The sequence below is a fragment of the Camelus bactrianus genome, chromosome 8, assembly GCF_048773025.1.
Source record: "Camelus bactrianus isolate YW-2024 breed Bactrian camel chromosome 8, ASM4877302v1, whole genome shotgun sequence".
NCBI lineage: Eukaryota > Metazoa > Chordata > Mammalia > Artiodactyla > Camelidae > Camelus > Camelus bactrianus.
In genome coordinates, this window is record NC_133546.1 from 67025356 (window position 1) to 68178788 (window position 1153433).

General features: G+C 37.1%; 4 protein-coding genes, 1 long non-coding RNA gene, 2 other non-coding genes and 2 pseudogenes across 10 annotated transcripts; 6 read left to right on the top strand and 3 right to left on the bottom strand.

Annotated features, from left to right (window-relative positions):
• Positions 1 to 776: 776 nt before the first annotated feature.
• On the top strand, positions 777 to 126653 carry PHIP (PHIP subunit of CUL4-Ring ligase complex). Of its 3 annotated transcripts, none has more exons than XM_074368708.1 (40): positions 777 to 969; positions 1085 to 1143; positions 1272 to 1301; positions 1497 to 1556; positions 16495 to 16645; positions 16739 to 16837; positions 35244 to 35404; positions 47768 to 47989; positions 48272 to 48372; positions 52764 to 52834; positions 54159 to 54259; positions 54356 to 54396; positions 55309 to 55407; positions 56225 to 56378; positions 56811 to 56945; positions 68231 to 68359; positions 69437 to 69662; positions 73129 to 73266; positions 73987 to 74170; positions 77482 to 77599; positions 82759 to 82899; positions 85056 to 85132; positions 87683 to 87914; positions 90530 to 90649; positions 92245 to 92352; positions 92925 to 93049; positions 93178 to 93260; positions 96803 to 96914; positions 97095 to 97156; positions 99324 to 99479; positions 100555 to 100675; positions 103761 to 103886; positions 106786 to 106855; positions 107174 to 107227; positions 107485 to 107634; positions 114841 to 114993; positions 115618 to 115781; positions 116232 to 116491; positions 117027 to 117224; positions 121169 to 126653. In XM_074368708.1, the coding sequence occupies exons 1-40, from the start codon at positions 930 to 932 to the stop codon at positions 121804 to 121806; spliced, it is 5469 nt and encodes a 1822-aa protein (XP_074224809.1). In that variant the 5' UTR covers positions 777 to 929; the 3' UTR covers positions 121807 to 126653. The 3 variants fall into 3 exon arrangements, with proteins under 3 accessions (XP_074224809.1, XP_074224810.1, XP_074224811.1); XM_074368709.1 differs by having other exon boundaries at positions 121172 to 126653; XM_074368710.1 differs by having other exon boundaries at positions 77485 to 77599.
• On the top strand, positions 77613 to 82751 carry LOC123613625 (elongation factor 1-alpha 1 pseudogene; annotated as a pseudogene).
• Positions 126654 to 147171: 20518 nt separating the features above from the next.
• On the bottom strand, positions 147172 to 166965 carry IRAK1BP1 (interleukin 1 receptor associated kinase 1 binding protein 1). Its single transcript, XM_010972834.3, has 4 exons — positions 166583 to 166965; positions 156013 to 156078; positions 147771 to 147901; positions 147172 to 147663 (listed from the first exon to the last, which is right to left on the bottom strand). Exons 1-4 carry the CDS (start codon positions 166895 to 166897, stop codon positions 147393 to 147395), a joined length of 783 nt encoding a protein of 260 aa, XP_010971136.1. The 5' UTR covers positions 166898 to 166965; the 3' UTR covers positions 147172 to 147392.
• Positions 166966 to 166977: 12 nt separating this feature from the next.
• On the top strand, positions 166978 to 687212 carry LOC123613622 (uncharacterized). Of its 2 annotated transcripts, XR_012508752.1 has the most exons (5): positions 166978 to 167869; positions 184050 to 184255; positions 404177 to 404247; positions 680332 to 680510; positions 681103 to 687212. It is a non-coding gene; the product is annotated as an uncharacterized LOC123613622 (long non-coding RNA). The 2 variants fall into 2 exon arrangements; XR_006720994.2 differs by having other exon boundaries at positions 166980 to 167869; positions 680332 to 687212.
• On the bottom strand, positions 333125 to 333231 carry LOC123613638 (U6 spliceosomal RNA). Its single transcript, XR_006721014.1, has one exon. It is a non-coding gene; the product is annotated as a U6 spliceosomal RNA (small nuclear RNA).
• LOC105083124 (small ribosomal subunit protein eS8-like) lies at positions 604414 to 640788 on the top strand (annotated as a pseudogene).
• MEI4 (meiotic double-stranded break formation protein 4) lies at positions 660552 to 785810 on the bottom strand. Its single transcript, XM_010972876.3, has 4 exons — positions 785587 to 785810; positions 756285 to 756820; positions 707575 to 707706; positions 660552 to 661749 (listed from the first exon to the last, which is right to left on the bottom strand). The coding sequence occupies exons 1-4, from the start codon at positions 785702 to 785704 to the stop codon at positions 661480 to 661482; spliced, it is 1056 nt and encodes a 351-aa protein (XP_010971178.2). The 5' UTR covers positions 785705 to 785810; the 3' UTR covers positions 660552 to 661479.
• Positions 785811 to 830605: 44795 nt separating this feature from the next.
• On the top strand, positions 830606 to 830712 carry LOC123613635 (U6 spliceosomal RNA). The gene has a single exon (XR_006721011.2). It is a non-coding gene; the product is annotated as a U6 spliceosomal RNA (small nuclear RNA).
• A 101579-nt stretch (positions 830713 to 932291) lies between these two features.
• On the top strand, positions 932292 to 936283 carry HTR1B (5-hydroxytryptamine receptor 1B). Its single transcript, XM_010972833.3, has one exon. The coding sequence runs from the start codon at positions 932292 to 932294 to the stop codon at positions 933462 to 933464; it is 1173 nt and encodes a 390-aa protein (XP_010971135.1). The 3' UTR covers positions 933465 to 936283.
• Positions 936284 to 1153433: the final 217150 nt, after the last annotated feature.

Consider the following 1153433-nt stretch of genomic DNA (forward strand, 5'->3'; position numbering starts at 1 on the left):
AATAACGGGCTTGCAAACGCAAGTGCTTAACAAAAAGCGCCCGAACCTCTATTGCAATATACAGCACTCCAATAAATTACACAACACTTTGCATAGGCTGCAGAAATAACGCAGGACAAGACTTACACAGATGCCAATCCGCAGCATTTATACACATGCACATGGCAAGAGACAGAAACCAAACACTATCATTCAACTCGGGCAGGGTGGCGCGATTCCGAGTTTGCCCAGCGTGAGAGTGCTCTCTGCGTGTGTATCTGTGCGCGCGCGTGAGAGTGAGACCCATCCTCGGGGCATTTCCCCTCTTTGGGCAGTTTTGCTTCATTTGTTTCCTATTTCTGCTACACAGAAACTAACTTCCATCTCAGCCCCAGCCAGCGCCGCTGAATAGAGCCTGTGCTGCGGCTCCGTGTGCGTCAGATCCCTCCGCCGAGCCGTCCCCGGCCCCCTCCCTCTCGTGATCGGCCTCCACAGAGAAAGCGCCTTCTAGCCAACCGGCGGCTCCGGCTCCGACATCTTCGACTGGAATTAAATAAATAAATCGCATCTTCGGCCGGGGAGGGGCGGGCGGGGGTCTCGCCGCGCCGGGGGCGGGGGCGCCGGGGGCGCGGGGTCGGAGGCACTCCTTTTTCCGCGCCGGGGGGCGGGGGCGCGGGCCGAGGCCGGAGCCGAGCCCGGGGCCGCGAAGGCGGCGGACTCCTTTCTGCGGCGGAGGGATCCGCGGCGGAGGCGGCGGCGGCTGTAGCCGCTGCCTGAGAGTTGTTGTTTCCTCCTCCTCCTCCTCCGCCTCCGCCGCCGTTGCTTGAATGGTGGAGCCGAGGCTCGGCTCGTGAACACACAGTGACAGCTATAGGGCAGGCGGCGGCACCATCCCCGCTTCCCCTTGGCGGCGGCGTGTCCCGCCGGCGGCCCTGAAGTGACCCATAAACATGTCTTGTGAGAGGAAAGGCCTCTCGGAGCTGCGATCGGGTAAGTCGGGGGGCTGCCGGGGCCGCTGGCACCGGGCGATTCCGCCCGCGGTCCCCCGCCCCCCGCCGCCCGGCCGCTCAGTCTGTGTGTCTCCCCGTTCCTCTCTCCCGCGCAGAGCTCTACTTCCTTATCGCCCGGTTCCTGGAAGATGGACCCTGTCAGCAGGCGGCTCAGGTACGGCGGCGCGCGGCGCGGGCCGGGCCGGCGCTCGCCGCTCGCGGGCGTGGGGGAGGGTGGCGGCGGCGGCAGCGGGGCCGCGGCCCGGGGCGCGGGGCTCAGCTCTCCCCGCTTTGTTGTTGCAGGTGCTGATCCGGGAGGTGGCCGAGAAGGAGGTAAGGGCGGCGGCGGCCCGTCGCGTCCCGCCGCCGCGCGGCCGCCCCAAGGCCGCTGCGCCGCCGCTGCCGCCGCCGCCGCCGGGGCGCGGGGCGCGGGGCTCGGGGTCCCCGGCGGGGCGCGGGGCGGGCGGGGGAGGGGCGCGGGCGGGCCGGGGCCGGGGGCCGGGCTCACGGGGCGTCCTCTCCCCGCAGCTGCTGCCCCGGCGCACCGACTGGACCGGGAAGGAGCATCCCAGGACCTACCAGAATCTGGTGAGACATTCGCGGCGCGGAGCAAAGAAACTTTTCCCCGAGTCGAATAAAAATTGAATTTCCCGCAATTTTTTACAGAGACAAAAACTTGGCCCCAGAACCTGAAAGCTCCAAAGGCCACGGGGAGGGTCGGGAGGCCGGCGCAGGGGCCGCGGGGGGCAGTGGCCGGGGGGACCCGCACCCCGGGGCCGCAGGGGCTGTCGACAATTTATTTGTGATATTTTGTTAATGTGCTAGAAATAAAGATACGTCATGAGTGCTGTGCAGTGCAAGGCCTGAGGAGGAGGGGCCGGCGCGCGCGTCCGTGCGGGCGCGGGGGCGCGCGCGAGGCGGCGGCGGCGGCGGCGGCGGGAGCGGCGCAAGGAGGAGGGCGCGCTCGCTCGCTCGCTCTCCTGCTCGCTCTGCACGCGCGGTCGGCTCGGCTTTCTCCTGCCCCACACAATAGCTGGTGACTAACTGCTCCGAAGTGCTATTAGCATTTCACAAGCCGGCCATTCAGCCGCAGCGGAACCGTGGCAAGACGTTATTATTACTATTATTATTTTTCTTCTTGCGTTTCCTTTGCTTTCCTTACATTGGGAACTGGGTTTTTTGTTGTTGGAGGGGTTCAGATTGTATGTGTCGAGGATGGTCGGCCAGCGGCACATCTTGCATTTACCCGAGCTGACTCGCAGAAGTGTAAAGCCGGGAACACCCTAAAGCCAGAAGTTTAACAAGCTCTTTGTCGTTTTGCTAATTTTCGTGTTAGGCCCCCTCGTTAAGTTAAAAGCTGCTGGGGGGGGGGGGCACCGAAGAGTTTTGAATTTCACACATACATACTTGCTGTGGAATGGAAATTGGCAAGTAAAAGCTTTTCGGCTTGTATTGGGAGGTAGTTTGTTAGTAGCTTGAAAGATAACCTCTTTTTCTTAATTTTGTGGGTTTTCCAAGTGAATATTTTAATTATTTATGAAAATCGACTTCTAGAAGTGAACCCATCACTTAAGTGTTATGGATAGAAGAGTAAGGTATTTGTGTTCGGGAGTTTTGTTTTCCGAATTTTCTCCTCCCGAACTGATGTAGGTCGTTAGTATGCCTCTGTGTGTGTGTGTGGGTGTGTGTGTGTGTGTGTGTGGGTGGGTGTTGGGGGGCCAGTTACAGCAGTCACCGGGGCAAATCACACCTTTTAAATCTATGCCGTGCATTGATTTTTCTGAAACATATTTGCAACTGATGTTTTGAGATAGTTATAATGTTACTTCATCAGGCTTCTGAAAGGATTAGGAAGTTTCAGCTAGTTTAGAATTGAATGTCTTCTTGAGTTGAAGGCATGACGTGATTTTTGATGTCTTTTGTTTCATTTGCATATAGAACATCTCGTAACTTTGTCTGAATGTGTTACGATTTAACATAGGATGTTGGGAAGTGCTCAGAGCTGTTGAAATAAGCCTAGGGTATTTAGATTTACTCAATTTAATGGAGACTTCACACTGCGTTCATTGCCATACTGTTTTCAAGTAGGTAGTGATTTAGGCTAGTTTCATTCAATACTTGGCTAAAATGAATGGAGTTTGAAGCAAACGCCAATATTCGATAACTGCAGTACTTAATTTTTATGTTTGTAAATATTTGACAATCTTAAGTGGATTTCCATGTTTTTCTTGTTGTAAAATTACCAAAGATTAAAATATTCCATTTTTAAGAATTGGGCAGACAAAACTCATCTTGCATCTCTTTTCAAAACTCATCTTTGAATATCATAAAAATCCACAACCCCAAACCACTAAAGATTGCTGTGTTGGGTTTTTGTTTTTTTTTTTTTAATATGGATACTATTGGTAAAATACTTTTTAAAATGAAGTGATCAATGGTATCTGTCCAAATTATGGGAATGTCTAATCCTTGTAGGAGTATCATTTTATTTTCCAGTAAAAAGTTACCAATGTTTATCAACTTGTTTTGAGTGAATTTCTCATCTCTCAGATATTAATAAAATGAATTTATATTCTTGGTCTCTTTATCAGACTTAGGATGCAGAAGCAGTGTCTTTATCAGTGGGTTCAGAATCCGCATATTTTGTGTGGTGGTTTTTCTTGCTTAGAGTGTTTTCAAACCTTTTTACTAGAACAGTCATGTTGGTACAGTCATGGGACAGTTAAGTATTCTCATTAGACTTGAGTTCTCTGTCCCATTGTCTCATTTCATTCGTTCAGCATATTCTCTTTATAAACTGAATCCGAGGCACCATTTGAGGTACTTTCATATCCATCAAACTAAATATCTAGGTGTGTGGGATTTGGTTTAACTTTGACTTTTTGATTGAGATTTAGTTACCTCTTAAAACATTTTAGAACACTAGGTATCTGAACACATTTTTGCTTAATAGTAGGATCTTGATATTTTATGGTGAGCTAGGTGAGCACAAAGTCTCTTGTACATTATTCTCTATTGTCTAATTTTTTTCTTAAGAATGAACAAAGTTTTATTTCCTAGCAAATTGAATTTATGTAACATTGGTTTGAAGATATTTTGATGAGTGAAGCCAAAATAACTATTGTTTATCTCCACCTGTTAATTTGTTCCTACCGCTAACTGGTAGTGTTTTAAATAGGAGAATTTATGTGTCAGATTAAAATTTCTAGAAAACTTCAAATTAACAGATATTTAGGATATTTGTACTTGTGAAATTAAAAATAGGTGTAGATCAGCATTTGCAGTCAGACTGCAGATAAAATCACAGTGATTGAGTTTTGACCAAGTGGAAAGTGGAGTTTTAAAAGCAGTTGAAAAGTTAACATTAAAAAAAAAAAAAATTCAGTGCATTCAGTGTCAGTGTCACTGGTAAAGTTATTATAAAAAAGGATTATTATTATTATTATTATCTACCTTATGATTTAAAATATTTTTAATAGTGAATGGAATTTGATAGTTAAAGGGTTTTTTTTTTTTTTGGCTCTATGGTATATGTTTAATCAGATTTTCTATTTTTAAAAAGTATGAGGTTGCTTTTAAAACAAAAGGGCATTTTTTTAAGCTTTCATCAGAATTTTTATTTTTTAAATTGGGTCAAGCATAGGTGGCAAACTTTACATAACAAGAAAACAACTAAGTTTTGAACAAAGAGAAAGCTTTGTCATTTACTGATTTCTTAGTTTGAATAGTGAAATTAGTTGGTTTATTAAGTTTTGTTCTCTAGGTGTCACTTTAAGTAGTGGCGTTGCATATTTATGAGATCTTGAGGTGGAATTTTTAAGCATTTTTACCGGATTTGGGACTCTGATTACATTTCTTGCTTTTATAAGACATTATTTTCCAAAACTGTGTTCTTGTTTTGCTAATTTTTTATATTTATATATTTTGATAGTGGTTTTTGCTTTTTCAAAAGTAATTCTACTTTATTAGAAATCTTTCTATTCGTGGGAAAGGATTGGGAATCAGAAGCTTGTGGATTGTGATTTTAGCCCTGCAGAGTGACCTCTCGCAAGTCTGAAATTTCTCTAGGCCCCTATTATCTCATTGTAGAATAAGTGAATTGAAATTTTTCTGATCTGAAAATCTGATATTTAACTAGAAGTAGTAATGCATTGTCTTTAAGAGCTCACCTTTTTCATTGTGGAATTTGATTATTCAAAATACTGAAAAGTAGATCTAGAGAAAGCATGCAAATAGAAAAATAGTACAAATGCTTTTTATAGTGCCATTCTTTGGTTGTGAAAAGATGAAGATTTTTGAGACACTAACCAGTTTGTGGAGTACCTCTTTAATTAGTATGTTTTTCACCATGATTTAAGTACTAGTTTTCATGAATTATTGGTGGTCTTAAATTCAGAGATGAATAGGAACCATGCGTAAGATTTACTTAAGTGTGTATCTTAAGTATGCATTTATTTAGAATATGATGGTTAATGTGAAAGTTAAGGTATAAAATCTAAGAGACCAGTTTTAGGGGAAAAAATAGGTACATTTAAATGTTTTTGAATCAGAGATTCTTCTGTTTTACAGATAGTATAGTACTCTGAAAACTGAACCAGTATGATTTTAGAGAGGGGTGGTCTGGGTAGTACACTTACCATTTCCTTTTTTAATAATATCAGTGAAATAGTAAGCTATGCTCAGTAGTCTCAGTAGCAGGGTTTTAATGTCTCATAATCATTATACTGAAGAAAATGTTAGATGTGAAGGGAATAGAAAGTGTTGAAGGGCTAAAGTGGGCAAACCATTCTTTCTTACACGTGTAATTACTGTGTTGATACTTATACCAGTATTTTATACAGTTTGAGGCATTTGCAAAAATTTTTAAATAAATACCTGTTAAATTCAGTGCTCTTGAATAATTGTGAAGTGGCATGAATAATAAAGGGAGAGTTGGATTATCCCCTCCCCAACTGTGCAGCGCTGTTTTATGGTTGTTATGAGGCAGAATAGTACTGATGGAGTCTGTTACCAGTCTGTACTATGGGTTAATAATAGTTCCTACTTTGTAAGATTTTATCATCACTGACTGGTACAAATCAAGTAAGGGTTTCTGTTTGCTGTTATCATCAGAACTTTAGTAGTAGTAGTAAAGGTTATTCCACTTACAGCTTTATAATGTATAACATTTAAGAAAAACATTATTATTTCAGAAACAAGTATGCATAATTTTCTGAATATAGTGGCTACAGTCTAAAATTAACTGTTTAAAATTTTAGAAGATACTATTAGTATAGTTACTTTGTAGATTTCAAGGATGAAATAAGTAAGCCTAAGATATAAAGTTCAGTAAATATCAAAAAATAAGTCATTTTTAAAGCATTGTGGGTAGACTTCTAGAAAATTTTTGTTGGTCTGTATAGTGATTCTAACTGATTCTATTTGTGAAACAGTTAACATTAAATATTTGGATGGTTGAAATATTCGAAATTGATTAGAGGATATATGAAGCTCTTTTGGTAATGATCAGATAGCATTTAGGAATACATGAAGGGAGCTTGGCTGTTGGATCTGGTTCCTTCTGTACAGAGATTTTGTAATTTAAAATCACAATAGTTTGTATTCTTTTTGGAAATTGTCAGAGAAGAGATACTTTGTTTTATAAATCTTGCTTAAAGATACGTAGTTTTAAGCAGAGTTTAATAAAGACCTTTTTATTTGAATTTATCCTTAAGTGAGCATTAAGTTAAATAAATCCTAAGAATGTCAATTATTTAGTCCATACAGAATTTCTTTGTCAGATAGACCAGAAGTTTTTGTTTCTCTCATCTAGAAACTTTTCTCACCTACTGCAACCATTTTTCTTTTTCCTAAATTTTGTAGTTATCATGTCACTACAGAATTGTAGCAAATAAAATTGTATCCAAAACAACTTACTTTGTACAATACCAGACAGGTTAATTTCTTTCTTATTAGTAGTTTCCACATATAAATTTTAGAATTCATAGTTTTCTATGAAGGTATTTCTATGCAGATATTCTTATATCTGTAATGCTAGGCAGAGTGGCCATTAGTTAACAGAGTACTAAGCATATAAATTTAGAATAATTTCCTATCTTAATATGCTTTTAATTGATTTCAGGAAAGTCAAGCATTAAATTAGTGTATTAGAGAAAAAAATTTTGACAGTAAATTTGTTTAGAATATTTAAGTTGTTTTTTTAATTCTATCTAAAAATGGTAAGGCAATTATATAATAGGAACCAAATTGAAAATTCTAGGAATTCTAAATGTGTAAAGTTTCTGTTTTGTTTATGAGAAGCTATGTTGGTGACATGAGTAATTTGTGAAAATAAATTATTTTGGGATTAAGAAATATGTTATTGGAGCATATGGAATATAGAGGAGTGTAAGTATTTTATAACAGGTTGGGAAAATGATAATTTTTTTTCATTATGACATTTTAGAATTCAAGGTACTGAAAAATCAAAAATTGTGATATTGAACAGTGAAATATGAGAACTTTTGGTCAAAACAAGAGAAAACTGATGTGAAGCAGATTCACCTTTAGTTACTTGTCTTACACACACATGTATACACATACATGCACACACACACACAAGCAGCTTTATTTGAGCTCAGGGATCACAGATAAGAAAAAGGATGATTGGATAAGAAGTTTTTGATACTAAGAAAATTTGGGTAGCAACGTGATCTGATGCACCTTCTAAAGTTAAAACTAAGTTGTAAGAGGAATGAGATTTGTGTATAAGACTTAGGTTATTCATGGCAGCATGGATGGTGGCAGCCTGCTGCGAAGGAAGCACATAAAGAATCCATGTATTCTGGACTCCAGATGGCCCATGGTCACGGTACATGACCCATTTAGTCTCTATCTGGATAGAGAACAGGCATGTAGCCTGTCTCAGCAGAGGTTATAGTATAAATGGAAGATATATTTACCTTTACTTGTGTCATTTGATTCTGATTTAGTTTTGGGGTGTGAAAGTACTAAATTCTAGTCAACTTGGAGAAACAGACGTTTTCTGAAACAGTTTTATACTGTCATTATATGTGTCATGTTAGTTATTTTGAGTTCAGGGTTTGAAACTGAAACATTACTAAAAATGAAACTGGTTGTTCTCTTAAGATTATTTACATTGGCATTTTAAGAATAAATAGTTAAAGAAATTTCAGTCTTTAAATTAATGGACAATAACTTTTTCTACAGAATCATAGATTTGAATTTTAAATTATACTTCACCGAGTAAGTAATATTTTAAAGAGTATTTCTTATTGCACAAATTTTGCTTAGCAAATATGACTTGATTTTAAAACAAAACTTAAGAATGTTATTTTTTAAAGTTAAAGTTTGTCATTTTGTTGTATTTTAAATTAATTTTTATATAGCATCCTTTTTGGTTTGTGGAAACCTCAATTTTGGATAATTTTGTTCTGTATTTTTTTTTAACAAAATACAGTTAGATTGTAGTGAATAAAATTTGGAAAAGCAGTATTGCATTTTATTTAAATGACAAATGTATATTGATAGTTGTATTGATTATACTACCTTAATTATTACCTAAATGAATTCGTAGGTGGTTGACTAAGTTGTGAATATGACAGTCTTTCAGGCATGTTAGTAAATAGACCAACAAGATTAATTTTGACACTTAGTAAGATTCTATATTAGTTTTACTATACTCTTAATTACAAAGAAATCATAAGCATATAAGAGTTCTTCTAAGATTAGTTACTCAGCTTAGAGCATTTGTCTTGAAAAATGGTTACATGGGTTCTATTAAGTTTATAATCATAAAACGTATGTGATAATGGTGGGAGGGAACTAAAGTTTTGAGAAGGAAACTATAATATAATAAAAATAACACTGAACTTGGAATCAGGAGACCTGGGTTTGATTACTGTTTCTCCTACTTTCTAAATATGTAACCCTAACCTTTGAGCCTCAGTTTTCTTTATCTGTGAAATGAGGAAAATTTGCTTGTGAGGATAAATAGATTTTGAGGATACTTGGCACAAAATAAATATTCCATATATTATGTGGAAAAGCTTATTACAGTGAGGGAAAAAATACTCAGAAAAGGTAAACTTGCTTTAAAGAATGTAGGTGTAATTTAACCTACACTTTGTAATAATGGTAACAGATTCATAATTATGAGTTTAGAAGTTTTGAGAATTTTAGGGGTTGGGTTTTGGCTTTATTTAATTTTTTTGGTGGGGAGGTAATTAAGTTTATTTATTTATTTTAAAGGAGGTACTGGGGACTGAACCCAGAACATGCTGAGCACACACTCTACCACTGAGCTGTACCCTCCCCCTGGGGCTGGGTTTTAGTAATATGCCTTATAGAGTGATTAAATACTGAATAGAATTTTAAAAACATTTTTGGTCCTGTTTATGCCAAAATAGGCCTAAAAATAAGAACTATATTGTATTAAGCTGACCTTTTAGAACTAAGAACTATAGTAGTAAACAGAAGCAACTAGCCTTTCAGATCTAAAAAAATTGTAAGTAAACAGGTGTGAGAAGATCTGAAAAACTGTTTTAGAACCAATCAGGTGTTCAAAACATAGGGATAATGTGAAGAGCCTAGTCAAATCAGGTCTTATTGGGTGCCAAACATTAGGTGGATCTTATTTTCATAAGGACGTCCTAATTACGTGCTAGAGGAAGTACTGTCATTTCTAGGTTTCACAGGTAGTTCAGGTAGTTGGAATGAATGTGTTTGATTAACTTCACTTTGAAAAAGTTCCTTAAAAAGATACCCAGTTTTTTTTCCTGTTTAGTTCTAGAAGGATTTTTCCCAACATGAAAGGTCAACATGTAATACATAATGAGGAGTGTTACTCAACTAACAGTGAACTCTTTTGTCAGGTACTGTGACCAGCTCCCGAGGTGGTGGCTACTGCAGTCCCAAGTCTTGCAAATGAGGACAGTCAAGACTTAGAGTAAATGTTTCCCCACACTCGGTTAGCAAGTTTAAACCTAGGCTCTTTACTTCAGAGCTCTTAACCCAAACTACTGACCTGTTCTTGAAAAATTGGGTAGAGAAGTTCTTAATCACAGTGTGGCTGGTGGCTTCCAGGTTCTTTATGTTCTCTTCCTACTAATAACGCTTACCCTTTAACCGGTAGTGGCAAAATTCTCTTGGCTTAAAACAGGATGGCCATTTGTATGCAGTAACATATCAAGCAGAAGCAGGCTGGTGTAGCCAAAGATGCAGGAAAATAAACCCAAAGAGCTCAGTTTCTTTCCTGGTTCCTTTTTTGCTGTAATACACAGTTGCAGAAAATGATCCTTTTGTTCAAATTGTAATTGATAATTCTAGAAATATTTTACATTTGTAATCTGAAAAAGAATGGTAACAGGCTTATGATTTGGGCCAGGAGGGCCAAGGCAAGAGCAGGATTGCCTTTGTTTCACGGAATTCTGTTACCCCTGCTGCTGGAAACTACGGATCATTCTTTAGATCAGGGGTGGGTAGATTATGGCTGCTGTGGGTAAATTGTGCAGGAGACCTGTTTTTGCAAGGCCCCTGACCTAAAGTTACTACATTTTTAAAGAGTTGTTAAATACACATGTATACATATATACATATACACACATACACACACATGTGACAGAAATAGTATCCCCCAAAGGCTAAAATATTTACTGTCTGACTCTTTACAGAAAATGATTGCTGACCTCTGCTTTAGATAGTATAACATGATTTTTATAAAAAAAGGATATATTTGTTTAATGCTGGTTTTAACTGTTAATTATGGACGGTTAATCAAAGATTGTTGTTACCATATCAAGTGATTTTCAATTGGGATTGGAGGTGGGGTGGAGATATGAGAAGTCTGAAAAAGCTCTGACTAGCCCCCTGATTTAGGAGTAAATTTCAGTGGGACGGCATTAGGGTTTATATCCATATAGCAGGCTTTTGTATTTTAGTGGGAAAGTAGATGAAATATTTATTCAAAAGAGACATAGATTTTAAAAAGTGGAGCACTACTGATAAATGTGCATTAAAATTTTTTTAAAATAATAATTATACATTTTATGGTAACTAGTTGTTTAATCTGTTTATAATACCTTGCTTCTAACTTTAAGAGTTTAAAATTTTAATCTTAGAAATACTGAGAAAAGAAGGGTTGGTCACTTTGATTTCCTTTAATCATTTTGGGAGAGAGTATTTAGGGTTGTCATTATTGTATAATTATAGTTTTATCTTATATTCTTAGATTTTTAAGTATTCCACTTTATAGGAATTTATGCTTTTGTGCAAGTTTGCTTAGTAGTGAAAGTGCATTTTTAAAACATTTCTTTCTGGCTCAGTTTAATGTGTGTGTTGAAAACGATTCAAAATGGTAGTCTATAGCTTTCTCACACGTTGATATATACATACATTTGAGGCAATAGGTACTTTGCAGAGGGTGCAGTATGACTGTGGCTCTGGAGTTAGACTGCCTTGGTTTGACTCATCTCTACCATTCACTAACTGTGTGTGACCTTGTGAAGGTTGTTTTATCTTTTTGTACTATCATTTCTTTATTAATGGGAATAATAGTAGAACATATCTCTTAGGGTTATTAAAATCATTAACTCAGCTTTTACATGTAAAACAATTACCAAGGCCTAGCATTTAGTGTGCAGCCAATGTGTGTTAGCTGTGTTAGTATTATTAGTATTTACCACACTTAACCTTACAACTTGGTCATACTTTTTATGTGCTCAATATCTTTGAGAGCTTGAAAGCAACTCTGGTCATGAAAGATAATGGGTACGTTAGAATTGAGGATGCCGAGTTTTGCTTTGTTTTGTTTTCCCAAATAATAGTGTGCTGACAATTACTGAGAATTTGAATATAGACACTTTAGATATGGGGTTTTATTACAATAACATTTCAAGTTTTTCTTTTAATTACTTACTGGTAAACTAAAATAGAAGTTCATTCAAACTAAAAAGCCTAAGTTAATGTTAGAGATAAAAGGTTCATATTTGAAAAGTAAAAATCAAATATGTATAGCCATAAATGAGCTATTTTAATTAAAAATTAAAAAATATTTTAAATATTGACCATATGATGTGAATTAATATCCATGAAGAAGAATATTGAGAAAAGGTGGCAAAAATAATTTTTATTTATTTTTTAAAATATGTTTTGGGTATATGTGATGTATTTGGCAACAAAAAGTTCCCTGTTCTCATATAGTTTATGGTGAAGCTGAGAAGAAAAGCATTAAATTGTTCTGTCGTTAAATGTATGATCATGAACTGGTACATGAGTTAAGGAAAAGTCAGGGAGAATGTACAATCAAGATCTGAGACTGAATAGGGTGAAGGAAAACAAAGGAAGTTACATTGAAGGGAAGATCTGAAACAAATAAAAGAGTTGTCTGGGCAAGGGGATGTGGAGAAATGCAGAGTGTACTGCATGGGAAAAGCCTGACAGGCAAAAGTGCAGGTAAAGAATTTGAAAGAAAGCCTACATGTTTGAATGTGGAAAGTAGAGGCTGGAGGTTGTAAGCCTGGGAATGTGCCCAGAGAAATAGTAATGAAATTCAGTGCTCGTAGACCGTGTGAAGAATTTGGAGCTCCAAAGAGCATACCTATGAATTGTTTCATGTAGATGTGACTTGACCAGATCTGTTCTGGGGTTTTTTTGTGTTTTTTTGGAAAGAGCATTCTGACCCAATTCAGGGAATAGATTTGAATGAGGTAGAAGGCATAAGTGGATGTAGGAAAGATGAGAGTTTATTGCAAAGATGATTTGAACTTGGATTGTTATTAGAGAGATAGAGATAGGTACATAGGTTTAAGGATAGGAAGGAAAAAAATTGATTGGACTTGGTGCCTGCTTGGATATTTGGAATGAGGTGGGAGCGGGGAATGAGAAGTGTGAAAAATATGGTTTTTTGGCTATTGTAAATAGTGCTGCTATGAACATTGGGATGCATGTATCAACTATACTTCAATTAAAAAAATAATTCTAAGAGCCTCTTACTAAAAGTTTATGTTTCCCATTTGGTGTGTACTCTACCTCATTGCAATGACTATTAAAGTCCAAATTGTTCAACTCCAGAAAAACATAAAAGGGACTCTTTGATTTGAGGTTGGATAGGTGGTGGTGCCAGTCACCAAGGTAGGGTCCTTTTTTTTGTTGGAGGAGGGGGTTTGGCTTGAGTATCACGAGTTCAGTTTTGGATATGTTGAGTTGAGGAGGCCTTGGGACTCCAAGGAAAGGTGTCTTTTAAGAAAGTGTGATATACAAGCCTAGGCTGTAGATACAAATTTGGAAATTTTTGGCATAAAGATGGTCCAAGGAGAGAGTATAGAGTGAGAAGGAAAGAGAGTCTAGAACTGGGCTCTGGGATCTCAGACCATAAGGAACCTCACTATTTAATGGCTAGATAAAGGAGAAATCAGTTTTTTTCTACATATTTTTATATATTCATTTATCTAATAATTAAGCACTTAACTGTAAGTACTGCGTTACGTACTAGCTAGACAGGTAAACAAGATCTAATCCCTTGTGTTCTTAGGTAGGACATGGACAAAGTAAATTGGCAATTTTAGTATCATGCAGGGTCTTATGAATGCCCTAAGCAGGGCAAGATAGTGGTAGGGCCTGTAAGTGTTTGCAGAGGAAGAGGATCCTAGCTATCATTAGATTTCTCCTGAGGTCTAGGTATAAAAAAACGTTAAGAACAATTAATGTGGTATGATAAGTACTACAGAGTGCTGGGAAGTGAGGTAAAGGAGTGTTTGGAAGGGAGTTTAATGTGCTGTGGAAACACAAAGAGAAACGCAAAGAACGGGCAGAGGTCGTGTAACAGGTAATGGAAGGCAGTGAGGCATAGACTAAGACCTGAAGGAGAACGAGGTGTGGAGATGTGTGTGCCAGTAACGATTTCCAGCAGAGGCTCAGCTTGTATAAGGTTTTAAAGCCAGGAAGCATGAAGAGTTTAAGAACCAAAAGTATCTCTAATAACTTTAAAATGAAAGTTGATTTTGGAAAGTTGAAATATACTAAATCATTAAGGAAAAATTTAGTTGGAAAAAGTGGATTCATAATATTTTATTAAAAAGATACAGTTCTGCAATAAGAATTTTCAGGTTTACTACCTGAAATGTATTTTGCAAGAAGACCCTAAAGCAAGATCATCTTAAAACTGAAGTTAATAAATAATGAACTTTCTTGATAAAGTAAACACTTTTAACAAGAAGACCCTAAACAAGATCATCTCAAAACTGAAGTTAATAAATAATGAACTTTCTTGATAAAGTAAACACTTTTGAATAAATTTTGATCAGTTAAAGAAGTCACGTTAGAATAGTTATCATATACAAGTTTAAAACTAGAAAGGACCTTAATAGTCTAGACTTTTACTAAATTTTTAAGTAAATTATTTTAGGGAATATTAAAGTATAAATACAGCTTAAAAATTTTATATTTTGGTATATTCTGAATGCTTTTTCATGCTAGTGCTTGAAAAAGTATGTTTTGAGTCAAGATGATATTAGGGAAAAAAGGATTCTATAGCTAAAGGACTTTGAGAAATTGTGTGTTAAAATTAAATAGATTTATATCAGGATTTTTCAGAGGCTTTAATGTCATTGTGCTTTTGTGACTCTCCAAAGCAGAAATGTCGTATGTATAATTTGTATTAGAACTTCTTTTCTGGAAGTATTCATTCTGCCGATATTTACTGACCATCTACTGTATGCCACAGTCTGTACCGTTTTAAATGATCAGAGTGTGATGATAGGGCTCCATGTTGTCTATATGACAGTGTATTATGATAAAAAGTAAGGTAGGTTCCTTATAATTGGCTTCAGCCTAGGAGAATGAATATCAGCTTACTTTTGAAAAATGTCATTCATGGACTTCTGTAGTTAAGAGTATAACAGACACGGCAAGATAGAATGAAATGATTTAATCCCTCACTTCCCCCCAAATCTATCTTATCATAAGGAATTCATATTAAAATCGCCATTACTGAGTGAACTTTTTAAAGTTGTCATGTCTTTTTAGGCCCTTCTTGGCTATGACAGTTTCTCAGACTTTACTGGGTTTTTTTTGGTTTGTTTTTTGTTTTTAAATTGAGATGAAATTGACGTACATTATTTTAGTTTCAGGTGTACAACTTAATGATTCAGTATTTGTATATATTGCGAAATGTTGACCACAGTAAGTTGTTAACGTTGTCACCATACATACAATAAAGCATTTTTTTCTTGTGATGAGAACTTAAAATCTCTCTTCGCAACTTTCAATTACGCAGTACAGTATTATTAACTACAGTCACACTACTATTTCTTATGTCCTCGTGACTTACTTACTTTGTAACTGGGAAGGTTTTACCTTTTGACTCTTTTCATCCATGGGAGCGGACAAAGTGGGTAAAAGGAGTCGAAAGGTACAGCCTTCCATTTATCAAAAACCAAAAAAAGAAACCTAAGTGACCTTCAGTAGCAATTGTCAAACTTCATCACCTCAGCACCTCTTTACATTAATACAAATTATTGAAGTTCCTTTTGTTCATGTGGATTATAATCTATTCATATTTACCATTTTAAAATTAAATTTTAAAATATTTAAATATAATAAACTCATTTCATGTTAATGTGAGTGAAATTTTTTTTATAAAATAATTATTTCCAGAACAAAACAAATTTGTGAGAAGATGGCATTGTTTTACACTTTTGGGAATGTTTAATGTCTGGCTTAATGGAAAACAGATTCTTAGATATGGTATATTCAGTCTTCTGGAACATCATATCATGTGGCGTCTGGAAAACTCACAGTACACTCATGAGAAACTGAGAGTGAAAAAGCAAATAATGATAAAAATATTAATATTTCATATTTTGGTTTTAAATGCTACATAAATTAAGCAATATTTTGAAGTTGTTCCAAAAAGTGCTCAAACTTTTTGTGATTGATACATTTATTTTATAGTCAAACTTGTTTAACCGTTGGAATTTGGCCTTTCTGTCTATAAGGTTTTTGGTAAATAAATTCTAAAATTCAGCATAGAAATTATATAAATGTTTTTAAATTTTGTAATGAGAACATGAACTATCAAGTTTCTTTAATTCTGAACTATTTTGGAGTTTTTTTTTTTTTAATAATACCAAAGATAGAAAACATTTATTATATTTGTAGTTGGATGATTTTTTGTTTGAAGTTTTTGAAAATTAAAGTGTTAAACTGAAACATAAACATTTTAGGTTATAATGCTGTATATTTTTTCATTGTTCAATATTTGCATTGACTAACATCTTTTGATTTATAACTTCCTGTATTTAGGTTACATTAATTCTTTAACATTTTCCTCAGTGGGTTAAATGATGGTTGGGTGGCTATTTTATTCTGTGGGTCAAGTGGTTTCACAGAATAAATGTGAATTTCTACCCCAAGTAGAATGAAATGTTGACTAGCCAGAACAAATCATTGTTTTTTAAAGTATATTTTATTTACTATAAAGAATTACATTACTTTATTTAGCAAATATTTTGTGTCTTTCACCTAATAGGTGAAGTATTACAGACATTTAGCACCTGATCACTTGCTACAAATATGTCATCGACTAGGACCTCTTCTTGAGCAAGAAATTCCACAAAGCGTTCCTGGAGTACAGACTTTATTAGGAGCTGGAAGACAGTCCTTGCTACGCACAAATAAGAGTATGAAAATTTTCTTGCAAAACTCATTCTTTTTTTCACTTTTTGTCTTTGTGTCCTATCTTTGTATCCATTAAAAATATATGTGTTTAATAGGCTGCAAGCATGTTGTGTGGAAAGGATCGGCTCTGGCTGCATTGCATTGTGGAAGACCACCAGAGTCACCAATTAACTATGGTAGCCCACCCAGCATTGGTGAGTTGTTTGAGTTCATTACCAAGCTGATATCCTCTTGGTAAAGAGATTTTGAAAATAAAAATATTTTTTACTTACTGTGAAGTCAGAGAGTTTCATATTATGTACATTAACATTCAAGAGGAAAAAGCGGTCAGATTTTTTTCTTATGTGAGTAATCTATAGTGAAGAAGTCATATTAATGTGTAATTGTGGATTATATTTACTGTACCTATCTAGGCTGATTAGCTCATTGGTATTTTATTTTTACAAAAACTGTTTACTATGGGATATATCATTAGGTTGATTTAGTGGACAACTGTATCATAGTATAGATTAGTTATAATGGTGGAAACGAAATAGTTTGGTTATTTTTATAAAGCATAGTACTTTTTTTTTTTTTTTTTTGCCTTTAAAATTTCAAAGAAGGAAAACTGATGCAGTTAGGTCTTCCTCTTGAAATGTCTCCTAGATTCATCCCTTTCACTTCTACTGTTATCAGGCCCTTGTCTTACTGTAGCATCCTTGAAACTAGTCTTCTTGCTCCCGGTGTCTTTTCCCTCTCTTCTTTTCAAGTCAAACTGTGTAACACTAATATTAATCTTATTTATTTCTACCTTTGCTATGTTGTTCTTCCGCTCAAGGCAGTATAAGAGGTGATTTTAAATATTTTAATGGTGTCTATACATTTGATTTTCAGAGACTTTCATATTTTAATCATCGCCTCTTCTCTTAGTCCCACCCTCCTGCTTAGCCAGGAATGTTATTCTTTGTCTTTCTTCTGCCTGTCCAAATTCTGCTTATTTCTTCCTTTTCTGGATACTTAGACTGATTGTCAATGTTACAGTTTTATGTAACTTTTGTTTAATGTTTATATAGTACATCTTTTTCCATTGTTTTACTTTTAGCCTTTTTGTATCATTTTATTTTCCGTATCACTTAGAAATAGCACAGAAGTAGCTTTTAAAAAATATAACAATTTTTATGTTTTGTCTGGGGCATTTTGTCCTTTATGTATAATTTTTGATATATTTGGGTTTAAATCTAACTTGCTCCTGGAAAGATGATCTCTTTCTGGTTGCTTTTAAGATTTTGTCCCATTGGTTTTCTGCAGTTTGACTGTGATATATCTTAGTATCAATTTTTTCTGTTTATCAAGCTCGAGATTTATTAGGCTTCTTGAATCTGTAATTTTTTTACTGGCATTGGAAAATCCTCAACCATTATCTTTTATTTAAAATATCATCTCTGCTCCGTTCTCTTTCCTCTCCTCTGGGATTCAGTTAAACATATGCTAAACTTTCTCACTTTATCTTCTCTCTTACTCTCTCTTTTATGATTTACATCTTTTTGTCTCTGATGCATTCTGAATTGTTTTCTCTGACCTGTTTTCCAAAGGTATGGTAATGATGGATGCTGATTTTTTAACATATGATTGTCCTGGTTAAATAGTGATTTCTGTATATTCTTACTAGAATGAACAGCTATTAAAACAACAAAGGATTTGAGACACTAGAGTATATTTGCGTTTAGAAAATTATACTAGGGGGTAAAACAGTTTACTTGAAAGAAGGAGAGGGTAAATGTAATAGGAGCATCCCCTCTAGGGAAAGGCTTATCCTCTCTTTGGAAAAGATGCAGATCCATATAATAAGGGCGCTATGTTATGTTGTTCTTTCAACACACTGTCAGGCAACCCTGTGGTAGGCAGTGAAAGTGCAAAAATGATTGGTAATAAATAGCTTTACTCTTAATATTGGCTATGTGAGTAATGATTATGTTCCTGGCACTACTTTAAGCATTTTCCATTTATTTTCTCCTTTTAAAACTTAAATGGTCTGTATGTAGGAAATATTCTTAATTTACAGAGAAGGAAATTCAGGCATGAAAAAGTTTGGTGACTTGACCAAGGTTACACATTTAGTGAATTGTGAAGCCAGGCTGACTCCCATTACGCTATGCCTTATTCTCTTTTTTTTTTTATGTTTTCTAGGTGACTTTATTTAGTTTTTTTGGGGGGAGGTTAATTAGAGGAGGTACTGGGGATTGAACCCAGGACTCTGTGCACGCTAAGCATGCACTCTACCACTTGAGCTATACCCTCCCCCTTATGCCTTATTCTCAATAAGCTAAATTTTCAAATGGTAAAATGGCTACTCAAGAAAGTTCATATTAGTCACTTGTTAGAAAAGGATATCAAATATTTATAAAATCACATAAAGTATTTTAGGCCAGGTCATTAATGGTCAAATAAGTAAATATTGTGACATGGGTGTAGGGGATGTAAATATGGCAAAAATACTATGCGTTTTGTGTCTCATCAGAGAAATACAACGGGTATGTATTCAGGTTAATAGAATTAATTACCAAGCATGTAACTGTTTTCTGAAAGACTTTTATTTCATTTTTAGGGTTTAAGATAAATTATTTTTCTTTTATTCAAATTTTCAGGAAAATATTAGTTCTTTATTTAAAAAAAAACAGCTGTACTATAATAATGACAATTTTACCTGCTTTCTTTTGTTTTTGTATTTACATATAGGTTTTGAAATCTCTATAAAGAGAATCTGGACTAACCAAAATGACTCTGCTTATTAATAGTCATAGTTTAGTGTCATGCCTCATCAGTTCACCTTGATGACAATCTTGAATGTCTTGTCATTGCTGTAAAATTGTGACTAGGATGGTAATGGAAAGAAAAAAATCATTAGGTTTTTTGGCAGAATAGTTTGCCTGCATAGTGATGCAGTGTATCATTTCGAGTTATCACAGAGTATGAGTCAGATTTCTTTTAAAAATATGAATGTTTGTAGTACTTGACTTATTTCTTCTTTTGTTGATTCCTCTGCCATTTTCTGTCTGGCTGCCTCTAAAGATTTTCTTTGCTCTTTTCCTTGGGCAATGTGGTATTACCAAATATGAATGTAAGAAAAAAAAACCTTAGCGTTTTAGCTTTTCTTAAAATATAGATTGAAATGATTAATCTGTAGAATCAGATATTTAAGTTTTGATACATTTGGGAAATACTTTTAAAAAAAAAAACTTTTAATTTTGAAATAAGAGATTACTTATTGAAAAGTTGCACAAAGTGCTTCTGTATACCCTTTATGCAGCTTTCCCTAATGTTATAATCCTATATTATTTGTTATATTTCTCAAAACTACTCTACCAACATTGGTACATTATTATTAACTAAACACCAGACCTTACTCATATCTCACCACATTTTCCCACTAATTACCTTTTCCTGTTGCAGAATCCATTCCAAAATACCATACTGCACTTAAGGTTTGTTTATGTTTTTAATTGATCTTCTTGCTATAACTCAGAAGATCATTTAAGATCAGGGTGATGGTAAATTGGATTTTTCTTTCCTAGATTTTTTCAGTGAGGCCTGTGTATTCTGTTCTAGTCTTTTGAATCTGTTTTCCATTACCATTGTCATAGCTGCATGTTGGGCCTTGGTACTTTTGCCTGGAGCTCATTCATTCATTTACCAAGTAAATATTGAGTCCCTATGTTATATCTGACACTAGGGTAGATGTGGAGTTGCAGGATAAAAAAGAACATGGCCTCTGCTCTTTTAGAACTTACAAGTTGTCTGATCTGCCTCCAGTCTTATTCCTCTACCCTAGGATTTAGCTGTAAACCAGGGTTTCTTAACCTCAGCACTGTTTACATTTTGGACCAGACAATTCTTTGAAGGTAGCTGTCCTGTTCATTGTAGAATGCATACCAGCATCACTGCCTGTACCCATTAAATGCTAGGAGCAACTTCTCTCCTGCAATTGTGACAATCAAAAATGTCTCCAGACATTTCCAAATGCCCCTGGGGTAAAATTGCCTCCCATTGAGAACCACTGCTCTGAACTTTCTCAAATGTAGATGTGATCACATCATGCCTTTTCTTCCCCTGTGACTTTGAATAGTCTCAACCCTGTAATGTACAAATCTGACCTTTTCCCACCTTTTCCTCTTCTGTACCTTGTGCTACTATTTGGTAGTTCTTAAAATCAGTCAGAGTCTTCATTCCTTTGTCTGCACCTATTTTATTTCTCTCTGCAGTGTCCCTCTCTTTTTTGTCCCTTCTGTGAACATTTATCTATTCATCTTTTAAAACCTAAATGTAACTGGGTAGAATTAAGTGCTTGTATTTGTCTCTACTATAGCTTTTATCACATAGTCATGGCTGTTTATTCACTTTTGTTTTTTCTACTATACTGTTAGATCCTGGAGGTTAGAACTTATGTTTTAGTGCTCACTATAAATCCAACTCCTCATCACTAGTAAATATGAAATAAAAAGGCAGTAGGTAATTGATGTAACTGATGTACTGCCATGGGACAAGAAAAATTTAGAAGTAGGTAGAGAGTTAAAAAACAGAACAGATGATTAGAAGAAGAGACTTGTTCCAAGGATAGCTTTGAGGTAAGGAAAAACCCCAGGAACTGACTTTTAGGAGATTAAGATGTATCGGTGAACTGGGTTATCAATACATTATACTTGGAATATTAAAACCCATACCTGTATACCTGTATAATTTCAAAACCAAGTCTTGAGTTTATCTCAGTGCTTTCTTATCCTGTTTTATTTTGTCATCTGCTTGTAAATCCTGACAACTTTGTACCTCCTATTAGTTGATGTAAATTGTGAAAATTGAACTAGAATTCAGTCTCAGGGCAGGAGAACCAAAGTGGTCAGCTTCTTTCCAGCCCTTTAATAATGTTTTCAAGAGCAAAAACCCTGAAAGATCCCACTAATCTGTTATCACTAGCTTCTAACTAATTTTCTAAAAGTTATGAATATGTACTTCGCATGGCAGTATTTACTTTCAAAGATACTAGCAAATCTCTGATACGGTCCTTTCTCTTTTACTCACATTATGCCTGTTTCCAGATACAGTTGATTCTGTACTTATTTGCCTATGATAAACAACCCTACTTCAGTAGTAAGTGACATAGACGGGGGCAGAAAATAGGAAAGGAAATACTTAGATACATACATTAAGGCTGCTTTTAAAGTTAAATTTGGAGATTCATTTAATGCATATTTATCCTGTGAAAAGATTATAATATATTAAATTAAAGCAATCTTTTGCTAATTGCCTTGTTTGCATTTTTCTTAGACTTACCATGTTAGCAAAGTAGATGTTTTATCTCTAGGTTTTCCATTTTTCATCTTTTTTGTTGTTTTGCCTAGGTACTTCCATATCTTTGTTGTTTTGCTTCTGCATCAAGGTTGCAGTTTCGATAGGTGTAGATAAGAAGTATTGGGGAACCCAATTGTTAAAAATATGATTGTAAAAAAACAGTTTTGCCTTGAAAAACAGCTTTACTACACAAATATCCAAGTTAATGACCAAAAAATCTTATACAGTGGTTCCCCCTTATTCATGGTGGGTACATTCCAGGACCTCCAGTAGATACCTGAAACCACAGGTAGTACTGAAAACCTGTATACACTATGTCTTTTCCTGTACGTACATACCTGTGATAAAGTTTAATTTACAAATTTGGCACAATAAGAGAATAACAATAATAACTAATAATGAAATAAAACAATTACAACAATATGCAGTTGACCTTTGAACTGTACAGAGGTTAGGGGCACTGGTTCCCCGATCCTCTCAATTGTGTAGAACTGTAGAAAGTATTTATTGAAAAAAATCCTAGTGTAAGTGGATCCATGTTCACGGGTCGTCAGCTGTACTGTAATAAAAGTTAAGTGAATGTGGTCTCCATTTCTCTTCTCTCTCAAAATATCTTATTTTACAGATGTAATGTCTTTTTTTTTTTTAACCTTAACTAAACACTTAAATGCAATGTGATAGTAAGTTTTGAAGTTTGAAGTGCAACAGCAAAACTGGCACAAATTCTTTTTCTTCTTCACAATTTCACTGATAGAATATTCATTCTTCCCATAGATTGTAGGAGCATCAGCATAGGATGTTTTTTGCTTTATCAGTTGAGAACTTTCACCTCTTCACTTAAAGGAAGCACTGTACAGCTTCTCTTTGCCTAATCAGAATTGCCCGCATCACTACTCTTGTGCTTTGGGATCACTGTTAAGTAAAATTAGGGTTACTTGAACACAAGCACTGCAATACCAGGGACAGTTAGTCTGATAACCCACTCGATCTGATAACGCAGACAGCTACTAAGTGACTAATGAACAGGATGTGCTAGACAAAAGGGTGATTACATCCTGGGTCGCTTGGAGTTGGAGGGCATAAAATTTTGTCATGCTGCTCAGAATGGTGTGCAATTTAAAACTTAGGAATTGTTTATTTCAGGAATTTTCCTTTTAATGTTTTTGGACCGTGGTTGACCATAGGTAACTAAAACCTAGGAAAGAGAAACCATGGATAAGGGGGGACTCGTGTACATTAAAAGATGTCTTAGATCTTGTCCACATTTCTAGTTTTCTCTGAGGAAACTAGCTTGAACAAAGGCAGCAAGTACTCGCTTAAAATTAGATATAAATCTTGACTCTGCTTTTGTCTAGATGTATGCTCTTAGGCAAATTGTTTAATTTCTCAGCCTCAGCATCCTCATCTGTAAAATGGGGATAGTACCTACTATATCCCGTTATTTGGAGGCTTAAATCAGATAGCAAAATGAGACACAAAATAGACAACAATAAATGTTACTTTCTGCTCTTTCTTCCTGTAATTATCATTTAATGAATTACTTTGCTAATAAATCTTGACTATGTTTTTAAAGAGAAGGTTCCTTTCCCTTCTCATTTTCACTGTTATATTTTGCCATATTTTTAAAACTGTATTTGACTTACTCTGCAATTGGTAATTTCTTAACATTATCTGGCACTGGGCTAGGATCTGGAGTTGTAGGGTTAATTTTTTCCTTATGTGATTATATTTCTCACATAAATTATTAGAAAGATTGTTTAATATTATAAATCTTTGAGGTTTGACATGTAATGTCTAATTTAACATTTTGCATATAATTCAGTAAGTTACAATGTTGTAATAATCTGCCTTCTTTACTGTTCATTTATTCTTTCCCTAATATTTCTCTATTCAGTCTTCTACTTCTTCCTGCCTTCTACTCAGTCCATACTTAATCCTTAATGAGGTATCTACTCATCACTTATTTGAATACGTTTATTTTCATCTATCATTTTCTCAGTAACCATTTTTTCTTTGAGAACTCATTTTCTTCTGCTGGTTTAGTCTTCTGCTTTTCTAGTTACGTAGTTTTAGAATTTGTGTTGTTCTTTAACCATTTCTGACTTATGTGTGTGCGTATATGTATATATATATTTTTGGTCTTGGTTTTTGTTTTTTAATCTGTCCCCTGAATGCTATCCATTTATTTACATTTGTTTTCTCTACTATATTGTTAGGGCCTGAAGATTAGAGGTTATGTTTTATTGTTCTTTATAGACCCACCTCCTCAACAGTAGTAAATATTAAATGAAGAGACAGCATATAATTGATGAACTGGGGTGGAACAAGAAGAGTTCAGAATGATATTCATATTTTTACTTGTCATAGGTTTTTATTTTTTTAAACCTCTCTTCTCCCTGCCCTCTCCTCTGCCGCCCCTTCCTTCTTTTTTTTTTTTTTCTTCCTAAGAACAGGTAGCTGTGAGAGACTACTAAAATATATTTGCATTTTTGTTTTTTAAGGGAAATAAAGCTAATATTCATTATGCCAAAGTACCGAATATATAAAATAGACATTATTATTTACATTTTTTCTTTTGCTTAAATTTCTTTTCAAATTATGGTTGACCAAAAAAAGGGAGGCACTTTGAAGAATGACAGTTTCCTTGGGTGAGTTTAAATTGTTGTTCTTTTAGCTGTATTTTCATTTCTTTTGTAAATCATAAGATGAAATTTGTTTTTAGGTTTTAGATGTAATGAGAGGTCTTCTCCCCCTGCCCCCCCCCCCCCCCCCCCCCCCGCCCAGCCCCTTGTGCTGTGTCTGGCAAGCAATTTCAGTAGTAATTAGGGAGCACTGGGCATTCTGTTTTTAGTTTGCATTGTATATTTTTCCAGATTGATTCTTGGGTTTGATGTTAAATTTCTTAGCTCTGTTAAGTGAAGCAAATTATCATGTTTTCTTTGTAAAGTCTCTGACTTTTTATTTTGAATTTCTTCAGGGAAGCTTTGAAGTTAAGGATTAAACATATTCCTAGACATCTTGAAACTGGGAAGTCCGTGATCAGGCTGAGTCGGTATTTATAAAAACAGAACAGCAATTTGTTTAGCTCATTAAGGAAGATGTAAGGGAAAAGTGATCTCCCACAAAGTTTTTAAAAAAGTAAAAGAAGAGCTGTTCAATAAGGTTTACTTTTAGAACATACGACAATTTGACTGCTTAAGGACAGTCAATAGATATTAGTACATAATACTTTTGAGTTTACAAACATTTTGTTTCATTTGCTTTTCAAAGTAATTCTGGGAGACCCCTACTTTATTAATGAAAACACTGAAACTTAGGTAGTAACTAACTCAATTATGTCCCTGGTTATTTTGTTTCTGATCTTATACATTTAACTTTATATTACATTTATATAGCACCTTTTTGCCTTCTCTGTGAAATTCTTTATCCATTAGTCTTGTACCACATGTGTCCATTTATTGATTTGGATATAGGAGCCTTTTGAATTATGCCCCAGTATATGAACTCCGGAAACAAAACATGATGTTTTCTTTCAAGTTTTTATCTTGCCAAATAGATACTTAAATTTGAGAGAAAATATTCAGTTCCTTGTGGAAGCCTTAGTAATCTTGTTGGCACACTGATTAATTTTTTCTAAAATGACATTTTATTTTTTGAACCCTCTGATTTCTTTTGTAAAATTAGCTTTTGCTTTTATTTATATATCTTTGATCTATTCTCATTGTAATTAAGAGGTAAAACTTCAGTTATCCCAAAACAAATATTTTATTATATTACCCCTGATTCTTTTCCCTAAAAAACTTCAGCTTATTGTCCTTGGGAAATAGCCCAAAATATATGACATAGCTTAGAAAGAAAGCACTCTGCAGTCTGCCCTGTACCTTCTCGGTCTCTCCTTTTGACACTTGCTTCTTGTGCTCTGTGTGCTAGCCGTACTTTGTTGCTTGAATGTTACGCTCTTTCCAGCCTCAGACCATTGCACATGCTCTTCCCTCAGCCTAGATAGAATATGCTCCCCTCTCACCTACATTCTTTGGCTGTTTGTTTTTTAGGACTTAAACAGTGTTAATTTTTTAGAGAAGTCTGCCTGACTCCCTGATATCCCCCTGCCCCATATGTTTAGGACCCTCTGCTGTATATTTCAAGATTGTCCTGTACCTTTTATTTGATGCACTTATCCTTGTAAGTCCTTGTTTCCTGTCTGTCTTTCCTGCTAAACTGCATTCTCCATGAGGGTAAGTACTATGTCTTTTCTTTTTCTCTGTTATATCCTTTAGCCCATACTTGGCCCATATAGGTGCTCTATAAATGTTTGTTGGCTCACAATTGAATGATTAAAATGTTTGAAATAAAACTAACTTTTAAAAAAATAAATTTTCATTGAATTATAAAGATATTTTAAAGTATTTAAAATTGAAAATATTATATCATTGTAGTATTTTTTGTATCTTCACACTAGTTTCCAGGAAAGAAAAGAGGAGAAAAAATACTACAAATCAAGTAATTATATAATTCTAAAAAATTACAATCCTAGTAATTGTAATGTCTTTTTTTTGTTTGGTTTGGGGTTTTTTTGATGGTTATTTATGTATTTGGCTCATGATATTTTTTGTTTAACTCTTGAAATCACTTTTTCACTTTCTATATTTTATTTCAGCTAGTATTTAAATTCTTTTCAGACATTATTCATATTTGTAGTATCTGCTAAATCTTAAAAAACATGGTGTCTTTCAAACAGGAGTTACAACTAAACATCAAAATTGAGTATGTAGAGAGATTTGGAGGGCAGCTACTGTACATACTAATTATTTTAGTTGCAATTGTAAAATAAAGAGAGAAGCTCTCATGGGCATTGTGTCGTCCAGGTAATTTTTTGCCTTTTCTATTCTCTCTTGCCTCCCCCTCAACCCACTCGGTGGGTTTTTGTTGTTTTTTTTTTTTTTTTGGTGGACAAGAAAATGCTAATTACAGGATTACCTTTCTAATGTTTCAGCTCCCTCCTACTTTAACTAAAGTGGAACTTCTGTTCATTATGGTTACTATTACAGCATTTTATTTGTCTTGTTCCTATATTGGTCTATTGCTTGTTACGGATACAGGATGATAGAGAGACCAGATGACCAGATGATGCTGTAGAAATAAACCAACCTATGTTGAATTATTTCCCAAATTACCTCTGGCCCCCAAATTACGAATATTAGGCTGTGATTTCCTACTAATATCTATATTAGTAACCTCAGAAGAATTATTGTGGCAAGCTTTTTAATTGTGGCTCTATAGAGAGTTAAAAAGTTCTTTATACGATTCCTTTCCCAAATAAAATTGAACCTAAACTATCTTTGACATCTTTAAAAACTTAATGGGAAAGATTGTATAAATAAAACTTATAAAAAAATTGATGGCACTTTGTATTATTTTACGGCTTTCTAATCAAACTGGATGTAAATTCTTTGTAGCGTATCATTCAATCCATTGTGAAATAGGCAGTGGTTATTCTGTAGTATAGTATACATTCAAATACTTTAATACACATAGTCTTTAGGATTTTTTTTTTTAATGATTAAATAAATTTAAATTCCTTGCTTCTTTATCCCTGGACCTGTTTTATCCATCTTTGAATTTAAATTAATCTCTTTAGACAGTTCAGGTTTTTTTCTAGTTCTCTTTGAAGCTCCTCGAGGTAGTTTGAGCTACACTTTATTTAATAAAAATTAATCAGGATATATATGTGCTCAATGGAAAAAATTTAGAAAAGAGAATAGGTCAAAAATTAACCAGTCTCCCTGATTATCTTTTATTAATACTTTGGCATGTTTCCTCTCAGTTTTTTTCTCTTATGTTTGTCTACCTAACCAGCATGGTAAGAGTGCACTCTTTGGAATCAAACTGCCTATATTCAAACCTGGGCTTCACTTCTGGGAAAGTTATATTTTGTCCTTCAGTTTCCTTACTGGTAAGGAATATCCCCTTATCGGGGATAATAGTAATACCCACTTTAAAAGATTGGTGAGGATTAAATGAGAATACATGTGAAGTGTCTTGAACAGTGCCTAGCACATAATAAAGCACTCAGTAAATATTAGCCATTATTTTCCAAATCTGCTGCATATCATAATAGAGTTCTATAGCCTTTTTTCTACCTACAGTTGCAGCAGATAAGACTTTTTCCATCAGATTCTTGAAGTCCCGGTAAGAACCTCTCTGTAGCTTCATTCTCTAGTGACTTGCCTCTTTATAGCCATTTTCTTAAGGATATTTGACTCCTGGCTTTAGCATAACTTCTCTTTTAGAGAATTATTTAGCTATTTTTTTGTGACCCACATTGTCATGTCATCTCCTTTTCATTTGAACATTTTTGTGATTCTTTAAAACAAAAAAAAATTTTATGTAACTTTAGCAAGTACCTTATACCACACAGTACTTTATTTGATGGAAATCGCCAACACCATATAAAGACGACTTTTTGGATTTGTAGTAAATTTGAAAGATTATTTCTGTACAAATTGCCCTCTGAGTGCCTTGTCATGGATATAGCATTATTTTGTTGGGAAAACTAATTATTGTCTAAAGGAGTAAATCAGTTTGAAGTTTGTTTTCATGTGGTCTTGCTTACATGTTTATCATTATTTTGTACAGACATACTTCAGAGATAGTGTGGGTTGGATTCCAGACCACCGCAGTAAAGTGAATATTGCAATAAAGCAAGTCATGCCAATTTTTTGGTTTCCCTGTGCATATAAAAGTTATGTTTACACTGTACTATAGTCTATTAAGTGTGCAATAATAGCATTATGTCAGAAAAAATGTACATGCCTTAGAAAGTAATACTGTTGGAAAAAAAAGGCACCAATAGACTTGCTTAATGCAGGGTTGCCACAAACCTTCAGTGTGTAAAAAACAAACAAAACACTTTAGTATCTGCAAATTGCAGTAAAATGAGGTATGTTTGTAGTTTACTCAAGTTTAGTTCTGTAGGTTTCCAAACTCTTGTTTTATAGTTATGGGTTATTAATCATACATTTGGAAAGCCATTATTAACACAAATTGTGGAGATTAAAATGAAATCTAGGTACTGATTATCCAGAATACATTTTTTTGTACTTTAATTTAGGAACTGTTTATGTGGTTATTTATTATAAATTATAACTACTTTTGTATTTTATTTTCAGAAACTCTGGAAGCTTTCCAGGTGTTTTGATCAGAATCACAGAATAAAATTAGTCAAAATATAGTATAAAAATGAATCTAATAAAAAATTAGTTTAAATCTTCTGGTAAAATACTTTGATGTTTTTTATCTGAGTACACTTTTTTCTGTATCAGAAAAGGGCCTAGGTTGTACCTTCTGAATTACATGCTCTTTCTTCTCTTTACCTCTTCATCTAATTCTACTGCCACAAAAAATTAGCTCTCCAGGTTTTGGAATCTGTAGCCACATGCTGCTCCTTGCATTCATTACACTGCCAACAAGGCTCTGCTTTCATGATCTGGCAGAAGTTGTAAGCACTAGTTCTAGGCCCTCCAATTCTGACTGTTAAGGAGGAACATCTTTCCTACACTGGAGTAGACATAGTATAGCATACTATGTTGTTCATAAAAGTTAAAATAACAGCAACAAAAAACCAAACTTCTGCATTGTTGTTAATTCATAGTAATTTAAATTTTTTCCAATTCGTCTTTTTAACTAGCTAATTTTGATCTTGGACAATTCATTGCAGTTGTACCATGTGTCCTTGCCTTGTCCATTTTTTAAAGTACTTAGCAGGATGGTCTTGGAGGGTATTATGCTAAGTGAAATAAGTCAGGCAGAGAAAGACAAATACCGTATGATATCACTTATATGTGGAATCTAAAAAACTACCACAAACCAGTGAATATAACAAAAAAGAAGCAGACTCATAAATACAGAGAATAAACTAGTGGTTACCAGTAGGGAGAGGAGAGGGGAAGGGGCAGCATAGAAGTAGGGGATTAAAAAGTACAAACTTCTGTATAAAATAAGCTACAAGGATGTTTTGTACAGCATGGGGAATATAGCCAATATTTTATAATAGCTATAAATGGAGTATAACCTTTAAAAATTGTGAATCACTATATTGTACACCTGTAACTTACATAATATTGTATAACAATAATACTTCAATTTAAAAAAATGGAAAAAAGTACTTAGCAGAAGGAGAAAACCTTTTGGAGGGAGGTGATGGTATTTATGATTCAGTTCTTATTTGTAGAGATTTTATCATGTATTTTTCTGATGTCCTCCAGAATATAGTCACTAAGGTTATTGCAAATGCTTTTTTTCTGGCATCTACTGATTTTTTTTCCCCATGAAACTTGATTCAGATGGTATAGATTTGTATACAGATTTCCCATGAACTTAGTTCAGGCAGTAAAGATTTGTATAATGAGAAAAACTGATATCAATTTGCTTATGTTTATCTTTTTCTAAAATCATCTGCATTGAAAACTTGGGCCCAGCTATAGGACTAAAGTACCATGTTCCTGGATAGACAGATGTCAGTTGTTTATAAGTGAATGAAATTAAACTTAGATTTCCAGTGAATTAATTATTTAAAACTTTTCAGTCATCTTCAAATTAGATAATAATAAATCAAGAATAAGTCATTTTTGAAAGGATACGTCATGAAGGAGAATAACCAGATAAATATTAAAACATCATTAATTATAAATTTAAAATTTTGGTACTGGCAATATACATAGACATGCCATCAGCGGCCTAGCACAGAAATACATATAAGACAATTTAATGGAATAGAGAAGGATTAGTTAATGAAAAGATTGGAACAAATGGTTGATTATTTTAGGGAAAAAAAATACCTTGGAAAAAAAATATCTTTAGAGACTCACCCAATAATGTGTACTAAAACTCAAAATATATTAAGAAGTTAAGTGAATTTAAACCACAGGAAAGTAAATGGAGATGTAAATGGGTATTTATTGTACTTTTGGCTGGCAGGAGGACCCTTCATATTAAAGCAGTAGAAAAAGTTATAAAAGAAACGTACTGATAGAATTGGCAGTGTAAAATTTGTGAAATTGTGAGATGTCACAGAACAGCTTAATAGGAAAACCAAGTATTTGGTGGAAGTTGTTTCTGGAAGTATAACTTGAGAAATTGAAGTTGAGAGAGCATACCTTGCTTAAAATCTCCAGAGTCAAGTTTAAACACAAGTCTGTCAGACTTAAAGCCTAGCTTTTATTTCATTAAGGAATATATCATAGCTGTTAAAATGCTGCTTATGAGGGAAGCTTTTGCAAAATCTTATGTCATTGCTTTAGGTGATAGAATTATGTAAAACCTTTTCTTCATTTATGTTCTTACTTTCTGCATTGAGTATGCATTAGTATTATGATAAAAGAAATCAGTTCTTGAAAAATGACTTGGTGTGAGCTAGGAAAAAGTGACTTTTGGGGAAATTTTATTTCTCATTTTGTTATCTAGACTGTACCCACAGAAACAATAGTTAAGACCCTACTAGTTAGATATATCTAGTTATATAAGTAGTTATATCTAACTTTAAGAAATTGTTGGTCTTTTATCTCTAGTAATTAGTTCTGTAGACTTGTGCACGTAGACTGTTTCAAAGACTGTTCGAAATGATTTGCTGCAAATGACACTTTTCACTATTTTGCTCTTTTTCTCTCTTAATACTTGAAAGAGACTGGTATTTCAAATGGATGACAGTGATTTCTGGAAGTTTCATTTCACTTTACTGGTCTGTTCACTCAGAAAATTGAGTAAATATTTTTACTTATTCCTTTCTCTCCAAATGAAATACATTTAGCAGGACAGTTGGAATGAACTGTTTAGAGATATTTTGAATCTAAAATCTGTCCAATGAAGAAATTCATTTTTGTTTTATTTCTCAACCTAATTGTTTTATTGATGTGTAATTAATTTATTAAATCCACCAAATATGTATTTATCATCTACTGAGTGCCAGCCATTGTCAGCTTTTAGGCTAACCAAAGAGCAAAACAGATGAGAAGTCCTGCCCATATGAGCTTATTATGTTATACTTGAGGGAGGCAGGAAATAAACAGTGAACGTGATTAGCCAATAAAAGGTGGTAGGTCATGGAAACAGAACAAATACTAAGCTACATAGAGGAGGATCAGGAGTTATGAGTGATGGCAGGGGATAGGATATAATTTTCAGGGGGCTGATCAGGTTAAGCTTCATTGAGAAGGTGACAGATATCTGAGGAAAGACCTGAAGGAAGTCAAGGAACTAGCCATGTGTGGGGAAAGTATTCTGGCCAGAAGGAACAGCCAATGCAAAGACCCCCAAGTTAGGTACATACCTGATGTGTTGGAAGAATGAGGGAGATAAGAATGACTGAAGCAGACCAGGTAAACAGCGAGAAGTAACAGGTAAGGTCAGAGAGGTAATGGGAGATAAGATTATGCAGGGTCTTGGTAGGCTGATGTATAAGGAATTTGGTGTTTATTCTGGATGAAATGAAGAACGTTACAATTTTGAACAGAGGAGTGATATTATAGGGCAACAGTTAGGTTGCATTTAAAATGTGCTACTGACTTACTGGAGGAGGTGACATTTTAACAGGCCCTGGAGAGTAAGAAAGAATTTGCCAAGTGAAGAAGATAGAGATTTGCTTTGGCAGGCTTAATTTAAGAGTATTCCCCATCACTCTTACGAAAATAGATGTACTTTTAAACCAGTCATATATGCCACTTGATTTAAGGTTAAAACTATAATAATGTCATATAAAGAACTTACTCCTTTGTGACCTCTTATATCTGTTTAACCATGCTCATTTTAAAAATTGATGTTCTGGTTTAATAAAATTTAAAGAGTTCCTATAATCTAAGAGACATTTCCTTTTTACTCAGAAATCCAATTAGTCTATTAACAATTTCTTTAGAAAGTGAATGATTGCCATTTGCCTTTTCCTTCATAAAACTATAAATTTAATTGAACCATCTTGTGTTTCTTATTATTACCTAAGATTCATTTATATACTTTTTTATTTAAAAGGCTCTACACTCAGTTGTAGGAAACATGAATAAGACAGAATTTCTGTCCTTAAGGTTTCTGAGATCTGGTAGGGAAGATAGGACATTACGCAAATGGTATAGTGAAAGAAAATGTGAGTTCACTGAATGAGAGTCCTACAACAGCCTCCTCTCTACCTTTATGAAAATTCTCTACCTGTTTGATCTGGTCAGGACGTCATCAAATTCAACCTCCTCAGTTGAACTTTAACTATGAACCATACTTGTATTTTTTTCTCTAACTCCCTGTATCAAGTTTGAACCACCAGCTTATTAATTGGGAACTCTACATACTGTTTTCTGTGTATGTGATACCTTTTAGTTCTGTTGTACAAGTTTGTAAATTGGTTGAGGGCAGGGACTCTGCTAGGTACCTTCTCACTTAGGATGCAGTCATAGTATCGCTATTCAGTACTTAATTGGTAGCTAAGCATAACATAGGGTAGCGTGGAATATAGTTTTAACTGTAATATGTTTTACTTAGTGTTGTTTCTGGAAAGATTTACTTGAAATGTTGACTTTAAAGTAACTTTTTGAATGGGATATTTTTATCAATTGACTCTCAAAATGAAAATAAAAATTTCATCCCAGTTTAGGTAAAGATTCACTAAAAACTGTTTAAGAGAGTAGTAACTTTCTCTTAAGGGAAGTATTTTTTGCTTTATCAACTCTGAATTATAAATAGTCTTTATAACAAATTCATCGTTAAAAATTATGACATATATAAAAATGCTTGATCGTCATTAAAATAATAGTTTTGATATTGTGATTATCTCCAACAGTGTTTTTATATCTGAACAGTGTTAAATATTTTAATCAAATTTGACATTTTGAGAATTTTGTAAATTTTGGATGGAGAGAATTAAACCACGTCTTGGTTATACAGCACTGTCAACGTTTGTGTTGTATGCCATCACTTATTTTCTTTTAGAACAGACAATAAGTCTGAAATGTCATTGATTCTTAGTGTTTGGGTAAGATCATGTGAGTTCTCGTTTGGCAGGACAGTTGATGACTTGTGTTTTTGTGTGATCTTTACTCCAAATATAATATAAAATGATTGATGTAGTAAAAGAACATATAAGCATAATGTAGTTACTGCTTGACATACTATTGCTTTAGAACCTGCAAAATATTCTTCTGTCTCCTCACCAGTTCCCAAGAATTTCTTTTTTGTTTGCAAATGTAGTGTAAGCCAAACATTTATTATATGTGAATAAAATAATAAGTACTGAGATTCTTTACAATACACCTGAGGTGTTTGTATTTTACCAATTTTAGGGCATAATTTTAGGCTCTAAACCTGGGTTATATAGTACTTTATACATGTATTTAATTTTCTGTGGGACAAAACTTAAGTGAAAACCTGTAATGCTAACTATCCAATGTAGGTGGCAGTCACAGTCAGGAAAAAAAAGCCTTATATTAAAAGATAATCTATAGGTGAATACTGTGCCTGCAGATCAGTCAGCATTTATTCATTGAGCACCCTCTCTGTCTATAATTATCAGTATAGAAAGTAAGTACAGAGGTAATTTAGAGGGAAAAGAACATTTTGGGCTGGAGTCAGCACATCAGGCTTTGGAACAGAAGACAAATTTCGGTTATATCTTGATGGTTAAAATGGATGAGGTGAAAAAGAACTTATAGGTTCTAGAAAAGGAGTCATTACACAGGTCTTGGGCAAGACCCTCAGTTAATTTTTTTTTTTTATAAATAATGCAACAGATTATTCCTCTGTCTCCATTTCTTGCAGAGGTTTTAAAAACATTACTCAATATGTCATATTTAGAATGTTCAAGAATTGCTGGTTGATGAAAAGTAAAAATCACTGGATTCAGTTTTAACTGCTTTTGTAAGAAAAGCTATGTCATAGAGGCCTTTTAAAGACATAATGTCATATAAAGTGATTTTGGTTTTTAAAGAGCACTAGCCAGAGAGTAAAGAAGTCTGTTTTAATCCTTGCTTCATGCTTTACTTTGTGACTTTAGACAGGTCATTTAACTGAATTTACTTGCTTATAAAATGAGGATGACAGTATATGACTTAACTTATTTCAAGTGAAATAATGGGCTCTTATATTGACTGTTTTGAAGACTTTTTAACTAGGAGCCATATACATTAAAAAGCATCTCTATTTTTACCAACATATGAGAAATTGAAATATGTGAATTCTTAAAAGATAATAAAGAAAATTAATTTTCTGAATTATACTTATTTCCTTCCCCTCTTTTCTTGGTAGCGGATACCTTGTTTTCAAGAAAGCTGAATGGGAAATACAGACTTGAGCGACTTGTTCCAACTGCAGTGTATCAGCACATGAAAATGCATAAAAGAATTCTTGGACATTTGTCGTCTGTGTACTGTGTAACTTTTGATCGAACGGGCAGACGGATATTTACTGTAAGTAGTTTTTAAAGTATTATCTTAATTCAGAAATGAAATTGGAGAAACATTGCTTATAGTTGAACTGGAAATAAAATCTTTGTTTTCCTTTTAATGGAAAACTAGAAATTCAGGTAATTAAGCTTACTATAATAGAAAGTTTCACTTACAGTTGGACTTAAAGTTTGGAACATTCTTGAAAGACATGTTGTGGCCTTGTTACAGTTGTATTATGGTCCTACATCATGGGTAAGTGTAATTTCCAGCATTATATCAAATAATGCAGTTTGACATTTTGTAAAATGTCATACAATAGTTTTAATTCTAAACCATGGACGTTTCACCCAAAGTATATTAAGCAGACTTAGAAGAGTCTGAGAAGTTTCTCTTAAAATAGTGATAGAAAAAATTCCAGGTGTATGTAATGTATTTCTGCTTATTACTTTTTATCCTTAGCACCTCATTCTTCAATGTATCTCATGTGTTGAGTCTCTTTGGGTTTGTTACTGTTTCTTTTAACTTGCTGAATGGAGAAAAGCAGAGCTTTTTAACTTTAAGTGAGAAAATTACTTTTGGAAATATTTCTGTTTATTTTTAGGTACCTCAACCATTATATCCACTAAGAGTAATACTTATTACCCTGTTATGGTTGTACTTATAACTAAATACTACCCTGTGGGCTGAAGGTATGCACTCATTCACAGGGTTCCCAATTTTTAAATGGGAAATGGAATTTAAAGATAGGAAGTCTATCTTTGTGTCTGAAGAGAGCAGCTGTGAATTTTATACAGTCACAACAATTATAGATTTCTCTTTTAAGTAAATTTATGCTTGTAAACAGAGATTTATTTCTATCTACTTTCTCTCCCTTACCCATATACACAGTCATCTGTAAAACAGCTAAACAGCAGGATGTGGGAAAGGACTTCATACATATCTTTTCCCTGGTTCTGGAATCCACTTCAGGCATTTGCAAATCGTTTTCTACATTAATATTCTCCCTTTCACCTTCTCTTTTACCTCTACTGTTCTCTGTGAAGCACAATAGAAGTGAAATTTTAAAATTTTTCTGACAGGTTATTATTTTTAGGGTGAGGAACAGGTATCCCCATATTCGCTGAAGTCCTTGATATACCTACAGCAGTAATTTGCTCTCAAACAGTAATGGAAATTACTTTTAGCCTATTTGAGTTCAATATATTAATATTTAAATTTAGCCCTAAAAACAGAAAGTAAATTTGACATTTCTAATGCTTAAAATAATTCTTTCAAAAATAGTAATAAACTGAAAGAATGACAAAGAAGCGTTACATTGTGTTTATACTTCATTTTGGTGAGTATAAGGTTATATTATTGCACTGAGATTATAAAACATACGTAACTTCATACTTAATTTTTCATGTTAGTTAAGTACCTTTTGTGAATTCTTTTTTGGAAAATGATAGGGATATTAAGTATTTGTTTGTTATACTTTATGAAGTTAGTGTGTGTTTTGATCTGAATTAGACATACAGTGTCCTACAACTTTCTGAGGGAAAATGCGGTGAGATAATGGGCTGTTGCTGTCTCATGAGTTTAGTCGGGTAATAGACGCAGAGCTGAAGAGCCCTCTGAACTAGGGGTTAACAAACCACTACCCGTGGGGCAAATCCAGTCTGCACCTGCTTTTGTACGTGCAGTTTTACTCAGACTGCAGACACTCTCAGCTGCTTGCTTGGGCCCCTGCTCGCTCTGCGCTGCAGCAGCAGAGGCTGGATAGCTGTGCGGAGTCTGTAGCGTTACCATTTGGCCCTGTGCAAAGAGAAATTACAGCCCCGGTTCTGGGCATTTAGTTCCTGCTTTTAAGAGCATTTGATTTGGGGAACAGGAATGATGTGTGAAGAGGAAGCTGCTTTTTGATTATTTTCCTTTAGTTGAAGATAAAGGGAGGAAAATTATCACAGTAGTATTTTATATGGTCTTATCAAGAGTCTAAAAATGTTGATGTCTTATGTATGTGATATAATTTGCTACTTGTACCAAACTTATAGTCTCTTTGTAATTTTTTACTGGTGATTTGCAGTTACAGATTCCAAAACGTTACCTTGTGATAAGAAATGCAAAGATATGAGATCACTATTATTTAAAGCTTCCTTGTATGATTATCACCTCAAGTTGAGTTAGGGTACACATGTGCTCACTGTTACATAACTTCATTCCACTGGGAACACACTAGTTACTAACTAATACTTTGAAAACCAGTCTTAAAAAATGATAGGGTAAGGCTTTAGGATAGAAGATTATGATTGACCAATGAAAGAGTCCTGTGAGAGAGCAGCACACTGTTGTTATTAACTAGAGTAACAATTCAGTAATGGGCCACTCAGTATTTCCTTTTTATGTATATGGTATCTTAAGACCTTGCACATTTATTACTAGGTTCTAGTGTAGATATATTTGAAAGCTTATTCCAAGGGACTTGAGTCTCTTCTGAGTAGGCACAGCAAGAGGCAGTATAGCACTGTGGTTCAGAGTGTCAGTTTTGGCATTAGGGGCTCTTAGTTCCACTCACAGCTCTACTACTTCCTAACAGTGTTATTTATGAAAGATTACTTTACCCTTCTAATCTCCAGTTTTCTCATCTCTTAAAAAAAAGAGGGAGGGAAATAGATGATGATAATAATAATAATAACAACAACAACAACAATAATAATAATACCAACCGGACAGGATTTTTGTGGGATTACATGGAATAATGCATGTAATCAGCATAGAACAAGATATATAGGAAGCAGCCATTAAGTTTTACCTCCTGCTTTTAATTTTATAGCTAGATTGAAATAAGTTTTATCCGTTTAATTTCTTACCTATTTAAAATCCTATATATAAATGCCATACAAGATTTAAACTGAAATCCTTGTAATTGATAAGTGAAATTCTATATTAGGAAAATTAACCAATATTTTGTACTAGAATATTTTAATAATGGATGCTTCCCCTTCCAGTAGTATAATGAGAAGAACCCAGAGTGGGAGGTAGCATAATTCACCCTACTTCTCTCTTAAATTTTTTTTACATGGTTTCAGAATCAATTGCCTCAAATAATATTTACTAGAGAAAAGCAGAATTAATGAATTCTCTCAGGAGTAAGCCATTCACTCATAATAAAAGAGTGTGTTGAAGACCATATAAAAAGATTTTCCCAACTTTTTAAGAAACAAAATATATCTCTCCAAATTTTGGCAAAAGAGCATAAACTATTTGCATAAATTCAATAATTTATAATAAAGCTTATGAGTTTACGCATTCCTTTAATGAGCTTTAGTCTTTTAGGAGTCAGATACCATTTTAAATGCTTAGGATATAGAGATGACAAAGTATCTGTCCCTGGAGAGCTCACAGATAGTCAACACAATATTGATGCAATATGATAAGAAGCTTGATAGGAGAAGCACAAGATGCTGAGGTGTCATAGGGGAGAGGTACCTAGTTCAGTGTGTGTAGGAGATAGTAAGAGAAACTTACTAGAGAAGTGACACTTCAACTGAGTTGAACAGGATATTGCAGACTTACAGAAAGGCATTTACAAAGTGGGAGAATGTAACTGCAATTGTATATTATTGGAATCAATATGGACCATTATTAAGGGCTAGAGATGTTTTTGGGGGACAAGATCATCAAGATTCTTTTGTGATGTATGAAGGGATTTCTTTCCTGAAGGCAGTGGAGCAGAAATGATGGCTTTAGAAGAGTGAGTAGAAGGTTGGGACACGTAGAATTTGAGATGCTTCTTAGATTGCCAAATAGAATTGCTCAACAGGCGATGGGAGCTCAGAAGAGAGATCTAGGCTAGAAGATTCAACTTGGAAATCATTGAATATGGAAATTGATTATTTTACTTGATATGTATGTAACATAAGAAGGCTAGAACTTCATCTTTTAAAGCAGACTGAAGAAAAGGAGAGGAGTCAGTAATTAAGACTGAGAAAGAGCTAGCTGCCTGAGAGGCCAGAGAAATATTTAAAAAGAAGTGGTGTCTTAAAATCCAAAGGATTAGTATTTCATGAAAGATGGAAACCTAGAGTAAAACTTGAACTGAAGGACATCTTTTGGATTTGGCAAGGCCATTAAATGACCTTAAGAAAACATGTTTCAGTTTTAGGGATGGGAGTGAGGTTGCAGTGCACTAAAGGTGGATTGGGAATTGAAAAACTGAAAAGACAATATAGATTAATCTTTCAAAAAACTTGACAACTTAAAGAAAAGGCTATTTTCTGAATGTGGAGTACTACCACTGAACTTTATACTTTTATAGTGTTGTTTTTCCTTCAGTGTTGCAATGAATTTGTTCAGAGATCTGTCTCTATTAACTTGTGAGCTTCTTTAACAAAAAAGCCTTTTTCTTAAACCCTTTTAGATCTGTAGTGCCTTACAGAGTATCTGGTGCATACAGTAGGCATACAACAAAAGATGAATGAATCAACCCGTTAGTTAGAGATACAAAAATGAATAATGTCCTTTCTTGTAAGAAACTTCTGTTCAGGGAGATACATACAAAAATAACTAAGACATATTGCCTTCTACTGTGCTTTTCTGTGTTTCAGACTTGCAAAGCCCATTTATGGTTTAGAGTCTTTTACTAGTTACTCCCTTTGCCTGGTATTGTCCTCTCCAAAATACTCCTGTAACTGAGTCTCTTTTTAGCAGCTCCGGTCAAGCAAACACTGCTTTCTTAGAGACTCTTTTCTGATGACCTTCCTTCCTCGTATTCCGCTATTGTCTATCACATTACCTTACTGTATTTTTCTTGCAATATCTATCACTGTCTGGAATTCTTATTTTTAAAATTTGGGTCTTATGATATATATATATTTTTTTGTACTAATAAGTTCCATGAGGACAGATGGGACCTTGACTGAGTTGTTTATGATTACTGACTACAGTAGGAATCCATGAGTCTATACTGATGTAACTAAGTAAATAAATAAGTGAGAGAGAAGGGAAAACTGTTATTTACAGTAGAATGCCAACTGATAATTGTAGAAAGAATGATGGCTTGGCAACTGTCATAGTGGTGGTTGATTCATTTGTGTGTCATCGATGGAGACTAAGACTGGTAGATACTGATTTGAAGATCTTAGCATAGTCTTGAGTATGTTCTCACAAGACACTAATTTAATTACTCAAAAGGGGGAAATTTGCAACTTGAGAGGGGAGAAACATTGGAAACACTAACATGACAAAGTTATTTACTTCACTAGTGGTGGGATGGGTTGACATTGTGTATCCTCTGAAGTGGTGCACTGAGAAAAGCACAGCATCGTGTCTGTGGGATTCCTACCAAGACAGTATAGTCTGGGTCTGGTCATGAATAAACGTTAGAGAGATTTAGGTTCATGGTCATCCTATAGAATGTAAGGTCTGTATTCTTTATAGACTTCTGAAGACATGAAACACAGAGAAAGCCTGAGGAAATACTCCAGATTGAAGAGGCTGAAGTGACAATAACTAAAATTTAACTGTTTGGGATCTCTGGGATCCCAAAAATAAAAATAAAAAATAAAAAATATGCCAAAAATAAAAAAGGAACATTGTCAGGATACTTGACAAAATTTGAATGGGGTCTGTGGATTGGATGATTTCCCTACTTACATAAATGTGTGTCCTTGTTATAGGGAAATACATTGGGATATTTAGAAGGAATGGGACATCAAGTCTTCAGGCTACTCTTAAATGGTGCAGATAAGACTAATGCTAGTATGTGTATCTGTGTCTGTGTGTGTTATATGGAGAGAAAGGGAAAAAGTGGTGATGGAGCAAATACAGTGAGTTGTTAATAGTTGGTGAATCTGAGTGATGGAAGACATTGGTACGGTTCTTGAAACGTCTGTAAACTTGAAATTCAAAAATACTTTTTAAAAGTACATGGGAGGTAGTGTAGGGTTGATACTGTATATTCAGTAAGTTTGGTAGTAATAGAAGGGAGAGTTCAAGAGTATAGTAATTTATAGGAAGATAAATTTTGAAAAACTAGCTCAAGAGAAGGAACTAGAAGAGCAGTAATATGAGGAGATAATTGATGTACAGTGGTCTTAGGATAGATAAATGAATAAATAGATGAAGATGGGATATATAAAGAGCAGTTTATTTGGGCTATTTAGAAAGCTAAATAATTAGGTTCACAATGAACAGATTCTGTTTTTCGATGTGGAATATTTTGTCTGATAAGAGTCTAGGTTAGGGAATGGGACTGGGTTCTAGAAGTGAGTGATAAACCCTGGGTAATAGGGGAAGAGAGATGATGAATACGTGGGAAAAATGGATTGCTATTTATTTGGGAGCCTTAGCCTCTCAAAGAAACAGAGGAGTTATGAATTTGCAGCACTGCAGATGTAGTGTGCTTATCTTCTTTTCCATAATGGTACTTGGCATCTGGGAGGCAGCATAACAAGTGATGATTACATTGATAGAAGGTTAGTCATTGGTGATTTAGGTGGACAGGGAGTGAGAAAATTTGGCATGTGTTAAAACAGTTGACCCTGAAGTTTAGGGTAATTTGTAAGGGAAATGAAAAAAGGTCCTAGATAGATTGGTAAGAAAGAAAATCAGTGGCCTCTTCTTGAAAAAAAAACATTGAACTAAATTTAAATTACAAGAATTGTTAGCTGCCTGGGGAATAGGTTACTTTTTAGCTTGAAAAGAAAATGACATTGTAATGTGCATGAACAGATACATGATGTTTTTAACATTTAATTTTGTTTGTTCCAATGACATCAAGAGGTTGAGTCTGACTCATAAGCTCGGTAGCAGTAGCGGTAGAAATTAGGAATTCTCTTTGTTGATTCTGCCAAGGGATGTGAAATTGCCAAAATACTGTAAGTAGAAATCACATAATTTCTCTTCATGTCAAACTAGTAATCTTTGGTTGGTCTGTACAGTTGATGCTTCTCTTTTAGCAGAGAAAAGTTTATAGATCTGCTTTTTAATTTTAAGATCATCTGAGCAGAATCACCCTGCTGTACTGTTGCCAGATGTGTGCAGTTTTCTGCTTGCAGAAGTCAGCCATTCTTGTCATTTACTGCTCCATCTTGTACTTTTCTTCATCATTGAATAGGTCACATAGTTGTCACCGCTAATCTTCTAGCTTTTAGTTTAAATAAATAAATACATGAATACACGTATACATAAATAGTTCACTTAAGCCCTTTAAACCTTGCCTTCCAGAAACTTTAAATTTGACTTCAGATTCTCGTTTAGTTTTTACACGATTGAAGGCTTTGTATCTGAAGCTGACTCATAGTTTTCGTATCAGTAGGTAGGATATTTTTTATAGATTTTAAGGAGAATTTTAATACTCAGATGTATGATGAAGTAGAAAGCCATGTCACAGAAACCTTTGGAAGTAACTTTCCTTTACCAGAATACCAAAAGCAGATGTGTGCTAGACATTGATTGACTGGGCTTTCCCTATGGAGAATGTCAGCATTTGTTTTTATTTATCTGAATTTTGACTCCCAGACTTTTTATTTTAAAGAAACTTTGTAGTTTCCAAGAAGGATTTTCAAAATAAGAACTTCTTTTGGATAGACAAAAAAATATGAATTACCTGCTGTGTTTAAGAGATCCAGTTGTATACTAGAAGGAAAGGGGCCACCATCTTCATAGTCTACTTAAAAGTTTTGTAAAAAAATAAACATAATTCCAGAGTAAATGTCTGATTCAGTTTCCTTCCTCTGTCCTAAGCTGCAGAGCATGTTGATAGTTTTAAAGGCATGTGGCTTTATCATTTTGTGTATGTGGTTTTAGGTATGGCTGGGGGAAAAAGAATATTTATAGGGTACTTTAAATTCTTATGGTTAGGCAAATCTAATCTAAATTTTAAGTTCCACTCTTTCTTTATCAAGTCTTTTCACAAATAGTATCTACACTGATTTTTCAGGATAGAGATAAGGTACTCTTTAAGCTTTCTTAGCAATCTTTGCGTTAACAAGATGTCTTGACATTTAAAAGAAAGCACTGTAAGTTTGGTATATCACCTTTTATTTTGTTTGAGGATTTATGTAAGCTAAGTTACATACTGTTTTTGTTACACTGCTATCCACTGCTAAGTGATCCACTGCTATCTTATATTTGCTTGGCATCAAACACTAGCTTATTATAATTTGATTGAAAAATGAATTCCAAAAAGCATCTTCATTTCTCACCTAGCTCATGGATTCCTTTAAACTTACTGTTGCTAAAATATTATGGTGACTATGTTTCGTCTGCTTGAAATTCTTCAGTAGGTTCTTCACCAGGTTAAATTCAAACTCTTTAACAAACTTTTCATACCCTCTATAATCTTTGTCAGATAAAACCTTTGTAGCTTAATTTTTTTTCTAAATTTCCCCCTTATACTTTGTACTCTAAATTTTTCTCATCTTGCCAAATCCCCAGTCCTAGCAGCAACATTTTGATGTTATTGAAAAATAAATGAATATTTTGTTTTCTCCTGGGCATTGGAACTTTGCTGAAAAAACCTGACAGTTGAGGTTTTTCTAAAATCATGCTAATTTTAGCAGGAAGTTCACTGTTGCTTTCAGGTTTTTCCCTTTTCTTACTGCTCTTATTCTACCACATTTTCAAACTTTCCTCACTTTTTTTCTGTTACTTTTGTTTCACCCCTTCTCCACTTTTAGGAAATAATCCTCAGGTATTTGTCTTACTTCCTAAAGTTAGAATCATCTAATTTCTGTCCTGCTTGCTTTAAAATTGCTATCTCCATTACACCTCTTCTTCCTTCATAAGACTTAGAAACGTTTGTATTCCTCCTAGCCCAGGGCCAGCCCCTGTGTTGTTGATCTCTTTCCTTTCACCATTTAAATAACATTGCTTTTGTTTTAATGTTCATAACTCTCTTAACATTTTGATTGAAAGACTATGTTTTACTCTTTAGTTTATTGTTGACCTTACTAACATTTGAGGTAGGCTTGTGGAAAGAAAGATTCATCTGTTCAAATTCTGCTCTATATTTTGGTCTTTGATGAAACTATGCTTTCTAAAATTTTTAATCCATCCTTCCACATTCAACTGAAACACATGGTACTTTTAAAAATGTTTTCTCAGTAAATTTGATTTTTCTTCTTGTCTGCAGTCCTTTTCAAGCAATTATTTATGTGTATTTGCATTTCTGATTGTCATTTTGAAAGAGCTTAGTTGAATTTGTCAGATTATACATAGTTTCACATTTCCATAAATATAAATTAATGATCACAAGTAATGATTCATGAGATATAAACTGCCAAAGGATGCTTTAGAGTTCTGTTTGAAATTCTGCCAGGAGTTCTGGGGAGCAGGGGTGTAAGGATGGGAATAGTACACTATTCTGTAGGTCATGGAAGAGGTTAGTGAAGTACGATGAAAAATTTCTCCCCTGCAAGTTAATGGAAGAAAAGAAAGGTTAATTGGGATAATACACACTCAGGAGGAATTGTATATAGTGATTTGGTTTTTTTTCAATTTTGTGGGGTTTTTTTTTAAGCACTTGTCTAAATAGAGCAGAATTACGAAGCAATATTAAGTTGATGAACTTAATAAACTCAATAGGAACATAGTCAGACTTTTTGTTCAATATTAATTGGTGAAAAGTCGCTGGAATTTGATTTTAGATAACAGGTTGCCCCTGTCCTTTTCATTTAAAGCTGGCATTTTGGTCAAAAAGATGCTTTTTTTGGTTTTTTTTTATTGTTTGTTAACATGGAAAATGTGTGAACTGCTTTCTATAGTAGAATATAAAGCAGACTCTTACTCAGATACATAAGAAATAAGGAGGTGACATAATTTTCACTCTTTTTATATCTTCTGCCTGTATTAGCATACATAAAATTTAATTTTTGTTAGAAATGTAGGTCAGAGCCAAATATTGCCTTAGTTTTTACAGGATAAGCAAATAAAGTTAATAAATTGACTTAATTGTGGAATTTAGAGAAATTGAAAGTTGAATAAATGTTTTAAAGCCTGTTTTTGTTTTTGTTTTTGTTTAGCAAATACCTAGTGCATTTCTGTGTGCAGGGTGGTTTTGTAGAGCAGCCGTATGGAAGTCAGTCTCCTACAGCTCCTTCATTTCCTCCAGATGGCAGTGATGTGATCCTCATCCCTCTTATTCCCCAAGCACCTGTTGTAGCCATGTCTTCTGATCCTTCTCTTCTGTAATAAGCTCAGTTCTATCACACGTTCTCCCCTGCCTGTACTATTGTAACAACTTTCAACTGGTCTCTTACTTTCTAGCTCAATTCATACCGCTGCCAGGATGGTCTTTGGAAAACATAAATCTGATCATGATAATTACTGACTTGATCACCTTAGTGATCGTACCATATTCCTCAGTTTTCCATAGAAAGTCCTTCACAGGTTTTCCCTGACTTTATCCTCTTGCCTTCACCTCACGCTCTCACTTAGCTTGCAGACTACTTGCAGTTTCCTGAACTCCTCACATTTTCATGCCTTTTGTCATACTTTTCTCTTTGGTTGCTATATGCAATATTTGTTTTTTTTTAAATAAGAATATTATTGAAATAAGAATAGTGTACTGCCACAAACAAAAGCAGCAGCAGTAGATAGTCCATAAAGATAGCTTTTACTGTGTACAAGGCAGTCCACCTTCATTTACTCATTTAGTCTTTGCAATAAACCCTACAAGGTAGGTATAGATAAGAAAAATGAGGCAAAGCAATCATAAATCACTTTTCTGAGGTCAAACATCTAGAAAGTGGTCTCACCAGGTCGTGAATGCAGACGTTTGATCCCTAGGGTCTGTTCTCTTACACTGCGGTGCCTCTCCAGCAGAAGACCATCCAAGCATCACTGCTGCTGGATTCCTTTCCAGATTGTGGCTCTCCGTATTTGAGGAAAGACAGATTACTGTCCTTTTGGATCTCTACTGATTCACAGAATAGCACTTAGGACATGTTATTGCATTTATAGTCTTCTGCCTTGCTTTATAAGGACAGGAATTTGTCTTTGTACCTCATCCCTGAATCTCCAGTGTTTGGTACATATTTAATCACAAGGCAGATGGATAAATGAATGCATGAATCACTGGGTTTTCAAAGGGAACCTAGGAGATCATCCAATTTAACCTCCTTATTTTATAGATAAGGAGCCCGAGATTAAGTGAACATGATGGGAATACCAGATTTTAATGTAAATAATTCACCAAAGTTAAGTTTTATTACTAATCTTCAGTGGTTGGTAACACATTTAACTTGCTTCAAAGGTCAATCAGAAAAACTGGTTTTATAGTTAATTGAGAATGCTCTGGGTAGTGTTGGCAGAGTCTGGTTTAGGGTAAAGCATTGAACATGTTTTGTTAATACTGCGTGTGATCATTTATATGTCTTATCTATTACCAGTATGAAGCAGATACTTGTCTATATCATTTGTTTTTGTAGATCCTATAAGTACTTTCTAATGTCAGATAAATTTGTGTATGTGTGTATATTTTTTAATGAATTAGATTGGAAGATTGTAAAGAATTGTGACCTACAATCTTTGAAATCTTTTAATAAATATTGTATATTGGGGAATGGATATATGTGGTTAATGATAATACTCTGTACTTTTTTATGTATTTAAAATTTTTAATAATAAAAATTAGGGGGAAATAGGGAGAGGTTGGTGAACTTCGAGCCACAGAGGAAAACAAAAATAAAATACAAATAAAGCCTAGAAGTTCTTATCTCTACTTTGGCTGAGTGAAATTGAAATGTTTATTTGTAAATACAGGTATTCATAGGAACCTGTGTTCTTCACATTTTCTTCCTGAGCTTATGCTGCTGCAGCAGAGTAAACAAGTAATTTATGTACTTTTATTGACTTCATGTAGATAAAATTAACTTTTTTCTTACAACCAACATTGGGTGATTTTTATATATAATGTATTTAGCTGAAGGTCAGTAATGGGAAACTCATTATGTATTACGGATTTTGGCTTCTTAGGAGAGAAAGCCCCCAAATAATCATCCTTTCACTTTCATATTATCATAGATAGGATTAGTCACTATTGTATAGTACATTCATTTTGCAGTTATAGTTTTGTTACTTTAGAAGTACAAGTTCTTTCACAAGATACCAGGTAGAGGCTACCATGGGTGGTGGGTAGACCATGGGTAGATGAAAGTCATTGCCAATATTCTACTTTTCCTGTTAGATGGTGGGCATATGAGTATTCTTTATAAGTGAATAATTTAACAAAATAAAAGCCTCATGTAGGGGAAAATTCCTAACACATGTATTTAACACTTCTTAGTACCTAAAAATATAATTGTTGAGATGTGGATATAACAGATAAGATTTCTGTATCTGTATTAAGAATTTGAATTAAAATTTATAGTTAATTTTGTTAATGTCTATTTTAATTTTAAGGGTTCTGATGACTGTCTTGTGAAAATCTGGGCAACAGATGATGGGAGATTGTTAGCTACTTTAAGAGGACATGCTGCTGAAATATCAGACATGGCTGTAAACTATGAGAATACCATGATAGCAGCTGGAAGTTGTGATAAAATGATCCGAGTCTGGTGTCTTCGAACATGTGCACCTTTAGCTGTTCTTCAGGGCCACAGTGCATCTATAACATCACTACAGGTAATCATTTTAATCCCTGCAAAATCCTATTTGGTTATAGTTTAAAGTAAATTTTAAGAAGTCACTTTTGTAATCTATTGTATAAAGCAAACTAAAACAAAGAAAGGAATATTTCTCTTTTCTTTATAAATGTATGAACTTTAAATAACATGGTAACCATGACCTTCATCACTTCTGAGTACTCTCTAACCATTATTGTTGGTTGCTATTTGTAGTGTAAAAATTGGTTTATTATTTGGATTGTGTCACTCTTGTAAAAAATTTTTTTGTTTTGTTTTTCAGTTCTCACCATTGTGCAGTGGCTCAAAGAGATACCTGTCTTCTACTGGGGCAGATGGCACTATTTGTTTTTGGCTGTGGGATGCTGGAACCCTTAAAATAAAGTTAGTTGCTCTTTTATTTTATGGAATAAATGTGTTTAAGGGTTGAAATTGCAAAAGTATAAAGTAGTCAACAATAGGAATAATTATACTTTTTTGCTTTGAGTAAATAACAAATTAATTTTGGCTCTTCACTAATCCCTTCATTTTTATGCTTTCCTTTTTGTTTTCTTGCTTTGAAGACAGTTTTCTCATGTTAACATATTGATTTCTTTTTTATCTTTTTCCCTAGCCCTTCCTCTTTCAGAATACACCTATCTTACTACTGCTTCTTTTTATGTGCTGCAGTTACATCTCAGTAATTCATTCTGGTGCTGAAAACATAATTTAAGAGTTCCAAATTCTTTGGAAGAATTGTAATTATTTACATTATCGTCTCTATAGACTTTAGATTTTATTTTAGATCTAGGGGAACTTAGGAAAATAGAATCATTAAATTTTGCTAAAATACATCAAAGTAGATAGATACATCCTTACCTCTGCCCCATAATAGCATTTAGCATTCGTGCTTTCACCTGTATTAATATATTGGATTATTGAAATAAGTTGGCTGCACATTATGTTTTGATTAAGGACTTTGAGGCAAAGAAAGGCTAAATGACCTTCCCACAGTTAAAACAGTTTTTAAAAATGGCAAAGCCGGGACTGTAACATGTCCCTGCCGTCTGGTTTTGTGCTATTTCATGCTACCTCTCAAGTGGGAATATTGGGGAGAAGTGCTGTACTTATCCCATAGACAATCTGTGAATGAGGAGGTGGTGCCTACGGTGATTCTCCAGTGTTAGCATGGCCACCTCTGCTCTCAGGGCAGAAAGTCCTTCAGATTAGATACATACTTCCATAATTGTCTCTGACTTCTATTTATAAATTATCAACCCAAATTGAGTTACTTATCAAATAATTTGCATACATCTCTTATTTTGAAACAGTAGTGTTTAGATAAACTTCACGTGTATGAACATTCCTGAAGATTGCCTCCTGGGGCAGGGCATTAGGGGCTGTGGCAGTTTGAGTAGCATAATAAAGCAAATTATACTTCATTTGAAAAAAAGGATTGTGGTCAAAGGCATGGCTCTTTGGAGAAAGCAAATTGATTTCACTGCAGTTGCATTCTAATACTTAGAATAGTAAAGGCTTTCTATAGACATTCAGATAAAAGTTGAAATATTTCACTGATATGTATGGACAGTAGCAATAGTTAATTGTTCTTTTCCTTTGAGTATGTTATACCTCCTATCTGATTGTGATACCTTTGTCTATTCTTGTCTTATTTTTGAAGAAAAAGTGATGAGCAAGCTTCACATCAGCACAGGAACAAAAGTGTGTTTACAGAATTAAACTCACTTTGTGTTTCTGGAGAATTACATTGCTAAGTACAATAAAGTTTATTCAGATCCTTGAGAAGTGAGTTATTCCATATAAATGATTTTTTTTCAGAACCTTTATGTTTACCTATTAACCCACTACCCTAACAGTTTTTTCCTATATACATTTTTTTTTTATGTAGACATAAATAAGGAAATGTATACAAATGACTCTTGAACAAGGCAGGGGTTGGGATGCTGGCCCCTGAGCAGTCAGTCTGCATGTAACTTTACAAGTTGGCCCTCCCTGTCTGCACTTTCTGCGTCTGTGGATTTAGCCAACTGTGGATCCTAAAGTCCTGTAGCATGTATTTACTGGGAATAATCTATGTATAAGTAGGCCCACGCATTTCAGACCCATGTTGTTCAAGGGTCAACTGTGTAATTTTCTGCTGTTTTTTCCCTTAGCATTTTATTATAGGCATTTATAATAATTTTAATGGCTGCATTATATTCCATTGAGTTATTCCATACTTTGCTTAGTGGTTTTCCTATTTTTGGACATAAAAATTTTTTTCTAGTGATTTATAAGTAGTACTCTTTTCTGTTTGTTATTATAATTGTCCTATGAAAACTGAAGTTGAAATCAGGCATAAAAGTAAGAGTAATTTCCCTTAGATGTAGTCTTTGAGATACCTATTTTCCTTTCTTTATATATACATGGTTCATAAGTGCCAGTAAATGTGGCATATAGGCTTTAATTACTAATCAGAGGCAAAAATTGTTGCGCTGTAATGCTTTTGTATAATTTTTTGGGGTAAGTGACTTCAGCGACCCAGTCTTCAGTAATTGAAAGAATCAGTTCTATCAGTAAATGAAACCTGATTTGGAAACCCAAATCTCCTGATAAATTCACTTTTATACAGGGATTATGTATATGGTAACAACTCCCACTAATAAAGATGCTGCTTCTTAGATGAGTAATCTGAGTGACTGGTTGACTCAGAAGCTAGCCCAAAAGATCTCTGAGTAGGAGGAAGGTGTCCAAGCATATTTAGATTAGATGTGAGGAAAGAATTAGAATCCTGAAATACACAAATGGTAATAATGATTACAAAATTTTATTAAGCACTTAGTTTGTCAAGCCTAGTATTAAGCACAATATGTTTGTTATGCCATTAATTATTATGACAACTCTATAAGGATGGTGCAGTTATTATCTTCAGGACAGACAGGGGAGAAAACTGAGGCAGATACTGGAAATACAGTGTCAGGACCTCCTCTTAACCACTGCTAGACCAAATAGCAGTTATTTACTGATGGACTATCTTCAACTGGTTGAACCTAATGAAAATACTAATAATACTGCTAATAATTTACTGGGTATGCTGGCTGGGCACAGAACTAAGCAGTTTATGTACATTGAACTCATTCTCTCAGCGACTCAGATATGTTCACATGTTGACCCCCATTTTACAGATGAGGAGGCTGAGGTACAGAAATGTTAACTTGTCTGAGGTCACACCTGCTAAGTGTTAGAACTGAGAACTGAACTCAGAGGATATGAGACCTAGTCTTGAAATTTTCCTCAAATGTGCATTTGAAAATAAATTATGTATACCTGCTTATCTGACTTTTTCTCTTTAAAAAAATATTATTAACATTTGTTTAAAATGACAATCTATGTGGTTATTTGTGTATTCTGATTATGAGTTCTAACTGGTTGTTTGGCACTTAAAAGCAATTGAGCCAAAAATTAATAAAAATGAAGCACTACAATCCTTAAGATATTAATGAAAGAAGTGCATTTAATTAATTCCCTTTATAGTTGCAGATAAATTTACTTAAATTAAGTTAGTTTAATTTTTACTCTGATCAAATATTCAGGTTTTAAGAATTTTTAATAACTGTCTTTCTCTAAACAGTATCAGCTATGTTCAGCTGTATCAGAGCCTGTGACTATAATGAAAAATTGTTATAAATGTCAATTTAAAAAAATTTATTTACAAATTTATTTTTTAAAATTTTAGCAAATACTTTTTATTGTGTTCTGTATCAGTAAGAAAGATTATTCTTATTGTTCAAAATATATAACTGATAGATCAGAAATATTTTGTACTTTTTTCCCTAAATGATCACAAGACTGAAACCATTCTGTTTTCGATAGCTATGGATTGTGAAAGTTAGGCAGTGTACTCTGGTTGAAGGCTCTAATTATTTTTTACTTATCTCCCCTAATCTGAGAAAAACTAAGTCAGAATGTATATTAAGAAGAGCTTTAAATATAGTCACTGTATTGGAGCATTATATGTACATTGTATATATATTGTAACGTATTGGTAAAATCTGTAATTTAATTTTTATTTAATATGGTTGATTTTAACACTAACCATTTAATGTCAATAGTGTTAATATAAGACATATAATCTATAATGCAATTATACAGTTAATGTAAATATGTTGAGTGTGACCTATTTTCTATAGATCACTTTTAAATGAGCATTATAGTTGATTTAAGAGTCAGATAGTCTACAGATTTTCAGTAGGATGTAAGATTACTTTTTGGATTCTTAAAAGGCATATTTTATAGAAGGTAAAGAGAGGGAGATGTTTATTTAACAATGTCTAATATTGAAAAAGTTTAGTTATTGATGGTAGACATACACCACAGAGACAGCACCTATTTTGCTAGTTTGTTCGTGTTAACAAATGACTGGTGTTTCCTTATGTATTTGTGCATTGCTGTTCTACTGTATGAAACTGAGAACCTGCTAAATTTGATTAGAAGTGAATGTAACTACATGTCTGTCATGTAGTTGATAACTACATGTCTGGTATGACAGTTGCTCTGAAATTGTTTCATGTGTGGATTGTTGTATAATCAGGAGCTCCTACAAAATCTATATTTAGAATTTCCACAAGATCATGCTGATATGTCATGTAATGATTTTGAGCTTGTTTTTAGGAAGGGAGCCATCTGTTGCTTCTTATTAAATTTTGTCCTTCTATAATTATTTTTTAAGACCGCTGAGTTCTGGTGTTGCTGGTCCCTTTGGGATGTTTTTAATTGGCTATTTTTTTGTACTACAGTCCAAGACCTGCAAAATTTACTGAGCGCCCTCGGCCTGGAGTTCAAATGATCTGTTCTTCTTTTAGTGCTGGTAAGATTTTTTTTCTTCCTAATTTTCCACTTAAAGATATATTAGAAAGTTTCTAGTGGAACACATTAAACTTTGGAAAATTCTTCCTGTTGTAATATAAATCATATTCTCATGCGTATGCTGGGGATAAGCATAAATTAACTTATAAATATTTGAACTTTTAACACCGTCATTCTTTGGGAGGAGAGAATAAATAGTTTCAGAATTGACTATTAGAGAGTAAATCTTTGAATAGTTATCTTAGTAGAATAAAAGTTTTAAATGTGTTTTATATTTCCATGGATTTTGTAGGTATTCATAGCTAAGTAAATTTGATAGATATTTGTTCATCTTTATTAATTACTTTGCTCCAGATTGTTTTTATTTGCTCTTAAAAAGTAGCTATATAACAATGCTAAAATTCTAATTATGTTTTGAGTTTATGTAGCAGCATTTTGAATGGCTATTCAAATAGATCTTTTTAAGCAAATTATGATCTGGAGATTTAAAATGAATTGATAGGAAAATGAAACAAATTAATGTTCCTCATACCTGTTACTTTCACATTTATTTCTAATTTTACTTTTTCTTTTCCTTTCATAATTGTGAATAGCAGTAGTACTGAAATAAGTGATTCCAAACTGACAGCATGAATCTATTTTTGCCATGCTATTACCTAAACATCTTTAATTTCTAACTTTAAGATTTCCACTGCTACTGCCATGAAGACAGTTTTACTTCTAGTAATAACACAGATATAGGCACTATATATGCTTCAGAGTACTCTGAATGCAATTATATATAGCACTGCTTTCAACACTATGGGAGGGTGTTGTTTCCAAGAGAGAGTAAATTGCATATACAGAAAAGTGCAATGCAAAGTCGAACGTATGTGCTATAAGACAGAGTCTTAATGAGAGTTCAGAAGAGAGCATGCTCATTTGATTGCAAGTTTGTAAGTGTATACTGAAGGAGTTGGGCCCTAAAAATTTGATAGGATTTTAACAGTTGGGAAAAGGGGCAAGAGAGAGATTTCAGCAGAATTAAATGGCATGTTGCCACTGATAATACTTACTGAAATCATTTGTAAGAGAAAATAAATACTGAAAAAGTCTTCCTAGTCAAAGCTTATGTGTTAGTAAACTTTCTTAATTTCAAATTAGATGTATAATACTTAAGATATATACATATATATACATAATACTTAAGATAAATATGAGTAGTTTTAGAATGAAGTATTTGTCATTCAGTATATATTGTGATTATGTTGCTTGCATTTTATTATCTAATTGTCAGAGATTTTGAAATTGTATTTTACTCATAAATGTTCACTGTTATTCCCCAGGTGGAATGTTTCTGGCCACCGGAAGCACAGATCATATTATTAGAGTTTATTTTTTTGGATCAGGTCAGCCAGAGAAAATATCAGAATTGGAGTTTCATACTGTAAGTATTGCTGAAAAGAGTTAGATGAGTACAATTTAAATGAGTCTAACAGTTTATATTCAGGATCTTCTTTTTTGTTCATCTGTTTATATATAGGACAAAGTGGACAGTATCCAGTTTTCCAACACTAGTAACAGGTAAAATAATTATTTTTGTATGTCAAATTTAAGTCGACTTTTAAAATTACAAAATAAAGACAATTCTTGTGATTAGGTTTTTAGTTAGATTTGTTTATTAGCCACCTAAAATTAAGATCTTCACCGGTTACAATGAAAAGTCAGGATAGCCTTCACATGCATATGAACATATCTTCATGTTTTATCTGTAATAATGTTAGTTTGTTTGACCACTTTTAATAATAGGGACTTTTATTCACCCTATGTATTTTCTGTACATATCAAAGTGTAGAGAAACTTTTAGTAGAGATTGGAAATGTATCATAATGTAATATTTGAGGGCAAGCTGTTTATTGATGATAAACTTAGATGATATTTTATAAATTTTCTCACATTCTTGCTTTAAATTAAAGAAAGATATTTCTTCACTTAGAGTAGAATGATCAGTTCTCTTTCTAAGGTAGTAAATAGTGCCTTTAATCACTTTATATATATATATTTTTTTGTTATTTATTTATTATTGTATTATTTAATTATTTTTATTTTGGCGGAGGGTAGGTAATTAGGTTTATTTATTTTTAGAGGAGGTACTGGGGATTGAACCCAGGACCTCGTGCATGCTAAGCATGCACTGCTATCTACCACTGGAGCTATTCCCTCCCCACCTTGAATCACTTTTGAATGCTATTTCTGAGGCCTTACCATGAACATTAGGATGTGTGTGTATAAAATTTTTAAAGCCCAGGAAGATTCAGAAGTTCTTAGATTTGCAAAGAATATCAGATAGAATAATCTCTATTATATTAGAATGCTGTGTAAGTGAAGATGAGTGCTGTCTTTTTTTTCTTTTAGCATTTTTTAAAACAACTATTGGAAGGTGCATTTTGGTAAAATACATGTGATTTTTCTTTGGATGATGGCCTCCTTTTACAGGTTTGTAAGTGGCAGTCGTGATGGGACAGCACGTATTTGGCAATTTAAAAGAAGAGAATGGAAGAGTATTTTGTTAGATATGGCTACTCGCCCAGCAGGGTAAGAGATCAAATTTGAAATATTACATAGATATAGCTAGATCATTTAAAGTTGTAAAGCTGTATTACAGGTTGGTGTGACTCTCAGTCTATAAAAAGCCTGTATCATAATCTATGTTAAAATGATTACTTTTCTGTAATAACTAGAGGTGCTTTTGGAGATGAAGATGTTGATTTTAATACAATGATTTTTTTGCCCTGTGTGAGAAGACCTGCTGCATTGATGATTTCTTTCAGTTCAGTGTTGTTAAGGGGATGATAGTACTGTAAGAATAGCTGCAAGTTTTACTAGTTTTTTCAGAAAGCAGAATATATTATAATGTTCATTCTGTCACAAGGATGATGTGGTATATCCACTGCTTATCTCCAGCCAAGAGAAAATACACTACACTTTGTTAATTGTTATTTTGGTTTTAATATTGTATCATTTTTCTATGTTTGTATTTGTGTGTAGTAATCTCGGATGGATGGGAGAGCAAAGTAGTCATTAGCAGGGCATGACAGCAGCAGTAAGAGATGGAGAGTGACAGCATGGCACAGAGTTTTCCTGGATCCAGAGAGTGTTAAAGCCAGTGATATTTACTCAAGGTCATCTGTTACTAGGGGCTTAAGAGTGCTGGAATCCTGATTCTGCTACTCCTTGCAGTGATTTTTGCCATCGTTCTGTGTTGATTCAAACTATTCTTAATTACTGTGTTAAGCAATAGTTATCCATGTTAATGAATATAAACTATATGAAAATGTATTTAGGTTTTTGTCATACTGATATTTTAATAAATAATATCAGTGTAAACAAATACTGCCTCCATCACTTTCAGCCAAAACCTTCAAGGGATAGAAGATAAAATCACAAAAATGAAAGTAACTATGGTAGCATGGGATCGACATGACAATACAGTTATAACTGCAGTTAATAACATGACTCTGAAAGTTTGGAATTCTTACACCGGTCAACTAATTCATGTCCTAATGGTGAGAAAAAAGACTTAATTTTTATTTGGTATAACTAAAGCTGATTATAGAATAGAATACTTTCATCAAGGAATAGTTTTTTATGTTTTCTAGAAACTCTTACTTGCTAGATGGTCTTTGTGGGAGAATGGAAATAATTTTAAAATGCAGTTAAATAGGTTTAGTTTAGAAACAGAGATCCTTGCTGTTTTTAGTATGGAGGGCTGGATCAATAAATAGTGTTGTCAGGTTTTACCAAATGATGGCAAATCCCTAGACAGTAAAACTAGCTCAGCTTCATTATTATACATCAATAAATTTGAAGGTTTTTTTACCACTTCAATATTTCTTAAAAGACATACTTTAGAAATAATTGCAAATATTAGTGTTTGTTTGAATTTTCTTTTTATCTTTTAATATTTATAATTCTTTGCCACTTAAAAAATATTTCAGGGTCATGAAGATGAGGTATTTGTCCTTGAGCCACACCCATTCGATCCGAGAGTTCTCTTTTCTGCTGGTCATGATGGAAACGTGATAGTGTGGGATCTGGCAAGAGGAGTCAAAATTCGATCTTACTTCAATATGGTAATTAGCAGTCTCTTCATTTTATAGTTGCTACAGATTTGGGGAGTTCTTGACACTGGTACCCTGCATATCACAAAGGAAATCCATCTAAGAATTGGTTTAGACATTATTTTCACTTTAAGTTTCAAAAAAGAGTTATTTATTACACACTTTTATTGAGATACTAAATTTAAAAGAAAACTGTACATATTACAGTACCTGTATATTGGTAATAACTAGTTTTTAAAATAGTTTTAATACTGACACTTTGATGAGAAACTCACAAGTATGAAAAGATGATATAGATAAGAAAAATGTTTGGAATACCATGTGAAGAAACTATAAATAAATATTTATATTGTGTTATTGTTTTTCATCAGCAACAGTTTTCCAGTGCAGAAGAATTTGATTCAAATATAGATAGCCATTTTAAAATTAAAGCCAAAGAATCAGGTATTCTTGCCTTTTATCAAGCTTTGATATGTTAGATATTTATTTGGGCTTAAGCCCTTTTCCTTCCGCATTCTGTTTCTTACATAGATTTTTAACATTTTGCTGAGTATCTGCAATGGTTTAGCACATACAGCTGGTTGTGTAGTGTTTCCACTCTAACCACTGTATGAAGGAAAAAGTGCTCCTCAGATGCTGCTTTTGTGTGTCTAGTGACATTTTTTTTAGTCTATTTTCTGTATATCAGGGATGCCTTTCAATAAGGAAAACAAGTGAAAGCATGTGTTTCTACTATTTCAGCAATTTAATTTTTTTAAAAAATTAATTTTAACATCTAGTAATAAATTATAAAATAATGCAATAAATAGTGTGTTGTTAGAATTATTTTGCAAAGCAAAACTTTCACAAAACAGTCATTTGTAAAATACAGTGGCTTGTGAAATTTTTCATAAAAGTGGCACCATACTTGATTGATAATCACAGTAAAGTTGGTTACTTCTCTGCAGTAAGCAGAATAAAGAAGGAATTTTTATTAGTGAAGGAATTAACTTTAGCTGTTGTTGTGGATATGCCTTAGTGTACGTAAGGTAAGATATAAAATTGGTCTAATTTTTTTTCTAAAAAGATCATGTTAATTGTATAATTCTCAGTGACAGATGGATTTCCTTAGTGATTATGTGTATAGAGAATTTTTAAAAAGCAGATCCTTAAATATACTGGTAAAGAATTTTTTTCTTTTCTCCTTTTCTGTCCTTGTGTTTCTGATTTGCTCCTTTTTGGAACGTCTTTGTTGAATTAGGAAATACATCGTATCTCAGTTTGTCTTTATAGCTTCTAAAGAAAACAATTTGTGGGCTATACATGTTAATTTCATGTTTTCAAATGTCACTGATGTATTAGTAGAGTGGAGGGAAAGCTTTCGCTTATACTTGAATATTGCTTTCACCTTTAAGTTATATAAAGGTGAATTTTTCCTTATCAGGTAAGTTGATGACACTAATATTCCACATTATGATTAAGTATGATAATTGCAGCACCTTGAGACTGAAGTAATTTGCTCTTAGACCATTACAAATCAGTGATATGACCAGGAGTAGGAGTCAGCCATGTTATATTGTATACTATTTAAAATTAGCTAAGGAATTAGTTATATTTTTGCCTTAAAAGTTATTTTTTTGTTTAATACACGCTTTAGATAAAGATATTTTTCCTGTTCTTTCTACAAATAAGAGATGGAAAAGCCTCTTAAGGGTGGAAGAAGCATATTTATGTAATAAGTAGAAATGTATGGTAGCCATACAATCTTCAAACTATGAGGAAAACAAAACATAGACTAAAAAGGATTAAATATATATCTTGCTTTTAAAAAACCAGAACATAAACTACCCCTCACCTCATTAAAATACAGATACTCCCTTTAAGTTTTTGCGTGATTTTTAATAGCTTCCAAAATACTTCTACTTCCAAAATACATAGTACCTCATTTGGGGCTCATGAATACCTCGTAATATAATCAGGGTAGATTTTGTTGTTACTGATTGTGTGAATGGAGAAACTGTACAGAAATGAAGTGCTTTGCCCAGGTTTTACCTGCATCACAGAGCTATCATATGGGTACTTGGGGTTTAAACCCATGTGTTTCATCTGTTGCTAATGTGTTCTTAATGCTAACTTTAATTATGGCTGGTCATTACAAAGCTAACTTCCAGCTATATTGAGTTAGTGATATGTCCAGGAAAAAAAATGTTTTCATAATGATACTGACTTTGAGTGGATCTTTTGATTATTTAGCTTGATGATTTTCTTTCTGTCTCTTAATTTATAAGTTTCCTAAGTGCCCTACTTTTTGTTCTTCACTCCTTTGTTCATTTCATTGTTGTTCTTTTTTAATCTGTAGGCAGATAGAAGATAAAGCATTCAGCATTGCTATTAAGAAAATAACAACCATTTGAGGGAGAAGTAGAAGCTTGTGTTCACTGTCTGCTATTCATGATTGTTGAATTTTGGCTATAGTTGTAACTATTTGGCTGTGTGTAGCTAATCAGTAAGTTTGAGTTACTAAAATAACATAAACATTGATCAGGTACAAATTCAATCCATGATATTAAACTGTACTAGTAACAGTAAGTTCAACTTAGTAAATATTTTTTTGAGCACCATGCAGAGGGACTACTTATAGTGTCTTAGAGGATTTAAGGATTAATAATTCTAGTGGAATATACCCCATTTTTAGACAAGAAATTGAAAAATGTTTACACAAAGTATTGAGATGAAGTAATATTTCATGTGAGTTTTAAAATCGAAGCTTATGAAAGTAAATTCACCATAAAACTATGGACAGAAAATAAGGAATGAAAACAGTATCTTTAAAAGAACAAAAATTCTATTTGCAAATTCTTAAAAATACAGATTTTATCAAGTATATTTTGAGAATATTGCTTTAATATTGGTCCTTTTTATCATAATTGAATTTTCTACTTGAAATTTATAGTACCTTTGCAAAAGGTAATGAAATCATGTAACAAGGCATTTTTTTGTATTAAGCATTTTTACTGTACTTTTCTCACCTATTACAGAAATTAAAAATCTTTTTAAAAATTTCTGAAAGAATAAAAATTCTTATATTTTCAAAAATGAGACATTGAATTTTTAAAGCCCATGTTTGATTTATAGTAATTATGTTTTAATAAATACATTTATTAAAAAGGTTAATAAATTTTAAAATATTATGAAATAATTTTTAATATTATACCTGATTTCATCATTCAGATAAATGTTCTAATTCCTTTTTTCCTATATCAAGCAGTTTTTAAAATTTTTTTTATTTTAAGAATAAAGCCTAAATCTATAAACAGATTAAAAGATTTGGGATTGAGAATTGAGAGAAAGATACATTAATTAATTACTTGTATGCTTGCATAATCCCCTAATTTATTTCATTTTGAAATCTTATAAAGAGATTCTCAACTTGGTGATGGTATTGTCTAGAAAAACTGATGGGGTTATTTTTCTCATTTTCATTGCTAACTTTTTTCTTAATAGAGGATCTGTGTGATAAAAGCAGCTGGGGAGCGGCTGTTGGGTTTGATTTTGTTACTTAGAAGAAGTGTATGACGAATTAGATGGTATAACACAAGGCATGATATAGGATAGATAATACATCCTCCTTGCATTCCCTCGTCCCCGTGTTGTCTCATCTTTAAAAATAAAATAAAGTAATTTCAACATAAACATTTAAAAGCATTTGTTGGAAGGCCTGAACTCTCTTGTTTTTTTAATGAACTAGAGAAAGAAGCTAAAGAGAACATTGTAGATAAGATTGTGAACAGAAGATAACTTTATTCTTTAAAAAAAAACCCAAAACCTAAATTCTAGGCCTTAAGTTTTAACTCATATTTACATTCATATAAAAACTTTGTCAGTTATTCATATTTCAGCTGAACAGACCTTGTATAACTTGAGTGTCAGGGCAAAAGTGGAATACTTTAGGATATTTTATTGAAAGCTAATAGTGTATGATAAGAATATTTCAAACTGTTTGTGTATAGTTGAGCAAGCCCATGTTTTGTCTTAGGCAGTGGCAGGAGGTAAACATCAGTATACCTTGTTTGGACAAGAGTTCTAAATTTTAGTTAAACAGTTCTAAACTCCCATTAAGTGCTAAGAGGCAGATAAATTATTCCCCAAAATAACTAAAAAATGTGTGCAAACTGTCTGAACTGAAATTGAGTGCTTTTGTAATATGCCCCATTCCTTGAAAGGGGTAGGCAAATTTAGAAGTTTAATACAAGCATAAATGTTCCTAAATACAAAGTTGTTTTATAGCCTTTTTTCCCTTTAAATTATCATGGTACAGCTAAGTTTTAACTACAGGTTTAACAAAATAAATATTAAATTAATTTGAAAAGATATGAAAAGAGACTGAAATGTCTTAGTTTTAGGCCATTGATTATTAGACAGTAAATAAAAGATGTTTGGAGTGGGATTAGAAGGCCCCCACATTAGTAGCTTCCCTCACGTCTCTGGTATTTTTGCTTTATCTTTTCTGTTCTCTTTTCTCTATTTCCGTTGTTCTAGCTGTGTCTATGTCTGTCTGTCTGTCTTTCTCTCCATATCTATTTCTGTAATGTTACTCAGAGCTATGGTTTGTTGCCTTTTGTCTGGTTTTGATTTTAATTGAAGAGTACAGTATGTCTGGCTAGAAAGCAATTTTACTGAATTTGATTTTTGCTTTGCTTTTGTTGTTTCATGGGTAAATTCCAAATAACAATTTTTATTTATTTAATTAAATTTTCCTTATTTTTATAATTGTTAACCTTTCTTTTACTTAAGAGATTTAAAAAAAAATGTTCCAGTGTCCACTAATCCAGAACAATATATTTCTCCTTGCAATGTTCCAAACAAGCAGAGGCTGCCAATCCACCACTCAGAATTTTTGCACATGCATACTTCTGACATTAACATGTTCTCAGTGTGACCTCTATTTTAGTTTTGGAGAATGGACCTGCGTGTATAGGAAAGGGAGAAGGAGAAGCTCAAAATAGGTGTATCTCATATCATGTTCTGTTGTGAATCAAGCTTTGAAGATCTTTCATCCTCTTCCTTTCTCTCTTTTCTTTTTTCTTCTTCTCTTTCTCTTCTTCCTTCCTTCCCTTTATCTCATTTGCTGTCTATCATCATCTAACAGGATGTCATATACCTGCACTCTGTTTGTTAAAAGGATTCTTTGATGCTTCTCCAGTCCTTGTTTCAGTCTCTCTAGATATAAAATTACCTTCAGTCTTCTGATTATAAACTTGAGTTATTGTCATTTTCTTTCAGGTGTCTGGGGTTCTTTAGATTCTGTCTCTTTCTCACCTGTATCTTGGTATCAAAGACATACCTTAAGATTTTTTGCCATGAATGTAAGTTTGTCTCTAGCTTGTCATACTATATTTGGTGAATTATTTTTATGTAGTAATTCTTTGATATGTTCTATGAGTCACTATCACATGGATATTTGAGACTTAATAGTTATAAGAAGTATAGAATATTACACAGAATGTAAACATACAGTTGAAAAAAGTTTTGATTAGCAAATATTTAAGTGCTTATTTTGTACGTAAGCACAAAATATGGGGACCATGTGGAAGAATAAGATGTAGTCTTTTTTTTTTTTCCAGCTTGCAGTTAAGTTAGGGAGATAAAATATACTTGAAAAGATAGGTATTGATAAATAGTTTGAAATGGTAGCATGACATATGAGAAAAGATCATTGCTATATCTAAAGACGTAAGTATTACTTCCAGATGGATGATCAGTGGAGGAAGAATTAGAATTATGCCTTGGAAGATAAAATTGTGTCAGAAGAAAAATAATTATAAGTAAGAGGACTATTATGTTTAAGTAGCCAAATAAGAAATGTTAAGACATGTTCATAGAGTAATTTAGAAAGTTTTTCTGAAATAGATTTTGAAAAATGAGTAATAAAATGAAAAGCATAAATTGTAGTGGCTTGTTGGTGGCCTCAAATTATCTTGTAAGCATAAAGAATAGTTAACATAGTGGGGGTTTTGGCAAATTATATTCCAGAAAATTAAGAGAAAAATAATTTGGTTGCTAGTGGTAATATTTCAGGTATGAAATTGGATAGGTGGGGGAGATCTACTTTTTTAGTGAAATTATAATGAAACATTATAGGGACAGGTGGTAAATTTGTGAAAGAAAAATATATAGGACTTGTTTTGTGACTCATTAGGGCTAGAGAGTGACAGAAAATTTTAACATATGTATTGAGAGTATTGAGCATAGGTGATCTTAATGATACTATTAATGGAAATATGAAAGATGTGAAAGAAGACTGATTTTTTTTATATGTTTATTGTAGTGTAGTATTGGACTACTTTTGTGGAAATGGCCAGCCGGCACTTGAAGGTATAGACTACTTGGTGGGGCTAGGAGTAGAAAGAAAGAAATGTTAGAATGATGTTTACCTCCTCATGGAGATACAGAAGGTAGTGTAGAGGGTTTAAAACTAAACTTAGAAATACAACTGACCCTCAAACAACATGAGTTTGAACTGTGCAGGTCCACTTACATGTTCTTTTCAATAGTAAATACTACAGTACTACCCAGTCTGTGGTTGTTTGAATTCACAGATGCAGACCGGATAAAGAGGAACTGTATATAATGGAGGGCTAACTATAAGTTATATGTGAATTTTTGACTGTGCAGAGGGTCCACCTCTATCCCTCTTCATTGTTTAAGGGGTCAGCTTTAGTCATATTTAGCAGTGGAGAAGAGAGATCTCTGGGAAAGAGATCATAGTCTCTGAAAAGTGTGTTTGAAAGACACCATGCTATTATAATGTCAGAGAGCCCAAGAAGAAGAATAAATTTCAAGGAGGACTTGATTAATAGTATTACTTCCCTCAGAGAAATCAGAACTTGGGTAAACAAGATGCTGTTAAATTTGAAGATTTGAGTTATTTTGATAATATATTTTTCTTCTGATGAACATTAAAGCTGATTCTTCAGAATCATTTTTATGTATCTACTGGTTTTATCAAACCAGTTATAACAGTTTCCTTTTTAATATTAACTTACTTATCATGGCACCACTTATTTTAAATAGCTATCTTTAATTCATATGTAATAATGTTACCATTAATAAAAGAATTTTCAATATTAAAGGAAACATTTACTTAGGAATGATCTTTTAATATGATGACACTTGGACTATTGCAGTGTGGATATCTTCCCTTAAGATCTATTCTGTGTTTACACTTGTAACTGTAGTAGTAATTAGAAGGTGACCAGAGCATATTTGCATCACAAGAATGACAGTGTCTGTCTCCAGTATCTAGTGTACATGTTTAATTAAGTTTATTTTCCCCCAGGTTGATAAGCTTTAAAGGTTCTTTATAAATAAGGAAGGACTTTCAAGGGTAATTCTCAGCATAAATTTAGTTTCTCAGCTCTTTTATTCTTGGGATATGAGTCTGTCTCATAAAATTATTAGAGTATTTTAAAAGATTCATAATTTAAAATTGTGGAGTATTTTCTGGGTAAGATGCTCCCTTCTAATCAGTGATGTATTTTAAAAAATGAAAGAGACCCCAAAATTGACACTGATCATAGACTTGGAATAAGTCCCTAAGGGGATGATTCTGCCTAAGAAAGTCCATATTTTTGACCTTCCTGATTTGTGTTGAGTTACACTAGGAGTGCATACTTCTCATAATCAGTTTAATGTATAGTTCCTCTTGATTAATATAATTTAGACTCTATAATTGTAGTCTGCATTCTGGTGCTTTTAACATGCCTCATTTCCAGATTGTCCAATTCTTCTAAAAAGCCTTCCCAGATACTTTGTGTTAGGATTTTAGTAGACTTTAGTCATTTAAATTATCTCTGTAATTTCCCAGAGATACTACATGATTTATCCATTACTGGAGAAGAAGTCTCTATAGTCTTAGGCCTCATTCCTCTGTCTCCTTTAATTATTCATCTTTCTGCTTTACAAAAATTATATTAGAAGTTGTGGATTTTATTCTGCCTTGAAAAAGGTACTAGTATTCTTCATTAAATATGACAATTCTGTCATCATTAGCGTTCTTAATTCATAAGTCTTTGTACTGATTTAATTTTTCCAAGTTCAGTATAAACCTCTAAGATTGTGCTGCTTGTTTCTTGGAAGTATTTCTAGAACTCTTCAGTCAGTATGAGAATTTTCCTACAAAGGAATCATTATATTAACTTGTGTGGTCTTTTCATCTCTTTAAAAAACAAAATAACTATAATCACTGAATACATTTTTCTGTTTTCTTTTAACTCCTATTCTTGAAATTATTGCACTTACTAGTAAATATTATCTCATGCGTTTTCTCAGCTTTCCTTATTGTGATTTAACTTGTATGAGTTTTATTATGTGGTCTTTGTTTACATATGTCGCAAATAATGTTTAGCAAGCATACTTGATTTTATCAGGGGAGTAGTTCATCTATAATTCACTTATTTTGCAAATTTGTTATTATTCATTTCTTTCTGTTTTTAAACTTAGTGTGGCATGCTATAAGTACTAGCATAAGTAATATACAATATTAAATTTTATCTTGACTTATTGAGCAATAATTTTATGATAGGTTCACACAACTTTTTTTAATTGAAGTATAGTTGATACACAATATAGGTTCATATAACTTTAATATTAGAATAGAAAAGATATTTTCTTCCTTTTAGTTTTTGAGTGTCAACCTCATTTCTTTCTAATTGAACAAGCATATTCAAATAGTGCCTTCATTAAATTTTTTCTTTAGGAATTCTTAATCGTAAATACTATGACCCTGGTTGAAGAAGATGAAATCCTTTTCAGAGAGAAATATTTAACTTTGTGGGGGGGCTTATTTAATCAGCATAAATCATAAAAATAGCTAGGGTATATTTAGTTATATAGGAAAGTAAAATATTTTCCTACTTTTGTATCAACTGGAATGCCTAGATAGCATTTTGTAATTAGGGCTGTTTATTATCTAAGGAGCTTTTTCTAAAGATAAATTTGACATTTTAGATAATATGGTTATGGGTACCTTTTCTAATTGGTTCATAAGTAAAGCAGATCCATTGTCTTCTTTAATGGATAGTTAATCCAAATAAGGTACCTTTGAAGTAAGTATACTTTCATTTTCTCCACATAGAGAGTCACTTTGGAGTAACACAGTTGGCTTATACCAAGAAAATGGGTGCCATCCTGCCATATTCACAGTGGCATGTGTTACTATATAGGAAACACAGTGATCTTCAATAGGATTGCTATTGTTTCTTTGCTTTTTTTTAGAGCTTTGTAAGTTCCACCTCTCTATGTATCCTTTTCGAGATCTTCTACTAACTGTAAATATGGCAACATTGATAGCACAGGTATAGGGTTGACTAATCCTCACCACCACGCAAAAAATGTAGAGGAAGATTGCCTAAGCATTATGAAGGATGCCATACTTACGAACATGTATCAGATATCCTTCGGTGTTGCTGAGTCAGACTTTCAGATCTCTTCCTCTGTTCTACTATGTAGTTAGAATCGTAAACTTAGACTTACAGTATTAGAGTTCAGGAAGCATTTATTATGTTAGATTTTTTAAGTGGTTGGGGTTTTTTGTTTTCTCTTTGTCTTGTGAAATTTTGAGTGAATTGAGATAAACAAAACACTTAACAGTGCATCCAAGAGAACTTTAATTCTTTGGTCTTGAGTTCATTATGTAAAATTCTGTGTAGAGATAAATTTTGTTCATGTAATTCATTATTTATTTATAACAGTTCATGTAACTTTTTATTTGCCTAGAAAACACTGAAAAATAGAGGCTTGAATCCTGACATTTCTACTTGCCTTTCATTTTTGGCAAATACGAAGCTATATGGCTGCTAATTCCCCTACGTTAACCTGGAAAAGTAGTGAAGTATACTTGGAATCAGTTCCCTTCCTCTGTTGTATCCTCCAGCTTTCTTCACAAGCAAGAAATGATCCTGTTTGACTTACTCATTTTCTTGCTTTTGCGGTAAATCTTTAAATGTATCAGACATTACTTTCATATTAAATTTTAAGGAAAGTTATTCTTACTTCTTTTCCATCATTATTACCATTCAGAATAGCATTAATAAACACCAGTCTGCTCATTCCTTCTTTTCAACAAGCCAAAGGAAAAACTAGTTTTCTTTTTTAGGCAGACCCATTTTTGGTATTATATACATTTGTTAGGCGGAGCCCTTCCTTTTAGAGCAATGTTTTCTCTTGACAAAATGCAGACATTCCTTAAGAAGTCAACTGTTCTTCTAAATTTTAATTTCACTTCTGTACTTGGTGAACTATGCATTCATCCCTATGCCATATTTTTAACACTAAAGAAAGAAAATTACCACTTCTCTCTTTTCTAAGCATTTCCTGAGATCCTGGGATATTACTGATAAAACTCAATTTGTTCTAGATCAGTGGATACCGGAACAGAGAGGAGGCATTTCTTACCTGATAATGTGTGTGTGTTCCGATTCTGCTAATCCAGAAATCCAGTCACATTTGTTGAAAATCATCCTTAGTTGTTATTTGTTAGGGAGTCAACTCCCTATTTTAGTTGTTTTCTGAAATTCAGTCCCTAGATGTGCTTTAGATAGGCTAGAATTTTTACCTCTTTCAGAACACTGCTAAAGAAGTTTTCAACTGGGACATAGTCTGAAGAAGCACTGAGAGCAAAAAAATTCAGAGTGGTGATTGGCCACCTCTGTTTGATTGACAGGTTGCAGGGAGAAACCCATTCGTTCTGGATTAATGGAACTGGAAAACAGAAAACAATTATCAGGTAAAAAAAACCTTTTCTTTAACCTTTGAAATTCGCCATTTAAAAAAAGAGTCAGAACATCAAGGGAATTTATTACCAAAAGAAAAACTGGTTTGTGAGCAGTGATCTCTAGATATTACTTCAAGAGTTAGAAAAAAAATCACTATGGTTACTTCACACTGTCAGCCTTTCCCGAAAGGGCTTGATTTAAATGCAGATAAGATGGACTGTAAGGTGCGATTACATTTGAAATCTGGGTTAAAGACATGAAGCAGAATACTATGGGCGGGGGAGAATGGTGTGTTTTATTTCCTGAATTGTGTCTGGTCTAAGGATAAAGAGAGAATGCTTGGTTCTTCAAGGCTTTTAATCTGGCACTTTTCATGCATATTCACAAATTTTGTTACTATACTGTGTTTGCTATACTTAATCTTCACTTCATTAGGACATATACTTATATATCTTTTATTATACAATTCTAGTAACAATAGTGATCAACCAGCTCTTCATATTTTAATGGCAGTTTTCTGACTGTTGGTTAAATATATTTCAGATTGAAGGCCAAGGACATGGTGCAGTATTTGACTGCAAATGCTCTCCTGATGGTCAGCATTTTGCATGCACAGACTCTCATGGACATCTTTTAATTTTTGGCTTTGGCTCCAGTAGCAAATACGACAAGGTAGAGTATGATGACCTGTGTATCTTCTTCTTATAGTTGTTTGTTTTGGTTGTTCTTTTTTTTTTTTTTTTTAAATCCATGCATTATGTTTAGGGGTTGTATTTGAGGCGGTGTGTGTGATAATAATCTTTTTTATATTTCAGAAGAAATAACTTTTTACTTAGCCCACTAGAGCTAGATGGCAGTTCTTAAGTTGGGGTATATAAGGTGGGTGTGGGGAGTGTCTGTGGAGAGATTTCTTGAAATTATGTAAAATGGATAATATGCATTTATCTGGGGTACAATTCTTTCGCTTTCATGTGGTTCTCAAAAATGTATGGCCTACTCTTAATATTTTCAAATATTAAAGACCATATCTGAGATTAGTGACTAAAAGATTTAAATTGCTTATTTGTGGTGAGTGGTATAAAAGGTTATCATAGTAAAAATTGAATAATTCAAATTTAATAAATTCCACATTACCCAATGAAATTTTAAGTAGCAGATGTGTCAGGTATGAATTCTTATTAATTTTATATTATTTCAGAAATTTGGGAGAAAAAGCTTATTAACTCTTAGAAAAGCATGTCATGTTAATTTTTTACATTATTATATAAACCATGCTTACTGTATACTTAAGGATTTTCTTAAATTTTGTAAGTGATTTCCTTAAAGAGTTAAGTTCAAAGAATAGATTTGTTGATTTCCCATTGCAAAATGCTAAAACAGATAATTACCATATTTAATAATTTTAAAAATAAGATAAAGCATGATAGTTCTGTGAATGTAAGAGTACTGCTTGAAAGATTTATACCTAGATTTAATTTTACCATTTAATTTGGAATTATATAACTTACTTTTAATGTTTTTTATGTATACAACCTCTTCCTTTTCTAGAGAAAATTCAGAACAGCTACTTTTCTGGTCATAAAATTTAATGTGGAAAATTAGACTTATTTACAATTAATTCAAGAAAATAATATTCTTTTATATTATTGCTTAATACCATGATATGTATTAAGGTGTTTACCTTTCATTAGAAATCTATAACGATAAATTCTTCTTTGTTCAATCTTTTATGGGCCTTTCTTTTTATAGATAGCAGATCAGATGTTCTTTCATAGTGATTATCGGCCCCTTATCCGTGATGCCAACAATTTTGTGTTAGATGAGCAGACTCAGCAAGCACCTCATCTCATGCCACCCCCTTTTTTGGTTGATGTCGATGGTAACCCTCATCCATCAAGATATCAGAGATTAGTTCCCGGTCGTGAAAATTGTAGGGAAGAACAACTTATCCCTCAGATGGGAGTAACTTCCTCAGGTAAATGCTTATTTTCAGAGACAACCAGATTGTCCTTTTTCTACTGAAGTCTTACAAAATTGCTAATTGGGTAGAACTGATGTTTTTACTTATTTTGAAAAATGAGAAGTAAAATGATTTTTTATGCTTCTTTAAATTTCTTTGAATAATGCTTAAGTATTACAAGACAATTAAGGGGCATTGGAGCTTTAGAGCAATAATTTTGGTCTATATTTATAACCTTTTGGGTACTAATAGATTAAGTCTGTATATTTGGTATGAGATGAGTCAGTTTATTCACTCATTCAGCATCATACATTGTGAATCTCCTCTGGCCCTGACACTTGCTAAGCTGTGATATTCAGTAGTGAGTTAAACAAATGTGATCCTTGCTCTTATGGAGTGAGTTAGATTATAACAGTTATAAACAAATACATAGTTAAAAATTATGTTATTAAAGCAAATAATGTAGTATGATGGCAGAGAGAATAAGACTAGATAGCCTATTCACATTGAAGATTGTTTTAAGAAGTGATCAACTATTAAAAGATTATAAGTAAGATAGGAATGAAAAATATTGCTGCTTTTGAGGGCGTAGTAAGGGAGGGTGAAAGTCAGGTTAGTCGAAGAATTGAATGGGAGTTGAAATGAAGACAGGGTCTGCAGACTTCTTGCCTGCTTTTCACAAAATAGCACTAATTTATTAAGTGAAAATAATGGAGAGACTGTAAAGAAGGTTAAACCAATTTTGCAGTTAGGAATCTTTGTTATATTTTAGACTAGAAAAATGTTTATGAGAATAGTTTAAGTTCTTGACTCTAGAATAAATGGACAAAATTTTAAGTTGGTATAAAGGACATTTGTGGGATATAATATATAATAAGTAACTTCTAAATAATGAATTTAGATTCTGTAAGCAGCACAGAAGAAAATCAATTTCATTACATTATAGCAAACCCATCTTTTGTTTATCTTGAAAGATTGGGCATGAAATTGTAATGAAGGTGGACATATTGGATAGGTGGGGCTGCTCTTGGAACTAGACATGCCCGTTAAGCATGGAGGGTGAGGAGAAATATTAGAGGAAGAGTCCCCGCTGCTAACTGTAGAGAGTAGTACAGGCCAGCAGACCTGAGGATCTAGAGTATGAGAAACTGAAGTGTTTCAGTATGTGAACACAGCGTGAACTCAACCCAAGAACAGGCAGGATTCAAGAAGTCTGGGCAGGCATTCAGATGAGAGAGTTCTCAATTATTAGAGAAGTCTTGATCATAGGACTGAAATTAAGATAAATGTCTTTATTCCCTTACTAGGGAACTGGCAAGAATCAGGTCTTGCCTAGGTCTCACATAGGTACCTAGACAGGGATTTCAGGCACAACGAAATAAGGAAAGGACTTGCTTATTAAAATACCTGCTGCTTAATTATTGTGATTGTTGTTTTTCCCCTCCATTTGACAGTTTATAAAGGGCTTTCATGAATAATGTCTCATTTAATCCTTGTGTCTGTAACCCTAAAAATTAAGCAAAAATATAAACATAGAACAAAAGAAAAATACTTCCTGGGAAAGCTTTAGCATCATTTCTAATTATATTTCTATTTACAAACCTAGATCTATAGTTAAATTTATTTGGGGCAATCCCTTAGAGTTAGGTAAAAATAGATATTGGCCATTGTAATAAATTGGTTTCAATGTGGTTTTGTTACATCTACACTGAACAGTACATTTTAAATGTTTCCTCAGTTGTAAATTTGAGTTATATCAGATTATTCATCAGTGTTCAAACATGAGATGTTTTCTCAGCATATTGGGAAAGAGGCACCCACAGGCATTTAAATTTTTAACTCTGTCTACTTTTACCACTTTCTAGCTTTGTGACCTTGGTCAAGTTATTTTATCCCATTGAATTTTAGTTTTCTCTTAATAAAATGAAATAACATTATATGCTTAATACATGTAATTTCCCTTTTTCTTATACTTTCCTTAGTGCTTCTTCATTTCAGAATGTCCTTTGTATCTTACCTTAGCAGTGCACTCTAAAAGTCTGATCTCATCAAGTCCTCACTTACATACCCACACACCTAATATTAATTGCTCTCTATTCTGATGGCATATATCTCATAGCACATTTTCTTACTCATACAGTAGGACTGAGCATCTTTATATTCCTAGCATTGTGCTAGATTTAGAATCAGAAAATTAAGATAGATAAGACAAATCATGCTTTTGAGGAAGTAACTTATCTTTCTGTATTGGGCAGAGTAGTAAGATAGGTGCACAGTCGGCCTTCTCTATTCCCAGGTTCTGTATCCGTGGAATCAACCGCGCATAGAAAATATTCAGGAAAAAAAATAACTTCAGAAAGTTCCCAAAAGCAATTGGATTTGCCACTTGTGGACAACTGTTAACATAGTATTTACATTGTATTTACAACAATTTACATAGCATTTCATTCTATTAGGTATTTCAGGGATAGTTTAGAAACTAGATTTTACATAGGACATGTCATAGAAATGACATTTTAGTTGGTGATTGAATGGTGTTAGTGTTTATCACATTGTACTTGAAGTGGTTAAAAGCTCCCAAACATAAAGATCTGTGTATCCTGTTCGGAGACTAGAGTCAGATAGTCTTATATGACTGATATGGTTGAGAGTTGACGCTGGAAAAGTTGGATGAGTTAAAATCACCAAGTGCCTCATACCTCAGAGCTTTTGTACCAGCTCGTACCTTCTGTTCAGACTGTATTCTAGCTCTTCACGTGGATAACTGATTTTTCTTTTTCTTGAAGTCTCAATTCAAATGCTTCCTTCTCAAAGTGGGCTTCTTTGACTTTTCTGATTCACCATAGGTAGTTCCCTTTTCTTTCTCATCACCTTCTTTATGTTAGCAACATTTTTCACTGTCTGCAACTATGTATGGGTTTATTGTTCAGTTTCCACATTAGAACATTAGCTCTCTGGTCAGGGACCTTGATATTTCTTATTCCCACTGGGTCCTCAGTTCCTTGACATAGTTCTTAATACATAGTGGACTGGACACTCAAGAATTTGTTGAATGAAGCAGTAAGGCTTTTTGAGAAAGTCGGTAATCATATTTGCCTTTTTTTGAAAAAAACGGTGATCTAAGATGAAATCCTTCCTTTGCCACATACTCAGTGTATGACTCTGAATAGTTATTTTGGTTTTCTCATCTGTAAAGTAAAATTAATACATGCATTATTGTGTTATTGTTAGGATTGTGTGAGTGCCTGGATCATGGTAAGCACTTAGTAAAATCATCATCGTTATCTTTAATTAAGATTGAGGGGGGCATGTTTCCTTTTTTTTTTTTTTCATTTTTCCTCCCATCATTTACAGTTGCTCATTTTAGGTCTTTTACTCAAGCAAAATTTATGTTTAATTCTGGACTCAAACTGAGGTTGATGAATAAAATAGTTTGAATAGTTGCCTGAAGCATTCTCAGTGTTGTTGTGGTTTTACACAGGACTGAACCAGGTTTTAAGTCAGCAAGCAAACCAGGAGATCAGCCCACTGGACACTATGATTCAAAGACTACAACAGGAGCAAGACCTGAGACGTTCTGGTGAAGCAGGTATCAGTAATACCAGCCGTTTAAGTAGAGGTAAGCAGTGGTTCTTTTAAGTGAAATATTTAAAAACCTGATACCGTCTATAAACATACAACATAGAGAAGTGATTAAACAAATTATGATAAATCCATGATATGAAATATTAGGCTACCAAAATAATCATATTTTTTAAGAATATTTAATGACCTAAGGAAATACTCAAAATATAAGGTTTCAGATTATGGATAATGAGTTTTTCGTACGTATATTCTTCCAGATTTCCTATAATGAGCACGTAGAATTTAGAAAAACTTTAAAAATAAATTTATTCAGTAATTTATGAAATAACATTCAAAGTCACATTCTCAAACATCTCATCACCCTTATTGTTGTATATTATTATACTTTAAGAGAAAATTTAAAACAAATTTATGAACCATAAATTCCTTGGGTTTGTCTCTCTTTGCTTCTTACATAGTTTCCCAGAAATACACAGTGGGCATTTTTAAGTAATGATTTTACATCTTTGGGGCTTAACAGTCAGTAGTTACGATTCATTAACTTATGTAATCAACTGAATAATGATGTTTTATTTTCATTAAGCTTTTGCTTGTGGTTTAGTTCCTAATTTGGTAATTTAATTACTTGCCACGGTATGAAGTTTCATGTGGAGGACAGTGTGGAATTTTTTTCCTGGGGTTTTTTTCCCCCCTGTTACAAGCTAATGGAGAAGTGTCTCTAAATAGAACTTACTGTATTAATTTTTTCACTTAGGCTCTGCAAGTTCTACCTCAGAGGTCCATTCACCACCTAATGTAGGACTAAGGCGTAGTGGACAAATCGAAGGTGTACGGCAAATGCATAGTAATGCACCAAGAAGTGAAATAGCCACAGAGCGGGATCTTGTGGCTTGGAGTCGAAGGGTGGTAGTACCTGAGCTTTCAGCTGGTGTAGCCAGGTAAGAGGAATTGTGAATTTTTATGTAGCACAGTTGTTTGTATTCATTTTGAATTATATAGTCTTTGGAGTAATATGAAGAGCTAGTGTTTTAAATTATTCATGACTCTCGAGAAAAGTTAAATTCAAGTATAAGTCCTTTTCTAGGATGATTCATATAAATAATATGAGGAGGGGTATGTTAAGGTGAGTTGGCAGAATTACAAATTTGGTTTGAACAAATAAGATATTGAGTACATATTTAAATCTTAGCTTATCTTGTTTAACTGTATCTTAAAATGTTTTTTAAAGTTTGTTATAATTAAGTTTTTTATGGATTTTGCTAATCATTCATACTATATCATTCATTATAGTGAAAATACATTATTTATTGGTAATAGGTTATATAAATATTTTTATATATTAAAATGATTCTTTTTTATATTTAAAAGTATACATATATAAGTTTAAAAGTATTGATTTAATGTAATCCTATTAAGGTCATTGCTATGAGGGAACTTTATATTCAATTTCTTTTTATTCTTTAGTAATGAAATATTCATGAATGAGGTCCATATGAACCCCAGCTAATACCAACTATATATTATAATACTATACTGTAGCTTTAAAAGGTGAGGAGGATCAAATGTGGCTTTAGGATTTTCTGGTTCTTAAAAGATAAGAGCAATTATGTAATTTAAAATATTTTTAATCTGAATGTTTATATATATTATGCTTTTTAGATTGGACAATACTTCAAATTTGTGTTAGATTTTAGGATTATACACCTAAACTTTAAAGTTGAATCATAACTTTATCTGATGACAAACATACCAGATATTCTTAATAAAAACATTAACTCTTAATTTTTAGTTGAGTTCATGTTTACTTCTTAATTCTAAGGTTAGGGTTTGAAGAGGGTGCAATAAATAACACCCATCATTTGAACAATGGTTCTGAAGTTTTGAAAAATAACACAAAATCATAAGATAGGAAATCAGAATATTACTTTTATTATTGATACACCTGTGAAGAATGTGACTTTCATCTGCATAAATGAGTGCTTCCTAATACTGAACCCCAACACAGGTAGCACTGGGCCATGGTATTTCTCCCCATGTGAGGCAGCTGGTTTGTTTCTTTAAAATGCAGAGCAAAATAAATACATTGCCAGCAGAGCATAGGACTGGGCCGTGCTTATTAGCTGGTTTTCCTTCTGGAGCATACCAGTTAATTAGTTCACTCTTGCTCCCCTGGAGGAGAATGAGTAAGGAGGGGAAAAGAGGCCAGAAGTGGTTTGCTAGTTGGGTAGAGGCCCCTATTTGTTTCTCTCTAAGTATTCTTCGCCTTTTTATCTCTTTTTCATTGGGTTTAACCATTGAGCCTCTGGTCCAGCAAGGCTATGGCCATTACTCCAAAGGCTATTTGGCCTCCCTGGAGCTTTGCCCCCAAAGCTTAGCATTCTTCCTTTGAGAATCTTTCTGGGATATACCCCCTGGTGGGTAATTAAAGGTTTGTCCCTAGAAGGCTCCTAAATTGGTCAGGCTAGTATATTAATTAAAATTAAACCCAATCACATAGCCAACTAAGAGCTAATATTTATTACCTATAAAGAACCCTTGAAACTCAAAGTAAACAGAACAATCCATTTAGAAATGGGCAAAAGTATGAACAGATATTTTAAGCACTTCTTTAAAAACCTAAACATAAGAATATCATATGCTATCTGCTGATTGCACTCTTGGGGATTTATCCTAAAGAAATGAAACTTATTTTCACACAAAAACCTGTGCACAAACATATATAGTAGCATTATTTGTAATAATCAAAACCTAGAAACAACCCGGCTGTCCTTCCATCAGTACGTGATTAAACATACTGCAGTATACCCACACCATAGAATACTGCTGTATTAAACAGGAGAAACCTGTTGATATACAACTTGATTGGATCTTGAAGGAATTATGCTGAGAAGCCAGACTCAAAGGTTATGTATTACCCGATTCCATTTATGGACTATTCTTGAAATGACAAAAGTATAGCTATGGAGAGCCAGATTAGTGGTCACTAGACATTGTTGGGAGGAAGGGCTGAGGAAGAGGAGAGAAAAGTGGATATGGTAATTGAAAGGACACCGCAAACGATCTTTGTGGTAATGGAGATGTTCTGTATCTTGACTAGGGTGATAGATACACAAACCTACACATGTGATAAACTTGGATGGAACTAAATACACATAAGCACACACACACAAGTAGAAGTAAAACTCGAGAATTCTGAATATTAGTGGGTTGTATCAGTGTCTAGATGTTATGATATTGCACAGTAGTTTTGTAAGATATTCCCACTGGGGGAAACCAGTTGAAAGATACAAGGGGTCTCTTTGTATTATTTCTTAGAACTATGTGAATCTACAGTTTTCTCAAAAAGTTTTATTTAAAATACCAGAATAAAAAAATTAAAAACGAACAAAATTAAATCCAAGTCCATTCTTTTCACAAGATTTAAGTTTACTCAGTTCCATTCAGAATTATGAGTATCTGCATTAGATTCTGCAGTTAAGTATAAGATGATGACAATAATATACCCTAGTAATAAAATGTCATATTATAGAGTTCTTCCATCTCTGAATGTTACTTCCCCTTCCAACTGTGGTATCTCCAAGGAAAAATTAAAAGTTTGAAGTCTTAAGGAATTAAAATTTAAAAATTCTCTTTCCCTTGTTAGTTTTGTTTCCATGAAATTAAAGTTTGCAATTAAAGTTCGTCAGAACTTCTGTTGCTCAATTTCAGGTTGATGCCTGGATAGAGCTGAAGTATTTTCAGTAGCTGAAGCCTGACCTGCCTTTCACTGGAGAGTTTAGTTCTTTCAGGGCTTCAGGAGTTAATATTAGCTCTACCTGAAGATTCTGTTGTGCCTCATTTTTTTTAAGATTCCAGCTATCTATATGGCACATAAGATCCCAGCATAAGCCCAACACTGACACAATTTTAAAAGAATAAATAAATTCTGTTTCTAACCCTTGGAGCAGTTATCTTAGGAATAACCATGTTTCCAGATCTTAAAACTTGATTTGCCAAAAACCATAGCAGAAACAGTAATATCAAGTTCAAGTGGACAGGGTCTCTCTTTCCAGTATTCTAGTCATTTAATGCCAAATTTCCAGAGCTCACAATCTGTGAATTTAAACTCGGAAGTCTTTATCACATGCCTTTATCTGAAAAGAAAACATCGGGAATATCATTCCTTCTCTGGTACCGAACATTCCCTTTGGGGAGAAATCAGTTATAAAAATTATAGATTAAGATTCGTGGCTTTTAATTTCTTTTCCAGTAGGCAAGAAGAATGGAGAACTGCAAAGGGAGAAGAAGAAATAAAGACTTACAGATCAGAAGAGAAAAGAAAACACTTCGCTGTTCCAAAAGAGAATAAAATGCCCACTGTCTCAAAGGTAACTAGTGCTTCATAAGTATAGTGACCACTTTAAGGCTTTTTTGTAATTAAACATGTTGACATTATAGATGTATATTTAATTAATGAAAAAGTTAATATAGATAATTTTTTATTATCTTTGGATTATTCTTAAGTTTTTAATACTATATCTCTTGCTTTCTAGCTTATCTTTTCCCCAGATGCCAATTGCAGTATGCCTATTGAGTTTAATAAATTATATCATAAGGCTAATAAGCAAGATCTTTTTTTTAGTTCTGCCATTGGTGGTACACTCTAAAACAATGTTTGGTTTTGTTTTTGTCCTATGCATTGTTTGGCTGTTTTGCACCTATTTGTTACTGCAGATAATGAAGTCACCTCCTGCTATAAATAATAGTTCTTTTTTCCTCCATTAAGAGAGGTAAATTGTCTCTACTACTGTTCCTTGTTGGTTTTTCTGTCATTCTGCCTTGGAAAAGTTTTTCAGTCCAGTGGATTTCAATTGATTATGCCCTAATCTGAAAGAGATACATACTTACCTCCTTGAGTGTCAAGGGATTGAACAATGACCCATTCTTTATTCCTTTTTTCTTTTTTAAACCATCTTAGCTTGAAAGCTTCAGAGCCTTGGGGCTGAAATTGAGAAAACCTTTATGGAACTTCTTTTCAGTTCCAAGTCACCATCTAAGCAATGATCTAAACAAAGAAGAGATGACTGGTCTCATGACCTAGCTTTGTGCTCCTTCTTATTTGAGCTCCTCGGCCCTTCTTAAGTAGTCTTTATTATTACTCTTTTCTGTTTTGTGACTCTTCAAAGGACTCAAGTATCCTTTGCTACTTTATGTTTTGCTTTACTAAGGGTATCATACCCTGGGATCAGTAGGACCCCAACACTAGAATTTCTGTTAGTATAATCTGAAATAATCTTTTCTTTTTTAGATTTGTTGTTGTTGTAAAAGGATGTGATTACTTTTTAATCCAATAGTGGTTCAAAGACCACTTCAAAGAAAGAAAAGGATTGATAAGAATGTATACGTGTGTGTGCATGCACACAGATATTTATAGTGTCTTTGGTGGCAAAAACTGGAATAACCTTTAGTGTCCATTGTAGAAGAAAGGTAGAATGTCATGACATCTATATGTCCATGGAATATTATACAGCTTTTTAAAGAAATGAATTAGAGTTCACTCCATTGCCGTGGAGAAATGTTCATGATGTATTATTAAATGAAAAAAGTAAGTGGAACGGTAATGTTTATAAAATGACCTCTTTTTTGTTTTTCAAATGTTATGTGAATAGAGATTTTGAAAGCACACCTACTAGGTTATCAATAACATTGATAATTACAGATGTACAAATTATGAGGTGCCACCTTATATCTCAGTTATTTTTTCTTCTAATAATAGAGGGACACTTACTGTGCAGGTGAGTAGTATAAATTAATATAAAAACTATTTAGAAAGCAGTTATAAAGTTGATTTTCGTGGTAGATTTGGTCCCCAAATTATAGTACCTTAAATTGACTTACTTCCCTTAAATATTTATTTATTTTTCTTTAGGGAAATGTTTTTCTCTGTGATATAAAAGCCTTGGTAGGTGGTCAAAGTGTGGTATGATGCCCTCTGTGTTGAGAACTGAAGCTCTTTCAACTTTTCTGATTCTCTTGTGTGTGAATTTGTGACCTCATGCCTCAAGATATCAGCATTCTCACTTAAAGCTACAGAGTGGAAGATCATATTGGTGAGGAAAGTACAGACGGGGTTCATATGTTCTCCTGAGGAAGGCTTTTTGAAGTTGTTCTGCAACATTGTGCCAGATATCCTATTGGCCAGAATTTAGTCACATGAAATTCTGACAGCGAAAATTTAGGTTTTTGTGCAAGAAGAGAGGAACTGATGTTGGTTGACAACCAGCTTTCCCTTCTGTGTTATGTATTAAGGCATTAAAAACATGGTTTTTTGACTTGGAATTTATCCTAAAAAAATATAAAGTTTTGGGTAAAGCTTTATAAAATGAAACAACTAGCAATTTTTAATGAAATGGATTTGAGTAGGTAAATAATATTTATGTTAAATGAAAGAAGCAAGATCCATTACATTCTTAACAATAAATTACTCAAAGCTTATGAGATTGTAGTTGAACATTATTTCCTTTTTTATATCTTTTACATAGTTTCCCAAATTGTTATAAAGTTACAAAACCCTTCACTAATCCTTTTAGAGACAATCTGTGTGGAATAAATCTGGTATCCTTGTATGTGAATATGTCTTTAATTTCCCTTGGCTTTTACAAGTGACAGCCCCTACAAGGGTAGCTAAAGTGCAGGGAAGAAGTGACAAGACTGATTGTGGTGAGGGAACTGGAGAGTGGAGATGGAGGGAAGGGAATGGTTGAACTCAAGTTTGTAATATTACAAGTCTTGAGGTTACCCACCCTTCCCGCCTCTTACACATACAGAGTCTTTTTTGGGAGTACAGAGCAAGACCTAAATTTTTGCTTTTTTCTTTCCTTCCCAAGTGCAGTATTACCACCCAACACACTTAGGAAACCAGAGCCAAACATAATTCAGGTATTCAAAGTAGCATATTATTCTGAGAGTGATAAGAGGATATTGGAAACGTGATGTAGCAACAAGCTGTTTTGAAGAGGGTTCTGTTTGAGAAATTGGGATGAAGCATATTGTCAATGAAATAGAGAACTCAGTGGATGGATTTAATAGATTATAGAGCACTGAGAAGTGAGTAGTAAGCTGGAAAGAGCTCTTCCAGAATGCATCAACAAGGGATAAAATGATGGAGAGAATGAGGGAAATGTAAAAAACAAATATATGTGTGTTTATGTCATATATGTGTATATACACACATATACAGATTACATGGTAAAATAATGGTAAAATAAGCATTATTAAGTAAGAGTCTTCAAAGAAGAGAAAATACGTAGAAGGAGAAGAGTTGAAAAATAGTGAACCAGAATTTTTTGGAATTAACCTCAAGCTGAGCAGATGCATAGTGTGCCAGTTAGAATAAGTAAGGGAAAAATAATATAAAGTTTAAAATCTCAGTTAAGCACGTTATAGTGAGATTTGAAAATATCTAAAACAAAGGATATTCTGAAAGTTTCTGGAGAGAAAAAGAGAATCACCTTAAAATGAATATGGTCCTGACTAACATTAGACTTTTTTGTTTGTTGTTAACAAAATGGATTCCACTGAGTCACCCTGCAGCCAGGAGAGTAAAGGGGAAATTGAGGAATCAGCACCTACGTTAAGAAAATGTCTGCAACCCCAACACAGTAGTGTTTATGCCAGTTTCTTGTTGGTATGATGACAACATGCTGGAGCCAGGTGCTGACATGCCTTGGTTTAAGGGTTGGAAAGTCACCTGTAAAGATGGCAATGCCAGTGGAACCATGTGGCTTAAAGCTCTGAATGGTCTCTTGCCACCAATTCATCTGACAAGCCCTTGGTGCCTCTCCCTCCAGGTGGTATTGGTACTATCCCTGTGGGACCAATTAGAGCCAAACCTGGCATGGTGGTCACCTTTGCTCCAAGTGTCATTACAACTGAAGTAAATAGAGCCTGTTGAAGTGCACCATTGAAGCTTTGAGTGAAGCTCTTGGTGAGGACAGTGTGGACGTCATTGTCAAGAACATGTTTGTCAAAGATGCTCGCCATGGCATTGTGACTAGTGACAGCAAAAATAACCCATTAATGGAAGCAACTGGCTTCACATCTCAAGTGATTATCCTGAGCCATCCAGGCCAAGTCAGTGCTATGCACCTGTTCTGGATTGTCCCACAGCACACATTGCTTGCAAGTTTGCTGAGCTGAAAGAGAAGATTGATCTCTGTTCTGGGAAGAAGCTTCTGAAAGATGGCCCCAAATTCTTGAAAGGTGGTGATGCTATCTGCCACTGTTGATAAGGTTCCTGGCAAGCCCCCATGTGTGTTGAGAGCTCCTCTGACTTTCCTCCCCTGGGTCGTTTTGTGTTTGTGACATGAGACAGACGGTTGCTGTGGGTATCATCAAAGCAGTGGACTAGAAGGCAGCTGGAGCTGGCAAGTCACCAAGTTTGCCCAGAGAGCTAAATAAATATTATCCCCAGTACCTGCCACCCCAGTCTTAATCAATGGTGAAAGAACCATCTCAGGACTATTTGTCTTAAGTTGGCTATTTTTAAGTTGAAGTAAAAGACTAATTAATAATAATGATGCATCATAAAACCTTGAAGGAAAGGATATTTTGTGGACCGTGTTTTTTTCCTTTATGTGGCAGTTTTAGTTTTTAAATCAGTAATTTTTGATGGAAACAACTTGACAAGAAATCTGTCACAGAATTTTGAGATCCAGTAAAACAGAATTTAATGAGAAAAGAAGGAAAAAAAGTGAGGATGTAATTATAGGTTCAAAGGAGTGAAGATATAAATATAGGTTCAGAGTTATTTTCTGTAGTGCTTTAAAGATAGTGCTCCTTTTTCTTACTGTATGATTTATTGTATGCTACATTGTATAATTCTAATAGCAGTCTCATTCTTTTTTTGAAGATAAATTTTAGTATTTTCCCCTTATTTTTTATATTTGCAAGTTGGGATTCTTTTTTCAGGTGTAAATTCTTGTGTTTGTTGAATTTATTCATCTCTGTAATCGTGTTGGACTTTCGGTTATTTTGGTCATTGTTAGTTGTTTTCTCATCTGCTGTGGAAAACTTCCCACACTGGTCTGTAGCAGAAGAAAGATAGCCAGTCACCTGGTGTCTAAGCCTCATAGTGATAGGTTAGTTTTGTGATAACCATTTTGTTTTCTAGTTTGCCTCTGCCTGTTACGCATGCGTCACAGTCTGTGATCCTCTTTCTTACGTCTGTTGTGTAAGTCTGATGCGGGTACAGGAGAGTTCAGTGTTAGGCTTGGTCTGTTATTATGAATCCTTAAGTCTTTATCACTTAGATTATAAAAACTTTTTTTGTCTGATTATCAATCAGCAAGTGAGTTTCAACTATCACAAACCTGTGATTTAGTTTGATATAATGTTAAAATATTTGAGCTGGTACTGTAATCTAGTCTACGTATGTGATACCTTAAATATGAATGGATTTTTTATAATTAAAAAATATATAACTTTTAAAGTAAAAAAGTGTGCTCTTTGAGTATACTGTAAGTAAGTTTAATTTACTTTTTTCCAGAATCATGCTCATGAACATTTCCTGGATCTTGGAGAATCCAAAAAGCAACAGGCAAATCAACACAATTATCGTACAAGATCTGCACTGGAAGAGACTCCTAGACCTTCAGAAGAGATAGAAAATGGCACTAGTTCTTCAGATGTAAGAGCTCAGTACATTCATAAATTTCTGTTCCTGTTTTAAATATGACTTTTATTCTTTGCATTCACTGATACATTTATAGATGTAGCTCAAACATAGTGTTTCTAGGTCTTAAAATGGTACTAATAGCTGAAGACCTGCTGTGTATGTTCTGAGCATGGAACACACATTTATAATCTCAAGTCCACAGAACAAATGCATATGAATTAATTATTCCATCATGAGGGCTCTGAGGTTCAAAGATGTTTAGATTACATATTTACCTAACTTTAGGTGGTAGAGTGGGATAAAACCCAGGTTCTTTTTACTCTAAATCCAGACTTTTAAAATGGTACCATGAGCCTCTAGTCTGTAACTATAATCAACAGATTTGACTGTTTTGGTTAGTTTTTAGTCTCTGTATAGCTTTCTTAGTTTATAGCTTTCTAAATGTAATTTTAAAAATATTCCTTATGTATAGTTATTTCAATAAATACCCTTGTCCCTACTAGATTACATATTCTTTCAGCAAAGGCTATCAATTTGCAGTCACAGATCAATCTTACTTAGCACTTCAACTGTTTTCCTTCCCCTGCCCTACTCTCACTGTCACCCCTTCACCTGCAGTTAGGTCAAAGACTATGATCTGAAATAAGGACAACTATACATTTTTGAAGTCATACTGTGTTTTACAGTGTTAGACATATATGGAGATTCTTCACCTATATTCTCTATGGATAAGGTATCATTAACTCAAACTGAGAATATTCTAACCATAATTTAAAAGTTAGTCTCCAGTGGCTCTATGTCCTAGTATGGCCAGGTCAAAATATATCCAATCTGGCAAAAAGATAAGTTAAGTTAATTACAAAAACGAGATACATGACAATTTAGCTATGCCACAAAACATAAAATATATGTGTGTGCCAATTATTTGTATTATAAAATACTTATTATTGTAAGATTTATAGTATTATTCTTTTATAGTACCTCTTTGTTTTGTATTTGGAATGTAGAAGGATGTTTCTGTTGTTCCCCTTTAAAGAAATATACTAAGTATATTTAGATCATGTGTTTAGATATTTTTCAGTTATATTGAGCAGAGATTAAATTTGCTAAAAAAACATTTACTGTTGAATTTTGATCTTTTCATATTTGCTTAGTTTTCAGAGCTCTGTGGAATAGTTACATAATACATTGTTCATTTTTAAGACATCAAAAAGGGAAAATTTTTCTCCCAGAATATAATATTTTATTAGTAAAAGAATGTATCCCATTATCCTCATGAAAAATGATATGAATTTGCCCAGCAGTTAATAACACTGAACCATTCTTACGTAGAGTGGGTCTGAGCTTTGAAGTAAAATAACCTGAGTTCAAAATAGGTTTTGTTGCTTATTAATTGTGCTGCCATGAATAAATTTCTTAACCTTTTTAAGCTTTAGTTTCTTTCACTTAAATAACTGTTTCCTATCACTAGCACTGTTTTGTCTAGATCAAATGGGATGATGTATACAAAGAACTTAGAATGGTTTCTGACATGTGGTAAAAGCTTAATTAATGTGAGCTGCTATTTTTACTGGAGCAAGATTTTGTGACCCCCCAAAAAACAATTTTTGTAAAGAAAATAGCTTCACAGGTAGTATCCTTTGTTGACCAGTGAATATTTACTGAAGAGAAACAGAATGTTTGGGTAGTTTTTAATCTTATCATTTGTACAAAATAATCCTAGCATTGGAATATCCATTTTTATGTGATAAAGCTATTTTAATAGTAATAAATAAAACATAAAAATACCTAAATTTAAGCTTCTCAAAGCACCTATAGAAAAAGAAAACTTAAAAAAAAAAGCCCAAGAAGTAAAATTGATTTCAAATGTTAATTTGATGTCATCCAATCTAGAAGATATGTTATGAGGCTTTAAAAAAAAAGTATGTTAATTCATCCAAGAGATTGCTCTAAATCCAATATTAGTAAATATTGTATCTTTGAATACAGTAATATTTGGATACATTTAATAATTTTTGTATAAAAATATGAGACCTGTGTTTTATAAGTAAATCTATCTTTAAATGCCTTATATGATTGATACTATTAGATATCACTGATATTTTCTATAGTCATAGAATGTTACTTTATAAAATTATACAATAAAATACATCTTCAATGTCTCCTAGGAAGGTGAAGTTGTTGCTGTCAGTGGTGGAACGTCTGAAGAAGAAGAGAGAGCATGGCACAGTGATGGCAGTTCTAGGTAATTTAATGAATTTAATGAATTTTTATTCTTCCAAATGTAATGTAAAATCTTTAGAAAGCTGAAGATTCTTTTCTACCAGAACTAGATTTCATAGTCTCTTGGGGTTGTAGTTGGTCCTTCCTCAGAGAGTTTTTGTAGTTGTCTAAAATATAGATTGTCTTTCTGACATGTTTCCTCTAGTAGAAAAAAACTTTTGGTAATTGTAACTAGATCTGCAAAATTATGCTTTTAACTTTTTCTTAGTGGATATTTTATCTTCTGAATGGTATTATATTTGTAATACTGAACCACAAGCTAGTTTCATTACTAGTTTTGAGAAATATTTAAGCATTAAATTATGAAAATAATGAGATTTTATAGAATTAACTGACTTTTACAGTGGGATTTGTTGAATGCTTATAATATTTTCTTTCAGCAATGAGAATAAACTTTTTCCTGTTAACCCCACCCCGTTTGATCATGTAAGTGAGGATTCCTTCAGCTCCTTACACTGGTGATTCACATTGTCACAGGGCCTGATGGCCTTGGCTGACCTTGCGAGTAGCAAGAAGGAGCAAAGCCTTTGGGAATGATAATTATGTTTAGCCCCCATACTTATTCCCTGGCAGCACTAGCTCTTAAAATTGCCAAAGAAAGTAAGAAGTTATAAGAATTCTTCACCTCTTGTTATCATGAACTTTCCTGTTTCCATAACAGTGACTCCCACTAATGATATGCAAGTGTTGTTACGACTGGTAGTTTTCTGTATTTGAAACAGGGCAGTAAAGGACAAATTCACTTTCATTTGGCTCAGTGGTGGAAACAAGAGTATAGGCATACATTGGAGATATCATGGATTTGGTTCCAAACCACCACAGTAAACTAAATATTGCAATAAAGCAAGTCATATAATTTTTGTTTTCCCAATGCATATGAAAGTTATGTCGATGCTATACTGTAGTCTCTTAGATGTACAATAGCATTATGTCTTAAAAGATAAACATTAAAAAACAGTATTAATTTAAAAATAATGCTGTTGAGAAAGTGGCACCGATAGACTTGCTCCATGAAGGGTTGTCTCAGACCTTCAATTAAAAAAAAAAAACCACAATATCGTGTGAAGCACAATAAAACAAGGTATGCCTGTATCTCAAAGCATGAGACAGCATAGAGGTTCATGTATTAAAAACACAGTGTTGGCTTCAGCTGTTGTGGTAATTATTGTAAAAAAAAAAAAGGCCTTCTGGAATTTATAGTCTGTGCTGGCAGCAGCAGATTTTCTGTAAGAGCTGAGTATTCCAGAGAGTAGCATCTGTGAATATTTGGCAGATGCCATTTACAGTGATCATGGCTGGGGTTAGTGTAAATAAATGCTCCTAAGTTAAAGATACTCTATTCTTGGATAGATGTTTGCTCTGCAGATGTATCCAGTATAGTGTCTGAAAATATTTTTTATATAAGTTCTTTAAAATCATTTTAAATTTTAAAATGAAGTCATGAAATCATACTAGAAAACACCTTAGTTATTTGATTTTTAATCTGCAATGATGATTCTTGGGGAGATAACCGGTAAATGCCCATAAAGGACATTTGAGCTAGAGGGATGAGGTAGTAGAATGAAACTCCAGAAAAATACGCCTTCAGTGTTAGCAGCAGTATTTTTAGAGGAGTTGAGGATATACATCAGTAAATCTAAGCAACCTAATTATTGATTTTAACATAGTATAATTTAGTTTCCACTAAGGCAATTACATTTATAAAAGTCCAAAATCAAGTAATTAAATATTCTGTTATACTAAAATTGAGACAGAAGATAGCATAATTGGATTCTTTATTTTGCAACATCAGTTTAGTAAAACCTAGGTCTGTTGAAGGTAAACTGAAAAGAAATGGCAAACATAATTGGTAGTGATCCATAAAATAGTAAGACCTGTATTTTTCTGAATCATCATACAGTGAAGCATAAGATATACCTAGGGTGTATGTAGATGCTCAGTGAAGTTTACAAAGCATGATCTTCTCCCTGGGCAGGAACACTTCTGACTCTGCCAGTTCAATATCTATCTGCTGCTGAAAGCATGAATGCTATACCGGGGGAGTTCCCCCTATAAAGAGCTCTCACCACCCCTCAAAAAAGGAAACCCTGTGCTGCTTTCTCAGTGTTGATACTTCCTGTGCTATCCAGGGCTATCTTTCTACTCTTGCTGGAATTGAGGAAAGTGACCCTCTGCTTCTTATTTTTGCATAACCCACAATATTTTGAACATACTCTGACTCAAAAATCTGTATTTTTCTTAAAATCATAGATGACGCTAAATTCATTGTTTAATTACAGCTGCGACCTTATTTATCTTAAAATTTTTTGGAGGTATTTAAGTAAGTTAAGCCTATAGGGTTTTAAGAAATTGTTTAGAAGATGATGAGTTAGAAGTTAGGAAATATTTTTAGTTCATCTAGTGTATACTCTTTTGTCATTACTTTTTATTATGATTTTTCTTTATATTTTCATAAGTCAGAGTTTTTAAGTATATTTTGTCTGTGTATTTTTAAATCCCTCTTTCCTTCTAGTGACTACTCCAGTGATTATTCTGACTGGACAGCAGATGCAGGAATTAATCTGCAGCCACCAAAGAAAATTCCTAAGCATAAAACCAAGAAAGCAGAGAGTAGTTCAGATGAAGAAGAAGAATCTGAAAAACAGAAGCAAAAACAGATTAAAAAGGAAAGAAAAAAAGGAAATGAAGAAAAAGATGGACCAGTATCACCAAAGAAAAAGAAGCCCAAAGAAAGAAAACAAAAGGTTGATATATATAGATATATGAATGTAAAAGTAAATGTTTTCTATGAAAACAAAGCACTCATTTTGGAAGTGTAGTTGATCAACACAAACGTTGTTCAGGTGTATCAGCAAGTAGTAATAGAAAAAAACTTAAAAGTACATGGTTTTAAAATAAAATATTAAGATATGTTTACTCAAGTTTTTTAATGTTTAGCTTGTGAGAACATTTACTTGTAGCATCATATTCTGAGTATCGAGCATTTAATCTTATAACATGGGAAGATTTTTCTTGACAGTTTAGTGGGATGTATTTATTTATGTAGAAAATAATGTTACAAAACATAAAGTTTATTGGTTTTTTCATTGCCTTTAGCTTTTAACCATCCTTATTAACTATTATTGCTGAAAATAAATGGAAAGCATTGGGAAACATGACCTGGAATAAGAATGGCAGATAAGAATCTTAAGTAGGATGCTACTGTAGTAACAGGCCTTCATTAATTTACAGAGCATTTGAGCCATTGTAGATAGTCCTTAGGTGAGTAGTATTGGTTTGATTACTACATCCTTTTTCTGTAGATTATTTGAGACAGATTAGAGAAAGCAAGAGATGAATGTTATAGAAATAAGATCTGTTAGCTCTTACAGAGTTGGCATTCTTTAAAAACAAGAGCTACTTAACTTTTGCTCTGAAGTAAATGAAATACAGGGGATATGTTTTCTATCCCCCAAAAGACTAAGTTGGAAGCATGTTTGTTTAAACAAATGGAAGACTTTTTGTAACCTTTGTCATTTTTAGAATTAAATAGAAGTTGTTATTTATAGAATTAAATACTAGGGAGACTATAGGGTCTTTATCTTCAGAGAGCTTTGAAAAGTTTTAAAAATACATCTGTCTTAAGTTTATTTTACTTGTATCAGTTGAGCTCTTGTTTATTTCAGCTTTATAATTATGAATTACTTTAATTTGGATATCATAGCCTGCCATCCTTTTTGTCACTTCCTTTGCTTTTGTCTGGGGAATATTTACCAAAGAAGAATACCACACATTAGCGCACAATATTTCTCTTCTTCCTCATCAGTGATGATAAATGTAGGCTGACTCATTATTTTACATAGTAGACAAATTAAAGAACACTGATTTCACTTTGTTTCTGGCTAATGAGGTAAAATTTTTTTTTCATCTCTGGGCACTTTTGATGAACTTCTGAAGTTTGCAGTGTTATATTACATAATGTTTTTGTACCAAGAGTACAGTTTACTTCACCTGGTCACTTTTTATTTGATAATTTTCCGTAAACTAATACCTCAGGCTCCTTCATATAGTACCACATTTGTATCCACTGTTACTGTTTGGCGTATTTTAATTTCACTGTTTTGCTTGAAATATTACAACAGGGTCTGCCTGCCACTAAATTCATATGGGACAGATCTTAAATAGCATAAGGTTAAGATATTACAAGCTACTCATTTTAATTTGAGTTTTGTTCACATGGTTTGTTTTTAGCCTATCAGTGAATCCAACAGTAGATAGAATTGTTTTTATTCCTTAGTTTTCTTATCTCAAGTAAACACAGTATTTCCCTTCTCATGCATAGTGTTCTAGAGCCGGAAAGTAACTGAAATATCGTATGTTTATTGCAGCTATGAAAAAATTGAAATATTTTCCATATGATTAGTTCTGTTTGAATTAATTAAATAAAATAAAAAGTAAGGCAGATATAGAAAATGCTTACTGAAAAAAATTCTTCAGAGATATAGTAAAGTTATCTCAGATAGTGTCTGATATATATCTCTTATGCTGTTAGGAGCTCTGGAAGCCAGGCAGTGAATTTTTATCTAATGTTTACAGTTTATAAAGTAGTACAATGGATAAAAAGAAGTATAAGGCATAGTACTTATTCCAGAAAACAATGTGACGAACAAGTTGTTTGAATCCCCTAAAAATAGGAGAAAAAAGTCACATGATATAATATGTTTAATTGGCAAATTACTTTTAAAGATAATAACTCAGAAATCAAATGGGGACATCTTATCTTAGAGTTTCACATACGTCTTCCAGAAGAAATAAGATTTGAGGTGGGCCTGGAAGAATTTCCATGGATAGAAAGGAAAAGTTAATTACCTATATCTCCAAAATTACAAAATCTCAATTCATGAGACTGGAAATTTAGAGAAACATCAGTGCATTTTATTTCCTAAGTGGTTGTAAGTAAGAACTAAGTGACAGAAATCTACTTTAACTAAAAATTCTAGGTTCCTCAATTATTAGGAATAAGATTCATTATTATAATGATTCTTGGCTATGCCACAGTCTTATAGTGTAAGTATGATTATTTCTCTTTAATATTTAACTTACCTGGCTTCATGTAAAGTTGTTAGCTATCCCAATTGATATTCTGGGAAGAAATATTTGCCTAGTGTAATTAATAGTTCATATCAAGGCTGGAATTATTAAACTTTTTTTTTTTAGTCAAAGGAAATCTTTTTCAAACACTTTAGCTGAAAACCTCAAATGTATATAAGACTGATGAAATCTGTGGATCTCAGTCTGATGTGCTCATGTAACAACAATAGCTACTCAGTAACTATTTGTAGATAAAATAATATTACTTCATATTGTTCTAAACTCTTAGAGATTGGCTGTAGGAGAACTGACAGAAAATGGTTTGACATTAGAAGAATGGTTACCTTCAACATGGATTACAGATACTATTCCCCGAAGATGTCCATTTGTGCCACAGATGGGTGATGAGGTACTTTTAAACTTTTTTAAAAAATCCTTTGTTCTATTGATGCAACTTTATATAATTTTTGTAGCTTTTGAAACAGAACTCTAGAAAATTACAGCAGTTTTATGGAGTATTTCATGTCTGTAGCTATGAATAAAAAATGTAAAATTAGGAAGAAAGCTTTAATGATAATCTTTTAGGAGGCTACTGTAAATATTGCAGTAGTAAATTAAGTATTGTAAGAAAATAGAAATTTTGTTGATATTTTAAAACTTAACATGTACTTTTTAATAAGAGGATTTTATTGCCAGTTTTCTTTTCCTAAATTAAAATATATTTATATGATAAAGGAAAAATAAAATTCAGCATTTTGTTTAGTTTTATTTCATAAAAGTATTTCATTTAACTAACTGATATTCATAATTTATTTCTTAGGTCTTTAAAAAAACTATTATCTTAGAAATATTTCATTTTTAAGAAAATATGATTGGCCACCATTTTGAATTATGTTCTTGTGAATTTGAAATGAAATTTATGTGAGATATTAGACCAAAATTTTCCACTCAGGGGTTCATATCTCCCTATTTTGTGCATAAATGTTAAGAGGCAGGGTTATCTGGTATCCAAATGATTTGTAGTAATAAATTAGGAATTAAAATAGGGGCTTTCATAACAAATAAATCATTGAGAGATCCTACCTGCCTAAGAAGACTTGAAAAGCACAAAGCACTACCACACTGTTGTAATGTAGAACAGTAATAGCACCTAACAGATCCTGCAGCATCAAGAAGATGCTTAATTAAATTATATTTAATATATTATTTCAAGATGACCAGAAAGTATGTAATTCTTGGTTGAATAATTCCATTTCAAAATGTTTCTGTTGTCTTTTTAATTGTTGGTGCTTAAACAGGTAAGTCCTCATTATTCAGCACCTATACTTCATATGAAATTCCAGGCAACTGGGGCAATAACATTAATGAATAGAATGAATGTGTATAGACTAGTGGATATCCCAGAATGTTGCTAAAAACTTAATAGCAGTTTTTGAGGCTTTAGTAACATTTTTAACAAGCTTAGCAATTTTTCAGTTGTGGGAAGAACGCTTGGTGTCAGACTGCTGTGTTCAGTTAGCCGTTCTGCAGGATGGTAGTCAGAAGTCACTTAAATTTGACCTTCATAAAATGAGGATAAATACATGCCTTGCTCTCTTTATAAGAATAAAATGAATGTGAAAATATATTTTTCATTTTACAGTTTTCTGCATATGTATGAACAGTTGCCTCAAAAGTAGGTGAACAATAAGCTAAACGACTCCTAGTTACATCTTACTTTATTATGCAATGTATACTAACTTATTTTGAACTCAAAAATAAAATAGTGAAACTGAAAAGCCAAAAAAGTGCTTATCTTAAGCTCTTAATGTTATTTAGAACATTTCAGTTATGATTAAGTGACACTAGCACAACTTGAGGAAAAGAGAAGAAAAATATCATAATATTAGAATTTCTTTTAGTTTAAAGGACATTAAATTCTCTGCATGTTTAGCTGATACTTTGCATCTTGGGTTAAAGGAAACACATTCAGGTTTTTAAATTGTGACTTTATTTACTTTTTAGGTTTATTATTTCCGACAAGGACATGAAGCATATGTTGAAATGGCCCGGAAAAATAAAATTTATAGTATCAATCCCAAAAAACAACCATGGCATAAAATGGAACTGCGGGTATGGTGTTTATAACTTAATAGCCCAAAAAGATGCGATTATGGAAAAAATTGCATTAACTGTTACAATTTTCAGTATAAGAAACTATATCATGAAAATACTTTTTTTAAATTAAAACAATTCTGGGGAGTAAAAGGTGCTTAATTTTCAAAGAAACATAAGATTGACTGAATTTGTATGTTCCAGTAATTTATGAGTTTGGTACAAAATGTAATTACAGTGAAAGTTGGACTACATTAATGTCTAAGGCAAACTTCATCTTTGTAAATTCAGAAGTATTTCTAGATTTATCAGCAGTCGTTTAAAATTATTTACAAGTCTTTGGAACTGTTTGGGAAAATTCTTATTTCAGTGAAGTTTTCCTTTTTCTTGTTTTCTCTTCGTTTAATTGAGATGTAACTTGCATATTGTAAAGTGCAAAGATCTTAGGTACACAGCTCAATGGATTTTTACACATACACACAGAGTAATAATCACCTAGATCAAAATTTAAGTGGAGAAATGTCTTTGTTATGTTTAGCAGTTTGAGATTTATTTTGTGAAGGTGGTTTTTTATTTTGTGTCTTTCTCAGGAACAAGAACTGATGAAAATAGTGGGCATAAAGTATGAAGTGGGATTGCCTACACTTTGCTGCCTTAAACTTGCTTTTCTAGATCCTGATACTGGTAAACTGACTGGTGGATCATTTACCATGAAGTAAGGACTGTTGAAAGGCAGTGGTTTCTTAGTATTGTAGATTGTTCTTCAAGAATTAGATAAATTTGAATGTCTTTTAGGTATCTGTAGGTATGTGACCTAATAAGCTTGTTTCTATTTGTAATTAGGTACCATGATATGCCTGATGTTATAGATTTCCTAGTCTTGAGACAACAGTTTGACGATGCAAAATACAGGCGGTGGAATATAGGTGGGTAACTTATTTAGAAGCTGTAGATGTGGTGTTTGTTTAATAAGTGATTTGCTGTTTTTCATAATTTCGATAAAGATAATCAGAGAAATCTTCTTTCCATCTGTGGGAATGTTACTAGCAAAGCAAGGTATTGTGTCAGGAATTTTTTAGTTTTTTTTTTTTTTAAAGAATAAATATACTTTTATTAATAAATCTATGTAGTTGATGCTGAAATTCCAAACATTTTCTCTCTTACATTTTGTAATTGTTATAAGATTGTTTATAGCTATTCCTTTAGCTGTTATATGTGTTAAATTAAATTTTAATCCAAAAATATTAATGACAGAATTTGAACTTGAAACAAAAGAAGTATTCCAGTTCAAAATGTTTAATAATTTGGACTGGGATAAAACAAAACTGACATTTTTCTTTTACTGATTAACTCTTGTTAACATTAAAATTGATATTATAGTCAAGGCTCATAAAAACCTAAAAATTCTTAAAAGTTTCCAGGCATTTAAAGAGGCATTAATTTATGTATGGATGGATGTGCTATTCATTAGAATATTTCTTCTAAAAGTTTCCGACAGGGCCACTCTGTCATCTTGGAGTGGAGTGTGGTATCTATATGGCATATTTGATTTGAAAAAGCACATCAGTTGATGTGGCATTTCATCCCTCTTCCCGTTCCATCGAAAGGCATTGGTGTGGTGATGTGTCATTTCTTGTTTGGTCTTGGTAAACTTAGAAATTTACATGTGTGCTATAAAGAGAAAAATTAGGGACGTGGGAGTTATCAAAATGTACAGCAGATGTACCATTTCTCTGGAAGCTTTTTGAAAGATGTGTTCCATCAAATAAGGAAGTAAAACCAAGAAAGAAAAAGACATGGAATCTCTGTAGGAAACAGGAAATTTAGAACAAGAAAGAACCAAAAAGAATTCCCAAATAACAGTCAACAGAAGTTTCAGGATAGCATCTATCTAGCAAGCCTATAAAGCAACCAGTCCAGAAGACGTTGTCCTCCAAGAGTGAAATCTTCAGGGAGGAAAAAAAAAGAAACTGATTAATTACCTAACATGTTTGACTTTGTGGGAAATTATATTTTGAAAATAATTTTATAGTTTGAGCTATTAAAGAAGTTGGGAAACTTAATCATAAATTCAAAGAAAACCATAAGAAAATGAAGTGATTATACAAAATTATACAGGAAAGGAATTGTTTGCCATTTGGCTCATTAGTTAACAATATTTATATAGTCATGATAAAGGAAACTGAATATGGATTAAATAAAATACACATACCTTTTATATACAATTATGGGGAGAGAGGCCAATACTTAACGTCTAAAACAGGCAAGTAAAATAATGAGGCTATGTACTCATTATTTAGAAAACTAAATAAATTCAAGAAGAAATAGTTAAAAGTTAAAATTTTTTTCTTGGTTTTGGTTATAAGCCTTTGGTACATATGATTTTTAAGATTATTTATACATGTGTTGCTTGATAAGATAAATTTATCTTTTATTTTTAAGGACATTCATCTGTCAATAAATTGGTAGAACAAACATTAGCCATCAAAGTCCAGGAATATTCCAGAAGTGAGCTGATAATCTAAGCAAAGAAACATGGCAAGCATTGGACAAATCAAAGAGATATTTCAAGTGGATGTACATCATAGTGTTTTCATTTGGATCTTATAATTCTCCCCCCCTCCCCAATTTATAGATTACTATTTCTTCTAAAGTTAGTACTAGCTAGTCTTCTATTTCTGAAGTTACATGCATGTACCTAGCAACCACCATCTAAAATTACATCAATAATAGTTACTTCAGCCTGCACTCAGAAATGTTTGTTTACTCTAAATGGTAGACTCTGTTCCTTGTTTAACTTCATTGTCATTATCCTACATATAGTTCATTGTGGTTCGGCTCACATAATCCGGTTCTTCCTCTTTAGCATAATGCCGTCATTATGTAGGATCGTAAGAAATAACTGTGAAACTCATCACTGTGTTTACTGTAAGGTTGTGGTGATGTCAGTAATACTGTTTATTAAATTATATGCATCTGAGGAGCAATTACGGACTCTCAGTCTAGTAGCAGATCGTATTTTCCTCTTAACATAGGCTGTTAGAATGTTTGAATTTGAATCTAAATTTGGATCTCAATGCATACCCACTCAAAGTATATATATAACTCAGCAGCATGCATGTGTGTTCTATTAACTTAGCCTGGCTCCAGCTTTCTTTTTTGTCATTAAATTTCTTCTTTTTATTTTTTTAAATAAATTTTATGCCATACAGTTAGCCCTCCATATCCATGGGTTCTACATCTGTAGATTCAGCTAACCCTGGATCAGAAATATTCTGGGGGGAAAAATTCCAAAAGTTCCAAAAAGCAGAACTTGAATTTGTCTTGTGGTGGCCAACTATTTACATAGCATTTACAGCTGTTTCCATAGCAGTGACATTGTATTAGGTATTACAGATAATCTAGAGATGATTCAGAGTACATAGGAAGAAGGGCATAGGTTTTATATATATGCAAATACACATCATTTTATATATGGAAATTGAGCATCCATAGATTATGGTATCTGCAGGAATCCTGCAGCTAATCCCCTACAGATACTGAGGGACTGTATGTCTTTATAAATTTTTTAGCCCCTTTTGGTAAAAAATGAGAACATAAACACTTTTTCTTTATGGATTTGAAAATGAAACTGATTCAGATGAAATTAATTTGTTTTAAGTCCCATGGGGAACTTATTTGAACTCAAGATTTTTAGACCCTAATCTGCACTTGCCAGGAGGAAATCACTAAGTACTATGAAAGCCAAGAAAGGGGAAAACATGGCGAAAAAAGGAAGGAAGTCATTTACAGTTTTCATATGACATGGAGGGAAGCTGAGAAGATAGCTTGTTAGGGTCTTTGAGGAAAACAGTTTCAGTAATAGGACAGTAGCTGAATGCGATTGGGTAAGGAAAGGGATATAAGGATTGCTGTCTGTTTTACAAAAATTCGTGGTTTTTGTTTCTTTTTGTTTCTGTAGGAAAGGGAAAGTGAGTGTATAGATGAGTAAGTTAAGGGTGATTTTGAGATGAAGGAAGGCAGGTAGGATTTTTTTGTTCTATTTTTAGACTGGAATCTTAATTGCTACAGAAATAAGAAATTCAAGATAGACTGTAGATATTTGTTGAAAAGAAATTGTCTAACTGTATTTTGATTTGAAGAATTTGGGCATCATCCTAATGATGAATTTAAAATGCTAGATTGGTGAAAATGCTTAAGAGTGAATTTCTCCTTACCCTAATAAAATGTAAAAAATGATGCTAAAAAAGTGATGTCATACTTCAGGTATGTTTATTAAGTAACTTTTTCTTCAGTATTGCTGGTTTTATTTATTTACTTGTTTATTTTGGAGTGTACAGGACATTTTTCGTATGTCTTCTGAAATCATGCAGGCAGCTTAAATACCTGAAAGGTGTACTTTGGGAAGAAGGAGCACAAGAGCAGCATTTCATTGCAGAGTAATAAGGTGGCTTTTATTCTTGTCCAGGTGACCGCTTCAGATCAGTCATAGATGATGCCTGGTGGTTTGGAACAATTGAAAGCCAGGAACCTCTTCAGCCTGAGTACCCTGATAGTTTGTTTCAGTGTTATAATGTTTGGTAAGGAAGTATTGTATTTTGGTTCAGCCTAACTTGCTTTGAATGTTTTCCCCATCTATTAATAAAATGATGAAGATACTGCTTTTAAACACTGAAGTAATTATTTTTACAGTGTGATTTCATAAAAATTGCAATACAATATTTAGATTTTTTTGATATAAAGATTTTCCTTCCTTTAAGCTGGGACAATGGAGATACCGAAAAGATGAGTCCTTGGGATATGGAGCTTATACCTAATAATGGTAAGTGTATGTTAGGCTTTTTGTGTCTGTATTACGGAATTCATTTCTTAAATAAAAATCTACTTTGCTAATAACTTGCAGCTACAAAGATTTCTTAATGAAGACGAAGTAGAAAATACTCACTCTGCAAATATTTATTACACACCTATTATTGACCCTAGAGGTAGGGGACAGCGAACAAGATAGACATAATCCTTACCCACTTGGAACTTGTAGTTTAACAGGGAAGATTAAAATTAATTACAGCAAAATATGATACTCTTTTGTAATTACATCCACTCTGGAAAATAAGCACTTGGGAGCAAAGATATTTTTGTAACTCCAGCAGAATACTTAGAGTACATTATAATACTGAGAGTTAAGGTTTTTGAGTGAGGCATCAGTTCATATCCGGAGCTCTGCTGTCTTCTATCTGTGTCAGCTTGGCAAGTTCCTTTAAGTCTCAAAACTGCAGATTCTTAGGATTCAGCCTTTGAAATTATATAAACTAATACTTTCCTTACAGGGTTGCCATGAGGATTAAATTACACATGTAAAGTGCTTATTATAGAGCCTGACACATGTAAGGGCTCAATGAGTAGGTAATTACAATTACCAATAATAATAATAATAACAACAACAACTGTCCTTTTGCAAACAGTCTGACACATTGCCTTAGGATTTGGGAGTTAGCTTTAGGCAGTGAGTATGACATTTTCCTCGAACTGAGAAAAGACCAGTGTGACTGAAGCCTGGAGATTGCATTTTCTTTCTGTTTCATTGCCCATTTTTGTTTTAATTAAAAAAATTCAACACACAGAAGTGTATATGCCTTAAGAGTTTTTTGTTTTAATATACCAGACTAAAAATGGTGGGGGGATATGATGACTTACACAAATTATCTTTTATATTATTATTCTGTATTGTTTGGGTTTTTTTTTTTTTTTAACAATGTGTTACTTTTACTGTCAGATAAGAATAAAGATTTTAAAAAACAAAAGGAAAAAAATCTAACTTGTAACATAGTAGAAATAGTCGTTTATAAATGGAATCGCTCGCTGGTTATTGTATTTTAAAAAGTTAGAGAAAAGATAATTTGGAAAAAGTAAACCCAATCTAGTAAACCTTAGAAATGAGAAAATAGTCATGCTGATATTGTCCAAGGCTAGTTCTTTCTAGAAATTATCACTTTGAAATACCAATAATGTATTTTTCATCTCATTGCTAAATTAGAGCTGTTTAAAACTATAAAATATCTCAATCAACTTGTAAACGTGTTACATGGCTTATCTTCTGGTTTTGCTTCTCTCCTTTGTGAAGATTTGAATTTGAAGTCACATCAGACTGTTGTGACTATGAAAGAAGTGAAGCTAATTGGGGTTGTAATGCCTGAAAGTGATTTCTTGAAATGAATTAGTGACAGTAATACAGTACTTATTTCCTAACTAACTATATCACTGTATGGAGGGGGTGATTTTTGTTGTTTTTGTTCTGTTTGGATATACATACATACACACTCATAGAGTTCAGTTACATTTGGAGAGGAGGAAGAATTTTGTAAACAAATTGCATATTTCCAGATGTTTCTCTCATGAAGTCTAGTTCAAAGAAAAAAATTGCTTGGCAGATTTGTAGATTTTGTCACCAGTACCCTCTAATGATTCTCCTAAGATTCAGGCGTGCAGAAAGCATACCTTCATCATTTAAGAGCATCATGCCTAAGAACTGTCTGTCAGTATGCATAGTTCTCTGTTCCTACACTTTAAAAAACTGAGGCTTTGACTGAAGTATTTCTGAAAAATAACCAGTTTTGTTCAGTTTCACCTGGTGTGTTTTATCAAAGCAAATATGGAGATTATATTATGAAATGACAGAGAACTTTTAAATTTGTATAATTTTATAGAAATACTTTTTTCTTCACCTGTAACTAATAATAGAGCAAGTTGTCAGGTATAATTTTGGAGAAGTAATTATATGCTCATCTAGAGGATTATTTATGAAATTAATGTTTTAAAGAATAAATGTTATTGACCCTTGAACATACTTACCTTTAATGAAAATAAAGTGTATATGTATCAAACCTTTACAAAATTATACTTTAATTTTATGACAGTATTAACTCTACTAACCTAAATAGTAAATTACCACATATTTTCACTAAATCTGCTTTTCTTTCTCTGCATTTCAGCTGTGTTTCCTGAAGAACTAGGTACCAGTGTTCCTTTAACTGATCTTGAATGCAGATCATTGATCTATAAGCCTCTTGATGGAGAATGGGGCTCCAATCTGAGGGATGAAGAATGTGAAAGAATTGTTACAGGAATAAACCAGTTGATGACACTAGGTAAATAATAGTAACACATTAATACAGATAGAAAAGTTGCCAGAAAGCAAAGGAAAGGAAAAAGGCTATGATTTACTGAAGCAGTTTTTTTCCCCATGATATCATCAATCAGTGGTTTTCAGATTTTTTTAAGTGGACTTTTTTTTTTTTAATGAGATCCTACACAGGACTCAAATATCTAAAATATTTACAAATGGGGTTGCTCCAGGTGAATTTCAGAGTGAGGGCTCTCAGAAGTACCAGGGGGTACTGCTGAAAAATCTAGATCCACCAAACCTAATTTAAAAACCCCTGACATATTTCAGCTGTATTCCAGCTGACGTAATGTGAATTGGAAGAGGAGAGCTGAAAGCTGAATTATAATTGTACAGGTAGCTATACCAGTTTTCCTCTTAACTTGATGTGCATATACACAACAGAATAATTGTAAAAGGAAGGGAGAGGATATAGGAGCTGCTTTACTTCATTTAAAAAAAGAAAAAAAAGGACAGTGACCACAAAATTTGATTAACTGTGGGTTTGCAAAGTACCTGTAAACTCACGTGGTGGTTTGTACTAATGTACTCGTTCAGTAAGGAGTCAGCTTCAGAGAGTCTAGGGGAGAAATTAACATGAGTAAGAGCTGAAGGCATTGGAGACACGTATTGAACATTTTCATCTGAAGTCTTTTATAAAATGGCAGCACTTTATAAATTATTGTTTCAAATACCCTCTTAAATAATTTTAGTAATTATATCAAAACAGTAATGTCAAACACATAACATTCAGGAATGGCCAGGTTTTAATAATAGAAATACATGTGGTTGTTCTTTTAATAGGTCAGATATATATATTATCTGTCATCTGTTTTCTTCTAAGGAATCTATGAAAAACAAATATTCCTAGAATTTTGCAGTGTAAATGTAGACATAATACAAAGTGAGACTGTTGGCTAAACTGCGTGTTTACTGTCAAAAGGTAGTGATAGACTAATGGTTATGTGGATTAGAACTTAAGTATTAATTCAAGCAGAATTGTGAAGTATTTTAAGCAATACAACAATAAATTTATAAACCTACTTGTTTGTTTGTTTTAGATATTGCTACAGCATTTGTGGCGCCTGTGGATCTGCAAGCCTATCCCATGTATTGCACTGTAGTGGCATATCCAACGGATTTAAGCACAATTAAACAAAGACTGGAAAACAGGTTTTACAGGTTAGAGCCATTTGCAGTAGCTACTGCCAAAAGAAAGCTAAATGATTCTTTCACCTATTTACTGATTTTCTGTAGCAGTGTCTCTCAAACTTCAATGTGCGTACAAATCACCTTTGGGGATCTTGTTAAAATGCAGTCTGGTTTGGTAGGTTTGGAGTAGGACCTGAGATTCTGCATTTCTAAGTATAGACCACACTTAGAATATAATTCCTAGATACAGTTTTTCCTAGTTACAAATATGAATTGATGGTCACTGTCTTCATTTTATATTTTATGAAGCAATCCAACGTATTTCATTTTCTCCTAGATATCACATTGAAATATTTGTTCATTGATTTTTCATAGAATAACATTTAAAAATGTGTGTTTTCTTATTTGTTCAGCCTATGAATATTTCTGAAAAATGAAATCAGGAAAATTTGGGATACTTTTCAGAGTTATAACTTAGCTTAAAATATAACTAGAGTCTAAAAAAGATGTAATTTCAATTAATTTGCATCTTCTGGTTTTGATAAACACTGAGTTCTAATCTTAGGCAGGCTTTGTAAGTTTATTGCCTAAAATGTCTTACCAGAAAGTCAAATTAAGTCTGTTGTTCTCACATAATGAAGTCAGACTTCTAGTTTTCACATTTTTATGATTTTTGTTTATTTAGCAGGCAAACAACATTTTAACTTAATATTGCATAAAAATTTTATTTTTGTGACCAGTTTTTTATTACTACAGTTCTTTACACTATTATTCTGACTTAGAGAAGTTTTTAAAAATTTAGAATAAATTTTATTGAAGTACAGTTGATTTACAGTGTTAGTTTCTGGTGTATAGCAAAGTGATTCAGTTATATATATGTTCTTTTCCATATTCTTTTTTGTTGTGGTTTATTATAAGATATTGAAAATAGTTCCTTGTGCTCTAGAGTAGGACTTTGTTGTTTATTTTATATCTTAGAAAAGTTTCAAAATCATATTTTGTATTCATATTTTTCTATGTAAAATGTGCCTTTGGTTCTTTTTATTACTTAAATTATAATTATAATTTGGGTACTTTGTATACCTGGCACTGAAAACACCATTTGTTATTCCTTACTGCCTAAAGTAGGGTTTCTCAACAAAAGCATTACTGATGTTTAGGGCTGGAAAATTCTTCAGGGCCTGTCCTGTGCCTTTACCCTTTAAGTGCCAATAGCAGCCCCTCGATCTAAAAACCAAAAATGCCTCCAGACATTGCCAATGTCTGCTGCTGGGCAGAATCACTTGACTGAGAACCCTTGGAATAAAGAAAACTGAAGTATTAGACTAGGTTCTGAAGATTTTTCTGATCTTGTTAGGTATTTCTGCTGGTGCTTCATTAATATTTGTCAAAAGCATTGAGATGAGGAGGAAATCACCTGGGATATGTACCTCCCAGCAATCCTCCCCTCGAATCACACTTCTTTAAATAAATCTTTTTCAACATCACATGGTAAAACTTTGAGAGAGAAAATGGAGAAGAAATTCTTAACTATATCCTTCTTTCTCCCTAGACCCCTAAATTGTTAAACCTTAGGAGTTACACCTAGTACTTCAGAGATGGAAAAAGACATGGGAGGATAATAAGGGAGAGAAAGAATTGTTTCTACATACCAGTTGTTGGACTACATATACTTTCTCATAGAAATACTGCTCAACATGATAATTGCCAAGATGTACTACATTTCAATATATATTACAGCTTAAATAGGCTTTTAGCTTGGTAACCAATTTAGAAAAAAATCTTTTGGAGAGCAATTCCTATGTAAATTAGAAATTGCCTGTTTTCAACCAAATAATGTAGTTATAGATCCGAGGTATGTTCTTATTTCACAATAATGATGATCTCATGTGCGATTTCACTGTTTCAGGCTTTGTTGCTTCTCTTCTACTCATTGGCTTCTGACTTCTTACAGTTTATAATTTTCCTCTCTAATACTTCTAGTTCAGTCTTTTATTAAAAACCACTATCAGCTTGCCCTACTGGTATTAATCCTAATGCCTTATTTTACACAGTTTCTATAGGGTACCCTGAAAATGCCTGTGATTCTTTTATTAGAATGAGCCTTGTAAATGCTATTTGAAATGCACAGAAGCTTTTTTGTATCCTTCTGTATCCACAATTTTATATAAATTTTTCTAATTCCTTATAATTGTTTTCCTGTTCACACATCAGTAAGGTTTTCTGTGTGTTTTCTTCCTTATTATTTTAAGTGGGACCATATATTGGATGATACTCTAGAAGTTGTCCTTGGATTTTTTTTAGTTACAGAAATAAAATAATAAAACATCAAAATTTTAGTACAGTTGATTCTTGAACAACATGGGTTTGAACTGCACAGGTCCACTTGTGCTCTGATTTTTTTTTCCCAGTAAATGCGTACCTATAGTACTACATGATCCATGGTTGGTTGAATCCCTGGATGCAGAGCTACAGATATGGAGGGCCATATATTGTGCTCAGATTTTAGACTTCGAGGACGATGTGTGCCCCTAACTCCCCCATTGTTCAAGGGTCAACTGTAGTGTCAATTCAGTGTAAAAAAAAATAATAATTTTCACATAGTTGTTTGTAAACTAACATGTTAACCATGTTTTTATATTTTTGTATCTCATAAGCAGGCTATCAATTAGCTTTTCATTTTTATATGTCATTTGATTACCAGTAATAAAATTAGATTGAAATTACGTGTTTCTTTTTTTATATAAAAGTCATATATGTTTATTACTAAAAAAGGTCACTGTACATGAAAGGAATATGTGAAGCAAAAATTAAAAGCACCGCTGTTTCTCTTCTCCTGCTACTCTTTTTATTAAAGTCTCTCTCCTGAAAAGAAGGTCCTGTTGATAGTGTGGTGGGTAATCCAGACGTTTTCTGTGCAAATGCATAATGTTGCTACTCTTTTTTTTTTTTCCCCTTAACACAAATGAGCTACTTTTTGAAAACAGCTTTTTAAGGTATGAGTTTTGTAATTAATCTAAGACTACAGTTGAAAAGTCAGGATGTCTTAGTTTTAAGATATATGCACGTATTTCTAAATATAATAAGGTTAACATGCATTTTGTTTTGTTTAAAGGCGGGTTTCTTCCCTAATGTGGGAAGTTCGATATATAGAGCATAATACACGAACGTTTAATGAGCCTGGAAGCCCTATTGTGAAATCTGCTAAATTTGTGACTGATCTTCTTCTACATTTTATAAAGTGAGTTATTTTTCCATACTTAATTATATTACTGTAATAATGTCAATATTTTAAAATATAAAATGTCAAAACATAGAATACAATCACTTGTTACATACGTCATGTTATACACTGTGCTATAAACTTAGTTCCACTCAAAATAGGAAGCATATAATGCTTGTGTCTAAAGAAGTGACATTTAGTTCATTGGCTGATAATAATTATGAAATCTTAGAGGTCATGTTCTACAGTTAACATAAGAAATTATGAATCTTTCTCTAAATCCATTGTTGGCTAGTAATAGTAAGCTTTTATTGATCATGTAGTGTTTTACCTAAATTAGCTCTTAAGTCAAATAATAATTGTATAGGTGGGAAAAGTCATTATCTAGAATCTACAGTTAAGGAAATTGAACTTTTTAGAGATTAACTTGTTTAGTTTTCATTATAATTGACTGTCTGCCATTACATTTGAGAACCTTTCACCTTAAGAGTATATTGCCCCTGTCAAGTTTATGAAAAGTATTTAAGTAGGTCAGCAGGAAACTGAATTTAACATTTGAAACTCTTCTTCAAAGTCAAGTTTGCTTCCAGATTCATTAATCCCATACCAAGAGTGATAACTACAATTTTTTAAGGCAGCAGGACTTTTATTTCCTTGTCTTACAGATTTATGTATTCATAGAATGAATTGAGCCTTCTAAATTGAAGCAGAGGAATTAATCATATGTTTTGTATAAAATACAGCTGTCAATTCATATTAGGATTATTTATATTATTTTCTTGTTAAGAGGAGAATAGGATATTTTATAATTTAAATGTAAATATTCAGCTGTTACCAGCTTACTTTGTTACATGAGGGGATTACTGAGGCTCCCCCACCCCCCCAACCCCAGACTCCAGGTTCATTGTCATTACTCAGCATAATCATAGGGTCCCTTTTCTTGGTATTAGGTGGGTTTGTTTTTATTTGTTTTGCTAAGGAATGTAGGTAATTTCAACACACACACACACACACACAAAAGGAAAATTAGTGAGATAAACTTTATGCCCTTTCTCTACCTTATTCTCTAAAGAAGTTTATTGCCTTGCAAGGAGTTTTAGAGATGTTATGGCTATGTTTTTGCTTTTTTTCAGTAAAATTGATAATCAAGATTATAAAAATTAGTTATCCTCAGAAAACTGTTTATACAACTTGGTTATAAAAGTTTATAATAAAGTTGTTAATCTGTAATTTTGTGTTTTATGTATGTTATATACATCTGTTTTTCCAAAGAGATGCAAATCAATGGAATCACATGATATATTGTAAATTAATATTTTAGTGAAATAATTTAGATGAAACAATTTTTTTGTATTTGGAATAGTCTGAGAAATTGTATTTCTTTCAAATAGTTATTTTGAAATGCCTTATAAGAACACCTTAAAGTAAAATAATAAAGCATTTATATTGTATATGTCTAAAAGTAAATCCCTAGCACTTTGATATATAATTTGTTAAAAACCATTTTTAGCTGGGAGCACTTTTCAAGATGTTTGATATGTCTTGAAATTTTGATTACTCTACTTTTTAATTGAGTTATTGGGCCAAATTTCAAGCAATAAATATATGCAAAGTGACGTAATAAATATTTAAAGATAGAAATGCTTAATTACCCTCTTAATACAGTTTTGTAGGAGGATAAATCTGTAAGTAACTATGGTATGAGGAAGAAGTAAAAAGAGATTGTGTGAATGTTTAGATGAGGGATAGTGTCACTTCTGGCTATGAGAGTGGGATTTCAGGTACACGTGAGAAGTATGTTAAGATCCTGTGGACAAGGTAGATACTGATTCAGGAGAAGTTAGATGAAAGAAAAGCCATTCCAGGAATAAGGAATGGCATGAAGGAGGGAAAAAAAGAGTTGTTAAGGAAATTGAGTAATTGAAATTGGGTGAAGTAGAGAGGACATGAGCAGAAGTAATACAGTGCTGTAAACTCGAGTTTGGACTATATCATGGAGGGCATTGAATGCTGATCTAAGGAACCATACTTAAAATATGAGCACTGGGAGCAAGGGGCTGTTGAAAATATTTTTACATGAGAATAACATGATGCATTCTCTTCCTTAAAAGTATTAGTCTGACTGCAGTGTCTAATGTTAACTGATAGGAAAGAGGCTAAAAGCAAGGGGCTTTTGAAATGATTTTAACATGAGAATAACATGATGTAAACTATGCCTTAAAAATACTAATATGACTGCAGATTGACTGCTGTATCTGAAGTAGTAAGAGGTGATGGAGGCTTAATTTATGGAATTGAGAAAGAGACAGATGCCAAGAGATTTTGAACATAGAATCACATAACTTGGCCAATGATTGCATTTATAAGGAGCTGGCAAGGGGAGGAATAGTGAAAAACCATGCATTCCTGTGAGAATGGTTAAAAGTTTTTTAAAAAGGGAGGAAGACTGGGGAATGACAATTAGGTTTAGACATGCAGAATTTTAGATGGTGGCAAGAATCTCAGAAGAGTCAGACCAAATTATAGAAATTTGGAGTTCGTTAACACAGGTAAACTGCAGGTATGTAAAATAATCCAGGCGAACGTTACAGTGTCGAGAGAAGATGGCTAAGGACAAAATTTTAGGGAGTGCTTACATTTAAGAATGAAAGGAATAAGGAGTTAGAAGACAGGAGAGATACATTAGCTATGTCATGTAGGCAGGCATTCTGGGCACAGCAGTGACCTGAGCAAAGCCTGGGAGGTGGGAATTGGGTTTGGTGTAATGAAATAGGCCTGAGTGGAGGCTCCACGTAGAGTGGAGAAGCGGGGGCAGATGTGTGCATAGGGTTTTGGATCTTAAAATCTAGTTTTAGTAACAGATTTGAAGAAAAAAATAACTCCAATTCTTGTATCCTAACATTTTCTTGTTATTTAGGGATCAGACTTGTTATAACATAATTCCACTCTACAATTCAATGAAGAAGAAAGTTTTGTCTGACTCTGAGGTATTTAATATTTCATCATGATTACTACATTGGTTTTGACCGATATATAAAAAGAAATTTACACATGGTAGTTTTCAGATAAATGCTGTTATGAAAGTTATTTTTGCCTAATACTGTAGTTAACTCTTTTAAAAAAATGATTCAAATTTTTTTTTAAGTGGTGGGTGGAGGGAAACTTTCAGTGAGTCAATGAAGTGTTCCAGCGTCATGTACATTATGAGTTTTCCAAAGGGTAAAGGAGATAATTGGTATTAAACAGCTACAGGATATAGTGAAACCAACAATACTTTCTGAATCTGGTAAATTCTTGCTTCAAAGGAAGAAGAGAAAGAAGATGCTGATGTGCCAGGAACTTCCACCCGGAAAAGGAAGGTAGTAACTTTTTTGTTTTAATAGAGGTACTTTATATGACTTAAAATGTATTGAGCACTTTTTTACTCTGGTGTTTTTAAAGACAGATTAAGTATTACAAATCAGTTTGCGTCACAGAAGTGCATGGTTTTTAGAACTAGGTAAAAGATATTTCTTTTATTTGAATTATTGTGTATTACTTAATTATCAAGATAAGAAATAAAAATTTTATTATGTAAGTGTTATTTTATTAATATATTTGAACATTTTTATTTTAGGACCATCAGCCTAGAAGAAGATTACGGAACAGAGCTCAGTCTTACGATATTCAAGCATGGAAGAAACAATGCCAGGAGTTGTTAAATCTCATATTTCAATGTGAAGATTCCGAGCCTTTCCGCCAGCCAGTAGACCTCCTTGAATACCCAGTAAGTAGTTTTAAAAAGACTCTTTACTTGTCACTTTGCTATTTATGTATCTTATATGTGATAATTTGCTATTTATTTTTATAATTATAGTTTATGTTTCATGTGTGTTCTCATTATATATTTGGTTATATAGAGCATCTAAACTGAACAGCGGTAAAACAGAAGTAACCCCAAACTAAGACTCCAAAGAACTGGGTATGGCCCCAGCTCTGCCTCTTACCAATTGTACGACTTTGAGCAAGTCATTTAGTTTTCATATTTGAATCTATTTTTGTTATATTCTTCACCATGCTTATTCCATGAATTTATTATGGAAATTATTTAGGAAACAAAAATAACAGTACTTACCTAACCCTCCTTACCAAATTATAGAAACGGAATGAGAATATTATTATTATTAAACATTAAGATAGTTTTTAAACTGAAGTGCTATATATATAAATGTAAGGTGGCATTATTTTATATATATATAGGTTATGCCAATTTATGATCTTTATGGAATCACTGTAAAAAGTTTGAGTAAACATGTTTCAAGTATTTATTTTTTGCGTGCAGTCTTGGCAATCTAAAATTACCTTAAAGTGATTTTTTTATTCCATTTTATTAAAGGTTTTACAGTTCTGATAACATTCATGGTTTCAAATGAAAATAAAAATTAAATGTTTTATAAAAGATCATGACCTGGATCTGACATTATCTGTGGGTTTTTTTTTGATGTATGTGCTCTAACTTGCGATGATGAAAATAGAGAAATTTCATCAATAGATATATATCATAAAAGACTTTTTTCTTGTCATTTAGAAATCAAGAAATATATAACCTTAAATGCAAAAGATACATCTTTAATTCCAGCAATGTGATAAACTAGGCTAATTCAAACCTTACCCCCAAAAAAACCCAAAAAACTCTTATAAGAACCAAATTAATTGCTCTGGTTTTCATTTCTCTTTGATTTTGGAACCTGTGGAGTTCCCTTTGTTTCTTGTAAGCCCGAGTATGTATTTTACAAAATAAGTTATAGTTTATCCAGAGCTTGCAGGTGTTTGTATTCCGAACATTTCCCCAGGGTGGGGGGTGTAGATAGAGAGACAGAAATAAGCTTTAATGTCTAGATTCTAGTGGTATAAATATTAACACTATGCAGAGACAGATGGGGCCACGCGAGCCATGGGGAGGAAGGAAATTGAAACTGAGATCCCACCAGGACTGTTGAAAGACTTCAGTTCACCCTCAGTGGAAAGAACAGATAATTCCTTACACATGGAAGGATGTCTCTTTTGTGCTCTGGTGTCAGAGGAGAGAAATTTCCCTTAGCTTGTGGTATGCATGGATTTAGAGTCCAAATATACACTACTCTTGTGATATAGAAATTCACCAGAGGAAAAAAATCAATCCCCACTGAAAATAAACTAATGATAAAAAGAAATCACAAATTATACAAGGGAGTAATCCATCATATATACAACAGAAACAACAGATTGAAATGTTAGCACTCTCTCCCCTAAAATGTGGGATGATAGATTATTCTGAAATACCATACTTCATCAAATTTAAAACACCATTCATTCTGTTATTTTATATACCACCAAGAAAAGAAAAGGATGCTGCTAATTAAACTTTGATGTGTCATTTTGGTTTGAGAGATAAATGGAGGGGTAAGCATAAGGAAAAAACACATTATTTGAGGGATATTTTTTAAAATTTAAGCTAAATAGAACTTCTTAAAATGAAATGTAAAAATCATTGAAATTAAACTGAAAGATTAGGGGCTATGTTGAATAGGATGAGAAGGTCTAAAATATATCTTATAGGAGTTTCAGTGGGAGAGAGTACACAGAATGAGAGAGAAGCAGTATTTGAGGAGTTAATGGCTGAGAAGTTTCTAGGGTTGATAAACATTTGACAAAGCATGACTTCTGAGCAGGATATATAAGAAAACAAAAATCTTTACCTGGAATAACAGTGAAAAGTCAAAAGTACAGGAAGAAAAAAAAATTTTTAAAGCAACCATACTGAAAATATGGAGGAGCCTTGAGACTGGTCTGACTCATTTTACTGATGTGGAGCAGAGGCTCAAATTAAGCAGCTCTCCAAGATATGTAGCTATTTATTGACAAAGCAAGAATAAAAAGCCCCTGTCTCCTATATCTGGTGTACCATAAGTATATCTAATATTCTTAGAGAATAAGCAATATATAAGAGTGCAGGCTTTTTTTAATATTCAAAATGGTGAGAAGGAAATTTAGAACCCTTCTTTCCACCAGCGAAATATGTTAACAGACAAAAAGGAGCTGAAATAAGAAAAAATTTTTAATTTGATCTCTTATCTCTTGTGGTACTCATTGATGGAGGTGTGAAGACTTACGGCTATTCACTGTTTTTTTATTACTGTCACAGGGGAGAAAACTGGATGATCAGCTTTTTCCACTTCAGAATTAAGTATTTAAGTTAACTATCAGCATTACTCTAGCAGTCTGTTTAAGGCAGATCATGCTCTTCATACTTCAGTTTTTGTATTAAAATATTAGCTTACATTTTGTGTTTAAATACTCAAAGCAAGATTTAAAAAATTAAACGTTGATGGGAATTAGCATTCTAAGTATTCTATCCCACCCATTTATTCAACAGAGGTGTATTGAGTGACTGCTGTGTACTGTACTGAATGATGGAAACTCAGATATGAACCAAGAAAAATGAAGTGTTCTATGTAGATGAATTTGACATTTTAACCAAAATTTTGCAAAACATTTAAAATTTTTTTGTATCATTTTTATAACATTTCCCTCAAATCTTCAAAGTTTAATAAAAACCAATGTGTCATAATACTCATTATCCATATAATTACAGACTATCAAAGTGGCTAGTTGCCCTTAACAATGTAGAGAGGTTGGACACTTTTTAGGTGATGTTACCATTGTATAAAGCGGTTTTGTAGGTTTTGTTTTAACTACTCCCCGCGCCCCACCCCACAGCTGTCTTAAGAGTGAGGAGTGCAGTCTTTGGAATATCGTTTTTTTTTTCCCCTAATGACAGTCTTCCATTAATGATGAATTTAATTTCTATAAATGGCTAAGTCATTTAGACCAGGTTTGGTACATAAGGTAGACTGTAGTACACTGTTTTTACCAAAATCAGGATTTTACTAAAAGGTACTAAGTCAAGTTTTATTGTGTGGCTTTATAAAGTGGTTCTGAAGCCACTTTTATGTGAGCCATTTCAAAACATTTTGGTCAAAGATAGTATAGTTGGACTTCTGCTTCAGCAGAGGAGCAGACACAGACATAATTTCCCCTATTCTTCCCACTAAGTAGAACTAAAAATCATGGATGTTATGTATAAAACAAACATAAGATTCTCAGAGATGGAGAGAAGAAGCCAGACAGGCTAGGGACCTCAGGACTTGAGGAATGACACGGTAGTCAGTTCCCTGGGTAGGTTTTCATATATTTGATTCTAGATGCTAGAAAAATCAGCATTCTAGCAATGCCAGTATGCTGTGACCAGAAAAGCCTGTTCTCTCTAGCCAAAGGACTAGGAAAGGAGGACCATAGCAACACAAAAACTTACAGACAGTAACTGCTCTACCCCAGCCAAAAACCATAGAAAAAATTGTGGCCTTACCCCTTTTCCACCAGCAAAGGCCAGTGGAGAGCCATTTCCATGCTTCCCAAATACCAGCCTGGACTTCTGCTCCCACCTGGCAGTAATGAGGTACTCCTGCCCTCCTTCACTGGGTAGTATCAGTGGAGGCCTAGAGGGGAATCAGGACTTTTACCACCAGTCAGTGATAAGGCCACCCCCATAGTGTCAGTGGAGGCCATGCAGTAACAAAGCCACTTCCCCTCCAGTGGAAGCTTAGTAAGGACCTTGAACTCCTTTCTCTACCCAGGAGTTTCAGGGAGCTCTTCCTCAATCTTCAGATGGCCAGGTAAAACCTAGACTTCTGCCTCCACCTGCCAGTAACGAACGAGACAGTACCCCCTCTTTGCCCACAGAGTGTTGTCAGAATAGGCCCACTGAAACACAAGATCTAAAAAATATCCAGTCTTATTCCCAAAATATCCAGGTTTCAAGACAAAAATCACTTGTCATACCAAGAAAGTCTCAACAAAGAATTAGAAAAACCAAATGGACATAGTAGAATTAAAAAGTTATAACTGAAATAAAAAACTCACTGGAGAGAACAGAGAAAAGAATCAGTGAAGATAAAACAAGGGTAGGGGAGGTTTCCATACTTCATCTGAACTGGTAAAATGTAGTTGACAGCAGTATTTTGATAACTACTTATGTGTTGTTAAACAGTAGGTGAACAAACAGGTGCAGTCATAAACTACAGCGAAATCAAATGGAATTCTAAAACTTGTTCAGGTGACCCACAAGAAGATTGGAAAAAAGTAAGGGAAGAGCAGAACTAACAGAAAAAATGACAGGAATAATTAAAGCCATACAATGTGTTTTCCAACCACAGTGAAGTGAAACTAGAAATTAGTAACAGAAAAATCTCCAAACATGTGATAACTCAACAATATGCTTTTAAATAATCCATGAATAAGGGAAGTCTTATGGGAAATAAAAAATAAATAAATTGAACTCAGTGAAATTGCATACATACAATTTGTGGGATGCAGCTAAAGCAGTGCAGGGAAATTTAGAACACTAAATTAAACACTAGTACATTAGAAAAGGAAAAGTCTCAAATCAATAATCCAAGCTCTTTCCTGAAGAACCTAGAAAAAGAAGAATGAAATTAGCCTAAAGTGAGCAGAAGAAAGGAAATAAAGGTAAATCAATGAAACTGAAAGCAAAAAAAAAAGAGATAATCCATAAGACCAAAAGCTGATTCTTTGAAAAGATCAGTAACATTGACAAACCTCTACTAAGATTTTGAAGTTAAAAAGAGAAAAGACACAAATTGCTAATATCAGGAATACAACAGGAGAGATCACTTACAGACCCTGTAGATAGCAAAAGGGTAATAAAGGAATACTGCAGATACCTCTCTACACATAGGAATCTGACACCTTAAATGAACCAGTTCTCAAAGGACAAACTACCACAACTCACCCAATATGAAGTATTATTTGAATAACCCTATAACTAGTAAGAAAACTTGGCTTGTAAATAAAAGCTTTCAAGAAAGAAAACTCTAAGCCCTGGTGTCTTCACTGGAAAATTCTACCAAATGTTTAAAGAATTAATACAAATTCTACATAGTCTTTTCCACAAGATAACACTTCTACACTCATTCTATGAAGCCAGTATTATTCTGATATCAAAACCAGACGAAAACAGTACAAAGGGAGAAAATGCAAAAATTCTTAATAAAATATCAGCAAATAGAATTCAGCAGTGTATAGAAATGATTTTGTACCCTAACCAAGTGAGTTTTTCCCTCAGGGATATAAGGCTGATCGAGCATTCAAAAAATCAGTGTAATTCAGACTAAAGGGTAAAAATCACATGATCATATCGAAGCAGAAAAGGCGTTTGACAAAAATTCAATACTTAACTTGCTTTGAGAATGTACGTGTTGGATATGATATCATATGGTAGTCATGGTGGCCACAGGAGTAAACAAGAATGAGTCTTGGAAGGAAGAAGTTTATGATACTCACAGGTCCCAGAGAGGGTTTCACCAAATGCCACTTAGGGTCACAGAGGAAACACAAGTTTTTAGTCAGGTTGCAGAAGATGGGAGCAAAGTAAAAGCTTAGGCCAGACTCTATTGAGGTTGCCATGAGACAGGCAAGGCAGGGCATAGTAAACAGTTTAAGATTGGCTACTTTGAATAACTCCAGTGGGCATTGTCTGTAGTCATCTGATACCTGACACTGGGATGATTAAGGGCATGATTGGTTTGCATATGCAAGATATGTTCCCAACACAACCCTTTGCTATCTCTAAGAATTACCTAGACCTTGGGAGGGGGCAGTTTCCCGTTAGGTCTGTACAGCCCTCGAAGTGCCAGAGTATAAGGAATATAGAAAATAAGAAAATGCAGTTAATATAGTCAGCCTGTGATGAATGAAGGCCAAATAGACAAGTACATAATCTAAGAAAACAGAACACCATTAGTGATAAAAACAAACTCTTAAGAAAACCAGGAATAAAGGGGAACTTCCATAACTTGATAAAGAACATCTGTTTAAGCATGATGTAAGCTGTAGGTTTTTAATCATGACAAACTGAATGCTTACCCTCTAAGACTGGGAATGAAGCAAAGATATCGGTTCTTACCACTGTTATTCAAATAGCCAATACAATAAGGCAAGAAAGGAAATAAAAGGCATTGCAGATTATTAAGAAAGAAATAAAACTGTCTCTATTTGTAAAAGGCAATAATACTGTGTGCTTTATGGTCAAACATATTTGATCATAATTTAAACTTGATAGTGCAAAGTCAAGTTATATTTCAAAAACTATAGTTACATACTCTGGGGCTTTGGAAGAGGTATAGTAGTATTTGTTCCTATTAAAAGATACCATATTTAGATCACATTATACTATTCTATATACTATTCTGTTGCTTTTTTTCTCCTTCCATTTGTCTGTTTTTAATTGCTTCTAATTTGTTGCTTTATTTTATACACAATTTACTAGGTGGAGACTTTGAGTTTTTGCACTTCTCTGTGGAATGAAGTGCAAAAGGCTTTGTGACAGATACTTACATTGATAATTCTTGATTACTGCAAAGTTTCCAATTGTAGTAATTATAGTACTGAAGTTGAGGTTACTAGAACTCAGGCCTCTCCATAAGTAAGATGTTAGCATATCTTCATTGTTTCTATCTCCTAATTTTAAAGTTACTATTACGTTTCAATGAATCAGCAGCCTTTAGAATTTATGGGTGTGTAAAGTTGGGGGTGTTTAACTTCAAACTTGTAGAGCTGAGTTTTTTTCAATATTCTTTTCATCTCCTTTTTCCAACACAACTCTGCTTCTTTCCAAAGGGAAAAAAGCAGAACTTACAGGTTCTTGAATAAGAAAAATCCTGTGTTGATTGCAATAAAATGTAGAGAGCATGAAAAAAATAAGAATTACTAAAAAAAAAAAAAGGAGCCTTAATGAGGGAAGCAAGGTATGATTATTAATAGTTCTAGGACTTGTAGTCATCACAGAAATTGTATGTGAATCCCTGTTATGAGAAGTAATACTTTGTGGTAGTAATTATAATAATAATAATGTGACCCGTTTTCCCTCTTTTAGGACTACAGAGACATCATTGACACGCCAATGGATTTTGCTACTGTTAGAGAGACTTTAGAGGCTGGGAATTATGAGTCACCAATGGAGTTATGTAAAGATGTCAGACTTATTTTTAGTAATTCCAAAGCATATACACCAAGCAAAAGATCAAGGGTATATAATTACACTGTTTACTTTTTATATTTAAGTTAAATAAATGAAATTAGTAGAAAAGTAGGGTGACTACGTACATTCTGCTTTTATTTAAAATTAAGAGCGAAATTGGCTAACTTTTTAGGTTCTTAATGGTATTCTAGTAGAAAAAAGAATTTGCATCTTTCTGCTTTATTTCTTCTGTGAAATTACATAACACTGATGTCACTAATGTTTGGGAATGGTTACTTTTTTTGAAGTAGTGTAGTTGAATGCATATCACATACATACTGTCCTAGTATGTATTAGAGCTACCTGTGCTTGACTTTTCCAGCTGTTTTCTGTGTTAGTGGGAAGGAGTATTTTTGTGAATGATTCATAAAAATGAGTCAAATTGTGAATATCATTTACCTTTCTTTGGCCAAATACAAAAATAATATAAGTGTAATAATGCTTAATGCAAAAATAATTTAATTGTAATAATGCTTCAGTTTTAGTCTTTGTCAGAGGAGATTGGGAAAAAGCAATGTTTTAAATTCTGAAAACTTTTTACTAGAAAAATATTTAAATGTTAATATTTACTGAATAGGCATTTCCTTTGAAGGATAATTTGAACAGGTTTTTTTTTTTCCCCTCTCTCCATAGATTTACAGCATGAGTCTGCGCCTCTCTGCTTTCTTTGAAGAACACATTAGTTCAGTTTTATCAGATTATAAATCTGCCCTTCGTTTTCATAAAAGAAATACAATAACCAAAAGGAGGAAGAAAAGAAACAGAAGCAGCTCTGTTTCCAGTAGTGCTGCATCAAGGTATTTGATTTCTTTTAAATATCATCAACTGATCTATAACTTTGTCATCTAAATGATAGAACTTGGTGGTTTTTAATACTTCCTTTACTATTCCCTATATTGCAGAATGATATATTTGACATGCAAGCTCCTATGATGTGGAGGATTTTTAATCTTTTAACTAAAGCTATACTAGTGTAAGTGCTTAAATTCAAATGCTAAATCTGTACAGTAAAACAGCATTTTAGGATAGTGATGGCATCACGCTTTCTGTCATATAACTATAGCATTTACAGCGATCCTTCACTAAATATTCACTTTTCAAAGGCTCACAACCATATGAAATCTACTACAAATCTCATATTTTAACATATGTCATAATAGTACAAATATTGAATCCAACAGTGTTATAAAACTTTTATTCATCAATGTAGAACTATAAGAATGACAATGATACTGTTTTATTTACAGCCCAGAAAGGAAAAAAAGGATCTTAAAACCCCAGCTAAAGTCAGATATCGCTACCTCTCCATTCTCTGTGCCTACACGATCAATACCGCCAAGGCACAATGCTGCTCAGATAAATGGTAAAACGGAATCCAGTTCTGTCGTTCGAACTAGAAGTAATCGAGTGATTGTAGATCCAGTTACCACTGAGCAACCATCTACTTCTTCAGCAGCAAAGACATTTATTTCGAAAGCTAATACATCTGCAATGCCAGGAAAAACAAGTAAGAATCAGCTGCAGTTTCTAAATTGTAGTATATGTGACTTCTTAAATGTGTTTACTTTGACAAATGAAATATACTGGATTTTAGTAAATTCCAGTAGACAGCGTTGGTTTTGCTTCTATTGGTTTTGGGTTTTTTTGTTTGTTTGTTTTTTAACTTTTTTGGTAAAGAAGGTACTGAGGTTTAGTAATATCAGTATAGAATAATGCTTGAAAACGGCAACTCTGATCCAAACTGTCTGAATTTAAATCCTACTACCCAGACTTCCTAGCTGTTTGCCAAGACTTGCCTTCATAACCTTGTAGTGACTGCACAGCCTCTGAAAGGTCTGAAACTACTAAGAGTTTCTTACTTGTGTATGCCTTTGTCGTTTTTGAAAGTAGATTTGTTATGGAAGCTGTAAGCACACCCCAGGTTCTGTCCTATAGGCTAATTCAAGGAATTCACGTTAGAAGTAATCCCAACCTTCTTGCTATTGTAACGTTAAATAATTTAACTCTTCCAGATTTTAATCTTTTGTGTGTATGTGTTTTAGTTCTAGAGAATTCTGTGAAACATTCCAAAACTTTGAATACTCTTTCAAGTCCTGGTCAATCCAATTTTAGTCATGGCACTAGGAATAATTCTTCAAAAGAAAACATGGAAAAGGAAAAGCCAGCCAAACGTAAAATGAAGTCATCTGTGCTCTCAAAGACATCTACTCTCTCCAAGTCGTCAACTGTCATTGAGCAAGGTAAGGTGTTGTCTGTATCTTGCAAGCTACAGTAGATCTTACAAATGATACTTCCGTTGGAGATAGCGTTTATATCCACCTTTTAGGTTGCTCCTTTAAAAGTCACATGTTCTTTATTAGTTGATAAATTTAGTGAGACATCTTTTGATTTGCAGTTTTGTGCCAAAAGCAAACTGTATTGCTATTAAATTTTAAAAGCCAAGAGAAACTTGCTGTGTAGAAATAAAAGCATATTCTAAAATGAAAGGCTTTTAATGATAATTTGTTTTTAAATTCATTAAAAAAAAAACCTAAAACACTGTATCTGAGAAGTTTGAATAAGTTGAATTTAGTTAATCCAATGTAGCACTTTTTTAGAAAAAAATTTTGTTTTTACATCACAAAATTCAATACACTGACCTTTAAATAATAATTCATCAGGATTGTCTATAGCCAGACATCTATTCAAGTATGCAAGTATCATGGCTTCTTGGCAGCAGAGAGCTCAAGAATAAGCATTTTGTGTCATGACTTCAAAAGTGTGCCTAGACCATTTCCTTTTCAGTATTCCCACCAGAAACCTCTCACACTTTTAATTTTTCCACTGAAATGTCCTCATTTTGATTAATGACGTTGGGATCTATCCACCTTTATAAGCCTAAAATCAGGGAGTCATCCCAGCCTTCTCTTCAGCAACCAAATCTGCTTGTTTCTTTCTGCCTCCTTACATCTCTAAAGTCCATTTCCTCCCTCCATTCTCACCTCCATGTACTGTTCTAGTGTCCTAACTGGTCTCCCTGCCTTACTTCTCAACCCTTCCTTACCTGGTCCATCTGCCACGTTGCAGCAAAGTGACCTTTCTGACAGTGTGCACACAGACACACAAAGAGAAATAAAATCCTTCCCTGCCTTTCAAATCATACATGGAATCAGATTTCATTGTTTTTGCTTATTATACAAGACTCCTTCCTCATTGCTTGGCTGTTGTCTAATATTCCAGTTTTTCTTCTCTTTCTCCTCTTTATCCCTTTTATGTCCCAGCCATCCTAAACCACTTGGAAATCCCTAAATATTGTTGTCCTTTTCTTCCATCTTTGGAATTTCTTTTTTCCTCCCAGTTTTCTGTTCCCTTTCAAGTCTCACTTTGGAGTGTTCTCCAAGAAGCTTTCTCCTGGGTTCTTTAGACATAATCAAGCACTTCTTTATGTTCCCAGAACACTGCTCATTGCCTTTTCTGGCCCTCATAATGGTGATAGAAAAATGCTTCTTTACATGGTCTGTCTCCAGTAGAATATGAACTCGTGTTTGTTCATTTTTAAATTGCCTGTATTTACTGTAGTCTGTACTTAGTGTATAGTGGACAATAAGTATTTGAATAAATAAGCAAATGACTTTGTATATAGGTTTTACATTTTTATATTTGCTTCCTTTCTGAACTGAATTCAAAGTTTTGGATAGTATATTGGCCTTGATTCTGTCAGTCCTGAATCCTAGAGAAATGAAATGTATGTAGAATATTGGTTCTAGCATTACAATAAGGAAGGTCTAATAACCAATCTGATTTATAGTTTTTGAGTATTACAAATATACAAGAATACCAGTACAGTATAGAAATACAGTAAGCTACTACATAACTAACGACTTAACACAAAAATATTGGCACCTGAATTAACTATTAAAAACAAGAGCAGTGTTGTGCAATTGACATATAATACAAGCCACATAATGTAATTTTAAATTTTCTAGTAGCTACGTGTAGTAACAGCAAACAGGTGAAATTGTAAATTTTAATAATATATTTTATTTAAACCATTATGCCCAAAATATTACCATTTTAACATGTAATCAGTATTTGAAAATGTACTCTGCTTCAATATTCACATTTAAATTTAATTAAAAATTCAGTTCCTCAGTTACATAGTTACATTTCCCGTGCTCAGTAGCCACATGGTTAGTGGTTACCTCATTGGATAGTACAGGTCTAGATCAGTGACTTTAGAAACTTTAAGCTCTTGAATTCCTTTTTAAAAGAGCTACATTGGTTCTTGACCATTTAGGATTATTCACTGCTTTGTAAAGTTGACAAAACCTGTAGTATTTTCCCCTGAAAATACACATAAGCATATCTACACAAAATTTGGACCATTTCAAGGAGTTCGTGGAGTCTTCGAAGCCAATTTGCAGAACTTTTATAGGGTACATGAACGGGATATTGTCAGTAGTCTTAATATAAAACAAATAGAAAGATATACAGACTCTTAGAGAATCTTCAAGCAGTTTAAGTGTAATTGCTTGATAGAAAATACTTAGATACTTCATGCAAACGCACACACATTACTCCCCTCTGCCCATCGTTAGGGAAAATCACGTCTAAGAAAATCATTTGAACTGTGGGATCAGGAAATGAGGGCTTTGCTTTCTTCCTGTGCTAGTGAGTGTCTCGACTGTTATTTCTTGAAATTTATGAAGTACTGTACAATTCAAACTCATGACAAAAATTACCATTTTGAAGACGCATTCTCTTTAACAGCTGTTTTCATCTCTTTATGGATTTCCTTTAAAATACTGCATTTCAGATCACCCACCACAACCAAATAAAAAACTTCAGAATTTTGGAAGAAAAAAAGTTAGTAGTAGTACATGTTTGTCATCTCTTTCCGTCATCTGAAAGGGAAATAGCATTTTTTTAACCATAGAAAGGCAGAAGGCAGTTTATCATGATCTCTAGATCACACAGATTTAGACTTTTTTTTTTTTTTTAAGGAGGAGAATAGGAAAGGAGTTTATAGGTAATGCTGCCATGGACAACAGCAGGCCACACAGACAAGAGGTGCCTGTGTGAGCCCAGATTTAGAATTTGATTTCCAGTATTTTTATTTTTTAATACAGCGTAGTGGCCTTTATCTTGGAGTTTGTTACAGTGGGATTTTTAATCCTGATAATAGTGGCGCAGAGTGAATTTGATCGATACATGTAGTCAGTATTGCTTATGATTATAAATCAGTCATTTGCCATTCAATTACATAAGAAGATAGGAATGTTCCAAAAACAGCCTATGAAGAAAACTGCCATTTAGTTGTTTTTTTAACCTTCTTTTTAAAATTCTGAGAACATAGTCTGTGATCAAGAGTTCTACTCTTGTAGAAAGGATAGATGAAGAATGTCAAAGCCATGGTAGTGTTTATGGAGAATAACTGATACGAATTATCCCAGCAGATGTATTCTGAAACCTCTTGCATAGGAGTTACTAGGAGATGAGATCCTTTTTACTTCTGAGGAAAATAGAGAAATATTTAGTCTATAGACTCTTATCTGATACCAGCTTATGATCAGCATATCCAAAAGAGCATCAAATAAGAGGTAGAATCATTCCAGTCTTGATAGTCCCTTTTTCCTCCATCCCTAATAGAAAAAGTGATTAAAGGAGAGTAGAGGGGAATGATACACTTATTTATTCAGATTACCAAGGGTAAAAGGTCATGGATTTTACATGGAGATTATTTTCCATATTGAGCTGCTTAAAGGTAACATTCTGTATTAAAGAGGTAAACAATAAAATGCTTTTTGGTTAGTAAGTGCCATACAAGTAAACAGGGTCATTTTGTGTCGTGAAAACAATGCTTATACATTAGGATGTGTAGTAGAGGTAGTAGGAATAAGAAACCTTGGCTAATCCCTGCTTCATCATATTTACAGTATTACCTTAGACAAGTCATTTATTTGCCCTGAGTTTCATTTCCCTCATGTCATCAATGACTTCATTAAGGATCTTTCTCATCTGTGAGTTTTAAGTAGAAAATAAATAATAACATTAAACTATTAGCCTTCTGTCAGTTCTTTTTCTCATATTAGTAAAAAAGCAAATAGGATTATGTCATTATGCATAGCAGTGGCCCTACTGACTAGTTTGAGGGTCAGATAAAAAAGCAGTTCCATATGTTAAGTGCGCTCTTGTTCCCTTCCAGCAGACTGTAAGAACAATGCTTTTGTACCAGGAAGCATTCAAGTAAATGGCCATGGAGGGCAGCCGTCTAAACTTGTGAAGAGGGGGCCGGGAAGGAAACCTAAGGTGGAAGTTACTATCAGTAGTGGTGAAGTTATACACAAGAAGAGGGGTAGAAAGCCCAAAAAGCTGCAGTATGCAAAGCCTGAAGATTCGGAGCAAAATAGTGTGCATCCTATCAGAGATGAAGTAGTTCCTTCTTCAACCTGCAATTTTCTTTCTGAAACTAATATTGTAAAGGAGGATTTGTTACAGAAAAAGAGTCGTGGAGGCAGAAAACCCAAAAGGAAGATGAAGACACAAAAACTAGACTCAGATCTCATAGTTCCTACAAGTGTTAAAATGCTAAGGAGAAGTAACCGAAAAAAGACAGATGATCCCATGGATGAGGAAGAAGAGTTTGAGGAACTTAAAGGCTCTGAACCTCACATGAGAACTCGAAACCAAGGTCGAAGGACAGCCTTCTATAATGAGGACGACTCCGAAGAGGAGCAAAGGCAGCTGTTGTTTGAAGACACTTCTTTGACTTTTGGAACTTCTAGTAGAGGACGAGTCCGAAAGTTGACTGAAAAAGCAAAAGCTAATTTAATTGGTTGGTAACTTGCACCAAAATATTTTACTTCAAAATCTATAAAGCAGGTACAGTTAAGGAATATGTAGAACTAAGGCTTCTGCTTCCTTGCTGCTATGGTGGATTAGGGAATGTTATGATTTGATTTGCAAAAAAACAAACTTACAAGACACTTCACTTCTTTAAATGAATATATATATATATAAATATATACATATATATTTTAAATGTTTGCTATTTATTGCCCTTAGATAGGTTATGCATTTCAACATTCATTTAATTTACTGTTGAAAACAAAAGAAGTTGAGGCTCTATAATGAATTCCCAATTTATTTCTGGAAAAGGCAGTTCTGCTACACTCTCATGGAGCATAACATTTCTAGTGATAGAGCATTTCATGTTAAAATGGATTATTTTTGACCAAGCCAGGTACATTTCTGTTGATACAGAAGTCATGCCCCTAGGAGGACAGATGTTACCAGAGTAGCAGTAAATTAAGAAATGTGTTTCCTCTAAAGATACATACAAAACTCCCACCATTTGATACCTTAAAAAGCTTAATTTTAATTACAGAATGTTCATCTACAAAGAATCTAGAGGAGGCTTTTGCTGTATTCCATTTCTGCCAAACTTAAGAGAAAATGTACTGATGGAAAGGAAACATATCCACATTGGAAAACATTTGACTGTCTAATTTTTCAGACCTTGATTCTTATATCAATCACTCAATCTCTGTTTATTGTGCCAAAGACTGAGAATCAGTGCAGTGGAAAGCCTGTTTTTGACTGTCAGGACAGCATACACTTTTCAATATTGGAAAGGCTATATATTATTCTAAAGAGCAAGTTATTAAAGAGTTATGCTGGGTTGTATCTTTTTTGGTACTAATAGTAGAAAATAATGCACTGGTGGGTCCTTTGACAGAGATGTTTTAGAGAAAATGTTTAAGTGGTTAAAGGATTCAAGGAAAATACAGGAAAAAGGTATGGGATTTGATGTTTACTTGTTAATCTGGATTAATGTCATTTCTAAATCTTAGACATATCTAATAGGCTAAAATGACTTACAAAGAAATGTGTCTGTGTGTGTATGTGTATATATTGATAAATGGGTATAATTAAATATATATACAAACACATACTTATATACTATTACCCAGGTATAAATTCTTTTTTCAGGATTTTTTAGATAGTGGTAGAATAAAAATAATTTTAAAATGTCATACTTTATAGTTTAATTTTAAGGGGAAGATTGGTTATTTTCAATTATTAAAGGTTAAAATAGGCCAAATCACTTTTTATGCAATCATGTTTTATACAGTGGTCTCATTGCACATTGTGTTTTTTCTGCACTTTTTACGGTATCCTTATCACGCTGGTATGTCAATATACACCCTAAAGAGAAATTCCATTTAATGATTGTGCCTTGTATTCTATTATTTTTTGCATCATTAGTAAAATTAAGTTGTCTATTGTAAATGATAACTATATGACTTAGGAGAATGTATTGCTATATGTACTGCTATGGAAAAGGAAAGCAGTTATTTATTTGTTTATGGTACAGTTAGTTATTTTATACCTTAAAAACCAACATAAATACCATTTCTATTGTTTAAAGATTATTGTCCATTTTTTAAAAAGTTTAAAGAATGTAGTATTTTCTGAGGACTGGTATGGTACAAAAATGTAACCAAAATTTTCAGATACTACATTTTTAAAAAGCGAGGATGGGGGGAAAAATATGTATCAGCATGACCCTGATGTAGAAAATAAAGTCTTTAACTGGACCTTGGCAAAATACATTACAGAATTATTTCCTTACGTATTTCTGGTAGGAATAAACGTTAGTTGTCATTTGATTGTCTTGAAGAATGGAAAAGTGACACATTTGGGCTTTTTAGATCATTTTTAACTAAATTTGTACAGAAATCCTCCTGTGAAATTAAGTAAACCATTTTCCAGATCTTAACTGGATTGCTGTGATTTTGCAGTTGAAAAATAATTTCAAAATTTTCAGGTTTTTTGTATATTTATTTTTTTCTAACAAATATATTTAACTATATAATTAAAATTCAGTAGTTAAACTCTTCATAATGCAGAAATGGATGGCTTGGTTGTATAGTAAAAGGAGTCTCTCGGTTACACCATTACTGAAAATAGTGTGTATGTTTGAAATTTAAGTCATTAAAGTAATTTGTTGCTTTTGAAGGCAATCTATTTGAAATACGTGATTTCCTGATGTTATCTGCATTGTGCTAGAAAAAATAAGACTATAAAGTCCATTTTTGTAAAAAATATGTACAGTTTTGAGGTGTGTACAGAAAAAGCATACAGTCTTTAAGAGTGGAATATACCTCTAGTATGGTGTATGAATTCTAACTCTTGAGCAAAGAAATGAGTATTTACCATCTTACCTGCAGCAAGTAAATGTATTATTCCTGTTCTAAAGACACTGTATATGTATGACCTTATTTGGATATTATTAGACACTGGTTTCTTAATAAGGCAAAAATGACTTGGATCAGATTCTTTGTAATTGAAACACCTAAAAATCTATTAGTAATAACCAGATATATCTAGGTTTTATATTTTTATGATTTAGCTTCCATACATTGGAAAAGTTGAATTGAGAAACTTAAGTCATCACCATAGTTTTGACCACTTGGAAAATAGGTTCTTTGAGACAGTACACCACATATGTACTGCTTATAGGTCAAAAGGAAATGTTGGCAGTTGTCTTAGGTGAGCAATAAAAAAATTTCGTGAAAGTTTCAGAAATAAAACTTGTGACATATGAAAAAATGTAAAACAATGTATTTTCAAGTACCCTAACCCTAATAACCCTAATATTCTCTCCCTCCACCCCAACATTCTCAAGTCCCAATCAAATCTTAAAAATTATAAAATGTTGCAAATTAGCCGTTTAAACAGTTCAGTCTAATTACAATCTCATAACTCTGGGCAATAGACATATACCTTCTTAAAGTTTTTTTCTTTGCAATCTGCATTGGACTATTTTCTGTGCGTATTTATGAACTAAAGACTTGCTGGCTTCACTATCATTGTTTCTAATATTGCACAGCATCCCCACATATTCGAAGACTATTTGATAGCATTGTAACAAAACTATCTTCCTCCTTAAATTTAATTAGACTAATTGTATAGCATATTTGTGAGCTTGTTTAGGTCACATTTGAGACATGAAGTTTGGCTGAAATCTAGTATCCCTTGGAAATGAATTACGTAAGTTACACTGACAGCAAAGAGCTCCTTGTGCAGCATGTACAGTAACATCTAGGACTGTCCCTCATCTGCAGTGCAGTAGATCAGTCAGGCATCTTAACGAAGTATTCAGATAACATTTTTAGCATATATGATACTATCAACATTTACACATTTTGAAGTATGATTTATAATGTAAATTAGTTCCTCTAGTTTATAGTGTTTACTTTTAAATTCTAGCATTCCATTTTATACATGCAAACACACCTACATCTCTCTCCGAAGGCAACTGGAAGCAGTTTTGATTTTCTATTTTCTACCTAATGAAAACAAATTGTTACTCTGAATGTTTTTGTTCACCTGAAATTTATTTTTGACTAGGTTGAAAGGACCAAGATACTTGAGTGTTTAAAGGGCTGTAAGTGTTCTCCTCATATGCAGGAAATAAATGATTTTAAAAGTCATAATAGGGGAAGTACTTTCATGTTCGGTGAATTACCCCCCTATTTAGTATTTTTTACAGGTTGAAAGTGGTTAAATTTAGGTGACAATTTAATTTTCCTATTGAAATTGGAAAATACATCTTTTCCTCACTTCCCTCTTTGCACTTCCCCTCAATCAAATTTCCAACTGATTTGAACTAAACTAATACTGCATTTACTAAGAAGCTGTGTTCTTAATTATATTGAGCTGAGCACTCCAGATGTAAAGTCATTTTGTACTATGTACAACACCCAAGAAGAGGTCACACTAAGTCAGAAGACTGTAAGTACTGCTTTTGACACTCCAGATATAAACCCTGTACACACTGTAGTAAAATAATTAGAAAATATTATGAGCTATAATACATATATATATATTATTTTTAGTTTTGATAGCTCTGTGTTGAAATACTTTTTTAATGCAGATAAAATCATCAGGAAATTAACCTTATATGGCACAAACCAAATACATAATAGTGGGTGGCTATGAGTTTCTACATTTAAGGAGCTAAGAAAATAGGTTTGAGGTGATACATAGTACACACACCTAAGATGCAGATGCACACATGCTCATTACTTGTAAGATTGTGCGTGTTGATTGATCACAATGAAAAGCTACAAATTGAGACAAAATACAAAGTTACATTTTTGGACCATATTAAAACTGCAAGATGTGGTCTTACTAAAGATCTTTTAGAAAACTGTTAAATCCTGTCACACGATATTTAGACGTGTAGAATGTAGCTCAATTTTTAAGAAGTAACTGACCTAGAGGGTTAAAGTTGAAACTGACACATTTTCAAATTAAAATTATGCTTATTTTGTACAGAAAACAATGTTAAACACAAGCAAATCTGTTGTATGTAATTAACAGTTTAAAAACAAAATTATTTAGCTTTATTGAGGTTTTTGTTTTTTTTTTTCTTTCTGGAAACCTGGAGTATTATGTTATAAACAGCAGTCTCACACCAGAATAGCAGTGCCCTTTCTTTTTGTACATATTGATTGGACCTTTCTTTACTGTTACGTGGACACTTTCTATGTTAGTTTTGATGCATAATTCTTTGAATCCTTTTATACAAACTAGAATGTATGTGTAAGAATTCCTGTCCCTGCAATGTAGTAACTACAAACTTATTTTTAAATAAATAGAAAACTTGTTTTTCTAAGCTATTTTGTAGAGCCTCATGATTTCTTTTTTATTTTTTGTAACACAGCACTCAGCACATAACTTCAGAAGGCACTTTACCAAAGAAGCTGTTATGTAAAATGCTGGTTCATTAATGTTTCCAATGCCCTGTCTACTTAGCAAAATGTTAAAATATACTAGCTAATTAAAGGATTGTGGGTACCCTAATGTAATTTAATTCCAAAATAGCCAAAGATTAAAAATAAGTCATTTGCTTTTCAATGTGTATACTTAAAACTGTATGGATTTATTACTATGCATAAGTTACTGTACTGGGTATAATATCAGACTTTTTGTAAAGAGATTTATTTCAAAGGAACAGTTCAACAGTTCACGTAAGTGTTTTCTCAAAAATGTGAAGTGAAGTTTATGGGAAAAGTAGATGGAGGAATGATGAAGACTTTTTGCTTGTTAAGCAGTTACACAAAATGAGATTCATAAAGCTAGTGCTGCTTTTCTAGAAATGTGTTCAGATTGGCATACATTTTTATTGACATCCCAAGAGTCTAAATTTTACTTTTTTATTCTTTTATATATTTTTATTCATTTATTTTTATTGGTAGGGAAAGGTAGTTAGTTTAATTTACTTACAGAGAAGGTACTGGGGATTGAACCCAGGACCTTTTGTATGCTAAGCATGTGCTCTACCACTTGAGCTATACCCTCCCCTGAACAAGAGTCCAAATTTTAGTATAGAGTACATAAGGCTATAATAAATGGCAATTCCAATTAAGCACATGAGATGATTTGTGAATTTGGGCTATTAAGATCATTTTTCCTTAAGAAACTTTGTTTAAATGACTTTGTATAAAATAAATTTCTAAGTTGACAAAATCAGATAAACATTCCCAGCAGCCTTTTTCTTTCTAAAGTATGCTGATTCTAATGCCTAGGTTATACTTAGGAGGACCAGCTAAGAAAAAAATTATTTTTAGCAACCAGTTTTTACTGGTTTCTCTTTTGTAGTAACATTGACTATGTTCTAGGCTAAGCTTCTCCATTAAGACCAATAAGATTAAAAACCAAAGCTCAAAATTTCTGTTCTTTGCAATATAGTATCTTGTGTTCGTAATCTTTTTGCATTTAACACATGTAACACATTTACCATATGTTGATTACCCTTTTTGGTTTTGTTTGGGGGAAAAAATAGAAATTATTCAAGAAAGTACCTTTCTGCGTGATTCATTAGACATGCTGACAACACAGTGTAACTGGCTGAACTGGGCTTGGAGTTGAGTCATTTCATCTCTGAGCTTCATTTTCCTCATCTGTAAAGTAAAAAAAAAAATTTGATAATCTGCAAGGTCCAATTTAATTCAAATAGCTTATGATTATTTCTCATATGCATATAGTCTTCTGTACTCAAGGCTCAATCTTGGCTTTTCTATTTAATCCCCAAATAAAATATCCCATTTAATGTAGCTTCCAGGCAACCTGTGTCTTATAGCCATGATCTCATTGTAATGAGAGCTTTCGAACCCTGAGTTTTAAGTGTCCTGTTGCAACACACTATAAATTGTGAGTTGAGTTGAAATATTTGCTTTCTAATAATAAAAAGTACTACAGTTGGTGGGAATGTAGTTTGGTGCAGCCATTATGGGAAACAGTATGGAGATTCCTCAAAAAACTAAAAATAGACTTACCATATGATCCAGCAATCCCACTCTTGGGCATATATCCAGAGGAAGCTCTAATTCAAAAAGATACAAGCACTCCAATATTCATAGAGTACCTTTTACAATAGCCAAGACATGGAAGCAACCTAAATGTCCATCAACAGGTGACTAGATAAAGAAGTTGTGCTATATATATGCAATGAAATACTATTCATCCATAAAAAAGAATAAAATAATACCACTTGCAGCAACTGGATGGACCTGGAGATCGTCATACCGAGTGAAGGAAGCCAGAAAGAAAGAAAAATGCCATATATCACTTTAATGTGGAATCTAAAAAAAATGACACAAATGAACTTATTTACAAAACACTCATAGACATAGAAAACAAACCTGTGGTTACCAGCGGGGAAAGGAAGTGGGAAAGGATAAATTGGGAGATTGAGATTTGTAGATACTGATTACTATATACAAAATAGACAACAAAGTTCTACTGTAGAGCACAGGGAACTATATTCAATGTCTTGAATAATGAAACAGAATATGAAAAGGAATATATGTGTGTGTGTGTGTGTATATATATATATATATATATATATATATATATATATATATATATATATGACTGAAACATGCTGTACACCAGGAACTGACACAATATTGTAAACTGACTATACTTCAATTAAAAAAAAAACCACATTTACCTCTATAAACCAATCAGAAAGGATTTCCTTTAATTTAAAATCCTTCAAGAGATGTTATGGTTCCATTATTAATACTCTCTGGTAGTAGGAAAACATTTCATACTTAACTATTGGGTAAAGGCTTTTCAACTTTAGTTACAGACACAAACAGAAACTTTATAGCATCATTTCTACAACTTTAGTCACAACTCAAACATAAACACAAAAATCTCACCAGTGTAGATTTTAAAAAGGTAGTCTTCTTAACTGATTGGAGCTTCACGAAAAGAAAAAGAGAAAACAATGAGATAAGATTTTTAAAACCACCTCTCACCCAACAGAAGTTAGATCCTCATTGTATCTCAGACCATAAAATAAAACTCCCAATCATTAGTGTCCCCAGTGAGGAATAACTTATCAATCATGAACAAAGCAAAAGCAAAAACAAAACATGACATATAAAAGGAAACTATAACTTCCAAGGTTCCTCAAGTCACTTAAAACTCTGGACTAATATGAAATTGAATTAATAATCATTGGATCCCTTTAAATTGTAAGATTCAGTACTGAAATATTGTCCACTAGGCATATTAAATGTTTTATTCTACTCACTTAATAAGAGAACTGGTAAGATGTTAAGACCAGTTGAAAAAGCATTTGAAGAGGCAGGTATTTACAGAAAATTTAGTATTATGTTAAGATTGCCAGAGGAGTTATGCCACCAAAAATGGTAGAGTAGGGAATTTCAATACTCAGCCTTCCAGTTTAGTGAATCAATTTTTTCAGAACATGAGGGTAACTCACGGTCTGAATCTCACGAGGGGAGTGTTTAATAAAGAAAGCAGCCATTGAATTTCAGCAAGAGGGTGTTACAGTGTTCTCACTTACCTGCCTCCCCTCGCCGACTTCCCATCTGGCATTGGCGGCTGGGGCTGTGAACGTGGCCGCATGGATTCCTGGTACAAGCATGCGAAGCCATATGGCCCTTGTTCTGCAAGAACTGTACTTGTGTGTTTTGACCTGTCTGGTGGCTGCCGGGGCGGGGGGCGGGGGTGGGTCAGCTCGGGGACTCGCCTTCGTTTCAGCCACCTCTGAACTTTCTCAGGGCTAAAGTGGACCCCTGGGTGGGGTTTGTCAAAAGCATTTAAAGACAAATGCACTAGCCACAGCTGCCAGGCAGACTGAAAAGCGTGGAAGGGAGTAAAGGCTTTGGAAAGCTTCCGTGTACCCTGGATGGTCTGGAAGGCCACGTACATGTCCGGGGCTAGACGCGTGCTCAGAAATGACTTGAAGATGCTAAGCTTTCACCTCTGTCTGACCTGTAGGCTCCTCACAACAGGAGAAAAAAAGGCTAAGGCAGGGTTGCAAACAATCTACCTAAACCTAAAGCAGTGTCCCGACACAGAGCCAGTCTGGGGGGACCTGAGAGGGGTATTTTCGGGGGACTCTAATCGTTTAAGGAATCCTGTCAAATCACTAGCTGATCCCCAAACTAATGGAACAGAGACTTCAGTGGCCACACACGACAAAGAATGCAGTCTTCACAAAAACAGTTTAGAAAATTCACTAAACAAACAACTATACGTACAACAAACAGCAACAACAACAACAAAAAAACCATGGGTTGGAGGCATCATCTGATTTCCAGTTACCACGGAAGAATATTCAAAACGAGTCCTGCGTACAGCCTGGAGGGAACAAGGACCTGAGCATCAGCTGACTGTAAGGTGGACAGGACCACACATGGTATTACTCACCACGCACTCATCTGTCAGGTTAGCTGGGGTAGAGCCATGCATCAGAGCAGCACCACTGCCATCAGAAAATGACCCCGTTCCTGAGAGGCCTGGAGGACAACGGGTTTCTGAACCCTTAGACATAAGGTCGCACTTTAAAAAAAAAGTACTGAGATTGTACCTTTATTGTAGCTGGAGATGGGTCAACCTATTCAATTTTGCCCAAATAGCACAGAAATTTAGTATATGTATTGGGAAGTGGAACCAAAACGTCCAATTTTCAACAAAAATCTGAGGCATGAAAAGAAGTAAGAAAGCATGGCCCATTCACAGGAAAATAAGGTATCCAGGTTGGCAAGGATGTCAGGCTACATCAGTAGCACAGGCAGACCTGTTGGAGGCAACTCATGAACGGAGGTCAGTACGGCGCTCAAAGTTGTAACGTAATTGGCAGATGCTAGGTCTTTTAGAGCATTTATAGGTTCTCCCACCTGGGCAGAATCCTCGGATGGCCTACCACACAGCATTTCAAAGGGGCTTACGTTAAACCTGCTTCTGGGAGCCACTTTGGTCCGGAGCAGGGCAACCGGCAAGGCGTTGTCCCAGGTTAAGTTAGTCTCAGCATATTTTAGCAATATTCCTTTTTAGTGCGTGATTCACTATCTCGGTTTTTTCCTGTTGGTTGTGGGTCTCCAGGATGAATGCAGTTTCAATGCCTTAATCCAGATCAGGGGATCACTTCTTTAAGGAGGGCTTTAACCACTTCAGAGACTTGTTTCTGTCCAGGTGGGATGTGCTTCCACCCATCCTGAAAAAGCATCCGTATCTGAGCCATTTGAGTAACTACTTGCCAGTCCTCGGTGGGGCAGGCTCCTTTGTGTTGGGTTCCCACCCAGGGAGCTCTGACAACAGTCTCTGGGTTATTTTTAGCTCTAGAACTTAAATACCTTAAGACTTAATGCTTTGTCTTTCATGGATATACAATTTGAAGGGTTTCTTTCAATCTGGAGTCCCAAGCCGGGGCGGAGACTAACTTTGTGTAGTTTTAGAAGGTGTTTGGCACTCTTCAGTCCAAGTGAGGGGCTCAAGGGCATGTCCCTGAACAGCCTTGTTAGAAGGGCTTTCCTACAAGACCACAGTTTGGGATCCAAATCCAATAGAACCCTGTCATTCCCAGAAACCCCCTCCGTTGTCTGTGGGTCTTAGTTGTTCAAGCCTGCAGTTAGCTGCTTGTTTTCTAACAGGCAAAAATCCCACTGTCCTTGGGAGCGGACAGTGCCCAGATGCATGACTTGCCACTTACTATCTGGGCCCTTTTCTGGAAGACCTTATATCCACAACCGGCCAAATGGTTCAGGGTTCTGATGGTACCTTGTAGATATCTTGTAGGGCTTGCGATGAGCACATCCTCCACATATTGGAGTTAAAGTCCTTCACCCAATATTAAGTTTCCAAGGTCCCTAGCCAACATTTCCTTCGAACAGGAGAGAGGAATTCTTAAATCTTTGAGGCAGGACTGTCCAACAATACCACTGGACTACCTGTGTTTCTGGGTCCTACCATTCAAAAGCAAGTTGCTGGCATTCTTCTGCAACAGGAAGGCAGAAAAAAAAAAAAAGGATCTTTTAAGTCCAAAACTGAGAACCAGATGTATTTTCCCAGGGTAGTTGTGAGCAGAGCGTATGGATTAGACACCACAGGGTGCAAGTCTTGGACGACTTCATTAATAGCCCTCAAGTTTTGGACAAAGCAATACTGTGCTGAGTTTGGCTTTTTTTATTGGGAGAATAGGGGTGTTGCACGGGGACCTGCAGGTTTCAATCAGTCCTGTTTTAAAATTTTTTGAGAATTGGCTGAATTGCCTTTGGGGTCTCCTGCCTCAGACCACATGGTTTTGGATTCAGTGTCCCAGTGTCCCTTTTTAATGGGATCTGTAGTGACCACGTGTATTCGGCCTTCCCTGGGGTGCCGTCAGCCCACAAATCTGGTCTTAACCTATTCATAGAGCTGCGGCGGGGGTGGGGAGGTGGGGGTGGGAAGAGCTCTGTCTCCTTCTCTAGGGTTTCCGTGAGCACCGTCTGCAGGTTTAGAGCATCTTCTGGTGGGACTCTGACGCCAAGCCGTTCTAGTGAAAAAGTTCCTCTCACATTTAATTTACAAGGAGATTTGTGCCGAAAAGAGGGATGGGACATGCTAGCATATAGAAGAAGCTGCTTTAGGTGAGGGCTCTCAGGAGGGTAATCAGCTCTTTAACCGGGGGCGCCTTTGCGGAGATTGGAATTGGGTGTCTCAAGTCCAAGTGAGCCCCTGGGCCTCTTTATTCATCAGAATCCTCTCTTTTTACCATACGAGATGCTCTCATTTTTTCATTTACTGCTTTCCTTATTTTACTTTAGCCTTAGGCACTCTGTTTCCCAGTGTTCTTCCTCCTTTTGGTAAGCACACGGCTCCTTCCCGAGTGGTGGTCTCCCTCCCCTCGGATGACTTGCCTTCTGGGAATCCAGTGCTGCTCCGGGAAAGTGGTGTTTCATTTTGCAGCTTCTTTCTCCTGTCCTTGTTCCCAGCTAAACACTTTAAAAGCAACATCTACCAACTGAGAAGGGTTCATTCCAAATGCACCGTCCAATTTTTGCCAATTTCTCCTGATATCTGAGGCACTTTGCTACCAAAAGTGTCAAATTTACCATGCTAGTATTTTCAGGGACTTTGGAATCTGCCTTAGTATAACAACATCTGTAGGCCTGATAAGTTCTTTCCAAAAATTCAGAGGGGTCTTTTTTTTTTGGCCGAATTTCTTGATCTTTATTCAAGCTCTTTTGCTTTGGTTCCCCCTTTCAAAGCCCTGCCAAGCAGCACTTAAGGGAGTGCTTTAATAAGGTCCTTCCTCCCTCATCGGGGTCCCAATTGAGTTCCACTGTGGGTCCCACCAGGGGGGCTTCAGGTGTAGACGATCCTCCCTGGCAGGAGGGCTGTGACCTTTCCAATTAAACAAGTCTGAGAAACCCAGTGGGCCAGTTGTTTGCATTAGGGCCCCTATGAGATAAGGACCTAATGGAAATTGTCCTGCCCAGGGAGGGGCTCCTGGCCCAAAGTGGGGAGCCTATAGGGTCTTAGATGGTGATATCAGACAAGGTCCCTGTGCCCCAGGAACTAACGCAGGATTTTCTAGTTGACCCCTGTAAGGAGGGGTAGTCCTGAGCCCCAGTGTCAGGAACCGGGGCTGGATCAGAACCGGAGGTGGTGGAAGGGCTGGATTATGGGCATGATGGCCAGAGAGGCCGGGACAGCACAGCTGGAGGAGTTAAGATGTGAAGCAACAAATCCTCACTCTCTTTCCCTTCCTTTTCTAATTTTCCATGATGTAAGAGCACAAATGCACACAGGGAATTTCATCTTCTTCACAGAATAGCTAGAGAGCCATTCAAAAGCCACCATGGCCGTAAATAGCAATTGATCATCCCTAACCGTTCAAAGCATGCCGTTTTGCTTTGGCATCAACCAAACAGGCTGAATTCTGGGCTGGGGCTTCTGGTGATTTAAAAAAAAAAAATTTTTTTTTGAGGGGGAAGGTAATTAGGTTTATTTATTTACTTTTTTTTTTTTTTTTTTTTTTTTTTTTTGATGAAGGTACTGGGGATTGAACCCAGGACCTCATGCATGCTAGGCTAGCACTCTCCCACTGAGCTACAGCCTCCCCTCTTTTGGTGATTTTAGAAACCAAGTGAAACCTTTCTCTTCTCCCCGGGAATGCCCCACTCTTAGGTAAGGACAGACAAGGTTTGTTTTTGTTTTTTTCCTGTTGCTTTCCTCCATTTGGTATCAGTAAAAGTTTTAAGTATCACAAAACTGATTTGGCTGTCAATAGAGAAATAGAACCACGATAAAATGAAAACCCCAAAGGGCAAACAGAAAACAGAAAAACAGAAAATAAACCCCCAAGTTTGGTCTTGGGGTTTTACAGATACCAACAACACAGGAGACCACAAACGACATAATGAACACAGCAGGGGTGACAGGACGAGGTGCGCAGGGTCCCCAGATAAACTTGCCTAAACCCCTTGTGGAGATCCTAACAGGGACTGGGGCCATGTGTTGTTACAATGAAACATCCTCTTCCTCTGACTTGTGGGTTCAGAGCTGTAATCAGATCATGAATCCAAAATGCTCCTCAGAGGAATTTCTTTAGGGACAGTTGCAACATTCCCCGTTTTTTAAAGACAGAAATATAAAACAAGCAAAACAAACAACACACAGAAACAAACCCGTTCACAAATCAGGTAAAAGTCCAGCAACTATTTCCTCTCTCCAGAAGGGAACCCCCACGCAAATACAAAACAAATTGGCTTAATCTGGAGAAAAAAAGCGCAGAGAGGAGTAAAGTTTCTGGGTTTACACACGGGAGAGTGTTTCCTTACCGTGCGGAGCCCATCGGCTCCCAAAGGTCCATTCCTTGCTCCAGCTGCCAAGTGCTGGGGCAGCCTGTGTCGCTTCGGGGAATTTTGAAGGGAAGCCCCTCAGGACAAGCGGTCCCGGCAGCTGCTGGTTCCTTCCCCGAAAATTCTCCAGCTGGGGCCGGCTGGCCATGAGCAGCAAGGCTCTGGTCTGGCTTTGCCAAAATTTGCTACCAAGTCCAAGCTCATACTGCTCTCCACATGACAGGCCAGTCAAGAGGAAGACAAGCTCCTGGGCAAGGAGAAGATGATGGACTAACCCCTCCCCCAAAGAGCCATCTTTCCTGAGTTAGAATTCAGGCTTCTTTTATACTAAAGGGGGATGGAGTGAAGTCAAACACTTCCTGTTTCCGGTCAGCCTCCAGAGGGGATGTGTTCATTGCTTCCCTCCTGCAGTCATTCACAGGCGGGGCCTGGTCAGGATGTGTCCTCTGAGCTAAACAAAGGTATTTTAGCTTAACACTCATTACCTAGGAGGCAGGGTTACTGAGATGGGCCATTATGTGTGATTTAAGCTTGTCGGCAACATCCCTTTAGTGATTAACTTGTAATAAGATGCAAATGTTCTTCCCTATTACACTTTTTATTGAATACCCAACAGATATTTCTAGACAAATGTGTTAGTCCAGGTCCTCCAAGAAGTAGATGACAAGATGGGATTAAACATGCAAGGATTTGAATAAAGAAAATGCTATGAAAGGAAAATGGGAGGGAGCCAGGAAAGCCTGGGCCATCCAACAGATTGCAAAGCAAGCCCAACCCCAAGCGAAGGAGAAAGGGGAGCGAGGTTGGGTGAAACCATCCAGACGGCTGTGTGAAGAGATTCCGCGGGACAAGTAGGGAGTCCTTGATTCAACGCTGACCATCACAGGTAACCCCATCTCCCAGGGACTGCTTGAGCATCCCTCGGGGAGGGTGAATCCACAGCACAAGTGCAGTGATGGAATTCAGAGGGCAGCTGCTCGGGTTCCAGGTCTACTGAGCTCCCTATGGATGGAGATGGAGTTCTTCGGGGCACAGTCTTGTGGTTACAACAACATGCTTAAGAATTTCTGGCTTTATTTCAGTCATGAGGTCTGTGTAACTTTTCTGCTTACAGTATTGCCATTGCTTCTAACCCCTTGATGTATTTATTACATCGTTTAGGAATGCTGACTCGCAGTCCTGGAATAAATTTCTCTGCCTGTTTCAGCTGTTCATAATTTAATGCATGTTATGCAACCCAGCATACAAGAATCCAGGTGATGTGGCCAGAAGTATATGTGTGAAGCATGATGACAATTCTGTGAATAATAATTAAGATGTAAAAACTGTAACTTGTTAGTATTAATTCTATTAATTAGTAATGTATTCAGCATATTAAGCCAAATGTCATAATCACCTAACAAGCGAGCTGCTCCTTCATTACATCTAGGCAATGGGTGATTCACTGAAAATCTTAAAAGCAATTCTATATATGCCATATTTCACAGCAAGCTTTGAAATTGTTTAGGGGTGTTGCCTTGAATTAATTTTTTACATGAAGGACGTCATCGGCCAGAAGACTGCAGACGTGCAATTTAGGCAAAACAGCTCCACTGAACATAACGCAGGGGTATCAGATTCTAACTGCGTGAAGGGAGCTTTGCAGGTGGAGAAACATTCGTTTTCTCACGCAGTTTAAGTGCATGTCCACCAATAGCCCTGCTGTGTGAAAGCCAGACATTTTATATTGGAAGCATGAAGTATTATAATAAATAATTTTAATGTGCTGGATATTGTGATCCCAAAACTCAGATAATGTCTTCTCTATTAAATTAAGATTCATTTCAGTCCAGACTTTAAAAGAAGTTACCCTCTGGGTTAGCCTTTTCATAATTCTTATTAGGTGAGAGGAAAGTTAGGAGACACACAATTTTCCTTGAATTTTGAGAAAAAAACTTTCTCTTACAAGTTATTAAAATTACGTTACAAATGTATTAATTGGTTGATCTCTAGTTAAATCAAGTTTCTTTACATTTAGAAGAACTGTCAAAATGGTCTATATTACAAATAAAATTTTATTTTGGAACACTTCATATGACTCAGGCATTTTGGCTTAGTATATACAATATTGTGGTAATTACAAATATAGATTGTAAATTTTGTCATCTTGCAGTTATGAAGGAGCAGTCAATGTCACAAGACATTCCTGACTCCCTGTTTACTTCCCCCTATTTTACTTACTACTTTACCTAATATCAATGTTTTTCCAAGAAATCTAAGAAATGCTAATGTTTTTTACTCCTTTGACAGAAATAGTTGAAATATTTCTAGAGAAAAAAAAGTAGAAGTTTCATTTTAAACATGTTACTTAGTCATTCTCATCACTTTTTGGTCTAAACTCTATTTTATTTCCCCCCCCCCCAGACTTATTAAGATATAATTGACGAATAAAAATTGTATATACTTAAGGTGTACAACATGATGGCTTGATCTATACACTGTGAAATAATTACCATAATTAAGCTAATTCATACATCCATCACTTCACATAGTTATCTTTTTTCTTTTTTGGGGGAATGATGAGGACACTTAAGATCTACTTTTTTTAGCAAACTTCTTTTATACCATGCAGTATTATTAAGTATTGTCAGCATGCTGTACATTAGAGCCCCAGAACTTACTCGTCTCATAACTGAAAGTTTGCACCCTTTGACCAAATTCTCCCCATTCCCACCTCCTCCCCATCTCCTGAAAACCAACATTCTACTGTCTGGCTCTGAGTCTGACTCTGTTAGATTCCACAGGTAATAAGTGAGGTCATACTGTATTAGCCTTTCTCTGTCTGGCTTATTTCACTTCGCATAATGTCCCCCAAGTTCAACCATGTTGTCACAAATGGTAGGATTTCCTTCTTTCTGGTGGCTGAGTAATATCCCATTATGCATATGCACCATATTTGCTTTATCCATTCATCCACTGATGGACCCAGGTTGTTTCCATATCTTGGCTATCGTGAATAATACTGCAATGAACATGGGGGTGCAGACATCTCTTTGAGATGATAATTTCATTTCCTTTGGATATACACCCAGAAGTGAGATGTCTGAATCCTATGGTAGTTCTATTTTTAAACTTTTGAGGAACCTCCACACTGCTAAACTCTAAGGATGCAGTCATCTTTGCAGGAGTAACATTTCTGCCATCAATCATGCTTTCACAGTTCATTTTATACCAATTGCATAATGTGCTTATCCAGGCCTTGTGAGTTATAAACATTCAAATACTTGTGAAATTGCATGTATTGTGCACACATGTATACGGGGAAATCACATTTCTCTTTAACAAATATGGAACCTGAGTGCTCGCTAATATCCTTTCTCCTACATTTTTGTTGGCTTACTCTTTTGACTGTCTCTTCACATGGCTCTAATTTTGTAATATTTCCAAGCCTTATTCATGGTTTTACACAAGGTATAATTCATTCACTTTCATTTCTGTATAATATTTATTGTGTAAACATATCACAGTGGAACCATTCTGTTGCCAGGAGACATGGTGGCTGTTTTTAGTCTTTTGCTAGTATTAACAACCCCGCTATGGACATCACTTCCTGCGTTTGCTTTGTCCCACCACAAACCATCCCCTGCACTGTTGCTGGTGGTGAATGTGTGTGTGTTCATTAAATCCAATTCTGATCATGTTACTCTTGCTTAACAATCCTTCAACCTGGTGTCTTAGCATAACCACCTGGAATAATATTCCAGATGACCTGAAGTGATCTGGCCCTAACTCCAGTAGTAACGGAAGGAATTCCTCGGACGGACATACAGCCAACTAGCACTGGCGTTCAGGAAGGTGGCTGCTCCTCTCTTTTTGTCAGCAGAACCTACGCTGTGCTTTTCTACTCTGTACTCAGCACTACAGATGCTGTAAATCCGATGTGAAAATGAATCTCTTGTCACCATAGTTTTCCAGGAAGAATCAAAAGGAAACCTTCCTCTGGGGAGGCTGTCCCAGAAAAAGCTACGATGTGAAAAGAGCAAGGGGTTGGAGGGGGAAGCCAGATGTCCCTGCCCTTCAACATGCGCTACCATTTACAAACTGTCAAGTCACTTAGCTCTCTGGATCTCTTGGCACATCTTAAAAAAAAAAAGTAGTTATGATTCCAGAATGGCCTGCCTTCTAGATTGGTATAGAGGATCAAATATTACCTCCATTTATTCCACCAATTCCTACTGCGTCCAAGTCACTTGGTCCAGAGCTGAAGCAGGTGGTCTCTTGTCCTAAAGGAGCTCAAAGGCCACAGCAGTGGTTCTCACCCTGGTGGCACATGGGAATCACCCTGGAAGGTGATTTTAAAAAAACATGTGGATGCCTGAGTTCCCTGCATCTGGCCTTGTGAAATTAGACATATTTCTTAATTTCTTAACCTATTCTACCTAAGTGCGATGGGAATAATGGAAGCTACCTCATAGAGTGGTTTTAAGTATTAAATAATTCATAACAGCTGCTTAGCCCTATGCCTGGTCCGGAGTAGCAGGTGCTAAGGTGCTGGGAGTGGGGTGGGAAAAACGGGTAACTACGTGGCCAGAGTAGTGATGTTTGCTACAGTCAAGGGAAACATGCAGGTTCTCTGAAGACCCCAGAGCGTCGTCTTGTTCTGCTGGGATGGACTTCCCAGGAGCATGTGATGTCAGAGCCAAGTTTTTAACTCAAAGGTGAGTAAATTAGCCAGACAAGCGGGGCAGGTAATGGAGGTGAGGAACATCCCAGAGAAGGGAGTCAGGGATTTTCCTGGAGTCCGCGAGAAGGAATGAGATGGCTGAGAGCACAGGGGCTAGATTGTGAGGGGCCTTAAAACCACCCAAGGGATTTCATCCCCTCTATGCTGCTGGCATAGGAGCCACCAAAATGTTTTAAACTGAGTAGAACGCGATCAGAGTCGTGTTTGAGTTGGGTCACTGCATCCTGGCCTGGATTAGCGGTGATCATATTTTGAGACTGGAGGAGGGTGATCAGTGGGGCACGTGGCCTGGTCTCAGTTGCAATAGGGACGGATTAAGAGGTCTGTGGAAAAAAGGGCTAAAAAGAGGTACAATCTACAGCCTTTGTCGGCATAAGGAAGGTGAAGGATGCTGAGGACACGAAGGCCATCCTGACCCTTGGCACTAACAGTGGGCAAAGCAGGGCAATGCCACGGCCTTGGGATCGGGGTCAAGGCACGAGCTGGAGCTCCTCCGGGTGGACTGCGGTGGATCCCGCCGTGGGCGGGTGAGTGTGAAATGCCGGAGGCCACAGGCCGGGGCTGCGCGGCGGCGCCTGGGAGCGCCAACGCCCGGGCGGAGCGCGCGCGGGTCCCGAGAGCAGGGCGCCCCCAGCGGCGATGCCCGCCGAGTGCCCGCCCAGAGGAGCGCCGAGCTCGCCTCTGCGTCCGCGCAGCCGCCAGCGGCGCGCCAGTCCCGGCACAGGAGCCGCGGGGAACCGACCGCGCGGGCCGAGTGCGGGCTTCCCGGTGGCCGATCCCAGGTCCTCTGCCTTCCCGCCTCCAGCCCCGGGAGGCTCCGCCCGGCGCGCCGGCCCGGATCCCGGCTTCCACCGGGGACAGGTCCACGCCGCTGCGTGTAGATCGAGACCCCGTGTCGCAGCGCGGGGACACCGGGGACAGAGTGCGGGCCAGGCCGGGGCCTCCGCTCCCGGACTGCTTGACCATAACGGGATCGAGGGGGGACCCGGCCGAGGGCGCCTCTTCTCTCGCCTTGCGTCATTTTATATATTTTGGAGCAAGGAAGAAAGCGACATGTATAATTTTTACTCCTTTTTGGGCCCTGGGCAGGGCTAGTGTTTGTAAAGGCTAGTTTTGGTTTGATGTGTTCTTTGTCGTCTGCACCTTTCTCTCCCTTTTGGTTGATGGTTATGTTTCCTCCCGTTCGTTGCTATAACCCATTCGTCAATTTGGGATCTTGTAGCGATTACACAACCTAGGTCTACTCTGTATATTTATGAGTTTTCGAACAGTAACTACTGACTACCAGAAATGGAGTTTTCTGTCAAATGTTACCACCAGGCTAACTACTTTACATGAAGTGTTTACTGAGGAGATTATGTTCTGATGCTGATTTCTGAGCTGTATTCTGGCATTTATGTATCTCTTGAATATTCCATAATGCCCAGGAGTATGGTAGGCACATGGTAGGTAGACTTTCAATATATCACGTTTTTACGCGGAGGGAATCCAATATCCTCTTCTCATTCCTCCTGTGACCCGATCAGACCCCCCACCCTACCCCCAAGCACACCCTCATCCACTCTGGCAGATCCTGCACCAGCACCCCAACCAGGAACTCCAGTTTCTCCCATGATAGTCCACCAACCCCCTCTCCCATGAAATTCCTAAGGCTTGCCTTTAGTATCACATGGATAAATGTCCAGGCGTGGGCACCTGGCTTCAGCCTGCCTTTCAGACTCTGCGTGTCCATCTCTGTGACCCATCCAAGTCTTTTCATGCTTTTCCTTCCATCCTTTTCTTATGTTCTTACTGGAAATGACATACTGTCATGGGAAGATGCCATTTTTAATGGCCAAACTGTGAAAAAGAACAAACACATAGAAATAACATCATCACACATCTGGTCTGGATTTAAATTCCCAATGTCTCCTGCTATAAATATTTTTGTTTAGTCTATTTGAATCAGGATCCAAACAAGCTCCAAATAATTGGTTAACATATCTTAATTAAGAAATCTGTAAGTTCCTCCTCCATCTGGACTTCATCTCAGCCTCTGTACAGCTTTCTACTGATACTGGAGTAAATTATTATTTTTTTAGGACCTTCTCCCAGATAGCGGGACTCACTACAGTAATGTTCAGATTTAGAGTTGTGGAATTCCTCTTTTTTTTCTATGAAGCTCAGAATTTTGTCTTGGAATCAGGAAGTGAAAAAGAGGGTACAAAGGCCAAGTCTCATTCAGGGGGATCCTTGATGTACTTTAAAAACACACACAAGTACATACAGTAGATTTGCTGAGAGAAGCCGGGTTAAAATCTTTACATTCATGGATGTGAGACCCTTCAGGTCAACCTGTTATTTGCCTGCTTTCCCTTCTTAAATCAATTCTTTTCCTTCTCTTCAATATACATTCTTCTTTCTTTTTATATTTTCTCTCTCATCCCAAGACTGGCCTTTCATGCTATCATCCTTTATAATTTTTTTTTACCAGTGATCGAATGTCAAAGGCTGGGCGCCCACTCATCCAAGATGCTGTAGAAGAAATTTGGGTTTAGGTAGAAGGCAGGCCCAGAGCTGACCTCTATGGTCCTTCTGCTCGAGATTGCATGTAAATCAAGATACATACCAATAGGCACGTGAAAAAATGCTCAATATCACTAATTATCAGAGAAATTTTAATCAAACCTACAATGAGGTATCACCTTACACCAATCAGAAAGGTCATCACTAAAAAGTCCATGAATGATGGAGAGGGTGTGGAGAAAGGGAACCGTCCTACACTGTTGGTGGGAGTGTAGTTTGGTGCAATGTTATGGAAAACAGTATGGAGATTCCGCAAAAGACTAAAAATAGACTTACTATATGATCTAGCAATCCTATTCCTGGGCATATATCCAGAGGGAACCGTAACTCAAAAAGATACATGCACCCCAATGTTCACAGAAGCACTATTTACAACAGCCAAGACATGGAAACAACCTAAATGTCCATCAACAGATGACTGGATAAAGAAGTTGTGGTATATTTATACAATGGAATACTACTCAGCCATAAAAAAGAATAAAATAATACCAGTTGCAGCAACTTGGATGGACCTGGAGATTATCATTCTAAGTGAAGTAAGCCAGAAAGATAAGGAAAAATACCATATGATATCACTTAAATGTGGAATCTGAAAAATGACACAAATGAACTTATTTACAAAACAGAAACAGACTCACAGACATAGAAAACAAACATGGTTACTGGGGTGGGTGGGAAGGGATAAATTGGGAGTTCAAGATTTGCAGTTACTAATATATATATAAAATATATAAACAACAAGTTCATACTGTATAGCACAGGAAACTATGTTCAATACCTTGTAGTAATTTATGGTGAAAAAGACTATGAAATGAATATTTGTATGTTCATGAATGACTGAAGCATTATGCTGTTCATCAGAAATTGACAGAAGTTGTAAAGTGACTGTACTTTAATAAAAATATACTTAAAAATATTGAAAACAATCCATCTCAGAAAAATGAGAATATAGTAAAATAAATTTTAGTGCATTTAATAAAAAAGTGAGATAATCAATTCTCCATTTCTATTCAAACAAAGTACTAAACAACTGAGTATTTTAAATGAATGTAATGTTCAAGAGTAAATTATCTGACAATATTGTGAGGTCTTAATATTCCCACAAAATGAAACAAATACAGTTATTCCTCAAATATATGCTGACTTTTGTGGTTTGCAAATAAAATTTTCAAAGGTTTCAGCTGCATATTCATATTGGCTTCTCTGCAGAACACATTAATCTGTATCACTGCATCTTCATCATTTTGGGAATAGATACAATGAAATCTATGCTCACCCCGTTGGTATTGAGCTAGTGAACATTTGATATATTAAGATGATTTTGTATGTTGATTTTATTTTATTTGATTGTATTTAATTTTGTATCAATTTATTCAACTTTAATTATACTTCATTCCCTACTCCAATATAGAATGTAATACTTCAGAATTTTCATAATTAGTTTAGCATAAACCAAGAGAAATTTTCTTTTGATGCTATTTACTTACTTGGGCTAGGGTTGATTTATTTGAATCATTTCATTCCTTTAAAATGGAATTACAAAATAATATGACTGACTCGGTAAAAATAAAAGCATAAAAACTGTTTTTGTAGGAGGTAAAATTCATTATTGCTACACCAAGTGCAAATATGATCTTTCTAAAATAGGTTTTGAAAGTAAAATTAATGGTAATGGAAACATTCACTTTGAGCATCTGTTTATTAGAAGCTGTAAGTTAACTGAATTTATTAGATAAGGTTTTATGTGGCTGCAGTCAGAATTTCCAAAGCAGCTTGCCCTGAGAGTGTGTTACAGCCTTTTGGTGAGCAATGTGCGGCACAGGGATAATCACTCACTGGTGGTACGAGGTTAAGGGCCAAGGTACTCACTTAGAGCTGAGCCGGTGAGCTTAAAAGGAACATAAGTTCTGAAACAATTTAAGAGACTAGTTTAGACAACAGTACGTCTGGCGTTGGTGTTGCATAGCAACAGACCTCTCTTCTGAGAAAGCTAAGCTTTGGAGAAATAAAAGCCTATTAGAGAAAATGTGCAAGCACAGCATGAACTCAGCTGGCTACTGAGAAGAACCTCTGCAAAAGAAAATTGAATAGGACGGTCACCAACAAGGTATCTTTGCCTTGTGTTCTGCTAATGTTGCTTGTTTGGGAAAAAGGTGTTTACGTAAAGAAAAAGTGAACTAGAGCCAAAAGAAAAAAAAAAATAGGCCGTAACACACTGCTCAGGGAAAGTTGTTTTTGACATTCTGACTGCAATCACTATAAAACTCCATCTAATGAATTCAGTTAACTTATAATTTTTTATAAACAGATGTTCAAATTGAATTTGTTTCCATTACCATTAATTTAACTTTCAAAGCCTATTTTAGAAAATTCTATTTGTACTTGATTCTGGAATCAGTGCCCTGCATTTCCCCTCCCCACTTCTATTTGTACCAATGTTCAGGTGCACGGCTGTAAATGCTATTCTGACTTGGGAATAAAGCAGAATAACTGACAGCCGGCTTTTCCTCCACTTAGCCTTTTATTAGCCAGGTGTAAGGAAGTGTTTAAGACACAGCCCTCCTCTTGAGGAGTTTATCATAGTCTTGTGCAGAGACAGATAAGAAAGTAATTAGGATATGATTAATGTGATCAGTGTAAATTTTTATGTTTGAAGTCCTGGAACTATTTATCTGTTTTTTCTCTTTTGCACAAAGTTGTTTATAGAAGGGAAGGAGCAGAGGGTAGTGACAGAATCTCTATAGTTTAAAAAATGGCCACCCACCCCCCCCCCCGCACTGCCGCCAGATGGTAAGTAACATGCTATTTGGAGGACTTTTTAAAATTCAGGGATCACTACTTTGTTTTAGGATCATTTAGGTTAATATTTTCTCCTGCCACTGAGGCTTTAATCTCTTAGGTGGAAACTAATTTTAGTTTTTTTGGTTCACTAATATTGCTTCTTATTAATTGTACTGAACATATGAAACTGATAAATCATCAGCTCTGCGTAGCCACTAACATGTTTTTGATTAGTCTTTTTGTTTTTTCACTGTTATAACAGAACCAACTCACATCCGAAGTCCAAAGCCAGCATGTGCTCCTGTGAGGTGGGACTGGTGCTCACCCACAGAGACACGGCTGTCTAGGGCTCGTTGCTGGTTGGGGTGCTGAAGCCAGAGCTCTAAAAGAGCGCCTGAAACAGAAATTTCCTCCTGCTAAACAGCTTATAGCAGGATCTTACTCTTTTAACAAAGCAGTACAAATAACCCCTCCTGAAAAGTGTCTGTTAACTCACCCGAGGACAGTGTTCCACTCGGATTAGCCACAGTGAATTCTAGTCTTTTAACACAGCTAAACAGGTCGAAGTGGTTTAGGCCACAATAGATTATGTGTAGAAACTGTTTTGCTACAAATATAATATGAATAAGATAATAAGTGTCACTTTGATTAAACTAATTTACATAGTTTTTTCTGGAATGAGTAATAAAGCATTTGTATCCCATATAATTTTATAATGTAGATAATAAATATGTCAACTCCCATTTTTGACTTCATAATTCATGTTTTTATTTTTATTTTTTTAGGCCAGTGAGAATTTCTCACTATCACATTTTCATCAAGCCTGACAGAGTTGGGATATCCTCAACCTACACTTACGAGGAGGACATAACAATATTTATGGAATATGAGGTATAGAATCTTAAATGAAAAATTATTTTTCTAGGTCTTATTTATTTACATTGAAAGTAGATGGGAATGGAAACTACATACTTTTGTAGAAATATGTTATAGGAAAGAAATATTGGGAAATTGGGTACCAAGATATATCAAAGGAAAAACCCTAGGACCCAGCTGTATGGTGGGGAAAGGAAAGCCTGTGCTGCGTTAACAGTTGGCTTACAGACAACACCTGCCGACGGGGTGTAGTGCAGCAGCAGTGACAGGCACTTGCGGTCACATTGCAAGCAGTCCTAAGGATCAGTATGCTCTCAGTGCAGAAACCTGCACTGTCCATCACGGCAGCCATTTAGCCATTCATGGCTTTCAAGTCCCTGAAATGTGGCTAGTGCAACCAAGAAACTGAATTTCAAGTTTTTACAAATTTTAATTTAAAAACTGACACTTGATCCAGTTACTAGGTTTTTCAAGTATGTCTAGAACAACCTGGGTGGGTGAATCTTTTTTCAACTACATTTGAGGAAACTTAAACACAGATCAAGTATTTCTGATGAAAATGTAATATCTGAATTGAGATGTAATATAATTATAATGTAATATAATATAGATGCTGTAATATAAAATATACACTAGATTTTGAAAAATTAGTATAAAAAGAATATAAAAATCCATTAATTATTTTTAAATACTGACTACATGCTGAAATGATAATATTTTGGATATACTGGATTAAATAAAACATTATTAAAATTAGTTTCAACTGTTTTTTACTTTTTAAAAAAATGTGTCTACTAGGAAATTTTAAATTACATATATGGCTTGCATTATATTTGTACCAGAGAGTGCTGGTATAATCAAAGGAGCCCTGGAGAAGACAGGCTTGTCCCTATATTGTCTTTTATGTCTGGCATCAAAATATTTTCTTAGTATATCTCATTATCCTTTTATCAAAAGTTACGTATTGCTCATTAATTTTTCTATTAAATGTTAAGAATCATGTTAATAACTGTGTATTTCTTCCTGTGGTAGAAATATAAAATTACTAACACATGCACTTATATGAACTGTCAGTATACAAGTATGTACATATAACACATTTATTTCCAAAGAGTATTTCCCATAGTAAGTTTGTGAGAATAGAAATTAAACGTTAAGTATTCTGTGGAACTATATTCAAGGGTTGACAGATTCAGAGGAGAAACACTTTTATATACTGTACAATATATATATTCTGAAAAAAGGAAACATTATAAAAAGTATAAAAATAGACAAAGATATGAATACAATGTATTTTGGTCAGAATTTCAGATATGTTTTTTTTTCTTCTCTTTCCCCTTTACTTCAAAAGTTACAAATACTCTGGAAGCAGCATGTATTGTTGCACTTTTGATTTTCTGTTGTACAGTTGGAGAGCTTGAGAGTCTGGGTGACTGGTGATCGTCTATTTGGCCTTCCCATTCTTTCGTTTCTTCTTCTTTGATTAATAAAGGTTTTCCTAGGGTCTGGCCAACAAGGTTACAGACTCCTTGAGCTTTGCGCCATGCATTCTCCACAGCAACAAGACAGGCTTGCCGTCTTAGGAATTAAATGCAAAGATTATTAATACGATATTCAAAGAACAGCGGCACTGAATAGTTCTGTTTAATTAATTGATAATTTAGTTAAAGATGTGCTTAACTTACCGAAGATTCTCAACAGAACCTGAAGTATGATAGAACTGGGGCTGGCTGATGACAACAGAACTATCTAGCTTTTCAACCAGAAAGTTACAAATATTTTGCATTTTTCCAAATTCAGTAAATGTAATACAGACCTGTAAATGAAATGACACTTGAAGTTATTTTCATGTCTGATGCATCATTTCAAATTTTGCTCTAAACGTGAATTAAAAAAAGTAGAGCCACATTACAATGAGGTCATTTTATAGTACGTAACAGGTAAGAAAAGCCTACTTGGTACTTACAACTATTTTGTCATTAAATTTATTTTTGCTTATGAATTTTATACTTTATCTAATATTGACTTGAATATTTTAAAATTAATTTTAAACCAGTCAGGGAGTTTTTACGAAAGTGAATGGAGGGTTTCCCCTTCAACTTTTTTATTTGGCTAAATTCTAACTGATAAATGTTTCACGACTCCTTAGTCATCTTTGCCATTAGGAAGCTTCCCGATTAGCAGTAATTACTTCATACTTCTCTGCTGTCACTGAGGTATGTTTCTTCTTCCAATAGTTATTTTCAGATCTCTTTGAGGAAGCTCATTTATTTCACTATGTCCTCTACCTTTAAATACACGAAAGCAGTTCTTATAAGACAGGAATACTTTAAACCTGTAATCTTAAAACTTTTTTTAGAAGAAAACTAAATCTTTTCTTCTAAGGTAACTTTACACAAGCTCAGTATGTAAAACAAAGGACAGGTACTGGAGAGCAGGCTGGAGTAGCAAAGAGAAAGAGGGGTGAGATGACCCCGAGTCACCTTGTACAACACAGAACAGTTGCCTTTTATCACGTTATCCAGTGAAGACTCATGTTGTTCTACCTGGTTTCAATATTTAGTAAATAACGTCTTTTATAATCAGTTTGTCAATTTCTATTTTTTAAAAAGCTGACTGGGATTTTGACTGTGATTGCACTGAATCTAAATACACATCAATTAAGGAAGAACTGATACCTTAATGATACCGAGTCTTTTAAATCAGGAACAAGGTGTGCTTCTCCTTCTATTTAGGTCTTTAATTTCTTAGCAGTGGTTTGAGTTTTCAGTGTACAAGTTTTTATATATTTTAAAAATCAGATTTGTCCCTAGGTATTTTGTATTTTTGATGTTTACTAGTTCTGATAGATTTCTGGAGGTTCCATTAAAATTTCTACAGCAATGATAAAAGACACTTTTACTTCTTACTTTCCAGTCTGGATGTATATTTATTTCTTTTTCTGCCTCACTGCACTGGCTAGCACTTCAAGTACAATGCTGAATAGAAGTCATGGAGTAGATACCTTTGTCTTGTTCCTGATTTTAGGCACAAAGCAATCAGTGCTTCATAGATAAGCATGATGTTATTCGTAGATTTTTTCATACATTCCCCTTTATCAGTTTGAGGGAGTTCCCTGCTATTCCTAGTTTGCTGAGAATTTTTATTAGGAATGAATGTTGGATTTTGTTTTATGTTTTTTCTTCATGTATTGAGATGATCATATGGTATCTTTTTTACTTTGTTAATATGATAAATTAGACTGACCAATTTTTGATTCTGGCCATTCTAGTACGTGTGCAGTGACATTTCATTTTTGTTTTAATTTGCATTTGCCCAATAACATATGATGTGGAACATCTTTTTCATATGCTTACTTGCCATCTACATATCTTCTTTAGTGAGGCATGTGTTAGGGCCTTTGGCTTATTCAAGTATTTTTTTCTTACTGTTGTGTTTTAAGAGTTCTTTATATACTTTGGACAACAGCCTTTTAAAGTAAGTGTGTTTTGCAAATATTTTCTCTCAGTTTGTGACTTTCTTATCCTTCTTCTGATATTGTCTTTCACAGAGGAGAAGTTTTTAATTGTAATGAAGTGCAGCTTACCAATTATTTCTTTCATAGATCATGCCTTTGGTGTTGTGTCTAAAGAGTCATTGTGATACTCAAGGTCTTCTATGTTTTCTTCTGTTATTTTCTAGGAGTTTTATAGTTTTGTGTCTTACTTTTAGGTCTACAATAAGGTCTGTGTTAATGTTTCTGAAGGGTGGGAGGGTGTAGATTTGTTTTTGTATGTGGATGTTCAGTTGTTCCAGCACCAACTAGTGAAAAGACGATTTTGCCCCATTATACTGCCTCTGCTCCTTTCTCAGAGATCGGGTGATTATACGGAGTCTTCCTTCGCACTCCATTCTGTTCCACTGATATGTCTGTCTAGTCTTCAAACACTATTACCTTATATTGTTTATTGTAGCTTTAGAGTAAGTCCTGAAGTCAGGTAGTGTCGTTTCTCCAACTTTGTTCTTCTCCTTCAGTATTGTGCTGGCTATTCTGGGACCCTTGCCTCTCCATATAAACTTGAATCATTTTTTTCAATATCCTCAAAATAACTTACTGGGATTTTGATTGCGACTGCATCAAATCTATAGATCTAGTTTGGAAGAAATGACATCTTGACCATATTGAATCTTTCTATCCATGAACATGGAATATTCTTTAGGGGGAGGGGATATAGAATGGTAGAGCTCATGTTTAGCATGCACAGGGTCCTGGGTTCAATCTCCAGGACCTCCATTAAAAATAGTAATAATAAAAGAAGTTCTTCAGAACGAAAGAAAATAATATAGATCAGAAACTTAAATCTATATAAAGAAAGGAAGAACATCAAAGAAGGAATAAGTGAAGGTAAAATATTTTTATTGTTCTCATTCTTAATTGATCTAATGGATAACAGTTTGTTCAAAGCAACAGCAACAATCTATTCAATTATGTCTGCTTATGTATATTTCTTACATATACACATGTATGCTAGTGTGTGAGTGAAATGAATGACAGTAATGACACAAGAGATGGGAGGGAGGAATTAGAATTATTTTGTTATTATAAGGTACTTACAAAACCCATGAAAAGGTACAGTGTTATTTAAAAGCAGACTTGAATTAGTAGTAAATATGTATTGCATAGTTTAGGGAAATCACTAAAAAAGCTTTAAAAAATACAACTGATAATGCTAAGAAAGGAGAAACACAGGAATCATGAAATACTCAATTAAAATCACAAAAGGCAGAAAAAAGAGTGGAAGACCAAACTAAGAAAAAAGAGTAAGGGCAACAAATATAACAGTAAAGAATGTGGTGGATATTAATCTAACTATATCAGTAATGCTTTGAATGTTTGATCAACAGTCTAAACATATCAATTAAATGACAGAGACTGTCAGAGTGGATCAAAAAACACTGCCCAACTACACGCTGTCTATGAAATAGCCACTTTAGATATAAAGACATATATAGGTTAAAAGTGAATCCACAGGAAAAAAAAATCACACTAACGCTAATCAGAAGAAACTAAGAGTCACTACTGTAATTTCAGACAGAGCAGACCTCACAGCAAGAAGTTATTGGGGGTAAAGAAGGGTATTATGTAATGATAATGGGGGCAATTCTCTAAGAGACATAACAATCCTTCACATGTATGCCCCTAACAACAGAGTGTCAAACTGCATGAAGCAGAAACTAATGGAACTGCTAGGAGAAACAGATGAATCCACTATCACAGTTGGAGTCTCCAAGCCCCCTATCAGAAATAGATCCAGCAGGCAAAAAATCACTAAGGACATAGCTAAACTCAACAATACCATCAACTGACTGGATATAATGGACATCTATAGGTTACTTCCTCCAAAAACAGAATTCTTTCAAGCTCTAATAGAACCGTCACCAAGATAGAACACATTCAGGGTTTGGGTCTTTTGAGCACGAGCCACCTGTCCCACTTGCTTGGCCCACTTCTCTGCTAAAAAAAAAATCTAGGCCAAAACATACATTAACTAAAGAACTTTTAACATTTGTTGCAAGGCAGTCCTAATGGCAACAAATTCCATCAATTTCTGTTCGTGTGAGAAAATCTTTATTTCTCCTTCAATTTTGAAGCATCATCTCATACTGTAGAGAATTCTAGGTTGGGTATTTTTTTCCTTTCAACATTTTAAATATTTTACTCCATTCTCTCCTTCCTTGCATGGTTTCTGAAGAAAATTCAGACATAGTTCTTATTTTTTTCCTCTACAAGTAAGGTGTTTTTTTCCTCTTGTTTCTTTCCCAATTTTTTCTTTATCATTGATTTTCCACAGTTTGAAAATAATATGCCCAGCTATTGAGTTCTTTTTTGGGCATTTATTGAGGAAATTCTCAGTCATTACTGTTTCAAATATTTCTTCTATTCCTCCCTCTTTTTTCCTTTTGGTACTCCCATTATGTGTATGTTACACTTTCTACAGTTGTTCCACAGTCCTTGGATATTCTCGGTTTTCTTTCTTTGTTTCTTTTTTCTTTTTTTTTTTCTTCCAGTTTTTGTTCTTTTTGCTTTTCAGTTTTTGACGGTTTTTTTTCTTCTTCTTCAGTTTTTGAGGTTTCTATTGTCACCCTCAAGCCTAGGGATTCTTTCCTCAGCAGCAACCAGTCTACCATAAAAAGCCCATCAGAATCATTCTTCATATCTGTTACAGTGATTCTGATTTCTACTATTTCTTTTTGGGTCTGAGGATTTCAATGTCTCTCCTTATGTTGCCCATGTGTTCTTGCATAGTGTCTACTTATCCATTAGAGCTCTAAGCATATTAATCATATTTGTTTTAAATTCTCAGTTTGACAATTCCAACATCCCTGAGGTTGTATCATTCATTTGTAATAAGAGTTAGGCTAATTTGTTACAGTCTGGATTCTATTCTGGATTTTCTTTCTTTTTTCTTTTCTTTTTTTTTTTTTTTTTTTGATGTCTTTTGGTTCATTCTGCTCCCTTGCCATATCCCTCAAGGACTTTGCATGTTTTGTTTTCCTCTTTGATATTGCCACAACCTATTCTTTTTTGACCTCTTAAGTCTCCCTGGCTTCTTTGTTCCTGTCTCTGAAGAAAAGTGAACAGGGCTTTCTCATTTTAATGGTCCTTCAGGAAGGCATTCAGGGAATAACCAAATAAGGACACAGGAATTTAAGACTAAAATTTTGTAACGTCCCTGGAATCATATGTTCAGACTCTAGTTATAATGAGTTTCTTTGCTGGGATGTTAAGTAGAAAACCTAACTGATTTCTAACTTTGCTCGATTCCTGAGAGTGAAGTTCACCAATTCTATACTCTCCTTCTAATCTCTACTTTCTGAAACTCTGACAAATTATTTCTATCCAAAGGACAGTCTATTGAGCATGTAAATCTGAGATCATTAAGAGCTAGTCATGATATCCTTAACTTGACTTCCTAGTTGGTAAGTTACCAAGAAATACTGTAGCCATATGGGGTTTATATTTTACATAAATAATTAGACAAGTCTTAGGATATACTGACATACAGTTTTACGGCAACATTGTTGGTTAAGGTCATAGCTGATTAATGCTACTGAATATTTCTGTTAATTACATAGGTGGATCCACTGATGATCAAATCAGAAGGTGACATAAAGCTGATAGGACTAAGAATAAACACTGTTTGATAAAATCAAGATCTAAAAAGATCCTAACAGGCTGGAAATATAGATCAAATCTTGTGGGTAAACTTTTACAGAGATAAATGTAAAATCCCACACTTCATTTTTAAACAGCAATAACAGAGTATAAGGTAGGAGAAATATGATTTAAAAGCCACATGTGAGAAAGACACTTTTTGTTTTAATCATTAATTATGACTGTAAACTCAACAGAAGGGAACAATGTGATGCAAGTGCCAAAAAGTTAGTTCAGACTTTTGTGTGTTATTAGAAATAAACATTCCAGAATAAGGAAGATAATCATCTTTCTTTAATATGGAACCACAGTTAGGACACTATAGTTGTAGATGCCTTAGGAGGAAACTGGTTAACTAAAGAGTTTGCTATATAAGAAATGACGAAAGAAACTGGAGATTCTTACACTTGGTGAAGAAAAAAGTAGCATCAATATGATACAACTTAAAGTATGTATTTCAAGGAAGAAATATTAGTATTGTTTTGTTCTTGGAGAGGTACACTATTATAATGGATGAGTACTCATGAGTCAATTCTGATTTAATGTTAGAAAAGTTTGTATAGATTAGATGTCTGAAAATGGAATTGGCTTTTTATGCTCATACCTATTGACATATAAAATATTTCACAACAAAAATGAAGAGTTAAAAAAAGATTAAACACCTGACACATGGAAACATGCAAGGAAAAGGAGGGGGAAAACTACATGAGTGGTTATACTTCTTTCTCCATTTAACAGACTTCTAATTGAATGCCTATATTATCCCAGGCTTTTAAAAATCCCTCCAAACACTGAGATTATAACGGAAAAAAACACGAGAAGTGAAAAGAACAGAGAAAAGAATGGCAAAGTCAAGGTTTTAATCCAGCTCCCTCTCCCCAAACATACCACTTACCCACCCTTAAAGAAGTCATTCAGGTAATTTCTAACTTTCAATATTCTTACCTTTAAAATAAGGAGAAGCAGCAGGGTAGGTGGGAGGTTAGAAAGAGAACCTCTAAAGTGCCTTGCAGGATGAAAATTTCAGATACTATGTGAAAAGCAATGTTTTACCATCTAATCTTATTCTATATATTTAACTATCCATGAGAATATTGGTATAAGTTAGACATTAGGATTTAATGTTCACTACAGCTATAGCCACAAAGCCACACGTTGTTCTTTATGCATAGGTTGACATACTTTGCACCTTGTGACCCTCCTGTCCTGGCCTCTACCGGTGCTGACTTAAGGGCAATGATGTTCTGGACTGCATTATGTAAGAGGTCTGGCTACCAAGGAGCCCTATATAAAACATAATTAGCTTCTTTCCTAAAATTTTGAATACAAGACAATAGAAAGGTAAGTACAGAAAAGGAAGAGGAGCAGAGTTCAGCCAAGTCCTCATGTAAGCCATGTCTTACAACAAGCACACATTGTGTAGCTGGTGGGTCAGTCCCTAGAACAACCCAGTCTGAAGAAATGTTCCAGTTTTCCATGAAGCCTGGCTGTGTGTTTGCTGGAACTGTTTCTTTTCCTCCTTACTTCCTGGTGCACCCCCACAGCAAACCCCACTGACACGTGACCTGAGCCCACCTGTGTTCACTACATCCTGAAGTTCCAACAGGTAGTAACTACTGGGAGTGCTAGACCAACTCCCAGCCTGTGACCTCCATAATATCAAATGTTTGGAAAGGTACTTTTTGGTCCCCCATGCTACAGAATGACATTTGCCAAATGGATCCCTAAAATCCTCGTGAGTATTTTTAAAAATGCCTTCAGATAGTTAAATTTTAATTGGAGAAATCACAAAACTATGTAAGTAAGTATTGGGACAACAGTGTGTTGTGGAAGAGGTAAGAAGCCAGGATTCTAATTTCCACTCTAAGTCTTGTAATACGATCTTTGACAAGTCTGAGCCTAAGCGATCTAAGCCTATGGTCACATCCTTAACGTTAGAAAAGTAATATATTGTCTGCCTGAAGGTAAGACTAGGTGATTCTCTGAGGTGATTCTACCTCTAAAGATTCGCTGATTAGACAAACAAGATTCCACTACTCTAACACCATTTCTGTTTGCTTCCTGTGGCAAAAAAGCAGCATGGACTAAGCACAGACCCCAAGATGCTTGGAATCAGAAACAGACAGCAGTCTTGTAACTAACCACAACTATGTGTAACATACTCTGATTTCATAAAATCCTGATCATAAAATCTTTAAGAATAATCAAAAAGCTTGGCAGTTGTAGGAACTGAATGCTGTCATTAATTGACTGTACAAAAGTATTTTATTCTTTTTAATTTATGCAAAGGTTGAGGAATTTTTATTTTTAAATAAGCCTTAACATAACACAATAAAATTGCATTGTGAAACAAAAGAATGTTGAAAAGTGTTTCAATTCTTCATGCTATCACTTTATTAGTTTGCTTTTTATTAGGAGAAGAAATCTCTCTCCTGTAGTGTTTCCTGCGTAGTGTTAACATTACTAAAATTTTATTCAAGTGGCAATTAGATGCTACTTCCCCCTTGCTATTTTTAATCCATTTCAAAACAATTTCTCTTAAATCTCATTAAATTTATTCTGAAAGCTCACCCAGCTATGTTAACACCAAAAAATGATTTTGAGAAAAATGATCTTTTTTCAATACCATGAGAAGCATTTCTCCTATACATTGAGTTTAAGAGTAAAAATAAATGCAAATTGTCCCCGCAAAGTCATGCTGTTTCCAATTATTTGTTAAGGTAAGTACATACCTCTGCTTCCATGTGATAAGCACTTTCTACTCTTTTAAAATCCTTTGTCACAGTTACATTTTCTGACTGAAACAGAAAGTACAAGAGTATGATTACTAAATGTTTGGCTACTAAAGACAATTACGCTAAAACATAAAGTAGAAACCTGAACTTGTTAAAATCAGAATGACAAAGTACAAAGAAAGAACTGGTTTGCCTGGTTTTAAAGCCTTAAACATAACATAAAATAAATTCAGAAATCTACAAATATTTGCTGAAAATTTCATCATAATTGTCACTCCATTTGTAGTAATTTTTGCCTTAGTATATACAAAAAGTATGAACTTAGGGTGGTATATATACGAGGAATTATTTGTACATAAAGGATTCTGAATGTTGTAGGAGTATTAGAGTTTTTAAAAATGTTTAATTTACAAATAATACAAATTTACTGAATATCTGTAGTATGCAACTTTGGGCAAGTTACTCAAGTTTTTTGAGGCTTAGTTTCCACATTTATAAAATTAAGTTATACTACATAAAATTACTTTGACGATTTAATGAGACATTGTAAATAAAGTGACGTGGAAGGCACTCAGCAACGTAGATGTTTATTATGATGTTTCCTGAAATACTGGACCCAAGCCAGTCTATTCTTAGAAAAGGAATATTAATGCTCTTTGAGTCTCTGGGTAAATAATACAGGGTACATAATTCTGACAAAAAAGTTAAATTTCTCATTTACTTTTCAAAACTGTTTTAAAATTTATTGAAATGAATTATTGACCTACTTTCATCCTTGGGGACAGGCAGAACTTCTATTTTATAAATTTTTATATCTTTTAAAATATATACTAAATAAAGATTATTATACCCACTAATGATTTAATTATAAGTTATTTTTTAGGGTATGTAGCTGCACCTGAATTTTAGGATATAAATTAATTTCAAGTCATTTCTATGATCTGGGAAACTCTAAAGAGCTTTAACCTGAAAATTTGAACTTAAGTTCCAATTATAGTTCTGATGTCTGTCACTAACATGAAAATATTAATGCATCTTTTTAATGGTAAAGGTAATACCTGTTCATTGTAGAAAATTTAGAATACAGATAAGTATAAAAGAGTAATGTATATACTGCTTGAATTTGAAAACATGAAACTTGAACTTTTCTGTCATTTAATATTCTTTTATGCATGTAAACACATCTTCTATTTCCTTGGATATCTCATTTCATATTTTCCCCCTCACTTCACTTGATAAATACATATAAAACTTCTGACTGAAAAATTATTAGAGAAATAATACTAGGAAGGGTAGCTGAAAAGAAAATATCTTTTATTGTTGCAGTTAACAGTGCTACTGTTTTTATAAAAATAACATAGGCTAATTAAGGAAAATCTAATACTAGAGAAAAGAGCAAGGAAAGTAATTATTGTCTCCAAACCTTTTTCAGTAAACATTTAATTAAATCATCTATCAATGCATATAAACATATCTAGATCTTTGTACAGACTTTTTCATAAATGTAATTGTATTATACACACTGTTCTGTAACCTTTTAGTAAACTTTTTTTAGAAAAATTTAAAATCTACAGCAGAGTCATCAAGACAGTACAGAGTTCTGTATACCCCAGTTTCAGGTATCTCTGATGTTGTCATCTTACATTACAATGGTACATCTGTCAAAACTAAAAAAACAACACTGGTACATACCATTAACTAAACTCCAAACTTCACTTGCATTTCATCAGTTTTTCTATTAATGTTCTTTTACTATTCCAGGATCCAATCCACGACACCACATTGCATTAATTCATGTCTCCATAGCTTCCTCTAATCTAAGAGAATTTCTTAGTCTTTTCATGTTTTTCATAACCTTGAAAGATTTGCTCAGGTATTTTGCAGGATATCTCTCAATTTGGGTTTGTCTGATGGTTCTTTCTCATGATCAGACCAGGCTTATAGGTTTTAGGAAAGAATACCACAGAGGTGAAGTGTCCCTCTCATCACAACATATCAGGGGGTACACGATATCCACGTGACATCACTCATAACGTTAACCTTGATCACTTGGTTAAGGTAATGCCTGCCAGTTTTCTTCACTGCAGTTACTGTTTTTCCCTTTCCACACTTTAACTATCGAAGGCAAGTCACTAAGTCCAGCCCATATTCACTCAATATATACTACATTATTTATTTTTTTGCATAAATTATTCTAGCTTTGGCTATTGAGGTTTCTTTCAGGTTGGCTCCTATATTCCCTTGACATACTACCATCTTTTTATTTTTTCAGTACTTCCTTACTTTGTGGTGCAAGATCCAACAGGCTCATGTGGTGGTCTCCCTGCCCAGCCCTACAGTCAGCCACTTTACTAAGAAGTTTAGCATCTTTTCTTTGAGACTGGTATTTGGAACCAAGACCTGGGTGTTGAGAATGTGCATCACTACTCAAGTGTCATTCCTTATAGGTCCTCTCAGTGGACGGAGTTTGATAATGTATGTACATGTTCAAACTCACATAGAAGTACATACATTATCAAACTCACATATACACAAATACCTACAACTGTTTCTCTATCCAGCTGTATATGTACTAAGCTAAACATGAGTTCATATTGGTGTTTCCAACTCTAATTAAGAACCACAGAGTTCATTCTAACCTTCCTCTCTTACCTATAATTTTCCTCTCCAACAGTGAGAAATCTGGCTCCGATAACCCACCAACCACTTATATTTCAAGCCTAGAATACATATAAAGCAGTTTCAGAACTGTTAACCAGTAACCTGTTGGAAAACAAATTTACCAACAAGAGTATAGTGTTTATGAATCGTTCATCTTTATCCTTAGTTTCTAGTAAAACACAATTTTCCAGACTTACTTAGGATATGCCTCTCACCTCCCACCCCCACGTTCAGTGCAGTTACATCATTATTTATAATAAAGTGAGGTTCATTTGTCACAATCTGGATTCTGTCCTGGAATTGAACCTTTTTTTCTATTTGCATACATTAATGTTCACTCTTTGTGATTTATAGTTCTATGGGTTTTGACAGATGTATTCACCACTCTAGTACCACACAGAATAGTTCTTTTGCTTGAAACGTTCCTCTGTGCATCTCCTTGATATGACTACTTGATATGACACTTTCCCATCCAACAAACCCTGTTAACCACTGATTCATCAGTTTTCCCTTTCCAGAATGTCACATGAATGGATCATAAAATAGAAACCTTTTTGGATCTGGCTTATTTCACTTATAATATGTATCTAAGATTCATCCACATTGTTCTGTGAATCAATAACTTGCACCTTTTTGTTGTTGAGTAATATTCCAATGCATGGATGTACTAGTCATCCAGTCCCCTGCTGAAGACATCTTGATTGTTTCCAAGTTCTAAAGTTTTAGTTTTAGCGATGAATAAAACCGCCATAAACGTTTGTGTGCAAATTTATACGTGAACATAAGTTCTCAAATAATGTTGAGGATCTGTTCATGTGTTTACTTGCCATCTGCATATATTCTTTAGTGAAGTATATGTTCAGATATTTTGTGCATTTTAACTGAGCTACTTGTTTTCTTATCATTGAATTGAGTTCTTTATATATTCTTGATGCAAGTCCTTTATCAGATACGTAATTTACAAATATTTTCACCCAGTCTATGGACTGTCTTTTTAAAAAAGACTTCATTTTTTCAGAGAAGTTTTAGGCTCACAGCAAATTTAAGTGGAAAGCACAGAGATTTGTCATTTGCTTCCTGTGCCCACACATGCACACCATTATCAACATCCCCCACAAGAGTGGCGCAATGGTTACAGCTAATGAACCTATGACACATCATGATCAACCAAAGTCCATGGTTTACATTAGGGCTCATTCTTGGTGCTGTATATTCTGAGGGTTTGGACAAATATATAATGATATGTACCCACCATTACTGTAGCACACAGAGCATTTTCAGCACCCTAAAAATCCCCTGTGCTTTATCTCTTTATTTCTCCTTCTGCCCCAACCCCTGATCTTTTTAATGTCTCTATAGTTGGCCTTTTCCAGAATGTCATATAGTTGAAACAGTTCAGTATGTAGCCTTTTCAGATTGGCTTCTTTCACTCAGTAACTTCCATTTAAATTTTTCCATTTTTTATCATGGCAGGATAGCTCATTTCATTTTGACATTGAATAACATTCCGTTGTCTGGATGTATAACAGTGTCTTTATCCATTCATCTTCTGAAGGACATCTTGGTTGCTTCCAAGTTTTGGCAACTAGATTGTCTTTTCATTTTCTTAATGATTACTTTCACAAAGTAAAAGTTTTTTAAGTTTGATCAAGTCCAATTTATTTTTTTGTTTTCCATGGATTGTGCTTTTGGTAATGTGTCTAAAAAGTCATTTTCAAACCCAAGGTCACACAGATTTTCACCTTTACTCTCTTCTTTCTTTATGTTTTACATTTAGGTCTACGATCCATTTTGAACACATTTTTGTATGAGGTGTGACGTACACGCTGAGGTTTACATTTTGCACATGGACATTCAACTGTTATGGCACCAACTGTTGAAAAGGTTTTCCTGTCTCTACTGAATTGCATGTGTATCCCTAGTGCTGTTCTCTCTGAAGAAGAAAAAATTCTCAGAAGTAGTAAAATACTTCTTTAGTTTATCCTAGTGATTCTTAGAGCAAATTAGTGTAGTTTGAAAGCAATATATGCAAGACAGTTACCTTGCTTATAAATGTAGTTACATAGTTGGTAAACACTGAAATTCCAAATAATATTATAGGGATTGGGGAAATAAAAACTGCCTGTTGGCAATCAGACTGAGAAGTTTTAAGCAAAATATAAATGCTTTTCAACAGGACACAGACAGAAACAAAGTTTCTAACAAAAACTAACTGAACTGCAACAACAAAAGTGATTAACATTCTTTCTCTACTTGATTGCTGCCTATATGTAAGCCAACTCTAGCCCAATTTTAATCCTCTGGGTTTCCTATGAAAAAAATGAATACAATAGCCAATCACCAAACTGCCCCTACTTCACTGTTCCTTCCTTAGAACCACTCACAGCACAAGTCCAAAACTGTAAGAGGTCCCTCCTTATTCCTCCTTTCTGAAACACTCCTAAGGTTTTTTGAGATGCATTCTTTGCCACATCATGCTAAATAAACCTCAATTTGTTTCACTGTAGATACATTCCTGGTTGTGTTTAGCTAGTGGCATCCTACATAAAGTATGGGATTTTTATTTACCTATAAAGCAGTGGTTCTCGACCAGAGGGTGCTTTTCCCCCTCACAGAACATTTACTAACGTCTGGAGATAGATTTGATTGTTACAGTGGGGTAGGGAGAGTACACTGCTATGATGTAGTGATTGGACAGGGTGAACAAATGTCCCGGTTTACCAGGAAATGACGGAGGTTCCTAAAACATGGGGGTTTCAGTTGTAAAGTTGGGACAGTCCCAGGTAAACTGGGACAAGTTGGTCACCTTATGAGCAGGGCTGAGGAATGCAGCTAAATATTCCACAATGCACAGGACAGTCCCTCACAACAAGGAATTATTTAGTCCAGGATGTCAGTAATAGTGCTGAGACTGGGAAATCCTGCCATACTGGGTATGCACTGAAAAACATTAAAATATACCAGCCTAGTCTATTAAGTTTTCCCAAGTAAGCTACTGAAAAGCTACTTTATATTTAAATATAAAGGACAGTTTTAAAAGACAGAATGGTCAGTACAAGAATAACTATATTAAATCTATGAAAGGAGCAAAGTAACATTTTAAAATAGCCATAAAAACCATGTTATTGTAGAAAGAGCCTTACAGAGAGAGGCTAAACAAAAGAAAACCATAAAAGGTTACAGAAAAAAAGGTTTGAATAAATGGACTAGAACAAACAGTGTAAAATCAGCAATTCTCCCGAAATTAATGTATGAACAACGCAAAATATGAACAGATCTTTAACTTGTAGAATAAAATGTAGACTTTTCCACTGTCTGGATTTTCTGATTGTATCCTCATGATGTCACTGAACATGCCCCTTGCAAACAGGAAACCTTTTCAGTAGAAGAGCAATGAGGGGAGAACTTGCCCTACAAGTGTTTTACAAAGATATAATAATTTAATGTTGTACTGATACAGGTACAAAACAAGGTGATCAAAAGAACTAGAATTCTGAATAAAGAATGTCTGAATATTGCAAATATAATACCGGTAACATTTCAAAACAACAGGCACAACAAATACTATGAAGTCCTCACGTCATACTTTCTGCCCCTACTCTCTGCGCAGTAACTCTGTGGTTCAGGGTAAGCCCTGACAGGTCTAAACCATTCAGGATTATCACATCTAACTTGCCACAGGGTTAGGTTAAAAAAAAAAAAAAGCAATCCAAATCTAATCTAATTAGTATGTGACATTTCCCTGGCCACAAAGACAAGTTTTGGTTGTCCATTTAGAGTGAACACAGGAGTTTTTATTTTTATGTGGTTGCAGGAAATGAGACCTATGAAGGGTCCCTAAAAATTCCAGGAAATATTAGTCAATGGCTATACAGCCTCAGACTTGGGAAGGACCCAATATGCATTACACCAAAGGCAGAAAACATACAGAAAAGATGAATGAATTTGGCTAAAAAAAATCTTTAAAATTTTGAACATTTAATACTGTAAACAAAGTTACATGGCAAATATGAAATTGGGAAAATTTCTGCAGTATATGAGAGAGGTAGAGTTATTGATAATCTTAATTTTTATAAAGTTCCCATAAATTAATAAAGAAAAGACAAAGAAAAATGGGCAAAGTATTGTGAACTGGCAGTTTACATGAAAAAAGTTTAACCTCAAATGTAAAAAAGAAAAAAAGCATAAGAAATAACAGTAACTTTTTTTGATTATTGAATTGGCAAAGTTAAAAATTCACTGTGCCAAGGATGTATTTCTAGTGAAGATGTAAATGCATCTTCCTAATTTTTCATGAGCCTTAAAAATATCCATAAGCCATGAATTAATATCAAAAGAACATAATTAAGAACATGTAAAAATACCTAACAACAAGAATATTAATTTTGTCACCATTTTTAATAATGGAAAACTGAAGCCAACTCATATATGTTCAATCTGTTCCTACTACTCCCCATCTTAATTTGGATGTACTCAGGAACAGGCTCTGAGACAAGGATTTGAATACAAGCACTTAATTTTTAAGTTGATTCCAAGAAACACCAAAGCAGAGTAGGAAGAGAAACAGAGAGCAAAAGAAAGCCATTAAAGGGTATGTTGTCAAGCAGTCCCCACTGTGGGCAACTGCAACTCATTCCGCAGAGAAACTCTGGGTGCTGGGGTAAAACACATGCCTCAGAGTTATCCTGCCCAAGGTGAGGAATCTGGGGTCTCTGTCCAGGCACTCCCTTCAGCTGTTAGTTGAAGGCTGCTGGAGCAGGGGGAGGGGATGTTAATTTTCTGGCACCACTGGCTGGCCGACCTGTAGGTGGAGTGAATTCCTGCAGCTGGGGAAAGTTGTCAAAGAATTCACAAGTGTTGGAGGATGAAAGCTGGGCCTGCACGCACACAAACGTGAAGTGCCAAGGGATACAAAAATGGGGTTTTGACAGCATCTGCTACATTCTCCACCTGAAACTCGATTACCTGCTGCCAACACAATAAAGCAGCAACGTGTTATGGTGGTTAAAGAGCATGGGCTTTGAGGTCAAAGTTCTTGACTGGACTCTAAACTCTGTCACTTCCTACTTGTATGACCTTGGGCAAGCTACCTGCCAGTAATCACTGCGGTCCTGAGAGTTCTCATCTGTAAAACAGCAACTGAAATACCACACTCATATAGTGGGAGGGGGTATCAAATGAGATAACATTTGTAAAAGGTCTAGCAATAGTAAGCAGTTTTTAATTATCCATAATACCCAGCCCCTCAGTATGGCACACAAGGCCTTCCTCCATGCTCTGCCTACAGCTTTCTTCTTCAGTTCTGTCTCTTCATCCCTGTCCATTTTCTCCAGGCACGCATGTGTCCTAGTCCTACTGAACTGCATCAAGTGCTCTGAACACACATACGTGCTGCGTTCTGTGTGGAACTGGAATGCTTTCCCTTCAGTCACTGTTTAAGATTTGACACAAATGTCACTTCCATTATGAAATCTTTCTGGAATTCCTCATGTAAAATGAGCATAATTTCCTTTCTTAATCTGCTGTATTGTAACACGTACATACTTTGATCACAACACTACACATTAATCTATTCCTATAATGAGACTCCTTCAGCACAGTGCCAAAGTTTTACTCATTCTCTATTTCTGATGCCTAGCAACATGCCTGAGGCATTCATTACACAGCTATCAAAAAATCAATTATGAACAGGCAAATATTGGAGTTTACAGCCTATGAGGGGAACACAGAAACCAGAAAACAAAATAATTACACATTATGTTCAAGCTATTTAAAAAAGAACAGTGATAGGGAATGTTTAATAAATGTTTGATGGTTGAATAAGTAAATACTACTTAGAACTTTAAAATATTTTTCCATAGAAACAACATTAAAAATGAGAGTTATGCCTTCCCACGTAAAATTATATATGACTGTAAAACTATATATGATCAGTAAGAGAGCTGAACTAATAGTTTATTCATTTAGTTCTTCGTTCATTTTTTTCTTTCATTCATTTCAAAACCATTTTCTAAGTACACATTATGTGATGTGTATGAAACATAACCCATGAATGCAAAGCAAACAAGAGATAAAATGGTCTCTGCTCCAGAGAGGTTTAGAATATGGAGGAGAGACAAGTAAAGTGATAAACACAGAGTGGTATGTTTTATTAAAGGTGGGGAAAGGAGTGTGGGATGGCAGGGAGTGGTGTTATGTTAGGAAAGGAATGCCAAGGAGGTGAGCTTGGGCTGGTTTTCAAAGGCAAAAAAATGGGAGTCAGTCAATGAGGGGAGAGAGATGCCAGGAGATGACAGAGTTAGGCTCCATCTATTAAGCAAAGGACTCTGGGATATGAGGGGCCCTTTAAGCAGGGGAGTGATGTTTATAAACCCATATTCCAAAATTTAAAATGAATAAAGACTTTGTGAAGACCCATTATAATTCATCCTTTAAAGTAATATAAATGGTTTTTTGCATTATCTACTGAACAAATTATTTACCTGATTGCTTTCCTCCATCAGCAGAGATAACTGGGAGATTACTGACCTTTGTATGTCTTGCCTTGAACACTAAGTCTTAATGTAATTACTGTAAGTTGACCATAGTAATTTATTTTGTTTTACATACTAGAAGTTACAGCTATGTGAGCTTAGTATACATTCTATGGAATTAAGGATTAGTTATGTTTTTCAAGCAGGCCTGCAGCAATGACAGCCATTTTTGTGAGAAAACATTTTTCTATATGTTAAACTGACTTTATTTACATTATTTATAATTAGCATTTGAATTCTTCAAAACTATAAAATCATTTCGAGACATCTAGTCCAAATGATTTTTAAAATAACTCTATGTTTATAAATGCAGTACAAATATTTTTCCTCCTTAAGATAAAGACTTGTTTTGGGGGGTGTGACATTTCTAATAATAGACTGGAAGCTCTTTTATGAACTCAGTGTTAGGGTACATAAATCACGTAACTCTAGCTGTTAAGAGTTCTGTCCTGTAAAATGAGGGGACCGAGATGGTTGACCCATTCTGTACTTTCTAATTTTCGTTCATTTTAATTATCTGCAGCCTAGGATAGTTGGAAGCAACATAGATTTTGGTTTCAGAAATACAGGAGTTCATATATGGCCCTGGCTGAAATTCAGAGTATTATTTAACCTCTTTAAATCTGGAAAACAGGGCCATTAAAATCTGTCTAACACAACTCTTGTGTGGATTAAATAAGGCTGGTTTATTATTTTTTCCTTCTTAGAAACAGGCTTAAGGTAAGATTTCTTTAGTGATCTGTGTTATGGACATCTTTGGTAAGTAGACGTATCTCCCATATGTGGCATCTACAATATACTGCATTAATTTTTTTGTAAATTAAAACTAAAAAATTTGGAGAAACTTTTTGAGTCTATAAAAAGAAAATGGGTGCAATTTCCCCCACACGTTACTGTTTGTGAAAAATACTGAAAAACCACTTCATGCAAAGCTTAACATGGTTAGGAGGAAGCAGGCCGTGATTTTCACTTGCCAATTTCGCGGTGCAACATAAAAACAAATCATTAGTGTCTAGCACACCACTTAGGCAAGCATTTACAAACCTAACGGTTCAAGTTTAACAGTTCGTCAGTTCATGGTTAAAAACCAAATTACTGCAGCAAATATCGCCGAAAAACTCCCACTCAGTCTGCATTCCTTTATTGTATAAATCACGGCGGCAAATAATTACTTTCCTCTAGAAGGACGGGCCAGAGAGTCACTCTGCCAGGTCCTTGAGCCGAGCCCTGTTACGCCGATGGGACAAAGGTGTCCCAGACGTTCAATACCCTGCACGCTCCCAACCCCCGCCCAAGGGGCGCGTCCCGGTCAGCACCCCGGTCTCCGGGTTTCTGCAGTCGGGCTCCAAACACCTCCCCGGCGGAGCTCTCACCTGCACGCCTTGCTGCTGGAGGGTCTGCGTGATGTAGTCCAGGCGGCGGCAAACGCTCTTCTTGGCCTCGGCCGCCGCCTCCTTGGTGCTGCTCACCCGCACCGCCACCTGCGCCCGGTCGGGGCTGGCAGACACCTCGGCTGTGCCGCTTACGTGCACCTCTCGGCTCGAAGTTTGGGCCTGCGCTGAGGAGAGAGGGCGGCGGAGGGCGGATAGCGTCTCTCCGCCCGAGACTAGATTGTTCTCTCGGCCCCGGTCAGTCCAGGGAACCAGTTCGACAAACACCCGCGACGGAGGGGCTTGTTGTAACGACATAGTGATGGAGGCTGGGTTTCCATAGCAACTCAGAGCCGACGGTGGCCGAAGGGGCCCAAGCAAGGCAGGGCTTTCTCCCGCGCGGCGCAAAGAATGCTGGGACGGGCTTGCCGGCCCGCGAGCTTCTTGAGGACACGAGCGAGACTTTGTGGAGGATTTTGCTGCATCTCCTTTACAAGTTGTTGGCTGAGCGCGTTGTTCTGGTTTCTAACTTGTTTCTTTACGGCCTTCAAAAATCGTAGCGAGTTTTCTCTCTGGCCTCCCTCTTGGTGAACCCCACCTTTCCATGCCCTCCGTGTTTGCACCTTGCCCACCTCGGAAGTTTCTAGAGGCCCGCCGGACTCTTTCGTGTTTTCCAGACGCCGGTCTGCGATTGTCTTTATTTTTGTCTGACTTTACCGGTACATTGGGCACAGCTTTTTGGACCCCACAGCGCCATAGATAACGAGAAATTTCTATTGGAATGAACTCTTACCAGTTTTACCTTGGGAGTTTGTGATTCCTGGAATCTCAGTTTCATAGTCTCTACAGCCGTATTGATATGTTTCACATGTGCAATGTGGTTATAAAGTGCTTGCCGTATGGAGAGCGGAAAATAATGGATAGCAAATAGTAGTAATAGCTAAAGCTTTGGCGTCATTTCCAACCCTCTCGAATTTTCTGTACAATTGCTGGAATGGTTCTGGCCTTGACTATGGACAGGAGAAACTCAAGCGGCATCAAAGCACATTCTACGTGGTCATTGCAGGCCCTGTACAACTTAGGTCTTGTCTGTGCCCTTCTTCAACCCAGTGATCCCCCCATTAAGTAGATTTTTTTCTTACCACTGGAATAATGAAATAATGATCCATAAAGTTAGCCCTACTGTCTGTCCGTGAAGGAAAAAATCTTTTTGGATAACTAATTAAAAAAAAAAAAAAAGGACAACTGTTCTCTTGAAAGGAGTCTGAAAAAGCCAACTGCAACCTTCAGGTAGTTTAACAGTTTTCTTTTCTTTTTAATTAGTGAGATCATTCAACTAAAACAGATGGTAACCCCTTCCTCTTTCATTTGGCTCATTATTGGGTAGTTTTGTATATGTTTATCTTGATGTTTATTGTTGACTAAAAATAATTGTTAATTGTTCTTTAATTTATTATTTTAATTTAAAAGCTTTTAAAGCTTTCCCACTATAATTTTTTTTTTTTAAAAATTTGAGTCACCCGAAATAATGTTACTTAAATTTGGTGGAAAATTCTTTTTCCCTAAATGATAAATGTGGAACAGTTTTAGTCTCCAAAATGCACTATTGAGTGAATGCATGTTATAAGTAAAACAAAACAAAACAGTAAGAGCTTTAAGTGCATATGAGTACTTAGGATTTGATAAAAATAGATTTCAAATAAATGGAAAAATGAGGAAGTGGTACAAGGATAATTCGTTGGCTGTGTGAAAAAAAGCATTGCTCTGGGTCTTATATCATGCACTAAAAATAAAATTCAAATGAGACAAAAAAAAAGAATAGGAAGGAAACATGGGTGAATATAAATATAATTCTGGGAATGGGAAGGACTTTAAGCACAGTGTTAAATGCAGCAATCATAAGGAAAGGTCTGAACTAAAACAACTTAAGTATATAAAGCAAAAAAAAGTGTGTGTGTGTGGGAGCAAATAAATTGTGAAAATATTTGCATGACAAGCTAATAGGTTTAATGTTCTGAGAAATCTTACCAGAAAAAAAAAAAAAAGAAAAATGGATAATGAACACAGAGGCAAATCATTGGTCAGCCAGGGCTGCTATAACAAAAGACTACAGATTGGGTGGTTGAACAGAAACTTGTTTTCTCAGCTCTGGAGACTGTAAATCCAAGATCACTGTGTTGCCAGGTTTAGTATCTCTTGAGGTCTCTTTCCTTGATTTGCAGACAGCCTTCTCACATGGCCTTTCCTATGTGTGCAAGCATCCCTGGTGTTTCTTCCTCTTATAAGAATATCAGTTCTATTGAATAAGAGCTCTGCCCTAATGACCTAATTTAACCTTAGTCTTCTGTTTATAGGCCCTATCTCTAAATAGTCATATTGGGGGTTAGCACTTTAACATATGAATTTGGATCATTCAGCCCATAACACAAGCCAATAAAACAGAACTATTAATAGTCTATTAATAGTCTATAACTATTAATAGTCTAAAATGAGAAAAAATTTTTATCCTTACTTAATAGTTAAAAATACAAATTTGACCATAATGAAATATCCTTTTTATGAATTATCATTTTTGGAAAATGTAAAGGCAATAGGAAGGCGATGGAATAGATGAAAGTAATTTTGGAAGAAAAATGGAATAGTTAGTTCATGGTAACAGAACTGTATAGTAGATAAAAGAGAAGTGATAAACCAAAGCTGACTGAAGTTTCCAGTCTGTGTAACTGGGAAAATGAAAGAGAATGATAGAGTATATCTATTTTTTCCCAGCTCACAATGACCTAATTCTCCCTCGGAGTCAGCGCTGAGCCTTTAGCAACCATTTTTGAATAGCATGACTTTTTTTTTTACACTTTTATTTATTTATTTTTTAAACATTTTTTATTGAATTATAGTCATTTTACAGTGTTGTGTCAAATTTCAGTGTAGAGCACAAATACATGAACATATATTCATTGTCACTTTTTTTTTTTCACTGTGAGCTACCACAAGATCTTGTATATATTTCCCTGTGCTGTACCATATAATCTTGTTTATCTATTCTACATTTGCCTGTCAGTATCTACAAATTTTGAACTCCCAGTCTATCCCCCCCCCCCCATCCCGCTGGCAACCACAATTGACTCTATACTTTATGCAATTTGATTGGACCCAGAGTAGGCATCTGATTCAAGCTGGGCCAGTTAGAGATGTTTTTGTTTTTGTTTTTGTTTTTTATTCATAGGAATCTATACACCAGATTTTAAAAATTCAGTCTCTCAGGTGTTAGACCATGACATACATTCATATATATATATATATATATATATGAATATGTACATTTTATTGTGTATATAAATACATATATATAAACTGGAGAGACACAGATTTGCCATTTTTCACATACCATTTCTAGTAGAGAAGCAAAATATCTCAATGTGTCAGTGTATAGAGAAAAGGAAAGAAAATGAGAGAATGAGAGAGAGAAAGGAAATCATACATTCTGAGAGGAACAGAGATGAGATTGAGTCCAAATGCAATTCCAATCTAAGTTTATAGATTTCCTTAGGCCTGGTTTCAGGATCATACAATATAATCAGGAGTTCTATAAGATATTCCTGTATCCTTATCATAACATCTCGCCCACCTTTTTCTAATGTGTTAGTAGGTTGACTGATAATAGAGGAGAATTCAAAGCTGACTTGCATGGCTTTCAGCCTTAAGGAATTTATAGAGCTCCACACAAAGTGGATCATCAGGTGCACAGGTCAAAGTTTCACACTTTGAGAAAATTTTACTTTTCACTGTCATTCAATTGAATGATTTTGTCATGCAGCTGCTTTGCATTACCAACTGAAATCTGTTTATTGAACCAGTCTACCCATGCACCTAACCATAAAACCTCAGGCTTTTTCCTTCTCCTTTAGCTCTTCGTATAACTACTTCCATATAACCATTGGTGTAAGCTGAGAATGGTGGTCTAGTGCAGCTTTGGTGGGTGGCGTGGAAGTATAGGATAACCTCCTCATTCAGCTTGCTTATGCCCTCTGGGTCTGCTCATTCTTCCTTTTGTTAATGTGGCGTATCATGTTGATTGATTTGCAGGTATAGAACCATCCTTGCATCCCTGAAATAAATCCAAGCTGATTATAGTGTATGATCCTTTTTATATATTGCTGAATTCAGTTTGCTAATATTTTGTTAAGGATTTTTGCATCTTTATTCATAAGAGAAACTGGCCTGTAATTTTCTTTGTCGTGTCTTTATTTGGTCTTGAAAGAGTGTGTTTCTAGAAATTTATAATTTATCCAATTTTTCTAAGTGGTTCTTTTTTTTTTGGCATATAACTGTTCATAGTACTCATGGTTCTTCGTATCTCTGTGATATCAATTGTTATTTCTTCCTTTTTATTTCTTATTTTATTTGGGTTTTCTCTTTTTTCTTGATGAGCTTGGCTAAAGATTTGTCAATTTTGTTTATCTTTTTGAAAAACCATCTCTGGTTTCATTAATTTTTTTCAGTTGGTTGGTTTGTTCTCTATTCTGTTGATTTTCTCTCGGATCTTATTATTTCCTTCCTTCTGTTGACTTTGGACTTTGCTCTTTTTCTCATTCCCTTAGATAGTAAGTTAGGTTGTTTATTTGAGATTTTTCTTATTTCTTGAGGTAGGCCTGTATCACTATAAAATTATCTCTTAGAACTGCTTTTGCTGCATTTGATAGATTTTGGAAAATTGTGTTTCTATTTTCATTTGTCTAGAGGTATTTTCTGATTTCCTCTTTGGATTCTTCATTGACCAATTGGTTTTTTAGTACCTTGTTGCTTAGACTCCTTGTGTTTGTGTTTTTTCCCATTTTCCTTCCTGTAAATGATTTCTAGTTTCATACCATTGTGGTTAGAAAAATATGCTTGATATACTTTCTATCTTCTTAAATTTGTTGAGAATTGTTTTGTGGCCTGGCTTGTGGTCTATGCTGAAGAACATTCCATGTGTACTAGAAAAGAATGTGTACTCTGCTGTTTCTGGATGGAATGTCCAGTAGATACTTATTAACTCCAATTTGTCTAATATGTCATTTAAGACTGTTTTCTTATTAATTTTCTGTTTGGATGATCTATCCATTGATGTAAGTGGGGTGTTAAAGTCTACTACTATAATTGTGTTACTGTCAATTTCTCCCTTTATGTCTAGTAATATTTGCTTTATATATCCAGGTGCTTCTATATTAGGTACACACATATTAACAAGTGGTATAATCTCTTCTTTTATTGATCTCTTTATCGTTATGTATTGCCTTTGTCTTTTTTATAGACTTTGTTTTAAAGTCTTTTTTGTCTGAAATGAGTATTGCTACCCCTACTTTCTTGTCATTTCCACTTGCATGAAATACCATTTTCTGTTCTCTTACTTTCAGTCTATGTGTGCCATTAGCTCTGAAGTGACTCCTTTTAAAACATTTTTTATTGATCTATAATCATTTTACAATGTTGTGTCAAGTTCCAGTGTTCAGCACAATTTTTCAGTCATACATGGACATATACACACTCATTGTCACATTTTTTTCTCTGTCAGTTACCATAAGATTTTGTGTATATTTCCCTGTGCTATACAGTATAATCTTGTTTATCTATTCTACAATTTTGAAATCTAAGTGACTAAATCCAGTCTAAGTGACTCTCTTAAAAGCAGTGTGTAAATGGGTCATTTTAAAAAAATCCAATTAGCCACCCTATGTCTTTTGATTGGAACATTTGGTCCATTGATATCTGAAGTTATTGTTGATAGATATATGTACATGTTGCCATTTTGTTAACTTGTTTTCTGATTGTTTTTGTAGTTCTCTGTTCTTTTCTTCTTTTAGGTTCTTGTGGTTTGATGATTTTCTTTAGTGATATTCTTGTGCTCCTTTCTGTCTTTTTTTGTGTGTCTATTGTAGGTTTTTGATTTATTATGTTTACCATGGGGTTCATATATGTTGACTTATAAATATATCTGCTTGTTTTAAATTGGTAGTCATTTAAGTTCAAACACATTCTAAAAGATCTACCATTTTTACTCTCCTTCCCTACATCTTTGAGCCTTTCTCAAAGAGAGCACAAGGTTCCAGTTGACAAATCAGATAACTGGATACACAGGATGATTATGGGAAGGTGTACAGCACACTGCTTGAGACATAGTAAAAATTTAAGTAAGCACTCAACTTCCAATGGTCTTGTATAGTCCTGCAACACTTTTGGAGCTGAGACAGCCTTGACTTTGAGGATTATCTCTGAATAAGGTAGTAGGGAAGCTCTGATGGAATAAAACTCTTACATGGTATCTAACAGAGCATAGGGGAAAACTGCTTACCTGAAACTGCCATTCACCCAGATAAGGGACAGTACGTGGTAGAGGAAAAGGTTTAAGTCAAGTCATGTCTCCATAAGAATGGAGTTAAGACATGTAATCTTTTTTTCCCCCCAAACTTTTAGAAACATGTTCAAGTCACATTAAACTTAGAAATTATCATATATTGTGAGAACATTAAAGATTGTCCAAGGAAGGTTGTCAGATAAATAATATTCTGAGAATGATAATAGAACTGAAAAAGAAAACAAATTATATTTTCTCAGAAACATGTTCATAAAATTTAGTAGTCAGGAATACTAACTAACATGATAACGGAAGTTCTCCTGAGATGCAATGAATAGAATGAATATAAAAATAGGGAAAAAAAATAGCAAATGACTAGCCTCATTGGATCTGCCCCTTTTCACTATCATAGTTACCATCCTTCTAGATAGCTTTCCTGTCTGTTTGCTTCTAGACTTCCCTACTGAAACCTATTGCACAATTCAATGGCCACTGCAAGAAATTTGATCATTTGTGTCAGCAATTTAGAGCCCAAGGTGATCTTTCATATAAAATTAAAGCTTCAAATCTGTGAACCTCACAGTTTCTTATAAGTTGTTCCAGAAGTTTTTACCTATCTCTTGATATGTCTTGATTTCTATCTCATTTACAGCCAAATTAGCTTAATGATTTTCATGTACACCTAACAATTTTATCTACACTGTCAGCCATCTCACTAGTCATCTGCCTATGAGGAAAATGTTCCACTTTCATCTTAATCACTTTACATAACATACTAGTGTCAGGTATATAGTGTAATGATTCGATATTTGTATATATTGGGAATCACCACAAGACATCTAGTCAATATCCAGTTACAGATTTTGATATCACATATTTAATCCATTTATTGGCCTATTAATTTTACCCTCTGTCATTGTAACATGTGATACCCCTAACTTAAGTCACATGTTTGTTACCTATACTTGTGTAACCATTTAGGATCCAAGAGAGACTAGACCAGTGCTGTTCAATAGAAATATAATGCAAGCCACAAACGTAATTTTAAACTCTCTAGTAGTTACATTAAAAAAGTTTAAAAAAAACCGAGGTGCAATTAATTTTAATAATTAATTATTTAACCTAGTCTATCCAAAACATTAAAATTTCAACATGTAATCAGTATTATTTACATTCTTTCCTTCATGTTGATTCTTTGAAATTAGTGTGTATTTTACATTGACAGCATATTTTGATTCAGACTAACCTAATCTCAAGTGTTCAACAGCCAAATTTATATAATGGCTACCATACTACACAGCTCAGGAAGGGGCAAATCAGAAAAAACCTGTCACAACTTCTGAAGAAAAATCTTCAAAGTCATGTGCTACATTTTCTTTGTAGATGGAGGATAGCGTTATTATTATTGTTTAGGGAGAATAGACATGGGGGGGGCAAACATTCACATCACCAGGTTCAGGAGACAAACATTGCACTTATGAGAGATCATTTAGCTGGAGATACAAGTCTGGAATCTTCTTTGCAGCTCCACCTTCGGTGGTACTTTGTATATAGAAGGCTCTTACTGAGAGTCTTCAATGGCAAAGATCAATATTCATATAATTACATATTCAACATTTATAAACTTGTAATAAAATATTTATAATTCTTATCAGAAAACTAACATTTTGAACTCATGTGCTAAGGGAAGCCATGCAAGAGCCTGAAATACAGTGACCCCAAACTAAGTTAGCAATAAAAGGTTTATTTTTCTTAAGGAAATCTAATTATTCCTGGTCTCAGTTTTCAAAGGAAATTTAACTTTTTTTGTGTAGAATATAGACTTCAGAAATCCACTATAGTGTGTTGAAATGCACATCTACCCTTGTTTATTGAAAACATAGGAATCAGTCACTTTCCAGTATGTAAAACAAAAACAGAGACATTGTTCAAAGACATTGGATTTACCAAAGTAAATAATATTTGAATGCTATGGTTACTTTAAAGATGATGGGCAGTCACTCCCAGGAAGGTAATAATATGTTGCAAGTTTGAAAGAAAATGGATTATTCAAGATGTCATTTCGTGAAAAGGAAATAATGTCCTTTATATTCAAAGCACCAAAAGAGAATTTAACACACTGTGCTAGAGAAACCAGAGATAACATTTGATGGTTAGAAAACATAGGGTTTTAAGAAAAGAAAAATGTTACCTTGTTTTCCACTTCCATCATAGAAAGGAGATTAGATACATGAAGCAGATTGGGGGGAATTCAGGGGGAAAGTATACAAATCAGATGATATAAAGAAAAACTAATAAAGCTAAATACAGATTGTTAAGTGATAATAGAAAGAGACAGATCATGTTTAACATAACCATATTTTTAAAAACTATAGTCATCATGTTGTATATTATATCCCCAGACCTTGTTTATCTTATAAACATACTGAATATTAAAATTAGAATGCAACTGTTGGTGGGAATGTAAAATGGTGTAGCTGTTATGGAAGTTCCTCAAAAAATTAAAAATGGAGGTACTATTTGATCCAGCAATTGTACTTCTCCCCTGTCATTTCTCCACTCTACCCTTCACCCACCATGCTACACAGAACTGAAGGCTAGGCTTGCTCTTAATGCAAATGGCATAGCTTTAGGGTCACAAATTAGGAGTAGAGAACTAGCCCAACTATTTTATTTTTGGTAGAAGAGAGTTGGGCTTTAGATGAACTATTCAAAACAAAGCCATCATTTTGGAGAAATGTTCCCTGGCCTTTAATTTGCTTGTAACTATCAACCTATTTAATAGCTGACACACTAGGTGACTGAGAATATATTTTGCAACTTTTTATTCTTGGAAGATTTACCAAAAAATTACATTATTAAAATTAAACATTCTATGGTTGTTATGCTAATGACATTCTTAAGGCCAAAGTGGGTATTAGGTGATTCTGACCTTAAAAAAAAAAATCCCTGATTAATTATTACAGTCTTGATTTATATCATAGAATTGTTTGGTTTCAAAATTGGTTCTCTCTCTCCCTCCCTCTCTCTGTTTTTGAAGGAACAGGAAAAGAGTTTTGGGTAAGAAAGATTAAAAAAAAGTTTTTCATTGAGTAAATGTAGGCCTTAAGCACTATAGCTATAGTGTCTGATGGATAAAATTGCCTTATCTTTTAGGTAGAGTCATAATACTTAAAAATAATTAACCCTCCTAAGAAAATTTCAACATAAATTGAACCAATGAAAAACTCAGTTCTTTAATTCATCTCTTTGTATCCTACCATATAGGCTTTAATTAAAGAGTAATAAAGATATGTAGAAAATAAAGCAATATAGTTTCTCAGAAAGATAGTTTCTTTTTCTTTCATTATCAAAATAAGTACTTTTCTTAAGTAGGATGAAAATAGTGACTCACTTCTATAAAATTGCAATCACTATAGGGGTGACTCCTCCCGTTGATTTGCTGTGGGTCTCTTAGAAGCTGAACTATAATGGCCCCTTGACACAAAGAGCAGCAGACTGCAGTCTCCTGACAGAATAGGGAGAGCAATGAGAAATCCTGATTTCTAAGGATGGGATGGGCAAATGGTATTATACTGTGTAAGCTTTTAAAATGTATGAAATGGGAATAAAAATATGAAGTGGAAAATGGGAAATAAAATCTATCAGCTGTGAAATGGGAAGTGTGAAATAGTATAAATGTCAAATGTAAAAACAATAAAGTATGATATATTAAAGATGGAAAAAAAGAAACCTTGATTTCTAGAGAGAAGACATAGCAGTGGAACTGTTTCTTAACTTTTGTGGCTGTTTGCCACAACTCTTCAAAGTTTAAATTTAGAGTCAGAACATTTATTCATAATGCATGAAATGTGCAATTATGCCTTTTGCTACTAATTGAAGATACCTAAATTGTGCATTTTTGGCCTATTGTTCTATGGTCAATTTGGAAGAGAATGGTTTCATTATATAATATCATCTACAGACTCCTTGGACCAATCTAGAATTATATGACATATGATTACAAGATTTTTATGACACCTAAATATTGATGTTCCCCTTGGTATTTAAAACTAATCATAATCTCCTAAATTCACATTTTAATGAAGCAGAAAAAAAATGATTAGGTTCAAGTGCATAAAGCTTATGCTACAAGAAATATTGTTTTAAAAATTCCTCCATTTGCTAAAAAAATTAAAAATGGCTCTCTTAAGGAGCCATCTGTGCACTGAGTATGGAAAGGCATATATACTGTATTAAAATTTAGGAAAATACATATATTTATAGCTTATTGTACACAAAACACTTCTGAATTGGCGAGTTCATATATGAAAAACATGAGTTGCTATCCCATCATGGTGACTAAAAACTTCTTCAGATTGTTTAGTGACTTCAGAGACCTTAAAGTAATATTTTTAAGCAGTAGTTCCCCAAATTGCATGTTACTTTGTAAGTTACATACTTAAAAAGTATGGTTTTTCACATGATTTTAATAGATATGTTTTAAAAGACTTGCTCCTCCCTAGTCCCTGTTCTAGGTTGTATTATTTTTCCCAAGTATTCATGGTCTTTCCTATGGAAGGGTTATGCTTCCCAGCCCCAGTTTGGCCATGTGCTTTTCTTTGGCTAATGTGAGTATGATCTATCGATTGATTGATCGATTGATCTATCTATCTATCTAGTCTAAGCAGAAACTTTACCTGCCATCAATTGTTCCATCGTTGTTTTCCCTCTGTCACAAGAAGGGTACATCACAGACAGGGGCTGTTCCTTTAGTTTGGATCCTGGAAAAAAGATGTGTGGGACAGAGTAACAGTCAATCTGCAGTCAGTTTATGATGTGATGTGGACCAGAGATAAACCTTCATTCTTTTAAAGAACAGGATTTGGGGGTTGCTTTTTAACCACAGCAGAAACTAGCAAAGGCTGACTTTTCATGTTACTGGAGAGTAGGTTCTTGTCTCATTGCGGAAAGAATTCAGAAACCAGGAAGCCAAGAAAAATGCCCTTATTCATCTGCTTTTAGTGTTATTCTCCGTTATAGGTATCCTAAAGCAATACTGCTTGTTTCTTAGTATTTTACCAGATTTTAGTGAAATGACTGATTTTTAATATATTTTTAATATTTTTTTTAATATTTTATATATCTGTAATAAAGTGATGAACACATTGATCTCGCACATCCATTTCATCACACATTACTCAAAACAGATTTTCAAGAAGTATGATGCAGTTTTACTTTTGGGGACTATGTTTTTATAGAAATCAAAATAGACTATGATCTAATTTGAAAGGCCTATAATAACATTGCTGAAACTTACATTCTTTGCTGAACACTGATGAATGAGACTTTTAAACATATTTACTCATAAGAAGTCAATGTGTTCAAGAGATATGTGAAGTGATGCTAATAACAAACATGTATTAACTGTTTATTATATGCCAGGCATTGTGCCAGATTCTTTCCATATATAAACTCTTTTCATCCTCACACAACTATTTAAGATAGATATTAATGTCCTCATTTTAAAGATGAGAAGAGTAAGGCTCAGAAAGTTTAAGTGACTTGCCTTGGTCATATATCTAGGTATTATCTGAGTGAAATTCTCACTCTCAAGTTTAAGCTTCTAATCAGTATTCTACACAGATTTTGGTGCAGGGCAAAATTGAGAATTCACTGCATTGTCACTTTTTCCTCCTTCAGAGACCTCATTCTTACCCTTCAGGTACACATACTCTTCCTGATACCTAGTCAATTATCTCTATCAAGAGATTTCATTTTTCATTTGTGTGTGAGAACACTCACACTAATGTGTTAACTATGGCCTTTTAATCTTGTCTTCTCTGTTAAAGTTTCTATTTCCTATTGAATAAAATTTAGGCAATATTATGCAGGAGACTTATTTGAACAAAGGAAAATTCTTATCTCTGAAATCATACAATTCTTGAGGTTAAGTCTATATTGCCAACCTGCTTGTGTTATATTAGGATTCTTTGGAGTCTGGGAAAGAAACAGTGGAATTCTTGGTCCTGTTGCATTCTTCCTTCTGAATCTGCTCCTGATGAGCTCTTTGAAATTGGACAAGTCACCCATCTCACTTAATCTCAGATTCCTCATCTACCTTTTATTCTAGGTGTGTTTAGCCTTCATATTTTGATACCTCTATAGCGTGATCTTCCCTCTGAATACAGTATTTAAAAGTGAAAGAGTTAATGCTTTAATCATCAGACTTTCTTTAAAAAGCAGAGGGACAGTATTGAGAACTTTAGTTTCATTTCATGCATCTTATGCATACCTCTGACTTACTTTAGAGCCTAATTTATTGTATTTATTCCTTATTATAGCAAGGTAGCTTTTGTAAGAAATATTCTGTTCTGGCTTTTCCTTTTTTTATCTCACCAAGCGTTATATGAACATTACTCTTGAAATGCTTGATCTGACCTAAGTTGACAAGTACTTATTTTCCTTCCTGAAGCAAAAGCCCATTAACACTACAAAAGATTTCAAACCATAAGATTCCCATTACTCCAAATATTTTCTCCAATTCAGATTGATGGATTCCCACTCCATCAAATGTTTGGTAAAAGAGCATGATCATCCATGTATTCAGAAAAATGTGACACAGAAGGTGTAAAGCAGTGTTTGTATATATAATTTTTACTTCCAGACTAGCAAAAAACCAAAAAACAAGGAAAATTACATCATATGTTCTTTCAGTAATCTACTTATGAATTAAACATTTATTGAGGGCCCACTATGGATGAGACACTGATGATGCAAGATTCAGACCATCTTTTATAACATTTGAATGTACATGATTTTTACCTTGTATTTCTTTGTAGCTATACAGATTTTTTGATCAGGATAAAATGAAAAATGTATTAAAGTTGTCTGAGATAATACTTTCCTTATATTGTAGTCTTCTTCTATACCTCACTCTCAAGGTCTCACCTTCAACCCTCATGGAATTTTACCAAGACATTTTCCTAAATGAAGAAAGTTCCCTAAGTGAAACTCTAGTACCAGTGGTTAATAATATTTTCTGAAACGTATCTTTCATTTAAAAAAATAAAGCAACTAAGCCTCAGAAGACATAAATTTCATAGCTCATATCTTGAAAATAAATGTCATTTTACTCTAAATACCTTTGACTTAAAACTACAATGCTGTATTAAAATTTTAATTAATAAACTATATTTTCAGAGCAGTTTGAGGCACACAGAAAATCAAGCAGAAAGTACAGAGTTTCTGTATACTTCATGTACGCCCTATTCTACAATCTCCCCATTATTGACATCCTGTATCACAGTGGTGTATTCATTAAATTGATGAACCTACATTGATCCGCCATAACCACACAAAGTCCTTACAGTTATATTAGAATTCACTCTTTGTGTTGTATATTCTATGGTTTTGGATAATGTATAATGATGTGTATCTATTGTAGTATCATACAGAATAGTTTGACTGCCCTAAAGACCTATTCATCCCTCGCTCCACTCAATCCCTGGCGAGCACTGATCTTTTTACTGTCTCCACAGTTTTGCCTTTTCCGGAATGTCATATAGTTGTAATCGTATGGTAAGTAGCCTTTTCAGATCAGCTTCTTTCACTTAGTAAAAGAATATCCATTTAGATGTCTTCCTTTTTTTTTTTTTTTTTGGCTCGATAGCTCATTTTATTTTAGTGCTGAATAATACTACATTGTCTGGATGTACCACAGTTTATTTTTCCATTTATCTACTGAAGGACATCTTGGTTGCTTTCAAATTTGGACAACTACAAATAAAGTTACTATAAACATTTGTGTGCAGGTTTCAGTGTGGACTTAAGTTTCCAGCTCCTTTGGTAAATACCAAGTAGTGAGTTGCTGGATTGTATTGTAAGAGTGTATTTAGTTTTGTTAGAAACTACCAAACTGTATTCCAGAGTGGCTGTACAATATTATATTTCCACTTGCAATGAGTGAGAATTCCCTTTGCTCCACATTCTTGCCAGAATTTGGTGTTGTCAGAGTTTTGGATTTTGGCCATTCCAATAGATATATATAGTGGCATTTCATTGTCACTTTAGTTTGCATTTCCCTGATAACTTATGATGCTGAGCATCTTTTTGTATGCTTATTTGCCATCTGAGTATCTTTTCTGGTGAACTCTCTATTAAGGTCTTTGAGCTGTTTTTAAAATTGAATTGTTTGTTTTCTTATTGTTGAGTTTTAAAAGTTCTTTGTATATTTTGGATTAGTCTTTATCAGATGCATCTTTTGCAAAGATTTTCTCCCAGCCTGTGGCTTGTCCTCTTGTTGCCTTGACATTGTCGTTAGCAGAGCAGAAGTTTTTAATTGTAATGAAGTCCGGGCTCATCAGTTAGGTTTTTCACAGATCATGTCTTTGGTGTGTATTTAAAAAGTCATCTCCATATCCAAGGTCATCTAGGTTTTCTCCTCTGTCATTTTTTAGAATTTTGTAGCTTTACATTTTGCACTTATGTCTACGATTCATTTTGAGTTAATTTTAATAAAAGGTGTAAGGTCTGCATCTAGATTCATTTTTTTGGTATATAAATGTCCAGTTGTTCTAATACCATTTATTGAAAAGATTAGGTACTATACTTTTGGCTTTATGGTCCCTGAAGCTTAAATACTTCTGAGTTCTTAGCAAAAGTGGACATGGTAGCATGGATGGTAATGATAATGATAAAAAATATCAATACAAATAATTAGAACAGTCAACATTAATGAAAATGGTAGGAATAATTATAATAATAGTAATACCCAATACTATTATAATGGCTAATATTAATGTCATTAATAATCAGACCTTGGTATTAATAATGAAATAGCTACTATCAATAGCCCTTACCATATGCTAGGCAATATTCTGTGCATTAAACATGCATTTGGTCATATGGCTCAAAAGCAAAATGCAAGAGAAGCCAGATGGAGAGATCTTGAGAGGCATACTGAGAAGTCGTAAGGCGTGTTTTTACTTTTTAAATAAAGCACTGATGATGAGCACTTGTGAATTTTTGAAAATGAAAGGTTTATTTTAAACTTTTATTTTTATACTTAGGTTCTATAGATTTAGCTTTGGTATCAACTAAATATCATCCCAGATGGCAGTAAACCAGGTTGTTGTCATGTTTGATTCCTTTTTAGCAATAAAATGTCAAGAAAATAGTGAGGGAATATATGGTACATTCATCAGTAAATCATATTCACCTTTAACTTACTGATTTTCTGAAAGCTTAGCTTAGGAAATATTAAGTATTTTAATTTAGGTTTCACTTGGAGGCTTGAAGAACTGTCACTCTCCAAAATCAAAGTTGTTGCATCAAATCATTTTGTTAGATTAAGTTTATCTACTATATAAAAAGTGAGTTGTAATATATTCTTTTAAAACTACTTTTATCACAATATTATATTGTTTAATAGCATTTAATTGTTAAAATATACATTGTGTAAGAAAGAATTTATAGTACAATAAAATTTTTTCCTATTTTCTTCTCTAATTTTTTTTCAGGTGAATCTTCTGTCTTATATCTTTACCATAAGCACTGTTGTGGATCTTATGCTTTATTGGTAATTGAACACCTGCTCATGTGTGAATGCTGGCGATATGCTTGCTTTAGTTACCTAAGTGTTAGTGTTAGACAGGGACTTAGGAGTCCAGCGGTAAATCATTTGAGTCATTTACAGCTGTGTGCATATGTGCTTATCATATCCTTCCCTAAAAGGTTTTAATAAGGGAAAGAGGAAGAAGATCCTAGATATCTTTAAGGGTAGATACACGATAGTGGAAATGGTGGCTGGAGCCGAAGACAGACTTAAGCTTTGTAATTTTGTTTAGGACTCATTGTACTAGAATGCTAGTTTTGATTGAGTCTGCCTTTAAACCATTAGGTAACAAAGTGATTCACAAATTCTGAATTTTCAGAAAGAATATCTTTAAAACGTAGTTTTGATTATTTTGAATTCAGTGTCTCTGCCTAGCTTAGTCTGCATCTGCTACCTTGATGTTTTGAATAGTCAATCCATTGCCTCTCTGATTATTTAAATATATAACTGTGGTTTATGTCTAATAGCATCATAACCAGGATTCTTGTCATTCATGCTATTTTTTTTTGGCTTTCAGCATTCTTTACTGTAGATTTTTCTTCAGAAATTTTTTGAAAGTACTTCCAAGGTAAAAAACTGAATTCTTTTGCTTTAACTTTTTATTTTGGAAATTTTAATACAATGCAAAAGTAGATAGTGTATATCCATGTGCCATCACCCAGTTTCAACAGTTAACAACTCGTGCCAATATTATTTTGTTTCTACCCTCAGCAACTTCCTCTGTCATATTATTTGAAGGCAGAAGCTAGATATAATATAGTTTCATCCACAAATGTTTCTCCAGTAGTGACCAAGTGGTTTTTAAAATCCTGATGAAGTCATGATGTAAATATATTTGATATCTTTAAGTCCACTACAGTTAGTATCTTTATTGATACTTAAATTTTTCTATATTTGACAGATAGGTGCCTCTCTTTGGGTTGGTTTCCAAGCTCTTTTGGTTAGTTGTCCCCCTTTTCAGAGGTTTTGATCACTTCCCTGTTGTCTGTTATGACAAAATGTCCCAGAGTCATCTTGTATATTTCCTACTCCATACTTTTGGTCAGTCTTTCCTCCGTTGAGTCCTGATTCTTTCTAGTGGAGAATAGAATTTCAAAACAAGAATTGGGGTACAAAGGGTGCTCATTGTTCAGAAATGACTTTCTTTTTGATACTTACAAGCTATACTTATATTCTGTTTTGTATTCTCTGTTTTATTCAGTTTATTGTATATATTTATGTGTAAATGAATTACTGTATTTATTCCATTATGTGAAGCCATAATGCATACTATAAACTACTGAATTAATGACAGTTTTTTAAAAAAAATTTACCTAAAAATATTAAGTGTCTGTAGGATAGAATATCCATTTAAAATATTCATGATTTTTTCTTCAGTATTCCAATGAAAATCTGAGTCACTGGAGTCTTCACATTTAGATGCTAAAGATTCTTTTTAATTAATTTTTCCTGTTAGCAGTTATGCATAGCTTTGTGCTGTCACACTGCTCTTCATAATTTCTGTTTAAGATCTTGACATCTTTATTATCTTGCCTCTTTTCCAGCACTCAGAATTTTGAAGAACTGGTATGAAGCTCAGCTGGGCAAGTCTGTCAGTTTGAGTGGAGGAAAAAAGGGAGGTAGAGGCAGAGCTGGTGACAGAATCTAGGGCTGCTGATCGGCTGATCTGGTGTCTGAGCAACATCAGGAAGGACTCTTTGCATCTCCTTCTCTTTGCCGTATCCTGTCCTGTGCTAAATGAGATGTAGAGGTAAGTAAACAGCAAATGTAAATAGATGATGTAGTAGAAAAAGCATGAGATGTAAGTCAGAGCAGCACTGCTCTCTGGCTCTGTGGCTTGGTAAGTTCATTAGTCTCTCCAAGTCTTAATTGCATTCTTTATCCCATTACTCTGTAATATTTTCTTTATAACACTTATACTATATGAAACTATCTTTTAAAAAAAAGTATTTGTGTTGTATCTTCTTTTTCTAAAATTCTATGAGACCAGAAACTTTTTCCACTACTGACCCAGTGCTTTGCATTCTCCCTGGCACAGGGAAGTGCTCAATAAACATTTGATGAATTATTGCTGAGTGTTTGAGAAGATAAAATAATGAATGAAAAAGTTTAGCACTATGCCTACCAACTGGTGAGAGCTCAATAAATATTAAAAAAGACTCTGGAGGACATAATGCCATTCTGATTCATCATCATAGCTCTATAAATCTAGCTTGTGACAAAACATAAAATAATTAATAAATGTTTTTACTAAATGAATGAAAGAATGAAATAAACAATACTTTTATTGCCATTGGAGCTGATTTTTTGAAATAAGCAAATGATAAATAAAAATAGAGAAGGATGTCCCATTGATCTAAGTATCTGATAGTTGTCATTTTTTAAATATAATCAGTAGGCCATTATAAATAATAGGAGAAATCCCTTTATAGTAGACATATTTCTCCCTATATAATAGTGACTTTTTCATATAAATATTTCAGAAGTTTAAAAAAATTATAGTCTGACTTGTGTAACTTCCACTTGTTTGCTATTTATACTTATTAATTTTTCCTTATGGATTGCATTATTTAATGGATAGAGGACCAGCTCAATTAGAACCTGCATTTTAACAAGATCCTCAAGTGATTTATTTGCACTTTAAAGTTTGAGAAGCACTGTCTGGAGAAATTTCTGCTATCCAGGAGTCATGTATGAGAGTATATATTTCAATTTGTTGTGTAGTAGTGTGACAGTGGACAAACTGGGGTACTATTTAACTAGTGCACACAACAGTTAAAATGAATTACTATGTGTATGAACATGTATAAACCTTGTAATAATACAGCACTGAATGAAAAGAAAATGTATATATGAGAAAGATACATATATTATGATACTATTTTTTATGAAATTTTAACATAAAAGAAACCATACTATATATTGTTTGGAGATTTATACATATATGGTTAAATTGTAAAAATGTTCATGGAAATGATAAACATCAAATTTAGGATAGTTCCATTCATTTAGAGAGGGTTAGTAGGGGTGGGAGAGGTAATGGGAGAGGAAGAATGCCGAAGACTTCAATTATATTTTTAATGTTTTATTTCTTAAGGTAGGTAATGGATTTGTGTTCGTTATTCTATACACCTTGCAAAACAGAATTAGAGGAATGACTCAGTTTATTTAGCTCTAGGAAACTAGGGGAACCTTATGTGGCTTTAGGCCTAATTTGTTTAAATTGACTAGATAATTAAAGTTGATTTAACAGTGATTTGTGTAGGCACTTTTATCTTCAGAAACCAGGCTGAAAACTGATCTGTTACGTGTAAGTGTTCCTGTATATGTCATTGTCTTAGGAAGAAGGGTTATAAATCATTATGATTGAACTTTGTTCCATTTCTATGTGGTCTGTTGCTATTTCTGGAAGAATGATTTTATTTATGTTCCTGTGTAATTTTTTGATCAATTTGTATAGTTCTACTGTATAATGAAGCAGAACATGTTTGTTACTGAAGCTCGGCCTTCTTACCCTGATTACCGAATTGAGACTCAAGGACAGAGTTTTGGATGAAGCAGAAAAGGCAGCTTTATTTCTTTGCCAGGCAAAGGAGGTCACAGTGGGCTAATGCCTCCAAGACTGTGAGCCTGCTGGGGCGGGAAGAGGGGAATTTTATAGTAGAAGTTCAAGAGTTCAGGGGATGGTGCTGGTTTCCACAGAGATCATATACAGGGTATAAAACTGTTGCAAAATTGTTCTTGGTTTTGCAGATGCAATCCTTTCTTCTGCATATGATATTTCCTCTGGCTGTGGGAATCTCCTAATATTCCTGTGCCTAACAAAGGGTGCTTAGGAAGTGGGTACAGGGGTCTGTGGAAAAGTGCTCTAGGGAAAACCTTGTGCAATGTAAAGTTAGGTTCATATAATGCCTTTAGCATTTAAGACAAGATGAGGCCTGGGATCTCTTGCTGTGATGTTTACACAGGCTGGGACCTGCACCTTGCACAACAGAATACCAAGAAACTATGAGGGACTACAAATCTAACTGTGTACATGCACAGTTGTGGCGAATTATGAACAGCAAGATACCGAAAACAGAAACCCAACTGCCATTTCTGAGGTGTTGGGAGCAAAAGCAGGGTACTGGGGTTAAAAGCAGGGCACTGAGTATGATCCCCGCATGCAGCACTGTGAGAGGGTTGAGTGGACCACCTAAGCCTCTTTCTTTTCCAGCCTAACCTTGGTTGGCAAGAGCATGAGAAAAGCCATTTAAACTATTATGCAATTAAGCAGTTACAAATACCATATGGTCACTGATGACATTAGGGTCCTGCCTGGTTACAATGTCATTGTTCAGAATCTATTCCTCTATGTTCACTGTCATACTTATTTCTCTATATAAAGGAAACTAAAAACCTGGAAGGTGAGTAGGTGGGACAATTGTCATTATTTTCCTTTCCTTTTCTTCTTTTCTTTCTTTTTTCTGAGATGATCAATACAATGTGGTCTTTTCTCTATTACACTTTTGAAAATTTTTATTTTGGAAGGGAACCTGCAACTCCTCACCACCTCCACCATCCATAATTGTTACCAAAGAAGTTAGATAACTAATCATCAAGTGATTGAAAAGTTAAGATCTTAATAATTATTACTAAGATATTGAAGAACTGATTGAATATATTAATATTACTAGATTTTATATTAAGAATAATTAATACTAACAAAAAAGAACAATTCGTACTTTAACAAAAAATACTGACACAGAACGTAATTTGTGGAAGGACTTTTTCCTTATAGAATAAGAGACGTAGAGGGACTTCCACATCTCTCCACCCTCCTTTTTCAGGCAACTGATGATCTGAACTAAGTTAGCATTTCAATTTTTATTTTTTGATATTATTTTATTATAAAAGGTAATACTCACTTAGACAATCCAGCAAGATACAGAGAAGAAAATGAAAATCACTCATCATCTCATCAGGGTTGACTCTTAATAAATGTCTAGAAATGGAAGTTAGTTCCTGACCTGATTTCAGGGGTTATTGTCTTGAAAGTCATAGATTGTTCTTTTTGTGTATCATTCCTGTTCCAATTTTGATCATTTTTTTTCTCTCTGAGAACAATAACTTAATTTTCTCACAAAACACCTGGAATACTTTGAAAGAAAAATTTAAACAGAGCACTCATGTATCTTCTATGTGAAATGAAGTAAATCCTTTCAATCCTTCTCCTAATACTGATATTCCCCATTTACTGGACAAATTTGCACATCTTTTAGATCTTTCCAGTTTCTCTAAAACTCATTTAAATTTGTTATTTAATGAAATTAGGACTGGAAACAAGCCTGTGGATATAGAAAGAAGAGTCAGCAGAAGAGTCTGATAATTTGTGTCTCTTTCCCCACACCACAGCTCTTTCAAAATTCAGCTGAAATTTCACCCTGTTGAGGATGCTTTCCTTAGCTGATGCCCTCACTGGATCTACTACATTCATCTTTGTGAGGATGGTTTGGAGACCCACAGGGCCAGGGAGTTTGTCTTTGCAATTTTCAGTTGTATGACCTTTGCCCTATATCCCTTAGCTCTCTTAAATTCAGTTGGTTTTATATTGATTTATTTGTATAAATGACTCTGTGTCCTTTAGTCCTTTCATTTGTTTTCTTCAAATGACATCTAAGCTCATTTTAGGGTCATGTGAGGAAAGGGCGAGTCAGATTTTCTGTTTCTTTAGTATTTTTTCTTGATCCCCTTTTGTAAATCCCCAGGAGCAAGTATGGATTATGTTTTTGGTTCTTATTTATTAAAGTTGAAAGAGTCTGACAAAGACTAACTTTGGAAAAGACCCTTTGAGATTGCTCTATTATCGGTGGCTTCTTGGGCATGATTTCTGCCATTCATTGTGTTTTTCCTTATTTGCCAGCAACTTTATCTTTTGCATCAGTAATCTTCTGTGTGCTCTGGGTTATGGAAGTGTCCCTTTGAAGAAGTTTTATGGTTGTCAGTTACAGTGTACAGGGTTTACCCTTTCTAGACCACTTCCATCAGTTCTCTTCTTGGAATTTTATTCTGGGTGACTTGTTTGAGAACTCGGGCTCTACCTCTGCATGCAGTGCAGGCCAAGTGCTCTGATTTCTTATAAAAGATTCCAGTTTGGCCCAGATCTGGGGTACAGTGCCCATATCTGTATGGGTCTTTACATTGGTGGGAGGTGTTCTCCTGGCCAGGCCTCCTCTTCCAGGTCAGTGCCAGCTCTTGCCTGTACATTGGATCTGGCATCTCCACTTCTGTCTCTGGGTATATTCTTCCAGTTACCTCTGTAAGATGCTCCCAAACTTAATCATTGGTTCCCTTTGTCTCTGACATTTAAAAATTTCCCTTACTTGCTTCAAACTCAGCTCTGTATTTTTTTCTCTAACATTTTATCTAGCATTATTGTGTGTTTGGAAAGAGAAGGAAGCTTACTCCTTCAGCTTAATCCACTGTCTGGACTCAAAGTCTTAATTATGTATCAATTTTTAAAATTGAAGTATAGTTAATTTACAATGTTGTGTTAATTTCAGGGGTACAGCATAGTGATTCAGTTATACATATATATTCTTTTTCATTATAGGTTACTGCAAGATATTGAATATAGTGCCCTGTGTTATATAGAGTAGGAACTTTTAAAAAATCTATTTTATATTTAGTAGTTTGTATCTACTAACCCCAAAGTAGATCAAGTTAATCTCATTCTTTGTGGCAGACATTGTTTCGTTTTAGTATCCATTCCTCCCTTATATCTTGCTAATTTTGTTCACAGTGACTGTGCTGAACTAAAACTTTTTTGCCCAGCTTCCCTTGCAGCTAGAAAAGGCCAGGTGACATATTTCTGACCATGAGACTAATGAGAATACAACAATAGATGCATCTAGCACTCTCTGTTTTTCACTTTGTTCCAATACTGACTCTAATTTATTGTTTTGAACTATAGCAATGATTTTCTGACTGAGGTGACAAGCATGAGGACAAAGGTGAATGTCCTAAGGATGGTGAAATGGAAAGCTAGAAAGATCTTTAGGAACAGATGACATTGTTGGGAAATAGAATCAAAGGCAATATATCCTGCTTGTGTAGACCAACTTTTAATTGTGTAAGTCATGGTTAATTAGCATTTTTATTGTTACTTGTGTATAAGCACATTTCTAATTGTTATATTTTCTAATGTATAGAAAATATATATTTCTGTTGATATTAGACAGCCAAATAGAAGTGGGGAGACTCTGAGTGACAGCTTTCTAAATTGTATTGGACTATATGGTTTTTTGAATGATAATTGATTAGTGATATATCAAAAAATTGCTAGAATTTATAGAAAAATCAATACAAATTTGCCTATTTACATTATTTTTAGAATAAAGTGCTGGCATATCTTTACAATTGGTACATTAAACTAAAATTCTTCATATACAATTACTGGTTCATGACTTGGCTGGTTTCAGAATACACTTTTTTTATTGAGTTATAGTCAGTTTATGATGCTGTGTCAATTTCTGGTGTACAGCATAATTTTTCAGTCATATGTGAATATACATATATTCATTTTCATATTCTTTTTCACCGGGAGCTACTATAAGATCTTGTATATATTTCCTTGTGCAGTACAGTGTAAACTTATTTATCTATTCTATATATACCTGTCAGTATCTACAAATCTTGAATTCCCAGTCTGTCCCCAGAATAAACTTTTTAAAGAAAGTCTGTTGACTTCTGTTGCTTTAAAGAATAGAACTGTGCTTTGTTTTTGCTTTATTTATATGTTTTAATTTCTGGCTTTTGCATTACTCATGCATCTGAATAATATATAATATTACATTGCATTTTACATTATAATAAACTATTTGGAAGAGATAATAAATATGACCAGAGCAGAAAATTTAAAATATTAATAGGAAAGGAATTAGAAGTAATTTGCTAAGTGACCAAACTTAAAAAAAATGCTATTATAAATAGATGGGGAATAGAACAATAGATATTAGATTTTTATGTGGAAAATGGGTTGATAAGCAACTTCCAGAAAGTGCTTTTGTTTTTCCTTAATGTATATTCCTCTTTTTGTGCAGTGACAAGACATTACATAAGATGGCAGTAGGAGATTATAAATGTTCCCTCTCAGAGTGACACATTCCAACGAATTGGCCAGTGAAGTATAATAAGCACAGTTATATAATGGCTATTTTGGATTTCCAGATTTGTCACAGTGATTATTTTCTTTGTCTATCCATCTCCCTGTTTAATGGAAAGAAGAAATCTTCCAATTTTGAGTTCATACACATTTTCAAAGGAATCACATACAATGTTATACTTCAGTTTACTTCTCTCTGCCTAATTCTCTAAAAATTAAAATTTTGCTTAATTTTGTGAAGCTGTGACTTACTAGAGTAAACCAAGATTTCTTAGAATATTTTAGCATCTTAAAAATATAAGTATTTTATTGCCCACTGTAAAACCCCATTAAAATGGTATATTTTCAGAGCTTAACCATTTCCTTGTTGTTTTTTTCCCCCAAGGGTTACTGGATTATTTTTTAGACTATAGCGTTATTTTAAATCTTAGAAAATTAATCTGAGATGAGCTAGGTTTTCCAGGATGTCGTTAGATGGAAGAGATTGACAGTAAGCTTAATGATGTCCTTTGCTGCTTCCTAAAAGGATGAACAAATTGTTTTCTGTGCCTCTCTGTATTGGAGAAGCCCGTACATGAAGATGACCCATCATGATTGTATATTGATAAAGAGTGAAGAAAATTTTCTGTATTGTATTTGTACTTGTCTTTTCTGAAGTAACTTCGGTGTTCTTAGCATCAATCTATAAGCACCAGGGGATCATCCAAATGTGGAAAACAGTGCACATCTGTCAGTTAAGTTGGGAATGGAAACATTGTATCCATCTATATAGAATCTATATATGGATTTGTTATTATCCCTGGAGAACTGATTTCCACAAACCAGTGAATAAGTTACCATGGGAGAAACATTTCATAGATGGCAAATGTGATCTTGTTCAACGATTACTTTTTAGATTAAGAAAACTGCACTTCAATTCTCCATATTAACTTTCTAGAATACTAAGGGGCATGGCATTTCTTCTAAAATAATAAATACTGAGAATTTGGGATTTGGCAGGCTTTATCTTCTGAGATAAAGGTGCGTAGCTTTTGTCTTACAATATCATGTATCTTAAGCCTGATAAAATGTGTTGACCCAAAATACAATTAAATGTATATGAATTTATAGGCATAGTATAAACCTATTATATAACTAGATTTTTTTGTAGACTTACTTTTCTTAGAGCAGTCTTAGGTTCACAGCAAAACTGAAAAGAAAGTAGAGTGTTCCAGTTATCCCCTGGCCTCATGCACATGACCTCCCCCACTAACAATATCCTGGACCTCAGTGGTATATTTGTTACAACTGATAAATCTGTATTGTCTTGTCACAATCACCCAAAATCTATAGTTCACATTAGGATTCACTCTTGGTGTTGTATGGGGTTTTTCTGTTGTTGTTTTATGGATTTTGACATAGTGTAAGGTATAATGTGTACCTGCTATTACATTATCATACAGAGTAGCTTCACTGCCCTAACAATCCTCCGTACTCTACCTGTTCATCCCTCCCACTTCCTCTACCTCAGCAATCACTGATCTTTTTTAATGTCTCCATAGTTTTGCCTCTCCCAGAATGTAATGGAGTTGGAATCCTATACTCTGTAGCCTTTACAGATTGACTTTTCTCACTTCAGCAATAGGCATTTAAGTTTCCTCCACGTCTTTTCATGGCCTGATGGCTCATTTCTTTTTAGTGCTGAATAATATTCAATTGTCTGAATGTACCACAGTTTATTTTTCCATTCACCTACTGAAGGGTATCTTGGTTGCTTTCAAGTTTTGGCGGGTATAAATAAAGCTGATGTAAACATCTGTGTGTAGGTTTTTGTATGGACTTAAGTCTTCTTTTTTATTCCAACTCCTTTGAGTAAATGCCACGGAATGCAATTGCTGAGTCATTTGTTAAAAGTATGTTTCATTTTGGAAGAAGTCACTAAACTTTCTTCCAAAATGGCTGTACAACTTTGCGTTCCCACCAGCAGTAAGTAAGAGTCCCTGTTGCTCCACATGCTCGTCAGAATTTGGTGTCAGTTTCTGATATTTTTGTCATTCTAACAGTGGTCAAACTGAACTTTGATACCTGCAAATTGGTAGTTACAAGCCACAATGTAAGATGAAATTGTAGGATATGATTGCTATTATTATTTTAAATTTGAATTTAGAAATTTTATGTTTATTACTTTCTGACCATTTAAATTTTATTATTAATCACTTTTAAAATATAATAGAGTTTACTTCTATTCATTACATGTTTATTATTTCAAGTTTATGTATTAACATTTTTTATCTTTTATTTCTCTAGTTACTTAATACTCATTTAAATATTTCATAGTGCTACAACAAAATTTATTTTAAATTTAATAGTATTAATATTTTATAAGATTTTGTTAAAGAGTTAGCAATAAAATATTCTTGAATAGGAGGTTTTAAAATTTTTATTTTTTAAAAGAAACTGCATTATTTCTGCTTGTGGTCCTAGCTTCACAATCTTTATATTCACACCCTTGTCTTTTTATATTCGACATACCCACTGTACCACTTCTTACCCATGCAGCCTCAACGAGTGATGCGGTTCCATTCACAGTTCCCCAGCAAACTTCCATAGTGAGTATCCTTCAGTATCATTTATAGTTCTTTTCTGGGCAGCTCTTCACAGTGGAGGAATCTATCAATACTGCCCTTTACTTCAGGGTCTTAAACTATTTCCACAAATTCTGAACTAAATCACTGATATTGAACAGTTTCAGCAAACTAATTTTGCTTCCCTCTTTCTAACTTAAAAAAAAAAAGCAATTTCTCATACAACTAAAATCTAAAAATCAGTTTTTTGAGGTCTGAAACTCAAACTCAGCCAGTGCTGTATCAATCCTGAAAATATGTGAAATGATAAATGCGGTGTTTCTACAGAGTTTGCCTGGGAAGTAGGTAGCATTAGGATGCCCCATCTGAAAAAGGGCAATGATAAGTTGGTGGTTTGGGGAAACGGCACAGGGGGTGTTAATGCCAGGTCCTGATGTGGATCCTGGGGTGCAGAAAATTCCTCAGGGTTTTGGAATTATGAGGAGTTAGGGATACCTGCCCCCCTGCTTCCTCAGTCCCCTATTAAGGAAATTTCACTTTTCTTATGAGAGGGACCCAACTTAACAGTAACGTTGGGAGCTGTTTTATTGAGATCACGGGAGTCCTTTCTTGGGGCATTGATCCTTAGCAGACAGTTTTCTCTTTAGCTTCTGGTTACTTTGCTGTACCGACTTCCCCCACTAATTTGAGTTTCACCAAAGGAAAAACCAGTGTAATCAAAAGGCTTTGATTAAATTTAACTCATATTTGGGTACTTGGCCTTGGAGGAGAAGGAGGTGTTTTCAGGCACAGAAAGTAGCCTAAGGAAAAATTTGGAGACTTGAAAGAACATTCTGTTTGGGTAATGGAAAATAGTCTGGTTTGTTAATAATATTGGTGCTGAGGCCTTGGAGGGAGGCCAGTAAAATGGGAAAGATGGACTTTTAGATCTCTAGAATGAAAGTGTCTTTCAAGTAAAAGACACCTCCAACTCAAAGGCCCTCTCAGCTGTGTATACGTTGCTTTTCTTTTTCTTCACAATTTCTCCCTGTCAGTTCTGTGCAGTTGGTAACTGAATTACGCTGGTAACGCTGGCCTTGATAGACAGTCTTAACGTGGCCAGAGCCCTGTAAATCATGCCCCTACTACCTGCTTTCCTACTCCTGTTCTTCTATCTTTTACTCTTTTACTTGAGACTCTCTTGATTGAATCCCACTTTTACTTCTCAGATGCTTTGATTTCTTCTGGCTTGCGCCCTAATACCCTTCTGTTTGTTCACTAATTTCTGATTGTTTATATTGGATGGAATTTCTTTCCCTGACTTTCAGCCCTGTCTGGACCAGATTCCATCTCCACTCTACCTGCACCTCACCTAGTGTTCTAGCCATATCTCCCAGGCAAAACTAATCCCTCACATAACTTGCTATTGACTTCAGCTCCCTGTATGCTGTCTTGGAGTATAATTTCCCCCTCTCCTTCTCTTTCTTAATTTTTCTTTCTCTCCATTTTCTCTCAGTAAGTTTCTCTATGGCAAGGTCTAATTTATCTTCATACTTTAAGGGATTGCTTATAAAAATATTCAATAAGTGTTTATAGAGTTGAATTCTGTTTAAGAGTTGAAATTTTAATTTCCTGTTCTATACAGTAACTCAAATTACTGCATTGTTTTTTTTCTCCTCAGATTTATTGAGGTATAATTGACAAAAAAATTATATAACTTAAGGTGTACAGCTTGATGATTTGATATACATATTCATTGTTAAGTCACCACAATCACGCTAATTAACAGATCTTTCACTTCATATACCTTTTTTGGGGGTGATAATACTTAAGGCCTATCCTCTTAGTTAACTTCAGGTATACAACACAGTATTGTTAACTATAGTTACATTGCTGTACCTTCGATCTTCAGAACTTATTCACCTCGCATAGATAAAACTTTGTGCCTTTGAGACATCTCTGCATTTTCCCACCCACCAGCCTCTGGAGTATCATTCTACTCTCTATTTCTATGAGTTTGACCGTTTTATATTCCACATATAAGTGAGATCATACAGTATTTGTCATTCTACATCTGGCTTATTTCACTTAGCAGAATGTCCTCCAGGTTCATCCATATAGTTGCAAATGGCAGAATTTGCTTCTTTTTAAATGCTGAATAATACTCCATATTATGTGTATATACCACATTTTCTTTTTCTTCTTTCCCAATTTTATTGAAATATAATTGACCTATAATACTGTGTTATTTTAAGGTGCACAACATAATGATTACCACAATAAGTTTGGTTAATGTCCACCACCTTATGAAGTTACAAATTTTTTCTTGAGTTGAGAGCTTTTAAGACATACTCTCCACAACTTCCAAATATACAATACAGTATTTTTAACTATGGTCACCATGTTTTACATTATATCCCCAGAACTTAATTATAAGTGGAAGTTTGTACCTTTTGATCACCTTCACCCATTTCCCCCACACACCACCCCATTCTGACAACCACCAATCTATTCTCTGTTTCTATGAGTTCATTTTTTTTAGATTCCACATATAAGTGAGGTCATACAGTATTTGCTTTTTCTGTCTGGCTTATTTAACTTGGCATAATGTCCTCAAGATTCACCCATGTTGTTGCAAATGGCAGGATTTCCTTCTATTTTATGGCTGACTGAAATTCCATTATGCATATCACATCTTCTTTGTCAATTCATACATCAGTGAATAATTAGGTTGTTTCCATGTCTTGGCTATTGTAAATGATGCTTCAGTGAACATGGGGATGCAGGTATCTCTTCAACACAGTGATTTTATTTCCTTTGAATACATACCCAGAAGTAGAATTGCTGGATTATATGGTAGTTCTATTTTTAATTTTTTGAGGAAACTTCATACTGTTTACCTAGTTGCCGTTCCCACGTACATTCCCACCAACAGTGCACAAGAGTTTCCTTTTCTCCATATCCTTGCTGACATTTGTTATCTCTTGTCTTTTGGATGATAGCCATAGTCTCATTGTGGTTTTGATTTGTATTTACCTGATGGTTAGTGATGTTGAACATGTTTTCAAGACATTCATATGTCTTCTTTGGAAAAATGTCTGCTCAGTTTTTCTGCCCATTTTTAAATGAAATTGTTTTTTTGCTATTGAGTTGTATAAGTTCTTTATATTTTGGATATTACCTCTTTATCAGATAAATAATTTGCAAATATTTTCTCCCATTTGGTAGGTTGCTTTTTCATTTTGTTGATATTTTCCTTTGCTGTGCAGAAGCTTTTAGGTTTTATGTAATCCCACTTGTTTATCTTTTGCTTTTGTTGCCTTTGATTTTGGTGTCAAATCTAAAAAATCATTTTGGTGTCAAATGCCAAGACCTATGTCAAGGAGCTTACTCCCCATGTTTTCTTCTAGGAGTTTTATGATTTTAGGTCTTTTGTTCGAGTCTTTAATTAATTTTCAGTTGATTTTTGTGTATGGTGTAAGATAGTGGTTCAGTTTCATTCTTTTGCATGTGACTGTCCAGTTTTTCCAACACAATGTATTGAAGAGACTATCCTTTGCCCATAGTATATTCTTGGCTCCTTTGTTGTAAATTAATTAACCATATATATGTGGGTTTATTTCTGGGCTCCATATTCTATTCCACTGATCTATATGTCTGTTTTTATGCCAGTACCATACTATTTTGATTACTATAGCTTTAAAATATAGTTGAAATTTGGAAGTGTGATGCTTTTAGCTTTGTTCTTCTTTTTCCAGATTGCTTTTGCTATTCTGGGTCTTTTGTAGTTTCATACAAATTTGAGGATTGTTTTCCCTATTTCTGTGAAAAATGCCATTGGAATTTTGATAGGGATTGATTTGAATCTGTAGATTATTAAAATATCTATTTTAACAATATGAATTCTTCCAATCTTGTTAACTTCTTGTTGTGTGCTCATATGCATGGTTTGGTCCAACATACTGATACCACTAAATCATCCTGTTAGCCATCTAAACTGGGACCTAGATCCTCTAAAAAGCCCTCTTTCAGCCTCCTTGTTTCAGCTAGTCATGCTCAAAAATGCCATTTTTATGCTCCATTATGAATACTTGTTTCATTGTTTTGCAATGATTTGTGCACACAGCCACCACTGGACTTCCGAGGCAGGAGTCACAAACATCCTGTCCATCTTTGGCCATCAATAACTGTTAGTTGTCTGATGTGTTGTATCTGCTGGTATTTTATTATCTGGGAAAGCTGGTAGCTCCTGCAGGTCCCCCATGATCAGTTTTTGGTGCTCAGAGGGTATGAACCAATATAAACACCTATTTATGCTACACTTGATAAAGTTATTCTTTTGGGAATCTTAGGCACAGTACTTTTAGCCATATGTGAATAATATCTAACTTGTTTATTTTAATCACCTTATTTCTGCTGTTCCTTTATTATTCTGAAAAGGAAAGTGTAGATCTTTATGTGAAATTATAAATATATTTTCTTCTTGGCTTAGATTGAAAGGAATAGGAATTTTTTACCAATAAACTATAACCACGTTTGAGTTCTCAAGTAACGTAAAGTGACACAAGGTTTCCCTAGAATAGTGGGCTTGAAATTTTGTTGATTTCATACACATATCTGTAAAAATAATTAAGCATATACCCCAATATATAAATTTCCTAAAATATTAATGTTTTAATTTAATGTAATGATACTTACGTAGAATTTACTATGTGCAAGGCACTGTTGTTAGAGCTTTACAAATAGATTTTACCTGATTCTTCTTCATGACAACCTGTGACATAGGTTCTGTTATTTTATTACCATTTTACATATAAAGAAATTGAGGCAAAGAGAGATTAAATAAATTGTCTATGTTAAAACAGTAGTAAGTAGCAGAGCTTGGCAGTCTGGTTCCATGTTCCTGCTACTAATCAATCCAGTAACTTGCCTTTATAATAAATAAAAAATAACTATAATGAATAAACTTCTATATATTATAAAAACCCAAAATATTAATATAAAAGAATAAGGGAAAGGGGACTGAAACAGTGTTTTAAAATGTGAGGTTAATTTTATAAGAGCTGCATGTTATCAATGACTAAATATCATAAGAAAGAATATATACATGAAAACATTTATAATTGAATGATTGTGGACATAAAGTAACTCAAATTTTTTGACTAACTCTTTATCTGATCTAATTAGATCATCTTTTTAATCTCGTAATAAAGCCAATAAAGAACTTTACTGGGAGTAGAATTCTCCATGATGCCATTTTCTTGTTCACTTAAATCTTTGCATCACCAGTATTACCTTTAACATATGGTACATCCGTGGTAATATTTTAAAGTAATTGGTCCTTCTTATGAAGGTTATTTTAGATAAAACTCTACAATATAGTATGCAAATCCTCTTAACTGTTCTCTTGTAAACTGCTCTAAAGTGTAACCGAGTAAAATCAGAGAATGAATGCATGAAGATACCAACATTTACCCCTCTGTGCCTGGATTGTTCACACTTCCTTCAGGATATTTTGCTCACTGTATGAGATATGAGGTCTCTGATCCATATATTAAATATAGACGCATATTATTTTTTATTTAGAAAAAACAGAAATGGGAATTCTAATATTTTTTCTTTACATATACCCAAAAGCATCGTCTTGAGCTTTTCCTGGGAGTATGCACATCTTCCTTTTGATTAGAAAACACTTTAATGTAGCTGAAGAAGTCACCTGAATGTAAGGACTCAAATGTGAAGTCATCTGAACATAAGGATCAAACATGAAAATACTGTCATGGCTCAGAGAGACAAAGGAGGGCTTGTAAACCTGAAGTACAGTTGCAGCAGAAATTTGGCCTACAAATAAGGAGAGATATTGTTAACCTATTAAAAAAAGTGGGAAAAGTTTAAGTTGCTCTAGCTCTTTCTGTTAAAAATATTCTTTCTTTTTTCCTTCCTCCCTCCTTCCTTTCCTCCTTCCCCCCTTCCTTCCCATCTCTCTTTCTCTCTCTCCTTCCTTTCTCTCTCCCTCTTTTCTTCCTTTCTTCCTTTTTCTTTCTCTCTTTTCTTCCTTTCTTCCTTTTTCTTTCTCTCTTTCTCTTTCTTTCTTTAGTTCTTTCTCTCTTTCTCTCTTTCTTTCTTTAGTTCGTTCTTTCTTTCTTTCTTTCTTTCTTTCTTTCTTTCTTTCTTTCTTTCTTCCTTCCTTCCTTCCTTCCTTCCTTTCTTTTCTTTTTCTTTTTTTTCTTCCTGTCTTTCTTCCTTCCTTTCTCTCTCTCTTTCTTTCTTTTTCTTTCTTCCTTCCTTCCTTCCTTTCTTTTCTTTTTCTTTTTCTTTCTTCCTTCCTTCCTTTCTCTCTCTTTCTTTCTTTCTTCCTTTCTTTCTTTCCTTCCTTCCTCCATCCCTTCCTCCCTTCCTTCCTTCCTTCTGTCTGTCTCTCTCTTTCTTTCTCTCTTTCTTTTCCTTCCTTTCTTTCTTTCTTTCTTTCTTTCTTTCTTTCTTTCTTTCTTTCTTTCTTTCTTTCTTTCTTTCTCTTTCTTTCTTTCTTTCTTTCTTTCTTTCTTTCTTTCTTTCTTTCTTTCTTTCTTTCTTTCTTTCTTTCTTTCTTTCTTTCTTTCTTCCTTCCTTCCTTCCTTCCTTCCTTCCTTCCTTCCTTCCTTCCTTCCTTCCTTCCTTCCCTTTCTTTCTTTCTTCCTTCCTTCCTTCCTTCCTTCCTTCCTCCCTCCCTCCCTTCCTTCCTTCTCTATCTCTCTTTCTTTCTTTCATCAATTGCTTTGTGGTTATGTTTAATCCTTAATTCATATTTTTTGGTTGAGGCCTATAGGCACATTGTGGAGTTAACAAAATTGGACACACCCCATTGCTTCTCTCTTTACACTACTGGGCTGGGACCCATTACTTGATTCCATGAACTAATGAGCCATGAAATGTTATTCTTCTGCTAATTTAACTCAGAGAGGTCATTGGAGATTTGTCTTAACAATTGAGAGAGGGATGGAATACTTAGCTTACAAATTAGTTCACTGAATATATGAGATTTTTCTTTGAGAAAAAAAAAAACCAACAGTCAAGAAAGTTATATGACAAAAAATAATTATACAGTTTAAACAAATAATTTTAAGATAAGTATTATATTATTTAGTCACTATTTAGATACGTAAAGAAGACACCTGTTTTATAAAATAATAAAATGCTATTTTTCTCTATAAATTGCATGGTCTTTATAGTTTTTCCCTTTCTAACCAATCTGAGCCAAGAAATTTCACCTTAACATTTTGATGTTTTTCACTTTTCCTAATTTAAGATTTTATTTTACCTTTTTGTATTTCAGTAAGTTTAGCTAAGAGAAATTAATAGGTCTGTCATCATACAAATGTAAACATATTTACGTAAACATATTTGACAATGTATTTGGATAAATAAAAAATGAAAATATCACAGGGAAAGATAAAACTCCATTTTGTTTGTTTAAATTTAAATATAAGATAAATAATAATTTCAAGAAAAACACTTCCTTAAATCTGAAGTGTTATTACATCCTCTATAATGCAAAATTATTTTTAATAGATGCTGATCAATACAGAATGAGTGGCACAGCTGAATAAGTTAAATTCATAAATTATATTATTTTTATAAAATATGTTCATCCTCCATTTTCACTAAATTAACATTTTGATTTTCATGCAAAGAGCAAATGGCAAAAATATTCTTTAAAAATACAGAGTTTGACTGTTTCATTCATCCTCACATATTTTTCAAAATAATTCCTGCATATGAAAAATAAAATAATATCACAGTGAAAAACTGTTGTCCTCTGCCTGCCCCCTCCAAATCTCTAGTCCCCTTTTCCAGAGGCAAACATTTTTATTTCTTTCTGCTGTTTCTTCTGTTATTCTCCTCCATATTATCTGTTTTTTTTTTTTTAATTGAAATACAGTCAGTTTACAATGCTGTGTCAATTTCTGGTGTGCAGCATAATGTTTCAGTCATACATGAACATACATATATTCATTTTCACATTCTTTTTCATTGTAGGTTACTACAAGATACTGAGTGTAGTTGCTTGTGCTATACAGTATAAGCTTGTTATTTATCTATTTTATATATAATAGTATCTGCAAATATATTATCTGTTGATTTCCCATCAAAGTAGGGCTCTTTGAACTGCTATCATATCTTTTCCCTCACACTTCATTTTCCTGCCTGACTGTCCTTCTGATATAATAATATAATAATTTGAGAGACAAGTTAATATTCAGTTTTTACTTTCTTATGTCTGAAAATATTGTTTACTAAAGCAAATTGGTAGTCTATGATTGTTTTTTTCATTAAACCTTTTTCTTTGTAGATAATAATTTCCTTTTTTCTTTTCACTTTCATTGGTTTTCAGTGTACCTGCCATCAGTTTTTTAGGGCTCCATCGAATGCTTATCAATATTAATTTCCAAGTATGTAACATTTCAAATAGTCTATCAATTTCATGAAGTTTTAGACTTCCTTCCCAGATACTTCCATACTTCTTTCCGCATCTGGATTGGTGTTCCCTTGGCCTGCTGAATTCCTATCATCCTAGGACCTCCTTTTGCAGCTCTATCCTGTGTTGGCTCTACTGTTTGCTGGATTCTGTGTCTTCATCTTTTTCCCCCTACCTTTTTATAAGGCATATCTTCCCTGCACTTCCTAGGAAGGGACAACTTTTAAAATTTATTGCGTATCCAAAATTCACTTACTTTGCCCTCATATTTGATTAATATGTTTGTTAGATTTTTTAAGTTAAAATAATTTTTCTTTAACATTTTGAATGCATCGAATTTTATTTTAAATATAGGTCTTTGGTATGTGACCAGACTTCTAATCTGGAAGATTTTAGATTCTTATCTTTGTCTCTGGTACTTTAAAAATGTCATCAAGATGTGCCATGAATAGGTCTTTTCACCTTCATTGTATTGAGTATTCAGTGAGACTGTTTACTTTGTAAACTCATGTCTTTGAGTCCTTGTACAATTCTTTGTCTTTTTCTTTTCGTGTGTGTTTAAGTTTTTAAAATATATTTTTCTTGAAGTATAGTCAGTTTACAATGTGTCAATTTATGGTGTACAGCACAATACTTCAGTCATATAGGAACATACATATATTCACTTCCTTGTATAGTTCTTTTTGATGAATTTCTCCTTTCCAGTTATTTCTGTTTTATCTTTCTGTTACTCCTATTATTCAGATGTTAGACCTGATGGGCTAATCCCCTAAGTCCCTTTTCTCAAATAGTCCCTAACTCTTTGTCTAATTATTTTTATTTTTTGAGAGATTTCCTTTACTGTATCTTCTCGATTTTTAATTGAAACTTTTTTCTGGCTTTGATATTTTAATTTCCAAGTGCCTTTTCTTATTTTGGGGTCATTCCCTTTCATAGTGGTTTTGTAATTTATCTTTCTGCTGATAATAAATATTTCTCAAAATTTTCTACCTGATTCCATGTTTCCTTCTTTCTGTTTAGATCACTCTCTTTCAGTGTGGTGGCTTTTCTCAAATGTTTAGTGATCCTTTGCTGTCTGTTCATATTTAAGAGCGTAGCAGGAAGGAACTGATTAGAAATGGCATATGAGTAGGTGGGGCTGGATTATTAAATGGAGCGTTAGGCTTTTGAAAAGGGGATCCTGAAGTGTAAGTGTTGGTAGGTCTTTTATTTTGGTTGATTGGTTTCTCTGGATAAAGATCCTCCAGCCTGGTACTTGGGGAAATGCTAGGCTGCTTGTTCTGGAGTTGGATAGAAGAAGACAACTCTGGATGGGGTCACATCTCTGCCCTTTGTTGCATTTGAATTGCCCAAGTCTACAGGCTTTTTGGTTCACAATTTCCAGGGAATTAATCTCTACAGTACTTCCTAGGGTAGACATGTGGTGGCAGTGGGAATGGAGGGTTTGCCTGGTTAAACAAGATGATGGAGGGGACCAGTATATAGACTCAACGAGTGTTTGTATTCAGCCTGTGTGTTCCTTCTACCTTCTGATTCTTCTGGAGTATCAAGTATCTCTAAGTCTTTAGTGTCTCATGAGTCCTACAGACTAATCCACTCACCTCACTCTTGTCAACAGCCATGTCTGCAGAGACTTTAGTTTGGGTCTTCTCTTTCCCTGTTGGGTCAATCACCATTCTCCATCTGCTTTCTACTGGCAATATATTTATTAAAATCCCTCATCCCTTGATGAATCTCATGCTGTTCTCTCTGTCCTTGTGCTATTTACCCTTTTAATTCCTTTGTTCTTTTTTCAGAGGTGTCTCAGGAGGTAGAGAAGAGTTGTGTATGTGGTCATTCCATTCTGTTTAATTAGACTGACTTTTTCAAAGGCCCTGAATGCCCACCTCCTGCACTATTACTGTACTTGTTAGAGCCAAAAGTAGCACCATTTTTCAGGCTGTGAGCTCTCCCTCAGTGGTCTCACCCAGAAAGTTCTTTATTCTATTTTTAAAATTCCTCAGGGTTTGGTACTGTACATGCAGTGCATTAGTAAGCACTTTGAAGCCAGGAATACAGTTTCCAGTTCTGCAAGATATGATTATTAAGAGCTCCCTAACTGGTGTGCTGGGACATATTGATGTACCAAAAATGAATATGAGTATAACATTGATCCTCTTAGTCCTTGGGAGGCCAGGCTGGTTCTGGGCCTGTGGCCTCATGCATTCCAGTTACTGCAGTTTGTTTTACAAATAGTACCATTTTCTGTGTGAGGTACGATGTGAAAAAGGTTGGGAACACTGCTGTAAAGCAATGTGACTGATATTTTAATTTTAGGATTTGACATTTTGGACTGTTCAATCTATTTTTTTATTTAAGTATAGTCAGTTGACAATGTATCATTTCTGGTGTACAGCATAATAATTCAGTCATACATATATATATGTAATATATATAATATGTAATATGTAATATATATATGAATATATATATATATTCATTTTCATATTATTTTTCACCATAAATTACTACAAGATATTGAACATAGTTCCCTGTCCTATACAGTATGAACTTGTTGTTTATCTATTTTATATACATTAGTTAGTATCTGCAAATCTTGAACTCTCAATTTATCCCTTCCCACTCTCTTCCCCTCTGGTAACCATAAGTTTGTTTTCTATGTCTGTTAGTCTGTTTCTGTTTTGTAAACAAATTCGTTTGTCTTATTTATTTATTTTTTTTAGAGTCCACATATAAGTGATATCATATGGTATTTTTCTTTCTCTTTCTGGCTTACTTCATTTAGAATGACAGTCTCCAGGTCCATCCATGTTGTTGCAAATGGCATTATTTTATTCTTTTTTATGGCTCAGTAATATTCCATGTATAAATATACCACAACTTCCTTATCCAGTCATCTATTGATGAACATTTAGGTTGTTTCCACATCTTGGCTATTGTAAAATAGTGCTGCTATAAATGTTGGGGTGCATGTATCTTTTTGAATTAAGTTTCCCTCTGGATGTAGGCCCAGGAGTGAGATTGCTGGATCATATGATAAGTCTACTTTTAGTTTTTTGAGGAATCTCCATACTGTTTTCCATAATGGCTGCACCAAACTACATTCTCACCAACAGTGTAGGACAGTTCCCTTTTCTCCATACCCTCTCCAGAGTCCAATCTGTCTTTACAGACCATGAAGTTTGTTCTTTGGTTAATGCATTAATGCATTTTGGGAGGTGCATAAGTAGATGAATTTGACATTGATTTACTCTATAATCTATATATAAGTGACTATATATTTCTGGAATAATTTGAATTAAAAAAACTATAGGAAATTTGGAGTAGGTGGTGATGATTTAATAGAAGCTGGTATGAATTTAATGAGAAGAAAATACTCCAGTTTTCTGTAAACATCTCAAATATTGAAAGCTAACTCTTTTATTGAGAAGCTATTGAATTGCTTTTGGTCAAATTTTGCTCCCCTTCCCCATTTCTTTTTCTTCTTTTCTTTTTTTTTTTTCCCCCTAGATCTTGGTAAATGGACAAGGGGAAATTTTTGTCCTTCCTTTTAGCTTTTATTTTCTTTTGATGACTTTTTGCTTCTTTTGGGTCTCTTTCTAGTCTAGCTTTTAAATGAATACTATGATACTGTATTCTTTGATAAACATTCTGTTTTTCACAAATATTAACTTCCTCAAAGTTATTCAGAAAAGGGAAGTTTGATCTCTTACAGGTTTAGTGAATTCCTTTTACCACAACACTGTTTGCTACACTTAGTGTATTAGTCAAGATTCTCCAGAGAAGCAGAACCAGTAGGATATATTTATGTTTATATCTATATCCTAAAACATATATAATAAGGAATTAGTTCACGTGATCATGGAGGCTAAGTCCCCAGATCTGTAATTGGCAAGCTGGAGACCCAGGAGAGCCAATGGGTAGGTCTAGTCTAAAAGCCAGTAGGCTTGAAACTCAAGAGGAGCTGATGTTCTAGTCAAAGACCGCAGGACAGAAAGGACCAACGTCTCAGTTCTGTCAGGCAGGAGAAATTCCCTGTTATTTGAGGGAGGATCCATCTTTTTGTTTTATTCAGACTTTCAGCTGACTGAATGAAGGCCATCCACATTAAGGAGGGTCATCAGCTTTACTCAGTCTACCAGTTAAAGTGGTAACCTCATCTAGAAATGCCTCACAAACACACCTAGAATAATATTTGACTCAAACCTCTGGGCACCCTGTGGCCCAGTCAAGTTGACACATAAAATCAAGTGTTAACGCTTGTAGGGAATGATGACTAAAACTGTAACTTAGTAGATCCTTGATTATTATCCTAGCTCTCTGCTCAAGATACAGTATAAAATTTCTCATCCTTTGAGATTATTTAAAGATGTCTATTACTTAAAAACAAGTACCTGAAACAAATATGCTAGGTTCAGTTCTCTTTTGGTATTCATTTTCTTATAATATTTCATATATCATTCTGAGTTGGGCATTTTTAAGATGTCTACATTATTCAATAAAATTTTTATAGTTAAATTGTTATTATATATATTTAATAACTATAAGCTTCTATTTTCTTAAGTAAAATTAGCTTTCCAAGGGGAGATGGGTTACAATATTGTAGATACAAAGATGCAAAATATTATATATTTTATTTTTAGTACATTTAAAAAAAAAGACTCCTTGACATGTGAATTTTTTATTTAATCCTAGTAATTAAAACTCTAATTTTATATAGTTTACCAAAATATGTAATTATATTAGATTAGAACCACCCCTGAATTTTACATGGGTGGTGATAGAAATATATTATTTAACCTCATGTGTTTTTCAATGAAGCTCAGAATCTTTTATAAATGTTCTCCAGTGACAAAAACCTAATCAAAAATTTCCACTTTGCAAATATTAATTAACACTAGAGGGCATTCAAGGTGGAAATCCAATGTACTGATCACAGCTAGTGTTAGGTGTAGTCAAATGCAGTCAACTCCAAGGTGTATTTTGAAGAATGCTGACAAAAAGCCCCTCTAGTCTTAAATGCCTGCTGTTAGGAGAATGAAGGGAGAGTTATCTACCAATTGGTGATTGATCTTGCTTAACAAGAGTGTTTATGGGGGAAACTTCCATTGAGAAGTTTAAGCATATAACTTTCTATTTAATGCCAAATTAATCAAAATAACAAGTCACTTTGGTGTCTGGGAGGAGAATAAGCAGGATTTTAAATTCCTTTTACTACAAACAGGTTGTCACTGACCAAGAAACACTGGGACATCCTATACCAATTCTAGCTGGCCACTCTTTTACGTAACATTTCCTCTCATGTAACTGTGTAAGTTTCAGCTAAGCTTTGATGAATCTTCTGCTGGAACAATTATACAAAAGAATAGATGTTTAGGTACAGTTAAACATTTCCTTTGTACATCCAGCACTGATTTCCCCTGATGTTCTCACATCTTACTTACAACTCCCTTTGAAGCTACTTTGGAGATTCAGCCTTACAAGCATGCTGCCAGTATTTTTTCAGACATCTCTCTAATGGGTCTGCAGGGAAGATGTTAGATCTTTGGTGTTTAGCATAATTAGCTGGGGATGATCACATGCAGAGCCAAGGAAGCCAAGGAAGTTGAGTCCCCATTTGGTTGGCATTTACATGCACATCTTCCCCCCACTGCCCCCAAAAGCCCTTGCTGTGTATGCAGCCTTGTTGCATGGGCACCCTGTCTTCCTTTCTTTAGCATTGGGCATCTCTGGTAGTGTAATGCAGTCGTGTACATGCTCACCTTGAAGGATCAGTCTCTGCTGTTACAGGTCAAGGGCCAGCAGGCCTCAAGCTGTGTTGTTTGTAGGAGACTTCAAGCCCTGTATTTCCTCAGTGTGAGGCCTGAAATGCCCCTCTCTTGACTTGCCAATCTTCAGTTATGTACTTCTATTGTCCCAACATGACTCCAAGAAATTTACCTTTTTGGTGCTTCCTTTTGTTCTTAAACTAAAAAAAAGTTGCCAAACAATGAGGTCAAAACAAGTGATCAAATGGGTTTAGTAAAAAAAAAAAAGAGTCTAACGTCTTTTTCTGAAACATTGAGATTATTCTCTAATTTTTATTAAAAAAAAACTGGATTTCACATCCTGTATGCACAGCTGTGTCACTCATATCTTGGAGATGTCAAGATTAATCTGATGTCTCAGAATATCAAATGTTTGTGTGTAGCCAAATCATTCATCAGATCATCCAGATTTGGTTGTGGTTGAAATGAGACTAAGAATATTCTTTTAGGTTTTATGGTTTCCTGTTTCTACTATGAGTAGGAACACTTTGAACAGCTTTTTCCTTCTGTGTTTCTGGATCTTTTGTCTTCTGTTTATTGTATTTCTCAGAATGAGACACAAAAGGAAGAAAAAGACAAAGTAATATGTTGAAACCCCACCCCTACACCAAGCATCTAACTTGGAACCCTCAAAGCTGAAATTTTGTCTTCTTTGTTAAAGAAAGAGTTTCTGGCTACAAAAATAAAAGTGTAGATTGTGCTCAGCATAATCTCTAGTATAAAGCAGTGTGGGTATCATAAATACTCATTTAAAAAATTCAACTGACACCTATTCAGTGCCCATTATATGTTGCAACAGGCTCTCTATTTTGCTATTGGAATAACTGCAATGACTCCAGTATCCTCAGTGCTGAAGCCACGTTTAACAGCTTTAATAGAGTTGGTTTAAATAACAAGAGAATTACAGCCCTTGGGAGTGAAGGGCCTCTCATAGATATTGATGTTTTCACTAGTTTGGTGCTATCTAGATAGTCAGCTAACTAGCAAACATACCAAAATCAGGAATTTATGTCTGAAATCTATAACTATAATGAACTCTACGAGATTTATTGACTGTATAATTTAAAGTCTGTAATTTCAAAATGGAAGAGAGAAGAGATAGGGCATCAGGATCCTTCCTTATTCTTCATTACACAGTGTGCCACTGGCATGAACTCATTTTGAAGAACAACTTGACGATTAAAAGATAGACTTCCTTCTACAGTTAGCAGTGTGGGTTTTATTTTTTAAATATTATTCTTATTGAAAGAGGTCAAAGAGTTCTTCTAGAAACCATGACCTAATTTGTACTTATAATTTGTAGATTACAAGATTGATATAATAACTCTGCTTTTTTTTTCTTCCATTTTTCTGGCTCATAGTAAGTACTAAACAAAAAGTTAACTATTATTAGGTTGTGCTCTTTAATATAATAGATTCTACACAAAAGAGTGATGGGCAACTGCCATTTGCTGGGTGTGTACTTCCTGCCATGTTTTAGAATAGTTGCTGCTTCAATCAGGATTTCTTGGTTGCTAATAACAAATACCACTTGAGCTAGTCTTTCAAGAAGGTTTATTAAGTTACATTGGCTTAAGAAGTGATATTAACTGAAATCCATTGCTGGATTGTTCTAGGGCAATCCTGTCGGCCCTGCTGCAGGGTACAGCCTACAGCTCATACTGCCAACACTGGGCATGCCCGCTAGGAGGGGCATATAACCAGGGAGGAAGCTGGGGTCACGTGTCTGCACCCTATGTATAAACAGCATTGGAATTCTTGGCTTCTACTTTCAAGAGAAGGGGCAATAAGGCTGGAAATTTCCCAGACTTTGGAAGGGTGTTCAAAAAGTGCTGGAGAATCAGAAAACATAATAATAAACACTATAGGCCCTTTACATAAATTATCTCTTTTAATCTTCACAACTACCTGGTAAAATGTCATCATAATTGCCCTTTTCTAGACAATGCAGAGACTGAAATATAGTAGGACTTTTTCAAAGCTCTCCACTAGTAAATCTCCGCTAGTAAATCCGCTTGTAGATCTGGGATAGGCTATCTGTCTGCAAACCTTATACTTTTTCCTTGGCATCATTTTGCCTCCTCATGAAGCAGATGAGGATGAGGATTGTACATTCTACCCTGGCATCCTTAGCCAGTAACCAAACAAAGTAAATTAAAATACAGGGTTTTAAACAGATAGGATCAATATGCAATAGGAATTTCCTTCAGAAAGCCAGCTTCAGTACAGTCCAAGCCAAGTAAATTTTTATTTATTAGTTATTATTTGATCTAAAATGATTTCAGACTTGGAATATTAATTGAAACATGTTGATTCTTCAGGTATAGTTAAGGTATTTTGGAAGATGGAATTTTTGATGTAGAAGAAAGGCCTGCTCTGCCTACAGGCTTTGGGTGAGGGTGTGAGAGTGATTACTGAGCACACATGGTAGATTTAAAAACTACGGTCTTTCGTATTTCTTTGTGTTTCTAGAAGCACTTTTTAAATACTTAAAGGACCTGCTCATTAATTCGCTTTTCTGCTTACTCAATGAACAAAGAGAACTAAGGAACTGATTTAAGACTCCTTCAGTGAATGACCTAGGATTCTCCAACAGAATGTGTTGATTTGGCCATTACTGTTTAACTGTCTCAATGTTTTCAAAAAATTTTACTTAAAAGATTTACTACTATTCAAATCAGAAGAATTATTCTGAGAACTGAATGTTGAATTACCATGAGTAGCATTTACAAAGGAGGAAGTCTTTTCTTACTTTACTATTTCCTTTCGCCCAGTTTCTAAGCTGTTGCTGCTGTTGTAACCCAAAGATGACCAAATCCATGGTATTGTAATCCAAGATATATGGAGTGAATGTTTCATTTTTTGTTAGTTTAAAGAAAAACCCTGTGTCCCAAGCCAGTAAAAGCACAATCCTTTATAACTTGTCCTTTTTTTAGTTTTTTGTTGTTGTTGAGGGAGGCCAAATTTGACTTTTAATATTTCCTTCAAGGGCAAGTCCAAACTGGGACTGAACATGTAAAGACCAAGTTCTGAAAGGAAGGTGCCAAGAATGAAATTACTAAAATAATGGGAGAAAAGTATTTTCCTATTAATAACAAGGAAATAACAGTTTAAAATCTTGCTATGTGCTAAGTACTCCCTTAAAACCTTATCTAACTTTTACAACATCCTTCTAAGGAAGGTATTATCCCTGTTTACAGATGAGGCAACTGAGTCTAATAAACATCAAATAGTTTACCCAAGGTCACATAGTAAGTGTTGGAGATGTGATGCAAACTCAGGCAGCCTGAATCTAGAGCTTACTCTTTCCACCACCTGCCAGCCTCCAGTAAATGCATAACCACCATCTGCCAAGCTAAGAAAGGTTAGTTATGCAATGTCTTGCCAAAAGCTTAAGATTTTGCATGGCAGTTTTGGTAGCTGTTGTTAGTTATTCCTGGATATCTTATTTACAGATCTATATCAGAGTTTTGTTACCAAATAAGACTCAATTAAAATGATACAGAGAGCAGCAGGCTTTTTGGGTATCCAGAGAAACGTGCTCATAGAAGAAGAAGCAGTCTTTGCAGATTTGGTCCTTGACAATGCAGTTTTATTTTAGCAATTACTTATTGAGCATTTTCTATGCCAAGCATTGGGGAAATGTCTTTTTTCCAGGAATACTTAGTGACTTGACTGTGTCTTCTAAGAAATAAAGACTGTGTCATACCTGCATCGTTGTATGTAGTTTCTCCACACTTTTGGAGACCAAGGGAAAAGGGTTGTTCCAGAAAGCTGGAAAACAAAAGGAATTTGACTTGGACACACTACTTAAGGCTGAAGTACTTGGCAGGTAACTCCTGCAGCCCCAGCTCTCTGGATCGACTGACAGAGCTGAAGAGGACAGCAGGTAGTGTTCCTCAGGCCCCTGCAATGGCCTCGGAGACTTCGGCTTTAAACCTGGGTGGAAAACACTGAATCCTCTGAACTATGCCATGATGGACAGCAGAAGGGCTCTTATTTGAAAAAACTCTATAATAGTGGAGAATCACTGCAAGGAATGGGAAGCCCTTATGCTGTAAAAATTACCTTAATATTCTCAAGGGATAGAGCACTGCAGGTCAGAGGAAAGGAAAGCCACACTAATGGAGTCTTCTTGTTCACCTCTTAGGTCAGCATCACTCCTAATATAGTCATCTGACTTTTGAATAATTAATCTCCTCTAGGGAATTGCTCTATATTTGCTTCTCCTTATGTTTGCCTCACAATACATACTTTTTTTTCTTTAGGAAACTAAAAAGGGATATATCATGTTATTCCCTTTAAGCATTTAAGAAATTACCATTTCCACAGAGTGAACTATCTGTGAAGCATTTTACCAGGTGATTGTTATTAAGGATGAATATTTGATGGTAATTTATATATTTAAAATATTTAGAAGAGAATGAAGTGCCTGGCTGAGCTCTCTGTGATCTGGAGCCCAGGAAAATCTCCATTTCACGTTCCTTTTCTTGCCACTGGTATCCACTTGAACCACCACTATATTTTTTCTTGTCTTGACCAGAAGAGTTAGAAAAAGTAATGTACACAAGCGCACTCCTTTCTTCATTTCCCACTCCAAGCTTAGGTCCTGGTGTCAACCTCTACTACTTACATAGAAATTTCCCTCTAAAAGATTGAATTGCTAAATAATTTTTTTCTCTGGCTTCATCCTTTCCCATCACCCCAATGTTGACAACCCCTTCCATCTTGAGATACCTCTTGCCTCTGTTGCCCTACATTTTCATTTCTCCTACTCATTACTTCTTCCTGTTGGAGGAACAGATTATGGGAGAAGAGTTGGTTCCTTTTGTAGCTGTGACCTTGAAGGAAGGATGGCAGGATGGAAGGATGGGAACCTAAAGATGTCCTGGTGCTTTCTTGGACCCTTTAGAGTCTGGGAAAAGTCCCACAAAGTTCAAGGAGTCTTCCCAAGAACTTCTGTCCTGTTGAGCCTTTGCAGCCACTGCCTGGATTAGTTTCTATCCCCTTGAGTGCTGCTAGGATTGCTAAGAACTTTCCCTAGCTCTGGAGGCTTCAAGAACAACTCATCTTTAGTTCTGGAAAATATTAGGGTCAGTTTAGCTTCTGCACCATTGATATAGTGTGCATGCCACACAGGTATGGTCTAATCTCCAACTCAGAGTTGTCCTTTCATATGAGGTTATGGAAAAGAGTGTTTGTAAAAGCAGCCTCTCTTACTTTGCTAAGACCTAAAAGGAAATTTTAGTTACTTGTTCATCTGCATGTTTCTGAGGAAATTATCAATATTGGGAAAACTGAACTTATAAATTCAGGCAGGAGGCAGGAAATGCTATAGATAGCCCATAATATGTATTGACAGCATAACTTTGAACACATTGATTATAGGAATGGACAAAAGTTCAGAAAATTATGTTTTTAGTAGGCAGGGAATTTTGTAGAAATTTCACATTCAGCTTTCTGTCACTTCAGTATAGGACTAGCTGTATAGTTACATATGTATGGCAGACACTATGCAACAACAATTTCTTCCTTTCTTTTATAATCCTGAATTTGCTGTGAAGCAGCATGCCATGGTCTAAGCCCATCATGACAGTAATGTTCTTTGCTACAGACTCAATCTCCCAGACTCCTTTTCATTTAGGGTCATCTGACCCGGTTCTACCCAGTGCTGCACAAAGGGTATTCACTGTACTGTCAGAGAGAGCAGTTTTTCTCCCTATTTAAAAAGGAGAGAGTAGCCTGGCTACCATTTTCTTCCTGCCTCTGAGTGTGGTCATGATGCCTGTAATTGTGAGACCATTAGACAATAAACACAAGGTAAAAACGCTAACATGCTGATGATGGTTGACAGGATGGATGGAAAATGTCTGGGTCTTAATGATATTGTTGAACTGCCAGACCAACCCTTGCCTGTCTATATCTGAACTTCTTATTAAGTTAAAAAAAAGCCCTACTTGTTTTTCCTACTGTCAGTTGTTTATTCATTTATTGTAATATACATTTCTCAGTAATGTAAGAGGTAGTCTTGTCTTGTCATGAACATCAATAATACCTTCTTATTAAAAGCATTCATTTGGATTTATTTGGATATATTATGCTCTGCAATTATCTTTTAATTTGCTCTCCTAAATTCTTAATCAGTTTTCTTTAATACTTTGTATCAATTTAGATGTTCACAAATTTATATGAAAATAATAATGATCTCAGTTATGTAGCAAATGTTGGGGTTATATCATGTGGACGATATATCTGCATATTAACAAAGCTAGTATTGTAGCTTGTAAAATTTGTTCCAAAATTACTCTGTCATAGAAGTAGTACATTGACTTTTTTTCGTCTAGCTGTTAAGTAAAATTTTCCCTTTTGGAAGATGAAAGTAAATATGGGATATTTCAAATGGTTTATTGAATAAAAAAACCAAAGTAATGCATTTCATGTCTTTCTACATGAACTCCATTTCATCCTCCTCGCCTTTTAAAGCCACATATTAGTTGGAATAGATACTTTGGAACTTGATTGTGAGAGAATATTCTAAAAATTATATAATACTTCTGCATATTTATTCGCTTTATCAGTAGGTGTGAACTAGGGTTTTAGTAGCCAATAGGTTATTAGAATAGGGTAGCTTGAGATCATCTGAAAATATATGGTATGAAGAGAGAGAGATTACAATATGTAAAAATGTGTTCTAAAATATAAGCACCATACAAATGTAAAATGTTTTATTGATGAAATGAAGATTTGAAGCACTACTGAGTGCTTTGTGATCCGAAGGGTCCATGGTGAGTAGAAAGCCTTAGAGAAGCTTGTTTGTTTGTTTTTTCAATGTGAAGTAAATGTAGTCTTGAATAACATTTTAGAATTAAGTACCAAGTGGATTCTACTTGAGTGTATTATTATGTTTATGTAAAAGATGTACAAAGTTGATTTTCTTATATGTATTTATTAAAACTAAGATTTTAAATTGTAACTATGCAAATTAAGCCTTATAAAACGTACAGGGCAAACTTTGTTTTCTTGTTTTATAATAGTATATATATTATAACATATACTTTAATAGTATGAAACCATAATGTATTTTAAATATTCTTCCTATTAAAATAGTATATATTTATTTTGATAATCACAGAAAAATGTAAAGAAGAAAATACAAATAATTTATAATTTTGCCTCACATAGAAAATCATTTGTATTTTGTTGTACTTTTACCCAGTTTTTAGTTTTTGTATGATGTACATATACATATATAATATTTCTATTATTATAAAATTGGACCCATGAAGGAGACTTTTCAGTTATGGCTTTAAAGCGTTTTCCTCCACAGTATTAAAATTCTTTGAATCTGTATTAAAAACATTATATATGTTCTTTGATATACATACACTAAAATGCACTTTTTAATATGTGTTGTTTCATGAATTTTGACAAATGCATGGAGTTCATCTTTTCCATTAAAGCCTTCAACATATAATTATTTCATGATCTTTCCTGATAGCTCCAACATCTGTGTCATATCTTAGTCTGGTTATATTGATTGCTTTGTCTCTTGACAGTGTGCTTTCATCCCCTCTGCCCCACCTTGATTTTTGTGTGTTTCTTAATTTACTGCTGAAAGACAGGCATCTTGTGTGGGACAGCAGAGACTGAAGTGAATGGTTTTTATGCCTGTGTATGGGCACTCCTGTCCTTCTGCTAGGACTTGAGTGTGGAGTTTTGAGTCAGTCTAGTCAGGGGTTGAGCTGATTTAGGATTTGTTGCTCCTGTCACTATTCTCAGTGCTCTGTGGGTTTCAGCTTCCTTTAGTGTTACCTTCCATTTGTCAGGGGCTGTCTTTCCAGGGGGTTGATCTAAATGTCTGCTCCATATTTATCTTTAGGTTTTCCTTTTACATTGTGCCTCAGAGAGAGCTTTTTTCATGTTCTTGCCCTTCTTCTAGTAATATATCTCTCTTACTAATTATTTTATGTTAATTAACCCAGTGGTGGGGTGTGACACCATAATTTATAGTAATGTTATTCTATTGTTGGAAATGTTGCTTGTTTTATTCTGTTGTTATTTTAAAATATTTTACTACTTTGATATTGTGAAGAACGTCTGTGTCATATTTTAAAATTGTGATTATCTGAGCCAATTTGTATTTGGAGGTATTTCTATTTTGCCAGATTTGAGTTTGTTGTTTCTTTTTGAAAAAAAAAGTTTTTTTGAGTTCTCCTTGGCAGAATTGGGTATTATTTCTTTATGCTTTGTGAGTTGGTCTCATTGTGTGCTGTTAATTCAGAATGTGTTTATGAAGTGGCACAGTGGCTCTTGTTAGTGTTCAGTATCTCAGTGCTCCTTGGTTTTGGAAGAGCTGCCCCTTCAGAGTGATTATGACCATACTCTACTCCAGATTTTGTGCTAGTAGTATTTTCTTCATGTTCTGCAATACTAGGTTTTTAGGTTTGTATCAGCCATAGACTGCTGACTCAAGTGGAGTAATAAGAAAGACTAGTCACATTAAAGAGTTCAGACATTTACATTGTCTAAAGCACTTATAAAGCCCTGTCGATTTTTTTCATTGTCCCTATATTGCTGAAGATAATCAGTCCTGAGCAAACTTGTTGCTTGCTTATTGGAAAAGCTCTATCACCATAGGTCTCTTGCAAAGTTGCTGCCACCTTGGGATCCCTTTACCTTAGACTCCCACACTGCCAAGTGCCCTGTCATTTCCTCTTTTAACTTTTTGCTTATACATCATGGGTTTGATAGTGGAATTCAGAGCAAGTCAGGCCATTTCTCATCCCATCTTCTCCCATTTCTCTGCAAATTGTCCCTAAAACAAGAAGCATGAAAATGTTAGAGTTCTGAAGGAAGATATTTTTTCATCATTTTAGTACCAGTATTAAGACAGATATTGAGACTAAAGATTTTTCTTATTCACACTTCCTATTCCACACCCATTTTGCTGTAAGTGTACATGGTATACATCTTAAGGGTAAGGTTTTGTAGTGAGGATGACAGTGTGTTGAGCTTTAAATGACTGATGGAGAGGAGCATGACTGTAGGTGAGGTTCTCCTAGAGGTCTGGAGAATAGGGGGAAGGATGGAGGACTTTTATCATGGGTGGATTCTTATGTTACTGTGTAAAAAATGAAAGCAGCTGTGATTATTGGTGGCCCATTCTTACTACAATGGCTCCTCCTGTGTTGTGTATTTCTATAACATGCCTCTTAGCATCCAGCCTTACCTTTTGATTCTTGGTACTTACTTAAAGAGCAGTGTTATCTCTGCCTGATCGTTCTTCAGTTTCATATGAAGGAGAGGCTCCCCTTGCTGGAGTGACCACATTTCACATATATGTCTTCTTCCTTGTGCTCTTCTGAAAGCATTTATAGTTTCAGATGATGATCTACATTACCTCTGTGCTTACTTGTTTGCTCCTCACATAAAACAGAAGGCTGTATATCAAACTTCAGAATTTTCTTATTGTAACACTGCAGTTGCATGGTGCTCAGTGCATTACTTGGAGCTTCTTTTGTATTTTGAAAATAGAGTTTTTGACACTCGGATGTCCTCATGTTGTAGCTCTGTATTATTCACTAAAACAATACTACAGTTTCTTATTGTAACATGCCTTCTATTTAATAATAGGCATGGCTATCTCTGAGCTCATATTTTTATTATGTCTGAGGGATGAGAGGAAGGTTTGGTTATTTCTTAAGCTGTTCATCATAGGAGACTTCAAATTAATGGGTGGGTCCTTGTTAGAGAAATTTGTATTGGAGGTAAGTAGTTGTATTGACTACTAGCTAAACACTGTATCTCAAACATTTCTGACATAAACGCTGTGATCTGGTGTACCTATGAATTCACACACAAACACACACACACATGCATAACTGAAACAGGGTTTCATGAAATAGTACTTTAGTATATGTGATACCCTCCAATATTGTCATCGTATTATTTTCTGTAGACATAGATAGAATATGTATTTCTTTAAAATGAGCTGGTCAAACTGATGAAGTTGCTTTTATACACAGTGCATTGTGATGCACAGTTTGGAAAATACTAGTTTCGACTCTCGTAGTTTGCATCCTGGAGTTCTTGAATTTGTTTTTCTGGGGATAGGGTTTTTAGGTTTTATCAGGTTCTCAAAAGGTCTGTGGCCCCTGAACAAAGATACATAAAGACCGGTTCGTTAGGCCTGCCCTCCCCACTCTGACTTCTCTCCCAGCTTTTACTGGGATCATTTCCCCTCTTACTTTCCTTCTCCTACTCCCCAGATTCACTAAGATCAGATCCACCCAAGATTTTCGTATGGATAAGGAAATCAGATATGCTATTTTTTCATCAGAATGGTAACAGCAGTAACAAAAGTAATACTCATGTATTTAAAATCTATTCTTTGTTAAGGGATGTATTGGAAGCTTTGCATAATTTACCTTGAATTCCCACGGTAAATGCTGCAGGGTAGCTCCCTTATTTTTTTATGTGTAAAAGCTGAGACTGAGGCAAGGTGAGCAGTTTGCCCACTGTCTCAGGGGGCAGGGAACGATCCTATAACAGTCATGAGATGCTAAGCAAACACACTGCCTGCTGCCACGTGCCTGGTGTGCTGGGAGACGTCTCTGTAGGTTGTATTTTTTGGCTGAATCAGGGGTTGAGGTTGTGGGTGAGAGAACAGCTCTGCCTGGGTTAGTGACTGGGTGGGGCATGAGGCTTAGTCTAGGGAATACACCTGCTGAAAGTGCCCCTCATTGCTGAGGGGCCCTGAGGGAATCGCTCACTTTAATAGGCTCAGGTTCCAGGGTCTGACTGTGGGAAGTTTCTGAAAATGATCCTTTTGGATCAAGAGTTTGTGGATCTGTAGCCTCATAGAGCCAGTTTCTCACTTCTCTGAAAAGAGTTCTTGTCTGATGAAGGGAAACAAGAGCCTTCCAGAGTGTCTCTGGAACATGCTCTTAATCTATCACTGATTTTTCTACCAAACAATTATAGAGGAGTGATGATACGCAGTAATTAATATCAGCAAGAGATTCATAAAAATGAAGTTGTTGAAACTGTGGTAAGATAGCTTAATTCATTGCTGTCTGCATGTGATTTCAGAGCAATCACCGAGGGTTTTGAGTGCTTCCTCTGTGCCAATGACTTCCCAAGGGAGAACTAGGTGCTTTCACCAGCATCATTTCCATATGGGGACATTGAGGCAAAGGGACATTAGGAAATGTGCCCAAAGTGATGGAAATGTTAGCTATTGTGATTGTGGTGGTGATTTCATTGCTGTATACACATATCAAAATTCATCAGATTGTGCATTTGTAATATGTGTAGTTCATGTGTACAGAGTACAATAAAGGTGTTAAAAAAAGGGAAGAAGCGTGCCCAGAGATGCGCAGTCGATAAGGAGTAGAGCTCGGTTCTCAGAGCCTGTGCTCCAGCCTCTAGGCACACGGCTGCTTAGAAGTGTCTCCTGGGAGGGACAGCCATACGAGGTCTTCAGCTGCCATCGACATGGGTTTGGTGCCAAGATGGGTCCAATTCAAGCTGACTGTTTAGCCATGAAAGATACTGCAGCCTATAATCAGTCCCCTGGGACACCTAGTTTTTCTTGAAATAAAATGAGAATCAACATCATAACAAAAATGTCTCCAACAAAGAAAGTAGATTTGCTGTTGCCTTTTTGAGGCCTCTCACACTGAGAAAAGCCTGCTGACAGAATTTTTGTTTGTTCAGTGAAAAAATAAACCTAGTTCAGTGTAAGTGAGCCTCCACGAGCAAAAGCACCTTAAAAAAAAAAGACTGCATTTTTATTAACTAATGGAGAGAAGGCTATGCAGGTTTTTATTTTTCAAAGCTTCCACCTCTCATAGAATTTCCAACTCTGCTTTCAAATCAGAAGAGAAGGAAAAAGCCAGGAGGGAAAGTAATTCAGAATAAAAAATGAGGACAGAGCAGCATGTTTTTCAGAACTTCAGATAAAATTTTTGTTTGAAGGAAAACTTTCAGAGAGAAACAGGAGGAAAAAAAATCTCCTTTTTAGAACAAAACACGTAGTTTAAAAACGCAATTTCAAAGAACTATCAAATTTTAAAAAGTAACGCAGAAATGAATTTTCAATTCCGTTTTCAAATTAGGCAGGTATCCACTTTCATATGAGGTTATATTTTTCAGAGACTAAGAAGATTCTCAATGCTGTTTAATCCAGTCTTTTATTATTTTTTCTTAAACTGTTCAGATACAAAGAGACAGCTGACTTGGTGATGCGTTATCACAGCCAGAGAGGCTCCCCTCTGACTAGGAGGCAGGAGGCTGTGGGAGTAATGGGCTGTAATTGTGGAAATCGGTATTTTCTTCCTCAAGCAGAACTCATTTCCCTCCCTCAGCTGAGGAGGCCCATTTGGTTGCTCACTATATCTCTTATTCCCCAAACAGTGGCGATAGCATTTTGATTACTGTTTTAGAAAGGTTGTGCATGCTGATTACCCACTACCACTAGCATGCATTCTTTTTTTTTTTTTTTCCTGTAGGGTTACTAGATTGTGTCAATTTGTTCATGTTCTCTTACTTGTGTTGTTCGTGTTCTTTTACTTGTGTCACATGCGGCCGACTGCAGTAAAAGCAGCAATCCAGCGTCTAGGAGAGATCGTAACTGCCTCCCACCTGGAGATCAAATGCGTAACTGCCTCTTATGACATTCCTCTAACCATGTCTCTGCGGCGCCACGAGAAGTGCTGAGTGTGCAGGGCAGTCATGCTAAAAGGCATGGACCTGCTGCAGACCCGAGACAGGGTAAGGCGGGAGCGAAGAGGCTCTGGGCTTCAAACTAATGTTTAGGTTGGTTTTAATCCCAGTTATTCCATGTTCTCGTGATTCAAACATTTTTTTTGGAGGCAGGGAATAGAGTGGCAATGTAGGTAGTATTAAATTCAAATAGTTTCACAGTCTTAGTAGTCTGTCTTGTTACAATCTGGGGAACCTTTCCATAATAAGATATATTTTATAAAATCACTGGCTATTTGGAAACAATGTCACATAACCCTGCAGCATGCCTGTTAGGCTTGTGGGTATTGTTTACCTGTGAGAAACTCAGGGAAACAGGAGGAATGGTTATGTGCTTGGTCAGTGCAGAGACCTGGCAGGGCTGGATGTCAGATTCCAGGGTAGGGATTCTAACCCTTTGATTGGTGAGCTTTTAAGTCGATTAAGGAAGCACTGAGGGGGAGGGTATAGCTCATTGGTAGAGAAAGGTCCTCAGTTCAACCCCCAGTAACTCTATTTAAAAAAGAAATAAAATAATTACCTCCCCCTTCCAAAAAAATTAAAAGAAAACCCAAACTCCAAGGAAGCACTGGTTATCTTCTGATCGATCAGAGTCAACAGTCTTTTCACCATAGCAAAATCTTGGCTTTTACCCTGATCTGCCAGTTTAGCACTTATGGTTGGGGAGTCCCAGATGTACCCCTGATGACCCTGATGTAATATGAGGATTGGGCTCAAGCCTTGCAGTTGTGCCATATGACACAGTGAGCTCGTAGCATGATTTATTATCTCAGTTTTCACACTGGTGTGATCAGGGCACTGTGCCCCTAGCCTTGAAGTTGACCAGGACATTTCCACAGCACTGTTCATGGCTGAGTTCCAAGGAGCTTTGTAGCAAGGCAGTGCTTCTTTTGGGAGGCCAACATGCAGGGGATCAGTCTTCCATGGATTAACTCTCACTTCTCATAGGTATGGAAAGAAGCAGGACATTTGAGCAAAAAGATTGTTACCTAAAGGGGGTGCAGTATTGGGGTGGCTTCAGAATAATACCGGAGACATTCAAAGTTGGGATCCATGGAGTCTCCCCCTCCTCCACAACTCCCACCATTTGCACAAATCTTGAGATGAGTTTTCAGCATTCATAGGCCATAGGATGGAGGGAAGAAGATGCAGACCAAGATTTGTGTTACGCGTATCATCCTGTGCTCAGCACTTATTTCTCCTCTTTCTCTCTCCTCTTTCCTGTCTGTCTTCCTCCTAGTTTTGTATTCTCTCTAGCTCTGCCTTGTTCTCATTTGTGTTCTTTCTGTTTTCTCTCTCCTTCTCTGAGTCTCTGTATGTTTATTGCTCATTTTCTTGCTAGTCACACAGAGTAATGAAATGAAATTTCTTTTCTTCATAAAGCTGGGTCTCTTCTACTTACAGAGTGTGCTGTCATTGGGATTGTTTTGGTAAATTATCAGAACTGAATTTTTTTGGTGGCTCTGAGGTATACCTTGTTATCATTGTCCCACTGTTTTGTCTTTCTTTAATAAGTATTTTTATATTCTGTTAGGTAGTACTAACTCATGCAGATTAAAAAAAAATCTTCTTACCTTGCCTTTTGCTTTTCTTTTTAACAACTGGAGTGGGCTACCTGTTAGGTTAAGTTAGTTCAGAGAGAAAACAAATGACTTGGATCTGTTGTTGGTAATTAATGAGACAACCAATGAACATAAGGAGTGACTCTAGTTTCCCTTTGTAAAAGGTGAATAATGGTGAGAAGTTCAAGTCCTGTCACAGTCATAGGTGGTTATATCAGCAAGAAGATACTATACTTAGAGCACTGGGATACACTGAAACTGTCGAGCTGAGTATTTTCAGTCAGAAGATGTCTGGTCACTGAAGCCACTGAATCCTATTAGAAGAAGTTGCAGATTGCATCTGAGCTATTCCACTTCGAGGTTTACTGAGATGTGGTGGTGAAATAGTGACAGATGTGTATTTTTTTATCTATCACAATTCCTTGTGCCTTGAACCCAAGAAGAATGCAATAATATTGTGTGAGAACTTAGACTAAGCTCATTCTGAGGAAATACATTTCCCTCTCTCCCTCTGATGCCCTTCAGGCAAATGACAGTGGAAATCTCTCGTGCATGTTAAAAGCTGATACCTGCCAGGAGAATGAGTCAGCAAATCCTGGATGTACTTCCAGTCTCCTAAGGATGTAAAAAGAGAGAAGCTGCCGCACAGTCAGCTCACTTTTGTGCTGTGGTGACAGGTCTTTACTCTGCCCGAGGAGGGGACGGCCTGAATGGACTGCAGGAAAGCCTGTGTCATTGAGAGCAGTCATTCAAGGGTCTGATGTAGCTAAATTATCTTACCATTAATAGTTAACTTCAAATAGAACATCATTAGAACTCACTTAATGAAACTGTCTTCACTGAGAGTTCCCAATGTTCCAAAAATTCTTCCTCAGAAAATGAATATGACAGATGGCAGACAGGAAACTAGCCATAATTGCCTCTGAGCTTTACATGATTTTTGATTTTTAACAGAATTATTGGTTCAAAGAATGTTAAAATATTTTCTTTAATTTAAAAATGTGATGGAGTCCTTTATTCACTCAAAAATCTTCGTGGCATGCCTATCATATACCAGACCTGTGCTAAACACTGGGAGACCAGGGCTCCAAGATGGTTGATCTTTTTTGTGATAGACCATCTGTAATATAATTTCATATTCCAAGAGCACTGTGGGACACAAAATGAATAAGTGGTGTTTTATAATGGAGGTAGGGAGGGTGGCTAAAGATGCTTTCAGGCTTTGTCTCCTCAGAGTATGCAGTCTTCTAGCGGTAGTGCACATTACCACCAAGAGCTGAAGCTGAGTGTCTGAAGTGATTTTTAACTGCAGAGTATAGTGGAGGTAATGGAGACAGTTTGAGACATAAAAAAAAAAATCTATGCTATCCAGGAGTTAGCCTGACTTGATGAGCAGCTGGACGATGGATTCCCCAATCACTAAACGACAGCCATGAAAGTGAAGGCAAGGTAAACAGAGTGACCTGGTATTTATTACTTTTCTTAGGGCGTCATCTTATTTAATCTGCACAAAAAAACCTATGAGATATGGGATATCCTTCTCAATTTCTTCATCTGTCAAATAATACAATCATGCTATTACCTAATTCTTAAAAATGATAATTTCTGGGGGTTCACATGAGCATTAAATCAGATACAACATGAAAAATGCTTAGAGCAATTCTTGGTACAAAGCAAGAACTCAGTGTAGGAAATAGATTATTATGTGAAACAGCATGTTAGGGGATGGGGGTGGGGTGGGGATAATAGCAGGAAAATGAAGAGAAAAAAGAAAAGAGAAGACAAAGTTGCACTGTGGAGAGGCTGGAGAGAGAGGGAGAGAACTCTGTTTCACTCTCACTACCTGGGGCCATCTCTAGGAAAAAAAGGTGAAGAGGACAAAAATTGTCTAAGATGTTCCTCTTCTCATTTGTCTGCAACCCTAGTCTCAAGGTCTGACTTTCCAGAATATGTCATGATCTACGCCCTCTGTTCTCAACTATCCTCAGTTCATGTTTTTAAGGCTATGGTCCCTAACCGCCAAAATACTCTTGCCCCTATTCTGTTCTTTCAGTAGTCAATTCACCTCTTTGTTAGCTTGAGACATAGATTTATAAGTTATTCTATCAGTGGATATTATCATGTGTTCTCTTTCAAGGAACACATTTTTATTTCATTAGATGACTTACAGAGACCAAACCTTAAAGAAGACACTATGAATGAGTGTTTTAGCTTCTATGCCAGGATGGTTGCAGAGATAGATTGAGTGAAGGTAGTCTTCCCCACTGTCTTTCAGATCACAATCCTAAGTCTTCTGTTTTCTGGGACCTGTTCCCCTCAACACCTTTAAACAGCTTAAATGTCAAGTGCATTTAAATGCAGTCTGGTGAATTTCTGAGGTGGTGTAACTTCAATGTTTGGGAGGGGAAAACTGGAGAAATCCTAGTCCTTAGGATTCATTCTTTCATTTCTTCACATTTTGAAAGCTCTTCACTTTTCATAGATTGTGCTATGTCTCCAGTTGTTCAATAGTCTTCTAATGGAAGAAACAGAATTAGCCAACTGTCACTGCTTCAGGGGGAAAGAATTTATAATATATTGTATTTTGGTGAACCTTTATAACTGGATGAATTATTTTTCATTTCTAAGAGGCTCTCTTTATTAAATGACCACTAGACAATCCATAATGCTAATACCTTTTTGAATTAGTCTTTTTGGATGAGTGCTTTCCCTTTGGCTTGTCTGTATCCCAGTGTTCAGCTGAAGGAGACACTCTGGGTAAGTTTCTTCAATGCTTTAGTTCTATGTTAGAGTACTCAAGTCAGATTTCTAGTTGAATTTCAAGGAGTTACACTAAAGAAATAGAAAATTTGTACACTATTAAATACTTTTTGATTTCTGTGACTTCATGCTTTGAAGTGTCCCAATAGTCTTATCAACTTAAACTTTGTTAAGAAAAGCTTTGATCTGGTCTAAAATATGCTTCTTTATTGGATCACATGGGAAACATAGAAAAAGGTTTCACTCCTTTGCACATCTTATCTTTTTTTTTCCTGCCCACTTTACAGCTGTTTAGAAGTTACCTCCTCATCTACTCTCTCCAGAATTAAAACTGAGAATATCATTTCTGTTTTTATCCGCAAAATGTGTGACTAACTAAAATTACATCCTTGCAGTCATTAAAAGATTTTTGACTAATCTACTAGGAATTTATAAATAAGGTGTCAGTTTTTAATCAAATGTACTTTCTATAGAAGCAAAAGCAGCTCCTTGTACTTCATAGGGAGCTGTTCGGTAAGAATAGCCTTTAAGACAGGATTTGTGATTTTTAGAAGGTCCCTTCTACACCTCATGGAGGAGCAAGCACTCCAGGAAATGTTGCTGGGAAATACTTTGCTTCATTCTGAGATTTTCTAAGAGGTTTTATATAAATCTGGCCTAGGGAAACTCTGTTTTCCCAAGATTTGGAATAGTTACTAGCAGCTTCTAGAAAGAAAATCATTTTAATAATTGGACAACATTGGAATTTTCCTGAGGGCTGAAATGAAATATATAAAATAGGGACAATTCTTTTGAATTCCCAATAATATTTTCTTCTCCTTATGTTGACTGAGAAGGCTTTTCTTATGCAATTTTCAAATTAAGATTTTATTATGGCTCCCTTTTAAGAGAACTAGTTCAACTTTTCCATTCTTCTTCCAGCACCTCTATTATTGGGTAGAACTGCCCTTCTGCCCTCACAGGCTCAGTGTGAGTGGGGCTCAAGGATAAAAGACGTGGAAGGAATGATGACAGCTACTTCCAGGTTTTCTTAGGCAGCTAATGCTGACCAGAGCTTAGAGATCTATTTTTAGAATCTATTCAAAGAAACTAATCAAAATTCTGGGTTTTTATTTTTTTATTTTTTTTTGGATATTAGAATCAGAAAAGGGGAAAGAAAATGTTGCAGAGTTCAATATCCACAGTAGGAGCAATGATTAGCACACATACATATTTTATTTAGATGACACATTTTTCAACCTTTAATGAGATTGTTGTACTGACCAGAATACAGTTTAAAATGTCTTTTTACCTATTGCACCCCTGCAATTAACTCCTGGTGGATGGAACTTGGGTCCCCACAAGGGCTGCTGGCAAGAATTTTTAAGATAGCCACCAGTAAGGGCATTTATGGACTCCTTGCTTTGGTAGACATTTTGGCTGTTAAGAAATATCAAGGAAAAGGCTAGTTACATCTTGTCCTTCCTAGGAACAGCGGCTCTGGGAGCCTGGCTGACACATAGGCTGCGCTTCACATCTGCACTGCGTGGAAATCATTTTTCTCTAGAGATTATCAGCCAGGAGATCTTTGTTTTCCATTCACAGTACTTTAGGTTATCTCTTAGTGTAACTTCCATATATGACTTACAGTTTTACATGGTAAAAAAGTCAACAAATGTATGAAAAGCTAGACTAGTCTTATAGTTCACTGGTGTGTTGTGATTGTAAGTGCTTGTAATAGTTTGAATTGGCCAATTATCCCTCCATAATTACCTGTATGAGTCTGAAACTCTACCAAGCCTTTCACCTGTTAACTTCACTTAACACTTATGATCCTAGGCAAGCATTCACTTTTTTCATGCAGGGACTTGGAATACTGCAACATGGTAACTTGCCCACCTGAGATCACACAGCAGGTAAACTAGTAGAGCCATATTTTCCTGACTGTAAAGTCCACGCCCTACCCCAGTGTTTTACGACTTCCTTCACATCAGGGCTTCCGCTGCCCCAGCAACAGACCCTGCCCCCAGTTGCTCTCCTTGAGGGTGAGAACTGAGGGCTTTGGTGTTGACGGCACATTGACTGGGAAGCTTGGCTGTAACCCACTGTGTATATCTTCCCCGCTAAGCAGGGCCATTGTAGTTGCTTCTCATACCCAACATATTCCTGCTTTAGCACTCATGCAAGACTGATGCCATTGTCAAGATTGGAGAAAGAACCTAGGATTTCTGAATTTCTCATTGCCCTCTGGCTAATTCCCCTGTGATTTTTTTTTTCCCTAATCCACCCTTCACTCCCAAATTTTTATCCATTCTTCTCCATCTATTAGAACTACCACATATATAGTATATTCATCCCAACAAAGTGTTAGGGGGAGCTGCTTGAACAAACTGATTCTTAAGTTGTAACTGCCTGATGTATCATACCTACTAGGAATATTTGCTTAGTAAACAAAATGAATTTCTGCATGTTGCAATTTCAGCCAATATGAGGGTGATAATTTGGGGCTGAGCACTCAGCATTCTACGTGTATGGGCTCTGGGAACAGGTATGGGAAAGAAACCTTAGTAGCCCTGGGTGTCTTCTTCCAGCTGTGAGTTTGGAAGGAGGTTAACGCTCATAGATGGAGAACTGAGGAGATTAGACATCTCAGTCCAGACAGGCCTTTAGAGGGGACTCAGAGTGGCTTTACATTTGTTTCACTGTCCTCTTGCCCTCCAACAACTAAGCCCTGAATTACTTGGTTGAGAGTGCATAAAAGTATTAATAATTCACAGTCATTAAAGTCACTTGCTTATAAATCATAAGCACAAAACCAATTATACCATTTTAAAGAACTGGTTTAATCTGCCTGCCTGGACGACCTCTTTGATGGCAGACCCCACCCCAAGCTCTCCCAGGGTGCTCAGCCTTCATGCCTTGTAGTGTATACAAATAGCCATTTTATCTGCTCAGAATCTTGAGTCAGAGAGGAAAGCATCTTCCAAGGTCAGCAGTAAGTCATGCTTAGCTATTGGGAAATCATAGAAACATTATAGTAGAATTATAAGACAATGGGCTTTGAAGACAGTCAGAAATGGGTTTAATCCCATTTCTGTTACTAGTTAGGCAGTGTATGATCCTAAACACACTTCTTAATCTTGGTTTCCTCTCCTATAAACTAGAGAAGATAATATATTACTTTCAGAAATGTACATGAGAGTTTAAATAGCACAATAAATGTTAATTCCTTTACAGGTTATTAATACCCAGGGCTATGGGGCTGCTCTAAGCTGGCTTTTGCATACATAGAAACAGTTTATGCATGCATTCATTCATTCTTTTGTTCATTTAAAAATGAGTACTGGGCGCCAAGTAGAGGCTTATTTAAGAGACTTAATGAAATCCAGGGCTAATTATATTTGAGTATTGCTTCTTATTTGCTGGCATTTTCTTTATGCTCATTCTTGTTTGGCAGATAACTAGCTGACCTGGCATTGAGCTTGAATGTTCTCTGTAAGAGAAAATTTCTCTTCCCTGTGGATAGCAAATCCCATCTTCAGGCTTATTGATGAGATCACATACAGGGGAGCCCTTTCCATAACTGAGAAAGAAATGTCGTTTGCCTGTGTTCTCTTCCAGCAACTTCAGAGCAGGATTTTCCTGTCTTCTATGCACTTGGTAACTACTCTTCTAATTTAGCTTTATGGTTGTATTTTAAGGTGCAGCAGGAAAAGCCCAAGTCCTGATTCCTTGCTCTGTTCTTCCACAGTCCCAGGTTGATTTTCTAGCTGTAAAGAGCCATTTTCTTGATGGAATAAACTGAGACTCAGAGGTGTTAGCTGGCTTTAAGTGTGAAACTGCAGGGTCAGGGCAGAATCAGATTAGCAGTGTCTGTTAGATTCAAAGTCAGGAAATGATGCTTGGGTCAGAACTATTTTGGCAATTACTTCCAGGATGCATGTATTTTTGTATGGAAGATCAGAAATGAATTTCTATGAAACTCTAAAACATGCTTCACTAGGAAACACTCTAATTCCTCATCCTGCACCACCCCTTGAAAAATATACAGCCCGGACCTGTGGATAAAGACATCATTTGCATTAAACTAGTAACTGCTGACAGTTTATCACCCAGGCTGATTACATTACCGGATAACACAATCAGTAATTGAGAGGGCCAGAGGGATCAAGTAAAATTTTAAAAAGGCCTTCAGGATCACTGGGGGAAAAGGCAGCTCAGTGCAGTTTGCCTTGTAGAGCTTTGAGGTTCTGGAGGTTCATTCACTTTAGCAGTTGAGCACGTACTTTTTCCCAGCCGATGCTGAGTCCTGGTGGTACAAAATAATTGGACACAAATCCTGTCCCAGAAGGATTCACAGGGGTCAGTTAGAAACATAGATAAACACTGCATCAGGACAAGTACTCTAAGTGAGTTATGTGGAAGGTACTGAAGAAACAGAGCAGGTTTCTGTGCTCAACTTTCCTCCACTGGCAGAGATCTCAGTGAAGGTGTCATTTGAGTTAAATCAAAAAGCTGAGTTGGAGTTTTTCAAGGGTAAAAGTGGGGAAGGATATTCCAGTCAGAGGGAAGAGGATGCATAGTGAGTTGTGAGAGAACTCACGGGCACTTAGGGCTGTGTAACTGAGCGGGACCCTATGGGGCCTTCCTGGGACAGACCACTCCCCTCATGTTCTCTGCCTGCCTCTTGTTTGTGGAATAGGTGTAGTCTCCCAGGCCACCCCTGAGTCACAGAAGCCTGGCTTAGGAATGAATGATTGCAAGGATGTGAACATGTGGTGACAAAAGTAGCAGTTGGGCCAGGAGAACTGGTAACAATTTAAATAGTAAATCAGCCATGTGGCAGTCACAGAACCTTTGGTTCCCTCCTGAAACACATGGATAACAGTGCCTGATGCACATTTCCTGAGCTGTTTCACAGATTAAAAAACCCCAACCAAATGGAAGAAGATGACCGTGATGACCTTGATGACCATGAGTGAGTAGGCCCCCTACTTACTGGAGCCTGAGGATTGATAACATTAATCCCTGTGATGCTGCCCTGTTACTTCACCATCAGCCAGAGAACTGTGCGTGAGCTGATCACATGCCTTGTGTCTCCCCTCCCTCATCTTGCCTCTAAAAATGCTTCCCTGAAACCCATTGGAGAGTTTGGGTTTTTTGAGCATTAGGTGCCCTGGACTCCTTGTCTGGCACCTTACAATAAATGCTGCACTTTCCTTCACCACAACCTGGTGTCAATAAATTGGCTTTACTGTGAATGGGTAAGCAGATCCAAGTCTGATTCAGTAATAGGTGGGTGGAAGGTGAGGCTGGGGGATGAGGCTACAGAAGAGACAGGCATGTAGTTTCCAGGACGGTATCATTATCCAAAAGTGAGCAAATATAGAATGTTCATTAACAAACAAGTTGTGATTTCAGATTTGTTCCCTAAGAAAAATAATTTGAAAGTACAGATATTACACTAATTGTGTTTAGTTAGAAGAGATCTTTTCCTGAATGTTTTAAATTCAATTTAATTGAATCCAATTATAATTTTTGGTGCAACTGCAAAGAATTTTGAAAAAAAAAAAAGTCTAACTAGGAAGGCAAAAATAAAAGTAAAAAAAAGTTTCTACTGCCCTGGACTTGATAATCTAGAGCAGAAGGCAAATGTAAACTCCAATCCAAGGAGGGCTTTGAGAAGTGCTATTTTAGATGCTCATGGATCATAGATCTAACCTGCCACCTGAGTGGAGTTGAAGTATGGTTACATTGCTTTTGGAGGACATGGGGTGACAATTGGGTTCTGAAACATGTGGAGGTTTTCAAGAGGAATATATACCCCAAACTTAGATGCAAAGAAGACGAGACATGGTTCCTACCTTCAAGAAGCAATTACAACGGGGAGACACAGAAGGCTTCTGAGTGGGAGGACATCACATAAACCCTCCAGCTACTCCTAGTTGAAATCACCCGCAGTTTTCTCCTAGATGACTCTGGTCAGATTTCTTGTCTGTCTCAGTATCTGTGCAAATATTCCTTCCAACATGGTCTGCTCTCTCAGTTCCTTGGCATCCTCATGGCACAATTGGTTTAGTTGTTCAGAGTAAAACCTTGGACTGATCCTTCACTTCTTTGTTTCAGGGACCACATGCAATCTTCAGTACCTTATAGCAGCTCTATATTAATATATCCTGAATGCAGCATTTTCATTCCCTCTGACTCTATCATCCTAATTGCTTGTCTGGATCACTGTACACGGGGTCCCCAGTTCAACTGGCTTTTTCCAGCCTTTTTCAATTTCACAGTCAAAGGAATTCTTATAAAATAGTAAGTCAAGCTATCTCACTCCCTGCTCACGACCCTCTCAAGACTTCTAATCACATGTAGAACAAGATACAAAGTCCTTACCAAGGCCTTTCTGCACTAGTAACTTGAGATAACATTCTCAGGTCAGAGCTAAGTCCTCACTTCCTCTGGCAGCCTTCTTTGAACCACTCAGGCTGGGTGCTTCTCATGCTCTCACCAGCTTGTGTCATGCTGTCTGTGTTTCCATAGTCATTTCTGCCACATTGTGTTGGAGTGATCCGTTGATATGCCTGTCTCGTTCATTTGTCTTCACAGTCTGAGCATCTAGCTTAGACCCTGGCATAGAGTAAATGCTCATTGAATAGTTCTTGAACAGAAACTGTACTAAGGTAAATAAGACGTGGTCTTTGCTGTCAAGTTGCCCAATGATGCCATTTGGTGAGACAGGTGTATAAATGAATAATTATGCTACAATGTGATAAGAACTATAGCAGTTATATAAAAAAGTGCATCTGGCGTCCAGTGGCAGGCACAGCCAGTACTGAATCAGTGGAGTGGTCACTGTGCTTTTTCCTTGGTGAATTTGAGCAGAATTTATATTCATTTAGGAAAGGAAGAATATTGACTGCAGAGATATTAGATTTTTTGTAAAGTTGTAAAACTCTTAGAAACCCTCAGATAGGAAAAGTTGCTATATGATAGTGAAATATTAACCAAAGAGCACAGCTGGCAAGCTGGGTTTTCACGTGCCTTTAAGGCACATCACTGAATCTATTGACACATATACAGTTTCCTTCTTGTGAATTAAGGGTTTTACAAAGCCTGGCTTCTTTAATGTTCCCTTTACATTATCCTGCAAAGGGTATTTTTCTAAGTAGTAAAGATCAGAATGATTAAATAAGACAGCTAAATAAGATGGGTCTAATAACAATGAAAATGAACAAGCTCTTTACCCCTCAGTGGTTGGGGATGTTAACTGTTGTGTATTCTCTTTGTTGAAACCACTGCAGTTGTTACAAATGCTTCATAATAACTTAAGCTGATGTGTTTTCACACTGAGCATATTGATTCATGGAACAGACACAAATTGTGGTGGAAAGTGTTCACTGAATATATTGTGAAAGCATCTTGGTTTGATGAAAACATGAATTTGGAGGATGCATCCACCTATGTTAGAAACTCATCTTTGCCTCAAATAAGCTGGGTAGTATTGTGAAAGTGTCTGAAGGTCTCTTAAATTTGTTTTCTTTCCTGTAGAATCACAATACTTTCAACCTTTTCTATGCAGAGTTGTTTTGAGAAAGAAATTAGATAACACACGAGAGGCTAACACAATGTTTGGAAGATAATACCTGTTTGATTTTTAAATATCTGTTTTTTTTTTTTTCCTATAGCTAATACTTTTCTACTTAGAATTCTCCTGGGTAAATATTTCAAGCTCCTTTTAGATTTTACACTCAAGAATCTTTTGCCTTTATGCTCAACACCCCATATTTCTATAGTAATAATGCTGTCTGATCTAGTATTTAATGGGTATATGTCATGTCAAACATATACCGAAAAAGTGATTAACCTCAACAATCTCATTTCTTTCTTATTTATTTTGGTCCATTTTACAGATGAAGAAATAAGATGTAGAGAGGCCAAGTAATTTGTCCAAGTTAAAACTAGCAGACTTCAGTGTTAGCATTTCAACCCTCAGAGTTTGACTCCAAAGTTGTGTTCCTAAGAGCTGCCTCTTAATATGATAATCACTTTCTATCTTTTCTCTTCTCCTACCACATTAAATTCTACTACATCAGATAAAGAGGATTATGTAATGATAAAACAAATCTGTTTCCCATCATCTTTATAGCTTAGAGCCAGAGCCAAAGAGCTAGAGCAGAAAGGAAAGAACATCACTGCTGAGAGGACAGCAGCTTCAGTGGCCGGAGGGGTTGCGAGGGTCATGGGAAATCTCAGCTACAGGAGGGGTGGTGATGGGCACTTTAACCTCAAAGCTCTCTCATGGTAGAATGACTGGGCTGGTGCTTGGCCATAGGTCTTGGTTAGTCTGGGAGCTCACTGAACACGGAGAATCATTGGTTTCTTGTCAGATTAAATCACTGAGTCTGGGTATGACAATATCCATCTTGGGTCATCTGTACCTAAGGGGGATTCTGGGGTCCAAAGTAGAGGGCTATTCTCTATAAATCCCTAGTCTTTGAGCTCAGGGACTGTTCTGCACAAATTAAGTTGTACATAATGAAGTATTTTATTCAAATGCTGTTTTTTTCTCAATTAAAAAAAAGAATCAAAGTTCAAAAGGTAAAAACTATAATCCGTGGCTGTTTGTACCAGCGAGCTGTCAGGAAATCTACTGGGCACTCTGTAGGGTTGTGGTCCCTGTCACCGTCCAACCCATGTAACACAGTCAGGTTAGATGGCTCTCCTCAGCCAGCGGTGTTCCTGAGGACCCTGACATTCAAGACTCAGGCCTGCAGGCACACAGAATAAAGGCCACTCAGCTCCAGTCTCAAGAATGTGTCCTCTTCGTTAATATGTGATCACATGTTATGCATCTCTTCAGGTTGTGGCTTGGATTTTGAGTCTGTAAAGGATGAATGAATGCTGCATGGAAATTTATGCAAAATTGGCAAACTAACAAACCACTGATTTTTACTCTGTTTCACTTTTGCTGTCCTAAACTCTGGTCCCTAATCTATCCTCTGAGCAGCTAGGCTTGCTTGTGAATAGCTTTTGTATTCACTTGCCTAGAGCTTTTGTACAGCTGTTAGAAAAATTTTGAATTGAATGTAGTTGAAACTGGGGTTTATGTATTTATTTATTTTAACATCACTCTGTTACTGCTGTAAGGCTCTCTCTTCCCTCCGTTGCCACTGATTACCACTGATGAAGGGGAACTATGCACTAGTGCTTAGCACTTTCCTAAGAGAGAAGAGTAAAATTTCCATTCGTAGATGAAAAATCAGAATTTTAGAAATAGTAAAGGACACATACAGGTAGTAAGAGTTGAAGTCAGAAGTCTAAGCCTCATGGACACAAAACTTCTAACCAATGAGTTTGCTTTTATCAGCTCTATTTTTCTTCAGTTTTGCCAACATAGCAAGTTTGTAGCTACAAGGTGTCTTGAAAAACTTACCAAATAAATAAATCTTCAGAAATAATGTTTTATTCATCCTACGAGGGAATTAATTCCCAAAATCAGTGAATAAATCTTTCTCAGACTGGTGATAAAAACAGTACAATTAAATTTTTATAGTGTTTACCGTTTTCATGAATAAAAACACCTTTTTTCCCTCTTAGTTCCATCTCAAGTTAATAGAATGTTGGAAAGCAGTGAAGTCTGTGAGCAGAAGTTAGTGTTGAATGGGCATTTTGATGTGCCAGGTAAGGAGAATTTGCCAATAGTGAGCTAACTTCTCTGGCTACATTTCCCCCTCCTCAGTCAAACAGTGTTTAAAAGGAAACATTTCTGAATTGTTTTTACTAATGATTGAACAACAGCATGGCCACATCTTCCTCCTGGCTCTAATCTTCCTACTCCCCAGAACAGGTTAGAAATAAAGACACAATGACATGGAAACAGCTCCCAGAAACTGCATTTCCAACTTTGTTATTAATCTCTCAGATCTAAGATAGAAGTACGAAAGTGGAAGACGCTGGAAAATAAGGTAGGCACTTGGAGTGAAATGAGATCAATTTGTTTAACGCAACTAGCATTTCTGTAAGCTGGATTTCATGAGTTAGCTTTTTTTGCTGGCCATAATTCATAAGAAAAAAATCCTACGTGAAGACTTTAATACAGAGTACAAGAAGATATGCATCCAGAGTGAGATACCATCTTAAAATCAGAGGAAATTGACTTGATTGAATCTGTGGGTTTTTCTGCACCAGATTTTTGTTTATGCTGAGTCAGGGCTTTTATTGTGTTTTGAGCCATCATAATAAAGGATATCACAGCTGTGGATATGAATAATAAGTGCACTTCCCCAATTAAACCAAGTCATAAGGAGCCCAGTGGAATCAACTGGTGTATGTTTTCTGTATTAACTAACCCAGGAAAGGGATGGGGGCTGAAATTTTGAAAGGATCTTCGTAACTGTTTACTCAGAATGATTCATTTTTCTGTACTGAAGGACAAAGATGTCTTTGATGTCAATTTGTGGTAACAAAGGTCTATACTTATCACTTGCATTTAAATATATTAGATCTAGGAAAAATGTCTCATTTTCTCTATAGTAAAAAGTGTATGAAAGTAGAAGTTTTCATCATCATTAATTTGATGTTTGTTTATGTTTCTAAGATCAAATTTTGGCTTCAGATCATAGAACAACTGTGATTTCAATTTTGTTCTTAGCCTCAGAAATACTGAATTAGAAATGCAAAGAAAAACCATGGCTGTGGCAGGCTCACATACAGCAGGTTGAAGAGAATGTTTAGTGCTAAACTGAGAAGAGGAGAAACGAATTTGTATTTGAAAGGTATTTGAAGGTTATAAAACACTATACAATATGTATTTATTGCAGAAAACCTGAATTTAAAATAGAATTTCTCACTCTGAGAATCCTCATTGCAATTTTCAAGATGTTTTTATAGTTCTAAACTTTTCCAGTTCTACATTTTTTATTGTTGTTGCAGTTCTAAGCATTCGGACTGAGTGCAGTTAATAATTACTAATTTTTGAGTAAGGCACCTCAGAAGATAACAGAATAGCTCACAGGTGGGAAGCCAATTTCTTTGACTCTCATACCATCTCTTATCAACTTAACACTATAATGAGGCTGAGTCCTGCCTCTGGCAGGAGAGAGCACTGTGACTGATTAATAATGTCTATAAAGGAGTCGGGAGGGAGGGGAAATTGCGGCGTACAGATCTTGTAATTGTTCTCCCTAGACTATTTAATAGGAAAGAAGTCACAGATCCAGTGGAAGTGTCTGTCCAGCATTTAAAATAAGAGCATACCCTGTAGTGCAACTCTGTGTTCATTACTACAGGGTTAAACCCCGTTCCTAAGAAATTTGCCTCCTCAACTCACATCCTGATTTACAGGTATTTAGCTTCGTAGAATGTAGCCACTGCTGGCCTATTATTCTCCTACAACACATGAGTACATCTGAAGTAGAGTTCCAGGTATTTAAAGCAGAATTACCTCAATATAATACAATCTGCAGTTAGGACTGAAGTATACCAAATATTAAGTCAGTGTCCTAAGAAAAATGTAGCTCTTTAGGTCAACAAAATCCAAATCTGTAGATGCCCTTCCCTTTAACCATGTGCCTAAAGAATACTGCACCTTCATAGGTAGGGCTCGTTAGCCGAGGACCGACCTAGACTCTGTTTAGAAATCTAGGAAACACTGTTGATAATGATGTGGGCTTTGCCGCATGTCTGCTTGGACTGTTAAAAAATCCTTCGGTCATACTTCCTTACCTTCCTCGGAAAAGGAAGGTGCTCTTGTTACTCTGTGGTATCTTTTCTGTTCTGTTTGCCCCATGTCTTATCAGTTTCCTTCTGTCTTCTCTCACACTCTCTCCCTCTCCCCCAAGACCTGTGGCAACCCCTTTTTCCAGTCAATCTTTTGTGAACCTCTTCCCATTCATGTCTCTTAACCCTTCTCTCTATGGTATAGTCCCCTTCCCCTCATTTCTGCAAATTTATTTAGTGCATAGATAAAGATCAAACCAGGATTATTCAAAAATTTTTAAAAGTAATGGAACTCAATTAATGAAATTTTTAAAGAAAAAAAATTCCTTTAAAGTAATTTAGTCAGGATAATTCTTTTAGGGGGAGAGGTTTCAGTCAACTGCTGTTTCACATTTGTTTGTTCCAAACTGCAAATTACTTTTTTAATTGTTCATGGAATGCAAATAAAATGACAATCCTTTCCTACCAGATGTGCTGGATAGGCATGAGGGCACAATCATTTTCCTAACCAATGTTTTCATCAAGAACCAATTCAGAGTCTTAGAAGTACTTCCTACTTCCATTTTAATTGAACTCCGAAACATTGCCTGAGGCAGGTTTGCGTTCTTAAGTGCTCTTAAAGGCCTGGGGACCGGGATGCTAGGAGTAGTACAAAGACCGCTAAATTGTGGCTTGATCTTGTATTGAAAGGCAAAAACCGTATTTACATTCTGTTACAGGGGGCTTTGAGATTTACACATTTGAATAAGAATCAGGATGGATGTGCTGAGGTCCCAGTAGGATGGTACTGTGTCAGACTTTCCGTATAAGTGCCTGAATGCCAAGGGTTCAGCAGGAACACGTAGAAACTGAGCCAAATAGAGTCTGGAGGTAGCTTCCTTTTTCCTTTTTTTATCTCCTCCCACTTCACAGCAATGTAGGCGTTGTTCAAGACATGTGAAAAATTAAAATACCATAAAGAAATTTAAAAATAGAAAATCTTGGAGCCTTACCTCGTATCTTGTGTTGGAGGAAACATGAGGGTAGGCCGTGTGATGGAATAGTAACTGTACCGTCAGTCTGAAGTCTGCAGTTTCTTAGAAGTGTGACTTTTCTTGCTCCTCATCTGGGACATGTATTCCTCATGTGTAGAATGACGGGAATTGAGAAAATGATCTCTGCAGTCTTCCCTAGTCCTAAAATGAGAGGAGTCTCTGGAAGCTGACAGAATGGAATAATTGCGGTGATGCCTCCTCAGAGGACACGAGGCTTGCATTTGTTCTGTTCCTCTCTCAGTCTTTCTTCTTTTGCCCCTTCCCTTTTTCTCTTCCTGTATCTTTCTATAGTTGACCTGCTATTTTGTGGGCCAACCTTGGGCATCCAGTCACTTCTTAGTTGGTATCCATTTCAGAGACTGCAGTACAAGAAGGGACTCTCTGGCCTCCCATCTGTGCGGAAACCAATCTGCCTGATGTCACTGTGGCACTGATTTACTAGTTGTCTATTGCATCTAGACCCTTCTCCGTATTCACCTTCCCTGTCACTGGAACATCCTGTTTTTCCTCTTACATATAACTGGCTCTATTTATAGTTATTGTCCAGATGGTACTTAATTAATGCCGTCTCATCTACAAGTTCCATCTTTACTTGCTGGGCCTGGCTTCTAAGGACTCGCATTGCAGGATCTGCCTCTTAAACTGCTTCATGTTCCCTCAGAGTTTACCTGTTACAATTAAAAACAATATAGTTTTATCTGTCATGTTCCATTTCTTGTTTTGCTCATGTACACTGGTATTTTTCCTTTACAAAACAAGACTAAAAGTAAACCAACTTGCTGGAGGTGTGTCTGTTTTATGTTTTAAACAAAATTTAGATGATCAAATCTAGTTTTTCTCTTTAATACTCATTTTTTTTTTGTATTTAGGACTTTATGTCTCCCTTTTTGTTTTCCTTATATTTACATTTCTTAGGTTTTTCTTTTCCTATGAGCTGACTATTTAGTTGGTTGATTTTCATTATGCTTTCTTTGTTAAACAGTGAAGGCTTAAGGCTCAGTACATACGGTGAGCTGAGCATGGTTATTCTCTTTTCCTTAACAAGTCTGTTGATTTCCAAATGTAATTAAAGTAGAAAGTAACTTAGATGTCATTTGTCCCTCAGAATTTGGGCATAAGCATTTAACATTTTTGCATAACCAAAGCTTAAACTTACTTTTATGATTTTTGAATTTTAAAAAATTCTTCAAAATGATAAACACCTTATCTTGTTTTAAACAAGTTTTACTAACATGTAACTATCTACATCTCTTGATTTGTCAACTTTAGTGAATATCTATTAATCCCCTACTTTGAAAAAATGAGGAAATTAGCTCATTATATTATCTTTTCCTTTCTCCTCCAGTACCTAAACTCCGCCACTCTCTGTCACATACTTACTTTTAGTTCTTTTATAAGTTGCCTTTATAGCATTGTATGATACACTTAAACATCTATTTTTTGACCAGTTAATCTCAGGCAGTACCTGTTGGCTTTGCGCTGTCCAAGATGGAAGAATAAGCACATCTGTGCTTCTCACCATCTCTCCCAACTTTTCCCCTCCCCACCACTGTCCACCAAACATATCATGGCCTTTAGTTATCCATGTTTATTTCATCTACATTTTATCTTTAATTATAGTTAAATCTTTCATGCTCTGTCTACAGATTTAGTCTAAATACTTTACCAATAAGGAGCTCGAACTGTTGAGTACATAGATAATCTTTACTGAACAACCAGGAAGGGGTTTGAAGCTATAGGAGGTGATGTAATCTTAGTTCATTAAATTTGGCTTCTTGAATGAGAACTATAATTTTACAGTTTTGAGGTATGGAAGTAAACATTAAACTTAAATAAATTTAATATTACAATATTTGTTCATCTTCTCATTATGATAATTCAACTTTTTCACCAAGATTTTGTCACCAAGATTCATTCTCTTCAAGACAGTCTTCTCAGAGCTTATGACATCCAGACCTACTTTGGACTGTGTGCCTTTCCATCTGCTATAACCTTGTTATCGTGGGGTTTTACTGTACTCTTTTGGGTTTGGTTTACTGTTTTTGTGTCTCAGTTCTTATGTTTTCCTCTTTCTTTTGTTTCTTTTTAATTTGCTAGAGAACATCTTTTCATAGTTCTTTGAAGAAGAAGAGTATGTGAGTAGTGAGTTTTGAGTCTGTGAAATTTTGAAAATATTTTTATTTTGCCAGCATATTTGAGTAGTAGTTTAGCTAGGCTCAAAATTATTTATTTATCTTGGCCCAAAATTATTTTTTTCTCAAAACTTTGAAGGCATTTTCTCAGAATGTTTCCGGTATCCAGTATTGTTCACAAGAAGCCTTATGCTATCCTGAGTCTCATCACTTTGACAATCATCTACTTTTTCCCTTTTGAAAACTTGTTAAACTTTTCCCTTTGTTTCTGGAGTTCCGAAATTTCTAAAGAGTCTTCATAAGAAATGTTTTTTACAGTTTTTTTATTAGTAAATGTTAATTTTTAGAATAGTTTTAGATTTACAGAAAAATTGAGCAGATAGTAGAGTTCCTATATGCCCCACCCCATATACTGTATTTCCTCACTTAGTAACATCTTATATTAGTATGTTTGCTATATTTAACTAATCAGTATTGATACATTACTGTTAACTAAAGCCAATAGTTTATTCATCTTTCCTTTTTTTCTTATTAAATGACTTTTTTTTTCTATCTTAGGATCCCACCCATGTTACCACATTACATTTATATTTCATGTCTTCTTAGGGTCCTCTTGGCTTTGACAGTTTCTCAGACTTTCTTTGTTTTTAATGAGCTTGACAGTGTTTAGGTGTATGGGTCAGGCATATTGTAGGATGCCCCTTTGTTGGAATTTTTCTGAAGTTCTCATCATGATTAGATTGAGGTGGTGGGTTTTCGGCAGGAAGATCACAGAACTGAAGTGTCATTTTATCACACCATATCAAGGGTGCACATTGTCAACATGATTTATGCTTGTTGATGTTGACCTTGATCACCTGGTTGAAATAGTGTTTTTCAGGTTTCTCCACTTTCAAGTTACTCTTTTCTCCCCCTTTCCATACCATACTTTTTGCAAGGAGGTCACTGTGGGCAGCCTACACCTAAAGAGCAAGAAGCTCCCCTTCCTTTAGGGTTAAATATCTACATAAACTTATTTAGAATTCTTCTGCAAGGGGTATTTGCCTCTTCTCCCTCATTTTTTAGTTAATTTAGTCATTCATTTACATCAGTATGGACTCATGATACTTACTTCATACTCTGGGTTATGATCTAATACTGGTTTGCTCTGTCGCTCAAATTCCCCCTTTGGACATGGGTGCCCTTTCAGTTGGCTCCTGTACCTGTCTGACATGCTCCTATTGCTGTGCTCTGCTTTGCTTTTTTAAAAAAGTACTTCCTTCTGTCACTATAAGAGCTCACGTTGTGTATTTTCTGCTCCAGCCCTAGAGTCAGCCATTTCTGCAAGGAGCCTGGGTCTTTTTACTGAAAAAATGGTATTGGAAACAAGATCTGGGCCTTAGATGTTCTTGTTCCTGCTGGGATGTCACTGCTTCTAGGCTCTCTAGAGGACAGAGTGTAAAATGTATGTGTGTGTAGTAATCCAGGCACACACGCATATTTTTCTGTAACCAATAAAATGAGCTCTTACTGATGTCTCCAACTTTAATACATTACCACATGGATCACTGTAGCCTCCTCCCTTGCTTATCTGTGAATTTCCACTCCAATAGTGAGAAATCTCGCTTTCTACCTACTGCTATTCATTTATCTAATTGTTCAGTTCCAGTGTACACGTATAGGAATATTAGAATTAACTTGTATAGCACGGAAACAGCTTTATTAACCGGAGTACCGTGCTTATGTGTAGTTCCATTTGCCTTTACTTTTATAGATTCTGTTTATTTCCCAAGTTACTTAGATCAGCATCTTTTCCCCCACCCCTTCCAGTGAGGTTGCTTGATGCATTGTAATACAGTGAGATTCTTTTGTTAAGTTATACATTCCATCCTAAATTATTCCTACTGAAAGAGGGATGTTGAAGTTTCCAGATATAATAGTGGACTTGTTTATTTCTTTTTGCAGGTCCGCATGTATATTTCCTTTTTTATTGAAAGCATTTTCCCCAAGCACAAAATAAAAGTGGATTTCATTGACTTGCAAGTGACCAATACATGGTACTAGATTTATCTTTGTAGCTCTGTTAGTTGAAGAATTTTAATTTCACAATTGATGGGAATGGTTCATTTTCAAAACAGACTTGCAAATTTGCCAAGAGGGAGAATATTGTTCCTTAATGATAAAGTGGGAAACTGGGGCATCTAGAAGTTAGGAGTTATTTAGAGAGTCTCTTCATGTCTAGATGTAGGTCCAATTACTCTGTCTCCATCGTGTTTTGCTGAATAACAAGAGACACCTCTGTTTCTGAAGAAGTTGATCTGAATTTACCCTAAATTATAAATTTTAATTAGTGTTGGCATAATGGAGTTTATGGGGTACTTGATTCTCCAAAATTAATGTTCTGTCATTTAGCACAAGAAAACTTCAAGGATTTTGGCATGATAGGGAAATGAAAATTTTTATTTAAATTCAGAATTATCTTTCTTAGTTTTAAAGGAAACTTGTGAAGTCAAAGCATTATTGAATTGAAATGGAACAAAATAAATGATATATGATTTATTTGTATGGTGCCTATTGGTCTGCCATGAATAATGAGAACATTTATGACTAATAGCAGATTTAGTACTTATATCACACTGGCATTGGATTAAAGTGCTAACACTTTATAATTGCCTTTTTGTAAACTTGTGCCTTGATAATAAAACATATTTTTTAAAAGCACATGACTGGTTATATAATTTTGTGTAAGAGTAGTTCATTAAGAAACGAAAAAGCAACTTTAGTGAGTCTGTTAAATAAAATCACCCAGTAAAAGCTCTGATGAGCCATAAAAGATAATATTGAATAACAAAGACTTTCTTCCCTCCCCTACCTCATCCCTTCTGTCTGAGAGTCATTAAAGTATGTATAATATGCTCTTAAAATTATGTCTATCGAAGCATACTTACCCTTTGCATAGAAAGAGATAGTTCAAGGTTATGCTAAATAAAATATTACATGTGCCACCTCCGTGAAAAATTGCCTAAGGCAATAAGGGTTAAATACATTTATCTGTCCATCTGCCTTGTGTCCCAGATTCAGCACCAGTGTGTGCCCTGAACTGGATTGAGTTTTCAGAAAAATCCTCAAAAAGACCCTCAAAAAAAGAACCATAGCATCAAAGAGCTTTTTAATTAGGGTTCTTTGCCAAAAAACAAAGGTATGTCTCTTACCCATCATTATTGAAGTACACAAGTTAATAAAAGGACATCTGTACTTTCCATAGAGAGTAGTTAAAGGTAAAAGAAATATGGGTGGGGATAGAGAGGAGAGGGATAGCACCAACAATTATTGATTGTCTGCTGTATTCCAGGTTCTTAAAAAATAATTAAGCCATCATTATACTAAGTGATTTATGTGGATTATTTCATTTCATTCCTCACAACAAGAAGAGGCTTTTCTTTATTGGCTGCTGTTGTTGCATTAATCTCCGTTAGAAACGTCCAGATAGGGTGAGTGTGAGGTTGCGTTAGGAATATGGATAGTACAGTATATTACTAGTCCTGTGTCCTGGGCTGAAGAACCAATTAATAGCAACTCCCCAATATTAACCCTGGGAAAATAAATTACTGTGGCATCCATCTTGGAAAAGGAGGTTTGAAATGATGAAACAGGTCTTCTAATACATTGGAAACATTTTAGAAAATCCTGATTAATTTTTCAGCAACTTCTAGTGAATTTCTAATTAATTAATTAATTAACTTACTTATGCATATAACTGACATATAACATTACATTAGTTTCAGGTGTACAATGTAAAGATTCAATATTTGTATATATTATGAAATGATCACAGAGTCTAGTTAACATCTGTCACCATACATAGTTGCAAACTTTTTTTTCCTTGGGATTAAAACTTTTAAGATTTGCTCTCAGCAACTTTCATATATGCAATACAGTATTACTGACTATGGTCACCTTGTTGTATATTACATCCCCATGACATTTATTTTAAAGGCGGAAGTTTGTACCTTTTGACCCCCTTCAAGCATTTCCCTTGTCCACTCTCCACCCCACCCCTGGAAACCACCAATCTGTTTTCTGTATCTATGAGCTTGTTTTTGTTTTTTAGACTCCACATATAAGGAAGGTCATATGGTATTTGTCTTTCTCTTTCTGACTTATTTCACTTAGAATATACCCTCATGGTCTATCCATGTTTTGCAAATGTCAAGGTTTCATTCCATTTTATGGATGAATAATATTCCATTGTAGTGGAGTCCTATTTTAATACTTAGAGAAAGAATTCAAAATTATATTTTGACATAAATATTGATCTAGTTACATTGTTATCATGTTGATTATTTCTTCTGTTTCAAAAAATCTCAACAAACACAGGTATTTAGAGAAATTTTCAAACAGCAGAATATACCATTCCTATATGTGTTGTTTCTGAGGACAGAAGAAAGATTAATAAGTGAAAATACAGGAGGTTTATTTATGGGTCCAACAAGAGAAAAACAAAGCAAATAATGGATGTGGTAGCAAATAATGGATTGGGTTCCCTGGAAGCAGTCTCTGAGACACAGTTTAGCACGGAGGGAATTTGTTGAAAAGTGCCCCTGGAAAGCAGGAAAATTGTGTGGGATTTTACACGAGAAGTTGAGCTGCAGTGGAAGCCCAGTGTTCCTTCAGAACTGTCTTCAGTTGGGCCACAATGGCTAGGCCTTCTTACTCCTACATCCATCATTGACCATGGGCATCCTGAAATGGGGGTGGTGCTGGGCAAGGCAGCTCTATGCAGCTGAAGCAGTCTCTGGAGAAGGCTATTTACTATTAACACTGCAGTAGCTGGGCAACAAGTCCTCCACTGAAGAGCGTCTGGTAGCACATCACATGTCCACCATGAAGAGTAAGTTTTCCATGACTGGTCATGTTCAAGTAGAGCCTTCATGATCATTCACTAGAAAAGCTGAAGAGGAAATTCTTGTGTTGGGAACAGGCATTGGTGTTCTTTGAGATTCCTTCCGACTCTGTTTTTCTATAAGCCATCAAAAATAGAAATGACTTGACTTAGCGCTGTTTAATCTAGCCTCATGAACTTCTGAATGGAGATCAAACTCACTGAGACTGGTAGAAATTTGATACTCAAAACAGGAAAGAAAAAAAAAAACACCTTGAACTTATTTTTTACTTTAGTGCCTCTTTGACACCAAGTAATAAGTAGGAAAATGAAAGACCATACCTTAATGAAATTGCTGACCGTTAAGAAGACCACTAAGAACATCAGAAAAGGACTTACATTTTGGCGGAATCTCTCAGAATATACCATATTTAATTTTTCATCATGCAGTGTAATATGTCTGCATGTTCCAGTGAAAAAAAATTAAGAGTGAATATGCAAGTTTACTTTCTTGAGCACATTAGTTAATACTATTTCTTGCAATGAAAATGGGACAAGTCTGCAAACTGAGAGGTGGGTATTGATAGACAGTTGCTGAAAGACCTACCTCCTCATACTTTGTAAGAAGACAGATGGCAGGTAGAGTAAGATAAAGTCCTACATTACATACTTATTTATTCTAAAACTCCTAACATAGAGAAATACATATAGTTAAATGACTATAGCAAAAATGCTTAATACAAGTATTAGCAGAAAACCTTAAAAGGAAATATTTTTAAATTGGTGATAAATTTCTTATGAATTGTGATGGGGACACCGTCAAGTACTTTGCTTGCTTACAGTTTTGTGATTTGTTATAAGAAACAGAGAGCTCCACATTCTGAGGAATTTACTTACTTTTAACTGAATCTATCATCCATAAATAACCTCCATCATTCTCAATCTGGGCCACAGGAGAGTCTCTCTTCACTTCTCCCTCTCTTACCACAGGCAAGGTCATCTTTAGGATTCTAGGCTAAAGAAGCAGGCTTTTTACCCCCTTGAAATGCCAGCCTTCACTGCAGAGGTGGATTGGAAAATAGATTAGAGTGGGTGTTTTCACGTGAAGTTTTCCTGCAGCCTCCTGGTGCCTGACGCACCCTCCATCTGGTTGTGTGGACGTGGGGTGGAGGGCGGGTGGTTAGTCAGGCATCTGCAGAATTGGAATGTAAGCTTTTCAAGGTCTTTCTGGTTTTTATTTTGGAAGAATCATGTTGTCTTTTTATTTAATAAAATTTGTATTCAAATGATAAAAAAAAAGAAGCAGGCTTTTAAATGTACTACAGGATATTAGCTAATTTGAAGTGATTCAACAGTGGAGAGAGTGCTATTTTTTTTTTTTAAACTTCATACCCCATGGTCTTAGGCCTTCATTTTAGTGCCCGCTTCTCCTAGGAATAGACTATCCTAGGATGTGGATAGAATCCAAGGTTGTAAAACTCCCTCAAAGAGTTCAGTAAGTGTATTTTGATTTGTCCTTAATCTCTCTTCCAATTGAAGACACCAAAATCCAAGATACAAGAAACAAGGGCTGTTTATTCATTTCTATTTCTTCTCCCTTTGGACTCATTGCCCCCAAGATGGATAAGTGCTTCCCCTCCTAGCACACTTCTTTGTGTTCAGCCATGGTCCTCCTCTTTTTGTACTGGAGATGCTGAGTGTGCACCCACAGATTCATGGGGGATTAAAAATCACTATGTAGGAGCTTCTGGTATTTCTGTCAGGAGCCCAACTACATGACTTCTAAGAAGAAAGAGGAGAGTCAGACGTAGAGTCTTATTTTTCCCAAGTATGTGTGTCTGTTTCCATGTATTTTATTCTAGAAATGTCCATGGGTTACATTTTCCAATAAACAAAATTATTTGAGGTTAATTGTAAAATTTGAGTTTGACTTTAAAAATTTTTTTCACTTCATTGAGCTTATTTTACAATAGCGTGTACAAGGAGTAGGTGAAATTTTAATGATTGGCTCAATATTGTGTAATTTTAGTTGTTCACAGTAAGAGAAAGAGAGAAAAGACCTAGTGAACTGGGTCTTCAGGCCTGAGATCATAACTGTTTCCCTTGTTTTCATTCATTGCTGTAAGTTAGAGAACTTTCACAAAATCTGCTGTTTCCTGTCCTACAAAATAGATATAACATCTGTTGTCACCTGAGGTGAGACAAATGAAATTTATCATGCAGTAATATGCTTTGAGACTCTGAGAAGAAAGGTTTAAATCAATAGAGATATTATTTGTGTTTGATCTTTGAAAACTGTGGGGATTTTTAGAAATTATTAAGTTCTATACATACTTTCTATATATAGGATATTTTATTCTATAAAATTTCTGATAAAGCACAAAGATTTTCAGGTATTAATGAAATTTTTGTGCCTAAAATGCACATTTTACTTTACCTTTATGATCTCTGCATTGCTGTTTATCTAGATCTCTTTTTCTTTGAAATCTAAATTTTAAAAATAATTCAGTATTATAATTTTGGGGGCATCCTTGTGAATTTTTTATTAAATAGATTTGATATCTAACATTGTTTAAATTTAAGATGTACAATATATTAATTTGATGCATTTGTATATTATGATTGCCACTGTAGCAATATTTAGCATCTCTATCATATTACATAATTATCCTTTCTTTTTAGTGGTTGGAATAATTGAGTTCTAGTCTTTCAGCAAGTTTGATGATTATAGTACAATATTGTACTATATTATTATGCTGTGCTTTGGGTTTCCATGGCTTATTTATTACTTGCTGTAAGTTTGTACCCTTTAACAGCATCTAACTTACCCCTCCAACTCCCACTCCCTGGTAAACACCTGTTTACTCTCTGTTTTTATAGATTTGGCTTTTTTAGATTCCACATATAAATGATTGATATCAGTACTTGTCTTCCTCTGTCTGACTTATTTCACTTAGCATAATGTGCTCAGGGTCCATCCATGTTGTTGCAAATGGCAGGATGTCCTTTCTCATGGTTGAATAATATTCATACATACACACACACGTACACACACACACACACACACACAAACACATATCTCACATCCTCTTTATCCATTCATTCACTGATGTGCATTTAGGTTGTTTCCATATTTTGGCCATTGTGAATAATGCTGCTATAAACATGGGAGTGCATATATCTCTTTGAAATCCTGTTTTCAAAATGTATCTTTTGAACAAAGTTTACTAACTTCTTAAAAATCAGAGACTTAGTTTTAAAATTGAAGCATGTTTTTTATATTAAAAGGGGATAAGTAGCATATTTTGAGTCCTTGATTGTGAATGAAAGCTTCCCCAACTTTTTTCCCTCTCTTTTGCCTTCTGTAATATCTGCTATTCTCTGAACTCCTCTTGTTTTCTGTAACCGAGATTGTGTTTTACCTAAAAACTCCCAGTATAGTCACTTGATTTTACTTCTGTCGGGTACAGTCTCTCTTTTTATCATTTTTCTTCTTTCTGTGCTGTGACAGTAATCTTTCTTCTTTGCTCCAATCAAGTCTAGGCGTATTTTCAGCTTTCCCTCCCATCTGAGAGCATTTCCACTGCCTCACATTATATTAAAAGCACACGAGCAATCTCCTGCAAAGGAACCATTATAGTTCTTGGGTGGAATTTTTCTAGCTAGTTATTTCTGTGGATTAGTTGTTTAGAATCACGGATTAACTGGAAAAACACAGTCCAAGCTAATGTGCAACTAAGCAATCATTTGTGAGGCTCTTGGTGATAAATCTTCAATTTTCTTTCTTTGTGATATTGTCTCTTTTATGTTTCTATCAAGTCCAATTCAGTTCAACAATTATTTGAACACCTACCATCTACTCAGCTGCATGTGAGCCTGAGTGTGTGTGCGTGTGTGTTAAGTAGAATATTGTCCCTGTTCATGAGGAGTTTACCAATGGAGTTAGGGAGCTGTGAAGAAGCAACAAAGATTCTGTTGTCTACTATTATTTCTACAGTTTTCAAAGATGAAGTGATAAATCATAATAGCTCCATTGAATCAAACTTTTCTTCCTAGGATCTCAAAGAATATAATTTCAGGATAAAATCTATTTGAATGCTATCCACTATCATAATGCTTATTCATTGAGTTGGTGAATTTCTTTCAATACCAAAAGCAATACCCTCAAGTTACTTATAGTCACTCTTTTACCTGATGATTTGCATAACTTCCATAAATAAAAGCACTGCTTTCAGGATAAGAGCCACCATTGATTGAGCATTTACAAGCGTCACAAATATTGGTAAAATTTTTCTTTACTCAACTCTTATTTGTTAAACACTTACTATGTGCCAGACACTGAAGATAAAGAGTGGAGAACATATTCTGCCGCCGAGGAGTTTATATTCTGATTGGGGAAACTAGAAAGATGACAACAACAACAAAATAAGATAATTAAAGCTTATAATAATTGCTATTGAAGGTAATGAGATACCAAATAACATAGGATGGCCGTTTAAAAGTGGTATGGGAAGACATCTGTAAGGGGATGGTATACTTAAGAAACTATTCAGGAATTAAAAGTTGTTGTTCATCTGGAGGGCTGGGGAAGGGATTATAGTCCCAGAGAAGAGCGTGTCCCCTGACTCTGCAATGGGAAAGGACTTGCTGGGTTTGAGGAACAGACGGGAGGATGGTGAATGTGTGAGGAGCAGGCTTGTGATGAAGTTGGTGGACAAGAAGAAACTGAATCATGCTGGACAATGCTGACTGTGTTTGAAAGTCTAGTTTTTTCTTAAAGAGCAATTGGAAGAGCCCATTAAATAGTTTTAAAAGGGGGAAGAATGTGACTTAGTTAAATGTATTTAGTGAAAAAATAATGCTCAAGTGTAATAAGATATTGAAGTTCTTTCCAAATCACCAATGAGAGGCTATGTTTGTTTAGGAGTATTTTATTCTTGACTTTTATTTTACTGTGTTCTAGGACTTTGAATGTTAGTAATCAATTGGTATAGCCTTTGGGAACACAGTTTAATCTCATCATCATAATCCATCAGGTATCCTTACCTCCTGAGAGGCCAGGAATAAGTGGGAATTACTTAAATTTCATCTTTATTTTGAGAAAGCAATGAAATTTTCTTAAATGAAAGCAAATAGGTTAGACTGTCTTCCCAGAAGAGCGGAAGATCTTACATTTTAGTGTGGGTTGGGGAATAAGGGGGCAAGAGCTCCCCAAACACTCCAGCCCCTGCCATTCCTGCTTGCTTTTGTAAGATGTTTTCACCAGGGCTTGGTTGACGAGGGATCAATGAATTCCACTGAGTTTGGGTAATGTCTAGTGAAAAAAATCTGCGTATGAGTCAATGGGTTTTGATTATACATATATAACTTCCTGTATTTCTTTGCAATTTGAAGTATATATTATAATCTAGGCCAGATGTTTATAGCACTATATGCTCTGATTAAGATATATGTGTTTTGTTAGATGAAAGCATTGGGGGGTTGGGTGGAGAGGATGCCTCTCAAGGAAGGCCAGATGGGTTTTATTTTTAAAAGTGGAGACAGTGTTTGAGAATAGAAAATTTGTCTCTGGCAGAGACAATATCAAGCAGACACCACAATTTCTAGGGCATTATACATGGGAAAATGTTATAATTTTATTTTTTTCTAGATACCAGTATGTCCCATTGTTCCATGTTCTCTTACATTTTACTTTCCAAGTAAATCTCTGGAAATTCTTTCATAATCAATTTAAAATGCTAAGCAAATCATTTCAGTGGGATAAAACACAAAATTTTCCTATAAAATGTGTTACATTTATTGGGAAATTTATGCCACAATTTCATATTTAAAAGTCTTTTAATTCAAGACACCCTACATACAGCTTTTCCTTTATTCTATTTGGTTGTTTAGAAATACGGCCTCTAATAGTGAACACTTGAATTTACAATGCTGGAGAAATGTATTAACAAACTTTTTTGGAATCCAAGTGTAAATACCGTTCCTCAAACATAAATCTTTATTTAATTTAGTGACACGGTAATCTAACCAAACCATTTATTGTTTGCTTCACGGAATGGATAAGACAATACGTACTTCACCCACGTGATTGTAAGATTTAGTAAGTACTTCAATACATTTAGTATTATTGATTTTACTATGTAGGCTTTTATTCCTAATCTTTCCTCATAGCCAAAATGTATTTAAAAATAGCTGATGGAGATTTATCTGTATGCCTGATATCTGTTTTTCAGGGTTAAATCCATTATATTTCTTACATTTATTTTACAGATTTAGATTATAAAATTATATATGAATCTATTTTTGGCTCTTATTCCATTAATGTTACACATAATAGAAAGTAATTAAACCCTCAAAATTAGTAGGACTGCTTGCTCGGTCACACTGTGTGAACACACATTAGCTGACAGTCACAGTGGCGACTGCGTACTGTGATACTGTTCCTGACGTGTTAGTAGAGCATGTGTTGGAGTTGTTTTTCTTCAAGTACTGATGCAGTCAGTCTCAATGCAGGGTTGCCAACACAGATGGGATTGTACTTGTAGAATGGGTATTTTTAAAACATCCTTGGAAGAGCATGAGGAACTGGGATAACATTGGTTCTGTAGATGGTGTTAACACACAACATTGAAAGAAGTCTACAAAATATAAACAAAACGCTGATCCAGAGCTTGTGGTTTAAGGATGTGTGCCTGTGCACAAGATACTACTACCTAAGTTTCACTTAGAAATACTAAACTCTTTCACTTTAAAGCTAAAAACTGTCACCTGGTTAAAAGATAATAAGGATGCACCAACAGAAAGTAAAGCAGGATGGTTAACACAAACTTTGTGAAGCTGGTAGTGGGTAAAGCTTCATAAGGAGTATAGGTCCTAGGCCCATTAGGATGGACATTTTGTTTTGTATCAAAGGAGTAAGGGGCCATTTTAGTTTGTAAAGTTTGTTGTTAACTGTTCTGGGAACAACAAATATGCTTGCAAGTGAAATTGTAGGATAAACCCAACATAAATTTAAAACAAATGCAATATTCTTTTGCATGTGGATATTTTCAATACTCCCCCTTCCCCCAGATAGAGACCTAGACATGAATTGAGACCTTCTCAGTTCTTTGAACGTTGGCTGTGGTAGGTGAAAGGCTGCACGCCGCACAGGAGCGCATTCGAGCAGCTGGGCACGGGCAGTGCTTCCAGCCCAGCTTGTCAGAGTAATGCTCATCGCCCCCTGTGATAGTGCTAGTCACAGCCTCGAGTCATGGGCTGAGATGTTTGTGACAAGGCAGCTAGATTTAGCCCAGCTAGTCACCAGGACTATCTAGGATGGTTAAGCCTCTGCTTAGGGGGAAGATGTGACAAATAGCTTTCAGTATTTGTGATAGATCACTAAAGCGATGCTTTATCAGGATGAAGAGGTACAAGAATTTCTGGGTGGGAGGTGATGCATCCTAGATGATTCTGAGATGTCCCACTTTTCTCACTTGTGGGGGAGTCTACTTCGATTGAGAGTCACTGTTCTCAAGATGGATACAGAACTTAAGAATTTCAATTCCTAGAAGGGAAGCACAAGGCAACTTCCACATTTCTCAAACATTTTCCCACCGAGATCCATACTAAGAAATACATTTTATACCACAACCCACTACGCTCACGTGTGTTCCCTTTCACATACAAACATAAGCACACACACTGTTGAATAAAACTTTCAACTAAAAAATACCACAATGTTCTCTGTTATTTTCTCTTCTCATTTATTCTATTGTATTTTAGAAATTGGTGGTATTAATCAATGAAATCAATTCTCTTGTCAATTAATGGGTAGCCACTCACATTTGAAGAACAGTGAGCTATCTAATATCTGCCAGTACCTTTAAGTAGAAGGCAAGTGTGTGTTAACCAAATGCAGGAAGAAAATCTTGCCTCTAACACCACATGCCTGGCACACCCTCGTCCCAAGGCCTCCACGGTTTTTCCCTCTTCCTGGAGTGCTCTTCCCCAACTTGCCCCGTTTGCCAGCTCACTTTCTTCAGGCCTTTGGTCACCTCCTGAAGACGGCCTTCGCACCCCATTTAACTTTGCAGGCTCCTCAACACTCGCTATACCTCTTCCTGCTGTACTTTCCCCTGCAGTTCCCTGTCCCATGCTATGAAGTGTAGCGCTGCTCTGCAGTATCATAGCATAACCACCATCGAACATGCTAAGTGACGTTAGTGCTTTGGATTTGTGTGTTGTCAGTCTCTCTCCACTAAGATGTTAGCTCCCACACGTCAGGGGATTTCTGTTTGTTTTACTCATCATTGTATCCCCAGGACCCAGAACAGACCTGGTATCTAATAGGTGCCCAATGTATATTTGTTGAGTAAGTGAATAGTTGACTGACTGAATGTGTAAAAAAATAATCCTGTGTCTCAGAATAAAGGCAATTCAGCAGAGGAAGTAATTAAATGTAATTCCAAACTTTATTTCTGTTTCTCTAAGAATTTTAAAGAGGGTTTAATTTGTTATCTTTAGCTGCATATATTTGTCTTTTTTCTTCTGCCAACTCTCCCACACGTCAGCAGCTGTGCTGCGTCTTCTCCTCCTCTTAACCCCCATCCTCACCTGTGTCCACAACGCTCTCCTGCAATGCCCATCTGCATGGCTTTTCTTCTTCTCTCCTCCTTCCCATGCTTCCTCATCTCCATACCAACAGTGGAGGAGAGAGATTCCTCTGTTTTTACCCCTCTGCTGTGCTGGGGCTAGAAGCTCCCGAGAGCATCTGGACGCTCTGTGCCCCATCATCACCCTCTCTTCCTGTGGGGCCGCCCAATAGGAATGCTGAAGCATATCAACAAATCAGGGACAAAGGTATGTTATTTTGTAATAAATTTCCTATTTAGAAAATGCTGCATCTGAAAAAGACTGAATGAGAAGGGCTCAGCTTTTCTTTATTAATAACACCACTATTGGAGAAAACTGAAAGTTTGACAGGAGTCTAATGAAGACTCATATCTACTGCTTCCAAAAAAGAGGTGGAAGGCACATTTCCTCCTCAATTATTAAATTGGCATCAATCACACCAGGAACTCAATTTTCATGTTGATGTCTTCTAGTATAACACAGCTACATACTCACAAATTTGATTTGAGTTACACAGCACCAGTTAAGTCTTTTGCAGTAGAGACCATTTATACCAATTAAAGGCACCAGCCTTTCTATCATCTTGTTCCACTTGGTTTTTAACACCTTTTAGAGAGAAGAGGTAGAGAAGATGGTTTGGTTATTCCTTCAGCTTCCCTCCCTTGCCACTAGTATGCCTTGTAGAAATATTATATATCTTTATATGAATATACTATTTAGTATTTCCTTGCCTTTCCTTTTAAGGATTAATTTCAGTTTCTAACTTGGTCTTGGATTGATAGTGTGCAACTGTATAAAATATAACTATGATGGGACTTACTCCTTGGAATATCAAGAGACATCTTAAATCATATTACTGACTTCTTAAAAATAACATTTCTGGAAAGTGGAACAGAATGAGCAATTAGATGGTTCTCATTTTTCTCTGATATTAGTATTCTAGGCATGGAATTTCTTCTGTGATAAGACACAGATTGAGGTCTGGCTAAGTATGAATATAGATGTGCATTGCATGTGAGCAAAAGACAGCCCCACCTGGATCTCTTTACTAGAGAGGTGGACCCATCTCTGAGCTGCTGTGAGTGTTTTCCAGCCAAGAGTCCAACCCCCTTCCTTCCAGGTGGAAAACTGTGGAGCCATTCATACCCCTCATGGGATCAGATAGAGCTGAAACTCATCTTTGCTTATCTTGTTCCTCTGTTCCATCTTTATTTCATTCCTCAAAAAAAAAAAAAATCTCTCACATAAGTATTGTTGTCTGAAGCTCTGCTTCTAGAAAACCTAACCAAAGGTAAGATTTGAGAGAGTAGAAGTTCCAAGAAACAGATCACCCTGGGAATAACTGAGAAAATTTTCTTTATTCTTTGGGCCTTTCTGTCTTTTTGAAGATCATAAGAGGGAGAAAGTCACACTGTAAATTGTATTTTATGTTTTGGTCTGGTCAGGACAATTCAATCATTCTTTTTGTGGAACTGTAGGTCTCTGTCTTTGACTTGAGTCAGTTAACTAGAAATGTTTTTCCTATTCTAACTTTCTCCTTTCATATATTTTTATCAGTAGTTTATAGATATTTAAATTGGAGGTATTGGGAACACCAGAGATATCCATTAGCACTGGACCAGCCCAGTTCAACTCCAAGGCACATAAATGGTAGGGGACTGAAGGCTGCTGCAAACACCTATATTGGAAAAATCCATGTATCTGCTGAATGTTGGAAGAGGGGAAGAAACCCAAAATGATTCCATTCCTCCTTCCAAATCTTGAGCAAATACCTCCTTACAGCAGAACACTAATTGCACTTAGAATACTGGGGAAGGGGGAGTTGGGAAAATGCATTTCTTAGGGTTCCATCCTCTGAGAACTTAGAAGAGAATTGGTAACAGGTGGTGAGGAGGAAGGGAGAGGAGGGAGATGCTGCTTTCCCAAAGAACACAGTATTCAGTAAAACCTCCCTCTCCACTCTAATAAGTACATTTAACCAAAGATGGATCCATCTGCCTCTAGGAACTAGAAAGAGGGAATAGTTCAGCATATTGAACATGCTTGATTTAAGTTGGCATTAATATTTGATGTCAGCTCTCTGGCTTAAATAATGAAAATATTGAGATACAAGTAAAAACAAGTCCAAAGCTAGCTTAATGCATGACCTTGATTTTTTTCATAAAGGGAAATTGTACAATTTTATAAGATATTATATTATTAGGTTTATTTAGATTAAAAAAAGATGTATACTTTCTTAAAAAAATTGGAGACATAGATGGCTTCATTTGAGATTAGTTTTGAATTTGATCCACAGGGAGAAGTTTGTGAGAGGAAAAGGAAAATTTAGCTATCAGAGCCAAATGGTTGGATGTAAATGGAGTTCAGATAAGAGTCTTAGAAAATGTGAATTCTGAAAACAAAACAATAAAACTGATGTAGAAGCATAGAACAGGAAATCTTGTTTTCTTGTTAAAGAAATATGAGCATATTTTTAATTTGACACAAGATTCAGCGAAATATGAAAATTAAAGCTTTCTTCTTCCATTTTACCAAATGTTCCCTGAGGAATAATTATTACTGTCTGTATATTCTCTTAATGATATCAGCCAGAGTGCAGGCCTATTTCTTGGCATCCTTTATCATCAGTTCCAAATGCATTTGGTCTCTTTAAGCCCCGCATGTTCAATTATATAAGTGCATATTTCTAAGTCCAGAGCATTGGCTATAGCTGTTCTTGGTGTGAACCTGAGGGCGCCTGTTTTAATCCACACAAAGCCTTCCTTAGTGGGGCAATATACTCCTCTACTTATCCGGCCTTGTCTCTTCTACTCCCCAAGACCTGTTCCCAAAAGGGCCTTTCTTTTTATTTATCTCTAGGGATCAAGCATCTCTGGATCTCTCTGGCAGTCTCTCCCCTCTGTAAGGGTTCTCTTTTTTTCCTTAGCACCTATTCCACTGCCCTTTTGGTTCTTAAATCCTTGTTCTCTGCACCATCTCTTGGGTTTCACCTATTCTCCTTCTTGGCTTTTGGCCTGATTTGTTGGCCTCGTATTTTTAATTTTTTAAAATCCTTCTGGATTTGACTGGACAAGGCTTGTATCAGTATAAACGTCCCTCTTAAAAATGCTTTTCCTGCTTTGAATAGATTTTGTTTTATTGTGTTTTTATTTTCATTTGTCTCAAGGTGATTTTTCTCTTTGATTTCTTCATTGATTTATTGGCTGTTTAGTGGAATATTATTTAGTCTTCATGTGTGTGTGTTTTCAGTTGTCTCCCTGTAATTGATTTCTAATCTCAACTGCTGGGCGTAGCCTTCAGTTCTGTCCCTCTGAGAAGCCTGGCCTCAGATGCCTGGCGGCTGTGGAGCATATCATGTGGTCTGCCTGGGCAAGGGGCCCAGTCAGCAGCCCTGTCCAGCTGACAAGCAGAGCCTCTGGCTGCATGTAACCGGGGAGCCTGAACGGTGATCCTACGCAGCCTTAGAGCTCATCCTGTGGTCCCACCTTCATGGAACCCAGCCTGCTGCTCCAACCAGAGCAGGGTGCAGCCTCCTGCTCTGACTGACTGTTGACCATAGCCTGTGGCCTGGCCCAGGCAGGGAGCCCAGGGAGTGGCTACACCCAATTGTGAGCACAGCCTGCAGCCCCACCTGACCAGGGATCCCAGACAGCAACCCAGCCCGACCACAGAGCACAGGCTTCAGCCTCACGCAACTGTAGGGTACAGCAGGAAGCCCCGGCTGACCAGAGAGCCTCTCCCAACAGCAGAGTACAACCAACAGCCTGCACAATTGCAGATCCCAGCTTGTGGCCTTGCTCAGCCTCAGAACACAGGCTGCAGCCCCACCTGAACATGACGTCCAGCCAGTGGCACCATTGAGTCAGGAAGCATGTGCCTGAGACGCCACTTGACCAGGAGTGATTGCAGAGTACAGTCTGCAGCCCTGCTCACATACGCATATGGAAATATAAAATTCACCAGTAAATGTATAGTCAAATTCATATTCTCTAATATTGTAATGGTTGTGCATAGTCACTTACAATTCTAGTTTAAAAGTTAAAAACAACTATAGCTATAATAATTTGTTAGTGGATACACAGTATAAAATGCACATTGTAACATCAGTAACCTAAAATGGGTGAGGGGAGTAAAAGTATAAATGAAATTATAAATGAAGAAGAAATTATAACCAATACCAAAGGAATACAAGGGATCATGAGAAACTGTTGTGAACAATTATATGCCAACAAACTGGACAAACTAGAAGAAATGGATGAATTTCTAGAAACATAAAAATATCAATACTGAATCACAAAGAAATAAAAAATCTGAACAGACCAGTAATGAGTAAGACCAGTGAATCAGTAATCAGAAACCTCCCCAAAAAGAAAATTCCAGGACCTTTTAACTTTACTGGTGGATTCTCCCCAACACTTATAGAAGAATTAATCTCAATCTATCTCAAATTCTTAAAAAAAAAAAAAGAGGATGGAACACTCCCAAACTCATTTTTTGAGACCAGGTTTACACTGATACCAAGGCCAAACAAAGAAACTACAAGAAAATAAAACTACAGACCAATATCCCTGATGAATAAAGAAGCAAAATACTGGCAAACTGAATTTAGCAGAATAGTATAAGGATCATCTCACTGATCAAGTGAGATTCATCCCTGGGATTCAAGGATGGTTCAACATATGCAAATCAGTAAATATGATACATCACATAAATAGAATGAAAGATAAAAATCATAAGATTATCTCAATAGATGCAGAAAGAGCTTTTAACAAAGTTCAATATCCATTTATAATAAAACATATCAACGAAGTGGGTATAGAAGGAACATATCTCAGCATAATAAAGACCATATATGACAAACCCACATCCAACATTATACTCAGTGGTGAAAGTTTGAAAGCTCTTCCTTTAGGAACAGGAACAAGAAAAGGATGCCCACTCTCACCACTTTAATTCAACATAGTATTGGAAGTTCTAACCAAGCAATCAGACAAGAAAAAGAAATGAAAGGCATCCAAATTGGAAAGCAAAATGTGAAACTGTCACTGTTTGCAGATGACATGTTACTATTTATAGAAAACTTTAAAGACACCACCAAAAACTATTAGAACTAATAAATTCAGTGAAGTTTCAGGATACAAACTCAACATACAAAATTCAGTTGCATTTCTATACATTATAACAAACTATTGGAAAAAGAAATAAGTAAAAACAATCTAGTCACAATATTATCAAAACAATACAATACTCAGGACTAAATTTAAACAAGGAGGTGAAATATCTGTGACTGAAACCTAACTATAAGACATTGATGAAAGAAACTGAAGAAGACACAAATAAATGGAAAGATATCTTGTGTTCACAGATCAGAGGAATTAGTATTGTTAAAAAGTCCATACTCCCCAAAGCCATCTATTGAATCAATACAATCCCTATAAAAATTCCAATGGCAATTTTACAGGAAAAAGATACTAAAATGTTTAACCACAAAAATGTCTCTGAATAGCCAAAGCAATCTTAAAGAAGAATAAAACTGGAGGCACTATACGTCCTGATTTCAAACTGTACTGCAAAGATATAGTAATCAAAATAGTACAGTACTAGGATAAAAACACACATAGACCAATGGAACAGAATTAAGAGCGCTGGAATAAACCCCTGCATTAAATGGTCAACTAATATTTCACAAGGGAGCCAGAACTCTAAGGGGAAAGGACAGTCTCTTCAATAAATGGTGTTGGGAAAATGGATAACAACAGACAGAAAAATGAATTAGGACCCCTATCTTACAGCACTCACAAAAACTAACCTGAAGTGGATAAAGACAAACCTAAGACCTGAAACTGAAACTCCTAGAGGAAAACATAAGTAAGAAAGCTCCTTGACATCAGTCTTGGGATTAATATTTTGGATATGACACCAAAAGCACAAACAGAATAAAAAATCAATAGGTGTGACTATATAAAAAAAAAAAAGCAGATGCTAAAAAGCATCTGCACAGCAAAAAAAAAAAAAAAAAAAAAAATCAACAAAATGAAAGGGTAAGCTACAGAATAGGAGATATTTGCAAATAATATATCTGATAAGGGGCTATTATCAAAATATATAAGGAACTCATATAATTTAATAGCAAAAACACAAGTAATCTAATTGAAAAATGGGCAAAGGACCTGAATAGACATTTTTCCAAAGAAGGTGTACAAACGACCAATAGGTACAAGAAAAAGTACTTAATATAATTAGTCATCAGGGACATGTGAATCAAAACCACAATGAGATATAATTTCACACCTGATAGAATAGTTGTTACTAAAAAAGACCAGCAGTAACAAGGATGTGGAGAAAAGGGAAACTTCCTGCAGTGTTAGTTTTGTAAACTGTTGCAGCCACTATGGAAGACAGTATGGAGGGGCCACAAAAAATTAAGAACAAAATTACCGTATGATCGAGGATTCTCACATCTGGAGATGTATCTGAAGGCAATGAAATCACATTATCTGGAAGAAATGTTTCACCCCCATGTTTATTGCAGCATTATTTACAATAGCCATGACATGGAAACTTCATCAGTGTCCATTGATGGATGATTGGATAAAGAAAATGTAAGATATATATGTATATAAAATATTGTTTAGCCATACAAAAGCCATTTGTGGCAACATGGATGAAATTTGAGGACATTATGCTCTAGTGAAATAAGTCAGGATGACAAATACTGTTAATCTCACTTATTTGTGGAATCTAAACAAAGAAACTCATAGAAACAAAGTAGATTGGTGATTGCCAGCATGGGAGCACGGGGGAAATGAGAGAAGGTGGTCAAAGGGTACAGACTTTCCAGTTATAAGATAAATAAGTCCTGGGGTTTAGTGTACACGACTATAGTTAACAGTGCTGCATATATACCTGAGAGTTGCTAAGAGTGGATATTATAGGCTCTTATCACAAAAAAGAGAGGCAACTGTGAACAACAGATGTACTAACTAACCTTATTGAGTTAATCATTTCTCGGTGTTTTTACATGTATCAGCTAATTTCATTGTACACCTTAAACTCACACAATAGTCAATTATAGCTCAATGAAACTGGAAGAAATAAACCCTCTTCCTGCTTCACCCTCATGTAAGAATGCATCTCATGGTGCATATTTTTTGAGTTCCCATTCTATATTGAGGCTTTCCTATTCATGAAAATACTGAACTTCAAAAATGCCACAAAGAAAGACATTGAAACAGAAAAGGAAAGAACTAGAGAACATTAAATACAAACCAAAATATGAAACTTGTTTAAAAATTTTCTAGCTTCAGTGTCCTACACCAGGGATGTTTTGAAAACTTGGACTGGAAACTCCAGGAAGCCAGGCTACTATGTAGTAGTTTAACGAAATAGTCAAGGAGAAAAAGTGTGCAGGTTTGGAAAAACATAATTCTGAACTGTGATAAATTTGGCATAAGGAATAGAAGAAAATATGGCCACCTGGCTCCAAAGAAGTGGAAAGAATAGTTTTTATGGCAGGTAGCAATTTATCTTGGAATAAAATTAGGGTACAACTAAGAAAGAAAATGAAAATGGATATTGGAAACTATTTAGCAGACTCTGCCATACCTACAAAAATAATTTGATTTACTGCAAAATTTTAGATGTAGGAAGAAAATGTTAGTGTAATGATGGCTCCCAACCAGTGATACTACTGGCTATAATAATCAGTTACTGGGTGTCCAAATGCACTTCACTGGAGTAATGACATGCATGGTGTATTTCCACTGATTATAATGAAGTCTACTTTGATTTTCTTTATTGAGTTTTCAGTTTACAATGAAGAGAACAGCGATAAGACAAAAAGAAATCTATTATATTGGTCTGTGCACAGAAAACACATACCAATTTTATTTAATAATTTTTAAATTTTATTTAATAATTTTCCCCTGTCAATTTTATTTAATAGAGAAAGGACGCCAATAATCTTAGCTCATAAACATTGATTTCTTGGTTCCCTCACTGTGTCTTGTATTTGTTCCCCAAACTTGGACTTTGTGAGTACTTTGTTCTAACATTAGTGAATGATATTTAATATGGAAACGACTATCAGAAAACCATTACCCCTCTGTGGAACCAAGAAAAATCTTAACCCAAAGTAAAACTCTTTTAAAATATGCCATTTTTAAAATCCTATTTCCATCTTACAGATCCTAAAATTGTAAGCTTCAAAGCACAGGAAACAAAAGTTAGCTCCATGTACATATCTTATATGCCTTTATTTACTTAAACTTAAACTCCTCACTTAATCTAAAATAGAAGAAGGCTTTTGAAAGCAAAAACCCTTGGCTCTCCATTTGCCTTTAAATGTACTTTGATTTCCATAGAAATCAGTTGTAGAGTTTGCTATTTCTCATATGACAGTAGTAACATATTTTGTGATAAAATTCGGGAAAGATTATTAGCACAATGGTTTATTTGTACTCTCTGCATATCATTTACATACAGAAAATGTACTTGTTTACAAACAGCTTGTTAAACTTGAAAGAGATATATTAATTCATGAGAAGTAGATAAAAAATGGAATTTGGTGTTGCATTCTATCATCAATTCTTCAGGTTTTTATTTAGTTCCTACTGTGCGGGAAGCACTGTGCTAAGGCTGATTGGAGAAATCATGATGATGCAGATAATGGAGCTGTCCTTCAGACTGACCGCAGTCCAGCTGGGAATTAGGAAGGGGAAGTGGATGGGAGAGCAAAGTCTGGTTTTAGTCTACACTCTAAGTAAATGCAGCCCTATCTGACACACTCTTGAGTGACCTGGAAGTCTGTTTTACTAGGGGCTGTGGGGCTTTTTGATAATGAGCTCACTTTATGTGGAAAACAACCTAACCTAGTAATGAGGCCTTAGTTACCCACTGGAAGGAGAGATTTCAGTGTGACATAGTTTAGTTTCTGGCTCAGACCACCATGTACTCCTGTCCATAGACAAGCCATATGTAGACACCACATGTGGTGCTTTTAGCTAAGATATTGGGGCCTCCAAACTAACTTGGTGTGTATTTGTGTGTCATATGAAAGGGGCTTAAAGAATTCTCTCTCAATTGTAGATGGACTGTCAGGCAGCAGGTACTTCAAGGGTCCCAAAGCAGATTCAGGTGAATAGAAGCGGTGGTACAAAGAAGGAACATCGCACGTTAGGGCCGGCAAGGAGATGTGACGTGGCAGATGATTAGATTTTTATCCCAGGATACTCAGAAACAATTAGTGGTGGTGGTGGTGGTGGTCATATATGAAACTCTTCTGGGGGCAAGTGCATGTTCACAGGAAGTTGTAAATATTCTAGAAGAGGCATGTATAGAATGCTGTGGAAGTTCAATGAATGGAGAAAGTACTAGCTGGGAGGGGCAATGAAAACCTCATGAAGGAGATGACGTTAGAATAGGTCTCGAGTGACATGGATATTCAGAGATGGGAGTGTTTCTGGTACATAGAGTTCAAATCAGGCAATTTGGTTTTGGGATGAAGGGAGACAGGCAAGAGAAAATACCACAGAGTTTATTGGGGGAGATTATAAAAAGAAAGAATTGTTAATATGGTCAAATGTTCCAGAAAAGATGAAAAGGGCAAAAAAAGAGTATTAGATTTATTATCAGTAAGAGGAGGACTATTGAGAGCATTGAAGATTGGAGAATGGATGGTGAAAAAAATACACAATGGATTTTTGAATAAAAGTCTAATGGATTTTATTTATTGTCCATCCAGATAGTTATTTCTTGAATTTCATGACAGCAACATACACAGCCTGGCTCAGTGACAACTGTAACTCAGGGCAAGGACTTACGCCTCCATACCAATGTTCTTCCCTCCAGGTAACACTGTTTCTTTAAATGCAGTGGTGTGTTAGGTTCTTGTCACACACTGTATCCAAACAGTGAGACTTCTGGGTGTTCACCAGTCAGAGTACAGATGACCTAGTAAATTTAATTTAATGCTGTTTTAAAGGTAGCCACTGGAGGGCATCACTTTATTTAAATGAAGGGAGTTGTAACTTGAAAATATACTGAACTTGAAATAATACTTTCCAGAGAGGACCTAATCTAGTATAAAGGAAACTTGGTTAAACTCACAAGATTCAAGTTCTAATTTTTCTAATCCCAGTTCTTTCACTATCTTGCCTGCCTTTGAATGCATTTTTTCAGTCACTGATCCCTCTTCTATGAAATACATGCTACTTTCCAACCCATAAAAAACTAATTCCATAGAATAGTATAGGTTTTTAATTTTGTGGATCATCTGTTTTGTTTCCCAAAGCCCAATTTATCTCCCCTCCTTCTCTTCCAATACACTCATGGATGAATGTGTGTGTGTGTGTGTGTGTGTGTGTGTGTGTGTGTACAGTTTGGGAGGAAAAGATAAGGTGCTTATAAATGCAATAAAATGTAGTATCTTATTAACATGGAACTTTTATCTCGCACATAAGTGATTGATTTGACTTTCTTTAAAAGTTACATCGCTTCACACCCTCACTGTACTAATTTCAGTATTCCCTTTCTCCCAACAAATATGCAACCAACCCTGATATACAGCTCACCAAGGACAAATGAGCCTTAGGAATATGATTCTAAAAATCTAAAGACAACTTTCTCATGTTTCTCCTAGAGATAAAAGCTTCTTTATTAATTTTTGACTCTAAAAGTAAAATATTACCTTATTAATTTAGGTGGAGCCCAGAAATAATGGAAAGCTTGGTCATGTATTTCTAAATCTTCCCAGTTCTGTTATTGACTTTGCCTGTCTTTGGACTTTTCCAGGGAGGGAAAATAGGCCCAGGTGTTAGCAGGATCAGGTACAACAGAGACCTCTGACTCGGGGCTGGAGTAGGAAAATGCTGTAATGATAACTGAGGTCCTGCGGTCACCTTTCTATGATCTCTGTCTGCTGAACTATTCCTCAGGCCACAGTAAGGAATTGCCAGGCCTCCTCCTTACAGTATTCTGTCATGTGTTCCCATCTAATATATATGGCAATACACCGCCTAGGCCCCCAGCTGCAGGTGGAAAACTGTGATATGTTCCAGATTTGAAAAGCAGAGAGTAACGTTCAGATTGCTGGACCCAACTTTGTTTCCTTTCAGGCAATTTTGAAATAAATTCATTATTTGAGCATACCTAACTTACTCAAATAGAAAAGTTGTACAATTTTAGTGCATTTGACTGTTGAACTTCTGTTTACATTCATTTTCTTCTACAATAACCTTGTTGTTAAAAATGCACACCATTTTATATTGAAAGCTACATTTTTGTGTTTTAATCCAAGGCTATTGCTCACCAATGAGGTTAGCTGAAAAGCAAGTAGGTTGGTTCTAATTTTCCGTTTTCCAGAAATGTTTTTATTCATCAACCACATTTCAATTCTAGTAAATGCCATTTTCTAAATAAGGTTATATGTGGGGATAGGCTTTACTGGAGGGCATACTGGGGTTTCCTCAGATCAATATATGTGTCATCTTCCTTGAGGATGATAATAGTAAAAATTTTTCTCAAAACTCTCATCAACTCTTTCTAACTTCAACATCAATTAAAGTTTCCAGTTTGTTTCACTTTTAGTTCAATTATGAATTCCATTACTGTCTTGCTTGAGTCTGCATAAGGCAGATATATTTAGTGATAATCATTTTATGTTTAATCTAAAAAGTCGACTCTTTCATGACTGTCTATCAAACATCCAGTCTGATGCAAGAAACATTTTTGGATCAATGTAGATGCTGGTCAAAGTGTAGTCTTACAGAGATTTTAATTCATAGGCACAGTCATCAGATTTAGCCTTGTGTATATGTTCAACCTTGACATGGTTTCAATGTTATCTGCAGTTTTTAGTTCAACTTGGGCATTATTTAAAAATGTTTGATACTTTTTTAAAATACTGATTTTTTTTTCTACAGACACTTTGCAAAATGCATGTTCTCATCTAGTGTGTAAATATGCCATGTAGCTGTCAAATAGTCCATTTAAGTGACTTCGATAACACAGGAATAACACTGTTATGCACTTCATGGTAACCTTATAGACTGTAATTCTTTATGTTTAAGGCGAAGAGCAGCCCTCACTTTCATGCATAAGCAGCTCCATGCTGCAGCATGGAAGAAGAGTTATTCCATTGTCACAGTCCCAATCAGTGTGCGGCTCCTTTTTAACCTATAGCCCAATTCACAGGTCAATATGCCATTTAGACTTTAAAGAAAATGAAGAGTTGATCTGAATTCTTAGTTTCCTGATGTCTTAACTAACTTTTAGAGATCCATCAATGTTAGCACACTCTGAAAGTATTTGCAACTCTTATCTCTTTTTTCTTTCTGTCATTGGCTTTGCAATCTATCTGATTATCTAATTTTATACTACTATTGTGCATTCAGCTTTAGCAAAAGGTGTGCATACCTGAAAGAGAAAGTAACTTATTTTCCTTAGGGCCAGCTAGAAGTTAATAACCAAATAAATAAGAAATTTTAATGGAACACAAATTATTCCCTGAATCAAACAAACTCCCCTAGATATTCCATCTGTAAAGTCAAGATAAGACTTCGAAGACAGTAATAGCTCACAGACTAGCTCCCTTTAACTCTCACGTACGTTATCTTGAATCATACGTAGACTGCATACATTGTAGTCAACTCTTGATTGTCTGTGACTGGTGTCAGAGAAGAATGAGACTTTGGGATGCACCCCACACCCTTTTTTCTACCTCTAGCTACCCTTACCACCCACTAAGATAGGTCCTAGGCTACTGATGATGGGGAAATGTCACCAGGAAGAGGGATAAGGGAATTATAAATGCTTCAGTGTCTGCAGGTGTGTGCCCCTGCCTGCCTTGAGCTGGCTGGAACTACAAGCAGTGAGTTACTAGTCATTCTGAGATTCAAGCATGATCTAAAGATTGTATTCCAGAGATGCTTTAGAAATGATTTCTCTATGGGGTGTGAGGGTGAACTACTAGATATAATAATTCATTCATACAAGTAGTTTCATTTTTCAAGATAAGTTCCATGTAATTTTCCCATCTGATTTCATAACACTGTGAGGAAGATCTGTGCCACAGGGATTATAAGTTTTTTCTATCTCTGAGGATAGGGCATGTTAAATGACATGCTCAAGGCCCGTGGTAGGTGAGGAAACTGACACTGAGACCCTGATCTTCTGATTCCTGTTCCTACTACTTCTCCCAGCTGCTCTGTATCCTGTGTTTTTCTTGTGTCAGGATATGCACTTTAGAAATGTAATCTTTTTGGATCCTCATAATAGCCCTTTTAGGGAGGTACTGCTCCATTTTACAGAATCCCGTGTTCTCTCCAACAGTTTGCGTCCAAAGCTGGAAGCTGATAAAGCAACAGTTACAAATGTTGTCTTAGATTATCATTGCTTTTCCATTGCTTCTGAGGTGCTGAGTTGATAACTGTAACTTCCTTTCTCTACTTTGAGATAAATTCAATTTCTTATTTAAAAAAATACAGGCTTTTGTGTTCATTTCTAGTCCCTTTGTAATAGCAGGTGTTAAAAATCACATTGTATATACCCCTTATTTTTCTCTAAATCAGTTGGAAGAAAGACCAATAGACAATTCTCTGCACCACAAAATGTCATACAAATAAATTATAGACCCCAGAAGGCACTGGTGTCACGCTGTCCTCTCAACAAAGATCGAAGTTACTAGGGTTAGAGACAGAAGAGAAATATATTGGTTATGTGCCAAAGGATATATTTACAATATAATGGTTTGTAGGTCTCAGTGAAATACTTAAAAGAAAAAAAAAAAAGACATGAAAAATTTACTTTCTTGTTTACTTCTGCTGTAGGTTGTTAAGTGACAAAATACTTCCTGATGGCACAACGGCTGGTTTTCTGTGTGTGGGTGAAGGGTCTGTATATTCAACTGTGTTTCCATTAAGAGACTGATTCATGCAGTTCTGAGCCAAACTGCAGACTCCCTGCCCCCACCACCAAAAAAAAAAAAAAAAAAAAAGAGATCCAGGAAATAAATTCCAGAATTTGGGGCCTACACTTGACATGATAGCAAGAACTTCTTGATTCTGAGTTACAGTAACAGATAAAATTGAATTTGCTCCTTGATCTCAAGCAAGTAACCTAGGTTCTCAAAATTCTAAAGCTGTTTTAAGGTTGGATGTGCTATGATAATTCATTGTGTGGTAATAATGCTTAAAGTTCTCCTTGCTCTTCTTGTGACTATATGATTTTCATTTTTAAAACGAATAAACTTGTCCCTATTAATCACAGTCAAGAAACATATGTTTTGAATAAAGACCAAATTCTCCAAAATTAGTGAATTAATCATTATGTCTGTTTCTATCTTTCTTGAGTCTAAAAAATTGTATCTTTAGTTCAGTCAAATAACCTTTATGCCTTGATTGAGAGGAGTTGACCATGAAAAGATTTACTGAACTTGGCTTTCTGACTGTGACTTGAAGAATGAGTACTATTCAAACATAGTAGAAGAAGTCAAATTTGGTTTAATCTATTAAGAACTATTAACAACTAAAGACAAATGATTTTAAGAAATTGAAGAAATAATTATCTTTCAAAACCGACTTCTAGAAGAAGTGTAAGAAGAATTCAGTGTTTGTTGAATATTCCTCCTCAGCTTCAGATTTTAGACCCATTCTGTCCTTAATTGTGACAAGCTCCTTCTTGGCAACATTGTTAAAGCAGCAGAAGTGGTCAGGGGACTCTGGTGCAAACTAAATTAAATAGACATTTTTTTTTCCTATCTCACATGAAAAGGAAGACTAGCTGGATTCATTTATATTTTAGTGAAAAGTATTTTTTTTCCGTAAAGAGCCAAGTAATTAGAATGCTCCTCTCCTTTTAAAAAATGTTCTGGGTATTTCTACAGTTGCATTAATCTAACCTCTTCTCCACCCTGTACCATTTTATTAGTCAATTAGTCAAAATTAGTCAATTAGTCAAAATATCAACAAATTAAAATAAATTTATTCTTTCATCTTTTTTATTTGAAAAATATCATTGCCTGATAACTATTCTGAAATAGAAAGTAATAAACACTATTTTTTGAGCCTTTTATGATAAAGATTACTATGGTGAAATCCTCAACTTGTAAGAAACTCAAAAATCCATATATAATATATATGAATGCACCGATATATATTATAGGAAAAATTGTGCTGCGTATCAAAATAGTAGTACAAGTGCAATGGAAATGCAGGGAAAAGACTTATTTGAACCAATGGGTGTGAGATAAAGTAGCATTTGAACTGGACACTGAGGAATGGAGAGGGGTTAGGAGGAAGATAATAATAAAAGCCACAGAGAGTAAAGTACAGATGCAAGGGATGGAGAGGAGTATGGTGTGGTGAGTGTCCAGTGTGTGCCTAGTGGCAAATAGTTGTGAAGAAGACTGAATCTATATTTTTGAAGGCTTAGAATTCAAGGTTGAGGAGATTGTATTTTGCTGTGTATTTAATGGAAAAACATGTAAGAAATTTGAAGAGTCTACAAGCTATTGTTTTAAGGACACAATGGTGGCAGCAAAGCACCAGATGAATCAGAAGAGGAGAGATTAGAAACAGGAAGACTAACTGCAGAACTGCTGATGTCATTCAGAGGAGGGAGATCAGCACAGACTTTGCAGAAAAGATGGAAATGGAAGGCAGGTAGAGTTTATGAAGGTGCAGAGAGGATGATGTGTGAGTGCGTGTGATGAAGAAAGTACTTTGAGAGTAGAAACTGGGACATAATGGATAATGTCTGCAAATCTTTGGGTTAAATGATCTGCTTTCAGGTGTACGTTAATCCTTTTAGGAGAAGCCCTTTCTGTTGCTATGATCTGCAGCATTAAGATAAATAGGTTTGATTGTGATTCAAAGACTGTGGTGGTTTTATTTTTGTTTTGCCACTCTTGTTTGAGCTGTTGAATTTAGATGAAAATCTGGTACATGAACTTTAAACTATATCACAGGAATGTTAGGAGATAGTAAAAACCACAAAGGAAGAATATTTCTGACCCAGTCCTTAGAATCATATTCTTAAGTGTTTTGTTCAATGTTCCGTACTTGCTGACTACATGGTCTATTTCTAAAGGTTGTTTTTATTCCCATGGTATCCAGAGTATAAAAAAACAGCAGGAAAGTAAACTACAGTATGATTGCATGAGAGGGAAAAAAGAAAGCTTATTTCATTTTAGGCTGATTGTATGCATCTCTGGGATTTGACTTTTCTTTGTGCTGGCATACTTGGAGGGCAGTTGGTTAAATAGGAATAAACTGATAAATTATATGTATAAATTCATATAAATAAATGATATGTACAAATATAAAGACAAATTATATACATATATAAGTTTACAAATATAAATTTACTTGGTATCTTTTGAATATTATCACATTAATGAAATAGGTGCATCCTGTAAAATCTAGAAGTCAAGTCCACATCAAATAAAATATCTTAATTAAAGTCAACTAAGTAGTTATATTCTAGTAACTATCAATTGAAGAGATTATTCAAATATAGATTCTTAGATCTTTTAATTTTCTTCCATATTTCAAATGTCTGTTCCTTCAAATATTCTACCCTCTTACCTCTGCCTTGAAATAAACTTGAGAGGAAAATATCAAACAAAAGCAGTCCATTTTGTTATTTATTGTCTTTCTGCAGACGGTTACTCAGTGGAAACCATTTTCCTGACATGTTTGCTTACAATCATGCAAACACATGTAGTATGTGGTCTTTCTGTTTGTCCCCTGCATGTTTTATTAGAAAAAAACATTATAATGTAATCAACATTTCTAATTATTTACTCCAAGAACTTCCTTAATGCTCAGGACATGTTGGAATTACAATTCCATTGAGTTTGGGAAATCTCTCTATTCATTATTTCTTTCAGGAGCATTGTTTTGTCATTGGATTAAATAGAAGTGTATACTTGATTTTTAAATTTTTGTTTTTAAGTCTAAAAAAATGCTCAGTAGTTTTTGATATGAGCTAACAGAGCCCCAAGTGGAAGCTGGAGTGAGAGTCAGTGCCAGATGTCCTGCCAGAATTTATAAGTGAGGTGTCATTATGCTATTGAAGGAGAGATTTTTTTCAGGTAACATCAAAGGATGACATCAGGTTGAAATCTGCAATAACATTGATAGATAATGAAAGCGGAAGGTTAGCTTTTGTAATGCAAAGAAATGTACGTTAGAGTTTCTTCTGGGAGCAATAGAACTTTTGACATGTAAGACTCTGATATTTTATGATCAGTGAAGAATAAATTTGTGCTTGTCAACCTGTCCCCTATTTGGAAGAGGTCATGGAAATGTAGAGTCTCTGAAAAAGGGAAGAGGGATTTTATGCAGAGTAGAGAGTATTGCTTTTGAATTAGTGTTGCTTCTGTATGGCAAGAAAGGTGTATAACTTCTGCAAGCACTTGGCAAATCCTACACTGGGACAAACTAAACAAACATGTGACGGAATAAAAATGAGGTCATGGTAAAATGAAGATAAAAATAGAATTGCCCCCAGACTAATTACTTACAAGAAGCAAGAAGTCAGTCCTTTCTGGAATTAAAAAAAAGAAATCTCTTTTCCTATGAGTAAGAGAAAAAACACTCATTAGCTTTTTTAAAGTTGGCAACTAAAATTTGGCAGCTAAAACTAAAGTTGGCAACTAAAAACATACAAACAAGTCTTTGACACTCAATCAAACATTGATATGCTACATTTGGATATAATCATTAAAATTTTTTTAAATGCCAAGGCTGATGATTAAAATGAAACAGATCACTCTGATGTTCGAATAAAATAAATATAATACCAAAATTCAAACCAAATTTTTGTAAAGAAAGTTGCCAGTTTCTGTCTATAAGCTTGCATCTAACAAAGGTGGGGCTAGAGATGGCACTGCTTTTTAAGAAGTGTTTTAAAATCTGTGAATTTGACACAGTGCTGGTCAACACAGAGGGCTGTTGAATGAGCTAGGAATTTGCACAGACACAGGCCAACTCACTCAGATGTTCCCCGAGTCATACCCTTTGTTGCATCTCTTGTCCTCCTGTTGGTCATTAGCTTAGAGTGCATCTACTCCATGAATGTTTGTGTTTATGTCAGCTTTGTGAGCCTTCCCTGCTGGAATCAATTGCTTCCTCTTCAATATTTCCACTTATACGTTCTGCCTTCTATTCTAATATTAATATATATTCCTCTGTCTACCACAAATGTACATTTCAAGATAGGAAGTTTTGCCCTGGATTTAATCTTGGTAACAACTGGCACATGCCTTACACATGATAGATTCTGAGAAATATTTGTTTAATACATGAACAAAAAGGGACATGACACAATCAACTGATTATAATCACATTGAAACCGTATGTCATTCTGATTGGAAAGGATTTTCTTGTCATTCTGCTCATGAAATGATATTAATATGCCTCTGGGTGTAGATACTGCTATGCTGACTTGCTGAGTCCAATTAGTGTATGAATTCTGTTTTAATTTCGAGAGATGTGTCCAAGGTATGTCTTAACTCATAATTGGAATTGAATTCCCATAACATTTCATTAGGGAGCACATCAAACTCATTCTCAGTTTAAATGAGAGTGAGAGAGCTTCATGGTCTTGCAAGTGGACTGGCTCAGAGCTTTTCTAAATCCTGCCCAGCAGGACAGTGCACAGAAGAGGGCATTCAGTGCTGAGACAGGGCACCTCAGAATTGTGAACATTTTTATTTTGAACTAATTGCACGAGTCTTTTGTCAGGCAGACATGTTTAATACTGGGGTTTTGAGGTACCCAAATACAAAGATAATCTGGAAAAGAAGTAATTTAATTTATATTTTTTCTACCTAAATATTCCTCCATTTATCAACATTAATAAATCTTCTTTCTGTCATCCCTAGTCACTGATGGTAGATTTTCAGGAGATAGAATATAAATTATTTCCTCAAATATACTGACTTTTGCCTTCACTGAACTTCAGCTCCATGATGACACAAAGCCATCTGTTTTCGGTGCTGCCTCTCCACCAGCAAGACCACACATCATTTGAAGTTATGTTCCATCATTTTGAGTTCTGCTTCGCCATTTGGGGTTATGCTACCTCTTCGATGGCAAACTCTAGGTAGAATATAATGATAGCTAATGTTTACTGAGCAGATACTAAGTATTTGATCTAAATACTTTACATATATTCACTTATGGACTCTCAAAAAAAAAAAAAATCCTATTTACCCCAGTTAGTGAGGCAGGATTAGGATTTGGTCCCTGAAAGTCTGGCTTCAGAACGTGTCTACACTGCTGGTCAGTGAATTGTCCTCATCTTATTTAAACTTCCCTGACTACCACTTCCCCCAGCTCCTTGTTTCTCTTGCTTGGAGCCTTCAGTATGAAATCCAGCCACTTGGTTCCTTCGGCATCAAGTCAGTAGTCATCCAGTGCAGCAGTGGCACGGGCCATCCCTCAGACATCCTCTGTCCCCCCAACCCCAGCCCTTTAATCCCCCACCCACTCTGGTCATTCTCCAAATCTAGGCAACCAACCATTTACTCAGTTCCCCTTCTTAAGAAAGTTATGTTGAGTAAATGCTTTAAAAATTCAAGCTCTCCAACCTTATTTGGAGGTTCTTGCTATTTAGGTTCTTGCTATTGTTTAGTAAACTGTTTATTCAGTCTCTTAATTATCCCCTATTACCTCCCTCAGGGTGAATGCACCTAAACTTTTTCATAATTCTTAAGTCCTCAATATCCTCTAGGTCTAAAGTTCCGCAGATAAACTCAATTCTTAGTTTACTGAGAAATTTATATATATTTCCTCTTTCTAAGACTCACAATTGTAAGATTCTTTTTCTTATAGCTTTTTAATTAAAATTTTTTTGTATATATATATTTTTTATTGTAAGTTTCTTTTTATCCCAGTTTCAGAGGAAGAAAGATTCTTCAATTTTAAGGTTGACTTCTTGTTTTTCTTCCTTGAGCAGACATCTTTTTTATTGAAACATAGTTGATGTGCACTATTGGGTTAGTTTCATATTTGCATATATGATGAAATGAAGCAAACAAAATCGTGACACCTACACCCCAATACCTCTGAAGAGCGTAAATGCAAAAATTGAACACCTATCCGTGGACAATAGTGAATTAAGAGGGAAAGTAAGAACATTAAGGTTGACTTCTTTACCTGTGATTTTGATCTATTCCCATATCGGCTTCTCTTGTTTATTAATTACTCCTTCTTGATTTTTCAGATTCCAACCTCTATTCTTATTAGTGCCTCCTTACTAGCAGCTTCACTCTTTTCAGTCATCTTTACTGTGAGAACAATGCAAAGCAGAACACTTCTATACCTTAACCATCTACACTTTAATTTACCTGCCTCATCCTCTGTTCTTGCTTCCCTGACAGAGTAGTTTACTTACTGTCTTTTATTAATATCATTCCTGTACACTGTGCCATGAAGCTTAGGGTAACTGGCCTAAGGCATTCACCCCATGTCCTCTTTTCTCATCCTGATCCCTCTTTAGCCTTCTAAAATTGGGAATCTTGGTCCTGACCGGTTGTAGGAGCTCTGACTTATCATGCTGCCCCAGATGGAAGCAAGAAGAGAGACTAGAAAATCAGAACACTAAGTGATCCTAAAGGCAGGATCGTGAGAGGACGCTCTCAAACGTGGGCTGTCCATAAAGAAGTAAGAGCTTGTAACGTCTCCAAAACCTTTCCGCTAGCACTGAGGGCAGCTACATCCTGGCCTGGAAACTAAGTGATGAAGGAAGAGGGGACCTGAACTCCCTCTTTAGATAGGAGAGTGCCACTGATTTCAGGCTTGTTTCAAAGCTAATTAGTCCTAGGCAGTAATGGATCATTTGTCCAAGAGTTCACCTGAATGCCTGATGTATGGCCTGAAATTATGCCAGTTTCCAGAGCTTCTATTGGCAGGGCTCATATACCTGTAACAGCATGGGCAGGCAGCCCATGTGGAATTCTGAAGGCGATAGGTGTGGGTGAAGACCATGATTCATTATCTTTAATTCTATGTGGTTATTAGAGCTCTCATTTTTCTCCAGATGCCTTGCCTCTTTTGGGACAGCTCTGAGGCATAACCTGCCCTTCCACTTCTCCTTGCAAATAGCTGAAGCTAGGTTAAATCCTATATGAGGTTAAATTCACCTAAAATAAGAGAAGTTCGTGTATTACTTTTAGAATTATTAAAAAACAAAACAAAATATGAATTTACCATTTTGAAAAAAAAATTATCCTTCCAGATTTCAATACCTGTCTTTACCTTGAGATCCAGGAAGGGCTGTTTGTAATGGGCTTCATGATTTATATAATTGTGAGCACTGACAGAATAAGAAAAGAAAATTTTAAAATGTATTGTAGGAGCTGCTTCTACTTGGTAGATGAGCACGCAGGGCCCATGGGATATCATTTTATAATTTAATTAAGTGCAGCTTCCTTCATGGTAAGCCTGCTAGCACATCTTTAAATGAGTGATACCAAATCTTTCAAAAGTCGGTAGCCTTTACCTAAATTTGTGCCTATCACACAGTCAGTGGTTAATTCTCTAGTGCATCCAGTGGATTGTCCTAACGTTTATTATAGAGTGTGAGAAAAATTTCAGTGAATTTTATGACTAAAATTAATGTGTTGACATTTGATGAGTTGGTATGAGGACATAGGCATTCACTCAAATCCCTGAAATCAGTACTTTTCACTAAATATTTTTTCAATAGAAAAAAATGAGTTATTTCATAAACATAATTAAAAAAAAAATGGAACTTTTGAAAATAAAGGTTCACCAAAACCACTTTAGAAAATTGCCAATCAGACTAAAGCTGTTGTACTATGTATACGTTGGTAGTTAATTTGCTAAACATATTTTTGAACAACTTTGCTACTTTCTAACACGCAAGTCCCATCATCCTTCAGTAAAAACAAAAGTCATTACTTTGACTGAATGAAATCACTTGTCTCACTGCTCTATTAAACTACACCTATTTTCAGTATTGCTTTGCAGTTATTAATATGTAGTAAATTGCTTAAACTATATAAATTTAATTCTAGGGATAAGAAAGTATCTTGCGTTGAGTGTGGCTCCACCATTAGCATCCCCCTCACTCTGTCCCTGGCTCAGTATGTGGCTTTGGACAATTCATTTTGTGAACTGAACTTACATTACTTAACTGCAGACATCCATTTTTTGTGATTCATTACTGATCTGCAAAATAGAGGGACTAAATTAGATATTCTCTAAGATGCCTTCCCCTTCTGAGTATCAAAACATTGTTAAATAGAATCTATTTTTTGTTACCAGTTTGCAAAATGGGAATGGGAAATTGAGGCAAGTATCAAGGAAAGTGCCTCTTGTGATGCAATTAGGAGCTCATTATGTCTCTGGAATAGCTTCTTCACAAAGCTTAGAGGCTGGAGAAAACAGCTTCAGTACAATTTCAAGTGTCAACAATGATTTAAGGGAAGCGGTTTCAGGCATTGTTTCCTTTTATTACTGAGCAAAAGTTCTTCAGATGGTTATTGAGATGACCTCGGAATCAGGAGAGAAAACAATGAATCACTGATGAAGAAAAAAATGAATCTTAAAGAAAATCTTAATAAAGCAGCATTTATCATTCTTGCTTCTTGATTTATCTTCTCAGTCTGAATTAACATTAGCTTTTCCTCAGTGTGACTGATGCAGCTTTGAAACGGCATTCTTCTCTAACTGAGCATGGTGAGTGAAATCCGGATCCCTGTGCTGAAGCAGGATTATCAGCATTTACAGCTTCCAGCCCCCTCTGCTATGCTTTGGTAAATGTGTAGACAGCACCTGATACTTAAACCAATATCTTAGCATGGTAAAATGGACTAAACCAGGAATCTCCATTGGTTGGTCATTCTGTTCTCTTTCGATGATCATTATTCAGTTTAAGTATCATAGAGAAAAAATGAGGGCCAGCCCGGTCTCTGATACATAGTTTTCTTGTCTGCATTTGTTTGTGATTTCCTTTTGTCTTCTCTTTGGTTTCCTTTGTAGCCCTTTTTTCATCCGACTAGTTCTCCAGAGCTCTTTAACATAAAATGATCTATGGAAGTAATTCATATATATATTTAACACCTTAAATATATATAACTTTTGTCAAAAATAAATAAAAATTAAATAAAAAAATGAAAGTAAGAAAGAATGGTTGAACAGGAGGCTGAGAGTGGTCAGCTCAATAAAATTACATGATCTTGCCATGTTTCCAGATGAGAAACAATATTTAGACTCAGGACCCATTGACCGTAGGGATGGTCCAGTCGCCAGGAGATAGAACCCTGCAACACCATGGCAAGTATATACTATAGTGATTCTCCCATGTTCTTCCCAAAGGTTCACACACTTTTTCACTCTGATGATTATACAGTGAGGAAAGGATAATATGCAGGTATTTCTAGGGCTGTTGAACATGGGAGACCTGAGATCATGGCTCCCCCATTAGAGAAGTGATAAGTGGGGGGCTAGGAAATACATAGAGTCCTTGGCAACATCCAGTTTACAGTGGATCTACTGAGTCTGTGGTCTCACTCTGTTTATTCCCCCATATCTGGATGGATAACTGGGATTGACATATTTGGCAGCTGAAGAAAACCTTACACTGAGTCTGCCTGGGAGGGGGGGGTCAAAGCCAAAGCCATCATACTAGGTAAGACCAAGTGAGAGGCCCAGATACTGTCCCCCACCGCTTTGCTAAAGTAGAGTATTAAAAAAAAAATCACAGTTTCTGTATTTAGCTAAGATGAAGAAACAAGAACTATTATAAAGAACTAAATGAACTGAAAAGAACTGAAAGGAAAGCTAGATGAAATATATGAAACAACAATTTCCAAAATACTGGCTATCAGGCAAGGGAGGACGGTGGTCCCTGAAAGAAGGAAAACAAATTCGGTGAACCCTACAGTCCCTACAGCCTGCTGCCTGGATAGTGTCTCTAGGCTGCTGTGCAGAGAGGGGAGCCAGGTGGAGCCATCCTCCCGAGTTGAGGAGACAAAGCTGAAAGTCCAGGGAGGCCCAGGGTAATCAGAGTTCTCGGGTCCAAACTCTGGAGAGTAGAGAGCGTTGCAGACAGAGAGCTCCAGTGGCTCAGCATGTGAAGACACCATCTGAGGCTGGGGAAAGAACCACCCAAAAGGAGCAATACACAGAGATCACAAAAAGCTGGCAAGAGTTTGTGTTCCCACCAGCCAGAGTGGAAAACCCCATAATTCATGGGGCATAGGGTGGAATATTCAGAAAAGCATTGCCTAAGGAGTGGGGAAAAATTAATCCTGTCCTGCACTCACCTCAAAACACTTAAAAAGCAAGTCTCAAGAGGATTATACTCTTTCCAAGTAATTTAATTGCACTACAGAACAAAGCTCTAGAATATATATATATCTCAAGCACATATTAAGTTTTTAATAACTTAATATTCTTCCTTTCCTTAGAGTTAAATCTTCGCATTTTGAAGAGAAGACTCTCCAGTGTTAGATTTTCTGGAAATGAGGCAGATGTGAGGAGGAGCAATTCAGGCCACGAGGTCCTCTCAACGGCCCTGCGGTCACATCACACGGAGCTGTCGTTATTAAACTTGATAATACCATTTCTGGGACCCCATTTCAGATCTACTTAATCAGAATCCTGTTCATTTTCTTCATAGCACTTTTTGTTTTCTGGTTATTTTTATTTCTTTGGAGTATTTGTCTCTTTCTATATTAGGCTATAACCACCAATGACAGTCAGCAGATCTATGAATACTTTTGTGGGTCTATGTTGGAATCGTAAATTCTAAATAAAATTTAGAGACAACTATGCATGGAGAAACTTAGATATTTTTGCATTTTTCTTGTTGCATATTTAATAACTAAAGGAAAATATTTGTTAGTAGCAAGCAAATGCAAATAACTTTTTAAGCACTAATTAGTAAATGGATAGTTGGATATTACTCTCTGGAATTTAAGACTTGTGAAGCTCCTAACGTGTTGGTGAAGTGTAAATATGTTTTCACTTACTAACAGGTGTAATCAAGATAATAGGCTTTCCTGTCGCTATTAGAAACATGGCAATTGGATGTGCAACTTAACGAGGAGCACAATTCCAGCCTTTGCTGATTGCTTCCCTTCCTTTGAACAAGAGTCAGCCTTGGATGGATAATTGCTGTTAATTTAAATTCATCTAGCTTCCAAGACAGTGGTCTGAGAGGAAACCGAAGTGTGGTGTGAAGTTTATTTAGCTTTAGATAGAGCAGATCTGGGAAAACGAGGGAAAGAATAAGGGGGAAAAGTCTTTAAGATTTCTGACTTTTCAGGAATGAGGGCGTTTTAGACCACTTTGCCTCTTTATTTTCCTCTTCTTCCCAGCACTGAGTGAAGATTTTTCTGAGTCTGTGTTACCTATTGCTGCTGAGGGGGATTTTACTGGCTAAGGTGTAGCCCTTGTTTTGCTCACGCTCCGCTTCTTCATGTCTATTCCCTGATGCTGAGACCAAGTGATGAGTGGATTGGGCCCTTGGGAAGAGATTAAGTGTGTGCATAGGAAATTTGCAAGTTGGCAATTCTTCTCATTTGCTTTCTCTTTTATGTGAAATATGTGTGGCGAATTCAGGCTTTGTATGAGCTTTTCAAAAACAACAATGTGATTTCTGGCATGAACTGTAAGACAGTGCAAGTGCGTGCATATTTCCCACACTCTTCACACCCCCTAGGCATACAGGATATTCCAAAAGGACAGTAGTGCTTAATTCAGTTCTCCCTTTAAATGCACTTGGTTTCATAATTTATTAATCATGAAGACATAACTATGTCCCTATTCTGTTGTGTACTGACTGTATGTACATACGTGTGTGTGTGTAATATAGCTAGGTATGTGCATATACCTTAATATAATATTGTGTGTATATATGTACACATACAACATTGTGTATATGCATACACACCTATAAGCAACATTGAGCAAATTTTTCCAAATAGTTATTTTTTCAGGTTTTCTGTCTAAGTGGGGCAGGAAGAAGTGTAGATAAATATAGTTCAATGAGTATCACTCTAGGGCTTGAAAAAATATTGATCTTTATGTTTATCAACACTTTTGTTCTTCCCTACTTACACAAACCAAACATTACCTGAAAATGAACTACCTGAATATGTGTGGAGAATATTGCATATATATGCGTGCGAGAGTTTTTCAGGAGTGAAAGTCCTAGCGTCAACCTGTTCTTTTTTTTTTTTTTTTTTTTTTTGTCTCTAAAAAGTTAACTGAATTATAGGAAGAAGATAGGGACTGTGAACGAATTTTGTTTGTATGATTAGGTTGTAGATGCCTACCTCAGGACTGGGAGTGAAAAGCAACTCAACTTTCTCATAGATTTTTGGGGTTATCTGTTGTGAGGTGATTCAAAAATATGTCTAAAACTTTTACATGTCTAAAACTTTGACATATAAATGTAGCATGCATTTCGAAGGAAGGAGGATCTAAATTAAAGAAGGAAAAAAAGATTGCCAAACGTAAAAATCTGTTACGTTTTCACAACTTGTGGTAAAGAAACTACCTTTTACAAATCTTCGTTATTATTGCTGCTAAATAATTGCTTGCTTATACAAATAATTACCTTTATTTCTATTCATTTAAAATTTTTTTTTTAAATTTAAGCAATCTCAGATGACAAAGTAAAGAGCAGCTCAAAATAGTGATATATTTTGGGTTTGCTAGTAGGAGAGAGAGTGAGAGAAACAGAAAACAAGAAAGAAGGAAGAGAAAGGGAGAGAACAGGAGAGAGAAAACACGGTGAGAGAGAGAGGGTGGGGGGGAGAGGGAGGGGTGCTCTAAGGAAGAGAAGGATGATGAGCACCGAGGGAATCTTCCTCTCCAGGCCTCCTAAGTAGCAGCGTCATTGAGTATTTCCTGGGATTGCATATGGAGCATCAAAAGACAGCTGTCACCATCAGAGCTAGATGTTTATTGGAGCAGAGCAAAGGAATTTGGGGATTGGCCTGTTGTATTAAGAGGCCCAGTTATTCCATTAAGACAAATGATAGTCTTTAAATGAAACTGATCATTTAGCAGCTGAGATTTGACTTCCCTGTGTACCCAGTCTCCCACTGTAATTTGCTGCCACTAAACAAAGCAATGAATGGTGTTCAGCTTCAGGTTAGGACACAGAAAAAAGTGTCTGCCCCATTAAAATAAAAACTATATTTCAGAATTTGGCAGGCAGTGGAGTTAGTTGCAGGGGAAATTCTTGGAAAAAGATTGAAACTGCTTTTATGAATAGAACATTGAGAAAAGCAATGGCAACAGAAATAAAATCTACTGCTACAGTGATGTTTCTTAATTGACACATTAAATCAGGTTAAATCCCCAGAGGACAGTGGTCCAAGCCAGGATGTTGTATAGTTGTGTCAAGGGCCTCCTTTTCCATTGATATTTTTCTTTTAATATTACTTTTTAAAAATATTATTTATTTTTAATTGAAGTATAGTCAGTTATAACTTGTCAGTTTCTGGTGTACAGCATAATGCTTCAGTCATACATATGCATGCATACATTCCTTTTCATATTCTGTTTCATTGTAGGTTACTACAAGGTATTGAATATGGTTCCCTGTGCTCTACAGTGGAAACTTGTTTATTTTTTAACACTACTTTTTGATGCTAATACTTCAGCGTGTCGTGGTTGAGTGTCCTCCTCAGATGTGGATGCAGGTGGCTCTTTCTCCCTCCACCTTGGCTCTCAAGGCCCTCTCCATTGCCACTTGTACCCGACGTCCCTGAGCCTGTAACAAACGCCATCCCTGCCTGGGCTCTGGGTCCCTTCCCCTCCGGCCTCCTTAGGAACCTACTCACTGTCATCACTTTTCTTTCTCTCTTCAGCTTCTTTCTCATTAAGCTTTTTTCAAAGAAGCATTTAAATTTACTCAAATCTTTCTTATATTAAAACAACAACAGCAACAAAGCAAAATTAAAAAAAATCTTTTTTACCCTACTTCTTACAGCTACTGCTCTACTTGACTTCTTCCCAGCAGACTGTCTCCCACCAGTGGACTGGTTTGACGACTGCCTTATACTTCTGCAGCCACCTCTCCACTGCAGACAGGGTGGCCTCAGGCATGGGAGCAGGCAGGGCAGGTCACACAGGGCTCCTCATGCTGGTGCTTTGATGATCTGCAGTGTCTGGCCTCACATTCTTCAGAATTTTGCCTTTGATGGTGTGTTTTGTGGGAAGTCTGATGAGATAATGGATCATGTTTCACACAATGGATTATACTTCCAGGGGCTTTGAACTTCAGCTCTTGCATGGGGTTGCCTCCCTGGGAAGGGTTCTCAGCACCTGGCTTTAGGTCCCTGCCCAGGGACTACTGTCACTCTTGCCCCAGACAGCGACCAGGTTGCTTTGTGGGGAGAGGAGGGGCTGCATTTGCTGTCGCCCTCTGCCGCTAGAGGTCACTGGGGCAAGAGCATGAGGGGGGTGTTGGGAGGGCACCCAGTGGCCTGGGGGTGGTGATGTTAAGGCAGCAGCTGTCTCCTCTGCAGGCAGCACCAGGGCAGGTTGAGGTCGGGGAAGGGGAGTGGATTATCAGGGGCCTCGTGGTAACCCCGGATCCTGGTACCTCGTGCATCCCTTCACAGAGATTGCAGTTCCTTTCGGGTGCTGGTCCATTGTGGGTTGGCGCTTGGAAAGAGGAGATTGACCTCTTTGCCCCTGGCTGGCCTGCAAATTCATTTTGCCCTGAGCCTTGAAAATTATATAGCCAGTCCTGATTGGAAGCTGTTCACTGTGAGGTCACCGTGACCTACTTCCTGCAAAACTCAAGCTGCTCCCCAGGGCTTGTTCTCCCCAAACTCTCCAGAGCATCAGCCACCATCGACCACTCCTTCCTCCTCTTCACCTTTCTTCTCTCCCCTCCACGTGCCCCTGTTTCCCTCCTGTCTCTGCGTCCCCATCAGTCTTCTTTGCAGGATTGTCTTCCTTAGCCCTTGCTCACTATTAGTGCTCTGGGTGGTGGGGGTGGGGTGGGGAGGGGCCTTGGTTTCAGGGTTTCTGCCCTGCTCATTCACATGCTCCCTTCTGATGACTTCCATCCCACTGTGTGCTGACTGTCCTGCCCAATCCACATCTTCTGTTCAGACTTGAGTTTCAGCCCTGGCTGTGTCCAGTGACTGAATCTTACTTACAGAGCCCACATATTCTTCTCAGGTAGCTGAGCAGTTCATCTTTGCTAATTATAGCTGCTGCTTATTCAGCACCTCCTAAAAGCTAGGCTTGTTGTTTATATATTTCTTTCTAGGACTCTCAGTTTTGCTTCAAGGTAAGAATTGTTGAATACATTTTATAGATGAAGGCTTGGAGAGCTGAAGAAACCATCCTGAGGTCACACAGCTGTTAGATTACTCAAAAGTTGGTTAAATTCCAAAACATATTTCTATCTGCTATAGACACAAAGTACACAATGGTATTTGTGTTAGACACTAATGAGCTATTTTGTTTACCTCTTCTAATAATAAGCACTGGTTACGTGCCGAACACTGTGTTCTAACTGCTTCAATATGGTAACTCATTTCATCAACAACTTATGAGATAGATACCATTACTGGAGAGTTGGAGAAACCAAGGCACAGGAGGGTTCAGTAACCTAGGTCACAGGTAGGAGGAGGGAGCCAGGATCTCAGCCCAGGCGGTCCACCCCCCAGCTCTGGGTGTAGCTACCTCTCTGCACTGCCTTCCTGCTCTGTTTGGTGGTTAACCAACTCTGGGAAGCTTGGAACGTGGTTCGTCTCACATTCTCAGCATGTTAAACAGTGGCAGTGGTATACTTTTACACCATCTCTCCTGGAGAAATATCTGGGAGAAAGGTAGAAGATGAGGTTTCTCTAGATGAAGCATGGCAGATGCTGTTTTAATCTTGTTTAGCTTCCTGTAGTACATTTCCCGTTCCTGGATGGAGAGCTCGAGTATCACAGAGTCCTGAATAATTCTTTTGAAGTTTGAATTAGCCATAGTTATATAACAGAGGGGACTAATAAAATGCTGAAAATGCTGAGATAAGTAACTATGGAGTCACCATTTAAAAATGTATAATTGATTCATTAATCAAATATTTATCGAGTGACTGTTATATGCCGAGTATAGTGCTAGCTTAGGGGAGACCACAGTGAACAAGGCAGTTTCTATCCACAGAGGCTTCCTTCTTCTAGGTGAGACCAGAAAGCTCCATGGGGCACATGGGGAGCAGCATTTAGAGAAATCCCCAGGCAGGAGGAAAGCTATCTGTGGAGGGCAGGAAAACTAAAGAGTCTCAGATGAGGTCTACCAGCAGTAGACTTCACCTTACTTCCTGTATGTATACTAACTATGTAAGCTCTCAATGCCTCACTTTTCTCATCTGTGAAATGGGTTCCGGCCACGTTGTGTTATGAGAAGGATTAAATGAGCTAATCTCTGTAGGGTTTAGAGCATAATATGCAGTTACTAAATGTTAACCAGTATTACTATTATGATTACTGTCATTAGAGCTGAAGCTGAGTGCAAGGAAAGGTAAACCTGTCTCTTATAGAGGAATGTATTATCCTAAACCTACCCAAAGGATTCAGTCAAATAAGCACTCATAGCATTTAATGAGACAGGCCCCGTTTGGGCATAAGAGTCCTGTAGCATTATCTGTTCCTGTCTCTGGTTGCCCCTGTACCACACAGGGGATTCTCCGTAGTTGTGGCTGGAGACGGAGTGGAGGGTGGCAACTCCTGCTGAACCCTGGCATGTCTGTTTCTGAGTTTCTATCTCAGCAGATTGTTCTAGGGGGAGCTGAGAAGTAGATTCAGCACTCCAGGCTTCGTCTGAGTGTATCAACATCACTGGCTCCAACTCAGGCTTCTCGTGTTGCTTTCCTGGAACCGTGTCTCTGGGACCTGGGAACTGCTCTCACTGGTTCTCCTCCTCCAAGTCGGACGATTCAGAAACAAACTTGATTTTCACTAGATTATGGCTTCTAAATTCATTTGAAGAGATACAAAATAAGGCAACAATAGAAATAAACTCACAGTTTACTGTTTAGAAAATTACTCTTACTTTAAAATGAAGTCACTATTCTGTTCTCTTATTTTTCCAAGATGAGATCATTGCAGCCAAACTTGTAAAGGTAGAGTGAGAGGGCACTCTGTCACTACTGTGACTGACAGGAGTCTCCACTTGTGTCCTGATCAGTCAGGGAAACAGAACCCATACTAGAGATTTTGACAGAGACAAGCTAAGGGAGGAAGTTCTTTCAGTGCTGGAGAGCTGAAAGAGTGAAGAAAGGAGTCGGGATGGAGATCATAACTGAAGCCAGCAGCTACCACTCCCTGGGCTGGGGGACAAAGGGACGGGGTTGGTTTATCAGAATCTAGAAGCTCAGAGGTGGTCCTGGGACTCAGACCTCTGAGGAGGGGTGTGTGTCCTGCTGCTGCTGGTACGATGCAAGGGCACAGTGAGACTGGGAATATGGGGGAAAGGCTCAAGATTGGAATTAACTGTCCCTACCAGGGCGACGGGTCATGGCTGAAGCAACTTGAGAGGAATGAAAACCAAAGCAAGGGTGTAGGAGGCTCTGTTTTCCCTCCTCCAGCCTCGGTCTCCTCTAGCGCCCTTACCCCACAGCCTGCAGGAGCCCACCGCCCAGGGTGCAGAGGAGTGGGTCTGCTGCTGAGGGAAAATTGTTTTGTAATCAGAACAAATCCTTTGCCTGCTTCAGAGGTAGGCCCCTGGATGTGCCCAAATCTCTGCAAATGCATGGCTGCTCCTGTTGGGGGCTGGCTACCGGCGTAATTGCTGAACTGGACACGTCTGCGTTTTGGTGTTGATGCTATGTTATTCAGGGACAACTTAGTGAAACTAGCTCCCTGGAGATTCTGCGTATACTTAATGTAATTTTCATCACATTCACATGGGACAGCCACTTCAGTCTGCAGGCGTGCATTTCATGTCTTTTAGAACAAAGAGCATTTTTCTTTTCAGTAAGCTGACATGAACTCCTGGCCATCAGTTTAACTCCTGCTCCTTTTTCTTCAATCTTTACACCTAATCCAATTACATTAATCTTAAATCAGTCAATCTATCTATCTATCTATCTATCTATCTATCTATCTATCTATCTATTTATCTATCTATCTACAACTGTAAAGGCAAATACAAATTAAGAATAAGAGGTTTAATTTTCTCTGTTGAAAAAGCAGGAAGAGACTGGTCCCCTTTTCTTAGTGCATTTACTTCTAGAAAATTTATAGATTCTTTCTCTGTCTCTTTGAAATGTATATAAATCTTTTTAAAAGCTAAATGTTCTCTTCACAGCTTTATGACCCAAGAATGCCTTTCTCTAAGACTTGGGAGCCATCTCTTTGACATATAAATATCTAGGGACTTAGCTCCCCAGTGTCCAGGTCTCAGTGTGAGGTAGCAGTCTGACTTGGCAGTGCCTCAATGCAAGTTTTTCTAAAGATGTGAGAAGTTTATTCGTTTATTTTCTTTGATAAAGCCAATTAGCAAACAGATAACCACCCCAGTTACCCGGTGAATCTAGGATTACCTATATAAGACAAAGGGAGTTGTCAAGTCCTCTTACTTGAGACTAGTCACTGTGTATCTTGAGAATATGCAGGGGGTGGGTTGTATCTGCTTGGCTGTATAAAGGCTGGGATTTCTTTCTGTCTTTGCATCTCTTAGCAGATTGTCTGTAATGCACATCATGTTCTGGTTTCATGTTTATTCCGCAGTAAAAGAGTTTCTTTCTCCACTACTTGTGTGGAGAGGATTTCTGGGTTGGGAGATTTTGTTTTTAATTGCATTTATCTAACTGGCTGCCTGTCTACCTGCTTCTCTCTCTTTCTGTTTCTGTCTTACCACATCACTTGCCATATTTATCTGCCTTCAGTATTTGTCTCCTTGCTTCTATTCTTGCTTCCTCTGTACAGCCAGCTTGTGGCCTTTAGAAAATTCAGTTCAGCTCATGTCATTCCTCTTCCTAGAACCCTGCAGCAGCTCCCACTGTAGCTCCGATGAAACCCAAGTCCTATAAGCCGTAGGCGATCTGGCCCTTTTCCAACACACCGCCTCATTCTTGCCTCTCTCCTACTTGCTCATTCTGTTCCAGCCATGCTGGCCTTTTGTTTTAATTCCCCAAACCAAGCTCTTTCCCTCCCATGACTTCCCTATGTGCCGCTCACTTGCCTGGAATGCTCTTCCCCTCACTGTCTATGGTTTATTACTCAGCCAGTCTTAACCTAAATGTCCCCTCCACAGAGAGGCCACCCTTCACCCAATCTGAGTTAGGCTGGGCTCATTCCTTACAACATTATACCCTTTTTTTCTCATCAGAGTGTTTGTCAACATTCATAACTATGTATATACTTGTTCCTAGCTTGTCTGTCACACAAAGACAGACACCGTGTGTCCCCCGCACCCCACAGTGACTGTAGGTCCAGTGCCTCCGCAGCATCTGAAACGTGGTACACCCTCAGCAGCTGTTTGTTAAATACGTGGATCTCCACCAACGTTCATCTTAAAGGGAAACGTCTCTAAATATCTGTCCCCTTTTTCCTGTTTGTGGTCTCTCCTGTCAGTCCCGAGGGTGGGACTCACACAGAAGGGCTGCGTTTGGAACATGAGTCTTTCCAGGGAATATATCAATTTCAGTGCCTAAAAGCCTATGAATCCCAGCTTAGAACTTTCTGGTTTTCTTGACTAGCTCTCTGTTAGTTAAATCACAGGTCCGAGGGGCAAGGCCTGTAGCACAGCCACTTCTGGTGGCACGCTGGGGAGACGAGCACTCCTCGCGGCTGAAAAGAGCTCTCGGCCATCTGTTAACCCATCGGGACGCTTTTTAGCTTGCGTTAGAAGCCAGCGCTTTACTGGAGAGAACGGGGTGGGGGGTGGCCTGGCTCCCACTTCAGTAAGATGGATGGTGGTACTGGTTTTGCTCTGGGTCTGCCTGAAGAAACACGTCAGGTCACTGGGGGTGAGGCTGGCCACTGCCGCACAACTTACTGCAGAAGTTCAAGAAAGAGTGATTTTAATGAAACAGAAGCTTAGCTTGTGAAGCGTGCAACCAGGCAAACAAGATTGCTTGTAAGTAAGTGGTTTGCGGACTCTTTTGGTAAATGTTTTCCCCCTTTGTTTTATTTATTTATTTTCACTCCAATAGCACAAGACATTGGTTACTAGTTTTATCTTTCAGTGCCCTTAACAAACACATCGATGGACCTGAATAGCATTAGTGATGACAGTGAAGAGCTCGCTGCCCGGTTTCAGTAATGAGGCACAGAATGCCTTAAATAATATGATTTAAATAGAGATGTTGTCCACCTCCCCCTTGTCCCCTCAAGGACTGAGTAGGAAGGATTTGGGGAACAAACAGATTTGTCCTCAGGCACGGACCACAAGGCTGGTACCCACTTGTGGTCTGATATTTAGTTTTGATTAAGTAGAAGAGCAGAACTTTGGCTCAACTGCAGGCTGGTTTTGCGTGCTGCAGATTGCCCGTGGGCCGTCACTCTGCTTGGCCCGGGCTGCTGCTGTCCTGCTTCTGCGGAAGCTGGAAGCCGCCAGGCCTGCCGCCCTTTGTTTCGGAGCCGCCAGACTCCAGGTCAATAATGCAAGGTGAGCTGACTCTGCCGCCTGCAGAATGCCTTTCCAGCCTCTGAAAGTGCTGCTTCAGCAGTTGTGGGCTTTGACCCACAGCGAGGAAACTATCAGATGCTCTCAGGGGCTGCCTGTCTCCCTGCTCAGCTCCTCTCTACAGACAAAAGGGGATTCACATCAAGTTTAACCATCGCTGAGAACAGAGAGGTCTGTGATTTCCCAAGAGCTTCTTCAGAAAACTGAATCTCATCCCAAGTCTGAATCCTTGGGCAAAGGGAGCCAAGAGTTAAACAATTGACTCTCTTAATGTGCTTGATATACTGTTACTATCAATCTTTTATTTGACCTCTGTCTGCCTAGGATTGGAAGCACCCTTCTGTTTCCAAAACCCTTTTACACTAATTTTTAATCACGATTTCCAGGATTTCTGCAGGTATGCTGCACAGAATTATCTGGGGGCTTGGGGATGCTTCCTGGCCTAGCCCTTCCTACCAAGTCAGATTCCTGGGGGTGGGCCTGGGAATCATTTTTAACAAGTGCTGAAAAATATTCTTATACTCATGAGTAAACATTTGAAATTCACTGAGGTGTGTAGCACAGAGTAGATATCCCCATAACTGTTAATACGTTAACCTATTGATATGAAACCTCATAGAAAATGAGATCTAAACAAAAAACCCATCATCTTTTTAAATGCATCCTGCAGAGTGTTTCTACTTGAGAGTATGATCTCCTTAAATAAGACAGCTAACTCGCTGTCCCTAAATGAACTATTTGATAATAAGGGCAAGCAACGCATTTGTCATTACAGCTTTGCTGATTTTTGTAGATACTGAAGATATACCTAAGTTCATGGTTAATGTTACCACAGTAGCGATGTAATGTGGGGAAGAAATTATTTGGTGGCAGAATTTCTTTTAAAAGTTTTATATATCATACTAATTTCCTTTTTATGGAATCATTAAGGATTTGAGTCACTTAAATTGTTCAGTTATGATTTACCATCTTCAAAGGGGAAATTGTATGTTGTAAAAGCTATTCACACTTGGATTGGGGACCATAAAAAGTGTTGGAAAATATTTATTGTAGTATGTATGGGGGCACTTTAAGAGCTTCTCTTTACTCACTTTCTGTAAGGAAGAATCAGCATATCTGAATAAATTAGATACTTGTATGAACTGACTTTTTACATCTTTGAAATGGGTAATAAATGCTGTGTTGCTTGTACTGGTGGAAGGCAGAGTGTTGTGACACTGTGGAAAATAATCTCGGGGTTCCTGAAGCTTTAGCACACTGTACCTTACGTCGTTTCTGAGGGGAATTTCTGTCATTCGACATTTGCTGATTGCTGAGATCCTCAGACTGGCTGTTCACGGGGATAAGTGTGTTACCTGACTTGTCTGCAGAGCCGTTACCATGCTCAGTTCCTAGAGAAACCTCTCACATTGTGAGCCATCTCTTACTGGAACCCGGAGGATAAATCCAAAAGGATCATAAGCAGTTTGCGAGTCATTCAGTGTAGCTGGGGCTGAGACTTCTTACCGTGAAGGCTTTCCCTGTACTAGTTAGGGTCAGAGGCTCGGAGCCCGGTGCTTCGTGCAGTTATTTTGTGCTCTGAATACCAGCAGCACAGAGCTGCAGAGACATGACTGGCTTGTGGAGGCCAGTCAGTCCAGTCATTTATCCTCTGTCTGTCCCCTTGATGGAACTGGTTGCCTTCTTTCCTAGTCACTCTCATATTTTTATACATTGTTAGAATTACACCAGGCAGAGTCCGTGACGGCAGATCTTATTTATGGAACCGTATTGTGTAGGTTAAAGGAAAATTACATGGTACAAGAAAGTGACAAGAGCAGAACTTTGGTTTATTGGGGGTTTAGAATTGTGTTTTTTGCTTTGTCAGTGTGCAAATTAGTGTGTACCTGAAAATGAGTAGAGGATTCTCTCCACAAAAACAAAAACAAAAAAAGAGAGAGGGAAAAGAGAGGGAAAACCCCCCTAGAAATTTTGGAGTCATTTTCTGTTTCTCCCCAAATACAACAAATAGAAGAGAGCCTTGCCTTATACATAAGAAAGATTTAGCATTTCTTTGTGAAAATGACACACTGTTAAACTTTCTCTCCTGGATTACTCCCACCACCACCTCCCTACCTCCATGGCTCTTTTAGTCATTGGATTTAGTCTGTGTGAGGATTGCTAAGTAGTGAATGACAAGGAGAAAGCATCCATCCCAGGAAAAGGGGAGAGTTTGCGGCAGAATCACTGAGTTTTGTATTTAAAGAGAGAGGGAAAAAAAGGAGAAAATGTATGTATTTTGCTTTATCCAGTGTGCCTGAGCTGCACTGTAAAAACTTCTTTTAAGATATTTCTATTTTTAACTCATCGCTTTAAATCCTGCTATAAGAGGTCAAAATGACTACAATTCATTTTGTACTGGAAGATGTTTTGGGAATTTTAAACTTTAGTAAGTTACTCATCCCAAGGAAATGGATAGAGTAGAAATAATTTCTTTTTTAAATTGAAGCATAGTTGACTTACAGTGTTGTGTTAGTTTCAGGTGTACAGCAAAGTGACTCAGTTTTATATATATATGCACACACACACATACACATACATGTAAATATTTATACACACACACATATATGTATTCTTTTTCTTTTTCATTGTAGGTTATTATAAGATATTGAATATAGTTCTCTGTGCTATATAGTAGGTTCTTGTTTTTTATCTATTTTATATATAGTAGTGTGTATCTGTTAATCCCAAACTCCCAATTTATGCCTCCCCTCCCCTTCCCCTTTGGTAACCATAAATTTGTTTTCTATGTCTGCGAGCAGTAGAAGCAATTTTGCTTATGCCCCTTAGGCTATCAGATCAGTTAAAAATTGTACCACTTACTCAAATTTCAGTTGGATCCAATTTGCCTGACACTTGTCTTTTCTTGTTCTGCACAACCTCCTTGGGATCTCAAACACTCACAAAATTTCAGCTACCGAGCATGAACTAATGGGTCCCAAGGCTAGATTTCATTTAGACCGTTCACATAGGAGTATTTAATATTGTTTTGTAGAGGCTAACAGGTAATGCTGTATTTTGCAAGAACCATTGGCATGTGATGATTTAAAGGAAGAAGTATCTGTTTAATTTATGATGACGTTATCAACAAAAACTCTACTGATTTCTTTTATAATTCAAGGTTATGATTCTTATTATAAAAGCCATAATTGTTAGCTTTATATTTAATCAAGAACAAATGTATTAGATCCGTGCAAAGTGTACCCAAGTAGATTCCAATAACTGTGGGGAACTATGATGGACATAAGAGAATTTGTTCCTTCAGGTGATCAAAAATCATGTTTTGTTTTTACTTTAGTAACTTTAAAAGATACTAGTTTGATACACATATTTTTTTCTTCTTTTTTCCCTGTCTTCTTTTTTTCTGTGAAGATGCCCCTCCTAAACATTTGGATTCATTTAAAGCATTTTTACTCATGTCACATGGGTCCATTAGATCAAAACAAAACAAAATGGTGAGAATATGTAATCAATGGCTGATTAATGAACTATCACCCGTGAGGATATAAGTCCATCTCGTAACCTACTGTGCATTAACCACAGTAACTACCCTAAACTAACTAAACTACCCTTAGTCAAGGGTTGACTATGGCTTTATTTTAATGGTGATTTTGAGTTATCTTTTGACTGCTATTCATCACTACATCTCTTTATCTTAGTTATTTTGTCTGCCAAATCTCTTAATATGTTGTTATACTGCAGATATTTGATAAATATTTTTAATTTTTATTTTTTTATTGAAGTGTAGTTTATTTACAATGTGTTAGTTTCTGATGTACAGCAGAGTGATTCAGTTATACATATATATTCTTTTTCATATTCTTTTCCATTATGGTTTATTATAGGATATTGAATATAGTGAGGACGGGGGAGGGATAAATTAGGAGTTTGGGATTAGCCAGATACAAACTACTACATATGAAATAGATAAACAACAAGGTGCTACTGTATAACACAGGGAACTATATTCAATAAATATTTTTGAATGAATGACTGATACTAGAAGGTCCAGACTTTGGAATTTCCAATTAAAGTTGAGAGAAGGACCTCTACAGTGGGGTGTCTGAAGGTTTGTTAGCTCATACTGAATCCCTCTTCTTCTAAACTTTAAGCTTTTTTTCCCAGAAGGGCAGAAAAGCCCCCAAACCCTATTTTGGGGGGAGTAGCTTCTTTTGGGATTATGTGCATGTCTCTTTGTCTTGTCATATTCATCAGTGATAAGTAGATTTTTTTTTTATTGCTTATTGACTGCTCGAGACTCTGTAAAACGTCTTAATTTGGAAGACAGTAAACAAATACAATTGAAATAGGACAGATCACACTTGATTTTTGGACCAGACACCCTGAAAGTTTAAAGTAGTGTATGACTTTGGGGGCAATGCCTTGCATGGAAGGGTATTTGAATTATCATAAACCAATTGAATTGCCGAGTTCTTTACTACTCTTCAGGGCTTCGTCAATCACATCTGTATGAAATCATCAATAAAGTTGGGGGGAAGTTGCAGCTATCTTGCTGAAAACCTTTCCTTAGGCAGAGTTAAGGAAGGGATCTGAGAGGAGCTGGAGTGGGCTGGGCTGAATTAGAGTAATTCCATGAGATAATGTCTATAAGATGTGGAAGAGGCACTAAGGGACTGCTCCAACCTCAGGGAAAATTCAAAAGAAAGTTTAATGTGAGGTCTTTTCAACTGTGTGCTATCTCCCCTCTCTTAGACTGCTGGGTTTTCACTCTGACCTGTGGCTTTCTTCTAATCTCTTCTCCCATCTCAAACAACTCTAACTTTGAACTCTACCCAGATCGTCTCTTTTGGGAAAGTTCAAGTTAGTGCTTACTTGTCCTACACTCTCTTTTTGGCTCTTCTTTTCTCTGCTTCTGTCTTTTTCCAACCTCCTAAATAAAACTTTCAGCAAGATATATACAGAAAATATTGCAAAATTGGAATTCATACAGACCCTAAGTTCAAATCTTTACTTTTTTTCCTTTTATTAGCTGTTGTGGGCAAGTAACACCCTGACCCATAGAGTTACATTGGTGAAATTGTGCTAATTATATACATATTGGCAATAGCTAGAAAAACTTATCAACTAAGTCTGTCCCCAGAATAGACCCAATCTTGTATGCAGCTACTTAGAAATACATATAGAGTCCAGAACAGTACAAACAATTCTTATGTGTACTCTCAGGGTCAATACTTGGAGCCAGTTTTACTTCTTGTGCCTTTTTGTCTGTCTCTCACTTCTTTTCATTTTCTTTGCCTCTCCTCACCTAAATTCTGTCCCCCTGTAGCCAAAGCTCATTTGTCTGTAAGTTGCTCTGAATCTTTGGATTTTTTTTCAGAGTGGTACAGCTGTAACATAGACTATTCTCTTACTAATATTGCTGTCTCTCCTAGCATAGTTTTGATGCATTCTCATACATGAAGACCATCTGTCCTCCGGGAACAAGGATGAGGGGAGACTGAAGGGATGAAGGGGACAGAGAACAGCAGATTGAGTGGGGGGATGGGGCAGACAAATGCGTGAAAGGGCACAGAACTAGTTCTGCCGCATGTATAAAGCACCCACACTCAAAAGATAGTCTAAAACAAACAAAAATCCTCACCTCATACCCATTTTTTTCATTAATATCTTGCATTAGCAAAGTAAGAGGACTAAGGTGAATATCTACTAACAGATTAAAATACGGATGGTGGGGAATGGAAGGCACCAGGCTGTTTGCTGTTATCAGTGCAGTCATGTGAGTACCAAATGCTGGGCATGCTGGTGATCAGGACAGATGGTTCCCTGCCTTTTTTGGAGGCTACAATCCAGAAGACTCAGAGTAATCTTTAATCTGTATAGTTTGAGTCCATTGGGGGAGACATTTAGGTAAACTGAGTCCTACAACAGCTGGATCTTTATATAGTCAGGGGAGGGAACGGGAAATACAGACTTTAATGTGATAAAGGGTAAAAATTGCTCAAGGAATATCAGAAACGACATCCAAGAAAAGTTGTGAAGTTTTCCATCCATAGCTGATCGCTGTAGTTACCAAAGACTCCTGGAATTCCTTTGTCTCTCTCCTTCTCCTTCTTCTTTTTCCATATTTATTGAGATATAAAGGACATATGACATTGGCTTAGTTTAAGATGAACATCATAATGATATTGACATATGTATATACTGTGAAATGATTACCACAATAGATTTAGTTAAACATCCACCACTTCACATAGTTATTTCCCTTGTGGTGAAAACTTTGAAGATTGAATCTTAGCAACTTTCAAATATACAATACAGTATTGTTAACTATAGTCACCATGCTATACATTACATCCCCAGAAATTATTTATCACTTATCTAGAAGTATGTGTCTCTCTCTTCTTGAATACATACACCCTGCTTGCCCCAACTCACACTTACCTAATCCCCTCTTTCGGACTAAGAATTCCAAGAGGCATTCTTGACAAAGTATTATGTTTTATAATGATTGAGACTTAACATAAATACAGAGAATTTGTGCATATGGCTTAAACTCAGTTTCTGCAATAACTTCTTGGAAATTCTGAATCTTTCCCTAATGAGATGGGAAAACAAAGTATCTAGGTGAGAGATTACAAAATTGACAGGGTCATAAAACTATAGATAATTGTCACTCTCTAGGGTTCTTAATAAAGAATAATAAAACCATAACTATTAGAGCCTTCCATAGTGGTGTTGATTTACATACTTAATGAGCATCAACTGTTTGCCAAGCACCATGCTAGATGCTACATATAAAAGGATGAGGAAATTGTTCCCATTTATGAGAAGCTCACAATCAAGCTAAAAAGACAGGTATTACAAAGAAACAAACAATTAGAGAAAAATGTGGTACCTATTTTAAAAATGACATGGATGGAATAATGGAAGAATAGGTTCTAAAAATGCTGAGAAGTTGGGTGGCAGCTTAGACAAGGAGGATGTCTGGATCAATGCGTATCTGCTTTAAAAGAGGACACCTCAAACAGTATATGAGGAATGAAAAGGAATTCTGCATAGAAAAATGACAGAGGAAGGTCAAAGATGTTAGTGTGCTGGCTCATGCAGGATCATTTATCAGGCCATCCAATTATAAACATGTTGTGCAGGGTGTGAAAGGCTAAAGAATGATGCTAACTCTAATCAAAAGAGATTTCCGATGAGACAGAATCTGACAAATGAACTGGAGTTCACCAACATATACCTTTTAAGGAAACACTGGGATGGAAAATGCCACTAATGTTTCTTGCAGGGGCAGTGAAAGCTTCCTTTAGATTTCAGGAACACTTAGATTTCAGGAACACTCAGCTGGATGTGGATCTCAGCTCTGCTACGTATTTTCTCTGCAGCTTGCTGACTTCTCTGACCTTTAGTTTCCTTGTCTCCCTACACTACTCTCATAGAGCTTAGGAAGTGGGGGTGGGATTCATTCACTCACAGCTCTGCTGAGCATCATGTTAAATTCTTTTCTTATTTTATCTAAGATAATCTTCAATAGCCTCAATATGTTATATTCATTCAACAGGAGAGGAAATGAAAACAATTAGCCCAAGAATATATGGCTTGTAAGTTGTTGAGCCTGGGATGGAATCTTAATTTATCTCACTCCAAAATCCAGGCTTGTATAAACTATGTACTCATTTGACAAACTGTAATACGTGAAAGCACTCAAAAATATTAGTTTTGTTGAGTTAACCAATCAATAATTATTTAGCACCTACTGTACTCTAGGCACTCCATCCAAAGCCAAAAGTAAAGAAGAGCATATCAATAGAGAGTTCAGTGAGGTTAAAAAACGATGCACTCTTCTATCTGTAAAAGGGAACGATAAACTCGAAGATCAGACCTCATCTCCCATGGAAGCAATTTGTTATTACTTGGAAATTTCATTGATGGTTATAACCATCAAGAAATCAACTTAAGAAATAATTTTCGATCTAAAACCGCAGGTATACAACATTAAGGTATTCCATGCGTATATAGCTATAAATGTATAAGCTAAAAGATAAGAATTCTAACAATGAATTCTAGAAAGAGTCTGATATAGATATCAACATATATAAACTCATATATCTATATGCCATTATATCAATCTGTCTGTCTTGATACATATTTATACATCTATCTATCTATCTGTCTATCTCAAGATAATATCAGAATTATGCAAGAAAAATAGTGAAGACCTGATAATGGTTTCTGAGTTTAATAGCAGTGCTCATTGAGAAGGACTTTTGGGGTTATAGTTGGGGATATATAGGAGTGGCATTAGCTGAATAATAACTGAAAGGGTGGTTTAGCCAGCAAGTGCTGTATGAAAGCGTGGAAATGTGAAATTAGCACAGGATGTGCAAGTAATTACAATTTGTTATCACTAGAATATGAAGAATAAGGCAGTCGTTGTTTGAACGTCAGTGGGAGAGGCAGAGAGGCTATTGTGATTTTATTGGAGGAGATTTTCTCTGCTAGAATTTTCTTCATTGTTAGATTTTGCAGTATTAAAAAGGGACAAAAATAGATAGCAGCATAGGTATAGAAGCATTAGCATTAGCATTGATGTCAGCAATATACTGGAACAGTATAGACCAAAATGGGATGGATATAGAAAAAGAGATCAGAAGATAATAAAAAACAATGACAAAAGAAGTGGGTCCAGATCAGCATAAGGTTGCTCTATACCTCAAAAACTCCTGGCTAACATATTTGCTCCCTGTTGAGGAGGAACTGATGATTAACATATAGTTACGAGTCTATATATTTTAATTTATATAAATGCATTTACATATATATATATAAATGTACATACATGTATCTATATCTAATCTGTATCTATCTATAAACACTTAATTGTGAATTTATATAACCCATGTCCTTGTACTTTATAAATATACAAGTTACATTTATTTAAGTAATTAATGTGCTGAGCATCTACTATATTTGAGGCACTATATGAGAAACTTGGTTTACAAAGAAGGATAAAACATGGATCCTGGCACTTTAAGTACAGGAGGAGCAGTGAATGGGCCAGGTGAACCCAAATGATGATTGTAATTGCCTTTCTGGTTCCTAGAGCAAGTGGTTTTACTCCTTACCTTTCTAGATCTTCCCATCCTGACTCATGGCTTTTGTGCTTCTTTGGTTTTGGTAATTCACAGCTGCAGGAGAGAGAAGCATTTCCCCAGTGGTCCAGCTCTGCAGGACCAACCTTAGGTGTTTTCCTTGGCCTTACATTTAGGGAAAGAGGATCAAATAGTCCTGCCTTCAAACCCATTTAACATTCTCAAATAATAAGGACACGGGAGATTCCTTATATTTAACATGGATTCCCTAAACTCTACCATAACATAAATTATACTGCATTTTCTCAGGTATATAATTATGTGGAGTCTGTAACCTGCTTGGGTGAGACTGAAAAGAGGATTTATGTACTCAAATTCTAGACTAAATAAATCTAGGAAAAAGATGAAGGCATTTTTCACTTCTACTAATAATTAGCAACATAGCTAACATGGATCAATTTTAATTGGAGAATTGAAATAATAAACCAGTTAGCAAAGTCAGCTGTTTAAAAATCAGACATATTAGGTTTTTCTGCCTCTAGCTCCATTGCTTTTTGAGTATTAGAAGTTTCTATGGATATATTTAAAATTGTGCTTTTCAACAAGACAAACATTGATATTCAGTTAAAAGAATCTAAAAATGTGTCATATGACGATCAGATTATTTAAACAGAAAATTGATAATTTAATGTTCTAGATTTTTGGTCATAATGCTAGGAAATATTTTACATATATATATATATATATATATATATATATATATATATATACACACATACATACATACTGAAAATGTTTCTTAGCTTGAAAATCGAAGTAAAGCCTTTTCAGAAGAAAACAGTGTTACATAATATGATTAGAAAAAAATTCTCTGATACAGGTTATATTTTTCTAATTCACAGAAGAGGACATTAACACACTTCATCCCAAAGCATGAGACAACTTGATTTTTTATTGTTGTGATTGAAAAACCGCATATATGAAATCCACCCTCTGAGCCAATTTTTAAGTGTACAGTACCTTATGACAACTTGAGGTAGAATACAATGCATCTCTTCTAAAACTTTGCTTCAGAAATATATTTCTTAAGATGAACTTCTTTGTGATGATGCTCAATTGATCTATCCTTCTAAAAATATTCTATTTCAGTTCAGAAAATATTCTAGATGAGTTTTATTCTAAAATTCTTCCAAAGCAATCATGTTTTCATTAGTGATTAACCTCTCCATATATAGCTATATTTTATTTCAATCAAAATAATAGTATTTTATTTGAAATTTCTCCATAACAATTTATCAACTTGTCCTAGCTAATTTTAAATAGTTTAAAACTTTTAATTAAGTGCACAAGAAGATGGCTATCATTACAATGGCATATGTCACAGGAAGCAAATGGATTCATCTTACTCAGCTACACTGTGTATACCAAGTGCAGATGGTATTCTTTTTTTTTTTTTTTTTTTAACAATCGTTTCCAGAATAATCATGCTAAAATCCTGGTACTCTGTGCCATGTCTCCACTCAAAATTATGCAAAGATTCTCCTTTGATTATTGGGTATATCTAAATTCCTTTAATGTGGCATTCAAGATTTTCTGAAACCTAGTTCCAACTTAGCTTTCCTGCCAAGCCTCACTACCTAGGGACAAATTATAAATGTTTACTTGTAGTAGCACATCGCAGAAGTCAGGGATTGGAGAGAATTGACATGGCTCAGGATTCACACAGCAGAACAGGAAAGAGATGACAGGCAGAGCCTGCACTAAGGGATTGCTCTGGAGGTGGAGTAACTAGGCATCCTCAGAGGATGCCCAGTACCAGACAACACAAGGTGAGGAATGAGAACTAGTTCACTCCAGTGGTTTGAGAACAGTATCAGTTTCTAGTCTACTGAAGACATAGTGGAGAAGGTTGCTGATCAGAAATAAGAAGAGGCAAGAGATGCTCCCAAAGGAGGTAAAGGACAGACCAGGTGCTGTGCTCCATCTGAAGCCTGGGTTCAGAATCTGGTAGAGACAGAGCAACAGTAGCATAGGATTCTAGTACTCATGAAAAGTCATTGGATTTTGGATCTGTTTTTGAGGATGGCTTAATTTTAACTTCCATCAGGTTTGGAAGGGCTGGGATTGTTGATGTACTTCTTGCCTTAGTCAGGACTGACTCAGGGACCAGGGTAGACTAAACTCTCAGAAAAATATCCGAAAACTTAGATGTGGGCAGCCAAGAACATCAAAGAGGAGGAAATAATCAGAAGCTGAAGCCTCCAGCCTTACCTCTCCCTCCTCCAAACTGCCACCTGTCTCCCTAAGTTAGCGTTCTTTGCAAATGATTCTTTTCCCCTTTCTTCCAGCCATTGTGCATGGCGTACTTTGCTTAAGTGAACTATCTTCCCCTATAACTAGCAACTGTTTCTTTTCACAAACATTTATTAAACAAACACTGCATGACAAGCACTGCTACAGAGATAAAAGACCTGGTGTCCGTTCTCAAGATGCTGTCTAAATCCCAAGTTGTTCACTGTTTGCTCTTTTCTGCTAATTTCTTAAGCTATATGACTTTAGATACTTTACATTTTTACGTAAATGTTAATATGAAATTCAGAATGTGTATTACCAACCACCACAGTTGGATTGCAACTTAATATGGATATTGTGTATTAAAACATCTTTCTGCCTAGCATTATAGGCAGGATAAAACCTTAGTAAGTACTAGCTGATTTATTGGCTCTTTTAGTCTTAAAATTTCCTGGTTATAAATTTTGCTTGTCACTAGGGCTTTTGCAATTATTTGTTCATGTCAATATCTACACAATTTTGTCGGATATTTAAAAATCTATTAAATACTTTCACATTTTAGAGGAAAGGGTTGAACTGTGAAAACAGAAGTTCTGTGGCAAATGATTCAAACTTCAGGATATTTATTTATATCGTTAGAATTTATGTAGGGGATGTCTTTATTTTATGGTCCAATTGGCACAAGTTTTGCTTCCAGGGGCTAACAAAGTCCATGGCCCTGCAAAGCTGAGGAGAATTACCTAAAGTCTTTAGATATATAACTGAATAGCTCAATCTTAGTACAATGTTAACGTGATCTTATTTTTGTCTTATCTTATTGCCTATAACATTATTTATTGCCTGTAATGAGTTAGATTATATTAAAATTTTGAACAATTATCTTAATTAGATATTGTCCAGTCACTGATGAATCACAACAAAATTTAAGGAAGAGAGACTTAGATACACACCTTGGTCAGTTATGGAGAAAATTATAATTGGGGAAATTTAATTCAAATAGATGCTGGCTGTAAGAGACTCAATACATAATGCAAGAAGCAATTCTACTGGCCTTCTGAAAAATTATACCACTCTGTTTTTTTCCTTCAAATTTAGAATTTTTCCTTAATAATTAATCAACTTTATAGTTGAGGCTAGATATTTTCCAGTACTATTGAATTTGGGTAGGGCATTCTCCTTGATAACCAAATATGACAAGATTCTCAGGTAGAATGTAATTCTTGAATAGATTTTTCACAGTACAAAAGCATTCTGGAAAAACATAGTTTGTATGACACAAGTTATTCTTGTTTGTTGTTGTTATGTATAGAATATTGGGTAAAACAAAACATCTTTATTGAAGGGATGTTTTTCAGTCCCTTCTATAATAGCTGTGTCTACTGCACTTACTGTACTTTTCTGCCAACTCCAGTAAGGGTGTCGATATGGAACTCGGATGGTAATTCTTTACATCTGATTCTCACAAGGCCTTAGTAAGAATGTCTCCATTTTTTTGTGGTTAATTTGAGACTAACACATACATAGCCACATTTCCCTTTTCAGATTAGGTCTCATTTAAAAGGAAAAATACTCCTGTGTTTCTCCTTTACTGCTCTCACAGAACACTTCTGTGATCAGATGTGTCAATTTTCCACACCAAGATATTTTCTGACACCACATGGGTGTCCTACAATTCAATTCAATTCTAACACTAACCAGAGCTAGGGCAGACCCGACAGGTTAAGGGCTCAGTCCTGCAAGACTGCCCCTCAGTTCAGATGCCAGTCGCAAGTTCAGATTGTCACCTGTGCTTCTGACCAATAGGCTCTAAATCAGGGTTCCCATGATCCCCTCTTCAGGTGCAATAATTAGCTAGGGTGGCTCATAGAACTCAGGAAAATGCCTAAGTTGACTAGTTTATTATAAAGGATATAATAATGCATAAGATAGATAATCAGATGAAGAGGTACACAGGGCAAGGTCTGGAAGGGTCCTGAGTGTGGGTGCTTCTGTCCTTGTGGATTTAAGATGCACCATGTTCCCAGCCTATGGGTGTGCTCACCAACCCAGAAGCTCTCCAAACCCTTTTGGGATTTTATGGATGCTTCATCCTGTAGAGTCATGATTGATTATTATCATGAAATCGTGACTCTCCAATCCCTCTCCCCGTCTTGGAGGGGTTGGAGTGAATATTCTGAGCTCCCAATCAGGGCTTGGTCTTGTGACCAGCCCCCTAGCAGCCCACCAAGAATTGCATCATTAGAACAAAAGACACTCTTATCACCTAGGAAGTTCCAAGGGATTTAGGAGCTCTCTATGAGGAAGTAGGGTCAAAGACCAAATATTAGAACCAAAATGCTCCTAGTGCTCTTATCACTTAGGCAACCTTACAAGGGTTTTAGGAGCTCTGTGCCAGGACAGGAACAGAAAACAATATATAGATTTTCTATTAATTCACTGACTTTCTTCCACAAAGAACTGCCTCAGTTTACATTATTTTCTTATGCAAGTTAGTATAGCTGTGTATACATTATAATAATTATTCTCTTTTCAAAATAAAAATTTTTTTTCCAGATTCCTCTAATGTTTCCTTCCCATTTTCTTCTACCTCTTTACCTGGTAGGTGAGTAGAAGAAGGAACACACCCTTGCTCATCCATTAGGGAGAGAATCTTGCACTGACTGAGGACCTGACATATTCTGGATCACGAGAGTGAATGACTGCACTACTCTCTGGTAGAAGCAGCAGCAAAAACAGCTACATCACCAGAAGGGGAGGAAGTACTACAGTGCATCATAGTGACTTCAAGTCCCTTGAGCGTCACCCTCCTCCGTAGTGCCTGGTGAGAGACACAACACTGCTTAGGAAAGAGTTAGGGTTGAAGAAACAGGGCCTGGGTGAAGCTCTAATCATAATAGCAATAATACGGCAGGTAGTCATTTTTAAGTGCCGATGATGTGCCAGGCCCAGTCTTAAATAGTTTCCATAAATTATTTTATTCAATTTTAAGAACAGTTAATTGTTAAATCATCTTATTATTCCCATGCTCTTTCTCATGAGAAAACCCAACTGTATTATTAGAGTGAGGTCTTTTCTGGTTTTATTAGTGGAGATTATTTTGTTTGGTCTTCTTTCTGAAAACCTCCAGTGAAATGATAATAGATCCATAATTGAATCTACAGCTGTGAAAGTAAGATACTGTGGAAAATGCTGATAAGATTATTTTCTTCTATTGAGCACTTTTCTAGATTCCAAAGGGAGGTGCAACTTCATTGAGGAGTCTTGAGTATGATGCCTCTTGTTTTATACCAACTTTTTCTTCCAACTGAGATCGGCTCAACTCCTTATTTTTTTTTTTTTTTTGAACTATCAAACTTTTCAATGAATTCTCAGAGTCTTCTGCCTCTATTTCACTTACAGTCTATTTTTTCACAGAACCATCTGAGAAATTTTTCTTAAACCCAATCCTGAATAATGTCGCCTTTCTTTCAGAGAATTTTGCACATTGCTTACAGAATGAAAACTAATTCCTTAGAATGACAAAGACCTCATCCTCTTGCTCCATCTACCTGTTTAGTGTTTTCACTCTTTCATTCATCCTACACTCCACCAATCCCGATTTTTTCAATCCTAAGGAAATCTTAAGTTTGCTACTGAGAAGGGTAAAGAGTGAAGATTTTTGAGCTAAGATACCCAAGGTTGAAATCCTGGTTCTGCTTATTCCCAGCTGTGTGACTTTAGGCAAGTCATTTAACCTTTTTCCTTGCCTCATTTTCTTCTTTATAATGGGGATAATTTCAGTTGCTATCTCATAGAGTTATGTTGAGAACTAATGAATGAGCTGACATATGTAAAGCACTTAGGACAGTGATTGGCATAAGGAGAGTGCTATGTAAAAGTCATTTATTATTTTTTACTTCTGTTCATTCATACTGTCGTATTGACCTGGAATATCTCTCATTTCTACCTCTCAAATTTGACCTTCAAGAGGCTACTCAGATGCTATCTTCACTGTTAAATCTTTCTAGATTCACTCTCTCCAGCCCAGCAGTTTGTCATTTTACCCCCTCCCCATCTATGCCTGTATCTTACTGGATTTGCGCTTATGCCATCTGTCACATTGTGTTTGCACATAGTGTTTTTTCCCCCCGGGTCTACTGTTGTTCCTTGAGGACAAAGACTATATGCTCAGTGTGTGGTGTAGTAGAGCAATATTTGGATTCCCAGAGACCTGGGTTCAAATTAATTGAAGCCCATTGAAAGCCAGTTACCTAATGCCTGCAAGCCTTAGTTTACTCATCTTTAAAATGGTGCATAACAGCCACTTCATATGGTTATGTCGTTATTAATCATCGCTGTGATATTAGCTCTAGCCCCTTTGGTATTTTGGCAAGTTCTATAGCTATGTTTTTCACAGTTCTTTTTATATATTAATATGTAGGCAAGCATGAGAGTTTATAGGGAGAATTCATTAAAAAGAAATGGTAAGAATTTCACCGATAACTAGAAATATTAACATTATGGGACACTTCCCCCACCCCTAACACTTGAAATCATGTGGTTTATTGGAGAACATTTTATGCCTTTCAGTGTTTATATGACATGGCCTTGTTCTTTCCTTAGTGGTACCATCAACTATAATCTGAGCATCTTTTTTTCCCACATGTCCTCTCGCAGCAAAACTCTTCATGAGCCAACATTTCAGAGGAACAGTTGTTGATTATTTTAAATCCTAGAAGTTTGGAAGTTATATGGTTTAATAATTTTGGAGGGCTTCTTTTTGGAGTTAATTTACTTAAGGCATACTCAGTATAGTATTTTTCTTTATGCCACTTTCTGCATAGGCTGTTCTCAGAAAATCAGTTAAGACTTCTGTTCAGTGCAGATATCTACAAACAGAGCTCAAATGTTCTGTATGTACTTTAATCTAGTATCACTCAGCTGGGGCAAAGAGAGCTTGTATTACTGCCTGCACCTTTTCAGATAAAAAAAGTTGAGGATGAAGAATTTGAATATAGGTTGAAGAAAGACTTTGTGTCTCTGTACCTGTTAATACCTGCTCATTAGGTTGAAGGTTTTCTTCAACTTGTATTTTTTCTTCAATTATTCTTCTCCATATGTTTTTCAGATAATTTATTGGGAAAATATAAATAAAAAATATTTTGAGGGTATTCTTTTCTATTTCAACCACTGTTTTCCACTACAGAAAACTTTGACAGCTTTGACAACCTGCCTTTAGAAATAACAGAATGGAAGAGCAGCCATAAATAAATATGTTTATTGTTGTTGTATTAGTCAAGGTTCTCCAGAGAAACAGAACCAATAGGAGATCTATATCTATATCTATATTGGGAGAGTTATTAAGGAAATTGGCTCATGTGATTATGGCAGCTGAGAAGTCCCACAGTCTTCCACCCGCAAGCTGGAGAACTAAGAAAGCTGGTGATATAGTTCAATCTGAGGCTCAAGGCCCAAGAACCAGGGCTGGTGTCTGAGGGCAGGAGAAGATGGATGTACTAATCTAAGCAAAGTGCAAATTCACCCTTCCTTTGCCTTTTTGTTCTATCCAGGCCCTCAACGGATTGGATGGATACATGCCACACTGGTGAGGACAATCTTCTTTACTCAGTCTACTGATCCAAATGCTAATCTTTTCTGGAAACACCCTCACAGACACATCCAGAAATGATGTTTTACCAACCATCTGGGCATCTGTTAGCCCCGTTGAATTGGCACATAAAATTAAGAATCACAGCTGTGTAATCTAAAATAAAATTGATAAACAAAATTGAAATCTGTTAGTGTTGGGGAAATGCTTAATACTATGATATTTTTTCTAAGTCACACAATCCTAGGAAAGTCTAGTTCCCCTCCATCCCTGTTGTAGAATTTTGTAATTTTTAGGGCTTGATCAGAGAGAGGATTTATGGTGAGTGGTAAGAAGGGTGTTTTGAGACTTATCAATATAACTTAGAGTTATTGAAGTTGTAACATACTAAGACAGGAAACACCTTTAATAAAGTAACCTTCTCAGAGTTGAGTCTAGCTCTTCGATTCTCATTGAGTATTACTTTGCTGCAAGTATCCAAACATTCAATATATCTACACTTCTGAAAGTTTTAAAATTTTGAGTAAAACTTGTTAAATATAGCAAACACACACATGCACCAAGCAATACTCAGAATTGAGAGTTATTAACAAGTTATTTTATTTGCCTCAAATCCTATTGTAATGTCACAAAAAAGTTGTCTCTGTAAATACTCAACCTTATGGAGACAACAAAAATTTATTTAGGCTAATTTAAAATAAATTATGAAATGACAAATACATATAATCTGTGGTAATATAAAGCATAGTTATAAACACTCCAGATGATATACAGTGAAGTTTTGTTATTAATTCCCAATTCATCTAAATTGAAATTATTGAGCACTTTTAGTCAAATATCTGTTTTTCTTTTTCTTTTAAAATTACAAGTCTTTACTTCTGTGATTTTTGAGAGTTCAATTAAAAAAATTTATTATCACATATATAGTTTAAGTTGACTGCACCTCACTGACTCCAAGAATACCCCAAAAGAGTAGCTTAAGCAAGAGAGAAGATTTTTCCTCATGCAAAAGAGGTCTGGAGGCAGGCAATTCTCCATTATCTGGTGACTCCTCGGTTTCATCAGAAATACAGGCTTCCATGTCTTGCTCTTCATCCTCAGCTTCTGGCTTTCCTGCTTCAGGTTACCTTGTGGTCTGAGATGGCTTTGGGGGCTATAACCCTTACATCTGTATCTCAAACAGCAGGCAGTTAAAAAAGAGAACATTGCCACTTGATGTTAAACCAGGGTTTTATAATTAAGGGAGAGTGGAATAATGGATATTGAGTGGGAACCAACAGGCTTTGAATCCCTCCATATAATCTGCAAAATGCAGGCTGCTAATTGGTTATTATAATCAAAAGCTTATTTCTCTATTTGTGTCATGCTGTGGCTTTGAGCTGTGTCTGTGTGTTTTTCACTCCACTGCCTTTGTGTTTTCCCTCTGAAATGCACGGATTTTTAACTGATTTGTTTTTGGTGGGAAAAGTAACATACTAATTAAATTGTTGTTGGAAAGAATCCTTTATTATTCAGAAATGTGGATACTGTAACACTTCCTACTTAGAAGGATTAAGTATCTTCCTTGGCAGGCATATTATTGTAAATCATCTCATATTTGATAATTTTAAAGACTATATAGTGGTGATATTCAGAAAACAAACACAGGATAGCTATGTCATATTTTTATTTATTTGACATCATATCTCACTATTTGCCAGATACTCTTTTTAAGTCCTTTGCAAATATTAACTCATCTGCCTTTTCCACTCTCATTTTCTGAAGAACATATAGTGGAGTTTCCCAGAGGCCACATGACTTGTGATGATATCACCTCTCTGATGGCTAATGGAACTTGTGTTTATGATTCTTGCCCTTTAAAATTTTTTCAGCTTTAATTTCTTATATAATAGATATCAATAGATATAATCCACACCAACAATAGCTTTTTGGAGTCCTCAATAATATGTGACAGTGAAAAACAATTCTGAAACAAAAAAATCACTGCTAGAACATTTGAGTAGATTAAAAAATTTGATTATCACAGTTCTCTAAATTCCATCTATCAACTGGCATTTTAAAAACCTATTAACTATGTTCACAGTATAGAGTGCTAAGGTGAAAACTAAGAAATATGAGATTACAGTTCTGTTGAAGTAGCCAAGTGTGTGTGTGTGTGTGTGTGTATGAATCAATGAGCTACTGGAATGATAATACTAAGCAAACACACCAAAACTAGTGGCATTTATTATTGCACACAAATCTATAGATTGATTGGCAGAGTCTGCTGATCTCAGCTGGACTCATCCATGGATTAATTGCAGGGCTGGGACTGGGAATGCTTCAGACAGGATGAAGGAATATGCACCTCTTCCTCACATGGCTCATTCTCCAAAAGAGTAGCCCAGATGTGTTCTCATGGTTATAGGAACAAAGTTACAGGAAAAGAGATGCTAGGGTGAGCAAGTGAAAATGCTCAAGGATTTGCCAAGCCTCTGCCTGGTATCATGTCTGCTAATAGCCCATTGGCCAAAGTAAGTCACATGACCATGCTCAGAGTCAACAACTCACCCACCATGAGAAAGAATTTGGGCCATCAGTGTAATCAGTGTACCAAAGGGTATGTATCTGAGAAAATATTTAAAATTATATTGGAGAAGTATTTATATGTAAAGAAAAATGTGACACTGTAACAATAGGAAGGACATAGTACATTATTTTGATTTCTTTGTTCCAGAAACTCATGAATCAGTCACCTTCAAAATGGAAAATGAACATATTGTATAAGAAACTTATAGCATTTAATTTTTATAATTTTCATTTTCTTTCATCTTTAAAATTACCTTCTGTTTAAAAAGGTTGATTTTTAAAAGGAAATGTAACATCCATTTTCATTCTGGTGGGATTTGAGGAAGAATTATTAATGTGGTAGTATTGCCAAAAATAACTTACAGAATCTCTTGGCTCAGTATTGAGAGACAAGTTTGCTGTATAAGAAATGTAAACAGAACAATGCGGTGCTAGATGGAAAATCCAACAGGTGCCCTCTTTACTGAAGGTTGGTCTCTTCATTGAACTCTACCCTATTCTTAATCTTGAGTCCTTTGCTTCATGATGTCTGCATTCAGTCTTTGTCTGGGGACTTTTCATCCTAACTCACCTCCGACGTCTGCTCACCAGTGAGAACCCTTGAAGCCATGTCATATTTTCATTTCAAACTCACGTCTTCTACTTTGTTGCTGCTTACTTAATTTATAGTGTTTTTACTCTGTGCTTCTTCATTTTAACACCTTTGAAAATTTGTCTCATATGAGGATTTTATTAAGAGAATGCTTTCTCTGACATTTGATTTTGGGGGAGGCCATTACAGATTCTAACATGGTATTTTCTTCATTTATCCCATCGTCTTTTTTCTTCTCTTTCCATATGCTATTTTGAAACCATGTTACCCTAAATCCCTCTTGCTGCTTGGAAGATGGGGATTGGTTTAAGGACGCCACACAATAGTGTTAGTGATTGGAATAGTTTACCTTTCCCACGGTGAACTTTCATTTAATAAAAGACAGCTGGAAAAGGCAATGAATTACTATCTAATGGTGGAATATCAAATTATTCGGGACCCATGTATAAGTTTTTTCTTTCTTGTTCATAATAAAATCTAACATTTATTTAATGCTTTTTATATACCAAGCACCATATTACATTATCTCACTTAATTTTTACATCAATCACGTAGATTTTTATTTGTATTTCAGACATACATTGAGGCTGAGCTCAAACAGCCTGTGGTCACAGTGCTAAAAAGAGGCAGAATTTCAGGCTTTAGAGATTGGAAAGATATTTCAAAGTTCCTCCTTTAAGGAGGACCTTTCCTGTAACCCCTAAGAGCCCATCAGGCAAACTTAGTATTGGACTTGGAGAAAGAGATTCTCTGCTTGATTTTTCACATCAGAGTATTTCTTTTGTCCTTATGTGTGACTCCACCCTTCTGCAGAGTTTTGATGCTCCACCCTCCTGCTCTTCCTGCACTGGCTGCTCTTGCCTTAGATTCGTGTTCTTTTTCTTTGTGACTTTCTCTGCCTTTCTCCTCACTTTTGCCTTCTTTCCTTCTGCTCCTCTACCTCCTCATTTTAATAGTACCCTAGAGAATTTTTGTTTGTATTCACACTATCCTGTTACAAAGTAATCCTATTTTATTTCTCTCTAGACCTACATATTAAAAATTTATCATGGTTTTGATGCATTGAGCAAAGTCATGATGTGAAAGAATCTAGTGGAACCACTTTACGCAGAATAAAGTATCCTTCTGTAATGTGAGAAATCACCACCTAGTTTTTGGGTCTCAAAACAGTGAGATGTCTTTTAGTCATCTAATTGATGGGGTTAAAAATGGCCTTAAAACATAAGTTTTGTTTTTTTATTTTATATTAATAGTTATTTGCTATTCCATATTCAGATTGCCTGAAACCAAATTCAATACCATTTTTTCAACGTCCTTCCCTCGTCCTGTGTGGATGGCATTCCTAGCATCATACTTGCCTAGATTAAAAGCATTAGTCATTGTTACTTTCTCCCTTGTCCTCTCCCTCACATTTAAGGCTATCTTTCCCACTTTTCTCTCTTTTTCTTTCTCCCTCCCACTACTACTGCCCTATCTTGGTTCAAAATTGTTATTTTTTTCTTTATTATTATTGTCTCCTGACTGGCCTCCCTGTATCAAATGCTTATTGTTTCAAAATACCCTCCATAGTTACACTTTCAAAAATGCGTCCTTGAAACGTATTCCTCCATTGAAATACTTCCAGTAGCTCGTCCTTGCTTAGAGAACAATTCATGTCTAAATTTGGGGCTGACTTACCAGATCTCTCTAACCACTCTCCAGTCTACCTTCCCAGCCTCAACTTCCTTTTGATCCCTCATACGTCATGTGCTCTGACTCACATTTACCTTTTCTGGAATCCCGGCAAGCATGTTTATCTCTTCCACTCCCCGTTCATCACCCAACTACCTGTACCATCCCAGGATCCGCATAAGCACAGAGACGAGGAGAGAGCTAATGAGCTCAGAAGGGAGAAGCCCCAATGGTAGGACCCTGAACTGGAGCAGTGGTCAGCAGTACCCTCATTACATATGTTTGTGAATTAAATAGGCAACTTCCAGTCTCCTTACTCTAAATAACATCCCACGTGTTTGTGGCTGAGAAATTTGCCTGCCCAGGCCAACTGTTTCTCTCTATGGGCTGAGCTCCATTTTTGCACCCACAGCCAGTCCCCATCGAGGTTACTTCCACCATAGCTACCACCTGAAGTCCTGCTTTAAACTAGAGGTAAATTCCCTCTTGCCAATCCCCTTCTCGCCTTACTGCTGGGCCCCACCCTCCACATCAGAACTCATGGCTGTCTCTGCTCTCCAGGGTGGAGCTCAAGTTCTCTGAGCTTGCAAAAGATGTTTGGTTTAACAAGCTACTTAAATCAATTGCCTATAACTTGAAAGTTTCCTTTGTTATTAAAAGTTATCCTTCACTTATACCTTTAATGCTAACTCGTATCTCTTCTTCTGCCACCCCCGCTCGAAACAAGGGCCCTGTCTATGGCAAAGTAATTACAGGAACAGAATAGAGCTCTGAAATATCTCCCTGCTTCCCTCCCCAGCAGCTTTTCTGTCTAGATAATTGCAGGATAACTTGCTGTAATGATACAGATGAAATTGTACATAGGACCCCGTTGCAACGACAGCCTTCAGATGCCTGTGAAACCTGGGCAAGTTCTTCTTATTCCTTTTCGCTGAATTCTGCATATATATATATATATATATATATATATATATATATATATATATATATATATATAATATTTTTTTCAGTAATTTGAATGGACGTTTGTTTAGGGAGGTTTACAGTCCCTGAATGTCAGATGTTTCCTTATTCATGGACATATCACAGTTCAAAATGCTGTTTGTATTTTCTTTACACCTCCAAGAGAAACCAATTATCTCATTTTAACTTCTTTTTTTATTTTGGAAAAGTGAGAATATGCTATTTTCAGTCACAGGGAGGAATGCAAAAGTCTACGCTAGTGAATATTCTAATTCAAGCCTTGCCTTCAATCTTTGAAAGTTTTGTTCACTGTCAAGGTAATTATTCCTTTCTTGCTTTGCTCCTCTAAAGTGGTTTTCCCATCATGCTTTAATGATGCTTTTTGTATTTTATTATAATTGTATACTCTTCTGGATACGGGGCTTTAAGAGCAGGGGTCGTGATAGCATCCTTTGCTCTACAGTCTAGTACATTATCAGACAGAGCTAATACAGCTAATAAAGTTTGACTCACTTATCTTCACAACCATGGAGATGAGCACATAGCTCCTGACAGACAGGCTTTAAGAATTGTGGATGGAATTGATACATCAAAGACCTTTAAATAAAAGTTCTTTTGGGCTTAGGAAATATGGCATTCCATAAAACTATACTAGCAACCACTATCATCTTTTGAGCCCTAGGCAGTGTAATTTACATACAATCCGTCTTTAATCCAAATCTCATCCTAACACTATTTGCCAGGTATGATAGTCTTTTACAGTGGGAAACTGAGGTTTAGGAGTTAAATAACTTCCCCAAAGTCATCAGCTATCAGAAAGTAGAATAGGTCCTCATCCCAGAACTGCATGAACTCAGAGCGCATATATATATATATAATTAAAGTATAGTCAGTTACAGTGTGTCAACTCCTGGTGTCCAGTATATAATGTCCCAGTCATATATATACACATACATGTGTACATACATATGCATGTTTGTTTTTATATTCTTTTTCATTAAAGGTTATTACAAGATACTGAATATAGTTCCCTGTGCTATACAGAATAAATTTGTTTTTTATCTATTTTTACATATAGTAATTAACATTTGCAAATCTCAAACTGCCAAATTTATCCCTTCCCACCTCCTTTCCCCCAGTAACCATAAGATTGTTTACTATGTCGGTGAGTCTGTTTGTTTTGCAGATGAGTTCATTAGTGTCCTCTTTTATCTTTTTTTCTTCTTCTTTTTTTTTTTTTAGTTTCCACATAAGAGTGATATCATATGGCATTTTTCTTTCTCTTTCTGGCTTACTTCACTTAGAATGACTATCTCCAGGTCCATCCAGGTTGTTGCATATGGCATTATTTTATTCTTTTTATGGCTAAGTAGTATTCCATTGTATAAATGTACCACAACTTCTTCATCCAGTCATCTGTTGATGGACATTTAGGTTGTTTCCACATCTTGGGTATTGTAAAATAGTGCTGCTATGAACATTGGGGTGCATTTATCTTTCTGAATTAAGTTTCCCTCTGGATATAGGCTCAGGAGTGGGATTGCTGGATCATATGGTAAGTCTATTTTTAGTTTTTTGAGGAATCTCCGTACTATTTTCCATAATGACTGCAGCAAATTACATTCCCATCAGCAGTGTAGGAGGGTTCCCTTTTCTTTACACTCTCTCCAGCATTTATTGTTTGTGGACTTTTAAATGATGGCCATTCTGACTGGTGTGAGGTGATATCTCATTGTAGTTTTGATTTGCATTTCTCTGATAATTAGCGATATTGATTATTTTTTCATGTGCCTATTGGCCATTTGTGTGTCTTTATTGGAGATCTGCTTGTTTAGGTCTTCTGCCTATTTTTGGATTAGGTTGTTTGTTTTTCTGTTACTAATTTGTATAAGCTGTTTATATATTCTGGAAATTAAATCTTTGTCAGTTGCATCATTTGCAAATATTTTTTCCCATTCTGTAGGTTATTAAAACTCATATTCTTAATTCAAGGGTTACATTGCTTTTCAATATATTTTATGAATGAAAATCCCAATTTAAGTTTTAAAAAATAGAACTGATACATTGACCTAGTATGGGTATTTAAATGACAGCTCTAACTCAGGAGTGCTCTTTCTTGGCACAGAGATACACCTCCCTAAATCTCTATTCCTATCTGCATAATCTAGGCTTAAGTAAACACAGTCTTTTCTTACCAAGGTTATGGGGCTGTACAGTAGCTATTCAATTCTACATTTCCTGAGCTGTGTCTGTGTATTACACCTTGATTGTATTTTCATAGATAGAGAAAGCAATGCTTGTTTTTCCAGGATTCAAAAGCATATATTTATTGGTTCTTTAGTAGTTTACCATACAAAAAATCAAAGTTTACTCACCATTTTTCTATTCACTCTATTGTTGGGATATTTAGATAATTTCAGTGTTTAAATTAATGTTGAAAATAACATCCTTTCCTATAATTTTTGCATCTGATTATTTCCTTAGCAGTGGAATTACTCAGAGAACACTAACACTTTTTAATAGCATTCCACAGATTATTTCCAAATCTATTTCAACAAAGGGTGTACATATTCACATTTATATCAGCAGTTACAAAAGCAGATCATTCAAGGTATATTTAAATTACTTTAAACATACAATTTCCTTTAGTTTTTGAGCATTTTTAAAGTACTATTTTCATAGCATGAGGTTAACATAAATATTTTATTGATTAAATCAAGCCACCCAAGAAATTTGGAAATACCTTAGTTTTAGTGGTCATTTTTTTTTTAACATTTTAAGAAATTTGCTACTTTAATAGGCAACAAATGACACTTTGATTACTTTATTCTTATAAAGGCAGAACAACTATTCATTTGTTTAATGCCCATATATTTCTTTTCCTTTAAGCTGTCTATTCATGTCTTTGTCACATTTTCTGTTGGAGATTTGCTGGTTTTCATGTTGTTCTATAATTGACCTTTATATTTGAAAATGTCATTCCTTTGTTGTATCTGGTATATCCTCCTTTCCCTCTTTCCTCAAGTCTCCAGGTGATTATAGTGAGAATCATTTTTACAATCTGGGATTCATCTGCCCTCCAGTTTTCAGATTTTCCTCTACCTTAGATTTTCCTTCTATTAATTTTGTTTCCTGCCTTCCTGCAGTCTATAAATTCAGCATATTAATTTCATCTGTTTGTAACATAGTTAAGACAAACTTTTGTCACTTTTATGCAAACATGAACTCAACTTTTGTCAATAACATTTTGCATAAGACAAGCCTTCATTAATTCAGATTATACTTCTTGTGGATTTACATTTTTTCAGTGATTGGACAGGGTAGTAGAGGAACTCACACATATATTCTACTATAACCCCAAAAGTTATGCTTTGTTTAACCTTAGTTTATTTAAATTTCACAAAATATAATGAATTAGGCATCACTATTCCCCTGTTTTCCAGCGTAAACACTGAGGCTTGAATGTTCACTTCCTGAGAACTGCATGTTTTACAGAGCCCCACAGGCCTCCCAAGGCAGATACCTATTGTATTATTATGTTGCTTCCTCACACTATACGTGAATAAAATGCCAACTTTCTAAATTAATAGTATAGAAAAAGGTCATTCAAGGTTTATTTAAATTACTTCAGACATACAATTTTCTTTAGTTTTTGAGCATTTTAAAGTAATTTTTTCATAGCATGATGTTAATACAAATAGTTTATTGATTAAATCAAGTTACCCAAGAAATTTAGAAATAACTTAGTTTCAGGCCTTTGCTATATTAGACAATTTGCTTGAAAATACTGTGAATTCCGCCTACCCCAGCTGAGAGGGGCTGACCTCCCCTTGTCAAAATTAGGGAGCTCTCCCTCTGCCCCATGACTGGGTAGAAAGCCCAGTCAAAGGACTGGTTGAAATGTAAGGAAGCCAAGTATATTTTGGGAGGAGGATCAAATTCAAATCCTATCTCCCAAGCTAATACAAAATAATTGTAAATTCTGGGGGAAAACAATGGAATATGTCCCCTGACCTTTGAGCTGTATTCAGTTTCTCCTTAACTAGACGGCCTGGAGTCTACACTCCCTGATAAATGGGCAGACATTTCCTTGGGCTTTTCTCAGCTTTTATTCTTCGATTCACTGAGAGTGCAGCCTACAAGGATTTGATTTCTCTCCATCTCTCAACCATCCTCTGTGGAAAGGAGATTGAAAATAATCTGTGGTATTCTCTTAAACTCATTTGAGCCTTTTAAAACTATGTTCAATCAGTTTAAGGCAGGGAACAATTGTGTAAACTTAAAGAACATTGCTGCATCAATAAAAATATATCCTTATAGTCCTATTTAGAAGTAATCCTCTTTACTAAAATCTAATTCAGTGTCTCTAAGGATAAAATAGAATTTCAGGTAAGATAAGATTACTTCTAGTTAAATGACTTGGAGTTTTAATAGCTCTTAGTCCTAGGCACACAGACACACAAGCTTTTTCTAATTTTCTGTAAGGAAGCTTGTTTATATCTAGCTGTTTTTAACTAATGTTCTTCAAGGCTGTTATGCTTGCTTAGAAAAGGAATAGAAAAGAAACTAATTAGATCCTTAGAAATGCATTAGATTTTTATTGGGCTATTCTATGACATATGTTTGCTTGTTCCATATGTTTTAATATTTATTTTCTCCTTTAATACTGAAATGCAATTGTTATATGAAAATATTTAAATGGTCCACAGTATTTCTCTTTTCTCCTTAATATATGCAAATTATGCTGTATCTTAGTATCCATGTAAATGATGCTTGTAACTTACAAAATATTTTATAATTAAAGTCTTTCCAAGAACAAAATAAAACACCCTATTAGATTTTATGGAAACATAAACTGGGGCTAATAAAGCCTTCGGATTGGGTCTAGGTAAATGCTCATAAAACCATGACAGCTAGTTATGGTTCAAATGCTCGTGTTGCTGGTGGCAAGCTTAGGCAAGCTTACCTCATTCTAATCTTCATTTCTTTTCTTAATCAACACATGCCTATCACATGCCAGGAACATTGTGACCCTCAGCATAATTAGGACCCCTGAGAATTTAAAGCTTTGGGTTATAAATGAAAATCTCTATCAAATTGCTCACCTGGCAACTTCCTCCATCCAGTTTTGTTCCCAGAGTCTTATTTCCTACACAGCAGATAGGATGAACTTGGAAAATATAAATCAGAACAAATCCCCACTCTGCTCAGAATCCCTCTAAAGCATTACAATTGGGATAAAATGAAAACTCCTTGTTGTGGCCTATTGGGCCACACCCAGTCCAGTTCCTTCCTGGAGCCATACTTCCCTCCCAACCACTCCTTCTGACTCATTCTTCTCCAGCCACTCTGACCTCCTGGCTCCTCTGCCAAATAGACCAAACTTCAGTCAGTTCCCAGCCCTTTATATTGATGGACCTGCTTTCCGATCAACAGATAGCTCACGCTTCCTCTTCATGTAAGTTTGTGCTTCAATTCTACCCACTTTGGGAGACTTATCCTAATCACCCCATTGAAAACAGCCCCTGCTTCTCCATCATACCTTCCCCCTTCTGACTTATTTTCCTTCCTAACATTAGTTACCACCTCAATCTAGAATATCATTGATTTGTTTTCTTACCTATTGTTGGCTTTCCTCACTAAATGTAAGCACCTTGAGGGCATGAGCATGGTAACCACTGTGTGCCCAGAGCCTAGAACACTGTATGATAATGGCGGGTCACTCAGAAAATATCTGGTGAATCACTCAATTTGAAACAAAATGAGCCATGTTTCCCTCTCCTGAATCCCAAGTCTGTATTCTGAGCCCTATTTCTTATCACTTTATACTCTCTCTCCCAAATTACACCTTCTTTGTGCTCTTTTTCAGTATTTTCCCCTTGTGATAAACTTCTTTTTTAAGGTCAGATAGCCTCAATTAGAATCCTATCTCCAGAACTTAACTTTTGAGTGATCTCTTTCTAAAACTCTTGTTTTCTCAATTTTAGAGATAGTAGTAGTAATTACCTCAGGGCTATTGTGAAAATTTATTATGGATATTTCTTTATTCTTATATTATTCACCTACTTGACAGCATTTGGTTACTATATCCCTCTTGGAATACTGTCTTCCCTTAACATTGACTGTAAGCTACTCTCCTGTGTTTCTTTCCATTCATTCTGCCCTTGCCTTTCTACTTCTGTCCAAATCCTGAAGCTAAGGTGGGCCCTCTTTTATTTTTTTCTCTCTCCCCTTCCCCTTTCTCATCTCTCCCTTCCTTTTCCTCCTCTTTCCTTTCTCCTCTTCTCTCTAATACATCATTCTTTGGTAAAGCAAAGCATTTTCATTCTTTAAATAACTTCTACTTCGTAATATGCTCCAAGCATTTATCTATTCCTTGACTCCTTACTGACTTGAGACATACAACTAAATGTATACATCACTTTACTTGTTCAAAGTTAGATCATATCTTGCTTTATTTGCTCAAAACAGTTGTCTTGATTCCTCTCCTCCACCTCCCCAGTTATTTCCCTCTATTTCCTACTCGTAAATGTCACCATCATGTTTTCAGTTGCTCAAATCCAAACCTAGGTCTTACGCTTGATATCTTTCTGCTTTTCATTACCCACACCCAATGGACCAGCAAGATTTGCACGTTCTCCCTCCAAAATATATGTTCAATCATGCATCTACCCTTCTTTATCATTTTTTTGTATCACTGGAGAAAGTCTTCCAATTGGTCTTCTCTGTCCTTTCTTGAATCACCCTCCAAATCTATTTTCCAACATGCAGCCAGAGCATGTACTTCTAGTCACGCTACTCTCTTGCTTAAAAACATCTCAGTGGTTTCCCACTACAAGTTCAGTAATACCAGCTTCCTCATTATGGTCTACTGGGCCCCCCATAGCCTGACCTTTGTTACCTTTCCTAATCCACATCTTACCCATCTCTTCCTGCCCAATCATGCTCCAGCCTCCCTCATCTCTTCTCTCTTTTCAGACAAACCACATTATTTCTTGCCTTAGGGTGTTTTTTTTTTTTTTTTTTGTTCTTCCCTTTGCCTGAAGCCTTTTTCCCAGACTTAATATGGTTAGATCCTTTTCATCTAGATTTTAGCCTAAATATTATCTTCTCAGAGAGACCTTTCCACCAACCCTGTGCCCCCACCTCCAAGTTCTTCTCTTATATCTGCAAACTTATTTCCTTTATTACAGTTGCACAATCTGAGCTTTGCTTATTTATTACTGATTACCTTGTTCACTGTCCATATTCCTTACAACGCTCATATCCGTGAGGGCAGAGAACATACCTGCTTTGTTCACTGTTGTGTCCCTGATGCTTAGAACATTGCCTAAACCATTCATTCAACTAATGTTTGTTGAATGAGGTAATGCATATAATGTACTTAGTATTGTGTTGGCAAGTGGAAACTACTTATGGGCAAGTGGAAACTACTCAATAAATGTTAACTTTTGCTATGATAAGTACTGTTTCTCTTTTAACCTGTGACTTCAATGTTGTATCCTGTGGGTGCGATAGAAGGGAGAGACTGATTATTGTTTCAACTCAATGCTTGAAACAGTCAGTTAGATTTCCTTCTCCCTTTGAATTAAACCTACAAGAGAGATGCTTTTAGCAGCAGGGGAACTGCTGGGTTATGTTATAGTCTTTAGTCCTGGTAAACTTGGGTTGAGGGACACATAGTCATTCATTCATTTACTTATTCAGGTTTTCTTGAGCATTTATTATGGTCTCATGTCTACTTTAGCCTTGTGAAAGGAAAAATGATTCAAATTAGCTCAAATTTCCAAGGCCATATCCAGGTGACTAAACAAATCATAAACTTCACAGCAACAATAGATCGATGACGCACACAATAAGTGCAGACAGGGAAAATTTGTATGCCTGGAATAGCGTCTGGCGTGAACCTTAAAGAACACGTAAAGGGGAGTGCCTGTGATGGCCATTCCAAAAACTTTAATGCGTCTTTTATGGGGAGCTTCTTTCCAAATATGTTCTTCTTTTAACTTTCACTCTCCTTTCTGGGACAATTGTGGAACCCATCATTCAACTGAAAAATCACATATTTACCCTTCAGATAATGACCAGACTGGGTTGACTCTATGCCCATTTATTAATTTACTTTCTTTATATTCCTGTTGTTACTGCCTTCTTTTTTTTTTTCTGGCACTTGCTCCTCCACTCCACCCTCCATTTTACTGTCACAATCATTTTTATAAAGCAGAGACCTGATATGTCATTGTACTACTTAAAATTCTTCAACAGCTGTTGATTTCCTTTTGTTTCTTGTGTGTGTGGATGGCTTGGTTAGATGCCGGCTTGTATGCCTGTGATACTACTTCCCGTGACAGTGCGTCTTTTTGCACTATTTTTGAAGAGAGCACTACTGCTGTGCTCTTCCTGTAGAATCTTTGTCCTTCATGGCTGTGTTTCCAGTCCCCAGCACAGTCCAGGGTGCACACTAGGCCTCCTGTTTAGAGAAGCCTTCACTTTTCACTCTAGCAAATGCCCCTCCTTACACCAGTCTCTCCTTCACAGTTTGCTGTTTTGTGATCTTCATAGAGCCTTGCATCTTGGGAACTGTCTTTATTAATGTGTAATTAAATGAGCTTGATGTGGTGGATGCAATTATGAAATAGCATTCATTTAATCCCTCCCAAATCCTCAAACATTGTAGGCTCTTCCAGCCCTGTCTCAGGAGGTTCCTCAGACAAATCTCATAGTTTTTCCCATCTCACTTGGATATTCGAACAGTCTCATTTTTTGTTGTCAAAAAGTTCAAATTTTAAATTTCCATTACTCATCCAAGTTAAAGAATTGTCCCCATTTCCTCAGTTGAGAACCGCACTTGGCTCAGAAATGTGTACTTTGAGGGGGTAGGATTAGGATGAGGGTCTGCTGTTTTGCTCTCTCCTTACTTTGCGCTTAGACATTCCTTCCTTTCCCAGCATATGGTGCTGGATGTGTTCGAGCTGAAGCTGGGACCATTGTCATCCTCTCTTGCCCATCATTTCCACTCTGTCTTAATAGGTGTCCTAAACCTGGCTCTTTCCCTGAGCCTGTATGTGTTCTGCACTGGATCCCAGAGTTGCCCCATAGAAGTAAGCATTGGTTGCCCACAGTTGTAGCTGGCTGGTCCACACTTGGGTGACCATCGCCTCCTTTTCTCTGGCATCTTTCCTTAGTTCCCAATCAAAGTGTTGTGCACTTTGCGAATAAACTACTTACTGAAATATTTGACTTAAGATCTTTCTATAGAGCAAAGGTTGATTACCTTTTCTGTAAAACCAAAAAGTAAGTATTTCAGGCTTTGTGGACCATATCAGCTGTGTCTCAACCACTCAACTCTGCCACTGTAAACCCCAGAGCAGCCGCAGATAATCCATGAACAAGTGATTGTACCTGTGTTAAAAATTGAAAAAAACACTCCCTATAATGGGGAATTTGCCCCTTTCTTTCTGTGTATCTATTTGCTTTTGCTTTATATATGTTATTTTATTGGACCAGTAGAAGCTTGGAGCTGTAGTATCTTCCTGTTGAACTGAACCTCTTATCATAATGTAGTGTCTCTGTCAATTCCTAGTGATAATTTCTGTTTTAACATCTGTGTTCACTGATATTTAAATAGTGACCCCAGCTTTATTGTGTCTAGTATTGACTTGACATATAAAAGATAATCTTTCCTTTTACATTCAGCTTTTCTATATCCATAAGGGATGTACATAAGTATGGTGTCTGTGTTACAGACTGAATGTTTGGGTTCCCCCCAGAATTCATATATTGAAGCTCTAACCCCAGTGTGATTGTATTTGGATATGAACCTTTGAAAAGTAATTAGGTCTAAAAAGAGATCATGAGGGTTCCTATGATGAGATTAGTGTTCTCTGTTCTCATAAGAAGAGGAAGAGAGACTAGAGCTCTCTGCCGTGTGAAGATACAGTGAGAAGGTGGCCATTTGCAAGCCAGGAAGGGAGCCTACACCAGAAACGGAATCTGCCAGCGCCTTAATCTCAGACTGAGCATCTAGAACTGTGATATATGAATGTCTGTTGCTCAAACTAGCCAGTTCTGTTAAGCACCCTGAGCTGAGTGAGACAGTGTGCCTCTTGTACACGGCATATATAACTGAGCAAAACGATGTTCGAAATTCTCACTCTATGAACTTTACTTGGCAGGTTTTTAAACTTTATTTTGATTAGTGACATATTTGTACATGTTTCTATATTACTTTGTGATTTCCATTTTATTCCACTTCTTTATTTATTTTTTTCTTTTCTTGTCTTTTAAATCTTCTGATAGACTATCTTTGTTATTTCATTTTCCCTCTTCTGTTTCATAATCATATTTATCTTTCCAATTAGTTATTCTTGAAATATCATATATATCTGAGTCTAAATATTATGTCAAAATTCTTCTTCAAAAGAAACATGAACCATAAAATATAAAGACTCCAGTCACCTCCCACAAATTAGATATTGTTTTCCTTTTATTTCTTAATTCAAATAGTTTTGATTGAGCATTGTCTACATTTTTGCCAATTATTTTTGCTCATTATTTCCTCTTGCATCTCATAGTTCTTTTTGGTGTCATTTTCCTTATATTTGGAGTACAACTTGGTAGGTCTTTATGTAGATCTGTGACAGTAAACACTCTCAGTTTTTGACCATCTTATTCCAAAACATAGTTTTGCAGGTTTACAATTCTAGGTTGGCTATTTCTCTTGACATTCTGGTAACATCATTCAACTGTTTTCTGATCCTTAGTGAGTAGTTTAATCTCTATAAGACTTAATAGCTATGGTTATAGGAACAAAATAATTCAAGCATGACTGGGTTGTTCACTCTGGGTCACTTGGACAGAGCTTGCTGAGACCTGGGTCTTCCTTTATGTCAGTGGGAGCAGCGACTCCTGGGACTGTGTCTGTTTCTATGATACAAGAGGCTAGGGTATCTCTTGGGCCTGTTTCTAGGGCCTGGGAGCTGGTTTTCCAGACAACATCTGTATACTGCTTGCAACCAAAACCAGACTGCACCCAAGACACAGTCTATTATTTCCTTCTGACACAACTGCTATTGTACATACACTGTTAAAGGTAAAGAACATGGAATCACAGTGAGAGTTCAGCTGACTATCCTGCTCAGCATGTGTCACTATGAGGGAATGAGCAGACGGCAACCTCCACCTTCTGTGTGCTGACTCTGGTCTTTGACACTTTCCCCTTTCCCCGGTAAAGTCTGCTGCTTGGCCAATGCTGTGTGATTTTTCAGAACTCATCTTGTCCCTGGGACAAGAGATTCTCATCACTGTCATGATAGTACCAACACCATGTAGTTGCTGTGAAGGTTAAACGAGGTCATAACATGTGAGGTACCTGCTACAGAGGGCGAGCTCAGCAGTTGTTGGGTGCTATTTAGGTTGCTAAAAATATGAAATTTATTGATCTCTCTCTAAAATGTTTCACCTTTAATAGTGTATGGACATTCTATCCAAGGCAGATTTTCCTCCCCATATATTCATGTTGCCTAGTAACAGTCACTGGCTTCTTAGAGTAAAAAATAAAATCAACGATAGCTTCTAGACACCAGAGTCTTTGCTAATACTTGGATGAAAACATTTGCTTAAAAATTAATCCCATCTTGGTTATTAATTATGAAGTGCTTTAACAAACACAAAATGGGTAATGATTGTTTATTGTTTTTCATTTGAGAGAGTGCATCCACAGCACAGAAGCAGAAAGAATCTGAAATTAATTAGCAGTTGATCACAACAGCGTGTCATCCTATACAATTTATACAACACCTGCCTTGATTATTGTTGAATCCATGAAGGAGAACAAGCATAGCAAACTGTCATTTGACAAACAAGCAACCTAATTAAAAGGCCATCAAGGACAACAAATGAAACAGAAATGAATCAGAAAAAATACTGTTTGCTAAAGTCAACCGATTATTACTGCAAAGTGAAAACACTAGTGCATAAAATAATGTTATCTTTCAAACATATATTCTTGGTACAGCTTTTGGTGGAGGGCTCAGTTCAGCAAATTTTCTTATTCTTTTAGTTGCTTGAGGGTACATATGGAAGACCAGATGCCATTGCTGTCTCCAGGGGTTTTGGGAAGGCAAGACAGGATATTAAGCAATTAAGAAAGACATTACAGAAATGACAGGGTTTTTTAAGCAAATTTAACACTATTGATGGGTCTTAAGTTGCCTTTTAAAAATATAGGAGAGAGATGAATATAAAATACTTGGTGACCGTGGGTCAGAGTCATTGTGCATTTTGTAATAGATGTGGTCTGATATTGTATATGTGTAAGTATGTGTGTGTGTGTGTGTGTGTGGATGAGGGTACAGAGAAAACCATAATACTATTAGGGATTTCAAAGCTTTCAGGATTTAAATTTTTTTTCGGTTGATAACGCTCTTAATTCTGATTCTTTGCCCTAGGACTTCTCAATAATTTTTAGTAAAATAGTGCAAAACTTTATATTATAGTGAGTGAAGACAAAGACAGTTATTCAGTATATCTGTGCAATTCTGGAAGTTCATCCTCTTTATTAGACAGCTTGTTCCTTATTTTGAGCAATGTTCCAAGCCCAGGGTTCATCTGTATTCACATCTTCCAAAACATCTTGGATCAAACATGACCTTGACGGAAGTTCAGAAACTAATGCTCAGAAAATTGTAAAGAATGTCAAGAGACTTAAGTTTCTAATATTGGCAATAGAACAAACAGAGAGAATAGATGAGCTACTTGGCATCAATGGTAAAATTTTTGTTAGTAATAAAGAAATGATTATAAATAGTGCTGCTATGAACATTGGGGGTGCATGTATGTTTTCAAATTAGCATTTCCTCTGGATATATGCTCAAGTGTGGGATTGCTAGATCATAGGGTAAGTCTATTTTCAGTTTTTTAAGGAATTGCCACATTGTTTTCCATAATGGCTGCACCAAACTACATTCCTATCAATAGCATAAGAGGGTTCCCTTTTCTCCACCCATCTCCAGCATTTATCATTTGTGGACTTTTGAATGATGGCCATTCTGACTGGTGTGAGGTGATACTTCATTGTAGTTTTGATTTGAATTTCTCTGATGATTAGCAATATTGAGCATTTTTTTCCAGCCAAGACATGGAAGCAACCTAAATGTCCATTGACAGATGACTGGATAAAGAAGATGTGAGACACACACACACACACACACACACACTCACACACACACTGAAATACTACTCAGCCATAAAAAGAATAGAATAATATCCTTTGCAGAAAAATGGATGGCTCTGGAGAGCATCAAACTAAGTGAAGTAAGCCAGAAAGAGAAAGAAAAATACCACATGATATCATTTATATGTGGAATAAAAAAAAAAAGGTCATAAATGAACTTATTTGCAAAACAGAGACAAAACTCACAGACATAGAAAGCAAACTTATGGTTACCAGGGGAGAAAAGGGTTGGGCAGGGATAAATTGGGAGTTTGGGATCTGCAGATACTAACTACTAATATAAAATAAATAAACAACACAGTCCTACTGTATAGCACAGGGAACTATATTCAGTACCTTTTAATGGAGTGTTATGAAGAAGAATATGAAAAGGAATATATATAAAACTGAATCACAATGCTGTATGCCAGAAACTAATACAATATTGTAAATCAACTATACTTCAATAAAAAAATAAACTAGATATTTTGCTTCTGTCTTTTCTACCAAAATGAATTATTTTCTGAGAGAATTCTTAATAACTGATATCTAGCCTATGCTTGAACAAGTCCATTGATGGCAAGGTCACCCCCTCTTGAAGTGGTTCGTTCATCTTAGTGAAAACAAAAATTTGTAGAAAGTGGCTATAACTGAGGCTGAATATGTATGAAAATGTAAACAACAGTAGGAGGTGAGAGAGGGCAAGAACATTTTTCTAAAAGCATGAAAATGTAGAGTTCATAACTGTAGACTTGGGAGCATAATCTTAAATAACAAATCTAGAAAATATCATTACAGAGATTTACTGGTATGAAATGAAATATAAGACTCTAAGCTTGGATTCAAATACTAACTTCACAAATAAACAGAGGAGGGGATTTAGCAGCATCACACATGAAGGGGAAATTTTTCTAGTTGAAACTGAGAGTAAGTTCAGTATGAGTTAAAATGGTTTGTCTGACAAAAGAGATGAAACAATTTTCTGTTTTAAAACTTTCTTTTAGGAGATAATTTTCCCTGTTAGAGAATACAGAAGCATAACAGAATCTATTTTCTTTTATTATTCATCAGAATTTTACCACAGATGTCAAGAAGTCACTCTATCCCTTTTCTGTTTCATTTATTGCTAAACACAGCCATCTTAGGATAATTAAAAGAAAGATAATGTCTAGAATGAGGGCATGATAATTCCTCTGCTATCTGTTCTTACAGTATAATGTTTAGACTGCTCTTGGAACATGGCATTCAGTTTTGGAAACCAGATTATAAAAACTGCGTGAACAAACAGTAAATATTCAGAGAATGGCCAGAAGGGTGGAAGGACTTAAAACCCTGCCCTACAAAATATGGTGGGAGGAATTAAAGGTATCTAATCCAGAAAAGGGTAGATATTGGAGAAATATGATGTTGAAATGTTATGTTCTGTCATTTGGGAAGGAATTTCGATTTGTTTGACCCATTAGATCAATGACTGGAAGCTAAGAGGAGATAGTGTTTCCTCAACTTAAAGAAGAAAATTCTAAAATTCCAAATTATCTAGAAATCAATGGACATCTATAAGAGGAATGAGCTTCCTGTCAGTAAACATGTCCTTTTTTGTCTCTGCTGGGAATGCCCCGACCATGCAGAAACACGAGAATATTCATGGAGCACCGAATCCTGACATTATTTAGGATTCTTTCCTTGCTCTCCCTCATTTCTTTCTCCCTCTCCTCCCTACCACCTGCCCCCGCCATGTGTCTCCTTAGTGGGTCAGCATTTCAGATTACTTTGACCACCCATCTCAGGATATTCAGAGCATCTCGTGATGCTTAAATGCAGCTATGAGCTCTTGAATTTCCTTAAAAAAACACAAAATGCCTTCAAACTAAGTTTGTGTGTGTTTTTAACAAAAATTTGTGTGGCTTACTTAGTTGATCTGTCATGAAATATAGTGATTTTCACAGAGTATGGTTTCCTGCATTTTGGGCAATAGATACATTCCTGAGATGTGTGAAGACTCAGTTTCATTAAATGAATCATATGAAAAGTGTGTGAAATAAGTGCTCTGTTTAAAGAAACCCTGTGATGATTCCTTTTATAAAGTGGTCTGCAACATGCATAATAAATCCTCATTGTTACTCTTTTACTTTTTTGTCTAAGTTGGAATGAATTTTAAACGTATTGTGTATGAATAGATCATAATTGCAGAGAGAGCAGGGTTTTTGTGAGAATATCATAGAATTTTCGAACCCACGAAGCAAATTACAACTTTAAAAAGGAAAAAGGATAAGAGAGAACATTATTTTTAGCAAGGTTGGTTGAGTTTTCTTTCAAGTTTCATTATTTATCCAAATATTAAAGTTCAGATCCAAAATCAATGAGTAAAAACTATTAAACCAAAATTGAAAGCTTAGAAAATCCTGTGAGAAAGTTGAAACTGAGTGATGTCTTGGGAATTGCAAGGTGCATCATGGAAAAGCAGGCATGGTATTGCATATCGAAGAAGCACTGACTGAACTGAATTAAGGAAAAGTATTTGGGAGGGGGGTATAACTCAAACGGTAGGGTGCATGCTTAGCGTGCAAGAGGCCCTGGGTTCAATTCCCAGTACCCCAATTTAAAAAAACTAATAATAAATAAACAAATAGACCTAATGACCTCCCCCCCAAAAAAAATTAAAAAAAAAAAGAAAAAGTATTTGGATAATTTTTCAGAGGTGTTACTCATATGTCCTTTTATCTCTGGCTTTTGTCAATTGTCTAACCTCCATGTTGACCCACATGAAACTTCTCTCCTGAGAGCACATGGAAACACATTCAGAGAGACTTATTTCTGAATTATTTTCTATTTGTCTGTCTGTTGGATGCCCTTAATTTTGTATGCTGCAGAAAGTCCTATATCCTGTGATAATTTTAATGGATTCTGAACTGATAATATTTATGTTTAATGCTCTCTAGCTTTGGGCAGTTGTGCTGCTCCGCTGAGGAGAATCTCATCGTCCATACATGTCATCTCCCTGTCCTACCCTCTTTACTACGCTAGTTGCTTTTAGGGCTTATGTGGCTGAGCTGTATTCAGTAGTGTGTTCTGAAGGGCTCCTGGTGTGTGGAGATTTACTTAAGACAGTCCCTTCAGTCCCTTTGCAAATCATCTGGATTGTTTTGGAAAAAAAAATACCTAAAATAGAGACCTTTTAAAATACAAATCTTGTTCTGTTTTGTTCTTTATATTACAGCAATAATTTATTATTATCTGACAGGATTCCTCTCTTAGTTTAAGCAAATACAAGAAGATTATTTATTAAAGCACTCTAGGCAGGGAAAATTTATGTCTACCAGAGAACAGTTTGCTTTTTTTGAACTTTAGGAAGTTTCTGATATTTTTCTCTTTCTTGACATTTCATCTCTTCGTAAACATATCTACAGAATTAGGCATAATTTTTAGTGTCCACAGGCAGCTTGCATGTATTATCTCATTTAATTCCCATTTATAACCCAGTAGAATAGGTATTAGCTCCAGAGGAAACATTACAGTGGCATTACCAGCTGGTCATGAACATTACTCACCCGGAGCTGGAAAGTTCAGGAACAGCACAAAGAGCCTGGGGTGGTGTCCTGGTCACTTTGAGTGCTGGGGTTCTCCCTGTGCAGACCTGAAAAGGGCAGAGTGGCCCATGGTGGCAGCAGCAGTGGCGGTGTCCGTGGTGGGGGCTGGGGATTGAAAAACCCCCTTCACGTAAACCACATAGATGTACGAGATGTGCACCAGGCAGATGTAAGAGAGATTGATGGACTACAACTAATTTAGTCCCAGGAGAGGAGAACAAGGTGGCAGTGTTTATGTTGAGGTGATACTTTCAGTGTTTGCCTTTGGAAAGTCTAAGGGGTGAGCTAGTTAACTACGTTTTAGCAAATAAAGGATGTTTGATTCATAAGTTGCTTTGCTTGTTCTCTGTGTCTACAGACAAGCAAACCAGAGGAAATGACTAAATTTAAATTTTGCCTGGACACAAGGAAAATCTCTGCATATCAAAGTTATAAGGTCACTCATTCATTTATTCATTCAGTCAGTCAACAATATTTATGAGCATTTAATAGGTGCCAGAAATGTTCTAAGGACTGGGGATGTGGAAGTGAACTGAGAGTCCCAGGGCTGACATGACTGTGTGTGTGTGTGTGTGTGTGTGTGTGTAGGCAACAAACAAATGAGTAGCTAAACAACAGCAATAATCAGAGAGTAATAAGAACTGTGCAGAAAAATAACATCACATAACGTCACAGAGAATGACCCAGTGGCTACTGTTGATTAGCTTAGAAAGGCCTTTCTGGAAATGGCATTTATTCTGAGATCTGCATAGCAAGGAGCTAGCCGTGAAAAAATGGGGGTTGGAGTGGAGGGTGAGGGAGCCTCAGCGTAGGGACTCTACCCAGAGAGAACAAGCTTGTTGAGTTGGGAAACCTGGAGTGTGGGTGTTGGTGAAGGGTGAGGAGTCATAGAGGGAGGACAGGATCAGCTCTTGTAGGGCTGGGCGAGCCAGAGTGAGCGGTCAGGATTTTACTCCAAGTGTGATGGGGAACCTCTGGAGGCTTTTAGGCAAGATATTGAAAGATTGTGATTTGCTGTCTCCTTATCTCTAAGATAGGGTAATAATATATCTTATCTCAATATATATTCTATTTTTGTGAAAAATAACTTACCACATATCAAATGCTCAATAACTGTTTATTAATGATAATGACTATTTTTCTTAAGAGTAAAATACCATACAAGCTGTAAAGCTGATCTCTTGGAGATTTAGAGAAGAGTAAAAATGCCAACTACTTTTATTAAGTGCCTCCTCTTTGTTTATATGATCCACTCTAATCTGCACTGACTTTCTGCAGAGGAGACTTACTTTTAAAGAAGTTAAGATACTTGCTCAAGGTCACACAGCTGATAAGGATAGAGTCAGAATTTCAATGTCACCTTTGGTCTTTCTGACTCTGAGTTAATACTCTTTCCTCTGCGCCAGGCAGCCATCTGGAGAATGTGTGCCCTGTATTCTCCTGATGTCCTGCGGTTCTAGCAGATGATCCTTTCTCAAAGGCCTCTGGCTTTTACTGAGCCTGGATTTCATGCGTAGTTTGCACATAAGCCATATATCACAATGCAGCCTGCAGTCATTTGTTCTGGGCATCGCCATATTTGATTAAATGATCCTATAAAGTGATATTTATAATTCAAAGATTCTGTTCTCTACATCTCTCCATTTGATATGTAAGTATCAAGAGGAAAACCATCAAAGAAATAGCAATCGACTGATGAGAAGGTAGTGCTAAAGGCACTCTTTAAATTTAAGATGTTATTATAATTGTTATTATTAAATGGACTACTGGGAGATGAACACAGTAATAAAAAGATTTCTTTAGCTAACGAAACTGATGCATTCTGCATGGAAGAAAATTGTTCTAAGGCACTAATACATGGAAGATGATTGAATGAAGGGCTTTGTAGTGGGAATTGAAGCAAACCTGGGACAAGGAGGCTGGTACTTGGGTTTCATGGATTGGAGAAGCCTGCAGAGACATGATGGCTTGCTCAGTTACTCCTGGTGCAGGTGACGTGAGCTTCTTCCGCTGCTGGGAGCTCACTTCCACTTTGACCTCCACTCTGATGATACTGCACTTTGCTCTGTCATTATTTGGTAGGCTATTGAAATTCTTCTGTCTTCAGAGACGGAGAAATGCAAACAATTAGGCAGACGTCTGTAGTTAATACGGAAAAAAATAAAAGATCTGCCCTCATCTGCTTTTGCTCCTCTATCATTAAATCAGTTATAATAAACCGATTTGCTACAAATACTGCTATTTCTGTTTGAATTCTAAATAGCTTTCCAGTGAAACAACTGACATTAGTTACTATGATGATTTTTAGTAAAGTTTTTTTCTAAAACTCTGAAGACTTTGAATCATCAAGCAGGTGTCATGCATAATGCAGAATTTAATCTATATGCACAAATGTGTCTCTTTTCCCCTCATCTTATTCATCTTTCTTTCCATGAGACTAGAATCAGGGATTTGGAATTAGAAGATTTTAGGTGGTTTAGTTTTTTTTTTCCTATATACCAAACACTATTTTAAGTTTTTCAGTAAACAAGAACAAGAAAATGTCTGGCCTTGTGGGAAGAAGCCCACTCTAGCATGGTGATAGCCAGCAAAGTATAAATGGCAGAAACCCCTGAATTAGCTAGTCTGCTGGAAGATGTTGGTTGCTACTGGGAAAAGAAAAAGGAGAGGGAACATTTGAAGGAGGTGAGTGTGAGCTGTTGGTATATTTAGCCAGATACCTTTTTGTTCAAAAGGATCATACACCGGTGTCCAAGGTAAAAAGGAGAAATTAATTATATCTATGCCATAGAAAATGGAGGAATTCATATGCCTATTTGTGCAGAAAATTTTGAAATAGATTTTGCAGAATGTTGTTTCCCCCTGAGTTAATTGCATGCCTTGTTTAAATTACTCTGTTAAAATCAATGTCTCACAAGGAGCGCCATCCCCTCCACTACTGGATGAGCATGTGGTATTGATGTCTCCGCTTTTGTTCTGAGGAGTGTGCATTAAATCTGATTAAAACAAAGAGTAAAACAAAACATCCCCCAGACTTTGGCAAGAGAAACCAGATTCGTATTGAGGCTGCAAAGAACAAAGAGCTTTAGGTCTTAGGAATTGCAATTTGGGAGACACAGACTCGGGTAAAACAGAACCAAGAGAGTGTTCCAGGGAAGAGTCAGGGGCTTGTAAAGGCAAAGGCCACAAGGCTGTTAATGTTGTCTTACAAGAATGGTAATTGGCTCTGATATCAAAAGGAAATATTTGCCCTTAAGAGACAGGCTGTCATGAGTTATTTAGGGTAAGGGACTGATAATTGTCTTGAGTTTCTGGAACACTGTGTGGATGTTCTGGTTGCCTGAGTTAAGACAGTAAGTGGTCAAAAGTTCAGATTCCGTCCAGGCTGATATGTGCATAAGTCCCACTTCCTCAGTTGCCTCCTAGCTGCATTTTAGAGAGCTCTCTTAGCAATATCAACTACATTTTGATTTTCCTTTCCTAGCTCCAATATCTTAATTATTTTTACATCTGGATTCTGTTCCTCTCTGATCTGTGTTGACTTTGATTTCTCAACCATCCCTGTGTCTGCCTTTTGGAGATATCAAACTAGACCGAGTTCACCTAATCATGAATACTGTGGCCTTGCAAAGAGCAACCCTGTCTGCTCCACGTGACCTGCCTTCACTTGTCAGGCTATTCTGGCCTCATTTGCTAGACAACAGTCCTATAAGATAAACATCCTGATTATCTCTATTTTACAGACTAAACCATCAAAAGTCAAGAAAAAAGTAGAGAGTTTCCTCAGTGTGACACACTTGGAGTTACTGCTGAGATAGAAACATCAGATGATGGATAACTTCATAGAGAGTGAAACTGAGGACAGTCATCAGTTAGATCCCTTAAACCATAACTTACTTAATAAGTAATATCCTGTAACTTGCTGTCACAATCAAGCTTGCCTTAATTGTGCTTGCAGATTGCATACCCTCCCAGCTTCATGTAGCTTCGACAATATATCATAAGACTCCTTTAACCATCCCCTAGAGAGAACACCTCTGATGTACGGGTGCTATACTAACAGTTGCTTAAATTGTTTTTCAGAAACATGGAGCTAGTCTTGTCTAGATCAAACTAGTCAGACCCCTGACCATTCAGCTAGGCCTGTGCAAGTGTCCAGTGGATGACCTTTCGATGTCAAAGTACTGAAACCTCCACCCTCTGATCATACCTACGCTGCCATTTTCTGAACATGCACCCCACAAAGAAGCATGTAACTGAGTTACACTTGCATAGATGCTGATTATTTCACCTTTTTCTTGCTTCCAATCATCTTTTCCCATGTCTCAGACGACCCTGCCTCTTTATCTCAAAAATATCTCACACACCAAGCCCTTGTTGGAAACGGATCTGAGAGTTGACCTCCTGTCTCCTCACTTGGCTGCCTTATGAATAAACTCTTTCTCTGCTGCAACCTTTGCATCTCAGCATCTGGCTTGCTTCATATCAGGCAAATGTACCTGGTTTAGTAACAAGAGTAAAAATTCAGAGTTCAACCTCATTTTGAATTTTTAAGATGTATGATTTTAGATGGATTGTTATGATAAGTCAGAGCTGACATTATAGAACCCAAACCTTGTGCCAGTGATTGTTCTAATACTTTACATATATTAATTCATTCTGTACAACAGTCTTTTTAGAGAAGCACTATTATGTGACCATTTCACAGATAAGCAGACTGAGGCACAGAAAGGTTAAGAAATCTAGAAATTACCAGAGCTAGGATATGAGCCCAGGCAATCTGTCTCCACTCCACTATACTGTCTTATAATAATAAAAAAAAATGTAGAATGTACTTAAGAAGGCACAAATATGGGTGTTTTCAATTATTCATAACGCCCTGAAGGAGGTAAAAGTTTTGTAAAGGGCTGAAAGCTCAGCTTTAGAAGGGTCAGGTGCAGTAATGCCTGATGTTTGTACAGAGCTCTCCTCCAAAGAGATCAGTAATTTGCTTCAGATCACTGCCTACCTTCTGACCTAAGGCCTTTTTTTGTTAATAAGGAAAAAGATTAAAGGAATCAAGAGGAAAAAATGCATTCCTCTGTTTAAATGATCAAATAAAGTGGTGATTGCTTCTGAATAGTCAGCTAAAAACCTTAGCGTTAGATGTGAACCAGCCTGAGATTAGGAGGGTTTAAAGCTCTCAAACAAATCTGTGAGAGTGGATCAAGGTCCATTCTACATCAGAGCTGATTGTAGGTGGATGTTTAATGAGCAGATGATATGTCTCCCTAAAACAGATAAAAACACCTTTGAAATGTAATTTGACATTCATACACCTCTCCAAGGCTCAGCCTTTATATATCATTGTGGGCTTCATACTCCCGTGCCAGGAAGAGGAAAAGAATCTGGCAGCAACAGGAAGGTTGCAGGGCTCCCTCAGATGGGCTGATGGCTTGAGCTGCAGTGGAATCAATGCCAGCCTGACAGCTCAGCTCATCCCCTTCACTTAGACGTGCACAGGGAGATGGCCTCGGGGAGATGCGCTGGAATCTGGAGTGCAGCTTCAGGCTGGTACTTCTTAAACCACGTTTAGGTGCTTAAAAGTAAGCCAAGGTTGGAAAATTTCTGAGAAGGCACCCCAGAACTCCCTCTGGACAGTCAGTGACTGTGCGGGGCTCCCAGTCCTATAGCATCAGTGGGCAGTCACACTGTGGGGACCTGGAGAACATCCTCCAAAGAAAACCTCTTTTTTTGCTTCTTATGCTTGCTCAGGGTTTGGGAGTGGAGGAAGGAATTGGTGCAGGTCATCTGAGGATGACTCCAGAGCTACTCTGAGCTCCATGCCGTGTGACTGAGAGACGTGCTTTAGTTTTCTTTTTTTTTTTTAATTAATTAATTTTTTAAAATTGTAGTATAGTCAGTTTACAATGTGTCAATTTCTGGTGCACAGCATAATGTTTCAGTCATACATACACATATATTTTTTTCATATTCTTTTTCATTATAAGTTACTACAAGATATTGAATAGAGTTCCCTGTGTTATACAGAAGAAACTTGTTTATCTAAAAAATATGGAACACTTCAAGAATTTGCGTGTCATCTTTGCGCAGGAGCCGTGCTAATTTTCTCCATACCTTTCCAATTTTAGGACGTGTGCTGCCCAAGTGAACACCATGCGTTTGTACTGATATAAGAGCTCAGGGGTCGTTTGTGTCCAGTGGGGCTCAGCGCAGCCCTGACTGTCAGTGGTCTCTCTGAAACTGGTTGGAAGCTGAGAGGAAAGCAAGGGAGTAGGGACAGAGCCTGTGAGCTCACAGGCTGGCCCTTCTTGGTTTCCTGTGGGGTCCTCTGGTCTTCTCCGGAGCTGGCACTCCGGGATGCCCCTGGGACATACTCAGTGCTACCAAAGCTATTTGAGGCAAGGCACCTGCAGCAAGGAGGCTTCAGCCTTCAGTTATTGGAACCCAGATGACTACCTGGAACACTGCATCTTGTTTGCAACCTTACTACAGTGTATGCATTTATAGAACACTCTTTGATATTAAAGAAATTGGGAGTGAGAACTCAGATGCGGGCACTTTAGCTGTAGAAGGTACTAAGTGAAATGTTTCTGTTCATTCCTAATGTAATTTCACCTTTTTTGAGTCATATTATTCATCTTCTGAACCCTTATGAATGCGATAAAACAATCAATAATTCTTTATTTAACAGACTCTAAGATTTCTCCATGTTAGCCACCGTAGAAGGCAAGTACAAAATTCTTGTTCTTAGGATCTTGATGGGAATACAGGATATATACTAACATAAATGAAAGAAAAGACATTCTGGGAGGTAAGGAGAGGAGCTGTTAATCAGGTGACTTCAGACAAGTCATTCACTCTAATCAAAATGTAATTTCCTCAAAGGAGCTAAGTCTCTTCTCAAAAGCAGTTCTTCAAAAAGCCATCAATAAGGTTGTGGGATCGCTTTCTGACCCTTAGAGGAGAAAAATTTCCTCAACCTTCCACTTCTTTCCAAGCCTTGCCCTTACAGGGGAAGGGCTCTGCTCAGAGTGGTCAGATGCAGACATTACCAGGGCCATGTTTTTCTGGTGAGGGAGTGTCACTGTGTTAGAGGGCGAGTTTCGTCTCTGACCTGGCCCTCCCTCCACATATGGAGAGCCTGAGATAGGACTTGGCTTCTCAGGACCTCCAGCCTCCATCAGTTCCTTTGCTCCTTCACTCCCTGTACTTTATCCCAGGACCCTTACCTCTCCTATTGGAAGATCCTCAGCATCCTTCTTGTCCAAATGGCAGCTTGTGCTGGGCGATTTCCCAGACATGGACCAGGGAGCACCTGCCACATGGTGCTGAACACCAGGGGAAACAAGGTCCTGCCTGCTGCCGCTCTTCTTTCTTGGATTCCCAACACTGGTGTGCGTGTTTTATGTCAGACTTTCCTTAGATTGCAGTAGTAAGGCCTCACCCTCAGATCTGGGGGTGATGTACCCTCAGGTTCGTTGGAGAGATAGGAAGTAGGAAATCTCATCTGGAGTTTCCAGCATATGGTAGGGTCTCCATCCAGCTTTCACTAGACCATTGTTTTGAGGTTTCAATGGGCTTCATCAAGCTTTTAACATATCTAGTACTTTATTCCCCATTTGGCCTTGTGTCTTTGCTTGTTTTTTTCCCCAGTTACATTCAGGTATTAATAAATAAAATTATCTCATTTTTAGGAGTTGAAAAATCTAGTGCTAACTAATACCAAAGTTTCTAATCTCATGTAATCCAACTTCTTCTCTCCTCCAGGTTAGGCTTGACTCAAGTTCCAAGATCTGCAGTGTGATGAGTATAGTCTCTCTTTTCCATGACCTCCTCTGGTACTTTCCTTCTTCTTCTTCTCCCTGTTTTTAGCTCTTCTGGAGTTGAGGGGAGTACAGTAGGGACGAGACAGGAAAGGGAAGCAAAAGTGTTGCTCAGAGCTGGGGTGATCTGAAGAGTCTCTTAGCTGTGGAAATGCTCTCAACTGGGGCAGACTGGAAGTCAGTAAGGGAAGTTTGAATAGGAGAGGTGAACATAAGTCAGGCCTCTAAATAGTGTTCTCTTTCAAAGTACATGGTTGGGTTTGGACTGCACGGTTGGCATCACTAATCAAAACATAATGTTCTTTGCATCTAGTGCTTCCTTAATTGTTACCCGTGGCAGGTATTTGCACAAGAAAATGGAGGTTCTGACAACCACTTAAGAAATTAACAGTTGAAAATAAAAAATTTATAAACTGACAATATAATTTAATTTTCACCATGTTTACTTATTAACTTTCACCAAGTTTTTTCATACCTTCCCTGAGCAGTAAAAAGCAATTTATCAAATCTCTTTTGAAGAGGCATTCAAATCTTCCTCCACAAAGCATGCCTTTCACTAATCTAAGTGAAAATTGTTTAAAAACAAATACATTTAGAAATGCACCAAGGGGATACTTGAGGAAGCTTGGTATAATCAGGATTAGTTCAGAAAATTGAAGCTGGGAGCCTCCTTTTTATTAACTAATTATTTTCTTTCAAGATGCTATTCACTCTTGGGGGAAAAGCACTTCACTTTATACTCTAATATTTCCATAAATTTAATTGGAGTTCTTTTCTCAGGTCATGTCATAGAAGAATATTTAATAGGTTTTATGACTCTGGCCTTCTGGAGTCTCCCATAGTCCTAGAGTCACAAAGCAATCTGAACGATTTCTTTCTTACTTACTTCTTTTGAGGAAAAACATAGATGTACAAACTCTAGAGTTGGGTTATCTAAAAAAGTAAACATTGATGTCTTTTATTTTCCTCTTCTCTGCTTTAACCAATCTTTCAATTGTTAGAAATTGTCATTTTCAGGAAAATCAAAAGCTGCACACGAAAGGTTAAATAGACTTCTGAATAATCTGGAGGTGAGCAGGATTTCTAGAAATAAAGATGTTTGGATTCTTTCCCTTATTATAGTTTCAGATATATAGAAACTCACTTGAGAGTTTGCTGATGCTTAGTGAATTAGAATGCTTTTTGCTGTGGGAGTTATGTATAACTCCCACATGTCTGAGCACCAAAGGATCCTTTGACCTTTGGTCAAAACAATGAGGTGGGGTCTTTTCATTGCAATGGTGTAGCACGTCATTTGGCGTAATACATGTGAGACTTTCATTGGTGAGGAACAAAATCAAGTTATTGAAATATTGTGCATTTTTAGATAATGAAGCCAGAAATAATGTCTTCTTGGCATTTTCAGGGTGGGCAAAGAGTCAGATTAAGGTGAATGGAAACGGATTGATTCTCTATGATAACTTTAATCAGTATACTTGAGAAGGTCTTGCTGCTATTTAGGACAAGTGGTTGTTCTAGGGAATCTGTCTGGTTATATTTCAGGAGAAATATGTTCCCATATCTAATAAATTTCACCCTGCCCGCAGTTTGAGAATTCAATGAAGTAACCTCTGGGGAGGTGCCTACTCTGGGAGGCAGTTCCATGGATTGCATTGGGAGCTATATTTGTACGTGTCACCCGGCCTGTGTACAGGAACAAGCACACAGTGTTATTTTTTTGGGATAATGATCTGTGCCCTTATTAATTTATTGCCTTTCAGCTCCAAATTTGCTCTCCATTTATGCCCTGTGATAAGGCATCTCTTCTTCACACTGAGTGTGGTGTTAACTTTTCTCAGTAAAGGGCTCTGGAGGGACACGGCAAGGAAGGGGCTCTCCTGCTGTTTCCTGCTGCAGCAGATGGAGGTGGGTGGGTGGTCATAGCGGTGTCAGAGTGCACACATTTGGTGGAACTCTGCCCTCACCATGGGCCTGGAACCCTGAGCCACCTCGCAGTCTCTGCTTCATTATCGCCTTTCTACACCTCTCTTGAAAAGAGAACTGATGTCCCAATGGCTTCCTGTCTGCATCAAAGTCTCCCCGACTGCTTTGGCTCCCAGATTCCTCTGCAGCCTGGAGGGGCCCTACCCCTTCGGCATGCCCCTACCACTGTGCTCCTCACCTGTTCTTCACCTCCTTTCTGGAGGACTGCATCCTGCTTGCCCATGAGACTGCAGACCAGCTCCAGGCTGGACAAACCAGCAAGCTTTCCTTCTCTCTTTGGGCTGAAATATACCTTCTTCAATATGGTCTGATCCCCAGCCTTAACAAGGGGACCCCCGCCTCCCACATTTGTTCTTTGAGTATTCTCCCACAGCCCTAAGGTACCATACAGAACTTCTTTATATTTTATCTTTATCATGGTTTATTCTTTATATTAATCTTCCTCTGTTTAAGCCATTTTGTGGTTCTGTCTCCTGATTGAACCCAGGCTGCTACATGTCAAATCTTAGTTGTTCACATGGGCATAAAAAAGTGACTTCTAGGTAGCATCCTGATTGAAAAGGGAGACACTTTGATGGAAGCCAGCATAGTATCCTCCATGCAGTGCCTGTGTTGGGTCAGCAGATGTTTCATGTTGAGGCGATGCTAGAGACGACGTGTAGATGGGTGCTCCATGGGGCCACCCTGCAGGGTTGATGCCTCCCTGGGTGTCCTGTAGAGAAGGCTGATGGAGTTCCAAAGGCAATACCTGGGACTGGGTGGCAAGTGTGAGTGATAAAGAATAAGAAGTTTCAATGAAAGAAGTTTCTTTCAGTGAAAGAAGTTTCATTCAATAAGTTTTACGCAGTGCCTCGTATGTGCCGCTGGGTACTGTCCTAGGAAGTGAAGGTACGGGAAGGAAACACAACACAAAACACAAATCTTTGCATTTGGTTTTACTCACATCTCCTTATCACGTTATCTTTTGCCTATCTGACACTTCATGGTGCTTCTCACTTTGTACTGCTATTCTTATAATCAACAGAATAAATCATTTCATATAAGTGAGTCTTATAGAGATGCTAGAAGTGTATGTGTTTGGGGGAGGGGCTGGAGCCATGGATTATGTGCCAATGGCCATGTTGAAGATAAACTTAAGTAAAAACACCTTACTTTTGGACAAAGAGATTTTACTACCTTCAAATGAATAGCAACTGAAAATTAAACCTAGGTGGTGTGTAGAATTGGCTTTGAACTTCTCATTAATTAAGAGTGCTCAGTGACCTGGTGGTTCTAATTACATCGGTTGGGAAATTTGATCATTAGTGAAATGAAACATGCAGCTCTACCACTTTCTTAAGAGACCCAAATGGTACCTGGCGTGGTCCATGGAAGAATCAACGTGACGGTTACCTGTTCCCCACAGGAGGCTCCGTGGGGCAGGGCCTCACTTCTTGGATCCTTGTAGGATTTTCTTTCAGGTGTATTTATTCCATCCGTTTGGAGCTCTGCTTTGCTAGTCATGAGAGGGACTAAGTCTGTCATCAGTGGTTTGATGACAGGACATTTTAACAGGGCACCTCAGGATAGCCAATTGTTGATTTTACCTCCAGTCAACAAACAGTACCTTCGACATGTTGGAGGGGTTCATGTTTTCACTGAAGATAATCAGTGCTTTTTTTTTTTTTTTTAAAGGAAGGAACTGACAGAATATTTTTAGATTCTCTTGTTTGTAGTCCAAATGGCCTGAGCTGGAGGGAAACCGATGTTTTACACTCCTCATTTCTGTGTTTTCACATCCCGCATGTTCACATTCTCTGGGTGGCTGTGGACACACAACTACATTTTTGTCCTCTGTCTTTCTCTTCACCTTCCCCAAAGTAGGAAGGAAGAGGGTGGCCAGTGGAGGAGGAAGTCCTCTCTGGATATGTGATGTGATAGGATATAGAGACGCAAAGTTCTTTTTTTCCCTCATGCACCTCAGTTTTTCTGTAGATAAAGATAAAACTTAGCTAAAAAATTTACTGCCTCTTTCTGAAGGTTAATGCTACCTAATCCTTGGGGGAAATACTCCCCACACTTTAAGTAAGGTGACAATATGTAAAATTATGTTCAAGTTTCATGGTATACACATTACAAATAGCTATTTCCTTAAACTGGTATTTTCATGTTTAAATTCCATTAGGCTTTAATTCAAAATCCTTATTTAAGTGCTACTACAGAGCCAGCAGTTTAAAAACGTGTGTAACATTGAGATGAGTGACAGTATTTCAATAAAGGGCTTATAAGGATCTTGAACTCTGGGATCATTTTATATTAATAATTTGATTAATGAGTCTAACATGCTTTATTTCACTATAAATTAAATTTAAAAAATACAAAGTATTTCCAAAAATAATTTTATTAAGCCTTTAATGCATGTTTGTTATAACCGTAATTACCTATGGTAATATTATCTTCCACTTATATGTCCCTTTTATTAGGCTCTGAGTGCAGACCTTGACATATTATATAGACTCAGTAAAGGGGAAGCAGTTATTACCACCATTTTCAAATGACAGTCTTGGTGAGCAGAATCAGGCAGTGCACTCTGCATGCGATGCAGTTATTCAGAGAACAGAACGGGATACCTGTGCCTTTGGGCTGAGGGATCAGGGTTGGAAGAGCTCCCGTATTATCGAGGCAAGAGAGCAGGAGAAAAGAGAGCTCATCCTAGAGATCTGGATTGTAGCTTCAGCTTTGCTGCTAACCTACTGTGTGAATGAGAAAGTCAATTAACCTCTCTGAGCCTTGGTTTCATCATCTATAAAGTGAAAGGATTGAATTAAGTGTGCTCTAAGATGCTTCCAGTGATCAGATATAGGAATTTAGTTTTTAGTTCTTTTGAGGATTTAGTTTTTACGTCTGTGAGATGATTAATAGCCAAGTGCAAACCAAGAAAAGGGCGTGTTTAAGTGATTTGCTAGCCTCAGATTTGGTAGTCAAATCAGTGGTATTTCAGGCTGTGCAATTTATATATATTTCCATGTAGAAGCTCTGACTCCACAGGTCAGACATTCAGAGCAGCAGCAAAATAGCATAATCTATTTCTCTAGGAATTGGGAAAGGAAATCTGGTAGTTTTGGCAGTTCATCTTGGCTTCTGGTAAAAAGCAGTTGTATCCAGGAGCTTTAAAAAAGCTGCTCTTTATAGCTTAAAGCGGAAAGGAAATTTAGTGGAAACAGCAATGAGAGGATGTTTTCCTGGATCTGGTTCAATAAGCACATATTGAGCTTCTATTAAAGGTCTACAACCTTTTATTTATAAATCTGAAATCCAAAACGCTCTAAAAAACCTGAATTCATTTAGTGGCAAAACCTGACCCAAATGATAGGAGGCTGTGTGAATTTTTTATTTATCCCATATTGTGTGAATACTCATTTCTCTCAAGGAAGAAACTGCGATGCATTTGGTTTGGGAGTGTTGCCCCAGGACCCACCAGGAATGCTCTGTAAGATGTCGTTCATGGTCTGGAATAATATTCTAAGCTTGGAAGGTTTTGAATCCCAAAGCTCACCTGGCTCTCAGGGTTCGGGGAAAGGGCTTTGGGTATGTCTGTGACCGGGGTGAAGGCAGACAGAGGATGGCTGGAGAGGAACTGGGTGAAATGCAAAGGTAAATAGGATCACATCACTGTTCTCAGAGCTCCCAGACATAGTCACCAACACAATACGGTGTATTTTAGAGAAGAGCTATGTACAAAATTTAAAGGCACTCATAGAGGGCACAGTACTTCCGCTGGGATTTTAGGGTGTATCACAGAGAAGGGGAGAGTTGATGTGGGTCCTGAAGGATGAGGGGGTGTTTCTCACGGGGAAAGAGGTTCTAAACAGAAATAAGAGAGGAATGCACATTCATGGTGTATCTGGGGCTCCGTGGCTTCTCTGGGGCTGAGTTAGGGAAGCCATGGAGAGGACGGAATGGGACTGACTGAAAATGAAATTGGGATTATTGTTCAGTACTTGGATGCCATGCTCATAGTGTTCCTTGCTCCTGCTTAGGCTGTGTTGCCCAGAGACAGGCTCCGAGAGGGATGTTTGTGTGTAAATGCTTTGTCAAAGAAGCACCCCCAGACCTGCTAGGGCATAGGGCAGTGGGATAGGGAAGTGCAAGAAATCAGAGGAGTATTCTTCTTGGGCAAAGTTCCAGAGGTGGCTTTAACTTGATCCTAAAGAGGGCAGGATAGTGAAAGGTAAGCCTTAAATACTCCTGTGCCTGTAGTCCCTGGGCAAGGGGCACGGGGCACGGGAGACACAATGGGTTGGTGATGTACATTTGCAGGCACTGCACCTATCCCGGCCTGGGTTCTCCCCAAAGCAAGTGTGAGTGCTGGTGAAGGGGAGGGGTAGGTGACATGCACTAAAATGATGACTGGAGATCCCAGGAGAGGGGACAGAGTGCCAACATTTTCTGCCATATCATTTGGTGACCTCTTATTGCAACTTACTGCACTGAGAACTTCAAACAGTCATCTCATTTAATTCTCATAACAATTCAACAAGATAGGTCATATTTTCCACTTTACAGATAAGAATTCTGAAGCTTGGAAGGTCTAGTTAGTGGAGTGCTATGCTTAGAACGCAGTTCTTTCTGGCCCCAACTCCCTGTGGACCGCAGGATTCCCTAGACCATTATTCCCTAACTCCCTCCACTTTCCATCCAAGCAACTCTAATAATCTGTTTTACACACTGCTTCTCTGCAGACTTTCTTCTCTGAAGGAATTGTTCTGAAATTTAAAAAGTTTCCAAACTGCCTCAAGTAATGGATAGTCAACAAATGCTTTGAAGAGAAATGTGATGAACACTTCTAGAAAAGTGCCTTCTCTTTCCTTTTGTTTGAATTTTCATTCTAGTTGATGTGTTTAAGAATTCCCAAATAAAGTTTTCATAGTACAAGAAAGCAGATTAATCTTCTTATGTAAGTTTGGCCCAATTAAGGATGTTATCGAATCAGGACTGATATTTATTTTGTTATTGCTAAATTTTGTTTTTAACTTAGAATTCCTTCAGAACTTTTTAGGAACCAAGTTAAGTTTTCAGTGGTCAATAAATGAAAAAAAAAGTGTTGAAACATTTAATTCCTGAAAGTTCTGAATTATGTCCTGTCCATCTAGACTTAGATAAATTCTAACTCTGTTCATTTCTGGTAGTTATAAATGTCATTTGGAAGGTTCTAAGCAGGATAGTCAGAGAGGCTTCTCAAATAAATTATGACACATGTTTTTGGAGGTAAATGTGTACATGTATTAAAATTACTAAGACTATCTCTGTCTTTCTTTCACACACACACACAGGTGTCCAGAAAGTCAATTTTGCTTGCTCATTCATTTAACAGATATGTGTTGAGAATCTTTTATATGTCAGGTAGCAAAGAAAACAGTCAAGATTTCTGCTTTTAAGGAATTTATAATCTAGTAGAGGGGAATAAATTACTATGATTCTATCTCATTGCTGTTACTGCAAACAAAACAAACAAAAACAAATCCTAAGCACTGGCATTTGAGAGTCTGAAAAAAGCCGTTTCTTTAGAAATTAAACATTTTATATTACATGTTTAGCTGCAAAGCAAATAAATCTCCTGAGAATTGAACTCAACAAATATTTATGTCTACTCTATGCCAAGCACTGTGAGTGAGCACTTCTAAAATGAGTAATAGGAATTTCTCTGTTGGCTGCAGTGAGAATGGCAAACTAAAACCCCGTGAAAAATATTTTCATGTGAGTGATCGCTTAAAATTTCACTAACTGCCCAAATGGTATTCATAGATGGGATTTCAAAACAGAACAAATACTCATAGACACCATACATAGCCTAATTGAGTTTTTAAAAAAACATTATCACAGAATGGGCTTTTTTTCCTTACTTAAAAACACTTGGGGAAGAGTTGCCTTTTAGTGACTTCTTTATTCATGTGCAGTTACTCCTGTTGGAGTTATTTCAGAAGTATTTTGTTGTCTGTAGGAAATGAGCAGTCCAGCAAGAGTTTTCACTTTAAATACCTGCAATCTTTCACTCAGCTTCATTTCATCCCACCTCTCCTGGCTTTTCTGTCTTTTCCTGTGGTGTTTTATCAGTTGTATCAATCTTGATGTGCAAAGAGAAAATAAACATTCCTGAAAAATAAATCTGTTCCTGCATGTTTCTCCCAGACTGCCTCCCAGATTCACTGCCAGCATCAGCACGCTGGCTGGGGGTGTCACGAGCCCCAGCCAAGTCAGCCGCACCAGCTCCACCAGGGCACTGAGGAGGAACTGGGACTTCAGTCTGGGGAATGGTGGTGCAAAGTAGTTTCAGTACACATGTTCAGCAGAAAGGAAGACCGGCGTGAAACGTAGTCACAGAGCCTGTGTCATCTTGTCCTGTATCTCTGCTAGAGAAAAGAGCTTTCATCTTGTTCGCATTGCCATTCTCTTCCTTGTTGCATCCACCTCGGGCTCCCCTGCCCTCTCCACCATGTTATTCTGGGCTAATTCTGGCTTCTCCTGCAATTTGGTGATGCCAACACAGGTACTGAATTTATATTCCCTTCACTTATTTTAAACCCACCCCTTTTCAAAGAGCCAAATAAAATTTTACCTCTTTTTACTAAACTTTCCTTGTCAATTCTAGGACACCCAGATCTCCCAATCTTCATGAATAGTTTTATGGCCAGAATCAGAGTTAACATTTTCTCCAAACTTTTTCATGTGTGTTAGTTTAATTCTTCCAATTATTCAAGGGCAGAAGGTGTTTTTATTCTTTGGGATTTTGTCTCACGGTGCAGAGTACGCTCTGCTGTTTTCCATACTACTAGTGTATTCATTCAACCACTGAAAAAAATTCCTTAACTGCCAAGTTCACAGTTGGGTGCAAAACATGCTATAAAACATAAGCCAGCTCTGGCTTTCCAGAATTCTACAGTCTAAACAAGGAAAGAGTCATGTAAATATGTGTAACAAGATTGGTGTTAGAAATGCATTATTCATTCGTTATTGAGTACTTCTCGGTTGGTGAGCAATGTATTCACAGCCCTTGCAGTCCTGGAACTTGTTTCCCATAGAGCTGAGGGTGTCAGAGGACTGCAGAGGACCAAGGATACAGAAAGGCAGACTCGCTCTCTCTCTGTCTCTCTCTGTCTCTTTCTCTCCCCCTGGATGACAAGAAAAGCAAGCAAAAAAAGAAAATAAGATGATAAAGATGATGAATAGCTATGAAAGAGACTGAGTTCTGATTTCTCCAACAAAATCTGAGAGGGTCTTGCTGTGGAAGTATCTTTTGTCCGTAGGCAGGTAAGATATATTCTGTGCTGCCTCCCAGAAGGTGGGGTGTACAGAACTTAGAGTCCAGGTAACTGGAGGTGTGGAGAGCAAAAGTGGAAATAGAGAGACCACAACTGCCACGACAGCCACCCCACCAGCACCACAGTGAAGTGTCTTTAACATGCATCCTTTGCTCTGGAGACCTTAGAGAATGGGGTGCTAAACTCAGAAGCAACAAAGCCCCACGGTTCTTACACGCCAGTCAAAGAAAAGTCCTCTCCATTCCTTCACTCTACATGTACTCTGTTCCCAATGCAAATAGGCTTTTGCATCCACTATTTTACAGAAATTGTTCTTTAAAAATTCGGAAGTTGCTCTTCAAAAAGTTAGCAATGGCCAAAAAGACATTTTCTGTACACACACTACTGGACTTCTCTGTTGAATTTAATTCTGCTGGTGTCCTCTTCAAACTATCACTTTCCAAATTTGAGTTCTGCGTTGCTGTAGAGTGCTCCCTTCTGCCTCTGGACTCTCAGTCCTTTTTGTGTCTGGTCTCAGCCATTGTTTCCCCTCCTTCTATGTACTCTCCAGGCTGATCTCAGCAGAGCTCATGGTTTTCAGTACAACTCATATGTTTGCTCCTGACAAATCTGTCTTCTGTCTGGATTCTTCACCCAACACCTTCAGCTGTGTGTCTTACATGCCCTTCAAGCTCAGCACAGCCAAAATAGAACTCTTTATTTTCCCCTATAAAATATTTCCTTTCCCTATCTTTATTTCGATTGATAACACTATCCCCTTCGTTCTTCAAACCAAAAACTTAGGAGCAATTCTTGAGACTTCTTTTCCCCTCACCAACCACATCCAATCAATCCCTAAGTGTTTTAAACATATATCTCCACCTGTCTGTCTCTATTACCCCTGTTCGGGTTGGCTTGAACTCCTGAAGTCTTCCTAGGCAGTCTCTGAGCATTCAGTCTTTATTTCCCTCCAACTTCATTTTCTAAATAGCTAACAGACTAAACTCTTTAAACACAGATAGATGTTCGCTATCGTTTTTAAAGCCTTCGATATGATTTAATTGTCTACAGCATCATTTTTCTTACTGGGCAATAAAAGGTCCTTCACGGGTTTCCACATACTTCTGGTCCCATCATCTGTCCAACCGGCACGGCCATGGAGCATGTGGCTGGGGCGTGATTGCACATCCCTGTCTCTGCTCTGTCTGAAATGCCCCCACCACTTCACCTCCTCAACCAGCTGATTCCTGTTTGTAATGGCTCCTATGAATGATCTCCAAATATGTTGTGGTTGTGACCCTTTGGGGCTCTGGAGCAACTTGAATATAAAAGAAGTCAAAGGGCATTTTTAGGCAGATTCTGTGAGATGATTATAGTAGCTACATGCTATTCTATGTGACATGGGCTACATGTCAGCCAAGTCTGGATTTAAGCCTGATGTAGGCAGAGAAACATTCACAAGGCTTTCATCAGAATGCTTCCTCAGTTTCACCCCCGAGCCTGCCCTTTCCCACATTATCATGAAAATTCATTTAGTGAAAATGGGCAGAAGGAGAGAATTTTTTTCCTATCTTTTCTGAGATATTGTTTGTCCCTTTCTATTCCAAATAGACTGTGGCAAAATTTTATGGTGCCCCCATGCCAGACATTTCAGTGATAATTACTTAAATTTTATATACGGGAAATGTGCACTCTTGCTTTTCCATCCTCCATGTTGGTCACAGGGAGCTGAGATTAAATAAATGCTTTCAACTCCCCAAAGATCAGTTATTTAAAAATGGAGGAAATACGGATTCCTCTATTGATGCCTATTCTGTGTAAGATCCCTAGGAAGAGACTAGGGGTAGGTAAGATGCTTCTACCCGAGTTATAAAGATTTCTTTATGATTAACCCTAGGCCTCCACATGATTCTTTATATTACACCACTATCCATTCTTGAAGATTCAGTTTACGAATGATGATCTCTGGGAAAACTGTCATGGATTTTCAGACTAGGTTTTGTTCACCAATCCTCACCCCACCCACTATTTTGTGAATAATGCTATCATTGTGCTTAAAATATTGAATTACATGTCTTTATATCTCTACTTTCTTCTACTGTCATGGGTTCCTTGAGGGCAGGACCCATGTCATGCTATTTTTATTGCCCCCAAATTTAGAACAGTGTCTAGCAGGTATGTAATAAAATGTTTATTGAATGATTAAACACATTGTTATTGGTTTCAATGAAGTTTAGGTTTTAAAGAATCTACTAATTCTCAATGTCTATAGTAACCAATAACCTCTCTCTCTTTCTGTCTCTCTTTGTGTGTGTGTGTGTGTATGTGTGTGTGTGTGTGTGTGTGTGTATACATATATATTTTATGATATTAAATTTCTTACTATCACATTGAGGCAAGAGTTTCTGTATGTCCTAGAGGTAGTGGGTATAGGGAAATAAGTCACCTGTCAGTGTTTCATGAAGCGAATAGCCTAAGAGAATGCATATAGGACAGTTTATTAAGGATTGCATGGGTTAGGATGTTGCACAGGCTAGGATGTATAAGTGACAGCAAGCTGACTTGCAAGCATGGGTAGAGTTGCCCTCAGAAAGTGAAATAAACACCTAATGAATTGGAACAAAAATATATAAGTCAGAGAGAAGGAGACAGCAGATTTACTTCTGAGGGAGACAAACACATGATGACTGAAACCTGACCGAAGATATACCTGAAGGAAGGTGATATCAAGCACCTGAGGAGCTCGACTAGAATGGAAATGTGCAGACGGTTGAGTCATGTCCTCATCGTACTGGTGCTCTTCTAACCTCTTTGCAGCAAAAGGAGCGACCCTCTCAGGGCCAGGTGGCAGGGGCCCCCCGCCCCTGGAGATGGCTGTTTCAGGTTGCCTTGGCCTGGGTGGTGGTGCATCTCTTTCACGTAGAGAGAATGGCATGAATGGAGAAGGCAGGGCAACAGGTAGTCCAGCCTAGAGGGACATAGTGGTGACAGGAGGAGGCTGTGCTAATGGCCAGGTGATAAAGTGTGAGGGGAGAATGGTGCTTAGTCCTAAGGTATTTGCTTATTATTCTTTAGGTTCTAGGGGCCATTGACGGTAACTAAAGCAGAGATTGGAGTTAAGATGTAAGATCAGACTTGTGTTCTTTTTATAAAGAGTAAAACGAATAATGAATAATTAGGGAAACCTACTGCAGGCTTTTGCAATATGAAAAGGTGAGAAATAATTAAGGCATAAACTAAGCCATGGACAAGAGAGAGTGTTGAGTGTGACCTATGCTGCAAAGTCAACACCAGACAAAATACATAAAGCACTTCTAGCGTTGGCAACTGGCAGCCAATCTTTCACACACTCACCTGCCTCAACTTCACTTTGGATCAATAGAACACCTGGGAAGGATGTTGTTAGCCAGGAAGCACTATTTTTTAAAATTACTTTTTACTGTGGTAAATATACATAACATGAAGTCTACTATGTTAACACTTTTTAAGTTGCACTGAATACATTCATAATGTTGTATAACCACCACTGCTACCCACTTCCAGTTTTTTGTCATCCTGCACTGAAACTCTGTATCCATTAAGCAATAACTCCCTGTTGTTACCTCCTACCTCTAGTCTGCTTTCTGTCTCTGTACACTTGTCTATTCTAAATACCTCATATAAGTGGAATCATACATTTGTCCTCTTGTGTCTGCTTATTTCCCTTTGCATAATGCTTAGCATAATACTATTATGACTGATATTATTATAATATGACATTATGTATTATATAATTAAATTATAATATATTTATATTTTATTATATTCATATGTTATAAATATATTTATATATTAATGATATATAGCTATATATTTAGAATATAATTATAATACATTATAATAATTAGCATAATACTCAAGGTCCATCCATGTTGTAGCATGTGTCAGAACTTTATTCCCTTTTTGTGGCTGAATAATATTCCACTGTATGCCTGTTCCTCAATTTGTTTATCTGTTCATCCATTGATGGACATTTGGGTTGTTTCTACCTTTTGGCTACTGTGAATAATGCTGCTCTAAACACTGGCACACAAGTATCTGTTTAAGTCCCTGTTCTCAATTATTTTCGATCTCTACCTGGAAGTTTTAAAGCCTTCCTTCCCTGTGATAGTGTGTAGGAATGAAATGCCAGATGTGTGTACCAGAGTGTCAAGAGCTCTGAATCCCCATTACTGTTCCCACTGCTCAGGGGAGGGTCAAATCATTGAATTATTCATTCTGGGATGTGACATTGCCTTGCATTTCAAGGAAATGGCACTTCTGTTTCTTGAAATCCAGGAAAACAATAGTGTGTAATCTTTTTCCTCCCTCCACAGCCTGAGCATCTGTCCGGGTCCTTCACACAAACACCTGGGATTCTCCAGCAGAACACAAGCGTGGAAATGCATACAGGGTTCTGGGCTGCAGGACTGATTCCCTGCTGTGAGAGCCTGCAGAGAATTAAATCACACCATCGAAATCCCCATTTTCTTGATGACGCCCCATACTTAACAGCATCTGAAGTTGATGCTGAATTGTTTTCCATGGGAACACAGTGTTGTGGCTGAGAGGTACTAAAACTGAATCTCAAACATCATTAAGATCAGAATCAGGGCACCGATGTGTGTGCAATAGTGATGTGTATCGAGAGATCATACCATTTGCCAGGAGCTTTTCTGAGTGTTTTACACGTGAAGTGCTGGGCATATAGTAGAGGCAAAGCGTCTGTTTTTCAAATTGAATTGCCTTCTTTGTTTATACAGCATAATCGGCATCTGGCACTGTGGCAGGTCTGTCTGCAGATGGAGTTGACCAGAACTCTTACCTGGCAGTCAGGGCCTCGGCAGCACGTTTTGGTTCGGAGACAGTCTAATCGGCATCCCCCTTGGGCATGCGGAATTTGCTGAGAGACAGCACAGAGTGAGGCTGGAGTGAACCTAGCCTCCAGTAGGCCCAGGGATTTTTTTTTTTTTTAAGAATATTTTAAGTATTTGTAAGTTTTTATAAAGCTAAGATACAGAAAGAAATGTCAGAGGTAAGAAAATGTATCAAATACAGTCTCTCCATTATAGAATCTCTTGAGAATATAAAAAGGAAGATTTTTTTTAACCCAGCATTTTTATACATCATTAGCAGAAAGATAATTTCAGTAACTCTCTTCTCTGTTTCATTTTTGCTCACCATCTCCTCCGTAAGGGTCACAGCTGTTTGCATCATTTTTGGAGATAAAGTTTAACCCCTGAATCCCTAGGAGAAGTAGCACAGTGACTTGAGTTTATATGAAGGTGCAAACAAGTGGGTTTGGGTGAGGGAGCACATGGGGAATGGACAGAGAAAGAGACAAGAGTCACTGAGTCCACGCGGGGAGAGCTGTGCCGGGGACGCTTGAAGAGGGAGACTTAAGACACTGGGGATAAAAACAGCTGACTTTAAAACTGTTCAGATCTAACACTGTGTGCACATTATTATTTTCTTTGACATTAATGATTGTTAAGGTAAGCCTTGGGGACTTAACCATGTTGGAAACCATAGAGAAAAGCAATTGTTCGTATCAAGCGTCTTCCTGCAGTGTGTCTGTGTGTGCTGCTTGCAGGCTAAGTTGCTAGGCAAGGGGGCAGAAGCATAAATTCAACATCTGGTTTTGCAGATTTGTCCCCAGTGGTACTGGGGCTTTGTTCAGGCAGAATTTCATACTGAGTGTTTCCTGCCTTAACTTGGGAAACACCCATCCTTGGGACTTAAAATTACTCTATTGCTGAAGCTCTCCATTCTTCAGTTTCCCTGGGGAAACACAGAACCATTTATTGTCACAAGGGTTTGCTGGTTTGGTGACTCCCTTTTCTGTCACTGTGTCACTCTTTCATTGTACATCCATCAGTTTGGTGTGAGGACGAAAGGTGGATCTGAAAAATTATTGACCTTGTTCTTGGTTTGGCATGGCTCTGAGAGCTGAAGGGTTTGTGGGCAGCCCTTAACTTTTTCTGACAGTGATATTCAAAGAAGAGGCAAAAGGGAGCAGGGTTTGTTCAGATATTCCCAGGGAATGAGATTTTCCTTTATTCCATTTTTCATTTTTAATGATAATGACAATAGTACTTTAATGCATTTGAATTTGTCCCGTGGATCAAACAAGGTAGTTTGCTTATTGCCGTTTAAAAACTACATATATTGATTGTCAAGCCAAAACAAGAGCTCTTCATACAAAAGCGTCGAGTTTGTTGTTGTTTGGGAAACGAAGCATCAGTTTGGAGGTACCTCTCCACTTGTCTGAGTTCTTTGTCAGGAAAGTAGAATACGGACAGAGCAATTAGGAACCTCCATGCAGGAATTTAACTTACTTGCATTTTTACTAGACTGTTACTAATTGGCAAAATGGAGTTCTCTGTAAACTTAAAAAATTACATTTTTTGAATTTTTTATGTGGGAAAAGCAAAGTTGAGATTATACTCAGAAGATAATTAAATCATTATAATATTAAAGACAATTTGAACTTGTATCTAGGAGGCTCTTAAAAATATAAAATTTAAGCTATAGCAGGAAGTATAAGCTGAACTCAGAGGACAGTTCATCACTTGGTCCTGGTAGAAGAGCTGATGATCCAGAGCTCATCTTAGATTCTGGGAAAAAAAATATATCATTTTGATGAAAACTTTTTGAATATATACGAAGTAAAGCAGCAAAGTCTAAGAAGACTGGGCATTCATGTGCATTATTCTCTCACATCTGGAAAAACACATTTGAAAGTTTCACCATCAACCCCAGTCCTGGCCTGAGTTTAATGTGAGCAGAATAGATAGTATGTGTGTCTTTCTTGGCTGAAAAGTCTGCTATTGACATGGATTAGATACCGACTTTAGCAATAACAATCATTCCAGTGTGCATTTATGCTTTAAAGTGTTTAACCAATTACAAATGAGCTGCCAGGGTGTTAGAATTATTAATGTAATAAATTTGCTAACCAATATATCTCCAGTCTGAGAACAATGCCTGACTCCTGTCTTCTATTCAATAAATATTTGTTGAATGAATGAATTAAATTGACAGAGAGAGGCACCTCCATCTTTACAGTGTAGAACTTTAATCTTCCTAATAATAAAAATGGAAACTTTCCTCAGGATGTAGGGGGAATTCCGGGCATCTGGGAATTCATATGAGGACATTTTCAAGGAAAGGAGAGAACCATAGAAAGATTGGTAGGTTTGGAGGCTGGAGAGAGCCACAAAGGCAGTTTACCCTGGAATTAGGGAGTCTTTCTTTAAATTCCATACAATCACAGTTGCACAGAGAATGGGTTGGCGCAGAGGTTCCTAAACTTTCTTTGCTCCTGCTGCACTTAGTGTCTTGGTGAACTTTTTTTTTTTAAATGATATTCCCAGACCAAAAGAAAAACCATACCATTCCATTTCACCATTTCATTTATTAAGTAGTTAGGTCTAAACAACTTAATAAATATTTAAGTCCTAACAACTTAATAGCCATTTGCATAAATAACATACATACATTAAAAGAAGAAAACTGTTTAATTTCATCCCCAAAAAGCCATAATTACCTACCTACTAATGGGATGTGTCTGTTGAGTGTTGTAGGACTTCTCAAATTTTGGTACCACTGTCAGCCTCAATTTTCTTTTCACTCTTTCTTTCACGCAGTACTTGATTTTTATCACAGCAACCACTGAAAACCCAGTTTCACAAAGGTATGATGTCTCAAAAGGAACAGAACAGTCTAATGTTAAAATAGTTCGTACAGTGTCTGACAGGTATTGGAGACTGTTGTGTTTTCCTCAAAAATTCAAATGTCCCTCTGTATCCTGGAAGTTCACTACAGTGTCTCAGAGCCCCTTGGGTGACATTTAGAAACCATGAATTTATACAGACAAAAGATATGCATGGTGATGATGCTGATGATAGTAGTAGTAGTAGTAGTAGTAGTAGTAGTAGTAGTAGTAGTAGTAGTAGTAGTAGTAGTAATAATAATAATAATAATAGTGTCAACTACTGACGCACCCAAAAGAGCATCAATGTAGAGCCGAACTACATTTATTCTTAACCCAGTAAGGGAGAGCAATGTCTTGTTGAAATCTTATCAATATTTCTGAAGGGGCAGGTGAAGGCCAGGATATTTATGAGGTTTTTGGAGTCAGTTTAAGACAGGTCTTCCAATGCAGTGAACTGATTGTGGTCTACAAAGTTTGTGACTTAATAGTTTACTATCGGTGGCCACAGTGAGATGAGGGCTTCTGAGGGAGTGTGGAAGCATAAGTAGTCATTTGAAACACCAGGTTGAGTGGTCTGTTATTATCCTGAGCAGGGAGGTAATTAGGACTTATTGGAAGTTCTGATGTATGGATTTGGAGGAAATTCCTGACTTTGAAAATGGTTGTTTGTACCTCCATCCTCTTGGGCAAGAATTTTCTGGAAGAATAAAATCAAGTTAATGGACATTGGGCTGTGTGGTTTTGGTTTTTAATAAAAGTGATAAACATAACAAGAGTTATTGAGCCTTTTTCTTACTAGCCATGGTTCTCAGCACTTTCCATGCATTCTATTTTAAACTTTTCTCAACAGTTTTATAAGGTAGGAATTGCTATACCCATTTTTACAGAAAAAAGATATGAAAGGAAGGCACTTGCCTAGGTCAGGGAGTGAAGACAAGACAGGGAATGTGTCATTTGGGTTTTGATTTTAAACAGTGGAAACACACTGCAAGTATGGTAAGAGTGGTTCACAGGTTTGTGCATTGAGTATTGTTTTCAAAGTGTTCTTTCAGCTCTCGAGTTGCTCTTGCTGTGGCCTCATGGTGGTCTGGGAGCCTCCATGCACAATGACAGCGAGGCCCCTCTGGTTTGGCCATACTGTGGATAGAGCTTGTTGCCACCTTCTGATTTGCTAATCCTGGCTGTTGGTGACCACCTGGGGCTGACCTCATGCCTCATACTGCTGCTGACTGTGGGAGAACTCCTGAAGGGCAGCAAAGCCTTGGACGTGGAGAACAGGCCTTCATCTGGGCAGCACAGAGAGATGTGCAGTCTCATACTTTATGTTATGTTGACTGCTTAGTTATTAAGCCATGTTACAGACTGGGACTTCATTCTGGAAAAGAAAGCAATGTTAAAGTGATTTGCATTCTTTCAAGCTTAAAAAATATATTACTTTAGATAGCAGTATCATGTAGTAAAAGAACAACAGATTTTGATATAAAAATGGTGGGGTTAAGTTGAGGCTCTTCCATTTCCAAGCTGTGTTACCTTAAGAAAGTTTCTTAGCATCTCTGAACTTTAGATTTCTCTTCAGAAGACAATGGTGAATATGTACTTCACAGGGTTGTTGGGAAGTTCCAATAAGGTGACATTAAAGTATATTAAAGAATTTTTTAACACAAGAGAGCATTATATATATAATAATTATTATTATTGTTGTTGTTACATGGTTCTCTGGAAGTATCATCTTACATACAGTCAGTTATTAGATAGTCCTATAATTTTAGTTCATGAAGCAGAGGAGTTCATATAAATCATTTTCTAGTTCTGGGCATGTTGTAATCTAACACCCTGGTGGCTCATTTACAATAGACTAAACATTTCTAAGCATAGATGCACACTGGATTGATAATAGACTAAACATTTTTAAGCATAAATGCACACTGGATTGATAATTATTTCTTCAAGCTATATTTTGACTTGGTAATTTAATTTGTATGAAAGCTTCTGATTGTGGGATTCATATTATATGCGTCAGCTTGAACACATGCCCACAGGCACACTCACACCATGACAGAATTTTCCACACTCCGAATTCCATCTTTAGAAAGCTTCCTCACTCCAAAGGCAAAACTCAAAGGGACTTCACCAAGACCAGATGATTTCTGAGGAATTGTTTTACTCTTTGATGTCCTTTTAGTCCTTCAAGAGGTACAGCTTTCATTTACATCAAAATAAATTCTTGAAATGGAGGAGATGAAGAAATACACAAAAAGCAACCATATTTGTTTCTTCCACAGTACTAAACTCCACCGAATTTATTAAGCATTTTAAAAGGTCAAGTTATCATTCTAATTTATTAAATCAAAAAAGTTGCTTAGTTTATCCAATAGATTTTGACCGTTGAGTCTGAAGATGGAGAACATGTAATTTACCAATTAAAGATTCACTTCAGAACTTATCTTTTATTAAGTGAACAAGGACATCTAATTTGCAGTGTGACTCCAATAATTGTAACATTTATATGGCAGTTGTCAGGTGTGTCTTGGAATCAATAAAATAACAATAATGCCTTTGTATATAGTGATTTATTTTGTTTTTATGGGAAAGGGACTTAATTAGAAGGGTACCAGATTTTTTCCATGGATCCAAGGATAGAAAGGTAGTGGGGACATCACACCAGGAACTAGAACTAAAATTCCCCAGGGCAGGTTTTCTTAGTATGTGTCTTTCTCTGGTAATGCATGGGACCATTTCAAGACATTTCTCATTGTCTCTTAGTATGTGTCTTTCTCTGGTAATGCATGGGACCATTTCAAGATATTTCTCATTGTCCTTTTCTTCCAAAAGACTGGTTTTCTTTACTCTATTTGCATATCTCTGTCACAGCTTCCTCAGAGTGGATCATTTGACCTAGGAGTTCACACCATGTGACAAGGAATCAACCACCACTGACTGACCTTTCTGCTTTTTGGTCTAATTCCAAATTTCTTGGAGAGAAACTCTCATTAGCCCAGCCCAGTCTTTTCATTATTAGTCCTTGTATAAACTGCCCAGTGGGTTACAGCCATGGAATGAAGCCCTGAAGTACAAACATGACTCAAGGGGCAGGTGGAGGCAGCTCTCAGAGAAGGGGACTTTGGCAGGTTAATTACCCCCAAATTACAGTAACATAAAATATTTTAATCATAGAAACTCTCCACTGTTGTCACAGAAATATTAACGTGCAAACACTCAGGTTTACAAAAGTTTGGATTTAGTTTATGTCCTTAGTTTTATGTAATGACCAAGTTCATGAACATTGTTTGAGCCAATCCTTTATAGTGCTTGGAGTAGTTATTTAAAAGAATTTCATGGGTGAATCCTTTTAAAAACTCCAATCAATCAGCATGCCTTTATGGAAGGTTCATTTACAAGCACACTATGTTACTTATATGATTTCCTGTGGTCAACAAATCATTGATCTACTTTACATTATTTGAATGGGTATGTTATAGAGTTTTATGGTTCCTTAAGCCATGGGGTTAGGTCTGTTTGGTAGTAAATATTTTGTGGTTGCTCTTTCCTTTAGTCTATATCTGCTTGTATACTATCTATATATGGAAATGTCTTAATTCTAAAATAAGCACAGGAAATAACTTGAACAATTGAAAGAAGGTGAATGTGACTGGAGTCTGGCCAGTAAGTGGAGAGTGACACACATGCACAAACATCATGAAAGAATCAAGGCACATGTCAAGAAAGCGCTTTGTGAGTGCTGTGAGTTTTGTTTCCAGTATGTGAATTTGCCATTTATAGCAGACCTCACTGAAGACCAGTGCAGCTTGCAAAACTCACTCTCAGGATGGTCCATGACTAATTAAGTTAGTAATGCTTTCTTGGAATGCAGGAACATCTGTACCAGGTACAGTTAGACCCCTCTCTGGATACTAGGAGTCTCTCCCCTGAGAAGGAGACTTGCCGTTAATACTCAGCGGAAAGGGGAAAGGAGGTCCAATCCTTAAAGGGAATCCTTCTTTCCTTCCTGCCTTTGTGCCTTATGTTTTTTCTTTTCTTCTTTCCTTCCTTATTTTCCCATTTTTAGCTTGAAAAATGATACCAAATTTGAGTCTTGTAACCTAGAATCTGTAGGTGTTTACAGCTCTTAATGCTATGCCCATTCCCTTTGTCCAAAATAACTTTTGGCATCCTGTCGTTAATGAGTCCTCTGGTTACTGACAGAGTGATAAAGAGATGACCAAGAGTAGAGTGGCTAGGGAGAGAAAGAAAACGTGGAGGAGAACACTGGAACTGGTGAAGAGTATGAGGAAACCCAATGGAGAAATTCAGGAAGCAGAATGAAAATCAGAATAATGTTTTCCCCTAGACAGAAATGGAATTAAGGCTTGGTGGGAAAGTTTGAAGACTTATCTTGCAAAGCATCCTCAAAGCTATCAGATTATTTCATGCTTTCATTAGAATTTCTGCATCTCTTTAGACCCATGAGTACAAATTAATCATAAACATACTGAGAAGCAGCTGAGTTGAAAATTTGTTGTAACAAACAACTTTACTGCATACCAGAGAAATAATTTTAGAAGAAAGTTGGCAATGATTTTGTCAAATATTGCCACTCAAATCTATGGTAAGCCTGCTCATATGTGTATGTATTATTCTATAGTTCATATTGAATGAAGAGAAAAGTAAATCAGTTCTTTAGCATGCTGTACCTGATCCTATGTTTTCATCAATAAGGTCTCCGCTGGGGAAGCATCACTTAGATGAAACCATTTATTCTGTTTCACTGTGTTTTTATAGAAGTACTTTGATGAAAAGGAAATGGAAGAAACTGGTCAGTACTGTAAGAAACTGAAAGGAATGGGTTTGTGAACTGAGTAACTGTTCTCCCTGTGATAATTTATATGTATTATCTGTCTCTATTGATATACTTGAATATGTATATGCTCAAACATATCACTGATAGTGATATGTTTCTTAAACACACTTACAAAATTATACATTTGAGAGACAGTGATACTTGGGTCAGACCTGCACTAGCCACGGATGGGGCAGAGCCATGTTTGATTCCTTGGCATCATCTGAGTGGTTTGGAAGAATTCTGAAGTCTTTTAGTTCTCTTCTATCTCCATCTGTCCTGATATCCTTGTCTGCCTTTTCCTGTCTTCTCTCTCTCTCTCTTTTTAACTCAAGTTGAGCACCTAGAGTATGTCCAGGCCTCGATGGGGTCTGTGTACCATGTTTAATGCTCAGTTAAAGTTTTCTTTCACCTAAGGCTACAAAGAAATTAACACTTGCAAGATTGTAGGTTTTGAGCCAGATTACACAGTGAGTGACATTTCTTCAAGAAACAAAGCTTGAGAGGTTTGTGTGAGTAAATCTCTCTGAGCCAATATCTAAACAGTTATTTGGAGTGCTCTGAAAAAGCTTGCTGCTTGTTCTTGTTCAAGGAGCAGGCTATTAAAGAGATTAATAAACAGTGATGAATGTTATTCTATTCAGAAGATTTATTCAATTATACTCCATTTTTCTTCTCTTTCCACCTGGCTGAGCTGGCAGTTTTTGTATTTACTTTTCTGACTGCAAGTATGCAATGCACAAGAAGGCACAGACTACTGGAGGAAGAGATGAGAAGTATCTGAAGGTCATTTATGACTATGGACACAAAGTTAAAACTGAATTCATAGTTTTGAGTGTTGAAAATTCCTTGTTTTTTTGCATGTGACTATGTTATTAAAAGGAATTTCATGTGTTTTTTCTTTCACAGGTTGGGTTTGCTCATGGCTCATTTATGTAGCATGTGAGGTGTAGTGTGAGGCTGGATGTTGTGTCCCTCCCTAAGAATGAAGAGACTGCCCACTTGAGTGTTGACTCTCTCATTGGCTGTGCACTGACTTAAACATTTTTATCTTCAGCAGTAGATGGTTTAGGTCTGCTATTTTTCTCTGCCTTTCAAATTCCTCAAAGTTGGTGTGTTTCAGAAGTTCCTTCTCAAAAATTTCCCTATTTTGTTGATTGTATTCATTACTAGTGCAGATAGTGTCACATTTCCATTGCTAACATCTGTCTACAAGTGGTCAATGTTAACATTGGTTTAGCTTGCTAAATATTTAAAATGTAGTTGATATATTATGAGAAAAAGAAGTAATGAATTTCAAACTTTAACGTTTTACTAAAATAAATACACAACAATTTCTGTAACTCATAATTGCAGACTTGGCAAAAGAAACTGTTGGAAGGAGAAAGTAAATATTTAAGAAGAGATTATAAGGGAAACTTGGTGACAAAGATAGAAGATGAACTCAACAAGGATTGGCTTTAAATAAAGAATAGAAACAAAATCACACTCTTATAGAGGAGGAAGATTTGAAAGGACAGTTGGACTTCAAAAGAAATTTTAAAGTGTGGAGGAACTGAGTTGAAGAAATTTATATTTTGGCTCTGATCGATTCATAATCACGCCCTCCCCTCCCTAATCGTCCTTCTTACTCTATCAATCTGATTATTTTCTTCATGATATCTACTACTACCTAAAATTATTTTGGTCTAAGAATTTCTTTAGTTGTTGAATATCCACCAGCATCTTTAGAATGTAAACTCCATGAGGTTAGGACACTTGTCTGTCTTGTTCATACTGCATACCTACCGTGCGTCTGGCATATAGTATGTGCTCTATAAATATTTAAATGAATGGGCATTGTCAATAAACCTTCATTTGAGAACAAAGGGTGGGTACATTAGGATTAATAAAAAGCTTTGGAATATATACTGGTAAATAATTTACTTAATATTCATGGTACTAATTATAGCTGCAATTTATTGAGTACTTACTCTGTGTTATGAACTAGGCAAAGCAATTTGTATATCCAAGGTCTAACATTCACAACAACCTCTGAGAAAGCTATTACTATGTCCAGCTTAGTATGAGGGATCTGGGGCTTAGAAATATGTCTGAAGTTAGGAAGATAGTAATTAGTTTGACCATGTATAGATTTTCATTCAGCTAGGGATAAGTAAGCAGATTTCCAGAAATATTTTTATGACACAGTTTTGTTGAAAACATAAGCTTTTAAAGGATTCATTTGCATGGTAAAATAGTTTTCTCCATTTATTTCAATCTGGAAGCTGGAGGGGAGAAAAGTTCCCTGGATTTCAGATAAGCAAGGGCAAATTTGGCGAGGTCTGTGCGGTTCAGATGAGAGGATCAAAGTCTCAAGGATGATTGTAAATAGTTACAGTGACTGGTCCCTGGGTCTAGATCAGGTAGGAAGACAAACAAACCTTAGAATGCAACAATAGGCTGGTGCTATTTGAGAATATTTCAGTGGGAAGGAGTGACCAAGTGAGATTAATTGTTCTCTCACATCGCATTTACTTTCTAACCTGACTTCAGTCCTTACTACCCTACTGAAACAGTTCTTTCCATTATCTCTTATGACATCATGAAAAAATTTCCTCATAATTTGCTTCTTTTCCACCATCTTCATATGTAATCTCTCTACAGCATTAAATCCTGTTGATTGTAAATTTCTAGAAAGTCTTCCTTTGATTTATGTAATGCTGCATTCTGTTGACTTGGTTCCTATTTCTGTCTCCTCTCTTCACCCTGGCCTTTCTTCATCTCACCTTAAGATGTAAACATTCTATAAGAATTGGTAATTTCTTCTGATTCTGTATTACATTCTTTCTTTACCCATTTTATTGAGAATTTCTGTCACAAATTGGTGTTGAATCTTGTCAGATGTTTTTCCTGCATCTATGGAGATAATCATATGGTTTTCATACCTCATTTTGTTTATATGGTGTATCACACTGATTGATTTGCAGATGTTGAACTATCCTTACATCCCTGAAATAAATCCCATTTGATTATTATGTATGATCCTTTTAACAGATTGTTGTATTCAGCTTGCTAATTTTTTTGTTGTTGTTGGAGATTTTTGCATCTATGTTCATCAGAGATATTAGCTGTCATTTTCTTTTTATGTGTTGTCATTGTCTGATTTTGATATCAGGGGAATGCTGGCCTCATGAAATGAGTTAGAAAGCATTTCCTCTTCTTCAAGTTTATGAAAAAGTATGAAAAGGATTAGTATTAATTCTTCTTTGAATGTTTGGTAGAATTCACCTATGAAACCATTTGGTCCTGGAATTTTGTTTTAGGCGAGTTTTTTTGTTTGTTTAATTTTTGCTTGCTTACTTCTTTACTGTCTTTACCTTCCTCTGGAACATTAGCTCCACGAGAACAAGGACCTTGCTTGTCTTGTTTATTGTGGTATCCCTAGTGCATAGAACAATGTCTGGAACATATAAGGTGCTAAGAAATAACTTGTTGCATGATGAGTGAATGAAATCAGTGTCTGTTGATCTGGGATCCTTCTCTTTTCAAGAAAATTTTCAGGAAGGTTTTTGATTACTGTTTGAATCTCCTTACTAATGATCAGTCTATTTAGGTTTTCTATTTCTTCATGAGTCAATCTTGGAAGGTTGTATGAGTCTAGAATTTATCCATTTCTTCTAGGTTGTCCGATTTGTTGGTGTATAGCTGTTCTGAGTATTGTCTCATAATCCTTTGTATTTCTGTGGTATTCATTGTAAATTCTCCACTTTTGTTTCTGATTTTATTTATCTGAGCCTTCTCTCTTTTTTTCTTAGTGAGTCTAGCTAATGCCTTGTCAATGTTGTTTATTTCTTCAAAGAACTAGCTCTTAGTTTCACTGATATTTTCTATGGTCTTTTTAGCCTCTATTTCATATATATACACCCTGATTTTTATTACTTCCTCCCTTCCACTGACTTCAGGCTTTGTTTGTTCTTTTTCTAGTTCCTTTAGGTGTAAGGATAGATTGTTTAGTTGAGATTTTTCCTGTTCTTGGGGTAGGCCTGTATTGCTATAATCTTCCCTCTTAGTACTGCTTTTGCTGCATCCCATAAATTTTGGTATGTTGTATTTTCATTTTCATTTTTAAATTTCTCCTTTGATTTCTTCATTGACCCAATCAATTTTTTGGGTAGCATTTTGTTTAGTCTCCACATATTTATGATATTTTTCATTTTACTTCTTGTAGTTGATTTCTAGTTTCATACCATTGTGGTTGAAAAAGATGCTTGATATGATTTCAATCTTCTTTAATTTTTTGAGACTTGTTTTATTCCCCAATATATGGTCTATCCTTGAGAATGTTCCATGTGCTTTTGAGACAAATGTGTATGTTGCTGCATTTGAAACATTCTCTATAAATCTATTAAGTCTATCTGGTCTAATGTTTTATTTATAGCCAATGTTTCCTTGTTGACTTTCTGACTGAATGAGTTAACCATTGGTGTAAGTGGAGTGTTAAGTCCCCCTACTATTATTCTATTGCTGTCAATTTGTCTCTTTAGTTCTGTTAATAATTGCCTTATACATTTTGGTGCTCCTATATTAGGTGCATATGTATTAATCATTCTTACATCTTCTTGATGGATTGTTCTCTTTGTTATCAAATACTAACCATTTTGTCTCTTGTTACCTTTTTTTTTGACTTGAAGTATATTTTGTCTGATATGAGTATGGCTATACCTGCTTTCTCTTGGCTTCCATTTGTTTGTAGTATCATCTTCAATCCCTTCACTTTGAGCCTATGTTTGTCTTTAAGGATGAGATGAGTCTCCTGGAGCCAACATTCAGTTGTGTCTTGTTTTTTAATCCTTCCCTCCACTCTGTGTCTTTGGATTGGTGAAATCAATTCATTTACATTTAGGATGACTATTGTTAAGTGAGGACTTAGTACTGCCATTTTATATTTTCTTTTCTGGTTGCTCTGTATCTCTGTTGTTTCTTTGTCCTTGTGTTCCTGTCTGCCATTTTAGTTTGGTGGTTTTCTATCACATTTTCTTAGTTTCCTATTTTTTACTATTATATGTCTTTGCTCCAGATTTATGTTTTGTGGTTACCAGATTTGTATAAAATATTTCATAGATACAATAGTCACTTTTCTGCTGGTAGAATCTCATCTTCATTTTCTGTCCTTTTCTTCTTTCTCTTTATGCTTTTGTTGTATCAAATTATCTCTTTTTATGTTGTGAGTTTTCTTGTAACTTGTTAAGTTTCTTCATGACAGCTGTTTTGATTTCTTCATCAATTAGATTACAATCTTCTGTAACTTTAAATTTGGTTTTGGGAGAATTGTCATTTTCTTTTTGTGATATTATGTTACCTTGTTTTTTCATGGTGTTTGATGAGTTGTTTCTCTGCTGGTGCATTTGAAGTAGTGGACTCTACCTTTCTTATTTGGGTAAAACTTTAAAAATGTTTGATTCTAACATCAACAGGTTGGTAATTAAAAGTCTTTCTTTTGTTTTTCAGTAGGTGGTGCTATAGCACAAGATTTTTGGTTTCTCTTACCTGTGCTGCCTCTGGCTATATTTGAGAATTGGCACTTTCCACCTCCACTGCCTCTGCCAGAGGTCTTGCCAGTGCCCCTCTTCATCACTGCTTCTGCCTCCAGGGTCTCTGGTGCCTTGGTGCTGACAGTTTTGCTGCTGTCACGGTCATCATTGCCAGGGGCACTCGGATGGCAGGTACCCATCATGTGTCTGGGGTCACCTGGGTGGCTGCAGGCCCTACTGCTGTGGTGGGGGATAGGGGAGGGTGGGAGGACCTGGACACCTCCTCCACATCCAAGATTGTCAGGTTTGCTGGTGCTGCCACTGTGGGTGACAGTAGAGCCGAGCAGAATCACAGGTACCCCCATGGCTATAGAAACTGGAGTTATGAGTCTCACTCCTGCTACTGTCCTGTTTCCTGTGACCATAGGCACCTCTGTGGCTGGGGAACCAGAGTCATGTGTGCCAACTCCCCTGCTACTGCTGGATTCTCTGGAGCTGTGGGCTCAGTCACCATGGCTAGAGGGACTGGAATTGTAGGCACCACCTCTGTTCCCCTAGATCCACCTCCTCTGTATGTTCTGATACACTCACTTTTAGTTATACAGATGTGTGGATCTCTCTGGCATCTTGGTGTGTTGGGCAGAGGAACTTCTGTTGAGTTATGGATGTTTTACTAGTTGTACATTAAAGAGGAGGGACAAATGGAATGTCTCATGCCACCATGATGTTGACATCACTCTATGTGACTTCTTAATCCATGATGCTGACAACTTGGATAACTAGCAAAATGAGGTTATATTCTGTTATTAGAAGCTAAGGAGTGGTGGGGTTACTGGTTCAGAAACATGCTTGATTTCAAGGGTAAAACATCTAGGGAACAGGAATTTATATTTGATAAATACAGCTACCCCCCTATTTATAGATTTAAATGTGTGAAAATTTTGGCTTCACTGGGGTTAAAAACTATGCTACAAAGATGCTAGAAAGTAATTTGCCCTTAAAGTATAAGATTTTGAATGTTTGTATGCTTTCTTTTGCCACATCCAAAATGGCACAAAAGGCAAACATAAATCTTTTGGGGGATGAGTCTGGGCATAAATGAATAGTAAAATGGGCTTGAAATAAAATAGTTTCAAAGCAAACGTGCTGGTGGCGATCGTCTGGGACATACACTCTTATTACAAGAATGAGTATGAGAACAATTATTAAAATGCTACTAAAATTCTATATAACCTAGGACAGAGGCTACAAGGCAAAAAAGCACCCCTTTCTCTCTTCTGTGTCATTGTGTTTTTTCTCTTTTTAAAAATATTTTGTTGAAAAAGGATCCTACTCTCTTTTGGAGACATCTATTAAAAATGTGAGCACGTTTTTCTAAATCAGAGATTTTAATATAGACATCAAATCTACTTTCCATGGCAGTAATCCAAATTACATTAATGTGACATTCTAATGCCTATCATCTTAACCCCCACTAAGACAGTATAATCTATGAAAATTCATCACAAAATGAGCAGTTGTTTCTTTTATTATATGCTTCTACAACTTTTTTTTGGCATGTTATCCTGATCATTAGATTTATAGATATTTGAGTTGTACCATTGCCCCATATTCCTTTTTAGTATGATTTATGACTCTGTCAAAAATCTCACTCATGAGATAATTGGTAATCCAAGTATGTTTTCAATATTTTTTCTATTTTTATTAAAATTAATTGCTTATCAGGGGTGATGCTTTATAAATGTACAGTCATATATCAATGGAGAAGATTAATAATGGTGAATTATAAATGGAAATCAATCTCTTACATGAATTAATAAGGTGTAGGGAATTAATTTTTCATATCCTTAGCTACTTCATTACCCACATTAATGCCTTAAATGAAAAACTATTCCATGTTTCCTAAGATTTGGTTGAATCATTTGTCACAACAGGTCATTAAAAAATTCTTTGAGATCTTCACTAGTATTGTTTTAATATAATTTTGGCCAGACATCACTTTTGTTATTTTTTTTTGTATACTTGAGGCCTGGATTAATAATTCAATGTATTTTGAGCAATAGACAGTTCAGCTTATATTTGTATACTATGTTTTTTCCTTGTTTTTATTGAAGGTGGTACTTGGGAGCAGCTATGAAGTACCCCTAAGAGCTCGTAAGTAGTGGTAATGAGATTGTCCTTTGAGAATTAAGGTATAAAATCAATAGATAGTGGATTGGAGCAGAGTTATATAGTCAAATGAAAAAAATAATGGATTTACTGATAGGGTCAGAGCAAGACTTGACTGAATACATAAATACATCTAAAGGAAAAATAATAGCCCATGGAGACATTATTCAGCAGTAAAGTCAGGAAAAGTTGACCCAGAGAAACAGACATTGACTGTGTCAATTCTAAACACAGAAAGAACATATTGACCAATGGATTTATTGTGGAGATTCATGCTTCAAGCCATTACTTAAATTACTTATCTCTTACTGTGATTTTATTCTCACCAAGGACCCTTCCCATTAAAGTTTGACTTTCCTTGAGGATCTGCCTCTGGGAGAGAGAGCTGCTTTTGCTGTTGTGTTTAAGTACATAAGACAACCCTATTTCTATCTATAAATTGAAATTCTAATTTTATACATCATTGTCTGTCTATTAGGTATTTAAGTACATAAGACAACTCTATTTCTATCTATAAATTGTAATTCTAATTTTATACATCATTGTCTATTAGGTGAATGGAGTCCCTCACTGAAAGATGGATTAATTTATATGCTGACATTTAGTGTTTTTCCTACAGCTTTATTGATATTTAATTGACATATAATATTGTGTAAGTTTAATGTGTACATGATGATTTGATATGCATATGTATTATAGAATTATTACCACAATAAGTTTAGTTAACACATTTATTACCTCACATAGTTATCTTTTTTATGTGTATGTGGTGAGAACTTCTAAGATATTTGATTTATTTCATGTAGCATAATGCCTTCAAGATTCATCCATGTTGTCACAAATGGCAAAATTTCCTTCTTTTTTTAACAGCTGAACACTATTCTATAGCATATATATATATATATATATATATATATATATATATACACACACACACCACATTTTCTTTACTCATTCATCTATGATGAGCACTTAGGTAGCTTCCATGTCTTGGTTATTGTGCATCATGCTGCTGTGAATATGGAAATGCAGATATAGCTTCAAGATCCTGATTTCATTTGCTTTGAATATATAGCCAGAAGTGGAATCCTGGATCCTATGGTAATTCTATTTTTAATATTTTGAGGAACCTTTATACTGTTTTCCATAGTGACTGTACTAATTTTAAATTTCAAGCAACAGTACACCAGGGTTCTCTTTTCTCTACATCCTGACTAGGACTTGTTATCTCTTATCTATTTGATAATAGTCATCCTAACAGGTGTGAGGTGATGTCTTGTGGTTTTGATTTGCTTTTCTCTGATGATTAGTGAGCATTTCTTCATGTATGTGTTGGCCATTTGTATGACTTCTTTGGAAAAACATCTCTTCATGTCCTTTGCCCATTTTTAAATTGGGTTATTTGTTTTTCTGCTATTGAGTTGTATGAGTTCTTTGTATGTATTGGATATTTATCAGATAATATGATTTGAAATTTTTCTCTTATTTGATAGGTTGTATTTTCAACTAGTTGATGGTTTATTTTGCTCTGCAGAAGCTTTCTAGTTTGATATAGTCGAATGGCATCTTTTTGCTTCTGTCACTTGTGCTTTTGGTGTCACATCCAACAATTCATTACCAGGATATTCAAGGAGATTTTCTCTGTTATCTTCTAGGAGTTTTATGGTTTCCGCTTTACTCTTAAGTCTTTAATTTATTTTGAGTTAATTTTTGTGAGTGGTTTAAGGTACATTTCATTTTATGTACAGTTTCATTTTTTTGCATATGAATATCCAGTTTTCTCAACACTATTGTTTTTGAAGAGACTATTTTTTTCCCATTGAATATTGTTGGTTTCCTTGGCAAATATTAGTTGATGATATATTTGTGGGTTCATATTTGAGTCATTGATTCTATTTCATTGGTCTATGCCTGTTTTTTATGCCATACTATTTTTTGTACCATATTGTTTTGATTACTATAGCTTTGTAGTATAGTTTGAAACCAGGAAAGGTGATGACTTCAGCTGTTTTCGTCTTTAGATTGCTTTGGGATATGCAGGATCTTTTGTGGTTCCATTCAAATTTTAAGATTTTTTTTTCTATTTTGGTAAAAATTGCCATTGGATTTTGAGAGGGATTGTATTGAACATATAGATGGCTTTTGGTAGTATGGTCATTTTAACATTAACTCTTCTGATCCTTTAACACAAGATATCTTTCAGTTTATTTGTGTTTTATTCAATTTCTTTCAACAATGTCTTACAGTTTTCAGTGTATAGATCTTTCACCTTCTTGGTTAAATTTTTTCCTAAGTATTTTATTTTGTTTGATGCTATTATAAATGGGAATGTTTCTTCATTTCTTTTTTCAGATAGTTCATTGTTAGTGTGTATAAATGCAAGTGATTTTTGTATGTTGACTTTGTGACTTGCAGCTTTTCTGAATTTGTTTATTATTTCTAATAGTTTTTGATGGAATCTTTAGAGTCTTTATATAAGATCATATCATCTGCAAACAGACCGTTTTACTTCTTTCTTTCCAATTTGGGAGCATTTTGTTTCTTTTTCCTGCCTGATTACTCTAACTGGGGCTGCCAGTATGATGCTGAATAGAAGCAGTAAGAGTGGGCCTGTTCCTGCTCTTAGAAGAGACGATGGTGTTTTATCATTTAGTGTGATGTTAGCTGTGCATGACATTTCAGTTCTTAGCTTGTATGACTGATGGGCAGACCCATTTGTCAATGACTTTACCACCATAAATTCAATTCTAAGACCTCTGGAAAGAGGGAAAGAGAGATGGAGAGAGAAAGAGAGAGTGCTTCTTTCTTGGTCGAGGCTCAATTTCACTATTTTCTTTGAAAATTGTTTACATAAAATATAAAAGCAGAGTGGAACTTCTTGTTTTTGCTTGGGAAACATTGCTCAAAACTTGTTCTAAACTTTATTATATTATACTTTTGCTGTAATTGATTCTTTTGTTTAAGTGACAGATCAGTGGTATATTCAATGATGTAATAATGAGATGGGTTATAACAGAGTACTGTAATGGTTTTCATTTCCATCCACAAGAATTTTTGTGTGTGTGTGTTTAGAGGCAATCAATAAAAATGAAGAGCCTCTCTCTCTATAAAAGTTATTAGAATGACATTCTTTCATTTTTGGTTAGTATTTTAGAATTTGTAAAATAATTTCATTTTAATTCTCTCTTGATCCTTTCAAAATTATGGAAAGCATGTGAGGAAGTATTATTATTTTCAATTTATATATTAGGAAATTGTGACCCAGAGTTTAATTGACTAGCCAAGATCACATGACCACAAGATTAAGAAATGATGGCCAGCATAAGCTGATATGCCTCCAAACACTAACCCAGTACTCTTCCAATGATTTTACTCTGCCTTGCATATAAAATTAAAGACATTTTTAAAAAAAGATGCCAAAACTAAATATTGACTAAAATGTGTTTTTACAGAATGTCCCTAAATTTGACTAAACCGTGATAAGAGGGAAAAGATGATTTGCAGTTAACACATTCATGAAATTTTTATCATGCCCCTACCATGGGTCAGGCACTGAGCTAAGTAGTAGAAGTTCAGTAGGGTTCAAGGCAGATAGGGTTCCTGGTTTCATAAAACCAACACTTTAGTGAGGAAGACAGTCATTATGGACATAATCAAACACACAGCTATGTGAGTGTGGTTGTGATAACAGACCATGGGCTTGAGAGCCTTTCTCCTGGGAGTGACACTTAAGTTGAGGCCTCCTGGAAAGCAAGTTAGCCAGACACAGGGCATGAGTGAGGAGTGACTCTCTTATCTAGAAACTATACATGTTTAACTTAATTATCTTAAATAAAAACAGAAAATTGAGTTTCTCTTACCACATCTTTTTGTCAGTATCTACATTTGACATGAGAGAGAGAGAGAATGGGAGGAAGAAGGAAAGAGAGGGTACTTTCAATGAGCTGATCCTTGGTAATTAATTAGCATGGCTTCTTGGTTCACATTATCATAGTTTAGCTGAAATTTTGAACAAAAAAACGCCCCACAAGATTTGGGGATGTCTAATCGGATATTGTCACAGGAAAAACGATTAGTCAGAGGTCCAAACTTAATTGTCTTGATAAGTCACTTAATCATTCATGACAGACAAGGGAAGCCACCAGGGACCACAATTCTAAGGCCTTCAGTTTTAAGTTTTCAAAAATTCATTAGTGAAGTAGGAAGTTGAAAAGCAGGGTGTAAAATGATTTTTTCCTAGAGGTCTCAGTTATTGTTAATCTACATTTGTGTAGTTGCTTTTAATTAATCCTTCTCAGTAGCATGAGGAACATTTTGAAGGAGTCCCCATACACTAGCAATAATAGGCATTGTCAAGACAAAGCAGAACTATCCAGAAATTACTTTGAAAATAAAATTTTGACCATGAGAGACTGAATAGCTTTCATTATAAGGAGAACGATAAATAGAATCTAGACCTAGATTTGCTGGAAGCTTTGGGAGTGGATTTTTTCCCAATTATTAGAAATATTTAAAAGATGAACTTACCTTTTTAAAAAGAAGATTTTTATACTTGTGTCTTTTCTGATTATAATAATACATGCTTATGTTGGAAAGTTGGAAAACTACGAAAAAAAACCTTTTTCTTTTTAGATTTCATGGAAGAAACAATAATCTCCAGTGATTAAGTTAAAGTAATTTAACAACCAGTTACCAATTACATTTTAATATAGTTCTTTCAAGTCCTTTAAGAATGTGTACATTAACTAAATATATAAAAAATTGACACAGTACTGTGTATTACATTTCAGATTTTTGTCAGTTATAGTATGAACATTTCCACATAATATTAAATATTTTTTAATTTAAAATTTTTTATGTCTATATACTATTTTAACAGGTCGATGTGCCACATATTATTTAACCATTGTTATCACACTAGATATCTTGGATGTACTTTTTTTTTCTTTCATAAATAATGCTTCATAAACAAAGCCTTGCTCAAGAATCTGCTTTTTTAAAACATAGATTCCTATAAAGGAATATTTACAATGTATTTTAATACTTACATTTAAAGAGTATGAATGTTTAAAATGTATTTATATAATTATAAAGTTGCATGTTCATATGCCTCATTTTTATAACAATTAGTACAAAATTTACATTCATTTGTTTTCATGCCTAATAGTATTGAATAAAAGTGCACATTTCACTACCTCTTATAAACCTTGAAAATTACTCATTAAATAATTGTATCTGGTACTAATGGTAGATTGAGCTAATATATTTTCATCCCTCCTCATCTAAAATCCCTAAATTTACAGAAGATTTATTTAAAACCTTAATCTGTAACAGCACTGATATTTAAAAGTAGGAAGCCATCAGCAGATAAGACTTTGGTAGGAATTCCTAAAAATAAAAATTCAGAGGGCTTTGGGGCCTCAGACAAACGAGAGAAGAGAAGAACGTAGCTGAAAACAATTGGGAAAACTATTGCAGAAAGAGGAAACATTCCCAGGGATATTTCAAGCTTAGTGTCAGCACATACAAAGGCAAGTGATATGCATGGAGGCATTATCAACTGAAAAGACTGCTTGTGTGTTCACATTTCCAAACCTTAGAGTTCTCCCTAAATGAACTAATGGGTGTCTGGAGTGAGCACCCAGAATTAATGCTTTGGTATGAGAGAAAAGTAGAAAGTACTTCTTCCCAGCAGGGAAACAGTTTAAGTTGCTCTCCATGCCCATCCTGAGAGAAGGCATCTCTTTTTAGGATTCAGGATGCTGGCCTACAGCTCACTTGTTTGTTTCCTCAGTGCCCTCCTTGTAGGCATGCTCAATGTAAGTAGATACACAGAGACAGCATTCAGCCCTCCATTCAGAGGAAAGCCTGTTGGACAGCCAGAATGGTACAAGTGCAGAAAACAAGGTACCCATACCCATTACCATACAAATTGACATGGTCCTTCATTCATAAATGTGCACCACCAACCAAGGGTCATCAGACATTTGAAGAAAACTAGTAGCATCCTCCTTTCAACATTAGTTTTGTTAATTTTCTCTATTGTCTGTTTTCTATTTTAGTAATTTCTGCTTTTGTCTTTATTATTTCCTTCCCTCTAAAGTTGACCCTTGAACAACACAGGTTTGAACCACATGAGTCCATTTATACACTGGTATTTTTCAATGGCAAATGCTACAGTACTACACTGTCAGTAGTTGATTGAAGTCTGGATGCAGAGGAGTGGCAGATACGGAGGTCCCCCAATAAGTTACACACAGATTAACCCCCATGTTGTTCAAGGGTCAACTGTACTTACTTTGGACACATTTTACTCTCTTTTTCACAGATTCTTAAGGGAGAAGCACAGAACATTGTCTTAGACACATTGTTTTTTCTAAAGTAAGCATTCTAATACAATGGAGAAAAGACAGTCTCTTCAATAAGTGGTACTGGGAAAACTGGACAGCTACATGTAAAAGAATGAAATTAGAACATTTTCTATTACTGTATGCAAAAAGAAACTCAAAATGGATTAAAGACCTACATGCAAGATCAGATACAATAAAACTCCAAGAGGAAAAAAATAGGCAGGACACTCTGACATAAATCACAGAAATATTTTTGGATCTGTCTCCTAAAATAAAGGAAATAAAATTAAAAATAAAAAACTGGGAACTAATTAAGCTTAAAAGCTTTTGCACAGCAAAGGAAACCATCAACAAAATGAAAAGACAACCTAATAAATAAGAGAAAATATTTGCAAATAATATGACCCATAAGGGATTCATATCCAACAGATATAAACAGCTCATACAATTCAACATCAAGAAAACAAACAACCTGAGTGAACAATGGGCAGAAGAACTGAATAGACATTTGTCCAAAATGGGAAAAAATTTCCAACAGGCACATGAAAAGATGCTCAACATTGCTAATCATTAGAGAAATGCAAATCAGAATCACAATTAGATATCACCTCACACCTGTCAGAATGGCCATCATCAAAAAGAACACAAACAGCAAGTGTTGATGAGGATGTGGAGAAAAGGGAACCCTGGTACACTGTTGATGGGAATGTAAATCAGTGCAGCCACTGTGAAAAACAGTAGAGAGGTTTTGCAGGAAACTAAAAATAGAACTATCCATGACCCAGCAATTCCACTCCTAGGTTTTCAGAATATCTGAAAGAGACAAAAAGCTTAATTTGGAAAGATGCATGAACCCCAGTGTTCATAGCAGCATTATTTAAAATTGCCAAGAAATTGAAGCAACCTAAGTGTCCATTAACAAGCGACTGGATAAAGAAGATGTGCCATATATGTATGTGTATGTATATATATATATATATATATATATATATATATATATATATATACACACAATGGAATACTACTTAGCCATAAAAAGAACAAAATTTAACATTAGCAGCAACATGGATGGACTTGGAGGGCATTATGCTAAGTGAAATAAGTCAGATAGAGAAGGACAAATACTGCATGGTATCACTTATATGTGGAATCTAAAACATACAACAAACTAGTGAATATAACAAAACAGAAACAGACTCAGATACAGAGAACAAACTAGTAGGTAACAGTGGGGAGGAGGAGAGGGACAAAATAGGGGTGGAAGAGTGGGAGGTACAAATTACTGGGTATAAGAAAGGCTCAAGGATGTACTGTACAACATGGGAAATACAGCCAATATTTTGTAATAACTGTAAATGGAAAGTAACCTTTAAAATTGTGTAACAAATTTAAAAGAGGAATTTACATTTACAAAACAAAAATAAATAAAATGAAATTAATAAAATGAAGTAAGAATTCTACACACTGCTTTAGCTGCATTCTACAAATTGACATGCTGTATTTTCATTATTGTTCAATTAAAAATATTTTCTAATTTGTCTTGTGATTTATTCATTGATGCTCAGCGAGCACATTTGATGACTATTATCTTGAAATCTCTATTGTGTAAATCATTTATCTCCATTTCATCAAGATGGATTCCTGGAGATTTGTTTTATTCTTTCGTTTGGAACATATTCTCTTATTTCTTCATTTCACTGACTCTCTTTGTTGGTTCTGTGCATTAGATAAAACAGCCACCTCTCTCTATCTTGACAGACTGGTATCTTGGAGATGAACCTCAGGGATCAGCTCAGCCTGAGCTCCTTGTTGCTTTTCAAATCTTTGTAATCGTCAAGGTCATTGTCTTTGTTTATAGTGGCTCCCAGTACTCGAAGGTGTGCCAAGACCTGTCAATGTCTAAAGGGAGGACCACAGTAGCACATAGATGCAGTCTGATTGGAAACTGGAGCCTCAGGCAGCAGCTAAGAAAGTGTGCAGTCAAACCCTTCCAGGGAGAAACTGGGAGATGGGTGTTTTTGCCTACTTCCTTTGCACTGAGCCTGGGTTTATAGCCATGGGACTGGATGGTGCTGTGTGTCTGTACCCATTTGAAAACTGCTTCTTTTCTTACTATAGTCCTGTGGGACTCATGACTTCAAGTCCCACTGCATGTCAGCACTAGGTGATTTGGGGGTCCCTCCCTTGGAAAGCAGCCATGAAAGTTGAGAGGCTAGATGTTTGGATAGGCTCCTTCCAGGAGATGCAGATGACTTGTTTCTGTTGTTGGAGCCAGCTGGAAGTACCCACTGTCTCTTTCAGTCTCTGGAAAGGCTTTCAGCCAGCTAAATAGAAGCTGAATCTGTGGGCAGTTGTGAAGTACGCAGTCAAAACCCTTCCAGGGCAGAACCGGGAGACGGGGGCTTCTGTCTGCTCCCTGTGTGCAGAGCCCTGTGGGGAAAGCATGCTCAAAAGCTCACTCACCTCAACGATCAAGTACTTCTTTGCTGTAGCTTCGTGCATCTCGTTAACACAAATCCCACTGGCTTTCAGAAGTAGGTGATTTAGAGGCCTGTCTCCCCAGGGGCTGCCTTAAGAGTTGGGGCACCAGATGTGTGGTTCAAACCCTTAGGTACTTAGGGAGAAGCTGGGAATAAGGGTCCTCTCCCCATTGTAGGCCACTGTGGGGTTTTGGTGAGAGTGTGTCTCAGCCTTTCCTGCCAGCATTGATGTGGGTGTTTTCTGAGTCACTCGATGAATAGGAGTCACTCAGCTAGTTTCTTGGTTTCTCTTCAAGGAAATTGCTTGATGAGTAGCTGTATATTTGGTGTATCTGTGAGAGGAGGGCAATTCAGGAACCTTTCGTACTGCCGTCGTGGTCCAGTCTCCTTTGCCACTTCTTGCAGTGCAGGTCTGTGGGAGGCAAATTTTTCTTTTTTCTGAAAATGTCTTTATTTTGTTTACCTGACAGACAAATATGTCACTATTTTTCCCCCTAATTTATTTGCTTGCACTGTCCCTCCCACCTCCTGGCAAAGCCACAAAAAAAGGAGGAAAAAATTTTTGATTGCTTCTCCAGTTTTGACTACCTTCCACAGTATATCTACTTTTGTTTATTCTTTAGAATCCTTTGATTGTTTTTTGTATTTTCCCAGAGTTTATATTTGTTATCAGCATAAACCAGAGGGTTGCTGTAAACAGGGGTCACATCACCATATCAGAGACAAAATTCTTTTCTTTAGTTTTTTATATCTAGAATAGTAGCATAACAAATTTTGCATGCTTGCTACTTTTTAATATCCTTTTAAATGAAATTTATTGTAAAAGGTGATTAATTGTACTGTAGACTATGTAAAAGAGTGATATTGAGTTATATATTGAAATATAATTATTTCTAAAAAATATGAGTAACATAAACCAAGTGTGATTTATTTCAAAATAAAAACAAAATAGAAAATGTATATTTGAATATGTGTATCTATTTTTAAATTTTAGAATAATTTTAATACCGGGTAAGACAAATATCTTCTCATTATCCTTTTATTTCTCATTCTTTCATGGAGATGTTGTAATATCTAAAGAAGTTGTAATATATAAAGAAGGAGTTGTGTTTCATTGTTTAGGTAACAAAGCATAAATGAGTTTGTGTATCACAAGTCCTACATTGCTATGGTTCTTTGACCTTCAGTTACTTAAATGATGTTATTGTTAGCATGAAAGTCTGTTTTTTGCCCATTGCCAATCGAACTTCATGATAATAAACATCTGGGATATTAACAGAATTTACAACTTTGACCAAAACATATGTGGCCTCAAATTGAAGAGGAAAGTTAAAGCCAAAGAAAAAAAATGACAGATGTCTCTCAAGCTGTTGCCTTGTGCTCAAATAATGGTAGATGCATAGCCAGCTCAGCATTTCCCAGAGCCTGATATTCATCATGGCTCTGTCAGCACAGCTTGATCAATGTCTTCAATGGATATGTGAAGACAAACGGATGATTAACTTGAAGCATTTGTCACTGAGACCAAGCTTGGAGCAGTCCTGGGCAGTGTGATGGATGTCACAGAGCAACCTCTTTGTATCTGCCAGTCAAGTGGAGTAACTGTGAAAGCATTTAATGGGATAGTAGAATCCTCATTGCTCACCTTCAGCGTCCCTGAATTTTTTGGGGCAATGTTAATATTCTGTAGTGCCAAATGTAGAGCCAGGAAAGGGGAATTAGGGACACAGAAGGAAAAAAAAAAAAAAAAAAGATACACTCCTTTCAGCTTACTTCTATGTTTGAATTGTCCAGAAACTGTTTTCTCTCCATCATTTTACAAAATACAATACATACTTGTATATAACTGGATAACACCTATGGTAGAACAAACTTAGGGTATGGATTTAGAAGACTTAGGTTTTGGTACCAGTTCTGCCACTCACTAGATGTGAGACCTTCAGCAAGTTATCTGCATGTCCCAAGTTTCAGTATTCTCATCAATAAAATGGGAATAATAAAGCCTGATTCATAGGATTTCATAAGGATTAATGTACATGTAAGTATCTGGAAAATGGCAGGAAAGGCCTTATAAAGGTTTACAAGAGAAACACATATAAATGTGTATTTGTGCATTATACATTTACATGAGAGGAAAACCAAGGGTTCTTGTCTATTACTCTTTCTAATATAACTTAAGCCAGGAAGAGACTATTCACAGTACTATTTTTATTAATAAAATTTAAATAGTAAACAATTTTGTTATATGTATATACATGAAGGTCTTTTTGGTGGAGTGTTTCTTCACTCTTACACAAATGGTGCATTAATTAGTACTCTAGCAGAAAGTGTCAAAACTAATGGTCTTTGTTTTATTTAGAAAGCATACTGCTTTCTGGCTAGACTTTGCCATCCTTCTGGGACAATTAGTTGATTTTTAAATAGTACAATATGATAATAGCATTTATAAACCATAATTCTTTTAATAAATAATCTTCAGTTATGTCCAGTGACTGAAAAATATTACTTGATATGTACTTGCCAAGATGATTGGTTTCTTTTTTGATAATTTTATAGGGATGTTTGAGAATCATTTGACTTTTAAGATTCTAACTTGCTGTTAAAGGATTAAGTACTTTTCTGTAGGACCACCCCAGCTGGAGAGGATGTTCCTTTGGCAAAGATGCTGGACTCTATAGGATTCATCTAATTCAGGAGCACTGGGGGATTCTTCTCTCACACCAAGGAAGTGGTGTGGTGTTAGATGGTAGGAATCACAGTCTTTGTGAGGGTGGAGAATGCACCCTTACCCTGGAATTAGCTGACCACAATGCTCAGTAGGTAAAAGAGAAAGGGAAAAGGAGAATGAAAATATAGGAAAGTCCAGGAAAGAAAGGAGAATGAAAACACAGGGAAGAACACACACATGCATACACTATGAAAGAGAAAGAAGAAAAAGGATAAACACAAAGGTACAAATAGTAGGGGGTGAGGATAGACATTGATGTTTAAAATGTACTGTTGGTGTATTAAGCATTCTTAATATAATGCCTCATCTTCTCATCGTTTTTCTTTTCTTTTGAGTAACACATTGTATTTAAAGGAAAATCATGGTTTGGGAGTCTTCAAGCACAATAACTTATGAGATCCCACTACTCAGATGGGCCTGGGCCCTGGGCATCCCAGGGAAGCTGGCTGGATGTGTCAATGGGGCATCACTTCCCTGCAGGCTGCAGCTCAGGGAACCATGGGGCAATGTGGATGTGGGGGGGAACCTCTCCTTAGGAAGGAGGAACTAAAGCTCTTCAGGGTCGCTGTCAGACGTTTCCTGTGGTATGGCTATGCAGATGAGCTGATTCCAGATGTAAAGTCCCTGGACAGGAAGGGGAGATACCTCATAAGGTAGAATTACAAAGCAATGTGTGGAGGATAGAGCTGAAGAAATGTCCCGTGCCTAAGGAATGCACCTGTCCACAGGTGCCACGAATGTGCCAGTACAAACTTGAAAGGCATTCTGTCTCTCTCCCTGTTCCTGTGGTGTCCCATCCCCTCTGGGAACAAAATAGAGAACCAGCTTTTCCTTTCAAGCTTATTGTACAGGACTGGTCCTTTCATTTAGCTCTTTCCCCCATGGCTTGTAGGCTGCACCTCTGCTGAGGGAGCTTTATCCTGGGACACACATTTGATCTAGAGCTGGATGGAGGACAAACAGTAGGGCTGTTTAACCACATTCAGGGAAGAGAAAATTCCTTGCATTTTAAATAATTGTCTTTGTAGCTCAAACTCCTATTTGTTGATTAATTCTTATTTTATTTATTTATTTTAATTGAAGTATAGTCAGTTTATAAAGTTATCAATTTCTGATGGAAAGCATAATGTTTCAGTCATACATATACATATATTCCTTTTCATTATGCATTATTACAAGATATTCAATATAGTTCCCTGTGCTACACAGTACAAATTTGTTGTTTATCTATTTTACATATAGTAGTTAGTATCTGCAAATCTAGATCTCCCAATTTATCCCTTCCCACCCCCTTCCCCCTCTGGTAACCATAAGTTTGTTTTCCAAGTCTGTGAATTTGTTTCTGTTTTATAAGTTCATTTGTGTCATTTTTTTTTAGATTCCACATATGAGTGATACCATACGATATTTTTCTTTCTCTTTCTGGCTTATTTCACTGAGAATGATGATCTCCAGGTCCATCCATGTTGCTGCAAATGGCATTTCATTCTTTTATGGCTGAATAGTATTCCATTGTATATATGTGTGTGTATGTGTCTATATATATATGTACCACAACTTATTTTGTTGATTAATTCTTGAAGTCAATGATAGCTTCATGTAGCTTAGTACTTAGCATAAAACTCCAAAATGTTTTCTGAGAATAATATTTTTCTTAATTTCATTTCATCTACATACTTAGATTCCTGATTTTCTGACAAAGCTAGCTTAAGTATTTTGTGAGATGCAGAGTTAAGAAAGTTCAGTTCTGAATGTAGTGGTTTTGGGAGTCATAGCTTTCAGCTCCCGATTCAGTTTCACACAAAATTTCTAAGAGTCAAATGTTGGGATATCACCTGCATCTGCTGCATTCAGTGATATTTTTGTACCTCATTGCCTCTCTGGAAGAGTTTGAAAATATGAAAATCTGTAATTAAAATGCTTGGGGAAATATTTTTACTATAAAGGTCAGACCAAATCCCTTTAAACCATATATATTTATATTAAAAAAATCTTTGTTTATAATCCTTTCCTTCTGTAACACCATTCCCACTCTAAAAGCCATTAAGAAACTTCTTTGAATGTATAATGTATATATTAAATATGCAAATTTATATACATATGTATGTATAAATCTCTGTTTTATTTGATACGTGTGTTTGTGTGTAGAAGATATCAAAACATAGCTTTTCGTTTCCTGACAAATGAAGCCCCAGTGCCAAATGCTGAATTCTAAGCACAAACTTTGTATTGACAGTTGTCAGTTGTCCCAGTAGATTTGCACAAGCAGAAAGACAAACACACTTGTTGGGTCAATCAAATAAGATTCCCTTTTCTAAATAATAGAGGGAAGCTGGTGCAGCCAGCAGTAGTCCACAGGACATTTAGGGAGGTGTTAGCTTCCAGAAGCCAGCAGGGCAGGGCAGACAGTTGTAGATGAGTAAGCAAGAGCCCTTCAGAGCCTCAGGAATCTCGGTGGCCAGCCCCCGCCCCCAAGTCAGCATTAAGTGTGTAGTGCGTGAGGCTGGGGCACGTCTGCAGACTGTGCCTAAAGCAGTCTGGGTGTGTGTTGAGAGCACCTTTTCTGAGCTGGGTGTATTTATCTCGTAGATCTCAAGATTGTAAAACAACAGGGTGACTGCTGAGAAAAACAGCAGAACATGCGGGCGTGAATATTTATCACCCTTGACCTCCCCAGGCTGAGTAAGCCCAGTCCAGGAAAGCTCCTGAACTTGAAGCTGGAGACCAGGGACCAGGGCTGGTTCCCCAAGCTCTCTGGAAGCTGTGTCAACAGAATCTCCGATTAGCCCAGGGCTTTTTCTTCAACCACAAGTGTGGCTATGCTGAGTTATTCTATTCTTTCCCTAACTTGTCGGCTTATTCCAGAGTTACTTATTTTCTTCAGGTTTCTGGACGTTTTTTTGTGGGGATGATTCAGAGTCCTGTGCCCTAGTTGGATGGAACAATATCTAACACCTTCCTCTGTTTCTCCATCCCTTCACTGTCCCAGGAAGTTCATCCAGTTGAGACAAGGAAGTTAATCACTGAGAGCCGGCCTGGTGAGCAGGGCGGGGCGGTCCTGTCAGCACTCTCAGAGTCAGAGTGAAATGCAGAAGCACAACAGACAATTTTTAAAATGAGCTAGTTGACAACCATCCCAGTAGTCTGCACATTTCTACCTTAATTCATCACGTGGTTGGTGTTGGCAGTTAAGGCATTGACTAAAATAGATAACGAGTGTAGAAATGCCTTTCTATCTTAGATGGATAAGTTCTTTAGCAAATATAGGAGAAATAAAGGTACTTTTGGGTAAATCTGAGACCTAAACTTTTAGCAAAAATTCATGATGGTATAGAATCAAATAACTATGTAAGTGCTCCTACTGACACCATCTAGACAGACATTTTCATAGTTTTAGACGTGGCTGGTGGAATGTGTCTTCAGTCCAGCACCTCAGTGGGACGATACCAGTACTGACCTCCAGGGCGGCTTCCTGGCACGAGCGTTGGCTTGCACTCGCAATATCACTCCTATTTCTGTGCATTCTCACGGTTTGCTGATATGGTCCTTGGACTCATCTTCCTTCCAAAGTAATTTCCTTTCACTTTTCAACCTCTGAGTGTCTCACATGGGTTGGTTGTTCATTATCCATACCCAATAGCTCAGTGAATATTTATACTCTTCCTCTGGAGTGAGTCGAGCTGCAAGGTGTGTGAAGAAAGGGAAGGGGCAAAAATGAGCCCAGGTGGCATGCACGGCTATGCCTTCATATGACTTTCATTTTAGACACTCAACAAAAGCGCTAAATGGGCCAAAGACTGCTAATATTTGAAAAGATTCCCAGCTCTTTCAATATATTCTGATTTTTTTTTATATTATAGAATGCAACTGAAGGGCCATTGTTCACATGATTTTCCCTATCTTCTTTTACAATGACAACTTTATTGCAGAGCTGGTTAAAAGCAAAATGAAAAGAAGAGGAAGGTTTCTTTATTATTAGGCTTCTGGGCTTTGCCAGCGCATGCCGTGTGATTCTGATGGCTGTATAAAATCTCATCTCTAAAATGAATGTGATGCTGCTGCTCCACAAGACTACTCATTTGATGTGTAGTCCGTGCTCTTCTCCTTTGAGCTGTATTCTGGGGATGGAGCAAGGAGCAAAACAGATAAAGGCCCTGGCCTCAAGGTGCTTCCATTCCAGTGAGAGAAGCAGGACATAGATAAATAAGTAAAATAGATAGTTCGTCAGATGGCGATAAGCCCTTGAGAGAAAAATTAATTGAGAAGTGGGGAGGGAAGTGGAAGGTGTGTGTGATGACAAGTACCCAAATCAGAGATACCTTCTCTGACAATGTGATCGGGGATATCTAAGCAGAGATCGAGGGAAGTCAGGAAGCGAGGGGATTTTTCCCTCTCTGTCCATAATGTTATGTCACTAGAATATGAGCTCCCCTAAATCAGAAATTTTGTCTGTTTTGTTTATTGCTGCATTTCTGGCACCTAGCATACTGTCTGGTATTCAGAGAAAGTATATAAACAGTTGCTGAATAAATGGACAAGCCAGTGAACTGGGAATAAGTAACCAGGGAGTTAGGAGGAGAAGAGAGCAATTGTCTTGGAGGCCAGTTGAAGCAAATGTTTGAAGGAGGCTGTGATAAACTGTGTCAAATGCTGCTCATCGGTTGAAGAGGAGTGCTGAAAATAGCACTCTTGGGGCAGAATTCTTAAGCTTGTGTGGCTTTTCTCAATTCTGCATCACACCAGTGTTGACAGCCTCCATTTTGCTTTCCCAAGGGTGGTACTACAGCTCAAGTCTGTCCTCCTTCCCTACTCTGCAGGTTTGGGCCGCCTTTCTTTGCTTGCTCACTAGTCTTCTGCCAAAGCTCCTTCTTGCTGTCACTGGGAGCGTGCACAGGGAGCAGGGTGGAGGGGTGCAGCATGTGGGGCCCTAAGGGTACCCGTGGTCAGTTGGGTGGATTTGCAAGTGAGGCACCCCAGAGGCTTGTGGGAGGGCTTTTTGATGGCATCCATGACCTGGTTAGTAGGACCCATGTCCCTTTAACACCCTCTGAGAGTCCTGTCTGCTACTCTCCCAGCCTCTTCCTGCCCCCTAGTCAGACTGCTCACTGCTTAGCACTCTGGATGGGATTGGAGGGAAAGGGCAGCATCCTGCACAGCTGAGGAAGCCAGGTGCTCACTCCCACAACCTCACTTTCCCCTGCGGGAGAAATCATGGGCCAGGAAGGTCTCTCTTGGCACTGAGCTGGGCTGCCTTGGGAGAGGGATGATGCTGGTGAAGTCAAACTCTTCCTCTTACCCCCTCCAATCAATGCATCTACATACATCTACCTATCTATATCTATCTATCTATCTATCTATCTATCTATCTATCTATCTATCTATCTATCATCTCCAGTGACATGCTGGAACTTCTTCCCAGGTTCTTGGACTTTCATGAAAGCTCTCTCATCCATGCAGGTTTGTCTAAGACAGTGACCTCCAGGAGCTCCCAGACCATATCTGACTGGAGCTGGAGCTGGTTCACGGGCCGCTGTAGGGTCCACAGCGAGGACTGAGGTCTGTACACCTCTTGCCCCATGCACTAGTGAATGAGACTTCCCTGGGCCCCTTGGTGTGTGGTGCTGGACTCCACAGCTCCCATAAAGGCACTTCTGTCCGTGCAGGGATGCCAGATAGTTGTTGAGGGGGGATATGAGTGGAAAACATCTTTTTTGATTATCTTGTTGATATCACTCCTCTGCCCCTTGTTGTCGAAACCTCAAAGTCATTTTGCAGCATCCTCATAGAGACAGAAGTCTCACAACCTGCCGTGTATAAGCTGGAGACCCAGGAAAGCCAGCGATGTAATTCAATTTGTCTGAAGATCTGAGAATCAGGGGAGCCAGGGCTGTAAATCTCAGTGCAAGGGCAAGAGAAGTTGAGATGAGCTGACCCTGCTCAACTAGTGAAGCAGGAAGAAAAGGGCTCATCCATTTTAACATAGAGAAGGCAGGATATATGGGTACAAGTGTGGGTAAGTGATTGAGTTTGGTGGTGGAAGTGTGATATAATATTTTTTCGTTTTCTTTTATTTTAAAATTTGCACACATTAAAATTCACTCCTTGTGATATACAGTTCAAAGACTTTAACAAATGCATAAAGTCTTGTGTATATCATTACCATCCTGATACACTCCAAAAATTCTCTTGTACTGCCCCCTTGTAGTCACCTCCTCTCCTAATTCCAGTCCCTGACAATCACTGATCTGTTCTTTAATCCAGTTTTCCAAGATGTCATAAAAATGGAATCATATAATTTGCAGCCTTTTGGATCCAACTACTTAACACTTTGAAAAATGCATGGGAGTTGCAGTCACATTGTAATGTGTATCAATCGTTTGTCCCTTTTTATTGCTGAGTAGTGTTACATGGTATGAATGTACCACAGTTTGTGTATCCTTTCACTAGCTGAAGGACATGTAGGTTGTCCTACTTTTTGTACTTAAGCATAGGATTTCTGGGCCTTATGGTGGATGTATGTTTAACTTAATAAAAAACTGCCAACTTGTTTTCCAAAGTAAAACCAACAAGATATGAACCTTTCAGTTGCTCCATATTCTCATCTGTGTTTGGCATTGTTAGAATTTTCTGTCATTCTAATAGGTATGCAGTGATTTCTCATTGTGTTTTAAATTGTATTTGTCTAATGCCTAATAATGGTAAACATTTTTTAATATGCTTGTTATATGCACATCTTCTTTGGTAAAATGTCTGTTTAGTTTTTTTGCTCATTTAAAAAAATGGATTGCTTCACAAAAGAAAATAATATTGAGTTTTAAAAGTCCTTTATATATTCTGGATACAAGTCCTTTGTCAGAAATACGTTTTGAAAATATTTTCTCCCTGTCTGTGACTTGTCTTTTCACTCTTACAAAATCTTCACAAAGCAAACATTTTTAATTTTGATGAAGTCCAGTTTATTGATTTTTTTTCCTTCATGGGCTATGCTTTTGGTGCTATATCTAAGAAATCTTTGTTTAACCCAATGTCAAAATACTTTTCTCCTATAATTTCTTCTAGAAGTTTTTTGTTTTGTGTTTTCATTAGATCTCTGATCCATTTTGTTTTGTTTTGTTTTGTTTTTTATATGGTGTGAGGTTTAAGTTAATTTTTTTTTCTTTTTTGGACATATTCATGCCTAATTTTTCCAGCACCAGTTATTTAAAAAACTCCCATTTCCCCATTAAATTGTCTTTACACCTTTATTAAAACAATTTGTAAAAAATAATTTATATTTATTTGAGCCTTCTCTTCTGATTGCTTTTATTTTCTTGGTAAAATAAGCAAAAATCATCACCTGAAAATTAGGCAAGTAGAATTGTTGGAGTTTGAAAGGAAAGGAGATGTGAAATTAATTTATTCATTCAACAAATTATAAATATGTCTATTGTGTACCAGACACTATTTTAATTTCTGTGGATACATTGGAAAGCAAAACAGACAAATCTTCTGCTCTCATAGGATTCTCATTTCAGTGAATGCAAATAGACATATAGGAAAATAGGCAATTAAAGTAAAAGGAAATGAAATTGCAACCCTAAAGGGGGATAGTGGTTGTGAATTTAAATTGAGAGCAGTCAGCAAAGTTTTGTGTCTCTTCTCCAGCTTTATTCAGCTGCATATATGCCAGTCAAGACTGTGGACTGGTCAGAGATTTGATTTCACTGGGGTAAGAATTTCACCAGGAAAGTGTGGTTCAGGGAGAATGTGGCCAGGGAATCGAGAGAGTATGTGGGAAACTAATTACAATGTGAGTCCTTGGAATCTCAGCCAGGTGAGGAGGAATGGAAAACATGAGATAAGGGGCAGCGGGAAACACAGGTAGGGTCAATAGACCAAAAGTTTCTGTGGATCAAAGGATTGTTGAGGAGGGAGCACAGAATGAGATGGAAAGATAGAAAGAAAGATAGAATGACAGATGGTAGAACGATAGAAGTCAGTAAATGATTTAGATCCTAGAAATTAAGATTATGGATGGTCAGAGAGGTCCAGTTACTGGTAATGACAGGGAATGATGAGTTATTTGCTGAGATAGCATAAAGGCAGAATTATTGGGGATAAAGTGGGCAAGGAATTAAGAGGCCAAGATTTGGACAGTGTCAGTGAAATATCTTAGCATCTCTGGATATTGAAATCACAAAAATCATTAGAAGCAGAGTGTCAGTGGGTAAGATAGTAAGCTAGATGCTAAGTCTCCTAGGAGTGAGGTGAGACTGGGTGTCCTGGACGTCTGTAGATGACTACGTCTAAGTGGGGTGTATTAGTTTCCTATTGCTGCTGTAAAGAAGTACCACAGACTTACTGTTCTGGAAGTCAGAATTGCAAAATCACTAGGCTAATGTCAAGGTGTCAACAGGACTGGTTCCTTGTGGAGGCTCTGAATGAAGGGAAGGATCTGTTTCCTGGTCTTTTTCAGCTTTTAGTGGCTTCCTGTATTCCTTGCCTTGTGTCCCCTTCCATCTTCAAAGCATATCACTCAGATCTCTGCTGCTGTTGTCACAATACTTCCTCCTCTTCTTTTCTTAAATCTCCCTCTGTCTTCCTCTTATAAGGACACTCGTTATTACATTTAAGGTATACCTGACCTGAATAATCCAGGATACTCTCCCCACAGAAGATCTTTAACTTAATGACACCTGCAAAGTCTTTACCATGTAATATAACACTCACAGTTTCCAGGGATTAGGACCTGCATATTTTAGGGGTCTAATATCTAGCTCACCATGCGGTGGTTTAGACTGATGGAATGAGCTTCATGGGAGCCTAGTGAGAAATTTAATGGTGTAGAAGCAGCCATGAGGAGTAAGCAAGACACCCATTCCTACACGATAAAGGGCTGGGACAGAAGACAAGCTCCATTTCAGGATTGAGGAGAAGCAGTGATGTCAGGGAATAGTCAAGTTTCCACTGGAGCAAGAAGGTGGAGGGAACTTTCAGAAGAGGTTCAAGGTAGAGATTTTGCTGATAACCTATCTTGAACTCTGAACATAAGGGAAGTGTTTAGAGAGAGGGAAGGTGTGAGATTGGGTCAAATTTAGAGATACGCTCTACTTTCTGTGGTTATAAAATAGTATGGAAAAATCTGAGACCAACCTAACATTTTTTCTCTCATATTGGTAATTTAGTGCATTTGTCTGAGTGTCCTCAATTTCCACCCCCCCCATCTTTAAAGTGCAGTGGTAGCTTTACTAGATATGGGTTGGTGTTGATTACTCTGGGCCATGTTTTTCACGTGCTCAATGTACCTATTCAGTATGTAGATACAAGGTTCCCCCGCAAAAAATTCTATATTGTACTTAAAAGTTTTGTTTTGTTCAATTGTTTTATTTTTCTTCTTTAGATGTTTCAGTTACATCCGAATGAGCTTTCTTTGTGTGTTCTCTTTATCTTCTGCTTTCTTTAATATTTTTAAATCTTTATTTCTGTTTCTTTCATGAGTCACTTCTTTTTCCTTCCTCCTCTTTCCTTTCATACTTTGTTTTATATTCATATATTCTTGTGTTTCTTCAATTTTAGCTTTATTTCCATTTTTTTCATTTTCTTCTCTTTTATTCATGACTTCTGTTAGCTTTCTAAAAATTTTATAGCCTTCTGTTGTCTAGTCATTTTACCTGAGGTGTTATAATTTTGATTTATGTTGTTCTTTCAGAGCCTTGATAATTTTCTTAATTTTTAATTCCTGCCTGCAATAATATGCTACTTTCATTTTCTTTGTAGTCATATTTTCTTAGTGTTTTTCATTATCTGCCAGGAGATAATTTGGATTTTTTCATCTTTAATTTTATATCTTATATGGGTTTTGATTATAATCTTGTTATTTTTTTTCATATGTTTAAATGAGATTACATTTCCTGGATTATTAGGAGAATGTTTCTATATGGGAGACATGGATGGGACAAGGCAGTTTTTCCCTTCATAGCTCAGAGCTTTTTTCTTTTCCTTCCTTCCTCCCTCCCTCCCTTTCTTCCTTCCTTTCTTTCCTCTTCCTCCTCTCTCTCTCTCTCTCTCTAATGTTTTAACCACTTACACATCTCCCAGGGCTTAGCTTGATCCGATTCAGGTAGGTTTCCTGACTGTATCTGTACTATCCAGCCTTGCTTTTGAAGGTGGTGATCTCACTGTTAAACATTCTATTTTGTTAATATTATCAGCTCAAGTTCTATTTTTTTATTCAGTAAGATAAAACATGTTTTTAACAGAGTATTAGACCATTCTATTTTGCTGGACTTTAATTTATTCTGTTTCATTGTCTGCTTCCATCTGTTTCTTCCTAATCTCTCAATTACCATAATATCAAATCTATGCCCCTGATCTTAAGATACACGTTACATTTGTGAAATGCCAATGGAGACAGTTTTTAAAGATGTTATATTCTGAGCTGCCACTGAACATAATAAAAATCACAGATTTGTCCTTATCCACCAGTAGAAAAATCCCAATTGAATTTTATATTGCTTCCATATCAACCTTTTTATTCTCCTGTTTCACTTATATCTAGTACTGATACATTTTTTGTCCTGATATATTTTTGAAATTTTCTCCCTTTAGATTATCTCCTGAAATATATTAGCAAACCCTGAGTATCATTTTATCATTTATTTGAGATCTTTGCATTATCTCAAGAAATTGATATCTTTAGAAAGAGAAACGCATTGTCAAGAAGTATCTAAAAATTTCATTTTGATTAAAGTTTACATTAAAAAATATGATGTGTTCCTTCATGAAATACTAAAATAATGTAAATACAATTAACTTACTATTACAATTCAGCTATCCACACCTAGCATAAAAAACACCTGCCAAAGCTACCTATGAGTTGTCACATTATGGTAAATCCAGAAAGTAATTCTCAAGTTAGCAAGAGTTCTTCTGACATATCCTCTTTTCAGCTTGTTATTAATCCATTCGCACATCAGACTTGACACTGACATTATGAGAGATGATGGACTAGCTGTGATCATTTACTGAAGATTTCTGAATTAAAAGTAATAACACCCTGTAGAGAGAAGAAAACACGATTCATCTAAAGATTAAGATGTGTTATAAAAACCCCTCTAAATACCTTTTTCAATTCTTCAGGGAAGAATTTATCTTGTTTGAAAGATTGTTAGATTGAATCACCTCTTAAGAGAATTAGTTTTGTGCAGAAAGTCACAAGCATGCAATACTGGATATCACTATGCCATTACCATCAATTGTTTGTTATGTTTCTTTTAGCCTCTCAGTTCTATTTCTCAATGTAATTAACTTAATCTTTACTTTAACAAATGGCTTCCCTTCTAAGACTTTCTTGTCCAACTGTAGTACTTAAAGTTCTGTTGTTTTACTTACTAGAGACAGTAAAATAATTTTACTGATTTATTTCCTGCTTATTAAAATGCCAAATTACAGCACAATTTGTGATTGAAATTTCATCAGCTTTAGGTGAATTTTCAACATCAATGAACTACAACTCGTTTGTTCTCATTTGACGTTTGCATCTCGTTGACATGTTGACATTAACTGCAGTGTTAAGAAAGGTTAGCTGGAGTCGTGAATGGATTGAATTGGTTGTCTATTCTTCCTAAATCTCCTCAAGTTATGTATTCATTGCAGACAAATGTCTTTTCTGGAGGCCACAATTGGATCCTTCATCCTGTCCACTACAGGAATTGCGGGAAAAGGGAGATACCAGTTTCCTACAATGCTGACATGGCATCAAGGAGTATCTCACGTTGTTCAAAGAAGCATAAATATTTCTCCCAAATTCTGAAATTAGAAAGAATTTCAAAAAACTTTAATAGATGAACATATGAAATTAAAGTTTTGGTTAAGTTTAACTTACTAAAGTATTTGGTATGGGTGTTCTATGATTTCTTTACAAAAAAATTAACTTATTTTGGCTATTTGTTGTACTATCTTAAATTCCGGGTATGTTTTAATTTCCTTATTAATATGTATGGAAAAATAAAAGAATGTGTCTTCTCTGAGTGAGACTAACTATGCATATGACTACTGAAAAATATATCTCAAAAGTGTCCACTTCACAAAAGCGCAGTCTTAATTCTCCATCAGTGAAGGAGAACTGAATAGTCTTTTCTGTTCTCTCTGTAGGATGGGGATTCTCAAGCATGGGTGATTTTATAGCACCCAGGCGGATTTTACAACGTCTGAAGACGTTTCTGGTTGTCACAAGTGGTGGTGTGGTGTTAATTAGAGACTAGAGGCCAGGGATGCTGCTCAACATTCTATAAGGCACAGGACAGTCCCCCATTATATGCAATTAACTCCAAGGCTGGAAAATCCCACTCTGGGTTCTTCAGCATTATGTTGAGCAGATTGAAGACCACTGTACTACTGAAGGCTGTTTATAAGTTCTGTGGCTTTAAGTAGAGGCTGATATGTTGAACTAAGAAACCATTCAATAGGGGCATAATTGAATGAGTTTTCAATGTTGTGTATGGAAGAGGGGCAGGAAGTATGTTTTCATCATTTGTGCCACAGCAATGGTCCCCTCATATCCAAATACGCATAGATTTCTGGGTAGAGAAGAACATCCAAAGCAGCAGAATGGTATTGCAGTCTAGGTCTGTCTGGACCTAAGACCACGTACTTTGGAGCTGCTTGTTGCTATAGCCTATTCTTTGGGTGTTTCATTTAACAGTGTTCCCTGCCTATGGTGACTGAACAGTTTTTCCTGTCCTTATTTTCTTCTCTCATAGTTCAAAAGTACAATTCAAGATTAACAATTCTTCTGTTAAACAGGTTTGCAATCAAATCTTATGCTGCATATATATGGGAAAGAACATGCTGAAAATATTGAAATTGAAGTAAACATAACAATACTTTTTGAAGATAAAAATGTTAAAAAATAGTTTCAAGCAAAGAAGTGAGGATAAGATCATGTTATTTCTGCTACCTTTTCTGGGAACAATTGTGATATAAATGGGGAAGATGTCAGAAGCTTCCAGCTACTAAATCAGAATCGAGTATGTCTTTCTGCTTGGGGCTGTGCTGGCTTAAACTATAATTTTGGCAACTGGGTTGCCTGTCTCTGAAATACAATTTTCCCACTGGGAGAATCCTTGATTCCCGAGCCCAGTCTCTGTAATGCCTGCGTGCTGCTTGTTTGTGTTTGCTGATTATAGGCTTCTGGATTTACATGCTAAGATCTTAGGTGCTGCTTTGATCTCTGCTTATTTGTCTCTGTCTTTTTCTGTTCTTTTAAGCTGATCTTTCTGTCACAAACCCAATTATCATATTTACATCCTTAGTGGCCTTTTCTAGGAGCAACAATCTTCTACTCTTAATTTATTTGATATACACATTTAGTATCTCGTGCACAAAAACATGTTTCTTATCCATGGTTTACACTGGATCTTTGGCAAATAGAACATTTACTAAAATTATCAGGGAGGAGAGTATAGCTCAGTGGTTGAGCGTGTGCTTAGCATGCACAAGGTCCTAGGTTTAATCCCCAGTACTTCCATTAAACAAACAAACAAACAAACTTGATTACCACCCCCTAAACAAACAAACAAAAGAAATTATCAAGTACTATGTCACAAAAACCTCATGATAAATTCCCAAAAGTAGGACTTTTGCCAGTCATTGTCTCTGGTCACAATATTCAATGATACAAAATTGATATAAAAATAAACAAGTTGGAAAAGATTAACCGCTTTAAAATTAAATTCCTGAATCAAAAATGACCTGAACATTGAATTTCAAATTACATTAAAATTAATAAAATATGAATAATTTGATGAATACCAGTTCCATTCTCACTGTGGCCCTTTAAGGTAGATACCGACTCTCACTAAGGGACTAAGGATTATGGATGTCCTAGTTCTTACTGTAGGCACAGAGCAAGACTCCTTGCACTCCTTAATTGGTTTTGAACAAAAATCTTTTACTTCATTCTGGATTTTCCGTGGGTACTTTTTAAACCTATTTTCTTCTCAAAACAGCAATGGGGGGTGGGCAGGGATAGTTCATTGAATTTTTAGTTTATTTATTTTGTTGTTGAAAGACCAATCTTTATTGGTTTTCAAGGTGATTTTTCATCCTTTCTTTGCTCCTCACATGCGCCCTCACTCTCTCCCATCTCAGGAGGTGACTATTTCATTGTCTTTAGGAAAGCAGAAAGCATCCAAAGGGACCTCCAGAGGCATTCTGTCAGGAGACCCACAAATGTAATGATGCCTCCAGTCCCTTTCTCCTCCTCTAAACACAGGGAATTCCTTCTTCCTACCCAAGATCAGCCCTTGCGTTTCTGTCCTGGGTCAGTCTGGTCCAGTTCTGCCCTCAAAAAGACTTTTCTCTTGGTTGTATTTCCTCTCACTTTTGCATTATCACATTTTCTCTACTGGATTATTTTCCAATATACATGTATGATCAATACCTACCATCTTAAAGAAGGACCTCTCCCCCTCCAGCCCCCTCCAGCTCTTTTCTCCATTTCTCCACCCCATTTCTCTAGTCAGTTTCATAGTCAAGCTTCTTTAAAGGATGGTCTACTCATCTGTTTCTAAGTTGCCAACCTGCATTTACTTCTCAACTCACCTCCTTCTGGCTTCTGTCACCATCATTCCTCTAAAAGTGCTTCTGTCATGGTTACACACTAACTCCCTGTTATCAAATTCAAAAAAAAAAAAAAAAAAAACCTCTTATGCCCTTACCTTCCTTTTTCCTTTAAATTTATTTATCTATTTAATCACTTTTTTTTTTATTGAAGTATAGTCAGTTGCAATGCAACATTGTGCTCTGACATCTGTGAGCATCACCAAAAGTCTAGTTACCATCCAGCACCATGCCCTTGACCCTTTTTCCGTACTTTGCCCACCTCCAACCACCTTCCCCTCTGATAACCACCAGTGTGTTCTTTATGTCTATGAGTTTGTTTTTGTTCTGTTTGTTCTTTTGATTTTTTTTTTGTGTGTGTGTGTGTGTTTTGTTTTGTTTCTTTTGGATTCCACATATGAAGGAAGTCATGCTATCCTTACCTTTCTGGACTGTTTAGCAGCATTTGATACATTTCACCTTCCATTCTCCTTGAAACACATACCTTTTCTTTTGGTTTTCTTTTTCTCTCTCTGAAAACTCCTTTTGCATCTTTTTTCCAGCTTGTCTTCCCTCATCTGATGTCTAAGTGTTAGCGTTCTTTGTCGCTTAGTTCCTCGGTGCTTAGTTTTTTGAGCTGCTATGTATTCTATGTATAGTCTCCCTGGTCAGTCTTGTCTAACCCCATTTCTTTAAAGTAATATTCATATGCTAATGTGTCCTAAATTAGTGCAGTACAGTAGTAATTTAGTACAGACTTCTGTTTATGAGGTCAGCTTAGCGTTTGTCAGATTCACTCGATGTCAAAACCACTTCACATGTAAGTACCTGAGATTAAACTCTGATCTTTCCACACCCTCCCCCAGACATCTACTCCAATATTACTTATTTTAGGATTCAATGCTATCATCCATTGTGTTATTTAAGTGAGAAACCAGAGAATCTTCCTTGATTCTTCCTCAGTACTAGCAATCTCCCTCTACCTCTGCCACCACACAAGCTAAGTAAATGTCTATTGTCATAAGGAACATTCAAATAGTCTCCCAGTTGGCCTCCTACTTGTAACTCTCTCCAGTCTGTTTTCCAAACAGCAGCCTAGGTGATATTTTGAAATTGAAATCAGATCATATTTCTCTGTAAAAGCCTCCATGGCTTACCATTGTACTGTGAACAATATCCAACCTTTGGGAGGACCCAAAGACCCTGGGTAATAGCTCCCTGACAATCTCCTCAACTTCAGCTCTCTTGCCCACCTTGCTCGCTGTGCAGAAGCGTGATTGACCTCGCTGCAGTTCATCACACATGACCTTTCCTATCTTAGCAGCAGCACAGAACTGCTCTTTTTGCTGGGAGTGCTCTCCCTGCAAATCCTCACACGGCTTCTCATCACTCCAGTCTCACTTTAAATGCTGCGTCCTCAAAGTCGCCTCTGTCCATTCTCCCTTACTAATTTGACATTTGGCATTCTTCTTAGTTTGTACTCACATAATAATTTACATGTTTAGGTACTATGAACTCTTCCCCTCACTAGACTCAAGATTCATGTCTGTATCATTTATCACTGCCTGCATAGTGTCAAATGTAGCATCTCACCCAAAGCAAGTGACCAACAAGTATTTATTGACTTATGAATGTAAAATGAGACAGCTCACAGTATTCAAGAGAAGTATTGCACATGTATAAAAGATTTCCACAGTCTTGCATAAATAATGCCTTGTTAGAGTTGTTACTTAGTGCCTTTCACAAACACTGTAGTTCAATTGACAAAATGTAATCACTTGGAAAGCACAGAAGAAAAAAATCAAAACAAACAATTTCAGACTCCATTATGAATTATTTCCAGAGTTACTCTATTCTACTAGCTGTCTGTGTTAGATTATAAATGAGCAAGGAGTTCTATGGACTGAAGACCACCTCCAGTGGCCTCTGGAAATGGGGACAAAATTGTTACTGCACATGTCAGGGTAATCCTTCCTTAACTCCCTCCTCCCTTCCACTCTTTTCTTCCTCTTTTTTCTCAAATCCAGATAAGTCAAAGAAACACTCATTCCATTGCTTATAATCATGGAGCAACTTCAGAGGTCAGAAGTCCAAATAGAGCCCATATTTGAGCAGGTGCCTGTCCAAAGGTATGCTGTTTCCTCTCAAGAATGAAAACAGGATACCTTCATTTACAAAACCCTTCCGTGACATGATTTAAAACAAGGAGGATTTCAGTAATAGAGGGGGAGAAATGACAGAAAGCACGTTTTAATACCATTTCAAAGAGACTTGGACACTCATTAGGTATAAAAGGAGAGAGAATGGTTAATGATGATTCTAGCTTGTCAAACGAGCCACTAGGAGAATATCAGAGAGGCTGCAGGAACTCAGTGCTGAATACCCACTGTTTGCTTAATGTGGCCCCTTTGTGTGCTCTTTAGATTTACTTAAATGACATTGCATTCTCTCTCTAGTTACTACATGGGGAAGGACAGTCAGGGACATAAACGGTGATGCCCAAAATGAACTCTTAATGTAGGAAGCAAAAATGAGCCTGACTGTCAGGTGGGAGGAAAATTTCTGTACTTTAGACACACCAAAATTACATTCCCGGGGACAAGGAATAAGAGGAAGTTCCACCTGCCATATATCTTTAATTATGCAATGATATCATGTGGCTTATATGATGAAGATTAAGTTTCACTAAATATGTGCTTTATTTTAGGGGAACGATGTAAAAACAAAACCATTTGGACAAAATGTGAAATGCCTTTCTTTTAGGAGTGTTATAATCTAGTTTTTAGATTTAGCTGAATGTCATAAGAAAGCTGAAAAACAATCTGCTGGTATTCTGGCATCAGCAGGAAGGGCAGGAGGCTTAAATCACGAGAAGCCAGCTCCTCTCGTTACTGTAGCGTTAGGAATTAACACTGACATACCCATTTTTCTACATTACTTCAACATCTGGCTCACAGGAAACATGATTTGTCTACCCTGCCAGTATACACAGCCATCAGTAATTTAAAACTAGTGAAGGAGAAATTTTGAAATATCATGAGTCTTCCACTTTCAATATTGCCACTCAGAACTTCTAAAAGCAAATTTTCATTTATGTTTTATTATATGAAGCATATGGATTAATGTGGGGTATGCTTATAGCATTATAAAAATGTATTTTTATAATGTATAATCTGTGGTTGAATTCATGTCTCAAAGATCTCTATCTCTCGTGTGACTTGGATTCCATTCTTGGAATTTATTACATTTCTCTTAGCTTAAGCCCTAACCATTGGGCAGTTGTATGCTTCTCCTTTGCAAACATTTTGAGACCAAACCACCAAGGAATTTTAATGCCAAAGATTATATTAAAATTTATGTAAATCCTTGGCAATGACAGTGGATTATTTTTGCAGTCCTTCCCACCAACTTGGTTTTTCTTTCTGGAATCATTGGTGTGGCCTTAGAATGCATTTAGAGCTAGAGTGACCATATGTCCCAGTTTGTCCTAGAAGTTTCTGTTTATACATCCTGTCTGGGAACCTGTTTAGTTAGTACTTCTTTTTATTGTCAAGAATGTCCCAGCTTGGGTGATTGGCTATACGATCACCCTATTGGTAGCTGAGTAGGTGAAGATGGAATCCCTTTGAATTCTCTTCTTCCTAAATGCATGTGTCTCTCACATTACCTTCTCTCGAATGTATTGTTAAAACCTCTGATCTGTTCCTTCCCTTTGTCGGGGGCTGGGAGCCAGATCCATTGAAGTTGGGGTTTCTTACGCCTGAGGGTTGAATTGGAAACTTCTCAGCCAAGGCAACCAGTGAAGTGAAAAATGAAGGAACCAGAGCTAAGATTGTACAGGAAAGCTAAGATACAAAAAGCCAACCAGGGAGTCTTTCAGACATGAAAAACCAAAACTCTAACTGAAGTTAGAGTCAGCAGTCCAGAATTTGGTCCCAGAGATGAAAACAAATGCAAAACAGATGGCACTTTCCATAGTTTTTGGCTAGAACGAATGCTGTGTTTGAGGCTTCTTTTTAAATGACTCTGGCGATGGGTCACTCAGGGCTTCATTTTTCCTTAAAAGGTAATGGGTGTTTGTGTGAAGCTTGTCTTACATGCCTTTTCTCCCAGGTAACTCCAAGTCTTCTTTAACACCTACAGGTCTCCTTTTCTTGTAAAACATTCTTAGTGGGTCTCATTTTCCAAAGCCTTTCTGCTGTATTTTTATTCAGGTTATAATTTAGGTTATCACTTTTGTTATATTGTTTAGTTATCCTTAGGCAAGAAAAACAGAGTTGTCAGAAGTACAAATAAAGGGATTGTACCTTATAGAGATCTTTCTCTTTCTGATATTGATTATGGGTTGATGAAGATGATCATTTATCTAAGTCTAGTGACCTGTGCCTGCCTTCAACCCTCCATGTTGTATGTCTAATCAATCCCACCCATCAACTCACCTATCAAGGTCCTGGGACCTGGGCACAGAGAAGGACATGAGGAACTCTTTCTGAATGCCAGCCCTGTCCCAGGTGTGGTCCTTGGCTTTCAGAATTACTCCTCCAAACTTCAGGTTCCTTCCTTCCCCCTTTCCTTCTTTCCTCCTTTCCTTTCCTTTTCTCTCTTTTTCCTTCCTTCCTTCCTTCCTTCCTTCCTTCCTTCCTTCCTTCCTTCCTTCCTTCCTTTCTTTCTTTCTTTCTTTCTTTCTTTCTTTCTTTCTTTCTTTCTTTCTTTCTTTCTTTCTTTCTTTCTTTCTTTCTTTCTTTCTTTCTTTCTTTCTTTTCTTTTTCTTTCTTTCTTTCTTTCTTTCTTTCTTTCTTTCTTTCTTTCTTTCTTTCTTTCTTTCTTTTCTCTCTTTCTCTCTCTCTCTCTGTCTCTCTCTCTCTGTCTCTCTCTCTTACTTTTTTTTTTTAACTTTTAGACTTACAGATTGAAAATTTTTCAATCTTACACTGGTTAGGGCAGCTAGAATTAAAATTTTTCTCCTATGACTACAAAACAAAGATCCAAGTTTGCATCCAGCCATCATACTTTCTTTTTGCTTCTTTGCCCTCACTATTAGCATGCTTTTCTGAGGGCACTCATTCAGGCTTTCTCCATTTTGGTTCCTTCACAATCATCCAGTATAAAAAGGATACTTTCTGATGTGTCGGATATGACATATTCAATGGGTACAGATTTTTGATGGCCAGTTTTGTTTCTAACTGCTCCCATAAATAATCTAAATGCTGGAGCTTTTAAATGCAGCTCTCTCAACCTCTACCCAACCAACAAATTAATCTTCCTCTCCTAGACAATAAAAATACTATCTGAGTTGTGAGATGACAACTACAACTAAATTTTTGAGATTAGCTTTAAAGCATGGTTTTATCTGAAGCATAAATGCGAGGTTGTGCCTAGAATATAAAAATAATCTAGCAACTGGAATAAGAAAAAGCTTCACATAAATAGCCCACTGGCTTAAAATATATAAACTTTCTAACTCAAATTCTAAACCACCATTCTACCAAATTTCAATGATGATATGGTTCAGTAGAGCATGCTGAGCTCATTAAACTCTTTCCAAGATGTATTACAAATAGAATTCATGAAAGTTAGAATTTCTGCCTATTTCCATATGACATTGCTCTAATCAACATTTAACATAATTTGTTTGTACAAGGATTAATTGAATATACCAATAAAATTTCTCAGTTAATGGGAGTAAGCACAAGAAAATATAAATTTAGACTAATTGATATTTTTGTTAATTAAAGGTTGGTTAAATTGTCACAGAAAACTGTGGAATATTTGTCCTGTACACACACTATGTTTTTAAATCAGTTTGAGGACAAACGAGAGTAGGAAATGTCATATTTTTCTCACCCTGGAACCTAGGTATGGTGGCTTGATAGCTTGAAAATTTACCAGGCCTGTTTCATGAAAGATCTAAATCTACCTTGAAGACAAAGGCCTTATTTTGCTATTTATTAAAAAAAAACTTAATCTCCTGCTATTTATCTTCTAATTCTGCATATTTACTAATTAATACAGCAAGAATACACTTACAGTTAATATAGCAAGGAGAAAATAAAGAAAAAATTAGATTTCTATGTATCTGCTCTGCAGTGTTTTGGCAAATGCCAATTTAGTTGCCCTGGCAAAGGAAGAAATTCTATTCAGTGTCCAGATGAAAGATCTGGTCAAGAGTTAAAGGTTAAGGAAATATTAACTCAAAATGGATTAAAGACTTCCACATAAAACCTAAAACCATAAAACCTGGAAGAAAACAGAGGAAACCTATTGATATTGATCTTTGCGATGATTTCTTGGACATGACACTAAAAGCACAAGCAACAAAAGCAAAAATAAATGAAAGAGACTACATCCAATGTAGGCTTCTCCATGGCAAAAGAAATAGTAACATGAAAAGGCAATCTATAGAATGCAGGAAATATTTGCAAGTCATATAACTGATTAGCAATTAATTTCCAAAATATATAAGGAACTCCTTCAACTCAATAGCAAAAAAACAAAAACAACCTGATTTTTAAAATATGAAAAGGATTTAAGTAGATATTTAAATTCATAGTTCTCCAAAGAAGACATACAAAGCCAATAGATATTTGAAAAAATGCTCAACATCACTAAACATCAGGGAAATGCAAATCAAGACCATGGTGAGGTTATCATCTCACACCTGTTAGGATGGCTGTTGTTAAAACAACTGCTGATGAGGTTATGGAGAAATGGGAACTTGTGGGCAGTGTTGGTTAGAACGTAAAATGGTGCAGCTACTTGGAGAACAGTGTGGAGGTTCTTAAAAACTTAAAAATAAAATTACCATATGATTCAGCAATGCCACTCCTGGGTACATACCTGAAAGAACTAAAGTCAGGATCCTGAAGAGATAGCTGCACTCCCATGTTCATTACAGCATTATTCACAATAGCCAAGGTATGGAAATAATCCAAATGTCCATGGACAAGATGCATAGATAAAGAAAATGGAATTTACTCAGCCTTAAAAGAGAAGAAAATCCTACCATTTATAATAACATGGATGGACCTGGAAGACATTTGCTAAGTGAAGTAAATTCATTCCAGAAGAGCAAATACTGAATGATTTCCCCTATATGAGGCATCTAAAATAGCCAAACACATAGAAGTAGACAGTAGAATGGTGGTTACCAGAGGAATGGGGGAGAAGAACAAGGGAATTGTTGTTCAATGGGTATAAAGTTACAGTAAACAAGATGGGTAAGTTCCAGAGATCTGCTATACAATATAGTGCTCGTAGTTAACAATAAGTTATTGTGCACATAAAATTTTAAGAGGATATATATCATATTAAATGTTCTTACCAAAACAAAACAAACAAGCAAACAAACAAACTTAGAGGAAACTTGGAGGTGATGGATATGTTTATTACACTGATTGTAGTAACACAAGTGTTGTTACCATATACCCAGACTCACCAAATTGTACATATTAATCATGTGCGGCTTTTTTGTATACCAAGTATACTTTAATAAATCTGGGGGAGTTGGGGTGGAAATAAGGTCGTGGGAAGCTGCACATGCTTGGAGAGAAAGACTTATTTGCTTAAATAAGAGCTATAATGAATTGCATTTTGGCGGAAGGTTGGCATACGTCTTATATAGGTAAGACTAAATGCTCAAATTATAGTTTCAATGAACTATTAAACGATGTAACATTAACTGTCTTTTATAAGAGACTATTCGTAAAAATTATTGGGAGATTATTATAAAGTTGAAGAAAATCTTCAAAGGTCATTAGAATATTTTGGAGTTTCACTCTCCACTGAAGCAGAAGAACATGCACTGTCTTAAACTGTCCCCTTGGGAGGAGAGTCTCTCTCTGCCAATTATTCAAGCCATTAATGAAAAGTAGTCCTGGCTAACCCCCTGCTGTGTCTTTTTCAGAAGTATAATATAGAATATGTTGACAAATTTTCAGAATAGTGTCTGTTTTGTTAATTACAGACCGAGAACAGTGTTTAAGACAAAGTGTTCAGGAAGAACTTAATAAAAGAAAGTGGTGAATTTAGTTTTCAGTTACATCCACTTGTAGGATACCACTAGAGGAGTAATTTTACTGGTCATTAGTTCGTATTGCTCAAGGGCTGCTCTACAGTGAAATAATGAGTCTTCAAAATTAATCCTTTGTCCTCTCCACCCCCCACCCCATGCTCATAAAATCCTTTTTAATAGAAGCTGGATAGGGATGTCTTATTATGAATACTCATTACCATATTAAGTTATCAATATTCACTTCATGTAGAAAGATTTTGTTATTATTTTGTGCTTAATTATAATTGAAATTAAAGATAATTTTCTCATCCTTTGATAAAACCAGATCATTAAGTTAGAATTCACTGACTAACTCAATAATTAAAAAAATACTATTACAAAATTGTCTCTTAGAAAATAAATAGGTCTAAAGTCCTGCAGAAAAAAATAAAGATCTTAGTATTTATAAACTAAAAATAGTACCGAAATATAATCCTTAGAGCATATCAGAAGTTGGGCTCTTTTCATTGTATCAAATAATAATTTGTTATAATTTTAATTTGATGACTATTAAATATAGGATACAATCATTAAAGTCAAGTTTTAGATGCAGTGCCAGTCATACCTTTCACAGCGTGAAAATTGTTGTCTATCAGCTAAGTGAGACTTTCACACATGTTGATTTTTGTGTTGTATGTATTTGCTAGAATAATAGGGGAATCTATCAGCCTGAATTTATACATCCTGCTTCTGAAAATTTATTCCATGAATTGTTAACAAAATGAAGTTGATATCGGAATTTTATAAGCCAGTGATTCTGTGGCAAAATCACAAGATACTAATTAGAATTTGCAGTCTGGATTTTAGAGTATCACTTTGAATTAATACAATTTTTTTTTTTATCCCTATTAGACTATTAGCCTTGGTAACTTTAATAACATATAAATCACATTAGTAATGCCACACATGTTTAATGCTCTTATATAAATTCATGCTAACAATTTTTACAAATTGAATCATTTTGTTTTTTTGACAAGTCACGTAAGGAAATGTTTGATCAAGAATAGAAAATGTATTTAAAGGTAGGAAGCAAACAATTGGGGTAAGAAGAATTTAAAAAGTATTTGCCATGAGATACTTCAGAGAAGAGAATGATGCTTTATAATACACTGTTATAAAAAGATATGAAAGAGAAAGCACACAATGAAAACTTGAATTTATAAGTAACCATTCAAGATGATTGGGGCATAATTCAGGGTGTATGGAGGGTAAGCATTTGATGGACAAAATTTTATGCCAGTAAATGAAAATACATACTTTCAGAGGACCGTCCAGTCCACCGATGAGGAATTCACTGGTGTCTCTGCTCGCCACTTGTACTAGTTTTCTAAGGCTGCCATAGCAAAGTGTCACGGCTGGGTGTCTTAAAAGAACAGGGATTAATTTTCTGAAAGCCAGAAGTCCAAGTTCGAGATGTCAGCAGAATTGGTTCCTCCTGACGAATCTGAGGGAGAACTGGTTCCATACCTTTGTCCTAGCTTGTGAGGGCTGGCAGTCTTTGGTGTTCCTAGGCTGGTAGGTGCCTCACTAAAATCTCTGCCTCTGTCTCCAAGTGGTGTTCTCTGTTTCTTCACACAATCAGCTCAGCATGACAGGGAAAAACACTTATTCCATTAAGATGGACTCTCCTAAATTCATGACTAAATATAAAGAGGTCCTCAGTGCTGCCCAGCAGTCTTACCACTTTTCCCTAATTAACTCACCTTTCCACTTTTCTTCATAATTAGTTCACACTTTCTCCTCTTTCCTCAAATCTCCAACTTCACTTCCACCTCCTCACTATCAGTTAATACCTTTGTTATCTAATTGAGAAAACAAAAGCAGAAAAAAAAAAGAAGTTCCATCTCCTATCACTAAAACTACATGCATTTACGTACTTTAGTTTTCCACTTTTTCAAGGTTTTATTTTTATTAGAAACATATATACATGTTGAAAGACTATTTGCATAATAGAAAAAATGACTTTCATAATCTCATAATTGCAACCTAAGATTATTTCTGATTTTATGAAATTTCTTTCTAGTATATTTTCTCTGTGCCCATTTCCCTCCATCCAGTTACAGTTATGTAGTTGGTAATATTTGGTAGTCCTCTCCACTTAGTATTAAAGAAGAGGATTTCTTTTTATTGCATAAGCCTCCTGGCCATCATTGCTATGGGACAGGGCCAGTGGGTTACTTCTAGGGGCACAATGGGCATCTCTTCCTCTGGGTCTCCGTGGACAGCGCCAATCCTGGGCCATGCCTGGAAGGGGTTGGAGCTATGTTACGGGGCTGCTTCACAATCCATAGTCAGACCAAGGTCAACGGGCCCACTTTTGGGGGCACAGACAGACATGTCTCCTAGTGGGTGCCTGGTTTGCAGGAGTGTTCTTGATCCTTGGCTGAGAGGGGCCGGAGCCTAGTTACAGGGCCACTTCAGGATCTGCAGTTGAACTGCAGTTGGAGGATCTCTCTAATAGGTTCCATTGACTGATGGGTCTGTTTTTCGTGCCAGTACCATACTGTTCTGATTACTGTAGTATAGTTTGAAATCAGGGCTCATGATACCTCCAGTTTCGTTCTTCTTTCTCAAGACTGTTTTGGCTATTATAGGTCTTTTGTGGTTCCATACAAATTTTAGGATTTTTTGGATTCTATTTCTGTGAAAAAAAAGAAATTGGGATTCTTATAAGGATTGCATTGAATCTATAAATTGCTTTAAGCAATATGAACATTTTTACAATGTTAATTCTTCCAATCCATGAGCATGAAATATCTTTCCATATCTTTGTGTCTTCTTCTGTTTCTTTCAACAGTATCATATAATGTTCAGTATACAGGACTTTCACCTCCTTAGATAAATTTATTACTAGGTGTTTTATTTTATTTTATTTTATTATATTTTATTTTATTTTATTTTATTTTATTTATTTTATTTGCAATTGTAAATGGGATTGCTTTCTTAATCTGACTGACTGCTTGGGATTTTTAACGTCCTAACTAGCACTGCAAAACTTCAGTGGGATTTCGGAAGGATGCATTTCTCAATCACATTTGACCTAGAACTTCCTGTGACTGAGCATCCAAAGGGACCACTATACAGGAGGAGTCCCTTGGGAAATTTTGGTGTAGAAGCAGATGTTGAACAAGGATAGCAGCTACCAACATAAGTACCAAATATGACTCAGCTTATACTATGGTCTTTTGGTTTATTGGTTTCTGAAGTGAAGAATGCAATTTTTTAGGCACTTCTGGCCTGAATTGTTTCCCAAGTGTTTCACTCACTATCAGACCCACTATGCTCAGCCTTCTTACTGTACGTATGTGGTCTGATGTCTCTCCGCTATACTCAGTGCTGAAGAATACAAAGATTGTGACCTTCAGTCGTTATATTTGCAGGTTGATCCCTGAAACCCTGAACAGTTTGTGGTGTGGATAAAGGAGAAAATGTCTTCTTCGCAATTGTTATACTTTCACCTAGTTAGGTTACTGAAGTGTCGCTATGACAAAGGTTATGTTATCTTAATACATATGTGCCCCCTCCCCAATTTCTATAAAATATTTTATTCAGAAGCACTGAACATAAATGACGGCAGTGAATTTTGTAGTGCACTTACCCGTACCTCCTTTTAGGAGGAAGCACTCATTCTCCAAATTGCCTGGTTGTGTTGGCTACCAACAGCTCAGGGCTGAGTGCCTTGTCAGCAATTGCCCCTAGCAACAGGGAGCTGCCTCACCCAAGGCAGCAACTCACACCTAATGAGCAGTGATGCGGCACACAAAGGCCAGGTCGCACCTCAGCTCTGGGTGACCCTAAAGGGCCAGGCTAGTCCACGTCTCCCTGTGCATTCAGCTGAGGCCTTTACTGCAAGTTCATCAAGATTTAAGCTCTCCCTTTGCTCAGGCTGGCTTCTTGCATGCTTTTCACAGGCATTGGGCCTATGAGTCTTGCTCAATAAACTTCCTGAACAAAAATCTATATCTCACAGACTGTTTCCCAATGGATCTGACTTAGGACATAGTGTTTTCCAGAAGAACTGAGGCCTGCATAATGTCCACAAGCATGGAGAAGAATGGGCCTTGTAAGGCTGAGCTTGTGTCTACTTGAGTCTATCGAGGCAAATGTCTGTAGTCTAAACACCTAAACGTAACATCCTTCTAAAGCACAGCAGCCAAAATGCTTGCATAGAGGGAACTTACTCTCCAAAACAAGGAGCTCCTACTTCTCTGAATTTAGGGGGAAGCTGAAGAAGATAAGTTGTTATACACACATAGTCAACATGACCTTTCCTGGGAAACTGAGCTTGGCTCCTATTGTCAGTCATTTTCAATCATTACATCCCAAGTACTAGGCCTAAATCAGCTGAGGGGAGGAGGTGAAGCCAGCCTGATTCTTCTAATGTGGCTGACATTTCTAAATGAAAACATTTGGACATCTTAGAATCTGCCAATTCTTGATTACCTATCAGGCTAAGTTAAGAGGCTACAAATCTGGAGAGATTCCTCTAGTTTTGAGAAACACTATAACATATAGAGAAGGGCTGTACTTGAGGGAGTGAGGTTATTTAATGACGGGGGTGAATGAGGGAGAGTTGGAGGGAGGGAATGGCATCGCTGACTTTACACAGTAACTACTGGTTATAATAATCCTCTCCTTTCCCTCCTCCTTCATTTTTATTTACCACACATGATCCGGTGTCAGGCACTGGGTGTATTTTTATCTAGTCCCATGAGGTAGTCAATTTATCCCCATTTAAAGATAAACTAATGTTCACAAAAATCAAGTAAACCAAAGTCACCTAGCTCTCTCTACAGATACATTCTTTCCATTGTATGTTTATAATGCAAAGTGTGTTTAATGTCCTTTTGTAGCAAGAGAATTAACTATTATTTGTGTTCAAAAGGTTTGTCGACTGAAATAAATGCACGGCCTAAAAGTTAAGAGTTATGTTTTATTTGGCGGGAGGACTTGAGCCAGGATGACAGCCTCTCAGATGGCCCTGAGGGACTGCTCTGAAGAGATAGGGGAGGAGCTAGGATATATAGGAGCTTTACAACAAAGACCAGGTAGTTGGAACAATAAAAGATTGCTTGTTATCTAAAGAAAACCAGGCATCTCAAGTTAAAGAATTTAGTGCTTTTCTATGTATGGGAGGAAGCAAACATTTGGGCTCACTGAATTCATTCCTTTAACAAGCACCTAGCTATATAGGGCCAGTATCCTGTCCTTTCTTATTCTGAGTCCGCACAGAGTGCACCATTGTGAGTGGCTGCAGAGGCCGGGCTGCAGGCTTGTCCTCACTTGGGGGTGGTGGCAGCTACTGAAGACTTGGTTTCAGCATTCTTTGTTTACTGATATGGTTGCAGTATTGTCATTCACACTGCAGTATTTTGGTTCAGAGGTTTCAATGATTTAGTTGGACAGAATAGTGAATTATTCTCAATACACCAATTAGGTTGAATTTTACCTAATATATTGATGAGTAGATAATTTCATACTTGGAGCTATAACTAAGAGGAGTAATGGCAAAAGCAATAAAAATTTCAAAGGGAGTTCATACACTAATGAAGCCTTTTTTTTTTACTTGTAGGGTAATGAAGCATCTTGGAAAGAAAAATGCAAGTGCTCACTGAAAGCACTGACTTGTAAATGAAGAAAAAGGTACCGTAATTATACCATTAAATATATTGAAAATACCATTTATCAAGTTGATTATTGAAGATTAGGTAAATTAAGTTGGCTACCATAGTCACTGAGTTTATTATTGACCATTATTTTTAGAGTTTAAAAGAAGTTTGGAAAAACTCAGAATTACTGTGAAAACTCTCCTGTTTCTGTGGGGTCAGAATATAACTACCTATGGGAATAGAAGGAAAATTTATTATTATCTCATCTCTATATCATTTGTAGGAGTATCTCAGGGGAGACAGAATTGTATCTAAGGAGAATGGGGAAAGTAGAAATATAAGAAATTTAGCTCGGTCCCCTTGGTATCTACAATGAAACTAATTAGAATTTGAGAAAAAGTTTTAAAAATAACTCAGGTTTACACGTTCACTCTAGGATGAAGTTGGAATTTTAAATTAGGTTTATTTTAAGCTGAAGGATTTTATAAAAAGTGGTTATGTTAAATATTTAATGTTAACGCTGTTGCTGAATTAGGTAGTAAAATTAGCAAAATGGAAATCAGGAAAATGAAGATGTTTATCATTGAATCACTGATTTTAAAATATGAGGTATATATTACACAGGTTTACATGAACTTTGGAGTGATGGGATAATCTTCAAAGTATAAACAGATCTAATAATCTAACAAGATTATTAATATAACTTCTGGTATCCATTTTGAAATACGCATTAAGAGGCATCTTGGCAGTGTAACAGAATCTTAACAAACATAGATTGGGATAAGGCAGTAAAAAATGTTTCAGTAAAACATATTCTCCATTTTCACATTTAATTGTGGTTGTACATAAGAAATAGAATACAGATAAGCCCATTTTGGAAAGAGACTTTTTGAAAGTATTAGTCAAATTTTTGTTTATTATATTTTAAATGCACTAATAAAGAGGCTGGTCAGTGGAAACCAATGGTGATCCCTCAGTGAAATAAGAAATTCATTTGAGATGTGAAATTTACTTTCTGAAAGTATCTAGTTTATGTTTAACTTTTTATATAAATTAACTTAAAATTAAGCATACTGTTTTATTATATTTTTTGAATTTTTGATAATACGTGCACAGGTGAGTAAACACTTTGTTATCTTGTACGTAAATATTGCAATGGCTCTATCAGATATTTACATCCAATCATGTAATGGGTATTATCTTTTCTGCAGGAATAAGCATTTCAACGTGATAAGGTTTTATTTTTCTTGTTTACTATTATGATGATGATTGACTTACAGCTGATATTCTCTGAAACATGCTCATTTCAGCGGCTATATTGGCAGTTGTACTTTGTGAATGCCGTTGTTTGCCGACATGACAATTCATTGACTAACGATTCAAATACAATTTTTTTGTTTTTACTGTACCTCATTCAGTTTCAAACTACTAAAGTCATAGTTACTGAACAGGTTACTTTCAGATGCCAGCACTAACAGTAAGGGATGTGACAGAATTCTAGTGCATGTAAACAATAAACTAAAATGAACTTTAGATACAACACATTTTGGTATAATTTTTTTTTATTCCTTAACGGTAAAAATAACGTGTCACATTTAAATATTAAATAGTTTCAATATTCTACTGCATTAAAATTTTTTATTAACTTAATTTTATTTACTAATTTATTTGGATTGAATGGCAGAAAAAGTGAGATGTCGTTTTTCTCATTTATCAAATTTTTTGAGGCCTACAATCTCATTTTATTCCAAAAAAGTCAATGGCTTAGAACATAGTATTGGGTGTTAAGTATGTAAATATTTACAGAAAACATGAAAAAAATTCTCAAACCCCTTTCCGTTTCTTTTACCATTTTGTTTTGAGTTATAGTCAATTTATAATGTTGTGTCAATTTCTGATGTACAGCACAATTCTTCAGTCATACATGTGTATACATATATTCATTTTCATATTCTTTTTTTTACCTTTTCCTTTCCTTTTCTTGTAATAACTTATGGTGAAAAAGAATATGAAAACGATACGTATGTTCTCATATGACTGAAGCATTATGCTGTACACCAGAAATTGACACAACATTGTACATTGACTATACTTCAATAAAAAAATATATATATATATACACATTAGAAAAAACCTTTCCTTTTAAAGAGATGCTGTATAAATCATGTTTTTTAAGCAATTAACTGGTACAGATCTGCTTTCATAGCTGACTGCAAAAGCAGGCTGTGGGTATTGGCTGCAGATGTAGCTTGTGGAGGGAGATGTGAACCCTCCTCTCATGAAATCTTCCAAGTGAAGCACAGAGCCCTGAGAGACACAAATGAGCTTTTACATAATGAATCATAGGATGACTTTGGACAGGTAGATAATTCTGAGATTTTCAGATCATTTTTGCCTCTGAAATTTCACATTGTCTCCGAAACAACTCTGTGAGGCAGTCAGGGCAGCTCCTTTAACACCTTCTCTTCCATTTCTAATAATCTTGCCATGTTTACAGTCATCATCTTGGCTCAGAACCGCATTACCTCGCACACGGTCCACGGGCATGTGATCCTTTCTGGGGCCCCTGCTTCTGATCTTTCCCCACTGCTCTCACAGAGATCTTCATCCAGGGCACCGAGTATGGCATCCCCTTTCTTCAAAACATTTACTCATCTTGTTGCCATTTGTATATTGTGAAGTCCTTTATGTGACTTTGGTTATGCATCTAGCTTACTAAGTAGTTTAAAATATTCAAAATTCACTAGACCCATTGGTTGTCTGTGCAAATGAGACCAAGAAAAAAAAGTAGTAGGATATTTAAACAAACAAAACATAAGGATATTTTAAGGAAAAAAATCATTACAGAAGCATTTCATATTTGATTCAGGGCTTGCCAGCTTACTTCTAGTCAAGGAAATTTAGAAGTACATGCTTAAAAATGAAATGATTGTAGTCTTCGAGAATGTTGACTGACAGGCTTTGACCTGCTAATGAAATTGACATAAATATTTTAATGAATCATAACTGATAGAATGAGAATATTGAGATCTAGAGTTAAATTAAATGGAACAGATTACATGGGAGATAGAGTTAAATTCCACATAAAAGATACCTGATGACAAAGTAATTATCAAATAATTATGCAGTAAATTATGTTTTTTATCTCTGCCAGTGGGAAAACTCTATTTGCTGATTAGTGTTAAATTCATTAAATGAACTTTCAGTAAAATTAATCAGCCTGTTAAAAATAGATTTCAAAAATTAAATCAATATGATATACTGGAAGAATGAGGATGGATTTATTAATTATCCTAATTCTACTTTTATAAGTCTCAACCACCACCAAGTTACTTTGGTTACTGTCATGATTTTATAATTGGAATACATAAGGATATTGATCTGTCAATGCCATAGCTGAGAATTTTGCATTTCCAGGGCTCGGGGATGATTCTCATTCATCCTCTCCTCTCTCTCTCTCTCAACAACCCCCCTGCCTTCCATCTTATACATTACATAAATTTTTACAAAATTTCAAAATTGGGAAAGAGTGAACCTGACTGACTCAGATGCTGGGATCAGTGGTTTCAATGATACACACCTTCACCAGGATCCTGACTCATATTCCTTCTCATTTCCCCAACTATAGTCAGCCTTCAGACATCTACTAGTTGATGAATCCAACTCTTCATTTTCTTTAATTCTGTTCCCAAGCTGTGAAGTGTTGCTGGACAAATTTCCATAATAAGCCAATAAACTTCACAATGACTTTATACTTATTGTACCATTGGAGCTCCCCTCCCCCATGCTTCTTCATGGTCTCTTCCTCTGTGTCTAGTCATTTTCTCTGAAACATAGTAGCTTTACCAAAAACGTATTCCTCTTGTCAATGGCATACTTTATCCTCCCAGTGCTGCCAAGAAGAAAATACCACCATCAGACATGCCTCTGTACTTACATAGGACATCACCCATTTGGCCTCCTTCTCCCCTGTTGAAAGAAGAGGAGTTGATTGTCCCTCCCCAGTTGAATCATTTCACCTCTGCTCAATGTGGTAGGCAGAATAATGGTCCTCCCCAAATATTGACATCTTAATTTTAATCTCTGGCACTTGTGAGTATTTTACCTTTTATGGCAAAAGAGACTTTGAAGATTATGTTAAGAATCTTGAGATAGGGAAATTATCCTGGATCACCTCGGCTGGCTCAGTGTATTCACTAGAGTCCTTATAAGAGGGAGATCAGAGGGTCAGATTCAGAGGAGATATGAAGATATGACAGTGGAAGCAGAGGGTAGAGAGAGACAGAAGCAGGGACAGAGAAAGAAACAGAGAAACAGTGACTGAGAGAGAAACAGATTTGAAGATACTATGCTGCTGGATTTTAAGATGGAGGATGAAGCTACAAACCAAGAAATGCAAGTAACCTCCAGAAGCTTGAAGCAAGCAAATGGAATCTCCCCTATAGCCTCCAGAAAGGAGCACAGCCCTACTGACATCTTTATTTTTAGCCCCATTAAACCCATTTCAGACTTCCAGAACTGTAAGATAATAAGTTTTTGTTGTTGTAAGTTACCAAGCTACATCGATAGGAAACTAATATACCAGTGTCTCGGTTTCCAGCACTTATACAGGGATTTTATCCTATTATCTCCTCTATTTTCTCTACATCAATTTTGCTTGTTCTTTTAGCTCCTTCTTTTCTGATAGGAAGGAAAGAAGCCTTCCATTAACTTTTGGCTCAAACTATTGCCTTTATATCTCTATTTCTCTTTTATCATCATTCTTAATAAAAAATAATTTGTCTTCCACACCTGCCTCTCACACCTTGGTGATCTAGTTTCTGATTCCTGCTTCACTCTAAATGGCTTTTCCAACCTCCAAGGCAGATTCTTCTTATTTGACAGACAGTAATGACCTATTCTCTCATGGCTTCTAGATAATCATTTTGATTATTCTTTCTGGGGTTCTTCACAAGTTCTTTTTCCACTGGCCATTACTTACATGTTGGTAGATGACTCCAGGTCTACTCTTTTTCTCTCTTTCATTTTTGCTTTCCAAGTAAACCCTGGTGATCCCAACTACTCTCATGGTTTTGCAGTTACAAGTGGACAACTTCTAATCGGCCAGTCCCAACTTTACTCTTGAATTCCAGATACATTTATCTACTAGACATTTCTGCCTGTATGATCTGTAGGCATCCCAAACATTATATAAACCTAGAGAGATTCTTCTCATTTTCCATGTCTTGTAGGGGAAGTGGGGAATCACCCTTAACTCCCCCGTACTACTGATTCCTCTTTCCACTGTGTTTGGTTGAGTCTGTTTCACTAAAGTCAATCAAATTAATCTTTGCACCCCACAATTCCTACACATTTGAAAGGTCATCTCATCTTTCTCTAGAGATTTTTAAATTTCCTCATTGGCCTTTCTACCACAAACTTGCCTTACCTCCAAACCCATCCTTATTCTGAACCAGCATTCCTAAAGCTGAGTCTGACTACGTATTTACCTTGTTTAAAGATTTCTTCTGTACTCATATTGACAAAGATAAAGTATGCATTTATTAACATTGCCTCTAAAGTCTGTTCTGTTCCTTTGGCTAACTTCCCAACCTCCTTCCTGTCCACCTCAGATACCCTGTGCTCCAAACACAGAGAGTAGTTCCTTACACTACATCTGCCTGATTCCTTTTTAACTATGTCTTTGTACACATTCTTAAAAAAAAAAAAATTTGCTTCCTGTCTTATTTACTTGGCAAAATATACCAATTTTTTAAGCTCAAACATACCCTTTTCTTTGAATCTTTTCTCAAATGGCCAGATTCAGTGACTAATTATGTTTCCAGGTTACTCTGTCCCTGTCTATATTGTAGAAGTCATTGCATTGCATTGTAATGATTAGCTTTTGTATTCTGTCTAACCAGTCTTTGAATTCTTAAAGGGCAGACTGTGCCTTGTTACATTTACAAGAGACCTAGTACCTAACTCTATGCTTAACATGTAAGGAACATTAAGTAAATGTAGCCTGGATTAATGAACATCATAAATTAGTGTGAACAAAAGATCATGTAATGGTTTTCTGAAAAACAACACTCAAACTTTAAGTAAAACCAGGGGAAGCTGTGAAAGAAGTGATTATGAAAGAAAACGTATTGGGGTTGACGTGACAGTGGACACAGCAGTCCAAAGGTTTGATGCTCCTTATGAGGAAGACCCTCTGCCTTCCCTCAGGTGGCGCACACAGATGAATAGGATGGTGGCTGTGTTCTCAAGAGATTACAGGCTGTAAGGAAGAAGAGTTACATGAACTTTTTGGTGAATAAGAGACTACAAAAGTTATAGTTGGTGTGTTTACTGGATACTAGAATTGTACAACATGGGTGTGCTGAGTTCTTTATGGAGATAGATAATGCTTCCTAGAGGAAGTAACTAAATCAAATAACAATGTAACATTTTCAAGGGAAAAAAAGCAAATACTAATAACAGAAATTGTAAGATGTCAAGTGGCTGATACATTAAGAAGAACATTGGTTTTTGCATTCCTTTTCTAAGCCAATTGAACACATTATATTCATGCACATTCATATATATTCAAAAGGAGTGTTCTGATTGAAAACATTTTTTATTACTAATTGGTGTGTCTCATTGATTTTTATTAAGCACCCATATTGAATTTGTGCCAGAGGAGAAATTGAAATATTTCATTACAAATGCTGATCTAATTCTGGTGGAAAGAGATCAAAGCATGGAGTCAGGTAAAGTGATGGAGCTCCCATTGGGCCTGGCGTCACTTTACAGAAAGTCCAGACTTTGTTCTTAACCCTGCATTCTTCGGGAATGTGATCAAAGACATTCAGATCTCTCGGGCCACACAGTTTGAAACCGACAGTCACCTTAGAGAACAGACCCTGAAAAGTCTACGGGCACATCATCAGAATTGCACCAGTCAATTACTGTTGTAAATTAAACAAATATCTCTGATAACAAACATTAAAAGTCAAACAGATAATTAATAATTTACTCTATAGTTTAGTCCCATTGAGAGAAAATTAATTTATATGCCAATAGTACTTTTTAATAGTTATTTGTTGCAATTTTGATATACAGTGAGGCTAAGGTGTCCACATGCATTTGATACTGAATTTTTCCCCAGATGAATACATTTACTTAAAGAGAAAAGTAATCATTATACATAACGAAGATTAGATGACTTTGAACTGTACTATGTCTGGATAAGACAAGTTCCCAAAGTTTATTTGTCCTCTTTGTTAGGAGTGTCTTAGCTGTTACTAGGTTTTTGTACATTCATATTATGTTTATAGTCAGCTGGTGAAGTTTCTTTGAAACTGTGTAAGATTTTTACCAAAATTGCAGTTAATCTAGACGTTAATTTAAAGAGAATTGAAATTTTATGTCAATCGATGAACATGGTCTGCATCTCTATTTGTCTCTTGTCTCAATAAGGTTTTAAATTTTCCTGCCGAAAGGTCTTGTAAAATTTTTGTTAAATGTATTCCTAGTCATCTGTTTTTATTGTTGTTGTTGTTATTACTATAAGTAGTACCTTGACCTACTTCATTCCCACTCTGGAAAAGCCTGTCCAAGAATTTTCCTAGCATCATTACTTTTAATTACAATAACAACCAAAACTAAGTGTTTATTGATCAAAGAAAGCATAACTAAATTGTGCTGTATCCACATGATGGAATATTGCACGTGGTTTGAATTGAATGAAAAACAGTATATACAAGAATCTTAGAAACAAAATACTTTTGGGGAAAAAAAACAATTTCAGATGGCTATATGCAATATATTGTTTTTGTAAGCTCAAAAATAAACAAATTGAATACATAATGCCTTAGCAATATTCATATATATACATGGCAAAATGTTTTAACAAGCAGAATTATAAGCTAAAAATTAATGATAACATCTGCCTTTGGGAATAGCAAAATGGAGGGTAGGTAGGATGAGGGAGAAATGAAAAATGGCTTCAAAAGTAGAGATAATATTCTAATCTTGAATTTGAATGGTGGTTCATGTACATTCACTTTATTATTATACTTCCTTAGTTTCATATATTTTACATTTATTATTTTGTGTGCATTAAATATTAGATAGTTTTTTAAGCAAGAGGTATAGTTCAATGGCTTTTAAACATGATTAGGATTTCGCAAATAAGTAACAGATCACTAAGAATTAATGTAAATACCTTTAGTGCTAACTTGTAATGCTCTTACACCAGGCAAGTGAACACTGAACCTTGGAAAGAGGCTTCTATGAGCTTTGCATATAGCCCTAGACATAATGAGAAATATGTTCTCTTAATACATTAAATTTATTCTGTGATTGAAAATATGATACTCTTTAAAATAAAATATTACAGTATATTAATAGGATATCAATATTGTAATATTACCTTCTTCAAGTCATTACAGAACCATCATTTTTTTCTCAGTGAGGCCTACTCTGACTCTCCTGTTTATTACTGCAAACTCTTCTCCCCGTTCCCTAACTCTGATCGTATTTTCCTTTTTGCTTATTCATAGCACTTAACATTGTTGATCATATCGTATAGTTTACTTACGATATTTATTGTTTAACATCTGTTTCCCCTCACTAGAAGGCAGTATGGAAGCTAGCTTCTGAAATGGCCCCCTGTGCTTTACTTTGCTTCTCCTGGTATTTGTGCCTCGGTGTAGTACTTACCCCTTTGAATCATGGATGGCCTTTGTGACAATTAGAATATTGTAGAAGTGGTTTTGTGTGATTCCCAAGACTAGGTCATAAAAAGTATTTCAGTTTCTAAATTGTTTTCTCTTGGATCATTTACTCTGGGGAAAGCCATCTGTCATATCGTGGAGACATTCAACTAGCCTTGTGGAAGGAGGCATCTAGGGATGAACAGAGGCTTCCTGCCAGCAACCAGAAACAACTTCCCAGCCATTTCAGTGATTCACTTTGGAAGTAGATTTTCCAGTCCCTGTCATGACTTCACATGACTGCATCTGGCCCCCATTTTGACCATAATCTTATGAAAGACACAGAATCACCCAGATGAGTTGCCCATAAATACTTGAGATACAATAAATGAAACTATATGAAACTTGAGATATAACAAATGCTTATTTTTTTAAAACCAGGAAATTATGATTTAAAAATAAAGCCACAAGTGTGATTATAAAATCTTTTGTTGAAACTCACAGCAGAAAAAAAATGTAATGAATATATGTATATTCATGTATAACTGAAAAATTGTGCTCTACACTGGAATTGACACAACATTGTAAAATGACTATAACTCAATAAAAAATGTAAACAAGCAAACAGACAAAACAACAAAAAACAAAACTTCAGAGAGCAATAAGGTGGTAATTCAAAGAACCATTCAGTTAAACAGTCAGGCTTTGCTCCCACAGCCCCTGCTTAATCCAAAGAGAAAATCTTGCTATCTTGAAGATGCTTATGGGTATGGCTTTGTCAAAAAAATAAACCCCAGTATGATTCGTAAGAGACCAAAGAAATTTTTTGAGAGTTATACAAACAGAAACACTGCCAGCTTGATCTGAAAAGGTCAGAGATAGTACAGAATAGAAAGAGGAATTTGGATCCTCAATCATTTTACATGCAGGAAGCAAACTGATAAAATTACTTAGCTGTAAACATAAGCTGCATTTCCTGACAAAGAAAGACTGACTGGAAAGGCAGAACAGAGGGCCCAGAGTACAGAGGAAAGAACCTGGCTTTTAGTCCTAATGAAGGAACTGGCAACATGTGCCTTAAGGGATTTCAGAATTGCTCGGACCAGCAACTTCTACATGCCTTCCATTGTTTTTCCCTCTTAGTGAGACGGTTTATAGTGGTTATCCTTTGTCTCTCCCAAAAATCGTTGGGAATGTGATGGATAGATACCTTGTCTCTTTAGTTTATGAGTCTTCATACTGAGAGCTCAGAACTGGATCCAGGGGGCCTCATTTGTACCTGGACTTGGTATAGATGACTGATGCACTAAGGAACTGAGACTTCTGGGGACTTAGGAGGAAATGCCCATGATGTATCTGGGAGGAATGTGAATCACTGTAAGCCAGGGGGTAACTGAGATACCTAGTTTCCAAATTTGCTTCCAATACTCTTCATGTTCTGGTAGTCATGGCTGTGGAATCCTACCCACATGGAATCATGGCTGGCCTGTGTAACCGGTAGGATATTATTAAAACAACATATGATTTATGACTTCTAATGTAGGCAAATGATTTTGTTCTGTTTGCCAGCTTTAATCTCAGGTGCCTAGAAGAGTGCCTGGTACATAGCAGACATTCAATAGATATTTACTAAAAATAAAGAATAAATAATGAAGACATGTATTTTTCATTACAATAAATTATTTTGAAATAATTTGTATTTTGTTACTCATTGTTCATGCTGTCTGTGAATTTTAGCCATCACCCTACACTTTGATGACAGTAAGAGAACTTTAAAATACTTTCACAACAGTGAGGAGACAAACAGCTGTCTTGAGGTGGTAGCAATCTACCTCTATATCGTCAGCACATCTGACTTTCTAATACACAATCATCTTTTCTGTTTTCAGCTAACACTTGTATGTCTCTAACTCCTATAACTTACTGCATCACTGAAGCCTTCTCTTTTGTTGACTTACCTAACTTGACTTTGTGGTACTGAGATACAGACTTTTTAATATACAACTGCAGTGTGCTACAGCTACTACTTCTGGGAGCCAACTACTGAGCATTTACCATGTGTCATATATTATCATTTACAATTCTATATGAGTCAGTACTATTAACTTCATACTAAGAAATGGAGGAAAATGAGGAAAGTGGGACATAAAGAAGTTTAACAGACTGACAATAAGAGAATTTGAACTAAGACAATTAGACTCCAAAGACTAAGTTCAGTGAACATCAATTTACCATGCTTTCCTGACTTAGATTTTAGGTCTAACGCCTGATTTCAGATGGATGGCCTTTAAATGCAATGAAACCAAGAAGGATCTCTGAGGCATACTTGTTGACTTATATTCTGAAGATGTAATTGTCTTTCACATCCTTTGGCATGTTCTGAAGCAGAAACTTTGACCTTTAAATATAATACCTGCTAATACTTTATAAATGTACATATTTATTTTAATATTACATATAGTTGATGACAAAAAATAATCCTCATGGACCAATTAACTATGTATAAATTTTTAATTTTTCACTCATGAATAGATATCCAAAGAGCTTAGCTTTTATGGAGATACTAATTTGCATGGTTAGTAGTTAATTATAATATTGTTGCCATGGTCAGAACAAGGGCCAACCAAGCCTTTGTTATATCACCATGGAGCCTAAGAAGAGACAATATATAAAATCCTTCACTAACAAAAGCTTTTACTAATCCCAGTCAACAACAATGTGATTTAGTATGCAAATTAAATAAGGAAACAAACGATGAAACCAATCTTGACTTCCAGATGGTTGGTCATTGAATATTGTGAGCAACTTGGTTAGTGTAGTTTATAGCTCTCGATGTAAAAGGCAGTGTGATTTATTGAGAAAAACAATTGAGTGGAATCATCAGATTTCATCTACTAATTTTCTCTGGAAGCATAGATGTATTCATTAAGTTAAGCCTTAATAACTACCACAGTAGAAGAACAAAACAAAACAAAATTTCAATGCCTTAACACAAAAAAAGGATTATCTCTTTTGTATGTTTCATGTTCCACATAGATCTGTAGAAGTTGTAGGAAGATCTGACTGACAAAATCACTCAGTGATCCAAGTTGATGGACACCCTATTTCCTTGTGCATGCAACATTTGGACATATGATTCCAGAGCTATCACAGAAGCGAAGAGGGATTCAGAAGGCACCCTAGTGTTTACCTGTCTGATCTCATTAGAGACACAAGATGCTAGTACAAAGGAAACAAGAGCTAATCTACGTATATTTTATATTGATCCATCTAAATTTGCTAATCTTGTCTTCTGACTGTGTCTAAATCTTTCTGTTAAACTCATCTAGCAAGATTTTAATTTTAGATTTGTGTTATTTATCTTCTGCAATTTGCAGTTGATTCTTTTTTATAGATTTCAATTTGTTAAATTGTCCATTTTATTTATTTTGTCAATTTTTTCTTTATTTTCTTGAACACATCAATAACAATCATTTTAAAGGTCTTCAGAGATAATGCGTCTATCTGGATCACCAGTAGATGTGCTTCCATTGTTTATTTTCTCTCTGCTTCTTTTGTCTTGCTAAGTAATTTTTTATTTAATGCTAGACATTATGAAAAAAAATCTGTAGAAATTTCAGATAATGTTCTTTACTTCCAGAGAGAGTTCTTTGCCTCTGATGGGCAGAGAGATGGGTAGAGAAATGGGTAACTGATCACCTACCAGCTAACTTCAACTAGGTACTGAGCAGAGTCAGTGCCACATTGCAGCTCTGAAAAATTTCAGTCTACGGTAAGCTCACACCTGTTCCTATGGAGTTTTCAAGTAGGAGTTTGGTGTATTCTATATAATTATTCTCCCTAGTTAAGGAACCAGACTCTAATTTTTGTCTCATGAATTGTTTGCTTTTCAGAGGTTTTTCCTTTTAAGCTTTTAGCCTGCTGATCCAGTTTTGGTTATACTAGCTACATGCTTGTGGCTCTCTAAATCTTTGCTTCTATGTTCTAAATCTCTGCTTCCACATAGCAACCAGAGTTTTCACTGGATTTTCTGCCTCCTATCAGTGTAAAGAATCATCAAAAGATCCCAAAGAAAAGCAGCTACAGAAGCCAGCTCACTTCTTCAATATTCGTCTCTTTCCAGAGATTCAGCCCTTCCATTTTTCTTGCCTAAGAAGCATCTTGCTACCTTCAGGCAAATGAATGCTATATTTTATTTTGCCTTTCTAGTTGTTCTAGGTAGAAACAGTGGTCTGCTGCTCAACTATTTCATCAATTCCCAAAATAGAATTCCTAGGGAAATATATTAAATATTTGGTAAGCACTAGCTATCCTGGCACAGTCCAAAAACTTTTCCTTCTTCTCACATATAGAAAACAGACAACTCCTCTTTGAGACTACTCAGTGTTCCAACAAGTCACTGAATCAAATTCAAATCCATGATTTCCAAGAGACATACAGTTTCATTACGGGTCATCTTGAGCTGGAGATATATGAACTAAAAAGACAGGTTACCTCTTCACTGTCATATCAGTTTGCAAAAGTGGAATATGAACAAGAAAATTGTAATGAACAGTCCTACTGGGAAAGAAGATGACTGGGTGGCACATAGCAGTCACTTGTGTAGCAATTCTGGAATCCCATTCGACAGACATTTTAAGACCTCCTACCCTGAGATGGCAGAGTTCCTTGATTGAGTTTCTTGTTCTGCTCTGGAAGGCTTCTTCCATCTATTATTCTGCCTATTCTTTGACTCTGCCTTCTGAAATGTTTCCTCTTTTCTATTATTCTTGGCTTATCTGAAATAGGAATTGGAAGCTATGTCCAATAAAGAGCTTTTTACTCATTTTCCCCCCATAATTTTGAGGATTCACAGTATTTTCTTGTTTGTTTATTTAACTCTGGAACAATCCAAGATGTTTTGTAGTCTGAGTCTATAATAAGCATTCCTTTGAAAATTCAGTAAGTTTATGATTTATTTGCTTCCAGTCAGTTCCATGAGTCATAATTCTGGAGTCCACTTTACTGTTTCATTTTCCTCTTCCCTGTGTCTCTCCTCAAATACTGGAAGCTATCTTGTGGTTCTCTGGAACATATATGCCAGCCACACCTGTAATCTAATCTTTTCCCTATTTTATTTTATCCAGTAGAAAATGTATACATCCTGGCCTTTGTCTCTACAAGCCAATTTAAATCTATTTTCTTACTGTGAGAGTTTGTGAGTTTTTCCAAGCAGGCAAGGGCCAGATTTCTGCTTGAAAACTTACTAATTCATCCTGTGTTATCAGTTTTAAAAAATATATTGTCAAACACAGCCAATAGCAAATAATATACTTCTACTGTTGGTGGCAGATTGTTTTGCTTACAAAGAGGGTAAGGAGAAACTGAAGAAACAGGAAGCCCAGATTGGCAGGTGGCAGTTTAATAAGCAAGGGAACTTAATAAGAGGCTTGTCTTGGGCAGCTGCAAGAGGAGAAGACCTCTACACCTGCATCCAGAATCTTACAGTTTATACAGAGGCTTTGACTGAGTTTGCATACACTGCCCAGATGGTCTCAACAACACAGTGCTCTTGGCCCCCACAGTAGGAATGGTAGGCAGAACATATATTTGAAGGACTCAGGAGGGGCGAGGAGCCTCTGATTTCCCAGACCCAGCTCACATCCTCTAAACGACCTCCTCTGACAACTACCAGTTTAGCAGTATGTCCTATTCCTCCTGGTTTATCAGCATTAATGAACTTGTAGCCTACGCATGATTGTGTCTCCATCTTTCCAGCTCCTGTTGCTGGTTGCTTGCCAATCTCAGCTGTTCAAGAGAACAACACTTTTCTTCTTACTTACATTTCTTTTCCAAAGCAACTTGTCAGGAGAAGGCACTCTACACGTCATTCAGGGACCCTGGTTACTTGAGGGGCCATAGCTTGCTAGGTTACTAAAGGAGGAGTAGACATTGGAGGTACACTGATCTTAAGAGCTCAGTGGAGAAGTAATGTAACACTTTCATTCATAAACCCTTGGCTAGAACTGATCGCAAGGCTCCAAGCTGAGGGCAAGGGAGTGTGGGAAAAATTGAGAAGTACATTGAACAATAAGAATGTAGACGAGATAATATTTTAGGTCTTTCTAGCTCCAGATTTTTGTGAATCTGTGCTTAAACAATAATCTATGTTTTAACAGGTTCCTTATAGATAGTATCTTCAGAATATTAGAGGAAACATGATTTGTCCAAATACAGATCACCTATTTCATTTCAGAGCAACGAAAAGTCCCTCGTTTCGCCTCCCCCCCCCCAAATCACACGCATTTCTGTTGTGTACTTTAGCATTTACTCTAAATATTTTGAGTGCACTTTTCTAACATGTATTGCTTATAGGGACAATGAAACAGGTTAGATTAAGAGCAAATGAAACAAAATGGCCAACTATTTCTCCTGTATTTTTGAAAAAAAATGCCAAGTAACAACTAATACAAAAGAATTTTTATGAATCCAGGGACTAAAATTTCTTCATTAAAACTCTGGGTTGTATTTACATTTTTAATCAAAATTGTTCATTTTAAGGAAAGGGTAAGATTGATTACCACTATTGTAAGAAAGGCTAATTTAAATATTCTTGATTTCTATTTTCTGCTGTTATGTTGATATAAAAGAACATCTTTATTTTCTCACTTAAAATGCAACATTTTGTATTTCTCTATGGAATGAAAACACTTATTTTTGTATTCTCTAGCTAGTGTCTTTAACTGCATTTACTTTGTATTTCTTATGGTGGTAAAATTCTATGTAGTTTAAAAGCATTTGGGGATAAAATGGGAAGGAAAGGAAACTTTCCTCCTAATGTTTTATGCAATTTGTACAATTTGGGTTCTGGAACAAAGAGGGCAATTTCCAGACTGATTATGTGTGTGCATGTGTGCCTTAAATATTACCTACAAGGAAACAAAATATTCCTTTGTAAATGAATAAGAACAAAATCTAAGTGCAGTAGTTTTTCTCTGGCAATGAGACACAATGATTATTATGAATAATACTATTATTTGTTTAGAAATATTTTTAAAACATAGAAATTCACAAGTGTATAGTTTTGTAAGTTAATATGCCTAATCTGAATGATTGCTTTATTAAAGGGAAAGCCCAAGATAGGGGATGTGCTCATCACCTATAGAATGACGTCCAGATAACTCAGCAGGACACACTCTGGCTGGCCTCCTTCTCCATCCCCACTTCCAGCTCCTCATCAGACCCAGCCTTGTGTGGTAGCATTGCTAAACTGCAATTTCTCCAAATGTAATTTCTCCAAAATGCCATACTACATCAGGACTCCGTAATGTCTGCCTGGCATTGTTTTCCACATTTTTCCTTTCTAAGGGACATGTTCTTTACATTATGAACACTTACTCAGTTTACTGTTACATATTTATTACTGTGACTATGTGGTCCATGCCTGTTTCCCCAAGTAGTCTGTGAACTCTCTGTTATCAAGGACCCACTGAGTCTGACATACTCCTCATGATGTCCCTGCATGTGGCATGGCACCTGTCACATGGTAGGCACCCAGTAATTGTCAGAAGATCAAAGGAATGAACCATCTTTGTTGTCTGTCTTTGAATATGGTTAATGGAGACCTAGAAAAAAGATTACTATGAGAAAGTGTAGTTGCCAGTTTCTGAAGGATCTAGTTTTAGTTTTAGTTTTTTGTTTTTCCTTTTCAAAATAAAGAGGAGAGACAGCACTTCTTATTGAATACACATTATGTGCAAAGTGTTGAACTATGTTTGTATAGATGCATGAAGACTCACTTCATCTTTTCCTTTGGGGAAATTACAATACAAACAATGGCCAGGATTAAAAAGATGAAAAATATACAAGATAAACATATTTTTTTCCCAGACTGTGTTTGTTTTACTGCTAAGACCCAAACCAGTAAGTCAAAATAGTCTTTTTCGCTGGGGTCTTACTTCACTTTTCTTTCCCCAAAGGCATTTTATGGTGCCTATTTGAAATAGTTTCCTCTAAAGACTAACTTGGAAATGTAGTTTCATTTCCACCTCATTCAGTGAGTAAGAAGTCCAGAACATGTAGCTATGATGAGGACAGGAAATAGGAAGAAGCACTCAGCAAGAGACCTTCAGAAGGTATTTACCCCTGATTCCAGATGGGACTCCTGCCAAGTCAAGTCCTCACCATGTGTTTTGTGTCCTTCTCACCCTTTACAAGACAGCAGGGCCATGCTTAGCACGTACTCTCACCTTAGTGCCATTTTTCTGAACCTATTTTTATTTTCTTACCTAAATATCCCTTCAGTGAAAGTGAAAAAAAAATGTAGGTAGAAAATGGTGAGTGAAAATAAAGAAGACTTTGAGCACCTTTCCCCAAGTATGCCTATAGTTGCAACGGGGGAAATTTGACCAAGAATTTGCTGGTACTTTCTACTGTTGAGTAGTATGATTTGTTCAGTAAAAATTTTTAACACTTGTTAAGTTCTAGAAATGTTCCAGGGAATGGGCGTGCAGTGTTGTACATCAATATTTCTTACCTTCATGGAGCTTACATTGTAGAAGAGGGTCTTATTTTCTAGCATCTACTTAATACCGTAACATTGCTATAAAATTTACTTTTCATGTAAAATCCACTCCTCTCTATGCTTTGAAGCAAACTTCTATAATAGCCTGATGGGCATATGAGGACCTAAATAGTTAACTCTTTAACTCTGTATTAGTTTTATGAAAATAACACAAGTTTATCACCTCAGAGTTCTGTAGGTCCAAAGTCCAGGTTGACTTAGTTAGTTTCTCTGGTCTGGGTTTCACAAGAGTGAAATCAAGGTGTTAGGCACCTTGGGCTTTCTGGAGACTCTGGAAAGAATCCATTTCCAACTTCATTCAGGTTATTGGCTGAAGTCAGTTCCTTGTGGTTGTAGGATTGAGGTGCCATTTCCTTGGTGGCTGTCAGTCAAGGCTGCCCTTAACTTCTTAGCCACATGCCTAGATCATGGCCCTGTTCAACTTCAGAGCCAACAATAGTAGGTTGAATCTTTCTGACTGCCCCCCTTTTCTTCATCTAGCCATAGTTCTCCAGCTTTCCTTAAAGGTATCTGATTAAATCAGCCTCACCGCAGGCAACCCAGGACAGTCTTTCTACTTTAAGGTCGGTGACTTCCTTATTTTAGCAAAGTCTCTTTTGCAGGCAATTTAATACATTCACAGGTTCTTGGAATCAGGTCATGGATCTTCTAGGGGGGCATTATTCTAATGGCTACAAATTTCAATTTAGGTTATAATCTATCCTTCCTCCTTACACTCCCATCCTCCTTCGTAAAAATTTCCTTTCACACATTTTAAATCCCTAATCAGGATAAATCAAGTTCTTACAATGACTAAGTGCCTCTGTTTTCTTTAGCTCCCATGCTTGTGTCTTCTCTCTATGCTTCCTCCAGGTCTCAGCTGGAAGTGCTTTCTTTATGGAGTCCATAGTGCCTCTCCTAAATTTCTTGTAGAACTTGGGGCCTTATCTAAGCATATTTATTAGAATTACCTTCTAAATTACCACTCCCAGTGGGACAGTGTTCTAAATTATAGGAGGGAAAATTATCTCAGTCCAGCACTTAGCCCAGGGCCTGAAATAAATTAGTCAAGAACTATTTGTTAAATAAATGTGTGACTAACTACTGTTTTGTAAGCCTCTATTTGTTTCTTGAATCAGATTTAAACTCTTTAAGGAAGTGATTTTTGTCCTAAGTGTCAGTGTCTCTGATGCCTACCACAGTATAAAATAGAAGTTTACTGACTGAGTGCAGCAAAAATAACACTTGCTTCTTCATCGAATAATCAACTAGTAAATCAACTGTCATCAATTTATAGATTTCATGTTAATCAACACAGTTATAAATCGAACATTTTGAATGTTTGCTTAGAGCTCGTGAATCTAAACTCAACTTAGTTAGGGGATATATAGGCTAAAGCCTTCACTTTATTATTAATTCAACTCTTTGGTTCTGGATACTATTTTTATTTCCTTACAGTGAATTTGTCAATTTCTGTTCACATTTGCTATACTTTCAGTCATTTGTTACAAATTGGTATTCCCATTTCCTTACAAAAAGGATTTTAGGTTGGCTAATTGTTTTATTTGTGTTAAAACATCAGGCAATGCACAATGGATTCATTCAATTATAGAGTTCTGGCTCAGCACAACTGCTCACATCTCACAGATACATTTTTTGTTGTTATTGGAGTTACTCCATTTACTTATAGAATAGACATTATGTTTCTGTACTTGAATTTAACTTTAATACTTTTACATGTTTCAGGTAACACATTAATTATAATTATTAAAAGCCATAAATAATTCTGTATTGCCTTCTGAATGAATGAATGGAATGAGAATTTTGCATAACCAATAATTATTGTGTCTATATTGTATCTACTCTGGGAAAATTAGAGAGCCACACATTGTGGAGGCTATGTGAACTCTGGATTAATAAAATTATGTTCTGAAATAGCACACCTCATTTGCTAACTATATAGGATAACAGAGTTTATTATGTGTATTTTTTTAAAAGTAGTATCTTTGTGTCCTCTTAATGGCTTTTCCTATTTATCAGAAATTCTACCTTCAATGCCTCCAGATCTAGCAAGAAGAAATTGCTCACACTGTGAATTCAGAATCTAAGGGTCCTTAGAGCTCACTCGGTGTCTTCATGCTTGGCCATTATGTGCTCATGGCCCCAGGAAAGGCATACAGTAACAGAAAGGAAAGGGAAGAAAGAGTTCTTCAGGCTGTCAGTTTCACTAGCTCCGTTGAAATGGAAATAGTATAAAGAATAAATAAAAATTAGGGGAAAAAACATTACAGGTAAGAGCAGAGCTTCCTCATACTTAGTTTAGGCAAAAGTTCTCTTTCTGGGGAAGGGAGAAACATCAGGAAGCATAAATTTTGGTGGATCTGAAGGGGTTTTTCTATGCTCTGCTGCTTGGACCAAACGCCAAGGAGGGCCAAATGGCAGCTGGACTTGAGGTTCCTGAGAGCAGTGAGTACCTGTTCTCCATTTCTCTGGGTAGAGCTCCCAGAAGCTGCAAGACCTCAATGAAAATCAGCCTATGTGGTGAATCCTCCCAGAGTTCCCTGGGCCCAGTGTGGCCTGGGAACACAGCAGTGATCCCACTCTAGCCTTGAGGGCATGGAAGTGGCCAACAGCCTCTGGACTAGAGATAGTCTCCTGGATATGAGTAAGTGAGGTCTTACAGCAAGCTAGAAGGTATAGCTTACAGAGACACACATCTACAAGCAGGTGAGAGAAATTCAGTCAATCACAGGATTCACCAGAATTTTTGGCCTGCTTATATCAAGACTCTGATGAACCTGTGATTGACTGAATGTTTGTGTCCTTCCCAAATTCAGGTATTTCATTGCCTGTTCCCCAGTGTGACAGTATTTGGAGGTGGTGCCTTTGGAAGGTGATTTGATCATGAAGGCAAAGCCCTTGTAAGTGGGGTTAGTTCCCTTATAAAAGAAACCCCAGAGAGCTCCCACACCTTTTCTGCCATGTCAGAAGACAGCCATTTATGAAGCAGGAAGCAGGTTCTCACCAGGCACCAGATCAGCTAATGGCATGATCTTGGATTTTCCTGCCTCCAGAACTGTGAGATAGAAATTTCTGTTTACAAGCCATCCCCTCTATGGCATTTTGTTATAGCAGCCTAATAGACTAAGACACACCTCCACATCACATCTTCTCCCAGATAACACACAGGCTCCATGACGTGGCCTATGTAAGACACCTGAAGTTTAGATGCAGCCTAGAGGGATTTGAGAGGGAGTATACAAATGTACTGAGGCCAAATTTACACTAATCCAATTGAGTAGAAATTAAACTGATTTAAAATAAACAAATGCATATAATTACATTTCTAGAACACAGTACATCTGAGGACTTTGATTTTGACTCACTGCATTTAAAAAATTTAAAAATGTGATTTAAAGATTTTATGTAATGTGCCAAATGGTATGCTGCAAAGTAGTGAGAGAGCCAGGTAAAATCAAAATTTCTGACTTTTACTTCAATAATTTTTCCATGACACATCACTGACACAATTGCTAACCATAAAGTTAAGTTTAGTTTTTAATTGTAATATAGCCAACTCTCAGACACTTCTTTGGTGACTCTATATCCTCTTAGCATTAATGTTTTTAATCTCAGTTTGCTTATCTAAAACCACGTATCAAATCTACTGACCAACCAGCTCAGTTTAGAATATAGTCAAGAATACGGTCTAAATTTAATATTTACTTTTCTAGGTGTAGCCAGAGAAGTAGGGTAAATACTTCATTAAGCTTCTAATTATAATATGTTTATTTAAAAAGCACAGCTAACCTCCTAGCTTTTTGTTTCCATTTGTAGTTTGTGGTTTGTTTTCTCAGGATAATTTATTGGTCAGTAGGACACACATGGCTACCAAAGAATTTAACAGGAGGTCCCATCTCACTAACTACCTGAACTTTTGTTGCCAGAGGAAAACATAGTTCCAAACAACTGCTGCAGTGAGAGATCCCTGCTTTCAAAGATCTGTGTCCTGCTATGACCTCTTTCTACAGTGTTCCCAGAAAGTTAAAATGGAACATAATACCATGTGCAGGTCTAAATCATTATATTGGTTTCAGATGATTTTGATAACTTGAGAAAGGCAGAATGTTTAAAAACATCCACTGTTTTCATTTCCATTAAACACCATGTCCATTAGAGTTCTTCCTATATTTAAATTCTTACCTGAACGAGTTAGATTTTGATGTATTTGGAGACAGAGAAGAGTAACTCCCCAGGTCACAGCCACAAAATAAAAACTACAAGCCCCTGAGGATAGCTGAAGTGAAACGGTGCCTGGAATTTCCGAAAGAGTTTTTAGTTATCACTGTACCCACTCATGTAGTGTTCAGTCTCTCTGTCTTTAAACCCACAAGCCTCACTTCCTTATGGCTTATGGTCCTACATTCCTCCCCTCTAACATATACTTCTCTTGAAATCTGACAAAATTTAACAGCACAGTATCACAGGCTGTCTCCACACTAGATTCCTACAGAGGCAAAGTGGATCAGACCCCCTGCACTGCACTTTCTGCAGTGAATTTAGCAGCCACTTGTCTTCCTGTTGATGTAGAGGCGACTTTGATCAGCCAATCAGCAGCCTCCTTCAGTGTGCTAGGTCCGCTGCGTGTGCGTGTGCGTGTGCGTGTGCGTGTGCGTGTGTGTGTATGGGGGAGGATTTAAGAGGATTTAAGGCCTGGTCCCATGTTCCCATGATATTTCCAGTATCCCTGTAGTCACAAGACTGTCACACTCAAAACTATTGTCAATTTTGGTCGCTGTTGACCAGGGTGAACTCTGCCCATTTAGAAAGAATTAAAGCAACGTGTTTGTAAATGTGAAAAAAGAAGAGGTGTTTAGAAGTTTTTTCCCCTTTCTCAAAACACTACCTTTTGGCTTAGTGTTATGTTTACATATCAGATCAGCAGCGTTTTGCCCTTCTTTGTCTTGCCAATAAGTGGGAAGTGTTACAAAAATATGAGGTGTTATTATTTTTGGTATTATTATTAATGATAGTGATTAGTTTCCTGCTTGGACCCCTAACTGGCTTTACATTTATCAGAATACAACCTAAATTTCTTACAGTAGTGTACAAATCCCTGCGCCATCTGGCCTTTTCCTCCTTCTGAGAATGCGGGTGGGGCCACTCTTCTCTCCTTTCAGGGTCTTGAGCGGGCCAAATTCTTTCCTCCCTCAGTGCTTTATAGCTGCCTTTTCTTCTGCCTGGAAAGCTTGACTACTTACTCCTAAATCCTTTCTAAGGCTGGCTCTGTCTTTTCAAATCTCAGCCTGAATATCTCATCAGACACACCTCATCCTACTCAAATCAGAGCCCTCATTATTCTCTAATAAGCTCTCTGCTTACTCCATTAGAGTGATGATCTAGTATGTAGTTACGTTAGCCAACACTTGTATATTTACAGTCTCTCCAGACCCCAAAGCCCCATGAAAAGTGGGACTTGATTTTGCACTGCAGGTGATCCAGTGCCTAGGACAGCGTCTGACACATTGTGGGCCTTTAATATGTGTTGAGTGAAAGAAAAAAAAAGACTAAGAAAAAGAGAGAAAGATGATGGAAAAAAAGGGGAAGGAAGAGAATGAGGAGGGGAAAGAAAAAATCGCTTCTTTTTCATGGTATGGCATGAAAGAGAAATGAAGAAGGAGAGGTTTTTAACTCTAAGAGGCAGGTTCTCTGTGTTTTTCATCTTGTTAATCCCACCACTGTGCCTGGCACTTAGGGCTCAAGAAAGTTTTGTAGAGAGTATAAATGAATGAATAAATGAATGAATGAGAGAACAACTATATTGCTACTTAGTCTCTGTCTAGAGCAAATACAATCTGAAAAAATCAGGCACCTCTCAAAAAGAAACCCTGAAAAACTAAGAGTGAGTGGTTTTAGGATGGCAAGCCCTGTGATAAGAACCCTGAAGCAATTTACCCAGTATTGGAAGCTGTGAGGCTGAAATAGCTTCAGTTCCAATGAAAACGAGACAAAGCTGTGTTATAAGATTTGTGGCTTTGGGGGCTATTTCCATCTAAATGTAGATTTTCATTTTCTGTTTAATCTGTTTGTGTAAGCCTACCATGATTATGCCCAGACGAAGAAATATACATTTAAATTGCACCCCTTTTGAGAAAAATGTAAAACTTTTGGAAAAATATTTTCTCAATTTGAGGCAGTTTCGACTTTGTTTATCTTCAGATAACACTAAAAACATGGGAACACTGAAAAGGATGGAAAAATTACTCAGATTGTATTTGAAATGTTAGCCTTGGTTCTTACTTGGCCTCAATAGGTTAGTCCAACACGGAAAACTCTAAGTGGCATTTAGAGAAGACATCTTTAAGTTCTTTTGTTCCCCAGGGTTACTATTTCTTCCAGCTTCATAGTATTATTAGTTGCATGTAAACTGGTGTCAGTTTACGAGAGAATTACTTGAGTTAGTAGAAGGAACTATTTTAAGATGAGTGAGATAACTCCCACGATCCATCGTGTGGATTAGCTGCCTCTAATGCCATCTCATGGCACAGGCTGACAGCTCTGGTTACTTTGTGGCGGTCTAACTTGTCCCTTAGCCTAATACTCTTCTCCTTCCCACTCAGAGATGGAGAGAAGTCTCATCTCTTGATACCCCAGTGACCTGACAATTCCATATCTGGAAAGACAGGATGTTTTATTAAAATAAGAGGAAAATCCGTAAACAGTGGCTACTCTGAACCAGAATGTTCGTTTTAAAAATCCTCCAATTACCCCACAACAGTAGTTCCCAGTCACCTTACAAACCCTCCCATACTTTTATGTCTCGATTCTCCATGGTCAAATACAGTTATCTTTTTCTCATCTGTCTGGGAAAAGATTTAGCCTTCATGTAGGACTCTAGATATTAGCAAGGCGAGCCTGGGCATCTGTGGCTTGATTTGGCTAGAGACTGCTCCTCGCCCTAAGGAGGACCAAACTTTGATAAAAATATGTCAGATCTAATTCCTTCTCTCAGAAGCAATCCTAATTGTTTACAGTTACCTGTCTCTGAAAGTCAGAGGCTTACCTGGAAGACTGAGGCCTGTATCTGTTATTGAAACTTTGATGCACCGTGGTCAACAAGAATGTAAATAATGTTAGACCAAAGCATTGCATGATGAAGAGTTTTTTGCAAAGGATGGAAGTGAAGGAGCTGGTATGGGATGGGGTTGTAATCAGATTAGAAAAGTTATTTATTTCTCTTTTAACTAGAATGGCTCTGGTGCTGCTGGCAATGGAGAAGTCAGAAAGGACACATATAGACAGCCAACACAATGCCCAGAAAAAAAAAAAAGACTGCATAAAGAGATGTAAATTGTGCACAATTAATAAATGACTGCAGATATTGGAGAAAGGATTCTACATTGTAGTAAAATTCTGTCAGCTGCAAACAGAAGCAGACTGCTTAGAAATTAGTTACAAATGCCTTGGATAAAAGGAGTGACCCTTTCAAAGGAGAACAGCCTGTGGGAAGGAAAGGGTAGGATGTAGGAAGATCAACTGAACAGGAGAATCTAGCCCTGTTTGGATAAATCAGGCCAATAGTTGGTGGCCTCCTACCAAATCCCACCCAGAGATGTGTGGTTTGGCCAGCACACGTTTTACAAAACTTGGATGTGAATGAGTGGCACTGATGCCCCCAGGTTATGATGTCACTTTCTGTAGCCATATAGGTATCCCATTTATACACTTATGTGACTTGTATGGCCCCTGTGTGATTTGAACTTGAGATCCAAGGAGGTATTTTTATACATTCCTAGAGACGAGAAGTGAGATGCTTATATTAAAGCATCACTGATATGCTGCAAAGTTTATTCTATGGAATTATGCTTAGATCATCATATCAATGAGTGAGCAGTGTGTAGTTCTTGTCACATAGACGTTTCAGTAGATGTGTCAGCTGTTTTATAAAGGCTCCACTTAAAACTCCTTTTAGACATTGCTTGGTATAGATCTGGACTGGGTAGATCTCAGTGGACACGGCAGCTGAAATATCGTCAAGTAATCCTTAGTTACAAAATGCCATCTCAACTATGATTTGTTTAGGATTCATTATGCTGCAGATAATAATGTCTGTGGTTCTTTTCTCCCTTCTCCCCCAGCTCGTCTCTGAGCTGACTGTCACCAGTGTATTTTCTATTTTTCATTAGAATGGAGGCCATTTCTTTCCAACCATGGTGACCATCCCTTCTTTCTCACCAGGGTGAGCGCCCCTGCCCAAGAATGGTTTGTTCAGAGGCTAGCAAGTGATTCCAATTTTATGTTCACTAATTATATAATGAGTCACTGAACACTTCTCCTAAGAGGATATATATCCACACACATCCACATCCACAAACATACACATAAATAAGATTACACATAACTCTATACACATAAGTGCACACATACAGATGTGTGAGTGTGTATTTATATTTCCCCTCCATAAGCACCCTTTACAGATAAAGGTAATTGATGACAACCTACTTTCCAGGTGCTTTATCTACTTAACTTCCACAATGCTATCAGTTGGGTATTTTAAGTTTTAAAAATAATTTGATAATTGAAGAACCTGAGGCTAGAACATACTCAGTTCTTTTTCAGGTCACTCAAGAAGGGAACAGCAGAGCCAGAATGTGAATGTCTGTGAATTACATTTCTGTTTCACATGTTATTTCATGTGGACCTCTGCAACAGTGGTTATGGTGGTTCAGATTTCACTTCCCTTTACCTTATGCTGGCTAAAACAGGAAACACTCTACTTGATTATGTATGTATATATTTTTCCTACCTAAACAAAGAGATAAAAAAAACTCTTCTGTTTTTACTGTTGTTGTTGGCATTAACGCAAACAGAAGAGGGTCAAAATGTTTTGGATGATTTCTGCTTAGTTTTAATAGGTAATGAGATCAGAACCCACATCTTCTGAAGAAGAGAAATATGATCTTACATTGAGGTGTGCATCAACATCATTTAGAGTAGCAAATCTTTGTCATATTTCTGAGACTTGTTTTGTCAATCACTGGCCATCAGTAGTGTTTGTTCTGTCACTTTGACTGAAGGTAACAAAGCTTATTTGATGGAAAACACTTTCTCTTGAGGAAAAAAAGTGATACTCAGCTGTCTTCTTTGTCCCTGTAAACAAGAGAAACACACTTGTCATCTTTTATCTGGCAAAGTACTGAGATATTTTAATTGAAAATAACAGAGAGCAGAGTTTTTTTTTTAATGTTTACGAATTTTGCATTGAAGAGAGAATCCCTATGGAGTCATTCTGCTGCTTTTCTTTTGGAGACTAGACTTCTTGAATTCAAAATGGAAGTAAAATTATTGTTAATTTGCATTAGCTTGCTTTACTTATTTCTAAATCAAATATGTTAAAAATTCACAATATTTATGACCTAATTCTGTTGATTGATATAAATGCAATATATAAATTATGTAAAAAGTACGCTGCAAAATAATTGAATATATAATTACTTTGTTTCTTATCCTCTATGCCGAGAAATGAAAGGGAAGAGCAGAGTACATCAGCCAAGCACAGGAGCCTAATCTTTCCTCCGTTTTACATTGAGAAAGAACAGATTTCCATGGTGTCACTGTATTTATCTTTAATCTGTATCTTTGTGTTGTATATGGACAGGATTACAGATTTGTGCTTTCAGCAATTACATTACATTACAATTACAAAACACCCAACATGCTGAAAAAGTACAACACACACCTTTCAAAACACAAATATGCACCTGAAAGAAGGAAAATCCTTAGACAGTGAACAAGAATTGGGCAGCTACAAAATAGTTTCAGAATCACAAGCTAATGCTGGGCTTCCTTGAGGACATTTGGTGATACCAGGAACTTAGATCTTTGGGTTTTAAAGCCTTTGAAGATGACATGAAAAAAAATATTGAGTCCAAGCAGGTGAGGGGAAGGTGACCATTACTTAATGTTTTTGTAGCCAAAGTCTCCAACTTAGTGAAACTGAAAAAATATCCAGCAAATAACAAAAGAACATGATAATGGAACTTGTCTTTGTTGGACTTGGCTTCAAGTGGAGAAAAGACCCACAGGCTTACCCTCATGTTCTGAGACAAAACTTTGGCTCCTGTGTGACCAAGAAAACCCCACTCTGAGGAATAAATTCAGGGTGGACCTACTTTGCTGAAACCCTGATATGCGTGGGGAAAGCTGACTCAAATCCCCTTTGGGGAAGTTTGCACTCAACTCAGGCCTTTTCTGGTTCTCATACATTAAGAGCATACAAATCTGAGTTTTATGCTTCGAATCACAAAACAGATGAGAAAATAATTCACAGTAGGCAAGAGTGAGAAATAAGAAACAGCAGAACTGGAAAAACATGATTTAAATAATTAGGAATCATCGATTTTAAAATATGAAATGGCTATGATTAAAATACTTGGATAAATAAAAGAGATTTAAAATATAGTCAAGGAGGAGGAGGCTAACAAAACATATCTGGAATTTATTTTAGAAAGCTAAATATATTACTGAGTAATAGAAGCAATGCAAAATCCAAAACTTCATGGAATTAATAAACAGTAAATTAGACACAAGTGAAGGGACAATTAGTGAACTGGGTCTTATAGATGAAGAAATTCTCCAGGAATAGAGAAGAGATTCAAAGTGGGAATATAGAAGGAATATAGAAGAAAAATTAGAAGATATATCATAGACAGAATAAAAAGTCAATCCTATGTCTTATCAGAGTTACAGAGAAAGAAAATAGGACAAATGATGAGTCAATAACTGAACATATGAATGCTAACTAGTATCCAAAATTGACAGAGGACACAGAATACCCAGATTCAGGAACCATTAGAAAACCCACAGTGAGATAAATACAATAGACACTTGGACACATTGTAGCAAAACTTTATGTTTATGTTTGTCAAAAATCAAAGAGATGTTTTGTGCATATAGTTACTTATTTATTTTAAGAAGAAAAGAACAGAAGACGAAATGTCTACAAAAGAACAATAATTAGAATGATGCCTGATTTTTTAACAGCAAAATAGGTCACAAAAGGTGGAATAATATAATCAAAGTACTGAGAATGAAAACGACTTGTCAATCTTAATTCTGTGCTCAACTGAACTTTCACTTAATAGTATGGATGATATAAATATATGCTCATAAAACCTTGAAGAGCGTTTGTATTTACTAGACTTGCTGTAGGAACTTGAAAGGCTAGACTTCAGGAAAAAGAGAAGCAAATTCAAAAGGTAGCCCAGAGATTAAAAAGGGATGGTGAACAAAAGAAGCTGATGAACATGTTCTATCTAAATAAATATTTTTGTGTAAAAATAATAATGTTGTACAATTTGGGGAATAAAAACTAAAGAACTAAAGTTTTTGAATAAGAAGGTAAATTTGAAATTAAAACTTTTGTGTTGCCAAGAAGAAAACAGATTTTCATTAACTTTGGACTTTTAGTGAAATACACGTATATATTAAAAGTAAAGAAATTACTGAAAGAAAAGAAGTAGCATGTAGCTTTTCCATTAAAGAAGTAAAATAGGGGGGTGTCAAAAGAATTAAATAATGCAAAATCAATTAAGCAAAGTAAAAGAAGCATAAATAGAAAATTTGTGACAAAAGCAATTTCAAATATATTAGTAATGACAATAAATGCAAAGGGATTAAATATTCCATCTGTAGAAAGAATCTCAGATTTGATACTTTGAAATCCCACTATACACTATTTCATGAAGATAAATATAAAGCACATAAAATGTATGGACAGAGAAAGCAGAAAGTGGAACAGTGGAACAAACGTGCTTAGGAAATATTAACAAAAATGAATGTACCTAGACTAATATCAGACAAAATACACTTTAATTTAAAAATAATTTTTCAAGGATAAAAGACTCAACTCAGTGGGCATATAAACCATTCATGAACTTAAATGTACCTCACATAGCCTCAAAATATTGATAGCAAAAACTGTCAGAAATCCTATGAGGAGTTGGTAAGTCCAGCAAGAGTAAGAGATTTTAAAAACATGTTTCTCAGGAACTGATAGAGTCATAAAGTAACACTAAATAAGAATCATAGATTTGAGCTTTTTTTTTAAGCTTTTTCCTCAGATAATAACTTATCCTGAACTTCGCTCAGTCTGAACCTAAACTGCGCCTCCTCAGGACTGTTGCCTACCGTATCTAAATAGTCTTCCCTCCCCACTCCCATCATTCTGTCTTCGCTATCCCAGCTTGTTTTTATAGCATTTTTATGAAATGAACATATGGCAAATATTCATTCGTATATGGCCTTATGTCCCAAATGCCTAGAACACAGCCTGGTACATTGCAGGTGTTTAATGAGTATCTGTCGAACAAACAAACAAACTCAGGGTCTTGGCAATGTTGTCCTCTTTCTGGGTAAATTCTGTTCTTCCTCTTCTTCCCTTTTCCTGGAGGTGGCTCTTTTATGTCGAGGACGAGGGCAGTCCTCACCCATTAGATGTTTTTAAAGAGAATGTGTAAGTACATGAGGGGTTGGCCTTGAAGATAAGGGGAAAAGTGATCCCGTCAGAGGAAGCAGCAAGTGTAAGTGCCTTGGGGCAATAATGTTCTTAACGTGTTCTAGGAACAGCAATGAACCCAGTGTGGCTGAAGCACAGTGAACAAGGGAAAGGGCAGAAAGAGTTGAAGTCAAAGAGATTTTTTTGGACCCTTTTTTTGGACAAGTGATATCATTGTAGTTTTCGCAGTTACCACTGTGATGGACAGGTTGAAGGCGGAAAGGCCAGGGTGTGGGTTCCGGCTTGGCCATGTGGTCATAGGCACGCCAGGTCCTGAAGGTGCAGTGTTAGGAACAGCCACGAGGTGGCGCCAAGATGCACAGGCTGCTCCTTGGCCTCCGTGTGTGGTTCAGGGCTGGGAGCTGGGAGGTTAGTGATTCCAGTGGACTCCAGGACCAGCCCTCCTCAAGGGCTGATGGGCCAGGAAACTCCCTTCCTCAAACCTGATAGAGGTTTCACTCCAGGATCTTCTTCAGTTTCTTTCATCAATTTCTTATCATTTTCAGTGTACAGGCCTTTCACCTCCTTTATTACATTTATTCATAGATATTTTGTTCTTTTTGATGCAATTATAAATGAGATTGTTTTCTTAATTTCTTTTTTGGATAATTTGTCATTGGTGTATAGAAACACACAACTGATTTTTGTATATAGATTTTGTATCCTGCAACTTTAGTGAATTCATGTATTAGTTCTAACAGTTTTTTTGATGGACTCTTTAGGGCTTTCTATACATAATATATCTGAAAATAGTGACAGTGATACTTCTTTTTTTTTTTTTTTCAATTTAGATGCCTTTTTCTTCTTCTTCTTGCCTATTGCTCTGGCTAGTGCTTCCAATAAATGTTGAATAAAAAAAATGGCAAGAAAGGACATACGTGTCTTGTTCCTGGTCTTAGAAGAAAAGCTCTTAGCTTTTCACCACTGAGTATGATGTCAGCTGTGGGCTTGTTATATGTGGTCTTTATTATGTTGAGGTAATTTCCCTCTATACCACTTAGTTGGGAGTTTTTAAAATCATAAATAGACATTGAATTTTGTCAGATGCTTTTTCTGCATCTGTTGAAATGAACATGTGATTTTTATCCTTCACTTTGTTGATGTGGTGGATCACACTGATTGATTTGCAGATACTGAATCATCCAGTATCCTTGGATTAAATCCCTCTTGACGATGGTCTGTGTTCCTTTTAGTGTATCATTGAATTTGGTTTGCTTGTATTTTCTTGAGCACTTTTGTATAAGCAACATTAATGCATCCAAAAATTAGAGAAAAACACTTTCACAAGTCTGCATGAATCACTTATGAAAACTGACCATGAGCACTCCATAAAGCAAGTTTGAATGCATCTCAAGAAATGAATTTCAAACAATTAATCATCCCTGATCACAAAGCATCTCTGTTACAAATCAAAAATAAAAAGACATAAAATAAAAGTAAAAGCACAGTTCTAAATAAATAATGAAAAAAGAAATTATAATGTAAACTAAAATACTTAGCATTGAATGATCACAAAAGTATACAATATCAATTAGGAAAAGAAAGTGTTCTCAATAAGCTTCAGGGTTACAGAGCTGTATTTTATGTTGAGGTCTCGCATCTGTGGGGTTTACCTGCTCTTTTGCATTATTGGCAAAAATATTTGAGAATTATTAAGAGTGAATCAGAGATGTTAAAGCAAGAATTAAAATATTGTTCTGGGCATTGTAGAGGAAACTGGCCATAGTTGAAGGACAAGCCAGTCAGACTTGGAGGTGACACACAGGCTGCTTTAGCAATGTAGAGGAGAAGATCAGAGCTTCCAGGTGCTGGATGAACTCTCCAGCAGAGGACACAGCCCTCATACAGTCCAAAATGAGACCCAGGTGTGGGCTCCTAATGTGTGCTTTCTTCAGTGATAAAAAGGACTCATTTATTATTGCAGAAAAGAGTGGCTTTCAAAACAGTACCCTTCCAAATAGCTACAGTGTGATGACAAAACCTGAGAAGCAGGGACAGGGATGAAGACTTAAAAGATGAATTACTGTCCCTTAGGTGACCAACCACAATGTTCTTTAAATGACAGTGATGGAGATTAAGAGGCTGTGGAGCCAGGGCACAAGCAAGGACAAGGACCAAATCACCCCGTGGATGGGTTTCCATATGATAGAGTGGAATCTAACCACAGACGTGTTCTCAGCCCCCAAAATGGGAGTGGTTTTTAGCAATTTCATTATTTCAGACCGTGTATTATTAAAATGGAGTAGAAACAATAAATCATGAAGTTTATGTTGAAAGAAATGATTCATATTCTTGCATTTTATATTCATAGGTTGTACTATTGCTAATCACTGCATATAAACATAGATAACTAAAAAATGTGTAACCAATATTTCTTTAAAGGTAATCCCCATACTGTGAATGAATGCACAGTTATATAAAATGTTCAGACTCCACCTTATCCTTCGCTAAAGGATTTCATATATTATTGGCATAGTAATTGTAGTTTCTTATAGAAATGATTAAAAATTTAGGGGTCGCAGGCTGGAAACTATTTTTGTTGTTCAGAGATTCTGTTGTAATGGCATATTTTGAAATGGGATTTGACTTGTACGATGAGAAATAGCTGCTATAAAGTCATACCCTGAATCCAAACCCTGAAGAAGAGCGTATCATTTTCCCATGCTGATAAGGGCAGTCATTCATCTTACTTCACTTTTCCTTGTGAAGGGCTCAAATCTCAATTGAACGAGAACTTCCACCGAGAACTGTTTGATAGGGAATCAGGGTCCTCTTCTGCCACGTTACATGACTGGTTCCTGAGGGGGACATCTGTCTTCTCTGCTTCAGAAATCATCAGACATCTGTAAGTGGGTCTAGTCCTGCCGGCTGGTTCCCAAAGCTTTCATTCATTTTTCACTTAGGGAATGTAATATTAATGTGATTTCAAGCTATGTGAAACAAGTGAATTAAAGTGCGGCAGTGCAGTGTGTACACTTGGCATTCCCGTTTGGGGACATTTCTTTGCCCTAACTCTAGCCTAATCCTCTTGCCGCTACTCAGCAAGGTACATACTGTGAGCAGGAATATTAATCACCTCGGCACTGAAAATACAGAGCTATGTATCACTGTATAGTGAAAAAAATACTGTGAGGGAAGTTTTTCTTGGTTAGCTGGTGAGGAACTTGAGTTGCAGAGTAATAGAGAGACTTGTCCATTGTAGAAATTTTGTAAAATGTAATTTAACGAGGAAAACCATTCAAAATTCCACTGTATGGACCTAGCCTTCATTAGCATCTTGATTTTTTTAAAAAATTTGAAGTAGCCTTTAACAGTAATCTACTTTTTTAACTGAGTTCATAATGAACATTTCTTATTGTTTTTCACAAACACTACTTTAAAGATTTCATAGTGTTCCGTTGTGTAAAACTACAGTAATTTACAAAACTAGTCACTTTTTGTTGTAAATTTAGCAGAAGTCTTTTTATGCAAATCTTGAACATCTGAATAAATTTTCTTAGGTTTTCCTTAGGACACATTTTTGAAGTGGGACACTAGACTAAGGGTCAAAACATTTAATAATATCATTGATACACATTTCAAAACTCTACTGATTTGAAAATATCTTTATTATTATACTTATTCATTTGCTGCTTTCAAAAGATATGAGGTCTGTTGATGTCCAAGATACTGTGCTCAATTCTAGGAATACTTCTTTAAATATAATACTATCTCTTACATCAAGGGGCTTACATTCTGCCGGGAAAGACGTACAATTAAACAGGCAATCTCAATTCAGAGCGCGAGCACCAGTGTTAGGGCACCGTTGCCCATGAGAGCAAATGGGTGAGTGTGAATAGTTTTAGGCCCAGGGTTGCAAGGTCACGAGAAAGAACCAGTCTTCATAAGTTCCCCAGGGAGATGCCAGGTTTCAATTAGAGACATTAAGAAAAGAGATTTTTCTGATAATAGACTGAATTTCAGTGGGCACAGTGAGAGTTTCAGGACTTTAAGAAAAAGAGGAGAAAAGGAGAGATGGTGCAGCATTTTTTGTATGTGTAGAGAGAGATGAGGGTGAGCTGAAAGTATGGGATTTTTGTGTAACCACACAAACAGAATCAAAGGGCAGAATGAAATCAGCCCCAGCGGTGAGCAGCCTGAGGCTGTCAGGTGGAGAGCGGTGGGTTTCTGTGGAAGGACTCTTTTCATCCCTGAGGAGGAAGTAATCTTCTTTAAAGCACTTTAAATATTAGGAAAACAAGAAGATTCCATAAAGATGAAAATATTCTCTCCTTGTAGGGCTCTCTGCTCAGCACGCCCTCTCCTCCTGGGGCGTGTTCTCTGCCTTTGCTGCATGTGTAGGCACCTTGCTGCTCTGAGTATGAAAGAGGAGGAGCTGTTCAGTAGCCACCCTGTGCTTTTCATTCGCTCTGGGACCCTTGCCCAACCAGGAATGCAGAGAACAAAGACGACTTCCACTGAGGAAGCTCAGAGATCCCACGCTGTCACTCCATCGAACATTAGGCACAAACACCGGGGGCAGCAGTCGCATGACTGAGGTCCCTAGATGGGATCAGCTGTAGCTTCTGGCTAAGGAAGGGGCAGAGTTTGGCTTCTAAAAATATTTAAGAACTGAGCGTAATCCATACTGATATAACTGCATCATTAACTGAAGAATAATTTTGTGATGGATTTTTTTATAGTTGTTTTTTTTAGTTTTTTATAGTTGTTTTTTTTTTTATAGTTTTATAGTTTTAGTTATAGTTATATTCAATCAAAATTAGGAAAAGGGTACCAAGAGATCTCCAGTGAATCATCTCTGGACAAACGTGTTCCTCCCTGTCACCACTGTGTAACAGCAGTTCTGCACCCTCCTCATAATTGGGGTCACTTCTCTCTGCCAGGATGTCACCGTTTCTTGTATGTTTCTCTTTTGCTGTGTCTGTGGCAGAAATATTCCCTTTGCTGAATCTCAGGACTGTCACATCTGCAGAGCATAGACTTGCAGGGATGGGAATCCAAATTCTCTACTGAGAGTGAGGCTAAGCAGAGCCTCTCCATCTCTCACCCCTGAGATCCTGGACCTTTTCTACTTAATGATAAAAACCAAAAAACCTAAAAAATACTTGTTGATTTGGGACATGTGCTTCAACTTGGAGGATGTGTCCGTATGTTTGTATGGTATCTGCTTCAAACTGGCCCCTCAGATGTGCCTTCAAAAGCTCGTTACTTTGCTCTCATACGTGGTGTTCTATGTTAGAGGGCCAGTACATCATCCTATGTTCATATGCCCATTGTTTGTTCATCTTCTGTAAAATGGGTTACTTAGTGCCATGGTAGTGGAATGCAAAGTCAGAAAATCAAACACTCTAAGCCCTGAGACAGTGGAGCTGGTTCAGTCACTACAGGTAGAAGAGACTGTGTGCTCATGAACTGCTGCCTCTTCCAAGGTGAAGTTCGGTGTCATCAACTTGACTCAGAAGAGCTATTGGCTTGCTAGAGGGGTGATGCCATTCGGAAACCTTGTGTTGGTCTTTCCAGGTGGCAGTTTGGACATTTAGTCATGGCAGCGGCTAGATAAGCCTTGGTGAACAGAAGCTCATGTTTTGGGGTTCAGAATGCATCCCCTTCCCTGCCCTCATGATTATTACTCCATTTGTGTTCCCACTGTGTGAGCATTAGAGTGGACGATGACAGAAGTTGGCTAATATCAAATGGTTGAATCATTATGTCCACTTGGTTATTTAATGCCTTTTCTGGTGGCGGATGCTCTCTGGTAGGGAATTAATGTGATTTTGTCCACTCTTATAGATTATCTACATGTCTCTTGTCCCCAGTCTTTCCATTTTTTTCCTTCTATGCCCCTCATCAACAAGTTAAGCCATTCTCCATTGTCCATAAATCCATGTATATTCTTACTTCAAGACACCTCTCTATACATGAAATTGATGACCAGATGCATTTCCCAAAGCATTGACCTTTGGGAGACTTGCTCCTACTGTTTCCAGTTTTACACCACTGATTTGGGCTGTAATGTAGCAGGACTTAATTTTTGGCTTATAGCAACATCAGAGCTGAGTCATCTGTGAACCAACTTTGCCCTTTCTCCATCTCCATCAGTTGTGTTGTGAGGAAGAGACGCTAGTGACATAGTGGATGATGTAGGAGTCTATGAAGTCTACTTGTGCTCTCTGGTCCTATTATGCCCAATTCTGTATACACCATTACCATTTAAGGATGGATTACTACTAGCCTGCCCGAACACATGACTATGTGGGCTCATTAAAAAAACCCAACCACGACAGTGCTGGCTGCATGTTCGCTTGATCTCTGCCCACCAGGACCCAATAGTATAACAGCAGTGGTTTATTCAATGCTATATAAGTTCTGCGGAAGCTGGTATGATCTTGCTCCAAAACCCTAGGGGCCTCAGCTGTGATTCTCCTGTTGGGATTTGCCATAAATTCTATGCAGCAAAATTCTTCACCACTAGCACCTGTAAGACTGGTGAATTAAATGGGATTACTGTGGGAGCACCATCCTCGTATCCCTTAGGTGTTTAAGAGTGGCATTGATTTCTGCTGTTTCTCCTGAGATACAATATTGTTTTTAATTTAGTATCTTGGCCAAGGATTGAGGCTTCAGAGGTTTCCATTTGACTTTCCTGCTATGATAACTCTTACTTTTCAAGGTAAGAACCCAATGTGGGGGTTTTGCCAACTATTAAGTATTTCCATTCCAACTATATATTTGGAGACCAGGTAAATAATTACTAAGTAGGTCTGTGGACCTAATGGACCCATTGTGAGCTGGATCAGTGCCAGGACTTCATGTGATTCCCATAGGAACCCTTCCTCACCCCCCATTACTCTAACGGAGGACCATGATGGCATTTGAGGTCCTCAGGTTAACTTGGACCTTATCTCCAATAGTCTGGAATGTCTGGATATTCTCGATTTCTCCATGGAAAACATTATTTTCCATGTTTACCCAAGGAAATGACCATAGTGCCCTTTGTGGAAGGACTCGGAGAATCATTATCATGTAAACCTTCTGTGGTGCTATAGGGTCCTTCTTCCTGAGGACTTGCACTTTCCTTCAGTCAGTGACTTTCAGGGCTAAAAACCGACCTAAGTCCAGAAACTGAGCAAGGACTGTGGCATCTTATTGGAGCAATTACTCTCAGATTTCTGATTGTTTATTCTTGATTTCCATTCATTGTGTAGATTGAGAATCCCTTAGTTGGTTGCTTATCCATTTTGCCCTTGAAACACTGCATTCTGTGTACTATCACCATAGCTCCCAGGGGTCTAGCACCATGGTTGCCACTCCGATCTTGCTGCTGATTAATATAACTGAGTCTCCTTACTTGTGATGCTTCAACACTGCCAACTGACCTCTAAGGTTTGACAGTGTTATCATCCTTTTTGCTATTAGGAAGCATTTTCTTAGATAGTTCCTGATGTGATTCCAATGTGTTGCCAAGTTTAGGAACCAGTAATTTGACATGCTAATATGATTTTGACTTTAGGCATGACATTGTATCTTGTTAACCTATGTCAATGAGAAAGCAATTTGTAAAATTGTAGTAATTATTTTAGATCAATTGTTTTAAAAATAGTCCCTGAGTCAAAACATCATAGAGTCACTACTGATCAGGAATATATATTTTAGATTGTATTTGAATTATTATTTGTTTTTTGGTTAGGTTTGTTACAATGGGTAACCTTACGCTAAATAATACAAATTGCAAACTTAAAAAAAAAAGATCACTTTCATAAGAGCTTTTTTTCTATCAGGTTTTCCCAAACCATGCTGTATGTGTATAATATACATTTTTAAATATAATCTTATTAGTGTCAGTCTGTTTCCTCTTATCATATTTAACATTTATTTACCATCTGTTATTGAGATCACATGAAAGCATATTCTGTCATTTCATATTTACTTGTTTCTTTAGTGTTAGGTAATGTATCAATTATGTAAGTTTGTCTGCACTTTTCTCTGTTTTCACTGGTGAGACTGGTGAATAGGAGAGGGCTGAGAGAGACCCTGCACTGTGCCCCCTTCGCAGTGACCAAGATCCAGGAGTCAATCAATACCTTTGGGCTGCGAGTGCTCAAGCAGCGTGATCCACGTAATTGTTCTGTCACTCAGCTCATATTTCATCTTGTCCACAAGGGGATCATAGGAGAGTTTGTCTAAGGCACTGCTGAAACTGAGAGATAGGAAGTCTACAACATTTCCTTTGTTGTGTTAAAACAATCATGATACATGATAGTTCCCCTTTGTTTGGAACTGTCTAAGCACTTAAATTTTTATCTCATTTAATTGTCATCACATCATTTGAAATTCATTACTGTTATTACATTTACTTTATACGTGAAGAAACTATGGGTAAAAGAGATTAAGTGATTTGTTTATAGTAGTTCAGCCTTTGGATCTTTTTGAATCCAGAGAATGTTGCCGGAATAACAATTGCATCAAAAAGTGAATTGATAAGTAAAGCTCCCAAATCATCATTTTGTGTGTCTTAGTGCTATGCCTTTTCTCTATTTCACCGTTCTAAATTTCTGACTTAATTCTCCAATTTATATTCTTAAAATCTTTTCAGGAAAAAACTTTTAAAAAATAGAGCTTCCATTTAGTTAGTGCCAATATTTTAAATAAACCATTTGGAGAGACACCACTGTGGGAGAGGGGAAATATCTTCTAAAGAGATTTCTGAGATGGACTGGAAGTTCCCATTAAAATGAAATAGACTTATCTTGACAAATATTGCAATACTAACAACACTTCTCTGGATGTGGCTACTACTAAGAGATTGATAGCATTCCAGTGACTTTATTATATATATTCAAAATTCAACATTTATCATGTGTTATGTCATTTTATCATGTATTTCAAATACATTTTATTACGTATATTAAAGAAATTTTATACTACCTTCCATATACATTAATTTCATTAGTCATTCATTTAACAGTCATGATATAGACTGTGGCATCCTTTACATTTATTTTTATGGCGTTGTTAATATATGTTTAGGCAGCATATTTTCAAATAGACGGAAAGGATGTGGAGACCAGGGAACACAGGTTTTAAATGTTTTATGGAAACCAAGATCACTTCCTTCTTTACACAGACTTTCTCCTTTATGCTTAATGTTTATATTTCACTGCAAAACCCCATCAGATGCAGCAATGGGGTTGAAAAGTGTCCACCTGAGGCTTCACTAGAGTTTCTATATTTAACTTTTTCAAGCTCAATGCATGTCAATTAGAAAAATCAGGGATAGATTTTTTTCTTCTATTTTCTCCAGAGAAGAGAGGAAGGACTAAGAGATTACACATTTCAACCCAACACGAGGGTGAATATTCTAACACAGCTTTCTAATGTGGAATTGGCCGTTCTATAACATCTGAGTTCCTGTCCCTGGATATTTTCACTTAGGGTGGATGCTTTATCAGGCTGATAAGTTAAAGTAGATTCTTGCAATCAATGAGACGTTCAACTAAATAACCCCAAAGTCCATTCCAATTCAAATAGTTCAAGGATCAATAAATGTCATCATAATTTTGTGTCTTTCCTGTATGCTTCAAAGGAGCAGTATAAGTCAAAGTGAAGTTGACTACTGCATATTGTTGTCTGGGGTATGTCCATGGAGAAGGTTGCACGACAAATCTTATTTAAACAATCTCTACAATCTGCAGCCATGCACCCACTGGACACAAGCGTCTCCAATCAATGATGACATACTTGATTGAGAAGAAAACTACTAAAGATCCATCAAGAAATGAACATTGGATGTTGGAAGACAGTTGCAAAGATGGGACCAGCCTGGTGTATACCAATCAGAAGCACAATAATGCACAGACACTAAAGCCACATGGCACGTTCGATATATGTTGATGCAAACAGGCAGGCAGGGGAAATATCACGTTATTTCCAAGACAAAAATGGAATAAGATCATGTTATTAATGTATAGATTCGCATTAATGTGATAGACAAATACTTCTTAGTATCAACAAGAAAGAGGTTTCGACAAATTATGTGGTATGTTTTCCCAGTATTAATTATGACCTTGTAAAGAATATAGGACTGCAAGTCTGATTCTTTGACAAACAACTGTAGGAACTTGGGTGAGTCAGTTCAGCCCTGTTGCCTCAGTTTCCTTAGTTAAAAACTGAGATTGAACTTCATTCGTATTTCATTTTCCACAGCGTTGAATGGAATATGCTCTACAAAAAGGAAAATAAAAGTTTCCATGATCAAATAAGTATGGGAAATGATATGCTACATAACATATTAATAAGTAAAGAGATATGTTAGATAGTTTTTCCCCAAATGTGTTTTCTTATTTGGCAACTCATCTTTCTTCTTCTTCATCTTCTTTTTCACTTTGTTCCTCCCTCCACCATATCTTTCTCCTTCGAATTTTGAAACTTACCAACATCTTATTTTCTCTATAAAACTTTTTGGGAAATTTCAGCAATTCCCAGGCTTAGATATTGATGTAAGGCAATGTATGTTCCAAATCTCTGAAACAAAGCTCTTGTGAGCCTGTCTCCATGAAGAATTCAAATATAATTTTGATGCTATTTAAAATTTTATGTGGTAATAGTCAATGAAAAAGTCTAGAAAAAAAATTTGCATTTAGAATACAGGTATATACTGAAACACAATAGACAAATTTACTCTTCTTTCTGCTGCCAAAATGATCTGGGGTTGTTTTTCAATTGTGGTCTCTACACACTGAAGACAAATGCTGTTTGTTCATTGCTAACCTAATGATAATATCTACGTTAGCTGATTGCTTACTTTGTACCAGTACCAGTCTTCCGTCAGTGTTCACAGTAACAGAATGCAGTGGTTCTCCCTGTGTTACAGATGATGCAACTGGGGATTGGAGATGTTCAGTCACTTGCTCAGGGTCACACACTGTAAGTATCAAAGTTATGTCTTGAAACCAGGTCTGTATAGAGAATTTACTCTCACTAGTACTCGGTACTGCTACACCCTTTTTATTACCTCAGCAGCAATTTAAAAAAATAAACAAAAATAAAAACTGGGATTCAAATTATGAATATGTATCTTTTTTTGTGAGTTTGTAAATGTGTCCACCTTTTCCTTTCCTTTTTTTTTTAATTGAGGTAGAGTCAGTTACAATGTGTCAATTTCTGGTGTACAGCATAATGTCCCAGTCATGCATATATATGTATACATACATTTGTTCTCATATTCTTTTTCATTAGAGGTTATTATAAGATATTGAATATCATTCCCTGAGCTATACAGAAGAAATTTGGTTTTTATCTATTTCTATATATAATGGTTAACCTTTGCAAATCTCAAACTCCCAACTTTATCCTTTCCCATCCCCTGTCCCCTAGTAACCATAAAATCTTTATCTTGGTAAATAATGAGTAGCAAAGAAATTGCTGGATTTCCGAGGACCATATCAGAATATGCAGAGTTTATCTCAATGCAGGGCTGACTTCATTTCCTCTTCTTGAGACTGGAGGTAACCCTGTATTTTAGGTCTCTTAGTGGTAGTTTAATATTTACTCTCACTGTCTAAATTTCTCCCTTTTCCTCGACATCACTGGCATTCCCTTCACCTCGAGTGCTAATCTCCTCATGTCTTCTGGAGTATATCTTACCCTTCCTCAAGGTCCATTTTAGACACCACCTTCTCCATTCACTTTCCCTTTTTTCCCTTTAAAAAATATAAATTTGCTTCTTCCCCAAATAGAAATTAGTACTTCTTTCCCTATTTTAATTAATTGCCTGCCACCTCTCAGACACATGCTAGAGGCAAAGGAGTTTCAAAAAATTAAAAACGTGGTCTCTTTCCTCAAGGAAATTATGTTTTTGTGGAGAAAAAGATACATAAAAGAAAACATGCAATAAAATGTCATGCATAAAAATTAAGGTGAACATATAATTAGTTGCCCAATCAAGGTCATTTTTGAGGATGAAAATGGAAAATTAGTGATTATGCCTGGACAACTTACATGATTTGGGAATGTCCTGGCAAATTCAGATCATACGTCACCCCAGAACAGACCTGTGCTCATGGTGAATATGATCAGAGGAAGAAGAGGGCTAAGCCTAGAGGCGAAAGTTTGCAGTGTTTGTTGCTTTTTGTCTTGTATGACTTGCATTTATGCATGCACCTTGTTTTACCACCAGACTCGGAGAACTTTGAAGGTGGGATCCAACCCATTCAGCATCTCATATCCCACAGTGCTCACAGAACACTTCCTTGTAGGTGGTCACTGACTACATGGTGAATGAATGCTTTAGTTTCTCCATCGTATCAGTGCTCTCTTCCTGCCAGGTTGAGAAGTGTGTAGCCATCATTCTCAGGTCCATTTCCACCATCCGTGCATGCTGGCCATCTTTTGCTTTTTAAATGTATTTCTTTATTTGCAAAGCACTTTAATTATAATGTGTATTATTTAGTCTGTTATAAGTTCTGTAAGGTTGACTTGCTACTGGTTAACTGTGTGAGGAAGAAACAGAAGAGAGATAGCAATGGATGGTGGAGAAGTCCGAGGAGAAGGTGGAGGAAAAAGACAGTAAAACAAGCCCACTGTTGTGGAACCCTGGCAGTCACTGAGAATGCCTCTGGAAATGAACACTCCTAATTTTAAGCTTGAGGGTGAACAATTATTTGATCCATCCCAGTGGAAAACAGCCCAAGCATTGTGGCAAAGGGAAGGAAAATGTGGCTTCCTCATCCTTCCCCTACAGCCTCTGCAGGACACAGAATCCTGTCTGGAGAAGCCCACCTTCTCATCTTGCTGGATGTGAATAAAACCTGCTCTGTGTGGAATAAAGCATCCCTCTTCAGGATTCCACACACATCCACTGTGGAAAGAGCTGGAAGGATGGCCCAGTGCACCTCTATCTTACTAGAAGTCTCAGACAGCAGGGTCGGGGGAGGAACCAAGGACCAGAGAAAGGAGGTCACTCAGCCAAAATGAAATGCATGCTTCCCAGCAAACAAACCTTGGGAGTAAATGTTATAAAAGTATCAACATGTTTTGACAAAAAACCAGTCAAATATATGCTGTTTTCTATATATAATGACTGTTTAAATTCTGAACGTTAATGTTCTATCAGGTGTCCTGAGCCTTTCTGAGCCCCTCTGTGACCTCGTTCATAGAGCAGACCTCTGTGGTGCAGAGGGCTGAAGTTTGGATCTAGTACAGCCTCTCAACCTTGGCTCAGTGCTGGCACCTGAGTTAGTCACAAAACAGCAACTCCCTAAACAGCCAAATCCAAGAAGTCACACCCAGGGGAGGGTTGCAATTAGCTGAAGGCAACTAAGTAGCACATGGAAACTAGCAGTCTCTCTACTGCGTGTCTCTGACTGCAGAAAAGTTCAGATGGGAAGAAATTGTCATGGAGCCTGGTGTTGGGCTCAGATAGACTGAGTTCAAAGACTGACTGTGTCAATGGTCCCTAACAAGTTACTTGATCTCTCTATGCTTTCATTTTCTCATTGGTAAAACAGCAATCATATTAGTACTTATAGAGATTAAGTTATAAACCTCTTTTATTAAGTTAGGTAAATGGAAAATGCCTAGCATATAGTAAGCACTCAATGAACTTTGAGGTTATGAACATAATTACTCTTAATGCTACTTCTTGGTGTCCCAGAGAAGTTTTCTAGCTTAAAAAGAGAGGGGGCAAATCAAAGTAAGGGACATACAACCTAGAAATTAATGTATTGATTCAAACATCCATTCTTTCTATTTTTGTTCTCATTATTTACCAAGTCTTGAGAGAATGAAATGTTATTTTTCCTTAATATCTTCTCTTGATTGTAAGGAAAACATCATGCTGGTCCTGACAGTGAAAAGGTCTATGAGGAAGTAAGAAATGAAAAAAAAAAAAACCTGCTGAAAAATAACAATTTTTAAAAAGCTAAGCCAGATAAAGGTGACTTTTCATTGTGGTCCTTCTTGTCCAGAATTCTTTCCACTTTGGAAATAACAAATCCCTTATGCAGTGACTTTTCAGAATCCGAGGATTATTTTTTTTTAAACTCTGTTAGTCTAGGGAGTGAAGGGGTGCAACCAAATTTGAGTTAATTAATGTTATCCAATTGTTCATGCTTTACAGGCAGAAGTAATTGGTGCATTTCTGCAAATCTAGTAAAATGGCTCTGGGAAATAAAGATCTTCCTTTTGAAGATTAAAGGTTGGCTTCTCAGCAAATTCACTTAGTGGAACCAAGAGGATTAGAGATCATGTACTATACCACTGGTGTTATTTATCAAGGCTCACATGGGCACTGGGGCCACCATTCTCGGGGTCTCTCCAGGTTAAATCTTGTTAGAGCAATTCCCATTGCAACAAAAACCTCTGAATAACCAAAAGTCATGGGAACCAGGTTATGGCACTCTTAAGTGCAACAGCACCACTACAGGGGAACTTGTAGTCCAGCCACAGCAATAGGGGAATAAGATCTCTGCTGGGGTTTGTGGTAATGGGATTGCGCTATACCTAGCTGCATAATTTACGATGAAAGTGATGGGAAAGCAATAATGAAACAGACAAGTGAGAGATGGAGCCTGCCATTTCCTTGCCTTCATTTAGAAGAGTTCAGTGGCCCAGGTGCTTAATCAATGTCATTCAGGTACACAATCTTCAAGTAGGGTAAAAGGGTTTGATAACATGACATTTTAAGTCCCTGAAATCACAATAGCGGTAGAAGTGTGTGCTGTTGGCTATAGCCCAGCAATTTCAGAAATCAATAGTCTTTGAGCAAGCATTTTTCAAGGCATGTATAACATAGCTTTAGGGCAACCCACTCCTAAAATCAAGTGTAGTCATCAAGAGAATGAAAAGTAGATTCAAATAGGAGACAAGGGAACAAGTTAGCAACATGAAAACATTATGCAATCTGCTTGAAAAATTGCTGTAGTCAGCCTCCACTGGTGGTAATTTAGAAGAAAGGCAGAGGAAAAGAAAGTCCAGTAGAGTGGGTAGAACTGAATATGTGTGCTATGATACTAGAAAGCATCTTTTCACAACCAGCAGAAGGTATATTCACGTCATCAAATCTGGCACGACTTAGGGCATTCCTCACTGCTTGACATCTTTCCTGCAAGTTTTCAGTTCTTGGCTGGGGGCCCAAACAGGTGGCTGAGAGGGGATGGAAAGTCACTCAGTAGTCCATAGTTCTTAATTAACAGAAGCTCTCTGAGGATATTCAGTTTCTCACTGCCACGTCAATTAAAAATACCTAAATGAGTTCAGTGTGTAAAGCAAAAATGCTGTTTTCTTGGCTTGAACTATTTTTCTAAAATGCTTGGTCTACTTTCTTGAGCAAAAGAGTCCTGGAAGGGTTATTCCTCCAGCTTCATTCTTTTTTATTTTTTTTCAGTATTGCTCTGGCAATTCTTTAGTGATTCCATAAATTTTAGGATTATTTGTTCTAGTTTTGTGGAAAATGTCTTGGGTAATTTCATAGACCTACCCAATATTTTAGACAAATGCCTCATGTTTCTCATTTGTCTTAAGATATTTATACACATTCGCAAATATGCCCAAGCAGATAATGCTATAAGCAAATAATTTCTGAATTATATTCTGAGGTCAGTCTGTGTTCTTTACTTTGAAGAACAAGGGTTTAGAGGACTTTAATTCTTTCTCAGGATGGTTTTCTTTGGGATACATGACCCTTAAGCTTGAAAACTTGTGTTTGCTCTAGGCTCCTCTTTGCAATGCACAGGTGCAATTTAAAGATTCTGAGAGGTCCTGTAACAAAGGTGTGATATCTTGTTCAGCCTAACATTAACCAAACCTCTGATCCCACCGTGATTTCTCTTGAAATTCTATGGAATTTAAATAGAAAAACTCAAGTGTATGTTCCTATGATTCATTTTTACTTGACTATGAATGAACGATATGAGAGTGAGTTTTAATGAGAAGTGCCATAGTCAGTTGAGCAGAGGGAGGGGGTTTGAATTGGTGGGAAATAAGAGCACAGACAGTAGGAAAGGTAGATGGCTCTTTACAGTCTAATGTGGTGTCTGCCCTATGGTCTGGCTTTGAAGCATAAAATGGAGCCCAGGATGGGTGAATTGGGGTGTGTGTGTGTGTGTGTGTGTGTGTGTTAATGGAGACAGGTGAGAAGAGATGAGTTAACCAGGGAACCTACTACTTGGGTTCGGTGTTTTGTTCATTTTTTTGACCAGGAGGAAAGTGCCTGTTCTCTAGAATGTCTTTGAGGACTTAGAAAACAATGTCCTGGGAGCACATTCTAACTTAGTGAGGATGAATTGGGGATTCTGGAAATAACATGATGTGTATTGAGAGCTAGTATTTGGAGACCTAGAGCGAGGCAGTGGGGAGAGTGTTGGCCTCCATGAGCCGGATCTGGTTTGCATTCAGCCTTAACCACATCTGAGGAGCACTGGACGCACTTTGATTTCTTTGAGTCTCAGCTCTTTCGTTAAGTAAAATGCAGGAAATTTTAGAGTAATTGAAAGGGTTGGAGACCATAAAGGTAAAGTTCCTGGCATATGTTAGGTCATATTAAGTGTCCAATCAATGGTAGCATTATTGTCCGTTCTAACTGAGCACTTACTAGGGGCCTAGCTAGTTGCTGGGCAACAGTAGGAAGCTGATACAACTCCTGGTGCTATAGTGATAAAGCCAGAAGTTAATGATCGGAGCCCAGAAGTCAGTGCTTCCACTAAGAAAGAGCCATCAAGGGACGCCCAGTGAGAGCCGAGGTCATGGAGGTGGTGGCTGTCCTGCAGGATCAGGAACCACAGAGGGAGAAGGCACCTGAGATAAATCCTGGATGTCCCTCCTTCCTCCTGCCAAGCTCTGCCAGTGCCTTTTGTTGGATGAGCTCAGTCAGAAGACAGAACACAGGAGCCTGCATAAGAGAAAAGCAAGTGTGGGGATTTGGGGCTATCAGATTAATGACTCAGTTCACCAGCATACCATCTGTTTTGTTCCATTATTTGCCTACCTATTTATGTATCAAAACTATATATTTTTGCTGTACCTCTATAAAATATTTTTTCCATCTCAGAAGACTAACTCCTCATTATTTTTCTTAAAATTGAATTCGCATGATTTTTCCCACGCTATTTTTCCAAATGAACTTTAAGTTTAGCTTGTTTACTTCTAAAAATATCCTGTTGTAATGTTATTGTATTCATATTAAATAAAGAGATTGATTTAGGGATAACTGATATTTACAGGATATTGAAGATTCATATGGAGAAACAGTGTATATCTTCCCTATTTACTCAAGATGTCTTTGAGTCCTTTAGTAGAATTTAAAGTTTTCTTCATAGAGATTATGCATGTTTATTTCTAGGAATTTTCCCTTTTTTTGGTTGCATTGTTACTATCGGTTTGGGGTATTTTTTTCCACAACATGTTTATATCTGGCTGTTTTTGACTATGGGAAGGCTGCATTATGTGTATCCCTTTTGTGCCTAATCACCTTATGGAATTATTTGTAATAGTTTTCAGCTGATTCTCTTGAATCACATTTACTATCAACTTCAGACCACAGTGTCTTTTATTTTCTTCTTTCCAAATTTTATAACTCTTACTTTCCTTTTTTTAAAATTTTGTTTGCTAGTTCCTCCAGAACAATGTTCAAACATTGTGGTGATAGTGGCCATCACTGTCTGGCTCCTTAATGAACAGGAGTGATTCTCCATATCAAACACAGTTCTCTCTTGTGGGTACTTTCTTTCATTTCTTTCCACTGGAGCAGTTCAGAGATCATCTGAGTTGTCAAATCCTCATTTTTCCCCCCGAATTATGTTGCAAAATAGCCTAGGCTATATGTAAAGCCTTTTGTAGGGTAGTTCCCTGACAACTTTTTCTTCTCCATGTTAATTAAAGAGTTTAGAGTTTCTTTTAACTTCCGGGAATGATTTTGGTATTTTATATTTTTCTGGGAAGTCATTATTTTCATGTATGTTTTAAATTTCATTTGCCTAGGTGTGAGAAATATAATCTCAAATTATTCATCTAATTTTCTTTATGTCTTTTTTTACCTGTTGTCATTTCCTATTTTGTATGCTTATATTCCTTTTTATTTCTATGAATTAAATGAACAGTATTTTACCTATTTTATTTCTAAACAGTCTGCTTATTCTTAGGCTTATGTCTTAGTTTCATTGGTTTTCTTTTTTCTAATTTATTTATTTATTCATTAATATTTTTGTATATATATATTTATTGAAGTATAATCAGTTTACAATGTTGTGTCAATTTCTAGCGTACAGTACAATGTTTCAGTAATACATAACATATATATATTCATGTTCATATTCTTTTTCACCATAAGTTACTACAAGATATCGAATATTATTCCCTGTGCTATACAGTATAAACTTTTTGTTTGTCTATTCTATATATATATCAAGCAGTATCTGCAAATCTCTAACTCTCAATTTATCCCCTCCCAACCCCCTTCTCCCCATCTTTTTTCTAATATATTAATGTCTGCTTTAATCTTTATTACATCTTTCTGTTGATTTTGCTCCCAGAGTGGTCTAAACTTTGAAAATCTGCTGTTTGAGATCTGCAGCTGTCAGAGTACAGTCTCTGGATGACTTCATACTTCTGTCTTCCTAAGTGTAATTGGCATCCTTTTCTTAAATTCTCTGTTACAGGATTATGTGTGTCTCCTGGGTTTGACAAAGGTGAAGTTTGTCTTTTCCTATTTATTATTTCATCTCCTAGTTTTGTTAAAGTGTCTCTTCTGTTTCTTATTCTTCTTACTGTTTTGGTATGATTCACCTTAGCAGAGGATAGCAGTGAACATTTTCATTGCCATCTTAAACCTGGAAGTTCTTCTCTCATAAGTAAATGTTAATATTTTTGTTTTGGTAGTCTCTTAGTTCTAAGAAGTTATCATTTAATATTTCAGAACCATTCCTGAGACTTATTTCTGTTACTTTAAAATTTCAAACTTTATCTTTTCAAATAAAACTTTACTTCCTTCATGAATTTTTGGAGATGTTCTGACTCTGTTTTAAATAAATAATTTAAGAATTATATAGTGGATCTTACTAGTTTCATAAAATGCTAGGATTCTGGTCTTGGGGAGAAACATAGATGATTAAAATATTTCTGATAGTTAATTTTATCTCTCTGAAATGTAGGATTTCACCTTGATGAAAATTTATGGAACAAAATGCTTGTTCTTGGTTGAATCTTGATAATGAGTTTTAGAAACTCTATTTTAATAGCGGAGACCATTTATCTGATATTACTGTGTACCAGAGACTACTTAATGCAAAACAGCATTTAATCCTCATGCCAACTTTATAAGTAGATATTTATTTTCAACAGTCAGTTATCATTTTTACCTTGAGAATCTGGCAGCCTCTCAGACCCAGTATATTACAAATTGAATTCTATTTTCTGCTCCTTGGAATCTGCTTTCTTTTCTCCTCTTGTGTTTCCTATTGCTTTTAATGGCTTTATTAAACCTCCAGTCATCCAGGCTCAAAAATCTCAAAGTTATATAAATTCCCTCTCTTCCACCTACATCAAAAGAATATTGTCTTTATACATGTTTTTCCTTAATTGTTATCACCATCATCATTATTCTTCAACCTCTTACTTCTTCATGTAATCATGGTGACAGCCTCTAAATGTTCATTTTTTTTGGAAGCTCAGTTCTCATCAAGGTATTTCTCTGCACAGAAACTTTAAGTGTCTTCCCACTGCTGGTAGGATTAAGTCAAAATGCCAAAGTTAAGGATCTATGGTCCATCATGCTGGTTCTAAGCTAATTTCCTAACTTAATTTCCTATCATTCTCCCAGTAGGCATCAACTATAAAAAAATGCTTTGACATATCCTGAAACATCAGGGAGGAGCAGTGTTATATAAAGATGGAAATTAAGAAAATTATTATGGAGTTCATAAAAGACAAACTATATCCCAAGTTTTAATCTTAGCATTCCATTCATTTAAGTCAACATTTCAGCCTTAAGTTCATCTCAGATAGTAGCTTACCCTAGAACCAAGGCTAATAAAATATCTTACAGAAATTGTACCATCTTTATTTTTATGCCTTAACTTTTCAATAAGAATTTTGTATTTGCTTGAAAAAAACACTGTGTACTTGTGTAAAATTCTATTCATTGTACCCTAAAGCAGATATAATACAGCTGGAGAAGGTCCAGGCAAGGCATTTCCTATATGAAGACAACATATGCCTGAAATTCTTCAATCAGGAAAGGTGAAGGTGATAACATGTTTGGAATAGTAGTGTTCACCCTTGTGATGGGTGGAGAGAGTCTAATATGAGATTGGTTATTGACTACTGGAATGCTGGAGATGAGTGTCTTTTTAAATCAAGAAAGAGATACAATTTTTGGCAAATACATGTAGTTGTTAAATAATGGTACTTATTAGCCCAGGAATTAGTAGAAGCAGAAACAATAAATAAATTCTAGAGGGATTTTGATGCATTCATTGATGATAACAGAATTCATGTATTAAGGTAATCCAGTTTAAGGGGGTTTATCAACCTTCTGAGAAGAAAGGAGAGAGCGAACATGTCATCCTCAGAGCATTTCATGAAGTCATTCCTTCATTTATGTAAGAATATTTTTTGAATACCTACAATACATCAGACTCTGTGCTAGGCACTGGTGGTGAATAAGGCAATCAAAGTCTCTGGTACATAAAAGTGAGACAATGATAATACAAGAATACATTGTGATTAGGGCTATGTATGAATAAATAAAGGGCAGTAAGGAAGTACACAAGAGAGTCCCTTTGTCTGTAACTGCATCCTCAGAAATTTTTCTTGAGGCTGCATTTTTACGGACTGTAGAAATTTTTACCTAGGTTGTGTGTTCTTATGAGAAGTTTAAGAAGCTGAAGGAAATAATGAATGTGGCTGGTTGAATCTAAGATCCCTGCCTCTGGGCATTCATGCTCTGGTGTAGTCCCTTCCTCTTGAGTGTGGGTAGGAGCTGTTTCTTTCTTGTAGCTAATGAAATATATCAAAAATGATAGGCTGTCACTTTTGTAAATCATTTGCAGAAGATTCTGGCTTCAACTTTGCTACTGGACTCGATCCCTTGTTGGTTCTGATGAAACAAAGTGCCATGTTGAATGCTGCCTTGTGGCGAGGACTACATACTGGCCATTGACTGGCAGCCAGCAAGGACCTAAGATTCTTAGTCCAACAGCCCACAAGAAATCCTGCCAACAATTGCATGAGCTTGGAAGCAGTTCCTTCTTTAGTCAAGCTTTCAGATGAAAGTTTTTGATTTTGGTATTGTGAGAGAACCTGAAGTCTAGGACTCAGCTAAGCCATACCTTATTCTGACTCAAAGACACTGTGAGATAACAAATGTGTGTTGTTTTAAACTGTGAAGTGTGTGATAATTTCATGCAGCCACAGGTAGCTAATACAATGAGGATGACAAAAGACCTCCACAAAAAACAAACAAACAAAAAAAAACACCCCAGTCAATCTTGTGCTGCCATAGGTTAGGAAACATTTGTAATATTTTAGATAAGAGATAGTTTTAACCAAATGACAGTAGGGTTACCAAGAGATGTGGATGTATCTGAGAGAAATTTAAGAGGTAGAATTGGCAACACAGATGATTAATTTGATGAACAACTCAAGAGAAGGGCGATGTCTAATGTAAAACTTCAGTCACTGGACAAGACAACAGTGCCATTCACCAAGGCAGAGAAATAGACGAGGCCAGTAACTGGAGCTTGAATCAAGACATTCTCTTCTTCAGTCTAGTGTTTGTTTGTTTGTTTTTTTAAGTATATCACATCACATATCAGGAAACTGACACAATATGGCACAAGATATTTATAAGATATAAATCATAGTTCTGAGAACTAGTGAAAGGACTCTACTGAGTTGGCATATTGCCAATTCCAAGCCTTGAAAGTGAACCACAAGGTAATTGGAAGTGTTCAGAAATTCTTGAGGGAACATGGTGGCTTCATCTGTAAGACTGGAGATAGGTTTTTTTTTGGTTTGTTTGTTTGCTTTTATTTTATTTTTTTCTGTATACTTCAGGATCTTTACACTGAAATGTGAGAATACATATAAGGATTTGGGGGAAATTATACAGCATAAATACATGGCATAACTTTGTCTTTTGTTATTATTCTAAAAGTGTGCATTTGAAAGTCATCTACCTAATATTAATATTTGTTAACACCAGAAAGATAAGATCACATAAAGGGAAAGATGGCCAAGAAAATCTCAGTTGTTCACATCACAGTAAATGAATTCAGAATAGTGTCTTTCTCTGTTAAAGGATGAAGCCCTAGGAATACACGTCTTACAGAAACCCTCAGAGCTCATTCATGTCAACAGTATGGGATGGAGAGACCTAAAGTAGATCTAAGCATCAGCCGCCCTCTTCATGTGGTTCAACATCTTATTAGCAGAGGTGGGATTTTTGTTGTTGTTGTTATTTCCTTACTGTTTCATTGCTTGATTGTCTTGGCGGCATGTGCAGACAGAGGCAGTTTCAACATCAACACTGCACTACTAGCATAGCGTAAGAATAGGTTCAGAAGGTTCTAGATTTTACAATCGCATTATTGAAACTAGTACTTTTAACTTCTGCACTTATGATGAAGGTACAGTTTTACTTTCAGGTAGAAAAAGGAATATTCTTTTTCAAAACATCTTCATAAATCTTGAAATATTAAATTCTGAGTGACAAATCTGTTCATTAGTAGGTCAATTTCTTTTGTGTAGCCCATTCAATTGGTAATGAAACATAATCACTACTGCTGAAGTGAACATTTAGAGATCCTAAAATGCATATTATACTTCTTATAAAGTACAGTTATCCAATTTTTGCATATTTTTTTTCGAGTTCAAATGTCCTCAAGGCTGTCAGATATAATTATTTTTACAACTTGACCCAGGTTCTGGCTAAGGTCGACTTTCAGTGAAAACTTTGGAGACAAATAAAAAGTCTTGGACATATGACACCATCTGCATTACATAGGATATATTAAGACTGATTTCAAAAGCATGATTATATTCTTTCAAGGAGCCTTGATGTCAGTACATCTTCAAAGCAAAAACACATCTGAAAATTCAATAGTCAGTTCACTATGTAGTCAACACTTGAACTCTGTAGTACTTTTCAGTTTACTTCTTTAGAGAATGGCTTTTGCCCGTAGCTCTCTGCCTGTTACAAACAACTTGGACTAGAAAATAGTGTATTGCAGCCATAACTTTTCTCTTCTAAAGCCCAGGCCTATTTCTTCAAGGACAGTATCTTGGAGAGCAAAACAGCCTCGTAGAAATGTTACCAAATGAGGTGGTATTTGTCTAGCTTAGAAAGGGTGGGTCCATTCAGTTAGATATTATTGCATGCTAAATTTCAGGTGGTCCAACTCAACTGAACAAGAATACAGAAACCAGAGTTGTTTTATCATCATCTCTCCACCTACCATCTGTCTCCTCTTTACCTTCTGGTGAATTACCAGGAATGCCCTTCCCACTCTTGTTGTCCTGGCTCATTCCTGCTCATCTTTGAATTTTCAGAAGTCTCCAGCATTTCCTGAATCCACAGACTCTGCTAAGTACTCTACTCTGTGTGTCAGTAACATCAGGAGTATGTGTTTGTCATGGTACTGTCCTTTTGATGGAATAGTAGCCTTTTGTGACTTTGTCTCTCCAATTAGGCTGCAGCTTCTTGTAGATAGGGTAGTCAATCATCTCAGTAGACTGTATTGAGAACTAAGCATTGTTGTTAACACTAGCTGCTCTGCTTTACTGATTAGTTGAACTTCTTTGTTGATAAAGCATATGCTATTTGAGAAGGTTAGCATATTAAGGTGCTCTAGTGAATGCATGTGAATTTGTCAGATTCATTGTGCAAAAGGCAAGAAAAGACTTGATAGGAGAGCCAGATTTTGAGGATGGAAATGGGCTGGTCACTGCAGTAAGCGGGAGCCAGGGGCAGTGTGGAGGAAGGGTCTTTACGATGCACATTTGTCCACACTTGTCAGCACCTGGAGCTCCCATAAACCAGTGTACTGACTTTACTGCTCCAAACAGAGACCCCAAGCCTTTGCCTGTTAGCAACAAATCACTGGAGCAGCAGTTCTGAAGTAGCGTGGATATTGGCTTGCTCCAACACACGGCCTGTATAGTGTGGTTTACAGTGAACCACTCCATCCACAGGTGCAGGTGGTGAGAAACACAAATATAGAGAAGAATGATGTTAGGACATTCACTCATCTCTCAATATGCCTTCCGCCTGAGTCTTATCACTAACAAATGTTTTCTCACTCTCCACCCAAATAATCAGTGGCCACAATAGTTTGTGAACTAAAACGTCTAGAGCAGAAGAGTCTAAGAGATGGAAATTATTTAACACTGCTGCTGTATGCACTCTGAGGAATGCGCTTTCCACTGCGTGAAATTCCAGTCTGGTACAAAAATGCCATGGTCCTCTGCTTTTCCACCTGTTATGCAAACAGAGCCCACGTTCTTCTCTGAAACATCCCTTCACATGTTCACTAGATTGCTTCCTCTTTCACTGCTCAATGTTTCAACCATTCTCTCTTCTCTCTTCTTCATGATTATATTTTTCTTTCTCTGCTAGATCTTTCCTGTAAACAAAAAGTACCATTAATCTCCTATCTCAAACATTCATCTTCCTTTGTGCTCACTTCCTTAAACGTGTGCATTACATAATTTCCTTACCAATTTCAAGACTATGCTGGAATATCACTTTCTCAAAGAGGCTTGGCTTTTCTTCTCCTTGTTTCAAAAGTTACAACTCGCCCCCACTCTCCAGCACACTTATCCTGTACTTATTTTTTTCTTATAGCGTTTATCACCTTCTAACTATGTAGACATGCTTATACTTGGCTGATTTCTGTTTGTATCCTCTTACTTAAATAAAAGCTGTAGAAAGCAGGGATTTGTGTTTATTTTGAGTATTATTTTCCAAGTTCATAAATGACTTCCTGATACTAGTAGGTACCCTATAAACAGGTGTAGAATGAATGAATTCATAAGTGATAACACACACATTCATTTCATCTCTTGAGAAAACTCCGCCATAAGATTTTCACTATAAAAATAAAATTTCTTAATTAGGAATCATCCTATTTCTGTTATAAAAGTTAATGTTATTCTATTTTCATTCTACTTTGTTCTATAGGGTCTGATTCCATTCTTTACTCTAGAATTTGCATGTTTTCTGAATTTTGTGCCCTTCCAGGTAGTATCTGACAAGGGCTTCTTGATCAACAAAATCATATAATTTGCAACTATTATAAAGCAGAAGAAACAGGTCTCTGGTGATTTTTAAGAGGGCTCCCTTTACACCCAGAAGACACTCAGTCAGAAGATCTACCTTTCCGGGTGCTTCAGCCCCTTTTGGACCAGGCATTGATAGAGAACGTACTCCAAGTTCATTATCTGTGAAGCGGGTCATCATGTCTACAGGAAACTGCCCCGTGTGGTTTCTATTTGACTTGATTTTGTAGTGTAGATCTTCACTAATTCCTTGTTAAATTGAATTCAATTCATTAATGGATTTTAGTTAGAAGCTAATAAGGCAGCACGGGCTGGAGACAAGACCAGTAAGATTTGGTGAATGACTTGGGAGAAGGCTTCTTAATGTGACTAAAAACTCCACCTTGAGTGAAAATGGAGTATGGAACTGAAATAGAAATGTAAGGAAATCTTGGTACACAGTCACTATTTTCACAAACTTCCTCTTTTTAAACCGTTTGGTATTGCTTTGTAAATATCTGTGCTGACTCTTAATTGCATTATTTCTCCTGATTTATGACAGAGATTATGCTTGACTTCTGATGGATGTATGCTCCACCTGGCTGTAGACTTCTAAATGGCCTCTTCCAGCCCATCATCACGTGTGCAGGCACGTATGCACGCACATGTGCCCACGAAAGCTGTGTATTTTGCATGAATAGCACTCCCTGACTTTTGCCTGAGTAACAGAGCTCTTTTTACTTGGAAAGTGGGGATGGGCCTCTGTTCTAAGATATTATAGAAAAATAGGGGACAATACTGTATTTCCCCCTAAGACGCTGCTCTCAGCCCCATTTGTAATTAAAATCATCTGAGGAAGAACATTTAAAATAACCAGTGCATGGGCTTCATCTCAATACAAATGAATCAAAATTTCTAGAAGTGCGGCCCAGGCACCAGTACATTTTTAATATCACAATTCCTGTTTAATAAGTTCACGTTATTAATAATACACTTTGCTCTTCTCTACTGGTAGGACTCTGATTTCTGGAGCTCTACCATTCACAATTTGCTGGAACAAAGTTCATATTGCTTTATCTGTAAATTTTTTAAGTTTGTACTCTTCCTCAAAGATAAAAGAATATCTTAAGTCATTTATTCTAGCCATTATCTTTATTATAATTTTGGGGGAAAATCATGGTGGCAATGTTTCTTGAAATGATATTCAAAGTCCTTTTGTGGTTACATTAAATTTGCCATGAGAGAGAAATCTGGAATGCTGCAAATTATTTATACGAAGAAAAAGAACAGGTGTCATGCTTCCCGTCTTGTTTAAAGTAACTGGCTCATCCACTCTGTACACGTGCTTACACTGCCATGGTCGAACTTGAGAAGAGATCATTTCTCAGTATACCTGCTAATTTCCATGCATCCATGCATTCTCTTGTTATTTTCTAAATGAATAATCACACTCTCTAAAACTGCATTTAGCATTTAGGGAGCTAAGAATGGTAAATCATAAAGCAATGAAGTAGCCAGAAGAAACACTAGGCTTAAAAGTTTTACATTGTCTTTTTTTGAAGTTAATAATAAGCTACCAAGGAAGAGAATATGGAGGCGTGGAAATGCTGTCAGCTTTAGAGTAAGATAAACCCACATTTAAATCTCATGTTTTTCACTCACACTAACAGCAAATGCATTGGCAGGTCTGAACCTGACCATCCCTCACCATGTCCACAGCTACAGCCCAAGTCAGAAGTGATGTCATCAACCACGTGGACTCTTGCAGCAGCCCCTGCCCTCTCCCACCCCTCTCTGCCTTCCGTATCTTGTCCTTCAAGAACCTTCTCCATGTAGTAGCCCAGGGAATCCTTTTTGGGTGTTGTTATTGTTTTCAGCTTTATTGAGGTATAATTGACAAATAGGAATTATACATATTTAAGTCGTACAACTTGATGATTTGATATATTGTATACGTTGTGAAATGATCACCACAGTCAAGCTAATTAGCATGTCCATCACCTCACAGTTGCCATTTGTTTTTCTTTTTCCTTTCCTTTTCTTTCTTTTTCCTTCCTTTTCTTTCAGAAGACTAAGATCTACCCTCTTAGCAAATTTCAAGTGTACAGTACACCACTGTTAACTGTAGTCACATGCTGTACATTAGATCTCCAGAATTCATTCCTCTTGCATGACTGAGGCTTGGTGCCCCGTGATGCTTCTCCCCACTTCCCTCTCCCCCTGCCCTGAGCATCCACCATTCTACTCTCTGCTTCTGTGAATTTGACTATTTTAATTCTACCTATAAATGGGATCAGTATTTATCTTTCTGTGTCTGAATTATTTCACTTAGCATAATGTCCTCTGGGTTCATCCATATTCACAAATTGAAGGATTGTCTTCTTTTTTAAGACTGAAATCCTTTTAAAGTATAACTCTCACTGCTTAAAACCTCCACTTGCTTCCTATTATAGTTAGAATAAATTCCACACTCCTTATCCTCGTGCTGAAGTGATGTCGTCTTCTACCCTCTCCCTCTTCTTACGTCCTCTTCAGTCACACAACTGTCTCTGGAATAGGCTAAGCTCATTCTTATCCATGGTCTTTGCACAGATAATTCCAGCACAAGTCAGAGATGAGAGCAAGGGCTCACTTCATGCCCTCATCAGGCTATCGTGTATGTAATATTTTGCAATTCTTTTACTTCATCTTGAAGCTTTTTTCTTTTCTCTCATGAGATCATGAGAAATTCATTGGAAGTATCTAGAAGTTATTCTCAGCTATCCAAGCTGATAGAGTGGTGTTATTCATTTTAGGCATTGAAAGATTATTAATTAAATCATTATTAATCAGGTATTTGAATTCCTCATTAGAACAAAGATTATGACCATTATCAAGCATATGTAATATACCAGACACTCTATTGAATGCTATAGAAGATAAAAAAGTAAATGAGAATAAAACAACCTTTGCTCTTAATTTCTTAGCATCTGGAAGAGAAGATAACACAAGCACAGTGATAATGCTGCCACTAAGCAGAATGTGTCATGAGAGTCAGAATTTATAAGGCACAGGGGTTTTACAAATGGCAAGTGTAATGGGTCTGACTCCCTCTGTAGGCAACAGTGATTTAATAATTTGCACATCTGTTCCCCAATCTGTTAGGCTTGTTTCTCTTTCAGTGAATTGAAATATAACATTAGTTAGGTTTGGCGATGAACTGAGGAATGCTTCATGAAGGAACCTGGCACTTGAGATGGACCTAGAAAATGAGAGAGAGTGGAATGTGTTGTTATTTATCTCTTTAATTTTATCATGGTTTTACTAAGTAAATAAAATGAGTTTTGTGATTTTGCAGTAGTGTGCTTTCTGAATATTACTGACCTAATGATAATCTTCCAATTTTTTTTTAAAGGAAAATAAGACTCCAGTCTCTAGAGTGAGAAAGACCTTACACAAGTAAATTGACCTCTCTAAGATTTTCTTCCTTGCCTGTAGAATGTCTCCAAAGATTAGAGGGAATAATGCAAAGTATCTGACATTAGGTGCTTAATTAATGCTAGCTCTTACTTTCTCTTTTTAATAACTGGAGAAACTGTATTAGAGAAAGTAGGCAGAATTGTGGAATGGTTAACAGTGCATGCTATGAATCAGACTGCTTCTATCAGATGGCCTTTGTTTGAATTCTGGCTCTGCCACTTCGTTTGCATTGTGATCTTGAGTAAGTAACCTAACATCACTTTGCCTCACTGCCTTCGTCTGTTAATTGGGAGTTATAATATATCCTATCTCAGAGGGCTATTTTGGGGATTACATTAGATAATTTTCATATAAAGTATCCGGCATGTAGTAAGTGCTCAATAAATATATAATTATTTTATAATAATTATTCGTATTTTTAATTATGGGAGTTATTGTCAATCTGATGATCTGTAGTATTTGACATGTCTACACATGCCAGGTAGATTACTTTTTGATCAGTTTTATTCTCAAGTAAATAAAAACCCCTCAGCTAATTACACATATAGGTCTGAAATGCCATTTTGAAGCACCAGCCACTTGATACTCAGTTTATTTGGCCATCTTGCCAGTGTTTGCTTTTGACATTAGTTATGTTTTTATGATTTGTTATTTGTCTCTGATTTTAAAAAAATGAGAGAGGTCAAATTCAGGAAGCAATGGAAGCTAGGGTCCCTGATTTCATAGCAGCTAAGAAAGATGAATGCAAAGGAAAAAGAATCTTGTTAGAAGAAAATGCCTTCAGGGGTCCTGGAGAATTAAGGCTAGAATCCTGCATTTGTGAGCCAAGCAGAATTTAAGAGGCACAGATTTGTTGCCTATGAGAAGAATTTCTTGCTTGACTATTTCCTCTTAAATCTCATTATATTAGTTGACTGATTGCTTTTCCCAAACTCAAGTTCAGGTCCTAAGTATAGAAGAGCAATTCTAGTGAAATAGTTATATGTAAAATCTCTTTGGAATAAAACATTTTCTTTTTATATGCTTACAATTCTTTTCTGGCATATTTAGGATAGTGTATAGTTTGAAAATTCTGGTACTGAAAATTATATTCCCTAAATATTCATGAAAAATTATTTGGTCCACCTCAGTAAGAAATGAGGTTTGTTGATTCAATTTCCCTTCAGCCAGCCAGATAAGCAGAAAGACTGTCACCAGCAGAATTTTGGAAGAGGAAGATATTACATGTACTGCACCTAACCTCCTAGTGCAGGTTTCATATCTAAATGCAAAGTGGCAAGGACCTGCCTACTTGCTAAAGGAAGGGGAGAGTCACATTGCTCATTTCAAAGACCCACATAGGCTATTTGCTTCTCTTACATGCCCAAGTTACCTCCCTGTTCTCCTTTTTATGCCTTCTATATTCCAGCCAAATTGAGTGACAATATATTTGTTCATTCTTTATTTCCCAGGATCTTTGGCTCTGCATACAGTCACCTTCAACTGCAGGGCATCACTGCCACGTCCACACATCAAAATCTAACTTGTCGTCTAATCTCAGTTCAAATCCAACTCATCCTTTCAAGCTTTTTTTTTTTTTTTTTTTTTAAATAGAGGTACTGGGGATTGAATCCAGGACCTAGTGCATGCTAAGCATGTGCTCTACCACTAAGCTATTACCCTTTCCCCCTCAAGCATTTTCTAATAGTTTTGAGAAATTATTCCATCCTTTAAAAAATCTCCTTGAGGGGAGGGTACAGCTTAGTGGTAGAGCGCATGCTTAGCATGCACAAGGTCCTGGGTTCACTCCCCAGTACCTCCATTAAATAAATAAATAAGCCTAATTACCTACCCCCCAAAACAAACAAACAAACAAACAAAAAATCTCCTTGCTCTTCATCAGTACTTCTAACATGGCATTTTATTCAACAAATATTTATTGTGTATGTACAATGTGCTGAACACTCAGCGCTAGGACTGTATCAGTGGTTAAAACAGTCGGAAATCCCTGTAAGCTGAATAAATGAGTTAAAGTTGTTACATATTAGACAGTGATAGAGGCTAAAGAGAAGAGTGTAGAGGAGGGAAACAGGAAGTGGGAAGACAGAGAGTTTATGTGGGTAGAGGAGTCCTGACAGAAAAGGAGACACAGAGCAGAGACCTGAAGCGTGACAGGCAGGTATCCAGACCTTCAGGCCAAGGAGAGAGCGCGCGTGGAGGCTCTGGGTGGGAGCATCCGCTTATGGAATGTCCCTGGGCTAGGATGGAAGTGAGAGATTTTCATCTGAAAGAAACATTTGGATTATTTCTTTGCAAGTAGTAATCCTGCTGTTAACTCATTAAGTATAGTCGAGTATAAGTATGAAACGTGTACATTTATTGAGTAAAATATGCTCAAAATATTTGTAGGTAGATATAATTGCTTTTATAATTATAGTAAAGAGGGTAAGTGTTTTCAACCTACCCATGTGGTAGGTGTTTATCACTTTTTCCTATTGATTCTCTGTTTAGTTTGTTCTCAGTGGGTCTTTTCTGTGTGTTCATAGATGAATTGGCAGCAGAGGAAAGGAATTCCAAAGGGAGTTAAGACTGAGTATTCTACTATAGTACTTCTAAATTTGTTAAGCTGGGTGACCTTGAACCAGTCACTTAATATCCCTTTATCTCCAATTCTTCATCTAAAAAATGAAGAATATAACGTCTGGCCTCTATAGATGTGCTGCTGTGAGGACCAGAGCAATGTTAAATACAAAAGTACCTTGAAAGTATTGTCACTAAACACACATGAGCTATTATCAGCCTTGCAAGTTTCAAAAGTGTAAAACTTTGCTACTGTTATACCTGTGAATGAATATTTCCCAAGGACTTTATTACTAAGAGAAAGGAATACAGTCTTGAGTTTTGCAAAAATATATGCATTCCTCAACGTCAGCATACAGCAGAGGTAGACCAGATTACTCAAGCCCATCCTTCAGATGGGGATAAAGAGAAAGTCTGAACAAGTTTTATATTTAAAAAATTTTGCCTGAAAGCTTTGGAGAGCCAATAGTACAGTGAGGAATTATATGGCCAAGATCATTTAGGGGAAAGAAATGAATAGAAGGGAACATGGCGTTTCGGGCTGCTTTCACCTAACATTGTCAATTTCAGAAAAGGTAGCTTTTCTTTTTTCCCCCCATGGAAGCTGAAAAGCTAAGCAGAGCTTTTGATTGCCTTGCAGATCTAAGGAACAAAAAAAATTGAAGTAAATTAATGACCATAGAGATAAACACATGGCAAAGTTCTTATGCTTTGCTCGGGACCATAATAGGGAATAGGAATGAGAGTAAAGAGGAAACAGGATGGCTTTTATAAGTTGAAAAAATGGTTGTTTATAGCTGATTTATTCATAATTGCCAAAACTTGGAAGCAACCAAGATGCCCGTCAGTAGGTGAATGGACAAGTAAATTGTGGAACATCCAGATCGTACATTATTATTCAGCATTAAAAGAAATGCATCTTCAAGCCATGAAAAAGCACAGAGGAACCTTAAATGCATGTTACTAAGTAAAATGAGCCCAATCTAAAAGGTACATATTGTGTTATTCCAACTACATGACCTTCTGGGAAAGGCAAAACTGTGAAGACAGTACAAGGTTAATGATTTCCATGCACTGAAGGAAGGGAGGAATGAGTAAGTGGAGCAAAGAGGATTTTCAGGGCAGTGGAAATACTCTACGTGATATTATAGTGATGGATATATGGCATTACATTAGTCCAGACCCATAGAATATATCACACTAAGTATGGACACAATGTAAAGTATGGACTTTGGGTGATACTGATGTGTCAAAGTAGGTTGATTAATTGTAACAAATGTACCACTCTGATGGAGGATGTTGATAATTCGGGAGAATATGCATGTGTGGGGACAGGAGATTCTTTGGAAATCTCTGTACTTTCCTTTCAATTTTGCTGTGAATCTAAAAGTGCTCTAAAAATAATGTCTTTAAACAATGGGTAGCTCTTTGCAAATAGGCTATTGACATGATGTTTGAATGTAAAAATAAATCACACAGAAAAAGATTTAATCAATGAGGGTATAATAATACCACCTAACATGTCTTGATTTTATTTATACAAAACTGTGCAAAGCAGTTGACTTTTTCTATCTAACATGCATGGAAATCTAGGCACTAGACATTATCATCAGCTTCGTCTTGGAAATGGGAAAACCAAGTCTTACAGAGCGTAAGTAACTTTCCCAAACTTTGGATCCAGGATTTGGAAGTAATCAGCCTCATCCAGAGTTTCTATTCTTACTATACAAAAGAAGTCAAAACGATTTCGTGAACAAAAACTTCCATTCAAGAGTTAAAAAAACAAACAAAAACACTTCTATTTAAGATTTTCAACTCAGGCTGGTGAAGAAAACCTGGCTGTCATATAAACAAAGAATCGCAGATTTTCAGGAATAGAAGGGGCCTCAGATACCATCCTTCTATGTGAATACTTTCTATTAAGTGATCATTCAGCCTTCTTTTGGACATCGCTAATGAGAGTTAGCTCTTCATTCTAGTAAAACTCCACAATATTAGGAAAAAAATAATCTTTTTGTAGAGCCGAAATTTGTGGGGTTTTGTTTTGCTTTGTTTTAGCTTTCAATCACTGGCCCTAATTCTTTCCTTGATTTGTTCAGAAGATGTCTAATTCATATTATACTCAGTAGTTCTCATATATTTAGATAAATCTATCCGTTTATGCATAATTTCTTCTTGAAGCTAAGTATTCCCAGTTCTTTCTTTTTCTTTTTTCTTTTTTTTTTTTTTCATTCTTACATGGCATAATTCCTGGTAGCTTTCCTCAGGATATGTTCATGCTCCTTTGTCAATGTCTGTTATTGGTAAAATTGGGAAATTTCATGGAATGACTGCAGCTAAAAGAAGTAACTTACGTCAAATATCTGAAATGTGATAAAGTCTTGTTCTTTCAAATTTCCTTGAGAATTCAAAGCAGCAACATTCTCAGTTTTTCTTGTGTTTACTAGAGTAGGCTCATTTCAAAATTGCAAACTTTATTTGTTTTTAATTTACTAAAACATTCTGTTCTTTGGGGGCTCAGAAAAAAGTCACACAGCAGTGTTATCTTTCCCAATGTCAGATTATTTCTTCAAGATACATTTCTAGCAAAAGAATTGCTGGATAAGAATTTGTCTAAGATAGAGGCTAAGTTGATATAACAAAGAAAATCCTCAAATACAGTGGCTTGAATACAACAGAATTTTATTTCCTTCTCAGAAAACAGTCCAACTAGCAGGGCGGCTCCACCTCATGGAACCTGATAGAGATGGACATTTCCTCCAGCTTGTTCTTGTTCAGACACTGTCCTCATCTTCCTGACCAAAACCATGCCTCTGTCAAAATCTGCTTTCCAGCATAAAGGAAAGAGAGCAGCAATCCAGGACAAGCAATTTGACTTTAAATTTGGAACTGACATGGGAGTTGTGTGTATCAGTTTTGCTCTCATCTCCTTAAGGAGAACAGAGTTAAATAGCCACGCAGGTTGCCAGAAGGCTGGGGAATGTGACCTCTTGTCTTTATACCACATTGCCAGCTTCAGTTCTCTTCCTGTGAAAAGAGCCAGGGATTAAAGTTTGGTGTATTTTAATCATCTCTGCCACGGAGATTATATTCGTTCCCTTTTATGAATCTTGAGCTAGTTTTCAAAATTGTTGTACAAAATATTCATTAACTAAATTTCTTCAGAATGTTAGCAACTGTGGACGAGGAAAGTCACCTGCCATATCAGTAAACAAAGGATGTTGTGGCCATCAAGCCACCAGCCACTGCAGCCGCCCCAACTGTGCACCCAGAGGGGATTCAGGGTGGAGAAAAACAGGACACTGGCCCTAGATAGTTGAGGTTCATATCAAAAGATGATTTCAGTGAGCCCGGACTCTTGCATCTTCCCATACATAGAAAAGTACTAAATTCATTAACTTGAGATGTCTGGTTTTTTTTCTTTAATTAGCAATAATCTTTTGATGTTCCGACTACCTGGGTTTTGTTACAAAAACTCCTATAAATCCCTTACCTCTTGGAAGCAGTCACTTGGAGTGACCTGAGAGGCTGCCTCCCTGCCTTAAGTCCCCAGTAAGTCCACTGAGTAAAACATAGTTCTCAAGTTTTAGGTTGTGCATTTCTTTTTAGTTGACATAACTATATTAACCAGTAGTGTAAGTAAATCAAAAATTTTAACTACATGAAATCAGTCATAAGATTAACATCAGCAGCTTTGGGAAATGTATTTGACTCAATTAGCAAACATTTCAACATATTGAAACAAAAGGGTGTGGGCATATCAGGAGTTTGCATATTAGCCACAAGCGTTTATGGTGTCACAGGCTTTAGTGAGTTTGATCTACATGCAAGATAGAGAAGAGAACTTCATCTTGCAGGTTGGTTACATGGAGTCAGTTAAGACAGCTTCTTTTGTACCACCTTCTCTGTGGCCCTTGTTTGGCTCTGAACACCACTCCCCAAATGTCCCCTCAAAGCCATCTTCTAATAATACCGCATTGAAAAAATAGTACACATCTCCCAAGGATGCTGGCATTATTTTGAGTGAATACTGTTTACATTGGAGAGTCATTTGCTAATTTTTTACAATTATATCTAAAACTGTTTGCACACACAAGATAATTAAGTGGAAACCAAAATTTGCATGAGTGTTGTGATTTTAAAGGACATCAAAGTAAATGATAATACACATTAAGAAAGTAACCAAATCTCATTCTGCATTTCTTCAATTCCAGTCAGACAAAGAAAGCTTGTGCTGTTCATTTCTCACATGCTGGATTCTATTTTCTTTCTCTGAAGCAGTTTTCTGTTTATATTCACTTTTAAAAGTTTTACTTCAAAATATTCTCATTGAATTGCACAAATTCTGAGGGAAGAAGGCAACATGTGCTGACTTTAAAATACAGCCTTGCTCTTGAACTTGAGATGGCTAGTCCACATGTTGCCAATGATTAGGTTCATGTCTCATGGCAGAAAGAATTCTAAGCCAGGAGAAGGAGGTCAAGAAAGTAAAGAGAGGATTGTTAACGGATAGATTGTACACTCTCAAGGGGAAAGCACGCAGGCTCAGGTGAGCAGCTGCTCTGAATTTCTTTGGCAAGTTAGTTACATGGAGTGTAAAAATAAATGAGTGGAATAGTCAGTGGGGAGGGAGGGGTTTGGAGTCATTTTCCCTGATTTTCATCCCAACTCCAGCTTTCCAAGGGAAGGAGGGATTTTGTCCTTATTTATTCTGGATTGGAAGTTTCATGGCTTTGGTGCTTGATGGGTACTTTTAATCTGCAAGGCTAGTTTTATTGTAATGAGGGCATAAGGTTACATTCAGACACTGGAGATTCCTGCCTTTTCCCACCTCTCTTTGTTGGCTTCCAGGACACTTGTCATCCCAAAATGTGTGATCTCTTATCAGTCTGGAGGTTCCCACTTTTCTGTGTCTGCCCAAGGGCCCCCATTGTTGACAAGATGTATGATTTCCTGTCATTTGTCCCATGCCCCTCTTTCTCTGCTCATATCTAGCTACCTGCCTGCTCTAACACTCAGCCATTCACTAGAACCTGATCTGGGAGAGCTCTGTACTGTATACAGTCAACAGGAAGGAAATAGTCCCTGCCCTCCAGATTGTACATTTCAATGGGTAAAGATTAAATATACTCAAAGAAGCAACCATTTACCAAGCCTAGGTTCAAAAATAAGCTTTGCTTCACTCCTTTTCCTCATTCCAGCATCCAAAGAATCATATATTCTCTCTTATAATCTGAATTGTCATCCCCACAGCCACCAGTTCATAAGCATTCTGACAGCTTTCTCACCTGCTCTGTGGGCTCTGGTCTTGTCTCTTTGCAGTCCAGTCTCACTGAGAGAGATCCCCTCCACTCTTCACCTTACTTTGGAACACGAAGAGCAAAGTTTATTGATAAATAAATTGTCACTTGTGGGCAAAATAAAACACAACTAAGGTGAGGACTCAGGCCACATGCACATAACCCATCTCTGAATCATCAAGGCAATGTGTTCCCTCCTTTCTCCATATTCTCACGTGACATACTTACTCTGTACCCTTAGGAAAGACAGATACCTCCAGGGTTGAAATCTGATGATGTCATTCCCATTCTCAGTTTTAAAACTTTCAAAGTGCTCTCAAGGTACAAAGTCCAAACTTTCCTGCCTGGCTCTAGAAGTTTAGAATGTGTTGTTGTCTTGCTCTCTGGGTTTATCTCTAATCATTACTCTCTGCATGTGCTAAAGGCTGCCATTTAAACTACTCACTGTTACATCTTAGACTCTTTCTGGCCTCTTACTTTTGTACATGCTGTTTTGTCCCTAGAAGTTCCATCAAGTTCAGTTTACTTATAAATTACTCCTTGTCTTCCACGGCCCCAGCCAGTATCCAGTGGTGTATTACACCCAAGAAGCTACATGATATTTGACACTCTACTCAGAACTTCCTTTGCTCTTTTCTTCATAAGAGATACAGCAGGCGTAGCACAAATTGTTTTTTGTTTGTTTTTTAAGGCTATTTTCTTTTTTTAATATTCTATTTATAAATTATCATATTATTTAATTTTTGTGTATTTTGGTGGTGGGGTAATTAGGTTTGTTTATTTTTAGAGGAGATACTGGGGATTGAACCCAGGACCTCATGCATGCTAAGCACACACTCTACCACTTGAGCTATACCCTACCCGTGCAACAAATTGTAAATCCTAACAATTTGGTTAAGGAAATGTGCTCAGTTGCTTTAATTTGAATATAAATTGGTGACAGTACATCACAAATAATCAAGACTTTCATTAAGAATATAAAATAGTAAAATCTTTTCTAAATGGAGAGATTTACCCTTTGAGTCTACATGCCTAATTGTTGTTACATTGCTCATTCAATAAAATGCACAGCATTTTGTTTAATTACTGTCATTTGTCTCTAAAAGCAAATATGTGCAAATGGCTTGAATTCCTCAGACACTCCATAGTTTTTTCTTTTTGAACTGAAAAGACAAGCATCAAACCCATAGCTTTTGTTTAAAAAAGTTTTTAAAGATACAAACATCTGAAGAAATATAAATGATTAATTTTTATTGTTATACTAGAACAAAAAATAAATGAATTCTCTTTATGCAGACAACCATTTTTTTTTTTTTCAAACATAAACCTTAACCTGGGAGCCATGGGAGCCCTGGATGTGAGGAAACTCTTTTTGTTTAGTCCTTTGAAGAATGGAAGTGTTCCTAAACCACTGTGTAAACAAGGCTTTTTATATCAGTTGTGTATATTATTGTCTTGATTAAAATTTGAAGCCTCTTACCAGGTTGTTTTTTTTTACCACATAAACAAAAATACAGACTTCTGTGTTTTCTACATACTCTGGTCTTTGGAGAGAAACGCATCCTTCCAAGGGAGCCCACTCAGATGACACTCTGTTGCAGGGGCTGTCTTCTCATTCTGAAATGTAGAACCTGACCACAGTTGTCAGATTTATTGTAGTTCTTCTAATGTGCATAGATCTGAAAATAACCAAAAGGCTCCATTTTACTTTGGGAGACATCGAACTGTTAAAAAATAACCTAAAGCATATTTAAAAAATAACCTAAAGCATATTAAACATTTTAAGAGTTTATTTGAGCAACAATTGATTTGAATCAGGCAGCACCGAATCGGAAGTGGTTAGACTCGCTTGCTGGCAGGAGCTGGGGAGAGACTTACATTGAGAAAGTTCTCAAGCGAAGAGAGCAATCTGTTCAATTGGCTGTAGCTTAAAGCCTGTTTGACCATTGGTGATTAGTTGTCCTTCCAGTTCTGATTTTGTAAACTTGAGGCATTTGTGCGCCTAGATTTTGGCTGTTTACATAGTCGGCCGCGGCATTAGAGCCCCCTCAATCCAATGGCCTCCTGTTTAATTAATTTAACAGTGTATAATCAAGGACAATTTAAATGTAAAGGGACCTCAGAGGCTTTCTAGTTCCCTTTCCTTGTTACCCAGGGGAGGGAGAAAGAAACCCCAGAGAACCATGTGACTTGCCCAATATTAATGCACTCTTTAAAGTCAGAGACGCCCTGAACATAGACTTCATTCTTCTAATTCTGTGATTTTTTCCCCTGACTAATTCTTGCTGACTACTCAGTGATCATCTCTTACTCAGGTAAATGGAGATATTTGAAAGTGGTTTCTCTATCTATGCTTGATTCTACACTTCAAGTACATTCAAGCTACACACAAGATAATGTAACAAATGCTTTTACTTCTGTCACACTTAAGCATAGATGTCCAATTCCAAAATACAGTGGTCTCAGACAGCCAGCCAACCACATGGATTAAGCAATCCCTGGTCAGATTCCAGTCAGATTCCATTTCCAGCAGTGGCGATTCTTGCTAGCCGTGTGACACGAATCATTGGGTATTGTGATTTCCTGATGATATAAATAGTTTTCAATATCTGCCTCTGTGGCACTGTACTGTCAAAATAGTAAGCCCGTTTGTACAATTCGTGGATCTATTTGGTGGCTTGTAAGCAGCCTTTGAAAGAAAGATTGGTGTATGTTGTAGGGTTAAAGGTTGAAGAAGGCAATGAAGCAGAAAAGGACAAGGTGCTAAGTGAATTTACAGCTACACGTATTATCAGGTTTTAGAAGTTGAGTTCTTATTGTATCAGAACAAAGAAATATAGTTGAAAGAATTAAAGACACATTTTAGAATTACTCAGTTTTTTAAAATAAATAAAGCATATAACTCTTGAATGAGATAAAAATCTTTATAATAAATACCTTTAAAATAAGATAGCTATTAAAGTTTCCTAGCCAAAAGGAAAATGAATATATTTTAAACTAAGACTAAAAGAACACAACTTTTTGGCTATAAAATGTTAGCTTTTCTTCTATTGTGGGGAGAAATTAGTTGAGAAAATGTTCACTGAGGTACATTAAATGATGGGTCTCCATTTTGAAAAATTGGATCACTCAATAGAAAAAGAAGGAAGATAATCATTTCCTTTAGGTTTTTAATGTAACTCATAGAACTTTATAGAATTTTTATGGGAAAAAAGTGACGTTTTTCATTGTCAGTGAATTATAAAACTACCAATTTTGTAAAGTAGTATGGTTTTTTTGTCTTGATTTTGAAAAGAGAGTGGTTATTAGCATACTGGGTTATTAGTCAATTGCTAGTATTAAGAACTAGCTATATATTATGAAGTAGAGGGTAAACATATTATTTAAATGATTCTGTCAATAGAATTTTTGTTTGGGATTCCAAGACGGGGTAACTTTATCTGAATGTCTTAGAACCAACTTAATTATGTTTCATTTTGGAAATTGTGTCTTAATTAATGTCTATGTAGAATAGGTTAGTGAACAATACACTGAGATATTACTAACTATATTGTAATATCAAGTAACAGATCAGTGTTCAATGATTCTGTTTTTATTCTTAGTCACCAAAAAGCAATATAAAATCTGAGGTAAAATTAGAAAATGAGAGAAGAAATCAGGGGAGGGACATTTGTAACTCTGTTTAAATATTAGTAACTAATTTATAACCAAATATAAAGTGAGAAAATAAAATACTCGTGGTATGAATTATAGAAAATAGCACAATAGCAAATAGAAAATAGCAAAATAATGTGTTTGTGAAAAACAAAACCAAACCAGAAGTCTATTATCTGAGGAGCTAATTGACTATGAATAAAATAATAAAGGAGAAGGAATTTTTACATGTTGGGCAAGTAAGCAAGATTGAAAACTTCAATTTTTTATAGTCATAGAGTAATATATTATTATTCAACAATCTAAAGGTATCATTAGTGATCAAAATACTAAATAGATAAATGCTATTTTCTTAGATTTTTGTGTATGCAAGAATGTGAAGAGAAGGGGATGTTTCAGGATGTTTCAGTGGTCTATTCCAGCTGTGAACTAAAGATGTCAATTAGAATCAATTTTCCAGAAACGGATTGACCAGTTAACCTATTTCCATGTTTATTCCATTGTTTTTTTTTTTTTTTCTTTTCCATTGTTACCAAAAAGGAGAGACAATGGCTTTGGAAGTGAAAGTAGTTGATTTTATGTCCAACGCTAACCTGAATTTGAGGCATAGTTGGGGATTAAGAAAGCCTCTGAATTTAAATACAGATTTGGCATCCCTTGAAGATGTCACTTATTCATATATTTTATGCCTAGACAAACTACTTTTAATTGGTTTGTGTATTTCTACCTTGCAATAAGATGTTGACAAATAATGCCAGAAATACTTCAAAAAAGTTTTTTTTTCAATAAATTTATGAGTATGCAATGATGGACAAATGATTTTAATGATCCTTTCCATATTAAATGCTTGATTATTTGTTTCTACTGTTAAATAGTAAGCTGAGGTACTTCCAATTTAAATCAACCAATTGTTACCTGATAATAAATTTTGGGTTTTGTTTTGTTTTTCTCAGAGATGCTTAGTTTATGCAATTCATATCGTAACTACTTCATTTTTGTACTCTTCAATTGACTGTAAGTTAATAATATTTGAATGGGGATTAAAATGTTCTGCCCGATTTGCTTTCTAATTTTCCAATTTACTGTGTAGGTTAAATTTCATTATATTTTAAAGTATTTTTATATTGATGATAAGAGTTTGAGAGTCTTCCTGTCAAAAAAAAAATAACTTTGAAAGTATTGAAAGAAGAAACATAAGTTTGTAATTTATTACATTAAATGATGATACTAAAAGTGAATGTTCCTTTTAGCAACTACAAAATAAAAATTCATAAGGATGATATTAAATAGATAATATTTGAATTTTATCGTTTACTTTATGTAAACTATTTGATAATCTCATTGCATATTGATCATTTATTGTGCCACATTAATTGACATTCATGGTCTGGATACAATGATGGAAAAGAGAGACTTCAGTTTCTCCATTTCAGTCCATTTCATCCAATGACCTGCCTGGTGACCTTCATGGTCATTTTCAAGTGGTTGCAATGAGTTTGTCTATGCAGTAAATAATGATTTTAAAATATAAAAGAAGTGCTTTGTGCTTCTAATAAATTAGAATTTCCATTCAGTTTAATAAGTAATCTGAGATTGTAACACTCCTGTTAATCCTTTCGCCCACTTAGATGTTACCGTTTTACAAAAAACGATCCAGGCAATCAACTGTAGACACAATGAGCATTTCAAAGAAGAGAAGGGCCCTTATGAATTCTCTTTTCAGGTTCTTTGCCCATTTTCCATGAGTGTTAACTTCCTCTTATTTGTTAGTAAGAGACTGACTAGACTATTAGCCCCTTGATAATACAGTGTAGTAAGTAGACATGTAGGCCTGAGCCAGATGGCTTGAGTTCATACCCCAAACTTCACGATTTATTAGCTGAAAAACCTGGGGCAACTTTCTTAACCCTTCTTCACTTTTCTCATCTGTAAAATAATGGCAAGAACATTGACTGTTTAATAAATAATTAATATTAAGGCTGTATCACCAGTGATAGGTTGACATCAGCAATCTAGATGGAGGAAATACATTTTTGCAGAATTTTCAGTGTAGCTGGGAGTGTCTCGCTCTGCTAAGGCTGCCATAACAAAATACCATAGAGTGACTGGCCTAAACAACAGAAAGTCATTTTCTCACAATTTTGGAAGCTGGAAGTCCAAAATCAAGGTACCAGCAGAGCTGGGTTTTGGTTAAGACCTCTCTTCTTGTTTTGCAGATGGCTGCCTTCTCACTGTGTCCTCACATGGATTGCACACACACAGCTGAAAGAGAGGCAGAGACAGAGACAGAGTGACAGAGAGAGACAGCAAGAGCAAGAGCAAGAGGCAAAGTCTTGATTTTTTAAAAAATAATTAATTACTTTAAAAAAAGGAGAGAGGTAGCTATTGATTTTGACAACATTGGTGTCACCTGTTTCTGTGGAATGATGGGAATGAAAGCCTGATTAAAAGGGGTTCGTTCAGTACATAGGAGGTGAAAAAGAAGACTTAGTGACTATGGACAACTATTTCAAAAAGTTTTGCTGAATGAGGTGTCAAAAATGGAGTAGGAGCACAAAAGGTCATACTGTTCAGTGAATGAATATAAATTCATTTATAGATGACGTATGTCTATAACTAGGAATCAGAACATGAGGAGAATGAGAACATGGGACAAAGGGGTGAGGCTGACAAACCTACATTATTACTTTTTTTTAATTTAATGAGAATTTTAATTTTAATTCTTTGTTTTGCTTACTTAAAGCTCCCAATATTTTGTCTATATTACTTGAAAAAAAATCTTTTTGAAAGTTTCGTAAGCTCTGTTTTCTCTTGTAAATCTTTATGTTGGTTGTTTTAGCTGAAAGTTACAAGATGTAGTTTAAATCACTGGAACGCTAATTTTAGAGTCTTTGTCTTCATAAAAAGCAACACAAAACTTTATAGGTTTTCATACATATTTTGTTCACCCCCTTGTAAGTGTTAGAGCAACAAAAGTAAATAGTGGGAGAAATATGAAGGCAAGAAAAAAGATAAACATTTTTAGCCATGATTTATAACTTTCCATGAAACTGATGGAGTTGAAAGATGGAGAAATCTGTTAAGTGGAAATATGGAGGAGAGGGTCACCCTCATGTTGGAGAGTCTATGATGGTTATAAAGGAGCCTGAGATGGTGTCTTATCGTTACCTGGAAGGTGAGAGATCATGAAAGTTACTAGAAATTAATGGTTGGGGCAAGTTTGGCTAAAATAGAACAGACGACACTAAGTCCTACTTTCTTGAGACTCGCTTGTCCAGGAGAATATAATTGGTCTTACTGTATTACAGGAAAGACAGGCACTTGCTAGGTTAATCAGTCTCATATTCATTTTTGGTTAAACTTGGTTTTTTAATTATTCATGTATCTGCTTTTGTTGAATTGCTCTTGCTAGAGTGAAAAAAAGTTTCCCATTAACTTTCAGAAAACTTTATATTCAGAGGATTTAGATCGTGGCTTTTCCCCCCATTTGGATATTGAATAATTAATGACTGACTCAGACTCATGTAAATAACTTTGGCCAATGATTCATTGAAGATCAAAGTCCTTTTTGTGATACAAATATCCTGAAGGAACACATCTCAGCTGGTAGTTCTCACCGTCTAGAGCCCAGAATAGTCCTCTAAACAGTGTTCCCTGAATCTTCCCTCAATTCTTAGAACAGTTCCCCATTCTAACTACAACTGTTGGTCTTTTCCCAGTTTCTGAATTGGAGACAGGGTTGTCTGACCTTGTTTCTCCTCTTCTTTGCACAATTTCTTAGCAGTGACTGCACACGTGCACTTTCTGTCTTGTTTATCTACACTCTCCAAAACAAAATGACATTTCCTCAAACTTACATTGATTTTTTTTAAGCTGTGGCAAATAAGTAAAACCTACCAAATTTTCTTTCTCTGATGATGGAGGGCTCTTGAAATCTGATTTTATTTATAGACACGACTTGTTGAAGAGTCATTAATGTTTTAAAGAAAGGCCATGTGTGGCAATTAAATGAGATTTGTATTTTTAAGAGAATTTAAAAAAACCAATTAACGTATCAGTAGTTTCCAAAGAGTCTGGGACCCAGTCCCATGGAGATTATTTTGAAGTCTTAGTCAAAGGGGAAATAAACTAAACATTTTATGTGCTATATAAGAAAAGTGATCACCAGAAAAAAAAAAAAAACCGAAAAAGAGGTGTTAGTTTAATACCACTATTGCTGTTAAAAAATTATTTTGTCTCCTCTCAAAATTGAAGACAGACGTTTTTGGTTTGAAAAACAGGTATTGATTTTTTTCTTTCTTTTGATTCACTAAAAGATGCAGAAAGTGCCGTATTCTTATGTGATTGAAATGGGTTTTAAAACACAGGGTTGACAACTCTTAACAAGTGACTGGATTTATGGCTTCTTTTCTTTGAATAGTGCACTCTGAGATGATCAGTCCTGTCTCCTCGGGTGATAACACAAAAGTGAAGTCTTCTGACAGGGTGATTATCTGAAGATGTTTTTGAGTGAATTCTGAAGCTTTCTTTTCACTGAAATTTAGGGGTATATTCTTGTGTTTGAATTACTTTGATCTTTGCGAAATTCTTTTTCCTTACAATATTCCCTTTTTTTTTTTTTTTTATTTTTGCAAATACAAAAACAACTCTGGGCCTTAAGAGAATTGCCTTACACAATATGGCTCTTGAGGCAATGAGAGAACGTGGCTCAAGAAAAAGCTAGATGTTTCCTGCGTGAAATGGCTGGTATTTTGAGAAGGCTCACCTTCAATTTCACCTTGGAAAAATGCCTTTTCTGCTGGAAGTGATGGACATTGAGTTTTGAGTTGACATACACCTTACCAGAGAACAGAAGAGTCAGACTGAGCAAATGTTGGTCACCTGTGATGGGCTGCACAGTGGTACCTCCTGGTATTGATCTAAGAATCCCCACAGATTTTTACTAACAGACACATAGACGGTTTGGCAATGTGTTTTAGGAGGATTCAGATAGGTTATAAATAAGCAGACAAGAGCATGCCTCCCCGCGTCCCTCTTCCCCAAGAAAATGTATTCTGTTTTTACTGAGCGCTGCTTTTTTTTGGTTTCTGTTTCCCTCTATCATTCTGCCGGGGATACATGTGTTTGAATTCCTGGCTCTGTCATGTACATGCAGGATGAACTCTTTGCTCCTTAGTTTCCTCACCTGGAAAATGGAAAGAGGACAGCACTTTCCTTGTAGGGCTGCTGCTTGGATTAAATAAGGTTTCGAATGTAAAGAGTTCAGTGTTTTGGAGACATGTGAACAGCATATGGTCACAGGAGCCAGCAGCATCATCCTGCCCTCCTCAGCCCTCACCTGGTTCTGGGTGGGAGGAGATGAACACGTCGAAGTCTAAGTTGAACCTTGCGGAGGAGCCATCGCGGTTATGTTTCTTTTTCCTCTGCCTGACATTCTCTACATCAGCTTCTCCCCATTATTCCCACACGGCAAAGCTGAAGCCTACTCCTCCTGGAGGCCTCAAATTAAATGCTTTTTCTGTTTTGTTTGACCAAGCAAAATTTGGTTTCTGATTATGGGCCCCCAGATGATCTCTACTTTGTGCGTTCACCATATTTGAGCAGTTGAGTGCTCACTTGGTATGGTCAGGCAGGTGAGCACATAACTGCAAGGAGGTTTCATGGAAATACTCTCATTTATTCCAGTCACAGCCTAACGATTACACTTTTATTTAATTACAGTTTGTGCTATCATTTTTAAAGCTTCCTATGAAAATACTAAGTGATATTAATAACTCCAAGGTGGTACTTAAAGTAACAGAACTTCTTTTAGCCAACACCTGTATGGGGCTTGCCATCTGTCCAACAGTGCTTTCAAATAGTAACTCATCTAATTCTCACAATGACACTGTGAAATAGGCACTATTAGTATCCCCATTTTCCATATGCAGAAGCTATGTCTTAGAGAAGTTAAGTGGCTTTCCCAAGGTCATCCAACTAGTGGCAGAATTAGACTACCAAGAGAGTACTGAGAGACAGCATCGCAGACTGGTCGTGAGAACGGACTCGTCACATGACCTGGGTTTGCAATCCTAGCTTTGCCACCAATGTTGAAAGGCCATTTATCCTCTCTAAATGAAAAGAATGAATTATATATCAACATTCTGGGAATAGCCTTCTTGAAATATTTTTTCTTTTAAAGAGTTATCCTAATTTAATGAGGAAACCAGAGCAAAGTAAGTAGGGAAACATTAGTACACCTGCCTAAAACCTTGGTGGTGGTACCATTTGCTGTCAAGATTCTGAGAGTAGACATTACACCTGGGGCAGCCGAGGAATGCCAAATGCCTTCAGAGCCTTACTTTTATGTTGCACTTGTCACCAACTTTAATTTTGATATATCACTTGGGAAAGAACTACTGCAACCATGAAGGGGCCATATGTTAGATATCTCTTCTGGTTACAAGTCCATGGCTAATGATATTCACACCATAAATATAGCCTGTTACACAATTATGGAGAACCTAAGGTTAGAACAGATGGACACGTTCTGTTGCCTGAATCCTGTATATTTTATTAACTGAGGCCTGTATTTCAAGACACAGAATCTATCAGAAGAAGTAACTCAAGCAACATGAAAATAAAAGGGACTTACAAAGTCTGAAAAGATTGATGGAAGAAAGTTGATTCTTGGATCCAGGTTCTGTCTTGCGAGTGGTGATCATGAGTTTTTAGGAACAATATTAATCATTGCAATTTGGTATTGCTGATTAGTGTATGAATACAGACTTTTAATTGAATTTTACTTGTAAAAGCAATACAAGTTTCAAGGTGAAGAGGAATGATATTTTAAATTGATATGTGGGCTATTCTAGCCTATTTGGGTTTTTTTGGTAGGGACAAATAAAAATAAGATAGGATGTGGAAAATTCAATTTTGAGTTTATTGATGATAACCAAGATATGGACTACAATGGGGTTGCTGACTTTTTTGTGAGGAAAAGACTTCCAGTGTTCATGAATAGAGAACTGGGGGAGTTACCAATACCTGAGCCACACAGCGGAGAAAGATCAGCCACTATATCATTTTCCTTTCCTGATGAAAGATGAGTACCTGAGGCAGAAAAAGCAGGGAGGTGGTGGTGATCAGCCTGGAGTGGTCAAGTAAGGCTTAGATGTGCTCAGGAACCTTTGGAGTAAAACCAGTGAACCTTTTTTTCAAGTGTCCAAGAAATAGTGAGCACAGCTGCTATCATTTACTAAATCCTTCCTCTGTGTCAGGAGTTTTGTTAAGTATCCATCTAATTCTAGTACCTCATTTAATCTGCCCAAAACCCATGTGAATTGAATACTTTTTTAAAGTCCTCATTTTGAAGATGAGGAAGTTATGATTAGAACATTTAAACTATTAACCATAGTTTGTTTTAAATTTATTGCCTAATTCTAACATTGGGGTCTTTTCTGAGTCAAATTCATTTGATTGCTATATCTCAGTGGGTTCTTCTTTCCTTTTTTCCTGTGTGTCTTGTAAGTTTTTCACTGAGTTCTGGACATCAAGGGCAGCACAGTACAGACTAAGATATAGCAGTTTTTCATAGAAATGTGTGTGTCTCCTCCACTGGGCTGTTAATATGGAGACTCGAGTCAACCTAGTCATGAGTTCAGCTGGTTTGGGATTTTTTTCTGTTACAGCGTTTACCATTTGTGCCACCAGCTTCAAATTCTTCTAGCAATAACTTAGGGATAGAAACTTAGGGTTGCCGGGGTGTTTTTCTTAATATTCCTTATCCACTCTAAACCTTAGCCTACTCTGTTGCTCTTGTACCTGACACAGGGGCTTCCACATCCTTGTTCTCTCTGTGATAGCTTGCTAGTACTTATTTGTGTTTGTGATCCTGGCTTTAAGGGGCAGAAGGATTTTCTTTTATTTACGTCTAGCTTGAAACTTAGACCAGCTTGGTCTCAAGGTTAGGATTTTCTCAGTGAACCTGCCTCACTACCAAGGGAAGCCAAACTCTGGTATGGACCTTTAGTAGACCTTGTCTAGGAGAGAGTTTCTTGCTCCTCCCATAGTGGTAGGTCTGGTCCCAGGGCAATGTCCTACTCCTGTGCCAGTGATACAGGTTATTTTTTCTTTCTACCATTTCCCAGCTTCGAGTGTGCCCTCAAGTGGTGGTTTGTGTGCAGTTTCCCATCAGTTTAGGGCTTTTGACTTATAGAGGAGAAAGCTTTATTTATTTTTTTTTTATTGAAGTATAGTTGATTTATAACATTATGTTAGTTTCTGGTGTACAGTATAGTGATTTAGTTACACACATATATGTATATTCTTTATCATACTCTTTTTCATTATAAATTTTACAAGATATTGAATATAATTCCCTATGCTATACAGTAGGACTTTGTTGTTTATCTATTCTGTATATAGTAGTTTGCATATGCTAATACCAAACTCCAAATTTAGCCCTTTCCTCCATTCCCCTTCCCCCATAACCATAAGTTTGTGTTCTGTGTTTATGAGTCTGTTTCTGTTTTGTAAATATGTTCACTTGTGTCATTATTTTGATTCCATATATAAGTGATCTCACATGATATTTGTCTTTGTCTGATTTACTTCACTTAGTATGATAATCTCTAGATTCATCCATGTTGCTGCAAATGGCATTATTTCCTTCATTTTCATGGCTGAGTAGTATTCCATTGTATATATATACCACAACTTCGTTATCTAGTCATTTGTCAGTGGACATTTAAGTTGCTTCCATGACTTGACTATTGTAAATAGCTCTGATATGAACATTGAGGAGCATGTATCTTTTTGAATTAGAGTTTTCTTTGGATATATGCCCAGGAGTGGGATTGCTGGGTCATAGGGTAACTCTATTTTTAGTTTTGTTAAGACTGTTTTTCTTAGTGGCTGCACCTAATTACATTTCCACCAACGGTTTAGGAAGATTCCCTTTTCTCCACACCTGAGGAGAAAGCTTTAAATGGGGGCTTATGCTTTTTCTATATTGGTGAATATTCTCCTTATCCAAGCCTGTATAGCCATGAGAGTGTTTCCCTTCTATCTAAACATGCCTATATTGTTTCTTTGAGCACCAGCAGAAGTCTGTGGAGAAGGGCTTGTAAATAGAATGAATGCCTGATGTCTTTTTGCTCCCAGGGGTCCTCTATTCTTATGCTAACCCATACTTGGACCTTATAGATTTGTTTAGAAATGGATAAATACTTTTAACCTCTTGTGTGACACTGGTGACTCTTTCCCCATGTTCTGCCATGCATGTTTCAGTGTTTGTATCCTGTCTGCGTGGAGACACCTGTCTTACCTTGGATTCCAAGCTAACTGGTTGTCCTGAGACCTCAGTTCTCTGAAAGTTTCAAAAAAGTTATAATTTTGTAGTTTATTCAGCATTTTCTCTTTGTTAGTGTGGGAGCAATGCTGTTTCCAACTTTCCACATCGTAAGTGAAACTCCCAATTATTTCTTAAACTAATATTATTTATTTGTCTTAGTATAGATTGTTACAGATGTATGTAATGAGCCAAAGATCCAAGTGCAAGTGATTTACCAAAGAAGACCTCCCAGAAAAAAGCAAGTAAGAGTATGGGAGAAACAGGAAAAGGAAGGGGAAGAAGTCCAGAATGGATACAATTGCGGTGACATCTTAGACTGCTTGATCATTTGGTGAACTCTGGAGCACAAATTATACATCAGAGTGTATCCTGACTTGAGGCAAAGGCGCTGAGTTTTTGTGGTCCAATAACTGTTGAACACTAGTGGTAGGCATCCTTGTGGTAGAACGTAGGCCATCAAGCATTTCTGATTCTCTATAAGAATTAATTTGCTCCAGTGTCTACAGGCAAGCCACTAAAGAGGGCAGGTGTGAGTCATTTGCAGGAAAGCATGCAGAGGTTGAGAAACTCATGGCTGCTATAGTAACATACTGCTTTATCAATACTGATGATTCTTACTTTAAATGCTATCTTATTGATTTTTGTTTTGGTTCCTTATAGATGCTACTTGTTTTATGTCTTGAGCTTCAACTTTTCTGTACGTTTGTTCTAGTTGTGTCTCTCATGAGTAACCAACACTTGCTATTCATTTCCTACAGTTTTATAATCTTTATTGCATAACAGATGAGTTTAAAATATTTACTTGCACTGTGAAAATTGATACATTTAATTCAGTTCTATGACTTAATGTTTAATGTTTCTGTTACTATCATGTTTTTGCATCTTTCCCCCCTCATTTCCTGCCTTCTCTATAGAACTCTATAAGTTATATTTTTATTTTCAGTAGAATTTTAAATTATTTAAATGCATACCTAATTATTTTTCTGCCAAACTGAGATCTGTTTCAATAGTTTCAATAAATACTTACTGAACCTAACTATAATCTATGCACTAAGTCTTACATTCCAGAGATAAATAAAATCATCAAGAAACTTATGTCCTCATGGAAATGACAGAGTTGTTATTTTATCATCTATTTCTGTGTACACTGATATTCTTATATCTACACCTTTTCTGTGCTCTGATTTGGGTTTATTTATCTATCTTCCTTGTATTCAGAGTGTGATCTCATAACTTAGTTCTCAAAAGTGATCTCTTTGTATGTTTCTGCTTTGCCATTCCCTTCATTCTATTCTTCTGGAACTTTGATTAGTCATAATTAAGCCTTCTCTCAAAACTGTTTTTCATGTCTTATACCTTTTTCATATTAAAAAATTATTAATCACTTTGTGTTTTATTTTGAGTAAATGTCCTAATTCACTAGTTCTCTTTGGGTGTTGGCTAGATTTTAATTTATCTAGTAGTTATGAGTATCAGTTACCTATTGCTTATAATAACCACTCCTGCAAACAAACTTTAGATTAAAACAATTATTTATTTCTTCATGATTCTTCTGTTTCACCTGGGCTTTACTGGATGATTCTTCTTTTGATCTTGCCTTGATTTGCTCATGCAGGTACAATCAACTTAACTGGGAAGTATGCTTCAAGATGGCCTCGCTTACCTGTCTGGAAGTTGGTGCTGATGGTTGGCCAGGGTGCCTTGTTCCTCATTGTTGTAACTTCTTATCCTCAGTAGGTTATGTTTGGCTTGTTCCTATGATGAGGGAAACATTCCAAGAAGTTGAAAGCATAAATCGCAAGCCTTCTTAAAGCCTAGGCTTCAAATTTATAAAATATAATTTTCCCCACAGCTTATTGGTTGGAGCAAGAGCAAGGCCAGCCCAGAATCAAAGTGGTAGAAAATTAGATTCTACCTGTTAATGGAAGAAACTTCAAAGTCATATTTCAAAAGGGTGTGGACAGAGATAAGTATGATTTGGGGGAGGGTCATTATGGAAGCAAACTATTATAGTACCCACCACCTAGACCAAAGGGCTCATATTTTTCCCATATGCAAAATATGCTTAGTCCCTCTGTATAGTCCCACTATTTTATCTGATCATGGCATCATTATCTACAACAGATGAGGTGATAGACGAGACAACTCATTTGCAGCTCTTCAAGTACAGCCACTCTTGATCTGGAGACTTGTAAAGTAAAAAGTCATGTTATCCATGTGAAATAATATCCTTAAGATTCTTAGAAACTCTTTATCTAGCTATTAAGGTTTACTGGGTACTCCTATAAATCTCTCTGTGTTCTTAACTAAGAGTCTTAATAGTCACACACTTGATTTGACTTTTACTCTGAGACCATAGCTAGAAAGTCCAGAAATATGAAATAGTTTTATTTTGTAACCCAGCATGTCTTGATTCTTTATATTTCCTCTAAATTATGCTTGACAGCTGAATGGTTCTTTCTTCAGCTCATTTCTCTCACTCCATATTTATCACAGACAGACACAAAAAGCCAGTCATCAGTTTCAACGTTCTACCTGGCCAGATGGATTAGTTCGTTGAGTACACTTTCTATCTTCCCAGTTATTGAAGGCTTGCAGTGTTGCCAGCAGTTTTGAATCACTGATCCCCTTCTTCCCACAAAGAGCGATTTCTAACTGTTTTTCTATTTAATACTGATGGTTCCTTCAGTGTCTTAAAGCCTTTACCTGCCACCCAGTCCCCAAGCCAATGCCAAGCTTTTAGGTTTTTGCGGTGGCAGCACCTGATTTATAGGTACTGATTTTTGTATCAGTTATTAATTTCTGCATAACAAACCACTTCAAAAATGGCATGGCTTCAAACAGTACCTATTTGTTACTTACTTTAGTTTGGGCTCTGTTGGGCAGTTCTTATGCTGATCTTGTATGGGATGACTTATATATGTTTTCAGTCATTTGAAGCTTACCTGGGTGGGTATTTCATGTTAGTCTCAGTTACGTCTGGCAGTTGATGTTGGCCTTTGGCTGTAGCTTTCTGTGTCTTCTCTATGTGATCTGTCATCTTTTGGAGCCCAGAATTGGCTTCTTCACATGATGAAAGATTCATTCAATGATAGAGAAAGCGGAAGTTCAAGATATCTTAATGTTAGTCTTAGGAAGTCACACGATGTCACTTTTGCCATATTCTATTAGTCAATGTAAATCTCAGAACCAGGCCAGATTGAAGAGGTGGGAGACTATTAAGATATCAGTTCTTAATACGAGGAGTAGGGAAATCATACTGCAAAAGGGTGTGGAGTAAGGGGCCGTTATTCATTGGGGGCCGTTATTTTAATAGTCTACTAGAGTGTTCATTACAATGACTATATTTTTATAGCACATTTCTAGTAGATTATCTATCTATGCTTATTTCATATACATTTCCTCTGATTTTATTTAACGTTTCCTTTTTAATGTTTAAATCCACTTATATGTTAATCTATAATTTAAAGCACCTTAAAGATGTTTACTTTAAAAGGGTATCAAATACTTTAATGAACTGAGTTCATATGGAGTGAATTCATGTTGTAGTTGTTGATTTTTGTTTGCTTTTTTATTGATGTGCACATCTTTTTCAGGCAATTCAGTATTTTTGTTTTCAGGCTCATTTTGACTAAAAAGGATTTTCTCTCTTGCACGCACTCTCTCACACTCTCTCTCCCTACTCCTATCTGATTTTCTGTCCAATGGTTGATCTGAACCTTGTTATGCAGAATCAGCATCTAGAATAGATCCAGCATTCTGCTTTTTCTACTTAGTGGATATTGTGGATCCAGCTATTTACAGAGTCAGTCCTGGTTTATTTCCCGTTTATGAGACTGTGTTTCTATATTCCCATCTCTACTGCCCACATGTTCTGACAAGCCCTACCACAGATAGCCATCAGACGCAGTTGTGCTTTAAGTAATGAATCTAAATTAGGCTCCAGGCGTATGAAGGACTGTTGGTCTCTATTAACCATCGTGTTAACTAAATTTCAGTCTCTTGCTACCTTCTCTCAAACCCGAGATTCAGTAAGCCTTTGGCTTCGCTCTCCTTACTGCTTTGTTTTCTGTTTTTTAATTTTTTTAAGTAGCTTTATGTTTTGTTTATTATTGTATTATTTAATTATTTTATTTTGGTGGGGGGAGGTAACTAGGTTTATTTATTTTTAGAGGAGGGACTGGGGATTGAACCCAGGACCTCACGCTAAATAAGCTCTCTACCACTTGAGCTATACCCTTCCCCTCCTCACTGCTTTGTATTTAAGTTCCTTTTTCAGTTTACAAAAAAAAAGTTTATCTTTTTCTAGAGGTTGTTCGTTCTTTTGCTTTTCTCCTTTCACTTTTTATTTATTGGTACTATTGTGTGCAGTTAAGAAGGCCTAAAAATTGTGGATTTACAACACCAATTTTGCCCCATTTGTTCTTAGTACTTCCCTAAATCCAGAAAAAAAAAATATGTTTCACAAATGTACAATCATTGCTTAAATTTAAGCTGATATTTAGCATAGAATCAAACTTTTTGTCTCTTGAGTGATATTACCTCAAAATAGCATTCATTCAGTGGCCTAGTGATAAAAGCTTACAGTGCTATAGGAATCTTTTAAAAATGTTTCAGATTGAGTTGAATAAATATTACATTTACCATTCTCAGGGATACCATCATTTTGCATGAAACGTCATATAGTATCTAATTCGACAATGTACCCGATGAGGAAAGTCCTCAGAGACACACAAAGCTACAGTGTTTAGGGCTTAAGAGTGGAAGTTTGGCTATTAAGACAACTAAATAGAATCCATTCTTTTCAAACCCATTTTTGTCTCAAGCATTTAAAAGGGCCATCGTGTGTCAATACGACTGTATGGTTGGAATCCTTTATCTGACATTTTTTGGGTTTTTTAAAATAAGATGGAACAGAACAGGTAAGATTATGTACAAGGACACACAATGGCAGAGCAATAAGCAGTGTAATGACTGCTAATCGTAGGAGAGAGGCTAGTTACCTTTTGCAATTTACCATTTGTCTTTATGTTCTTGTGAGTGGACTGTGGTGGTGTCATTCGGGCAAGAGAGAAGGAACTGTTTTCACTTTTCCCAGGCCTTTATCATGTTATCAGGATGGACTAAAGAGGAAAAGCTGGGTTTTCTTAAAATATGTCCAGGAGAGGCTGCTCTCTATGTTACTGAAATCGATAAGGTAGCAAAGAAGTTGGAGGAGTATTATTTGTCTACTCTCCTGTCCATACTTTAAGAAAGATTAATGTAGGAACATTTACCAACATGAAAATACCAATACGTTTAGTGGTTATATGCATATTACTGAAAAGTTATATTAGAAAGTGGATGTGCAGGTATTTGGAAATCTTAACAAAAATTCCAGGAAATGAGAGCCTTCTGAACAATCTTAACATTTTTGGTCCATCTGTACCTCAGACTGTGCTTTCTTGGGAATGTAACATATTTTATTGAAATTATGTCACCCCCTGATGAGCCATCAAGGATTGGTTGGGAGAATAAATACTAAATCCTTGCATTGAGATTTTAAAAGATCCAGTACTTTCCTGCGCTTGCTTTTCCCACAGGAGCATTCTCAGTGGGAAGTTTGATAAAATAGCATTCTCTACATAGGCTTCCTGGAGTTTCTCAAGCCACCAGTGGCCCCTTGTTATGTGTATGCAGTTCCTCCTTTCATTTGGTTTGCATTTATTGAGACATTGCTACATTTGCTGTTTAATATTTTCATTAGTGGAGTTGGTTTCAGGATTTGTTGTTGCTAGAGCTTCCTTCAGAACACCACGCACTTCAGGTCCTCCCAGCTGTGGGCTGCTGGTGTCCTGCACTTAGTGTTGACCCTCGGTTCCCCAGGGACCTTTGTCAGGGTTCCTGCTCCACCCTCAGCTTTCAGCAGGGCCTGCACGCCTGAACCACAGAGGTTTCCTCCACAATCTCGCTCTTCCCCCTTGGTAAACTATTGTGATGTCTCACCTGGTTAAAAACTCATGGTGGGAGCAGGGATTGATAGTTCTCAGTTCTCCCGCTCCAGCCTTATTCTTAGTCAGACTCTGCCCATTAAGTGCCACACACCCAGCTCTTTTCCTCATTTCATCCAAATACTTCCTTGTGTCTGTGTTGTGTTGATATCCGTGCAGCATGGTGGGTACAAGCTCCTTGCTCTGGGGCAGATAGCTTCTGCTGCTCCTTCGGTGGCAATGTGCCTTTTCCTGAGACCCTGGTTAGGATGAGTGCCTGGTCTCCCTACAACAGTGTGTATATGTATATGTATATACACATATATACGTATTCAATTGCTAGTGTTGCCATATAAAATACCACAGACTGGGTAGCTCAAGCACCAGAAATTTGTTTTCTCACAGTTCCGGAAGCTAGAAGTCCAAGATCACGGTGGACGCAGGGCCATCAGGGAAAGACTTGCTGTAGGTCTCTCCACTGAGCTTGTAGACAGCTGCCCTCTTACTGCCTCTTTACATGGTGGTACACGTGCCCCTGGTATCTCTCTCTGTGTTTCCTCTTCTTATGAGGACACCAGTCAGATGGGATTAGGGCCACCCAGAAAGCCTCATTATAATTTAATTTCCTCTGTAAAGGCCCTGTCTCCAAATACAGACACATTCTGAGGTATTGGGGTTTAGGACTCGAACATATCAACATTACAGGGAGACAATTCAGCCCATAATAACAACTATAAAACTTTTTATTTCTCATGACTATTAAATGAGATAGATATTATTATGACCATTTCACAGATGAAGAACTGAGGCTTTGAGTGATTAAGAAAGAAACGCACATCAGTAATTCTTACAGATTTTTTAAAATACACATTTGATTCCTGCTGAAGCCCCCATTTTGTCCTCCCTCTGTCACTGTTATCTCCAACCACAACAGCTAGTCGGAAAGATTATTTTTAAATCGTACATGTCATTAACCAAAGTACATTGTGCATTCAGAGAGGAAGCTGAGCGTTAACGTAACAGGCTATTATATTAAATCAGTAGGAGAGCCTAATAATGCAGACTTGTCATTTTATGTGCTCTAAGGAGCGGTTCTTTAAAGACAAAATATTTCACACAAAATATACCTTGATATAATCATGGGTAATTTTTAACAGTGTTCAAACCAAAATTAACTTGAGCCTAAGGTTGGCATTGCAGAATTCCACAGGGTATTCTGCTTTATTAACTCAAATTAATTAAACATGTATCTTGACATTTGAGGAAAATAAAAAACTAAAATCAAATATGCTGAGACCTACTTGACTCTGGAGTGAGCCAGTCTCAGTTAGAATCAAAGCTCTGTCTGCTGCAGGCTATTTTGGGCAAATCTGTTAACATCTCTAAGACTTAGTTTCTTCATTTTAGAATATGGGATAATGTTAGTTACTGCATAAAATGGCCGAGAAGATTAAATGGGCTAATTTATGACAGCACTTAATTCATTGTAAAGCACTTAATGTGTGAAAATGTAGTATAAGCTGGCACTGTCATTGCCACCCCTCTTAACCCTACCATCATCACCATGGCATCATCATCATTACCATCCCCACCAACATCATCACTATTTATAAAAGAAATATTTTTTATTCCCTCTACATTTAAATTTGCATGAGTATTGTAAGATACATGACATTCATTTAAAAATTAGACAACACTACGAATTGCAAATACATCTAAATAGTGAAGCTATCTTTATATGAAAATGTAATTTAAATAGTAGTTTCTATCATCTATAAAAATGTAAAACTGTTGAGAGATTGAGAAAGACAAATGCAGCTGACTCTCGAACAACACAAGTTTGAACTGGTAAGTCCACCGAAACTGCTTTTTTTCAGTAAATGTGTACCACAATACTACCTAATGAGTGGTTGGTTGAATCCTTGGATGTAGACCATGGATGCAGACGGCTGACTCTAAAGTTATTCACGGATTTTCAACTTCATGGTGGGTTGCCCCACCCCAAACCCTATGTTATTAAAGGGTCAATTGTAAGTAATCACTATTAGAATATATTATAGCTATTTGTATTAAATACGTCCAACCAGTACTTTATTTTCTATTTGAACAATCTGGAGACCTCTCACCTTAGGGAATATATTGCCAGTAAGGCCTGTAGGAGTCATAACTCTATACTGCTTGACTATGGACTTGTAGGTGAGGGCGTTCTCACACTGTGTGAAGCTCTAAAAAAATGGAACTAGGCTAAAGGAGAACTTCATAAAAACACAGTCATCAGTAACACATATCTCTACGTTCTTGTTTAAATGTAACATGCTCTTTAGGGGCAACTATAATGATGGTGGTGTATTTCTGTGTGAATTTCTAGAGGTGACTTTTGGGCCTTATAACTCATAAAATATGACTCAGTTACTTTTCTGAGGGCTTTCCATCTGAGATTAAAATAAAATAATATAAAATAATTGAATGTAAAATAATACAAGCAGGCAGTTCTCAAATAATTTCCCTTAAGGTCATCACAAAACTCACTTTAAGAAAATGTCCCTGAGTGTCCATGAAATTTTCTCAAATGTTCTCTTATTTCTAAAGCTAGGAGAGCTGTAAATAGTATTATAAATGCACAGCAAATGCATATAGAGGCACTATTTTAGGAGCAAATAACTAACAAGACATATTTCTTACTCTTTATTACCAGGAATATATTGTTGATATTACCTATTGGTTCAGCTTGAAATTATTTAACAAATGCCTTTTAAACACCAACTAGGTGAATTGCCATCGAGTAAGGTGCTTGGAAAAGAAAAACAAATACTTCAAAGCGGGTCCTTCCTTCTCTGGGCTTACAGTGTAGAGTGAGAGATAGACATAAACACAAATACGCTGCACAAGGTAAATGCTGACAGAGAGTGAAATGTGCTTTGCAAATAAATGGCAAGAAACAATTTCAGTGCTGCCCACTGAGATCTGAGGAGGCTATATCTATTAGGACATTTTTAGTAGAGAATGTTCAAGGCAGAATGAACATTTTTGAATAGACAGAAGAGCATCAGAGTACCTTCAGACAATAATGAGAACACCAATACAGCCAAAACACTGAATCCCTGGAGGAAGAGCTCCAAGAAATACATCTGGAGGTAGACTGGGCTTTAGGATGGGCTGGAATGTCAAATTTTAGCAATTCATCCGAAATAACTGTTCAGAGAATGAAAATGATTAGAAGTTCAAAAAGTCTTCAGTAAGGCTATGTAAGATGGTGAGTTGAGGGTGTGATTTATAGGCAGTCTTAAGAGACAGTTTAATAGCCTGTCAAACTTTCTTAAATGTGTATTCATATCACAAAGAACCACCCCCCACTTCCCAATATATGTATATGTGTACATACATATTTTTACTGACTTCTTACATACATTGTAAAAACACAAACAGAATTAGAAAGGAGATGAGAAAAAGTTAAGTAGAAATAGAAGTTCTGCTTTCTTCTCAGAATCTCAATGGATCATCTGATATATATCCCTTGGGATGTATGTTGGAGGCAGTCAGACATAAGGTGATGATACTTAGAAATAGTGACATAGAAAAGAGGTGGAGTGTGCAATTGAGATCATTCCTTAACTCCTTTTGTGCAGAGGAGAAGACCTGGGGCAGCCTGCTTCTAATTCCTGGGGAACTGACTGTTCTTAATCTCACGTAATTTTAGATTTAGATGAGAGAAGTTCCCTATCTTCAATTACTGTGACACCTGGTGATTTGGCGTGGAAATCTTCAAGTCTTTTCAGAAATAAAACAACTTTTGTTAGAATCGTGTTCAAAGACAGATGCAAGTAGAGGGATTTCTGGCTGGATGGCATCTCCAATGATATTTAAACATTACAATGTAAGATTAAATACTTGGAGCCTTAGCTCTCTTCTCAAGTAAGAGTTCCTGGCCAGATCTGATAGGAGGGGAGAAGGTTTTTCTTTTGCTTATGCAAAGAGGCAAGATTTCTCTAAGAAATCTGCTAAGTTAACAGGTGCATTAAAATGTATCATTTCACTGAATACCTGGTGGGCAGGAGAAAATCGTCTTTTCTCACCGACAAAGCTTGCTCTACAAGAAGTTGCTTCCTTGGGTATGAATGACTGTTAGGTCAGCAGGGACGAGCCACGTGTCAGAGCCGCACGAAACTTCTTTTATATTGTCACCAGGGTAACTCAGTGAAGAGTCTGCGGAAAGATGTATTGAGTTTGCATGCTATCCAGAAAATCAAAGAGAAATTGATCAAAGTTAAAAATAAGTTTTAAAAAAGTAATTTCCCATGGTTAAAATAGAGAACAGGAGCGAATTTAATAGAGATATACTTTACAAATGAATGTTATTTTTTATGTCCCTTCAGCAATTTCCATACTGCCTTCCCCTACCCCATTTATGTGATTTCTCTGTGGATAATTACCTGTTAGAATCACTAGGTATGATTCTTCAGTATACCTCAAATTTCCTGCATATTCCCCCTTAAAACATTTAATTCATACCACCTACAGCATGAAAAGATGAACATATATGAAACAACGATTTTAGATCTTTGATGTTTTTCTGGGCATATCAAACGTGCAAACTCTGTTTTACCGACCCAAATAATTGGCTTGGCATTTCAGTTTCTCATGGTGACTGAGGAAATTTTCAGTCCAACTGTTTTTCAAGGATGTTTCTCATTATTGGAGGAAACATTGTATCTTGAATTGATCAGTTTGACTGCTTATTTCTGCCTAAGAATGTTCATATGTTTAAAGCAGAATAGAGTATGTTTATAAGAATATGTAAATATTGTTAACATTTTAACTGGAAAATACCTGTTTGGCAAAGTCAGATACTGAAAGCCACATCATAAGGTCAGAGGGGAGAAAGTAAATATTTGGGGGAATGGAGAAAAATATCATGCTGAAAATCTTCAATTTTAAAATTTGACTTTATTCACTGAACATAGTAACTAAATACAAAATTAAAGTACAAGATGTAGAGGAAGAGGACAAAATAGATGTCACTAATTTAATGAGTGATGAGCAATCTAATTTCAGGAACCTCTTTAGAGCATCTCCTCAATGTGGTCCTTCCTTTGTGTCAGTCCAGCACTTTGGTACCGGCCATGGTATTTACGGTCTCGCCAACCATGGGAAGAGAAACAGTGGGTTTTCTTAGTGAGAAAAAATGGCTGTTGAAGCAAAGGGGCATTGGAATAAAGAACTGCATAGCTTGTCTCGCGATCCAAATACTGCTACCTGGCCCTAGTCCCATCGTGAAATCGCAGGGTACATGTACATAAGCATGTGTGTGCACGTGTGTGTATGGATTATTGGGCTTGCAGAAATGGATTATAAGTGAGTTCAGAGTGAGGCCAGGGGGATTAGGAAAGGCTTTGTTCTAGGTAAAAAAGGAGCTCTTTGAAATAAGTATTTAGTGAAAGTCTATGTTACGAGAATAGTATACAGAGAAATTCTATATTATTTGGGCTAAATATGGAATTATTAATTTAATTGGCAAAGGGAACATGTCAAAGGTATACTAGGAAAAGCTTCACTTTGTAATTTGAAAATTGACGCGAAAGAATTTTACTCCATAGCAAATGTATTCAAAAGCCTGATTATTATAGTTATGTACAGTATATTTTCTGTAGTTTCTGAAATTTCAGCTGAAATAATTTTCTTCCTTCAGTGATGCAGAAACAAATTACATGTTTAATTGTTGTTATAAGACATTTACTAATTTTAAGATATTTAATTATAAAAAGTTAAAGTGAAAGAATTTGGCTCAAATAAATTCTTACTTCCTGCAGCAAAGATACATGTAACCCCCAAACTACTGCTTTCATAGCAGCGAGGAAAAAAGATGAAATTGTAAACTATAAAAATTCTAAATCAATGTAATATGACATTCTTTCTGCCTTTTTTTGTTTTCTTTTTCCTTTCTAGCTAGTCATTCTCAGGCCCTTTCAATGATTTTTCCATGAGCTCATGGTCTTTCCCACACCTAATTCCTTAAATAATGGTGTTCTGAAGCTTTCACTCAGGACTCTTTCCTTTTAAATCACATCCCACATCCTTGCTTTATATCCCTATGGACCGCCATTCACATTGACTTCCAGTCTTTCCTCGGTAGTTCGTATTTCCTTTATCAACTTCAGGACAGTGCTTCTGACTTCTTACCTTTCATCTTCGCCTGGGCACCTCACTCACTCAGTGCATCTAAAAACTCATTACACCCCCAAGACTGTTTCTCTTCATGTCGTCTGTAGTTTGACCGATGGTCCCCCGTTGATCCACATGCCTATGCTATAAACTGAAGAGTTGTTTTACTCTCCAGCCCTTGTCCTAAACTTTTACATATGATTAATTACTAATTTTAGTTGACTCTGTTTCTTTAACCTCTCCTATATTTTCCCCTACTCCACTACTCCTACACTTATTGCCTTAGTTTAGACATGTTCCATCTATGCCAGAAAATAGAAAAAAATTAGACATGGTCTTATTTCTAGAACACCCTCATAAAACTCAGAGAATACAAATTTAAAAAAAAAAACTGCACTGAAAGTGGAATACTTAAGGGTGAAAAGTAAAGAAACTCTCGATGTTGTATTCTTCTAGACTATCACCATTATGCTAGACAAATCTGTCATTATCTCTAGCCTGAAAAGTCTTTGAGAAGCCTGGGAGCAATGAGACTTGTTCAGCATTTCTTAATCATAACTTACTATGATTAAGCAATGATCTGTGAGAGTTGGATCATACACACATTCCCTGGCCTCATGGATACTGTTGCATGTGACTCTGAAGACTGTATTTTCATTGTTTAAAATTCTGTGGTCTTTGTGAAAATGTTCTTCCTTGCCTATATGCCTTATTGATTTGTTTCCCATTTAAATTAAAACACTAAGCAATTGCTTTTGTTAGCAGGAGAAAATGCCTATTAAAGATTCAATTTAGCTTTGACTAGATTGATAAGATACTGATAACTTTAAAGGCAAAATAGGATACGATGGTGGATATCTTTGTTTTTCTCCTCTCTTTAATACTTTAATACTTTATTAGATTTCATTAAATTATTATAAAACTGCACTAAGTGAATTTTAGAGTTATGTTTCTAATACCGAGTACTAGTACTGAGCCAAAATAATATTTTCAAGTAGAAAATTTAATAGTGGCCATAAATGATTCCTACTCTTCAGCTCACTGAGGACTCCAGTAGGAGATTCTTAAAAACAAATTTTTTTTTTGGTCAAAATAACAGAGTTCAGATTCACCTCTTATTTCCTTTGAAAAATGGTGTCATATGAACATTCTTTTCTGAATGAAATTCAATAGAGTATCGCTGTTTATACACGATGAAAGTTAACATAAGGATACAAAATATTGTTTTATGCACTCAAGATATATAGATTTAATTTCATTAACTCAATAGTGTTTATTTCAAGGAGTTGTTTTAAAGTTCTATTTAAAATATGATTTGGGGTAAATATTTCCCAAGTCTTCACAGTTAATGATAGATTAATTTTTATGTTATTTAATTTATTTGAAAAATTCTCTTGGTAATGTGTAAACTTTGAGATTACAATACGCACATGTACATACACTCATGTACAAACAGGGAGACTGAAATTGATTGTTAAAAGAATAGTCTGGGATTCCCGAACTAATACTCATCTTTATAGCATCATTGTTTAGATTTAAAAAAAAAAAAAAGGTGTCCTTTCCTAAAATTAGTTACCTCCTTATCTGTTAGGAAAATTGCAATAAAATTATGCACCTGCACTGTGAGCATCATACACATGACAGTATAATGGCGCCTCCTTGGGTGTGCTGTGGTTGTGCACTGTAAAGTCTATGCCGTCATCGACAGTTGGAATTACCTGTTTTTACTCTGTAAACTTCACACAGTATTTGACTGATTTATACTCACTTTCTACCTTGTTACAGCTTTGCTTTGAGAATGTTTTCATATATGAGGGATTTGTGTTTTATTCTTTAGTGTGGCTGGTCTTTTCTACCCTGATTATCAAAGGCCATCAGTCAAATGCCTTTTTTTGTCACAAACAAAATTAAAACTCTAGATCCCCCACATTCCAAATATTGTCCTAGATAGAGCAGTCTGTGAGACTAAAATACAGTTTAAATTCTACTGAGAACAAACACAGGAAACCTTAAAGAAAAAGATCCAAATGGTTCTTTCTGAATGTGATTATGCTTTTAAGAGATTGCTTCTTTGCTTTGCACAATTTATATTTCAGTAGATATATTAGAAAGCATTTCACTGTTGCCTAAAAATCTAAATATTTCAGAGAGTTACAAAATCAGAATCATCCTTTAATCACTACTCTCAGGTCAAAAGGAATCAGTAATCATTACTATGTTATGGCCTGAAGTTCTACCCCAGTTAAGATACCTCCTACCACAATCCCATTTGAAATAGAGAAAAACAGTGAACTTTAATAGTCTTTTCTCATCCAAGCCAATGAACTCCTATGTGTGATAGGAAATAAACTAGCAAAAAAGCACTGTAGGTATTTGAATGTAATTATGCATGCAAAACATACTACCACTGTGATGAAGCCTTTTTAAATCTCTGTACTAAAAATCTTGCTTTCTATTTAAATCCCTATGAAATATAAAGTTATATCAAAAGTGTACCAGAAAGCAATTTAACTTAATTTGAGAAATATTTATATTAGAAGCAGGTTTTAAATACAATACCCTATGAGAGAATAGCTGAAAGGCACCACTAATCACTGTTCCCTTAAGCAAGTCCCTAACTCGGTCTTGGGCTAAGCGGAAAGCATGAGGCTAGCGATGGTCTACTCTAGTTCTGAATTTCTATGAATTGATTTACAGTCTTTTGTAATCTCTAGCTAGCGGCTTTTGTTGGAGAAAATAATTAGACTGTTTACAAGGTTTCTTGCTTAAGAAGATATTGGGCAGTTGTTCCTGTTTACCTTGGGCAAATAGTCACAGAGATAGAATCACTGAATTGTAGGATTTTATAGCTGGAAGGGTTTTTAGAGCTCATTAGCCCAATGTCTTTGTTAGAGCAAGCAAATAGCTAGATATGAGCGGAGAAAGGAGGACACAGGCCAAATGACAGGAATTGGGCAAAAAGAGGGGCACAGGCCAAATGCAGGAAACTGTACATCATGTGAACAATGGGGGTCCTTGAGCAGACAGAGAAAAGCAGGAACCTTGGGACTGAAAAAAAATTGCACACTTTGGGGTGACCAGTGGCCTGGAGGAAGACCAAGAAAGGTGGGAAAAGGCAGTAATCTACAGTGTCTGAATGTAACCTTTTGTTCATTGTGCTCTCAAATTAGCCTTGCAAATTAGAAGCACCCATCATGCACCAACACCATGACACTTCCAATTCAGACTAAATAAGGACAAAAATCCCTTCTCCCTTCAGGAAGGTGGATTTGGGATGAAAATCAAGGAAAACGACCCCAAAATCTTCCCTCCCCAGTGAATATTCTGCCCATTCATTTTTACACCCATTGTAACCGACTCACCAAAGAAACTCAGGGCAACTGCTCACCTCAGACTGCCCGCTCTCTGTGAGTGTACTATCCATCCCTTAATAAATCCCCACTTTACTTTCTTAACCTCTGCATCTTGTCTCTGAATTCCTTCTGCAAAGAGACTAGAGCATGATCACCAATAACACCCTCATTTTAGATACAAAGAATAAAGGCTGGAGTGTTTGAGTGCTCTGCCTCATTCCAGTAGGATCTCATGTCTCAACTTCAGGAACATTTTCCTTAAAAGAGTGATGCGTGGGTGATGGCTTTTGCCATACTAAACAAGAATAAGTAAGTGGCATCACCCCAATCAGTTTTGTCTCTTTCTGCTTGGATCAAGAGAAAAAAAAAATCCCACAAAGATATTCCTATCTTTTTAGGAGCTTAAGAAGAAAAATGAAGATGTTATATTAAATTATGTCTAACAACCATTTCCATTGTCTCAAAAACTTGTGGTGTGAAGGAGAAAATCCCTCTCTACAAGTAAAGTTCAAAGAAGAACTTTAACATTACCATGTGCAAAGGAGATTGAAACTCTGGACTAGAAACCATGATCTTTTTAAGTCTGTGGAGATTATGTTTTTCAACATTCACAAAGTCAAAGTCGTCTTGAGATCCTAACAGTGTATCCCATTCCCTGCTTCCACTTATCCCACCATTTAGTTGTGAGATAAACACAGTCGTTCACATCTATCCTTATCTTGGTTAATGCCCAAGATAAAAGTCCCTGCAGTAATTTCTCCCACCCACTAACTCTGTCCTCTCTGGTAATGTGCCTCCTCTCTCCTTAAGAAATTGCTCCTCCTTGTCTCCTGAATATTTCTATTAAGTCCTTTGCTACCCTTAACCTTCAAACATCGCTCTAAACGGGACCTTCATCTACTTTCTCTAATGCACCCTGGATCTCTCTCACGCTCACTAATTTTTTCTTAATCTGCCCATCCGCAGCCTAAATAGAAAGGCTGGAGGTGGGTTCAGAGTCTTAGTTGCTCCCTTTGCTGCTTCCAGATCAGTATGTCACCACCTTGATGAGAAAACAAACCTTGTCACTAAGGGGCTTGAACAATCCAACTGCTCTGTCCTCTGCCTCTCAGTCACGGCAGTGTAGGCATTACCCCTTCAAAACTGATGCAAAGTTCTCTTAGGAGAGGGTTGGAAACTAGAGAGAAGAAGAAGATCAAGGGAAAGGGAGCAACGTTAAAGGTAGGCCCCGTAAGGATGCAACTTCTGCACAGATCTCATTTCTGCAGCTCCTTGGACATCAAGACAGCAGCCCTGGTTTCCTACAGGACTGAGCTAAACACACTCTTCTTTGGGGACCTTGCTTCTGTCTCATCCAGAAAGCTTGTTTTTACTTGGCTAAACCAGCCTTTGCTAGAATTAGAAAAGTGGGGTTATGATTGTACTCTACGTAGGGTTTTTACATTGAACTTTGCCTCAGACCCATATTTACTAGTAATGCCAGTGTTCTGAATTCAACCTCTTCTCCTGTTACTCAGTAGGGGTGTTCTGTTCTCTTTTTTTCTCGTCGTGTTTTTGATTTAGTGTATTTAGTTCTCAGGACCTTGTCTGTCAATTCTGTTTCCCCAGTATCATAAAATGTTTTTTATTTATCCACATGCACGTATATTCAGCTCTTTTCCATATTATGAAAGAACTTTTCCTTGACCTCATGCTACTCTGTAACTACTGCGCCACTGATGCTAAACTGCTTAGAATTGTCTCTGCTCAGTGGCACCTATTACCAACCTCCAATACAGACTTTTTCAGTGTTGCTGTTTTTATTTGGTTATTTTTTAAACAAGCAGAAAACATAGGTTACAATGCAACAAACACAAAATGCAAAAAGCCAAATCTAACAAGTGTTAATTCTTGCTGTTTCCCTCATATATGTTTTTCTAGAAAATAAATCCCTACAGAGATTCTCTTTGGCTTCTCACTGATTGCATTTCCCTTTCTCTTTTATTCTAATCTCAGTGCTCATCCCTACCGTAGGTTTATCTTTTGACATGAAGATTGATTTACAAACTAATCAATATCTCTTATTCTTGAATAACCTACGGTATCTTAGGTTGTTGCATTACTTCTGATCCCTTTTCCCTGCTTTCATGTCATTCCTGTCTTGCATTTTAGTTCATGCTTTTTAACCGTCTCCAAATTAGTCAAAATATCATGTAAGAATTTTAAACAATGTTTTCCAGCGCCTACTTGAGTTGTCATTATCATGCATATAGCAGCTGTTTTTAAACTGTGTTCTGTGGATCCCACTGGGATCATGATCATACACGTGTATTAGGTGCTGAAGTGGGTGTGAGAGAGGCCAGATAGGCAGTGTTCCAACTTTCATCTCAACTCTAAACACCACCTCTTTCTGGCTATAGGTTTTATTCCCAATTCTCTTTTATTATATGTTACTTGTATCTCAACTGAAAAAAACACACATTTTTGTATAGAGTTTGGACAAATATATATACACCCTGTAACCACTACCCTGTAAAGGATGAAACCACCATTCAGAACCTGAAACACACACACACACATACACACCCCCCTCACACACACACATACACAAACACACACACACACACAGAGCTGAACTTACTGCTTTCTTCAGGTTGGGGAGCTAGGCTGGTCAGATCAATAATTAGCTTCACTGAAGTTCAGAGACATGAGTGATTTAACATTACTGCAGATGTGTGGTTACTTGAATGAGACTTGGTGATTGGTTAGAACTCAGGAGCATCTTCAGTGGAACAAGTCTCTCCCTGATGGGCTGCCTGTCAGAAGTAAAGGGCTTTTCTGTTTGGTTATACAATACATACATTGGCTACTTGGATATATTCTTTTATGAAGTGCCTATTGAGGTCTTTTGCCCTGCACATCTGTAGCTTAGGAGAGCACAAAGGACTCAAGGGAAAATTTTAAGGAAAATTTTGGAATTTGTTCTCAATGGATCCTTCCTCTACGTTTCCCTCTCCCCTAAACCCCACCTTCAAATCAAACTTCTGTTCCTTGTACCCAGTGATGCCACAGCTCTCTGTTTGGCTTCTATTTTCCTGGGCCGTATTTGGAAATATTCTCAGGGAGAAATCCCAGATGAATATGAGCTCATATTATGTGCTTCCCATCTTTCAAAATTCATAGTCCCGTATTGGTTGCTGTCCACTGCCTACAACAGTTGTTTTATATATTTTTGTACAGTTATAATGGAAGTTTATGGGGAAGGATGAGTCTGACATTGGCTACTTGATTGTGCCTGGAACCAGTGGTCCTCAAGTATTTCTTATTGTTTTATTTATTATCATTTTATATTTTTAGTTCTGTGTTCTTCAGTTTTTTCTCTTAATGGTTATCCTTGAGAGTACAACATTCATCGTTAACTTATTAACGCTGAATACAAATTGGTATTTTTTCACCTTATGATAGTACTTAGAACTTCAAAATTGAAAGTCCATTTATTGCCCTCTCATCTTTTATGTTATTGTGTGTTTTTTTTTAATTTTAATACAGGTACTTGGGATTGAACCCAGGACCTCCTGTGTGCTAACCATGTGCTCTACCACTGAGCTATATCCCACCTCATCTTTTATATTATCGTTGCCATACATTTTAATTCTACACACATACACATACACATACACATACACATACACATACACATACACATACATGCATACCCACACACATACACATTTGATTCTGCAAGGCTTGTTATTGGTCTCTACATAGTAAATGATCTTTTATACTCTCACATATTTACTCTTTCTAGTATTCTTTCTTTTTTTTCTGCAATTCTTCTCTTTGATTTAAGATTATTTTCTTTCTACTGAAAAATTCCCTTTGAAGTTTCTTTAATTTCTTTGTTTCTTTCATTTTTGATTGCCTTATTTTGTGAAGGGTAGTTTCACAGAGTGTAGCATTTTAGGTTGGCAGTGGGTTTTTGTGGGTTTTTTGGCATGTTGAAGAGTCGTTATATTGTCTACTGGCTTCCATTTTTTTCTGTTGCTACCAGTCTTGATTTTGCTCTGGTTTGTTGTTACCTAGCAGCTTATAGGTTTTAATCTTAGAAAAAAAATGTTTAGTATTTTTACTGTGTTGCATACAAGTAGGATTTTCTTTTTATTTATCCTGCTTAGGGCTCCCAACCCTTCTTGAATCTCTGGCCTAATTCCTTCTGTTCATTTTAAAGAATTCTGATCCACTGTCTCTTCAAATAATGCTTCTCCCTTCAAGCTTTCTCCCTTACTTCTCGAACTCCAACTACCATGTATGACTTTTTCCTGGTGGGCTTTTCACTGTGTCTCATATATTCTTTATTTCCTCCTATATTTTCCATTAATTTACTTTACATGTTTCAGTGTAAATATTTTTGTTTTCTATTGACATACCCTCAAGTTCACTAACTCTTTTTTTCAGCTGTGTCTGATCAGCTGTGATAAATTCATGCGTTGAGTTTTAAAGTCCTGTCAACTTCATTTTAAACTTTTAGATTTTCTACTTTATTCTGCTTCACAATCTTCAGTTCTCTGGTGAATTATTTAAGCTTATTATGTTTTTTTTTTTTTGTTGTTAACATATTAACCACAGTTATCTCAGTGTCTGTGTCTGGTAACTTCAATGTCTGGATTATCTGAATTTGTTCCTATTTATTATCTGTTTTTTCTCTTTGTTCTGTTCCTTAGTGTCACTGGTAATTGTTAAATTGAATGCTAGACGTGCATTTAAGATATTCTGGTTGCCTCAGCACCTCCTGAGTAATTTTAAGGAGTTTTAACAACCTAACTAGAAGATTCTTGACTCCTAACTTTGCAATATATGGTTATAAAGTAACACAAATATCAGAAAGTCTTTTTATGTATTAACGCCTTTCCCTTATATATTGCATTATATGTATACACTAATACATTATTATTATGTGTTAAATTTGTTTCTGGAGACAGAAGTATTTTTCCCCTTATGAAAAACTACCTCCTATTACATGTTATTTATCATATTCCTTATGAAAGCTAATTATAGCCCCCAAAATACCCAAACAAACAAAAATTTAAATTTAGGAAGTAGGAACTAATACTTCACATATACTTCATACATTTTTACAAGGTTATCAGTTTATACTGCAGACCTATTTTCCCCATTTCCTTTCTTCCTATGATTCTTTCACTGTCCCAGGGCCATCATGTACAAATACAAAGAAGGTTAGCAATGTCTTTTCACTTTTCAGATTCCTCCAAATCGTATAACATTGTGAGTTTGGGCTCCATTCTATGTCTACTGTATTCAATGAATCAGAAAATTTGACTTTTAAATTAGACTTTTCTTTCTCTGGCTAGTGTCAGTCTTATTCTTGCCATAAGAGAACATATTCTTTCAAAGCCAGATTTCCCACAAAAAAAAAAAAAAAAAAAGAGATAGATTGACTTCGCCGACAAATGCATCCTGGTAACATACATGCCTGAGGAAATCACGTAAGAAACAGTTATGAAAGGAATAATGGGCTTGTCGGCCCGCTTAGAGTTTAAAAAATGGTATTTGATGCACTCTCACATTAATATGACCACTAAATATCTAACCCTCAAGTGGTGTTTGCTAAAGATGCTTCGCAGACGGGCTTGACATCAGAAAGAATATCTAGACAACAGCAAACCAGAGGGGTGTATGCATGGTAAGCAGGTCATCTCAGGCGTAAGGACTGGGGATATAATTGTTTCAATTCAGAACATTCCAGGGGCTCTGCTTGCCTCTTCCAGTTCTCCCCATCTTGACTAGTGCAGATCTAGGGTCAAATCGTAATGAAGAATCTGCAAAGAAACAGGCCTCCAGAACTGACTTTCTCCTTGCTACATCGAATTTCAATTATCTAACCACTGTGGCAGTGCGATTTCCCAACTAACATTTCACGGAGAATGCCAGGGGACTACAAGGGAGAGGAGGATCCTCTATCACAGACAAAGAAAGATGAAAGGAGTTCAGCACATATAATCCCTTGAGAGGAGGACTGAAGATCTGGCTGTCAACTTAAATACCACCTGAGAGCACAGAAAATAAATGACAGGAAGTCAGAAGGTGCATCAGACATGCCGTCCTTGAGCACAAAAATGAAGGCTGGTGTTGAGAAAGGCCAGCTCACACACAAGACGGCGGAAATAAGATTTGAGACCCTGGAGCACCAGAACAGACTTAAAATAGCTGAGTTTCCAGAATAATTGACTATGAAGTTCTTACAGCTCCTTCTGTTCGTATTGCCTTTTCCTGCTTTTTCTTTAGAGGAAAGGCATGTAGTTCAAGCCCTACAGGATCTCTCTTAGCACACCGCAGTTCTTAAAATTATGAAATGTGACGTCAGACAGACCAGGGTTCAAGTCCAAGCTGCCATGTGCTAGCTCAATGAACTGTGTCGATGTGCTCAACCATCCCGAATCTCAGCGTCTTCATGTGCAAGTTCCCACCCCACGGGAATACTACATCTGTGGGCAATAGGCAGAAAAAAGCCTTGCGGGTAACTCTACAGACACATTTAAGAGATATTTGAAAAATCAACTTTGTGCTTTTTTTAATTCTTATTCTTTTATAGAGTATATTGAATTTACAGTGTTAGTTTCAGGTATACAGCAAAGTGATTCAGTTATACATATACCTACATATACATATTTTCTTTTTGGATTATTTTTCATTATATGTTATTATAAGAAATTGAATATAGGTCCCTGTGCTATACAGTATGTCCTTGTTGTTTATCTATCTGTATATCCGTCTATCTATCTATCTCTCTATAGTAATGTATATCTGTTAATCCCAAACTCCTAATTTATCCCTCCCCAGCCCTTTCCCCTTTGGTAACCATAGTTTGTTTTCTATTTTTGGTCTGTTTTTGGCTTGTAAATAAAATTTGTATCATTTTCTTTAGATTCATATGATATTCACCTTTCTGTGTCTGATTTACTTCACTTAGTATGATGATCTCTAGGTCCATCCATGTTGCTGCAAATGGCATCATTTTATTCTTTTCTATGGCTGAATAATATTCCACTGTATATACATATATATACCTTCTTTATCCAGTCATCTGTCAATGGGCATTTAGGTTGTTTCCATGTCTTTACCTTTGTGCTTTTGGGATTGAGATTATGAAACATGGGCTGGCTGACCTGGAGGAGCCATCTGTCATGCCTTGGTTAGCAGACAGCATTTGTTCCATGACCATGGGGACAGGATTGAAGGCAGCACATTTGAATTGATCCACATACATATAACAAGATACTAGTGTGAGCCCTTTAAGCAGGAGAACCATTAATATGCACTTTAAAATGCATATTTTCTTCGGAACATGTATTAAACATGATAACATAATTATCACCTTCAACAAAGATTTGTTGGCACCTGCTATATTCAGGGCAATGTGTTAGGTACTGGGAACTCAGCCCTCTTTAAGGTCAGCCAAGAGCTAAACACAGTTAGCACTGAATTACAACCATACCTCCTCCCTACACGTAAACACAAAGAATTGTAACTAAATTATGTTTAGGTGTGATAACATCAGCTTTTATTGATAGTGTTATTAAAAAAATCCCTAAGGAATTTGTTGAATTGTGAGAATGCTGTTGACTAAATCAAGCCCCGGGATAAAATTCTGCTTGACCCTAGTTTAAAGAATTGTTGTCATTATCTTAAGCAATTGATTTGTTTTTATCTAATGGATATTGTGACTCTTATCTAGTGGATATTGTGACTCAAGGATTCCTTGTTTGCAATTGTTTATGGAAAAGCAGTAAACTATGGCCTAATCATGGTAAACATGTAGATCAAAATAATATTCATTTTAACATCTTGCTATAACTTACAATTTTTTAAATCTCCTAAAATATTTTCTGAAACACCGCAAGGCACAAATAGGTACATAATTAACATTCTGAGCCATTTCCGCAACGTCGCCTAAGAGAGAGGGTGGCTGGTCCTCTCACTGAGCTAAATGAAGTGGTGTCTACAGATGAGAACCAAACTGGAGAAAGCATTTTGTGCCTCTCATATTCTTCTGTGCTTTCTCTTACCTCAATGTGACACCAGGATTCCTTAGAAAAATTGAGTAGAATAAAGAGGGAAATTGTGCTGGCAGCCAGAGTAATTCTGGAAAATTCTGGAGGTCCATGCTGGGCTTTCAGATGGACAGCTCTAGAAATGAACACATCCCATGGGTGTCAGGTAGTGGAAGAACCAGGGACAGGATAACAGAAGACCTAGTCACATGCCTTCAGGCACAACATCTGATTCTCTCCCAACTATAAAACTGTGTCCCAGTTATCATTCCCTGAATTGCATTTGTATATGATAAAGTCAAATTATTTAGCACAAAACAATTAGAGGTATAGGTGGCATCAGCACTTTCAAACTATGTTTCTGAAATATAGTTTCCTATGAGCTATTAAGGAGTCATCCTCAAATTTTAAAAAATAGTTTTATGATCAAATATATTTAGAATATTTTAGGCTGATCAAAGACTTTGTGAAACATGTTTGCTTTGTTTTGCTGTAAAATTTCCTAATGTACTTTATAAATATTTGAGAGGGAGATATAGTGGAATGAGTCGTTTTCCCTAATTACTTACCCACAGAACACATTTTTTCTTGACTAAGAGTTACTAAGTATCTCAGGAGTCTAGGGTTCTGTGGAATACAGTTTGAAAAATCATTGTTTCTGGTAAGAACAGTAGAGTTCCTTGAAGTTTTAGTGAACCACAGAAAATGCATATTTCTGACTAGAAATTAAAATGCAGTAAGAACGTTTTAAAATTTAAAATCATTAAACAATAAAGTTGGACTAAATATTCTATGACACATTTCTTCCTAAATTTAAAAGTTATTTTGAAAACAAATTTTGCATCTCTAGCAAAACAATCAGTACCACTTTAACATGAGACTTCTTCCTAGAAATACACACAATCTCATACACACACACACACACACAAAACAAGTATCAGCACTCAACCATGTACAGATTACTTTAAAATCTTAAAAAATACGAGGTTTGATAAGACTCAGGCCCAGGAAATAGTATTAATTACAATTAAGTAGATTAAATAAAGTAATTCAATGTAAAATAAAGTTTAAATTCAGAGAACAATAAAAATGCAAATGACAATTTTGAAAATACAAACAACATTCAAAATTTCTTTTTAAATTTTATTTTATTGTCCGTGTACATAAGAGCCTATATGACTGTGATATTTAAATAATAATGGACAGAAACTCCTAGGGCAAGGCTTCTGATTCGAGATGTCAAACTGAACTCATTTATTTTCCTCTTCTTCCTCCCAGAACCACAGTAAAATGATCATAAACTAATATAAAGTGGTTTATATGCCAATAACCGTGAGACAATAGAAGCGGGTATCAGAAGAGGCAGTGGCCAAAAAATTTCTAGTAAACATTTTATAATAGGCAGAATAATGGCGTAATAATGTCCACACTAACCCCCAGAACATGCACATATGTTACCTTACATGGCAAACGGTACTTTGCTGATATGAGTAAGGTTACAGATCTTGAGATTGAGAAACCATTCTGGATTATTCAGGTAGGCCTAATCTAATCACATGAGTCCTTAAAAGCAAAGAACATTTCTTGGCTTTGGGTAGTGAGGGGCAGTGGGGAGGGGGCTGTGGAGAGGGAGAGGTGAGGTTGCTGGCTTTAACGATGTAGGAAAGGGGTCATGAGCCAACAAATGCAAGCATCCTCTAGAAGCTGGAAAAAGCAAGGAAATGGATTCTCCTCCAGAGGTTCCAGAAAGGAGGGAAACCCTACTGACACCTTGATTTTAGTCCTGTGAGACATGTGTTGGACTTCTGGCCTCTAGAACTGTAAAGTAATAAATTTGTGTTGTTTTCAGGTACTGTAGTCAGGGTAATTTGTCATAACCACAATAATATATAAATATACAAATAATGGAGGGATATTGGTCGAAGAAAGCTACGATCCAGCATTTGCCAACATGGAACAGTGACCAAAGAAAGAAAAAAAAAGAATGATGAAGTTTTAGAGGATGGATGAAATATAAAACTCCGTGAAGTTCCAAAGAAGAGGTTACAGGAAACATGAGACACGAGGCATCAAAGAAATAATATAAGAGGTTCTCAGAATTAAATGAGGACATGAGTGTTCAGATTAAAAGGGTCCATCAGTTGCTCAGCACATGATTGACTGAATGAAGACCTACTACCAGATACATTGCTGTAAAATCATCACTGAGTAATTTGAGGAGTAAGAAATGATGCTAAATATCTTAGAGAAGGAAATAAATGACCTTTAGAAAGTAGAGAAAATAAGGTTGTCCAGGATAAGTAGCATCAAATATTGAAACTCAATGGAGAAACACAAAGTTTTGAGGGAAATTATCTTCATGAATTTTGTACCAAGGTCAAATTATCAATCAAATGTGGTGACACAGAAACCTCAGACTGAAGAGAAACAAGTTTTCTCATGCACAGTTTCTCAGGAAGTGCAGGAAAATGGAGCAGTGACCCAAGAAACAAAAGATGCAGGACAGTGGCACCAACTCAGAAGGCAGAAGCAGCCCCTGGACTACAGCTCAGCCACAGGCTGGCAGAGCAACAGACCCACCAGCCCAGCCTCACCTGGAGGAAGAATGCTTCCCAAAGGTAGGGCTTTGGGAAAGAAGGGGTTAGGTCCCAAACCCAACCGCGCCGCATCACCGCCATTGCTCCATCTCATACAAGCCATCATCATCTCATGTCTGAACTAGTACAGTTGCCTCCTAAATTCCCCCTGCTTCTTCAGTGATCCAGCAGGACCCTGTGGGGCCTTCCTGGACAGACCCCTCCCCCATATCCTCTGCTGTAGCTCCTCTCCCAAGTACTCAGATAACAGTATCTCATGTAAATTTCCTGAGTTTTTCAGATGCTAAAAACCACCATCAAAGGGAAGAAAGTAACTACTTGATGATCTTGAGCATGTGGCCCCCAGACCTTCTGGCGCCTGAGTGTTGACAGTGTTAACTGCCTGTTACCTCCACATCAACCAGTCAGAATTGTGCACGAGCTGATCATGTATCTGCGATCTGCCTCCCTTACCTGGCCTTTAAATATGCTTTGCTGAAACCCTTCAGGGAGTTTGGGGTTTTTCTGGGCATGAGCCACCTCATCCTCCTTGCTTGGCCCTGTAATAAATGTTTCTCTGCTCCAAATTCTGACATTTCGGTTTGTTTAGCCTCACAGTGCATCAGGCACACGAACTTGTGTTCAGCAATAGCAATACCTCTATATATTCTAAATATGGCATCCAGAGCTATCTTTTTAACACATAAAGCTGAACATGTTACTCGTTTGCTCAAAACCTGATGGTTTCCCACCTTACTTAGAGCAGAATTCCACTCCATGTGATACTGAAATAGCCTGGCGGCTGGCTGACACCCACTCCAATTTTATTTCTTGTCATTATTCCCTTTCTCACTTTTTTCCCACTGCAGCGTCCTCCTGGAGGTTCATCAAACATGACAAGCACTTCTCACCTCAGGATCTTCACACTCACTTTTTTATTAATTCTGTATACTGACGTGTTCAGTCCTCACTTTGTTCAGGACTCTGTTCAAGGGTCCCCTCTTCAGAGAGACCTCTAATCACGCTGGAATAGCACCCCTGCTCCCCTCTGTTACCCTGTCTAACTTTATCTTTTTCCTTCATTGCATTTCATACTACCTGAGATTAAAATCCATATTCATTTGATTTTGTATACTTTTCATCTCCTTGTTATAATCTGAGCTCCCTCAGGACAGAGGTTGACTTTGGTTTGCCTATAAGTCCTATCACCAAGAACAATACAAGACATGCATTAAAAGCTTAAATAAGTTTTAGGAAATTTGAGGATGTGACAAGACCATTAAAGTATAAATAAGGAATCTTCCCCATCATAGGGTCCAGAGGTCATATAATCCTAGCATCCTCCCTACACATAAATAAAAAGTACACATAGTGATGCAAATGTGGCTTATTAATTTCTAACTTTTAGAATAAATTATATAATAAATTACAAACCAAGTGTGATTACAAAAAGGAATGCTAATATCATCTCACTTGCCAATGTAAAAGTGGGTCCAGTTTCAAGAAAAATATAGAGTTTGGACAGAACTGGAGGGAAGCATGAGAACAGAAATTTTCCATCCTAAAAATGTACAGGCAAAAAAAGATCATATGTTGATGGTTCAACAAGAAATGATGAGTATGTTGCTTGAAGTTGAAGAACTGAGTAAAAACAAACGCCCCGAATTGAAAACAGTGTTGTGGTTCTGCTTTGAGGAGGCAGGGCGGGGAAGGTGGAGGGTGTTTACGTAGGTTAGATCTCCCTCTATCCCTGCGGGGATTGCTTTTAAAAGGTGCAAGTCTGGCCCGGATGCCCAAGGTTCTGATTTTAGTACACGTGATGTGGAGCCCAGTGATACGCCATTTGTTTTGGGGGTGAGGATCATCTTGCACTTATTTCTGCATGTGCTTTAAATTGACATTGAGCAAAGTGGGCTTTTTGACATATAGTCTATGACTGTTAACGCATCTGCAGGAGTGGGGGAGAGGTGACCAAAAAAAGGGTGGCTCTGCGGAGTGGTTGGGACTGATGGGACTGTTTGCATCCTGATTTGGGTGGTGGTTTCAGAAATACTTCATTACAAGGCGCATCAGAACAAATTCTCAGGCCGATGGTTTGCAGGCTGCACCTGGCTCGACAACTTTCTTATAGTCCTTTATTGTGTCCTTGCTGTGCCCAATCCAAGTGCCTCGCCCACTAACCCTTCGTGGCAGAGGCTCCCCACCTCTCGCCTGCTCTTGCTCATTTACTTCCTGTGCACTAATACGCACCGCAGACTCCATTAGATTCAAGGATCAGCCCCGCGGCTGTGTCCGGTCCATGCTTGCCTCTCTCCACATGTCCCCTTTCCTTCTCATAGAATGCCCCAAATTCTACTCATTCATTCAGCTCACAATCCATGCCTGTGAATTTTCTCAAAGGAGTCAACTTATGTCTTTTTCTTAAATTTCTCATATTCTACTCTATTGATTCCCATAGTTCAGTTCTTAATGGTTCTCTAATTCAGTTGTAAGTTTTCGTTTTATCCATCTAAAATGGATGGACAGCTCTAAGAATGCCTTTCTTGTTCATCTTTGGACCTTCTAGGTACAGTGGATGAATACCCAGGAAGTGGTCAAAACTTATGATAGATTGAACAAGGCGGATGTACTTCAAGGTCACCCCTAGGGTGGGATACATCTGAGGAAGCAAGGAGTTCAGAAGGGAACAATAGAAATGTAGTAAATAGTGCAGTGTTTGTTCTTTAAGGGAGACACTAGAAAAAGCATTTTTGAAGTCAGATGCCTGGGAATTGATAGAGAGATGCATAGTCAGGGAAATGTCTTTTAAGCGGTGGCTGAGTTCATATGGAATCTGGAAACACACGTAACCCAGTGTACTTTTTTCGACATGGGCAGGCTTCCAACTGTCATCACTTAACCCCGCAGTGTTTGGAAAAACATCTAATAAGAGCCATGGCTCATGAATTCCCTTCCTGCTAGTTTTCAAAAGGTAGATTGGGGAATAAGAAAGGCCTCGGGAAACTTGGAGAATTGAGTGGTACCTCTTGGTATGTTACAGAACACAGTCAGAGAAGTGAGATGAGGCAGAGGGCGGGTAACTGATAACTCTGAGCCGTCCAACACAAATCGGCCAGTGACCCACAGCGACTCTGCATTAGCTTTCCCCTCTGTAAGAGGAGAAAATAGGACTGGATAACAAACAAGCTTGCTTTAAATTCTGACACACCATGACTCTAGCCCAGTCTTGTTGATTCTTGGAGTTTCTGGCTAAATCACAAGCAGAATACAAAACAAAACAATTTCTATTTCTCAGATCGTCTTTGTGGAATCTCCACAGCACTTCAGATTTAAGCCTAGAACACGATATACATTCAGAAGAATCCCATGTCTTTATAGGGGGTCAACGGATTCTTCATTTGAATCTTGTCCAAGTGTGTCTGACTTTGTTTAGGAATTATCTTTGATTTCCTTCAGTAGCGTTGTAAATTCTCCCAGCCATCTCCAAGAAGGACATGGATTTTGTTGTAAAAGGCTGAACGTTCTTACTGGCCTTGAATCAAGGTGTCATTTGTGTTCTAGGAACACAAGAGGGCAAGAAAATTGCAGCCTCACAATTAGAAAGTGGGAGAAAAGATGGTGGAGGTGGGGCCAGGTCATCAGTCACCTGCCAAGGAAGAGGCATGAGTACCAGACCAGCGTGGGCTGTACACACGGTAGGTGTGGGACAGGGAGACACGGAAACCAAGGCACACTCAGGGCATCTCCTCAAACCCAAATGGCATAATGAGCTCAGGAAAGCAACATTTTCTTAAAAAGCCAAGCTTATGAATCTCTACTTGATGTAGAAGGCATTTTAGAGACTTTCTATATACCGATTCAGGCATGTTTACCCATGTGCAATGGTGTTGGTTGTACCTGGAGGTAGAACATCTTTACATCTTATTTCTTTCACCCTCAAAATGAAAGGCTAACTGAATGGAGGTCTGTAAGTAATGAGCTCTCAACTTCAGTCACACAAGACAAACGCCACATACACTACTGCCTGCTTTTCCTTGCCCACACTGCAATGGACAGACCCGCAGCCAGCCTAAATGAAGCACGGTTTCCCTCTAAATAGTAATAGATTTTCTGCTATGTTTATCATTCATTGAATAGAAAATATTTTATGGCTTTAAGAATTAATAAAATTGAATTTAGTAGCAAAGCATGCTCTAGTTTCAAATAAAGTATAGATGCATTCTGTTTTGTGCAAACCTAATCTCAAAAATTCACATTTACAGTGAACAAGTGAAGGCATTTTTCACTTTGCATAAGGATTTTCCAAGGGGACAAGCAAGGTGTGGCCTCACCAGACAGGGGGCTGGGGACTTAGTCTCCTTGTAGGGCTAAAGGATGATCATACTTCCCCTCTCCGAGGGGGTCCTTAGTAACAAAAACTGCTAGTATGAAGCTGAACCATACATAGGATCTATGCGAAACTCCATGATGGTGTCAGAGGGAACCAGACAAAGTAGAGAGTGGCCGTGGAACACTGCTGACCACTGCCAGGTACCTAATTACAAAAGATGTTCCCTGCTTCTCTGTTCCTTATTCTGGCTCCTATGTTGGAGAATGAGACCTCAGAAAGGAAAGGGGAGGAAGATCCCAGAAACTGATAGCTCTGCCATACACTGCATGAACTGAGCATGCTGCTGTGAAGAAGACTACCCAACCGAGAGCCCCAGATTCAAGAGGCAGGTACAGATGCCAACTCTTGCAATCCATCTCTACCCTCCATCCTCATCAATGTCAAATTCTGCTTAAGATGGCCAAATACTTTGATTATTGTTTAAAGTCCCCTCCAGAAGGAAGAAAGGAAGAGGTATATATATCCCTCAGAAAAGAGAGTATGAGAGATGGAGGGTGAAGGAGAAGGGAGGTCTTCGGGAGGAAGACTGAAGGGTGGGGTGGTGGGATGAGTACGGCAGAGTGGCAGTGCTATGAATCAGAATGCTGAAATCAAACTGCCTGGCTTTGAATCCACCACTATGAACTACTTGACATTGAGCACCTGCATATAACATTTCTGTTCCCAAAGACTCCTCATGTCATAAAATGGGGCTACTGTTTTCCCCTCCACTCAGACTTATGGTGAGGATTTATTCCATTCAAAAATGGCGAGCACTTAAAATGGTCCCAGCTTCTAAGAAGTACTTCCTACACGGTAATTTTTATTATCATCACCCATGAAAAGAAAAAGATAACATCAGAAGAAAGGTGAGATAAGGAGTCATCTCAAACCCTGGGGCGAGACCAGGAGGTACAATTCATTCGTAATTACGCAGGAGAGCATGAGGAAGGTGGGGGATGGGAGGGAAGGCCTTCCCTTTCAGAACAAGGTGAACTAGACGTGTAAACTCTTTCTGCTTTTGGGGCCAAAGTGTGTTGTCTTCTGTCTATCGGTGAAAGGAAGTAGAACAGAACACATTAAATACAGTAAGCTCCAAATTGGACTGTGATGTTCTGAATCATCTGTCACCTTGAGGGAGCTTTTTTCTTGTGGGGAGGGGATTTGAGCCCTATTGCTCTATTGCTGAAGACACCAGAGGATCCCGTCCCACTCACTTGTTTGAAAAATGAGAAATAACTAAAACTTTGGGTTTTATTGAGGCTGAAACCTTAGAATAATGATAACAGTTTCTACCCAAGATGGTTGTAAATCATGTCTAAAAACATTCTTGTGTAACTTAACCTTTTCAGTGGGGTAGGACTCCCTGTTAAAGCTCTGAGAAAAATGAGAGACAACGCCGTTGAGCTGCTGACTCCTTTCTGTTAGTGAGCACTTAGAAGGGGGGTGTTCGTCATTTCCTGGGGGTGAGGGAAGGAGGAACACATCTTTGCTGTTAGTGTTGAAGCTGAATGAGTATGAAAATGTTCTTGGATCCAAAAGTCTGGGTGTTGAAAGGTAGCAGGTAAAGCTGATTCATTAAGAAGATAAACGATGTAAGCTGGTCAAAAATATTTTGTTTAATGTGATCCTTTTTTTTTTTTTTTTTGAGCTGTCTTATTTTTAATTTTTTTGGGGGGAGTAGGGGAGATCATTAGGTTTATTTATTTATTTTTTTTGTTTTTACTATAGTTTCTGGGGATTGAACCCAGGACTTTGTGCATGCTAAGCATGTGCTCTACCACTGAGCTATACCCTCCCCACAAAAAAATATTAATATAAGTGTTCTAACATGAAATGTGAAGATTATATCAAGAGGAATGCGGACTCTTAGAAGCACAGCTCTGGGCATGACTCTCACACATGCTGATGAGGATGAAGTAGTTCCTCAAGAAGGAAAAGGGGCACCTCAGTGGCCACAGAATCCTTCCAGATTCACTTTCCTAACTCTGGCACCCTAATTCTAAACGGTCTGCTGATGATATAGAAAAGGTACATTTCCACGTACAAGTGCGACTCTGAGTTTTCACTTACAGGGGCACTTCTCTGAGGGCTGGGTTCCGGTGGAGGCTCAGCTTTACACACAGAAATAACAGGCAGAGCGGGGAGGGTACAGCTCAGGGGCAGAATGTGTGCTTAGCATGCACAAAGCCCAGGGTTCAATCCCCAGTACCTCCAGTAAAATAAACAAACAAACAAGTTATCCCCTCACAAAAATAAATAAATAAAAGTAAAAGAAATAGCAGGCAGGCCATTAAATGTGGCATCTCAGACAACCTCTAGATTTCCCAAATGCATATTCAAAACTAGACGCTTAAAAATGTGTTAAGAGGATACATTTCATGTCACGCATTTTTAACCACAATAAAAGAAGCCTAGGAAGGACCACTTTCCTCCCTGTACCTCCCTGTACCCCAGCTCTGCTCCCCTCTTGAGTATATTTCCTTCTTCATAGGATTTCTCTCACCTCTTCCTCTCAAATTTAAAATGATTAGTTTTTGTATCCCAGGAAATTTATGTTTATTTTTATAGCCACACTGATCAATGTATAATGTTTAAAAGCATTCAAGGTCATTTGAATGAACTTAACTTCCAGGGGTAATGCTCTGCTATCTGTTATGTATTTAGTAATATAATATATTGAAATACTTTATATTCTTGTCACAGAGCAAAACTTCAAACATGTTCCTTGTGACCAGACTCTGTGGGGTTTTTTAGTACTCTATTTTTACTTAAATATGAAACTGACATTCAGCTTGCGTCAGGTTAAATGATTATTTGCTATTTAAAGAAATAAGCATTCTTAAATAAATAACATGCATGCAAAAACAGAAGAAAGGAAATTGATTTCAAAGTAGAATTGTCATACATTCCCCCTTTTTAAGGTGTCTGTAGCTCAGCTTTTTCTTAATATTAGTCAAAAGATGAAAGTGTAAGTGTTTTATTTAGTGCAGATCAGGCACTGAGGCAAGAAAGAAAAAAAAAAAACGTGTTTTCTGCCTTCCCCTCCATACTCTTGACTTCACTAATTTGAGGCTTCTGTGAATTTTCATGAGCTTTGGTACTAATTGTGATGCTCTGTGAGCTGTTCCCCTAAGGGGTGAGGGACAGGACAGTTTGGCATGTTAGCTGTCTTCCACTTTTCCTTCCTTTAGCAATGCATCTGGGGTCAGGCGTGGAGGGGGCTTGAGGAGGAGGGTGAGTCCACATGTTCCTTAGCTAACTGCCCTGTATTAGGTTGCCAGGGCTACCAGAACAATCAGTAAAAGCCTCTGTTCTGACTTTGGTAAGAACTTGCCAACTTGATGTATTCTGACTACATTTACAATGTTTCAATCCCAGTAAGTGCACGGGTTCTCATCAGTGACTGGGACTGAAACAAAGCAAACCTGGAGACCCAATTCCCTTACTGGTTATAGCCTCACAGGAAGTTCTTTCAGTGAGGGGTCGTGTTTAGGGGCTGGGTAGCATTGAACTCCGACTGGAAGTTTCTGGAAAACCTGCTTTCTAGTTTGAAGCCAGCCTCTAAGTAGCTGAGATACCTTGGGCAAATCAGCTTACCTCTTTGCACTAGTTTGTTGGTTAGAAAAAAGAGCATAAGGCCATCTTGAAGTCCTCCTCCAGCTATGAAAGTGTATGACTCCTGATTAATTTTTTTCATTGCATGATAAAGATGTGTTATTACTAAGAAATCAAAAGTCCCCTAAAATGCATTTTACTGAGTATTTTTTTTAAGTTTGAATCCACTATTTCTCCACCCCTGCCTTTGAAGAATGGTGTTATCTGTTACCTTAGTTCATTTGTAATATCTGTGGTCTACTTTATCTGCTCTATTGAGCCGGGAGACTAGAATATTCTCCAGCTATTTCAGTTCTGGGCTTCCTTGCTGGGGTTTGGAAACAGAGGGCCAGTTGGGACAAACTGTGCCAGGAACTTTGGCCACAAGCTACTTGTCCGCTAAACTCCCAACAAAGAGCACACGTTGACTTCACAGCTGATGTGTATTGAAGGTCACTCTGAAACTGCCCTTGCCGGGAACTGATGCACAGATAAAAGATCCTGTGGGTAGTGAACTCTCCCCAGAGCCATCCCATCACGGGGACAGGCTGCTTTTATAACACCCACATACCTTATATTTTATGCTACAGATGGCATTTTAAGCTTCCACTTCGGAAGAGTCATTGTCAAGCTCAGAGGTCAGATGCACCGAATAAAACAGGTATCAGGTTAATAGGAACTAGTATTTGAAATAACTTTCCCACTTTAGGAAATTCTGTGAGCCCTGTAGGAGCCCGTAACAGGTCCAATGGAAAGACCTCTTTAAACCACCGAAAGCTCATTTACACACTCCTCGTAACAGATCCTTTATTTCGAGGCTTCTCTGAGCAATTGCTTTCTTTGTACTAAGTTTCAGAGCATACAATATTAAAGCAATTTACAAGGTCTAACATTTTTTGAAGAAATTCAATTGCAGAAATCTCTCGGCTGACCTCATGGTCAGTATTCTGCTTGAAAAAAGCAGGAGGCTTATCAATGAGATGTGAGTGTTCTGCTTCCTTTAGGAGATAAAGAAACAGAGCTGTTTGTCCTCATTTTATCCAGGCACCCAGATCCCATCTACGGATTTTCCGATGACAGAGGAGAACAGTTTCATAAAAACAGCCAGATGATTTTCAATCTTAACTTCACTTCTCCTTCCCTATAGCTCTCTCATTAACATGTTTGAACTTGCCTTTCTTCTTCATATCATGGGCTTTGTGTATTTTCTGGGTGAAACTTAAAAGTTGATGAATATTCAGCAAGTAAGTGTCTTCTTTTACACATAAAAGTCCTTTTCCAGGGGTGGGTGTATCTCAGTGGTAGAGTGCATGCTTAGCAAGCATGGGGTCCTGGGTTCGATTCCCCAGTACCTCCATTAAAAGAAAAAAAAAGAAGAAAGAAAGAAGTTCTTTTCTGTAAGAGTCTATCCCATAACATTCTGCCCTAACCCTGTACCACAGCCTACACAAAACCTTCAAAAAGGACAAAATGAAGACACTCTGAAACAGTTCATGACACTCTGCCAGGGTTGTATTATTTTCTGTCTGCTTTGTTCTAGTTCATTTTTAATTTCATTCCATTCCTGAATGTGTTCCTGCCCACTCCTGTCCTCAAGACTTCATTTTTGATCTTCCTTTCCCTGGGTTTGACACTACATGATTCTCATTTTTGGCTCAGCTTCATATTTCTGGGAATTGTGTTTTTTTCTCAAGGTAACTTTTTGTGGAACAACTGATTCCAGCTTTAGTCCGTTGGGTCCAGAGTCTTGGTCATGGTTTCTTTGGCCCAGAAATTAACTCTGTCTTCCTGGCATGTTGAGAAGAGAGACTTAGCAGTAGTTTTGTGTAGAAGGATGTTCCCTGTGTGCTGTATATTCTGGGTGCCCACCCTCCCAATCTTTCTCATGTCTCTTCTTCACTTCGATCAGCCACCTTTGAGGGCTGCATTGACGCAGAGCATAATGAGAATCTTCCTGGAACCCAGGCTTTATCTCCAGGCTAGACAATCAGAGGAAAGGTTGCTTTGCGCCTGGACACCTAAGGCATTATTGTAGCGGATACTGCTGGCTGTTGGTAGCTCAGCATTGATTTCCTCTCTGAAAGTGTGCCTCTGGCTGAAGGAAGCTGTCTTACCCAGATTATGCTTCTGCCCCAGGGACATCCAGAATCCTAGGACTGGTTGATTTTGGGTTCCAAGGCCCAGGCTCCTTGCCTTGAATTGGAACAACTTTAAGGGCCCATCCCAGCTTCAAATCACTCCTTAGTCTCTGCTGTTGCTGCCTCACATCTCAGCTTCTCCCTCAGTCTCATCCTGTTGTTTTTTTTTGTTTTGTTTTGTTTTGTTTTGTTTTCTTTTTGCTTTCTTGTAGGTATTTTTCCCTCTGATGAACACTCTCTAATAAAAAGCTGCACACAAATCTCTTCCTTGGAATCAGTTCCTAAGACAATGGTGATCTTTTCTTGCCATTTAATGTTCATTGGGGCTCCAAGGCTGTGTTTTTGAAAACACCCATCTCAACAGGTCACGGCATCTAATGTAAATTCACATGTCATTGTCATTATAGCGGCTTCGGTATCATCACAGACATGGGCATCACATGTTGATAAGCAAACATGACAGGAGAACAGCCATACTGACATGCTTTAAATAATATTATGACTATAACAGAATATATAAATAGCTGCCTAGTGCCTTGAATGTTGAAGTTACTCTGTACAAATCATTGCATTGTGAATGGGTCTCACGAGACAGCCTTGTAAACCATAAGACTCCTCAGTTTTCCATAAAAACACATGAAGAAGAAAATGCTTAACAAATTGGTAGGGTAAGTGCAAGAAGCAAGACACAAGTTGGGCCTCTTACAGCTAAGTATAGCAAGTTAGCTTTTTTCCCCATTTTTTCTCTTCTCTTTTCTCTGACTCATTTTTAAACTTCACACCATATTTGGAGACTACACATGTGCATTTGGGGCAAGGGGAAGGATTTGGGTAGAGAAGAGTTTCAAGATAATAGTTCAGCGCTCTCTTAGTTTTATAAATTTTAAAGTAGAATATTAATATTTCACAACCCCATCACACACACCAAGTTAAAGCTGCCTTCTAATTATGCCTACGGATGACTTGTCTCTTTCAGTTTCTCTATCTGTAAAATGGAGATAACAATATTTACCCTCCTCATAAGGGTGTTGAGACGATGAATTTCCTAATGTGCATGATGTGCTTTGAAGACGAAAAGCTTCATATAAATGCTGGGTGCTATTATTGTGCATAAATTTATGATGTATCACAGGTGCCCAATTCCGAAGAACACGTTAAAGCTAAAATTCATTATGAATAATCTTTGAGGTTGTAAACCTGAAGTAAATATTAAGGTAAGAGAAACCTCCTAAACATTAAACACAGATAGGAGTGATTTTGTTTAGATTTTTCTTGTTTGTAGGTTGATTATATCTTACCATTAGACAGAGAGCTATATAAGCATAAATTAACTTTTAAAAATGTGAAGCTCTGCTTTCAAAGCTTCGTCCATTCTTGTTAAAATTTTCAATTATAAAAGTTTAATAAAAAAATGCTGTCTTTCATTTATTTTGTGACTTTGGGAATTGATTGATACAGCATTAAGATTTCACTCCAACTCATCCACAAAAAAATTTTAGTCAAAAGGCATATGGTTATAATATTCTTGATTCTTAAATGCTTCCCTCATTGCCAAAAAAAGGTGTATTTTTGTTCAATATACTCCTTCTGCCTCTGGAAAAACAAAGCCTATTACTGTAAAGGAGGCCTTGCTGAAATTCTCTTGGGTTCATAATCAAAGTCACTCTCATGTGTTTTCTGACTTTATGCTCTAGTAATGTATTTCAACACAGATGACATAAGCCTTTTTGCTTAACTTGTGACATGTGGCATTTTGTTCCCAGGCAGCTATCTGTTTGAAATGTTGTCTGCTTCTCCTTGTCTGTGAGCACAAACCCCGAGGGACCTGGGCTCACTAGCCAAAGCATGGGCTCAGCAAGAATGTCAGTGTCCAACACCTTCCTGGTTTATTCCACCATCACTGTGCTGGAGCTGGGGCTCGGGCTCGCCTGTCATCCACCCTGGCACGGTCGGGCAGTCTTGAGAGAAGAAAGATGTGTATCTTTTTCAACTTTCATTTTCAGCTGTTTTAAATGCAAGTATTCAGAAAAGAGGGGTGGCCTGTTCTAGATACGGTGAAGCAAAGTCACACTGAAGACTGCTGCAAAGGCCGCCTGACCCCCTCCGATTGCTTCCTTTCATGTCTCTGAGGAATTGCCATCCTTTATAACCAATCTCTAGTCGGGAGGATGTTCAGGCCAGTGATGCATATACCTGACTCACAGTGAAAAATATGGTTCTCCCTCTTAAGAGTAGCATAAATTTGTTCTGAGTGTGAGGGCTGCCAGCACAGGAGACAAAGCTGTTTACTGCAATAGAGCTTCATTGGCTTGAGAGCTGACACATGTCTAGAGAGGATGGAATTAACTCCCTGCTCATCGGAAGCATCAATTCTCTGTTATAAAGTCCTTTAAAGAAGTTCAAATGAAGTTATTGTAAAAATTAAAGGCTTTTTTAGATAAGTAAAACATTGGTTTGGCCAGGGTCAAGCATTAATGACCTGCTTCTGGCAAGATCAGAGGAGGGCATTCATTCTCTTATTCATTCAATTTTTTTTTTAATTTTTTGAGACAGTCCACTATGTCAAGACTGTGATCCATGAAAGGATACAAAGAAGAACAGGATAAAATCCGTGCTTTCCCAAATATGATGTCTAGTGGAAGGAATCAAACAACTGAGGGGACAGAGAAATCTTGTTCTTCTCTACAGTGTAGGCTACCCCATGTCTCTTCTAGGATGGGTTATCTGGGAGCAGGTGCAGAAAAAGAGGAAGGAAGGAAGGAGAGAAGGAAAAGATAGAAGAGGATAACTTTTCTCAAAGTCCAAAAGAACAAGATGCTTTTTTTTAATAGAGTTATAGTCAGTTTACAATGTTGTGTCAATTAAGATGCTTTTTTATATAGACATTTCATTTTCATTGAGAAGATGAGAACTAATTTAAATGAATTGTATATTCTTTCTTTATCCCAGTAGGGTAAAACGTTATTCTTGGTTTTCAAAAATATCAAAAATGAATAGAATGAAACCAATTTTATTATCAAGTACCTAGGAGTACAACCAATTTTGGAAGAAAACTTACTTATCAGCGATTACATCATCGGCGGGTTTCTTACATATTTTTATTTTAAAAATGGAAGCGTGGAAAGGAAGGGGCCATGAATATCTATGACATATTTGTTTTATAGCCTATGAATACATAGAGCACGATGAAGAGTTCATTAAGAGCATCTCACCATCACATTGCTTGCACCACTGCCCACTTCCCCCACATCAGGAGGTCTGGGCCCCACAAGCCATCCCTCCTCTGCCTTCTCTGCCTTCTCCCTATCCATTCCCACTCCTACACCACCCCCAGCCCCTCAGCCAGGTCCCAGCTCTGGTGGCACAGAGATGTGTGTGAGGAGCTTTTTAAAAAATGTCATACTTGAGTCCAACCCAAATTTTAGATTCAGTTTATCTAGTGAGGGGCTCAGGAACTGGTGTATTTTAAATCTCCAGTTGATTCTAGAATGGAGCCAAGTTTGAAAACCCCTGCCCTAAACTCTCACTGCTCCTCTGGGACTCACCGTCTGTTATCACAAAATCTGCTATGTACTTACCGACTTCTTTGAACATTTTCTTCTTCTCACTCTACAGAAACCAGGCTGTCTCCTGAGGCTTCCTCTGAAGCCTCCTGCTCCCTCCTCAGACCTCCAGCTCCTCCTCCCCTTTTCACATTCAGCTGATGACCTGACTAGCTTATTTCTCTGCTTAAAGAACAATGACAACCAGAGGGAAATCCTTCACTATCCCATCACCCCTCTTCTCTACCGTCCCCCTGTATCTGTGCCTATCACTGTCTTCCCTGCAGGTAAGATAATCAACCTGGCCATGCTGGCACAAAAGGCCAGCCCTTCAGCTTCTTCTCTAGCCTCTCACCTACTCAAGGACTTTGAGTTAACTCTTCTGTCTTCTCTGTCACTGAAACTTTCCCTCTCTGATAAATTTGCATTGGTAGGGTTGATACTCAAATCATCTCAATGTAAGGCATGAGCGCTGATCAATCGTTACAGCAGTGACTGGAACTTCTTGTGTTCCGATAAGTGTCGTGTGTCTTGCCCATCATAGAATCAGCATGTTTTCATGTGACTCATCTTAATAAACGCCTTCCCTTGATTGCACAGACCCATCCTCCTTCCCTGCTGCTTTTTGTTGTGCAACTTCTCGCATTGTTGTCTTTACTTATTGTTTGGCCTCATCCTGCTGACTTCTGCGCTTCCTCCAATCAGGCATCTCCTCACTGCTCCAGTAAAATGTCTTATTCAGGTCACCAGTGTTCTCCACACTGCCCAGTGGGGGCTCAGTTCTCCATCTTCATCTCACTTAACACCTCAGCAGCATTTGCTATCACCCTCTGTTCCTTGAAAAACTTGCATAGTGCAATTAGGATGAAGTTGATACTTGTGCACTTATGTGAAATTTCAGTTGATGTGTCATAGTCATTGTTTCATAATAATGATTAACATGACTTGTTCAAAACTTAAAAGAAAATATTTGAAGATCCCTGCAAAAATATCAAACCATGAAATGATGCTTTCCTTATGAAATCATCTTAGTTAAGGCACAACTTTTTGATTTCCATTACTGAAACAAATAAAATGCATCCAAAAATATGACTGTCAGACGGAGAGTGTGTAAAATGACCAGAAAATTTCTTGTCTTTGTGTTTGGAGAGCCATGAAATGTCTGATTGTCTAGACAGATGAAAATAAAAATTTGAGTTTGTCTCAAGTAGGACAAAATATGAAATGAATCTTCCATAATTCAACTTAGGACCTATTAAACTTTTTTCCCCCAAATGGAAGTAGTTTGACATTCTAAACATCAGGGACAGAATACATTAAATTATGAGTGGTTTGCTGAAAGAATATATTATAGAAACCTATGCCTTGAAAGGCTGAAAGGATTCAAGAAATCAACATTATTAGCTATAAAAAACAACCAAAGTTATTTTTGTAATGGTATCTCTAATTAGTTCCTAGTATTGCAGATCTAGCCAGGCAAGCTGTGCAAAGTCGTCATATTTTAAGTTTCTACCATGGCTGAAATGGAAAACCAGGTCCTGAATAACAAGGAGATAGACTGAACTCTAGGAGACTTACGTAACCCAGATGTGACCGGCCCTAGCAGGCAGCTTCTCTTCTCTCTGCTCCCATCCTAAAGGTGGCTTTGCACTTCAAAACAATTCTAAAACCAGATTCAACTTGATATGCATTCAAAAGAGGCAGTTATTTTCCTCGAGGTCAACAAGGACATGAGGAGTAGAAATCTCTTTATAGCTCACACAGCAGAACTTAATAAAGTCTTTTAAAAGTCTCTGTTGTTTCCCAGAAAACGGCTTTCCCTTGCCATCACCTCATTTCTTCTCTGTCTCTCCCTCCTCAACCAAAGGTTTTCGAAGCTCTTTGCTGGTTCTGCTGTCTCCCTTAACTTTGAGAACAAATGCCCAGTGGCAACCAAACAATGGCTCCTGGCCGCCTAGGATTCCTCAAGCACCTGTTGCCCTCTTTAAGTGACTCTTCAAGGTTCTAGAAATGATTCTCTATTTATCCTCTAATATTGCACCAGCTTAATATTTTTAGTTAAATCACTAACTTTTTTTTTTTAGTGGTTTTTGTTTGTTTGTTTTTATTGAAGTATTGTCAGTTTACAATGTTGTGTCAATTTCTGGTGTACAGCATAATGCTTCAGTCATACACATACATACGTATATTCCTTTTCTGATTCTGTGACTTTGTGACTATTACAGTTGACCCTTGAGCAACACCAGTTTGAACTACCTGGGTCCACTTATATGCAGATTTTTTTCATAGTAAATACTATAGTACTACACAGTCTGCGTTAGTTCAATCTGCAGATGTGGAACCTGGGATGTGATGGATCCATGGACACTGAGGGAGGATTATAAGTCATACACAGATTTTCAACTGAGCAGAGGGTCAGCGCTTCTAACCCCAAATTGTTCCACAGTCAAATGTAATTTAAATTCCTGGCCCTATAGTTTTCTCATTTACAAAATGGAAATATAACTAATACCTATCTCAGGGATTGTAGTGAGACATAGGTAAGACAGTACATGTAAAGCCCTTAGCATGAAACCTGGGACAAAGGAGGATCTCGATACATGTGTGCTGTTGTCAGCTAAGATTACTAGTGCTGTCATGACAGAGAGATGTGATACATGGTAATGGGTGTGTGTATGTGTGAGGGGGTCCCCTGTGCATTATTGATTTTCAAATAAAAATGAACAAATATCCAACAATGAAATAAGAAATTGTGGTACATCTATTATTGGGTGCAGCCATTAAGACCAATGATCTTTCTTGGGGTAATATTGACTTTTTTCAAAAAATTAATACACTGTATTTTTTAGAGCAGTTTTAGGTGCACGGCAAAATTGGGCAGAAAGTGCAGAGTTCCCATGTGCTGCAATCCCCACATTGCACAATCTCCCCCACCATCCACATCTCACACCACAGTGGTACATTTGATTATTACTTCTCTGATGCTCTTCTTTTCTTTATATAGATCTGAGTTTCTACCTATTATCATTTTCCTCTCTTTAAAGAACTTCTGACATTTCTTGCAAGTCAGAGCTACTGGCAAAATATTTCCTCAATTTTTATTTGAGAAAATCTTTATTTCTCCTTCACTTTTGAAGGATAATTTTGTACGGAACAGAATTCTGCATTGGTAGTGTTCTTCTTGCAACACTTTAAATATCTCACTCCATTCTCTTGCATGTATGCTTTCTGATAAGTCAGATATAATTCTTATTTTTGCTCTTCTATAGGTAAGGTGCTATTTTCCTCTGGCTTCTTTCAAGATTTTTTTCTTTGTCTTTGATTTTCTGATGTTTGAATATGATGTACTGGGCCATAGTTTTTTTAAAAAATTATTTTATTGAAGCATAGTCAGCTTATAATGTTGTGTCAATTTCTGGTGTACAGTATAATATTTTAGTCATATATAAACATACATATATTCCTTTTCATATTCTTTTTCATTATAGGTTACTACAAGATATTGAATATAGTTCCCTGTGCTATAAAGTAGAAACTTGTTTTTTAATTATTTTATACATAGTAGTTAGTATATGGAAATATCAAACTCCTAGTTTATGCATTCCAGTCCCCTTCCCCTCTGGTAACCATAGTTTGTTTTCTGTGTCTGTTTCTGTTTGTAAATAAGATTATTTGTCACTTTTTTATTTAGATTCCACATATAAGTGATATCATATGGCATTTTTCTCTCTTTCTAGCTTACTTTACTTAATGTGACAATCTCTGGGTCCATCCATGTTGCTGCAGAAGACATTATTTTATTATGACTGAATAGTATTCCATTGTATAAATATACAACAACTTTTTTATCCAGTCATCCGTCTGGACATTAAGAATAATGATCTTGATTGATATTTATTAGTATGAGAAAATATTCTCAAATATCAAGTGAAAAGAGCCATAGAAAAAGATGTACACAGGTCTTACAAAGGAATGAACATTGGACAAATACCAAAATGTTAATAGTTTTGTACATTTTTTTTACTTCTTTATACTTCTAAGCATTTAAAAATTTCTATAATGAATATTACATGCTATGAATATAATTATGGAAACAATGGACTTGTGTTTGAGAATAGAATGAGAACTTGGGGACTGAGAAAACTCGTGGTCCTTCATTGTCATTTAACACAAGAATGACCCGAAAATGAAGAATGTCTGAGGCCTGTCAAGGGTCACAAGGGTTGAGCAGCTGTGTAGTTTGGAATAGGAGGGATGATGATTGTGCTTAATTCCTGGCTATTGGAGGCTTTACAAATAAATACCCAACTAAATATTTTAGAAGTGATCCTAGAGATGTTGATTTCACATCTATTTCATATCGTAGCTAATGAACAGAAGCTGCTGAAGGCAGAGGCACCAAGTGTTTGATGATGACGTCATATCACAAAACTGATGGTCCACAAACACCTGCCGCAGCAAAGCCCGGGTGCCCTCTCCTCTGCCCTTGGCAGGCAGGCAGTGTGCGATCCAAGACTGAGGGTAGGATGTGTCCACAGCATGTTCAGGCCATGTGGGGACTTCTGGAGCCCCTTATGGATCGGCCGTAGAGGAAGGATGTGTAGGAAGAGGAGGTAGATATATAAACGTGGCCTAAAGCAAAAACTCCCTAATGCAAGTGCAGAGGCAATTTTAAACAAGGGGCCCTGTGCCTGTCACTTAGGTTTATTCTTATATCCACCTGATAAAAGAAATTTTCACACAGTGAGATATGGAGAAGTCTTTCTGGCTTATACATGAGTTAACTGGAATTTTGTGCTAACTGAAACAGCCTATTTGTGGCCTGTCAAACATACATTGTCTATCTGCTTTAATTATTAAAGAAAAGGGCACATTGACCAGAAGTAAAGAATGCCTATGTTAAAACAAAGGTTAAATGCCCCCATTCCCAGGTTGACAATCCTGGTCCTCCCTTGATGATAAGGTCCCTTCTCAGGCGTCAAGGCCATACTGACTCACTTTGTACCTACTGGTCTGTCCTTTTTTGAAACCTGGAAGAAATGTATCCCTGACTTGTTTCATGTTCTTTCTTCTGACAAGATACAAAACTGTGCTGGAAACCCTGCTTCTCCTGAGCAGTGCCTCAGAGTAATCTGGGAAGCGGGCTTCCATGCTGGTCCTCAGTTTAGCTCAAATAAAACTCTTTCCTATTCTTATTATTGATTATTGATTATTGATTATTTATGTCGACGCAGCACTACTCTTACCTGGAGAATACTCACACGCATGCATGCACATATGTACAAATAAACATGCTCTCTCTCTTTACCAGAGAATTCTGATCTGAGTCCTGAGTAAACTGTGTTGTGAGAAAGAGTGGAAAGAACTATTTTTACTAAAAAGATATTCAGGGTGCAAAATGTAATTTAAAAGGGGTTGAGAGGTATTCTCCCCATTTTTGTGACAGATGCAGAATTAACTGCTTCAGAGTCCTGAGGACTCCTGAGAACAAAGCATCAGTTTGGCATTGGTGAAGGCCTCAGGGTATCGGCAATGGAGTTCCCTAGGGGGATGCAAAGTAACAAGTGGAAAGGAAACATCAGCAAGCACGACGCTACCTGGAAAAGTGCACGAGAGACAGTGGAGCTGGTAGAATCAGCATTCTTCTCTAGGTCCTGGAAATGTGACAAGGCATTCATGTACTGTGTCCTGTGCGAGGTGCTAGGAGACAGCACAGGTGAAGCAAGTTCTCAGCCCCTGCCTCTCCAAGAGGTGAAATCAAGTAAAGAAGTTGGGCATCAAACAGATGATTACACAAAGGCTTCCTTAATTCCAATTTCATTAAGTGCTCAAGAGGAGTACAAGGGCTATGTATACGATGGAGAAAACGAATCCAGTGGGAGGCTCAACTATAGAAGACTGAATGGGAGACACGTCTCCAAGGAAACCAGAGCGAGAAGACCAAACAAAGCCTCCCAACATTGTACTGGTAGATGAGTGGGTTTGATTGTGAGTATGCGTGATTTTCCCACTATGAATTGAGGGTTTATTCTTACAACATCAGGAGAGGAAAAAAGAAGTGACATATAATGATCACTCTGCCAGTGATCTTAAATTTAACCTCAAGTTCAGATAGTTTGACACTGTTCATGCTTATAGCTATGTTATAAGCTGTTCATGTTTATAACTATGTGTCCTTAGCTATAAAACCTAAGAGGGACATTTAGGACCCAGTAATGGGAGATACTTAACTAGATTCAAAATCCTTATCCTAACAAGTAAAAATTATAGACTGGTCATATGTCTTAAAACAACTTTAGTAAGTCATATTGCAGTGGATACGTTCTATCTTTTCATATATTATTGAGTAGATACATTCAGTTTTCTGAAATTGTAATTAGTAAATTTACACCAACTATAATTCACATACTATGGTTATTCTAATTTATATCTGTTCTGTTCTCTCAAACGTGAAATGTTAGAAATGAAAGTGATCTTTGAAACCCAGTCGAACCTTACATTTTGTTGGGAGCAGAAGGCCAGATAGTTAAGTGATTTGACAGCGTCTAGAGAGCAGTTAAGACTCTGCATTGCTCCATTCTGGAATGGTATTAGCTTTCGTGTGTTTTCTCTATTTTCTTCATTAACGTGTTCTGGGGAGCTTTTTTTTTTTTTTTTTTTTTTTAACTTTCTGGTTTCACCACCCCTTTTGCCTCATTCTTTTCTCTTTTTTTTTTTTTTCCACAATTATTTTACAACTCTTTTTCCACCTTATAATTTCTTTCTGATTTTATCATTGCACGTTTACTTATTATATGAATGAGAGAGAATGCAATTACAGAAGAACAGTTGGCAATGAATTATTTCATGTAAACAGCAACAGCAAAATACAAAAACTGAAGGAAAGTGAGAAAATACAGAAAACTAAAACGTCCTGATCCTTGACCACGTGAAGATCTTACAGCAGGAAAGCATATCCTTATTCTTATATTATAATCAGAACCATTACATCTTTTGTTCTACTGAAAATGTTAGGAAGAAATGAAGTTGTATTCAAAGTACAAAAAAACTGTATTAAAACTAAATATTTTTATTAATAATATAAATTACATGTGAAAATCTAAAAATTAAAACTATCTTTATATGCTTTTTAAGTTATTTTTCTTATATTAGAAATTATTAATTTCCATTAAATAGAAAATTCAATCTTAATAAATATTGAACTTTAAAATTATTCAAGTAAATATAAAATTTAATATAAAATTTTAACTATTTTAATAAAATAATTTTCATTTGAAATGCTCAATGTCCCTCTACTTGTAAGACAGGAATCATTGTCAAGGCACATGTTCTATCTAGACCTATACTTAGACAAATCTAAGAGTTTAATTCTTTAAGAGAGCAGAATGTTCTCCAGGTGCCTCATGCAATGTTGCTAATACTATGCTAATCTGTGAGTGCCTGCAGAACTACACTTTGGAACAGAAAGAGAACAAAAAACGACTCTTACCACAACTGGGAAATGAAACATTGTAGTACAAGAAGCTGTTGAGTTCTTACTGAGGTAACATTTTTCCCACCTACCCAAACACTCTGCTGCTTAGATCCTTCCAGCACTCTGAGATAGCACTACTCACAGAGTTGTGACATTTCATTTTGAGGACAGAATGCAAGGGTGTGGAAAAATGTTTTCTTAGATTCTGAACAGTTTAATCAGAGGAATGAATATTTATGATCTCAGGTATGATCTGCCATATTAAGTGCAGAAGACTGCAGGGCAGAAGTGTATGTTTGTTCTTTAACTATGTGTATGTGTGTGTGGTTATCTGTGTGATCTGTGGGGTTCCCTGGACCACAGAGTTCACATCAGGGGAACATTTTGCCTTAGTCATAACGTAGCACTGCTGACTTAGTCTATTTTCTTTAAATGAATACTGACAACAAATGTTGGTTGGATTTAACCAGTAGAAATATGTTCATAAACTATAATCAGTAGCATTCTTTTGACATTTGAAAATGTCAACTATATATACATATATATATATATATAAAATTCATTATAGAAAGTTCCACTTATATAAACAAATATAAATCTGTGTAAATACATATGAACAAATTTTAATAATTTGGATTAGGTTTGGCTGAAATTGAGAGAAAAGCCACAATAACAGTGGTTTAAGTAAGATCAAGTTAATTTATCTCTCACACAAACAAAATGCCAGGTTGATTTGGCTGCTGTGCTCCATCAAGTCTCCAGAAACCCAGGATCTTCCCAGCTCACCACCCTGCCACTGTAACATGTGGCCATTGACCCCACAGTCCCAGATGATGGTATCTGTACTCCAGAGAGCAAGATGAAGGGAACTCTGAAAAGGAAAAAAGGCAGTGGTGCCAACTGTATCTTAAGGAAGTTTTCCAACAGCTCTCATGTGACCCTTCTGTTCAAATCCTATTGGTCAGAGTTAGTCACATTGTTACCAAAGGCAAGTTCATGTACCTGCCGCACCATAAGGCCAAACAAACTGAAACATTGAAGTTTGGAGCAGAGAAAGGTTTATAGCAGGGCCAAACAAGGAGGGTGGGATGGCTTATGCCTAAGAAAACCCCAAACTCCCTGAAAGATTGCAACAAAATGTATTTAAAGGCCAGGTAAGGGAGCAGGGGTTGCCGGGTACGTGATCAGCTTGTGCAAAATCTTCTGATTGGTTGATGTTCAGGGAACAGGGCAGTCAACACTTTCAACCCCCAGGCGCCAGAAAGTCTGGGGGCTATGTGCCCTTGATCATCAAGTAGTCAATTTCTTCCCTTTGGTGGTGGTTTTAAGCATCTGAAAAACTCAGGAAATATGCATGAGATACTATTATCTGGGTGCTTCAGAGAGGAGCTACAGCAGAGGATATGGGGGAAGGGTCTGACCCTGGAAGGCCCCCAGGGTCCTGCTTGGTTACAGCATGGCCACATCTAACTACAAGGAAAGATTCATTCTGAGCAACAAGAATCTTTCCTAACATAGAAGACAGGAAAAACAACTACTGAGGGATAATTATCACCTTTGCCACACTTATTTTACATATATATAGTTCTTTTTTAAATTGAAGTATAATCAGTCACAATGTGTCAATTTCTGGTGTACAGCATAATGTTTCACTCATACATATACATACATGTATTTGTTTTAATATTCTGTTTCATTACAGATTACTACAAGATACTGAATATAGTTCGCTGTGCTATACAGAAGAAATTTTTTTTTATATATTTTATATATAGTAGTTAGTGTTTACAAATCTCAAACTCCCAATTTATCCCTTCCTACTCCCTTTCCCTCAGGTAACCATAAGTTTGTTGACTATGTCTGTGAGTCTATTTCTGTTTTGTAGATAAGTTCATTAGTATCGTCTTTTTCCTTTCTTCCTTTTTTTTTTTTTTTTTTTTTTAGATTCCACATATGAGTGATATCATATGGTATTTTTCTTTCTCTTTCTGGCTTATTTCACTTAGAATGACATTCTCCATATCCATTCATGTTGCTGCAAATGGCATTATCTTATTCTTTTTATGGCTGAGTAGTATTCCATTATATAAATATACTACAGCATATTTATCCAGTCATCTGTCAAAAGACATTTAGGTTGTTTCCATGTCTTGGCTATTGTATATAGTGCTGCTATGAGCATTGGGGTGCATGCATTTTTTTTGAATTTGAGTTCCCTTTGGATATATGTCCAGGAGTGTGATTGCTGGATCTTAGCGTAAGTCTATCTTTAGTTTTTTGAGGAATCTCCATACTGTTTTCTATAGTTGCTGCACCAAACTGCATTCCCACCAACAGTGTAGGAGGGTTCCCTTTTCTCCACACCCTCTCGAGCAGTGATTATTGATAACATATAATACATAATACTGCAGAATAGTTTGTATTCATAATTCCTATTCTCTAGGATACTTATAAAACCCTTTGTTAAAAATGTCTGAAATCTGTATTTTCTATTTTACCTTCGCATGCTTACTCCACTTTGTGTACTTTCCTAACTGCATGCCCATGACAATTTATTTTGGATCAGTCAGTGAATTCAGCATTGATTAATACACTGATTGTAAAAAAGTTAATTTCTATATTTGCAGTTGTGTAAGGCCACTCTTAAGTATCCCAGATGCACTTCTACTGTTCTGTTCCATTTTGTGAAAGCATTAAAATTTTGGAAGTATGATAATGTTATGCCTTCTGCAAAGAACATACCTGCTAATACTTTCTGGCATTGTAGTGGCAGTGATTTTAGAATGTTTTATGGCTTGATTTTAGGACATAAAACATAAAGTCTGGTTTGATTATTGCCTGAAAGATTTTACCATCATTAAATGTCCTTTACTCAAATTTAGTTCTCATGATTCATTAATAAACACCTCCATCCCCCACAAGCACAGCCGTATCAACTAGGGTTAAAATTATTGTTGTTCGATTTGGGGGGGATTTTCTACTATTTTTGTTAACATTTATTACATTTAATTATGTATGGGTATTGCTGATGAATTTTGTGTCTTTTTTTCTGGATTCTAAATCAGGTATCAGAGAAGTGTGTAACTAACACAGTGCTTAGAACATAGGAGCTCAAGAAATATGTATTATATTTACTAATTAATGATTTATACTGCATGAGCATTAACTACAAATTATATTCCACTTGACAAATGAGAAGTTTTTATTTCAAACACCTTCATCAGTTTTTATCAAACCAGGAAGAATCAAATAAGACAATCTGACTGAATTGCTGTAACCATTAACTATACTTGAAAATAAGAATCAGTCAACTCTCTACTCCAACCTCTAATCAAGATGGTAAAAGAATTCAGCTAAAGCAGGGAAAGTATAAGTTTCTGACAGACATTTTGGGTAAACATAAGAATTTAAATTCAGTGGAAGCAAAAATGATAATCCCTAAAAATATTTAACAGAGTAATATAAATCGATCTTTTTGAAGTAGATTTTATTGTTTTGGAGCATCTCAAGAAGCTAGGAAGTGCCTTCCAGCTCTGTGGTTCTACTGAGGGCCTACAGAAACATAGCTTTGTGTCCGGTCCTCACTAGGATAGCTGGGGTAAGAGGCCCACTAAATGTCTGGGGGCTGTGATTTGGCAGTTAACAAGTTATGTCAGTTACCAAGATCATTTTTCCTGTGGGGAGTGATAAAAATACTTCCACTTAACCATTCTGTTGTCCATTTCACACTCGGTCCTATCCGCTGTCCTCAAACTCCTGCCTGCAAACCGTAACTCACCATGGAGTCTCCACACTAAAGTGCATCTATGTCCATGAATAAAGTTTAAAGTAGATCTTTATTTTTGCCTCATTTCCTTGGTTTATGAAGCCTGGGTTTTCCGTTGTTCAAGTACAGGGAGTTTATGGTTATATAAATAAGCATGTATAAAGGAATGTGTTGATTAAATTTAGACTGAGAAATATAGGATGAGTCAAGAAATTTACACATTAACTGCTCCGGCATACACTTTTATTATATAGATTTAGGGGATAAGTGGAATAAAGTGTGGGGATAACTCATTTTTTCAACTGCTGTAAAATTTTCCCAAAGCTAAATGTTTATTTTTGTTTTTTATTTCCTTGAGAAATTAAAAGTAAGATGATCGGATTTCCTTTCCCCAATTTACTCAGCATTCCTACATATTTACCACTTATTAAGAGTTAATGATATAAAAATAAGTCTAAAAAGTTTTTATTAAATATCAGTTCTACCCAAACTATCACATTTTTCAGTAATTTAATTTTATGTATCCTAGTTTATAATTAGAAATTTGATTTGTTTGAAATAATGAGAAAATGATTTGCTTCTCTTTGCTCCTAAAAGCTTCTTGGAAAAATTACTAATATTCTGCAAATGTAACAGTTGCTATGAAACAAGTTTTTGATTTTAACAAGAACAACACATAGAATTCTTTAATCTTCAAATGGGTTTCAAAGCATTTGTTGATTAATATTAGTTTTTGAGGACAATACCTATTAAAGGTGGTTGCTGGTATATTAGAGAATATTTATGTATGTGTGTTTACTCATTAAAGGCATAGAATTTTTCAAAGTTTTGATTTATTAATATAGTGTGTATTTAAGACAATTTAAGTACTTACTATAAAATTTTGTCCATCTTGTCAATTTTAATGTTTTCGCTTAGAGAGGTTTTTACTTTAAACTTCTTAGAATTATGACTTAAAGGCTTTCTGGGTTATCTGGTATTCAGTGAAGGAGCTAGAACAAAAGTGGGCTCAGTCATCCTCAAAGTCATATGAGTATTAGAATTATTATAAAAGCAAAAGTCAATTATAAGCGTGATTGATTGATAACAAGGTAACATAAAGCAAGTTAGCTGAAAAGATTAGCAATCAACTTTTCAAGAGACTTATAAAGAAAGTCCCAGGCACATAACTTATAATCAATGTCAAAATTTATCCAAATCTGTCAGTTGAGTTTTCTGTTATGCTCTCAAAACAGTTGAGGAAGGCAATTAATTAAAAAAAAATGGCAGAACAGTGCCACTACCTTGTTAATTGTCAACACCTTTGAGTAGAGGCTCCCATGTTCAGAAGACAGGGATATGGTAACCACCCCCATCTTGTGACTTGGTCCCACACACTACATGACCATCTTCACCCACACCAAAAGGTCTTCCTGATCTTGAATTTGAGAGGTAAAGAGAACTACACCAAAAATGCTACAATGAATCTAAATGAACAAAAGCAAAGAGTCTGGAATGTGTCCAAAACAAGGAGATCAGTTTAAATAACCCTATCAGAGCATTACAAAGGAGATGCTGTTAGGTTCATGGGCTTCATTTAGAAAAACCATGTTGCTGTCATAAGAGGAGAGTTTATTAGAGAAATTCATCAAATATTCATTTACTCAATATAATAGAGTTTTTAAGTGGAGTTGACAAACTGTATGAAACTTTGAGACTTTATTTTTTTCCAAGAGAAAAGTTTAAATAAGTAAGAAATTTGTATAAATGTGACAAAAGGATTGTTAGAATAACAAAAAAGTGAGTTTACGGAATGTCTGAAGATGTGTCTGTGAAGGTTGTTATGAAATTGAAACACAATTCTCCAGGAGCAAACCTTGGGGAATTTCTAACTGGGAGATCGCTTGACAGGAGATGCTGCTCTTTCTTCTCTGCATCTTTTCTCTCTCTTCCCCTTCTCCTTTCTTTCTTCTCCTTGCTCCTGTCTTCCTCCCACAGAAGTTCTCAACTGCTGATGAAGTAGTTGCTCTCTCGTCAATCTGTGAGTTAGTCATTTTAACTGTCGTATAGAAGCAAGTCTTCTTATTGAATATTCATTAGATGAAATATTTTAAGAATTTGTGAGTTTGTATAGAAACATAGAAACTGTTTGTTATACTGCTAAGAGCAAAAAAATTAAATTTTAACTAAACTTCTGTGGTCTATGAGAATAGTGACTATTTTAGCTGAGTAATAAAATGTCTGATACATGTGGCCAGACTATGCTTATTGGTGTCATACATTATGTGTCTTATTGTTCATGTTGATGAACGACGCAGGAATTCAGTTTCACCTGAGATGCAGTCTGCATCCATCCTGGGGAAGTAGCGTGAACACCATCCTGCCCCACAGCCAGGGAAGAACAGAGGCAAAACAGGTAATCAGACAACGGATATTCAAGTGCTGGACCAGGAAGGAGAAGCCTCCCCAGTAAGAAGCAATAGGGGTAGGGATTTTACAATGGAAATGATGTTTTTAGGAATATAATTGAAAACAAATACCTACATTCTAAAGGACCTTTGTATAATTGCAGATTTAGAGACAGATCATTTTCTGCCAATAATAACAGAGGCTTTGAAAGAGGAAAACAGCATCTCAGTGCACACTGGCAGGCAAGGTGTGATACACAGGGGAGGAAATTAGGCTGAACGGAGATATTTCTCTGTCCCATTTGACCAAAGATTTTCTGGGAAGGAGTCGGAAATTAATATCAGAACTTTACCATTCTTTATTGCAAGTTGTACGTTTTTAAGTTGGCTTAATTATACGCTTTGCTATTCCATTTTTAAATTGCAAGTGATTTCTTCATTGTCTTTCTAAAGGACCAAATTTGAAGAATCTCTGAAAGTAGATTCTAGGTAGGCATCTAGCCTGGATTACATTTTACCTATGATAGTACAGTTTCTGTTTTTCTTTAATTGGTAAAACCATGTGATCAACTCTTTTGAAGATATTGACTTGCACCTTGTGCAGCATGAGAGAATTGAAGTTATATATGGATATGAACATGGGATGCTAGGAAGCAAGGGAAAACTATAAATAATTCTGTTAGTGGGATGAGGTTTGGGACTGATTTCCTTTCCTTTTTATAAGATTTATGTTATTGTTACTCTGTTAACATTTATTTGCATATTATTATTTCAGAAAAAGTAAAAATTTATAACAGTATTAGCTATGAAATGTTTTTATTTAGTTACCACAATAACTTCTTATTAATGTCTATTGTCACCTAACATTGTGAATTTTAACTACTCTTTTGTGTTCTGTAGTGTCAATGCCTATCAGCCAATGACCACTAGAAATACACCTGCAGGATTTGGGATTTAAAGGTTGAGTAATTTGGGGGAAAGTCTAAGAAAGTGAGGTTGGATTTGGTTGCTGTTGGGAAGCTGGGGTGGTTCTACGATTGCATACCTCAATACATCTTATCTGTAAGATCTTATGTTTATTTTATATTTGATATTTATTTATTTATTTGTTTATACATAGATATGGTTTATTGGGATAAAGCTACAATTTATAAAGAAGCAGCAGTCGTTCACATTAGCTGGAAATGGGGAATATTTTATATATGGCTGGTAGCAGAGACTAAAGGAGATCATTTTTTTGTCTCATTTTATAATGATTTCTGAGTAACCTTGCCTAAGTGTGGTCTTCTGTGAGACTATTTATCTCAGACATGAGAACAAAGTAGAGGAGCCGTGAACATCACACAAGGTGTAGACGTCAGGAGTTACTTTTTTTCCTCAGTGGCAATGTCATACTCTAAGGCATTGCCATCATGTCTGTTTTTACAAGCTTTAATATTTGGGAGCTTTGGCTGTATTTGGCCAATGAGTAAGATACCTAGAAAATAAGCTCTAAAAATAAAATGAGCAAAAGACATATTTGTTAGCCAATTATACTCCTAAGGAGTTTCTATTTCCACTGGGAAAAAGCCTATTCCTTGTCGTTGCTGGGAATGGTTTCTCCTTCCTGTTCGAGTATCAGAATAGCTGTTCCATCTTTGTTTTTCTCCAGTTGAGGGACACGAGCCTCACTGAGTTGGGAGGAGTCAGTTTCTCTGGATTAAGAATATGCGGCTGTTTCAGTGGGTTGTACCAAGGAGAAGGAAAACACCAGTGAGATAAACACACAGGAGCAGAAGGTCTGTGATTGGGAGAGTGCAAAGCCAGCCAGACCAGAGGTCAGGGCTGCGAGGACTGGAAGTCAAGACCCTGTGAGCTAGCGGGACCCAGGGATGAGTCAAAACAAGAAACAAGGATGAGGTACATGGGGGCAGAGTCCAAGAAGGGACCTTCACCTGTGGAGCACGCTGCCTCTGGTGAACAGTTTGCTCCTCCATGTCATTTTGAAGGTGAATGCCATCTGCTAAAAGTGGCCGTGTCTCCAGATAGTCAACTGACCCCCAAAATACAAAGGACAGAGAATGTAAAAACACATACAGATTCAAGAGTAATTTTAACAGGAAACACATCGACCCCCATTAAAGGTGTTCACTTGAAACTGGTATGGTTACCATGCTATTTTTAAGAGACCCTTTTACAAAGCCTCAAACAACACAACCACAAAAACAACAGCACTTCGGAAACAAAACGGAAGTAACATACTGAGAGCTGAGACTACGTATGAAGTGCTTTGCAGTTGGTGCCTGACACCCAGAAATAAAAGCCTTGGTTCCAGGCAATAAAAGCTGACTATCCAGGCTTGATCTTTTCCTACCCAGATTATTCTCAAGGGGCTTCTTAACCTCCCTCTAGCCCATCCTCCACTTAGCATTCAGGGTGACTCTTTGCTAAATAAGACTTGGTTCATGTGTTGTCCCAACTTGAAGCCTTCAATAACTCCCTAGACTCCTATTTTCTATGGGAGAGCAGCTCTCTAATTGTTTTCCATGGTTATTTTTAAGAGAGGTTAAAAGACACTCCATCTTTTTAATGTCCTTTGGGCAAATAAGCTGGAAGACATTGGTTCTGCAATGTTAAAGAGGCTTCTGTACCACAGGATTTTTCAAAGCTGTGATTCAAATACGGGACTTAGCATTCGTGAGTTCCTTCTTCACATGCTAGACATGTTAAGACCACAGAGGACCTGGTGTACCAAAGAACGCTGTCAGAAATGTCTCTAAGAAGTCCAGACTCGTTGACCTTGGGTTTGAGGACACTCATGATCCAGTTCCTGGATCTCCACGTCCCCAAACCTGCCCATTCTACACAATTTTCCTTTGACTTCCTCCAGCTGTCTTACTCACTCTGGCCATTTCCTTTATGCCTCCTCCATACATCTCTTCTTTAGTACCATTAACAGCCATTTTATTATATACCTGCCCCCTTCTCCCGAAGATGGGCTCCTTGAGGGCAGACTCCTGTCGTGTGTTACTGCATTTCTGTTACAGTGCCTGGCAAGTAGTAGGTGCCTGTTGAGTATTTGCTGAATGAATTCTGCTTTAAACAAAGGGTTGCTCCTTCCACATGTCTGCCTTTTCGCTTGGACCTTTTTTGGTACTATTGCATGGACAGTTGCTTTTAGAAAGAGAAAAGGAAGTAAATTTTAAGAAAGTATTCTAATCTCCTTTATTGTATTATAAACCACTAAGTCATAAGTACTGCTCCACTTTGTGGTGGTTTCTCTCTGAAGGCTTATAGTTAGTCATTTTGGTTAAAAATGGCCTCGTGGATAAAGGTCTGGCATGATAACAGCTTTGAGAGTGAAAAGCTAAAATGCTGCCAAAAAAATATAGCCACAGGAACTGAGTTCTGCTTTTTATTTTTTTGCTATTGTTGTTTCAAGGTTAAACACTAGACTGATGAAAAATGTATAGAATTACGAAATTTCAAAAGATTTGAAATGACTTTAAAGGTCATTTGGCTCATCTCTTTCTTGAATCCCAATGTTTCTGCTACTAAGTGGATGTTCATTTTCTGTTTAGACACTGCAGTTACACTGGAATGGAATTAAGCTCAATCTCGTGATAAATTTGACTGGTGTAAGAGGTATTTCTATTGATCTGAAAAAATGTATAGACATTATACACACACACACACACACACACACACACACACACACACACACAAACACACACACACATTTTGCCAGACCATTATATGTATATCTTTCCCTATAATTCTAATGTGTCCCTAAAAGGCCATCTGGAAAAATGTCCCATTTCTTTGTCACATAGCACCTCTTCAAATAGTTACTATTGTTGCTTCCCCATGCATGTTCTCTTCTCTAAAAATAATCAGCCCAAATCCTTCAACTCTCTTACATATGCCCTTTGTTTAGCTGTCTCTTGCCTCCTATGCTTTCTTACCTAAATAATTACAGTATTTTGTAACTATTAAAAGAATAGAATACAAAAAATGGACCCTAAATCCCTTATGTACCATGATTAGCACTTAAAACTTAGAACTACTTTTAGTCTAGGTATAATAATCCAATTAAAGTTGCTTTTAGATAATGACATCATACTATGGAGAATTTTAAGATTGTATGGTCATCTAAAACCTCTGTAGCCTTCATTGAATGCATGCAACTTGCCAGACCATGTGCTTCATTATGTAGTCATAAATTTTGAGCTTTGTAACCATGTGTGGAGATATACATTTATTCTTTTAAAATTTATTTTTTGTAACATTTTCTCCCCGCCTCTTGTTATAGTCTATCATGGCTTGGTTTTCTATTATACATTTACTGAGCATCTAAAATGTATAAGACCCCGTGTTAGGCAGTAAAGACTCAAAATCTGATAGAATGTATTCTCTGCCTTCCAGAAATTAGAAGCCTTTGAGAGAAGACAGACAGTAATGTCAGTAATTACAGGGTAACATGGAGGTAACTGTAACCAAGTTATTGGTAAAAATGTTAACATTGAGAAGGATCATGGGAGCAGGCTAGTAATAATTTTCCTCAAGAGTCGACTCTACATACATGTTTGCAAACGTGTTTTAAAATACACTTTTCTTGCTGGAACTAAATAGATAGATGCCCTGAGGTCACTGGTTAATTTGGGCTAAATCACAAGGGAATGTTAACTAAATCAAGCCTGGATAACATAGTAGATGAAATTTTATGTGTAGCTACCTCACCCAATCCATTGTGATTACTTTTAATTCTTCTTGCCTAAGTTTACAATTATCTTCCTATTAACTAGGAACAAGTGACCCAAACCTCCTTGACAGTGAGCTTCTATGCATCATTAAATAACCATGCCTTATCATTATGTTTCCAATAGACTGAACATACCCAGTTCCATGAACCTTTCTTCAAGCACTTTACTTAATGAAGCTTTCCATTTTATTTATGACACTAAAATCAGTTTTCTATTGTAATGACAAAATATAATCTGAAAATAATGCTTTTAATGAGACCTGATAAATGCCAAATGGAGTGAAACAATGATTTTATTTAGGTAAATATGGGATTTTTTCCTTCAACAGCCATGTTTAGCTAGATTGCTTTCTAGAACTTCATCCCTAGGATTTATTCATCTTGACAACCTTTTTTTTTGGTGCTTCCCTCCACTTCTCTACATCACCATAGGGAAGAGGGAGGGAAAGGGGAGTCAGAGAAGGACTTACCATTAGCCTTTCATTATCTCAATTTAACAATTGTAGACCATTTCTTCAACCTATTGAGCTAGTCACATTTTCATAATTTTCTTTCTTTGCTGGAAGTTAAATGAAAGATTTTGCTAAGTTACATATTAACAGAAACCTGGGGAATATGTATAGATGAATGCTGATTGTTCTAATTCTAGAAGAGAGAGAGATTAGTCTGATTTTATTCATGAGACTACACTGAGCCTAGTGCAATTCAGGAGGTCCTCAAGACTGTGCTCAGGTTCAATAATTCACTAAAAAGAACCACAGAGCTCAGAAAAGCTATTGTGCTCACGGTTACAATTTATTGCAATGAAAGGATACAGATTAAAATCAGTAAAGGGAATCAGCAAATGGATGCACAGGGCAGGAATTAGGAGAGAACAGGTGTGAAGCTTCCAGTTGCCTTCTCTTGGTGTTGTCATGTTTACAGTGCTTATTTCTCCCACAAAAGATGTTTGACAATTATGCATAGAGTACTGCCAACCAGGGAAACTTACCTGAGACTTGAAGTCCAGGGTTTTTATTAGAGCTGGTCACATAGACATGACTGTCTGTATTCTGATTGTAGTCTTCAGCCCCTACTGAGGTCAAGCTCATACCACATGGCCCAAGATTTTCATCATAAATCACATTACTAGCATCAACTGTCTGGTTGGCCCAAGATCTCCAAGTAAACAAAGATGCTCTTAGCAGGATATTCCAAGGGCCAGAGGTTATCTCCCAGGGCCCAGTCAAGTGCCAAACCATTCTTTGGGAAGAATTAATCCTTTATTCCACAGATGGATTCTGAATTTAGTGTTTAAAACATTTGGGAGAGAATAAATTTGTTGGTGGAAATAATGAGGCGTCAGACTGTCAGATACCAAATCACAGAACTTAACCACCAAAGATAAGATGACAACAGAGCCAACAAGATTATCAAAATGGTTTTGACCAGGAAGCACTGTTTGCAGAGAGAAGTTGTTCAGGGGACACTAGAACATAAATGAATAGACACTCTTCAGAGATCCTACCTGATCTTCACAACTTGAAAAACTGCTTCCGGCACATAGGTCTTGATTGAGTTGGACAGAGAGTCATGACTTCTCGCTAGTTTCCAGAGCTTAGTCAATAACAGAATCACTTCCTTTCATAAAGGAAGAGATTGGAAGGAGGAACAGTATAGTAATCTTCCTTCAAATCTTGCTCAAATATACCCATGGCCATCTTCCAGAAAGTGCTATAATGGAGAAAGAGAAACATCTAGGAGGGATTGTTCACTGGGCTCTGGATCTGAGATAACACCGATTTCTGGGATCCAGACAGCACTGTTGTCCATCAGTGCTTCTGCCTAATCCAAGATTAATGCTACATCAAGGAGTTGACTTGCCTCGTTTCTGTTATGTTATCTCTGCTAATAATCCTGTGTGTTGTTCTTGGGTCATTCTTACTCCCAAGATCCATCTTCTGCAGGTGTGGAAAATTCTTTGGACAAAGCACTCTCTCCTCTATTAATACTTTCTTGTTGCTTGTTTTGTATTTTGATGTTCTCTTTTTTTAATTGAAATATATTTGACATACACCATTGTGTGTATTTGAAGTATACAATATATTGATTTGATACAATTATATCTTGTAATATGATTGCCATTGTAGCAATAGTTAGCATCTCTGTTACATCACACAATTATCATTCTTGTGTGTGGTGGGAATAATTAAAATCTAGTCTCTTAGCAAGTTTGGTGATTATAATATAGTGTCGTTGTCTATATGCACTGTACTGTGCATTAGCTCTCTAGGACTTACTTATCTACTTGTTGCAAGTTTATACTCTCAAATAGTATCCCTCCTACTCCTGAAACCTCCAGCCACTAGAAACCACCATTTTACTCTCTGTTTTTACAAATTTGCTTTTTTTACATTCCACGTGTGTTATATCATACAGTATTTGCCTTTCTCTGTCTGTCTCATTTCACTTAGCATAATACCTTCAAGGTCCATTCATGTTGTTGTCAATGGCAGTATTTCTTTTTTTCTGATGGCTAAATAATGTTCCATTATCTGTATATACAACGTCTTCTGTGTCTGTTCATATGTTGATGGGCACTCTTTAATTGGATCTTACTTAATTTTCTTCCCAAAGGGATTCCTTACCTCTTTTAGTTCATCAAGGGCTTCCACTTTTGTTTTCCCATGTTGTGATAGAATTTTAAGTCTATATTATTCAAAAGAATTTTTTAAAATTTTATGGATTTGAGAAAGAAAAGAGAGGCTGCATTCGGTTTAACGTTTTGAAACAGAATTCATGATCTTTTTTTCTACATACCTCCAAAGGTTGCAACTCTTTGCAATCTAAATATTAAGAATTAGGGGAAGACTCATAATTCACCCTTTTGTTTTTAAAATAGAAATTATTTCTCTTTATATAAAAGTAATATGTGCTCAGTGCAAAAATATTGGGAAAAAATGACAGAAATCAACAATAATCTCACCACTTAAATATTATCATTTTTGTGTTAATTCCTTTTTCTCCTCTTACATATAAAACAAATATTGTGTGGCTATCTACATATAAGAGAGATAGAAGATCAGATTTCAGATGTCTGAATCTGAATCAGGTTAGTTTAACATCTCGCAGACAGAAAACCTATAAAAACATATTGAATGGATGAATAGAAGTTTGCATGGATGGATGAATGGATGCTGGGAACTGACCCAGGAGCTGAGGGCAATGGGATAGATACAACAATGGAATTGAAATCAACATCTTGATAAAATCTGGGAAAAACCATGGGTGGAATCTGTAGACACTATTGACTAGTAATTACCAGAAATGGACATATCTATCATTATTTAAGGATATGTGAGCAAAGAGAAAACATTTTCTGCAACACAAGTGAGAATTTCATCTGAATCACTGGTATTGTATCCCTTACCTTACAAACATGCTTTAGGAAGTCTATCTTTAAAATTCCTTGCATAGCTCCTCTTCTACTTCCTTTACATAAGCAAACATCTCAAACGTGATAACCATTCGCAATAAGTCCATTTCAACTCCACTCATTCAAACTTCTGAAATTCGAATCCTTCTCCTACCACTGCTTTTGTCGAGGTCAACAATCATCTCTGGTGTGAACGAAAAACACTGCAAACCATATCAGTAAACAAAGAATGCTGAAACCATCAAGTCATCAGCGGCTGCCGCCACCCCCCCAGTGAGGACAGGCCTGCAGCCAGGCCTCTGCAGCCACTCACAGTGGTGCACCCTGAGGGGACTCAGAATAAGAAAGGACAGGATACTCACCCTAGATAGCTAGGTGCTTGTCAAAGGAATGAATTCAATGAGCCCAAATGTTTGCTTCCTCCCAAACATAGAAAAGCAGTAAATTCTTTAACTTGAGATGCCTGGTTTTCTTTAGATAACAAGTAATCTTTTATTATTCCAACTACCTGGTCTTTGTTGTAAATCTCCTATATATCCTGGCTCATCCTCTGCCTCTTCTGAGCAGTTCCTCAGAGTGATCTGAGAGGCTGTCATCCCGGCTCGAGTCCTCCCGCCAAATAAAGCAGAACTTTCAACTTTTAGGCTGAGGGTTCATTTCAGTCAACACTGGCAAGATTACCACTGCCAAATCCAACAAAAGCATTTCTGTTTTCAATATGTTCTGCCTTTTAGGAACATGTAAGTTGATCAAAGCAGCCTTTTTCAATTACATACTTCTCTTAGCTTTGACTCTTCCTTAAAAACTGTTGGTATTATAACTATAATTTAATTAAATTCGTATGTTAGTTTTAGAGATTTATACAGTTCTAAATTTTAAAATACTTTTTTTGCTATATTAGTGGCTATGATAAATTATAGCAGTTTGTCAGGTCTTCATTATTAAAATATTGATATCCCAAGTTAGCAAATTGGTTGCTTATTTTGGCAATGCAGGAACAAGTGTGTGAATATTATTTATGTGGAAAAATTTGTCAACATGTGAAAAAGTAAAGAGACACTAGGAGATACTGGTTTCCCTTTTCAAGGAAATGTCAAATAGTTGTTATTTACTTGATTTTTAATATCATCTTTCTAAAAGTGAAAGATCATGTATGAAGTTAAAATTTATAGCTATGTTAACTGAACTTTTAGTAAATAATGATCAAATTTAGATACCAACTGATGCAGGAAAAATGGATGTGGGGTGTGAGGAGGGTCATGTCCTAGGCTTCATTCAACTGAGCCCCTGGGACGTGCCCCGCCAAGTGTGGGTCCTTTGCTTCGCGCAGGGAAGAATTCAAGAGCTAGCCACAATTGAGTAAAGGTAGATTTATCCAGAGAGGTACACTGAAAGGCGAGAGAAAGGCTATGAGGTGTGGGATTGGGTGCTCAGATTAAAAGTAGGTACACACTCTATAGACAGAGTGTGGGTCATCTCCGAAGAGGGAGAGAAAGAGGGGATGGTGGCAGAGAGGCACTGTGTTGCCAGTTTTTATGGGCTCAGTGGCTTCATATGCTAATAAGTGGAAGGAGCAGTCTAAGTAGCCTGGGGAAGGGGCTGGAATTCCCAGGAAGTTGGCCATTTCCCACTCTTTGACCCTTTGTGGCTCGCCTTGGGACTGTCATGGGCCTGTGGGCATGTTATTCACCATGTTAATATATTACAATGAGTGTATAATGAAGCTCAAGATCTGCTAGAAGTCAAATCTCCCACGTCCGGAGCCTCAAGGCCTACTGGGGGTTGAATCTTCCACCATTTTGATGTTAATTGCTGTGTTAGTCCTTGAATGGCTGTGCCCTGCCCTCTTCCTGTCTCACAACAACTTTTTTTTTTTTTTTTTTAAATCAAAACAAGAGCAACTATCCCTAATGCTTTGAGGCTTTTTCTGATTTTTTTGAGGCAGTACTTAATTGTGTCTTTATCTTTAGTTTGCGTTTTCACTCAGATCATTCCCACAGTGATATGACTTTAAAGAGGATCCTCTGCATCTACCTCCTTTCTAACAGGTGAATATGGCTTCTTTCTCTCAAGGATCGTACTTGCTTGCTTCTATTTTCTTTTTTTCATGGGAAATTTTTTTTTCACATAAAGAAATAAAGCAATGCATTGGTTGGTTTAGCATATTCCCTAAGCTTGTCTGCCAGTACCAATTTAGGTAGCAGGTTTAGATTTTATTTTGAAGCTTGGAGCAATATTTAATACCCTACTAGTTTCTATAATAAATAAAAAGGGAAAGTTAGAACTCTTCTAAGTTTGTTCCTTTTAGTTGTTACATTTGTTACAATGCCAGTAACAAGTTTGTAATTTGCTTTTTCAGTATTCTGTTTTTACTCTTTTTTTTTTTTTTTAGGCTACCTCATTCTCTATCAGCTCTTTTTCAAAGTTTTCCTCCCCCTTTGTCCTTCAAAATGCTTTGTTCCATGTACTTGTCCTAGATGTAATTTGCATCTCATTCCAAGCCTCTTTTTTTGCAGTCGCACCCACTCTGCTGTGTCTGGTTTGCAGAGTCCCCATCAACATTTCAAGTTCCAGTCTCTTTAATTTCAAAATCCTTACTGCATAACTCTCCCTGCATTGACCAGTCACCTAAGTGAGAATGTTTATAATGCAGGTAAAATCATCATATTCCTTACAGGTCCTTTTTAATGACGCCACAATTTTCCTGGTTAGTCAAGCTAGAAAACTGAGTAGTACCCACAACTATGTACTCATCTCCTCCAATGTCCACGAAATTGTGTCTCATCCAATTCACCTTCTATTCGTTTATTTTCCAATCTGTCCAGTTTTTTCCACTATCACAGTGACTACCTAGGTTTAAATCAGTACTGTCTCTCACTTGGATTGTGGCAGTGACATCTAAATTGATCTGGCTTTCCTCTGATCTATTACCTACCCTCTGATTATGTCATGTCCCAACTTAAAACCTATGCATGATTCTATGTTGCACTTAAAGTAACCCCTTATCAAGGCCAAAGATTTCTTTCATGTTGCCCTCTTGCTCTTCAGCATCTTCCCCTTGGTGTCCCTAGCCTTGCGTGTCTTGACAAGCCAGACTGAACCACTTTAAAATCTCCAAGTATACCATGTTTTTTCTCACCTCTAGGTGAGAACAATCACGTGCTTCTTTTTTTTTTCAAATTGAAGTACAGTCAGTTACAATGTAGCAGTCTCTAGTATACAGCACAATGTCTCAGTTATGCACATATATACATATATTCGTCTTCATATTCTTTTTCATTACAAGATATTAAATATAGTTCCCTGTGCTAATACACAAGAAATTTGTTTTTTTAATCTGTTTTTATGTATAGTAGTCAACATTTGCAAATCTCAAACTCCCAAATTTGTCCCTTCTCCTAGTAACCTATAAGGTTGTTTACTGTGTCTGTAAGTCTGTTTCTGTTTTATAGATTAGTTCATTAGTGTCCTCTTTTTTCCTTTCTTTCTTTTTTTACATTCCATATATGAGTGATATCACATGGTATTTTTCTTTCTCTTTCTGGCTTACTTCACTTAAAATGATGGTCTCTAGGTCCATCCATGTTGCTGCAAATGGCATTATTTTATTACTTTTTATGGCTGAGCAGTATTCCACTGTATAAATATACCACAACTTCTTTAACCAGTCATCTGTCAGTGAACTTTTGGGTTGCTTCCATGTCTTGGCTATTGTATATAGTACTGCTATGAACATTGGGGTGCATGTATCTTTATTCTTAGAACATTCTTCCCCCATCCCAGTTTGCACTAAATTTTATGCCTTCTTCAAGGTTCAGTTATCATGTTACTTCCTACAGAAAACCTTCCATAAAACCACCTCCCAGGTTACCCTGCCTGAGTCTAAACCAGTGTCTACCATTTAGTTTCCATGGGCAAATTAACCTCTCTGTCCTTGGATTTCTCATCTGTAACACATAAGAGGATATATCTTAGGTTCGTTTTAGTGGGTTAACTGATATAATGCATACAGAGACCTTAGAACAGAACTTAGAAATCAGTTAAGTGTTAATTATTTTATTATTTTCATGATTGTAATTGCCTCTTACCCTTTCTGTGTCTTGTACTTAGTCCTAGCAGAGAATCTTATGATTTGTTATTTAATGCCTTCCATGTAAGAGCAGTAACTAAAAATATTTACAGTGTATGAATGGGCAAATAGATGTAGAAAGAGAAAGGGTAAAAGTTCTGGAAAATATCTCTTCATTTTACTAATCTTATTATTAGTTTTTTACCATGAAAGCTCCAAGGTCATATCACTAATACAAATTGAAGATGAATTTTGTAATGAGCCAGGTTTAGGACTTAAAAATAAGTTCACTTATCTTTGCTTCTGACCTTTGATATTTGGGATCGCTTTTAAATTCTACACCTTAGTTTTATGTCTTAGCAAATTATAAATCATCTGAAAATTACCCCTATTTTTGAGTGTATTATGAAATATTTAAGGCATAGTTTAATTCCTCCCTTAGAAGCAACTTCCCTAACCACAGATATCAAGATATAATAGGCAAAATGTTTTAATGTTTCTTCTGTAGTTCCTAAAATCTCCTGAAATCTTTTCTTTTTATTGGACTGTATATCTGCATAGAAAAGAGCTATTGCTTTCACCACATTTTCAAAGGCTAGATTTGCAAATACTAACTACTATATATAAAATAGATAAACAATAAGGTTCTGCTATATAGCACAGGGAAATATATTCAACATCTTATAGTAACCTATAATGAAAAGAATATGAAAAGGAATATATATATGTATATGCATGACTGAACTATTATTCCTTACACTGGAATTGACACAAAATTGTAAACTGACTATACTTCAATAGAAAGAAAGAAAGAAAGAAAAAGAAAGAAATAAAAAGAAAGAAAGAAAGGAAGGAAGGAAGGAAGGAAGGAAGAAAAAAGATCCAGTATGTTAGAAAGATGAATGATTTAGAGTTTAGGGAAAGACAATCCCTTTTGCTAGTCAGTTACTTTGTTGTTGTTTTATTTTGTTTGTTTGTTTGAAGTTATTAATGATTGAAATATTTTCATTTACAGTCTTGGTAAACTCAAATACAAGCCCCCAAATCCTAAAGTTAGAAACTAAACAACAATCTGATGAATTTCAGAACCAAGGCAGGCTATATCAGGAGAATTCATACCTTAAGATAATATAACAAGAGAGAAAAATGAGACTAATGACCATCAGTAAGATAAATGAGAAAGAAATGGCAGATTTGAAAAAGAACTAAATGCACCTGGAAATAAAAAATAAAATTTTTAAGTTAAAAACTCTCTGGGTTGAGTTAAAGAGCAAATTAGTCTCAGATGAAAAAGCACAAATGAACTACAATATATACCTGAGAAGATCACTCAAGATGAAGCATGGAGTAGAAAAAGGATACAAAAAAACAGAAACAAGAGATACAGATACTAGAATCAAAATGTTCAACTTGAGAAGGAATGCAATTAGAGAAGAGTGGGGAAATTAGAAGGAATGGATAAGAATTTTCCAGAATGTTAATGAAAGACTTTTATGTTCAAATTAAAGAAAGACACATAAACTGAAGCATGATGAATAAGGAGAAATCCCCAGCTAGACATATAGACAAATTGTAGTGGAAATGCAACACATACACACACACACACATACACACACACACATACAGAGAAAGAAAATCTTAGAGAAGGTGTCTAAATGTATCAGTCAGTTCTTGCCTCTCTCAGATGTGTGTGTGTGTGTATATGTATATGTGTGTGTGTGTGTGTGTGTGTGTGTGTGTGTGTGTGTGTGTGTGTGTATCTGTGTCAGTCCCTTCACTGGCCATAAACTGGAGTTTCAGAAATTAACACAGCTTGAAAATGTAATATTTGAGAAGCAAACCACACAAAGTATCCACAATTTACCACATTATGTTGCAAGCCTTTTATTTAAAATCTCAGATGTTATGTATTTGCTTTCAAATATCTTAGAGAACACGCTGACTTTTTGGCAAATTGTCTATCTCTGAGCTCCTGTGGAATATATTAACATAAAAGACTTAGATATATTACTGCTAAAAGGGAGTCTTATTTTGCTATTTCCCTAGGTCTAATCTGATAAAATGTATAGATACTTTCTTTTGTTTTGTTTTGCTCTTCAAGTGATTCAATCCATGCTTAGTTATGAATGGTCCCTTCTCAAATACTGGTGCTGACTGATGGTTTCCAGGGCAGCTGGATTTTATTTGTGATTGGACATATTTCTGTCAAAGACAAGTAAAGAATTGCTGTAAAATACACTTCACTCTTTCAGATCTTAAAGCTTTGTAAAATAAAAACAAATTATTTAGTCACTTTTGCTTTTTAATTCTTTTATTAGAAATTCATTAACAGTAGTCTAATCTCCTGAAGCTCATCAAATTATGTTATAATTATAAAAGGATCTTTCATAGTCTAACAGTAATTCTTCAATAGCAAGGGACTGCTATACTCCGTTTCTCCTATCATGATACATGTTTATTAAATGCTTTATTAATTTTGCACACTATTCCTGAAAATAAAATTAAAACTCCATTAATGCTTTAAGCCCTTATCAATGTAAACATTAAAATATAAAATATTTATAAGTTAACAAGGTGAGGAGTTCCGTGGTTTCTTTCCCCAGTGAAACAACCATATCTGGTAAAAATATCAATCAGTCAATCCGTCTGTCTAGATAACTGGAAATTACCCTTTAGGAACGCAGCAAATGAAGGTACAGCTATGAAAAGGAATCTACTAAATCTCAGCAAGGATAGTGAGAATGTGTGGTATTTGAGCCACAACCCAGCTCACTGTGATGGAAGCTTTGTTCCGAATGGGTGGATCCAAGAAGCTGGGGCTCCCGCTGTCCACAGCTCCCAGTTGTTAGAGCAGGCAGACAGCTAGATATGAGCAGATAAAGAGGGACCTGGGCCAAATGGCAAGAATTGGGCTAAAAGGAGGGGCATGGACCAAATGCAGGAAACCATACATCATGTAAACAACAGGGGTCCTTGGGCAGACAGAGAAAAACAGAAACCTCTGGACTGATAAGCAGTCATACATTTTGGGATGACAAGTGTCCTGGAGGCTGACAAAGAAAGGTGCAAAAAGGCAGGGATCTCCATTGTCCAAATGTAACCTTTTGCTCATTATGCCCTCATTTCAATAAAATCAGCCTTGCAGATTAGAAGCACCCGTCACGCACCAACACCATGACACTTCCTATCCAGACTAAATAAGGACAAAAAACTCTCTTCTTCTCGGGAAGGTGGAGCTGGGATGAAAATCAGAGAATACAACCCCAAAGCCTTCCCTCCCCAGTGAATATTCTGCCCATTCATTTTACACCCTATGTAACCAACTTGCCAAAGGAACTCGGGGCAGCTGCTCACCTGAGCCTGCCCAGTCCCCCCCTGAGAGTGCACCATCCATCCCTTAATAAATCCCCACTTTACTTTCTCAACCTTTGTGTCTTGTCTCTGAAGTCTTTCTGCAATGAGACAAGGACATAATCACTGGTAACACAGTCAAGAATCACAGTATGTACCCAGGAGGGGGAGGCCACCAAATTTCTCATCCTCACCTCCCCCACAAGCTTCTTGTCACAGAAGACCCATTCCAGGCAACAGCAGCTGAAGATCTTTTCTGGGGCTCTTTTCCCACAGAGTGGAAACCTCAACCCCAGTATGGGAGTCAAATAGCATCAGGCCCTAAGCACTGACTCCTGCTCTCTTGTAGGACAGAGATTCCAGCCTAGAAGACACAAAGATCCATGGCACTGCCCTCACCCAGCATCCTCCTCGTAATGCAGGGATGTCACTCTCAGAGAAGTGGTCCACTGTCTTTATCTCTGGCTCCTAAGTGGCACAGAAGTTTCACCAGGGACAGAGACAGACCATAAAACAGGGAGGTCTGAAGATCTCCTTGACTTTCAAACAGTGTGGGAAAGGTCAAACCTAAGGGCACCCTTGTAAGTGAAATTCTGGTGATAAATAATTGAGAGGAAGCTGGTAGCTTCCTGAGTGTAACAAGCTAAGATGTAGACCAGCCACACATTCACCAGAGAAAATCAGGGACAGGAGAGCCCCTAGGGGTTGGAACAAACCTCAAAGACTGGCATCAAGCAAAGGAACCCAAATTTAATTGGTAAGACTGTAGATTGGTTTTTGCCCAGAGCATTGTTGAAAACAACAGAGAAATCAACTAGCAAATAGGGGAAGCTAACACCTGGCTGTGGTACCTACAGAGGCAAACAGCTTGACAGATCAGGGGAAGAGACAAAGAGAGCCCTGCTCGAGCTACAGCCATGCCAGGGTGACCATGAACTTGAGGAGCAAGTCAGAGGCTACACACTGCAAAGGAGATAGACTTCTATGAAATACTGCAGCCAAGTCATTAAACAAGCAAGCAAGCAAGGCTTAAAGAGGAAGTGGGGAGGGGAAATCATTATCCAGAGTTGTTACATTAGTTTATCCAAAATGTCCAGTTTTCAGCCAAGAAAAAGTTGAGACATACAAATAAACAGGATAGCATAACCCACACCCAGGGAGAAAAAGCAAGGAATTGCCTTTGAGAAGACCCAGATGTCAAAAATATCTGACAGATATCAAAGTAGCTATTATGAACATGTTAGAAAAACTAAAAATTATACTGAAAGAAGGAAAAGGAAGGCATGATGACAATGTCTCAAAATAGAGAATATTAATGAAGAGATAGAAACTATAAAAACAGAATCAAACATAAAAATTCTGGAGATGTCAAAAAAAAAGGAAAGATATCCCATGCTCCTGGATTGGAAGAATCAATATTGTTAAAATGGTCACACTGCCCAAGGCAATCTACAGATTTAATGCAATCCCTATCAAATTACCCAGGACATATTTCACAGAACTAGAACAAATCATAATAAAAATTTATATGGAACCACAAAAGACCTAGAATTGCCAAAGCAATTGAAGAGAAAGAAAGAGGCTGGAGGAATAACTCTCCCAGACTTCAGGCAATACTATAGAGCTACAGTCATCAAGACAGCATGGTATTGGTACAAAAACAGACATATAGACCAATGGAACAGAATAGAGAGCCCAGAAATGAACCCACAAACTTTTGGCCAACTCACCTTCGACAAAGGAGGCAAGAATATACAGTCTCTTCACCAAATGGTGTTGGGAAAACTGGACAGCAGCATGTAAATCAGTGAAGCTAGAACACCCCCTTATACCATACACAAAAATAAACTCAAAATGGATCAAAGACTTAAACATAAGACAAGATACAATAAACCTCCTAGAGGAAAATATAGGCAAAACATTATCTGACATACATCTCAAAAATGCTCTCCTAGGGCAGTCTACCCAAGCAATAGAAATAAAAGCATGAATAAACAAATGGGACCTAATGAAACTTACAAGCTTCTGCACAGCAAAGGAAACCATAAGTAAAGCAAAAAGACAACCTACAGAATGGGAGAAGATTTTTGCAAACAATGAAACCAACAAAGGCTTGATCTCCAGAACATATGAGCAGCTCATACGACATAATAAGAAAAAAAACAAACAACCCAATCCAAAAATGGGCAGAAGACCTAAACAAGCAATTCTACAAGGAAGACATACAAACGATCAATAGGCACATGAAAGAAAGCTCAGTATCACTAATTATCAGAGAAATGCAAATCAAAACTACGATGAGGTATCACCTCACACCAGTCAGAATGGCCATCATTCAAAAGTTCACAAATGACAAATGCTGGAGAGGTTGTGGAGAAAAGGGAACCCTCCGACACTGCTGGTGGGAAGGCAGTTTGGTGCAGCCACTGTGGAAAACAGTATGGAGATTCCTCAAAAGACTAGGAATAGACTTACCATATGACCCAGGAATCCTGCTCCTGGGCATATATCCAGAAGGAACCCTACTTCAAAAAGACACCTGCACCCCAATGTTCATAGCAGCACTATTTACAATAGCCAAGACATGGAGACATCCTAAATGTCCATCAATAGATAACTGGATAAAGAAGAAGTGGTATATTTATACAATGAAATACTATTCAGCTATAAAAACTGACAACATAACGCCATTTGTAGCAACATGGATGTTCCTCGAAAATGTCATTCTAAGTGAAATAAGCCAGAAAGAGAAAGAAAAATACCATATGAGATCACTTATATGCAGAATCTAAAAAAAAGGAGAACATAAATACAAAACAGAAACAGACTCATAGATATAGAATATAAACTTGTGGTTGCCAAGGGGGTGGGGGGTGGGAAGGGACAGACTGGGATTTCAAAATTTGTAGATAGTGACAGGCATATGTAGAATGGGTAAACAAGATTATACTGTATAGCACAGGGAAATATATACAAGATCTTGTGGTAGCTCACAGCGAAAAAAAAAATGTGACAATGAATATATGTATGCTCATGTATAACTGACAAATTGTGCTCTACATTGGAATTTGACACAACATTGTAAAATGACTATAACCAATAAAATGTTAAAAAAAAATTCTGGAGATTAAGAGTACAGAAATTGACATAAAAAATAATCTCTCTCTGTCTGTCTTCTCTGTATTGCACAAAGGGAGTTAAAATATCATTTTATTTACCTTTGAGCCTTCCTATCCAATAATTAGCAACAGTAGTTCAATAATTTCTAACTTAAAAAAATTTATTCAATTATCTACTCAACCCAAAGTTTACATTCTGGAGTGTTAACTCAAATAATGCATATGTATTTTAATAATTCATATATGCATATTTATAATAATTGAAAGATCACCATTTTGCTTTAACTAGAAAGAACAAAAGTCAAATAAACAAGATGGATAAGCCTAGGATTTGAACTTGGATAACTCTAAAGTAAAGAGCATGCATTCATTCTATAAAACAGGTTTTTCAGTACATTGAATGTAATGTTCTATTTCCTGCTGAGAGAATCATTTCACTCCCCTTCTCATACTGAAAACCTGAAGTTAAGAAATCGTATTTTACAGAATTGTGAAAGAATCTTCATTTTAGCAAAGTAATACAAAATGAAAAAAAATCAGCTGTGTGTCCTGAAAATTGTCCCTTAATGTTGAACTGACAATGAACAGAGTTTATAGGTAAGTGATCAATCAACCAATTTAGGGAACACATACGATATTAAAAGTATTGCCTCAAGTGGTCCAGGAAACATAAACAAGCATAACCCTAAGTCTCTCCAAGGAGTCTGCATATTTATTGTAAGATGACTTAGAAATACATGATTTCTAAGTAAGCGTAACTCTTTTATTGAAAATGGCGTGAACTCCGTAGAAGCATAAACAAGAAAGAACTGTATCTTTCTCCCACTATGACCTTCAGGTCATATACTGTCAGATCACCTTTTCTTGCATTTGGAGAAACTGAAAAGTTTTATTTTCAGGCATTAAAAAGTCTAGTCTACTTGAGCCACCAAAACTCACATACTCATGCCAACAGTGATGGGGTCGGTGATGATGCAGCTTCTTTACTTGTTGACGTTGTGGATGACTCCGAGTAACCTCTTTCTGCATTTATGCCTCTGATTCCTGAGAACACACATGGGCTTCTCCTAAGAAGCCTTTCATGCTCAGCTACAGGAACAGCATAGACCAGATATTTGAATATCTGTGGGTTAGCAAACGTCCAGCCAGGATAGAAGACACCTGTCTCTCCAGTCTTTTGGATTACCCTCCAACTTGGATTGATGAGTGAAAAAGCCGACAGAACTCTCTAGTCCTATAAATTTCATTCAAAACCTTCATGGTAAATCTCTAGCCTTGCCTTACAAAGGCTAGTTACAGATGCGAAAGAAAGTGGTCAACAGACCACCTTGGCTACCTCTTAGTAAATCTCCTTGGATGTGTCTAGAAACTCTGTTTAGGATTTAGGATATGTATGATCCATCACCCTTTGCTTTGCAATTTCAGCTACAGCTTTGGTATAACACAGATCGTGCCAATCCATATCCTATTATGGTAAATGTAAGTGAATAAAGGATCCAGTGTCCTTAAGCTACATCATGGGGCCTGATTTGCCTCAAAGATTAATGAAACATAAATCTCATGGCACCTCATTTGCCTCCAAGGTCCTGTGCCTCCTTCTGTGTTCATAATTTTGTATTCTTTCCCTTAAAGTGCTCTCTCCCAAATGTATAAGCTTTCAGCACCCCAAAAGTTGGATTTGCTCCTGAGAGCACATGATTAGTTGAAGATCTGTTAAGTTCTCAACATTGAGAGATGGCAGAGTCATTACTGGGGCTTTCCAGGAAGGCTTTATAAAGGAGAATTTAAAGATTTCTCATTTTATCACAGAAAGAACAAACTGTCTTGGATGTTTAGGGAGACTTTCTGAAGGAATTAGTACAAATCTTATGTAGACTGAGAATTTTAGAGGACTCTTGGAAATAGCAGACTATCTCAAGAAAAAAATCTGTCTCTGCACTGTTGCCCATAAAATCTTACCATGAGATTAATGTTTTGCTTCTAGAATAGGGCATAATCATCTATTTCCATTCGTCATGAGTAACGCAGCACTATATGTGCTACCTCTCACTGTAAATCATTCAGGGATCTTATTCAACCTTTAATCCTAACTGACATTTTAGAAGTTTTTTGCAATACATAGAAGCCAAGAAATCCTCTTTTCATACTAAATTTAATCTTAATTTCATATACATCGAATATCCGTGAATCTTTTCCACATGTATTTTTGGTGATATCTCAACTTATTATCTTATTAATAACAGACTACCTTCTTCATTAACAGAGTGTTTTTCCTTCTAATTCTGTCCATTGTTCAGTTTCTATTTCTCTGTTCTAGCCTTATCTTTCTGTAACTTCAAAAGCCACTTTGGTCTTGGTTTTACTTTTGCATTTCTTTCTCCTTGGACATTGCTATTTGTTTTACTAATGCTTTTCAGGTAACTTTCAATTTGCTTTGAAAGGCTTTCTTTCATGTGAAACACCTCTTTCTATCAAAAAAATAATAATTTGTCACTCAGTCCTCATTTAGTTCTTCGTTTGTGAACTACTGTTGCCTTGTAGTAAAATCTGAGCCAAATGGGGCTCTTTGGTGTATTTTGTATTCACAAGGGATGTAGCAAGCCTTACAATCATGAAATGGCCCATCCTGCAGTGCCAGGCTCTCACTGAAACCTACTGAAAATAAGATGACCTGCTTCTATGCACAGACCTCAATTTACACGGCTTTTCAGTGTCTTCTAAGACATTGCTCTTCACATCCATCAAAGAAATAGTGCTTTTTTCTGCTTTTCCTCTACCATTACTTTCAAAATGTCTTTTGATCATTTATGTCCTATCAACATCACCAACCATGAATTTGAAGTCTGGAGGCAGCCAGGACTGTAAGAAATACAAATAGATGAAGTTAAAAAAACAGACTGTCATAATCATTACTAAAATAGAATATTATTTTAACTGCATATTTGGAGAACCAGTAAGAATCATATCAACAACTTTGTGATGAAAAGATAGTTGTTCATTCATTAATGTGCGTTAAAACAATGAAACGTTTCTTGTGGTTTCTCTCGCTAACAAATTCTGCCTCTAAAATAAAGTTTTGTGCCTTGCACTTTATAGAATATGTATGTAGATAAATACATATGTATGCATATGCTTGTAACAATAAAATATAGTAGTTATGCATTAAACAAGACATTCATTTTTTCCCTCAGATTAAAAAAATAAAAACAAAACTAACCAAAAATCCTTTTACACTAACTTCAAGGAACAGACTCATTTAGAAGCTTGGTATTTGGTCATCCAGGAATCTGTTTAATCATGACTTTCTTATGAAGATCTGAGGATGTAAAATATGTATATTTTTATCCAAAATACATTAACTTTTTCTGGACTCTATTGTATAGTCTCACATTTGAAGAGTACACCCAGCGTCTGAAGGCTGATGTCAAACCCGTGTCAAGGCAGAGATGATGAAAGTGTTACTGCTTTCTAAGGGCACATGAGCAACAGCAGACACCTTGGGGGAACACGTTCTCAAATCTAATGTGGAATTTTAATTTTGTCACTGCCCCCACTCCAATTCATACAATCACAGTACACTTTGACAGTCTTAGAGTTCTTTTCCATAGAAAATAACTAAAAACTGGTATCTTTAGAGAGCATAATGAAGTGTTTTCTAATCACAGACTTGTGATGTGTTCTCGATATGTCATTCCTCTAATTGAATGCCTTAAAATAGCAATTGCAATGCTCTAAATCTAATGTATTCATATGACAATAATGGAATTAGAGGATGAATACACAGATAAAAATCTCTTCTCAAAGTGAAGAATAATTATTCACGCTGGAAAACTATCAGAAACAATTTGGGGCTTTTCTAATAACATACAAGGTAATTTATTATTTTCAGTGTAGTTGCAAATATTTACTACTTACTAATTCCTATAGAATTCAATGCAGCCTACAAGTAAGATTAGTGGGGAATATGAATGTTACATTAAAAAATCATATTAGAGTTTACTTTAGGTTAAAAGGAACTTAGCAATAACATAGTTTAATCTTTTCATTTATGAGTTAACCAAATCCCAAAGAGGTTAAAACACAAGTAGAAAAGTATATTAATAATCTGTAGCATTGGTACGATTAGACGCTAGCTCACCTAACCCCATGCCCAGAGTGCCTTCCATATTTTCACCAAGGACTTATCTATCACACAGGCAAAACTGAGAGCAGAGCTTGGTCATTTAAACAACAAATGAAGTCTTGGTCATAAAGAAAGGCAACTCTCATTTAATTTTTCTCTATTCCTACAGTAAGCTCTTTATTTCAAAAAAAAAAAAAAGTAGAACATACTGTTTATCAAAACGTACAATCTACCATAACTTGCCCTATTTTGAGATTGTTAAATGTCTGTAAATTATAAAATTGCTATTTACATTAACCCTTCCACCAAACTGAAAGCAATATAAATGTCCAGTTACTGTGGATGATTTGTAATTTAGCTGTGTAGTGCAGCCACTTAAGCTGCTTGGATTTTGATATCCAAAGGCTTACCATTTTTGTTCCTGTGTACATACCTGCTAGAAATGCATACACACGTGCATCAAAAATGTGCAGGAACTTCCTCAGAAACTTTATTCGTAATAGTCATTAGGTTGAAACAATCCAAACATCCAGTAATCTTAATATGGATAACATTTATTCATGAAATGGGATAGTACGTAACAATGAAAAATGAACAAACTTCTGTTATACCTAACAGCATTAAGGTATCTCACAAGCCCAGAGTTTCATGAAAGAAACCCAGATAGCAAAGGATACATACTGTATTTTCTATTTATACAAAGGGGAAATAAACTATCAAAACTAATCTCTTTTGTTAAAATTCACAATTGTGGTTACCTCTAGGGAGGAGAGAGTTGAAGTGCTTTGGAGGAGGTAAAAGAAAGGTTTCTGGGGTGCTGGTAATATTGTATTTCTTGATTGCGATGATATGATAATTATTTAAGTTAAACTTAAAACTAGTGTACTTTTCTATATGCATGTCGTATTTCAATAAGCATCTTTAAAATGCTGTGGAAGAATGTATAGTGATGATGAGAAATAAAAATGACATTTTTTCAATTACTAAAATAATTTTAATCATTAAAACATAAAGATCTTAATCATATGCTAAAATATTGACATATTAATAAACATGTTAACCATAGTTATCACTGGATAACAGAATTATAGATGAGTTTAATTTTCCTCTTTTTACTTGCTCATTTTTTAATTAATTTATACATTAAATTTTTTATTGACATGTAGTTGATGTACAATATTATATAATTTACAGATGTACAACATAGTGATTCACAATTTTTAAAAGTTATACTCAATTTATAGTTACTATAAAATATTGGCTATATTCCCTGTGCTGTATAATATATCTGTGTATCTTATTTTATATAGAATAGTTTGTAACTCTTAAGCCCCTAATCCCTATATTGCCCCTCCCCACTCCTTCCCACTGATAACCACTAATTTGTTCTCTGCATCTGTAAATCTGTTTCTTTTTGATTATATTCACTAGTTTGCCTTATTTTTAAGATTTTACGTATAAGTGACAAAATATAGTATCTATCTCTCTGACTTATTTCATTTAAGCATAGTGTCTTCCAAGTCCATCCATATTGCTGTAAATGGAAAACTTCATTTTTTATGGCTGAGTAGTATTCCATTATATATACATATACACTACATCTTCTTTATCCATTCATCTGTTGATGGACACTTAGTTGCTTCCATATCTTAGAAAATGTAAATAATGGTGCTATGATGATTAGGGTACATGTATCTTTTCAAATTAGTGGATTTTTTTTACAGATATATACCCAGAGGTGGAATTGTTAGGTCATATGGTAGTTTTCTGTGAAAACTGCATTTTGTTTTCTACATTAGCTGCACCAGTTTACATTCCCACCATCAGTGTATGAGAGTTCCCTTTTCTCCACATCCTCACCAACATTAGTTATTTGTGTTCTTTTTGATGATAGCTATTCTGACAGGTGTGAGGTGATAGCTCACTGTGGTTTTGATTTGTATTTCCCTGTTGATTAGTTGAAAAGATGTTGAGTATCTTTTCATGTGCCTGTTGACAATTTGCATTTCCTCTTTGGAAAAATGTCTGTTCAATTCTTCTGCACAATTTTTTAATTACATTGTTTTTGTGATGTTGAGTAGTATGAGCTATTTATATCTGTTGAATATTAATCCCTTATTGGTCATTATCATTTGCAAATATTTTCTCCCATTCAATAAGCTGTATTTCATTTTGTTGATGGTTTCCTTTGCTTTGCAAAATCCTTTAAGTTTAATTAGGTTGCATTTGTTTATTTTTGCTTTTATTTCTTTTGCTTTAGGAGGAAGAGCCAAAAAAATATATTGCTGAGATTTATGTCAAAGAGTGTTCTGCTTAGGTTTTCCTCTAGGAGTTTTATGGTTCTGGTCTTACATTTAGGTCCCTATTCCATTCTGAGTTTATTTTTGAGAATGGTGTTAGATAATTTTCTAATTTCATTCTTTTATATGTAGCTGTCCAGTTTTCCCAGGTCCACTTATGGAAGAGACTGTCTTTTCTCCATTGTATATTCTTGCTTCTTTTGTCATAGATTAACTGACCATAAGTGTGTGGGTTTATTTCTGGACTCTCTATCCTGTTCAATTAAATTATCTGTCTGATTTTATGTCTGTATAACACTGTTTTGATTAGTGTAGCTTTATAGTATTGTCTGAAGTCAGGGAGCATAATACCTCCAGCTTTGTCCTTTTTTCTTAAAATTGCTTTGGCTATTCAGGGTCTTTTGCACTTCCACATAAATTTTAGGATTATTTGTTCTAGTTCTATGAAAAATATGGTTATTTTGATAGTAATTTCATTAAATCTGTAGATTGATTTGGGTAGTATGGACGTTTAACAGTATTAACTCTTCCAATTCATGAACACAGGATGTCTTTCCATTTCTTTGTATCATCATCAGTGTCTTTCATCAGTGTTTTCTAGATTTCAGAATATAGGTTTTTCACCTCCCTGGTTAAGTTTATTCCTTGGTGTTTTATTCTTTTTGATGTGGTTTTAAACAGGATTGTTTTCTTGCTTTCTCTTTCTGATAGTTCATTATTAGTGTATAGAATGCAACAGATTTCTGTACATTAATCTTGTATCCTATAACTTTACTGAATTCATTTGGGTCCCTTGGTTTTAAAGGATCGTTCAGTTAAATATCCAGCCCAAATGTAGTAAAAAATTTTATCTTTTTTCCCACTTTAGCAATGTTTTTAATAATTAATATTACAACAATGTTTTTTCAAAGAAATATAGAAATAGGCAAGGAGAGTTCAAAGATTATGTACCATAGCAAACAGCAGGATTTATAAAGTACAGTCATCCCAAATTCAACCTCAAGAAATCTCTTTCTGAAAACCCGCAGGATAGGAAGATTGGTAGAAGCAGAAATTAACACATTATGGTAAAATAAATTTAGAAACAAAGTATACAAACACATTTTTGATATTTTAATATACTGAAATAAAGCAATAAAAACATCATACCAAGATAACATTCATACCAGCTTACACATGCCCTCACCCAACACCAGGGGACCTGCTTTTTTAAACTTAGGGGATAAATGACATCTGAATCTACATTACAGCATTCTTCTCCACTATTGAAGTGTAAACGATTGACATGGGGAAATTCACCTCAGGTTACTGAAGTAGAAAGTTGAACATTTACCTAGCAGATTCACTTGGGATCTGAGCAAGCCAGACAGATAAGATGCTAGAAATGATAAAGACAATATTCATAATGTATAAACATTTTCTCTCTCCCTATCTCAATATTTCCTAAGTCCTTTCAAAGTAACCTATGTATTCTACAAATGCCAGAGCTTGCACATCCAAAGCAAAACGATATAGAGGCATCTTAGTTATCTAAACTGGGTGTCTGCAGTGGCACAAATCGCCTTTCTATTCTAATTTTGCTGAGCATTTCCAACCACAGGTTGATGAGGAGCAAAATATAAACATGCCCAGATTAAATTAAACACAGCATTTAAGGAGTGACTGTTTATTAGTCTGCTAGTAGAAACTAGACCTAAAATAATTTTGTTTCTTACATGTCTGAATCGAAGAAATATACCTAGTTGTTAGGAACATGAGATCTGAAGTTTGACTCCCTGGATTCAAATCCTGGCTTTACATTACCTACAGACCTTAGTTATTTTGTAAGCACTTCCTGCCTCAGTTTACCCATCCATAAAATGGTGTGATAATATTAACACTGACCTCAGATAGTGGTTATATGGATAAAGCACATAGAATGGTATCTGGAACACAGTAAGCATTTAAAATTGTTATTATTAGCTACTACCTAATACTCACCCATGCTTTTCATCAAACAGTTGCTGCATCAGTTTTTGTATACAACAGTCAGTCAAAAGATTGATGGGAAATGATCTGGACCTAAGTTGGAGTCCTAGATCTGCAAATAAGAGGTTACATGACCTTGGCAAGCCACTATCTCTAGATTCTTGGCCTAGGAAGTGGACCTGATACCTGCCCCACCTACATCATTATGAAAATCAAGTGTGATTGTATTTACTGAATGTAAATTAAGAAAGTCCTATATAGATGTGAAGGCCTGCTATCTGTTCATTTAATCAATTCTCTTCAAAATAGTTAAGACTACAGCCAGATCCTGCAGCTGATGCTCCACAGCATGTGCCAAAGAAATGTATTTTTTAAGAAAAAGTAAATAAATATCAGAATATCCACGGTTATTTCTGAGTATATAAGGGTTCATTTTCCTACCGATCAAGAAAAGGAAACCTAGTAATGAAACAATTATTTAAGTGTAGATGGATTTCGCTAGAGTTCCCTCTCCATCCTCTCACGTTCACATTTTTTCTCCCACTGTTGATGTGCATGAGCTCCAGGAGCAAATTGCCTAATGTCCCTTCCCTGCTTCTGTGGCTCATCAGTTTCTCTCCCCTGCACCTGCCTGGGTGTTTCTGCTGTTCTTCCTTCCCTGTCTGGACTGATTCTACATCAGAGAAAAACAAGAGATCATCTACACTGGGAATAATGAACACTGATCTTCCAATTCAGCCCTGAAACACCTACTACAGTGGACCGACTTAAAGAACATTCAGGTGTCAGAAAATCTAATCGTCACCCTGAAAACAACACCAAGCTATGTTTTGATGGAACCATGTCTTCAGCTGTTTGTATGCTGTCCTCCGTCACAGACTTTGAAACTAAAATCATACTTGGCTTTACTGCTTTGGATGCCACATATTTTTCTGAAAAGAAGAAAATAATTATACAAACATTTTAAAATGATAGGGGCTTTATATTAAAACATAGTGGGAAAAAAAAAACTATGCTGGCAAACTGGAATACTTTGGTCTTCTCTCCTTTCACGCGTTATCAAATTCATGTACAAATTTGACAGTTAAAAGAGAACGATTTGAAATATCCAGACAACTCCTTGTAGATTTTCGTGTTGTTCTCTCACTTAATGCAGCTAAGGATTCTTAAGGACATTTTTGCTAATCCACCATATCCTGGTTGCCAAAAGACTTTCATAGCCCTGAGGGAGTCTCCAGTGTTTAAAAATTGATTATTATGCGATCTTCAAAAATAAGGGACCGGGGATTGTCAAGATGGTGGAGTAAAAGGACGCAATGCTCACTGTCTCCCAAGAATACAATAAAAACTATATCTGTGTACAGAACAGTTTGCACAAAATACTCACTGAACTTTAGCAGACTATCTCTTGCATCAGAAATAGAAGGAGAATCCTCACAAAACCGGATAAACAACAAGTTTATAATGTATAGCACAGGGAACTATGTTTAAAATCTTGCAGTCCATATAATGGAAAAGAATATGACAAGGAATATATGCATGTATATATATGACTGAAATATTATGCTGTACACCAGAAAGTGACACAACACTGTAAACTGACTATACTTCAATAAAAAAAGAATGTCTTACATCTCAACTAAAATCATAATTAAATACAAGAATGAAATACATTTTGAAGATCAAAAAAAAAAAAAATGAGGGACCAGACTTGCTTTCAGATGTATAAGGTGATTGGACAATGTCGAGAGGCTCTGTTTGGCTGAGTGTGCCTCTCTAGTCCTCTGGTTAAATAGCCTTTCCTCTCACACTTTGGTGAGCCTGCTATGGACCCATTTATCAAGTCTGCTCACAGTTCCTCCAATGTTTGCTGTTCGCTGTCCTTTCCTGCCCCATCTCTCCATCTGCAGAATGTAACAGCTATCTTGAAGACTTAGATCAAAGGTGAATTCTTCCATAAAGACTTTCCTGATTCTATATGAGGAATGAATCTTTCCTTCCTTTGATTTTTCCAATTTTTTTAACCTATTCAATGTAAATTGCCTTACACAAGTGTAACTACTAAAGCAGATTGCAAATTCTTTTAGGCCAGGGACTTGTCCTTGTCCATCTGATCATCCTCTGTATCCCTGAGAACAATGCCTTGCAGATAGTTGATTGTTCATAAATATTTGTAGGAATAATTTTAACCAAATAAATTTATTGAGTAAAGTGACAACTAGATGAAGGAGTCACATCACAGCTATGTTACAAGGGATATGCTATCCGGTTTCCAGTGATGAAAACCTAATGAAAGTCCCAGTGAGGTAACACCAGTAGAGACAGAAACCTGTCTGAAGATGCAAAAACAAACTAACATTCATTGAGCATGAGGTTAGTTTCCCATGGCTTCTGTAACAAAGTACAACAAACTTGGTAGCCTTAAAAAAAAAAAAAAACCCAGAGATTTATTGTTTCACATTTCTGGACACCAAAATTCCAAAATCAGCTTCACCAGGCTGATGTCTCTGTCACCAGGCAGTGCTGCACTCCCTTCAGACATTCTTAGGGGGATTCATTCCTTGCCTCTTCCAGCTTCTGATGCTTGCTGACATACTTTGGATTGACCACATCCCTCCATTCTCTGCCTCCATGGTCACATTGCCCTATCTGCTACTGGTCTTTTTTGTTTTATTTTGTTTTTCTCTTTCCTTTGCCACCATTTTCTTTTAAATAAAGGCACATGTGGTTGCATTTTGGGTCCATCCGGATGAATACTTTTTTTATATCAAGAATCTCAGCCAAGCTCCAAGTATCCTTTTTTCCATGAAAGGTAACATTTAAAGTCCCCAGGGTTTGACATCTTGTATCTTTGGGGCCATTACTCAGCCTGCAAATACCAGCTAGACATTTTTGTATGTGTGATCTTACTCAGTCTTCACAGCTGGTCTGTGAAATAGTTGTGGCTGTTCTGAATTATAGGCAAGACCACTGAAATCCAAGAGTTTGAGTGTCTTTCCCAAAGGTACACACAGTAAGTGGTTGAATATTTGATTCAAACCTAAGTCTGACTCCAAATTGATTTTGTTTTTCTGTTATATCCTAGCAGTAGACACACCGTAGATTGTTAATAAATATTTGTTGATATCAAACAAAACCCTCACTGAGATTTTGAAGGTTGCTGCTTTATCATTTTGTCACAATTTCTAAAAGTTCATTGATTTTTAAAGCATTTTTATGTATCAGATGTCTCTTCACAAAGTGTTTTCCAAAGTGAGTGCAGTGTTGTCTCCAAATGGGTCACCACTGAGAATTAAATTTTGTCAGTGTAATTCAACATAGGGAATGTTAAGATTTCATGTAGAAAGTTAAAAAAAAGGGGGGGGAATTGAAAATCTGAGAGGGTGAAAATATACACCAAAGTCATACAAAAGTCTACAAAAGCTAAAAGCTTCCATCTTCAATCCCATCCAAGAATGTTGAGAGTCAGCTATTTTATCACTATGAATTAGTGAGGTTTCTGTAGATACTGAACATAAGGTTAAAATTCATTCAAACAACGTTGTCTATTATGTCTGACTTCTCCTAAGTCTTAGATGATTGTGAAGTTATATTGCTGGGCTCTAGTAATTTAGTATAAACTTTCTAGTGAACATTTGTAAATATCTTATGTGATAAAGCTATTTTTGAAAATTCAGGAAGCACCACTGGATCATTTCTACTCTACTAGTTTATGCTAATGTATAATATAAATATAAAGATACTGGTTTTCTTGGTCCACAAAGGCATGTATGAGTGTTTGCTTGCTGATGTAACAAATTACCACAAATACAACAGCTTGAAAGATAGAGGAAGCCTGGATCACTGAATCTCCACATGAAGGAGACCTCCTACCGATCTGGAACTCCTGCATTGGAAAGTTCTATGAGCTAGAAATATACTTCTTTGTATTTCGGCCTTTATACATTCTGGATCTGTTTTTTTCCAGCAGCTAGTATTACCCACACTAATACATCCTCCGTTTATCCTACTCTAGAATTCATAGCACAAACCATGGTGCAAATTCTCCAGTCCCTGAGTCTTTAGACTACATAAATCCTTATCACTCTCAAATTTTACTCAAGGATATTATTGATGTTGTAAAGGTTAAGAGTGTATTTTGGAACTCAGAGCTAAGAATTTGAAACAAATCCTAAAATGTTTTGTGCATTATTTCCATGGGAGCAAAACACTTCAACCTCATTTAAAAAATAGTTTTAATAATGGAAAGGCTGCACAGCAAAGAGCACAGTTTAAAGTACAGTAAAAAATACATGGACAGAAATGCTGAAATATTACTCTCTTGTACAAGATTAGCTAAACAGTACAGACTGCTCTTAGCAGAAAATTAAATTCAGGATGAAGGAAAGGCACACTCAGGTCTTCTTTTATGTGGAGAGGGTCTGCATTTAGAGACTTATTATAATGCAGAGTTTAAATATGCTCACATAATATTGTCCTTCTGGAAAAGGAAGGGTCCCAATACATAAGGTCAGTGACTGGGTTAGTGCCTAAGATCATGGGTCTATACTGATTTTATGATTTATATAATCAGGTAATTATTTTCTAAAAATTTCTCATTTGAACAGAAGGTTTTGGGTAAGATGTGGGAAGTGAGAGGAGATAATTTGAAGCTGATCCACATATGACAGTGTTATCAAAATTAAGTGGTAGAACTGGGCTGACATCTGAGAAAAAGCTTACAGGTCAATAGGTTCAATAATTATTAGTAAGAACTACACTAACATTCATACTTCTACTTAGAATATCATTTACATCTGTAATTTCTCAACAAGCATGAATATAATTAATATTAAATATTGTAAATGTATGAGAAAACAAGCTCAGAGAGATTTCCAGCAAATGAGCCAATGCCACATAAATAACTACTACGCGCCTGTTTCAGAATTTGGAGTTGTGGCCAAGTCCTTGCATCATTTTTAAAAAGTCCTGATTAGGAGTTTCTGACTCACCATAAGAACCACCAACAAACAGGGATTTTTGAAACTACTCCATCCTGATTATTTTAGGATTCTTTCCATTGTGTCCATTTCTACTAGTGTTTTTACTAATTCTCTTGCCAATATCCCTGACCTCAAATGAAAAGGTAATATTGCTTCAGGTGTGCTTTCCTGAAGACAAAGTTAACTCATCTGAAAAATAACAAGTTCCTATTTTAAAAAAACAGCCATTTGGACTTACACAAAATGACATTTTAGGGTAAAAGTAAAGAACCACCGTGTCAAGCTATTTTCATGCAATAAGTACAACATCCAGATTAAATGCTTTTCCTGATTTAAAGTTTCTTAAAAGTCAGTTGATATACTATTTCTGGTTACTAACATTACCTAAAGTTTAAGGATTTTAAGAAAGCCAACTATTTCACTAAGAAAACAAAGCAAATAGAATTTGCAACCATAGTGACAGCTTAATTTAAACTGGGTCATTTATATATGATATTCAGACTTATGATTATTTACAAAATTGCATTATTGATTATTTTAAGAAGGCAATGAACAATTGTATAAATGAAGGCAAACTGTTCACACAACGCTGGGTTACATTTAGCCATAGGGAGATTAATGAAGGCGGGTAGGAGCTCAGATTCAAATAATTAATCAGAACGTTCATTAGGAAAACAGTCTGAAGAATCCCATTACTAAGTCACTCCATTTAACATAGAATTTATTCAAGTCATTTGACAATAATTTATCTTTGTACCAGAAACAATGGTGATGTGTTGCAGGTGTAGGAGGCATTTTGGAGAAACAAGTCATTCTTGGTCTCATAGTTCTTACTTTCTAATAAAGAGATAAGAAAGAAAGCAAGGAAGAAGAGAAAGAAAAGAAGAAGGGAGAGTTAACAAATAATTGGTAAATGTTGAGTGAATTAATTGATAAAAATATTAATAGAAAAGAAGTGTACAAATGAATACCAACAAACATATTCTCCATAGCTCAGCCAGGCTTTCCCCAAGGAAATGGAACCACTGTGAGTATCACGCAGTCAGGAATTTATCACAGGAATTAGGCATTACACAGTTGTAGGAGAAAATGTGAAAGTAAGGGTCGACAAAGTGGAGCTGGAAGATTACTTAGGAGTCATTATAAGTCATTAGATGGTTCTCCTGGAGCACTGGCACTGGGGGACATGTTAAAGCTTACAGCAAATCTGGAAACAAGGAACTTCAGCTCCTGGAGCAGGCTGCAGTGGGTGTTGGTGTGGAGGGATGCGCAAAGCTTTTGCCTCTTCATGGTTACTGCTCCTGTGAATTCACAGCCAAGCATGTAGTCGGCCTGGGAAGCTATGGGTCTAGGGGGGTCAGTGGTCAGGAAGAAAAGCAGAACTCAAAGTAGGAAAGAAGAATGAGGATAAACAGGGACCCATCACATTGCATCACATCTGTCTTAACCTCTGACTATGAAGACTTTCAGGGAGATACGGCTTCTGTTTCACTGGTCCAGATCTCATGCAGATTCTCTTGTGGCCAATTCCAAGTTGGAACGCATAGGGAAGGTGATTCTGAGACATGTAGTTCCAGATTAACCAAGCTGACATAACTCAAACTATCCCATTATATATCTATATATTTCCTATATTTCTATATTTCCTGTTTATAACATGTTATTTCAAAATAAGGTCATAAACAAAAATAATTACTTTTAGAAATGCTGTTAAAATCAAAAGTCAGTAAACACAAAGCTATAAAGGTATAAAATCCCTTTTGAGTCTTCCTTTCGTGATTTTGCAGGTTGCTCTGCTTATTCACCTCGTGCTCTGCACTTTGCAAATGTCATTTCAGATTCTTAAGAAATTCCCCCAGAATAGTGGCAATTTGCCAGAGCATCTTCTCTCACTTTTCTGAAAAAGATCAATGAAGTGAAGAGAAATGTAGTGGCTTATCCAACATTCATGGTGGGGTGAACTCCCCAGAAAATGCTAGCTTGATGCCTGCTGTATTCACTGGTCTACACAGTGAGGACAGTGTTCTCTGATGCAAGAAGTCAGAATAGATAACAGGGATGGATTCGGCTGATCTGCAAGTGTAGCATTTACTCTCATCCCTTAAATGCACGGAATAGATCCATACAATTCAGATCATTTTTCCAGAGAATGTTAAGGATGGCAACCACATCCAAAACTCTGGCAATCTTCATTGAGTGAAAATAACTCATTGCACACTTACCCTGAAAGAGTGGGCTTGTGCATAATTTAATAAATTTGGTGTTGGATGTTTCAATATGAATTCACTTTATTGTAGTAATTCTCTGGAGTCTGATATTGTTTCATCCTCTAGTAATCAATAGCCAGAGTCAATCAATTTGATTTCTTAACATGATTCACCTGTTGTATTTAGACAGTACCAGTAAAAAACAACAAAACACAAGAAAAACAACAACAAAGTAATTTGAATTGGAGAGGTATTTGATATTGAAGACAAAGTCTTAAAACTGATTTGTAGTTAAGATAAATAGACATTTCTATATTTCCAAATCTAATATCATCAGAATTGTGTAAAGATAATATTCATAACAAAGGACACTTTAAACTGACAATTGCTGTAAAATTGAAGTGGAGAAATACAGTGTTTGCTCCAAATGAATTACTACCTTAAGGTCAGGATAAATGTATTTTTAACTCTACATCTATCAAGTGGATTTAGACTGTGTCATTAAAATGAAAGAAACCTCTTATATATTATCTTCTGAGATGGATGGGAAAATTCTCTAAGAGGAGGTAAGCTGCATATCAAAGTAACCAATTTTACTAAAATGTAGGGTTTCAAGTAAGAAGTTACTTCAGCAAAACTACTAGTTAGAGTCTTACTGGTATATTCTTTGATTAATGGTTGAAACAGCTGGAAATCACTATTCATTGTGCTAGTATTTTAAAAAGCATCTCTACAGGATATTGGCAGTGACCCTCCCTGGAATAAAAATAACCTCCATAATGGGTGTCTTTGACATAAAATACTTATTAGGAAAATGCATATTTGGGAAAGTTTAATATTGGAAGTGCTTGCTCCAAAGAAAAGAAAGTTGTTGATAACCAATATTGAACTGCTATTTTTTATAAGGAAACATGCAGCCTCACAATTAAAAGTCCATATTCCATTGTGACAATGACCATGAAGAAGCCCTCATTAATACCACAGAACACTAAGTTGGCTCCATATATTAAATAACTTTAAAAAACCTGTGTCAGATGTACTTTCTTCATCCAGAAATATGAACTAATTTTTAATTCTAAGAGTTGTGGGGATTAAATGAGATAATCCATGAGAAAATATCTAGCATCTATTGATACATGAGGGTACATGCACTAAATGTTTATTTTCTTTCTTTCTTTCCCTTTCTTTCTTTCTTTCTTTCTTTCTTTCTTTCTTTCTTTCTTTCTTTCTTTCTTTCTTTCTTTCTTTCTTTCTTTCTTTCTTTCTTTCTTTCTTCCTAGATTTACTTATTATGGCATAATTCATAAAGTTAATTTACTTGCTTCAAAGGATTTGGATTCACTCAAGTTTAAAAAGGGCCAGGAGGAACTGTGAGAACAAATATCAGATTGCCTTAACATACAACCCATTATTGCTTCTAATAGGCTAACGTTTTTTCCTTCCTGGAGCAGAAAAATCTTCCTCCCACAGAATAGGGGAAAAAAAGAATGTCACTGCTGAGACCGGTGTTTCCTACCAACCTCTCCCAGTATGCCAACACCTAAAATTATTTGACCAAACAGGGATCTACAATCCATTTATCCGAAAGTTATTTCCATGTCTCTTACCACCTTCTCTATTCACTTATTCACCAAGACAGCCTTAACATTCCCCTTGGCTTGACTAAACTTTAGACAAGTTCCTTTTCGATTGTAGGCCCTTACCAGTTCTTCTTTTAGAGCATTTATTTTAGAAAACTTGCAAGTGTAAATTCTTCCTCTGCCTCTTTGAAATGTAGACAAATCTTTTCCCAGCCTCTCACCAGTTTTGCAACCCAGGAATGTCTTTCTCAAGGACCTGGGTGCCATCTGTTTGAAATGTAATCAGCAAGAAAGATAGTACCTCCATCTCCCTGTGGGAGGATAGCACCCTAGCTTGACAAGTGCCCATTAGCAAACACAGATGGTCTAATCACAAAGAAAAACATCTCTGCAAATTCAGGGGTAACTCAGTGTGCTGGACACATCCCACTGACCGACTCCATCCTCCAGAGTCCTCCAGCACTTTCCCACAAACTTACCCCTCTCTTAAAATCCTTCTTGCCTTTTGTTTCAGTAGAGTTGAATTCAGTCTCTCTCCTCTACTGCAGTAGTCTTGAATAAAGTCTTCCTTGCCTGTTCAACTCTGGTGCACTTTTTCTTTGACAGTTCCCTCCTTACCAAGTGAGTTCTAGGATTCATCATTAAAATAACACCCTTGCCAATATCCTCAGCTCATTTGCTTCTCTCATGTCCAAGCCCCAATTCCAGATAGTCAGACTCTCCAATGCTTTGTTTGGAGAAGAATACACAGCCAGCTGACTCACTTCACTCTCTGCCTGCTGACTTCCAGTTCGAGAACACTATTTCATCCTCTGTTTGCCTTAAACTCCCCACGCCTCCTTACCCACACTCAGTTTCAGCAGATGCCGTCGTTTCCTATTCTACAGAGATGAGAAGCAACTGAAAAAAATCTCTACCAGCTCTCATCTCCATATCCATCTACTCACCTGCATCTGGGACTTGATACTCTGCCTTCTCTGCTGTTATGTTGATAAGCTGGCTGTTCCTGGAGCTCAGGCAACCATTCCATTGTTTCCCAGATCCCATTCTCCCTCATTTTCACTCAAGAACACAGCTGTAGAAGCTCTCCCCTCTCTAACCTGTGCTACCAATTTTTCACTACTCTACTCAATCAGTCCAGTCGCCCTGCAACATTTTTTAGGTATTCCATCTTAAAATAATTTAATAATAATAATAATAACAATAACAATAACAACAACAACAACAACAACCCTCTTTTAATCCCAAATGCACTTCCAGATACTGCAGTGGATTTCTGCTCCCTTTTCCAGCAAGTCTTGAGAAGGTGATCGTAAGTTCTCTCTTCCCATCCTCTTTTAATACTTCCTAAGTTCAGGCTTAAACTCCCACCCACCAAAGTTGTTACCGTCTAGAACACAAATAAACTTTTAAATCCAATTCTAAGTACTTGACTTATTTGACTTAGCAGCATTTGTCATAATCATTAATAACCACACTTTCTTCACATGGCTTAAAGAACCAAACTATTTAATTTTCCTCTTAAATAAACAACCCACCTTTCTCAGCACTGGTTCTTTTCATCTCTCTACCCCTTAGTTAGTGTGACTGGAGGTTCTGTCTTCCTTAATTGAACTTTCTCTGTAGGGGATCTCATTCAGTTTAATGGCATTAAATACCATCTACATGAAAATGATGCCTTAATTTTTATCTCCAGCTCGGATTTCTCTCCTGCATTCAGAGTATTTATCCAACTACTGGCCAGATGTTTCTGTTTGGCTGTCTAATGGAAATCTCAGGCATAACATGCCCAAATCTAGACTCCTGATTTTCACCTCAACTCTGCAACTTCAGTCTTCGCCATCTCTCAATGTCAGTGTCAACGTCAGTGTCACCCTTTCACTTGCCTGGGAATGAAGGGTGAGGGTGGGATGTGGGAATTAACCTTGATTCCTGTTTTTCTCTGCCTCACAGGGTGCTGCAGTGTGAATATAAGTTATTACAACTTTGTACAAAATACACCAATAACTTCCTGCCGCGTTTCAAGTGAAAGCCAAAGGCCTCACAGTGGCCGTCCCCGTCCAGTGTCTCAGTTACCTCTCTGAGTCACCCCTGCTGCTCTCTGCTCTCCGCACACTGCCTGCCCCCTCGCTAGTCCTTAAATAGGACGTGGTCCTGCCTCCCAATGTTTAACCTTGATTTATTTTGTCTGAACCCTCTTCTTGCAGGTTGCACGGCTCACTCTGTCATCTTCACTACTCCCTAGACCATTCAATTCAGATTGCAGCTCTACCCCTGTACCACTCCAGCACTCCATCTCCCCCAGCTTTATTTTCCTCCAGAACCCTTCTTACCACCTGCTATAACATACACTGATATATGCATATGTTCATCATCTGTGTGTCTTAGTTTAACACAAGCCTCGTGAGAACAGAGATTTTTGTTTTCTTGGTACCTAGAAAAGTGTCTGACACTGAAATATTTAAGAAAAGGGAGGGAGGAAAGGAGGAAACTAACTAATTTCAATTCTATAGTATTAAGAATTCTGTATTATTAAGAATCAGTCGTCTATGTGGTAATTATTAGCACACTTATCTTCTTAGCCTTCTTTTTGAAATTTCATTGAGTATTTGTCAATGCTTAGAACTCGGGTAAGAGAGAAAGATAGGGCCCTAACTTGAGTATAAAATGTCAGGAAGAGATATAAAAGCACTTCACCCTCTTTCTCCCACTAATGCTGCCCTTGCAACTTGATGTGATCTCAAATCCCCGTCCCACCAAACCCCGTGTAACTGCTAGAAAGGGTTTTATTCTTAGAGATTATATGAATGAAGTATCATCCTCTCTTAAAACTCTTGGCTAAGAGAGAATTAGACCACCCAGTCAGGGTGAGTTTGTTGCAAGATCTAATTCTTAGTAGAGTCCCCTGGGTAAGGATCTGATTCTCAGGGTTGATGATTCTATATCTTGAAGTCATTTAATTAAAATAATAAACAGTTTCAAGAAGATACTGATTTTTAGAGTAAAGGGACAGTTTGTTAACGTGCCTTGATTATAATGAGAAATGTATCTTTCCACTCATCAGGAAAGATGCTTCACTGTACTTAACCTCTAATACCTCCTCCACACTAATCATCTGTTAAGGACTGTGATGTTAAACTCCTGCACTTAAACGCCTATAATGGTTCTCTATTACTTTCCACATTAAGTCCAAAATCCTTACAGTTACACAATTATTATTAAGTATCCAAACTCAAAGTCAACTTAATTTTCTGTAATTCAACTTAACTTCTGTCTCTCTTTTATCATTGTGGGTGAAAATTTCAGCTTCTAAGGTGATATATATAGAAGAGACTGAAATTTTCACCCACAATGATAAAAGAGAGACAGAAGTTAAGTTGAATTACAGAAAATTAAGTTGACTTTGAGTTTGGATACTTAATAATAATTGTGTAACTGTAAGGATTTTGGACTTAATGTGCAAAGTGATATATATATATATATATATATATATATATATATATATATATATATGTTTTTATCTGAAAAAAGAATATTAACTTTTACTACCATTTAATGCAGTACCCACTCCCCACGTGTACAGTATACCTCCTAGGGATTTGATATAGTACTAGGGTCTTAGGTTGTGTCAAGGCAAGGGTTAAGGGAAGGAGGACAATGTGGTCCTTGGCTTTGCTCCAACAATTTGTCAGTGAGAGATCCATCACCCCGGTTGGTTTGGCTACTTCAAGTTCAGTTACTTGACGCTAGTCTTGTGCCACATGGAACACAGAATACTTTGGAGGCAGTGTCTAGGGCTTTATCTTCAAAGACACACCATACACTTCTCTTGGGGACTTGCCAGAGCCCCTGTGAGATGCCAGGAGGCAGTCCTGTTCACAAGACCCAGCAACACGTCTCTCTCTCTCTCTCTCTCGTGTTCTTTCCTCATCTATCTGTCTTACTTTTCTCTTCCTTCCCTGTCTCTGTCAGTCTTTCTCTACCTTCCCGTCTCGTTACAGCTCAGGGGATCTCTACGTGATCTAACGGGTTGTAGGTGGGATCATCATACCCCCTCTTTGCTTCTCTCAACGCATGTTGATTATGCCAGGAATATTCTCCCTGTCTGATGCATCTAGATTCTGGAGATAAAAACATAAGGACTTACTTACAAATCTTTTCCTATTATCATCTCTGCCACATCCCTCCCCTAAAACAATGAGCACAGAGAACACTAGCTTCTTGAGTGGAGAGTCAGGTAAAGGAAGGGGGTGGAATTATGATTTAATATCAATAATGTAACATTGACAATTGGATTCCCATTTCATTTCCTCACTCGTCCGCATTCTCCCTATATCCCTATAGCATCAGAGGGTTCATAGCTTCCTGAAGGCATTCACTCATTCATACGTCCCAGTCATTGAACAGTGCACTTGTCCTCTGTCTGCTCTGAATGACCTTTCAAGTGTAAACAGAAATGTGTGCAGTATGATGGGGAGAAGGAGATAAGGATGCGACTGCCATGTTCATACTTAGGCTCATCACCCTCTCCCAGGGGAGGATGTCAGTGTAAACCTCTGCATTAAACAGTGGGGAAGGTTAATTTTTTTCAGATTAAAAACAAACATGTAGATGTGTGTCTATATATGCCCATACGTGGATGCGCAAGTCTTATACTGACATATGTGTACCTTTAGATGCAGAAATATTTTGTTTAACTCTCACATGGATCTGTTGACCAGTCTGTGGACCCTATGACATGCATTCACACTACTTTGAAGACGTCTACTTAATATACAATCACTGCTAACTTTTTATGTATTTAAGCTGCCATCTTAGTGTCCTGGTACCAATTTTTCAGACATATTATGACTCATTCCTCCCCCACCTTACATTAATTACTTGATGAGGTTTGGGAGACCGATTAGTCACTTGGTTGTAATTGGGACCACATCAGTGTTATCAGCAGAGCTTCCACAAATCATTTCTCCTGTGGCTTATGTCTGGAGATGGATAAACTCGTATCTTTCATGAAGATGATGATGACTTTCAATATCATATAGTGATATTTTCTGACCTTGCTCCTGAATTCTGAAGATGAAAATCCCTTTGCACTGATTCAAGCTCATCTGCACAAACCCCTAGTTAAACTCCTTGGAAAAGAGTTTTTTAAAAGTAAGGATTCAGAGTATTATCATGCAAGGATATTTTTAAGCTCTATCTACAATGTACACCTTTATACAGCTTTTATTTTCATAGTTATCAACCACAGGTAATCCCTCAGTATAGTCTAGAGATTCTTCTAAGTTCATTGGTCAGCTCCATCTAACTTTTTTTAGTCCTTAAATATTTACTATGTATCTTTTTTTCAATTGAAGTTTAGTCAGTTATAATGTGTCAGTTTCTGGGGTACAGCAGAATGTTTCTGTTATACGTACATAGATTTGTTTTCATATTCTTTTTCATTCTAGGCTACTACAAGATATTGAATATAGTTCCCTGTGCTCTACAGAAGAAACTTGTTTATCTATTATGTATATAGTAGTTAATATTTGCAAATCCTGAAATCATCTAACTTTGTTTCCAGCCTATTCTAAATCCTGCCAACGCCATTCATGTCATGTTGCTGACTTATATGGTCACCTTTTGGGTGTTATCTTAACCTATCAGCAGTTACCTGGTTAGTTTGCTCTAAGAAGGGCATTATCTTTCTGAGAAGCAGCTCCCTCAGTAATCAGACACTGACATGTTAACCCTTACCTGTTAAGGATTCAATAAAGACCGTTTGTGATAAGACATTTTTCTTGATCCGTGTTCTATCCATACTGCCTTAACTCTCACCAGTCCCCACCTCTTACCCTTTATTACAACCAGGCCCAATTTTCTCGGGTCTCCAAGCTTTTGTAAATACGAGTCCTCGCTGTGATGTCCTTTCTACATCCTTTGCATTTAACATGAAGCACAGATCTCTGGAAAGCCGTCTCTGTACATCCAAAGTCATCCTTCCTCTCATGTCTGAATCTCGGGCCTCTCCTCTGTGCTCCAAGCACTTCCTCTGTGACAACAATTTTTAATATATTTTATTGTCATTTGCTGGTTTTTCCATAAGATAGTATGTCCTTTTGTATACTCTGGGGACTTGCAAAGATTAGCCATTCAATAAATGTTTGTTGAATAAATTAAAGAATGAATCACCATTCTTCCCTCACTTTTCCTTTTTTCTAATCTTTGCACATTTAAGTATTTTGAAACTTTAAAAGTGAAATGACATTTAAAAATCAGAATCTCATAAACTCAGGGTGTGTTGATATTTATAAAAATAAGAAGAGAAAATAAATATTTTTACTTTCAATTTTCAAACTATTTGATATTGTTGACATTGAAAACAAAATTGTTTCTCTAAACATGTTTGAAAATTAATTCATAGATTGAATAAAATAGAAATCAGGGCTCTTTTAATCATTTAATGATTTAAAATTTAAAAATGAGGTACATAAGTATTTATTTTTCTAAAATTCTCTAATTCTTTTGAAAAAAAATCTTGCTAGTATTCTATATTCACCACAAAGCTGCAATATAATTTGTAGGCAGGAAGGTTTTAAATGCTAAGCTTTGCTTATTAATTCCCTGAATTAGAACAGCTCTTAACGAAAAACAACTAAATTGCAGCCAGCATGAAGAAATTGGATTCGGTGATGATTGCTGTCTTTAAAGCTTGTGACCTTGCATTATTCTGTCATGTGCCTGAGGGTGTAAAAGTGCTCTAAATTAATTTTAGGAGCTACCCAATAATGGCTCCTTTAATCACAGAATCCAAGAGCAGTATGCGCCTTGGTGCTCTATTATCATGTTTTTAATCTTCACATTATGATTCTGTAATGTGTCTTGTTTATAGAAAAGCTCTGCAGATTTTTTCCAGAATTATTTTTTTTTTTGGTCTTGGCAGTAATATGCACCTTTTCGTACCTTCTCCCACTACTTCACTGAAATGAGAAAATAAATATTTTTTCTTTTCATTGTATGTTCAGTTAAAAAAAAAACCCTCAATTTTTTTTTTTCAAGAGTAAAGACAAAAGGGGGGAAAAGTGAGGCTAGTGATGGGGAGGCTTATGCATTTGTTTACTGGGGAAGGGGCAGGGCTTTACTGAGGGAGGGGGTGCCACCCCTTTACATCCTTTTCTGGTCCTAGTGTTGTCATGGCCAGTCTACTCCCAGTGTTTAAAGCTGCCTTTAGGGTTGCCAAATACAGACAAGCAGGGATGCTCCTGTATCTTAAAGACCCTTATGTGCTTTCAAATGGCAGAAACTTAGAGTTTAACCTGCAGTGAGCACTGCAGTTTTCACAGTAACCCTTTACGTTCTATCACTCACTTTATGAATAAAGAAACTGAGTCAGAGAAGTGTAGTAACTTGCCCATGGTCAATCAGCTGGTCAGTAGCTGGAATATGATTTAATAGAGCCAAACTTACAGGAAATGCAGTATGAACACAGAAGATCATCCTGCCCTTACCGTCCTCTGTAAATGACCCCCAAATTACAAAAAACTAGTGGAAACATTTACATCTGTCTTGGGCCTGCCAACTAAAATAAAAACACAGCCTAAAACTTGAGAGTTATGTTTAATTTGGTGGACATTTCTGAGGACTTGCACCCCTTTGAGCCCGGGATGACAGTGTCTCAGATGCTCTGAGGGACTGCTCCAAAGAGGTAGGGGAGGGGCTAGGATATATAGGAGTTTTACAACAAAGACAGGTAGTCGGAACATCAAAAGGTTACTGTTAACTAAAGAAAACCAGGCATCTCAAGTTAAAGAATTTAGCGCTTTTCTATGTACGGGAGGGAGCAAATGTCTGGGCTCATTGGCATCATTCCTTTGACAAGCACCTAGCCATCTAGGGTCAGCATCCTGTCTCTTCCCCTCCTGAGTCCCCTCAGGCGGCACCGCTGCGGGTGGGAGCAGAGGCCGGGCTGCTGACTTGTCTGCATCCCAAGTTGGCGGCAGCCGCTGAGGACTTGAGGGCCACAGCACTCTGTTTACTGATACGGCTTTTGCAGTGTTTTTTGTCCACAGTCACTGGAGAATGACGTTATTTTGCCACCTATGACAAATAATTTCTAAATATGATGCAGCCATTACTAAAAATAAGCTTTTGAGGAGAAACATTATCTCTTCTGGGGAAAGAAGTACCATATCCCTGAAAGTAAGTAGTAGAGGCAATCCTAAGAGATGAGGAAATGCTGGACTGTCTGCTGAACCAGACAGACACACGGACACTGTGCAGGAGAGGGAACCAGGCTGACCAGAAGGCTAGTTATGGAAAACAGCTCTAGGTGCAGAAATTTTTCCAAGAAGAGAGTAGACTCAAAGTGAAGAAGAAGTGTATACCCTGGATCAGCTCACTCACCATTTTATTCAGGCTAGTGGATCATTACCTAACGCAAACTGACAGGTTGAAGAAAATCAGAAGTAGAAGAAAATACTCTCATAACAGGAATTGTCTGTTTTCAATGTCTCTACTTCTGTTTCTTCCATTCTCTCTCGGTCCTGCTCCAGCATGGCTTCTGCCTTCATCTCTCCACTAACATTTCTTCTGTCACCATCACTAATGCCCTGAATGTTGCTGGATCAGACTGTTGTCAGAGTTGCTCTAGGTGTTTGCTCACAACCTGCCAACTCCCACCATTAGCAGGAGTGTCCTTGCTCAGCACTTGCCACCCGTCCCCCACAGCCTTTAGCACAAGTGAACGTAAATCTTTAAGTTAGTGATCAGAGTTAAGAAAAGAAGCTACAAACAGAAAAAAAAAAAAAAAAAAAAAAAGGATGGAACCAAGATGGTAATGAATCTGACCTCAGACAGACCCTGCTTCGTTATGTGTTGATTTTATGTTTTGTTTTTTTTTTTTTAAAGTTTTATTTGGGGAGGGTAATTAGGTCTATTTATTTAATAATTTTTTAAATGGAGGTACTGGGGATTGAACCCAGGACCTCATGCATGCTGAGCATGTGCTCTACCACTTGAGCTATAGCCTCCCCCTTTACTACACTATCATATTAAATGACACATCTACTGGCAGCTGTGATTGAACATTAAGGACCAAAAAAGGCTACAAAGGGGATGACACCCCACTCCCTCGACAAAGCCCTGCCCCTTCCCGGTAGACGGATGCATCAGCCTCCCCATCACTAGCCTTGCTCCTCCTCTCTTTGTCTTCACTCTTTAAAATTAAATCCTTCTCGCCAGGTGGGTGGACAGTTGATCTGTGAGCTTAGTTCCTGCTTCTCTAAAAGCCATTGAATAAATCTTGTGCTGTGTCGATCTCAGCTTTGGTTTTATTATTCTCCTCCTTGAACCCAAAAGGGAAAAGAACCCTCCCCTGATGAAGTAGAGACCTTGCAGGGCTGGGGGCCCTGAGCAGGATCCATCTGACTTAATTCGGTAACAAAGATCACCTTCTGGTTCTTTTACCTAACCTATGAGCTGCATTTAATTCGGCTGATTATTCCCTTCTCTTTCAATTGTTTCTTCACATGGCTTCCAGGAAATCACTCTTTCCTAAAGTTCTTCCTACTACTTATTTCCATCATGGCCTCTACAGCTGGGCCCTCAGCCTCCTGAATGCTTAATATTGTAGCATCTGTGGCTTAGTACTGGGTCCTCTTTGTCATACATCCTCTCCGTGATCTCATCTAGTCTCATGTTTCTAAATACCAACTAGTCACTAATGACTTTCAGAGTGTGCCTCCAGCCTGACTTTCCATGATGAACTCCAGACACCTGTCCAACTGCCTTCTCAGCCTATCTTCTTGGTTATCTTGGAGGAATCTGAAACATAAATATCCAAAATGGAATTTCTGAACTTTTCCCACAAATCTGCTCTACTTGAAGTCTCACCCATTTCAGTTAATGGGCATTCAACTCCTTAATTGCTCAGGCCAAAAACCTAACGTTCAGTCTGTAAGCAAGTATTGGATTTTTTATTTGTGCTTAACTACGAATTACAATGGCTATATAGGAGCTGAAACTGAGAGGTTAAGATATAGATGGGGGAGGCATTTCACTATTTATGTCAATATTTTTTAAATATAGGAATGTTATTACCCATACTAAAGTTAAAGGTAAAATTTCATAGGCTGAAGTAAATATGGACACCTTACTCATCAAGGACGATGACATATAAGATGTTAACATATTATCTTCAGGAGAAGAAAAAAAGTTGCAAATGTCCATCTTTTACAAGGAAAAGTTAGAATGTTATCATTTGTGTAATGACCCATACCATAAGAACAACACAATCTTTTAAGTTTATAATTTGCTGCAAGTAAACAGTTTATATAGATGAGGTGCTGGAAAAAAATCAATATTTATTAATCAATTTCTGTGAGTACTTACTGCTTCTTGTGTCACAAATCAATAGTACTTATCTGCTAAATAGCTCATAAAATTCAGATGAGCAATAAAGCCTGAGAATTAAGGGCAACCCCAACTTGATATCATTCTTCCTCTTTTAACTGCTGTCCTTAAATTGCAAAACATAACAAACTACATTTTAATATTTATATTTTTAACTATAATTTCTGCTTCAAATATATTTTTGTTATATTTCAAAATATGCGATGGTAAGATCCCCTAGGAACAGACTAATAAAATGCTAATTAAAAATACTGAAAAGAGTTTCATCAATAATCCCATGGTGTAGGGTAGAGAGAATTAAGAAAGAAAAATAGAGAGATGACTTTCCCTTTAATCAGTGGTAGAGATGCTGTGTTCTGCTCTCAGCCCGACATGTAAAGGGCTTGGAAGTCACCTCTCCCAGTACAGACTGAAAATAAAGTACTTCTTGGGCCTGTTAGACAATTAGGGTCACAGGGCAAATAGTCACCCTGAAATCTGGAGAGAAAGGTGAATATAGAGAATCTCAGCCGAGATCAGCTTACTGAGAGCAGACGACATGGTAGCCATAAAGTGGCTGGAATATTAAAATTATTTTGACAAATTGCTGCAAGCTTAGTTTGCACTAACCAGCATGAGAGCCAGAAATTCCTGGGGCTACAGTCACAGGGAGACCCTGCACTTTCATGGGTTTTATTTCCAGGGAAGCTATTAGGTTCTCGTGGTGAAGCTCAAAGACAGATCCCTCCACATTTCTGGCAGGGGAAGTGGAAAGGTAACCATTTTGAAAAATGTCCATAGCATGACAAAGAACTTCTCTCCAAGGGAAACAACTTTACCAGAACCTTATCTACCCCAGGGGAAAGGTGGTTAGCCAAGCCCAGTTCTGGCTTCCTGTCTCCCTAAGGGGAGGAGGAAAAAAGGCCAAGAACACAAAGTGAAGGTCACAGCCCAGGAACACAGGCCACTCTTTGACATAAATCATAGCAATATTTCTTGGGACCTGTTTCCAAAGGCAAAGGTTAAAAAAAAAAAAAAAAAAGGAAAAATAAACAAATCAGACCTAATTAGACAAAAACACAGCAAAGGAAACCATCAACAAAACAAAAAGACAACCTATGAATTGGAGAAAACACTTGCAAATAATATGACCAATAAATGGTTAACATCCAAAATGTATAAACAGCTCATACAACTTAATTAAAAAAAAAAAAAGATACAAGATGGGCAAAAGAACTGAATAGATATTTTCCCAAGGAAGACATTCAGATGGCAACAGGTACATGAAAAAATGCCCCATATTGCTAATTATTAGAGAAGTGCAAATACGAACCACAATGAGCTATCACCTCACATCTGTCAGAATGGCTATCATTGAAAAGAACGCAAATATATGTTGGCAAGGATGTGGAGAAAAAGGAACCCTACTACACCACTGGTGGGAATGTAAATTAATGTAGCCACTATGGAAGATAGTATAAAGATTCCTCAAAAAACTAAAAACAAACAAACAAAAAAAATAGAACTGCCATATGACCCAGCAATTACACTCCTGGGTATATATCCAGAGGGAACTCTATACTGCTCTGCCCCCATTATTTCATTTAATTCTCATCAAAACCCTACAAATTGGGTTTTATTTTTCACATTTAGCAAAGGAAGACACTGAGGCTTATAGAAGTTAGGTCATTTGCCTGAGGACATAGGCTCACATTACAAGAGCAGAACCTGGAATCAGTCTGTCTGACTCCCAGATTTGTTTTTTACACTGCAAAAATCAATGGCATTAAAGTCAGACAACAAGGACATGGTTTTTGTAGAAGATGCCTATTATATCATCTATAAAATAATACAAAAATCGTGACAATAAAATAACATGACAACCCGCAGCACCTAACTCATTGCTTTACCATCATACTTCATAATTATTGAGCAAATATTTATTGAGCTCCTACTATGCTCTTTGCTCAGCATTATGCACCTAATCAATCAGATTAATCTTACGCTAGCTCCAAAGCAAAGGCCAGTCCAATACTTTATATTCGTTTTCCTTCATGGGGCTATATTTCTGTCTGGGTTGTTTTCTCTGCCAACACAGCTTAACTCTGCCCTTGCTCCTAAAGAAACAACATTCATCTTATGATTTGGGCTGTGGAATGACAGCAGGCTACTGTTGTTTTGTTTTCCCAGGTGAGGAATGAGCACGTTCACAACACCGCAGAGGAAACCAAAATCCTCTTTCTGGCCAAAAAATCTCCCTTCCACTTTCTTTTTCAGTTTTTGAACACAGCAGCTGCTCTGAATTTAACTGAAGCAGGGAATATTGTCAGAATGGAAACAGAATTAATTAAAATAGTCTGCCGAGTCCCAGGCCAAATTTGCTGTTACAAGTTAAAGCAAAGAGAACATGATACTGTGTTGTTTACAAGACGGAGGTGATTTCCTGGGGTTATTTTTAAACCGTTAACAGAACTTCTCTGTCTTTGTCCGGACCTCCACAGACCGGGACTCACTTTTAGAACATAATTATTAGAGCCAGCATGATGTGTGAGCAAGAGAATTTAGTTTGATAGATAAAGCTATTAAAATAATACAACTCACATGTTTCACTGACTATTAAAACATTACTGTCTGACTTTAAAAGGCGTGAAAAACTGAGAGAAGTATATGTAACTGGGTTACCAACTACTACTACTCAACTACAACTACAACTACTCAGGATTTTAGTCTTTTTAAAACACAAAATTTTACACAGTTGAGACCTAAGCTGAAACAGTGTTTTAACTTAGCATCTGACTATGAGCATTTCCGCAGTCTTCACAGACATTACTTACTTTGGCTGGACAAAGGATGTCCCATATATATGTATATATTTTTTTTGTATAGTTTCCCTATGGTGAATCATTTAAAGAAATTCAACTCTAACGTATTTATCCAGAAACATTTTTGGCATTAGACACTTTGGTAATTTTATTGTTTAAAATAAGCAGTATCTTTATTTTATTTTCACTCATAAATATTTGTGAACAGTTTCAACTAACTGGCAAACTGTATCCTCCACAGACAAGCTCAGGGTTCTGATGAAAAGGGTCCTTGTGCCTCTTTAATAAGTCCCCGCATTTACCATCAGACGCTCTCATTGTGGGACATATAAATGTACAAAATATGTGTGCTCTAGACGTGTGTGTCTGTAAGTGGGATGAGGATGTCTGGGGAAGAGTCATACTTGCAATTTTCTCCTTTTACTATTTTTTAAATGCCATTTAGTCTTGTGAGATTGCTTCACACTCGGAGTTTCTTGTGGTAGAGCCCAAGTTTAAGCCTTTTCCTCTCGCCTGTAGTATAGTTATTGGGATTCCTCCCCCCCAAAAGGTATAATCTTCATAAACCCCTTACTTACAGCCACGAGGAAAACTGGACTGAATCCTTAAGAAATATCTCTGGCATTTACGTATCACATCCTTCTTTCGTGCCTATTCTTGCTCTTACCTGTTTCTTGAAAAGAAACCTAATCCAGGGTGATGGACTTTGAAATTAAGAGAGGAAAATAAGTGCAATAGATAAAGCACAAAAGAAGATTAGTACAGTATTAATTTAGCTAGCTTCATACCTGCCGACAGGAACAAGAGCAACCCATTTATTAATTGACAAATGAAGCATATTTGCACTGGTTTGAAAGTATGCGTTAATGGGGAGACTTAACTTTGCGTACCAATCATTTCTGTTGGACAAATACCAAGTGGAGTTTACTTGAAGGCTAGTGAGCCCAGAAAAGAGTGCGGGGCCTGAGTGGTAGATGCCAACCACAGAATTTTTTCTTTTCAGTACAACAAGCCTTATGTAGCAAGTTCTCATCCTTTCAAAGTGCTCTATGGCATCATTCTGCCAGTTATAAACGTGTTCCTTTTAAAATACCTATTTCCATGTCACAGAAAGTAAAATGCTGACAAAATATCACAACTAGAGAGTCATTATGTAAACTGAACGTCCCTTCAAATTCCCTCTGCTTCTTTCTGGATGAAAATCCGTGTGAAAATTGTACACTGTATTCCCTGCACTCCTGTATTCCCTGTCATAGTCTCTTGTACATTAAACAGATGAGGAAAGGAAAAGCGTTTTCTCCCTCACGCATGCCTGTTTTCTCCTTTGTGAGCATTTTTGACTCTCCTCCCTTCTGTGAAAGTGCCAAGGTAGTGATGTCAAAGTGACCACCGCTGACGAAAGGCAACCACTGGTGAGGGATCAGGTCAGTTTCGTTTTGTAGTATACTCGGAAGATTTTGACCTGGTTTCAGCATATTATATTTTTGATATGCTATTTTATTATACATTTAGTATTCTGAAAAATGCAGCTTTAAGTGAGGTTCCAGTAGACTAAGCAGTGCATTTTTAATGAAAAGGAGAGAGAACAATGCACTGGGTATCCCTTCACATCACCTGTGTGTGTATTGATGATTATGATACTTGAAATGCTACTGGAAAAGAACTTAGTACAGAATTGGGTATATCTTATGTGCAGAAGAAATGTTAATAAAATAAATTATCCTAAAGAAAATATGTTTAAAATATGTCTTTACCAAAATGTAAATATACCTATTTAATTCATTTTCCTATACTTCTGAAATGTTTAAGTTCATTCAAAAAGTCATTCAAAAAGATAACGTCATTCAAAAATGATTGTTTTCTTCTTCACTTAAGAGAACTGAGGATATATTTAAGTAGAAGGACCTGACCAAGGATTCCTCCATTCAAACGGTGATTGGAGTAGGGACAATTGTGTCCTCTCAGACTGTTCTTAAACTTCACTTTTCTATATGGACATACTGGGTCTTAACTACTTAAAGCATCATTTCATCATGGTTAGATAGAAAACACAGTGATCGCAATGAAATTTGCAAAACTATATTCAACATTTTTCTGCTTTGAAATTTTAAAGCACCCAGAGCATATCTTAATTTTGAAATGCCAATTAGAATAGATACAAAGAAAATAGATTTTCATTTCCCTACAAAATACAAATATGTAATTATATCATAATCAAATTCAAATCATGGACATTAATCCAGGGAAAATATTTGAAATTCACATACCAGACAAATGGTTTGGCATCATTTTTTGAAAGTCTACCTGACACTTCCCAGGATATCGAATAAATATTTTCAATTTAGCATTCTTAAAACTGTAACTCTTGATTTGTAAGACAAACAAACAAAACCCTTCCCTTCTAGATTTTTCCTGTGTCAGTTAATGATAACTTTCATACATATCAGTAACTCAAAGTCTATATTGCAAATGTGTGAAACAACTTCACTGAGTGGGGTAAGGAAAAAGGTGCTGAACTAAGTAACTTTGGAAGTCAGTGGATAATTTAAAGACTAAAGAAACTATAAGTAACAGCTTACTCTAGGTGATAGAATTGTTTCCCCAGGAGTACAAGATACCAATTTTGAAACCATGTGTGTATATGAATACTGGAATTGAGCAATTAAATCAAGAGTCTCACTGCTGGTGTGGGAGTTTACAGATAAGCAATGAGGAGATGCCTAGAATTATCCATATGGTAATGGATTAGAGTTGGAGACATCTCATGGATTTGTATATAGTTCAATACAAATATAGATAGACACATATAGAAGTATTTATGGATCTATGTGTGTATATATATATATGGGTTGGTAATATCCTTGTTCTACCCTTGGAAGGCCTAGAAGTGATGATAACTCACTAACAATGAGCATACCTCGCTCTTGGTTTCTAATGCTATTCTCCAATTTTTCTCATGATTAGATTGAGGTTATGCATCTTGGGAGGAAACTACAGGGGTAAAGTGTCATTCCTGTCATACTCTGTCAAGGATACATTCCATGGATATGCATTTACTGGTAAAAAGGCTGATTCAAAACTACAACAGAGAATATTTAAGAGAAGACTGAAGAATTTCATAGTGCCAGAAAGTCAGGTTTTGCTCAAAAAAAAAAAAAAATCATAACAAAACCCAAACTGAACCAAACTAAAATGGAAAAATCTACATAAATGAGAGTCTACCAAAGAGACATAGGAGCCCACTGAGAGAACTCCAAATGACGAAGGTGGAACAAAATGAATAACATAATATTGTAATGGAACTCAAACTTTAAAACAAATTTGCATTAGTCCTTACTGATGTAAATAAATGATTTATTAAAGAAATAAATGGGAGAGTAGATAAATCTTCGTGTAAATAACTTACGGTGTTACTCCATACTTAACGGTTGGGGGACATGACCCCCCACTCTTTAACTGTGGCTTATAGAGAGTGACTTCCTCACAAAGAACATCGCCTGGAAATGGGGTGGGAGGAATTCCTTAACGGTGGAGAAACCTGACAATCAGCATGTCATCCAGGTGATTAAAGTTAACATCAGCAGTGAAGTTCATGTCGACAGACTGTGATGTGACTCTGAGATCTTCTTCCCTGAAACCCATAATCACAGTGTAAGCATGAGAAAAAAATCCCAATAGAGGGACATTCTACAAAATATCTGAGGAGTACTCTTCAAACCTGTCAAGGTCATCAGAAACAAGGACAGTCTGAGAAACTGGCACAGCCATGAGCTGCTAAGGAGACATGACCACTAAACACAGTAACTAAATGTAATATAATCTCCTGGATTGGATCCTGGACCCGGAAAAGGGACGTTAGTTTAAAAAGGAAGCAAATTTGCATAAAATATGACTTTATTTAATACTAGTGTACCACTATTGATCCCTTGGTTGTGATAAATGCAGCACATCAGTTACATTAGTTACATATTAATTAATATAAGATTTTAAGAATAGGAGACAGTGATTGTGGGGTACGTGGGAACTCTTTGTATCATCTATGCAATTTTTCTGTATATCAAAAATTATCCTCAAATAAAAAGTTCATTTAAAAAACACATTTTAAAAAATATGAAGCAAGCCAGATATAAAAGGATACATACCACAAAGACCCATTTGTGGGAAGGTCTAGGAAGCACTATTCTGATCTCCAGAGACATCAGCTTATTTGCAGTTATCTGGGGCCAAGGATGGAAATTGGAGAACTGACTGTATTGATATTAAGGTATATTTGGGGGTGATAGAAACATTCTGTATATTATTGTCACATCAGTATGTATATGTATGTATTTATCAGAACCCATCAAACTCTACAGTTAAATTGTGTGCATCTTATTGTATGTAAATTATACCTCAAAAAAGTAAATTTATTTTTAAAAAGAAGAAAAAATAATCCCTTTTCAAATATGCATACTACAATCACACTCCTGGGAGGAAAGACTATCATATAAAACTGAGAAAATATTTATTTATTTCTTCAAGTATCTTAAATTGTGGTAGAAAAAAGCCAATAAATGATTTATTTCACCTTCCTTCAAAAAAATTTTTTTTAAGGATTAGAGACTTTCTTCTGTAATTTTGCTTTAACCTTTTTATTCTATGGCTACTCCCTTTGTGAAAAACAATTTTCTCTGAGGGCCTGGAAATAATAATTCACAGAATTCATTGTGCTATACCAAATTAAAATAATAGAACTAGCAGTTTATGTGGATAGAATATATATTTCAAGTAATATAAAGAGATTCATACATGCCATTTAATCTTGGTCTGAAAGCCTCCCCAATTTAATAAGATGTCAAGAGAGCTATTAATAACAGAGGGCTGAGCACATAGTGAAGCGTAGGTGCTGACTTCTTAAGCAGGAAAAGAACAGCTTTTTAATTGGACTGGATGCTGTTTTGCTAAAGTCACCAGGAAAAAAAAAAATTATGCTTTGGCAGCAAAATACGTCCTCTCCATACCAATGATACAGAATGGAAGAGAAAAATGTCTGTTCCTCTCTGTAGGGACTATTGAAAATCATATGTGATCATTCAGGTTACATGTATTTACTGGTGTCAGTGAGGTGCAGAACAGTACATTGGACGTGAGGATCCATTTTACTACTGTAAATCCCTCTCGTGCCTGGTGGAAACCAAGTCAATGATAATCTCAAGCAAAGAAAAGTGTGTTTTCTATTTCCTTGCAGAGTCTCCAAGTGATGTAGACTTCTGTGCGTGCTAGGATTTTAAAGAATGAGGTGATATTTGCATTGAATAAAGGTCATATGCAGTTTTACTTGAAATAGAAGCAAATTTTCTTTTATCCTAAAAATATTCCAGCCCCATAAATATCCTAATCAGAAAGCTGCTCGTGTGAGTCAGATGCTGGAATTACCAAATGACCTGCGTAACATCTATATGAATGCCAAACAGTATCATTAAAATGTCTTCTTCTTTTCTATCTCCCCTTCCCCCCACCAAAAACAAATTCATAATTACCTACATAAACAAAAAAGATAAAATACTTTATTTTGATAACTCGTCCATATTTCCCTCTGAGATACTGCACTTCAATAAAATGAATGTTCAGAATGTCATTGTCATGAAAATGTTTTCATCATAATTAAGGAGGCATTTGCTGATTCAAGTCAAACTTTCCTCAGATCTAAAATGAAGATATTTAGTTGTCTTGCTTAAAAAATGGTAACTATGCAGCCTTGAAATTAGTGCAAAGGTATCATTTACTACATAAAAGCTCAATAAAATAAAGAATGCCAATAGAGCTATAAACAGGAAATTTTATACCATGTTGTCCAATGGACTCTAGATTCAGATAAGGTCAATTAATTCAAAGCACATGTTTCAATTGAAATGATCTGCTTAAGACTGAATGCCAAGATATTGGAAACTATTTTCAGTGGAATGGAATAGAAGGCTGTATTTTAAAAGTTTTAAGTAGAACTTGTAAAATAAGTTGATAAGTTTTTAAATCAACATTGTATTGAAAGTTCATGCTTGGGTTGTCCCCTGACCGCTAAGTTGCGATCATATATAACAAAGATGGAGAAAGTGAGGAAAACATCTCAGTGTACCAACAGCACAAATGGAAGACAAAGCAGAAATTCCTGTGAAAACTGTGGGCCGGCTGAGCTGTGGGTCTGGAAGTAGAATCAGAGAGAGGAGAGTTTAATCTGAGAGAGTTTACTCTGCAGAGTAAGAGACTAAAAGTGACCCACGTGGGGTGGGGGATGAGAGGTGCTCACTCTTTGAAACAAGGAGTAAAATGCAAATAAAAAGAGGCTGCAATGAGCTAGGGGTGTTTGCTCTCTGGGTCTCAGGCTTCTGTAAAGGTTCATTCCAAGGGAGATATTAATAACTGCCTTACAGCCAGAGCCTCCGTCACCTCACCAGTATAACAAGACGGTCAAGAATGAGCCCCATGGGGGCCAGATGAAGGCAACAGATGAAATCTAAACAGCAGATGCAATAAAAACTTCTAAGGCTTATTAAAAGTTTATGAGCCCAGAACTGCTCTTAGTGACTTACACTTACTACCTTATTTCATCTTAACACTCCTAACGGGGAGCCCAAGTAGGACCCTGCGTTCAAGGTGGATCTGCCAAGAAAAAATCCAAAACGCATTCGAAAAGCAAAGACAGAGAAAGAGTGAACAATGTTTTATCACTCTAGATAGGATTGAAACCATAGGTCAATGTGAAAATAACTTTTTTCATTTAGGATTTCCTCCTTTCCCCAAAACAACACAAAAAATTGAAGGAAAGGGTATCTTTAAATATATATAAACAGAATTATAGGAAGAAATGCAACAGCAGCTGTTAGATATGAAAGGGACCTATGAAAAATTCCTATAAATGAGAAATATGTTCAAAATATTTTAAAGATAAAATATATGTACAAATATAAAATGCATTCTATATAATACATATGTATACAACATATACTGTCACATAATATATACATATAGAATAATGTATACCTATAGTATTATTTATATAGTATGTATTTTTATACTGTAACTGTATCATATGTGTATATATGCATATAATTTATAATATACCTCTATCTCTCTCTATATATATATCAATGGCAGATAAACAATTTTCAAAGTACACTATATATGAATTCTCTAGAAGTAAGAATTCAAGAGTATCGAACCACACATCTTAGATACTCTGTATTGAAACTAAAAAACATAAAAGTCAAGAAAAATAATCTTAGATGCTAACATAAAGAAAAGAGATTACCTAAAAATAAAGGACAGAAAATAAAAGACAGTTAGATGGACAACACTGTTTCATTTGCATTGATATATTCCAGAAAGCAATGGAATAAAATATTCTGAATGCTGAGAGAAAATAACTATCACCTATAATATATTTAGCTAAAGATATATTCAAGAATTAGAGCAGAGAGCAATAGCTGACCCCCTAGAGATACATAAAGCCAGAGAAAATAAATGGAAAGTGGTTAAGAACAGATGCCCTGTAGCTGGAAAGCTGGGTGTGAATCTAGGTTCTGCCACTTATTAGCTCTGTAAGCTCGGGCAAGTTACTTAACCTTTCTGTTCCTCTATTTTTCATCTGTAAAATAAGGATAATGTGTGCTTTGGTATTGTTATGAGTATTGAATGAGTTAATATAGGCATAGCACCTTGAAATGCTGCATGGTACATAATTAATATGATATATGGTATATATATGATGAGTGTGTGTGTATATGTGGATGTATATGGATATGGATATTGATCAACTATTAATGTAAAAAATTATGCTTCTTGTGTTGTGATCAACTATTAATGTAAAAATTATGCTTCTTGTGTTAAAAAGTGAAAAGTTCAAGATAATATTACATCACAATGAAACAATGGAAAATGTAACAGTGAGCGACAATATTGCAGAGTAGCTATGCACACAGAAAATGAAACCAGATGGCCTGGATTCCAATCCTGGTTTCCATCTGACTGACAGTATAACCTTGAAGATGTCAGTTAATCTCTCTGTCTCATTTTCTTCATGGAAAAAACAATGGTTATAATAATAGTAATAGAGACCTCATTGGGTTAAACATTAAATTCATTTAATATGAGACATATCTGGCATATATTGCCATATAACAATTAGGTTGTTTTATGTATCATTTAAAGTAAATATGTTGGATCTACATGTATCACATGAATAAAAATCAAAGTCTGAATGTTAATGAATGAGAGACACATCGTAGAATAATACACGATTGATTCCATTATTGAAAAAAAATTTTAATTTCTTGACTGCATATTGTTGCACTCATATGAAGTAACACTACATAAACATGTATAGATGAGAAAAAGACATGGGATATGAAGGGGCAAAAAGGCTATAAAGATCTTAAAGAGAAAGATTTCTTAAAAAAAGATCTGAAGCAAATAACACAACTTGTTTTATATTTGTTTAATCTGATTGCTGAATATTGGTTCTTCAATTCAATTATTATAATTCTCTAATTTCTGAATATTGAAATAACTTATTTTAAAACATATAAAATAAAGCAAACTGTTCTATGCTTTTCTGTACTCTGAATAGTTTAATAATATAGGTTGTTAGAGCTCGTCTGTTAAATCGTCTGGATCTGATATATTTTTCAGTTGTAGATTTTTAACTCCTTGTGAATTTCCTGTGTATTTCAATGTGTGTGAGTATCACTAAAATAAGATCTCAGTCACGGTGCTGCTACAAGGAGAGCCAATAGGTCTTGGTAAAAGGATCTGAATTTGTCTTGTTCTGGTAATTTGCACATTCTTAGGGTGTAAATAAATATATTTGGGAATCTTAGATGAATGCTGTAAAACTCTGAATCATGACACAGAAAAGTGGATGGCCTAGGGTATGTGCCCTTTAAATGATAGCTAAGAGCATTATTACATCATTGTAATGGATATTAACTCCTTTTTACATTTGGTTCCCAGAAAGTAAGTTTCAGATCCTAATTTGATATACCGTATTGCAGCATGCCTTCACAGAAAGAAGGCATAGAACAGAAGCAGGGAAGAGTAGCTAGTCTCTGTGGGAGTTATAGATCTTGAGCGCTGGCATTCTGACATTGAACTAAAGGCCAGAAAAACAGATTTCTAAGGTGACAGGGCCTAGTGCTAACTCTCTTGACCTTGACAAAATCACTGAGCTAACAGGAGAGCTGTGAAAGATAGATGGAGAGTAATTCTCAAGTAAAATCCTGATTTCACCTCTGACCTCCCATAATATTTCCTTTACAAAACTTCTGTTGCCAACTTTTATAATGTCAGATTTCTCCAAACATCTGGTATAATTAAGTTTAGTTAATAAGTTGCCTTGAAAATATTTAGAAAATACCCAATTGTTCGACTAACTGTAGAATACCAATATGAAAGAGTAAAAATCTTGATCATAAATCTTTAAAAATGTACTCATTTTATTTATGTAATCATTCAAAATAAATATACTTACCATCAAGTTTCAGTCTGTACCTGCCACATCAAAGGCACCATGCTGTGGACAGGGGTCACAAAGCTGAGCAAGACCGAGGCCAACAGAGGGGACAGATATTTAAACTAATAATCATAACAAGTTGTGATGTTAGTAGCGATATTAGTAGCAACTGTGGAGGGACATAGGAGGAAAAGCCACTTGAAAAGGCTAAAAAGTAAAACTAGAAATAAGCTCATAAGATCTAGAACCATGCTTACAAGCTAGTTCGTGCTTTAGTGCAAAGATAAGAATGATTTCTAATTAGTCTTTCAATTGCTTAGTCCTCAATGTGTGCTTCTAAATGCAAAAGTGTGCTTAAAAGCAGTTTCTGTCTCCATTAACTTAAGTACCCTCTCTAATCTTCTTTAAACTATTAAACTTACTTTCATAAAGCTTTTCTTCATAGATAACATAAAGGTAAATGAGGAATTTGAGTTAATGGAAAAGTACAGCCTTTCTCATATTAATCTCTCCCAGCAAACAGATCCTCAGTGTGGAGAGCCTCATATGCCTCTGAACTGAAGGCCAGAATTCTCCCCTGAATACACAGGACCAATATGGAAGGTTTTGGTCATTTCTGAAACCATTCAATTAAGTTCTATAAAACTATTCCAATATTGTTTTGTTTTATGTAAGAATTTCTGAGAAAAGCTGGAATGATAAAATAGATTTTAAAGTTTATTGTAATTGTTAGAATTACATATACCCTTAACAACTAAATGTTCTGGGTTTTTAAGACTTGAGTTTCCCTTATTGTCACAAATGATAAAATAGGAACCCACTTACTTTAAAATTTTAACTCGTGAGTATCACTGGTTTCCTCACTTACTAAAACTTAGCAAAAATAGTTGCAGTGTTCACATAAACACCCAGGCTTTTACTTGACTCCTAAAAATTAAAAAGGTCATGTACAAAATTCTAGCTTCTGGTAATGGCAGAGTGGCCTAGAACACTGCTGCTAGTAATAGACTTTGAACAAACTGCTTAAAGAACTTAACGCAGGCAGAAGCCAGAGAGGACATGACCCTTGAAGGGCCCACGTTGATGCCCCTTGGGGCACTCCCCAGTCCTCACAGCAAACCAAAGATAACATTCAAGTATAAAGCCACTGCCTTATGGGATTGAAGAGTCAATGTTTGGATTTCAGGACTGTTACAGAGGCTGGAAAAATAGGGAAACAGCAGTATCTCAGAAAGGGAGAACCACAGACAAGAAACCCCAAAAATCTTCATCCAAAATCTCCACCCACCCCTGATGGACTTATGGGCTCCAACAATCCAAGGAGCCCAGAGGGAAAACAATACCTACAAGGTTGAAAGCGCTGAGCAAAGATGTTAACAGTTTCCTAGTGAAAGACAGAGTTTGAAGTTTAATCCTTCCAAGTTGATGAGGGACTAATTGGGAGTTCAAGATTTGCAGATACTAATGTATATAAAATAGATGAACAAGTTTATACTGTACAGCACAGGGAAATATATTCAATATCTTGTAGTAGCTTATGGTGAAGAATATGAAAATGAATATATGTATGTTCATGTATGACTGAAGCATTGTGCTGTACACCAGAAATTGACACGACATTGTAAACTGACTTTAATACTTCAATTAAAAGAAAAATATATATATATATATATACAAAAATATATATATATGTATATACAAAAAAAATAAAATAGTGAAAGAAAGAGGCTTGGTAAACACACCAGGCTTTTCATTAATGCTGCAGGTGTGTTATAACCTAGGACTAAGGGATTTAGGCATGAAGGCAAATCTACTGTCAGAGATTGTGGGAGGATCGTGGGAAGAGGAGAGAGAATGGAAATATGAGCTGAGAAATACAGTTTTCCAGTTTTTCCTAAAACATGAGAAGTGGATTCTGAAAACTGTGATTGGTGATTTTTATTTCAAATGAAGGAAAATTCTAGAATGATTTACTAAATACTTCAGATGGATTACATATTTTACAGGGAACTCAGTTTCCTCTCCCACTGACTCTCACAGCATGCTTGTAAGTCCAAATGTATAACGTTTTATGGTGATTTTGGTAATATCTGAAACTTGTAAAAGATAGAAGCTCACAAATTCCCCTTCTAGACCATTTTTCTACAGTAATAGTCTCACAAGTGGTGTACAGATATGTGGACAATGATGTTTATTGAAATTTTTTGAAGTAGTAAAATATTGTAAAGAATCTAAAAATCATCAATAAATAAATGCATCAGAAGGCTTGTCAGAAACAGATTGCTCACTCCAATTGTGTAACTTGAGAATTTAATAAGGGAACCATCTAAAAACGTGTTGGCAAGGTGTGAGCCAGGTAAATGGGAAATGGTGCTAGAAATAGTGGAAACAGTTATCTCTTCAGTGCCTGAAAAGGGGAAGAGAAGAAGGGTTCCCCAGAGACAAAGAGAGAGGACCAGCTTCACATTTGGTCACGGGATGTAGCCAATAAAAACAAACCTTAAGCGAGGGAGGGCAGCTCTTCTTCCTCGCTCCAACGTGTTGCCGCTGTGTCTGCTTGTGGCTCAACCACACCGAAAGTCAAGCGGTCAGGGAGCCTGTTGATGTGGTCGATGCGTGCCAGCCTCCCAGGACACCGAAGCAGGTGGAAAAGGGTGGGAAATAAATCTGGAAAGACAAATAGAAGATATCTATACTTGATATACATCACAATGCAGCTTGCATTATTCCATTAAAATAAATCAATGTATTTAAAGTGAAAAACGCCAGTAGCGGAGCAGGATGAAAGTACTGAGTAGTTAGGTGTGTGCATTAATAAACAGTAGACATATGATGGATGTTATAAAACAGCTGTATATTCTGTTTATAGCCAAACTCATAGATACAGGGTACATCTCTATCTGTATATTTGAATATGAATATAAAATAAAATATGTTTGAAAATATATATGGCAGACTGTTAACAGTGTTACCTCTAAGGAGTTGCTGCGTCTGTGCATTGGAGAGAGTGAAAGTCTCTTATGTTTTATCATTGTGTAGCTTTTGTTTTTATAATGAGAACACATTACTTTTATCATTATTTTTTAAACATGTAGATAAAAGAAGATAACATACAGCATGAGGAGAAAAAAATAAGAAAGCCATGGTCACTATGCTCATGCAAAATTCCAGTAAGAAGACACTCTGCCATCTCATTCACCTTTTACACAGGCTTACTAACCTTGAAGGTGAGAGAAATGCGGTAGCAACATATTTGAAGGTTTCTCAAGTGATCACTGAGGACAAGCTAAAGAAATGTGTTTGAGTATCATACATATTTGGGTGATCATACACTGAGGAATGTCTGAACCCCAAACCTGAGTGACATCTCTGATGGGGTGCTCCATCTTCTGCCCTGCTTTGATTGCTTTTACATCAATGACATATCTAGTTATTAAATGACTTGGTGGCTCAGACATAGTACTGATCAAGATACATAACCTCATGACTGAATGAGGAGCCAAAAAAGTGCTGACAAGCAGAGCAACAGACCAATCAGATAATACATCATCTGACATAAATGTAAGTTGCAATAAAACAAAATTACTTACGTACATCGGGATCCAGTAACTATGGGCTTCACAGCAGCATGTGTTTAACTTGAATCAATTCAGTAAGTGTCAACAGTATGAATTGGCTCATTCCAAAACTCAGTTGATTTACACCACATTCATAATACAATAGTTGCCAGGAGGCTAATCAGATTGTACTAAGAATTTTTGATTAAGTGGAGAATGCGCAGAGAAGAACACTGGTGCAGTAGCAGAGTTTTAAAGTCATACATTGTGGACACTGGCTAGAAGACCTGTCTTGATGTTAGCCTGAGGTAAACCACGTGATAAAGACCATAGGGGCTGGATCGAATGTAGAAGACTCCAGCCTTTTGGTGTGGTCCTAGAGTTAAGGCCAACGGATCACGGATACGCAGAGATAGATTCCAGCTCAATACAAAGAAGACATACCCAACAGACTGTTCTGACCGGAATGGACTGCCTTAGGACTAATGAGCTTTTGGGACATAATTTGTAGATGAGATTCAAGCAACTGGCTCCCTTCGGATGCTTTCTGCCCTGGGATTCTGTGGTTCCACGTACTTCCTGTTTTTTCATAAATGAAAATATGGCTTCCTCTGGTCTCCACATCAGCACAGTGATGCTGAATTTATATCGTTCTGGTTTTCATCCTCACCATATGAAGAGCGCCGAGGATGTGAGGGGAATTCATAATAAAAGAGCCGGTTTATTGGGCTGCTGATTCCTGTTAACCTGCTGGTGAAATTCCTCCCCGTTTTCAGTGTTCCTCCTGGATTCTCCTTTTCAATACACACATAATTTTCTATCTGTAAATATCCCTGCTTGCCTTTCCTATACCTTTTATCTTTCTCTCCTCGGGAGTCTCACTGCTGAAGCCTTATCTTTCCGGAACTGTTTACCTCCTCTGAGTTGCTAAGTTTTGCTTCTGAACTTCTCTTTGACTACGCGGTGACTGACACTCCCCTCTGCTGACCTCTTGTTAACAATGCCTTTTATTCTCTTTTCATTATGGATTATCTGAGGAATATGCCATTCAATCTTTCCAACTTTTAAACCTCTTCTTATATTACTATCATTAAGTTTTATTCATTTATTTCCCTTTAAAGAACACTTTTCAATATGTCCTAAGTATTTCTTATCATTTCACCAAAAATGTATTTAAATTATGAAGGACTATTTGTAATGTGAAATATTTTCCTATATCTGTAATACATGGCTAATTTATTTCCCCAAACATGCAAGAGACTTTTCCTGTCTGTATTTCTCTATTACCAAACTTTTTTCTCCCCACGGAGAAGAGATATTCAACTTATGGATGTTTAACAACTATTAGAAAAGATACACTGTGAAACTCATAGCTTTGCTCTAATAATTCATGCATAATCATTTGAGGAAAGATGGTACAATCCAGTAAAAACTAGCTTATTCTTGGCCAGTTGAACATATGGGAAGTCCAGAAGAATGTACAAAGAGATTTGATATTTGAACCATATATTTGATACATATATTTGTCTGACTCATATATTTGAAGCCATGAAGTGTTTGTTGGGTGGGTTTTGCATGGGCTGTCCAAAGTGGCTTTTTGAGTTTACATAATTTGCCTTAAGCTCCTAAGTAGACCTAGGGCTAATGTTTTAGAGTCTCAGGATGCTCCACAGAGTCAGCCTCCTTCCCATCAGTAAGGAAGATGCTGCCCTTGTTTAGGGATTCCTCCCACCAGGGCATCAAAGATCCACGAACCCTGGCTCTTCTAGACACTAGCTTCCACAGACTGTCAGTCATTGATTCAACACCAAAACAGGATTTACTTCCGGACTCATCTCCTATTAGACGCAGAATCATTTGCTCCATGTGGCAATGAAATATAAAATGAGTTGAGTATCTTCAGTACAAGCTTGGGTCCCAGAAAGACAGGAAGGGGAGGTGAGAAAAGAAACAAAACAGATTCTGCACAACAATAATACATGGTGATTCTCTACGTTTTTCAAATTCAGTATTTGGAGACCAGTTTGATACTCCAATGAATCAGCCTTTCCAGTTGGAATTTCAGTTTATTTCTTTCAACCTGGATATACCATCTACAGTGTTTGCAGTATATTCTGTGCCCTCTGGGTGTTCACAGTATAATAGGAGGGTGACACTTGGAAAGGGGGTGTTTCAGTGCACTCTTAAGATTCTTCCAACTTGGTGGAAGAGGTGTATCAGAATTTTAGGGGTATGCAGAGGGAAGAAAGGAAAAAAAGGAAGGGACTTACTATTTATTAAAGGACTATTTACTAAAGTCCATTTAGCAGAAATACTAATTGAGAACGTAGTGTTTGAAGTGGAAAAAGCTCCAGAGAGGTAGTGATAATTTAGTTGTTAGAGGATCCTGCTGCCAGTAATTACTGCCTTAAGGCTAGAGAGGAAGTGAGAGAGATAGAGAAGCTTGTGCAAAGGATATGCAGGCTTTTCCACCGTCCTGGCTGGGAGCATGAAGAGCAAGGAGCAGAGCATTTATTTTAAGATTGGTCAAGAGTAGTGGCCTTGCTTGCTTTCTTCATGCATGAACTGTCACCTCTATGAAATATTCCCTGATTGCTCCCTTCCTCTCTGCCTCCACAAGATGTATGCGTGTTTTTCTTAAATTTGACCATATCTATTTACAAGCACAGGCAAATATGATGACAACGACAATGGTGTCCTTACCATTAACACCATATTCATTCTCATCTTCTTACCCAATCACAAGGTTGCCACACTCCAAAATGTGGTCATTCCTATAATGTATGGAAATGATAAAAGCCAGGCAGGTTCTTATAAATGCTAATTTATTTCCATCCAAAAGAATTTTGTTTTCTTAACTATAAGGAAACTCTCTAACAGCCCTATACACAATTCCAGTGCCTCAGTGACAGCTGCCTTTCTGATAAATTCCTGACCTGCGGGTCCACATGGTGTTTCCGTTCCCAAACCCCAAATTCCAAGGATCAGTCTTTCTTGGTGGATGTCAGGATGTGAGTAATCTAAAGGTGGCTGCCCTGAGACCAGTGTGCTACATGCAGCTTATGAACTCAGGCCAGGAAGGGACAGGGACTTTTCATGTGAGTACGGTGCCATCTCTCCATTTCTTCCACAGACACATTCCCTGCACACAAAATATCAAAAGAAATGGGTATTTGGGGAATTAATGGCTTCATTTCATTAATACAAAAGTTAAACCAAAACCACTAGAGCAGAATAATATATCAAGTAGAAATGTTTCAGCTTAATTACCACTCACATTCCTACTGGATTGACAGAGCATAGTTACTTGAGGGGATGGTTTCAGTTATCCAGGTACAAAGATGGATTTGCACATCAGGATCCCAGCAGACCTCCATCAGAGTCAAGTTATGAGGGCGGAAAGCACGACGTACAAGTTAGCTGATAGATGTCTCTAACTGTGCTCTCTAAATCAAGTTTTTGGCCATGTTCCTATTTAATTAAGCAACCAGACTGTAACAGGGAAGATGGTTCAGTTCAGCCCTGATGATGCACTATCTGGAGAGTGACGCGTTAAGCCGCGACCCATCAGGATAAACTGAAAGGCATGGCTTCACGGAAAAGGATTCTTTGGTGTCGATATGCAGCAGTTCTGTTGTGTTTCCTGCACAGACATCACATTCCATACAGCTCTGTGAAACATGAGCAGAGTTCCCTTTCCTAATATGCTTCTGAATAATAAAATAGAGCGCGATCTTTTCTAAACCACTAGATCCGTCTCCCGTGATCAGTCGCACCCCACCCCTTCCCGCCACAGGAATCTTTTGCTCTGTTACCATTGCTGCAACTGCTGTTACAAGATCAGCCGCCTCTTCCGCTGATTATATTGTTTGATTCTTATCTGAGTCCTGAAGGTGAGGGGTTATTACTCCCACTTTGTAGGTTGCCCGGGGGTGGGGGGGCAGCCTCACAGAGGTTAAGTAGTCTCCCCCAAGTTTCCCAACATCTGTAGTGAAGCCACGAGGCTTCTCTTCTAAGCCTCACTTTTACACCAGGGCCAGCTGCTCTCACTACACACTTAGCGACATCGAGATCCTTGTATTTCATAAAGAATTATGGTTGTTCAGAACTAGGGTAAAGATAGGTTTTAGAAGATTGCTCCTGCTCTTCAACCTATGGAAGCATTAAATGCAGAGTTCTTAGGAAAGAGAGAATCTTTTATTTATCTTCTATTGTCCGTTTGCTTTGGTGTACCACCTCTTCTGGATGTTTTTAAGGCAAGTGGGCTTGCTTCAGATGCCTTCCTCAGGTGCATTACTTCCTCAGGTTTGTGGGTGAAAAAAACATCAGTCAAATGATTGGCAATAATATTTTTAAGACATTATTGTGTACAATGGTTTAAACAAAAATTCTGTAAAAAAGGCTCCTTACATGAAAAATATGTGCAGCTTTTAACATTAGAAAGACAGTACTGGAAAAGATTAGTGTGGCTGAACATTCAAGTACTCAGGGATTTCTTTTTCTAAGGCATAATTTTATACAAGGATTTAAACAAAAGATGTTCTGAAAATAAGAATGAGTCCAGCATGAAAATATGAAGAACTTTTAATGTTAGAAACTCCTGGGGAAAATGCTGTAACTAAAGAATAGTTCATTAAACTGGTTTTGTGGAAAATATTTAAAGAAGAACTTTCCAGAGTGATCAGAGGCTTAATTTTTTTTAAAGTCTGGTATATTCTTCTATGTGTCTGTGAGACAGTAAAAGACCATTTTCTTTAGCTTTGCCATCTTTCTTCTAGAAAGAATTGAAAAAGGATATTTGAATTAGCTTTTATCTTCTTTATCGATTTTCAGAATCATTAATAAAAACTCACATAAAAATTTCTGAGACATCTGATCCTTTTCATTTCTCTATATTCATAGCAGCTGCAATTGTAAGTATATTACTTTGCAGAGACAGAACTTTAACATTGATGAAATGCATTTACCAGTTGTAAACGCTACTAAATTGAAAATAGACTATGAAAATGGGCTCTGTTGAATTAAGGTCAAAAAAGTTAAACAACTGAAAGAAAGTCTATTCCAGGTAGAAGATGACTAAGTCCATGGCTTGGAGAGGGCAGTTGTTTATTTTAGATAACTATAATACCTGATGGAATATACAGTGACCCGCCCCTCAATACATTGCTTTTGAAATGAACAAATGGATATATCACACACAGGAAAGAGTTCGTGGAAGAGGTGACATTTGAGATGTGCCTTGAAGATCAGTAGAATTCAGTAAGAAGGGCTGATGCAATGTAAATGTTGCATTAAATGTTGAATTAAAGTTCTGAGAAAAGGAAGCAGATTAGTACTACATCAGCGAATCACTTTTGCCAAGGAATTTGGGAGTCAGAGTACAAGGATCAATCTGGCAGCATGGCTAAGTCAGACCAGTGGAAGCAGGAGGCAGAAAAGAAACTGAACGTTAGTTCAAGTGAGAAGAAATCAAGCCTAGAAAGAGGGGAGAGATAGTGGAAATTAAATGGCAGCTGTTTCAAGAATGATGTAAAAAGTCCCAGGATGGCAGGGAGCAGGATTAGCTTGTCTACTGCTCGGCACTTGGTTTAGTGCCTGGAACTTAGTAGGGACTGATTGTGTATTGAAAGAATGAGTGACTGAACAGATAGATGAAAGCTAGAATGTTTAACTTCATACCTACTTCACAGATGTAACAAGAGTATAAATATAGGTCAGGCTTACTCTGATATTAACAGAAATAATCGTTCAGCAGAAGGAGTCAGTCTCAGGAAAAGGAGATGTGCTCATTTTGGACAGGTTAGGTTAAAAAAAACAAAACCAACAGGATATCCAGGTAGAGGTGTTTAATGGACAGTTGAAAATATGAGTTCGTTACAAAGGAAGGAATATGTTTGTTGAAATAAGTGCTGATTTTTGATTATCTAGATATATGAGATTCTGTCTCTCCTGACCTTGATTATCATAAAATAAATTTTCCACTTCAATTTTCTACTTGTTCCACTCTCATTCTGTTCTAGTGGTCTATTGCTGTGTAGTGAGTTACCTCAAAACTTAGTGGCTTAGACCATCAGTTATTGTTATCATTACCTCTCCCAGGTTTTGTTTTGCTTTGGTTTTGGTTTTCTTTTTGTTGTTTTTGTTTTTGGTTGATTGAACTTACTGGGATGGTTGGAGCTCACAGTCTCATGCAGTTGTGATCATATTGGGGCTAGAGTTACATGAAGATTTATTTATCTTTTTTAATCTGTATCTTTTTATTGAAGTATAGTCGGTTTACAATATTGTGTTAATTTCTGGTGTACAGCTTAGTGATTCAGTTACACATATAAATATATTCATTTTCATATTCTTTTTCATTATAGGCTATGACAAGGTATTGAATATAGTTCCCTGTGCTATACAGTAGGACTATGTTGTTTGTCTATTTTATACATAATAGTTAGGATCTGCAAATCCCAAACTCTCAATATATCCCTCTACCCTGCCTTCCCCCTCTGGTAATCACAGTTTTGTTTTCTATGTCTGTGAGTCTGTTTCTGTTTTGTAAATAAGTTCATATGTCTCATTTTTTTTAGGTTCTACATATTGGTAATATCATATTTGTCTTTGTCTAACTTACTTCACTTAATATGATAATCTCTAGGTCCATCCATGTTGCTTCAATGGCATTATTTTATTCTTTTTTATGGCTGAGTAGTATTCCATTATATAAATATACCACATCTTCTTTATCCAATCATTTGTCGATAGACATTTAGGATGTTTCCATGTCTTGGCTATTGCAAATCATGCTGCTATGAACATTAGGGTGCACATATTTTTTCAAATTAGAGTTTTCTCCAGGTATATGCCCAGGAGGGATTGCTGGATCATATGGTAACTATTTTTAATCTTTTGAGGAATCTCCATACTGTTTTCTACGATGGCTGCACTAATCTATAGTCCCACCAGCAGTGTAGGAGGGTTCCCTTTTCTCCACATCCTCTCCAGCATTTATCATTTGTGGACTTTTGAATGATGGCCATTCTGGCTGGTGTGAGGTGATACCTCATTGTAGTTTTGATTTGCACTTATCTGATAATTAGCAATATTGAGCAGGTTTTTTTCATATGCTTATAGGCCATTTGTATGTCTTCATTGAAGAATTGCTTGTTTAGATCTTCTACCCATTTTTGGGTTGGATTGTTTGTTTTTTTCTTTTTAAGTTGTATAAGCTGTTTATATATTCTGGAAACTAAACCTTTGTCAGTCACATCATTTGCAAATATTTTCTCCTGTTCCATAGGTTGTCTTTTTGTTTTGCTCATGGTTTCCTTTGCTGTGCAAAAGTTTATAAGTACAAGGTACTTTTAATGGAGGTAAGTAGATAGAACTATACCCTATAGCCATTTATTTAAAAAAAGGAAGGATGACAAGGTTACTGTGTTCTTAATAAAATATGTTTTATTGCCAAGTTTTTTTTTGAAACTTTTAATGGAGTTAACTTCTGATGTTTTACTTAAAGATGCTATAAATGTTTTTCAGGCTTTTACCTAACAACACTATAATCTCTATGTGAAAATTGTGTGTCCATTACTGTACTGGGGAGTAATAGTTCTTTATCACTTTTTCCATCTGTGCCTTCCCTCAAATAGCAGGCTGTCAAGAACCTTTCTGATGTAACTGCAATTGCGAGTAATGGTACCTCCCATCACCTGTAGTTTTCTGTTTCTTATCTGATCTGTGTTCTGAAAACACATAAGAAAACCTTCTTTAGAATTTCATGGTAAAAAGAATCCAGAAGTTTCTGAGCAAGCCTGAGCCTGAGGGCTAAAAGTAAGAGCTAATATGTTCAAGTTCTAATTTCGGTCCAGTTGTTAAAAATGCATATGTCTCACATTGTTTGATCTTTATCTCAATCCTGTACGATAGATACTATTATTACCCCTATTTTACAGATGAATTAAATGAGGTTTAGGCAGGTTATTCTCATAGTAAGCAACAATCCTGTGAGGTTTTTGTTTTCTTTTTGAATCCCCCCTCAAAAACAGAGCAACTATACAGGCATACAAACAAAACACCCATGTACAACATCTACCACAAAACAAGACAACAAGAAATTCTCATGAACCCCAAAATAGGAGTGAGAGGGAACCAAATGCTAACAGTGACTGGACCCAGGTGATACTAGAGACAATGTGTTGGAATGCAGAAAAAATGACACAAAAATAACCAGCAGAAAGTTAGATTGGACAATCTGTGATCTGATGTAAAGACTGGGAAGGGACATTGCAGGCTCCAATTCCCAAATGAGGGGAAAGGGATTGCAGGAAGACCTAATGATGTTGGTGGGTCTGGACCGTTTCAACTTGCCAAACTAGCCAGCTGGAGCTACTTCCAGTTTGCAGCCCTGTTCTGAAAATAAACTACTGGGAAAATACAAATTGAGTTTGTTAGCTTGATTTATATCTCTAAAATAATTAAACACAAGATTTGTGAGCTCGCATTTGGATTATTGCCCTGGGCCTTGCAAATATCAGTGGTGGGTCTCATCCTGGATATTAGCAAGAAGCTGCTCTCTACCTTCACGGCAGGGGCATCAAGAAATTGCAGTTTGGGTGCTGCTCAGAACACCAGGGGGCGTGCAGCCCAGGCTGCCCTAGAAAATCCATTCTACTTAGCTGATGTGAGTTTGAGAATATGGAATAATGTCATTTTTTTCTAACCATATAAGTATAGATCGTATTTTAATGGCTTTTTCAAAAAGTGGAAAAAGAAACTTCTTTAAGAGAAGTTCATAGTGTGCCTCTTCTCGTGTTTTTAAAAAGGCTTTAAAGCTATTCAGAGAGAGAAAAATGTGATACCATGATATTTGCCATAATGAAGGGTTTTCTTTGTGGTTTCCCATCAGGTAGACCTCAAATCATAAGGAAAATGAGTTCTTGCCTTATAGCCTCTTCTTCCTACATGTATACATTGTTGCATTTTTAAATCTTCTCATTTGTATATTGAATTCATTTTCAAGTCATTTTTGTGATGGAACTTGTATTTTTCACTTTCCCAAAGAGAAAATAATTTGTTCAATAAAGAGAAAAGAAGTGATTTTAGCATAGAATTTTTAAATTGTCTTCACTATTTTACTAAAAAATACAATGCAGAAAAAAATAAAATTCATCTAGCAGATAGGTGTCCAGGCTAGAGGCTAGTGTCTTTAATTCCTGGGCTCTGGCTGAGCCTCCCAAAATATGTGATTCTAACACAGGATGGCTTTTCTCTGATTTGCTACATTTAGAGATACGTCCTGAAAGGCAGAGCCTATAGGACACTTTATTAATTTCCCAGGGCTGCCATAACAAATTACCACATACTTAATGGCTTAAAACAACAGAAATGTACTCTCTCGCAGTTCTGGAAGCCAAAAGCCAAAAGTCAAGGTGTTGGCAGGCTGTGCTGCCTCCGAAGGCTGTAGGAGAGACTCCTTCCTTGCCTCTTCCAGCACCTAGGGGCCAAGCATTGCTTGACCTCTGAAAGCGTAACTCCAATCTCTGCCTCCAACTTCTTAGTCTCTTTTTCTCTGTATGTGTGTCTTCTTGTCCTTTCTTCTTATAGAGACACCTGTCGTTGAATTTGAGGTGTGCCCTAATTTAGGGTGATCTCATCTTGAGATCCTTAACTTAATTACACCTACAAATAAAGTCATCTTGGGAGGTTGTGGGTGGACTTATCTTTTGGGGGTCCACTACTCAATCCATTGTGGGGGTTGATCTATAGATAAACAGCAAGAGTATTTTAATATCTTTAATCAGTCAGTGAGAAAGGTTATACTGTACTTTTTCAATATCATAATTAAAAACACAAAAACTTAACCTGTGATGTTTAATGAAAGGAAACATTTATATCTTAAATTGACTTCCAGGCACAGTATAAGTCACTGCAATTTTTATTAGTATGAGATGAATTTTGTTTTAGTGAAAATTGATATTTCACTCTAAATTCTCTCAGAATTATGAAATCCCAGTTTCTTGTACTGGGACATTAAAGGGAAAAACTTTTACTTAAAAGTAAAAGCAAAGTCAGAAAATATCAGAGGTATTTTTATAAAATAATTTAAGTTTAGTGTTTTCATACAGGGCCATAGCTTTATTAATATTGTATTATTATTATTATTATTATTATTATTATTATTATTACTATTATTATTATTAAATGTTTTTACATTGTTCCCATTAGGGTTCAATCAACTGTGACCTGGGAAAATGAAAGACAACCAGGAAATTTTAAAATAAGTGGAAATTTTCTATAGTATAAAAAGAAATTTGAAGGGGAAAAAAGTTCCCTTCAATTTGAAGCTTCTTTTTTTTATATTTTCCAAATAGGACATAAACAAAAATGATCATCTTATGAACAAAAGGAAGACATCTCATTTCTAATGTGATGAGGCAGAAGAAAATTTTAATAAAAGGGTAACAGAAAGGAGGAAATTATTGCGTGTGTTATTTTTGTCTTTAAGAGAGCATGAAGTCTTCAGATGCATGAGAGAAAGAGGAGGGAAAGAGAAAGAGGGAGAGTTATGGAGGTAGGAAGAGAGAGACAGAGAAAGCAGAGAGATGAGGTGTGGGGAAGAATGCTTTCTGTCACATTCCACAGTGTTATGTTTGCTACTTCTCTTGTAGTCTAGTAGGAAATAATTGTGTTTCTCCTATGCAAGGAGGAGAACTAGCTAAAAGGGAAGAGTCAGTAAAGACTAGAACACAGAATTGGTGAGCCTAGTTTATAAGTCTGACTACACTCCTTTTTGTTTCTGTTTCTCCACCAACAATATAAATTCCACATAATCAAAATCTTATCCTACCTCATAGAACTTTTTGCATGTAAACTCTGGGAATTAATCTTTGAGAAAGAGAATATTGGAAACCTTGTGCTCTTTTCAGAGCTGGTTCTTAAAATGTCTAATAACCGAATTCAACAAAGATACTGATGCTCAACAAACATTCTATCTGTCCCCCCTCATTTTCCAGTCCCCTTGCTGTGAGAAGGGACCAGGTGACTAGTTCTGGCCAATGAAATGCAAACTGAAGCCATATAAATGTCCCTTTTTATCTGAGGTAGGGAAAAAAGCCCTCATGATTCTATGGTTCTGCTCTTACCCCTCCAGGGTAAGAGGAAAGGCCACATGTTGCTAATGGTGAAGCTACAAGTTTTAAACAGCCTGGATCTCTGAGTCACCACGTTTAGTTCAGTACCCTGGAGAGTTCTAAAGCCTACAATACACTTTACATGAGTGAAAAAATAAACTTTGTATTTTAAGCCATTGAGATTTGGGGATAGAGGACTATCACAGTATAAACCTATCCTAATACGTCTACTTTTTGTAAGTTGTTTGGGATTTGCTGAAGCCATCCTTAATAGGTGTGAATCAAAATTGAATGCTACAAAGTAGGCAGACATTAGTTAAACTTGCTTTTTAAAAACTGCACTCTTTTTGATGTTTTTGTTACCATTAAAAGGGAAAATATTCTTGTGATTCTGGGTAAGGATGTATTAGCAATCAATATTTTCAGTTTTACTAACAGAAAAGTCTTTAATTGCAAATTCCTCTTATAATTTTCTTAGCTCTCATTAACTTAATTGATTTTTTCCTACTTTTAAAAGTTATACAGGGAAGCCTGGAAGTCATAAAGTTCTTGATATCAAATATTTCCTTCCAGATATTTATAAATAATATATAGTAAACTTCATAATCTGGCATGACTAGAAGGGATTTTGGGCAAAATCAAAATTTAAACTCACGTAAAATTTTTCTTTAACTTCAGTGAACCTAATAGGATAGGTTTAGAAAAATGACCAAAGCCTTGACCCAACCATAAAATCATTCTCCTTTTTCATGGGATTATGTGAGAATTATAGACTATGACCATTGTTGTTAAGCCTTGTGGGCTATTTAAGTGACTGAGCCCTTTCTTTAATAAATTTTCCTATCTTCATTGAAGCATCACCTGTTGGGTGTCTGGACAGAAAAGGGACATGTAACCTCCACCTACACACTTCTGACAAGTGGAGATTACTCATATTTACTAAAGTAACCTGCAACCCTAAGGCCTTTTGGGCATCAAACTGTACAAATACCTCAAGGTTATGATACCTACTTGTCGTACAGGCTCTGTTAGTAAATACTGGTAATTCCACTGGTTAGAGGTAGGTAGGTGGGAGCTGTATGTACTTTCCCTTCCAAGATCAGTATCAGGTGCTGTGGTTAGATGAACATACATCTCAGACTAAATTCTCTCAAGCAGAAAGAAAAAGTGTCTGTCCTATGGGTAGTGGAAGTCCCTCACCCTTATACACCCATGTGACAGTGTTAAAACAGATGACCAGACATACATTTGAGGAGCCTATATTATCAAGTAAACAGGTGCCAGTTTTAAAGAGCATCCCCTGCTGCTTCATATAGACATAAACAGGAATCAGGGTGAAGTCGGGGAGGAGGTGATCCCTTTGCTTCTAGAATTTTTCTAGTGCCCCTGACATCTTTTTTCTACTGATGACATATTACAAGGACTCAAACAATATATATACCTGTATTATAATCCCCGCAGTTAACATCTGTTTCTTTTTTGCTGTGAATATCAGGAAATAGTACCCATCTTGAGCCATTTAGACTTAGCCATGAATTATACAAAGTCAATAGCTACTATGTTTACTTGCACATTTCCACGTCTTCAAACTGTACAAATAAGTGTCATTCTTAAAAAGTGTTTTATTCACTTAAATGAGAATTGAACAGAAGCATTGGGAGGCATGAGGACTTTATTCCAAAGAAAATGTTATTGCTGAAAGATAATAGGAAAATGCATTAGTAAATCCACCATGTGTGCTTGGAAAGTCCCCCAAAAGCTGCATTCCAGGGCCAGGTGGATGACTGACCCATCACTGACTGTATCTGTGGAGTGACCTGTTTTGCTGGAGAATTAAGGCAATATGGTAATAAAATGAATAATTAGATCTTAATTAAGCTCCCAGGCTGGTGATTGTAGGCAGTAGTGGTGGCATGTTCTTCATTATAAACAGGCAGCTGCACATTCATTTATTTTGGTTGTCCAGTGCTTTTTGCACAAAACAGAGTAAATAACCCGGGGAAATTAGTAGCCTTTTTGACTTTTCTTAAATAAATTCAGCAAGTTAGTTTTATTGTTTAATTTGAGTTGAGGCCAGACTATGGAGGGAGAGTGATTTTAAAGACCAAGTAGAGAACATTTTCATGCAGAATATTTAACAGACGACTAAAACTAACAAATTTTATCCTATTGCTATCCCCATTTCTAATTTATTCCTGCCTGGTCTCCGCCCCGACACTATACACCCAATCAATTACCTGAGCTTTCCTTTTCCTCTAAGCTTTCATTCTCTGAGAAGTGAAAGATGATCAGAGACCACTGAGAAACTAGCCAAATGCCATAAACAGCAGGGTATGTTTTGCAGCATGAGCTGGTTCCACTATTGAAAAGGAGATTCTTGGCAGATGCAAGTCTAAACAAAAAAAGAATCCTTCTCCTGATGTGTTCTCCTTTGGGAATGGAAGATTTCACTTCCTTTTAACGGGCTCTCTATGAATACTCTTTGAAGGGAAAATCATGTTGCTTTTAATAAAGGTCCTTTCTTTCAGTTTCCTTTCCAAACTGCATCTGTTTCTTTTCCTAGAGCTAAACGGATCACAGTTTATTAAGAGGATGCTATTTACAAAGGAGGAGAGAATTATTATGCTACTTCAGGGCCTGTTTCTGGAGAGGCAAGAATGTCATAAACTCATATCTTCTATTTTAACTTGATTCTATACTTCAACTTTTTATAATAATACAATAAATAGACTTTTTTCTACATTCTGAAGAAAGGTGTTCTTAAATTCTTTGAAAGGTGAATAATATCTATATATGGAATATATTTTAAATGCACAAAGCATAATATATAGGTGCATACCTGTATCTGTTTAGATAGACAGCTATTAATAGTTACCTAATAAAATAATTACCTGGTAAAGTAAGTAGTAACCAACAGTTGATATTGAAAACATGATAAAATATAAACATTAATATAATAATAAAAGGATAAGAGCTAATATTTTTTGAGCTGATACATATAAACCAACAACAATTGTGGGTGCTTTACATGCAGTCTCAGATATCAAAATAGTGCAATTAGTGGATACTTTTATAATCTTAGTCTTACAGTTTAGGGAACTAAGGCACAACAAAGTTAATTAATTATGTAGGATAGAGTTTAATAAATACTTCACTTTGATTATTTATCAGAGATTTATTTAAATATATACTTATACATTTGCATTTTATAGTAAAGATACATTTACATTATATATTATGTACGTTTAAAATATTTACATATTAATATATACTTACATATTATGTTACATATTTATACATTTAATTAAATCTCTAACTGCTAAATAGGTAATTCAATCAATCAGAAGAATGATTTATTAAACCCTATTTCCCATAGTTGATTAACCTTGCTGTGCCTAAGGAGTGACTGTATAAATATACATATGTATTTATGTGTGCATACTAGGGAGAGGGAGAGAGAATTCTGTCTGGGAGCCTCTTGCATTTTACACATCTTGTGAGTGACATTCTGTTTGCCTGTTTTTTTCTGAACTGTTTTCTTTTCAAGGATGTCTGTATAATAAAAACCCTGTGATGACAGAACTAGTGTCTTGGTCTGGAACAAAGACAGGCTTGCTCGCAGCCTTGGAAGACAGAGGTAGTGGTATCCTCCAGGGCAAAGGACCAGCATGCTATGAAGATTCATATTCCCTAAGCTCAAGGTTCCTCTCCAGTAATGCAGTCCACGTGCATACTGGTGTTACCTGAGTCTCTTCACATCATTGTGGAAATTAGGTTTGAGGAAGAAGCATGACACATGCTGATACTCTGATGACTGATACTAAAGTAAGTCTTTTCGTTCTGACCCAGGTGTCTTTTGTCTTTTGCCAGCATCAACCGGACTGTGACAGGCTAACTTGTTAGCTAGCTTCCAAGTGGGGTGAACCCTCAAACCCTTCATAGGTTCTTTGTTGCTGTCTTTTTTCTTAATTGAAGTATAGTTGGTTCACAATGTTGATTTCTGGTGTATAACATAGTAATGCAATGATACATATATGTATGTATATATATATTTCTTTTCATATTCCTTTTTATTATAGGCTATTAGAAGGTATGGAATATAGTTTCCTGTGCTACACAGTAGGAACTTGTCATTTATATATGGTATATAGTATATATATATATATAAAAAATATATAGTAGTATCTATAAATCCCTTGCTGCTTTCTGATATACAGATATATTGTGTCTCCTTTCTGGTCATTCTCAAGCTTCAAAAAGTAGCAAAATTCACTTATTGACACTTTTATGACTTAAAAAAATTCCTCCAAATAGTGGAAAGGGCAAATGGAGGCAAACATAAAAGGGGAATATAACAAACAAAGGACTCAAGAAATGACAGCTTGGTCAGACAGACACACAAGCTCATCTCTGCTTTGGGTGTCTGACTCTGTATTGCATGCTCTGGGAGCATTTGGGGCTGACATACCTGCTAACAAGAACCATCTTCCCCTGAAAAGCTCATCTATCCCACATTCTTTCTCTAATAAGGCCATGAATATTTCCCCCATAAAGTGTAAGCTGCCAGCATGGGTATAATTTGGTGATAGAAAAAACGCTCTTTAAAAGAGCTATTTGGTTGAAGGATAGCAGTTCCCTGGAAACCAGGTAATAAACGTCAACGCCTTGGTAGTGGCAAGTGAAACTGATCTCCTTCTTAGGCCCTTTCTTTCATAATCCTGGATGTATTATAAAACAATGGTCCTCACAGCAATTGCTAATTTTAGGTTTATAACTATAATAACAAGTGCATTCTATGATCATGTAATTATCATTTTACTTGCACCAAAACATCACTATGATTTTTAAGGGAGATAACAATATTTAAAGATAATGCTGGTGATACTTAGATCTATTTAGCTGTAGGAAACAGACCTTTAAAATATTTAGGAAAATTCTAGAGTAACTGTCCTGTGTTTTATTTATACCAAAGACAACTGGTTTATTTTGGCTTTGTTTGTGTGGGTTGATTTAAGTGCTTTAATCAAAGGTCAGTGCTCAAGTTTTCTGCACTCTCTGCACACCCAGATTGTCCTTGACTTGAATCTCTCGTTTTATGGCGACTTTGGGAAAATCTGTCCTTGCTATGTTCAGTAAGGTAGCGCTTGTCGTTTTAACAAACCAACACCCAAATTTCAGTGCTCTGATACAATAAATGTTTATTTTTTGCTGATATAAAGTCCTATGCAGGTGCTTTTAGTTGGTGGGGTAGAGAATTCTACTCCATATAGTCATTCAGGGACCCAGGATATTGGCAATCGTACCAGCGTCAACGCACGTCTTCCAAGATCATCCCGGGTTGATATTCAGCTGGAAGAGAGAGAAAGCAAAGATACTAAAACTATTCCCACTTCAAAACTGCCTTAACCTAAAAGTGTCGTATCCTTAAAAATAGCTTCAAGCTACTGAAGCGGGTTGGGAATATTTGGTGGAAGAGCTGCCCCTGCTTCATACCCAGTCTTAGCAATTACTCCCCAAGCCAACTCTAGCAACCTCTCGATATTTTAATAATGTATTCGTTTTATTCTTATGAAATAATGTGAATTAGCCTGAAAACCATTCTGTAGATATATGGAAACATCGATCCATTATGGCACAAATAAAGTAGTATACACTGACTCAGGCATACACTGGTTATGATCAATGCAGTCACAGTGGAGCAATCCGCACAAAATATTATGATACATGAAACTGCTTTCACGTACCCTTACCCGTTGTAAGCATGATTTGAAACCCATCAAGTAAATATGTATTGCTAACCTTGTTTATATCATATACCCTTCTCTAAAAAAATAACAATTCAAAAAACTATACTTTCTAGTTATCAATCTTTTTTTCAGAACAATAAGCTAGTGCACATTTTCAAGGAAGGAAAGGGAAATGCATAGAGTATATATATTCGAAGAAAAACATAATTTAGTTCTCAAAATATATAAACATAAAAATATATAATTATTAACTACTGAATGAGTCCATTGTGTTTTATGGATGGGGAAACCAAAAACTAGGGATTCAGGCTTTTGTCTGTGATCATGCACCTATGGTTGAGTAAGATCTGAGATTCAGCCTGTCCAGCCCTGTGTTTCCTCTGAATCCAGCTGACATCTTAGGGATGCTAAGAATGTCTGGAGCTGCTGTGGTGGGATGCCCTCAGGTTTACTCCATGGCTACCTCTGAGTCTCGTGTTGGAGGCTACAATGAATTAGAGTGTCATTGGGATTAAAAATAATAATGGCTTGTGTCTTGGAAGTGTTTTTATTGTTCATCTCTTTTCTTGCTGCTCAACAAAATCTATTAAAAATGAAGTGTTGTGGGGAGGGCATAGCTCAGTGGTAGAATGCGTGCTTAGCATGTGAGAGGTCCCAGGTTTAATTCTCAACCCATTAAAAAAATTAATAAAATAAAAATAAATAAACCTAATTACTGCTACCCCCCATTTTTTTTTAAGTGAAGAGTGTCAAACTCATAGGAGAAGGGAAAAATCATTCCAGATAGTCACTGCCATATTCAAGCTAATGCAACAGCAACAGTTTACATTATTTGAGGCTAGATACTGGACCAGTAGGCACTTTGAATAATGTTATCTCAAGGCATCTTCAAATAATTCTTTGTGGTACATACTGTCCGCACATATTACCTATTTTACAGATGAGAAGATAAGGAACTGAGTAAGTAAGGGACAGAGTTGGCATTCACACTGAGGAATGTCTCACTCCGCCATTCCTTTCCCCATGCTCATATTTTATTCTCATGAATTTCAGAAGAGAACATGCAGCTAAGCTCGTATGTGGTCCTGTTGGTGGGTATCTTTAGGCAGTGGATCATGTTGGAGCATGACTCGTTGCTGTACATGTAACTAAATTTTTGGTGCTGAGTCTTGAATTGACCATTCAAATGCCTGAAACATTGACGATGTTGTGTTTTAGAAGGTGCCCTTTGATTGCCCGTATAGGATAATATGCAGGTACAAGGCAATTTTTAGAATAAGCCTGTTTAAAGAAGTAGAAATGAGGTTCAATTCATATGTTCATTCATATAAGAAAGCTCTCCTGAAAGCACAGTGAAATTTCAAAAATAATTGTTAAAAAAGGATTTAGAGGAAAATAAATACATAACATGGAAATGGTATCTGTCATCACTTAATTTTGGAAAACTAAGAATTGTCACTAGGCTCTTGAGAATAACTCCCTTTGGCCAGCACTTTGGTCTCCCATTTGCATTCGGTATTGCAGTTGTAATTATTTGTCTGTTATCTGCTTGCCCAGATGGACTGTAAGCTGCATGAGAACAGCACCCAGGTCCGTGCTGGTCATCAACATCTCTTCCTCTAGCACAGCTTCTTCTTCATTATGTTGGCTCTTAATGATACCTGTTAAATACATTGATGGACAAGATGCTGAAACTCATTAAAAGGATTTAAATAAATTAATACATGCTAATGGTAAAATTCAAGCAACACACAAAAATATAAAGTACTTTCCACTAGGTTTCTACTACCCAACTGTATTCCCCAGAAGAACATTTGTTCATTGTGTCTTATAAAATTTTCTGAACTTTTATAAGTGAATATTTACTTCATTTTTTATTGAAGTATGGTTGATTTACAATAGTGTATTCGTTTCAGGAGTACAGGACAGTGATTCAGTATTTTTACAGGTTATACTTCATGAAAAGTTATTAAAAGATAATGGCTATAATTCCTTGTTCTGTACAGTATAAGTCAGACAGAGAAAGACAAATACAGTATGATATTACTTATATGTGAACTCTGAAAAATAAATGACTGTATATAGTAAAACAGAAACAGACTCACAAATATAGAAAACAAACCAGTGGTTACCAGTGGTGAGAAGGAAGGAGAGAAGGGCAAGATTAGGGGTATGGGATTAAGAGACACAAACCACTGTGTATAAAATAGATAAGCTACAACACAGGAGATATAGCCACTATTTTGTAATAACTATAAATGGCATATAACCTTTAAAAATTCTGAATCACTATGTTGTACACCTGAAACATATAATATTGTATATCGACTATACTTTAATTAAAAAAAGAAATATATGTAAGCAAAAAAGAAAATGTAGATAAGCAACAAGAATATAATGTATTTACTTCTTGGTATACTTAATTACCAGATAAATATATTGACTTGCAATGTAAATCAATTTATTTGTTTATAGAGCATCAAGTCAACGATCAACGATCTAGACAAAAGATGTACAGTTTGGCTAAATTCTCCCAGTCTCTAACAGATCATAGTCTACATATTTCTAAAACATACTCTTATGTCAGCTCATTTTTTTGTGATTTCTTTCTTTCTTATAGAGGTAGCAAACCAAAGGTAGACCGAAACAATTGCACTTCAACATTAGTTGAGCTTTCAGATTGTTTAAAGTCAGGAGAAATAACAATAGACTTAAAATTTTACACGTAACTTACAACATAGGTTCTTAGTTGCAGTTCTTCCACTGTTTTGGCAATGACCAAGAAATTCATTGTATCTGGTCATGTGGTCATAAACATTGGCTTCATTTAAGTAGCAAGTAACCCAATAGATGCAGACCACCCTGGAAAAAAGAGCCACAGGAGGGCGCTCTGACACTGCACAGCTCTTAGGAGACTTTAATTCTTAATTAAGTCTAATCACATCATCTGGTATTAAGTGATTTAAAATATGTGTGTGTGTATAGGAATATTTTTATGAATTATGATTTGAAATAATAGGACAATTAGTTGTGACCTGGAAATTTTTGTTCTTCATTGGTGTACTGTGGTATGGAATTACTGCAGCAGAAATTAAACTATAGATATAGGATTGGTATTATCTAGTGATGTGTAAAAATATATGCAGAAAAACTAAAGCTATATTTTTTCTTTTGAATATATATTTGCAACAACAGTAGGATTCATCTTATAACATAATGTAGGACGTTTCATAATCTATACCAGTTGTACAGGTAACATTCTTTGATGTGCACCCAGAACTGATCATGCTGTCTCTATAATATATATATATTTTTAATTTCTCTTGTTTTATATGGAATTGTGAAGGGCTGTTCCTGTTTTCATTTCATTTCATTAAGAATTTGTTCTTAAAACCATAACAATGAAATGTGTTTAAACCCTGCTGGGGTAGTTTAATTGGTGTCTGTTTGCTGCCTTTGCCTGCTCTGCATCTTTCACCAACTAGCAGTGGTTTTCAAAGTATGGTTCCTAAACCAACAGCATCAACATCACCTGGTATCCTGTTAAAAGTTCAGGATTTCTGGTCCCACCTTGACTTACAAAATGAGTATCCACATATTTAACAGGATCCTCAGTTAAAAATAATGATTAAATATACATTAAAGTGTGAGATGCACCCGTTGCCGCTACAACACTACTTATCTGTATCTAATGATACAGATAGATAGAGTATCTATCTGTTTTGGGTAGAGTTGATCAAGCTTTTTCCTGACACCACAGAGATGGCCTGTGACTCAGCTTTGGCCAGTCAGAGCCCCACCTGCTTGCTTAATTCAGAGACAGTTAAGCGACTCAGCCCATGCAGATCAGCATCTGCCAGGAGACCTTTGCTGGGGCTCTCAAAGGCAGCTCTCTCTCTATTCCGTTTGCTCCGCTTTCAGAATTAAGTCCCATAATCCTGATGGCCAACATGCTCATTAGAGAGAGAGAGCCTGCTGAAGATTGAAGTCAACACAGAAGGAAATGAGCTGAGAGACGGTGAAGGAGCCACGGGAGAGGAAAACGAGAAACAGGAGGAGGGAAGAGGTGAGGTGAGAGGAGAAGAGGAAAGAGGGACGTGAAAGAAAGAAAGGGGAAGAGAAGATGGGAAGGGAAGGAAAAGGGAGGAAATACCACTAAGCTCCCGAAACTATCCGTGCTGTAAGCCAGCATCACCTCTGGGATTTCTCAATTATCTAAGTCACTAAATTCCATTTCTTAAGTTAGCGTTGGCTCTCTGACACTTGCAAATGAAAGTGTTCTAATTGTGCAGATGATAAAGGTGTTTCTATGAAGAATTTAATTACTAAACTACCAGTCAGCAGTCTCTTCATGTGCCTTACATTTAGAAACACGATTACATTGTCAGCCTCAGCCTAATTTAATCTCTAACGTAGTCAGCAAAGCAAGTTCATGTTTTACATTCACAGATCTCAAAACGTGTGCTTTATCTTCAATAATTAAAAATGTAAGGGGGTGGGAAGGGGTAAATTTGGGAATGTGAGATCTGCAAATGTTAACCACTATATATAAAAAGAGATAAAAAGCAATTTTTTCTTTATAGCACAGGGAACCATATTCAGTATCTTGTAAAAACCTTTAATGAAAAGGAATATATATATATTTATATTTATATACATATACCTGACTGGGACATTAGGCTGTACACCAGAAATTGACACATTATAACTGACTATACTTCATTAAAAACAAAAGTACTTGCTAGTGATCTTGCTCTAATGACTGCCTTGGTAAGGGTTGACAATATGCCAGGGGTTAGTGTTTTTACTTAGTTATTAAAAATTCTTAGCCTGAACTGCCTCTTATTATCTTAAAGATTTTGAATTCTCTTAACATTTTCTGAAAACCTGTTTAATGATATTGACAGACGATGAATAAACAAATTTAAAGAAAGCAGATGGGAAGAAAAACAATTTCCCACACTTCCTCCTATTCCTTGCTTTCTTTCTCAGCCTGACTCATTTCTTATCTTTTTAAGTTCCTCACCCTCTCTTTCTTTCTTTTGACTTCTATGCCTGGGCCCAAGAGTGGGCATCATTGAATACGAAATTCTATTTTTTAATCAAATTATAATTAAGCAGCTTTTCATTTTTCCCACACTATGAAATTCTAGTTATCAAATTGTCCAGTAAGTATTAGATATTTATTACATGTCTCCTTCATGGGGATGTTCAAATATACAAACTATTGCAAAGGAGAGATCAGTGTTAATTAAATACATTTACATCATTGGATTAGCATATTAATTCAGAAATTATGCTGTCAATTCTTAAATTGTTTTATTTTTACATAACATTTTCACAAAAATTGATTCATCGCAAAATAGGATGTTTCAATGTGCAGCAATATATGTACACATACATATATACAAATATATATATATATCTTCTAATAAAATATGTATATATTTCACCTAATAAAATACGTATATGTATTACCATAGTAAACCAGACTTGAGTGTTGAGCCAGGCTAACAACAATATTAGTTCCTAAACCTGAAAAGAGAAGCTTCCCTTCCCTACCTCCCATAAATCCATTCTAAGTTGGAGATATTTTCCAGAGAGGGAGAACAAAGGCTATTTTTCACTCAGTTAGTCAAGAAGCATCTATTGAACACTGGTAGTGCTTTTAGGTTCTGTGGTTAGAGCTAGGAGCAGCAAAATGGTTAAGCCATGTTTCTTTCTTCTAACGGTGTGACCTATTAGTGGAGTGGTTGGGGGTTGGAGAGGTCTGGGAGGAGGAAGCCTTATAGATCTTCCTGGGGATTTGTATCAAAATATCTAAAAGCTTGGATTTTCTCCTTTCCCACAGCAATCTAAGAATATGTCAAATTTTTTTGGTGGGAGGCAGGTAATTAGGTTTACTTATTAATTAATGTTAATGGAGATACTGGGGATTGAACCCAGGACCTCATGCATGCTAGGTATATACGCTACCACTGAGCCATACCCTCTCCCCACATTTTGGAGTGGTCTTCCTGAAAATGTTTTCCAGGGCCTGGGCCCTTCCCATATACTCCAACTTTCTCAGGTCTCTCACCCAGTTGTAACCAATTCCTGGTGTTTCCAACAAGGTATTCTGGGAGCAGAGATGAGGAGCAATTAGTTCCGTGCAGAGTAAAGTTGGTGAGCTCAGGGTAATCTCTAAATCCCATTATGATTATGACTGTTGTATCTGAGGGAGGCCTTGAAGGATTAGAACAGGTGGAGAAATCAGGGATAGAGAATTTCCACTTGTAGAAATGGACGCATCATGGTTGCCAGGCTCTTTAAAGTCTTACCATTTGCCATGCGCGTCCTTCAGGTCATAGACAAGAAGATAAAGGACAGAGATTGCATGATTTTCCTGTGGTTTCACAGGAAATGAAAGATGGGGCTGGTCTGAGAAGTGCAGCTTTCCTGTCCAAAAAGTGTGCTCTAAACCTCCACACGGTCTTCATTAAGCTATAAAGATCACAAAGTTGCGTGCATCAAGGTCACTACTCATTGTGGCTTATATGCTCCTTTGCCTTTGGGTGCCCAATAAGAGACATCGAGGAGTGATGAGAGCTGACTCCATCAATAACTTAGTCCAACTATCTATCTGCTGATGTATTAATGCTGATTTTTGCTCTTTCATAGCCTACTGTCTAAATTAAATCACCTTCCTCAAACATCTTTTCTATGCCATATTTCTTCTTCATAATGAGTTGTGTGTGTGTGTGTGTGTATGACTTTTCTGTGTGCATACACACAAGTGTACATATGTATGTACGTGTATATTGTGGATTTCCACAACCTGGGTGTCAGCCTCTACTTGCTTCTGTCTGGAGATATCTATCACCAGGCAGATGGTGTGTTCTTGACAAGGCATATACCACGGGCTAATGCATAGACAGACTTCCTTCTCATAATAGGTTATATCCAATATCTGCTTAGTAGAGAAAATAAATGCCTCAAAATATTATTTTACATGTGAGAGTGATGTCAAGGAATCTTCCTTTGTTCTCATGCTTCATAAGTCACCTTATTCAGCCCCAAATTCATTATCAAAATCCTTTGACCTTTTGTTATCCATCCATCAATTTTATTGCATGCAAACTTGAAGGAACAGAGGAAATTTCAAATATGAATAGAGAAAGGGTATGTGGTTGTTACAGTAGGCCAGACACCTTATCTAGCCCTCTGTGTGAATTTCCACCTCACTGCTCACTGGGACTCAGAAAGATGCAGGCTTCACCCAGTTTGAAATTTCCACACTCTGCCTTGGTAACCCACCCCGCTCTCTGTCAGAGACGGCTCTAAATGCAATGAGGTATGAGATAAAGGAATGAAAAGTGATCTTTTTTAGAGGATTTTTTAACAATTCAAAATAATCTGTATATTTATTGTAGCCAAATACTGCATTCAGCTCATTCGAAAATCATTCAAGTTGTGAAAATATAATCCATAACATACGCTAAGGTCAATGAGATGCGTGAGAAACTCTCAGTAAATGTTAGTTATGTAAAGTGAAGTTGTTTGTACAGCTTTCATTTATTTGCACTTCTAGTCCCCTGATGAAAACAGTTGATATCATAAGTAAGTTTAACTTTTCCATTTTAATCAGGTTTTCTTTGGGGGCCAGGGCCTTCTTATCTTTTCACTTCCCATCTTCATAGAACTCGCATGAGAAAAAGAATTCTGTTGCCTAAATCGACTTTTAGAAGGTACTTTGTCCTGCTTTCCCATTGGAATATGGTTAAAGGCTAAGCTATTTCAAGGAAAAAGGCAAGGAATCCCAGTCGAGAGACAAACCCTGTTGAAGTGGTAGCAGTTCATGGGTATTCTCCATAAATACCGTCACTAAATGAGATTACATCTGCCGAATTATGCATTTTAGCAATTCTGCATGTGCTGCTTTTTCCATTTGCCTCCACAGGATGCCTTCCTTTTGGAAGTAGCTTTGTGGCCCAGTGAGTGAGTATCTTTTCTGTTTATAGAATTCTATTTTCCCATTGCAATGGCTTCTGCTAATAAAAAGCAAGGCAGTTCTATAAAGTAAAGAAATATGAGAAAATTTCTAGGGAGGTGACGGAGGGAGAGACAGAACGGGGTAGGGGGTTGTCATTCTAATCATGGCCAATCTTACCAGAAGTAGAGGAACTACTAGAAAAGGAAGAGAAACCCTTTCACTGTCAGGATGAGACACTTCCTTTTTGGACAGGAATTTGCAGAGTACAGAAACCGTACTTCCCTTTGTTGGGAGGTCAGAATTCCCTATTCTTGGCATGGCTAGATTTGTCAAGTTGATGCTCATAACTTTTCATTTCTTCTTGACGTAGTCATTTCATTGGTTTTGTGAGTGTGGTGTGATTGCAACCATTTGGCCAGAGCCCTCTTAGTAGGTAAAATACTTTCTAAAGTCCTGTTCACACTGTTCTTTGTTCATCTGTAGCTATGTTTCTGGCTATTTAATCAAATTTTTCTCTCAATGTATTTAATGTATGCAGTAAAAAAATATAAGAAGTATTAGACCCAGTCTCTACATCTTTGTGTCAAATCTTATGACTTATGCCATTTTAAACTGCATTTTTTTCAGCCATAAAACTCCCTTTCTCAAAATGAAGAATTTAGTAAAACATCAATAAATAATAGAACCATGGAAGAAGAGAGGTTAAAGTGGAAAATGGGGGTGGCAGAAAATGCTTCTCAATGTTTCTTCAACACAGACTTTTTATTTCAGAATGCTTTTATTTATTTTTATTTATTAATTTATTTTTGTTTTTTTGGGGGGGTGGGGGAGAATTTTATTTATTTACTTATTTTTGGTGGAGGTACCAGGGATTGAACCCAGGACCTAGTACATGCTAAGCATGCTCTCTACCACTTGAGCTATACCCCCTTACTCAGAATACTTGCAGATTTACAGAAAAGTTATGAAGAGAGTACGGGGGGTTCCCATATTCCCTACACCCGGGCTTCTCTGTTGTCGACATCTCCTGTTACTGGAGTCAGTTAGTTGTCATAACTAATAAACCAACATTATTATATTATCATGAACTAGAGTCCACACTTTTTTCCAGATTTCCTTTTTCCTATTCCAGGACCCCATTCAGGATATCACATCCCATTTAATTGTGAAGTCTTCACACCTCCTCTTAGCTGTGCTAGTTTCTCAGATTTCCTCTCAGGATTGGACTGCAGTGATGGGTTCTGGGGAGGAAAACCACAGAGTTAAAGCATCACTCTCACCACAGCGTACTAAGCTTACATCCTGTCAATAAGACTAATTACTCTTTTTTTTTTTTTAATTGAAGTACAGTCAGTTGCAATGTGTCCATTTCTGGTGTACAGCACAATGTCCCAGTCATGCATATACATACATATTTTTGTTTTCATATTCTTTTTCATTAAAGGTTATTACAAGGTATTGAATATAGTTCCCTGTGCTATAACTGAAGAAAAAATTTTAAATCTATTTTTATATACAGTGGCTAACATTTGCAAATCTCACTCTTGATTTTAACCTTGAACTCCCAGCTGAGGGAGTATTTGTCATTTTCCTCCACAGCAACATTACTCCTTTTCTCTCTTTTTCCATACTGCTCTCTTTGGAAGGAGGTCACTGTGTGTGGCTTACACTAAGGAATGGGGAATTATGTTTCACCTCTGTGAATGGGGAACATTATATAAATTATTTGGAATTTTCTGGCTGGGAGATGTATCTATTCTATTGATTTAGTTATTCAACCACTCATGTCTGTCAATGTGAACTCATGGATGTTTACTTTACATTTTGGATTATTATCCAATGCAAGTTTATTTGTTGTTCAGTTGTTCTAGCTTTGGCCATTGGGAGCTCTTTCTGTTGGCTCCTTTGACGAACATCATTGTGGGTTTTTAGTTTGGCTGCTTTTGTTTTGTCTGGTTTTGCTTTGTTTCGCTTTTAGCACTGCAGGATACTCTGAGTGTATCTTATCTGTCCACTGACCCAGCCCTCCAGGAAGCCATTTCTCTAAGGAGCCGTACTCCCTTTTACTGGAGAGCTGTGTTAGAATCCGAGATCTGTGTCCCAGTTGTGCTCCCTGCTACTGGAGTGTCACTACTACTAGGCTATTTCAGCTGACAGAGCAAGGAAACAGATGTGTGTGTAGTAATACATGTACATACACATATCTGTAAATTTTTATGTCAAGTTAAACATGAGTTCTTCTGATATACTCAACTCTAATCTATTCCCACAAAAGTCATTCTAGACTTCTCCCCTTGCTTGTCTGTAGCCTCCACCTCTAACAGTGAAAAACCTGTCTCCTTGGTTACTGTGTCTTACTCTCTTGATTGCTGTAGCTTCGTAATCAGTCTTAAAATCAGAGAATGTGAGTTCTCCAGTGTTGCGGTTCTTTAATATTTTGGTGTGCCTTCTAGATCTTTTGCTTTTCATGTACATGTTAGATAGTATGTTGATATCTGTACAGACACTATGTTGTTATCAGATTTTTAAATATATTTTTATTGAAGTATAGTCAGTTTACAATGTTGTGTAAATTTCTGGTGTACAGCACAATACTTCAGTCATACAGGAACATATATATATTCATTTTTATATTCTTTTTATACCATAGGTTACTACAAGATATTGAATATAGTTCCCTGTGCTATACTATGCTATAAAGTTATTGTTTATTTATTTTATGTATATAAAATGTTAGTATCTGTAAATCTAGAACTCTCAATTTATTTTGATAGTGATTGGGTTGAATAAACAGATCAATTTGGGAAGAATTGACAGCATAAGAATATTACGTCTTTCAATGCTGGAACATGAAATCTCTCTCCATTTATTTAGATCTTTGATTTAATTCATCCGTGTTTTATAGTATCCTGCACACAGTTTTGTACATGTTCCATTTATACCTAAGTGCATACAATTGTTTACAGATTTCTGCATACAATTTTGTACATGTTACATTTTTCCATTAGTGCTGTTTAGGTGCTATTGTAAATAATATTTTTTATTTTCAAATTTCAGTTATTCATTGCTGGTATAAAGGAAAGCAACTGAGTTTTGTATATTGATGTTGTATGTTGTGGTCTCGCTATACCTGCTTATTAGTTTCCGGAGTATTCTTCTGCAGATTCTGTGGAGATTTCTGTACAATAGTGTCATCAACTAATAGTTTTATTTCTTCCTTTCCAATCTTCTCTTGCTTTATTGCACTAGCTAGGACTTTCAGTATGATACTGAACAAATGGGGTAAGATCTCTTTGCCTTTTCCCAATCTTAGTGGAGAAGCATCCAGGCTCCTGTCACGAGCTGTGATGTTAGATGTGGGTTTTGTGTGGATATCCTTCATCAAGTTGAGGAAGTTCCCCTTTATTCCAGAATATTAAGAGTTTTTATCAAGAATGGATGCCCTACAATTTACAATTTACATTTTTATCTATTTTAAGTCCACTTTGAAATAACACTATACTTTTACCAAGTAGTGTAGGTACCTTATAAGAAATCATTCTTAATTTCTCCCTGCTTCCCATGTGACATTGTTGTCACATTTCACCCATTTATAATCACCTAATACATCATTATTATTATTGTTCTTAAAAGTTATCTTTTAGATCAAATAAGAAAAAATGATTTTATTTCACCTTATATATATATATTCTTTTTTTTAACTCTTTCCTTCCCTAATGTAGTTTCTGACTTTATCATTTTCCTTCTTTCTGAAGAATTTTTAATAATTTCTGCAGAGTAGGTTGGCTGGTGACAAATTCTAGCTTTGGCTTTTTTTTTTAAATTTCTCCTTCACTTTCAAAGAATAATTTTGATAGATACAGAATTTTAGCTTTTGGTTTTTGTCTTTTTTTTTTTTTTTTTTAATTTTCAACACTAACTCACTCTCTTCTTGCTTTCCTGTTCTCTGGTGAGAAGTCCACTATAATTCTTATCCTTGTTTCTCTTAAGTAAGGGTTTTTTCCCCCCTCTCGTTTTAAGATTTCTTCTTTTTTTTTGTTTTTAAGTGTCCTGTGGCTTGAATTTGACATACCTACATGTAATTACTACAGCTGAGTCAGAAGGAATATTGAGTCTCTCGCTTAAAGAGTAGGTAATTGATAGGGAGAAAAAAAACACTTGAGGAGAGCTGGGCTTATGGAAACGACATAGTAGAGTTCTTACAGGTGTCACTCACATGGGATGCTCTGGGATGGCCATGTCCTGGACTTGTGGGGACTTTGGGGAGATATGACTCATTTTTCCTAGAAATAGGACTTAGGAAGAGAAGCAAATAAAGTGGAAAAATTATGAGCTGTGGAGTGGGATGGGCTCACATTCCGTCTCAGCTGAGTTCTTGAACTCTGTGCTCTCGGGAGAGTTATTTCATTCCCCCAAGCTGTGCTCTCATTGCCTGGAAGATAGTACTCAATATTCATGGCTGTGTGGAAGAGCATAGTAATATGTGGACACAGTGGAAATAAAGCAGCCACATAGCATTGATGAAAGAATGTAGGTCTCCCCTCCCCCCCTCCTCACTCTAGTCTTCTTCCTCCTCTTCTTCCTCCTCTTCCTGCCCCTCCTTTCTTCCCCTTATCCTCCTGTTCTTTCTTCCTCTCCTGTAAATGAAAGCACTGACTCTTCTTATCTGGGATTTAACCAGAGAAAGATCAAGTAGGATAGAAAGAGATACCTCTGTGGCAAGACTATGCAGTTACCAGAGGGGTAGGTAGAGTAAAACTGAATGAAAGAAATCAGCTAGATGTTTGCAACTGGTACCTGTACTGGAGGGCTGGACTGAGTTGTCTCAAGGCAGCAGGTGGATTGGAACAGGCTCGGCAAATAAGCTGACTGCGTCATAAACGGAATTCGGAATTTTGTCAGCATGTCTAGGATTACACTCTTTGAATCATCTCTTACTGACTTATTGTTATTCTGTGTGAGAGTCCCAGCTTCCTTCCAAAGAGAAAGAACACCTATTTGAGCCAAAGTGCTGGAGATGGGATCAGGGCAGTGTCTTCTAGTGCCCAGCCTGGCAGAGTTAGCATTATAGTAAAAAATGGAAGGTATTGCACTAAATGAAATAAGTCAGATGGAGAAAGATAAACACTAGTATTTTTTTTTAAAGCTCCCAGATGAACCAGTATACACCTAGGGTTGTAAACCACTGCCTGATACACTTTGCCATGTATTTCCAGGCTTCAGCTGGAATTTTAGCCCAATTGTCTCTTGCTTTGTCCCTTGTGGCGAAGAAGGACAACTGGTCAGTGTCATCCCGGAACAGTTCTCCAAATTTTTGAAATTAAATCCACCCCTCAGGCGCTTCTCTGAGCTAAATCAACCTAGTGTCTTTACCTCACCTCTTAGAAGCCTTTCTATACTTTTCATTATTTTTGTAATTCTCATGAAGACTTCTTGCAGCTTTAAATCTCTTGGAAGGCAAAAGACCAAAATTTAGGGGAAAAATAGGACTTACTTTAATTATAGTGGTAAAGTTTATTACTAATTCTTACCCATTATACCCTTGTCAAAACATTCCTAGAGTGTATTAGCATTTCCTATTTTTTGAAGCAGTTACTGCCTATTGAACACCTATTATTGGTGTCCAGCTTATATTCTGATATAAATTCAATTTTTCTCAAAACTTATGTTAGAGATTTTCCTAGCTTTCTGAAGTCTGCTGTTGAGAAGAGACTACTTACGCATTTCATTAAATTTGGGGGTGGATAAGAAAGGCACTGTTGAGTAATAAGTCTCAAGGAAAAATTCTGTGGAAAACCCATTTCTATCTTATTACAGCACCGTTTAGGTATATTGGATTCCTGCTTATAATTCTGCCTGGAGCTTGTCAAATGGAAGTAAAAGCAAGGGGAAGAAATACCTTAAATTTCAACTATTGAGCAAAGAGTAAAATTTCCCCCTAAGCAATAAACCATTTAATTTTAACCAATGTAATCTGAGGGAAGAAATATATCAATAGAAGAAACTAAGAAACCAGAATAAGCACTCAGTCTTCAGAGACTACAAAAATTCTGCTTCAGGGAAATTAGAATAGAAATCTTCCGAATATAGCCTTGATTGAATTTATGGCTTTTATTTACAAATTAAACTTAATTTGGCATAAGATTGGCGAGGACACATTGCTCTTTGGGTATCCCAAATCTGCTCTAAAATCAGCTTAATGCTATGTAAACTAGAAATGCTCTGTACTAAGAAGGGGTAAAGCAACTTATCCTAAAATAGAGTGGGACTGACAAAGCTTTAATTTCCAGAATATATAAACAGTTCATACAGCTCAATAACAACAACAACAAAACAACCCAATCCAAAAATGGGCAGAAGACCTAAACAAGCAATTCTCTAATAAAGACATGCAAATGGCCAATAGACATATGAAAAAATGCTCAATATTGCTAATTATCAGAGAAATGCAAATCAAAATTACAATGAGGTATCACCTCACACCAGTCAGAATGGCCATCATTCATAAGTCCACAAACAATGAATGCTGGAGAGGGTGTAAAGAAAAGGGACCCTCCTACACTGTTGGTGGGAATGTAGTTTGGTGCAGCCGTTATGGAAAACAGTATAGAGATTCCTCAAAAAACTAAAAATAGACTTACCCTATGATCCAGCAATCCCACTTCTGGGCATGCATCTGGAGAGAACTCAAGTTTGAAAAGACACATGCACCCCAGTGTTCATAGCAGCACTATATACAATAGCCAAGACATGAAAACATCCTAAATGTCTATCAACAGATGATTGGATAAAGACGATGTGGTATATTTATATAATGGAATATTACTCAGCCATAAAAAAGAATAAAATAATGCTGTTGAAGCAACATGGATGGACCTGGAGATTGTCATTCTAAGTGAAGTAAACCAGAAAGAGAAAGAAAAATACTATATGATATCACTCATATGCAGAATCAAAAGAAAAAAAGAAAAGAAAAAGAAAAATCAAAGGAACTTATTTACAAAACAGAAACAGGCTCACAGATGTTGGAAACAAACTTGTGGTTACCAGTGGGTGGGAAGGAGGTAGGAAGGGATGAATTGGGAGTTCAACATTTGCAGATACTGGCTAACATATGTAGAATACATAAACACCAAGTTTATACTGTTTAGCGCAGGGAACTGTATTCAATATCTTGTAGTAACTTATGGTGAAAAAGAACATAAAAATGAATTTAAAAAAAGACCCACAAACTCATGATGCTACAAAATCCAATGTCATCCTTTCTTAAGAGTTGTTTCTTCAATATTTTAAATTTTTTTCTAAAATACTCAATATTCTTACAGTAAATTTCCTTTTGATGGTGAAGATTTGTCGTGCTGTATCTATTTTATTAAAAAAAAAAAAATTCTTTCCTAAATAGCACTCATGACAGTAGAGCTTAAGAAAGGCTTTGAGGAGTCAGCTAGTTCAGCGCCTTCATTGCATGTGGATTAACTGACTCTCTTAGGCATCTGAGTCAATGATCTGATGTACACATGGGATAGAGATGTGGGAAGAGGACTCAGTTCTTACCTTTGCTGAGTGGTCCATTCTAGTCCCTGCGGTTTACCTAAGTTACAATAAAGGCTTATGGAACACAAGCCTCTTGGTTTACTCGCTTTGCCGCATATTGTGTTTCCTTCTCCTCAGGCTAAATTTCTCACTTTTAATATTTATGTTTTTTTCTTACTTCCACTTTCTGACTGAAGCAAAAGGACCAAGGAGTTTCACAAATGCTCTATCTAGGCAAAACCCAAAATTAAGTCTCATAGACTATTATTTGTAGACAAAATGTATTTGGACAAGGAGAATTCAAAATAATAAATTAATCAATTAATTCAACCAATATTATTACATCTGTAGTGTGTGCTGGGCACTATTCTAGTTTCTGGGGGATGGAGGAGTAAGCATACATAAATCTCTGCCCTCTTGGAGCTTCTGTCCTAGTTGGGGAAAAGACAATTGCCATATGTATATAAAATACACAGAATATTATGTTGGAGTGAATACCAGGAGTAAACTACAGCAGGGAAGGGAGACAGACATGTGTGTGGGATTGTAATTTTAGAGAGGGTAACCTCACTTAGAGGGTGACATTTCCATAAATCCTGAAAGCAGTAAAGTAGTGGGCTGTGCAAATACCTGGAGACAAGCACTCCAGAGAGACCAGTACATGCAAAGGCCCTGAGGTGAGTATATCTGGTTTGTGCCAGAGACACTGAAGAGGCCAATATGGCTCACATAGAGTGAAGAAAGGGGAAAGTCATAGGAGATAAGGTTAGAATGGTAAAGGAGACTAGGGGACATTGATCACATAGGGCCTTATAATCTACTGACTTTGTCTTTTACTGTGATGCAAAACCATTGGGGAATTTGAGGAGAGGAGAGATATAGTTTTTAATTGCATCCCTGTGGCTGCTGAAGTTAGAGGCAGGGTGTCTCCAGAAGGGAGACAATGATGGCAACAGAGGGGTGAGAAGCAGGAAGATTCTAGATCTATTTTAAAGATGAGCTGACAGGATTTATTGATGAATTAGAGGCAGAGTATGTGAGATAAAGGGGAATTAAGGAGACTGCCAATGTTTCCACCTGAACAACTCAAAAATAGAATTTTCATTTGCCAACAAATACCTTAAGATTAAAACAGATCCGATAGGCAACGTAAAAATAAGACTGTAATGCAGGATGCCAGGGATTAAGGACATTCCAAGCAGAAGTTTCTTCAATGTCTGCCACGTGCTTGGACAGCACTGAATGTGCACTCTGAATGTGGATACCAATCAACACACCCTTAACATCTTTCCAGACAGCGTGAATTACATGGTTTAATTCTTTTTGAATTTTACAATATAGTCAAGTGACTCAGACACAGTGACACTGCTCATTTTTCCTGAAATTCTTGTCCAAAGGATTGGTTTATGAGTGAAATCGATCATCCTGATATTTAGTTTCTTGCGACGGGGCCTGAACTGGGGTTGTTAATTGAAGTTCCAAACACAATCTTGTTACATGCTTCTGGGCTGATGAATCATTGTACTTAGGACTAAAGTTTATGCTTTATTTTGACTTTGCCAAATATAGCAGAAAAGCATTTGAACTAACAGTTAACAGAAAATATAAGGAATCAGAGCAATTGATTTAAATTCAACATGTTCTTATTTTTGTGCCAATCTTGAGTACATCTGTGAAACTGAAAATTTTCTTCCCAAATTAAACAAATTTCAGATGAGAGATTTATCTCGTTTTCCTCCACCCCAAGAATGGACCATCTGCTCAATGACCTTGACTTTCTGAAAGCTGGAAAGAGCACAGTGCCACCCACTAAGAGAGAAGGAAGATTTATTTCTCTCTCATTTAGAAACACTTCCCACATCCAATAAATGTGGTTCATTCTTTCTTCCTGTTTCTTTGAACCCGTAAAACCAATTGGTCAGTTTTTGCAGAATGAAGCCTTCTTCATGACTGCACATTCATTTTGGGTGTTGGAACATACGTAGCATCCAACATTTTCCATTTTAAAATTAAAAAAAAAAAATTGTGCCTTTTACTGAAAAAATAATGAAGCCTTTTCTTTTTGTATTGTTGTTTAACAAGAGGAACACTTTCCCATCTGAGTTGCTTTGAATATTTTCTAAAATCATTGTATTCATTATTTATTTAGTCAATTGTTCCTTCCTTCCTTCCTTCTATAAGCACTTATTAAACATCTAGTAAGTGCCAGGCACTTGCTGGATACTGACAATTAAAAAAATGAATAAATCAAGGTCCTCCTTTAAATAATTTACAGTCAAAAGCCATAAACAACTAAATATAAAATAATTGCCACTATGATTTCTCAGCAGGGCTAAATCTCCCTCTGAACTCGCTGTTTCTACTTCTGTGCACAGTCTCTTCTCTACATAATGTCCAGAGGAATCCTGCAAACAAAAATTAGCTCGTGTATTTCTCATGTCCCAAAACTTTCTGTGGCTTGTCATCACTCTTCAAATACGTTCTGAAGTCCTTATTATGGCAAAAGCACACGATGATCAGCCTGCACTCTCCCTCTGACCGCCTCCTCTCCACCATCATGGTGCTCAGGACACATTGACCTACTTGCTGTTCTTAGATCTCCCAAATATGGCCCTGCCTCAGGGCCTTTACCTGTGTTTCTGCCTGAAATGATTTACCACTACTTCTTTTTATGACCCACTCCTTTCAAAGATCTGCTCAAATGCCCTCTCCTCAGCTTCCTTCTGTGATTACCCCATTCCTTTCTAGATAATGAGGAAATTGGAGAAGGGCTCCAATTATGTTGCACCACTTTGTTTTAAATAGCACTTATCACCAGTTGACAGCATATTTCTTTCTTTCTGGCATAATCCACATTCCAGGTCCTGCAGGAATGAATTTTTCTTCCTGTTTTGTGTACATCTGCATTCCCAGCCACTAGGATGGGTTTGGCACAGAGGAAGCACTCAACTAACATTAGTTAAATGATTTCACAAAACACAGAAGCACAGGTGGGCAAGTAGAGTGAGTGACAAGCTAGGGAATTCAGGGGGTAACTCACAGAAGTAACAGGTGAATAGGGAATTTAATGAAAGATACGTGTGTACAAAGCAGGTACGCAATAATGTGATGAACTAAATTAGCCCAGGGTGTGGTGTGCTTGGGGGAAATTACATTGTGTACCTAGATGATACAGATATGGCAGCCATACTGTTAGAGAAGTGAGTTCTAACAGTGGAGTGTCTTTGAGGTTAAGCATAGGGGAAAACCAAGAGAAATTCACCTCTGGATAATGCCTTGCTTTAACACGATCAGTGCTTGCTCCTAAACTTCTCATTGGTGACAAATGTTTTCATGAAGAATTTGCATTCAACTTTAATAAGTTTATGTTAATTAGAGGTTTTAAGGAATGAGCCTTTTGCCATTCTATTATTAAAATTACTTGGGAGCAGACAGGTGTACTCTGTGCTCCTGCAGCCTTGAAATTACATCCCCTTTATCTCTTCTTTCCTCCCAGCTCCAAGCACAGTGCCTGACACATTGTTGGGAGCTCAGTAAATAATGACTAGAGTTTTGCATTTTTTATTTCAAATCTAAATAAATGAATCAGGAGCACTATTTAGAGTATCTCTACAGCATTTTGGTAAGAGGAATAACCATTTTCAGTTACCCATCTGAATTCTGAATTTTCAGTTGCTGTGAGTATTTAAAACGGGGCTGTTTCTGGCTGGTCAGATGCCCATTCATCATATTTGCAATGGCTTCATGTCACTGCCATCCTTCAGTGACCAGGAGAGGTGCTACCTCCTCAGAAAGAGAAGGGCATTTTGTTCTCAATTCTTGGAGCTCTAAGAGCCCTCAGAACCACTACTCTGGTACAAGTCACCCTGCCTTTGTCCAACAACTCAGATTTACAAAAGTGTATAGTAGATACTCGTTCTGCCACCCACCCGGATTTGGAGTTTCTCAGTAATGGGAATAGCTATTCATGTTTAACTGTATCTCAAGCATCTAAAAGATGTCTTTTGTTTATTCAATTGACACATATTTCTGAGACCTATATAAGTTAGGCACTGACTGTGCTTTACATGGGGCGTAAGACAGTGAACCCAAAGACAGCATCCTTTACCTCCGGTGTCTTAAATTCTAGTGGGAGTAGACAGGGCATAGATAAAAATAAGCAGCATATGTGGTGTGTGAGAAGTTGGTAAATGTTGAGAACCATAAAGAAAGGGAGAAAGCTAGTGATATCTGTTAAAGGAAAGGAAACTTGCAAGTTAACTAACGGAGGGTGGTCTGAGCGGCCTCAGAGAGAAGACAGCATTTGTGAAAAGACCTCGAGAATGTAAGGCTGCATATTTGTTTCTAGCTATTTCCAGTTGCCTGGGTACGGATGGATATTTAGGAAGATAATTCTCCAGATACGGAAAGCAACACGTAGAGAAGATCTGAAGCAAGGCTATGCCTGGAACGTTCTAGAACGATAAGGAAGGCAGAGTGGCTGCAGCCAAGGAAGTGAGGAGGAGAAGGAGAGGAAATAGTTCAGACCTATTCTTTAAAAAGTAGAGCATCTTGTAGGCGATGCCAGGATTTTGACTCTCATTAGAATCTATGTGGGTCATCGGGAAACTGTGAGCAGACGAGTGACATGACCTGACTTATGGAGTTACTCTGGCTCCTGTGCGGAGAATAACGTGTAGGTGATGAGGCAGGACATAAAATATGAAGTGTCCGTGGAATGCTGATCAAGCCAGATCTCCACCAGAGATCAGGGAGAGGACTGCACACGAGAGGAGGCTTTGTTAGCAGCTCCTGAGTTCCAGAACTTTCTTTACTTTAGTCTTCTGGGCACTGAATCCCTTGCCCTTTCAGATCACCAGAGCCTTTAATCTACCCTAAGCTTTTTCTCCTGAGAGCTGAATTCTGGCAAGTTTTCCCTCATCTGTAGAAGACATTTTTTACTTTACTGTTTTTTTTTCTTTGAGTGGGGCCAGGGCACCCTGGATTAGCAAATTAAAATGTACTTACTGTACATGATCTCTTCTAACAAAAACAGACGGCTGTGCTACCAAAAAAGAATAAGTTTTAGAAAAATATCAAATTGCAAGTGAAGTGTGTGAAGATAACCTAATGCCAAGGTTGGGCCTTATTTAAAACTGTGAAACCATAGAAGTTTCCCTGGTGCCCATGTGTCCTCTTTTTTATACTCACCCCTCCCCCATTTAGCCCCCGGCTGCTCAGGGTTCACACTCCAGGATCTTTCCCCTCTCCTCACTCCTTCGTAAATCCACATAGTACAGCCCATTCTTTACATCCTGTGCTCTGCAGGGTCCCTAAAAGTTAAGATGATTTTCTTATGAGCGATGGCTAAGGGAGAATGACTCGGTGACCCACTCTCAAATAATGCCACTCATAGTCTAATTAAAATGACCAGTCTATACCTGAGGAGGTTGGGCGCAGGTCGTTTTGGTTTAGAGAGCTTGCTGACTCCTTTAAACCCCCTAGGATGGGGATATCTACTCAGACCAAATGAATGACCATCAGTGTCCCTGTGAATATGTGCAACCTGGAATATCATTTTTAAAATGTAGGATGTGCTATTATTCAGGCATGGGGAAGCCAACTGACCAGAGGATGCCTGTCCTTGAAAAGATAGATAGCTAAACTTATAGATCCCAGAGGACAGGGGGCAGGTCATCCTGTGGGGTCTACGTGGGGAAGCCAAGGGATTAGCTAGGAGACAGAAGGGGCCAGGAAACACGGGCCATAGCCGTTACTGTGGTTTCCATAGGAAAAAACGGGGGAGGCAGAGTGAGCATGTTTAGGGTTGGCTGGTCTGAATAACTTCAGCAAGTGCTGGGGTCTAGGGACTGTCTCAAGTTTCCTGGCACCTGGTCTTGGTGTGATGAAGGCAGGTGGATGGTGCCCTGAAGGAGGTGTTTGGGATGTGGGCTCTGGGTTGGTCGCTTCGCACAGGAAAGTGGTGCTCTCAGGCCAGCCGTTTCCTCCCTCTAGAACTGGCCAGCCGTGGGAGAGCTGGTCTCTCCAGGACCAGTAAGGCCCAGATGTCAAAGAATCAAAGACACAACCTTGGAGAGCTGAGTGTGCAGCCGCTGGTGCCGGGCGCTGGGCTGGCGAGGCCCGGGTCCCGGGTGCCCTGGCTCGGGCTCGCGCCCCCTGCTCCCACGTGTAGGCATCTCTCGGGACGACTGGCACAAACGCCGCAAGGCCAGGGGCAGGAGGAAGCCCTGTCCAAGAAGTGGAAATGTATGAGCTGGGATGCCCCGCGGCCGACACCGAGATCGGCCCGGCAGACACAGTCCGTGTGCGGGGAGGCAACGGGAAGCACCTAGCCTCGAGGCTGGACGTGGGGAACTTCTCCTGGGGCTCCGAGCGTGTACACCCAAGACAGGGGTTACAGATGTTGTCTGCGACGCAGCCGACGGCGATCTGGTCCGCACCGAGACCCTGGTGAAGAGCCGCACGGCGCTTCCCAGCAGCACACCGCGCGGAGGATGGGCCGAGCCCCACTGCGCACCAAGCCCCGGGCCGCGGGAAGGGGGCCAAGCTGACTCCCGAGGAGGAAGAGATTTTCAACGAAAAACGATCAAAGAAAATTCAGAAAAAATATGATGAAAGGAAAAAGAATGCCCAAATCAGTCCTGGGGGAGCAGTTCTAGCAAAGGGGGTTTCTTGCACGCTTCGCTCCAAGACCAGGCCAGTGTGGCCGAGCAAATGGCTTACGTGCTAGAGGGCAAGCAGCTGGAGTTCTCCCTGAGGAAGATCGAGGCCCTGAAAGGCCAATAAACCCTCCCTCCTACCTTAGCCCATGTACTAAAGGTGTTTATTCTTAAAAAAAAAAAAAAAAATCAGAGACACACGGTAAATGGAGACGCTGAGATGTATTGAGCCTATGTCCTGTCTCTAGAAGAGTTCATACCCCCGGGGCATAGTGACATATCCAATAACGCGCAACAGAAGGAACACAACGTGGGTCTTCCCTGAGTGTGAACTACTGTCAGCAAAGCAGACATACCGATCAGGTTTGAAATTTTGTTCACCTCAAGAGGGATCTGAAGAGGTTTCAGATGACAACTATTTCAGAAGCTGCCAGGGTGAAGACTTCTCTGCTTGGAATAAAATCCTTCAAAGGATCTTTACTCTACTCAGGACAGTAGCTCAATGGTCTTGTCCACAAGAAAGGTCCAAGTAATTTCTGACTCTATATTTAAACCTAAAATTTGTGTCTTCTAAAAATCTCTTCCTAGAGAGAAAAAAAAAATCCCTGAAGATCTTACTTTATAATTATACCAAAGTTCTCTTTTAAAATGGACCAGCAGATCCCACTGTAAATACATTCTAATTCCTTCCTCCTCCTTGCTGTTTGTTGCGATGCTTGTTATTTCTTATTTCTCTGAACAATATCCAGGCAGCTTCAAGAGAAAATCCATTAATGCCCCTACATTTGCATTTGTATAGCGTTTTCTCAGCTCTTCAACACGATATAGAAGAACACATAATGACGGTTTCCAGGGACCCGTCAAAAAAAAACACTGTGTTGGAAAGTAAGAGATGTCTGCGGAGGATTTGGATTCATTTAAAAAAATCACCTAAGGGACCTGCCAAATTGCTACTATCTGTCGCAGACAAGATGCTCATTAAGAAACCCCTTTGGCTCATGATTTATTGATTGGAGACCAAATATCCCGGAAGACTCATAAATGACTCTTTGAATGGGCTTCTAAACCCCCTCCTACATTATGCTTCAGATGCATTTGCACCTGACTTAATCTCTATGAAAATGTATCCATTTTTCCTACCTCATTACTTAGATTGTTATATAAAAAGATTATGTAGCTGGAATATAAACAACAGAGTTTTGGTGAACAAGATATCATCAGTCATACTAAATACTAAAAACAATTTTCAGATAGATGTTACTTCAAATCCAGGGTTTTATATTTGAGTGATTTGCTGAAATGCTTTTCAAATCTAAGGATGAGGACATTCAGATGGATCAAGCTGCAGATATTTTTAGTCCAAAACAGGCTTTCTTTAACTTCAAGGACAAAAAAAATCAAAGTATCAGCATTTTCTCTACCTCCGAGGATATTTAATAAATACTGCAAATACTCGAATCCGAAAAATTGTCAGCATTCTATGCTGGCATGAGGTATGAGAATTAAACAAGCCAACCCCTGGTTTCTGAAGAATTTAGAAGACTGAAACCAAAGTGATTCCCTGCGAGCTATAAGCTGGATCTAAGTAGAACAAATCAAACCAAATAAAGAACAGACGAGCAAATAACACGTTGTAAACAACAAAGGACATGGTCATTTTGAAATCCACAAAGTTAAAAAAAAAAAAAAAAAAGCTGGCCATAGACTTAGAACAACTGAAAAGACGGAAAGTCTGCTAAGGCTTTAAAAGCCTTTTCTAGGTGTTGTTCATTCATTCGCTCAATCCAAACCCTCATTCAGAAAAACATTACTGGTGGCCTATGCTGTGTTAGGCATTGAAGAAACAATGGCCAGTTAGCCAATATTTTCTTCATCAGGGAACATAAAGCCTATTTTGAGAAAATGAACCCTAGATAAGTTGTAACAAGAGGAGGGCAGGAGTGAACATTAAGTGTGAACTACTTTGGGAGAATATAACTGGTCTGGAGGATGAAGGCATGAAGGCACGTTTCCTGAGGCAATAATGTGGAGCAGAGCTGCAGAGAAGGCATGGGCTTTACAGTGAGTGGATGCGCAAAGCAGAGGTGGTGGTGCAGTTGTGATGCACTGGGTGGTTGGAGAAGTGGCCACAGATCGAGGACACAACAGCAGGAACAGAAGCTCTGAGGTGGGGAAACAGATAGACCGTCTTTAGAACTGAGTGTCAGGCAGCTCTCCGAGAGAAGACTGTGAAAACATGATGGGCAAAAGATCAGACCGTGCAAACCTTAAAGATCCGGGTCAGGAATCTCCACTTTACACTGAGAGATGTGAAAAGCCACTGATGGGTTTTAATGAAGAGGTTTTAAATCTGTATTTAAAACAAACAAATCAACAAAAGAACCAGGCTGGCTGTAGCATGGAGGCTGGGTCATGAGGCAGGGATCAAAGTGGGGAACTAGCTCTGAGGCTTTTCATTAAATAATGTGAGCTATGATGCTTTTGTTGGACAAGGCTATTGGAAGTACAGTCCAGGACTAGAGAGACACAGAAGTGAAAACTATAGCCCTTGGACATGGGCAACATGTGAGTCATAGGAAAGAGGAGAAATCAGGACAGATCCTTAGGTTTTTAGATTGAGCAAACGTATGGTTGTTGGAGGATTTAATGAGGCAGGAGACACTGGAGGAAGGCGAGTTTATGGAGTTCATGAGTTCTGTTGTGGACGTGTTGCATTTGAAGTGCTTGTGACAGTCTCGTGTCATGACTTGTAAGCTATTGGGAATGTATGGTGTGAAAGGGACAGTCAGAGGAGAGTCCTGGGCTCCTGTCTGTCAGCAGGGACTGGATTATGTCACAGCGCAATTTCAGGAAACTAGAACAAGTTTTATTTCTTGCTTTTGCTACATGCCCACTGCAGGTCAAGAAGGGAGCCTTTTCAGATTGTTTACTCAGACACCCAGGCTGACTGCACCCTCACTTTGTTATGATGCTGCCCCCCCCCCCCCGCCATGGGGTCTTCAGTGCTCAGCAGGGCCAGGTGAGAATACATAGAGGGCGTATCAGCTCCAGGAGGTTCTGTCCTTCCAGTTACATTACCTCAGCCAAGGCAAGTTACACGACCTCTGCTGACTTCCAGAAGGAGGTAGGTGCAGGTTCCAGTTATTTTTCAGGAAGAGGAAGCATTTGTGTGTGTGTGTGTGTGTGTGTGTGTGTGTGTGTGTGTGTGAGTGCTAGTAATGTCTACCACAGAGTTGATGATATCAATTTCAGTGACCTTAACATATATGTAGTGGATGTTTATCATGTGTGGTGACTGAATATTTTCCCCATATTTTGGTAACTTTTCATATGATTAATCTGTCTTCTCAAGGACAGAGGACAGAATATTAATATTCCAGACTCTTGCAGTTTTAGATGCAGACATGTGACCCAGATTTCACCAGTCATTTGAACCCACTGGAGGTTTGCATTGGAAAGTTAGAACTGTGAAGGCGTGATCCTGAAAGGAGGGACAGACACTCTGGCACATGTGATGACAGAGTTTGGGGTTCTTTCAGAGTTTGGAGGGAAGGAAGGGAGTGGAGCATCAGGCATCCAGTCCTAAGAGCCATCTGTTCCAAGTGGCAAGGTCCTGGCATCCTCCCCAGAGGAGCCCCCTTGGTGTAGGTCATTGCTCCTGGATGGGTAGCTTCAGAATCTGACCCCCTGGCTCTTCCCTCATGTACTTGAGCTCCAGAATTCCCTTTACAAATTAATTTTCTCCTTAAATAAATCAGAATCTTTTCCTAATGTTTGCAGTTATGAACCTGACCAATAGAGTATTTGGTCCCAGGAAAGGCAACAAGCCCTCAAGGAAATGGAAATCAGTGAATGGGTTATTTAGCCTGGTTGGGTTTTCAGGCATTGACAGTCTAGTTAGGACAGAAACTGCGAATGCTGGTGGTTAATGGCAGAGCACAGGAAGGCATTACTTAAAGGGGTCTTCTACAATGAAATGGCTATTGAAGACAAGGCTTAGGAAAAACACGTAGCTGTTGATAAAAAATGAGCAGGGAGGATGAAGGACTACAAAGAAAACAAGGAAGGCTGGCTGCTTCTAGCTGCACTGCAGAACTCGTGGCAGAGAATAAGATCAGTTTTAAAGTCTTGGCTCAAGGCACAGTGAGAGAATCGAGGACTTGCTGTGTCTGTCAGAAGGATCTGTTGCAAAGGCTAGATGGACGTAGTTAAGATGAAAACATCCTGTCCGATGCTCCGGATTGCTGAATTTCAGATTAGCTTGAATTCACCTCTTTGTCAGATTTCTTAGTAACAGCATGTTAAATGGAAAGGAGTCAGACGCTGGAATCAAAAAGGAGGCATTTGGGAGAATCCTAAATAGCCAAACCTTATGGAGTGAATTGCCAGCAAAATGGAACCTCTTTTCCAGTCTGTTTAGGCTTCAAGACCCCTCGGATAAGTACCTTGCAAGGGGAGCCAGTTTTCTTCATGCCCCTCTAGTCACTCCTTGTTGCCTATGGTCTTCAGGTAGAGTCAGTCAGAAACTTCAATTGCTTCCTCAGTTGGTTGCTTAAAACTTATACATAATTAAGCATAGCTTACACTGAATGAAGTAATGATGGCATAAAATTCCTTGAGTTAAAATAGAAGATCAATCCAATAAAGTATGGACACTTTTGGAGTGAATTTATCAGGGGTAGTGACTCAAACCCCCAAATTGTTTCCCTGCAAAGCCCCAGAAGACTGCAACACAGCTAATGGTACAAATGCACTGGGACGGAGGGACTCAGTGTTACTGAAAAGTATGATGGTGTTGTTCTTGGTAAGCTTTTGACGTCTTTTTTGAGATACTGCCTTTGAAATGAGCTCGCTGATTCCAGTGGGGTTTGTACAATCACTGGGGAAGGGGATTAAATAAGTTAATGCATTAAAGCACTTAGAAAAGTGCCTTGTACATATTAAGCAGTCAATAAACCTTAGCTATTGTTACTCTTCCCCTAAGAGACCTGCACCATTTAAGAGGCCAGCCATCCTAGAGGAAGAAAAATATCCAGACACTTCACTGAGTATTGGACACCAAGCCCAAGTTTACACTGCTGGCTGGGCCACTTCTGTAATTCACTAAAAACGCTGGGTTTATTGGGAGTCCGGTGATTAGTGGGTGTCCCAGTCAGCTTGGGCTGCTGTAACAAAATACCACACACTGGGCAGCTTACACAACAGTTATTTTTTTCTCACGGTTCTGAATGCTGGGAAGTTCAAGATCAAGGTGTCAGCAGATTCAGCCCCCACACGTAACCTCATCTAAACCTAATTACCTCCCAAAGACTCCACCTCCAAATACTTTCACATCGGGGTTTAGGGTTCCAGCGTATGGATTTTGGGATGGACATGTTCAGTCCATAACAATGGAGTTTGGCTGAGTATATTTTAGGGTAGGCCCTGTGGGTTTGCAAATATATTGTTGCCATTTCCCTAGTTCCTTCTGATAGTTGGAATAGTTATAATGAGCGACTGGAATGATCCACAGGTTGGATTTATAACCCATTGGGCAAACTCTATTATGGCAGGTCAAGTAGAAGTTCTTGGACCTTTTCTTTGCCTTTAAGTTTAAAAACCACAGTCTTACCATATCTCAGGTAGAATCATAGGGGTTTACATTCTCACCGAAGGAGTAGTTAAAACCAGATGAAGTAGTCAAAATCATAAAAGCAGAGAAGAGAAAGCTGGTTGCCAGGGAAGGGGGGAAACATGGACTATTGTATAGCGGGTACCGAGTTTCAGTTCTGCAAGATGAAAAAGGATGCCTTTCACTTCCTCATTCAACCAGCGTGTATCGCCTGCACAGTAAATAGATGGGCCTTTGAGAATGACGCTAGACTTTCCTACATTTAAGTAGGTGTTAATTTTAACTTCCACAACTGTTCTAGATTCAGTCCTATTTCACGAGGAAACCTGAACAGGCTTGGAATAGCACCTAGAAGGCAGCCACTGACATGGGAAATATCTTTTCCTGTCCTGACAACGGGAATAGCAGGAACAGCTGGCTTCCACTTGGTGCAAACAGCAGCACACCTTTACCACCTCATCTCAGAACTGCATTACATCTCTAATTCTGCACCGTAATTTATTCCAAAGGGACCCCGTAAATCTCTTTAAAAGAGGTACAGTGGATTTCTGTGGACATTGGAGAAAATTATCACCACATTTGGGTTGTCGACATAGCTGATTTGCCAAGGGACTCAAAAGGATGCCATTTTTCAAGGGACCCTCAGTAAGAGATAAGAGAACAGACTCCATGAAAACAACCCTCCAATGGGCCCTATGACAGCTAATCCCATTGTGCCTAAAGTATCTGTGGCAGAAGAAGGTGCTGTATAAAGCCCATGTCAAGCCTTAATACGACAGAATTATTGCAAGAGGGAAGGGAGTTTGGGATAAACTGACCTCAACTTCAATTTGTACAAACGTGACTGGACAGAAAGGTGGAATGAAGGAGGGAGAGAGGGGACTGGAGGAGGCTTGAGCAGAGCCAGGGAGGTGAAAAAAGACAAAGCGCTGGTCAGTGTAAATGCACTTAGGCCAGTGGTGTCTGTTAGCTGGTAATTACTGACGTTGGGATTCCTTCCTACCACAGAGACTGGGGGACAGAGGCGCTGTCCTTCCTGCTGAGTACATTTCAAAGGCATGACTTTCAAGACATTGAGAAGACATTAATGGCCATCTCTGAATGGGTTTCGTGTAACAGCAGCCCAGTTGTGGTTAGTGCCAGCATACCATGCCAAGTGAACTGGGCTCCAGTGATTTCCTTCTCAGTCTGTTTGGGGTAGAACCTCCTCCTGAGTTAGAAAAGTAAGTTGATAGAGGAGCAATAGTAGGAAATCAGTAGGAAAGTCTGAGTCACAGGAGATAGTGTTTATCTCCAACGGATGGAGGAAGGACTTACAATCGTAAGCCCTTGTTAGTAAATGCTCTATGAAAGAAAGGTCAAAGGTCTACTCGGTGGGGTGTTGCCTAGAACAGACACTGCATTCTTTGGGCAGCCTTGAGTTTTCCTTTAGGCAGCCACTTTACGGGGGTTAGTTCATCCTAGGGGTGCAGCCTTGAGCTGTTTGAAATTATGCTAGTGCTGTTCAAGTCCTTTAATGTGGTTTGTGTATGTGTGTGTGTGTGTATGTGTGTGTGTGTGTAGGTGGCGAATAAAGTAGTTTGTGCTGAGAATCTGCAGTCCTTTTGGCCATAGTTGAGTCTTCGTCAAGCAGAGGGATCAGAGGAGACTGACTAGAGTTCGGTCAAGGAGAAAAATCTTTGTAACTTCTCAGTCCCTGTGCCCTCCTGGTTTCCCACTAACACTCCTCTATCAACTTACTTTTCTAACTCAGGAGGAGGTCCTATCCCAAACAGACTGAGAAGGAAATCATGGGAGCCCAGTTCGCTGGGCGTGGTACGCTGGCACTAACCACAGCTGGGGTGCTGTTACATGAAACCCATTCAGCGATGGCCATTAATGAGAGAAGAAAAGGAAAATCCTCTCAAATCACAGCAGTTCAAGGGGCAGATTTTATGTTCTGCTTAGTCTGAACAGAGATGGCTGAAAGCTGGCTTTATACCAATTCATGAGTAATAAGCAAAAGTTTAACTAGTTGGTCTGCCACTTGATTGAAGAAACTGGAAAAGTTGGTGAAAAGGAGATTTGGGCTTAGATTTATGGAATTACTTCTCAAAGCGCGCTGAGAGATTGACAATATCTGCATCCCAAGTGAATAGTCTGAGGTGGGGAGGGTATAGCTCAGTGGTAGAGTGCCTGCTTAGCATGCACGGGGTCTTGGGTTCAATCCCCAGTACCTCCACCAAGAAATAAATAAACTAAGTAAATACCACCACCCCCCCAAAAAGAATTAATGACCAAGTGAATACTCTGTAAAAGTACTCCACCATGGAACAGGCTGTTAGTAATCAGTTGAACAAAATGACTTGCCTTGTGGTTGAAAGTCTGACTTCTTCCCAGCTACCCTAGAGTCCACCCAGTACACTCAGGCATAAAATGGCCATAGACAGTGAATTAGATGAACTTCCCCACAGCAGGGCTGACCTGGACACTACAACTGCTGATTATCCAGTTTACCTGCAGCAGGAAATAATCTTAAATTCCCAATATGGTTCTCTACCCCAGGGAAGCTGTTCAGTTTGGGGTGGTAAATTAATTATGTAGGGCTGCTTCCTCTGTGAAATAGAAATTTGTGCTTAGTAGGATCAATGCTTAATTTGGATTTATATTTGCCTCCATGCTCACCCTCCTCCAGCACCACAATTGATAGACTTCATGGAATATCATATTCACTGTTAAGACATTTCACACAACGGTTCTGCTTTTTGGAGAACTCATTTTTCAGTAGAAGAAATAAGTCACTAGGCCCAGTCCTTGGTCCTACCAGAGATACTGTGATTGTCACATGTTTTCTTCCTTCTCAGGAAGCTGATGGTATGTTTGTTTATTGCACATTAGTTGCAGTGGGATAGGTGGTAGCATCTTGCTGCTTGGAAGAAGGATATCAATGTCAGGTGGGTAAGAGTGGACCGCCATGGAGCTTGGCCGCTTCGGGTCACCTAAAGTCTGAGAATACTCTTCCCTGTTTTCTGTAATCTCCATACTTATGAATTCTGTCTTCCCCAGCTAGGAATCAGGAAATTTACATTTGTTGATCTTTGCAGTCTGAGTGAGGACAGACACATGACCTATGTTGCTCTAATCAGACTCAACTTTGGGAGACTTGGGTGCATATGTGAGGAGTGGGAGGAACTTGCTATGTACGGGGCAGCATCGTGGCGGGGTCTCCCACTCTTCAGAGGAAATGCTAGCAATTTCACTGACACATCTTCCTAGTATGAGTACTGTCTCTGGGATTAGCTTTACAGCCTGTCTCTCTGACCCTCCTTCAAACTTTATGGGCTTTGGAATATCAATAAATTCCCTTTCTCCTTAAGTTAGTTGGTATGTGGGTGTTTGCAACTAAGTACTTTGACCCACAGAGCAAAATTATGGTCACTGAAACCATGGGAACACATATTTCTCCTAGAGAGAGAACATATGAAGCAAAAAGAAGGCCTGAGAGCATACCCCCCTGAAGAAGTTCCCATTAACTCATCAGGTGGAGGAAGAGAAGCCAATAAGAGAAGACGCAGAAGTGTCAGGGAAGCCTGGGAACCAGGCAGAGAGCCCGGATCATTGTTTCTGGAAGTGAGAGTGTTTCAAGAGAAGAGGGATCGCCCTTGCTGAATGCCCCTGAAATAGCAGTGATGAATAGTAATAGTCACCTTTTCTTGTGCTAGTTGCCTGATTACCTCATTTCATCATCATAAGCATCCTATCAGAGAGGTCATATTTACTGCCTGTGAATTGAGGAGAAGGAGGATATAGGGAAATAATAGTAGTGACTGTAGACAACTATTTCATTTTGATGAGAAATAGAATGTTAGCTGGAGGAAGACATGGGGCACAGGGGGCTTCTTGTTTGTTTGTTTGTTGAGGGGGAAGTTGGCAAAGGTTAAAGGCAAAGGAGAGAGGCAGGTGGGCCAGGTTTGACCTAGAAGGTGATTCAAGATGTATGCCACCTCATCACCTTTGATCTGAGATCTGAGGAGGCAAACATATCTTGATTATTACAAAGCTGGTAAAGAGAAGAAGATGGTTGGAGAGATGGACAGGTTCATGTTTGGTAGCAGGAATTGAAGAGAATTCCTGTTTGTTTGTTTGTTTGTTTGTTTTCTAATTTCTCTGTAAAGTTAAAGGATAAAGTTATTTGCTGAGAATGAGGGCAGATGGGAGTTTGGTAAAAGTGCTGAGGACCCAAGAGGTGCTTTGGGAGCGTTCTTGCAGAGATGAAAGTGAAGTACCGCCCGAGAGGAGAAGAAGAGGGTCAGCGCACAGCTACCCTGAGGCTGAGGACAGTGACTGCATGGTCACAGTTAGGTCTTCCTGTGTGACTTTCTCCAGGAACACTCAGCAGCTGTGTGTGGGATGCAGAAGATGGACCACAGAACTCAACCTGAGTCGGAGAAGTAGAGATGTCAGACACCTGCCACTGTCTTTGTCAGGGGGATGTAGACAGGCACACACTATGATCAAACTCAGTACAGGCCACTGTCGGGGCACAGAGCAGGAAGTGACTAGCCCTCCTGGGGGACCCATTCATTAATTTGACTGAGCGCTTGGAAGACTTGAGGGCTGGGGTATATGTGAGTGGGAGGAGTGAGTCCTCAGCTGTGTGAAAATAATCTTGGTTTTGATACTCGACCCTCTGTGCATTTTGAGTAATGTAGGGAAATGGTTCCTAAATATTCCTCAGAAAGGAAATGTTAAAGGGAGTTGCAAATTCAATTCAAGTAATTTAGTAATCTGGTCTTCCCATCTTGTCATTGAGATTAGGACCAATTGGAGAGTCTAGGCTGACTTACTGAAGACACTAGTTACATTCAGGCATGTAGCTAATACCAAGCAATAACTAGCACCTGGATATGTTCAATAAGTGACTGCATAACAAACCCATCAGCCAGCATTTAACCTCAGTTGACTGCAAACAAAACAAACCAATGAACAAACAAAAACTATGTTTCTTAGGATTTTACTTTCCAATGCTAGGTTAGAACTGAGCACATCAGTAATTTACTTTTATATGACATTTCCCATTATCCAAAGACACTATGATAAAGGATACCAGTTATGGCGCCTGGAAAGTCGTCTATAATTTAAAGCGATGGTGGTAACACTGAGAAAGTAAAATAATCTACGTGTATTAAGTTAAATTGGCTAAAATTGTCAAAGGCTAAGTGCATGTCTGAATGTCTGAAATATTTCCATCCATGTGGTTTCTAATACAACCTATATTTTCACACTTGCTTTTTTCTTCTTTTTTTTAACGGAGAATAGATCACTTTTATTGTAATCTATTATTTAGAGGATACTTATGAGCGTTATATCACTCAAATTAACAGAAAGTTAATGCACTTTAAGTGTAAAATGTTGCAAAATTTCTTGGCTTCTCAAATATTATAGAATTGCATGTAGGAATAACATTTTTCCCCAACAAATACTATGTAAATTGTGATATCATTCAAAATAGAAGTTGTAAAGGAATTAGACTTTGCTTTATAAAACTGCTTCACAGCAACCTTTGCACTTACTTCTTTTTAACCGTAGGGGATGCATTTTTTTTATCCTCAGTTAGCTCCTACTTGAGGTTCTGATGGACCGCAGTTTTACCTCCTTTCACGCCCAGACAACTCCTTTGCTCACTAAATCAGGGTGATATGGAGTCAGAGTGTCATTTCATAGGTCAGCTGGTGGCCCTGAACTGTGGCCAAAGTATCTGAGCTGCATATTCCTTGGTATAAATAATCAAATGATACTGACTCAGGCTTAGCACAAAACAGGCTTAACCTAAGGTGCTTTATGCAAAAATCAAATGTATTCATTAAATGCCCTCAATATCTGATTAAATAGACACTATAGTGTACAATTTGATTTCTTTTTTTTCTTTTCAATTTGCAAAAGCTAAAGACTCAAATCCAGTGTTTCAACCAAAATAACCCAACTCTATGTATGTAGATTTTGTACTTTGGTTATAGTAGTGTTGTTTTTGTGTGTTTGTTTTTGTTCTACAGATGCACAGAATTGGATTAATCGTGATTCTGGGGTCACACCACCCTCTCATTGTGGGTCTATTCACAGCCTCCTTTCCCCTTCCATTCCATTCCCTTTCCTTCCCTTTCATTTCTTCCCTCCCCCATCCCTCTCTCCTTCCCTTTCTTCCTTCACTTATTTGACTAGTTATCTTCTTACAATAGAAGTGCCATTCATAAATCTAAAGCAAAATCTAGGAAGCCCTTGACAATAGCCTCTATATAACCATATGATTTATCTTAGCTAAATCGGTCCCTGGCCTTCCGCTAACCTGAAGTTAGCATCATTCTGAATCCTATTTCATTATTCACTAAATTTCCTCTTTATGCAGTTTACTATGTCTACATGCATTCATGAAAGTATATAGCTTTCAAATTATTTTTAATTCTGTAGAAAAAAAGTTTTCCTCCTATACTGTAATCTTTGGATTGATGGATTTTGACTTTCACTCCTATTGTTGAATATCACCATAGTTCCTTTGTTTCAACTGATGGATAATATTCTATTGAGTGAAGGTAACACGATTTATTCACCCACTTTCTAATTTATGAGCACATTACAAGCAGTCAAGCTATGAACATTCTTGAATTAATAAATGTTCCCTTTTTGCACATATGCAGATGTTTCTTCCGGGTATGTACTTAGAAGTACAGTTACTGCACCACAGGATACTTGTTCATGTTTGCTCTGAATATTCGTCAGGCTTTAGTTTTCGTGATTTAAAACTAAGCTAAGCTAAAATAAGAAAGAGAGGTGAATAGAAAAACTGTTTCTTTTTCAATGGTGTTTTGAAAATAATCTGATCTATATTTGGACTGAAAGAGTTCGACAGAAAATGAATGTAGAAAAATTACTTATGGGCTTACTTGTACTTTGAGAAGCTCTTTTGGTCGTGACGCTGCTTGTTTCTCTGCAATCACTGAGAAGTAAATCACCTTGATTATAAATTAAGTATCATGCTGACACAGTTACATCCCAACATTTGGCAAGTATCTGATGCTAATAAGGAGATAGACAAGATTTCCAATTATATCTGGAAATATTTAAAATACTTACTCCATGATAAAGAACAATTCTCAGGAAAAAGACCTCTGTATTCATAATGATATCACTTCTTGCTGTTTGAATATTTATTTTAGCATTTTAGAATTTTCAGCATTTTCTAAAATGTGATGTACTAAATACTTCTGCATTATCTCTACCCACTTATTCATTTTCACCATTGCCAGGATGCCAGTAATTTTATTTTCAAAAGTGAAGTTTGTGAAAGTCAAATCCTGTTGAGATGTCTTGCAGCAAGGATCAAAGCTAGTCCTTGTTATGTAATTGCCTGCTCAGAAGTGTGCTCTGCTGGTAAACACTGCCTTCACAATATATGCTTTCTGACATTCTAATGGATTTTCCATATTCCCTCTGAGTAGCAGCTTAACTTGATGAGAGTCCTTCAGACTATTAATAAATCCTGCCATCATGCTGCCATAATTGATCACATTTACTGCTATGCTTCCTTTGCCCCATTTTGAGAAGAAAATATAAAATATTTTTCCATATCATCCCTTTGAAGACACATGAACATTTGCTATTAATTACCCTTTGTACTGTCAGCAGAAGTATCCAGGAGCAAGAAAGGGCTCACCTGTCCTTTGAATGATAGAATGTTTAAAGCAGCCACGGTAACCAATGATTGTGCAAAGTGAAGCAAAAGTAAACTCAGTCCTTCTTTTACCCTCCTTATTCTCTTCCCCGTTTCCATAACCGCCTTCTTCATTCCTGAGCTGGCAAGAAGCAGAGGTCCTAAGGGAGTGCCCTCATGGAGTTTCAGAAGCGTAGAGTGATGTAGCTATCCACCCTGGACTGCACTGGCTGCCTGGTCCTTCTTTCTTACCACTGCAAGCAATAGGCATTATAAAATTATAAAAGCAACAGAAAATCATAAACAAAATCCCATCATTTTTTCCATTCATTTATTCAAGTCAATCACAATGATATGAGTCCAATATGAAAATCCTGTCCTTCTTTCCACTATGTCTGAGCAAGGCATATAACTTCCTTTAAGACAGTCTCTTTTTTAGTACTGAAATATAGCCAGTTACAATGTGTCAGTTTCTGGTGTACAGCACAATGTCCCAGCCATATATATATACACACACACATACTCATTTTCATATTCTTTTTCATTAAAGGTTATTACAAGACATTGTGCTGTACAGAAGAAATTTGTTTCTTATTTATTTTTTATATATAAAGATAGTCTTTAAACAGTATTTTCTTTTGTAAACTAAAGGTAAATAAATACATGACATTTATGTCACTGATAGTTGTACAACTCTTGATATAGAACTGTTCTTTGAAAACAGTAACAACTAATAGTTGTCAAGGGTGGAAAAGGTTTGACGTTTCTATTGACAGTCGATATGTTACATATGGAGAGTCTATACACTACAAATGAATCGGGACACAAAAGTTCATTTATAAGGAGGCTAACCGGAAAAGGGAATATATTTTACATAAAAACTGTTATACATGGAGACAAGTTTTTTCATGAGGACACAAAGTCAGCTTCATCTTATGTCCCTTGTACTGTTGGTTGACCTATAATTATTCACAACTGGAAATATTCTTTTTTTCCCCAAAGGAAAGCACTTTCTAAATTTCAGCTCGTTGTCTACCTAGGCAGCAGCATTTGGGAAGAAGAGAGCTACCTAAGAGAACACATCTGCCCCCATTTCTAGACTTGCAGACCCGTCTTAGGTTATCCTCTCTGAAAGTGAAGGAAAGATTTGCCTAGACAGTGGGTGCTTTGATTTTCTTCTCACCCACCTACTTGTGTCCAGATCCTTGACAATTTGGGAAACCGATCGCTCTTGCAGAATATGCTTCAAACCTTCTAACTTTCATGTGTGAGAGAGAATGAGGAAACCAATAGTTCATTCATAAATTAATACAGCAATGTAGTCAATAATTACTGATCAGTTACCATGTTTTAGAAACATAGAACTTAACTGTACTAAAACAGGATCTTAGTTTAGAAAGACCCTTCTGAAGTGTTCAAAGTATATGAGACAATATCAAGCCTACTTACATTAATTAAAAAAAAAGACAACAGTAGGTCTAGCTCAGCCAGTCACCTCAGTGTGTGACGGGCTTGCTGCTTAGTTTTTCTGCCGTCTGTTTTGTCATCTATAAAATGAGACCAATGAACTAGATGATATCAAGTTTCTTTTAAAGTAAAAAAAAAAAAAAAGGATGTTTTTAAATATTCAGAAAAGTATGAACGATTGCTCATTGAAGTGAACGGGGCGTTTCTGTTGTAAGCCTTGATATGTTTTTAGATTGCAGGATTCCTGGGTAAGAGGCAGTGCGCCTGAGGTCTGCACACAGCAGAAGCTGAATATTTATTCAGCGTTTGGAATCACAAGGTCCCAAGGGCATGCGGGATTTAAGCTCCTTCTAGGTGGGTCAGATGGGGAGATGGAGAGTAGATGGTAGCTTTTACTCCCAGGAGTAATGGTCTTTAGTGCAAAGTGATGAATCAAGTCACAGTTCACAGGGACTCTGTCGTGATGGATGCAGGTAGTGGCTGGAGGGTCACTGGAGGCTGGGAGAACTGGAGGAGGAAATACTGGCAGTACAGTCCTGCCATTTTATAGAGGGTGCTCACAGGAACAAACAGGAGTAACAGGACCACAGTTCAGTGGGCATATTAGTTAGGGATCGGCAGTTCTCAGCTACAGAAATTGTCTCCGGTTAGCATGAGCAGAAAAGCAATGCTATTAAAGAACATCTGGTAGCTCAAAGACCAAATTAAAAAACTGAAGATAAGGTTTAGGAAAAGGCAGAGAGCAGGCAGCTCTGGGAATCTAGAAGCAAGAACTGGGAACAATCTCATCAGTGTGCTGCAGCCATGAATAAAGGAGCTACAGCTGATGCCAGTGATTCTGCAAGGGTCTGCACAGGGCGTCCCCACATGGCTCAGCTTGTGTCATACCAACACTTTCAACTAGGGAAAAAAAGGCATCTTGATTTTTTTGGTGTTAAAAAAAAGACTGTGCACAACGGGACACAGAAATTCACAAGAGGAAATTAAGACTTCATTTCCAAAAGTAAAGGAACGAATGTCCACTATTGTGATAGCATTTAGGACCAGGATCCAGATTCAGTAGGAAACCAGAATGACAATCAGGAGCCAGTGCAGGAAGCCTGGCATGTGAACCACACACAAAGAATTGTCAGTCTAGGTGGCAGGCCTGGAAATCCATTCCAGAGTCCCTGGTTGGCAGGAAGGAATTCTCCTAAATATACCATGATTTGGGGATTTCACTGACGCCAGACCTCGGAAAGACTGATCTGTTTATGGCAGGTCAGCAAATTAAATCACGTACTAGAGTAAAGTGTGTTGCACTTCGAGCCACAGAAATCACAGCTAACATTTAATGATTATCATAATCATCACTGTCACCGTTAAATATAAGTTGAATGGGAATAGATTCAGGCAGAGATTGAAATTCATTATGGCTCAGCTGTGAGTCCACTCAGAATTAATGTAGAGCATTTGGAATAAAAGGAGAGAGGAATACATAAAATTTGTTTAATGTTCTCTCTGTCACTACCTGTGTGACTCTGACAGATTTCTTAACCTCTCTGTGCCTGCTTCCTCTTCTGTAAAATGGCACTAATAGAAATACTAGTATTGTCTATTTTATAGGGTTGTTATGGAGTTGAATGAAAAAGTACATGTAAAGTGCTCAGAAGAGTGGCAGGTGTATAATGAACACTATACGGGTGTTAGCTCATTTTCTCAGTATTACTGTTCTCACTTTAGAGTTCACAAAGTGATTTCCACAGATACCATTTCATTTCATATATACAAATAATTCTGTGATGAGATTGTCCTTTGAAAAATAACTAACAGTGAGGAAGTGGAGGTTTCATTTGTATGACAGAGATACAGTGATACCCTCATCTTTTAACTCCAAGTACTAGACTTTATGTTACATGTATAAAAATATTTATGGCTGGAAAACCTCCATGAAGTTGGTTAGGAAAGAGACAGAACCTCCCATGCTAGGCAGTCACGTCAACTACCAAGGGGTAGTGACGTCAAGCAATTTTAGTCTAATCGTTCACGCATACTTTCAGAAGAAATGTGTTTCCCAAGCAGAAATACAGGTACACTTTGTTCTTTACACTTTAAAACTGAAGCACAGATGCTGTGTATTACAAGGAGAAAATGAGAGTGTTAAATTACTCGTCCTAAGTCACAAGACGGGTTGGCCCACGGTGAGCCTCTGTTCTCTGTTCTTCCAGCCCCACCGCGACCCACCCCCTGCCCTCTGTCTGTGCCTTCGACAGCGTGTTCTCTGCTGGGCTTCACGGAATGTGGCAAAAACAGAAAAGCTCTCACACGACACTGGGTTTCAATGTGGCAAAAACAGAAAAGCTCTCACACGACACTGGGTGTGGTGAGTGGTGTGTGACAAGGCAGAGTGCCAGTCAAGGTCCTTCCCTCTGTTTCCCCAGATCAAAGATAAAATGAGTAAACAAGAGCTGCCTATACTTTTGGGGGGAACAGATCACTGTAGGTGTTTTAAATTCATTATTTATTTATATGGCTTTTTTCCTGTGATGTAGAGTCATAAAGACATTTTCCTCCTACTTTGTAAGACCATTTCAAAATGTCAAATACGGTCAACAGTATCATACCGATTAATTTTAATCATGAAACAGAGATATTTTTCTTCGTACTTTTAACAAAAAAGTATGATTTTTGAAGCCAGTGTAGAGAAACTGCACTTCACACGTATTGCTTATTTCCATGTCTAAGACTTAGGAATTAACTCTAATCCATATGCAATTGTCTGATCTCAATCCTCGCATTTTCAAAGACTTAACTTGTTTTATCCTCAGAAAGTGTTACTCACACTGGCTTACAAAACAGATACTAGAGTAGAATTTATTTCTAGTTCATCTAAATGTCACCCATTGGAATATCTTTGGGGTCTTAGTGAACTTCCTTTATTCTTCCAAGTATAAAGGAATATTTCAATCATCACAATTTTACTTAATGGAGTATAAACTTCCCACCACTGTAATGACCACAAGCACATGCTCTGTGTGTCTGGAATGAACTCCTAAAAAGAGTGCACCCTGGAGTGTTACTGTCAGGGTAACTTTATTCTATGCAGTCAGTTTCCACTTTTGCAGGGTTAGGACATGGTGGCTGTGGGCTGAGAGTGTAGACTCTTGACTCAGTTGCTTGCTGCCTATTTGAACCTTGGCTCTGATTTTTTTTTCCAGCTTTATGATTACGGGTTAATTACTTACATGCTCTCTACTTGCGTCCTCATCCAACTGGGGATGGTAATATACTCATCTTAAGGTTGTTAGAAGGATTAAGCAAAATAATGAATGTCCAGAATTTAGTGGAGTGTCTATACCAGAGATGCACTAGATACTGAATATTATGCCTTAATAAAGTCACGGTGCAAAGGCACATGGATTAGATGATATTTGTGGAAGGGACTGTATTGAAAAGGAAGGTCTGTCATGAGCCAAGGTCATGCTAGCCTCAGAAGTTACTAAGTTTTCACATGGGAATATCAGTCTATTCATTTGGAGTTGGAGACACCGTTACATTTCTATAGTTACTTCTAGCTCAGTTTTTTGTTTGGTAACTGGAGTTGCTGTGTTCTCTCAGCCCCACCTCTAGGGCTCTTTCCTAGACTTTATCCAGCTGCAGGATAAGATGCCTGACCAGCCGCAGGGAACCACACTGTGTGGTCCTGGGCCGCTGTGGAAGGGGACAAACCACACACTTAAAGGCCCGTGGTCACTCTCTCAGGAGAGCGCCCTGGCCCTGGAGTTCCCAGAGGGGACAGTCATGCCGGGTAAGTCAAGGGTGGCTTCCCGTCCTGCACGCAAGTCAGGTATCACCCGTAAGGGCCACGAGGTAAAATACAAGGAAATTTTGTTTTTCAAATGACAGAATTAGTTTCAAGAGGTTTGGATCTCTTTTTACAAAATGAGTGTTGAAGTTGACTGTGTGTTTGAGAGAGGAATAAGAACAAATGCATCCTTTCCATGCTGGTGGGTTGTCTGGTGTTTCTAGAGTTCCTGAAATGATTAATCATTCATGAAAACGTCTCAGTAAGTCGTCAAAGTGAAAAGCAGTGATGGTTCTGTTCCCTCATCACACCAGGGGTGCTGTCCTTGGGCCGCCCTGGACATCCTAGCAACATGGTAAAGACTCAAAGGGCTGAAAATAAACTACACACAAAAGTCCAGAGCAGGTCATTGTTTATCAATGATTCATGTATATCTCACCATATTCCAGAGGACTGAAACAAGACAGAATTTCATCTCTAGGGTTGAGAAATAGAATAATATATTTATAACTAAGCTATATTTACCGTATGTGTGAAAACAGGTCTCCTGGAAGAAGAGGAATATTCTGATATTACTGGGGTGCCGAGTATCTCACCCTAAAAGTAACGTCATGTCTGCGTCTCCCTGCATGTTCATCACTCATTCGGGACTAGTGCAGAAAGCTGTAATTAGTTTATATTCCTTAAACTCAGATTATAATACTTTTTAAAAATATCACCAGTAGCGAGTAATTATTTTAGAGAAGGAGCTAAAAGCTCAGTGTAAAGATGCTCATTTTTAAAGTGTGATTAAGGTGGACTGGTATATTTATAAATTTGCTACTCATTTTAGGTAAATTATGAATAATTTAGTTTCCCCAAATCCTCCTTTGGAATTTTAAGGCACTCCCCGGGAAAGTTTAAAAATTCAGTGAAGTAATTTGGGATGACTGAATTTCTATTTTCTGAATGATTTTTTATGTAGTCGGCCCTCCTGTTCCATAAAAACAGTAACTATGGCAGCGGTTCTCAAACGCTGGTGGGCTGTGTGATCAGATACAGATTTCTGGGCTCCGCCCTGCATTTCTGACTCCACAGTAGGCCTGGGATGGGGCCCCAGGATCTGTATTTCTAACAGGTTTCCGAGTGTTGCTGCTGCTGCTGGGATGGAGCCCACATCTGAGAACCACTGCTTTGCATCAGAGACGAGGGAGGGGATGTTATCGTCTGTAAATCTTGATGTCTCAGTGAATTAGCTACAGAACGCTTACAACTGTGGGCTAAAATACAGCAGAAGTCCACCAACCAGTGAAACAGCCACCACAAAAATTAGACTAAAATAGCGAAAGAAAATATTACAAATTCAAAATAGATACCTATGAATTATAAAATTGATTTTGATGTCTTGAATATTAAACTCATTTGTTTTCTTTTTACAAGCTTTGCTTTCTATTAGTAATTGATTCTTAAAGTAACTTGGAGCACTTTCATATTAAATGAAAAACAAGTAAGAGGTCAAGGTCATTTCCTATGTACCAATCATATTCTATAATATTTAGATAGTTCTTAAAAAAGCAGCCCATTCATCGACCAGATAAATTTAGTGCCATCCAATTCTATAAATAATGTGGTTTTTTTCATTGAAGTATAGTCGGTTACAATGTGTCAATTTCAAAAGAATGAATTGACTTACAAAATTCCTGTATCTTTTTTTCAATGTTGGGTAAATATCACCACCTTAATTATCTCCATCAGCAAATACAAACTACTGATGTTGTTGGGTTGTTACACTGACTGCTAAAAGAAATTTCTGTTTTGTAAATATGATAAAATATAAAACTTAGTATGCTTATTTTTCATAGGTACAAATAATTTGTTTGCACACAAAGTTGGTGCTTAATATTTGATGAATATATGAAAGCAGGTTATCATGAGCCAGAGCTGTCAATATTTTTTAAAAAATCTACAAATGTACATAAAAATCTGGAAGTGGGAATGTCAGTTTTGCTTGCATCTCTAGGAATATACTGCCCTTATTTCTAGAATGACAACGGACATGATTAAAAAGTACAACAGCTTATGAAAGAATTGCGTCTATTTATAGATCCAAGATTTGTTTCCTCTTCCCACTATGCTGGGCACTGCAGCCTAACAGGCCACCTACCCCACCTTTAGAGAGAGCTTTGCACTTTTTAGAACATTAATGTTTGAAGATGATCTGTAACATACCTAAGGAGTCCTGACTATAGCAAAAGCTGCAGTCCGGGAAAGGACAGAGATGCTGTAGCTCCAGGATGGTGGCAGACAGGACCGCTGCTCAGCAGGGGCTAAAGAATCCAAAATGTGCTAATAATGAACTGCCATGCTATCAGATTTGCAGTTAAGGGCTTATAAAGCTTCCAAGGCAATTGCAAAGAAGTGGTATTTGTGAAAGTTCCGTTAAGTGCCAGGTCAGTTTGCACTGCATAGTGGATCACAGTGCTTAGGAGCATGGCCCTAGAAAACAAAACTCCTGGGGATGGAACCCAAGTCTTCCTTTCCCGGTTTTCCTGAGTGCCTCATCTCTAAAATGGAGGCAACGTTACCTATTCCATAGGGTTGTTGGGAGAATCAAATGAATACATACATGTAAAATGCTTAGATCAGTGCCTGGCATCTGTTTATCACATATATATGTATATTATATATATACAATAAATACTAAATAAGCTCTTATTATCATTTTTATTATTTCCTCCATCTTTAGGATTGTTCTATGATCTTCATTTCCCATCCTATTCTATATCCAATTTCATCATTGCTTAATTGCTAATTCTTATCCCCCAAATCTTAATCACTACAACATTTTAAAGTATTGTTGATTCTAGTTTAAATCATTTGTTCATTCACTATCTTTCATCATTTAATGGAAACACAGAGATACAAATGCCTCATTTTATCATCTTTTTCACTCAGTATTAAATACATTGCACAGTTAACAGTGGCATAGACTGAAACACAGGATAATGAAGGGTTAGGTATGACAGAAGTGACTGAAGTTGTGTTTACATAGAAATAACATCAAATGGAAATAAAACGTATCTTCATATTGTGCATTAATGATGACTCCAATACCTTGTCTCTTCTTCTGTAATAAATACATTTTCTAGGTTAATTTTCAGGCTTTGAAACTTTGAAGAGCACTAGAATTATTCCTAGGGTCATTATGTTGGTCAACTGCAGTGGGAAAGGGGCCATTGCTGTTGCTTGTGTGTTTGCCAGCGTTGTCTACTCATTACAGAAGAATGATGATGGGGTGATGTCATGAGCAGTGAATCTACACACATCTTCAGGAGTGTTCCCAGGAATCAAATATTAGAAAAATTCCTCCTAATTCAGGATCTGGAAGCCCTTCCTGTGCCACACTAGTGTGTGACACTCTTGTGTGTCCACACCCTCTGCCATGTAACTTCGCAAGTTTTCCCACTCAAGGTGGAGTGTATCCTGTCCCTTCTCTCTGGAGTTGACGCTCTGATATACTTGGCCTGTGCATGTGGGCAGAAGTAACAATGTGAGATTTCTCACTGAGCCCTCTTCCTCTTGCCTATCTGCCATTGCCATGGAAGAGTCTCCCCGGAGTAGCCACTTCTCCCTCAACTTGGGCCCCAGAATTAAGCACATGTGGAGGAGATCAAATTTACAATAAGGAGCCTAGTCCAGTGGGATCTGCAAGCTGAGAAGAGCTTTCCAGCAGAGCCCAGATGAACTAACCCCCATGTGACCCACAGACATCCAAGAAATACTTACTGCTGTATACCACCAAGATTCTGTGGTTGTTTTGTTACATAACAATAGCTGATTGATACACACATTTTGTTTCAGTATTGTAAAAAAAGTTTTATCTTTTCCAAAAAGGTGGAAATAACTCTGCAAATAAGTGTGTCAGATAATGATATGATTTTATATAAATTGTTTTTTAGTATCAATGACATTCAGAAATGCTAATTAACCTATGAAACAGTATCACATATAATTAATAAAGCAACTTTGTATTTGCTGTGCCCTAAATTGCACTGAAGGAAAGTACATAATGTGTGTTCATTAAGTTAGTTGGTTATGATTTTAATAATTGAATTAAAGTCAATGAAACTGTATAACTGGAAAATTCAACCAATACTTTTAATAAGTATAAATATACTTTTAATAAATATAAAGTATATTTCTTGACAGATGTTAGAAGTTGTGAAAATATCCTTAATGACTTAATTACACATAACAACTACATTTTAACAATAATAAGAATATTATACATAAGCAACAGAATCAAACATTTGTTGAAAGAACATTTTAAACAGCTAATTAGTACTTTCAAAAGAACTTGACAAACAGGTTGATTATATGACATTAAAGGCCATCAGGTTTACAAATGTTAAAAACTTTTCCCCTTCTACATGAGTCCCTTCTAAGACAATAATGATGTAAGTGAAACTACTTAAGAAAAAAAAGTTTTAAAAAATCGCATTTATAACCACTTACTTTAAATACTGTGTTGATAAAACAACAAGACTTCTAAGAGCTCTTCTGTTACCTGTTAGCATCTATTACGTGGAAATCTTTTAAAATGTAATTTTTTTTAATAAGCTAGACAATTAATGGTCCATTTTAGAAAACAACAGAGCTAGACTGTGTGGAGGAACATTTTGTAAGGTAGCGTTCTATAGGAATACGGAGGGCATTCTCAACTGAAACTGGCTGATTCTAGTATAGAAATATGACTCATAATCTTTTATACACAATTTAAAACTATTAAATTGAATTAATGATTATATTTAGAGATCCATTTAAAATGCTCATTTAAAAATATTCTTGAAAATCTTTTAAGCACAAGTTCTTCATCTATTCAACTTAGTATGCTTCTGATATTTGGTAAGTTGCTAAGGAAGTGAGTTATTTTCACTAATTTCTACCTCTACTGAGTTCAAGAGAATTCCTAGTCTCCATAAATAAAAAGTAAATAGAGGAAATGCATCAGAGAGTTGGAAAATAGTTTCATCATGCTTCTGAAGAAACTTCTTGATTTCTTGGTCCTCATGCCCTATACTTGAAATGTTGCCTTCTTCAGTTTCCTTTTGAAGAAGTTGCTCCAGGACCCAGAACACGGAGAAAACATTTTCATAGCGCGTCGCATCGTAACTGGCTTGCACCTGCAGATAAACAAGAGACTCCTTTAAGAAAAATAGTGGTTGCAGCTCAGGTCAGAAAAAGCCAAATAAAGAGATTAAATTTTTGAAAGAAAAGTAGATACTTGACTTATTTAACACGTTCCATCTTCCTGTTCTTTTGATTGGGGTAGGGGGGCTAGAGAACAAGGGAGACCATTTCCTTTTTCAAAAACTTGGCAATCTTGGTAAATGACATTTTTTCCCTTATGGTTTACAAAGCTCTGAATCCCTTCTCTACATTGCAGCTATAATTCCTTACTGAGATGAATCTGAGAATACTTGACAGAGAATCTTACACATACCAAGTCTTGTGTTTTCAATTCAGCATTTCACCAAATTCTTCCAATGCCTGACACCCCTGTCAATGACTGTATGAGACTCTTTGGTCTCAGAATTTTAGGAACATGTTTCAAAGTATAACTCAGTCCTAAAGCACTTAGGGTTATGATCTGTAAGTGACCAGATGTGATCTCATCCTGAGTTCTACACAAGTCAGGGAGGGGCAGGATTAGGTTGTGTGGAATCGGATACGTGGTCATAAAAAAGATGCAGATGTTTCTTACAGAAGTTTTTAGTCATCCTAGATGGCTGCAAGGGAGATGAATCAAAGGGAGGCCTAAAAAGTGCACAATGGAAAGCAGAACAAGAGGGAAAACAGGAAGCATGAGTTTATATCCATAAACTGGCTTTGTCATTTGCTTATTAAGAAACATGTTGGAAACATTTCACCAAATTTATCCACAGCAATAATACATAAATGAAGGAACATTCTTTTAGAGCCCAGAGGACTGCATCTCCAACAAGGTCAAACAATACAATAATTGACTATATACAGACAACTGGTACTTTCTTTTTCTTAATTGAGGTATAATTGATGTAACATTATATTAGTTTCACGTGTACAATGTAATGATTCAGTATTCATATTTACAGCAGAATGATCACCACAATCAGTCTCGTTCACTTCCACTACACATAGTTACAACATTTTTTTCCTATGATGAGAAATTTCAAGATTGTCTCTCCTAGCCACTTTCAACTATGCCATACAGTATGATTAACTACAGTCAACATGCGGTACATTTCATCCCTATGACTTACGCATTTTATAACTGGAGATCTGCAACTTTTGACTCCCTTCATCCATTTTGCCCCCACCCTCACTTCAGGCAACCACCAATCTGTTGTCCATATCCTGGAGCTCACCGGTTTGTTTGGTTTCTGGTCCTACGTATAGATGAGATCATAAAGTATTCATCTTTTACTATTTGACTTATTTCATTTAGCATAATGCTTCAAGGCCCATCCGTGTTGCTGAAAATGGCAAGATTCCATTCTTTTTATGGCGGAATAATAATAGTCCATTGTATATATATGTATATACATATATACTTATATATATATAAACATATTATATATACAAAGGCGTATCCCTATATACGTATATACACCCAATATTTTCTTTATACCTTCATCCATCGCTGAGCATATAGGTTGTTTCCACGTAGGGCTATTTGCCTATTGTAAATGCTGCTGCAATGGACGTAAGGTACATACATCTTTTCTAACTAGTGTTTCAAATTAGTTAAGACTAACACTCAGAAGGGGAACTGTTGGATCGTATGTTAGTTCTATTTTTAATTTTTTGAGGAACCTCCACACTGTTTTCCATAGTGGCTACATCAATTTACTATCATTTATTTCTTGTCTTTTGATAATAAACATTCTAACAGGCGTGAGGCGATACCTCACTGTGGTTTTAATGTCCATTTCTTTGGTGATGAGACACGTTGGACATCTTTCCATTTACCTGTTGGCCTCTTCAACTCCTCTGTCCATTTTTTAATTGCTTTTTCTTTTACTATTGAGTTACATGAGTTCTTTATGTATTTTGGATATTAACTCTTTATCAGGTATGTGATTTGCAAACATTTTCTCCCATTCAGTAGGTTGCCGTTTCATTCTGTTGATTTTGTTTGCTTTGCTGAAGCATTTCAGTTTGATGGAGTCCCACTTGCTGACTTTTGCTTTTGGTGTCACATCCAAAAAGTAATTGCTAAGAACAACGTCAAGGAGCTCACCATCTATGTTTCTTCTGGGAGTTTCATGAGTGTAAAGCAGGCAGAGTGCGTCCCAGTCCCTTTCAATTTGCTTCGAGAATCTGACTTAGCTCAGCTTCCAGGTGGGCTGGGGTCCCCGTGGTGTCCCATTTCTCTGTTTTGTTTTAGACTTCGCATTTCATTGAATTGATCTGTTCCACCTTTAACCTAAAAGCTTATTCTCATAATAATTAATTGGATAAACTCTTTTGCTGTAAGATATTTACATCTCATAGAATATGAAACTGAAACGAACTTCTCCCTTTAAAGGCGGTATACACTTACCTTATTGCCTCAGCAGCCCTCTAGCTCAACGTGAGGAAAACGGCATGTCTGTGGGGGAGGCCCTTCCCGCAGTCCCCCAGTTTTATCACGCTGCCAGCTGCCTGCTCTGCCTAATCATATGTTCAGACACTTTCTGAATTAGTGCATAATCTGAGTAAAAACTAAGATAAATGTTATTAAGATGACAGCTGATACCCTTCTATTATATTTTGATGTGATTTTCACATCCTCAGTGTCAAATTAAACTGACCCTCCACCAGGGCTGGAAAATCCTCAACACAGACAGAACATAGTCACCTGGAAGATGCCCACGGGTTTCACCTCAACACCTGCCAGGAAGACGACGAAACCCCACACACGAGCGAGGTGGCTCTGACGTCTGACAGAACGCTACCCGTCTGTCTGTCTCTCTCTCAATCTCTCAGAACTGAAGGGGACTTGAGAGGAAGCTCCTATAGCCCCATGACTACTTCTTCTATCTAATGCCGTTTTATGTAACAGGGGACCTTCGGGAGAAGAAATACTTTCCTGGATAGAAAAATCCCCATGTATTTTTGTAGGTCATTTTCAGAATTAAACATTTCTTATGTTTATTTTCCTATTTCCTGAGTTGGGCTTGAGAAAGTCAAAGAATCCAAATATTTATTTAAACAGTGAACAACTATTAATATTTCTTTACATGCTCCAAAATTTGACTTCAAAAATTAGATTCTGAAGTTCAGGCTATAGACACAGAGTGCCAGTTTCCTTATTGTTGTTTTAGCTGAAATTCAGTCAAGGTTAACTCGGCATTTTAGGGAAGACTTACTGGCCTTGAAATACCCCAGGCACATCCCAGGCACACTCCAGGCATATCTGCTTGCTTACTCCTTACTCATTTCTTCCTCCTTTTTCACCAGCAGAACCCGTTTTGTTCAGAGTGATAATGGATCAACTAAAAGGGTGTATTTTCCAGTCTCTCTTAAGGCTAATTCTGGTCAAAGAGACGTAAGTATAAGTAGCTGGGTGGGGTTTCTGGGAAAGCTCGCTAATAGCAGGCCAGATCTGGTGGAATGCACTTTTGCTCTCCCTCTTCCCCATTGTTCCTGCTGGGAAATACAGACACAATGCTTGGAGGCCCAGTAGCCTTCTTGTGAACCTGAGGATGAAGGCCACCTATGGATCGGTAGAAAGGGCCAGATTCTGGAAGGCACCGTACAGCGGGATATACCCGCGTGGGATGGCTGTCCCTTCCTGCACCATGCTGGGGTCCCCTTCTTCCATTTTCGTCTTTTAAAATCGGAACCGTGAGGCTTCATCTAGACAGGAAGGAAACTGCTAAGTTTCCTTGGTCTTGAAAAGGTGCTGCCTTCTGCTGTCTCTGACACAGAAAGAACAGAGATGCCTAAAGCGACAAAAACAGTCACATTCCTTGGCAGCTGATAAGGTAACAAAAGGTGCTGTACACCTGAGGTGGGACTCGCAGTTTGGATGTCTATATTTAATGCTGAAAATATGAAAATGGAGCAGTTCATTAAATCCAACAGTTTGAGAACTTCTGTGTGTTAGCCAAGGCAGTGCAGAAGTGCAGTCTGCACTTTCAGACAGAAGCACGCTGCGATGGAAGGGGTGAGAACACAAGGCAACATTTTCCTTATTGCTACAAATGCAAGAGATGAAGGAGAAAACTGGATCATCACAGGGCAGAAAACCAAGTCAAAGAGTACAGGTGCATGACCTAAATGTTCAATTAAATGTTCACTGAACATACCCCTGGCTCCGTATCCCGCATGCCAGATTTTATTAGAAGCAGTAAGTAAGATACAATTAAAATCAGTAGTTTCTAAAAGAATGAATTCAACACAATAAAGGAAAAGGTCAGTTGTCACCATGATGATTCAGTGAGAAATGTAACCCTAAGTTTTAATACCTCAGCCTTGTTCTGTCTACTAGAAGGCAGGAGGCCTCAGTCGAGGGGCTGAGGGGGATGAAGCTCCCCCCTCTCAGCAGTCCCCCACGCAGCCTGCAGCCTTGGAAGCACAGGAGGAGGCGCTGAAGGAGCTGACAAAGGAGTAAGGGCTCAGCCAGGGGCCGGTGCAACGCTGCATGTGACCACGCGGCCGAGGGTAGGAGGGCCACCTGCCGACTATGTGTGATGCGTACAACATACGTCTCATACACACACACACACACACACACACACTCACACTCAATGAACTATGGTTGCAACAGAAGCACACACTCACTTAAAACCACTTCTCCTACAAAGCTGGTGCATGTCCTTTTCCTCTGCTGCCGCCTGGGTGCTGGACCCAGTACCGAGGGAGCACGAAGCAAAAGGCTGATCAGAGCAGAGTGCCCTCAGTTAGGGGAGACTTCCTAGAGATGAGTTGTGAGCCAAGGCTCAAAGGGAGTGAGGGGTATGGATCGGTGAGTCATCTTTGGATCAAAGTGCCAGGGAGAGAAGAATAGAAATGATTCAATGGGTATTAATCCATTTTGCTTTATACAGACAATGGTACAGTTACCTGCCTAAAATGCTGAATCCCAGACAGTGGTTCTAAGAGGCTGACTTTCATTTGTGGGTTACTTAGATGAAAAGTCCTAAACTATTAAAACTACTAACATTGGGGATTTGATATTTTGTCTTGTTTCCTATGGAAAGTAGTTTAACAAGTATGCAAGATTAACACATAAAAATATTAATGAATGGAATATACGTAACAGAGAAATTTTTAAAAATCTGTCATAATTAGCCTTGTTTTAAAATGATGCTTTTCTCACTAGCCAATTTTGCCTGCTTTTCTCAAGTCTGTTTCCTGAGGCTGGATATTAAAAACACAGCACAGGACCCCAAATTTTCAAATAAGTATTATCTATTATCTTTTATCATCATCATCGTTATGGTCTTCCTCAAAATAAAGATCTAATCCCTATCCTTAAGGTGCTGTGCACCTAGTGGGAGGCCACTGGGATTACTCACATGCTGAGCTGTGGCCAGTTGTGGGATGCACCTCCAGGCTACTGTGAACTGTTCGTCTAGAGACATGGAAGAAACTGAGGAACAGCTTTATCTACCTTCCTCTGTCAGAAGATCTTTCATAGATGGTAGCAATCTAGCAGACACTTCCTTTTTGCATAGAAGGGTGGTACCCAGGAACCTAAAGGTAAGATGACTGACTATTTTGAAGCCATCCTGACATCAGAAGGCCCTGGAGGTGGCAGACGTGTGGGTTGGACACAGTGTCTCACAGGATATATACAAAGGCCCGGCTATCCTAGTGTGAGACGGATCAACTTGGTCAGACTACTCGAGAGGCAGGTTGGTAAAAATAAGTTTGTAAGCAGTGCGCCCTTTTGGTGACTAACTCAATAACGTCATAGATTAAACCCCAGGTGCTTTAAAGTTTTATATTTGCACAGTTCTCTGAGGATAGCGCCTGTGGTCTGACTCCTGTCCATCACTCTCTTGATCATCAGAACAGCACATTGGTGGACAGTCCCACATTGATTTTAATTCTCATATCTCTTCACATAAATAATACAGAGTTCCTGATCCAGGGACTCAGTGTTTCTTTGTTCTATGTGATCTCCTGAGTCACCTTTAAATAGCTTTACCCTGCTTCCCCTGGGCTTTCTTAGCATCTGTGCCCTTAATTCTGGGGCCATCAACTCCACTGAGAGGAACTTTGTCATTATTTTATACTAAAATGTTAAACCTAGTCTCAGGCTGGAAATGCCTTTTCAGCATTCGCGAAACAAACAAACACATCATTTATTTGTCTGGACTTCCATCACAGTAGACCTTGACAAAGCCGTATAAATAAACCAGATGATTTGGTTCTTACTATAAGAGTCTGTTAAGTGAAGGAACAGGCTCAAAGACTGGAATCAAAGCAGCTAAATTCTTTAAGGACTAGTTTAGCTCGAACACTTAGCACTTCACAATGGTATGCTTCTGCCTGCTGGGCGCTCCTCTCTCTCTCCCTCCAGTCCTACTACAGGCATTAATTGGGTCCCTTCACGCCCGTACCCTTTGCTGAGTGCCGAGGATGCAGAAGCAAGCAGGACCCCTACCTATAGAAGGACTCCAGGTATGCATATAGGGAAACGAAGTAGGAAAAAAGGCAATGCGGGGTGCGTGCTCTCAGGGCTATAAGGAACTGTAAAGAGAACTGAGTCATATGATGTGAGAAGACACGACAGGACAGGAAATGAGTTGAGTCATGAGTGACGATCCCTCAGACTCACTTCTCCCTAGAGGGCACGGCAGGGTTCCTTTGGATGGATGACTTCAAAGTTATTGTCAGTACAGGTAAAACATCTGTTTGGCTACTACCGCAGGGCCCTCTGTCTCTGTCCGGCCAGCATGCTCGGAGGCAGGGGAGAGGCAGACTGCTTAAAGCGGGGTGGGGAGATGTCCCCAGTCTCCGCAGTAACCCGCTCAGCAGTGTCCCCACACCTCAGCCTTCTCGAAGGCAGCAGAACCGGACTAGACGGATTGGTGTAAGCCATCAAGGTCACATCAGGTCTGTGTGTTAACAAAATCTTAACAGGACCATGTTTGGTTCCATGAGGCCCACAGTCACTTAAATGTCTGACACTTATCTTTCTGAAGGAAGGAACAGAGAACAAGAGAAATCATGAAAGGGGAATTCTTGGGAGAGAATGCACGGCTCCACTAAGTGAAGCCATCCCCACTGTGCAATTAAGATGGAGCTTGAGTAGAAGAAACCAAAGCTGGTGAAATGTCTGGTATAAATATAACAGAGATCCAGATGGCCATTATTTATGGAAAACAAATGTCTAAGTAGCCAGCGAGTTAAATCAACAAGAAAGCTTCTTTAGGACTCTAAGGAAAGATTATCCAAGACAGCATCAAGCCCTGCCCACCAGGCAGAAGGCAGGGGCCAGGTCGGTTGGAGTAGTGGTTGACATTTATTCAAATTCAACCTCAAAATGTAGTATCTGGATCTGACAAGAAAATGACATTAAAAGATGACATATTCACTAATACAACAAAAACCCTTCAAATACTTCAAGAGAGTGGCTTCAGCAAGAAAAGAACAAGTATTTTGTTCAAAAACTTTTTGTAATCCAATTCATAATGTAAAGAAATACAGCAGTTTCTTGTAAAATGCTCCACTTTCGGGGCATAAAACCCACTGCTCTCGATGTCTCACTTCCAAACATCAAGCATCTTGGAATGTGCAGGCCCTGAGACAGTCAAATGGCCACCACGGAACTGTTCCTGGTGGCCTGTGCACGAGACTCTGCAGGAGGGTCCCTGGTCCTCACTCACCTCCTCTCAACTCCCAGTCAGCCTGCTGGTAGCAAGGACAGAGGAGGGGGTGCTGCTGCAGGACAGGAAACGTGAGAGTAGAGAGCAAAGGAGGAGTTAAAGAAAATATACAACTCAGACAGGAACATCTCTGGGGCTTTTCAAATGGAAAAGGACTGCGATATAATTGAAGACTATGCCTTCAAGAATGTAACTAATGCAGCACGATTCCAAAACCAATGATGGTTCTGAAAAAATGTATAAATGATGTTCTGAAAAATGATGATGGTTCTGAAAAAAATGTATAAATGATGTTCTGAAAAATGATGATGGTTCTGAAAAAAATGTATAAATGATGTTCTGAAAAATGATGGTGATTCTGAAAAAATATATAAATGATGTTTGATTCATAGTTTCATAAACTAAATTTACGATTGCATTCTCTTAAAATGTTGAAATAAAATTTAAAAACTATCTTACTCATGTGGAAAATCTTCTTACGCAGAATGATTTTTCTAGTGATCTTAGATGATGTGATATACCATCAAATAATATTACTTATTTGAGCCTAACCTAACGTGTTCCTGGGCATTCATTATTCACAGAAAATTACTATGTAACAGTTATTCTTAGAAAGTATACTAGAAAGTTTAGTAGTAGGTTCTTTTCAAAGATACAAATTTCAAGAAAACTCATAGAAAGAGTACCCAACCTACATATACCACTTACTTTAGGAGATTGTGTGTGTATGCACATACATATGTATACACATGCATAAATACATTTAGTGGGGAGGGTATAGCTCAAGTGGTAGAGCACATGCTTAGCACGCACGAGGTTCTGGGTTCAATCCCCAGTACCTCCTCCAAGCATAAATAAATGAATAAACCTAACAACCTCCCCCTCAGAACAAAACAAACAAACAAAATATTTAAATCTGTGTATACAATTGCATAAAATTAATATGGACATAATTACTTATTTTGATGATCCATGAGGCAGCAACAATGTTTTATATACATAGTCCTGAAGCAGTTATGGAAAAACCTGCACAGGCTTCCATGAAATAAGACCTTCAGAATAAGGGTGTATTATTTTTCATAAAAGTGTAGTAAAAAAATTCAGTAAGCACATATTATAGAATGAAGAATTTGTCTGATCTTTATCCTTGGAATTCCCTGAATGAAAGGAGTGTCTGTTACTCCTGGTATGCCCTCGGCTCATGCCTGAGGTGATGCTAATGAGATGAGTGAGCACAGGGGTTGGTCACCTGCCGCACCAGCTATGTAATCAGAAGATTGAGGCTTTCCACCAGCCTGACCTCTGGGGAGGTGGGGGCTAAAGATGGAGTTCAACCGCGTGGCCAGTCATTCAATCCATCACATCTACATAAGGAACTCCAACAAAAACTCTGGAAAATGATGCTGAGTGGAGCTTCCTGGTTGGTGAACACACTGATATTCTAGGAAGGTGCTGCACCCCGATTCCAGGAGGAGAGAGCATGTAAATTCTGTGTTTAAGACCCTCCCAGACCTTGTACTATGCGCCTCTTCATTTGGTGGATCCTAATTTGTATCCTTTTTATAAGTCGAATACTTTCCTGGGTTCTGTGAATCATTATAGTAAAGTGTCAAACATGAGGGGGGTGGAAACTCCCCGACATTTGCAGCCAGTTGGTCAGAAGGACAGATCCCCGAACTGGTGGCTGGCACCTGAAGAGAAGGCAGTCTTTTTGGGGTTTATGTCTTTAACCTGTGGGATCTGCACTGAGTCCAGATGGCTGGCATCAGAACTGAACTGAACTGGACAACACCAGTCTGTCTTGAAGTTGAGGCACATTAGAGGGAAGTATGCAAAAGCTCTAAGAAAGTCACAAGCACATAAAAGAAATTTCACAAGATTTCTCCCTTATCTTTCACACTTTTGCTTTTACTGAGGTATAACTAACATTTAACATTGTATTAGTTTTAGGTGTACAACGTAATGATTTAGTATCTGTATATATGGGAAATGATCATCACCGCAATAAGTCTAGTCAACACTCATCACCACACATAGTTACAAAAAATTTTTTTTCTTGTGATTTACTGTCTAAGAAACTTTCAAATATGCAATATGGTATTATTAACTGCAGTTACCATGTTGTACATTACATCCTCATGACATATATTTTATAACTGGAAGCCTGTACCTTCTGACCACCGTAACCAATTTCACCTACTCCCCACCCATGCCTGCTGTCTGTATCTGTAAGCTTGGTTTTTTTTTGTTGTTTTTGTTACCATCCATCACCATACAGTTGACACCCTTCACCCTTTTTGCCCACCCCTAGTCCCCTTTCCCTCTCATAACCACTAATCTGATGTCTATATCTGAAATTGTTTATATTTTATTTTTAATTTTATTTATATCTTTTAGATTCCACATATGAGTGAAATCATACAGTATTTGTCTTTCTCCATCTGATGTATCTCACTTAATATCTTCAAGGTCCATCCATGTTGTTGAAAATGGCAGGATTTCATTCTTTTTAATGGCTGAATAGTCTTACATGTATTCATATACCACACCTTCTTTATCCATTCACCATCCATCAGTGGACACTTAGGTTGTTTCCATATCTTGGCTCTCAGGAATAATGCTATAATGAACAGTGGCATGTAAATACCTCTTTGAATCAATGTTTTGTGTTCTTTGGATAAATACCCAGAAGTGGAATAACTGGGTCATATGGTAGTTTTATTTTTAGTTTTCTGCGTAATCTCTGTACTGTTTTCCATAGTGGTTATACCAATTTACAGTCATTCAAAAATGTGCAAAGGTTCCCTTTTCTCCACATCCTTACTAACATTTGTTATTTCATGTCTTCTTTGAAAATAGCCATTTTAACAAATGTGAGATGATCTCTCACTGTAGTTTTAATTTTCATTTCCCTAATAATTAGTGAGGTTAAACATCTTTTCATGCCTGTTGGCCATGTGTATGTCTTTTCTGAAAAAAAAAAAAAAAAAAGCCTATTTAGAAAATCTGCCCACGTTTTACCAGATTTCTGTTGTTGTGTTATACGAATTCTTTATATATTTTGGCTATTAACCTCTTAACAAATATGTCATTTGCAAATATTTCTCTGATTCAAAAGTTTAATCTTAATAATGGTTTTCTTCACTGTGCAGAAGCTTTTTAGTTTGATGTAGTGCCATTTGTTTATTTTTGCTTTTGTTTCCCTTACCTTTGGACCTAGATCCACAAAAACATTGCTAAGGCCAATGTAAATGAGTTACTGCCTATGTTTTCTTCTAGGAATTTTATAATTTCTGGTCTTATATTCAAGTTTTAATCCATTATTTGTGTAAGTATAAGATAGTGATCTAGTTTCATTCTCTTGCACACAGATGTCCCGTTTTCCAAACCCCATTTATTGACAAGATTGTCTTTTCTCCACTGTATGTTTTTTCACTTTTTTATCATAAATTAATTTTCCATATGTGGGTGGATTTATTTCTGGGCTATTTCCATTCCATTGAATTGTGTGTCTGTTTCTGCACCATGCTGCTTTTTTTTTATTACTGTAGTTTTGTATTACAGTTTGAAAATCAGGGAGTGTATTATCTTTAGCTTTGTTCTTTTTTCTCAAGATTGTTTTGGCTATTCAGGATGTTTTGTGGTTCCACATGAATTTTAGGAGCATTTGTTCTAGTTTTGTGAAATATGCCATTGGACTTTTGATAGAGATTTCACTGAGTCTACAGATTGCTTTGGGTAGTATGGACAATATTTAAAAAAATATTAATTCTTCCAATCCAAGAACATGGAGTATCTTTGCATCTACTTGCATCTTCTTCAATTTCTTTCATTAGTGTCTTACGTCAGTACACAGGTCTTTTACCTCCTTGGTTAAATTTATTCCTAGGTATTTTATTCTTTTTGATGCCATTATAAGAGATTTTCTGAATTTCTTTTTCTGATAGTTCATGTTTAGTGCATAGAAACACCACTATATTTCTCTGTATTGATTTTGTATCCTGTGACTTTTATGAATCCATTAGTTCTAAAAGTTTTTTGTAGAGTCTTTAGGGTTTTCTATATGTAGTATCATGTCACTTACAAATAGTGACAGTTTTACTTCTTCCTTTCTGATCTGGATGCCATTTCTTTCTTTTTCTTGCTTTATTACTGTGGCTAAGACTTCCGAAACTATGTTGAAAAAAAGTGATGAGAGTGGGCGTCCTTGTCTTGTTTCTGATCTTAGAGGAAACACTTTCAGCTTTTCACCACTGAGTATGAAGTTAGCTGTGGGTTTTTTATACGGGCCTTTATTGTGTTGAGGTACATTCCCTCTATACCCACTTTGCTGAGAGTTTTATGATAAATGGATGTTGAATTTTGTCATATGCTTTTACTGCATCCATTAAGATGATTTGTATTCTTCATTTTGTTAATTTGATGGATCACAATGATTGCTCTGCAGATGTTGAACCATCCTTGCATCCCTGGAGTAAATTTTACTTGATCATGGTGTATGAGACTTTTAATGTATTGTTGGATTCAGTCTGCTAATATTTTGTTGAGGATTTTTGCATCAGTGTTCGTTGGGGATACTGGCCTGATATTGATCTAAGTAGTTACAAGAATACAAATAAATTTTCCAAAAATTTCCCCTCATATTTCATACTCTAATGACCTCATATAGTACTGTTTGATTAGGTGCCCCTTGCAGTTTAAAACCCTTTCACTTCACTTGAATGTCTCTTCTTCCAGCTCAAAATCTTTCATTTAGAAGAAAATATGACATAGGCAATCCAAAATATGTATAACCAACTAAAGTGTTAGGAATGGAGACATGTAATCAGCAGATCAAGACTACACTCAAAAAGATCTACCCTTCCTTTTCCTATTAAAACCAAGGTGTAAAAGCAGCAGCAAAAAGCTCCCAATGTGGAAATCAAATTAGCTATGTGTTTCTACATATTTGATCTAAGCCATCACTCAAAATATCTAATGAGTCAGGCAGAAGTCATTAGAAAGAAAAATTTTTAACTTCAATTTGCAATGATTCCACATAAATTTTTTTTTAAAAAACTAGTACATTTTGTCTAGAGTGTTTTCTGGTAAAAGCTACACCTAGGAGTTTCCTCCAGAAGAAAGAGTTCTGTGATTGCAGAATTTGAGCAACAGTATGTACCATAACTCTCCTCTTAGAGAGTCCTAATTCATATTGAAATTTTGAAAGTTTCAATAAATCACTCAGTTTAACATAGCATTCTGAACAAAGAATGCTTCTTTATTTATTCATGGAGCATTAATATTCTGCAGAACATATTACTTACGTTAATAAATGACAATAAATGTCCAACAGGCTTTTAAAAGACAGTAATGGAGCCACAGGAAAAAAATGGCTATTTTCAAGTGTTAAAAACAAAATGGGATTAATATTGTCTGATATCAGTAAATGTATTCCAAAAAATTTAAGAAATCATTTTCATGGTCTGAAATGAAACTTCATCTAAAATCTACTTGATTTTCTAAGTGTACAATCTGGTATTTTCTAGTCCGGAGCTAAAGGACCACTTCATTAAGATGAACAACTCAGAAAGGAAAATTTCTATCCATTTTCCTGAAATTACTTTTTTTTTGTTTGAAGAAAAATCCATTTGTAAGCTTTCAAGCATTTTCCTTGTGTTTCAGAAAGACATTTACATTCCTCCGAAGCCAGCCTGTTTCTGAAGTGTGCAGGAGGAGACGGGTGGTGTCTCCTCTCACAAGCAGTGTCACTTGGAAGGTCAAGAACACTTTGCTAAGTTCTTTGCAGATTCTTTCAGAGTACGCCGAAAGAGTGGCATTCTTTTCTTTTTGTTCATACTTTTATGTTTAACATAAGTCCCTGGGAAAGGTGAAATGTCTCTCTTATTAATTTTCCCCCCGAAGTTATAATTGTTAAAATACAGTCTTTATGAAAAATGGCGTAAGTAGAAAGTGGTATAAGTAATTTTAAAAATACCCACAATAATGCCACCAAGAGAGACAAGCAGTTCTTGCCATGATAGTCATTTATACTCCAGCAAAGTAGAAAGACATTAAATAAGTAATTGTTTAAACAATTTATCATCCTCATTGTGTTAAGTGTTAAGGATGGAAAAAAGTAGTTCTCTGAAAGCAGAAAGACCTCCACTTATTCCCGCGATATTTATGTCTGTTTGTTGTCCTGCTTCTCAGTAGCTTTTCTGCTTTTCATCAATAATGAAATTTATGTTATTCTAAAGCTCAGCTGCCCAACCAGAATAGCTTGTTCTGGGAGAGCTTAAGTACATCGAACAGGGTCTATTCTCTGTGCTCTGTTTGCACTACACATTTCAGGGACCAAATACGGATTTGGGGGGCTTGAAGGTGAAGCCTCAAAAACTCAGGAAAAGGCATTCCTTAAAACAGACCCTGCAGGCCCCTGCCCTCAGGTACTTCCACCCATCACTCCTAGCACGGCATGTTCCCACTGTGCAGGTGGAGCTGAAGACAACTTGTAAAGCAGCGGCATGCGTCCAGGCTGCAGATGGCCACAGAGGTCCCTGGTGTGAGGGCACCCCTCTCCCTTCAGCCAGCAGTGGAGCATGCTGCTGCGCGGACAGAGGCGTTTCCCACCCTCTACGTGAGAAAAGTATGCTGTTTACCACAGGATGGCTGTGAAATCAAAGACGTAGTTTTGTATGTGCTATATTCAGCCTTTTGCACACTCTCAGAGAATACCTAAAAGCTGGATTTAAAGGGGGAATGAAACACATGATTTATTTCCGGTTTGGCTGAATCTAAGCCTTGTGGTTGGGTGATTTAACCGCCACTGATGTGCGTGGTGTTTTCCATATATAAGACAAAAGAATTCCAACGTGGACTTTTCATGTCATCATTTTCTGATTCTAAATATTTGACTCAGTTTTAGGGACACAAAACCAGTCAGCTGGCACTGAAACTTTAAAAACGTTTATAGCCTATAAATACAAAACAGCATTACATTTTGTTTAATATATTTATTTAACATAAGAGAATACTACATTTAAAAAAATTTTGCATTCAAAAGAAATAAAATGTTTTGTGTGCATTTGTTTGCTTATTTTGGTTTGTTTTCCCAGGTTACGCACATTTAGACAGACATTAGTCTTGTCATGACAAAGGAATATCCAGTCTCCTGAACAGTTCTATTCTCAGCATCACTGAATAGATCTGGATTGTGACTGTTTTTAAATGCTGACATTTGTACACCAGATATTTAGGTCTCTGACTGTGGGATCTTCATGAGAGTTCAAATGCTTTCCACCTTAAGTGTCTATGTTACCACATCATACATGTGGTTACATAGAAACCTGCAGTATAACTTAACTTTTGGGAAGCCCAGACCCTTGTTGTATTGGGTTGAACCATATTAAATGTTCTGTATTTGACAGTTGTGATCTACAGAAACAGCAATTTCATATGGCTCAATGTAACACTGTATGTATTGCTCTACCAGTGAATAAAATTTACTTTAACGGTTTATTTGATTAAAAAACAAAATGAAATAGAATCAAACAAATCTCTGAACCAATATCTGTAAGACATTTTAAGTTAAAACATCCACTATCAAGTGGCTATTTATGATTTAGCTGGGTAATGCTCAACAATGAACTGCATGAAACTAACTTTTAAAAAGGTTGCTATCTAAAGATTTCACCATGTCTCTTAACAATGTATTATTATGTTTATCTTTTCTGAAGACTTACATGCTCATCTTCTACCTATTAATTGTATTTTTTGGCTAAAAGTCTATTTCAAACCATTTACAGTATTCATCAGGGAAAGTCCTATGATGATTATTTGTTGTTGAATGTTTTAAGTTTGGAATATTGATAACCAATGGTACTTAATTTACTAATTAATTCATTTTTATTTTTTCAGCTACAAGTAGTTGGACTAGCAAATCGGGGGTTATTTATCTATTCTAGAATTGTGTGTGTGTGTGTGTGTGTGTGTGTTGGAGAGAGAGAGAGAAGGAGAGAGAGAGAGATCCAAATGCAAGCTCACGCAGAAGCCCATGGGGGTGAGTCCCCTCCCCAGTGGCACGACAGTGCCGCCCTGACGAGCCCTCAGGGACTGCTGCAAATCAGTCTTTAAAAAGTGCTCACTGCAAAGGAATTATTTAATTGTTTGATGCATTTGATTGCTAATTTGCTACATTACATTTTAATTATTAAACACTGAGCAGCGTTAAATGCTCTCTTACCACTTACTTCCATCAGGTTCACTGTATTATGACTTCATCACCTCTACTGCACCATGAAAAGCAGTAATGCAGTTTTCAGAGAAGTCATACCGTGTCTTGTCTTTTCCAAGTAATCTTCTGATTCTCACTTAATTAAATCTTTTTTTAACTTGTGTTTCAATAAGAATAAAAGATACTTGGAGAGGAGGGAGAACCATTCTCACATTTTCCGGGGCTCCTTATCCAGTGAGCTTTCCAACATAGGTGGTTGACTACTGGTTTCTGGAGCACAGGGTTTTAACCTCTTCAAATCAAAACCGACAGGGGACAGACTGAGTCAAATGCTTCCCTCAGTCACAGCAACTGATATTTTCAAAACAGTCATTTTCAAATGGCTGGATCTGACATTTCTGCTCATCAATATTTAAGATGCTTACTCAAGTCGGAACTATGAGCCAGCTACTTGAGTATGTATGTGAATTAAAAAGTTTGGCAAATCTAAGTGTGTGAAGAAACCTTCCGTTGTTAGCCATCAACTGGCTGACACAGGGAAAATGGCGTAATTTCTCTTCCTTTTGAATACTGACATTTCACCTGTCAAAAGATTATCTTCTGAAATATCTGGCCATGGAAATCTGGGCAATGTCATCTGTTAACGGGTTCTTATCAACACAGCTTGGAAGAATTATAAGAGGCTTAGAAGGAAATAGGTGTGTGTGTGTGTATGTATGTATATATATTATATCTGTATATATATCTTCTGTTTGTAGCTAGTAACACTGAGTTAAGTGTGATTATATTATATATAAAATTAACTACTTATTTATTCATATATATGAATAAATAAGTAGTTAAATTCAAAGTGGGTACTTCTAGGATTTCTATCAGTATGTACTTTAAAATTCCATTTTTTTCCTTAAATACTCCACATTCTATTTTTAGCCTTAAATCTGTGGCTGCTTCATAAGGACTGCCCACTCTACAAAAGATTAATAAAGACCTTGTACTAATGGGCATGACCCTAACACTTGATAATTTCACTGTGCATTTTCTTTTACTTTTCTTTCTCTTCCTTCTTTCTCTCCTTTCCTTCCGTCTATTTCGTGCTTTTCCTATTTCTCTTTCTAATTTGAGAAGCATTTCCTGAGACATTTTGTTATTGAAGTTGCAATGTTATTCTGTCTCATATTTTGCTAAGATATGATGTTATATTTTTAATGGCTTTAACTGATCAATAAACGGATTGCCTTGGCAGCAACACTGGGGGGTTGCTATTATTGGACAATGAATGAGGAGAGGCGATATTTAAGAGAAGGCAGAGGAAATTAATATTTACTGAATACCATTTGTGGTTCAGGCACTGTGCAAGGGACTTGACATATGAATTCTTTAAAAATTTTTTTTTTAATTGAAGTGCAGTCAGTTACAATGTGTCAGTTTCTGGTGTACAGCACAATGTCCCAGACATGCATATATACATACATATATTTATTTTCATATTCTTTGTCATCAAAGGTTATTACATGATTTTGAATATAGTTCTCTGTGCTATACAGAAGAAACATGTCTAATCTATTTTTATATATAGTGGTTAACATTTGCAAATCTCAAACTCCCAAATTTATCCCTTCCCATCCCCTTTCCCTCAGCCATAAAAAAATAATAAAATAATGCCATTTGCAACAACATGGATGGACCTAGAGATTGTCATTCTAAGTGAAGTGAGCCAGAAAGAGAAAGAAAAATACCATATGAGATCACACATATGTGGAATCTTAAAAAAAAGAAAGAAAGAAAAAAGGACACTATGAACTCATCTACAAAACAGAAACAGACTCGCAGCCATAGCAAACAATCTTACGGTTATTATTTAAACCACAGTGGGTTAGGGAGTAGCATTATCATTGCTATTTCATAGATCAAGAAGCAGTGAAGCTGACCTGGGTCATGATGTAGCTGTGATTCTCCCCAGGTCTCCATGGCTCTGAAGCCCGTGTTCTTTCATATCCTAAACTCATCTCTGGTGCTGTGACCTTGGAGAAGTCAGTTACATGTTGATTTATATCATCACGTCCAGAAAAAGGATTTGAAATAGATAAATTACCTAATCCCTCTGGATTCATTTCTTGGTCAAAAAATAAGGATTTCAATTCAATAATCCCTTGAATCCTGTGGTTTCATAACTTCCACGTGGACAAGTGCTCCCCAAAGTGCCCAGATTAAGTGGTATATGCACCTCTTATGGTGTGTGGTGTTTGATATGCATTATACCATGAACACGACTCAGTTCTTTGCACAATCTTAAGATCTGTGAATTCTGCCACAAATGGTATTAAGGTATTTATCTAGGATAAAATGATATGGATCAGTATTAATTCAGTGCTTTTTGTTAAAAATAGAAATCCCTTTCCTTGATTCAGAATTGCTGGCCTTTTGAAGCCCTAAAAATCACTGGCAATGGCTAAAACTACTCTCTCCAGCTTGCAGACACTTTTCAAGGTTTGTTTCACAACATCAGAGACTTAAATGATGGCTTGAAGGGTCCTGGATCTTTTATAGTCATATGAAACACAGCAAAAAAATTAAGCTATTGTAAAACTATACTTTGATCACAAGTAATTCCTTTACACTTATCACACTGTCATTGATACAAGGAGTCATTCACTCACATAACATTTCCTAATTGCTTGCTCTAGGCCACATAAAATTCAGGACGTTTATACAGTCATGAACCAAGAAGATGGAGAATGTGCCTTGTAGGAGTTTACCGCCTAATAAAGGAGGAAGGAAGCACACCAGTAACCACACATACACACACACAGAGCTGAGCACCAACAAGGAAGCACTGGAATGCTGCGGGAGAGCCGCTCAGGAGGTGGGGAGCTGCCCGTGGGCATGACGGGGTGTCCGTGGAGTGTGGGGGAGCCGCCCTGGTGAAGAGAAGCGGGCAGAACCCTCGGTAATGTGAACTGGGCTGGAGGACTGGGTCCATGTATACACATGGGCAAGCTGACCCCATCCTTTAGCCATGACCCTTCGGTTTTTAAAGTAAGCGCAGTGAACACAGGCAAGACCTTCGACCTCCCTGCCTTCTTCAGGGCTCACAAAGGACAATCCTGCCTTCCTACATAGTCACTTCTCTTGAAAGTGACTTTTTACATTATGTTGTAACGTCTGTATCTAACTCTACAAAATTAAATTGAATTTAAAATGAACGTATTCTCCAACATGATTGTAATTTCTTAGTTTTTTATTTTATTTTATTTTTTTGGCTGGGGAGGTAATTAGGTTTACTTGTTTATTTATGTTTAGAGGAGGTACTGGGGATTGAACCCAGAACTTCATGCATGCTAAGCATGTGCTCTACTGCTTGAGCTATACCCTCCCCCTCTTGTTTCTTTTTTTTTTTTTTCTAATGGACTTATGGTTCTTTCTTTTCTTCTTCTTCTTCTTTTTTTTTTTAATAGGACAAAAGAGCACTGGATGTCAGAAGCTTCCAGTCCTAGTCCTGGCCTTGTCACTTGCTCTTCATTTGTAAAAAGAAGGATTGGCCATGAGGTAAGTCCTGTAAGCCATCTCCAGCTGTAAAATTCTATGATCATCAAAAACAAAGAAAGGCTCTGTCTGAATCCAGCTCATGGTGCTAAGTCTACAAATATGAAAATATGCATAGGACGGTATTATTATTACTATAGAAGTCTTCTTTAAATATAAGTCACAAGCATTTGCCAAAAAGTGCTAAATCACCTATGAAATCTTCCTCAAATGAAACCTGCAGTTTGAAACCTAACCTAAAACAATGGTATTGCAGTAGTTAATTTAAAAGAACAAGTTTCATTAATTTATTATCGGAAAGCAATATGACAACTAGATATTCATCACAAATTCAAGACACAAACTTCTTTCAGAAACTACACTTCTCTGCTGTCAAAAGGAATTTTGAATAATGCAACTCCCTGAATGAAAACCAGCATATCTTCATTCAGAGTGTCATTTTAGTTTTGCTGGCTTCGTAACATTCATGTTTGTAAACAGTCTGAACGGCATGTCATTATCTATTTTCCCCTAAAACTCTCCCTAAACCTCTCTGTTAATGCCTAAAAAAAAAGAGTCATTCTAAAATTAAAGGAAGTCAAATTAAAGCTGTATCCATTTAACTTTAGTTTGGGCATATCGCTCTGTGAAGTAAAGTGATTTTCAGCAGCACTGCATAACCCACTCTACACTTAATGGATAGTTCTTTTGTTCATTCTCCTTGGCACTCAAAATGTGGATTTAACACGCATCTTTAAAATGGTTACATTTGAAGGGAACCAGTTTACCCACGTTCTTCCTGTCTCTCCTCATCCCATCTGTTCTGCCTGACATCACGTACAGACTGTGGCCCTTGCCCTGTTTCCTCTCCAGTGGATGATGGACTGTCCTCAGAAGCTGCCCTGTAAAGCAGTGCCACGTCTGTGCCCAGCCTGGCCTCCAGAACCCTGACGAGACACAGTGCCCAGGAGTGGTGGAGAGTGGGTGGGCGCTCCATTCATCCCCATTCCTCCCGATTCAACAGGTACCCGCAACGTGCCCACATCCAGCCATCCAATCAGCCATTCATGGGCTCACCCAATATTTATCCCATGCACTCTGCAGCCTCGAGGCCCTGTGCTTGCTGCCCCTCTCCCTGATACTCTCTCCACCAAATATGCACAGAGTCCATTCCCTTACTTCACCCAGGCTAGTGGTCAGACGTCACCTCTGCAGAGAGGTCCACCCTACCTAAGGACATGGCCTCATTATGCTCCATCTCCTCACTGCAACTTATTTTTCTTCATAGTATTTATTACATGACATTATTTATACGCATTTTGCTTGTTTTTCTGGCTCTGTCCACATGTCAGGACATCAGGGCCAGGAATTACCTTGTTTTGCTCATTGCAGTATTCCCACCACGTAAGCCACTCTCCAGCACAGAGCTCCCATTCAGTGTATACAGCTGATGAGTAACTTTTCTGAGGACCAGTTCTGCGTAAGGCACTGGGCAAGGCCAACTAGGAAATGCATCCAAGAGGAATACAGGGCAGCAGACCCCAAACAAGGACGGTGACTGCGAGAACACAGGGGCTGCTCTTCAGTTGCCAATCCCCTCTCTTCCACACCAGGGGCCGTGCTGTGCTTCACGTGGGCACGGCCGGTTGAGATCTTGGGATGACCACAGAATCAGGGCAAATGTGAAAACCTACTCCACATAGACTAGATGTTTAGACAGTCTTAGATTCATTCTCTGGAGAGTTTGCTCAATAAGATTTGTCTGCCTTTTGACTTAAAAGACAGTGGACAAGAGCTTTAGAGGTGGCCTCCTATCTTCCTTTCTCATTATCTTCAACATCTATACTATTCTTACTTCTAAACAGAAATGACACAATAGTTCTTTTGCAGAAATAAGGGGGCATCAAAGGGAGAGTTTATTGCACAGTGCTCTAGATTGTCTTTAACAGCTTGTCTGTTTAATTTTGCAAAGTAAAAAATATATTCTAGATATATTACTATATGTGTGTGTATGTATGCATGTGTGTGTGTGTGTGTATATATATATGTATATCTTTGCATGGAAGATTTTACTTACATATATGTTACTGTTGGTGTCTAATGGCTTAACATACCCAAGTTTTCCCTTTCTTTCTAAGTGTATGTACTGCTGGTCCGTTCAGATAGGCCCCGCAGTCTGACAAAAGCACATAACATCAGTGTCTGAATACATATATTGCTACTACGGAAAGCAAGTCAAACTAATGCATGTTCTGTATCCTGAGTTCTCTTATATAACCCAAAAAAATCAAAACTGCCGTATTTACTTGCATAGTTCATAAAATCAGTGCAAGATCTGTAATCAGAAAAATTCTGCTTCTACTCATCAATTGATTATCTTTCCCATTATTAGCAGTTTTATTTTTAATTTTTTCCTGCACATGTACCTAGGCTTCTGAGACTCACTGACGATGAAACACGTCCTAGAGTGGTGCTTCCCAAACTGTGATTAAGAGATGCTTCATCCCAAGAAAATAAAAAGATTTCATGGTCAGTAAGTTTGGTAATACTCAGAGTAAAGGCTCTGATAAGTGGTGCAGCACACACATATGAATAAATGGATTTAAACCAACGTTCCTTATACTTTTATGTTGAATGCTATATTCATGGAAACACATGAGCTAGTGAGTTGATGATCTGTGGGGTACTGATCTGGGAAATATGCTAGTTTTTAAGCCTGTTGGATCATATTCTTTTTCCTGTCATCATTCCCCTCCTTTCCTTCTCCCAAGTCTTTGCACCTGCCATGACACTACCCACCACTCAGAGGCCAGTCGAACATTCTCCTGGAGGACTACCCCGGTCCTCCCTCCATCTTCCCTGCCCTTCCCGCCAATAATTATTTCCCCCACATCTACTGTGTAGCAGGCTCTGTGCTGGGCTCCCAGGGTGTAAGACTAGTAGACGGAATAACTACCCTTGAGGTGTTTTAGGGATGTCGAAGAAAATCAAACCCAAGCTAAGCTGATAACAAGGCTGAACCAGGAAGAATTAGGCAAGTGATCCAGATAAAAGGAGGCATAGGAGTAACTGGGGGAGGGTTATTTGATATACAATGACACACTTTGTGCAAACACAGCTTGATCTATAGGAATCTACAGATTTCACTGCACTCTCTAGAACACAGAGAGAAAGGAGGGAGGTGGGTCGCAAAGGAGAATGCTGGAGAGGTAAGCAGTAGTGTGATCGCGGAGCGCTTTGCATGTCAGGCACACTGAGTTTATCCTCTAAGCCAGAGGCTCTCAGTCTAGGCTGCACTTTTACATTAACTGGAGCTTTTACAAACTGACTATTCATACACCTGGCATCAATTCCAAGGGCATCAAAAGGAGAGTTTATTGCACAGTGCTGCAGACTGTGTCTTTAACAGCTTGTTTGTTTAATTTGCAAAGTGAAAAATATGGTCATTTATATATCTATATATGTGTGTGTATGTGTGTATATATATATACACACATATATATATGTATCTTGGCATGGAAGATTTTACCTACATGTATATTATTGTCTGTGTATAATGGCTTAACATATCCAAGTTTTTCCTTTCTTTTTAAGTGTGTGCACTGCTGATCTGTTCAGAGAGGCCCTGCCATCTGATTGCCAAAAGCACATAACATCAGTGTGTGGAGTAGGGCCTGTTTGTTTGTTTTTGTTTTCAAACCTCACAGGTGATTCAATATGCAGCCAGAGTTGAAACCACTGTTGGATGCCTTGGGAAATTTGAAAGCTACTGAAAGATTCTGAAAAATGGGAAACATGATCAGATTTATATTTTAGAAATATTACTTTAAAGGAAGACAAAAGACATCTATGCTGACAGAATGATGTTTAACCCTGAGAATCCCTGGCACTTAGAAGCTATCCAAGAAACGTTTGGTGAAAGAATAACTAGGAACCCAACAAAACATTTGTGATGGACACTGGCGCCCCTGCTTCCCAGGCTGGCCCAGGGTCGGGGGCAGCAGCAGGAACACAGCTCACTAACGAGGGAAGAGAGCAGGAGAGTTATCTCAGTTCTGACCCCTTCAGTCAGAACCTTTCTCTTGGGCAGCCTGGTACTGAGGTTAGGAACACGAGGTTGGAATTCAGCAACCCTGGTTTCTAATTCCTATCTGATGCATATAACTGTTTCCTTTTAGGTAAGTTATTTATTCTCTTTAAGCCTCAGTTTTAATATCCATAAAATGGGGGTGATGATGCGAATCATTTAATCTAGTGCCTGGTACAAAATGAAAATTCATAAGTGTTCATGGAAAAAACCTTACAACAGACACGCACTTCCTGGGGATTAGTCAAGGAGTTTCTCCCTTTTCTCTCCTATGTGTGGCCTCCAAACACGTCAACTATAAAGAGAAGTTTCACCTACGGAGTACAGCTGTTACCACATCCTGACCAGATGCTGTCTTCCTGAAACGTCTTGGGATGCCATTATGGCAACATGAGAACAGCTGCATGGCTCATAACTGCCCCCAAAATGCACTTCTAGGTGAGCAGTGGATGAGGAATATGCTTATCCAAGTTGCATGATGATGAAGAATTGTGGAAGGCGTGGCAAGGTCAGGCCAGTAGACGGTGGGACAGGCTGTAGCACCGAGTTATCAAAGGGTCTGAACCAAAGAAAGCTACAGGGAATGTGAATATTATAAACTTTTGTGGCTGTTTTAATAATTATAAAACGCCAACCTTATAGAAAATATAGTACTTATTTAATTGTCTACCAAATAGTCATAAGAGATGACCATATATATTTCATATGATTCACTATATTAAGTCCACATGAAAAGAAGTACATAGGCCGCATGATCTAATCAGAATGCAAAAGAAATAATCATTAGAACGCTGTGTACAGGAGGCACTGAAAAATACTTTTTGATTTGGGTTAAATTCTAATACACACATACCATGAGCCAAATCTAAACTTGACTCTAAACTGAGGCTCTTCATAGCAGTTTATTTTCAAAAAGTAGAAAGCACTCTGCCCATTTTTTTCTGAATCAAAATATATCTTAAAGGCTTTCTTCCTATGTTTTACAGCAGGTGTATTTTAAGTCATAAACTTGTCCAAGGGATGATTATAGCACCACTTGAAGAAAGATACAAGATTTAAATAAGATTTAATTTATGCATTTTTATTTTCAAAGATTGTTTTGAGCACTTGTCCCATCAACCTCCAAAGTTTTCTCATGCAGGGCAGCCAAGGTTCAACCTTCGAACAGAGGAATAGCTTAACTGTTAGAGCAAAGCAACGGGCTCAAAAGGCATTTTAAATTCTGCAGAAAAGAAATAACAGTATAATATTCAAGTTAAAGGAGAGAGTGGATGAAAACACTAAGAATGGAATTTTATTACATATTTGAATCCCTAATCTAGTGAACTTGTTTCTGGAACTTAAGTGTTCAGTTACTTTAAAAAAATTCTATCATAGGCCCATTTACAAACAAGAAAGTTAGGTTACATTTGAATTGGGATGTATGTCTAGGCCATTAAAGGACTAACCAGATCACATACAGTCATAGTGAAAGTTCACTGTTTTAGAAGCTGTCAGCGTTTTCTCCTTTGTCAAATCTCTGCTTTTAATCCCTGTAGGTGCTTTTTAATAAACTAGTCCTTTAAAGGCTAAATAAAATCGAATATATAATATAGCTATTTCCTCAGTTGCTTAACCTTTTTGCACATGTTTCAGATGAAAATGAAAATAAAACTACTACTAGTTTTCACCAAAACCTGCCTCTGCTTTTGTATTTTAATATTAGATATGCTCCCTGATAAAGGGTTTAAAATCATTCCACCAAATGGGATGACTGTTCATGAAAATACTGCCTCAAATGTTAATGTAATAGGGTGTAAAACTGCAATTTCACCCCAGAGTGTCAGATTCTTGAAGTAAACATACACTGCCTGGGACCCAGGTTTCCCTGTACGCCAGAGACCTGCACGAGGCTGCCACTCCGGCAGGGGAAGCAGCCCTGCGTCCCTCGTCTGCCTGAGGATGCGCCTAAAGCTCTCTGATCACCAAGACTGCAGAGGGGAGGACTTTCTTCATTAATTTCTTTGGTGTTACCATTTTTCCATTTCCATTCTTTGAAAACCTAAGCACTTTCAAGAAACCATACAAAACAGAAACGGATACCTACATGCAAAGCCATAAACCACAGGTTATATTTAAAATTGTAATCTCCAAGGAAAGCACTAGCAAAACTATCCAGTGTGACTTTCTGCAGAGTGAACAGGATTGCAGCTCTGATTCAGTCACTCCGCACTTCTCCGCACCCAGGCACCCTGCTGCGCCATCAGCACCCTTGGCTGATCCTAACCATCTTCCTTAAGTCCCACCCCTACTCCTTGTCATCTTAGATCCTTTCTCTTCTGTGAGGCTGTCAGAGGAGTACCCGGCCACCACACTTTTCTTTCTTCTTAAATCCTTTTGGATTTTCTCTCTACATTAAAATATTAACACAGTCTCTCTCTCTTTATAAATCTAACTCTATTAAATAATATACAGACCTATTCCTTTGACAATATTTTATGTATGTGTTCATTCAAAATACTTATTGATGATGACCTACTTTGGTTTGGATGCTGAAGCAAGCATTTCCCTTCAAAATTAAACTTTCAGCGTCCCATGAGCCTTACCTCCCAGAACATTCAGTACCACACTGGCTTCACTGTCAGAGCTCAGTAAATATTCAATTAAAAATAATGGACAACAACATAGCTGTGAAAGTAGCTGCAGTTCATATTCAAAATAACGTGATTAATAAATGAGCACAGAAGTCCACAGCATTCTAATTAGAACTGCAAATTGCACTTACAGATGGGGGTACTGATGCTGGTCCCTGACAGGGTTTTTGGCTTTACAAAGGTGCAGAATTGATATGCATTCGGTAGGAACCATACATTTAATTTGAACTTCTATCTTTTCCGAGCGAGTGACATGCGGTGCCACATCTCATGATCTGCACAGCGGCTGCCACCCTCAGTTGGCCACATAATCACAAGGGTCACCAACAACACACTTAACACCATTCTGTATCCATATAACCATTCCGGTTTTTACTTTCAGCACAGGATTCAATACATTGCATGAACTACTCAATGCCATAGTATAAGCAGGCTTTGTGCTGGATGATTCTGCCCAACCACAGGCTAACGTTACTGTTCTAAGGTGGGCCTGGCTAAGCTGAGATGTCCCGTAGGTTAGGTGTATTAAATGCATCGTCAACATACAACGTTTTCAACTTATGAAGGGTTTATCAGGACCATCCCATCGCAAGTCAAGGAAAGATCTGGACCTCTTCCTCAGCGACCTCATAGAAACCTGGTTCTGAACTTAACTGTGGCACTCCAGAGTTTCCTTGAGAGAGGAGCTTAGAGGGTGGCAATCCAGATGGGAAGGGGGTGGGACAGTAGAGCGGATCTGCGTGTGCTGGGTCCCAACCACCAAGCTCACCTTCCCAGAGAGCCTGGCAGGGCTGAGCCCAACGCCCACTGCAGGCACCTTCATAATGCACCTCATCCCACCCTTTCTTCTCTAATTTTCATCCAAAGATTTTTCATTCTTTCGCTCATTTATTGAAAGAATAGGTACCCAGCACTCAGGCAGGCAATGATCAGGGTCAGGTGCCTATTAGGCCCCTTTCCTTCCACTTTACTGTCATGGAATGACTCCTAAGCCCACTAAATAAACCATCTAAGCCCCCCTCCATGAATAATTTCTTGGCCTAGTCAACCGCAATAAACTTCACATTTTCTCCGTAACTGAGAGCTAGAAGTGAGTGCCCGACTCTAAAATCTAAAACTCTAAACTTCCACAGGCAGAATACAGCTTCCCTTCTTTTTGTTTCTTTCTTTTATTCACCGGTCTTGACACTTGGCACTCCAGGCCATCCAGAACACCCCTCTTCATCACTGTACCTTTCAGTTGCTTGTTTTTCCCTCTCAGTTTTATTGTGATATTATTGACTTACAACTTTGTATTAGGTTTAAGGTGCTTTGCTTAATGACTTGATACATATTTTTATTGTGAAATGATTATCACAGTAAGTATAGTTAAAATCCATCACCTCACATAATTACAAAGCTTTTTTTTTCCTTATGACAGTCTACTCTCCGAGCAATTTTCAAATATACAACAGAGTACTGACAGCTATAGTCACCATGTTGTGCATTGCATCCTACAACTTCTTCATCTTGTAACTGGAAGTTTGCCCCTTTTGACCACCTCACCCACTCCCCAGTCCCCAGGAGATAATACGGTATTCGTCCTTCTCTGTCTGACTTACTTCACTTAGTATAATGCCCTCAAGGTGCCATGCTGTCAAAAATGGCAAGATTTCATTCTCTTTAATGGCTGAATAATATTCCATTGTGTGTGTGTTGTATGTATTTGTACACTGTATCTATGTCTATATCCTGTTTTCTTTATCCATTCATCCATGGATGGATATCTGGTGCCACATCTTGGCTACTGTGAATAAAGCAACAATAAACATGGGAGTGCACATATCTCTTCAAGATCCTGGTTTCATTTTCTTTGGATATATTCCAGGAGTGGAATTGCTGGATCGTATGGTAGTTCTATTTTTATTTTTTTGAGGAACTTCCATAATGTTTTCTAGTAGTTATACCAATTTACATTCCCATCAATAGCACACATTTCCTCCACATCTTTGCCAGCATTTGTTATGTCCTATCATTTGGATGATAAGTCCTTCTAACAGGTGGGAGGTGATGTTTCATCGTGGGGTTTATTTTTGCACTTCTGTAATGATTAGTGATGCTGAGCACCTTTTCATGCTCCCACTGGCCACTTTGTATGTCTTCTTTAGAAAAATGTCTATTCAGATCCTCTGTCCATTTTTTAAATTAAATTTTTTTTGTTATCGAGTTGCATGAGTTCTGTATGTATTTTGGGTATTAATCTTTTATCAGATATATGATTTGCAAACATTTTCTCCCATTCCATAGACTGCCTTTCCACTTTGCTGGTGTTCCTTTGCTGTGCAGGAGCTTTTTAGTTTGATATGGTCCCAGCTTATTTTCAATTTTGTTGTCTCTGCTTTTGGTGTAAAATCCGTTTCTGTTTCTTCAATAAGGACTATTTAAGGTACTAAATATGTACCTTCTCAGAAAAATACAGAGAGCCACAGGTGAGTCTTTTTCCTGAAATTATTCTTTTCAGGCACTCAAAGGATTTCTGCATAAAGTGAACACGATGAGGAGACACAGATTCCAATATTCTTTTCTTTCCTTTTTTCCTTTTTAATTCTGAGTGATTCACAGCTTAGAAAACAAGTGGTGTGAGTTTCAGGGTCATGAAAGTTGCTGATTATGGGTTGCTTCCTTTGTATTTAAAGTGAAAATTTAATTTTTTTTAAACTTTTTTTGTTGGGGGGAAGTAATTAGGTTTATTTATTTATATTTAGAGGAGGTACTGGGATTGAACCCAGGACTTGTACATGCTAAGCATGTTCTCTACCACTTGAGCTATACCCTCCGCCCCTAAAGTGAAAAATTCTTATTTAATCAACCTATTTATTTTTTCACAGGTGTGTTACAGAAATAGAACATGGATATGATGTTTTTGCTAGCTTCGTATATTAAAAAAAGGACACGTAAACGATATCGGATTCTAATTATTTCCAATAAAATGTGTTAATATCTATCATGGAAAGATAGGTGTGGTAAGGATTTGGGTGCTTCTGCCGTGGTGATTAGAGAAGACGTCCAAGAAGACATTAGATTTCCATTGCATCAAAAAATTGTTCACAACAAATGATTTAACTTGCCACAGGGAGCAAAACAATCAGGAAAAGTTATATTATGGAAATACATTTGGATTTTCTCATGACACTGAAGTGACCCTGATGACTTCTTTTCAGTATGGATAGACCTCAATCTGACGGCCATTAAAACCGCAGCAATCTATTTTCATGCTTATGAAAAAAATATAAGAATTAATCAAATTTAATTGATGTTTTATTGCTAGCATAACCAAACACAGAGGGAAATAATTGGCTTTATTTTCTGCACTTACTCAAAACTTCTGTTGAATTAGTTATAATGTAAGGCACAGAACTGTGACAGCCACTGTACACCTGGTTCCTCCACAACTTTTTGTTCCTGTGTAAAATGACCCCATATACCACTTCAAAGCTTGGAGAGAGCACCACTGATTCTTTTATTTAAGCACATTTTAAATTTTTTATTAACTCTCAAAAATAAATAAATAAGGAAACGTTCTCTCGCTCCTTTCAACTCCTTGTAAGGGCACAAAACTTTAAGGTGATAGAAATTCTTGTTAAAAATGACTTCCGCAAGAGTCCTCCGGTTTCTCACTAAAGAATCTGTGAGGGCAAAAGAAACTCTAAGCAAGAGGCTGACTGAGTTGAACAGAGAAACAGAGTCCAACTCCTCCCTACCCCTCAATTCTCCTGTATTTGCCAAACAACAGGTTGGGGGGTCAGAGGGCACTGGTGCCATGTAAATGGCAAGATGTTCTGAAAGCTTAGCATTCTGGTCTCACTGTGTCTGGCATTTCATCCAAGCTCTGCAGTCGAAGATACAGAATTCGATGTTGGGTCAACAAAAAGCACAGAACACAGATGCCACAATCTGCTGTCCGGACAGGAGTGGAATGAAGGTTTCTGCTGTCACCTGAGTGCACTGACTAGGGACAAATGACATGGGAATTTGTGGGAAAATCCCATTCAGATCCAATGATAATTTTCTCATTGGAAGATAAGGAAAAAGGAAAAAGACAATTTAAAAAAATACAGATCCCGTGAAAAACATGGAGGTGATGCAAGGAAAGGAATAGTGTCTTAAATACAAGCAGGAAGAGCACGGCGGAAAAGACTTACAAAGGAGACCAGGGTGAATAGAGGGGAGATGCTGTGACAAGCTCAGTGGCACAGAAGGATGTGCACCCATTATGAAAAGGTGAAAGCCAGTAAGAGATTAAAAGGCAAGCATATTTAATTGTGAATGGCGTATAAAAGTAAAATAAAAATGGAATGTCACGAAAGAGAAAAATCTGTAAGAGAACTAAAACTCCAACAGGAAAATTGAAATCTACGTTGAAGATAATAAACAAGATGCAATATTACAGAAAATCAAATAAATGATGAAGGAAGATCTTGAGAAGTTCTATTTGACATGTAATAGGTAAGGCCAAAGAGATTAAAATAATAAGAAAATATGATAAATATCAACAATGTCAGCTATAAACTACAATGACTGGTCTTTCGAAGATGCAATTTTTAGAAATGTTTCCTCAAAAAATTTCTCAATCAAAATCTATAGTTTAATTTTTGAAGTTGGAAAAAAGTTATGCTCAAGGCCATTTAGAAGTATGAACAGGAAGAACACCTAAGAAGCAGCAGTTATAACAATTAGGTATTAAAATATCTAATGAAGTTAAAGTAACTCAGATTAGCATGGTAGCAGTGTAAGAACTTAACAGGTTAGGTTAATAAACAAACTGTACATGTGAAAACTAAATACACTAAATAAAGCATCACAAACCAAAGGAAAGGAGTTAGAGCCACCCAACAAATAACTGGGAAGTTGAATTTTTCTCCACTTCATAGCCTCACTTCACTCCATGCACTGATACATTTTCCAAATATATTAAATAAATGTAAAAACTAAGATATACAATGAATCAATTTCCAGCAATATGATGAACCAAATGACCAAATTAACCCTCATACTACACAATACCTAAAAATATTTAAACACATCCCCTTCACAGATTCATACAGACACACAAACCTAGAATTAACAAGAGGAGAGGGGCTGAACTGTCTGGAAAGTACGGATCATCTTTGGGAGTCAGAAATAATGAGAAAGACTGAACACAAAGAGAGGATCTGTCTGCTGGTATGGGACCTGTGCTTTTGGGCATTCTGCCAGCTCCCTGCTGACCAGCATCTTGGGTTTTACCTGGATACGCTGACACCTATACAAGGTGGGGTTTTGGAACTGAGGCACCCACTAAAGCTGAAGCCATAAAAAGTCACCCTAAGTAGGTAAACTCGGGGGAAAAATACAAAAAAAAAAACAAAAAAAACAAAAAAAAACCCAAAAACGAAAGCAAGAGTGAATTTGACAAGAAATAAAGGAAAAGAATTTCTGAAAATTTGGAGTCGTAAACCTACCCTTACGCAGGGTGGAGATGAGGTTCACTTCTATTTTAAACTGTATGTAAGACTGTCCTATTCCTTGAAAGCTAAGCATCATAGGTCCTAAAGCCACTTGCATGTGTTACTTTGTGCAAGAGGCGAGGAAAGGGTGTGGAGATACTGGTCTCCCTTTCATCTTTTATTATCCACACAATATAAATATACGCTTGGATTGTATTAAATCCATGTAATATCAATGTACATAATAAAATATAAAACCATTGCCTTCAACTTCTTTCCTCCACATGTGGCAAGGAGTGGGGATGGATTCAGGCATGGTGGCTGTTATAAATATAGTAATAAATATACTCTGATATATGTATCAAAAACATTTACCAAATTACTGATTTGTGTGTATTTCTTTAATGTTTCATATTTACTCCATTATTCTTTAACATAAAAATTTCAATTTACAATACAAACTTACGAATTCATAAGCAAAATTTAGAGAGCTGAGAAAATGTAATCAATGCACAGAGAAACAACTACGCTAGAACTTCAAGATGGAGGAAATCAACCCTACTGCATTTGTGCATTGCTAGAAGGCTTCTGTTAGGTTTCAAGGCTTTGAAATATGTTTTACTGGGACCTTTCAATGTAGACAGAGGGCCTTTGTTTGCAGGTGTAAAAATAATCAGAAATTAGAAATTTAAATTTTAAGATACGCTTTGTGATCACGAACTCTACTCTGAAAGAATTATTCCTATCACAATTCAAAAAGCTATGAATTATGATTGTGTCAGGAAAAGGACAAACACCAACAGATTCACAAGCCATCCTAACAAGCATCAGTAATGTCGCTATGCTTTGTGTGGGCATCTGCTCTGTATAAACCCTGAGATGCTCTCCAAACTAAAATGGTAAAATGGCCAGAAAAGTGGAGTGATCATGATACAATCTGTTTGAAGATACCCATAAGCCACATGTTAGACTGGCTGCCACTCTAAGTCTTTGGTTCAACTGCCTGAGGACAAAAAAAAAACCAAAACATACTTATCACCAAAAAGCAACTGCGTCTGGCTTACAACTAGGCTCAGGAATTCTCCAAAGTCACTAAACTAATTAATGATGAAGTTCGGACAGAACCCAGGACTTCCAACTGGTACTCTGTCCTCTTTCCCCACCTTTTACCAATTCTATTACGCTTCTGTCTTCATCCATGATCAAATCACGAGTAAATTAATGATTACTTAAAAATGTCAGCTCATCATTTGCATATTTTGAGTTGCACTGTCACAGCCTATTCTGAAATTAGACCATAGAGGCCATTTTAATACTCACAGGTATATGGTAATGTATGGCTTTTACTGATAAATCATCCTGGTCTTTACCATTCTGTTGCCAACTATGTCCTCTAGCACGAACTAGACAGAGATTCAAATGGTTATTCTGGACTACTTGTTCTTTAATAGATTTTTTTTAAGTCTGCCTATGTCTTTATAGCTTTTTCCTTTTTTTTTTTCCTCAACAGGCCTGTCTATGGCTTTGAATTGAAACAGAAAAAAGGGTCATTAAAATTACCAAATTTTTAATGAGAATATTATGGCAATAGAGAATATTTTGCAAAATAAGGCAACTTATGTAGATCTAAAGAAATTTTACTTTTAGACAAAAATAAAAGAAACCATTCAGTTATGTATCGAGTGTTAACTTCTCAGTTAAATCATCTAAATGGGAGCCATTCTCCGCAAATACTGATGGTGTTTTATTTTAAATACTCACAACTTGCATGCCATTCAACCATAAAGCATTTATTTGAAGTAACCACAGTGTCCAAAATTTTGACAGTTTCTAAAAGGCCAAGTAATTGTTATATTTTATTGACATCTCATCACCCCAGAAATTTATGACAGTCAAATCTGTGAAATCAACCTTGGAAATTTAAAAAAAAAAAAAAAAGATACCTATGTCTCTCCAAGACAACCAGGATTTGTTTGTTCCTCCCATCTACCCCACCCACCCATCCTCTCTTGCTCTCATCTCTCACTTCCTTTTGCCTGAGAGACTGGGTTTCTCTCCATTTTACACATTCATGCTACTGGTGCACAGTTATGTGACCGACCACACTCTCCAGCTCATTAAGGTTCTGTTCCCAGTCTGCTTGCCAGAAAGAGATGTTTCTGTCCAAGCTTTTCTTCTCTTAAACACTGTCTGAAAATATAGTCTTTTTCTTCCTTTCTTTCTCCCCACTCCTCCTCTTCTCACTATAATCCAATCTACGGGTTGAAGAAAATGAGTTGTTTCTCCTGTACAGTCTGATTTTACCAATGGCATGCTCATGGTTAATTTAGCACGTTCCTCTGTGTTGTCTATAAGTCTGTAGTTCATGCTAGGGTCTTCAAAGTTTGTCTTCAAGATAGACTGCTGCAGAGGTCACACAGCATTTTAACCAGGCATCTGATTCCAAAGCTCATGCTCTTAGCCAGAATGATTTAGCATAGCCTTGGCGATGTCTCTACAAAGCCTCTGTGTGGTGAATGCCCCAGCTAACTTTCATCTTTGTTGCCAACTGAGCTCACAGATAAAAATTTTGCTTAACAAGAAGTAGCTTCAGAAAGGCATTCAATGATGTGGAGATGTTTATGCCAATAGCATATTTGGAGGAATTTTAAGCTTTGTTTCATCCTTACCTAATATTTAATTATTTGCATCAAAAACCCTGGTAAAGGAAAAACAGCGCTAATCTAAAACAGAACTCGCTATCAGGGATTCCTCCTAAGTTCTTGTTATGAAACAACCCAAAATAAACGGAAAAGCCATGCTGGGGAGCCCCAGTCTCCACACTGTCCACTTGAGCACAGTTGGATGCAAACACTATTCTCTCAGATGGATTGACAGCTGATGGCACCAGGCTTCCCAGATCTTGGATATGATAAAAATACGCATATTTTGAGAAAATTATACGGTTTCTCTCTCAGCTGAAATAGGTCAGCTGTTTCTTGCTCAGAGCTATGATTATTTTTCTCTTTATCTTGGTGAAAAATGCTTATTTTGTTGCTACATTTTGCACTGATACAGAAAATTAGTTTGCTTTGGAGAAAGTATATACAAACTCGATTCAGATTCAGAAACTTTAATTTGCATGTTCCATTTTTATAAATGAGTTGCTTAGTTTTTATTTTATTTAACAAGTTAAACAAATGAAGAGTAAAAATGCTTCCTAATGAAGGCAGCCGAGTTGTTTAGTTTTCTTCTGCTAATATGCTTGACTTCCAATTTAAAAAAATCTATTTTATGTAGAAATTTCATTTACTTTGTAAACTTTAGGTTTCTAAAGTATTTAATTTGAGTATGCAGATAATACTCAAAATTCAGATTTCACCCCATCCTTTTCAATATTCCAAAAGCATTGCCATTTTTAATAGCTTGGCTACTGTACCCCAAAACATGCTGATTAGATAGTGGCATGAACTGTATCTAAGCAGAAAAACATTTCTGTAAAAAAGCCATTAAAATCTGAGGTTTCATTTTAAATCAATATAGTTTTGAAACCCAAGGACATTTTTTCTTTTAGAATCTATGTTACATTTTTAATTCTGAATTTTTTTCAACATAAAAAATATCTCAAAATGCAAAAAGCACAGCTCTTGGGTATACATACTATATATTTTCAACACTCATTAATATTTTCCTCATATTTACTTGAGATTCTGCACTTTTAAGAGAAACTTTTAAAAAGTCTAGATATACTGGAGGAGTATTTCTTGTGTGTGTGAAAACCGTTTTGTATATATAATTTTCAAAACTGGTATATTTGGGTATCTCTCCTCTTTGGATACTTCCTTGTTCCCTATAAATCAACATAATGCTTTCAAAATTTATCACTGTTAATACATGGAGACCGAATTTATTTATTTTAACTGCAGAAAATTCATTTTTTGATATCCCACATCCAACCATCTTTTTTAAATGGGCACTGTTATTTCCAAGTTTTAGCTGCTGCAAAAATGCTAACGTGCACATCTCTGTACAGGCATCCTTCGTACAGTGGACCTGTGACAGCTTAGAGGATACACATCTTTAACTTTAGCCGGTGATGACTTCCATCTCCCCACACAATCACTAACACCTGCTACTGCTGCCAAGTCAATTTTTTTTTAAGTTTATGTCAATATAATCAGTATGATACTTCTCATTGTCTTCTAGACTTGCCTTTCCTGGCACTGCTGGGGCTAAGCACCATTCATGTTAATTTTCCTTCTGTGTTTCCTCTTCTGTTAAACTGCCTTTTCCAGTTGTTAGCTCACTTTTCTACTGGATTATTTATCTCTTTTTCTTATTGGTGTATGGTTCATTTAGTCTTCACCTTTTATTGGTTATAAATTATACAGATTTTTTGGGGGGATACCATAATCCTCTTTACCATGTCGACAACTCAAATACAGCTTTATAAGGAAATTTTCTTTCTGACTCAGTTCCAGAAACAATTCTCCTAGCACACGCAGGAATCAGGAACTTGACAGCCAGTTGGGAGGAGACAGTGAATCTGCTGCTACTCCCTGGGGATAGTCCCTGGGGCGGGGTGGGGAGTGGGAAGAAAAGAAGGCTGATAACTAGGCTGATCATCTTAAGTGGACCTCCTGGTATTTGCTATTAAGAGGAGATTGTATCTATTAAACATCCTTAGTGGGAGGTTCCTAACAAAAGAATTACGCATCTAAATGGACCAGAATCTGTGAGACACAGCTCCTCGAAGGTCGGTCATATAGGCTGTAAAGTTCTCTGGGTTATAAAATGGAGATGTTTAACACCTTAAGAGCTCTCTCTGTGTGAGAAACCCCACAAAATCTCCCTTGGAGACCTCATCTATTATTCAAGGACAGGCACATTTCAGAACAAGGACCTCAAGAACCACACAGAAAGTCCCACGTCTGTCTGCTTCATCTGTACCCTCTGTCTGTCTGTCCCTTTGAAATTATTAGATATTGAATGAGGCCTCTCTGATTCATAGGATTCAGTCTGACAATCCAGTGGTGGATTTGCTCACAAGTGTCATCAGCGATTTTGCCAGGGTAAGCCTGAACACTCACTGAACCTCGACTGTCTCCTTTCTGCCTTGCTTCTGGACCCTCTCTTTCTGCCTATCTGATTTTACTTGACGCATCATAGAAACTGTCTTTCTATTGATTTCCATTTCTTCAAAAAATACTGTCTTTGCCACCTTCCTACTTATCTTCACCTCAAGGCAACTGGCTGGTTATGGGGCCCGGACTGGAGCCAGGACTGGAGTTAGGATTCTTTAACACGCATACACAGTATAACCAAAACATTTATGCCACTTTTTCCATGTCACCTTTCCACATTCGCAAAACAGTCTACTTTTCTTATAATTTAAAAATAAGATACACTGATAAGCCAGCATTCAGTAGTATAAAAATTTTAGTAATGCCTGCTCAGAAGGATGGTTCTGTGAAAATCATATACCATCTAGCTATCTAGAGAAACCTATATACTCATTCATAAAATTCTAATAAACAAAACAGGAAAGTTACTGAAAACATGTCTATTGGCTTTTATAGAGATACGCATCCCAGGGGTGCTCGGTAACTGTTTACTAGCTGGCTTTTCCTAGATGGCTGCTGCTTGAGTTCTGTATAAAAAGAGGAAGAAAAGCCATTCAAAGGAGTTGCAAAATTTTCCAACACAAAGTCCTAGGGGTGTAACAAGTGAGAAATTAATATTGATGTTTTGATTTTGTTCTCAGTTTTGAACAGCCAGACAATACAGGCCCTTAGAAAATCAATGTGTCAGCAGTTTAGAGCATTCCATCGGGCCCACTTTTTCAGGTATTTTAACAACAAACAGAAAACCAAGGTGATTATGTCCCAAGATGGTAAATATACAATAATCATGATGAGGAAAATTCTGTCACTCCAAAATGAATGACAGATACAAACTCTTAATTTTAATCAAATGATAAAGAAAAGACTCCCAATAGGAGAATACAAAATCTATAATTTGTCAAGATATGAGGAGAAGTTTATCCTCAACAGCATGTAAACAACTTTTTCAAGACAGAAAAAAAGTGCATTCAAACAAACACAGCTATAGAAAAGGATAACAAAATAAGAGGATGCAAAGCTACTTTCTCATAAATCAGGCTCACAGTAGATTGTAGATAAAGAATATATTAAGACTGACACAGATATATTATGTGCTATAATTTTACCTTTATAAAAATAACTGAGACAATAGACATGTCAGATGCAGAAGACAAAGTAAAAACAGTATCAGTGAAATACAAAGAATTAAGGTGGTTGGTCAGTGGCTTATTTATTTTATAACTAGAGATTTACTTCCATTCACCCATTTCTCACCTGTCCTGGCAACCACTCATGTGATCTCTGTATCTGTGAGTCTATTTTTGTCTTGTATTGTTTTCATTGTTTGTTTATTTGTTTTTAGATTCCATATATAAGTGAGATCATATGGCATTTATCTTTATCTGATTTCTTTCACTTAGCATAATACCCTCTATATCCTTCCATGTTGTTAGTAAATGGTAAGATTTCTTTTTGATAGCCAAGTGATATTCCATTGTAACAGCTATCTATTTTAAACAAAAACATATATGAAAAGCCTTAGAGAAGTATGAAATGTTTAGAATAGTGTTTGATACATAATAAGGCTCAATAAATATTTATGATAATAATTATTATTGAATTTCCCACTAATTTTTATAAAATAGGATCTCTCCTACATCTAATATACAAATACATTAGAAACTGAATCAGATTCGTATATAGTACATTATATATTTATAGTTTTTAACTTAGTGACTACTTAGAAGACTTTCCATCATTAAAAACTAAAGCTGTTTTTCATAGCTCCTGGTGACCTGTTAGTATTCTTTAGATAACAACAAAGTAATTAAGTGTTTAAAGTGAGCTAAAGAAATGCATATAAAAGCACTAAGAAAAGTATATTATGTTTATTTTGGATTCAGAAAAAAATGTTAAACTTCAAAAAAATGTGTTTTAATTGAGGTATAGTTTATGCACAGCGAAACACCCAGGACTTTAGTGCACGTTTTGATGAGTTGTGACAGTTGCTATGCCCTTGTAACCACACTCCAATCCTTCCTGCCCCTTTTCAGTTAAGTCCAGGCTCACATCGAATCAACCAATATTGTAAATATCTTTCACCACATGTTAATTTTGCCTGTTTTAGAGCTTATTAGACATTTAATCAAACCACATATGTTCTTCTGAGTCTGGCTTATTTTTCTTAGCCCAGTTTTTTAGGTTCCTCCATGCTGTTGTGTGTGTCATGGTCTTAATGCATTTTGAGGTTGAATAGTATTCTACTAAATATGTTTAAGATAACTTACTTATTGATTCTCCTGTCAGTGGAAATACGAGTTGTTTTTGGACTGATACTCTTAAAATTAAAAATATTATGAACATTTATGGGCAACTGTTTAAGTCAATGTAGCTGTTGAATTGCTTAGCCAAACGGAAAGAGTGTAATTAACTATCTGAGGAACTGTCAGCCTGTTTTACATTTTCCTAGCAGTTTACGAGTTCCCACAATCCCACCAAAATTTAGCATTGTTAGCTTTTTAAATTTTAGCTACTCTTGTCATTGTCCAGCGCATTTCTCTGATGACTAATCAAATTGCACATTATTCATGTATTTGCTGCTCATTAGTACATCTTCATTCACGTATTTAAATCTTCCACTCATTTTTATATTGAGTTGTTGATCCTTTCGTTCCCAACTGAATTACCTTAAGACATATCAAAATCAATTGGCCATATGTGTGTGATCTATTTCAGAACTGTCAACTTTCTAGCTTTTCGGTAAACTGTCCAGGATTTTCTATGTTTCTCAACATGCTGACTCTAAAGATAGTTTCACTTCCTCCTTTCTCAAAGCGCAGCAGCCTTATTGCAATGGCTAGTATGTCTCGTGCAATGATAACCAGAAATGATGGAAGACGACATCCCTCCCTTATTTCTCATCTTCAGGGAAAAGCATTCAGTCTTTCACCAGTGGGTATAACTATAGGTTTTTCACAGAAAAAAGAATATCATGCTGAGAAAGCTTCCTTCTATTTCTTACATTTGTACTTTAAAAAATCATAAATGGGTTGTGAATTTTGGCAAATGACTTTTCTGCATATACTCAGATCATATGGGTTTTCTGTTAATATTATAAATTATATTGATTGTATTATGAATGTAAAAACAACATTGAATTCCTGGGGTAAATCCCACTTGATCATCATGTATTATTCTTTTTATATGTTGCTGGATTCTATTTACTAATAGACAGTAGAGATTTCACTTCTGTGGTCATGAGAGATATTCTGAGTTTGTTTTTGTTTTTGTTTTTGTTTTCTTTTCTTGCAATGTCTCTCTGGTTTTGATCCTGAAGTAATGATGGTCTCATGAAATGAGTTAGAAATGTTCCCTACTCCTCCATCCTCTAAAGAGTTTGTGTAAGAGTGTTATTATTTCTTCCTTAAATGTGTGACAGAATTCATTTGCCCCTGGATGGTCTTTAGAGAAAGGCTTATAATTTTAAATACAATAGATTTAATCAGCATAGGGTAATTTAGGTTTTCTAAATCTTCTGGAGTCAGTTTTGATAATTTTCGCCTTTCAAGGAATGTGTGTGTTTAATCTAAATTGTTGAGATTTGCAAAAATTTTTTTCATATTTACCCTATTATGTTTTTAATAGCTTTTTATTTTTATGCTAAAATTTCCTATTTTTCTTATTATTCATGTTTTCTTTTTTATTGAATGAAAGATTCATTCAATTCTTTAGTGCTTTACAATTTTCAAATTTTTTTTTAAGTTTAACATTTTTTATTGAGTTATAGTCATTTTACAATGTTGTGTCAAATTCCAGTGTAGAGCACAATTTTTCAGTTATACATGAACATACATACATTCATTGTCACATTCTCTTTCGCTGTGAGCCACCACAAGATCCTGTATATATTTCCCTGTGCTACACAGTACAATCTTGTTTATCTATTCTACATTTTGAAATCCCAGTCTGTCCCTTCCCACCCTCTGTCCCCCTGGCAACCACAAGTTTGTATTCTATGTCTATGAGTCTGTTTCTATTTTGTATTTATGTTTTTTTTTTTTTTTTTAAGATTCCACATATGAGCGACCTCATATGGTATTTTTCTTTCTCTTTCTGGCTTACTTCACTTAGGAAGACATTCTCCAGGAACATCCATGTTGCTGCAAATGGCATTATGTTGTCAGTTTTTATGGCTGAATAGTATTCCATTGTATAAATATACCACATCTTCTCATGATTTCATAATCCCATAATAACCCCTTATTTTTCCATACCCCTCCATTGCAACCTCCCTCCTCTCTCCCCACAGGTAAGCACTAGTGTGTTCTCTGAGTCTGCTTCTTTTTTGTTTTATTCACTAGTTTGTTGTATTTTTTAGATTCCACACATAAGTGATATCAATGCAGTGTTTGTCTTTCTGTCTGCCTTATTTCACTTAGCATAGTGTTCTCCAAGTCCATGTTGCTGCAAATGGCAAAATTTCATTCTTTTTTATGGCTGACTAGTATTCCATTGTATCTATATACTATATCTTCTTTATTTGCTCATCTGTTTATGAGCACTTAGGTTGCATCCATACCCCAGCAATTATAAACCGTGCTGTTATGAACACTAGGGTGCATGTATCTTTTTGAATACATGTTTTTCAAATACATATCCAGGAGTGGATTTGCTGGGTCATACAGTAGCTCTATTTTTAATTTTTGGGGAAACCTCCATACTGATTTCCAAAGTGGCTGCACCTATTTACATTCCCACCAGCAGTATATGAGGGGTCCCTTTTCTCCACACCTTTGCAACATTTGTTATGTGTTCTTCCTGATGATAGCCATTCTGACAGGTGTGAGTTGTTACCTCACTATGATTTTGATTTGCATTTCCCTGATGATTAGCAATGTTGAGCATCTTTTCATGTGCCTATTGGCCGCTTGCGTTTCCTTTTTGGAAAAATGTCTTTTCAGTACTGCCCATTTTTTAATAGTTTTTTTTTTTTTTTTATGTTGAGTTGTCTGAGCTGTTTATAATGTTGGATATTAACCCTTTATCAGTCATTATTTTTTCTCATGGTTATGGGTTATACATTCTTTCTTCTTCATATATTGTGATTTCTGAATGGACGCTAGACATTAATGATACCATGTTGTTGAGTTTCTGTATTACACTGTTCCAGCAGGTGGCCAACAGAGCTGTGAATCAGCAAGTTCATTTCAAGTTCTGTTAGAATCTGTCTAGCAAAGTCTTAACCCTAGGACTATAAAGTACATACTGCTAAGGGTCATTTTAGGGTCTCTACTGATTTCTTATTAAATAAGGTCTTGCCATTATAGCTGGATAGAATTTGGATCACCCCAAGCACTGAGTTCTGGCCACTAATTCAGCTCACAACTTCTTTGTAGTATTTCTTTCCGGAGTAGTTTTTCTTTGCTTGGCCTTGGGAAGTGTCCTACCTACGCATGTGCAGTTTAGCACTCAACAAATAATCAAGAAAACCTCTGTGCAAATTTCTTGAGCTCTTCCTTTTCAGAGTTTTCTTCTTTCCAGGACACTCATCCAGAAATTCTCTCCTTCCATACTCTGGAACGCCAGCCTCTGCCCCTTCAGTACAGTGAGACCGCTGGGACCTGGTTGGGTTCCACCTGTGTCACAGTACAGAAAGGCCTTCAGGCCAAAAGTTAAGGCAATCATGGGGCTCACAGAGTTTGCTTCCCTTACCTCAGGAATCCCAATTTTGTACTGCCTATTGTCTAAAATTCACTAATTTATACATTTGTCCAGACTTTTTGCTCTTTACATTGGGAAGGCTACTCTGTGAACAATAAATTTGTATGACTTTTTAAATTCTTTTTCATAAGTTCCAAGAAATTGCATTTTTTAAAGAATAATCAGACATTTTATTATGCCTTTTCCAAAAAATCTTCATAATATGCAAGTCTGAGATGTAAATCACCAGTTAAGAGTTGAATGCAGTTAATGCAATAAAATCAACTTCTTAAATGAATCTCCATGAATCAGTTTCAGAAAATGGTTAATGTTAAGTTTTGTATCAGAGGTCAAAATGCATAGCGCAATGATCTATATGTACAACAATAAGACTAGTAAAGTGTGAGTATCATAAGATGCCACTGAGCCACTAAAAATCACATTTTCTTAGAAAATTAAAATCATTTGAAAAGTGCTCATGATATAGTTACCTGAGAAAGCAGAAGATAAAACTATGCACTGTATGACAAATATTCTGGGGAGCAAAATACTCTAAGAGACACAAAACTGGAAAGTCATAAAATGTATAGTATGACTTTCATATTTATATTTTATTTATAGATTTTCTACATAATCCATATTACATATAATAAATATATATTACTGTTTATATCTAATAAAATTCTTAAACCATTTAAGCCTGACATTCATAATAGTCATCTAACATCTAATAGTAAAATAAAGCTTTTGTTCTTTCCTTGTTCGTACATCTGCCTCTCCCATTCCACAGTACTTTCCCCCTGCTCTCTTTCTGATTATGATTTCATGATTGCCATACAGTGATTTCCCCCAAATTTTTATGTATGCCCCTCTCCTTTCTCTCAAGTTTTAATTTCATATTCCCATCTGCCTATTTTTAGATTACTTCAGTATTCAGTATAGTCCTGAAATCAGTATATCCAAACTCAACTTATTCTGTTAATAAACAGAATAAGCATTGCTTCCTAGTTACCTAATTCTTCTCAGAGATATCATTTTTCCTATCTCTTAGTTTTACAGTATTAATTTTTCCACTGATTCTCCTCTCCTTCACATTAAATCTTTCCTTGAGTCCTTTGGATAACACCTCTTATATACAAGTGGTTATTTCTATTGCTGCTTGTCGAGGATTTATTGCATTGAGAGCCCCAAATAAATGTCTTCCCTGCATTCATGCCCTTTGCCCTGTATTCCCTTCTTCTCTGTTCTCTTGCTACCATGAATCTCTGAGCCTTATGTGTGATGAAACTGTGGACTGGCTACATCATAGCCACCCTTTTAGAATAAAAAAGCTGAAAAAGCATAAAATTTCATTTTCTATACTTTTTTGCTGCTAGGGTTCTGAATGTGTAGTTGATTTAGAAATGAATGCACTCATAAAAACTTTGTAGTTGAAACAGAACCACAGTGAGACAGGTACAGCGCAGGGTTTAAATCTGGCTGCTGTGCTTTGTGGCAGGACTGTTTGCTGGACTCTGACTGTAGTAGCTCCTTGAGTCAGCAGGCAGGTTCCGGTCATGATGACAAAGGCAGCAGTTCCTCTAGAGGCAAATTCTGCTGTGTGGTTATGGGAGTCACTCATGAAAGAAGGGCCTGGAGTCTCTTCTCAAACAATTCTATAGCTATTCATGCATTCTTTTCTGCTTAAACTGGCTGGAGTGAATTCAGTTATCTACTGTTAATAATGCCAACTAGTGGTTTCCTTGTCTTTAAACAACAATATTAATATCTTAAAAGGTTGTTAAAAGGATTGAGTGGGACAATTCATGCAAAGCATGTTAACATATGTTACCTGCCAAAAATTAGTTCTTGTTGTTTGTTACCGTTACTGTAAAGTGGCTTAATGATCAGAACGCCTGGGTTTGAATCATGGCTTTTAACATATGTCCTGTCTACAATCTTGGTGAAATTGCTTAACTGCTCCAAGATTTGATTTCTTTACCTACAAACTAGGCCAAAAAGTGTAACTACTTCATAGATTGTTTTTTTTTGTAAAAACTAAATAAAAATTTCTTTTCTGCAATTCGCTCTTCTCCACAAAAATCTAATTCCATCAAACTCATCTCTCACATTGCTTCCTGTTTTTAATGCCATGATCTCACCTTGTTTCCTCAGAGTGCTGGGCATACATTTTAAAAATAACACCCAGTGCCTCTACATTATATATCCTCTGTTTTTCAATTCAAATCCATTTTTCAAGTTGTTCCTATTAAAAATAACAGCCAGTCCCTCTACATTATGTATTCTTTGTTTTTTTTCAACTTGAATCCATTTTTTAAGTTGTTCCTTTTCCATGAAGTCTTCTTAGGGACTTCCAACCTAACTTGATCAATTCCTTGATCTCAGAGATGCTACAAGCAGCACCATGCATTTTAACACTTCACTGCTTTCAATTAGTAAACGTACCTTACTTCTTTCCCAAATGGATTTTCAGCTCCTTGCGATCAGTAACACTTACTTTTTAAAAATATATCTAACAGAGTTCTTACAAGGGTTCACTATTTAGTAGTCACTTGAAAAACCGCTGACTGGATGATTTACCACATCACTGAATTCAATTAGATTATATAATATTTTGGACTATGTCATAAAATGTTGAGAACTTCGGTATAAGAACTTGGTTAAAAGCTATTTAATACTATAGACATATATTTTTTCCTCTTTAACAAAACATTTCTGTCTCTGATTTCCTTTAATTGTGCTTAATTTACCACAACAGCAATAATAACATCAAATGAGTTGACAAAGTTAACACATATATGCCAGTGTCATATAAACATGAGAATGACTTCTGTTCCTTAGACATACTTGTCAGCAGTGATATAAGACTTTGCACAGAAAAAAATGGCTTAGAGCATTCTTTTCAACCTTGGCTGCACGCTGGAATCACCTGGAGAGCTTTAACAAGAAATACCAATACCTGTGTCTTAACCCCAGAGACTGCTCTTTGATGGGACTGGCATATGATCTGGCAACGGGACATTTAAAGTTAGCTAGGTGATTCTCGGGGGCAATCAGGACTAAGGAGCACTGGTCAGATGCTCTTCTGCATTTAGCATCCTCTCCCATTCACTTTCCTCTCACTGTTTTGCTTTAGGAACACACTGCCTGCTTGGAGAGGTTTAAGGCCATTCATTCCTTTGGCATTCCTTTGCCGTCACCGGTGACACCTTTGGCATATATACACCAGTAAGGATGATAAAATGGCATTATTTTGAAAACTGTTTTCTGACAATATCTTTCTGTAATTTCAGCAGGCAGAAACAGTATTCCCAAACGTTAGAAATAAGGTAATGGCTAAAATATCAGCCTGGCAAGAGCAGAGGGGAGGAGAAAGGGAAGGAAAAGCCTACAGCTGTATCAACTATAAATCAAAGTTACAGTTTCAAGTTGTGTGTACCTGATTGATGGAGCCCAGATCGTCAGTGAAGCTGTTTACTTCTGACAGAAGCAGAGAAATTATAGATTTTCTCAACAAGCTGCATCTTCCCAGGGTTACCAGACTCTGAGAGACGTAATGCTGCACCTGAAACTGAAGATCAAAATGAGTAGGTTTCAACTTTCTATCAAGTCAGGTCAAAATCTATTTAATGGGCATTTCCTAAGATTTACTACTGAGCCCCACGCTGCGGGGAGTACAGAAAGTGTCAGCATGATTCTGGGTCAGTCTCAAGCAAAGTTGTGAAACAGACAGACTGTAATAATATAAGCAATGACATTTTACAACAGTTAATATTTTGAAATGTGTGACAAGGTGCTAAAATGGAAGCTTTAGCTGAAGGACCAAAAGATAGTATCATGTAGATAACAGACTACGTACAGAACGAATAAAGGAGATGAGAAAACAAGACTCTCAAGCCCTTACCCACTAAATACAGATATGGAGATAGAGAGAGAGAAAAAGGGTAAGAGGGAGAAGTTTGAAGATGTCTCTTTGGGGAGAGCTACTGGTGCGCCCCGCGTCCCACCTCTACTCTGGTGGGACTTCTCTATTCTCCACAAGTCAAAAGAGAGATGCTGTAGCATGAGGGGAAAAAAGTGCAGACCTCTGAATTTTCATGTAGAGGCAGCAAAACTACCCATCATGAAATAAATTTAAAAAGACAGTGGGAGACAATAAACTATATCCCATATAGTTATTAGGAGAAAGGCCATTTGATTATTAATCACATTAAGGAGGGCGTGGCTCATCTCTGGAATTTCATTAAATTCCATTAAATTCATTAAATTTCATTAAAAGTGAATCAATGACAATAAGGAAGTAAACAGATTATTGACGTCAAAAGAAATTTCTGTTATAAATCTGGACATGCATAACTAGCTGCTAATAACCATTTTCTAAATCAACTTATCAATTTAAAACTAAGACCACGTCAATTTATTGTCACAGAAAATCATACTTATTTATCACTGTTACTTCTTAATAATGTAATGGCTGACACACACTTTTCGTAACTCTCCAGTACCCCTTATTAAATTTCAGATTTTTTACAACTTTTTTGTTTGTACCTGAAAGAAAGAGTTCTCTTATCTAAGCTCTGAAAAACTTCTCTTGAGTATTGTTTCACTGGTGGTTTAGTTGTTTACTTACTTTTTTCAATATTTAATTCTGTAGCGGATAACTTAAAGAGGAAAAAAAAATTACAATAAAAGGGACTTCAGAGAGTAGGAATGAAATGAAGGTAGTGACGAGGTTAGGTTGCAGACTCGAGCCCAGGGGTGCTCAAGCCAAATTCCAGCTCCACTGCTTATTAACTTCTACTAATAACTTACCCTTTCATGTCTTGGCTTACACATCTGCAAAACAGTGAGTGTGACAGCACCCACCACACAGAGCTGTTGTGCGTATTAAGTCAACAGCAAAAATGCTGAACCCAGTGCCGGGGACCTAGTAAGCGCTCAGTGAGTGTTAAATGTTACAATGTAGGATACTAATGTAAAAGCATTGAAGGTTATATGTTTCATCCATTGACCCTTGAGAAGTTAAGTGCTAGAAATAAGATCTATTTGTCTAGAGTTAATGCAGTCCTTTTAGAGGGCATTATGAGAAGGAAAGTTCGTCACAAAGAGCTCTCCCATAAAATAGCCATAAACTATGACTGTCTTCCCAGGATGACTGAAGTTCACGTGAAAGCAAAGACGAAGTACATAGCCATTAAGCTGACTTTAAAATTCTGTGAATATGATTAGAAAAATGGCCCCTGCTATTCCTTACACTGTAATTGACTCTTGCCCTTTTGTAAATGCAATGGGGCTTTTTGAGAGAGGCTGACGTGGAGGCCAGGACTTACATTACACGTGAGGCAACTGCGGTGGAAACCACGGAAGGGCTTGCTCGACACCGGTACCCTCATTTGTTGCTCTGGCACATCTTCTGTATTTCAGAGACTGGGGAGCTAGAAAGAAATTTCCCCAGATTCCTCCGCAGCTAGGATTTTGAATATGAGCTAAATTCTGCCAACAAGAGTACTCTTTTGAGAAAGTGATTTGGAAGGGCACTACGGGAGAGAAGGCGGGCGCGCGGCCCGCGTACACTGGTGCGATTGCGGCGGAGGGGGCGTGGTCCTGGCTTATCCTGCAGGCGGTTCTGAGGCTTCGTACGTTTTCAAGTTCTTAATCCTAGTAGAAGCAGCAGGATGTTATCTTGGTGACTCACTGGTTTAGAAAGTAATTCCTGTCAACTTAGTCTTCCCGAAGGTGTTTGGATCTATATATTCACCTGGAGGAGTCACAGAACTCAGTGCTGCATTAAAGTCTTGAAATACTCAGGGGTGGACATTCCTACCACATGCCCAATAAATCTGCCTACTTGACCTGTGCGGAAAGTAAAAGGATCTTGGAGAATGGTAGTGAATTACTGTAAAATTAGTCAGCGGTGCTTCCAATTACACAGTGCTATTATTCCAGATGTAGTTCCTTGCCCCTGTCACTTGCCAGCAGGATACTTTTCCTGTCCTATTTAAGGCTATGTCAGCTGACATAGCCATCATTACTCCATGTGATTCTGGTCACTGAAACATTTCACAGGACATCATTGCTGGTAAACTGTACTGAAGATATCACGTTGATATGGCCGAGATTTTGAAGGCCCTGGTACAGTACATGCATTCCAGCGAACGAACCCCAGAATTCAGGTGCCTGATCTAAGTGGGAAGTTTCTGGATCTGATACATGTTGGAATACTGCCCACCCCTCAAAGTGAAGAACATGTTGTGTTAGTATGTGTTTCCTATCACTAATAAAAAGATACATTTGATGGGCCTTTGTGGATATTGAAGGTAACATATACCCATTTAATTTTCCACTTGGATGCACATACTGAGAAATCATAAAGCTGTGAACTTTGAGAAGGGCCCAGAGTAGCATATAAAAAGTCTCTAACTGGTCTAAGTTGGGAAACAAGAAACTCTGCCATGTGACCCCTGCGACCAGTAAAAGCCAACATTCCTGGAGCTAATCAGTACACTCTGTGAGGCCTGTAGCTGGCCCTAAGGAGATAATCACAAAGGTGAGTGCTTGGGTTTGGGGAGAAAGTCATTCTTTTATTTATAAGTAAATATTATTCTTTATAGGAAAAAAAGAAATCTCTTTGCTTATGCTATTTGGCCACAGTAGAGACTGAGTGACTGCCTGATTGTGGGACACCAAGCGACTATATATGCCCAGAGCTGCTCATCTGAACTGGGTGTTACCTAAAGTCGGGTATACAAGCAATATTCATCATTAAGTAGTTGCCCTGCATTAAAAAACTGGGATCAAGCAGGAACTAAACGCAGAAGTAAATTTTCCTTGAGCAGTTACTTCCAACTAGAATACTGCTTCTTATAAGGATGAGTAATAGGAAACTTACATTCTAAACCAGTGACCCATATGTGATGCCCTTTCTCCCAGAGCAGGAATACATGGGTTCAGAAGCCAAGGTATGAAAGTAAGATCAGGAACTCTCAATATTACACCTAATGATTTCTTGGCAAAGTGTTCTTCCCATCCTTGTGACACTGGATTCTAGTTTAGAGGTCTACGTAACCATGTGAAAACGGTTTCTTATCAAAGGACCCAAGAATGGTTTCATGAACTGGAAGCAGAGATTTCCACCTGGCTGTACGGATTTCCTCATGCCATTATACCAATGACAAAAAGGGGTTCCTGTGCTGGCTGGCACAACTGATCTCAGTGACGGAGGAAAACGAGGATTTACAGCACAGCGATAGCAGGGAAGACTACCTCTGGAAGCCCGGGACTGCCCTGTATTACTAACACGTCCGAGTGGTAGAAGTAAATACAGTTTCATGAGGCAAGATGAACAGAAGGTCAGATCTTTCAGGAATGAAAATCTGGGTAAATCAACTAAGTGAGGTTCTGGCTGAGGACAAAGAGAGAATGTGATTGCCAGTGGAGGAAGAAAGTCAATACAATTATGGACTTACAACCAGCTGTAGAACTGAAGGTCATGATGGGTTATTTTTTCTTTGTGTGTGTATGTGTGAGTTATTTTGGCAGTGGTGGACTTTATAGCTTAGTCCATGAATTACAGGGTATCAAACTAGAATTGTGACTGGACTAGCAGGGGCATGATTATCACATGATCACATGAAATCACATCACATGAAACAATCAAGACTTCAAATTCTTCCTTTTGAGGAGAGGTCCATGGATTTTTGTTTCTGCAGAGCACTGGTGCATTATGTTTTCACAGCACACTGTTGTTGCTATTGAGATCTGGGGAAAGTTTGATTATGGGCAAAAGGGCACATATGCATATCGAATTATCAGAGGATAGGCTGGAATATCCATTTAAACATTCTTCATGCTTCTAGTGCTAAAGAGGCTAAAACTCTATTTCTAAAACTCTCTTTTTCAAAGAGAGGGTTCTGGATATAGTTTAAATTTTTGCAATTGGTTGATCTTGTGTAAGACAGAACCAGAAGTACTTGGGTGAAAGGCAGATTGCAGGGCATCCCTTCTGAATGATAATACAGTTTGCAGCAGACGCAGCAGGATTCTGGAACAGCTATGGCAGAAGTCCTCCTGATTCAGGAGGTTCCTGAAGATGACGGAAGTGCCATCGTTCTGAGACTGGCAGCTTTGGAGACTTCCATCTCTGTGCTGCCTCGGTCATGGCAGAAGCAGCAGCAACCCTGATTCTGTGGTGTGGTTTATCAAATGGGATTTTAAGAAAAATTTTAGAACTGTGCTTAATGCTAGCACTCACCAAAGAGATACAAATTACCAGTAGAGAAAGAGAAAATATTAAAAAAACAAAATAGAGATCGAAAAGTATGTGAAATAAAAATTCAAGATGGATGAGCTCAGGAATAGGATGAAGGTGACTGAGGAAAGAGTCTGTATACTTGAATATAGGCCAACAGAACCTGTGCCATCTAAGGAATGAAGAGAATCTCAGGGACACGTGGGACAATATGCACAGGTCGTAAGTGTGACTGGAATCTAGAAGGAGAAATAGGACAGAACAGGAAGAACATGTTCAAAGAAATAATGGCTGAAAACTCCCTGAATTTGCTGAAAGGCTGAATGTACACATTTAAGAATTGCATTGAACCCCAAGCAATAAATATGAAAAGAAAAAAAAGCCTAGGCATTATCAGAGCCAAATTCTGAAACCATGGATTAAGAGACAGACCTGAGAGTAGTCACAGAAAAATGACACCTTATATACAGGGAACATAATTCACGTAACTCTGAACGTCCCATCAGAAACTATGGTGGGTAGAAGAGACCAGATTAATATCATTAAAATGCTAACAGGTAAAGAAACATCAACCCATCATTCTATATCCAAGAAACATTCTTCAAGAATGAAGGTAAAACATATTTTCAGAAAAAGAATATAATTAAGAAAACGCATAACCAACAGGGTCATAGTGTAAGAATTGCTAAGAGAAATGATTTTTATGCTTAGTAGAAATGATACTAGTGGAAAATTTGAATCTTCAGGAAGAACTGAAGGGCATCAAAAATGGTAACTGTTTGGATAAATATAAAAGATTATTTTCCCCTTAATTTCTTCAAAATACAAGTGAAATATATATGTAATACTGTCTTGTATGTGGGTGTGGTCCTGATGTGAATAGCAGGACCGCAGTTTTGAGGAGACAGTAAGAAACTGGGAAGGCTGACAATGAGGGAAGCAAGCAGAAGAAAGTAAGACAGGCACTCAGTTCCCACACCTGCCAGACAGGGACATGGCACAAAATATGCTTACTGGGACCAGAATGTGAGGACAGTGCTCTAGAAGCGCTACTAATTTGAGACGAAACCATCCATACATCCTTGAATCCCTGCCGTGAAGCAGGTGGGAGCCCAGAGGAAGAGTTAAGCACACGGGTAAGGGTCAGCTGGCTGCTCGGAAAATAGGTGGGAGGGGCAAAGTCACACTGTGTGACGACACTAAGATGCCTCGTGTATCATGGAGCTTCAATATGAAGCAAGAGGTTTAAAACATCAAAGGGCAAGCGAACGGTCGATGAGGTTTAGGGCAAGGAGGACAAAGATGGGAGCCGTCTCATTATGTAAACATGGTGCTTAGAGCTCACACATGACAAAGAAAGAATTATGCATTTACTTTTCATTTCTCCCATTCAAAGGGATGCTCTTCAATCTGGAGATAATAAAAATACTATAAACAAAAGGTAACGTAAACCAGAATTAGAGGTACAGATTCAATGAAGAGTACGTGAGAACTACACTACTTGTGCTGAACTCAAAGTGTAAAGGATTTTATCCTAAAGTACACAAGGTACTTGTAGATGTGACTGATAATATATTCATGACAACTGTGGAGAAATCACAAAAGGCACTAAAGGAATGGAAATGGGCAAGTGATACATGGATTTTAGAGAATGTGAAAATAGATGTCTCAATTTACAGAATAATATGTATGGATACTGAGACATTCTAGGACATTACCACGCAGAAAACTTTTGATAACTAAAGCATAAGATGCATATGATAAGAAGCATACAGAGTCCATTAGGAAAATGCATCAATTAACAAAGAATGCCTGACCTTAATTCCTGTCCTATTATGATAGCGTTGCTATACTCAGTCAAAAGAAGTCCCAGACATAGAATACACGATTTCAACAAAGGCTCTGAGCAAGCCTTTAGGATTTCTTGAGCATACAACAGGGGCCCCGTGAGTTTCAGGCTGGGTTAATGAACTGCACATAAAGAGTGTGGATTATAACTGGAGGGGCTCCCCTAACATCACCCCACGGAATTCAGGCCTTTGGTCATGTTTTTAATGAATAATTTAAACAAAATCCTGCAAATCAAAATTTAAATTATGCAGTACTGGGAGAGACAGTTAGTGCTGTGGTAGCAAAACCAAGATTCAAATGCACTCTTTAGGCTGTAATAACTGGTCCCAAATAAGTGAAGTGAAATGGAGATATATGAAAAGTTATGTCTACTTAAAGTCCTATAACCTGTTGAAAACAAGAATTATAACCATAGGAACTTAAAATATCTTTTTCTAATCTGTTAAACACTTAACCAGGTAGAAGCTAAGGACAATTAATGTCCAGAAGAATCCAAAAGCCCCCAAAAGGCTGTTACCAGTGGCACCTTTGTAAAGGTCCTCATATTTCCAGAAGATGTCTTCTGTAGACTTGGTCCCATGGGACAGGCAGTGATTTCTGTTAGACTTTGTCATTTTCAGAAATGACTTGTTCAAATGAACGTGACTGAGAATCTGGAAAGCTCCGGGGCCCTACCCAATAAACTTTAAAACAGCCATCTGCCTATATGCAGAGTGGATCTTGCTTATTTATGACCAACTTCTCAAAGGTGGTAGATTAACCAAACAAAATTTCATTTCCTTATCATTGGGGACTGTGTGACATTTGAAAGGAAGTCAAAAGTAAATAATAATAAAACATGGCATTTTATATGCTCAAAAGGATGTAGGAGGCTGTAGAAACCATGTGCCTTCTCATTTAATCAAAGGTTTTGTATCCTTGAGTCACTGACTTCTGTTTAAAGATGTACATGCATCTGCTAATAAGAGATACAGCAAATCACACTTCACAAAAGAATAAGAGAAAACAGGTTAATGCTAGCAAGTTTACAACTATAATTCTGTGAAACAAATTTAAAGAAAACAGTTTGAGATCAAAGGTATGTAATTACCACTGAGTAACTGGACAAGTGGTAGAGATTGGTTATGTGGAAGGACTGTCTTGGGTGTGCATTAGAACGCTGAACCATGCTTTCTATTTCTATGATATCTAGCCGGATAATTCTGCTAATGAAGGAAACTAAGTTAAACCAACTAAAAATGTCTACAGAATTATGCTGGTTCCTTCCACCTAGGAATTTAGGCAGAAGAGCTGGGATACTCCATCTAGCATCCCATCAACACTGATAACGGATTCTCCATTTCTGAAAGTATTTGAAAAAGGAAGCAATTGAGACTCAGAAATGTTATGGTGACATGGTGAGTGGCAGAGTCTAGGGCTAGATTCAGATTTTTGTTTTTCTAACTTGAATGCCTATTATCTCTGCTGCCAGTAAAGTAAAACAGGATAACGAGGCAACAGAATAGCAGAAAATAATATCAGTAAAAATACACTACAATTTATTAAGCTTTTATGTTGCATTATGTACAATGCTTAGTGATTATATATCATTTAATCCTCCAAACGACCCTGTGAGGAGGTATAATCTCAATCTAAATAATAGGGACACAGTCTAGAGACAATAAGTAATTTGTTCACAGTTAGATCAAATAAACAACAGAATTAGAATCCGCTGGTGCTGTAAACCTTTGTATACCTACAGGTCTTACATCCCAGTCTCTCATGCAGGCATAACAAATCTGAAAGCCCCCAGAGCTTTCATGGAAAATGTTCAACCACTTGCCATATTTTGATAAGGGTGTTATTACCACACTGAATTCAGGCCACAATTGCTGGAGTGTGCACTTCAATGTCTGTTAGCAGAGCAGCACTGGAAGCAAGCTGAGCCATAAGGGAAAAGACACTCGTGCACAGGGACAGGTGGGACGACGCACTAATAGGAGTTCCCTATTTTCTGAAGCATCTAACCTTATACTTTGCTACCCCTCTTATTTTCCTCTTATTCTGTAGTTAATATGTATTAATTGTATAAAGCAAGAAAACCAAAGTCTATTTGGAACAAGAAAGAAATATTCTAGGGGATGTTACTTTAGGCAAGCTGGGGAAATAAACAGGAATGAAAATCCTCTTTCCATAAATGCTATAAGCATACCTATAAAACTTTGAAATAACCAAAGTATTCAGTACTATAAACCAACACTAGTAATATAAATCTGGATTATCAGAATGGAAGTGACCATTCCATTCTAAGTAGGCAAGCAACTTAGAGGAAGAAATGCACAGAGAATTGAGACCTGGGACTAACCAAGGCTTTACTGAAACCAGCGTGAGTGGCCCTGCTGCTCCCCTGGCTCCCCAGGATCTGAGCAGTGCCAGTTTGTGCTGTGGGACAGACGCTGTCCTACAAAGATCTTAAAATTTCAGTGCAACAAGAGTGAAGGTAAGCAATCCAAACTCAATGGAAAATAAATCACAGAAAACAATTTTCAAAGGCTCTCACTCATATGAAAACACAAATACTACAAAAGTAAATACGTTACATCGGTTAGAGTAAAAGTTACTGCTGAAATTAATTACATAAAATGACATTTTTAAAAATAATTGGATGTGTTTAGATTCCCTATGAGGTAGAAGATTATTTATGAAAATGCTATGATTCTAAAGAATAGGACACAGCAAAATTAAAGCTATAATAATTAAAAGTAAATGGTACTGTAGAGCACAGGGAACTATATTCAATATTTTGAAGTAACCTATAATGAAAAAGAATATGAAAAGGAATATATGTATGTGTATGTATGACTAAAACATTATGCTGTACACCAGAAATTGACACAAAATTGTAAACTGACTATCCTTCAATTAAAAAAAGTAAATGGTTATACATTCACTCACTCTTTATAGCAAATATTGACTAAGTGTAGTCCATGTGCCTGCCAGGGACTGAGGTAGTCCTCATTATCTCCTAAAATTCAATGAGGAATAAAATAGGATTACTTCTACTTCAGTAGTTACTTCTGCTTAGAGTGGGCAAGATAATTTAAAAAGCCTTCAAAATGCAATCTGGTTTGATCCTGGCGTAAAAGACTTTTCAGAAATTTTTAAATGTGACTCATCTGTACAAATTTGGAGAGAACATATCAGTGGTGCATTTACATCATTAAAGAGGGTAAAGAACATTTAAGGGACTGAGTAATGGCTTTAAGGAAAGAATACTGTAATAAGACTGCTAAGTGAGAAACAAAACTGATTAATATCTAACAGGATAAACCCCTATCATAACCTCCAGGCTAACTTTTTTCTTTTTTTAAAGGTCTGAGAGATTTTATGCGTTTATGCATGGACATAAACAGATGTCCTGTGCCCACTAAGGCTTATCTTTTCCACTGTACAGAAATCCTTCACACCTATACCAGAGGGGAATCTATGGGTCAGTATGGAGCTTTACACAGTCAGAGTTCTGACAAAGCACATTCCCCGACATTTCACTAACATTAGACGAGGCTCTGGTATGTCACTGATAGGATAATCAACCAATCTTCACCTTATTTCTAGGCTCTGGATAATGTATCTTAACACTAGTTAAAACAATCAATTTTAATGCACTGTTGAATTCTTAAGAAAGAGAGATCCTCAGAGGTCAAAAGAAAAAGAGGAAATAAAGAAAAATACAATAAAATCAGACGATTAACTCTCAGAAATGGATAAGCTGGGGTTGCCTTGTCAGTACAGAATTCTTAACTAAGTCCTGGGTACCTCCAAAGTGAAGGAGAGGCTAAGATTCCCTAGGTTAAACCTAAAGAGCTAAAAATACTAATGGAAGGTGGCCTGGGAAGCTTCTACTAGCAAAAGAAACTTCCAAATTAGTAACAGTAACATCAGTGGTAGAACTAGTATCAGTCACCTCTAAGGCTGCAAAGCCAGCTAGGTCTACATGGGTCTGGAATTCAAATTCATGCTACCAAGTATTCCAGGAACCCCAAGCTGAGAAAGCTAATTTCTCCTGGCAACTAGAAGATACCAATTTAAAACCACCTTTTACAGCTTTATTGATATACAATTGATACATAACATTAAGTTTCAGATGTACAATTTGATGCACGTAAATACTGTGAAAATGATTACCACAGTAGGGTTAGTTAATACCTCCATCACCTCACCTAGTTACCATTTCCCTTTTTGTGGCTGAGAACATTTAAAATCTGCTCTTTTAGCACCTTTCCAGTATATAATACAATATGGTTAACTATAACCACCATGCTGTACATTAGATCCCTAGAACTTTTCATCTTATAACTGGAAGTTTATACCCTTTGACCAACATCTCCCCATTTCTCCCACCCTTAGTAAACACCATTCCACTCTGTTTCTATAAGTTTGGCTTTTTTTTTTTTTTTTTTAGAATCCACTTATAAGTGATATCCTACAGCATTTGTCTTTCTCTGACTTATTTCACTTCACATAATGCCCTCGAGGTCTGTCCATGTTGTCACAAATGGAAGGATTTCTTTCTTTCTCATGACTGAGTAACATTCCACTGAGTGTATATACACCACATCATCTTTACCCATAGACTGACACTTAATGTTGTTTCCTTCCGTATCTTGGCCATTGTGAATAATGCTGCAATGAACACAGGAATACAGATATCTCTTTGAGGCCCTGATTTCATTTCCTTTGGATATATACCCAGAAGTAGAATTGCTGGATCATATCATGTTCTGTTTTTCATTTTTTGAGGAATCTCCATACTATTTTCCATACTGGCTACACAGTTTACATTCTCACCAACAGTGCAACAGGGTTTCCTTTTCTCTACATGCTTGCCAACACTTATTTCTTGTCTTTTTTATGACAGCTGTTCTAACAGGTGTGAGATGTTATCTCCTTGTGGTTTTGTTTTGCATTTCTCTGATGATTTGTGATGTTGAGCATTTCTTCATGTGCCTGTTGGCACTGTATATGCCTTCTTGGGAAAAATATTCCAGTCCTCTGCTCATTTTTTAAATCAGATCTTTTTTTTTTTTTTTTTTTTTTTTTGCTATTGAGTTATCTGAGTTCTTTATTTTCTCCCATTCTATAGGTTGCCTTTTCATTTTGTTGATTGTTTCTTTTGTTGTGCAGAAGCTTTGTAGCTGGATGTAGTCCCACTTGTTGAATTTGCTTTTGTTGCTTGGCTTTGGTGTCATATCCAAAAGTTCATTGCCAAGACCAGTGTCAAGGAGCTGCTTGTTCCCTGATTTCTTCTAGGAATTATATAGTATTAGGTCTTATGTTTAAGTCTTTAATCCATTTCAAATCAATTTCTATGAGTGGTATAAGATAGGATGAGGGGTCTGACTTCATTTCTCTGCATGTGGTTATCCAGTTTTCCCAACACAATTTGTTGAACAAGACTATTCTTTTCCCACTGAGAATTCTTGGCTCCCTGTCAAATACCAGTTGACCATATAAGCCAGGGTTTCTTTCAACTCTTTATTCTGTTCCTTTGGTCTATGTGTCTATTTTTTAATGTCAGTACCATACTGCTTTAATTACTTTAGCTTTGTCGTATGGCTTGGATGTGTGTGATGCATCCAGCTTTGTCTTCTTTCTCAGGATTGTTCTGGCTATATGGCGTCTTTTGTGGTTCCACATGAGTTTTAGGGCTGTGTTTTCTATTCTTGTGAAAAAGATGCCATTTTAATTTTAATAGGGATACCATTCAATCTATAGATGATTTTGGGTAGTATGGACATTTTAACAATATTACTTTATTTTTCTGATCCATGAATATGGAATATTTTGCTTTTATTTGTCTATTCAATTTCTTTCATCAGTGTCTTGTAGTTTTCAGTGTAGAGATCTTTCACTTCCTTAGTTGTATTTATTCCAAAGTATTTTATTGTTTTTGATGCTATTGTGCACAGGACTGTTTTCTTCATTTCTTTTCCAGATACCTCATTGCCAATGTACAGGAATACAAAGATTTCTGTATGTTTATGTTTTAGCCTGTATAGTTATTGAATTTACTGATTAGTTCTAACAGTGTTTTGGTGGAGTCTGAGACATTTTTTCATATATAAGACTGTATCATTTGCAAATGGAGAAAATTTACTTTTTCTTTTCTAATTTGGATGACTTTTATTTCTTTTCCTTATCTAATTGCTCTGGGTAGGACTTCCAGTACTATGTTGAATAAGAGTGGTGAGAGTTTCACCCTTGTCCTGTTCTTAATTTTAGAGGAAAAGTTTTTAACTTTTCACCATTGAATATGATGTTAGCTATGGGCTTGTCATATATGGCCTTTATTATACTGAGGTATGTTCCTCTATACTTACTTTGTTGGGAGCTTTTACCATGAAAGCATGTATTCTCTCAAATGCTTTTTCTGCATCAATTGAAATAATCATATTATTTTTAATTTTTGTTCTATTAATGTGGCATATCACATTTATTGATCTGCATACGCATCCCAAGGATAAATCCCACTGGGTCATGGCATACGGTCCTTTTAATGTGCTATTGAATGTGGTTTGGTAGTATTTTGTTGAGAAATTTTACATATAAAATTATCAGGTATATGGGCCTATAGTTTTCCTTGTGATGCCTTTATCTGATTGTAGTATTAGTGTAATGCTGTCCTTGTACAATAAGCTTGAAGTGTTCCATCATCTTTGATTATGTGGAAGACTTTGAGACAGACTGGCATTAACTCCTCCTTAAATGTTTCATTGAATTTACCACAGAAACCATGACAAAACCACTCTTGAGGAAAACATCCCCGGTTTAGTTCTTCAAAATATCCACAGATTAAATTTAGGCAAACACAGGCTAATAAGAAAAACTGACCAAATAAACTTGAAAATAAACTATCATCCATTAAACAGTAACAACAAGTAACACATTTGGATCTCTGAAGACTTCATACAGTAATTAGACTTATCAAATATAGGCTATAAAATAACTATGAATGAATGATGATATTTGAAAAAAGCTAAAGTCATTAGATCAAAGAAATTAAATATTAAAATTAAAAAATCGGTGAATGAGAGAAACAGCAGATTAGTCAAGGGTAAAAGAAAAGTTATTAAGCTGGATATGAATATGAATAAATCATCTAGAATATAGAAAAGAGAACGGATATTTAATATATGAATAGAGGGTAAGAGACATAGGGAATAGAATGAGAAGATACATGTTTATATAGAGTTTTGCTCTTTTTTTAAAGCGAGAAATCTGGAGAAGAATCAATATAGGAAAATATAAAGGAAGAAAGTTTTGAGGCATAAAGAACAACAAGAATTCATAAATAAGGGAAGCATAATGTATACTAACAGAAAAAAACAATTAGACGGACAACATAATTCCTCAATAGCAAGAATTAAAGCTATAACTCTTCAGTGTATTGTCTTCAAAATACTTAGAAAAATATATGTTAATCTATAATTGTGTACCTAACAGAACTATTCTTCAAGAACAAAGAGAAAATAAGACATTTTTAATGAATAAAACATGAATTAGTCAAGACTTAAAGAACTGTACTGAAGGGACCTCTGAAGGTTGGACTTAAAGGAAAAAAAAAAATTGTTCCATGAGTCTCTTTCTGCTTGGTACTCTAAAGAGGTCTGTTTCCCTTTTCTTACGTCAATTTAAAAATTTTTTTGGACCTACTTTTATGTTTCATTTTAACCTGCATTGGAAGAAATCTTATCCAGATATTGACATTTATTGGATGTTAGTAAAACTACAGAGTGCATAGTGAGGAAAGGAAAAATAAATAAGATTTAGGCTCTTAGAAAGCTCATGTAAAAAGCAAACTCAAACTCAGTGCATGGAATAAATTAAGAAAATAAAATAAGAAGCAGGTACATATAAAGGTTAGATACTGTGAAACTCAGACATTATTGAAGAAGAAAATAGAACAAATGAATCAGATTGAATCCTCAAAGCTCAAAGTAAAGAAAGCTTCTAGAACCAACAAAAGATCAAATACAAAAAACAGAAGTTCTTTTGGTTCTGAACAAAATCGGTACACAGAAACCAACACCAAGATATATCTAGGAAATAGTAAATCCTAGTTAAAAAGCAAGACTCTTACTATTTCCTAAGGCAGTTGGATCTCTTTAACAGAGTAAAGTCACCAAATTCCAGTCCTAGAGCATCACTTAAAAATACTTTCCACATAACAGGTTAATATACTTATTGGGGGAAGAAAACGGCAAAGTTAAGAAAACTTTGGGTGAAAAGACTGTGGGGTGATCAGTAGTTGATCATAATAACTACATCACATTGAATTAAAAGTAGATTATGGGATTAATTTTTTTAATCCTAGAAATAATGCCAGAAAATAATACTAATATCCATTAGCATTCTGGTCAGGTAATGATTTTTCTAGGTTTTGAGCAGTAAAATGATTAAGATAAAAAATCACCTATATAAGAAGTTTGAACTGTTTATATAATACCACAACATTAAGTAAACTAAAAATTAAAATGTTGTACCGTAACATTAAGTAAACTAAAAGTGAAAAAAACATTATGAGAAAAAAAAATTAAATTTGACAAAAAAGAGTTAATGGTGTTAGTCAAAAAATACTTAACTATTTAACTGGTTTAAACCAGTAAAAACATTATTGAGGATCCAGCAGATTAATAGCAAAACATATTAACAGGTAAGTCATACAGAAGTAAATAGAAATAGTAAATATTTAATAGTAAATATATATCAAAAGTATTCTATACCTCAAAATAACCAAATTAAAATTAAAATGAAGTATCACCTTATACTCATTACATTGGAACACAATGTAAATAATGTGACTGAATGAAAATACTGTATATTTACATTTAAATTATATTTTTTAAACTGCTAAATATTCATCAATGTTGGAACAGGCAAGATTAGGTTGTATCCACTAAAAATCATAAATATTACAATTATGTGATAACATAGAATACTTACAATGCACAGTGAAGTATAAAAATATTGGTATAAAAAAAAGTGATGCAGCAACATGGATGCCCTGGAGAATGTTATTCTAAGTCAAGTAAGACAGAGAGAAAGAAAAATACCATATGATATCACTCACATTTGGAATCTTAAAAAAAAGAAAGAAGAAAGAAATGAACTTACTTATAAAACAGAAACAGACTCACAGACATAGAAAACAAACTTATGGTTAACGGGGGAAAGGGTGAGAAGGGATAAATTGGGAGTTCAAGCTTTGCAGATACTGACTGGTATATATAAAATAGATGAACAAATTTATACTGTACAGCACAGGAAACTATATTTGATATCTTGCAGCATCTCATGGTGAAAAAGAATATTAAAATGAATATATGTATGTTCATGTATGACTGAAGCATTGTGCTGTACACCAGAAATGGACACAACATTGTAAACTGACTATACGTCAATAAAAAAGTAAAAACTGTTAAAAAAAAAGTGACAGTTTTAAAAATAAAATTTACAAATATGTGTATATTTACAATGACCAGGTAGGAAACTTTAAATTTCTGGAGAAGAATTTTGAAAATTAATCCAATGTAATTTGAGAATTGTACTGATGTTGATATTTCTGTTTAAAAAGCTCAAGAAAACATGAATTTAAGAAATCAATTAGATTAATATAAATGTGACTCATACAACTGTTTAATGAGATACATAAATTTTTACCTATGAAAAGATATGCAACATAAGGCTCCTATTTTGAAAGATCCTTGGATGCTTTCCAGATCTGACATAAATGAAAATTAGATACAGAATAATTTTTTTCAGGGAAGTTGATCATAAATATTAGTTTCAAATGGAAACTTCAGGCAGTAAACATACGAAACACCAAAACAAAATGAAGACCTTGAAGCACCAGCTATGCAGCAAAGTAAATTTTCCAGACTAATGGACAGAAGGCAGCAGTCACTTTTTAAAAAGGGAAAAAAACAATCCCCAATTTAATAAAACTTTGAAAAAGCCTTGTTCGGTTGGCTTCAATGACTTGGTGATGAGCAGGTTCTTACACACTGGTAAGCTCTCTGCAGCCCACGAGCAATGCAGTCCAAGCCATCATCAAGACAAGGACAGTGAGCAGACAGCACGCAGGTGCGGGGGGAGCGGCGGGGGCGCTGCCCAAGGCAGCCTGGTGAGCATGGTCAGATGGGGTGCGTGAGACCTCTCTCCCCGTGCTCCCTGAGACCTCGGCCCTAAGAACCAGTCTGCCTGCATTATTCTGGCCGAGTTTAGGGAGAAGAATAGAAAAAGAAAGTGAAAAAGTAAACCTGCTTTTGAAGAATCAAACATTTTTCAGAGTAGTGAGATTAGACATGAGAACAGGCTGCAGAGAGCCCATGAAGCCTAAGTTAATGACTGCTTTGTACGTGGCACATGGCAGCCGTCCTTCAAGACCGCGCAGGTTTACGGGGAACGGGGAGAGCGCACGCAAAGTACAGAGACAGCCCGACCGGCCATCAGTGACGACCAGCACTCAGGTCTGCAGAGGTCTAAACAGAGAGGCAGTTCCAATGCGGACTCAGTGCCAGGCAGCCAAGGTCACCCTGAACTTAAGAAATGAAATCCGGAAATCCCAAGCTCAAGGGTGCTCCTGGCCACGCGGGGAACCTTACCGTTTCTCTTCTCACAAAGGGCAACATCTTTCAGGAGGATGTCGGGAACTGTCTAGAAGGGCTGCTTCCGACAGCAGGGGCTTCTCTGAACTGAACCCACAGGGTGGGGGAAGTGTTGCCTTATTGCTTATACATATCTCTCTTTCAGTACCCGAGTTATATCAAGGATAACATACATATAATAAGAATAAAACTGTGCTACAGATAAAATGTGGAAAAGCAGGAATATTTTAATAAACACACACACATACACACACACAAACCATTGTCATCCAGCAACAAATACAGGATAAATTACAACTTCACTCAATAACATGATTGGATCTTACAGATGTAACACGGAGCAAAGCAAAAGCAAGACACTAAAGAATATTTATGGTATTTTATTCACAAAAAGTTCAAAACCAGACAAAGTTAAACCATATTCTTTAGAAACACAAGCATAGGTGATATAACTGTTTCAAAAAAGGAAGTTTCTGGCATAAAGATCAGAAAGGTGTTTATGTCCAGAGAGAGAGAGGGAGGGGTGCTGGTCACACTTTGTATCTTGGCCTGGGGTGGTGGTTACACGGGTATTCATTTTCTAATCATTTGTTAAAATGAGAAAGTTGGTGTGTGTGTGTGTAACAAAGCGCTTTTCTATATATAAGCTATACTCTGCAAGGAAGAGGCCTAAAAATCAATAATGCAGTCCTCATACTCTTGCAAACACAAGAGACCATGACAGAAGCTGAGCCCAGGAACGTGCAGGTCAGCATAAGGACCATCCACTGAGACGCCAGGTAGAAGATGCAGGCCTTAGCACATCCAGCAGTGAGTTTTCTCGTGAGGTGAGACTGAGCACTGTTCTAACGAGGAGAATAAAAATAGGAGTCCTGTCTAAGAGTAGATTCAAGTAAAAAACCATACGGGAAAAACAGGTACAGATGTGAAGTTTAGGCGAACACTCTTCTGGATACTTGGACAGATCCTGCCCACGGTTTGAAGCTAGAATTTTGGCAGACTTTGTGTTGCTTCACCGAGACACTCCATTGGCCCTTCCCCACCCCATGGGAAAGGCAGCAACTAGGAATTTGTTTACAGATGGCTCACAGTCAACTCTTTTCAAGAGTCCACCTATCTTTTCATCAGTGCACGCTTTATGTGGTCCCTTGTTCCTTTATAGGTGAGAAAACTAAAGAAAAATTGATAGTGGTTATAGTAAGAGGGAGTGATGTTGGCTTCTGTAAAGTACTGATAACTTTTTTCATGTATCAAGGATGCAGCAAAGTCTGAGTCTGGGGTCGGGGCTTCCCCAGTGTCCAGAGGTAACCAGCAGAGACAGTCTGGGAGGCAGTGTCAGCAGAGGGGCATGGAAATGCCTGAGATGATTTCCTCTGACTCCTGGGGCTTGATTTGATTTTGTTTCTCCTCATCTGGATCTTCACTTTAATTTGATCTGTGGGCTGATTTCTACTGAGTGAGGCAGATTTATTGTCCATCAGAGGCCAAAACTAATTTCCACATGTGTCCTCACTACGTACAGCATGGAGCCCTGTCGGGTGTCTCCATAACACCTTTTATATCACTTCTGTTCAACACCTGAAGTATGGAGCTAATATTTTATGACCAAGACATTTTTACTGACAGCAAGTGTTACTGCTGCTTTTTTTTAATTGACATTTGAGACTAAGCAGTTCTCTTTTTATTATTTGTAAAAGTTCGCTTTGTTTTGCCCGATTTCTACTTTTCTAGAGTAATAACTCATCCCTTACTCCTTTTTATTCTTAAAATTTCTGTAAGCTATCTTGCTGTCTTCATCTGGGTGGCTTCAGTTTTATTTTTCCTTCCTCACTCCTATGTAGCAATGTGTGGTTTCACTCTCCGTTCTGTAGGCACATACCTGTAAATACAATATGACCTCCTAAACAATATAAAAGTAGCTGAATTAATAAATATTTTAAATTATTATGAATAATAGTAAATATCGAAACACTCAATGGCAACTTTTGAGTCTAAAGTTTATTATTTTGGAATTGAATGACCCATATTCAATTCAATCCAATCAAATGTGGCTCTATTATTAAGAACATGAAATCAAAGCTTCAGATCAAATAAAAGCCAAAGATGGATTGTCAACATAAGTAACTAAGGAAACATTTAAACAGTTTACTCCCTAAATGATTCTCTGAGTTGTAAACATATCGCAACTGTGAACACCACTGTTTGGAATACTCTATCAATTCCAACTTGTTCTAACGAAATTCTCACCATCATCTGAATGCCGCCATCATCATATTTATCTTTTAAAGGCTGTCTGTGCTTACCCCTTCAAGCTATAATTCATATCACAGTTCTTTTTCACACGAATTCAAGGACTCCACTTATGAGCTGGCTAGAGACTACAGAGAATGAAAAAATAGACATTAACACTGTTATTCAATGTAAATGCCCAGGCACCATTATACTCTGTCCGTTATTACAGATCTTCCTTGACTTTCAGTGGGGTTACATCCTGATAAACCCACTGTAGTTGAAAATATCATTAAGTTGAAAATGCTTTTAATACACCTAAACTACTGAACATCATAGCTTAGCCTAGCCTACCTTAAATGTGCGCAGAACACCTACATTAGCTTACGGCTGGGCAAAATCACCTAACACAAAGCCTGTTTTACAATAAAGTGTTGGATATCTCATGTGACATTGAATTCTATACTGAAAGTGAAACAGGGTGGTTACATGGGTACAGAATGGTTGTACACCTATGGGTGGTTTACCCTCATGATCGCTGCCGCCACCTAGCATCATGAAAAAGTACTGTACCTCATATCACTAGCTCAGGAAAAGAGCAAAATTCAAAACTCAAAGTGTGGTTTCTACCAAATGCATAATGCTTTCACACCACTGTAAAGTGGAAAAATCGTTCAAGACGAATCATTGTAAACAAGGGCTGTCTACATGTGAATATAAAAGAATGTCATGGTAATTATGTCCTTGGAATATTTTAGTCATTAGGACACAAAATTCTTTGAAATAGACAGAAGCAGAACTTAGTGGCAGAGGCTGCCTGCCTGCTTACCAGATCCCTTTCGTTTTCCTCCAACCACAGTGTTAGATCACATCTGCCAGGATCCCTTGCAGCTGGGGATGACCTGCGACTGAGTTCTGGCCAGTGAGTGAAGATGGTGTGCACAGCACTTCCAGTTCTGGCCCATCCTCCACCCCGTCTCTCCATCTGTCTTCTGGCTGAATGCACAGAATCCAGCAGAGGACCCAAGAACTTCTGGGATCATGAAACCACAACAACAAAGAAAGTTGGGCTCCTGAATAGCCACTTGTAAAGCTGCTCAAACACACCTGCTTAAAATGTAGACTCAAGGAGAATCTCTCATTCCACTAAACCACCGAGATTTGGGGGTTATTACAGCAGTCAACCTGTCCTAGCATGAATCCCAATCACATTTTCCCCACTCTGTTACAAAGAACTCTACTAGATTCCTAATTTTTTATTGTTTTAACTTACAGAGGATTGCATTCTAATTTTGATTACATAACTCCAAATAGATGAACTTCTAAAATAACTGTCTTCTTAGTTTTTTGCAGCTTTCCATGAAAAATAATAGGTAACACAAGTGAAGACTGGTAATCCTACAGGTGCTCAAATATCTAACTGCTGACAAGGCTCTGCATCAAACTGGATGGTTGAAGTGCCCTAAATGACCTTCTCTTTTAAAACTGTTCACTGTTTTGAATGGTACTAGCTTTTGCCATAAAACCAGCAGCTGGACAAAGGTAACTAATCCAGACACTAACCTATCACATGCGTTTGGATTCATATACACCTGCCAGATCAATGTACAAGATTTGTATTCAACTACTACTACCACTCAAAATTAAATGTTCAGTAAAGACTTAACTGCAAAAAGATCTTAGAAATCAGGTACACACATCAAATAGTTACTGTGAATGTCCAAAATTAGCCCCCCGCCAAAGATAATTTTTCGTATCTTTGCTTGGATATATAAACATTATTTTCAAATTAGTATGTAGGCATTTTTAAACATTTTTATTGACTTATAATAATTTTACAATGTTGTGTCAAATTCCAGTGTAGAGCACAATTTTTCAGTTATACATGAACATATATATATTCATTGTCACATTTTTTTCTCTGTGAGCTACCATAACATTTTGTGTATATTTCCCTGTGCTATACAGTATAATCTTGTTTATCTATTCTACATTTTGAAATCCCAGTCTATCCCTTCCAACCCCCTACCCCCTTGGCAACCACAAGTTTGTATTCTATGTCTATGAGTCTGTTTCTATTTTGTATTTATGTTTTGATTTTTTTTGTAGATTCCACATATGAGCAATCTCATATGGTATTTTTCTTTCTCTTTCTGGCTTATTTCACTTAGAATGACATTCTCCAGGAATATCCATGTTGCTGCAAATAGTGTTGTGTTGCCTTTTTTATGGCTGAATAGTATTCCATTATATAAATATACCACATCTTCTTTATCCAGTCATCTGTTAATGGACATTTAGGATGTTTCCATGTCTTGGCTATTGTAAATAGTGCTGCTATGAACATTGGGGTGCAGGTGTCTTTTTGAAGTAGGGTTCCTTCTGGATATATGCCCAGGAGCGGGATTCCTGGGTCATATGGTAAGTCTATTCCTAGTCTTTTGAGGAATCTCCATACTGTTTTCCACAGTGGCTGAACCAAACTGCATTCCAATCAGCAGTGTAGGAAGGTTCCCTTTTCTCCACAGCCTCTCTAGCATTTGTCATTTGTGAACTTTTGAATGATGGCCATTCTGACTGGTGTGACGTGATACCTCCTTGTAGTTTTGATTTGCATTTCTCTGATAATTAGTGATATTGAACATTTTTTCATGCACCTATTGATCATTTGTATGTCTTCCTTAGAGAGTTGCTTGTTTAGGTCTTCTGCCCACTTTTGGATTGGGTTGTTTGTTTTTTTCTTATTAAGTCATATGAGCTGCTTATATATTCTGGAGATCAAGCCTTTGTCGGTTTCACTTGCAAAAATTTTCTCCCATTCCCTAGGTTGTCTTTTTGTTTTACTTATAGGTCCCATTTGTTTATTAGGCACTTTCATTAGGTCCCATTTGTTTATTCATGCTTTTATTTCTATTGCTTGGGTAGACTGCCCTAGGAGAGCATTTTTGAGATGTATGTCAGATAATGTTTTGCCTATATTTTCCTCTAGGAGGTTTATTGTATCTTGTCTTATGTTTAAGTTGTTGATCCATTTTGAGTTGATTTTTGTGTATAGTGTAAGGGAGTGTTCTAGCTTCATTGATTTACATGCTGCTGTTCAGTTTTCCCCACACCATTTGCTGAAGAGACTGTCATTATTCCATTGTATATTCTTGCCTCCTCTGTTGAAGATTAGTTGACCAAAAGTTCATGGGTTCATTTCTGGGCTCTCTATTCTGTTCCATTGGTCTATATGTCTGTTTTTGTACCAATACCATGCTGTCTTGATGACTGTAGCTCTGTAATATTGTCTGAAGTCTGGGAGAGTTATTCCTCCAGCCTCTTTCATTCTCTTCAGTAATGCTTTGGCAATTCTAGGTCTTTTGTGGTTCCATATAAATTTTATTATGATTTGTTCTAGTTCTGTGAAATATGTCCTGGGTAATTTGATAGGGATTGCATTAAATCTGAAGATTGCCTCAGGCAGTGTGACCATTTTAACAATATTGATTCTTCCAATCCAGGAGCATGGGATATCTTTCCATTTTTTAAAGTCGTCTTTAATTTCCTTCATCAATGGTTTATAGTTTTCTGTGTATAAGTCTTTCATCTCCTTGGTTAGATTTTTTCCTAGGTATTTTATTACTTTGGATGCTATTTTAAAGGGGATTGTTTCTTTACTTTCTTTTTCTGTTGATTAATCATCAGTGTAAAGAAAGGCAACTGATTTTTGAATGTTAATTTTGTAATCTGCTACCTTGCTGAATTCTTCAATCAGCTCTAGTAGTTTCTGTGTGGACCTTTTAGGGTTTTCTATATATAGTAACATGTTGTTGGCATATAGTGGCACTTTTACCTTTTCTTTTCCAATTTGGATCCCTTTTATTTCTCTCTCTTGCCTGATTGCTGTGGCTAGGACTTCCAAGACTATGTTGAATAGGAGTGGTGATAGTGGGCATCCTTGTCTTGTCGCAGATTTTAGGGGGAAGCTTTTGAGTTTTTCACCATTGAGTACTATGCTGGCTGTAGGTTTGTCATCTATAGCTTTTATTATGTTGAGATATGTTCCCTCTATACTCACTTTGGTGAGAGTTTTCTTATCATAAATGGGTGTTGAATTTTATCAAATGCTTCTTCTGCATCTATTGAGATGATCATGTGGTTTTTGTCCTTTCTCTTGTTGATGTGATGTATTACACTGATTGATTTGTGTATGTTGAACCACCCTTGCCTCCCTGGGATGAACCCCATTTGGTCATGATGTATAATCTTTTTTATGTGTTGTTGGATTCTATTTGCTAATATTTTGGTGAGGAATTTTGCATCTACGTTCATCAGTCATATTGGTCTGTAATTCTCTTTTTTCGTAGTGTCTTTGCCTGGTTTTGGTATCAGGGTGATGGTGGCTTCATAGAATGAGTTTGGGAGCATTCCCTCCTTTTCAATCTTCTGGAAGAGTTTGAGAAGGACTGGTATGAATTATTCTTTGTATGTTTGGTAGAATTCCCCGGTGAAGCCGTCCGGTCCTGGACTTTTATTTGTGGGGAGGTTTTTTATTGCTAATTAGATTTCATTTCTAGTGATTGGTTTATTCAACTGGTCAGTTTCTTCTTGATTCAGTCTTGGTGGACTGTGTGTTTCCAGAAACCTGTCCATCTCCTGTAGGTTACCCATTTTGGTTCCATATAGTTTTTCATAATATTCTCGTATGATATTCTGTATTTCTATGTTATTTGTTGTAATTTCTCCATTTTCCTTTCTTATTTTGCTTATTTGTGCTCTCTTTTTTCTTGTGAGTTTGACCAGAGGTTTGTCGATTTTATTTATTTTCCAAAAAAAACAGCTTTTGGTTTGATTGATTTTTTTCTATTTTTTTAATCTCTATTTTATTTATTCCCTCCCTGATCTTTATTCTTTCTTTCCTTCTGCTGACTTTTGGGGGTTTTTGCTCTTCATTTTCTAATTCTTTCAGCTGGTGGTCTAGATTGTTTATTTGAGATTGTTCTCCTTTTTTGAGGAAGGCCTGTAACACTATAAACTTTCCTCTTAGCACTGCCTTTGCTGCATCCCATAAATTTTGTGTGGTTGTGTTTTCATTTTCATTTGTCTCAAGGTATTTTTTAATTTCAACTTTGATTTCATCACTGACCCATTGGTTGTTTAATAGTATGTTGTTTAGTCTCCATGCTTTCTTTTTTTTCTCCTTTCTCTGTAGTTGATTTCTAGTTTCATGGCATTGTGGTCAGTAAAGATACTTGAGATTATTTCTATCTTCTTAAAATTGTTGAGGCTTCTTTTGTGCCCAAGTACATGATCAATCCTAGAAAATGTTCCATGTGCACTTGAAAAGAATGTATATCCTATTTTTGGGTGGTGTAATGCTCTAAAAATATCCACCAAGTCTCATTTTTCTATTGTATCATTTAATTTCTCTGTTGCCTTATTTATTTTCTGTTTGGAAGATCTGTCTAGTGATGTTAATGCAGTGTTAAAATCTCTGACAATGATTGTATTCCCATCAACATCCCCCTTTATCTCTGTTAGTAATTGTTTTATGTACTTAGGTGCTTCTATATTGGGTGCATATATATTGATGGGTGTAATATACTCATCTTGTATTTCTCCTTTAATCATTATAAAATGCACAGACTGTTTTCTTAACTACATGCCAAACTACCAAAAACACGTGTATGCTTAAACAAATCTGTTTTCCAACACAGGAGATGCATCTATAAACAATGGAATGTCTCTGATATGTATTTATACAGCTTTAATCAACTGTTAAAAGCAAATTAGTGTACAACTGAGCTTTAATTAAATACTCTTGAATATCCAGTCACTCCATCAATTTTGATATAAGCAGTTATGATTTTAAGAAAATAGATGTTTCCCCTTCTTTTCCTGCTCACAGCAGGAGATCTAATCAAGAAGATATATTCAAATGCATTAACTTGGAGACATATCATAGGTTGTTATGATATGAAAGGAAACCGCTTATAATATACAAAATACAAAATACAAGTAAGGATAGATTCCACTGCTTATGTACTAGAAAAAATGTATTTCATTTCTGGATATTTCCTTCTATTATTTATGTCCTCTTTACGTATTGACTTTTGATTATTAAGAATTCAGGGTGCCTATGACTTGTATTTTTCCTTTAATAAGGCTCCATTAATGGGGCCAAATACTAAAAAGATCCCCAAAGTCTGGGATTTAATTCTTTTTCACATTATAAGAATAATAGCCTAGAGACTTCGTATAAACTTTAGATTAACAATGATGTTAAAACAAGTGCTTGAGAAACATATTGACCAACTTGCCTTTACCTTTTATTCTCTGGCAGCAAGCAAATGCCTTCTCTACCTCCTGTCAAGCTCATAAACAGTTTTACTTCTGCAGTCATACTCTTCCACGATGCCTTCTCTGGCAGCAGCTGGCCCAGAGACCAGTGCTAGTCACGGTGAACTGGGACATATTGCTTCTATTCCCTTTTTCCAGAACATTTACTGTTCTGAGGTCAGAGCAAGGCTGCCAGAGTTCCCAGCAGGTGGCCTGGAGGAAGATTTGGAGATCCAGTCAAGTGTTAACTACAGAGTTTTGCTGCTTGGCACAAAAAAACGCTAGACCATCTGCTAGGTACACCTCCACACTCATTAAAACTGTCTTATTATGTCTCCTCTCACCTGCGAAGATGTGGTGGACATTAATGAGCGTCCACGTCTGATGGTGGGCAACATATACAGGCTGGCCTTGCTCAGCACACAGTGACACAGCTCACCTGAACTTGCATTCATTTAAGCATGCCCATCAACATGGGTCTCACACTTGGCAAGTGTTACATTCTAATGTTTCTTATTGCAATTGCATATGCTATCAGGGGTTCTTTTCCTTCTTCCTTCCTTTCTTTTTCTCTTCTTTTCTCTCTCTCTCTTTTTTTTTTCAGCACAGACTGTAAAGGAAGCTGAAAATCTCATTGTGTCATACAATTAGAACTGCCAAACTTAGCAAATTAATAAAGAAAATCCAGTTAATTTGAATTTCAGATAAACAATAAGTACTATTTTAGTATATGCATGTCCAAAGAACTGTATTTCATTTGGTAATTCTACATGCAATATGATTATTTGAATTTGATAAAAGATATTTAAGGCCTCCCGGTTAGTAGGTCAGCTTGATTTAACAGAAAGACTAGTGGAAGGTACATCAACCGTCCTGGAAGGGCCTCTCAGCCTCACTTCACTCTGTTCCATACTCTGACTCTCAGTATATCCCCAAGCCTCTATGAGCTCCAGTATCCAGTATAAAAGAGGGTCAATGATAATTTTCCTGTCAGTCTTACTAGATAAATAGAAGTGAAAGAATTCTAAAACTTGAATATAAGGAAATCTTATCTATGAGTTGTCATTAATCAGTATTTTTTTAATAAAGTTGACATGTTATCTTTTCAAAAAGAAAGAAATCACAACTTATCTGTTTGAAAATACAACTATTATATATATATCTCAAACTTCTCCGTTCTGTTTCTACCTAAACCATACCACTAAACTACCACTGCAAAGGACACAAAGGCCTCCTGAGATAAGCTAAGTAAGTCCCAACCCTGTAATTTCCACTATTTATCTCTGTTAATTCAGTTCACTACAACTTATTACAATCTGTAAAGTTGTTTTAGAAGTGTTTATCCACCAGCACTTAGCTCACTGCCTGGCACACTGTAGATGTTCAACAAATATGCTGAGTAAGTAAATAAACAAAGGTCGATTACTGACCTTCGTCTAGCTGGTCCTCTGCAGTAGACACTACGATGAACCACCCAGATCCTCATCCAATGAAACAGCTGTACTCCAGCTGTTAGGAATGCTATTGGCAGACAGCCTTCAACTGCCAGCCCCTTCAGACATTGCCTCAGCTGCAGGGAGCCATCTCATCCAAAGTATCACCCCTTCTTAGGGTGGCCCATCATAGGTTATTAAAAGATACTGAATATAATTCCTGTGCTACACAGTAAATCCTTGTTGCTTATCTACTTTATATATATAGTAGTTTGTATCTGTTAATCCCATCTTCTAATTTGGCCCTTTCCTCTCCCTCTCACCTTTGGAAACCATAAGTTTGTTTTCTATGTCTGTGAGTCTGTTTTTGTCTTGTATACAAATTCATTTGTATTATTTTTAAAATTCCACGTATAAATGATATTATAGAGTATTTTTCTTTGACTTACTTCACTAAGCATAATATTCTCTAGATCTATCAATGTTGATGTAAATGGCAATATTTCATTCTTTTTTATGGCTGAGGAATATTATACGTATCTATGGCGTACACACACACACACACACACACACACACACACACATGATACATCATCTTAAACCAGTCCTCTGTTGATGGGCACTTGGGTTGCTTCCATGTCTTGGTCATTGTAAATAGTGCTGCTATGAAAACTCAGGTGCATTACCTTTAAAATTAAAAGAGTGTTGTTTGTTTTTGGGTATATATCCAGGAGTGGAATATATGCTGGAATATATGACAGCTCTATTTTTAGTTTTTTTTTAAGGAAATGCCATACTGTTTTCCACAGTGGCTACATAAATTTACACTCCTATCAACAGTGTACGAGGGTTCCTTTTTCCTCACATTCTCTCTAGCATTTATTATCTATAGACTTTTGATGACAGTCATTCTGACAGGTGTGAGGTGATACTCACTGTGGTTCTGATTTGCATTTCTCTAATAATTAGTGATGTTGAGCCTCTTTTCATGTGCTTGTCAGCCAACTGTATGTCTTCTCTGTAAAAAAATATCTATTTAGGTCTACTGCCCATTTTTTAATTGGGGTCTTTGTTTTTTGTTGTTGAGTTGTATGAGCTGTTTATATGTTTTGGAAATCAATCCCTTGTTAGTTGCATCATTTGCAAATATTTTCTTCCATTCCATAGACTGTATTTTCATTTTGTTGAAGGTTTCCTTTGCTGTGCAAAGTCATTTTGGTCCCTTTGGTAATTCTTGAATTGCAAGACTGCTGACAACACAGTATCTCCATTTTGCTTTGTCTGGAAATATCTTTATTTTACTCTCATTTTAAAAATTATGTATCACTTGGATATAAAATTTTTGGTTGTCAGTATCCTTTTTCTTTTAACACTTTGATTATGTCATTCTAGTGCTTTCTTGCCTCTTGTTTTCCATGAAAAACCAGGTGTTCATCATATCATGTGTCTATCTTCTTTTGCTGCTTTAAATACGTTTCTCTTTGACTTCGCTGTCAACAGGTTGACTATATTGTGTCTAAATGTGTTTCTATCTGTATTTATCCTATTTGAGGTTTGCTGACCTTATTCAATGTATAAGTTATTGATTTTTCATCAAATTTAAACTTGTTTTCTGCAGGAAGCCTCTATTACCAGAAACAAGAAATGACTCCCAAAATTTTGACTGGAATCATTTATGAATTGACTAATCTAGTTCACTGAACATAAATTTTTACCAAATATATATGTAAAATATTCTTTCCAATTAACCTATATATATACATATACTCACACACACACACATATATATATATAGATCAATTGGAAAGAATATTTTTGTGAATATGGTATAGCTGTCTTTTAATTATATTATATTTCTTTTTAATGTTCTTAATTTTTTCCATAGAGATATTACATATCTCTTCTAGATTTCCTCCTGTATGTTTTCTGTTGTTATTATAACTGGATATTTCCTATCCAGTTTTCTAACTGGTTATTACCAGGATAAAAAGCTTTGAATAATGACTTTACATCTAAGTACATTGTTATATTTGACTTTACATCTAAATACCTTGCTAAATTCTATTATTTCTAATCTGTAGATTCTCTTGGATTTACTACATAGATTAACTACATATTAACTACATAGATTAACTACATATTAACTACAAATAGGGACAGATTTACCTCTTCCATTCTAATGTTTAATACGTATTTCCTTTTCTTGTTCTATCACATTACCTAGCACCTCTAGTAAAATGCTGTATAGATGCAGTGCTACCTGGCATCCCTATACTATTTCTTATTTTGAAACAGGAATGTTTGAAATTTATTATCCAATGTCTCTACCTGTAGCAATGTTAGTGTGTTTATTAATACAGCTGGATTATTAACATAGACTCTAAAGAAAGACAGTGATAATTTATTCAACACATACTATTCTGTATATTCTACAATCAAGGTGACAATTATTACAATTTTCTCTTAATGACAGTTTGTTAGTAATTCAGTAATTCATGCATGAACTCACTGTCAGCCGTCACCATGTCAGTCACTCAAAATTTGGTTAATTTATATATTCCTTATAAAAAAACTCTTCATTCCACTATTTCTCCCTATAGTGAATTCCGCCCCCCCCCCCCCAGTTTCAACTTAAAAAAAAATAAGGAAACAGTTTAACCAGATAATTCCCATTTCGTTTGTTTGTTTCTACTTTAAAACTGAAACAGTGGATATTTGAAGAGACATTTCACTTTGCTAAGTCAGAGATGTCAAAACAGAAACAGGACAAAACACTGGCTGTGCATCAGATGTTTTAGGGACACTCATTCAAAACTAAATATGCCACAGGTACTAGATTCTAAGACTGTAAATCTGATGGGAACTATGTGGGTGATTCTGATGTCGAGTGAGAACTGCGGATCTTCCGAGCAAACAACAGAGCTGATGATGACTGACATCAACCACAGCAGGAAGAATGGCAGCTCCTTGCTCAGTTTCCTGCTTTCTATCTAACTGCTTATTTCTCCACATTTTCCTAAATCCATTTCCTCCAACCTACACTCACTAGGTTATTCTTACCCTAGGACCAAAGGCCTTCCTTATAAAGAATAGTAAACTGAAAGCTCTACTCACTTCTCCCACCCCCAAAATACAATGCTAGTAATTTCTCCCACATTCTCACAAAAATAAACTAGTAAATGTCCAGTGGCACATGCACACACAATCTCCCATATATGTGTTGCTTTTGCTTGTTCATTCTAGCTGACTCCTTTACAGAATCATGTACCAGAGTCAGATAAGAATGAAAAAATAGTGAAATTGGAGCAATTTCTATTCTGTGTGCTACCATTTTCCTTCTCAATGGCCTCTTATTCTACATCCTAGGCCTTCCCTGAATCCCAAGAGTTTATTACAAATATGATACCTCTGGATAACAACTCAGGCCCATTACCCCCAAGCTATGATCTGTGGTTGTGAACAGCTTTAAAACAAATCCTCACAAGGATTTTAATAATGGATTGGCTTTTATGTGTCATCTCTCACTCCAGAGAGAGCTGCATTCAATAATGAAATAACAGAGGGTGTAGAAAGCTTCAAAAATGTACAAAGTGCCTCCACAAACATCATTTTATCTTTCCCTAATCCATTTTCAAATGATAAAAATGCAATGGCACAGAGGTTACGTGACTCGCTAGTAAAACTCTCACTTCCCACTCCGAATCCCTAGTGATTTCCTGTATTCTATACCATCTTAACCCAAATGCTTATCTGATGGAGGAATTTCAGGACCAGTGTGCTATTCATAAAGGGAGCTGGAATAGGAGGAAAAAACATGGACAGTTTCCAATAAGCTTCAATCCTGAGTCAGCTATGTGCCTTGCCACTGATTTCTTGACAACTCTGAACAATCATCTCATTAGAAAGAAAGAGGAAGAAGTAGGATTTGTAAGAGTTGCCTAGGATGACAACTGAAGAGGACCAAGATGGTTGGTTGCATTTCCTCTTCTATTTATCATGGAATATAGAGGGAGAATTAATGCAAGTAAATACGGTACTCTGAAAAACAACCTAGGGCAAGTCAATTTAATTTGACATTTACATTTAACAATGCTCAGCATCCAGTCATTTGCTGTTACTTACAGGACTGCAAATTTTAAAAGAGCTTCTTAATAACACTTGTGATTGAATTGTTGTTCTGCCAGCTTTAATTAACACTCTTGCACCTAAGAATGTATAGTATTTCTTTAATATTAATTCCCTTGATATTTAATTAATTCATGGAGAATGAAGTTTCATGTTCATAGATTTGAAATGCATCATGTACAGACATACATTAATCTACTTTTATACAGCATTTGTCCATGAACAGAAAATCTCTCCTGGTTGCTAAGTCTGGTTATGTCAACCCAATGGCTGCCCAAAACAGCCAGCATGCAATGGCTTGCAGTGTCTGCTCAGTAACAGCTTTTAACTAGCTGACAACAAACACCACATTGAGAGATCAGACTTCATTTCAGCATCTGGAAACTTCGGGACCCACACCAAATCATGTAGAAAAAGGATCTGCTCAGTTACTAAAAGGTGTGTGTGTGCGCGCACACTCATGCAGTTTGTTTTCTAAATAGCCTGCCCCACGAGCTCAGTGGTTCTCCAACTTACTGAGCATTAGAATCGTCTGTGAAACTTTCGAAAACATCAGATGCCAAAAGATGCCATTTCAGTGGATCTGGCATGGGATTCAGGCAGCAGTATTTTTTAAAAAACAGGTTAAGGACCATTGCTAATAGCAGAAATTACTTAAAGATGAATTCTACACTCAAGTTCTGTCCAACTTGATTTCTCTCACTTCAATTGTTTAAGATTAGTTTGCTATAAAAAGTAAGTTTCAGTACTGCTTTCTAGGGAACTCCTCTCTTGGCAAAAGAATGAAACTAAGTATTAGTAAACATCTTTATAAGGAACTATGTATAAACCTTGGTTTAAATGTATCATGTATTAGTGTTTGTGTTCTGATTTTATTTTATATTTGATTTTGCTCTGAAGCAATGAAAACAAGATCAGACTGGCATTAACTTCCTAGCACTGTCCTTAATTTTTTGTTCTTTCTGAAGAAAAATTGCTTATCATAAAATAAAAGAAATATTCATGAAAATGGCAAAAGTAAAAGAAGAAAACATCTTACTTTGGACAAAAAAAAAGATGTTGCATTTCAGAATAACTCTCTTCCACAAATTCAAGGTAAAACTCCTGGTGAAGGAAATTAAGAGACCTTTCTAAGCCTATTCTGGTTTCAATTATTCGCAAAGCCAAGAATGGAGTACATATTATTGTCATATTTCCTGTATACTCTAGCATCTGAAATTATTATAGTCATGTTGAGAGATCAGCTTCATCAGAGTTTTTTCATGTTTTTTATTAAGACTAACTGAAAAAAAAAACGAACACATTTAAAAAGTAAAACAAGCTATTTATCATGAAGGAAGGTGTGTTTTTTAAAATTATTTTACCATTTGCCCCTCTTATACCTTCAGGTGTATACCTATCACAGACTAAGCATATATTACTATATATATATGCACCCTGTACCCCAAATTCATCCAACTAACTCCTCCTCTTAGATGAGCTAAATTCACTGTGCTCTGTGATTGCTAGATCGGTTGAAGGAAAGACTATCTTCCAGACAGTGATCCCTGGAATGTACAGGAAAGCTCAGTCTTCTGTTTCCCAGACAAATGCATTCCCATGGTTTCCCTTGGAAGTGCAGAGAGCCAAGCAGAGCTTCAATGGACAGCCACACAAGGAGTGGAGGAAAACAACAGATTTACAAAGAAATGTAACGACTCATTCTCAACGTCAGGTAAATGCCCTAAGGAGAAACACAGGCAGCTGAGATGAAGGCTTACTACCACGTGCGCTGTATTTACCCCACCACAGACTGCGATGAATCTGAAGTCGCCAGGCCTTTGACTAAAAATAGTTAAGCAATTTTATGCATGTTCAGTGAATTATTCATTCAAAACTCATAATTAATATTACTTTTATGTGCAAAGCATGTATGAGCAACGGCCGTGTTTCCAGTTCAGCACAGCTACATACAGCAACCCTTCTGTTTATATACAGGATGATAAGCAGGCTAAAACTGTCAACCCTCCTTTTTTCCAATTTCAGTGGCACCCTGCCCCTTTCCCCTTGAAGTCAGCCTGGGACATCTCTCTCTTCTAGACTCTTCCTTTATCAAAACAAAAAGATTCAGTATCATTTGGCCCAAACCTCAACCACTGTGCTGTAAACTTTCCATCTTTCTATTTTGTGGTATAGGAGTGTTTGCCTCCTAGAAAAGAATTGAAGACAAAACTCAATTGATGAAAATTTATCAAACTGGGTATTCTGAGTATGTGCAGTTTATTTTATAACTCAATAAAGTGCTTTAAAAACTGGAGTAGATGAAGATATTTTTCTGATATGGAAATTCTTTTCCTTATGTCTAAAATCACACGTCTTGGGCTGATACTAAAGATTCATCCACTTTCATGGTTTTGGGTACCCAGGCAAAAAGGGGCTCAGACTCTCCTCTTCTCTCATCCTTCCCTGAACCCTAACTAACAATTCCCTGAGGGAATTCTAAATGCCAGAGTCCAGACTATATTCATAACACTCCCCCAACCCCATTCTGTCTCCTCCTCAGGCCGCACACACAGCAAGCACACAATCCATGCCTGTGGCTCTAAAACCCTCCAGTAACCAGGCCAGAGAGGAGGTGATTATTTTCCTCAAACTCTTCTCTGGCTGGGGTATGGGGAAGAAAGAGAAAGAGATTCCCTGAGCTTAGAGGACAGACGTCATACTGGTAGAGCACAGGGTGCTGGGTTCCTAGGAGCTGAGTGTAAGTAAACCATCGCTTTGGGAAGGCAGCAACTGTCTCATTTAAGAACAGAGCCTCCGGAGTAGGACTGCCTAGCTGTACTCGTGGGAAAGTTCCCTCACCTCTGAAAGCCTCAATTTCTCCATCTGTAAAATAAGGATAATAAAAATACCTTCCCTGCGTTGTTACAAGGATTAAGCGAAATGATCTATGCAAAGCACTTAGCAAGAGTTCAATAAATATGGCCTTAATTACTGGGGGGTTAGAATCAAAATTTATTTTCTTAATTCAGTGCTTCTCAAACTTTAATATTTATATGAATTACCTGGAGCCCTTGTTAAAAGGCAGAATCAGATTCTGTAGATCTGAGATGGGGTCTGAGAGTCTGCATTTCAAACAAGCTCCTGGATAATGTCAACATGGCTGGTCCCTGGACTGCATTTTGAGGAAGAAGGTTTTACTATATCGAGCAGCAAGCATTCATGCGCTGGGGGTGGGGGTGGGGGGGCTAAGACACAGGATTTGGGAAATCTAACTGCACTGATGTGAACAGATCATAGGCATTAGAAAAACAACACAGAAAAGGGAAGGAAATGTCTGCTCAGCTCTGTAAGAACGATCCTGAATTATCACATGACACAAATCAGTATATATTTTACCATCCCATTAAGTTCGCCATGGTTTACCTTAAGAACACATTCTAGGGGGAAGGGTACAGCTCAAGTGGTAGAGTGCATGCTTGGCATGCACAAGGCCCTGGCTTCAATCCTCGGTACCTCCACCAAATAGAAATAAATGAATAAGCCTAATTACCACCCCCTCATAAAAAATAAAGAGTGCATTCTACATATAAATATTAATCTTCCTAAGGTATATTTGAACCCATCTGGGGATTCTGGCATGATCATCCTGACATATACTTTTACCAGAAGGAACATTAGCTACTTATTCATTAATTCAATTACTCAATTCAATATGACTATGTCAGAGTTATAATTATTTAATTCAATTAGGCTAGAATCTGCTAGGGACTGTGCTTGGCCCTTAACTTAGTTTTAAGCATGAGGCAACTGAAAGGTTATGATATCAAGATGAAATAAACAACAAACCACAAACTACAAGTACTCTACAGAAGCAGATGATCAGATTAACACCTATATGACTTGAGAAACCACTGGAGGGTCAAAGAAAGTACCGTGTTCCCGCTGCTGCTTGTGGCCAGTGTGCCAAGTCTGCATCCATCCTTACAAGAACCTGCTCTTTCTTAGGTTGACCCGAAGCTGTCTTCACTCCTTGCAACCTCCGGAGAATGCCTAGTATTTTCCGGGACACATCCCTATAAGGTGACTACTACCTAAAATTCTGACTCCCAGACCTTCCCAAATAATTTCAGGTAGTATGGTATCGTCTCAAAATAGTCCCAGGTGTTTCTTCATCAGGATATAACACTTTTCGTTTGAAAGTATGAAGAAGTCCTCGTATGAAGATGAACAACTATAGCCATCTCAATGCCATGCTCTTCTGTTGTCTATTGCTAAGAGTTTCTGAACAAAAGTGCAGAACTAAAGAATTAAAGTGTAGAACTAAGGAAAATGGAAATAGCATTTGACAGAGAGAACTGGGAGATGGAACTCCAGGAAAGTGGCAAATGATAAACAACAATAGACAGTCGTGGTACATGCTATCACATGTCTCCATTAACACGAGACACGGAAAACACAATCAAAAGGCTCCTGTGTCTTAAGTAAGCCCACCAAAAATGAAATCCAAATATGTTAACAAATATTTTAAAAGGATACATAGTTTTAAGTTAGTATTTTGGATTACCTAGACTATGTTTCCCAGCGTTAACTCAAAAAGGAAGCTGGTTACATGTAAGTAGCAATATGACCGCCAGCACATTAAGGTCTGAGAGCATCTTCAGTAAGCGTGTGACAAGAGTGCTAAGTTACCAAGTACCCCAGGTACGAACAAGCAACGTGAAGGGCTCCTGACGGAGGCCTTTCAGCTCATCTTCTGAGAGCTCTGCGTATCATGCAGCAGCAAGACGGACTATTCCCTCTTTTTGAAAGACCCTCTTCTCTTCACTTCCAAGACAATCCCTGCTGACTTTTCCCCTCCCTCTCAGTCCTCTAGTTCTTGATCTCCTTTGCAAGCTCCTTCCTTGCTATCAGACCACAAAATGCCCAGGGCTCCTGACAGTTCACGCTAGGCCCTCCTCTCTTCCTGCCTGTGATCTGTTTTCCCACAGCTTTAAAACCTCTGCGTGCAAAGACTCAATTATCTCCAGGCCGGGTCCCCTTTTTAAGGTCCAGGCTGACAAAGCCAAGTGCCTTGCCGCGCACACCATCTCGGAGTCAGTATAAACCCGTACGTCTGAAAGGGCCTTGGTATCCCCCTGCCCAGCCTCGGCCGGCTCCTCCTCCTGTCACCCCTGAATCTGTAACGGCACCTCTGGTCACCTAGTCGATGAGTAGAAACCCAGGAATACTGCTTATTGCCTACTTCTCCCCAACCCCCCACCGTAAATCCATACCAAATCCTGTAGGTTCTTCCTCTAACATACCTATTTTCCCCCAGTTTTTGTTTTTATTCAGGTTTTCCAGGCCTAAACTATCAGACAGTTGTACAGCACTCATCCCAAAGACAGTGGGACTCTGCCCCTTCCACCGTCATTCTCACTGGGAACTCTTCTAGTAGATTCTTTTGGTGTTTACCTGCTTTTTATAATAACATGCTTTTTAAAAAATACCGATTTCCCACTATGGATGTAACTGTCTTTTGTTTGCCCTGCACTCATCCCCCATTCTCCTCCTCCTCTCTCCCTCTCTCACACACACTCACACACACACTTCTACCCATATACACACTTTTCACTCATGATTTTCTATAGCTATTTACTTTGTGTTTATATTATTGTAACATAAATAGTATGCACAGCCAGGCCATGTAGATTTCTATATACTTTTCTTTTTCTGCACATTTCCCTGTAATTAAAAATGGTTAATTTTTTATGCAGTTAATAAAAATCTACCCCCAAACTCTTCTTCAGTTGTTTTAATCTGCTCTGAAGATGTTCCCACATGCTGTGTATTCAGTCAATTTCACTTTCTTAAAGATCTGGACCCTCTTGACTGACTCCAATGCACAAGGTTGCTCTCCAGGCCTGGTGCATGGCTGTCATCCTGAAAGGTCCTTCAGCATCATCTTCTATCATATGTTGTTCTTCAGTTTCCTGTATTTCATGCCTTTTATTCTTGGTTTACGAGCTCATTTTGTGAGAGAATACCATCCAATAGTATCTTGAGAAGGAGTACATGGAAGGCATAACTTGAGACCTCATATACCTGAAAATATCTTCATTTACTCTTATACTTGATTGATAGTTTGATCAGGTACCAAATTCTGAGTTGGAAATAGATTTCCTAGAAATATTTGGGAAGACTTCATTGTCTTCAGTTCTTTCACTGTTTTGCTTTTGCAAAATCTGAAATATGTATATTCATGATATTTGGCCTATAAACTGTAATTTTTTTCCCTCCTCTCTCTAGCAGCAGATCTTTTATTTGAATCAGTGTTCTGAAATTTCACAGTGATGGCCTTACTATAATCTATTTTCATCCAAGTACAGGGTACTTTGTAGTCTTTCAATGTAGAAATACAGGTTTTTCATTTTTCAGAAATCTTTAAAATTGTGTCTTCAATGATTTCCTCTTATTTTCTCTTATTCCATCTTTCTGGAACTCTATTATTTAAATGTTGGACTCCAAAAATTAGCCCTCCAGTTTTCTTTCTTTCGCCCCCTTATTTTCTATTTTCTTTTTTCCTTTACTTTCTGGAAGATTTATCTGTCTAAACTTCCAACATTCTCCCCTGGTATCTCCAGATAAAAACACCTTTATTTCAGGTTTCTGGGCACCAGAACTGTGAGAGAACAAATTTCTCCTGTTAAGCCATTGAGATGGTGGTAATTTGTTCCAGCAGCCCCAGGAAACTAATACGGCAGGCATCCTACCAATCCATTACAGTCCATGCTCTCCCAGACTCACTATGCAGCTCTCTGCCCTTCCTCTCTCAGCTCAGGTACACTGCCTCCTTCCAGATGCTCACATCCGTCCTGTCTCAGGGACATGCGCTATGACCACTGTTTCAAAGTTCTTACTTCAAACTCCCTCTCATTCTATTTAAAAGCTAATTCCTCCATGAGGCTTTGCATGTCCCACCAACCAAAATTAGGTCTTCCCTTTTGTCCCCTCCCATCGCACCCTGTTCATTTCTTTTTTCCAAACCTGTTACATCACTGTATGTTTACTTGTTCGTGTATTCAGTGGCTATCTCGACGACTAGCTCTCTAGGTCAGGGACTGTGTCTCCTCCGTCTACCCAGTATCTGTGAGAGCGCCCAGAACATGAGAGGAGTCCCATGTTTCGTATTAGAGACCTACAACTTGAAAAATACCATGGAAAAAACGAGTAAATTGGTTAACAGTTAATTATATGCTCAAAATAAACATGTTCTGCTTCAAAATCATTATTGCCTATTAATAAAGTAGAAGCAATTTCACATTTTCAAAATCGATTTTTCCAAGGCTCACATTTGATACTTATGATTTAAGCTTTTCCAATGCTTATAAGTATTGATAACTATGTGGGGTGGGTACTTTATGCAGATTCTGAACTCCACGGGAAAAATAAACTAAAAAAATAGCTTAAAATTCCTATTTATAAGTTTATAAATAGAAATTTGAAATGTATTCCAAAAAAAACTTATTATAACAGGAAGGAAGATATTTCAATTTTTATGTAGACATAAGCAAAACACATAGTTTACAGTTAATTAGAAACTAGGGTTACAGAACTCTGCGTGCAATTATGAAGTTTTCAACAGACTTATTTATAGCCAATAAAGAAGAAAAAAGGAACATATGACCCTATATTGTAACACAGAGCAGTACTTTCTTCCTTTTTTGCTCTCTATAAACATAAACCTTTGTCCAGAATAAAATGCAGCAACTTATCCATGCAAACTATAAATATTCTTCTTGTAAAACTGAAAGAAATATTGCTAAGACCTCTGATATCCAATGAATGTTTTTTAATATATAAACATAAGTCAGTTTACTTCTTTTGCATTTAGGACAAAAATGCACGAATAATTTTAAAAATTAATGATGGAAATAAGATACAGTAGGAAGAGGGGAAGAATGTGTCATCATATATATATGTAAGTTTGAGTCCTAAGTCTTCTGTGATTGGTTAATTAAATTAAGTAACTTCAGTGAGTTCTTTAACCTGCCTATCTTCAATTTTTTCATTATAAACTGAAGATACTAGTATCAACCACAACACAGAGTTGTTGCCAGAACAGGTAGTAAATTCCAGGGGAAAGTGCTTCTTCACAAGCTGAGAAGCACAGTATGAAGGGAGACTGCTGTTAAACATCTTAGGAAGAGAAATTGGAGGGGAAACTATACTTTGAAAGTAAACCGAAACAAGTTCTGTTCTGTCTATTCCCCTTTCCTTGCAGGAGACCTACAAGTTAAACACTGCTTTGAAAACCCGAGGAGTGTCTGGTTTATGCCCTGGTGCAGTGATCAAACAAGTATTAAGATTTTAGTTTATGATACATCTTGTTTCAGTAAACTTATTAAATTAAAGCACAAGGGCAGGAACATTAGCCCAGATTGTTTTTAACACTGCACAGAAATGAAATGAGGCTTGAAGCCTTAACCTTAGATCCCACTTCTGTTTCCCCAGGAGCATCCTAAAACAAAGCAGACTGTGGGCAGCCTTACAAGTCCTTGAGGCAAACTTTAAGTAACTGATGAACACCTAGGACAAAAACAGAAACAGCAGAGGGTAAGGCTTTTTGGAAAGTCAGCAAAGGAGTAAAAGCCTATGTCATTACTAAAATGATGTATCTCACGGCAAAAAAAAAAAAAAAAAAAAAAAAAAGCTATAACAAATGCTGCTACTTGGATAGAATTATATTAAAAAGTTAATGTTTTACTGGTTGGTATCATCATGGCATGAATGAGCTTTAACATACAACTAAGAAATACACATTGGTGAGAAAAGACAACTGACTTTGTGAATGACAGCTTCAGATTTATCCATAAAATGCCTGACAGCCAAATCTTTAGTGATCCAAGTAGAAACGACAGTCTGGGGAGAATCAATAGCAACAGAATCCCACATCAGCGACGTAGCCCAGCACAGCTCCACCGGAAGGGACTGATGCAAAGAGACACTGAAACCATGACACTCAAATAGTTAATTTACAGTGGATTTTCTATAATTAAGATAGAAAGAAAAATATCCATGATGCCCGCTAATTAGCTGACCGGTCAGCGGGAAGCTGTGGAAGGACAGTTGTGACCCCACGAGATGCTCTCCAGCCCCTGGTACGTGGAGGCACTGCAGGAGAATCCTTACATGGCAGCAAGACAGAGCTGCTGGAGGGAAGGCTTCATCCCCAAAAACACACGATCAAAAGACAGTAGATGGTATTTAAGTGTATGCGGGCATGTGAAGTATAACTTGTCAATTCTTTTCACTGTCTTATTTTCAATTAAAAAAACATTGTATTTTGCTCATAAAATGAGCTCAGTATTATACCAGAAATAGTGGAGAAAATAGGATACAGCCCCCTCCTCAGGGAAGTACGTGATACCAGATATTATGCTAAGCACTTCGCTTGCTTCTACTCATTGAAAATTCTCAACAGCCCTGTGAGGGAATCTTATTTACTGTTTCCATTTTATAGACGTGGAACTTGAAGTAATCTTGTCAAAGATCACCGCTAGTAAATAAGTTTGGGAATGCTAACTTAAGCTATTAATCTCTGCAATAAAAACACTTGAAAGGTTCAATAAAATACTTTAAAAATCTGAGCCATGCTAGATAAACTGAAATAAGACAGCATATGGCAAACCGAAAAGTGAATTATGTGGATAATAATTGCTACAGAATTTCAGAAGAGGAGTCCATTTCAGGATCAAATTGATAAGGAAGAAATTATGAATGAAGGGAGATTTGAGCCATGCTTTGAAAAGCAGGTAGAATTTGGATGAGAAGGTATTTACTTGGGCAGGGTGTGCAAATCAGTCTCAAGGCTTTCCCGGATATTGTTTACTTTTGGGGATCACAGTATCCTTTCAGAAACACATGGAAGCTAGGGAGCACCTTCCTAGAAAAAGAGCACACGCTCCTACACACGAAACTGCACATGCAATTTTAAATTATATGCCGTAAGACTTCTGGCCTGCAGAAGAAACTCAAGTATTTAACAGAATATACAAGAACTTTCATTATCTGGACCTCTCCATCACATTAGGTACAGGTCTTGCTAAGCTCCTCTCCTTCCCAACCACACTCCCCAGTTATGGCAGTTCCAGGGCCCTGCAAGCTTCCTCCTGCCTCAGCGCCTCTGCTCAAGCAGCCAGTGCACCTCCCCTAGGTAATATCCGTCAGGTGGCCCGCTTAGACCTTGCCCGTATTTCCAGATTAGCTCAAGGCACTGGAAAGCCTCAAATACAAAAGACAGTGATCAGCTGAGATGCAGACATCAAGACCAGAAGAAAAGAGAGGCAAAAAAATATAAACATTTTAGACTCATAGACATAGAATACAAACTTGTGGTTGCCAGAGGGGCGGGGGTGGGAAAGGACAGACTGGGATTTCAAAATTTATAGATACTGACAGGCATATGTAGAATAGATAAACAAGATTATACTGTATAGCACAGGGAAATATATACAAGATCTTGAGGTAGCTCACAGTGAAAAAGAATGCGACAATGAATATACGTATGTTCATGTATAACTGAAAAATTGTGCTCTACGCTGGAATTTGACACAACATTGTAAACTGACTATAACTCAATAAAAAGAAAGAAAATATAAACATTTTATATATTATTGTATATAAACAAGAACTGGGAGCTATAAAGGAACAATCAAAAGACTAAGAATTCATAGAAACTAAAAAATATTTCAGCAGAAATAAAAATTCGATACAATGGCTAGAAGAAAAAGTTGAGGAAATCTCTCAAGAAAAAACAAAAATAAAAAGAATAAACAGTACAAGAAAAAAAAAAGACAAGAAATCTAGAGAATCAGACCAAGAACTAGTCTAGAAAAAGGGTACGGAGAAGATAAAAGGCAGAGATATATGAGAAAAGTTGTTCAAAAACTTTTAGAACTGAAAGATGAGAGCCCAAGTTGAAAGACCCACCCAGGACTTAGAAAAGAAATTTTGAAAGACACACATCGAGGTACACCATCCTGGAGTTATAAACAAAGGGGACAAGAGAGATCTCAGGTGCTTCTGTGGGTGTGCAGGGGTGGAGAATAGATCACATTCAAGGAATTAAACTCAGAATTACATTGGAAATCTCATTAGCAACACTGAAGTCCAGAAGTTAGTGGGAAAATGTTTTAACTTCTATAGAAAAATGATTCCCAACCAGAAAAACCTAGCCTAATCCAGCAATGAAGTTTTAAGTTGGAATAAAATATTTTAAGTAAACAAATATTTTTAAAGTTTACATCCCAGGAATCCATTCTAAGTAAGCTCATGAAGCATGTGCATCACCTAAATGAAGTTTTAAACCAAGGAAAGGCATAAGTGAGATCTAGGGACTCTGAGATACCGCACAGGAAACCAGCAAAGGGAACTCCCAGGGTGGTGATTAAAAGAAGTCCCTGGAGTAAACTGAGCAGAGACACAGGAAGCCTCGGCACAGATTAGAACAGGAAGACTCCAGAAGGTGTGTCTTCAAAAAAATAAAATAAAAGATGAAACTGATAAATGACTCAATTTGTGTGGCTATACTGAAAGGACACTTACAACCCTGTCAAAGTGTCTGAAAGAAGCATCAGTTACAGGTATGTAGGAAAAAAATAAAATGGAAAAAAAAATATTCTAAGCAATTATTTTTAGAAAAAAGAAACCAGCTGTACAAAGAGGAAATGAGATCATTGTATATTAATGTCTCCATGATAAAAACAATTACATGTTTATAGTAGTTATATGAATGTATTAAATAATAAAATGATATTAAAATATAATATGTATAATAATAAAAATATGTGATACTGATTTAACTAAAAATTATGATAAAACTATGACTGGAGAGTACATGGAAGAGGACAGCCACATAAGACATACATTTTTGTCTTCTATGATACAAAATGAACAGATAAAAAGAAAATGACCTGAGAAACAGCAGTGTAAGGCTTTTATTTATAAACATGGGTGAAGTGGGGGCAGAAGAGCAGGAAAGACCTGGCAGTGGTGGTCTCGGGTGGGGCTGAGGGCTGGGTGGCTGCAGCAGGGCTAGTTCTTTGTCATAATAGTATGGAATTGAAGGTATTTTAAAATACACTCACAGGCTTCCACTTCTGGGAAGAGGACCTGTGTATCCCTCCTCCTCTCACTAAGTACTGCTAAAGCCGCTGGGCATCACGTTTAAAACAAACCTAAGGCTGACAGGCAGACAGGCTAAGGGCCTGAGAACCAAAGGAAGGACCAGATGGTGAGTTCCCGGGTTTTCTTTTTGCTTTGTATGTCTCAGATTTGGAGCAAAAGAGAAGCCAACAACCCAGAAATGCCAATGGCACAGACAGAAACACAGGTAACAACAATGACAAAAGCCTGCTCTCTCCAGTCAAAGGCCCAAATGGGGCATCCTAGCAAGAAGGAAAGCTTTCAGAGAGAACCTCCCAATCGCTACCAAACACCACAGGAAAACACCACATCCCACCAGGGGAGCCAAGGCCACGTGAGAAGCCTTGACTCCCACCCTCACCGGCCACAATGAGACGCCCGCCCCATCACCAGGCACCGCAGTCAGCATGGCCTGGCATGTGGCCCAGAGACTCCAGATCTAGTGGAGGACAAAAGCCAGTCAGGATGATGTGCAAGGTGGTGAATTCCCGGGAATGCTCCTCAATCAGCACAAGGAAGACAGTGCAAGGTAGGCAGGGGAGAAGGGAAGGCTTCCATCCTTGAGCTCAATTCGTGAGGGTGGGTACAACTGTCAGGACAGAAGAAGGGACTGACAGGTGCAGGGGCACAGAGGGGAAGAACAGAACAGGAAGTACTAGGGAAACCACAGGTGACTCCATCTGACCCGCGGGAAGAGTCTTTAGGATGGAATGGAGAAAGGTCACACGAAGAGACTGACGGGCCTGTAAAGAGCCTCGCGGGCCGCGGTGAAGAGTGTGTGCTTGCTCACAAACCCACACGGAGCCACGAAGGATTTTCAGCGTCTGTTAAAGGTCACTGACAGTGGTAAGGTGGGTGCATCAGAGAAGGCTCAGGGGAGGCAGGAATCTGAGGCGAGGCTCCTGCAGGAGTTCAGACAGGAAGGGATGAGCACAAGGACCACAAGAGCAGGGGACAGGAGGACTGTGTAAGTGACATCTGCATATATCCTATAATCTGGGTCCTCCCAGAATCTGAGGACTGAGGGAGAGAGAAAGAAGAGGGAGTGCAGTGGCACGTTCAATCCTAACACACGAGGCTAGTGTTCACAGCACCACTATCCAGCTGTGTGGCCTTAGGCAATTCTCTCCCAGCCTCATCCTTCTTATCCATCAGATGGAAATAAGGATGGCAACCAGGCCTATCTCACAGAGTTATTAGATAAATATGTAATAAGATAATAGATGCAAAAACACTATGAAAATGGTAAACACAGTGCATTATGTCCTGTTGCTGCTGTACCAAACTGCTACAAACTGTGGCTTAAAACACACGTTGATTCAGTTACAGTTCTGCAGGTCAGAACTCTGAAGGGGCCTCACAGGCCAAAGTGAAAGTGCTGGCAGGCCTGCGTTCCCTGTGGAGGCCATGTCCTTGTCTTTTCCAACCTGCATTTCTTGGCTCACGGCTCCCTCCTCCATCTCTAAAGTGAGCAACATAGCATCTTCAAAATTGTCTGATTTGGACACTGACTCTCTTGTCTCTCTCTTTTACTCACAAGGACCCTGTGAGTACTGGCCCCACTTGGGTAATCCAGAATCATCTTATGGAAAGGTCAGCTGATTAGCAACCTTAATTCCCTGCCCACTCACTAACATAGTTCCAGGGATTAAGATGTGGACATCTCTAGGGGACCATTATTCTGCTTATCAAACATATAAAAGATTCAAATTTAATGTCTACTTGGGAGTCAATTGTTTTTTTTTTCAATTTCACAATTAATATGCCCAAGAGTTGTTTTACGGTTTAAACAAATAAGAAATGTGAAGAATATGTTTTCTAAGTAACTATGTCTCTAAGATTTAGCAATGTATGCTAAATATCTAAGAAGCTCAATAATAACTACAAGTTTTATACTTAATATAATCATCCCCATCTCTTTAATAAGTGAAAATTGAAGACAAAGAAGCTGTTGCAAAATCTAAATAGAACCGTAAGCCATCTGGTATTAAACTTCCATGTTAATATCCTGGCTTGCAAAGAAATAAGTGGCCATACAAAGCTAGGATTAGCTCGTGATGTTCCTAGTCATAGAAATAAACACATTTTGAGGTCTGGAAATATAGGAAAGGTCAGGCTGTCAGTCAAACAAAGGGCATGAAATAACTCAAAGGCAGAGCCTCCTGACCCCAAGCAAGTACACAGGGGAGTGAGGAAGGTACCATACTAGGGCCTGCAGGTAGAGGACAGCTCAACCCAAGGTAAGACAAGACTGCTTCCCAGGACCCCTCGGGTAGCCCCAGTGAAGACCCCTGTAAACCATCTGATTTCAAGACACGTGTCTTCCATATCTGTCAAATGTCACTGTAGGTTATACCTTCTAGTCCTACCAATGGTTAACCTAAAATTATAGTACAGACCGGGACTAAGATAACAATTCCTAAAAAAAAACTGTTATTAAGCAAACATAATATAAAGTTATTTAAAAAGCACAAAAATAAATAGGGTTTATCTGAACCTGAAGAATTACAAATCATACATTTTTCCCTAAACTTATTAATGATTTCAACCAGGCTAAAATCAGGGAGTCATTCAAAACAATTTCCAGGGCATCTCATTTCAATCTCCAATCTATTTCTTCAATATATACATATATACACATATAATATGTATATATACATATGTACATATATATGTATATAATATGCATATATACGTGTCTGTGTGTGTATATATACACACATATATATACAGCCCTGATGTAATTGATATTCACCATGATGACCTCAAGATTTTGAAAGCTACCAAGTTCTTATTGATCATTAAAGAAAAACTAAGTTATGGTCAGAATAATTTTATTAGTGAATGTGTTGAGAACATGCTGTCAAAGATTTATATTTTATTTAAAACCTGGCTGTATATAAATTATAAATACATGAAATCCCTGGGCCAGAATATTAAAGTACACATACCACATCCTTTCCTATCACATTGGACAAACATAAGTTCACTTTAGTAAAATCAATAGCAGGGCTCATGTTTTTGAGCAATAGAATTTAACATTTCCAATCTACGGAAACAAGTTTTTCCAAAGAAGTACATCTTTTCCTAACCTATGGTATTTTGTTTTAATCAAGAATAGTATAAATAAAACATACAGCGATAAGAGCTAGCCTATATTTCATATCAGAACATATTCTTCCTTGAAATTTTATTGCTCGAGGAAAGCTAAAACAGACAGGGAAGCATTTATAAAGAGCTAGTCAATTTTTCTAATAAAGAAGCCTCGTGAACATATCTGGCAGAAGATGATGATGGTAATAATGATGATGTTGGTAGTGATAACAAAAGTTTGAGTGATTTAGTCTAAGATGCTTTTGCTGGGGAGGAAAAAAATCCCCAGAGATAATGTCACTAAAACTTATTTATGAACCATCATCCTAATTGTGAATGCAGTGAGCAATTTTATGATTCTGCTTTCCCCAAATGACAATTTCCTCTCCAAGAACAGTAGAGGTAACTGTAAGTAAAGTATAGCTCAACCCAAGTGAAGACACAGGACTAAGATAAGAATTAGATTTTGGCCAAATCACAAAGCCATCCATCCACTCATTCTTCCCCTGAGACCAACTAGTCAGCAAGGGCTTGCACCGTGACAAACAGTATGAAAACACCCTTCAGACCCGTCTGCGCCATCACAGTTCCCAAGGCTACCCTATGGAGGCCAATCCTTCAGTGAGAGAAAGATTAGACTGGAAAAAAATTACATCAACTGGTAACCGGTAAGGAATACAAATGCCAGTATCCAGAAGGTTCCAAGTCACATAAAACCTGTTTAAAGTAGTTTTAAAAAAAGAAATCAAAAGTATGCAAAAATAGGTTAAGGAATATTAAGCACTTGAGATATTTACTGATGCAAAGAAAAAAATTCTTTATCTCAGATATATATCATGAAAAATCTGATATTTAATTCCTGATTGACATATTTGATAGGAAAAAATTTCACTTTCCTGGACAGAAAATTCAGTATCTTTCAAAATGCCAAAAGCTTAATTGTAAAGTTTTCCATAATATTGACCAAATCATACTTTAATGGAAAAGGAAAAAACAGATGCACATGCAACAAATTAGCTTATTCATTCAATTTTGTCAGAGTTTTGAAAATTCAGGTATTGCCTAACTGTACAAAAACTCTTAGCATTAGATTATAACACTGAGGCCAACACTGGACACTGAGGTATCAAAAGAAACAAGGTCCAACAACCTTTTTCTTACAGTGAATTACAGTGCATAAGTTAGATGGACTTTTTAGTCACCTCTTTGATAATTTTAGTAGTCAGTTAAAAAGGATTAAGATGCAAAGGCGTTTGGAGTTTTCCAAACAAAGGATCAGACAGTGAGGAAGCAGAAATACAAAACAGAAACTCTCCACTATGTCTCAAGAGCCAAACAACAAAACAACTTCAGGTCACCTCAAAGTCACCTGTAAGAAGAGAATCCCTGAGTCAACCTTTCTAAGCCATGTTAAATAAATGAGAAGAAAAACCTTAATACAACTGTACCTTATGTGTTCCTCAGACAATTTATTCAATTAACCCTGCAGAGGATATCTGAAGAAGGTCCATGGGGTATCATGCCACTTACAAGGGAAATTCCAAAAGAAGGGCAAAATATTCTTTGACCTCCAGGCATCTTCTAGTCAATGCCAGAGAAAGAACAAATTCAGTACAGAACAGGTTAAATTCCACCAGGAGGAATTTAGCACTCATAGGCATTATAGTTTGGAAAACTGTTCAGTGTTCATGGTTTTTTGAAAAGTATTGAGACTTTTTAAGCAATAGGAAGTAAATGCAGGCAGGGAAACAAAAGAGAAGAATCCAAGGATGCCAATAAAAAGCAGGAAGGTAATTCTAAGTGGAGAAGCATTAAGCCTCCAGGCATCCACTAGAGAACAGAGCTGTGGTGCGACAATCAGAGGCCAGAGCTGGGGCCACAGGGACGGGTCGGAGCTGCAGATGGCTACAAAAGGGGGTCCAACTGGATACTCGGAGCCTCGAGGCTAGGGGCCTACAACAGACATCACCCAGGGGGCACGTTCACCAAAATTACGGACAGATTATTTCATTCAGAGAAGAGATGTATTACTCACCCGATTTATATGGCTGGTCCTTAAAATAACCTGTAGCAGGGTCTTCTCAAATTCTTCCAACTTCTTGGAACACTTTTTAAGAATATGATTAGATAAGTTACCATCACTGATCAGTCTAGCTAAAGTATCAACAGCTTCTGTCCAAAACCTTGAAAAAGGAAGTTTGGGTTTTCGGTAAAAAGTGATCAGGCCATCCAACAACTGAAAAACAGAATCGGACACTGTGGAAGAGTCATTTTCAAGGTGGCTGAAGTCGGTTTTCAGACTCCCCGAGTCCGTCAAGTTCTTCAGTTCAAGCAGATGCTGCAAGAATCGCATGTGAGAAGACAGGGGGTTTTCCGGAGCAGCAGGATGGCTTTTCCCAATGGGCAGTGGTGGGAAGGGGGTGGGGGTGCAGCTCTCCACAGAATGCCAGGGCATCTCTGAAAGGTCGCTTCTCTGCTCACATGATAAATCACACCCAGAATCTTCCAGCGGAGCTGATGTGTTCTCAGAACTTCTAGGTTCCTGAGCCTGCAACAGGGAAGACGGGTCCCCTGAAATATAAAGGAATAGAAGCAGCATTATCTTTCTGTAGCTAAAATTTCTTCATATAAAAACTGGATACTGATTTTTCTAACTTAAAACACTTAATGAAGCATGAAATGCATATGAAACATGAAGAAGCAGTAGTGTGAAAACTGAACAGAGGAGAAACCGTGAATACAATCGCTTAGCCTGACTGTAGACAAGGCCTTAACTTTGCTGGTAGAAAGCAGAGGGGCTCCACCATGTATCGGCAGGTCACTGTCTCTCATTCAAGGCCACTCCTGAAAGGTACAGAGGAGAGACCACAAAACCTGAAGGAGGTCACCATCTGGTACAGATTTCAACAGGTAACTACAAAACAATATGGTGTATCTAAGACAGAGATCTGCTCAGGGCACTAGGGAAATAAAAGGACCACTGGCCAGCCCAACCTGCTTAGAGCAGTGCATCCTGGAAGAGGTGATGGTAGAACAGATTTATAAAGCATAAGGAGGCATTCCAAGTTAAAGTTAGGGGAATGGAGGAAGACAAGAGAATTCCATACACCAAATGCGTAAGCACAGAAGCACAGAGTCAGGAAGGAAACAAAAGCACTGTAAAAATAAGGACCCAAAGCAGTTCCACGCTTCTTTTACAGAAAATGTAAGGTAAAAGATTAAGTTGGAGAAATATGTAGAGGGCAGGTCCTAAAGGATCTTAAAAGAGGTATTAAGGGTCTCAGAATTAATAGGTAGAATGAAAGTGAGTGCAGTTTGGACAACTCTGAGCAGACCCATACACACACCCGGTACACAAAAATAAATACATAAACGGTTTATATACGTATGTGTATTTATTTGTAATTACGCATGTGTATCTATCTATATCTATAGATATATATGTGTGTGTGTTTCTATATATATAAAACATATATATGTCATAGATCCTTGAAATTATATAACCACCAGAATCTTCTGACATTAGCTGAGACATCCTGAAGTTAAGGTTACCTTAGTAACTTAGGTCATTCTTTGACAGAGATGCCATCATAAACACATAAAAGGTTGTCGTTGTTTGTAAAATGATTATCAGTAAAACATACACACAAAATTGAAAAATTCTCATTGAACTTTCTAAAGCACAAGCATATTTCTATGAAACCACATTTGAGAAACACTGGTATCGGCAATGGAAGCAGGAAGGGGACGGTAAGTGATGTGATGCAGGACAGGGAAAGGGTCGTATTTTCACTCCACAGAGCTCTCTGCTGGCCCTACGAAGGGCCCACTGGAGGAGGACGCAGTGAGATACGGAGAGATCAGTCCAAAGTCACCTCTGTCGGCCCTCACACCATGTGCTGAGAGAAGGGAACCAGGCAGTTGCAGCGGAAGACTGGAAAGCAAGGGACTGACTGGGGGAAAACCAGTATAAAGGGAAGCCAGCTGACTGCGCGGGTGCAGGCCACAGAGTAGAAGCAGGAATAAATGCAGCCCATGGTTCTGACTTAGGTGGCTGGGCAGATGACGGTGCTACCAAGGGATCAGTGAAACTACAGACAGAAAAGTGGTGTAGGAGAAACAAGGAGAAGTCAGTCTTGGTCACATAAACTCTGAAGCCACCGGAGGAGATCTAGGTGAAGATATTCACTTGGAGACTGGCCATGTGAGCCAAAGGATGGGGAAAAGGTCTAGACTGAAAACACACTTTAGGAGTCCTTGGTGTGCGGGTGGTACCTGGAAGAATGCATTGCTCAGGATCACCTGGGGAGAGGATGGGCAGTGACCAGAGCAGAAGACCAAAGAGGGGCTCTGAGGAGTATCCATCTGAGGTTTGCACAGAGAGAGGACAATCATCAAGGAGACAGAGAAGGCACAGCTGAGAGGGCACAAGAAAAGCAGCAACGACTGTGTCACGCATGTCAAGGAAATGGTTTCAAGGAGACTCACGTGCAGGAGGGACGGACGTCCAGTAAAACAAAGAGCCGAAAAAATATGCCGGAATGACCACCTAGAAAGTCATCCATGATCTTGTCCAGAGCAGCTGTGATCAGTCGGGGCGGTGGACAGAGGCCAGAGCACCGTGGGCGGGAGAGCGAACGAGCAGGTAACAGAGAAAGTGAAGAATGGCCGCCACTCCTGCGGGCCTGGGTCAGGAGCGCTCAGCATGGAGAATAACCACGGGCAAACTTGGCACGACAAACTGGGAGAACCCTGAGCAATTACAGACTAAGGAGAGAAGAACTAGAGAAACAAAAGCTGGAGACAGGAGAGAAAATAAAAAGGGCAGGTGGGGCCCAGCTCTGAGAAGGCAGGAGGGACCGAGTCGAGGACCCCAGGGGATGGGCTGTGCTTACTGATGTGGATGTAATGTTTTCCTCCGTGGCCGAAGGAAACGGGGAGAATGTACAGGAAGGGATGTTAAAAGTACCCCAGCACATAAAAAGTTAAAGAAGATCTCATCCAACAGTTGTATTTTTTTTAAAGTTGGAGACTGGGGCAGGGGTTCCGGGGGACTAGTTGAACAGGGCATCAGAATAATGGTGATGTGTATCTGTTAATCCCAAACTCCTTACTATGTATAAAATAGATAAACAGTAAGAGCCTACTGTACAGCACAGGGAACTATATTAAATTTCTTGTAATGAGCTGTAGTGGAAAAGAATCTGTGCGTATATAAATCTATATATATACACATATAACTGAATCGCTTTGTTGTACACCTGAAACTAACATTATAAATCGACTACACTTTAATAAAAAATAAGACTTAAAAAAAGAACAATGGTACAAGCAGCATCTTCTCCCCTCCCCACCATACACTTGAAACTATCTAATTTATTGCCCCTTTTTCCTTCAGTAAAATGAGAGGCTGAGGAGACAGAGCCAGAGGGCTGACTTTAATTTAGAGTGCATTCACTTAACAAGCGTCTACTGTCACCACTATAAAAGTGCAAATACACGCTTGCTAACCATCACTACAACATCTGTACTCCAAGGTCAGGAGGTGACGCAGTAGCTTCACCCACGTGGTGGCACCCAGAACAGTGAACGCTCAGCAACGTGTTTAACTGCATGTGGCTATTTCTGCGTTAGAACAGGCAGACAGCATGTTCATTTAAGCCAACACACACTTTCTTTTCCTTACGAGCAAAGATAAACATTTAAATAACTTCTCAAGACATCCACCTCAGTCTTCACGAAAGTAAAGCAGGGAGACTGGACTACTGTCGTTATTCAGGTAGCTTACAGATTTCTTTCATGGAATTTAAAATGGTTCTCCACTCTGAAAGTGAACATAAACTTAAATATTTCATTAACCTACTCAATTTTCCATCAAAGTAACCTGAACTTCACAGGTGGTGATTTCAGGGATGACTCGTAAAATGAATTCTCCCGACAACTAAACTGGGAAGCAACAGCTGCTTTCTCGTTTCTGCTTCTCACTTCCTCCTCACTGGTGTGCCTTTTGGCAAGTCATAACCATGCCATCTCATCTCCAGGTGCTAACAGATGCAAACTTGAGTGGTTCTAACCAGGCATGCGCTCTGCTGACACGAAGGTACTCCGACTGCCATTCCTCCCGGCTGGTTTTGTTTCCGTGCTCTCAGAAAAGGGTGACGAGGGCGTGCGTTGAGGATGTCAAAGTGGAGAACCACACAGAGGGACAGCGCCTCTCAGCGCCCTCCAGGAACGCATGGCTCCCCACAGGAGAGGACCACACTCAGGTTTTATATGACATGGCTCTCAGTCTTAAAGTCCCACTATCAAACTGAAATGAAGAATCTTATATTCACACTTCATTTTACAAAGCAGTTTATGGAAAAATTCAATTGGTGTTCATAGCAACCCTGGAAGATACTGGTCTCCAGTTCCAATCACCCTCTCTAACCACTGCAGAGAAGCCAGTGTGCTCCCATACCAGCTCGTGTACATTTCCCTCATAGCACTCATCAATTTCTACATTACCCACTCGTCTATGAGCTCCTGAATGGCAGAAGTCCTGTCTCTTGTTATCTCTGTGGTCCTCCCACTGAATAATACTCTCGTCTGCAGAAGACACCTTATAAGGGGAAATGCTTAGTGACAACTTCCCGCTGGCTGTGACAGATCTTCTCTTATCCTTTAATATTCATAGTGAGCCAGGACCAGCTCCTCAGCAACTCACAACCCACCACATAGGTAGAGAAGAGGGATCGGACAGGACAGAAAGGCAGATGGAGAGAATATGGTTATTGCAATATCAACTTACAACGTCTTAGAACACTCGTTAACAAGAAGCCAACAATATACTTTTTATAGCAGCTACTACCTCTTGTAACCAATAACCAATCTATTTCCTATTCTGTTTGTCCTCTATGATGAAATTTTGAAGAATACAAACAGCATTGGCACTGGAAATCACCCACTGCTTAATAAAATAAACAATAGTGAGCAAATGTTACTGTTGTATATACGCTTATAAAATGGAAAAGAGAAACAGGGAAAAAATGCTTTCTTAGAGAGAATTTCAGTGACACTGAATATCAACATTTATAATGGCTGCAATAGTCATAAATAAATAAGTATTCATAAAAACAAGAGTTTTAATAATCCATCCTTATTTGGGTAACAGAATGTGAAAATAGAAAATACCTGTCTCTTTAAATGAATCTTACATAATCACAACCAGATTCCACTCAGTGGCCTGGATGACTTTTCTCAACATAAATTTCAAAGCACGGCTCACACAGCATCACACCCCAAAGGAGAGGAGAGAAAATGAAGCCATGCAACTGCAACCGTCTGTAATTCCTGTTTTTCCAGAAGGGATTAAGGTAAAGCAGAAGTCAAATGATGCTTCTTTCTTAATTTCTTACTGGGCTGAAGGGACTCAGGACTGTAATTTTCCAGCAAGTCACTGGATATGATCTAATTAACATGTTTGTTATTAGATTTAAAAGAGATAATACGCTACACACATATACAAGCTGACGAAGCAGAGTCTAGTACTTGTGAAATGCTAAATACATTATTATTATTAAGTGATTATAGACGTCAAGAATCTAAATAATGCTAAATTGCAAAATCATACAAAAGCACATGAAATAAGATATCAATTAAAACTACAGATTCTGTCTAAAATTTTCTATAGTCCCTCCCTTACACTGGATCCCACAGACCCTCTATTCCATTTTGCTGAGCCATAACTCTTCCTTTTTCTTTCAGCTGTTAATTTCCATTTTTACTCCACTTACTGTTTCAGAGTGGATCGCAAGTGTACCTGACAAAATAGAGCCAACGACCGCCTGCCACTCATCCTGCCCTAGAAATGCCCACCCCTGAATATTAAATACACTTTCTGCTGCCCTCCAAAATACTCACATCCACATTAATTCTTCATGCCTTTTCTCATCCATTTCTACAGTTCCTACCTCATTCATAAAATCAGAACTAACTGCTTAAAATTCATCTTTTTGCATGTCTTGCAAGCCCCATGAACTTTGTTTATAAACCTGAACAAGTCGTCTTCATGCACTGCACATACAAACATACAAGTCACATCTGTGCTACGTACTCCCTACTCAGCTGACCGCAGGACGACCCCTCCACTCCCTTCTCTTCTATCCTCCGCATACAGGGAAGGGCCATGTTATGCTGATTCTACCTTCTGCACATGTGTTAGGGCCACCAGAGGAACTGAACCAATAGGATATATAGAGACAAAGAAATAAATTTATTATGAAGAGTTGGCACATGCGACTGTGGACACAGAGCATTTCCAAGGTCTGCAGTCAGCAAGCTGGAGACCCAGGGGAGCCAATGGTGTAGTCCCAGGCCAGCTACACAGGCCTGCAAACCAGAAGAGCTGATGGTGTGAGTTCCCGTCTGAAACTGAGCAGGCTCCGCACCCAAGAAGAGCCAGTGTTTCAGTTCAAGTCCAAAGGCAGGAAAATACTGACATCCCAGCTCAAAAGCAGTCAGGCAGAAGGAATTCTCTCTCACCCAGCCTTTCTGTTCTACTCAGGAGGTCAACAGACTGGATGAAGCCCAACAGCTTCGGGGAGGGCAACCTGCTTAACTCAGTCTAATGACTCAAATGTTAATCTCACCCCAAAACACCTTCACAGACACCCCAAATAATGTTCCGACCAAATACCTAGGCACCCAGTGGTCCAGCCAAGGTGACGCATAAAATGAACCATCACACGCCATGCCTGAATCTGTCCTTCCTTCCCACCAGTTAGTTCACACCATCACCATCTCGTGCACTGATTAATGCCACACCCTCGCCTAACTGATCTACCTGCGTCTAGTTCCGCCCTCTTCTAGGCCACACTCTGAACCAGCTCTCCTGAGAATCACCCCCCAAAACACCAGTTTGATCATAGGATTCTCATCCTTAATACCTTCCAAAGGCTTCCCTTACCTTTCAAGACAGAGTCCTCTTAAGTTTCTCAGCCTGGCCCACAAAACAATGCTCCTGAACACTTTTCCAGCCTCATTTCCATCCTCACTCCTATTTGCATGCAAGCAATATTAAACTACATATGGTTTACCAAAACCCACCATCTATTCACACAACTATGCATTTGCACAAGTTGTCCCCACTGTCTGGTGTGTTCTGGTGGTTAGCTCTGATAACCCTGCTTCAAAATCCTCTGTGAAACCTTCTCTGCTGGCCCCAAGCAGAGGAAATCACACTGGTCTGGGCTATCTTGAACATTCTTCTATTACTGCACCCATCAACCTGTTCTGAATGTATCAGTGACTCACTAATGGAAAGGAGAGACTCTTGAGTGTAGACACAGAGTTCACTGTTCTGGGTACTCTGCTGACTGATGCCTGCCCTCCCACGCAGACGGTGGTCTGAATACTTGCTGAATATGTACATTAAGAGAAAGTGGAATCAAATAGCATCTCTTCAAATGCACTGAAATGTCATCGCAGGTATGTATAGTTTTTCCTTACCATGATTTCTTAGTATTAATGATAAACACTCACTTGTTCTGATGCACTGAACAATTTAAAAATAATATTTGTGCCACCTGGTGGTCAAATTGGAAATGCTATGTTGAAATACTTCACAATTAATCTTTCAATAGAGAGTTTTCACTTTAAAGCAATTGTTTGACTTGTACCTCTGGAAGGATATATTTTAACATATTGCAAAGCATGTTTGAAAAACTGACCAAGAGAAGGCTGGAACTTTGTTTAATACCGCTCTAGAAGCTTGCATGACAATTCTAACTTTGGATACACTGAGAGAATAGTAACATCAAAGGCATGAAATGATAAGCTAATGAAATAACTGTCCTAGCTAAATTGTCTTCACCGCATGAGATTCACAAAACAAAACAGTATATTTGTGTGTAAAATTGGCTCAGGCCTATTTGACAGTATGATTCCCCTGCCATCAGGTGTTCAAACTGTGGACTTTCCTGGTTATCCCCGTCTCTCTCTCCCAAGCGACCCTAAAGTTCCCAGTACAGACCATCCTCATAGTTGAGCCTTGAGCGTTCTCCCCCAGTTCTAACTTCCTGGACAGCCCCACCTTTCCTACGGCCTCGAAGAACTCTTTCAGGTGGGTGATTCTCAAATCTCGATCTCCAATCCTACCTCCTCTCCCAAGCTCCAGTCCCCTGGTATCTCAACATGGCTTGACCTCAGCACATTAAGTCACACATGTCCAGAGCAAATCATCACCTTCACTTTTGCCTGGTCCAATTTCCAAATAACAGTGCTACCACTCTCCATTCTCCAATGTTTGAACCCTAAGAGTCAACTCTGACTTCTTCCTTGACTCCCCCCTTTGTAATGCACCGACAAATGACACTCACGCTGCCTCACCCTTCCGTTCCCTGGAATCAGTAAGTCTGTTCCCTTGTAGGGCCTTTGTAGTAAACGTTCCCTCTGCCGGGGCTGCTCTCCCCACAACCTAACCCCGATTTTCTCAAGGCTGGTTCCTCGTTATCATGCAAGCGTCTGTTTAAGTGTCACTTCTTCCGGGTGGCCTTCCCTGACACCCAATCTAAACAAGTCACCAGATCAATCTGTCACATTTTCCTGTTTTAATTCTCTAAATCTCACTCGTCACTGCCCGATCATTTCCTGCTGGTGAAATCCGCCTCACCCACAAGAATGCGGACTCTCTGACAGTCTTGGACTGCCTGGTACACTGCCATATCCCAGAGCCTAGAATATTGCATAAGAGCTCAATAAATATTACACAGTAAATAAAACTCCTTTTCATATCGCCTCTTTATTTCTATGCCAAAAAAAGTACATGTAAGGCCTGGGCTGTGGCAGTGATGTTCTTGTCTCCAATCTCCTCCCTCCTCAAACAACTCTAAACACGGCTGCCCAATTACTCTGCCTGAAGAATACCATCCCTCAGATCACCTAGAGGAACCGCTTTCAGAAAATACACTCCTTGGCACATGCAGAGCACACACCAATAAATGTCAGCTTCCCTTCTGCTTGCCTGCCAGAAAGTCTCCAACGGCCCCTTACTGCCTACGGAACAAAGTATGTTTTCCGCTGGCTGTCACGCCTCTTCTTAATAGGCTCCAACCTAGTTTTTCATCTTATTTTCCGGAATGCCTCTTCCCGCTCTGTGTGCCACAGTCAAATTAAACCATTTGCCAGTAGATTCCCGTGTGCCTAATTTACACTGTCCCTTCTGGCCTGAAATACTCTAGTATCATAGCGTTCTAAATCCACCCATCCTTCCGGGTCAGCAACTCCCTCCAACAGGACTTTTAAAAGCCCTGCTCTCTAAGGCAAAATGATCACTTTCTCTCCTCTGAACACGAGTATCTTTCTCTGGACCGCACAGTCTCACTGGGTGCAGTAAGTGACATGACTTTGCTCCCAGCAGACAGTGCGATTCTCCAGGCAGGGCTCAGATCTTATCTCTCTGTCATCTTCACATTGCTTGCACCTGACAGCTGATGAATAAAAGAGGCTGAATAAATGAACAAAAGAATTCCTCTGACGGAAAAGAGTTACTAGAACAAAATGAGGATCTGATAAAAGTAGTTTCTCTTTGGACTGTCATTTAAAGGGCCAAGACGTGCAACACAGGTAGAATGCAGAGTACTAACTCCATTTCCTAACAAACAGGAAGCGTGAGGTTGAGAGGTGGTGGATGCTTACACTGACGCCAGTATCACAGCGTTACGGAGTAACATCAAACCATGAAATACAACCCACCGGCAAGTGAACCAGTGAATCCGCCGGCATAACTTCCACTCGTCAGGACGTGGGTGCTATGAATATCACGAGGAACTGGTACCAAGGATAAAATCCTGAAGTCGGACATACACCACATTCACTGGCCTCCCAGTCATGCCAATGCCAAGGCACGCAACTTTCTACACTCTCACCCCTGTTACGATGAGACCCCACAGACCTCCAGTCTCTCCCTAGCCCAGCCACCTTCCGAGGGCATCTGCCACCTGCTCACGCATACACTGCTGAGGTGGCACCTTGAAGCTAGCTCAGTCCCCGTGCCTCCCCGCTAGACCACGGAGGCTGACGTTCACTTCCAGCAGATGCATGCACTCACGCTGTCAGGAAGCAGAAGCACCGAGATCTCGCACAAGATCCACGTTTCCCCAACCTACACTGCCACAAAAGGAGCATACTAAATGCACGTATTCCTAGGCACAAGTGATCGGTGTTTCCTCGGGAGAGCTCCAGGAACCTGTATTTTACATAAACATCCCGGAGGCGTCCCAGAACTGAGCAAGTCTCAGAAGCATGGCTTTGTTCTACTCTCAAATCACGCACTCAGCCTGCTTCAGGAGACTCTGCTGGACTCAACGTCTCCCAGGTAGAACAGCTTCCACTGCAGGATCTTACAGCGGTGCTTTCCAGCCCTGCCCGCACCACACCCCGTGCTGAGTAGGTCAGATTCCCCAGGGGTGGGGACCAGATGTCAGTGTTTGTGAAAGCTCCCCACGTGATCCCAGGGTGAGAACCACTCTCCTGGGCTGACGTATGCTTGTCCTGCTCTCTCTGGATAGGAGGGGAAGCGGGCTGCGCCCCACTCGTGCTGTCTCCACCCCCACCTTCCAACCTCCCGGGAACGTCATTCTGCTTCCTCTCTCCATGTTCACGTTGAATTCACATTTAACCTTTCACAGTTCAGCTAGAATTCCACTCCCTTTTCAGGGTTCACCTTTGCCACTTTATTTTCTGTTTTGCAAAGGCAGAGTCTTGTATATTCTGGCTGTCTGCTTCCTGTCTTACCCTAAGCCAGGGTCACTTCCCTGAGGGACCACAGCCAAGGACTCCTACCCAGCAGCCCCACCCCTCCTCCCATCTACATCCTCCATACGCAGCCAGAGCAAGAAGTGTCAAACTCCTGCTCAGTGCTCACCAAAGGATCCTCACTGTGCTTAAAATCCGACCCACTGGAACCCGCCAATGTCATCTTCGCCCCTGCCCTCCACTCCTCACTCAGTCTGCTCCACAGCCAAACCATCGATTTCCTGCTCACTCAACACGCAAACCAGTTCCTGGCTCAGGGCACTGGGATGACTGGGCTTCCTCAGGAGCCAACTCAAACACCTCCTTCTCACGAGGGCTCCCTGACACCCTGACAGCGCCTTAGGTCGGCAGCCCTGCCCCTCCCCAGGCACTCCACCACTTCAACCTGGTTTAGCTTCTTCACAGCTTTGAACACTCTCAGAATTGTTCTTGCTTGTTGGTTTGTTATCGTCTGTCTCCCCGACAGGAATATAAATTTTACATCTTCTGTTGTTTTCATCACTACCCTAGGAATCATAGGTTTTGTCGAACCAAGAACTGTATCAACTAATCAAGAAATGAATAAACATGATTAAATATAACCTAAAACAAGTCTATATACATCAAGTGTAGTACCTTGACATGTGACTATGTCAGGAGCCCTTGCCCTGCCAATCAGACCATAAACTCATAATGGGCAGCAAGTAAATATTTTCTCCTTTTCCAGCCTTGAAAGTCAAGACAGTACTGAGAGAATACCATATGTTTATATCATACGAACATTGTATATTGATTATTTTGGCTATTTTATTGTATTCCAAAAGATGTGTTTTTTTAACCAACTTGCAGATACCCGTAATCCTCCGACCCCTCAACGTCCACCTAAATTGTATGTTTACTACATCACACCTGAACGAACACACAAGAAGTCTCTAACTTTAATTCATCGTCCATTTTGTCTTCACCTTTAATTCCACTCCCTAAATTGCAGCCCCCTTACTAGGTCATGAGCAACTCGTGAATCTGCAACTGCAGGCTTTGCCTGGATGTGGCCCTTGATCTGCCTGATACAGAGCCAAGCACATTCCCGTCTAACTGCCACACACCTGCTCAGATCCCACAGACTGAGACCTCAGTCAGGGAACTGCTGCAGGGATGCTCCGAGTCCGAGCTGCATCTCTGGGGTAAGGCCTTCCTTGGATGAGGACATCCCCGAAACCCTGCCTGAGATAGGCTCCGAGCGATCGGTTCTGGTTTCAAGATTTGATTGTATTTATTATTTTCCAACTGACATAACAAAACCAAAAATCTACACTTTGTTAAGAAGCTATCGAAAACTAATTTGCAAGACTATAATCAGTTTTTTTCCCCTAAAACCTTACTGACCATCACAGATACTAAGGATGTCACTCTCTATGAAATGGGGAAAAGACCCACAAAGTTCAGGCTTTCACAGTTATTTTTCCAGGATCACTTAAAATATAATTTAATGTAATTGCCCACAGTGGGCAATGTATCTTCCAATGCCCCCCACTTATTTATTTCAGAATCAGTAACAGTTCAGTCTGTTCCCAGGGAACTGCTAAACATATATCTTCAAATAACTCTGGCTTCTCCAAGGAAATATCTCATCATCCTGGGATACACGAAACATTCATGAGATTCCCCTTTAATCCTCAGTCCTGATGACTAAGGATAATGTTCCTCCCAAGTGCAGATTATAATACGAGCCATAAAACCCAGCAGTCACCCCACTAGTGCCTTTCAGAGCCTTGATGTCCTTACCTATTGCACCCCGGGTTCTGGGAGTCCCCATGAACTCTGTTGGCTCAGGTCAGGGGACTGTGCTCCAAGCCCTCAATGGCCCTGCAGGGCCCGGACACTTCCACTTACACCCTGTCTCCCTCTCACACGGAGAAGTCACTCCCCCAGGAGTCTGACAGTGGATCTTGCAGGGACCAAAAAGACGTTTTAAAATGTTGGTTCATTAAGTACAGGTGCCCTTTCCCTCCCAAAATGCAAAATATTTTTGACCTCATAATCAACTAGATCAAAAACAGCATAAACGTGCATCACTGTTATCACTGTTAAATAAAATTTTCTTTCTTCAAACTACCAAATTTCAAAATTCTGAATCCCTTTGAGTATTCTTTTTCTTCTCTCCCTACCAGTTATTTGATAAGCTGCATTATTTCCCCTTTGTCTCGAAATGCACTCCTTTGGAACTTTTCATTCCTCCTGCCAGCATCCCAGTCCATGCTCCTCACTCCGTGCTTAGAACACCACCGTGTTCTCCGACCAGGCTTTCCTGTCTTCAGCTTCTTGCCCACTCCTGCCATCAATACCTTGCCGTGGGGTTAACACCAGTCCTAGTATATAACCTTCCCATGTCTCCTCATCATTGGAACATAAGGCCCAAACTTCATAAGCAGTCAGATTTTTTGGCCCTGGACACACTGCGCCCAAACCTCAGGACTCTCTGCCCTTCCCGGGCTGTGTACTCCTGTTTACTGAAGTTCTACATGCCCTTCAAGGCTCACTGATGTGCCATCTCTTCCCTTAAGTGTTTCTTAATCACATTCCCACAGTTACCTTTCCACTAATATTCATGAAGCTCACTGTCCACTGCATGTGGACGGGTCTTCCATGTATATGCCACTTCTCACAGCAAAGCTGCTTCTGAATAAAGGACCTCCTGGTCACGTGAATAAATGGACAGTCATCACTTTTGCCTTGCCTGACCTCTCCTCTCACGTATTTCCTAATTCTCAAATTACACTCTTCACTTGGTTTATGTGATACTAACTTGGGAATTTCTTCTAATTAAACTTTTTTCTCTCTTCCTCTTGCCAACTGCTATGGTTTCAATGTTCATGTTTCCTTCAAAATTCGTATGTGAGACTCCTAATCCTCAGGGCGATGACACTAAGAGTTGGGCTTTTGGGAAGTGATCAGGTCATAAGGGTGCAGCCCTCATGAATGAGATCAGTGCCCTTACAAAGAGGCCCCAGAGAGCTCCCTTGCCCCTTCCACCAGCTGAGGACACAATGAGAAGGTTCCATCCATGAACCAGGAAGCAAGCCCTCACCAGACACGAGATCTGCTGGTGCCCTGATCTTGGACTTCCGAGCCTCCAGACCGGCGAGTAATAAATGCCAGCTGTTCATGAGCATCCCAGTCTACAGGACTTTTGCTACAGCAGCCTGAAAAGACTGAGACACCAACTTTTACTCTCACCATTGCTTTTCACCCCAACTGACACCAGCCTTGTGCAAGCTGCTCCCCTCTCTTACCCAGCTCCCCTCAGTGCCCCTCAGTGGGTCTCTGCACACCCAGGCTCGGCCCTCTCCAAACTCTCAGGCTGAAGTCCAATGATCTGTCTTCTCAATCCCAATCGTACTGTGTCAGTCACCTGCTGAAAATACCTCAATAATGGTTTTCCAAGTATCCAACGGTCTCTCTCAAATGGGAGCTAAGCATTGAATTTTTTTCATATTAGAACTTCTTATAACCATACGGAGACAGGGTAGAGAATGAAAATCCAGTTTCATGAATGTACTCCTCTGAAATGGGCTCCCACTGAGCCTGTCTTCTGTCTTGGGCGGTAAACTCCAAACACCAGTCTTCCCACCGTATCCTAAGCATTGGCACAGTGCCAGGCACAAGGTGGGTGCTCAGAATGTTCTAACAGCATCACAAGTAAAGTCTTATGAAAGCTCAGAGGTTATTGTGGAATGATTATTTCATTGTGGAATCACATAAACGACTCTTCTCTTTAAACTCACAAGACTATCTGAAAATATTGGTAATACCCCTAGACTGACAGACAATCCAGAAATAGAAAAATACTGTAATTGGCCAATTTTGAATCTAGGAATTAGATGCCTTTCATTCACCATGGAATAAAACATTTGACAGATGACATAATAGCTCATCATATGCCTTAAATATGTGAACTAATTATAGGCTTATTATGAAGAGCAAGACTCATTCACATGCCACAGTCTGGAGACGTAAGCATCTCCAGAGCTAGCATTCTCTTGTGAAGTACAATCTATCAGCCAGTAAGGCCTCAAATGACAACTCTGTAAGAACATACAGATATGGCCGAAAGTCATGTACTTAATTCTGTAGAGTCTGGTCTCTAGCATAAAGAGACAAAGTAAAAATATTCTTAATTCTGTAAAAAGAGGCATAATCAGAGAGAGCTCAGTCAACTATTACGTTGTCAATTATGATTAAAACATATTCCTGTGGGCAGTAAAAGGGAGAGCTCAAAGTCAGCTTTCTGCAGACACCTTACTGCTAACCAAGCAAACTCATTTCCACTGATTTCCACTGTTGTGATATTCCTGAAAAGAAAGTCCATTCTCAGGGGGTCCTGTTTTCACAGTTTGCAAGGCTGAGTTATGAAGCAGTACCGCGTAGCACTAGTATTACGTTCATTCATCCATCACTCATTGTAAAAACCCAGTGGTCCAGGAAATTAAATAAACTTGACCAAAAGAGCAGCATACATAATCTCTTACCATTAAAAATGAAATTACCACACGTTCTGCAGGAAGAAAATCATCCAAACTAAGCACAGCCTGCCTTGCCAGATTAGATGATTTCACAGAGCTTATGCTGCATTCGATTTAATTCATCACACACATGTTGGATGGCACAATGTGAAGACACCAGAATAATGGGTCAGATGGTAGATCAGGCATGACCTCCTACCGTCAGAGAACAAGAAAAGGCAGGCCAACAACAAGCTCTGCTCCGAGGAGAAAATGCATGTGTCGAGCTGATACAGGTGATGCTGCAGGAACCCGAAGGGATCAGTTCAGACTAGGAAAAAGCCAGAAAGACTTCAGGTGGTGTGAGTGTCAAAGGATCACAGAGCTTTCACCAGGAGTCTTTCCTGCAAGGAAGGAGCATGAACAAGGGCCCAGAGGCAGGCGCTTGGGTAGTGGCTCAGAGAAGGTGTGGCTGGAGCAGAAGGAACAAAGAGCAGCCAGAGAACAGCGTACGGGCCTGCAGAGAAACTCTTAAGTTTACGTGGGAAAGGACTTGAATGCAATCTGTTCTGAGACGATGGAAAACCGTCACTGCTTAAAAACTGACCTTAACTGCGTCTTAGGAAAAACTGCAGAGGCAAAAAGCATGGCAGATGACCTATAGGGGCCTTCTGAAATATTCAAGGAAAAATATGGTTTTTTAGAAGAGAGAGAAATCCCAGAGTTCACTGTGGAAGGAGAGTAACACTGAAAACTCTATGAGTGAGAAATCAGAAGGAAAGAACAGAACTCAGATTAGAACTTCTTATGACAATATGGAGACAGGGTAGAGAAAGAAAATCCAGTTCCATTAATGTAACTCCCAAAATACTTAAACAGGATAACGGCTCAATTCCTACAGAGTTTTCTGAGCAGTGTACTCCTCAAAGAATCAGGCCGCCAGGCCGACAGCACAGCGGGGTTCTTCCGCCATGGCCCCTGGACTGAGCTGAGCACAGGCGATGATGCCAATCATTCAGCTTTTCTACTGGAAGAGCAACTCATACACACCCGTAAAGCTCTGTTCTTTCCTTTCCCACTGGAATAATCTGCTAAAACAGCTAGAGCCAGGTTTTTGCAAGACGGAATTAACAATAAAATTTTCAAGTAGAAAAAAAAAGAGGAAAAAAACCCCCTAAAATCCCCAAAACTGAAGTTCTGTTGTTAAGGCGTCAACAACAAGGTCCATCAGACTGTCAAGGCCGAGGAAGAAAACTAGTATTTATTTTCTGTCGACGTGTCAGGAAGCTCAGGGCTGAGCATTTCCCATTAAACCTCACCACTGCCCATCACTCTCCTCCTCCTCCTCAGCCTCATTTTACAGAGGAGGTAAGTGGCTCTCAGAGGAGGTAAGTGACTTGGCTAAAGGAACTCAGCCAATGTTGGTAGAGCTGAGATTCAGCCCAGACTCATCTAACTCCAAAACCCATGCTTTTTCCAACAAGCTCTTTACCTGTCGAATTGTCCTCAGTATCTGTTCCCCTCCATCAGTACCACCCCCTCTCCCTTTTTGTTGGTTCTCTCTTCATTCATTTATGCATGTTCATTCTTAAGTTAATCACTGACCACCTACTGGGTGCTGGACTGTGATGAGGACCACTCATTAGTGTTTTCAGGTATTTTATTTTAAGCCTGGTGCTCTAAGCATTGCCTCTTCCTTATTCAAACATGTCAGACTGGATGTTAAAATCACATCACTTCCACTTACTTACAAGATGACTTCTGGTAAACATAAAATCCATGAAACTCAAGCCATAGAAACTCGGTGTCTACTAGCTTCTGGCAAATATTGAAGATTTTAGTTAGTTGAGGAAAAAAGCATTTACTTCAGAACAATCTAAAAGATAATATCCTAATTATTTAAGTAAATTTAGTAGCTGAGAATTCTTGGTAAAGTTATTACACAGCATTAAAATCGGAAGCTATAAATTAAGATTATGCTGCCACAATGTCTTTAGGGTAATTTTAACTAAAGCATTACGTAGTTGTGTGCATGCATGTAGTTAAGTACCCACTTACTTATTCACTTATAAATCATGCACAGAAAACATCTCTGCATTGGCTGGTATACGGTTTCTCAGAAATATGCCACAGTATTGCTGGTAAGATTCCACCTGCAAATGTTAAGTCAGAGGAAGAAGTGATACTTGATTCTTTCCAAAGAGGTATCTTAACTCATCATGGGGTGCTGAGTATTACTGCTAATTCAAGGACCCTGAACAGTACAGCAATTACAGCAATAACCTAAGAAGACAGGTTTTAAAAGCAATACCACAATTGCTCAATAAGCTATAGGCACAGTAAACAATCATACTGAAAGGAAGAGCAGAAATGTAAGTATTCCCTAATTTTAAAAATATGCATTGCTTTTAAAAGCTGGAAGAAGCTGTCTACTACTATTCTTTACCCTTACAGAATGAAAAAAGAAGAGGTTGGAAGACGCCATTTCATTCTAAAGCTGCTCATATTCACACAAAAGAACTGGAGATCCCTACCAAGGGCCCAAGTCCAACCCCAGTCGGGCCACCAGCACATCCAAACATGCACACTGACGACCGGACAGCCCTTCCCCCGGCTGCCCGCACACCCACCAGCCCCTCCCAACGGCGTCACCCATGCTACCGGATCTCATAATTAGAGCACGTTAGTGGGGGCTAAACCTACAGCCAGATCCCTCCCCCAAAGGGCCAATATCAGTGTGTTCTACTCCTTTTAATAAACAACTGCCCCGTTGTGCACAGACACTCCAATAAAGTAAGGGGCGTAGAACGAGGCGGGGTTCATAATGAAAGCTGGTAATAATGGCATTTGAGTTAACACAGAAAATAAAAGTTGACCTTAAACCAGTGTTTCTCAACCTTGGCTGTACTTCACAATAACCTAGGGATTGTGAAAAATACTGATGCCTCAGTCCAACCCCCAAAGATTCTGACGAAATCAGTCTGGGGTCCAGCCCAGGCATCAGGACTTTTAAGGTGATTCAAATGCAGAGGTAGAACTTAAGCCACTGCCTGGAATTCTAGCCTTAGTTCTACCAACACTAAAGATGCAAAGCCTTTCAGAAAGTCATTTTAAAAAACAAAAATAAATGTTAAAATTTTACGTTGCACGTCTGATTAATAGTACTTTGCTTTTTCACACAGAGCTATGGGTACAGAAGGCTTAGATTCATATGTGACTGGCTGTTAAAAAGGTAAGTGAGCAGCTAAGCTTGTCATTACTGTGTCCACCATCACAGATGCCTGTGCAGGGACAAAGCACTTCTTTAAAGAGAAGTTTCAGAGGGGCTGCAAGAGTGCAGACCACTGAGGCACACAGCTCAGAGGCCAGCCTCTCCTGCGGCATCGCTGGCCCCATCACACAGAGAGCTGTGCAGCCGCACACTGCAGCCCACCAGCGGGGACCTGGCCTACTTCGGACTGACTCCTGCTTGGAAATTGCAGGTATGATGAGATGCCTTGTGGTTCACAGGAGAAAAAGTAATCGGACAGGGATAAATTCGTCATAAAATACACAGGTAGAAATACATGTGGAGTTATTAAGGGCACAATTATTAACAAAATAAGGTATTAAATATGAAAACCACCATCTAATTTGTATGACCTGGGTTGAAGGATAAGGTTATTCTATCAAAAAAATATTATTTTAGAGAAAAAAATGGACAAATTGTACTAAATTTCAGGGGAAAAGGTATCTGTTATTAGAACAAGAAGGGAGGGAAGATGGCTAAATTCTGCATATTCTGTTTTACTGGTAAGTTTAAAAAATTACAAATACAATTAAAAGTATGACAAAGGATCAGAGGTATTATTTAAATTTTTACCAGTTTCTTTTTCACCAAGTGGTTATTTGTCAAATTGATATAAAATGGTAACATTTGTATGTATTGCATTACATCTTACATGGGGAAAAAACCACACCTTAGCCTGAAAATTATTTCTGGTACAAATATTTACAAGCCTAATAATCACTGGCAATAACTTAAAATCAAGCCAAGAAACATCTTTGAAAAGCTACTGTGTGTAAGATGACACTGAATCAAGCACTGGGGGAGGACAGAAAAGCAACTCAGGCTTTGTTCTGCATGTGACTTACTAATTAAAAGAGTAATGCGGAAAAAAAAGTGAAGAAGAACACTTAGAGCTAGGCTTTGAAAGCATAAGAACCAGCTTTCTGTGGAAGCAATCTTTTTCCTGTTTATTTCAAAGCACAAAACTTGGCAGACATAGTCTGAATGAATTAAAAACATGTAGGCAGTATTTCTCTCGGACTCAGAGAAATGAGAGAGACCGAAAGCAAGAAAAATCATCGCACACTTACTATGGAATGACTGGTGACGTAAAGCAACGGGCTGGCCCGTTGCTGACAGCAGCTCCCAGCCTCGCTGTCTGCTTCAGAGCACAACCCCCCAACAAAGGGGGCTGCCCCTGTGGGGTTAACTTTTACACTAACTCTAAAAAAGATTAACAAGCAATTTAATTTTTTAAAAAATCACATAAATGATGTCCCTAAAACAGGAGATTCAACTGAGGAGCCCACCATTACCTGCAGAATAAGGAAAGTGTGGCAATGTCCTTCCTTGTGAGTGTGTGCTTTGTCTCCACAGTCCAGTTAGGAATTCATGCGCGTTCATTTTATACCCAGGTGAGCTAGTTTTGCTCTCAGAGTCACTCAGAATACAACGCAGGCATGTGTGTTTACAGCTGGACATGTGTGATATGAGATATTTATGACCGTGTGTTGTCTTGTGGCCTGCATCACGCTAGCATTCATTAACAGCAATGCATTTCTTTTTATCTATGTTACATTATACACTTTTTAAAGAATTGGTGTAGTCATATAATCAGAACTTAAGATTTTCTACTAGTTTCTAAAATACAGTATATTGCACTCCATACTCAATGTTCTCCCCTACAAGGTATCTTTAAAATGACTTGAAATAGGTATAAGAAATGTTTTCCCCTATAAAAAAGGGGGCAGTCTTATACAACTGCATGTCTTAAATACCAGAAAATAATGGCATATATTCGGAATCCTCTATGATTGTACACAGGGTTCTTATTAGGAAGAGACAAGAGACGCAGGATGGAGGGAGGAGGAGAGGAGGGAACAGAGTTCTCCCAGGACAAGAATCTACAATACACACTCGTTGCATCATTCTATCATGTGCATGGACATACGTCACTGAACAGCATGGAACACTGCCAAGCATGGGTGTTAGAGTCACATTAATGCTGCTGTCTTACTTGTTCATTTTCTCTAAGGTGTGCTGCCTGCCTCAGCTCAGTCAGGCTCTGAAGGAACACTCTCTCAATTCTTTGGTGACTGAGGGCCAAATATTATCAGTTGGTATTAAGGAATCTTTCAGATGCTTGCCGACAAATCCCTCTTGATTTACAACATTTGCAAGGTTTGTACAGCAGATGGATAGGTTTCTACTGACCCCTTTCCTGGAGAGGTCGTGTTATGCTCCCTGCACGTGTATTTCAGGTTTACGTGTTTAAATCTGTGGTTCTCTAACTTCAAGTTTTCATCAGAACCCCCCGGAGGCTGGTTAAGCCACAGGTTGCTGGCTTTATTCCCAGGGCTTCTGATTCAGTTAAGGGGTGAGGTCTGAAAATCTGCCAAGTTCCCACCTGATGCTGACGTAGCTGGTCTGGCGACCACAGTTTGAGCAGCTCTGGTTTAAGGAAACACTTCCAAGTACTAGAAAGCCATTGTTCAAGAAGTCTACAGGAATCCCACTCCTTAGGCAAGTTAGTTAACTGGCTTTCCCCATTCCTTTATCTGTACAACCAAGCAAGAGGAAGGGATGACCGAGACCAGGGCTGAAACAGCAGGGAAGAAATGCAAGAATGAAGATCCAAAGGCAGTTTGACAAAAGAAACAACAGAAGAGGAAGGCAGACTTAGGAGGAAGGGACACTGGGTAGGGAAGGAGAGCTTGAGAGAAGAGCTCCTTGCAGAGTTGACAGGAATGAACTCACAGAAACTCCGATAAAGAAGCACCTACTCTTCCCCCAGAAGAGTTTCAGGAGAGAGGGCGGCTCCTTCTTGAGGCCCAGGGCCAGTCTCACCATTTGCCCTCTGTGTTTCTTCTAGGTTGAAGGCCCCAAGATGTTGTTGAAGAATAGGTTCTTGCCTCGCACAGGAAAGAATTCAAGAGCAAGGCATAGTAAAGTGAAAGCAAGTTCGTTTAGAGAGATGCACACTCCGTAGACAGAGTGCGGTCCGTCGCACTCGGAAGGGAAAATGGCTTAGGAGATGCACGCCCCACAGACAGAATGTGGGCATCTCAGAAAGGTGAGAGGGAGAGACGGAGGGGTGTGGGGTGTTTAGCTGAGAGTAAAAGCAGATACACACACCAAAGAGTGTGGGCTGTCTCAAAGGGCAAGAGAGAGAGCAACCACGAGGTGAGGAGTTGCTAGGTTTTATGGGTTTGGTAATTTTATATGCTAATGAATAGGAGGATTGGGGAAGGGGCGGGGATTCCCAGGAATCATGTCCCCACCCACTTTTTTCCCTTTTAAGGTCAGCGTAGGAACTGTCATGGCACCTGTGGGTGCACCATGAGGCTCAAGGTCTTCTGGAAGTTGAATCTTCTGCATCTTGGTTCTAATCAGTCTGTCCTGTCCTCAGTGGCTGTGTCATTCCCTCAGTGGCTGTGCCCTTCCCTCCTGCTTCAAAACCACCCATGATGCCTTCATTATGCTCTTCCTTTCCTATCCTCCATGTTCCTCTCTCTGCTGATTCCTTCCCACCAAAGGGCCAGTATGCTGATGTCTTTTCCATCGTATCAACAAAAAAAACTTTCCCTCCACCTTGCACCCTCCCAAAGGACCAACATATCATCTCTCCTTCTTTCGCAGACAAACTCCTCCCATAAGGGTCCCCAGTTCCTGCCTCTCACATTGTGGTCTTCAGAGCAGCCTCACTGACATCACCTGGGAGCTTTCCAGAAATGCAGAATCTCAAGCTTACTCCCATGAACTCTAGTCATCTGAACGCCCTGCTTTGATAATCGAATTGATGTTATTCCATTAATTTTCCCAATCTAAATTATGGTCCAAGCTATCGACCTGGGTTCTCCTCACTGTAGATTGAACTTATCTAAAAAGATAAATTTCAAGATATTTAGGATCCAAATATTAAATCCAGAATCCATTCAAGGTACCTTCAGATTTCTAACAGAATCTTACAATGTGAAAGTTCACACTGGGCATTTATAAAACACAAACAAAATCTGCAAAAAACAAATATAATACTAAATGTAAGGACCAGATTAAAATTTACTACAGGTTAAACTGTTCAAAAAGCATAACAATGAGCAAAGACCTAGGATGCACAAGTACTTGGAGCATTTGTAGCTTCTGCTGCACAGAGCAAGTCAGCACTGTCCCTCCTCACTTACTCTCTTCTGATTCCACGACTGTATGCTTGCGTGGCTCCCAGAAAGGAGCAGCCCTGATACTCACCCTAGCTGAGTGGGTCCCTGTCCCTAGGATGCTGGGTCTTGCTCTTTGATCCTTTTTCCAAAGCTACAGGGGTCTGGCAGATCTCCAGAAACCATAGATCAGCAAGGCCATTTTGTTCCAGGTAGTAACACTTACATCAACCTTGTCTAAACTTACTCACTCAGTACATATCACCAAGCAGCCCCTCCACGCCGGGCACTGTGCTAACCCTAGGAATACAGCAGGGATGAGAAAAGATGCACTCCCTGCAAGCGTGGAGGGTAGGTCCTAGGGGAAGACAGGCTGCGTCAACTTGTAATTCAGCTCACAAATGCTGTGAACAATACAGAATGTTATGGGGACCCCCAGCAGGAGAATCGAATCTAGTCTAGGGAGGTAGTCAGTGAAGGCAGAGGGACTTTAAAACTACACGAGAACAGAACAGTGTACAGGTTGACCAAAAGGAGAGGGAGGACACATCCTCCAGACGGAAACAACACGAGGAACGCCCTGGAGCTGAGAGAGAACACGGTGGATTCAAGGAAGTGAAAGAAGCTCCGTGTGAGGCAACAGAGAACGTGGAGGACGCAGTGCTGAGAGGCTGCGCTGGAGAGGGAAGCAAGTACCACTTTGTGGAGAGGCTTGTGGCCCATCTTAAGGATCGGGGGCTTCATTCTGGAGTAAATAAGAAGACCTGAGACAGGGCTCTAACACAGATGTGAACACAGCAAGGCTACAACTACAGACGTGGAGTCTAGCTGGTATTTTGCAGACAAAGGAGCGGTACTAGAATGCACAGGAGGGGAGGGAATCCCGAGATACACAGGCAGTAGAGACAGCCCAGCCAGGGCATCACCTGGACATGCCAGACACCTTCCAAAAGCCCAGCTCAGGCACACAAGGCGGTAGCATCACGCAGAGAGACTGAGCCTGGCACGAGGAAGAGATGGGGGAGGACTGAAGGCTTCCGTCTGGCAGGCTCCACACTGTGAGTGCTCTGCTGCCCTGGCCGTGCCCAGCCTCTGAAGCTCCAGGCTTCCTTCAGGCCTGGACCCTGTTCCAGAACTTGTTTGTCCTTCTTACTCCCTGCCTCCGCCACCAGGGTCAGCTCCTGCGATGGTGAGCGACGTGTTTACATTTCAATCTTGTCACCATTAAAGCCATTCCATATTCTGAGCTTTTTCAGCCTGAGCTTAAATTTCTTTGTATATTGATGGTCTCAAATATCAAAAGTTTAACTCAATTTTTATGCATAAAGAGTAAAACGTTTTCTAATGTTCAATTATAAATTCACTCTACGTTATTTTACAGACTTTCATTAGAATCCATATTAAATTAGTGGCACATTCCTGACGTCTATGTACATTATGCATGCATGTTTTAAATGAACTGCAATTGTAGGCAAATTTCCATTATTGTTACATTTGACAATGTATGTGATCGGGGCCTATGAGAAGAAGGAAACACTTAGGCATCATTTTCCACGCTCTTTCAGCATTTGTAAAACAGCGAAGGCCCCAGCATGTACATGCTGAGCTCCCCCACTGCGTCTGTAGGTCTTTTATTTGTAATGTCTCCTCTTTGTGCCTGGAACAGGATGAGAAGAAGAAAGGGATGGGACAGAGGCCAAGGAGGCCAGGACCAAAACAGCGGCAGCAGGAGCGGAGACGAGCCCCACGCGGGTGTGGAGGGTGCACAAAGGCGGCCACTTCGACACCCCATCACCAGTCTGGCTGCAAACCTTCTCCTGAATGTTCCACATTTCTACAGGAAATGAGAAGCAGGGCCTGGGGTGGGCAGGGAGCGGGGAGGGTCCACTCCTCAGGGTACAGAGCAGCAAAGGGGAGCAGTAGGGGAGGGCGGACAACCCTGGGCAAGGTCAGCTGCAAGGACAGGGAAGCTGGGAAGCCCTCTGGCTGGGTCGGCCGTTTCTCAGGACCCCAGACTGGGACGAGCTAAGGTCTGCTTACGCTGACGGTGCACTCTGTGTGCCGCCACTCCCCAGGCCCAAGCACATGACAACCTGAGCCCTGGATTCAAGACACATGTACTAAATAAACAGACAAACTGATGAATTAATTTGGTTTGATTTTCTCTTACTTTCTTTTCACTTTAGCCAGTTGCTCATCTAGTAGCCTACCTATCATTTATGAAGATACTGAACACTTAACTTGTAGGGGAAAAAGCATATACCTGACAGGGCATCTGCCTCCATCCCTCCTATGAATGCCCAAGTGCTGAGTGTGAGTATCGCAGCAACTGTCCGGACTCCCCTGCCTGCCCCACGCTCTCACACACACACACTCACACTCACATCTCAACTGCTCACTGAAGTCCTTTGTCATTTTTCCCCCTCCAAGGCCCTGTGCCTGTCATCACATCTCCTTCAAACCCTAGTCACTATTTAAGAACAGTCACTAATGTCTTCCTGGCCAGTCTCTATGCTCTGGGTCTCTCTCACTTACCTACTCAGAGCCCAACTAAATCCTCACCAATATTATAAGGTTATCATTTAACAGTCCTGGATAAAAGAACATAGTTTTTTTTTTTCTCTCTCTCTAATTTTTCTCCCTACAGATTATTGGGGAAACACCAACTCTCCAATTTATTCATTATCCCCACTGCTTCCCCACTCTTGAAATTAGGATGTGCTCAGATACAAGAAAGAGACTATATGGATAACAATGGCTTAAACCATCGTTTAACTTCTTTAAAATTCCTAATAAAGTAGTCCCAGAGTTGCTTTGGCTGTTCAGCAATGTCAGGAAGGACCAAGACTCTTCTCATCCTCCTACTTCATCATCCTTGCCATGTTGAAATTAATTTTCCCATATCACCTCATGGTCATAAAATGGCTCCCAGAGTTCCAGGCATCACATCTTCACGTGGCAGTGCCCATAGAGGAAACACGTGGTTGAGGTAAAAAAAAAATTAAACTGCTATCTTTCATGGGATCAACCTCTTTATACAAGAAGTGAATTTTTATCAAAAGCACAGAAGATACCTTTTTAGCTTTCATTGGTCCCTGTCCAACCTTAGAACAATATTGGCAAAACAAGCCCTAGCCTTTCATGGATTAACTCGGTGCACACGGATGCATGTCTGCCAAAGCAAAACTGGAGTGCTTCAGAGTAAGGAAGAAGGAAGCTGGCTATGGAGCAGACAGCTAACTTGTCTGCTGCACATCACCAAGAAGGTTTTGAGAAATGTGACACTGGATATCTGGGTTTCTTTGATCTATCCTCTCTCCATCCCTCCCTCCCTTCCTTTCTTCCTCCCTTCCTCTACCATGGAGCATTTAAGTAAAATAAAAATGTGGCATAGTTCTAAGAGCAAGTTCTATTTACCCCTTCTCTGTATAGTCTAGTTCCTTAATAAACACAATAAAGAAAGATATTTCTGTTTAAGAAACTGTAGAAATATAAACCAGAATAAACAAATAGCTGAGTTCCTGAAGTGCTGTACAAACCGCATCATACTTCCTTATCTACTTTGCTATTTCAGCTCTGCTTCATTTAATTCTGGGACGCTCAGTTGCTTCAATGGATAGTCGATGCTGTAAATTAAGTTCCCCAGCCTCTCAATCCATTAGGAAGCATTCTGCTCACCATTTATTGAGGGCCTGCTGTCTCTGAACACTGGAGAACAGTTGCATGTGTAAAGAAACCCTGAAAATTCCAGAAAGAAATATTTCATAATAGAAGTACCTCTATAAAATGGTTTCATTTTTCAGGGATGGAGTTTTCTTAGAGCGAGGCATGTCAGTCTTTCAAACAGTACACTGTTAAATACCAACTATGTTCCTCCTTTATGTTCCTATCAATCTAATACCCCCCACCTCAGGTTTTTTTCCTTTCCCCTTTAATAGTGACTCTATTTATCTGAATCTATCCATTTATTCCTCATTTTTCAAGTTTAAGCTAACAGATGGAGACACAGATTACTTCCAAACATCTGCACTGAAATGCTTTACCTGCAACTCCTGCTGTGAGTAAAAGAGGTTTTAATTATACGGTATTTGAAAATCTCTCTCGCGGGCACTGTAAGTGGAAGTTTTCAGTGTAAGAACTGGTTATCACCAAGGCTCTCACTGTTAGATACACTCACGTCCCAAACAAATCATACATCCCCCTGTGTCAGTGTTGTAAATAGACCCTTGATGTAAACGATAGTTTTGATATCATGGATGTCTGTGATATTCACAGTTCAGTATTACTGGGACTTTTTACACGTGTGCCATGACATGGGTCATATGACAGCCAGAAAATTAAGAAAAACTGATGATGCTTGTTATTCGCAGGTATTCTCAAAGAGGCCATTACCTAGAAAGACTCTAGAGAGACAAAAGCGTAGCCATAAAGCGTATGACACTACTTCTACTCACACAGTAATGAGATTTTGGTCACATCTGGGTATTAGGTTAGCGAGTTTTCCTGATAATCCCCCAAACTGAAGTTAGCAAGTACCTATTACCCGCAGCAGCCGTGGCTGCACCGCACCTGTGCATCCTACCTTTCTTTCCAGACGCTCCTTTTCCTCTGCCCAGCCCTGGATGCTGGAATCTGCAGCCTCCCGGTCCAAGTGCCATCGTCCATGGGAGCCTCATCTAAAGGGATAACTTCACTATCACCTAAATACAATGAATCCTTCCTCTGGGTCTACATTTCCAGCCTGCTCATCTCCTTTGGGTTTTAGGGCCATGCCCCTGCCTTCCTTCTAGGTAATACCTATATATTCAAGGATTAGCCTATACTCAGACAGACCTGGACTCAACCTTTTACCCTGTAAGCATATTTCTGTGGTCATTATCTGGATTAGAAGCATCGTAATGAATTTAATAAGCTAGGACTAGAAACTTCAATTACCCTACATGCCTCCAGCTCCCTTAACCACCCTCTGAAGGCATTCACAAACACCTGTAGTGTCCACTCTGCAATCATTCATTTTAGTTCTCCCCATCACAAGTCTAGTTCAACTCATCACTCTTAATATGGGCTTGACAAACACTTTCAGAACCTGTCTCCTTGCTTCTGATCATGACTATAGCCAAAACATCCTCTAGGCTCCACTTCACTTGACAAATATTTACTGAGCATTTCGGTGAGTCATGCTCTGGGATGGGCATTCAGTAGAGAGTGCTGAGCAAATCGAAGACCCCCTCCTTAACAAACCCAGACTCCAGCTCAGGAGAGAAGGCTGCAGTCAAGTAAGCAAATAAATAAATAACCCATGGCGGGTATCTGGGTAAAGAATAACTGTGTGTGTGTGGTGGGGGGGGGGGCTATGCATTGAGCATGGTCACTGAGCAGGTGTCATTGAGAATGTCAGACCTCCAGGAAGGGACGAGGCCAGCCACAGAGTCGAGGAGAAAAGTACAGCAAAGATTCGAGACAAGAAGATGCTCCAGAGCCCATGGTGACCGGACCACGTGGGAGCGTGTCTGCATCCAGGTGAGTGGAAGTGAAATCACCAAAGCCACAATCACAGGTCTGAACCCAGTGTGAGGCATCAAGGGAAGTCAGGGAAAGGTTTGAGGCAGAGGAGTAACATGATCTGATTTACATTTTTAACAAATCACCAGAATTATGTTTCACAATCACACGAGGAGGGTCAGTGCTCGAGTCAAAAAGGTTGACAGCTCCTGATGAATAAGGTGCCCACGTACTCCAGTTTGTCCAAGGGCATCCTGGTTTTCCCCGCTGTCCTCGTGTAATTATTACAGTCCCCCTTTCACTCTCTTGAAGGGTCCTATAGAGATCACACGTGGTCTGGCCAACTTACTGACGGAATATGCCTTAGGCTGACGTTCAAAGCCCTTCTGAACCTGGTCCCGACTCCCCTCTCTTCCTCTCTCCCCCACCAGACCTCTACCTGACGGTGTTCTGGTCTGAGATGTGCTGCTGGCAGCGCAGAGTGGGACACGTATCCTCACTGCTGTTCCCTGGCTGGGGCGCCTGCCCCTTGCTGCACACTCTGACCATCTCACTAGTGGACAGACCCCTGAGGGCCAGACCTGAAAAGCCTTTCCAGAAACTGGGCAGAATGAATCCTCCTGTGCACTCTGTCACTATCTCCATTACCAAGTTTATCACAACTGGGTTAACTGTGTGTAGGTCTGTTTTCCCTGTTAGAATGGTAGGTACTTCACGGTAAGGACAGCACCTCCTTCTTTGTATTTTTGGGTCCTCACCACCTACTGCATGCCTGGTTCACAGCTGGTACTTGACTGTGAGATGAATTATTTCATATAAAGACAATGTAAATGACAGAGTAAAAGAATAAGGTTGAACAATGTGATTTTAAAACTAATTTCTTCAGTAAGCTTAAAACATCTCTGCCTTCATATCTTGACAAGTTGCATACTCCAAGTTCACCCTCATGTCTAATGCAGCCCCATTCATCAGAAAGTGACAATCAGCTCCTAGTGAATAACTAGAAGTGAAAAAGCTTTACAGGGCAAGAAGAAGTAGTGGAATTTTAGGAAATGAAACCATCTGGTGTTTTTGTAATAAATTTCTAAATAACTGCAAAGACTGAAATATTACCAACAGGCAATTTCATATACTCACCACTCTTAAATGATCCTGAATAGATCCTGCTCAGAAGAAGTTTTTGACGTAACTGCAGAACTTCAGCTTCCAAGGCTTCGGCTTTTGATCTCCACTTCGATTCCTGCCCAGACACCATCCTCGCAAGATGCTCTGTGTATTCTCTGCTGCTTTTGTCTGCTGGTTTTGAGCGGATAATTGCCAAGGCCAGAGCCAGCTTTGCAGTCCTCAGATACCATGCTTGACTGTGATCATCCATCCTGGCTTGTGCCCCTATTGTTTAGTAAGAAAACAAGTTACAGGAGTCCCTTTTAACTTCTGCAGTGCATTTCATTTGCTTGAAATTGATTCTGTAGTGAGTATCACTAATTAATAAGTTTATAACACAACAGGAAGCCAAGTAACAGAAAAATTTCTCAGGAACTGAAAACAGCATGAAAAAAATATGCAGAAGAAAAATGTATACCTATGCACATGAAGTGCATTAAGAGTCAAAACAGCAGATTCGGATAATGTGACAGATTCTTGGAATGCAAAAAACACACATTAATTCATTTAGTAGCTTCTAACCAGAGACACACATCAGACTCTGAGAGAGCTTTTAAATATATATATATATATATATATATATATATGTGTGTGTGTGTGTCTCTGTGTGTGTGTCTATGTGTGTATGTGTGTGTGTGTGTGTGTGTGTGTGTGTGTATATATATATATATATATATATATATATAGTCTCATCCCTCCAAAATTCTGATTCAGCAAATCTGGGGAGAACTGAGGCTTTTATATCTTGTCCAAAGTTTACTGTGTAATCAGAATCACTGAATAAAACTATTTAAATGTCAGCCCCTCTCCTCCTCAAATCCATTCTGCTACCTCCGGGAGCCCCTGCTCCCCAACCCTGCATTTCTCAGTGCACCCTGACCCACTCTTCCTGCCTTTAATCAGGCCCCTCCAATCTATACATAGAACAATCTTTTAAATATTTGCATCATCTAAGTTGTGACTCTGCTCTGAATCTGCACCTCCAAAGATTTCCACTTGCCACAGTCAGCATACTTTTCCAAACCAACACTGCACCGCAGTCTGAGTACTTGAGTGTTTTTATGAGGACAGCATGACTGACCATCACGTTCACTGGTTTAACGTCACTCCCTCTACTGAAGTACAAGCTGCTGTGGGCCTCCACTAGGCTTTACTGAATTTGAGGGCTCTGCACATACCACATGTACATAAACATTTTTAACGAATGGTTAAAAGCACAATGGTCCAGAAAATTCAGATGTGGTTGCTAAATCTATCCTACTAACATAATTTCAAATTCCACATCTCAAACTTTACTTCCTTCCATTGCTCATGGTTATTCTTCCATGATGGTTGGATCACACTCATACAAATAGATGGACACAGCCCAGGGTCACTCCCATCCTATCTCTGCTGGTGCATTTTCCCGTCATGATGCCCTGACGTTCTTACAGCCCCAGGGCCCTGGCTGGACACCTTTCAGAGGACAGCTCATATACTACCATAAAAAATCTTATCAGATGTATTCCCACCTTCTGCAATGAATACCTATCTGATATCCTATCATTTTTCACTGAAAATATGCAGTCTAACACGTAGCCGAATGCTATTTTATTACAACCAGTGATGAACACAAAAATATGTGTACAATATGTCATTGCAGGATCCTTTATAATATTGAAAACTGGGACCAAAAACCAAATAGTTAAGTAAATAATGGTATGACTGTACAAATGATTATTACTTATCCATTAAATATTGGATTTTCAGAGTTTTTTTTTATTAACATAGGGAAGTGTTAATGATATACTGAGGGAAAAAAACAGTGAGTTCATGATATGTGTACAAGAGGATCCCAATTATGTAAAAAATAGAAGATGTTGATAGGACTTCTTTCTACTGTAGAATTATGGATTTTTCATATCTATATTGTGCTAAATTTTCCTTATTTTCTACAGTGACTATGTATCAAATTATAATCAGAAAAAAATTATAAAAAATTGATTTCTAACAGCAAAGTACAGCTGCCATTTTTTTTAAACCTTTCCCAGCTGTGGAATACACCAAGGACTAGACACCATTAAGGTGGACAAACTAATTAGAGTTTTAGCTTCTGCAGCAACCATCTCACTTGGCTGGTTCACCGTCCATCTGTTGTGTCAGTGATGGGGAGCAGCAGACTCTGCTTCTCGGTGCTTCAGAAAAGCATCTTGCTCTCTGCAGAGAGCAGAGAGACATGGATGACCCTCCCTAAAGAAGGTTCACACTTACCTACAACAGTACTGACCAAAGACAGCAATAGTAATATAATAATAATCAGTAACTTATTGAGAGTGTTCCACTTAGAAAGGAATCTGACATTCAATCATGAATGGTGGAAATCTTGGTTAAAAAAAAAAAAGAGGAGAAGTTTATTAACATAAGAGGAGAAGTTCTTTGGATGATAAAAGCACAGCAAACTCCCTGCCATTTCACAGAGATATTTAAGATTTAAGCAAGCTGATTAATTAAATGTTCTGATTTTTAAATAAAGTAAGGTAAAAATAATTCTATTTATACTAAAATTTCATGGAGAAAAAGATGAGCTTCCTAGATATATTCTCCGTTCAACTGAGAAAAAATCGGTAATAACTTTTAGAAAAGCTTTTGTAAATTCAATTTATGCTCAATAATTATAGTAAATGATTAAAATGAACATTTAATGTTCCCAAAGAAGATATTTAGTGTCTCTGAATTCTTAATAATTTAAAATATAAAATGTTAACAGTCTTTTTAGAATAGCCCATTTGATCAAGTGGGCTTTCTTTCTCTTGCATTTGGAAACAGACTTTACCATGGCAAAGTCCCTCCCAGGGCTCTGGTGAAATCTAGTCACATCCCCTATGACCTCTGGCTTCCTTCAAGCATCCCTGCAGAAACAGCTACTCAGCAAACAGTATTTTGGCAATTTTTATCTATCCTACTTCTGCTACCCTCATATTCCCCTCCTGAACTTAAATTTGTTATCAGCTAACCAATTCTCCAAACTGTCAAAACTGTTTTGAATTACAATCCTGAATTCTGCAACTGGTTCATCTCCAAGATCGCTGGTGAAAAGTCTATGAAGTAAAGACTGCCTGATCACCCATTTATAAGAGTAATGGAGGTTTAAATTCAACAACCTTTCAGGAGAATATTATACTAGTACATATCAAACACCTTCAAAATATTTCTCCCTCTTTGGTCAAGCAATACAAAAGTTCTAAGATTTTACCTTAAACAAATGACCAGAACTACAATATAACTTTATGACAACAGACGATCTTGTAGGATTATTTATAACTACAAGAAAAAAAAAAACAAAAACACCCCCTCCCCAAAAAAAACCCTGTCACCAGCTTGAACATCTAACAATATAAATTCATTAATCAAATTGTCATAGATTATAAAACTGAATTGAAAATGTTTTTGAACATACTTAAAATTATGGGAAAATATCCCCCACATGCTGTTAACTACAGAGTAAAATATAAAACAGTAAAAGCAGTAAAATAAAAAAAAAAAAGTCCATTGATAGAGATTAAAGTACCGATAGATTTAGAGATAGACATGGGGAGGGAAAGAAGAGAAAAAGGGAAACAGGAGGGAGAAAGACAGAATTATTCACCAAAATACAAACAACACACTATCAGTTGAGGAAGTCTGATTTAATTTTCTCATTCATACTTTTTCTATAGTTTCCAAGTTGTCCACAATGAACATTATAAAATATACTATAAAAGGTAGAAAAAAGTCTTACTCCTACAAAAATATTCCCTATTCTATATTTTTCAATGTATGAATTACAGAAAAAATAAAATCGGGTTTTCCGGGAAGCCTCAGAACTCTGCATCAAGCACTGAATGACTGAGATGAGCAGTTACAGACACCGGATCCCCGCCTCCACTCTGAACCACCCTCAGGGGTGAAACACACCATCAATTCAACAACAGCTTAGGGGAGGAGGAAGACCAGAATGAAGTAACAGCACTTTAAACATGCTCAGAAATGTTTCAGTGTCAAAGTGCTTTCAGAATTGAAGAAATGGTGTCAGAATTGAGTCAATGGAATGAGAATTCTGCTTCCTTGGTTTTCTAATTTCACTTCCTGATCAGCCTTCCTCAAATTCTACTAATGAAACCAAGTCCCTGTAAAACCAAATTCCTTTACTGAGTTTATTTTTTTTTTAATTGAAGCATAGTCAGTTACAATGTGTCAATTTCTGGTGTACAGCCATGTCCCAGTCATGCATATATATAAACATATATTCATTTTCATATTCTTTTTCATTACTGAGTTTATAATTAATTTTGCTATCTAAATCTCTTGTCCCCTCTGACCTCAATCTCGAGCTAACTAAACACTAATCAACCAGAGTCAGATGACTAAGATTGCTGTTGTTGAGAACATCGTTAATGTAGTAAAATTGCTATGAAAGGTATCATCACTAGCATACAAACTCAGGTTGTTTCTCCTAACAGGCCGCTAAGCCATGGACCACCTGGCTGGAGAATCATAAACCAGAAACATCCTGACCCTCAAAATTATAACTAGAGAATCATAAATCAGAGACATTCTGATTCCTGAAAGTATGATTAAGAAATGTCACAAGAGGATGATTAATCCCAGCCTCTTTGTTCTTCCCCCTTAGAAATTCCCTAACTCGAACACCAAGTGGGACTGGATCTGAGGCTTGTCTCCCATTCCCATTGTTGGTGCCCTGCAATAAACACTTTACTTTTCTTCATGACAACGTGGTGTCAGTAGGTTGGCTTTGCTGCACATTGAGTGAGCGGACCCAAGTTTGGTTCGGTAACATGAAGCCTGTGGACTTCAGATCTTTCAATGTCCACTAGTAGACACATGCCCCTTCATTAGATGTGTCTGGTGTTTCTTCTAATTCAAAGGACACAGTGGATTTTGGAAGGGGTTGGGAGAGGCAGAAAAACTTAGTATGACTAAGCAGCAAGCTACTAGCCACTGTATGCCAATGGTACGATCGCTGGCTCATAGTAAGCACTCTACTAAGTATGTGAACAAGTAAATGAGCGAGTGAATATATTAGTGCAGGTCAGGCAGTCACAGAGGGCTGCTTGGCCAGCTCTTGTCCCTGGCTCTTGTCAATAAGTCATTGTCAATTACATTGGAGGAAGAATGGATTAGGAGGGGAATTTAATTAGTTAACCTGAAGGTCACATCTGTCTCTCTTCACTTTATGATGCATCCTTTCTCAACTACCTTCAACGAGTCAACTCTCTCTAAACTTATGCCTTTCTACTGTATACCCTTTGTCTTTTCCCACAATAATTATTTAGTAAAGAAAGTAGAAGATAAAATCTAGCTTATACCCAGGTTTAGGTGAAAGGGTAAGCTATAAGGGAGAAAACCAGATTTTATCTCATGCGAACCCTACAATAAACACCTGCCTTCTCAGTAAAGTAGGAAACTGAAGAACATTGGGTGAACATTCCCTGAACAACTGAGCTGAATAAATTAAGATAATGCAGGAGGGAGATCCCAAGGAACATAATGGAATATGCATTTATCAGATACCAGTCTGGGGACAGCAAGGCTCTGGCCAGGCCAGAATGGTAAGACATCACAAGACTTCTTAGATAATTTCAGTAAAGTTTGGACAAGATCTAACATACAATTTTTAGATTAGATCTAGCTGACAAATCCCCTAATTATTATTATAGTTTCAGCATATATTGTACTGTAAAGTGTTCAGCAGATTAACAACATGTGAAATTTTACATAAAAGAATCAAGAGTTATTCAATATTTCAAATCCCTCCACTTTAATTATTAAAGGGGCCTTTAAAAGCCTTCCCAGCAAAGAGTCTGGGCATAACAAGAGGCTTTTAAGAAAATAAAAGGATATTTTTTTTTCCTTTCTATTTCATTTCCATAACAGGCCAATGACCTGTAACTTTCCTCTTACTGAAAAAGTTAACTAAGCATAGATTTTAACTGTCTACAGAGGCTCCATACACAGTTTTCTTCTCATGCAACTCCCAACTCTTACCTTTGTTTTCCACAATGCCTCTTTTTTTTTTCCTTCATAGGAAAGATTTTCTCTGGATTCTGGCAAGAAATACTGCAGAATTTCACATGGGAAAAGTGCATCACACACATTTTGTAAGTCAGCAAAAAATAATACACTGATTCAGAAACGCAGAGTCACATTTATACAGCACAGTCAGTAATCACCTTCACTATGTAAATCCATAGAAGGAAAGGGGACCTGATATTAGTATGTAATTAACAAAATAAATTGGAAGAACTATATATAAAAAGGAGACCTCTATTTTAAATGAAAACCTAAGTAGAAAGTAAAAGAACTTTCTATTTAGCCAAGAAAAGATTTACTTATGAAATGAAGCCCTATTGAGAAGCCATGAAGCACTGTCAGGTGCTCTCTAAAATTTGTGGAGTCTCTTCGGTGAGACTGATATGAGTGAGACAGCTGAGAAGCAGGGTGCTTCTTCAAAGTTAAAAACAAGCCTTACAGAAAATATTTCTGTGTGGCTGCTTGTGCTTCCTAGAGTTCGTATCTCAAGTGTACACAGGAGCAAACTCTAAGATGATGTGATGTAACAGCAGTTGGAAAACACATCTTATTTCCTAGTGTGCAAAAATATAAAAATTTCCTAATGTGATAAAATATTAAAACGTTTATAGAAAAAAAATTTATAAAGAAAAAATGTTTAAATTAAATGGCCTATATTTCCACCTTAGAAAATTAGAAAAAGAACAATAGCAAATTAAAACCACAGGAAGTAGAAGGAAGGATATCTTAAAGATACAATCAGAACGCAGTTAAAAGAAAACAAAGCCTTATATTTAAGGCTTAAGGACTTAAATATAAGACAAGACACTATAAACCTCCTAGAAGAAAACATAGGCAAAACATTCTCTGACATAAATCTTAGCAATGTTCTCCTAGCACAGTCTACCCAGGCAATAGAAATAAAAGCAAAAATAAACAAGTGGGACCTAATTAAACTTACAAGCTTTTGCACAGCAAAGGAAACCATAAGCAAAACAAAATGACAACCTACAGAATGGGAGAAAATTTTTCCAAATGACGTGACTAACAAAGTTTTAATTTCTGGAATGTATAAACGGCTTATACAACTTAATAGCAAAAAAATAAACAACCCAATCCAAAAATGGGCAGAAGACCTAAGCAAGCAATTCTCTAATGAAGACATACAAATGGCCAATATTGAGCATGAAAAAATGCTCAATATCACTAATTATCAGAGAAATGCAAATCAAAACTACAATGAGGTATCACTTCACACCTGTCAGAATGGCCATGATTAAGAAGTCCACAAACAATAAATGATGGAGAGGGTGTGGAGAAAAAGGAAACTTCCTGCACTGCTGGTGGGTATGTAGTTTGGTGCAGCCATTACAGAAAACAGTATGGAGATTCCTCAAAAACTAAAAGTAGACTTAACATTTGATCCAGCAATCTCACTCCTGGGCATGTACTGAAGGAACTCTAATTCAAAAAGACACCTGCACCCCAATGCTCATAGCAACACTATATACAATAGCCAAGACATGGAAGCAACCTAAATGTCCATCAACAGATGACTCAATAAAGAAGTCGTGGTATATTTATACAGTGGAAAACTACTCAGCCATAAAAAGAATAAAATAATGCCATTTGCAACAACATGGATGGACATGGAGATTGTCATTCTAAGTGAAGTAAACCAGAAAGAGAAAAATACCATATGAGATTACTTATATTTAGAATCTTAAAAAAAGGAATGAACTTATTTAGAAAATAGACTCACAGACATAGAAAACAAACTTATGGTTACCCAGGGGGAAGGGGGTGGGAAGGGATAAATTGGGAGTTCGAGATTTGCAGGTACTAACTATTATATATAAAATGAATAAACAAGTTTATACTGTATAGCACAGGGAACTATAATCAATGTCTTGTACTAACCTATAATGAAAAAGAATATGAAAATGAATACATGTATGTTCATGTATGACTGAACTATTATGCTGTGCACCAGAAATTGACACAACATTGTAAAGTAACTATACTTCAATTTAAAAAAATACAGTGGTGGAGAAAGGCCTCAGTTAGCAGATGACTGATTGAACAAAGATGCAAAGGGGGATGAGGGAGCAAGTCGTGCTGACACAGAGAGTGGAGAGCACGAGGGAGAAGGCTGAGGGAGGGCAAGGGACAGGCCTGAGGTGGGGCTGGGCTGCACAGAGCACTCTCCCGGCCCCATCTTACTAGATCCCCAGAATCACACTGCTTATTAGGGTAGTTATCATGCCCGTGGCACAGCTCAGTGTCCGAGGCGCAGCTGCGTCACTGTCTGCCCAAGGTCGCAGAATAAGCAGCAGTGCTGACACTCTAACCTAGGTGTTACAGCTCAGTCCAGAAGTTTTCCCACTGCTCCAACCGCCACATTGCTGCGCCCAATTCTGTGCACTGCAGCTTGTCAGAAATGACTGATTAAACTTGACAATCAGAAAGGTAAGGGGGAGGGCACGTGGAAATGCTGAAGAAGGCAGACTCGGGCAGCACAGCATGTGAAGGGCTGCCAGACGGAAGAGGAGAGAGAGGTGGTCCACATGCTCAGGTCCAATACACGGAAATTTCCGATACACAGATGAATAAGCTAGCTAGTGACAGGAGCTGTCGGACAATGGAACGGGCTGTCCTGTGAAGTTATGAAACTCAAGCAGAGGAGTTACTCAAGCAGAGGCTGAATGGCCATCTGCCTGACATGAAGACAGATTTTAGCGCTGATGTGGAGGCCACGTGGGTTGACCGATGTCTCTTCCAATTCCGAGTCCGTGATGACACAAGGACCCGGCAGTGCAGTGAGGCAGTCAGAAGGTCTGGCTGTCAAGTCAGACAGCTTGGTTAAAACCCAGTCTCCACCACTTATAAGCTTTGCACACTTAACCTCTGTAAGCCTCGGGTTTGCTCATCTGAAAACAGAGGCAAATAATAGAAGCTACCACATAGCAGTTGTTGTGAGAATTAAATGAGATAATCCACATAAAGGACCTTACACAGGGCCTGGCACACAGTCAAAAGTTAGTAAAGTTTAGTTTCTACAGATGTGTATTTAGGAACATGTTTATAAAATATAACTATAACTAATTATAACTATAACTATAACTATAACTATAACTATATATATAAAGTGTGTGCAAATTGGTTTTTCTATCTCTGGTTTTACTCTTACTCTCAGTGGCAAGAAGAATTCACTGTCCAAAGCTGAGTTGTTACAGCACAGCAAATGACAATATGATGATACTAATCCTAATAGTTACCATAAACACTTAGACAATCAGCTTCTTAGCTTCATCATTTCATAGCACGCCTCTGTTAATTACCAGAAAAATGTGCAGAAATGTTCATCTTTTAAATATTTGAGGTGCCAATTTAAAACTTATGAAAGGAAACATCAACATTTTCTTAACTGAAACAACTATGCAAAATGCAGTCTTGCAGCGTAAGAAAGAATATCTAACAACCTGCACCTGTATTTAATGTGCACCCATATACAAATACTCAAGTGTACATGTGTCTATATGCACCCAGACACACACACACTCTCACACATGCTTTCTGTTTCAAAATTATAAACTAGAAAGCCCACGATCACTTTTAAATTACTTCTTAATAAGCAAAAGAATTCCATATATTTTTATCAGGGTCAAGTATTTTATGCATATTATTATTATGCATGTCTGTATTAATAGAAAATGGAGAAATAACCATAGAATTTTGCATCCATATGCTAGAATTTGGAGATGCTTCTAGATGGTGGAGAGTGCGTAACAATTTGCCATCACTCCTTTGTCATTATGGATAAACTTACAGTGGTTATTCACTGAGAAAACATTCAAGAATGGACCTGATTGATAAAAGGAAACCTCCACTGCAGAAAAAACTCAGGGATGTCACTATATTTTATTTCTGCAGTAGGCTGTTCAATACTTTTCAAAAGTCATAGAAGAAAAAGAAGAATCACAGAAGAAAAAGAATACTTTCCATAGTAGTATTTGCATGATACAACTGTGTATGTATGGATTTATATCCATCATCATACTGATCCTCCCCGTAACCCTGTGACACAGCCCCCATTACCCCTGCTTTGTCATGACACAAACCGGGGCTCAGGGAGTAACTTGCTCAAAGCTACACATTAAGAAATGAAGATACAATTTGACTTTAAAACCTTTCATCTTTCGGTCCTGTCTGCCACACGGGCACATAAAATTAGCATATTTTGGCACAGATAACCTATTTTAATAGATTTCAAGTATAGTAAAATGTATTTAGCTCAAAAACTCTATTGAATATATGTCATGGACTCTTAAGAGCTTGGTGTCGGAGGGGATAATCCAACGACAGCATCCCAGGAATCCAACTCAGTCTCCATGGACATCACAGGACTGAAAACCTGATTACCTAACCATTCATTGTTAGAAAGTCCTTCCAGACACTCTATAACTTTTGTTATATTAATCCCAGGTCCACTCTTGAAAGCAAAACAATATAAAATCCACTTTCCCGAATCACCCCCCAAGGATCTGAAGTGAGCAACCACGCTCTCCCCCTGTAAAACCCCCAAACCCATTCCCCAAACCCATTTCTCATAATATCATAATATTCTTTCTAGCAGCCACTTCTGGTTATTCTCTGATTTGTCAAAAAAATCCCTCTTCAGTGACACCCAGCACTAAACCTCCAATTCTGTGATGAACACAATCAGTTACAACCCTGAACCTTTCTCTTGATGTCACCCAAGATGATATTAAGTGGTTGAACCCTCAGGTCTCAGTGATGGCTCAGATAGACGTAACGGAAAAACAATTAAAATCTCTTTTTCCCCAAAACAGCTTTGAAGCCAGATCTCTAGACCCACAACTGATTCTGCTGAGAATCAAAAATACTGCTGCCCCCCGGCTTTACTTCTCTCCAACACCCATCGGCAATCTAGCCACAGAGGACTCTGTGTGACTTTAGACAGGCTACTCAACCTCTCTGTGCCTCAGTCTGCTCATCTATAAAACGGGAATCAAAAGAGGATTCAACTGATAAAGTTACTGAGGGGATGAAATTCCTTAAGGCCTGTAACCCCGCTGAACTCTATAAGCACCGAGTAAATGCTCAATGCAGTGCTTGGTCCACTTGAGACTAGTACGTGGTCATGAGTCAATCCCAGGCCCACTGTCTCCAAAGCCTGTGCCTCTACCTGGCATAAATCTAGTCAGAACAGTGAAAGGGATGTGTGGGCTGATGTGAACAGGAGGGGGAAGGGCCTCAGGAGGGAGTCTGGAAGATATGAAGGATGAGGAGGACTCAGAGAGGCAAAGAGGGGGCAAAAGAGCCTTCTAGATGGAGTGGACAGGACCAGTAGACAGCAGGTGATGCCTATCTTTTTGTGGGAGAGTGCACGGACCTCCCTGGCTACAGAATAAGGTATTTTCGGGAAGGAAGGGAAATAACACAGCATGAGGGAGCTAGGATCTTGCAGGTCAGCCAGAGGAGTCTGAACGTATTGCAGCGGCTGGAAACCGGTGCAGTCTTCTGAGTAGGTGAGGGCAGTGGTCCCAGTGGTGGTTTAGAAAGAGGAGGGTGTTGCTAAGCAGGAAGGAGCCGGGGGCTGTTGACAGCATCGGGGGAAGAAGGGCTGGAAGGAGAGCGAGGCCAGGACACTGAGGGCCTGCACCCCCAGAACACAAGACACCCTGAAACTGCGTGGGAACTGGCAGCGCTTGCTGCCAGACTGGACAGAGGGAGAGAAAGCGAGGGGACACTTGAATATGATTCCAATATTAGGCTGGTGACGTGATGGACCCCAGCTAGAAACTCATTCTAAAATTACTGGAAAGTACAAATGTACAAAATAACACTGATAAAATATTTACTCAGACCACTGGAACTATTCTCGGAAGTTGCTGCCTTAATTCTTCACTGAACCTTAGTTTTTTATCAATGAGTGATGAAAAGGCGGTAAGCACGTTAATAATTAAAGAAGCCGGCTTCCTGCCAACGAATTTGAATCAGTGCCTTTCTCAGAGATCTTATGCCGCAGTCGTATTTTTGGAATACACTGGGAAATCGGGAATTTGTCTATTACTTATCACCAAAGATTTCTACATCAGCAGTCTAGTATGAAATGCACCTCCGGGGTCTTTGGGCCGAAACACTGCTTCATTTGCCATCTGCAATGATGCTGTAGTTACTGCCTGCATACATGCAGCACTCAAAGCACCGCGATTCTGGTTTGCGGAAACTGATTTTGATGAAGAGAGTTTATTGGTAATACATGAATTTTAAAAATCTATTCATTTTATTCACTATACAGATGAACTAGTGCTTTGTAATTATCAAATAAATAGATGGATGATGGATGGTGGATTTTTTAAATTAAAAAATAAGACAGTCTTTAAGAGTGGATGCTTTAAGAGCCATATTCATTAAAAAATAATTTTTAAGAAAGCAGCAACTTCTTGAGAACTACACAAGCGTTTTGTGCAGCCATAAAGAGGCAGGTTGTCATGAGAAATTTACATTGGGCCCACAAGCGTTCGACACCATTTATTGGTTGTGGCAGGCACTGGAGGCAAGGATGACCCTTCCCTCAGGAGCTTTTCTTCTACTGGGGGAGACCGACAAATAGGAAAATAAAGCACCAACGAATGCATGAATCACAGAACTTTAGATAAAGTACACTAACAGTTCAGAAGAAAAAGAAAGTAGCTTTCTCGTACCACTGTCCCAAGAGATAAAAAAGAAATAAATGCATCATAAACACTCAGCTATTATAAACTCATTTAGGGGGGATTTGTAAAGAATCATAAGTATGTTTTGTTTTGTTTTTTAATCTCAGAGAAGACAGATATTCATGAAAATAGAAGGAAGGCATGGGGACAGGAGCAATTAGCAAGCACCTCTGAAATAGATTTCCTAGCAATTATCAAAGATTAAGAAAGTCACAGCTCTCTCTCCAACAATCCAAATTACTTTCTAATGGGTTGTCTTCATTATTCTATTCATCTAGATTAAACTAAAGCACACATTAAATACAAGAGGATTTATTTTTCGGGGTTCTGCCATGGTGAAAGTAATCTAATCAAGACCAAAATGGGAAATGAGCTCACTGTATGAATCAGAAGGACGAATTAAAGAAGATGACAGATATTTTGGAGGCCTGTTAAAATATAAATTGGACTTTCATTATAAAAATTGACTTAAATGAATGATATACATAAAATCTACTTCAGAACATTGCCTTAAAGTCATCTTGATTATCAACCCCAAAATATGTTGCATTTCAATATATTTTGTTATATTTCCAAAATCCAAGAGGTAGTACAATGAACATACACACAGTAAATGTCCAGAAAATAAAAGGAACAAAACACTAAGAAATCTGTGAGTTTGCAGACAGCTACTGTTCAGATTTGAAACTTCAATAGAAATTCCAATGAAATACTTTATATAGTGCCCCCTAAAGTAATTAAACAATAATTCATGTACTTTCAATATTTGAGGAAAAGCAGAAGAAAATAGAATAGTAGACAGAGCCCTTTAAAGATCTGGAATTTATAAACTACTTCACTCCCTTGAGAGACAGTCCATAAGAAAAGATAAATCCAACAACAGGGAAAAAATTAAGCCTTCATCAAAGACAACTATCCAAACAACACAAGATGCTTGGCTCAGCAAAGGTGGAGAGTGAAGAGTGAGGAGTGGGACCGGATCTGTTCCCCTGACGTTTCTAAGCAAGGAACGTGGACGTGTGGACCTTCCCATGTTCAGTGGCGGAGTGAGCCTTCCAGGTGACATTATCACGCTCCTGCTCTCTCAGCATGACCAGACAACACACGGGAAAAGAGATTCTGTTCCCAACAGCCCCGTTTTCAACAGATAGAGCTGGCAAAGGAAGTCAAACACCGGCTATCTGCAGAACAGAGAAAGGACCTGTAAACTGGGCTCGTTCCATGAAACCCCAAGGAATGGGATGAGGACAGCGGGCAGAAGTGATGTGCACACATTCTACCTGCCAGATGTGTCTACAGAGATGTGTGAGAGAGCTTTGGGAGCAGTGAGTTCCCTGCTGCAGAAGGTGTTCAAGTTCAGAGAGTGAGTTTCCTGCTGCAAAAGGTGTTCAAGTTCAGAGGGATGGGGCAGAATGCACCCAAGCTCTGAACAGAAAAGTTAAATGGATCACGTTCTAGGCCAACTTTCACCCTGAGAGCTTGTGATTATAAGAAACAGAAGCCACAGCCACTGACTTTGGGGGATTTAAAAGTCATTCAGTGACAGTGACACACAATAGGTGTCTTTGAAAAAGTGTTAAGGATACTATATTCATCAGGGTCCAGGTAGAAAGCTAATGGTACCAGAACATGGGTAATGTGAGGAGAGTCTAACAAAGAGGCTGTTTCTAAAGGTGTGGGGCAACACCCCACGCCAAGGGCCAGCAGTAACAGCAGTGCGGTGGGGCATCCTTCACTTCCCCATGGCCGAATGGGATGAGAGGAGGGAGCAGGTGCCTGAACTGGCAGAAAGAGCACAGGGAGGAGAGGGTCACCTGAGAGAGCAGGGACCGGTGTGAAGCTGCAGGGTGGAGGGGTGGGGAGATCTGAAAGGCCGAAAGGAAGACACCGAGCACAAACCGTAGCTCCGCCGCAGAACACAGGGCAGCCTGAAAGCCCTAGACTGGGGAAGAGGTGGCACTGTCTTCTCTCTCAGGTCCCTTCCAGGGAGTGTACTATGCATGTTCACTGGTGGAGGGTCACAGACCTATGTTCCTTGTTCTTCTTTTAGAGCAAATGCTGGCTCTTTTTCATTCTTCAGGCATCCCATGCATTTGTTCTCAGAACTAAGCACTCAACTGCCATATACTCAAAATGGCAATGTCATGGAATATACATTATAGGACCTGATACTCTGAATCCTAGAACCATCGAGCTACCTTAGTCAGGTAATTTTCCAACTGATATCCTTGCTACTCATTCCTTTATTCAACAGTTATGTTTGATTATCTCCTACCTGTCAGGGGCTGTGCTAGACCTGGGGACACAACAGTCAACAAGACAAGTCCATCTCTGCCTTCATAGAGCGTCCAGCTGACTATCGATCATTCCAATCTCCAACACCCTCTGTCCAGTAAAGGAACCTCAGAAGTGCTATGGATCAGATGCTGGCAAACTATGGCCCATGGGCCAAATCTGGGTTAATCTGTTAGAGCAGGCAGGTAGTTAGATATGAGCAGAGAAAGGAGGACACAGGCCAAATGGCAGAAATGGACAAAAAGCAGGAACACAAGCCAAATGCAGGAAACCATACATCATGTAAAGGAGTCCCTGGGCAGAGAAACAAAAGCAGGAATCTTTGGGCTAAAAGGAGTCACACATTTTGGGGTGACAAGTGGCCTGGAGACAGACAAAGAAAGGTACAAAAAGGCAGGAATCTCCAGTGTCCGAATGTAACCTTTTGCTCATTATGCCCTCATTTCAATAAAATCAGCCTTGCAGATTAGAAGTACGCATCATGCACCAACACCATGACACTTCCCATCCAGACTAAATAAGGACAAAAAAATCTCTCCTTTCTTCGGGAAGGTGGAGCTGGGATGAAAATCAGGGAATATAACCCCAAACCTTTCCCTCTCCAATAGTCTGCCCATTCATTTCTACACTCTATGTAACCAACTTGTGGAAGAAACTCAGGGCAGCTGCTCACCCGAGCCTGCCCGCTCTCCCCTTGAGAGTGTACTGTCCATCCCTTAATAAATCCTCACTTCACTTTCTTGACCTTCATGTATCATCTCTAAACTCTGTCTGCAATGAGACAAGAACCTGGTCACCAGCAACATCTTGACCATGTTTTATAGAAACAGCTGTGTCTATTAGCCTATGTATAATCTACTGTTGCGTTAGTGCTGCAACTTCAGAGTTGAATGGTTGCTACAGAAAGACTATGACCTGCAAAGCCTGAGGTATTACTAATTAGTCTTATACAGAAAAAGTTTGCCGGCACTTCCTCTAAACAAAACCGAATGCTTTAAGGCTAAATACATTAAAGGACAAATACTGTCACTCATAAAACATCTCTGGCTGCCCTACTTACAACTCAAGTCATGTGGGGGGTTGGCTTCCTGCAGGGTTGCATTTCTACTTTGAAAAGTTTTGCTTTTGTTTTTTGATTTTTCTTCTTCCGTTGTAAAGGCAGACAACAAAGAAGTATCACGTGGCTAATGTCTTCTATTAACAGCCAACGCTCTTCAGATGATGTTCACATTGTCTTATATCAAGTCTTTTGACTAATCAGAGTTCTTCCACACCATGGAAGGCTCGTTTTTACAAAGATCCTTTTCCCTGAATCACACCAAACAAATTTTGACAGGGGTGATTTTAGGCTATCTTTTAAATTGAACAATAAAATTGATTGTAAAAGCACTTAGCCAACACTCAAGTGCTATATAAATGCAAAATCATAGCAGCAATAATACCTTCAATTCCCTGCGGATAGAAACACGAGTGGATGCTTATTCCCCAATCACTTGACCCAGGGAGCATTAAAATTTTAAATGAAAGAAAAAAAAAAACTAGCTTTCATCGGCTATTACAAAAATTCCTAACAAGAAGTGACAGGACTGTGCTAGCTGCTTCCTCCCAAGGTTGTTAAGTCGCTAAGTCAGTGGGGCTGTGGCTGCCCATCAATCTGCCATTCCCAAACCCTTTTCATTCCCTACTGGGAATCAATGCAGCATGAATAAAATTAAGCGGCCATTTAGTTCATATTCACTCACTATAATGAAACAATAGCTAGCTTGAGAAAAATCCTTGCCAAGTCTTGGTTCCTGAAAGTTTCCCCATCCCACTAGCCCACTGATAATATACATTTCTAGTGCTCAAGAGAAGGAAGACTGAACCCAACAGTGAACAGAGAACCAGAGATGAGATGGTAACGGAAGGCAGCACGGGAAAAGGGCTAGCTGATGTGGTAAGAAGAGAGGTTTCTGTTAGGTACCAGCTTAAACACTCTATCCTTGAAAATGCCTTCCTTGATACAGAAACCCTTAGATCGCGTCAGTTCCCTCTAATACATATACTCTTGACAAATTCCGTTCCCTTGCTGCACACTGGGATATCACAACTGCAGCTGGAAAATTGCTTATTTAATTGGCCGTTTGATGTCAATGGCCCTCATTGGAAAGTGAGTTCCACTGACCTCGTGACCCGTCTGTGCAGAGTAGAAATCACTACCGCAAACACATGATGAGCTCTGAAAAAAAATATTAGCTAACTGACCTGGCAGACGAATGGACAGGTAAACAAGCTGGATCCCAGACACTCTGCTAGCATGAAGAAAGCTCTGGTCATACTGCGATACGCTCCCCAAAAGTCACAGCCATGTCCCCCTGTCCTTGTAGACTATGAGCTAGGTTCTAAGACGCACTAATTGCATCTCACTCCTCCTGTCTTCACCACCAACCATCTCCGCTCTGCTCTTTCAACCTCTTCCACACTGATGTCTGTATCTCAATGTATATTCATGCTCTGGATGCTCCCTGTTATGAAAAACAAAAAACAAAAAACTATCCAGTCACCTCCACCCCACCTAGCTATACTTATTAACATTGAAAATGATATTACAATCGCCAAATCTTACGTCTCCTTGCAAATTCTCATTCTACTTCTCTGCAGCACCTGCCCCTGATGACTACTCTTCTAGCCTTAAAACACCTAGTTCTCTGACTTTAGTGGCACCACTTCCCTGGTTATCCTTCTATACCATGCCTTGTCAATCCTATAGCCTAATATATCTAAAAATGCATCTACTTTTCCCTCAGATCATGCACATCTCGTGTTTATGCCTGCATCAGCCTTCTGACGGAGCTCTTAGCTCGCTCCAATCCATTCTTCACGGTCAAGTCATTTGTTCACCTCAACAATGCTCCAAAGTAATTTAACTTACTGACTCTATTAAATTGTGACTCTGACCCTTAGCTTCAAGTGCCCTTGGGCAGCAGAGTTTAAGTACATATGACATACACATGCCCCAAGAAAGAGCTAAAGTATTCTGTCTGATCCTCACCACAATATACAGTGGACTCTGACATCTTTACATCTGCTAAAACCTATTTAAGGTAACATTTTCTAAACCTTGACAAAGCCTCCAAAATACTAGTTTTGGAAAGCTGGTTCCAAATACTGGTAGCCCCTCCATTACTCACGAAAAAGAAGAAAAACCTTACTCAGAGTCATCCATTCTCAAAATTTACCTCTGAATTTGGTCATTTGTGACCCATTTCCCTTCCCTGAAAGTCATCCAGATTATGCATGTGCCAAATTATGCACTTTCTTTGTTGCACTTGATCTAAAACCCTTCAAAGGCAGTAAGTCTTCCCAAATAAAAACATGTGGAATAACAGATAACAACACACACATCTCTGCCAAGTGACTGAGTCTCACTGCAGCCCCATGATACACTGTGGATCTCTGGATTTTAAGTAGAAAAAAGACAATGCAAACAATCCCAAGAAAGTGATCAATGTATGTGTAATTAGACACAAACATTGTTTTTGAAAAATATATCCTGCTTTTGAACAGAGTCCATGTTACTATGGGTTTTTCCTACATTATGAGCATTTTATGCATATTAAACAACAGTACGTCTTTCTAATCTATGGATCCTGATGGAATTCAAATCCCAAAAGTGTTTCTGCACTTCCAAACTATAAAGCTATTCAAAGACTTTCATAATTCAGTCCAAACCACTTATCCCATCTTATTTCCTGCCACTTTAGACATTCCAGTCTAAAAACACTAAAACACTGCTTTCTCCGTGCATGCCTGGTTTCTTGCTTTCACTCTTACTGTCCCTGTCATCTGTAATGTATTCCCCACTTTGCCCCAGTTTCCCACTTATCTGTGGGGTAAGTGGCACAGAAAGTGCTTCTTCTGCCTCCAAAAGGTGCCACCTCCTCCAGGAATCTTCTCTGCCCCACAGCATTTTATCTGATCCTCCTACCGCAATTCCACCCTTTTCCTGAACGTTTCCTGTGGATCTCAACGCCCATCTACAGCACAGGCCTGTGAGGTCCCTGGGTGAGGACACTAAAGGTGTCCCATCATCAGCACCCACGGCACTTCACGCAGCTCCTCCTATACAACGAGGGCTCAACAAAAGATCTGGTCAACAAATGGATTGGCCAACCTGGCCAAAGGCCTCAAACCACAGGCCTCTCCTTGTCCGGGAAGCCTCGGGAACCATTTTGGCGGACAAGCCAGGCTGGAAAATCCCTGGAAGCTGGCACACACCCAAGAAAACCACAGACTTGTGGGCCGATGCCTCGGTCGAACTCCAGAAGCTCCAGCGCGGATGCGATCTACTTGGTCAGAGAGAGGTGAACGCCCACCGGGCGCCCAGCTCCACGCGGCGTCCGCAGTGGCGCGAACTCGGTGGAAACCCCGGCCACGCGCGGGGCAGGCGCTGTCCCCCGGCGCGGTGGGGGAGGGGAGGGCGCGGGAAGGGGTGCGGGGCGCCCCCCACCTACCTTCTGGGCTCCCCTGGACGAGGCAGGGTGCCCCCGGCGGGGAGCCGGTGCAGGCGGGGAAGGGAGCGCGGGAGCGGGAGCGCTGGGCCATCCCCGAGCCGCAGGGCCCGCCCGAGAGAGAACGCGCCCGGCGCCGGCCTTCCGCCCGCGGGGAGGCGCGTGCGGAGGGGGCCCGAGGCCGCGCGCCCCACAAGGCCACGCGGCGCTCGGCCGTCGGCGCGGGTCCCCGAGAGCGCCGCCCGCCGGGGGTGGGAGCCACGCCCGCCGAGGGGCCGCGCGCACCCCGAGCTCCTGAGGACGGCACCCCCTCGACTTGGGCTGGAAGGCAATGTCGAGGCCTTGAAGAGCGAGAAGGAAAAAAACCTTGACGAGAGTTCTGGAAAGAGATGCCCTGGTTCTAAGGGGGAGGGGGGAACTTCGAGGACTGAGGAAAAGATGAGTTCTAAAACGGCTTTTCTTTTCCCAGAAATGAAAGCAAACGTGTAATTCTTCCAAGAAATTATGATTATTAAAGTGATTTTGCTCACTTTTTACCTTTCACATCGTATTTTTAATCCATATATATATATTTTTTTCTTGCCTGACACAGTTCTAAAATTCTTTCATGGTTTAGAATCCCAGCTGGATTCTAAGCGTCCTGAGGACAGAGTCTCTGCAGGCTTCGTTAGTGTTTTTACTCACAGTGCTTGGTTGCTATTGGGTGGAAGTCTCAACGTATATTTATTGAATAAAATATCGAGCATTTTGACATGGAGATCTGTTTGGCTTATTTTCCTAAATGGATAAACCTTCTTGATTAGGATATCCCCTTGCATCCCGTCAGTTATTGTAAATTTCTTTAAAATGTTAAGCATCATTTCTTTAGCCATCTGCCCGTTAAAGAGAATCAATGATTTTAAGCCTATTACAATTTGTTGAATATATCATTTTCATTAATCCTGAAGAGATAAATTTCAGGTAGGCCCAGACTGAATTATCTTGAATTCCAAATTAATGAACACTAGATTAATGGTTCACTGCACTTGCTGTTCTTTTTGAGAAATGTAAAATCCAATCACAGAGATAATCTAGGATCAAACGGGGGAATGTCACAAAGTTGTCAGTGTTGCTGCGTGTGTGAAATGCATTTCAATCCCACTCATTCATTCATTATGCAAATTGGATTGAACTCCTATTATGTGCCAGGCACTAAGTGAGGCATGATCATTACCCTTTACAACTGCACAGTCTGGTAATTAAAACAAATGGATAAACAAACTATCAAAATATAGTGCAAGCACTGAAATCCTATTGGAAAACTATGGAGTCAGTTTTAAAATCTTATCTTTTCTCATCAAACCTCAGTAAATATCTACTAACGTGAATGATATTTGCAGCTGTCTTTGAGCTCGTAAAGATAGAGTGGTTATGGGTTTTATAAAACTATACAATGGAAAATAACTTTCACAAAAATTATACAAGTTTTCATACTAGTTTTTATATTACTCATCCCTAGAGGGAATATGTAATAAGTAATCAATAAATGTCTGGTGAATAAAGAAATTAATGGATTCCCAGTATCTTAAAATATTTAATTTGCACCTTTTAGAAACTACCTTTCTAAATATATTGTGATCTGGCTGGGTATACCAGGATCCTAACAACTTTTCTAAAGGAATTTATAAAGCCCAAAGGAAGGTGGAAATGTGACAAGATGCACTGGTCTCTTAGCTCTTCTTGTTCATTGCATTTAATTGCAGAATGTTTGATGGGGGCTTCAGTAGACAGAGTAGAACATCTCAGAAAAACCATGCTTCTCTCATATGCTATTTCAAGACAGCAAATTCACTGATTTCCAAATCTAAATATAGAAGAGGAAATTGTTAATGGTACCTACACATTTTCAGGGTCCAGATAAAAACACAAAGGAAAAGTGGTTTACCTCTATGTAAAATATAAAACCTTAGATGGAGAAGAATACTGAGTTATTCTCAGACAGTTTAATATACATCTAAAATTAGTAAAATAGATCAAAATAAGTGCAAAATGTAATCAAGAAACAGTGTTAATTTTTTAATGGCTATTTTAACCATGAAAAGCAGACAGCAGAATAGCTGATAAAATGTCAAATAAGAATGTAAATTATATTTTTAAAACTGTATTGTTAAGAATGTCATTTGTTTTAAAAAAGATTTGCATTACTTTAAAATATAAACTTGCAAAAATGGTAGTAAACTGTTCTATCAAGAAACAGAAACTTCATCAATAATTTCTGGACTGACACCCATTTACACAGGAGAAAATCATTACATGGGAGAAAATGTGTCCAATTCAGTAGTTCAAGAAACATTTATTACGTTAGGTCCTAAATACAAATAAAAGAAAATCCTTGCCCTCCATGATCTCACCAGGTAGTAAGGGAGTCAGATTTTACATTCAAAATAATAATAACTAACAAACACTGAGCACACTCACCATGCCAGGTAATCATGAATTGGCTGATTTAATTAATCCTTACAAAACTTTTAGAGTCCTGTACTGTTTTCCAGCCTTATTTTACAAGAAGGAAACTAAAATGTAGATTGGTCAACTCATCCAAGGACTTTCAGTTAGTAGGTGGTGGAGCTAGGACTCCCACCCACTCCATCTTACCCCAAACTTAATGCCTTCACTCTGGCAGATCCAGGACCCAGCTAGGTCTCTCTTTAGCTGCTGCCCTTTAATTCCAGTCCCTATACAGAGTGTTTCATCCACTAGCATCTTAACATTCTCAGTGGTATCTGAGACAGCTCACTCTGTAATGCCTTTAACTGTTCATCAGACTTTTTGGACCTAGATCTCTGGGCTAGACTTCTACCTGATAACTTTCACACCTGCTCTAATTTCATATCCATACTTGTCATCACTCACTATTCCATTGCCCATATTTCTTCCAATTGATCGAACAGCCTAAAATAATTTCCAGCAGGTTATGATCTCATAGTTATTAGAATTAACATTATTCCACAGAATCCTACATACCACTATTTTTAATAATTAAATTACTGTTAAACACAAAATTCGTAATTTATACTGCCATTTATATATTTATTAGTATAGTCTAGATAGTATCTGTATCTTTTCACCAACCTTTGTCAATATGGTTGGTATCTTTGCTATAAGAAGAATAAAATTGATAAAAGTTTCCAAGTGTTTAAGATCATTAAACTACTTGGAATACATGAAAAATAAGAGTGTGTGTTTTTAAACCATTTAATTTTGAATCTCAAAGTTTGGGATTCTAGGAAAATGGAAAGACTGAGAATATGGCTAAGGGAAGGAACCTTTTGTAACTATGAATGACATCTCTTTTTAATATAACTAAAATTCTATACTGTAAAAATAAGTAATCCTCAAATTAAGGTATGCTACTTTACCTAAATATTTGTATTTGGGAAGAATTTTAAAGCTATTCTTTTTAGGAAATTTATATTTTGAATTTACAGAGAATCTTAGGTTTAAAAAGGAAAAACAAAAAAACAAATTGTAAATCTAATTTTAAAGTAAATAATTCTTTTTCATGTGAATATTGTTTCCTAATTTATGTGATTGTACACTCAGTTTTTAGCATTTTTTATTTTCTTAGAGCAACATGTTAGTGATTTTTTTGTGTATGCTTCTTTTAGAGGAAAAGTTTCAGTTTGCCATTTGAACTAATGGAAAGATAAACAAAACAAATTAGACTAATCCAGTAGAGTTATAAACACCACAGAAGGCATTTTACATCTGTTAGAAAAGAAAGATAGTGTATTAAAATATCAAGTAAAAGAAGCTTGGGCTAATCTTGGAAATCACTTAGATATGTTAACAATTTGGGAAAGGGACTTTAGAGACACTATATATAGAAAGCTTTCTATGGAGATGAAAGAGAGCTTGCCAAAGTGCAGACTGCCCGTTACTATGGATTCTAGACTTTCTGAAAGTGTAGATAACAAACACTAACAAAAAAAGTGAAGGCAAAATAGATGCTATGAAAAAGATGTACTGGCCTTTTAAAGCATTGATTGTATATGAAAGAAATATAGGAATTTGGCAGCAATATCAAGAAACATTCAAAACTGAATGCTGGTAAGATCAACCCTTTCAAACCCAAACAAAATTAATGTAATAATGGGAAAAATTTTAAGTGACAATATTTCAGTCTTAATAACAGAAATATTAATGTGAGTAAAACAGTCTGGATAGAATATTATGTTAAAGAAAGGAACATTAAGATTGTTTGAAAAAAAAATCATATTCAAGGAAGGAAAAAAGCAGACCAGTAGCAAATCTGCTAGCGGAAGAGTGTGGGTCTGACTATAGAGATGCTGTGGTACAAAATGAAAATTGCCTAAAGATTCAGAAAGATGGGTATTAAAAACACTAAGGAATAGAAAAGAGCCCATCTCTTTTATTGTTTAATCTAGCAACACATCTGTTTTATCCTTAATTGGGATGGACTTGCCTTTTTAAATTTTTTTTACATTGGTAGGAGGCGTAGAGTGTAGTGATTACGGGCATGGCTCCAAACTAAGACTGAGAGGTTTCAGTTCCTAGTTTTGCCTCTTGGTAGCAGGTGACCCAGGGTAAATTACTTGACTTTTAAGATTTTAATTTCCCAATCTGTAAAATGGAGATGGTGACAACTGCATGCATATTAAATGATATAATTCATACCTAGCAGTTCATACAGTGTCTAGTACAAACCAAGTTTTGAACAAATATCAGATATAATTATTACCTGAATTCCTACCTCCCTTGCATAAGTGATTTTGTTACCAAGCCTAAACTCGTTCTGCTTGCCACATGACAGGCCAATAAATCGGGAGATGAGATGTTGGAGCAAGGAATAATGACCTATTTGGAAAGCCAGCAGACCAAGAAGATGGCAGGCTAATGTCCTAGAGAACCATCTTCCCAAAGTCAGCATTCAGGTTCTTTTTATACTAAAAAGGGAAGGGAGTGTGGTTGCAAACATGTTGGTATCAGAATCTTTTGTTCTTGTAGCTGTCCATGCAGGTCAGGTCATGGTGTTCCTGTAAACCTCCAATACGACAAAGTGTTATACTCTTAAAGATCAGAGACTTGAGAATGAGCTCTCCTGTATATTTTAGGCTATAGGCAACATTCTTTTTCAAAAGGTGCAGAACCAGCATGACTAAGCACAGGAAACTGAACACAGGGTTACAGCCAAAGGAACAGATCTAATATGGAGTTAGATTTGTTCTTCCCTATTACAATTTTTTTAGCAACTCCAAACATGAAAGTAAATGGATTACTACAGTTCATGTTACTGTTTCTTTGCCCATCAACAAAGGCGTTTAGCACCTACTATTCAAAAGGAAACCCTCACTTCCTTTTATCCTCAGTAATGAGAATTCATAAGTAAATTTGGATCTCCTAAAGGAACAGAGCTTTTCCAGTAAACTTTTCCCAGTCACTTTCTTATGTATTAAGCCTCCAAAAATCCCATAGACAAAACCACTATTTTTGAGCATATCTTTTAAAATATGGTTTATTATACACAGGTACTTAGAAATTGAAAAGATATCAAAACCACCCAAAATAAACTTCTTACTTCATAGTGTCCTCAAAATGTAAATTTTAAGGATGATCTAAAGATGTGTTAAGATGATCTAAAATCCAGTTTTTATTCAGAGGTTTAACCAACCATGTCAATTTCTTTATACAACATGCAGCCCAAAAGAAGAGAAAGAAAACAATCTACCCAGTTACAATGTGTTAAAGACAAATTTTATATGTTATTTTCTGCTTCAACTTTTCTTTGTTAGATATTTATTTGGGTACAAAGCCCAACCAAGGCTGTTTAATCTGCAAATCTGAAATATAAACACAGTAACAAGTCACAACAATAGCTATCATTTATTGATGCCTCACTCTTTGCTAAGGACTTTGCATGCCTCTTCTCACATAAAGCACACAGGAACTCTGGGAGATAAGTATTCCCATTTTATTTTCCCTCCCTTAGCAAGTCACAGAAGGTGAGTAATGTTCCCAAAGTCATCCAAGCATCTTAAGTGGCAAAACCAAAGCTCCCACCCACTTCAAACACTCCTTTACTCCTCTGAGTAGTCACTTTCAAGCCTCAGATTTGTTTCTTCCAACCGAAGTAAATGTCCCTACAGCTCCCCCCGACACATACCAACACACACACTCACATACACTCACATCCACTGAGATTTTTTTGACTTCTGTGTCCGAAGACTTAATTCAGGCCAGATTTTCTCATGATCCACCTTAAGGACCAGCTGAAACATAGCTGTATCTCCTGACGAACTATGAGACTGACTAGACCTTAAAACTATATCCCTGTGTATTCTACTAGTTTGCTAGCAAATGATCTTATATAAATAGTTATTCATTGGATTCTAATGGTATTGCCTTCTTACAGCAGAAGAAATTTGCATCACAAATGACCACAGACGTTTTCTTTTTCACTTACATTATACAAAGCAATAAACATATGTTGTTCCTATTGCTAACTTGGAACCAAGAACATGCAGTTTCTACTTTCACTGCTGATAAGTCTGTCATATCCTGAAAAAGACAGTGGATTTAGAGTCAGAGCACCTGGGATTTAATCTGTATTCTGCCATTTATTGCATCATGACCCTGGGAAAATCTCTTTGCCTCTCTGTAAAATAAAGGATTTGGGCAAGATAACCTCAGAAATTCCTCTTGGCCCTGAAATTGTATTTGTGCCCAGACCATATTACTAATTTTCAATTTGCTTCAAATTTTGAAATTGTCACTTTATCCTTCTGTATAACCTCTAAATTTTTTTCCTAGGAAAAAAAGTATTTCTGTACTCCTTGCTTAAAAAAATAAGTCACATATGAATGCTCTTATTAAGAAAAAAAATTTTGATAACTGCATAATGCTGATTTTGTATAGAATTTAAGTGTATTCAATTTGTTACTAATCTTCAAGGGTTTGGTATAGCACGTACAAGAATCAGGCTGCCTTTGCTGCTCCTGGAACATATAACATGAATCTACTGTGCCATGGGGCCTTGGAGAGATTGAAAACCCTGTATTCATGTCTTGGTGGCCCATGCTGGAATACTGATGGGACACCTGTGAGATGTCCTGCAAAATCCTGGGCGAACAATGAAGAAATTGACATTAAGGAACTCACAGTCTCTCGGGGAACACAGACAGTTAACAAGCATCCTAGTGCCTCCTGTGTTTTAGTGATGGCCAACACTGGAAGCTGTGGGAAATATGGGAATGGACATCAGTTAAGGGAAGGAAGTTAGGAGTAGATTTTTAGAAGAGGTCATGTCAAAGGTGAATTCCAGTAAGACAAGTAAAGTTATACTGAGGGAGGATAAACAATGTTTTGGGAAAAAGTGCCCAGTCCCATATCCTCGGCCTAATGGGGTCTGGTGTACTTGGATGTGTATCAAAGTACATCTATGGGTAATTTTTAATTGCTAGTCTATTTGAAACAAACAAAACACTTGCCACTTCATATCTCTACTATTAGTATCAAAATAAACAGGGCTATGCTGGTGGATTAATAACACCTAAATGTTCATTTGCTTACTTACTACTTAACTCCCTGCTGGAAAAAACTATCTCCAACTGTTTGTTGTGAAAATATCTTTGGCCCTTTGTACGCTCTTCAGAAATTATAATATTCTTATTTATTCTAATTCTTACCTGTCCTTTCAAGTTGTACTCCTTAAGCTGAAAATCAGAAGCTTTTGTTCACAAATGATATTTAATTTTAAGATTAAAACTGAAGGTCAGATACTCTATCTTGAGATAACTGTGTAACCAGGCAGGACCCTGTGGGGCCTTCCAGGGTCAGACCCCCTCCCCCATGTCCTCTGCTGTGGCTCCTCTCTGAGGTACCTAGATAATGGTATCTCACGCATATTTCCTGAGTTTTTCAGATGCTAAAAACCACCACCAAAGGGAAGAAGTTAACTACTTGAGGATCCAGAACACATGGCTCCCAGACCTTCTAGGTGTTGACCTAGGTGGTGGAGTTGACCACCCTGTTACCTCTACATTAACCGATCAGAGAATTGTGCCTGAGCTGATCATGTACCTTGTGACCCCCCTCCCTTACCTGGCCTTTATATGCTTTGCTGAAACCCTGCTGGGAGTTCGAGATTTTCTTGGGCATGAGCCACCCTATCCTCCTTGCCCAGCCCTGAAATAAACCTTTCTTTGCTCCAAACTTTGATGTCTCAGTTTGTTTGGCCTCACGGTGCGGCAGGCACATGAACTTGTATTCGGCAACAACTACAGTTCTTTGTCCTCAATGATTTCACTATTTGATTATCTTTTAGAAATGCTACCCTATTGAGGACTACTTTTTATACTATCTAATGCCTCATCCAAATGAACAAATTTTAAAAGCCCAGCTGGAGGTGAGTGTTTGCCTTTACGGTCAACTCAGCAGAAGCTTATTGTCTTCATCCTTTTCTTGCTTTTGCTTTTAAATCCCTCCTCGAGGAACTCTTCTCCTTTTGTTTGTTTCTTGATTTGATAGGGCATATTAATGGGCCAGCTGCTGCAACACTGTATACATGTATTTGGAAGAGATGAAACTTCATTTAGAAATTGCTCTGTCCTAACACTTCATAGAGTTGCCGTGTCTTTGTGTCTTTGTGTGTTATTAAAAGAAGCCTCGACCATCCACAGAGGTCTCTTCCACCTCTGAGCGACATGGGGCACCAGCCTTGGCTGTGATCCCCATTGTACAGCTTTACTCCAGCATCTCTAGAGATGAGAGGAATAAAAAACAGAAAAATGTTCATTAAAATCTTTATGTGTGTATCTTAGAATTAAGGAGGAAAAATATTCTGGAAACTACTTTTAAAATCAAATCTGTGCACATATTAATATGTCAATGTGTTGCTCTAAAAAAGGAAGCCTGTCTTTTAAAAACATTTGAAATATTTTGAAATATTTTGTTGAAGCAAAATGGATTCCTGATATAAAGTAATAAAGTCACTCAGGGTTTTTAATAAAAAAAATAAATGAAAAAGAAATAGCAGTGGGGGTTGAAGAGGTTGGTAAAACAAAGTTAAGATATTAGCAAATCTTTTATTCTTTTGATAATTATACTAATTCTTGTCCAAATGTATTCAGAATATGAGAAATAAGAGAGAAATGCTATAAGAGAACAGTAAAGGAAGTATGGAAATCCCTTCTCAAAATTCAATCCTGCTTTAAGCTTGAGGCACATCTATTTTCTTTCCAATTAAGTGTTCATTCCTTTTAATGAGTCAGGAGTTTCAAAGGTACTGGAGCCTTTCAACACTGTGGTTAAAAGTGCAAATTCTAGAACCAGACAACTGCAACTCAAAGGCCAGCTTTGCCACTTACTGGCTGTGTCACTTTAAAAAATTTGCTTAACTTTTCCAACTCTCAGTTTTCATAAGTATAAAATGAAGATGAGAATAGGTGTATCGTGAAAGTTAAAAAATTAGTAATTCACTCGAAGCACATAGCAAAGACTCTGGCACACAGAAAATATTCAATATGTTAACAATTATTAGCAGATAAATAAGACATATTAGTTTCCTTACTAAGCTCAAGACCACCTACAGAATGATCGTGGTGCTTGTCCATTAGAGCCATCGGTGGCATGTGAGCATGTGTCAGGGTAAACATACATGAACCGGAGACGGTAAGTAAATATCATCCTGATTTTTAGACCATCTATGATATCCAACTATTTTTTGTTCTGGGCAATACATTTAATTGTGATTTTTGTTTACTATATCCACAAGCCCAATTTATTTTAGAAACTTGGATTTGAAATATCATTTTTAAGTTTAGAACAGAACCACAGATGAGAAATTTGGTACCACTGTTCTATACTTCAAAAATTATGGCCAGAGGCATATTATAACTACGAGCAGAAAAATTACTGTAATAATAATTCATAACTCAACACATTAAGGTTTTATATCACCTAAATAGCTAATGAATTCATGGAATCAGTCTGAAAGTACAAAGATTGCTAAATATGAAATATGATTAAATAATGAGTCATTTTTAATATCAAAATTGATATGCTATAATTCTTTCATTTGTAAACTAAGACAAACTATAAAGAGTCAAAGAAAAATGTTTCCATTAAAGTGTAAAGAAAGAAGGAAAATAAGTGTCTGTTTTAGGTGGAGCCGTGCACATTATAAGTGGTTAGTAAATATTTGCTGAATTGAACCAAAATACACAAAGTAAGGTTCGGAATAACTAGAGTAGATTGAAGAACAAAGTAAAGAATAAAGACAGTGTCCTGTTTAAGGGCGAGAGGCCAGTGGGGAGAATAATAGTTCAGCGGTAGAGCATACGCTTAGTGTGAACGAGATCCTTGGTTCAGTCCCGAGTCCCTCTGTTTAAAAAGAAATGGTGAAAGGCTGTTTGGGGAAGTTTTAAAACTGGATCCATAACCCCGGTCCTGTGGAGAACATTGAATTTCTAATTAAATTTCCAATTTTGCAAAGAAAGCCAGCTGCATTCAGCATGCATTATGTTAACTTTTAAACTTTTAGTCATGAATTTTCACCACTCCAGGTTTCCATATTGCCTCCTCCGTAAAAGGGTATGACCGCATTCTTCTGTGCTGCTGTAAACCCTCTGAATCAGGGGCACCTGATGGCACTTGTCAACAAGCACGTCCCAGGGTCCATATCAGGCCTCCTGAGTCGAAATCTCAGCCTGGGCTTGGGCAGCTACAAGTTTAAGATGTTCCCCCTTGTGGTGCCTTTGGCAGACTAACCTCTGAGAGCCGCTGATCCTCAGAGTGCCCATTAATGAAGGAGAAGAGGGAGCCCCCAGGAGCATCAAAGAGTAAAGCTAAGGCATCCTTTCCCCTTGGGACAGAGTTCAGAGATCTAATGTTTTGCTAAAAATTAAAAAAATAAAAATAAAATAATAAGAATACCTAGATAGATGGAAGTAAAAATAAATGATATTACATAATAAACTGTTACTGCCTCTAGCATCAAGTAAAAATTGTGGAAAATAATATTTTCTCAGGTGATTAGTGTATTACAGGCTTGGAAGTTTATGATTATTCCTTAGAATTTAGGCCTCTCATCACCATATATCCATGACTTTGCTACTGTGTCTATATTTTTGGTTTTCAAATCCATACAGAGCACACGCTCTATGGTCCAGCATTGTTATCAGTTACAAATTCTAACATGTTTAATAATCAAGCAGCAGATTCTGAGTTTCCATTCCCAACATATGTTCCTACTGGTTTATCAAAAGAAGGAATAACAGAAAATGCCCTTTCTTCACCTAGTATTCTGTCTTCAAAATAAGAATGTGAGCAGAAGAATGCACCTCTGTTTGAATCAATTCTATTTGGCTACTTGGCTGCCTTATTACAGTTAAAGTGAAAAGCCTCACACAAAATTATTCATTACATGTAGAAAAGAAGTCCAAAGATGCAAGGGAAAAATAATTCAGAAAGTATTAATCTCAGAATTCATTTTCTAGCAGAAATAAAAAAAAAAAACTGCTGAGATAACTTAATGCTCCTGAATTTTCAAAAATAAATGCTTTGGATAATAATTTTATCTGTTTTTTTTCTTTTCAGAATAGAATATAGTATTACCACTGGCTCAGCTCCAGGAAAAATAAAGGAGAGTCATCTTTGCTCAATGTAGCAAAGACCCTGAGATATTTACAAAAATGCTACCCATGCTGTAGGAGTCTTAACTACTTTTGAGCAGTACCATAGAAGGAGAAATTTGAAACTAGAAAGAAAAACACTAACATTTTGAATTAGGTTCAGTGGTTTTTTCTGCTGGCAAGCAAGTATTTCCTGACTCCTTATAACAGAAATTTATTTGATTTTTCAAAACTCCAGTGCCTAAGTCTATTACATTTTTACCAAAGACCTGCTTGGATACAGTGTTCCTTTTTTAAAAATATTTCTTGGGGGAGGTTAATTATTTTTGTTTACTTATTATTTGTTTATTTTTTTTAATGGAGGGACTGGGGATTGAATCCAGGACCTCATGTATGCTAAGCATGTGCTCTACCACTGAGCTATACCCACTTCCCCCATGGTGTTCTAATAGGTACCTAAATTGGAGTCTGAAAAACAGATTGTTTTTTCCTTTTTTCTTCCCCCTTTCTTTCATTTTTCTCTTTTCTTTTCCTTTCTTTTCTTTTTTTCTTGCTAGTTCTATTGTCTCACAAATCATTTGTCTTTTTTGATCCTCATTTTGTAATTGTCTTTATTCACTGATTCAACAAATAGTTATAAGCTTAATATTTGGCACTATGTTAGCTATAGTAGGTAAGGGGGGAAAAAAAAGATTCATTCCTTCAAAGAGTTGATCCCTTAATACCCCCAATACCTTCCAGACATTGCTTTAGAGAAATCAGTTTGAGCCAATCAAGTTCAAGGCTCAGGATATCATATTCTAGTCCATGCTGCTCTTACGCCGAACACTAATGTGATGTATAACTGCCCTGTATTTTCATAACCCATGACCATGCATTGAAATTCATTGCTTATCCACGTACCACCCTTATTTTGTGCATGGAAAATGTCTCTCAAAAGCAGCCTCTGAGCTACCAGCAAATTAGCAAACTGCAACCCAATGTGTATTTCTTTGGAGTTTTGATGTGGAATTAATATATTGAAGTTTATAGCCATCTATAGCACATGACTATAAATACTTTTTATTTATGTTACCAGTCTGTCACTTTAGCTTATCAACAAAAATACTGCTATTTCAAAATCTATGATAGTAGCCATTGAAGGTTGGTTGTAGGAATTTAGGCCTTTAACCAAATTTTGGAAGCGATTATGCTTGAGTGATGAAGGCTGGGTACAGATGCCTTGCCTCAGCAGGTTGCTGCTGATGCTTCTTTGTGGACCCTCTAAATGGGCCTGAACCACCTGGAAGGTCTACCTGATTTTTATCAAAAATCAGAAATGCTGGAGAAGTGATTCTGTAAACAGGTCCACAGACTCAAAGTAAAGGCCGCTGTGACTGGGAGATGCAGCAGAGTCAGGAACCAGAGGAAGCTATAAAAAATGGGAGCAGCTCAGAAATAAGTTGGACCAGCATCCATAATCATCTAAGTCTTGTCCCGAATGGACATTAGGCGGGGGTATTGGGTTGACTTAAAGGTAAAGCACTAGAGTGAATAGTTTTGGTTCATAGCTTAGAACAAGAGAGTAAATACTGGTCCTGTTCATAATATCAATAATAAAGGGTATAGTCTTATAAAAATTTTACCTTCATTTACCCTCACAAAGTGTAAACAATTATTATCAGTCTTTTAAATGGTTCAACAATACCCTGTTTTCTAGGCATTATCCAGGATAATCCATCTTATTTATACATGCCTCCGATATTTTGAGGTGAAACTATTCTGAAAAGCTAATAAGCTCTGAAAGTACAAACCTTCAATCCAATTGACAATGACAGAATTTTTACTTTTCTCTGCCTACGTTCTGAGGAACCTATGTTACTTACAGAAATATAATACATTGAAGATCTACAGATTTTAAGCACTTCATATTTTCTAATTTTTAATTTTTATTTTTATATTAAAGAAAGAATTACTCTCCCATCCTCTAGTATAAAGACCAATACCCGGGTATTTTAAAATTAAGGAACGTTTATTCTTTGAGGATAATGTCCGTTTCTCTATATCTTACTGATAAAAGCATAAATTCAGAACTTCATGTGCTAAAATAATAACAATAATTTTCTTTTGCCAAATGTGCCCCATTCCTCATCTATTCATTTTTCTGTCTGTTAACAACTGTAGCAATGAAGTTTTCTCATGTATAAGAACGAGGAGAAACCAGCCCTCACACTCTTCTTACCCAGTCCCATGAATATCTCTCAGAAACATAGAGTGTGTTAGGCTTAGAATATTTTTAGTAAAATGATACATACTTATGTTACTGCATTCCTGACTTTTTTTCCTAAGCACTTCAGTGTGACTCCCAAGACTCACAAGGCTATCTCAAGGAGACGGGCTGCACTGGCCTCCAACATCTCCAAACTTGATGGTAACCCAGGTATCTGTGGGCTCACTTTTGACTTGGACTGTCCTTAACCACTGCATCTCCAGCCTATGGTGTGTCTGTTCCTCCCAAGTTCTATAACTCACTAAATTTGCTTAGTTAAGATATGTTCATTTGGAAACAGCAGAAACCACAATTCAAACTGGCTTAAATAATAAAAGCAAATGTATAATTTGCATAACAGGATGTTCATAACTAGAGTGGGTTTCAGAATTGTTTGATTTAGCAGCTGAACAATGTCTTTAGAGAACCAGAATCTTTCCATCTCTCCATTCTCCCCTCCCTAGTTTCAGCTTCAACCAGAGTTTGTGGTTATAGGACTGCTGTCAGAAACAATCAGGACTACATAGTTTCTTATTCAAGATCAGTGAGGGAAAAGTTGACTTCCTTCCATTTAAGAATAGGAAGAACTTTCCCAGATGCCTCCAGAAACCCGTACTTGCATCCGTACTTAGCACTATGTGTAGATTCTTCATTTAATTTTCACAACAATCTTGTTAAATAGGTACTATTCCTATTCTCATTTTGCAAATGCAGGTGCTGAGGACAGAGAGGTTAAGTCCCTTGTTACAGATCATCCAGCCGGTAGTGAAGCAGGGGCAGTCTCTTTACCGAAAACATGGCAAGTGGAGATGGGTTCTTGCGTACAGACTGAAACTAAAGTAATGCACTTTCTCTGGGAATTAGTGTCATAAGATTAGGTACAGCAGTAGTACTAGTAGTACTAGTACATTGCTTAACTACATTATAGATGAAATGGGGTCCACCCTAGGATTCTAAGGATTCTTTCCAAAAACCATTTCTATGTGGAAGAACATTCTTAAGTTCAAAAAGACTGACTAAAAAGAAAAATTTAGAATATGCAACTTAGTCAGCAGTTTAAGACAGCCTGCTTTGTACCAACTGGGCCCAAGATGGCAGAAGATTTGACTTCCAGTAGACCTTGAGCCTCATTATAGGCTCATTGTAATACATTAGCAGCTAAACGACTCACCCACAGGTGCCATGACAGTTCCCAGGCTGACCACAAAAGGCCAAAAACTGGGCAGGGAACAAATTCCAGGAAATCCCCACCTCTTCCCCAAAATGGAATAATCCTCCCACTTGTTAGCATATGAAATTACCCAGCCCATAAAAACTAACCACCTTCTGGACCTTAGGGCCACTCTCATCTTCTGAGATGACCCCATGTCCTGGGAACCCTCTCCCTTCTGAGAAGGACTGGGTTCTGTTTATGGAATGTGTAACTCTCTAAATAAACTTGCTTTCACTATATTCTCACTCTTGGATTCTTTCCTGCTCAAGACAAGAACCTACCCTCTGGTAACAAAACCAAACATTAAGTTAAAAACATTCCAATTTCCTTAAACCCAAAGAAAACACTCAGACTTCAGGAAATTGCCTGGACTATTACTGGTGGTATTCTGATGAATTATTGGTTATTTAGTGACAAAAATTAGTGGGGAAAGTCATCAAGTTTCTTGATTTCAAATATGCCTCCGTAGAGTTGAAATAAATTTCTAGGCTTAAAGTGGAGCCACTCCTGTCAAGGCGTCACATCAGCCCACTGACACTCAGATAACTTCTGAGTCGCTGTAAAGGCTCTGCTTGACCAGAAACACAGGGTATCCATTGAGCCCTTCCCCAAACGCCAAGCTAACTCTGAGGTCTATGCATATTTCCTTGTTCCACCTCATCCCAAACAAAGTTGACTATGTCGCCCCAGACAATCAGATACTTTGTTTGTCTCTTCCTTTTTCTTTATTGTTGATCCCATAAAAGCTTCTTGCCTTCTGCCCCATTTAGCAGTTCTACAAAAAAAAAGACTGCCCATTTCATGAAGTGTTAAAGTTTCTTGGTATCACCTACATTATCTTCATTTTTTTTTTAGCAGTAGGAATAAGTAAGTAGGCACAAAGGGTGTTAAGGGGTGAATATGAGTGAAAAACAAAACCAACAAAACAACTAACTAGAAAAAAATGAATAGTGGGAATGCAGTTAAAGACAACTTAAGAGTGAAAAAAATGCACTAGTTATGCAATCTGAAAGACTGGCTGAGGGAATGAATTAAATGATGAAGTTGATGGGAAAAAAATTATTTTTACAGATATTTTATCCACCCCGAAGGTTGAGAGCATGTATGGCATCCAGGAGAAATTTGCAAGAACCAAAATGGTGACATTAAAATACGTGTGAAGTTTTCCCAGCAACAGCTTCATGGAGACAGGGATGAATCTCAGAAGTTTCTTGAAGGGAAAAGTAAATTTAGCCAAGTGAGATGAAAGTAAAATGATCAAAGATTGCCCCTGATTTGCTTGCTCAAAGGCAGTAACAATAATGGGTGGGAAAGATGAGAAGAGAAACTGAAACTCTTTTTTTTTTCCTTTTTTTCATTGTGGACAGTCAGAAATACAACCTTGTCCCTGACAGCTGAAAGAGGTCAAATCTATAAGGGTAGAATTAACGTGGGCCATGTACGATTGTGACTAAAGCAGATCAAATGATAGAAGATTATAAGCTTCCATTTAAAAGATTTGGTTAAAAAATATCAGTTTAGAAGATCGGCTGTCATGAAATTAGCATCCAGATTAAAAAATGGAAAGGATAGTAAAGAAGAATAAAATAGGAGAAATTAAAGACAAAAAAAAAAAAAACAAATGTTGTAGGAAAGAGCTTTAAAATTGTATCACAATTGAAGTCAGAATATTCTAAATCAAAAAAGTTGGGATTATTGTTTATTAAACTTGTTACTAATGATCTTTTTATTATAACAACACAAAAGCTAAGGAAAGTAGCAGATTTAAACGTTTCTATCAGTATAATAGTGGTCATTAAAAGAAAATAACTTCTTTCTTATCTGATAAAATTTCCTTTGAAAACAAAAAGACATATTTGTTTATTTCCCAGTATAATAGACTCTTCTCATGTTCATGTCAATAAAACCATGTAAGTTATCAAAGTTTTTTGCACAGGGTATTTCTTAATTTCTGGATTCTAGTTTATGTTAAATCTTGTCATCTTAAATAAAATTTCCAAAGATCAGATAAATATTCTATTATTTCAGATTGAAAGCCAACAACTAAATTGTTAAAAAATATTTTTACAGAGGACTAGAAAGTTAGTTCTGGGGTGTTTTATGAATTTAGCCCATTTTAGTCAACTTTATTAGATTGATGGGGAAAGAAACACTCTGGCACCCCGGCAATGATTATGGATTTGATACGCTATATTTGTTGAATATTCCAATATTCCACACAAGTTATTAACAGCAGCCCAGAATGCAATATCCCTGAAGTACTGCTTCAGTGATTTTTTCACATAAAATTTTTATGAACTTCAAAGTAAAACTGATATGTTATTGGCACTTTCTTTCCTCTAATGTAAGAATTTGGAGGGGAAAATCAGAAAACACAATTTAGAATGTAGTATTACAGTAAATAACATTTACAACAAATGGCAATCCTAAATATACAAATTATGATAATCAGTTACTTGTTTATAGTGGTAATAATGATAACTTTAAAAACAAGTCTATACTTTCACATTTTTTCCATCTGCCTTCCATAAATCATTATTGTATTTGTTTTACACGTAGGAAACTGAAGTGTCAAGTGATTTGTCCAAGGTCATTCATGCATCTTCAAACTGAATAACTTACTGTGTTTGAAGTGATCACTCAGGAATTATAATTAAAAACGTTCTTCAATGGATATGAAAGTCCATAGTTTAATAGTTTGTACACACATATCCACTGTTCCTCCTGTATAAATAATTTAGTCATCTCAGCTGGGGGGCTGACTCTGGTACTGGTAGCAAAAGTAGTGAGAGCCAGTCTCAACTGTAATTTTAATGGTATGCTTTTGAAAGGTTCCATGTGTAATGGTATTTCCTAAGTTAATGGAAGTTGACAATATTTCATTAATTAGTACCTGTCAATTCCAGAGGATTCTGTCTTGCCATTCTGAGATGAGATGGGGGAGTATCTTAGCTCTTTGTTCAGAAATTCTTCTTTAATCAGAGCTAATGGTTAACATTGATTCTTGGAAAATATTAGGACATGCACATTAACTTTGTTTCTCAAAATAATAGTAATTTTTTTTCATATTTTTGCATTTCACTTTTAATGTTAAAATAAAGGAACTTATTTACACAATAGAAACAGACTCACAGACATAGAGAACAAACTTACAGTTACCAGGGGGAATGTGGGTGGGAAGGGATAAATTGGGAGTTTGAGATTTGCAGATACATAAAATATAAACAAGTTTATATTGTATAGCACAGGGAACTATATTCCATCTCTTCTTAGTAACCGATAATGATAAAGAATATGAAAAGGAATATATGCACATATACATATGACTAAAACAGTGTGCTGTACACTAGAAATTGACACAACATTGTAAACTGACTACACTTCAATAAAAAATATACACTTGTCATTCAACATGTTGGTATTATTGATGCGGTAATTTCATGTCTTAAAGAAATAATCATATATGTGGGCACTGAAATGTCTATGTATGCTCATCATAGCATGTTTAACAATGTAAAAAATCCTAAGTGTGTCACAACAGAGAGTGGTTAAATACATTCCTAGAGCCATGAGCCATAGAATATTATTGCACTATTAAAAATGATCTTAAAATCTTTTTGTGATATGGAAAAATTCTTAAACTGCATTGTTGCAAATGAAAACCAGGGCTCTAAAGGGAATATACAACATGACCTAAGCCACTGTAAAAATTATATGCATAAATTAAATACTAGAAACACTCCAATGTTAATAGAATTTTTTTTCAGTGTGGTAAGAATAGTGAATAATCATCACTTTCTTCTCTGTACTTATCTGGATTTCTGAATTGCATTGAATGCATATGCATTTCATTTGTAATCAGAAGCATATTACTTTTAAAAAATGACTATTGTTCTTGATATAAACTTGTAAAAACTAAATCAGATTTTTTGTCACTATTCATATTCAGAACTAGTCACTTCTGTGACTATACATAATTTTAATTCCTTCTGAATGCAGAAAATAAGAGGCAACGTCAAAGAAAGCCATAATCATTGTTATTTTCAATAAGATCATTTCATAGCTTAATGCTTCTTGAGCACTTTCAGAAAGCACGGATCTTCCTAAAGTCTGTGAAACATGTCACAAATGATGTATAAAAGGAAAAATGTGTTTCGTATTGACAGAATACAGAGTTCATGCTTTCCTGCTTGAGGTACATACATAGTTTACTTTGCAATATGAGTTTTATTTCAAGGATAGAAGGTAGGAATTTTCTATTTTAAAATTCACATAAAATGTAAGAGTTTTTGAAGTTTTTGGAAGAAAGTCAATGACTAGAAAAAATGATACAAGATTGTATTCAAATAACTGAGTAAAAACTTTTATTGCTCTCTGCAAAGAGAAATATTAGATTAATGCGGATGCCTTGTGAATGTCAACTTGACATTCGTCCATCGCTGTATTAGTTTCTTAATGTTGCCAAACAAATTACCACATGCTTTGTGACTTAAAACAACAGAAATGTCTTGAAAATTGAAATCTAGCTGTCTTCAGGGCCATGCTCCTTCTTAAGGCTCTGGAGAAGAAGTCCACCTTGCTTTTTCCTAGTTTTTGGTGGCTGCCAGAAATCCTTAGAGCAATCCTTTGAGCTCCCTGGCTTACAGCTTTATCATTCTAATTTCCGCTTCTTTTTTATTCACATGGCTGCCTTCCCTCTGTGTCAGTCTGTGTTGAAAATTTCCCCTTCTAATGTACCCACTCTAATCCAATACGACCTCATCTTAACTTGATTACATCTGCAAAGACTGTTGCTAAATAAGGTCACATTCATGGGTACCGGGAATTACGACCTCAACCTATCTTTCCCGGGACACAAATCAAAACAGTACTCCCTCTCTCTTTTCTGTCCTTCTGTTCTTGTTTGTGTCCTTTCCCTTCATTTTTCCTTCCTTCTTTCCAGCCTGCCTGACTTCCTTCCTTCCTTCCTTCCCTCCTTCCTTCTTTCCTTCCCTCCTTTCTCCCTTCTTTACTTCCACCCTTCCTTCCACAAATGAAACACTTTCTTCTCTTGTTGTCTTTGAACCTACAACCTCCCGGATGTTTTTATACCTCACTGACTGCTTGCTCTCAGTCTCCTTGCTGGAGTCTACTTTACTGGTCAGCCCTCAAAATTTGCTGGGCCCAGCACTTGATTCACAGCTTCTGTATCTTTAGAATCCTTAGATTTTCTCCTTGATCTCTTATCTCATTTCTAGGCTCTAAATGCCACCTACAAAACCTTGTATTTTAAAATTGCTTGGGGCTGGCTATCAGACAATCCAACTATGCACTACTATGCACTCACGCCCTGGATAATGTTATTAATATCAGGCTTTCAATCATTACTTAACAGCAAAAAATTCTCATACTTTTCCATCTCTGTTCTGTTTTCTGAACGACAACTTGTTTTCCACCTGCCTGCTGAGCATCACCATTTGGTGTCTCACAGGCTTCTCAAAATAAACAAGCTCAAAATTCATTATAAAGGGCTCTACCTCCCCTTCCTAAGAGGTTCTCTCCTTTAATGTTTTCCATCTCAGGTATGGTTTCCACTCAGTTGCTGGTTGACCTCACTTAGTTCAGACTTTAACCCTGTTTCTCCTGGTTTGCTTCTAAGTCTTGGTAGAGAAGAAGACACCCCAAGGAGCCTAAAAACAGGGACCAGGAGAGTGGAGAGTTATGGGAGCAAAGGGAAGGGTGTCTTAAGAAGAGATTCATCAGCTGTTTTAAATGGTGCAACATTTCTTACAACGAAAAATTAAAAAAAAAAACTTCCTTTAAATGGAACAATGGTTGAAGTCAGCATTGACTTTAGAGGGTGGGTTTTTAATGGAGATGCTGTGACAAAAAGGGTCGAGGCATAAATGGAGCACAAGGAAGTAGAAAAGGGATGACACCTCAGGTCAGCTCTTTGGATGAACTTGGCAATGAAGGCAAGTTGAAAGCTACGGTGGTGGCTTGATAGGAGGTTTGGGTTGCAGACATAACTTGGTTGTTTATTTGTTTCTATTGTTTTTAATTTGAAAGAAAGTATATTTGAATGTTGATAGGGCGGCCTCGTAGAGCCATCAGAGGTTGATGTAAAGGAGGCAGGATACTTGCTGGAGCAAAAAGCCTAAGATTGCAGATTGGGGTGGAATCCAAAAATGTTATGATAGATTTGTCCCCTGGTCAAAAGACTTGCACCTCTGAGATTGAAATAGAAGACTTCGTCTCCTGCAATGGGTGCAGGTTCAGATAAATTTATGGACTAAGTGTTGGGAAGATGAGAGGCTGTCTGATGTCTCCTTTTTCTGTTGGTCAGTGTGAGGGAAGGTGATCTGGTGGAAGTGATTGGTAAGGGATGGGGCGTCATGTTTGTGGTGAGTGGAGAGGATGAGAAATCATTTCCTGAGAGACTGGAAAAGTAAGCTGATTAGAGAAGCCTGGAAGGGTATCTGGCAGTGTTGGGGCCCAAACTGCAACTGGTAATCATAAATTCATAGTGATATCAATGTGCCTGTTTTTAAATCTATTGCTGTGATCTAGACTGCTAATATACTGTGTAAGTGTGTTAAGGAAGTTGGAGAGGTGGTACGATAGCCTTGAAAATAGGCATACTTTCGCCATATAAGCAGAGATGCCAGATGAGCTGGACCAAGATGCCATCTTTGGGCAGCAATGACCTGTGCATGACCAGTGCAGCTCTCCACCTCCCTCCTTTTCAGCTTTTCTAGCTTGTTCTCCTCCTTTCAAATGACGTATTTTTTCCCTTAGATTTACTTTGGCTTGGGACCCAAGTTGTAGTACCAAGTGGCTTTGCCTGTTTCTACTTTATTCCCCTAGTGGGGATTCATAATTAACTCTCACATGGCAATCTTAATTTTCCTCTTGGAATATAGATTACCAAATCAGGTCAATCATGTCCATACTTTAACAAAATCAGTTTATGATTCGGATGATTCATTACCACAATTAAGAAATGTCAGTGTTGCCACTATGGAAAACAGTATAGAGATTCCTTAAAAAACTGAAAGTAAACTCACCCTATGATCCAGCAATTCTACCCATGAGCATATATCCAGAGAAAACTCTGACTCAAAAAAACACATGCACCCCAGCATTCATAGCAGCACTACAATAGCAAAGACATGGAAGCAACCTCAAAGTCCATCAACAGATGACTGGATAAATAAAATGTGGTATATTTACATACAGTGGAATAGTACTCAGCAATAAAAGATGAAATAATTTGCCATTTGCAGCAACATGGATGGACCCGGAGATTGTTATACTAAATGAATTAAGCCAGAAAGAGAAAGAAAAACACCATGTGATATTACTTATACGTGGAATCTAAAAAAAGGGATACAAATGAACTTGTTTACAAACAGAGGCAGACTCACACACATAGAAAACAAACTTATGGTTATCATGGGAAAAAAAAGAGGGTGGGAAGGGATTAATTATTGGAAGTTTAGGATTTGCAGATACTAATTACTATATATAAACCAGATAAACAACAAGGTCCTACTGTAGAGCACAAGAAACTATATTTAATACCTTGTAATAGCCTATAATGAAAAAGAATATGAAAAGGAATATATACATATGTATATGTATAACTGAATTACTATGCTATATACCAGAAATTAACACAACATTGTAAATTGACTATACTTCAATAAAAAAGAGAAAAAAAGGAATGTCTTAATTTCTTGTTTTCCCCTAATTTTATGACAATTCATTATTCTTAGTTGTGACCAATTAATGAGAAGAAAGGTAATAAAAATAATCTTAAAATTTACAAAGGATGTATGAAGATTAAGTTAAATTGTTTTCCTTAACCTGTATCAGGAACTTCTAGAGAAAAACTTATGAGTAACTTACCGTTAATTAGCTCAGTTTGTGCAAAGTAAACATACAGTACTTTCAACTGTGAAACAAATCACATCCTGTTAATTAGCCTGGTTTACACAAAGTAAACACACAGTACTTTTGACTGTAGCTGTAACAGTTTAAAAATGAAGTGTGATTATATAGCATTTCATCCTTCGCGTTTTCCGTGCTGCAGGACCAAAATGCTGAGTAAAGAAATCCTGAATCCTTTTTTCCCAGTTTCTCAAACTGGTTCCACCCAAAAGATTTCAAAAATCCACTTTACAAAATTGAGTGGTCATAGGAACATATTAAAAGAAAAATCACTAATCTGATTAGAAACACATATTCCTGAACATCTTTTGCTGAAACCTAAAGAACATTTCTATTTCTTTTAGTCTTATAATCCTTCTCTGTTCCTTAAATCTATCCAGATTTTCTTATGCTTCAATTATTTCTTTCCTGGGTACATGCTAAAAGCCTGCGAAGCAGAAATTATCTTTTAAATACTCCCTTCTAGAGGAGACTAAGGGAGTTAATTTCTGATCTTTAATAAGGCCTTTGCCACAAGTCAGGCCAGAACTAGTCAATGTTGGGGTCTCATGCCCACCAGTCACGTCAGTGTCAAGTGTTTGCACTCTGCTGCCTTAAAGACAACAATAAAATTAAAACAGTAATGATGATAATGCTGCTTTTCACTGAGCACCTGTGAATCAAGAACTCTCCTTAACACTGGTTCATTTAATTCTATTTAATTCTCAAAGCAAAACATTCTGGGATTCAATGGCAGGTTAGCTCTGGTTGTATGACTCCCAGAGACTTCTGAGTAAATGCTCATCATTCTAGTTCCATACCTGGGAGTTCCTGAATCTGCTTGGACCAGGCTCCATTAGCCTGGGGAGGCTGGTAATAATAAGATGAGAAGTCCATTCAAGCCTGGCTATATATCAGGCATACAATAATTCTGGGATCACTACAGGGCAACAGGCTCAGGTAAAAAGGTTTTTAGCATGTTTTGTGACAAGGCTGTTTTGTAAGATGACCCCAGTCTTATATATGTAAGGCCACATCTGTAAGAAAACACTAAACACTCATACCTCCTGGAGTTCTGATGTTACTTCGTAATACCTCAATGTATTATCGACCCCGTATATTTGTCCTGCCCCAGTTCTGCCAGCACCACATTGTCTCCTATCTTACCTCCAGGGTGAAACATCTCCCTCTGCATTGGATGTTCATCTGCCATGTATCTTCACCATATGACTTCTTCTGTACCCTTTAGATGAGAAAATTCCATTTGATGTGGCCGAGTGTTTTCCCTAATTAGATCTTTCCATTGATCTGAGCCTACTGTTAGCACATGTATATAGAATGCTTACACAGCATTACTATGCTGATTCAACAGCTACTGTTTGTTTCTACATCTTCAGTTTCCTAATCATCAACTCCTGAGCCAGCCTTTTGAGACTCGGGGAGGCCAGAGAGGCTAAAGCAAAAGTCTTTTAACTTCAAAGGACAGGGACACAGGGCTCGTATGCCGTTGCAATCTCCCCTTTTCTCTGATATTCCTCAATCTTAAGGGGGACAGGTAGACAACAATAAAGGGAATACAGTTTTGGATAGAGAGATTAATCGTAAACTTGGCAGAGAAACTTGGGTTTAGAAGAACTCCTTTTCAAAAGCAGTGTTAATCAGCTCCGAAATGAGGAGAATTGGTGTGAGGTTCCCACAAGAACTAACTTCCGTTCCACACAGTAAAAATGGACTTAAAACATGGTTTTCACTTTTCCCAATAATTACCAAGACTTCAGTAGTGGAAATGGATGTTAGCTAAATTATTTGGGCTTCCTGCAAACTCGTACTTTCCAGATGATGTGGATGATGGCTTCCAGTTTTATGGTCTGGAGACTATTTCTGTAGTTTTTTTGTACTATTTAGGTATAATTTAAGCAAGCTTCATCTCTATGCCTCCTGTAATGTGACGAGAAGAAAGTCTGAATTTATCGGCAACTACTAATTGTCAGATTCTGTTTTATACTTTTGCACATGTAATCCAAAAGAACAGGCATCTGCTAGAAGAGTCAAACAGAGTCATGTAGGAAGTAAACATACTCAGTTGGTTCTGTAATTAAGGATTAAGGCCATGCAGTGTGTCCTGCAGGCTGACTTAATGGACTTGACAAACACATTACCTTTAGGCTACTTGCCGCCACATGCCAGCCTGTCTGAAACGTTCATGTAGTGTTTAAAATTTTTTTTTTTTACTGAAATTGAAGTCCACTGCTCTACTCTATGACTACATGTGTGTCTCTGTAGCTCTTTTTCATACCTACCAAGTGCTCTAATTTGGTAGAGAATATCCCAATGGGAAGAGAACGGACAGTTCTATCAGGGCCAAACGCTCAGCTTCCCAGATCATGGAAATTTTCTACTATAGATGGACTTGAGTGCTCGCTTCGGCAGCACATATACTAAAATTGGAATGATACAGAGAAGATTAGCATGGCCCCTGCGCAAGGATGATACGCAAATTCGTGAAGCATTCCATATTTTTCAATAAATATGTTAAAAAAAATAATAAAATAGATGGACTTGAAGGCCTAGACGAGCCATAAAGGGAAAATAATATTGCATTTTTCTTTACATACTATCAGTATTTCATTTTGGAATATGTGTGGGGAGCAACTAGAAATATTTTACAATTAGAATTAATTTAATTTAATTTTATAGTTAACTTTTAACAGCATTTTCACGGTACTTTGGAAACAAAACCAAGTATTTGTATTCTATCTGGTTTACATATGAACTTTAATGACAGGCTTTTTACAGAGGTTAATTATTTTTGTAATCGACAAAGTTCTATGAGTCTAAAAATTTTTAATGGTTACTCAGATACATATCAAATTTGAATATAAGATCATTTAAAATTAAAAACTCTTATTTTATATATGCATTTTTAATTAAAGTACAATCAGTTACAATGTGTCAATTTCTGGCATACAGCATGATGTCCTAGTCATGCATATATATATACATATATTCATTTTCACATTCTTTTTCATTAAAGGTTATTACAAGATATTGAATATAGTTTCCTGTGCTATACAGAAGAAACTTTTTAAAATCTATTTTTGTATATAGTGGCTAACATTTGCAAACCTCAAACTCCCAAATGTATCCCTTCCTACTCCCTTCCCCCCTGTAACCATAAGATTGTTTACTATCTTATTTTATATATGCATATTTAACAAGGGAGAATCTAAGTTATTACCTTAAGTAAATACTTCTAGTTGATAGTGAATTTTTAAAAAGAAGAAGAAAGTGGCTGACACAATAAAGAGTTTGTTTATATATGATCAAAGTATATAGTCTGACTCTACCAGCTATATGACTTGGGCAAACCACTTAGCTTCTAAGGACCTCATTTTCCCATGAGAGACTTGGCTCACATCATCTGTGATCTCTGGAACTCTAAAATTCTAATATACTAAAGATGAGAATGGCTGATTTAATCCACCTCTAGCCAGAAAAGTATTTAAATAGTTCTCAACAGATAGAGATAGTGTATCATGTTTAAAAACAAAAACAAAGCTCATGAAATGAGGGAAGTTTCTCCTGAACTTCTGGTACCTTCCATCATCTTGAAGTTGCTCCCTGCATGAGGGAACAACTATGGATCTAGTAGCTTGTAGACAGATTTCATTCTTGGAACACTTCCCCTCCTGCTGGTATCCAAAAATTTAAGCTATATGATTTATGGATATAGTTTGAGTTCAACTCAGATGCAGCTGAATGGAGAAATAATGGCATTCTTCATCTTTCAGAGTTTCAGCCAAGGTTTTTTTTTTTTTTTTCTTTTTTTTACTTTTTCTTGGGGGCAGAGGTGGTGTAGTCCTGAACCATACACAAAATTCAAGAGACTTCCCCCTTTCAAATGGATTTACCAAGCTTAGCCTGACAATCCCTAGGACTTCCCTGGAACAAAGTGACCTCTTATGTGTTCCCACATAAGATGATGCCTCATTTCTCCAACATCTCCATGAGATCATGTAAGGCAAAACCATAGCACAACTAATAAAGGCCATTCAAGTGATTCATCATTGTTGGTGCCAATTTATCTCCAAATGGATAAAATATGTGAGAGAAAGGCTGAGATGAGAAGGAGAACGGATATCACTTACTCATATTCTGGGCTCTGATTCTGTTGCGTTTCCTTCTATGGAAGGCTAATGTCAAATGATAATTTATTCATAAGAACCTCACAGGACTAAAGACTTTACAGAGTAACAGTGGATATCAGTAACATTTCCAGACTTTACCACATTCTGCTACAAAGCAAGTGTTACGAAAAGTTGCTCCGCGGTTGGTAGATTTAATTAAGACTGATTCTATACCTTCTATTCAATTTCTCCAGGGCTAACTTACATATTAAATTTTATTTCTAAGCAAGAAAAAAACTCACAAAATTTATGTGTTTTATATTTTGGTAATTAATACATTTTGGAACCTGTTTGAGGCAAATTTAATACATTGTAAATGGTTTTGTGGCTTTTGTTTTAGATAATGCAAGAGGCAAAGTGTGATATTTAGCTTTTTATTCCTGTGCTGTTTGAAAACAAGAACAATTTTTGTGAAGACTGATCAGGGGAACAAAGTTTGCAATTTGATTTTCAAAAATTGTGTCACTCATGCAAAATTTGCCTTTCAGTTGCTATCATTTAATATTTTTTGATTATCATATTGATAGGAAAATAATCAGAATGCTATCCATAACCTACAATTGTCACAAACTTTAAAAATCAGGTAAGATTAATGATGCAAAGTGACAGACATTTCAAGAAGTTCTGAGTATACTTTGTGAAGTGATTACCACAAGCAGGTTAAGTAACACATCCATCACCACACATGGTTACCATTTCCCTCCCACCCCCCATTTCTTTGGTTGGCATTAGCCCTCTCCCAGGATAAGCCCTAATTATCTCATGCTTGGCTCTTAACAGAAACTTTCCCAGCTAGTCCCCTGGCCTCCAGTATCGGCTCTTCCATTTCTTTCTGTAGATTGTTGTCAGATCAGTTTTCTCTCTGTCTGCTCTCCATACATCACTTCCTACTTGAAACTTGGTGTTGGTTCTCCCTTGGAACCTGATTAGATACTGACATGACAACTCATTTGATATAATGATATATTTTTCATGAACTTTTAGATGGTGATAGCTGGTATGTCTTCTTTCCCTGTTAAATATTAAGCTCTTTCAAGAGGAAGTGTAGAATTACATCTCCCACGATTTCAGGCTAATCGAATTAGTGAATTTTGACATGTCAGCTGAATGAATGGAGTTAAAACAGTCGATTCAAAATTTTAAATTACTGTACCATGCATAAAAAAGAAAAGACTCCACGAATGCACAGTAAAATGTTTGCTGTATTTTTCCCAAGGGGCGGAACTGATTTATTCATTATTCAGCACGTGTCCGTGGAGCGCTTACTCTGTTGCAGGCACTGTTCTAGGTTCTAGGCAGACAGACGTGAGCAAACTCTACTAAGTCTCTATGTGCACACAACTTACATTACAGTAAATGGAGACATCAAAAAGAAGACAAAAGGAGGGGAGAAACAAGAAAGAAAAGATAAGATAGAGTAAGTACTATGGCGAGAATTTGGAACAGTACAGTATAATAAAGTGTGGCTTCTTAAGGGCTCTAGACTGCACAGGCAGGAAAGCCTTTTCTGAGCAGGTGTCATTTGAGATGAATTGTGATAAGCCATGCAAATTTTTTTTAAGAATATTGCAGGCAACAGAACCAACTGCGAAGAAGGCTCCATGGATACTGAGCTTGACCTATTCAAGAAAATAAAAGGAGGCAGCACTGATAAAGTGAGGGAGGTAGGCACCCGCCAGCTAGATGGTTTTGAAACCCAGAATAATACGTTTAGATTTTCATTTCAAAAGTAATGGTTACTTTCAAGAAAGGTGTGTGACTGATGGGATGAGACTATTGTTTTTAAAAGATTCCTCTGGCTTTCATGAGGCAGACTATGGGGGGTGGGCAGGGAGATGGCTGCAATGCTCCAGAGAACAGGTGGTGGAGACTTGGATCACGATGATGGTCCTGGAGGAAGAGCAGGATGGAGATTTTCAGGAGACGTTTTGGAGATTGACATGACAGGATTGGGTTAGAGATTAGACATGAGTCTGGGAAAAGAGAGTAATTGAAGATAAATCCTAGGGATCAGGCTTGAGCTGGAATGGAGGGGTGAGGATGGCTTGTATCACTTTATGAGATGGAGAAAATTAAGGCAGAGTAGGTTGAGGGTGGGGAAGGAAATCAGTGTTTCTGTTTGGTCCCATTAACTTTGTGATACCAATTAAGCAACCAATTAGAGACATATTATAGACCCTCGTGTTTGAGTCTGGAGTCCCGAGAAGTTTGGGAGGTCTCAGTGCTGGAGACAAGTATTTTGGAGTTGTTGATGTGTAGATTCTACTTATAGCCATGGAACTACATGAGATCACCTTGGAAGATTAAAAAGAAAAAAGAAAAAAAAAAAAAAGGAAGCAGAGGAAGGGGGATTTCATTAAAGACCTAGGAGAACAGCAAAGAAGCCTCTCAGGCAAATAAGAGAACAGCAAAGAGAGCACAACGTCACAAAAGTTGAAAGAATGTATCTCCAAAAGAAGAAATATTAGTGATGACTTTGATTTCCTTTTGCTTTTCTGTATTTCTCAAATTTTCTTCTATTGATATAATGAATATTCAGAGCGTCTCCTTAACATTTATTTCTGTAAAGTAGCTGTGTGGTTTGGATGGGATTGACCCTACCTCCAATTTCCAGAGTGTGCTTGGATTGGTCAATGCCACTGCTTCTCAATGCAGATGCTGCTGGGATTTTGAACAGTGTAATCCATCATTATATAGCACTATTCAGAAATTGCAGGATGTTTAGCTTCCTGATCCTACAAAATGCCAATAACAACCTCTGTTACTTTGACAAACAAAACGAACATCTTTATAAATATATAACTTGTATGGATTCTTATGGTGAATGAGCCTATCTGTATACGGAGATGCACTGGAATGTTAAATGGGTTTATATAACTTATGACTTTGCTCATTTATTCATCATGCACTTATTGAGAGCCTGTCATGTCTCAACCATAACAATCAGTACTGGAATACAAAGATGCTTAAGACACATTATTCCAGGGAGCTTGCAGTTATGGGGAAAACACACAGAAATCAATAATAACAATAAAATATGATTAATGCAACATTGGTATTATATACCCATTATGGTGATGGTGGAAAGAAAAAAAGTGATCAATGTTATCTGAATGTCTTAAAGAAATAGTCACTAAGGGATGTTTATGTTGAGTCTAGGTTTGTGAGTACCATATTTCAAAACTGGGAATGAGAAGCGTACAGGAAAGAGAGAACAGAGCAAGACTTCGTCTGCTAACCTTATAAAGTCCTTACAAATGTGGCCCTTGGCTGCTGTCTGGGAACTTAGATTTCAGGAGTACTCCCACCATCCCCTGGTAAGAAGCTCACTAGGCCTAAACTGTTTATACTTACATACCATACAACTTTTGCTGAACACCTGGTTTCCTTCTGGGAGTCTAGAGATTTGATACGTGCTAAGGTGCTAGGCACGGGGTGCCAATGTAACCAGTCCCCATTAAAAAATCCTGGCTCTGAGATTCTAATGAGCTTCCCTAATAAACAATATTTTACAGGTATCATCACAACTTGCTGCTGGAGGAATTAAGTGCATCCTATGTGACTCCACTGGGAGAGGACTCTTGGAGGCTAGAACCTGGTTTCCTCCAGATAGCACTCCAGGAACCTTTCTCTTTTCTGATAGTATTATGTCCTTTAGCTGTAATAAATCACAACTGTGAGGATAACTACATGCTGAGTTTTGTGACTCCTCCTCGCAAATCGACCTAGGGATGGTCTTGGAGAGACTCAGGACAGGATAGATTTGGGGAGGTCCTCTTTGGCAGAGGGAATACCAGTGGGTCAGAGACTAGGAGACTTAGAAAGAAATAATGTATGTTTTAGGAATTGCACCACATTTTGAATAATTCTTCTAAGATGGGGAGGACCATTGTACAAGAGGCCAGAGATGACCTTAAACATTACCTAGATATTTAGATTTATTTGTTAAGATGACCTTAAACATTACCTAGATTATTTATCTTTTTAAGGGCTTTGATTAGTCTAATTCTCATTTGACCTTGCCTTCTAAAAATCTTGGTACTTCTCACTGGAAGTGAAAACAGAGAGGTAGTAATAGTCCAACTTGACTAGTTATGAACACAACTCAAATATCACTGCTTTTACGAAATTTTTTTTTTTGATTCTCACCAGAGAAAAATGAAATCCATCCATAGTCTTATTTTTCAAACAATTTACTATAAAATAAGAAGGATTGTGCCTCATTTGCTTATTTATTTATTTATTTTAATTTTGGGGGAGTAATTAGGTTTATTTGTTTGTTTGTTTGTTTGTTTATTTTTAGAAAAGGTACTAGGGATTGAACCCAGAACCTTGTGCATGCTAGGCATTTGCTCTGCTGCTTGAGCTATACCCTGCCCCCTCTCGTTTGTTCTATTTATCCTCAATGCAGTGCCAAGGTTAGCGTTTTGTCGACAGAAGACATTTAATGAACATTATGATGCTTTATGAGATTATGAGCTTCCTACAAGATGAGACTATATCTTATCCATCTTTATATCTCTAGAATCCAGTGCAACGTCTGGTTTATATTATCCATTCTTTCATTTCCAGGATATTTGTTGAGAACCTGTGATGTGGCACACATAATTCTAGGTGCCTATAATTAAATAGCAAGCAAGGTTAACAGGGCTAACAGGTCACATGAGAGCTGAATAAATGTTTTTTGCACGCAATTGTATTTGTTTGCACTTATGTGAGTCAGTCAGAACACTGTCTCCCCACAAGCCAGGCGCTGTGAAAGCTGTCTCTGTCTTTATCCTATACTTTACTTGCTGTATCCCCTTATCTGTGCACAGTGATTCTGGTTTTGAAACTAGAATAACCACAGCTTGTCATTCAGAGAGTTTTTTAGAAACGGTATAAACTCCTGGTCTAAAACAATTCTAACCAAAGACACAATTTCACTGACCAAGATGGAATATGATAATTATAAACTGTAATGTGTGACTTAAATTGTAAGTTTCAATGAGGGCAGGGGTGTTATTTGTTTTGTTGACTTTCAGATTCTCCGAGTTTAGAATAGTGACTGGCACACACTAACTGCTCAATAAAAATTTTGTTGACTGATATAGTAGAATAAAGAATCTCATGTTTGTATCCAAGGAAATTTTTAACAGGGAAATATTACTTAAAATGTTTTTTTCTGGAAATAATATTAGTCACAGAAGCCCAAACATACAACACAGAATGTAAAAGAAGCTGTAAACAAACAAACAAAACAATTCCCCAAACTCAAGGGATTCTATAATTTAAAAAAAAATTCCAGAGCTGGAAGGCAGATAACTTGGGCTCTGAGTGCTTTGTCATTAACTGGCAATACTATGACCTTTACCTGGTCATTTTAAACTTTATGAACCTCGGTTTTCTCGTCTGTGAACTAGAAGTGTTAAAAGAGATTTCTAAACTCTCTTCCAATGTATCATTATAGATGTGATTGTTTAAAAGGGATGGTATCTGATTCGAGGTATGTAAAACCTAATTTGACTAGTTTTTAGGCTAATACCATCAGTTGCTGATCATTGTCTCATATTTTAAATTTATTAATGTCTCAGACTGGGATGACAATGGTGGGTGGCCAAGAACTAGTACAAAGAATGGTATCAACTTATGGGAAAAACTGTTTCCACCAGATAAGGCTTTATCAGATAGCTCTGGGGTGGGGAAATAGGGAACACGACAGGATGAGGCATGCTTATCTCCGTCTTCTATGGTGTATTTGAATTTAGGTTGTGAATAGCAGGAAGAAGGTTAGGTTGACATAGACTGATCTAGGAAGACTTACTGTCTTCTCTGAAAAAATTACCATAGAATTTCACACTTCTAATTGATAATAAATTTGTTATCTATAGTTTAATAGCAATATGTCTTAGATCTATTACTTATATTTAATACATAATAGTTTCTAGTGAATTTGCACACATTGGTAAAACAATATATTTGATGCAATAAAATGAATACAAGAGATAATTAGTTTCCTTTTGTACCAAGTCCTCTTGAGAATTAACATTTTTGTAAAACACTATAACACATAGCTCACTTATTGAAGATTGCCAAAGCTGCTACTGATAGTTACCCAAATATACAACTGCCCAGGGCTTTCCTTTGGGAATGGGAATTCTTGGACAAACACAAATATTTACCATGGAGTCTGAAATAGGCAAACAAGTAGCTTAAAAAGTAAGTAGTCTTTTCACACATTTTCTTTTCCCCTCATCAAGAGTCGGTGTCACTGATGTCTGGCTTTCTCCAAGATTTGTGACATTGAAATTTTCTTAAGAAATGTTAAAAATAGACAGAAAAATATTTAATGTGCCTTTTTATCATATAATGCCTATAATGTAGCATGAGGCAATTTGTTATATCTGCTCATAGTTATTTGTCTGAATGTAAGATTTTAAAGAAACTGATTCTGTAAATATATAAGAATATCATTAAAATTTATGTTTCAGTTAATTAATATTAGACCAAAATTAATATTATATTTGGTCTAATTGATGAAAAATTGATGACTGTAAAAGTACGACCTCAAAAACTTTATAGAATTTACTTCTTGAGAAAAACTTGTGATTTGTAAGTAATAACTATAGTGAAACTAATTTTAAAATATAATTTTAATATTCAATATCTTGTAATAATCTTTAATAAAAAAATATGAAAACAAAAATGCGATTTTAAATTAATTTTAATGTTAGTGTATCATTCATGAAGCTATCTGTGGTTAACTTTCCAAACATTATATCTGAACCCAGTCACCTTTATCTAAATGCTTGATTTTGATATAATATCAAAGTAATACTTATTGCATGTTGATTTCTTTAGACATCTCACTGATTATTGATCATGTCATTTTCAAGAAAATGATAGAAAATTGTTATCAAAATTTATATTTCATATTTTTCCATTCAAATTTTTCATCTAAAGTCCTCTTGCCACAAAATTACCTCATTTAATACCAATATTCTCTTTTCTGTTTATGTAGTTCCTCAAAGAATTCATCCAATCCCAAGTCTTCACTCTCACCTCTAAGCTAGTTATCACCAAATCTACTCAGTTATTAACTAATAATCAAAAGGTGTTTACTAGGCATCTTCTGACCTGTTAGGCACTGTGCTAAGTACAGTTGTGGAAATCTCTCCCCTCCCAGACTTTCTTTCCTCTTGTTTTTTCATTCATTCTTTTATTCTTCAAATATTTAAGGGACCACTATCTTGTGCCAGGGAATGTATCAAGCGGAGGAATGACAATTTCTTGGAGAGGAGAGACATGTAAACTGATGATTTCAGCTTCTTGAAGTAAGTGCTATTGTGCTAAAGGTTTTTACACAGGAAACTGGAAGATTTCTGGGCCTGGAGTTTCAAGAAAATGTCCTGAATTATTTAGTGTCTTGCCTAGGATATCAAACTCAAGTCAGTTGTCTTGGTTTGAGTATCCCTAGAAGTTGACCCTGGGATGAAGATTCAAGTGCAGGTAGTTTACTTGGTACATTGGTAGGTGAGCAGGAAGTTAAGACAAGGCGGAGAAGGAAGCCAATATAAAGTGTGAGATCAAACCAGGTACAATCATAGGCAGCTGGGACTCCATCCCTCAAGAGAACTATGAGAAAAATCATGATACACAACTCAGAGTTACCTCCCTCCCTCTGCTCCAGGGTGAGGAACCTGGTTTTTATCCACCAACCCCCTACTCATCATTGTCTGCTTCTGGGGATCCCGACTCTTTGTCACTTCCAGCGTTCCTTATGCATGATTGAATGTGCTCTGGTGGATAAAGAAAACCTTTAGACCAGTAAGTGCAGATATTTACATTAAGGCAGCCTTCCCTGTGTATAGATGAATGTTGCAGGTGTAGACACAGGGTAGCAACACCATCTGCTAGATCGTTCAACAGAAGGAATTTAACACAGGAAATTAAACAGAAATTTGTCAGAATTGCTAAAAGAACAAACAGGGAAAGGTGAAGTGATATCAAGTTTGGCAACTACAGGGAGACACTTTGACCCTTTAGGACTAGAGGAACAAAGGGAAGCATGTCTGAGCCCTGGAGCCAGGGCTGTGCAGAACAAGTTTGAACCACTGAGGAAATACAGCAACTGCTGGAGATGTTGACTGAAGAACAGTAAAAGAAAACTACACCCTGGTATTATCCATCCCCCTGTTCTCCAGCCAACACCTTCCATTAGTCAAACTCACCTAAGAAGACTTAGTCAAAGGAGCCTGTAAGGTGGCTTACAGGATCAGGTCCTCGTAATACATAGCAGCAGAGAGAAGGGCAAGGGACAGACCTCAGAGCCAACAGGCAATAACCAGTAGTTTTCTTTAGGATGTTGCCTAAGCAGAGTCTGCAGGATTTCCCCCCTCCTAATTCTATTTTGCGTTGTTTGCCGCCAAATCATCTCTACTGAGTTCAGGGTAGTAGTCTCTTTCTTAATCCCCCAAACAGTGGGATGCTCAGGTTGTTTTCCTGGTCTACAGCCTTCCCTTCTACATTCTAACTGTCTTTCAAAGTCCAGGTTATGTTCTTTCCCAGATATTGCAGCTAGCAGTGATGTCTGAGTTGTGTGTTTGTGTGTGTGTGTATACATGTGTCACACTAAGCCATGCTACTGACATTGGTTCCTGTTTAACGAGTGTTTTGTTTGCCTTCCTCACCTTCCTGGAGAGTAGGGACCTGTATTAGTTAAGATTCTGTTATTCTGGTTGATAGTGAGACAGGAGGAAAGGAGTCAGGGCACAACCATGGAAGGAATGATACAGCCATTGAGGACAAGACAAACTGATTAGAACAAAGATGGCAGAAGATTCGACTTCAGGAGACCTTGAGCCTCATGGCACACCCATAGGTGCCATGACGGTTCCCAGGCTGATCACAAAAGGCCAAAAAGTGGGCAGGGGCCCGATTCCTGAAAATCCCCACCTCTTCCTCAAAATAGTTGGAATAATCCTCCTACTCTTTAGCACATAAATTTACCAAGCCCATAAAACCTAACCACCCTGCCCCTCATGATCTCTCTCTCTTGCCTTCTGAGGTGGCCCACATTCTGCCTATGGAGTGTGTAACTGCTTTTACTTTAAACTAATACCACATACCTCACAGCCTCTCTCCCTCTGGCTTTTTGAGATGGCCCGCACTCTGTCTATGGAATGTGTATCTCCTAAGCTGCTTTCTCTTCTGAGTGAGACAGACCGCATCCTGTCTATGGAGTGTGCGTCTCTCTAAATAAACTTGCTTTCAGTTTATTGTGCCTTGTCCTTGAATTCTTTCCTGCACGACACAAGAACCTATATTCTCCAGTAACAATAAGAAAGCAGTAATAAGATCATTTTCTCTCTCATGTAAACATGGATCATCTAGGCTGGTAGGACAGTTTCTTTTTCATCAGGGATCTGAAACCCTCATCCTAAGTATATTGCTTTCACTGTGTGATCTGAGTTCGCTGCCGGGAATCTAACCACTGTGCCTACATGCTAGTTAGTGGGACGGAGGCTATGGGGAAGAGAAGGCCATTACACATCATTTCCACATGGAGCCACATAGTTACGTGGTCACCCCTGGATGCCACAGAATCTGGAACATTGCTTATTCCTAGTAGTGTGATACATGTGTGGTTGGGTCCTTTAAGAAGAAAACACTGAGATGGAATTAGATGTGCACAAGCTTTACTAAGAGGAATGACCATAAAGGCTCAAGGACTGAGCGAGAAGGAGAAGGCAGGGAAAGCTTTCAGTCACGACTGATGCAGGCCTGACACCTGTGAAAGGGACGACATTGGATAGAAAGGACTTCCTACTGCAGTACAGCTACGAGAAAGTGCAGCCAAGCCTATAGGAAGCCCCAAACCAAGATTTCCCATTAATGAAGTGCTGCGTTGGGCAGGAATCACTCAGCTTCAATGAGCCTGTGGCGCTCAGTCCTCCCTGCTGGTCGTCTCTACAGGGAGACGTGAGGACACATCTCCAGGCTGTCACACCAGGTGACGGTGGGCCCCTGGCTTCTATTATTCGAGAACCTTCACAGGACCCTTCCTCAGACTTTTCTCCAGTTAACCTCTGATACAACATTACACACGTGGGGCTGGCATATCACATAAACATGCTTGCAGTGATTTGCTCACCTTAAATGTCAGTCCATAGATGTCAGCTTTTAACTCATGGTCTGAGCAAAACCACACAGGCACTAACAAAGACTTTTAAAAGGAACAAGGTTATGAGCTCCAACGTTTCTTTGAAAACTAAGAAACATTTTCTAAGAGGAGATTTTGTCAGCTGTTTGGTGGAAATTGTTAAAGAGGAAAAGGCAGACAGGGAGTATCTTGACCACTGATGTGGGTTCATGGAACTCAGGACTAAGGGAGTGAACACGAATACTTTTAAAGATGAAATCCAGTTCAACTTCTCCTATTAGGAAACAGATGAGGAAAACCAGGCACAGGGAATAATCGACTCAGATTCACCCTGGGCACTCAGGTGTGATCAGGCCCAGGCCCAGGTCTCCCGACTCCCAGTGCAGCCTGTGTTCTGCTCAGACTCCTACTCCTTCTAAATGGGGGCACCTTTTTTTTTTTTTTTTTGAAGAGGGCTTTATCACCAAACTTTGCTGACTAATAAATTCTATCTGGAGGTCATATCCTACAAAAGGAATGGAAAAGAAACAAAGTGATTTGGGATTTGAAAGGTCAGGCCAAAGGGGCTGTTTTACTGGAAAATGAGAGGCCTTGTTATACCCATTAAGCATAATAATTGGGGATTGATAGTTGTAATGCCTTCTGCTCTGGTTAGCTGTAAAATGTCAATCCATTCACTGTTTACCTGAGGAGGTGCTTTTGGAGAAATGCTAGGCTTTCATATTCCTTGGAACAAATCACACATGATGAGTTTCTGTAAATGGTCTGATGCCTCACACTGGCACATCAGCGCAGCCCCGGTCTGGAGGACCACTCTCTTTGGTATAAAGATGCAAATAGCTTCATCTTCTCGCAGTCATCCGCCTGAGGTGTAAGAGGACGGCTGCGTGAATCACGAGGAATAGGAGTTTGCTGCTCCTTCTCCCATTATGGTTAAGCAGAAAATAAACTACGAAGCTAAACGCTCGCCCCAGGATTACTTACATCTTCATTTCCTTACCTCTGAGAATTCAGGAGAATTTTCAACAAGTTTACAGCCTCGTAAGACATTAATACAGCCTTTGGTTGCAATAATGTTCTGCCAAGTGCCGCGCTCGGAGAACTGCGCCGTGTGTGCTAATAGCGCATTAAATCTCTCTCGTCCCGCCAGCCCCCCAGACCAAGGCCATTTCGGGGGGAGCTGTTTGAAGAGGCTGCTGATTCTCAGTACCCATAACAAGGAGTCAAGGGTGAGGGCTGAGTGCAATACTGAAACTGCGTCTTGTTCTGCAACAAAAGCCTACAGCTTTCTTTTCTGTTTTGGACCCTCCTGTCTGGTAATCGGAGGAGGACCCTAACCAAGAGAAGGTAACTGGTCCAATAAGGTAACGATCAGTGCATTAAGCAAACTCCAGCAACCAGATAAAAACCAGTTGGATCAGGATTGTGCTAGTTGTTCTGTCTTTTCTGCTGTTTTCCAATTGCACTTAGGAAAAAGTGCCACCGTTTATCAGATAGAAAGAGTTTAGCTGCAAGTAATGGAACATTCAGATGGAGCGGCTCAGGCAGTTAAGACCATTAGTATCTTACAATGTAAGAAGCCTGGAAATGGGTGGTTCTGGGGTTTGTTTAGGGCTTCAGTGACATCATCAAGGCTTTAGGATCTTTCTGTTTCTCCAGTACTGAGCTAATGGCCATTATTGCTGGTTAAAGACCATGTCGATCAGTTAAATTTGAATTTAAACAAATAAAACCCTCAGATTCCCAGTGGATTAAATGCCAGTTTATAACTTTGTGAACAATAATGATGCTAATACTTTTATGACCTTAGCCTAGAGAGAGAAAGAACTCTGTAAGGAGTCACACACATTTCTGAAATTGGTAAACATATTAATATGACTTACATTAAAATTGCATTTTAATTTAATTTAATACATTAAAATTAAAATATTTTCTAATCAATATCTTATAGTAACCTACAGTGGAAAAAATCTAAAAATGCATGTGTATGTATATATAATTTTTTATATGTATATAGTTTTATATCTATATATGTATATATAAAACTGAATCACTTTGCTGTACACCTGAAACTAATATTGTAAATCAACTATACTTCAATAAAAAATAACATATTCTGTTACTAAAATTATTGTAAAGCTATAAGCCACAAACTAAAAGATAGTAATACAAATAGCTAACAAAGACATAAATTCAGATATGGATAAGTTCAGTATAATGACTGAATTAATAAGAAAAATGCAAACATTACAATAGAAAATGAGCAAAAGATATAATCAAGCATTTTAGAGCAGAGGCAAAAAATGGTCCTTAATCATATAAAAAGGTGTTCAACCTATTTAGTAATTAAAATTATAGCTGATATATAGTCTTTATCTTTGGCTCCTTACCCCATCCTGAAATTTACATGTTGAAGCCCTAACCCCTAATGTAATGGTATTTGGAAAGGAAAGCTTTGGGAGGTAATTAAGGTTACATTAGCTTATGAGGGTGGGGCCCTTATGATGGAGTGAGTGGCCTTATGAGAAGAGAAAGAGACAGAGAGAGAGATTCTCTCTCTTGCAGTGTGAATCCACAGTGAGAAGCTGATCATCTATAAACCAAGGAGAGCTCCCACCAGAACCTGACCATGCTAGTACTCTAATCTCCAGACTTCAGGACTGTGAGAAAATAAATTTCTATTTTAAACCTCCTAGGATATGGTACTTTTTTACAGCAGCCCAAGCTGGCTAAGGCAAAAAGCATACATCAGATTGGCAGCTATGAGAAACTCAGATTATATCATGTGTGTGCTATCCACTTTGTGGATTAAAAGAACTCTCATCCACTGATAGTAGGGGTAGAAATTAGAACAGCCACTTTGGAAAACAGTGTGGTACTCCCTAGAAAATTTGAACATGCAAATATCCTACATTTTATTCCTAGAAATCTACCCCAGGACAGTGCCTCCAAATGTGCAACAGGAGACAAGTCCACAAATGTATAAAGCAGCATTGTCCACAATGGCCAAAAACTAGAAGGAGCCTGAATTTGTCATTAAGAGCAAAATTGATAACTATGTTGTGGTACATTTATACCCAAGATCACTACACTGCAGTGAAAATAAACTGTAACTTATGAGTCAACAGGACTCACGTTGGAAAGATAATATGAAATGGAAGAATTCTTACAAAATGATTCATTTATACAAAGTTAAAAAAACATGGAAAGTAAAATTTTATTTTAAGCAGAATTACTGAGGCAAAATTTATACACAGTAGACCATATTTTTAAGGTGTAAAATCTGATGGGTTTTGCCATATGCGTACATCTGTGACATCATCACAATGAAGACAGTGATGTATTCATCACCCCCCAGAGTTTCATTCCATTGTGTCATTCCTCCTTTTCATCTCCTTCTGTGCCACGTGCCCCCATTCCCAAGTCACCACGGATATCCTTTTTATTGCTATGTACTAGTTTGCCTTTTCATATAAATGAAATCATGCAGTATGACTATGTTTTGGTCTGTCACTCAGAATAATTATTTTGAGATCATCCATGTTATTTATTCCTTTATTGCTGACCAGCATTCCACTATAAGGATACACTATAATTTATTTTATCCATTTACCTGTCGGTGGACATTTTGACTGTTTCCAGGTTTTGATCATTGCAGATAAAGGAGTTGAACATTCTTGTACTAGTCTTTGTAAGCATATGTATTTCCATTTATCTTCACGTGAAATGGCTGAGGCTATGCTAGGTGTGTGCTTAACTATTTAAGAAACTGCCAAATTGTTTTCCAAAAAGATTGTACCATTTTATGTTTCTACCAGGAGAGTATGAGCATTCTAGTTTTTCCACATCCTCCCCCAAATTTAAGAAATACAAAAGTATACATTTTTCCTTGTGATGAGAACCCTTAGGATTTACTTAATAACTATCCTATGTAACATACAGCAGTGTTAATTACATTTATCTTGTTGTACATTACATCCCTAGTACTTATTTATCTTATAAATGGGAGTTTGTATATTTTGACCATCTTCATCTGATTCTCCCTCCAACCCCTCATCTCATGTAACCACAAATATGATCTCTTTTCCTACAAGTACATTTGTTTGTTTTTGAAGTATACTTGACCTACAGCACTGTTAGTTCCTGCTAGACAACATTTGTATTTTTAAATCTCCCTCACCTATTTCTCTCCTCCCCCTCATCTTCCTCCCTTCTGGCAACTACCTGTTTGTTCTCTGCATCTATGACTCTGTTTCTGTTTTGTTGTATTTATTTGTTTCCTTTTTTAGATCCCACATATAAGCAAAATCATACAGTATTTATCTTCCTCTGTCTGATTTATTTCAGTTAACATAATTCCCTCTAGGTCCATTCATGCTGCTGGAAATGGCAAGATTTCATTCTTTTTATGGCTACTATTTCATTGCATATACCATTTTTGGTGAAATATCTGTTTGATTTTTTGCTCATTTTATGCTGTTTTTTTTTCTCTTATTGTTGAGTTATAAGTGTTCTTTACATACTCTGGATACAAGCTCTTTATCAGATACAAGCTTTGCATATATTTGTTCCTAATCTGTGGGCTGTCTTTTCATTCTCCTGACAGTGTCTTTCAAGGAGCAGAAGGTTTTAATTTTGATAAAGCCCAATTTATCAATTTATTCTTTTATAGATTATGCTGTTCGTATTATATATAAGAAAATATTGTCTAATCCCAGTTCACAAAGATTTTCTTTTATGTTTTCTTCTGGAAGTTTTATAGTTTTAAGTTTTACATTGTCTATAATCCATTTTGGATTTTTTGAAATATGATATGAGGTATGGATCTAATTTCATGTTTCTTTTGGCATCTGGACATCCAGTTGTCCCAGCACCATTTGTTGAAAAGACTTCTCTTTCTCCACTAAATTGCCTTTACACCTTTAGTTTTTCCCTACCTGTGTGGCTTTATTTCAGGGTTTTCCATTCTTAAACAATATATTTTAAAACAATAGATAGATAAGTGGTTGAACTATAAATAAAATAAAGAGAATGATTAACACAGAGTTTAGGGTCATGATTACCCTCAGGTGTGTTGATAGAGCAGGCAAGTAAGAGATCAAGGAAAAGCCTCTAAGACACAAAATGTTGTATTCCTTAAGTTGGGTGGTAAGTAGAAGGCTGTTTATTATTAGTCTTAAATCTGACTTATATGTTATAGAATATCTATTTTATAAACTCTATAAACTCTGTACTTCACAATAAAAAAGTGACCCAAGTTGACTTTCCCATAGGTTCCATTAGTCAAAACATGGCTCACCCTAAACCTATTATTGCCGAAAGGATATGGAATTATTATGTGTTGCAAGATGACCAAAGCCATTATGCTTATTGTTAAGCTATTTCTCTTAGCCTCAAAACCACTCTTCTATACTCTGCTTTGTGATGCTGGGGCTATGACTCTGCAAACATTTCTGCTTTGCCTGCTCCTTCCCTGTTAGGCTGACAGTAGAGGACACTGGAGGGACACTAGACAGCAGGAGAAGAAAAAGGGGATATGAAGCTTACTGTTATGTGTCCTTCTCTGTCAGCATCTCCAGACAATGGTTCTTTCCTGTTTTTGACTTTTCCCCCTGACACTTCTAGCACAGCCTCAGAGCTGCCAGTCCCCAGGCAGGGCCGTCTCTGATATATGAGTCCAGCTGTCCTCCCTTCATCTAGATTCTGATAACCTAAACTCTTCCCTTTGTTCCCCCAAGATCTGTGGATGGAGGCTGCTTCCTGCTTTCTCTCTTGTTACCTCACTGCTCCTTTACTGCTTGTAGTCTTTCAATACCTTCCAATTAAGCAACTCTCTGTATCAAATGCACTCTCTTAAAATAGCTGTCAGTGTGTCATTCACGTTAGTTTTATCTTTCTGGAAGATATGGTAGGCTCAATGAGGAAAACATACATGAAGGCTACCACACAACCTTTTCTACCTTTTTAAAAATCAGGTGGTTTGTTACTTGATTTTTTTTTTTTATTATTGTTGTTACCAGTTGATTGTTACCAATAAGAGCAAGCCTTAGTTTACATTCTGCCACACACTCCAACTCCCTTGTTGGCCAGCAGGAACAGAAGTGTCACCAATTTTGTAACTCAATGAAGTTCCAGTTCCTATCCTTTTAAGTGCTTAACAAAAACATTCTGTAAGACAGATTTCATGGAGGCAGACCCAACATACTGTAATGGCAGTGTTCGGTTAACCTTCTGGTCAGATCGGGTGAGAGGATTCTTCAGGAGCAGTTTACATCTCCTGAAGGACTAAGCTTTAGTTCTAAGAACTATGGGCTACTGGCCTCTCTAGATTCATACACCATTTCCATGCCATGTTGAAAAGGCCATTCTCCAAGCCTTGAACAACACATTTCACAAATGAAAGAATATTTTTACCAGGCCCTCTGGTGTTTTTTAGAGATAGCAGTAGTGGAAGTAGTTCCAGCAGGTTCTCTGAAATGTGGGCACCTGATTAAAGTCTCTTAAATTCTAACTATCCATACCTGGATTAGGGTATTTCAAATGATAACTAATTGCCCCTGGAGTGTATACAAATAATACATATGTTACTGAACAAAAGTTTTGTGAGCTTGATGTACCCTGAGGCCAAACAAACCAAAGCATTAGAGTTCGAAGCAGAGAAAGATTTATTGCAGAGCCGAGCAAGGAGAATGGGATGGCTCATGCCCAAGAAAACCACAAATTCCCCAAAAGGTTTCAGAAAGCATATTTAAAGGCCAGGTAAGGGGAGGGGGGTCACAAGGTACACGATCAGCTCACGCACAATTCTCTGATTGGTTGCTGTTGAGGTAATAGGGTGGTCAACACTGTCAATCCCCAGGCCCCAGAAGGTCTAGAGCCATGTGCTCTCCATCATCAAGTAGTTAACTTCTTCCCTTTGGTGGTGGTTTATAGCATCTGAAAAACTCAAGAAATATACATGAAATACTACTATCTGGGTACTTCAGAGAGGAGCCACAGCAGAGGATATAGGGGAGAGGTCTGTCCCCAGAAGGCCCCACAGCATTCTGCTTGGTTACACATACATCTGCTCACATATACACAGTGTGTGTGTATCTGTTTGTGTGAGTGTGTGTGTGTATGTGTGTATTCCTTGAAAATGAAGCATTACATTATAAATTATGGTCAGTATAACACCATGCATGGTTCATATCCTGACACTGGAAGAAGAAATTTCTTTCCCTGAGCACATTGTCTCTCCTTCCCTAAATAATTCTGGGGCTCTATTACCAAGACCAATGATATCTGCCTCAAACCTAACTATGTTAACTATATTTATAAATATTTTATGTTAGGCTTATAAAGTTTAACTTTATTGAATTACACAAAGAAGATTAAAATTTTATTTGTGACTCTTGTGTTTATGTAAAGGTTTCCATATTTCCCCCAAGATAGTTCTGCTTTATTTCTGCTGTCTTAGTGCATTATTGGTAACAACTTCTTTTAGTCTCACTAGTGATCAGGTTTGGACAATATAATATTTGATAATTCTAACAAATAGAGTAATAAAATGAGTCATCTCTATTTTTATTGTCAACATACTGAATTAGTTGGGTAAACACTTATAACACCCTATGGTCTTCTAAAAATGTTCTCTGTTAAGGGTGAGTTTCAGTACTTCATTAGGTTTTGCTACCCTGACTTTTTAACCCTCTACATGTATGTATGAGTTGCATGTATGAATTTAAAGTATTTTTTTCTCTGTATATTGGGAGAGTGGGCTATGTAATTACAATGAACAATTAAACTTTGTTGAGGAAAATCTGTTGTATGTTTTCTAACAAATGAAATATCAATGTGTTCTTAAGTTGAGAGTTTTCAACAAAGAAATGTAGATTGCTTAGGATTTAGAGCAACTCACTGCATCTATATTAATTATACAAAATAAAGAATCATCTTTACCCAGAAATTTGAAACTCTGCTGTAGTGTTAGTGAAAACATTGGTACACAGCTAAAACCTCTGGCTTTTGAGTTTGATCAAAGCCTTTGAAAGGAACACAAAATAAAGTGTAAAGAACCAGAGAATTGCTCAAAACGTCAAACAGTAGGAAAGAAGATGTTTATGTGCAAAAGGCACCTGGAAACTACAGTAATTAGTCTTGAGTTAACAGCTGAGCAAAAAACCAAAACTGAACCTGAGACAAGATGACTGCACCTGATTTCTGTGAAAGGAATCATATTCATAAAAAGGTTTTAACATAGATTTTTTTCTCCGACATTTACATATGAAAGAAAATAGAAATCTTTGCGGTGCTGTGTTAGCTTGGAGATGTAGAGCTCTTGAATTTCTTAAAAGTACTTAAGCAAAAACTTGTCGTCAAAACTCTAAAGAAGATTTGGAAATAACCCCTAGAGATGAAGTTACAGGTTCCTGGGATTTAATGGAAGAACATACCTCCTCAATCCAGACTTGTTAAGATAATGGGTCTGGGAACGTTAAGTGTAACACAGTCTTCAGTCCTTACTTTCTGTTCTTTCCTGCTTAGGGCAGACTGACAATAATCTACAATCCTTTCCCTTTTATCATATTTATAGAGGTAACGGGCCATCATGCTTACCTCTTCCAATCAGGCCAGGTGTGGGGATGGTAGACTTTTCGCTAATTTTCAGCTCTGAGCCAGAGAAGTTCATTGACGACAAAAGGTTTTGATTTCCCTTATTCACTGTAGAAGTATTTACTGTAAAATAACCCTTATAATTGAAATTTAAAGAGATTTACTTTGTCTAGCCTTAGGCAGATAAAGTTTAGAGAAGTGATTTAGTTTCATTCTGAAGTCTATTCAATGCCAGTGGGTTTTGATTCTATTAAAGGTCAGGGCAAAAGGTATAGAGCAAAAAAATAAGTAAGATTAATGTAGGGTGGGTGTTAAAAGCTTTTGGATTTTGACTTGAGAATAATTAGAATGTATTTGCCAGATGTTTGCTGTTCTGAAACTATTTAAGGAAAGGGTATCTAATAATTGTTTTCCTGGGAAGACTGAAGTGCAGTCTTTGCCAGGAAGAGTAAACAGTGGTTAAATAAGTTATGCTATTTTTCTGAAGTTGAATATGTTCTGCATCTCTCTATCTTTAGTCTGTCTGTCTGTCTGTCTGTCTGTCTGTCTGTCTATCTATCTACCTACCTACCTACCTATCATTTATAGTTTTTTTTTTTATAATTATCAATGTACTTTGTAAGTCTAAATCTGTAAAACTTACCTAGCAATCAGTAAGACCACCTTTGAGGAATCTAATCCTTCAAATGGTGTATTTGAAATTTTATACTATCCTGAACATTATATGCTAGCTATATGAGGGTGTGAGTGAATGTATGTATGTGTGTGTTTTGAAAGCATCACATCCAGAAAATACTGTTTCATCTACCTAAGTAGCTACAAAAACCAACGACAAGCCCTTAATTACACTGGTGAAGGAACCTGAAGGGGTCCGGGGAGCATAAGGAAGATACGGAAATTATTGTTTCAAACTTGAATTGCTACTTTCTCTATTTGGTGAATCCCTCAGTGGGTCAGATTTTAACCTGGAAGGTGATAATGACTTGCTCCTCAACAAGTTTAAATCATTACTGTTTGGCAGAAACTAATAAAAGATCTTAAATGCCATTATAAGGATGTTTAATGTGGCCATTAAAAACCTCAGCTCCCTTAGTGCCTGGCTCTGGCAGATAGTCTGTCCAAGTATTAAAAGTAGGCAAATTTATTTAGTTTTGCCTGTTGAATCTCATATTTAACTTTCCACTTCATTGTTGACATTTTACCTTCAGTAGTAAGCACAAAAACATTTTCAAGCCCTTGCATCATCAAATTCAGTTTAGTTCTTATGTTAAAGCACCAGCCATATGCTAGCTACTACGGCCGTGTAATTGCCCAAAGATAACTAGTTATTGGAGTTTATTTATCAAGAAAAAAAAAAAGGAGAGAACTTTTTGTTTTGTTTTGTTTTGCTTCATAGCCTTAGCTGCATCTTGCTTTGGTATAACCAATGAATGATGTTATTAAAAAGCAAATTCTAAACATGCCTATGTAATGAAGACTTCACCCCAAAAAGACAGAGTTCTGAGAGCTTCCAGGTTGGTGAACTCGGGGAGGTGCTGGGAAAGTGGGTGTCTGAGGAGGGCATGGAAGTTCCAGACCCCCTCCCACATCCCTTGACCTATGGATCTCTTCCATTTGGCTGTTCCTGAATTGTATCTTTTTATAATAAATCAGTAATCTAGTGAGTAAATGGGTTTCCCTGAGTTCTCTGGCTGTTCTAGAAAATTAATTGAACCCAAGGAAGGGATCATGGAAACTGTAGGGTTCAAGGACAAGTAAGAGGACCCATAGAGAGTCAAAGGGGGTCCATTCACAGGATGTCTGCCTCTGTCCTAATTCCTCATGTCAGGAAGGCATTAAACACACACACACACACACACACACACACAGTACATTCCTCTCCCAGTATGTAATTGTTTTAGCCTAATAACAACCCTGAGTTGTGACCTAACAAACACCCTCCAAAGTTTTTTTCTCAAGCATTCTAGATCACCTACCTCTTCCTAAAGACAAGATAATGATCAACTAACATCTGGAAACCTTCAACACGACCCCCTTCTTTAAAGCAAGTAGATGGTCAGGCCCTTCCTTATGAAAGACTCTAAGAATCCGCCCTCGGTGCGCACAGACACCGCTCGTCTGTCTGTCTGCTGGATAAAATCCTTCCTTGCCTCTTCCCAGCTTCTGGTGGTGAGACAGGTGGGAAGGGTGCAGGGCACAACCACTGAAGGAGAGAGACAGCAATTGAAGACAGAACAAACTGTTTAGAAACAAGATGGTGGAAGATTCGACTTCCAGTAGATGTTGAGCCTCATGGTGCATCCACAGGTGCCATGATAGTTCCATGACCTGAAAACATCAAAAAGTAGGTGGGTAGGGGGTTTCCTGGAAATCCTGGCCCTTCCCTCAAAGTAGTCAGAATAATCCTCCTACTAATTAGCATATGAAATTACCAAGCGCATAAAAACTAACAACTCTGCACCTCATGGTCGCTCTCTCTCGCCTTCTGAGATGGCCCACATTCTGTCTATGGAATGTGTATCTCTCTTAACAAACTTGCTTTCACTTTTCTATGCGTTGTTCTTGAATTCTTTCCTGTGAGAGGCAAGAACCTCTTCTCCAGCAACAGTGGCGTCTGGCCCTCCTTGTTCCTCGGCTCTTAGCTTCATCATTTCTGTCTCTGCCTCTGTCTGTCATTACTTGCCTAGCTACCTGCATGTGTCTGCCTCTTTGCAAAGCAATCCTCTCCCGTGTCTTCACATCGTCTCTTAGAAGGACACCAATCATTTTTAATTAAAGGCACACCCTATTCCAGTATGATCTCATCTTATCTAATTTTATCTGGAACACCCCCATTTCTAAAGAAGGTCACACTATGAGGTACTTCAACATATCTTTTGGAGGATACAATTCAACCCATAACAGGCAAAAATGTGGGGTTCGAGGACAAGTAAGAGGCTCCACAGAGAGCCAAAGGGGCTCCAGTCACAAGTTGCCTGCCTGCTCCTTAATCCCTCACATCAGGAAAACGTAAACCAGAAAAGGCAAAGAACATTCCTCTCCCAACATGTAATTCTTTTAGCAACTAATAACCCTGAGTTATGACCTAACAAACCCCTTCCAAAATAATTCCCCAAGTGTACCAGACTGTCTACCTCCTCCTAAAGATAAACTGGATCTTCCCCAGGTGTAATGAACTTCTGTCCTAAGAAAATGATCAGTTAATATCTCGAAAGCTTCAACATGACCCCCTTCCTTAAAGTAAGTAGGTGCTCAGGCCCTTTCTTATAAAAAAACTCTAAGAATCTGCCCTCGGTGCACACAGACATCGCTCATTCTGCCCGCTGTTGCCTGTAGCAACGTATCTAATAAACTTTTCTTTCACTTTTCCTGGTTTCTGGTCAATTCTTTTACTGCCCACAGTACCAGCCTGCCTTGTTCCACAACAATGTGTGTTTTGCTGGGGTGCCTGGCTCTAAACCTGGATGGGAAGGATATTGCTGACTGTCTCAGGTATTGGCTGCTTAGCTGAACCCTTGGGTTTGATTCTGAGCTCTGTGAGGAGACAGCCTGTAAGCAGACATGGGAGGGGAGATTCACACGAGGACATGTACCCAAGCAGGACCCTTTGGGACAGACCTCCTCCCCCATATCCTCTGCTGTAGCTCCTCTCTGAAGTACTTAGATAAGTATCTGGTACACACTTCCTGAATTGTTTTACAGAAGCTAAAACCACCAACAAATAGAAGACATTAAATATTTGATGACCTACTGGTACCTAAGCATTGATAACGTTACCTCCTGTGATGTGTCCTGTTATCACCATCCCGCAGCCAGAGAATTGTGCAAGAGCTGATCACATACCTGGACTCCCCTCCCTTGCCTGGCCTTTAAAAATGCTTTCCTGAAACCGTGGGGGAGTTTGGGTTGTGGATAAAAAATATCGCCAGCCATATGAGTAAACAAAGGATGCTGCGGCCATCAGATCATCAGCTGCTACCGAGAGTGAGCGGAGGGAACTCAGGATGCAGACAAGCAGGCAGCCCGGCCTCTGCTGCCTCCTCTCTGCTTCCTCAGTGGTGCCCCTGGGGAAACGCAGGGTGTGGAAGAACAGGACACTGGCCCTGGATAGCTAGGTGCCTCTCGAAGGAATGATTTCAATGAGCCCAGACCTTTGCACCTTCCCATACATAGAAAAGCACTAAATTCCTTAGCTTGAGATAGTTGGCTTTCTTTAATTAACAGTAACCTTTTAATATTCTGACTACCTTTGTTGTTGGAAAAACTCCTATCTATCCTGGCCTGCTCCCTTGCCTCTCTGGAACAGTCTCTTAGAGTGATCTGAGAGGCTGCCTCCTGAGTTCAAGTCCTCAGAGAGTCTGCGGAATAAAACATAACTCAACTTTTAGGTCGTGCATTTTTTTAGTTGACAGGGCGTTTTGCTCACGAGCCGCCCTGGACTCCTTGCTTAATGCCCTGCAATAAACACTGCACCCTCCTTCACCACAACCCAGTGGCAGTAGGCTGGCTTCACTGGGACTGGGTGAGCAGACCCAAGTCTGGCTGAGTAACAGCTGGGTATCTGTGAGACATGGGGTGGACCTGGGAGTCTGGGGAAACACAAGTGGCTTGGGATCTCAGGACACAGTGCCAAAGAGAAGAGAACTGGACAGAGAGGAAAACCCAGAAATCTGCAGATGGCCCCTTTGACTATTCAGCTGAATACTGATCAGCTCATCTGTATGAGGAAAGTCTCTAAGGCTAGGGAAAGAACCACCCGGAGTGATGACAGATAACAGGACATTACAAGGAATGTTAAAGGTCGTCCTTTAGGTACAAGGAAAATGATGACACATGGAGATACAGATCTGCACAAAGGAATAAAGAGCTCTGAAAACGGGTAATTCCAGGGGTAAGCTACATTAAGTTTTAAAAATTGTTGTTCACATCTCTTTAAAAGATAATGGCTTAAACAAAAGTAATCACAAGGTGTGGAGTTTTCTGCTGAAGAAGTTATTCATTAAGGACGCTTTGCTTTTAAGTGGACAGCCCTGGGAAACTAGAGAAGTTATGGATGATAAAAAGTAGATAACTCTGTTATATATAGACGTTAATATTTGCAAATCTAAAACTCCCACTTTACACCTTCCCATCCCCTTTCCTCCCCCGGTAACCATAACGTGTTTACTATCTCTGTGAGTCTGTTTCTGTTTTGTAGATAAGTTCATTATGCTGTACACCAGAAATAGACACACTGTAACTGACTGTACTTCAAAAATTAAAAACAAAAACAAAAACAAAAACAAACTCTTAACTTAAGAGGTGTCAGTGGATGTTCAGCCACAAACTCTGGTAGCAGATTATCTTTATACTAAGAGGGGCTACTAGCTTGCCAAAAGTTTGCCCTGACAGACTAGAATCGTGGCTCCTGTCAAAGGCTTCAGAGTCTTCCATTTCAACCTTGACACATACCCTTAGAGAACTTTTAAACTCCTTTCCCTGGGTAGCTTTGGAAAATTGAGAATACTTCACCAATGTAAAGTAGCTTTTAGCTGTTCTCTCATAAGAGATCCTGTGGAAAGATGCTTGTGAAAAACATTTTCTGGGCGCCCTTATGTTGAACTCCACGGCAAGACTTATAAACACTTATTCCAAAAAATACACATTCGATGGAGACATACAGTCTCAGAAAAGAACAGATAAGAAACCAGGGAAATGGAATTTCAAACCTATTTAAATTCTGACAACCAACAGGATAATGTTGCCAAGTTCTTCATCCAAACAGATGTTTATTTTATGAAATCAATAACTGTTTAAAAATCATTAAAAAAAAAAAGAGGGGGAAGGAAGAAGAGGAGGAAGAAGCCCAAAGCACAATAAAATCATGAAGCCCTGAAAGTCGTAAGAGAGTTTTTGTAATAGAAACCCCTGTAGAATTGTCCTTATCTCAGATTCAATTTACGAGATTGCCTTTCAGTTAGAAGCTTTTTACTACGAGGGCCCACTCTTTATGAGGCTGACTTTCAATTGGAAGCCTATAACGACTCCAACTATTTCTATTTCTTTGCTCATTTCTTGATTCTGCCTGGGAGCACAGAGGACCACTTCATAGCAGTCCTATAAGCAAATCAGTTTTAGAAATGCTCACTATTTATTTCTGAGATGAATCTGGAGTTTATCAGTGTCTGGCCTTGAGGTCACTGGAGCAGCGCTGTATCGCGGGAGTGTGAATTGAAGCAGGAATGTGGCTGTAGATGATGCCGGGCAGGTAAGTGAGAGTCAGAGCACAAGGGCACTTGGACCCTTGATTCTCTGGGTTGGCAGCTCCCTCAGGCACTGGCATCAGTGTGTCAGCTGGCCTAAGTGTACTGCATCTTTCTGAAGCATCACTTCTACTCAGAATCTGGTGGGGCGAAGTGTTAGGCGTAAAAAGTTTCAAAGGTTAATATTCTAACAAATATGGTTATGTTACAGAGTATGATATTTACAATATTTATGGTAACGTTAGCATTTAAGTGCAGAGGACTCTGGTAGCCTGTTGTAAAGCTCTGCTGTGGTGACCTCGTTTCTTTGCTTTTTACAGCACTTTTGAGAGAGATCGTTGGGAAGTGTGAGGTAGGTAACAGGGTCTGGATTGAAGAAAAAGGGTCTAAGTTTGTTTCTTTACTATAGAATGAGGATCATACTTGCTGTCCCGCTTAGCTTTTAAGAGCATCTTCAGGTTGGAAGATTTTAGCTGTGAGGAAGTGAGAGAAAAGCCCAGATGGAGGTGCTGGGAAATGAACCCAGGGCCGTGTACATGCTAAGCACATGCTCTACCACTAAGCCACACCCCCTGTCCCTAAGAGACTTTTAGGCAGCATCTTGTAAGCAGTAACAGGAATCCTGTTAAGGGTGGGGTGAAGACGCAGTGGGGATAAAATCAGAAGAAGAAGAAAAATACTCTGAAGGGTGAGGAATAATTCTCAGATTCAGGAAAAAGCTCACATGCTTTTCTGTTAGATTTCTCCAATTGTCATCTAATAATTAACTGGATGCCTCTCTTACCCTAGGCTTCTGGGAGGCCAGAATCCTACCCAGGTGTTCCTGGCTACTCTTGAGTGTAAATGTTAATTCTGTCTTGAATATCTTCCTTTTGAGTTTTAGAACTTCTCCTTCAACTTCCTCTTGCCTCTCTAAGAGACAGCAGTTTCCAATTTCATCCAGTACTGCTGAACTTGACCTACAACGCTAACCTTGGGGCAGGAAAAAAAAAAAAAATCCTCTCTAAATCACTTCCTGAAAATACTCCCCAACTGCAGGGCTTGTCAAATCTTTGCTTCTATGATGGTCTTCAAATTTATAAAGGCAAACTGTCTTTTAAAAAGAACCCTGTGAACAGAATATGTCATTATAATTTTCAGGAGCAAACGAGAGCCAGACTACAAAACGATGGTTTTAAGCTAAAAAGATTTCAGAAGTTCATTTGCAACTTAATCATTTAACCACCTTCCAAGACTTAAAATTTAATGTCTTTGGTGCACGAGACCTATCGCAGCTTAAGCCCTGCCCACTGCTCTAGGCTCATCTCCTGCCTCGCTGACCATTCTATTTTCTCTTAAGCCCAGACCTGCTTCCGAAACAGGCCACAACCTACCATGGCTTCATGCGTTTGCATAGTTTGATCATTTTCTTCCCCAGATGATGTTATTAGCAAATTCCTATTCAACCATAAGGTCAGGAGTTGCTTTTCCTATGAAGCATTTTCTGCCCCACGCGCCTTCCCTCAGGCACAGTGAGACCCTCTTTTCACTCTTGGGTAGAATATGTTCATTATATCATGCTATTTTTTTTTATAACTATTTTATTACTGAGATATTTAATACAATAAAATCCTCAGATCTTAGATGCAGAGTTTAACAAATCTTGATGACAAACGTATTTACTTGCTGAACTACCACTTGTATCATAATTTAAAACGTGTCTATTTATCCCCCAAAGTCCCCTTTTTCCAGGCAATTCTTCCTCCCCTACACCTGGAGAGAAATATTTTTCTGATTTTGATCACCATACCATGATTTTGCCTTTTCTAAAACTTCATAGAAGTGGAATCATCAGAACAGGGACTCCAAGCCTGACTTCTTCAGTGTTTTAAAGATTCTTACCCTTTGTTGTGTTTAGCAGTAGCTCATTTCTTTTTTTAATTACTTAGAAATGTTCCAGTGAATACATGGACCATAATCTGTTTGTCTGTTCACCACTTGTGAGTATTTGAGGTGCCTTTATAGGGTTTGGATACCATATAAATGCTGCTATGAGCATCCTTGTACAGGAATTTTTGTGGACACATCTTTTCATTGGTACTGAGTAAATAAATGACTAGTAGTGGACTTGGAGAGTCAAAGGGCAGGTGTATATTGAATTTTATAAGGAAGGCCCAATAGTTTCCCAAACCATTTTACACTCCTACTCAGCAGTGTGTCAGAGATCTGCTTACTCGACATCCTTGGCAACACTTAAACTTGTCATTTGTAGACATATTTAAAAATTGCACACACTTAAGGTGTAAATTTGATGTTTTGACGTATGTGTTCTGTGAAATTATCACCATAGTCAAGATAATGAACAAATCCCTGATCCCGCAAAGTTTCCTTGTGCCCTTGGTAATCCCACCCTGCCCCTCTCTTTCCCCTCCCCGACCCTTGAAATCATTGTTCTGCATCCTGTCACTAAGCATTAGTTTGCATTTTATAGGATTTTGTGTAATAGAATCATTCAGCAACTACTGTTTTTCGTCTGGCCTTTTTCACTCAACATAATTATTTTGAGATTAGTCTGTATGGTTTCTTGTACCAGTATTTTCTTCCTTTTTCCTTTAAAAAACTTTTTTTCCTCTTCTTTTTTTTTAAATGGAGGTATGGGGGATTGAACCCAGGACCTCGTGCATGCTAAGCATGTGCTCTACCATTGAGCTTTTTCCCCACTTCCTTTTTCTTGAGAAGTATTCTATTGTATATACTATACATACATAACATTTTTGTGTGTCCATTCACTTATTGTTACACATTATGATTATTTCCAATTACTAGCTCTTATAAATGAAGCTAGAATGAGCATTCACCTGTAACTCTTTCTATAGACAAACACTTGATTTTCTTTTGTATAAACATGTAGAAGTGGATGGCTGAGTCATATAGTATTTTATATCTAAATTTTTAACAATACTTCCCTACGTTCCAAGACAATTGCCCCATTTTGCATTCCCACCAGCAACTTTTTCAAAAATCAATTGACCACATATGGTTTGAGTCTATTTCTGGAAACTCTGTTACATTCCACTGGTCTATTTGCCTATCTTTAGGCTGATACCACACTTTCCTAATTACTCTAGTTTTAAACCTCAAATTCGTGTAGTTCAAGTCCTTCAACTTTGTTCTTCTTTACGATTGTTTTGGCTACTGAAGGTCCTCTTCATTTCTACATGAATTTTACAGCTGTCTTGCCAATGTCTACAAGAAGCCTGCTTATATTTTAACTGAGATTATGCTGAATCTATTCATCAGTCTGGGAACAACTGACATCTGAATGATTTTGAGTCTTTCCACTGCAAACATAATGTGTGTGTCCACATGTGTGTGTGTTTGTGTGTATTCATTTATGTAGGTCTTTATATTTGTCTCAGCAATATTTTGTAGTTCTAAGTATAAAGTTCTCGCACATCTCTGGTCATATTTCCCCCTAAGTTTTTCATATTTTTGATGCTATTGTAAACGGTACCTTTCTTTAGTTTCAATTTCCAATTATTTGTTTTTAGTGTATAAATATGCAATTGTTTTCATTGTAAGTAGACTTTATTTTCTAGTGCAGTTCTAAGTTTATAGGAAAATTGAGCAGAAAGTACAGAGAGTTCCCATATACTCACTGTCTCAAACATGCAAGCCCTCACACCATCAACATCTCACACCAGAGTGGTTCATTTGCTATAATCAATGAACCTGTGTTGACACATTATTATTATCCAAAGTTCATAATTTACATTACTGTTCAATCTTGGTGTTACACATTCTATGGGTTTTAGCAAATGTATAGTAAAATATATCTACCATTACAGTATCATACAGAGTATTTTCACTGCACTAAAAAATCCTCTGTGCTGTCATCACTACTCCCCCACTGATCCTGGAAATCAACCGTTTTACTGTTTGCATTGTTCTGCCTTTTCTAGAATGTCATATAGTTGGAGTCATGCAGTATATAACCTTTTCAGATTTGTTTCTTTCACTTAATAATATGCATTTAAAGTTCCTCCATGTCTTTTCACAGCTTGATAGCTCATTTCTTATTAGCACTGAAAAGTATTCCATTGTCTGCATGTACCACAGTTTATCTAGCAATTTGTCTACTGAAGGACATCTTGATTGCTTCCAATTTTGGGCAATTATAAATAAAACTACTTATAAACACCAATGTGCAAGTTTTTTGTGCAGATGTTATGTTTTCAACTCATTTGGCTAAATATTAAAGATTGTGATTGCTTCATCATATGGTAAGAATATGTTTAGTTCCTTAAGAAACTGCCAAATTGTCTTCCAAGTGGCTGCACTATTTTGGGTTCTGATCAGTAATGAATGAGAGTGCCTGTTACTCCACATCCCCACCGGCATTTGATGCTGTCAGTGTTCTGGATTTTGGACATTCTAATAGGTGTGTAGCTGTAACTGGTTGTCTTAATTTGCATGTCCCCAATGACATGATATAGAGCATCATTCACGTGACTGCTTACTATTTGTATATCTTCTTTGGTGAAGTGTAAATTCAGTTCTTTTGACCATTTTAAAATCAGATTGTGTTCTTAGAGTTGAGTTTGGAGAATTCTTATATTTTAGATAACAGTCTTTTATCAGATGTGTCTTTTGCAAACATTTTCTCCTAGTCTGTAATTTTTTATTCTCATTCTCTTGATGTAAATGATTTTTGAACTTTGTATTTTTTAATAGGCAATTGATCTTATATCCTTAAATCTTAAAATTTGAGGTTTTGGGAATGTCTCTAGGAATTTCCATTATATTGTCTGCAAACAAAGATAGATTTACTGCATATCTTTTTCTTTCTTTCCTCCCTTCCTCCCTTCTGTTCTTCCCTTTTCCTTCTTTTCTTCCTTTTTTCCTTCCCTTTCTTTCCTTCCCTTCTTTCTTTCCTTCCCTTCTTTCTTTCCTTCCCTTCTTTCTTTCTTTCCCCTCCTTTCCTTCCTCCCTTCCTTCCTTCCTCCCTCCCTCTCTTTCCTTTTCTTTCTTTCTTCCTTCCTTTCTTTCTTCCTTCCTTCCTTCCTTCCTTTCTTTCTTTCTTTCTTTCTTTCTTTCTTTCTTTCTTTCTTTCTTTCTTTCTTTCTTTCTTTCTTTCTTTCTTTCTTTCTTTCTTTCATCTTTCCCCTCCTTTCCTTCTTTCCTTCCTTTCTCTCTCTCTCTCTCTTTCTTTCTTTCTTGGCTACAAACCCCATACAATTTTTAATAGAATTATTGTAATGAGAGCAGACATTCTTGGCTTGTTCCTAATCTTAGGTGGAAAATAGTGAGTTTTCTACATTAAGTACAGTATTGCCTATGGGTTTCTGGTAGATACCCTTTATTAACTTAAGGGAGTTCCCTTTTATTCCCAGTTAAGTTTTTATGGGTGAATATTGAATATTGTCGAATGCTTTTTCCCCCATAAACTTAGATGCTAATACTTTCACAGCAAATAGCCCAAACTCAAATGCATAAGCCTCTATGTCCTTGCCCATAGCATATTATGTTTTATTTAGTCTTGTTTTTCTTTCTTTTATTTTTTTTCCCCCACACAGTAGCAGGGATGTAGTACAAGGCAGGGTTTATACATGCAAAGGAAAAGTTTAATTTTGTGAAAGAGAAATTCAGGAACTTCTGAGACTTCAATCAGTCACTATTGTCTCCTGTTGGTATCTGAGCCTGAAAAAGAAACTGGATAATATATAGGGTACCATGTGAGACACATTTTCTGTGTCTCTGTCAGAATAGTGAACTATAAAGTAAATGATATTGAGGTGAATTCAGTACAGTCTTCAATTAACTGTTTCCAAAGAGAAAGTTTTTTTTTCTTTTTCAATTGAAGTATAGTCAGTTACAATGTTGTGTCAATTTCTGGTGCACAGCATAATGTTTCAGTCATACATGTACATTTGTATATTCCTTTTAATATTCTTTTTCATTATAGGTTACTACAAGATATTGAATATAGTTCCCTGCACTATACAGAAGAAATGTATATTTTTATCTATTTTATATATAGTAGTTAGTATTTGCAAATCCTGAACTCCCAGTGTATCCCTTCCCACCTCCTTCCTGCCTCCCGGTAACCATAAGTTTGTTTACTATGTCTGTGAGTCTCTTTCTGTTTTATCATAAGTTCATTAGTATCTTCTTTTTTCTTTCTTTCTTTTTTTTAGATTCTATATATGAGTGATATCATATGGTAGTTTTCCTTTCTCTTTCCAAAGGGAAAGAGTTAAAAGAAAAAAAATAGTCAAAGAAATCAAAAGAGCAAAAGAAGCTTCTTCTAGAAAACACCCATCAAAGAAAATATACCTCTGAATATGTATAATCAGTTACTGAAAAAGAACAACCTGTGTGCCAACAAAGATTTAATACAGAATATAGCCACAAACACTGCCTGCTGTCGAAGCAATCGTGCCTTCCAACACATGGTTTTCAGAGAACCTCACTTTCTGCCTCCTCTAAAAGACAGCAGACAAGAGCAGAAGGTCATGCTCTCCTTTCGAAACAATATCTGCTCACTTACTACAATAGGAAGGAATTATTAAAATAAATTTATCTCACAAAGAAATACGACAACCCAGTTTAATTAAATATTTACATGTAAACATTTCCCCCTCTTTCTTTTAAAGACAACTTTTAGAGAGCAGACAGAGAAAAGGAACCTAATTTTTCAATTTATTATGAATAATCTAGCATTTTTGTTCAATGTATTTTAACAAAGGTTTGTTGAGTACACACGTTAGCCACCTCCGTGACTATAAAGATAAATAAAACACCATTCCTGACCTTGAACTAAATGCCACACGAGATAGAATACAAGCCGTATTACTTTAAGTGCCATAAGAAATATACTTACAAAACTCCATGTACATGTTAGGGACAAAGAGCTCAAATCCAGTTAAAACACTAGAGCCAGCTTCTTTAAGGATGTAGCACTTGGGATAAAACTCGATGGGCTATTAATTTCGGTTCATGGGAAGAGGAAAGAAAGAGCCAAGTTACAAAAGCAAGAAGATGGTGCATATACTCCGAAAACAGCAAGTAAATTGGTCCCACGAAGAAGCAGGAGCCCAAGTTACATGAGACTTTCATTCTTACTGACAAAACTTCAGAACTGCTCTTAGCATGATGTCCCAGCCCCCAGACAGATCCAACTCCTCCACACATCGACTGAAACATGACGTTAAGTGAAGATGTAAAAGGGGAGGTGAGGAAGAGGGTTCCCATCACACAAGTCAGAGAATTAATAAAATTCCCCAGCAGCCAATTCTGGGTTTCCCACCACAGTGCGTCTCTACCAGTTGCCACGACCTAATCTCTCCCACACTCTGTATCACCTGACCTCGCTCCTTCAGGATCTGGTTCCCTGCAAACCAGTTTCTTCATTGTTCTGGGCCCTTGGTGGGTTGTTTTTCTGCTTGAATTTCTTGCAACCGAGCTAAACCTGTGGCTCCCACTGTGCTCAGAGCTGGCATGACCATTGCCAAGAGAGTAGAGCACAGAGAATTTATTTACTGGATCCGGGGATGGGTCAGCTTTATTTTATGTGTTGATTTGCTTCTTTGAATAATCTGCCCTACAGAAGATGGCCAGATTTTTTCCTCCTCTGTTCATCCTATCACTGTGGCTGTAGGGCATGTGGTAGCCTTCAGGAGGTGAGTATTTCAGTGAAACATGTATGGTATTCCAAATGTGTCTAATGATTTGGTGCAAACTTGGATAAATTATATTATATTATGTAATGGTTTTCATGCAAACATCAGGATATGTTATGTCCTGCATTGGAAGAAATGTGTATTTCTCAGTGTCAGGGTCATTATAGATTCTGAGGGTCTTTGATATCATTTCACTGGCCTCCTGTGTTATTAACAAAGGCCACAACGTGATGGGCTAACATTTGTTTAGAATATTCAACCATTACTAAGTATCACTTCCTTTCCTTCTAGCAATTTTTCCCAAACTAAAGCATCAAATGTCACAATATTGATGTGACATTATCAAGTTTCATCATGATTGACCTGATGTCACACTGTTTTGTAATACAACTGCTTGCTGTCAATCCAAGTCATTTGCAGAAGCCCATTATAAACACAGGGAACAATTTGTGCCAGCAAAGAACCATCTGGTACACTCTTCACTCTGAATTTAAGCCTTGTGGTTATTTAAGCATCATTAACGTCTAAAGGTAAATTTTGGCTATATTAAAGCCTCTGCCTGATCCTTGAAGTGTTCAGCATTTTGATAGTTCTCTGAGGTAGGTAAAAATATTTGGAACTTTTCTTTATGTGAAATTTTTTTTAACATGGGAGTTTTAACTAAGTTGGTGACCCCTGCCAGGAGGGCAAGAACTCAGGGTACATCCATGATGCTTCCCTGGAAAATGGGAAGCATTTCTTGATGAGGATGAGAGAGAGACAGAAAGAGACAGACAGAGATAGAAGCAGAGAGACAAAGAAGAGGGAGAGAGGGAGAGATTGAGAAACAGAGTCAGAGACAGAGAGATCTTTTGGTTAAGTTACCCAAAAAGGAAAAAAAGAAACCCAGAAAAAGTGAAGCAAGGACTGCCGCTGATGCTCTGAGCAGCAAGGAGCGGTGTTTCACTAGGAGCGCTCGGCAGCAATCTAGCTTCTGAAAAATGACCCCTGTCTTGCTGTGAATTCTCTTCTCTGAACTCCTAAACACTGCCATTTCTGCTGCTGCGACTTTGTTTAAAAGTGACCTTTATGTGTTTGAATCTCTGCAGTCAGTTCCCTGGGTTTTTGAAGAGAAAGGAAAGAGAGCGGTGGGTCCAGTTTAGGGTGAATGTGGTAGAAGACGGGGTGTCCACTGACTGCAGCTTTCTCCCCACCCCCTCACCAGACAAGAGGTAGTGCTTTGTCAGGATGGTTTGGTTGTAGGGGAAACCTCTAGCCAGGAAAGGCTTCCCTTTTTCTCTCTTTGTTGCTCTTCAGCCTCTCGGCCATGTTCCCTGATTGAAATTCCTTGTTTCCATGCATATAGACCCCCGATTTTTCTTTCTCCTAATCGTAACTTCTCACACCCTAAAGAAAGGTTGGTCTTGTGTTCGCTTTGCTTTCACTCTTTTTTGAAATCTCGCCAACCTCATGACTTCAATAAATACCCCTTTGCAGACATCTCAGAGCTTTTGCTTAGCCCTTCAGCATGCTCCTTTATGCAGAAAGACATGGTCACAACTTCTAATTTCTGGTTCTCATGATGTAAAATATGCTCTGAAAAAAAGGGGGCATACTAATAGTTATATAATGACCAATCAAAATAACAAATCTCAATTTTAACTGCTTGGTCCATAGCGATTTTAGACTCTCTTCCTTTCAAATTACTTATTCCTCCTGATAGATAAGATTTTAATACTTAGAGTCCTCTTCCAATCTAACATGGTGTCCTAAAAGCTAGGGATGAAAAATATTCAAAACATCACATATTCTGTAGCCATTCCTACAACGAATGAATGTTAGCCCTTATTTCAACATTTTAAATGTATATTGGGGAAATGTGACCCTTCAAATTAATTTTCCAGCTTTTTTTTACATACAAAGCTTTATTAAATGTTTTATAATACCTCACTCAATATTTTATCAAAGGTTTGTGTGACAAGTCTGATAAAACTTTATAACATATAATTTTATGTTATATATATAATACGTTATATATAGAACAAATGCCATTGTTTGTATCTTGCCCATCTCCCCTCATTTTATAGCTAGAAAAACATCACAACACAAATTGAAGCTCACACAAGTCAAAAAGTTTGCCCAAACTTACACAACCAGTAATGATGACCACAGGACAAGAATCCCAGGAATCTAAGCCCCCAATACTTGTTTGATTATACAGTACACACTTTTCTGAGTGTTTTCATAAAGATTTTCTCAGTATCTAAGGCTCCCCTCTGTTCACCTGATTCTAACGTTCTCAACTACTTTCCAACAGTTCTTTGAAGGAGAAATGGTAGATTTGAAAAGAACAGGGAAAATGAAACGCCTGAAAAAATTTCTCCCCAGATTAAAATGTTCCGTAAGGTCTATTCTCTTGAGTGCCATCTCTAGCAACTTCTTCTATAAATATGGCTACATTTGAGCCCATTATGCTACCTTGAAAAAACAGATTAAAAAAAAAAGTTTCTGCTGTATAACACAGGGAACTATGTTCAATACCTTGTAATAACCTTTAATAAAAGAATTATGAAAACAAATATATATCAAAATATGCATGACTGGAACATTGTGCTGTACACCAGAAATTCACACATTGTAACTGATGGCGCTTCAATTAAAAAAAAAATGTTTCTTAATATTTAGAAAAGATTAAAAACAATAAAAAATATCTTTCTATTTACCACCTGGTTTTATATTTGTATGATTTGTCACATTTTTAACCTTCAAAGCCACTGATTCTCTTTTCATCAGCATGTGATTAAGGTCATTCTGCAACTAATTCACTTAACACAGATATGTGCTGTCTGGATATTTTTAATGTTAAAGCCTGCATGCTTTCAATATATATATATATTTAAGTTTGTTGCTTAATTTTTTTTTCTTCCCAAGTGCTCTGCTGCTTTAAAATCATTACAGTCATTTTTCTTATTCAGTTTTTATCTTTTCTCTCTCCTTACTGCAGTCATCATTAATCATGCCTTCCTCATTGTATATTAACTGGCCTACTTTCCTTTAAGGCACTTCTTTCATTTTTTTTATTTCATTTTGTTTTATTTTTGCATCATTTCTTTGAGAAGCTCCTGACACAGTTCCATCCACACATCTGATACCACAACCAGCCTCCCAGGCTTTAAGTGGCAAAGTATCCCAGCTGGCCTACGATGTTTTCTTCCTTTCTTCTACATTTCAAACACTTGTTTTTCTTTTTTTTTAAATGATAAATATTATGTCTTTTTCCATGTTTACTTAGTAGAAAAAGCGGAAGGACTGAAAACAGTCCTTCAGAGTTCTTCTAGTTCAGGCTTGATTTATAGGCAGCGCTGTTTCTACACTAAGGGGATTTTAAAAGCTCACGTCCTGTCTGACTCCTGTCCTGTTGGTAGAGCTGCGCCTCCCAGATGTGATGTCTACCTGGAGAAGTGCAGCCCAGTGCAGCCCTTCCTCTCTCTGTCACCAAGCAATGGCTCCCAACTCTTGTCCACGGATACCCAGCTGGGCTCCCAAGGGCAGCCCAGCCCTTGACTGGGCTCAGTCCATTCTCACACTGCAGATAAATGACCTTATCATGCTTGTGTGAGCAGACTTCTTTTTCATGTGAGGTCCTGGCTCCTTGTTTGGAGAATCCCGGGAAAAGTATGGAGAAGAAGTGCATTTACATCATCCCTCTCCATCAGCTTTACCAATAGGTATAGAGGTCGCTGTACCGGGTTGTTCTCCCTCATACCTGTAGAAGAGGATTATCATCCTCCTTTCTCTCACCTTGATATCATTGCAGATGATGGTTCTTAGCTTAGGTGATGTTATTTCTTTTCTTTTAATTCTAAAGGATGCTTAATTAGATTAATGAATGACTGCCCCGTTCTTTCCCTGGAATGTTGTAATAGGAACTAGTGGTCCTATAAGATCTACATGCTTCCACCTGGTAGGATATTGAGGAAAACAAGCGCTTATGCATGTAATAAAAATTTGCTATTATCTTAAAAGGCTAAGGGGTTTATTGCGGTTCATCATCATTTCATAGTTAGCCTGTTGATAGATATTATTGCCTTTGGCACTCTCGTCTGAAGCATTTGCTTTCATTTTCAAATGACACTTCAAGTTCTTATCACCTGAGATTGCTCAAGACCCAGTTCATGTCTTATAATTTACCTTAGCGTGGACATCCGCTAAACTACATCGTAGTCCTTTCACTTCTCCCTAATTCCATCTTACAACTTCTCACATAGGACTTAACTTGACCGAGAAGATTTCTCAGTGCTGAAGCTTGTGGTGAAATCATTTAAAACTCTACACCAAGTTGCAGTACAATAACATTCTGCTCTGCTCTTAGAGATGTGTTCCCTTTCCTTCAGGCAGTTGGTGTTTGAATCCATTGTTAGCAAGTTGATAGACAAGCAATGTTCTGGTTGTATAAAATCAGACAACAGTTATTGTTTGAAAAGGAAATGTATTTAATAGCACTGCCTATAAATCAAAAGCCTTGGTGGGGCAAAAAAAGAACTAAATGGAAAAGAAAGCTTTTTCTTATTGGGAAAAAATATGTGCTAGGGAGCATGGTGAACTCGATGGGAATTATCTCTTAGTGCCGATTCTCTAGTAGATGGCTTGTTTATTCTCTTTCTGTGCTTAAGGGAGAAGAAATGAGTCCTCAAGGCTGTTATGAAGTGAGAGAAAAAAGAAACTAAAGTCACTCAGTGAGTTAAAACATTTAAAGTCCTTACTGTATTCTAGTGAGCTGCATGGTTTGTTCCTTTACTCTTGGCAGATGGGCAACATTTAATGGAGGGTTTTAATGCTGAGCACATTCGAAGATCAAAGGCATACTAATGGGAGTAGATTTTGAATTCAATTTACACCAAGTATATTAAGGAATAAAGGAATATTCTAACCAGGATATGTGTATAATAATATTTTTAAAAAACTGATCACTAAAAAGTTAGGTATCAGTAAGGAAAGGGCAGGTTGTATTAAAAAGTTTTTTAAAAATGAAGTTTGCTTATAAAGACTTTTTCACTCGAATCGCTGTCAGGGTGTTTAGTGATTTTGATTTGAAATGTGGCAGGTAAAAAATATCTAGTTTTCTTAGTAATACATGCATTGTTTTACTATAACATAATATCACCACTTGAGAACAGAGTGCCTCTATGGTCAGATCAGTGATGATTTTTGCCACTGAGGGGTGAAGAAATTGTTTTCTGAAAGCTGAAATCATAAAGTTTAGGATTACTGACATTTTTGCACACTTTAAGCTCTCTGTCTTTCTCATTCAGTAGCGGGCAACTGGACCATCAACAACAACCCCCTTTTCCTGATTTACATTAGAAATGGACAAAATTCTCACCATGAATATTATGTGGGTTGAGTTGATTTCAGTCAGCTAGTCATTATCTAGATCAGTGCTTTCCAGTCTTTTCCCACAACTTGTGTGGCATCACGGCGTATGAGAGTGTCATGACTAGAGGTCAATTGCATAGCGGCTCCAGTCCCCGCAAGCAACCTTGGACACCCCAAGGGGTTAGGGGCTCAGTGTAGCATCACCTATGTTGTAATCTTTTCAAGAACAAGAGTATCGAATAGCTCTTGCCTACATCATGCCACACACCTAGGCAAAGCTAGATGTATTTTGATGGGCTTTCCCCCAGCTTGTTCTGCTCAAAGCAGGACTGTATAACCTGAGTAATGATTATGGAGCACATTTCCTTGATGCCAAATCATGACAAAGTTTTTAACTGATAGCCTGCTTCCTCAGGAAAGCTGAAAGTGGCATGATTACCCAGTTGTTCTTGGTAGTATCTTAATCTTGTTTTGAAAATCTTCTGAGAAAAGTACTTTGAATGGCTTGACTGTTTGGCCAGAGCATCATAGTAGAGCCCACAAAGAATCTAGATCTGATGTTTTATTTTGTTAAGTATAAATATTATAAGGGAAATTTGACTTCAGTGGCTCCCTAGGAAAAAAAAATTACTCTGAGACCACTGTTACTCAACTTGGACTTCCAAAAAATCAGTGAGTAAGGAATGAATATTATAAGCAATTTGCAGAAACAGGTGGCATCTCTAGGGGTGGCCTAATACTCATATGAGTAGAAATATTTTCATATTCGTATTTCAAATGGGAAGAAATTACTGCTAGAGGTAACATGGCAGCCTGGTACAGATTAACAATAATGACTCAGAGCATTCTCTGCAAGAGGCTTCTTAAGTGTTGATTGTGTGAGTAAATTCAAGCAAAGAGAGATATACATAAATATCTTTCTCTTATTAGCTAAAATAACCAAATGTCACAGATCCTGGTACCTGAACAGTTATTTCTTTGAGCACAGTGGTTTTACTTGGCTGTTAGTAAATCCTGGAAGATGGTAAAGAGAAGCAAGGAAAGGGAGCAAAATGAGAACAGAAAGCTTTGAGTTTTAAGTTGTCCCTAATTTTGACCTAATCAATAATTCTAATAATATATCTTATCAGTATAAACTATTTCAGATTGGAATCAGATATGCTATTTCCTTAAAAAAATAACTTTGATGGCATAGAGATTCTACTCTACTAATGGAAGTAGTAATTCAATCACCAAATAAATAAAAGGCAGGTCATTTTATATTTAGCAAGCCCTCTGCGTAGTAAACAAAGAGTCTATAAATTTTGTTGTCCATGTTCAACAAGAATATTGCTGATTGGTTCTGTTATTTACATTAAAAAGCAAAGCTGGCAAATAAGCTTTCTTGCTTCCAGGGAATTTTATAAGCATCAAGTGAATTCATAATTGATCTGATTTTACATAAGGACTGGGATTGAAAGAAAAAAAATCTCTTGTTATTTATCAAGAAATAAATTTATAAAAGTTAACTAATCCATAAGAACAGGAGGATGTAATTACTTTATGATTACTAATTTTACATATTTATCATGCCTTTTAAGTGTTACTGTGCAGTGTAGTGGGATAATAGATTATGTGTCAGAGAACTGTGTTAGAGTCTCAACTTTATCCCTTTGGCTTCAATGAGGATGGCTGGCCAAGCATATATTCTATACCGCCACCCACTTCAATAGCTGGAAATTGCAGAAAAAGGTATTACAAATATCTATAAGCATGCTGCAAGACAAAATATGAAAGGACTTCTTGACAAAAAGAAAATAAACGGGATCGATAGATGGGAAAGCAAGTTTAAATTTAAACTCCCCAAAGACACATATGATGCAGGGAGCAGGTTATCTCTGAGTTTATTTCAAAGTCTGAAATAATAGAAACAATGAGTCCAAGGAAGTCAGGGGCAAATATTGAGAGATTAAATACAAAGGAGCAAGCAGGCTTTGATTCTTCCATGCTGCACCCCCACTCTCTCTTGTCAAGCAGCAGGCAGTAGAAATGTGGGTCCGTGCAAACCAGAGAAGGTGGGAGCTAGAACTAGACATACAGAAGAGTGGTCAAGTGGCTACGTAGTGAAAGGTCGCTGTTGTTTTCATTTGTACTTCCCTGATAACTAGTGGTACTGAACATCTCTTCATGGGTTTATTGTTTATTTGTAAAACTTTTAACTTGAAATATGTATTCAATTGCTTTGCCCTTTTTTAAACTGGGCTGTTTTTCTTGTTATTACTGTGTTACACAAGTTTTTTTGTTATATATTTTGCATGTCAGTTCTTTGTTAGATAAGTGGTTTGCAAGTATTTTCTCTCAGTCCATGGCTTGGCTTTCCATTTTCTTAGCTGTGTCCCTAAAAGAACAAAAATCTTTAATTTTGATATATTGCATTCTATCAACTTTAGTATGTTTCATGATTTTTTCCTATTTAAGAAACCTTGCCTAACCCGATGTCACAAAGAGTTTTCTCCTTTGTTTTCTTCTAGAAGTTTTATAATTTTAACTCTTACAATGAGGTCCATGATCCCTTTTTACTTAATTTTTGTGCATGGTTTGAGTTTATGTGCAAGGTTAACTTTTTCATGTATATAAAATCTCCAGCTTTTCAAGCGTGCTACTTGAAAAGATTATCCTTTTCCCATTGAATTCCCTGGGCATCTTCACCAAAATCAGCTGATTGTCGTAAGTCTGGGTCTATTTCTTGGCTCTCTACTCCATTCCATTGATCTAAATGTCCATGATTATTCCAAGAGCATACCATCTTGATTAGTGCAGCTATGTAGTTTGTCTTGAAGTCTTTCAATCTTGTTTTTTTTTTTTTTTCCTAATGGTTTGGTTATTCTAGCCCCCTTGCCTTTCCATACGAATTTTAGAATTAGCTTGCCAATTTCTTCAAGAAAGCCTACTGGGATTTCCATTGAGATTGAGATTGAATTGAATCTATAGCTGAATTTGAAGAGAAAGGCCATTTTAACCATAGTGAGTCTTCATTGATTGTATTTGCTATCTTCCATATTACTACAGGTGATAACTTTTGCCAAAGTTTCTGGCACTACATAAACTTATCTATAGCAGCCTGTTTATTGCGTCTCTAGCCTCTGCCAACAGCTCTCTTGCTAATGCCATGTTTGAGCTTTCTGCTGTGTCAGCACTCCACTCTGTGCACCAAATTTTGTCAGTTTTCTCTTTCTGAATAGCAAACCACCCTAAAATCTAGTGGCTTAAAACAGCAACCATTTATTTACTCACATTTCTTTGGGTCATTACTTTAGGCTGTGCTCAACTTGGTGGTTCTGTTTCTCTCAGCTGGAGTTACTCAGGCAATTGGTTATCTAGCCACTCAACAGGGTGCTGAATAGTCCAAGATGGCCCCAGTCCTATGCTTGGCCATGCTGGGCCACTGCATGCACTCACTCATTCCTGTGAAGGTTAGACTGGGCTTTTCATGTGATACCAGCAGCATTCTAAAAGAGAGAGCAGAAGCCACAATGCTTCTTGCGGCGGAGGCTCAGAACTTCTAGACTGGGTCTTCTTCCACATTCTATCTGTCAAAGCAAGACACAGCCCCACCCAAATCCCGGAGGTGGGGAAATAGTCTCTACCTGTTAATTGGAGGACTAACAAAGCCACACTGAAGGGAAGTTTTGTACTGGAATGGGAAGAGTAATGTTGCAGTGACCTGTGCATCAACAATCTACTAGAGATGCTTGATAAACATTTTTTGGGTATAAAGGAATTAAGCTACCACTTACATATCTAAAATATAAATTAAACTATCTAGCCAGTAAAAAAAATCATTCTATCAAAACTAATAATGAAAAAGATCTCAACCACTAGACTGGTAGTTTTTTTTTTTTTTGTCAATAAACATATACTTCCATTTATACATTATGTGTGGCTTCTGAATAAAATATGAGCTCCTTTATACTTAAAAAGTTCTTTCCGTAACAGAACATTTTCAAACTTTCTAGAATGGAATATTATCTTAAATTCTATTATACATATTTTTCAAGAATATTATTGTGCACAATGTGATGAATAGGCTTTAAAATAACAGAAATAACATGTCTTCAGTGGAAAAAATGTAAAGAGTATACTTTATGCAGAAAAAAATGATTGCAAACAGAATTTATACACCTCAGTTAAAGTAGTTATAAATGTATCAATTTTCATTATTTAGAAAAATCTAATGTCTACAGGATTGAAAATGCAATAACTGAATAAATGTTTTTAATAAGCAGTTAAAAAATAGAATATTTCCATCAAGAACAGGGCCTCTGTTGTAATTCGTCATTATTATTATGTACATTACTCAGTAGGAAATATATTTTGTGTTCTATAATAAAAAGTTCTAGCTCTCCTGTCATTCTTTTTCATCTTTTATTGCATACCTTTCATAGCCATCCATTGACTGAGGAATGAAAAGACAGCATTTTTTACTTGACTTATTACACTACTTGTAACGCAAGTTATTTTCCTGAATGATTTTTAGTGTTGGATATTTAATTTAGTTCTTTGAGAACCTAACCATCTTGGGTTCAGAGGAAGGTGCATGGATGTTGGTAAGAAAATTCATATTCTCAAATAATTCACAGTTTTGGTCAAAAGAATGTCAACATTTTCTATGCATTAATAATTGAGTTGATATCAGTTTCACTTTGCTTATTACATTTCTTTAACATTTATAAAAGCTCTATTTTTATCAGGCTAATTCTACTATCAATTTTTTAAAAGATAAATGGCATACTATCTGAATTACAACTATATCTTTTAATGACTACACCTATAGTTTAATCATAAACTATTTATTTTGTCTTAATTACTTCCTGCATCTTTATCATTTGAATGTAAAGGTTTAAGCTCCAAAAATCTCTCATTAATAAGAACAAATATAAAAATATTTTTGATAATGCTGGGAGAGTCAACACATCTTGTCACAATTTTTGAATTACAGAGTTCATTTCATCAACTTTAGGCTCAGATTTCTATGGTACTACCAAATAATAGTAACTATTATAAACAAACTCCACAATATTTTAATAGGTGTCATGCATCATAAAATTCCTTGAAAACAGTCTAAAATAAAATTTCAGTAATAGATATCCAAAGTCTAGTGTGGAAGAAATTCAATTAATGAAAGATTATAGCCAACTGGATCCTTTGAAGTGATGCAGTAGTTTGCACGATTGTATGAAAAAAAAAAAAGGACAGTATTTTAAATTAATTCAGACCAAAATGAATGACCAGAATTTCTACTTAAGCTTCCAAATTTAACACGCATCTGTACCATTTTAGCCCCTCTACCTTAACTGTTCTTTTTCACACACTTATTTGTCTGATATGGAGCCAAAGCAACTTGGGCATATTTTTAGTATCATGGGATAATTTAATTCATGCTTCTTTGAAGGTTCAAGGAAATTGGTGGGTAGCTGCTTGTCAAGCTATACTCCCTTGATATAACACTCTTTCTGCTTCTACGCTCTTGACCTGCAATCTTTGGCTGAGGACACTGGCTTTCTATTTAAAGGGATGGTTTCTTTATTCAGACTCCTGATTAATTTATATATTGTTTTGCTCAGATGTTTTTTCAGAGTCTCACATGACCTAATCTCCTTACTACCAAATCATGAAAATATTCCCAACCCACTGAAAGGAGCAGTATGTGAGCTCCTGACTGTCAAACCTAGTATGTATGCACATGCATATATAGAGATTGATATCTGTAATCTCGGTGAATACTTGACCATTAACAGATATTCAATAAAACTTACAGTCCATCAATAGAATCTGCCCTATTAAGTTATTATAGGAAGCTTCACATGGCATGTATCTTGTATCAGAAGTGCAGAGGTATTTCATGGCTCCCAGGAACATTCTAGAACTTTGGTAACTCTTCAGTAATTGCTCTGTTAAACTTGTCTGCCATTACCTTAAGTTGGGGTGACAAATTCATGGCATGGGAGCAGTCATTGCCCCTCTCATCCCGCAACAGTCTTAACTAACCAATCATGGCACTGTTTCTGATGAAGCCCAGAAATCACCATGGACTTCTGTAAAAATACAGTGTTCCAGAAGCCACTATCCATCGATTGGAGTCTGTGTGAAATTTGAAACCTGTTTGTCATTCTTGACCTAGTTTAGAAGATTAAATATTTTTGCAGTCTCGACACAGCATAGAACTTTGTGCCTAACGACTTATAATAACTACTTTTTGATGGATGTTTTTGAAAATATTATAAATATGGATTGTGAATATTATTCTATTACTCTGATAATGTGAAAGATGAGTCCTTGAGGGGAAAAACTTCCTGCCTAGTGAAACATGGTGGTAAGAAATAAAGGAGAATTTTTATTTTTACCTATGTATTTGCCCATTGTAAGATGTATATCTTTTGATAATTTGAAAAATGTGTTTTATCTTGCTCATACATTGGATTGTAAAAAATATATGCTGTCTTTGTGGTATCTAGCAGATATACCCAAATCCTCACCCTGCTGCAAACTGTGTGACTAACTGCAAGTTGTCTCCTTCAATTAATTAGCTGGAAGCTGATGACGGGAGTTGTCTTGCCTCCAGTAAGGCAACCTTGCAGGATAAAATTCTGGCAGATGTTACCATGGTTAACAGCAGACTTGTTTTTCTGCTTCTATTTACCAATCACGAGGAATATTTGGATTCATTACAGTTGAGTTTCTACATAAGCAGCAACTAAGTTTTAAAGTGACACTGACTTCAAGCAGGACTATGTGACTAGGTTGTTGTGCTTTCTCCAAAAAGCTGGTCATGTAAGTGCCTTGGATGTCAATGCTTTGATGCACTAGGCAGGCCATTATGCTTCTGTGATGCTATCTTGTCTATTTCTCTCAATTTAAAACTCAGAATATTATTTTTCAAATTGTATAGACAGCTGGCTGGTCACCTCATAAATTAACCCAATTTCACATAAGAAATAACTGTAAAGATGAATTCACCAGATAGAGCTATCAGCCAGATGTTCTCCATGCAAGAAAATGAAGGAGGGTTGATAGCACAGATCATGAATGGAGCAATAGGTGGAAACAAAATGAAAGAAATACACACATACCCCGTTTGGTGGTTATGAGGAAGAGACTATGGTTACACATTGGTTTATTTGGTCACACCTAGGACAGCACAGTGGAAGTTTCAGCAGACAACCTCAGCATGAGTACTGGGTGATATTTGTAAGAATCCAGATAGAGACCAACATTTCTTTGTTTTGGGTATTAGAAAGGGGCATTGGAAGTAAAAGAGCTAGCCTTAAATAGAAGGCAGAGACATTTTATATGGCTTAGGAGCATATAGTCTCCTTGACTGTCCAGTTCTCCTAACCTGCAGTGAAGAGTCAGCCACCTGGGGGAAGAAAAAAATTAATTTTAGCATATGGGGACAAGGAGGTATTACAACTTCTATGTCTTCAGTTTAATCATAAAATCTACCTGGTAAAATCATTCACTATTGAGATAGTTAATATGTTGGTATAGGTTGTTAGTTCAGATTTTTTTTTGTCTTCTTCGTGGGTGATTAACTGGTTAATTAAGAAAATGGTCATAGTGGGGAGGGTGTAACTCAGTGGTAGAAGACGTTTTTAGCATACATGAGGTCCTGGGCTCAATCCCCATTAAAAACAAACAAACAAACAAACAGAGAGGACAGATAACAATTTACTCATTCTAAAGTGTGGTTTGGAGGTTTTAATAACTGGTAATCGTGATATAGTGCAAACTAGAATATATTTCATACCATAGCTTGCTTAGTTCACTGCAGAGAGTTTACTCTCTGAAGGTAAAATTTATACATTTTTAACATAGTTTTCTCACAGAAGTTCATGCATATATCCTGGTAAATATTTTTTTCTTATTTTATGTTTCTCTCTTCTTTTTAACTTAATTAATTGTGTTGCTATCACATCGTATTCAATATGTCCCAAAGTGAACTTATTTTCCAATTTGAACCATGCCTTTCTCCCTTCTCTCTTTCTGTCAATGGTACAAATATTTCTCCATTTATCTAAGTTTGAAATTTTGTGATTTTCTTCCACTGGTAGTTATCCACTGTCTCTCACTCTGCCCCGAGCTCTCTTGTCTAGGTTTGAAAGCTTTCTCATTCTCTCATGTATCTGTTACTATCTGGCTTAGCACCTGTCTCTCCCAATTAGATTATAAAATCTTTGGGTGCCAGGACTTTGTCTGGGTTGCATATCTCTGTATTCCAAGGACAAGAACAGTGTCTGGCATACAAATATTCATCTTTCAGTAAATATGTGCTGAAGGAATGAATGAAAAGTGGATCGGATGTTGGCAGTTAGACCTAAATCTGAATTCTATTCTCTTGTATTCACTGCCTGTAAAATATGGTAGCCCCACCTCACCATCCGCCACCACCAGCCAAATCCACAATTCCTCATTCCAAGGTTTCAGTTACTCCTGGTCAACTGCAGTCCAAAAATAAAATGGAAAATTCCAGAAATAAACAATTCATACTTTTTTTTTTTTAAGGGAGTCTTCCTTTAAAGTTCCTTAAAAGAAAAAAGCGTGCAAAGACACACCCTGGGAATTTCATCGACTGAAGAAGGTCGACTCATCATAGCAGAGAAGACTAGAAGTAGATACTGTATCCAGGCATACTTTGTCACAAACTAACGTATCTCCCACCTCTTCTTGAAAGGGTTCATTCATCTTCCCCAGAAATCATTTACTCTTTCCTAAATGCCCATATACTCCCTCCCCTTTCCCTGTTAGGTTGGTGTTTAATCCTGAATTCAAAAACCACCTTTTGAGTGACTCATTTTTCTGGGTATCTCTGACGTATCCATGTTAATCAACTTCTGTTTGCTTTGCTCCTGTTACCCTGTATCTTGTTACAGGAGTCTCATCCAGGATCTCAGAAGGGTGTGGGGAACATTGTTTTCCCTCCCCTACAGCCACATCCCTGGCCTCCAACTACTGGTGCCATCAGCAGGACCCACCTTCTTCGATGTGAAAAACAAAAATGTCTTTAGACATCACTAAATGTCCCCTGCAGGGCAAAATGATCCATCTTGAAAACCATTGCTCTAGGGGGATCCACTTTTACCCTCTTCTTATACCGCTGCCTGGCTCCAAAGTTTAGAAACATTTGCCCTCCTGGATATATCGACAAAATAACTCTGACCAGAGGAACAGAGCATACTCAAACCCTGCCTCTTTGGAGCATTTTGTGTGTGGGTTCTTGAGAACTCTCAGCCAAAACTCTCAGCAGAACACTCCATTCAAACCTCTGCACTAAGACACTTGACCAAACCTTAACATGGCTTCTCATAGCCAAAGGATGCATCCCTGGGACCACCCAGCCAGCCCTCTTTTGAGTGTTGGTCTCAGAAGATGCAGGACTGTCAAAAAAATGGACTGTTCCAGCTAACACCTGAGCTGGGCCCCTGTTATCCTTTTCTTAGAGCATGTATTCAAAGTGCTTACAATTGTCAATCTTTTTTTCTGTATATGTAGCTCCTACCATTTAGGAATGTCTTTCAAGAGCCCAAAAGCCCATTTCTTTGAAGTGTAGTCATCCAGAAGGAGAGGGCTTCTGTCCCCCAGTGTCCTGGGGGAGACTGCATCCTAACTTCGAGAGTCCTCAGCTAAAATACACAGCCAGCTCAACTGCCATTTACACTGACCAACTCTGGGCAGTTTTTGTGTTCCTTGGCTCTGCTGAAGCTTGTGTCATGGAATCAAAAAAAAAAAAAAAAAAAAAAAAAGACACAAATGAATTTATTTACAAAACAGAAACAGACTCACAGACATAGAAAACAAACTTACGGTTACCAGTGGGGGAAGGGGATGGGAAGGGATAAATTGGGAGTTTGAGATTTGCAGATACTAACTACTGTATATAAAATAGATAAACAACAAGGTCCTACTGTAGAGCACAGGGAATTATATTCAATACCTTGTAGTCACCTATAATGAAGAAGAATATGAAAAGGAATATTTGTATGTGTATGTATGATGGAAACATTACGCAGAAATCGACACAACATTGCAACTGACTATATGCCAATAATAATAAATTTAAAAGCTTGTGTCATTTCCTCTCCCTACTTCCTCATTCTCCTTTAAAATGCCAATCACCTCTGAGCAAATCCAAGTTGAGTTTAGTTCAAGCCAGATTCTCTTCCCGATTGTGACAGTATATTACTGATTAAAATCTGTCCTTCGTACTTTGGTGTCGGCTTTGTTTACCTTGGATACCACACTGTCCAAGAGGACAGGGCTTTCCTCTCTACTCTTCCTTATTTGAGCTATGGAGCAGTCGGGGAGGGAGTAGGCGGAATCCTGGGGGCAAGTGCTCAGAAGTACATCTGCCTGCTGGTCACAGCTGCATGTTCAACCAAATTTTATAGAGTTAGTACTTCATTGTGGTGAATCTGTCTTTTATGTGGTTTCAAATTCAGGAAAGAAGTGAGATTAATTATCCCCCACCAGCCCCAACAAAAGCTAGAAAATCTTACACAAGTGTCTATTTATGTCAGCACTGATTTATTCTACCTAAGCTTTACTTGGTGCTAACAGTGTGTACGCCTCAATGCATTGCAAACATCTCAAGGGCATTTAATTGTTCAAGAGATTAAGCTGAGTTTGTAATATTTTGAACTCAGTGAATAACTTTCTCTGGTAGGAAGTTTAAATCATGCAACAGCCTAATGGGAAAAACGATGGAAGAGATTTGGGGGCATGTAACAAGCTGTTAAGTCTCCTCAACCCTTCCCATACTGTTGCATCTGCTTTATTGAATCTGATCATGTATCTGGGTAAGAAATGTTATTTCCAAGGGACTCATTTGCTTTTAAGAGGAAGTAAAATTTTTATCAGGCTAAAACTTTTGCCAAAAGATTTGGGTAATAAGGGTCATTATTTGGGGGCATAGTCACTATTATTCTGTTTTGTTTTTTCTTTCACAGTGTATAATCAACAGAAGTTATATTAAAATAGAACTATCTGAACATCAGATAATATATCTAAACCAGGGTAATTATGAAGACTTTGTGTATTAATGTAATTGTCTATGAATTTGCAGGCAACATAGATACTAGCAAAAACAAACAAAAAAATTGCTTCAAAGGTGCCACCAACTGTTTTGATTGTAAATTACAATTTAGAGACTTTATCATGTATTAAAATATGTCATTAAATATTACCACATCTTTCACTGCTTTTATGTACTGTTGTTCTTGGAAACCAATTTAAACCATCTGCCCCCGGTTTCTAGTAAATTTCCAGGCTTAACAGAATGAAACTCATGTTTCATTCTATTATAAATTTTTTCCTCAGTGCTGTCCAGCAAGTTACACAATGGCTACTTAAGAGTTCCACATTTTGAAACAGATATTTAGGGAACACTTGACACCATTTCTTGAGGGAATTATTAGCCAGGAAAAAAAGAAACAGACATGTGAGTCACAAAAATACAGATATGGAATCAAATGGAATAGGAAGGATTATATTTGAAGTTTGGTAATAACTAAAATTCGTCAATAAAATGCTTTTGCAAAATGTGAATTTTGACCTGCAATTTAGAAGCAAGCAAAGATGCATACATGTGTTTTATCCTGAGCCCACCAGTAGATGAGTTTCAGGGTAGCCTTCAGAAGGATGTATTTAAGCTGGAGGGCAACAAGTAGACTTGGGAGGACAGGAGTTGCAGAAATGGGGAAATGACATGGAAAATGACATCAGCTGGAGGAAAGAATTCCGTGGGTTTAGAATGCTAGGTCTGCCAAGAGAGAAATAAAGACTGGATGTGAACTGCTTTCATGTCCAAAAAGGACTTTCTAATAGGTACCAGGAAACTTTCTGATGAATACAAGATTATAAACTAAGGCTAACAAAATCATTATTTCTTTCAAACAATGCTGCCAAAACAATTCTCTGCTATCTTAACTACTGTACTAAACTGACAAAAATCAATTAAATTAAAAAAAATTTTTTTAAAGAGGAGTCTATTAGGTTTATTTTTATTCATTTATTTTTAACAAAGGTACTGGGGGCTGAACCCAGGACCTTGTGCATGCTAAGCACACTCTCTACCACGAAGCTATACCCCCCCCAAAAAATCAATTTTTAAATCTAATCTCTGTGAAGCAAAAGTATATTTCATGATTAAAGAACTGAACTCTATGACACCAGAACCAGGTTTAAATATCTAACTTGTTGACCAAGTGCATAGAAAGATTGATAATCTTATCTAAAGTGAGATGTTTTGAGTCATTTGTTTGATTCAGTAAATCATTGCTATGAAGACAGTGCATTTTACTTTTGACACAAACTTTTTATTTCTCAGGCATGTCAGTGTCTTGATAAGCTCATTCAGTAACAAGGATTTAATATATATATAGTAGTAGAGCTGCTTTAGAGCTAACCTCTGTAAGCAGTAAATCCAAAACTTAAATTTTGCTTACTCTGGTTACATGGAACACATCAACTGTTGAATATATCAGTATAAGTTCAAAGGATTCTAGGATTAATTTTTAATTATTTTATCATTATTTGCTTATTGTTTTGTACACTCGAAACTAATATAATGCTGTATCTCAAGTTTGCCTCAATGAAAAAAAATAAAATAAATGGAATCAAACAATAAAAATTGTCTTAAATTATAGAGAAATAATACATAACATTCAAAATAAATGATAAAGCCTCTTAACTGCACAGTTACTGATCTTTTAATAAAAATGTGGATTGCAAGCACATCTGATGTAAATAAATTAAAATTTCATTTGTTCCAAAACTTTGTATATTACATTAATAAGATTTATTCAAAACACTATTGTTGGTTTAATAAACATTAAAGAGAAAAACAAACAACACACCCACAGATCTATTTAGATATTTACAAGATCATTTAATTGAAACAGTTGCATGATTCTTTACTTAATTTTGCTTATGGCCATATCTGTTTTTCATTTTTATAATGAAGTATTTCACATTGAAATATAGTTTCTGGTTATTCGCCATTTGGTGGGCACTAGTTAAACAAGTTGGATGCTTAAAAATGTTAAGCTGAGCTAAATTTAAGTGAGTTGACTAGATAAAATTCTGACGTGGAAGTTATTAGAACATTTCAAGATAACCCAAACTTTCTCTATTATAAGTATCCCAGTGAAATATAAGAAGACTTATTGAATGCTTGATTACATTACAGATGGAAATAAAATAGAGCATTGTAAAATCCACCTAATGGTCTTAAAGGGTAAAATATTTTATCATTATATACACTTTTAACTATGGCTAGTAACTAATTAATCTAATGCTTTTTTTTTTTTTGAGTGTGTGGTGAAGGAAAGTACAGCATTTATTGCAGGGCACCCAGCAAGGAGAACAGGATACTAATGCCCAGAAGACCCTAACTCCCTGATGGCTTTCAGGGAAAGGTTTTTTTTTTTTTAACTTTTAAAATTTTTATTGAGATATAGTTGATGTACAATATTATATAAGTTTTAGGTACAACATAGTGAGGTACAATATCATGTAAGTTTCAGATGTGTATCATAGTGACTCCACCTATAGTTATTATAAAATATTGGCTATATTTTCTGTGTTGTGCAGTACATCCTCATAGCTTATTTATTTTGTATGCAGTAGTTGGAAACTTTTAATCTCCTACCCCTATCTTGCCTCTCCCTCTTGCCCTCTCTCCCTATGGCTAACCATTAGTTTGTTCTCTACATCTAATAGAGGTTTTTTGTTTTGTTTTGTTTTGTTTTAAATAATAGCTTCTTTGGATCTCTAAATATTAAAATTTGCTTGTGGACTAAGGAGTTACTAAATTAGATGTAACTCAAAATCCCACTGAAGACAAATTATCTGATAGAATTACTTTTGAAGCATCTATGTTTGAGGAAAAAGATACAGTTCACTCTGAAATACTTGTGTAGAAGGGTAAAAAGGTGAATGAAGACCATGGAAAGATTCTATTTTATATTTGATGGAGAAGAAGAAGTGATGCAATACTAAGTGGTACAAAGAAGGCAAAGAGCTGGCTAGATTTTGAAATAAAGCAGTTTTTAAAAGATTTAACAACAATAAAAGCAGCTTGGAAATGGAGGTAAACTCAGTTGTTTGCAGTTAGGAAAAGCCCCCAAGAAGGAAAGAGCATATTCTATAGACACATACAAATAGTATAAAAAGTCATTACACAGTGATTTTTCAGGAGTAGGGGAGGTTATACTGGTTTGTAGTTTTGTATACAAAGAACCAGATGCAAATTTTGAATTAGATTAATGTTTCTGATTTTTATCAGAAAATAACAATTATAATTTTAGTAGTTCTATGCTGGATATGCAGTATGTAATATAATATATAATATATCTATTTATCTAAAATTCATGATTGTCTATAAAAACCTGATTTTCAAAATAATTTTGACATCTTCAAAGATTTTGGAGATATTACCTTCAGGCCTTAGGAAAATTAAAATAGTGTACTTTGAAAATGATGAAAATTGATTTTGTGAAGTATATCAAAAACCCTAATAGTTGTCAGTTTGTATCCTTTAATGCTGTCTCTTGAAATGTACCAGATGAAGATGCCTGTTTAAAAAAAAAAAAAGGAAAAAAAATCTTTTATAGCACTGTAATTATGCTACTAAGCTTTTTGCTAAGTGTAATAGTCTAGCTTAGAGAAGCATGAGAAAAAATGCAATTAAGTAGATGTAATTGCAGTCTAGATTTAAGAAGTCCTTGCTTTCAGTGTTTTTCACTTAAATTACAAATTCCAGGGAGCCATAACAACTGGGAGCTTTCCGTTTTTTAAACTGAATTCAAAGAATGATTAAATATTAGATCTAGCAGAGCCACTACCACCCAAGTCTCAAATATTCAAGCTGTACATGGAAAAAGGAAATAAAAAAATAAATCATGAGTGTGACATGCTGCACAGTTACTGATGCTTCTTCTCTCTGATTAGAAGACTTACTATCCTCTTTAGATGGAACTATTCTGTGTAGCATCCTTTATACCAAATCCTATTTCATCCAAAGAATTAATTAAAGCTTACTTCTGAACACCTAAAATTCCCATTGTCTATAGTACTGTTAGTCCATTTAACTTTAGATACAAAGGCCCTCCTCTCCTCCATGATGGAGGGGAGCTGGAATATGTTTAAGTAGTAGAGATAAAATCTGAGCTGCAAGGGTACATTTGTGAAAGTTACACTGGCTTTACATTCTGGATGCTCACTTGGGGGGCTGCTGGGGTCCAAGGTTTGTTGCTCTTTCCTTAGCTACCTGAGAGGTGTGTCTGCTCTGTTTGGATGTAAACATTTTGAATCATTAAATACTGAGCTGTGTCCAAAGATATATCTGTTGCCTGTAAGAGAAAAAAATTAAATTTGGTTGGCATCAGAATAAAATACATATACACACACACATATAGTCGTGACATTTATCTTTGGCTTTAAAAGTCTTTGGGTATTAAAAGAAGCTAAATTTGCTCCAACCTCTAATAATTGATTCAAGTTAGCTTCCATTTCAATAGGGCTGGGTTTTTGGTGCTTTCATTTTGTGATTGAGTCACAAATACTGTTATCATTCTTGCCTCGTGAAGTTCCATTTCATTTAAAATACTCTCTGTTCTTTTTGCATTTAAGTTTTCAAAGAACACCTTGAACCTCACTTCTTCTATGAGACCCTCTCTGAATACATTAGCCCCCTTTGATTTCTCTTCCCTCTCAGATTTTGTGGCGTGCACCATGATATTTGGCTTTGGGTCACTTTGACACATCATATTTTACCTGGTGGTTTTCAGTGAGCTGACTGTGCTCTCTCCCATGATTCTTGGCATCTTCTCAGTAGCGCTCTAGAGATACAGTTGGTCAAGTGATGGAAGTGCAAGGGCGGATGGCGTCCCCTCATTCACAGCCACACTGACACCCAAGAACCATTATCGCCTCAGTGTTCCATGAAGATCAAAGAACTAAGTGCCCAATTCTCAGGCACACCACACCAAAGAGACTACCTTCACATCTCCAGAAAACAGAAGCACCAGTATTCCATAGGTTTAACTAATTTTAGGTATAATTTATCTAAATATTTAAACTTTTGAAATAAATCAACAAAAATATTTTTTTAAATGTCACTCAGTGCTAAAGAAGTTGTTTCTCCTTTGATTCTTATTTTCGTCACTTTAGCTCCAATTTTTAAACTTTATTTAGCATGTTTTCATTAAGTTTGAAGTTATCACTTTTTCCCTTTTGGTCAATAAATAGTCAAAAAAAAACATCAGAAAAAATTATAAAACTCTCGCCATTGATGGAACACTTTTTTTTTTTAAGGATTGTTGTTTGATTAGTTATTAAATAATGATTGCACCCTTCCTAAGAGTCCACACTTCCTACTCTACCAGAAATTCTGGGATTTTTGACACACATTTATTCGTAGAGAAACAAGTTGTGTTTTTTTTGGGAACATGTGTGCATATATTTATTTTTCTAAGATAGAGTTTGATAGATGAATTGGACTTTAGACTTGGGGAGCAGTGACTTGGAATCTATTACCTACTGTTTACAACTGAACAAACTTCCCTTTATTTTTACAAATCACTAGTAAGTTGCTAAACTTTCAGATTTTGTTTCTCTTATTCTATTTAATAGGGAAGATTAGAACCTGGTTTTCTTTTTATAGTGGGGATAACAGTTTTGATTCTTTAACTTGCGAATCGTGGTGAACAGGACAGGGTGCAAACACAGTCACTGCACAAGGACAAGGACAGAAATCAGGTTTTAATACTCACTATCTATAATCCTGGGATTAAGAGTTTAAACTATGACACAAAAGAGAGCACACAATCTCATTAGCACAGAGGTAAGAAAGCTGGGTGGTAGAGACTTACCCTGAAATTGGAGATGTTGGTATTTCTACGTTCGGTGATGGACCATTGGCTGGTGTTCAATACAGAGGAAGACCTTTGGTCTTATTTTTCTGTGAATCAGCCAAAAGGAAACTTTACAATATAAAGACAAAATGGGGTTCAGGTCTGCATTGTTGTCCCACTGTAGACTCCTCCTCCTAACACTCTCACCCATGACCATAGTTTCAAATGGAATTCCACATGCAGAGTTCTCATTCATTTACATTTCCAGCCTAGATTTCTTCTGTTAGTATCCACCCATTACATTGGCTCTGCCACTTAATACATATCTTCCTGAATGTCTCAAAGGGATCTCAGACTCAACATGTCAGTATCAACTTAGGATCTTACCCCAGATCTTCCCCTAGAGCTCTCTCACTTAGTAAATGGCACTATCCAGTTGCACAAGTCAGAAGCCCAAGGGTTACCTCTCCTTCAACCCAATATCCACCTTTTTCATCAAATTCTGCCAACTTTTATCCAATAAATATCCTATGAACTCATAGCCTTACCTCTATTTCATCCTTATCACTCTAGCCCAAACTACAATCATCTACAAACCTAAAATTATTTATAATATCCTATGTGGTCTTTTTGCCTCCAGTTTGGTATCTCTCCAACACTTCAACTACAGAGCACTCAGTGTAATCTACTTTGTTACAGACAATCTGATCATGTCACCATCCACATTTAAAAATCATTTGTAACACGATAATATTTTTATATCCTGCATGCTGCTCCTCGGTTTTTGACCTTTTGGGTCATTTGGGACATTTATACCTTCATGTCTCCAGACTGGATGCACAGGTAATGATGGCATGAGTGGGTTAAGAATTCACTGGATGCAGTTGACAAGAGAGTACCTCTGTAAAATAGATGCAACCCTCAGGATGGGTTATAAAAAAAAAGCCTTATATCGACTGAGGAACATTAAATGGATACAATTTACAGTGAATTGACAGTGATTAAGTATTTACCATCTGGAGGATCGAGATCAAGATGGTGGAGTAGGAGGATGCAGAACTCGCCTCCTCCCATGAGCGCATCAAAAATACATCTACGTATGGAGAAATTCTCACTGAAAACTAGCTGGAAATTAGCAGAAAGACTCCTGCACAACCAAGGCTGTAAGAAAAATCCACAAGGAACTGGGTAAGAAGGGAAGAGAACTACGTGTTTACCAGCTGGTGGAATGGACTTTAAAATAGAAATTAAGTTTGGTAAGGGGGAATTCTGTGTAAATAATTCAATTTCATTAACTCAACATGTTTTATCTCATACATTAAATTCCTCCCCTACTTCTGGGAGTCCATCTGAAAAAAAGAAAAAAAAAAAGAAATTAAGGGGAAATACTGAAAACTATGGAAATACATGTTTCTTCACAACTCGGTTTCTCACCTGAAATTCATATCTGCTCTACCTTTTTGCTTCCCATTGCTCTTAGGAAGAAGAGGAAATTCCTAAACACGCCAATGAAGTCCTTCCTAGATCTGACTTTCCTTCTGCCTCCTCCTCTACCACCATCCCCATTACTTCTCTGCTCCAAACACACTGAGACCCTTTTAGTTAAACACCCTGGACCAGCTTACACCATTGCAGGATGTATGCATTTGTTTCCTCTGCCCTAAGTTAACCCATATCCTTTTGACCCATCTTGGCTAAAGCCACCATTCCCCAGAGATCCTCTTCTGTCTTCTTTAATCAGATCAAATCCCCTCATGATAACAGAGAATAGTTCTTAGGGTATCATGTACCTCTCTTTGGCAGCAGTGGTTACAGTTGCTGTTTGACACTTCTGTTCACTGAAATTTTGGAATAATATCTGTCTTCCTCAAAGATTCAAACTCCATGAATGCATGGATCATGTAATGTGCTGCTGGCACTTCATTCCTGAGAGAAGATAGGACCACAAATGTCTGTGAATTCTTTTGGCAAGTTTTCCAGGGAGAATATGAGTGGGTTTGAGATCTATTATAACATTCGTGGAACAAGGCATTGTACTTTCGCCTGTAGGCTTTCCAGGTGAGTTTTATGTGAATTTCAAGTTAGACTACTGAATGTAGAGTGCTTTAAGTTTGTCCAAAACCCTCAACAAAAATAGGCATACTTGAGGAACTGTCCATAGAAGATAGAATATAATGACTTGTTAATATTCAATGGATAATGATGTTTCCAGTGCCTTTGTTATGAAATATTTTAAAATATTAAGCATAAACTAGAATAAAGGATAAGTAAGAAGTCAGCAATGGACATCACTGATGAGAAGAAGGGAGATGATTATGGGAAAAACGGACAAAGGTGATGGCACTAACACATGACTAATTAGTACATGGCCTCTAATTAGCAGAATGTTGTGACACTTAAGAATTTCTAAATTTGATTTAAGCTCAAATTTCTAAAAATGCTCTGGTAATTTGGAGCAACATCGCTGAAGAAAAACCCAGTAGAGCAGAAAGTACGACATTTCTGTGATCTAATTTCTTTTGGTGAGGATGCTCCGAATGACAGTCCCAGTGCCATGGAATTCCCCAACCCCCCAAATGGGACCAGAAGCTCCAGGTTTATTTAAAAGACAGATGAAGAGATCGTCTTCAGTCAGAAACAACAGACTGGGGGGATACAGCCCCCAGCAGCGAAGCAGCTGAGACCTGCAGAGGCTCAATATGACCTCATTTATCATCCACTGGTGAGGCTCCAGAGGGACAAATTCACCACCAATTCCTTCCTGAGGGTCCATTGTGCTTCTTTGCAAGAGTGGCTCTTACAGGAGTCCAGCAGGCATCTGGGGCAATATGAATCCTCTGCCAAAATTTTATTTCCATTCTCTTCAGCCAGTCCCTCCTTTTAGAAATCCTATTGTTTAGGAAGTAAGTGAGGTCTTGGGGCTCAACACAACCAATCTTTCAGCCACTGATGTCATTAGAATACTCTCCTGATAGCTCCGAAGCACTTGAATTAAAAGCCCCAGGCCTTTTAACACACGTGGAGTATTGCAAATACTATAATTCAGCTTGTATTAGGACCATTTCTTGGTCTGGAGACCATCTAGGACTCTTCCTGCCTCCTTTTTCTTTTATTGCCCCAAATTTCAGCCTCTTTGTAGAGGTCAGTATTTCAGCCCATTGTCAACGAACACTTCCGGGTTGAGTCCCAGCCTGATGGACACTGAGGAAAGGCAGCCTCAGCTAGAGTGTGATCTAAGAAAATAATCAAACACTCTCTTACCCTTTTGGGCCTTCCGAGACATTGACTCCCTTTTCTTGGTCAGAAACCACAGCTTTGCAGACAGGAAGCTAAAGGATGTGTGTGGGGAAGTCGTGGCCCCACGTGGGGCTTTGAAAACCTCTTCTGCTTTCTGCTAAGTGGCCTCATGCCCACATTTCTGCATCTCGCTGTTATCATTGGTTTCCCTTTCTTAGCTTCCCTGTTTCTTACTGCCTCATTCCTCCATTTAACTTATCCCAGATCTGTAACAGCAAAGAAAGGTGAGAAATATAAAATGCGAATGGTAAGAGCTGGAAAGGTCGAAGGCGTTACCAAGGACACGGGATTAAGGGAAGTGTGCTGTTGCACCACTGCAGTGTTCTGGCACAGGCAGGGCTTCTTCACTTTTAAAAAGCACTTGAGTAGATCTCATCATGTTAAACTTTCAGATCGGCTCTAAAAGCCTGTAGCCCACCAGGAATTGCATTTTACTTACACTTTGCATTTTATGCCTCCCGTAGCTGTCTTACTACTTTACTCCTCGCATATTCGCAGATACATCACAGTACAGCAAATGCCAGAGTAGTTCCCAAGTCATGTGAATGAACGGGCCGTTTGTGAAAGAAGGTCATAAGCTCGTGATTATCTCCCCAGAGCCTGTGGTCCAGACTGGCGCATAGTTACTATCCATAAATATACGATGACTTTCGCCCTAGCACTAAGCGAGGGATGTTTGCAGAAACTCACACGAGTTAGGACATTGTGTGAACCAAATTCTCCACTGAGCGCAGGCTGCGGAAGGTATTTTGAGAGGTTTCTTCATGATTTTGATGAGTCTGAGAAGTCATCTGTGAGGCAGCTACACATTTTTCAACATTTTCAGCCTCTCGGGACCCAGCGACACGTTGAATCTGCTCTTTAAGGCGGTCCAAAGGCTTTGGCCATTCGTCTTAGCTCCTCCTCCCGTCCACTTTGATTGACAGACGTGCCCTTGTTCTGCTCATCCCCAAGGCACGGTGAGCATCCCTTTCGTGGTATGAAGCTGTTCAGGCGCAGGTGTGGCGCAGCGATTTAAGCCTCCTGGACATGTTTCCTCTATGGAAAATGCTGAAACATATCTCTGTGCCCTGAGTTTTCTTGGTCTGCTTCATAGAACTAGGAAGACCATAAACGTCTGAAGGGCGATACTTCAACTATTCCTCTTCCGCACGCATGAATGCTTATTTTCCTTTAAGCCACGATTTACATCATTTTTGTTGAAATAGTCATTTTCTATTTGTTAACCCCCTGCCTCTAGACCATGTGCCTTGTAGTTTGTGTATGCAGTGCTTAGAATAGTCCCTGAAACATCAGTACCCAAGAGCTACTTGTACACTTTTGGACTGAACTGGACTGAATTGAAGGATTGGTGGTGTTATAGACAGGGCTGGTGAGGGCGGGGAGCGTAGTAGATTGGGGCGTGATAATTCTAATGACCGTAGAGGACATCCTAGTGAAAGGTCTTAGTAGGCAGCTCTTGATATGAGACTAGAGCTTGATAGGTCCTTGTCATTCATCATCTCATGGCCACACGGAAGCGCAGAAAACCACTCAGCGGCGGGGGAGGATGTGGGCTGGCTGGCTCTTTTCAGGTGCCTGCAAGAGACCACAAGCCTGGCTGTAGAAACAATTTCCAGAGTCTACAGTTAGCACTGCAATTGAAAAGGTGTAGAAGGAAGGAGAACTTTCCAGTGACTTGCAGGGTTTGAGCTGTTTTCCTTGTGAAAGCAATAATTAATTATATCTGCAATAAATGTAAGCTCACTTCCTGGTTCGAAGTGTAGGTGAAAGGACTTGAGGAAACCAGAAAGAAAAATATTGAACAGGGAGAAGGACATTAAGCTCCACATCAAGAGTTTGGCAGGGAAATTCTGCATCAGAATTTTAGCAATGCAGTTGACAAGATCTCTCATGAGCTAAAAAAAAAATTGAGAAGTACAAATTATAATATCATAATTTCTTTGATTCTTAGTAGAATGATTGCACCGAAAAGCACTGATATCAAAGAGTGGTCTTAAGTAACTTTCCACAGAGCTCTGTTCTCAGCTATCCTGCTTAATGACGTCCATCCGGAACTCAAATGAAGTTGAAGAATGCTTAACCCACTCATAAGTGACACTAACCTTGGCAGCAGAGATAACACAATATATGACCCAATTTAAAAACTCAAAATTTCCAAATCTTAATAGAGAAGAAGGAAAAGTTAAATTAAGAAGAAAACCAAACCTTACTCCCTTTTCACATTAACTGAAATCTTTTTAAAAATTTTTATTTTTTATATTTATTTCTTGTCATTTGAACATAAGCAGTCCTTTTTTTTTTTTTTTTTTTGCTTTTTTTTTTTTTTTTAAATGTTTTACTTTTTGCAAGTTTTTGGATCCCCATAAGCTTTGGTTCCTCAAGCAACTGTGTCTGTCCTGGACAGCTTACTCCTAAACTCCTTGTTAAAAGAGAAAAAAAAGTCTTTTATCAAACTGCTATGGTTAGGTTTTATGTCATATGTGCTGAATATGATTCCTAATTGAGAGATAAGTTCTGGGTCATTTAATCTTTACAGCCACCCAAAGAGCTGGATTTTGTTACAAATCTCATTTTGAAGCTAAGAAAACTAAAGTTTAGAGGTTAAGCATGTAAGTTGCCTTAAGTCACATAGAAAGTAAATGGAAAAACCTGCATTTGAACTCAGCTCTGCCTGTTTGCAGCTCATGCTTATTGGTCACCACCAGGGAGTGGTATCTGCAGGGCTGGCAGGAGCCCCAGCTGTGGAATCAGGACAGCCAGCTCCACCACAGACTAGCTGTGTGGCCTGTTTCCTCTCCTCAATGCAGCCACTCAACATGCAGCTGCTAAAAATGCCTTGCTCACTTAGTCATTTAATGAGCATCCACTGCATATTTGGCACCAAGCTAGGTGATTGGGAGATAATGGCAAACAGAACATTAACGTTTTTCTTTTCTGCCTTCATAGAACTTACATCCACAGGAAAGTGACCAGTAACCCAAACAGTGTATCAGATAATGGGAAGCAGCATGGAGAACATGGGGGAAGGGTGAGAGAGTGTTTTAAGCAGTACAGGTGTGATTTCCACTTTAAAAGATCATAGTCAGGAAGCTCATCCCCAAGAAAGAGACATTTGAGCAAAGACCTGCTAGGGATGGGGGTGTGAGCCAGGCAGATGTCTGAGGGAAGTGTTGTCCAAGCAGAGGTCACAGACAGTGCAAAGCCTTGAGGCAGGTGTGTCCTGGAAGGAGCGAGGTAATGTGGTTGCAAGGCTGCAGGGAAGGAAAGAGAAACTGGGGATGCTGCAAAGACATGATGAGGGATCTTATCAGTCTTGCAGACCATTTTCATAACTTAATTTGACTCTGAGTGAGGACACTGGAGTGCTTTGAGCAGAGAAGCAATCTCTCATATATCTAAAAAAAAAAAACAGGCTACTCTGTTGGGATAAACCATAGGGTTAGCAAAGGTAGAAAAAAGGTACAAGGTTAAGAGGTCATTGTCATCATCTAGTTGAGAGAAGGTCGTGGCATGGCCCAGCATGGTGGTGGCAACAGCAGTGAAAGTGGTCGAATTCTGCATACATTTCCAAGGTAGCCTCAACAGGATACCCTGTTATATTGGATGAGGGGTAGGAGAGAAAGAATGCAGCCAGTGATGGCTCCAAGATTCCTGGGCTGAAGCATCTAAAAGAATGAGTTACCGTCAACTGAGATGGGGAAGGCTAGCGTCAGGGGGCATCACAGGCTCAGTTTTGGACAAACTGTGGTTGAGATGCTCACTAGGCATTGATGGAAAAACATCAGGTGAGTGTTGGATATCGAAGTCTGGAGTTCACAGTCTGTGCTGCACGTACAAAACGTTTGGGAGTCCTCAGGGTAATGGATGGTGTTTGCAGATGGGAGAGCAGCTGAAGTCACCAAGAGAGTGAATGAACACAGAAACGAGAGGCTGCTCAAGGGCTGAGCCCAGGGACACACCGATATTTCAAGTTGGAAAAATGTGAAAGAGTGAGCTAAGGATACTGAGAAAAAAGACAGTCCTTAGGGGTAGAACCAGAGAGTGTGGCGTTTTGGAACCCAGTAAGCTGAGTGTTTCCAGGAGGAAGGAATCAGCGTTATGATTTTTTTTTTTTTTTTTTTTTTTTTTTTTAGAGAGAGAGGAAAAGAAACATGTAGAACATGGAAGCTTTATGTCAATTTCTCGACTAGGACAAGTAAGATAGTGAGAACTGACTAAAGGATCTCGGCAACTAGGCGACATTAGTGACTTGACAAGAGCAGTTTTGGTGGCCTGGTAGAGGTGAAAGCCTTTGTAAAATGTGCCGCCCCTTCCCTCCGCCCCTTAAAGAAAAAGAGCAAGCCAAGGGATTGCAATCAACAAATGCACAGAAATAATCTGCTAGGAATTTGATATCAGGGGAAGCTGAGACATAAAGCAGTAGCTAGAGGGATCTGTGGTCAAAAGAGTTTCTTTTGCTTGTTTTTTTTTTCTTGCATTTTTATTTTTATTTTATTTATCTTTATCGAAATACAGTCAGTTTACAATGTTGTGTCAATTTCTAGTGCACAGCATGATGTTTCAGTCACACATACACACACATATCTTTTGCTTGGTTTTAAATGAGAGAAATCACAGAGTATTTGTATGCTGCTGAGAATGAGTCAGAAGTGGAGGGAAAATTTAAGATTCAGTTCCAGGGTTTCACTCTGATCATGTATCTAAAACACTAACACAACTCCTAGAATACTCCATGGATACTAAATATTATTTCTTTTATTGCCTTCCCCTAAACTATCATAGCATAATTGTTCATTGTTTATGGTCTTGTGTGGAAAAACCATCTTTACAGATTCCCTTACTTTTTATTTATTATAGACAATTTATTTTTATTCCGTGTCCTTAAAATTGCTTATAAAGGAGGGAGGGTATAGCTCAGCAGTAGAGAGTGTGCTTAGCATGCAAGAGGTCCTGGGTTCCATCCCCTGGACCCCTGATAGTAAATAAATAACTAAAAAACTAATTACCACCCCCCAAAATAAAATTAAAAATCAGGAAAAAAATAAAAAGAAAAATAATCATATAAAAAAAGTAAGTTTAAAAATTGCTTATTGAAAAATACCTTTTCTATTACTTAATTTTCTTTGCATTTTTTCATTTAGAGCAATCCCTGCCACAAAATATAATAATTCCCACTCCCCACCCCAATCATTCATAATATATACGTCTGCAGGTGAATTATTTCAGATTGATGAATCTCATCATTTTGAGTATCTGATGGTCACCTTGAAACTTTGTCAGCCGCAAGCCTGGGACATCCAAATTCAGACCCAAGTGCTCTCTGTGAGCTGAGATGACACAGGGAGCCAAGGAGATACAGATTATTGGGATGCTGTGCTAACACCATTTGTCATAGAGTGGAACATTTTAGATTGGGACTTATATAAAACAGGTTCACTTTGTACTGCAAGAAAGATGTGCTAAGTATTATAATATCAAATGTACTTTCTTATTTGGAAACTTCACCTGAAAGGATTTCACCGTCTGTGTCTTAGAAGATGGAACTTATTGTGAACCTAACTCTATTTGTCCGGGCTAAGAATGCAGCAGCGTTGAGTAGTCTCAGGGTAATAAAAACCAGGGCAGAGCTAGTATTTCCAGGTTCGTGTCTGATTTAGTCATTCATCGCTGCATGACAAAATTTTCCTCAACACGTTGTAGCTTAAAAAAAAACAATAAATATTCATTGCCCCACACAGATTGTGTGGGTCAGAACCCAGTAGTTCTGCCTTGGGTCCCTCCAGAAGCAGCAGTGTCTGAAGGCTTGATGGGCCTGGAGGGTTGATTCCCAGGCTGGTTCTCTCCTCTTCCCGGCTCGTTAGTGCTGGTTATTGGCCAGAGGCCTCAGTTCCTTGCCACGAGCTTTATCTACAGGGTTGCATGAACATCCTCACCATATGACAAGTGACAGGCTACAGGACACGCAGTCTAAGAGAACAAGCCTCAGAAGTCACACTCTGCCATTTCTATTAGTCAAGCCGATCAGCCTGTCCAGTTAGGGAGGGAAGCATTAAATACCAGGATGCAAAATTCTTAGAGGTTGGCTACCATATTGTTGCACATTAGAGGGCTGTAAGGACAATGGCGGTTCAAATCAGTTGAATAGTTTAGTCATGGTTGAAGTTTCTATCCTCATGTATATTCTGTCTGCTGCTATTTTTATTATTACAATTAATGCCCAGAAATTAGCATGCCCTTATGATCATTAGTTTTTTTGTATATCCAAGCAGTATGTATATAGATGTTGGAAGTGTCAAGCAAAAGTATATGTATTATGTGTCTTCTAAAGAAAAAATAACAAAGGATGTAGAGAGAGTGATGCACATGGATTTAAGTCTTTGCTTTACAGATTGTTAGCTGTGTTGATTTAGGGAAGCAGTTCTCACATCTAAAGCAGGAATGATAATGATAATGGTGATAATAAAAAATCAACCCATAGGGTTTTTTTCTTTAATTCTTTCTTTTTTTTTATTGAAGTATAGTCAGTTTACAATGTTGTGTCACTTTTTGGTGTACAGCATAATAGTTCAGCCATACATACACATACATATATTTGTTTTCATATTCTTTTTGATTATAGGTTACTACAAGATATTGACTATAGTTCCCTGTGCCTATACAGTATAAACTTATCTATTTTGTATATAGTAGTTAGTATCTGCAAATCTCAAACTCCCAATTTATCCCTTCCCACTCCCTTTAACCAACCCCCCAGTAACCATAAATTTGTTTTGTATGTCTGTGAGTCAGTTTCTCTTTTGCAAATAAGTTGATGTGTCTCATTTTTAAAATGCCACCTATAAGTGATATCATGTCAACTACCTAGTATTACCAAGAGAATTAAATGTATGTGTGTGTAAGAAAGCACCATAAAGCCTTAAGTGTTGTGAATATTGCCAAATCAGAGTGCATTCTGATAAGAGCAGCTTTGTATCCATTCCCTGGGCCCAAGCCGGGTTTTAGCTGCATGAACAAAAATGGCAAGCTATTACTATTACTACTACTGCTGCTGTGACCACGACTACTATTACTACAAATAATACATTTTAAAAAAAGAAAAAAAAAAGAAATCTATCAGAAGGAGCAGAGGGTAGGAGTGGAGCAATGGAAAGAATCCACCCAGGACATGGGAAATAGTGGGCTACAGTGTCTGCAGAGAATATAAAAACAGAAATAACCCAGACGTAAAGTCAACAAGTTTTCTGAGACTACTACACACTAGCAGTTCTCAGTAATCAATGGTAAAGTGCTCTTTCCTGCAGAGATCGACCTACCACCCTCCTCCCCTTTCTGTGCTTCCAGTTGCTGACGTTACTTTTTGAAGTCAATCATAGTCTGTATGTTGGGTATGTCCTATTTGTCGTTTGAGCATTTGAATATGGCTGGGAGGAGATGGGCATGCAGCTGTGTCAGGTCTCAGTTTCAATAAATAGGGCATAAAAATGATTGACTTTGCGCAATAGATTATCACTCTTTATATTAAGCATGCTAGAGGTTTTTTGTGTAGTTCCAAACACAGCAGCTTTGTGAGAGAGGAAGTATATTCTTGGGTGTCACTCAGATCCTAAATATTCCTTTAAAGTTTTTAGATACTTCGGCATTTTGGGAAATAATGTTCAGGTCAATGCATTTATATGCAAGGGTGTAACTGACTTGTCCCAGAAGCAAAGCTGTAGTCAGTAAGAGGGGATCTCAGAGCTCTTATATGGGGTACGGAGTTTCAGTGTCCATTATCAATTTTTCATCCAAGTAAAATTAGCTGTAGTGTTATATACATTCTATTGTCTTCTCTTTCTAGTTGAGGCTGATTCATTATGTTCTTGAGAAGAATCAATAGCTTTACTTAGCTTTTTCCACGTAGCATTCTTTCTTGGCTATTTAGTGGTTTCAAATGGACTCCCATGTACAGCTTTTTCAATAGCCACTCTTTCATACAAATGAAAGCATTGAAGTGTTGGCAATTTGTTCTGGAATGTAATTAATCATTGACCTCAGCATATGTCTCCCAGGAAAGTATGGTGTTACTAACCAGTGCTTTTTTCTCCTCTCTGCCAAGGAAATAACAAAGAACATATATGATCTGATTATATAAAGTGTTTTTTTATGATTCTTCCTGTCAAAGAAGTCATGAGTAAGTCTGCTTGATTTTTCCTCCACTCTAGTCTATGTTGAAAATGTCACTGCCAATAAATTAAGGTGTATTTATTATAATGTATTTCAAGCTCACAAAGCAATTCATGTGCCTTTTTCCAAACATGAATGATTTTTTCTTTGCCTAGGCCTGTTAGTCTTAAATAATTTACTTGTTGTTGAAGTCCCCTATTTTCTTTAGGAGAATTTCTTTTTATGTATTATTAGACCAAATATGTAATTGATTTACTGAATTTGTGGTTATATATGCCATCTAAGAGAATTAGCCCCATTACCCATCAAGATAATCTTTTGCTTAATGAAATATTTAAAAATAAAGAGACTCTAAAATTCATTTTAATAGGAGACTACATTATTCACTACAGTAATTCTCACAGCTATGTGTGTTGGTTGGCATTGGACAGGTGGGAAGGATAAGGCCTAGTGAGGTCCACAGAGTGAGTGTGAAGGAAAAGCTGGGCTGGCCTTACAAGCTAACTCACAAATCTAAGCGTATCAAGTGTCGGATTACTGATCTGAGTTCTGCTGGGCTAACTCGTAAATCTAAGTTAATCAGTGTTGGTTTGCTGATTCCCTGTTCATTTTTTTTTTTGCTAGCCCGCTGGATTTTCAGAGACATATCTGGCCTTGAAATGTTGGTTTGCTGCCTCCCTGCCTCTACTTTTGTGATAATGATGTTGCTAAAGCTGTTCCGTGCCTATTGGCCGAATACCCCAAGCTTGTAATTAACCCTATAAAACCTCATGCGCACATCTTGGAGGTACTCAGAGCTTCGGAGCAGAAGCCCCTCTGAGCCTGCCGGCGTAATACATCTGAGTACTCCAACCCTCTGAGTGGTGCTTGTTTCTTGGCTGGCCTGTCATTTCTGTAACATGAGAAAGGTTATTCTTATAGGTTAATGGAAAACAATTTGGAGGGATAAACCTTGGAGTATATCAGAATACATTTTAAGGTAAACAATGAACTGATAAATGTAAAATGAAACTGTGATTGAAATCTATCATTGGGATGCAGAGAGAGCTAAGAAAAAGCATTTCACCGGAGGATGCAAGATGTAAATATTTATTGAGATTATCAAGTTCTTCTTTCAAACTTGTTGAATGTTGGTTGTGGGAGCCCTAGTTGGAGGCCAAACCTCACACCATGTAAATAGTTGTCCACTCTCGGCCAGAGGGCCAGAGTTTCCAGTGGTAGGCACAGGCATAAGTTTCTAGGCACAGATTAGAATGAAGTTCTTTAAGATCAGAAATAAACTTATTTACAAAACAGAGACAGAGACTCACAGACATTGAAAACAAACTTACAGTTACTAGGGGGTTAAAGGATAACTCGGCAGTACGGGATTTGTAGATACTAACTACTATATATAAAATAGATAAATAACAAGGAATTAAAAAAAAAAAGACTGAAATCCTTTTAGGGCTGTGTAAAGAGAAGAACATCTCTGTGTCTCTCCTCTGCTCTCACGCTGCGCTAAAAGTGCTATTTCACATCTGTCGCCGAATGTGTGAGGTTTTTTCTGCACCAGACAAAGCTGTGCGTCCCACCTGGTGTCCCACAAATTTAACCCAGTTCCTCCAGTTCCCACACAATCACCTGGAGGTAGCATCACGTCCCCCAGGTGAAGGGCTCTGTCCCGCCAGACTGCCCCGCTCCACTCGGATGCCAATCACAAGTCCAGGGTGTTACCTATGCTTTCAACCAAAAGGCTGTGAAGGTTCCCATGACTCCCTCTTTGGATTTAATTTGTTGAGCAGCTCACAGAGCTCAAATAAAAACCATTTTACTTACTAGATAACTGGTTTAGTATAAAAGGATATAATTCAGAAACAGCCAGGTAGAAGAGATGCATAGGGCAACCTCTTGGAAACCCTCCTTTTTTTGGTTTTTATGAAGGTTTTGTTACTTAGGCATGATTGATCACATCATTGGCCTGTGATTGAGTCAGCCTTCCCCCTTCTCCCCACCCCCCAGCCCCACACACCCCTCGCCCCTCCCTGGAGGTGGAGTGGGGTGGATCTGAAAGTTCCAACCCTCTAATCACAGAGCTGGTTCTCATCCTTCGTGACTTTCCTATTGTCACTTCATTAGCATGCTCAAGTGTGGCTGAAAGATGTTGCTATGAATAACAAAAGACATTTTTATGGCTCTTACCGTTTAGAAAATTCCGAGGGTTTTCAGAGCTCTGTGCCAGAAACCATATACATTTGTATATATATTATTATAAATCACAACATTACATTTTCACTGTCATGGATGGCTGTTCCCCTGCCTGGTGGTTCCCGGGCCCAACTTGGTGCAGACATAGAATTCCACTGTGGGAAATGGCAGCTGATTGCCTAGAGCCACATATGGACACCCACGTGACCCTCTGCAGGTCCCTCATATTAAAGAGCTGGCCCTCACCTCCAGGACACTAGCCCTTTGCTTGGCACTCTTGCCCACTGACCCTGGGTGTGGCTCCAGTATTCTTTTCAAAGCAGAAAATTAGGGGGCTAAGGTGTGAGAATTACCATAAAGCTTATTTACCATCCCTCAAAAAGGTGATCTTCAGTCTCCATTTTATCTCCAGTATTTCTAGCCTCCTGCACCATGGTGCCAGGGCTGACTGAGGGGCCTATTTTTTTTTTCTGGTGAACCAAACAGGATCCCAAGAAACAGACTGGGTGACAACCGTCAGCATGGGGTAGTTGACACCATGCTCCCCCTTCTCAGACGTCAACTACTGTGTTTCTCAGTCCTCCAGCTCAAAGCTTTCCCCTCTTTTACAAGCATGTATGTCAGCAGTCGCTCTGATACAGACTTTGTTTACCTGTCTCCTCTTACATGCCAAGGTAGGTTCATTGGTTTATTTATGTGTTGTGTGTTTCTTTTATATTTCATCTTTCAACAGAGAACTTCTGGGCACTGTAACTTGAGGAATAATAGAAGATAATTTTTAAAGCACAGAATCAAAATGTTTATCAGAACTGCAGTGATGTTTTAGTGATTTATTTGGGGTCTGTTAGCTTAAAAAAAAAATGGAGCATTTACCCCACCCCTCAAGAATCAAAGGATTGGAAACAAGGTGACTTCTGTTGAAAATCCTCTCCAATTTCTGTAGTGATTGTGAATGAAAAATACTGCAAACCATATCAGTAAACAAAGAGTGTGGAAGCCATCAAGTCATCAGCGGCTGCCGCCACCCCCCAGTGAGGACAGGCCTGCAGCCAGGCCTCTGCAGTCACTCACAATGGTGCACCCTGAGGGGACTCAGAATAAGAAAGGACAGGATACTCACCCTAGATAGCTAGGTGCTTGTCAAAGGAATGAATTCAATGAGCCCAAATGTTTGCTTCCTCCCAAACATAGAAAAGCAGTAAATTCTTTAACTTGAGATGCCTGGTTTTCTTTAGATAACAAGTAATATTTTATTGTTCCAACTACCTGGTCTTTGTTGTAAATCTCCTATATATCCTGGCTCATCCCCTACCTCTTCGGAGCAGTCCCTCAGAGCCATCTGAGAGGCTGTCATCCCGGCTCGAGTCCTCCCGCCAAATAAAGCAAAACTTTCAACTTTTAGGCTGAGGGTTCATTTCAGTCGACAAAATCAATAGGGAAAATTTCATATATTTTTTTCGGTTCATTAAAATTTATTTACTTTGTCTTTTAAAGGAAATTTTCATTCTTTCATTTCATCTGTTCTTTTTGTTGTTGTTACCTAGCGCATTCATTTATTGAGCACCTAAGATATGTGTTCATTACTCACTTCTTCCGCGAAGTGAGGATACCGTGGTGACTGAATCTGTCTCTGTATTCCAGAGACACACAGTGAGAGGTACAATCTCATGATGAAGTCAAACATAAAAATCAGTGCATATGCAGGAAAATTCTACAGTAGGGACTCAAAAACTGCGTGGGCTGAACTGGGGAGGGAGAGAGTAGTTCACTGCAATTTAGAGACTCTCATGGAGGAGATGAGGCTGGTGTTCCCTGGCTGGGCTTTGAGGGCTCTCAGAGGGCTTTTTAAGCGGAGGGCAGGGCATAAACAAGCCAAGGGGAAGTGGTTTTTAAGTGGTAGGTGGTTAACAAAACCAACTTTGCACTGGACTCTGTTTCTTCTAGCAGTGAAGGAAAACCCCAGGTCTGAAAGATTAGAAAAGCAGGACCAGGATCAGGCAGTGGACAAATCCAGCAGGCAGGCTGAAGAGGGCTGAGCGTTTCACTCTAAGTGATGAAGAATGTTATTTGAGTTTGTTTGTTTTCATTTTGGTTTTTGAGCAGCTACAAAAATCTGATGAAAGTCCTCTTAGGGATATTACTCTAATTCTGAAATTATATCAAGCGAAGGCATTATACATTCAGTTTTCTGGCTAAAGGGGGCTTCTTCTGGGCAATAGAAAGTAACCAAGTTTCCTATAGTTTAATAAGTGGTTTTACTAATTGCTAACCTGGAGAATGGGGAGAATGGGAACTTTATAAAACTGAATGCTTGTTTGTGAAGCATACTACTTTTCTCTCTCCCTCCCCTTACCCCATACTGTGTCTCACACACACACACACACACAAACACACACCCCATGGTAGGCAGAATAATGGATCCCAAATGGTCACATCTGAATCCTTACAACCTAAGAATATGTTACCGTACAGGACAAAAGGGACTTAGCAGACGTAATTACATTAAAAGTTTTGAGGATTATCCAGGTGGTCCCAGTGTAATCACTGAGATGCTTAAAAATTGGAACAATCAGGCAACAAGTAAGAGAGAGTTTTGAGGAAGATATACTGATGCCTTTGAGGCTGGAGAAAGGAGTCATGAACCAAGGAGTGAAGACAGCCTCTAGAAACATGTTCTCTAAAGCCTTCAGAAGCAATGAAACCCTGCACAACTGGATTTTAGTCTATGAGATCCAGTTTGGACTTCTGACCTCCAAAACTATAAAAGGATAAATGTGTATTGTTTTAAGCCACTAAGTTCTGGTCATTTATTAGAGCAATACCAGGAAACTAACATAAGTACTAATTTTATCGTTAAATACTCACATGAGCAAAACTCTATGTCCTATGAGTCAGTCTAATTTCTAGTGGGGAGGGCATAGCTCAGTGGTAGAGCCCACTTTTAGCATGCATGAGGTCCTGGGTTCAATCCCCAGAACCTCCATTAAAACAGACAAACAAACAAACAAACTTAATTACCCCCCCAAATTTTTTTTTTTAAAAAAATCAGTCTAACTTCTGATTCAAAGCTCCTATTCAGTCTGATAAAGAAAACATAATCTGGTTATTTTTGTGGAAGGTTAGTCAAATCTAGTAACTTTTCATACCTGTAAGTTGGTTCTTCTGCCTTTGCAAGCAGACTTTGAGGACTTAAGATGACGGAGGCCTTTAACAAAAGCCACTAAGCATCAGGGAAGAGGATGTGGGTGTCTTTATCGCTACTGAAGCTGACAGAGATACAGAATCATCACTTGGGGGAATTTAAATGATTTTGCTCTTCAGCTTCTAGTCCTGCTGTGTCCACAGAGGTGTCAGTTATTTTGTCTGTCCTTGGGACATTGTGCCCAAAGGTGGCTGAAGTTGCTCTGAATTGTCCTCATTTTGACCACTGAGCAATACTGGTGGTGCTGGCAGCCCCTCTCTTGCCCACCAATCTTTTGTCAAAAGCATAGAAAAATGTGTATTTGTTCTCTTGTTACTTCATGTAGTCTGGGTGCAGCGGGGCTCTCCATGAGTGTTCTCTCTAGTCCTCACCCTGTGATCTGTCTCTGTTCTAGGTCAGTATGGTGAGGGGCACATCAACAGGTCTGGGGCCAGACCAGATCGCAGAGGACAGGAGGAGGCCTTCAAACCTATTTAAGAATCTTTCTGTTATTATTTCTCATCTTCTCTGAGACAGGGGGCTGGCCAGGCAAGGAGACAGACCAACTTCCAAGCTTTCTCTCCAATTCTCCTCTCAATCCCTGGCTCACAAGGTCTTTATCTAACATGGGAGATGGTAGTGCTAGGGAAGAACCAAGGAAAAAAACCTGTCCTATTCATGGCAGCACTATATACAATAGCCATGGCATGAAAACAACTTAAATGTCCCTTGACAGATGATAGTGTAAAGAAGTGGTAGTATATTTATACAATGGAATACTACTCAGCCATAAAAAAGAATAAAATAATGCCATTTGCAGCAACATGGATAGACCTGGAGATCATCAGTCTAAGTAAAGTAAGCCAGAAAGAGAAGGGAAAATACCATATGATATCACTTATATGTGGAATCTAAAAAAAGAAAAGAAAAACAAACTTATTTACAAAACAGAAACAGACTCATAGGCATATAAAACAAACTTATGGCTACCAGGGGGGGAAAAGGGTGGGAAGGGATAAATTGGGAGTTCAAGATTCACAGATATTAATATATATATAAACTAGATAAACAACAAGTTCATACTGTATAGCACAAGGAACTATATTCAATAACTTGTAGTAACCTATGGTGAAAAAAATATGAAAATGAAAATATGTATGTTCCTGTATGACTGAAGCATTTATTGTACACCAGCAATTGACACAGCATTGTAAACTGACTACACTTCAATTAAAAAAAGTATATATATACACATACACATGTATATATATACACACACAAAAAAGGAATGAACAGTCCTGTGATTTGCTTCACCTTTGACTGATGGTTGCAAGATGGCTGCAGCAGCTCGTAGGATCAATCCTTCTATGACCAATTCATAGTCAGGAAGCATGAGCTGGCACAGGGCAGAGAGTTTCTCCTCATATACTTCCCTAAAAATAAAAAATCTGTCCTGCCAAACTGCATCTACTTTCAAATCTTTTTCAGTCTTATTAACTTAGACCTTGCCTTTTGAACTAAAAAGCTAAGAATTGGTGTCCTTGTTCCTGGGCTCTAATCTGATAACTAATTCTGGGACTAATAGAAGTTCCAAGGCTCAAATGACAAAGGGGTATTCCAGGGCTAAGGGTAGGGGCAGGGAAGAAATTGTTCTCCATTGGAAAAAGGGAGAATGTTTTATATAATAATTTTGCCACAGGTAGAGAAAGAAACTGAGGCTCATTTGAATTTGTAGTGTTAAGACTCAAACTCCTATCTCTCTAAATTCAATCCCCAGGTTGTTTAGATCTCATGTTGTGTCCTCCATAAGTTGTTACACACCATCTGGCCTGTCTCTTCATCTCTAAGGTGAAAAACTTGGACTGGATGAATTCTACGGTTCACTACAGCTTGAAATGTGTTTCTTAGGTTGAAAAAAATTCAGCCCTCCCTGTAAGAGAGAAAGGATATGTGTGGTCTTGCCTCCAGATGAGATTATAAACCTTCTCCTAAGTGCGGATCCTGCACTAGATTGCAGAGATCTAAGTATGTGTTGGACCAAGGTGAATTCTAAGTTTGAAAAATCAGTGACAATAGGAAAGATCAGTGACAATAGGTTTGAAAAATCAGTGACAATCTGAATGATTTTATGCTCATATAGGTGATATTTATGATTTTTTTCTATTTATATTTAACAATATAGAGACTGGTGACTCACTCCAGCAACTATTTTTTAACCAACTTAATAAACTAAATGCGAGTCACTTTAATTCTTCTTCTTGTTGCAACTTAATTACCATTTAGCTTCATTTTATTTATGGCAAACTGTGCATTATAGTCCTCTTAATACTGGCATTAACTTTGATTTGTCCCAGTTGATTATTTCCCCAAGAGCCTGATCTTCAGATTTCTTTCCAGTATCTAACACTGCAGCTCAAGTTGTTTTTGGTTCTCTATCTTAACTGTGCGATTTATACCTGGCCACGTACTGACAGTTTGAGTTAGTTCCAGGCAATGAAATGTGGAAACTCTGATTTACTAGGTACACCTATCTAGAACAGACCTGGCCCTGCTTCCGAAGGAGCCCTGCTTCAAATTTCTTCCCACTTGATTCTGAAGCTTGAACTGCAGAAGTATTTATCAAAGAGATTAGAAATGGCTTAGGTGCATTCCCTGGGGGAGCCATCCTTTGGAAGATTCTGCCTGCATGTTATGATGACCAGCAGGTGGAATAGGATATTTACTCTAGAGTAGCTCATTCATCCTTCTACTGGGGAAAAACACAACTAATAACAAATAGGGATTTTTTTTTTAAAGATGATTTTTCTTCATTCTTTTCTGTTACACTTTAGGGACTTACTGAAAGTCCCTAATTAAGATTTGATCAATTAATTAAATGATAGAAATCCCTGCTTGAACCTGTAACGGCTAAATGCTGTACCTAAATCAGAGAAGTCTACCTTGTAAGTTGAATTGATTTATATGCAGAGAAACTTATGCTTGAGTTAAGGAATAAACCAACACTTGTACAAAAGCCGTTCATTTTTAGTAAAGGGAAAACAGATGAAACTCAAAATATTGGGTGACCACGATAACCAAATCTTGCTTTGGGACAAAAATGAAAACAGAGTTAGTGAAGAAATCTGAATTCAAGGGATAAGTGCTCTAACATTGTAAAATGGAGGTCTGTTTTTAGGTGGAAGTGATGAAGATAATGTTAGAAAACAAACAATGAAAGGTATGAAGAAGTCAGAGACAGACAAATACCATATGACTTCACTTATATGTGGAATGCAAAATACGACACAAATGAACTTATTTACAAGTCAGAAACAGACTCACAGACATAAAAAACAAACTTATGGTTACCAAAGAGGAAAGAGGATGAGGGAGCGATAAATTAGGAGTCTGGGGTCAGCAGATACAAACTACTATATGTAAAATAGATAAACAACAAAGTCCTACTGTATAACACAGGGAACTCTATTCAATGTCTTGAAATAAACCATAATGGAAAAGAATATGAAAAAGAATGTACCTATATATGTATGTATAACTGAATCACTTTGCTGTACACTAGAAACTGACACATTGTAAATTGGCTGTACTTCAATAAAAAAAATAAAATAAAATAAAGAGACAAGATAGCAAGTATTTTAGGACAGCAACGGATATTGTGGAAATAAGAAAGAAAAAAATTACATTTCAAAATGAGGTGGAGCAGCATCAGAAAGCTAAGTATTGAGTGAAGTCTGAAAACTGATGAAATGTAAAGAATGTATGTTGTCTTAGCGCTGGACCTTACAAAATAGCTCACCTGATATTAAGCTCTGAAAGATCTGCCTCAGGCATCTTAACTCCCCAAGCATCAGCAGGGTTCACACGTTGATATATTCAACATAAAGCTTCCTTGTAGAGAAAAGAGAAAAAGTCGTGTTTACTAAGTGCATGGACCTGTTTGGAGACGTCAAGTGACTTGGTCATACACCCAAATCTGTCAACATTAACACGCCCCAGAACCTTGAAATTCACGTCAGGTCTCCCAGGAGGGAATTCAAAAGCAGAGAAAAAGGTCTTCTCTATCAATGGGCACCCTATGAGGAGACATTCTCCAATCTTACTGTATAGATAAGCAAAACTCTCTAAAGGTCCAACTGATAACTAGATTAAGGTTTGCAGTCCTTACATTCTCCTGGCAACTCCTCAGCTCTGTGGCTTTAGCACAAAAGCAACTGTACATGATCTGTAAATAAAAGGGTATGATTGTGTTCCCCAAAAAACTTCTCTAGAGAACAAGCAGCAGGCTGGGTTTGACTTGTGGGTCACATTTTGTCAACTAATATAGTCCATTGGTAGATGGGATAATGACTTTGAGGACCTTAATGAGTTTTCCCATTGGCATGTCCCTTCTCAAGCAGACGAGGTAAAGAGAAATAACAGTGGCTGAAAAGGAAGGAATTTAAAGGAGAATAATTAAGTAGTGGTGATCCCAAGCCTTATAATAAGCTAGCAATTAAGCAAAAAACAGACTCCTAGTCTTTATAACATGCTGTCTCATAGGCTTCCTTCTCCTTAAGAGTGAGATCTGGGAAATGCATATACATATTCTTGTGCATAAACCAGGGCATCTGAAGAACTTCAACAACAACAACAACAAAAACCCTTTGTAAAAACGTGCCTCCCCCAGTGAGTAGAGTGATTTTTCTTGGACTATTCACCTTAATATAAAAATCCTTCTGATCATAAAGACAGAGTAATTCCTGAGAAAGCCAAGTGATCAAAGATGGCCAGGGCAGCCCCGTGCACAGGAGATGCTATCCATCCTCACTAACACAGTGGAAGGGAAGATTGAGGCAGTGTCTGTGAGTCTGAGCCAAATAAATGGACTTGAAGGGACCACAAATCTTGTGATGAGAGAAGTCGAAAATGTTAACTTCACACATTATTGGGAAGTGGCACATAAAACATCGTTCTAATGAAAATGAATACCTTATCATTGAAAAGATAAAAAATTAGAAAAGACCAAGGCTCATTTCATATTCAGAGAGCCAGTGGAGGGTAAAAAGAGAAAAATCATAACTAGAAAGGATGCCAAGACCCCAGTCTTCCAGGCATCTGAACACGGGTCCTGTTACACAGAGACATAGGGGCCAGTCCAAAGGGACAAGACAAAGGAAACCACTCTGGTAAGTATGTTCTAAATGCCAGGAACTTATTAAGTGTTTTAAATATGTTGCCGCCTTTGATGTTTTCAGTAATCCTTGGAAATAATAGGTATTATTGTCATCCCTTTACTGACAAGGGAAAAGGATCAGAGATGCTAAGTAATTGTCCAAGGTCACTCTAGGGGCCACAAGGTTTGGATCCTGGTTCTTATCTGTTTAGAGCTTTTCCAAGAGGACACGCTGAGGAAAGAGACAAAAGCTGCATCTCAAACCCTGTGTAAATCCACATTGAAGCTAAACAGAAAGGTTTATAGAGGTTGAACATAGTTAATGAAAGCGTTCATTTACTAGTTCAGCAAAGAGGGATTTTGTATTGTCAGAAATATTATTTACTACTAAAAACTTGTACGTGGTATAAGATAGTTTTTGGAACATGATGAAGATATTAACAGTATCTTCAGCTGTGTCATAAATAGAAGACGATCTTCATAGACAACCCAACAAGAAGAAATGTGTTCACATTTGCAAAACAATTATTAAAAAAATCCTATTGAAGACAGTGGGCAGATTTTGAAAGCAATTAAAAATGATCTGCTCTATTATTTAAAAAATGCTTAAAGGCATTTTATTAGTTTCTGTATAGTTTTGTGCCACATTGATAGAAAATTAAGGAAGAAAAATTTTTCTTCAGTATCTAGGGAAGTGATCATGTGTTTTTTATTTCCATATATTGTATCTTCTGATATGTTTGGTGGTAGAGGTGATGGACTGAGATGTAGCTATATATTTCCTTTTGCTATTAACACATTTTAGTTCATAGCTTTAAGTTCATACTAAGAAGAAAATGTACAACATAATTCTCCTACTAATTAGTGTAATGCACTTTTCATAGATCATCCCATTAAGTCTCAGCCCACTTCTAGGGGATGAATGATGGTACAGATTCTAATAGTCAGCTCTCATTACTCAAGAGGTTTAATTTCCAGTCTGTGAGGTGAAAAGAAACCGAATTAAATGTTCCAACTTAGTTAGTTCCAATTCTTAGTTACCATTCCACTCTGTGCTCGGCTTACATGTCCCTGTACATCTTGGACAAGCAAAATCACTACTTCAAACTTGTAGTATTAATATTTTACAGTATAACTTTTAAAATAATATAAGCAATAATAAGTAATAATATAAGCAATTTCATTTCCTACTTGCAAAATATTATATAGTGGAATTAGGTGCTTTGACCCTGATGATCATTTTAAGATAGTCTACACCTAAGGTTATTCCAACTGTTCTTGGAAATTGAAGGCTGACCACTTTGCAGAGAGCCAGAGGGGAAAGGCAGGCATGGATGAGTCTAGCGAGATTTTCAAAGTCTGTTTAAAAATCAAGAACTGAACTAGAGTCTTCTGACTGCTTGTTGGTTTCTCTAAAGTCTTGTTCAATGACTGACTCAAGATTTAGACATTTGTGGCAACAGAGCAACAAGAGAATGGCTAAATGTTTCTAAAAACAAAAGTACAGGAATCTGTAGGCTGTGCAAAGTCAGTCTAGGGTCCTGCATTGTCTGTTGGACTTCCAGATGCATGTGCGCCTCTGACCTTTGGATTGCTTCCTATGTCCCTGAGAATGTTAGGAGAATATGTTTGGCAGTCTACAGTGGTTCTGTTGAGACCTCGGTGGTGATCGTAAAAAGTGAAGCAAAAAGAACCAGGTGGTGCAATGGTGATGGAAGGGGTGCGGCGGCAGTACCTGGGCTGTCCGGCCACCTGTACAGCCGCAGGAGAAGGTAATGGCCTAGCCTCTATATTTGGTCCAGCTCTGTAATCATGCCAAATTATTATTATTTTATTTAATCACATCAGTCACCAGCGTCACTAAGCCAACATCTTCTAAGGAATTTCCTCCACCCAAAGAGATTTGCTAGAGAATATTTGCTGAGGGATCAAAGGAAAAATTAAGCAACATTTTTATAATTGTCCCCCAAGGACAATTGGACAATGCTTGCACCCTCCCACCCTCCCTCCACATGCTATTCCATCCCATTCAGGACCAGCCCTTACAGATGACTTATGTGATGACATCGCTAGCGAGTTAACATGGACTCATAGCACAAAGAGCCAATAACTCCCTATTCCCTTCAGAGTACCCTGTTTTCAGTGAAGAGGGAAGAAGTTTGGTTCTATAAGACTTGATTCGTCTGGAGAACAAAGATTTGTGGCAGCAAATAAGTGTGGTGGGAGCTGCTGTGGAGGCAGGAGGGTTCTTGATCAAGGGATGTCTGGGCTGCGGCAGCCTGCAGAATTAGGAGGTTCATGGATCCAAATCCTGAGGCAAAACTGAGCAAAGTAAAGGTCAAGGCTGTAGGAGCCCATGATTGGGTTAACAAATTGTGTAACAGATCCCAGCCGCTTATCTCCTTAAAGAAGATGTGCTTAGTAACTGCCTTGAGATTTTAGCAATGACCGAGGCCCACGGCTATAAACGCTGGGCATGCCTGCTGTTTGTCTTCTATCCCCAGTACAGCCTTGGGCTGGAATTGTAAACAAGTTATAAAAAGCTGCAGACTCAGAGGTGAGAAGGCTGGTTAGCCAACGACAGGTAAGATCCCCAGAGGGGGACAACCTAAGACAGGCAGAGCCTCCTGAGTCCAAGAAGAATATTCTTAAGGCAGCTGTTTCTCATACCTTCCACCCTGATAAGCTGTAAGGCTTGCTGGTGCCAACACAAACATGATTTATCAAAACATAAAGGGTCTTCTGACCTTGAGCCAGATGCTGCCTGTTAACCATTTCCCTTATCGTTCTTCTTTGCTGTATAAGACTACGTAACTTAATAAAGCTTTAGAGTAGCCATCAGCTCTCTCCGCATACGGTGTGTATGTGTGTATGTGGTATCGTGACACCAACAGGACTGTTTTATCTGCATTAACTCATTTAATCCTCACAACAAGACCATGAAATAAGTTCTATTTTATTATTCATTTTACAAATACAAACCAGACAGATCAACTTGCAAAACAGTGACACTATTGTATGATCAGGCCACCCGAGAAGGCTATTCTCACTGTCTTTTTTTTTTTCCAATTTTTTTTTTTTGAAGTGTAGTTGATTTACAATGTTAGTTTCAGGTGTACAGCAAAATGATTCAGTTTTACATATACATACATCTATATATATTTATCTTTTCAGATTCTTTTCCATTATGTGTTATTGCAAGATACTGAATATAGTTCCCTGTGCTGTACAGTAAGTCCTTGTTGTTTATCTATTTTGTATATAGTAATGGAAGGCTGTTTATTCTCTTGCTCTCTTTGTACTGCTTGACCAGTCTCAGTTCACCTACTCACATGACTGACCTTTCTTCTTAATAATAGAGCCTAATCAGTAAATGCCTAAGTACTTGCCCTTGCCCCAGCTAATGAGTGTTCTAATCTTTAGATCAGAACATCTCCACCAAGATAGCTTATCAAAGGGGTAGTGTGGGGTGTGTTCCTCTGCTGGTTTCCCTGGTAACTGATGGGCCAACCTGACATCAGTCCCCCCTATAACTGGTAAACCTTCCTCTCCCCACTGGCAAGATTGCTGCCCATTGTCTGTTGCACACTGTGGGGTATTGTTCCAGGACCTTGTTTCAGACGTGTAAGCGCCTCCATCCATTAAACCATTGATTTCTCTGTCACTGACTCTATGCTCTTTCTTCAGTCTGGAGGCTGGGGAGCTAAAGGATTTACAGGGTACAGCCCAACACCTACACATAACAAACTTAACACTTAGGCATTCTGATAAGATTTTAAACTTCTTAAGCAAATTTCATTCCTAGGTTTCCAGGTCCTCATGGATGACCCATGACAAGTTAGCTTCTCCCCAGAATTTTGATTTCTGCAAGTTCCATTTTAGAACCAAGAGATTTGGGCAAAATCAGTTCTGAAGAACAGCTGCCATTGTCAGTGTTGATTAGGAATTATTATCCTGAAGTCTGTGGACCATAGATTAACTTTATTATCCTGAAATCCATAGGCCATAGACTAACTTTCAAATTCTCAAAATTTTCTGTGTTTGAGAAGAAGCACATTTTTCTAAGGAGAGGGTTCACAGTTTTTACCAGACTCTCGAAGAGATGGATCATCTCCCCAAGAGTCAAGAACCACTGGGCTGAAGCTCCTTTCATTTCTAACTCTAGAATTGCTAAAGTGATGCTCTTGGGGAACAAGAGGTAAAAGGCTCTGTGTATGTTTGTATACACGTACGTGGATATATTGAGACAGGATGGAAGGGGGCAGGGCACAGCCACTCAAGGAATGACAGTAATTTAATAACACCAAAATGGTGGAAGATTCAACTCCCAGCTAGCCATGAGGACTAAGTTGGTGGGAGGTTTGACTTCTAATAGACCTTGAGTTTCATTATATGCTCACTGTAACAGTGTGATAAATAACATGCCTGCAGGCACCATGATAGCCCCAAGACAAAAGGCCAAAGAATGGGCAGCAGCCAAATTCCTGGGAATCCCAGCCCCTACCCCAGGGTAGTTGGAATGGTCCCACCTGTAGGCGTGTGAAGCTACCAAGCCCATAAAAACTGGCAACATCACGCCTAGTGGCCCCCTTTTTTTTCGGTCCCTCCTCTTTGGAGATGGCCTCCACTCTGTCTGTGGAGTGTGTAACTACTTTTACTTTAACCTGAGCCACATCTCTTTCCTTGCCTTTCTCTTGCCTTGCATTCTATACAGTATGTATCTCTCTAAATAAATCTACCTTCACTCAGCTGTGGTTCACACTTGAGTTCTTTCCTGCACGAAGACAAGGATACCTACCTGGCGGGGCATGTCCCAGGGGCTCAGCTGAGACTTGGGCATGGCCCTCCTCACGCCCCACATCCGTTTTCCTGCATCAACGTGAGCACAGACAGAGCGTTACAAAACCCCTCACAGATGAATCCTTGCTCCTTCCACTTGGTCGTTCCATACTCCAGTTACACCAGTTGCAATTCCCAGAATGCCCCATGTTTTCTTTTGTTCAGGGTCTTGGTACATGCTGTCCACACAGTGTAAAACACTCTTTCCTCTTGCCCACATTCTCTTATCCCTTTCTTTATCCTAAACTCACTAGTCCTAATAGTTTGGAGGTTACTTCTTCCTGAAAGCCTTTTCTCATCCAATCCATATGGGAATCAGCACCCTTCAAATGTGTTCTCTTATCACCTTTACTACTTATTCCTTCAAGGATCCATTCATTTATTGAACAAGCATTCATTCAACTTTGCCATGTAGTCTATGTTAAACATGAGCGCTAAGAAATATTCTGGGAGTTGGGGACTGTGGGAAATATGTTCTCCCAAATTCACATCTACTTAGAACCTCAGAATGTGACCTTATTTGGAAATAGCGTCATTGCAGATATAATTAGTTAGGGTGAAGTCTTACATGTTAGGGTGGGTCTTAAATTCCATGACTGGTTTCTTTAGAAGAGGAGAGAATACAAACAGGGGAGAAGTCCATGTGAGTGAGAGGCAGATGTTAGAGTTACACTGCCGCAAGCCAAGGAACATGTGGGGCCACCGGAAACTGAAAGACTCAAGGGAGGACCATTCCCTTGAGGCTTCAGAGGGACCATGGCACTTTGACATCTTAGTTTCAGAGTTTTGACCTCAAAAACTGTAAGAGAAAATATGGCTAGTTTTTAAAGCTACCTACTTAGAGGTAAATTGTCCCAGTAGCCCAGGCAAAGTAAGTCAGGGCTATGATAGTGAATGAGGTACACGGTTTCTATCTCCAGACAGTTACACCCAGGTGTGCAAGTGCTTATCCAGGTGTGCACTGCAGTCATCTGCCTCGCCCACTACCATGCGAGATCATGGAGGGCAAGTTGCCTGACTCATCAGTGTATCCTTGACCTGACTGTTGTACATATAAAAAGACATTGGGGAAAAAAAAAAACAACAAACTTGCTGGATGAAAGAATTTGGAAATTATAATGAGGAGACACAAATGACTTTGTGAGCACTATCGCTCATGTAGTAAGTGTGGGGCCCACTGATGTCCTCCCAAGCTCAGTGACCCTCATTCCTGGGCTCTCAGCTGTCTGCCTGTGATCCCTCAACAGACAAAGTCCATTCTTTACTGGGCTTGTTTGCCCTGACAAACTAATAGCCCTGGGTATTGCCTAACCTCACAATGGCTCAGGGTGGCTTGTTTCAGCTCACCTTATCAGAGCCATAAACCCCACCACCCTTCACAGACCCTAAACCTCTTAGCTCACCCACAACCTATCAGAGACTTGTGCACAAGCAGATCAGGCATCTTGTGACCCAACCTTATAAATGACCCCAACACCCGGCCCCCCGGTGCTCACACAGGCTCCTCTCATGCGTGGCCCACTGTTGTCTATGGCAGCAAGACCCAATAAACTCCTGTACTGTTCTTCTCCTCCATCTTTGGTAAATTCTTTTACCAACCCATGTCACCATGTCCCAAAACAACAAGAATGTAATATTAAGAAATCAAAGGGGAAAGGGTGGGGAGGGATAAACTGGGGGTTGGGAATTAACAGACACACTTTACTATATATAAAATAGATAAACAACAAGGACCTACTGTACAACACAGGGAACTATAATCAATATCTCGTACTAACATATAATGGAAAAGAATCTGAAAAGAAAAAAATATATGTGTATGTAAACGTACAACTGAATCACTTTGCTGTACACCTGAAACTAACATTGTAAATCAACTACACTTCAATAAAAAAATTTAAAAAAAAAAGATCAAATGGTCACTGGAGTTCATTCTTTGGAAAAGTGGAAGAGGGAAAGGAAAAAGAAAAAGAAAGTGACCTCCAGAGAAATGAAAGAATTAATTGTTAAAATGTGACCTCAAATTGAAGGAAATGAAGATAAACTAGCCTCTAAAAGAAACCCTGACACTTAGGTTAGTGTTCAGCAGTGAGTAAGACAATTATCTGTGAGCACCAGAGATTTCCTGGAGGTGAGGAAACTCAGCACCAGAGATTTCCTGGAGGTGAGGAAACTCAACAGTCTGGGGTGTCCACAGCCTCGACGAGATGAGGAAGTTTAATTGCTATCACTACTGAAGTTATTTTGTTGAGCATCGAGTATAATTAACAAATATTTCTGTTTAGTTGATTATCAAAGTAGACAGTTTTCTTTAATCAAATATTAGCCTTAACAAAAAGTTGCCACTATCATTCTAATTTATGAATATTGGAATTCGTCACTTTGCATGTAGACTCAGGGAACGTTAACAATGCAAGAGACATTACCGGTAATTTGGTGGAGACAGCTCTTTTCACAGATAAGGAAAGTAACACCCAGCAATGCTACTGACTTCTCAACATCATTCATGTTGGTTTCCACTTTATTATGGATGCATAAAATTCATGCTACAGGGACATATGTGTCAGTATCAGTACAGATATTATCGCAGGGATTTGAAAACCCCTGGTGAATGGGGATCGGGGTTGGCATCATTCCTAGGTCAGTTGCATCTTGGTGTTGAGCTGGTTCTGAAGCAGAAGCGTTCCTTCTTTAGTGCACATTTTTAGTCAAGTGAAATGAAACAGATTATAAATATGATGGAATGGGGAAGTGGTAGAGCTTGGGTTTTTCTGTCTTAATCTCAGTCCAGTGAGTCAAAGCAGAGAAAAAAGAATTCAAGAAGGTAGGAGTAAAACTCTCCTTATAAATCAGTATGGTATTCTGCTTCTTTCTAGATGCAATCTGAATGATGAGAAAACACATTTGTAGGGGGAGCATTGAAAACTCTGCAAAAGGTTATGTAGAAAGAGTGAAAATGAAACACAAACTCGAGTAAAGGAATAAAGCGTCTGGGAGTTGGTTACTTATTACATGTGAAAGTTTCTTGAAAACCTGATTATGAACTGAAATTTTCACTTCTGATTCATGGTTTTCTTGTAATAGCTCAGCTGAATTCTGAATAACTATATCCACCCCAATTTGCATAGTGGATGGTTTTAAAAATCAAAGCCACACAGAGTGGACCTAAAACTATTTTTAAAAGGCTAGCTTATAATTTTATTAATATTTTAACAAAATCAAGAACAGCATTTAAGTCCAATATTAAAAAGATGAGAAAGAAAATTACAATCATTTTAATTCTAAACTTTTTTTTAAAGTTCAGTTAAGGCTTTTAATAAAAAAGGCAGTGTGGTATGAATAATGGTGGAAAAAATAGGGCAGGTTAAAAAGTTCTCTGTATAAACTAAGCAGTTTCTCTTGTAGAGAAATTTTTCTCCCCAGAGAGCATGAGCATACATATTTCTAAGAAAAGCCGAAGGAAAAAATATTTGCACATTGTGCTTGGCATATAATAGTGATGAATTTCTATTACACTGCCATCAAGAAAAAGAACATGACCAGGAAACTCTTTAACTTTGGCCATTATTTTCTGCTCTATAACTTTTAACCTGATATTTCTTTTTAACTGATGCCTGCTTTTTTTTTTTTTTTTCCCTCCTGAAGAATTGATAACACATGAAATATTTGTTTTATTTTAGCCAAAGGATCTGATAATGTACTTGTTTTTCCTTTTTGGGTCAAAAGAGTATATTTTTGTATGCATTTTGTGTAAAACATGTCATATATTTAGTGTACAAAATAAACTTCTGTTATTTTGCTGACTCTGAGTATGTTCAAAGCTTTCTAGTGAACACTGTTACATGAAACACAGGCAAGGATAGGGTTCTACAGATCACTGGTCAGGAGTCTCCTTAAAACCAAGAGGCTAGCATTAGGGGGAGATTTTTTAAATGCCAATATGGCTTTATACTTTAATAAAGCTATTTAATATCCCCCCATAGCAGATAGCTCATATATTTACTGGAAATCAAAAGAGTTAACAACAGAGTGTTATTAAAACAATATCTTTTAGCCAAAAGGTGAGCTATTCAATCTTACTGAAAGTCAATCCTCCTGATCACTTGAAATTGAAAATTCTTCTAATACAAAGTGACAGAATGTGCCTGTTTCAGAAGAGTAAAATTATTGTCACCATAAAGGACAGCTGCCACACCAAGTCAAAGTTAGAGAAATAACCAACGGATAATTTTTCAAAGGTGATTCTGACCTTAACATCTGGAATGGAAAACACATTTTCAGAAAAGGAAGCATGAAACACTTATGCGTGTGTTCATTTTGAACTCTATTTTAAAAACAAGACAAACTTCATATATTGGTTTAGATGTGCCACAAAGAAATAATCTCTTATGTTTTACGTCAACATTTTCAGTTACTTGTTCTGCATAAGATCTCAAAAGTAAAGAATTCTTAAGTATTTATTCAAAACTACTTGATCATTTTTTAGTGAACTCAATCCTAGGCAAAGTTTTGAATATTAAAGTAGGAAGAGCTTGGTATTTGCAGTGTTTTTTGTTTTTCCTAGTCCTAAAAAGAAAATCCCAGCTGATGGCATTCTTTAACTAGTTTCTAGAGAAGGCTGAAATTTCCTGACCCTGTTGCACTGCCTTTAGCACAAGTTTCCTAGGTTACAGTTCATGTAGATTTCCGGGTAGAGAGTAATTAACACAACTGACAATCCTGGCATCTCTTAAAGAAAAAAACTGATAATAGCAAACAAGAGTAAAACTTGCAATTAGGACAGTTGTCATACACTTTTTATCACACAATTTGGAGAGGACATCATGAATTCCCTCAGTCTGGGACCAGATCTTTTACATCTGCTGCTGTGTGAGGGTCCGAAATAAATATTTGTTTAATCAAAAACAAGGAGAATGTATCTTCTGAGATAAGCTTTCAACTTTCTCCAAAGTGAAAGAATTGCACAAAGTGTATTATTTTGATAACTGTAGGGAAATAAATTCTCATAATATTTAAATATGCATTTTTTATTCAAAGGAGGAAAATTCTAGGTAATGTTAAAGTACATATTTCCCTATATGATTACACTAAACATGTTCATTCAAAAGTTAATTATCTTGTTTATTATTGTTTATTTGTTAGTCATAATAACAATGATTATTTAGCAATTTAGCTTAACATATACATTTCAAAATATGCTGAATTCTATGGCTCTAATGACTCATTGCTCAGAAAATATTTAGAGCCTAAAGAAACGTATGTAAGTAGTTGTCTCTTAGAAGAGAATTGTGAGCATTATCACTAACACATTTAAAATAGGATAACCAGGGCATTTTTCAACTGGACTATAATCATATTGGCCTTACTAAGGGTCAAGATTATAGCCTAAGTAAGCTGGGAACTGCATTTGGCAGCTACTTCAGAGTCCAGAAATAGCAGTGACCTACTAAAGTGGAAGAAGTCTGGAGGTAGGCAGTTCAGGGCTGGAAGGGCAGTTTCATCGAGTCACCTGGAACTTAGGCTCTTTCCTTCTCTCTTTTTCAGCATCAGTAGTAGCGTGAGGCGTCCCTGCTCAAGGCTCCCTCATTGTTAAGATGGTGGCAGGATCCCCCATCTCAATCACAAAGCAGGATTTCCCAGAAGCCCCACCCAAGAACTTCTGCTTTTATGTTACTCTGTTTCCCTACAAAAGAGATGAGAAATGTGCTTTTTCATCTGAGCACATCAACCAAATTTCCTCTTATGAAAGAAAAGGGAAAATAGATACATACACGCAATCAGCAGACAGTACCCAAGAAATTAAATCTCCCTGAGTCCAAATAAAAGCCAAATGTCTTGATTTTCTCTGTTTTATTTTTCAGCATCATTCTACTTTCTCTCTTCAAAGTAATAAATGGATATCAATACAAAGCGAATCAAGCTGCGAAGTTCAATATAAACCAGAAAATGAGCTTTATGATATATTTAAGTACACCCAAATACACTTCAATAAACTATGAAAATATTTCAGACCTATGTGGAAACTTTAAAAAGAGTACTCAAAAAGTGTCAAAGGAAATTTGTTATGATAGATGAGAAATATTAAATTTTGAGTCACCTTCCTAAAGGTCTTCAGAGCAGCAATTATAAATTTTACGCCCCTGGCTCCATTTTAGAATAGCTATTGTTGATTAAGGATACAGATATTGACTGAATTTCCTACTATGATCCTTTTGGCACTAAATCCTACTTGGCACTAAATCCATGTTGTAAAAGTAAATTATCATGACCCCTGTCCTCACAAAGCCAGAGAACATTAGCATTTCTACTTTATTTTGTTAGTAAATATTAACATTTAACTATTAACAAAGTTTTGCTGATGTTTAAACTACTTTATAAAAACAGTAAAATTGTCACGAACATTTTAAGTGTGCCCTGGAGAAAAAGGCTTTATATAAAAATGATTTTTTTTTCAGGTTTGAGACAGAATGGATATATTTTTATTGAGATATTGAGATATGACATTCAAATACAGATAAAACATTGTTATGATTTTAAATATAGCGTTTAGAAAATTAGAAATTCAGAAGAAACTGATGTTTTATTTCTGAGAAGCTGTCACCTTCATTATGAGACAAAAAACATTTTTTTTTTCAAATTTGTAGTCAATAGGAAAACATAGTTACAATGAAATTTTGTAGCATTTAAATCAGTCCACTCTTTCTGGAGACATTTTCTAGGCTGCAAATATTCTAAGTTATAGTAGATCGACAATAGGCTTCAGTTACTAAATATAATTTTTAAAGGAATCACAAAGCAATAGATGTACAGCAAAATGGAATATGTAAACACCAACTATAATGAATGTGCAGGCCGGACTTATAATTAGCAGACCAATATCGTCATGAAAGTGGTTAAACATATTGAATTTAATGCTATTTACTAAGTCTAAAAAGAATAGTATTCTTCCATGTTTGAACATCTCTTACATGGGCTGTATTGTACAATTACTGGTGGAAATTGTGATGTGGTAGTCACTTCTTGCAGGTTTTTATACATCTTGGGAAAAAGCTGGCAGAATATTGCCTTGGGAAAAAAAGCACAGATTAACAGTGGGGTACGCCCATAAAAATGCTCTGGGATATGTGGGAAAATGTGAAAACTGATGCCTATGTTGAAAAGTGATTCAGAAGACTGAGATTCTTAACGTGAAGAAATTTCGTAAATATGCCTTAACCAATTAATTTGTTTTTTTATGTAGGTATGAAAGTGACATATAACTTAAAAATCTATATTTCCATTATCTAAAGAGCTCTTTCAATGGGATAAATACAATTCTAAATACTGAGAAAGAATTGTGAATTTAATTGGTGTCTTTTTTTTTTCAGTGGTACTATAAAGAATTATTTTTTTTTTTTTTACTATTGATGATGACTTCTTAGATTAAATGAAATATAGCATACGTCCACATTGGTTGGTAGATTTCATCTGAGCCCACTCAATAGGGTCCTCTTTCCCACCCTAGCCACTCATACCCTTCCTCTAGGATGCCCTGAGATCTTTCCATGGTGGAGCAATGGGTCTCCAAAACCCTGCTCTAGAATGAATGCCTGTTCTGAAGCCATTAGTTGAATCCATTTCCTCCTGTGCATAAACCTGAGATTTTTGACAAGGAACATTAAAATGTCTAACATCCATGATGTTTGAAAACCAACTAATAGATGGGGATACAGAATCATAGCTTTCCACAAAATATCCTATGAAATGGTTTCAGCTGCATCAAGGAGTGTGCACAGGACAGTGATTCCTCAGCCCTCAGGTGGTCATGTGGCACCAGAGATTCTAAAGCACTTTTAAGAACTGAAACTAGATTAAAAAAAAAAAAAAACCCAAACAAACAAGTAAAAACAACCAACAAAAACACTTTGTTCTCCCCCAAATATTTAAAATAAAGTGAAAATTAATTTAGGTACTCTTTTGTAAACTCAGTATCTTGAACTTAATATAAGCTTAATGAACTATCACTTCAAAAATAAGTTTGCATAATGGATTTGAGGTCCTCAGGAATTCTTCATCTTTAAGTCCTTATTCAGTGAAACAAAAACTTTAATATACACATTTGCATACAAAGGCAAATACAATAATAACAATAATAAAAACACTCTGAAGAAACATCCAGGAAAATAATGTCCTTCTATCGGAACACTGAGAGACCAAGACATGATGAAAAAATAATTTAATAAGAGTAGGAAATTGAGTATAGAACACAAATTTGATAGGAAAGTAAAATGTTCCAATAAGAGAAATCATCACTTTAATCTAGAATTTCCCATTCAAGATTGAGAAAAGGAACATTTCAGAGGGGCTGATCCAGCTGAGTAATCTTTACTGTGAACTGATCAAAAAGAAGACTTTAGCTGTTTTCGTAAACTTTGTGTCATAAATCAGGCTTTATAAATCCATGGAAGGAACTTGGGGAAGTATGAAGAGCTGATAGAACCCAGCTTTATATCCAAACTTGATGAGGGGAGCAGAGTTAGATTTGGGCAAATCCATGAAGCAAATCATGACTATAAGGAACCTGGCATTAAAGAAAATATGACTTAGCCTTTCCTGTGAATACTGTGTTTTCCCTAAGCACATGGAGTCATCGCATAGAAGACGAAAAGTGTGTCCTAGTTCATTTTTTGGAGCCAAACTGATTTTAAATTTATGTAAATTCAGATATTCAGATAATAACAAAAAATACAGTGTAAAGAAATTGTTACCTGCTGGATGGTGTGGCCATAGAACCACTGCCTTTTATCACAGAAAAGATACCAGGTGCCCCATCATTTTAGTATCTCTGTCAACAGCAAACCCTCACTAGCAAATATGGTCAAATTTTAAAATCTGACCTTTAGTTCCACAGTAGGGTGTAATTAGCATGCAATGGCATGTGCAAATAAAAGAAAATATGTAATTATTCTGGACAATTAAGTAATTGCAAATCTGCAGACCCAAACCCTGTACTGGCAATCAGATTCTCAGTTAAACCTGGAAACATAATTTTCAGGAAAAAAAAAAAACATGGAAAAGCTTTTATGATCATTATGATCCTCCAACCAATTTTTTCTCCCGTTCATTACTTCATGTACCCACAGTATATTTCAGTCTAGGGAAAGGCTGCTGTAAAACCATGCTCCGTCTCTATTTCCTTTCCACTGGGAAAGGCCATCTAGGGTCTGCAGAGGAGAAACAGAGAAAGGCAACACTGCCTTACTCATTGAACATTTACTAGGAGTACAATTAAGTCAAAGCATTTATATTATGTCTAAATTATTGTTGGCGTAGCTGATGTACTTTTGTGTTTTATAAGCAATAGCAATGGATACTTTATTTTGATGTTATATTAGAATATGAGATCCTAAGGACTGAATACTTTCTGCAACCAGTTCTACATAATTCCTTTTAATTTATTTCACTATATTCATAGTATCAATCTCTAGATGTATGTATGTATGTATGTATGTATGTATCTATCATATATCTCTTCCTTCTAATAGTGTATAGTATTGTATCATACATCACATGAACAGCCTTGTATATAAATCTTTGGACAAAATCTGGAGAGTCGCTAAAGAATAAGTTCCTTAAAAAAAAAAAAACCCTTCTTCTTATTTGTATTTATTAAAAAAAACATTGAATTTATTTCTGAATGGTTCATACTTTTGCATGGTTCAAAAATCGTAACTACACAAAACCTATTCATTAAGAATTCTCATGGATATCCCTGATCTATCATCTTAAATCTTTCAGCCCTCTCATAGGTAAAAACTTAAGAATTTTTTTGAAATAATTTCAGAAGTATAGAAGAGTTGCAAAAGTAGTACATTGAATTCCTGTATCCCCTCACCCAGCTTCTCTCTATGTTAACATCTAACATGATCATGGAAATTTACCAAAACTGAGTAATTAACTGAGAAATCATGTGGTATGTCTCCTTTGGGTCCTACAATCTATGACAGTTATTTCAAAGTCCTGTCCAGCTAATTCTAATATCTGGATTGTGTATGGATTTACTTCCACTGTCTTGGTTTTTTAGTTGTTACTATTATTGGTCACATTTTTGTTACCACTATGCATGTAGCATTTTAAAATTGTTATCAGATATTGTATGAAAGGGGCTCTAGAGGCTCCAAATGATATTATTTTGACCAGAGAGCATTCACCCTTTCCTAAGTTAGGGAGAATGCATGTAGAACTGACTACATCAAACAGTCAGACATCAAGTTGAGTCCAGGCTATTTGCAACCAGACTTACTCCGTCTGAGACTCATCCTGTTCTCTGGGCCTTTTGACTGAGAGACAGGAGAGCTCTGTGTCTTCGGCATCCTCAGTCTAGGTTTAATGTATGTTCCTTCTCCCTAGAGGGAGTGTTTCTTCTAAGCACTCCAAAACCGGGCAGTTCAATTTGTTAGAATTTTCCTACCCACTTCCTGGGTCTCCTCCTCTTTTGCTGTAATCCATAGCAAATGTCCACCAAGAAAACTGGCCATGCATTTGGGGACTTCTAGATCAAACCTGTCCCACTGGCATCAGTGACTGAAAAGCTTTGATTCTCTTTCCCCAGTAGAATCCTTCTGCCTGGACCAAGTGTAATGCACAGTCTGTGTCCAGAACCAGCAAATACCTCAAGGAAATAGGCGGCAATTTTCAGCTCATCTAGGAAATATTTTTCCTTCCCTGGGATTTTAATTTGTCTAATTCTTGCTGTCACAGCTTTTCAGCCTTTCTAAATTTTATAGCTTTTCTAGTCATTGCTTTCAGAATGTGGACCTATCATGGTCTCCTATGTTTTACTCAGAAGCAGAACCCACTTCTTAGAATTTTGGAACTTGAAACAGAGTCAGATTGGTTTCTGCACTAAATGGAATCCTCAAAAGATATTATTGACTGCATTTCCAGTAATGTGGAGAAAGCCTGTCTACAGTGAAATGAGTGAAAAAAGTCAACACACAGACAACAACCAATAGGAAAAGGAGAGTCCTGATGGTGTCCAGAGTGCAGATCGTCCTAAGGCTCAGCTCCGTTCCTTCCTGGTCCACGGCAGCTGATGGCTCAATTCCTCTTTTGATTTTTAGAGGCCCAACTCTCTTTGAAATAAATTCCCTCTATTGTTTTTAGGAATGATTAAACTGGTTTTCCATCACCTGCAATAAATGTCTGAATTAATACTATACTTTGTACTATTAAATGTGCTAACCCAAATAATAATGTTATTATTGTCATTATTTTAGGTTTCCATTTTTTTTAAAGTTTACCTTAGGTTCCCCTGACTAATTTGTGATGATGATAACAGCTGTGACATCTTACTGCCTCCAATATGCTTACCTGACATAGTTTCTCATCCATGTCTAATGTGATGCTTCTAATCTTCAGCGGCCTTGGAAATCACGCAGCCAAACATGACAGAAGTGTATGTAAAGTAAGAAGAAGTAAGATCTGAACGGGGCTTGAGATGAGCTCTTTCATGTGCAAAGGGCAAAGGAATCTGAATTTATTTTGTTTACATCCATGGTTTTGGCAAATTCTTAGTAGATGAACTTCTGATTTCTGGTTGATAAGATGTGCCTTAGAGAACTTTCCTTGAACAATATTCTCACCAGGCCTCTTTTTCTTTGGTAAGAGAAAAAGTGAATTATGTTCAATAAACAAGAGAAAAAGAAAAGCAATTCAAAAAAAAATTTTTTTGGTTATTTTTCTGACTGATATTTACCTTAGAATGGTTAAAAATGGAGAACAGGGAATGTCACTGTATTTAACACAGTCCTTCCAAATAATTTTTAAAAGCTTAAATTGATTTTGTTTTTTATTTAATGTATATGTGTATACAGCAGGCTTTGGGGGAAGTGGTAAGGATGAGGAGACAGGGAAGAAGAATAAAGAGGAGGAGGAAGAAAATGTAGACAAGACAGAAAAAAATAATAATAAAATAAAGCATGCTCACCCTGAAGGTAACTAAATGGAACCGGGAAAGCAAGTCAGGAATCTTCTAAACCGGGCTTAGCCTGGTTTCTGTTCGGGCTGTGGGGTCCAAAACATGTGGTACTCGATCACCTACCAGCGCCACTTTGGGAGTGATAATTAGCTGGCTAAACGTAATTATGGTGCACAATTCTCTACCTGATTTTTACCACCACCACCACCACCCCTAGAAAAATTCTGTAAGCACGTAACCGAAGATTATTCTGAAGATTTAACTAGCTGTGTACACTGATGCCACCTCTCAGGTGGGATGAAATAAAGGCACAGGCAGGATGTTTTAAAGGGTTGTCAGGGCTGAGTTGCGTGGCTAAGTCTGTGTAGATTATTGGGAAAGAGGTAGTCCTTGAAATTAGACTGGGATTTAAAGACTAGTTTTATCACTAGCTGTCTGGCATTGGCAGAATTTCTAAAAATTCTCTAATTCTCAGTTGTTTTTCTATTTTATATATAGGAGTTAGTATCTGCAAATCCAAAATTCTCAATTTACCCCTCCACCCTCCCCTTTTCCTCCTGGTAACCATAACTTTGTTTTCTACATCTGTGAGTCTGTTTCTGTTTTGTGCCATTTTTCACAAATAAGCTTATTTATGTCATTTTTTTTAAGATTCCACATATAAGTGATATCATGTGGTATTTTTCTTTCTCTTTCTCGCTTACTTCACTTAGTTTAATAATCTCCGTGTCCATCCATGTTGCTGCAAATGGTATTATTTTATTCTTTTTATGGCTGAGTAGTATTCCATTATACATATATATCACAACTTCTTTATCCAATTACCTGTCAATAGACATTTAGGTTGCTTCCATGTCTTGGCTATTGTAAATGGTGCTGCTATGAACATTGGGGTGCATGTGTCTTTTCAAATTAGAGTTCCATCTGGATATACACCCAAGACTGGAATTGCTGGATCATAGGGTAAGTCTATTCTCAGTGCTTTAAGGAATCGCTATACTGTCCTCCATAGTGGCTGCACTAGTTTACATTCCCACCAGCAGTGTAGGAGGGTTCCCTTTGCTCCACACCCTCTTCAGCATTTATCATTTGTGGACTTTTTAATGATGGCCATTCTGACTGGTATGATTTCTTATTATTATCAAAACACATTGTCCCCCCAAAATTCAATGTCCTTCTCCCCCAATGCAACTTCACTTACATTACTTTAAGCTTTAGGTTAGAAATTTTCTTCTAAGACCTAGGTCTTCAGCCAGGTAATATGTGATTGAGATCTAAGTGGGGAGCTGGTTCTTCTAGTTGGAACTGGGTTAGTTCTGAACCAGCAGTAATATATCTGTTGTGGGTATCTGTCCAAAGTAGCAAAGAGGATGTTACTATAGACACATGAGTTAGAACGTGTCTAAATTATGTGTGTGTGTGTGTGTGTGCTCTAAGTTTATTTAGTCTGCATTCATCTTTACATATGGATGCAGCTTACACAGTATTTGTGTTCATATATAAAACACATAGCAGAATTACTAATTCTCAAGGATTAATTTATGTCAGCTTAGCACTTAGAGACTAAAGCATCCAAAGGCTTAAAAATTCCTCATCAAGCACAAAACATATAAATACCATGACACAGATACCAAGGCAAAGGCCCAATGTTGGGTCAGAAATATGGAGAGGGATCTGAACCCAAGAAAGTCTGGTAACCCCTAGAAGTTGTCTGCAAAAATTGTGTGTATACATCCATATATATGGATGTGTATAAATATGTATATATATGAATTATATGTTCATTTATCTGAACATTTCCATAATTTTAAGCAAGATACAAGTATGACTTGTACTTTCATGACTACCAGTATTCTGGAGGAAATGTAAGAGGAACCTGGAAATGTACTGTCACCACGAATGAATATGTTGTACAGAGCTCCTGGTCTTCTGCTGCTCATTTCCTGGGTGGGAGGTTTTTTGTTTTGTTTTGTTTTGTTTTCCAGTCCAAACAAGCAAACCAAAAACAGTGGCTGTAGATTGAGGAAGCAGGATTTGCAAGATTAAGTAGCTTGCCAGGTCCTCACATTTTGTAGTCAGGGACCACTTGTAGATGTTTCAAGTGGTGGAGCTGGAGGGTGTGAAGTTGCATTTTCCTTTCTTGAAGGAGCAAAGTGACTAGAGCGTTGAGTGGTCCAGCTCTCTCATTTCTGCAACTCAAAGATAAATTCACAAGTACTTTCTTTGCGCCTGTGCCCTGGAGTTGAGTGACTTTCTGGGAAATGCTGGGAAGACTAGGGATGTTGCAAGCACGACTCAAGCGCCCCAGACCAGAGGGCTGGCTGGCTTCCAGTCAAGCCAGAATTGCGCTGCAGCAAGTTCTTCGGGATCTCTGTTGCAGCTGCGCGGGGTGGAGGGGCTTCTCTCCACAGCGTTAGGTCTGCTTAGTGCTGCGCTGCAAACCTGAAGGACTGCGCCTCGCATTTCGCTGCAATAGCACCAATTCCTTGCAGCAGAAGCAAGGTCTCTCTTGAGGGGCGATTCTTCTCTGGTCCCTCCGCATCTCACAGCTCACCATGGTGTCAGGCTTGGTGTGTGATCACCGGCTCCGCCGAGGCTCAGCGTTATCCTCCACGTCCTCAGCTTCTGTTGAAAGTCGATCCGGGTGGAGCTGACAAGTGGGGAACGTGAACTGGCTGTTTCAGTGCCTGGTGGCGGAGCAGAACCTCAATTCCACTCAACTAACCTCTGCTACGCCCTGGTACCTGATCTGCATTCTCTCCATGCCCCTCTGCTGAGTGTGTCTGCAGAATTTCCCCGCAAACTTGCAGGGAATTTAACTAGCATGGCTGGGGACTGCGGAGCGGCCATGGGCACTTCCTCCGCCGGGGCGACCGAGGCATAGGTGACTTTAAAGATTCCTTGGTCTCTGGAGTGTTTCACAAACATGTGCCCAGGTGCAAATATCTATATTTTATATGTTTGAAAGTGCAAAGAAAAAAAAGAGAGAGTGAAATGAGGGAGGCAAGTTAAGGAAACGAGGTTCTTCACTCAACTCTGCCCAATACAATTTCATCTGTATGATAGCTGGGTTTGTTCACGCTGTTCTTAACCAAAATGGGAAAAAAATCAAACTCCTCCCAGGGGTGGCAGATCCCAGCCAGGATCCGGGACTCCGAGAAGCAGCGAAAGCGTGGCTGGAGAAAGCCACAGGTCCTCCACATCGCTAAAGCCAAATCCAACCAGAGGAGGAGCAATTACATTGAAAAAGGAAAGGCTGCTTGCAGCTGCTCTTTGCTTCCTCCTTTTTGTCTTCCTCCTCGCATCCCTTCAACAGATCTCTCAAACCTTGTCCTGCTCGCGTAAGGTAGCAGGAAAATACTTTCTTGGCACCGCCCCCTTGCCCCGCCCCCCGCAACCACTCACACTTGCTCCATCCTGACCAACGCCCCCACCTAGTGGTTTAGACTTGTCTGTTTGCTTTCCTTTGCTGCGGTTACTAAGAGAACGTTGCAGTTTGCAAAATAATTACAACTTGTTGGGGTCTGTTGTGGGTGGGTGGGGTGGAAAGGTGGGCAGGACCATTAAAATGCCGTGCAAACGAGGCTTAAGGTTACCCGAGCAGCGCTGGGCGCTAGAGATGGGAGGAGAGGAAAGAGAAGATTGCGCCTTTACACCCAGCTTGCCTGCTGCAGCCCAGACCGCAGCCAGAGGACATCTGTGGAGAGTTAACACCTAGTTAAGAAGTACCTTCACTCCAAACATATTAATATGTTTTATTTTCTTCATAGTACTTAACGCTGTATGAAATTATGTTAATTCTTCACTTGTTCACGTGGCTATTTCCTGTCTGCTACTTCTGCTTGAAAACTGTGTCTGGATCTACCTCACTGGCCTTTATACACCAGGTGCCTAGAAGAATGCCCGGCATAGAGCAGGCACTCGATTTTTACCCATCTGGCTGGCTTAGAGACGGCGGGAATTAAGGGAACTTGGAGTAGAGTTCTGTCACCTAGGGTAAAAACTCTTCTTTCAAAGGATCTCAATGACTCTTCTAAACTGAACGGATGGCCCAGATAATCTCCGGCTGCAAAATGAATAGTTCTCTTTAGAACATGCTTACACTTACCAGGATAAGTTCAAATGTAAGGTCGTTTTTATTGAATGCATTCTAGCTGCCAAACACTGAGCTAGGCGCTTGGAGCTGGCAGTTACGATAGCTTCTCTCTCATGGCTGAAAATACGGTGTCCCTTCCCCGTGCTTCTCTTTAAATGTTCTCCTATTTGTACTTCTATTCTGCATGTGTTTCTGTTAAGGTTGGAGGAGGAACTGGGTACAGAGCACCTGCTCCGGGGCCGTGGGACCTAGGTTCTGTTGTTGCTTGGCGCCACATATGGTTGATACCACTATCCGAATGGATTTGTTGAAGACCAAAGAGACGCGTGGATGGCGCTGATGGTTGGGGTCCCAGACCCCGGGTTCCCCCCCACACCCCGCTATTAAATTCTGATGACCTGCTTTCCAGGTGGGCTGTGGGAGGGAGCCGTGCTCACTGCGAACTGTTTTCCAGAGGCACTGAACTGCGGTGCGGCTGGAGAGGGAGGATGGAGAGGACGGTTTGATTTCACAAACAGTGTGCTTCTGTTTGTGATACTTTTACATTTTTGCAGACAGTTTTCTTTTCTTTTTTTCTTTTCTGTTGACTCACAGTTAAAGGGGAGGGATTAAATAGAAAGCTCAGATTCCTAAAAACAGATATGAAAAATTAGTTTGTATGGTACCAAGAATTAAGTATGACTTGAAGCCCGAAGTATAAAATGCGGTATTGGCCATTTCCTTCTAAGGCTATATTACTGGCGCCTCCTTTTAACTTGGGTGTGGCCTGCAGGGCTGGATAAAACTCCACAGCGTGGAAGTCAGAGACTCCGGCTGGTTCCACCGAACTCTGGCCTGGCCTGCTGGGGGCAGGAGGGGGCCTGGCTAGGAGCCTATACGGACGTAATAATGACTCTAGTGGGGCTGTGCCTGGGCCCGCAGCTGAGGGAGGGGCGTGCAGCAAGCTCGGAAGAAGACTGAGGCAAGGACAGGACGCCCTCATCCCCATTCCGGCCAGAACTGCGGCGCCAGGGTGTTAAGACTGGGAGACGGGCCAGGGGATAGAAAGTGGGAAAGGGGGCGATAGGACCCGGCGGGAGCTTCCTTGGCGGGGAAGGGAATCGGGCGGGAGGATAGGAGGGAGGGAGAGAGAGAGAAAAAGCGAAGGTGATGGGGAGCGGGCGTCCGCACTCGCCGTGCGGCACGAGTTGCACGGCTCAGGCAGACCGGACCTGGGCTCTATAAAAGGAGCCCATGCGCCCTGCCACTCACATGCTCCTCCCGGACTGGCGTCCGCCGCGTCCCTCCAGCTCCCCCAGACACCTGCCCCTACCCTGCGAGCCGCGCCAGGTCCCCCAGACCGGTGCGCCCAGCGGCTTGGCTACGAGCGGTGCCCGTGGGACCGAGGTGTCGGCGGCGCGGTGCGAGCAGCCGCAGACCCAGTCTCCGAGCCCCTCCTCTTGCGGCCCCATCTCCGCGGGGCAGCACGCCGGAGTGGCCAGCGCCTGAAAAGAAGGGAGGGCAGAGCTCCGGCGGGAGGCGCGGCGCGGCGCGGCGCTGCGCGGCGCGGCTCCCAGATTTCACCCCACCCAGCTCTGGCGGCCTCTGCCGCCGCAGGAAACTGCCCCAGCCTGGGGAGAAGGGCGGGAATGCAAGACCGGGACTTCTCGCTGGCCTGCAAGCTTTGGTCTCGACAGCTAGGAAACTACTGCGGGCCGAGTCTGCAGATCCAGGAGCGCCCGGGTTAGGAGACGCTTAGCCCCGAGCACTTGGGGTAAGAGATCCCACCTGGTGGACGCTCCCTCCTCAGACAAAACAACGCCCTTCTCCACTAGACGTCCAGGTGGGAGCTGGAGCTAAGCGGAGCTCTGTGGACCAGTTCTTAGTAAACCCAGGGCTGAGACGGGGCATAGAGAGGAGCAGCCAGAGATGCGGCGGTAGCGCCGGGCGCATTGGAAGTGCAGGGGACGCGCCTGCCAGCCTTGGCTGCCGCGCCCTTGACCTCTAGTTTCGGCTGGGAATCTGGGTGGAGATGTAATTGAGGAACCCACGGAACTGACTAGCCACCGTGGGCGGGGAAGGCAAGACTGTGATCCCCTCCGCGGTCTTTCCGCCCTCTTCCTCCTCCGCTCCATGCCTGAGAGCTGCGCTCCGGAGCCGGGGCGAGGAGAGACATGGTGGGAACAGGCGCTCCGTGCGCCCCGCCGCTGTCGGCGAGCTCCCAGGCTGGGCTTCCTCAAGCCAACCTCTCCGCTGCTCCCTCCCACAACTGCAGCGCCGAGGGCTACATTTACCAGGACTCCATCGCCCTGCCCTGGAAAGTAGTATTGGTCATGCTTCTTGCACTCATCACCTTGGCCACCACGCTCTCCAACGCGTTTGTGATTGCTACCGTGTACCGGACGCGGAAGCTACACACCCCTGCCAACTACCTGATCGCCTCCCTGGCGGTCACCGATCTGCTCGTATCCATCCTGGTGATGCCCATCAGCACCATGTACACAGTCACGGGCCGCTGGACTCTGGGCCAGGTGGTCTGCGACTTCTGGCTGTCGTCGGACATCACCTGTTGCACAGCTTCCATCTTGCACCTCTGCGTCATCGCCTTGGACCGCTACTGGGCCATCACGGACGCCGTGGAGTACTCAGCTAAAAGGACTCCCAAGAGGGCGGCGGTCATGATCGCGCTGGTGTGGGTCTTCTCCATCTCCATCTCGCTGCCGCCCTTCTTCTGGCGTCAGGCCAAAGCCGAGGAGGAGGTGTCGGACTGCGTGGTGAACACCGACCACATCCTCTACACTGTCTACTCCACGGTGGGCGCTTTCTACTTCCCCACCCTGCTCCTCATCGCCCTCTATGGCCGCATCTATGTGGAAGCCCGCTCTCGAATTTTGAAACAGACCCCCAACAGCACCGGCAAGCGTCTGACCCGAGCCCAGCTGATAACCGACTCCCCCGGGTCCACGTCTTCGGTCACCTCCACTAACTCGCGGGCTCCAGACTTACCCAGCGAATCCGGGTCTCCTGTGTACGTGAACCAAGTCAAAGTACGAGTCTCCGACGCCCTTTTGGAGAAGAAAAAACTCATGGCCGCTAGAGAGCGCAAAGCCACCAAGACCCTGGGGATCATTTTGGGAGCGTTTATTGTGTGTTGGCTGCCCTTCTTCATCATCTCCCTGGTGATGCCTATCTGCAAGGACGCCTGCTGGTTCCACCTGGCCATCTTTGACTTCTTCACGTGGCTGGGCTATCTTAACTCCCTCATCAACCCCATCATCTATACCATGTCCAACGAGGACTTCAAACAAGCGTTCCATAAACTGATACGCTTTAAGTGCACAAGTTGACTGGTCAATTGCAGTGCGGTCGCCTAAGCGGCCTTTGGGGAATCATGTTGTATCTAGTTACACAGGTAGGTCGACTCTTCTTTCACTGTTACTAGGTCGGAGTGAAGCTTTCTCTTCTGAGCAAGGGCATTGGATCCTGAGAAGCCAGGACAGCCCTGAGAGAGAGCCCCTAAAAAACTGTTCAAACGAAGGATAGAGCTTCCAGGCTCTGGAGGAGGCTCACTTCCTCCCCTCGAACCCCAGGTTCAGCACTGACCCCGAGGCAGACAATCGCAAGGAGAAGTTGCGACTTTAAAAAATTGATGATGGAAAAGGGATGCCTGCCCTGCCTTGGTATCAGGGATGATGCCCTCTAGAATCAGAGGTACTTGTAGTTGCTGTTTGAAGCCTGTCTGAGACAGATCCACATGCAGCCTGGCAGTGCTTGAACTAGACACTAATGCCCTGTGTTATGGGGAGAACTTTGTGTTACAGCTTCATCTAATAATAGTTCCTTTGGCATCCTTCAGTCTTCATTCAGTTTTTGTTTATCTGAACTTGGGTGGAGAAACTTGTGGATTTGGTGCTTCAAACCCTATGGGTGGCTTGAATGGCACGGAGAAACCTTGACGAGTTAACAGCAAAGTTCTGATGTTAAGATCTCTATTTTTATTATAATAGAAATTCTATAGGGTGGGTGGGTGGAAATGGGAGGTGGGGAGCATTCAACTGAACACCAACACCTCTGATTGTTTGTTTTCTGCAGATTTATCATTTTTAAATTCTTATTCAGTGACTGTCAAACAACATTCCTAATAACTCAAACAAAACATTATGTGTGCTAGTGCCAAAGTCTGCAGATTGCTTTATTTTTCCTCCAAATTTCATGTACCTGTCATTTTACACATTTAAATCCCCATACATGGAGGATATGATGGGTGACTCAGCCCAAGCTGCTGCTATATTTCTTATTAATGCCACTGATTACACTGATGAGTATTAGATATATAAGCTCTTCTGCAAGAAAAGTATCTTTAATCCTAATCCTCTTCAGTGAGATATAAAGGAGACATGAGCTAGGAATGGTTCTTGTACAATTAAGGAATGGGTGGCAATAGGAGGATGTATATTTTGACTTGTAAAAAATCTTAAATGCATGAGACTTTTTTTCTAATAGTCATTTGCACTCTCCTTACCATCTGTAATTCCTTTGTGTGCTAACATATCAAGTAACCAAGAGAACTAGCTCCTTTCTCCAAAAATCTTCAAAATGTAGTTAAAGCCCCTAAAAACTACATTAAAGATGAAAACTTGTTTCTTTTCCCTTGCTATTGAAGTTTGAGTAGGAACAAAAATACTAGAAAATGACCTGCAAGGATTTTAGAAAAGCTTAGAGAAGCTAAAATTGAGCCTGTTCCTTGAAACCCATGGAATCAAACCTCAGACTTACTAGGCAACCAGGAAACTAACCAGCTTTTGAACCTTGGAAATTTGGCACTGACCTGACACCTCAATGAATATAATATCAATAATCTTTTAAATTTGTCTTTTTTCAAATTTCAATAATACGTAGTTGTTATTTGAAATTCACTCTGACTCCCCAATACAGGACAAGATTACACACTAAAAGATGAAAAATGCATTCTCTAAATAAAATGGGGGTAGTCCTGAAGGCTCATTTGCACAGAAAATGAATGTGTTTGTGGAACATTTTTTATGCCAAAGAAGATTCACACTCCGTTCTTTAGAGAGCTTTCTGCAGTTGGTACCTTTTGTCTGCAGAAGCAAGTTGTTTTTGTAAAATGGATTCACTCTCTGCTTGAAGCTCCCCAGTCCAGACTGTCAGACAGTAGATGCATTGAGCTGAAGTGCACTGCTTCCCTGCTGTGCGGACCTTTTCTCTGGCATGATGACACTTGGAAATACACTATTCAAAGTTTCACACATAAACTAAGTAAAAATGAGACTGGTGATCAACACTGGCACCTGTCACTGGAGTAAGATAACATTTTAGGCATTAGACAATCCTGTTCTTTCTGCTGTATCCCCACGTCTCTTTGTTTTTTGTGACATTTCTCCTATGGAGAAATCTAGCTTACTATGGAGAGAACTGTGCATAAAGCACAGTATTTGTTTTTATGTTATTAATATGTTTGTCGCTTGTTTACACAGCTGTATTTTCTTGAGCCTGAAAAGCAGTTAAGCAAACTTCTAGGAGCCTGAGGGGGAAAAATTAATTAAAACCAATAGCCACTTACAGATGATTTCTTTATAGGGCACGTGCAATGAATACTGTCCTTCTAGCAACAAAACGAGGTCAATTTAGTCAAACGGGTCGTTTGCCACTTATAGATCACCTACCTGAATTTTTGCTTGACTCTTTGGCTGAATTGACTGAATCTGGGGCATACTGTGTGAAGTAGAAGCTTGCAAACCCTTGTAGTTATAAGAGATCTAGAATCCTCATCCAGCCTTGCACATGATTATGCAAAGTGTTTTCTTCATCCCAGGGCTGTGTAGCTAAGACTGTTAAGCTCCTTTTCAGTTACTGCTGCCTGTAACTTTGTCTGTTTCATGAACTAGACATCTGGCTTTTTTGCAGAACATTATATGGGAGATGGAAATATTTAACTTATATAGAAATGAAAATATATTTTCATCGGCTGTGGTAACAAATAACATTTTCCACATTGCTTAATTGCACAAATTTTCACACAAATATATGAATGTATGCTCATCCCAAAATACTGATTGTCTTGTGTTTCTAGGAATTTTAGAGTTTCCTTTAAAAAAAAAAAGGACACTGCATCTATGAATAAATTGTTATTGAGTTCAACAAATTTCCTACAGAACAATGTTCTTCACTTTTCCTCTCTGTTATCTTAGTTTTCTCTTTAACCAGGAAACCCTGAGTGGACTGTAATTCACTCAAGCAGCAAAATCTCAGATTATGTGTATATGACGGCATTGCTGTGACTGAAAATTGCCTTTGGTTTTCCACCTTTCAAAAAAATGTGTAACTGAAAATGAAATTTAGGAAAATAATGAAATAAAAGTCCTTTTTCTGTGTTCTAAAAAGCACTGAGTAGTAATTCTACTATTATGGAAAGATTGACTCATTGGATTCTGGGTTGCGTTTAGGAGTTGGAGCCTTCAAGAGAGAACAACTGATAAATGATACTGCCATGTACTGCCACAGTTTGGGGGTTTTAGTTTATATCTGTAGGAAGAATTTAGAACGAACTAGTATGGAGAGTATAGCTCAGGGGTAAAGCACATGCTTAGGTCCTGTGTTCAATCCTCAGTACCTCCCTGGAAAAATAAAATACATAAAAAAAGAATTAGACACACTCTGCAAAGAGAGGGTAAGTCAGTTCCACTATTACAAGAGTTTTCCAGATCAGCATTCTTAGAGGGAGTGTTTGGTCCCTGGGCAGGGTCATGAGATTCCAAGGCACTAGATGGTGCTTGACATATAGAAAAAGAAAAAGGAGGAGGTGACTTAGAAGCATGCTTGGGGGACACCTAAGAGGAAGAGACTGACCTATCTGATCACTGGAGAGGTAGACAGAAAAATGGCTTTTGGAATCAGAAAGTCCTAGGTTTGAACTGCAAACAGAACATGTTATCACTGTGGTCCTTCTCACATGCAGCCTACTTGCAATTTGTTGCAAAGGCTTGAAACCCATACATGTAAAGCACTTATCAAGATACCTGACACTTTTTGTCTCTTGCAGATGGTACCTCCTCTCCAGCTATTATTTCATCATTGCCTTCTGTGTGGAGGCAGGGCACCTGTAGCAGAGAGACACAGGGCTATTTGAGAGAGGCTGGACCAGGGAAGACCAAACTAGCCAGAATGGGAGAAACATGGCTAAACTGGAAGCGACTGAGGCTTGGAGCCTCTCACCTTTCCCCCCTGGGCTGGAGACACGTAGCTGAGAGGCCAAAAGGGAACAGGAGAGATGGTTTGCAGTGGCTCTAGTGGCCAAGAGGAAATTGCCAAATATTTCATTTCCTGTAGCATCCTCTCATTTTTCTCTCCCTTGTGTAGAGATGTCCAGCTGTCTTCCCAGAGTCCAAAGTTCTTCACCACATCAATATCTTTCCTCAGTGTCTTATTTTCTACTTCTTTGTTTTTTTCTTACCTGTGCACAGCCATAATAACCAACGATAATGTGTTAACTCTAAAATGGTTCTTTAGCTGTGGAGGGCTGCTTATGTAACCCAGGGTTGTTATATTATATCAAAGGAGGTGGCTGATCTAAATGAATGGGCGTAAGCTTCCAACGTGAGGCCCTTAGTGGAGTTTTCAGACAGGAAGAGGCTGGTAGGAGAAAGTTGTGGAAAGTGAAGCTGCTGCACCTTTTCTCAAAGCCGGTCCTGGAACTGTCCACCAGGGGGCAGAGCGCCCCTGAGTTGTGCAAAGGGCGCGATGCTCACCACGTGCAATCTCTGACTCCTGGACACTGCGAACTGCATTAACTTCTCCAGGCTGAGCGAAAACGAAGATTCGTGCACCAAGGGAGAAGGAGTTTATCATTTATTTAAAATAGCAGCTTTCTCGGGGAAGGTAGCTCAGTGGTAGAGTGCAGTGCTTAGCATGCACAAAGTCCTAGGTTCAATCCCTAGTATCTCCATTAAAAGTAATAATTAATTAATTAATTAATTAATTAATTAATTAATTAATAAACCTAATTACCCCCCCAAAATTAAAAAAAATAAACTAGCAGCTTTTTCAGAACTGCAAATTCAGGCACAGGATTCCTAAAATTAAAGTTTCTCTTCATATTTGCAAACTTAGTTATTTTCTTATACATCTCTTGTCCTGGAATAAAATCTTAGTATTTTAAAACATTGTGACCTTCGATTAATGCAGCACTGGGTACAGTCAGAGATGAGAATACAAGAACTTTATATTCAAAACAAAGGGAGCTAGTTATTAAACCTACTTTTCATCATGATTTTTCCCATCACTGTGTTTTTCTTTTCAAAATTTCACTGCCTTGAAGTTAATATATCCATGGTTCAGAGGTAGAACGCTGCCATTTACCATTTAAAGTGAGTTTTTTTTTCACAGAAGTAAGCTGTACTGATATGTCAGTTTTTCCCAGAAGGCAGGCTTTCAAATCTGTGTAATTTAGCATTTACTTTAAAAAAAAATCATATACAAATGTGAGTACAATCTTATGTATCATAAAAATAAATTTCTGTGTCAGAAAATGGATCACATATAATGAGAGAACAAATGAGGTTATATCTTTGTCCTCTCCTGAACTGTTACTCCATAGCCTTTCACTGTTCCCAGTGGGGAGTATTCTCTGTGCCATTTCACACGGCTTCAGTTCAGTCCGACTTTCAAAGTCAGCATCCACATCCTACTGTTATCCTAGGATTTGCAGTGCTCTCTGAGAGAGAGCCAGTCCCTGGAGGTGGGTCAGCCGACCAAGAGATTGTCTTAACACCATCCTGAGCACAGCTTGTAAAAGAAAATGCCCATTTCTTCTGACTTATTTGCACATATTTCAAAAGGCAGGAGGAAATCATTTCACAACTGCAAACTGGAAATCTATATAACAAGAATGGTCTTATAATATTTCCGGTTCTACAGCGAACAGATGGTGATATAGGGAGCCATTTATGGCAAATGCTTAAAAGAATCTACACGTGGCTTGTTTCAGGGATGCACGAAGGCATGACTCACATCCTTCCAGACTCTGTGGGAACATTCCACACACTGGCCTCCGGCTGGTCATCCCATGTTGAGATAACAAATTGAGATCTCAGGATATCTCTTGCTCACAAGTGTGGTGACGGGACGGTAGTGACAGAACAGTCGACAGAGGGTAAGTTACTTGGTCCAGAGGCTGTGCCCAGGGTACTTTCGTAAACACACTGGGGCTGTCTCTTCTAAACCCATGTGCTAATCCAGTTCAGGATTGTGTGTGTAGACCTACAGCTCCCCCTGTGAATGGTTCATTTACTACCATCAGTGGGTTCAATTCTGGGCTGGTCTGTTTATGTGGAAAGCAGTTTGTATGGTTATTCATCTTTCTCTCCCAGCCTTAAGGTCCTAGGGTCTACTCTCACCTCCCCTGACTCCCAGAGACTTTCCCACAGAGTGTAGCATGTTGGGGTAATCACACATGGGAAATTTGGAGTCAGCTGCCTTGAGACCCCCAACACACTGGTCAATTTAAAGTGCAAGAACATGTCTTTGAAGTCAGAAAGATGAGTTTAAAGCCATGTTTTGCAGCCATGAGCAAGTTCCTCTGTAAATGTACTCATACACACCTTTATGTTTCCAGATAAAAGCAAAATGAGATGATGCAATTGTTTGTACCTTTGGCTGTACATTTAATTTATCAGGGGCACTTTATTTTTTTATTTTCTATTTTTTATTTTTTTTAGAGAAGTGCACCACATGCAGAGTGGAAGCCCAGGGGGGTTATTTCATGGTTCTTTTTTATTTTTAATTTTATTTTATTGAGTTATAGTCAGTTTACAAGGAGCACTTTAAAAAGACCCTTACTCAGGCCCTGTCTCAGACTAATTCTGTTATCTGGAGTAGGGCCTGATAATCTTATTTAAAAAATTCTCTTTGGGTAATTCTAATGTGTGGCCAGGGTGAGAGCCACTGAGAGTATGTATAAAAAAGTCTTAGAACAATGCTTGACATGGGTATGAAGGGCGGTCCCTGAATGATACGGAAAGTCAAGTGGATTTGGTTTTTACAGTTGTGTGTCTCAAAATTTAATGGGCATGTGAATCATATGCAGGACTTGGTTAAAATGCAGATTCGGACTCAGTCTCTGGTGGGGCCTGAGATGTAGCACTTCTGACAGGCTCTCAGGGAACACCAATTATGCTCGTCCATGGACCACACTTTAAGTATAACAGCTTGATTATAACGTATCTGTCATTTCCTAAGGATCTTAAAAAGACAACAACAAAAAAACCCTTAAAAAACAGCAATGTAAAACTTACAGATGAGAAAATGTGCTTTAGAATGTCCAGTACGTTGTGTTTTCCTGACTTGTTTACACAGTATTCATGTCTCAGTTTTGCCAGTTGTTAAACATTTCCCCTTACACGCTTCCTCCCAGATGCATCTAATCCTCCGGCTACCCTAAAACAAACAGCACAGCTTACTTCTGGATCTGAATCAGCAAAGCATGACCCTTTGAGTCAGCCCTGTTTTTATATCACTTCCAAATGACGGCTTTGTCTTTTGTAAAAAAAAAAAAAAATTAATTAAAAATCGAAAACAAATGATAAAACAACCAATAAGACAAAGAAATAACAATTGTGAGCATATGGCAAATGGCACAATTTCCTTGTAATCTATTTCGCTTAGTAAGCCCACTTGGATTCCTTCTGTTAACACACACACACACACACACACTTGCTTATTATATAGAATTCATCTTTTGTAAGCACAAGTGACCATTCAATCAAAGGTGAAAACGGTGTGCTTTTTATTATATTTTATTCTTGTATTTTAGAAACTTATTATCCTAGAGCAGTGATCCATCAGCCTTTAGATTTCAGGGAAAGCCCTTCCCATTTTTTCATTCTAAAAATATTTCATGAGTTTTTTTTCAGTGACAGTAATTTAAATTATTTACAAGAAATGTTTGTCAATTTCTTGGCACCCACCCCTCAAGCTGGAGACACTGTTGAGTCTCCTAAGACAAGGCTGGGAATGAGAATGAAAGGATCCTCCTTCGGCGATCTTGTCTTTCAGTTTTTCACTTGAGTGTTTAAAGTGACATGAATAGTGTCAGTATCCAACTAGGTTTTATTCTACATCACAAAACATAGTTCAAAGTCTTTCATCTCCTCCGTGTGCAATCGCGGTGTTTAGAATGAGAGTCTGGCAAAAACACGTCGCTGGGAGTTTAACTGCTTCACTTTAAAAGGAGCAGAGATTGGGAAGGGAAGTGGCAATTTCTGAGCCCTTACTCTGGGCCACAGGCTTTAATTAACGGCCCTCCTGCATCTGTCCTCATGACACCATAGGGAAGTAGGTATTACTGTTTTTTGTTTTTTTTCCATGTTATCATCATCACCATCATTCTCAGGAACAAGGTATTACAACAATTTCAGCCCGTTATGTGATATGGGGAACTATGATAACAGCCCCAGCTGAATACTTTGTATTCAGACTCGGAAAGGAGCCTGCACTATCAGGTGTGCGTCGCTCAGTCCTTGAGAAGAGCGTTTTCTAAATGCTAATCGGAGACATTAAAGTAGGACAGAACTTTAAGGGTTTATTTGTAGGTACTGTATTGTGTCTGGGGCTGCAGAATCCCTTCTTGGTCTGCTTCCCAAGTCCTGCCCCTCCCTGTCTGCAACCGTGTCCGACCGGGACCACACCATGCCCACTAACCTCTCCCGAGGGAGTTGGTGCGCATAAAAACGTCCGTTTCAACTGCTGGATTTGGGAGTATTAAATATAAATGCTGCGGCTGCGATGAGCAATGCATGGCAGGAGGTGCTTCCCTTTTATGGGAAGTTACCGAGCGATATATGTGTCAAAACTTTGGATACTTGGGACGTATGCCTATTTTCACATGGAGTCAAATTTCTGAGCGAAAAGTAAATTAAGGCAAAGGAACAGGGTATTTTCAAGTAGTAGGGTTGGTTTAGCATTATATAGATAAAACTTCTAATTTAATGCTATTTTTTCTCTGTTTCACAGCTGTGTGTGTTATTAGCAGAGCCCCTCTCTGCCAAGAGCTTTCCATTATTTTCCTCTTTACATCCCCCCAGATTCTAAACCACTACCACAAACAACAAAACCAGTAAGTCCTGAAGGCAGAAACTTATCAGTATTCACAAAAACTGACTTGAAACCAAGAAACATTTAGACTAGATATAAAAGACAGCTTTGCTCTCATCAAGAAGCAAACATTACAACAGTGAGTGTGTGAGGCTGTGGAATCACCTCTGTTATGGACAAAAAAGATATATATATATCTCATATATATATGAGAAATTTCTCAAAATACTTTTGCCCTGTGCCTTTGACTGTTACCACCCATTGTTATTTAAAACAACAACAACAAAAAATATGACATAGAAACTGGTAAATTTGGAATTAGAATCCAGACTAGGCTGACCTTGGTTCAAATTCTGTATGTACCTGTTGCCAGTTGCCAGCCATCAGCATAGTGTCCCAAGTTGCCACATTCATCTCACTGAGCATTTATTTCTTCAGGTGTTAATGTGAGGGAAATGATGTCTTATTCACAGACTCGTTCTGAGGATTAAACAAGCTGCTGTGTGGCAGTGCTTAGTCCAGAAAGTGCCTGAAACGTGAGTCGTTTCCTGGATTCCCTCTGTTCAGACATAATGAGTCAGGTATCTAGCCAGAGACTATTTCAGGTCAGAAAAATTGTTTAAACTTCTGTTTTTTCTTTTTATTACTATGCAATGTGGAACAAACCTCTGCAAACTTCAGTTTTCCTATATTTAAAATAAGGTTAATATGCCTATCTTGAAAAGAGTTTTAGAGGATTACATTTTGCATGATAAGTGTAGACATCTGAGGGGTTCTTGGAGTAATGCAATTGCTCAGTTGAATTTAGTATTCTACTCTGCCAGCTTCCTTTTCTGTCTTTAGGAACTGGGATTTGATATCATATGCTATGCTTCCATGTTGATAAAGTCTCTTTTATATTGTTGAAAGTGAGATCTGTACAAATTTGTGATTTGGAACTAGTTTTACTGATACTATCTGGAAATCAATTATATGCTGGGATTCAAGAGACACTAGAAAAATTACATTGCTTCTTGCCTGATGTTTATTCATTAAGGATTCATTTCCTTTAATTATTTTAAAATATAGATACTTCTTGAAGTTTTATCACATTCCATTAGCCATCAGTCATTTACACCTTAGTGTAAGTTAGTTTCTGAGTGCTGTCAATTATTGGTGCCCAGGACATTAAAATATTGTGAATTTTGAATATTGGGGGATAAGAAAGGACTAATTTTGAGCTATAATTCAAATATTTCTGGATAGAAAAAATGAGTAGCCTGTCACAGGCAGTCATGTCAGGGTCCCAGAGAAAGAGTGAAATTTAAGAGATTATTGAAGACAAAACTTACCCTTTTATAGTTTATTTAGTTAACAGTATGCTTGCATTTTATATGATGTATTTCTATGAGAATTTTGATTGTTTTAAATACCAAGCACATTCAAGTTTGCTGGAAAGAAAATTATTTAGGATGGTAAATATGTCACGGTACTCAGCTGGGGAAACAGAACTAAGCACATAGAAGCTGTCTTGCTATGCTTCTTACTGCTCACCGTGGGTTTCACCGTATTAAAGGTGGATGGCCAGTGTGTGTTTATAAGAGGAAAGACTCTGGCAGACCCAGGGCAGGGTGCTTGCCTGGCCTCACGTAAACACAGCCCCAAGTACCACAGGTATACAGGAGTGATTTGTCCACAGTAACCCAAACCACTGTCCAGGAGCAATGAAATAATTTTAAAGGTCACTTAATCGGCATTTAATCAAGTCTGTTTTCATTTTTGACTGCATGTGTTACTCGGGGGTGTTCATAGAACACAGATATTTGCTATAGCAACTGCTGCAGGCTCACACCTCAGGGCAGATGGGCTGGCCAGATTATTTTCATTCACAAAGGCGATCCCTCCCCTGACTGTATGAAATGATGTCTATGGCCTATTTTAGATCAAAAGAAGGAACTAAGACGAGACACGTAGGAGGGGCAGAGACAAGGTATAATGAAGACTCACGCCCCCAGGGATAGGACCCAGAAACAAGGGTATCATCACAAATGCAGACGCTCTCCCCAAGCCGGGGGCGGGGACGAGCCCCACATCAGGCCCCCAGCCCAGGGGTCCTGTACCAGGAAGACAAAATCCCCAGAACATTCAGCTTTGAAGGCCAGTAGGCCTTGCATATGGGAGATCCAGAGGGCTGTAGGAAGCAGAGTCTTCTTAATTCTTACGAGGAGATACTCTTAATGGGCACTTGCAAAATTTCACATGCTCTGAGTTCTTGAGCAGAGGCAGTAATTTGAAAGAAGCCTGGGTCAGACACATTTGTTGATCTTGGAGAGCCTCCTGGAGAAACAGGAGGCCAGTGGGACTCCCCAGGGGGACACAGAAGCAGGCAGCAGCAATTTTAGGGTGCTCATTCCACCATGAGAACACTCCATTTTAGTGTCTTCCCTCTAGTCTTTTAGTGCCAGGGGATTACCTGCATACCAATAGGCCAGCACCAGTCCTGGGCCCCCTGGGCCAGACAGCCAGCCATGCTGGGACCTGGACACACCCACCAGTAGGCTGGCACCAGACTCAGGACTCAACCGCCTCCCAGCCAGCTGCTCCAGGATCCGGCCCTGCCTTCCAGTGGGCTGACAACAAGGCCCCCAAACCCTGGCACTGTACTAGGCAGGCCAGGACCTGGCCCCACCTACCAGCGGGCCAGAAGCCAGCTAGCCAAGGGCCAGCCCCACCTACCAGTACATGCACAGTAGTTGATGCCACCACTGTAGGCAGGTGCCTGCAGCCCACACAGGGGACACCTTTAGAACATATACCTCTAGTGACCAGAGGGAAGTGAGCTGCTGGGCCCCACAGCACACCCCCTACATAAGACCACTTTTCCAAGGTTAGAAAATGTAATCTACACAGCAAATACATAGAAATAAACACAGGATTATGAAAAATGAGGTGACAGGTATATATTCCAAATGAAAGAATAAGACAAAACCCCAGAAGAAGAACAAAGAAAAGTGGAGATAAGCAATCTACCCAATAAAGAGTTTAGGGTGGTGGTCATAAAGAGGCTTAGTGACCTTAAGGAAGAATGGATGACACAGTGAGAAGTTTAACAGAGATTTAGAAACTATAAAGAAGAACCAAACGGAGCTGAAGAATACATTAACTGAAATTAAATATACACTAGAACGAATCAACAGATTATTAGATGATACAGAGGAAGTGATCAGTGAACTGGAAGACAAAGTAGTGGAAATCACCCAAGCTGGAAAAAAAAAATTTAAAACAATAAAGATAGTTTAAGAGACTTTTGGGACAACATCAAGTATAATAGCACTCACATTCTCAGGGTCCCAGTAGGAGAAAAGAGAGAGAAAGAGGTGGAGAATTCATTTGAAGAAATAATAACTGAAAACATCTCTAGCTTGAGAAATGAAATAGACATCCAGGTCTGGGAAGCACAGAGAGTCCCATGCAAGAGGAACCCCAAGAGTTCACACCAAGACACATTATAATTAAAATGGAAAAAAATCAAAGATCAAGAGAGAATATTAAAAGCATCAAAAGAAAAGCACTCGTTATGCACAAGGGAACTCCCATAAGACAATCAGCTGACTTTTAAGAAGAAATTCTGCACGCCGGGATGAAGTGCCACAAAATACTCAAAGTGATGAAAGGAAAGAGCCTACGAACGAGAATATTCCATCCAGCAAGGCTATCATTCAGATGTGAAGGAGAGATAAATAGCTTTACAGACAAGCTAAATCTACAGAGTTCAGCACCGCTAAGCTGGCTTTACAAGAAACGTTAAAGGAGCTTCCCTAAGCTGGAAAGACCACAACTAGAAATATAAAAATCACAAAAACATCTCATTGGTAAAGGCCAACACACAGTAAAGTTGGTAGATCAACCACTCAGGAAGCTCGTGGGAAGGTTATATGACAAAATAGTGAAATTGCCTATAGCCACAATAAACAAAGAGATACACACACACAAAAAGTCTAAAATATGATGTCTAAAACATTAAACATGGGGAGAGTAAAAATGAAGGGTAGTTAGAATGTTTTTGAACTTAAGAGATCATCAACTTAAAATAATCACATATATATAGATTGTTATATGTAAACCTCATCATAACCACCAACCACAACTATATGATAGATACACACGCGACAAGAGGAAAGGAGCCCAAACACAACACTAAAGGCAGCCATCAACTCACAAGGGAGGAAAGCGAAAGAAGGGACACAAAAGAGCTATAAAATCCATTTGTGATAAAAACTCTCAAAAAAGTGGGCATAGAGAGAACATACGTCAACATAATAAAGGCCACACATGACAAGAGCCAAATGCCTCTCAGTGAGCACCGAAAAGCAATGTTAAATGGACAACCACATTTTCTATGCTTTCTGCACAATTGCAGTTTCACTGTCATTCAATGATTTAAATACTAATTTCCATACATTTGTCCCTCACAGGATCAGATTGTCTTTCTAGAAATGCTTACTGTACTTTTGCACAGGGTAGTGAAGGAAGACTTTTCTGAAGGGATGAGGTTCTGATGAACTAAATGGTCATCTGTACATATGATCATCTGTATGTATTTACACGTATGCAAAGGATCGTTTGTGTGTATGCTGATCTGGATGTATGTCTGTATACAGGAAACCTAAAGCAGTCCGGAGAGGTGGGAGGGCAGTACCCCCAGAAGGAAGGCATTGTCCTGGCTCTTGGCTGTTCTGTGCCCCTCTTGGAGTCCCAGACATTCAGTGGGAATTGTGGTGAGGAAGAGCCTGGTGGGCATCCTGGTGGCACTCATACAGGTCGGGGGTTCATAGGGTTCAGAGTAGAGACAGTAAAATCCTATGAGTATAAGACCTCACTGGTTCAAAAGATGGTGCTTTCTGATTTCCTGTTCTATGTAATAACACCCTTACATCCTTTCAGATCTGGGTAACAAACATCACTCTCCCAAGTGTCTTCCTTTACTCATTCGCAAAATAACTTAAGCAATGTTTCCATTAGAATACGAAGAAGGCATTTGTGTTAGGCACATTTATGTCAACAAAGGCCAAGCTTCCATGGAAGATTACAATAATTTTTTTCAAGTAACTTAGGCATTCCTACAACAACAGTAACAACAAAAACAACGTCAGGCTTTGGTGGCCTGAATAATTAATTCAGATTTGTGGTTTGCGTTGATTGCATTCACTGAGTGAGTGAATATTTCTCTTCTTCTTGCTCTCAGGGACCCACAATACAGTCTGTGAACAAATGGTAAAATAATGGGAGATGTTTCTTTATTGTGTAATTCAATAGCCCAGCATTGGAGCTGCTTATTAGGTGATTGGAAGATGCAATGACAAGGAAAATTACAATTGTCTTGAGCTGACTGGCACAAAAAATGGAATTAATTACTTTTGGCTCTCAATTATACAGAAGGATGAAGGTGCCACGCAAGCATCAAACTGAAGACTTTTTAGGGAGAAACAATAGACAAGGGGAGAAAGAGAAAGATGGTGGCAGAAGATTGTGTTTATTGTGACAAGCTTTATCACTCCAGTATCAAGTTCATTTCTTGGGGCTGAGCAGAGAAGGAGAAGCAAGTACAGAGGCAAGGACCAATCGGAAAAGCAGTTATGGGAGCAGCAATATTTCCAATCATTTATCATTGACACTCCCAAATGAGTGTTTGAGAATTAAATTATCTTGTCATTTCCCTAAGGATGGAAGTCATGAGTAATGGAAAAAGAAGCCAAACTCACACCCTCTTCTCTGTGAAAATCAACAAGCTATCTAAGCAAGGGAAGTTCATATCACGGTTGGTTCTAATTAAATACAGGATTGCTTCATTATTCCTTACGCTCCCTGTCACATCTACTGGTTCTCACTGAAAACATCCGATGAGAATGCCGGCTGGAGTCTCTGGTTTTGAATACTGCTCTGTGTAAATAATATGTGTACCATTTCTCCTACACGGGTACTCTGATAAAGAATTTTATTTGAGGCAGGATGTATAGCTCAAGTGGTATAGCATATACAAGGTCCTGGGTTCAATCCCCAGTATATCCTCTAAAAATAAATAAATAAACCTAATTACCTCCCCAACAAAAATTTTTAAAAATTAAAAAAAAAGTAAAAAGATAAAAAAAGATGAAAAAATCCACTTAAAAATTACTGTAAAAATATAATTTTATTTGAAAAACAATAAATTTATTTTTGTACCAAGGCATTTTTTTCCCTTTTGGAATTATGGATATATAAAAATTCTGAATCCTCCATTCCAAGACAGGGGGCAGTAATTATTCAGCACTTAGCAAGGTGCTCTCCTGTTGGTTTTATATGCATCATCTCATTAAATCCTCTCAAGAACGTTTAGATGGTATTGCCATATTCATTGACAGTCCCATCTCCAGCTGGACTTCCTGGTGTACCTGATGCCCAGACATACTGAATGTCCTGGTCCTTGGAAGACACGTGCCGTGCCCCAGCTCCATATATACGTGCTGCTCCCTCTATCGCTGATAAACCTGAGAATGTCTACTCATCTTCCAAGATGCAACTCAAACTGCAGTGCTTCTGCATGGGCTCCTAGGCGGAACTGGTTACTGATTCCCTTTGCTCCATCACAACTTACAAAAGCCTCTCATTCCATTACATTGTATTTTTACTTCTATGTCTATATCTTTAAGTGGATTTAACTCTTTTAAGGATATAGATTATTATTTATTCATCTTTTTAACTCCACAGCCTTAGCATAGGTTCCAAACTATAAAAGATATTCTATAATTGTTCACTGAATTCGTAAGTGGTTGTAGTTCGTTTCATAGATTTATCAATGTCTTTGCCTTATCATCTAGGGTTATTCTGAAAAGTGACAGTTTTTTTGTTTCTTACCATTCCTGATTATAAATATGCCTAAATATGTTTGTGTTTCTGAAAACAAAGGCTTTTACTTATGCACATGAAGGAGGATTATATAACAAACTAATAAAAAAAAGCACATGTTCTTTTTTTTTTTAACACCTTTTTGTGGTATGATTCCCATACAGTAAACTACCACATGTCCTTTTTTGTTGTTGTTGTTGTTGTTGTTTACATATTTTTTTTATTGAAGTATAGTCAGTTTACAGTGTGTCAATTTCTGGGGTACAGCATAATGTTTCAGTCATACATGAACATATATATATTCATTTTAATATTCTTTTTCACCATAAGTTACTACAAGATGCTGAATATAGTTCCCTGTGCTATACAGTATGAACTTGTTTATCTATATTATGTATATTAGTATCTGCAAATCTCAAACTCCCAATTTATCCCTTCCCACCCCTTCCCTCTCTGGTAACCATAAGTTTGTTTTCTATGTCTGTGAGTCTGTTTCTGTTTTGTAAATAAGTTTGTTTGTCTTTTTTTTTAGATTCCACATATAAGTGATATCATATGGTATTTTTCTTTCTCTTTCTGGCTTACTTCACTTAGAATGACAATTTCCAGATCCATCCATATTGTTGAAAATAGCATTATTTTATTCTTTTTATGGCTGAGTAGTATTCCATTGTATAAATATACCACAGCTTCTTTATCAAGTCATTTATCGATGGACATTTAGGTTGTTTCCATGCCTTTGCTATTGTAAATAGTGCTGCTATGAACATTGGGGTGCATGTATCTTTTAGAATTAAGGTTCCCTCTGGATATATCCCCAGGAGTGGGATGCAAATCAAAACTACAATGAGGTATCACCTCACATCAGTCAGAATGGCCATCATTCAAAAGTCAACAAACAATAAATGCCGGAGAGACTGTGGAGAAAAGGGAACCCTCCTACACTGTTGGTGGAAGTATAGTTTGCTGCAGCCATTATGGAAAACACTATGGAGATTCCTCAAAAGACTAAAACTATACTTACCGTATGATCCAGCAATCCCACATGTTCTTTTTAACTGTACCATTTACTCTTCACTTTGTCCCATTTCCACCAAGACTTGGTGGACATTTCCAGATTTAAAGTACCTCACAATACCAAAATGAGAAGCTATGTGATATGGCAGAAAAAACAGAATTTAGAACTCAGAGATGTGGGTTTGAGTCACAAACTTTTCCCCTGATTAAACTGGTATTGGGGGAACTCAATTATTTTTAGCATCGTTTGCTTACTGAATCATTGTGAAGTTTAAGTAGAAAGATGTACTGAGTCATTGCTTTTCCAGATACTGGATACACAGAAATGGATCAAACTGTCCAATTCCTGAGGGGGACTGAGACAAATAACCAAGTAAATATAAAACAGGCAGTGGTGGTAAGTGTGAACGAAAAGCGTGAGTTGTACACAGTGATGTGCTCTTTAAGTTAAGAGTGCCAAGGCCTCTCTAAAAAGGGGGCATTGGAGCAGAAACTACAGGGGAGTGAGGGCATGGGCCAGACGGGGATGGAGGGAGAGCGCCCCAGCCAGAGGGGTCAGCTATTCTCATTTTTTGAACACTTGTTTGGACAGTTCTGAAACTTGGAAGACCTGTTAGTAATGACAATGGTCTCAGTGGAAGCAAAGTGTGTACAAAAAGAAACATGTCACCCTTCCTGCAAATTCTCTGGCCTCACTGCATTGCTGTCACTGAAATTCAAGACATTTGACTTTCCCCAGTAATGCTAGATTGTCCAACCGCTAGCACATTTGTGTGTTCCCATGTGTACTTAAAAAATCATTAATTTAGAGCTCTTAAATTTGCTTTCATAGTTTCTTAAACTCTGCGCCTTTCTTGTATAAATATTGGCTAAACTGATCCCTGCTTTGTAAAGATATTGAAAGAAGCAATGGAAAAAGTAAATGTCTAGACAGTTAGTATTAAAATTAGCTTTGATACAGAAAGTTTAGATACATAGAGAAATGGCCCTTTAACTTAGAATATTTCAGTTTTGAATGTGAATAACCTCATAGTATCTTTAATATTTTATTGGCTCAAGTTACCAACTTTCACTTTTCTCTATTGTAGCAGATAAATAAAAAAGCAGAGACTTCCATCACAGCACCATGATGCACATTGACATTTATTGATTTCCATTAGTATCTGAGGCGGCCGGCATTTTACTTTTATGTGCTGCGTTAATAAATTGTGCTTAGATGCTGCCTGTGCATTTTTTAATTGAAGCCCCCTCATTTGCTCTTGACTGTTTCCAAAAATTCTTTTGAGTTTTGAAATTTACATTTCTCTTGTTCTTTGTTGTGTTTTTTGGGAAATGTACAAATAGTACCACACAGCCTATTTCCCAAGGAACAAGAAAGCACAGAAAGGCATATTCTATTTAAACTTGTGGAGGTTATTTAAAGGATTGCTTTGTTTTTTTCTGTTTCTAAAGTCCAAAAGAACAATGCTTTCTATATGCTGAAACCACAGGAATGCAAATCAAAAAGAGATTTATTTTGGCACCTGAGTATAACTGATGTGTACTCATGCAATATTTTCTGAGTGTCATTTTCAAGACCAGCACTGACCAGTGGTCAAGTTTCCTTAAATCTACAGAAAATAAGAGAAGTAACAATGAAGAAGTAAAAGTTTCATAAAGTAGCAGTAATTAAATTTGAATACCTGCCCTATACCCAAATTTATGTCATTTAAATTTTTTAGTATTAAGTGTCCTTTTATTAGTGATGGAGATAGTTCATAGTCATTACAATTATTTTTATGCCTAGAATAATAATGATTTCTTAAAAATAAGAAAGAGAGTAACATGATTCAAAATGTTAGGGAAAAAAAAAAGATATGCCTTTCTACATCTGTCTCTTATTTGCTCTGGTTCCTCTTACCTACAAATATTTAGGTAACTCTGTCATTAGTATACTTTTGGAGTTCTTTTGTGCATACAAAAGCAAAAACAAATATATGTTTTCCCTCCTTCCCCCTTTATCCACAAAACAACAGCATATTATACACACAATTCACACATTGCCATTTTGCAAACTTTTAATTTGATAAATATATAAATATGTATAAAATATATTTCATATTTATATAGAAATCATAATATGTAAATAATTATTAATGCACTGAAGGTAGAAAAACAATGTATAGGAGGGTCCCTTGTACCATTCTCCCTGTTTCCCCAGGGGTGACATATTGCTTAGCTATAATACAATGTCAAAACCAGGAAACTGACTTTGGCACAATCTACACAGCATATTTAGATTCATCAATTTTAATTGTATTTGTGTAAAATTCATGAAATCTGGCAGTCATTAATCTGTTCTCCATACCTAAAATTTCATTTTGAAAATATTACCTGTATGGAAATTTACATATATACTCTTTGATCTAAGCTTTTTCACTCAGCTTTTTCACTCAGCTTTATCCCCTTCAGATCCATCCAAGTCACTGCATGTATCAATAATTCCTTTAGACTGCTGCATAGTATTCCACCATAAAAAAAAAGTGACCTGTGGTTTGTTTAACCACTTTTCTATTAAAGAACAAACATTTCATGTTTTTACCCATTTTCCTATTGGTTTATGGGAATTTTTGTTTTTTTGCAATTTATAGAAATCTCATTATATATTAGGGAGGTTAACCCTTTATCTGTGCCAGAAGTTGTCAACATTTCTCCTGTTGTGTCATTTGTATTTTGACTTTGATTATGCTGTTTTTGGCATGCTAGAACAATGTCACAGTGAATAGTTTTGTACTTAGAGCATTTCATATATGTGTACCACATCTGTAGGATAAATTCGCAACAATGTTCTGAAGACATAGCCTTCATAATATGTTGTTTTTCCTCTAAATTAATCTGTAATTAAATACAATGCCAATAAATTCCCCAACAGGCATCCTTTTTTTTAACTGGACAAGCTGATGTTAATATAAGAAGATAAACAAAATGAAATAGCTTGCCAAGTTCTCCAAAATATAGTTGGAGAAGGCTAGTTCTAGCAGACATGAAAACATAGCAAAAGTCTTATATAATTATGTTAAGATTATGCTGACAAATGAATAAAAAAAGCAGTGCAACGAAATAGGAAGTTCAATAATAGAGCCAACTACATGTAGATGTTTGGTATACGATACAGCTTGAATCTTAAATCAGGAAAGAGAAAATGGGGTCAGCTACATGAAGATATCATTTTTTACTTATCAGCCTAGTAAACTTCAAAAGTTATATAGCTCTGTAAGGCCGTGGGAGGCTAGGTCCTCATATATTGCTGGTAGGTGTCCAGGCGGCTGCAGCATCTGTGAAAGACCACTTGGCAATATGTTTTCTTTTATTTTTTTCTCTTGGCAATGCATATTTTTGATCTTTGACAAGGGTTTTGTTTTCGTTCTAGTGATTATCTTTGTAAGTTTACATAATCGTCCTCACCTTCTACTGTTCTTTATACACAAATCTATTAGTTTGCTACTCCGTACTATGATACAGCTTGCATGTCTTGTTTTTCCTCTTTCCTCACCCTTTCCTCTATAACCCAATGTTACTATATTTTTGAGTGTCTGTCTTTGTCCCTCTGTCATAGTTTCTCCTTGACCTCTCGCTATGTGCTCTCCACCCCATCCCACCTTGACCTCTATTGGACCAACAGGTCCCCTGCCACCTGGTTCCCAGTAAGGTGCAGCAGGAGACCCAAAGGAGGGTGGAGACCTCTTGAGGGGTTGCCTCAGGCTTTTGCACTCATCGATTTTTCAAAGTAGCCTTCTTTATAGAACTTTCTTCTTCAGGTTCTAATAATAGCTCCTTATCCTCATAGTTTGGGTCCTAGGGTGGTAACAGCTCTGTTGATAATATCTCCACAGTGCCCACACCTGTGAAAATATTTTCTTTATTAAGCCCTTGTTGAAAGATCCTAATTTAAGTGTGCATTTTGTTTCCTGCTAGGTCCCTGAATAATTCAATGACTATGTATGTGCATTTAGGTCCACTGTATCTTTTCTGCAATTCTGATATATAAAAAGTTCTAAAAAGTAAACTTTTTTTTTTTTAGTAAGTTAGTCACAAAATTGACCTGTTGGCAAAACCTGAGCAAAACTCTTTGGTCTCCTTTTCTCTGACTTAGTATGGATATTCATGTCTCATGGCAGACATAATTTTAAAGCTGGCTTTAGCTGTCCTTTTACTATGGAGAATTATGAATATACACAAAAGTCAAAGAGTGTAATAAACCCACATGCATCTATTAACCAGTCTCGACAACTATGTATTCATAACCAATCTGGGCCCATTTGTACCGCCACTCACTGTTTCCCGGGGTCCAATCAGGAGACAGAAGCCACACAGTGATTTAAACAGGAGAATTGTAGTATAAAGAATTATTTCCTATGACAAGACATTGGAATCACAAGGGATTGGATAGTAAGAAGTAAACATTTTGTAGCATTAAAGGGAAGGGACAAACTGCAGAATTTAAGATTTACATTCTAAAGACTACTTTTTTTGTTGCCACAGAGATGACAAACATGATCCTATAAATATGGCCCTGGCCAAACCATGCAATTTTTATGCAGGTCCCCCATTTTTTCCCCTGAACTAATTAGCGTGACAAAGGGCTTCTGTCAACAGTTCTGCTAACCCCAGCTCTTACATATGTTGTAACCAGGCAGTGTGCTACTTCAGGGAGAGCCTCTCACCTACAGGGAGTGAGTTGTTCCCAGTATTTTCTGAGTTTTATTTTACTTCTTCCTCATGTCTTTCCATTCTTCTTTTCACTTTCTGCTTAACGTCAGCAGTTATACTTAATTTGGCATCTGCAGATTATATGAGAAGATATTTATCTCTTTTGGAGAAAATGAAATTTGAGTTTCTTGTGTTTTTCCCTCTCTGCTGCTTTTCTGTAATTTTTCAGCATCAACAAGGAAGAAAATTGCTTATTTGATGTTTGACTCAGTAAAGGGAAAGTCTGGCAATCTTATATCGCTGCTTCTCTCTCTTTTTTTTTTTTTTAAACTTGAGTGGTAGAAATGTGAAGGCTGGGAACCAGTGGTATTGTGAACAAACACAAATTTTGGAGATGCAGAAATATGAATTACAATCCTGTTTTACTACTGACTGTGCAACTTACTGTTGAGCAATTTATTATTACTGAGCCACAATTTCCTCAGATAAAAAATATGGGGCAAAATAACCATTTTACAAGGTTGCAAATGTTACGTGAGGAAAGCTATGCCCACTGTTTGCCCTCGCAGATGTTCAAAATTTATTAGTGTTCCCCTGCTGCCAAGGTCCCTACTGAATTTTTACCATGTGCTTAAGTAATATAAAAAAATTCCTTTTTTTTTTTTTTTTTACTAAATTCCTCTAAGTAATACATTTTAATCTCCTCGGCTCTGCCCCTTGGTACAGAGGAAGAGTAATCATGCAATACATGATCACTGTGTAAATTGGAATAGTCTTTGAAGACGGAGACAGTCTGATTTTTAAGGGAAATATAGGCAGAAACCAGATAGTCAAAAATCGCTTCAAAATGCAAATGTATAATTAAAAAAAAATAAACAGATTGTCTCGGTGCCTTTCAAAAACATTGTTGGGACTGGATTGTCTTCACCCAAGAGTTCTATAAACATCATGAGATCAGGTGAAAAAAAATCACTATCATCTTCCCTTCTTTTATTCATGAAAAATACAAATAATCTTCACAGATTACTGAGAAAAGTTTTTGCTGCTTCTAGGTGACTACAATTTTACCTGTTGTGTTATGTGGTGTTCAGGGGCTCCTGAGAACATACAGTATGATACGCAGATTTTTCTAATAGTTTCTTGTATGAAACTATAGTTTTCATATTTCAAGGGAGAAATGGAAGGAAATGAATGAGACAAGAAACAAGAATGCTTAAAGGAAGGATGGTTGAGAATAAGGTCAGCAGTTTCCTGGAAGCTGGTGCAGAATCTATTTCTGTCTCATTTCCCTTTTCAGCACACACGTATATGCACAGTCAATACTGGAGACCAACACAGCTGCAAGGGAGGGCAACAGAGGAATATTTTTCCCACTTTGAAAATATTAAATACTAAATTCATATTTATAACATATGAGTTATATAGATATTGCACTTCTGGATTTCCTTTTGCTCTGAATACATACATCGTCTACTGGCAATCCAGTGCAGGGTGAGGCGAACATTATTGTTTGCTTTTAGGATACAAGAGTGTCTTCTACATAAGTCCTATTTATATTTTAATTATAAAAGGGCATTTGAAAGATAATGTGGTTTTCTGAAGGAACTCTGGGTAGTTTCTCACAAATAAGTGGAAAAAAAAAGCTACAAAACTTTATTAACTTCAGAGAACAACTTCCTTTTATATTAAATGCTGTGTATTCTCACTTTGCAATGACTTAAAAAATTCACACACCAGCATTTCTCTTTGAAATTAAAATACATCTCTACTCAGAAACCATAAATAAATATCAAAATTCAAAAACATGAGAGTCTTCATTTTTACAGAGATTACATGGATAGATTTGAGCTAGGAATCATTATGACAATGATGTTTGGTATTTGTAAGAGTATATGTTCTAAGGTGTTTTATGAAAATATTATTTTTCTTCTTTAATCATCTCATTTATCATGTAAAAAGAAAACATGGTAATTTAAATGGCTTAGACATAAAGACTCATCAAATGATAATTCCAGAAAAGGAATTTTGAAAATAATTCTAATTCAAAATGGAGTTTAGTAGTTTAGAAATATAAGTTAAATTCGATTTATGTGTTTATTTTTGAAAATTAATGTTTATAGTCTAGTGATAAATTCATCACTGTAAATCTTTAACGTATCCTTTGCTTTTCTGAAAGAAGTCACTTGGGGTTTTTTTGGAACAACATTGGTTATTCAAATAGAAAATTTTATCCCAACTCTTATGTTAAATTATTTGAAGCTTTAACTGTTGAATGTGCATACTAGAGATGTGACTGCCATAGTATAGACACTGACTTCCTGCTCTAACTTGTAAAACCTTGGTTTCAAAGAAATAGCAATTTAGATCTTGAAGAAATATCATGGATCATTGAGTCCCACCCTGTCCTCACGCATACGGAAACCAAGGTCCCAAGAGAATAAGTGATTTGCCCTGAATCTTCTAGCTGTTAGTACTGTGGTTTCTCTATGGGATAACTCATAACAAAACCTTGGACTAATAGAACTGGTAGAGTTTTTTGTCACCGATCCACTCTCTCATTATTGCTAAGCCAGCTGGGAAGGAAGCTGATGAGCTGGCATAATTTTATTTCAACCCCTTGGTCTTCTCAAGGCAAATTTTGACCTGTTTTTACATTTCTTACTTTGCATGAAAAGAGAAGAGGAATTATTTTTATTTTTGAAATGCCATTTATTTTACCCAGAAGAAAGTTTTGCTTTGTGTATATTCTAAAATTAGAATTCTTTGTCCTTTTCTTCTGCAGTACTTCTCAAACTTTTGAAGCTTTCTGTGTTATGTTGTACTTCACCTTAGGGACCTGCTGCCTCTTGCTAACATTTGAATACCAGCTGATCATATACAATGTGCTTTCACAGTCATCTCACTTGATATGCAAAACAACCCTGTGAAGTAGACACTACTGTACTGTAGAGACACCTGACTTACCTGGTTCTCCAGTTAATAGAACTTTATTACAAATCTTGTGGACTTCAGACCTTACACTCAGTTCCAACACACTGTGCAGACTCTTAGAGGAAAATCCTTGTGAAACTTAATGCCAAAGAAACCACCAGTGGTTTCTCGGCTGGAGACAAGAAAGGGAGGAACAGGACAAAAGGGACAATAGCTGTTAGATTTGTTTAGGGAATTAAGAACCCATTTCTTAATTGACAAATTTATATAAAAATTAGAAAAATATGGAAGGCTGCTAAGGTAATTTGAAGCCACTCAAAGACTTTGAACGGGGAAAAAAAAACAGTATTAATTGAATGCTTTTGATGTGTTGGTCTCTGTAAAAAGTGCTTGTAAATAATAAATGCATTGAAGATCTACTGCATTCTCTGAAGATACAATGGTTCTGGACTGTTGAGGGTAGATAACAGGGAGGCCAAAGTGTTGAATATTGTAAAAGTCATTGATGCAGGTTGAAAAATCTGAAGCTAGGAGTTTAAGAGGTTCTTCAGGAATACAACTGTGAATAAAACAAAAACAAAATTTAAATACCATCTTCAGTGGCACCACCACCCATAACCACTATCACCACCACCACCAACAGCAATAAGAACACAACATGCTTATCACATGTATAAATCACTGGAGAATTTAGGAGAGTGTCTTGGAGTTTGGAGAATGAATTAGATTAAGAAGACTGTGGATTGAAGGAGAGAAAACAGCAGAGTAGGAGAATGCAAAGCTCACCTCTTCACCAAGAATCCATGAAAAAATCATCTACATGTGGAGCAATTCTTACTGAAAACTAACTGGAGATGGGCAGAGGGAAACTTACACAACCAAAGCTGTAAGAAACATCCACGTGGAATTCTGCAGGCAAGGAAGAGACCGCAGTCAGGTTGGGACCTGTGTCCCTGGGAGGAGACACAGAAGAGGAGGGGGATTATGTGAGCTCAGAGATCCTCCCTGGGGAGTAAGTGGTGTGGAACACATATTGGGAGATACAGGCCTGGGGTCTGACACTGAGAGGACTGGTCCCCTTGGCTGGTTTGAAAACCAGTGGGATTGACAGCGAGGATGTAAGAAACCTGGATTCCACCCATGAAGAGTACATGCATATTTGCTCCAGAGATGGAGTGGAGGAAGCATATTGAAACTGCCTGAACTCTCATCAGTTTCCCTTGACTACCCCAACACAAGCCGTCGCCTGAGGGAGCACCTGCTCCAGTCCCTCCTGCACTGCAGTGCAGCTCCACACTAGTGCAAGGACCGCCAAGGCTGAGAAGAGCATGTGGTTGTGAGGGACGGAGCTGCTCAAACCTGGTGTGGCAACTGAATGCAAGGAGGGCGGCCATCACTGATGCTTATGAAGGAAATAGACTGGGAGTGATCTGGGACTGTGACTGTTGCTGGGACTGCCACAGCCTGCACCCTGACCAATGCCAAGCTCCTGTTCAAAGCACTCTTGCTCCAGTAATGCTGGCCTCTGGGGTGAGGGTGCCGGTGCTTGAACAGGGGAAAGCACATACCTAGAAGGAACAGAGCCAGCTCAGACCTGACCCTTAGGGATTCTGTTCCAGAAACTTGGGACCCAACCCTGTCCCTGATATGGTGGTGTTGGCCACTGAGTAGAGAAGCTTGGGCACACACCTGGCTCTGGCTCTAACCCCTCCATCTCCAACCATACCTCCCACCAAGGAGATAGCTGCAAGCACTATAACCATAATTCATGCTTACATCAGATCTAGCTCTCTTATCAAAGCCACTGGGTACACACAGAGTATATAGGGATGCTCCCACACAGGAACACCACTTCAAGACCAGAATAGATAACTGTATCACCTAATTTCATACAGAGAAAGTTAAACAAAATGAGAAGATACAAGAATTTGTTTTAAATGAAAGAACAAGAAAAAACTCTTGAAAAAACAACTAATGAAATAGAAATAAGTAATTTACCAGATAAAGAGTCCAAAACATTAGTAATAAGAATGCTAACTGAATTAAGGGAAAGGATAGATGAACACAGTGAGAATTTTAACAAGGAAATAGAGAATATAAAAGATAAGCAGTCAGAACTGAAGAGTTCTATAATTGAAATGAAAACAAACGGGAATGAATTAATAGCAGATTAGGTGTTACAAGAAAACACATAAATGATCTGGGAGATAGAATAATGGAAATTACCCAATCAGAACAGCAAAAATAAAAACAAATTAAAAACATAAAATCAGTTTAAGGGAACTCTGGGAAACATAAAGTATACCAACATTTGCAGTATAGGGGTTCCAGAAGGAGAAGAGAGAGAGATGGGAAATGTATTTGATGAAATTATGGCTGAAAACTTCCCAAATCTGCAGACTAAAACATATACCTAGGTAAAGGAAGCATAGAGAATCCCTAAAAAGATGAACCAAACAAACTGACAACAAGACATATAATTAAAATGGAAAAAGTTAAAGATAAAAGAATTCTAAAGGTAGTAAGAGAAAAACCGAGAGTCATATTCAAAGGGAACCCCATAAAGTTATCAGCTGATTTTTCTGCAGAAACTTTGCTGGTCAGAAGGGAGTGGCATTATATAATTAAAGTGATGAAAAGGAAAAATTTGCATCCTAGGATACTCTACTCACCAAAATTATCGTTTAGAATTGAAAAAGAGAAAAAGAATTTCTCAGACAAGCAAAAGCTAAAAGAGTTCATCAATACTAAACATATCATAAAAAAAAGTTAAAGGCTCTTCTCTAAATGGAAAAGAAAAAGCTATAATGAGCAGTAAGAATCCACAGGGAAGGAAAAATCCTTCTAGGAAAGACAAATATATACTAAAGGGTGAGAAACAAATGAAAAAGTTAGTAGTAAGATTAAAAGCTAAAAATTGTAAAATGAATTATAACTACAATAAATAATGAAGGGGTAAACATGAAGGTGCAAAATATGATGTCAAAAACAAAATGTAGGAGACAGGAGTAAAAATGTAGATCTTGTCAATGTGCTTGAAGTTAAATGAACACCAGTTTAAAACAAGTAGATATGGTTATTGGTCAACATACATGAACTTCATGGTAACTACAAATCAAAAATCAACAATAGGTACAGAAGACCTGGAGAGGAAGGAACATAAGCATACCACTAAATAAAAATCTTCAAACCACAAGGGAAGAAACTAAAAGAAGAATTAAAGAACAAAGAAGAACTAGGAAAACAACCAGAAAACAAGTAAGAAAATGGTAATAAGTACAAACCTATAATCACTTCAAATGTGACTTTAAATGTCAATGGACTATATGCTTGAACCAAAAGACATTCGGTGACTGATTGGATTTAAAAAACACAAAATCCTCGGACACATAGAGACTGAAAGTGAGAAGAAGGGAAAAGAAATTCTATGAAAATAGAAATGACGAGAAGGATCAGCTCCTTGTGTGTACTCCTGAGGGTGGCAGTGGGAGTGAGCTCAGGTAGACAGGGAATGTGTGCAGAGAACATGCCAAAGTCTGTAGGCAAAGGAGAAACTTGCCCACAAACTTGAGTTGAAGTGCCACCTTTGGGAAAACAAAATAGAAGTTTCCAGCAGCCAGCCTGGTGCATTGTAAGGTCAAGAGAAAACATACATGCTTAAAATTTATGCCACAAGAGGGAGCAAGAAGCATGGAGCAGGTATATCCATACAAGGCTGAAGAAGAGAGCCACAAGATATATAGCAGAACTACTGAAAAGTAACCCTCTTACCTGAAGACAGCTGGTAAGGATTAGAGTAACTGCTACTTCAAAGGTGAAAACATCGGTACAAAACTCCAAGGAATGTGAAAAATCAGGGAAACAGGACATCACCAAAAGATTACAATAATCCTCCAAGCAACCAAACCAAATGACATGGAGATCTGTAATTTATCCAATAAAAATTAAAAATAGATATTTTGAGGAAACCCATGTATCTACAAGAAAACTCAATTATCTACAAGAAAGACAGTTCAGCAAAATCAGGAAAACAATATAAGAAGAAAATAAGAAATTTGATAAGGAGATAGAAATAATAGTAAGTCACCAAACAGAAATTCTGGAGTTGAAGAATTCAATGAATGAAATAAAGAATACAACAGAGAGCATCAACAGCAGAACAGCCAGGTGGCAGAAAGAATCAGTGAGTTAGAGAACAGGAAATTTGAAATAATTCAGTTAGGGGAGAACAAAGACAAAAAGTACAACGAAGGAACTAATATCAGAATCATTGGGATTCCAGAAGTAGAAGAGAGGGAGAAGGTGAAGAATGTTTATTTAAAGAAATGATAAATGAAACCTTCCTAAACCTCAGAAGAGATTTGGACAACCAAGTTCACAAAGTAATGGATTATCTCATTATTTCAAAACAAAATGATTGCTAAGACACATTATAATGAAAGTGTCAAAATTTGATGACACAAAATCCAAAAACAGCAGAATAACATTTTGTAAACTACAAAGGAAATTTCACTGGTTTATCAGAAGATTTCTTAGCAAAAACCTTATTGGTTGGGAGAGGTTCATTACCACTAGAACTGTCTTACGAGAAATTCTAAAACAAGTTCTTCAAACTGACCAAAAAAAGATAGTAATTAGTAACATTAAAACATATGAAAGTATAATACACTGCATTATACAGAAAACTGTAATCTGTAATAGGATGCCATGTTAACCTCTTAACCATAGTATAAAGATGAAAAGCAAAGACTATTAAAATTAACTACAGCTGCTATAATTTGCTAATAAATACACAATATAAAAGAGGTAAACTGTGTCATTAAAAACATAAAAGAGGATGTAATAGGGCCATGTTTTTGTATGTGATCAAAGTTAAGTTTCTATAAGCAAAAAATAGACTGTTATATGTAAAAAAAAGTTTTATGTATGCCTTGTGGTAACCATAAGACAAAAACCTATGAAAGATTCACAAAGCATAGAAGGGAATCAGAGCATATTACAACAGAAAATCACCATTCCACATGTGGGCAACAAAAGACAGGAAAAAGGGAAAAATAGAACTATAAAACAACCAAAAGGCAATTTGTAAGATTACATATATTAAGTTCTTACATATAAATAGTTACTTGAAATGTAAATGAATTGAATTCTTCAATCAAAAGGCACAGAGTGGTTGGATGAAATAAGAAAAACAAGACTCAAATATATGCTACTTACAAGAGACTCACTCCAGCTTTAAGGTCATACATAAGCTCAAAGTGAAATGAGGAAAGATTTATTCCATGCAATTGGAAACCAAAAAAAGTGGAATAACTGTACTTATAGCAAACAAGGCAGATTTTAAGCTGAAAAAAGTAACAAGTGACAAGAAGTCATTATATAATGATAAAGGGATCAAATCATTAAGAAGATATAACAACTGTGAACACATATGCACCTAATGTATATTAAGCAAATACTAACAGATCTGAAAGGAGATATAGGAAAAAACACAAGAATAGTAGGGAGCTTCAGTATCTCACTTAGAAGCAATGGATAGATAATCCTGACAGAAAAACAAGGAAACATTCAATTTGAACCATACTTTAGACCATACATTTCATCCAATAGCAGCAGAGTACATATCTTCTCAAGTCCACACAGAACATTCTGCGTGATAGATTATATTATAGGCCACAAAACAAGTCTCAGTAAATTTAATGATTAAAATCACACTAAGTATTCTTTCTGACCACAATGGTTTGAAACTAGAAATCAACAGAAGAAAAGCTGGAAAGCTTACAAACACATGGGAATTAAACAGCATGCTCCTGAACAACCAGTCAAAGAAGAAATAAAAAAGGAAATAAAAAATATCTGAAAGTAAATGAAGATGCAAACACAATATACCAAAACCTATGGGATTCTGCTAAAGTAGTTCTTAAATGGAAGTTTAAAAGTGATAAATGCATATATTAAGACAATAGAAAGATCTTACATAAAGAACCCCAATTTACAATTCAAGGAACTAGAAAAAAGAAGAAGTAGAAATGCAAATTGGCTTAATCATTTTGGAAAACAATATGGATCTTCCTAAAACAATTAAGAATAGAATGACCATATGTTCTAGCATTTCCACTTCTGACTCTATATCCAAAGGAAGTGAAAATAGAATATAGAAAAGATATCTGCACGTCCATGTTTATTGCAGCATTATTCACAATAGCCAAAACATAGAAACAATTTAAGTGCCCGTCAATGGGTGAATGGATAAAGAAGATTGTGTTTATATATACAGTGGAATATTATTTAGTCATGAGAAAGGAAGGAATCCTACCATTTGTGACATGGATGGATCCTGAGGGCATCTTCAAGGGATTAATTAATTTGAAGCTAATCAGACAAATACTGTGTGATACCACTAATATATGGAAATGAAAAAAGCTGAAATAACAGAAACAGAGACTAGAATAGTGGTTATCAGGAGCTAGGGATGGGGGAATTGGAGAGATGTTGGTCAAAAGGTACCAATTTGCATTTAAAAGATGTGTAAGTTTGGGGATCTAATGCATAGCATTGTGATTATAGTTAACTATACTGTATTATATCATTAAATGCTTCTAAGAGAATAGTCATTAAGTTTTCTCACTACAAAAAATAAATAATAATTATGCAATGTGATGGAGGTGTTAGTTAATGCTATTGTGGTAATTATATTTCAATACATAAATTTATCACCTTAAACTTACATAATGGTATATGTCTATTATATCTCAATAAAAACAAACAAAAAAACAAAACAAAAACAATTCACTTACAATATTTATCTAACTTGAGCTCGTTTGAACAGCATGATATTTTGAGATTCATTAGCATTTTCTCTTTAGGCTTCACTAAGCACAGTATCCCATTAGTTCAAATATATATGGGTGAATGTATGTATGAATGCTTTGTTATTTTACATTTAAAGGGAAACTATGTCAAGAGTGAGGCGATATATGACATCTAAACAAATGGTACACACTTGAAAACAACTTTTATTTTACTTACCTGGGTAGTTCAAACAAAAGGAGGAGTCTATGTACTTTAATCAAGAGGACGGCATCATCAGGTTTGCAAAAAGCCTATGAAAAAATCTATGAAAAAAAATCTAAGAATAATAATAGTATTGGTTGACAATTTTGCAAGCATAATAATAAATTATATTTACTGTGTTTTCATTGTTGTGGAGATAATAGTATGAGTGGAAATCATGGCAAACTTGAGAACCTTTGCTACAGTACAGCTCCAGCTTTACCCTGATGGTTGCCATTTGGGTTGGTGGGCCTAATATTACCAGATATTTCACATTTTTAAATAAAAGCTGGAACTTGAAATTGGATTGTGAAATCTATTTTTATACATTGAGAAATAATTCTAAATCTGAGAAGGAAAACATTCTTTGAGCCAAATACTGTACTGTCTACCAAACAAAACGTGTCAGCCCATTTGCAAAATTTATAAAAAAGTGTCATGACTCTGGCTTCTAACTTATTCCTTTGGCTCACTGTGATCACTATCCTTAAATAACACCTGCCTTTAGGATATGACTCAAAAGTTAATAATACCAGGCAAACACTTATGAAATAGTTATTAGTGCCAGGCCCCTGTGCAAAGTGCTAAGTTTCTTATCCCATTTAATCTTCACAACTACACAACTATCATTGACCTTGCTTCAGTGAGGAAATTGAAGGCTGAAGTTAAGTAATATGCCCAGGTTTACCAGATTAGAAAAAGGAAGCTGAGTAAAGCATCCGACACAGTAAGGACACTCGGCAGCAATAATCCTTATGAATTGCACCTGAGTAGTCCTGGTCACTGGGATATTGTGTCTTTTCCCCAAATCGCCTGGGTGGTTAGTACTAGATAATAATACCATGTTTCTTCCCCTCCAAACTAGGTCTTTGTCATCAAGCAAGATTGACTTGAGTTTGAAAGTTTCTCATCTCTGAATTCAGTTATTTTAGTGAATTCTATAAAAAGCAATAGAGCATTCTTTTTTGTCTACCTCCATCTTTACATAATCAATTTGTCAGCAGTGCATGAAGCAATTTTCCTAAGTAAGTGGCTGGAAGAAATTCTGCAGTCACATGCTTCTCAGGAGAGCTTTTCTTTTAAAAGAGTTTCATGAGCATATATTGTTTTTCTCATGTATCTCTTAAATCTTCTGCTTATACCAAATAGGAATATTTTCTTCTTACACTTCAAAGACTTTGAAGAGGAAAATACTGGTTTACACATGTATTTCCCCAAATACTCCACCAAATATTTCACAAATCTGAGAGAATGTTTTTCGAGGGCTTTATAAAGTTATATAACTTCTTTACCAGAGAGTGATTAGCCGAAGTTTCAGAGTCTCTCAGTGATAAAATGTCAAAAATCATGATTTTTTAAAAGTTAAATGCCACCTACTTCAGTCTTTTTTTCTTGAACGTTTCCCTCTTAAAAATATTAAGAGATAACTTCTAAAGCTACTTATCTCCACAATTATCTCTTCATATTGTGCATCTTGAGACATGATTTAACATTTCTTTATCATAAAGGCATAAGCAGTAATGTTCACTCAGAGGCTCTGGACTTTGAACTTGCTTGTTCCAGAGTCCACATGTGGAAATTAGATTCAATGGTGTGAAACTGGAACTCTGTGCAACATTATCACACAATTCATGAGTGTGAGATTTTGCATTATTCACTTTACTAGTGTTTGTATAGCATTTATTGTTGCCCTGTGTGGTGCCAGGTATTGGGTAGTGAATGTTACAGACTTACATTTTTTCTTGCTACTATAATTGTTAATACTTAGGTTATATTGCTATTCATAATTACAAGTATAATTACGTTTCACAAAACACCTGATCTTTAAAGTAAAGGCAAGTACTTTTTGGCTGTAAAACATAAGCCATATAAAAATGGAGTTGTCTTTTCTTTTACAATTTGTGACATAAATTTTCCTTTAAGAATTGTCTGAAGAGACATACATTCTGTTTGGCACATTTAGATACTATTACCATTTTTATATTTTTGAAAATGAGCTGTCTTTGTAGAAACAACCATGCTTTTTTGAATGTTTTTGTGCCTAAAACATAATATCGAAGAGAAATATACATTTCTAAATAGAAATAGGCCATAGTTGTCAGGAAATATGTGCCAGAACCTTAGTTATCAATAAGTCTTGGATTAAAAATATGGCCCCATTTAAAGGTGAAACTTATCAGTTGAGTTATTTGGGACACTGTTTTAGGAAATCCAGGCAATAGAGTTGAATCTTGGGTGACTCAATATTTCTAAATTGAAAAGTTACAGATTTTAGTCCTAATTTGGACCAAATATGATTTATCATTGGCAAATAGGATTAAATAAAATCATACAGTTGGATTGGCGAAAACATACCAGTAATTTTTCCTTAAACTCACAGAGTTATAGAAAAAAATTGGAATGGCCTTTAGATGCCATCTAACTTAATATCTCAGTCCTTAAGGAATCTCTTAACAACCTTGGCTAATGCTCACCCAGGTCCTTATTAACTCTTGTATAATGGAGTGGTCATTTCTCAAAGGAAGTATGTCCAATAATTGAGATGATATAGCCTTTAGGAACTCTTCCTGGTTTTGAACCAAAGAGTGTTTCTCTACCATGTTATTGTAAGTGCATCTCTTCTAGTATTTTCCCCCTCATTTATATTACTTCCTTTCAAATATTTAAAGACAATCAGACCTCAATCACCAGTGGAAAGGCAGCAGTCCCAGGACCTCTTGCTTCCCTGCCCCAGTATAGAAGAAACATACTTCAGCATAATAAAAGTCATGTATGATGAGCCCACAGCTAACATTTTACTCAATGGTGAAATGCTGAAAGCCATTCCTCTAAGATTAAGAAAAAGACAAGGATGCTCACTCTTGCCACTTTTTTTCAACCTAGTATTGGAAGTCCTAGCCACAAAAATCAGACAAGAAAAAGAAATAAAAGTAATTCAGATTGGAAAGGAAGAATTAAAACTGTCATCATTTGCAAATGACATGATACTATGCACAGAATATTCTAAAGTTGTCACCAAAAAAACCACTAGGGCTCATCAATTAATTTGGAAGAGTTGCAGAATATAAAATTAATACACAGAAATCTGTTGCATTTCTATACACTAACAACACATTATTGGAAATAGAAATTAAGAGAACAATTACATGAAAAATAATAATATACATGGGAACAAATTCAACTAAGGAGGTAAAAGACCTGTACTTGGAAAACTAAGATACCAATGAAAGAGATGGAAGACAATACAAACAAATATGAATATATACTGTGTTCATGAATTGGAAGAATTACTATAGTTAAAACAAACATACTACTCACGGCAGTCTACAGATTCAGTGCAATCCCTATCAAAATACCAGTGACATTTTTCACAGAACTAGAACAAATAATTCTAAAATTTGTATAGAAACACAAAAGAGCCCAATTACCCAAAACTATTTTGAGAAAGATGAACAAAGCTTGAGGTACCATATGCTCTGATTTTAAACTATACTTCAAAGCTACAGTAATTAAAATAGTATGGTGCTGGCACAAAAACAAACATATAGATCAACAGAACATATTAAAGAGACCAGGAATGAACCAACAATTATATGGTCAATTAATCTATGGCAAATAATTCAAGAGTAGAATGGGGACAAGACAGCCTCCTCTATAATTGGTACTGGGAAAACTGGACAGCTACATGTGAAAAAATCAAACTAGACTGCTCTCTCATATGCTACACAAAAATAAATTCAAAATGAATTGAAGATTTAAATGTAAGATGTGAAACCATAAAAACCCTAGAAGAAAACATAGGCAGTACTACTGCTGAAGTTGGTCTTAGTAATGTACTTTTTGGATATGTCTCCTCAGGAAACAGAAACAGAAACAAAAACAAATGAATCAGAATACATAAAACTAAAAAGCTCTTGCACAGTGAAGGAAACTATCAGCAAAACAACAAGGCCACCTACTGAATAGGGGAAGGTATTTGCAAACAGTATATATGAGAACAGGTTAGTATCCAAAATATACAAAGAATTCATACAACTCAACATCAGAAAAGTAAACCATCCAATTTAAAGATAGGTAGATGATCAGGATAGATATTTTTCCAAAAAGACATACAGATGGCCAGTAGGCACACGGAAAGATGCTTAACATCACAAGTCATCATGTAAATGCAAATCAAAATGAAAGTGAAATATCACCTCACACTTGTAAGAATGGCTATCATCAAATATTTGTTATTTGTATCAAAAAATAAATAATAAGTGTCATTGAGGATGTGGAGAAAAGGGAACCCTCACACACTTTGGTAGGATGTAAGTTGATGCAATTACTGTGGAATCAGTATGAAGATTTCTCAGAAAATTAAAAATTGACCAACCATATGGTCCAGCAATTCCACTCCTGGATATTTATCCCAAGAAAACAAAGACACTATTAGAAAAGAAATATGTACCCCTATGTTTATTGCAACATTATTTACAATAATCAGTAAATGGAAGCAACACAAATGCCCATCAATATACAAATTGATAAATAAAAATCAAATCTAGAGAACCCACCACCAAAGGTTCCTCAAAAGTCCGTAGCCAGTCTGCCTTCTCTTCACCTTTAAGAATCTTTCTTGTGTTTGTCTTATATATAATGTCCAAGATCTTTAGTAATACTTAGTAATGGAGTTGGGCAAAATATACATACTCCATCTTCTCAGAAGGAGAAATCTTGGTGGTAGTTTCCTACACAATATTTATTTTCTCCTTCTTACTGCGTAACCTAATTTTTGTTTTGGAAGAGTTAAAAATATGTGCCAAGTTAAAAATATTCACCCTCCCTATACTCCCTTGCCTTTAAGGGTGGCCATGTGATCAAGTTTTGGTCCATAATAAAACAGCTGAATTCTACTGGATAGGATTTCTGGAAGAGCCATTTTTCTAGTAGAAATGGACAGATGGAGGGGCACGTTTCATTTTTCCTTCACTTTTCTCCCCTTCTTTCTGACTAAAATGGAGACATGATACCTGAAGTTAGAACAGCCATCTTATGCCCAAGAGAACAAAAGCTACCCATTATGGTTGGAAAAGAAAGAAGCTAAAAGGAGCCTGGATTCTTCACCAACTCCTTGAGCAGATGCATCAACATTAAGTTTCCTACTCAAGGAGTATTTATTATGGAAAAAAATTAAGCTATACTAGTTGACTTTCTGTTACGCTCACTTAACACAGTCCTAACAGTTATCCATTCTGTTCTCTTCTACCGAATTTTGAATCAAGCTATATTTTACTTCACCTTCAAAATTCTGCTCAAGGCCACTTATACTAGGATGACTTGCATGTTCTTACCCTTAAACAGGTACCCTGCTCAGTTGTACAAACACCAAATACCACTCTCTTTCATGCTTCATCCAAATGTATTGATTTTTTTAAACTTTAGGATGTTTCCATTTTCACTGGACAACTTCTTGAGAGCAGGAATTATGCTTGACTAATATTTATTAACTCCTCAATAAGTGATTGTCAAAAAGGCAGATTAATAAAGTGTTCCAGGTAACATTTGTGTCATTACAACTTGTTGTTGGTATTTGCAATTACCTTCTGAGTAACTAGCTTCATAGAGCATGATTGTGTTGGTATATTTCACTTTTCTCAACACTTCTGGAAATACCTAAGACACTGGACAGGAATTGTTGCCAGAGTTACATTAAGTACATTTAATGAAAGTAAAACAACATTAACTCATCTGTTTGTGAAGTTGGCAAGCCCACTTCCTCTATGATGCCAACTTTTGGATATATATTTTCATCTGAAACCTAGTTTACAGAACCTAAGAATGTGGGGGAGCTTCCTGTACAGATTTTCTCCATGTTCTGCCTCCCTAATGTTATTGTGTAATAAATGGAATTGTTCTTCTGGGATCCATCTTGGAATCACGATGTGCTTGCTGCTTGGTTGCCCTGTGTGATGCTAAGATGATTTTCTGACCACTCCAAATTCACACTGACTTTGCTGAGAATGAGTGAACTACTTTTCCTTTTTGCTGAAGTCATCATCTTTTCTTTCCACTGCTGAAGTCTACTTTTCATCTCTCTCCTTTCTTAACTCCTGGCTGAGTTTGAGAAGATAAAGTGAATCCAAAGGAAACCTCAAATCTGCCAGCTCTCTGAAGGCAGAACCAATAACTTTCAGTACCAGTCTCCTGGAATATCCTGAAGACAGGGTGAGAGGTATGGGAGTGCTCTGAATTGGACCATGGGAGGGCTGAAGGAAAGGTCAATCAGCTAATGTTGGCTTCCTATTTTCCGGATTTTCCCATGTGGATTCTTTTGGTGTTTGCATTTCTTTTAAGAGGCATGGTATACATTCTAATACACTGAAGAACTCTCTAGAGTAAATATGGATTCACATACTTTTTTCAACAAAGTAGAAGCAAAATTATAAATGCATAATTAGTAGGTATACATATATATCCAAGCATATTTCCTACCTAAAATTATATAAAAAATGAGGAAATTGCCTTTCACAATGACAGTGGTGGATATACAGTGTTGTATTTGAAATTTTTAAAATGTCAGAAAACAAACACAATACCTTGACTATCAAAATGAGACTTGATCTAGAAATTCCAAAGTCAAAATATATCCAGGAAAAAGCATGTTGTGATGAGAAATGCACTATACTAATGTTAGAATATTGGTTCTAAAAAAAACATAGTTCCATGTATTTAATTAACTTATGAACTTCAGCTTCTTGATCTATAAAATAGAATGAATATTTAATATTAATAATTAATACAAATATTAATGAACATTTATTCTGTCTTCATTATAGAGTTATTGAAGAATAACTAGTATCAAATAAGTTAAAATGTTCTAGTACTTCCAAAGTGCTACAAATCTAAATTTTCCTTAAAACAATTAATAAAAATATATACAGACCATAAATAAACACTAGAAAAACTAGAAATCAAGAAGTTTCAATTTGTTAGGTTGCTGGTAAGGGTAAACTAAAGTTCTACATGTTGGAAGTTTAGCTTTCTGTGTTTATTTAACAAAACATCGCAACTGTTTTTGGTAAAAGAATACCTCAAATTCAATTACGATGCAACAAACAGCTGCAGGAGATGCTTCAGTGGTTAAAAAGTCTAAAATATAAGCACATTATTAAAATAAATCAAATAGTAACAGAAGGCTAATAACAAGAAAGACCTGTTCCCATTCTGGTCTCATTCCTCACGCAGAGTTTTGACTGAGCTATTTCATCTGATATTTTTCTAAATAATATGCTTCTAAGAATATTTCTTGGTTGATGATTTTTAGATTCCACCTTTTGACTTTCTATAATAAAGATTGATTTAGCTCTTACAAATCTCCCCACCCCTCCCTCATTTTCCCCAACTTTATCCTTCCAAACACTAAAATTAAATTAATAATCATTGCTTTCATCATTATATTTATGCAAATACAGCTCCTCCAGAGTCAAAGTAATGCACCACATGTGATTTTTGTATTGTATAATTGCCCTACTTTTTGCAGGCCTAATTTGCTGTCTCAATGTCTTTAATCTATATTTTTCTCTTTGTAGCTCTCCATTAGCTTTTTTTTTTTTCCTGCAACAACTGTTTTTATTTGAAAGAGTAGGTGACTCTGAAAAGAGCTTTTAATTTCTCAGGTGCCCCTTCAAGACAAGAGCTAACCTGTTTCTAGCAGTTCCAAACCCTTCACCTTGAGATCGCCCTTCATTGACTTACTGATTTGATTTCATATTTCCTGAATTTCATCTTTTCCTTTCTTCAGTTATTCATGAATTTGCTGAAAAATGTTTTTCAGGACCTCTCAAGACAGGTTTCATCAGAGGTGTGTGTTCAGAACCCTGGCAGACATGAAAATTCCTTGAAGCTCTTCTAGCCTGACATGCAATGAGAGTTTGTCTGGATGGAGTTTTAGCTTGAAAAACATTTTCCCTCAGAATTTTAAAGTACTTACTCCAGTGTGTCTTTTAACATTTGGTGTTGCTTGTGAGAAATATGAGTTTTGTTTCTTTATTCATAACTTGTTTCTTTTAAATCTTTAGAGATTTTAGGATTTTCTTTCTATGTCCTATACTAAAATCTTATAATGATGTGCTCTGGTGTGGATCCCTTTCTACTCTTTTGCTGGGTACTGTAGGACCTTTCTATTAGAAATGTATATTCTTTATTTCAGGAAAATCCTCTGGATTTCTTTCTTTAACCCTCTCGTCCTCTGAATTTTTTCTATTCCCTATAGAACTTCAATCTGTTCAATGTTGAATTTTCTAGGTACTTTCCCTAAGTCTCTTCATTTTTGCTCATGGTTTTTGTTTTCTCTTTCTTTTTCTCATCTCTGTTTCTGTTTCTTTCTCTGCACATTTTATTTATCATTATCTTTAAAAATTTCTATTGCAATTTTTTCAGCAATTATATTTTATGTTATAAATAATTATTTTCTGTTTTCTGATTTTTTTCCTGAAGTGTGGTAGACAGATTTCTAAGATGGTCTCCAAGATTCTTGGCCTCTCATGGCTCTTGAGTGTGGGGAAACCTATAAATATGATGGTATATTGTTCCCTTGATTATATAATATTATGTGAAAGAAAGGATGTTGTACATGTAATTAAAGTCACCAATCAGTAGACTATGAGTTAACTGAAAGGGAGATGGTAGTAGGTGGGCTTGAGATAATTAGTTGAGTTTTTCACAAGGGCGCTCAAAGGATAGTGATAGAGGATGTCAGAGAGCTGTACTCCTGCTGTCTTGTAGGCAAGTAACATTCATGTTTTTGGAGGCCACCCTGGCAAGGAACTGTTGGGTGATCTCTAGAAAATGAGAGTAGTTCTGGTCTCTGGTTAGCAAAAAATAGAATCTCAGTCCTGTCACCAAAAAAAGAAGTGAACTCTTTCAACAAAGAGTTGGCTTGGAAGAGGAGTTTGAGCCTAAAATGATGCTGACTGCAGCCTTTGAGCTCCTGAGCAGAGATGCTGTGAAATAATAACTGTGTGTGTGTGTGTGTGTGTGTGTGTGTGTGTGTGTTTAAAGCCACAGGTTTGTGGTAATTTATTACACAGCAATAGAAAACTAACACACATAGCAACTTGCTCTTATTTTGTGGATGGGGTATCATTCTCACTCCCCCCTGAGGACACTAATCACAGTTTTCTTTTGTTCCCTCCATTGCTTTTATTTGTTCTTTTATTATTTTAGACTTTTTCTTGAGTTAAAAGCTGTCCTCAGATAGTGGTTACTCTTAGTGTTCCTTATGTTTAAAAGTGAGTTGCTAAGTAGAGGATCAGGCACTTGAGTGAAGCCGTGTGACAAACAAGATTCCATTTACACAGACAAGATCAGATACATGGAGACCTTTTCTCTGTTCTTATTTGATTCCTCCAATAGAGAAATATTTGATATTCTGCCTAAGTCCTTAATTCCTGGCTGTTAGAATTCAGCTTGTGTGATGGGTAAGGAAGTCTGAGTGTTCGATAAATTTATAGGCTGACTGTCAATTAATTCCTATTTTCAGTCCTAAGCCCCTTTCTACCATGACTATCTGCAGCTTAAATAATCCAGAGAAAATGCCTCAGATTCATCTTACCAAGTGGGTAAATGTTTGGATGTCACTGTTCTGTGACTCTGTATGGTCACGTTAAGTGTTGACTTGCAACAAACCTCCTTTGCAATGTGAGGTTTCAAAGCTGCCATCCCCTCACTGTATGTGTGGTTGCCCTCTGAGAACTTCTCAGGTCTGAACCATATGTCTGTTCTTTTCAACTTCAGTTGATGAACAATTACCATTTTCTTTCTTTTTAAAAAATTATTATTATTATTTTTGTAAATTTTAAACTTTTCATTTTTTTCCTTTTTCCAGGTAACTAGGTTTATTTATTTATTCATTTTTAGAGGAGGTACTGGGGATTGAACCCAGGACCTTGTGCATGTTAAGCATGCCCTCTACCACTCCCCCCACAGTTACCATTCTCAAGGATGGAAATTAAGAAAAAACATACTATTCGATACAGCTTACTGTGCTGCAGAAATTTACTAAGATTATTTTTATGCATATGAATGTATAAACTAGTGTTTACATTACAGAAGCATTTGAATTGTGAAGGAGGAAAGATACAGCTTTTTTTATGGTTTGGAATATAGATTTGATAAGTATGTTTTTTTTTTTTTAATACAGTCATCGTTTGGAGGGTAGTCGCAAAAATAATGGCTGACATTGGAGAGAATCAGTTGTCACAACTCCTCTCCCCTTCAGCTGTTGTCCAGCTGAAGGTCCCCTTAGGGCAGCAACCAATGATTGTCACCAACTATTTCAATTGTTCCACTGCTCACCACGTCCGCCAGCCCAAATGGTAGCATTTCTGATGCAGTAGAAGTGAAGCCACTGTGCTTACGGAAACCCTCCTAGCAAGTCAGATAAACACCTCCCTGTGGGCAGCTGAGCTTCCTCAGCTCCCAGGTAGGGCTAGGGGGTTGCTTAGTTATTAAGGAAACATTAGGTACTGCTTCTGCCTTCTAGGTGAGGCAGAGGGAGAACACAAAACAATTAAAGTCGTGAAAGTGTGCTAATTATTTGGAGAGAAGCCATAGCTCTGTTACAAAATGATAAATACATAAGTAGAATATATTCATGGGAGCTATTTTAAGAAAGTTGTCAAATCAGAGATGTGAGAGACTTCTCATGCCCTTTGCCCCAAGTTCTAATAACATCTAGAGTGATATAAGCATATGCAAATAAGCACACATAGGCTAAACTCTTAGTAGAGTTATACAAATAAATTGCTAGAGTTATAAAAATGCGTAATGAGGTTTTACAGAGGAAAGATTCCATGGAAAATAGTGGAACTGGAGCAGAGTTTAATTATGTGTATTAAGTTACAAATATGTGTATTACTGCCATAGTCCTTGTGTGTGAAGATAAGATCTATGACCTCATAACAGCAAACGAAGAGGAGGATTTGGATTTATATTAAAAAATTCTGGAGGATAAGGAAAAAAAACTGACAATGATTGTTTCAAAATTGACACATAACTCGTTCTTATTTCCGAGGAGCTTTTAGACTTTGAGGAACTATTCATCACAATATTTGAAATGCTCATTTATTTCAGCTATGTTTCTGGATTCTTAAAATAGGATACAGCATTCATATTATTATTACTTTGTAGTGAGAAAGAAAGCAATTATTATTAATACTAGTAATAACAATAGTTGTAAGTGCAGGAAATAAGATCAGTAAAAACAGCAAAAGTAATCATCACATTTTATTCATTTGACTTATTAATCTGTCCCTATTGCAACAGCTTGTAGACATATATATAATATAAAAGTAAACAACCCTGATTATAATTATAGATTAAAATATAAGTGCAATGAGGACACAGTAAACACAAGAAGACAAAAAAATATACTAAATGACCAAAGGTACTAAGAAAATCAGATTGGTTTGTGGCTGTTGATATATAATTTTAAAAGCATATTACATAAGCTTTTACTTTTTCCAAGGAAGAAAAAAATCTAACCTCTTTCTCCCCGTACAGGTGATTTTGTATTTTCCTTTTAAAAATATGCTCAGCGGTATTCTGATAGGTTATTTTGAACATATAAACAGAATGTGATAATGCTATGTGGTTTTTTTTTCCTGTGCTGATAATAACACTACTGAAAAAAAAAAAAGTAAAGCAGAAGACGTAATCACTAAATTGGGTTTTAAGTTAAAAGATGAAAAAGCTATTCTTTAAAATAAAATATTCACCTAGGTGAAGTAAATTATCTCTTCCATGCAGCTTTAAGTATGTTTATTCTTCTCTCAGTGCCCTGAATAACAATATTCAGACACCTCAAAAGAGCAAATTAATTTCATATGGGGTGACACTTTATTTCAGAACAAGACAGTTGTACTTGTGCGGTTTAAACTCTTTGCATGGCTTGGACAACTTTGCTAGTGACCTGACAAGCCTTAAATTAATGACAACAATAGATTATTTTACATCTTGCCTTTGTTTTTCTTCTTTCTTTCTTTTTCTTTAATCCCTTACTGGTAGTGATTCTCTAAAGAGCTAGACACTTTAAATAGATTTGTAGCTGATAATAAAAAATTTAAAAAATTTTTATGGAGTCAAATGTGATTACATCTAACGTTTTGCTTTTCTTCATTTTATAAATGTTCTCATCATACAGAACACAGCACTGGAACATATAGAATCATGAAAAAGAATTGTAACAAAATTCCCTTTACATGGAATTTCTCTTCTAGGATATGATCCTGTATGTCAAAATAAATAACACCTCTTAAAAAAAAAAAATAACTTCCTAAACAATCATTAAGGTTTTGGAAAGCAAGTCAAATGAATAGCTTTTAAAGCTACATGTCCAGGAAATCAATACATCTGTCTCTGTGTACCTCCCATTAGAGATCAGCAATTTATTTTTGTATGTAAAACAAATTTTGCATCAGTGATGTGGGAATTTACAAAGCATGTGAATTGTGACTTGTTAGAAGTTAATTTGCCCATATATTACTGGCTTATTAGATTCTAGTTTTATCTTAAAGTATTTACTATATTAGGAGCTAATAGAACTGTTTACTTAAATATAGTTGCTGTCTTATATTCGATAACTTGGAGTTTTTACAAAGTCAGACTTGGCAACAACTCCATTATTCCAAATCGATGTTTTTTAAATTGATTTCACTCACTTATTAATCCTAAAGTAGATATTGGGCTCTTGGTGTTTATCAGACCCTGTGGATATGTGCCAAGAGCATCTCAGTCCTTTCCCTCAGAGGAAATCTCATGTGGTTTTGGGAGATGCAGCTAAACAGCAATGTGATAAGTCCAATTATGATGTGGCATGCAAAGTCCAGTGAGGACAGAGACTGGAAGGTCAGGACTGTATCCACAGAAGAAGCAACTTCTCTGTTGAAATGTAAAGGCTGACTGCTTTTCTGGGTAAACCATGGTAAGAAGGACATTCTTTTCAAAGAAGTCATATGCCAAGGCATCAGTGAATCAAAATAGAATTTTAAAGAAACCTACATAAAATGATTAAAATCACTGATGAAATCAGCATAGATAAAATATTGCTTAATGCTTGGTTAACCCAGAACCTAAGGGTTAAATGGAGATGGGATTGAGATCAGAGTTTGGTAGAATTCATGATGAAAGGCTTCTAAAGATAGGCTTTCCCATAGACCAAAAGGATATCAGAACTTCTGGTGAGTTTGAAATAGTTCACAATTTCAATGAAAGATCAAAATGGCCACAAAAGGAGAGTAGGATGTCTCAGGTATATAGAGTACCAATCTGGGAAGTGGGAAACTGCTCTAAATTTAAAACCAAAACATTAACAGAGGTGAAATGACAGACAGGAGGTCTCCACTTAAGGAAATGGGGTCCCCAGAAGGAGAACAGCAGCCTCCGACATACTGGTTGACTGAAAATGAATCTAGTATCCTTTTGTTTTTGGAACTCGATCCTTAATTAAAGATGATTTCATCAGTGGCGTGCATTTGGTTTGTATATGTCTGTGCTGCGAGGAAGTGCTGGCATTTGGCATAAGTCAGCTCAGCAGAGGCAATACTCTGCGGGGCATCAGAGCTCTGTTTATGAAGTGAATTACTGTGGCAGGAACGTGTGGGAAGGACTAGGTGGGGAACTTACTAGGCAATTCAGTTTTGTTCCCAGCTTTTCCAGGTGACCTTGGGGAAGTCTGCTACCTGCTGCAAGCCTGAGTTTCTTCTCTCTTACACATGGAAAATTTTGTTCCTAGATTATGGAAAATGATCAAAACTCAAGTCCTTTGTAGAAATCATCCCAGGGTAATGGAGGAGCTGAGAGGGCTCTGAAGTCTTTATATAGTGTTTTCTTAATTTTCACATAAAGTACATAACTCAATCCAGACAGGATTAAAAAAATATATTGACATGAAACTAATTTTGTTGGATTGTAATTTTTATTTCATAATTTAATATTCTGATATTTTATATGTAGCATTTTCTGGTCCCCAAAAAGGTGGCCTTTCAATCCTATATAGTTTACTGTAGTGGTAAAAATTCTGTCTCTATACCTAGAATCTCTAGGGTTCAAATCTCCACTCTACTACTTGACCTTGGACAGGTTGCTTAACTTCTTCCCACTTGTTTTCTCATCTGTAAAATGGGAATAACAATAATAATAATACCTATTTCACAGGATTGTTTAGGGGGAAAAAATGTCAATGAATGTAAGGTTCAGAGAACATTCCCTGACACATGGTAAGAACAAGTGATTTATACTCAAGAATTTACCTAACCTATTAGAGTCTCTATTTCATCATCTGAAAGAATAGATTATGTCTCCTAGGTTATTAAAAAAGTCAAATAAAAAATCTAAGAGGAATCAATCAGCAACATCCAAAGTGAGGGGCTGTATTTGCCTTCTTCTGTAGCTACTTCCAAATATTGATGCATTAGCAGACGGAGTGGTACAGCACACTGTCCCAGTAACCAGGGATGCCCTCACTCAGTGCACTTTCATCCTACTGACGCATTGCTTTGTTAAAGGTAGTCTGGAAATCTCCTTTTACAGATATACCTGAGAGTAGCTGTCTAAATCAACCTCTAAGTAAAAAAAATAAATGTTTTCTCTCCCTTTAGAGTCTTTTAGAAAGTCAATCTATATAAGGAAACCAGATAACTTTAGATTTTTTTTTTATCAAGCTTCAATGTTCAGTTTTAGTGTGGCATGCATAAGAAGATGTACTTGAGAGTAAAGGCTCAAGTTCTTGGTTTCCATTCCTGACTACCACTTATTATGTAGTGATGAGCAAGTCACCTATGTTTCAGTTTCTACATTTGTAAAAGGGGGTACTGAGAATATCTCAACCTGTTGAATTGCTGTTTTAACAGACTCATATATAAAAGATTTACAACTATAAATGGTACATACTAGACCTTGGTAAGTATTAGCTACTGTGGTAATTATTATTCTTAGTATTTAGTTGTAGAGTAGATTCCAGCAATGGAGTAAAGTGACGTTTGTGTAATGTGATGTTGTGCATAAAAAGATTACAAAACAAAATAAATTTAAACTAATTAAAAAGATGTCAGCAAATATAGTGGAATGAGGGCCTCTGAATATTCTCTCCTCCATAAAATAAGAACAATGCAAATATTGTCAGAATTTTTTTCCAGAACTCTAGAAATTAACCAAAGATTTGACAGAATCTGTAAAAACAGCCAAGTTGCAGTAAAAGAAGTAAGTGTTGTGGCATTTTACCTTTCCCTGTTCCTTTACCCTCTTGCCAAGCCTGGTGGTAGCTTTAAAAATCAATGGCCCATAATCATGGTGAAAGCCAGGAGCCTGGCAGTATTTGAAAGTGCACAATGGGGCTGGAGCTCCTCCAGAGACCCATTCTCAGAGAATTGTCATCGTTCTGTCTGATGGTTCCTGCTGGCAGAGCTGTTTTTACCGATCACCTAGTGAAAATAGCCTTTTCTCTGGGGACATCCAAAAACAATCAGAGGCAATTGTTAAATATTCTGATTACCTAAGATGGTGGTTAAAAGTTGGAGCAACAGCAACATAGGCTAACCAAAACACTTAGGGAAATCTGGAGAATGAGCTGTCTATGATGCTGACATATTCCTGGGACTCTAGAGAGCTCCATGCATGCATAGGGTTGTTCGCATGCCCAGGGCTGTGACTATGTTAAGGAAAAAACTGAGAAGGACCTACACACTTGTCTTAGTTTGGTTGGGCTGTTATAACAAAAATATCATAAACTGAATGGCTTAGAAACAATAAACATTCATTTCTCACAGTTCCGGAAGCTGGGAAGTCCAAGATCACGGCATCAGGTTTTTTCTGATGAAGGCTTTCTTCCTCGTAGACCATACCTACTTGCTGTGTCCTCATATGGTGGGAGGGGAGGGGATCTCTCTCAGGCTTCTTTTATGAGGGCACTAATCCCATCCACAAGGGCTCTATCCTTATGACCTAATCACCATGTAAAAGCCCCGCATCCTAATAACATCACTTTGGAAGTTAGGACTTCAACATGTGAATTTAAGGGGTAGACAAAAATTTAGACCATAGCAGCTAACCTTGAAGCTCTTTGTAAGCAGGAAGTAAAGGTAAAGATAGGATTGTAAATCACTTGGATGAGTGTTGAATTAATCTTAGCACCAAATACACTCACAGCTCCTTAGAAAAGATTGGGAAACTTAGTATTTCCATGCATTTAAGGAAATTTCTGTTCTATCAGTAGCTGACTACTAAGATAACTGAGCAGAAATTTGAGTGACATGACAAAGAAGACCTATTTACAGATTAGTTCAGAAAAGTCAATAGCAAACAACCACAACAAACAGCCACAACAGCAAAGATAAGGGACAGGGAAGAATCTGATCTAATAAGTGGTCACATTATGTTATTTAAAACACCCAGGTTTCAATAAAAGCTATGAGATACGCAAAGAAATACAAAACTATGGCCCATACACTAGAAAAATTTAATAGAATGGTCCCCATGGAAGCACAATGTTGAATTTACTGGATAAAAACTTTAAATCAGCTATTTTAAAAATGCTTAAATAACTAAAGGAAAGCATGACTAAAGAATTAATGAGAAGTTTGAGAATGATGTCTCACTTACTAGAGAAGATCAGTAAAGAGGCAGAAGGTTTTAAAAAGCAAAAAGAATCAAGTAGAAAGTCTGGAGCTGAAAAGTGCAATAACTGAAATAAAAAATTCACCAGAGAGGCTTAACAGCAGATTTCAGCAAGCAGAAGAAACAATCAGCAAGCTTGAAGGTAAACCTATTGCGATTATCCAGTCTTAGGAACATAAAAGCAAAAGAATGAAGTAAAATAAACAGAGCCTCAAAGACCTGTGGAACACCATCAAGCAATTAACATACGTATAATGACCTCTCAGATGTAGAGAAGCTAGAGAAAAGAGCAGAAAGAACATTTGGAGAAACTGTGGGTAAAAAAAACATTCTCAAATTTGATGAAAAACATTCATTGATGTACCCAAGAAGTCAAAGGAGACCCATCCTTAGACACATCGTAATCAAACTGTCAAAAATCAAAGATTAAGAGAGAATGTTGAGAGTATTACGAAAGAAGCAACTCATCAGGTGCAATACTCAATTTTTCATCAGAAACAATGGAAGCCAGAGCAGCTATGAGAATATATTCAAAGTGCTGAAACAAAAATCTTAAACAATAATTCTATCTCCAGCAAAATCACCTTTCAAAATAAAGGAGAAATTAAGACATTCAAAGATAAACCATACTGAGAGCATTCATTGCTAGCAGACCTTCCCTATAAGAAATCATAAAGGGAATCCTTCAGCATCAAATGAAAAGATACTAGATAGTAGCTCAAATCCAAATTATAAAATAAAGAGCACTAGTAATGGTAACTACATATAAAAAAAAAGTGTAAATGTATTTTTGTTTAGGAGTTTTCTTTCATAACTAATTTAAAATACAACTGCAGAAAGCAGTAATTATAAACCTGTGTTGCTAGTAATATAATATATAAAATAATTTGTAGAAAGAAGCATAAAGGGGTAGAAAATGGATTGTCTAGAAACAAAGTTTTTGTATAATAGTGTAATCAAGTTGGTATTGATCTAAACTAGATTTTTATAAGTTAAAACATTAATTTTAATTTCCAGGCCAATCACTAAGAAAATAACTACAAAATATATAGTAAAAGAAACAACAAGGAAATAAAATTGTGCACTAGAAAATACTTACCTAACCCCAAAGAAGTTGGTATTGGAGAGATAGAAGAACAAGAGAGAAAGAAATAACAAATTGTCAAGCATAAATCTTATCTCATTAGTAATTACATTAAGTGTAAATGGATGAAGAATTCCAACTAAAAGAAAGAAATTGGCATAATAGGTTTTAAGAAAAACGGTCTAACTTTATGCTGTGTACAAGAGACGTATTTTAGATTCAAAGACACAAATATGTTTAGAAAAGAATGAAAAAAGATATACTTTATATTTGCAAAGTAAAATTAAAAGGAGCTGGAGTGGTTATACTAATAGGAGACAAATTATACTCTAAGACAAAAATTGTTACTAGAGACAAAGAGGGACATTTTGCAACAGTGAAATGGGTCAAGACATCAAGAAGGAAAATAACTAAAACCTACATGCACCTAACATCAGAGCCCAAGGTAAATGAAGCAAAACTGACAGAACTGAAGAGGGAAATAGACCATTCAACAATAATAAATGGAGACTCCAATACCCTGTTTTCAATACGGGATAACCATTAGACAAAAGATCCATAAAGAAGTAGAAGTCTTGAACACTACTGTACGTGAACTAGACCTAGAAGTTATGTATGGAGCATTCTATCTAACAGCAGAAAACACTTTCTTATCAAGTGCACGTGGAACGTTCTCCAGAATAGACCATCTCTGAATAAATGTAAAAGGGTTGAAGTAATACAAAGTATGTTCTCTGACCATAATGGCATACAATTGGAATTCAATAATAGAAGGAAATTTAGGAAATTCACAAATATGTGGAGATGAAACAGCACACTCCTAAATAATCAATGAGTCAAAGAAAAAAAATTACAAGGGAAATTAAAAAAATATTTTGAGATAAATGTAAACACAACATACTGAAATTTGTGAAATTCAGATAAAATAGTGCTTATAGGGAAATTTGTAGCTATGAATGCTTAAATTAAAAAAAACAAAGATGTCAATTCAACAAACTTCTACCATCAGACATTAGAAAAATAGAAGAAAACTGAGACTAAAACACAAAGAAAGAAGGAAAAGTGAAGACTAGAGTGGGAATAAATAAAATAGGGAAACAATAGAGAAAAATCAATGAAACCACAAGTTGGTTCTTTGAAAGAAAGATCAATAAAATTGACAAACTTCTAGCTAGAAAGACCAAGAATAAAAGAAAGGATTCAAGTCAGTGAAATCAAGAATCAGAGATAAAATATTACTACTGACCTTACAGAAATTAATATTTTTAAAAATTACAAAAGGAATACTAGAACAATTGTATGCTAAACTATTAGACAACCCAAAGGAAAGGGACAAATTCCTAGAAAGACACTCAAAGTACTGAAACTGACTGAAGAAGAAACTGAATCCTGATGAAATAAATTTTAAAAAATTGAAAGGAAATAAAAGAAAAAAGGAAGATTGCAAGAAAGAAAGAGGAAGAAAGGACATCAAAAATCTGACCTTACTTTATGTTCATTTGCTTCCTTTCCTAAATGTGTGTCCAATTTTTTAAAGAAGTCATCTTTGTTAATGGAGTATTCTGTTCGGATCCAGCTCATGTTTGAGATAAAATGTCTCCCTGTATTGCTGGCCTGCTCAGTATTGATAACTACTCAAAGCGTGTATTGTTTTCCTCATTTTGTTATCCTGCTAACAAGAAAGAAGAAAACATGCCCACATTTATGACTGGGAAAAGAATATCACCCTCATACTGCAGTCTTTCATTTTAAGGTGGTTTATCCTTAAAATGTCATATCCAAAATGTCAACAGTGAGCTCTTACTTTCAGTTTTTATGGTGGTTTACAGGTATATGAAAACTGTTAAGATGTCATCATGTAGCCATTTCTCATAGCAGCAGGTGTGACTTTTATTGTGACATAAACTGGACATGTACTTCTGATTTAAAAATGCTTTATATTTTACATTTGGCTCCCCACAGCATATCTGAAATTAATTCAAGAGCTTGTGAATCTCTATGTAGCACTAATGAGAATACAATCATTTTATTCACTTTTCCTAAGGCCCCAAGTATGGGACAGTAAATACGGTATCTGGACTGGATGTTTGCTGTTGATAAATAATAGTTTTTAAGTAATATAACATTATTTTCAGTGCGCTTTCAAAGACTATACCATCATTTCAGTTTCTAAACTCTGAGTAGCAACAATGATGAGAGATACTCACTTGAATATCAATTCAGAAAAGCAGATAATTATCCTCCAGGAGAAGTTGTGGGTGTTTTTATGTCCTAAGCTTTGTGTTTCTCTGCCCCTTTACTTGACTGTAATTGCCACTTTAGTGCTTGGTCAGAAAGCTGTTTTATCAATCAATCGAACAAATAAATGGGCAGATTAATTAATTTTTTTTTTGTTGAAAACAATTTAAAAAATTATAGCAAAGCAATTTTGATTTTCAACAGTCCTACTCGCCATCTGCATTGAGCAGAACTCTCGACAGCCGTCTGGGTTGCCAAGCAGTAAATAGCCCTGCCGTGACTCCAGGGTCCCTGGGATCATTCCACTATTTTGTCACTCCAGCATGTCACACAGCTCACTGTGGGCCTCCCATTCCTCCACCGTCAGAAATGTAGACCTGCTGCTCCTGCAGGAGAAAGGGAATAGATGGAATGGTGGGACAGAGAGATGATCCAATGGTTGGGAGAGTAAGGCTACAGAAACCTCAGAATTTGGGGGGATGCTCTTTTCAAAGGAGAGAGAAGTCATTAGAAGCTCAGTACTTCTATTACCTTAAAAATGCAGGTAATTCTCAAACCAGCAGAAACACACCACCTCCTGGGACACTACTTATCCTAACCTTGCATCTGAGTCACACTTCTCAGATAAAAATAGTACGTTTTGTAAACTCTTTCTACTGCATTGTCTGTTTATCAAAGGGTAATCCTGATCCTTTCATCGTCAGATATAGTCAAGTCCTGACTTCAGTGAAGATGGGAAAGACCCTGGATAGTCTTGCGCTAAATTAAAGGTTTTTGACAGGAAAGGCTGACTACTTGAAGAAGCTGCTATTAGAATGATGTGTGATTACTTATTCAAGAATAATTTCTTTTGTTTTTTTTTCTTCATATTAGTGATAGATTCTGTGAAAATGCTTCTCTCACTGACTGTATCTTGTATATAGATAGCTACAATTATCTGTGTCTACGTTTTTGATCTGTGAAAAGGAGAATCTGTCCTTTCACATCAGCTTAATGAGGTTTTTGCAAATAAGTCAGACTTCTTCTGAGCTATAGGAATAAGAAGTAAAGTATATGTGAAACATGTACATTTTTCTAAGCCATTCACCAAGAACCTGAGTATCTTTTTCAAATTAGTAACTGAGTTCTTTGGAAGAGTTCGTTTGTAATACATAACATAGATGGGCCTTGAAGAGATGGACTTAACCATATTAGATAGAACTAAGATGAAAAGGAATATGATTTCCCCCGAATCCTCGACCTTGCCTTCTGAGGTTAGTTTTCTAATATGTAAAATAGTTGGGTTGATGTAGACCATCTCAAAAGTCACATTCAACTTAAGAAATTTCTCATCTTTAGTATAGGAACTGAAGCAAATGAGTTAAAGTAGTTTTATCCACTCTGGTAAATTCAGTCAAACCAAAGATAAAAAATCTGCTCTATGACTGTTTGACTACCTTTATGCTTTAATTGGGCAACAAATAATCTAAAGGCATTTTATTTATTCAGAAATTCATAGTACTCTGTGTACAAACAGAGAATTGCAGTGCATCCATGGAGGGAAAATTACCAAGAGTGAAGTGATCTCCTCAAGATCACACAGCCAGAAAAAGTGTAAACCTGAGATTCAGACCTGCTCCTTCTGAAAGCCAGGCCGGAGGTTTTCACAGTGTAACACCGTACATTTTACGAGTAGATATGTTCCGGTAACCTTATTTTTTGGCCAAAGTAACTGAGCCCTAGAGTTATAAAATGACTCACCCCAAGGATGACTCCAGAAGGAAGGCTAGAATCCACATTTCCTGGCCTCCATTCTGGTGCTCCTTCTGCTGACAACATCCAGATTTACAGCTAATTTTCATTCGTGCACTGTACATTCCATCTTGAAGGATAATCATTATGGGGAAGGAGAAGTGAAAACACTGGAATTTAACAATACTTTTGAACTAAAAATTTAGACAGTTTTTTGAATTATTCAACCTTGAGTTCTTCGTGGTCAATGATTTTTTTCTTCCTCTTAAAAGGTAACCCAAATATCTACTGGCTTGCGGTTTCTCATTACAAGGCAGGACCTCAGCCTTACTGTCCCTGAGCCACTTTATGATGCCCTGAGAGGGCTAGAACTTCTGTATGCAAGGCCACTGTGTCAGCTAGAGTCACGGTAGATGATAATTTATTGAGCAGTTATTATGTGTGAGGCATTATACTAGGCTTAGTATAGGTTACTTAATTGTATCGTCACAACCACCACATACCATGGGTATTATCTGACAGGTGAGAAATCTGAAGCACAATGGGGTCCCCGATTTCATAGCCATTAAGTGGCAAAGCCAAGTTTTGAACCCAGGTAGGCTGCCCTCTTACTGATGAAACGCCACAGCAAACACTCTTCTACAGTTCCATGTGCTGCGTATTCCTATTTGTGGCAAAAGGAGTTGCTTGAAATAGCCTTGACTCTCCCTTTTGGGGGCTGCAGACTACAAGTGCTTGTCAGGTTTCCAGTTCTCAGCCAAACCTGGGTTATGTTCCATGACTGAGAGGGCTCCTCTCCAGCTCATGCTGCATTTCGTGACATAAACCCTAAAAATAGCTGAGCATGTATATAGTTTCACAAACTGAACAGTTTCAACACCCTCTCACCCCTCGTTTCTTGCTCATAGGAGATCAAACACTGTCCAAGAGGCCACAGGAGGATCAGAAGCTCCATTCCCCTCTTCTTCTCTCTCTTTGTAGCCCCTCCTCCACAAGACCTTCCTCCCTCTCTTTTTCAAAAACAAAAACTCTTGTACATATCATTGTGTGTGTGTGTCTCCATACACTCAGCTTCTATAGCCAAATTAGTATCATTTAAAAAAAATATTAAATTTCATAATTAATTCAATTACCAGTGAACAATTGTAATAATGAAATTCTCCTTAACGATTTGTTTCTTTGTTATGGTCAAAAGCATATATGTGCCTTGAAGAAGCTGCAGATATGCATGAAGAAGATAGGAAAGTCACTAAGACCAGTACCAATTTAGAAATAACTGTTCTTAACTCATCAACATTCACAAATCCAGAATCATTCTGTGGCTAGTGATCTTTAACTTGTATTTTTCATTCTTTTTTTTTCCATTTGCATTTCAGTTTGAGAACTTTCTATTGCCCTGTCTTCAAGTTCACTGATTCTTTCCTCAACCATCAAATTTACTGATGAGCCCATTTAGAGCTTTCTTCATTCCTGTTACTGTGTTTTGATTTCTAGTATTTCCTTTTGACTTAGAGTTTGTACCTCTACTTAAATTATTCATCAGGTTTTTTTTTATATTTTCTACTTTATCCTTAGAGTGTCAGTTATTTTAATTTCTTTGATTATTCCAACATCTGCATCGTATCTGAGTCTAGTTCTGATGATTGTATTTCCTCTTCAAAGTGTTTTTTCTTGCCTTTCAACATGACTTATAATTATTTTGTTGAAAGCAGGACCTATTGTTTAGGGTAACAGAAACTGGGGTAATAGGCATTTAGTGTGAGAACTGATGTTGATCTGCTAGGAGTTGGGCGACTGTTCAATGTTTGATGCAGCTATAGGTTTAATTGGCTTAAAATTACTCAGCTGTCTTTGCTTTTGTTTCCTTTCTTGACTTTTGGCTTACCTAAGTACTCCTGCTCAGAAAATCTATGTCTTGTAACCTCTTGGGTTGTAATACAATATTATATTGGAACCCTGTTAATATGGTGGTAGGGTAGGTAGAAGAGACAGTGTTCTATAATCTGACTAAATTGCAGGATTTGGTGGGCCTATGTCTTGGGACTGTGACCTTCACAAGTCTAGTGATGTAGATTTTGCCTCCTCTCCTTGCTCCTTTCCCTGGCTATAATGTTCTCAGTCTATCTCCTTGAAGCCCTAATCTCTGTTGACTATTCTTTGGTTCCCCTCTTACGTGAGATAGGGAGTCTTTAGGGGCTGGGATGAAGGGGGATTCCCTCTTCTTGGTGGGACAGAGTTTCAGAACTGAGCTCTGGCAAAGTCCATTAGTCTGCAGAGTGAACCTTCATTATGGAAAAGATTTTTGGCCCATTTCACAATGGTTATTTTCCCCTCTTCCTATGTCAGAGCCAAGAGAGGATCTTATCATAGTCTAAATGAGGACCTGGTGGAGTTCCTTGAGGAAAAGTCACAAAAGTATGGTGAGGTCCCCTATGACTATGGCCCTTAGAGTTTCTCAGTATCAAGCTAATCAACATTTAGCCTCTAGAAAATCATTAAAATTACCATTTAAGTGTTCCAATCAGTTTATGATTCTTGAAGCGTCTCTTTCAGATCTCCATTCCTGTATCCCTCTAGATGCACCCAAATCTCCAAATTTAAGTTGCCAGTGTGACTTGTGACCTCAGTTCCCTGATAAGTACAAGCAAAGACACTGATTTTCAATTTGTTTAGCATTTTCTTATTGTAAGGAGAGGAGTAATAACTTCAAAGTTCTTTTTATTTGGAGCTCTATAATGTGTAGTTTTCACTTAAAATATATCTTGAAGATTTTCATATCACTACATAATCTACAACAACATATTGAATGACTATGTGTCATAGTATTGTATGAATTTATATTGTTCATTAAGCCATTCAATTCTCTTTGGGCACTTTTCACTATTATAAATAGAACCATAATGAACATCTTTGAGGCTAACTAAATGGGTTCACATTGATTATTTCAAGATAACTTACTATAGGTAAGATTTATAGGTCAAAGCCTATATTTTAAGTCTATTTTAAAGTATTGCCAAGTTGCTCCTAAGTTTGTTTATAACAGGTTACAATCTTTCTAGTCATCAAGAGACGCTGATTTCTTGCATCCTTACCAGCACTGGATAGAGTGGTTTTTACTTTTCCACTTTCATGTTTTGTGCTCCCATATCAATTTACATTTCCTGATTGTTATGGAACTTGGGTATTTTAATATATTTTCTTCAATGTTTTGTTTGAAATCGCCTGATTTAATTACCCACTTATATAAGTCAAAGTTTTTGACTTCAGAATTTAAATATCTTTTCTTATTAAAATTTATCAATTCTTTTTTCAATTTCGTTTGACTTATTTTGCTTTTAATATCAAAACATGTCCTTTGAATTATGATGTTACAACAGAACACAATAAAAAATGAATAGAGTTTCAGAATATTTTGCCATGGGTTATGAAGGGCGCCTATCTTAGACCAGCAAAGATTATACTGTAGAGTCAGCTAACTCTTGGATGAGAATAGCTCTCCCTACCCTGAACCTGAAATTATTCCTGTTTTCTCATTATGTCCACATAATGCATAAGCCATTGTATTTCTTGTACAGTAGATAGCATGCCTTTTATTACAAGGCCTCCTCTTCTTTTCAATTTTGAAAAGATATGCTTTCTAGTAAATATCTGCAGTGTTCACCGTGAGTCCCTGAAAGTACTGGGCTTTATACTAGTGTAGTAATAATACTGAATTAAACAAGGAAGATAAGGTAAAATGTGGTAAAAAGCAAATCAGTTTGGTGGTGGAGATTAAACATCCATGTCATGCTTCTAGTATTTTGTGAAATGAAGTTTTAAGTATCCCAATAGCTTAAAATAGATTAGCTCCCAATAGTATATATTGATAACAGCCTGGGGAAGGGCAAAGTATTTTGGATTATGTCTGGCAATAACCGATAAAAAGGGAAATTTATTTTATTTTATTTTATTTTTATTTCATTACTTACATTAGGCATTTTATTCTATATATTAGATTTTACTTATCAAATGAGAAACTGAATGAAAGAAACATTTTCAGATGATGAATTTCCAAACAGAGGCAGAAGTTTGCATTTGGTGAGTATGAAATGGGCTTTTATGCACTTTGGAGTAGACTGCATTGCTTGGGGATGAGCCTAGAAATTAAAGCCACAGGTTTGATCAAAATGCTTAATGCCTTTTAGAATGAATGTAGTAAAATACATTAAATCTAAGAGATAGCTTTATTCTACAAATTATGGCTTAGTTAATACTTAGTTATTACTCTGAATTGTCAAGCTATTCTGAGTAGTATTCAAGTGAAGTTTAAATGGATGTTTGCAGTATAAAGTAAAAAGATTTGCATGCATCTAAGATGATTTCCTTTAGGTAAATTCCAATATGTGTAATTTATGGATCAAAAAGTATGCAAATTCCTACCTCATAACCCACTTTCCCACTAGATGATGAATATTTTGAGGGCAGAACTCTGTGTTAATCATTGTGTAAACCTCATTGCCTATCTTACAGATGAGGGAACAGCGTCAGAGAGTTTAAGTCATTTCTCAACTAATGTTTATTAAATTTATTAATCAAAAAAAATCTTGGAAAGATTGAATGGAAGAAATAAATGAACTTTCAAAACAAGCCATAGCTTAGATTGTATAAAGTATTTATAAATAGTTGTTCCATTTTCTTCAGTTCTTATTCTTATAGTGAAATTATTGATAAATTATTTTTGTCTTCTTGAACTAACTGTAGTTCTGATGCAAAAGTGTTATGAATCTTGCTAAAATTAATTATAATATGCTACTAAAATAAGTATACCTACACACAGATCTTCTTAAAGAAACACACACACCCAAATGCCCACCTGGGATTTCACTTTCAAGGGTCATCTCAAATCGCATTTTTAAAAGAATGGAACATTTACAGATTAATCATTGGATGTTTTAACACACTATTCATTTAGTCAACATTTATTGAGAATATTATATGTGCAATATTTTGTAATATATGTTATAAGAAACACAAAATAGTAGAAAGCTTGGTATCTTCCCTCAAATTACTGTGCAATTAGATTAGTAATACAAAAAGTTGAAATAACCGATGACTTGTTAGAGCTCTAAATATTAATAAATGCAAACAGAAATATTTCCAATTAAACTCAAATATGTTGACCAGGTGTTGACTGGAGGAACAAAGTTAGTCAGAAAGAGTCATGAATGGAAGAATGCTTGGAAATGATAAATTGGCACCTGAGCTGGAGAAGAAATGAGCGTTATGAATTGGTAAAGATGTGGGGAGCAGACATTTCAATTGAAGCATTGTTGCATTTAAAAGTAGAAAGCTTGTTGAAAGGAGACCAGTTTTGTAGGTAGCAGAAGGGATATTCACCTGATTAAGTGAGAATGAGGTGTAAAGAATGAGAGGACAGTTGACTGAGCAGCTACAATGGTGATTCAGTGAAGGCTGAGCCACCCCATCAGCATCAGCAGAGAACACAAGGATGTTGTCATGGTGGTGGGAAGAGCAACACATTTCTAGCTGATGTGAGTTGGAGGAGAGAGAAAGAAAGAAATGGAAATAGATGATCTGAGAATCGTCTTATAGGAAAAGAATCAGACAGCCTTATATGGAGATAAGGAAGGTATTTTGAGACTGCTGATTCTGGATAATTCAATGTGTGTGTGTATGGGTGTGTACACAATGTTTGTGTATTTGTTCCTGGAAGAAATAAAAATAATAGCACTTAATCAATGATTTGAGCACTGAATGCTCTTTTGAGCTGAAAACTCGAATCATAAAAAATATCATTCTGCTAACTTTACCCTGCAAACTTCATTTAGGCATATGATATGGCTTGGATAATTAACTCTAGCTATAGGTAAAAAAGGTTTTTAGATAACTGGTATAACTTTGCTTGATGCAATGGAAAATATTATTTAATTCATAACCAAGAGCCTGTCATTCATTTTTCCCTGCATATGCACAGAGTTTGTCTGAGTTCTGAAGTTATTTGGAAGTCTTTATACTTGAAAGATAAATGAAAAAAAATTTGAGAAAGTACTCTATGGAGGCAATGAGGCAAAACTTCAAATTTCAGGTTTCCAAACAATGGGGAAGCCACATTTTAAAAGAATATGCTAAGTAAATCCCCTGTACATTCACAGCAGCCCTAGTGGAGAATTCGTCTAAAAATGCATCTTCCAGAAATGTCATGGTAACATTCAGAGATATAAAATGACCAAATGAATAATTTTTAAATCTTTAAAAAATTTTAACGTCTAAATCATCCCATATAACTTATTCCTGGTCATCAAGATATTGAACCTCAAACATACTATTTATTAAAAAATTATTTCTCAGTTCTTTTAAACTTGCCTTAAGAAGTACAATATTTTCTGTTTAAGAAAACAGTACAATGGAGTGTTGGAGTCCAGGGCATGCCTCTCCAAAATACACTTTAACTGTGGATTGATTATTTTGAATTTAAATTATTTATGAAAGAATCAGTGCAAGAGGGACAATCTGACCCTCCTGTCTGTCTCTCTGAAAGCAGAATATAAATCTCTCATATGAAAGGTGCCCTCTCTGTGTCTGGAGATTTTAAGACACCCTTATCACCAGAGATGGAGAATTTGGGTTGAGAAACCTGTTTAAATAAACCTTGCTACTTTAATTCTTTAATTTACTATCTCAAACGCAAACAGCTTGGAGTCTTCACTAATTAAGCACCCAAAACCTAATTTCTTTGTTCTGTTAATTCCTCACAAATTTATTGTTTCTTTGTCTAAAAAGTATAAAATCTGCCTGCTGTGGCCACTTCTTGGCCCCGTTTATATAAGACCTCCATGTCACCAATGAAATTAGTTTCTTTTTCTCCTGTTAAAGTGTCTTGTGTTCATTGTATTATTAGTCCATCCACAAGAACTCAAGAGGGGTGAAAGGGTAAGTCTCCCCCTCCCTGACAAAACTTATTTCTGTTTATTGAAAGTAAGAGAAAAGGCTATGGAGTTCTTTAATTGGCTGTGAGTGAGGCCTTGGCCTTGAGCATGAGGATAATAGACAAAGATAATCATGGGAGTAAGTGGTAACAAAGATGAGAATGCAAATGACTTGAAGTTTCAGTAACACATGCCACAGCCGATGAGCTCCCTCCTGCTAACCTGAGGGCAACCTTGGCCCCGCCATCTCAGCTCCAGCCGGCCGCCTCCCGCACAGCTGTGTAGGTAACTTCCTCACACGTGCATTTTACTTTTACATCGTCAATGCTGACAATGGTACTGGAGTACAGTCACTGTTTTTCTTTTAAACGTGTGATATTCTCTGGGATTTCTGCTTGAGTCTGGGGCCTCAATATGGAGGTCAAGTCATGCGTAAAACTGAACAATTCTTGCCAGAATGCTAGCTGTCCTTCTCCTCCAGAGAACACTACTTTGGGTAAAAGGAAAAGCAAACTATACTGTCATATTATGATTTTATTTGCAGAGACAAAGTCAATAACTGAAAGAAACACAGACCTTATATTGAGGTTGCCTAAAAAAGATAACAGAGTTAAAAAAAAGTGTTGACAAGATTGAAATAATAGTGATGAAATTGACTCCCTTAAATAAGAGAACAAACTTCATTTCAAATGTCAGTGGAAAAAATGAGAAAAAAATATTATTTCTACTATACATGATAAGATACATAGAAAATCAGATTATCAGTTGGAAAATGTTAATGAGTAATTAATGTGAGTATTCAATAAAATGACTGGACAAAAAGTGAATAGTCAATCAATCCTCAATATTCACAGATTTGGTATTTGTAAATTCATCTATTCAATAAGATATTTCTGTAATCCCAAATCAGTAAATGCCATGTTTTTATGATCATTTGTGCATATGCACAGAGTGGCAAAAAATTTGAGTCATACAACATGCACATTCTCAGCTGAGGTTCAATAAGCTGATACTCTATCTTTTTGTTTCAGTTCTCAATTGTAAATGTGCCCTTCTTGTTATCCATTTAGTGCCATTTTTTTTTAATTCTTATGCTTTTCTTTGTTTGACCGTGAGTTCACAGTTTACAATGGTTCTGAAGCATAATGCAGAAATGTCTTCTACTGTTCCTGAGTGCAAGAAGGCTGTGAAGTGCCTTATGGAGGAAATATATATGTTAAATATGATTTATTCAGGTATAGGTTATATTGCTGTTAGGTATGAATCCAATATTAATGAATCAATAATGCATATTAAATAAAGTATCTTTAAACAGAGACATATAAAACAAGGTTATGTATTGATTGGTCGACAAAAGTGTTGTGATCAGAGACTTTCAGGAAACTTACCCTGTATTTCCCCTGGGAGCAATAATTTAGTATTTGCTAATTCAGTGTTTGTGATGAATTTATAGAATATAACTACTGTGAGAAATGAGAGTTATCTGTATACAAAAATACCCAGGGATCTTATTAAATAGCATGTTTCAAAGTATAATATAAAAATATTCAACTAAAGATTGCAATAAAACTACACTAAATTTAGTAATGAACTTAACCCACTTTGATAGTATGCTGTTCTTTGTTATTTTTTTTTCCTTTAGAATTTAAGTTGCCTGGGGACAGATAATATCAGATTCTGTTCCATAACCTCAGCTCCAGAATAGTGTTTGGCACATATAAGGAAACTAATAAGTAATTAGAATTATTGCTTTTCCTTTTAGAATCTTCCTGCTTTTATTTTATTTCTTTTTTATACTAACTTCATAACTACTGAAAAACTAACTGATAAGATTTAAAAACTGCACCAGAAAAGACAAATTAATGGTAACCATGGGGTCAAATTTACAAGAGCAATGAAAAAAAATGTAATGAGAAATATAGATCAAATTAATACACACATATTTTATAAATTAAAACACAGAATAAAAATTAATAGACAAGGAATATTTTACAAAACAGTAAGTACAAATTTATGTGACTAAAAAGAGGCTAAATTTATTAATCCATATAAAGTTCATATGAATAAATGAGAAAACTACAATCACAATAAACAAGTGGGAAAAACAAGTGGACTATTTACACAAAGGGAAATTTAAATATATAAAACTAGAAAATTTCAACTGTATTTATAAGTGGAAAACTGAAATGCAAACATCTCAACATAATAAAGGCTATAATGTGATAGCTTACATTCAGCATTATACTCAAGGGCTCTAAGATCAGGAACAAGACAAGGATGATCATCCTTGCCACTTTTATCCAACATAGTACTGGAAGTCCTGGCTAGAGTAATTAGGCAAGAAAAAGAAATAGAAGGCATCCAAACCAGAAAGGTAAAGTAAAGTTGATGACATATTAAATATAGAAAATCCTAAAGATTCCACTAAAAAAACTATTAGAGCTAATAAATGAATTCATAATAAAATCTCAGAATAAAATAAAATCAACATACAAAAATGAGTTGACTTCTGTACACTAAAATGAACTATCAAAAAGAGAAATTAAGAAAATTTCATTTACAGTAGCTTCAAAAACAATAAAATGGGAATAAATTCACCTAAAGAGAAGAACGAACAATGCACTGAAAACTATATGACATTAAAAAAGGAAATTGAAGATGATACAAATAAATGAAGAGATATTCTATGTTCATGAGTTGAAATAATTAATATTATTAAAATATCCATACTACCCAAATCAATCTATGAATTGAATGCAATTTCTATAAAAATTCTAATGACATTTTTTACAGTAGTAGAAAAAAAAATTCCTAAAATTTATATGGACCATAAAAGACCTGAATAGCCAAAGTGATCTTGAGAAGAAAGAATAAAGCTGGAGGCCTCATACTTTCTGATTTCAAACTATATTCTGAATATTACAAAGCTATTGTAATAAAAAGACTAATATTGTCATAAAAGTAGGCACATAGACAAATGAAACAGAATTAAGAGGTCAGCCATGCTTATTGGCAAATGTTTGACAGAGGAGTCATGGATATACAATGGACAATGAATAGTCTCAAAAACAGATGGTGCTAGGAAAACTGGATAATCATAGGTTAAAGCATAAAATTGGACCTGCACTTTCACTATACACAAAAGTCAACTCAAAATGGATTAAAGACTTGAACATAAGATCTTAAACCATTAAACTCCTGGAAGAAAAAAAAAAGAATAAGCTCATTGACATTGGTCTTGGCAGTGATTTTTTTGGATCTAACACCAAAGCAAATACAACAAATGTATAAATAAACAAGTAGGACTATATCAAACTAAAAATCTTCTACAAAGTGAAGAACAGTATTAGTGAAATGGAAAGAAACTTACCAAATAAGATAAAATATTGCAAATCAATTTGTAAGAACTCATACAACTCAATAGCAAGAAAACCCAAAACAACTGATTAAAAAATGGGCAAAGTTTCTGAATAGGCATTTTCCCAAAAGGACATGCAAATGAACAGCAGGTACAAGAAAAGATACCCAACATCACTCATCAGGGAAATGCAAATCAAAACTGTAAAGGGATGTCACCTCAAACCTGTTAGGATGTCTATTACCAAAAAAGCCAAAAGATAAAAAAAAAAATAAATAAAATGCTGGTAAGAATGTGAAGAAAAGGAACTCTTGAACACTTTTGTTGGGAATGTTAATTAGTAGAGTCACTATGGAAAACAGTATGGAGTTTCCCAAGAAGTTAAAAAATGAACTACCGTATGATCCAACAATCCCACCTTTGAGTATATATCCAAATGCAATGAAAGCATTATCTTGAAAAAAAGTCTGTACTCCCATGTTAATTGCAGTATAATTTATAATAGTCAACATATGGAAGCAACCTAGATGTCCATGGATGTATGAATGAATAAAAAATGTGACTATATGTAGAATGCAATGTTACTTAGCCTTAAAAGAAAAGAAAATCCTGTAATTTGTGACATTTGCCTTCCATGAACCTGGAGGGCTTTCTCCTAAGTGAAATAAGCCAGATTAAAAAAAGACAAATAATACATTGTATCATTTACATGTGGAATGAAAAAAAAGTCAAACTTACAGTAATAGAGTAGAAAAGTGGTTGCCAAGGGCTATGTTGTGGGAGAAATAGAGAGAAACTGGCAAAACTGTATAAGCTATAAATTGAATAAGATCTGAGGGTCGAATGTACAGCATGGTGACTATAGTTGATAACACTACATTGTATAATTGAAATTTGCCAAAAGAGTAAAACTTAAGTGTTCTAACCAAAAAGAAAAAAGTAAATATGTGCAGTAATAGATGTATTAATTAACTCAGTGAGGGAAATCCTTTTATAATGTATACATACATCAAATCATTGCATTGCAAACTAAATACCTTACAATTTTGTCAATTATATCTCAATAAAGCTGAAAAAGTAAAAAGAAAAGTTGCTTTCCAAAATTAAAAAATCCTGGAATTTAAAAAATAGTAAGTTTATACTTTCGAAGGCTATCAAATAATCAAAATTATTTGTTTTTAAGTTTTTAAGCACTGACAAGTGAGGACATAATGCAGTGAGTACTGTCTTCTGCTGCTATGAAACAGTCAAAACAAATTGAGCTGGAAAACTATTAGGAGAATTTATGCCCCATACAGAGGAAAACTGCTCAAACTTTTTTCTTTTAGCATCATTTACAAAACCTGAAACTTGGGAAAAAATTCTGTTCCAGTAAAGTGGAATGATTATGCAAATCACATTATATCCATTTGATGAGAAGGTATGCACCTATTGAAAGCAATGTTTATTAAAGTTTTTTTAAAGCATGGGGAAATGCTTGGGTCAACAAGTGTGTTATCAAACCAAATTTGGATCTGTTCATCCTCATGCAACAAAGCCGATCTGCTGACACAAGGTTGGAGTGAAGAAAAGTGCAGCATTTATTACAAGGCCAAGCAAGGAGTATGGGTAACTAATGCTCAAAAGATCCAAACCCCTCAAAGTATTTTAGAGAATTGTTTTTAAAGACAGGTAAGGGAGGGGGTGGCAGAGTGTCTGATCAACTGGATATTCTTCTGAATGTTTGATATTGAGGTAATTGGAAGTCAACATTATTGACCATCTGGTTCCAGCCAGTAGGGGGATCTATGTGCTTGTGGGCAGCATACAGCTAACTTCCACCTGGTGGAGATTTCAGTGTCTGTAAAACAACTCAAGGATATGGCTCAGAATATTATCTGTACCCCTGAGGAGGAACTAAAAGTCTGTAACTTTATTTAGTGGCTGAATTATTATTATTTGGTCTTGCTTGACTGTTTTCCTTTGTGTCTGAATTTTTTCCCCTCTCCGATTAAATTTGTTCTTTGGAACTCAGGTGAGGCCTAGGAGGACAAAGCTTTTCCACAAATAAAAGGCAAGTGAAAGATGTAGGGGGTTCTGTCCAGGGAACACCCTACAGGTCCAGATGAGTTACCTATGTATTTTGCAGTCCACTAATGATATAGAAATCAATGTTATGGAAAAAGTTTTCTATTATGAAATAATTTTGAGAAACTCAGGATTAATTGCACATACACACAAAAGTTTTCTTCTCTGAAATTCTTCTCAAAGTCCTTTATATACCATGCATGCTTTTTCCTTAACAAAATCAGTAGTATAAATATCAATAAACTTACATTCTGAAAGGAAATGGGATTGCTCACACACACACACACAAACCCTCAAAACTTAAAGTTGTAATTTTTATGGTTTAGGCAGCTTTTTACAGTTTATGAAGTACTTTCTCACAAATAGCTTTACTTTTATAATAAACTTTAAAAATAAGAATTTTTCACTTAGACTATCTGGATTGAAATTTCTGCCCAGAGATCTGTGTACCTTTTGTTGACCTGAAACAAATAGACTGCCAGATATTTTTCCTACAAAGATGGGTTTATTCAGGATTATTAGAAAACTGCAGTTTGAGTTCTGAAACCATCATGAGATTCCTGCATGTCCCCACAGGGCAAAGGGAAGGGAACATTTTTATAGTGGGGAAAAGAAAGTGGGAAGTTGACAGGAAACAGAGTCCATGACTTTTCATTGGCTGTGTCCTTGCCTGGAAAGAAGAGGAGTCTTTCTTCTTCCTTTTGGGCTTTTCCATACTTGCAGGGTGTAAGAGATGCCCTTTCTGGGCCCCTAACTCTATTTAATTGAGGTCTTCTGTTTATCAATTTTTTTACAGTTTAACCCATTACTTTGTCTTTTTAAAACCAAATTTCCTTGCCTGTAAATTAGAAATAATAATAGTAACCCATATCTTTTTTTTTTGTAGTATTTTGATGATCAAATGAAGACTAAAGCTTTTAGCAGGGAGTAAATAATCTATAAGTAGTAGCAATTATTATTAACTGGGAACATGATAAATGGAAAATGAATGAGGAAATAGCTAGCTTTTGATTTGACATTGGCTCATTGGATATTATAAGATAGAGAGACAATTTTAAAATCCTTTCCCTATAATGTGGGTTATTTTAAAACATCCAATCTAGGTCTGAGAGTGGCAGACATGCATGATAGAAGGAATACGTTTAGCAATATTTTTCAAAAGCTTGACAAAGTGACTTAAAAGAATTCAATGATTCCTTCAATCACTTATTCAATCAAAAATATATTGATACTCTATACTAAAACCTGCCTTCTGGTAAGAATATAAAGGATAAAGTAGCATAAAAATTTTCTTGTCTTGATGGAACTTACAATCCAGTGAGACAAAATTAACTAAGGAGGGGCATAGCCGTATTAGGATACATGGGACAAAAGTAATAGACAGGGTTTTATGATGGAGAGTAGGATGGGGCCTGCTTAAGTAAAGACTATTGTGAAGGTCTCGCTGAGGAGGGTGCTTTGGGTGAAGTCTGATGGATATGTAGGAACTAGCAAATGCGAGTAGAAAAAGAAAGAGTGTTCAATAGAAGACCCTGGACAAGGGCCTCAGGTAAGGGATGGCTTGATCTCTTTAGGGGTTGGTGGCCCACCTGGGAGACTAGAGCATTGTGAACCAACTGGGGAGTGACATCAGATGCAGTCAAGAGACAAGCTGAGCCACATCATACAGTGTCTTATGGGCCAAGTAAGGATTTTTAAAACTGAAATGAATCCCAGAATTAATCTAGTTCAAGTTGCATTCAAACAAAGAGGACAAGATTCAATGCCACCACTGATGAATGACAAATGGGAGTCTTGAAAATATAAAAATAAAAGTCATGGTCATATTGTGATTTATTTGAAAAAGAAAAAAATGATTTTTAATTGGTAGAAAATTGATTATGCTACCGATGAATTTTAAAACAATACACTCCTACCAAGTCAGTTAATTGGTGGAGTTACAGGAGCAAATGATGGAAAGTATTAATAAAAGGCAGGGTCTTAGTTGTGCATTGCTCATAACCATGACTACCATCTCACCAGAGTGTAAGGAAGTTCTCTTGATGGAGATCGTCATTGCCATTGTGTGATGTAGCTGAGACGGAGAGCAGATTTCCTCTTCTGTGGGGATAATGCTCTTTTTCATTTTCATGGAATTTTATTTGTTTAATTTTTTCCTCAAACTTATTACCGCAATTTCAAAGTACAATTTACTGAGATGCTTAAAAACAATGATCTAGATAAGCCTGTGCATAATGAATTAGAGAAAGTTATAAATGTTAAAACAATTTTCTTCTGGTTACCAGGAAGGATTCCTTCGGGAAAAACAAACAAACAAACAAAACTCTTTTACTATCTCTTCCAAGAAGTCAAGAGTTGTCTGTTATTCAAGGTCAGTATCATCACAAATCCTTCCAAGGGGCTAATACAATAATGACTGATCTCTATACCCCACTGGAGGCCAGAGAATGGTCTACATTCAAAGCATAAGCCACCTCGACACCTAGATGACTGCTAAGGCACTACATTTCTCTCTTAATATGTAACTTATTCTCTGTGCTCCAGAACACATAGGTTGCTATCTTCTCTTCAAACCCAAGTACTTGTCACTTAACAAGAGATTATTTAACAAAAGTTTTAAACAGGTAAAAGGAAATCTATGTGTCAGATAATAATAATGCCCCAGCCTAGAAGCCATCGAGCTCATTCCCAGCCCCTCCTATTCTCTCTCTTCTACATAGCCATTTTGCCCCTGGGGACATCTGGTGATGTTTGGAGGCATTTTTGATTGTCAAAACTGGGGAAGGAGGGATACGCTACTGGTCTCTGATGGGTAGAGGCCAAGGTTGGTGCTAAACTTCCTACAATGCATGAGACAGCCTCCTCACAGCAAAGAACTGTTTGGCCCAAAATGTCAATAACACTTGAGTCTAATGACAGAGTAGTCAGATCATTTTTAAGGTTACTATCAAAGGGTCTGATCTAGTGACACCGACCTTAAACGTCAATGGGTAGAATTTGAGTCCAGTGATTTTTGCTCCATAAACTGATGCATGTGGATGTATTAGGCCTTTATGTGTGTGCTGTTCTTTCATTTGCATTAGTTGGTGGACTGAGATTTATTACATTCTATGTTAAGACACATTGCAATTATCCAAAAGATTCAACATTTTCCCAACCTCAAAGTAGTAGATTGAAACCCCAGTTTGACATGATTGTGCATTACCCTGGGGTTTTATAAATGAATGGGGAGATTATCTGGTTTTCCTCCCACTTCCCAGCTACTCCTCTTCCACGTCAACCAGCCACCTCCAGCTCTGACTCCTTTCAGAAAGTGGTCTGTTTTTTTTTTTTTTGGTGCTCTGTGGATGTCCTGGGGAAAGAAATAGAATCATTTATTTAGTGAATCAGCAATCAATCTGAGAGCACTTATTGGATAAAGCAATAAAGTGAAAAAAAAAGTTCTCTTTTTGTCTATTAACATAATAAACTAACAGAACAATCTGATGATGACTTGGAGAGTACCAGACACTTGGTTAGGTAAATGTGTGTCAAATTGACTGGATCAACTGGATGCCGGGCATCGTGAAGAACAGTGATGGAGCAGAAATAAAACTCAGTTGTTTAGCTCATAAAGATGAATATTCTCACTCTGTTTTTATTTATAGATGCTTCAGATGCATCTGGTTGTTTTAAAAATAGTATACAAAGCTAAGACATAGTTAAAACACGTGGAAAGCATGCCATCATGATAAAAGTGTGAAGTCATTACAAAAGAATACATGAATAATTATAAGGTTTTTTGTTTGTTTGTTTGTTTGTTTGTTTGTTTGTTTTTGCTATGAGAAGATTGATAGGAGGACTAGGCTGTGCAATTAAATTGACATGTTTCACCAGGAGATGTCACAAGTTATTTTTACCTTTTTTTGATTTATCATGTCCCCCGACTCTCCAGAGAGAGAGAGAGAAAGGAGAGAACATGTGTCTTGTGAGTTTAAAAATAACGGACATGAGAAAAAATTTCTAATTTTATTTTTCCTTTTTAGTAGTTATGGTTAATAAATATTTTCTGAAAATAAAATAATAGATTTCTGTTAACAAGGGTGTTTTATAGCTTGTCATACAGCCATGTATGTTTGCAAGAGTTCTAAACCAATGGTGCCATGCTAAGTTTTGTGCCTCTTTAAGAAATGACATTGAAACTATGAGTTGATATTAATAGTCTTTGATGTGTCACCTGTAAAAAAATCATGTATTTAATGGCATCTTAATTGCTCTATAGCTCTCTCCATTACATTACCACAGAAACCGTCTTAGAGAAGTGATTTTCAAAAGATGCTTATGACCCCGAGGAGATTCATGCCTATGTATCGGAATCCCAGCAGAGAATTTGCATTACCCTGGTGTTTCGAGATAGCTATGACTTTTCTGAGACATCCTACAATCTTATCATTATACAGTTCACTACCTTTGTAAAGATAAATTTTCAATGGGCCAAGGAAATTTAACATATATTTTAACAAGCTCTGTGCCTTTATCATATCTGTATATTTGGTTGAACAACATATTGAATTAGGAAATATCTCTTAAAGAGATAGCAAAGATGTTCCCCAGAGAGAAAATACAAAGCAATGGAAGAAGAAAAAATACATGTATTAAAGGTTAGTTACTTGTTTTGCTGAAAAATAAGTTCCCAGGTCATAAAAATGTTGTGTGGGATATTATGATGTTTGATATGAAATTGAATAAAACTCACAGATGGTATACTGTCAGAAGACTGGCAAGCTGAGAAAAGAATATCCAAATCCATTTGAAGTGTCTGTTCCAGTGAGGACAAATTACTACTTCATTTATGGAAAAAAAATGTATCTAGTATAATTAATCTTCCACTAGCTGGCTGACGTATGCCCTTAGGGTTTGTTACTTATCAGAGGATCAAGGTCAGACACAGCAACTGGCAAACTGAACATTTAGCCCTACCAGTAGCCAGGTGAGTCTTGGAAAGGGCAAAATCCATGTCATTGAGCCCCTGCATAACATCTGTTCCTGCCAACATGCACTCCTTGCTAATAAGCTTAATGAACAATCATTGAGTTGGCTGCATGATGAGGCAGATTAATATCCACAGGGCAGATCGCCACACCCACTTGATTAAGAGGGCTTTATTTGCAGTGGGGACATTTTTTAGTAAACACACTGGATAAAATTATTCTTAAATTTAAGGCCCACACTACAGAACCTGTTCCCAAACATCCTTGTCTCCAATCCTCTAATCTTGTTCATTCTATGTTATTGATTGGCTCTGTACTTCCATTATCCAGGAACTAGTAGCCATTATCCAGGAATCAATGAATCGCATGGATAACTGCTGAAATTTCTATGTATCAGGAATATTTCCTAACTTCAATGCCCTTCAGGGTCATGTGAGTAGGACTGTTTCTCTAAAAATCCTACTTCTATCCAGTGTCAATGTATACTGCTGAGGAATATGGGAGAAGGCTCAAAATATTTTCTTCTGAATCATCTGGTGATAGAGAACTCCATGAGATTAAGCTGAGGGTTGAGGTAGGTATGGCAGTGGGAGTACAGGCCAACATTTATAGGAGACACTTGTTGATGGAACTCACTTGTGTATATACCTAGGGTCAGTCTCATATACACAAAGTCCACCTGGTATGCTGCTGTTGACCCCAAATTTTATAGCTTGATCAGATAATACTCAGTTCATGGAAGGCAGCTCAGGCTCATGGTTACCTTTACTCCTAGAGTTCGGCATTCCATTTTGATTGGCGCTCAGAAGCAACGCAAAGGCTGCCTCTCAAGAGGAACTTATTTCCTTTCAAACTTTAGAGGCATCTGCTATAAATTTCCTACTGAGGTTTGTAAGAGTCATTATTCAGCATCACAATCTGCCAGAGATATTTCAGGAACATTTCGTCTGTGGTTTAGTCATACCAGTCAATCAGAGAGACTTCTTTTATTCAGGACCCAGTCAAAACTGCCAGCCTCTGGGTCATTCAGTACTTGGGTTGCAAGAGCGCATCCAAGTGTATTTTTTCTATCGTGAAAATCCAAAGAGTTTCACCAAATATTATGTCTCTTATTTTGCCTTGGAGTGCACAAGGGGAATGCTTTCTGGAATGTATATCTAAAACTTTAATTAAATCACTTCACATTGTCTCAGTCCACCTATTGCTCCTGATACTGCTCTGGTAACCAGTTGCAGCAAACACTCCCTTGACTCAGCTGCATGGCCCAGACCTTGCTTCTTGACCCCGGGCTCTTCTGATGTGTAGGTTTGGGAAACCTGCAGAACCTCACTCGGCATTTATGCATGTGCAGTCAGAAAGTGCAAAGGAATTAATACCCTACAGACAGCCTGTAACTAGTTAGGGCTGGACAATGTCGGGTATATGCTCAATCAAACATATTTGAGGCATACTTTATACAGCTCCACAGGAAGTCCTTCGTTACTATATATTTCTTACTTCCTGTCTGGGGGCAACTCTCATGATGCGGCATGGGGCTCCATGGAAATCCATTCAAGTTTCATGCATTCACAGTTTAGAATTCAAACTGTGACCAATGTCAGATGGAGCTGATGAATAAATCAGTCATCCTCTTGCCTTCCCTTAAGTGGACAGTTTGGAAGTGCATTCTCTGTCATTCAGTATGTTCATGTATGACTGAAGGATTATGCTGTACACCAGAAACTGACACAACATTGTAAACTGACTATACTTCAATGATACATAGTAAAGAAAATATTTGACATTTTCTTTTGCTACCTTCTGTTTCTTGCCTAAATGTGGATGCTGTGCCCAGAAGTACAGCATTCTATATATATATAGAAGGTCCAGGTGGAATTGACAAGACTCAATAAATTGGTCCTCCCTCTTTTCGTGTTTTACTCTCCCCATTCCCTCACTTCTGCTTCTTGGGATCACTTTCCAAATAAACTACCTGCATGTATCTGGCCCTGCTTTTTAGAGAGCACAGGCTAATCTAAAGGGGATTTCCTGACATGTCTTGGGGTCCTGGGCCATTAGCTTTACTTAAGTGGCAAGTGCCATTATTCCCTGCTTTCCAACATGTGTCTTAGAAAGACATCTTGAGTTCCGTTTTCTGTTTCATCATGTTATCTGAACAAAGTGTTATCACTTAAGGAGGTCCAGGATGTCTTGGATGTGGTGAGATAATTAAGGTTCCTGTAGACTAAATTGTGGCTCAGTTGTGATGTGGGATGCTGGATTTGTGCAGCTGTCCATGTGAAAGAAAATAACTTTTGAGGTTTCCTGATAATGGAGATAGAATTGGAAAAAAAAAAAAAAAGCCAGATCGATAAATACAACCCAGGTATTTGGATCTGGGGTGATCCGCTCCAGGAAAGAGTCTCCATCTGGAAGAGCAGCTGCAATTACATTCACCACCTGATTAAACTTATGCTAATCAAATATCATTTCCAAGAGTCTTCTGTTTCCACGGAACAGTCAGGTTAAATGGTGGTATGTTAGGAATCATCGCTCTTGCTTTTTTCAGTCTTTGGTGATGATTCCCCCAGAGACATGGTATTGTTTTGGGTTCATTAGTTTGGTAAGGATTGGGAGCTCAAGAGGCTTTTCTTAGCTACCTCTACCATAATAGTTTTCACTGCATTAATGAATGCTATTTCCTAAGTTTATCTGTTTATTCTGCAATCTTATAAACTAAGGTTATCACAAGATGGGCATAGAGTCCCATCGGGTCCCAAATGAGATGGAATTTGACCAAACTCCATTATCCACCTGAGGTACGAAGATTTGCTGCCTGAATACCCTTCAAATCTGCTTCAGCCCTGCTGTTTTCTGCTAGAAACTGGCTATATTGTACTGAAATCTCTAGCCTTTCTACAGCTGTGACTATGTGACACAGTTTGGGCTAATGTGAATCAGAAGTCCTGGAGAGGACTTCACTTCCTGAATAAACCTGGGACAGTCTCATAAAGAAAATATTTGACATTTTCTTTTGCCACCTTCTTTTTCTTGCCTAAATGTGGATGCTGTCCCAGAAGTACAGCATTCTGATCTACTACCTTCTAAACATCTTATTGCTTTGGAAAAAAATGAGTTTGGTAGATGTTTCTCATACTCATAATTCACATAGCTGAATAGGTGGACCACAGAACTCATGAGGCTCCACTCTGAGCAGTAACCATAGAGACTAAGCATCTTGGAATAACACAGGAATTCCCTTTTTCCCATTTCACAGTTACCGCACTGTCAGGAAAGAAGTCACATTGAAAAAGGCTAGGAGAAAACCTCACCATATAGTCCAGGATATTATTGCAAGTCTTCCTTCTCTTACTATTGCAAGTCTTCTTTCCCATACTAAATTCAAGGGACTCTCAGTCTTGAACTGATTCAGATCTGGGATTAGGCAAGAGGCTGTGACTCTGTTGTTATGGTATTGATGCTACATCGTCATCAGACTTAGAATATATTTGCTTATGCAAAGTACATAGACCTTAGCTGACTTTGCATCCACTTGGACCTGTGCATATTTCATGTTTAATAATGACTTCAATAATCTCTGTAGATGGTACCATTCTAATTACCACTCTGCTGTGTATTACAGTAAGCACACCCAGTTCTGTCAGGGAGTACAGCTTGGCCTCTGCCAGTCCAGGGTTTTTTCATTATCTTTGCAATTAAGGAGCCCATTTTAATATTAGCAATTCTGTCAATATTCCTGTCATGCAACACAGCAGCCACTACAATACTTTTCAAAGATTTAGAACTCTTCCAGATCCAATGTGGTTTTTTTTAGTATTATGGCAAAAAGATATCTTCTGGATTATAACTGGTACCAATTTGGATATAAATCAGTATTCTTCATTTCCAAACCACAGTAAATTTTACATAATATATTTACATAACTTATTTTCTTCATAAACTTTTGGATTCCTTTATCTCTGATATAAAAAGGAATTTCTTGCATCTCAAACTTCTTTACTCTAGTACACTGTGAAGTACATATTTCAGTAAAGCAATAGAGGAGGTTAAAACTATGTCTATCTACCTCAATGAGCATATTGAATCCAAAATTTCTGGTAAATATATCAATCTCAGTAAATTCAGTCAGGTATAAAATGTTTTTCTCTATTTAGCACACTTGGAACCCATTCTCACACATTTTCTCCAAGTTCTAACTGATACAGATTAGCAACATACTGAATTTTGCTTTGTGCATAAAACTTTACATCTCAGAGTCTATGAGCAAGGATAACTTGGGAAGGGGCACGGAGAATACTGGATTGCTTTTGTGTAGCAGAAATTGTTCACTGCATACTACCAATTGATATTCATTCTCCCCCTCAACATTAATCTAAGAACCCACTTTTTACATGAGCATCTGTGTGCCCTAAGTGAAACAGTGCCTTTCCCAACCCCCTTTGCACCTGGGCTTATCATAATATCAAGTCCTGCCAGTGAGAGACATAAAGAAGTTGCAAGTCTTTCCTTCATGAGGGGTTCACTCTACTTCATCCTCTTCTCTTGATGACAGGAATTAGGTAGGACAATATGACAGTAACTAAAGATGGGGAATAAAAATGTGGTTGGAGCCGGGGATGCTTGTGACCATGAAGGACCCATTCCAGGTCCCAGATTACCTGTTCTATTAGGTTCTAAACTGCTGCTAATATCTTTTCCTGATAATACAAGTAGACTTAATCCTGTTTCACTTTTTCAAGTAAATGTTTTGGTAGGGTTGTTCCTGTGTCTTCAGGCAAGACTGGGAAAACCACATTTGCCAGGAGGCCAGGGGATGGTTCTGTTGGCAAAGGAGGCTTAGACTGGAGAGTGCTTATTACTCAAAGTTAGTGCTTTTCAGTAAGAGTGCTAAGGACATTTAAGTGAGAATTTTTCTTCGTGCAGGGTTTTCCCACATTTTTAGGGCACTTAAAATCACTTAAAATTACTCATACCCAAGTGATAAATGCCAGAAGCATCCCCACGTAAAAGCACATCCACATGCTTATGGAAGCCCTCTGGGTCAGGCTGTACTTCCACTTGAGATCTACTCCTTTAAACCGTGCGTATCTTTCCTGACTCTAATTCTTGATGCCCTGTTCATTTTTAACATTATATAAGAGATTTGGCAAAGGTGCAATTCAACTGATGTAAACTGTTAAGCCATGGGATTGTATGTTAAATTCTATTCTTTGCACTTTCAGCCCTGTGGCTGCAAGTGATAAGAAATTTGTTTAGCACAGTCATAGAATCCCTGATTTTCTGAATCTCCCTGAATTTTAAAAAATTAGAACCTTCTGAGTTTCCCATTTTATTTCTGGAGCATTCCAGTACAATTAGAGGCTGTGGGTCCATCTCACAGTCCTCATACTCATCATGTTGTTTTATAGAAATGGGTCCCAAATCTTTCAAAGTCTTGTCATCAATGGGCACTTAATACCAGGTGACCGCAGGTGATAATAAATGAGTAATCTATTGGGCCAGAGAATGTCTACAGTTTAGAGTATGTTATAATCTGAGGACAGGACTCCAAAGCTCCACCATCGCTATCCTTGAAATAGATTCCATTGGGTGCCCACTTCAGTTGACTCCTTCTGAGCTGTGGTCTCACCTAGGGGTGTGTCTGATAAAATAAGTTTTACATTATGACCATATTTTTTTCCAGAATAGTTGTATCCTTCTTTCAAGCTTATGCTTGGGGTAGATCACTACCATTTAACGTCTTCATAATCGTTGTTAGCTATATAGTGGTAGTGCTTACTTTCATTTCTTAGCTAATATACCATCCATTCTTTTCATACTGTGACTACTTGAAAGAATAATTTTAGTTTTCTAAGATAACAAATTTCCAAGTTTACAATATTATTTACATTCTTAATATCCTCACCGTGTGTATATAATGCAAAGTTGAGGTATCACTAAATCTCTCACAAAACTGTTTCTATTAATATCTCATTTGCTTTCATAGAGTTCTTACTGTACATAATTTGAATCATTTTTATTTGGTTTGTAATCTTTCTTAAATATCATATGATAAATTCTACCTTTTCATAGCATCCAAGCACTCTTAAAATCCATTAAACTATTGAATTTAGTTTCTCTTGAATTCTACTTTGTCTAAAATAATTTTCCTACTTCTGCTTTCTTTATGTTGATATGTGTTTGATAAATCTCTGCCCATCATTTTATTTTTGACACTTATTTTTTATTTTATTGTAGTTGTGTCTATTGTAAGCAAGAAAGGTTAGAAATGGAACTTTGTTTATTAAAACTCTCTCAGCTTAGTTTTATATTTTTAGTCTTACCTACATTATTTTGGTAATTAAATTACTTTTATTTATTTCATTATGTAGACAAAAAAAAAAATCAGTGGAATCTCATTTCCTAATCCCTTCTTTCAGTTTTTGATAGTATATAATATAACCTGCTTTTTAAAAAATCCTAAATTGCCCACTATAGTCATCATTTTTACATTGCATATTTTACAGAGGGCAAGTATTATTTTATCTTTTTAGGTACCGCTCACTTTTTAAAGAGCAGCTTCTTATTTGGGGCAATTGCTTCTTTTTACATTCCAAACATGTCTTTCCAATGGGAATGCCATTTATAGTGTTTTGTCTAGGTAATTAGAGTTGATTTGCAGAGCAGTTGGCTCCTGACCAAAGCTAGGTTAACCTGAGCCCTTCCTTGGAAATTTTTGGGCCAGAACTGTGCCAAAAGATAATATTAAATGATCTTTTACATTTAGCATATAAAATGTACTCTGTGAGTTATGAACTGTGGGAAGTGCCAAGGTCTGGGTTTCCAGACCTTCAGGAAGGTGCCAGTTTCAGGGGAGAAATATGACAAAGAGAACAGAGGCAGAGATGAAAAATTGATCTTGTTGCTGTTTGGACCTCCAGCTCCTGAGGTCCCTGAGCTCCAGCCATTGCTCTGACCTTCCTGCAGTTGTGTTGGCCATGCAGTCAGGTCTCTAGACTGAGCAGGGAAAGAGGGCTTCTGATCAGGGGCAGCAGAGGTTGAGCAGCCTTTTATTTTTTTTTTAACATTTTTTATTGATTTACAATCACTTTACAATGTTGTGTCAAATTCCAGTGTTCAGCACAATTTTTCAGTCAGTCACATTTTTTTCTCCGTGAGTTAACATAATATTTTGTGTATATTTCCTGTGCTATACAGTGTAATCTTGTTTATCTAGTCTACAATTTTGAGATCCCAGTCTATCCCTTCCCACCCTCCACCCCCCGGCAACCACAAGTCTGTATTCTCTGTCTATGAGTCTATTTCTGTCCTGTATTTACGCTTTGTTTTTGTTTGTTTGTTTGTTTGTTTTTGTTTTTGTTTTTTAGATTCCACATATGAGCGATCTCATATGGTATTTTTCTTTCTCTTTCTGGCTTACTTCACTTAAATGACATTCTCCAGGAGCATCCATGTTGCTGCAAATGGCATTATGTTGTCGGTTTTTATGGCTGAGTAGTATTCCATTGTATAAATATACCACATCTTCTTTATCCAGTCTTTTAAATCCTCAAAAAAACCCAACCCACACCCAAAAAAGATATAACCTCAAGAATAACCTGTTGATTGAACCCTTATTTCCCAAACCCACTAACAGGCAGGTGACAATTAAAAAGATATATTCTACTTTCTGTTAAAAAGCTCACATTTCTAACAACGTGGGGCACTTTGGCCAAAAGTGGGCTTTTCAATTTGTTCCATTGGCTTTTAGAAAAAATTTTTTTGTTTTGAGAAATTTTTTTAGAGAATTATTATTGCTTTTTTTTCTTTGTCTTTTACCTTTTCTAGTTACATAATCTGTATTAAAAGTAATTTGAGAGAGGATGCTTTAAATCAGACACTATCACATGCTTTTCACTGAGGAAATAACCTTGTTTATTTTTCATTCATATATTTGCTTTAGCCCACAGTCCTCTTACCCCATTCTCCATGTATATTTAGGCAAAGGGTACACAGTGAATTGCTTCTCTGTTTATTGTACTGTGTAAAGAATCATTCAAGAGAAATTTTATCATTTTACTGCTTAAAAAGATGATGGATTGAAGACATTTAATTAGGATCGATTTGAAAACATACTAAGGAAATTGATTAGGTGAACAGAATTTTCTTCATCCGTTAATGGCACTGAAAACATTTCTGAAAATAAGGAAGAGCAGCTCTGACCTTAAAGAAATCCTACTAGAAATGCCAGGTACTTTTATTTGAAATGCAAACTTTGCCAAAATTGATCTGTTGTTGTTCATCACCATTTGACATAAATGATGCAGTTTCACAAAGCACAAAGTTTAATGTGTCATTTAAATTCAGAAAAATATGCCGTGTTGTAAAACACTTGAAGCACTGATTAAAATAGATCTGAGTTTTATTATTAACTGTTTGTATAATAGCCATAGCTCATTAAGGGAAGAAAAAGAATAAAGAAAAGTAACATCTATTATATCGTAGTGTGGTAAATGAGGGGTACAAGCTCTCAGAAGAAGAAGTCACAAGTAAGTTATTTGGGCAACTTTGATGATTAATTTCCGGAATCATGTAGGTCTTGAACACTTCTCTAAGTCCAATATCTTAGTAAAATATTACAGAAAATTCATATCTGCATAATTTTTGCATTTTTTTTCTGTGATTTTGAAAAGCAAAGGTACAAGTTAGAAGAAAGTTAATTTATAAGGCCATAATGATTAGGAGCTACTTGGCAATATCGTTTCTTTTACTATTTTGGCTTTCTAAGCCAAGTGTCCTTAATTTGTGTGAAATAATTTAAGAGGTCCTTGAATTTGGAAGGGAAGAAATGCATCCTTATTTTTACTACTATTTAATTGAAATTTAGGGTTCTTCCTTTATTATCTAGGCAACATATTTCAATAATATTAGCAGTATCTACGATTTTTGTTACTAACAGAAATTATAAGTATTTTTATGACATAAAACTCAAAATACTGTTACACTTATAACTACTTCAGAGTTATAGTAAACTACTGTGTCTTGCAATTTAATGCATTAATAAAGCAGCATATATATTATTATACCACAAATTCATCTCCTAATGTTTTAATGCCTCCATCTCAAAGTAATACATTTTATTTATAATTCTATGCATTTAATGCATTTAAAAACCTTATAAGAAGTGGTCCATTGGCAACAGCAGAATGTTAAGAATTTTTGTTGCAAACTCACAAAAAGTGAAAAAGTAAGGAAAAGAAAAAGAGCATGTAATTTTTCCAGAACTTTTCCCTTTGCTTTCAATATTTCATTAAAAAAATAAGGTTTTGAAAGGAATAATACAGTTTAAGGGGAACAATATTTCTTGTTTTGCCTGGGATAGTCCTGGTTTTCCTAGGGTAATTATTAAAGCATTTCTTTTCGTTCCCAAAACTGTCTTGGGTTGATAATAAATGATACAAATATGCTATATATTATGTACTGAAACTCACAAGAGAGAAGGCTTGACATTGATTTACTTTAGAGGATTAATAAATGGAATGTCTGTTTTTCCTTAATTTTTTTCTCTTGACTAGGTTCTTCCATTTATTATATGCAAAAAGACAGCCAATAATAAAATGTATTACCTTTGACATTCAAAATAATGGAAAACAAAGGCAGAGTCTCAGTAAATTTCTGTTTAATTAAAAGCTGTCTAATGTAGACAAGGGAAATTTATTGATTTATTCTGTTCTGCCTCCATCTCTGGTTTAAAATAATCCACACAACCATAATCTAAAATCTAGAAAAATCATGGGAAAGGGGAGGATATAGCTCAGTGGTAGAGCACATGCTTAACATAATGAGGTCTTGGGTTCAATCCCCAGTACCTCCACCATAAATAAATAAAAACCTAATTAACTCCCCTCCCCCCCAAACGTAAATAAATAATAGAGTAATCAAAAAAGGTTATGCAGATAGGATATGGCGTATTATTCACATTAGGGTATTATTCAGACATCTGAGAAGCAGGCAGGTGCTACTGACTTTGTAGCATAGATTTCACTTTTAAAAAAAGTGAGAAGCAAGTCCTAAGATACATATGAAAATATAAATACTGCGTATAGAGGAATAAAAATTTTAGTGTAAATGTACAGAATAAGATCTCAAGACTTCATAATATAAGATTTCTCAGATCTTTTTAAAAAATAGATTGCAATAAAATCACTTTATGATATATGACCATTTGTCATGATAATGGATTATTAGCAAATTTACATGAAAAGCAGAATAAACAATTTGTGCAACAATGATTAACATTTCATTGCCAAGAAAAAACATACAAGGGCAGAAATTGGTGCTGACGCTAGTAAGTGGGACATCTCAGTGTGCCTTTTTTGCTTACCATTAGATTGTCCTGCCCTAATGCTAGTGGGAAGAGTATTTAGATGTGCAATCAATCTATTGGACGGCTTGCATTCAGGAAGTGAATGTTCACCTTTGACAAGTTAATCATAGAAACCTGTCCCCACATTCTTCTGTTGCCTTACAATATATATTTTTTGGCTTTAATCGGGAACGGATCATTCTTGTTTTGCTCTTGCCTTCCTTCTTATGCAGATATCTGCCAGCAAAGATGTTTTCTCTCCAGCCTTATACCCCGCATCCATTTATGGAAATACCTAAAACTTCGAAGTAAAATTCTACATACCATGATTGCTTTAAAATTGGGATAATGCTCTTCCAAAGTGAAATTTCCTCTGTGAATGACTTTAAACAATTCTGGAAAAGGAAAAAACATTATGTTATGAAGTGTGTTGAAAAAGTAGAGTTCTCTTTCCAAAATAAATTGTCTTAAAAAATAAAGCAAAAATGTATGTTAAGAAATCAAAAGCTGCCACGGCAAGGTGTAAGAAAATATTCTATAAAGTATAATCTAGGATATTTTGATGGAATATTGAAGAAGATAGACATATGCCTTTGAGTGACACTAGTGGTAAAGTATTTCATATTCAAATAATTAAATCCTTGAGAAACAAGAGAAGACGAATTAGGGCACATCACCAGTAGAATAAATTTAAAATACACACACACACACACACACACACACACATGCACACACAAATTTGCCTCAGAATATTTGTACATTTCACTATTGCATCCCTGGAATTGAGCATCCATCCCCAGAGCATTAGTATATCAAGGTTTCCTTAAGTTATATTTTCTAGGGCACTCAGATGAAGACATTATGTTTCTACAGTTGTCACAAGGCCATCACTAGTGTTTATGCTTTCTGTCTTTATGAATCATTCACTATTTAATTTGCTGTCAGCCAAGATTGCAGGCAATTAAGGCCGTTTTCATGATGTGGTAGCGCAACTATTTCTGAGACATGGAATTAATTGGTGGTCCTACGTTTATGATGTGTCTGTAGTCTTTCTAAAGTTTCTAGAGTCTTCCAATAAGTTTTACTACCAGATTAGGAGGCACCCTAGGGAAGACTCTGGGTTATAAATATACTACAGTCTTACTCCCAGCAAACTTGTTTTCTCTTGATAATTACAAGCCACGACACCCTAGTTTGAGGGGGGATGGATAGCTCAAGTGGTAGAGTGTGTGCTTAGCATACACAAGGTCCTGGGTTCAATCTCCAGTACCTCTTTCAAAAATAAAGAAAAATAAATATAATTACCTCCCTCCACCTCCACAAAAAAAAAAAAAAAAAAAAAACTAAACAAAAATCACCCTTCATAAAAACACTCTAGTTTGTATCTTTGTCCTACAACTGGAAGAGCTTGAACTAGACAAATGGAACCAACAGCCTCCAAACTCTTGAGACCATTCTAGAGTTCCCTGATGGAAAATCTTATCTGTGTGTTCTAGAACCTACTGGTAGAACTCTAGAACAAGAGAGCAGGGCACAGAATCATAAATGGGAAACATTAACTTGTGAGGGATTCACTATTTATGGGAGTGAGTGGTGTAACACATACTTCTATTCACTTCTACTCTGTTTCCTGTATTTCTTGTCTTGTTCCAAGTACACACTTCACATTGGACAGCATCTTAATTTTATAAGATGTTGTTTTCTGTCTTATTTCCATTCAGACAATTTCAACTCTCTGTAAGATCAAGTGTTTTGGGGTGATAAGGTATATGGTAGGGCAGTAAATTCTATGAGTGTTAGGCTACTGCCTTAATTTGTCTGCATGGAATTAGTCCTTTGATCAGAAACAATGCTGTGAATGAGGCATTCAATAAGCCCAGAGATGGGGTTGATGGAAGAAACATGTTAGAAATGGAAGGAAAATCCAAATCCAGAGTAAATATTTAGTAGAGTTAGGAAAAATTATTATTCCTTTCATGATGGAAGAGATCTAATGGTTCAATCCACCATCCAATAATTTGCTAGATCCCTAGGGAGTAACAACTTTCATTTTGATCTTTTTCACTGGTGCTGAAAAATTGAATACTCAGCAGAGGCTGGAGCCAGTGAGCCATGGAGTGGGGAAGCATTTGTTGTTATGTAGCTTCCAACTCTGCCCTCAAGGTCATGGCATCCTTTGGCCAAGCAATAAAGAGGCTTTGGAAAGAGGCTGACTGAAAACTTCCAGCATGTTGAGAGTCCCTACCATGCTGGGAGTCTTTTGGTGAACACTCACATGGTGCATAATATTCTCACATTCTGAATCCACTCCAAAAGTTCCATCCACATACTTTTTTTCTAAAACATCCTAGAAACCAACTCCAACATGCCAGCTTTTTCAAGTTCTTCTCTGTCCAAACAATTACTCATTACCTACTCATGTAGATCCTTATCTTTACCTTTTCCAGGCTTCTCTTTTGCCAAAAAAAGTGACATGCTATATAACTCAACTCGTGAGTAGGGCTGAAATCCCACAACTCTCTCTTCTACTCCTATTTTACTGAAAAAGTTCTTCAGGAAATCATTTGGCCCTTATTTATAGCATGTTCCTCTTTCTGCAGCTATGGATTGCGGGGGTGGGGGGAGGAGTTTGGCAAGGTGATATTGAAAAATCTTTACACGCTTGGAATAAATTCCACTTGATCATGATATATGACCCTTTTACTATATTATCAGAGTTGGTTTGATAGTATTTTGTTGAGGATTTTTGCGTTTATGTGTATCAGTGACATTGGCCTGTAATTTTCTCTTTTTGTGATATCTTTATCTGGTTTTGGTATCAGGGTGATGGAGACTTCATAGAATATATTCAAAAGTGTTCCTTCCTCTGTAATTTTTTGAAATAGTTCCAGAGGGATAGATGCTAACTATCCTCAACTGTTCGGTAGAATTAACCTGTAAAGCCATCTGGTCCTGGACTTTTGTTTATTGGGAGTTTTTAAATTACTGATTCAATTTCAGTACAGGTAGTTGGTCTGTTAATATTTTCTACTTCTTTCTGGTTCAGTCTTGGGAGATTGTACCTTTCTAAGAAGTTGTCCATTCCTTCTAGGCTGTCCATTTTATTGGCCTATAATTGCTCTCAGTAGCCTCTTATGACCCTTGTATTTCTGTGGTGTCAGTTGTAAGTTCTCTTTTTTCATTTCTGATGTTATTAATTTGGGCCCTATTCCTTCTTTTTCTTGATGAGTCTGGTTAAAGTTTTATCAGTTTTGTTTATCTCTTAGCTTTTAGTTTCATTGATCTTTTCTATTTTTTTTTCTTTTTTGGTCTTTATTTCATTTATTTCTGCTCTGATTTTTATGATTTCTTTCCTTCTACTAACTTTGGGTTTTGCTTGTTCTTCTTTCTATAATTGCTTTAGGTGTAAAATTAGGTTGTTAATTTCAGCTTTTTCTTATTTCCTGAGGTAAACTTGTATCACGACACAAACAGATGGAAAGATAACTGTGTTCTTGAACTGGAAGAATCAATATTGCTAAAATGACCATACTGTCCAAGGCAATCTACAGATTCAGTGTGATTCCTTTCAAATTACAATGACATTTTTCACAGAAATAGAACAAAAAAAAATTATAATTTGTATGGAAACACAAAAGACCCCAAAATCCAAAACAATCTTGAGAAAAAAGAACAGAGCTGGAGGAATATGCTCCTTGACTTCAGACTATGCTATGAAACTATAGTAATCAAAACAGCATGGAACTGATGCATAAACAGTCATATAGATCAATGGAGAGAAATCTCAGAAATAACCCACACACTTATGGTGCATTAATCTATGGCAAAGGAAGAAAGAATATACAATGGAGAAAAGACAGACTCCTTAATATATGGGGATGGAAAAACTGGGCAGCTACATGTAAAAGAATGAAATTAGAACATTCTTTAATACCACATACAAAAACAAACTCAAAATGGATTAGAGACCTAAATATAAGACCAGATACTATAAAACTACTACAGGAAAACATGGGCAGAAAACTCTTTGGCATAAACTGCAGCAATATTTTTGGGGACCCATCTCTTAGAGTAATGAGAATAAAAACAAAAATAAACAAATGGGATCTAATTAAACTTAGAAGTTTTTGCACAGCAAAGCTATAAACAAAAGGAAAAGACAACCTACAGACTGGAAGAAAATATTTGTAAATGATGCTACTGACAAGGGACTCATTTCCAAAATATACAAACAGTTCACAGCTTAATTTCAAACAAACAGATGACCCAATCAAAAACTGAGTGGAATACCTAAAGAGACATTTTTTTCCAAAGAAGACATCCAGATGGCCAATAGGCACATGAAAAGATGCTCAATATTGCTAATTATTAGAGAAATGTACATCAAAACTACAACAAGATATCACTTCACACCAGTCAGAATGACCATCATTAAAAAGTCTGCAAATGGATAAATGCTGGAAAGGATGTGGAGAAAAAAGGAACCCTCCTACTCTTTCGGTGAGAAAGTAAATTGGTGCAGCCACTATGGAGAACAGTATAGAGATTCCCTAAAAAACTAAAAATAAACTTACCATATGATCCAGCAATCCCACTTCTTGGTATATATCCAGAGGAAACTCTAATTTGAAAAAATACATGCACCCCAATGTTAATAGGAGGACCATTTACGATAGCTAAGACATGGAAACAGCTTAAATGTTCATCAACAGATGAATAGATAAATAACATATGGTATATATACACTGGAGTATTACTCAACCATAAAAAGAATGAAATAATGTCAATTGCAGCAACATGGATGGCCCTAGAGATTGCCATATTAAGTGAAGTAAGTCAGACAGAAAAAGACAAATATCATATGATATCACTTATATGTGGAATCTAAAAAAAATGATATTAATGAATTTATTTACAAAACAAAAATAGACTCACAGACATAGAAAACAAATTATGGTTACCAAAGGGATAAATTAGGAGCTTGGGATTAACATATACACATTACCATATATAAAATAAATAAACAAGGACCTACTGTATAGCACAGGGAACTATATTCAATATCTTAAAATAACCCATAATGGAAAAGAATCTGAAAAAGAATATATATATAAATATATATATATATAACTGAATCACTTTGCTGTACACCTGAAACTAACAGAACATTGTAAATTAACTATATTTCAATTTAAAAATTGTTAAAATATAAAAACAATAAAAGAAAATAAAAATTCAGATTTTAAAATGGTAGGAAGTGAAAACAAAGGAACAAATGGAAATTCTAGAACAGAAAATGTCTTATCTGAAATAAATATCTGTATGGGCCTAATGGCAGATTGCAGACGATAAAAAAAAAAGCCAATAAACTTAAAGGCATATGAACAAAGATAGCTAATGCAGAGACAGAAAAGAATTTAAAATATTCAGAGTCCTGGGAGACAATTGCAGAAATTTTAAACATATATAACTAGAGCCCCCAAATTAAATGAGAGAGAACGCATGAGTGAAAAAAGTAGTTGAAATAGTAATTTGTCCCAAACTCTTAAGTTTGGTGAGAAACATACCTGTAAATTCAAGAAGCTCAGCTAAACTAAAGAATATCATAGTCAAGCTGCTGAAACAAAAGATGAAAAAAAATACTGAGAGTAATAAAAATTAGGCAAAAGATCTGAACAGACATAACACAGAAGATGATATACAAGTATAAAAATAAGCAGATGAAAAGATGCTTAACATCATATGTTATTAGGGAATTATAAATTAAAACAACAACGCACTGCACCCCTAGTTAAAAAGCTAAAACCCAAAACACTAGTAACACTAAATGTTGGTGAGGATGCAGAGCAACAGAAATTTTAACTCTCTGGTAGGAATGCAAAATGGTACAGCCATTTTGGAAGATAATTTGATGGTTTCTTACTAAACTAAACATACATTTACTATATGATCCTGTAATCATGCTCCTTGGTATTTACCCAGATGCACTGAAACTTTAGTCTACAGAAAAATCTGCACACAAATGGTTATATCAACTCTATTCATAATGGCCAAATCATAGAAGCACGCAAGATTGTCCCTCAGTAGTGAACAGATAAATAGACCCAATGGACTATTTTTCAGTGATAAAAAGAAATGAGCCATCAAGTTAGAAAAAGACATGGAAGAATCCCAAATACATATTGCTAATGAAAGAAACTAGTCTGGAAAAGCTACATATTGTATGATTCCAACTAAATGACATTCTAGAAAAGGCAAAATTGAGGATACAGTTAAAAAAAAAATCAGCGGTTGATCGAGTTTCAGGTAGAGGGAGGGAGTTATGAATAGATGTTGGACAGGATATTTTTAGGACAGTAAAGCTACTCTGTATGGTACTATAATAGTGGGTACTTTCACGTTTGTCAAAAGTCATCAAATATACAGCACAAAGACAACTCTAATGTAATGAGAATTTGATCAGAATTACACTTAACTTAGAGAATATTTTGGAGATAAGGACCTAGTCATGATTACAAGAATTTTTCAAAGCTTCATTTTTTTTAAAGTACCAAACAGGAATGTTGTTGAATGACATGTGTCATGTTTATGAAATTCTTAAGATAGTTTTATTAGTAGTGGTAATACTAGTAATACTTTGATAAGTTAATGTTACTAATTTTTTTCTAAATATTCTTGAAAGCATTTATCATGTTGTATTCTCTTTCTTCACTCTTATTAAAATATATGATTAAATAATTCTGGAAAGGTTTTTCTAGTTTTGATTATTTGGCTTTACTTTAAATTCAATTCATGTTAATTTATTGAGATGATTAGACATTTCCTTATAAAGTTAAATAAAGGGAAATACATTTCATTAGTGAAGGCAAGACAATGGATTTGAATTTTGATCCCCAAATTAACTATTAACCAAATAGTTCCAACTTTGCATTTTATTTAGCCTCAAATTATTTCAGTCCAAGGAGCTGTGGTTTTGGAGCTTAACTTCAATTTTCTCACATTTGTATACCAGCAATTTTGAAGTGAAATAGCATATCATATGGCAATACATTTTTATCTTAACATGCCCATGATACTCTTGCATATTTCAGAAACGTAATTAAAATAATAAAAAGAAACGCATTGCTTAACTATGCAGCAATGAGTTGAAATATAGTTACATATAATAGAAAGTTTTATGCTAAACAAATGAAAAGGAAGTTAATATATCTCATTCATATTCTCTCTAGCTATTATTCTACAATGTCAGTTGATTACTGTAGAGGTGGGTGGGTGTTCTGCCAAATTTCCCACTGTATTTTGGCTTTGACCCCTACCCTGTTTATTTTGTAGATCTGTTTCAAAAAGGAGTGCAGATTTTAGAATCTTTAATGAAATTTGACTCTTTGTTTTGATACTCTTTTTACAGAGAAGATTTAAGAGCCCTGAGGGCCTGCTAAATAATAATAAGGTACAATTAGATGGATTCTGATTAACTGGATAACACCATTTGTTCTGAGCAGAAAGGAAAGGTGGATAAAATATGAAAAATTAAAGTACTGCCATTAGTTCTTTCAAAATGGAAATGATTTACTGTTATTCATATTTAGTTTCCTTTAAGATAATGAAATAGTTACTGGAGCTGGGATAGTGTATACAATATGATTGACTTCAATTAGAAGTGGGTACCTCTTTTACATTCATTGTTTTCTGTTGGATGGAGAGGAATTGTGGGCCCTCATTAAAAAAATATAAAAGGAAAGAAAAAAAAAGTGAAACAAGACCTTGAACTAGCTCTTCCTAGAGCTCCTTTTGATTTTCGTTTTTGTATTTTAGTGTTGGCGTATGAATTTCCCAAGTGGATATTCATGTAAAGGATTACTATGTCTAATCCTTAGCCAAGAATCATATTTATATATTACCTATATTTCCAGAGAAGAAGGATTTACATTCTGTCTCCTTAATCTCTTCCAATGCTTTGTACACTTCACCAACTGTCTAACAAACTGGGCCATGTAACAAACACTTGGTCCATCAAACAAGCTCTCATCAAACCTCAGTCTCAACACACATTCCTTTATGAAGATGATTATGCCCCCAAAATGCCAAATCTTCAGAAAATACCACTCATAATAGCTAATAAACTGATAAAACAGAGAAAAAAAAGGAGTAGAGTTGGTGTTCAAGTGATGGAGATGCTGTTTTTCTCCCATGTTCTCATTTATTCACTGCCTGAAGGTTTACGTGCTGTTGTGCCATCCCAGGCATGCCATCTGTTCCTATTATTAGGGCCAGTAAGCCTGGGTGACGAGAGGGTGCTACATTCTTGATTTCTGAAGAGATTAGTTAGCTACACACAGAGAGGCACTCTGTTTTTTGGCTACTTCCTACACTCTCAAATCATATAAACTCTCCTGCAAATATGAGCAATGTGTTACATGAGAGAGTAGATAAAAGAGTATGAGGCCAGTGGAAATCTCATATAATCACATTGCTTTAGCTGTTAAATCCAACACACTGGACTGAAATTTTGGCTCATCTATTTATAAGCTCCATGACTTTGAGCAAGCTAGTAACATACTTGAGGCTGTAGTATCCTCATCTGTGACTCTTAGAGATGACAAATATATTCTATCTATTATGTTTGTTTATGAAGCAATGCATGCAAAACTGTTGTCGAAGTGCCTGGCTTATTATAAGCTGTAGATCTTCATTAGCTATCATTTTTATGTGCCTTATTTAATATAATAGCAATTTTAATCTTTTATTAATGACTTCTCTTATACTTCAAAATAGAATTGAAACATGAAAATATATTGTACTTTATGGTGGCTTGAAGTAAAGACGAGTGATAGTATATTCTTAGGATCATATAATGCTGTCCATAACTGATTTGGATATAATACCTAGTTCTCTGACATGATCTAAATATTTTCGCCCAGCCTAAGATACTTAAACAGAATTGTTTTTGAAAGACATGTTGATTTATGCAGTGTGTACACTTTATTTTGTGTATTTTAGTTGAAATAAAATAGCCATCATTATTTGGTTTCAGAATAAGCCTAGTTTCAAACTATGGCAACAACTGGCACCATTGGAGAAAATTTCAGAGAACACATGGAGGATGGTGTTGTGACAGTTCTGAAAATCATTGGGAAAGGATACAACTTTAATGAACGATTTTTGGCTAAAGAACATCACTTGTCTTTTATTCAAATAAATGCTACAAGTCAATGTGCACATACATAAACAAAATGAATGACCAATTTTGAGAAATTTTAGCTGAAGTCAATTACCAGGACTTAGCCAACAGAAGTCCGCCAAGGGCCGACTCCACTACCCCTTCCTCGGTAAAAGAGGGTGTCCCTTTTCCAGATAATCATTTTATTTTTGTAAATCACATTTCTTTTCCAGACATGTTTCTAGATATTTTATTATCTTTTAAACTTTTTTTCCCCTAGACATTGTAAGAATTTCCCTGCAAGGAGTCCCCAAACTATGTCGTATACCAAGATGTACCTTATAAAGTTAGCAACGCCTCACAAAATGCTTACTGTGTTCACATGATCATTTTCGCAAATGCAGTATTTTCGATTACTCTTGGTCAACATCTCATAGTTACTGCAATCCAGGTATACTTAGTTAAGGGATACAGATTTTGTAATATAAGAATTTTTGCAGATACTTTACTTAGTTTATAATCTTTTCATTTGGCTCAGTTATATTTTCTGGTACTACCCACTCTCCCTTCACATCTTTCCAGTATTATTAGCTATTCATATCAGTAGATTGTAATATCAAATGATAGATTATGTCAGATTTTCTTTAGTATATAATGTGTTCCAAATGCTGCAGCAGCCAACTGAGGCCCAAAGCTCAACATGAATATTATAGACATTTCCACTAAGGATTGAGGATTTCACAGTACAGTGGTGGAGACAGAGACAAACAATTGATCAGAATTAGCATGATGAGGAATATGCTAAGATGGTGGTCGAAGGACATGATGGGCTGCATTTAATTGTGGTTAGTATTCCAATCCCCAAACCCAAGGGTCAGTCTGAGCTTGTAATAAATGATAGCATCCAAGGTGTCCATCAGAAGGCAACAGGCAGCACTCTAGGAGGAAGGAAATTCTGTTCACAAGGCTTTGCCTTATTTCTGTTCCTCAAGCCTATCAAGTTCGTTCCTCCTTTAGGTCTCTAGCTGATACTCTTGCCTCTACTTGGAATCATCTTGCATGAGGATTTTATCATGGCCAATTCCTCCTGCCATTCACATCTGAGTTCAAATGTCACTTTTCAGATAGGACTTCCCCCATCTTTTTTGAGTTACCCCATTTGTTTTCTTTACAGTATTTCTCAATCTTGATCATTTATTTGTTTTCTTATTGATCATCTTTCTGCCCACCCTCACTTGCCCCTCCCATTGTGATGCAAATGTTGTGAGGGTAAAGATCTTGCCTAATTCCCTGCTCTGTCACCAGCAGTGAGGTACAATACTGTCAGTAACTGAGTGTCCAGTGGATGAATGCATGAATGACAATGAGTAAATAAAAGCATTGGGGATCTTTATTTTAGGGTAGCCCTTCATCCACTGAAAGGATTTAAGAGTAATTGTTGTATAAAGAACTTGCAATGAGGCTGACTTTTGATGAGTTGCCATGAATTGTATAGAATGTCTCTAATTCTTCCTTTTGGAACTGTTAGAGTGTGGTGAGGGCTTGAACCTGCATGAAAGGATTAAATGAATCTTCAAGGAGCACAGGAGCAGAAAGAAGAAAAAAATCAGTACGTCGTTTTACTTATGTCCCTTATGAAAAGGTAAAAATCTTTTGGCAAAAGCCTCATTGACATCTGAGTTAGCTACAAATTAGCTTTCCAAAATTAGTATAATTATAGTTGACCTATTAGATAGAAGTAACTGGTTATTTCAAGTAACTGGCTCACTGCCTTTGCTTCTGTACCTCCCCAGCCCAATGAGAGTATTCTGCCACAAACATCATGTTTTAATAGAATTAAAATCTGGAGAGTAAGAGATGTGAACATAATCTCTTTATGACCCTTCACACAGATTGGGTTAAGGTTCTGGGTCCTTGCAATGCCAATTTATTATAAACCGAGACAAGTTTATTCTGGAGATAATGCCCACTAGTCTGCTTTTAAAGAGACAATAATAGACAATATCATGGTATTATAGAGTTTATTCCAGAATTTCAAGAAGGTCTAATATTAAAAGTTTCAGCTAAAAGTTAAGTTTACATATGCAAAAAAACTTCAGTAAGCTAGGAACACAAAGTAAATATCTCACTCTGCTAAAAAGTAAAACCAAAAAAAACTACATGAAGCCACATATGTGATGGTCAAAATAGAAGTATTCTCACCAAAGTCTTCAAGAATAAGACAAGGGTGCCTACTGTCTTTGCTGTTAGTTACTGGAGCAATGACTATGCAAAGAGAATTTTTTTTTAAAAAGCCTATAAAAATTTGAAGTAACTATTATTCTCTACTTACATAATCTAAGCAAATCAATTAAAAATTTTAGCTCGTAAGAAAATCTGTTAAGGTGACCAAATAAAGATCAACACATATATAAGTAGAACTCTTATGCTTAAATATATGCCAGAATTTATACATAAATGAAAGAAAATAATCTCATTTACTATTGCAAGAAAATCAGTTAAACTCATGGGAATGATCCTAAGAAATGTTCCTTCGGATAATAAGCATAAAACTTTTCTAAGTGATGTATCCAAATCAATCAATCAATCCTTAATGAATAGATTTAATATTAAATGTCAAAATTATGAATTTAATTTTTATTAGGATCCAAGAAAGATTTTTATAAAATTTGACTAACTTTCAAATCAATTTGGAGGAAAAATTCTAAAATAATTTCAGTATTTTAAAAAACAAAAACAGGAAAAATCTACCTACTATATAGCACAGGGAACTATATTCAATTTCTTATAATAACATAAATGGAAAAGAATCTGAAAAGAAAAAATATATATGTATGTATACGTATAACTGAATCACTTTGCTGTACACTTGAAACTAACATTGTAAATAAACTACACTTCATTAAAAAAATTTTAAAAAGAATAATCTGTAGAGATCTTTATTACCATATATGTAAACATACTTAAAATTAAGCCATAGTAATTTTTAGAAGATTGTATTAGCACATGCAGACAAGTTAAAACCGTAACTTTAAATAATGTTCAGAAAGAGATATTTATATCTAACATTTAATTTATGAACTAAGTGGCATTGTAAATTATGCTTGTAAGATGGGTCAAAGAAAATAAATAATTTAATAAATAATATTGTGAAAATTGGTTCTCATCGGGGGAAAAAAACAGATTAAATCTCTACCTCCCACCCTTCCAAAACATATTTCTAGATAAATTAAGGACCCAAAATATAAAACTCATGCAAAACAAAAGAAAACAAAATTAAAGAAAATATAACAGACTTTAAAAATCATCTAAATGAGAAATGCCTTTTTGAGTAAGACACATAAACTTGAAGCCAGAAAGGAGTTGACTGCTAGATCAGATGGCATGCAAATCAAACACTTGAATGCAACAGGACACCACATGCAAAGTGAAAAGACAAATAACAGACTAGAAGAACATATGTATAATGCATTTAACCGAAAAAGATTTCTGTGCAGAGTACACAAGAACTATGAAAAGAAAAGCAGACCAACTGAAAAATCTGGAAAAGCTATCATTCACCATTCACAAAAGTTACATGATGGAAAACGAGCTTATCAAGTGAGCTTATCTTAATAGTATTAGAGAAAAAAAGTGAGATCATATTTTAGATTTTACCAGTCTATAAGCTTGGTGAACATTTTAAATTTTGAAAATGTCAAGTTTTGTTAAGAAAACAGAAACAGGGACAGAAAAGCATACTACTAGCAAGAGTGAAAATTAATCATGTTATTTTGAAAGGTAATTTGCAGTCTATATGAAAAAAATATACAACACATAGAGTTAATCCCACAATAAATGTCCACACATCTGCAGAAACATATGTTAAAATATCTTCATTCCACTGCCTCATGTGTAGGGGAAAAAGTGAATATAACCAAACCTCCATCAATATCCAAATCGTAAAGTATATTTAGAAATTTTTAATATGATTTTTATTGCAGTATTCTAGTCCAGCTCTTGGTGGTAAAACTCACAATGTTGTGGAATTCCCCTATGACAGGCCTCTTCTACAGTTTTTAAATCACAGAGTTGTCCTCAGCAAGCCTCCATCAGTTTGTTGATTACAGTTGAGGTTTTCCTACCGCGGCACTGGTTCCTGAGGCAGTTTCTGTTTTGACTCTCTGCTCCAGTAAGACTCTACTCCCTGTATTCATCTGTCTAGCTCTCTAATCTTGGGGCAACGGTTTGCCCTGTGTCTTCCCTCCTCTGTGGATCCAAGAAGAATGATTTGTTTATTGGTTTGTTCAGCTTCTCACTTTTTGCTAGGACAGAGTGGCAACGTTCAAGCTGACGTGCAAAACTGGAAACTAGAGCTCTTTCCATGCTACATTTTAAGAGTAATATCCATGCTCATCGTAGATATATTTCTGAGTTTGTTCACTATTTTAACATAGTATACATATAAAGGGATTTCTAGAGAACTTGGGCACCTCATCACATTGTTTTTTAAATAACGAAATCTATGACTTTCCAACATGCAAAGAAGACCTTGATGATCAAGATTGAAATCCATATTAAAAGCATACTTTAAGAGTAAAGGGAATATTCTTGCCAATTAACTTGCAACATAGGTGTCAGTTATTTGTTTTACAGTGATGGGTATAACAAAGATAGATATGTGATCCTATTTTCAGAATCAGGAAGAATACAATTTTTTAAAAAACTAACTCTACATATGAGAAAACATATTGTCCATTTAAATACACTCTCAGTGATGGATGCTGAAATTTCCAAGGCAGCCTCTTGATGGTTCTTTAAGTCATTTGTAAAACTTTCAATTTCATGCTACATAAAAGCACCCAAAAATGGCAGAAACAGATTGGATCAAAATTCACAAAAATATTGGTGGGATGATTTTCTGAAAGATTTAATGAGTGACTGAATCCTGCCTTATCTTTAATTTACGTTAACTATGGATTTGCTACACAGGTGGAACAACTGGTAACTTCTGTTTCAAGTTCAATTTAACCATCGAATAGTTTACAAATGGATGTCTTTTGTGCAATTCACAAGCTGTTATGCAAATCATAAAGCTTGGAATATGTTTTAGAAACAGTTTTTAAATATTCTCATTAGACTGAAGTTTCTCTTACTGAAAGGCTAATAGTCTAACTGTTACACAAAAGCTTATGCTGTATCATTCAAGAATCATTTATCAAGCACCTTCTGTGGGTTTGGCATTGGGTTAAAGAATGTAGATAAAGTCTTTAGCAAGATAAATCCATTTCCTGCTCTTACAGAATACATTGCCTTGTGTGTAGTAATCATTGACCATAAAAGGCATGTAGTTTGACTAAAAAGCTAAATGCACCATTCAAAGTAATAATTCTAGAAAAAGATTAAAGGATTCCTTTAGGGATCGTATGATTTCTAAAGGTCAAGGAAAAGGTGGTAGGTGATACTAGCTGGTGCGTTTGAATAGTTTCACTTTGTTTACGAAGATCCAAGAGAAGAAAAGAAAAATTAGAGTGACCACTAAGGGTCAGTGACCATCTGAAAAATGCTAGAGAAAGTATTATCTCCACGTAAGCTTTGCTAAGCATCTAATGAGGGTAAGTAATGAGCCCTGATCAAATGATTCCAACCAAGTGAAATCCCTTCTATAAATGTTGGAATAAAATGCTTCTGCAAAGGTACATATACATCTTAATGTTATATTTACTAACCTTGTTGCTTGCTAAAACACATTAATAGGAATTTGTCCATGTAAACGTTCCAATTTGATTTCTATTGTCATTAGGAATGCAGATGGTGTGGGGTCTGACAGCCCAAATCTTTCTTCTTTCTGTTTTGACTGGAAATAATAAATGAATCCTTAATTAGCATGCAAGGAAATATGTTTTACTCTGTAATACAACTGCATTATGTTTACTAGGTTAATTATATTATTACCAAGGAAATCATAATCATAAGGCTTTGTGTAGAAAATCTATTCAAAGTGAATCAGTGAGTGAAATAAGGTAGAGAAAAGAGAATGTGGATTTATACTGGAATAGTATTTGGGCTCAATATGTACTAAAATGAAAAAGAATATGAAAAGGAATATATATAATATGTATAACTGTATCAGTATGCTGTACACCAAAAATTAACACAACATTGTAAGCCGACTATGCTTCAATAAGAAAAAAAGATGTCGCAGTCTTATCTTGTATATTTCTTGCCCCAAATAGGGAAATAATCATTTCTGCCAGGAGATCCAGGTTCTTTCAATAGAAAATAATATTAAACACTGTAATCTTGGTGAAATCCCATTTCACTTTTAATTTCTCATATTAATCTAAACAAATAAAATTAGTAATTAATTTTAAAATTAGTAAGCAGTGCTAATTACTAATTAGTAAAATTAATAATTAATGCTAAGAAAATCCAACCATACATTTCCCAGCCTAAATAAATATTCCTCACATATTTTGGTCACTGGTGGGATTTGAAAGAAGGTATTTAATTGTTCAATATTCACTTTTCCTCCATGAATTGTAATTAAAAATTGATTATAAGTTTGATTTACATAATGCGTTTTAGTTGTCTAACACAAACTCATTTTATCATTTAATATCTACCTAAAAAACCCAGAAAGGACAAATTATATTGAAAAGTTGACACTTAGATTTACATTACAATATTAATGATATGGCCAGGCTAAGAACTTTCTCTCCTCATATATTCTTTCAGATTTAAATCTGTAAGTGTTTCAACAGTCCTATAAGGATTATTTGAAATTTCTAAGTATCTAGGATAAAAAAGAAGAAAAATGGGATCTGGAAATTTCCACATTTTGAACCCTGAATATTTGGTTTAGATTTTCCATCTGATCAAAGTATTCAGGTAACTTATAAATTCCATCTTACTTTTGCTAGGTTAGGGAAGATGTACATTTCAGTGATTTACCATTTTGATAAATACTTTTTAAAAACTGACCATTTTCAACCTCTTTCAAATGAAATATTGCTCATAATCCCCATATTACTAAGATAGAAACATAAAACATGCCCAACTGCCCTGTGTAAAGCAGAGGTGGGCGGGGGGAGATGCTGAAAGTGACCTCTAGATGTAGTTTCAAATGAATTAATTTTTATCAGTTTTTCTCAAAGTGTGCTGTGCAGACCTGCAGCGTGGGCCTCACACTCTCCACTACTCTGTACCTGCTGAGCTAGAAGCCAAGCATTGGCGCCCACAGTCTGTGTTTTAACAAATCCTAATGCGTGCTGAAGTTTGAGAACTACTAATGTATGATGTAACCAAGCAGACCCTATGGGGATTCCAGGGTCAGAACCTTCCCCCATATCTTCTGCTGTAGCTCCTCTCTGAAGCACCCAGATAATAGTATCTCATGCACATTTCCTCAATTTTTCAGATGCTAAAAACCACCACCAAAGGGAAGAAATTAGCTACTTGATAATCAAGAGTATGTGGCCCCCAGAGCTTCTGGTGGGCCCTGCAATGAACTTTTCTGTTCTCCAAAGTCTGATGTTTTAGTTTGTTTGGCCTCAGTGTGTCGGGCACACAAACTTGCCTTTGGTAACAATAACACTCCATACTTTTAGAAGGGCTCTTTTCTATATCTACTCTTCATATCTCTATAATACCCCTGGAGGTCTTTTCTAAACCTGCTTTCTAGTTGAGAAACCTGAGAGACCCAAGCAAAGTTATAACCAACATCCTGGTCTTCTCACCTTTGAATGGGCCACACTACCATACCATGTGGCCATATGATAAGTCTCCTCTGTCATGGAAATTTTGTATTTCAAATGCTGGGACATAGTTTAAAGTGGTGCTTGGCAATTAATGCAATGAGAACAGGAACTCCTTCTCCTGTGAAACTGTTACCGAGTCCAAACTCTGCTCACTGCACGATAAGCCAATAAATCTGGAGATAGGTGTTAGGGCAAGGAATAATGACTTTACTCAGAAAGCCAGCAGACCAAAAAGACAGCAGACTAATGTCCTAGAGAACCATGTTACTCAAGTAAGAATTCAAGGTCCTTCTATGTTAAAAAGGGGAGAGGGTGTGGTTGGTTGGTGCAGACTTCTTGGTGTCAGAATCCTTTGTCCTTGTAGCTGTCCAAGTGGGTCAGGTCATGATGTTCCTGTAAATCTTCCAACAAGAGAAACATTATTCTCTGTTCTGCAACTTTTTATCTCTATATGAATGGAAAAGTGTTATATCTTTAAAGTCAGAGCCTTGAGAATGGGCTCTCCTGTATATTTCAGGCTCTAGGCAACATTCTTTTACAAAAGATGCGGAACCAGTGTGACTACACACAGGAAACAGCACAGGGTTAGAGCTAAAGGAACAGATCTAATAATGGAGGTGTTAGAGCAGGCAGATAGCTAGATGTGAGCAGAGAAAAGGGGAGACAGGCCAAGTGGCAGGAATTGGACAAAAAAGGTGGGGCATGAGGCCAAATACAGGAAACCATACACCATGTAAACAACAGGGGTCCCTGGGCAGAGAAGGAAAAGCTGGAACCTCTGGGCTAATAGGAAATCACACACTTTGGGGTGACAAGTAGCCTGGAGGCCAAAAAAGGTGGGGAAAAGCAAGAATCTCCAGTGTCTAAATGTATCTTTTGGCTCATTATGCCCTCATTACAATAAAATCAGCCTTGCAGATTAGAAGTACCCCTCAGGCACTGACATGACACTTCCCATCCAGACTAAATTAGGATAAAAATCCCTCCGCCCTTTGGGAAGGTGGAGCAGGATGATAATCAGGAACATGACCCCAAATCCTTCCCTCCCTGATGAATATTCTGCTCATTCACTTTTACACTCTGTGTAACCAACTTGCCAAAGAATCTCAGGGCAGCCTCTCACCTGAGCCTGCCCGCTCTCCCCTTGAGAGTGCACCATCCATCCCTTAATAAATCCCCACTTTACTTTCTTAACCTTAGCAGTCTTTTCTCTGATTTCTTTCTGCAATGAGATAAGAACCTAATCACCGGCAACAGAGTCAGATTTGTTCTTCCCTATTACAAAACTTCTTATAAGACAAGAGTACTCTGACCACAGAAGTGACACTTGTCGGGCTGTAGGAACCTCATATGAAATCAAGGTCTGGGCTCTCCAGCTAAGGACAGCAGTGTGCTGGGTGCATGAATGAATATAGCTACCATAAGTGCCTTCCCCCTTTTAAAGTAATCACCTGTTCAGGGAATTGGTCACAGTGTCAGATGCCTCTATGTTCAGTGACTTTCATTCTTGAGGTACCCTGGACTATGAGAAACACTTCAGTTGCTCCTTGTAAGACATGCAAGAGCTTGAGTTTAAAGATAAGAGTATATTTTCTCCTCCCAAGAGACAAACTGCTTGATTGTTTGTTCAGTTCTCCTGAGCAGCTGGAGGAGCAGCGGCCATAACAGGCAGCTGAGCCTGAAGGGAATCTTGTGCGGTGAGAGGGAGACTAGGTACCCAAGGAAATGAAAAAAAAAATATCAGAACAGTTATTATCTTACTTACAATAGAAGTGCCACATGGCAGACAGCAGCATTCAAGGTTTTTTTTTCTTTTTTTAATTTATCTTGCATTACATCTTCTGAACAAAACCAAGGTGTAGACAACTGAGGCTTGTTCTAATAACAAAATTGTTGCCCAAAATGAAATTCTTGACATACCAATCATTCTCTGTAGCCAAATCATTTTTTTTTTCACATAAAACATGTTTGGAGAACACTTTAATGAATTTTTTGTACTTAGTCATCCACTTTATTTTCTTTGCTAAGAGGTCCTTCAGTATCCACAAAAGAACAAGGCTCTCCTGAGGGGTATATTTCCTGGAATATTATTAGCAAAAGTCCTTCCTAGGGAGTTAAGGAGGAAAAAAAAAAAGCTGACAATGATTGGAAACAAACATGACTCTCTCTGCAATTAAAAGGAGTGAATAAGAAATTTTGTGATTGCTGTTTTTGATACTGTAGCTGCAGTTTTGATTTAAAGTGTTCTAAGGGTATGACCTAATAGATCTCAGAAAGGCCAAACACTGACTTAACTATTAATTGATGGAGAAAGGCCACTGAGGAGTTCAGGGGCCATGGTCCTTGAGTTCAAGGTGACTGCTGAGAGACACATGTCAGGGGAGGAGGGAGTGACTCTGGGCTTAGTCCAGATAAATCAGGGCTGCGTGTGTGCTGTAATTTCCCCTGAGCAAGGCACTCTCCCCACCTCGTCCTGAACCTCACTAACCTAATGCCTGAACCTTTCATCCCATAGTTAGAAGTAATAATTCAACATGAGCTACCGTTGAGGAGAGTATCACTTTGCTTATTTTTAACATTTAGATCAATATCAACTTCTTCCCTGAGAGCAGATTTTGGAAACTAAGTGGAGACTCAGACCAAGGGCAGTGCTGGTAGAGAAAGAACATCTCCACTAAAGGAAAGGCTCTGAGGTCAAGGCCACACCTGCCTGCTCACCGCTGAGCTCCGTGGGTCCAGCACGATGCCTGCAGCAGCTCGCTTGTTGTTTGAATGAAGGCATGTGTGGAGGATGAAGGCTGAGAAGTGTCGCTGAGTTTGAAAGGCAGCTTCAGGTACTCCAAACAAACTTTATATTACAAGTACTTGGAATTGGAACTGCTGTTTAACTTTGTAGCTGCCAGGCATTTGCTCCCCTACTGGGTTCTTAAAAGTACTATAGAAATATTGCTAGAAAAGCCATCAGATGCACTGAAGCTGGGATTCTCAAACTATCTGTGGTGAAGGACTAGTTTTGTTTTGTTTTGTTTTGGTTTTTTGTATTTAGTAGCAGGCCAATGCTTTAGCGAAATGTAATGCAAATGAATTAATAGAATAAGTAAAATGGAAAAAGAGGACATATAAAATGCAAAGCCATTTGGTATAGCAGGCAGATAGCTAGATATGAGCAGAGAAAGGGGAATGCAGGTCAAATGGCAGGAATTGGACAAAAAAGGAGGGGCACATACCAAACGCAGGAAACTATACGGGGTCCTTGGGCTGAGAAAGAAAAGCAGGAACCTCTGGACTGATAGGAAATCACTCATTTTAGGATGACAAGCACCCTGGAGGCCAACGAAGAGAGATGGGAAAAGACAGTAATCTCTAGAGTCCAAAAGTACCCTTTTGCTAAATTTATTACAATAAATCAGCTAATTTTATTATAATAAAATTAGTCTTGCTGATTAGTCTTGTCATGACACTTCTGATCCAGACTAAATAAGAACAAAAATCCCTCCTCTCTTTTGGAAGGTGGAGCTAGGATGAAAATCAGGGAATAGTCCCCAAACCTTTCCCTCCCCAGTGAATATTCTGCCCATTCATTTTACACCCTACGTAACCAACTTGTCAAAGAAACACAGGGCAGCTACTCTCCCGAGCCTGCCTGCTTTCCCTTTGAGATTGTACAATCTATACCTTAATAAATCCTCACTTTACTTTCTTAACCTCTGCATCTCATCTCTGAATTCTTTCTGTGAGGATACAAGAACCTAATCACCCACAACAATTTGAAGAATTATTATTACCAAGTCCAAGCAAATACTGCTGTCCACACAACAGGCCAGTAAACTGAGAGACAAAGTGTTGGGGTAAGGAATAGTAACTTTATTCAGAAAGCCAGCAGACAGAGAGGACAGAGAACTATGTCCAAAGAGCCATCTTTCCCTATTTAGAAGTCAAGCTTCTTTTATACTAAAGAGGGAGGGGGTGTGCCAATTGTTGCCAACTTCTTGGTGTCAGCCAGAACACCCCTTTGTTCCTGCCGCTGCCCAGGTAGGTCTGGTCACAATGTTCTTGTAAAGCTCCAATGAGACAAATGTTATTTTCTGCTCTACAACCTTTTATGTCTATATGAGTGAAAAGCGTTACACCTTTAAAGGTCAAGTTTGGGAGGCAGAGCTTTGATAAAGGGCTATTATGTATATTTCAGGCTGTGGGCAACATTGCTTTAGAAAAGCGCAGAGCCAGCTTGACTAAGCACAGGCAACACAACACAAAGGTTACAGCCCCCATGTGGAGTCAGGTTTGTTCTTCTCTGTTACATTATGAGTTTCCACAGCCTAAAACTACTCTGTAAGATGACTGTAAAAGTGGCTCTAAGCATCTCCTCCAGTTCCATACTTCCTCTGTTGCAGCTGGGTGACAGAAGCTTTCTAGGAGACACAGTTGCACACCACACATTGAGTTGTGCTGCCCTAACACTCGGTCTCAGTATCCATTATTTGAAGAGTGAGAGTGGAATGATTTGGGCACTTTTTAGAGATGAGCTTTTCCAGTAGAAGACTTCAGAGCCAGAAGTGATTTAATGCGTCACAGCTCCGAATGCCAAGACCGCCTTCTGAAGTACACATATAAAGAATTAAAGAAGCAATCATCTTTCAACACAATTACTTGCTGTAAAATCATGTCCAGTAAACTTCAGACAAAACTGATTAGAAACAAAGGCAATTACTTTGCTCTTCTACCACTTCCTGAGTTCCTCCAAGGACAATGTCTGTGGTCAGAGTGAGGAGGAGTACAGGTCAACCAAGGGCTTGCTAACTAGATAGACACTTTATTCACTTCCCTTAGACTGCAGGTCCTACAAAGTAAAATGCATTGATTTTTCTTAATCAGACTTGCCAGGAGTTTTATCATTATAGATTTTTCAACCCACTAAAAATTATTGGGGGGTCGGTGAACTATCTTGCTTTTATTTATTTACATTTTAATTCCTAATTTTAAATCATAATTACTTCCTTACTGTGATTGTATGGATATAATTTATTGCTGATTATCAGTCTAATTCCTAGATTTGAAAACCTTGTTCATTAAGTGCATTTAGTATTTAAGTTTTTCCATACATAACTTTGTTACACTCAAGAGTTTTGATATATTTTACTTTTGTTTCACTTCAGGCCTTCATATTTTAAAATTTCTTTCTTATATCCACTTTAGGTCATAAATTATTTAAAATTGAAATTGTTAGCTTCCAAATATTATATTTTAGTCAACATTTTGTTTTGAGTTCTTACTTCACTGAATTATAGTCAGTGAACAGGGAGTCTATAATATTGATTTTCAAAAAAAAGTAAAGTTTTCTTTGTGATCTAAGAAATGTATAGTGCATATTTCATAGCATATTTCTTTCTTTTTTTATCAATATATGTTTTAATTTCTGTTGATAGCTTTGCCTTTGAATTATATTTTGCAAGTAACTTTTGGTTAGTATTTGGGCAATATAATTAATTCCACTCCTTTTTTTATCAGCTCGATAGCTTTTAATTTTAGTTGCATTACTTATAATCTAAATTTACATTTGAAAATATAATCTGAGAATCTTCTGGTAACAGATATGGTATTTTACATAATATATACTTTTTGGTAAAACATTAACTCATTTTATACATTTCACATCCTCCTGAACAAGACAAAAGGGAAATTTTACTTAGTATCAGCAGGGTGACACCTGGGAACCAGATTAGAAATGATCTTGCTTCTTCTGAAACAGGATAAAATAAAGGGGAAGAGGAAAAAGAATAGGGAAAAGGGAGAAGAAAATTCTGGAGAGTATGAACAATCTGAAATGGCTTTGCAGTTAGGAGTGAGAAACAGAGGTCTGTGACAGCTGCCTAGATCGCTCTGCATATAATTGGTAGGAAGTAAATACATGTGATAGCCATTCCATTAGGGAATTCTGTATTTAATTGTCTTATTAGACATTGTTTGTAATCACACATCTTCACATATCAAAGGTAAACATTCCTTAGTACCATAATCAGAAGACCGACTATGCTATACTAAAGGCAATTCTTTAAAGGAGTAACTGTAAGAAACAAAGGGAAACATTTGATGTCCCTAAAACATAGTCTTTGGGGACAAGACACTCCCAGTCCCTAAACTGATGGCAGAGGAGGGAAAATACTTGGCAAGGATGGTGGGGAGTTTCTTTAAGTGTGGCTACAGATCTCCTGAATCAAAGAAAGCATGCTCACTGGATTCAGGCAAATCAGAATCCTTTGGGAATCTGAACACAATTAAGGAGAAATTCTGAAAATACCTCACTTCATACTCTCTGTTTCATTTTCCTAATGCCGCTTAGAAAGGAGACAGCAACATCTAAGTAACTTTCTGTTTCACAGCAGTGGTCTGAAGAATTGTCTACTTTTGCTGGAAAATCAGATGTCCTTCCCATTTTTCCTTTATTTCTTAGAGACAGGAAGAAGAGAAAGATAGATATCAGGGACAACAGAAACTGGTGTTTTTTGTTCGTTTTTAGGGAAAGAAGAGTATGTTGGAAGCAAGATGAAGAACCAAGAAAATACGTTTCCTTTGGAGGGGGAAATTTTGGTGATGGTGTCAGTGTCTGTAATTGACCATGTCCAACGTCTCCTTGCTCTGACTTTTGATCTGGTTTTTTCTCCATTCTAGGTTTCCCCAGGGACTATGAAATAGGAGTAGTCTGAAATTTCTGTTTGTTTTTAAAATCTTGAGTCCTTTTTGCGCTGCCCTTTGCACTTCAGGGATGCTGGTAAACTGAGGATCCAAATGCTGAATATCTTCGTGGAAAGAAGTGTTTCCAAGGATTCATATTCTTTCATTCCTTGAGCCTGCTAGTGTAGACTACTAAAAGGCTAACGTGGCTATCCAGAGATGTTAATAGGGAGATGTGCCTTTTTATTTGGTTAAGTGAGAATATGTTAAGAAATTGGTTTTCTTCTGTGACAATCAGAATGTAGAGATTGGGGACTTCTCTTCAGTTTTTAATCAAATTGAGTGACAAGACCAGTAGATGACAGGAAAAAAAAATACAAATGATGTATTTCAAGTTTCACATAAGAATTAAGAAAAGCATTTAGATCACAGTCACATTCAGTACATCTAACCTGCTAAGTATTCCATAATGATAACATTATATGTTCTGTCTTCTCACAGGGAAAACAGACACAAAGTTTTAAAAGAGATCTGTCATGAGTCCAAAATAGTTTAAGATATTTTGTTAGTCATGTGTGTTTTCAAACATTTTATCATCGTACCATTTGTCAAATAAAATCTCCTGTAAAATGTAATTAATGAAAAGTTGTAAGTGAAATTTTATTTGTATTCACTTATTTTCTAAGTTCAATTTCAGGAGAGTTATTTCTTTTAGGTAAACTGTGGGTCACTAAGAATGATTTAATGAATCCAGGCATTTAAAAAACCCATGATTATGGGTTATAGTTTCAGGATTTTAGTCCCAGAATGTAGTTACATTCTACATTTTCAAAGGGAGCATAAATAACATTAGGAAAATACTGATTTGCCCAGTTTTTTTAATGGAAAAAAATAAAATAGGATACCTTACAATCTCAGGGTATTATTTACACAAAGTGACCTAGGATCAAAATTTTCTTTCAAAATTGAATCACACATTGACAAGCAAAGGCAACAAAATCAGTAACTTTTCCCCTGTCATCACTATTCTGTTACTGGGCTCATTTATTGAATTTCCTATTTCAGCTACTGTATTTTCATGTCTAAAACTTACAATTAGTTCTTTTTAGAGTTTTGTCTGCTGAGAACTGCTGTCTCTTCAATTCATCTTGAGTGCATATGGTGTTTTTTCTTTGATCATGGAGCTTTGTTGTAAGAGCTGCTTCTAGTGTTTCAATAGTTTAAATATTTTATTCCACTTTCTTCTTGCTTGAATAGTTTTTGATGAGAAGCTGACTGTAATCTTATGTTTATTCCTCCATAAACAAGTTTTTTTTTTTTCTGGCTGCTTTCAGGAATTTTTCTTTATCTTTGAATTTCTGTCGTTTGAAGATGGCATGTCTAGGTGTAGTTTTTTGGCATTTGTCTTGGTGTTCTCTGAGCTCTCTGGAACTTTGGTTTGGTGTCTGACATTAATTTGAGAAAATTCTATTTCTTCTGTTTGTTTCTTTCTTCTCCTTCTGATATTCCCATCACATGTAAGTTACACCTTTATAGTTGTTCCACAGTCCTTAGATATTTTGTTCTGTTCTTTGTTGGTGTTGTTTTCAGTTTCTGTTCTCTTTGCTGTTTGATTTTTGAGAATCCTATTAATATATCCTGTAGCTCAGAGATTTTTTTCCCTCAGTTGTGTCCAATCTACAAATATGCCCAACAAAGACATTCCTCATTTCTGTTACAGTGTTTTTTATCTCAAGCATAATCGGGGATTCTTTCTTAGGATTTCCATCTCTCTGCCAACATTACCTATCAATTCTTGCATGTTGTCTGTTTTATCCATTAAAGACCTTAGCATATTGATTGTAGTTGTTTAAAATTCCTCATCTGATCCATGCATGCAGACAGCCATGCCATGTCTAGCTCTGATGCTTGCTCTCTCTCTTCAAGTTGCATTTTTGCCTTTTGGCGTGCTTTGTAATTTTTTCTTGATAATTAGACAAGATGCACTGGGTAAAAGAAACTGCTGTAAATAGGCTTTTAGTAATGTGGTGATGAGGTGTGGGGGAGGGGAAGTGTTCTATAGTCAGTCCTATGACTAGTGTCAGCATTTCAGAGAGTCTGTGCCTTTTCAAGAGTGCCTCTCAGCTCCCTCTACACTCCCAGGAGATAGGACAGGAAGCCTAGAGTAAGCTGGAGTTGGTGATTTCCCTTCTTTTCTCCCAGGTCAGTTTGACTCGGATGATACCTGCAGGTTAGGCTCTGGTTAACTAGTTTCCCCTGAGCATAGGCTTTGTTAAGAAGAACAAAGTGTTCTAGTATATTTCAAAAGAATTCCTTTCCCCCTCTGCTTTCCAGAAGCCCAAGGGATTTTTCTACAGTATTTACTGTGGGAATCTGGTTGAGTTCCTGGACGTGAATCTGACGGGATGGCATGGGCCCATCTATGGCTAGATGGTACTGGCACATTTTAACTCCCAGAGTTGTCCACACTGAGCCTCCGTCAATTCAGCAATTACAGTTTAGTTTTTCCTACCCCAGCACTGATTCCTGCAGAGATTCTCCCTTGAGAGGCTCTGCTGCCTTAAGCTGTGATCACCTGTATTTGCCTGTCTGACTCTCCAGTCTTGGAGACAGTACTTTGCCCTCTGTTCCTCTCTCTTTTGGGGATCCAAAAAGAGTTGTTGATTTTCAGTCTGTTCAACATTTTGCTGGTTGCTAGGATGGACTGGCAACCTCCTTATATGAGGTTTAAATTCTTTGTGTGATCATTCCTACGCGTGTGTCTTCTCAAGGTTGTTGCGTACTGACTGTCTTTTCCTTTGGGAGGTGATCATGTTCATAGGTCACATTCCCCTGGTCTTTTTATGACAAGTAGTTTTGGATTACTTAGACTGGACACGTGGCCTCACTTGTCATGATACTCGGGATCCTGTGAGATCGCTCTGGAGGACGTTGACTTACTGCTGACGCTGCTGGGGCTGTGGTCTCACCAAGCAATGACCTGCTTAGGTTCAGCTGCAAGTTCCTTCTTGCCTTCTGCCAGCAGTGATTCCTCTGTCCCTTAAGGTTTTAAAGCATTTGCTATGCTGCTTGGGTCTGATGCATCTACAGCCAGTCATGGCAGTGGTCCTCGAAGTCTCTCCTGTGCTTCTGTGGGCCTTTTCCACACATGCCCAGACTGAGGGTGAGTCCAGGACTTGTTTTACCTGAAAATTGGGTTTGCCTCTTGGCAGATTTTAAACCAGAAGACACAATCAAGCAAAAGAGTGAGAGAAGAAAAGATTTATTATTTGTAACAAGTAAGGAGAACACAGGGTGGAGAGGGGAGATGTCTTTCCCAAAGCAGTGTCTCCTCAAGCAGCAAAACTGGAAAGTTTTAAGGTAAGGGTGCATCCATATTTATGAAGGGACTTGGGTGGTGAATGCATATTCATGGAGGGCCTTGAGCAAAGGAGAAGTCGGCATAGAATTGGGGCAAAGATTGACAGAGTGGATGATTGAAGTCAGGAGGGCCAGCAAAGGTCAGCGTCATCAATCCTTAGGTTGCTTAGGGGGTTTTGGATCCTGCAAAATAGCCAAAGAAAGTGCTTCAGGCTAATTTTTACTTTCAAAGCAGAAGTGGGAGTCTTTACAACTGATTTATTATTTCCAATATAGTTATGTCCCTGGCCCAGTCAAGGGCAAACATTGTGGCCAGGCTGAGATCACAAAATGGCTTAGACCCAAAATAACGTCTCTTATGTCAAGGAAGTTGTCTGGTTCTTTTCCTCTGGGGCCCCCCTAACTGATCCACCTTCACTTGTGGGAACCCTACCCTGTTCTATCCTCGCCAGTACTTCACCTACAAGTTCTGGCTACCAACGGTCCTCTTTCCCATTTCCTCTGGCTTGAAAGTTAGGCTTCTTTCATAATTTTAGCCTCCTTGGCTGTTGTTACATTTGATTGACTGGGGATCACCTTCAGGGAAAGCTGAGAAAAAATAAGGAAAAAATAATGGATATTTCACACCATATGCGCTTTGGCACAATGACCCCTTTCCTGTGTTCATCTGGCCAGCGATACAGGTTTGACTTTGGGATTTTGTAACCCATGACTACCTCCAGTACTGCTGCAGCCATACATTCCTGCAATGTTTGACATTGCAACAGGTCTAGAGAAGAAAAAAAAAAAGAAAGAAAGAAAGAAAAGAAAAGGAATTCACGCTTGTCCACTGGAAAAAAAATGCACAACCTGAATGTTGAAAGTTATGTTTTATTCAATGATCTTACTGCGCGCTATAGCCCAGGAATCAGCCTCTCAGAGAGCTCTGAGGAACTGCTCCAAAGAGGTAAGGGAGGAGCGAGGATATAGAGGAGTTACTGCAAAAAAGAGAGCATGTAGTTGAGCATCTAAAGATCACTGCTAATCACAAAAAGACAGACATCTCAAGTTAAAGATTCTAGTGCTTTTCTTTGAGAAGATACAAGAGTCTGAGCTTGTGAAATCACTCCTTTGATGTGCGTCTTAACTATCTATAGCCAATCTCCTGCTTTTCTCTGTCCTGAGTTTCCCTCAGGGTGCCCCCTTGGAGTTGGCTGCAGTGGCTGATGACTTAATGGACACATCTTTTAGTTATTGAAATGGCAATTGACATTTTTTATCCGTAGTCTGAATTCTCCAATTTTTCTGGTCCTGTGGCCAGACAGAGGCAGTTTCTCCTTAAGTTTTGGCTGTCTGTATCCAGTGCACAGTTCTGCAACTATAGCTACTAGTTCTTCCTTGGGTCAAGGCTGGGAAATAAAAAAGAGAAAAAAAAAAAGATAACTCAGGAATGGTACTTAACCACTGTATGCTTTGATTTAGTTCCTATACGGTTCCTAGTCTGTAACTCCGTTCGCTCCTGTCTTATTATCTCAGTTCCCTGACATTCGTGTCAGACTTGCCTCTGATTTCTGTGACTCTTCTTTTGAGTTCTCATCCAGGAGTTTCCCTGGATTCATCCCACTTCTCAGTTTTTTTTCACCGTGTCATGCATTCACTTTAAATGCCTGGGACACCTGGTCTCGGCTGATCCAACAGGAGAGAATGAGAGCAAGTGAAGGCAAGAGAGTATTTCTACTTTGAGGCCATGGAGGGGCTTGTCAGAGCTTTCTTAGTGAGAGCACAGGGTTCCAATACAGGAAGTTGTTGGTTTAACAAATTTTTATCGAAAGAGGACTTTGGCTCCAGTAGTGTACATGCTCCATTCGTGGAGAGCTGGCCAGTCACTGGATTGATTAAACAGGTGAAATCCTGATGTGTAGGAACCACCACGGAAAAGCAGGCAGGCTCTGTAGTATCTAGACTACCTGGATTCCCTTACTGGCTCCTTCCCAGCCCTGTTGAGTGATCCTTAGAAATCTTAACTAATCTCAGCCCTTACATTTCCTCATCTGTAAAATGGGAAATAATAATCACGTTTCCTTCTTAAGTTATTCTAAAGATGAAATGAATTAGTGCATGCAGGATAGACCACACAGCCTGCCACATGTGTTACTTACTATTACTGTTAAAGAGATAATTAATATTTTTAACAGTGTTAACTTGTTAATGACCCCTTCCTTTTCAGAATTTGTGTGGAAAGGATCATGGCAACCTATAGGCTTTATTTTTTAAGTTTATTTTTTAATTAATTTATTTTTTAATTTTCCTCCTCTTTTATTTTTTTACTGTTTACATTTTTTTTTATTGAAGTATGGTCAGTTTACAATGTTGTGTCAATTTCTGGTGTACAGCACAGTGCTTCAGTTGTACATGAACATACGTACATGACCCCTCCGGGTCTGAAAGAAATGGTGGGATGATGACACCCGTGCCAGGGACGTGTGGGCAGAGAACAGTGGGCTCACTATGAAGCCCCGGGAGAAGGCACCCACCTGCCATGCCTACTCGGCTTCTCTGAGCACAGCCTTCTCACAGGTGAGCCACTGCCCCCAAGCTCGGCTATCGAAGCTGTCAGGTGCCCTAGTGCATGATACAGAGGCAAGTCTTGACTCTCTTCCAACCCAATGGAAGTCAAGACATAGATTGGGTGAGCAAAGTTCAAAGCTGGAGCTAAACTTCTCAGCGACAGGAACGATGCTCCTCCCTGGTGGGGCTGACACTCTGGAGACACCCACACACAGAATGGTGGCTTGCTGTCAGCGCCCGGTCTAGCACTATGCCTCTTCCATACTTGTTCTGCCAGTGGGGTGGGGGCCCGTTCACCCTAGGACATATTTTACAGCCATTAAAATGTTTGTGAAAAAATATATAATAACAAGAGAACGTCATGTTATAAAGCCAAGTGAAAGAAAACATGAAATTTGTTTTACAATATTCTTTCTTTTTTCCCCACTCCATCTAGAACTGTGCCCCACCTCTAAGTGCCTACTTCAGCACAATACAGGTAAGTGCATTTGAAGACACATATCACCTTTTTCTAACGCATTTGTTTACAACTGCATTTTGAATTAAAATGAGTTTTTTAGTGTAAAGTCTTACTCATTTTTCTAACCCAGCCCCTAATATAATGCCTAACACATAGCACTTATCCAATAAAAGTTCACTGAATGAGTGAATCAATGAAAATCTTTGCCACTAGACTCATTTAAAAATTAAGGTACATTTTTCATTTCTAGAATATTTGGACCACTATTTTTAGGGAAATGGATCTAACTTATTTAGTTTCTTTTTAGCCTTCAGCGGACAGCTGGTTTGTTTCTCTGACCCCGTATACATTAGACTAAATAATGTCTATTTTTCTGTGGAGAGGTAGCATTATTGTTCAGAATCATTGTTCTCTTTGTCATCACATCCTCAGTCTACACACATTAAGCTCCTTAGCTTAACTTGGAAATTAATGTTTCTTCTCCCCAATCACGTCTGTTGCCGTCTGTTGCACTCTTGATAGGGTTGTATTGTCTCAGACACTGTCAGCAGATGCGGTCTCCCCAGAGCTTTGAAGGAAGAGGCTATTACTTTCCTAACCTAGGATCAAATGTTTCTTTATACAGAGCCTTAAAAATTACTGCCACTTTGGGTATTGTATTACATTGTGGGTGCAATTCTAATTTGTCCTCAGATTTCAGCCACTTGTCTCCTTTGCTGATATTGATTTCCGGAGCATTTCTGCTCATTGATTTCAGACTGGTTTCCTGAGTTCTATTCTTATTTGTTCTCCTCAGCGTTTACGGAGTACTTCAGAACTTAGCTTCACATTCTCATATACACACTTTAGGGTAAGTCTTACAACATCTTTGAAGTAGTTCTTTGCCTTTTACAAATAAATATGAGCAAGTCACAAGAAGGTAAAACAAACCTCTCTGGAAGGCGTGAATTTTTGGCACAGACAAGGTTAGGGAAATGTATCAGGGAAGCTGGGATGAGTGAGGATAGTGATTACAAAAATTGGGGGATAAACTTAAATCATTCTTAAATCTCCATTTGTAAATTATAAAGAAGGAAAAGATTAAAAGAAAAAAAAAACTTTTCCTTTCCCTTATCCAGCAACTACATTACAGAGTAGTTAAAAGGATCAACTAAGAAAATGGATATAAATATTTCACAAAGGTGAGTTTAGCTCAGAATAAAGAAGTAGTGAGCATGTTTGATATATTCTAACTCAAATTCTGATAAGAAGTATTCACAAGGAAACAATCACTAATGCTGATGCCCAGCTGAAGGTTTTTTTACAGATTTTTTTCAGCTCTAAGAATCAAGAAGCCAAGTATGAGAATCATCTATGTGCTCAGTAAAAAATGTATGAGATTCACAGATTTAAATAAAGCTCCTCTTCTACCTCCTACCTCCTAGAAATAAAAATTATCTATAAGGACTTAAAAGTACCAAATCAGACAGATCTGGTTTGAATCTCAGTATCACTACTTCCTATAGTAATCTGGGAGCTACTCACCTATAGTTTCATCAGCTGTAACACAGGGCAGTGTAATCAACGTACCTTTGAGGATGAAATGTGAATGTAGCCAAAGACTGAAAGCAGGATCTGGTTTTAATCAATACGCCTTATTATTAGTTTTCCTTTTAGATACATTTGACTATTAGTATTCCTTTTTTAGTTAGCTGTCACTTGAAAAATGGCCTCTGGTTCCTTTCTTATTCTATTTTCCAGGCCTGTATGTTACACGTTAGGATGAAATTGAATCTGTGCATCACTTGCTAGGAAGCGACCCGTTCACTGGTACATCTCAATGAGTAACACTGTATCTGGTAAACAGTCGATGCTCAATATTTTTTTTTTAATTAAATGAGTCAATGTTTCATAATGCTTTTGGCTGAGAAGTGGAGATGATTATGTAAACAATTTTGCAAAGTGCACTGTAATAAGTGTTATAATTTAGGAGTCTACTGTCTCAATTTCATTTCATTTCATCGTGCCATTCTGTTGTTGTTTAGTTGAATTTCTTTGCTTTAGTTTCCCTTTTAAAGCTTCATTTCTACTGGTTCTTAGCCTATTCCAGCGTTTGCAGTGCCTCCTAATTGTGTATCATGTAAAAATTTCATTAACTATGTATTTATTCCCTCTGCCTGATGTTGAATAAGAATAATTTTTATACAACTGTTACTAACACTCACCCTCACTCTGTGGCTGCCTCTTCCTAGCCTCTTAAACACTGCATTTATCATTTGCTTTGATCTCAGGCCTTTGAGCAAGTTTGAATCTTCACAACTATGATTTTATCAAAAGCAGTTTCATAAGCATATTTTGCAATGCTAGACTTAGGAAGAAACTTAGGAGACCTACATCACTTCATGGGCACACTTGTGTGTGTGTGAGTGTGTTTGTGTGTGTGAGTGTGTTTGTGTGACTGTGTGTGAGTGTGTTTGTGTGAGTGTGTGTGTGAGTGTGAGTGTGTGAATGTGTGTGTGAGTGTGTTTGTGTGTGTGTGTGAGTGTGCGTGTGTGAGTGTGTGTGTGTGAGAGAGAATGAGAGAAAGAGAGAGGGAGAAATTCAGTCAAATTAAATTGGAATCAAACTGAATGATTTATGTTTAATAATAATCATGTGATAAAATGGTTTAGAAATTACTTTCTAAAAGCAGAATATATACTAGGTCATGAATAAGGACCTTAAGTTCCCAATGAAATAATATTATTAACTAATGTTTTTTGAGTACTTACAGAGGGTCGGGTACTGCTCTAAGTATTTTTTATGAGTTAAATTAACATTTTTATGAGATAATTCTTAGAATTCTTTTTTATTTACAGGTGAGGAATCTGACGTATAGATCAGTTTAGTAACTTGGCCAAAGTCACAGAGCCAGCAAACACAGGGCAGAGTTTGAACTCCAATCCCCAAACACGGGCCCCAGGGCTCATCTTCTTCTGGAACAGAATTCTTAGCTGTTATAACTCTGCCTGCCAAGGGGACATTCCTCCTGTTTCTGGCAATAGCACTATGATTTAACTTTGGGCATCATCCCAGAACCATTGAAGAGAGACTCAGTAGAGCTGTTTATCAAGTTTCTTGACCTCTCTTTACAAAGAGAGATATGCTTGACTTGAGAGCAATCAAACTCCCCTCCAAACTTATTTTGATTGGAGAACTACAAAGACTGAAATGACTGGAGTTCATTCAAGATGGCACCCTGAAGAAATTCTGTTGGTTCCAGCTTTTGAAGTCTCTGGAACTTCTCTGATTTTGGGCCTTCCAAAGTCTGGTTCTTCAACATTTCCATCAAGTCTCCGAGGTTCTGGAATAAGGCCATGAATTATGATGACACAGGTTATGCACTGCCCAACCATAGCAGGTACTAGGCTCAAGCAAAGGCAGCTTTGACCTTGACATCCAGTCAACACACTCCTTTCTGTCTAAATGAGTCATGTCAGTAGCTACTGATTGTGATTGAAAAACCTGAATAAATGTCCCAGGATACAATGGCTGCTATGAACTAAACTGTGGTCCCGCAATGTCAATATATCAAAGCCCTAAACTGCAATGTGACTGTATTTGGAGACAGGTTTTTTTAGGCAGGTAAAAACTTCATTTGAGGTTGAATGAGGTCATAAAGATGGGATCCTCATCTGGTAGGGCAAATGTCCTTATAAGACGCGGTACCAGAGACGTCTCTCTCTGCATGCACATGAGGAAAGGCCAAGTGATGGCAGTGAGAAGGTCACTGTCTACAAGCCAGAAAGAGATCTCACTAGAAACCAACCCTGACAACACCTTGATCTTGGACTTTTAGCTCCCAGAACTGAGAAAGTAAATGTCCTTTGAGCCACCCAGGCTGTGGTATTTAGCTATGGCACCTAGCAGACTAAAACAACGGCCTTGGACTCTTCCAGGTTGGGGAGAGTACACTGTGTCACCTGTTCTGGCTGTCCAGGGGCTGATACCTGCCATGTAAGGCCATTTTGGTTATTCTTCCCAGATTGCATCATTGCGTGCTGAGCAATGAGGAGTCAGAGGTGAACACATGGATGCAAATTCTGCCCTCGTGGAGGTGGTTTAAAGTATATAATGTTAACTTCATGGACAGCTCCTTTACCTCGTTAAGATTTCTGCTAAAATGTGAACCTATCAGAGGTCTTCCTTGACCACCCACCCAAGAGGCAATCTCCTAGCTATGAGCCCTCCCTGTCCTGCCCTAGTATTCTCCTTCTATAGCATTTGCTACCAGTTGACGTATTAGACATTCATTTCTTGGTCTGCACATCTTCTGTTTCCCCATGAAAATGTAAGCTCCGTGAGTCCGTGGGCCTGCTTCTCGTCACTGCTGCATCTGTTTTAGTGAGACACTGGTGGGCATCCAAAGACAGTCAACATATTTTTATTAACTTGAATTTATTGGAGAGTGAATAAATGAGGTACATAGCAAAGTGAAAGTTTTAACTGACGTCAATTCAGGACTCCTGTAACTCTTCTCTGTGTGCTTTCTCACAGGGTGAATGGCTTCACCCTCCCATGATGTGTTTCTTTCCCGAACCTCTTGTCTGCTCTGCCTTTTTATTCTCTTCTTGCCTCTCATTCTTTTCTTTTATCATCAAATCTGCTTCCTCTGTTCACCCTCCCATTCCTACTTCTCCCCCTTTTTTAGTTACAATTGTAATATCAAATCATAATTTAAGGTACACAGTATATTTCAAACTACTTGATTAAGTGGTATATCCATTTGTGTTAATTACAAAGCTGATGAAGCCATTTAGGTAAAATTCTATCTGAGAGAAAAGGGCAAGCCAAGTTATATTAATCTCTATCCTAATCGACTAGTGAACCACGAATGAAAAAATAATGTTTCCTCAGTCCTATAATAAACTCAGGGCTTCACTCTGAAACCATAGATATTCCCACTAACATAAATTTTCTAAATGAGATTTAGTTGCCAGTATTAAACATTATTTAATGCTCTACTTTAAAAAAAAAAACTCTCAAAACCTGGATTTCTAGATCTTAAGAAACCACATCCTGAAGAGGCCTCGGCTGCTGGCTGCCTAGCAGCTGCCCTGTGTGACCTGCAGCCCTCCCCTTCTCCCTACGCAACACTCTTTGTCAGATTCCCTGCATCTGCATCCCACTGCTTCGGCATCTCATGGTTGGCCGCTAGAGATATGTGACATCAGACCACTGACCCAGCCAAAGGAATATTTTGTGTAAGATATATAATGGCTACTGAAATAAAGTTACTGAATTAAATTAAAAATCTTTCTAGATTATTTTAAAAGAGTAAGAGGGATTTTAAATTGGAATCAATTTGGAGAAGTATTAATTAATTTCCGGTCAAATTTACAGTCATTTCCTGTCCTCTAAATGTCTACAGTGAGTGTCAAATAATCCCTCACTACAACATTCAGTGTTTCGTGCTTTTTCAGGATCTGGGCCTAGTGTTGCCTTTCCTCCAATAGGCTTTCATCCAACACCTCAATCTTACAGCTAATTCTGCTCTTCCCTTTCATCCCAAGTTCCAAGAGCTAGGATCTTCTCTTGTTTCTGGTGCCAAGACCACAGCTTGCAGCTCCATGCAAGTAACAAGCCTTTCCCTTCCTGGCCTTCTGCCTTTGCAAGAGTTCCAGCATTGGTGTCCCACCTCCTCTCACCAGTTCTGGTAGGGACTAGATTCTTGTCTTTGAACTCATCTACATGCATTCTCTGTTCTCTTCTCTGATGGAAATTTGGGAACCGTTAGTCCTCTGTGTTCTTTAACAAGTTGAGGAATCGATGCATCGTGCCAGATGAAAGCAAAGTACAGCATCAGTCCTGTTTTGTGTAAAGTTGGATTGGAGACTGTGGCTATGGTTTCATAAAAAAGGAGCCTTCTCTCTTTCCCCAAAGCCAAAGCTTGAGACATTTGTCCAGAGCGTTAACATACAGAGATGACTTCTATACATGAAGAATCCACATGGCTTCATCAAATCTATAATGTCCTAAAGGATGGCTAGTTCTAGAGGGAAAGGAAAGAGGGTAGAGAGCCAGGCAGACCTTCCGAAGGCCTGGTTTGCTCTCTGGGACAGCAAGATAAAAGCCTTCCTTAGTGATCAGAATTGCAGAAGAGAGATAAGCCCTGGCCACTTCCTTTCCTTTTTTTTTTTTTTAATGCAGTGGCTCTGCTCAGGGTTAATATGACAGTATATATCAGGCTTTCCCTACTTTCAATGGCATGCTATTGTTCTTTGTATATTGATGAGCAAAGGAAAATGTGTTGAAATGTTCAAGACTGCCTTCTCACAGGGCTACTAGGGATCAACCAAAATTGGTAATGAAAGGATAGGACAGTGCTTCCCCTGACAACCATAACAAGTGATTATATATGCCATGTCCACTTCACAGGTCAGGAAACTAAGACTTAGAGATCTGAAGCAAATCGCACAAGGGCGTATGCCTAGGAAGTGGAGATACAGAACTTGAAGTTGGCCTCCAGTCCTTGTTGATAGACTTCCCTGGATAGGAACACTTGCCTGCTTAGCATTTCATTTTAACTTCTGTGGATGGAACCAAGGGTCCTACCTCATCCTACTCTGAAGATCCACTCTGCTGGTTCTTCCTTACCTCCCAGTTATTCACGCTGACTGCTGTGCCTCAGTTCAGGCCATTTCAACAAACCAGTGAGCTTTGGATACATCATGGGACAGTAGATGAAAAGTGAGAGGAAGTACATGGATGTTTATATTTAATTTCTAGAGTCCAGAATGAGAAAATATTCCTCACTTAAAGTCATTAAACCTTTATTTTGAGGGAGTGGCATATGCAGAGAGAATGGGATTTACTTTCTCAATAAGAGAAGAAGATATCCGGGGATGGGGAAATGAATATATTTGTTCATTCAGAGCAAAGATATACTTGTACATGATAAAATGTTTCATTTATTTCACTACTTGAGAAAATAGCCCATAGAAAGGGACCACTTGTAATCTGTAAGCAAAACTGCCCCATGGATTTTGGCTAGACCTATGATAGATCTACACTGTAAGAAACAGTGCAGTGAGATTCAATTTAGAGGACATATTTTAAAGCTGGATGCAAATCTCCTGAGTGAATTTTGTCCATCTTGTTCAGAGTGGTTACCCCAGCACTTAGAATATTGGATAATGCATTTTAATTTTACTTTATTTTATGTTCTTGTCTTCATGCTAAGTTTAGTTCTCAGTTCACTGTTACAGAATTAGCATATAACATGTTTTATGTGTCAGTTGTTTTTACATACAGAGTAAGTTTACAAAAAATTCAGATTAAAATAACCATTAAAAAGTCAGTAATCTTTACCCATTCCTTGTTGGTCTCATCCTCTTTTTTTTTTAATTCTTTTTTTTAATTGCAGTATAGACAGCTTACAATGTTGCATCAATTTCTGGTGTACAGCATAATGTTTCAGTCATCCATATACATACATGTATTTCTTTTCTATATTGAATATAGTTCCCTGTGCTATACTGAAGAGTATTTTTGTTTCTCTATTTTATATATAGTAGTTAGAATCTGCAAATCTCAAATTCCCAATTTATCCCTTCTCATTTCTCCCCCCCCCCCCCGGTAACCATATGTTTGTTTTCTATGTCTGTGGGTCTGTTTCTGTTTTGTAAAGAAGTTCATTTTGTTTTGTTTTTTAGGTCCCACATATAAATGATACCATATGGTATTTTTAGATACGTTTAAGTGTTTGTTGAATAAATGAGTAAAATTTTGGAAAACTACTGTCAAAAACTACATACATTGGGGCATAAGTTGCTCACTAGAGTATGCAGATAAATAATCAAGTCCTGCGATAAGATAAAATTATTCAGAATTTATGTTACTTTCTGTTTTACTACAGTTAGCCCCAAGCATATCCCTGAATTAGCCAAAATTTACATTGGCCTCCAATCCAGTTGAGACCCTTGGAGAATCCTCTTTCTACTCACGTTAGGTGTCCATTTCTCTTAAGTTCTCTCCTTTCATTTTCACTTTATAGTTCCTGAATCTTAAATATGCCTTTGAAGAAAGAATCTCTAGTTAGTATTAAATGTTGTAGACATGTCATAATTTTTTACATTTTTGGTAGGAATAAACATATAAACTCAATACAAGAGGGAAAAAAAAAAAGAAAAAGAAATGCCCTTGGTTGATTTCTATATGAGAGCAAGCATCGATGGGGCCACCAAGGACGTGTTGGCCCCTCTGTCACTGCAGTATAATAGCTGCCTGTTCAATTCGCATTTATGACCAATCTTGGGACTAAGTTTGTGATCACTCAGACACCTTTATTAACATTACTTTTAAATATTCAGTGCTACTTAGGGTGTCTCTCTGAACAATAAGAGCTGCTCAATTCAATGGTAATGTTTTAGCCTTAAAGGCTAAAGTGTTTTAGCCTTAATTAAATGCAGCTGCTTTAATTACAGGTTCATTAAGTTTCAAGAGAGAACTTGGAGGAAGAAGTGCAAAAAGAGTCATCAGGATGTCAAGTTTCTTCACTGCAAAGTAAGTCTAACAAGATAGAAAGACTCCTCGCGCTGAATAGTCGGGGTAATCTACAAGGGCTCCAGGCGCAGAGCAGCAGGAACAGAAATCAATCCTGTATCTGATTTAACAACGTGCCCACAGATCTAACACCTTCAGTGACTTAAAAACACTAGGGCATGACCCAAGGAAAGGTGAGTCATGGCTTTCAGGGTAGTTAGCCTGGAATTCACTCACTGAAGGAAGGAAACTAAACGTTTATGAAGAAATAGTAGAAATTACAATATGGTCCTTATGCTATTTTGGGGGAGACCATTCTTTTGCTATAAAATTTGCATGAGCTGTTTCTATATTCTGGAAATTAAGCCTTTGTCAGTCGCATCATTTGCAAATGTTTTCTCCCATTCCGTAGGTTGTTGTTTTGTTTTGCTTACTTTATGCTATTTGACTCTGATGTCAGACTCTGTGCAATGTCCAAATCACCAAAATGGAGAGTCTGGACAATATGTAACTATTTCTCCTAAATAGTTATATATGCAGTTTCAATTCTTTTAAGTCAGAGTTGTCTGTGAATCTACTGTTTTCCTATCTTCTATGATGCAAATTATAAAAGCAGGCAACCAGGAGATACTCAATAAATATGAACATGTGGAAAGAATCAACAGTCTTTCCCACCACTGCCTTTTTTCCCGAGTTTTATATTTAAATATTAACACCACAAATATGCTAAAAAAAATAATTAAATGTCCTCCTATGAGTCCCTTTAAATTTTTTTCACTATTGTTGTATTTCCATTGTTTCTAATTAAAGTAAGATGATATCTAAAGATTTCTGCATCAAGAGCAGGGAACAGCATTGTGTCTGTTTTATCACTAAATGTCTGTTTTGAGGGAGGGAAGATAAAATGGTTTGTTCGGGACTAATGCTGTTCTCTTAAGCATTAGTGAACATTCAGGATCCTCTGCTAAAGCCCATGGACTCTGTAATACTAGCCTTCTCTAGGGTCCCTGTCCCCAAGTTATCTAACTCTGGTGCAGCCTCAGAAGTTCCTTCCTGGTACTTTAAAGGTCTACACCAGATGCCCGATGGAGGCCTTCAGAGGGTGCTCTCCATGTGCCGAACAGGTCCCGAGGAAGGAGTTGTCCACCCCCACCCTCTGGCTTCTCCAGAAAGAACTCCTTGTCACCTCTGATGGTTGCTTCCATGACCTTGTATGGTGATCAGTTTCTGGACTCCATCCAGGTATTCCAAGCAGGTGGACATTAATACCACTTGATAAAAGAATGCTGAAAGCAAAAACGACAAGAAATTCAGGGAATGAGGAACTTTCCAGCTCATTCCAGAACTATCAACAGGCAAGAAGGTAGTGGGGTTTAGTGGGGAAGAGTGTGAAGTCTGGGGTAAGACCACTTACGTTTGAATTGTGTTTCTGCCACTGATGAGCGTTGGTGTACTGGGGCAAGTTAGTTAAGCCTCTTTAAACCTCACCTTCCCTTCCTTAAAGAGTAGGTGTCACGACCTTTAAGCGAGACAGTAAACGCAAAGTCCTAGTACATAGGAAATGCTCATGTTAATATTCTTCTTGTTTTGTTGTCTTTTATAAAGACCGGCTTAACCAGTGCCTGCTCAGTAAGTTCTCACCTACTCAGGCACAATTCTTGCAATTTCTGATAAACATGTCTTTTAATTCCCAAAACAAGTTGAAGCTTTCTGATTTCCAAATAGCCCCAAATATGACTTTCATGGTGTTCACTGAAAATATAACTTGCCCGAGATGCATCTACAATTTTGTGGGGATGCTTCTAGTTGTTACATAAAACCTGAACAAAGGAGACGTGAATAAGGCTCCCATTCCTGTTGATAACTTCCCCCACCCTCAGAGATGTTTGCAGTCTTCAGAACATTTCTTGGTTAGTCAGAGCACTACCTGCAGCTTCTCATTTTCCTGGAGGAATGACTAAGTTCTACGTGTTTAATTGTTCTTTAAGGCTTACTCTCTCTCCCAGGAGGGTGAAAACAAGTAAGCAGGTGAGCCACACTGAGCCCCTCATTCGGGGGAGCTGGGGGACAGAAGGGGCTTTGAATACTTCACAGGCTCTGCAGCTCTGAGGCTCCAGAAAGAAAGACAAGATTCTGTCTAGAAGGCTTCTGAAATGCCCTGAGAACAAGATCTGAGAGAATGGCATTTCCCTCTGGTTGTATTTAAAGTTACAAAGGAAAGGGAACTGGCTTCTCAAAACTGTGGCAGAGAACATTCTGTCTCATACTTGCCCTCAAGTTTGATTTGGTTGTGTTGCAAAAAGAAAAAAAAAAAAAAAAAAAAGCAAACCTATTTTGAGGGTGGAATGTTTCCTTTCCATGTTTTTAAGATCACTAAGACTTCTGTAGTTATCCGTACCCAAATCTAATGCTTTGGACCCATCCCACTTCTGTTTTGCTGACATCCTTACCATCCCCCATCCCTTAACGAATAAATCTGAAACAAGCCATTTACTTTTTCACATCCCTGTTTTTTTGCACAATGTTCAGCCCTATCCGGAATTCCCTCTCCATTTTCTCTCCATCTATCCAGTTTTCAAAGATATAAGTGCTTCCCAAACCTACCCTGATCTTCTCAAGCCCAAATGATCTGTCAACTTAAGCCCAATTTCATCTGCAACTGATACCTGAGTTGGCTGTATTTCTCATTTCACACCCATCTGTCAGTTGTCCTATAATCATTTTGCCTTGCAATCTGTTATTACAGAAACTTTCTCATTTGTTCCGTAGAGCTTTGCAAGGTCTAGATTTTGCTGACTGCATTCCTATGGTTTCATATTTTGTGTTTTTCTGTCCTCTGTATTTCTTGTAAATTGGTGCTTGGATCTGATAGGTTCCACATTGTTTAGGTTCAACACTGCTGGCAAAAATTTTTCAAAAAATGGTGGTTTGATCTTTCAATACGAAACAAATGATGTCTGACTATCTCCATTTTTGTAATGTCAGCAATTCTTGATGCTCAGTTTCTGGATCAATTAATTTATTAGTGGCTTTGAAAAGGTGACATTCTAAAATCAACTCTTTGCATTTATTGACTGAAATATTTCTATAAAGAGAAATATCTCTTTAATATTTGTTTACAATTGGTGTAATTAGTACAGGTAAGCCAGCATAAATGCTTAATTTGTTCACTTATCAGTTTTCAAAATAATAAATTAGTTTAGTAACATCTACCAACAAGAATCTTTTTGTTTTCTGTTTCTGGTATCGTGAAAAACTAATATGCTTAAACATATTTGGTATTTTCAATACACTGCAATTATTACTATTAATCAAAGTGTCCCAACTTTGGCCAATGGGAAATTTCAAATTGTCTTTGCGTCCTTCAGACGGAGACCGAGCAGACTTTGATGGACTCCTTGTTGTTCGGTATAACAAACTCACGTAGCGTATTTTATGTCTCAGTGCTGGAATTAGCCCTTACTCCAAAGAGCCCTTGTTTCTTTCAGTGGGAAAGGGCTGAAAAATCTGATTAATCTGCACACTAGGGGTGCTCATTGTTATTAGCTCATTACTATTTCCAGGTCTCTTCAGTGGACAGAGGAAGGGAACTGAATGTTTGTATTCAGGTTTATTATGTAGCATTATTACAGTTCGACTGCACATACACATTATATTGCATGTAAATACATATATATATGCACTATACTGCACTTTTTTTAGTTTTCATATACGTACCAATTATTGTTTCTAAGAACAGATTAGATCTCTAGCTTTTTTAAACTTACATAGTTATCAAAGGAATAAAGCCAACTACAAAATAAGAATCAACAGAATGAGGTAATCCAGTCATAAAGGACAGTCGAATGTGCTTATATATATTCAAGACATCAAAATAATAATTATTTCATTTGTGTCCTTATTATTATTGTTATTATTTTTTAGATCCCTCATATAAATGATGTCATATGGCATTTTTCTTTCTCTTTCTGGCCCACTTCACTTAGAATGACAATCTTCAGGTTGATCCATATGCTGCAAATGAATGTATTTTTAAAGATACAATGTTAAAGAATATTTATTCTTTGATAACTTTAAAATGTACACTAGAATTTCTTTATTGATAATTTTAATTAAAATGTACACCATACAATTTTTACTTAATTCTTTCTATTTTACATCTGTTTCTCCTTTCTCCCACAAGAATCCTGACAGCCACTCTGGAAATGAGTGAATTTAAATATCACAAACTCATGTACTTTATTCCATACTACATAAAGTGGTTTTCTTAGAAAAACAATGCCAGTGTTACAGGCAATAACATGATAATTGAAACAGGTAATTTTTAATACTTCTTTTTGTCCTTAGGGTATATCTCTCTAGAGATGACTTACCAGATTATTCTGTTTTAAAGGCACTTGGAAAAGGTAATTTCTGAGTGGTTATGCTACACACTAGAATTATATTGGGGTTGATTCATTTCATTTTATACTTTTAGGGATATCTTTTCAAATGTAATTGTGTTTTATATGTATCCATAAATGGTTTTATAGTCAATTCAAAAAAAAACCACAATTAATAATCCATGAAGCATAGCTGTTACTTGTGCCCCTCCTAATCTATTCCCTGAGTCCCTCTATAGGTAACCACTCAAACATGCTGTGGTTTCTCCTTTCACTTTTAATATTGGCACATACGTATATACATGTACATACATAAATGCACGTATGTATTAGCCTTTTTAAGGTACATATTATATAAGTAGTCTTTCCTCTTTCCCTAAGTTTTCTATTCTGTTTGCTTTCTCTGGCTGTTTCTGCTTTTTTAAAAGAAAGGTTGCATTTTTTGTTTCAATGGTTATTTTTAGGGTAGTCTAGTCCCCTTAAAAGACCTAGAGTTCCCTCTTTATTTGTTATTATCTACTGGTTCACTTTAATGATCAAAATTAAAATTAACTTATAGCTTCTTTTTTCTTTTTTTTCCCCCGAGCGTAGTGTCACTGTAGACATGATCCTTTGGTTTTTGGCTTTTTTTTTTTTTTTCAGTTGCTCTGTTTTTATTGAAGGGTTCCTGTAGATGAAAGACTGCAGTTTCCACTTCTGTTTCCCCAGCTAGTACACTAATATGTAATGTGCTTTGCTACCTTTATTGTAGCACATTATTGAGAATTTACTGTAGGAGGATAAGAAGTCAAATCTATGATTTGACTTTTCCCTTTGCAGCATTTCCAATTCAAAGAATACTAATTTATAATATATTATAATCAGAATAAAAAGTAAGTAGCTTATAGATTCTTGAAGGTCAGAAGATAAATGTCTAACAGATTTAATCCTTAACATTACAAATTCCTAGGTAATTACCTTCTCCTAAATGTTAAAATACTCCAGACAGTTTCACACTTTTGGTATTCGTCAAATGTCATCCAGGTTATTTTGCCTTTGTTCTTTTATTTTAAAAAATAATCTCATAATTAACAAAAAGTAATTATAAAGTACTTTATAACTTAGAAGAGTTATACTGACTAATAACTGTGAATTCTGCCTGCATTTTATAATTCGTAAAGTTTTATGTTGGATGAAAAACAACTACCCTGGAAACTAGTGGGTAGCTCCACTGTGATGAATTCAGTAACAGTGTGACGGGTCGAGGGGTCCCCGATGAGGACAGTATACAAAGGATGTGAGCTGAGTTCAGCAGGGATAGAGCTCATGAAGTTTCCAGCCATGTCCCTTCAGTACTTGAGCATATTTATATTTTTTGCTTTGGGCAGCCCCTTCTCCAGCTTCTTGAATTATAGGCTCCCAGCATTTGTACTGAGGAGGAGATACCTGCAAAAGCTCTCCCCCTGCTTCTGTTGAATCTCGGCATTGTGCTTGTGTTCTGGTTTGCATGACAGTCATTTGATTCCAGCAGCGTGATTACCTTATTAGAAAAAACTAAAAAGAGGAAATCAGACATTTAGGTGGCAAACACATAAAATGTGTCCTGGGATATTCTTTTCAAAATAAGAAAAGATTCTCTTCAAATTGTTTAGTTTTTATGCAAACAGCAGGTAACAGAGAGTAAAATATACCTGTAGAAATAAAGAATATATTGTTTTCCTTTTTGTTTTACTCCACCATGTGTGCTGTTTGAAGCGTGTTTTGTGCTATACACATGAGGCATTGGTTAGGGGAAATGTTTATGCAATAAAAGTCTGCCTCTAGCTCTGACACTGTCTTACAAACTTGGGCAGGAGGAAGAAAATCTTATTCAGGAAGATGTTTTCTGTAACACTTCAGTGTTTGCACTAACAATTTGGTTCCCATCTCCCACCCCAAATACTAACCAAAGAAACATTTTGGCTCATGCAGCTCATCTGGCAGATTGTTTGCACCTTGAACTTGAATGCTGTGATGCTTCATTTCTGAACAGAGATTTGTGTTGCCCGTGTCCTGGTCTGCCATCAAAAAGAAGCCAGATTCTCTAGGACTCCTGCATTCTTGGGGCAGGATCAGAATGCAAGGGGTTAGAGCCCTGGGCTTTCGGTTTTATCTGAACCTTAGCAGGAAGCAGAAAGAGCCCAGTTTCCTTGATTCCCTCCTGCCCGACTGCTTAAAGCAGGAACTTCCCAGACCCAGCACTCTGTGCCTTTTTGTGATAAGTTCTTTTTCATAAAGGCTGACATTACGAACACTGCCGCCCACTCCCAGTGCAGTCATGATGAAGGGGATGTTTGCTGAGAATAATACGCTGTACAGCTGGGAAGTGCAGCAGAAGCAGAGAGATGCAGCCCGCCTCAGAGTCAGCTGTTGCACACGGGATGCAAAGCGCCTGACGCTGTGACCAGCTCCTGGGTGTGTGTGCTCGGGAAATGCGAGTCATCATTTCTCATCTCCTCTCACATCACAGCCATTGTTGACCTTCCCACCAACTCGATTTCAGCTGATCACCACAGCTCATCGCTCCAGCCACCTGGCCTTCTGTTGTTGTCTTCGTCACACCAACCAAGCTCCCTTCCTGCACCGGGATCTTCTAGGACTTGGCTCTCTGCCCGGAATGCTCTGCTCTAGGTCGGCCACTAGGTCCTCCCATGGACATCTCCTCTGGTCAATCAGTTTTTACAGGGGTTTTCTTTCCATACCTAAAGTAGCCCTGTGCACTCCCTAGCACACCATCTCATAGCACTTCATCGTAATATCTTAAATGATATTGCTTTTTTATTTAGTTATACTATAAGCTAAGCCCCTCTCTCCCTCAACACAAACAGACCATATACTTCATTAAAGGAAAGCCTGTGTCTAACTTGTGCACTTCTGTGTCTCACTCAGTAAATATTTATCGAATAAATGATCACTGTATATTTTTTACCTTTGGGGGCAGGTGTAGCTCTAAACAGTCATTATAAAATCAACAGCATTCAGTTTTCCTTGAATATAAACTCGAGAAAGAACTAAATGACTATGCAAAATGTGAACGCACTCTTTTGAAAGCTGAGTTCTGATGTGCCTAAAGACACGTTAATGGTCCACAGAGGAATCCATATTGATGATGTGGCTCACCTCATCTGCTGGCTCCAATGACATCAATGGCACAATCTCCATTCCCTCCATTATGAGCTAGAAAAGAGTGTAACTGTTTTAGTGGTATCAGTAAATTTATGTTCTGACTTTGGGTGGTTGTAGGTGTTGAATTTATTTGTTGGTATGTAACTTACATGAATATCATAGGTTTTTTGGCTTATCTCAAGGTAAAGGCAATAAGAGTAACACAGTGATTGATGCAAGTTGGAACCTAAAGATTACAAGGACTCATTACCTGCCTTGAAGTAGTTTTCAGTTGAGTCAGTGGTAGAGCCATGAGGAGGAGGGAAACCCTGGGAGAATCCTCTTCTGGTTTTGTCAGATTTGATCCTTCCTATTTTGTGACTTCCTAGAATTGATCATCACACCATTGGATAAATTGGTAGAAGCATTTAGAGTCTCCTCCCTCTCCATAAAGATCTTTACTAAGTAGATGTAAATGTTGGTCTAAATTTTGCATTAGCAGAGTTGAGTGATTGGTTGGGGTGAGCTGGATATGTGAACCAAATGACCAATAGGAATCCTAAAATTGCCCTCTGCCTCACAAAAGAATGGACATCTTGAGGCTCCTTTTCTTTTCAGCTCTATGTAATAATCTCCATTTTGCAGCCATGCAAACCCTGCTAGGTCAGAAGTGGTGACTGGAAGTCGCTGACTTAACATCATATTGGAAGCACAGGCTGCTGGGATGGGCTACCACAATCTCTGCCCTCCTGTGTATACTATTGCCTGGGTTTGACAGATGCCCTCCATCAGATACCCACTCACTTACTCTTCTGGCCCAGGGATTTTGGGAAATGATAGTGAATTAGAGCACTTGCTTAAAAGGGTGGGTACTTGTTCTGTCCTTTGTCATTAGAATCAAATGGAAGTTTAATAAAAGACTAAATACATATATGCAGACAGATCTATGACCTGCTCATAACTGATAGACATTTTCCCATCTGAAATATCTATTTGGATTACTAAATCACAAAATTTCTTGAACATGCAGCTGCCATAGAACTCTACAGGACTATAGAATAACTTGAACTGTAATTTCGGAAGATGTGAAATTTCCCTTTTAACCATAGTTTTCCCCATCTCAAAAGTTTAGTGAATTTAATTTGGCAAACTTTTGTCAGAACTGTGACCTGACAATTAACGCAATATCTAAATTCTAAACGCTTTTTGAGCCAATGAAATTTCCAAAGTCTTGTTCAAGATCATGCTGTTTAAAATCAAGAACTTTGTTTCAAGTTCTGACTAAACCACATACTAGCTTTATGAATTTAGGCAAAATCTTCAACTTACTTAATTTTACCTGCGTCAGCTTTAAAATGACAGTGAAGGCATCTACCTGATAATGTTTTGATATTAAGATGGAAAAATTACTCAAAATTTGTACCACAGGGCAATAAATAGAAGTTGTTATTATTACTACCCCATATTTAAAGCTAGGTTGAGTTACTGGTTCCCAGTTGAGGAGATCTCTTAAAGCCACAAAATAATTAGTGAACTGTATAATTGAGTATTACTTACATATACAACATACAGATTTACATTCCCACAAATGAAGAAAACCAGAAAACTTCTGAGAATTTCCAGTTTTAAGTACATATTGATTTCTATATCTAATCTATGCAGATACAAAATTAAGAACTTTGCATTTGCTCTGAATTTAGCCATTGAGAAATGTAATAAAATGTTATTAGTCTAAATAGAGACATCCAATTGCCTTTGGGACTTAAGATCAAAGAAGATTCTGTGTCAATAATTGTGCCTGAACTGTTGGACCTTGATCATCTTGATAAGCATATGGATCCCATTGGTTAATGTGAGGAAAATTTATAGTTTCATGATTGATTCTACTCTAGCAATGCAGAAGAGATGGAAGGGGACAGCCTGAGGTTGGGTTTATGAATAATGAAAAAATTTCAACAGAGAAGTAAACCATCAGTGGGAGAACTCCTTGGAGTTGGGATGACCCATGCAGACAATATGATTGATGATACAGGATGACACAAAGACTGGTTGTTTATTTCAAAACACAGATGCGTTTTCTCTGAGAATAATTTCTCACCCTATTCTCACATGTGAATATGATCTTGTATGGAGTCTTAGAAGATACTAAATGAGCAAAGAAATTAAGTATCATTAGTCTTTATATTATGAGTGATTCAGTGAAGAGGTCCAGATCATCTATTTCAGGGTAACTAAGAAGAGTTCTGAAAAATAGATCATTTTATAATCAGAAAAAAATAAAACTGTTGCTACTTTGGAAATAAAAAAAAGAATGCTCAGGTTTAAGAAAAGTCTGTAATTAAGGATGACTTGTTTAAAATTGTCAGTTAACTGATTTTGTGGCTTTCTGTATGGAGGCAAATCTGACACGTCACCTTGCCTCTATCATAAGTCAGTCAGGGTGCACATCACATACCACATTCATAGGCTGAAAAAGGATCTTTTTAAACCAAAATAAACCAAGAAGCCTGGTTAATCCTATGTAGTTGTAGTCCCCAGAATAAAGTAAACTTTGAGACATTTCTGAAAATTACTGACTTCCTAATAAACAACTTTATGACTTTCATATTGCTGATGTCAAAATGTAGTAAAGCTGTCACAAATATTATATATATGTGAAGAACATTACTAATTCTCCACCATCAATTGACTAAATTCTAATCTTTGGTTATTTTGTGGGGATTTTTTTTTCTTTAATTTTCTTTCTTTTTTTCTTTTGTTTAATTTGGAGTTCAGCTTCCTCTAAAGCCTGGATTCCCTGGCAAAACTCCTTCACAAGCAAACTACTTTGCTTTTCTAAGAAATTCTCTCTCTAATTCTTTCTTCACAGGGAAAAAAGTAAAGTTAGTAAATATCATAATTCAAATATATTCAAATGCTTTCTCAGAATTACGTACTGTAGGGCAACATGGATGTTAATGCATCTTAGAGAATGCATCCTAAGGCAGAATCTTGTGAAGCTTGGCTGTGGTATTCCTCTATACAAGTGGTAAATGAATAGTTAATGTAATAAAAGCAAGAAAACCTTTATACTTGTATGAAAACATTTACTGAAAGACATACAATCAGAATAGTTGGAGAAATGTACCATTATCACTGATGGGCTCACTTAATATAAGGATGTCCACACTCACTCAAAACTATAAAACAATCTCAATTGAAATCCCAACTAGGTAATTTAGAAACTTGAGAAATATATTCTGAAGTTATAAGGAACAATACTGTACAACAAATAGAGAAGTCAATTAAAAAAAAAAAAGAAAGCAAAGAATGAGGAATTGCTCAACCAGATAAAACAATCTACTTAAAAATCTGTGATAGCACAGAATGAATTGGGGCAAAAATGAAAACATTTTTTTTTTTTTAAGTTGGCAGAATAGTGAGCTCAGAGGGAGAACTACACAAATGTAGGAAACTGATTGATGGTAAAACCCATACTACTAAAAATGAACACAGTTTGGGGAATTGGCTCAGATATGAAGAAAATCAAACTGAAGTCCTTACCATGTACCATATATAAGAAGCTTAAGTGTAAAAAGTAAAAGTATAAGGCTAATGGAAGAACAATTTTGAGAGTATCTTTATAACTTGAGAATGGGAAGAAATTTAAAAAAAAATCCAAAAACCACAAATCATAAAGTAAAAAGTTGACTTGTTATATTAAGATGAAAGCTTGCAGGTCAGTGAATGACTGAATAGACAAAATTACTAGGTAAATGACTATTTTGTAAAAGATATTTGTATTTTTTAAAACCAAAATGGAATGTATATATTCATTTTATGATGGAATTCTTCTAAAACCAAAAATAAGGAAGGATTTCTAATAGAAAAATGGTCAAAAGGTAAGAATATTTCAGTAAGCAATTCATGGATGGGGAAACTTATAGATAACAAGTGTATGAAGATGCTAAAACTCACTAGTAAATTTGAGAAATTCAAACTGAAATGAGATAATGTGCACATCCATCAGAATCATAAAAATTAGAAGGTGGACAATAAAAATTGTTGACAAGAACTTTAGGGGAGAAAATTCACACGCCCAGCTTGTGGAATGTGAACTGGTACAAATCACTTTTTTTTTTTTTTTTTTTGAAAATGACCTTTTGGAAGTCAACCTGGCAATATTTAACAGAATTAAGAATTTTTGTAATCTACGGTAGAACTCCTGGATATATAAAACAGTTAATTCACAATCATGTTGTAAGGGACAGAAACAAGAATAGATACTCCTTGTTCAGGTTGGTGTAGAGGCAAACTAGGTGTCTTTGATGTGAGGAAGGGATAAGTAAAATGTGACCACTGCATCCTACAGTATGCTCTGCAAGAGTTAGAATCAACACATCAACACACTAAGTGTGCACACAGCAGCATGACCAGATTTCTAGTTGTAAGCAAAAAAAGAAATGGAGTGAGATTTATAGCATAATACCATTCAAAACAAAACCATGCTACTTATATATAAAGATATATGCATTTTTAAGGAAACTTCAAGATACTAGATGGGTTCTTATAGGTATAGAGGGGATAGGGCTTGGTAGTGAGGGGGAGAAAATAAAACACAACAAATAGAGGAATGGTGCATGGACTTGTGATGAGAATATCCTGTGAAATGAGGAGTGTGATTATTATACACCTCAAAATCTGAATGCTGCAGTCTCTCCACCACAGGTCATTTTGACACTTACTGTGTCAGGTCAAGAGTTTAATGTGTTATTGAGAGACCCCTGCCCTCTGCAGTCTCTCTCTCTGTTTACCTCTCTCTCTGTCTCTTTTTCTTTCTCTCTCTCTCTCTCTCTCATATCATGGAGAAAAATAAATTTAGACTACTTCTTACAAACACTGTGTATTGTCTAGTCCCAAGAGATAGGTGAGAAATGGGATTTCCGATCTCTTGCTGGATTCTTGCAGTCCACCTGAAGTGATATGAGGGTCTCAGTTGAAAGAACCTCTGGGGTCTGGCTAAGAGCCTTTTTCTCTCCCTGGATAGAACAATTTTTGCTCATTTCCATTCTGATGGTAAAGAAGGAGTGAGCCATTATCCTGCCCCTGCTCAGCAGACATTTATCTATGGGTATTATTGTCTTCATACGACCTCATGATGACAAAGTCTGTGTGGTTTTGTTTTCATTGATTATAGACCAGGCTCTTTTTGGCATAAAAACTCATTATTCTTACTCCTTTATATTAAAAATAGAAGCCCTCTAACTTGGCCAACCATCCAAGATCCATGTGGGCTTTTTGAACTTGGAAGTGCTACCATACTCAGTTATACATTCATCTATCATCCACTGATGTGGAATTACAAGTAAGGGCATTTTTACATAGGAACTGTCCCAGAATAGGTAGCTATTTCTAATCTCTGTTAATGCTGTCTTAATTGTTTCTAATTGATGTATTCTGAGAACCAGATACAGAGTATCCAATTAACCTCAGCAGGAGATAGCAGACTTTAACCTGAAGTGCCAGGCTCTGCTCTGAATTTCAATGCAGAAAACAAGGGAAAGAAACTTTCTCTTCTACTTTATATCTTCTCGCAAATACATGCCTACACTTTTTTTTGTCTGTTAACAACAACAACAACAACAACAACAACAACAACAACAACAACAAAACAAGGATTTGAAAATAAGAGGTTATCAAACAGAGCCCAGGAAATTTAGTGCAATAAAAGTTCTGGTTTCTTTTTTGTGACCTTATAAATTAGAAAAACTGTTACCTGCTCAAGCTTGATCATCTAGAAAAGCAAACATTTGGATCCAAGCTCTCTGACACACTAGCTGCATTGCCTTGAGAAAGAAGCAGCAGTTTTCTGATTCTGAGTTTCCTTTATCATAAACTAAATCAATTTTAAAGATTTACTTGAAAGATCAAATGAGATAATGCGTTAAAATATTGATTTGCCAAATATAACACGCATTAAGTGTGTACAGGCCAATGAGTAGTATATTTTTATTTTTTCTTCCTTTTATAGTCTCAATGTGCATATTAGTCACTTTTAAGAGTTTATGGCATATGACAGAAAAATGAGGTAAAAAAAAGTATTAATGATAAATTTTGGAAACATGACCCTTTAATGGAATATTTCAAATGTTGCTTTTTTTTTGGCAGATCATTATTCATAGAATATGGTAATATCACTCAGTCTCTAAAAACAAAATCCTGATTCCTTTCAATCTCTTTGATATTTAGTTACTGACTTAACACCACTTGTTTAAGATCACACTGTAATGAGAATATCTAGGAATTTACTTCAACTAGCGTGCAAATTGTATCTTTTATTCCAGTGATTGTTTTTAATGGTGTGAAATCATTGCCACTGTGATTTGATTTTGATTAAAACAATCATTACATGTAAATGCACTATTTACAAATAAACTAGAAAAATGTTTGTATCGTAAAAGAACTATTTGTAAATATTAAGTAAAATGGAGAACACAACAGCAGGTAAGCGACACAGAGCCAATATCTGAGCACTTGCAAATGAATATATACTGGGCAATGAAATAAAAATGTTCAGTATAGGTATTCACGATTTGAAGAAAACTGCTATTGGACTATCTACAAATTAATCGCCATATTAATCATTCATCTAAAATGAATAACACTCGGGAAACTATTTTGCTTCCTGGATATCAATGGGATATTTTCGTACAATCAGCTTTCTAGTCGAAGGCATAACTTCTTAGTAGTTTTTGACTGAGAAGGTGAATATTTACATCTTCCAGATCAAAGTACATTGACCAAAGCCTCTTCCTCTCTTTCCCCTTACCACTTTAGTTCAGGATTTCCAGCACCAGAGATTTATTCTATTCCATTAGAGGTCTGGGAATCCCTTGTTAAGATATAGGTGTCCCTGGTACTAACTAATAATCATCCATTGGCATCATAGCCTTGGCCATGTCATTAATTGCATTCATCTAGCTGAACTCTTCAGGCCACGTTAAGAAACAGTTGTCCATAGGTCTCTTATGTTTCTGCATGTTTTGAAAATAAAGGCACTAACTGACTTTTGTTCTGAACAATATTTTCAAGGAAGTTTGTATAGTAAACTGCCTTGGAAGATAGTGTCTCTCTCCAGAGCAGAAATTTTCTTTCTGTCCAGTATAACAAAGATGATGTGACAGAAATCTGTTGCATTTCTTTACCCTAACAATGAACTATCAGAAAAGGGAAGCAAAAACCAATCCCTTTTAAAATCACAAAGTAAGAAGTACTTAGGAATAAACCTGACCAAGGAAGGGAAAGACTTGTATGTTCTTATATTGTATTTTAATTTTTAAATATAGTTTAGAATAGATTCCAGCAGTTGATAGCTCAATTAATTTACTGATTGAGGCCAGTAGGGTAGAATGAAATTTAGTTCCTTATTTTTGAAAGTTAATTGTTTTCCAACTAAATTGGAACTAAATATACTGCTGTAGAAAGGACCTGCTGACTGAGGCTCATGTCTACTCACTGCTTTGTCACCTGTGGATTGTTGCAGATGCATTCATGTCAGCATTATCTCTCTGAGTGGATAAATAAGGGCTTATCTATACGGCTTTCAGTTTAGAAAGTTAAAAGGATCTCAGTAAATGATGTAAATGACACACTTCACCTCGGCAGTCTCCTTAATATTATTCCTTTCCCAACAACCTAAATTCCCTCAAGTATTCAAGTTATTTTTTTTTAATTTCTAAATAACTCATGAGTTCAAGATTTTAAGAACATGACAGCACCACCACCATCGTTTTTCCTAAACTGCAATTATTAAATATAACAATTCTTGTGCTCAGATGGCTGGTGCAGCAAGGAGAAGAGGGAGACAGGGAGAGGAAATTGGATGTGTTAAGAATCTTATCCATTAGTCATACCTTTTTTGCCTTGTTCTTATCGCTGGATGAGGTCTCTGTGTGCCAGTATTTTGAAGACAAAGAATAAATGAAAATTGAATCCAGCATATTACTGTTAAGGAAAAGTGAGATCTAATAAGCTGAATTATGCCAAAATTTGATTTTTTTTTTCTGTTTCTCTTGTAAATTTGCCAAGGCCATGGCTACAAATTAAAGATGAGAAATTATACGATTGTCTAGATTACTAACTTTAAAAGCTTTTGTCGTTAGATCTGTCCTGGGGGACTTTAACTTGAGATTCTTTTTTCATCCAAAGCTACTACCATTCATTCCACTGTTGTGTAATCAGGCTTTGGAGCCTACACGAAAGGTCAGAGGTCTCCTGCTGGAGACCTGTCATCGATGCTGTAAATGTCTCTTCTCACAGTTTGTTATAATTTATAAGGTGCTGCTAAGGTAAAGATGCATGTATAAATTAGGCATAGCAATACAAATTTACCTCAAAGAAGTAAACAGAATATGTTTTTTTTAAATAAAGACAAAGAATCTACATTTTTAAGCCCATAAAAAGGACATGAGGCATTCCCTATCTTACTTCCATATGCACATTCATACAAGTACAGGAATGTCTGTAAAGTCATTCAAGCTTCATTTTACGATCTTAATATAAATAAATGAAAAAGTAAACACGCTTCTTGTTGCTGTACATGTTCTCGATCATGTTGAAACTAAGTTACCATGCATCAAAACTAAAAATTTAAAAACTGCTTCACCCTATTTATCCACTCAATTCTATTTCCTTTCACATACTAAATGCAGTTAAGTTCTTGTTGCTAACCCCATTATCAGAATCACCTTGGGATTTAACATCTATTGGCTGCTTTAATTCTTTATCAGTCAAATTTCCCTGATTCTCAACATATCTAGTAGATTTTCATGTATCAAGTGTATGAGGATAATATAGAGTAGAATTTCTACCTTATGTTATGTCCTCCAAAAAGTGGTGAGTTTTGTTCTTTCTTGCAGTTATATTACCTGCTGATCTTCCTAACCTGACTGAGGCATGGATTTAGGATTGATTAGGGTAAGTCTGTTTAGTTTCTCCCTTTTGTCTAGGGCATGGTCCTTCTTCCTATGCTTTACATCTGAGGCACATATTTCCTGTGATCTCAACTCAATGACCAAGACCAAGGTGCATCGAGGTCCCTCTACTCTGGCTGAGCCTGAACATCTCTTTCTCTTTTCTCATCTCCGATAGTCTCAGTCTTTGCATGTACAACCTAGGAGTTGGCCGAAGACCTGATGGGAATATTCCACAGTTTTTCAGTTGTTTTATTCTGCAAATACCTTCTCTCTGGTATTTTATCTCCTCCCTCATCTTTTCTGCCTTAGCAGTATTGAAGTTAACCTGTTTCTTCCAGCCTGAAGAAGATTGCTTCTTCCAACTTGTTTCTTCCTGGCTCCCTCTGCAGATCACTGGTATAAACATGGGGCTCACCTAGTAGGTTTTCCTTCTTTCAGGAATCAGCCCAGTGTCAACTGTTGTATAGTGCCTGCAGAAAGTTCTTTTATAACTTTGTATATGCTTCTGCTTAGTTCAGCTTATGTTTGGCTTCTTAGGAATGAAGGGGAAGTCTCCTATGGCCAGAACCTGAAGGCTCATAGTCACTTAATTATTCACAAATATTATTGCCAGACTGAGTTAGTTTCTAGGAATCTAGTGATATGCAAAATCAGTTTCTGCTTTCAAGCACCTATGTTTTCATGGAGGGTGCAGACAACTGGAGAGACATAGCATTCTGTCTCCCAAAGAATTTCCAAGCTCACCAAGAACTCTAGAAGTTGACTAAAAAAATCTTTAAAACTCTTCATGTATCTTAAATTTCCTTTCCCACAATCTTCCAGAGAATTTCTTTGGCAGCAGGGTATAGTTAAGATATAAGGCTCTGTATTTCTGGCATTAACTATCAATCTCTGGGGTTGGTCATTAAAATATTGATGAAAACTTCAAATACAGCATGCTTTATTTCTTAAACATATAACATATATTTTAATGTAATTTGTGACTTTACTTTTTGATATTTATGAGTATAGAATGATACAGTGCTTTGCAAAGATAAATGTAGAGAGAAGACATCAAAGTAAATGTATAAATTGAAATAAATATATTATACATTTATATGTAGATGGAATACTAAATAATAGAAATTATTTTTTTCTGTAAACAGCTAAAGTTAAATTTTTTCAACCTGTCAGAGAGTTAGCAGTTAGAATTTTCTAAAGCCTTCTGTTAAATACGCACACTTTTTAGTCAGTTAATATAGGTTAAGTCTGACAGTACAGAATATCTATGCTAGTTGCAGATAAATAGTATGTAAGTGCCCTTTGAAACAGCTCCATTTTACATACTGGCATTTGGTAAATAAGAACTTTGTCTTTACTGATACATCTAAAAGCAGCATATTTCCTATTTAACAGTGAAATAAGTTACTCACCAATGAACAGAACCATAATTATGCCTATGTTTTTCACAATGTGGTTTTAATATCCCAAATGATTTGGAATACGTTTTATTAATACTTGATTCTTTGTGCTGGTGAGAGCATATTGACAGTGATGGTATGGCTTAGGAATGCCTGAGGGCACCCCCCCGGGCTCATGCTACTTGTGACAGAAAGATGCAGACTTATTCCCGACCAGAGCCAATGCTGTGGTTGGACGGCCCTTGTGGTTATTATGATTGCAAGTGCAGGCAGCTGAACAGCAAGCATCAGGGAACCTGGAAAACACAAAGATCGCAGATCCTGGTGGGCACGTGGCATGCCTGCGACCGCACAGCAGGGACAGTGAGGTAGCTAAGAGAGAGAGAGAATGGATGTGGGGTTCTTCCTTCACTGAGGTTAAGAGTGAGGTGCCTAGGGTTTCATGAGTTCACTCTCTATTGGGAAATTTCAAATGTAAAAGTCAGAATTAAAATGCAGGAAGGGAAAAGAAGGGTCACTCAGGTGGTCAGTTGTTTGGGTCACCCAGGGCTTTCTAAAAGGGGAACTTTGGGTGGGGACACCTGGTTCTTTATTTAGTTGTGTAGTTGGCAGTGTATTCGAGATGGATGTCTTTGAAATTGATACCTCAGCAATCAAAAGCTTAGTATCAGGCACTTGTGCTACATACACACATCTATAAATATTTCTATATGTATCTATCTATATTTATATTAAGCTTAAAAGGAGTTCATATTAATGTCTTCATATCGAGTCCATTACCTCAGGAACCATTCAAGCTTTCTCCCCTTGTGTATCTGTAACCTCCCACTCTAACAGAGAGAAATCTGACTCCCATGATCTTCATCCATTTACTTAATTTTTCAGTTTCAGTATAGATGCATAGCAGTAGAAAAATTTTAATCCACACTCTTGAGAGAAACAAGTTTATTAACCAGGGTATAAATCTTACCTGTAGTTTCTTTTGCCTTTGGTCATTTAGTCTCGACTCATTTCAAAGCTAAATCAGCAACTCTTTCCCTACCGCCTCCAGCAAGTTTATTGTGCACATTGGTAATATAGTTAGATTACTGTGTTATAGTCTGTATTTCATCCTGGGATCCTGATCCCAATGATTTTTTTTTTTAACTTGAATACATCAAGTTTCACTCTGTGTGCTGTAACACTCCATGGGTTTTGATAAATGCACAGTGACATAGCCAGCATTATGGTGTCATATGCAGTAGTCCGATAATCCTAAAAATATCTCCTGTGCTCTGTCAGTTCCACTCTCCCGTCTCTTCAAATCCCTGGCAACCACTTAATCCATTTACTGTGTCTATAGTTTATCCTTTCCTGGAATCCCATATAAATGGAATCATACAATATATAGCATCTTCAGAATGGCTTCCTTCACTAATAATTATTCATTTCATATTAATCCAGGTACTTGCAAGACTTCATAGCTCATTTATTGTTTATTTATTGCTATAATTGAATATTTTATTGTATGGATGTTCTAATGTATTTATCAATTTACCCAAGATTGCATAGACTTTCTCTTAGATTTCCATCAAGAAGTATTTTTTGCATTTTAGAATTAAGTCTATGATACATTTTGAGTTAATTTTTGTAAAAAGGATAAGTTCTATGTCTAAATTATTTTGCATATAGACATCTAATAATTTTAGCACTATTTGTTGAAAAAGGCTATGCTTTCTCTATTGAATTGTATCTTTGTCAAAATAAATTGAGTATATTTGTGTAAGTCAGTTTCTAGGCTATCTTTTTTTTGTATATTTTTATTGCAGTATGATCAGTTTACAATGTTGTGAAGATTTCTGGCATACAGCACAAAGCTTCAGTCATACATGATCATACATATATTCATTTTCATATTCTTTTTACCATAAGTTACTATGAGATATTGAATATAGTTCCCTGCATTATACAGTATGAATTTATACTGTATATATGTATCTTGTATGACTGAACTATTATGCTGTACACCAGAAATTAACACCACATTGTAAACTGACTATACTTCAATAAAAAAAGCCAATGTGAAGTATCATATAAATCATAGGTGTCATCATTATTTTTATCTTAAAAAAAGATTATTGTTAAGGTGATTTTTTTCAGGATTTGATCAAATGAAGACTATAGCTGAGCTTATACACAGAAAGAAAATTAAGTCTGATGTGTAGACTAAGATGCTCTCTGCCGTTAGACAATGGTAGGTTAAAAGTAGGGTTAGTTTACCAAAGAGACAGGTGGCCTGTGAAGAGCGGGGGTCAGTACCAGGCTTTAGGAATACACCTATTTAGCAATCAGAGAATTAGCTCAACATATTTTACCTGTGCTTTGAACCAAGAGTTTTATTAAGAAAATGTTTTCGAAAATAATATTTTGATTCTTTTTATTTTTAAAATTAGTTAAAGCTATTGGCACAATCAAATGACAAGAAGCATTGTTCCTCTTCTATTTTGACATCTGTAGCAATAAAATTGATAGCAGAGACCAAATTGACTGTAACACTGTAATTGTTACTTTCACATGTAACATTTCTATGGCTCTTGGGTTTTACAGGCAAAAATAGGATGTGGAATGTATCCAGTTATCCTGGATAGGGAGATGGTTAGAAGATTTCCCTGGAGGGAGTTATTGCTGAGTTGTGAGTCTTTACTCCAAGAGCAGGTAAAGGTGACTCTGAGAGTGTGTGTGTGTGTCCCCTTCATTTTAAACCTTGTGATAGGAGTTCCTAGGTGACACATTAGCAAGCATGAAATATGATTCTCATAGTTGGGGTACTGAGAGGGCTGGAAAGAAAGAAAATTGATCTTGTTTAGGGCCACAGTAGAGAGATGATTGCACTGTGATCAGCCTTTGAAAGAAGATTGAAGGGTTGATTAACAGATTGGCTTGAACATTTTAATTTCTGGACTGGGATTGCGTTTGCAACCAAATGACAATATGCACATTCATTACCTAAAAGACAACAGCAAAGTCATGAGCTTGTTAAGTGTTCATTCAATTATAGGAGAAGATTACTCCATAAGAATGACTTTTACAGGGTAGCGAGTGACAAAAGAGGTTTAAAAAATAAATGTGTGAGTCCTTTCTTTTCTCTTTATTTTTTTCTTCCTTTCTTCCTTTCTTTATATCTTTCACTTTTTTAGACATTTCTGTTCAATAGTTCAATGTACAGTTACAAACATTTGTCAGAGGCATATATACTAATTTTGTATCTTTTGTCAAATAAATGAATATTGAATCTTATTTTTCAATTGACATCATGACATTAGAGATGTCCTGTTCCTTTGTATAATTTAGCTCTAAGTTGATAATTTCATTTACCTAAATCTGTGTTATTTAAATATGATACAGGAACGTATTCACCTACAGACAGGAAGCAGTGAAGGAAATAGGTTCTCTTCATAGAAAAGAAAGAAACTGTTTATTGACAGTGATATATTGGACCTATATCATCATCTTAGAGCTTACAGGACCCTAGAAATGTTACATGGAATCATTTGCATTGTAGACGATAAGAAATCAGTCTTCCCAAAGTTCCAAAAATGAGATTGACTTCATAACTAGAGAAAAATAAAGTGGTACTGATTAATTAGAATTGGGATGTTAAAAAAAAATAGAATTGAACTGACTATTTATTAACAAATAATTCTAAAGAATAATAAAATAGGAAGAAGAATGCTGGTACAAAAGCCCTTCTTCTGAGATGAAACTTTTTAAAAGATATGTATAAGAAATGGAAAAAAGGAAATAACTAAAAGTAAATGCAAAACAGTGGAATGATACGTGTAATAAGCTTCAGAAAGGCATATGAAACTGAACAAAAACAGGGAAATCTCTATTTTGTTTACCTCTGCTTTGGTTGCAATAACAGAAGTCAACTTGACTCAGTTCTAGAAAAAAAAGGGGGAAAGTGTGTTATAAGACTATATGATTATCTCATCCGGGGCCGAGAATGTGGCCAGTTTCACAGACAGGGACTGCACCAGGAACTGAAATGACTTCAGGATTTTCTCTCTGCCCTCTATCCTTACTTTTTTCTTTGCATCTCCTTCATTCTGTCCTTTGATCCACCAGCTTTCTCTGTTTCTCAGTCCTCATACTGAAATAAAAACTACAGCCATCATTAGGTCTCAATTTTATATTTTATAGGTCCAGCCACCTAGGAGGAGATGAAATTCAAGATTCTTAGGGAAAGGATACTGATTGGACCACTGGTGTTGGACACGTGCAGCTTGACCAGTCAACTGTGGTCAAATGGGTATGGTTACAATGAAGAAAAGCATGGTGGTTGTGAATCCTAGTGTGAGCTTATTTCCCATCATGGTGAGTCAGAGGTGGAGTAGGCATCAGAGAACAGGAAGCTGTGATCTGGAGAGACTACACAATGGCTGGGCAAACGTGTTTGTTATGCGCATAGTTGCCTTAAAAGAAAAAGCTTCTCCTCCCTGACTCCTCTCCCTCCATACACGTTCTGAGAAAATGACTTTATCTTCCCAACCACTGCTGGTTAGATTATATTTGAGTTCCTGACTCAAGGGCTGCAATCCTTCTAATCGAGATGGATGTTAATCAGATATGCCAATCCAATTCTTTTGTTCAGAATTCTTTTTCTCAAAAAGGGTGAAAAAAAAAAAAGCAAAAACAATAACTTTAAAAAAACTTACAAAGCAATTTTGTAAGAAGAGAGTGGAGGAGATCTATAATAATAACATTTTTCCTGAGCTGACAATGGAACAAAACTATCCAAAAAATGAACACAAACCTGGAGTGTATTAATTGACACAAATGCAGCCCTGTTTTCAGAAGAGGAAAGGTCATGTCATTGCATGCCCCACAGGTCAGAAGACAGGGGAGCATGATGCTTGGTTCTGAGCACAACGTGATCAAAGAGATTTTGACAAAAAGAAGCATGATTAGAACAATTTGATTTGAATAATGGAGACCTCTAAAAATATGCCATATAAGGCATTTTGAAAAGAATTTAGGATGTTTAGCCTAGAACAAAACATTTGACAGGGAAGGGAAAATATACTCACTATCTTTATATACTGAAAGGTCTAACAACTGGAAAAGAAATGAACATTGTTTTCAGTAACTACATAGGGCAGGACCAAGAACAATATATAAATGTAAATGGAAACAAATCCACTTTCAGCTATGATCATGTATAATAGGGCTGTTTAACAAAGGAGTGGGCTGTTTTAATACTCATCTCTCAGTATGTGGATGAGATGGAAAATAACCATCTTTATTGATGTTGTGGAAGATGAATACTTTCTAAAGTACCTTTTGATTGGATCTAAAGATTAAAAAGAGAAAGTGTGAGAGCTACTGGGTGCCCAGAGAGAACTACTAGTGGTGACACTGATGGCAGTGACAGAAGGGAGAAAGGTCATCTGTGGTCTCATCTTCAGGACATCAAGGAAGACCCTTGTCCTCAGGCTGCACCCTGGGTAAGTATCTTGTATAACCTTAGGAGAATCCCCCAATTTCCCAACTCCTTAGGTTCCTTATTTTAGAGTGACAGAATTGGACTGGATTATACTTAAAATTCACTGTGCCCTAAAATTCTGTAAATGCAGTCTGTTTATATTGCAAACCTCCACCAAGCAACAAAAACTCACCAGCATCCTCATGTTAGTTGGTTATGCATTGATCGATACATATATTCAGGGCTCTCGTTATGGCAAGGCACTCCATCAGTCCATTCTCCTTGCATTTGGGAGCTCTGCTTGAGAGACTGAGCTGTTATAAAAATAATTGTAGAGCTGTATAATCATGTCTATGAAACTGTTTTTCACAGCCCAATTATAGTGTTTTTGGTAGCGAATTTTGTGAGCATTTATTTTAAATCTCTCATTTAATAAATAAGAAACTAAGGCATAGAGTATATTCTGAAATCAAAAGAAGGTTAACCACTACATATAAAAATAGGTAAAATCAAATTCTTCTATATAACACAGGGAACTATATTAAATACCTTGTAATAACCTTTAAAGAAAAATAATATGAAAATGAATATATGTATGTATATATACGACTGAGACATTGTGCTGTACACCAGAAACTGACACATTGTAAATGACTATACTAAAATTAAAAAAAGAAAAAAAGATTATGGAATTCCACTTTAGCTATATTTTAAAACCACCCGAATGCAGAGCTTTCTCTAAGAATAAGCAGAATTTATCCTGCTCTCACTTTGGATACCGCCTCTTATCAGCAAGCTCTCTCCATGCTAAGCTCATAATATTTGTGCATCATAGAATCATGCTGTCTGATATCCAATCCTCCACTTCTTCTGAGGCTCAGAAAAGTCTACAAGTCCCAGCACCTCTGCAGTCAGGAAGCAAGCGGCAGTAAGTCCTTCCCCTCTGGGCTGAAGCAGGGACGAAATCTCTCGAGTGACCTTCCAGTTCTCTCTGCCCCTAAGAGAAGGTAGCGTGCTTGGAATTTTCACTGTGCTTTTGCTTGTGTAGTAAACAATTTATAAATGATACTTCCTGTTAGGTTTCAGTCACTTTGAAAAGCATGATTTAAAGTTTAGCTCTGGCACATTTCCAGAAAATTATCACTCTACACAAATTGTCACGTTTTTAATGTAAGTGGTACTGTGCTCACTTACCTTAATGTGTCCTTGGTATCAAGAAAGTACCTGATGGACAGCAACCATCATGCCTTATAAAAATGAATTGTGATTATATAAAGGCAGCTTAGATTACACAAACTGACTAAACATGAAAGCCTGAACACGTTTAGCTGAGCCCATACTCACCTGAAGCCTTTGGCAATGTCTGGCATCCCGGCGACTTTGGCATCTGAGCAGATGTCCTTGTTTAACTCATTATGAAGTTTCCCTTTTTCCTTGGCTGCTTCCCTCATTTTTTTTCTCTCACATTTCCTCTATTTTTGCTCATCATATAATCATCAGGCATAGCATTACCTCTTAATTTAGCCAGAGAAACACTGTGTATCATTTTTGGGCTTTCAGAACCACCATGTGATTGATTTCCGTATCTCTTTTCCTGCCTTGGTGATTTTGGAAGCGTATGTCCAGGTGGAGCCTCCATCAGTCTGGGACCCAGTAAGAGTAAGTAGCAGAGCCTGCCTCCAACGCATTAGACATGCTGGGTAGGCAAGAAATAAACATTAACTGATAAAAGGCACTCATATTTTGGAGTTGTTTGTTACCGCAGCAAAACCTAGACTATCTTGCACAAAATGTCCCCAGATATATTTAGATACAGTAGACCATTTTTCAGATAAAACCACCCAGTTTAACTTTCATTGTTTTTTTTCCTTCCCAAGAAGATCGTAGTCTCTCAGAAAATAGAAATTGTATCTTTTCCTTCCTACTACTTCTGTAGTGCCCAGTATAAAGCTTAACACTTTGTAATAATAATAATAATAACAATTATTATTATCATTATCATTATTAAATTGAATGGTATTTATAGCTGAGCGGTTATGTTCTGGAGATTTTAAGTGATTCTAGAGATGAATGCCACACTCGGTCATGAAAAGAGAATGGTATTAAGAGAGAAAACATCTGTCAGGAGAAGAAAGCGGTCATCTCCCGAAGGAATATTTTTTGTTAAAGAGTCTAGATTTAGCGCTCTGGGGAAGTGGAGTCTGTTTGTAAATTCAGGAGAGTTCCACAGGAGTAATTCAATTCTGATGAAAGAGTTTTAGATGCACTTGAAAACGGGAATGGCTAAGCCAGAGCACATCAACTGGTAACAAGGATTTTGAAATGGATACATTTAGGCAAAGGAAGAAGAGATTTTATACACACGTGCACACGCACACACACACACTCATATTATGTAAATACCTAGGAAACTTTATATCTAAGTTACATCATAGCAAGAGTGGCTTTGAAGAATTCACCTGTCGATAGCTCTGGGGAAAATGTAATTGCTTCAAATTACTTCCCAGGGTGTTTGATAAAGTCTCAATGGCAACTTAAATGTTTTGCTCAAAGTAATTTCACATTTCCGTTCAGGGATGTGTTTGACACTGAAAAACTGAATTAATATATGAATCCACTGCGAGTCTATGGCTGGAATCTGCAAGCTCCTGCAGAATATCTAACACCACGAGAACTGACTCTGGTACCACAGAACCACAGAATGGGGTTTATTCTAATGCAATCCATCTAGACTGCTTCAGAATCTTCCAAAATAAATAAGCTACGGAATGCTTCTGAACATCAGAAGGAGTGGCAGGATATGATCAGCTAAAGTTATGAGGATACAAAAATAAAGCAGTAAATCTAATTCAGTTCAAAAACAAACATTTGAATACTGAGTGTTCAAAAATGGATGGCACATGGGCGTTATCTTGGAGGAGCTCAAAATTAGGCAGAAAGACCACAGTGTAATATGTGCTATAATGGAGGTAAGTGTTCAGTACTATAAATACAGAGATGTGGAGGCAAACATGTGTGGTTACAAGGTGGGGTGAGGAGAAACAGATGAAACAGATAAAACAAGGCTTTGTGTTATCAGTTCATTGCCCAGCAAATTAATGCACTGCTCTTAGATTCTGACTGTACTAATAACTAAAATCAATCATCTGAACATTGTGAACTCAAAACAGTAATAAAACATATTCTTTCTATCAATGACAATGTGATCTTAGATATGTCTAACATAAAAACAGGATCATAAAATTTCAGGGCTCTTATAAGTCTCTCTTTTTTGGAATAAAAGATTTCTTCTGGAGAAAATTACTTCACATAGCATAGTTTTCTATAAGAAGAAACATAAATAAAATATGAAATAGGAAACTCAAGGCTATTTGGAGAAAAAAATGGGCTGGAATTTGTTTTACTCAAGGAAACACAAAATGTTTCCATTTAAAACATTCCATGAAATGTTTTAAAGAAATAAGCTGTGCATCTATCACAATAATTTGAATGATGTATTTCAAATATTAAATAAAAATCATTAACAAAATATGAGAAGAAGATGAGAACAATATGTTGCAGCCTAAGAGTTAGGAAATGAGGAAAATCAAAATTTTCTTTAAAGGATAAAGTAAGGATAACAGATGAAATAAGGAACATTAGCAAAAGAGAAGATGTTTTTTGATCCTTGAGGGTCTTTGAATGGTTGAGCGGTACATGAATATACACACGTGAAGGGTGAGACAGGGAGATAGCAGCTAAGCAAGGATGGTCCAGGGAGGAACCACAGTGTTCACACACTGTGCTGTGCAGATCTGGCACCACTGTGGAGAGCAAGACAAGAAAAGACCCATGGATTAGCATTCAAAATACACACAAATTCAAAATGTGCAAGTCATCCCTTTTATTCTTGTTCCGTATGTACCAAGAGCACTTCTTTTCATTTGACTCCAAATGAGCTGCCCGTGAAAACAAAGTCTCAGTCAAGTCACTATGAGGTAGTTCTATTCCTTTCTTTTTTTCGCAAGTCTAAAAACTGTCAGTGTTAGTATATCTTCAAAAGCTTCCTTATGTAGTTCCTTTTCTTGACAGTTAACACTTATTGCAAGACAATATGTCAGGGATAGTTTGTATTCCATGCAATGCTAACTTCGGGGAAGTTAGATTTCAATGATAAACATGCAGGAAGAATTGTAAGTGATGCTTCTTTAAAAAAAAAAAGTAACATTTCTTTAGCATTTGGGCAAACAGCCTCCAAAATGGCAAATTGACAGCTACCTCAAAGAACCTGCAACCCATTTTGATATCCTGTGTGTTAACTAGAGAGACAAGGAGGAAATGTTCTTGTGGTAAAGAGACACTCCAGCTTGGAAAGAGTAAACATTGGACATAAAAAACTGCTGATATTTACTTCGCTGCCTATCCCCGAAGTAAGTGTTTGAAAAGGAAACATGTTAGAATTCTGGAGCTCTTGTCAGTATCCCATTAGACCTGTATTCAGGGTTTATTTCAAACTCTGATGTTCAGATAAAACCCGTGGGTCCCCTGTGATCACAGAGCCAGCCGGAGTGGGGATCGTGGCAAGACCTTCCCTACCGTCAAGCAGGTTGAGAGCCACGTGGTTTCTTCATTCAGCCTGTCCTGAGCCTGTCCTTAGGTGGCCCAGCCTGCTGTGCATCTGATACAAAACCCGGGGCTCTACACCTGTGAGACCATTGTCCTAGTCTTCTGAACTCAGGGCTCTGAAAACAGTTTTCATCAGAGAAACTGCTCTGTCTAGTGAAATTAGACATAGCCTACGAAGCGTGAGGTGGAGTGGAAAGTTTGGAAAGGATGCTTCTTTTTTGCCGTATAGATGCCTGGGGAGCCTTTGCCATTCTCTGCGGATGTAGGCAGGGCGGTGATGCCTGGAGGTCTGAACATGGCCTGCGGTGGCAAATCTCTTTTTGATCTTCTCTTAACTTCGGGTTCTGGCCTCACAGTCATTTCCAACAGTGCTCAGTTTGCTGTATTTGGTTAGATTTTAAAAAGTGAAAATGATGCTATTAACACAGTAAGAAATTAATGATCTTAAATCATTCAGAGGCATTAAGTTCTGGAGAACTGTAAAGCCATCAGCAGTGAACGGAGGAGAAATGCCCTGCAGGTTAGAGCTTCGGAGCTGGGAGGGCCCATGGGGAGCCTCTTCTTTCAGACCTCTCATTTTGCACATGAGGAAATGGATCTCCAGCAGCTGAGGCTTGAGACAGAAGACATGGAAAAAGCAAGTTAATTCATTCCTGGTTATGTTAAATTTGAGTTGCTAGTAAGATGCCGAGGGGGACATATTAGGCAATGGGATTGCAGGGGACAGGCTTCCTTCTCATTCTAGATGGTGATTGTTCTGAAACAATTTTGCCCAAGACATGCTGACTTTAATAAGTATCAAATATTTGTGCCATCAGGAAAAATAGCATTTGTTTATTATATATTGGGAACCAGGAAGCTAAAACAGTATCACTCCTAAATTTTCCACTGGATGCCTTCTCAGAATTGACGATACGAACCTGCAGCCATCCCACCTCCTCTATGGGCTGCCCTCCACCCTGCGAGAGGTTATTTACTCTCTAGAGCTTTTGGAAAACTTCTGTTTATGGAAGCCTACATCCTCCACAGGGGAGCCAGCGGCTATGAGAGCAGAGCACGCTGGAGGGCTGTGAACCCAACACACAAATCTGTAGGGGCACACCAGAACTTAGGGTTGGGGTGACTAAAGGGAATTACAACACAGGAGGACAAATAAAAACCCATATTTGTGATTTCTCCTAGTGCTCAAGGAAAAGGCTTCCTTAAATAGAGTGCTCTTGAAATATCCTTTTATGGAAATTTCCTGGCTTCAAGTGCAACTTCTCAGGGCTCAATTTTCTCCATGACATAGTTTGTTGCCATGAATTCTTCACTAGACTGGTCAAACAAAGTTGAGTCTTTGGCAATATTCATGACCTTTAACTCATGACCTGGTTTTCGAACTGATTCATTCTTGAAAAACCATCTCTCTTCCCAGAATGGAGTTTGTATGCCATGTGATTAAGCACAGACATTTTAGTCCCTTTACGTTTTTTAATGCACATCTCCTTGCACCTGTACATTGTGCTTCCTCAGTCCTGTGGGGGAGTAAATACAGAGGCCCATTGCCAAGCCAAATATCTCTTAATGGCTACTACTTAAAGAGCCACCCAAAATTTGCAATTGCCTTTGTTAAGAACTCCATTAATTTCTTGGCCAGGGCCCATTTTTAGTTCCTGTCTGTCTCAGTGGAGATCTGGATAAGGTGGGGAAGAAGTTTCGTTGGCGTATTTTTTGACTTTTCTATGTCCACTGAAGGCAAGTTGCTCACAATCCAGGATCAATCAGGCACAATGGAAATTCACACAATAACTAAAGTGTGGTGAGATATTACTACTTATTAGCTAGATTTATGCAATTTCATGTCTTTAAATATAGCTTGAGGTGGTGATAATTAGTTACATCTTTATCATGATGTCCTTTAAAGGTTTGTCTGTGTAGCCCCCTTAAAGAAAGCAAAGCAGTGGCAGAACAGCTTTTGTATATACATTTCTTGTCTTCTTAAATTGAAAGCAAATGCTCTGAAGATGGGAGATATGCCTTAATCCATTTTTGTGTAATGCCCAGTGCTTATGCCGTGTTGGACACATCATAGGTACCCAGTAATTATTGATTAGATCACTTTAAATTCTGCATTTAGCATTACACAAAAAAAATTATGAAGCATCATCTTTCAGTGGGGTAATATAATTATAAATCTGGTTTCCTTTGCATCCTGAGAAGGGCTGGAGACCTGATCCCTTCACAACTAATGGGCCCTGCTATCATAGTACCTCACTGCCTGCTCGGGACCCTGGAAAGGGAACGTCAGCTCTAAGTATATCAGTATTCGAGGTAGCTTTATCATATTCAAGATTTTCTCCCTAGAAAATTTTGAGATCTTTTTTTCATACGTTGCTTTGGAAATTGTTAGGCTCCAAATTATCCCTTTAGTATATCGCTGCCTATGACTGCTCAGAAATCACTGTGAATAGGGATCGTGTAAGCAAGAAAAGCTATTGCTACAAATTCATTCGTTCATTCACTCAGAATTTGTATTGACTTTCTACTCTGTGCCACACGTTATTTCAGGAAGACTGGGATACATCAGAAGGGAAAACAGACATCACTGTCATCACTGAATTTTTTTTAATGTAGTCAGTGGAATTCTTTCCAAGTTTAATTAAATTTTGATAAATACTAACCAATTATTGTAACTGACAAAATGTTAACTAATCATTTAGCAGATGGTTAGCTAATTTTTTATTAATTTTAGTTTTGCAGTTTTTGCATTTTAAAGCATATGCATATATGTATATGTATATACACATGTGCTCATTATACATTTATATGTACAATTGTATAAATTATACATATTATGCATAATTTATGTATTATATGTATTATATATCATAGGCATATATATTTTTTTTTCCTTTCTTGGGCCCCTAGAGATCTCAAAGTTCCTAGGTATTCTTCCTGGTTCTTAAAAATGGTAAAATGGTTCTGATTTTTGTTTAATGTCCTGAATCAGTGAAATACTGGTTGACTCAGTGCTGAATATAGTTCACAACACATATTGAAGAACAAATTCTAAACTAGAATAATGACTGCAGTAAATAGGAAAAACACTCCTTTGTATCTCTTTTCTGTTACCCACACAAAACATTTCACTTCTTGACACTTCTGATCATCAAATGTGGGGTTTTTCCCCAAATTAAGTAATTGTCAGCAACCCCAGCAAGATGCCCTACAATTCAATTCTTACAGTTCAGACCCCACAATTTAAAAGCTCAGTCCCATGAGACTTTCCCCCACTTTAGATGCCAATTGAAAATAGTACGTCTCCAAGTTACCCAAAGCTTCTATACAACTTGGCCACAAATCAGACATTCTTATAACCCAGCTCCTTAGATTTGATTATTTGCTAGAAGAGTTCACAGAACTCAGGGAAGCACGTTTACACGTTTATTATATAATAAAGTGTATGATAAAGGATATAGGTGGACAGTCAGGTAAAGCAGTACATGGGCCAAGGTCTAGAAGGGTCTTGAATGCAGGAGCTTTTTTTGAGTTGTACCACTCCCCCAGCACGTGGATGTATTCACCAACCTGGAAGCTCTCCAAGTCCTGCACTGTTTGGATTTTTATGGAGGCTTCATCACATAGGCATTAGCTCAGCCTCCAGCCCCTCTCCCCTTCCTGGAGGACAGAGGGTGAGACAGAAAGCCCCAAGTTTCTAACGTTGGCTTGGTCTTTCTGGTGACCGGCTCCCATCCACCAAGAGTCACCTCATTAGAACAAAAGACATCCTAGTCATCCAGGAAATTCTATGGAATTTAGGAGTTTGGTGTCAGATGTTCCTGTCAATCAGGATGTTACAAATTGTGTCTTAGAAGCTCTGTGACGGGAATTGGGTTGAAGACTAAATGTTAGAACAAAGGATTAACCCAGCACCCAAATTTACAAGGATTGTAGGAGCTCTGTATTAGGAACCAGAGACAGATATATACATTTTACATTTATTATATATATTAATTTATATTTATATATAAAATATTCAAATGATAATAAATATATTAAATAATAATTATAAATATATTTACATATATTTTGTATTATTTCACACTGTGATGTTATGAATCTTCAATGTCAAAATGGTACAGAATACACCAAGAAAATTCACATCAAGATTTCCATTAAAGATCCAAACTCTCAAGCTTTAAGGACATTTTGATGTCAACGAAATTGGGATATCAGGATATGAGTGTATCTTTCACTAATTTTAAAAATAGGGAAGATCTACACTGGAACTTAGTTTCCTTTGTCACCTACTAAATTCAGAGCAGGAATACAGTGGCAGTTATATTCGCTATTATAACAAAGCACATCTTATTTAAATTTAATAAATTGGTGAGCAATTGTCCACGTGGAATTCATTTCATTTGTCACTTTTGATCTTTTCCAAGGGCTTCAAAGAGGAATGTATATTTCTTGTCATGGCATTGGTTTCCTACACCCATTCTGAGGGTAGCATGACTCTCACAGCTTTATTTCTTGTTGCCTGAAATCATAGTAAATTCTATAGGCATGTTCCAGAGTTTGAAGGCTTCTATAGAATGACTGACAGTGTGCCTGTAATTGACATTTCTATTACCAGATAGAATTCTCCCACTTCAGAGAAGTAATTGTAGCATTCAGTGTGTTTCCACAGAGAATTTAGAAAACTTCTCAAGATCTGAAACACTCTTAAGATTTTCCACCTTTCGGATAACAAGATGTTTTTGAGTAACTTTATTTTTTTAATTTAACTCTCAAATAGAGTTATCAATTAGTTCATTGGCCCCAAGTTATGTGTTGCATTTCATTTTGCTTGAAGTCTGAAAGAATTATTTGTATCCTCAGAAAGCCAGCGACCCTAGAATAATAATTCTCAGAAGTACAGCCTTATGTTCAAAAGCAATATCCATCATGAATGCATTAGAAATTCTTTTATTTTATAAGTGTTGTATATGATCACATCAAATAAAAGGTGCTACTAGGAAAGACAAGACATCCTGGTTTATTTTTACCTTACTCTCATGAGACTAATACTAACAGCTAGCATGGAATATTAAAAAACAAAAACAACAAAGTTAAAAATCAAAAAATTTTTATTCATAAATAAATTTTATCTTTTATTTTCCTGTTATAAGAATTATACATACATATAATAGAAAAGGGAAAAAAAACTAGCAAATGTCAAAAATCACCCATGACCCCATACTGCAGAAACATCTACTATAGATTTTTTTTTTATATTCTTCTATCTTTCCCTATGACTGATTACTTAGGTTTATAGCTGTAATCACACAATATTTAAGATGTTGCATTCTTATTAAATTACTATTTTATCCTTATAATTATCTATAGACTCTTGAACATTATCTTTAGTTGTTTTTTTCTTTCTCTCTCTCTCTCTTTTATTTTATGTTATTTATTTATTTATTTATTTTTTTGGTGGGAGAGTAATTAGGTTTATTTATTTAATGGAATTGCTGGAGATGGAACCCAGGACCTCATGCATGCTAAGCATGTTCTCCACCACTGAGCTATACCCTCCCCTGAACATTATCTTTTAGATTTTTGCCTTATATCTGGAAAAGAGAGCGAGGCAGAGCAACAGATGCATAGAAAGCCAAAGACGGTCTCATTAAAGAAGAATCAAAAGAAGAGAGTAACAAAAAGACAGTAAAACTGAAGTTTCCAACTCCTGGAGATGCTTCGCTCTATTCTTGTCAGCACCCACCTACATCACTCATCCACACTCCATCAAAAGATAAAATGAATAATAAAAACTTCTCTGGTTATGGTGAACACATTCTAAAATCGCCTTAAGTTAGCCCCACCTCTTGGCACTCATGCCCCTTGTTTGATGGGGGTGGGACCTATAACTTGTTTCTAACCAATGGAATATGACAGAAGTTATGAAATGTCCCCTGTGATTACCTACTTAAGATCATAACAACTGCCTTTCAAAGAACTCTGCCCCTTGTTGGCTTTGAGGAAGCAAGTGGCCATGTTGCGAAGATTCACATGTCAAGAAACTGAGAGTGGCCTCTCGTTTATAGCCAGAAAGAAACCTGAAGCTTTCAGTCCAACAGCCTACAGGGAACTGAATATCACCACCACTCATGTGAGCTTGGAAGTAAATCTTTCCCCAGTTAAAACCAAACCCAGCCCTTGCTGAGGTCATGATTGCAAATTTGTGAGGACCTAGTTGTGTCTGGGCTCCTGACCCACAGAAACCATGAGATTTTTATATGTGCATTGTTTTAAACTGCTAGATTTGTAGTAATGTCATTATGTATGTAAGTAATATGGTGTTGCCAACTATGTGTCAGACACGTGCTAAAGAAATAGAAGGAAATAAGTATGGTTTGTATTTTAAGAAACTTTACACTTGCTTGGCATGCACATAATTTAAAACAATACAGGTTCTAAAATTTAGTGCAGAGTTTTGATGAGGAAAGAAAGAGTGATTGCTTTGTCTGTGTATTGAAGATACCTTCGAAGAGGTGGACCTTGAAAAATAATGGACAGAGAAGAGTGAAAAGAAACATTGAGTGTCTGTCAAATAAAAATAGACTGATACGAAGTCAATTTATCCTATAGCTCAAAGAGAAACACCAATCAATAAGTAATTTGGTCTTTATGGAAGGACATTTGTGGTGGCAGAGATAGGGAATTGTAGCATGTGATGAAAAGTAACATTTCATAGAGTCAGCATCATTCACAGTTTTTCAACATTTTTCTGTCTTTTTTTAGACCTCCCACCTTCTAACACCAGACACTTGCATGTGAGTGCACGCACACACACAGGGGTATCCCTCTCAACTCTACTTTCTGAATGTGCATAAGAATACAAAGCGTCAGTTTTCCATGGGTCTGTTTTGATGCCTGGGTTAGGTGGACTAGGTGATGATTGGGAACTGTGGCAGGAGGTAGGGTAGGGTGAGAATGTCTCTCCCTCCCTTTCTAGAAGTTGGAATTCAAGCTACAGAAATTGGAGGTCCCAACCTTGATAGCTATACCTTCATCTTCAATCATGAAGACGACATCCCAGGATGGTGGGTATAGCTCAGTGGTAGAGCACGTGCTTAGCATGCACAAGGTCTTGGGTTCAATTTCCTGTACCTCCATTGAAAAAAATGAAGACTACACCCTTAAGGTTCAATAGACCTATGTATGTATCTATATCTACAATCTATATTTCCTTCTATTCTTGTACCTTTATCTAGCTATACTGATACTTTCATGTACTAGAAATGTTATACACATTGATACAATTCTTGCCAAAACACAGATGCGTTAGGCCAATAGCATTTCCTTGATATAATGATTTTAAGAAAAGGGAATAATGTTGGTTTAGCATGACTGGTATTTAGGTGAGTTTGTCTTTGTGTTTTCCATTTATGGATCCTTTTTCTGTTTGTTGGTACACTTCTCTTTCATTCCACCACAAATGCCTCCATGTAGTTATTGACTTTCCATATTTGTTCTACAAACTCTGCAAAATATGTTGTGACTTTTCCTTTCTCCAGCAAGTTCTGTCTTATTAAGAGAATATGTGAGTGGTTGGTCAGATTTCCACTGTCAGATATGGACATCATGACTCCACATACAGGAACATCACGCAGAGGAAACGGCACTTTCCTTAAACAGCCTTTCGGTTTCAGGAGACAGCATGGAGCTGTGGTAATGGTTAGTATATGTTAGCACAATGTGTGATGACCACATTCAGACAGGGAGCTCCGTGGTGTCTGAGCAGAGACTAGCTTTGCCAAAGTTCATTAAGCCATCCTGTATCTTCCTCAGCAATGCTTTTGAATACAAATAGGTATAACTTCATTTTCAATCATGCAGTCTCCAAACTTCATGAGACTTTCATCATTTGCTCCATGCTTACTGCAGGAATTTCCTAGCACATCCTACATCTTGCCTTCAATCACTCTTTTTCTTAAGTGTATCAAGTTGCACATTGTCTAATTAATCTTTTACAAAACTTATATCTTAATATCTGTTACTACTTGGTATGCAATCTTAGCTCTTAATAGAATAAAATAAAAAATTACTGTATCAAGATTATTTATAATCTAACCCATTTGTTCTATGATAGTATTTTTATGATTGTATTTCTACTCCCACTACAGCTATTCTTAAAATTCACTATGCTGGCTCAATTTCTCCCATAGAATCTCACCCATCTGACAACACTCAGTTTTCACTACTTACTATTTGTTGCAACTATATACTCTGCGCTTTTTATATATCATCTCATTTAACCCTTAAAACCCTACACAGTGCACTTTATTGTTCACATTTTTCAAGTGAGAAGAGAGACACTTTTCCCAAGGTCGCACAGTTGATTTATGATGGGTTAGAATATGAAGGATCTCTGCCTGCTCTAGAAGCTACATTTGTTATGATTATCCCCAAAGACTTCATTGCCTTCATTGCTCTGTGATCTTTTCTCATAACTTAAATTGCACCAGTTTCTGTTTAGGCAATGTTTACCATATGATTATTGACTTTTCTCTGTTGGATTAGAATGACCACGATCATCTAAAATGGATTTGAGATTCTGCTGTGTAATCATAAACTCATTCTTTGCTGAGTTCCACAATATTTTATTAAAAGTATAATTTAGGCTAGCAAGGAGACTCAGCAATGAAGAAAATATTCTTGTTTTCTAGAAGCTTAGTGTAGCAGAGAATACATACACCTGCAGAGAAACAAACATTTGTCTTTAATTTTTGTAACTTGGGATGAAATATGAGATCAGTGAAGAACGGAGTGGACTGTGCTAGGGAGGGTCCTAAAGGATACCCTCACCCTCCTCTCTCTCTTGGTCCTAAATAGCTCAGTGCTATGAGCATGTAGTATATTTTAGTCCCTCAAAAATATTCTAAGAATTAATGAAATAATATATAGGAAGGTTCTGCTTTGGAAAAAAGGCAGTTTGGCATGTCTATAAATAGGGAGAAATCTAGAATTCACCTTCGGGGATTGCTTTTCATCAGCTTAGTCATGATTAGTATACAACTGTAGATATAATTTTGTGTCCTACTGTTAGGCTACTGTAACTAGCAAAAAAACATAATTAAAGTCACAAGTGGTAATGATTTCCACTTGTGATTGACACATATCTTCGCTAACCTGCATATTGGACAGCGAAAACAGTCACCTTATTTATAAACGTGTGGGCACTACAATTTTATAATAGGCTGGATGCTTAACATTAAAGTGAAAAGATTGTTTATATTTTAAAAGGTATAATTCAAAAGGGTTCACAGTGCCTGTTAGCAATAGCATTTACTGTGTAACACCCACTCTGTCCTCCCTTGGTGTCATGTTGAATGTGATAAATCCAAAGAACAATCTGCTTCTGCCCTTAGGGGATTTTCATCTCAATAAGACAAAATCATTATGCAAATTCTCTCTCCTTTTGCAAAATCTGTTGGATGAAACTGACAAATACATTTGCACTTTGCATACATTGACTCATTGGTTTATCAGCATAGGATAACTTCCAGAGTTATACCCATCCCACGTGGAGCCTGAATGTATGAGAGATGGTGGGATTGGCTTCACAGATAGGATGGAAACAGTTATGAGCAGAATGGAAGGATGGACCATCAAGACAGCCCAGGAAGGAGAGCAGGAGAGAGGAAGAGAAGCCACAGGCAAAACGTTGAACGTTGATTAGTGAAGCATAGAGCGCACAGTCAGAGAAGCATGGGCTATTGGATTATCCTGAAGATGAAGTGTACTGATGAAGTCTCTAGAATCTAAGAATTACTTTAAATTTACCAGGGAGTCTGAGAGTTTTGTGAAGAGAAATGTCCTGTCTGAAGGAAGAGATGAGAAAAAGTATTATGAGAGCATCCTGAGAGCTTTCTTTCTGTTTTGCAGGGTTCCGCTCTAACCCATTCACTGCCTAAGGAAAGAACGAGAAAGGGGGAAGTCCAAAGTTTACCAGAGGAGCTTGGATATGTCTTAAGAGAAGAAAGGAAAAAGCCAGAGATTCAAGGAAGAAAATGAAAAGCTCTACAACAATTAAAGGAAAAGAGGGGATGGCAACTTCTCTAAATACAAAGAGGAAACAAAGAAAGTGAGTAAGAATTTGGAAATGGATGTGGGTGATGGGAAAGGCAATATTCATTTCATCTCAGTAGGGCAGAGTCACTTTAGGGGACAATGGAGAATCATGGTGGGGGGACACTGATGTCAGCCCTGATGAGGAGAGTGGAGGAGATGGCTTCCAGGAGCCAAGCAAGGCCTGGGCACTGAAACTCCAGCTCCTGAGCTGAAGGGCACTGCAGCCTTTCTCCAACCTGTTCTGAACTGGGTTTTGTTGTTTTTTTTTTTTTTTTTTCTTCTAGTTTGGGGCAATATTTTATTAGTGGCGATATAGAAAAGTACCTTACAATCTCGATTGTAGGATATAGATACAAAGACACTGGTACCGGTGATCACAGGTAGGGTGACAAAATTAGCTCTGCCCTCTAGCAAAAGCAGAAAAAATAAAATGAAATAAAAGAAGCCAAGGAAGGAAGGAGACTTTTGAAAATGAAGCTTCATGACCAAAGGGAAAGGAAAAAGGAGGAACTAGCAGACAGGAAAACAAAAGTGTCTAGTCCATCTCCTATTCTAGGGCCTGTGATGTGTTTAGGAACTGCTTTTGTGGGTGGATTCCTTACACGTATTTACAGATGAGGAAATAAGCAAAACACAGCCAGCCTCCTCTCACTCACACACTCAGGGGCTTGAGCCCTCTGACTTTTTATGCATTGTTTCCTCTGCTGTGAATACCTTTGGTCCTGTCCTGGAAAATCTCATTCATAAAGCCCAGCTCAGGCTTAATTTTCTCTTTGAAGCCTTTCATAAGTATTTGCCTAAAAATAACACTGTTTTCAATGACTATAATTCCAACTTCAGTGTGCAACTTTGGCACCATTGATCCAGAGGGCCCTAAGGTGCCCCTCAGTTTGCACAAACTTCAGACAGGCTTCTTCCTGACTCCAGACCCCTGGCCTCCCTTTTCTTGGGGCAGTTACTTCAGAGGACTTGGAATTTCAAATTCTTTCTCTCCCTCTCTGAAATGCAGATAAATCTTCTCCCAGCCTCTTGCCAGTTTTACAAGCTAGCAGTGATTTTTCTCAAGGTCCTAGAAGCCATTCCTTTGAAATGTCATTATCCAGGAAGACAGTACCACTACCTCCCAGTTTTGTAGGAAGGCAGGAGTCTAACTTCAGTGGCACTAATTAGCAACAGATGGCCTCATTCCAGGATAAAACGTTTAATCTCAGGAATAACTCAGTGTGGTCTGGGTTCATCTACCTCCACTCAGCATCCTCCAGAACTTTTCCTCTAGCTAAACAAAAAGCCTTTTGCTTCAGTGGAGTTGAGTTCACTCTCTCCCCTGTTGCAGTAGTCTTGGATAAGTCTTTCTTTTTGTTTAAATTTGTTCAGTACAATTTTTCTTTGACACCACAATAGAGTACCATAGAGAAAGGAGACAATATTGGGATCTCAAGCAGGGGGCACTCATTACTTGAGCATCCACCACGTACAAAGAGCTGCACTGAATACGTTTATTCATAATCTCATCTGACTGCTGTAACATTTCATCCTGTGAGGAAGGCATTGTTCATCCTATTTCTGCAAATGAGAAATTAGCTGACGAGAAATAAAATTAACTTGTCCAACATAAAAAAAGGTTAACATGTAGGAGAGATAGGATTCTCATCCTAGTTTCTCTGCCTCAAATATGTACTTTTTCTATTATTAATCCATTATTTGCATAATAATTTTCAAAATACTTTAACATGTAAAAAATAAATATCCCTTTCTTAAATCTGTGAGATAGATTTTATTATTTTCATTTCATAGTTAAAAATGCTGAAGCCAGGCTGGTAGGTAATTTGGTCATGTTTACATAGAAGTGGTTGAAACAGAAAGTTATAAGCTGCATTTTCTTTAATTTACATCTTGATAATAAAAAATGAAATATAACTGGTCTCAACCAATAATTAAAAATGGAAGAAAGAATGAGAGTATGCAGGCTTGGGAGCATGGATAAGACAAGCAGTAAGTAGCCACTACATTTTGCTAGAAAGAAGAGAAGCAGCCAGGAAACATTTATATACCAAATACAATAAAATTTCTGTTCAAGATGTGCTTATTGTTTATTTTCAGAAAGCTGGATTTCTAAGCCTGTTTGAAAAAAAGAATAAAAAGCTATTCTTCACTATAAAATTTTATTAGATTCAAGGCTTACTGACTTGTAAACTTAAACTTGGAATATGCTTGTTAGAGAAAACCACATTCATATGAACGTTTGCCGAAAGAAACTGTTCACTTAAAGTTGTGAACTCTCATTGCCAAAGGAGGTTAATTTCACTTAACAACCTTGATAATTAGCTCACTCTGAGCTAACTGAAGTTGCTCTGATTAACTTCATTGGCTTAAATGAACTGCACAGAAATTCTTAATGTTAGGAATATTAGCTAAGAGCAATTTCAGCTCTATAAAACTACATTTTAGAGGTAAAAGTAAAATGGTTACCTGTTCCAATAAGAACAGTTCAGGCGAGGATAGTTGGGAAATGCTGATTGAGAAGACAACTTATAGAAGAAGCGGGCAAGTTTCGGGAATATCAACCAAGGAGGGTCAGTACCCTGAGGCTGGCAAGGTGTTCTTACCCCCTGACTTCTGAGTGGTTAAGAAAGGGGAGGGGTTACAAGCACTCAGAGAGGAAAGCTGTAGCCATGGCTGGGGCTGCTGACAGGAGATGGGACCTTTGGTAGATAAGTGCAGCTAGGAACACCTGCAGGTTTATCATGAAAAAAAGATGGGAAATAAACATCCTTCACTCTGCCAGCTCTCTCATCTTCTTTCAGTGAGAGTCATCAACCCAACCCATCCAACCAGAAGCCAGAGAGCAAAGTACATCTACCAATCTGTCTGGAAAGGGCTGCATTCTAGAGCACAGAATGAGGCACAAGTAAATTCAGTCACCTGAAAACTAAGGCAGTGACCAATAATGGGGGCAGGGATGGGAGAACTAATTAACATAATATATATCACTAAAGGCCCCACGTTTGTTGGTGGTCAAAAGACCTTCTTTAACAAGCAAAGCTTCATTCTTCCACACCCATTTCACGTTCTCCTTTTGCTCACTATTCTTACTAGTACCATAGTTGGACAAATCAGGACAACCCAATATTTTCTTCCTGTATGATGTGAGTCTTTGCTGCCCTTGACTTTTTTGGAACTGTGGTTTTCCACTGACAAAGACTATAGTGCAAGAGAGTCCTAAGAGGAATCCCAATGAATACTCCAGTTCTAGACACAGTCCCCTTGCACCCATTGTATAAATGCAACTAATTTTCTGTTCAAAATTCAGATACATGGTCATGACCATTAGCCTCCTTCTTTACCTGTCGGTTCAATGGCATGAACACCAATTGCCAAGAGACAGCATCAGCTGTTAGTGAAACAGGTCTATGGTCCCTGGTGGAAATCATTTCTTCTTTGTACACCAGACCCTTCACATCAGCTAAGCCCCACAGTGAAAGGAAATGGTAAGTTAAAAAGCATCCCTGAAGTGGGATCCACTACTGTCTATGCAGCAGGCAGGACCATAAACCAACTGCTAATTTAAGGCGTATATCACATTCTATAGCATAGTACCCAGATTGTGCAGACTGTGATCTCCCAGCTGGGTGTTTAAGTGAGCATTCACCAGGCCATTCCACTACTCTATCTGGTACCTACATTCAGATGATGGCACATGTGTAAGTCATTATTTCATGGGTGTGAGCCCTTTATGTGCTTTGTGATAAAATGAGTTATCTGGTCAGAGGCAATGTTGAATTGGTATACTTTTCAGCATTGAAAAAGAAAAGGAATTTTGTAAGTCAATGAATGATGACATTACCAGAAATGTTGTGAGCAGTGAAGACAAGTCAGCGTCTACTTCTGTGAACTCTTTCAATTCTTAATTTCTGGAGCAAGCCATGTACTTGTCCATCTGGGCTACGCTGAACTCTCTTAGCTCTCATTATAAGCTAGAAGCAATAAGGCCCTGCAAAGAAACATCATCCCTTCGTGAAGCAATTGTGAAATCATCGAATGGTTGTTATTAGGCGGGAGACTGGTTCCATCGGGTGTGGAAAGCAAGGAAGAGGCTGCTTTCACAGTAAAGAAGATTTTTGGATTTCAACATTCTCAGCCTTTTCTGGATATATCCTTATTCCCCTGTCCCACATGTTGGGCTCTCATTTCTTCCTCATGAGCATCTTCATCTTACCATAAGAAACTTGGCACTGTTGTTCATATAATTGGTGCTGTAATTAGTTAGTTTAACAAATTTAATGTTGGAAATACTGTCAAAATGTAGCTTGGCATTTGGTGGCTATTTTAAACTGTTATTATTTGATGACAAATGGTAGTATTATCAACATCTGGATGCAATTACTATACCATTGCTGGCACTGTAAAAAAATTTTTCACAGAACTTAGATTTTTTAAAAAGATCATTTAATGAGGGAATTTCAGAACATGAAATTTTAAAAAAGCCAAAAAACAACGTGTGGATGGATATTTACATGATTTAGCCCTCTAAGACAGGATTTCCAATATTTTTCATTGAAAAATATGCATTAGTTCAAATAACTTTGGAAATTCCTATATATTATATCACCTTATATAGATTTATCAAACATTAGCAAAACAAACAAACCATAAAATCTGAAGTAAATATTTTAATTTGGTTAACTCCAACATTTATCAACTATATTTGCCCACAGAACCTACCCTAGTATAACACCTAATAAAATTTTATTGATACCACTGTGTTGAACACTGCTCAGGGTGCTTACAACTTAAAAAAATAACAACAGTAAATTATGGATCACTCATTTGTAAGAATTAAATGTTTCATTACCGAAGAGACTAATTCTAAAACTCTAAGGTGAAATAGAATCAGTTTATGTCACAAATAGGGGAAGACAATTCTGACAAGAAGTACTTTTTTCTTTGCTCTGAAGCCCACATTTGGGGGGTTCCTAAAAAGAGTGATCTAAGAAAACCAGGTACCCTCACCTTCCTGTGAGGAATGCTGAGGTCCTGGAGATGTGATTAATCTGAGTTGCCCCCCGCAAAAAAATCCTAGAAATAGGCAGGAATATTTTTCAGTTGCAAGGTCTCATGCAAGGAGTAACTGAAGTCTATTTTAGGGGAGGGCATTCAAAGAATTACAGGGCAATTTGAAAGCAAGTCATTGGGATGAAACTAAGGGTAAGAGCTAGATTAAAAGAGAAAGATGTGTCCAGAGAAAAGCAGTGATGGGGCAGTCCGGGTGGATTCTTATGGGGGATGAGGTGCCTGGGGAGGGACCCCATCCCTGAGCCCCTCGGCCAGGTCCCTGAGTGGTGGTGCCCTGGCTGGGACAAAGGCTATGATGAGGGATGGGAGGCTGAGACCAACCCGCACCAAACTTTATTGACTTGGCTGAAATCTATTAGTGCATTGATGAGTGTACAGCTGGTCATTCTGATCTCCCTATGATAGAAGTGACCATTTGTGGCCCATTTTGGGACTATGGCAATGCACTTGTGCAGTTGTGTGTAGTCTGCTCTGCTACTCCGACTGTAAAAGCAGACTTGGAGCTGCAGGGCCTGGATAAATATATTTAGTGCTTAAGTTTTTCACCCTATTAGCTTCAAATCTAGGGCAACCTAAATTTAAGTCAGCGAGGGAGGAAACCAGATACTTCAAGTGTTTTTCACATAATCACAAACCTAAAATCAGTGAAACTATCTTACAGAGCTGAAACCTCTTTAGAAAGCACCCACTGATAAAGGTTCATCTCTCATTACACAAAATGGAAATACAGTGCAGTCCAATAAAAGCTACCTGATCCTCTTCGCTTTTGTTAATACTTCATCTTTGCCCCTAAGCATTGTCTTGGAAGCTTCCAGAACTCCTGGAAGCAACCAGGGCAGGTTTATTTCATTTACATTATCAGATAAAATATTTCAGCATATATATATATATATAAGATGAGATATATATATATATTTATTATTATTATTATTATTATTATACTGATGAATCAATCCATTCAGTTATAGGGATCTCATTTTGCATTTTCTCACAAGAATGTTCTGGAATAAAAATAAATTTGCTAAATGGCAAGATTCCACAGGGAATTGGATCATTGGCTTCCCAATGCAGTATAAGGAGCAATTCCATATAGGGTACCATTTTTCAAAGGGGATGTTTACCCTGTTATAGCCAAAAAGCATAGCAGAACAAGAAGTATAGTTAAACTGATCTAGTTCAAATCCCTCATTAAAATTCCTAAAATACATGAATTACTATCTTGGATCTCTGTAAAAATCATTATTGCAGAGACTCAAGATAATAATCCAAAAACACCTACGTAGAGCATGACAAGGAGGATTGTAAGTAAGGGATGTTACAGTTATAAATAAGGTAGTGAGGGTAGACCCTTTGAAAAAGGTGATATTTGAACAAAATTAGGAACAAGGTAAGGGAGGTAACCATGTGGTATCTGAGGGGAGAATTTCAGGCTGAGAAACAGCTCTTACCAAGTCCCTAAGGCAGGAGTAAGGTGAGGTATTAGGAATGGCAAGAAGACCAGCGTGGTTGGAACATGGGATCAAAGAGGAGAGCAATTGATGGTGAGACTGGAGAGTAGTGGAGGCGAGAGTGAAGATCACATCAGGCCTTGTAAGCTATTATGAGGATTCTGACTTTTACCCTGAGTGAGATGAAATGCCAGTAGTTTTGAACTGAGAAGAAACTGGAATTTGAAAGGATCAATTGGATATTGTGTGAAGAATAGTAAGTCGGGGGTGAGAACAGAAGTAGGGTTACCAGTTTGGAGGCTGTTGTAGCCATCCAGGTAAGAGATGATGGTGGCTTGAAACTGGAGGTATAGCTGTGAAGATGGTGAGAAGTGGTCAGATTATGGAGGTATATATATATTTAACTGAAGTACAGTTGACTTACATTATATTACTTTCAACTGTACAACATAGAGATTCAATATTTTTATAGATTATACACCATGTAAAGTTATTATAGAATATTGACTATATTCCCTGTGCTGTACATTATATCCCTATGCTTATTTATTTTATAACTGGTAGTTTGTCTTCCTTAATCCCCTTCACCTATTTGATCCATCTCCCCACTTCCCTGTCTTCTAGCAACCATTTGTTTGTTCTCTGTGTCTGTAAGTCTGTTTCTATTTTACTTGCTTATTTGTTTATTTTTTTTTAGATTCCATATGTAAGTGAAGATATTAAGTATTTGTCTTTCCCTGTCTGACAATTTTCACTAAGCATAATATCCTTCGGATCCATTCATTTTATAACAAATGACAATATTTCATTCTTTTCATGGCTAATATTTCATTATGCGTAGATACATATATATAGTACATATATATATATATATATATGTAAAAAACATCTTTCTTATCCATTAATCTATTGATGGGCCCTTAGTTGCTTCCATATCTTGACTATTTTAAATAATGCTGCTATAAACATTGGGGTGTGTATATCTTTTCAAATTAGCATTTTCATTTTTTATGGTACTGGCACAAAATAAGACACATAGATTGATGGAATGGAATAGAGAGCCCAGAAATAAACTCATACACATATGGTCAATTAATCTACGACAAAGAAACAAAAATATACAATGGGGAGAAGACAGTCTCTTCCATAAGTGGTATTGGGAAAACTGGAGAGCTACACTGAAATCATGCAACTAGAACGTTTTCTCATGCCAGATACAAAAATAAACTCAAAATGGATTAAAGACCTAAATGTAAGACGAGAAACCAAAAAGTCCTAGAAGAAAATGTAGACAGTGTACTCTTTGACATCAGTCTTAGCAATATTTTGGGGGGATCTGTCTCCTCAGACAAGGGAAACCAAACCAAAAAAAAAAAAAAAAAAAGGATCTAATCAAACTAAAAACCCTTTGCATCAGGAGGAAACCATCAGCAAAATGGAAAGGCAGCCTACTGGATATTGTTTGAAGATATAAACCCAAAAGGATTTCCTCAGAGACTGAACAAAAGGTGTCAGAGAAAAAGAGTGGACAAGAATGATTCCAAGGCCTGTAGCCTGAGCAACCTGGAATGATACTGTTCATGGCAGACTTCCCTCTACTCGGATTCCTAATTAATGTGATATCCAATTAAGGAGGTTTCACACTGTTATTAACATGAACTGTTTTTAGTCAACTTTGTTTCAACTCAGAAAACCTGGTTCCAGAATTTTCTCTCTGCAGTTGTATAAATTTTGGGGTAAATCCCGCCCAACAACCCAAAACCAGTCTATAGCAACTAGAACAACGATCTTCTGGTGTTCCAATGTGACAAGTGTAACTACAGTGGAGGTTTGAATATTTACCAGAACCCATCTGCACGAGGACTAGGCTGAGGACATTATCCAGGACTGGCTGAAGCAACATCTCTGCTCTGGTTGGTGTCCAGAGGCAGATAATTCTAAGAGCCAAACACAGGCTTTGGAATGAAGCCCAGCTAAGTCTGAAGTCCAGTTCTGGCCCTTACATAGTTAGCTTCAGGCTCTCATCTGTAAAAATGGGCAATATAACATTATTTCTTGATTTTTTAAAAGTTATCCTTTAATGAAATACATACAGAGTTCTTACAATTGCCTAACTTAGTCCCTCCTCACCCTTCTCCTCACTTTTGACCTCTGATCACGTGCAAGTATTGATGTCTTTGCACCAGGCTCATAAAAGCCTGCATCTCTTGATAGCTCACCTGTCCTCTCTTGGGCATCTTTTGTTAATTGCAGAAAAATTTCTTGCCTAGATTTGCTCACAATCCCAGTCCTTAAAACAGGCTTTCTACTTCTGCTACTCAACTTTCCATTTTCTAATTTTGCTGCTCTTATGATTTATAATAGTTGTTCCCATCTGGTACATGGTACATAGCAAGAACTCAATAAATGTTATCTGTTGTTATAATAGTAATATTATTATTAGACAAACAAGATTATGGATGTCTGTAAGTGTGGCAAACTTGTTTTTTCCCCCTCCCAAGGAAAAGTGGTTCATAGACTTTTGCGATATTATGTGGGAAATGAATTCTAATCATGCGTGAGATGAAAACTTCTTTTTCTATACATCTTTTCTTCATTATTGTTTCTTGTCTTCAATTGGATATGCCCTTGTTACCTGTCTCAGGACTAATTTAACTGATCCAGCATTGGGTTTGCTGCTCATAAGTTTTGTGTTCTCCTCAAAATGCCACATGAGTGTGGAACTGAGAGCTGTTTAGGTAAATGAAATAAAAATGATGAGGATGATTGGGTAAAGTTATGGAGAAGAAACTGAGTGTGGGAATAAAATCAAGTTTCTGTGTAAAAGCAAGGGTTGGAAGATGTACCTAAAAAATAGTCAATTCAGACTTTCCATGATTTTTTATTGTCTAAAGTGTCAATTTGTTGACAAAAAATATTTTGTTGTATTTTGATAGTCCTGTTCACAATAAAACTCATGAAGTAAATGTTAAATTAAATGCTAATTTCAAAATCACTAATTGATAACATTTTTGAGTCAACTCTTTTTCATTAAAAGAATAAAAAATAAGTTTTTTTTTCCATAAAAATGTTTATGTCTTCTTCATAGCTGGAGTAATCTTTAGCATTCTTAACTCTCCTCATGGTTATAGGCCTTTCCTGGATGTCAAAACGTCTCTGCGGCCTTTCCTCCTATGCCTATCAGGTCAGATTCTAAGTCGGGAAATGCAGTAAATGTAGAAAAAAACAAATCCCAGGAAAAAACAAACCTCATCCTGTGACTGAAAAAGTTAATTCATCAGCTTCAAAAGGAAAACAAGAATTCTTGATTTAGCGTTATTGCCAAATGTGTTCATGTTCTATCTATTTTTTTTTTTTCAGTGAATGAAGATGACGCAGTTCTGAGGGGAGGCCTGGACAATTCCTACTTTTAGTCTGTTACAGAGTCTTTGATCTGTCTTTGTATTTCATGTCTGTTTCCTTATGGCTAAGACAGAGATGTCATATGCCTTGCAGAGATGTTGTAAGAATCTCTTTGATTAATATTTAAGCATTTAGAAAACATACCCTTTTGTTGTTGTACAAGAGTCAAGTAAGAGGATAAATGTTTTGTATTGTATAAACTCTCTCCTAAAATTGAGATTCCTGAATACCTGTGAGACATTATGTTTGGACAGTGGTGACTTACGCAATATTAAGGGAACTTTTATCCAGTGATTTAAATTTTTGGATAATTTTAAACAGAATGTGATCTATGGATGTAATTATTTAGGTAAGCATATTTCTCAAAACTATAAATTTACTTGTATTTACATCCATGGATAAGAGAAAATTAGTAAGGTTTTCTCTGTTACTTTCCCCCAGGCAATATGGCAGAAGTAGATATTAATACTTTGGTGAATCAAAGTAAATTTTTTAGGAATTTATTTTAAAATACCTGAAAATACAATTAAATTTCAGTAGCTAGCCAATCTGTTGTTTTGGCAATTCTGTTCTTTGTTATGACTTTTAAATGCATATTTTCTACACAGCTCCTTTTAGAGACTGAAAGCAAAAGAAAGCTTTCCAATAATAGAATACTCTTAGTTGCCTTAAAGAAAGCAATGGTTTTCATCAAAATGCTTGAAAGAGGACTAGGCATATTTTTCCCACTGAATGTTTAAACAAAGGACAATAGACTTATTATTATCATTATCATCATATTTTCCTGGCCATATTCATTATTTTTTTCTCATCTTTTGGGATTGTTCTGCTATCATTATCTTTCCCACGTGAGTTTTAGAGAAATAACTAAATAAAAACTAAAAACTGTCTATGGCCATAACACCCTGAATGTGCCCAATGTTGTCTAAAAACTGTTGGTCATTTGCCTTAGGTTGATACAACCCAGGAATTCATTGGTAGTTCACCTGCATGCAGTGCATGAAGATGGTGTGTGAAGATGACAGTGGTGGGAGGATGCCAATGTCACGCCTGCAAAAGTTCTCGTGAAACAAAGTGAACAAGAGCTGCCTCACCCTCATCCCTGAAGAAATGAGCACCTCTGGAGGACATGAATCCCACCCACAGTGTGGATAATGTACTCTTTCATTGTGACCAAATATATTCAGCACTCCTTTCTCCTTTTAACATCCCCATTAGCATAAAGTTAAAAGATCATTTAACTGATGAGCTTCAAAGAAAAATAAATCATATTTGGCTGGAAATACTGAGCTTGGTGTGTTACCAGTGTCCCCAGGTTTTGATTTTCTGTTTTTCAGGCTCTCCCAGTTTGGAGTGATCATCTGATCAGTCGCTTTCCTACAGCCCAAACTTCTGCAAGGCACATCTGAGATAAGCACGAAGAACAGAAAAAATGACCCAATGGTTCCCTTCTGCTGCCCCTGCTGTTACCCTGCAGCTGCGTTCTTTAAGGATGGCTCTGCATATATCAGTTTCCAAGATTAAAATTCTTGTGAGGTTTCCTTTGAAGAAGTAATTCTGCTGTGTTTCACAAATTATGAAAACGACTTTGCTACTGAGATCGCTTACTCAACAGTTCTGGTGTTCTGCCAGAATCCCAAGGCCAGAACCTGCAGACCTTGTTGACAGGACCAAATATCAGGTCAGAACAGGAAGGGAATCAGGAACTCACATAAGAGAGCTCTATGCTAAAGGGCAGGTAGCTTCAAGATGTCATGGCAAGAGAAAGTTCTAAACTCTAGGCAGGGAGGTGAGGTAGAGACCATGAAATGGAGTTGGCTTTGTTCTAAATGCTCAAATCAGTTAGATGGCTGGGTGTGGGTTTCTTGAGCCCATGAGCACAAGCTGACTAAGATCTCTACTTGGTTGTAGAGCTGGTGAGAACAGGCTCTTAATTTGACAAATACTCTTTCATCATACTGTGCATTGTGTTAAACATACTATGGATTGTAGGGCAGAGTTTAGGTCAGTGGTTCTCAAACTCTTGTGTGTTTATCAGAATCAACTGGAGGACTTGTTAAAATGCAGATTTCCGGGTCCTGCCTTCACAGTTCCTGATTCAGTAGGTCTGGAGTAGGGCTCCACACTTCGTATTTCTAATAAGTTCCTCTTATTGGAGCATCACTATGCCTCTGCTGCTGTTCTAGGAATCACACTTTACGAATGAACCAATGGTTTAGAAATTACTGTAATTTGCTTTCTAATTAAATGATTTCCATAAATATAGGGTAAAGTTTTCTTCTTTTCTGGGTGACTATTTTTATCTTAGTTCCCCTCTTTTTTTCTATGGACTCATCACAATAATATGCTAAGTTTGTGCTGAAGTGATTGAAATTAGCAAATGGAGAGATTTGCTTGTCAGGAAGATGCTCCACCACCACCACACTATGAAATCGTGCACAGACCAGTAGGGCCAATAGTCTTTACCGGGCTAAGTAACTCTGAGTAACTGAACTCACTCTCCTTCTGAGGACAGTCTAAAATACTAGATTAAAAATATTTCTTGAAATCCGGTTTCTGTCTAGGGCTGTAAGCTTAGAATAGAATCAGAATAACTTCAAAATCATGACTTTTTTTTTTCAAAATTATCAGAGAGCTGAGGTCACAGAGAAACCAACTGGGCCAGAATGTAAGAAGAAGTGACAGTGACATCAAGGGTAGAAAAGATCTGAGCACGTACTCGCCCGTAGTAGATGCAACCAGACAACCGTAAGGAGAGTTAGACTAAAAGAATTGACAAAGGCTGGTGGGACAAAGTAAAACTCCTGCAGAAGTACAGGTATTGGGCAGTCTGCACTCTTCTGCAAGCTTTGTCTATGAACTCTACTGAGCATTCATAGGCAGATCATAAAAATTCTGAAGTGCAGTTGTGAAGGGGAACAGCAGTCCTGCAAGAGAAGCAAGAAACTCCTCCCACTTCCTGCTCACCTATCTCCCCTATGAAAGACTGTACATGTGGGGTATAGGAAAGAGGTCAGGCAGTACTTCTTCAATCTGACAAAAGATGTCTACAAAGATCCTACCACTATCATTATCCATAATAGTGATAAAATGAATCCTTTTTTTTTAAGATCAGGAATAAGGCAAGACTGTCCTCTCTCACCACTCCTATTTGACATCACACTTGGAGTTTTAGCAAAACAAAGTAAGAAAAATAAAATAAAGGATGGTCATTGAAAAAATAAGCAATAGTGTTTATTTTTGCAGAGAACATGAGATGGCTGTCTAAGTAGAAAATCCCAAAGGATCTGCTAGAAGTAACACGTTGAGCAAAGTTTGGCAACATCTAATAAAAAAATCAATTGTATATCTATATACTAGCAATAGGCAATTGAAATTTAAATATTTTTGAAGATATCATTTATAATAACACCCCATAGTGGGAAATATTTCAATATAATCTAACAGAAGATATGAGCAATCGCCATGGTGAAAACTATAACACATTGATTTAAAAAAATCAAAGAAGTTATAACAAAAGGAGATGTGTACTGAGTTCGTGGATTGGAAGCCTCAGTACTGTTAAGATGTTATTTTTTCACCATAGATTCAACAAAGATTTTAACTCAATTCATTACGAAATAGCAATCTTTTCAAAGTCCACTAGAAAAGTTGATATTCAAGTACAAATAATGAACTGCATGTGACAACTGAATAATACATGTTCTTTTCAATTATCCATAGGGTTGTTAAAACTGAGCAATGTTGAACAATAAAGCAAATTTTGATGAATTTCAAAGGCTTGTTATCATAGAGATCACATTATCTGGCTACAATATAACTAAAGTAGAAGAGCTAAATTTACATATTAATTAAGAAACATATTTCCAAATATTCTTTAGGTAAATAAGAAAATTAAAATAATCAAATATGAATAATCAAAATGCTACTTATAGAAAAGTTGTATGTAGTTAAAATTAGTATTTTGGGGAAGTCTAGAGAATTGAAGACATTAAATTAAGAGAAAATTAATAACCAAAATATCTATCATAAGTTAGAAAAAGACCAAAATAAAATAGAAATACAGAGATTCTTAAAACTGAAGAGAAAATTAACTATAAAAGAAATGTATAACAGTGAAAATCAAAAAAGTTAATAGTTGATTCTTTAAAAAGATTAATGAGTTTCCCATCTTCTCATGATATTGACAAAGAAAAAATTTTTAAAAAGAGAACTTGAAATAGAATAAATTAAAAATGAAACAATAATACAGATGCTATGGACACTAAAATACAATAACAAAGTGAGTGTCTTTGTGCCAATATATTTGGATATTTAAATAAACATATAAAACAGATATAACTAATTTATGTAACTAATAAAAACTACCATAAGAAGACAGAGTCAGGATAACTTTAAAATCATGACTTTTTTTTAGTCTTGTAATTACTGAAGAAGTTGAATTAGTAAAAATATTTACACAAAGAGAACTCCAGGCCCAAAGGGTGCTGCTGGTGATATTCACCAAATATTAGAATATTTCATCCTGGCAAATGACTTGCCTTAAAATTCTACTCTCATAAAACTATGCTAAAATATAGGAAAGAAGAGAAAATTCATTAACTCTTTTTTTTTTAACTTTGATGGTTAATTTTATGTCAACTTGATTGGGTCACAAGATGGTCAGATATCTGATTACACATTATATCTGGGTGTATCTGTGAAGATGTTTCTGGATGAGATTTGCATTTGAACTGAGTAAAGCAGAGAGCCACGCTTCATGTGGATGGGAACCATCCAATCCACTGACGACCTATTAAATAGAATGAAAAGGTAGAAGGAGGTTGAATTCACTCTCTGCCTGACTGCTTTGAGCTGGGACGTGGAGCTTTTCCTGCCTCCAGGGCTCCTGGTTCTCAGGCCTTCAGTTTTTGGACTAGAGTCTACATTAGGCTCTCAGATCTCAGGACTTTGAACCACACCACTAGCTTCCTTAGGTCTCCAGCTTATAGAAGGTAAGTTGTGAGATCTCATGGCCTCCATAATCATATAAGCCATCTCCTACAATAAATCTCATTTTATATATCTATGTTTTCCATTGTTTCTGTTTCTTTATAGGACCCTGACTAATGCAGATTTGCATAACTTTGATATCAAAACCCAACAAAGAGAGTTTCAAAATGAAAATCACAGGGCTTTCTTAATTACGGGCATAAATGTAAACACTCTAAATAAAATTTTAGTCAACTGAATGTAGTAATATATAAAAAATATAATTTATCATTATCAATATAATTTCTTTTAGGAAATTTCTTTTAATAATATATTAACTGAGTAAAACAGTAATCTATAAAATCATTTCATTAAATTAAATAAAAGCATTTGAGAAAAATAGTACACCATTTTATGAAAAAAAATCTGTAGCAAAATATTAATAAAAGTGAACAACATTAACTTAATTGAGGGTATCCACAAAGACCTATGGCAAACATCATGCTTGGTGATGAAATGTTAAAAAATAGTTCTGAAATCAGAAATGAAACAAAGATGCTTACTTTAACCACTTCTATTCATAATTTTACTAGAAGTCCTAGGCAGCTTAGTTGGGCAAGAAGACATACATGATATAAGAACTGGAAAAAGAAAAAAAAAATCTCATGACAGATAGATTCTAATTTCAAAATTGTAATTTCAATGCCACTATTGGTTACTCATTAGAATATTTTATGAAGGGACCACTTGTACTTAATATTTAACATATTGTTTAACAAACAGCTCAATTATGGAATTACTCATGGAGATCTGTATATCACTTTTCCTATGAAATATTCAAGCATATGCTTATAAAGTGTTAATATTAACAAAACCATGAAAATTAAAAGTAACATTTGAAATGAATCAATGTACCAGCCCCACCTTTCTCATTAATCTCTCTCATCACTTCCTCCATGTGTGTGTGGTGTGCGAGAATCAGACCATCTTTGATTGAGTGACTCTACCACTCACTAGGTGTGTGAATGCTCTAAGCTGCAAAATAGAGATAATACATTTATCATGTAGATTTGTTGCAAGGAAGAAATAATCCATGTGCCTAATTCATAATATAAAATTACTTATTATACTGATACTATCAGTTATAATGATGACTATTTCCAGGCTTCATTTTGGTTTCCGTTATCATAATTCACCCAGACAAAGTATTTTACTTAAATGTAAATATCCATAATGTAATTTTCATGTTTGTAAATCTCAGAAGTAAAATGATTCCCATATAAAATAAATCTCTGTTTTTATTAATTCAGGAAAAAAACAAATAAACCAGGATTGATTTTTACCATTTCAGAAAAGTTGTAATTGGCTTCAAAAATGTTGACTTTATGTATTGATTTAATATTGAATTGAAAGTGCAACTGTGAACATTGAGAAATGGATGGCTTATTTCCTGTCCTGCCTGCCTTTCCTCCTGCTTACCCAAGAGATTGGTCTAGTTTCAGTCTGTTAGTGCAGCTGCTCAGCTGGCAGTCCCTCAACATACAGATGGGCATCTGGAACCCAACCCCAGCATCTCCCAAGTTGTCACAAGTGCATGCTTTCCTTTTTTTTAAAATTGAATTATAGTCAGTTTACAATAGTGTGTCAATTTCTGGTGTACAGCATAATAGTTCAGTCACAAACATATGTATATTCATTTTCATATATTTTCATTATAGGTTACTACAAAATACTAAATATAGTTCCCTGTGCTCCACAGAATAAACTTGTTTATCTATTTCATATATAGTAGTTAGTATCTGCAAATATTGAACTCCTAATTTATCCCTTCACACCTTCCTTCCCCAACTGGTAACCATAAGTTTCTTTTTTCTATGCCTATCAATCTGTTTTTGTTTTGTAAATAAGTTCATATGTCGGGTTTTTTTTTTAGATTCTCTATATAAATGATATCATGAAGTATTTTTCTTTCTCTTTCTGACATGCTTAACTTAGAATGACAATCTCCAGGTCCATCCATGTTGCTGCAAATGACATTATTTTATTATTTTTATGACTGAGTAGTATTCCATTGTGTAAACATACCACAGCTTCTTTATCCAGTTATCTGTTGATGGGCATTTAGGTTGCTTCCATGTCTCAGCTATTGTAAATAGTGCTGCTATCAATGTTGGGGTGCATAGTATTTTTCAAATTAAAGTTCCCTCTGGATATATGCCCAGGAATGGAATTGCTGGATCATGGTAAGTCTATTTTTAGTTTTCTGAGGAATCTCCATACTCTTTTCCATAACGGCTGCACCAAACTACATTCCTACCAACAGTATAGGAGGGGTCCCTTTTCTCCACACCCTCTCCAGCATTTATCATTTGTGGACTTATAGTCATAGTCACTGTAGTCTATAACTGATTTTACCCCTTATCCTACCTGATAGGGAAAGGGAAGTAAGATAAATAAAGAAAGTTAGGTGGTCAACTGAATGGTTCATCCACTCTAAAGTATATACTTCCTACTCTGCTCCAGCAGGTAGTTGCACATGGAATGCATATTCTATGTTTTAAAATCTTTGTGAAGAGATTCCTGGTATTTATAAGTGAAAGGCCCTAACGTTCTATTGTTCACAAGTAATTAAGATTTTTTGAATCTCACTGCAAGTCATACAAAAAGGCATACCTAATAGAGCTAAGTTTAAGCAGTAGGCCACCAGTTTGAGGCCTCTACTTTAAGAGTTGACCTAAGGGCAAAATCTGTTTTCCAGTATCTCAAAGGACATTTAAGCTTCCACGACTTTGGTTCAGGTTTTACGTTCAGTGCAGAAACATCAAAATATAACAGCTATAGTTCCGTGTTTTTCCTCTAAAAGCTTTGAGAATGGGAAGGAGTATCTTTCTTTAGGCTGGTATATGGCTAAAATATATGCTAAATATATGCTAATATATGCTAAAAATCCTTGTAATGTTATTTACAACATTAACACTTCATACGAGTTTGAAAAAAATGATCCATTTCTAGTTGCCAGGTTTTAACCACTAATATGAATGTTTTCTGCTATAACTCAGTTTGTTACTGAATCCTAACTCCTTTTCTAAGCATTTGAAGATGTGACAGCAGTACAAATGAGATTATTATAATACATTAAGGCATTCCAAACCTCTGTAATGAGAAAAATACCCTGACACAAAAGAACAAATATAAAGGAAGCAGTACATAGTCACTGGTTTCAGAGATTCATTGAGTTTCCTCACTACACAGAGGACAGAGTCATGACTTCTGAGTTCAAATGTATTTAAAATCAAACTGTTATACCTAAGGTACAGCAGTCACTGATGTAACTCATGAAAAAGAGCTTGAATTCATTGATTGACAGGTGTACAAAGTTCCTGTGGGTCTCCCGCTGCATGTAGTTCAAAGAAGGACCTGAATGTTGCTAAATAAAAGCCTAATATTAGGCAATCATGGAATGTTTGAAGTATGCAGTGAATAAGTAACATCTTATAGGTCACTCTTACTATTATTTTTAACACTTCAAGAAAAGTCTTTATTCTTTGGTTATTATAACCTTAATAAAATGTTTAGACAAATTTTAACTTATGGTCAATGTCTATCAGGCATTTTTATGCTACTTCCTCATGATTGCCCCTCCTGGAGACTTATGATTCAAAAAGATCCTTGTCATCTTCTACTCCTAAGACTTTAACTAACTAGTGAAAATCTTTGCAATTCTTCTCCCAAAGCTTCTTATTAAAATTCTCCATGTTCCTCCACCCTTACTTTCAAAATACACATTTTTGAATGACAGACTAAATTAAGATGAACACAAGGGAGTTGTAGCATTATAGAAATACATCTTGGGGAAAAGATATCAACCTCATATTCAGCTATGTCTAAGAGATTCAATGTTCAAGTCAGCCTGAGGATGACACTAGACTTTAGAAAGCAGACTGACAAAGTAAAATATTGTTCCCGAGATATGGAAGGATTCAGAAACCATGTTCTTTGGTAGAGGGTTCCAGCAGTGAGTCAGTAAGAGGAGAGAAAGTTTCACAGAACTTCACTGCTCTCTTCAAATGCTGATGGCTGCCATGTAGAATCCTAGCTAGCTCTGAGTTGCTCTAACTAACAGAACTAGTACTGAAGAGTACCAAGAGGCATATTTTGATTTCTGTAAGGAAAATCTAATAACAATTAGAAATGATTAGGAATGAAATGGATCATTTTATGAAGTAGGCAATCCCATATTTCAGAATGTTCTGGGAAACTGAACATCTATCTGCTTGCAAGTACAATTCCTTCAAAAAGTCCAATGTGCAATGCCTTCTTCCTCTAACTTATTACAAAATTATTCTTCTAAAGTCATGCTTACTCATTTTTAGTCTGTCTGCCATCTTTCCTAAGAGAGATATTCTTTTCAGTTGGTCATATTCTTTCAACTTGTTCAACATTACTCACAGATTTCCACTGGCACAAAAAAACTAATTCCCTGGCGTCCATTATACCAACATACTTTATTCCCTAAGGTTATCGGCATACAGTTACCTTACAGAACATGCATTCTTTGAGTTAGGATAATTCACAACTCATTCAGTGCATGTTTCACTACTTTTCAAAGGTTAGATATTGAAAGTTTACGATTTCCCAGGCACCAGTCCCAGTGGCTTGGTAAGCAGCAGAAACAATTTCATCACAGTCTGGCAGGCATGTTCAGTGACTTCTGATCCCTCCAAACTCCAAAATGGCCTGTCTGGTTCTTTGGGCAAACATTTCGATAGCCTTTCTTTACTTTACTTTTTGCACGTTTCTACTGAATGAACATCTAAATTCTAAGAAGGCCTAAGTAGTTGTAACAAGCGTAACTGACTGAAGGAAAGATGATAAAAGTCACAAGCAAATATATTAGCTCTTTTAATGTATGTTAATGATATAACTATGTAACTCTGTAAAGCAGCCTCATTCATACAGGAAGTAGAACCTCAAGTTCTATAACCACCACACTGGGGTAATAATCCTGTTCATCTCTTTTGGGAAACAACCTATTCCTTTTACCACAGAGTTGTGAATTTCTTTATATCTCTGTGGCCATTCCTGAGTGTTTTAAGATGACTTGGCCCTCCTGTTGGCCTGGTGCAGCGAAGTGTATGCAGTAAACCTACTGGATGAGTTATGAGTGCATTTTTGCCATGAAATCATTCATATTCATGCCTGTTACTAACTTATGGATCTTATGGCTGGTACAAGATAATCCTAGCCCATGCCTGAACTTTTTCAACTTACCAGGTTGAATTAGAAGCCAATACTAGGTACTTCTGGGTTCTGATGATCCCTTGGGACCAGATTTCAGACACATACAAAGTCCTATTCCTATGGACTGAGCAGTTATTTCTCAATATGTAATATTGTATGTATTTTGGAATCCATTTAAGTATTTTGGTCTCCGTGTATTTGGTTCTGAAAGACTCTACCAAGCACATTACTGCCTTATAAATATAAATGCTGGTGGTGCTTCAAACCATCATCCTGTCAGATTCAGAGCTTGAGACTTAGGCAGTCAGTGGTTTCTTTTTTCCAGCTTTCAAATTAAGTCCCTTTTGAAAATACTGACTCACTCACTGATATATCCCCAGCTGTACTCACATTTCACTTGAAACGAGTGTCATGTCAGAGAGTGACTTTTGTTTTGAGTTGGTCTGGATTTCTCTTCTCTTAAGATCTGAAGGTGCTTCTCAATATGCCCATGTTGTTCTTGTCCTACAGTGTCTGGACTAGGAGTAGCTACTTCCTTTTAAGGCACTCATTAGTGTTTACAAATGGTGTTAATCTTTGCACTTATAAAGGTTCAGTGTTCAGTTCCCATTTGGTTTATATGCAAATGACACATAGTGAGAAGTCTCTTAAGTCTCTGAGCCATATTGCTTTGACAAAGGTGACATATGGAAGAGAAATATTAGCATCACCGGAGAGCTTATTAAACATGCGAAATAACAAAGCCCATTCCAGACCTACTATATCAGTCAAGGTCAAGTAAGCAGAGAAAAGAAATACCCATCATTTTAACAGATAGAATTTATTTAATATTAAGAATTGCCTAGAATTAAAGGTGCTCTATAGATAACTAAAAAAAGCAAAAGGAGAACACAAAGTTATTATGATGAAACACTTGTAAGAAGCATTTTTTCACTAGGGCTGGTTGGGGTTGTTAAATATTGGGACCATAGAATGTCAGCTGATTCCGGTGACCTGAGCTTGGAGGAGAGGCCCCACTGGGCTGGGACCTAGAACCCCAAGGAGAGGCAATAGGACAGCTGGAGGTAGCATTTCAGCTCAAAGAAGAGGCTCCTTGAATCTGAAATTTGGATTTTTAAGCGGGGAACTTCAATGCACTAGTGCAGCTTTGCTCTAGTTGGATGGTGTGGAGAGGCAACGAAACTGGTCCCACAAATGTTGGAAAATCCAAACTAGATGTATCTGCTACTATGTGAAGGGACTGCTCCTGCCAGCGTGCAATGGTGTTGTCCAAATGGCATTCACAGGAGCATGAAGCAGGCAGGAAACCCAAATGAAGCAAAAACAAAACTTCCTTCATCCTTGCAGTCTACTTTTGTGGCCTGTGGGCAGAGCCAAGCATAAACCACTCTGGTAAACACAGAACCATGCAGAGCAGGTTGAGAGCTCAGAGTCAGTGGATCACCTACAGAATAGGAATCCGCATTGTAATGAGATCCAGTTCCTGGTTCTCTCTGTGCCAGGATTCACAAGCCCATTCAGACATGAGAAGCGCTCATTCGGTGGATGATCTAAGTACCATTCTTATTTGAAATGCATAATTTGATTTCTTCCCGAAAGATTGGCAATTATTCTAACCTACCATTGTCAGTCATTAACTACATATCCCAGGCAACACTAATTTTTGGTAAACATTAGTTTAAGTTTCCCTTTCTTTTTTTTTTTAAACAATGGAGCAATAGAAGATTACCTGTCTAGGACTTCATATAGCAAATTCATGAGGATCTGGCTGATTTATCCAGATAGTCTGATATCTTTATAATAGGAATAACTGCTAACCTGTGGTCTCTGAATCCTCGGTAAATTCAAGTATAATTTTGTGCACGAGAACATGGAACTGTTCTGTAAGAACCAGGCCTATTTTGCAGGTGAATATTTAGGCTGTATTTTTTTGTTTCATCATTTGACTTATTTATTCCTTCGGGGTAAGTCCATCAACTTGTGCTCCCACAGAAATGGTGAAAATGTGACTTATTTGTTCTATATTTAAGAGGCTGTATAAAGTTCACTTGGGCTTTAAAATTATACAGGCATCTCAGGAGAAGCCATGCATGTATAAAAATGAAGTACAGCTATAAAGGAACAGTAGTCGTTTTTGAGCAAAAAGTCCAGATTTTATTTACTAACTTCAAAATTGTCACCCTAAGAAGGTGTAATGTTTGAATATTCCAAGCTAAGGCTGCTCCCTGGATTCTGGACTTTGGATTGATGGAATCAGCATCAGTTTCATAGGCAAATATGTCTGAATATTCTCAGTAGAGGCACACTGCCTTTTGAGTGGGATTTATTTGAAAAGCAGACACTACGAGTAATAGTACTCTTATTAGCCCAGCTTTCTTTAGTGTAGGCAGACCTAGATCTTGATTCCTCTAACTCCAGTGCTAACTTTGGGCCTAGTCTGTAGAAGGCTGCATCCAGATTTGTTAACTAATAAAACAAATGAATGGTTAAATGAAAGGACATACGTGCGTGATAAAGTTTAATTTTAGCCAAGGTATAAATGTAAAATTGCTATAAATAGGGCTAGAAAATGAATATAAAAATATTTCCTAAATAGAAACTTCAAAGACTACTCTAAGCAAAGGAGTAAATGTAGAATTGTAAAGAAAAGAGAAGGCATTGACCTTGAAAAACAATTTCTGTTAGATTTGTTTAAATCGGTCTTGTTTTAATAATATACATATACATTATACATAACTTTGATACATATTTTATTATATATTTCTATAAGTACTAGGAAAATAATGATTAAATATTACTTTATTATATTAGTAAACATACTTCTCCCCGAATTGTTTACAAAAAATCACTCGAGTACTCGGGAATCAGCTCAGATACACTAAATCCTCACTAGCACCATTAGCCTTTTTAGTGTAACACACTAATTTCTGTGTCAAGCTGGGACTGGGCAAGTTGATAACTGAGTCTGTGGTCTCAGCTGAGCATTCTATTTAGCTGTAGTGAACCACAAAATGTCACAGCACTCCAGGCTGTAATCGCTCTGGAGATCTCGGCAGCTGCAAGCTGACCTATTCAAAAGAGAGGATATTCGGCCAGCTGACTTATGTCTGGGAATAGTGCAGGCTGGAAGAAAGGTCTACCACAAAATTGAAGTATTGAAACGTTCTTCATGGAAATCCCAGAGACTTTACTAAATTCACATGGCAGAGGCAGGGTAGAGGCTGGGACTCCACAGACGGAGGGTGGGCCCTTCTCTGTCAGTTTTCTGGTCCACAAAGTGCTGGTGAGGTCATTTTGAGTGAGTGCAGTGAGGTCATTTTGACATGAAATGGTCAACCAGTGCTATTAATATGTTGAGAGAACATATAATAAACATATCTTTTATAAAGATAAACACATCTGGAAATGCTGGAATTGTACTATAAAGATCTTATCTGGTGACATAAAGGACCTAGTATGTATTAGTGTCCATTTGCTAGAGATGCTCTAAGCCACTTGTCCCCAGACTCATGAAAACTATTGTGTGACAAAACCTTCCCCATTTCCATTAAATATATAATAGAGCAGTAAGAATTTTTAAATGACTGTCATAATTGTTGTCTTTGTTATCATCATCTTTCATGAAAGAAAAGAAAAAAGGCTCTTCCCAGTCTGGCCTTATGCAACATTGTGAAATAAGCTTACTCTTCCTTCTCCCTTCCCTTCTCATCAAAAAATAAATGCAGCGACATGTAATTGTGTGTATGATGATTTTTAAAAAAACACTAAGAAGGTAATGAAGGCAGGCACCCTGCTTTAAGGGTATTAGCACCTTTAATCCTCACCCAATCCCGAGTGACACTCACTGTCTTGTCTGCATTTTACAGATTGAGACAGAGACAGGTTAAACAACCTGCCCAAAATCCCTAAGCCAGGCAGCGGAGAATCAGACAGTGTGACTACAAGAGTCAACACACAAGCGCCTGCGTGTAGCAAACGGCTTTGCATAAATACATTTGCATATTAAGAGATTTAGTTCAAAAAGTCTCCTAGGAAATAGTCTATGACATTTTGTTCCAAAGAATTCATGACCTGACTCTGAACTGAGTCAGGAACTGTTTAGACTGGGAGAGGCCTCCCTAATATTCCTGGAGCAGAATCCCTCGGGAGCTAACCCTCCTCTGCCTAACTCAGAATCTGCCTCACTCAGGGTCAGGGAAAGGGAAGCAAACAGCAACTCTGATACCCAGTGAGAAGATCATCTTCTTTAACCATGTGGTCTTTTAAAAAGTTTCTTTTTTTGTGTGGCCCTTGGTGGGTCCTTGACTCTGAAGAGAGGAGTGCCTTTGTGATGTTCTTACAACTTCCTCCTTCACCTCTCAGAAAGAATTAAGTGCTCTCCCTCCAAGTCCCCAGGCCATGGACCCTTCATTCTATTCAGCACTTCCTCTGTCGCATTGATGTCATTTGTTTGATGCTTCTCGCTCATTGGATGTGAGTGAGTTTTGCAGTGCAAGGACCACATCACTCTTTGTGGTCCCCAGCCTGTAGCTCAGCCCACAGATGCCAGGAGCTGGGACTTACAGGAGCTTTATGACACTTGTATTTTTCAAGAAAAATTTAATCAAGACATGCTTCTGACATGAGATATCAAATATTGCTGATTTCACAAGTGGAATAGAGTTTAGAGAGGAATTGCATTAGAGCTGATCTATGACAGTGTAGGTCAGCAAAGATCTATATAGACACTAACTTTAAGAAACCATATACAAGGCTGGTGAAAATGAACACAGAAAAAGTTAGAAGCAAATTATAATAAACTATGGCATCCTCTTTTTGAGGCAGAAGTCTAGACTAAATCAGTAAGAATCCCTTAAAGGCTGTAATTGCTGTGTGTATTATTGTCTTTGAGATGGATTATTTTTAAAGCACTTTAGATAGTAGACTTCAAATTGTATGCATGGACTTTACATTTTTTGCCATAAAATTATACAAAATCTGGTATAAAATACCACTGTAGTCTATCCTACCAAAAGCACTCACCAATTTGTAAATTTCAGCTTTGTGTGGCTCGGATTCCAGGGCTCTTGTTCTTTCCCCCACGTAGGTGTCACATATTTTGTCTCTCAAGCACGCACATTGGAATGTTTTATGCTCATGTTGAAATGCTATCATGCACATCCACCTAAATAGATAAGAGTAAACGTTAACATTTATTGAGGGCTAATTACATGTGTTAAGCCTAGCACTCTGTGTGGGCTATCTTTATCCTTATGAGAATTCTGGAAAGGCCCTATCACTATTATTACAGTTTTACAGATAGGGAATCTGAGAAGTGAAGCAACCTGCCTGACGTTGAGCACATCTAATAAACGGTGTGGAGCAGTATTTATCCTTGGGTGCTCTGAGCTCCAGTGAGTGATGTCATACCACTTTATCATGAACCGAATGGGAGAACAACCAGGAAGGGTCACCTTGTATTCTTGGAAAGCATTCAGCCGTGACTTAAACATATAAAACCACCTGGATGCAGCTGAGAAAACAGAACTTGTGACAGTCTCAAGGATGTGACACAGACCTTCCTCTCTTCTGTTGATGTTAGGGCAGCTACATTAGGATCAAGCCTTGAAGTGACACAGAAGAAGTGGTGTGATGCTTGGTTGAGCCTGGGTGTTCCACAGGCTTGACTCTCTTTTTGTTATTTTTTAAATGTAAGTATTTATTTTTAAATAAGAAAGTATATATATATATTTAAGGTATGAAACATGCTGATTTGATGTATGTCAACATAGTTGAATGATTACTATAGTCATGCCTATTAACACATCTTCTTACATAGTTACCTTTTTTTTTCTGTAATGAGTGAACCTGAAATCTACTCTGTTAGCAAATTTCCAATATTCAGTAAAGTAGTGTTAACTATAGTCATCATGGTCTACATTAGATGTTTAGACTAACTCTACATAACTGCTACTTTGTACCTTTCGACCAAAATTCCCCCTCTCTCCCACCCCGTGCCTCTGGTAACAACCATTCTATTCTCTTCTTTTATGTATTCAACTATTTTTGATCTTACATGAGGTTGTGCAATTTCTTTTCTTTCTGTGTCTCTTTTATTTCACTTAGCATATTGCCTTCCAGACTTATCCATGTTGTTGCAAATGCCAAGATCTCCTTCTTTTTTTAAGGCTTAATAACATTTAATAACAATAATATTTACTTCAACAATTTCTGAATCTCCTTTTAAAGGTAATGTGTAATGCGAGGAAGTTGTATCTTGTATGCAACTTTTATAAATGTAAAAGGAAAGAAAAACTAACCAATTTCTCTGAGTGCTAGTTAGTCTCTAAGAAATTATTTGAAAATAATTTCTTATGTAATTCATCAAATTTGACTTATTCTAGAGACTTTAAGTGTCAAATTCATCTGCATCCAGTGAAATACTGTGAATCACAGTCATAAAATATGAGAAATCCAAACTGAAGTATCCAAATCAGAACTCTCTGCTCAAATCAATGCTCACGCCAAGCACGACTCGGATCACGGCTCCGCCAACTACACATTCTGGTGATGTGGTTGCCAGGGCTGGCGCAGAGCAGAGCACACGCACACTGGTGCACCTCACTCGCCCCCTGGAAGGTAATCTGGTTGGGATTTGACCACAGAGAGATGCAGACTAAGAGAATTTGCAATATATCACACACAGAAAGGGCATGTTAGATCTCACTTACAGAAAGAAATCAAGACCAGCGATGGTGACTACATTGTCCAAAGTCTCATAAATCAACAGGAACAGAACTCCAAACTTTTACCCCATTCCTATACTAGTGCCTCTGGATTTGTATCTTTACTTAAAGTCAAAGGATGTACCTGCTTACTTTTAAAAGGAATTTTGCTTTTGGGTGACATGCAGATTTCTTTTTTCTCATCATACGTTTTCTTTCTTGCTAGGTGTTTTTTGTTTTGTTTTGTTTTCTTTTCTTTTTCCTTTGGACACGATTTTGCTTAGCTGTCCCAAGTAGCTAGCACTGGTGTGCTTGTTGATTATGAAGTGTGGATCTAAACAGGAAAGAGCAGTATGAATTTGCTTTGGACATAAAAAAGCATAGTGATATAATTGGATCTAAAAATGCACAGTATTGCAAATCCATATAATGTATAAAAAAGGAGAGCATATTTCCTGTCTCTCTAGAATGCTCTTTGAAACACCACAATGAATGTTAGTGTTACATCCATATGCATCCATTCACTAATTTGTCTTGAAAGAGCTTCTTAGTTGATGTGGCATTTTAAACTCTCCCATGAAAGCATCCAGTAAACAAAATTAAGCCTGCCAGCAGACATTAAGGACCATCTCATTTGATTTCTCAAATCATAGGCCATATTTGCCTCCTACATACAAGCATAGTAAACCCAGTAAACATTGGCTAAGTGTGATGCCAGCTATGGTTGATACCAGATTTGCAGTCAAAGGAAATCTATGGAATGCAATTTTGTGGACAGACAAAAAGCCAGCTGGCCTCAGCAGTAATATCAGTATGGATGTTCTCAGTGGCAACGTGGTTCTGACAGTAAAGACATTTATTAGATGGCATTACTGGAAGTTGGTTGACATCAGGGTTGGCTGATTCTTTTGTGTAGCAATCAACTGAGTTCTCAGGTTTTCTACAATGGCAGAAAAAGTGTTGGCTTCATCCCTAGTCTCCTGGCTGAGGAAGTTCTACTTACCATATCCAGACAGAAATTATATCCAGAGGCCAAAATATATTGCTTTTCTACTCTATTACTAAACTGACGTGTAAAAATTTTTATCACTGACTTATTGCAATTTCTTATGCTTAAACCAAATTCCCATTAGGAGAATGGATTGCTCTCCTAGGACAGCATGTCTGTGAAAGGCAGGAGTGGGTTTTATGTACAATGTTGACTACAGCAATATTTCAGATTGAAAGATCCAAGGAGTCCAGGCTAGGAAACTCCTGAGATAGATGGAAAGTATGGGCACATTCCATTCCTCCATCGTCCTTGAATGCTGTACAATGCACGTCTCCAACTTACTGTTGTTCTAGTATAGCTATTACATATTTAACACTTAATATTTCTAAGGTCATTTCCAATACACTCCAATAGGTTATCTAACTTATCCCTGACAAAAATCATGTGATAAGAGAGTGTTTTAGTTTTCTGTCTGCTGTAACAAATGTAATGGCTCAAAATAACATAAATATATTACATTACGTTTCAGAAAGTCAGAAGTCTGATGAGGGTTTCGATGGGCTACAATGGAGGTGTTGAAAAGGCTGATTCCTTTATAGCAGCTCTAAGGAGAAATATTACCTCCATACCTTTTTCAGGTTCCAAAGGTTGGCACTGTTCCGTGAGTCATGCACACTTCCATTTTCAAAGCCAACAATGGCAGGTTGAGTCTTCACACTGCGTAACTCCAACCTTGCTTCCATTGTCACATCTCCTTCTCTCACCTGTCTTTCTCTTCCACCTCTAGGGATCCTTGTGGACATTGTACCCATCTGGATGGTCTCCCCATTTTAAGGTTGTAATAGAAAAGAACAAATCTGACTCCATATTAGATCTTTTCCTTTGGCTTCAACCCTGTATTGTTTCCTGTGCTTGGTCAGGCTGGTTCTGCATCTTTTGTAAAAGGATGTTGCCTATAGCCTGAAATATACAGGATAGCCTATTCTCAAGGCTCTGAATTTTAAGCATATAACACTTTTCTATTCATATAAAGATAAAAAGTTGCATAATAGAAAATAACATTTGTCCTATTGGAGATTTGCAGGAACACCACAACCTGATCTATATGGACAGCTACAAAAACAAAGGATTCCAACACCAAGAAGTTTGCAACAACCAACCACAACCCCTTCCCTTTTTAGTACAAAAGAAGCCTGAATTCTGACTTGAGGGGAGATCTGCCATCTTCTCAGTCTGCCGGTTTTTTGAGTAAAGTTGTTATTCCTTGCCCCAACTCTTGGTCTCCTGATTTATCAGCCTGTTGTGTGGTGAGCAGAATGAGTTTGGACTCAGTAACAAGGTCTGTTTATTAGCAACCTTAATTCCACTTGTACCTTTAACTCCCCTTTACCATGTAATGTAATACTTTCTCAGGTTCCTAAGATTAGGACATGAACATCTTTAGAAGGTCACCACTCTGTTTACCGTGAATAGATATTACATTATACTCCCATTTCACAAATAAAAAAGCAAGGGTACAGAGAGTTTTAACATTTGCAAAAGGTCAGACAACAAATAATTGATAGAGTTAAGGATTCTGCTCATTTACTCAGACCTCAAACTCTGTGGATTATTTTAGAAAACAAAATAGTTGCTCTCAAATGGCTTTCTTAAAAAAATGCTTTATTTTCAGTACTCACATTGCATGTAAATATGAGATAAAATGTTCTGAAGGTATAGTGGGAAAATCGTTTAATGCTGGATGCATAAATATTAATTTGACTGCAGCTGCTTTGAAAAACGTAGAGTGAAGAACAACCACTTTTTGTCATCAGGTTCTCAACTCAAAGATCTCAGGGAGGACCTCTTTGAGTCTAAACAGTGACCTACTCTCACCTCCATGCTCTTCCTTTATCATATTTCCTGTTATTTTCTTCATGGTACCAGTCACTACATGAAATAATAATGTTACATTTTTATTTAGTTTTTATGTGCCTCTCTCCTCTCACAGACAAAGGGATGTAAGTTTCCTGAAGACAGGGAGCATATTTCTCTAGATTATTTCTGTATCACCACAACTATGGTAGAACCTGGTATTTAGTAGGAAATCAAAAAACAGCTGTCCAATGAAATTGCCAAAATCATTTCCTCAGAAGATGGCAGACCAGGTGGGGTAGGAGCAGGTCTTTGACCAACTGTGCTCCTACATCATAGATTCTGTGGAACTGGCAACATCTATATATTGCAAAAAATGTATTTCACCATCTCCTTATGGTTTGATGTTCAATTACTGTCTTGTGTTCCTTCATTTCTATTAAAAATAACAGTGATGAATACATTTTACGAAATTATTTTCCTTTATCTTGATTTTATCCTTGTATTACATTCTAGGATAAAAATTACAATCTGCATTTTTAAGATTCTTGATAAGTATTGTCTGTTTTCTACAAAGGTTGTGTAACTGAGCAGGACCCTATTGTCATTGGTGATCATCAGATATCTGTAATGGTGTTTATAACTGCTTAACTGTATAACAGTTTAAAGAGTTTTTCTCATGCTCTTGCTGACCAGGGTCAGGCTGAAGAGGAGGGAGGCTTGGGTGGTCCACTCAGCACCTTGTGGTGCTGCATGTGGGGATCATGCTCAGTGCCCTGCTTTTGCCCCCAGTTCCCTGCTTTTGACCTCAGTGATCTCTTGATCCTGACACCTCAGAAATAGCAGTTGAGGGTTTTGTGTATCTTATTGTTCATAACATGTCTGCAATTGGTTTTGGCCCCTTGTGGTTTCCTTGTATCCTGTTGTTTAAGCTGTAGGCCTCAGTCTGCAACAGGAGGTCCCATGCCTCAACCTGCTTAAAAGGCTAAAAGCACTTATAATCTGACTTTAAACTGCACAATATTTTTCTCTAGAGCTGTTTTTCATGGAGCCCCTTCCTATACAACTTTTGTTCTAGGTACAAGAATATTGAGAGAGTCCCAAAGCTGGAGGTGAACTTCATACCCAGCAAAGGGAAGGGGACCACTGCATCTGCAAAAACAAGAGCAACTTTGTACCAATTTGTTCCCATGTACAACCTCTGTGGAAACTAGCTGTGCTCCTTGAACTCCTGAACTTTTACTATAAAAATCCCTGCCTTTACTTCTCAGTAGATTTACAATCTTAGAGGCATTAGCACACTGTGACCTTCTTTGCCTAGAAAAGAAAGAAAGCTGCCTTTTCGACTCCGTCCAAAACTCTATCCTCAAGTCTCAATTTGGTAAGTAGGGTACTGAGGCTGTGTTTTGGCAATAGTTTGTATCAAATCATATTCTTATATCATGTGTGGAAGGATCTCTGTGATCATATACTTGAAAACAATGAGTATTTTTTTCTTTTATTTTTATTTAATTAAAAAAACAAAGTATAGTTGATTTACAACATTATATTAATTTCAGATGTACAGCATACTGATTCAATATTTTATAGATTATGCTCCATTTAAAGTTATTACAAAATAATGGCTATATTTCCTTGTGCTGTACAATATACCCTTGTGATTTTGATTTGCATTTCTTTAATAGTGATGTTGAGTATCTTTTCATGTGCCTTTAGGCCAACTGTATGTCTTCTTTGGAATAAAGTCTGTTCAGGTCTTTCTTCTGCCCATTTTTTAATTGGGTTGTTTTAATTGGGTTGTTATATTGAGTTGTATGAGATTTTTATATATTTTGGATATTTACTCCTTATCACTCATATTGTTTGCAAATATTTTTCTCCCAAACACTAACTGGTATTTTTGTTTTCTTGATGGTTTCCTTTGCTGTGCAAAATCTTTTCAGTTTAATTAGGTCCCATTTGTTTATTTTTTCTTTTATTTCTCTTGCCTTAGAAGGCAGATCCAACAAAAATATTGCCACAATTTACATCAAAGAGTGATCATATTCTTGGAAACAATGAGTATTGAGTTTTAAAGTAGTTGCTATTTGCTAATTTGAGGAGCCAAGGAAGAGAATCTCATCACTTTTGGAGGAGATTGTTTTATTTTAATTACTAAGTTGCTGTACAATTTTCATGCTAGCTAACTTTTGTGAGTCTGTATGTAATTTGACATGTTACAAATTATTTGTTCATGTCTTTGACTCAATTTTCTATTGATATCTTTCTTTTTTTATATTCATCATGTTTCAATAAATATACAAAATCTGTTACATTTGTGATATTTCCCAATTTGTCAATGATTTTTTTAACATTTTTTATTGATTTATAATCATTTTACAATGTTGTGTCAAATTCCAGTATACAGCACAATTTTTCAGTTACACATGAACATATATAATTCATTGTCACATTTTTTTTCTGTGAGCTACCGGAAGATCTTGTATATATTTCCCTATGTTATACAGTATAATCTTGTTTATCTATTCTACATTTTGAAATCCCAGTCTGTTCTTTCCCACCCTCTGCCCCCTTGGCAACCACAAGTTTGTATTCTATGTCTATGAGTCTGTTTCTGTTTTGTATTTATGTTTTGTCTGTTTGTTTGTTTGTTTTTAGATTCCACATATGAGCGATCTCATATGGTATTTTTCTTTCTCTTTCTGGCTTACTTCACTTAGAATGACATTCTCCAGTAACATCCATGTTGCTGCAAATGGCGTTATACTGTCGGTTTTTACAGCTGAATAGTATTCCATTGTATAAATATACCACTTCTTCTTTATCCAGTCATCTGTTGATGGAGATTTAGGCTGTCTCCGTGTCTTGGCTATTGTAAATAGTGCTGCTATGAACACTGGGGTGCAGGTGTCATTTTGAAGTAGGGTTCCTTCTGGATATATGCCCAGGAGCGGGACTCCTGGGTCATATGGTAAGTCTATTCCTAGTCTTTTGAGGAATCTCCATGCTGTTTTCCACAGTGGCTGCACCAAACTGCATTCCCACCAGCAGTGTAGGAGGGTTCCCTTTTCTCCACAGCCTCTCCAGCATTTGTCATTTGTGAACTTTTGAATGATGGCCATTCTGATTGGTGTGAGGTGATACCTCATAGTTTTGATTTGCATTTCTCTGATAATTAGTGATATTGAACATTTTTTTCATGTGCCTATTGATCATTTGTATGTCTTCCTTGGAGAATTGCTTGTTTAGGTCTTCTGCCCCCTTTTGGATTTGGTTGTTTGTTTTTTTCTTATTAAGTTGTATGAGCTGCTTCTATATTCTGGAGATCAAGCCTTTGTTGGTTTCATTTGCAAAAATTTTTCTCCCATTCTGTAGGTTGTTATTTTGTTTTACTTATGGTTTCCTTTGCTGTGCAGAAGCTTGTAAGTTTAATTAGGTCCCATTTGTTTATTCTTACTTTTATTTCTATTGCTTGGGTAGACTGGTCTATGAGAACGTCAGTGATATTTTGATAAACAGAGAACTTTGTTTTTTCAGAACCCAGAAATATATTGATTATATCCTTCAGCTTATGACATGCTGCCATATCATCAACCTGGATAAGACATTGTTCTTTTCTTCTTTAATATGTATTGAGTGTATGTCATAACAAGAGATACAGTATTTTGTTTTGTGTGTGTTTTTATTGAAAAATAGATTATTTTTCTGAATTTTCATTCAATTGATTTTGAAATCTACCCACAATATCATGTGCGAATATAGATAATTGCAGTGTGGTATTAAATCACATGCAGTGATCACTGTAGCAGATGCCTTCGGTGTTCTGCCTAGCCCTTCAGATGGTCCTACCTTTTTTTGTGTTTACCAGACAGATTTCTGACGGTCAGCACTTGCAGCTTCACCAGTGCCTTGCCCTTGGGTTGCAGGAATTCACTCCACTGAAGTGCATTGCAGGCCGGAATGCCTGGAAATTAACATCCACGGGGCAGCACTGAATGTGGGTGGAATATTACCTTTGTTCCCTCACCCTTGGCTGAGATTACTCTGAGGTGTGTATTCTGCAGTTTTCTAGAGCTTCTCTGTGGGATTAAGCTTCATTTGCCCACTATAACCTCTGGCTTTAAAATAATCTCTTATTAACTGTTTCCCCTTCCCTCTTTTACCTCTCAAATTCCCTCTTGGTTTCCTCAGTTCTTGTCTCAAGGTCTGCTTCTGGAGGGAACCCTAGGAGCACAGCCACTCTTTTCGTATCTATATTCCTAGTAGTTGATATATTGTTTCCAACACCTCACTACTACAAACAAACAAACAAACAAACTTTGTGATAAGCATAATTTTACATCTCCTCATGAATCTATGAAGGATTTCTCTAGGCTATATTACACAGGAGTGAATTACATAAATATCCGGTGTATTACCCAGGGCCACAGAGTAAATGTAATTTCACTTTGTGCTTTCAGATTGCTTTGAGAATTGCTGCCCACTTACAGTTTCACCACTACAGTATGTCTTCTCTGTTTTCCCTGCATCCTCACCACCATTTTATATCATGCAATGTCCCAGCTTTTTTTTTTTTTTCATACTGTTAGGTATCAAGCAGTATTTTGTTATTATTTTATTTGTATATCTCCATTTACTAATAAAGTTAAGCATTGTTCTTTCCTATTCTTAGCTGAAGAGAGGTCTATTCTGTGAATTCTTTATTTCTGTTTTTAGCCCAATTTTTCCACTGAGTTTACTAATTTTCTTATTGTTTTACAGAAACTCCTATATAATCTAGATGCAGATTCTTTTTACATTGTAAATATCTTTTTTGTCACATCACATCTTTGTTCATGTTGTGCATAGTGGTATTCATGAAACAGACAACTTTAAATTGATTCAGTAAAATTCATGAATCTTTTCCATTATATCTTATGCTTTGAGGAATCTTAAGAAATCTCCCCCTATTCAAAGGTCACAAAAATATTTTCTTATATTTTGTTCTCCTAATGCTATTATTTAATATCCAAAACTTTAATGCATTGAAAGTTTATTTCAATATATATTGTGTGATGTAGAAATTCAATTTTATCTTTCTTTGGGTCATAAGCTAATATTCTTGATATCATCAACTATATAGTCAATTTTTTACTACATCAATTTGTGATGTCATTCTATACTTTTCTGATTTTTTCTGTTTTGTTAAACAGGTCCATTTGTCAGGACATTTGTTTATACAACACTGTTTTAATCATTTTTGCTTTATAATGCATAGGAGGGCAAGCATCTTCCCCCAGCCCTTAACTCTTCATTTTCAAAATTGTTGTAGCTTGTCAAAGACCTTTATTTTTTCATATATTTTGTACCATTTTGTCAAGTTTTCAAGAAAAAAGAAGCCTTCTAACCAATTGAATTGAATTGCACTGAATTTATAAATTAATTAGCACAGAATGAACTCCATGGCAATTGTGCTTATGTCATTTTTTCCTATCCTGAGGGCAGATATATGTTCACATATATTTTTACACATTTATGTCAAAAGATTTGAAATTTATTTATTTTGTTTAAGTTATGGTAGTAAATATTTGATCATATTTTTGGAATAAGTTAATTGCTTCTTCACTGATTTTTGATACAAATGTATTCAATTTTAACTTATTACAATGCAAGTATTATTTTTCCTCTATCTGTTCTGTTGTGGTGACTTGCTCACTGCATCTTATAATCACAATATGTTCAATATAGGTAGCCCTTGCAAAAGCATGACCTCAGTGATCATTTTTGTTCTTCAACATTTTGGGAGGCTCTTCTTGTTCATTTATTCTTTGATGTAAAGAATTGAAATAACTTATCAATTTTAATTTAAATCTTCCCTTAGAATTTCCTTCACAATTATATTAAATTTCAAGTTAATTTGTGAAATTACATATTCATAGAATTACATATTTTAGTATATATTTTCACTAATCAAAATCTTATTCTGTGTCAGTTATATGTCCTTCATATGTGTTTTGCCTTAAAAATAATTTTTCTAGAGTGGTCAGTCCCTCTTATGATGGCAGGAGCTGTTTAGAATGAGGGATTATTAAATATATTGCATGAGAATACATTTGAATGTTACAACATTGACTCAGGACTATGTCACACCTAAGATCAATTGTGATATATTGATAAGAAATATCACTTTATCCAAAAGCAACATATAAATAGTTCATATATTAACTAAGAAAGAGATTTTCTACAAGAAGGTATTCAATGATTGTAGAATTGAATGATTGAATACTCTAAGCCCTCATTTTTCTAAAGCTTATAATCTAATATAATTTAATTAATGATATAACAGGATTTGACTATTGCAATTTAAAAGTATTAATCCAGAGGTCCTGTCATATCAATGCAAATAGTTAGCCTTCTGGTTGAACTAACTGAAGCTTTGCAAACCACACATCTGCATTCAGTTTTGGTTTAGCAACAGCCTCAGAAATTCTGCACACTGCAAATATTCTCTGTACATGACTTCGCTAATCATTACTGAGCTGGGAAAGAAGCCAAAACACTTGATACCAATGCTGCTTTTTTGTTGAAAATCTTCACATGCAGTACGTGCTCCTTTATTTTTCCTGGTATGTGTTATTTAATGATTTTAATTGCATTGTAAGAGAGGTTTGTATAGATTGAGTCAGAAAAATAAGATTAAGAAGATCCCTGAGGATCAGCTCTCCAGGCAGCTCTTTAATCTTTACCTAGGCAGCTCATCTTACAGTGGTCATTCCTACCACAGATGGGTGCAAAACCTAACTGAAAGTTTGGAGTAGTAACAAAGTTATTAGGTAGACCATTCATATGCCTATCTCTTGATGCAGCACCCATCCTCAGTACCGGAAAAGCAATTTTTCCTTTTAATTCCAACTACTGGAGTCCCAGATGATTCAACATGAGAGTCGTTTGAAGGTCTATTGACTATGGTAGAGAAATTATTGCAATACATGTGAAAGAATTTAAGTTCATAAGATTAAAAACACAAGCTACAGATATCTGTTCTTTTTTCACTACCAGCAGACCTATAGGTGTCTGAAGTGGATTAACACCTGCTAAATTCCAAAACACACTTCATTCTAAGGTTAGGTTCATAGAGCCTCACTTTGTCTTACCCTTGAATCCAAACACAGGGCTCACATTCCTGCTTACAACTGGACTTCAGATATCTTGCCCCTGTCTCATTACCACTCTTTTCATCTCCATGAAGCTACCAGTTTCTCCCATATAAAAAAATAAATGATATTGCATCATTCTTACATTTAAAAACCAAAAGGTGTTATATGATCCTACTCTGGTTTGCTTTCTAAAGTTATCTCTTATCTTTGCTTCCCTTCTGGTTTTGGAACCCTTTTGGTTCCCTTTCGGTTAGTATATTACAACCACATAAGCTTATTTGTTGTTCTTTGGACTTACCAAGCTTATGCCTACCTCAGGAGTTTTGCATACAATTCTCTCTGCCTATCTGTGATCTTTCCCCAGGTTTCCACATATTGCTTCTTCACTTAATACATCTTTTTTTTTTAAGTGTTCAACATCTCCTAGAATCTTTCACACTCTATGCAAAACTCTTTCCATCTCTTTCTTCAAATGCCCTGTTTTTTCTTTGTCTTCATAGTCCATTTTCTATACTAAAATTTCAGCACCGTGGAACAAGGGTTATTCCATGTTGAGTCTCATTGTGTCCCCCTTTCAATCACTTATAAATATTTGTTCATGAGCACCAAATATGTATGAGCACCAAACCCACACTGGGTGCAATGTATCTGATTCTGGGTGGGGAAGATTTAAACAATATCACTCCTAGATTAATTCCGTCATGGAGATATTTGACTTACTTGTTAAATAGTCAACAAGTATTAATTGAGCATCTGCTATGAGTTAGACACTATTCTACACACTGGGGGTGTAGTTGCAGGCAAAACAGATGTGTTTCCTGATGTTCAGACTTATATCCTGGTGATGTTGTTCATATTGAAATTATTGCAAGTTTTTACTCATTAGGAAAATCTATGTTCATTTGGGACCCCAATAGGAAGAAATCCTTTGTTTATAATCAGAAGAGATCCTTGAGAAACTTCTACAGAAAACATCAGTTCATCTTCATAGTAATTTAATATCCCAGATATTTAACTCCTTTGTCTATATTTTCTAGTGAAATATTTCTCTAATATTTCTTGGCTTCTATTATGTCAATAAAAACACACTATGAAATATGGAAGTCAGTTTTAAGTACTTATTAATTTGTTAGAGCTAGAGAGAGCAGTGCAAAATATGCTAGCAATGGCTTATAATAACATGTAAATATCTATATAAATATATATATATATATATATATGATTGGAGTTTTAAGACCACTTGATCTCTATCAACAGTAACTTTCCAAAAATTTTCACTTATTTTTCACTTTTCACTCACAAAATCATCAGAACTTTTATTAGTATCACTATCTATTGCTTTAAAGGTAATGAAACATCACCTGAAGAACTATGGTAATGACTGCACTATTAATGAGATTTTTAAACCATTTTTGGACACCATGCCCACCTAGTCCTATGGATTTGATTATATATAGTAGTTTGCACTGTAGTCAAAAGTCTTTGTATTTGTGGAATTAAAATATTTTCCCCAACGGGGAAAAAAGAAGAAGAAATCTTGCCACTTAAAAGAGTTGACTTTCTCTCTCTGTCTGACTTACTTCACTCAATATGATAATCTCTAGGTCCTTCCAGGTTGCTGCAAATGGCATTATTTCACTTTTTTATGGTTGAGTAATATTCCATCATATATATATATACACACACACATACACCACACCTTCTTTATCCAGTCAACTGCTGATGGACATTTAGGTTCTTTCCATGGCTTGGCTGTTGTAAACAGTGTTGCTGTGAATACTGAGGGCATATGTGTTTTCCAATTATAGTTTATAGTTCTAATTATAGTTTATAAAGAAAGACAGATATCATACAATATCACTTCTATGTGGAATTAAAAAAAAATGATACAAATTCTATCTACAAACCAAAAACAGATTCATGGACATAGAAAACAAATTGTGGTTACTAAAGGGGAAAGGGCACAGAGGGATAAATTAGGGGTTGAGGATTAACAGACACACATTACTATATATAAAATAGATAAACAACAAGGACCTGCTATATAGCACAGGGAATTATATTCAATGTCTTATAATAACATATAATGGAAAAGAATCTGAAAAAAAAGTATATATGTATATGTATAACTGAATCACTTTGCATGCACCTGAAACTAACATTGTAAATCAACTACCCTTCAATAAAAATTTTTTTGGAAAAGACTAAACTACTGCAATAGCCTCTGAAGGATATAAAGATGAAAACAGAAGCCAATAGTGTGTGCAGAGAAAAGCAGACTCAGGGTCCAGCAAAAACTAATAAAAGTTACTCCTGGAGAAATAAGAGATTTGAAGCAGGTATCCAGCAATTTATGTTTATAAAGGGCTAAAAACTTCCTTAAATATACTCTTGGAAAAGGTTCACAAATAATTAATGCTGGAGAAGGTATATATATATATGTATATATACATACATACCTACATATATATAACTGAATCACTTTGCTGTACACCTGCAACTAACACAACACTGTAAATCAATTGGTATGATTTCTTTTCATAAAGATACCCAGTTTAACATTTTCAAAGCTTTTTATGATCATTGGTTTGTTACACTTTTCTCTTGAGAGTAGGTCAATGATTTTTCTCATGGTATGAGAAAATTTGTCATACAGACATTTAGTAAAACAGCCAAAGAAGTCATAAGATTTTTTAACTTCTATCTGCAGTTATTAACATTCTAATCCAAGGCATTTCTCTCTGAAGTAATCATTTAGAGGACAGGACTTGGGGAGTATGACTTGATCAAAAATTGTTCTCTTAAGCTTGTATGCAGAAAACCACATTTCTTTGCAAGCTATTGAACTACTTATGTTTGGCGTTCCAACAATCGTTTGGTCTGCCTTTAGATATACGACTGTGTCTGGCACCAGCCTTGCATCTTGCTTCCTAAGAAAGAATTTCCCTGAAATACAACAACTACCTTAGGTAAGAGATATCAAAACAGAGAATAAAAATTAGACACAGAACCATGCAGCATCATTTATGTGACCTAGGGTGTGAAAAGCATTGGAAGCCAAATTGAATTTGATTGAGCAGAAGATAACAAAATCTGTGAGTTTCCAGTTGAGAAGGGATTTGTTCTGCCCTTTCATTTATAACTGTAATTATGGAAGCATTATCACAAACAAAAGGAAATTATCTTCAGTCATCAGAAAGTACTGTAACTGGCTGGCCAGGGTTCAGAAAGTTCAGAGCTAGTTACAATAGAATACTGTCCAGACAGTACCATTGACTGAAAGAGGAGAAAAATTGAATAAACTATTCAAGTGGTTTAAAAATGAGACAAAATAAAAGTTAAACTACTTCTGATATTAAGAAAACTTCAACCTGAAATAAAAGGAACAGATATTGCTATCTAAGGATCAAATATGACATTCAATGGCATATGTCAAAACTTTTGAAGTAAAGATGGTTGTGAAACTGTTCAAAGAAGTAATGAGATGAGACATGACATCTGGAATAGTGACATAAATGGAACCTCTGAGATTTGGTTACATATAAGTTGCCAAATGCCTCCGTTGACCCCATCTGTGTGCTCTCTCAGAAGGACATACGTTCAGAAGCTCCCCATGGTGATTATTAAAATGCCTCAACACTCAAAGCTAAGGCCACCCCAGCCTTTCCTAAACTGAGTTTGGGGTTACATTCCAATCTGACTTAAAAGAACCTAAAGGAGAACCTGTAGGGAAAGACAGTCTAACTCAAAGGAGTGAGGAATCACCACAGCTGTGACTGTGTTTGCTATCTTCCTACTACCCTGAGACTCACATACACCTCTGCACATTTAAGATTTGATTTCTTTCTCCATGAGAGACCTTAAATGAGGTCAATACCTCAGAGGAATAAGGTATAAGGTGTAAGGTTTATGGTGCTGGGCCCAGTACATGTTGAAAGAAAGGACCAAAGCCAATGTTAGTGAAAAACGCTTGCTCTTGGAAAGAACTGCCCTTCCTACTATTTATACATTATGGTTATATTTAATGTTAGTTTTATTTTCCTTAGTTTATTGATAAACTAAAATTTGGCTGTTCCATTGATCTTTCTTTATATCTATTTAATTTATGGTTAAACATCACTGAGGGTTGGAACTTCCTTAATTCATGTAACTCAACAATGAAATTGGCCAAGTAAGCTGAGAACTCTGATGCAAAATGACCAATGAACTCCAAGAAGCCCAGCCAATGTCCAAGAGGACACAACAGAATGAGAGTCAAGAAAGAATTTGAGATTCACAGGTAAAATGAAATAGTTCCAAAATATAAACTAAATTTACATTTATTTAGGGATCTCAGATATTACTTAATCCCACCTTCTCAATTAGCAGAGGAGAGGCTCAGATCATTAGTCTTACCCAGATTAGGGAGTCAGCTCTGGGCAAAGTCAGAACTAGAAGCTTGATCTGCTTCTAAAGTAATATCAAGTCTCTTCCTATAAGCTGCTTCATTTTAGACATCATGTGGTTAAGTTTTCTCATTCATAATAGGAAAGCTGAGGCATAGAAGATTTCTGAAACTAAGCTCTAAAGAAAGAAAATTTGAATGCTTCCAAAATAAGATGGGCACCATGAGAAATGAAAACAAAAATCCTATCTTCAAGAAAAACAGGAAACTGGGAGAAATGGTGAAAGAGGAGCATGAGAAAGAAAAACATCACAAGGCCAGTTTGGGAGAGTAGACAGGACTGAGAAGTAGACCCTTCATACTAAACAGAACCACCAGAGAAAAGTAAGTATCCTCTTGGCTGTTCCTCAACCCAAACCTACTCCCCACCCTGCTAGCCAATATCTGAAACCTCTTGAAAGGAGATGGCTTAGGTAAAAAGAAGAGAACTTTGTGTTACCAAGGCTCCCAAAGATCTGGGAATACCCTATGAATGAGGTGGTCATGAAAGATGAATTTTTTTAACTAGCTGAGGAGAAAGCAGGAAGCAGCACAAGCAGAAGGCTGAAGGTGATGTGCATACCAATTGAATGAATATTCAATAACCTATGAGCAGCAGATTGACAATAGCCAGTGGTGCAGGACTGCAGAATGGCAGAGAGTATCTCCTATGATTTGCAAGGAAACCTCTTCCCTCCTAGGGCTTCTTAAATGAAAGAGCTAAAGACCCACAAACTGCTGGAAGGAGAGGAGCTAGAGAAAAATCTAATGACACAATGAAGTCCCCAAGGAGTCATGGGAATGTTGCTGATAGTGACTGGGTTCTTTTCACCTCATAGAAACAATTCTAAGATAGGATGTGGAGGTTAAGAAGGTGAAGTGGGGATTTATTAAGGGATGGATGGTGCACTCTCAAGGGGAGAGCAGGCAGGCTCAGGTGAGCAGCTGCTCTGAGTTTTTTGGGTAAGTTTGTTACATAGAGTGTAAAAATGAATGGGCGGAATATTCACTGGGGAAGGAAGGGTTTGGGGTTGTATTCCTTGATTTTCATCCCAACTCCATCTTCCCTAAGGGAGGAGAGATTTTGGTCCTTATTTAGTCTGGATCGAAAGTGTCATGGCATTGGTACATGATTGTAATAGAAAAGAACAAATCTGCCTCCATATTAGAGCTGTTTCTTTGGCTTTACTCTGTGCCCTGTTTTCTAGGCTTAGTTTTGCTAGTTCTGGACCTTTTGTAAAAGAATGTTGCCTATAGCCTGAAATAAACAGGATAGCTTATTCTCAAGGCTCTGATCTTTATGGATATTAACACTTTTGCACTCATACAACAATAACAAGTTGCAAAATAGAAAATAACATTTGTTTTGTTGGAGGTTTTACAGGGGCACCATGACCTGACCTACATAGACAGCTGCAAGAACAAAGAATTCCTACACCAGGAAGTTTGTAATAACCAACCACACCCCCTTCCCTTTTTAGTATAAAAGGAGCCTGAATTCTGACTTGAGTTTCTCCAGGACATTAGTCTGCCATCTTCTCGGTCTGCCGGCTTTCCGAATAAAGTAGCTATTCCTTGCCCCGATACCTCATCTCCCTATTTACTGGCCTGTCGTGTCACAAGCAGAATGAGTTTGGACTCAGTAACATAATGGGTACTTCTAATCTGCAAGGCTAGTTTTATTGAAATGAGGGCATAATGAGCAAAGGTTACATTTGGACACTGGAGATTCCTGCCTTTTCCCACCTTTCTTTGTTGGCCCCTAGGCCACTTGTCACCTCAAAATGAGTGACCGTTTATCAGCCGAGGTTCCCGCTTTTCTTTTTCTGCTCAGGGACCCCTGTTGTTCATAAGATGTATGGTTTCCTGCATTTGGCCTGTGCCTCTTCTTTTTGTTCAATTCCTGCCATTTGGCCTGTGTCCCCCTTTCTCTGCTCATATCTAGCTATCTGCCTGCTCTAAAAGGATTATCAGTAAAAGGGTATTTCCTTGAGAATATATGTGTTTTTTACTAAGCAGAAGGCTAGGATCCTAAATAAAACCACTTCGCGTGTTCATTTAAGTGAGATACTTTTATATTCATGGGCCACTGAGTGTTGTTCATTCAGCTAAGTCTACATGTGAAGATTGGCAATGGAGAGATGACATAAAAAATAGTAAGGAAAGATAAAATTAGAATGAAAGTGCTCCAGTCTGAGGCCATTTAGCTTAGACAAGGGGCTCCATAGAACTGATGAATTCTCCTTGTCTGACCCAAAAAAATAGATCCCCATTCCAGCAATTCTTTATGATATGAAATGGCTTGAATGACTCTTCACTTTATCTACAGAGCTAAGTTCTTTCAATGTTACTTCCTTATTTTTGTGATTAACCAAGTAGAAAGCTGTAAATGGCTTTTAACACTTCTTGATCTCCCTCTTTACAGGAAAAACTAAAACATTTGGAAGGTGTGGTAGTAGCTGGAGAGGAGTCATTGGAGAGTGGTAAGATCTGAAGCAATATAAGTCAAAGAAGAAAAATAGCAAAACCTATGAGGCTCAGCTTACATTACACTGCTTTTGCTAGAGCTGACGAATGACCTCTCCTTCCTCTCTCTGATTTCCTTCCCTAATGTAACTAGCCAGAGATTAGTATGTGTACCAGACAGGAATTTGGAGTGTGAGGGATGTAGAAGCCTTGCGTGAGACTGACCTAACTCCACTTTCCAATGCAGATTACTGCAGAAGACTGCATCTGGACATGATGTGCTGTGCTGGCCCAGTTTAAAATAAAATGTTTTGTTACAGAGTCCAAACTCGTTCTGCTCACCACACGACAGGCCAGTAAATCAGGAGACGAGGCGTTGGGACAAGGAATAACGGACTTTATTCAGAAAGACAGAAGACCTAGAAGATGGCAGACTGGAGAGCTATCTTACTCAAGTCAGAATTTGGGCTCCTTTTATACTAAAAGGGAAAGGAGTGTGGCTGGCTGTTGCAAACTTCTTGGTGTCAGAATCCTTTGTTCTTCAGCTGTCCATGTAGGTCAGGTCACAATGTTCTTGTAAACCTCCAGCAAGACAAATGTTATTTTCTATTCTGCAACTTTTTATCTTTATGTGAATGGAAAAGTGTTATACTCTTAAAGGTCAGAGCACTGAGAATGGGATGTCCTATATATTTCAGGCTATAGGCAACATTCTTTCACAAAAAGTGCAGAACCAGCATGACTAAGCAAAGGAAACAAAGCACAGGGTTAGAGCCAAATGGACAAACCTAATATGGAGTCAGATTTGTTGTTCCGTATTACAGTTTTACATTCCCCCATTGGCTAAGTTTACTTCTAAATGCCTCATAGGATGGGCAGACACCACTGTAAGAAATTGTGATTGACAAGATAGAATTTGGTGATTCCTTGATTCCAAATGATAATACTATTTGTTATGGGTTGAACTGTGTCCCTTCAAAACAAAAGACATACTGAAGTCCTATCCCCAGGTGCCCCAGAAGATGATCTTATTTGGAAATAGGGTCATTGCAGATATAATTAATTAGGATAAGATTGTACTTAGAGTAGGATGTGCCTTTAATTCAATATGACTGGTGTCTTTATAAGAAGAGGACATTTTGGGCACAGAGACATAGAGAAGACAGTCATGTAATGACAGAGGCAGAGATTACAGTAATGTATCTACACAAGAAGGAATTCCAAGGATTGCTGGGAAACACCAGAATCTAGGAAGGAACAAAGAAGGATTCTCCCCTAGAGCCATCAAAGAGAACATAACCCTTCAATACCTTGATATTAGACCTCCAGCCTCCAGAACTGCAAGAAAATTAATTACTGTGGTTTTAAGCCAGGGAGTTTTTGGTTCTTTGTTTCCAAGGTGCTAGGAAAGCAATATGCTGTGGATACTAAAAGCAATGGCTAATACTTTCTTCAGCGAATATTCCCTAAATTAGGAGATAATTATCTTTTTAAGCCAGTAGCCATAAAAATACAGCCTGCAGGCCAAATCTGATTCTGTATCTCCTTTTGTAAATAAACTTTTATTGGAATACATTTATTCGTTTATGAATTGTCTGTGTTTATTTTTCTATTGCAACAGCAAAGCTGAGTAGATGCAAGAGAATTGTAGGTCCCACAAAGCTGAAATTATTTATTATTTGGCCTTTAGTGAAAGTTTGCCAACCTCTCCTCTAAACTTAGCTAGAAATTGATTCTTTTAATCATTGCATGAGATAGAAATATTGACACAAAGATATAGAAACCACTGATAGAATTTTGCAAAATATTTCATTCTTTATTGTCACAATGTCCCCCCAAAACTTAGTCCTTCTTCCTGAAGGGTGAAACTATAAGAAGTCTGAGCAGTCCTGAGGCTTTGAGCTGACTTATTTATGCTGAGAAGAGATAGACAGGGTCAGGGCCCAGAGTTGAAGGCTGAACCCTGCAGGGAACAACCAGGTCATAATAACCCGACAAGCGGAGGGAGTGTCCTGAACCTCTTGTACACTGTTGGGGCTAAGGAGAAAGATGCTGTGGTTTAATGACCAGATGTACTCAAAGCTACCCTGGAGTCTAATTCCATTAGTTCTTGCTGGGAAAAATTCTTGCCTAGGCAATGTTACAGACCTTAAATAGTAACAGCAGCAGCAGCAACAAAAATGAAAGCATTTCCTGAGAAGAGGAAAGAGAGACCGGACTCCTGAGCAAAGGCATTGAAAACGTGATTGACGGTTCCTTCCCACAGACACACAAACATCTTTCTCCTTTTCATATGTTTGGAGTATCTCATGCTATTCTTTCAAAATACCTTCAAGGCAGGTAAGACTAGCTAGCATCAGTAAGTCTATCCAAATTGGAGAAAGTAAAAATACTCAGTGAATGAATGGCGTTCTCTACCTAGTATTCATTTTACTCTTCTTTGGTAACAAAATTCCAATTTTTCTCAGGATGGTGTTATTCATACCTAAAAGACGGTATTTCCCAGACTCTTTTATAGCTAGTCTGGCTACATGATTATGTTTTGTCTAAGGAGAAATGTGACAGGAGCATTTTCTTAATAGAAAACCAAGATATACCTGATAAACAATCCTTTTAGCCCTTCATTCCTTCCTCCTAATCCTTGTTTTAAATGATGTATTTTTGACAGCCATCTTGGACCATGAGGTACCCTTTAAGGAAAGGAGGGGAATTATATTTTAAGCCTGACAATCTAGATATATAGAAGAAATCTGAATTCCCAGGGGGACCCTGGAACTACAATATTTTACTTCATGATTTTTGAAAGATAAATAACCCCTTGAATCTTGTCTAAGCCACTGTTAACTGTAATTTTTATGATATGCAGCCCCCCAACCATCACCATATTCCTGATATTCAAAATGAAAAGACTTGGAATTGTCCACCATCACTCAGACCAACACCTTTGAAAAGAGAATGACTAGCAAATGTACTTCAGTAAGAAAAAAAAAAGTATACAGGGAAGCAAAAACAATGATAAAAAGAAATAAGAATGTATTATTAAATATAAATAAAATTTTGTTTAAATAAATCAGAACGGAGGTGGGGTATGATAACTGGGAAGTAATGGAAGACTGGAAACTGATTTTTTACTCTAGACTTAAAATTTTCTTTAATGTAAATGTAAGGTAACCACTATAAGAAACAAAATAAAAGATACCACTTTTACATATTTAAAAACTTTTATTGCATGTGTCTACGTAACAATGCTATTTTGAACATATATAAAAAGAGTTGGATGGAAAAATTAAAAGATATTCCTCAAATATCTTAATATCTAAATTATATATTGATTTAGTTTTTTAACCATTTATACATTTGGTCTATTTACACACTCATGTAACAGAAAATAATGTAATTTTAACATATAAAAATATAAAAGTTTTTTTGTTTGTCTTTTTCCAAATGAAAGGGTGTCAGCCATCTGGGTAAAAGCCATTGTTTTTAAGCTCCATATTGCTATTTGGGTCACAAAGCAGTCAATTAAATATCACATGTCAAATTCTGGATGAATTGATCTTAAATTGATTAGGTCAAAATGAGACAAATCTGAATTTAGAACATTGCGTAAAAGTCATATGGAATATTTCAAGTTTGGGCTCAGAGACATTATTGATAGGCAATATTCTATTATTCTGTATCTGTCATCTATCATGTCATTCTATCTCTCCTTTATCTATCATCTACTTCCATCATCGTGCTTTCACTAATTAGCTGAGATAATTTTAAAAGAATAGGTTTTCTCCACATCCTATTTGCTCACCACATAGTACACTTCATATGGGAAAGACACTTCCTTTTTATTTACTCAGTTGTCAAGAGACTGGATTGGCTCTTTGCCATCCTCAGAAGGTAATTGTTTTTCTTCTTTTATTAAAAATACATTAATATTTAGTCATTTGCAATTCATTACAATTTCGTATTTACACAAAACCTCAAATCGGTCCATCTTTGGTAATGGAGACCTCTTCAAATGGACTTGACCTGCTGTCTGTTTGTAGTGACTCTAATAGTCTTTAATAGCTATTTTGCCAGCTGGTATAGATCTCGACTTGGATCAGTTACCCAAAATGCCTTGCTGTTTCAGAATATTTACTAGGAAATCACACTTCAAGCGGTCAGTCAGAGAGGGCACATCATTTTTTTTAACATAACTGATTTACTGTAGTTTCAGCTGTTGGTTTAAACCATGAAATGGTATTATTTGTCTTAATAATTGCTACTAATTGTGATCTATTTTCCCAAGTGTTATAAAAATTCTCACATATACAAAAATTGAAAAAAAAATTACAGTGAACATTCATAAACCCGTCACCTATATTCTATCATCAGTGTTTTGCTATTCTTGTTTCACTGCGCATGTAGTCATCTAACAGTACCTCTATCTACCCAGCAACAACCCTCCACGTTTATCTATTTTTAACTTTCTCTATATTTATTTAGAGTTATTGACATATAATTTACATAGCATGGAATTCATGCACTGTAAGTGTAGTTTTAACAAATTTTATAAAATTTATACAATTGTGCAACTATCACTACAGTCTGTTTTTACAATACTTCCATCACACCAGAAAGTTTCCCTGTTCATGCCTAAATTCTAAATAAAATAAGTATTTGTTGAATAAACAGCATCTAAAACAATAATCCTTTTCTAAACATCATCATCTAGTCACTTGCTTTCAGTCTGTAGTGGGCTGAGAATCTGTAAAATAAACCAAGTTCTAGTGATGTCTAATGAGAGACATGCTCAGATTCTTGGTGATTATAGTATTCAATCCAGTGCAGATACTGACATCCAATTAATAGTCGTAAAGAAGGAAATGTTTCTTTTGTTCAATTTCTGGCTCTCAGCTATATTCTCAGTGAAGTCACTGAAGAAGAAATTTCTTGTAAAATGAGATGTCGCCATATTTGTTTCATGAGTTTGAATCATGTTATTCTCCAAGTCACCAAATACCGTGTTGAACATACAATCAATTCCCAATAAATATTTAATAATGAATTAGAAATATACTCTTTCATAGCTGTAATTTTACTGCTTTCAAAACTGAAAGGTTGCACAGCAAAGGTAACTATAAACAAAACAAAAAGACAACCTACAGAATGGGAGAAAATATTTGCAAAAGATGAGACTGACAAAGGCTTAATTTCCAGAACATACAAACAGTTCATACAACTCAATAACAACAACAGCAACAAAATAACAACCCAATTCAAAAATGGGCAGAAAATATAAATAAACATTTCTCCAATGAAAGCATACAAACTGCCAGTAGGCACATGTAAAAGTGCTCAGTATCACTAACCATCAGAGAAATGCAAATCAAAACTACAATGACTTATCACCTCACACTGGTCAGAATGGCCATCATTCAAAAGTCCACAAATAGTAAATGCTGGAGAGAGTGTGGAGAAAGGGAACCCTCAAACACGGTTGGTGGTAATGTAATTTGGTGCAGCCACTATGGAAAACAGTATGAAGATTTCTTAAGAAACTAAAAATAGACTTGCCATATGATCCAGCAATCTCGTTCTTGGGCATATATCCAGAGGAAACTCTGATTCAAAAAGATACATGTACCCAATGTTCATAGTATCACTATTTACAAAAGCCAAGACATGGACGCAATCTAAATGTCCATCAATAATGACTGGATAAAGAAGTTGTAGTATGTATATGCAATGGAATACTACTCAGTCATAAAAAGAATAAAATAATGCAATTTGCGGGAACATTATTGGACCAAGAGATTGTCCTACTAACTGAATTAAGCCAGAAAGAGAAAGAAAAAATACCATATATTACCACTTATATGTCAAATCTAAAACACAAATGAACTTATTTCCAAAACAGAAACAGACTCAGACATAGAAAACCAGCTTATGATTACGAGGGGGTGGTGGGGAATGGAGGATGGAGGAATAAATTGGGAGCTCAGGATTTGCATATACTAATTACTATATACAAAGTAAACAACAAGATCTTACTATATAACACCGGGGACTATATTCAACATCATGTAATAGCCTATAATGGAAAAGAATATTAAAAGGAATATATATATATAATGTATAACTGAATCACTACTCTGTACACCAGAAATTAACACAACATTGTAAACAGATTATACATCATACAAAAGCAGATATTCTGAAAATAAAGTGATCAAATGACTGTAAAAATAAATAAATAAAATTGAAAGGAATATTAAAAAAAAAAGGTTTTCTCTGCTTACAGATTCTCCATCAAGCCAGTAAACTAAGCACACTGGCTGTCAATAGAGAATCACTTCAGTGATAATACGAATATTTACTTTAGGTTATAGATAAATATTTTATGTATCACATCATATCTGATTTGCACATTTTCTTTTAACTTAAGCATGATAGAAACCTTTTGAGATGTTGCATACACTGTGCTGAATTTAATCTTTTTAAAAATATTTACATACTCATTTTGAGTTTCACATATTTTATTTATTTATTTTTATTGAAGTATAGTCAATTTACAATGTTGTGTCAATGTAAACAGAAGACAAGACACTATAAACCTCTTAGAAGAAAACATAGACAAAATATTCTCTGGAATAAATCTTACTATTCTCCTAGGGCAGTCTACCCAGTCAACAGAAATAAAAGCAAAAATAAACAAGTGGGACCTAATTAAACTTATAAGCCTTTACACAGCAAAGAAAACTATAAACAAAACAAAAAGACCACCTACAGAATGGGAAAAAAATATTTACAAACGATGTGACAGACTAGGGCTTAATCGCCAGAATATATAAACAGCTCATACAACTTAATAACAAAAAAAAACCCCAAACAATTCAATTTAGTATTATAGTTTTAGGAAAAACAACTGCTTTTGATAATGTCAAAGGGTCAGTTTGAAGATTCATTTGGACTGTAACATATGTCTCCAGTGCACTGTGAGTTCACATAGGAAATACACCCCAGGCATGTAGTTCTGCTCATTAACTTTGAAATACTCATTGTTGTTTGTGAAGTCATAGGGTGTGGACAAATGAACTTGAATAAGAAATGCTGGAGGCACTGTTTGCAAAAGACTTTTACATTTTTTTTAAATTATGAAATCCAGAAGTGATTCTAAAGATTAGGGGAAAAAAGTATTTAATTTGCCCCATATTGTAGTGCTCAAATTCTTTATCATGTCCACTTAAAAAGTATATAATTTTATATGTAACCAAAAGTAAAACTACATTTATTTTTCTTAAATATAAATTCCTCTTTGACTCTAGAGTACTTATAGTTAAGTTTACTTTTAAGCCCAATTTTGTTAGCTTTTTTTTTTTTTAATTAATGTGCTGGTGACTGGAAGATCAAATTCCTTCCAGTGTAACATGACCTAAGAATGTTTTATCCACGTCATAAATGTATGACAATAATTGATGTCATCTTGAACTTCATGAGTAATAATACAAGCATACTTTTCTATTATTTCCTCTCAGACTTTACTTATGGTGATAATTCAGCCTCTGTTTTAACTCCTGGTCTTTCCAGTCAGGTACAGAACGGCAGCAACTTTTCTACCAAAGCAACGTCACAGCATCCCTTGTGTAATTTTTCTATTTTTATTTCAGGACAATGACTTAAAATAACTGGCTGAATAAAGGGTAAGTAGATAGCAATTCCTCACTAAAATGTTGCATTTTAACAAGGATGGTGATGTTCAGCAGGAAGTGTAGATTGCTAACTGATTTCTGATAATGTACATATTTCTTTGCAGTCATAGTCTTCAAAATCTAGTGATGTTGAGTTTCAAGTTATTATGAAGCTTTTACCATCTAGGTTTGAAACATTGGAGTAAAAACAAGGCCGCATACTCATAAATTCTGTACACAACTTTTTTTTCTGATCAGCAGTTGATTATCTTCTGAACGGAAAAAAAAATCGCACCTAATGATTCCTACAGAAGAAAACTGTGGATAGTATCAAAATACTTTTTAGCAATTTTTTAACCAGGATGAACATTTCAATAATAAACATCTCGTGGTTAAGTTGGGTAGAGCACTGATGAAGGGCAAAGCATCTTTATTAAGTGACGATGTCAGTCGTGTGTTCGCGACAGTAAATGACCATGACTCATTGGATTAAGCATTTGAAATTTCATGTTTCCATTTTGAAAATGCCTATGCTTCAAAAGCGTTTTATAAGAGTCCCAGAAGCAGCAGATTTAGTTACTAAATTTTTAAACACATCTTTTCAGTGCACTTTATACTTTGACTATGTGATCAAAGTCTAATAAATTATGTAAACAAAATACTCAATCACTTCCTAGAAAAAATTACTTTTCACAACCAGAAATTTGAAGATTTGATGGCATGGTCATCAACTTTAGACAGGTAAACTATAACGTATTTAAAAAATTACTATTAAAAAAATGATGTAGCAACATTTATAACCTCTTGTGCTGTCATAAATTTTGAATGCATGTTACAGCCGTCATCTTTCCATTCATATGTAGAAATTTATCAAGTGTCTATTGTGTGCCAGGAATTGTTCTCAGTCCTGAGGAACAAGACCTGATTCTTGATGTAAAAATTTATTTGGCTTTATCAGTTCAAATAGATTTATTTTTCCATCGTACATTTTGGTTATTGTCATTTATTTATGATAATTTTCTCTGTTTCTAGGATTCCTAGATCTGGTTCTTACTTCTGTTTGCTTTTCAAAAGGATTTAGATTCTTCTTTCATAGTTACACTCTTCAGATACATAACTATGTCCAATATCTATGTTTTAGATATTTACATTCTCTCATCTTTCCATCTTTAATTTCATTGTCTTACAGTTGAAAAAAGTTCCTGGGTAATCTTACATAAAATAAAACTTTTATCTTTCACCCTTATACTCACATTATGAAAGATAGATAATGAATTCAAATATGCTTCTTCTTTCAGGAATAATTTGAAATTATGTATCTCAATAATTTTAAGTTTTTAATAGCCTAATAGTACAAGTTTATATTTTTCTAAAAATGGCTTAAATCATTGCTTAATAAATTTCCCTTAACAAAAAGTAAAATTAGTAAAACTCATTACTTTTTCCAAGAAAAGAAAACTTTTATATTTTGCATTTATTTATTTTTTCCTACAGGCAAAACCTAAGAAACAGTAAGCAAAATGTTAATTAAATCAAATTTAGAAATTTCTGACACAGATATCTCTTCCAATGAATGAATGGCTTACTGCCTAAAGACATGAAATGACACATTGCATTTGATTATTATCACATTTGCATATTTATCACATTTCTGGACAAATCTTTAGGTTGAAACACCAAGGTTTTGTTTATGTAACTCTCACTTTGAAGTGAGAATAGTGTACACCAGACAGATGAATTGATATTCAGCATTTTGTTGTGTTGTGTTTTGTTCAAAGCCAGCGTGCACCAGAATAGCATTTGATACTTCTCTCTTTTCCAGGAGCAACACTGATACATGTCTGTTTAAAGAAATCAGGTTTCCATTTCTGTTGTCTCATTTTACTGGGAGTGCAGGATTGGCAAAGTTACACGAACATGAGCTAGCCAATTGTACCTATAATATATCCATCTACAACAGTCTCCTTATATATTTCCATACTCTTTATTTAAATAGTATTCACCACCTATTCTGAATAAATTCCAGTCTGATAATTAGTTAGGGAAAGTTGAATTTCTCATCTCTGCCATGACATAGACCACTAGTTCCCTCAGCCCCTGGGATGCTGTGACTCTCCAGGGTTCTCTCTTGACCACTGCCCCTCACGAAAAGTTTTAATAAAAACTCTGAGGGGGTCCCCTTCTAATAGCCATGAAAGAAACTAGTCACACTTACTGCAGTTTTCAGGTAATCTATGCCAATCAGGTCATAAAATGGACCTCTGCCAGATTTATCAGAGTTATGGCCTCCAGCAGAAGTTCATGTGGTTGACAATCCCTGTCATCTCATTTATATGTTGACCAAGATTCAGGACCTTAAATTAGAGATTCCAACCTCAGGTCATTGTCATATTCTATTAATATTTTTTATTTTCTCTTTTTTTTTTAACTGAAGAAGTCAGTTTACAATGTTGTGTTAATTTCTTCAGTCATATATATACACATGCATATATACGTTTTCATATTTTTTATCCACAGGTTACTACAAGGTATTGAATATAGTTTCCTGCTCTGTAGAATAGAAACATGTTGTTTATCCATTTTATATATAGTAGTAAATATCTTCAAATCTCGAACTCCCAGTTTATCCCTTCCTACACTGCCTGGTAACCATAAGTTTGTTCTTTATATCTGTGAATCTATTTGTTTTATAAATAAGTTCATTTGTATCATTTTTTAAAGATTTGATATATAAGTAATATTATATGGTATTTTTCTTGCTTTTGGGGTTGCATTTTTTTCCCACATCTGGACATATGGCTCAATCTATATTCTTGAAGACTGACAAAGACATTTCTGCCCACAGGACTTCTTGCTGTTCCTCATACAAGCTGTTTTAAGACATGAATGGAATTACAAAGATCTCTTCAAAATGTAGTTACATGACATAAAAAATACAAAATGAACTGAAAATAATGAAACTCATGGCATAGCTGGGGGTTCCCATTGAGAACTGCTTCTCACATTTTCTTACCAAAGAAGTTTTGAGCCAGTGCAGCCTGGGGGTGGAAGCACTCCTGAAAGTTCCTTGTCTAGTTTTTATCATGTTGGTATGAACATTTTTCTAACAATGGTTCCAGTCAGATTAGACACTAAACCTTCCTATTACACAAGCAAACTCACTGCAGCTTTATGACCTTTGTTCTTGCCATTTGCTCTGCCTGCCTTTTTTCTGTGCCAAGATATTGAATGGAGGTCATTCTCATCTTCCATCTCTTAGGTCAGTGCCCACAGCTTCCACCAAGCCTTTCCTCACCAGCCTGGAGTAACACCCATCCCTTAGTAGTCTCTGTTACACTGCTCTTTTCACTTTTTAATTAGCTCATTATGAAAACTGAATTATCTTATTTGCTTTCATATTCACTGCCAGTTTCTCTGCATCAAATTGGAAGCTCCCTTCCAACGGAGAATGTGTCTCCCTTCTCAGATTCTCTGCTAAACGTCTAGATGTTCAATAAATTGTTCTTGAATCAATGAAATTAAAGTGCAATGAAACTATGATGCTACCAAAGAGCACACTCTTTTGAAAAACATCACAAATAGAAATATTTGGGGTCTATTTTCTATGCTTCAACAGCACATCATTTTTCCATTATTGCAGCACTGTTCTGATTGGATTTAATTGCTCATGGATCTGTCATTCTCCTTGGAATGAGAGCAGTGCAAGTGTCATGGTTTTGCCTCAACTGTGGCGCCCTGTCCACATCTCCTGGAAACAAAGAGGAGCCAAGTCTGTTTGTTGAATTATTGAGTGGGTAGATGAATTCACCTAGTGTTTATGAATAAGTGCAATTTAGTTATTGATTTTCCTAAATAATCTTGTCATATTTGCAAAAATAATCATTAAGAGATCTTGGATTTAATATAGGACATTGCCAAGTAAACCTTTACAATGTCTTGGAAACTTATACTTAATACCTAGTACCAGATTATGTATGTATGTCTTCAATTTCTATCGGAGGATGCATGAAACTAATGCAAATATTAAGGATTGGTTAATAAATCCACAGCTGAATTAGTCACGGACTTCCTATCACCTACTTTAAGAAGAGATCTAGGACCTTTAGGATCCTTATCAGATTCCAGATTCCCTCAACCAAGCCAGATTCCCTCTTGCATGCATCTTCAGATGTAAATATGCTGCATCTTTATCAGGTCAAATTTTTTTCTTCTGTTTAATTTTTACTTATTATTTTCTTTACAGTCTTTCTGATACTTTTGTAGATAGAATCTTTTTTTTCCTCAATTCTAAAGTTAACAGTGTATTTCCCTAGTTTTTTATTATTATTTTATCATTATTATTATTACTTTCTTTGTGGAGACTACCACTGTAAATACACCATCTTTTCTATGTGAAAGGCTTCCTTTACCTGATTCTTGAGCTGGTAGGTGCCAGATTCTTTTTCCCTTTACATTACAAACAAAGTGCTCAGGACACTGGAAGTAGGAACACATGTCATTTCTAAAAGCTTTATCAACACACACTTCCCACATGAGGAAGTTTCCCCTTCAAACTCACCTTAGGACATCTGAGAAAGGGGAACCTGCAAGTACTGGCATGAAGTTTTCTGCTGGTGCTTGGTGTCCCCGCCACCAGCCTGAGCTCTTCCAGAATGCTCTAGATGTTGTACAGTCAAACTGAAGAAACTGGAAGCCACCAAAAAACAGATTACTGGGTAAAAATTGGTAGGTTTAAATGGATAATTAGTGCTGCAAAAAGAAATCAATTTTCACGAATGAGCTAAGAGGGGTGACTATGGAAACAAATAATTAGAATGGCAACACTAATCAGCTGCTTTCAGCAGGTCATTCAAATAATTGTATTACCACAGTATGACTACCAGAAAAAGAGCCACATGCTGTGGGTGAAAAATGAAGTTTACTGATTTTTGAAAGAAGTCTAGATGTCTTTTAATTTTGGAAGAATGTTTTTCTTTCTTTCTTTCCTCCTGTCTCTCTTTCTTTCATTTTTTAAAAACTGAGGACCAAAAGAGGCCGTGGCGATGCAGCAAATTCAAACCAGGGAATTGAGTAAAAGCTTCTTTGCAGAGCATAACACTTCAGATTAGAATGTAGTTAAACTGTGAAATCTTGAATGACACACAATAACTAATAAGTAGTAGCTATTAATTATTTTTGAATTTTGCTGTGATAATGAGATTTGAGAAATATACCTTTTATGTTCCCAGGGCTGCAATCTTTAATTTCAGAGGTGAATCCTCTCTAATTGTAGTGTTTCGTGGGACTATGACAGGAATTTTTTTCTTGACAGAAAATGTGGGGGTGACATTTCATTTTTGTCTGGTTTAATAATTATTTTTGATAAATGAAATATGAACACTTTATTTCAACAAATTGGTTTTGAATAATGAGTTTTTTCGCTTTCTTTTATATTCATCCCCAACAGGTTAAAGAAGTTGCTCACCAATGTTTTCTGGAACTCTTTCTTTCATTCATCCTTTAATCCAACTATCCACCCATCCATCCACCCATCCAGCCAGCCACCATTTTGACAAATATGTTTATGTTTATTCTGCTGGGGGTTTGTTGAACTTCTTGAATTTGTAGCTTGATGCTTTTGGTCAGTTGCAAAAACCCTTAATGTCATCCCTTTGATATTGATTCTGCCTTGTTTCCTTTTTCTATCTTTGGTTCCAGTTCTCTGTATGCTAGAACTTTTAATTGTGCTCAATATACTTCTCATGCTCTTTTCTATATTTTTGCATCATTTTTCTTTATTTACTCTCCACATTTTCTACTAACCTATTCTCAGTTTATTATTTCTTAAGATGTTAAATTTAACTATTAAGTTTTAAATTTCAATTATCATATTATTTGGTTCTATAGCTTATATTTGATTCCTTTTTAGAAATTCCAAATTCAAATTTTATTCTGAAATTCTTTACCTTGATTTATATTTCTTAAGAATACTTATCGGTATTCCATGCTTGGTAACACCAATATCTGTATTTGTTTATATTCTCTATTTTCTTTATTTCTATCCATGTGGTCTTGTTTCTTGTGCTGGGTAATTTTTTAACTAAATGCTAGACACAGTGTTTAAAAATTTATAGGAACATTTTGAGAATACAGATGATGTTCTGTTTTGTTACAGATGATTTTCTTTTCTTTCTGGCAGTTTTTAGGTTTGTGGCATCTCACACCAGTCCGGTTAGAAACTGAGCTAGTTTGAAGCAGGTTTTCAGACTTTGTAATGGTAGATCTCTTTCCACTTAGCCCTGTGAGTTTTGAAAGAAAAGCTTAGAGTGCTTACAATGTCTCCTCCTCTGTGACTGGTCCAGCTTTGAAGTTTGTTACATATCGTCAATAAAATGGCTCACTTTCTAGCCTCCTGACCTCTAATTTCTGCTTGATTTTCTTGTCACTTAAATCCTTTGCTACTAGGTTTATTTAACAGTTGGCTTTTAATCTTTAGATTGAAATTGCTTAAAATTTGACAAGTGTCTCAAGATAAATAATGGCTCTGAATGTCAAGATCATTCCTACACTTTGCTTTGGAGTCTTGACCCCTCAAGAATTTGATGCCTTGATGACTGTTGAATTTTATTTCATTAGTAATAATTTTATGTATATGTCCTTATTTTTCACAGGATTGTCTGGTATAAGCTGAAGCATCACAGCCAAAAAAAGAAATCTTAGTGATTTCTAAGTCTTTTAAAATGTTTTAATACAAACTTTTAGAATTAAAAGATCATATATGTGTTTTTTATTTCAAAGTAAGTTGATAAATAGCATTCAACATGGAGCCATACTGTTGCCTCTTACAACATGATACCAGAAGACCCTGATCCACTGAAAAAATTAGCATTCATTTTAAGTCAGTATTTTACAAGTTTGACAAATGAAGCTATAAAATTTGTATTCCATATTATCTTGTTTCTTAACAGATCAAATCACTGTCACTCTTAATTAATTTCACTTCTTTTTTATATCAAGAATGTTTGTGCATGCATAGAATGGGAAATGAGAACTGCAATGTGTTGACTCCATTAACAGAAAGAGAACATTTCAGACAGTTTCCCTCTTTGCTTACCTGCCAAAAATCTGATGTTTGAAAATGACTGAGCTTCAAAGAAATGCTTTGTAAATGTTACAAAATTCTATACTAGTGTCTTCTAGGTTTTGAATACTTAAAAATTTTTACCTGCTCATTGTTCAAATATTACTTGAAAATCTTTAATCAACAACTAGAATGTACAAATCATTCCAGCTTTTCAACTTTTTGGTAAGTTGCAATTACTAAAAGAAAGATTGTAAATAGGAAGACATTTAAATGTATCCCTGAAAAACAAATAGAAATTGAACCAATTAAACAGTGGGAGCTGAAAATGTGTATGCTATTTAATTTTGAAATATTATAATTGTGCTTTGAATGTTTTGACTTGTGAGAAGACTATTTCAATGGAGTGCCAACATGTAGTTGGATAAATTTATATTTTGTTCTAGAATGAAATGAAATTCAAAAGGCCTATTATTTTACAATAGCCAAATTTAACAAAAACATGTGAGATAATCTCAAATAAAGAAAAGTTAACTGATGAGTTTTGTCCTCCAAAAAATTGTTGAGAAACAATAATTTTAAGTAAGTCAAATATTGAAACTTAAAAATATTACAATGTCTTGTAATAACCTATAATGGGAAAGAATCTGAAAAAGAATATATTTATGTATAACTGAACCACTTTGCTGTACACGCGAAACTAACACATCGTTGTAAATCCATCATACTTCAATAAAAAAAAGAATAATCAACAGAAGCTGAAGAGATTGTAAGGAGGATATGCATGATTCTATTTCTATTCTTAAATGTTAATTAAAGGCTATTTTCCCTTAAAAAATTACTGTGAAATATTTACAAAATTCTCTATGAAAAAAGTTGAAATTGATGATATCTTCCACTTAACAGAATTGTCTTTGAGCTTACTTGGAACTTTTGTAGCTGCAGTGAAAATATTTCCTTAATTTAAAATGTTTTAGTTTATAGAGAAGAATCAGTTAAAAGTATCAACACATTCATTTCTGCGAAACAATAAAAATTTTTTTAAATTAAAATATTTTAAAATCAACCGAATTAATGTATAATGAACAGATCATAAAATATAAAAAAAATTAAGTGTACAGTGAGATGGATTTTGCAAATAAACTCCCTGGTGTTGCCAGCACACTAATCAAGATATAGAGTATTTCATTAGGCTACAAAGCTCCCTCATGCCCCTTTGCAGTTAATAACATCTCTCTCCTTCCTAAACAAATTGATCTATATTAGTTTTAACTGTCCTATAATTTTATATAGACTCAAGCTCATACAGTATGTAATATTTTTTCTTCCCGATTTATTCGTTTTTTGTGCATATTGACAGTTCACTCATTTTTATTCTGATTACCATTCCATTGTATGAATATACCACAATTTGTTCCCCAGTACATCTTTTGGTGGACATGTGGAATGTTTCCGGTTTTTATCTGTTATAAATACAGCTGCTCTGAACAGTGTTTATGACTTCCTGAAGACATATTTTCATTTCTCTAGGAATAAAATTGCTGGGTAGTAGGCTAGGCAGATATTTAATTCAATATCACACTGCCAAAGTGACTATACCATTTAACACTGGCAGAAATAATATATGAGGATTAACTGTTGCTCCACAAACTTGTAAGCACTTAGCATTACTAATATTTTTACTTTTAGCCATGAAGGTATGATATCGAATCTCATTGTGGTTTTAATTTGCATTTGCTTCATGGATAAAGATGTTCAGCATATTTTCATGTGCTTATCGCCCATTTATATGTCTTCTTTTGTGTCTGTTTAAGGTTTTTGCCCACTTAAAAAATCAACTTGTCTTTTCTTATTGAATTCTTTACCTAGTCTAGATATAAATCCTTTCTCAGATGTATGTACCACACATATTTTCTTCCAGTTTATTGCTTACCTCTTCATTTTCTTAATGGTGTTTTTTAAAGACCCGAATTTGTTAATTTGATGAAGTCACTTCATCATGAACTAAGAAATCTTTACCTAATATAAAGTGATGATGATTTCCTCCAACTTTTTCTTAGAGTTTCATAGATTAAGATTTATGTTAAGTCTTCCATTTTAAATTAATTTTTGTTTACTGTGTGAGTTTAAGGTCAAGGGCCACATTGATATCTAATTGATTCAGAACCATTTGTTGAAAGCATTATCCCTTTTCTGTTGAATCACCTTGACCATTGGTCAAAACCATTTGATTTATATGTGTGTTTACTTATTTCTTCATTCTTTAGTATGTTCCATTAGTCTATTTTTGTATTCTTCCACCACTACCACTCTTGAATATTATAAAATGACAGTAATTTTTGAAATCAGTTAATGTAAGTTCTCAAACTTTGTTCTTTCTTTTCTTTTTTGGTTTTCAAAGTTGATTTGACTGTTCTGGGTCTCAAAATTCCCAATAATTTAAAAATCAGTTCATCAATTTCTATACAATAAAACCATGCTGGGATTATATTTGAGATTATGTTGACTCTATTTACCAATATTGGGAGAATTAATATCTTTTAGTCCATGATAATGGCATGTAAAAACTTATTGGAACTTCTTTAATTTCTCTCAGCAATGTTTTATAATTTTCAATGTAGAGGTCTTATATATTTTGTTAAATGTATTCTTAAGTATTTCTGGGTTTTTGTATATTATTTAATAATGCTATTATTAGTACTACAACAAATAATACTACTTTAAAAATTTTATTGGGCAATGGTTTACATAAGCATATAAAATTAAAATTATTTTTTATTTTGTGCTTTTATTTTTCAAACTTGTTATTTATAAGATTAATAAATCTTTATCCATTTCTTAAGATTTTATTTGGCTAATATGTCATATACAAATAAAGACAACTTTACCTTATCCTTTAAACATTTTAAACATTGTCAAATGACTTTCTGTATCTGAATACAATTCTTATTCTTAACCTGATTAACATAATTTAATAATTTGTGTTCAAATACTGAACTGATGCTGCATTTTGGGGATGAATCAGACTTGGTCATTATATATCAGGCTTTTTACATTCTGCTAAATTCAAATTTCTGTATTATCAGGATCTTTGCATCTACATATAGGAGCATTATTAGCCTGAAATATATTTTCTTATCAGGATTATGCTAACCTAATTACGTGTTACGATAAAACAATCTGGTAAGTGTTTTCTTCTCTTCCATTTTGTAAAAGTGTCTATGATATTGGTATTATTTCCTTATCATTTTTTGTTAGAATTCACATATAAAATTATTTAGGCTTGGAGTGGTTTAGGGTTTGTTTTGGTGTTATTTAATTAATTAAATTTCTTTAACAGATATGGAACTAGTCAGAGATTATTTCTTCTTCATTAGTATCAAATTGCCTTTTTAAATAACTTTCTCAATTGCTCTTTTAATATCTGAATGACTGGTAGCAATCTCTTTTATAGCTGATACTGGTAATTTTTGTTTTATCTCTTTTTTTCTTTTTCAATGTTTCTGAGGTCTTATCCATTTAATAAAGACTGTTCAAAGAAGCAAATTTTGACTTTGTTAAATATTTTTATAGCTTGTTTTGTATTTCATTAATATCTGTTCTTATATTCATTGTCTTCTTTCTTCTGTTATTCTCAGTTTAATTTATATCTCCTTGCTAACTTAATGTGGGAATTTAGATAACTAGGTTGAAACTTACTTTTTTCTAATGGTATTTCTAATAGCATGTTCCTCTAATCTCCACTTTGCACTCTAAAAAATTTAATATACTCATTTTTAATCATTATCTTAAAATATTTTCCATTTTCCACTGTGATTTCTCCTTGTATCCACAGGGTTTGTAGAAATGTGTCTTTAATTTCCAATTATTTAGGGACTTTCTAGATGTATTATTGATAGTGAGTTAAAATTTAATGCCACTGTATTTAGATAACGTACTTTGTAAAACTTCAATTTTTTTTAAGTTTATTGAGATTTATAGGGACTCAGCATTTGCCTATCTTGGTGAACTTTCTATATGGACTTGAAAAGAATTTTTAATTTGCACTTGTTGGGCTTAGTATTTTGTAAATATTAATTTGATCAATTTGGTTGGCAGGATTATTTAAACTTCTGTGTTCTTAGTGATTTTTTCCTACACATTCTATCAAAATTACTGGGATAGGATTGTTAAAATATCCATTTATGATTGTGAATTTATCTGTTTTTCTTCTTAGTCTTGTAGGCTTTTGACCTATGAAATTGTAAACTTTTTTAGTAAGTACATTTTCCATATCTTTCTGTGGAATTGACCCTTTTATCATAATTACCTATCCTACTTTCTCTCTGACAACATACATTGTATTGAAGTCTACTTTTCTGACATTGATATTGCAAG

Bases quoted from the DNA above. Each gene is read 5' to 3' on its own strand.
- PHIP (XM_074368708.1), top strand. From the start codon at position 930: ATGTCTTGTGAGAGGAAAGGCCTCTCGGAGCTGCGATCGG. The intron at 16,838-35,243 runs GTGAGTTGTTTG...TTTTCTTGGTAG, and splicing joins TGGTAGCCCACCCAGCATTG to CGGATACCTTGTTTTCAAGA. The intron at 100,676-103,760 runs GTTAGAGCCATT...TTTTGTTTAAAG, and splicing joins CTGGAAAACAGGTTTTACAG to GCGGGTTTCTTCCCTAATGT.
- IRAK1BP1 (XM_010972834.3), bottom strand. From the start codon at position 166,897: ATGTCGTTACAACAAGCCCCTCCGTCGCGGGTGTTTGTCGAACTGGTT. The intron at 147,902-156,012 runs GTATGTACTTAC...TTTCATTTACAG, and splicing joins CTTATCACATGGAAGCAGAG to GTCTGTATTACATTTACTGA. The intron at 147,664-147,770 runs GTAAGTTAAGCA...TTAATTCCTAAG, and splicing joins GGTTCTGTTGAGAATCTTCG to ACGGCAAGCCTGTCTTGTTG.
- MEI4 (XM_010972876.3), bottom strand. From the start codon at position 785,704: ATGGTGTCTGGGCAGGAATCGAAGTGGAGATCAAAAGCCGAAGCCTTG. The intron at 707,707-756,284 runs GTGAGTAATACA...TTTGATCTTCAG, and splicing joins GGACCAGCCATATAAATCGG to TTTCAGGTGCAGCATTACGT. The intron at 661,750-707,574 runs GTACACACAACT...GTTTATCTGCAG, and splicing joins ATCTGGGCTCCATCAATCAG to GTGCAAGCCAGTTACGATGC.
- HTR1B (XM_010972833.3), top strand. From the start codon at position 932,292: ATGGTGGGAACAGGCGCTCCGTGCGCCCCGCCGCTGTCGGCGAGCTCC.